General features: G+C 38.3%; 9 protein-coding genes and 2 long non-coding RNA genes across 16 annotated transcripts in view; 5 read left to right on the top strand and 6 right to left on the bottom strand.

Annotated features, from left to right (window-relative positions):
* Positions 1-7,059, top strand: part of RNF146 (ring finger protein 146) — a 10,583-nt gene extending 3,524 nt beyond the window's left edge. For 2 of the 5 annotated variants that reach the window (XM_030447988.1, XM_030447987.1), the window contains exons 2-3: positions 1,425-1,581; positions 5,196-7,059. In XM_030447988.1, the coding sequence (XP_030303848.1) occupies positions 5,197-6,255 (1,059 nt within the window). In that variant the 5' untranslated portion in view covers positions 1,425-1,581; position 5,196 and the 3' untranslated portion in view covers positions 6,256-7,059. Of the gene's footprint in view, positions 1-1,424; positions 1,582-4,826; positions 5,094-5,195 lie in introns of those variants that run through there. The other 3 variants (XM_030447990.1, XM_030447989.1, XM_030447991.1) reach the window with 2 other exon arrangements.
* A 4,687-nt stretch (positions 7,060-11,746) lies between these two features.
* ECHDC1 (ethylmalonyl-CoA decarboxylase 1) lies at positions 11,747-47,218 on the bottom strand. The gene is made up of 6 exons (XM_008497316.2): positions 47,009-47,218; positions 40,782-41,003; positions 36,310-36,452; positions 31,297-31,349; positions 29,255-29,335; positions 11,747-12,221 (listed from the first exon to the last, which is right to left on the bottom strand). Exons 2-6 carry the CDS (start codon positions 40,993-40,995, stop codon positions 11,816-11,818), a joined length of 897 nt encoding a protein of 298 aa, XP_008495538.2. The 5' UTR covers positions 40,996-41,003; positions 47,009-47,218; the 3' UTR covers positions 11,747-11,815.
* A 48,259-nt stretch (positions 47,219-95,477) lies between these two features.
* On the bottom strand, positions 95,478-110,876 carry KIAA0408 (KIAA0408 ortholog). Of its 2 annotated transcripts, none has more exons than XM_030448335.1 (6): positions 110,719-110,876; positions 106,305-106,503; positions 103,235-103,576; positions 102,855-102,934; positions 100,155-101,514; positions 95,478-98,429 (listed from the first exon to the last, which is right to left on the bottom strand). In XM_030448335.1, the coding sequence occupies exons 2-6, from the start codon at positions 106,437-106,439 to the stop codon at positions 98,256-98,258; spliced, it is 2,091 nt and encodes a 696-aa protein (XP_030304195.1). In that variant the 5' UTR covers positions 106,440-106,503; positions 110,719-110,876; the 3' UTR covers positions 95,478-98,255. The 2 variants fall into 2 exon arrangements, with proteins under 2 accessions (XP_030304195.1, XP_008495536.2); XM_008497314.2 differs by having other exon boundaries at positions 106,305-106,448.
* Positions 110,877-119,273: 8,397 nt separating this feature from the next.
* On the bottom strand, positions 119,274-147,948 carry SOGA3 (SOGA family member 3). Its single transcript, XM_030447549.1, has 6 exons — positions 147,930-147,948; positions 145,044-146,053; positions 144,484-144,708; positions 140,963-141,121; positions 121,198-121,269; positions 119,274-120,605 (listed from the first exon to the last, which is right to left on the bottom strand). Exons 1-6 carry the CDS (start codon positions 147,946-147,948, stop codon positions 119,274-119,276), a joined length of 2,817 nt encoding a protein of 938 aa, XP_030303409.1.
* A 20,447-nt stretch (positions 147,949-168,395) lies between these two features.
* Positions 168,396-178,887, top strand: C3H6orf58 (chromosome 3 C6orf58 homolog). The gene is made up of 6 exons (XM_008497313.2): positions 168,396-168,749; positions 172,008-172,094; positions 174,289-174,473; positions 175,219-175,352; positions 175,853-176,091; positions 178,435-178,887. The coding sequence occupies exons 1-6, from the start codon at positions 168,431-168,433 to the stop codon at positions 178,527-178,529; spliced, it is 1,059 nt and encodes a 352-aa protein (XP_008495535.2). The 5' UTR covers positions 168,396-168,430; the 3' UTR covers positions 178,530-178,887.
* A 14,127-nt stretch (positions 178,888-193,014) lies between these two features.
* THEMIS (thymocyte selection associated) lies at positions 193,015-268,651 on the bottom strand. The gene is made up of 6 exons (XM_030448126.1): positions 268,561-268,651; positions 252,565-252,723; positions 244,566-245,024; positions 240,495-241,540; positions 202,141-202,291; positions 193,015-193,166 (listed from the first exon to the last, which is right to left on the bottom strand). Exons 1-6 carry the CDS (start codon positions 268,649-268,651, stop codon positions 193,015-193,017), a joined length of 2,058 nt encoding a protein of 685 aa, XP_030303986.1.
* A 16,017-nt stretch (positions 268,652-284,668) lies between these two features.
* On the bottom strand, positions 284,669-676,561 carry PTPRK (protein tyrosine phosphatase receptor type K). Its single transcript, XM_030447604.1, is given in 32 exon segments — positions 284,669-286,115; positions 288,508-288,643; positions 289,950-290,113; positions 292,020-292,145; positions 292,382-292,513; positions 295,593-295,766; positions 296,319-296,468; positions 297,534-297,669; positions 298,763-298,917; positions 299,649-299,765; positions 300,489-300,586; positions 302,276-302,312; positions 305,053-305,129; positions 306,108-306,195; positions 307,951-308,135; positions 312,262-312,297; positions 314,351-314,511; positions 321,250-321,388; positions 351,376-351,412; positions 353,526-353,799; positions 361,027-361,132; positions 363,183-363,384; positions 364,499-364,608; positions 375,670-375,972; positions 446,711-447,004; positions 479,961-480,083; positions 480,086-480,134; positions 493,579-493,694; positions 495,445-495,526; positions 542,309-542,580; positions 588,885-589,007; positions 676,417-676,561. Coding segments are annotated over 32 exon segments (4,368 nt in total). The 5' UTR covers positions 676,529-676,561; the 3' UTR covers positions 284,669-286,061.
* An 897-nt stretch (positions 676,562-677,458) lies between these two features.
* LOC115598125 lies at positions 677,459-679,977 on the top strand. The gene is made up of 3 exons (XR_003987405.1): positions 677,459-677,570; positions 678,842-678,903; positions 679,625-679,977. It is a non-coding gene; the product is annotated as an uncharacterized LOC115598125 (long non-coding RNA).
* A 7,266-nt stretch (positions 679,978-687,243) lies between these two features.
* Positions 687,244-689,414, top strand: LOC115598149. Its single transcript, XR_003987427.1, has 3 exons — positions 687,244-687,481; positions 688,682-688,728; positions 689,387-689,414. It is a non-coding gene; the product is annotated as an uncharacterized LOC115598149 (long non-coding RNA).
* A 36,835-nt stretch (positions 689,415-726,249) lies between these two features.
* Positions 726,250-752,471, bottom strand: LOC103531672 (vesicular inhibitory amino acid transporter). The gene is made up of 2 exons (XM_030447548.1): positions 752,235-752,471; positions 726,250-727,401 (listed from the first exon to the last, which is right to left on the bottom strand). The coding sequence occupies exons 1-2, from the start codon at positions 752,469-752,471 to the stop codon at positions 726,250-726,252; spliced, it is 1,389 nt and encodes a 462-aa protein (XP_030303408.1).
* Positions 752,472-782,404: 29,933 nt separating this feature from the next.
* Positions 782,405-1,134,986, top strand: LAMA2 (laminin subunit alpha 2). Its single transcript, XM_030447547.1, is given in 70 exon segments — positions 782,405-782,592; positions 867,376-867,546; positions 870,551-870,663; positions 887,221-887,463; positions 912,524-912,703; positions 914,699-914,788; positions 916,997-917,114; positions 918,865-919,043; positions 920,345-920,444; positions 929,834-929,994; positions 933,581-933,721; positions 935,046-935,219; positions 973,128-973,229; positions 973,872-974,083; positions 979,814-979,925; positions 985,080-985,193; positions 991,870-991,997; positions 996,847-996,933; positions 1,003,213-1,003,424; positions 1,007,371-1,007,477; positions 1,008,394-1,008,657; positions 1,009,796-1,009,829; positions 1,012,152-1,012,231; positions 1,012,233-1,012,263; positions 1,012,266-1,012,338; positions 1,012,340-1,012,350; positions 1,015,674-1,015,810; positions 1,018,244-1,018,480; positions 1,023,385-1,023,528; positions 1,024,318-1,024,497; positions 1,025,200-1,025,388; positions 1,025,497-1,025,723; positions 1,029,834-1,029,951; positions 1,033,268-1,033,402; positions 1,034,046-1,034,170; positions 1,037,595-1,037,681; positions 1,038,405-1,038,598; positions 1,047,481-1,047,623; positions 1,048,165-1,048,263; positions 1,053,507-1,053,618; positions 1,057,280-1,057,442; positions 1,061,598-1,061,808; positions 1,063,379-1,063,495; positions 1,064,647-1,064,810; positions 1,068,273-1,068,411; positions 1,073,940-1,074,042; positions 1,083,893-1,084,009; positions 1,086,062-1,086,244; positions 1,087,837-1,087,842; positions 1,088,921-1,089,075; positions 1,090,555-1,090,698; positions 1,091,558-1,091,691; positions 1,096,563-1,096,722; positions 1,098,387-1,098,511; positions 1,101,255-1,101,417; positions 1,103,415-1,103,559; positions 1,104,944-1,105,082; positions 1,106,679-1,106,690; positions 1,109,003-1,109,123; positions 1,111,369-1,111,587; positions 1,113,655-1,113,803; positions 1,116,677-1,116,853; positions 1,117,669-1,117,876; positions 1,122,405-1,122,517; positions 1,124,067-1,124,256; positions 1,126,965-1,127,120; positions 1,130,693-1,130,846; positions 1,131,174-1,131,304; positions 1,132,127-1,132,349; positions 1,134,778-1,134,986. Coding segments are annotated over 70 exon segments (9,834 nt in total). The 5' UTR covers positions 782,405-782,501; the 3' UTR covers positions 1,134,936-1,134,986.
* Positions 1,134,987-1,153,433: the final 18,447 nt, after the last annotated feature.

Genomic DNA, 1,153,433 nt, shown 5'->3' with positions numbered 1-1,153,433 from the left:
TTTTCTAGCATAGAAGATTTGCTAAATCTAGAACACAGCTCTTACCCACTTGAATTTAAAGGAGGCATCTTCATGCAGGAGAGGGAGGGTGTGTGTGTGTGTGTGTGTGTAACCACAAGTGTCTATTATCCTGTTGGCACTAAAAATTTCAGGGCTTATTAAAAAACTAACAATATCGTGAAATGTAGGGGTTACCTGAAGTCAGCTTGTGAGCTACTTCTTTTTAAGCCCTGTGCAGTAATTAGGAAGTTGCTTTACCATAATCCTATACTTGTGCTCTAATTGGCTTGTTCTAGGTACAATTACATACCTTGAATATGTGCGTGCATTTTTATTTCCTAAGAACTTTATTCCTAAGAATCCTGCCAGATGTGAGCCAACCTTTTTCTCCCATCTCCACATAACATTTGGTTTTATGATCTACTTCCTCAAATAGTGGATTGCCAGAGGTGGTAGATAAAAGGCTTCAAGTTAATACCTACAGAGTAACAGAAAGGCAGCTCCTAAGGTGGACAGAACACCACACACAGCATCAAGCTTGTTGCAACTGTATCTTTGATCATAGCAAACATAGTATCTCGTCTGAAAGGGTTAGTAAAGCCAATATTTTAATGCGATTGCAGCTCTTTGTTTGGGTTTGATGTGTGAAGAGAGGTGAAGCTGCTAGAATGATGTGGGAAGAACCTTCTCCCTTTTAAAAAGGTGTGGATAGGCTTGTTAATTTTTGGATTTTTCCTTAGGAGACCTTTCTAAAAATAACTGCAGAGAATGCTGCATGGAGCTCAGCTATGAAGAAAATAACACAGATGAGTTAATGAATCTTATACTGAAGTCATCTGAACATTTCACTTTGATGTTATTAGTGATAAATGTTCAATCATTAGTTAAAGGATTATAGCTTAGAATGCTATAATACTGAGTCTTCCATGTTCTTTCAGAGACTTAAAAACTTCTTGGCTTTTCTTGACTCTGTATGTGTCAGATGTGCACTCGGTTTACACTGAAATTATTCTTTCCTTGAGCAAATTGAAATCTAAGATGTGACGTCTTCAGATCTGTTTCAAATCATTCTCATATGCAACATTTTGCACCAAGTGAAAATTGTAGTGCAAAATGCTCAAGAATCATCTTAAAAGCTACAGCCCAGAGAGGGGACTTTATTATAGTGAAAATGTAATTGCCTTTTGGAATACTTCAGAAAAAGATAATTTTCTTAAGTTAGATGTAAAGGTAATCAACATCAAAACTGTGCATGAGAATGGATTATTGAAATAAACACCCTAAGTCTGATATTGTAATTGAATGTATCCTACACCAGGTGAATGAAAGGGTAATGATCTCTTCAACAGGACAATGGCATTGTATTTTTCTTACTCATACCTCTGTACAACACTGTAATGGTGATAATATTTGCTTTTCATTAGTTTGCAGGGAAGCTGAAACACTGTAGTGTGCCATTGGGCAGGATGAGTAAGGAATGAGCCAGCCTTGGGAAAGAGGACCTGCCATCCTAGCTGGAAACATCTGAAGAGAGGACATTGTAGTCTTGTGGCATGCTTCAGTAGAAATTATTCTGAAAAAGTAAGCTTTTGTTTTGTTAATGGACTTATACATTTTTAGCTCTGCTGAGTTGCCATTAGAATTGTACTTGGAGTCTGAAATTACTCAGTTTTGAGATCATTTTGTGGGAATTTACTTTTTTTTAGAGTTCAAGAAAGCACAGGGTCTTTTCATATAGGCTTTATACATCACCTCTTTTATACTTTGTGTGTTGATGAAGGCACTCTTAAGCTGTACACGCTAAGCTTACAACTTAAATGTATGTTTTAATATTTAAAAAAAACTGCCCACAAAAAGATAATAGAGAGAAGGGACTTAGCAAGATTATGGACTAGCTGCTTCTTCAGTTTAGACTCTATTTATGCTAAATGCAGTGTTCAGATGCTTAGTGTTCCCTTATTTATACCTGAATTGAGGATCTGAATACTTCAAATAAAATTATTTTTGGAACTTGTCCTTGAATTTTACTCATGTTTAACCTCACTATTCAATGATGTAATTTTCCCTGTTGCCAGAAATTATTTAAGGGGACCCAGCCGTCCAAAAAGCAGAGCTTTACCGTTTGATAACAATTCTATTATGAATCCTGTTTTGAATAAATTTTGTTATAAAATATTGCTCCTAATTTCAGGAAAAATATTCTGTGATCAGTTTTGCTTAGTTCTTAATACCATGAAGTTGCATTGAAAGTGCTGCCATAGCTTTAACATAGTAAAGTATCAGTCCTAGGTGGATTCCTCCTTTCTGAAGGATTACCTCTTTGGTAAAAATCTATGTGCATCCTCATACCAGTTTATAAACAAACTCTATGACCATGATTTGATACTTGAGGTAATAAAAATAATAATAATAATAAAAAAGATTAATTAGGATCTTCCTTTAAAAATAAAAAGTGAGCATCAATTTAGCTGATCTGAATCTTCAAGTGCATAACTGTCCTGCATTCTGAGCACATGCAACTGCAGTTGTGCTTATCTGTTAAGAGTTCTATGTGTCTGGGTTGCAGTTGCTTAGAGATAAGGGTTTATTCCTCCAGCTGTATTAATTTTAAGCATAATGTTTTCCTCTGAGTCATTAAAAATCACATAAGAATTTCAAGATAAGGGATTTATTCCTTTCTTGTCATGCCCTGCATTGTCTTGATCTAGTAAGGACTGGAAGAACCCTCAAATTAAGAGGTGACCTACTGAGCACAGTTCAAATGTTAGCATTTTTGTTCTTTCAGTAGAGAGGTTAGACCTTTCACTCTGCTTTTAGTTTACTAGTAAGTTAGCCCCTGGTGTCAGAATTTGATTTGTCAAAATCCATTCCATTTTTAACCCCAGCAGTCTCCCAAAATCTTAGTTATGGTACACGAATTGTATAGAAATTACTTGTCTACAGGTTGTTTTAATCTTTCCTCTAACTCTGAAAAGGATAACCTTATCAAGTGTATTCAGGAGAAAGCAGACTTTAGTAAAACTGCAGTGTAGAAGTAAAAATCTCAGCTGCTGTGCCTTTTTGTACAGTTGTATCTCATTATGGGAGCACTTGAAAATTCAGATCCTTTAGCTCACCCGTGGTTAGTGCAAATTAATAGATGGATTTCTCTTTCAGCTCTTCTGTTTGAGATGCTGGTTGGGTAGTATTTATGGATATTCATTATCAGTAGCTTTTCTTGCCCCCTTTTTCTAATAAGTTTCTCGTTATAAAATCCTAATTTTGTTGTAAAATTCCATTGCAAAATATAACCTTGAAAGTGTGAGGCTCCCAGAAAGCAACTTGTTTGCAACAATGCTCATATGGATCTTGCAGACAGATGTGTGCTATACAGTAAAAAGACAGGTGGGTAGGTAATGCTGTGTCTGTATCTGGCATGCTGATGTAAGAACAAGTATGTGGATTTGCCTTTAATCTTAGAGAAAGAAAGATATGAAGTGGAAACATAGATGGATAAAATTATGTGCTACTTCAGGAAAAAATATTTGAGCTGTAGGGCTTTTAAAAGAATTATTTGATAAAAAATGGATTAAAGAGGCACTGGTCTTTCAAGAGGAAATTACAGTGATAGAAGGGAACAGACATTATGCAGAAATGCATTTTTAAGTAAATAGCACTTAATACTTTTTTGTAAATATAAATACATAGTGAACCATAGATCTTTCTTTTTTTAAATACCAGCATGTATCTGTAAGATGTTCAAAGCAGCTGAGGCTTTTACAGCAACACTAGTAATTTTCTCCTGAGGTTAACACATTTTTCTAGAAATGTGCATAACACTAGAACAGGCTGTCCAGGGAGGTTGTAGTATCTCCATCTTTGTAGGTTTCAGAAAAACTTGGCTTGGTAAAGCCATAGCTGATCTGATCTCATATTGGTGGTGGTGCCATGCAGAGCAAGAGACTAGACCACAGGACCTTTTTTGGCCCACGTGTCTGTGATAATTTTGCATGTACAGTTCCTAGCTGTTTGTACAACAAAGACTAGTGTTGCTGAAAGGCTGTTTTTCTGAACATATCAGGCCTGTACCTCAAAGATTCTTGAGGATTTAAATGAAAAAAGACACCTTTTTTCAGCCTCGTAACCCAAAGCAAATCTTTCTCCCTCATTTGATACCTGGTGTTTAGTTTTGATTGATAATAAACAGGAACATAAGAGGAAAATTGCTGTGAAAAAGACTGTGAAAGATTGCCATGGCAAAAATGTAGGTAAGAAGGCATTTGCATATTTAGGCTAGAATTTTTCAATTGCTGAAATCCTACACAGTGCCAAAGTGACATGGTTTTGCATTCCCTGCTCTCTCACAGTCAGTTACAAAAAGTTATCTTTAATGACAGAAATAAGATGGGACCAGAAAAGATGGAGGCAATGACTTCACAAACCAATCAAGTCATGGTTGTGTGTCTTCTGTGATATACTGCTCCTTCTGTGGCACTGCAACAGCTTCTTTTAGGATGCATTCAGCCATATTAAGGAGTTTAGTTGATTGTTAGGAAAAAATTTCCCAAGATATCTTTTGAAAAAGCCACCTCAGTTTTCAAATCAGGTTCTTTCTGCAGCCCTGTGGTTGTTCTGGGCCAAGTTTAGGGGATGGTATTTGGTGGTGCATGGGTACTAAGAAACAGCTGGGTGCTGCTGTCAGGCATATTTTCTGCTGTGGAAACCTAGTCTCAGTAACAGTTCAGGCAGTCCATTAATGAAATGGATGCTCACCAGTACTGTGAACAGAGATTATTTTAGATTTAATGTTTGCAGCTAGATCACCTCGTGAGGAAAGAATCATAGCTTCTTTAAATTTCCTGAGGAGCCTCCAAAGTAACTGGCTGGCTGGAGGTTCATTAATCAACACTACTTGCAGGAAGAACAGAGGAAATTCCCAAATTTCTTTTCTAACTTGGCATGATAATGTGCTGAAAATGAAACGGATAAATATTGGTGATTAGCAAAAGAAATTCTCCCCCAGTACTCAATCTAGTCTGTCAGCTCAGGAAGCAGAATGTTAACCTGTGAGTTTCTTTGAGTTTTGAGCTTCATAAATAATAGCTCAGTTTAAGGTAAGCACCTCAGTCTGTGGAAGTTGAGGTCAAAGGGGAGGCAAGGTTCCAGTCTAGGTTGACACAGTAAACTGATGACAGTCTGTCTTTGATCCTCTGCAGGATGGCTGGCTGTGGTGAAATAGATCATTCAATCAACATGCTTCCCACAAACAGGAAGACAAATGAGTCCTGTGCTAATGCAGCCCCTTCCCTGACAGTCCCCGAATGTGCTATCTGTCTGCAAACCTGTGTCCATCCAGTGAGTCTGCCTTGTAAACACGTTTTCTGCTATCTCTGCGTGAAGGGAGCTTCTTGGCTTGGGAAACGATGTGCACTCTGCCGGCAGGAGATCCCAGAGGATTTTCTTGACAAGCCAACGTTACTGTCACCAGAAGAACTTAAAGCAGCAAGCAGAGGCAATGGAGAATATGCTTGGTACTATGAAGGTAGAAATGGTTGGTGGCAGTATGATGAACGTACCAGCAGAGAGCTGGAAGATGCCTTTTCCAAAGGTAAAAAGAGCACTGAAATGCTAATTGCTGGGTTTTTATACGTAGCAGATCTTGAAAATATGGTTCAGTATAGGAGAAACGAGCATGGACGGCGTAGAAAAATAAAACGGGACATAATAGATATACCAAAGAAGGGAGTAGCTGGGCTGAGGTTGGACTGTGATGCTAGCACTGCCAACCTGGCAAGAGAAAGCTCTGCTGATGGTGCAGACAGCACACCAACTCCGGGCTCTGCAGCTGTGCAGCCTCTGGCATCCCTGCCTGCTCGGCCCCTGCCATCACTGGATGGTCAGCTGATGAGTCCTTCAACACCATCACCAGATGATAGCAATTCTCTAGAGAACTCTTTTGCCCACTTAGAAATAAACGGAGACAGTATGGCTGAAAGGAGTCACAGGGGAGAAGGAGAAGAAGACCACGAATCATCATCTTCTGGCAGGGTGCCAGCCCCTGACACTTCTGTCGAGGAGACGGAATCGGATGCAAGCAGCGACAGCGAGGATGCATCCGCCCACCTGCAGCAGCGCCCATCCTCTGTCCCACAGAGACACTTGAATGCAAACGCAAGCCAGTCAGGAGCAGATAGACCAGTGGCTGGGGGTGGGGTGGTAAACACAAGTGTGAGATCTAGAAGGCCAGATGGACAGTGCACAGTCACTGAAGTTTAAAATCTAGAGCCATGAAATAAAAACAACTCGGTCCTATATCTGTAAATTTTCTGTCCACGTTGGCATTGCACTCAAACCTTGCAGTGTGTTTGGTTGGTGGGTGGGGGAAGGGAAGAAACAGATTTGGCCTGTTTAACTTAAGTCTCCTAACATGTCTCAGCTGGAAGACTCTTAGGTCTGTAGGAAACTGGGTTGCCCTGTTAATGGTTTGAAGGCTGCTTAGCAATACCCAGTTTTCTTGAAAATGTCTCGTGTTTTTATTTTGTAGCATTTTTCCCTTGGAGATACTCTGTCCCCTTTTGGCCAATGTATATCTACTGTACAACTTGAATTGTCTTCATTATCTGACTGTTGCATTAAGTGTCTTACTACTTTCTGCATGGATTGATGTATGAAAAGAACACTAAAGCAATGTGGGAGCAGGCAAGATGTTGGGTGTGAGCAGAATGCTTAATTTAATGTGAGAAAATAGATGTGAGTTTGGAGTTAAAATGTGTTTTTACTAGACAAGAGCAATCATTTACCATCCTTTAATGGCAATGTAAAAATGCTATTAACTTTTGTTGCAAGTTCTTACCTATACATTCTTCATGACATTTTCACTGGCTTTGCCATCTAGTCTTTGTAGTTTTGTTTTTGAGGTCTTTCTTGATCTGTCTTGTTTTTGTTACGGAATTTATAATTTAATAAAACTACATTTTATCAGTAACAATCTTAGATATGCCTCCAGTTTAATTGAATTTCACTGGAGGACATTTAAAGAAAACTATAATAAAAAAAGCTTCCTGTGTTTGCCAAAAGGGAGGACTGGCTCTGTGTGGTACCTTCAAGACCTTGCATCCCTGACTGGTTGAGTCAAACACAACATTAGGACTGTATCTTTCTAATGAAACATGATCATGAGTTGCAGGCTTAACACTCCTCATCTGATTAACTAACTCACTGTTACAAAGAGAAAAAGTATGACACAGATCCTAATTTCAACAGCAGAAATGGTGATATAAAGAACGTGTGTTATCCAGCTTAACCCTACAACAAAGAACACTAATGGGAAGGACTACATTGCTGTGTATATGATCATAGCAAAACTAGTGACAGCACAGAAAAGGTAATTTAGTGGTGGTTTTAGAAATGCCTTTCCAAGATTGGCCCCTGTTCCTACAAATTGACTTCTTTGTATTGGAAGTCAGATCTTGAAATGCACAGCTTGTCTTTTCTGTCTAGGGTGGCTGTTTTGCATTTTTGTGGGTTTTTTTTTTTACCTGAGAAACAGCATTATCTGGATTCTGGACTCAATCTTCAGTTACCTTTATTGTATACACCAGGTCTTAATACTCTTATCCCTGAATAGAAAGGGATGGTAGCTGATACACAAGTATTGCATATCTTCAGACAAATGTTGCTGTAGGCATACAATTATTTGAAGGGAATTAAATTGGCTGATTTTAAAAAGTGGTCCATTTAAACTTCTAAAATGTTCTTCTTGTTCTAATGATGGCTGACATGTTTAATCTTGACCAAAGCTGTGCCAGCCCTCCACTTTGTTTCTTCTGCCCACAGGTGAGATCAGTGGGTCAACTAGAAGTGGATGCTCTTGATCACAGTTTTTTACTGTCACCTAGTTTCACCAGGAAGTAAATAAGCCAGTAGCATGGGCTGCAGAAGGAAAGAGGGATGGAATGGTTTTTTTCCTATTTCTTAAATTCCAGCTCTTATTTCTCTTGTTTTGAGTTTGCATGAAGTGGCTCTAATCAAAGTCCGATGTAAAAGCCTTCAGTAAGAACGCTTCTGCTCTGTGCACATTTTACTTCATGTGAAGCTCTGTACTGTTAGCAAGAAGGAAGAACTTGATTTGGTATATATTTATTTTCAGGACTTTCAGCCCAAACAGTCTACAAGTAAGCTTATCAGTGATTATTCTTTGCTCAGGAACTCCCCAAATGGGGAGACAAATGGTAAAGCTGCCTTTGGCTCCTGCTGGCTGATTTGCAGCTGCAAATTACTAAAATTAGTTAAAGTAAGGCTGGTGAGAGCTTAGTAGGCAATCATCGAAGTTGCAAATGAATTCCCCAGATCAAGCTAAGAAAAAGTAGCAACCAGTAATTCCCATCTTATATTTAAACCATTACCTTCAGTAGGAGACAAGTCCTCTGTCAATCTTGGCTAAGGCAAAGCCATCCTGCATTATGTGGTTTTTCTTTACCTCCACACAGTAAATGGTTTTCAACTTGTACAGCATAGCTAGAGCAATGGACAGTGGAGCAGAATGGAAAGGAAAAAGGAAATTAAAATACTATAAAATCTACTGCATCTCTTAATTTCCAGAACAGATAACCACAAATGCAGGAATGCTATGTTACAGTAAAAAAAAATGAAATGACATGAAATGAAATGACAGTGAACCAGGCATTCATCACAAAGAACCAGGCATTCATCACAAAGACTTAGATTACCTGGCTTGCCCATTTGATAACTATATTTCTGTCTGTAACAGTTCTGATAAAGTATCTCATGTGTTAAAAGTGAGCTCCTGTGTCCACCCTTTCAATACCTGGCTTTAAGCACTCAGGCTTTCCAGGTACAGAGACAAGGAAACAGGACAGGCACAATGCACAATGTAAGAAGCAGCTTAGTTGCTGAAAAGGGACCTGGCAAACTAGTCTCCGGGAAACACAAAAGTTAGCACTCCATTTAATCAGGAGACAGAGAGTATCAAAATTCTGAACAAAGATCTCTATTTTATTTGTGAATTTGGTGTTTGTTATTAGGCCATTTCTGAAGGGAAATAAAAGTACTAATTATAAAGAAAATACAAATGCTTATCAGCTACTACTTACAGGTATTTGTCACTTGAGCTGATAAGCAAATACTTAATAAAATAAAGTTTTAAGTTGGTAAAATGTGATTCCATTTATTCTTGCTCAGTCTGGAGCTCTCATGCTAGCACTCAGTGATTCAGCTGAGCTGGTTTTCATATGAAGATCTGTACTTGTTTTTAAAGCAGAAAAGGAAGGAGCATATGGTATTAGGCTGCTCACAAAATCTTTGATCAAAACAAGCACCTGTAATTGCCTTCAGAGTCCAATGTAGCTGTATTTGGTGTATTCGTGAGTCCAACAGGCTAGAGGACAAAATGAGTTTCTGTAACCTTTTCTCAAAGTGTGTTACTCAGTACTAATTATTTGTCCTGTTCTTAGAAACAAACGTTGGCCTGTGATACGAATCAGAGAGGATGGATGGGGAAATGTTCTAGCTGCAATGAGAACTAAGCTTATTGTCTATAAATCAAATTAGAAGGAGGTCCCTGATAGATGTACATACTGAGTTTCACTTGCTGGCAGCACAGGTCTGGTTCAAAATACGGAAGTAAAACATTCTACTTTTCTGCTACAATTTCTTTCCTTTCAAATTTATAACACCCAAAATACACTAATAAGCATTACAGCCTGACACCTGAAAAATAAAAAAATTATTCAAGTCTTGCTCAGGTTCTGAGCAATTTTCACACACACTTTTGAATCAGTTACAGTAATACTAATGACATTTATTCCTATTACTAGCAAAGATCTGACCAGTTGCCCTTTAAAACTCAACTTTTAAATTCATGACAATGTGGTGTGCTATTGCTTAAAAAAATTGGATGAGTATGGACCAGAGAATGAGGGTCAGTGATTTGTCAGGCTGGAATCACAAGTCTTGAGGAACTTCAGATTCATTACTAAGTAGTCAAGTATTGGCAGACTATATTAAACCATCTATACTTTAGAATTAGTGGATTTTAAATCCTTTTAAGAGCACGAGAAAGAATTCTGCCACAGAGGGGACCAACAACTGGGCTATTGGGACTGGCAGGGGAAAGAACAAACCAGATCACTATATTCTTCCCATGGTCTCATTTCTCTCTCACTTCTAACCTTAAAGTAAAAACTGAACTTTATTTTTGATAGAGAGATTTGAAATCTTCCTCCAGCAGCATCTTCAGGTGTGAAGGCAAACAGGTAGGATCAACAGGGCAGAGTAAGTGCCTTACCCTCCCAGAGATGCCAGCTCAAAACACATCCCTTTCTTCAGCATTTCTTTTGGTTGCTTCAGGCTATACACACTCCCTGCTGTGAAAGCCATAATGTAAAACAACCCCAGCAGGGCACAGCATCTGCTCCAAAGCTGCAGAATTTTACCACGCAATCCAGGCGTAATTCCCACCACTGATCTGGCCCAAGATCCTCAGACATATGTACAGTTATCTTACTGTCTAAAGCTCAGGAATCCTGCCACACTGTAGAATTTATAACATGGATTTCCTCCCAAGGAATCAGCTCCTTTTCCTAAGGATGCTTGTTTCATGTATCTAGAGTACATTATGCCTGGTCTGAGTAAGAACACGTCACTCCCAGGTAGCCCAAAGATTCCTCCTTAACATGCTCCCCCCTAAAGAACCTTGGTCCTGGGCTCACACCTCAGCCTCTGTTGGATTTAGAGACAAGCACATCCTAACCAACAGTACAGGTAACTCCCATACATGGATTTGTCTGTTTTTGCTCTCACAGATGTTTCATCTTAAAAATCATCTGCCAAAGCAGGGACTCAGGGTCAGTTTCTAATTTCTAAAGGGAAGACCCTCCCCACTGAGCTATCTAATTATTTGCAGTCACCACCATGAGGTGGAGACCAAGTGCCCAAATATGCCTTACCAGTAAAAACACTCAATAAGACAGATCCACACACAAGTCTTTCCAGAATGTTGAAGTACTCGGACCACCCAGTCAGTCAAGGACATCCCATTTGAGGGCACGGTACATTGCAGCCTTTCAAGATTTCAACTACATTCTATTTAAAGAATCAGGCCAGCAGCTTTGCACATGCTCAGTAGCACAGGTCCAGGCTATGGGGATGTGCAGATTGTGTGGGTAATCAGTTCCTGGAGCAGTGAGAAGGCAGACCTAAATGCATTTAAAAATCAGAATCAATGTCAACGATTGAGGACTATAAGCCCCTCAGTAAATTAGAGCTTCTCCTGTAAAAACCACCATTAAAATTGAAGTATCCTTGGATACTTTCACAGCAATTACACAAAGAACTGACCAAAGATGAAAACCAAATATATATCATGCCACCAGTTATCATCCCTTCAGAGCTGCTTAAAGACACGTGTTCTCATGTTGGGGAATTCATATTTTACAGCTTTAGATGCTGCTATTCTGCAAATAAATAAACCTCGTATCAAGCAATTACTTTCCATACCAATTAGAAAAAAACAAAATTAACTCCAAAAAAATAACCTTCATCCTCATTCCAAAAAGAATTACAGTTCTATTCTCAGGATAGTATTTACCTTTCTGTACTAATTTCGCTAATCTCCATTCAGTAAGTGATTAGGACAGCAAAGAATCTGCTAGGGATTTCTCTGTGGCTGCATGACAAATATGTCTGTCTGAGGTGAAGGACAGGAATGTTAATGCCAGTTGAAATGAGCGAGTCCTTAAATGATTAGGTTTAATGCCTGCTTTAGCGAAGGCTTTGTTTGCAAAAAAGGTCAAGAACATTTCTTATGCATAAACTCTCATTTGTGTTTTGGTCTTCTAACCACTGCCTGCAAATTGGCAGGGCCACCCCATACGGTTCCAAAAACATCTTTCTCTGTCCTTAGGGCCGCTTCCAGCGGTAGCTCTCTTCCCGCCGTCACCACCTTTTTCACGGCCCGAATCACACTGGCTGGACCCTCTGTGTACTGACTCAGCCAGGCTCGGGCTTCTTCTAAGGCTCCAGTTTCATCCGAAGACTCCAAGGTCTCCTCTGAGAGCCCGAGGTGCAAAGCTCTCTCGGGGTCCACCCTGACAGCCCCGCTCAGCAGCCGGAGGGCAGCCCCGCTCCCGACGATCCGCACCAGCCGGGCAGCTCCTCCCCAGCCCGGCACCAGCCCCATGTGCTTGTGGACAAATCGAATTTCACTCCCGGGCGTCATCAACCTGTCAGTGAAGAACAAACACACAGAGGTCAGTCCCTGCTTCGATTTTCATTCTCAGCTTGCTGGCACTCGGTTTTCTATTTTCTCCTCCCCTCTGCTTCCAAAAGCTGACACAACCTGACAGCCTGCTGATTACAGCAAGTGCTGGAGTAGCTTGATTTTTACATCACACCTGCAGCTTTTGGATCTTCTTGAAATGAAATACAGGGGCTGCCACAAGTGAAGATGCATAGTGCCTAGGCTGATACCTGTAGTCCGTTCTAAAAAGTGTTTGAAAACAGAATTGCAGATGGAGGGCACATCACACTTATTCACAGTGCCCATGCTGCTTTGCAAATTCATGCCTAAAACAACAGGGGGTTGAGGAAAAAACAAGCAAATACACAAACCATATGTCGCAAGAGGATGGATTGTGGTTTTAGTACTGGTCTTCACTGGGGAGGTTCTGTCAGCACCCTGGTGCTTGATTATAGCACAGTTGGGGTTTTTTTCCCCCTCCTTCACTGGGCCCATGCGAGTTTGATTTATAACTGCTCACTACAGCAAGGGAACTCAGGATGGATGCTTGACTTAGGGCTCACAAGATATAATAGAATTGCTTTCTATTTATGCTTACAGTGTGTAATAGAATTGCTCCCCTCCAGAAGGTAGAGTCATATTCCTCTTTTCAGAGATTTTACATCTTTGCTACTTTTCTACAGTCTGTCACCTCCCTGATTTAAGAACTCACCCTAGGGCTGATTAAGCTATCTCCCTGGAGGAGCTCTGCTGCAGCGGGTTGTACCATCTCCACACAGTGTTCACACTGACATATATTAGGTTAGTGGAAGAAGCCTCTAGAAATAGAAACATACAGAAAAGATGTGTAGAAACAGACCAGTGCTTGCTCTTTTTTCAAGATGATGCTCTGCAGCGTGGTTGCTGTTCATAACAGGGGATGTAAATTACATTTGTGAAGTAGATTAGCTTCTACTTCAACCACTAATTGGCTTTCTGAAGATAAACCTTGTAATATTAGTTCTACACACAATCTGTTTCCTAATAATGCAGTTTTCCATAATGAAAACACCAAAGGTGACCAGCTTTAAAAAGGGTTAGAAAAATGCAACTTTAAAAATGCAACTACTTCTAGGAAGTCAAAGTTCCAAAATCTATTTATTGTTAATTTTAGGTTTGCTTGGTTGCTTTTTTCCTTAACCAGAGCACCATCAGCATTCATGCCATACTATAAAGCACCAGGGCTGAAGAGCTTATGCTTTATCCCAGACACAACACAATGCACAACAGCTGACATGCCAGATTGCATAAAAGCCTTTTTGTAGAGAGAGTGGTGGCAGGTTGTGTGACAAAAGGAAGAGAACAGAGTATTGCAGGGGAGGAAAGCCTCCTAGCTAACATTAGCAAATGCTTCCCAAACCCAGCAAATCTCAGGGAGCTTGGATCTCTCCAAAAGGAAGACACTGCAAGTATTCTGAAGCTCCTTTCCCGGCTCAGTTCATTTTGCAATGTGCTGACTTCCAGCATTCCACTGGGAAAGCAGTAATGAAAACACTTAACTGTTAATTCTATCTATGCTGAGCAATATGAAACACTAAAAAAGAAGGGGCCATAAGCAGCTAGATACCTGATACTAGACAATCTGTAGGCAGTCTCATAAGACAAGGTTGTGTTTCTATGTTGAATCTGAGATTGTCTCTGGCACCTGAATTCAGGCCTTAAGGACAGGCATTTCAGTGGACATACTGAGGACAGTGTAGGGACTCATCTGAGAATTTGGGTCAATGAACTCTTAAGCTTGCATGGAAAGTCAAATTTTACATTAGAAGCACAGCAGATCCATCAGCACTGACAAGAGAGAAGTTTAAATGGTTTGGCATGTGGGAAAGGCTCTGGTTACCCTGCACAGTCTTTACCTTCCTCTGAGAAAATGGAGCCAAACTTGAGGAAAGGAAATAAATGACTGACAGCTAAACAGACACTGTGGGGCTGCAACTTCCAGGATCTCACTAGGATTCACTTCTCCCAACAATGCTCCTTTGAACCAGCTCAACAGAAGGTACTGAGATAAGCGGTCAGCAGTAGAAGATACAAAGGTAGACTTGGGGTGCCTTCAGGCTTAAGAAAGGTATCTGTAGTTTTTCAGACTTTTCAACTATGAATCCTCTCCCAAAGCCATTTCTCTCCCACACCATTTCTTACAGAAACCAACCATCCCAGTTGCTGTTAGGTACACCACTTGCTTCCAGTCCCTATGCCCAAGGAAGCACTGGAGACCTGATCTGAAGAGCTATATGCTGCTGCCCAGCTAGCCTGGGATCAGACTCTGAACATCACCAGCTGCAGTCTTGCATAAATATTTTTTTTTTTATCTTATGAAAAGACTTGGGTCTACCTTTGAGACATGACAGATCTGATCTCCCATTAGATGAATTTATGTAAGAAAAGCACATCAAGCATTACTAAACATGGAAAGGCAGACAGCAACAAAATTAAAGGACTGAAGTACTATTCTGTTCCTGAGCTGTTTATACCTTATTCACCTAGTGCAGGTCCTGTCTGAGACAGAACTGTAGATGAACACAAAATGAATGCTGATTCGACTGTACATCTGTTCTTATATTCTAGGTCAAGGGAATTAAAATCTGGGTCTCCTATATCTCAGGGGAAAGTTATACCCACTAGGCTCCTAGACAAATGCCCTCCCTGCTCTAAAAAAAAATAAAAATCTGTTGCATGACAATATTGAAAAAATATTTCCTACCTGTAGTTATTGTACAAAGTATCCAAAGCCCTTAAGTGCAGAGAAACATCCTTCAGAAATGTGAAGGGTAGCAAAATCCTCACAACTTAACTTGGAGATAAGACACTAAACTAATATAAGCACAAAAGTACAGCTGAAACTTCCTTTAAAAACATATTTTCATGTTAGAAGCAGTACAACACCCTTAGGAAGAAAGCACAGCCACCATGGGCCACATCCAATTTTCAGTTAGTCATCTCAAGCAAACAAGAGCTACAGCAAATGTTCCTGCAGTACATTTTTAAATGTTCTCAGATGCACTAAATGTTACAAACCCTCCACCTTTTGATCTGAGGATTTCTTCACTCCGTGACATCTCATTGTGCCCACAAGCTATCAACTGTCACGTTCCATCACGTTCACATCACAGGCAATGTATGTGGGCAGAAAACCTTGCTTGCCATTAAGAAAGCAACCTAACAAACTCCATCATTAAACAGGTTCCTCAAAGACAGCACTCGCTGTAAGATAACAGCTATGCTTTCCTTTGCTGCAGTATTTCTCTACTACTTGAAGCTGGAGCGTATATAATAAAAGCTGAAAATCCAAACAAAAATGCATTTTCTCAGTTATTCATACCTGCTTTTTATAGTACTCATGTTTATGAACTGTTCCAACAGGTATAATCAGTTCCTTGACCAGAATTAATAGTATATTAAAGTCTGTGCTAGCCCTTACCTCATAATTTCCTGGTCTTGTGGTCTGGATTATATTCAGCATCCTGACAAGGCAAAGGGACTAATGAAGTTTACTAGAGAGGGACAAATACCATCCTCTATTTTATGCAACTTAATAGCTCCTACCACTATGCTTCTGAAAGCCGTGATGGAAAAAGGATGCCTAAACCAAACATGTCAGTAACCTGGATTTTATTTCCATTCCTCTTTTACTCAGTGTCATGTAAGGACACAGCTCCTGAATTCCAATCTTCTCCTTTTAGCTGGCGTGAGGCTGACACACCAGGGAGGGAGGCAGCCAGCATGGCACAGTGCTGCAGCACCTGGTTCTTAGCTCTGGTTATGCTGAGAGGGCAGCCAGAACTGCAGGAGATTACTTTGATCTCCCCCACAAATACTGTGGCCTCCTGCTCTCAAACCACCAGTCAGCATAATTAATAAGCAAAGATTATGCCTTTGGGTCACAGTTAATTGCCTCACCAAATATGCTACATTCTTGTATGCATTTTGGTAACATGTACATACAAGGTGACTGAACTGACACAAAGTGGAAAATTCTCCAAAAAATAAGTCAAAGGCCTGGGGATACAACTGAAAGACTTTCATATTTTTTACATCTGTAAAGTGAGAGTTAGAGAAATAAAAACACTAAGAAATTTTCAAATAGAACTAGACATTTTTGCAAAGTATAAATGCAAGATACACAGACACATGAAAAGCAATGACCACTGTTAGCCATACATGCATTTTGGCTGACTGTTATTACACAGTGAAGATAGCAAGAATACAGTATTGACATCAAAGGCTTTCAACCAACCATCCAAAACCACACCCAACTATTTTAAGCACAGGAAGAGACAGGCATTAAGGAAAAAAGAAAACCACCAGGAAAACTGTAACAGAAAGAAGGTTAACAAGGGCCAAACATTTGTTTTAACCTGCAAACAACAGAAGAACAAAATTGATATACAATCCAGTCACTTTCCCACCATGTGCTTCTAATACACCAATCAATATGGCATTAGCTTAATTAACTCTTGATAAATTAAGTAACAGCCATGCCATGCTGCCATGTGGCCAAAACAGCTTTTTAAAATACACACTGCTGGGGAGTGCAAGTTCCAGAATGTGTTAGAGGTATCACATTACCTGTGGGTGGTGCTCAGCATGCAAGTGGAACTCTCTTTGCCAGGTGGGCATGAAAACTTGATGACCTTGCTTGCAAGTGACAAAAGCTCAGGTATAACTAACTAGTTTAAGATTTTGTAACTTTGCTTGATGAGTGCTACCAGGACCATCCACCACAGCAGCAGCTCTCAAACACATGCTGGACCTTAAGCAAGCAAGAAAGGTGGAGCCTGTTGTCCACTTCTTCCCTGTTCTCAACACTCAAAATATAGTCCCTGTCTTATTGCTTGACCTGCACATTGGACCTCAGAACCTCACTCCATCTTCCTTATGCTTATTCAGCATTCCATGGGGCACAGGAGATCCCAGTACTGCTGGTGGGTTCTTGCAGCAGGTGACTGTGACTCAGTCAGCAGAGAGAGAATACTTGCAATCTGCTCTCCCTTCTCTTGCTGAGGCACCCAAAAACCACACAGACAAAAAATGCTACTCTTTCACACGGAGTGCTGCTGAACACATGCAACAGATGGGATGGTTTTAGTCAACTATGGTGTTACAGTGAGTTAAAACAAAGAAAGGAAGAGTTGTTGAATTTATAGCACCAGAAAAAGAGCTAATCTACCTGTTTCTTTAGCTGTATGACATAAGCTCTGATTTGTGATTAAACAGAAGTCCTTTATTTCAGGTTGTCTCAGTGCACCACATAAATCAAGTGATATCTTCTAGGCAGAATACTACATCTCTGGCTTTGAAAAAAAAAAAAAAAGAAAAAAGAAAATAAGTATCTATTCAGATGAGACAGAAGTGAGTAGCTGGATGTGAAAGCATTGCCATAAACCAAAATTAAGTAATCTTGAATCTTTCATAGAAGGCAAATGAACCCTGTAATTCAGTGCAACTGCAGGACCTGAATAGCTGGGATCTCCTGTCCTGGCATCACAGTACATGAAAGTCAGGGTCTATCTATGCTAGAGGAGGTGCAAGTGTGTGAAAGGGTCTTCAGCCAACAGCAGGATAAAGTTCTTGCAGCCACAAAAGGGCTGAGCACACCTATGATCTGCAGCACCTGATGAGATCATCTGCCCTACTCTAAATAAGCCCCAAGTCCTGGTGGTTTCCTCTGATGCCTCCAGCCCCTTTACTGCAAATACAGCCATCCAATTCTGGAGCATCAGTTCCTTGCTTCAGCAAGGGATGCCAAGGGGTCTTGCCCCAACAAGCAGCTGCCCTGCAAGCTGGACTGTATGGAGCAATTAACTGGGACTGTTAACTAATTTGGTACTGTTAGCCTGAAGCTTGGGCAAGGACCATCACATAAGTAGTCAAGAACTGCTGCAACTACACACTATCTTGAATGTTTCACATAGCACACAATGCTGTTTGGAAACCTCCAGGCTAGCTGCCTTCTTCCCATTTTGTTTGGCATGGCAAGTGGCCCTGCAAGTTTTAGCATGTACCTAGTGCTCAGTCTGCCTCTGATACCTGCTTGTCAAATCTTAGTCAAAAGATACATTAGAGATCATGTAACTTCCCCATTTAATATATCTAAAACCTGTCCTCTCCACCATGCACAGACATATTATGCACGCCAGAAACTACAGAACTTCCTTTAGCATTAAGATACTAATTCTTGAGACCATATACATAGATGTTTCTTGGCAAACTGCTGCAAAATGCATCACTACCTTCTCCAGAACCTTTTAACAACAAAAGCAATTTCCAAGTATAGCCTTGAAAATAAAGCCTGACATACAAACCACTCTCTTGACATCTTCACAAAGCTACAGAAAACCAGAAATTAAAAATACTGACTAAAGTTAAGGCTGTAGTTTGTGCCTGCAGAGACCTAACCTGGAAACCTAAATACTGTTAGTTTTATTATATGACAACATTTTTCTCTAGTAGCAACAACTTGCCTCCTATAAGCACTTAGTCTCTCAAAATATTCTTAGGACCACATATCTTAATGGAAAGGCTAGGAATACTTCATCAGTAATTAAATGCAGAGAGTACAGGGCTTTACTTTAAATTTCAAGAACCCTACTTCTACCCTTGTTCAATATTCCAAGACACAAGCTTAAATCAACAACTGCATTAAGTTGTTGCAATAAAAATGAATTTTGAAGCAGCAAGGTACTGCGGGAAGAATATTCTGCAGAAGAAATATACAGTACTACATTAAAATAATACAGCTAGTTAGCCATGCTACTGATGAGCAGTTTCCAGCCTTTACTTCAGTGTTTGTGACAGATGATGCTAGAATTAGACCCTCAAGAATAAGACATTCTCTTCCAAAAAGCAAGTAGAGATTAATTAATCCATCTCTGCCTACTGAGTGCAGTGTCTCAACAGCCTCTTTATCACTGCACAATCAAATAATCACCTAGGTACTCTGTAAGGGGATTATCTAGCTAAAGATTTTTTCTGAAATTCAGGTATCATACTATACCCTCTATCTCAAAAAAAACCCAAAACAAACAAAACAAAAAAAAAAAAAACACCCTCATTCTCTGAACATATTAACAAGTCAATTCATCCTGAGGAGTGTTAGTCATAATTCTACTAACATTTCAACGTTACTTGATCAATTAGATAGGCTTTAAAGGATAAAAAAAAACCCTCAATATACATTTAATAAATAACTCCTTGTTAACTATATTTAGTAAAGGTTTGAACTATAACAATGCAGTGAATATCAGCCAGCCATGACTTTTCTCTGCTGTCCCCTGCTCTTCTTCCATATCATCTCTCTCTCTCCCAGAGAGCTTCTCAGTTCCTGACTTATGCAGAGAAAGAGCAAGATCATTAGTGAGACTGCCATGGTGAAAATACTGTAAAACAGATAAAACTAAGAATGTGTCCTACATGCTTTTGGTGATAGTCTGTGCAGACTGGCATCATGAAAACAACTCCCTGAATTTTTGCTCTTTATGAAAAACCTTTAGTTACAAATACTCACTTGACAGATGCCTACAGGGTAACCAATAAAGAATATAAAAGTGAAAGCTAAATGTCTTAAGAGAATTTGGAGAAATTTATAAAAATATAAATATAAGGAATATAAATATAAGGAATATATATATATGAATATGTAATAAGGAATATTTAATAGGAATATATAAGGAATATATATATAATATAAATATATTCCTTGTGCCTATCTTAGATACAATTGCACAAAGTGTCTCTGCAATCTCAAATTTCAATAGGGTAAGAGAAGACCATGATCTCTCCTGTTTACGAGCTTTCATCTGTGACCTTTACCACAAGAACACAATGAAAAAAAGCAAGTCCAGCTATGACTACTTTAAGAAGCCCTTCAGAAAGTCAGCCCTCTTAAATGCTTTAAGTGATTAAAAAAAAACCCCAAACCAACCATCCTTCTTTACTTGAAGCTTAAATAAGTTAAAATGATACTCGTGAATCAAAACAAAAAAAACCTACCAAGCCTCCCAAGTACACAGTGTTCTAGGCACACTCTGAAACTCAGTGTCAAAAGAGTAGGCTTGATGCCAGCCTAAAAAGTCTCACCAACAAGAAAGCTGAGTTCTATAACAGCTCTTTTCAAACTGCCTTACAGATTATATGCAAGTTTATTTATAGTTACTGAATTCTTTTGTAACACTCTCAACGCATCCATTTTCTCCCTGCTTGCAACTAGAGCTAAGAATCCATGTTTTCACAAAGTAGCCTAGGAGAAAATATCTTGTCTCTCAAGCCCATGTTGCCTTTACCACCTCTCTTTGCAGCCTTCCAGTCATGTTTTCCAATGCATTTTTTGGAGCTCCAAGAATCTGGGTACAAATCGTACCTGAAAAGAGATTCTAATTAAGGATGTATTTGTTTGAATAAGAGTTAATGTTCTTCAGCATTGGCTGGGAAACCCTAGGCTGCTTCTCAGAGGGGAGTAGATTGACCTAAACATTGAGAGATGCACTCTTCAAAGTTAATTTTAAATTAACCATTTATAATAAGACTATTGTGCTTTCTCGCATCACCAATAGTCAAATGAAATGCAGAAGAAAGAATGTCAGTCATGTTTTCATCTAAAGGCACAGAACATTTGGCTGATGCTAAAATTCTGAAAATTAGAGTCCCAGATTGAAAGAAGAGAAGATGGAGCAACAAGAGAAGAGCTGGAGGCAGAAACAGAACACAGGAACATCTGAGCAGAAACAGTTGTGTTAGGGAATATGGTCTCCAAAAATAAACATAAGCTTAAAGCATAGATAACCTGACCATTTATTACCCAGTCATTGGGACGTTCAATGGAAGATGAGCCTCCAGAAGGAAATTCAGCTTAAAGAGATTGCAAGATCACCAGTTTCAAAGGAAACCTCCAGGGAAGGAGCACAAAATTGACGTTACTAGAAAGAGATCCTTTGAATAACAGAAGTTAAACTCTAATAGGCAGATGCAGAAATCTACATGGCCCCAAAACTAGCACCACAAAAACAGGAAAGGGTGCAATGTTAATAAAAAGCAGCAAAAAGGAGCATGGTAAAGCAGCCTATCACACTCTCTGTGATAGGGCAAGACCCAGACTTGCCACATATGACTAAGAATGACTTGAAAAGAGAGCACATCCCAGATCAAAGGGACAGAAAAAGAGGGAGAGAACTACTGTTGAGTTGAGAGAGGGATGAAATTGTTACTAATACCCTACTAGGGAAGCAGGGTAGTCTCAAGCACAAGGTAAGTAGGGCCCCCCCAAAAGTCTCCTGCTGGGGTTGGGTAATGTCTGGGTACAGCAGGTGGGTTACCTGCTGGGTAATGTCCGCCATCCACACAGACAGTTCTTCCAATCTGATTCCGAACCAGAATCTCCCAGAACTCGCCTACAGATGGAAGTTCAACCAGCAGACCTGTATTAAGGGGTTTAAGTGCAGTTTTTTTACTTCAGGCTGACATTTTCTCTCCCAGGAAGAGCCAGAGAGAGAAAGTATACTCTAACAAGCTATGTTTCTTCTAAAAGGGACAAATGAAACTGCATACTGGAAATTACAGAAAGACTTTCTGTAGCAGGAATAAAAAATTGAACTAGATAACACGACAAGAAATAAGGGTCCAAAAAAGCATGATTGATTAAAACTCCACAAGCAATATTAAAGGAAGACAAACTTTTTTTTTTTTTTCCCAGGCATTTTTCAATAAACTGACAGGAAAGAAAATTATTAGGCCAAACTGCAAAGCAAACCTGCTGCATTTCCCAGGCTGATACTTGCTGAGGTCCACATGCGATGCCCACAGGGGTTTTCTGCAGCCCAGGGTAACATCCCCACGAGGGGCTGTGGGTGCTGGGAGGTGGGCAGCAATGCACGGGGGGGGCTGCGGAGATGGGGAGAGGGTTGTCCAGGGGACTCTTGCAGCAGCTCCCCCCACTGCTATGCAAGGCATCGTGCAGCCCCTTTGCAAGCTACAAGGTGATGTAAAAGCTGGGTGAGCCACACAACTTTTGTCCCCACTCTTGCACCTGAGCATTCAAATGAGCTGAGGAGACCCAGAAAATGGCAGAACAAGTAAGTTACAATTATACAGTTACCAACTCTCCTGTCCATTGGTGCTGCCTTGGGTTTGGCTTGACAATACTCCCCATGAACAAGTGGGGAAGGAGCAGTGTGGCTTATGAAAGCAGAATAAAACAGTCCCACCAGGGGGGTTATAATTCCCTTGAAGCGTGTGGTATAAACTCTGAAGTGGCACAAAACACCAGAGGTGTAAAGAGGGACTGAAGCCCCATCACTCAAAATGTAGTGCTTGGATGCTCCTTTCTCCCTTCAGTTGTATGAAATATCCCCAAGGAATGACCACATTTCTCCTCCCCTGCTAACAACTTATGCCTTATTAGCACCCCCCCTTCACCTCTTCAAATTCCCAGATATGATTTTATTTGTCTTATACTGGTGTCAATGGGTCCCAGCCACAGGCAGACTGCAAACCTCCATTACCCTACATTTGTTTTCAGAGTAGTTCTCATCTTGACATAGCACGTGGGTGTTGCCCATGAAGGAGGTTTTGGCTATTCTTTACAAGCTGCCAAAGTCTCAATAGAGAAGTGAATGCCAAAATAATGCTCACATAACAATTAATCATGCTGAAAACTTAAAATCTTAGAGTTTTCTTCCAAAAAAGGAACTACAGATATTTGGGATTCATTCAAGCTAACATTTTCAACAACAGATATGCCTCTTAGATTAAGCAAAAAAATTCATTAGAAAAAGATCCAGTGATACTTTATCAGATTCTTTGCTGGAAAAAAAAAAAAAAGCCTCAAGAAAACCCCTACAAAAAAAGACTGGAGGTAAAGGTGTTTGACAGTTGAAATTTTTAGTCAAATCTGAATGCTAGTATTAGTCTAATTTAAAAAAAAAACAAACTAATTTTTAATTATGTGCACACTTGTATGCAGTATATACATTCATGTCTTTAACTTCAGTTTGCCACATCTTTCCATCACATTTTTAGCAAGACCAAAGAAAACAGAAATTCTCCTGGACCAAATTCAAGAGTTTTTTAAAGCAGGAACATTTCAGTCATGGTGTCTGCTCATCTGCTGCTGAAACAGAAATGGAAGGGAAAGCTTCCCAACACTTTGGCTCAGAGCTTGGCATTTAAGATGTCAAAAAGGCAAAGATCACCTCACTTGCATGAACTCAGCCAACTGGAAAGGAACAGCATTTCTTGACATCAGCCCTAAGAGATGCAAGGTTTGAGTTGCTCTAATACTTTATGATGGATTTTATATATCATATTTCTGCAACCCTCAGCATTAAAGGATTAAAAATATGTCATAACATCACACTAACAACTCTTCACAAGACCTGGGGTAACAAGACACAGTTTGAAATTCAGCTGTCTCTGTGTGCAGTGCTACTGAGGCTGCAGTTACACATCCTACACAACTTCTAACTAAAGCAGAAAGAGATATACTTCTTTGGAATCACTGGTGATGAAACTGTAATGATATGTTGGCATTCTGTCAGGATACCAGGTTAACAAACTCAAAAAATGGCAAGGGTTGGAGAGTTTTAATAAGTGATCACAGTGGCTGTAACCTAATTTTAAGTTTTGCAGATATGAGGATATAAGATTTCAGAGCTTTTTTTGGATTTTTTATGTGGGGTGGAGAAGGCACAATGACATATCTCAAAAAAGCATAAGTGAGATATTAATATTCTACATTAAAACAATAACATAGCTTATTCACCTCTTTACTTTTAAATATAGTGCATTGGTTATAGGTGGGGGAACTAAAGCCAGCTTTACATCACTAATGGTGGGTTCAGACTAGATGGATGAGAAACACGTACATTTCCAACTCTAACATCCTCCACAAATATGCCTTTGAGTGTGAATGATTCTTTTATCACCAGGAGTATTATTTCACCTGGTATCTTTTTATTTACATCTTTCTCTTTCATGCACACACAAATCCACACTAATTGAAATAGTTGCTCTTTCCTTGATCTTTATGTTTGCTTTTTGTTTATGAGTACAAATGTACCAGCACACAGAAGACAAAACTAGTAACATGCCATGGGTACAGCAGAAGTATTTACAATAGTCTACCTGTGCCCTATAGAAGGGTACAACAGTTCAGGCACAACAGGAATTTATTCAACAAAAGAATGTGTAATTTGATTTAAGCTTACTGTGGCTACCAAATTAGAGCAGTAATATAAATAAAGTAATATAAATAAATTATTTATATAATTTAATATATATATAATTATAGATATCATAATATAACATAACAAATTATTTATATTACAGCAGTAATATAAATAAAGTTATTTCTTACTAACTACAGAATCCAGGAAGAAGTAGGAAGCTGAAGCCACCAAGGTTTACAGTTTTAAACAGTCTGCAGTCTTGTTTGACAGAATTTTGGGTAAGTCTAGAAGGAAGAGCAAGACAGAGGTCCAGCCTGCATGGATCCAAATCTTCACTAAGACATGGGGTTGCTTGAATTAGAGGGGAAAAAAGAAACAGGGAATGAAGGAAAGATGGGAAGTTGCAATAATGAAGGCGATGTTTACAATTAAAGTAGGTTGAGATCCACACAGCAACACCTGCTTGCACTTGTTAAAAAAAACCAAAACAACAAAAAAAAACCCCACACTAATTGAAAGCACAGTAATTGAGGTATTTGGGGAACATTTGGACAGTTCAATGAGCAGTTGTGGGCAATTACCATTCAGATAGTTACTATGTTAACTACATTGCTACCTGGAGTGATAAAGAGAGAAAGAGAATGTGACAGGACTGAAAAATGAGATGGATAACAAGGACTCTGGAAGACATTCTCTGGAAACTTATCCAATAAAAAAATTAGGCAGTTGAAAACTGTGCTTTCAGGGGAAACTGAAGCGACATAACAGCTTCCTAAAGCCAAAAAGAAATTCCTGTACTCCTATCCCCTCCTGTTGTCTTCTCCTAAAGTTCAAGTTCCTATTCGAGGTTGGCCCTGGCCAATACAATAGTCCTTTACAAACCACTTTAACACACTGCAAGAGGCAGAAATATCTGGGCTTTGTTGCTTTTTAGTGAGATAGTTGACTAATACAGGCATTTTCACTGGTGGCTGGTAAACCAGAAGTAAGAAGTGAGCTGGGAATTGGCAACAGGGACACCACCTTCTCACAGCAGGTGAGCTGTTCAGGCAGTCTGTCAGTCTCATGAAGCCACAGCTCAGCCTGATTTGAAGATTTATATATAAACATACACATGTTAGAGAGAAAAATTTTATATAGTTAAAAAAGTGACCTATGGCATATAGCAAGAACCTGAAACACTCTAAATTTGGCTATTGATTCTTCTTCTTGAAGCAGCAATGCTATGGAGTCACATCTAATCAAAAGTGCTTTGTCAGCCTGGATTTTGCAAGAACCCATGAATACGTGAACCCCACCCATTCATGTCATGCTCTGCCCAGTGAAAAGAGCTTCTATACATTGAGGCACCTTTATTTTAAACAGCAGCATCATAAGTTTCTTCCCTTATTAAGAGCTTGATTCTGCTATTCCTACAGAAACAGGGCAGAAGTCTGCTCAGAAAGCAAATGTATCTTAAAAACAATGGTGCTTTTCATGAAGGATACTGCTCAGCACTAACAAGAGTAATGAAACTGGCCTTTGCAAATCAACTGTGCATCATCAACAACAGCTGAAGAAATTATAGCCGAATTATTTGTTTCCTAACAAAAGAAAAGAATACTGCTGCTTCTACGTATAAGCCTATTTTGAGGTCAACTGTGGGCTTACCTTTCCATTTTTGCACTCATCCTCTGCACAGAGACACCACCTTTTAAATTTGATTCACATGACAGTGACACATCTCTATTTTGACTGCAGTAGCATTAGAGAGGGAAAAGGAGGTCAAGAGGAAAATATGGTACTTTTCAGAAGCACTCAAGTACAATCCATGTCCATTTGCAAAGTGATGTAGGACAAATTTTTAGTTGTAGATGTGTCTAGAAGACCTCCACAAACATCCCCCCAGTGAGATTTCTCAAGGGCACCAATGTGAAACAGAAGACAAGACAGCTCAGAATTCAAAGTTGGTTATTCTGGCCAGTGGCCCGTGGTGCAATGAAGCTACTGCACTCATAAATTATTGTGATCTACAAATTGCACAGATTAATTACTGAACTGTCTCTGTCCCACATTTATCTGTCAGCTTATTGCTCAACAACCCACTACAATTCTTGTCAAAATTCCTTAATCAACTGGCCAAATCAGTTCTCCTTAACTTCATGCATTGTGAAAGTGCAAGATATACTTCAAGTTTCTGCATACAGGGAGCTTGGAAATTGCAATTATTTGTCAAAATATATATCTGAATCCAACACCACAGTTATTTGCGCACTTCACTGAGATGGCTGCAGAATCATGCAAAACCACAACACACACTGACACTGGGTAGCAAGATCCATGAGCCATTTTCACACGATCAGAGGGAATATTCAATGGTGGCACAGTGGAAAAAGTCTAGCTTTCTTAAAACCGCACTAAAAAGCAGTCCAAGCAAGTTTCATGCCTGCACAGTTTTACATTATTCAGTTTTAAAGAAATAATTAAGATAAATAATTACAGTGTCAGAAGCTTTTTCTTCCCAATTTTCTTTTCAGAATAAGTCTGAAAAGATTTTAATCACCTTGCACTTGTCTGGACAATGACTTTTTTTTTTCCAGACACATTTATGATTATAAGGATGCTGCTCTTATAGAGAATCATACTGCAATGATTCATAAAGCAGCTACAATTGAAGATGTTTAGAGAAGACCTCTCCCCTCCAGATCAAAGGTGGGAATGACCTAATCACTAACTTCATGTCAGCAATAAACATGCTGGATTTCATGCAGTCTTCCCTAATCCAATTTCAAATAAACTGGTTAAAAACAGAGTAAGAGACAATGATCCACAAGAACTGCCAGTGGACAACTACAACAGTGATATCTTAAAGGACTTCAGCTATATTAAAAATGGATTTGTCCACAACTCTGCTTTAGTAGGGATTTGCATCATGCTGCCAGAGCACATTTCAGAGAAGGTACATATACCATTTTGGCTCAAGTGAATCACTTCATCAATATAACTATAGTTACTTAATACAAATTGGCAGAGATATAAAGCAAATATTTCAGGCCAATACCAAACAGTTTGGTAGTTTACTCAGTAACTGTGAAAAGCAGAAGCACATTTGAAACTTTAGAACTAAAGTCAGACACAAATCATTCATTTTGTACTTAAAAACAAAATCTGCAGTTCATTCATTCAAGAAAAAAAAACCTTTGATTTCTGTTCTGAAGTTCATGGTTTGGCATTTAGTGACTAAGGACAGAAAACCTGTTCCATTAATACTCATTCACAGTCCTTAAAAAAAAAACAACAACCCACAACAGATTTTGTACCCCAATATTTTCAAATTCAGGAGGAATAGCAGCACTATGTTTCTCTATATTGTTGTTGTTAATTAAGTCCTGTTTGCTGCTCCTGAATTTCTATTACTTAGCTGCACTGGATGTGTGTGTTAGAAAGTAATGGAAGATGGATCAACAGCTGTAGTTGCTATGAAAATTATGGCAGCAGATCAGAGGAATTGCAGCTGCTCAGTTCATGCAAATAAGAGCTACTGACAATGACTATAATTACACAGCATGTCAAACAACACAGCTGGAGCAGAAGTATAGAGTACCTATTTTAGAAAGCAGAAAGATTTCCATTTCATTATGTTCACATTCCCTAAACTCCCATTCTGGGATAACAGGATTCACTTTCTGTCAATTGACTCACAGATACAGAAAGGGCTACTAAGTCTCTCAGGTGCATTCTGCTGTCAGTGCTCCAGCTGTCAAACGTGGTACCTCTCTGCATCTTTACAAGGCATTTACAGTACAGCCTCTACTCAGAGCTGCGGTTCCAGTTCACTGCCTACTACGTAGATCACAGATAAGAGGAAAGATCCGGTCACATCCAGTGTCAAAGCCTAGGAAGATTGTTTCCAAGTGGCTCAGACAATGCGGGTACCATCCCCCTATCCAAAGCCTGCTCCTGATACCTGGAACAGCACTGGAATATGCTCAAAAGTAATATTAAAAAAAACCGAACAAGAGTGAGTACTTTCAACTTGCTCTGGGTAATTCCTCTTCCACTTTAGGTGCCAAGGCCCTCTTAAAGAGGGCATTTTCTTCTCCTAGACAAAACTTCACTAAAAACTCCTCATTTTCAGGGAGGTTGAACACAGTGCTTGTCCTGTTACATCTGTAAGCTGTTTCACACATTAGCAACAGTTTAAATAAAGTGACATTTTATTATTTTAGTTTCTTCCAGTTCCTGTTCTGCATTCAGCCGCTGTTAATTAAAGCCCTCTGTATTCTACTAGTTGTTTCATGCTGCTAATTCCCTGCACCTGTATGGAAAAAAAAGACAGATTGCACTTTCATGTGCTTTCCTCTGCAGCCAAAAACCTGTTTCAAAAACAATACAGCACAAAATGATGCTACAAATAATAAACCCAGAACAAGAAATATCAGACTAATGGAGAGATTTATTTATTTATTTTTCCTTATGACAGCCACATTAAGAGAAATAAAGGGATATGCAATTTTGCAGTCCTACCTCTCATTCAGGAGTGAGAAGTTGGACCCACTTGGTCCGTGACACAATTGGTTGCTAAAGCTCCTCACTGCTCTTTTTTTATACAGTGATTCAAACTGTTATCACCAGACATTACATAACCTTCCCTCTGAACTATGAAGAAATCCAAACCTTTTTCCTGTGAAGTCTGCTGACAAACCCAGATCTTATCACCTTGCAACTCGGGGACCTGACTCCTGATAGAAGTGGTAGCTCAAGCTTCCCACATTTCACAGGTACAAGCATTAAATTGTGGCTCCAACATGACAGCTACCCAAATTGTTGCTCTTACCTGAAATCACATGCCGTGGTAAGTTCTGCTCCTCCTCCAAGAGCTTTTCCTTGGATTAGTGCAACACTGATCAAAGGCAATCTTTATAAGAGAGTTTTGTAAACAAAATTCATACTTTTAGTCTTCTAGAAATTACAAAAGGATTCAAGCAAACCATCTCTACAGTGGAAGATCAGAAAAATATACTCTTCCAACTCATTCAAGTCACTACATCTTTGGGGGTAAGTAGCACAATATCAATTCCATTCATCCTAAAATAATTATTCTACTAAATAATATGGAAACCCAAAATGAAAGAGCAAGACAGACATATTAAATTGAATCAAAGTAAAGATGATAATGTATTACGTTATGAAAAATACATGCTACAGATTACACCTAAAAGACTATCTGCAAGGAGTGACAGGGCAGGGACCCAAGAGCCCATAATAAGCCAGTACAGTACAGAAAGGGACAAGAAGAACTGCATGGCTGGCTTATCTAAAAACAATGAGATTCAACATGACAACTTCACCAGCTTCTTCAGAATGCTACTACTATATCAGTTATCAATAAAACTTTTTTTTTTCAAGGAAAAAAACATCCTTTGAGGATAGCAACAATCTGTTACCTTTGATGGTGTTGTACTTAATCACTCAAGGTATTTTATTATGTTCAAGGTAATTCAAAGGACAGAGGTAAGGAAGAGTATGTAGGGAGGACTTCCTTCCCCACTGCCTTTGTCAAATGACTTACTAAAGAACAGTGACTGACTTAGGACAAGCTAAGAAATTAAGGCAACTGGTTAGTCCCAGTCTTAGCACTCTGATGAAGCCATTTCATTTTTTACTACAAAGAAAAATTTAACTCATTTCAGTTTTAAAACCACATTCAGAAGTCAACTTCCCAATCATGGCCATATGTTTTGTTTTACTTTAACAGAAGCACCAGTAATTTCTTATGGCCTAAATTCACTTATCAGCTGCAGAACACTTCATACAATATACAGCACAAACAAACCCACTAGAAGAGGGTAACTTCATCATTCCTGCAGTCTACGAGGAGCTTTAAGACACAAGTCCAAGTCCTCTACATCCACACTGATCCATTGGAGGCACCTTGTTCAGGATCACAGTCAGCCTCCCACTCCTGTACTGGAGACTGATCCTATTTACAACAGATGCCCCCAGAGGGCAGCTCAGTGCTCCCCCTGAACCATCACTTCAGTGTACTCAGGAGTGCCCACTTCAGTGTACATATGAGGTGAGGTCTTAATATTCATATATCTTCCTCCTCTTTGTTTTGCCACCATCAATTTTGATTATATGGAACTCAACTTACACAAATGGATTCCAATTTGAATCTTGAGGATTCCATACAGTATTACTACTACTACTACTAAGTCTCCAGTCTCCTGGAGAGTTTTACAGGATAATGTTAACTCATAACACTTTCTCATATAGATTATTTGAAAACAAAGAGTTCAAAGAGCTCTAAGAAAAAAAAAAAAAAAAGCTAGACTCTACCACACATGGATTTAATAGAAACGTGATTTCTTAAGGGAAGCAAAATCTAAATGAAAGGAAAAAAAATTGTTTTTCAGAAGTAACAGATGGTAGAACTGAATACAATCCCCTTATGAAGTGGGAAGATTAAATAAATATATTAAATAAATGTTGCCTGTGTAGGCTGCAGAAGCTGGTCTGCTTGGCTTTTTTAAGAGCTACCAATTTCCACTGAGTTCCAGAAGACCAGCTTCAGAAACTTTGAAGGCCTACATTTCCTTAACTCCAGGTACCTCCTGGCCCTCAGCACTCCACATAAGCCTACAGAATTTTTTTTCTGTCCCAGACTCTGGCAAGTCTAATAGCTGCAAAATGTTAAGGTCTAATTTAAATCCATAAATACCTACCTGACTAACATTTGCAAATAGAAGGTCTGGGATTAAAAATTACATACTTAAAACTATGTATTTAACTTTAAACATCTTGTTAAGGAGTTAGCCAAAACATATTCCAATCCTTATAATTACTTCATAGTGAAGGGTAAATAAAATATATTACCTCATAAGTCTGGTTAAGGTGTTTTGCATAAACATGCACATATTCATTCCATCCTACAAAGAATAAGAAATTAAAAAAATGTTAAGTGATTCTAATGTGAAGCAATTAAACACTGAGATGGAACAGATGAGTATTCATTATATTTACTCTAGCTGGGTTTCTTCTCTTTGTTTAATGTTGACTAAATTCCAGTCCAAACCTACTATGCACAAATAGAGAACCTAGTATAGATCATGTTAAAAAAACAAATCAGAACTCTATCAATTTCTAAGAATTTCACTTATAATTTAAACCACTGTTAAAGTAATTGCAATACTAAATTTCCATGATGTGAAATTTTACATCATTTCCCCTAATATGTAAGGAGTGAGTGTCAGGGAGATGGAGTTAGGCTTTTCTCAGTGATGACCAGTGATAGGACAAGGGGTAATGGGTGTAAATTGGAGCACAGGAGGTTCAAGTTGAATATTCGAAAAAATTTTTTTACTGTAAAGGTGACAGAGCCCTGGAACAGGCTGCCCAGGGGGGTCGTGGAGTCTCCTTCACTGGAGACATTCAAAACCCGCTTGGACACGTTCCTGCACGATGTACTCTAGGTGGCCCTGCTCTGGCAGGGGGGGTTGGACTAGATGATCTTTCGAGGTCCCTTCCAACCCCAAGGATTCTATGATTCTATGATAATATTTCCTTTTCTCACTCCCAGTTGAAAACCCATAAAGCTGAGTTTTAAACGTCTGTATAGAACCACAAAGTGCTGCACATTTTTCACTGTTCCAAATCCATAAAGTTTCAGACAAGATACAATTCACCAGCTACATTTTTTTATTGTCTGGGCCAAAAAGCATTTCAGACAACATCAAAACAAAACAAAACTGAAAAGAAGATTCTTCTTATTTCTTTCCTCCTTTATGTTTTACATCAGCTTGGAAACAATAATGAATAGGGAACAATTGTTCTCCTTTCTTCCAGAACAAGAACTAAAGAGCTCCAAATAAAATCAGTTGCTTCTGGGTTCAAAACAATCATTTCTTCTTGCAACATGTATTTCAAATGTGGAACATTTTTCAGCAGGGCACTGCAATGTCTAGAAGACTACAAGAATTCAAGAACAGCTAGATAACCTCACAACAGAAAAATCGACAAAGGTTATTGAATACATGGCAGAACCTCTGGCTCTAGAAGTCTTAGTCACAAATTGCTGGGGCCTAACAATATTTTGAAGCAAAATCATTGCCTATCTTGCTTTGCCTGTCCTTATATCCCCTTTCAGGCATCCAGTATTGACCAGGAACTCAAAAAATGACAGGGCTAAAATGACCCAGTATGGCCACATTCACATACACACTGAACTACACCACATGCCATTTAATCCAGATTTAAAATAAATAATAAAAAAAATTAAATGTTTGGACACTGCAGAAGTAAACAAAAACAAACCAAAAATCAAAAAAAATCCCCAAAGTTGTTAAAAAGCAGCACATCTTTCAAAAAAAAATGGTAGGAAGAAAAAGAACGTGAAGACATCTCTTCATTTGGCATTTACCAAATTCTAAGTTCTAAAACTATTTTACAGGGGTTGGCAAGTTAAAAAAATCTGCCTTAATTAAAAGTTTCTGACTCATACCTCGGGGTAAGAGAAGCTAAGCAGTACATCTTGAAACAGACCTTGAATAACAGTAGGTCAGTTTCAGTTGATTTATTGTTCATTTATTAATGTGTTCCCAAGACCTACTATATACAGTGCCAACCGGCACTATGGTGTTTAAGGACAGATCCCTGGCAGATGGAACCTGCCACACTACAGAGGAATCAGTGAATTTAGCTTCATTACATTAAAGGCCTGCTTGAAAATTTCATCACACCTCAATTTACAAGCAGACTTTTATTTATCACTGTAGCAACCTCCTACCTTAAGATCCATAGCAACATTTCCATTGCAAATTAAAGAACAATCAAATCCTCCATGATAGCAGCCTCAGCACATCTGATCAGGAAGAAAAGTTCAGAGCCCACACAAATATACAAGGAACCAGTTCTCAGACATGGACTTGCAGTATTCCTAACTACAAACATCAGGATGAAGCTACAAAATAAGCTCTTCAAAGAAAGCAATTTTTCACTTCATTGCAGCAGAGTCCTTGCATTCAAATCAGCTGCCTGAGCTCATACCAAAATGTTAACTAAAGATTAATGCCAGAACAGAACAGCTTGATAACACACAGCTATGACTGGCTACACATAAAAAAAAGTCTTCCTATTCTCAGGTGATAGAGAGATTACTGGGTATCACATGGGAAAAATGACTGCACAGAAAACACCCTGGAAAAAAAATAAAACAATTACTTGAGTCCTGGCCAACACACCCTTCAAAGCTTGCTGATAAGAAAAATAAGGCTACTAGTCAGAACACTTTATCTGAATAAGAGAGGAGTCTGAGAAATAATCACATTTTCAGCTCTAATACTGTCCTTGGAACAAGAAGAAAAGTAAAAAGCAGAAAGTCAGGTAAAATACAGTATGGATTTGTGGAAGAAAAGGATTAATAGTTTGAAATGGGGCTAGGAGAGGCAGTCCTTCCTAAAGTAGAAAATTACTCCTGGCTCTTTTTGCTTCAAGAGCTTGGAGTCCACTTTCACTACAGACAGAACAATACTTCCAAACCACCTCTAACTGCTCAAACATCCTCCTTCCATGGCTTCCTGCTTGGGAACCTCTGCCCTAAGGCTTCTGGATAAGAACAAAAGAAAGTGAAATTCACCTCTCAACTGTCCTTTCAAGAGCTTCTCTTGATTTTCAGCTAGCCAGTTTTTCAAGTCTCACTCCAAAATAAAGTTATTGCTCTTAGGAACTAGGTTTACAAGGACAGGAAAAAAAAAAGAATTTATTTTTTTTTAAATCCACTATTAATTTGCCTTCTGTGGTTTGGTGACCTAACGTTAGCACTTACCAAAGAATAACAGATAGGGGTGCTTTTGTTTGGTTCAGAGGTAGGATCATGGGAGAAGGACGACCAAGAGTGATAGAAAAGGAGGAGGAGGAGGAGCCACTAGGGAGCACAAGAATCCTTCAGCAATCTTGGGTCGTTATTTTATCTTTCCTGCACCACAGAGAAGAGCAAACTATATCATAGATTGCAAAAAATACAATCTCTCCTTAACCAGGAGATGAATAAAGTAAAAGAATCTTCTATAACTACTAAAAGCTATGGGTTAAAGCAGCCTTGCAAAAATGTAAAGGAAACATGTGCCAAGTCAGGGACAAAGCTATTTCCTTTTTTTTATTATTTTGGCCTCATGTACATCCATGGACAGAAGACTTTACCTAATGCTCTTTTAACCTGAAACTAGACAAAACTCTCGCCTGCAGTAAGTAGGAGAGCAAGTTTCTACAAGACTAAAGAACATCAAATGCTATCCCTTATTCTATTAAACTTTTATTAAAGATAGACTATTAAATCCTATCAAACAGATGGTTTAGGAGCTGGCTATTGTACAGAAATCCTCAATTCTGGATAAGTAGTTTGAAGTCTCCCAAGGAAACAGAAAAAAATTATATTTAATTGTTCTTGAATTATTTCTGGTGATTCCAGCACAAGATCTAGATTCTTTCTAGAGAATGTTCAACAAAGTTATAGTTAATACCCACACATTTCCTTCTTCCCAGTATTTATCTACTATGGACTCTAATCCTTACAGGAGCCCTCTTTGTTACTGCAATGGTTCCAAAGAATTTGTATAAACATATAGACCGAATACAAAACGTTCAAGAGAAAATAGAAGCAGAATCACTAAAAAATTACTGGATGCAGAACTCGGAAAGAAATCCTAGATTGCAGGTAAGAAAAGATCCATTCTTGGCTTCTGCTCATTTTCTGTTGCTATACTGCTAAAATAAGCTGGAAATTTCAGGTTAACAAACAAATATTAAAAAAATAAAAGATAAATATATTTTTAAAATTACCACTGCTTCTAAAGTGCCCAAGTTGAAACTCGTCAAAGGACATTTATATCCATAAAGTATGGTATATCCATATTAGGAAAATCATACCTCTCAGGGTATTAATACAAAGGACACAAAGTCTCCTGTAATTTTCAGAAACTGGACTATCCTGTTTATTTTATAAGGCCAGAAATATTTAAGGCATTGTAGTTTTTATTATTCTTAGTTTCCTTAACAGATACAAATCATCACTAAAACAAATACCAGACTAATCAGTTTTTGAGTTGTTACTGGAACATTCAACTAAAATTCAATTGCATGGGCAAATCTTGAAACTTGAAACGGAAACAAAAGAGCACCAGGATGCCAGTTATCTATTAATGCAAACCAGGATGTAAAAGCAGCACAGGAAGGCCCCCTTCCCCTGACATTACCCAACTCCTATTTCACACATTGCCAAGAACCACCGATTAACCTTTAAAAAGAATGAGAGAATGTGCAAGTTGTCAAGACAGGCTAGCATGAGCAAAAAAAATGCTATTAAGTCTTGATCTCTTCAGACCCATAGTTACATCTATGACTCACTTGACTGGAGTCCAAGATCAATGTTAAAGCTCTACAGCTCAAGAATTTCACCTGTCCTTCCATGTTATGCAGGTCCAATTGAAACCCTTCTGTAAGGGCAGCCATGCCACTTAAATTTGCTTTTGACTTTATAATATGTGAGAAATTATTACTTGTATCTGCTTTTAAAGGTCAAACTATGGAAGCACAGGTTCTTTGTTGTGTAAGTCCAGCAGATACTGTGCTGAGAAACTGAAATGACATTTTTAAAAGAAAAGGCTAAAAAGAATATGTAATGTAGGGATTCAGTGTTATGAATCAATTAAAATATTAGTTAAGTAATGGCTTAAAGGATCTGCTAGCATTTTTTTAACTATTTTGAAAGCTTGGTTTCATGACTTGCATGTAAAACTGCAGCAGAAACATAGTGCAACACCTCTGTCTGAAAGGACTCTGGGAACATAAGAAAGCTAATTTTTATCCAAAAATGTAATTTGGATCACTACTTGCCTGAGACTTGGCCATTGCTTTGACAGCATTCAAATCAGATCCCGAGCAAAAGGTGTTTCCTGCACCATAGATGATAAGGCCTCTTCCATCCTTCCAGCTTTCCAGTTCAGTTACCCTCTCGTGGAGTTCTAACATCATAGTGCCTATCACAAGAGAGGAGAAGCAAAGTTTCTTAAAAAAATATTATCAACACCACTGTATGTTTACATTCTGGTTTTCATCACTAAAACCAAGTTATCAGTAATAAGTGATGGGCTTAAAAACACATTGGAAAGCGTAACTTAAAATCCACCATACAAGCACCAACATGTTTTTTCCTCAAAGATGCACATCCTAAAAATTCTGAAGCAGATTCTGCAATTCTTTGGTACGCTCAAAAAAAAAAAAAAAAAAAGCCAGGAGGTAAGCATCAACTGATTTATTCTTGTTTGCATATATTCTGGACACATAAACTTGTACACAACTTATACATATATCAATCCAGATCTGTCTATCTAGTAACTTTGGTGCTACTGTCATTTCACCCTGCCCACAGAGCTGGGACAATACAGAAAAGAATCATGTGCCAACTGGGTTCAAAGGTGTGAATATTAATAAAGATCCCTAAGAAAAGGCTGAAGATGAAACCATGTTGTGGGCCAAAGACATTCAGAAGTGTTTACCTGAAAGAAAAAGATACATACTTGAAAACAGGAGCAAAGAACTTCTTAACTTCTAAAAGTACAAGAAAAATATCATTCTAAAACACCTTTGATTTCCTTCATGGTACCTTTCTAGAAAGGCTCTCTTTACAATGTATATACTAGGCTCAAAATGTATGGATTACACAGCATGGATTACACAGCAGCAGCTTTCTACTTCTAGCTTAACCACAGTAGTCTCATGTATTCATGTAAGTACCCTTCCCAATGGGGATCTCTACAAACTCCCAGAGCTTGTTTTCTGTTTCTAAAGCTCATCCTTATTACAGCATCTTCCACACCAACTGAGCTTACCCAGCAATAACCTTCCCCCTCTGCATGCTGTGACTCTCATTCAGTTATAACCTTTAGAGAAAATATTTACAGAAACTAATTTCAGAAAGCAGCCTACGTACAGGCTGATGATACTCTCAGCTTTACCCTTATTTGACAAGAATTTATATGGACAGGCTTGCTTTCTTTAGACAGAAATGTGCTTCAGCCTAGTACCCTCAAGGACTCTGTCCTTTTCTGCCATGAGTGTTGAGTTTTTTGACCCTGTGCCTGCATGCACAGACTTTAGACTGTTCTGAAATTGCCCATTAGCAGCCATCTTCATGTGAAGACATTTCTTTTTTTTACCTTCCTGCCTTTTTTTCCTTGCAGTTCCTTATGAAGTAAGCTTCCCAGCACTAGATTAAGAGTGAATTCTCAGTCAAGCCCTTCCACCTAAGATTTGGTCTCCATCACTGAAATAGCAGTAATTAAGCGGATATTACATATTGTATACCAGAATGGCACTGGGTTGGTTTTTTTCCACTGTCAGGTCCAGACTACAGTCCTCTAACAAATTTATGAGTTCCTCTGCCCTCTGTATTTACAATGTGATCATGCTTTTTGTGTGTTGCACATTACATTTGCTCTCATTGAATTTTACCTTGTTGATCCTGAGCTCTTTGTAGCAGTTAATCAAGCTATTATTAATCAAGTTAATCAAGCTATTATTTTAACAACAGACATGGTCCACAACATTCAATATAATGATGAGAACACAGTATGAAAGCACATCTTCATTCTCCTAGTCTTGGTCATTCAGCATTTGATACCAGTAAATTCATGTTTTTCATAGAAAAAAATCCCCTTGGAATGATAACTTGTCTGCATCTTAATTATAATCTGAGAATAAATGCTTTAAAGTCAATCACAGAAAACAGAATTATCACCATTATTATCTAGTTCTTGCAGGCTGGCTTCCTTCTCTTTTAAATTAAGACCAACTCCAGCCAGAGGTTGGGTTGCTGAAATTGGTTCCACAAGGCTTAAACTTACATTATTAGCACTTGTTTCCAAATACACCATTTCAAACAGGTGGCTATCAGATTCCAATTAGGAAGAGAAAAAAACCCTCCACATTTCTTACTAGCAATTTGCCAACCATTTTATTCTGAGTTTGGTTTCGGGAGTTGCTCAAGCTTACAATAAACAGAATTCCTTCAAGATAAAAAGCTGCTGTATAAAGTAAATGCCTGGCAAATAGGATTTCTCTCAAGAGTTTAATGATGTTTTGCAGCTTTCTAAAGGAAGCTTTTAAGTATATATAAATTCACATCTGCCACTACCCAGAAGCTCTGAGACACAGAATCAACAGAATTTATTTGAGGTGGGATCTCTACAGGCTTTAGCTGATTAATTCAACCAGGTCTTCCTGGGGCAAGTTCAGGGTTGTGCATGCCATCCCTCTCCATATTTCTCCCGAGGTTATTAGCTGATACACAACAAAAGGAAAAGGATCAGGTGCCTGCTAGTTCCTCATTTACAGACAGTAACACAAAATGAAATGCAGTATAAATTAATATGCCATACCACCCACTGCAGTGGACAAGGGGATTTTTCTTCTACTCTCCTTCCTGTAACCACAAGTCTCTGGCAAAAGTGCACAGTATAAAGAAGCAGAAATCCATTGAACTGCCATAGTAAGATTGTTTCCAGAACATATTTCTATGGATATTACTTAGCAAAACAGAGTACTGGTTTCTTCAGGACCCCACACACTACCGTAAAACAGAACTGCCTGACCCTATGGTTCATTTGCTCTATGCCAGTCAGGATCTGCAATAAAGGCAGAACTATTAATTTCCTCACAGATTTTTGTAGCTCATCCTGGCTAACAGAGCATCTAATTCGCATACACTAATAATTTATTTTCAAAGCAGTCCTACAAGGAGATAAGAGGGTTTTTTACAGGCCACTGACTGAGCAAGAGAGAAAATAACTGCTAATTTGGGGTGCTCAGTTTGAGAGATGTGATGGGATTTCAGCACTTTGTATAGTCAAAGTACAGCTACTGGTGGCCTAAATAGCAGCTGTGGCTGCTGGACACATTAGTTCTGAGGACCTTCTGCCAAGCACCCAGAAAATGGGAAACATAGTTGTAAGTTTTTATGAAAGTTTTAAGCAATTTGACTTGTATTTCATCCAATTTCCACAGCTGACTGGGCCTCATCCGTGCTTTATCCTTCTGCTAGTACCTCCCCCTTCTCCTCCTCCTCCTTCAGCTTCCAAAACAAGTAAGCTACTAACAGGAGGTCTACAAACCATTCCTTGTAAAGCTCTATTTTGAGTCAAAAAGAAACATCAGTGTGCTGAAAAAGAGGAAACAATAATGTAATTATGATGGAGAGGCATTTAGGAGGACTATCTCCATGCTAACACCTTTAACTGCAACTTCTAAAGTTAGAAAACAAAAGGGTAACTGCAGAGACATCTAAGTGCACCATCATTAATTCCCTTGTTCTGTTAAATTCTCCTCCTTTCTGCTAACAGTCATTGGTGAAAGGAGTAGATTGACATTCTCCATGTAAAAAGCTCTAAGCTTTGCTAGTGGGTTGCAAACATATTCGCTGACAGCAAAGGATCAGTGAGAACTGGGCAGGAAAACAGAACAGCAAAAACGAAATTAATGGGATGACACAAATGTATCCATTTCAAAATACTAAGAGATAAAGGCATTCTTACCCTAAGGGCTTATGCACAGCTCAAGCTCTGGTAGATGCAGACCCTGAATTTGTGCCACTTATGTCCGAAGAGCATAAATGGGAATATTCTAGACAGTGAAGGAGAGACTGCAACCTATCTTGGAGATTAAGAAAGGACTGAAAAATAACAAAACCCAGTTCATTTTGATAATTAAGTGTTGTCCACTGTAAAAGCATATTAAATAGATTTCTGATGTACAACAGCTGAGAATACCCAGCTCATCTGATCTTTAAACAGGCATTGACCTACAAAACATAAGGGAAATTAAATTTATAAAGTAAGCCATTTTGTGTGACTGGAAAAGACCAAATCATAGATAAGGTCCAAGGAAGGCTTCAGGTAAAGAACTCACCCTTTCTACACCACTTACAAAAGGAAGATAGTATTTTCCTACCCCCATATAAGTATTCTATGTTTCCAAAGCAGTAGAGACAAAACGAAAGGAGATAACAAGAAAGAGTTCAATAACAGAGTTGAGCTGACTAGAAGAAAACAAAAAGGGAAGAAGCAGATTCTGCCAGACATTCTGCCTGCTTGAGAATTTTTTTTTATTCTTATGACATCTGTAGTAAAGCTACTATACAGAAGAGTGGACATTTGGACATTTGCTGCATATCTGAATAAAAGTTAAACATTTTTTCTTTTAAATAAGTAATGGTAAGGCACAGCTTTTCATTTTATTTCGCCAAAATGCGAAAATGGGTAACTGAAGTAGAAAAACAACAAAACAGGAACCCCATCAGCTATATATGATACCTGTAAAGGCATTCATTAACTTTGGATTGTTCAAAGTAAGTATTCCAATGCCATTGACATCTTTGGAAAGGTTGATGGATCCACCAGCAAACTGCGCAAGTTTCTTCTTTACCAAGTCTTCCTCGTAGCCATGGGCACCATTATACAGTAATGCTCTTCTCTGTTGTTGTATACTCAGAGTTGTAGTCTGAAGCAAACTCTTCCACAGAGACATGGCCACTTCTGTAAATAAACAGGGGGAAGGAAGAGAAATCAGGAAATTTCCTTTGAAATCCATTTCACTCTATACTCTGACAGAGAGGGAAATGGGACAGCAGGATCAACCATAAAGGTGATGCAATCATAAAAGCCTATAGAAATCATCAAAAGCTGCATTTTTAGTTGGCACCTACTCCTACAAAGCTAACAGACAGAGCTTTGTGAAGTTGTTTTAGCAGTTAAACTAGAAATCAGCATCTTTAAAAATATTTTCTTGTAAAAATTACCCAAAACTATTTGTGCATGGAACATGACAGAGGCTCGAGAACTGCAGCAAGATGTTGACATGTTCCATTAGACAAACTTACTCTGTACTAATCTTCCAAACCCTCCCTCATCCTCCCACTTTAAAAAAATACACAAACCCCACACTTATGTTGGAGCAGAAATCCTATCTAAAACCTTAGTTTTCAGGAACCAGACCTGCTTTTCTGTAAGCAACTATTAAAGCAAGGCACTCCTAAGAGAAATACTTGAACACAAAACTTGAGAACTAAGGACCATTCCTATATTGAGATACATTCCCTGCAACCTAATGCCATTAACATATATATCACAGTCCATCCTAAAATTCTCAAAGACAGCCACTTATACATGTACATTTATACCTGCCCTGCCACAACAATACAGCACTATCTCACAAGTTCAGCACAAAGAAACTAATACAGCCTATATGCATCTATGTATTATAAAGTCAAACACTGGAACTGGTAAATTTTTTACCTTCTGGTGAGACACTGAAGAGTCTTCTGAGTTCCTTACTAAATTCAAGGTTTTAATCTGTCACAACCATCTTTTCTACACTCAAGTGTAAACTAGTAAAACTAATTAAAAATCAAATTAAAAATCTGATTGAATACCAGGTCCATTGCTTTATAAATAACATCACTCAGCTGCTGCTTCTGCATCCCAATGCTCTCCATCTAAACACTTTCTAATATTAGCTAATATTTCATACCTTCAAAATGGCTTCTCTTGGTAAAACTTCATTTAACAGTAAGAACAGGTTTCCAAAGCTCATTTCTCAGATAAATGATTCTTTTTATATTCAGACTCTCTGAAGAGAAACAGCGTTCCATTTTCTCTAATACTTAAGTAGTCACTCCCCAACATACATTCATGCAATAAAACTTTCCATCCATCTACAAGCTTTTGCTCAGCAGAGAACAAATATTAAAAAGCATGGATAATGCAGGCTTTCATTGCAAAGTGTAGCTTGAGCAATTATCTCCCAATTTTTAATGAATACAAAGTCTCCCTAGTTTAATTCTCTAGGAAGCCAGAATGATTGCCTTGAAAGCAAAGGGGAAAATGAAAATAAATAAATAATAATAATAATAATAATAATAATAAAAAAGAAGCCTGTTCTGTTAACCTGTCAAATTATACTTGTTTGCTCACTTTTACACTACCTGGGTTCCACATGTTAAAAAATTTACAGAGCAAACGAGGCTTAAGATATGGAAATTTTATTCCACAAAAAAAAAAAAAAAAAAAAAAAAAAAAAAAAAAAAAAAAAAATCTGTGATTTTCAACTGCATGGTTATGTGCATTCTCAGCTCTTTAATATTATTACTATGGTAATAAAGAGCATCAGCAAGTGCGGGGTTAGAAAACAAATTGGACATCACTGCCTGCTGATCATGACTCATTAATCATGAGTCATGCAAGGTATTAGCACTGAATGATTTTTTTTTAAAACCATCTCTTAGAGTACCAGCCAGTACCCAGTTCATTTTTAAATAAAAACAAGACTGTTTTTACAGCTCAGTCTGAGAAATCTAACCACTCAGGCAAAGCACGATATTTAAGCTCTCTCAAAATAAAAGGATTTCTGCTGATCCCTGACAAACAAGATTCAAAATTTCAATTAGTATGGAGCACTCACAATCCAAGACATGACTGAAATTGATTTTCTGTACTGTAAGTGAAAGCAGTGCAAGGAGAGACATGCTGCAGTAACTGACACATTGTTGTAAGACAAGTCAAGAGATATTTATTACACCAAAATGCTCAGATTTTCAGTTTAACATAATTGTATCTATTTAGGTATACTTACAGAAATGAAACCTTAGTCAAATTTCAAAAAGTCAGACATGTTATATCCATTAATACCTGTAGCACATACATTCTTATAGTGGAAAAAAAAACAACAAACCAAACAAAATAAAACCGGGCCATACAGAAATAGCAAACACTGTGGGCAATTAGTATCTTTCAAATGTTTTTAAAAGAGCTACAGCTTTACATATCATCCGTGACAACTAAGAGATAAGCCAATAATGTGGATATCAATAGTTGCTCATTTCAGTTATTGTACCTCTTATATAAACCAATAGTTTAAATCCCATTTGGCACTCAAATGATTTTATAACACCATTGTCTCTGGGCTAGCAGACTGTGGCTTAACAGGAACACTTGGGGAATGCCAACACTCAGTATCAAAGAAACGACGCACATTATTCAAGAGCAATGAATCTGTCTTTATGCAGACACTCATACAGAACATAATGTATTTTAGTGCATAAATATATATCAGAGTTCTTCTGGGAGCTTCTGGTAATTGCCTAGTTAAAATTCAGCTCCCACAATGTTAATAATAATAATAAAAAACACCAGCACAAATATTCTCTAACCAAGCAGACTCCTTGGGAAGCTAATAACCTCCAACTCTTGGACAAGCATATTTGCTTTCATTCACCACTTCTCTGTTGCAACACCACATTTTCCTCTTAAAACACACTGTATCAAACAGTAATCTCGAGCAATGTTGCCAGTTGCAATTGCCAGCAGCCTAAAGAAAGTAAGCCAGAGAACAGGTACAGGATGTAGCTTGTGACTTCCTATATGTGTAGAGCTAAGGACAAACCAGAGAACCAGATGTTGAGACCCCAAACGAGCATTCAAGTTCGATGCACAAACAAGGAATGCTGCACTACAGAGCAGCTACACAGAAAAAATCAGCAAGTTAAAATGTATGACCAGGGAAAACCCCAGCTCAACGATAGTGCCTGAATTATTGACATAAGCCAGGGAAAAGAAAATGGGGAGAAGATGCAAGGATGTGGTTTCAATACATCAGGGAAATACTTCCTGGCCCACCCAGAAGGAAACATTTGACAGGTGTAATGTGCAAACACACTTGCAAGCCACCTGCAAAAAAATAACAGCTGAATTTCTGTTTTTGAACAAGAAGGGCACTTTTGTGACACCATCAAAGGCATCAAAGGAAACACAGGAGATGGGTCAAAAAACACAGGAGAATGCAACTCGAGGAGCTTCTGCAGCTGCTGTAACAAGCACAGAAATGTGAAGACAGGGAATGGAGAAAGGGATAGAAAATGCAAACTGAAGATGATGACTCACAGTCCTACCCTGCGTGTGTCTTACCAGTGACTGCAGAAGGCATTAAACTCTACTAGAGAGCAGTGATCGTGACTGTTGGATGCATCACCAGCTTCCCGCAGTGACTAACAACAAATGGAAAGCAAGTGGTGACCCAGTACTGAGGACTGGCATAACTGACCACACAATGTGAGAGCAGATGAAAAAGCAGAGTGAAAGATAAAACCACTGCATGAAAATAGTCTATCTGTACAAAAAATAGTAGACTGAAAAGGTATTAAAGTCATTAATACAAAGACTGGAACCTAGCACAGCGGGTGGTGAGTGATTGTGTGTGTGTGTGTGTGTGTGTGTGTGTGTGTGTAAGAGCAAGAAAATAAGTTCCAGTGTTGGACAGAGAGAGGGAATTCAGAAACAGCAAGATCAAAGGGAGCTGGCCTGCATGCAAATCAAGACAAAAGCATGGGTCTCACGATGAAGAGGAGTCACTGAACCCTACCCTCAGGTATAGAAAAAGTGTAGGAGGTAGGTCTCACCTGGAGGTTTCTCCCCAGCACTGGCTGAACAGGCCACTGCTTCCAGCTATTTGTCACCACCCCTCACCTTAAATACAGAGTACTGAACTCACAGAGTACTCCACCTACCTGATCCACTGAGGCATCCCTTCCCTTCAATGATGAGTGGGTTAGATTAACTTAAACACCTTGCCTAACAGGTTCTTCCCACTCCAATAATTAGCAGCTGACGTAAACTGAGGGCAGTCACCTCTCCAGCTGGCTTTCCTTCAGATGGAAGAAAGCAATGAGCAGATCTTAATCATGCTGAGGGATTAGCAGCAGAAAACCTACTGGCAAAACTTAAGTAAATAAATCAAGTTTGGGAATTCCTACCTTCTCAAGAAGGGAAATGCACCTCCTCTATGGTACCTCTACACAAAGCAGGAACTCCTACTAAGTTCAACCAGAGCCATCTCAAGCTCTGCCTTTCTCAAGATGCTGTGGCTCTCAAACTTATGAACCCTGCTCAGATATATAGTACATCATCCCTGGTAGGCAACTGTAGACCAATTAGGTGGGCTCAATAGTCTCTCCAGTTCAGTGTGAAGACACTTAAAAGAGCTTTATGACTCTTCTAAAAACAGGCTTTAGAAATAGCCAGTATTATAAAGGATAGATTTTTAACCACTATATTACTACTAGCCTCTATTTTACTGTTGAGAATAAAATTCAGAGCCTCCTACTTTCTAGATGTCAGCACTAGAAACAATGTTTACCAGGCCAGAAGCCGAGAGAACAAGAAGTGTCCAAATTAACTAAGTGAAATGACTTTTAAACCATTACTGTGAAATAAGAATACATTGTGGGAAAAAAACCTTTTAACATAATAAGTAAAAATCCTCCTGTGAGTGGCTCCAGTTTTAAGGGGACTTATCTTTTGCACCTCTTACCTGTTTTTACATTTCTCTTTGTTACCTTGCTTTTCCATTGTTTCTAAGCAGCTCAATTCTGGGGATAACAAGCTATGTATTCTCCAAATTATTTGTTCTTTGCTTAGTTTTGTATTTTTTATCAGCCCCTGCAGGCTATATGTTTAGACATGAATTACTTCTCTGTTCCTAACAAATTATTTTCTCTTTTAATAATTGGAATGATTTTTAATGGTTTGGAAGACCTAGTAAAAACATCATACAAAAATATACCTAGATCCAGTGTAAAGTAATGGCCTTCAAGGATGCTAAACTAGAAATGCAAAAGATTAGAAGTCTTCTACTGCAAAATTAGAAGTCTTTCTGTAAATATACACAACACTATCTAAAAACATTTGATTTTGGTCACATGATGGGTACAAGATCTTGAGTTTCAGAGCAGAAAGTGAGAGCGAGGAGTATCTCAGGGGTGTATATCTCTTGTGGCACTGGGAACTAGCTGAAACACAACAGGACACAGCATGTCACCTACCTCCTTGGCTCTACACACTAAATTTTGGGAAGCAATGGCATGGTATTACCCTGGGAGGAAAGACGAGTGAGAGGCAGAGCGGGGGGAAACTCTTTCCCCAGCAGAGGTTTCTTGCCGCTGACCTTGTGCTATGCCAAAACCCCGACAGGTGCCCTGTAGCACTTTGTCTGACCCATGCAAGCACTCCTGGCATAGCCTTTTATTTATGTATTGTAAATGAACAGACAATGGAGGGCTCCGTGCCAAAAGGGGACAAAGAGGGGCTGCAACTGGCTGTTTCCAAGGTAAGACCCCGGGTCTCTGTGCTGAAGACAAGCAAGAGCGTAACAATTTCAGGCAGGCACACCACGGCTACGCTCCAACCCCGGTGAGGCCGCATCGCCTTTGCCACAGGCACCCGGCGGGGACCGGGCCTCACGGCGCCTCCCACCTCTCCCATCAGCAGCTGCCGCCGCCGGGCCCCACTCTCTGTCTCTCTCTCTCTCTCTCCCTGTTCTCACCACCACAAGCCCCGGAGCCCCACGGAGGCCCCGAGCCGCTTCGGCAGTCCCTGCCCCGTCGCAGAACCTCCTTCCCCCTCCCGCAGTCTCGGCGAGCTGCCAAGGGCAGCCCCCGAGCACCGCAGGCCCCGGTATGGGCTCCGTAGGCCCACGGCCCAGCACTGACCTGGCAGCGCCGCGGCCTTTCCAGGCGCCAGGCGGGCAGGGGCGGGCGGTGTTGCGGGGAAAGCGGCCCCACCGGGAACCGCGGACGGGACGAGGGGGCCGACTTCGCGCTGCGGGGAGGCCTGGGCTGAGCCTCTGTCTAAGGCCTTGGGGCCTCCCCGCCATGGGGAGCAGAGGCTGTAACGCGTATTTAGCCCTGAGAGCCCGGGGCTGGGCTGTGGCCGGCAGCCTGAGCCGCAGCAGCCAAGTGGTGTCCTTTGCTCCCTGCCACATCCCCCTCATGGGTGATCGCCGGGCACCAAAAACTCTTGCATAAACTCAAGCAGCTTTGCCGCAGAAGACACTTGGAGGCCCCGGGGTTGCTAAGTAACGCATAAGCACTTTTTCCTGCATCCCAGAACGCCTCACCTCGGGTCACTCACCTGTAGGGAATCACAGAATGGTTAGGTTGGAAGAGACCTCCATCCTGTCCAAACTTCGACCAACACCATAAGCTAACTGCTAAACCATGTCCCTGAGGACCAGGTCCAAATGCCTTTTAAATGCCTCCAGGAATGGTGACCCCACCACTGCCCTGGGCAGGACATTCCAATGCCTGACAACCCTCTCAGTGAAAAAAAAAGTTTCTTAACCTCCAGCCTAAAGCCTGGCACAGCTTACATCCATTCCCTCTGGTCCCATCACAGCCCACTAAGGAGCAGAGGCTCTTTCCCTCCTCACTCCAACCTCCCTTGAGGCAGCTGAACAGAGCTCTAAGGTCTCCTCTCAGCCTCCTCTTCTCTGGACCGAACAAGAGTTGACCTGGAGTGAAGCACTGACCTCCTGCCCTGCATACCCTCCCTGGTGCTGCTCTGTGGGGCTGCACAAGTAGAGGCTCAGGCTCCATATGTTCACATCTATCTGTCTGTTTCATCTATATATCTGTCTTTCTGTCTCACCTGTTAGCACAAGTGTGAGCCCTTTCCAGCAGGCCTGCTCCTGGCTACTGCCTCCCCAGCCCCAGGTGTTTCTCACCGGCACCCAGGCAAGCTGCAAACCACCTCTGCTTCAAAAGGGAGGTATTTTTGTTCTGTCAATTCATGTCAACTTATAGCTGGCATAAAACGGCTGTGTCACGAACAGCCCTGCCCTCTCTGTCCTTCTCCTGGCCCTTGAAAGAACATGCACTGCCATGGCGAGAGCCACATCAAAAGAAACAAGTGCTTGTTTCAGTGCAGATCTCTGGGTATTTCAAAGCAATATGCAAAGATGAGCCAGTTTTTATTAGGACATCCTTGTTAACATACATGCGTAAGATGATTCAGTTTTAAGTACTCGTAAGATGGCTGAAAGGTGTATCTGGAAACACAGTTTTTCACCTTTATTAAAGCTGTTTTTCTATCCAGCTGTCAATACAAACGTCCTGAAATTAATGTGGTTGATTAAATATTATGATTAAACATGCAGAGAATTTCAATTAGTCATACATTTGGAAAAACAAAATCTTTGCACTCTGAACAGATAATTTTGTATTCTTAAGAGAATCCTGTGAGAATATAAAATATTCTGGCCCCAGGCACCAATATCTTAATATAAGTATTCATTCCTTTATTACAAAGTTCTCCGCATAGACAAATATCACAGCAGGCAGGCTTGCCTCTTATTTTTCCTTTTGGGTTCACAGAGGAGAGATTTTTCCAGTAGGATTCAGTCCTGCTTTTGTTTCTGGAAAACCTCAGCATCCAGTTAGAAATTTCAAAGTAAAGGAGTTCTCAACCAGGTCTTGATCCAAGGCTTTGTCCCTTGTGGAGCAGAGCAATGCCCAGACACCTTGATAGCAGAGGAGAAGGATGGTGGTTGGAAGCTTGTGTTTTTCTAGGTAACATATTGCCACCTAGCAGCGCTTACCGAAAGCAGCACAAACCTGACCTTCAGTTCTATAAAGTTTGCCTTGCACTTTCATCTTTTATTGCACTGATGATTAGAATAGCATATACTCTGAGTGCAGAATGAGGACTGGAGAAAAATGAACAGACCAATGGGATCTTCTTTGAAAACAGACACTAGAGACCCCTTAGGGGTTGCAGCTTCCAGCAGGATAGTGACAGTAGTCCTCATGTTTGAATGTACAGTAAGAAAGTAACAAAAATGGAAAAAGGAAGAAAAACACACATCTCCACAAAGGATCTTACTCTTATTCATGCAGACAATCCCACTGATTTCAAGAACACTTTCTCCTTGCACTGCTAAAGCAGTAACTGCCCTAGGAGAGTCAGGTCACCACCTGAATTATTTAGTATGTTCCCATTACCTATCACTGACCCAGAAGCTGACTGGCTAAAAGAGCAGCTTTTCACTCTCAGATCCAAGGCAGCCAGACTGAAATATTGAACTCCAATAGATACAGAACTCCCTGGTGCTATTTTTACAAATTCCTTTCAGAGTCATGGAACAAACCAATGACAGCTCCAGGGTTAGATCTCAGGAATTATTGGATGCTAACTGACAGATAACCCCACAATCAGTTCATAAAGAGTCACTTGGCAGTAATTTTTAGGAGGCAAATAACATCAACTCTTTGTGAAAGTATAACAGGCTGAAGGATGACCAAATGCATACTCCAAAGGTCAGGTCCACAAAAAAAGATGAGGATATTAGAATTCAGTTTCTAAATTTCTGAAATCTTGCTAAAATTTAGATTTCTGGATCCAGAATCATAATATTCAATTTCTCCTCACAGCTTGCTCAACTCCCTCTGTTGCCTGAGAGCTGTGATTCATGGGAAGGGACAATTAATATCAGGTTAGCTAACAAGACTACCACTATCTGTCTTTGCTGTCCCCACTGTGGTTATCTGAAAAAACCCTGAGCTGCTGTAGCTTTCTAAACACAGCTCTGCATACCAAATTAAATTTACTTTGATTTTGTTAGTCAAGGGCTGGCTGGGGACAGGGTAACCACCATGCATACCTCAGGACTATATCTTATCAGGCACTAGTGCATCAGCCCATCCATCTCAGGAATCAAAGCCACCAGAACACAAGACTGTGGTTATTTGCTACACAAGATTCAGTCTGGACATGTCCACAAAAGACTCAACTCTTCCCAGGTAGCAACAGAGCTGAACCCTGGGCTCTACCAAAACATGTCTGGAAAAGGCAAAGAAGCAACCACCTCTTGTAGTCCAGCATGGGAAACATCACCCAACCAAGCTGAATATCCTCTTCTGACCAAGCAAACCATCTCATTTCTCTAGGGAAGGTGCTCTGATCAATCGTGCTGGGCTGTGTTGTGGGGAAGATGAGGGGAAGGTGCCCAGGCCTTCATGCAAAAAACTGTTTCACCTGGTGTAGCATAATGAAACATTCATCAGGCCAGAGAGAGAGGTTTGGCATCATGACAGCCTGGTGTTTGCTCACTCTCTCAGTGACTCAGCAAATACTGATGTATTTAAACATTAATAGCTACTTAAGTTATTGCATGAAATACAGAGAAGTTTGAACAAGTAGCGTAAAGCGAATGTTATCTAGTTCCAACCCCCTTGCATGAGCAGAGACATTTCCCACTAGACCAGGTTACTCAAGACCCCATCTTGCTCCTTGAAGTCCTCTGTCTGGTTCTGGCTCACCACTGGTGGAGTGGGTTCAGGAAAGCCAAAAGGCCAGCAGGCACCTGCTATGTGGTTCCACTTTTTGCTTTAGCAGCACTGTCATTTGATTAGACGTTCATTTTCTGGCAGGGAATATATACAGTACAAAAATATGCCTATGTGTGGTTTACCCTCCTACACAAGATCTGATTTTCACAAGACTGCCCAATTTATAGCACAGCTTAAAATGCCAGCTCACCTCCTCTGAAGGTTAGTGGTCCCACACTTCTTGCTCCTTCTTCCTGGGAACAAGTACCAAGGGTGACTGCACAGTGAGCAGGCTGAGCTCACCAAACTCTCAGGAAGCTGTTCTAGCAAAACAAAGAAAACAACAACTAGATTGTAGTGGGTTTTTTTCCTTTTAATTCCAGGACTGAGGAACAGAGCCAGCCTGGCTTGCTACAAGGTGAGCCTCAGGGACACAAAACAGGAGAAAGAAGATGGAGGAAGCTGCAGGAGGAAGACATTTTAACAGCACTGAGCTATCTAATGGGTTTGGTTGCATTATTATTCTTGACTCTCCATGCGGTACTCAGGGCATTGCCAGTTTGAGGAGAAAGAATGGATTATAAATGTCTGGCTAAGGGCAAAGGTGAGAGGTATATGTTAGGGTGCCCCTCTTCCAAGGGAGCAGCCAGTCGCTAAGCCAGGCTAATTGCACTGGCAATTACCTAGATCCCTTTGAAGATCCGAGTTTCCTCTCTCACCACTCTGTTCTGTAAAACTTTAAGAAAAAAAGGCATTGTGCCTTATCCTCCAAGAGCATTTGAATCACACAGAAATAGGCCAGGTGATAATTGCACAGCACATTGTAGTGATGCTTCAATGTCAGCTGTTAATTAAAGTATCTCCTGAAAATGGGCCATTAATTAGGGCAAATGCAGCCATTCATTATGGGTTTTGACTAACCATCTAAGAAATCCATTATTTCAACATTGGTATCAGAATTATTAATTTTTATTTGTCTCAGGTATCTTTACTATTTAAAGGAAAACAACTGAAAAAAATTATAACCCCCTGGACATACTGTTCTTTCTTTTAAATAGAGCTTAAAATAAAGATTCTGCCACACGAAAGTCGCATGCACACAGATTGCAATAGGGAACATTTCAGTATTAGGTTCAGATGTCTCTAGCAGATGTATAACTTTGGTAAGAAAGCTTAAATGCTGCTGATATTAAAATATAGCTCTGTTATGCAAAGACAGCCTGTTCACAGAAATCACAGAAAGATGGGAATTGAAAGAGACCTTGAAAGATCATCAAGTCCAACCCTCCTGCAGGAGCAGGGCCACCTACAGCAGGTCACATAGGAACACATCCCAATGGGCTTTGGGTGTCTCCAGAGAAGGAGACTCCACAACCTCCTGGTCAGCCTGTTCCAGTGCTCTGTCACCCTGCAGTGACATCTCACTCAGATCTTTCTGTTCTCAAGAAAGTGGCACTATCTGCCTGAACAACGTTATGCAGACACTGAAATGAGTGGTAAAGCAGTATCAGAAAGAAAGGAATGTGCTTCCTTGGAAACTTTTCTAAACCACAGTGAATGATTAGGAAAAATCAAAATATTGATAAAGGATCTAAGTGTTCCAGACTGCAGAGATATACATATAGATAGCTATATATATATATATGCTATATATATATGTATATATGCTATAGCATATATGTATCTATATCTATCTATATCTGTATCTATAAAAAAACAAGTCCTGTAACTTAACCAGCTTGCTTTTTGTCTCTTTGACCTGTATTCATCAAAGCAATTAAGGCCCTATATAGTTCCATTAATTACAGATCCAATGCAGGTGGGTACACACAGGTGTAGCAATCATGTGCACCCATCCATGAGTCCTGTGGGGGGAAGGACTAAATTGATGTTGAGTTTAACCTAATACTTGTTTCTAGTTCCCTTTTTCAGCTGAGGAGGCAGCAAGTGGTTCTGTGTAAAATAGAAAATGTCATAATGCAATGTGAGAATTGCTGCTAAATGAGCCAAACCAGAATATTTTTAGGTAACTTTATTTTAAGGTAACATTGTTCTATGCTTTCATATGCATTTTCATCAATTCTTTTCTGGTCATCACTATCTTTATCTTCTAATATTTTTCTAGCTTACACACATTTTACAGGTGAAATAGTGACAACTGAGTGGTGGCAGGCATTTCTCTTTAAGAGATTTTATTTGTGTGAAATAGGTGTTATACACTGAACTAAGTGTATGGCTTTCACAGGTGAATTATTTCAAAACAGGGATAATGAGGTTCTCAGCTGGGTTGAGGCAGAGGAGTCTAATGAATCCTATGACCCCACTGGGGCTATTGGATTTTACACAGGAAAGCTGACCAGTTTGGACTTATTTTGTAAGAGACCACGTTAAATAATAACATGAAGAATGTAAAAACACTATGAAAGAGATAACTAATAAAAAGAAAGTTCTGATTATCACCAGAGATTTCATGCTATTAAAACTAGTTATTGTCATGGTATTAAATAACTGCTAATGGCTGTGATCATGTCTCTGAAGTAGTTAATTTAGGAACGTTTTTTTTTATACCTGCAGTCTAGAATTTTTTTAATATTGTGAAATGATAAATATGCACATATATTTTTTGTTTTTCATAGAAAAATGGGGTGTCCTGGGGGGTTTCCTGGAAATACCTTGCACAGGGACAGGAGTCAGACTTGGTGATCCTAGTGGGTCCCTTCTAACTTGGCATATTCTATGATTCTTTGAAAAAAAATATTGAATATCTACTCTTAAAGACTGACCAGGCCCTGCCATTTTTCCTCCAGTGGAAGCATAATCTGGTATAGGTCTAATGGTCTAAACCTTCATTTTTTTTTTTCTATCAGTGTCAAAATTTCCTTGTTTTGTGGTTTAATTCAAAACTAAAAACAAATGCAGATAGATTTGGAATCAAAATAAACCTCTCAGGATTCCTGTTGTGTCACTGATGTTTCCCGTGCTGACCCATTTCCCCCTGTCAACAGACAACAACTGGACAAATAATGTAAAAATCTCAATTCACTCTTATTTGCTTATTTTATTTTTAATCAATAATTTAAGTCTAAAATAACAAATAACATGAACAACAATAGAATATGAATATCTGTGGCTTAACTTATCATTCTAGCTATGTTTTCACTAGCAGTGCAATCAAACCTTATTTTGCTTGAGTTGATCTTGATAGCTGCATACTTGTCAGCTGGCCTGAAGTAACAGGGATGCAAGATCCCCAGACTATCAAAGGCAACCAGAGTTTGGTGGGCTAGAGAGAGCCTAAAAGTAAATTTGTAGAGTTTGTGACCCTGAGGCAGGGCTGCTCCTGCTTGCCTTGGTTATGCATTATCTGGCTATACATTTAGACAGAGGTAGAGTTACCATGTCATCATTTCCAGTGGTGTTTAGGATTGGATTGGTTTTCCTTCCACCACTTGTTAGCCAGGTGCTACTGGGAGGCTGGGTTGGAGCCTTGAGAAGAGAAGGCTTAGGGCAGACCTTATTACTGTGTTCCAGTGATTAAACGAGGGCTACAAAGATAACTCCCTATCCACAAGGAGTCACATGGACAAGGGGTGATGGGCACAGGATGCTCAGGGCGAGATTCCAATTGAACACAGGAGGAAAAGTTTTCACTATGAGGACAGTCAGACATTGGAATGGTCTCCTAGGGGAAGTGGTAGATTTCCCCACTTAGGAAAGTTTTAAGTCTCAGCTCAACAGGGAATCCACATGGCCCTGTCCTCCAAGATTCCTTTCTGCATCCAGTCAGTCTGATATGTGGGCTGCATATACCTTACAGCAGTTCGTATCACAGAAACCTCCTCTTTTTCCTACAAGCAATTAGATATGCCAGATACTAGCACCATTTCTGGTAAATATAGCTTTCCTCTGACACCAGACTTAGACACATTAGGCCTGTGCTAAATCACGGAACCACACATATACCTGGCATCTGCAAACACAATGAGCTCAGAGAAGAAATGTATTATAGCATAGACATCTGCCCAAGATAGTCAGGGATGCCTGACACACTTTCCCAGGTTTTTATAGCTCATGTGACATGGGTAGCTTAGGACTTAGCTGACTTTTCTGACTCTTCTAGAAACATGATGGTGATGCAGGAGCCCACAGCCTTGCAGCAGTGGAGTTTTCATCGCTTCATTTTAATAACATTTATTTCTTTCCAAGGGGGCTGCTCCTCTGTTCTTGCCTTATAAAGTCAAGGCAGGAAGGAACATGGAGCAAGACATTAATAACAATGGCAAGTTTATACACTGAAGACCAAAGGGAAGTGTCAGGAGAGTAACAAAAAAGAGGAGTGGAAGAAGATGAGTGAGGTGTTACACACAGAGATCTTACTTGGCCTCAGCAAGACAGGAGACAATCAGATCTCTTTGCAAAGACAGTATTGGTGAGCCAATGTTTTTGACATGAAAGAGAAGAAACACTTGCTGTGGCCTTGCTTTTTGAGCTTTGCAGCTGCAGGGCTTGTTCTGATAGGTAAATACTGTCCGTGTTGTATATCAACACACAGGTGTCATTCTGTCTGGAGTGGAGGTATGACACAATTCATTTAGTGAGGCTTGAGTGAGAAAACTGAGATGGATTTCTCTAGCATGTAGAACTTCATGGTGATCCTCCTGGAGAAGATACCAGGAAGCAGTGTGTGTTATAGGTATGTATACATGTAGGGAGGTAGATAGACAGACAGGCAGATGGGTAGATATGCATGTATGTATACAAATGATACTTGATGTATACACGTAGAATTGAAAATATAAAATATGTCTCTTGAATCACTTTTTTTTCTTTACTTCTCTCTTCCTACTTGCAATTAACATATGTTTACCTCAATGTATGCCTGACAGACACCTAAAAGATAAGATTGCTTATCAGGTCGCCTCCTGGTGCATGGTGGAGTCCAAACACAATGAAAGTAGCAAGACACCAAAAGACAAAAAGATAAGGATGACTCATCTCCGGGAAGTCTGGAAATCTGTATGTATCAGGAACTTACGCAATAAAGGGACCCCTCTTTCTTTTTGGGTATAAAAAACCCTAGGAAAAAAGGAAAAGGCAGCAGCTTCTTCTAGATGCCCCCGTCTCTCGACACTTTGGTTTCCAGCTACGAGGCAGACACAGCGGAGGAGCAGAAAAGTGGCAGAAGCGAGGGATCCTTCACAAACGACTATAGCCTGAGGCCAGGGCTAGTGGACTGTGACAAAATCTCTTTGTTTTTCCCTCTCACCTTAATGACTCTCTTTTCAAGGTGATTAATTTATGCAAAGGCTTTCTGCTAGCCTGGAAGCTGGTTTTCCCTGTTTAAAATAAACCCTCGTAACTTTCTTAAATCATAACACCTTGTTATTTTTGTAAATTCACGCATCGTCTACAAGTAGTGGCTGATTTTTCCTCGCAATCAAAATATAAATAATAACTCGGATCGTAACAATACTGTTGGGTTTGACTTCATCACGCTCTTTGAAAGAGTGGTGTATTTTGATAATCTTGATATACTCCACATAGCCTTGCCTTGGCATAAACAAGAACGGTAGTTTAAGCAGCAGGACCTCCTTGGTCTGAGACTTCTCTTTGGAGTTAAAGGTGGATGCTAAGGGCAGACACAGAATTATTGTCCAATCACATCCTTCAGCCCCAGGTTCAAGGGCTGCACTGAGCTTCTAGAGGAAAATGCGATGAGGTGCTTCATTTAGTCCCAAAAACTTGAAGGTCATGAAAGCTGTGTGATTCACAGCAACATGCACCATGCAGCCTGGTCTCAGACACAACCTCTACCTGCTCCAGCACAGGGATGCCACTGTCCTTCCATTACAGGTGAGAGCTGCTGCACCCATCATGGACTGGAGTAGAGCTTGCAGGACGACTGCCAGCAGCTCACCTTTGGGTCTGGATCAATCACTGGGAGTGGTTTGCTCTGAAACAAATAATGGAGGTTGTCTCAGCATTTCCTCCAGATTGAACAATAACAATTATTATTGACCCTTAACAGTGCTTATATGCATTCCTGAGGTAATTGAGAGATGCCTTAACAAAATTAAAAGGAAATACAGGTTTTCTACAATAATAATTTACAATAATAATTTACAATTTTCTACAATAATAAATTTACAATTTAAATTCCACATGGGGTTAGACAGATAGGGGAGCCAGCTCTGTCTACAGCAGGGCAGAGGAACATAAAACATAATAGCTGGTGTTTTGATGATGTTAATGATAGAACTCCAGGGAAGGCAACACAGCAATCAATAAACATTTCTATTTTGCTGGTATCCACAAGACAGGATTGACTTCAAGAAGGAAATAACATGAAGCCTTGCACCTGTGGCTTACCCTAGGGTGAAGGCTTCATTAGTTGCAGCTTCTTGATAGGAAAACACCTCAGATCCTCATTTACTGCTGTCTTCACCTTGCTGTGAGGGGGGGGTGGGGGGGTGGGGGGGGTGTGTCATGTTTTCTGCAGTGGAGATGCTGGAGTAATTACAGCAGCAGGAAGGCTCTCAGGTACTGGTGGAGGTAAGGAGGTGAGGCAGGCAGCCCTGCCTGCAGCAGGGGAGGCTCACAGGAGCCTGGTTGAATCTTGTGCATCACCTACACCTTGACTCAGGCTAATCCTGGTGCCTGCACCAGCATGAGGTACCAGCTTCTACACAGCCTTTCACATCAATAGTGAAGAAGTAATCATGTCAACCAATGTGAACCAGTTAATGCAGGTGAGAAATCTTTCATGCTTTCAAGTAAGAAAATAGACACCTGTTTTTTAAGCAACAGGGGTGGAAATGGAAATTATTCTCAGGAGTAAATGTCAAGAGAAGCAGTGGGGTTTTTAGCTCTTGGTGGGCATTAGATTCAAATGTTTTCCAATCAAATTCACAAATTATTATTCTTAATGTAAGAATAAATGGATGAAATGCAATGGGGTTTTTTTGTTGTTCAGGTGATCAGATGAGACAGTTCCCAGTCTGTTCTGACCTCAAAGTTTATAAATCACTGTCAAGTACCAAGTGCCATTTTGAGTACACCGTTTTACAGAAGACCTGTATCTCCCTGGGGATAAAAGCAAGCATTTAAAAAATATCAGTGTAGTCAGGGAATGTATGATGATATAACCTAAATCTCAGACAGTATGGCCAAAAATACAAAATGTGACTGTCCTACAAAGCCTCTGTACAGCTGTGGCAGCCAGAGCAGGAGCTGCCAGATGTTGCTCTGTAATCCAAAAATCCAGTATCACGCTCCCCAGTTGACCTGGCTCCAGTCCTGTCCTCAGAAGCAAGCAGCAGGAGTTACATCACTGTAATTATAAAATGGCCTGGACACACTCATCAGACAGAGGCAGAAATGTGCCCATCTCTCTGTGCTAGAATCCAACACAAGCTCTGTGAAACGTGTTTTCAGGTGTCTTGTGGGAGACTGTTTCCCAGTCCCTTTGTGGGAAGGAATCAGGTGCATGCTGGACATGAGCTGCTTTTCCAAGGTGCTAGGCAGAACAGGTGACCAGCTCTGACTGATAGCACAGGGAAACTTGTGCCATATAACATTGTTGAAGTTGAATTTATTAGGGATTTGCAAAATGACCATGGTTTGAGCAGCTGGTTCCACCTCTCCAGGATGAATTACCACAGCCCAGCCACGGCTTTTTCCTTCGTGATCCAGATCCTTGTGGTGCCTAAGTGATTTGACCAGAGGAGGTGACCAGAAAGCATATTTTATAGCAATTTATGCGGAACACAGATATCTGTCATTTTAAGCTGTGATTTTTCCAAGCTGACACATTGGGACCCTGTGTGTCTACAGCTGTATTAAGTTAATGACTTGAGATGTCCCATAACAGACAGCAGCCACAAAGCACATGTTAAGTTTATGGCCACTCTATATACCTATGGTGCAAGAAAACAGCTGGAGCAGTCTGATGGATCTGACAAATGTGGTAATAAAATATTTGTGAACCTGTGTGGGAACAAATGGGAGAGCATAAAAACAGTCGACTGTAGGCAAGGGCTTTGTGGGAGAACTGAGGAAAAAATATCCTGCGTTGGCAAAGACTGATGATATTTTGAATTTCTCACCATGAAGTTCAGTTATTGCTCTGCACATCCGTGCCAGGGAATACTCTATTCTCTTCCATACAGTTACCAGGGAAATTAAATAAGAGGTTGATGCTATTTCAAGACTCAGAATGAAACATAAAAGTACTGGCTTGGCACATCAGGGTTAATTTACAGGGAGTCTCCAGGGCAGGCTGTTGAAATAGATTGAGAAGTACACATGGGTCTTTAATTTTCATGTCAAAAGAAGACTTAGGCCCTAATTTTCCAAGCAGCAAAAACCATAGTGGAGGTGTAAGCCCCTTACCTTGCCTGCAATAGGGAGTGAAAGAAATGTGCAGATTCTCTTCAGTGCGGCACAGCTCTGCCTTAGTTAAAGGTGTTGTAAAGACTAATGGGAGGAGTGCTATTCTGCTGTTAAATTACTGCTGTGCCTCATCTGTAACCCCTGGTAGTTACTCTGGTGACTGCACACTGACACCAGAAGGTTGCTACGAGAGGCTGAAAGCTGCTCACAGGGCTTGAAGGTGTGCTGCAGCTGAAATAAAAACCAGAGCTTCACACATGAATTTCTGCGACATGACCCAAAAGTGTTCCCTCTCTCTCCAAAAAGCCTGGTTTATTTTTCATTGCAAACCTAGAGAAGTTCAAGAGTATACTGAAGCAGGATCTAGCGTTAAACAATGAGAATAAATGTGGAGAAGCAGAATTATTTGCTATACAGATTTGCTACACCAAGTCAGTACAGGAAGAGCAGTGGCAAGCAAAACCCTCCCCTAAGTTATATTTTGAAAACTTCATAAAATTAATGATATGTTATTACGTCCTCAAATTCACCTGCAGTTGTTCTTAAGTTGCTCTTCCTCTGTGTTCTGCAGTGGCACATGAAAAATGCATCCTCTTCCACTGCTGCTCAAAGGAATGAGCAATCTCCTAGGAGTAACCATATCTGCACCGCATTGACAGCATATAGATCATGTATCAGCAAGCTCCATAGCACCTATTTAATGAACAGTGGCAGATCAGTAAAGAAGAACAAGATGCCTGTAAGATAGTGCTGAGGAGTATCTCTTGACTGCAGGGGCACACATCATCTTCTCTGACTCCTGTGATCACTCGGGCAGTGCAGAGTTAAATGGGATCACTGGAAGAACACAAGACCCCTGAAAACAGAACAGCCTCTCAGCAGATCTCAGCCTCATCCTGTCAGGCCATGCATGCAGTACAGGGCAACCGATGTCACTGGTGTCTGTGCTGTACCCTGAACTTGTGTCAGAAGTGACATAAGTCATCTCCAAATGCTGCTTCAAACCTCCTCCCTCTACTTGCCTTTAGCTACAAATGAAACACCAGGGTTTACCCCTGTAAAATTTGCAAGATATTTACTGTAAACATCACAAGTTGTGATTATTGTGAGAAATGCCACAAGGGGGAAGAATTGTGTTATTTACAGGACAGCATTCTTTTAAAACACGGTTTGTTCAGTCAAATTAAAACTGAAATTGCTCTATATACCCCTTGTTGCCTGAGGCAGTGAGGGATAAAGGAGAAAGTATAGAATCAAAGAAATCTCTAAGACCCAAAGAAACTCTTCAGAGAGCTCTGTTTTTTACCCAGACTGGGCAACTTGAAGTTTTGCATCACATTGGTGGAAAAAAACCTAAAATAACTTGTCTGGCTCATGTAAAACCATTCCTCTTCAGAAGAAGGTATGGTTTCACTCTTAGGGAAACTGCTTTTAAGATTTCATTATTCTTTTCAACACAAGATTATAAGGGTTCAGTTTAACAGATTGCCCAGCTCTGCAGCTGATAGTCTTTCCTCTGCTTTTTAATATGTTGCAGAATCCAGACCTGCTAAGGTTGACAGAGGCACCCTGTGCGGCAGCATGGCTAGTCAAAGTGCCTCAAGGGTCACTGGCTTTGATTATCCTTTTTATTTATTTTTTTTTTTCTCTCATCACTATAGCAACACCTAAGCAGCATGGCAGAAAACGAAAGCCCCAACCACATGTTTCAGATTGGTTTCAAGGCAGCAGAACTTGCTTAGCAAGCAGAGCTCTACATGGTACTCCACAGCGCATCTGCTTGAGTATGGTGCTGGTATTTTACAGAAAAGCAGTAGAGGCTACAGCAACCTGCTGCTTCAGATTAGCACCTCAGCTTTACAGCCTATGAGCCCTAGCTGCTAGAAATGCATGTATGCACACATATACAAGTGTTGTCATGCTCATGGATTGACATAATGAAGATATACTTGCATGACATCGTTACTTGGATGCTCTTTGGTGGAGCAGCAGTTCAATGAGACAGCGTAATGAAATATGGAGTGTAAATTGTTTTAAAGTAGTCTTGGATTTTCCCAAACTTTTGCTTGAGTGGTTTGATTATGAGAAAGAAGAGAGGCACTGACTTAGCATTCCTGGGAAATTAATAAACTGTTACAACCCAATCAGGAAGGAGGATGCAACATTTTCTCTCCTCAGGAAGTAATGAAAGCTGCAATCATACTGCAAAACATAAAGAGAGGGATTTGTCATAAATTAAAAACATCAATGAACTCCAGCTGTTCCTGTGGTCATAGAAGGTTCTAGAAAGCAGATTTTGTTCTCAGTTGTAGTGTGGAAAGTCAGGTTGGATGGGACATAGCTTTCCAAGGTAGTAGAGAAGATTTTTTATGCACCCTTAAAATAATAAATAAATAAATAAATAAAAGGAAAAGCATTCCTAGTGAGGATTTTAGCCCATTGTCTACAATTGGAAATTCAGGAGAATGAGTCTTGCCTCTTATTCTGAACAGAGGTTTGGCCTCTATTTTGAAAGTCATCTCTTGCTAGCCAGGAACCACTTTCTACTACTAATCCATCATGACAAAGTATCCAGGAGACAAACCAGTTTCTGGCAGAAACCATGCTAGGCACCCAGGGTGTCTCTGTAGTAAAACATTGACTTATGTAACCAGAGAAGTATCTCACTAACCAGAACAGATGGATCATATAGGATTTTGGCTTCTCCATCTTCTAATCCAGATCTGGTTCCTCTTTATCATTCAAGGAAATCTTCTGGTTAACTGTGTTGCCTCTGCACAGGGATTAAAAATGCTTTACCACCTCTCAGAACTGAAGGAGTTGCCTCAGTGGCAGAAGGGACATTAGGGATCTAGATCTCCAGTTCTGCTGATTATTTCATATAAACATAGCAATAAAACTGCATGATGGTGAGGAGGGAAGATTAAATGCAAACTGTGCACCCAGGCAATAACTCTGACAACACCCTCTTTACTGTTGGAAAAATGGCCCACATAAAGCCGATTTGGGTGGAAAACAAATTATTAAGCAGTTTCTGGAGTGCCTCATTTCTGCTTATGTCAGTGTCTCTCTCCATAAAAAAATATAATCACAACTCTAGTGGGATATTTAAGATGGAGTCAGACAGCCAGCCAGCCATCAGAAATGATAATGTCACTCCTGAGAGCAAGCAAAGCAAAGACTAGTGTCAGGGGAATGGCTTCTGCTTCCAGCTTGCAAGCTCTAATAACACCAGCACATGGGTGAATTTAGCCAAGAAATACACTGGAAGAAACCCACCTCAGTTGCAGACAAATAAAGATCAGAGACATAGAGCAGTTTGATGAGTAGCAGTTATTCACACAAGTATACAGCAGTTATTCACAAGTATACAATAACAGAGTCAGCAGGAAAGAAGATAAAGGAAGGTACAAATAAAGCTTGTTTTCACATTCTTCTTTTAAGAAATGTAAAAACAGATTAATGTCTTTGGGAAAGTGGGAATATTGCTGAAATTCCCTGTAATACTAATGAACTTTCCTTCTATCCAGCGTTTATTCAAAGGATCCCCAAGTTGGAGCCATGACTTCCCAGGAGCACAAGGCTCAGAACTAATGAAAATGCAGTATTTAAAATGCAAGTTTTATTATCTTTTAATGGTGCTGTACATTGTCTCACCTATTGTGCTGAATCACTATCTGTATTAAATGGTAACTGTAAGTTAAATGCATCAATTTACATTGTAAAGCTACTTGAAAAAGGCATAATTTTTTCCCCAGTTTCTTTAGGCTTCACCTTTTCTGTAAAGCTAATCCTTGTCACCAGCTGCAGCAGTAAGCAGTACTTGTCCAGAAATACATTTCTCTGATATCACCGATTTAGATTCAGCATCCCTGCTTTGGAATATATTACTATAAGTGAATTCAATTTACATAAGCTGATGAAGAGGACATTTTTAAAACTACTATCATCTCTCCTAAAAAAGCCCACACAATTTTGCAAGCAATATATGCATAAGATGTTGCATAAAATAATATATTTTACTAAAAAGTTTAAATAGGATTTTTAAAAATCTGAATATGCAATACAGTCTGAGCTTTGATGATTTTTACCCAGAAGTCATAGAAAAGTAAGATAGCCAGATCAATAGCCTTTTATCATTATTTCTGATAAATCTTAGCATATCTGAGAAAATCACAGATCTGGAAATATTCAAGCAGTACACAAAAAGTAGACTGAAATAATTGCAGGTCATCTGCTCTAGTACCACATTCAAAGCCGTACATGTAGACAGTGGTCAAGACACATAAGTTTATGAAAAATGTTTAGCCTAAGACATCCTTGATTTCACTCGTTGGAGAATTTAGTTGATAAAAGTATTTGCACATATGTAACTATTCAATATTTTTGATTTTTTAATAAAAGATACAACTTTGTCCAGTTTTGTAATGCAATCAGCTTTGAAACAACATACTTGTTTTAAAAATGAATACTCTCCAGCACTTCACCACAAGGAGATATGTAACCCCATCTCTCAAAAGTGATTGTTAGTGAGGAATCATTATTGAAAGAGGAGGCATCTGGGAAGCTTCTGCAGACATCAGCTCAAGTCTAGCAATGGTCACCATTTCCATGTGGATCAAGAAGTAAATATAAAATCACTGATGCTAAAACTGGTCACTGAGACAAGATGAAAATAGATAAGAATATCTACCATAATGATTGTGATCACTTGGTAAACTGGCATCATCAGCTGGCATTATCTAGAAACCCAAGCTACCTGGTACCTGCAAGTGTCTTCAAATATTTGGTCAGCACTTCTTTAGATCTGGCAATGCTGATGTGGAGTGGTGTGATGGGAGTACCCAGGATATGATATCAGCATTTGAAAGAAGACTTCAGCAGGGTGGGAAATGAATAAGTGGGGAAAACACATGTGGTGGAAGACAGATTTCAGAGGCAGACAATAAAACCCAGCAGTCAGGAAGCACAGTAAATTCAGAGCTTGGTCCTGCATGCTTTGGTTTTCCTGGTTGCAGTCGGAAACAGAAATGCTAGTGAGGAAACTAATCTAGCTGTTAAAAGCAGAAAGGGGAAATTTGGGTTGTGATGAAGCACAGATATGCAGTAAACCTGTCACACTTCACTTGGGCCATTCCACTTTCACTGGATCCCAGTTATTTTTGTATTTCACCTCACAGAACACACAAGTTCACTATCGTTTTACAAGCTTCACACATCAGGAGGCTGCTCTCCTTTGAGGTATTTTTTTTTAGACTATGTAAACGTCAGCTGCCAGTTGTAAGTAGTATTATTTATAAGGAGCTGTCAAGGAGTGAGGGGCAAATGCTGTCTTGTTAGCTCTCAGGAAAGGTCAGCAGAGCCCTTCAAAAAGGACACAGTGTCCAAGTGGAAATGTCTTCCAAAATCTATTCTTCAGAAACAGTGCAAGAGAACAGATGCTTTAAGAGCAGCCAAGGTAGCACTAAAGTGCCTTTTTTTTTTTTTTTTTTTTTTTTCTTTCTGTTGCTGTTGTAGTCTGTTAGTGACTACTGGTGGTGTCAGAACCCAAAGTGGCCAGAGAATGGGCAGAGCTCATGCTAGTAATTGCATCCAGCTGCATCTGTTTGCTTTGGGGATTACTTTTTTTAGCCTTCTGTTTGACCTAACTTACATCTGAACAAATTCCATCCTCTGATGAATATTCCCACATATCCTCATTTCATCCTTAGAGAGCTGCCAGCACACAGAATAGCTCTTCACCTCACGGCATGCATGGGGGCAGAGTAATGTCCTTCTACCCATGCACTATTGCTTACCAAACTGTACAAAAATTGTGATAGAAAACTTGGCAAAGAAATATGGTGAGTATGGCTGAGAACATTAAGTCAAGGCAGATTATGGCACTCAGCTGTGGATAGACTGACCAGAAATGTTACAAATGCAGAAAGCAGATCTTTCTCTTCATGGAAGTTTGGCTCAAATCCCCCAAAACTTAGGTGCCAAATTCCCAAGGAAATTATTAGCAACCAGATGGCTAAATGTCCTGCCTGTTACATTGAAGAAGCAGAAAGAATTTACTTTACTTTTGATGATGCAATTCTGTAAAAGCCTTCCTAACAGGGACAAGTTTAAAGGAAAATTACAGATGACACCATGAACAACTTCTTGTCATCCAGAGGAGTTCTCCCAAGAACATCTCAGCCCAGAAATGCTCTGGAATAGTTTCAAGCATGTTGGGTTTCAGAGTACTAAATCCACCTTCAAGTTTTTGGCTTCACCCAGTTAAAAAAAATTCAGAAAATTCTCACATTCTCCTGAAGTAATCTGAAAAAGAAGAGGCACTTGCTTACTATTCTTTCTACATAACACTTAAGAAATCAAAAATGAGCAGGGCTTTATGAACTCTGCCCACATCAATATTTACTGTTCTGGCTCCTCCATAGCCAGATCCACATGGTTAAACATCCTGTCCCCAGCAGGATGTGGGTGAAACCATATAAAAAGAGTGATTCCCTTCCTCACACTCCCAATTTTCTCATCCAGTGCTGAGACACATTGTGTAGTTGCAGAGTCTTGCCCCTCTCAGAGTGTCTACCACTTCTATTTCTATTATATTGGTGTTCTCAGCTGCTCTTTTTCCCTTTGGCTTGCACTGTGCTGGGTTCTCAGCTTTTGGGCCCTGCCTAAAAAAATTCACGGAGACAGCGAAGCATTAAAATGAAGAGTAGTTTCATGTGCGCTTAAGCCTACTGTTACTGTGAGGCCAAGTCCTTTAAGAGAACACTGTCGTTTACATAAATCAGAGACTGTTTTCAGCTTGTTTCACTTGTTTTCACTGCTGTTTCTGATTCTGCCATATGAGATCCTCAGGAGCAGAAGCTCATGAAGGAAGGCAAAAGTCCACTGATGAATCTCATTTGGGATGAGGTTATCATGGCTTGGCAAATACTCTGTTCTTTTACCCATGAGACTGTTTTCCCTTTGACACAGAGTTTGTCTTTGCTAGCAGGTACTGAAAGCTCACTGGGAAGACTTGCCAGACATTATGCTCATGAGGGAGAGGGAACTGTTGATTCTTTGGTTCCTCAGAATCTTCATCCTTGACCTTACCCCCTCCAGCCACCTCAGCAAGAGAGATGTCTTCCTGTGGAAAAAGAAGACTGGAGGTCCTCAGGTCCCTGCTGGAAAGGGGGGACAGTATGCTGCTGGAGCTTGAGGAAGGTACCTGGAGTTTGCCAAGGATTCCTTCAAGATGTTGGACAAACCCACCATCCACATATGCCCATCTTCACCTTCCCACCCATAAAATGGAAGGAGGAGTATTTTCCCATCCTACACCCTGCCCTTTTTTAGGTCAGTGATGTCTAGAAAGTTCTATGGATGAAAGGTTCATCAAAACATCAAGCTCTATCCTTTCCCCTCACTATGCCTACTTTGGCTACTGAGCACAAAGAATTTTATCTGAAGGTTATTATTGTTCTGCAATTACATATTTCATAGTGATTTATATCCCACCCCCTCATTTTACTCCCTCATTCTCTCTTTTAATTGTCTTGTTCTTTTACTTCCAGATTACTGCCTGTGCCATCTCTTCGGACTGGGGTTTCATGATAATTAGTACCAGACCTGAGTGCTGCCTGTCCTAACAGGACATACGAGATCAAATAATCACATTCCTGCCAGATTTACCCAGGCCTGTAGCAACAGTTTCTGTCAGCCTGAGGTTTTCACACGAGCTGTGGGAGAGCAGACATTGCCTGATGTGATGTGAAAACACCGATATAAAGCCAGCTGCTAAAGGCTGAACCTGATGATATTCTTTGTACTAATGGGAGCTGGTGAAGTTGTACAAGTGGAAGCTGATAAGAGTTGTACAAGTGGGAGCTGGCAGAGTTTATTGGTGGGGGCTGGAGAGGTTTTGATCCAGTACTAGGAATCCAAACTTTCCTAGTCTTAAAGGTCTTGTATTACCAAACTGCTGCCTCCTCCAGCTCCTCCAGATCCTCCAGCTCCTCCAGCTCCTCTCCTTGCCCCTTGTCACTGGTGGGCTGTGCCCTTTCCCACCACCCTGCCTGGCTTTGCAGTGGTAGAGATAACAACAGGGAGCAAAGAAAAGCAATGCAGGGCAGCTGGTGATGAAAAGGAGGAGAGTGCATGCATGAAAGTTTTTGCCCATCCTGGGCCACTTCTAACATGTGGGAATGGATTTTATGCTGCAGGATCATGGATGAGCTGTGTATAAATTCCAAGTGGTGAAGCTGGGCAGGCAGCATCCCAGAGAGGCTGGTGGTGTTCTAAGCTGTGGTGCCTTGCTGGCCACCATGCCTGGCTCTTACATCCACCCAGAGGGCTGTGTGAAAAAAGGTCAAGCTCTCAAGTCTCCTCCATTGCCCCTTTGGAAAGTCTGGCATTGGGAAGCCTATTATACCCATGCATAAAAAGCATTTTGTCTTTTTTGATGGCAGCATACCTCTGGGACTAATATTGCTAATCATATATTGCAAAAAGGAGAGTTCATACACACTGGCATTTCATGATTTCTGAAAACCTATTTGTAGTTAAAAGGAAAACTAAAATTATACATCCACACAGCTCAGATTTATTGCGAAGATGGATTTTTAGAACTAAAAACTGATAGAATTTAGGGCAAAGAATTGTTACCAAGAGAACAATTTTCATGTAGATGAGCTCTGCGGGCAGTTTTCTAGGTTTATGTGAAGTGAAATTAATCCATTCAATATGCACACTCAGCTCTTTCCCACAAAAAAATAAATAAGGCATGCAATCATATTGCGACAGTAGGAAATAGTATGTGTGTTGCAAGCTGGTCTGGCTGGGACTGAGTTAAATTTTAAGTTATTCCTATCTGATTCAGATGTCCTGATATATTTATCACAGTGGAAATACTGAAAAGCACCATTTCATGATAACCTCAGGGAATAAGCTACCACTTTATCTGGTTCTATGTGCTCTTTCCCCCTGCTTGTTAAATTTACTTTATAATTTTTTATGCAAAGAAAACAAAACCCAGAAAAAATACGGTTTGCCTTTGTAGAGGTACTGCAGTGTGTGGGTTTGTGTTTGCTTGCACAAAGACTACACTGAGCAGATAGTTTTTTCTGACCCTCTGTCTCTGCTTGTGCTCTGACAGCACTGATGGCTTCAAACCTTTAAGCAAGTCTGAGCAAAGGTCTTATTTAAAGGTTCTGCAGAACCATGTTTGTGCTTTCTACAGCAAGGACCCTTCTGGCAACCATTTTCTGCAGAGAGCAAACTAGCACGGACAGGACTGCCCTTAAGATCTTTGATCTTAAGGCCTGGTGGACATCAAAGCAAATGCTGTGAGGAGGAAAGGAAAACCAGTTCCCCAAAACAATAGAGGGTAAAATAAGAAGGAAGGTTTTAAATGAAGTGCAATACCAGATGTACTGTTTAGCCTTTGGAGGAAGCTCTCCCAACATCAGGGATAAGAAGGCATGGAATGGAGCTCTGCAGGAAGTTCAAGTGTGGCTGACCCTGTCTTGATAATTACAGACTTTTCCATCCCTATTTCCTATCATTTTATGAGCTTTTCCAGAAAGCAAATACCTTGGCCTGACAAGTAAAGCTGTTCTCTGTTTCAGGCCTTGCATCATACAAATAAAATTATTCTATTATGAAACCTCAGGGCATCTGGGAGTTTCCTAGGCTATTTCATCTGCTAATAGTTTTAGTGTCATCTGCTCATACGCAGAAATGCCTGTAATTCCCTGGAAATTCATTCCTTAGCAGGTAGCCCTGCAACAGACAAAAAGCAAAAGTGTAGAAAGTATATCCAATGTCCATGTGTCACAGTTTAGGCCCAGCTGGTACCAACCGGGCCCCCACTCACTCAACCCCCACCTCACTGTGGAACAGGGAGGAGAAAAAAAAGGTTCCTTAATGGAGATAGGGAGGTTTGCATTCCCAATCACAGTAACAGGCAAAAAACAGACGGGTTCAACTTAAGAAAAAACCCACACTATTTAATCCAGAAGGAGAAAGAGAAAAGATGGCCATATCTTAACACTTTCACTCCCACATTCGCCTCCACTCTCTGCGCTCCTGGATCCCTTCCCTCCCTCAGAGCATAGGGAGAGGCAGGGGGGGTTTAGGGTCAGTTCCCCACATCGTGTTTCTGCCGCTCCACACATTCTTCCCCTGCTCCAACGCGGGGTTCCCCTCACGGGAGAGTCCTTCAAGAACCCCTGGGACACGAGTCCCTCCCACAGGTGCAGCCCTCAGGCACAGACTGCTCCCGCCTGGGCTGCACACAGAGTCACCGCTGCTGCGGGAGCAGTCACCTCCTCTGCCCCGGGGTCCTACACAGCTGCAGATCAACATCTGACCCTGTCCGTGATCCTGCACAGACTGCAGCTTCAGGTCTCCCCATCTGTGACACTTCAGGGGCTACAAATCCACATTTTTCCCCACTGTGTTTCTTTAGGGACTGCTCCGCTGGGCTGCTCCATGGATGCAGGAGCACAGCTGCCATCTCACCGGGCACCTTTCTTCTCCTTCTTCACTGACCGTGGTGTCTTTTCTCTGACATTGCTTTCTCACTGCCTTGCCCTGCCCCACCCCACCGCGCCCCACCTAGCCCCACCCCGACACGCCTCGCCTCTACTTGCCCCGCCCCCACCCAACCGGCACGCCCCACCTCGCCCCACCCTGCCTTGCCCTGCCCCGCCCCGCCCCACCCCACCCCACCCCACCCCGCCTCACCTTGCCTCGCCTCGTCTCGCTGCACAAGGGTGGGCTAGGAGGGGTTTAGGATCAGTTCCCCAAGCGGTTTTTATGCCGCTCCACACATTCTTCCCCCATTCCAATGCGGGGTCACTCTCCCGACAGAGTCTTTCAGGAACCCCTGGGACATGAGTCCCTCCCACAGATGCGGCCCCTCAGGCAGTCTGCTCCTGCCTGGGCTGCACACAGAGTCACGGCTGCTGCAGAAGCAGTCACCTCCTCTGCCACAGGGTCCTGCACGGCTGCAGATCCACATCTGACCCTCTCCATGATCCCGCACAGACTGCAGCTTCACATCTGCCCAAGTGTGACACTTCAGGGGCTACAAATCCACATTTTCCCCACTGTGTTTCTTTAGGGACTGCTCCGCCGTGCTGCTCCATGGCTGCAGGGGCACAGCTGCCATCTCACCTGGCACCTTTCTCCTCCTTCTTCACTGACCCTGGTGTCTTTTCTCGGGCACTGCTTTCTCACCTCTGCCTTGCCTCACCGTTTCATTTCCCTTTGTTGAATACGTTACTCTTAGAGGCATATCCAGGTTTCTGTATCTGCTTGGTCTTGGGCAGAGGTGGCTCCAGTATTGGAACCAGGGGACCCACCTCTGTGACCCCATTCCACCCCTCCACCCCTGCTTCCAAAAAACCACTGCACGAACCCAGGACAGCATGTCATATATGTGTATGAACATATAGCTAATACAGAAAAAGATTTCTTCTATGAACCCTTGAAGGATCATCCCATGCATACACCTTTCTGCAGATGTTCCTGTGACAGGCAGCTAGTTCTGACTTCCTTTCTGGGCTATTTGGAAATTCAGGATGCTGGAGAAGAAATGGACTGGCAGTTTCTATAACAATTGACTACCCTAAGAAACATAATCAATGTCATTACATGAACAACCAGCAACTTGTTGCCACAGAGCAGGGAAGCAGGGAGCTGCTTCAAGTTTTCCACAGGACACCAACATGGTGTTCTGCAGATGCTAAAGTAGAACCAGCAAAACTGAAAACTACATTTGACCTGATTTTTTTTTTAAAGGTTGCTGCATACAGAAACAGTCCTGACTTGAGCAGGAATTTCATGTGTCAGCATCTCTGAAAACAAGTCCCTAACAAGCCTATACATGAATGTAGTATCAGTATATTAACCATTGCAAGAAACTGCCTGCTCATACAGAGATTTATTTGCAGTCTGTTTCATTTAATACAATTCTATTTCTAATGAGATGCCAGACCTCTCATTTCTTGAGAACACATCAGTAAGGAAAAACCAATAAAACCAGATGAAGATCTCAGGAGGCTTGTTTTAATATATTATAACCTTGTCAGTTATGGAGTAAACAAAGATCTTACATCTGCAAGCAGGGATTTTGAAGAATCGAATATGCTGAGAATTTTTATTCTTAGTGCCAGGTATTCACACTGTTTTTTCCTGTTCAATGGAGTTTATCAAATGCATGCTTGGGTTTTATGTTGTTAAGTGATTCTCATTACATTTTTGTGGAAAAAACACCATTCCCTCCAGCTGGATTTCCAAAACATCTTGCTACTTAGGCACATCTAATTTTTGCAGAGCTTTACTGCTGTCTTTAGTGAAGTTGCCATTGGCAGATGCCTCCCCATGCAGCATCACAGGCAGGCATCTCATCACTCCTCTAGTATGTTTACAGGGCCACTGCACAGCAGTTCCCTTGGTGCACACTGACATATACATACCTTTTTGAACATAACATTAAAATGTGACTCTCTAATATCACATGCAGCAAAGAAGATATTTAAATGCAGGAGAGTATTTAACCACCATATTTACTAATGATTTTAAAACCTTTCAACACGCTTTAGGGTGGAGAAATTCCTTAGGAGGAGGGCTTCAATGTGTTGTATCAGCATGTGCCATCTGCTGAACTCATTCATCAACAGCCTCTGCTCTGGGGTGCTAAAACACAAGTGGCTTTTGTTAGGGGTGTGCATCTCCATGAGTGCCAGGAGAAAGGCACTGGTGCAGCTGGGGGGGTGGCAGTACCAGACAGGGAAGGTTTTTTATTACCTTCTAATCAGACATATGTGCTGTCTGTCCTTGGCATACATATCAGTGCTGGTTTAATACCGATGGTGGGGTGGGGGCATATAGAGGCAGGGTTGCAGTGCATAGGGTGGGAGCATGTGTGGCGCTGGCTGATGCCAGCAGCAGGGCTCTGCCAGCCCACCTGGCAACCCCCCCCTCTGCATGGCCTTCATGCTCACAAGACCTCTACTCTCTGGGCTTCATCTGAGAGCCTCCAAGGATGGGGGCTCCATAAAAATGTTGAAAATCCACAGTCAATGCCATGTGCATCTCTTTTTTGTGTGCGGCCTTTCCTTCTCCATACCAGGAATGGGTTAAACTATGAACCGAATGCCTAAGATGCTTGGGGTTGAGAAGCACGCTAAAGATTAAAAAACAGTGTCAGGCTATCAGGTAGGTACCTTGGGAATCAGGTATCAGGTAGGTACATCCAATGGAATGGACCAGAGGACATGGAGAACTGACTTCTCTCAGGGCTGAATTCCCTTGCTTTTGCTCAGCCTTCAAGGCAGAAGGTGCCAAGCCACAGGAATTGGCTGGAAACCTGACCTTTCACAGGTGTCAGGTGCCCAGCTGGAAGCCAGGGACCCCCAGGCACAGGGAGGAGGGATGGTTTCCCCACATGATAGGGTCTTTTCCCTCCCATTCCAGGAGCACAGCCTCTCTGTCAGCAGAGCAATGGCAAGCTGGCTAAAAACTGGTGGAAGTGCACCGTAGCTCCCCATTTACTACCACATGATGTATAGCCCAGGCATGTATCCTACAGCATATGCACGTCCATCCAGCAGCAGGCAAACACAGTTTAGATGATTCCTTACTACACTGTGGCCCTTCTCCTCTAAAGTGACAGTTAATAAACAAAAATACTAGAATGATATTTTAAAAATAGTTCTACTATAAGAGCATGTGGTTGTAATTACTGTCTTTATGGATAAGTCTATTATTTTTCTTTCCTTCCATCTCCTCTGCATTATAGGAAACATGCCAGTTTTCAAGCATCTTGCTTCATTACTACTGGGAGCACATTTCCAAAAAGCAGAGTTTAACACAGGCTCCTGAGCCCATCCTGAGAGTTGCCTCCAAAAAGTGGGCTGGAGCAAGTCTGAATGAACTGAAGTTGGGGGAACTTCCTTGCTTCTTTCTTCACTTCCATCTGTTCTTTCCATTATGTGAACCTTGTGCATGTTTTCTTTCTTTTCTTTCTTTTCCTCATTCTTCTTACCCCAAGTCCAGTATCCCTTCACCTTCTCCCCATTATCTTTTCTCTACACTATCTCCCCTTCTGCCCACAGCTTCCCCTCCAGTCTTCATGCCATATTGATGCTGGTCAGCTCCACTTGTCCCTCTACTTCCTCAATCAGTTCCTTCCATTTCCCAGCATCTGATTTCCCTCCTGGGAGTCTCAGATCACCCTGGATCCTTATTTTCCCTCTTCTGACCTCCTTTACATGGTTTTCTGTGACACCACCTTTTCTCCTTCCTTGCTTTCACCCTTAATCTCTCACAACTCTCCATCCCTCTGCTCAGCCACCTTTCACCATCTCTCTCTAATTCATCTCCATAGGGATGTTCCTTGCAGGGCTTCCACTCCTTATTTCCCCCACCTTCCACTTCCAGCCCTCTCTCATTCCAGAGACAGGGTCCCCATCCAGCAGTGCTCCATCACTCTCCTCCTGCATTAGCTCATGTTCTGCCCGGGGTGTTGGCACAGACGTGGCACAAGCTTTGCACAGGGCTGTGGGGTCCAGATGGCTTGCTGGGGGGATGTCACCATGCTGGAGCAAGTGTCACTGGCTGGAGACAGTTGCAGACACTTTCCACCTCCACCCCAGGGAGCTTTGGTCAGAGCCAGCAGGCACAAAGCAGCACAGGCTCCAGCCCTACTGTGAAAAGTTTGTTTATAATGAAAACAGTCCTTCTAGACTGGAGAAAGCTGCCAAAAACCTTATCAGATTTCAATATTAAGTGGGGAGAAGTGGCCAAAATAACACGACCTATGGAAAAACCTTTGAACTTTTGAGTTTTTGGCATGAGAGCAGTGGGAGAGGTGTTGCATCCAGACACCAAAGCAATCCAGTTTGCATGGCTAAACCCATGCCTTCTGCTGCTGCTAAGGGTAATTGTGGAGTCCTGCTTCCCACCAGAAAAGCTGGGAGTGCATTACAAATGCTCATTAATGAATTATCAGAACACCAAGGGCAGACAAATGGTTTTGTTATTCTTTCATAGACAAAGGATTCAGGCAAGGCACAGGATGGCAATCTAATGTTTCCAGTGCCACTTGTCATCTTCAATTTCACATCCTTTTAGTACAAGAAAGCCAGTCTAGCAGGCTGGTGAGAGGCTTGATAATTCAGGAAGGTGGGGCAATGGGCAGTCATTTTTTTATAACAGCATTTTTGGTTTAGAGATTTTAAGGATTTAATTTCTTTTTTGGAAGCATGAACACTGACAAAACCTGAAAATTCAAATGTCTGTATTTAGGATATTTCTGTGTTCAACAGCTGAGGGTTTTTTGGTTTTTGGTTTGTTTGGTTTGTTTACGGATAATCTGTTCTGTTACAATGCAAGGCTTGCATCTGCCATCTTTGGTAAAACCACACTGTCACATCCTATCACACATGTGGATATGTATGCACACACACAGTCAGAGTATTGTTCTAGATAATGCATTCACCACCACACCCCATAATGTTAATTCCCAGACTTTGCATGGCCAGAACTGATAACTTATTCATAGATTTGTCTTCATCGAAGATAGCAGAAAAAAAATAAAGTAAATGAAAGATACGATCAATTTAAATGGCTATGCTTTTAAATTTCCAATATTATTTGATTTCTTGATGTAATTTATCGTCAAAAACTATTGACACAAATCTGGTTTCAGCTTCAGGCAAGTGTCCTGGCCTCTGAGTGCCTATTACTGGCAATCTCAAGTCTGTGTGCACACTGACATTTCAAGCCTGTACAGTGTTCTTCTGCCATTCAAAATAGCTCCCAGAAATTGGCTGAGCAGTCTGGACCAAGCCAGTGGCAAATGGATGGATGTACAGGCAGAGGCATATGTAGGGTTGCACGTGGAATTAGGGAAACACTTCCCTGGTGTTTAGGGAACACTTTCCAGGTGTTCCAAAAGCATATGAAGTGTATTGTAAAGGTGAAAGAACTGGACCAGACTTGACCAAATGAAAGAAAGAACTCCAACGTAAAAGTCGAAGAGCAGAAAAATATACATAAATACAAATATGTATACGTGTACTAACCTCAGTTTTGTCCAGTGCAGACATGAGATACTTGCAGGACTAAGTCTCATGTAGACCATGAACAGGTTTGTTGCATTAGAGTGAATTGTTGCCTTATATCTGAAAGGGAAAGAGGGCTGGCTGTATAGGGCTGTTCCCCCCCCCACCATCAGGTATTTATGTAGAGAAAAGACATGAGGAAATCAATCCCTTGAAGATCAGTCTTCAGGAATGCACAGACCCCAGCAGTTGTGCCTGTCCTAACACAAGACTACATGAGACACATGACTGCAAACCAGAGGTATGGTGTGCACTTCTGACTCAACAGAAGCAGCCACCAGCTGCCATTAGCAAAACTTCATGAAAACAAGAGGAGCAACCAGAGAAGACTGCACAGCAAGTTTGCTGAGTCACAAGCCTGGGATGAGCTAGTGACAAACATGTGTTGACAGCAAAAAAACAAAGAGAAACATCATGGGTCTTCCTAGGAGGCAAGAGAAACTGGGCTTCATGGGCACAGAGCTCACTGGCATGACAGGCTGGGATAGCTGAGCACAGGAAATGCTCACTCCTTCCAGCTGTGATCAGGAGATCAAGGCTTTCAGCTTTTGGGTTAAATATGTTCACACTGAAGGATGTGTAATTGGTGTAATTGATTATTCATCCTGATGGAAATGATCCTGGATATCAATTTGCCACAGCAGCTGGACAAAACATTTCAACACTGCCTGCCTGCTGACCACCAAGAGAAAGAAAGCCAAGATAGTAAATCCACTGAATTTTCAAATTGCAAATGTTTCACTCAAAACTAACTGCAAAGCAACAGTAAGATCAAAGGGTAGACTTCAGCTTTCCCCTCACTATTTTTGCCATTCACAAAACAAGTCAGGAAATGTACTGTTTCAGACCCAAAGGTGACTGTTTTCTTCTGGGCTGATGCCCCAAAGGGGCAACCTTTTCTGGCTTACCTCACTGCCACTATCCATTGCTCCTACACCCACGTTTCCACCCCTGTGTGTCTGATGCTTTTCAGAAGTTGTGCAAAAGATGTGTCAGTGTGCTGGGCTGCTATGAAAGAATTAATTTCCATTTGATGAGTTTATGTCCTGAGGATTTAACATGCTGAACCGCTCAGTGTGGGGATCCACAAACCTCAGAGCCATTACAGCAAGGGGGCAGGACACAGCTGGGAAGGGGCCAGTGGAAGGGGAAAAGGGAGAGAAGCCAGGTCAGCCAGCAGCTGGGCTCTCAAGCAGCTTAAATTCATCTAAGTACCTATGGGGATAAAATTCTTCATGGTTAATGCTTATTTCTATTTTAATCTGAAAAGACAGTCCAGATAAACAAGCCGTCTCCTTGAAACAAACCCCTAAATGCTCCCCCAAGTCTGGCCAGCATGAACCAGCATGAGGTTTCATGTACGCAGATCTGATTACACACTGTCATCACAAGGGAGAAGACTGGCCCTGCTGCATGTGTCCAAGGCCTCCCTTGCAGTGTCACCATCAGAAATGGAGACATATGACACACTGAGTCAGGGAAAGTCCCAGGCTGAACATGAGTCCTTATTTTATCTCTGGGTTGGTTTTCAGCTTAACCTCTCTGCTGGCCAGGTGGGGGTACAAGCTTTAGGGTTGGGAATGTGCAGCTGGAAGTAAAATCCCCTTTGATGGCAGCACACACTGATGTCTGCTTCAGCAGCAACATTCAAGGGTTGGACTTGATGATCTCTGAGGTCCCTTCCAACCCAGTCGATTCTATGATTCTATGATCTGAGGCCAATGGCATCACAGGGCAATGCGCATGTGAGCTATCTTGGGCTGTATGCGCCTGAGCTGAGTCTGTGCTGAGGTGTGCTTGACCATGTCCATGTATAGGTCCTTTTTCATAGACATAATAGAGCAGTCTTCACAGGCATGGAAACTGGTACACACATGATTTTTGTCCTGACTTGGCATGACTTCCCCATCTTGCTGCCATCAGTGCATTTTTTCCTTTCAGTGGTCTAGCCCTGGAGACCACCCTGAGCTCTTCATAGGATGTGTTTGGCAGCTACAAAGGTTTGCATTCCAACTGGATGATATTTTATGTATCAGCAGCCATCCCTGGAACAGTGCTTGATCTTTTGGCTTCCTTTTGTGGTGACATTCTCTTTTGCTGAACCGCTGCATGCTCTGATGCCTATCAGTCAGTCAGGTGACAGGGAAGCAGCAGCAGGACTGAAATCCTCCAGGGATGTGTTTGCCCTTTTCACATAACTTCAGGCACTACAAGGAGGCTCATGAGGACCAGCTTGTGAACAATTCCAGCCTTGTTGGACAATGTCCTCTGTCTGGGCCAGCAGGAGCTTCTGGGTTTGACAGCTTTGGCTTGTCTGAGTTAACAACCATGCAGTCAACCCAGCTCTGGCCCATGAAAAACAATGAGAGCTCTTGTCATCCCTTGGAGATTATTTATGTCTTTTGGCTTGTGGCCCTGTGAAAGTTTGTGTGTGTGTGCAGATCCTGCCCTTGCTGTAAAGCAATTTGGGTGTGTTCTCTGGCACACTGTCATGCTGTCATAGCCCACCCCTTGACACAGTACAGTGCTTAAGATCAAATTCCTATGCCATACCACATGAACAAAAGGATAATGCCTACTTTTTCACAGACCACAAGACACAACTAGCATCAAATCATTCCCTGCAGATGCAACAGATGCTAAACTTTCATGTGTCTGCAGACTGCTTAACACAACTTCATGGGCTACACGTAATGAGGAGTGCCTGCCACTCACAGGATCTGATGTGAGATGATCCACCCAGTTTTACCCACTCCTACACCCTCTACTGCACTTTGCCTTGTGCACTGGGAACGATGAGCATTCTTTCCTCTGAATATATATTTTGCTTTCACCCTGGAGATGCCTTAAGAACTAGAAGTTCATGATGGACCACAGTCACCAAATGCACCATGTGAAAGCTCATGCAAGGAGGAGGCAGGAGCTCTGTGCCATGGTCCTTCTCACAGGCACCACTGGGGCTGTGGGGAGCACAGAGCACACCAAGCATGCCACTGAGGAACGTGACTGCCTTTGTCACATTCTACATGATGCAGAAAGACCCCGAAGTAGACATAAATCCTGGATCAATTTGATTGGTGCTTTTATTGCCTGTTATGCTCTAAATGGCAGCCAGGCCCCAAATACCCAAGTTAATATATCACAGCAATAGAATTTCATGTTGTGTCATATCATGAAGGACAAATGGAAGATATAGACCTGAAAAAATATTCAGTACTTTCAACAGACTCTCAAGAAGCTCTTGGTGGCTATTTATAGCAGGTGCACATTGCTCTTTGGTGCTCTGAGGTCTGGGGTCTGCTGCAGCAGGATGACACTCAATCTGGAGCAAGCTTTATTTGCTCCCCACTAATGAACAACAGTTTGTTGTAGGTCCTCTTCCACTTCACTTTGCTTACACTTTTAAATATTACTCGCTTTTTCTGCCAGAAAAGTAAACAATTACTACTAAAAATTAGAATAAATTACACTCCTAAAGTAATTTCCACTGAAATTCAGACCCCTCTCAGTTGAATCATTCCATCTTAGCTCTGCATAGCTCTGCTAGAGTGTAAGCAGGGACAAAATAAAGACTATGTTGGGGTACAGGAAGCTGAAAGGATTGTCACGAGTGCTTCCAGTAACATGCTTCTTTTCTTCTTTTCTGTTGAATGTTCCTTTTGTTATTGCCTGTTTCATTCATTGCCCTCAGTTTGGTGAACTACTTGGGCACACATTTAACTTCAAGCAGTTAATCATCCACTTACGTGCTTTGCTTAGTTGGGAACATAAGTACTAACTACCTGCTTCATACCCCAAAGGAGGGTTCTGTATGAGAGCAAGTATTTTCTAATGTCACTTTTGGGGCTCTGGGCGGTTACCGCAAACATTAGACCAGATGGACTTGTCTGGAGTATCACAAGTTGGTATTTTTCCTGGGGACACATCGTGCTGTCATGGTGTCAGTCTTGCCTTATGTACACCTCAGTCTTGAGATGGCAACTTTCTGTGTCCTCTGCAGAAAGCACACTCTAAACCAAAGGCTTAATGTGATACTGCACTGTCACCACCTTGAAGCAAAAGCTCTGAAGGTGGCTGTCTTAAAGTCAAACCCTCCATGGCATTCAAAGCAAGGGGTAGGAAGAGTATTTTACCAGCACATTAGTTTCTCTCTAGTTTTTCATGCTGATGCACTGATGTATCCTAAAGGTACTTTCCTGCCTGTTAATACATAACTCATTCAGCTGACTCCAGTTTAAAGTGAATTGGGTCTGGTGGAACACAACCCTTACTTTCCACTGCAAGCCTCTTTTTAAAAAGGCTCTCCTGGGACAGTAGGTTTATGGAGGGAGTGGAGGGAAAACTACAGAGCTTGGCAGAAAGCTACTTTTACAGGGGGAAAAGATTCATGGAGTGCCATCTGCCCTGTAAATGTTATTGACAATGCAAACATACATACCTTGTCTGCAACATGTACAGTGCCCCATAGAGAGAAAGTTAACACCTCTTGTTAAATCGCCCCCTTTTTTTACTGCTTTTCACTCTACTTGGATAGATTCTAAGAGAAATGCTTAGTGCTAAACTCTCTGATTGGCTTTAGTCCCTGTCATTTTTGACAGGCTTTAGTTAGCGTGCTAACAGGAATGGGTGTTTAATGCTTTGCTCATGACTGTGCAATGAGGATGGAAAAGTTGTAACGACTGTTCCATGATGCAGACACTATAAATAGAGCATATGGGAAAAGATGATCTCTAATGCATTAGGTTCTAATCAATAAAAACGAGCTGACTCCAATTATATTTTATTGTCTCCGACTGAGAAAAGCATTTGCACTGAAGAACTGCTGTGACTCAGAGCAGTGGTTTATTTAGGAGCCAGATTCAACTAGGAATATTTCAGCCCAGTGGCTATTGTTTTCTGCACTCAGGCGCTGCACCATTCACTGGTCTTGCTGCATTTCATTTGTAAATCCTTCACTGAACTCCCACTGCCTACTTACATATATGTCTGTCTTCCCAAGTACTCTGTAGGGGTCATATGAACCAAAAGGTTGATACCTTAGCTGGGTGAAAACCCCAACTAACATAAGAATTATTTGCATGGAAAAGTCTTTACATCCCACTTGCATATGACTCATCAAGTTCTTTTAACCTAAGCAAACAAGAGAGAGAAGGAAAGGAAAAAAAGGAGAGATGAAGATGACAAGTCAAAGCGATTTGCCCAAAGATGCACAGCAGATGAGAGTGGCAGAGAGAGGAAAAAAAAACAAGTTTCCTAACCCCTGCACTGTTAGGTCTGACTGCTGTCCTTGGCTACCATGCTTTATTTTCACAACAGTCTAAGATATATCTTTCATTATGTTGTATGTGTGGCAGACTAGAAGGTGGTACACAAAGAATTACTAGTGATATCTAGGTCTTAGATAGTACATGGCAACTAACCAACAATTTAATCAGGTGCAGAGACCTTATAAGTCCATCTGAGCTTGAGGAAAGCCTTCAAAGAACATGAGCAACCTGCAAACTTCAGATACTCAGAATACAAGTAAATAAAACCTAAATATTGCCTATTAATGAGAACTGAAGCTGGGAGAAGCACGTAGTTTCAACTTTCAGCCATTTCCCCTATTCAGAAACGAAGTGATGAGAAACACTGACAAAAGTGCATGTTTTATCTTTCTTTCCTAACAGATTTAAAAGCTTAGCTAATGTTTAAAAAAAACCCCTTCAATTATATACTGCAATATGGGTAAGTACAATGGTAATTATTATAATTTCTTATATCTAATTTCCACTGCAGCATTTGCAGCCTTGGTTTCTCTAGAGTACTTAATACTTTCTGACAGCTGGTGAGGATGACTTGTTGAGAGATGGAAAGCAGGGAGACAGAACACATTTGGTGTTCCATGAGAGTTTTCACATCTACATGGAGGTTGCCTACAGCAACCAATAATATGAAGTTCTTTTTTTTCTCCTTAAAGTGGCAAATTTTAAGACACTGCTTTTGCTTTCTTGCTTTTTTCAACTGCCACACAAGAAGAGAGAGATCAAGAGCCAGCAAGAAAAATAGATAGCAGTCAACACCGAAGTATAAGGTCACCCCAGATAAACCAAACAGATTAATTTGTCTCTTGGACACAGCTACCCTTTGGTGAAAGGAAGCTCACTGCTGTTCAGTGAGGTACAGACATCAGAAGCCAGGACCTGAAAATATCCATTAGTACACTATTGGCAGGCTGGATCCCCAAATAATTTTGTCTTGAGAAAGATAAAGTTGGCTTGCTCTTAATCTCTACCTGTTGACAGCTGAGATTATGGACTGTGACTGTGTCCTGGGGAGTTGTGAATGTCTGGGGCCTGATTTCCAGAGAAACTGTGTGTTATTGGGACGTACATTTTACCAAAGCTGGGTTTTTTCCTCCCCTTTGTAAACTCTTGGCAATACTCAAGTACCCAAAGCAAGCATAGGTACCACGTTACACTTTTACCAGGGTTGTCCGATGTTTATTCTACATAAAATGTGAATTCATATTACCAAATCACTGCTTGCCCAGTGCTTTGGGGGTGTAACATGCCACATAAGCACAAGGTGTACTTAATTATCATGGTCTGTTGCTGACATCCTCCTCCATTGCTGGCAAACCTATCCAGCTCCACAGGCCCATAGGGACAGGGTGACTACAGCTGTGCAAGCAGTATCACCAGGGTAAATATGTAAACACAGGATGTTAGGAGGTGGTCACACCTGATCCTTTCAATACCAGACCTATACTAACTATAATTAGTACCTCTGCTATGACCCAGTCATTCAGAGATGAGTCATGAGACTCATGAGTTCATGTGGAAGATTTATGTCATTTTGCAATAAAACGTCTTCTACCATTTGTCGACACAGTTATAAGAAATGCAGGGTGTAGGATGCCTCTTGGTGTGATAAATTACACTAGAATAGTTGGGGATGCAGTAGTTACAGATACACTTATTTTAGTTACAAAATTTCCAATTTTCTATCTGATTATGCCTACAGTCAGAACTTTCAGCACAAAATAAACAGTATCTCCAACTCATACATTTAATGCTGTATAGTCTCAATGCTCACAAGTTTTAGTCAATATGGGCTTTTTTATCTGACAGAATGCAGTCCAAATCTCCACTACTGCCTCCAGAAAGTACTCACCTAGATTGTGTTTTCACATAAAAATGCATGTCTCAGCATTCTGATGTTTTTAAGCAATTACCTAGCTAGCATGATTTAGTTTACTTTAGTTTGTTTAACCAATTTTAAAGGGCATCTTTTCCTGAACCCTAGCTTGGCAGAACACTAAGTACTCTCTGGTAATCTAAGAGAACAATTAAATTATTGAAAAAAAGTTATCCACTTAAACACTTCTATAATGAGGTCAGAGATCAGAAGTACTAAATGGGATCAAGGTCTAAGCAACAGGATTCTGTGTACTGCATTTTCATGCTATAATTTTCATCTCCTTTAAAGGGAGAGAGGGTTGTATTTTTTTCAAACAAGAAAACTAGCAACTTTAATAAGACTGTACAACAAAAAAATTCATAACAGAGTGTTTCAGAGCAGCTTTGTACCTATGCAGGATGAACTTGCATTACCTGCTTTTGGCTAGAATTTGAGTTCCATTCAACCATCACTTGCCCTGTGTCAGATGGCTTTCTTAGAAGAGCTAAGGAGATTATTCGTAGGCATAATCTACAATAGACTCTTCTCCACTTGTGGTCTACCACTGCCAGAGGGAACAGGGCCTTGGAATGCTTTGCACAGCGGGGAGGTGTGCCAGGGAAGCAGCTGTAGTGAAGGGGTCAAACCGGGGAGCATCATCTGGCTCTCCCTGGAGCCACGTCCTGAGTAGGTCCTACAGGAAAGTGGTGTCAGCAGCATGAACTCAGCCCCATGGTTAGTCCAGGAGTTGCTCCTGAGCAGCTGTGAAAGCACAGCCAGTGAATTTCTTATAAGCAGGACTTTTACCTACGCAATTCAAGTGCAGCTTTCAGCTAGATTTGTCCCTATATAGTTTTACTGTTTGCCTGACTCTGAGGAACTTCTAGTATTTCTACTAGCCATTGGCAAAACTCCTGTAGACTTCAATGCAAGTTAAATTTGACTACAGAGACATGCTATTTAGTCTGTGTGATGGTTTTTGGTATTTCATTAGCCTTTGCTGCCCATTGCTATACAAAACAAAATGACAGGTTTCTAAAAGGAAAGTTTATTATTTTGTATGGATGTTTTCTAACCACATGAGTAACAAATAGACATGGTAATTTCACTGCCTGAAAGTAAACATCTGGAGCTTCTTGAAAATCATTTTTCAGAGGTACTACATGAACCTGTAGTGTTCCCTTACTGGGTCTCAGGTGCTAATTCCATGTCTAAGCTGTGTTGAAGTGACTCAGAGAGAACCACAAAGTGACATTTGATAGCTTAGCATCTCTCTGGTCAGCCCGTGCCCCAACTCCATAGTCATATGAATGTGCCCCAGGGCATCTCTAATCCATGTTAGGAATTAACTTTGTGCCAGCACAGAGAGCCATAAAAAACCCTCTGCCCAATTAGCAGCAATTGTGAAAAGAGATGATGTATATCAGAATGCAAAAAGAAGGGGATGGAGAGCTGTATGAAATAAACTCGGTGTCATTTGATAATCTGGAGGGAGTTTCTTATCCAAAACAACAGGCTGCTGCATGTTTTGGGAGGACAAATTGGTATTGGAGGCAACTCCAAAGCATAGTGAGAGGCAAGGCAAAATTCCTTTTAAAGGGTGCTTGAAAAGCTGGGACTGTTTTCTTAGGCTGAATAAAGAAGTTCGAATAAAAAGAACCATGACAAAAAGCACACGAAAATGACCCAAGTAGTGAAAGTGAATCAGAAAGGTGCATTCATTCTCATAAGAACAGGGGAAGGAATGAAAGAAAAGCAGGTTAAACAAATGTACCACATGCAAAGTTAATCTACATTGCCACTAAAGCAGGCACCTCTTAAGGCAAGTTAATGCAAGTTATGTATGCTTACAGAAAGCAGTTTCCAGACTTGTAACAGTACAAGTAAGCAGGGTCAAATCCCAGTCTTAGTTAGCAGGGATGTAGCTATAAGGGTGGATGCGAAAGGTGTGGGTTCAATTTCCTTCTCTACCCTATAATCATAGTTTGGTCAGGGAGGAAGGAAAGACAATAGCTGGCCAGATGCTGAAACTTAGTTTGGAAACCTTACTCCAATGACAAGTCTCTGGAATTACACAGTTCAATGCCTTTAAAACATGGGTCTCTCTGTGCCTCTGTTTTACAGCTACAAAGTGGGAAAAATGGCATTGCACTGCATCCAAAAAATACGAAAGTGACAGTTCATCAGTGTGCACAGATACATATTCCCATGACCAAAAATAGGGGAGACATTATCTTTAGAACAAATTAAGTCATGCTCTTACTTATGGAGGCTTTTGTTATTTGGTTGCTGGGTTTTATTCTCTCCTTCTCTCCAAGGACACGATACTGCTGACTGCTACCAAGGTCTAGCTGGGCTTGTAATGCAGTAGCAGTACTCTCAGAGGGGGTTACCCTAATTCCAGAGGGCCAGGAGGACAGAAGAAATGCTTGATAAGTCTTGTCTGCAACTTACCTTCCCTCCTGTGTTCTTTAAACTTCATCACCTGAAGCTATGCCCATACTTTTTCTCCAACATGGACCTTCAGTAATAAAGCATAGGAATAAGGTAGCAAAAGTGACCTCAGGGTGAATCGAGGAACCAACGGTTGTCAAAACAATGTGTTGATCTTTTACTTCCACACACTAATGGAGTGCTGAAACTACAAGTCCCAGCATGCAACATGACATCTTTATCAAAATGGACTACTGGTTGCCTAGCAATTAAAAATCTTGGTGAAAAAAATACCTATATGTATGACTGTGTAAGTATATTTTATCTATTTTGGTACTGCTGCCTCTGTAAACTGTGCTTGAGGCATTTGGTGTAACAAAATTGGGAAGTCAGCAGGTTCAGAGCACCAAGTTACTAAATTCACACAAGAGGACAAAAAAGAGGATGCAGCACCATCTGACTGCATTCTGCAGTATGTAGTATTATATAAATCAAACAGTAAATATCAGAACATGCCGTTTGGCATTATGTCCAGCCATGCTTGAATAATCAGGTCAGTCTTATTTGTTGCTGTTCCAATCTCTCCAACAAATACTAGCTTCCTTGTTTTAGTCTGATTCATCCAGGCCCCACAACCATCTGCGATTTGGCAGCTTCTACTGAGCTAGCAAATGTCAGCAGGAGAAGGGAGGGGTGATTAAAGAGAAGAGAGAAACTTTTCCAGCCACCAGCTTGCTTGCCTTTCCAGCATGCTTTGTGAGCTCTCCTGGCAATGTCTACAGCTTCTTTCTTTTAGTAGAACATCTGATTGTGCTAGCTGTGGCTGCCCAGCACTTGATTAAAGATGTGTTTTTAACCGAGAAGAGTGCAGTTAAATGTGAGAGCTGTATGGATCCAAGACCTTAACCAAGGGTAGAAGAATAAAGTATTGCAGATTTGGAACCTGCTGCATCTGTTAACTCAAACTGACAGTCATAGACCAGCTTGGTTTTAGATTCAATAATCCTTCTATAGTAAATCTGGTAATATTTTAATAAGTTTACCCATTACCTCGATAATATGAAGTTCTTTTGATGACAGTTTGCAAGACTGTCAGCTGGCCTTTAGGACAGTCACAGCATTTTCCCAGAGCTGTGACTAACACACAGCAAATTTTGCCAGGGTGTAATTCAGAGTTATTTGTTAATCACAGGAAAGAATTCTCTTTGTATCTGTTCAGGCCCTCCTTTTTTTGCTCCTTTTCTAAGTATTATCACAAATTCAATGACAGAAAATGTTACTCTGATCTTAAACACACAGGGCATGATCCAAGACAGCAAAGACTTCTAATGATTTTAGTGGGCTTTGGATTTGTTACTCCTCTTTCACACTGGAAGGGAGTTCCTGTTGTCTCTCTGCTATGTCTGCAGATTTCCTAACATAATCTAAACAGACAGTCAGCCAAAGAAAGTATTATTCTAACTATTATTTTGCACAAGGGGAATGAAAGCCAAGGCCTGCAGAGCCTTGTAAGTGCCTCACTTGCTCCTGGAGAAATAAACAAGCAGTAGGTGCCTATCTGAGAGTCTCACCAGCAAGATCAGCTAAGGCATGTTCTGGTGGATCAGAAAAGCTGAGCACAGATCACCAAAGTCTCAGCCCCCTGTCCATCTTGCTGTCATTTCTGTTCTTCGGATTAAGTCCCTGCAGATTAATAAAGAACAGAAAACACATAGTAAGCATGCAGTTGTTGGATCAGAAATGTACGTACAAGGATGAGCCTCTGTAGAAATATATCCAGTTTGAAAAAAGACTCTTAAGATCATTAACACAGATTTACAGAATTATTGGCCCAGTTGTTACACATTTCACTGGCTAGAACATGATTGACATAGATATTAAGTTACCTAAGACACTGACCAAATCTCTGAAGGACTCTTTCCTTGCCAATCTATGAAAGTAACTATATAGATGGTGCCCAACCGGTGTGTTACTTACAGTGAACTGAGTCTAAACAGATTAAAGTGGTACTTCCTCAGCATTCAGTGAGACCTAGTGTTAGTATAGTGTAGCTCTAAACTACTTAAAGGATTGGTATTTCATGTTGGAGAGGGGGAGAGAGAGGTCTAAGAGTCTGACATCCCACATGGAGTAGCAGGACACAAAGCTCAGAGAACAGGTCTGACATCTTGCCTTTTCAGCACTCTAGCCGGAGACCTGCCACTTACCCTTGGGTCACCCAGCACAGATCACCAGGGACTGATTTCTAATCTCACTTGTCTGTTCTGCCTTTGGCTATAACAAATAACATGTTGCCAGATCTATCTATCACAAGGGGTGTACCAGAACACCTTAAACACTGTTTCAGGCCAGGCTAATGCACTGTCACATCTGACCAATTCTACCAGGACAGTGGTGATAGAAAGTCTTCTCTGCCACAACAAGGGCATGTTAATGGCATAGTAACCATCTGTGGACTGAAACACCTCTCTGAGAAGGGGAAGTCTGCTTAGGATGCAGTGAGCCCTCACAACAAGCATAACCATGCTGGCTCAGTAGCAGGTGCCCATCTCACCAGTTGCCTCCCCTACCTCTGTGGGAGGCACTCACCTACCTGGGAAGATATGGAATAAATTATACAAGTCCCTCACCCATTTCAATGAAAAGTCAGCTACATTTTTCCTTCACCAGCATTAGGTAAGACGACCACAATCTGAGCATTTGGCTTGTAAGGTCGTGGAGGTTTCACTCTCTGTGTCTTGAAAGGGCAATAAAAAAAAACATGGCACATCGCACATTGCTACAGCTGTTTCTGCTCTGATCTGCTGCTTTCTTCCACTTCCCTACAGACAGCCAAGAGCTCCTGCTATTTCTTTTTATGCTTCATTTTCCTTCACTTCAAAAATAGGAATGTTGATGCTTGCTCCACAGGGATGCAAAAAACTCAGCTAGAAGATAAGCATGTCCCAGTGCAGTGCTTTAAGATTTAACATTTCATATCTTAACATGCTCTCACACTGTAAGCTGCCTGTGGGGAGAATACTCTTCCCAACACTCAAATTTAGCTGGATCACAGTAATTTATTTTACCTTCAAATAAAGTCTAGTGATCAGAAGTTCTTCTTGTGTGATAGCATTAAAAAATTTTGCAGATCAAGACCTATCTGAAATGATAGACAGGGACGAATGCCCTCTCCTTGTGATCCAATTAAAAGCTAAAACTGTGTTTGTAATGAAAATCAAATTGTCTGTGACTACTCTGCCAAAGAAATAAGAAATTCAATGGCCTTTCCTTATTCCTGACCTGCTCCAGCTGGCTTTTCTGTAAGACACAATTAGTCAACAGTGAATAATATAACTGTCATGAAAAACAGTTTTAGTCAACAGTGACTAGGTGTGCATACACAGCATTTCAGACAGAGAAGAACTGAGGCTTGTTATGGTCCAAGGTAACATTAAAATTTATTTTGCTTTGGATCTGGGAAGCAAATTCTAACCATAGAAGGGTTGGGTGCAAGCAGACTTTCATTTGACAATTGGCACAGGCAAAACAATAGAGCCAAGCAAAAGAGGGAGAGAGGAAAAGAAGATATAAAAGAGAGAGAGAGAGGAGTGGGAGAGGAAAAAGGGTAAGAAAAGTGGGAAGAAAGAATGAAAGAGAGAGAAAGAGAAAGAGAGAGAGAGAGAGAAAGGGAGTCACTACCCAGGGTGCAGCTGTCCCGTGAGTTTCTTCAAGATGTCACTGATCCTGGACAGGGTCTGATGCAAATGGTGGGAGGTCAAGAGACCACGAAAAAGATATAGCATGGACAGCCACATATACCCCTGAGTTTCTTTTGTTCTGAAGGGGCAGCTGTCAGTCAGCTGCCACAGAAGCCAGGGACATTGGCATCACCATTGCAGACAGGCTGCCTGCAGGGGGGGAGCTTCCGCAGAAAGCTGCAGTCCCCCAGCCACTCATCAGTTCTTATCTCTTTCCAGGCACCCCTCCCCGCTCCGTTCCAGCCCCCTTATCCAGGTACATCACCATCAGTACAATCAAGGTGGCTTCCTCCACCCTGGCCAGGGTAATCGTGCCTGGAGGGACCTCCCAGCATTGCAGGCCCTCAGAAAAGGGGAGTAGTCCCCACCTAGCTGTTAGTTCTTAGTTCTTATCTCTTCTCAGGTGTCACCCCCTGCTCAGCTCTGTCCAGGCCAGCTGTATTAGCGTCTTCCTCCACCCTAGCCAGGGCTTTTCAGTTTAAAATTGTCCTCTTTGAGACAAATTCCAATCAGTGAGATCAGACTCTCACAAGGCTACTGGGTTTTTTACCATGTTTATTAAAAGAAACATAGCAAGATTCACTCTTAAGCAATGCTAAACTTTCTATGGGTGGCAAGAAGACCCTTCCATCACTTTGCATTTCTTGGTCAGTAGTCATTGTAAGGATTTCTGGAATGAAGCTGACTAATGACATCAGTATCCACTCATTGCAAAAGAGCTGTTTTCGATTCAGCTCTGACAGTTGTTGCTCTTGCAGAAGAGTAGGTGCAAACCTGGGAATCCAGTTATCTACAAAGAATCTCTAATGCTCCTCTGTGCAAGAGGAAGAGACCACTCCTTTTCCACATCCATCTGTGGGAGTAAGTCATTAATGCTGAAGCCTGAGCAGCAAAGCAAAGCACAGTGTCTACTTCTTTGGTTTAGTAATTATGTCCCAAGTGTGGCTGGAGCTTGGACTTTTTTTTCTGGGGGGGTTTTTTTTTGTGTGTTTTTATTGGTTTTGTTCTTTTTTTCCTGTGGATGTTTGGGCTTATGGTTTTTACAGAGTTTGTCTTACAGCCTACAGTGCAGACCACCAGTGTGCAATATTAGCAGGCAACTTTGAGCTGCATGGAGTGCCTTGACATTCACTATAGTCTCAGAATGCTGATGATTCTTCAACTGTCATGCAAAATATGAAATTTCTCTCTGCAGACATTCAAAATTAAAACTTGGTGGGAGGGACCAAGAATGGCAGATTAATTTTGAGATTTGCTTTTGGATTTTAGGGAGGTTCAAGCAGGAATTAGACTAAGCTAAAGATGGAATTTGAAGACTCATTTCCTCCCCAAATTTTGATAAATTAGTCAGACACAGTTTACATTTGACCCTGGGGTGCCAAGTCAATGAACTTAATACAATCATCCTAGATTTGGGAAACCTTCAATCTTATTCCAAGTCCTTTTTCTATATCTGATCCTTCTCCAAATTACAGGAAAATGTAAGCAGGAAAAAAAAAATATATATATATATATACTCAAACTGGCCCTGTTAAAGATTGCTGCAAACCTGTGTTTGAACAGAACAGCATGAGAAAGGATTAGGACTCCTTCAGTTGAAATGAATGATAAATTAGTTCAACTCTGTACCCTAAAATGTCTCAACATTTCCTTTCACTGAGATTTTGGTTGGAGTGCCAAGTCCAGGGTAACAAGTCCAGGTTTGTTCCAGTTTAGCTAAGACTGATCATTGTTGTGTACAGGCCCCCATTTGCTGCTTCCATACAGTGGAGTAACAGCACAAATGCAAAGAAGCAGAAAATAAAATGATCAGTGTATATATATACACGTGATGTGTACATATGTGTGTGTGTGCATCTAGACACAAAAGGAAAGCAGGTGCTCTGAATTAATGAGCTTTGATTTTCTCAAATGCTGCAGAGCAGAGAGGTGGTGTATCCAGCATGACATCAGCCTGGTTCTCTCAGATGTATTTAAATATGTCACCCCTATGAAAAACAGCAGTCTAGACCAAAGGACATATAGGCTAGCACTGAATGGCATTCTAGCAAAATCAGAATATCTAACACATAACTACTTAAAGGAGGTGAAATGCTACTTATATCACCAGACCACTACTATCTTCATTTCTGAATGGTGCAAATTACTTTCACCATTCACCTTCCTTTCAGTACAACAGAAACAAGTTCATTTATTTCCCAGACCCAAGCTTAAAGAGACAGTTCAGTTCTTAAAACCTTGGTGAGCTGACTGCAGATCACTGCAGCTGAAGATTGGCTAACTTCCAATAGAGAATGTGGAATTTTCTACTTTCTGTCCAAACTGTTGTGAAATTCTGCTGTAAAATGAATTAAAATTGCAAGAACCCATCCAAGAGATGGCTGAGAGACAGACTCCCGCATGTTAGAGGCAAAAGCTCTGTTCACATTGCAATTGAAAAAAAAAAAAAAAAAAAAAAAATATATATATATATATATATAAAAAAAATCAAAACTATTCAGCCCCAAACTGGCTGCTTTAGTGCATGCTGCTGAAAGGCCACAAAAGGCATCTTTATCTGGCTTCTCAGAGCTGGCCCATGGAAATGTCATGTGTTTTTCAGGTCTGGAAGCCTGCAGAACACCTGAAAATTGAAGAAAAGCCTCCAGGCAGCTATTTTACCTGGCCCACTTCTCTTCTGCTTGGGCAGTAGAATCCTCATCTCCCAATGGAGGAAGAGGAAAGCAAGGAGTAAAACTACAGAGAAGAGAAACAGAAAGTCAGCTTCTCTTCATGATCAACACTCTGATTTTCTGTTTAATCTTAAAGTGTCAAGAGACTCATACCCATTCTTTTCACCAAAAGATTTGGTTGTATTTACATTTCAGAAACTGATATATCCCGCTAAGTCACATGCTGGTTTTAATGTAAAGCATTTTGGTATCATTCTTTGGGAGGCATCTGTTTACATAAAATATTAGACATGATTTATCTGTATGTACTATGTATCTGACTGTGTTACTCATATATATGCAGTGAATGGTGTCACAGGAAAACAGCTGCATTGGGCACTGTGGGGTTTCCTAGAGGGAAAGTTGCTAAGATGTATCATATATATTTATATATATTAAAAATATATATTAATATATATATATACACACATATACAGAGGAGAAAAGGAGATGTGACAGTGTACAAGCTCGCCTGTGAACATCTTACCACTTTTGGTAGTCAGCTACATCCCCCAGTAGACATTTTGGTTTCAGAAGAACTCCTTGCATAAATTTTTACAATGAGCAGCACAACTGCCTTCAAGTGATTTTGAAAAACAAAATCCCAGACTTCCAAACCAACCAGAATATCTTTGCGGAAACTAGAAGGATTCTGCAAAGAAACAAGTGGAGCACAAGTACACACATTTTTATCTGTGGTGCACCTCCATCAATAACATCCTAAGCAGCTTTACATCATATATGGTACCAGAATAGCTGACAGGTATCTTGCTATGTAGAAGTACAACTCAATTTAATTTAATTTTTTTTTTTTTCAGCTGGCAGTGCCATATTTACGGAGTTCACATAGGAGTGCAATTTTCTTTAACAAAAGCCCTTTTTACTGTGAATATGATCTGGTGATGTCAAAAATTCTTCAAGCTGCAGTAAACTACTTCAGGAAAATTTGAGAGGCACTGGCTGAAGTTGCAGTTGCATACCTCCAGTTGGAGAGACAACCTAAACCAGGCTCCTTAGGATTAAGACCCCTGTCACATGTTAAGAAGTCAGCAGAAGTCTGTGCACTCACTGGGACTGAATAGTAAAGAACCTTTGGCTTTGCTAGGGTGAGTAGTCAAGGGATTTAATTCACCAATTAAACTTTTTTACCTGTACAACTTTTTTACCTGTACTATATGCCTTAAATATGTCTGTGCAGTTCCTGCTCTCTGCCCCCCAATTCATATTCACACCTACGCTGCAGTAACAGGGAACATTATCTCATGCAGCAGTATCTTTTGGGTTCACACACTTGATAATCTCATTTTAAAGTGTAGCATGGAAGGACTTGTCTCAACAGTGTAATTTTAAGTGAATCTTGGCCATAGACATAAAAACATGCACCACCAGAGGGAATAAAACTGTGGACCCTTAAACACAAACAATGTAGATTGAGGTTACTAGAGAAAAGGCATGGAACACCAGCCCCTGGATAGGCACTAGGAAAACTAGAACACTAAACACTAACTGGAATACTTCTCTTACATTTTTCCAGCCCCACTTTTATTTTCCCTCAAACACAGTAAGAATTTAACACTGCATTAAATGGATCTGATTCAAGTTCAGTAAATATCCCATCCTAGAACAGATTCTACTTCTCCTTTGCTCCCCAGATGTCCCTAGAGCAGGATATGCCTCTGAAAAAAACAGCACAAGACTGTAATTTGGTCCCAGTGTGGTAAAAAAACAACCATCCCTCCAGAAAAGACACTGCCTGGCATGACCAGTGAACTTGAGGTAACATCTAGCTCTTGTTGTACTGAAGCACAAGGTTTGTTCACAGGTTTCAGAAATCTCCCCTTTGTAGCAGTATGACAGAGTGTGCCCTTGTGCACTGATAAGATTCCAGTGTGAGTGGAATACACAATAGGTTGTGTCTTCCTTCCATAATCTTCATCGTGTGAGAAGCATCACGGACCTGCTGGTAAAACTGACTGCTGCCAAAGAAAGGATTAACAAATGAAACTTAAGCATTCTTCAATAACAACTATACCATCAAATATGGGAAGAGGAAGGACTGGTGTTAACCTGACAAGACTCATATCAGCCCTTCAGCAACTCTTCCTCACAGAGCAGAAAAAGTGCTTATGCAAAGATGCAGATTAAAATAGACAGCACATTGCTGGAAGTTTCAGGTGGCTTGAAGAGGGAAGCACAGAGGGATCTTCCATGAGAAGCAAAGGACTAGCCACATTTACTACAAGTGTTGCACCTTCCTCTTTGTTTCTTCTGTTTTCTTTGTGAATTTTATTTGCACACTTTTACTTTGACCATATCAAGGATTCAATCTCTCACCGCATGGAAATTCTGATACAGTTCTTTTTAGACTAACACAGATAGCAAGGCACCTTTAGGTATGAACTCCCATACAGCAACTGGATGAACTGTACATATCAGAAACACATCTCTGCTAACACAAATACTATGAAAAACAGAAAAGGGAGAGGAGTAGAAGCAAGCCTCAAAAGCAGAATAATTGTAATTTCCAAAAACACGAGCACAAGTTTTCTATAATGGATGCCACTAACAGTTGAAGAAAGTACAATTTCAGTGATGCAAAACAACAGATCAAGATCTAATATATTCTGAATTGCAATAGTAATATTAGAACAGGCTGTCCAAAAAATACTTGTGGTACAAATAGGAAGTCCTATGGTATGGCATATACATGCAAACCAATGGCAACAGACCATGTAAAAATATACATCCACTGGAAATTGAGGAGGGGTGGAAAGGCCAGAGGCAACAAGGGGGTTTGGTTTAGTGCATTTAGAGCATACACATCCTATTTTTCAGTTTAAAGAGCAAGTACATAGCCAAAGACACCATTACTGATAGTCCAGCAGAGAATATCAGGAGTATAATGGCTAGAGCTGTATATTACAGATCTGAAAGCCAAAGAAATTCTTTGCATAGCAGCACTGTGAGAATTGCATAAGTTTTTGCATGCTAGGTAATTTAGGCTTGGTCCAGAAATAACAAACCACCAAGAGAAGTGACCTGCCTGCTGGGTTGCTGTAGATATTTGCTAAAAGGACATCAAAGACATTTGGATATAAAATTCTAATTTACAGAAACAATTTTTAAAATAGACAATTGAAGAAATGGTGTTCTGAATGCTCTGGAAAACTACACTGCACTGATTGCCAATGTAATATATAACAGTGTAGCTAACTCCCTTACAGTATATGGGATATCGAAAGATAATCATGTTGGTGCTGGAAAACAAATTGAGAAAGGAGAACAAGCTCATCCTTTCAGCCACATTTTAAAGATACATAAATCATATATCACTACCACTGGAAGGACAAAAAATCAGTAGAAATGTTATCTGAGTTTGAGGAATGATATCTAGAGGTTTTAAAGGAAATTTTCTTTTTCTACTTGTGCTTCTAGCAGAGGCTCTGAGTGAGGCCACTTTTCTAGCCTTCAGGTTGCCTGCTATATTGCATACGTAGGTAAGGTCTAACTGACTTTTTTTTATGTGTTTTTGCCTTGCCACACTCCTCCCTAAAAGGGTCTTGAGGAAAGATTACGGCTCCATCTCCCAGGATGAGGGAGAATGATGCTTTCTGTCAACTCAGTACCAGTCAGCTGCTTCCTACTGACTTCCCCATTTCAATGAGCAGCTGACTCTGTATGTGCAGAGAGTTTGAAAACTCTCTGCATTTATTTTAGTACTTTGGTACTACAACCCATAAACATGCAGTAAAGAGAGTCTTAGACTTGCTCAGAGCACAAGTAAGAACCTGTAGCTGCATTAAGACTTTAGACAGCATATAAAATAATAATAATACTAAAACCGAGTTGTAAAAACAGGCTTACAAAACTCAGTGCTCCCACAGGTGACAGTAGGATTAATAGAAAGGTCCAGTTAGATCATTTGTGGCTCTTGCACATGTGTTTGTGTGTAAATAGTCTCTTGCTTCAGAGCTTCCAAGGTACCTATATTTTTTTTGTCAGAGATAACTCTAGGGAACCTGAGAATCCAACAGAAATCTACCTCTCATAGCAAATAAGTGCAATAAAGCCATTACTACAGTTCAGTAGCCACAATTCCGGGAACTAGAAAATTCATCACAGTGCACTGGCCCTGTTATGGGTGCAGATGAAGAGAAAATTTAAACACTGTAATTGGGCAATTTTCTAAAATTGGTATGTGCAACTAGCCACCTACAGATGAAAATCACCAGTTTTGAGACTTCTGGGCATGAAAACCACTGTCTGTAATTAGACGAACACAGAAAATCTTGACAAAATGGACTTGTCCTTGACCTATTAGTTTATTTCAAAAACCTTCTGTTAGTTAAACTTACATACATCAGGGAATGTTGTAGGTATTTGATCCTTTCTCTCTTATTCAACAATGTGATATATGTCAAAGGCGATCAAGGAAACTGAAGGGAACTAAAGCAAGACCTTCAAAGATTAATCAAGGGAAAAGCTTTCATAGTTACATACCTCAAACAAAAGTGCACCACCTTTTTCTCAGAACAAAAATTATTAAATTTACCATGAAGGTAATTCAAAGAAATTTTATTGCAGTCAACATTGACTGAAATTAGGATTTTTTTTCTTTAATTCTTGCATATTATCCTTTCCTCAGCCTTAGGCATTTAAAGCTGCTCAACTACTTAGGCATTTAAAAGGTCAATTTGCAAAGCATTTTGGTTTGCTAATTTCCACAGTTAGCTAGAAACTTAAGTCATGTTCCAAATTCACTACGAAGCATCTCTGATTTTTCTAATGCTAAAAAAGTTAATGGAGTGCAATCTGTGAATTAGAGCAAAGTGGCAAATTTATAGCACTCTTGATTTTTCACTCAAGCACACAGATTTTTGTCACTATCGAAATTGCTTGTATTTTCTTCAAGATATTCTTCAAGAACTTCTGGTTTTGTATCTTTTCCTGTAATAATTTTGCAATAATGTCTGAGTAATTTTGAAGAATTGTTCATCTGGTTGAGGCCTTCATATATTGTTGTGGGATTTTTTCACCACACACACCTAGAAAGGACCAGAAGTCTATATTGGGCAAATTACTCTGAGCATGTTTTGGCCATGCAGGAAGCCACAGTAAGATGGGATTTATGGCTCTAATGCCTGTTGGCTCCAATACCGACATTCCTGAACAGTTACCAGTATTACCATAAGAGCTATATTGCTCAGAACACATAGCCTCCTGTTTTCTTTCTCCAAAACCAACATTGTGCAGAGGAAAGAAGAGCAAAGAAGGCCTTAAAAGGAAGGAAGAAGTGGATTCTCAACAGGACTTGAGTAGAACAAATCACTATCAAATTAAGCACAACTAATTTTCCCTATATTGACAAACACACAATCAATGAGGACAAAAGCTTACACTCTCTGAAATCCTTTTTACATTCACAGAAGAAGATGTACGCATTAATGGATCCCGGGATGATTTCTGAATTTCCTTTGAACACGCTATGTTTCTCCAGAAGAAGAAAAGTTGCAAGACAAGAGCAGGTTGATGTTGAAGAAGGGCCTCTTTACTCCTTTTAACCTAGACATGCTGTTTCAAGGTAAAATTTGTCATCATAATCACACACTATGCATCAAGCAACAGCCTAGAGAAGGGTGCAAAAATTCCAGGATGAACGACACTGTCTTTCTGAAAGTTCAGCAAGAGTCTGGGTAACATCCATTTTTCTTTTACACTGTGGGAAGGAATAAGCCAGGCTCCATGCATGTCATTCAGACAGCCCATAATACCGAGTCAAGTGATGTCAAAAACATCCTTCCAATGCCATGTGTCTAGGATTTCAGGCACCATTGTGATCATACCTCAACACAATATTTCTGTACTAGATGCAGCTTGTTGCCAGAGTGCAAGTAAACATCGTAACTGACTGCCAGGAGTCAGTCCAGGAGCAGGAAATTAGCAAGTGGCTCAGGCACTCTAGTCTAGGAGAAGAGTAAAAAACGAGCGTGGCTGCAGCACTGGGAACAACAAAGGTCCTTGTTCTCCTGCCTTGAGTGAAAGTAAACAAGTCCATTGTTAGCTGACTTTGCCAAACCTCAAAGAATAATGCTAGAAGGAAAAATAAGTTTACAGAATTGAGCATATACAACCTTTTTCTTCCCGTCATAAATCGTATGTTACACAAGTTGAAACTACCCAAGTGTTTACAGTATGCTATATATATATATATATATATAATGGCACATTTAAGCTTTTTAAATGGATTGGAACGTTTGAGGAATGTATCTGGTGCTGAAAAAGGCTAATATATTACAAATCATATAATATTTTAATCCAGAAAAAATATGTTGGGGCATTTTGACCTAGCATCATATGGGTTAAGAAACTGAAGGAGGATGCCATGAAGCATTGACTGACGAATCAGTTGAGCTAGTCTGCTTCAGATACATTTTGTGCAAGGCATTATCGCTGCAGTCAGTCACAAAAACACATATTTAGTTTTGTACATTAAATACTACACCTGTGAACCTATGTAAAAGATTTTACAAAATATAAATGTCATCAGGACCGCGTATTTCAAACTTTTAAAAATAAACACAAAGTATATATATGTAGGCATATAGGTAGTGAGTTCAATGTCAACACTAGCACAGTTTGTCTCTTCTAAATACAGACCTGTATACTTCCTAGTCCAACACATGCACCTACAAACACATGACCATGCATACAGCTTTACGTTCTGCTGTTTGCAGAAGAGTCAGAATATACAGCACTATACATTGTTTCAACTCAAAACTGGTTGGCAAATTAAGGCAGATGCCATCCAAAAGGAATTCCTTGTGAGCTACTACCAAAAAAAAAAAAAAAAAAAAAAAGAAGAGAGAGAGAGAGAGAAAACTAGGGGTATAGTTATTTCATCTCAATAAAAACACTGAAGACCATGGTGATGAGGACCTAAGATTCAAAAGGCTTTGTCCAGCATATGATGGGGATCACTCCTGGACAAGATACAACGGTGTAGAACTGGTTGCTATAACACATAACAAACACAGTTCTAATGAGGCGTACAGCTTTCACACCACCATCCAACCCAGCTCTGGGTTCAGACTACTGAGGTCTCTGAGCGGAAGGAGACAGAGCAGTTGTATGCTGTTCTTCTCACAGCAGGAGGTGCTGAAGGTGATCTGGATGCCCATCTGGATGGTAAGCGTCGATTTGCTGGCCGAGCAGGCCGGGAGAATCCCTTCCCACTTGAACATTTAGCTGGCACAGATATCTAGAACACAAAGGCAATTCCCTGCTTTAACAAGTTATGGATTTTGTGGAATGCAGCAGGAATGCAGGAAGACACTTGGGGTGACCTCAGAACAGGTGGTCTGAAGCTATTAAAAGGAACACAGTTATGCACAGAATGCAAAAGAAGAGCTATTTCTATGTATAGGGATTCTCACATCAGTTGCAGTTTAAAAGATACGCAGACAAGTGTCAGACACAAGGTAAGATATAAAATGTTAATGCAAGCCAAAACTGTCAATCACTTCTTATTTCTTTTAATTTCTGGAAGATTTTTTGTCCATGAACAATGTATACTGTTCTAAATGTAGAACTAGGAAGATAATCATATATTACTGAAGTACGACCTACATACTTTTCAGGTATTTCTTGGTAAATCCTGTTTCAGGAGTCACATTTTGCTAAGGACTATTTCCATTAGTGCAATATTAAGCTATTTACACTTCGTAACTAATTCAGAATAGTTAAGTATTAAGGCAGTGTCATGTCTACATGCAGAGCCTTATATACACAGGAAAACCAACTGATTTTGATCATAGACACGGTGATGTAAATTGGAAACAATAAAAATCTAGTATTACTTCTTTCCTATATATTCACTAATAAAATTTGTTCTATCAGAAGTTCATTGGATGAAAAGACCAGAAGCTTTATGCTGGGTTTGTTTTCTGTGCTGTAGCAAAGATGTGTCTGCTAAGCAAGATACTGCATCACTGCAAGGCTGTCAGAAAGGTATGCAGAAGGAAATATGGAAGGTCGGATTCTCAGCTGTTTAAATCCACATAGCTCCACCAAAGTCTGTGAATCTGTGACAGTTTAAAGCACATCAGCTGGCAGTCTGAACCCATTTAAATTGCTTTGCTCCAAACACTTTTGCCTTCTTTTTTCTGAGACACCAAGAGGCATATCTCTTTGTGTTCATTGGCCAAGGAGCTCTTCAGGAAAAACTATTTTTCTTTCTTTGTGGCCTTTTACAGAACCTGCAATTTATAGTGTATTTTCAAAACCATCTGTCTTTCCTTTCATTAAGAAAAAAATGTTGGCAAAGGCAGTATTTTTAAGCTTCTGCAAATAAAATTCAGCCAAATATAAACTCATTAGTCACGCAATAGTCAAATGTAAATTAAATAGCCTCTTCTGTTTCTCTGAGCCTATGCTTGAATAGGATAAGCCTGAAACTGAGACATGAGTATGGGGAGGTCACTTTATTACTGGAAACTTCATGGGACTACAATACCCCTTTTCATAGGCAGTTCCAAGGAAATCCAGAACAAACACCTTGGATGCCGAAGGATGCTACTTAGGCCCCCTAGGATTTTGACATGGCCAAGTGTGATTATTCCTTTTGGGAAAGCTTATGAAATAACTTCTCAATGAAAGAAAGGAGAGAGGAAATTAAAACCTGATTACAGTTCTCACTAGTTCAATCCTTGAATATCTGCACTGCAGCTAAAACTTAGCTTTACACAACAGCAGCAGAGATCAGAGTCTGGCACACATCTTCACTAATTATTCTTATTTGCATGTTTCTGCCCTCCCATAATTCTGTTCTCTGCAGAGGAAATACATTTGATTGATCCAGATTCTGACATAAAGTGTCTATTTCTATATAATTATTTACCTTATCATGTTAGCCTTCTTAGTTTTAGAATCTGAAGTTTGGTGTAAAGCTGTAAGATTTTGTACTTGCCACTCTTACGAACCTTACCTCTGGTAACTTCTGTCTCTCTTTTCCTTGCTTGAGTTGCTGCCCAATATGCCTGGCTGAACTCCTTGGAAATTCTTGCTTTCCTTGCTCAATCTGGAGCATTTCTAAATACTGACTCAGTGTCTCACAACTCCCATCAGTGAATTCAGAATTCGTACACTTATCTTTGCAGCATTTTGTATTACATGGAGAAGTCACTGTTGATTTTTCATAGTTTTTCAAAAGCTTTTCAACAACACCGTAGTTCGACCTGGAGTCAGCTGAACGTGGGCGACCAGATAAATTACTTGGTCTCCAGTCATGTTCATGAAGCATGTGCCTATAACCACTTGTATTTGGAAGTCCATTTATTTGCTTTTGTTGTCCTGTTGTTTTGACAGCTTTGCTGATGTTGTTAGTTTCTTGCTCCTTCACTGCAGAGAATTTGGCATTTGAAATACAAGACATATTTACAGTTTCTGTCCTGCTAATACCAGAGTCACACAATAGGCTGCAGGATTTCTGATCTTCTGATGCTGCTTGAGGCACCTGGTTTTCTTGCAAAGGATTATTATGTTTATCTGTGTGAAATACAGTTCGGTTAAACTCATCAATTTTTGCTGCTAAAGTTTCATTTCTTTGGGTCTTTCCAAAGGTATACCTAGAGTCTTCCAAAAGACTCTTGTGCAGGGCAGAAGGGGCATAAACGTCATTACTGTATTTAGGGCTGCTGTGAGACTTGGGATTTTGTCTCTGGTGCATCTTGTTGCTTTGGGCCATATTTCCATCTGAACAACTCTTCTGGGCGGAAAGTGGGAAAGATTCACTTCTATTGTCTTTTCCAAGTTTGCCCAAATCATATGCCCACGTGTTGTGGCAGAAACTTGGTACATTGCACTCACTTGTGGTTACAGGTATTGCAGCAGTTACCATCACAGGAGCTTTCACAGGATGCCCTCCTTTTGCACAAGCAGCTGCAAGTTCATTCTGGTTTATAGGTGAGGGATTCATTAGATTCTTCCCATTTTTACAGTCCTGAGCCTTGCAATTGTTTTTGATGCCTGGATCTCTTATTGGTGCTTCAGAAAGCTGTACAACTGCAGAAAGTGAGTTAGTTAGGTGCCGAGAAGTGCTCCGTGGAGGAACTGGTGGAGCTTCTTTACTTTGCCAAGTTCTGAAGTCTGTTCCTCTGTTACCAGTAAGACTACCATGAGACACCAAACCCCTGGTGGAGCTCATCAGATTCTTCCTGTTGTTATGTTCCTCTGTTTCAAAAGCAATTGAAGTCTGTGATTCACTGATGGGCACATGGTTCATCTCAGGCAGAATAACTGTGGTTTTGGTTTCCTTAGATTCCCCCAGGAAAGGAAGTGACTTCATTCTGGAAATGAAAGGAGAGGTGTTTTAAGGATGAGCTATAAGGCTTTCCCCTCAAGGGACCTCAGCATGGATTCAGTATCCCTAGGAGCAGGTATTTTAACCCTGTCTGCTTAAAAATATTTGGCAGCAGTTTTCCTGGAGCTGATACACCCAGCATATTTGAAACATACATAAAGATTCTGAAGAAAAGCTCAGCAAAGGGAATCTTCTATTTCCTTCCCTTGCTACTAAAATTTTTTTTGTAGATGATTGCTGGTTTTGTTACCTATTATACAGTAAGGACAGTGGGATCTTATAAGTTCTAATGACTCCAATGAGAGTCTACCTGACTGTGAACTGAATGAAGAAAGCTTTAAGACATAGGACATCCCTTGAGTAGGTTTCCTAACACTACATATGACAGTAGGATTGTGTCTTTTGAGGTCTGTTCAAACCTCACCACTTTCAGACAGAATTTAGGAACTATGCATCAGCTATGAATCTATTTGCTTTGAAGATACAAAGATTAACATAGATACAATAGTAGATTAGAGACAGCTAGCCAAGTAATTGCATGCGGGAGTGCAAGAAGTCCCTCTCTTCTTTGGGAGCACCTGAGAAGAGATTGCCATGATGCAGATTTCTGTGGCAAATCAGCCTGAGACATAGCCTTTTTCAGTCTCTTTCCTGATGTTCACCTTGTCACACCACAGGTTCAGTTTCATCTTCTGAGAATTTCTGCACAACCCAAGGGGAAGACTGGTATTTAGTTGGCAAAAGGAGATCATGAACACTGACTTTCCAACAGATGGTGTAATGTTATTTTGTCATACTTTTCAGGGTCTGGCTTACCATCTTTTCATTAGTACAAATGTATGGTTGTTCTTGTTTCTTTTGCCTTTTTTTGCACTCTTGGATTGTCAGTCCCAGATGCATACCTCACACTTAAGGCTAGATCTCAGCTTAATGCAAGAAACTTCCCAGTCTAACAAACCCATATACTGTTGTATAGAACTGCATGGAAATGAGGCCAGGGCAGACAGAAATATCTGTTCATTTTCCCAATCCTCTGTATAGTCATATAGACTCTATATGGTCATTAGAAACAAGTGCAATTTCATCTCATATAAATACTAATTTTAATTTGTAGGTTCTGCAGATAAACTCCATTTTGCTAGTAAAATGTGCCCTTGTATCATATTTCAGCACATTGAATTTGAATGTTTTCTGCTGAGCACTGAAACACTGGGAGGATAGGAAATGCACAGTTCCTAATAGATTTACAATCCCCCCTTCAAACTGAACAGGAGCACAGAATCATTTTTATTTCCTTTAATGTAAAGAGTCCAAATATGTTTTTACCTTCTGTGGTTGGACCTCTTTCGAATTTCCTCTTGATAGCTGCATAATTCTTCACTGACTCTGGCAAGTTCTTTGAGAGCCTTTACAAATATAGAAACAGTTCTTTAACATAAGCCTTTTAAATGGGATCTCTAGAATTATTTTGAAACTTGTGGTGATTTGCATTTAAGACTCACAGCAAATTAGCATAAGGAAAGATACAAAAATTGCCCCCAGGTTATGAATGGAGGTAAAGAGCATGCAGCAAACCAAGGAGGAAGAAGAGACAGTGTCCTGCTGGAAAGTTAAAATCAGGGAGATCAGTTCTTTAGGTTAACCTCACAGGTCAAAGCCCTTGGTATCTTCCTCACCCTTGTAACAAAAACTCATACTTTACGTACTATGTTGAGATCACCAATATAATTCTTGGTGGTTTTCTTGGAAGCATTGATGCTGAGGCTGTCTTCAGGTTCCTCACCATTCTCAAAGGCCAGATTGTCCATTGACAGAGTATTAGTTCTGCTCTTGGCTCTGGTTTCTTTACATTCATGTCCTGTTTTACTGAACAAACTCCCTTTTTCCATCCTGTTGTTTTCCACATCATGTTGACTGTTGAGCTCCAGTGTGTCTCTATCTTCTGAAGTAGGGGAACACATGGACAGCTGCAGCATCTTGCTCTGACAGACCTTACTATCATGGATGTTCATATTGCTCTCCCTTCTAAGTTTTACCTCCTGGTAAAGCTGAAAAGACAATAGAACTTTCTATTAAATCATGGTACTGTGATGAACTTTATGGTAAAAGAACACAGTCATCTTTTGTTCTGAACAATGCTTCACTCAGTAGCACCAAGTAGAAAGATTTTATACACATGTCAGTGTAAAACTGTTGAGCCACACAACGTGCCAGCTCACAGACCATTATTGGCACAGGATGAGGAAAGGGCTGTTACCATTCACAAAATATTTAGAATGATTTTAATGTATGGCTTCCATCCACAGGATGGGATTGGAAGAGATCTCATGAGGTCAATGTCCATGCCTTGAGCTACAGGCTTTATGGTCGTCTTCCAAGTACTATGCGGTGGACACAGTGGACACACATGTACTATGCGGTGGACACACATCCATCCAGTCTGATGGATGGGGAATGGGAGGGGGGGAAAGGGCTCTGGCTATATTACAGCCAGATAAGGTATGAGAGGAAGTGAAGTTCCATCACAGGCAGTGTCATCTGCACTAGAGCAGACTCTTCCGGTTCTCAGATAAGTGGAATTCTTCCCTGTGACTGTTGGGATAAATCAGTACTGAAGAAAAGTATTATTTGGCAATGTGCTGACAACCTTCTTTCAGTCTATCTGATGAGATCCAGTGGCTTCGTTAGTAAATGAAAAGGTGCTAATTCCTGTCACCCAGCAAACCCAAACCAGGGAACTGTGATAAATTAGAAAAAAATAGCAACATCATGAAAACCTCTTCTGCTTACAATGTAATTTCCAGTGCCAAGAATCCCATGGTTCTTTATAAACATTCACGAAACCTGCTCTTGTGAAGAAAGTTCAGAGCAGGCACCTCTGAGCAGCTGTCTGCCTGCTCTCTCCCAGTGCACGAGGCCAACAAAACAGCTTTGGGAAGGACAGTGAAAAGAAACACCAGCATGAAGAACATGTGGTTGTTCCACGGGTAGTGCTGTGGATTACAAGTATTCTCACATTCAGAGTTGACCTTTGGCTTCATCCCGGGCTTTAAGATTTCACTCCCAAAGCTCAGCTGCTCAGGGAACCCAAGGGATGAACTTTGTAGTTTCCAAGAAATGAGGCCCTCAGACAGACTCAGCATAGGAGTAAGGAGGGAAAACAATATATTATCCTAAGCCACATAAGTCTTCATGGATAATTCCAAGATTTAGGCTAGGTTTTGATGGGCTGGAGAAAATTATCAAATAAAAAATACAAGATGATAAGTTAGAATGAGTTTTATTGAGGAAATCCTTCTACAGGTGATGACATTTAAAAGGTCTCTCCCATTTCTCCAGCCATATTGGCAAAGAAATGTCAGACAGATGAAATCAAGGGCAGTTATAGAAGGGACCCAGCTTAAGAAGGGACCCAAGGATAGCAATAACCTTGGAGTATCATCTGCAGATTTGTTTGGTCTTGCAGTACCCAGAGATTTCCTTCACTCTCTTTCCCTCAGGTCCATTCCATTTTTATCTGTTAATCTTGCTAAAGCATACGCTAGTAAATACCAAAGAATAAACATGGTCTTTGCTGCCCTTATCAGGACTACTAGTAGGCAAAATACCTTTTTACAACATATTACTGTCCTTCCAAAACAGCTCATACACTGAACAAACTGAAATTCAACTCACACACAGAGATCACATTATTAACTTTTGAAGCACTCTCACCTTGGAGGCGAAATTAGGCAAGACAGCACAAAAATGTCCTAACACAAAAGACAAAATGTTGTTTTCATACTAAGACTACCATTCCAAAGTCTGCCAGAGCTGCAGGTGAAATATAAAAGAGTTGACATTATGGAGTTATGCTGGCTTAATGGTCAGTGTATGGCTGCAATTCATTTGGCTTTGATAATTTTCCTTCTCATACTTTCGTATGAGCAGTCTCTGCCATACATTCCTGTGTGGCTCAGCCACACGACAGTATTGGCAGACTCCAAGCAAAACTACTCCATGTGTATATTAGAATGAAAAATGTGGAAAGCTCAGTGGTGAAAAACTTGTTTTTTTATGTTGCCAAGGTATGTTCAATTGATGCATTACAGAGTGCCAGGGAGTTCTGCCACAGTGAAAATTTTGGGGATAAAAGAATAATAAATAATTACCTAATCTATTTTTGGAAGGAGATGCATTAGAAACAGCAGCAACTGTTTGTTACTATGTGTAAATGTAAGAGGCATCAGGACCTCCCTCCTATTTACTGTAGCCGTTTTCTATACTAAAAGCCATCCATAAATGGAGAAGGTTCTAGCCAGAAAAATTCTGCATCGTGCAGTGTTTAATGCATGATGGTTTTTACAGTATTACCATTTATCACAGCACATCTGTGCCATGCAATTCCGTTTTGCCAGCGAGCTACAATTCCTAGATTTTTGTTATTAAATATGCATTTTCCTAAACCCCATATAGACAGTTGTTCAGCATATCTATACTTGAACAAGCATGTATAAAATTAGCAGTGTGGCTCATACCCAGCAGAACTTAGCAGTATATACCACTAAGAGTATCATCGCAAGCTTCACACAAAGTGACATTTAGCATCCTGCTTTGTATTCATGAGTATTCATGAAATGAGCAATTGCAAATACTGCTTAACCCCTGGCTCAGAAACTTCCAGTGACAGGTAATAAATAGGGCATTATTCAGAAAAAAAAAAAAAAAAAAGTAATTTCTAGTCACTGATAAGACTTAAATGAAAATATTAGTGTTCAGAGTTTTGTTTAAAAGTACCTCTTCTATTTTCTTCTGCATGACCTTCCACTGACATTCCCATTCCTTCCTTTCATTGTCAAATCTCTCCAGCAACTCCATCTTCTCTTTATTCCAGTTCCTCTCAGTATTCTCCAGTTGTTTACCCAGGTCCATGGTTACAGTCTGTGTAACAGCAAGAAGACAGCTTTGCTTTTTTTCTTTCTTCCCTGAATGTTTCCTGGAAGTTTATCAGAGTAAGTCTTACTTGTGACTGATTTGAGCTTTCAGATTAAAAAACAACAAAGAAAAAACCCAAAATAACTAACTGAAATGTGCTCACAGGAAACAGCAACACATGATTGCATGAGACATGTCTAGAGAAAGACTGGCATAGGGATGTACTAAATATTGTAGGACACAAATCCAAGGTCAGAGAGGCCCAATCTAGAAAGGGGATAAGGGACATGCATATCACAGAATTAGGGATGTCCACAGTGGGCTCTATACCATGGCCACTTTGCATCTTTGCCATTTCTATTCACTATAAACCTGTTCTCAATGCAATTTGGATCTGCATGATATTCAATAGCAATTTAGGACCAACAATGTCTGCCCTTGAGGGTGAAAGCTATTTTTATGTTTGTTCAAAAGACAACTGCAAGTGTAAAGCTATCAAGATGCTGAAGGGAGTGGAACATCTCCCTTATGAGGAAAGGCTGAGGGAGCTGGGTCTCTTCAGCTTGGAGAAGAGGAGAATGAGGGTCAGCCTCATCAATGTTTATAAATATGTAAGGGGTGAGTGCCAGGAGGATGGAGTCAAGCTTTTCTCAGGGGTGACCAACAGTAGGACAAGGGGCAATGGTTATAAACTGGAGCATAGGCAGTTCCATATAAATATAAGGAAGAAATTTTTCCCTAAGAGTGTGACAGGGCACTGGCACAGGCTGCCCAGGGAGGGTGTGGAGTCTCCTTCCCTGGAGACATTCAAAGCCCACCTGGATGTGTTCCTGTGTGACCTGTGCTGTAGGTGACCCTGCTCTGGCAGGAGGGGTAGACCCAATGATCTTCTGAGGTCCCTTCCAACCCCTCACTTTCTATGATTCTATGTTTGTTCACACAGTCCTTTCACACACGCATGTAGCACAGCAAAGATTGTGACATTCTTTTGTAAATTGAAGATTATAAACTTGACACATGCAGAAAATCCTAGTAGCTATATGAATGCTTTTGAATACATGAAAGAAAACAGTAGGCAAGCTAATAGCAGGTACCAAACATAAATATGCAGCAGGAAGCAGTGTTATATTATATTCCACTATATACAAGGTCACTATAAAGAGTTCACGTATTTTGGATTTACAAATCTAAATCTATACATGATAGTTCCAAGACCAGCATAGGGCCAACTAGAAATTATTCTCCAACAGAACCAACTCAAATTTAGTTCAATACTTTGCTTAGAATATTTAACTAATTTGTGCTTCTGTTGTTCTTTCCCTTTCTTAAGTCTATAGGATCTTTGTGTCTGTGGACGAAAACTATTAACGTGAACCACTACATATGTATATTTTAAGAGAAATATTTTTGATCTTCTTAACTGATTTTGGAGCAAAATTGTTACAGATTTTATGGGCCTGGTGTTCCTCTTCCTTTCTTAGGCTTTAAAATAGAAACTCCACCAACAACACATTTACTATGCCAGCAATGTGGAAATAACTCAGTTATTTTCAGTTCAGTTATTATGTTCAGTTACAATGTCTCCTGTGGTATAACAGCTGGTACATACACCTTGATACTTGAGTTTGTTAACTATGGCTCTGAAAGTCAGCTGTTGTATTACTTAGGCAGACAGGAAACCTAATCACAAACCATCTCCCCATTGCATTGGTCTTCTACAAGAAACTAATCCTATGGACAGGTAAATGAAATTTCCAAGAGTTAACTAGGGATAAATTCAATTCAGCCTCCTGGAATTTCTTCATTTCTCTGATGGTCCATGGTTGTCCACTCACATGAACCATGCATTTTATCATCCATGTTTTCTTTGATATAGTGAAAATTCATTCTTGAGCTTTACATAAAGTGCTTTCCCATCCTATATTCTGTTGGATAAATCTTGTTGATCCAGCTGCAGCTACTGTGTAATCACTGCTTACCAGCATTTGCATTATTTCAGCTGACTGGGAAGCTGATGCCAAACTTAGAGTCAGCTTCCTTCATGAACAAGTAAGCAGAAGAGCTCAGCTGAAGCCCAATGGGTTACTGCAGTCTTTCTGTCCTAGAAGCCCTGCAACAGAATCCCTCACCTAACAGCCATCACGGGCCCAGTCCTAACTCAGGGTCTGCAAAACCATTTACCTCAAGCAGTTCTGCTCTGAGGACTTAGAGAATAAACTAACTATTCTTCAAATATCTCTGTCTGCCCATTTAACAAAGGTGTATCCATGTCACCACGTAATGGGATATTGGATTCTACTCTTTCAGACTCTGATTCACACCTGGCTTGGAGCTCCAAAATCTGCCCCTCAATCACCTACAAAGTGTTTTCAGCCCCTGCTCCTTCCACCTGCCTAAAAACATACAGGCTTGCTTCACAAAAACCATAAAACTCCCTGAATAATGAACTGCTGAAAGATAGTGCAGTATTCTCATAAAAGTCAACCACTGGTTTGCAATGGCTTTTTAGGGAAGCAATCTAGGCTACAGAGACTGCACCTCTCCAGGCCAATGATCCAGCTTTGTGCCAGACTTCAGTGTGTGTTGACCAAAAACAACTTAGAAAAAAATTCCACTGCACTTAAGTCGCAATCTAGACATCTATTGTTAAGGACCCTTAAAACCATGTCAATACTTCCTCACTTTGTTAATTCAAAGGCTGCAATTTTGGGTACACTCGTTCACTTTTTTTTTTTAATGATGATTTTTTTTGGTAAATGATTTTGCTAGTGCACTATTACCAATAATGATAGTGCATCAATCAGCAGCATATTACTAGAAAGCAAACCAATGCTATATAGCATAATTTTTTACATATATATTAATAGATTTGTAGTATGTACTCCATTCAAGCATGCATATAGCATTGAAAAAGCCCCTGGTGGTTTCTTAGTACTGGGAATTACTATTGCCATGTCTGTGTTCATCTTAACAGTTTCCAAATTGTTTCATATGGGGCTCTGATTATAAAAATACATTGGAAACCACAAAAATAAAATCAAGTTTTTTAAGGCAGGGTGAGAGGTTTGCTTGTTTTTTCCCTACTAGCAAAAAAAATCCAATTTGTCATCCTGGTCATATACCCTCTGTCTGTAGAGTGTACCAAAATGTACCCATGGGTATTTCCTATGTCTTAAGCAACCCAAATGGATGTAAAATGTCACATTATAATTTGTTGCATAGATCAGAACAATATCTGTGCTCTTGCAGTACTGGCACTTTCTGCATGTCCTAGACAAGGTCAGAAGCTCATTAACAGCAATCAAATTCAAGCAAATAATCAATTTTGTCTACATCAGCTGCATTTTCCTTTATCTTTTCCTTTAGCTTTCCCTCCTCTAAAATGTTTATGAGTGATTATTTTATGTTAATATTATTATTACTCATGCCTTTTCTATCCACAGATTAAAAATGCAACATAGTTTGCAACCAACTTCTAAACATAATCTGCAGTGACATCAGATGAGATGTTGTCAACAAAGATTAATTATATTGGATGTCCATAACCATTCAGATACACAAATATTTCCTTGATTTTACAGAAAAAAAAGCAATTAAATTACATGTCAAACTCAGTGCTGTATTACTGATTACTAAAGAAATTGTAAATGTATATATTTATACAACTATATAAGTATGTCATATGCTACAATGCTGTGCACTTTATACATAAAAAGAAATTACAGTTAAGTGAGTGAGAGAGACAAGAAAGAAAAAAAAGATAATATAAAAAATATAAAATGAGAAGGAATGAAGGGGGAGAAGACTGAAAGTAGACTAAAAGAGTGAATTAAAAAAAAAGAAAGAAGGAAAGCAAGAAAAGCAAGAAGAGAAAGAAGAGAAAGAAGAGAAAGAAGAGAAAGAAGAGAAAGAAGAGAAAGAAGAGAAAGAAGAGAAAGAAAGAAAAGAAGGAAGAGAAAGAGAAAGAAGAGAAAGAGAAAGAAAGAGAGAGAGAAAGAGAAAGACAGACAGACTCAAGTGTTCACAGTGCTACCTGTCATCCCTGCTCTGTTGATGTTTCTATGCCTGCTCTGAAGAAGCTGACTTGAAAAAAAGGCTAGAAAACAAAAAAAAAACCCCTGTTTATCTAAGAATAAAGACCATATATAACATACAAGAACAACACATTAAATACAAGTAAGAGAGATGTTTAAATAACTGCCACATGAGTAATTTGCTTTCTTTTTTTAATCTTAACTGTTCAAACCCACAGATTTAAAATAAACCATAACCATACCTTTCATGGAATAAGAAACCCTTTCGAAGTTTTCAGTCCATTTTCAAACAGCAGTGAAAGCAATGAAATGCACAGCTAGCTGAGATCCAGTTCTGTGAATCTTATCTTTAAAAGAAATAAGAACGCTCAGCAAGACAAAACCTTTCAACTGGGGCAGTATTTGCAACTCTCTTTGAGTAACTCTGCAACTTCTGCAAACTGAAAAACAGTTCCGTTCAGCATCATCCCAGCAGCTGGCTTCCACGTGACGTCAGTGCACGGAGGATGGTTTTAAAGCCATCTCTTCCAACCCCCAGCTCTGTAACTTTATATCTCCTCATATTTTGTGTAAACAACTCCAAGTCCAGGACATTTTTAGGTTTTATAGTGCAGTGCAGTCTTTAAAGCTTGCCAAAGCAGCTAGTGTTAATATTAAAGCTATGACAATAGGCAATTTTAGGTTCCTTTTATTAGTGTCCATGTTGGAAAAGAAGATTCTTTGCTGCCTTCCAGACCCAGTTTTCAGGGCTATGTTTTTAGCATGATCTTTTTGAGCTTTGCAACTTGATCCTCATAAACTGCTTTGGTAAAGACAGTTTGCTTAAAGCAGCAGTTTTGTTGGTTAATAGCTATCCTAAAGAGCTAAAAGCAAAGTCCTCCTCCCTAAATTCTTTTTCTGTATTCTACATAAGCTATGGCTGATGAAGTGAGGAATTATTTTGGCACTGTGTAATCCTACTGTCTTGCATTCTGGGTATGGTGATAATGGTTTCTTTGGGATATACTCAATTATTCCTGCTACTTTATAAGATTTCTGGATCAGATTCTCCAGTCTGATAAGATACTTTGTGTCTCAGCAAAATAAAATGCTTGAAGTTGGAGGGAGACTCTCCCTTCCTCAGGGAAACTCATCCCTAGCATAAGACTAGCAGGAAAGATCCAAAACCACCTTGGCCTGGATTTAAAGCATTAGGAATGCCTATAGCAAGTGTTTGCATGGGGTGAGGGAAGGGAATGTATGTGACAAAGACAAAGCAGCAAGTGATAGTCCACGGGAAACCCTGAAGCCAGCATAGTGAACTTTAGCTGCTCCCCCTGCTGAGCTTCAGGCAGGAGGAACTCAGCGTGCTCCTTGCAGACCTTCCCACAGTATCTCTCCTGCTTCACTGCATGTCAAATTGCTTTGATTTGGCACACTGAGAGAGACCCCTGGGCAGAAACTTCACACACATACCATTGCCCAGATGGATACTTGTGCTTGGATGTTCCTAGGGACCACCCAAAATCAGAAAATTTGCATTTCAGGAAACATTCGTCTCCATGTGTACCCAGAGAAGGGCCACCAAGTACTTGACTCAGGCATCATAGAACTCCAGACAAATTCTGCTATCAGCTGGATGTATTTAAATGCACTAAGCAGTAGTGATTTATGTTTTTTTATGTTTTTGTGGGCAGAGCAGCTGATGAGAAAAGGATCAGAGAGACAAAGGATACGATATGAGGATTCATACATTTTTTGCCCCATCATCACTCTCTTCTTTACAACAATAAACCTGTATCTGATAAAATCCCTGCACAGCATAAAGATTTTAGCTCTGGGTGCATTTTATATTAAATACCGAAGTAGGTTACAGTAAAAACACATTTTTTCTCCTTATATGGTCTAGCTGCAAGTCTCAGTGAATACCTAACTTGGGTGCTTACTCTGCTCCCATCTAACATAAATAATGGGACTTGGGCTATTCATGAAAATTTCAAAGTTGATCTAAAAAGTGAACAAAGACGTACATCTCTAAGAGTGAATTCTCCTGAAGAAAATCCTCATCCTCAGAACTCAGAGAATTTAAAATCTCCCTGTTTGTAAAGCAACAGTCTGACTTTCTTTTGTGACGTTACATCCCAACAGGCCAGCAGACATGGCTGGGAGTGAAGCCTGAGTTCCTGAGAGCAGAACTGAGTCCACTGCTGTGGGCTGGGTGCCCCAGTGCTGCCTCCTCACCAAAGCTAGTTCAGCTGCAGCACTGAAAGTGAAGACAAACTCTGATTAAATGTTTTTTTTACTCCTATCTATCAGCTCAGGCTATGATTCTTGTGTATTTCATATTGCTAGCTCAATGCCGCTCATCTCGTTACACGAACTCTTTGATGTAAAACACAGTAAAAATAAAGCAAACAATAGACTAAATTCCAGGTTTGAGTTGTTACTCAGGCAAAATCCTTCATTTCTGTCAGTGTGAGGAATTAGAGATGTGTGACCCTGAGAGGCTCACTGGGAGATAAGAGCTGGACCCTCTCAGAGGTGAAAGGGCCATGTTAAACTCACCCTATTATGGGAAACAGAGGACAAATTTGGGAAAAACAAACAAACAAACAAACAAACAAAAAAACCCCAAACCAACAAGCCATGAAGCAAGCCTCAAAAACCTGGACTGATTGCTCCAAACACCCTTAAGTGTATTAGCAGTGAGGTTTGCTTTTGCAGAAAAGAAATTATGCCACAATGACTGTCCCTCCTCCATCAGCAGCAGGCAAAACAGCAGACGTGGCTCTCTGCTCTCTGGCACAGGCAAAATAAGCAGGAAGGCTATTGTAAGCTTATTACACCCAACACATTGCTTCCATGGGCAAAACATACTTTATCCATGCCTAGTATCAATTCTGATTGAGTTAAAAGTTAGCACCTCAACAAAAAAAGGTGCAAGGGCATTTTGAAGAAGCCATCTATATTTATCTTCATCATGCAAGACCGAGAAGGAATTTCAGCGTTTTTTTGATTTTTTCTATTTTGATTTTTTCTATTTGATTGCAGAGTAGCGTGTGTTCTGGATAACAGCCTGTGCTCAATATTCTTTTAGAACAGCTTTAATTCTGCTGTACTAGCTTGCTCATGGCATACCTGTTTTGCTGTGTCCATATAAATGTGGTAACAAACAGGAGGGAAGAACAGCATTGCTGTCACTGTAATCAACCCAACCACAACATCAAATTCCTGAACGATGCTACTTCTTTACAGCTCGACAGTCCTGGCAAATACCTCTTAGGAGTACATATATAAATCAGGGAATGGCAGAAGGGAATACAAATTATGTCTCCTCTTATTGTTGTGCACTTCTGCAATAGTATACAACTTAGTGGAGATATAGAGCCAGCAAAGTATTATGTCATGTCACTTCTCCAAGGTTATATTGGAAATCAGTGGCAGATACTTTACATGTTTACTTTAAATAGAGCCACTGTAATTTTTCCCAGAGGCAAGTGCATGTGTAATGGCTAAAGTTGAGTCTGAATATCACTTCCCCTGGCATTAAATCAGAGACAAAAATGTAAGCCAATAGGAATCACCGATACTGATGCCTTTAGAAATCTCCTACTCACCTATCAAATTCTGGGGTGATTAAGGGGAAGGGCATTTAATATCCTAAAGCTCTGCTTGTTTTTGTAAACAACTCACAAAGTTCATGTGCAGTTCATCTCCTTTTATAACATGTATTTAGACAGACATGGTTTTGGCAACTTTATATTTTCTGACTGCCAGGCATATTTCTGCACTATGGCACCTGCTCTCTTTTACTTTTGATTCTGAAATGCTGGTGACGTGTCTGCAGACACTTACACTCTCTAACTGGAGATTCAGGCATGGATATTTTTGGTTGATAAAAATATCTCTGATCCTGGAGAAGACGATCATTCTAGTATCATGGGAATTTTTCAGTAACAGTAAATACTTGTAGAGGTGCTTTGTCATGGCATTCAGAGGTGCAACAAATTTACATGAATTTATCTTGTTACATTCCAGGAAGAAAACCACATGTCTATTTTCTAGATAACATAAAAAGCCACTGATGCTACTGCCAAAACTGTAAAAATGTCAGAATTAGATATATAGATGTTATATATCTATTCTAAAAGATATAGATATATGTCTATTCTAAAAGAATATCGACTTAATTCCCTGGTAACACAGGAAACAGAAATTTAATCTTTCAGAGAAATGCAAAATTAAAGCAATCACAAAGTTCAAATTAAATTACATTTTTGCCAGAATATTAATATTTCACGAGAATATTCCAAAATGGAAACTGTAAATCTGCTGCTAATGTAACTGAGATTGGAACTGATAGGTAACCTGGCATACCCCATTTTACTCCCGTATAAAAGCAAAATCTTATATTCTTCTTATTATTGCTCTTCAGAATTAGAAGCTACGCAGCAGACAGAATCAAAGGGAATAGCACTATTATGTCTGGCTCTGCCTTGCCTGACTCCCACACACCCCTGCTAGAGGATGTGGATGTGTTCAGCTGCATTTTCTCACTCACCTGTGAGAAATTGCCCACCAAGTCAGTACCTAAGTGGGGAGAATCTGCTTCCTTTTTTTGGCAAGTATATTTACTGCATTTCTTTGTGTGACCACATTATTTCAATACTGTAGGACATGGAACACATTTCTTTGGCTAGATAGTATATTCTGGCTACAGATAGATGTTCACCCTGATTTTCTTATTTTTCTCAGAATTTTGTAAAATAGCAAAAGACAGAGGGCTGTGAACTCTGCAACATCTGAGGTGATACAGATAAACAGCTCAAATCACTCCCTTCAAGCTGAATGCAGAAGGACAGGAAAATCATATCTTATTCTCATTGAAAAATCTCTGTACTGTGGTTTTCAAGGATCCTCAGAATTTTCCTTGCCCATCACCGAATCAAGACTGGGGCAAGCATCTCAAATGATTTTGTATGTTTCAGTATGCTTTAATTTCACACTGCAGCCTGTGCAGTAGCTCCTTCCACATCCCAAAGGGTCACAGCTTCTATTTGCTTTGTTGATACCTGACAGGATTAGGATGAGAAAAGCTTCAGCTATATGCAAGAAAAACTACTGTGAGAAATGAATGGGGTTACAGTTGTCAGTCCTGTGCAGGGGTTATCTCCACCTTTTGTGGAGAATTTTGTATGAATTCAGTATATTAAACTTTCCTACTTTGCAGAACTATTGTAACTGATACAATACATCCCATGTAAATCAAACCATCTCTACTCATCCTTATTATATACTAGACTGAGAAAGGTATAAAGAAGTGTGAGTTAAAATCTGAAACTCTGGACCTTCAAATCAGATTCAAGAATGATTTTTTTTCTCCTTTATGGGACTGAGCCAGTAACTTTTAAGAAAACCCAAATGATCTTTTCTTCCCTCAAGGGAGACACTAAAACAGAAAGAAACTCAAAAGGTCAGGCTCATGCTAAGATTTTACACAACAAATCTAAGCCTCACCTTATTATACTATTAATGTCCAAATTACAAATTCATTGGGGAAAAAAAAAATTTCTCAAGCAGTTGCTGAAAGCTTCCTTACAGCAGCTACTGACAGAAAAAGGACACAAAAGGGCCTTTTCTGAATTATTTGAAAATTATCTTTTACAGAAATTCACGGTTAAAGGATAATATGCTTGACCCTATCTTGCCATAGTAATTTGTAATATGTGGAACTTTTAGGCAACTGAGCATAAATTAGAGCATTTTAGAAACTCCTCAAAATGACTTGCGGTCTGACTTTCTCTTTAATCAGGACACCAGGCAAGACTATCTATCAATCTCATATATGTTGATTATAACTTCCTTTAGGCATATCTTGCAAACTACAAAATAAATGATTACAACAAAGTCCTAGTAGGAGAAACTATTGGGATTAAATCAAGGTTAAATGATTTAACTGATCAAGATTACTACACCTGCAGGTGTAGAACCTAAACCTGCAGGCTCAGGCAAAGCTACACAAAGAAAGTAAAAAAAAATAAGCTTTGTTTAACACTGAATATTATGAGTTTACTAATTTTTTCATTCTTACATAACAAATTTCATTGCCCAACCTCTTCTTTCCTCAGAGGAGTTTCCTTCAAAATGGTGTCTCTGTACAATTTCAGAGCACACTAGCAGAGCACCCTACCCAGGCAGAGAGATGAACTCTTCTCACTGAGGAATGAGTTAAGCAATCAGGGTGCTAGCATGATAATCAGGGGGAATCCTTATTGCCAGCTAGGAAAAACAGCTTTTTTATTTATTACCATAATTTATTACTAGATTTTATATCGTGGAATCTGCACAAAACCAAATAAAATTTATACATTTACACATAAATGTTCACCTTTGGAGAATTCACATTTTTGGGACTCAGTGGTTTTGACATAGGTTGAATAAAACAAAAGAAAACTGAGATCATTGGGCATTTCAGATGAGGTTTTCTTAGTGGGAGATCTACTGTTTGTAGGAACAACCTATAATCAGTATGATAGAAAGATCATTAGTTGCCTGCACTCTCAGTGCAGCCTCTCATAGGCAAGACACAAATATTTAGTGATTATTGATGCACACCTATGTACACAAGTTTCCGTCACCTACAGTCACTCACTATGAACTGCATGGTTAGATGCGGGTCACTCAGCAAGCCAAGAGTTAACATGTTCATTCAAAATTTGTTCTGAAACTTGGAGAGAGAAACTAGTTCTGGTGGCTGCAGACTACAATGTTATCTGATAATCTAGGCTGTTAGGAAAAGGTATGTGATGTCAAATAAGGTGACCAGCATGACTCTATTCAGTCCAAGTCAGACTGTACTATGGCCCTTTTTCCAGAGAACAGAGAGAATGGAGATAACCTACAGAACTCAGAAGACTCCTTGCCTACTCTGGTATCTCCTTCTTCTGTGTCTCATTCTCAGGGGCTCCAGCTCCTTGCCACATTTCCAGATATAGTGCTCTACATAACAACCATTCTAACTTGTCCCCTTGTGGTGTCTGATCCACATAATAGAGTGCTGAAAAACATTACCATCACAATCATGCAAAAGGTATACAAGCTGTGACATACAATTGCAGAACACATCAGGTGTGGTTTTATTATTCATATGTGGCCAGAATACAAATTTTAACCTGGAAGGGGGAAGAGGAAAGGAACAGACTCCTCACAACCACTCTGTACACTTCTGCTTTGCTTCTGATTTGGTGCAAAGTAACTAATGTTAAATTGGTTCCAGTCGCTGTGGAAATTTTTATTAAAAAATGATAAAACTAGATGAAATGAAAAATACTGTTTTCTGTTTGCTTACCTGGTACACCATGGTGAGTGGATTTCCTATTCAACTGGGTGACTTTTTGGTATGACTTTTGCAGGTTTATTTTTGGTTTAGCTTTGGCAAACATGTAGTCTTCAGTGTTTTTACAGCAGTGGCTATTACAGAATCTATGTCTCTTGCACGTCTTATCTTGGAGGGTGGACAAAATAAACAAACTGAAAATAATACTACAATGAACATTAAATGATGAATGGCTTACAGTACAAAAAACAGTGTAAAAAGGAAGACAAGTTTAAATATTGTTGTGTATGAAAGGGATGAAAATAATACAAGGATGAGAATAAGTAAAATGATAGGCTGGAACATCTGGGAAAGTAAATACAAAGACAAAGAGAACAGTCCATTAATGGAATAGCAAGTCCAAAGTTTACACAAAATAAATAGTGAATCAGATTATGCTTGTGGAGGGACGGAGTGCCCATCTCCCATTGACTTTAGAGGGAGTTCTGCATGGTCATGCCCTGAAATGTCCAATTTAACTAATGTTGTTATTTTTTTTAGAGAAATCACTAATTAGTTTGCCTTAAATTTTTATAAGCCCATGCAGTGCTCTGCCTTTAAGCTAATGGGAGCTCTACAAGCTCAAAGCTATTGCTAAATCAGAAAGTGAGCATGCTAAATGTAATTTCTGTTTGATTTCATGCAATACATGTATAGAAATTGATTAGCTTTAAACTCACTGCGTCTGTGACTTTCTGATACAAGGAAACAAAAAACTAATTAGTCATCATAAGAATAAGAAATAATAGCTCTCAGATTCACCTGGCAACTACTTTAACTGTAAACTATCAGGACAGCACAAAATAAATTAACATGGCAAAAAGACTTAGTAAAACACAGAATAATACCTCGACCAATAACAAGACTTGCCAGCTATCAGAATCTATGATTAGATAAAGGTAGTTAATTTTCATTTTTTTCATGGCAAAAGATGTTGAGTAAGCAGAGAATTTGCTCCCCAAAACCTGTCTGGAATACTTCTGCATAAAAATGAACTGCAGAAAAGATACTAGTCACTGCTGCATGTAAACAATGACACATTAGGCCTTCAGCAACATAGGATCATATACAGCAATTCCAGTATTCACAGTACTAAGTGGCTCTGTGAATCTATGTAGCAATTTGCATTGTTTATTTTTCTCTGTGGTTTGTCATATTCTTTACAATATTGGAAATCTAATGTTTCCTGCTGTTTAAAAGTGATAAGATTTTCTTTTCATTCACTTAAGGGATGTCCAATGCTAAGAAAATAATCACATTAATTGTGTGCCAAAATTGCTGCCTGCACTGCCTTTACCAGCAATGAAGGCAGAACTCTGCCAAAAGCAGTTGCAGGACCAGAAAAGACTAATATCTTCCATCTCCTAGAGCGTAACTCTTTCAATTTCCAGGAGAATAGACTTTTTCACTGTTCACAATCAGCTCCATTGGTAGAACAAAGTTTCATATGGCCAATTGAGGATTTAAAATAATTTCAGAAATAGCCCTTTTTGTCCAGCATCTAGAATAAAGAACTTCTATGTGCCATACAAGAAATTGGAGGCTTAATTCACTTGTCAGAGCCTTTTTACCTGTAGGCCGTAATAAGTAAAAGTCTACCTGACTCACTGACAAAGGTTCATCTGCACTTCGATCATCCGAAGACTTTGGAACTTCGAGTCTGTCGATGAAAGCCTGGAGCTCTTTCCTGAAGGCCTTCATCTGAGCATTGATCCGGTACAGAAGCTCATGCTCACGTATTCTGCTGCCATCATCTTCCTCATCCATCAGTCCAAAGAGGTCCCCGTTAGCTACGTAGATTCTCGCCTCTGTTATGATGGTGCTCGTGTCAGAAATTAAGCGGTCTATGGTCTTGCCCAGCCGCTCAGCTTCGGAGCGAATGTCCTTCATCTGCTGCCTGTCAGTGAAGCTTTTCTGCCATCCGGATGCCGTCGGATAAAAAGACCTGGTGGGTGTCAGGCATCGGATGTTGCGTACCTCCTCAGAGTCACTTTCCCCACCGATAGGCCCTTCCCTTTTCCGGTGAGGGGGACGGGAATCGTCATCGCTCTCTTTTTTGCCTGCATCGCTTTCCGCATCGCTGTCTCTGGGACTGCCGCGGATTCCGAGATGAGAGGCCAAGTCGTAGCGTTGCATGTTGGACATTAAGACTCTGTTCTCGTACTGGAGTTGCATGACTTTGCCACTCAGCTCGTTGATCTGCATTCGTGCAGCTTTTAGCTCCTCCTGTAATGCTTCTGTCTTGGCGTTATCGTGATGCCTAGAGCTCTCGTGGGCCCCAGACTTGTACTTGTATTTGTTCAGCTCAGCTGTTATGCGTTTGTTCTGTTCTTCCAAATCTGCTAAATTTCTCCTGAGCAGTTCCGTTTCATCTTCTACTAGCTGCAAATGCTGTCGTAATTCTGACAGGGATTCGCTCTGCTCTCCCAGGAGCGGGTTAGCGGTACCTGAGAAATCATCTCCTCTTAAATCATCAAGCTCTGCTTTCAGGCCTCTATTTTCTACTTCTAGTTCCACTATCTTCCTCCCAAGAATGTTAGCTTCCTCCTCCACAAGTCTCAGTCGAAGCTTGAGTTCAGCTTCTCTTGTGGTAGGTGGTCCACCTGCTTCACCTTTTGGCAAGGGACTGTCCAAATCTCCATAAAATGATCTATATTTTTGCAGCTCATGTTCAAATCTGTCTTTTTCTTTGTCAATCTTGGCCATTTTCTTCCTCATCAAGGCTGCTTCTTCTTTGACAAACTGTAGCTGGCATTTCAGGTCTTCATTGTCATCCTTGGAAAAAAGACAAGCATTTGAAGATACTTGATGTAAAACAGGAGACCTTCAGTGTCATAAATTACAATATTAAACACATTAACCAATTTGTTTAATTTAAAAAAAATTAAAAATAATTTAAATTTAAAAGAGGGTTAAAGACTATTTTACTTGCAACTGAAGATTGCACTGTCACTAAAAAAAAAATGCATTATAGGGATGGGGAACCTATGAAAAATCCTTATATTTTGTAGGCTTGGCTAGCCTTATATTTTCTAGGCTTGGCTTTTCGGTGTTCAAAAATCCTGAAGTTAACACACAAAGGGCTTATAATCTTGTTCCACTCCTGCTTCCATTTACTTATTTGCCTAAAATACAAAGCACATGAAAGCTGGTGGGTTCTGTTGCAGCACCACTGGTTTGTTTAGGTGGTCTTCAACAGTGTTATCTGACTGCAGGTCTGGGGAAAGAGCAGTCCATTTCAGAGCATCCAGGAAAACAAAAGCAAAACAGACAAGCAAGAAAAATACAAATTTACATATGTGCATCATTTCCATAGTGTCCCTGAAGCCTCCACATAAGAATCCAGGCTCCCCTTATTACAACTTACCTCTGTTGGTGTCTGCTGTGACTTTTTTTCCGATTTTGGTAGGTCTTTGCTCCCTCTTCTTTTCAGTGATTGCTGAAATAACAGCAAAATCAGATGCAATGAATATTACACTAAAGAGTATATTATCGGACATTTAAAACTTAGCAAGTAAAAAGCAACTACAAAGAAATTACTTTCTTGAAATCCTTGAGACAGGAAATACAGTGTGGAGACAGAGCTGTCCAAAAACGGCACAGCAATGCTATACAAGTATTGGTTTAGTCAATATGTTACCCTTTTTCTTCAACACATTTTACAACTAGTTGGTAATGAATGTTTAATGCATGACATAAGAGGTAGAAAAGAAGGTATCCCAAGTGGCAATTTACAGATGGAAAAGCTGAGGCAAGTAGTGAACCCCAACTTCAGTCTTTAACACTAATGGGGCCAAGGCACTTTAAGATGCATCTTACCAGACATGTGGTCAACTGGAACCACCCCACTGTCAACACAATACAGATCATCAAAAAAAAAAAAACAGCAGAAGAGAAAAAAGTGAACAAGATAATATGTTAACACATAACATCCCACTTACAGCTGTTCCCCAGCTTTATGTTCCCCAGGTGAAATGTAGGCCTTGTGGCAGGGCAGCATACAACCAACACCATCTCCCACTGAGACTGTTCTCTAGTAGAAGAAACCTTTGTGGCACTGAGATAAATGCATTTCCTTGCACCACCCAGAAGAGAATCCAGATGTATTGAAAAGCCATCCAGTTTCATACAGGGGATAGTAAAATATGTTCATAATTCTGAAGGAATGGTGTACAGTGGGCAGGTGTGCTATACATAACACTATATATAACAGTTCTGTCCACTATTTGCCTGACGGTCTCAATTGTTCTCTTTCTTCTGCAGATCACCCCCACAACAAATACAAAGTTCATGGACTGCTCACTTCAATGGAAAAGTCAATGCCCAGAAATGATTAGGATTCAAATCTGAGCAACTACAAGAGATTATTTCCTACAAGGTTTTTTTTTTCCAAAATTCACTATAGAGTTATTCACAAACTAAGAAAACTTATCTCAGAACTACAATTCATAGCATCAAGAACTATAATTAAATTTTATGCCTCCTGCAGAAACACTATAAGCTCTCAATAAAACAATAAACAAAGAACAATAAAACCAAACAAAGATCATTAGCATCTTAGCTGTGATAGCTGGGAACTGTGAATCACAGAATTCTAAAAAAATCCAGAAAGACACACAAATGGTTAATTACTCTCTTCCTCCCTTTAAAAATAAAGCAAACACCTTTGGGATCAGTCTACAACAAAATGCTTCTTCTTGACAGTCATCCATCAGTTATCCTATTGCAGACATGGCATTTGCACGTGGAAGATGTATCTGCTGTGTTTCTTTTTGAACTGGCAAATCTATGAAGAATTAAACTTTCAAATGTGCAGCATTCTAGCATCCTACTATGTATTACCACTTTGAAAAGCCCCTTTTCTGATCAGTTAGCAGTGCAAATTTCTCCTTGCACCAGATTCTTGCCAATGCCACCCACTGATAAAATAACTGAGATAGATAATCTGTATTTCTGCTTAAATGTCTTCTATTCACCCTGCCAAGCTCAGCATTTCTTCAGATATAATAAGGTTATGAATGTTGAGATGCAGCTTCTTCTATACTCTACTTGTCAGAAGGGTTATATAAAAATAGTTCCCCATAACAAAAAAAATACAGAGGGGAAAAATATTTTTAAGGGTTTGACATTTAAAAAATCTGGTTTTCTTCTTTCTCTCAATATCTGTTCTCTTAGGTTCTGTTTGGTAGTCATGACAGCAACTTTTTAATTACAGCAATAGTTGTGGCTATGCAGTGACTGGTCACAATGTTCTATTCTGCTTTACCTGTATTATAACAAACCATTTACGGAGCTTGTATTACCCACCAACAAATGACTGTTTAGCGACACCATTTTATAGCAAAATATGCAATTCAATTAGCACGATATGGGATTAGGCCCAGCTGGAACTTGTATGATTTCTCTTTTTGTAAAAACCACCATGAGACACTTTCTGATCACCAGAGGTTAAGATCCTGCTTGCACATCTCATCTGACATTTGACACATGCAAAATCACAGTGCCCTATAACATCATGTTAGGGCACTGATGCAATACTTTTATTGAATAAATAATACCCCATATGAAACAGTATACCCTGCTATGAATAACTAATTTTTCAGAATTTTTTCAGAGGTACATGTCACAATTTAGTGTCTACTCTTCCTATCAGTTCTCTCAAGCCTTGTACTAGTTTGCTCTTCCAATCCAATTTTTAATAATAACCAATTTATTTTGCTGCTAATGAAAAGAAGTACTCAAGCAAAAGAGAACAAGGAATAAAAAGTTCAAATAAACATATGGCAAAAAAAACCCCCAAAACAACCCAGACTCTTGCAAGTGTATCTTCATACTATGCCTGCAACTGGACACTATTAAAAACTATCTGCATGTTGCTGTTTTGACATACAAACAAATGTTAGACAAGGTCTGTGAATGACTGAACCACTTTCATGTATAAAATTTGTTTGTTCAAAAATTTTTTGAGTCTGATCACCTTTTAATGTAATTCTCCACTTGTTGATCCTTTTCCCATGTTACAGGGTACCACAAAACCTACTGCAGTGCCACTAAAAGCCACCTCTGCTGTTTTCTTGACTTTTAGGCTCAGATAATTTTTCTTCTATATAGTTTTCTATATCATAATCAGTCCTTGACACTCAGTGATTATGGATTTTTAAAAAGACAATGGTAAAAGCAACAAACTCTTTTTGTGTTATCTGATCAATAATGCTTACCATACAGTGTTATGATTTTAATAACCAAGTTACCCATCTGTAGGAGAAAAGAAGTAAAAACCACATGTAATACCTTTTCTACAATGGGAAATATGCTAAACTGCTCAAGTACTAAAGAAATATTTCTATAGTACTAGGGTTAATAAGACCAGCAATTGTGACATGTCTCATTATATTGCGTAATCTCTGCTTATCTCTGAAACACAAGGAGGGAAACTGGGTTTGATCTCACTATTCTAGCATTCACTGAAGCCAGCACACATGGGGTTCCAGGTGTATTCTGGCAATGCTGAGAAGTTTCTGCAGTCCAGATAAGACCTCAGATAGTGTTCATGTTATATGCACACCAGATGGCATGCAAACAATACGTTGCTATGTTCAGCAGCATCAGTTCTTCAGTGACCTTCACTGGAGTCTATCCATGTCTTGCTGGAGATGTTAAGCACTTCTCAAGACCAGATGGTATAACCCTTCTATGCCAGCCCTAAACTGCAAGCCCAATGGGCAGTCCTAACATCACCTGTGATGCTCATTGCTTCCCAGATGTAAAAAGATCTGAAATGCACCCTGAGAATAACACTATTCAAAAATAATTGCATCACATTCCACTAAGTAGAAAAGATGTAAAATGAACACAGATTTTTGCTACTTTATCCCAAACTACAGTAATTCTCTCAGCAATTAATAAAGAAGGACTAAGCAAAACATACCAAGATGTATGCATTCAAAACACTTAGGTTAGATTATTTCCAGAATGATCTGGGGATATATGATCTAAAGCCAATGTAGACAACCAGAAGAGGCATTTCTGACACATAAAGGGATTTATGACTGCATTTAAGAGCCCTTACCTCTCAGCAGAGAGCTGGCTAGTGCAATGAGCATGCAGATTCCTGAATCTCCACAGCTGAAACCCAACCTTCTCATCAGCACACAGCTGTACTGGACAGTTAGCTGCCCCCCAACTGCTGTGAAAGGTCTACAAAGTTTTCAAAAATCAGAGCAAACCCAACACCAGCTTTACAGTTATAAAAGTCACTGAATATTGAACAACTTGTGGGCTGTACAAGGTTGCCTCTGTCTGGTGCAGAGTGACTATAACCAGGGAAATGGAAATTTGCCCTAAGACACTCAGCATTTTCCTTTTAATCAATACAGCTGGTTAACTCATGGAGCTGGGTCAAAAGAGATGCAAGATAGATTCCTTAGTTTAATTCCACAGACTCTTAATTCAATAACTACATATTAAAATATGTAGTCAAAACTAAATGGACACTAAACAAGTTGGTAAATTGAAAATAGATATTCTCCTAAAAAAACCCCAAAATTCTTGATTTTAAAACATCTCCCTTATTCTGCAGCTCTGTCAGTACAATATCCCAGTAACAAATTCAAGACACTGCCTTTGTCTGTCATTGGCACAAGCACATAGAATCATACAACCCTTTACTTCCTCCACCCCGCTCCAAGAGCAGGAGGAGTACTCAACATTTCCATGTTGTACTTGCTTGCAAATTTAAGACAGAACAAAAAAGCAGCAGATAAATGAAACACAAAAAAGCACTGCACCCATGTCCATGAAGCAAACGCCGAGTGTATCCCTACTACCTCTAGCAATGATCTCTTCATATTAAAACTGGCATATTTGAAAACACTACTGAGGAACAATACAAAATTAAAGCAATCTTCACTGCTTCACTGGGGAGAGACAAACAGTTCTTATGTAGTCTTTTGAATGTCTACATATTGTAGAGGAGAAAGGAGGAGCTGCCCTCCAATCTTTGTATTTTTTCGTGACATTTAGTTAGGAGTTAGTTATAATTTTCAGATTCTTTGCCATTATTCATTTGCCAATTAAATAAGAAAAAAAATTAATAGAGAAGAAAAAGATACACAACTTTTGCACTTTACCTAGAGAAATCCATCGCATTTTGAACCAAAACCACATTGCTAGAGCACAAAATCATCTGTGATGTAACTAGGTAAAAGCAATCTTTGCAGTGTGTAAAATGAAGCAGCACATTCATGCTTCTATTGCAAAAAAACCCAAAAACAAACAAAAAAACAATCCTGAGGAGTATAAGATGAAAGCTGCCATTCAAAGCTCTCTGTTTGACCCAATCAAATAGTTGGGTAAACTCTAATACTTTGAGTTCTGTGATCACACACTCCTTTATCCACCAGGGTATCAGAAAACAGTGAAAACAGCTTCTCTGAAGAGGAAGAGGTCTCCTGCCATTTGAACCTTTCAAAAGATGGAAGAGATAGGACATGCCTATTTCCCCAGCACTACCCAGCTAGGTAACCTTATAGATGCAGACACCACAGTCAGTTTACACTTGGCTCCCTAATCCTGAAATGCTCTCACAGTCTCTCACCTGGATTAACAGGGTAGAACAGCACAAAGAATATACACATAGGTTTGTAGGTATGCAGAAGAAAAAGGAGATTCGCAGCTTGCCCTACAAGACTGTGCCCCAAAGACAGTATCTCCAGTTTTACAGGAACATCTCGCAGAAAAACCAAACCAAAACAAAACCCAACACACCAGATTTTAGAGTTCATTTGAGCAGACGTAAAAATTTAAGATTAATTCAGGTATGAAAAATTCTGAAATCTGCACTTGATCTAGAAGCTGGAGCAGTGAGCAGATTTTCTGGTAAGAGGGAAAAACATCCATCTCTCACATGTCAATCACCACTCTGTCCTCTGACTATAAGGAGGGATCTTCTGTAACTCTTGGTATCTTCTTTTGTCTGTTTTTACTTGGGAAAGTTGCATTGTAAAACTAGTCATTTGTAAATTGGCTGAAAAAATACTTTCCATAATGGAACATTTGAGGAAGTTTCAAAGGCTTTTGGGAACTTAGGTAACTGAAAACAGAGGATCCGACTTTGCAGTGCTTTGAAGTTATATGCCAGTGTGATCCTGCCACAAAGGAAATCTAACTTTTAATCTAAGTTTTTCTGAGCAGCTCATGTAAAGAAGGTGCTCTGGAAAAAAACCCAACCAACCAAACAAAAAAACAAACATGGAGGGTAGAAGCTAAAATGGAAGGCAGAGATTTTGGCAATATGGACATCCCCACATCTTCCTTTCTGACTCTGATACCAGTCTGTGCTCCCCTAAGCCTGCACTCAGTGCTTTTTCTGGCATTTCAACCGTGCAAAGATGGAGATAAGGGAAAGGAGAATATTGCACCACTGACTGAAGCATCGTGTCCAGCAGCTTTCTCTGACCACAAAAGACTCAGCAGAACTGCAACTGATACTCATGCATCATCCTCCTAAATGATCACTCTTACCCTAAATGAAACTTTCTCAGCTTCTTAATGGAAATGCTCATTCCCAGCCAGGGAAAGGGGCTGTGGTCCTAGAGAATCTTTCATGCAGAGGTTGACTTAAAACTGTTATTTAAAGGTTCCTTTTGCTAGAAATGTGAGAACCTTTTCCTGAAATGAGGTTTGACAGCCTTCCACTCATATATAAATATTTGATCACTGGGATGCATTTCACAAATAAACATCCAAGACTTCAGCATTCATCATAGATGTCAGTGAACCAAAAACCACCTGCAAATCAATGCCACAGCAGTCCTAATGGGGTTACCTGAGAGTCAGTTCTTACTCCTATACTAATTAACATTTTTTTTGCTGCTGCCTGGAAGAAACAAATTAATATTGCATAAAGACTGCAGATGAGTAAAGTGTAGAGGAATGTTAAATATGGAAAAGGACACTGATTCAAACCTTAGTGCAATCAAATAATATCTCTTTTAATATAACTAAATATGAAGATATACATGTAAGAACAAGGGCTGAAAGCTAAGCTAAGACAACAGGCAAAGCACCTAGAGAAGAGAAAATCACTTCAAAAGCCACACATCTGAAAAACACTACAGAGTAATAGAGATTAATCAGCTGAAATAATGTCCAAGTGTAATTTTGTGATCAAAAGGCTTATTTAGTCCTAGGAAGTAGATGTCAAAACTGAGGTTCACTGTGCAGTAACTAGAAAGGGATGTGTGTCTCCAGAGCCAAACCACCCTCAGACAAGTGGAATAAATCATTTTCAAGTAGCAGTGCCCATCTTTTTCCTTTGGGGAAGCCCAAATTCCTAACTTAGGCTTAATTTCTAGATGACTAAATGGTATCAGCCTTAAGTGTCCAGATTTAAAAGAAAACAACAACCAAACAACCAAAACAAAAACCAAAAACATCAATTCTCTGGACTCTTGAACTTAGTGTGGTAATAAGAATGTACATTTCCTAGCTAGTAATTAACTTTCAGCAAATTCAGATGAGAAGAGATGTGCAAATTTTAAACTATTCCTGGGGACAGCTAGGGAAGAGCTGTGGTGGACTGTTCTTAGCTGTCAATTTTTAACACAAATCAGCACCCTTTTCTGAAAAGTAAGCATCTGTTTCAATAAAATAGTTGGGGATGTGACCCATGTTATTCAGGAGACCAAACTGGTTGATCATATTACATAGTTCTGGCCTCATAATTTCTGAATGCATGAAACCTGACCAAAGTTTGGTAACTCAGCAACAGTACTCCTAGAACCACACCACAAGGAAAATGTGTATCTCCAAGGCAATGCTCCAGTTTAAAACTCTTTCTGGGGCACAGTTACTGGTGCTTCTAATTAATTATTTAATAAAAGATCTAAACTGCTAGCATCTGTAACAATTTAAATAATTCAGCCAAGCCTGTAACATAAAACACTCTAGGTAATTAGGCCAATTGGATGTCATCATCAGTCATGCTTTACAGGGATGTAGAAGCCTCTCATTACACACAACACTGATGGAAACAGATGTATGGCAAATACCTTCTAAGTGCAAGAACTCAACTGTGACCTAAGCAAAGAGCCTGGTTATTATCCTAACATGAATTAATTGCTGAGATAGCCAAAGTCAATTAACACAATCATACAACTAAGACCAAAGCAAAACAGAATTGATAATCACGTCTCATTCTACACATCACAGCATATGCTGTTGTTAATAATAGCAATGGGCAGGGGGCAGAAAATCACATAATATGTCAAAACATCTCAGAAAAGCACAATTGCACACCTTAAAGGTTAATCCACTGCCCTTTACTTGAAAATAAAAAATGCAGTGCTCTGACTTCTTAACTATAGAGCATTATCAAAACCTGGATCTAAATTGCCAGGGGGCTACATTTCTTGATATTATGAACACTGCAGTAAGTAAAAATAAACTTTCAGGCTGCAGTGATCAAACATCAAAAGCCTGATACTCTTGTTCCTGGATAGTATTGATTCCATGTGATTCAGAAGAGCAGCTGGACTTACCCCAGAGCCAGCACACCATACACCTGGGTGTTCTCCCTGTCAAGTGACTCATCTCTATTTAACATGCAATGTGGCTATAAATCTGCAAATGAGAGGTACTGAAGAAGAAGGTGGCTGAAAACCATTCTGCTCTCTGGAGTGCAGTGTAAGTACAGGGCAATTCAGAGGTAGAGCACAACTAGCACACTGGTACTCAGTGAAGAATTCTCAGTCTGCCTTGCACAAATATAACTTCTATTACTGTCCAGCTTGGCCACAGAAGCCATTTGTTGAGTATTACTCCCTGTCTCTGTATCATATAGAATACTTTGTTTGTTGTGCTTCGTTCTTTGTATATCATTCACCTTATTGCATGTGAGGTGTTTGCCTGATGGTGGGTTTAGTACTGTGCACACACTTATATACAGCTGTGTTACCCAGAACACATGGTCTTTGGATAAAAGACCATGTATAGCAGTGCAGGAAGAAAAATGGCCTCCTTGATAGTACGTACCTGCCTCTGACCTCCTGTTCACTTGCTGGTTTTTGCCTGAGAACAGAGACAGCTTGGACAGGCCTTGAACTTTCTTGTTTAACAGAAACACCCTAGAAATCATTTCCTTTCTCCCCTTCCAGATGTGACCTTTTCTAACTCCTGCACGTTCTACTTCGAGTTGAGAAATTGATGATGCTCATTGTCAACAAATACAAACCACAGAGATAAGAAAAATCACAGACAAGTTGGGGCTGAAAAGAACCTCTGGAGATCCAGCCTCTGTCCAGTTTCCCTGCTCAGAACAGAGGCAACCAAAGCAGGCTTCTCAGGGCCATGCCCTGGGGCACTCTTAAATACCTCCAAGAATGGAGATTCACAGAATTGCCACAGTTGGAAAAGACCTTTAATATCATCGAGTCCAACTGCCAACCCAGAAAAACCCACCATGGCCATTAGAACGTGCCCTGAAGTGCCACATCTACACATTTTTTTAATATCACCAGGGATGGTGACTCCACCATGTCCCTGTCAAGCTCATTCCACTGCCTGACTACTCTTTCAGTAATGAAATTCTTCTTAACAACCATCACGCCCCATGGATTTGTGCATATCCAGTTTGTTTAAATATTCCCCAACGTGGTCATCATCCATCAAGTGTAAGTCTTTCTTTCCCCAGACTTCCCTATTGATGTCAGAGGCCTCAGAATCTTGAAGACTGGTCTAACCAGTAAAGATCAATGCAAAGAAGATTCTCAGAACCATTCACCAGTGCACAACACACTTCCTCTCACCTTCATTTTGCTGCTGATACACCTATAGAAGCCCTTCTTGTTGCTTTTCAACATCCGTCATCAGATAAAGATCCAGGTGGTTTTTCACTTTTCTAATCCCACCTGTGTATGTTTGGACAGTGTCCCTACTTTTCACAAGGATGAGATTTATTTGATTTCCCACACACTGGGATGGACCACTAAAAAATTCACACCACTGCAACCAATAGTTCCATCATACTGTGTAATTTATTTATTTTTTAAGTGCACTGTAGACAAACGCAAGAGACATTATCAAGCATTTTCAACAAAGCATTTGAAGTTGGATTGCCTCTTTCTTAACATGGGGGGAAAGACAGCTAAGGCAACAACTTTGAAAGAAAAGAACTGAGATTTCCAGTCCAGTGAAAGGCTCAGAGTATCATACTAGATCTTTTGCATCCTACTGCATGCCATTAGCATACTTGTCATCAAACAGTAATTTCTTTCTTTCAAGAACTACTTATTAGTCATATACAGCAGCACAAGAAGAAGCTGTACTTGCTTCAGTGGCTCTTGTGATACTGTAAGAATTATGCTAGTCACTCAAGTTGTCAGAACCATCATTAAGAAGAAGTAATGAGCAATTCACTGAATGGTAAATATAGCATCTCCTATGGTAGTTTTGTTGCATATGCCTCTGTTGTCTGTGATGCCATTTTAGGTCTTGCCAGCCTTTTACCTGATTTTACACTGGAAACTTCTCTGAGGTTACTCCCTGGCATCATGCTCCAGAAGAACCATCTGTACTGTGACAGGACAAGGTTCTCCTTCCTCTGGCAGCCGAGTTCAGCCAAAACACAGGACAGTGTTTACCTACATGGTCTTACTCTCTGCTTACTCTTCTAAAACCAGGTCTAAGGCTGTGAGGCTCTGCCAAAGAGCCACCAGTAACACAAGCACCTGAAAGATGCACAGAAAAATTCTATGTGCAGAACAACTAATAACCCTACTAGGGCACCTCTAATAAACCTACAGGGTGTCCTGATTTTTTAAATATAGACTTGCTAGGAGCACCAGAGAATGTAAATACAGAAGATTGTTTCATATGGGGTTGCTGAAGAGTTAAATTTAATACTATGAGAAATACAGCCCTGAAGCCAGCAGTGAGCACCAAAGAGAAACAAAGATAAGGTGATTTTCCTCTAAATCTCAAACAAGTTCAGATGCAACTTGTATCAGCACATTGTAAATGTTCTGTTTTTCCAGGTGTTTCTTTGAAGGGACTGATGCACTTAAGCAGTGGACTAAACACTGTGGTATAAGGGACAGAAATTATTGTTCAGTATTACGATAATTCATCAGTGAGATTTTCAGGAAGATTATGACATTTGGTGTGTATTTATTCCATTAAAAAACATGTAGCTAGACCTTCAGTTCAGCATTTAAAAAATGCTTCTCTTTGCCCCATAAAGCCTTTCAGCTGATAGAAAGCAATTTTAAAAAATCATCTGGATTTCCTCTAAACCTAGAGAATCCTGATCTATTTCCATATTCCCATTCATGCTTTTGTGGTTGTACAAAGAGGTTGAATTCATCCTCTCTAGAGGATGCAATCTCTTTAAAAAACTAAGTAAATAATGCAGAGTGTCTTACAAAAAAATGGGCAGAGACATGGAAAAAATTACAAAAATACCATAAATAAAATTATAATTTGAATTTAAAAAGCATCTGATAATATTAAAAAAGAAAAAACACTTAAGCAGAACAACAACAAAAGAAACAGTGTGGATTTTGTACTGTCTCTGGATCCAACTATGGGAGGCAGCATGACAGCTATGAAAAAGACAGCTAAAACAAAGAGTTCATTTTCACATTTTTAAGTTGCCTGGAAACTTTTATTTCATTTGAACAATAATATTGATAACTCTATGTCTGCGAGTTAAGAAACAATGAAACTGGGAAAAATAAAAACTCGTCTTCTGTGATTGAGGACCATCACAGAGTCCTAAAAGAATTACATTTCCTGGAAAACTAGTAAAAATCTCAGGCTTACAAATAGCACAGTGCCAACAAGCGATTAGAATGAGTGAATATAAAACAAGCAATACTGGAATTCCCAAGCTTTTCTCCATTTGTTAATATGGTACTATACTTTGAAGATGTTATTGAAGTAAAAAGCAAGATCACCTGCTTTGGTAACGAGATATAAAAGGCCTTTCTTCTCCTTTAGATATCAAGGAAGTCATACCCTAAAGTCTGGGGCAACAGAGACACATCTTTTCCAGCCTGCTCCATTGTGAGCTCATGCTCACAAAACATTTTCTCTGGTAACCAGTTGCTCTCCACCACTTTATCGAGTTACCATCCTGTCCATTACTCCCACAGACAACTGGGCATTGGTTTTGTCACTGATGGTGCCAGCCCCTTGACAGTAATTCTCAGCAGCAGGAACTCACATGGCAGCAATGGACTGGACTTGCTGTTCTGTATCTCCTTTGCCATCTCAGCTGGCACCATACCAACTCACAGATCTTTTGCCTAGTTTTCAGATGAGTAAATAAAACAGTCAGAGACTGTCCTCAGGACCTGATGCCATCTGGCACTCCATAATTCAGTTTCCTTTCAGATAAAATGACAATACAGCTAGACTTCCATACAGCTTCTTTCCAAATAAGCAGGACCACATCCAAACTGTCCATCGGGAATGTGCTCTGACCCAGGCTAACCCCAAATCACGTCCAGACACTGAAGCAGTGAAAGCTGACCCAGACCAAAAACATCCTAGGGATGTGCTAGCAATTGCTTGTCAGTGCATGGGCCTTTCCTTAGCCTCATTTATTTTACAAATATAGCTTTTCATTACTGGAAGCAATTCTGTAGAATTCTCAACCTTGAGAAGAATGATCCAAGCAAAAAGAAGGTGTCAGGTGCTGACTCTGACTTGATATCAGGATGAAGGGATGGATGTCCTTTCTCTAACAGAGTTTCTATATGTTTGGAAGCTCAGCTCTTACTCTGTGCCTCTGTTTTGGTTAGGTTTTTTTAAAGACCTTTCCTTTTTCCTTTCCTTTCCTGAACAGTATCAGTAACAACTTCAACAAAAGAACTTGCAAATCTAAGGCTACTAATATCCATCAAAAAAGAAAGGAAAACAAAGTACCATTCTGCCACAAGGAAGAATCTCCCATGCCCCCATCAAACCAGAGTAGCAGCATTATGTTTATACAGATTCAAAAACACTGATCAAACTTAACCTTATTTTGTGATGGCTAAATTATTTTCTGTTTTAAAGATATTCCAGACACACTTTTTATGACTTCAGCTACCACTCTCTCATTGTTACTTTCCCATCAGCAAGTAAATAGCTCTGTCCTTTTAAATATCCTTGTAAATTTTAAGATAAATCAACAGAAATTCACAAAGCAGCACATCAGCATAAAAGACTGAAAAAAAAATCCCCTCAAGGCATCTTTACCACAAAACCTCTTCAAAGTATTTATGGAGTTTCATTCTTTTGAAATAATTCAGTATTTCTTACATATGTTTTGGAGCTATATTGTTATTGACCACTAGGCTGCTTATTTTAATAAAGTGTCTTGAAGTAAATGGCTCATGTGAATTGCTGGTGGATGATACAAAATTAAAATGTAATTTTATGAGGTTTAAGTGTAAACTACTTCTCAAATGCACATGATTTTTTTCCTATTTATGGCATAACATTTTCAGAGAATTATTGCAACAGATTTTTTAACAGAAATTGTTATTTCTCCTTTATGATTCTTGTCTTCCTTTCAAAGAACTAAGCTGAATCAAACTCTGCTTGTCCTGCTCACTATGAAATCACAGTGCTCTCTGAGCAAAGATGTCAGTCACACCCTCACAGATGAACAGCATCCCTGGGCAGGATACCAAAGGTAACAAATTTCACAAAAAGTCTGAGGGAAGTAACAGGGAGTTCTGCATTTTCTGGGATGTGGCACTTAAGAGAATCACTCATTTGTGCTTGGAGACAGAGGATTTTTTGCTTTTTCCTGCATAAAATCAGACAGAGATTTGTTCCTCATCTCTTTAAAAAAGCCTCCTCATTATCCTGTTGTACTTTTCAACAAATCAAAACTGAATTTTCATGGGGCAACAACCTGAGATTTCAGATCATGGAAAACCTTTGCTTAAAGATACTTTTAGTAGAAATGTAGCTGATAGACTTGGTATTTGAGCCCTCCGACAGACCCGGGAAGGAACTGGATTAGGCGAGATCTATCAAATCCTCCCCTGCTGCCATCTGGTGCCAGGAGCAAGTAAATTCCAGTAACTCTTCGAAGAACACCACTCAATACTGTGCTGCCTGCTACATCAAGCAGCCACACTACCACCTCCTCTCTACTCCCTCCATCATAAACTACTTGAAATGAGGCTCAAGCTACGGAAAGAAATTAAAACAAAGTACAGTTAGGAAGTTCTTAGGAGACAGAATCACGCAGGAGGCTCAAACTTTCTCTTTCAAAGCAGCACAACCAAGTATCCCTCTCCAGTGACTTGCATCCATGCAGCATGGGAAACAGCAACTAGGAATACCTGAAGAGCTGTGATTTCTCTAGGATCACAGAGATGAGGGAATAGCTCACGTGTCTGGAGTGCAGCCATGAATCAATAGAAACTCCAAAGGTGAGAAAGAAGGGTTGTGCTCTACACAGAAGAGCAGTTAAATGTGTACAGCATTGCCTTGCGACAGGTGATGAGCTATAGGTAAGAATCAGAGAACAGAGAAGTATGGGTGGCATTATTTAGGGTATCTTCTCCAGATCATCTAGCAGGCGAACCTTTCTCAGGGCATGGCGCTCCAACGTCAAAGAGGCGTTCTTACCAAGGTGCACAGTCCGATCTTGCTGCCCTCAGACTCAGCTAGCCTCATTCAGTGCTTCTGCTCCAGACTCAGCTGACCTCCTCTGGCTGCTCCAGAGTGAGCTGAGCTGTGTTGGGAAGCTCCCCTTTTATTGGCCCCCCAATCCTGCTCATGCACAGCTGAGGCAAACCCTGACTGGGCGGGGGCAGAGGCTTAACACAGGTGGGCTTAACACAAGCTCACACCTCCCACCTCGTAATTAGCACCTGAGTGCCTCAAGTATGGGTGCTCAGGCCATTCCTCTACACATTCTGCTACATCATCTGATGAATAAAAGGAAATAGATGAAGCATTTTCAGACAACTAGAAGAAGTCACATGATTTCTGCAATGGACTGATGACAATTTTTGGAAGGAATGCATTGATTGGGGGTTGGATGGCCAGTGGTAGCACTGGCTGCTCTGATTGTGAGAGTAGTGAAGTTCAAGGTCCCGAGAGAAGTGATCAAGACAAATAGTGGATAAGAAAGTTTTGATTATGAAAGAATCCAAAAATGTACTGCTGCTGTTGCATATGGTTGCCCCGCTTAATGCTGCAATGCCATGCATTATGAGACCTATTTCCAGTTCCCTACAATCTCACATTTTAGATGTTGCAGATTTTCCATGCCAAGCATCTGTCTCAGGATGAGTTATCAACATTGTTAATATTTTGAAAAAAACAGCAAAAATACTGAGCTCTTTCTAAGATGATAATATCCTGGTCTGCTCATATTAAATTATTCTAGCAACTATTCTTTTGAGAAATTCCAGTATGTCTGTGCTCTGGAATTTTTTTTGTCTGTTTATGATATATAGCTCACACTTTTTTAATTCACCCATATCATGAGTGGCCAATTAACATTTCAGAAATCACCCATTCCTATACACATCCAGGTAATTATTTCTTGGAGTTTAACAGTTTAAAACAAGTAAAATTCTTTATTTCTAAACTACCACATCTTCTACCACTCCTGTTATCACTCTGCACATCTTTTCCACATCACAGATTACATCCCAACTCCAGGCAAGAAGGCAAAACCTTCGAAGTCCTGCAACTGCTGCTCCATGCAGGTGTAGATAAAGCCAAGGCTAGGCATTAGAACCAGACATTTTCTCCTAGTGCTCACAGTAATAAAGATGCTATTTCCTAGTACAGTGAGTGACCCTCTACTGCCATCTCTCCAGATCCAAAAGTGAAGAGCTAAGGCTCGGAAACAAGGAGAAGAACAGAACAAACCAAGTAAGCTGACAGATTTGTATGAGGGGGTGGAAGAATCTGGAGAAAAGAACAAATTTTGCTGAAGAGAGAAGCTTTTACTAAGAAATGGGGAAAATATACTTGGAGCAGAATAAGAAGAAAAGGACCTGGAACTGACTAGAAATCCAGAATGCTGGCTGGACACTGATGAAGAGTTGGAAAGATGGTAGGGAGGATGGAGTGCGTGGGAGAGGGTAATGTAGTGAAATGAGGCAATCAGGTGTGGCTAATTACAAGGTGGGAGGCGTGAGCTTGTGCCAAGCCCACCTGTGCCCAATTAAGACCTACCCTAGCTGCGCATGAGCAGGATTGGGCAACCAACAGGGTAAGACTGGGACTTAAGAATCAGAAGACAGAAAAACAGACAAGTGAAAGACCTATTATGTGACACAACTGAAAAACCAAAAACCCACCTAGTTGATCAAGGTGAAACCTGGGGATGTAATATTTCTGGACTTCAGGGGAGCTTTTGATATTGTCTCTCAGAGTAGCCTCCTGGATAAAATGTCAAGCATACAGCTGGACAACTCTGTTTTACAGTGGGTGAGAACTGGCTCACAAGTTGAGCATGAAGAGTGACAGTGAATGGGTAACATCTGGCTGGCAACTGCTCACTAGTGGGGTCCTGCAGGTCCCAGTCCTTTTTAGCATCTTCATTAAAGACTTGGACTTAGGTCTCAAAGGAATTTTAAGCAAGTTTGGGGGTGACACAAAATTGGGAGGATTGGTCAAATCCCTCAAGGGCAGGCAGGTCCCGCAGAGAGACCTCAATGCATCAGAGAGATGGGCAGTCTCCAATCACATGAAGTTTAACATGTGCCAAATTCTGCACCCAGGATGGGACAACCTGGTGGCAGGTATAGACTGGGGAATGAGTGGCTGGAGAGCACCATGGTGGAGAAATACCTGGGGGTCCTGGTTGATGGCAAACTGAATATGGGCCAGCAGTGTGCCCTGGCAGCCAGGAGGGGCAACTGTGTCCTGGGGTGCATCCAGCACAGCCTTGCCAGGAAATCAAGGGATGTGATTGTCCCACTCTTCTCTGCACCTCACCTTAGCCTCACCTTTAGTCCTGTGTGCAGTTTTGGGCACTGCAGTATAGAAAAGACATCAAGCTGTTGGACAGCATGAAAGGAGAGCAACAAGGATGGTGAAAGGTCTGGAAGGGATGACTGATAACTTCTGTTTCTGTGGGGATATATGCAGACATAGCACTAAAAGAAACAGTGGCAGGTTGGGGGACAGCAAGTAAGAGAAACTGATAGAAAACTGGAACACCTTCCAAATCCTGGATGCTTGCAAGCTTACACTGCCATCAACAACTTCCATTTATCATGAATATAATTTTTTTTTCAAAAGCTCTAAACCAAGAAAGTAAACAGCATCCATCTCTCTGTATTAATGGATGAATACAATCTGAAGTCTATAGTCACCCAAATGTTCACTGGAGAACTCTAGATTTGTCTCTGCACAAACACTTCTGTTAGCATTTATCTTCTTTACATGTTTGTGTTCAAGTCTCACATTTATAAAAACCATGTAGAATCAACACAAAGAGAACTTTGGCTTTGGTCCTGCTCTAGAGACTACCTAGCAAAAAAATTATGTTTATGCTTCCAACATTTTCTATTAAGTCTTTTAACAATCCTTTATTATCTTACACTACTCTTTATAAAAAGAGAACAAATTTCCCATAGCAGTTACACATAAATAGACTTTAAGAATGGGAAGGTTTTTATTTTGAGCACTGTTATTATGCTGTAAGAAAAAAAATGCTTCATTGTCTTTGGAGATTAACTCTCCTGTTAATTCCAAGCTCAATGAAGTGAAGATCACAATCCAGACAAAAGGACTTGCCTCTCCACTCCTATTTTTGCTGAGATTTCTTTTTAAGCAGAAGCTTCCATTGTTTATAATGTCTGTACTGAAATAAAAACAGGTTGAAAGCCCATAAGACTGGAGGAAAAAAGTCACAAGCAAACAAAAGGATGGTATTATGACTATCTGACAATGACAATTAAGATGCATACAACCTCTGATTGTCCTAGAAAAGGTATTTCTCACAGAAAAACTTTAAGGCACTTCAGACTTCTTTGGGTTTTCGTGATTTTTTCATCTTAACATTTTCATAGCTTCACAGATGCAAAATTTCAGATTTCAAGTATTTCAGAGAATTTGTAAGAGTCTTCACCAGCACCCTTCCACTGATCCCCCAAGTCATGGCATGCTTGCCAAGTGCATGACAATTCAGTTACACTTCAAACTCGCTTTTCTCTGACTTGCACCTCCTCAGCTATTCTCCAATTTCTCCCATGCCGAGCTGAAAGTTCAATACTTAAGAGCAGCCATCTCCTACTGAAAGGTACTCAGAAAAACATAAATTAAAACTTCTGCCTAGTTTTGACGACACATATAATGAGTGGGCACAGAAGTTCTGCTTTCCATTTCATTATAAGGATGGATTTCTGACTCTTTGTCCACCCCACCTTTACTCTTGCATAAAGTCCCATAGCATTTTTCCATTCTATCATTCCCCATTCTGTGCCAACAGGAATCGTTCATGTGCCTTGTGAAAAGTGTTGTGTAGAAAAGCTCCTAGATTACACATAACACTTTCCTTTCTTATGAAGTCTTGGATATCCTTCCATTGATACCAAGAGCAAAGACAGAAAGGGACAAGCACCTAAGCCAAAGACAAGAGAAGAGCAGAATGAGAGCAGCAGAACCATGGTTCAGCATAATGTGCCAGAGAGAAGACTCAGGATAAAGAGAAAGTGACTACTGATGACAAAGGTAAAGAAGCCTATTTATTTGGTTAATTTCCTGCAGGTGCATAGCTCACAAGGAGAGCAAGCTCTTAAGTTATCACTACACTTGATTGCATTCTGAAGATCATTAAGAAGAAGCAAGACAAAAGAAGCTTACTATGGTATAAACCAGCACTGCAGGAAGAAAAGATCCAGAAATGGGAATCTACAAGAAAGTGAAGTCTTCACAGACAAGAATGGAAAATTTGGAATAAAGCCAAGCTTAGAAACAAGTTGTAAGATTATTTACAGAAAGATCATGCTCTCATTAAGAATACGGTCCTGGAAACTGATCTGTACTTCATGGCAGAAACCAGAGTGATGACAGAAGAAAGTCTCAGGCAAAGGAGAGGGATGCTGATTAAGGCTCAGATTTCATGCCCTTTTCAATTCTGCAGTTATCTGGAAAAGCAGTGGAAGGTGGAAAAGAAACACCTGCTTATCCTCTACTTACATGTTCAAAAATAATTTCCTGTAGAAGAAACACATGAATATTTTTAACACTACATCACATAAAGTAAGCATTTGCAGGTCCTACAAATACTATAACTTATCATACAACTGAAGATTTCCTGCCTTTCTTAACAACTGAAATGCATCTCTTTTACTTCATACAAGATCAAAGTAGACATTGGCATTCCTGCCAATATTATTAAAAGTGACTATCAGTGATATTTATTGGATTTTAAACACTTGAACTGGAAAGCTGTTTCTGAAATCTGTTCTGAGAAGGCATTCTTAGTCAACAGTTTCTCTTCATACCACATGCTTTGTTATCTCTGTCACTGAGGGTATGACTGCTGTAATATCATTTTCTGCTTACTTAATGGCACCATATATTGCATCTATACAATAGCAAATGGAGCAATTCTGAAGATGAATTAGATATAATGTCAAACTACACTTAGACTGAAAGGCCAGGTAGAGCCTCTCACTCTCCAATACTCCCCAAAAAGCACAAGTGAACAAGACGAGAAGGTGGGCAGATCCCCAGTGTCAATGTGCCTCCTAGTCCCTAGCAGTAGTTAGCAAAGGAAAAATACTGGTCTTTGGAAAAACCTGTATGGAACATCATCTGCCAATTTTATGTTCTTGATGCCCTTCAACACTCTTTCTGCACTATATTAATTTATGTACAATGTCTCAAATCCTCTAAACTCTGTTACCATCAGTTCTACCTTTCCCCTCTTTTATAAGAAAAGACATTTTAGCTTCTCTTTCACCTAAGAAACATTGAATACTTCATTTTCTTCTCACCTTCCCTATCACAAAGCTGTACTCAACTCTCTTGACAACTTTCAACTTTTGCCTGACATATTCCGTGCCACCACAACAAGTGATAGGAAGAAAACCCAATAGTTCAACAATCAGACTTTGAGAAATTCACTTTAAGTAGAAGTAAATAGCAACACTAACCTCTTTCATTTTTTCCAGTTCATTCTGTAGGGCTTGTTTAGCAATTTCAACTTCTATAAGTTGCTGTCTTAATTTTTCATTTTCATCTTCTGTTATGGTACGTTTTTCTTCCACATTTTCTAGCTCATGATGAAGTCTCACAGATACATCTTTTGCAACCTAAATTAAATGATATTTCAAAAGAAATATTGAAAAAAAAAAATTAATGCTGCAGTGCTTAGTGCCTCAGCAACCACTTACAGGTTAATTCTGAATGTTTGGATGGAAGCGATATAAAAGGAAACATGTAGGCAATGACATCCACAGAGAGAATTCAAACTGATTCCGAAAAAAAAAAAAAAAATTACTCCCGTGGACTTCACAGGAGACCACATCAGACATTAAACTTAATAATTCTTTCTCAGGTTCTGTCACCAGTAAAACCTCCATTATTCCAAGAGACAGTGCAGCATCTATTTTCTCTCAACCATTGCTAGTTTATGTTTCCCAATGCACTCAAGCATGCACCTCTCCTTGTCCTGGAGATGCACCTGAAAGCAGTGGCTGCCAACTCAAGGCCTACCCTTCCTGCCTTCCTGTGCCTTGTACAGGACCACAAAAAAACACATTTTATTTTGACCCAGCTAGTTTCTCTCTTCATGGGGAACAATTAATCTAAACATCTGAGATTTACTACTATTGGTAAATTTAAAGAGTAAAATGTGAGCAAACTACATTTTTACTGACCTTGTGATTATGCAAATGACCAGTATTTGAAATGAAAATTAGCACTAAGGGGTTTTTGCTTTTTTTTTAATGCACTTTTGTATCAATAGATTTAAAAGGCACATGTCAGGATCTAATTCCTCTTCCCCATGTAATGATAAATTTGCCATTCAAGCCACTTACATTGTGTTTGGTGAAACCATCAGCAACTATAATCATGCACCAAAAATATTTACATACTTACCACTGTTATGATGCACATTTAGACACATATTTTGAAAAGCCTAATTTCTTGCTTTTTTTAAAACAGTGGAAAGTATCATTAATCTTTCCTAGCATTAGCTAGAGCTACCCTTTTAGCATTTTCACTAGAATGATTTTTGTTTGTATGCCAAAGAATTCTGACATATTAAAACTCTAAATAAAAAATACTAATTGCAAGCAAGCAGCCTAGAAGAATCCAATCTATCAGAAAACAGCAGCAGCTAGTGACGCAGCCTCCCCTGACAAGAAACCCAGTGTGTGTGTGAATTACAGATACAACACTGCAGTGTAGCACAGAATCATTCAATAACCTCCCCCACTGCATGTACACTCTAGACACATAATGCCCAACAGAAAGAGAGAGTGGAGGGGAATTTCAATTATAACCATACTCCAAAGAGACTGCAGAATGAGCTGAGAATCACACCACAGGGCTGTATTTTGATGTCTTTTCCTGCACTTGGTATTAAACTGCTCATCTGGTTGTCCAACCAAAGTGAAGGGAAAAATCACTGGGGGCATTTTTAACAGCATCCTATCAGAATCTGACTTTGGTCTGTTTGGAAAATATCTGTGCCAGTAAACACAAGAAAATAACAAAATCATTACTGGTAGTGACTTTTTAACACAAAATTTGATGGAGTAGCAATTAATGCATAGAAATCCTACAGAGCATTCTAGATGATATTGGAAATGGGACTCACTTATGCAAGATGCATTTTAATATGGCTATATGCAAGACTTTATCTCTGAAGGAATAAGTCTCCTAATACATTACCCATGCAAAATGGACAGTATTATTTTGCATAGAAGTTCTTCAGAAAAGGAATCGGGAACACTACAGAGAACTCAATGTGAGTTTCAATTATGGTTACCCAGCACTGAGCATTCAATTAAGCAGGAATCTGGCATTAGACATGGATCCTTTCTCCAAGGCAGAACACACTTATGATCTGTGGGAACACACTTTGCAAAAACTCTCTTCCTTTCCAAATAATGACTTGTATGGGCTTGCTTGAGAAAGAGGAAGGACATGGGAGAAATCCTAATTGAAGTGGGACTTTTTTTCCAGCTCAACCTAAGGCCTTAGCTGCTATCTCCTATATTGCAGGTGAACACCTCAGCAAAGGTGCCCTCAGCATTTCCCTGCCAGGCCTGTGCACATGCTACTTGCAGATACAAAGTAGCATTGAGCCAACACAGAAACTCTGAGCTGGAATCACAACATCCACTTGGGCCAGGAAGGCTCATGTTCAAATTTTGCCTGCAAATGTCTATTTCTCAACTGCTCATTCTGGATTTGTAAAATGTCCTTTGCTTTGGTCAGTAATTCCATATGAACCCTGACTAAGGGATCATTTTGCTTCTGACCAGGAAGCTACTACTTTTTCAAGAACCACATAGACAGCTGAACTTACAGAACTGTCATGGCCACAATGGAAAACGTGCTAAAATATAAATATAGCAAATATAGTAAGGAATAATATTACAATAAGGAATAGAAAATATAAATAGAGAAAAGTATATTAGCATTTTAAATGGCACTAGTGAGAAAATAACTAGAAGGTGTTTTGGACTGGTGTCTACCTTTTAATAAGAATAATGAAAAGCTGGGACATTTTCAGAGAAGATGATCCATGTCTGTAAATAAGGATTAGGAATAACAGACTCTCAATTCATCATATTTATTTGAAAGGAGTTTAAAAATTATTTTGTCCCTGATCATGTATTCAAATTAGCATTTTCATCTCCAGTCTACAGAATTCAGTGTGCCATGGCTAACTAGGCAGAAGTGTGGCCAATAAGCTCACATTTGCTATTCAGACATCTACACTTCCATGTGTATGGATTACAAAACCTAGTGGACAGAAGCAGAAATTAAACAACTTCCAATTAACACAATTTTTCTGTCATTGGACCAATTTACAATGGAGATGATGGATATTTTACCAACAATAATCTTTAAACAAGGACTGAAACTTTTTCTCGACAATGGGCTGTGTTTCATTCAGGTATTATAGATGAAATATAGTTGATTATGCATTGAAATTTGATGGACTATGTCTATGGCTTCAAGTGGTTGTCAAAATTCCTGCTGCTTCACTGAAGGTAACAACACTTTTTCCACTGACACCAGAAGACTCAGATTTTGTGTTTTGACTCTGTAAGTATTCAATTTACCAGCTCTCAGAAATCTTTTTAGTAAAGAACACATAATTCCCTCGAAATCAATGGAATTATTTGGTGATGTTGATTCAAGTTTTGCACTCACAATAAAAAAACCTGAAACCTCTAGGTCCTAATTTGTATTTGAGTAATTTCCTGTACATTAACTTTACAAAAAAAGATTGGACTAAAACCGAAAATAGCCTAGCAGGCTACTGAAAGGCTTCTGTTACCAAGGTAAACTTGGCCATTGCTATCCTATGAGCTGAATCGGTTGCACAGCACAAAACAGAACAGATGGAAATGCCTGAGTCATGAAGACTGAGAGCATGCTCGTGTCTCCCTGTGAGGTGCTCCCTCCTCCTGACACCACCTCACGTCTGTACCTTGAGGTCCTGCTCCATGCTGCGCAAGAGCTCGCCATCAATCTCGCCGGTCTGGGCGTAGCGGAGCCTCTTGCGCTCAGCCTTGCGCAGCCGGTACTGAAGGATCCGGCAGTTCTTGTTGGCTCGCTCCAGTTCATGGCGCATTTCTTGAAGCTGACAAGCGTCCTCCTCGAAGAAACTGTCCCTCATCTCATCCATCTCCGTCCTCAGCTCATCTATCTCATTCTGGCATCGGGACGAGAAGGGGACAGGGACGCAACAGGTGGGTCAAAAGCACAAATGTCAGCACGTACAAGGGAAGGCAGCCAAAATGGAGCTCCTTCCCACAGGGACACCGGCTAAACACAACCGAGCTCATTAAAAGCACTGCAACGAAGCCAGGAAGCACCACTGCCCGGGCACCTCACGCCAGAGCCATCTTAATCTGCCTCCAGCGATACTGCTGGGGGAGGGGGCGGCCCCGGAGGAAGCCCCTTCCCTGCGGAAAGATGGGGTGCCCCCGCCCGGCCCCGGTTCCCCCTTCTCCCCCCGACGCCGCCGGCCCGGCGCCGGCCCCTCACCTTGAGGCTCTCGTTCTCCTCCCGCAGCTTCTCCATCTCTTCCTGCATCTCCTCCTGCAGCTGCGGGCTCAGGGCGCCCTCCGGGGCGCCGCTCCTGCCGTCGCCGCCCTCCTCGCCCTGCCGCAGCCCCTCCGCCCCGGCCGCCGCCATGGCAGAGGGCGAGGAGGCGGAGGCGCTCGGGGGAGGCTCGGCCGGGGCGGCGGCCGCGGAGGCGGAGGAGGCTGAGGAAGCGCTGCCGCTGTGGTTGCTGCCCTTGGTTTGCATCTGGGCGGCCGCCGCCAACCCCTTCCTGAGATGGAACTGGATGAGCTCACTTTGTAGGCATCCCTCCTTCCAGTACCCGCCGCCGCCGCCGGCCGCCGCACCGCGGCCCTTCCCCGCGCCCGCGGAAGACGGGGGCGCCGGGGCCGCCTCCCCCGCGCCCTTCAGCGGAGACCGCCCCGCTTTCCCCCGCCACTGCTTGGGCGGCGGCGGCGGCTGCGGCGCCACCGCCCCCTCCCGCTCCCCCTCCCCGCCGCCGCCGCCTCCTGCAGGGGGCGCCTCCTCGGCGGCGCGGGGAGCGGCGGGGTCGGCGGCGCGCGGCGGTGGCTCCTCGGCGGCGGGGACTTTCCCGGCACCGGCGGCGGGAGTGGGAGCGGGAGGTGGTTCAGCACCGGCACCGGGATGGACAGCTCCCGGTGGACCTGCGCCGCGCCCAGGCGGCCTGTCGGAGGCGCGGCCGCGGGCGGGTCTGGCGGCCTGTCCCGGCTGCGGCCGCGCCCAGGCGGCCTTGTTGGCGGCGGCGGCGGTCGGGGTGCGGGTGGTGGCGGCGGCGGTCGGTGGGCGGGGGGGGTTGTCGCGGGCCCTGGCCGGAGAGGAGGCTCGCTGCTGCTTCCTGCCGCTGCTGCCCTCGGGATGGAGACGAGGCTCGGCGGCGGCGCCCCCTGCAGGCGGCTGGCTCATGGCGGCGGCTATCTCCGGGAGGCGTCCATCACCGGCGGGGTCCTCCGCCTCCGCCGCCGCCCTGGGAGCTGGAGGGGAGGGGGGACAAGCGGAGAAGACAGTCGGGGTGGAGATGGGGAGGTCAGTCCGGGGGCGGAGGAGAGATGGGTTCTCAAAGGGTTCCCGTGCCCTGCTCCCCGCCGCCGTGACCCGGCTGCTCCCCAGCCCGGCCCCGCGGCCCTTGTGAAGCCCAGCGTCAGTCCGGAGCGAGCGGCTTTCGAGAGGGAGCCCCGCACCGCACGGCTGAGGCTGGGATCAGCTCCCACCCCACTTGCATCGACGGACGTTTTTCCCCCCTGATGCCGAATCCTTCCCCCCACGGACTGCCACATCACAGTTCAATTTCTATCCACACGCAACCTTTCCCCTTTGCTCATCCTTCACTACTAAGCCAGGCACCAGGCTGGGTTGCAAAGGCACCTGTCTGCATCCTGAAAGGCCTTTTCCTTACACAGCCGAGTAGGGAAAGGCTGCTGTACAAAGGGCCGCACACGTGGAAGCAACAACAGAATTCCCTTCAGCTTTGACACAGACTCTTCCAGGACAGGGTTAGGCCTCCCAAACTTAGGAACCTAGGGCCATAAAAGCCAGCTTCTAACTCCAGATTTGTCTGTTTGCTTTCAAGAGGTATTGTCGAGATCTAAGACTGATTCAGGTTTTTTACTTGGACTGAAGCATAATCACTCCAGCAGAAGCAAATGCACACTCAGCCAATATGATATCTTATGTAGTGTTAACTCAAGGGTGCTCACAGGGCAATTTTCCACCAGAGTGACAAAACTAGAGTTTTGTTTTGAGATAGGGCTGTTGAAGGTCCTATCATGCAGCAAAGACATTCCTATTATGTTCTGAAAAATAATGGCTATGATCCTCAAACAGTTTTCACATAGCCTTTATTCAGCTGTCCTTAAAGGGAAAATGTGGACAAAAGTAGAAGTGACAGTATTCTTAACATGGCCTAACAATTCCCTCCTAGAACATGACTTAACCAGTCCCTTCTAGAAGAGGGAATACATGAAGAAACACGATTGGGAAAAGTCAACATAGGCATTATACCCGACCCTTATAATTGGTTTGCTCCCTGGAACATACTAAACAATGAGACTGTTTGCTCCATTCTCATGGGCAGGGCCACAGGCTTTCCTCTTAAATGCACTGTCATTATCACCCTGATTTTAATCAATATACTGGAAATTAATGTTCATAGGAACACAAATTGGCAGGAACTTCTCAGGCACTAATTATTAAAAAGGGAGCATGGGAGCATACACCCATCAAAACTTACACTTGTGTCACAAGACTTTATAAAGATTTGATGTGCCTTTCTCTTAACCATCACAAACAGATTTCCAAAAGTGCTGCTGTTCAGAGCTGTACAGGTACGAACTGTCACTCTTGAATTCCAAACATAAAGAAACTGCAAAAAGCCAGAACTCAGCTTAGATCCAGTATTCATCACTTTGCCCTTTTATCTACTTTTCCAATTTTGATTTAAAATAATAATTGGGTACCCTATCCCTGCTTTTCAGGAAGTTTCACTGCAGCAAAGTCATCAGGCTCAGTCACCACCTGCCGGGAACACAGCCCGCACCCTACACGCCCACAATTGTAGGACCAGGACCGGCCACCGTTCCGTTGTCTGATTTTTAACTGGCACAAGGGAAGCCCCTTGTGAGTCCAAGTCCGAAATTTCTATCCTCACAAAACTCCGCCAAACCACCTCCTCCCCACCAGCAAACCCACGTGGCACCGGGACGTGGCGTTTCCTCAGGTTTTCCTGGGGGCAACAGCCTCCCGGGATGAAAAATACGCAAATAAAGAACAGCAACAAAAGGGAGAGGTCCGGTGGCTCCACCCGCCGGCTTGGGGATATCCGCTGCCCGAGGCTTCAGACAGGGCTCTCACGCGGCACCTGGCCCCCCATCCCCTCGCTGGCCGCCCGCCTCTCCCTCTCCCAGATCCCAATTCGCAACCGCGGTTCAAGGGGTTGGGAGCGCTTCTGCCTTTTGTCCGGGTTTTAAAGGTGCGGGAGGATTCCCGCAGGTCCCCCTTCATACCTGGCGGGTTTGTTGCATCTGAATCCCGAATAGCGCTTCCTTGTTGGTGAAAAAAAAAATAAAGTAGGAAGAGATTTTCCTTTTTTTTTTTTTTTTTTTTTTTATATTCAAAGCATCTGCATTACTCACCACCACTTTGTCTGCCTCCGGGCTGGCGAAATGCACGCACAGAGCTGAGCACCCGCACACGAGGTACCCGGCGCTGCCAGAGCCTCTGAGGAAAATGAAGCAATATTCATGAGCTGACCTCACTGGGCCTGGGAGACGGAAAGGGGGGGGAGGGAGGAAAGCAGCGAAGAGAAAAGAAAAGATTAAACGGCAAGAACCCCGCCCAGGCCTGAAGGCTGAGTTGCGTCCCTTTATCTATCTGCACATGGTGGAATAGGATTACAGCGCAAATGGGGGAAGGAGCAGCCTGCGTGCAAGAGACACACGCGGTTTCCCTTCCCCATGCATTCTGGCAATCGATTCTGATCAATTATTTAGTGTTCCCTTCAGGGGAGCCTGCTCTGCCCGGGCAGGGATGCCGGGTCGCCTCCTGCCCCAACAGCGGGACGGTGACAGGATTCTCCTTTGTTCGCAGCCTTCCCCTGGCCGGGAAAGCCCCCCCTGCACCCTTCTGTCAGCGTCCTGCGACCCCCGGAAGGGTAGGGACAAAGGCACACCTCTCTGCTCGAATGAAGATCGTTCCCCGGGGTTGTTCATTCGAGTGAATGCAGGGACTAACGGGCCAAATCGAGTCCACACCTTTCGTGGGCAAACCCCAGAGGTAATCATCTGTTTCACCTGTTTATCATAGGCTGAATTTACTTTTGCTCTGAAGCACCTCAGAGGGCTCTTAAGACTTCGCACTTGAAGTGCTTTTCCTATTACAGACAAAGAAAACCAGAGAAAGGGTTCGCTTTCCCTTGCCATCCCTTGCCCTCCGAAGAGGGAGTATTTCCATCTGATGGCTGCCTGTGGGAGTGTCCTAGACCCATCTCTGTGTGTGTGTGTGTGTGTGTGTGTGTCGGCGTGAACATCCAGCAAGAGCAGTGCCCGGGTTGGGGTCCTCCTCGTCCCTCCTGCAGCACCTGGCAGGTCCGGGAAGGTCCCGGGCTCAGCTTCAGCCCCCGACAGTGGTCCTTGGGCAGGAGGGACGGAGAAGGGGGGGCAGGGGCTATATGGCACAGCACTTCACTCCAGCCGGGGGTCAGAGTGGATTTCCTGGCTGGCAATGCCTCCCCAGGGATTATTAGATGAAGATTTTGTGCCCGAAGGTATACCACCATATACATACATGCATACATCTCTACATAAAATACACACAAATACATTGTAAATACATAAATATATAAATATGTTCATATACACATATGTATATGTGTATATGTGAACACATATAAGATACACATGAATATACATATGGTTTATGTATTGCATGTACATACTTACATAGATAGCTGTGAGGTCTGCGTGCAGGTCTTGGGGCAGGGTTAGCTCAGGGGAGACCAGCAGCCCTACAGTCCTCTCCACCTCTCCTGGGAATAATAAGCAGGAGCCAACACATCTGAAACAGCATGTGGAAAGGTACTCCTCCTACTTGCATGTCCTCCATCCTTGAGCCTTGGGACTGCATGAACTATATAGAGAGAGATTTGATGAGTTAAGAACAATCAGAAAATAGGAAATGGAACATTTATAGTCAAGAAGAAAATTACTGTGATGATGAAAAGCTACTTTTTATATTCATAATACTAAATAATTTAAGTTAGGTAGGCCTTTGAAAGCCATCATAAATATTGACCACAATCTTACCAACTAAGCAAAACAATTGACTGAAACATTAGGAAATAAAATACAAAATATTTCTGAAGTTGTAGCAGAGAAATAAGCCCAGGATGTTATTTTTCCAAGAAGGTGATGCATAGATTCTGCTAGAAGAATGCCTAGGTTCCTTGTCTCAGTGAATATACAGAATAACAGTAATGAGACCACCACAATCATGTAACTTTTCATCTGTACAATATTCTCCAGAAGGCCAAGCACAGCAGTTCCAGCCTTTAAGAGCTGGACAGCACATGGCATCCTTTCTGCTCCTTCAGTGTTGTCTGTATGGACTTCCTCTTCCTCCTTAGAATTGTCATGCAGAGCACAGGTATCCTGCTGCATCCTGATAGAGCATACTTAGGGCTTTTTGGTACTTTTTTGCCTTCAAAAGCTAAAGGTATTTTGACCCAAATTGGAGTTGCAAACACCTTGTTTTATAGTCACATGTAAAGATGTTCTTTTTTAAATCTTGCCTACGATTGCATTTAGTTCTATGTAATTATGCAAGAGCTGAAAGGGCACTGGACTGAAAGAGAAGGAGAGGAAGAGAAAGGAAACAGAAGAATTTCTCCTCCAAGCAGAGTTTCAGTTTAAGTCATATAGGTTTCTTTCCTTAGGTGAAGATGAGAAACACCCTAAAAGTTTGACCAAAGCATGACCTCCTAACTTTCAGCAGAGAACACTTTAACAAACAGATTTCAGAAGTGGGTTGGAGAGGATGCTTTGCCAGGAGGCCCCCTGGCTGTCTCTCAGTTGCTGTACTTGGGTCCCATCGCTTACTCAACCTTTTCTGACCTCTTGGGAATATTCTGGGTTATGCTGGGGCAGAATGAGGAGCTATTGGAGCGCACTGTGCTATTTCATGGTGCTGGAAATGCTCCAGCTGGCACAGGCTCCAGATTATCTCTGTGCCCAAGGAGAAGCTCCAGACATAACTAATTATACAGCAGACCAGAGCTCTTTTTCTCTGCCCACAGAAGACTGAAAATATCACCAATTTCTAATATGTTGACTAAATGTCCCGATGTGTATTGTACCAAGCAGTAATTTGAGAATGAACAATGAATACTTTGTAACTGTTCTCTTTCATTTACTTGGAAATGGAAAAGCTTTCCAGATGTATGGCATAGCAAAATTTCACAACATCAAAGAATGATATTTCAAAAATATCAAAGATTTACATTAAAGAAGAATAACACTTGGGTGAAGAAGCAAAACTAAGAAAAAAATAACATTTTAAGCTCATGCAACTCATCAAATAGAAACATCCTAACAGCACCAAAAAGTTTGCTAAAACAGGGATATTTATCATACTTGTTTGATCACATCATGATACAGAATCACGGTGGTCCTGGTTGTCATGGCTCTCTCCTTATTCCTTCTCCTCCTTTTTGGCAGCTGCTCCTCAGCCAGTCAGCTATAACATGGCATGGTGAGGCTGCACCTTCTGTTCATCTGTGTCCTCATACCCACCAATCCCACCAAGGGGTCAGAATGCCCCACAGAAGGGACAGCAATACCATCTGCACCCTCCCTAAGATCTCAGTAGGATAAGTAGGTCACGCTGCTTTTCACTGCTATGTAGAGAAAACAACTTCATGTTGGTAAGGGATCTGCCATACCCCAGTTCAGGAAGTCTGTGTCATGCACTGCATCATACCTGTCTTGGTTTAACACTTGCATTCCAGCACCTGGATGGGTTCTTAGCCTCACAGGAGGTGACAAGACACAAAAATTAAATAGCAATGAAACTCAGGAAACTTTGACTCTGTCAGTGGACACTAAAACAAAGTGAAGTTAGGTCTCTTTCTCATTAGAAGACAATCCTTATACAATAAAGGCTTGGTTCTATTTTTCCTGTCAGATATTCCATTCATCCTTTCTGAAACTTGCAGGAAGCTTTATATTCCTATTTTTTATTTCTTCTGCAATCAATTTTACCCATTATACAGAAATAGTGGCAAAACTGAGCATGTGCTGAAAAAAGTCAGATGTCCAACCATTTCTATTGAAAAATGACCTCTAGTATGTCTCCCCTAGACTTGCTATACTTTCTGTTACTCAAATGATTTAAATAATTTGGAATTTAAGACATTGTTTACACCAGAAAAACAGATATCTGTATCACTATACTTCCTGCAACTATGTTTTTTTATATTCAGAAGAAGGGATTATGCCAAAAATGCCTGAATCTTGTAACATAAGCATAGTCTACATGTTTCATTCATATCTAAAGCTCATTGATTATTTGATGAGATTAATGGGAGTGGAATAGTTCTGAAAATTTTATAGCTAAGACTGTAGAAATGAAAACCAAAATATGAAACAGGGTCACCCCAGTCTCATAAACCTGGTGGACTACTGAGGCAAGGTCCTTTCTAGAGGTCTATGCAGCAGGTGATTTTTCTTCAGTATCTTTTTTTTTCATTACATGTCAGGCAAATGCAAAATGAAGCTGCACAACTTTAAAGGCACTAAAATGCCTTATTTTTTTGATTTCTAGGAGACTTAGGCCCTTGCCTTGAAAAGGCTGAAGTGAGAAAACAGATTATGAAACTGTCTGCATTTTGCTAGTTGAGATGCTTGAGAGTGTTTTGTTTATTTATTTATTGCTCATTTAATGCTATTTTTTATTCCCTCTTTGCTAATTTGGGATGTTTGTTTTGATACTTTATGGATATGTGTAATTGTTTAGGTTAGAGCTGTATCTTGCTACTCTGACTTCCAGGTGTCATTGTCACACACATAAGCTTCCAGGTGCAAAATTCAACAAAGATTTTCCAAGGGTTGGTGTTTGACAACTGATTACATTTCCATCTGTGGTGCCTCCTGAATTACTCTCCACCTTATTGTCATTGTCTTACCAATAATCTGTCTTTTTCTTTGTTTCTTCAGTGTCTCTGGTAGTTATTCATTATAGTATGTATTTCAGGATCAGTGGATTTTTGTGCATACCAAAGTCATTTGTGAGCTTAATGATATTTTCAAGGATAATTCTTGGATTAGGAACTTTTAAAAATCTGAGCAAACTTATCTCTTCTCTTTATTCTTCTCAATGCCTGCGAGAACTCAACATAAATAATTTTGAAAATAAGTTTTTTCATTTCTATGTCTCAATGGATTTTTAATATGATGAGTTCACATTTTATTTGTTAGTTGATGCTTGCAAAGGCTAGGGGAAAATCACTGTACTTATGCAAGCTGAAAATTAATAAATCAATAGTGAATCTGATCCTTTGTTTACCAATTTGCTTGGTTTTCTATCATGCCTGTTATCTATATCCTGGATCATATGCAGGCTTTTTACATAAAGCCTTAGTGCATTCTGAGAAACTAGAGGACTTCTGGCACACATCACATACTAAAATCAGGATTTCAGGTTTTACGCCTGGTACATAAGCATTGAAAAAGCTGTGTGGGTGTCTCAAGAAGTACACATAATAGCTTTTTTCATGGCTTTTGATTCAAGGACTGCATATGAGAAGAACAATAGAGAAAATTATTTGCCCCACATATCCTTGTGTACACTGATATCTCTCCCCACAGGTTTGAGTGACTGTCAGTATTGATCAGCAGTGATTATACCTACACCAGTTTCTGTGCTCTCTCCAGGCTGAAGAGAGCATCTCAGTGTGTGAATGAGGCCAGAGTCCCTGTTTCTATGGTGACTTCACCCACACTCATCCCATCAAGCAACCCCCCTTCAACGCCTTCACGCTGTTGGGGGGGGGGGAGGGAGAGGAGGTGAAGGCAAGAATGGAGCATCTAGAAGGAGGAGCTTGAGAAATCCAAATTGGTGTGTTACCTTTGCAGCCTCTATGGTAGTCTCTGACGATCCAGGAATAGAAATAGGAGAAATCTTGTTCCTGCAGGGAAAGCCCTGGAGGGGAGGATGCTGGGCTCCTCCTCCCTAGCTCCCTCCTGCATGCATTGCATCTTGCAGAGGCAACGTGTTGATAGCTTGATCTTGTTTGGAGTCTCAGTGGAGTAGTATTATTCACCAAAGCACATCTACTTTCCTGTAATTCTATCACAAGTGAAATAACAGTCAGGCTTGGTGGAGCAAGGGCAGGAGGATCAGAGTCCAGCTGTAAGTCTCTGTGTCATATTGCTGAGGGAGAATGTAAACCTTGGAGAGATGCTGCTGCTGCTGCACAGAACACTGCAAGACAGATCAGAGGTAATCCTTTATTGATCTGAGGCACTAGACATCCTGATTAAAGGCTAGCCTTAAGCTTAGGATAATGCCTTTGTGTTGGAAAGAGTGCTGCTGAGAGAACCTTTCTCTTTCCCTTTCCTCTGAGAGTGAGGTTAACTTGGTACCTATCCCAGCAAAGTCAGCAAATTAATCCAAGTGATTCAGTTTGGTCTAACTAACCAGTTATTAATGAAATATGTACATCTGAGTACATATTTTTATTATTGAGTTTTTATTACTACTGAGAAAGTAACATAAGGCACATAAGCTCACCCTGCTGTAAATCCATACTTGCTTAAAAGAGTTGTGATCACTCTTTTCAAACACACCTTTTTCCCATACTCTGAACTGAGCTGTAATTGTGCAAGAAGCATGTGTAGAAAGTGGCAAAACCTTATGCTTTATACAGGGATATCTCTTAAAATCTCCTGGGATTAAATTTTGGTGCTACTGAGGCCAATAGTAAATCTCAGATTGTCATTACAATAGCCAGCCCCAGACATCAGGATTCATATGCCATTTTGTTCAATAGCTCCTCTAAGATGGCACAGGGCTGTTCACAGTGATTTGAGTACTGATGGATTAAATTCAGAACCTTTACTAATTAAACCACTATAAAGGTAATGCATCCTTTCAAATCACTAAATCCTCCTGCCATGAATGAAAAGCTGAGTGTTTAGGTCACTTGAAATGCTTCATATAACCTAAGAAATTTTGTGAGTTGTAATAATGAATTGTACTTGAATTTTAGGAAGACACTCTATTAAAAAGCTGTTGTCTTTTGCACGTGACACATTTTTGTATTACAAAGAAAAAAACTAAGCTAAATTAAACTCACTTAATACTATAAAACACATGTTCCCTACTTTATAATGGAGTTTTTCTTTTGAAGCTGCTGTTGCTGAAGAGTCTCCATGTTCAGTTGGGACTGATGAAGCTCACATGCAGAGCAGAGCACTCTGATTTCCTGTTTAATATTGATCTTGTAGAACATGACTTTCAGTGTCACAGCCTTCTAAAGTCAGGACAATATTTGCTGCCATCTCTTCTCCCCTACTCATCAGATCTAATCCTGGAATGAGCTATAAAACCAGATTAACTCAGAAAAGTTAAGTCCTTTCTCAGTTCCTCTTCAGAGGTGATTGAATACTGTTTCAAGGGAAAAAGAAAAAAAAGATGAAAAAAGAGATGAAAAAAAATTTATTTACCAAATTTTAATTTGTATATAATTTTCATTCATCCATAATAATAACAATAATAATAATGAAGTGTCAAAGTGTCAGAACACCATTATGGGTTTCTTTTCATTTACCATACTTTTAATAGCTTGAAATACTGAAAACTCCAGTGCTGAAAATTTTACTACCATTAAAGTCCACAAAAAGACATGTGACAATATTTTTTAAGCCCAGAATCTTTCTCCTTCAGGAAAAGTAAGTGACTTCGTTAAAGACTGCTGCAGTGATGTTCTCTCTTATTGTAGGGTGTTTTGGGAGCTTGAGTGCTGAAGGATGAGTCTGATTTGATTATTTTTATAGCCTTTCATCCCTATTTTCTAGGCTGTATGTGGGAATTTCATAACTATAATAAACCATTAGATTGGGTTGCACATTGGGTACTGTCTTTGTAATGCAACAGAGACTTGTATCCAGAAAAAAATACTGTGTTCCTGCAAAGATGAGAAATGGAGGAGGTGTGAATCAATTGCATTTTATGACTTCCCAGAGTAAGGAATGATGCTACTAGCATAATTCTTGGTCTACTGGAAAAATCTAATAGTTTTCCTAAATGTACAAAGGAGGATGTTGGCACTTGGAGACATGTAGAGAAAACTGTAAGACAGCTGTGTGATGTATACTGCTATTAAAGTTATACTGTTTAAACAGAATATGATGTGCTTGAGTGCAGGGTAGCCTTGTTTCCTATCCCAGGAAGTTGTAGGTGTGCATAGGAAGTACAAAAGCTTAGTTGTGTATTAAAATATCCTTGATGAGAACATGAGCTTAATACCCAAAATATAAGAAAAGTCTTACTGAGAATGAAAGCACAGATAAGTCAAAACTTCTGTAGCTTGTGTGACAGAGGCAGCAGCTTTTGTTCCCCAGTTAGACTCTTATTGTCATACTTGTAATCATAATCACTTGGCAGGGACCAGAGATGCTCTCAGACTCCCACAGAGTATTATAAACGCTTGGCTTTAGTTCTGATAATGCTAAAATTACCAAATTTTTAAGGCAGAAACCCTAGGCATTTATTTTGCTCCCTGAGTGAAACCATGAGGGTGCTGAGAGGCACTGTCCCTTAGTGCAGAGTGAGGACAGCCAGTCTGTCCATCAGTCCTGTTCTCAGCTGTAGAAAGAATCAAAGATCCTAAATATGGAGTATCCTGATGTGAGGGTGGGCTGACCCCCAGGCCCACACACTGCAGTCCCCATAGCCCAAAATATCAGACACTTTGGATGCTTTTCCATCATGGACACAGAGGCTCAATTCTTACCACTTCAGGTCTCTCTCTCTTCTACAACATCAGCAGCAGCCTCCACGACTGCTCTGCTGTGACTGATCTGACAATGCACATCATTACAGCACGTGGTGCTTGCCTTGAACAGGATTTCTCAATGATGGTCTGCTGAGTCTACTCACTGATTTCTCTGAAACCCACTCATTTTTGTAGAAGCTTGCTGGGTGATTTTAACCAGGCATACTCCTTTTTTTCTATGCTCTACTGACTGATCTTGCCACAGTCTGCACAGAGTCTCTTGGAATGCAGAGGAGCCACACACCTCTGTGTGTTCCAAGGCCCAGCAGGCAAGGGCCACACAAATCATCCCACAGCAGGAATCAGAACTGGATTCTGCCAAGAGTCCAGCAGTGGAGAATTACTAAACCTAACACCAAGTCTTATGTTTTCCTTGTGCATTTTCATGTCTTTTCTTCTTCGACATAGACAGTAAACAAAAGAAGCTGGAAGAAGAAAATTATATATATGCAGTCAGAAATGGCATCTTAGAAGAGATGGAAAGCTGCACAGAGGTGGAACTGCTGTACCTTTTCTCCCCTGTATTAGTTTCAGGATGTGTTGAAAAGGATATACATTTTCTCAGACAAGACAGATCCTTGCTTTTGTCTTTTTCTTGATTTTAGATCTGAATTAAGAGTACACTATGATTGCTAGGTCTCAAATTAGTGAAACCTCATCAGACATTGATTGTTTTCGAAAGACAGGCACAACTGTTTTCCCACATATAATGAACCAGAAAAAACACAGATAGATATGTTGATGTCTGAATGACTAGGCAGTGGAAACTCCTGCTGTCATTTAATTGTAAAATATCAGTAGTGTTAATTAATGTTTTTATTAATATTATGCTCTCATTAATAGTATTAATGCATTGGACTGGGTTTGGGAATTTTTTGACACAGCAACAAAAGGCTCATGGCATCCGTCAGATGACATCATTATCTAAGAATGGAGGAGACATGGCTGTTATTTAGCACTATGGCTTTCTTCTTGGCCAAGTCAAGAACCAGGTATAGTCACCAAATTCCCCTGTATATCTTAAAGGCAATCCTTACAAAGCAAGACCAGAGCAGTGAGGGTGAGCAAGAGTCTGCCAGAGCATAGAGGAAAAAAGTGCAAACCTTGTGAGAGCAAGGAAGAACCTAGCATGGATCTTCACTGCTCCGTGTGTGTCCCTCCGCAGTTCTTGGGGTAATTTAGTATCTTAATTCTTCCTGAACCTCCCTCTATTCCAGACTGGGTTAGAAACAGTATGGGAAGCAGAAGATACTAAAAAAGATGTCCTCTCTCTCCTCTGTTGCATAGGGGAAACTGAACAGAGGCAGTGGGGGCTGTCAGAAGCAGACTCCTCCCTAGCTCTTCTTTGAGGAAAGAGAGATGATTCCTGGCCTTGTTCTGGTGCCACTTCAGAGCATGTAATGGGTAAACCATGACAAGCAAAACAAACATAACCCAAGAGAATTAGTACATTTCAATCTTAAGCAAAAGAGTAGAATGAATAATATATTTACATATGAAGAAAAAGGTAGCTTTATCCACTAAGACCTCTAATTCTCAATTAGTGGTTTATACAGCTTGGCTCACTCACATTCCTGAAAGTTAGGAACTTATTGTGCATTCATATGGTGGATAGAGTTTGTCTCTGAGTAGTGTCTTGTAAAGTCCAGAGGAGTTTACAAAAGTGTGAGACTTCTTTTTTTGCCACTGTAACACCCAAAATGTATGACCAAATAGAAGAAAAGTAACTGAATGTATCCTGACAGCTCACCTTTGGGAACTTTTTTGCTGCTCTTGGTAAATAACCTGTTCGTTGCAGTTCTCCACCAGATGTTGCAAGATGAACCTCTTTTAGGGAACGCGCTTCAAGGTCCAACCAGGTGTTCCAGCAGAGACTCACAAAGAGTGCTCCGAGCTTATAGCCCTCAGGGTTGACTAGCCTGGATCGGTGCTGTTGCTCCAAGAGCAACTGACCTCTCTGCTGGCTTGCTCAGGACTGAGCTGAGCTTGTGTCTCAGGCCTTACCTTTTATTGGCCCCCTAATCCTGCTCATGCGCAGTGGGGGCCCACCCTAATCAGGCACAGGTGGGCTTAACACAAGCTCATGCCCACTACGTGGTAATAAGTGGCACCTGGTTGCCTCATTTCACTATACCTGTTAAAGCTACATCTTGTATACTCTGCCAAAGTTTTGGCAAAGGATCAAACGTAATCTTCAAGCAAGTTTAAAGCATAACTCAAGCCAATGTGCCCTCATCAAATGCTGTTTCAATTAATCTGATTCAAGACATTCAGATAATGGTGACCTGCAGCAGTGATGTGAAATGAGCACTTCTGTGATGGCAGGGGTATTTCCATGACTGCCTGATGAGCCCATTAGTTCATTTAAAGGCAATGTCCCCTGACAAGGGAGTTCTGGAAACTGCATAGATCAATACCTCCCCAAGGCAAGAGCAACTGACAGTCTGCTTCCCAGACAGAAAAACTGGGGCTTCTCCCCTTCACTATTCCTGAAAATGATGAAAAACTCATGAATATGTGGACAGGCATTTGTCTGAATCCATAGCTATATCCGTCTGAGACTCAGATTTACTCTTGTTTGCTGGTTGAACAGTGACACTAAAATGTGAAATATATATAAGACATCACACATACAGTGGTCATAGAGATCAGAGAAGCTATTTCTTACAGGAAAAAACAGGAGAAGTCAGAATGACTCCACAGTCTTTTTCTGAGCTACAGCCTTTTTCCTTGTACTGCCTCATTACCTGGCATCACAAGTTCTATCTGGATCAAAAAAACAAGCTGACTTTGTTCAAGCATGGCATGGGATCTTTCTGCCAGCTTAAGGCATTATCCTGAGTGCAGGAAAAGAGATAATGCCTGATTCAACATAAAAATTGCTGGCAAAAGCTACTTTTTTACCAGTTTTTGTAAGCACCTTTGCTATGTAGTTTTCTTTAAAATCATTATGGATCACCAAAATATTTTTGATTCAGCACAAGGAGCCCTAAAATCAGATGTACCCTCTCATTACATCCCTCAACAGTTGTTGACTGCAAGAGGAATACAGGTTTGGCTTATCTGAGTATTTGCCAATGTGTTAAAACTTAGTTCTGAGTAAAATTTTTTTTCTTTTCTTTTAGCTACACGTGGAAATAATGTAGCAATTGAAAAGTTATAGAGCAGCATCTAGTGGTCATATACAAATTCACAGAAGGCTGCTCTTATTCCCTCAGATTACCTGGCACCCGTGCTGATTCCAACAGATCCTGCAAGGCAAATTCCATATTTCCAGCTGTCTGATTGTGGAATTTAGGTAAAGAAAAAAAAAAATAGAAAAAAATAATTGGGTTAGAAGTTGTTTTATGTTCACACCATTACCATTCATAGTTGTGGAAAAAGAATATAAAATATCTTATTACTATTTTTTTACAGATAAAGTTAAGTCAAAGAGTTTTAATACAATATTTTAGTATAAAAGATAAACCAAGAATCAGAGCCTGTCTTTCATTCTATTGTGCTTAATCAGACAAAATAAACTGTAATGCTTCATTATTAATTACTTTTTCAAAAGCAGAGAATCCAAACAGGAATACAGATATTCTAGCTCCAAAGATGAGCATTTAAAATTAGATTAATTAGAAGAAAATGTAACAGAAAACCAGAAGGAAGTCACAGACTTCAGAAACCTGCCTCTGTAAAACTTGGCTGTTGGTCGTGCTTGGCTGTCTAAATTAGCCTGTAGTGAGGTCTATGCTATGGTAAAAAAAAAAAATTACTCCTGGTCTTTCATTTAAATCTAGGCTATAGTGTAAAATTTTCTTATACCTATGCCACTCTTAGTCATCTCTAACACATCTCATCACTCTCTGGGAAAGGAAACTTTTATTCCTCAAGAGAAGAGCTGCTCCCTTCACCACCGAAGCAGTAGAAAAAAATCAAATCATCACCTAGCATCTTCTGTAGAATGGCTTTCTGTGGTGTGCCACCCACTGTGAGTAAGCACCACATTGTGCCTCTCCCTGAGACCACAGAGCATGACCCAAATGATGGGTCAGGTAGGGAGAAGATGAACTCAGTTTATTCTGGAAATGAAGGTGGCAACAAGGCAAAGAGGTGGATGGGATACTGATGGACATACACATTTTTTTCAAAAATGTCTATTCTCATCCTCATGATGAGAGTAAAATAGGACAATTATAGAATCATAGAATTTTCAGGGTTAGAAGAGATCTTTAATGGTGGTTCCAACCCCCTGCCATGGACAGGGACACCTCCTGCTTACAGCCCTATCTCGCCTGGCCTTAAAAACTTCCAGGGATGGGGCTTCCACCACCTCTCTTGGCACCCTGTTCCAGTGTCTCACCACCCTCATGGTGTAAAACTTCTTCCTAACATCTAATCTAAACCGTTTCTCCTCTAGTTTGAATCCATTCCCCATGACATCCTAAAAAGTCCCTCACCAGCTTTCCTGAAGGCCCCTTCAGATACTGGAAGGCTACAATAAGGTCTCCTCAGAGCCTTCTCCTCTCCAGACTGAACAACCCCAACTCTCTCAGTCTGTCTTCACAGGAGAGCTGCTCCAGCCCTCTGATCATACTCATGGCCCTTCTCTGGACACACTCCAGCACATCTATGTCTTTCTTGTAATTGGGGCTCCAGAACTGGACTCAATATTGCAGGTTGGGTCTCACAAGAGCAGAGCAAAGGGGGACAATCACCTCCCTGGACCTGCTGGCCACACTTCTCTTGATGCAGCCCAGGATCTGGTTGGCTTTCTGGGCTGCAAGTGTACACTGATGGCTCATGTTCAGCTTCTCATCCACCAGCACCCCCAAGTCCTTTTCTTCAGGGCTGCTCCCAAGCCAGTCACTGCCCAGCCTATATCAGTGCTTGGGATTGCCTAAACCCAGATGTAGGACCTTGCACTTGCTCTTGTTGAACTTCATGAGATTAATTAAATATGACTGAAACTGAGTAAGGTCACATGCTACATTGATTTGAGGAAATGGTTCTCCATAGGAGTCTGGGAAGATTTGGAATATTGAAAAGCTGGACATTTTTCCAGTGAAATCAATGAATTGTCACAGTTTCTCACTTAGTAGGAAGTCCTGAAGGCAAAAACTAATCCCTTTCAAACAGATTTAGAAGAAAACATCTATTTCTCATGCATCCCTTTGTTAATCCGAGGCCTAATTTTTTGGCAACATGGGGCAATAGACTAGAAAGTCTTGTTCCATCACAGTTGCCTGGTTGTGTGCTGGAGGGTTTTCATTATGGTCCCAAGCCTAAGGGCCTTTGTGACACTTGGTCATATATGTTTGCTGTGTAATATTAGCAGATAGCTGTCAACTACAGTAAATGTATTTCACATAAAGCTTAATGCATTGGACACCTGAATTATGGAACTGATACTGGTGTGTATGAAATCATGTCATGGGAGAAATCTCAGAACCAGAGTCCTTGGGAGCATCCAGGCATTGGACTTTGGAGTGCAACCAGAAAATAAAGTGGAGTGAAAAAAAAAAAGCATGAAAAAATGAACAATGGAAACATTTATTGTCATTGTCATATCGTTTAAAAAATGTATTTCCTGTCATCTCTCAACTTGGAGGTGTGACATGTCTCTGTGCTCTACCATTAGAGTTAATTTCAAAATAATGATAGCTTTGTTGTGCAAGTATCTGTCAATACCCAGTCACCCCCCTCTTTTAATATCGGCCCACGTGTATGTTTGCTCCTTACATACTTTTCCTAGGTCTATCTACCATGACTATGTTTAAAAGATGATTGATTTGGTGTAAGAAGTATGTCTTAAATATACATATAATCAAATGGATTTGGAATTTGTTTCTAGTGAGTTATTCACACTTTTCTAAACAAGACAAACCTGTTTTTCTTGAAAATCCCCTTATTTCCTCTGTTACTGCAAATGAAACCACAGGAGCAAATTACTGTGTAGCATACCAACATCAAATATCAATTAGAAACAACAAGAGTGCTACTCTTTCCCATGAAAGAAGCAAAATTAGGCAATAAGTGTAAGGGTGATTTATAACTCCTGTCTTTTATTTTGTTGAATTTCTTTTGAGTCGTCTTGTAACAAATTTTTTTTTTTTCATCTTACACAGTAATGATTGATTTATTTATTTGAGAAATATTTTTGCTAGCTCTGCTTTCCTTTCTTGCAAGGAAGCATCTCCCCTCCCCCTTCTTCTTATTTTTCAGTCTAGGGAAAATGGCTGCAGCTGGAAGAAGGTGGATCACAGCCTTCTGAAAATATGCTCTGCAATCTCTGAGTTTCAAGAAGTGAAAATATTTCTTGATTCAAATTTCTGAATTAATTGTTTACGCCTTCCAAATGACAAAAAAAGCTGTTGTGGTCCAAGTTTCTAATTGCTGCTGTCATTTTATATACTTCATATCAGCTAATCTGATGCACTAGCTACAGATTTACTAGTTTGGATGTTTGTGCCTTTATTTTAATGAATCTTTGCCATTATGCTGATTCTTTCTAATTAGTTATTCCCACTTATTCTAATTTTCATCTAATTAAAATGCCATGCTAAAAATATAAGTGACGATTCAGTTAATTTGTCTTATAAATGGATGCATAATTAATGCAAGATCGAAAATAGCCAACTCACAATGTGATTCTGGTACTTTTCTTCCCTGCAGTTTGCTCTTTCCCTAGTGATATGCAAAAAACCCCAGCCAAACAACTTCGTTGAATTTATAATCAGACTTTGAGCTGTATTTGTGTAACTCTCTCTGAGTCAAAATTGACATATAATATTAAAAATTTACTATCACTATTTCTCAGGATTATATAAATTTCAGTTTAACCAAATTTTAAATGCATAAGAGGGGGTTTTGTGGGGTCTGCCCAAAAGGAATGAAAATTATGAAAATAAGCCTATCTTTTATGATGTGTTATTTCAGAGGTGACGATGAAGAGTTAAAAGAGAAGCTATCAATTCAATTTTCTAGATTATTCATTTTCAGTTTACTTCAATTTAATTTTATTTGTGCTACTGTGCATGCCCAATTCAATAGATTGTTTCTATTAAAAAAAAAAAAAAAGACCAATTGGATGTTTCATTATGACCATCCTTCCTGAACAGGATTTATCAGCAGAATCTAAAGCCTCAGTTAACAGGATCAGCAGCACAGGTCACTCTTTCTGGTGAGACAAGATCAGCAGATAACACAGTGAAGTTTTTGCAGAGGAGAGAATGGGATTAATAGTTGACATGAGAATTCTGTTTTATGAAGAAGAAAAAATTTAGTTCCAAAGATGTATGGAAGAGCCAGGATATGAGGATGACACAGCACTTCATGTTAAGCCTACCACACACACAGTGTCACTTCCCCTGGAATACCTGGGATGTTCTTACCAAAGCACCTTGCTGCAGTAGTGGTGAGGTCCACCCATGTGGTTTGGCTGATGACCTTTACTCACAGCTGCATCCAAGGGAAGTGAAGTAGCAATTTAAAATCCATTTTATAGCCCTGTCATGGGGTTTTGCTGGAGAACACTGGAGCCAGAAAGATTCCCCCTGCTGAATATCAAAGGCCTGTGAAAAAAAAAAAAAAGTAGAAAGTTTGTTCAAAGCAATAGCTGCAGACAATAGCAACAGAGTTTGGTAAGCAGCCTAAATATATTTTCTGCTACAAGTTTATCCAGTGAAATACATGAAGAATACCTTCAGACACAATGTGGTCCTGAGTTTTCCTTGGAATGTCTCACAGTCAAGAAGCACTCACAATCACTGGTGGAAGAGTAAGGGCATGAAAAAAAGGTACTAGGTGAGAGAGAGGCTCACCCAGAACAATAGTCCATATAAATGAAAGCTCATTCTTCTCCCTCTCAGGACATTTATCCTAAAAGAAAGAGAGTGAACCTTTCCTTTCAGTGTTGTGTTATGTGACTGAAGGATACTGACATTCCCTGGTTACCTCACTTAAAGTTCTGAGTCATTTCTGAGTTCATTCTACTGACGCCTATTCCTCACTGGCCTGCTAGTTCCTTCCTCAGTACATCTCATCAGGACTAAGAAAATGTATATTTTGACAGTTTGGGGACTTAAACATGGACTGTCATTTCTTTTTACAGTCACTTCAACTAATCTAATTGGTGCTTATCAGCTTTTCTCCAGTTATCTTGAAGCAATTTATGGAACCCAGCTGGAAACTACAGCATTCTCTATTGAAACTTGACAGCAATTACATACCAGACCTGAATTTTCCATCTACCACAATCTTTTCCAGGACTTGTTTCTGTTACAAGGTCTGTGAGAGCACACCATACCGAGTCACTAGTAGAATACTTACTAAGACAGTGATTAATAGAATCATGATGTTGACTTTACTAACAGTCTTCATTGATCTCCCACTTATTTAAAATGCTTACAGCCCTGAAAGGTTGTGTTGACTCAAGACCAAACACCAACACCAATGAAGTCCACTTGACATGACACCAAACCTCCTCTCACCCCACTCAGCCAGCAGACCAAGAGGACTGGATTCCAAGCTGGAAATGACAATGCAGATTCCTCAAAGGAAAGCTGTTGTCCTTAAAGTCTTACAAAAACTTCATCAACCAATTTGGCCACACAGATAAGTGGAGAAACTGTGTAAGAGCTATAAAATAAATTATAGCATTTTGCATGGATAATATTTTAATTATATTAATTAAAAAGATTCCTCTTGACCCTCTGAAGATAAACTGAGTTGTTGAAGTCCTTTTGTTACCATAATAAAGCAAAAGTCTCAGACTTCAGAAAATGAAGGAATTCAGCAGTTACATTCTTTTTTTAATGCTATTTACCATTTTGTGTATAGCACAAACACTTTTTTATAAAATAGTTCAGAAATTGATATAAGGCAAGTGTTATGTCAAGAACTTATTTTTGTGCCTGCGCAGACTGGTGTTAATAGGGTCTGCCTTTCTAGGTGGCAGAGCAGGAGGACAGTTTTTCATGTGCAATAAAGTTCCACCCAAACATGAAACTGGTTATTTTACTAAATATAATCTGCCATGAGGATGTAAATATGTGAAACCTCTGTGAAAAATGAAAACATTCATTCACATCTCTTCACCTTAGGCACCTAAAGTGAAATCACTCAAATTATACAAATGACTGGTATCTCTCACCAGGAAAAGTCAAACTCTCCTCCTTCACTATAGAAAGAGTTTGAACTCCCAGACTGGATACTTCTTTCACTGATGACAAAAATAACCCTTACCTTTACTCACCCCTTCAGGTTCACAACAAAAATTTGTGCCCTAGCACAATTATGACCTTTGTGTTTTTATTTCATAGAATCACAGATTTCCTTCAGATATCTTGTGCCCTAGATAATGCCTTTCAGCATCCTTGCTTTTCAGATGAGTCTTATTGCTCATTACTTCAATTAAACCCTAATACATGGGTGGGAGTGTTGAGCTCCTTGAGAGTAGGAAGGCTATACAGCAGAACATAGATAGGTTGGATTGAAGGGCTGAGATCAGTTGTATGAGGTTCAGTAAAGCCAAGAGTTTGGCACCTTGGTCACAACAACCCTGTGCAATGCTACAGCCTTGGGGCAGTGTCTAGAAAGCTGCCCAGAGGAAAAAGATCTGAAGGTTCTGGTAGACAGCAGGTTAAATATGTGTCCAGATGGCCAAAGAGGCCAAGAGCAATCATCCTTACTTGTATCAGAAATAATGTGGTCATCAGAACTAAGGAAGTATTTTTCTCTTGTACTTGGCACTGGCGAGGTTTTATCTCAAATGCTTTGTTCAGCTGAGGGACCCTCACTACAAGAAGGACATCAAGGTGCTAGAGAGCATCCAAAGAAAAGAAACTGGAAGTTGCTGGAAGTGGAGTTGTTTAGCCTGGAGAAAAGGAACCAGAAGAGTTGTCAGGGGCTGGAACAGGCTGCTCAGAGAAGTGGTTGAGTCACCATCCTGGAGGTATTCAAAAGCCACATAGATATGGTGCTTATGGGCACAGTTTAGTGGTGGACTTGTCAGTGCAAAGTTAACAGTATGACTTGACGGCCTGAATGACCTTTTCTAACTAGAACAGACTATGATTTTATGTATATATAAAACCAACACAGTTCATGACATTTATCCTCAGAATTATTTCGTAGAATGTCGTCTTTCAAGAAAAAAACCCAAGTACAATTGAAAATATTTATGGAATTACTATATAAAAGTAGGTAAAATCAATACAGATTTTTTAAAATCTAAAAATATTTTTTGATGTCTAAAGTTAGATTTTGAATTTCAACTCCCTCTAGAGTCAGTCAAGAGCAGTACATCTTTCAGTGGTGTATTTTAAATGAGTTACATTCTGGACATGCCTGATTCTCTGCTTTTACTATCAAGGGAATCTACACAGCTAGCTTAAAGTTTAATTGCCCACAGTTATCTTAGATAAATCCAGTGCTAGAAGCTTAACAAAAGAGAAACTTGATTATTTGAAACCTCTGTGAGTCAGCATGATTAAGAGAAGTGCTCTCAGATCTGTGATAATCTCTGTTGAACGCTGATTGTTTTTCAAAAGTCTTTGGGTTTCTTTCTGAATAGTGGATGCAAAAACAAAAAGTGGCCATTGAAAAGGTAAGCTATTTACTAGAAAGTCTCCAAAATAAATAAAGAAGATGGAAAAGTTTTGAATTGAACTGACACATTTCTTTTAAATTTACTGTCACAGGTTTACATCGAGTTTTGACTTACTTTTCTACTGGGTTTTAGGCACTTGTACAGAGCACAATCAAAACTCACAATTACTTCAAGGAAAATGGGCACTTGCAGTTTTTCTCATGCAAAAGAAAGACTACATAGATAAGGAATGATTAATCTGTTTGCTGACTGCTCTTTTGTAACCATTGCTTATCTGAGAAAAAGCAGCTCAAGATTATAAAATCGTAGAAGTACTTGAGGCGAAGGTAGCAGGACAGTTTCATTTTTTGTTAGAGTGTAACTTAATCAAACACTGATTTTATCAGTGAAGGGGTGGTCTTTATATTCTCTTTGAAGTCTACAAGATCATTGAGGTTTAGTAGGAGGCTTTAGTTCTTTATAATGCCCATTTTTACATGAGACAAGCACTAAAAATACAATTAACCGGGTGCTGCATGGGCTGCAGCCAGGTTGATTTGGCTACTTCCAATACTGTTGGAATCTGAAGGTTGCAGGCTGCTGCCCCATAGCCAAAAGCCAAAGTTGCCAATGGCAGCACCTGCTGTATGTCACTGCTGCTTCTTGGCCAACATCTGGAGCTCTTCTCAGAGCACCTCAGACCTAACATAACCCTGACTCTTCTGGGATGAACTCTGTGCTATTTCTGTCCCTTTTCTACCCAAAGGAATTAGGCAGGAAAGGGGAAGATGACAGCTAGTATTAAACAGGAACCTTAAAGAGGTTGATAACACTACTGTGCAATCAGCACTCTAGCACAGGAGCAAAGACAGGAACAAAGAGTGAAGGTGACTCCTAGACTCCTAGACTCAACAAAGAGGTTGATAACACTGTTGTACAATCAGTACTCTAGCACCTCAGCCTTTTGGGAGCATGGGTATATGTCATGGGCAGCACAGATCTGGACATTTTCTGGTCAGACTGATCCCTCTTAAACATCTGTTGCTGCTACCCAGATCTCACAGGGAAGATAAAACATTATTCACAGTTTGCTAATCTGGCCATGCCAGGTCAGGGTCACTGGAAAGAAGGAGACCTCTGCACCTGAGTCATCCTTTTATTGCCCAACCCTCTCCTTTCACCATAAAAGCCCTTCAGCCGCAAACACCTGGGTCACAAACCTTCACAATGTGCCCCTACTTTGGCATACATGCTCTTCTTATAGTGACTGTTACTCTGAGTCCAGCGACTGCCACAACATGGAGTGAAAAAGATACCACCGAAGATGAGTATCCCCCTCTATGGGACCTTGCCCCTGAAAACCTGCTGGATTTCCCAGTAAAGAACAACAAAATTATCATCAATCCTTGGAACTATCCTGAACGTCTGGGAATTTATAAGATCTTGCTAAACTCTTCAGCCAAATATTTTGCATCCTTTGGAACCCAAAATTTTGGCAATATTCTCTGGGGATTACCACTGCAGCATGGGTGGCAATTTCGTACAGGTATGAACTTTGTCTCCAAGTTGCTGGAAGAGATAAGTGTTTACCAGACCCACCCTGAGTCATCCTTTCCAAGGTTTCTGCTTTACAAATCCAATACATCCTCAGACAGTGCAAATTTTTACATACTGAGCAAAGATCCCAATTTGAAAGAGAAATCCTGAAAAAAGGGAATACTCTTACCTTGTTAAGAAATAGCTACTAAACTTCCCAATAGGAAAGGGTATTACCAAACCCAGGACTCATCAGAATCCAGAAGATCTGTGGTTTAGATGGGCAATATTTCTGTTCGCTGAAAATCTTTGAAAAGATATTCCCATTTTCTCCAATTTACAGTAGGTAGATTTTAGATCCTGCACTCTGCAGTGCTGTTCTTGTTAACTCAAAAGCTGGTTTTGTTTGTTAATGTTATCTTCTGTTAGTAATTCAATTTCTAATACAGGTATTCAAAATCCACCTATCACTCTTAGAATTTGTTTACATTTACTATTTTTTATCAGTTTAGGAGTAATCTTATTATTTTCTAAATGTTTTTTCTACCAAAATGAAAGTTTGTTCTGTTTGTTGGTTTTTGTCTTTTTTTCTAATTTTTTTCTAATTTTTTTTTTTTAATGATGTCCATATTCTAATGGCTCATTGCCCAGATGCTGGTTGGTATCTGCAGCAGTCATTCTTGTTTGCTTGTTGGCCACAAAAGGGAAGTAGACAGGTCTGAAATATCCTTTGAGATCAAGGCTGCAGCATCATAACCAGGGTTTCATCAGAGACTTTGTTCTCAGCACAGCTTGTAGTCAAGCTTTCCATTCAGAGCTGGAGTTGACTTCCCTTGTTCTACCAGCCAGGAGAGGTGGGAAGAAAGGAATAATACTCAGTGAGGTTTTAGGGGACTTGTGCCTTGTGGTAATGAGACGTGAGCAAATGCATCTATCTGCCTAATTTTTGCAATCTGTAGTTTCATGAGGTGGTGTTTTGTCTGAAGCTGTATGTTTGGAAGAAGTGGAGGCACTGCAGGTGGTGGTGAAGGAAAGATGCCAGCATTCAGACACATCTAATGGATAATTAACTGCAAAGTCAAAAGGAGAAAAAGGAGGAAAAATAGGTAGAGTAAGAAAAATCCAAGCAGGCAACTGCCTGGCAAGAGGCTAGCAGTAAGAAAAATTTGGCTGGAATTTAGGAAAATTTTTTCCTCTTTCCCTTCCTTACATAGAGGAAAAGGAGGAGAAGATGAAGAGGTTGTCTAGGGCTTCAGGAGAGTTGACCCAACATGTGACAGATGCAAAGATTATTGGATGCAGAAGCTATGCTAAGGTGGTGGCTTGCTTGAAACAATCAAGATATGTAGGGTGGCCTCATCCACAAAGTGAGGACGTGCCTGATTGCAGAGACAGTTCCCAAATAGAGATCAGGGATGTGGTGGATAAGAAGAAGATTTGCAGGTGGTTGCACAGGCAGATAAAGACCTGATGTAACCTGTCAAGCAGTCATAAGATGGTCTGTAGGCAAGAAGATATAATTTTGAAATTACATGATTAGAATTTTGAAAACATAGTAGAAAGAGAAGTATCACATGGCTGGAGAGAGTTAAGAATCTGAGAAGCTGAAGGATAAGTGGTAAGGGGGAGAAAAAGACACAATTTTGGTGCATGTAGTAGAGAGGTTAGCAACTGGCTGAACCTAATGCAGGTAGGCAGCTTGGCTAGATCAGTGAGGAATGACTGAAACATTTGTATAGCAGCATAATAAGTCTGGGCAAACAAAAGTAGTAGTTGAATTCATAGAGCAGAACAGCAGATCCTTGAAAATACTCCAAAAAATGTGGTCTGGTCATGAAAGTTATGTTGCTTGAGAAAATATTTTTTATAGATCGGACATATATAAAGTATGAGTGGCAAGTGAAGATGCCATCTAATAAGAGTGGTACAAAGATTTGTAGTCTACTCAAAGTTATAAAATGAAATCAGTAATTTGCCTAAATTTACAGTAGAATCAATGATGTTGAGACATCATGGCTGATAGTAATGAGACTGCAGAAAGAAAAATTGTCACTTGGGAGATGGAGCTAAACTGATAGTTCTACCTATACAAAAAGAAGAAACTGGATAGTCTCTTACCCCCACTTGGAAGTACTGACTATTTTTGGTACCCTGTGTCAAAGTAGAATTTTTTAAAAACCCACCTTACCATTAATTTTTAAAATATCTTGCTGAACTTCATTCCTCACCACTGCAAGTTCATGCTACTGAAAGATAGAGGCTTGGGCAGCCAGCATGCCCCAAAGCACAATTTCTGTCTGGTCAGCCACAGAGGATAATTAGGATAATCTCTATGCACACAGTTTATGACCATCTCTTTCTCAAGTAAAAAGTATCAGAAAATGTGGTTTAATTTTTAAAGAATGCAATGGATTTTAGTTCTAATCTGGCAGAAATGTCAATGTTGGCATTCAGCCGACTAACCAGAGAGCAAGTGCTCTGCAGGACAGAGTTTGGGATCTTCTGGAATACCTCAGATTATTGGACCTGACCATGGTAATTCCTATCCTACACTTAAGGCAGAGTTCCTGACTAACTACATGACTAATTACTACATAATTTACATGTACATTATGCTTTCAGGAATTAGACTATTCTCCACATCACATGCTTATAGTAAAATACGCCTTACACACTGTCACAAATAATTGCAAAATGTCTTGCATGTTTGCTACAGCACAGATGTGTAAAAACCTTGCTAATTAGATACAACAACATTTGCATGCTTAACTTCACACCGAGGCCATGTCTGTATGCGTTATTAAGCTGGAAGGGATTCTGTATCACACAACCCAATTAGGTGATACAATTAGTAGCACATTTAATTTGTGCTTTTCTGCTCATTAAACAGCTCTCCTCCACTAGCAGCCCTGCTTGTACTGAAAATGATGCATCAGCTATGCACGCGTTTATGTCTGTGTATCTCCATAAAAATATCACTGTGATGTCCTACTTTCAGACAGTCCCATAAATTCTCAGAATACATTTATTGTGAGGAAAAAACTGTAAAATGCCATCAAATTACTATACTCTGCATGAAGTATTGACTGAGAAATTCAGCTACTCTAGGAACAGTGTTTTGTGAAGAAAAAACCTGTTCTGCTTCTCTGAGCAAAACTCTGCATGCTTTACTCCTATATATGTATTTTTTTTTCTTATCTCAGTGGGATTTATTGTGTAGAAAAGTTAAAAAAAAAATTGGTGCATTATTTTGCTTGATTCAATTCAGGTAGATTAGCAGACCCTTCCCATGTAACTTCCTGTGGCTATGAAGATGGAGACGCCCTGTGTGTGTCTGAAAGAAGCTGGTGGTCCTGTAAGTATACACGATTAATGTTGTTCTTCTCCAAAATATGATTAGTGTTCTAGAAGGCAAGTCAGAATCTTTCCTCCCCTCAGACTTCTGTATTGCAAAGTAATTCCAGTGTTAAATAATTCTTCATTGAAAGCTTGAATCAGGACACCTTTAGTGAGAGTTAGTAAATGAAAGGGAATTTACTTTGTTAACTTATTTGAGGAAGGAAAAAAACCTCAAGTTTGCAGCTTTAAAAAGTCTTGCTACTGCAAATATGAATGTATAAACACATGGCAAATACCAAGATGGATATTCATATAGGCAGACATTTGTAGAAATTACAGCTTTGATACTAGAATTTCAAAGTAAAAATTAGCGTAGGAATATCAGGCAGGAATCTTTATGATTCTTGCATCACCCTCAGTAATACAATTCTGACAGGACTTTTCTGCCTTCAGTTGCACCTCCACAACTTCACTGTGGTCAGCAAAATGAAATCAAGGGAGTCTTTGTTCCCCCAATATCCAAATAACTTCATTACTTATATTACACTGAAAATATGTATCCAGAAGGATTTTTAAGTACCCAACAGCAGCTCAGTTAATACTTTAACCTGGCACATTTGAGCTAGCAGACAATTGCTGTCTCTTCACTATTGGCTTTGGAGTTCTCATAGACTGAAGTTTTGGGATTTTAATTATCCCAATAAGCAGCAACAAACTGAAGACAGACGGAAGTGTAAAGATCTGAATTTCCAATGTCAGTGGCACTGACTTTTTCAGCATTTTCCTCGAAAGTACACTACCAGATAATTTAGTCTTCCCAAAAAGGAAAACATCAAAAATTCCTGGATACTTTCAATAATATTTACTGAGAATAAAATTCAGTAAGTCCTTTTCTGCATTGTTTTCTACTGTGTCCCCCAAGCAATATGTAATGTATGTAAACTCATTTAAAGAATTTAAGTACTTTTTGATGTGAAATTGATGTCTCAATGCTTCTCATGAAATAGTGACCAAGCAGCAAGACCTAGCTTAATAATGACTCCCAGCATGACTGTATTCTCATCGCTTGGGACTTTTCCTTTACTCTTCTGACTAGCCATACACTTCCTCCTGAATAACTACCTGGGCCCCCATACAGGAGGCACAAAACCAGTTTCCCAAGATTAGGAAAAGGACACATGGGAGGTGGTGAGGTTTTGATTACTTTTGCTGGAGCTGTGCACAAAATACTTAGGCAGGCTGTGGCTCTGAGACCAAGCACAAGCAAATGACTTCTCAGTGTAATGGTGCAGGAGCACCCACCCAAATCAGGGGAACATCTGGTCTCCAAGGTCTTCTTCAATGAAATCTATTAAACTTTATTCATACAAAGAGGAGACAATTAAGAGGAGAATTTAAAATCCATCTTTCAAATGAGGAATATCAGATAGCACTTTGGGTACTTGCATTGAAGGTTTGGGCCAGCACTGGTGACAACCTAATCTGAGTTTCCTACATCTGGGTGTGACTGTTCCAACTTCTGGATCACGCCAAAGGAAACCACTATCCTAAAATAAACCTAAACAAACAAACTGAGGTAATTTCCAAGAAGTTTTCCTTGAGGGAACTTTTTTTAAAAAGTTATTATTTTCTATAATATTTTATATTATTTAAAACTATAAAAGTTTTAAAAAGTTATTATTTTCCAGTAAAATATCACTAGTATTTCCATTTTTATTTCTTATGTGCCTAAGATGCATAGAAGAGGTTTTGGTTTTGGTTTTTTTTGAATGAAACAAATATTCATGGAGTATCCCTTAGTCTTACTGCATCTAGTTTGCAACTAATATTTGACAGGCTTCTGATGTCTTGTCAATGACAACCTACGAGAAATTAACTTTTCTCAGGTGTTTTCCTATTTCTACAAAATACGGCACATTGTCATCTCACACAAGGCTATTAAAGGAGATATAAGTAGGTATACAAGCAATAAAGATATATAGAAACACATACTGCAAATTGTATCTAAATCAATACAGATTAAAAATTAGTGCATACAGATAAATCATTAGTGCATTTTGGTACATACGTCCCACTGCTGAACACAGTTATATCAGTGGCAATGTGAAACTATTTCATTTGGTACAAGAGAGTGCTTTTTTTTTTTTTCTATGCAGGAATTTTTCTTTTCCTTGTGATTAATGCTAACTTCCTTTTAATTCTTGTTCCAGCTATGAATTACTACCTGGCTGTCATACCCTTCCTGGGAGCTGTGGATGCTGGCCTCTTTGGGCAGCTGCAGTATCAGATAGAAATCTTGCCCCCAGAGGAGCGAAAGGCTGATTTCTGCCTCAGTGTTGCTGACTGCCGGTCTCGCATGCCCAAGCTTGTGGATGAGTGGAAGGACTATTTTGAAGTAAATAATTTTACATTGTATTCATATGTGGTAGGAAGTGATAATGGAATACTACTTTTTAAAACTGCTATTACTGTTATTTGTAAGATTCAGGGTTTGGCTTGCTTTCAATAACAGATTGATAACAACTATCAAGCAGAAAAATGAAAATCATGATGTAAAGTGAGTCAGAGATAAGAAGGCTAGGATTTTTACAGGTTATTACAGCCTTCCTTTAAGATAATTCTGCATTTTCGAGTCTGTGCCAAGAGATTATTTTGTTACCAGTTATATTTATATTCTTCCTATACTGCTTATGTTAGCAATACAAAATAAGCATTTGAGATAGAACTTTACTCTTGTGGCTTTGTGTTGGTTTTAATGGTGTTCGTTTATTTCCCTGAACATCTGAAAAAGAAATGAAAAAGCTGAACTCTGATTCAGAAAGACACTTATTTATGCAAGTTGATATTCTCCATACTTGTTATTCATCTGTTCCCTAATCCCAAAAATAAAAATATTTCTTACTTCATAAGGTAATCTATGAGGATAAAAGGCTCACTACCTGTTGAAGTCGAAGAATGACAATTCTAGTTAACTTCAGTGGGGATATATAGTCATAGTTATCCTTACATTTATATTTTGAATTTATATTTATTCACTTCATAAACCTATATTACTAATATTTTTCCCTCTAAGTCTGAAAAATTTGTTTGGTTTAAATCTCTCCCCATTTCTCTGCCTTTTCCCCTCCCTGTTGCTGCAGTATCTGTTGTCTACAGACAACAAAGCCATGAACTCTGTGGTTTTCTCCTCCTTCAACCTGGATGAAGCCCTTGGCCTCATGTGGAGGGCACACGTCACCAGCATTGCTTATGCACTGCCCAAGTTCAAGGACAGGTACTGGGATGAGTGGCCAAGAAAATCTTCTCACCTGCATGCTTTTTTGGAAGGAGAATATCCCAACAAACTCTGCATGAACTTTCTTACTTTAGGCCTCTTGTCTTTATGCTCTACTCTTCGCTCCTGGGAATTCTAGAGCCAGCAAAGGGAGCCTGGGAACATCTTCAAGAAACATCTTATGCTCTTGAAGCATAAGATGACCATAGAGAGATGGCTGCCCAGGCTGCAAGGGGTGGGCAGGCTGTGGGCTTAACATGAGATGCTGATTCCTCTTTGGCAGCTGTATCCAGAGTCATGAGCTGCATTTAGTCTGGGCAAGGGAAGCAATGCCAGGAGAAATTAGGTGTAAAATGATGAAGGAGGCTTCAAGGCACTGTAGCACTGAGACCCATCAGGTTATCCTACTGAACAAACCACATTTGGGATAAATGATAGACTAACACATTCTACACTGGATTTCAATTGTCTGTTACATTTTTCTTTTTAATCTCTTTCAGATTAAAATATTTCTCCGATCCTGAAGCAAGTTTTGGTAAAGACTGGAGTATTGCTGTAGATTTCATTGCAGCCACACACTTCTCTACAGATTTACAGAACGTAAACCACTTCCAGACTTTCCTGCCCCCAAGGATGCTTGTCAAAGGGGATGTCCCCCCAAACATTAGTGACTTCAGTCCACAGCAAAACAGAGTCCTGCTTTCACTGAGAGCTCTTAACAAAGCAAATCGAATATCAGGTACAAGCCCAACCTATAAATGTCTATAGTCCATAGTATATTAAATATCTTGTTCTTTGTTTCTATATCTTTCTTCTTATGAGCACTGATTTTTTAAGTATACAATAGTATAAACAGTTCCAAGAGACTAACAATAAAGAGTACAGCTAAAAATAGAAGCTTTAGTAAACAACACAGCTGAGAGGGTGTATTATCCCCAGCAATGGGTTAGCAGCAATGATACTCAGTGAGGATTTCACATTGAGAGAAATGCATTAGTTGTTGAGACATAAGATTTTACCATTTTTTCTTCCATTTTTCTCAGGAATTTAAAAAACGCAAAGACTATTTTGTGGCTTGCTGTTTATATCTGAAATCATAAAAACCGTAAATGAAGTAATTAAATCAGTTGAGATCACTACAAAGAAAGAAAAAAGAAAAAAAGTTATATGATCATGAACAACGGTTTGTGTGTCCACAAGTGTTCCGGTTTTGATTTTTGTCTGTCTTTGGTGTAACAGAATAGTCAGACTGTCACAGCCTGTTTCCTCAGACAACGTTGGGCTGTCACTGAAATAAGTTGTGCATCACCATCCAGCGGTGAGATGCAGAATTACAGTCCTCTGAGTGGATCCGGAGATAGAGCATTTCTTTTGCGACCTTCTTGTGTCTGTTCAGTTCACTTAAAATTCTCTCAGTAGCTGTATTTATAGTTGAGGAAGGCTGTTTAATGAAGCTATTCAGTGTTACAAAAGGGCACCCTCGCATCAGAGAGTGTTTCCTTCACATCTTCTTCCACATGACAAAAGGGTCCTTCATGGCCTGAACAGGGACCTTAACAGCTCCACCCCATGCCTAGCACTGGACGATTCAGTATTCCTTGACCTACCTCGAGGAGGGCACATGGGACCAGCAAGGGGAAAGGAGAGCTCCAGGGCAGCAGAACAGATGAGGGCAGCACTGGAGGGAGAGACGAAAAGAGACATGGATGCTGAATGTGGTGGAGGAAAGGAAAGAGAGAGAGGAATAAGTTTCATGCAGGTGCAGCCATAACAAAATACATAGCTGAATTTCCTGGTTTTGCAGGCTGGAGACTTCCCTCACTCTGCTCTGAAGGGATGGGCTTTGCATTTGGATGAGAGTTAAAACGCAATTAACTCAACTTGGTGACTGCTTCGCTGATCAGAAAAGGAGCTTTAATCTAAAATTGACTTGGGTCTGGATCCACAGTCTCAGCAGGGACCTGAAACAGTAGATCTTGTTACTACAAAACTCAGATGACATAATATGACAGTTGTAGAGTTGGATGCCTCCAAAATTTAAACACAACTTGTGAGACGTAGAATCCTTTCCTTGCGCTGCAAGCTTCAAGAGCACATAGGTCTCAGTAGTTCTTAGGATGAACTCCTGTTCAACCCAGAGTGAGATCTGATTTATTGATTCAGAGTTTGATTACTCTTTATTTTCCTCTATCTGCCTCTGCCAGACAGGCAGGGGTCTGTACTGAGACAGTGAAGTGCTACCTCTAAAGTGCTTTGACTCATGGGCAGCCAGAAGCTTTGGATTTTATGCTCTGCCCCTGACTGGTATCCACAATCAGAAAAGCATGTATTCTGTCACTTGAGGCCTTTTCTGCTGTCCTCGCACTTCCTGCAGTCTTCTTCAGTCTTCACATTCTTTGTAAAATATTGTGCAAATTCAATTCTTCATTGTTGCCAGTTTTATACAAAAGCATGCTCTACGGGAAAATAAACTCCTCTTGGTTTTCTAGCAGAGATTTTTTTCATGCCCAGATTTTCTGTGTAGACCCTTTATGCAACAGAAAGATCAGCAATGAGAGGAGTGGGGAACAGGCAATGACTACCCTGCAAACAGGTCCTAATGCCAGGCTGGTCAGGTACACGTCTTAGAAAGCCACTGCTCATTGCCTGGATTAGAGTATTAGGATCATTTGCTTCTTTAGCTTGAGACCATAGCTGGCAGGAGTACAGATTCTTGCTTCTTTTAGAGTGAAAAAAAAGACATGCGTGCTTATGACTACCAAGCCACTGCTTCATAAGCCATGAAGCTATGTGCAAACGCAGACCAAGTCCTTAGCACGTGCCTTAAATCATTCTGACTTGCATCACTGGTGCAAGGGAACAAGCCCAGTACCAAGGATCCTGAGCTGAATGAATGGCCTATGGCTCCACACACAGATGTAGGAAATTATTGCTCTATTGGCACGCTCCAGCTTTGACTACATTTCACTGCCCACAGGAGAGTGGTGGGTGTTTGTTACCAGGCATGCAACATCCCTTGTGTGCAGAGAGCTGCGTGTGCTCCATTTTAATTTGACAATGTCGTGTTCTGTTTTTTCTTAAGGAGGATTGCTGCTGAAGCTCTGGAAGAAGGCTATGTCTACTGAAGAAGGAAGAAAAATAGGCCGAACAATGATTGAACAGTTGATGTCAAGCTAAAAGTTTGATCCAGTGGGGATACATTATGATTTGGAAGGAGAATATTTGACAGTGCCCAGTTTCTTGAGAAAAAGCAGTTACAATGTTGATTGATTTAATCTTTTAGCAGATATGTGTCTGGTAATCTGGCCTTGGTAATTTCTTACTGCAGGGTTTCCTAAGTAGCCATGTGTGCATCTCTCACATATCGAATCAATATATTTATCTTTAATTTTCCTAATTAGATCATTTGTTTAACTCATTTCCTTATAACTAAAATGCCTTATAGAAAATCTTAGTTTATTACTCTTCTGACATTATAAATAATGTATCCTTATTGCAGACAAAATTAAATAAAGGCAAATTATATTCTGTTTCAGCCTAATTTTTTTCGTCTCTACATCAATCCCACTAGATATGTAATTACTGAGGCCTTTGGTCTAACAGATGATAATCTGAAAATTTTCTTTGAAGTTCTGATCCAAACCCAATGCCTTGAATGTTTTCCACCAAAGGTACTGTTTTGTAGACCAGCTGCAATCCAATTTTAAGCTTTCAGACTTTTCAGATTAAATACTTGAGTTCAGATGGATACTCTTAGGGTGCTGCTCTGCAGCAAGAATGTGGAGCCACCCCTGGGAAGTCATGAAGCCAATGAGCTTAATCTATAGCAGCTTTTACATGACTAATGAAGAATTTATAATATCTGATTCATTTAATTTTCCTCAAGAAAACATTAATCTATCTAGTGATTTATACAATTATAAAGTCTGCATAGCTACAGGTTGCTTTTCCATTCCTCCATGTCCAACCCTTCTTGTCCCTGTAAGTCATACGTTAGATTTGATTTCCAATTCTGATCCAGATGCTGATCTTGGTCTCCTGAGTGATAATGCATATAGATAATTAATTATCATAACTTAATCATAATCATCAGAGTTGTGAAGAAGTGGGACAGGGGTTCTGCAGGCAGATAGGGGTTGAAGTTTCTTAGGAAATCTGCTGACTTGGATCCTCTATCCTTATGAAAACTTACCCCAGAGAGTAGGCATGGCAAGAGACACCTTTTCATGGTGGAGGGCTGAGAATGCAGCCACTGCCTGCTGCATCCTGTCAGATTATATTTTGCACTAGTGTACTTAAGAGTGACACAAGTTTTAGATTCATAGATCAAAATAAGGAAAACCAGCTTTTTTTTGCTACCATTCTAGGTCTTTCCCACAGATTCAACAGCAGCTAGCAACTCATTTGGTAGCTTTGACCCATAGCCCTCACTCAGAAGATTCATGTGCTCTTCTGCTGGAGAACACAATTTCATGCTGATGCACTCACACACATTTCATTTTTAGCCCTTGTAGTGATGGCCTCCTGACACATGTACAACAATCAAAGGTTTTCCACAGATATTAGGGGGGAGATCTGGACACCCAACTTTCCTCTCAGTATCAGAGTGACTGAAAGGAGCTCTCACTGCCTTGGTAGAAGCAGAGTAGGGGCCCTTCTAGTCAGGACCCAGTGTCAGGCAACCTTCCGAGGATGCCCTCAAGCTCACCCTTCCACCAAGGCAGCAGGGAACATGGCCAGCATTGACTGCTCTGAGGCATCTCCATCTTATGCACTGTGCTGGCCAGGAACAAGCCCTCCATGTCCCCCTGTGCTGCTGGTCGAGCTCCAGAAAGCAGGAAACACCAACTCCTCAGGAGGTTCCACACCTTCTTAATTATTAGACAGATGCCAAGTAAAAAAAAGGAAAAGAAAATTGTCTTTCCATGCCACTTTCCCAGTTTGATTGGTCTGTTCTCCCCAAGCTTGCATGATGTTTGCACTGCAAATTAAGAAATAATTACCAAGACTTTGAGCAGTTAAACACTATTCTGTCCTTTAATGCCTCAGGACAAAGTTTTTAATTATTCAGTGTCATTTTATGGATAAACTCTTAATGTACCATCATTAGCTAACAATTTTCAATGGAAATACATTAATAAGGTCTAAGAAAATGTGGGAGTTTTTACCTTAATTACCTGGTTCATAGATCAGAATAATTAGATTCAAACAGACTTCAGGTATAATCTAAAAGTAATTACCACAGCTGCCAGCTGTTAAAATATTAAGTTAGTTGTACTCCAGAAAAGTTTGGAAAAAAATTTTAACCTTTTCTGTCATTAACTTAGATTTAACCTAACGTATTTTTTTGAGAAAACACAAAGAGCCAGTAATACAAACTGGGAAAATAAACATGAACTGCTGCACTAGAGTAAGGCACATTTTTAAAAAGCAAGTATCTCTTTACCTGAATTTAATATTTTGAAAAAAGACCAATCTTTCTTGATACAACATTGAGCATTTATGTATTTCAGATACTTTCTCCTAATCCAGCATGCCAACCAGTCAGGTAAAGGCTCTAGAAACTGTCCAGCAATTGCACTTTGGAGGTTGAGGGGTGTATGAAAGTTTAGATAAAACATGGGAGGGTGTAGTCTTACAAGTAGAGCAGAGCCTGATATCTTGGAAGAGAATAGATGCAGCCTGGCAGGAAGATATGCAGGTATCAGAAACTAAGCAGAGAAAAAAGTATCATGAGAAGGCTGTTCAGGGGAGGTAGGATATCTCTGGAGAAGGAAGGGAGAGCACCAGAGGAGTCTGCCTGCTCATCAGAGCTAGCAAAAGCTGACAACTACCAAAGCAGGGGTTTGCCCAGTAAGGAGGACTCACAAAGCAGAAGAGGTTTTATTATTCACCATTAATTTGGGGTTTGCAACCCTATTCTCATGCCTTCCACACAAGTTAAACTTCTGTACAGGGTGGCAAAGAAGCCAGCCTAGGGGGACTGAAACAACATTTGATACAGGAGAAAGGAAGGTTAAAATGGATACATGATTTTAAAAAAAGAACTTGGGAGACTAAAAATCCACCAGGAAAGAGCCTGACCTTCTGCAAAGCTTGGGTAATAGTGCTGAACCCTGCTCCTCTCCCACAGCTCTGTGGGGCTGATGGGGAACCACTACCTTCCTCTTCTGAATCTACTTTACTCACACCTAAGGTCATCTAGGTTCATGCTAGGTAGGTCAGCTCCTTATTTCTGAGATATTTGCTGCTTTATTCTCCTAAATTGTCACATGATAGACATAATGGCTGACCTCTTCAGCAACCTCCCTTTTTGTTCAGTAAGGGGAATGGCACTCTTCCCCCTTCTCTAGGAACTCTGTCTCCACAGAGCTGTAGGCAGGTGTCAGAATTCACTTCTTTCAGATTTTGTCAGTATTGTGACACAGAGTTTACAGGGCTTACCTGCAAAAAAGTTGTTAGTAAAAATAGAGAAAACTTTTTTTTTTTTCTAAGCAGGGATTGGATTTTTGGATTTCCCTTTTCCCAGTGATCCCTAACCTGTGCAGAATTACTTGTGCTCTTTTCCCTTCCAGCTGATGCACTCTAATGCATAGTAAAGTGCTTTTTGATAGTGAGAAAAAAAACCTCTACACCTGCCTGGCATTGAGGGCAAGATAAGATGCTCTTGCTTGCAGTCTTTAACCTGGCAGCTAGAAGGTTGCTGGAAATCAGTAGATTTAGACCCTTCAAGATATAAAAGTGAAACGAACAACATAGATATTATGAACAGCATAAATATTTCAACTGTTGGTGTATATTGATGGAGAACAACATTTCCCAAAAACAACCTGCTCAGCTATGCTTTCGGACAAGGGCATATTGTCTGCCCCTTCTCAGCATAATATTGTGACATGGACCTCAGGTTCCTGCTGCTGAAGGGGATGATATACTCTTTTTACAACATTTGTCTCACCCTAACTGCAGTGGATTCAGAAGGAGCACATTGTCCTTTTCTGACCATCTGTTGAGATTTCATCTATAGAGTGCAAAGAGCTGGAACCTGAAAAATTCACTTCAGTTTAATTTTCGAAGAAAAATATCAACTTTATACCACCTCTCCCACTGCCATTTCATTTTGGCATTGATGCTGGACATCAGAGCACTTGCTAGACTCTGTTCTATTTATGTTTGAAGTGTTTAGAGCCCATATTCACAGAGGATCCTAACACCCAATAGAATGTTCTCAACAATTTTAATATGCTTGGAGATTTGAAGATTAGGTAGAACTCATTTTGGATTTAGTTTTTTGTGCCACAAATGAGACAAAATGGGCCATGGGGTATCTTAAGAAGAACTAGTATGTAGTGCTGTCCTAAACAAGGACTGGTAAGGATCTCTAGGAGAGCCCAGGAGCTGCAAAATTCCCAGATTGCACTATCTGGAAAGGGCTGCTCCAGAGGGGAACCACAAAGTCATTCAAAAATGGAGTTCTGAGGATGAGGAATAGAAGCAGACTCAATTTATGTAGCATATTCATCTAGAAACACATGGTAATTTAAAATGGTTTTTTTTTACTGATTCATACCTAACACAACTTTCCAGGACAGAAAATACAAAGAGATAAAACCTTATTGTCTCTCCCTTCCTTCTGTAAGCCATTTGTAGCTGGGGAAAAAAACTACATGAACAGTTTGTGTGCATGTTTGCAAGAAAAGACTGCAGAAGACATAGCAGGACAGGTAACGGTATTATAAACCCGCCCTTGCAGACTGCAGAAAAGATTAATTTTCAAAACAGAAAGTATTTTTCTACTTCTCCTTTTGTGTGATGCTACACTCCAAAATACTGTCAGATGTGAATGCTGACCATAAGAACAGGCAGCTGGAATGTGGTGGGAAAAGGAGAAGAGTCTTTTTGGTGACAAAGTAGCTGCAGGACCCCTTGTGGCAAGCCAATGGGAACCACTCAGACCCTTTCTCTGCATCATGAGGACCAGGAGGATTATGGAGGAGCTGCTGTATTCAAAAGAAAGAAAGGCCATAACTTCTGAGGGCACCCTAGGAAGAGCTAAGCAAGCCCTGATGCTTCCTTGGATTGGAAGAACCTCATGCAGAAGGATGTACATAGAGGTATTTCTTATATCCTGGTGAGATCAGGCCTGTGAAACATCATGTAGCTGCTTCCATATACTCCCAAATCTTAACACACACAAGGAATTTAAAGTCCCTCCGCCTGCCCAGCTTTCCAGGGGGTCACATATATTTCAGATAAAATATTGTCTGTCTATATTTCACAAAGGCTCATCAGTCCCAGATAAAGAGTTGTAAAAGGCTATCCTAGCTATACAAAAACTCCAGAAAAGATACAGGAACCTAGTCAAAGAGATGTGTTACTGCAAAACACAAGAACACTTCCAGCACACAGGCACATTAAAAGAAAAGAGGGAGGAAAATTTTAAAATAAAACAAAAGAGGAACAGCCTGACACTAATACATGAAGAAGAATCAAGAAAATTTTCTCTTCAGAGACTATTGGTTTTAATACGGTGTCAAGAAGTCGAAAAATTGTCTGGTACAGGCAAATCAAAGTGAAAAACACCTGGGAAACACAAAGGAATACACTTGGGCAGTCTTAGGAGAGGTAGGAAAAGTATAAACACATTAAGGGAAGAGATAGCAAGAATAAACAGCATCTTTTTATTGTGGAGAGTGAGTAGATAAGCTTTTGTTTGGCACCTTCTATTTAAACAAAAGAGCTTTTGGCATTTAAAGAAGAATGCAGGGAGAAGATTCTTCTTATCTTCCTAGGCACAAAGGCTGGATGAATAAAAAATGTGCATGCTGATCATCCAAACAGAAAATGCCATCCCGCTAAGGGCTTAGGCACAGGTGAAGTGGTACAGAGGCAGCTGCTCCTGAGGAAGCCTGTAGTGAGAACACTCTAGAAATACTTCTTAGCATTAGAAGTGATAAGTCTCTAAGCTAACAGGTCTGTGCAAAAGCCTGTGCCAATCTTTTGCAAAACAAGTATGTTGTTATTTAAATACACCCGTAGTCTCTTTAGGCATAGGAATCATGGTCTGTGTTCAGCTGAAAATGATTTCCTCTCTTAAATGAGGTCTTCTTGAGCAGTAATGCCTGGGAATGTCCCTCAAGGATTGTGATGACATTATAACTTTGTCAAATACATATTAGTAAACAGTATGAAATCACTGTGGTCAGCTGCACAATATAAGAGAGTCACAATACTTATTAAGTCTTAAACATAGAATGTGAGCATTTTATTAGGACCTTACTTTGTGCCTTCTCTCTCTCCCTGAGCAAGACTGGATGTTGTTCTCTTGCAGCACAGCACCAGGCCCTCTCTTCCATGCCAAGAACTGAATGTTAATGCCACTGTCTCTCTGAGTTGCATAAACTCAACATGTAAATTAAGTTTATGAGAGGCTGGCTCACATTTCTGTGATAGGGTATAATGTTGGCTCACATACCAGAAGAACAAACAGTGGAGATATCTTTGCTACTAATATGCTTACAAGGTTGATAAAATCTGCCACCTTTACTCAGGTGAATAAAAATCATTGAATTCAATGAGGCTGAATAGACTAGACAAGATTGTGGCAGAACCAGACTCCTTATCACAGAATCATGGAATGTTAGGGGTTGGAAGGGACCTTGAAAGACCATCAAGTCCTACCACCTGCCAGAGCAGGATCACCTAGTGTAGGTCACACTGGAAGGCTTCCAGGTGGCTTTTGAATGTGTCCAGAGATGGAGACTCCACACCCTTGTTGGGATAGAAAGAAAGTAAAAGAAATATATTCCGATTCTTATTATTTTAGAATTTCTTTTAGAATTAGAGGTAGAAGAAAATAGGAAGGTGGAAACATGTAAATGTTTTACCTTGTAAAGAATGGTGCTTTGTTGGGAGTAAGTACTCAGCATTTAAGTAGCGAGATAAGGGTAAGACTCTGCATATCAAAGTTAGTCGAGTAGAGATAGAAGAAAGCGGGCAGTAAAAACAATTTGGAAGCAATCACACACCAGCTAGACATTAACCAAGAGAAGAAAGGTGAAAAGCACACAGCGAGGAAGACGTCTTACTTCATCAAAGGAGGACTACTTACTTCATCCCCACGACCATCAGAGAGAGGCACGCAAGCGCAGAAGGGGCCAGAGCCGCAATTCACTGATGAAGCAACCTACGCATGCATATGTATTAGGAAACGCTGTAACCTGTTGAATATGTAATTAGATTGCGAAATTTTCCGGGATAAATTATGGCCGCGCTGTGACCGACTTCGGAGCCAGATTTGGGTGCGTACCCCTGGTTCCCGGGGCCTCGAAATAAAGCACCACATCTAACCTCTCCCGAGTGGTTATGTGTTTGTCTCCACGCTAACACCCTCACTCGGCAGCCTGTGCCAGTCAGTGCTCTGTCACCTTCACAGGGAAAAAGCTTTTCCTTATGTTTACATGAAACCTCCTGTGCTCCAACTTGCACCCATTACCCTTTATCCCAGGTGGAAGAGATGGATACTTACACACTGCACAACACAAGTACCTTTTGAAAGGCACTAATGAAATTTCATGGCCTCCTTAATTCTACACAAATTATTTGTGAAGCCCAGGGGAAAAAAATCCTTATATATACATTATTTGTACTCCACTGTAGAATTTTAAAAATGCATCCTCCTTTTTGTAAATAAATATATAATCTGACTAAAATCTTTGCATGATATGCTTGTGAAAGCATGAAAGATGGAAAATCTGCTATGTATGTTAAATTATATAGCTAAATTACTTATGTGACAGGATCTATGCAAAGAAGAGAGATTGCTTCTTTGGAAGAATTTTAAAGGGAAGATGATGCAAAAAAGTCTGATAAGCATTGGTTTGGTTCACAAACTATTTCCCAAATGTTTTTATAGCATGTCCAAAAGAAGTGTAGCTGTTAGAAAAGGTAATGCATCTCACCTTAACACCCACACTAACACACATAGTGCAGCTAGTGAGAGCCTTGGGTTTTCTAAGCTCTCTCGGATTCTTTATGTATGTCAGATGCTCCAAGTTCTTAATCACCTTCATGGCCCTTTGTTAGACTGGATCCAGTATGACCATGCACTTCTTGTACTGGGGAGACCAGGACTGAACACCGTAGTCCAGATGTGGCCCTGCCAATGTTGAGCAGAGGGAAAGGGTGACCTTCCTCAACCTGCTGGCACTGCTCTAATGCAGCCCAGGAGGCTGATATCTTCCCTCTCCTCCTCTCTAGCTGCAGAAGCCAGGCTGCTGCTACTTTAGGGAGAAAAATTGTGGCAGTAACAGATCATATCTTTCAGACACCCAGCAGAGGACCACATCACATTCAGGAGAAAAAGGACAAAAAAAATCAGTAAATACACAACAAATTCCTTTTGTTCCAGGTTGCATTTGCTGGCATAATAAACTTGGCTGTTTTAAGCTACTACATAGAGAAATACAGATTTTTTTGAAAAAAATTTTAAAAAATAATTCAGATATGCACAAGCAAGGCATCAGCCAGTTACAAGTTTTGCACACACCTGCAAGCCTCTATATTTACTAGTGATATGCAAAATGCTTTATGCTACATATGCATGGAATCAAAGCACTCTGAGTCATATTATAATACTTAAATTGTAACTGATTTTAATGAGGATGAACATTTATCTTGAATAAATAATGTGAAGCAATACTGAGAAATTCCAAATTAATTTGCATTAATGAAAATTAATTATTCAGTAGAAATTTAATAGGCAAGTCTGAAGATCCTACACTGTCTGCTTGAAAATACTTTTCCTTTAAAGTATATTACTGCATTTTTGTAAGCATTTGGTTTTTAACTCCTCAGTAGGACTGAAAATATGGTACGTCTAGACTTTGTAAACATGTTCTTTTTCTCCAGCCTGCTGTCTTGGATTTCTGGATATGTCACTCTAATCAAGCTGCTGAGTCTGTAAACTCTTGGCATGTAAACTGTGTATTTACACATCGGTTCTCAGGGACACAAGGACTGGGTCCAGTGCCACGCAGAGATGCTAAGCACACTCTACCTGTGTGATTACACACAGCAGTCCCAGACAGGGATATGCCAGCTCTAATATGATTACTTGCTCTCTGCCAAGCCCCCTGAGATGCTTGTCTGTGTAAGCAAAGGCTCTCCCTGCTGCTGCTCAGCATCCACAAGAGAGGGGCAGGGCACAAAGGGAGGTCTCTCCTTCTAGGCCAAGGAGATTTTGTAGGTCTTGAATCCTTTGAAATGCTATATACTCATTTAGCTTTCCTTTTCCATTTTCAGAAGTAAAAGTAAAAAGCAATCCTTCAAAGCAAATATTTGTTTTGTTTAAAAAAGATGCTGTCCCTGTGCTCTTCCTCCAGTGTGGCAGTGTTGGCCATTTATACACAAAGCCAAGAGTTACCTGGGGCTGCCTCTTCTCCCAGATGCTTGCATGGGAAAACAAAGTACCACAAGGTGCAGGTAAAGCTCTTCAGCACAGCATTTCCCAATCCTCTTAAGGACATGTGCCTTTTTCTCAGTTGGGAGGGCTGGCTCCAGTTTCTCTAATTCCTTCCTGCTTATATTTTCAGCAAATTGCTGACTGTAATAGCAAAATACACTCCTCTAGTGTGATTCTGGATAACTTAATTTGTGCAAGCAATTATGGAGTTGGCAATGCTATGCAATTTGGGCATCTCCTGGTCCTCCTGCATAGCACTTCCTCTAGGAGAAGCAGCATTTCTTCCCAGGGTGAATTACTTGTGGTGCACCAGCACTGCTTATGCATTAAAGTACTTCTCATTGTCTGAAAGTCTGACAGAATCTAGCCATTTGCAATTTTAAGCATTAACCTGAAGCATATGTAATTGGCTAAAGAAATGGCCATTTATCTTATGCAATCCATAATTCCCTTCTCTATCCTTCTCTCCTCCAAAAAAAAGCAACCAAGCGTGCAGCTCTTCCAGGAAGGGATGTTCCTTTTGCATATGCCCAACAGTGGTTCAGAAAATCAACTGGCATTTCAAGTGCAATAAGAATGAAGCATTGAACTTGGCTTAATGATCTAAATTAATGAATAAATATGTACAGAGCTTTTTCCCTTCAAAGGGTCATGAGACGTCAGTTTGGTTTGACTTCTTTTTTAGGACAAGTAAGCAGTTTAGTTTCTCAGGGGATTATTCTAGTTAAATTACAGTCTGAGATGCTCTTCATGAGACAAGGACACTTGCATGAGCAGCTTTTTCTTAATGTTGAAGTCAATCTTAATATGTGAAGGACACAGCTTCCTGTTTGTTTCTGGTTAATTTCAGGATTTTTTTGCTTCAGATGTCTCTGAAAACAAACAAAAACCAAACAACAGGGTGAAGCAGGAAACGTTTACATTTGGGTTTAAAAATTACACACAGAGTGCAAATGAGGGAGATCCTGAGTCTAATTAAAAGCTGCAAGTTAGGGCTCATCTCTACCTTGAGATAGGTTGTCAGTACAATTATACCAGCAATCCAAAAACTGCAGGGAAAAAAAAAAAAAGCTAATATATGACTCTCACAACTATGCCAGCAGGTTTGCCTAAATGTGTGAGACTCATACCATTATTTTTTTTTCTTTTACAAGCATAGCTTATTGCAGTTTAGGGAAATGGTTGATCTACATGGGGCAAAAGAGCTCATTTAACCAGTGTAAACTGCGACTCTAACAAAATGTTTTACTGGTGTTTCTCCAGTGTGACTACACCCATGATGCTTTTGTCATGTTGTTGGTTTGGATGATAAGGGAGAAGAGATACCACCTTCTGGGTGAGAGGTGGCGCCCTGGGGCTGGGGTAACAGAGACACAGGCCTGGAGGGAAGTTAGTGAAATAAACCTTAAATATTTAATGGCAAGAGGCCAGTGGGCTCTGTTCCCAGCTTTGCCACAGTACAAAACCACATGTTTTTAGTCTGCTCTCTAGGGGAATGGCAAGACCTGTGCATGTGGGAGGAACATTTAGATAATCGTGGTAGTCTGGCAATCTTTAGAGACAGTCAGGGTCTCTGAACCTACCATTGGTTTGGGATAGGCTACTTGAAGCCCTGCCCATGTCAAAGATAAGAACTGATTTTCAGCTCCCTCTCCACTCTTCCATCCCTTGTAATCACCATATATTGCACCCTTGAAAAAACCTTCTATTTGCATATTAGGGGCAAGTGAAAATGCTAGGCAGTAAAAAATTACCTAACACTGAAAATTAGCAAAGTAGGTAATGCCACCAAATCTTCATTGAAAACTACTTACAAGAGGACAAACTTTAAGAAGTGCTGGGAAGATAGTGCTCTAGTCAGGAATTTGGGTTCCTCCCTTCAATGACTCCAAGGTTGCAAAGTTTGCCTCAGACTTTTAGCCAAAGGCGAGGGGAGATATGAAAGAAATAGCCAGCTTAGAGGATAAGCTGTGTGAAAGCTCCAGAGAAATGTCTTAGAAAAACAGTACAAAAAGGATTATGAGGATGTCATGAGGGGTCAGAAAAGCTGGGTTTCTTTTCTGGCACCTCCTTTAGCTGTTGCAAACCCACATCTCAGCACAACTAAGGTAGAAAAAAAATGTAAAATCTCCACCTCAGTCTCTTTCACACAACTACTCAACTACTTCTTAAAAAATCAATACAAATTGACAATATACAAAAGTACCTTGTTCAAGCAAAACCACCTCAACTGCTGAGCTCATGGCAAGAGGAAAACATAGATGTGAAGTTTTTTTCATGCCCTATTGAATCTCCCTCTCTTTCTACTTTTCCGGGCTTGGTCTCTATTTAACAGACACCCAGGGTTAGTCAGCTAAGACCATTCCTTTTCCAGCACTTACATGAAGTTCAAGTCCAGAAAGCAACATCCTGAAACAGCCTGACACCAGTACTTGTTTTCAACTGTCCAGGTGGGAGGACTGTGTTGTTTCTCTCCTTTTCCAGCCATGAGGTTATAAGCAGCTACCAGCACTGGAGACAGAACCTGCCTTTTTTGGTTTTGCTGTTATTTTTTGTTCTTGCTGCTGCTCCTGCATGCCTCTAGCTCATTTTTGTTTGCAGAGACATGGGATGAGACATAATAGCAGCATCGGAGCTATTCCAGTTCATTGCAATGAACCTTCCCTTTCCCCTTTCTTGCATCCAAGAAAAAAAAAAATGCTATTGAAATCTTTAAAACCTTCTAAAAGACTGTCAAACTGAGTGCTTTCTTCATTAAAAAAAAAAAAATCCCTGAAAAAACAGCCTATGGAAGTAAAGAAACTTATGTTGTTAAAAAGCAAGATACATGTCTTAAATGCTTTCAGGGTTTTTTCCTACTTTCTCTTGAATCTTTAATGAAAGGTTAAAATATGCTAATGGCAGTTGTTGCTATAGCAAGCTCTGGCATCTGTAGTCAGGTCCCTTGTTTAATTGCTCATTGCTCATCCAAAGCAATGAGGTCATGTTAACATCATTGACCCTCTGGGCAATTTTATTCTATCAAAATTAACATATCAATTACCTGAGGCAAATCTCTGTTCTTTCTTTTTCTCATCCTGCGTAGGGGGAGGACCAGCTCTTACTAGTATCATCCTGTCAAGATTCAACTCTGATTGTGGAAAGATTTTTGTGGGTGCACTGATGAAACACTGCAAATAGTAAATTCAGATTTTCTCACACCTACTGTGGAGGTTGGCTTCTGTATTTTTTTCCTCTTATTACTCTATTTGGAAGCAATTTGGGTCAATAGAGTTCAGCTCAATCGATCATATATACCAAAAATGAAAAGTGGATATTAATAAATATGGGGCATGTACGGGAAATGGTTGACTAATGAGTTCTTGAAGTAGTAATAACATGACTGTCCATTGGACTTTTGGCACAGATGCAAGAGACAACTAATTTTTGTTTATTATTTGCCTATAAGTAACCCTAAACCAACTAATCTGGTTCTTTTAATAATCCTTTCAACCAGCTGTGTAGCATACATGCTCAAAAGCTCATTTTTAAGCTCCATCAATTGCTTTACCTGGCTAGACATTTTAACAGGCTTTTGCTCATGTTAAAAGTTAAATTAATATGCCCACATCAAATCCATATTTCTCAAGATGCTCACAAATGCAAGTGCAGAAGCTTGATAAAAGTTTAAAGTGTCAGATAAAAGCCATAACAGAGGATTTCTAATGGTAATGGGGAGGCCACTAGGCTCAAGGAGCCACATGTCCCTTGGCTAGCTAATGGTTGTAGAGGTTGGATACTTCTGTCATCCACCAAGAATGGTAATTTATGGGATTGCTTCATAATCCAAAAAAGACAGGGATCTTCCCAGAAGCAGCAAAGGGCCTTTCTTTCATGTTTTGTTAGATCCCTCAAAGAAGATAGCTGATAAAGTGAAACTTTGCCTCTATTGATAGGAAGCTTAAAGGGCAGGTGGATAAAGTAGTATAAATAGATGCTGAGCTTCTAGGCTAGCAATGCTTCTTGAAACTGTTTTTTCCTTAATGCCTATAGTCAAAAGGGTTATTTCATTCAAAACAGTTTCATTCTTGACTTCTTTAAGCTATAAAACAAGTCTCTGTGCTCAGTGACATGGACGGACAAAGCAAGGTATTATGTGAAGAGCCTTACTTTAATTTTTCAGTCTTTCCTGTAACTTTAGAGTTTCTGTGGCTGTGTGGAAGGAAAGATACAGATACCACATACTGCCACTGATTGTCATGTTTTGGGGGGGTTCAGCATTTCAGAAAAAAAAAAAGAGTTTATTTCAAACTCAATACACCACTTAACTAAAATAGATTAGAAATGTTGCGTGCCATCCACTTAACTAAAATAGATTAGAAATGTTGCATGCCATTTTAAAATAAATACATCAAAAATTTGAAATAAAATGCCAGGTCTTCATTTTTTTTAATCTCTGGAACACAGCACTTTAAATTTTGTGGGGTTTTCAGGGGTTTCTCTTAACAAAAGAAGAAATCCAGATGAATAAAGTAAAGCACATAGAAGGTTACACTATGAATTAAATGAGCTGGAGCTACAATTTCACTCAGATCTGGGAAAAAAGTCTAATATGTATTTAGCTTAAAATTATGTTTGGAGCTTTTTAGATGCAAAGGCCCTTTTCACTACAACTTTTAAATGTTCTGCAGACTGCCAGAGCAGAACCTTGTGGATTTAGTGAAAAGACAGGTAGTGCCTGAAAGCTGTTCATGAAACAGAACTTAGTGATACACAACAAGGTGTCCTCTTCTAAGAAGAGGAAAAGGATTGCATTTAGAGTAGCAAACTGGCACAAATCAGAAAAATTAGGCTTTCAGATACAAAGCTTCTCTGTGTTTCTGTAAGGATAAGGGGTCTAATTAAGGTTTTGTCTCCACTTGTAACGATGGTCTTGTCTGCACAATGCTATCACCAGAACAAACATAGGTACTGCTTTCATGAAGGTGACATTGCTGAATGACATGGGATCACAGGCAGAAGCTCAGTGGTGTTCACAGAACAATTTGGGCAACAGTGGCAGCTCCCAGGGAAAGCCTTTCCTCCTTTTGGTTTTGGTTTTTTTTTTTCAGGGTTTTTTTGGGGAGGGGTTGTTTGAAGGTTATTGGCCAGCCTGAAAGAAAAAAAAAAAAAAAGGCACTCTGCCCACAGTTATTTGCACCTATACATGGTCATAGATCACACTCACCTTCTTCCTTCAAGGACTGCATACTTATTTCTAGCAGTGGTGTCTTGAAATGCCTTTCTTATGTTTTCAATTATGTTTTCATCCACATAGTCATAGTCATGCTCTTCTTCCTCTTCCTTTTCTGTCTCACACTTCCTAAGTGCATTCCCTGTTGGACCTGAGTAATTAGCAAAAAAGGACTGTAACAAAATAGAAGGTTCTGCCTTTGCCTTGAAAAATAAACATACAATTCATACAGACAACCACAAAAACAAACAAAAGGAAGCAATGTTACCCCCAGTTACCCCATTTTCATAGAGATCTTAAAGTTTCATTAAAATGTTTTAAAAGTGTGCTTGCTGGCAGTGTAAAAGCAGGCAGATAAAACTGTACAACCATATCAAGAGAGGAGCAACCCACCTGCTATGTACATCACCTACAATTCCCACTGCAGATGCATTCTCATGGTCTTCTGTTTCACTGCCTGAAGAGATAAGCTAGGAGGAACTAGGAAACTGTGGTGCTACTTTGGGATTTCCTAGACCCAAGACCTCTGGGTTTCTTGTGCAGAAGGTGATACAACAGAGATGGAGGCTTGAGAGTGCATTGAGGTTAAAATGAAAAGTTTTGAAGTACATTTTTCAAATCCACCTAGATCAAACCAGGGCAATGCTGAGCACAAACCTTCCAAAAAACAGTAGCCTTTTCCCACAAGGGCAGAGACACCAGAGGAGGCTTCTTTGCACCTCCAGTGCCAAGGCAGGCTCTGCTTTGAATCTTGGTACAGCGTCAGCTTCACATTAAAGCTCACACTCATGAGCTACAGCTACAGGCTGCTGCCAAAAGACCCCAAGATCTCCTCCCCTGCCCAGGTGGTCCTACTGCTCCCACACTGTTAGAGCTAACTCTGCAAGATGCATTGGACTGCAGGTCCCATGGAGAAGGATCCCAGAAATATCATTCACCAAGTAGCCCCATCCCCCTTGCAGATGCACTGCATCCCTTGGTCCAAGCCACAGTGGGGAAGAGCAGGCTACAGCAGGACCAACCAGGACTGAAGCAGCAGCACAGCTCACACCCAGCATTTATCAGGAAGACACACTTAATGGAGCTGAGAGCATACCTTGCTCCTAAAGCAAAGTTTCATCTGAAACCACCCAAGAATGTGAAAGTCTTCTTTTGGTACAGCTATTCCTCTTTGGTTAATTTTCTACCATGCAACATGAAATAACCTGCAAATGTGTGCAAAGCTTCTCATCCTATCTGACCTCCCAGCAAGGCCATGCTGGTCCAACAGGTCTTTATCAGACTGAGTTTCTCAAATAAGAATTCTCTGGTGCTTACTCTTATGATCACTTGGTGTCCCTTGAGCAAGAAAATAGCTGTGTCAGCAGTCTTCAAATCCCACTTGTGTTCCTCCTGAGACTTTCCATGGCTAAGATGTCTCTCCCTGAAAAGAAAAACTGGGCACAACTCACTTCTTGCTGAAGTTGTGATATTCTCCTTTTTGATTCTCCTTTTTTGAAAGGCCAGAAATAATCATGAAGTTAATCACGTGATTGTATTGGCCACACCTGCACAGAATTTTTCATAGACAAGTCCTACAAGTCCTTCTGCTACGTTTTAAGAATTAGTACATTTACAAAGTAGTTCCAGACCTAGGGGAGAAAAACCAAACAAACCCAAACCTATGATGATAAATTTAAGGAAGATCTCACTCACACATGTGGCCACTATCTTGTTAATAAGCACTTCCAGGTTTGCAGTCATTTGCAAGTCAGCTGTGTTTGATATCAGTAAAAATAAACTGATGAATAAAAAAGGCAAGGAAAGAATAAGATAATCCCTGTGATTCAGCAAGGGAAATACTCTTTGTGCACTTAGATTTGCTAATCATAGAATCATAGAATCATAGAATCCTAGGGGTTGGAAGGGACCTCGAAAGATCATCTAGTCCTAATATAGATATAGAGTACAGATTGCTCATGGAGCAATGGCATAGCTAGACTTTCTTGTTTCCCAGACACATACAAACAAAATTATATGCCTCTAAGCAAGACAGCTCAAGGAGAAAGGAAACGAATGGCATCAAGCCAGACTAAATCACGGCTGTCCCCAGTCCCAAACCTGTGTAGGATGGCTTATGAAATGTATATATTTACACTTCAATCAAGCACCAAGCAATGAATGGGACAAGCTGAATGATCCCAAAGGAATTCTAAACTGTGACATCAGTGCAATTTACTTCCCTGTTTGAAAACAAAAAAAAATTCTATTAGCCTCAACACTGAATTACCAAATCAGACATGCCATCTCAGCCTGGTAAGACAAAGTTTATGTCATCGTGCTGTCTATCCATCCATCTGTCAATCTCTTAAGTACTAATAGTTTTTTTGCCAATTTCAGTCAGATTTGAAAAGAGGGCAAAAGTCAATGTGATTACAAAAGTGAGAGTTGAATTAGTTCCTCTATTGAAAGAAAAGCATGCAGAACGCAGCTGTTATACACTCCATTTGGCAGCAGAGAGCAGGATAAATCAGCATGTGCATATTGCTTGGCCAGTCAGCACACACATAGCTCCAGACCTGCTCTTTTTCGTTTGATAAGGGTGACATAAAGAGAAATTTGGTTATTACTGAGGAAGGGGTAGAGGAGCAGTAAGGGATGACAAACCTGAATACTCATTAAGCCAAATTTCATTAATTCTGCTCTTCCTGGAACAATTTGTATAATTACATTTGCCTTTATAGTGGAAGTGTAGTGCTCTGCAGACTAAAAAATTCCATTTGTATCACTTGTATCCTCAAGCAGGTAGGATTTGGGTTTTTTCCCCTTGGAATATACTTGCTGGTTTTCCACAAATGTTAAGGTCACAGATAGTTCTCATAACTTTTCATTCTATCCTCCTTCAAAAGGCAGGAAACAGAAGTAACCCAACCCATCAGAACCCTTGTTTGAATGCTAGAAACCCCAGCTCATGTATACAAGGCTGCACACCTACCAGCCCCTGGCCTTGATCACAACATAGTTTTATAGCTGTGGTAAAAAGCTCAGTTCAGGATTTATCTGCAAAAATTAACATTCAGCCATATTAATAATATTTAGTATTTGTATTTATGCCCAACTTTAAGTTGTTGTTAATTATTGTGTACAATAATATTGTGAACTGAACAGGGTAGGAACACATCCTTATTTCTGCACATCACTTAAGTGAAAAAGCACAGAAGGCCTATGAGTGAGCCAAGTGTTTTTACAGACAGAAGCATTTTATTTGCTGTGTGCCTGGTTCTGATGTTTCTCAGTGCTAATGAGAGCTAATAGCTTAGGGAGTGCTACTGAAAGCTTATGGGTAATAGCAGAATCAGAGCCCATAAAACTAATGGAGTTTTCCTTGAGCTGGTATCCATTAGCCATTCTTTCACATGATGATGTAGCATATCTTTAAAAACTATTAAGTAGCACAATCAAAATATTTCATATGCACTGTAGCATTACAATTCATTTATGTTTAATGTTTATTTCCCTCTGGAATCTACGATCCCATTGCTTGGAAAAGTTTAATCTTAAATCTAATTTCTTAGAAAAACTTAAATTTCCTGAAAGTGACATCTCTTGACCTCTTTCACTGTCCTTTTATTTTTTAAATTTTCTTCTTCATCTTGCTGCCTTAATGGAATTCTTAGAGACATTAATTTCCATTCATTCACTACTGCCTCTTTTTGTAAAATAAATCCTCAGTATATCAGGAACTCTTACAGACGAGAAACGGTTATCACAAATTTTAAACAACCCCATATTTCAGGCCCCATCATAATTTCCTGCAAGAATATAAGGAGGAGGGTTCAGGGCACCATCCTGCATCCCTCCAGGCTCCCAGCTGCTGCTCTGCACAGGGCTGGTGGAGCAGAACCAGAGAGAAGTTGTCTTTAGTTACCCTGTACACAACAGAGCAATACCTCCTGCTTGTAACCACTTCTACAATCTCCAGCCTGGACTCTCTGCATATTAATTCAATTTAAATCGGTCATATCCAGTAAACAAGGGAAATATGTAAGGATTCAGAGCCTATGCTTTCTTTTCCCTTCCGTACAACAAGTTAGAGTTTGGTTAAGAAGAAAGGTGATGGAAAATATTTAAATATGATGTATTAAAGCGCATTTGGCATCCTATGAAATTATGTGATCTCCATTTTTTAAGTAATTTTCTTACCTTTCTACTAAACATATTCCAGAAGATGCATAAACCAAGAATAAGTTTTTTGTTTGAAGGCCAAAAAACAGGTAAAAGGCTCAAATTTTTTTTTTAAATATAGTTACAGAACAATAGTAGCCAAAGGATCTAATAACAGTTTTGTCCTAATCAAAGTCTGAGATAAAGTTGGGAAACTAGGGAGAGTTGTCATGCATAGATACAGTAAAGTGTTCCTAATTCATATTGCTTATCCCTGTATCCTTAATTCAGAACACCAATACAAAATTCCCATGATGCCACTGAAGAAAGAACAACCTTTTTCAAAATAATTAAGAATTCCATGTTTCTAAGTTTTGGAGGCTTTTATGTTTAATTCATTTTAATATTTGGTTTAGAACACATCCCCATAATCAAGTTTAACTGATGAGTCAGCAACCTAAATCAGAGGGGCATTTCTGAACTGTCTTCATTGCCAAATTAAGTAGACATCTCGCATGCTTCTTAAATTGCTATTAGACCCATTAGACTCATTAATTTCTCTTTCTCCTGGCCTCCTAAATTGCATGTCTAAAGTCAGAACATATAAATATCTTCCCTAAAATGCCCTAACATCAATAGACAAAATCAACATAAATACTTTTTTATTGCAGACTCTAACAATTCCAGAAACTTAAGACATGAGCAAGAAGATGAGGTAATGTTTTTAAAATTCCACTAAGAACAAATTTCAAGATTAAAGAAAAACTGATACTGCAGATTTCTGATGAGAGTTATTATCATGCAGATATTGCTACTATTTCTAATTAATTCAAACTCAGTCAAATATAAGAAAATAAGATCATATCTACAGTGGCCAATTCAGATTTAATTGCAACAAAGAGAAAATATTCAGCTTCTTAGAAAAAAATATAAATCCTATATTTATTAAAATGAGCTCTATAAGGAAAGGCAATAGGGGCTTTAAAACTGAAAGAAAAGCATGTTGATTTTCTTTTCAGAGCAATCTGGCCTTTCACAAGAAATAGTAATTGTCTCTGTAACTGGGTTTTGTTTTTGGTTTTTTTTTTGAGTGTACAGATTCAACATCCTTATTAGGAATTTGAAACAGGTTGGTGCTCCAGAGGGTGGCTTAACATTCACCAGGAGAAGTTTAAAGATTAGTCAGTGAATGGTGCATTTCCTCCCACTCAAAACCCACAAGAGTGTGTCTGTGTTATTAGTCTTGACATGTTTTCTAATCCATTATCTTGTGAGTTAGTAGAGCAGCGAATACTCTCTGGAAGAGGCAAGCTTGCTGCATGCAACAGTGGACTCCTGGGGATCCCTTGGCTGGCCAAGAAGAACTGCTGTACACCATCTAATCCAATCTCCTGTATAATTACAGTTATTTTTAAGTGAACCAAATAATTTTGGGCTATACTAACACACATCTTTCAGAAAAACATTTAGCTTTAATTTGGGTATGTCAGTGTGCAATCCACCACTGGACTGTAGTCTAGGTTGAATCTATCTTTTAACTCACATAATACTCAGATTTAGACAAAGTTTATACAGGCATATACTCCCAGGCAACTAAGCTAGAAGCCATTTCCTAACCTTGCAAAAGAAGAGACATTATAATACTACCTCTTGATTGTCTATGTACATAATAAACAGAGGTACTAAGAGTTTTCTTGGAACACTCAGGAACAAGGGTTATTCTTTATGTGAACTTCAGCGAGTAGCCTAAGTTAACACACTATATATAGGATGAACTTCAAATTAACCAATTTTAGCTTTCATGAGGAATGAGGCAGGAGACATATGGCCTAAGAACTGGGCTAGCTGGGAAGAATTAGTGCTGTGATTCTTCACAGGACTAGAACTAAGGAAAGCCTTCAACAGCCCTAACACCCTTTTATCTCTGATACTCTTGGCCATACACCTAGAGCTACCTGCAAAGCACAGATCTCTAGCCAGAAACTTAATAATAGGGAAATAAACAGGAAAAAGTGAGCCTGATCAATACCTAAAGTTTAACAGAAATGTGTATTGGAAGCAGGAAGAGTTAAGAAAAAAATCATATTTTAAGATTGATGTGTGGGCTTCAAACAGCAGAAAATTCTGCTTTCAGAGAAGGGATACCACAAGAAAGGTTAGGATCTTGATGGAATGAAGGTCAAAGGAAATAGAGCAAGAATAGTCAAAAGAAGATAATTAAAACTTGAAAAAACTTTCTTCTCAGTTAGTGTTTCAGTGCTTAAAAAAAATGAAGAACATGCTACAAAAAACAGACTCATGCTAGTAGATGAAAAATAGAAAATAAAAATCAAATGCTCTTGAAGACTTTGAAAAAGTTTCGTCAAGAACGATGCAAATAAGGGTCAGTAGGATGGACAAAAGACTAATGCTGTTGGCCCAAAATGAGTAAAGAGAGAGAAGGCAGTTCAAGTATGTTTTTCAGTGTCCAGAACCACATTAGCTAATAAGCAGTGTGAAGAAGAAAGCAGAATGTTTGCTGGTAGCATGGCTAACAGAGGCAACCCTCTGCCAAGGGACAGGTGAAGAGCCCTCTGAGAGCTTCTGGGTCAGGATTTAGTGGAAAGACCAAAAGGGGTGATGTTGTGGGTCTGTGTTACTGAAACTGTGATTGATTAATGGCATGGATGATGGACAGAGAGTACCCTCAGTAAGTCTGCAGATGATACAAAACAGGGAGGAGTAGCCAAGATGATTTTACTGTTATTCAGAGAGACCTGGACAGTCTGGTAAGACTGAACAGAGAGGAAACTTAGGAGGTTTAATGAATGCAAACACAACACCCTGCACCTGTGGGAGAATGAACCCATACACCAGCACAGGCTGGGACTGACTAGCTGAAAACCAGCTTTACAGAAAAAACCAAAACATGTGGGGTCCTGGTAGACAAGCTGGCCATGAGCCAGCAATATGTCCTTGTGGCCTTCCTGGGTTGTGTTAGGCAAGGCAGAAACCAACAGAGATCCTTACTCATCTGCTTAGCACTGGTGAGAGGGCACATGGAGTCTGGTGTGTCCAGATCTGGGCTCCCCAGTACACAAGTGACATGGATATTCTGGAGTGAGTCTAGCAAAGGGCCATGAAGGTGATCAAGGGACTGGTGCACAGGAGGGGAAGCTGAGAGGGCCAGGACTGTTCAGCCTCGAAAAGAGAAGGCTTGAGTATAAATTGGGTATAAATACCTTATGGGAAGAAGTGAAGAAGATGGAGCCAGACTTGTCTCAGTGGTGGTCAGTGACCGAAGAAACACAGGTAACAAATACTGTCACAGTAGGAAAATGGTTCTAAAACAATGAATGAGAAGACTGGGTGACCTCCCAGTCTTATTATGATGCTGAAGCCTTATTAATTCTATCACCAAACTTCTTTTCTCAGCCAAGGGATCTTAGTTTAGAAACTACTGCACAGTTCCTGTAAGAGGCAGAGGAAGTGACTGTATGACTCCACTTTTCACTGCATGAATTGAGTGGCTGCGTTAAGAAAAATCTTTGAAAAATCTTGACTATCAAACCATTATGTGACTTTAGCCTGGGTGGCTTTTACTGTTTCTGAGGAGTCTAAACCCAACAAGTAAAGTACTCCACAAGCACTGACTCCTGCACTTGTGAATAAGCCAGTCCTCAGCATAAACATCAAGACATTACTACTTCAGTAAGGATGCTTTGGTTGTGTTTTCTTCAGGTGCATCCCCCCTGCTTCCCATGGCTTCCTCACCCCACAGAGAGTAACCCATACAATAGATCCAACTGGTCCATGTAGCATGGGCAGTCAAGTCCAAGTGATTTGCAGGTAGTTCCCTTGGCACAAAAGAGTACACCATTAACGTATCTCAATATTATTTTTTTTCCCATTTAAACAGAGGATACCATACTTTGTAGCTGCAAAACTTCACCATTTACTCCTATAAAATCTAGTCAAATCACTAAGCAGTAACAAAATGGAGCCTGCAGGGAAGCTTTTCAAAGAGATAAAATAAGAAATTTTGGACTATCTTACAAGTAGCCAATGACCAGTCCCCACAGCAAGAAGGATCAATGACAATTCAACACTCCAGAGTAATTCCTCTCTATAAAATTTGCTTACATTGCATTTGAGTTTCAATATGCATAGTTTCAAATAGGTAGCAATTTTTAAGAGTCTCACACATTGAATGACAAGACAGTAATGAGAAACATTATGGGAAGTTCTTAGAGTGATATCAAGTATCAGCTAATAAATGCGGTGAGAATGAGGATTTGTGCTTCAGTCTTCCAAATATCCCACTGTTGCAATTAATGTGATGTATTCATATTTCAGATACAACCTGTGACTGACAGATTAATTAAATCAATTGAAATTTTTATATTAACTGCAAAGTCTTTGGGATTTATCCTATTATCATTTAGTTTCTCAATTTCAGTAGGTTTCCTTTCTGGAAAAGGAAAAATTTGAAAGATAAGTAGAAAAACTGACCACTTATCAACATTGCTTAGGAAATCCAAGCTTTAAAAACAATTATCGGTCAAGTAATTTGTTAATTTTTTCCCCCCCTCAAAATATAAAAATGTGAGTTGAATACATTTTCATATATTTAGTGTAAATTTCTTGCTCATCTTTAACACCTGTTGGAATCAGTGGTTTTCACAATAGATTATGTGTGAGCATCATCCTAGCGTAAAAGCAATGCATCTTTTCTACATCTGTTCCTAAAACCTACTGACTACTCATACTGCAGTGTAAAAAAGTGCCTAATACCGTGCTGCTGCAGAGAACTCTAATGAATGTTCCTTACAGCATTTATGGAGGATGAGCAGAAATATTCGCTTTTCATCTCTTTCAACTAAACCACAGATTCCAAGTGAAATCATGCAAGATAATCCTGCATGTAAATTATTTATCAGGGCAGGGCTTAAGCTTTGTTAGGTTAATAACGCAAACCATAAAGCTTAACTGACCTTTAATCACACTGGTTTCCACTAATGCAGCTTTCCCAGTCACGTCCTTATTCTCACGATGCACCAGATCGTTTTGACAACTAATTTGTAATTCCAAAACATCAGCAGCCAGATTTGAGTACAATTTCTTGGTGGTGTCTACACAGAAATTCTGAAATTACATAGAAGAGCACATTGATTTTACATGTAAAGTTACTCCAAACTGGATGCTTTCAGAAATGTGACACGAAAGAGCAACATTCTTTGAGTGACTTCAGTGAATTTTAACCGCGAATCTTCTGTTTGTCAAAGTGATTCATCGATCACATTTACCATAATGCTTGTCTTTGAAGCATGTACACTACAATATAACATGACAAGAAGGCACTCTAGGTGAAGAACATGTCTCCAGTCTTTTTTTTTCTTTTTTTTTTTTGGTGTGTGAAATCACACAAAGACAAGGAGACGGACTTATGTATCCCTTTTAATTGATACAGATTTCTATCTGATTAACTATTTTTATTGTATTGATCATTCATTTAATGAGTTCTGTTACATATTATATCACAAATTCATATAAAGTTTGACATTTCAATTACATCTATCCAGTACCATTAGCATAGTGAGTATAGTTAGATGATGGAATAATTAATTATAGTGTTATTGCACTTCAGAAAGTAAGTTATATGGCTGCAGCACTTGCACTTTATAACATCCTGGCTTGACACATCTATTTCCACAAGTCTATTTGTTTTTTTTTTTAATTATGAGATATTTATGTCATAAATCCTTTCAGTCAGTCATATTTTTCATCTGTGTAAATAAGAGTCAATTAAAAGTGTCAAAAAATATATTTTCAGTGCAATTATACAGTAGGTGCAGGGTAGACACAGAGCACATATTTTAAAAAATAATCAGTTCAGGTTTTCCATTTAAAATTAAATGTAGATATTCCTCAGCAATGAAAAAGCCCATCCTATTTGGATGGAGAAGGTCATGTTGGTAAAACTGTCAGTAGCTACACTATAATAGTCTGATCATTTTAGAATCAACCCACAATTTGTGAAAGCACATGAGCCTACATTTTATGACAAAGTGCCCCTTTTGAAAAAAGACATCAGCTAGCAACAAGTCATTGGTAACTGAGATAGAAAACTGGAGAGAGCATATTAAGAAGAGATGATGAAACCTGTAAAACATAGAGCCATTTTTCCTCAGTGGGTGGGTCACAATATCATGTAAATGGAAGACTATTTTTCAGTTAGAGGAATATACAGTACTTTTCCCCATTTTCTAATATAAATACTGCAAGCTCAATTTTCAGAGATTGACCGAGTTACAGTGTTCAGTGTAAGTTTGTGCAGAACAGGCTGTACAATGCTGGCTAGTGGTCTCCTTGGCTGCAAAAGAGCCTCTGAGGTCAAGCAAAGCTTTAAGCAGTGATGTAATTCAAAAAAACCTCAGGGATTTGTGGAAAAAAAAAAAAAAAAAAAAAAAAAAGAAATACAGCTGAGAAATAATTTGCAAAGGGGACAGAAATGTCAGAAGTAGTTATCCACAGAGAATAAAACAGCCCAATGGAAAAGACACCTTTCAAACTAGGACAATGCACTGTGGGATATCTTCACTGAGCTTGCAGGACCCTTGTCTTTCAGCAACAGAGTGTGGCTTTTCTTTGATCTCCAGTTTTCTCCATCACCTGCACCTGAACATCCCAATATGCACCACCTGTTTGCTGCAGGTCTGGTCTGGCAACAGGCACACACACTTTGCAGATAATCATTGAGAAATGTCTATCTTCTTCTTAAATAACAATTTTCCAAAGCTGCCACTAAACTTTTCCCATCCTCAGTATCACTCATACCTCTTTATCACAAATGAAAGGTCTTGCAAAGGACGGGGAAAGATGATTTTTCATAGGCAGAGTCTATGAAAGTTCAAATTATTTGGCATACTTAGCAAACAGAAAGCTTTCACTTAAAGGTCAGCTTTCAGGTAGTTAGAGAACCTTAATTTAAATATTTGACATTAGAAAATGTAATTTTTTTCTTCTGAATAATGAATTGTCTAATTTTCTTTTCAACTCCTTACTTAACATATTGATCCTAGCAATCAATATAATGAATGAATATGTTCAGAATATTTGATTTTGCATTGCCTTAACTAACTAAAAACAAGCCTTGGTATCAAAATAGAAAGATCCCCTCATTAAGAAGAAAGTAACTGAATTTTTTGCTAGTCTTATCAGTCACCATCCAAAACACACACTGTGATACAATGGTTACCTAGGGCACCCTGATAACAAGTTAAAATACTCAGAGCACAAACGGATTAAACAAACTGGATTGTCATCTCACTATATGCTGAAATCTGATATGGCTTTAACATTCTTAACAGCACTATAGGTAACAATTATACTAGAGACTAACAAAGATAAGATGCTTGTTAAACTGTGCAAGAGTTAAGACTTACAGTTGTCTTTCAAATACTAGGCAGGCTTAACAGCGTGGGGTTTCCACCTACAGGGAGTTATAATTCCATTCATTTAAAGAAGTCAGGATATCTGCCATGGTTTTCATTACTGCTACTGCCGGAAGAAACAGTGCTGCAGTTAAAAACTCATGATCTGAATCGCAGTCATTTTGTTATAACAGGCAACTCATGAAGAAACCCTGAATCCCGACATTTGGAAAATCCAACCAACAGCTACAGGTGCTTGAACTAAAAATTCTGCCCCAATGGCTAAGCATTGCCCTTACATCTCTTGGTTTGTTCATTGACCATAAATAACTCATAAGGCAAAGCATAAAGACATAAAGGTAAAATATCATGAGACTGTGCAGTCTCTCTTGGGAAATACGAGGTGTCAACAGGAGGTATCAAACAGGATACAAAAAAAGTGTCAGTGTTTGTCTAAGACGCACTAACTGAAAAGACAAAGGAAGCAAACTGAGTTTCAGCATGAACAACTTGAATTAATTTCCCTTGACTGCCTGGAAAGCTCTAAGCACTGCGTTGCTGTTTGTTCACGTTGCTGTGAGCTCACTTCAACAAGCAAGGCTTCCCTCCACTTGCCCCCTCCAGAAGCAGTGCAATCTGACAGTAGTTCTTATTCTTAGAAATGCACTGCACAAATGCACAATGCACTGAACAAATAGCAATGTTTTGCCTATCTGTGGCCTCAGTCACAAAAATCTTGTCCCACAAATGCCAGTTTCCCCCGTATCAAGTGTATGTTAGCATCTCCTGCTCATAGTTCCAGGTGCATTATCTGCTGGCTTAAAGAAGTTTATTCTCTTTGTTGTCTCCCTGTTTCTTTCATTGTTGTGCCTAACTGCTTTTTTAATTCATTTACATTTCTGATATCAACATGCTGTGGCAATGAGTTGTAGAGCTCTGCATTGTGTAAAATATCATTTGGGGTTTTGTTTTCTTTTTTTTACTGTTCTACCTCATAATTTCACACTGCCACTGTAAACCCTCTTGGCTCATTTTCTCCCTTCATTCAAGTTGTTACTCTTTTTCCTGAGCCATCTCTTCTTCAGGCTGAGACATTTCTAGTCTATTTCATCTTTTCTCTTACAGGAGCCAAATTTTAATCTGTGATGCACCAGGTCCTAAAATTACTGCTTTGTTGCAAGATACAGCCCCAAGTTACTGAAGACAGTACAGATATCACATGTGCATCAGACACAAGCATTTGACTGCAACTACTCAGGAAGCCAAGAAAATAGCAGAGCAGGTCTTACAATTAAAAGAAAACAGCTTTGGAGGGACCGAGCAAAACTAGTGTAACCTCTCAGACAGAATAGCAGAGAGAGAAGCTCTTAAAGCAAATAAGAAAAAAAAAAAAAGAAAAAAATAGGGAAGGCTGTTAAACCTGTTTTTTAAAAAATAGTATGTGTTCATAATACATATTTTGGTTATTTTTTTTCCTAAGTTGAAAAAGGTCTCAGCACCATCTAGAACATTCAGGAAAAAAAAAAATAAAAGAAGAAACACCATTTGTTTAAAGTACAGAAAAACGTGGGAGTAAATATGAAACCAACAGCTGTCACAGTCTCTGAAAATTCTGTGAGAGATATAGTGGCATAAACCAATCTGACAGAACTATGCTTTTCCAGACAGAAAGTCAAGCTGTTATATGATTACAAATCACTCTAGTGAAGAGGAGTACTCATTTGTCAGAGCAATCAGTGCTGGACACGGCACTACACCTTTGGAGTACATTTATTATGAGTCACCCATGCTAGTAGATAAAGATCATAAACCTTTTACTGCAGTCTTGAAAGACAGCTTGGAATGGCACTGGTTGCTGCCTTTAGAAACTCAAGCCAAAGCTCTGTGTGTATATAACATGGATATGTACATACTGCATTTGTTTTGCCATATACTGCATGGGTATATTTATCTGTAAAATGCTTAATTGCTGCATGCACCTTTCCCCCAGAAAAAAAAAAAAAAAAAGAAAACAAAACCAAAAAACCTCATAAAATACAGAGTGAAAGCGTGAAGACTAATTCTGCAGTCCAAACACATTTCACTGTTTCCAGACAAAAAACCCAACCAACCAACCATTTATCCTCACAAGCTACAAATGAAGATTCTGTAAGACACACAGCACTGTATTCATGAGGAAGGCCAAATCAGGCTGAACAAAGCTTTAGATTTCATTATTTTGGAAAACACTGTAAAGAATTTATGAGAGAAGGGTAGAGAGATATCAACCTAAGATTGTGTATTCATAGTTGCTAATTTATAGGGGAGGCCTCATGAGTTTCAAAGCAACCTACAGAATGACAACCTACTTGTATCATTTTGCTCCCACCTCCATTATATCTGCATGGCTTTCTGCAGTGACAGTCTGGAACTGCAGTGAATCTCAGAAGAATCACAGATTTTGAATCCTATACTGTATCAGTCCAGAACTGAGGTAAGTGCTATCACAGTCAGAGTCTTAGACCAACCTGAAACACACAACTGAATTCTTTTCTGGTTCGCAAGAGCATAAACTAGAGTAACTACCTTCTGGAATAACTGCATCAGTCATATTTACACCAATGTTAGTTAAAATAAAATTCCACCCACCTCTATGACTAGCATTAGGAATGTGTACTTCCCCCCAGCATATGGGAAATACAAATTCAAAAAATGGGAATACACATATGGAAACTGCTGACACCTTTCGGGAAATTGCGTTATTATGGCAGACAGTTAGGTCTGATTTATTCCACTGGAAAGGGAGCAATTACCTTTTGATTATTACTCATTTGTATCCCGAGGTAGCCTCCTTGTGTGATCTATTGGCAAGCCAACTTATCTTGCACATCAACTTAATTTTATGCAAGGGCACAGTGTACCCAGTTAAGGGTATTGACAAGGGTCTGTGATTTTGTAGTGAAGAATTTTAAGAGTCTTCTCCATTGCACTGATTCTAGGTCATGATATCAAGCCCTCATTTTCCACAGTCCATTGGAGTGTGGAAAAGGAGAAGAGCTAGTTAGAAGATGCTTCAGAAAGGCCATGGGCAATAAAAAGGATCTTCATTTAGCCTAATTAACATACAGAATGGGAACACTTTAAAGAATTATTATTTGCCTGCAGAACTCAGAAGGTACTATAAACTAGAGATGAACTGTTTTTGCCGAAGAAGGGATCAAGGTTATATCGTTTCAAAGACAGGAACAAAATTACATTATATCGTGAGCTCTTCTAAAAGAGTTAAAAGGGATATGAAACATTTAATCAAATTAAGCTTTTTTGATCAAGATTCAAGCAGGTTTACTTCCTCACAAAGTATTTTCTGCACATGCCAACAATATCACAATTAATTTGACTTTCATTGTCAATAGACTTTTGCAAGGGGAAGGCTATGAAATAAGGGCACAATAGATCGTAGTCAGATGCCCCTATAGGCTCATTCCTGGGGTTCAAACAATGTATCTGAAAAGTGGCATTTTCCTAACAGTAGGGACGGAATTAGTCCGTGTTCAGAGCTTCAATACAAATATTTTCATTTACAGAACAGAATGCAGAAGGAAGTCATACACACATTTCTGCAAAAATAAAAGCCTGTGAGCTGGAGCAACTATTCCGATGACATACCGAAAAAAAAAGAAACAAAGCATTAGGAAAAAAAAAAAAAAAAAAAAAAAAAGGGAAGGTGAGGACACCCGTGCGGTCAGGGGGGATCCGCGGTCCTGCCCGGGGTGTGTGTGGGGCATGCTGCTATCGGGAGGTGCCGGGCGGCGGGTACCGGGAGGCGCCACCGGGGGGCAGCATCGCCCAGACGATCCCCGAACGCGGGAAACGGCGGGAAAGCGGCCGCCGCCGGCTCACGCGTCACCGGGGGAAACGATACGTCATACTTGGCTTGCAAACTCTCATCTGACGAAGTTTTCGCCTTCTGGCACACCTCTTCTTTCCCTCTCCCCCCCCCCTCCCACCCCTTCCACCTCCCTGCACCCTTATTAGTTTACCGTAAGCATCAGAAAAATCTGAGTTGTATCTGGGAGAGAAAACCTTCTCGGTCAGATTTGGTGGTTTCTTGCGGTGATAAAAATCCGATAATTAAAGCTGAAGCTTAATGGTTTGGGGGGGGAGGAGGGCGAAGATAATGGAGGGGAAAAGGGATCCTGCCAACAGGATGTTCTTTAAAGAAGGGCTGCAGCATGTGCTCAATGCACACTTTTTAAGGTGATTTCAGGTGAGGGCTTTTAGGAGGTAATTAAACACTGCCACTTCTCACTGATAGTTCCCACAATTCAGGTAAGTTTTCAACAGCTGAAACAAGTTAAGTTGCATTATGCTATCACTAAAAACGTTCCTTGCTTGCTGCAGAAATTCAGAGCCCCAAGCTTTTTGTTCTTAATTCAATGACTTTCATGTACTCATTCACTGCTCACAGTACTCATTTAATCATTTATTGTTGAATGAGATCTTTTTCTTTTCCAAAATCTGTCGCAGAATAATACAGAGTATGTCTCAAGAGACTTTAAAACAAAGCTTTGCTACCAAAGGGTCTTTTATGTCAATGGGTAACTAGAGCTGCCAGCCTCTTTTCCCAGACATTTTTCTCCTGCTCTCTGTGTGTACAAGCAAAAGAGAACAGAAAATTATGTTGAGCACCCATGAGTGGCCTGGGACAAAACAATGCTGTATCAGCCAGCACAAAATCCCAGGCTTACACCTTCACTTATTAGTGTTACAAATCAAAAAAGGTGTTTTAATTTTTTTTTTTTATTATTATTTTTTCATATAGTTCAAATGCAAGAGCATAATGCCCTCCGAGGTCCATTTCATCCCTGTGCCTGCTGAATACAAAAAAGGGGAGTGGTTGTTTTCCAGACCCTCAGAGCAGAGAACATTTTTTTTTCATTTTTACTGTAATGCATATGATATAAATGTCACATTTATTTTTGCAGATATGTCTTTATCTAAAAGTCTGTTTTCTTCTGTGCTCTTGGTCTTAAAGAGCTCTTTATTCAGCACACTGTGCAGTGAAAAGTAAATAGAGTTTCCTGCACTTCACATGCTGGTAAACTGAACCGTGCTCTTTTCCACATGGCTTCAAAAAGTGGGTAGGAATGGGTGAGGCACCCCAGATGTCAGCTTTCCATATACCCTGACTCTTCACCCTGCCTTTGCTGCCAGCAGCACTGCCTGCCCACCCTGGCCAGAAAATGCAGCCATGCTTGTCAGTGCTCAGACACAGAAATTAGGCCTGGGCTGTCTCAGATTAGGCAATGAAACAGTTAGCAGCCCCCTGTGAAAATCCTGGTTTCCATGGCAGTCGTGGCATGAGAAAGGCAACCATGAATAAAAGCAAGGAGAGGACCCTGTTTGCTTGATGCCTTAATCCCAGGATAGGCTATGCTCTTCTCCTGCACTAACTCACTAGGTACTGAAGTTCTTTGGAGAAAAAATAAATGCTCTAAATATGTAAATTATTAAGATCTGCTTCTGTATTACAAATATATCTCACCTCAGCAAATGAAAGTGCTTGTTTGTTCAAAGGCTATGAAATGTTTTGTTTTGTGAAATCACCACTTAAGCAGAAGATGCAACTTCTTCTCACTTATCTTAATGGGACATTAACTGGAAATTTAATTACAAGGGAGAGCTAATTACCTGCAGGTTTGCCAAACTGCAGATGGAATCTATTCAGCAGAATGAAATCTGAATGCTGAAGCCGATGTGAACATCAAGTGCAGTTTAGTGTGGGGAAAATTAGAACTGAAACCAAGTGAGAAGAAGAATGAAATTTCCTGTAACTCCAGACACAGAACCTCAAAGCTGCCCCCATTTTCCCCTGCTGTCTTTCCCTCAGTCCTCAGATCTTCTCTGCCCCTAAAAAATGAAATAAAAGCCACATGGATTCAGAGCAAAATACATCTCAGTTGCTTTTCTTTGATGTTGTCCTAAGTGGACACCAAGGAAGAGGAAGGACAGAGCAAGGCAATCTTCTATCTCCAAATACACGGTAGCCCCTTACTATTTTCAGCTCGGGGAATTTCCTGAGTTTGACGTGGTTTGTCTATTAGTAACCCTCAAAGGGTCTCTTCCAAGTGTTTGTCCAGTCTCCCCTTGAACTAATCCACTTCCAGCCTCGTTCTGGCTCCCCTTGGTCTGAATGTATCCTGTCCCATTTCCTCTAATTGTGACCCTGCGGAGAGTGGGGAGGGGAGGAAGATTTTTTAAATAATTTTTTTTTTCCAAGTTCTTACTGCTGTGCTGCCCTTCCTAGCTGCAAGTCCAGCTGCAGAGCTCACACTGTGCTGCCTCTTACTGCATGACAGAAAACGCTGTGCGTGGCAGACAGCAGCCTCAGGAAAGCAGCAGGACACAGCTTTGGTAGGAATTAAATACTTCAGGCCAGATTCAGATTCTTAGAAACTGGGTGTAAATCTGGAGTCACACCCTGCAGTTCAGAAACATTACTCTGCCTTTACTCAGTCGTGGCTGAATTCAGCATCAGGCTTCTTCTTTCTGAAAATCATCTGGTTTCCAGGCCACAGTGGGGAATGTAACAGCAGGAGTGAAAGGAAAAATGGGTTATTTTATTAGTAAAATGTATTCTATTCTAACAGGTATTTCTGAAACATTTGGATCCCTTCAAGAATTTTGCCTTCTCAGACAGGTATACGTATATAAATGTATGCAGAGGTATGAGTATATAAATATTTCAGCCTGCCCACTAGAAGTTAGCCTGTCTTGGGAGAAAGAAAATATTCTGTCCCATTTTTCACTTCCCTCTTTCTTCTTTATTCTCTGACATATTTTCAAAGCTCTGCCACTGAATTCGCTCACAGCTGTGTTAAACTGCATAGTGGTGGTTAGTAAATCTGGCCAAGTCACAGAGGTTTGGGGCTTTTTTTGTCGATACTGAAAAATGTCCTGGAGAGAGGAGCTGGATTCTTCCTCATCAGAAAGGATGTTTGCATCCTGGAACTGCTGGCACGCTGCAAATTTTTTAACTCCCCCTTTAAAAAAAAAAAAAAAAGAAAAAGAAAAAAAAAAAAAAAAAAAGAAAAAGAAAAAAAAAAAGAAAAAGAAAAAAAAAAAAGAAAAAAAAAAAAAAAAGAGAGAGGTTTGCTGCTTCTAATTGCAAATACTTCTCAAATCTATTAAAAGAGGAATTTTTGGTCTGTTTCTGTCTGTTGGCATATCAGATTTTGAATTTCCTCAGTTCAGGGCAGGAAACAAAAAGTAAGGGAAAGGGCGTGGTAATCTCAGAGGTCTTTTCCAACTGTGGCAATTCTGTGATTCCAGTGTGTGAAGGTTTGCAAGGGCATTTGCTCCCTGGTATCAAAATGTAACTGTGTAATACAACATGCCCACCTCTGCCTCCCACCCACCCTTCTGGACACAGGAGCTGACTGGAGCTACAGAGAGCTATCCTCTCCAGAGAGTTGAGATTGTAGGACAAGACTTGGCACTCCAGCCACCTGTGATATTTATAAGGCCTTTCAAGATCATTCAAAATGAGCGAAGCGAGAAGAGAGATCTGTACAAATCCTAACCTGTTATTTTCTTGCTTTTCAGAAAAACAACCGGAAAGTCATCCTTGTAAGCAGCATGAGCAACAATGATGGAACTTCTCTCATACCCTAAGAAATGTCAGAAAAATAATGTTTTTATTAAGGCATATGGGTTCATTCATGGGACACGGATGGATGTGCCATTCTGAAGACTTCTTCCAGCACAGCATCACTATGCTTTGCCTCCTATATCTTCCTGGTGGTTACATGGCAATTAAATGTTTTCTTCCCTCTCAGTGGCTGTGGTTGCATCCTTGAAATGAATTCCTATTGCTCCTAAAGGAACTATTCTGGAGACAGTAGTTACTCATTTCAATGCATTCTGTTTATTTAGCATGCTATTAAAAATGTAAGCATGAAAATGTACCCACCGTCTGTACTGCAGAGCTATGGCTAAAGTTATAACTAAAGTAAACTACAGGTAAACTAAAATTCTCCCAGTATTGCCTCTTAAAATAATACTGGCTTTCACACTGAAACTGGAGCTAAATCAGATTAGAAAGGATTAAACACAATCTAAATCTAAAATTCTTTCACATTTGTGAAACATATAACAGAGAAAGTATGTGGGAAATAAGAAAGAGGAAGTCAGTCAGGAAATAGAAGTTCTTTCCTTTACACAATTCCTCTAAGTTTTTTGAATGGGGATTTTTTTTTTTTTTTTTTGAACATGAATGCTCTTGAGTAAACGAAATGTACATACTATTCCATGTTTGGACTTGAACATTTCAAAAAGGGAGAATGGACATCCCAGCTGTTCACCATCTCCTCCATCTCCCTCCATCTCTTGCAAATGCCACATACTTGTATTGTATGATTGATAAACAGTACTCCTAACAAAGAAACAATGTGGAGCCTTATCAGATATGTCACATTCCCTCCCTCAGTACGTGGTAAAAGCAAAAACTTCCAACACAGGATCTCAAGTCAAACAAGATGTCTTCAGCAGGTTTGTGAAGGCACATGCCAGCAACTCAGGTGGGCTGGCTAAAGCGTTGTGTTTTGTCAGATTTTAGCCTGTTACTCTAAGCCATTTTAATATTGTTCTTGAAGAGGATCCAGGACCTATGATTTCAGACAATCATAGAATCATGTTTTGAGATGTAAGGAACCTTAAAGATCACCTAGTTCTAACACCACTGACATGGGCAGGGACACCTCCCACTGAACCAGGTTGTTCAAAGCCTCATACAACCTGGCTTTGAACACTTCCAGGGAGGAAGCATCCACAGCTCCCCTGGGAAATCTGTCACAGTGTCTCACCACCCTCATAATGAAGAATTTCTTCCTAATACCTAACATAAATCTGCCCTGTTCCAGCTCAGAACTCTTCCCCTTGTCCTATCACTACATGCTCTTTTAAAAAGTCCCTCTCCAGCTTTCCTTGTAGCCTCTCTTCAAATGCTGGAAAGCCACTATAAGGTCTCCCCAGAGATTTCTCTTCTCCAGGCTGAACAACCCAAACTCTCTCAGTCTGTCTAGCCCTCTCATCATATTCCTGACCCTCCTCTGGATTTACTCAACAGCCACATGTTATTCGTATTTTGGGGGGCCCACAACTGCACGCAAAGCTCTCAAGCATTTAGGGCAGCTGTCAGAACCAGGGTGTGGAAGAATCCAATCACAAATGTTGGGCAATAACACCTTAAGAATTCATGGCTACTGCCTACTGATGAACCTCAGTTCAAACTCCCTCTGTAAGACTTTGGAGGGGATCAGTAACAGCACAATCCTCTGCAAGCACGCAGCAAGCTCTCTGAGGAGTTTTGAGCTGTAGCCAGTTTGCAGCCCAGATCACTTGACTTTTCAAGCCTGCCTAGCTCAAGATAACATGCCAAGTGGTGAGACGTCAGAGAATACCTCTGACTGGTCTGTTGAAACGGGTCAGCTCCTACAGACTACCATAGAAGTTAATACAAACTTGAAAGTGTAAGCAATTCGTCTTCATTGCTCTGATCTTTTTGGATTTTTCATAGCAAGCACTTCCAGTTGAGACCAAAGGTCTGGGTGAATCACATGATGAGTATATTGTCTGCATATGATCTGGTTAATGTTCTCACACAGTCCATGAGAAATAACAGTCTTCAAATTTGCTGGAAAGAACAAAAGTTCTCTTCAATTTTCAATCCCTGGGGAAATCTCCTGTGTATGTTTTCAGTACATGGCATTATCAAGATCCGCCTTGTCCCATGGTGAGCTCCTCTAGCACTGATGACAAAGCTGACAAAACTGAGTTCAGATCAAACAGAATAGAGCAAATTGGTTGCCATGGTCCCAGTCACCTGTCTTGAGAGGAGAGTTTCTTTGTAGTTCACCTACCAGTGACAATGTTCTAACCATAACTAATGGCAGATGGATGTGAACAGTCCATTACGTAAATATTCGTGCTCTGCGAGTATATTTAATGCAAGTATATTTAACAGGAGCCAACACCTTTCATTGGACACAGAAAGGTCTTTTAAGCTATATTTAAATATTTAGGTAATCTTTAGACCTTTAGGGCAGATTTTATTCTCAGTCAGACAGCATGCTTGACAAATAAGTCTCCTTTCACTGAAGGTTTTTATCTCACATCTGATCATCAAATGGTGTAGCTCAAAAGGAAAGCATAAAATTTCAGCCATAGTATGTTAAAAGATAGTGAAAACTAGTGACACCCTGATAAAACCTCAGTTGTTAGTTCCCCCATTCTGCAGATAACTTTAATGATTACACAGCTTTGAAAGCAGAGGGTGCTTCTCCTCAGCTCACATTCGAGTTCAGAATATGATCAGCTTCAGCAAATACTGTCTGAACTTTGCATGTAGTCTCAATGTACTAAACCAGGCCTTTTAAACCACTTGCCTGATAATTTTCTGGAAGACATGCTGAAGACATTCTAAATGCCATGCATATTCAGTAAACATGAAGTAAATAATTCCCATACTGAAAAGCCCTACAAGACTTCTACATTGGTAGGTTTTTAAGCATGGCTGTAGCTGACCAGTGCATGAAACAGCTGTTGTCATGGATGGACCTGCTGTGTCCTGTGTCTAGGCACAGACACAGCTGTTAAATCCTGAGCTGTCAGGGCAACTGCATGCATCTTCACAGTGTTTTGCCACAAGGGCCACAGATATACAACAGACAGAAGATCCTTTGAGCAAATCAATAATTGCTTGGTGGACAATGTTTCAAACTACTGACAAGAAAGTGCTTTTCTGTTTGCTCTGAGGACAAAGAGTGGCGTAATTCTCATGAGTTTGATCACATGGGACTACTTTGGTTTCCTCAGTCCACTGAATTACCTTGGGAATTTAGAAAGAGGATTTATTTCTACAGCCTACAATTTTATCTCATTCAGTCTTTGAACCTAGCTTAACTGTTCAGTTGCTTTCCAGTTCAGCTGCCAGCCTTTAAAAATAGAATGCTGTCTTCTCCCGAGGCTTAGTGCTCAATGTTCAGATGGCCAGCCAGGTCTTTTTTTCTGGTGTGACTACTTTCTTCTCAGGAGATGGAAATTGAGATGACCCCAAGCAAGCTCACAGAAGGTTTTAAAAGCGATTATTATGACATCAATCTTGTGCCAGTCTTGAGAGGTAATCTTTATAGTGCTATTACACACAAGAAAGACAACTTTCTCACTCTTATAAACCGTAACTAGTTCAAACCTGCAGACAAGACTTTCTCTCAGTGGTATGTGTCACGTCAGATTACTACCGTAGCTTTCATGCCCCACATCACAGAGGAGACTGTAAGCAGCATTGCAGGCTGGTCTCCAAGATCTACCAACTCAGCTCTCATGAATAGGCTCCAGGAGCAAAAAGGAGAGAGCATGTCTGATCAAACTGGCAGCATTGGCAGCAACAGGACTATTTTTTCTCATCTGATCTCCAGTGTCCCCTCATTTCCAAAATCTCTCCCACAACTTGCAAAGCAGAGGAGAGGAGAGGCAGGAGAGGAGAAAGCTGGGCTCTTGGCTGAAGTAGCAGGAGTTCAACATCGCTGCCTGAGGAAACTGCTCAGGGTAGCCAGCCAGAAATGCTGGGGAAGAAAGACTCACCACAGGTAGCTGTGAGAAGACATTTGTCTGTGCAGACCTGTTCTCTTCTGTGTCTTTCACCAAAAGCATTGATTGTGGAAGTACAATGCTGTAGAGGGGCACAGCATTGAGCAGATAAAAAAATGTCCCTGCTCCAGAAAAACAATTCCCAGCTGTGCCTTCAGCTGGGTACCACGAAGAGATCAACACTGTTTCAAATCATGCAGACATGCATGAGGCATGTGGCAGAAGTGAAGTTGTCTGAGCTGAAGCAAAATACTGAACCTAAAATGACACCGGCCAAGTCACAGAAAGATGAGGTGGCCAGTGCATGTTTGAAGCCGATTGAAAAATTACTTGCTGAGACTTTAATGAAAGCAACACAAATTCTCAAAAGCATTTGGCTGGTTTGGGCTAATGCTGCTGCCTTAACCCAGTAAGAAACAGATTATTTCAAGAAGAATACATAATCAGCTGGAGTAAATCAGTCTATTAAAATCAGTGTGCATCGTTGTGTGAGCACAGCTATGCACATGGGTGTTTATAGGAGCAGAGCCTCAGAGACTGGGACCCTGCCAACACATTCACACATACTTAAGTTTACTACAGTGAACAATCCTATTTGGCAAGCAGAAAATCTCACCGTAGTGTTGCATAAGCCTAACAGTTGGCAAGATCAGGACCCTAGACTCAATGTTTTCTACATCAAAACACATTTCTGGCACTAAGAAAATTATAGAATGTAGCTGAGTAACCTGTCAGGTACACAAATCCTGTCTGTATTAAACCAAAAAGTATGCAGAGAAGTTGTCTTTCCATGGATGAGGTCAGTGTTTCACATATTGTGGGTGCTGCCGAAATCCAAATAATAAACAGAGAAAATAACTTGCATCATTTATTGCTTTGCTTTGTGGATTTATGAGAAAGCTAACAAGGAAAAAGAAGTATCTACAGCTTGTGATCAGTAATTCTGTGGTTTAATAGTCTTTTGTTTACATAGGTGCAGAAAACTTGAAAACTGACAAATCCATCTATGATTTCTGTGTACCTGGTGACATATGAAAACAAAGCAGATCTCAGGTTAGCCTCACCTTCCAACATTTCTTTCAGTTGGTAGGATAACTAATAAGATCAACAGCAGGTGACACCGCATGTAACAATGGCTCTTGGAAGAAAATGCTCTAATCTACCTGGAGTTGGACTAAAATACCCCATTAATTTCACATGGATCATCAGAGAGCATCTGTGAGGTAGCAACAGTTTGTGGATAACACAGCCCTGCTTGCCAAGCAGAAGCCTTCTCTTCAGCATTCCTCATTTTCTAAGACATACAGTCTCAAATTCTGCATTTTTGACTGAAATCATGGAAAGTGGTGTGAATTAAAAAGCTGTGTCATAGGCAACCTGAGGATACCCCAGATTCCTTCTTTTGAGCCGGAATTTGTCACACCAGCAGCTTCTGACTCCTCCTAGCCCATTTGGCCACCTCTATAACCATCATGGTATCACTCACTGACATTGCAAAAAGGGACTTCACTGCAAGAAGGAGTAAGAAGCCATACTTGAGGTAGAGCCCTTTGAAACTATTGAGTTTCACCATGCTCTTCTTTGAGCAAACTTTTTCAGGAAGTGGTTTGTGGGGTTTTGTCACACAATGGTTTCATTTTAAGTTTGGGAGGTTGGGTGAAAGAAGCCATTTGGAAGAAATTGGGTGAAAAATTTACATATATCATTAAAAGCTTCAGGAAGTCTTGGTTCCTGGTACAAAGTAGGATTTCAGTGGAATTTTCCAGTAAGATTTATAAGAGCTTGAATTTTGATCAATCATGCTTATGTTCAAGATTTTTAAAAAGCAGAAAGAAAAGACCTTGTATTTTAAACTAGCTTATGTAGTCTACCAGTTCTGCAGATTAATTTAGTAAATGCTATATAAACATTTTCTAGTGTCTTAGAACTTAATATTATTAAGACTGCAGTTATGAAGTTGTTTTTTTTTCTTTTCTTTTCAGAAAAGAATTATTTGCACCATTCATGTAGTTAGAGGAAGAAAGCAGAGGCTATAAAATACTCTGCTCCTAAAAGCAGTATTATTCATAGAAATTTCCAGGTTTCAATAATCCTCATCACATTTCTCTTACAAACTTCAGAAGATTCTCTATAGAAATTTCATAAAGTAGCTATCTAAAACTTCTATATTTAGCCCTGGATTCAAGCAGGTATTCATTTTTTGTGACTTTACAGGTACAACGGGTACATTGCTCCTGGCAGACTGGCAAGATAGCACACAGGAATTATCTCATTTAACTGTAGATCAATGCCATGACTGCAGCTATAAAATTGTAGGCAAATTGTACGGTAACTACAAGGTTATTATCAATCACTTTTAGCTCTGCAGTGGCACAGAAGAGAGGATAGACACCATAATAGGCTCTCAGCTGAGTACATTTCATTAATATACTCTGTTTTCTTCCAGTCTTGAACAACTCTTACTCTTGATGGCTACTTTTGTCTTGATAGTGATAGATAAATCAGCCCAGGTTCAAGTAAATACATCAAGATTAGTGATGCTTTTCTTCTTATAAATGAAAAAGTTTATTCAGTTATTTATTACTTTCTAGAAATGTATCACACTGGCATTTAATAAAATCAACCAGTATGTTTCTGCTTTCACTTGGTAATTATCAAGTCACAGTCCTAAGTGGAAGACAAGGCAAACCAAAGGGGTGTAGTTATTTCCAGAGTAGGCAGGTGTTACTTTACTAAACACAGTAGTGTTACAGAGGCATAAAATCAAGATGATGGTCAATCCCCCCTGTAGTGTTTCTCAAGAACTGATCAGATTTTAGCGGGCAATACATATAGGCAGGAATGGGACCCATGCTATGTCCCTGCTCCTTTATTGTCAATGGCTGTGAAGTCATTTAAAGATTTAAAGCAGTAGTACAAAGCAGCAGACTTTATCCTGTGTTAAAATAATCTTTTTTTCCCATCTGAAATATTTCCTTTAAAAATTACCCTTTTAGGAACATTTTTTTAATTCCTGAAAAAAATATCAGATATTCGTCTGACTTCACCTCTCTCACGGACATGTTGGAATTTAATGTTCTGGGCCAGAGAAGCAGTTGTAACACACATTGTCACAGAGGTTTTTCTTTAAGATTTTACTCCAGAGATCTGTGTAAAGTAGTCTCTTACTCCAGGTTTTCTTTATACCTGCCTATATTTCATCTTTCCACCACAAAGAGAGGAAGAGAGGGCCTTCCAGAAGAGTAAGGTGGCAAATTTACTACTGCTATCAGTAGAAAATTGTTGTAATTCAAGAAAAAGCTGTCTGGTGATGATCTCCCACTACTTCATTTTGCAAAAATAATAACTATTAGTATTTCACAAGGATATTCTAACAGAGAACTTCTTGCAAGACTGTGGTATCAATGTATAGGGACACATTAAACCCTCATGCCAAGTGCATCCTTCCAAGGACACAGTTAATTCAAGCTGAAAACTAACTGCTGACTTAAAAAATACTGTGGCTATTGTGAATGCAGTTTGTAGGTTGATGGTTTGACAAACTTCATATCTGGCAGCTCAGTCTATTTTTCTCCCCAAAAGGTGCAGAGATAATTTCCTATCCAGATATTTAGTTCAGGACAAAACAGGTGTGGTAGCCAAGAAATCTAGTTACTAACCTGCTGAGTGACTGCAGGCAAGTCATCTGCTGGCTGTTCCATCTGCCATGCCTTCTCCATCTATTTAGAACACAGGGATGTCTGCTACTCACTGCAGGTTTCTGCAGGGCTCAGAGACCCCAAGACCCTCCCTCCACATGGGCCTGTAGGTGATACAGTGACTGTAAATATCTGTGCAAGGGATCTTTATCACTGCACCGTTTCCTAGTGGAATTTCATTTCATCAAATATCTCACCTTTATTTTCCAGTGATTGGCCAAGGCAAGAGCCCAGGTGTGAAAAGCCCTCCAGCTGCCTAGAACTGAAGCTATAGACAGCTGCAAGAGTATTAAATACCTCCCCAGGATACTTAGAGCTAGCAGCAGTCTTTTGTTCCTGTCTCTTTTCATATTACCCTTATACAGTTCTCTTATTTAGCCAATGCTAACATGAAAATTGTGAAAAAAAAAAATAATAAAATAATATATATATCAAGCTTGCCTTAGTAAATTTATATTGACAAAATATACACACAAACACATAAATATTTATATATTATAAAATATACATATTTTGAATACAGAATGCTGTAATCTTTCTAAATGAAGCAGAGGTCTGAGGTAAGAAAAATTCCAGTGTGCTATGGTTACGGATGCAAAGATGAGTTCATTTAAATACAGTCTGCCAGTAAAGAAAACTGTTTTCATCTCTGTACACAGTATTGAAATAATTCTGTCTCCAGCAACTGATTTGCCTATCATCAAAATAAAGGTATCCTTGCAGAAGTTGTTTATCTGAACCCCAGTATATTAAAACTTCTGAGAAAAACATGGTTCCTCAAGACAAAGAGTTGCCTTTTAAGAGGGTTCACTATATATTCTGGTCACCATGACAATAATAATCAGTCAGCTCACAGTGTTATCTGAGACACCACAGGGACCTGACATACATGAAATAGAAAGCAGAACGCAGTACACTGTATTCCACCAGGCTGCAAGGCAGGTAAGCACTGATGAATAACAAGTTTAAGTAACAGGCACAGAATCAAATACTATTAAGCAATGGGATCAGTTCATAGCTTCCCCCACTGCCCATCAGGCAGGCCACATGAGTTTTCCATTTCAGTTACATCAACTATCAGACCAGCCTTAACCCTGATACATCTTTTTCTGCAGATTTTTTTTTTGCATGTGGCAACCTTTTTTCAGCAAGGAACTTCTCTTCTTTGCTGTTGTCAAACAAGAAAACTCTCTTATGCTTATGAACATGCATACATAGCTGTCTGCTTGCTACAAATAAATTTTGACAGAAGGAAAGGCTGATGTGCAAGACTGGCAGCACCAGAGCTGGACCACGGCTACGCAGAAGTATGCCTCAGGTACCACCAAAGCAAATATTCCAGCAATTAATTCTGAGGACAAAACTAGCTGTAAAAAAAGATTACAGCCTTCACACAATTACTAACATGAGACCTGAAAAGTAGAAGCACATTTGTTGTCTTAATTGCAGGGTTCCTCTGAAATGAACTGCCCCACTTACAGTAACATTGCCAGTTGGCAGGTGAGGCTGTTGTAAAATCCATCACTATTTAGTCAAAAGCCCTAGGGTGAAGTTCTGTGCTGTACAACAAAAAGTTTACAGCTGAGAAACGGAGAGCTTTGATGGCTTAAAGCAGTCTTCTTACCATCCAACTTTTAGCTGCCCCAGGAGCTATAGCTGACACTGACCACTTTTGTGGCCTACTACTTTTTTTTTTTTTTTTTTTTTTTTTTTTTTTTTTTTTTTTTTTTTTCTTTTTTTTTCTTTTTTTTTTTTTTTGCATGAGCTACCATCCAAGGATGTATTTATTTCAGTCAGATGAAGTGAAGAAGGCATGCTTGGTAAAGGAGAAATGGATGATAGGAGAAAGAACAAAATTGGGGAAGTGAAGAGGAGCTGTTCAAATTAACTCATTGCATCTGCCTTAAGTCATACAAAAAGATATAATTTAACCCAAGGGCAACACCTCTAAATGGTAATTTATTTTCAAGAAACAATTTAATGACATACCCCTACTTGAGTGCCTGGTACTTTACATACAAATAAAAATGGCAAATCCCTTCACTTCAGTGTTGTCATCTAAATTAAACTTTTGAGACAAAGTATAAATTAGCATAGTCCCACTAATGCTGGAGGAATAATTTATGCACCAGAAGAGGAAATAGTACGGGGAAAAGACACTTTTTGACTGTAAACCACCAACCCGGTCCTGATTGGCTTTATTTAAATTATTAATGCTCTTGGGCACCTGCAATGACTCAATGATTTTACAACATATGTAGATCTGGAGAGTCTGTGTATATATTAATGAAGCAATGGGAAGAGACTTCACTTCTTAAGAAGGGGAAATCCAAAGATGAGCCATGTAGAACAAGGGAATTCTATAACCAAGACTTTTAGGCTGCTCACATAAAAACCCTACAATTTTGGCTTTAAAGGCCACAAATGCCAGCAGGGAAAATGCTCATAAAAATTATATAAGTTCACATTTAAAGAAAAAAAAAATCCTCTGTATTAATTATTGTCAGAGCCAATGTATTCTCTGAGCTTTCATGTCTTTCTGAAGAAAAGCAACAGCACTAGGGTAGATGTGAGAACAGACTGCAAGCTACTTGTATTACCTGTATCCACTAATGGGATGTAATTTCTTGCCTGAATGTGTATCAGTCAGAAAAACATGGTAAAAAAATAATAATTTTTGCTGTAATGGAATTTAAAGCCTTGTCCAGAAAATATTAAAGTGATACAAGTTATAGCCAGAAGGAATCATGCCTCTAAACTCAGAGAAGAGAATCTAAGACACTATCCATCAAGATCAGTGGTCTCAATGACATGGCTGCATTCAGCACAGCCTTGAAGCCAAAGCATTTGCATTTTATTGCAACTGGCTATGATCCCTTCAAACAGAGGGACTACAACTGGGCTATTCATCTTTCATTGGTACATTGATGGCCCTTCAAAGGTGATCTAATATAATATTTTGGGGGGGTTTTCCTTATCAGAAGACATTAGGCAGTGGTACTTGGAGGCATGTATGAAGACGCTGTCTTGATGCAAGATCATTTGCATCACAAGACACAAGACTTGTTGTCTTGATGCATTAACACTTGTTAAATGTTCCTTGGGATTGTTCAGAAGTCAATAGCTATGCTTTTATTTTCCCACTACTAATTCCCTTTATTTCAAAACACTGCTGATGTTTTATCTTCTCAAAGAATATATACAAATATTCCCACAAAAAGCAAATAAAAAAAAAAAGTATTTGATGTTAAAAATTTTCATTTAACTATTTTAAGAGAAAAACTATTTATGGTAGGAGAGTAGGTAGTGCTCTTGACAGATGCATTAGTGAGTGCTCCATCCTCTGAGCTTCTATGGAATATGCTTGACTAGGAACATTCTACCCATTCATGTTCTGCAAATTGAATGACAAGTGATGTTTTCCCAGACTATCAATTTATTAAATGGGGATTTTATATCAACCCATTTCTTGTAAGGTGTGGACACAGGTTAGGTGGATAAAAAACTTTTTTACAGATTAATGTTGCATTTGTTATTAGACTAGGCAGAAGTGAATAGAATTCCAACAAGAAACAGTACTTTTTCTGATTTTTGTTTCTTGCTCCATAGAAGTAGTGTTTGAAACAATGTGACGGCATCTTTCCTTAACTGAGCAAGCTTTTAAATGTAATGCAACAATGGGTGCACAAAAATGCTCTTAGTGATTGCATATCAGTAGATAATCATCTTAGATTTGAAACAAAGTCTTGTTTATGTCAATCTATTATGTAAGCCATGTAAGCTATGACCATTTCAGGTAACTTAATAGAAAAACCAAACTTATTACCCTTAAGGCAAGGGCTCCCCATTTGGTGAGGTGTTTTGTAAATCATAATTCTCTATAAATTAAATTTATTCACAGACATCTTCCAGATCAAAGAGAAATGCTAGTGAAATAAAGATCAGAAAGTAACATGAAAGAAAAATAAATTTACATTGTTGCACCTATTAATGAAAATATGGACTCTGTGTGATTAGTAGCTGGGGACACATCTCTTAAATACTGAAGAAAAAAATAATTTCAGTACGAAATTATTCCACAGATGGTTTCTTTTATCTGCCATTGAAAATTATCTAGGACAGAACTTCAATGCAGTGAGATGCTTGTGTAATAAGCATGAATGAAATGGATTGATAATATTCAAAAAGAAAAGGAAAGCTAAAAAATTTTGTACTTCTGTAATGCTATATTTGGCAGTGAGGAAGGGGGTAGAGATGACCTATTCAATTATACAACCCTATATGAATGGGGCTGAATTTTAGCAAATTGTTACAATTTAGGTACCAATGATGGATGGAAAACCATGACACATGGACACTGCCTTATATCTAAAATGGAAGCTGAAGAGACACATTGGCAAGTGCAATGTTTCAGTACATAGAAATTACAATTTATGGCAGAAATACAAACCATACACATTTATTTCAATGTAAATGGATTTTTCAAAAGTAAATTCATGTAATTAAAATTTTCTTTGTCACAACAAAGGTTTAAAAACGGCTTTTTTGTTTTTTTTAATTCAAGCTGGTACTTTACATCTTCACTGGCAGTGAAGATGAAGGCTGCAGAAATCCCTATTATTTATCTTTTCATAAGAAAGGCATTGGGCATGCTATAGGTTGAGACTCACAAAATAAACACTTTTCATCTTTTCTGACTTACTGTGTGTGCATGTTTGCAGAGGGCAAAGGATACTTGTCAAGAATTTCAAGACTTCAAACAAAGATTTGTCCACTAAGCAAACACAACCTGTTTTAAATAAGAGTTTGAAAAAAATGAAAGTCACAGGTCTCACTTCTGAATGGCCCTTGAAACATGCATGGATTTTCTCACCTGTGTCCCCAGTTCCTGTTTGAAAAAACGCTGCAAAAGCGAAGTGGTGAATGAGAACAAGGATCTTGTAGACATTCTACAATGCAGTGTGGCCTTCAATTACCAGCATTGCTAGAGCTGTGGAAACAGGAGGACCAGCTTACATTTGAATTCTTACTTTATCGCTTTGTCCAGAGAGAACTGGCATGACAGTATTTAGTTTTATTAAGGAAAAACAAATCTGAGAAACAATTTTTCCAGCCCTATTAAGTCATTACTTATGTTTCTACTGAAAACCCTCTCACTTTGGCAGGAAGGAAATGCGCACAACAGGAAAACATGGATCTTCAATCCTTTACTTTGAGGATATACTTGTAAATTAAATCATGTTTATGCGTGCTTCTCTGCAGGAATGAACTTTATCCTTGATATGCGTAAGAATCAAATTTCCATGCCCCATGAAACTCATATGCCAAATACCTGGGAGCACCAAAAAGGAAAGACATGAGAGCATCCCATAGGCTGGGGATGAATACAGTCCTCTGGGAATGTGATTTTTCCTCTACATATGGGTATGTTGTCACAGGGACACCTAAGCCTCTTTTGTATCAGCAGCCACAATGCAGTGAACCTTTCCCAACATAAATCCACTAATCACACATGCAGTGTGAAAAAGAGAGGCCTGTCATTCCATTCAGGCAAATTATTATCCCATGGGTGGAGTTCAGATCAAGGCACAAACAGGTACCTAACTACATGCACCTATCTACATGCTCCGTATCTCCTTGCTCAGACTACAGCCACGGAACCTCATGAGTACAATTAAAAAGTGATTCAGCTAACCACAAAGTGTCTATGTGACTCTCTAGGCATCACTGACAGTACAGGCCATAACAGAAGCTTAGAGATGTAGCATGCCCATGGCCATCTAAGCAAAGGCACCTTTCTCTGGTCACTGTTTAGTGATGGCCCAGATCTATAAGAAACACCTGTGCCAGCATCCTCTCCCTAAACAGATATTCCATATCTATGTTTCCTGGAAGAAGTTTCAATTCCATTATACCAAATGGAGCTGTATTTCCTTAAAGCAAGTCTGTACATGTCCCATGAGATGGACCTACCCAAGCACAGACAGCCTAAGACAGAATAAAGGCATCAAATACAGTCACAGCTGAGCAACTAGAGAAAGAGTAGAGCAGCCAAAAGAGTACTGGTAGTATGGGTTTCAGGAAGGAAACCATTTGGTACTGCCTAATTGAACAGAATCAGCTAGAAAAAATCACCACTCTGACAGGCATTTCCATAGTGGAGCAGAGGTTTTGTTGTGGTTACATCTGAACGACACTATATTTTGAGATGAACCCAAGCACAACATTTTTGTTAAGTGTGTATACAATATATAAGCCTGTAGAATATTTGTAAAGGAGTTATTAAATCAACAAATTTGTCTTGTAGGCTGTTGTGTTATTACAACTACTGTGCCTGCAGTCAGAGTGAAAAGTTGCATTTACATTTGGAATTTGTAAATATGAATTAGAGTTGTACATTTGAAACTGTATTTACATTTGAAAAAAGTTATTTAAAACATTATAGCACTGCTTGGCAATGTCTGTTTTAAAATAAGCTGGAAGTTCACATTACTATGAAATTTTTAGCATAATGTTTTGTGTCGTTAGATATCAAATCTTTTTTTTGTAATTACATAAGAGATAACAACCAACAAATAAAGAAAATGTATTTAGGGGCTCAGGAGAAACAAATTATCAATCTATAGTCCACAGAAATTTTAGAGTCATATGTTATTGTTGCTGTTGGTATTTTTGAAAGGTGCTATGATTTATTGCTCTAAACATATAGTCAAAAATTGAAAACATGGATTAAAATGTCTCCTACTTGACCTTTTCACAGATATACCATAAATATTAATGCTAATTTTATGCATTCAACAGCTGCTGATCAAATTATATATTGTGAAAAGTATTGTTTTAAACATTACTCCACCATACAAATTACACAGTTCCATGGCAGATTTTGTGGTTTTTTTCTGTGAATAGGTTTTTCACAAACCATTGCATAACCTCCACGAATTTATACTGCATTAGCGGTTATAGAAGCATATGACGACTTCTGGTTCATGACTGGATTATTTTTGCATGTTAGGGGTATCAGAAATTCTCTTTGACATCAACCACACCTCCCAAAATTTTTGACTTTTATTTATTTATTCAGAGATGAGAACTCAGTCAGACACTCATGCATAAAACCATAAAAATTAACAGACAGCAGCAAACCCAAAACAAGCACCTTGCACTTTCTCTTGGAATTTTATCTCTGTTCACATTTGCAGCACTTCCACCCTTAGCCTTGCTTTTATTTCTATCAGGCACTGCAATCTCAGTGAAGAACAAGTAGTCTGTGTTTGGCACAAAGCAAAGTAAAAGGTAGCGCTGTGCTGCAGTGACTGAAGAGAAATAGAAGAGTCAGTGTGGCTCCTAAATTCCAGTGGGGGTTGCAGCCTATTCTCTCTTTTGTGTCTTATCTGGTTGAGTCACTGAGGAAAAAAAGATTTCTTACACTTTTTTTTCCTAGTGTGTATATCTCCCGTAGGATCAAGCACACAAACTGTGAGCCCTTACACTCATGAAAAGAATGACATGGAATTAAACTTACACAAGCCCTGTAAGGTGAAGTTCATGGGTGCTCTTCTGTCAGTGCTCATGAAGCTCCCAGAATTTTAACTCATAGTAATTTGCAAAATACTAGATATTCCTAAGTTTTGGCTAGGTTTTGTGTGAAGACTGAGAATTAAATAATTAATTTCGTAATTCCTTTTTCAAACGCCAAGCCTCCTATATGGTAACAGCTTTACTGAATGCTTCATTTATCACAAAATCATTCTACTTCTGCATCAGAATACTACTTCTTATTATGATTTCTTAGCCAGACTTTTCTCAAGAAGTACATTGAGGAAGACTGGTTTTGGTGCAGTTAGGACTTACTTGCCTGTTAGCCTCACTCCACTTGTAGGTCATATCATTAATAAAACGCTCTTGGGAAATAATAAGAAAACATTCACTGCCTTTGCTACAAACACTCAAATGGCTCTGATATCCCAGCATGCTGGTGACCCTAAATTTTGTGCTTTGAAGGAGGGCTGGGGACTGCTGGAAATCAGATGTAAAAGTGCTTGTTCATCAGTTAATCAAGCAGGCACATTCGTGCCCAAAACGAGAGCTGCAAAATTACTTGCCCTATTCTTTACACCATTTGCAATAGCTTCCCAACAGCTAGTTTGACTTTTTATTTTCTGCAGAATTGTGACTTTTTCCAACTTCTGTTTTCCTTAAAAGAAATTGCATCAAAGCTCAGGTCCCTCTGTGTCTTTTAGGGAATGTTTACTATTCATATACGGAAAGAGAAGTTTCTTTACTAGTTCATAATAATTTTTTGATCTATACAGAGGCCTGATGTTACCAGATTATTTGATACTTTTCAAGGCAGTGAGAACAATATGGTGCCTCTATGCTTGCTGGCATTATACTAATCATTAGAAAGATATTTTAAGTTCCCATTATTGTAACTAGATTGGTTTATCAGTGAAGAACACTGCCTGGGAATTATCACTCCAGCTGCCCTCAGAAAGTGCTTTCTGTACAATATTTATTTTTTTTAGTTGAGTATAAGTTATACTTAATTTGTGTCTTCTGTGTCCTTAACAAACTGTGGCCTGCATGGAAATGCACCTCCTCCCTCAGTTAAATCCATGGCACTGGGGCATCCAAAATGCAATTCACAGATTCTGCCCACAGAGCCTCGTCTAAATGACATTTGAGATGTTTTTCCAGGTACTTTCAGTCTCAGTCTGAGTAGTCATCTGCCTTTAAAACCTTCTCAGCTTCATGACCTGTCCCTGGCCTTGTTCATAATGAACACAGTACCTTAGGGTATGAATTTATGGTTCCTTGCCACTAACTCTTTTTGTAAATACTCCTACAGCACTCTAAATTGCCTTGGTTTGAAGCAGCTTAATCCTCTCTCAAAGCCATGTCAAATATCTACTACTTTCTGCATATTGAGTCACCACAAAAGAGGCCATACAGAAGACCAAATTAACTGTAAATTCAGAGCTTAGCACAGTACTTTATGTAGACAAGCCATCTATTTCAGTTAATTCTTTGCAACTAGGTCGTAGTAATGATATACCAGCATCCCCACAAAGACGTTTCATTTAGTGTTCCCGTTTTTACTTTCAGTCATGACTCTGGAGTTGGCATCTAGTCAGGGAGAGAATCTTATTATAGCAACGTCCAGATGTGACACACAGCAAGGATTAAAGTGTTATCCAACTTGTACATGCATAAGCAGGCTCCCTGGAAACAAAATTCAGACTGATATTTTCATTTTCAAACCTGCATTTTCCTCCATCTGAGCAGTCAATGGAGCATCTTCCTTTCTAAGTAAGATCCAATTATAATGAGAGCTTGGATTGACAGGAAACATTATTATAACTGAATGAGCTGTCAAATCCATGATTAATAAGGTTTTTCATTTAGGTTCAACAATAGCAACATCAGACCACTGGCATATTATTATTCAATAGCTCATAACATTAATAAGAAGGTTTACTTTCTGTTTTGAAGGGTAGAGGGAGATCTCACACTCAACTATTCATATAGGGCAGAAGTAGTTTCAAGATTTCATGAGAGGATTTTATCACTGTGTTTTCTGAAAATGCAAACTAACAAAAAGCCTTATGCAAAATCTAACCCTGCTATTTAAGGATTTAGTTTCTGTTTTCCTTTAGCTTCCATATTTTTGCATCCACATTCCTATTGTTTGAACCATAAGAGCAGAGAGAAAATATCAGTAGTGTAGGAGGTTTGTAGCCTGGGTGTCCATATTATTAGATGTTGACAGTATGTAATATCAGTAGGAGGCAAACCAACACTACTATGGTCTGTATCTGTTCAGTGAAATGTAACCCAGCAGATAACCAGCAGATATTTCATGTTAGCCACTGTGCATGTATGCATTTAAAATCAGTCTCAGCAGTTGAAGAAGAGCAGATTTTGGATCCAATGACGGCAGTTTAGTTATGAATTAGGATATTCACATGAACATACTTAAAAAGAAAAATCCTCACCCTCAAAAAAACCTTTTTATAACAAAAAATGCAATTCCCTCCATCCTACATAAATTTTGCTTTCCCATCCCATTTCACAGTTTTATACACGATAACTGGGTATCTTATTTTTCTGTTTCACTAGGTCTCAATTTCACCTTCCTAGCCTACCTCCATAATCTGTTCTTCTATCTGAGGGGTGGTGTAGCTCCATCACTGCAAGTAGTGATTTGGCTGCAGAAGCTATGTGCTTGGGTTGACTTTGAAAAATAGCCTTTTAGTCCAGCATTCATTTATACATGATCAGTTACATCCCACTACTTTTTATCCAAGTATGATCTATCAATATAAAAATATAGGTAATCCATAGTGTGTCTCCTCATTTTCTTCCCTTGCTGACACCTTACATGCTTGCACAAACTAACCTTTAATATGCAACTTTTAGTTTAGTGTTATCATCTGTCAAAGTCCCACAAAGTGAGGAAATTTATGGAGGCATTCTGAGAAGCATCTGAGTTTCCATCCATAACCCTTTATGTCTTGAAACTACCTGCTACCATCTGTAAGCCAACAGGTGAAGACTATCTTTAAGACACTGAATACACCACGAGAGATGCAGAAGGCAAGCATAAAGGCTGATTTTTACTATAAGAATAAACTATAAAGTAGTTAAGAAAAGCTTACAAAGTTGTCAATAAGCCTCAAGGGGGTAACACCTTGCAATGTCAAATGGGTCAAGTTCACACTTCTCTTATATTTTTGTTTCTTCTTCAGTCAGATATCCACACTTTAGAATCCACCTGTCCAAGGCAAGAGTCACCTGTTTTTTGCACATCTTCTGTAAACTAATATTCTGCTGAAAATATTAGAAGCAAGGTTAAAACATACTAGTGCCCAGGAATTTCACTGCTGATGATATTTTGATGCTGTTATAGTTGTTCATCTTGCAGTTGCCAATGCACAAAGTGCTGCATACATGCAAAATGATGCTTGTCTCAATAACTATCCAAGATGGGGGAATGAAACATTGTGTCCCATTTCATAGGCAGAAAAGGCAGCTACAGGAACAAGTTACCACCAAGTAAATGAGCATGGATTTACAGCTCATTAACTACACCATGGCAACTGCCTGGGTTATTGCTCCAGAGTAAATGTGAGGTAGCTCTGAACCTTACTGAAAGAGAGGCAATGTATCTTGCATCTACCTGAGATTTAAGCATCCATATGAAGTAACTAATGAGCTGTAAATCCACACTCTCACTTCACACTCAGCAGTTCCTTCATGTATCTTGAGGCAGTGATACTTACGTGATTTGTCTGGTGTCACTGAAGCAGCATGTGACAGAAGTGGGAATATAAACCAGACCTACTGAGCTCCTGTAAACTCTACTCCTCACATGGCCAGAATTCTCTTATAGAATTGCTGTTCAATTGCTTGGCACATTTCCCTTCAAATGAGAGCAATTCACAAGCAAACTCAGCCACTTTTTTTCCTCATTAATACTGCAGAACATGCACATACCACTTATGCAAAACAGATGGATTGGTAAAAGTAGCTTCCAGTTCTTCATTTCACACATAAAAAATTATTTACTTTTTCAAAGACTCTTACATTTAAAAATTAAATTAAAGTGAAGCTTTGGGAATAGCTTTATCCTGTTTTATTCATTAGATTTCAACTCCAGCTAATCTAGATTACAATTTACCACGGGGTCTAAAAGGCTTTTTTCTTCTTCTTCTTCTTTTTTTTTTTTTTAATCCAGTACCTCCTATCAAGTGATACTCTACTAAGACTCCATCACACTGATTCAGGTGGACCATTGGTAGAAGCCTCTGCCTACACTCATCGCAAGACTAGGATCATTTCTCTGGGTTTTTTTAGTAGTACTGTGGGAATCATAACAGAATAGAGTATGCTGTGCCTCCTCAAATCTCTAGTTAATGTCTCTTAAAACAAAAAGTAGCTCATGGGAGGAAAATCATAGCATCACATGCCACTTAAAATATTTACTAGTAAAATTACTTCAGGTCCTAAGGCAGAACAAGAACATAATTTTGTTAAATACATTGACAAGTTCAACATTAATTATGCATCTATCCATGAAGAAGACAAATTCACTTTCTCAGTACAAATATTAAAAGCTTCTCTGTATAATAATTGATAAACTTTACTCATTTAACTGATAATGATTGATAATTGATAATCATTTTTCATTTCATTTTCACCATACTTTTAATTTTATATCTGTGACCTCACATAATCAAAAACCAGAGAGGGAAAGCCCAGAACTTCGATGAGTTTTACTGAATTTGATGAGTCTTTTCATAACACTCTCCTTCCTGATAATCACTCAGTTCCTCACTGCAAGGACTCTCTGGAAAATGTGAGTCACGCCTATAGATCCTTTGGGATTTATCCTGGCTCTCACACTGACAGTGAGTCTCTCATTTCATTTCATGGAGCAATGCACTTCAAAACATAATCCCAACCTTCTGGGATGCTTTCATTTCCAGGATGCCTAGCTCTGACAGTACTGAAAAAGGCTGAATTTCATGAAGGAATTCATAATGCAAATGGACATTGTCAGTGCTTTCTTTTACTTTGACTGCATACAACACTTAACTGACTCCAGTAAGCATTTTTTTTTCTTCTTTTTTTTTTTTTTTTTTTTTTTTTTTTTTTTTTTTTTCTTTTTCTTTTTCTTTTTTCTTTTTTTTTTTTTTTTTTCCTTTTTAGCAGAGGCTACATCATACATCAACATTAATTGATTAAACAGCACCTAAAACCATCCTTGGGTTCAGTTTTAACTTGTGCCAAGTAGCATTTTCCCAAACAGTTCCCAGGCATGGGCTGGTGTTTAGAGCTCCCCAAAGCCCATTACTAATACATAGTTTACAAGCAGCCCCACACATAAGAAGACAGAAATGATTACTAGCAGAGACATCATCCATCTCATGCCAGTTGGCTTTCAGAACCCAGAAAAGTCCTTGAAGGTATCTTATCAGGGATGAAGTCAGGGAGCCTGGCAGCCTCCTGGACCTGCAGATGGATCTGTGGGAGCCTTGGGAGCTCCAGGTAGGTTGCTGCTGGTCATGAAATGCAGGAGTGCAGGGACTGTGTTTCCTGATGGAAATTCACTGTGGTGTAGATTATCTCTGGCCAATTTCAAATAAAAACCTCTTTGGGGTCTGCTGAACAGACTGCAGTGCAGGCCATAATACGTAGCACTTCAATGACTAGCTGACCATGAACTTAATTTTTCCAATCTTTTCACTGTGAGAAGTGTAAATGATAGAATACTGCCCAGAGAACTGGGTCATGGGAAATCAAGCTGCTTGGAACTCTAGCTGAAAAAATCCCACATTTCAGATCTGCTAAAGTGCTTTCTGTGTTTTTGGGTATATGTTTTACATTTTTTCTTCCTGCTTCATAATTATAAGTAATTATATGATTCTGTTATTTGTTTTGCTATCTTATGTACTTTCTGCAAGAGAAAAAACTGTGCCAGTCAGTTCTCCTCTTGCCAACATCAATGGCTTTAAGCTCACACACTTAGTGCAGGGTACTCCATTTTCTTATCAAGGGCTCCATATTTTCATGTGGTGCATTTTTTTTATTTCTTCCAGGCATCTTTTTTTTTTTTTTTTTTTTTTTTTTATATTTCTTTTATCTTTGTTCTCCAAGTAATTCATTTTTAGCCCTAAGTTAAGCAATTTTCTTTTAACCAGTTGGCATTTTCATCAGTCAGCATATCCAAATGTTCATCTATACCTTACTTAATTTCATGTGCTATATCAGTATTTCCGGTAGCAGCAGTGCCTTTCTGCAAGGAGATTTACACCCCAGATTGCCTTACTAGTTTTTCAGGCAATTATCCTTCTGGCAGGCACATTGCTGTCTTCCCCACTTGATGTTTCTCTGTGGAAAAATTAAGCTTTTAGTATTGTTTAAAAGAGAAAGAGGATTTAATGCCAGCTCTCCATACCCAGAATATCAGGAAAATTCCAATCATTTATCAGCTGGAGCTTTAGGGTTTTCTGCTCCTCTAACTCCTCCCTGTTGGCTCATACAGAGTCCTGGACTCCCATCATCCAGATTAGAGTGCCTCTCCAGCCAGCATTCATTGGATTCTTTTGCAGAAAAACCCAGCGCATGAGGTAGGATGGAGCACAAGCAGGTTTCAGCCCACTATGGTATCAGGATGTATATAGGTTTCCCAGAAAATGGTTGTGAGCCCCCAGGTATGGACATGGCTATAAAGATCTCTGCAACAGAGTACCAATACAAATTCCTTCAGCTCAGGCTATCAAGCCTATGAGAGAAATAAGTGGCTTGACCCTTGTCAGCAGCTACAGCCTATTCCATACTCCAGTTTTGCTTCTAAAAACCCAGCTGAAGACCTCTGCTCTGCTGAGGTTTGTAGCAGGTGCTGATGAGGAAGGAGATGGAGTCCCATGTGTAACTTTGGATGACCCTGTGGTTCTTGCCTGATAATTCCCATGCCTTTGGCTTCAGCCCACTGCATGAGAGAAGAGCAAAGAGACCAAATGTGCTGGCAAGAAACAAGGAAAAGAGCAGCCTGATTGAAAGCAGTAGAGAAGACTGGTGAAGTAGGGTGATCAGTGCTGGGCCCAGTCCTGTTCAATATCTTCATTGATGACTTGGATGAGGGGATTGAGTCCATCATCAGCAAGTTTGCTGATGACACCAAGCTGGGGAGAAGTGTTGATCAGCTGGAAGGCAGGAGGATTCTGCAGAGGGACCTGGACAGACTGGAGAGATGGGCTGACTCCAATGGGATGAGCTTCAACATGGCCAAGTGCTGGGTCCTGCACTTTGGCCACAACAACCCCATGCAGCGCTACAGGCTGGGGACAGAGTGGTTGGAGAGCAGCCAGGCAGAAAGGGACCTGGGAGTCTGGATTGACAGGAAGCTGAACATGAGCCAGCAGTGTGCCCAGGTGGCCAAGAAGGCCAATGGCATCCTGGCATGTATCAGAAACAGCGTCACCAGCAGGTCCAAGGAGGTGATTCTGCCCCTATACTCAGCCCTGGTAAGGCCACACCTTGAGTACTGTGTTCAGTTCTGGGCCCCTCAGTTCAAGAAGGATATTGAGGTCCTCGAACAGGTCCAAAGGAGGGCAACCAAGCTGGTGAAGGGACTCGAACACAGATCCTATGAGGAGAGGCTGAGGGAGCTGGGGCTGTTTAGCCTGAAGAAGAGGAGGCTCAGGGGAGACCTCATTGCTCTCTACAACTACCTGAAAGGAGGTTGGAGCCAGGCGGGGGTTGGTCTCTTTTCCCAGGCAACTCTCAGTAAGACAAGAGGGCATGGTCTTAAATTGTGCCGGGGGAAGTTCAGATTGGATATTAGAAAGAATTTTTTCACAGAAAGGGTGATCAGACATTGGAACGGGCTGCCTGGGGAGGTGGAGGACTCTTCGTCCCTGGAGACATTTAAAAAGCTCGATATGGCACTCAGTGCCATAGTCTAGTGACTGTGGCGGTAGTTGATCAAGGGTTGGACTCGATGATCTCTGAGGTCCCTTCCAACCCAGCCTATTCTATGATTCTATGATTCTAGGGTTATATACTTTGGGGTGGGCTGAAGGACACATGGTAAATGCAGTGCAGAGGGACCTAAGGGACCTGAGTCTGGGAGGAATCAGGCACACATAGGTGTTAGGAGCAAAAGGACCCTGTGTCACAGCATGGAGAACATTCTCAGGGGAGGAAGAGGTTGCAGCACAAAGAGATGGAGGGATTTAGGGCCAGGCAGCTGGCAAGGCTTCAGTGGCAGTGCAGCCTTGGTTTTTTTGAGAGACTTCAAGAACTTGGCCTCAAATGACAACATGAGGTCATTAATCCATAAGGGCTGCACTTCCAGACTTCCCATGATGTTTGCTAGGGACTTTAAAAGCTGTTGGAAAAAAACAGTACATGGAAATATGTGAGAGGGGTGGAGAGAGGGTAGAAGGTGAGACTCCAAGGAGAGGGAAACATCCTCTTCAGTGGAGACAGAGAAAAAATAGAGGAAGAGGAAGCATGGCTGCAGCCTCAGCAGCCACAATGCTGCAGCTGTCAGAGAGAAAACCTTTTTCTTACATTTGCATTTGCACATTTTTGCATCTGCTAATGTACCACACTTTCCTCCCTCATTTCCAATGTCAAAAGATTCCTGAAGTCTGTTCTAACCTATTTCTTCCTGGAAGTCCTATATGCATTTTCTAATATGCATTTATTTAGGAAGGTTCATTTCTTGCTATGCAGCAGAAATATTTGTGTTTAATCTATTCTTTAAAGGCCCATGAAAAATTCTCGGGAACCAGAAAAGAAATAGTTAGAAGGAAGGAAAGGAGGCGCTGCAGGAAAACTCATTTGCTGAAAAATGCAGCTTATGTCTTATCAATTTAATTCCAGATAAGTCTTCATTTTGCTGTGAAGACAGATGTGATAAATATGTTAATGGCAGATTTCGATAGTTCAGTTTGTAGAACTGCAAAGCCAGATGGAGGTGATAATTTTTCTTTCATTTTAATTTTGAAATAAAAAGCAAGAAAGCAAGAAAGTTCCTGATATCATAACATTGTAATGACTTTTTGAAGGATAATGGATGTTAGCAGAGAATGATGATTAACTCTCATGCCCTGATACTTAATATTTTATTAAACTCCAGTTTCACTGGCTGGAATTGTCTCAGTTTTCTTGCCAGAGACAAGCAGATTTCTGCCTGTGACTTAGTTTTCTAGTTCCACATTCATAAAGGTATTTAGCAGCAATCCTAACTTGAAGCTGGTGAGTATTTTACTGATCCTACTGCTGATCAGGCTAGATGCATGCCTAAGCAGACCACTGAAAATAGCATTGGATGGTGTTAATCTCTCTTACTGTTTATCAGGAGCCAAATACTGCCTTTTTAATACCCTAAGCAGTTCACTCAGTGCCCTCAGGGTATGAGGAGTACCAGGACTAATCTGTGACCTTCCAAGCCTTCATTAGATTCCCTCAGAATTAACATGTACTTAGCAATATTTAGTGTAGGCTTCTCTTTGATTGTTTCAATTTAAAACAAAGTGATTGAGGGAGACACATTAACACCTTCTTAAATCTGTAGGGTATTAACTGCTTAAACTAATGGGCATAAAGAAAGCTGGAAAACTTGTATGACTTGAATCCCTTTGAAGGTAGGAAACAGCAGGGAGCAGGTATAAAGCTTAAGAAAATTTTACAAAATCATTTTGAAGCCTCTTTTCTCCAGGGTCTCTCCTGAAACCTTACTCTGGTTCTAACTATATAAAGAACAGGAACATATGGCTTGTTCTTTCTAAATGACTTTTAATTTTAAGAAGGTGAGGTCCTGACTGGTTTCTCCCACAGGACCTTCTCTCCAGGAATGACTTGGCAAAGAGACAGGGGCACTCCATTCTCAAATCAGTAGCATTAACTTCCAGGGTTTTATTAGGTCATTCATTTGTGATTAGCTCACAAATCAGAAACTGAATGGCTTAATTCAACATGGCAGTTAGAATCCTGCAAGGACTTTATTTCAACCATGCCAATAAAGAAAATGTGGATTTCTTTTGAATGATTGCTTGTGCCCGATGTTTTGCTACAAGATAAATGGTACTGTCATTATTTTGTCACCACTGTACTCAGATGGAAGTGCTTGTGGTAGATGTGATATTGGTTATTAAACAGATACCTGCTATTTATTGTTGATATTGTGAAATACATATCTGATATCTGATTTGTGAAATACAATATTAATTCAGCAGTCAACATATACTGTTTTATTTCATTGGGGGTTTTTCTTGGGGTTTATATTTGTTAATTTAGTTAGCAAATAATACAAAATTGCAAGCATATGTGGTCTGGATGTTTCTTACCCAAACAAAATGATCAGATGAGAGGGAAAGAAAAAGCCTGCATTGCGCAGAGGAGAAGAGAAATCTCCAGGCTCTGGCAGTGAAAGCTGTGTCAGCAGGAGCCAAGCCAACTTAATTAGCCCTGTGAGGAGACTGGGCAGAGTATTTGGTTAATGCAGCTATATTATATTTGAGAATTCATCTGTTGCCTCTGGACTTTGCTGAGCTGTGTGAACATCCATATCTCTGAAGCACTGCACCTTGCACGCAAGCAAAGGCAGTTCTTGCACACTTCTAAGACTACAGTCCATATTTGCTGTTAATCTCATCTAATTCAGCCACTGAAATGACCAAAAGTACAATAAAATATACACTGCATCCTGGACCTAGTGTTCCCTTACCAAGGTCAAGGCACAGCAGGCAGAGACAGCTGGAGCCTCTCTGGCCTTGCAGCCTTGCTGTGAGCTAAGAGGCTATTAAAACACTAGCTAAAGGTGACCCACCCTTGCAGAGCATCCTCAGGTATTGGCATGAAACAGCTGGATCTTAGACATCTGTGGGACTCATGGAGCAGCAGCATTTAATCCTGGCAAATCTTCCCAACTGGTGGGCAAGGAAGTCATTCACCACCCTCCAGCAATCATCCAGAGCTCCCTAAGCATCAGGCAGGGAGTTGCCTGCAAGAGGGGCACAGCAATTCATGCAGAACTAAAGCTTCTTCCAGGCTGTCACCTTGTCAGGCTTAAGCTCTGTTCATTAGGATGTTTGTTTGTTATTTATGCAAATAAGCTTATGCATAGTCACAAAATATGCAAAGGGAGACATTTATCAGTTTGGCACAATCTCCAACTTCCTGAACCTTCAGTCCTCCTTGATACATGTTGAAGAAAATGCAGTCTCCCCTGTGCCACTACTGCCCTAGAGAGGCCAAGGCAGAGCATATCAGCTCCTATCCACGTCCTCTCAGGGGATTCACAGTGCTCAGGATAGGAGAGATAATGCATTCTGTCTGATGTTAAACCTATTATGTTACAGCTCAGGATGTTTAAGCTTATGAATAAGGGATCTCTACTCGTTTCACCTTTCCAGGGAATGAGACTTATGAATCTCTATAACTCTAAATATTCTGACCAAGGTTTATTATTTATTTATAACAATCATGTGACAAAAAAATGTCCTCCAGAATAGTTGCTTAAATGTGTTGTATTGCCTGGACAGTTGCAGTCTAATGTCACTCTCATTCAGGAATGTGCAAAGGAGCCTCAGCTTTCCCCTCTCCCATGTTTACCTGTAAGAGTCTGGTCTAACATCAGCATCTGCCTGTTGCTCTCCACACACAGCCATCAGTAACTGCAGGAGGTCTAAGTCCTCCTGACTAGGAGATGGGTCTACCAGAAACACGACTTCAGGTATTTTTTCCCCATTTCTGGACCCCAAGCCAATATGAAGCTGACAGCTTCAAGGATCAGTTTCTTGTGCCCTCTATGACTAAACGGGATGGCTTATTTAAGCTGCTACAGGGTTCATTGTACACAATAGAAGAAAATGTCCCTTAACTGAGGACATGCCATTCATTTTTCCTTTGGTCTGTTGTAACCATCTCCCAGGACCTGCATGTATCTGTGGACCTGATTGTGGTCCTGGAATTGGCAGTGTGTGGAGGAACACCTCCAGCAGGCAAGGAGAGCCACTTAAAAACCTCCCCTTCTGTGGTGGCTATTATTGGACATTATTTGACAGCAACACTAAATAAATAAAACTAAATAAAAATAACTTTCCCTGACCCCCTAAAATCTAATTCCATAAGTAGCCTTTCATTTAAAGTGCAGCACAATCACATATAGCGACCTGAAATTATTTCCAATGTTTTTCCTCCTTCTCCTGTGGGGAATTTGCATGGTTTTTATTGCTGAGCATGGTGTTTTATGCCATGGAATATCACTTTGATAAGCTGGGGTCAGTTGTTCCATCTGTGTTTCCTCTCAACCTCTTTCCTACCTCTAGCCTACTTCCTGAGATATGGGGCTGCATGCAAAAGAGAGTGGGCTTGATGTGTTGGGTAGGCACATGGCTGTGCAACAGCCAACACACCAGTGTGTTATCAATGCTGTTTTAATCACAAATCCAAAACACAGTATCTTACAGGTTGCTGGAAAGAAACCTAACTCCATCACAGACAGACCCAATGCAAAAATTAGTGAACAAATGCATTGTTCTATGTTAACCATGAAGAAAGTTGTCCTAGAAGGGGCATTTCTTTCTTAACATCAAGTGCTATTCTAAAACAGCTGCCCTTTCTATTCCAAATCTACTTTGCCACTTGGGTAAGTACAAGTGGTCAAATATATCCATGCAACTTGACTTTCTATGAATTTAATTCTGTAGCTTCCAGATGCGCAAAATTGTCTTTACATCATGAGAACATACACTTCCTCTTAATAAAGATTTAAATACAACCACTTCAAATCTCTCCCTTAACTTTAGCATTTGTGCAGTAAAGGATTATGCATGCAAAATTATGCAGCCAAGCTTTCTGCTGTGAGTCAGCATGGTTCCGTTGTTTTACATGGATCAATTAACACACACTGGAAATTTTAGCCATTGTTGTCTATAATGGCTAATTTGCCTATTATGGGGTACTGAGCACCATCTGTGTACATGTCATAAGGATACACCAGTGAAATTGAGACTGTAAGTGGCCAGAATATGACCTATGGTCGTAAGAGATTCAAAGGGTATGATACCTTACCTTGGGAGCCTGTAGCACACCAGCAACATCTTGCTTGGGTACTGCAAACTTAGGTTTTGGTACAAGTGTTGTTGGCGTTTTGGGAGGCCTGGGTGGTGGATGAAGGGTTTGGTTTTCATATCTTCGCACCATATAGTATTGCTCTTCACTGATCTCTTCCACTGTTGCTTTAGTCTCAGGTGGTATAGCTGCCTGGACATCTTTACTGAGCAAATGGACTGACATGCTTACACGATATACAGGAATCTCCCAGAGGTCCACTGGACTGTTGGCTGTACTGACCAGCAAATAAGAGTCTGTGATTTCTTCTTCAAACTGCAGACCAGGCACAGCAGCCAAGACGTCTTCCTCAACAGAAAGGTCCCTCACAGACACTTTGACATTAAAAGGCAAACAAAATTCTTTGCAGATCTCAGAGAGCTGGTATTGTTTCTTGTCATGAATCACTTCCACAAAGCCACCTTCCAAGTACATCGGGAGGAGCACTTTTTTATACGTATCACTCAGTATTTGTTCACAAGCTAAAACGTCTATGAGTGTCTTTCTTTCCTCATAGAAAACTTCTCTAGTCTGGCATTGCTGAACTAGAAATTGATCTCCAACAGAAACAGAAAAAAGCTCTATATGAGGGGAGTCAAAGGCTTTAGTTGCAACAATATGAAGCTGTTCCTTTCCACTTCTTGCTACCTCCAAGTCATAGGCAGTTGGAAACTTCCGAGGCCTTCTCTTGAACTTCCCTTTGTAGCTCATAGGGATTAAAAAATGTCTTTTGGGAGAATCACTTCTGATCTCAGAGGCTAGGACTCTTGTTGCCTGGTACTTCTTGTAGATTATAATCTCTTTTCCTGTACACATGAGGCTACAAGTTTTGTGGCTTCCTGAAGGCCCTTCCACTATCTCAGCAGCCATAGGAAACTCCTTGCTTGTTCTCTCAAATACATCTTCCAAAGACAGTGGCTGAAGGAAAGAGCTGGTATCATAATATTCTGTTATATCCTTGACCTCAACATCTAGGTCTGAGAGGATATGAACTATTTCCTTTCGAACTGAAAAGAAAAAGAAATACATTGATTTTTGCTTCCAAACTGACATTGGAATAAAACATACATATCCTGTTGACCAGGTATTAAAAATTCCTCCCCTGAGGTGTGCACTTCCGTATGTTAAAACGCACAATTACCAGGGTCAGTCAAAGTCTAACGGATTTAACTTGAGATATATGGCTGATAGATCTGCAGGAGACCTCAGAAAGGAAGAGAGAAACAAGGCAAGATGAGAACAAGATGTGCAAGTGCAACTGAACAAAACTTTAGGGAAAGGGAAAGGAAAAAAAATATAGTTCACTATCTTTCTCTCGGCATCTCCAAGTTTAATCAGCTAATTATTCTATCAAACTCATTTTCTTTAGTACAAGATGTATTCATATTATTTTATTTCATAGTAAATCATGTTTTTTCCAAAGAAATGGGTGGACAACATTTTTAATAAATGAAACTCATTAACACACGTTGCTATGCCTAGTCTGGGAGAAATAAGATATTTTTACATTTATAAGAATCATGAAAAAATATATAATTATTACAAAATAATATCACTCTAAAAAATAAAAAAATCTTGGTAACAAATTCTAAGCTTATTGTTAATGAGTGAAGAAATTCATACTCTAATGGTTCTCTCTGGAACTCTTTTGTCTTTTTCTTCAGCATCTGGTTTTATTGACTATCAGAACTGAGCCAGTGCCTTTAACAGTCTTCAAAGGAAGAACTCTTTTATCACAACTGAACTTGCAAAATTTTGGATGCAAAATTTCCAATCACAAAGCTGGCTATGCGAGTGAGTCTTGGTACCAGATCAGTGACACTGCAGTTCACTGACTACAACAGTAAAATTTAAGAGACAAATAATATTTAATGACTCTCTTCATTAAGACTTATTCTGCATAGACCTACACATAAGAGTATCCTGTGGATTCATACTTTCATGCAGCAGGAAATAAAAATGTTTTATACTTTAAAATCAGTATCAGTTATATTTTATATGAAAGATTTTTATGACAGCAATTCAGGATCTGTTTATTCCAACTCTGCTTTTGTCACATTGACATCTCCACGTTCAGGTGACAAACATCCTCAGCACCACAAGGGAAAGTCAATGAAGGAGAAATGAAAAGTGAAAATGAAAGTTTTCTATGAGCGTTTGGGAGAGTTTCACACAAATAACTTCTTTGTTATTAAGAATGAGAAGGATAGAGCATTCCTGCCCACAGCATGTGTAAATGTAATCTATCGTTCTTATCAGGAATATTTTTTACTGAATTGTGGATAGTATTTCTCATGCTTCATCTTGTGTCTATATAGTCTAAAAATGATGAAAATCAATTTCTCATGGGCCACAAAAAAGTACTTAATAATGTACAGTGAAACTTACTTTTCAAGTTTGTATTAAATACTTATTTAGGACATATTTAATGCCTCTTAAATGTTGAACACGCTGTGAAATATAAATGGGTATGAAATAAAATCAACAGATACAGCTCTCAGTGGAATATCTGACTGGAAGATGAGGGAATACAGAATATTTCTGAATCTTCAGAAGGCTTTTTAGAAACATTAATTTTTTATTGATTCTGTACATGTATCTAAGTGGGTAAAGGAATACACCTAGGTGAACCCAGCTTCACAAGAAGTGATAGATTCCTGAATCTCATTAGAATTGTAGAAAACTAGATATTTTATCTTGAGAAGATATACTTTCCAACTCACACATTAAATCACCTTGCAAGCACAGCTGAATGTTTCATGGCAAGCATTTAACAACTGCAGTACATTGTGCTTACAGTCTTTGCCCACTTTTGTTTCTTCCTCTTTTATCCATTTACTTACATAATTCATCAGAGAAAGCTCAACTATGAAAAGATTTCTGCTTACTATCATCATGAATGACATAGTTCTGTTAGGATTTCATTTCTATGGACCTCACTGGTTTGCTTCCTGTAAACACAGCAGGCAACAAAATCTTCCCAAAAAATAAGCTGCTACCCTGTGAACTTTAACAGGATGGATGCAACAAGTAGAATTGCAGCAGTTGCCATCTATTGCCTGGGCTGTCCTCAAGCAAGGTCAAACATTTTAGCTTAAGCTGTTGTATTATTTGTTTTGGGTTTTTGCTTAGGTAGTATCTCAGTTCAGAGAGGGTACACCATGCACACACACATGGTCCATCACTGCAGCTCAGCTGCTGAAACCACCAAAACTCGTGAGAAATTCACTGTGTGTTCATACCTTTGCATACCTAATTTTATTACCATGACTAATTTCACTACCAGGGTTCAAGTAAAGTGTAGATATGGAAACTGGTAAGAACAGAACCCATCAGTTTCAATGTTTTGGTGGAACAAGTGGGACAGTGATAATGGGCCTTAGACAAAATTTTTTGTTTGTTTGTTTTTAAATAGAGCCCCATTACACATACTACAGATTTTGAAATACTGTTTTTCTAATATCTTCCTGTTTCCTCAAAACTAGAGGTTTCAGAAATTGCCTGTGACTCTTTTCTGTTTATATTCTAGTAATATTTGCTTCTTTGATAGAGTAAAATAATACAGATTTGCTTTCTGCAACATTGTAATTCCGGAAAAATAAATGGTAGTTAAGTGTTACAGAAGAAATATCCTGTGTTGGTTTTTTACTTCTTAGCCATAGCCATAAAGGATCAAGTGGCTTCTCCCTGGGCAAAGTCTGAGACACAAAGAAAGAGAATCTCAGAACTGAACAGAATTCCTAAGCTGCATTTTTCCACTGTGCAATATATTTTTTTGATTTAACAATGATTTAATTGTAGTGACCAATAAGATGACAACAGAAAGAAATGCAAGGTAGCAATATGAATAAACAGGTGACAAAGGAATAAAAAGTGCAACGTTATTTATATCTTAATTTTGAAACTAGCATCAGTGGCAAATACTGGTCAGTAATTCTTCACCAAACTGAATCCTTTCTTCCTCTTTTAAGCAAACTTTGTGTATTTAAGGGTACCTTTCAGTACCAAGACAAACAGCACATTCCTACTTACATTTCATTACTGCCTGCACTTCATAGACAGGTGTGAGAATCAAGCACCCATCAAAATTCTCAGGCAGCGGATTAGAGGAGTCCCATGAGTGAAAAGTGTTGGAAAGTTTGACAATCCGGCTTCTGCATTTAGGGATTTTCCATTCTGCAATCTCTTTTAGGGTGTATATCTGATCATCCTCACATTCATAGAATTTTCCTTCATGTGAAAGGGGCAAAGTAAAGGAATGAGACTGATTATTTCTGACTACTCCACAGTTCACAACCATCACTCCGTTGACCTCTTCCACTGAGTTGAAGGTGATTTGCTCTCCATGTTTGATAGTGAAGTTTGCCAGTTTTATATCTTCAGGGCTGTAGAAACATGGATGGACAAATCTTTTTGGCCCAATAGAGACTTTTGTTGTAATTTCTTCAATGCTAACATATGGAGTTTTATCTGCCACAATCTTAAAAAGACCTAAGAACAGAAAATCTGCATTATTAAAAAAGAAATATATAAAGAATGCCATGCCAAATTTTAAACCATGAATGCAATAAAAATGGGCAGCAAAACCACATTAAAAATTAATAGCCAATAATTCGGTTACTAGAAATGTGACCCTGTAAAGATAATGTCACATACATGATAGATAACATAGAAGGCTGGAATTAGCCCTTTATTTTTTTACTGCAAGTAATTCAACATTCAACAATTCAAGGTAATTCTGGCATTCAACATTTTTACATCCAGGGTAAAAAACCAAGAAAGTGTATTTTTTTTCTTTACTACAGAAAAAAGAAAAATTGTCTAACATTCTTTTGTTTTCTGAGAATCAACCTTTATGAAAATATACAGACATGGTACGAGGAGGTGCAACACTAATGTCATCTGTGAAATGCAGGGTGGTTTCTGGCTAAACATTGAACTATGTATTCTTCCACATACAGACTGGGGATTCCTAGAGTGAGTATATTTAAAGATACACCACAAATGTACACAAATGCACTGCAAAGAACTCATGCCAGAAGATAAGTATGAGCAAAGGAAATTGATTTTAGCATATCTGATAGCCCAGTTCACCAGACAAAGTAATTCAAAGTCTGGATGTTGCAGCACTGTGGCCATCAGAAGGCAATTAAAGTGCTGCAGTTCTGCAAGGCAGACACTGCATCTGAGCATTCCTATCCCCTAGGGACATTATAATTTCATGTTAATTATGGCCCTTGGAGCTGTCTCATTAAGAGTCCACATTGCAAGAAAAATATGTACATTTCTACTGAGCATTTTCTTAGAGGAGGATACAGTGGATGGTTTAGAGGACTCAACAGTAGGGTTTAACTGAACTGAATGATTCAGCTGCCTTCTTCCTCAGGCATGGCAGCATGAATGCTGCCTCATGGAATTACATTGCAGCTTCCTGATACAGGCATTGACCAAGGCTCTCTTCCAGTCAAATATAACATAATATAGGAGTTATTCCTAGGCCAAGTTTGCAAAGCAGGGGACCCACACAGATTAACTGGTAGGTACAGCTACAGTGACAAAGCAGACAAGCTCACTGGGAGATCCAGTGCCTTTTCTCCTTCCTTTCCACAAATCCATCTGGCAGAAACTCTGTGGCCACCATTACTCCACACTTTTGTCTCCTCTGGACCAAAGAAGGGGCACTGTATCTTTGTGAGAAGGGAATACTCCCACAGTATAACAGTTTGCAGTTATGGAGCAGGGGATGGGGACTCAAGGACTTCTGTTTGGCTCCACTTCAGACTCTTTCATAGCAGCTCCACATCTCATGTTTCTGCCATGTCTACAAAGGCTTAAATGTGCTACCCACCTACTCAGAGTTGTTGGGAGTGGGAACTGGGACCACACTGGCTATGATTCCCATCTTGTGGGAAGCAGAATATAAGAAAAAGGGCAGGATGCCCCACCAGAACCCTGCACCTCAGCATGTGACCATTAGGATCTGCGGCAACTCACAGCTCTGAGCACATGTCAGCAGCTTCCTACAGTCACCAGTTGTGCCTGTGTAACTACTTTCTGCAATTGTGAGCCTTCACAACTGTCTGTATAACAGTTACCTTTTCCTGTGTGAAATTAGTACTCTTGTGCAAATACATCCTCTACATACACATCCTCACTTTCCGCACTCATGGAAAGCCTCCAGGCCTTGGTGTGGACTGCAAAGAAGCCACATCCATAAATGAACATAACTGCACCTGTACAAAGCACAACTTCAACATGGTTTTCTTTCTCACTAGTATTTTTAATGTTTCTTACAGCCATCCTTAACATAGCTATAAAGAAGCCAGTTATCTACCCCAGCTGGAATGACTACTGGAGCTGTCAGTGCAGACCAAGACAAAGTGGTTCATAAGCATTTAGTAAATATGGCAGTGACAAGGCACCAATGACAAACTGAAACTGCAGAAGCAACAGCATCCTTCAGGGTTCCAGTGTCATGCTTTGCAAGCACAAAATGAACATAATTTCCTGGCAGTGATGGGAGAAAACAAATAGGAATAGCCTTCATTAAAAACTGTATTCAAAGTACATATGATGTATCCCAAAGGCAGTAACTATGTTTACCCATCTGTGTAACAGGAGCACGTGCATTGCCCCTAGAAAAATCTCCAGCATTGTATTAAAAAGTCTGCATAAATTGTGTTAAAAACCCCCAAGATTCCCAGTTGAAAATATTTGGCAATGAAACAAGAATGAAGAAATTATTTTCTGAGAACAAGAAATTATTTTCTGAGTTTGACAGGAGACTCAGGCTCTACTAATTTTGCTGAGATTAAAGAGTGTTTGGAAACCAGCTATTTCAGCAACAAAGTGATGAGCATCCTGGGTTGGAAAGTGAATTTCATATGGAAAAATAATAACCAGATGTCATACAAAACTAGATAACTGATTTTCCCCTTGGGCCCAGGCAGCCTGATGTTGTCAGGGTTGGGAGCAGAAAAATCTTCCTTTTCATTCTGCTGGTTTTCTCAGTTTCAGTAGGAGGATGCTGGCACAGCCAACTCAAAAGCCATGTGGCTTTGCATTCTTAGCTTCTGTATTGATGAATCCCATGAAGAAGCAGCACCTAATAGCCACCTGTTTATGACTATTTTAAGTTCCATATGTTTCTCTCTCTACAGAATAATATATATATATAAAAGGTCATTTTGCTATTATGGGTTCCTATCTAAGTGCCATAATCTATCATGGTATCTTCTCAAATCCGCTCCTTGCTTGATATATATTAAAAAAGAAACAAACAAAACCAAAACAAAAAACACCTAAAAACCCAACCACAAAACAAAGAATGAAACAAACCATAGCAAAACAACACAAAATCCAAACAACATTGTCTGAAACCAATCAGAATCTTATTAAAATCATTATGAATTAAATTACAAAAACAAATGTCTTGCAAACCTAGGGACATCTTGAGACTAGGAGACGTGTGGTGCATTTGAGATGCTGAAGTTTAGACATTTTGAGGTCAAATAAAAATATTTTTGTACTTTTTCATAAATCAAAAAATCACTGAATCAAACTCAAGACTTTCCTTCGTGAGCTTGGTGGATTACTGGGGGAAAAAAGAGATGGAAATAGAAAATATGGAAAAAAGTCCAGCTTGCTTATTGATAGCTGGCAGTATTATTTCTACGGATCTCCTTTCTAAATGTAATCTTGTCTACAACCAAAGTGCACTAATGCCCAGTAGTTTTGGGGAATATTACAGATAGACACAAGAGTAACTATGAATAAATAATAACTACAGGAATGTAGAAACCATTGGCACTTTCCATGAATTCTCTATACCTATGTACATTTCACTAGATGAAGTGCCTGCTTCTCCATAAAATTATAATTAGTATGCCCCAAAACCAATCAGCCTGATTTTAAAGAAAAAAATCAGGTATTGATACACACATTGATAGAGAGAGGGTTTGGGAATCTGAAAAAAATTATTTTCATTGGCATGGGAGAGAAAACATAGCCCAAGGATCACCCATTTAGCCCTGTGGGAAAGCATGTTTTGCTAGAAGCATGTTTTTACCACCTATTTACAGAATAGTATATACAACTCTCTTTTAACTGGTTGTAGAGTGATAAAGTGTACCTCCCTCTAGCTTTATAGACTTCTCTTTTTCAGCCTTAATTAGAGTCCTGAAGGAAAAGAGTACCCTTTTTATTCTCTTTCTTCTTTTTTTCTTTTTTTTTTTCATAGAAAACTGAGAAAACCACTAGTTAGTTTCACCTAATAGAGCAGCAAAAAGCCTTCAAGGAAAAAAAATAGCAAAACAACCTTCTGTTTCAGTCTAGCAGTTTTCCTCTCCAAAGATGATGCAGAAGATATAAAGGTTTTCATTCCCAGCTTCTCTGTATCTGACTTGTCTGCTATTCCTCTTTTTCCTCACCTCCTCCACCTACTCTGCTACCCCCTCTGCTCCAGCATCCCCATCCTGCTCCAAAGCCCATCTCTCCTATTTCTCCATCATGTCCTACTGAGATGAGCCTTCTATTGCCAAACCTCTTGTTCTTACATGCTGTGTGGACACAGACAAGTCTCTTACCTTGTGGCTGGCAGAAGTTAAGAGCTCATCAGGAGGGTCACACTTAGCTACATGACTGCCAGACCACGTAGGAATGAGCAGCAGCAACTGCCAGGGACCTCCTGAGAGCAGGGAGAGCCCAGCAATATTTTTGCAGAAGGAGGAATATAGCAGAACAAAATTAAATCATCTGTGCTGACACACAGTTCAGGTATTGTGCAAATTGCCTGTCTTGGCTAACTAGCTGGTAGTGAAAACTCTAGTTCAAACACTGTTACACGTAGCCATTGAAGTGTCAAGGGTAACATCAGATTTCTTTTTTTACCCTGTGTATGAGCATAGGAAGAACAGCCTAGCCCTCTCAAGCATGAAGAAGAACAAATTGGAAATAACACAGAGAGTGAACTTGCAATTGCAGAGCCTTCTCTAATGCAAAGTTCAGATTAAGCCTTTACCAAGGATCTGATTTGCCAGAGCAGAAAAAAAAGAATTCTGCCGATGGAAAATAGATTCAGAAAGACAAAGAGTAAGGCCTGTTTAAAGCCAATGAGCCCAATTCTTCACTCAAAGAGACACTACTCCCAGAGAAGCCTAAATAAACCATGGATTATTTATGCCAGCATGCACAAGGTGGAAGCATACATGAGCTCATCGCATGCAAATGATAGCTCATGACAGAGGAAATGGAATATAACATCAAAGCAATAGATTTCTTTGTATCAACACTGGCGAGAGAGCACTGTAGGTACAATGTAAATACAGTGCCAGACTCCTAGAGACCTGCTTATATGTTTATTGAGGTAGGTTGATGTGAAAAAACAATGTGAAAAAACTCATCATCTGCAGTTTGGTTCTGTGCTTTGTTCTGGAGACAAGGCTAAGCCAGCAATGCTGTAATAGAATGTTTTGTGCAGAGCTTAGCAAGTGTATGTAAGAAATGAAAAGGAAAAAGGTCAAGAGAAAGCAGAGACTGAGGCATCTTGACTTTGTAAAGAAGAATCATTCTTCAGCTAAATTAGAGAAATGACAAATATACATCTCAGGAAAAAAGCTTTTGAATGTGGAAGAGTACATATGCAGAGAGAAACAAGAGAGCAGTGCTCCCTGTTGGGCTAATAAGAAGTGTCATTACACTCCTCTTCAGTGCCACTGTTCAGTAATATGCTTCATGTAGAGGATAATAATGATAAATTTCAGCAAAATGAACTCCGAATTTATTTTTCTAGGTTATTTTCTGGGTTATTTTTCTAACCCAGTTTTCTAGAACACTGGCTGGGAGGGTTCATAAGTATTCATGCAAAAAGTAGTGATTAGACTGAATCTGAAAATGTGCTTAATAGGACAACAACATCCAAATGCCAAGTTGTAAAATTGGTCACTTGAATGCAAACAAATCCAAATTCACCAGGTTCAAGCATTTTGAAATCACAAGTCATTCTGGTCTAAAAATCAGGAGATTCAACATTAATAAATATGGGATTACTTTTATCACTCAGTAATGCTGGATATTTTAGGATTTAAAGGTTCAAGCCCACCTGCCAATCAAGATTTAGAATATGACTTCTTATATGTATAAATATTTTAGAGATAGAAGAAATTTTAATAAGAGTGAAGAAACTTATTTCAAGAAAAATACGAAGTATCTTGAGAGTTCACAGTACAGCAGTACTTCAATATCTCTAGATAGCCACAGATAATTAAAATTAAAATTGATCCCTGCATTTGGGCACTACTAGTCCTTGAAAATGGCATTCCAAAGAAGTCTGTTAATAAATGGTCATACAAATGGTTCTGATTCACTGGGTAAGAAAAATAAGAATGTAAATTGAGGATCTGCTGGGGAAAAGAAAATGATACACAGGACTATTTCAGAAAGAAATTTGTATTTTTTGGAGATGGAAAATGAAGGCACGACAGAAGATATTTTCCTATGAAATTACAGTGATGAAGCATTGCATTCCCATGCACTTTAACATTTCATTACCTTCAAGAAATATGTCTTTGTCTTCCTCTGCAGAAAAAGCATATGCCAGTTTGGGCACTGGCATCATCTGAACGATATGTATGAATTTGCACATTCCATATGCTCAGCAACACATTAGAATGGTGGTTACTAAGTCAATCACTCAAACACTAGAAAACACTCATGTTTCCCCATGCAGCACCAAGTTAACCTCCCATGAGCTTACGCTACAATATCGTGTTAATTAAATGCTTGTATTCTGCTTGTTTTTCTGCAAAACTGTAGTCTCATTCAGTGCAGTAGCTAGACTGCTGGCCACAGTGAGTTAGAGATGTGATCTCAGGCACTCCAGGGCTGCTGTGTCCTCTGTGTGCTCAGTGTTTCCTACCCACACGTAAGAACCAGACCTACTCAGGCTCCTTCCCACACCACACTGGTCTCCTCCTGCTCTTTTCCAGCCCACTCATATCTTCTCCCTGAGGCACTTCCATTACCTCTGCTGCCTGTGAGACTCTCAGCATAGGAAATGCCCTACATTTATATCTCTGTGTGGGTGCAGTCCTTTTTTGATGGGGAAAACCACCTCCATCACTGTCTCCAGTCCCTGATCTTTGCCTATCAAGTCTTCTTCCTTCTGCCCTGCTTTAAGGTCCCATCTTTTTGTATCAGTTTCCTAAACTAGTTTGCATCCTCCTCCACTTCCCACACATGGCTGCTCACAGTCCAGCACTTCTTCCTCTGCACTCCAATCACTTCCTAGCCGGGCCCTAGCAGAAGAGGAATTGAGATGAGAGCTCAATTTAAAAAAATAATAAATAGGGCTTGTGATGAACTAGGTACCTTGGTTACAGTGCTTGCTCAGCTCTCCCTGACAAGGCCACATAAACAGAGGAAGATATGCCAAATTTCAAGTCCATCCTCCAAAACCTAGATATTTAGGGGTTTCTTTATAGAACAGTTAAAGCATTTTTTTAAGCATAAAAAACATATGCATCTTCCTCTAATCTTGTTTCCATTCATGGAAACACCACTTTGCCCAATAGAACCAAAATGAGTCCTTAAATTAAAATAAAAACATAAAAAGTGGTAGAAACAATTTATGTAAAAATTTATAAAATAAAAATATAGTGGTGGTAAATAAATTACTTTCTGAACACACAGGAAGGAAGGTTTGAACTCAGACAAAGTTTGGCAAAGTCATAAGTAAATTAAAAGAATATTTTTGTAATAATTCTTACACTGAGTCACCTCAAGTATAGAAGGCATTACAACCAAATGTTATAACATTAATAATTGCTATCCATGCTTGAAAAAGAACTGTAAGAGTTTATATTTAAAAATGACCTGACTGTGTCTTGTGCCATCTGATAAAATTGTATCCTTGACAGCTGAGTTGTAACCTCAAGCAAATATCAATCAAGACAGCAAATCAATAAATTGAAGAAAGGTCATTACACAGGGTTATAATTCCTCAAAAAAAGCATGTATTCATGAAATACTATACCTGGAAAATTTAGTGGTAATTCCACTTTGGCTGAAAACCGGCTGACTTCATTATTCTCACAGATACTTGCTATGAGCTTATTAATTTTGAAGCCAATAACTTTAATGACTTCTCCTGTTGACAGGCAGCATTCATTTCCAGCCATTTCATAGATGGAGCCTGAAAAGAAAGGCAAAAGGAAAGAAAAGCATTATTCAGCTTTTTCTCACATTGTCAAATGTCTTTATCTCTTTGAATGAAAGAAAAAAAATACCTAAAATAAGTTATATGAAATAATATGTATCCTGTGATAACTAACTTAACTTTAATTTTCTTCCTTAGTGTCACAGGATAATCCATCTTGTCACTTCAGCTCTATGTGAACGCTGTTGTGTACACTGTAGATGCATGTAAAGAGAACAAGGTCTGAAGAACCCGTGTTCCCAAGGTATTAAACAAAACAGCAGTGAGGCAGAGGATCAGCTGGGTCATGAGGACCACAGTGGAGCTCAGGCAAGAAAGGTTCCTCAGCATGGCAGAAGGCACAGCATATCCCATAGGAAACAGACTATAGCAGAAGACAAAAAACCAGAGATCCTAGAAGATGCTCAGGGAGAGATGAGGACCAGATCTTTCTGTGGAAACCTGAAGCAAGTACAAGAAGCTGGAAAGCTGGCAAACTAATAGTGATAATTTCTGCCCCATGCTGAAACAAGCATAGTGATCCTGACCTGGTAGGGAAAAAAATCACTGTTATGTTCAGAAGTTTGAGAGCAGGAACAAGGCAATGCAGCCAAGCATTTCAGACCTTTCCACACAACCTGGAACTGCAGCTTGCCCAGCTGCAAACACCTTCCCATCTAGCTCCCCTCTAGCTGTGGTCAATGTCCTCAGTTGCAGATGGGAAGATGGTTGTAGGGGAAGGAGAGAAGAATAAACCATAACCAAACCAAAAGCCAGGTTATGCAGAAGGAAAACTCTTCCTGGTTCCTGCAGGAGAATAGCAGAAACTTTGAGGCACGAGATTATTTAAGTACATATAAATGCAGAGCAATGATTAAGTCTTCCTTCATTTCCTTCTATGGATGGAACTAACTTTACACAGAGTATCAGAAATGCTAACTTTAATGCTATGCAACTTCTTCCAAGAACTTACCAATCTCTGTCCCAAAGTGGTGTGGAAGTACCCTCTCTGGAATCCCATCTCAGAATTTCATTTCCCTCATAGTGAGGGAATTTCCATTTCTTCCCTTAAGTGTTTGCAAGGTTAATTTTGCCCTTCTCTGATCAGATTTTTTACAAAACTCTAGAAGAAACACATTTTCTTTATCTCTTTTGAGAGGACAGGTTTTCCTTCCCATAATCCCTCTAATAGCCCTTTCTTGCCATTTAGTTTAAAGTTTTTTGGGGTTTTTTTGTTTTTTTGTGGGTTTTTTGGTTTTGTTTTGTTTTTGTTTTTTTGTTTGTTTGCTTTTGTTTTTGTTTTTGTTTTGTTTTGTTTGGTTTTGGTTTTTTTGTTTGGTTTTTTTTGTGTGGTGTTTTTTTTTTTTTTTTTTTTCCTTTTCTGTTAACCTAGGCAACCAGAATGGTCTCAGGCAATAAGAGATACTTAAAACCTGACCCTTGGCTATATACTAGCAATCAATAATTGAGATGGCCTGTACTGAAATAGTGCCATTGCCTGCAGAATTCACTTCCCTCAGAAAGTAATATTTGCTATTTCACAGTTGTCCTTGCAGTTGTGAAGAAGGCAGGGGTGGGAAGAAATTTTAAAGTTTTTTTGCTGTGTATCATGTCAGAGAGGTAACTATTAGCCAAATGATTTTCCTAATGCTCACACAAGATCAGTTCCAGTCATGACTACAGCCTGGGCTAATAAGCATTACTCACTTAATCTGGGATATATTTATCAGCTCACTTGGTGACCTCCTCAGCCTCACTAGAAGACACTGGGAGACCAAACTGAGCAAAATCAACTCTGGTTTTAGCTTAAACCCAAAGCCTCAGCAGGGCAGCACAGAACAGGGGGTTTGTGGCAGGACAGGAGGATGAATGAGAGCAACAACTGACCAACTGGTTAAGTTTGTCCTGTTTTGAAGACATAACCAGGCAAACCTGACTGTTGTTTCTGCAGTGCCCTCACAATGAGATGGGCACCAGGAAATCCCCAGCTGCTCCCCTGAAGAAGACTGATGGTACTGATGCACACTTTTAAACCTGAGTAGAAGAATCCTACAGAGAACCAAAGGGACTGCTGCACTTACACTCTAAACTCCCCCAGCATGTTACTGCATTTTTGTTACACACCAAGATCATGATAATCACGGAGATAATCTAGAATATAGTGCTACACAAATATCAGCCACAGCCAGGTGAAAGAACATGCTGTTTATGTGTATTTTCAGCCAGTCTGGTGCTAAGCAGAAGAGCAAGATAGCTACTACCCTTCAATGAGAAAAGAATAATATGGTTTTCTCATTGTAAAGACAGTTCATAGTTGTTCGGTCTCCCTTTAGTCCCTGAGCAATTTAACACTGACTAATTCTGATGTCTCCACTGGATATTGCTACAGCTCCCATCAGTAGGCTGGCTGCTGCTCTAATAAACACGGGAGGAGTTATCATAGCTCTCATTGTTTTAGCTGAGCTCCTTAGGATGTTTTATGACAGTCAGAAAAGTGTATGTGCAATACTTATTTCATATTAGAGTGAGAGGGAGAGAAAGATTAAGCAGCCATGAAGAGGGTATTATTCTTTTTATGCTGAACCACCTCACTCCTCACATCAGACAAAGTAGAGATCACAAGTAACCATGATATTATTAGACAGAAGGAATCCCAGAAGACCCCATGAGATGAGCTCTGCATTATAGAAACATGGAAAGATGAGCAAAGAATTCTAATATTCTCAGCTTTGAACAAATATTTGTGAAAACCTACAAGAATTGGGAGCTCACGTCTTCTAGAGGCTTTTTTTCTGCAGTGCAGGTTTAGTTCCAGCTTCTCCAGACTACCTCACTTGAAAATAGAAACCACCTAATACATTAAAGTGACTATACTAACATAAGGACTTTAGAAACATTTGATTTCATCTCTGCTGAACCTTTGCAAGCATGGCCCTCGATGCAGCCAGGACTGACCAAGCACCCATGAGCAGGCTCCATCGAGTCCCACAGTTTGGTGGCCTTGGAGGCTGTGGCTGATTTCCAAATAATACAGTGAGTTCAGGAGGACAAACCAGACAATGGTCCTGAGGGCAAGAATGGAGCTCATGGTTGAACCTCTCAAAATAAAAATTATGTGATTGATGAATAATCTAGCTACTACTTGAGTCTATATCTGCAGCAGGATGGTGTCGCCAAGAACTGAAGAGGGGAGTCAGAGTACGGCCCCTTTTCTGATCATGGCTGGTTTTGGAGGACTCACTACTTGTGTCAGGTTTTTTTGCCTTTGGCACAATAGCTTAACTATAAATTGTGCTATAGAGAGTTTACAAAGTCTTGCCCTCCATCACAATATAAAAAGCATAAACAGCGCTTGCAAAAAAGTGAAAACACTGATAGTTAGTGACTGGTCCAAGGCTAAAAGATCCAGTCTGGTGATATGCATGAGAAGAGACTAGCTCTGCCAAACCCTCAAAAATAGATGACTGGATGACACAGAAATTAGCCTTTGACAAAGCAATCAAAGTCTGCAAAACAAGAAATGCAGATAACCTATACAGGGTAAACAACTGTCTGGCACTGTAGAGATGGTAGAGAATCTGATACACTACATGAAAAGGGTAAAACACACAAAAAAAGGAAAATCTGCACTCAGAAAAGACTGAAAGTACCTGAGGCAGACAAGCATATGGAGTTCAAGCTGTAGTCTACAAAAAGCATTACATGGAGCTGCAGGCTCTGCTTGAAACATCAATGGCCAAGATAATGTGTTCAGAGAAAAGATGGATTATAAACACCAGATGCAAGCCACAAAAAAGTGTGCACAGAATAGACACACAAGGCTGTCACAGCACCTTAATTCTCAGGGTCTTTCTTCAAAGAACAAAACATAAGATTGTTGTGAAAAACAAATTGATTGTTCACGTAAAAGCATCAGTTCTAGGAAAAGGTGAGATGAAAATTAAAATTTAAGAAAAAAGGTAATGGTTTTAATTAAAATTTTAAAAAATTATCAGGGGAGCTTTGGTGGTCCTACCACCAAAAAAATAAACTACTATAGTGATACATCATCCTCTGGCAAGAATACTGCTTTGTAATAATACCAGGGAAAATGAATCCCTTCTTGAATTTAAAAAAAAATAAAATTTTTTTTGCAATTGTCAAGGAGGGAAAGGATAATAAGAAGCTAGGAAGGATGTTTTAAGTCTCTAAGAAGAGAAGAAAGCTCACATCACCACACCAGCAACATGGGAGAGCACAAGAAGTTGGTAGGGGACATAGCTGGGATACCTGACCCCAATTGACTACAGGAATATTCGATACTGGAGGACATCGTGCTCAGCATATAAACCTGGGGGAAGAAGAAAGAAAGTGAGACTTTCAGAGTGATGGCATTTGTCTTCCCAAGTAACTTATGTGTGATGGAGTCCAAGGGTAACAGAGCTGATGAAGGATTTGGAGCACAGGACTTACAAGGAGCTGGAGAGAAAGGGAGGCTGAGGGGAGACCTTATTGCTGTCTACAACTACCTTAAAGGAAGTTGCAAAGAGTTGGGGACTGGCATGTTCAATGAAGTTACAAGTGATAGGACAAGAAGTAATGGCCTCATGTTGTGCCAGAGAAGGTTTAGATTGGATGCTAGGAACAAGTTCTTCCCTGAAAGGATTATTAGAGATTGTAACAGGCTGCCCAGGGCAGTGGTGGAGTCACCATCACTGGAGGTATTTAGGAGTTGTATAGACACAGTGTTTAGGGATACAGCTTAGTTAAGGTCTTGTTATTGTTAGGTCACTGGTTGGACTGAAAGATCTTGGCGATCTTTTCCAACCAAGGTTAATTCTGTGATGCTGTGAATTTCCTTGGTTTGCTTTGGTTGTGTGTGTGTGGCTTTTGCTTTACCTATTAAACTGTCTTTATCTCAGCCCACGAATTTTCTCACTTTTACTCATCTAATTCTCTCCCCATCCCACTGCAGGGGGTTGGGGTGGAGATGAAAGAAGCAAGCAAGCAGCTGTGTGGGGCTTAATTGCCAGCTGGGGTTAAACTATAACAATATGTAGATAGATATCTACCTAAATGACTATTTTCACGGGCAGCTCCTAGGACTTCAATTACCTTGTCCTTTATCATCTTCATCTGATAGAGACCAAGAGGTTATGAGGGTGAGAGGCTGGGATTTAAACGGAGACAGTGATTGCAGGAGCTGCATTTTTAACGATACCAGTATTAAAAAACAAAAACATTTAAAAAATGAAACATTGCCTGCCGTACAACAGATATATTTTGGGGATTGCAATTGCATATACAGTATTGATTGTAATTACATATTTGTCTGCAACTAGATTGCCTTAGCCCTGATTTTAGCCCCTGCTTGGCTGTTTGCCTGGAATAGGACAATGAAGATTACATTCAGAAAAGAAAAATGTTACTTGTGTGACTTGTCATCGAAGCATTTGCAGCAGATATTTGTGCTGATAAAAGGGAGGGGGAGGAACAGCATGGTGCTCAAAAGGGACAATAAAAATATTTTTTCTTTTAAAAGCCATAATAATTAGTTTTAAAACATTGTGATAATACCCTCTGTGTGACAATGTGATCCTGAAAGATTTTACTACAGCTGCGTCATGTGGATCCCCCCCCCAATATATTGAAAAATAAAATTAAAGTGGACCTTTTAGTGCATATTTGTTGCTTCAGCAACAGTAATTTTGTTTTTCCCATTCAAACCACAAAGAAAGTGTAAGACATTGAAAATGTAAATCAAGTAACCTTAAGGACTGAATCCTTTAGACTTCAGACAGATGTATGCAATATAATGCAAAAAAAAAAACATTTTAGCAGAACCCAGAATAAAGCAGCTTATTTAGAGTGATCAAACAGTGCCCCTGAAGGCTGTAATTAAGGAGCTTGTTGCCTTTGAAACCACCTTTTCTGGGTTGTTACTTTGTTCAATAAAAAACACATTTATATCCATTCATGAACTCATCACTAGTTTGACAATCCATATTAGCAACTGCTGTGATCACATCAAAGAAACCATAACAATTCGTTCAATATCTTTTTCCTCCATCTTTCCTAAAATGCTAAGCAGCTTCACCATCATCATCAACATGAACCTTTTATTTTATCTATTTTTCCTTATAGGGACAAGAAGAATCCCATTTTTTATTAAAAACAACAATATAAAACATAAAACAGTGAATGACTGAGATGGAGAATGTCATTCTTCATATGAGGACATATGACAGTACCATATGAAGGAAATATTTTATAATACAAGCTAGAACAGCAAATATCTCAGCAATGTGTCCCTTTTTATTCCCAGCAGCTTACACCCCACTTGGTGACTGCTGTCAGAGTGAATACTTCACTGATGCTGATGGGAATTATGGCTCAAAATCAGACCCATGACTAAACAGCAATAACACATCACCCATATGTAACTCCGTTTTGCTGAATGACTCTGGGCACTTCAGCAAGGAGAGCTAGGGAGAGAGATTCAAACAAGACAAAAGGTTGGAGTTGAAGTCCAGGCTGGCTGACTCCCAGTCTAAATGTCTGTCTTCTACAGGGTGTTGCTATGTACTCCCAAATATCCCCCAATTCTTCTTTTGCATTTATTAAAAAAAAAAAAAAAAAAAAAAAAGACCAAGCTTTTCTCCTAAAAACCAAATTACTCTGGAGGACAAATACTAGGCATTGACTCCCTAGCCCATGAACTTGAGTCCCTGAAGGAAAAAAAAAAAATCTCCCTTTCATCTCTCTGTAGCACCCACTGAATTCATTGCAGCTGGCAGGCTGAGTGCTCTTTGAAAGAAGATCCAAAGAACTGGGAACCTGGCTGTTTAGCAAGGAGATGAAAGATCTCCCTACATGTCCTGAAAGAAAAGAACTTTGTCCCAATGTCCTTTTCCCAGTACTCCTTTCTCCACTATTATGTTGTCATCAGTTGCCCATATGGGTGCTGTCTTGCCAGATCAGAGGTTTCAGGGGTTGGTGAAATGGTTTTGCTCTCACTTACAGGCATGCCCCCCCCGAGGCAGCCTTTCAGACAGAATTACAATAGCCTGCTTTCCCCTACCATGCAGCTCAGCTGAAATCACAACTTTATTAAGGCTGTTGCAGGCTCTCAAAATAATATGAAGGGCATAATGTATCTATAATTAGTGTCAATAAAAAGATATTATTTTTATGGGCATTATTTGAGGGTTAGCCCGTTCTTCCGAGTTTATTCTCTTTGGCAAGAACAGAGATCTGTTTTAAAGTTGTGAAGAAGAGTGTTTTGCTTAAAAACTTTGGTCATATTATACTTTGATTAGCAGTTGGGAAGAGCAAAAATTTCTGATGGAGAGAAGCTAGGTGTCTTTTTTTTCCAGAAAAATTCCTGCTGAGCATTGAAGATGCTAATCAGCATGCTGGATTTTCCCCATTAACCTCAAATAAACTAAGATCTTTTGGGGAAGATACAAGGAGGCTGAAAATCATATGTGCAATGGCAGGCAGAGAAGAAAGCATACCTAAGCTTTTCTCTCCAATTTCTCTCTCCAGCTCCAGGCTGTGAGAGTGGCTGCAAACAGTACAAAGCATCTGTATGATTTTTATCCACCCCTTCTTTCCTACATCCAGAAGTTGCACCCACTAAGAATGAGTGAGCCCAGCTCTCTCTTGCCCACATGGTGCTCCAGTGGCCTAGTTCTACCTGTGGTCATGAAGGCAAAGTGAATTTGTGTAGCAGATCCTCTGTTGAATGCCAGAGCAACTTAATGGCCTTTGTAACAGCTCTTCTCTCTTTAACATGTCCTAAAGTCTTTCGTCATTACTCTCTACAACTACCTCAAAGGAGGTGGTAGTGAGACAGATGATGGCCTCTTCTGTCTTGTGACCAGTGACAGGACAAGATGAAATGGATTAAAGCTCCACCAGAGAAGGCTCAGGTAAGATATTATGAAAAAAATTTCACAGAAAGAGTGGTGAAGCATTGGAACAGGTTGCCCAGGGAGGTGGTGATGGCAGCATCTCTGGAGGTGTTCAAAAGGGTAGATGAGGTGCTGCATTGGATGGTTACTGAACCATCCAATGGTTTAGTAACTATGAGTTGTCAGGTGGATGGGTGGACTTGATGATCTTAGAGGTCTTTTCCAGCCTTGATGATTCTATGATTCTAAGCTACAAAAATCTGCAGGTTTGGTCAGTCTGGGACATAAATCTCCCATGGAGTTCAGCTGTTCAATTGCTAAAAAGGTAAACTCCCTTCAAAAGGTTCTATGCAAAGAAGATATCTTGATCACACCTAACTAGCCTGCAGAGGGTCTGAATTTTCCAGCACAAAACTATCAAAAAACAAAAGAAGTAAGATTTATCTTTTGCCATATTAAGTCAAACTTTAAATGTCAAGTGCTTTAAGCCACTTCAATCATAATGGATTTTTTTTCAAAAATTACTTCTGCAGTTTCTGATTTATTCCCTTCCTGATAGGTTTATAGCCCTTCCCCCCACTTCCCTTTTTTAAAAATACTTTCTTCTCATTTATCTGGAGGGTTCATGCTCTGCATGTGGCAGCAGAGCTTTGTGTGTGCAGCACCTAGTATAATTGAAAGAATAAGTGCAAAACCAGCACCAAATGCAAGATTTTTGACTTTTTGTTTGCGTTTTCCCACACAGGTTGGAATTACTGCAGCAATGAACAGAGTGCCAAAGGATGCTTTTGAACAGCATTAGTCACTCTTCTAGCTGATTAAAATCTATTTAACTTATTCATTTTCTTTGCAGTGTTAATTACTTTGGTTTAGGGTGTGTTAAAATGTACACGTAACAGAAAAATCTGTGCTTTTTTGGACTGAGTTTAAGAAAGCTGCTTAAATTAAGTTGTGAGATCAGGCCAGAGTGTTGAGCACTTCACAGGTGAAACCCAGACCTGCAAACATGGTTAAGCATCTTCCCCTGCTGAGATAACAGCACGCTACTCCTTGTGCCATTACTGTGAGTCCCACAGACCTATCCAGAAACAATGAACCTGGACTAATGCCCTGTTTCCTCATGCATAAGTCTACAAGTACTGGAACCAAAAAATTCTTGAAAAAAAGCCCTGTAATACATCAAGAGAACATGGGCATGGGCTTGCGTATAACGAGCCATTTATCCCAGGATCTTCCCTCCCTCTCATATGTTATGTTTACCCCCTTATCTTCTTGGAGCCTGAGTTTGTGAAAATTACCTTGGTATTTTTACAGAATGGCAGGTTCGTGTGTGGGGAAAGAGCATTCCTGCCTCTGCAGACCTTCTCCTCACATCCCTGGAGGTCCAAGTACAACAACAGCCCGGTAGCCCTCTCCACTGCAGGAATCCAGCATGTCAAGGGCAGCTTCAAGAAGCCAAAGCAGGGGGTTGACCAAAGCAGGGGTGGAGACAAGGCAGGCAATCTGAATGTTCTGCCAACCTCCTGTGCCATGCACAGAAAAGCCTGAAGCTGAATGTCACGGGAAGCAAATCCCCACTAGAAGATCCTCAGAACAGCTTTGCCCCCAGTGCCAGTTACCGAGGGTCAGATTTTTCTCACTGTGTCTGGATGAGTCATCCCATTGAGGGCAGCAGCATGAATAAAATGAGCAATATTTGACCCATAAAAGTCAGGTTTTGTTCTCACATTGCATTCACTGATGGGCACTTTCCTTCTTGTTCAGAACAAAACACAGTTTTGAAGCAGCCTGCACAAGTGCAGGAGAGTTTCAGAGGTACAGATTCACGTAGGAAATTTACCAACATGCTCTGACTACTGACCACAAAAGAGAAACTATCTGTTACTAGGGCTCTTGCACATAACCGCTTAATCAAGAGGAAGGGAAACACCTGTGTTCAAGGGAAAAAACCTTTCCATTTTTACAGATAGGTCTGGGGTTTTATCACTGTATAAAATGAAAAAAAAAAATCAAATGCAAATACAGTACCACAGATTTCACCAATTTCATGTGTAATTCTCCCTTGGGCATGCACTCAACTTAGAGTTCACTCAATAAATGCACAGGTCATTTTTATTGACCTTCCACCTCTAAGAAATACAACCCTAATTACCTTCATCAAAGCTACCTATGGTTTAGCCTCCATTTAAATTGTCTTCTTGCTTTTTATAAGAAAAAGTGTCTTTATTAGTCCTGAAGTGGAAACTCATTTCTTTTATTCATATATATTAAAGACTACATATCCTAGCTTTCATCAGCTCACTGGCTTTTTACATTGATAAGGGAGCCATATTTGTTCCCTCTAGGTTGGCTTAAAAAAAGTGAAAAAATCATTCCATTTTACATTAATTTTTCCCACTCCTAGTATTGAGAGCAATTTCTTATCTAAATCAGGACTTGGTGCAAATGAGACTTGATATACATGGATTCCTCTTAATGGGGTTAACAGGCAAGTGGTTCCAGTGCTCTACTGATGTCCAGCAGAACCCATCACTCCCCTGAAAAGCTCACACAAATACAGGTTGCAAAGATGAAGTTTCCCAGTAACAGAAGCTGAAAGGGTGAAACTGAAACAGCAGAGAGGGTGAGCAGCTGTGGATACACAACCAGCAAAGGAGAGATGGGAGGAACTGTGATCCTAAGCACATCAGTGCTCTTTACCATTCCCCATAGAGTTTTTCAATGGAGCTATTCATGTTCACCTAGGAAAGATCAAATCCCAAAGGGTTTTGTTTGCCATTGCCCCTCAGGCATCTGTCAGAGAGCACCCACCCAGCGGGGGAATCCCCACCTGGCAGTACAAAGTATCTTTAACTCCCTTGGGTCTGCAAGGGCATTAACCAGGGGGATAGATGTAACAGCAGTGCTGCCTACTCTTACCTTTTTCTCCCTGTTTAGAGACTGGGCACTTTGCAGATGCCCAGGAAAGGGACCAGACTGGAACAACACATTTACAGCGTGCTGCCTCACTGCACATCCCAACTTGCAGAGGTGGAGGCTGGTGGCTTAGAGTTCCATCCTTTCCAGAGAAAGAGCTATGAGCATAAGCTTTCTTAATGCATTTCATGGATCTCTCATAAAAAGATGTCCTGGCACTGCAATTTACACAACACAGGTGCTGCGTTCAAACAGCTGAATGGCAGAGAGAAGCTACCAGCTTCTCCCTGTGCTCTGGCAAGTCCTAGTCCTTGGGATCCTAATCCCATTGCTGATGTGTGCATTTAGCTTTAGGGGAATAAAAAAATGGCATTGTGGGATTTCTATGTAGGCAGAGCAAAAATGGAAAGGCTGTGGGCAGGGAATATGGCTAGGGGCAAGAAACACCAACAGAAGAGGTGCCTTGAGCGATTCTACATTTTTCACAGTTAAAGTTTGACACATTTTACTGTCCTGCCACTAGTTAAATTAAGCCTGCAGAATATGAAATTAAATTATCCATAAAATAATTATATCAGTATTAAAACAGACATAATTTTTGCAACATAAAGATGAAAGCCAGTACTTGCATGCTATCTGTAAAAATCAGCTCTCATACAGTACTTAGCTCACTAAGCATCAATATTTACTGAAATGTTCAAAGACAGATAGTCAATCAATCAAATCACTTTCCAATAGAGTTTCAGTAGTTTAATTTTTTAATAACACATTTTAATTAGCTATTAAATTGTCAAGTACTTCAGCCTGCACTGTAGTTCCTTTCCAATCAGTGCTGATTACCAAGATATTTGTATCTGGCAAAGTTGCTCTCATTTTATAATCAGCCTTCCTATTCCCTTCAGAGATTCAACAGTCCAGTTTCTGCAGCAATGATATGATTGCAGCGTCCAAAACAGCTTCCCCAAAAGGCATCCCTGGGGTTTACAGAACCACCTTCTTCTTTTACCTGTGCTTCTGCTGACAAACCAGGGATGACAATAATTCTTCTACTTTTTATGGTCCTTTGAGTGCCGCCAAAACCACATCTTCTTGACTCTGCATAGAGCTGGATGGTCATAGGTGGTGCCTGCAGGGGCACAGACTATGATGCAGCCACACACTGCTGCAGGGAAAGGGGAGTGGGACTATGAAAGCACGGAGAAGCTTCTCAGACCTTGGCTGTCCTGCCTGAAGCAAACTGGGTGTGGCTTCAGTCAACCCCAGCATCCAGGGGTAGCACAAAACCACTGAAATCATCCCAGAGAAACCCTTCCCTCTACATCAAAACAGGAACAGAGAGGTGAGCAGGAAGACAGCTTCCTCAGAAAGGTGTCTAGGTCATAGGACTCAGTACCAACAGCAAAAGTTCAATTGTGAATAACTTGTCAGTGTGAAAGTATTCTGAATGGAAACTGGGTTTATAAAGTCTTGTCCATTTACAGTTTGGGGAGTTACAGTAAAATCCATCACAATTCCATTAATAGCAACAGGAACATTATTTTTATAAGCCAGTAGAGAGCCCAATGGTGGAGCAGGTGCACATAGTATATGTTTTCAACTTACTCTCCACAAAGAACTGCAGCAGGCAGGCTTGGGTATGAAAACAGACCTAGATTGCATCTGAGGTAGCAGGGGCATGAAGGCAGAATGGGATCTTTTAGAGATTTTTCCTGGCAAGCAGATTCCTGCTCTTTCCCTAAAGTTTGACCTTGCAGCCTCAAATAAAAATATCTCACCAAACAGAAAGAGATAAATCCATCCTTACAAAGACAGCAATTACAGGTACTGAAAACCTGTCAAGAACAGTAAGGCTAGTTTGCAGGTCCTGTATTTGTAAAATCATTTAGACTTAACTGCAGTGTGTGGAAAATGTAGCTTCTAGACAGAGTAAATGAAGAGGTTCATCCCCATAGCACACAGTCCATCACAGAAGACCAGAGAATGAATTATAGTCCATTGACTTCTCACCACATAGGTTTCTAGAGCTTTCTTTGGTTGGCTGCTACAGCTTTGATGTGACAGCTCTAATGGATTTAGTAGAGCATTATTTACTCCATTAGCCTTTCTATGTACCTCGTTAAACTGACATTAAGAAACCTTGCTCTTTTTTCTGGGGTTGTGAAGAGGAGAATATACATTGCATGTACATATGTACAAGTTCTTACACCAGGAAATTAATTATCCCTTGTGACTGATCAGTTTGAAACAACCCCATGTAATGCTTTAAAAGTAGAGCTTCTCCTTTACTATCTTCATGTTGTGCTGGGAATAGTTAAAGATTCTTATGAAATCCAACTCCATAAAACCACTGATCCAAGTGGGACTCAGCTGACCAGGCTGACTTTGCAGCCAGTTGGGAGCTGCTACAATCAGTGCACAAACGCTCTCTGATTTGGTCCCTGCAACCATAGCAATAAACCCATGTTCCCTGTCAATAGATCTGCCATTACTCGCAAAGTGATTGCTGGTGTATGCAGGTGGTAAGAGAAATCAAAAGGGTTGTTGCAGGGGGGGTGGGCAGAGGGATCTGCCTGAGGGAGGACTAAAGAATGGTTGTCCTAATGGAAAGTCAAAGTGCACAAAGTGGCCCACTCTCTTGCTAAGCAATATAACAGGAGTTACTTCAAACTCTCTCGGAAGCACTACTCTCACCTCAGAAAATATAAATCACAATCCAATCACAGAACAGTCTGCTCACCCCTGCTTGCCAGGTAGGGGAGCAAAATGTTCAGGAGACATCTGACATGGACAGAGAGCTCAGGGAAGGAAGGAGGGGAAGGGAAAGCCTGGCCTGACAACACCTTTTGTAGCCTTAGATTCTAGAAACCTGTTAGGCACATAGTATCTCAAACATTTCAAGTTTCCTCTGAAGCACGAAAGAAGTAGAGAGAGGAACCAACACAAGACTGCTAGAGGACATCAATGTTTCTAGGTACTTGTAAGTATTTTGGGAATATGCCCACTGCGGGAGGAAAAAGCCAAGTTACACATCTGTTAGCCTTGTTTGTTGTATAAGCAACAAACACCTGCATGAGTGTTCATGCTGCATATAGCCTGCTGGTGGAAACACATATGCATATGGATGAGAGGAAGCCAGTGGGAGCAGGGAGCAGGAAGAGATGGTGCTGCTGAAGACTGAGGAATCATCAGAGCAGCATGAGGGCTCTTGCTTTTATTGCAAACATTCACTGGTCTCTAGAGCACATAGAGACCCTCCCAAGGCTGTGCAGGCTCCTCTATTATAGACAATCACCAGCCTTTTCCTCTCACATGCAAGGACATTGCTGCAGAATGGTCTGTGGGCTAAGTCTGCACTATTTTTTTCTCCTCGTGTGGAAGGGTTAACAGTAAAAAGGAAGCAGAAGCTGAAATACCTGGGCTCCGAAGTGTACTGGTATGAGTTTTACCATCTGCTATCAGCAGGGTGCACACTGTAGGAACTAAGAGACCTACTGACAGCTGGGCTACCATAGTTTTACCACAGTATTTTGTGTATATATACATACATACATATATATATATATACACATATATACACACTCATATATACAACTTGTATTTATATCACCTCTGCTTCTTAGGTATGTGGAAAGAAACAAACATGGTGGTTACACCAAATCTGGGAGGTGATCTACCCATTTTTAACTTAAATTCCACTTTTCATCATTTAGGTAGTAGCCTCCTGGGTAAGAACATAATTCAGTTCAAGTTCTTGGACCAGTTTAAAATGTAAAACCTGAACAGCCTAGATGTCAGAGGTCAGAAAAGTCATATTTTCAAAAGTTTCAGGTAATTTTGGCCAAGTTTTTTACCCAGAATGCCTTTTTGTGTATCAGTATTATTCATGCATCCTAGGTAGTTTCCAGAGGAGCCAGGATGGGCAATGGGGTGAACATGGTCAGTACACTACCATCACAGCTTGATGATGTTCTTTCCCACTTTCTTTCCACCCTAAGGGACTATGGGAATCTCCCACTCTGACCACACACAGCTGATTATTGCAGCTCAGACTTCCCACAGCCACAGATAACAGCAGCCTTCCTCACTCCTAGTGCTATGGAGGAACAGAGGGACTTTTAGATTAACATGAAGACAGACACTGCAGATGCTGAAGCTGAAGGTATTTGCTTGCTTCAGCTCATTTCCCAAAGCCCTCTCTATTTTATTTAGTGTGACCTCTTCAAGTGACATTTTCCCTTGCAGTGACAGGGAGGTAACTTTCTTTTTTCTAGGCCCACACATGGGCTTGACATGGGTTTTTAATGGTCATTAAACAAAATTTATGCCTTGACCAAGTCCAGAACTCCCTCCAGTGCAAGTCATCCATCCTTCCACTGTGTTGTGTGCACAAGCAGAGCCCAGCACTAAAAACATAACAAAAAGAGCATCAGCAGGAAAACAGCAAAATATTACTCCTGTGATACTCCTTTTGGCTCCTAACTACCCCTTTGTATTGTTACTCCAGCCCAAGTGCCCCCAGATGCATGGCAGAACGAGAGGAAAACTTTCTGGTTCCTCATGGTCACCTTCCAAACTCCCTGGTTCTTTATTTTGGAGACAAAGAGCAACTCTCCATGCCATACACAAAAGAGCAGAGCTAGGTTTAATCAAATAACCTCTGTGAAGTGATTTGTAATTGCTGGATTGACAGCAATATGTGAGTGCAAAACAGATTCATGACTCATTCCAGTACTTTTCCAGGATACAAATGAGAACTAACTACAGGTCATTCTTTTTTGCCTCTCCGAAGACCAGATGCATACCATACCACAGACATCTCCAAAGCCATCAATCGTTACACTGATTCTTGAAAGGGAAAATTGCAACCAGTGGGAAACTGCTTGGAGAAAACTCTGCCAGCATCCTCTCACAGTGCCACATCACACTCCCCCCCGTCCCCCCTCTAACCCCATCCCAGCCCCAGGGAGGACCTGGTGTCAAAGATAGACATGCAAAGCCCTTCCAGACAGCACCCGATGCTCACCTTGGGTATAGATGCCTGACTGGATTTGGAGAACTCTGGGAAGGGTTCTTGGGTCCAGAGAATGAATGAATTTCTCCAGGGTGGATGCCATGGTCTGCAGCAAGGCAGCACGTGGGTTTGGCATGTAAAGACTTTCAAGGCAGCAACACTTGCAGCCTGGTGCATGCTGTACCCCACCAGCTACGTGGCTTCACACAGGGGGGAGGTTCTGCCATTTCCTCTCCTCTGTGGCTGCTTCCTCCCACAGCTGCAGCTGGAGTGGGGTGAGGTGGAGTGATGCTGAGCTGGTGGCTCTGCTTCCAAGCTGGGGTGCCCATACCCACAGAGTGTCTGTGCCAGTCTGGGAGAGGTGCAGGTGGTGCTGTGGGTACTGGCCTTCAGAAGGTGCAGGGGAGCTGCCAAAATACTCCATCTTGTCAGTGGTGGTTATTGACAGTGTGAAAAGAAGATACTGAATGTCAGTCCTCCTTCTTAAAGTGGGAAATAACATCATGTCTGGGTAGGATTTAGGGGGTTTTTTTTTGTTGTTTTTTCTTTTTCCTGGAGCATGGAGAAATAATTTGGTGGTTGTTCTCTTAAAAACCACAAAGAGCTTTTGGAAAAAAAAACAAAACCAAAAAACCCTTATTTTTCCCTGATGCTTTTTGCTGTCTTAAATATTGTATCTGGATTTAAGACATGCAATAGAATAAAATTTTTTTCATAATGTAAATGAACATTAAAACTCAATGTTGTTATGCAAAATGGCCAAGACGTTACCAGTGATTTGTGAGGATTTGATTCTGAGATGCTGCAGTTGGGAATGAGTTTGGGAATGAGGCTACCACCCAGCAATGTGAAAATCAGGCTGCTTTGAGGGCAAACCCCCAGCATTGGTCCCAATTCAGCTGTACTGAGTCTAAGCAAGGGCTGTTATTGTAGGAACAGTCCTCTGAAGAGTAAGACCACGTAGCAAATAAGTGGCAGACTCAGATCACCAGGAAAACTGAAGTGACTGCATTCATGTTCTCTCACACCACTTTCTTGTCTCCCTGAGGTGTCAGAGAAAGTAGGAAGCATAAAGCTGAGAAAAAAGGGTGAGCGAGATACCCAACTCTTCATTTTGAAAAAGCACAGTAACTGGCTTTCGTCTATATGTAATAATTCACAATATTGCTCACATTAAAAACCTCATATAAAACCCCATAATACTTATAGTAGGTACCCAGGCCTCTAAGGTGCCAGGCTACTGTGGGGTTGGAAGAATTTGTTAACTCAGTCTTAACAAATATTGCTCCAGAGAGTGCAAAACAGTTTCTGTAAGTTGGGGGCTCTGCAGGTGCAAAGCTCTTTGGTGCCAGTTGTTAACACTGCAAGTGCTGCAGGCAAGATGAATAACAGGATTTTGGGTCTGGAATTGACAGGTATTAGTAACAGCCAAACTAGAGAACATGCACAGCCAACCACTGGTCAAGGATTTTGACAGAAAAGATCACTCACCCACCCCTTCCAGCGGCACATACTTGAAATTTAGCAAGTATAATTGATCTGGGAGAGAGCTGGAGAAACCACATGCATTTAGGGGTAATCAAAAGACCCATATTGAAAAAGATGGTTCTTACAGGGCACAGAGCACTGAAATGTGTGAGTGGTTTCAGCTATTTCAGTGGGACATCTTTATATGGTTAAAAATTATGTGTGTAACTCTAGCAAATCAAAGCCAATTTTCTTGATGTACTGGCTTCCAAGGTTGAAAGGTATTGTGTCAGTACCAGCAGCTGGGCTTTGCCTGTCCTCATTGTTTTAGTTTATGGATAAAGAGCCCCTATAGCCATTTCTGTGGTTCCTGTACTCACGAGTATTTGGCTCTTCACTTTGTTAAGATTGCCAGGAACAACACCACAAAAAAACCCATTTAACATGAACTGCAAATGCACATAAAATTAATAACTGTTTTCAAAATCACTTGGATCCAACAACACATATGTACAAAAAGGCACAGATTTTGAACAAGAAAAATCAGCACAAAACCTACTTTATGTTGCTGAATCTAGCAGCCCAAGAGCATGGAAGAAGCAGCTGCAGCTCTGTGCTTCCAGGGCCAACCAGCAGCATGTTTTCCCAACAGGCATGGACGTGCACACACATGGATACAGCACCTACACAGAGAAATACAGTGCCAGCCATGCATAAGCACGTGCACATGCAGACACTTCCCCATTCCCTGTGACCCTATGGTCCTGCTCTAGCTGCTGGAATTAACCACCCCTGATGCTCATGGAGTTGAACAAAAAGACAGTTCAGGCTGTGGAAATGGAAATGCCTGGAAATGCCCTGGTCAGGGTACCTCTGGTGGTTATTCTGTGCTCTACTGTGTATGTAAAGACCAGCTTTTTATCACATTGCATTACAAAGCAAATTGTCTTAGCTGCAATGAAGGACATGAAGCTGCAGTCCAGATGCTGCCCATTGCTCACTTGCTATCAGAGCAGTCTCCATGTCTTCTAGAACCCAATCTGGTTAATAAGAAGCACTGACCTGTTCTCTCAAATACTCTGCAGGAGCTTCTTCCAGTTTGATGTGCAATACCAAGTGCAGAGAAAAATGATATACTGTCTCTAAACTATCCTTGATCCCTGAGTGGAAGATTATCACACCATCATCATGGACTGCTGGCAATAAGAGACCATTTTCGGGGGTTATCCTTTTGGAGATTAAATCCTCAGAAAGACCTTGACATGGAAAAATTCCTTTTGTTTCATTCAATTTTCAATATTGAATATAAAGACAAGATGCTGAATAATGCACGTATCCTGTACTGAGAGCAGGCTGTATGGCCAGGAAAACACTTTAGGGGAACATGCCTGAAAAGTAGAGGTTAGCTAACTCAAAAGAAGGGACAAATGGGCAAAACACAGAATTCTGAAAACTGTTTCCAAGAATATTTTTTTACCATGCTGATGAATAGTAATTTGTACTTGTTTGGTTTTGGGGTTCCCAAATGATATCAGTTTTGAGACTGTGAAGGTATGTGACTAATTTTTAAGCTCAGATCATTCTCCAGATAAAGGCAGCCATCAATTGAGCTGGTTCAGGGGAACCTTTAAAGTAACCCTGCAAATATGAAACCAGGTATTGTGTCTACAAGAAGACATGCCCTATTTATTAAGCTTATAAACACAAGGGAAACATATTTGATATTTGAGCTGGCAGAACTGCAGTTCCAAAGAAGGCAATGCTTTAGGGAAGCTGGGAACAACCAAGCCCTGGGAGAGCTTGTGAGTGAGGTTTACACTGAATGGTATTGAATCAAACAGGTGGTACTGCAGGAAGTTAATACCCTTATGTATTTTTTCTGGTGCAAGGTGGAAACTCCATCTGCCATTAAAAATAAAGTCAGACTAAGCTGTAGAGAATCCTCCCTGACACAGATGCACTGAGCTGTGAAATAACCTCCCAAGGGAACAAGTGGACACCTAGGATGTTTAGCCTTTGAATAAATTTAGAACTATAGGACACCATCAAGATTAATTCTGATAATGAAAGGGAGATAGGTCATCTATTCCTATAGGTGATCAGCTGTAATGTCACTCTTCATTTATAACTCAATAGCTAAGTCAGGTGGACAGTATTATACTCAAACTGCTCCAGAGGTGAATTCAGCATGAAGAGAAGCTGCAGAGACTTCAGCAGCTGAGATCTTTCTCTCCCAGTCAGCACTGGTTCTGGTAGGGTCACTCAAGTTTCATACAGCCCACCCAAGAAGCACTTGACCCTCAGCTGAGAACCAGGCTTTTTCGATGACTCTTGTGATGCAACTGGTGGTCTCAGAAGCTTGAACAAGCTGTCCCCATCATGAGCAAAAAAACCAACCCATAAAATATTACCCCTGGAGTGTGCCCCAAAGAGACAGGGACTGAACCAGCTAAAGACCAAATTGAAACAATACTGTGAATTGTTGTAACATGAATTATGAGATGATGGATAGATGTTTGTGTAAAAGCTTTTACTACTGCTCTTCTATGTGTAGCTGGATGGGATCAACTGCCCAGTAAAGCCAAAATGATCACCTATTAGCCAGTGAAATCATTCCTTCCAAAGAAACCTAGCTTTGGTACCTTACCATCTATATTAATTACCCTCCAGCACCCACAATTGTTTTTGACTTCACCTGAAAATAAGAAGAACTCATTGCATGGCACATTACAGTGACCTTATAAAGATAGGCATTTTTAACATTCCTACTTCCATGGGTAGCCTATGCTCATACTTCCCCTACAATGAATCATTTTGGGTAGAGGACTTTTTAATCCTGCAGGCAAAGGCATAGCAAGATCCTGCTGTAATTTAAAATCAGGGGCCGTGTTAAAAAGCAAGGACGATTACCCACTGAAATTTATACTACTTCACCATCAGCTGAAGCTGAAGATAAAGATTAAGTCTGCCCTTCTAAAGATAGTTCCTTGCTCTGCTCCAAGTCTTTGAAGCTAGGACGAAAATATTTGGGTTGAAAATCCTAACACCTTCACAAAGCAGGCAGTCACCTCAATGAATTCTGATGTCTCCTGGCTTTAAAATCTTGGAAAATGTTAATACCCTGTGTTTGTACTGTGAACTTTCCTTTATGTTTTCAGGAAATATGTTTGGGGTTCTTTAAGATTTCCTTACAGCTTGGCAAAGAAATCTCAGACCTGCTCTTCATATGAAATTTAAATGGCTTAGCAGGTGTGAACAAAAGGCTGTTAGTAAAAGCTCCTGAGCCCAGAGGGTTGTTTGCCAGTGTTTGACTCCAGCAAACAGTCTATTGAAGAACCAGAATTCCCCAGTGCTTTTAAAAGAAGTGAAGAGCATGTGCACACATTATGTTTTGAAAAACAGTAAGTTTTTTGGCTGGCTCTTTCTATGAACTGAACAATAATAACCTGTGGGCATTTTCTACATTTTATTGAGTAATTGTGCACCTACTGGAATCAGAAAGGTCTTTCTACTGATTTTCAGAGGGTTTGGAGTAGATTATTTGTAAGGAACTTACAGCTATCTGTTGATTGTGGTGTGCCATAGAAACAACTTGCTGATAATTGCATTTTACCTTACAATCTTGCAAAGAATAGTGACATGCATTTTTTCAAAGTTTCTCCAACAAAGAGTAATAGCTTTACATACATCAGTCAACAAATATATCTCCTGAACTCTCTCTCCAGCTGTCAGCAAGAGTGACTAGCATCATGAGCTTAATATATACAGTTAAAGTTTCTGTGTATGAACTGGAAAATGAAAACCCTGAAAAGCAGGCAGCTCTATTAATATTTTGTTCAGCCAGAGAAAACAAGGCCACAAACTGAGATTTCTAAGCTCTGCACTAGTATAGACTCAAAAAATTCCCCCTTCTATTGACAGATATCAATTAATGCTACCTGCAAGTGTTTAATACTGTAGGAGTTTTGGGCCTTTCCAGTTCAAAGAAGTTGTCAAAATGGGTGTTTATACAAATCAGGCCATCCAAGTGATCCCCAGCTAGTGTTGCCACTGTTTATTTAGAACGACAGAATGTGAATTCAGTATTCCCATGGAAATATTAATATTTTACATGGCGTCATACCAGCAAATCTACCCAGGCACTTTACTGACTCTCACTGTTCCAATAGCTAAGCAAATATTAAGCATTTTTAGTCCCTATCTTCCATATTCATTTTGGGGTATCATTTTATCACAGTATACCCATAGCAGAGAACTTACAACTTACCCAGGGCTTCATGGAAAATCTATGGCAGAGCTACAGCTTCTGTCGAGATTTCCAACACATGACCTGAGGACTCTCACTACAGAACCATTTTTCCTACTCTTTTTAAAAGAAAAAAAACAAAATGAAAAAGTCAAACCCAACTACCTCTGCAGATTTCATCAAATATCTGTTTCTGTGGGTTGTTGGTTTTTTTTTTTTTCCCAGGCAGAAAGGAGGGACTTAGGGAAAAAAAAAAAAAGACATCCCACTGTTTTATGGAGAAGTAGAAGTCCATTAAAGATTTACTTTGGGAGTAAAAATTACTTGAGATATCTTTAAATTACAAAAAGTGTTTTGAAATGTGTTTGGCATATCTTCAATGCATTTTTGACAGCTGGAGACATGTTGGAGAATTTTTTGAATTAATTTTAAACATCACTCTCTCTCTCTTTGTGATTTCTGGAGCAGAGATGTGCTGTAATTTATTTTTAAAGAGGCAATGTACGTTTCTAGATGCTCTTAAAGGAATCCAAAATAATTTTTTTGAACCCTGCCACTGTTCAAAGAAAAGGACATTGAATTAATTTAAATATATTTGTTAAAGATTGATTCCCCCAATGGAATTTACACACCTACTTTCACTAATTATTACTGAAGTTTCACCTATCAACTGACAATTTCTACAGAAGGAAAGCAAAACAATTTGACTTTCCCTGACAGCAAAGAGCTTTAACACAACTGGAATGAAAAGTGGCATCTCACACTCCTTACCTCTCTCCTGTCTACATTACCAGAAGAAAGACCACTAATGAGCCTTTTTTATGCAAGCATTAGAACCCAGAATTTAGTCTAAGCAGCTGGGAAAAGAAATCAACAAAACATATATTTAATAATAGTTACTTTGAATGTTTTGTCATCCTCAATATTTATCTTAAATGACAGACCTGTTGTCTGACTTTCAATTTAATGATAAAGCGGTGCCACTGAATAAGTTTGCCTGTTTTTTATTGGAACTGAAAACTCAGCCCTCATTGCAAAATACATACAAAAACTAGCATTCCTTTTATTAAATTGTTCTTTTGGTTTTTTTAACCATTAATGGGAAATTTCTCAGAAAGGTACACAGGAATGTAGTCTGTCAAGTACACAATTCTATTGGCCTGATTTCAGAAGCAGCTTCAGGTAGTTGGAGAGCAAACTTAATTGCAATTACTTCCATTCTGTGTCTGCAGCTGAATCTAAAAGCAAATTGTTTCTGCAGGAAAACTGGGTTTCATGGAAGAATAAAGGCTCCATATAAAATGCAGTTAACACGTGCCAGCATATCAGTCAAATTGACTCTATTTTCCTACTGATTTCAAGGCACTGATATTACCCTGCTGCAAGGCATTTTGGTTATCATTATTATTTTACTATATGAAAGGTTAGATGCATTTCCCCCTTAAGTCAACTGCATCTATGGCCTTATTTGAGGTGTTCCTTGTTTTTTCTTAAGGAGAAGCAATATAAATATTTCAGTAATTGGTGGACCTTTTTTTTTTTTTTTTTTTTTTTAATTTAAGTACACAGCTGAAAGGACTTGAAAAAGTTTAAGAAAGCTATAGAAAAACTTAGGTCTGACATAAAGGAGGACTAAAGGGTCATTTTCACTGGAATAGACAGTCAGAATTTTAGCCCATGGGAGAAAAAGGTGCCTAGAGAGTTCTCATACTGTCCTTGTGATTCCTCCTCCCCAGGGATAGGGAGGTTTGAGACAGGACCCATCAGCATTTTGTTACATGCATAGATACAGCTAGTGCTCTATTCCATGTTTGTGTTGTAGGGGGGGGTTATTATTTATCAGCCATAAACTTACTTGGTTTCAGGAAGATGTCTCAGTGCAATTAATTAGATAGTGGTTTTTAAATTAATGCAAAATCTGGTACATTTGACCATAAAAAAATCTGATAGGAAGGTAAACAATTTACATTTGCTTCATATCTAGCAAAGGTAAGCATCCCCCTCTTTCCCTCTTCCAGTCCCATTTCTCCCTTTCCAAGAGTAGACTGTTGTCTTTTCCACTGTGCCTGGTACCATCACTGTAAACAGGGTGGTCACCAAAAACCCTCAAATGTGCCTCAGTGGTAGCACATGTCCCATCCTCTACCACACACAAGAGAAATAGCTTGGATAATATCATTTTTGAGTCTTCACCATATTTTTGGTCGACTACAACAAACAGAAAGATCACTAAAAGCATACAGCACATTCCTCACTGTAAGAAGTTAAGCTTACTTTCCAGAAAAGTACTGGAAAACAAATGTATTTCCTTATCACATTGGTCAATAACCTCTCTTCTCAGCTGTGGAAGAGGAAAGAGCACAGGGGCACTTCTCCAGAAAAATCTGTAAAAAGACTTTAAAAAGGCATTTTTGTCAAAGAACCCATAGGTAGCATTTATTGTAACTTTTCTAGTGTGTATTTTAGTGCTTTCCTACTAAAATACTCAAATCAGAATCTTCACCATGTGTTTTCTTACCAATTTTTTTCTCTTTTTCCAAAGTCAAATCAATCTCATTACTTCTCATGCAGAGTGGAATCTTACCGACCAGCATATACTGCATCTAATTTTTCTTGTAGGAGCCCCCACAATATGGAACAAATGCTATGACCCAGCCAAAGCTTTCACCATATCCTTCTCCACAAACTTCATTTAAATCATCTAATACTTCAAAGAGTCCAAGGAAACATCCTGGGGCTCTCACTTTGGAGTTTAAGTCCTTCTGCCAGCATTTCATCTCTCTTTCAGTTTGCTGCATCTACATTTATTTGACATCCAAGAGCATTTGTGACCCTTGGGCATCTCCTTCAATGTGTTCCCAGCACATGTTCTCCTGGGTGAAGCATACAGTGCAGCAGTTGGACCTTTCTCCTTGCCATACTGCTGGAGACCCCAAGCCAGAGGGTGCTGAGAGCCTGGGGGACACTACAGCATCTTGGACCTTATGGTGCTGAGCACATAGCAAGATCTAACAAACAGCCAGCATGCATAGATAGCCACATTCTGAAAAATGGAAGTTTACAGTTCCCTTCATGTCTTTCTGAGGAAGGTATTTTTAAGTGTGCTTGTAGAATTATGTCAAATTAATGCAAACTGACTAGCCATGAGTAGAGGATCAAATGTTAAGTCTGCAAAGCCATCACTTCTACCAAAGTCCATTTTACAAACAACACGTTTTGCTTGTTTGTTTTTCCTGCATTCTGCTCTCTGCTCACCGACAAAACACACCAGCACACTATGGCTAAAGATAAGCTTGCCAAGGAAGATTTAATAAATCACATAAAAGAAGGTACTTTTAAAAAGGGGGAAATGTCCAGATCAAACACTCAAACTCTTCATAAAAAGCAAATGAAATAAAAGCAAAGCCAGCAGAGTTACAGCAAAACTAGGCCAAAGACTGAACAAAAATGCTGAAGAAAATTTTGCCAATTCCTGTTTTTTCATGCAGTTAAGGATGTTGTACAGTTTCCTAAACCTAGCAGATGGCTGCTTTAAGCCTGCCTACACTATGCACTTATCATGATGCTGCTCCCTGGGGTTGTTCTCTCTGCTTGGACAGTAGCAAAAAGAGCAATTGCAACTCAGGGTGACTCACCTGATTTTGGGTAGTTATTTTCTTCCCAGAACATTGTCTTTCTGGATTCTGTCCCTGTCCCATGTGTTCTAACCCAGCACCATGGCAAAAAGACAAGAGCATGCCTTACCCCTTCCATTTGAACACCAGCTATTGTAACATCATTGAAAGCTGGCTGTGGGAAAATTGATTTTTTCCACACTCCCTTAACTAGTTAATGTTTAAGTCATTTCAGAATCACTTCACAGTAGCACACTTCAGGAACTGACACAACAGACACTAGAGTACATACATCCAGACATTCCTATTTCCCTTCCCTTAACACCTAGGATCTTCTATTGAGTTACCCAGCCCCTCTCACATGTAATTGGGTTAATCTTCAAATCAAGCAAACCTAAACACATCATTAACCAAACCTCTTCCTGTGCTGTTTCTCATTTCTTTTAAAGCCTTTAAAGAACTGGAAAGAAAAGACCTTTAAATAACAGGAAGGGAGCAGGCTTCTTCACCTACTTACCACAGAGAAGCACTGGAAGGAATAAAAGAGTAGTTGCCCTTGTTTCACTTTGTCATTAAGTCATTGTCATCCTGCTTAACACACTCAGTAGACTTTCAATCACAAAACGTCTGATCTTACCTGAGCTAGGAGCTGGTGGCATCACTGAAGACACGCTTCTGAGGGTGAGATGTGTTGGTACAGCCACTTAGTGTAAATTTGAAACCACTCCTTGAAATAGTTTCTGCTGAAAAGTTAAAATGCATTATGGAGATAATAACATGTCCCATCCTTCCCTGCTTAAGCTTCAGCTTGTATTAAGATGCAGAAGATAAAAGAATAGAGGAGAAAAAAAAAAAGCAAAAAAGGAAAAAAAAAAGAATATAAGAATTAAAAACAAAAACAAACGAACAAAACTGAGCAACTTAAGCTATATTTTGTAAAGGGCAGTATGAAATGCCCATTTGTTGGATCCCAGTCATGTAGAAAAGATCACTGTAAGACAAAGGAAAACAATCAGGTAAGAACTGCATCTAGTCTGAAAAGCACACAAGCCTGAAAAGGGATAAGTATCTGTCCTCCTTAAAGGTTTGTGACAATGTTTGTCTATTCTGTCACAAGTCCAGAGTACACATCTCACTGGCAAACTCAAAGTAATGAGCAAGATCAGGACCTGATGATGCCATAATGAGTCTTTGCATGAGCAAGGAGATACGTTGCTCAAAGTCCTAAAAGTGAATATGAAGAAAATGCAGGCCTGTATGTGTATATCATCAAATTATGGTTTATTCTCTACTTTTTTCCAGGGCCATCTTCTAATTCAATTTTTATTTTGGCTTCCTGGGCTGTAAACAACTTGCAGGGCATGTGCCCCTCCCCCACGCCCATTTTTTGCAATTTTCTCCATATGCTAAACGGTGTAGGAATTTGAAGCTATTTTATTTATCAGGTTGGCTTATGTTTTCAACACACTCTGTCTTCTCCTCAGTCTTGGAAATCATCCTTTGCAGAGGCTCCCCTGAGGCCATAGTCAAAGTATTTGCCTTTCAGACTGCTCTCCTAAAATGCCTCTCCTTTGACCCCTCCAGTCTCTAATGTTGCTTTTCTCAGTAGAAATTTTCTTCTTCTAAGAAAGGAAAAACACAAGCAAACCACAATTATGTTGAAAAAACAAGAATTGGATAGAATCCGGAGAACTATCACTTGGCTACTGTGGAGTAGGAGCTGAGATCATGCCTGCAAAATCATGCCTTACTGTCATGTTTAGTTTACTTCTCATTTGGTGCTTGTCCTCAAAACTAGGGTAAGGACTATCTGAACGATCATGTTCAGCATTGCAGCAGTGATGTTCTACTTTTCCTGATGAGGAATGACAAATATGGTATTGCAAATATTGTACCTTGAGGGCTTCCAGGCAGCTGACTGTCCAAGTCCAAAAACCAAGTGGAGTTCATAGGTCATAAAATCAGGTATGTGAACTGATTCTTAAGTTTCTTGACTGTGTTAAATCTGGTTTTGTTTAAATCTTGCCTGATATGTACTCAGATCTCTCCTTTATTGAAGGAACTGCTCACATAAACTGTCCATTTCTTTCCTTGACACTGTCCCTTACTCAGCATCTTTCATCCTCAGTGGCCTATACCACCTGTTCAATCTTGCTTGACCACAAGCATGACACACAGTCAATACTGGAGACTTTTTCACTGACTGAGGCATTTGGGATTTTTATTTCTTTCCATGTATTTCATAACTGCCTGCTTTTGGGGAAATCCTATCTCATCTAGATTTTTTTATACCCCCGCTTTGCGTATTCATATGTCCAAAGCCAGTGCTTTCTAACCTTTTGCCCAAATAACCAGTGAACAGGAATCCTATCTTCATGCTGGTCCCAATCAGTTGACTGAGTTTTATTCTCTTTCATTTGGACAAATCCCCCTATGCAAAAGCAAAAGGCCTTTTCCTTGGGCTTCTGCCCACTGCAGTTCCTCCCTGAAAGCACTCACAGCATCCATCATAGCTGTATCTGCTACCTTTAATCCCCATACTTACAGATTACTGGTGCTTAAGGACAGAGACTGCTGCAGGCTGTAACTCTGACTACTTAAAGGACTATCATCTTAGAAAGGGGCTGTGTCAAGCAAGGCTGTTATTTGAAGTAAACAATTGCCTGAAAGGAAGGCAGACTGAAGTAGAAACAAAGCCTGCACTGCTTGCCTGTTTCTTAAAAGAAATTTTTAAAAGCCTTTGCCACAGACAAAAACCACACAGCTATTTTCTCACAGCTGTAATTATAGCTCACTGTCACACTGGCTGAGCCACCTCATCTTGCTGGAGGAGAAATATTCCAAGAACCTATACTATACCTAGTACTTTTATGCTCCATTTTTTTTCCTCATCCCTGAAGTTGTCTGACCTGTGAAAACTACTGCTCAAACACTGCAGTATTTCTTAATGCAAAGTGATCTGCAAAACTTGATCATTTCAGAAGATGAAACAAAGCACCGATCTATTTGTACAGTTTAAACTGCATCAACCCAAGCTTTGATGATAGGATTTTGTGTGACACAAAAGGCTGCAGCAGTGCCACAGCTTCCTAAGTCTATGACTGCTACCCATCTCAAAATGAAGGCACACACCCCTTCAGCAGGCGGTTTCAAGCATTTTCGGTAGAGGCAATTTTGTGCCACTATTCTGTATCATCAGTAAGTTTCACAGCAAATTCATCCTGAAACTGGGGAAAAAGTCTACAGCACCAGGTTCTGTGCAGAAGACAATTTGGACTCAGATGGGCTATTTATTGTGCCAGCAAGTGGATTGGAGACCAATAAAACGTGAGTAATGAGATTTAGAGACTTCATGTCCTCAGCCACAAATGAACTGGGACTTCACCTGCTGAGAGTTGAACAAAATAAATGTCTTTCAAAAATTTTCTGCAACTTCTCATAGTTTAGCTTTATGGCTGCTACAAAACCCAACTCAGGTTGCTTAGAGAGAGAAACTAGAGATACTCTAAACTCTGGTTTCATGTTTGCTACTGGAGTCAAAAGAGACAGTAACTTTCTTTAAAATGTAAGACTAGGCAAAATACTGTATTGCAGTTACTATTGTACAAAAGATTAGATACACAAAAGAAAGAAGGAAGTTTTCCACCATGAAATGGAAAGAGCTCACACTGGTTTGCACCTGGCAGGAAAACACACACATATTATCACAATCTGCAGGTACTGTGTTTTGCCAGATACCATTTTTGTGCTTGTTACCAAAAAGCTCCAGGGTACTCCAATGCTCACAGAAAAATCATGATTTGATTCCATGTCAGAAAAAGAGGGTTTGTTGGTGTTTTTCCAACATAGCCTTCAGTTTTTCTGCTTACTTAGCGGACATCTGAAAAATCCCTGAGCATATGGGGACCTCAAATTTCTCTTGCTGCAATTTGTCAAATCAGAACTATTTTCTGATCAGATAGAAGACAGAAGGGGTTACAAAAAACTACTGAAATCGAGCTTATGGGTTTCCACAAGACACAAACCCACCTCTTCTTTGTTGGCCAAAACATAGTTAGTGAACCTTATTATTAGGTAAGCAACCTATTGTGCCTGTCATCATGCACATTAATTTCTGCATAAATTAGGGTTCTAAACCCAGCAGTGGGGAAAGAATTTCTGAGAAGCGTGGGACAAAATAATGTTTATGCCTGTCAACCACCATCACAACCTCACACCGTTCTTTTACTCGGGCTTAAAGAAAGAGCATCCACCAAGCTTAAAATAATTTAGAAACACTTCTATATTGTCAGCATCTCAAATTTTGCTTAGAGCCTCTAGTTAACAACAACAACAAAAAGTGAAGACAAGGTTTTGCTGCATAAAGTTGAAATTTATGGGACTAAATCTCTTCATATTCTGCAAGTCTCACCCTCACTATACACAGCCTGTTTCTAGCAGATTATTCAGCCTCAGTAGGTGAATATTCACAGATACCCTTGACTATCCTGGATATGCAGAGGTTACAAGACCTTCGACTGTTTAACAGAAGAACAGCACTAGCAATAAAACACCACAAAGGTTCTTTTGTGAGATTAGGATCGCTTAACTCAATTCAGACCTCTCTGTGACACAGGAAAGTACAGCAGAAAATGAGTTACTTTTCTTTTCAGTACAGAGCAGGGCACTATAAAAGCAGCTTTTACATCTATTTCAAGATCTCAGGGTTTCTTCTGACACAGCAGCAGAATGAAGCTTCAAAGAGCCCTTTTATAAGAGTCATTTGTCAGTCCAGGTGGCCTGGTCATGCAATGATTCTGCAACGTTTTTTCTCAGGCTGCCCTTTCCGTGTGTCCTTTAACATTTCAATTCTCCTTGGAGGCTCAATGACACAGCACTTCACTACCACTGCTTGCCCAGTTAGCTTTTTTAGGCCTCTGGTTCTGGAAATTATTAACCCATTTGAAAGAGCATACCCCTGCTGTAGCTTTTGCTTTCATGTTTATTAATGGAATATTCTATTTCTTAATGTAGTATCTTGAGCAAGGTAAGAATGTACCGTAAATTACATAATTCTATTACCTTGGCAACTTCCTGAACGAAATAAATCACAGTAACTGCGTGCATAGACTGAGGATACCAAGATTCAAGCTTCAGACTCGTGCCTATGACTGTTTTCCATGAAGGAGAAGCTTCTTTGAAAGCTGCTGTTTCCTGACAGGCACCTGAAACAAGAAAAGTAAATTCTAGGATCTGATCAGCCAGCTGGGGTCTGATCTCTCAGGACTTGGACAAAAATTCAAAACCTGGGTCTCTTCACACCTCTTCATATAGGGTGCTCAGATTTAATAGCTATGATTTTAGCAAACTTCAGTCTCCATAACACCACTTTAGACACTTTCAAGGATTTAACAAGCTTGAGGCCTGATATGGTCCTTCAGAGTTGGATCCTAAGATCTGATTACTTAGGGAAAATTCAGATAAATTAGAACACATTCCTGTTACCTCTTTGGTTACTGTTCTATAGAAGATGAACCAAAGCCATTGAAGCAACACTCAGAACTCCTTCCACTTGCAACTACAGAGCCTATGACACTGGAGTATTCACTTGTCAGTTCTAGAACAAAGAATACCTTCTTGCACAGAGCAATCACCCATTTGGGAACTTGCACACTCCCTTGGTTCCTTTAATTATCTGACATTAGACCAGCTTCAACTTCATTTCAAATTTGACTCATTTCACACTTCTTCATAAAGTCTTTCATGCTTCCTCTTTGTATTCTGACTTGATGCCCATGTGCTCTCTTCATACTTACTTTTTGTGTTGGTGTGAAAAGCTTGGTGGCTTTTCACTGCCACAGCAAGTAAAACATTTACTCTTTAGGTGCCTATACTCAGGGATACTTCTCTCCCTCCATGGCACTATAATGGTAATACTACGGTTTTTATCATAAAAGGAAAAAAAACCCCACATTAAAATCACTCTGGACAATATGGAATCTGATGTTAGCATTCCACAACATTAAGAGCTACTCATCTCATCTATCAAAAATTTAATCTATACTGCAATACCAATCTACTCAACACCTTTATGGACAGCAAAGAAAGGTTTTCCAGAGTCTAATTCATCTAGTCCCAGACACATGTTAACAGTCAGGATGTAGCAGTCTGTGAAGAAGGTGTGTTGCTTTCACAAAATGTAGTGACCAGACAGCTAACTTTAGATGATATATCCAGGAGTTTGACTGGTAAATTTAGCCAAACACTATGGCCTCAGAGAGAATGCTGGGAATGTTGTAGTTCTGCTGCATGCAACTTATAATCCCTTTTCCAATGTGGCAAAAGAAAAATAAAGAGCAATTCTGAGTATTGAGAACAGAGACCCAATGAACATTTTCAAACCTCATTTGTTTACCTTGATGTTTACAGGTAGGAACTAACAATAGGTGACAAAAGAGAGAGACTTTTTTTTTTTTTTTTAAGATCTGGAAGAGGTGAAGTTCTACACAATACAGATGAAGGCACTGAAAAAAAATCTAAGAAGCAGCATTTCTCTAATCATTCTGAGCCATTTGTAGTGTTAGATAGGTAATTCCATGTGTCTGAAAGAAATGAAGCTTAGAGACTACAGATGACATGGGATCTTCTCAACTACTCTCTAAAACACTGAGGCGAAAAATATCAGAATTTCCTGTTAAGATTCTCCTTAATCAACTACATTGGTCTTCTAGACAAGAATGACTCTTCAAGAAGGACAGTAAGTGAGAGGGTATCAAAATACAGAAGAATATAAAATAATCTTTAAATAAAAGTTTAATTCACTCATACTTTACAGAATATTTAAAAGCACCTTATCATTTTACTGTCAGTTCTAAAAAAGACCAACAAGAGAATGGAATGATTTTAGCTGGTAAAATATAGGAAACCTTGTGAACATACAAGGACACAAGCTAAGCAAAAGCACAGTAATACTTTGTACACAACTATAATTAGAATCTGGCATTGGTTTATTCAAATTTTGCTTTCTTGGAAGCAAAGCTTACAGGTTCGTCAACACCAAAATAAACATTGCTTAATTGAACAATTTGCTAAACAAGTACTTTTTTACCCTGAAGGGTATCTGCAGAGTTATCTTTCCCTCTGTTTGTCTGGTAACCCTCCTCTTGACCTGTGCTTCAACAGTTTTTTGAAACAACTGGCTTCCTTACAATTTTAATGGTGCTTAAAAATGTATTCCAATATTGTGCAAGTCGTAGGCAAGGCCATTTTGATATCTACCCTTCCTTACATAGTTCTGTAATCAGTACTCAACTAACACAACTGTGAAAAACTATACATTTTCAGGAAAATGTTCTGATTTTGGTCCTATAGTTAAAGACCTCCTATATCTGAGTTGTTTACATGGATTTGAACCACAAGCATGTACACAACAAAACCACTATACCAATGTTTCTTGGTCTATGCATAAAAAGTATGTCTTCTACTTACACTAAAACATACAAAAAATAAACTACAAAAATTGTTTACACTTGATTTCAGCAAAAAAAGCCTTCTTCAAGAAAAATGATTCTTCTTTTTTCAGCCATCAAAAAAGGAATGCAAGTAAACAATAAATACATGTGCTTTCTCCATATAGACATATTTACACTTGAGTCTTTGGCTTATGTTTAAGTTTCTTTATAAAGATCTTTATGTGATCCAGCCATCATTGCACATTAAAACAAAATAAGCCAGTTTTTTTACTATATATAATATATATATATGCAACACTTGAAACGTATAAAGAATGAACCTTACTGTCAATCTGCACTGTTATTGTACTTTAACAATGTATCAAAAGAAAAAAAAATTAATACCATATAGGAAATATTGATACATGCAACAGATGGTCGCTCTACTTTAATTGAGAGACGGCTGCATATACAAACACTGAGAAGTCCTAATTTGAGCAAATCTCTTCTGACTCTGGTTTTCATTAAATAGTATTTATGTGGCACTAAATGTTGATACTGTATACAAGCATAGAAACAGATTGAGTTCTTTTATTAAGATACACAACTTCATAAGAAAAATACTTTGCATTTAAAATTTAAAATCCCTCCCACCCCCCTCTTCCCCTAAAATCTTTCTTCACAGGATCAAGAACTGTTGTCAAAACAGCTTATTGAGATTCATGTATTTGGTGAACTTTGTCACATCCATTCCAACTAAGAGGATTCCAAGTACTCCAGTGCAACATCGTAGCAGAAGCGATATTGCTCCTTTATGAAGAAAAGAGAGGAAAAAAAGAGAAGCTGTTAAATTAAGATTTCAAAGTACTGGCAGAAGTATCTATGATCAAGAATACTGTTTGATAACTACTGTGCAATTTAAACTTCAAGCCTGACGTTCTTTGGTTTTCCTTTTTTTTTTTTTTTTTTCATTCCCCCCTTGCTACACAAGTATATTAGCAGCTCTGATTTAAAAACTCACCTTAACCAACGAACTGGAAAAAAAACCAACAACTGATCATGAAATTAAATTATTTGCTTCTCTGATTTTTTCAGCTTCTTAACTGGTTTATCAAACATGAGAAGTTCTCCTATCAGCCAGAGCATTCTTGCAGTGAAAGCACATTGACTCTGATATTGAAGGTAGCTGATACTAAGAATTTAACCCATGCCTGCTGCTTGGACAGCCAGGGAATACTGAGCTGTGACACAAAGCTGCTGTGGGCACACAGCCCATTTGTACAGTTGTGTTCATGCAACATCCACGAGCTCAGATGCACATTTAAGAGAGGTTAAAGCTCAAAATATCATCACGGTAAGCATTTTTCCTTAACAAGGCTGCTGTTGTGAGCTGATATTAGTGGAGGGAGGTAGAGAAGGAGAGGGCAAGAAAGAGAAGAAAGCCCAAGGAAATTACTTCAATCTCTATTGTCCTTGCAGCTTAACAAAACAAATCTGCTTTTGTGATTTATTTTTGTTTGCAAAGGAAGACAGTGTGATCCATTAGCAGGAAGTGGTGAGGATATCTTAGAGGCTTTACTGCGCTGCTCATATTTGTTATCTGATCATGTCACCCAATGTAGGGCACATGACAGCATTGTCATGTATAATTATTCCTGGTTTGCTTTCTAACTAACAACTCAACAGCTTCTGCTGTTCAAGAGTACTGAACAAAACCTCACACAACAGAAACACCTAACTACAGAAATTCACTAACTGCAGATTAAAGCTGCAATGGAATTCAGGACTATTTTGAAACAAAATATAAGTTTACAGACCACTTATCAGAAATGCACACAATCTCTACCTTGGCCTTCCTTTACAGTGACACAAGTAATTTTTCATGTGATCTGACCTCTTTTCTTCATAGAAGTGGACCGAAATTCAAGCAGCATTTCAGCATGCTGTGTCTCAGATGTCTATGGCACAGCAAGACTGCGAAGTATTTGCAGCAAAACCAGCAATACCTAGCCCAGTGTCACTGGGTACACACAGGATGCTTTATCTCTTAACACTTTAACCATCTTCTTAATTTATGTGGTGGCAAGGGATGGAAATGATGAACAACAATTAAGCAAATCATGCCACTTGATATCAAGTAAACAGTAACAACTGGAAAAAAAGGCAATATGGGAACGGGCCTCTTCATCTGTTTTACTCAATATGCAAGTTTACAGGGTTTGAAGCAATTTTCACCATGCATAAACTGCAAAAGGTTTTTAATTTCAACTGGCACCCCTGATTCTTATGCTGTAGGCAGCCTGCTGGCTGAAAAGTGAGACTGGCTGCTGGCACTGTGAGAGTCAAATGGCCCACACTGTCTAAACTGCTTTCACATTCACCTACAGGAAGCAAAAAACCCAACAAAACAGGTTTGGAGGATTTTTAGGGACTTTCCACAATGTTCAGTTTTTGTGACTGAAGTGATTACACAGATGGATATGCACTCATACTGTACACATAAAGATTGACTAGAAAAGTAAAGGTTATTTTGAATACTGGCAATGTACATACATACTCTTCAGGTTTTGTTACTTCAGACTAATAATGTTTATAGTATTTTATTGTTTATTTGTTTATTATTTAGTATAACTGTTGGATTTAATTAAGGATATTTTCCAATTTAAGTGATTCTATGATTCTATATATTAATTTCAAACACAGAAGATACAAATCTTTGATTTTAAAGGTGTAAGTTATCATTTTGACTACTGCAAATCTGAGTAATGAAATTTACCATGATTGAATACAGCTTCCAAAGCAGCAGTTGCTACCAAGAAGCAAAATATTCACATCTCCAGCTACTAGTGTGGACTTCACAACTTACTTCTACCAAAAAGAAATGCCTTGCTGTGAAATCTCAAGATGGTTTGTGTGAGCACAACCTGCTGCAACTTCTCTTCAAATAAACCAGGTTATTTTTGGGGAATGAAGTGTACTCTGTTAACTCAGAATTTTATTTGCGAAAAGTATGGTAGCACTACAAAATAAAATACTTAGCCTGGCCTCTCATGACACAGATTTATGCGTACACTCAATAAATGTCCCTTTCTTCTTGTAGCCCAACATAGGGTTGCTCTGTTTTGTGGGCAGGGCGCTGAGAACATGAGAGATACTTTGGCTCCCTGGCATTTGCCAGTAAATCCCATGGGCTGGTGCTTACCGGAGTTTCTACCATGTTGGGCTTACTGTTCCTCAGAGTCTTCACAGCATGGAAAACATCCACCACGTTCTGCCTTTTTACCATCTCAACCACAATGCCGATGGCACAGAACATCCCGCTCCGCCCACCGCCGTTTCTGTACACAAGGGAAAGAGGTGGTTAAATGTCACTATGGTGTAAGAGAGCATTCAAAATGCATTTTGGTTCTTTCACTCTGTAAGCACCAGAGATTCTTGAGTCCCACAGGGAGACCAGGCTTTGATGGTATCCTCGCAGCTCCAGTAGATTTGGTCTGAGATGTTTGCTGTTTCTGACCTTCCTCTGTGACTTTTCTTGAATTCTGCCCTTACAGCCCACCACTCTGCTCAGCTCTGCTACAGCCCAATTTACATGGGCATTAGAAATAGAAAACTAAGCTCAATGGTAAGTACTACTTACAGGAATCCAAAAGCAAGTTCAGTACCAAGTATAACATTTTCCACTTAGCTATGGGAAGAGACTCACTTAAATTATCCTACAGTGTGAGGATTATCCAGCCAGAGAAATGCCAAGGCTTCACTGATCTGATTTCTTGTTGACCTTAAGGGACACTTCTGAACTATTTTAATCTTCATTTCAAAGAAATTAAGGGAGTTATTCCTTCTTATTAATTTTAAATTATCCAGAAACTTTCACATATGATGAAGAGAGGTAGGCAGAAAGGGCCACAAGTTAATTCTGAACCTTTAAGCAGAAGCTTTTTTGAAAATTAAGGATAAATGTATAATTCAATTTCAAGTTTTAAACTTTATATTTAAATAAGGTAGGAGAGAGACTGGTCATTCCCTGCTTAAGGATAAAAAGATGCCATCTTTTAAAAACTTCCAAACCATCTCCTATTTAAATATTAACATCAGATAAGCAGCCACTGGTCATTTACCAACAACACTTTTAGGATCATGTAGCATATTATAGACCTTTTCTCTGATTTCAAATCTCCATAGTTTTCAGTCTAAGCCCCCCAAAATACAGTAGGTCTTCTGGGTAAAAAAATGCAATAGACAGTATGCAAGAGATACGTAAAAAACACCAATTTGACAGTCTGTACAAAAAAATGTCCTTACTGAAACCATACAGAAGAAACTGATCTGTCCACATTATGTACCTGAAAAACAAGCTATCACGTACAGAAGGAGACAATATACAGCATCACTGTAGCAACATGTCTAAAATACTAATTTCCAGGGTATCCTGACCCGGCACAGGCAAATCCCAAAGCTGACCAAAAGCCAGCCTACAGTAGCACTGTTTTTTGGGGTTTTTTTTTGTTTTTTTTAAAATAAAAAACCCAATGGCATATGCAAAAAAAATGTAGTCATAAGAATACTGATTGAATTTAAAGCAAGAATTAATTTCTAAGCAGTTCTCAAGAGCAGAAATATAAATTTCTCCCAGTTACTCACAGGCAATGGATGATGGTCCGGCCCTCCCCTTCTTCACATTCCTCTTGCCATTTTTCAACCTGGAGGATCAACTTCAAGAATGATCTCTTCGAAGCTGGTACATCTCTGTGAGAAGCCCACCCCAAATACTGGAATTGCTGCACCATCAGATAACCCTCCTGTGGCTGAGGGGAACGAAAGAGATTTAGGTCAATATGGCACCTTTAGGCCCTGGATTAGAAAACCAAAATATGAAACTAACATGAAACTTAAGTGTTTACATTATGAACAGATTCTAACATGCACATACATTGCATGGTAGGGTCTCCAACAATTCCTATCACTTGAGATCAAGGAAGATGTCAAAAAGGGGAACTACACTGAAGACAACATCATAGCTCTTCAATCCACAGTTTATCAATCACTAATGTAACCTATCCTGACTTCTCAATTCCTTAGAGGCTACGTGTCAAGGCTTTTTATCCTTAACATCAATAACCAATAAAAGACATCACAGTTCAATTCTTAGACATACAGAAATGGGGACCTTTGGTCCCCATGAATGATCTGACCTTATTATTAATAAACAATGAGTAATATCAGTGTACAAATAAGACTATTTGCCTGGAAGTGTTCCCTTTGCCAAACTAAGATAAATATCACAGCCTTGCTGCCAGTCTCTCAGCTTCTTTGTGCTAGATGCCACAGAAGGAGAGCTAGATGCCATGCTGTCACAAGAAAGGCCTTAATAATTGGAAGAACAAATAGTCTCTTTAGTTTCTTGGAGCTGAAGAAGATGAAAAGGAGTAGGAATGTGGACTTTAGGAAAGGAAAAACAGAATAGAGAGGCTATTTAGAAGCAAGATGTAAAGGTGAAAAGGCATGGAAGACAATGGTAAGTAGCAAAGCAGAAAACCAAAACATCATATAAAAGAAGAGAAGGAATAAGTGAAACTAATAAACAAACAAAAAAATTTCTCAAAATACAACAAAAAAAGCACTATGGTGTAGTATTTGCCAGTGTGCCTACACTTTAGCTTCCGGTAGGTTCCAAACATGTTATTAAGAATTGAAAATCTTTTCTTTAGCTCTGAATATACACAAAATAAAGGTTTTAATAAAATACTGGCCACATGCAAACTGATCTCTGCACCTTGAAAAATGAAAATGTAACCAAAATAAAATAAAATAAATATATATTTCAGTAATACGTTTTCCCTACACCTTTTCTTCAACATTAGTTTAAATCAGAAGTATAAACCAACTAGCAGTTTGTGGTGAGTTCGTTCAGTAAATAAAGATAAAAGTATTAATGGTGAGTAAAATAGAAATTGCTGGTTGACCGCATACAGAACAGTGATACATGCATAAGCAATAAAAATAAGTGACTTAAAGAGGTGATCTAGAGGAGAGACCCTGTGTGGCAAACAGAGTTTGAGAAGATGCTGCTATAGTGCAAAATACTACATTACAGGACAGGAAAAAGACAAGATGGTGCAATGTGTGAAAAAGAGTCAATGAATGCAAGGCTGGCACTGCTACTGAAGTTGACAAACTGATAAACGTAGGTTGAGGCACAGTGGTACCGAACCCTTCAGAAGCAGAGGAGCTTTCAGAGTTTTTTAACACCTTGCTTTGCAAGGTGCCCAAATCTGCTTTTTATTGTTGTGGTTCTTGCATTTTAGGCTGAGAAGGTGCCTGTTCTCAGGAGCCTCACCACTTCTGTTCCTGATTCACCACAAAAGAGGTCTTCTGGAAGCTATGAATTAAATACTTGTCCCTGTGTGTTCGTTACTGGCTCATTTCTTTCCCTCCATGCTTAAAAAAGATCATACTTCTCGTGTATCTTGTGCTCACCAGGGGAAAATGCCACAGAAGTGGTCATTCACCTTACTGCTCTCTCTGCTTAACATGCAGCTATAGAAAAGTACTACAGATTCGTATTAGATATCGAGGCTTGACTGACTCTTTTCTGGGTAATGTCTTAAGAATTAGTGTTTTACTACTATTCAAAATGAAAAACCACAAGAGCCTAGAGGGTGTTAAGAATGACATATTTTTTCCCTTACATATTGTTACGTTAATGCTTACTCTTGTTAGGTTGCATATCCTGAAAATTCGGTTTATGACATCGCAGTCCATTGAACACGACATGCATTCCACTTGGATGGGACCGTACCGCAGTATCCCTTCCTCAGGCCAGTACTGTGGGCAGCCCTGTGCCAAAGCAAAACAGGCATAATTTAATTAAATGGCAAGCTACCAGCTGAGCATTGCCTTATTCCACTGCTGACATCTCACCTAACCTTTACTGAGCAACTAGTGTTAATTAGTTGCTGTAAAGCAGGGAATAATTGTCAAGTCACTGCTCTGCTCCACATTTTGATCATGCAGTGGATCCAGAGGGACTAAAGCTCGTGATGGTACACGGAAAACTGGAGCCCCAGACTAACCTGTGCTAAGTCGACTTCATTTAACATCACAAGGGAAGTACAGCCATAGTCGTACACTAATCTCCAGAAATCTTTCACAGTGTTTGGTAAAGGATGTTGTGTGACAATAAAAGCCGCCGGCTGCCTGTAGCTCTGTAAAGGCAAATGATTTTATTAGCACCAGTAGAGAAAGTACTTCATAACTTCCACTCAAACACTTCAACAGAAAAAAACATAAACAGAACAAAGCCGTGACATAAATTACACCAGATTTCACCCAAGCTGATGTTAGAAAGATATTATCTTCTCTGATAAGAACAAAGTGGTTACTCTATTCAGTAATCTTCTGCTTTCTGACAGACCAAGCCCTGTTTCAGTTCAGATATTCATGGAGCATTGAAGACACTCCCCAGGGATCTGCTGAGTTGAGACTCTGGCAACCCTACTCCCGCAGGCACCATGTCCAGGAAACTGAGCAGAAAACCTCCCCGTGTTGTAGAGCAGAGGTCTCAGAAGGCAACCCCATCCACAGCAGGTTACATGTGAGCTCTGTGACTGAACCAAGGACTAAACCCAATCCTAAATTCCATTCTCTTGTCTCAGCCACAAGTTCACCCACAGAGCACCACAGAAGGTCGCTTCAGCATAACTGGGGCCCATATCCAGCAGACAGCAGAAGTTAAACAGCAAAATACTATTTCCTGTCATGACAGCAGAGTCCATTTTCTGTATCCTGCATTATACACAACTGCAAATTCCCAAGCTTGCATAAGTTAGCTGAGATGGAACTAATAGCAGAGGGGCCAAGTCCCTGCAGCACATGTATTAGGAGCAGAAGCAGAAGAGGAGAGATCAGAAGTTTTTTGCAGGCAATTTGCAACTACACATAGAAGAGATGAGCAGTGAAGGAATACAGATATTAACCGGCAAGGAAGCACTGACAGATTAATCTGAGAAGCAGAGTAAGATGGTGAATATTTTTGTAGGTGGGTGGGATTCTAAGTCACAAGATTGAAGACAAAGGGGTGGGACTGCTCTTGGCAACACAGAGATCCCTGTGTTTAACAAATGTGATGGTAAAAAAGCAATGGTGCTGTTTTTTCACTGAATTAAGTAGAGTAAATTAACCTAGAAGAAAGACCTGGTAGGGCAGCTAAACTACTTTTGATATGAAAAGTGCTTGTTTGAAGACTGATAAGAGGGCCTTAATAGGCAGTTTACTGGTATACCCTCAAAGAGTATAGTGTGAGGCCTAGAATGAAAAAATACAATTCTTTTCACCCTCTGCTTGCTATAAATTGGTAACAAATTAATGCCTTTAGCATCCATACTTGTTTGACAACAGAATAAGGAGGTTACCAATTTTTTAAATATTTGCTATTACTAATGGATATTGGAAATATACGGGGGTAGTAGCAGCTTGTGTCCTACTTCCTAGATCATCTTCTTCTAATATTGATTTTTCCTTGCATATTTTAGAAATAAAACATGCACTAGCTGATGTTTCCCCAGACCTCTTCCCAGTCATTGCTGGTCTTTCCCGAGATGAGAGAAAATACTGAGTCTGAAATGATCAGGTTTTAAAAAAGACCAGGCAGGAGATCTGCTGTCTCAATGCACAGCAGACACCTCCTTGAGGAAATAGGAGGGCTTGTACATGGTGGAAAGGGTGAAGTTCTCATTTCTGTTCTGCTATTGCATTTCCCCTTTCCTTGCCCAAGAGTGGGGTCCCCCTGTCTGGATAAACCAGTCTTAAAAAACAAACAGAAGAGAAAGCATAAGGAAAAGCTTTTATTACTTGAAGCTCAAACCCTGTACTTACAGCCTTGTTAAATGCCTTCAGTGTAATACATTACTTTTTTTTCCCAGCTACTTTTTTCCTTTTATTACTACCTATTACTTATTATTATTAATTACTTACTTAAGTAATCACTTATTATTACCTAATTACTTAAAATTACTTATTAATCATTAATACCTATTACTACCTATTTTGTCTTTCCTTGCTTGCCTATGATTTCTCACCCATTAATTCATTGCTTGGTCCTATCCCTGCCTGCCACACACTGTTACATACTCAGAGTCCTCCAGCCACCCAGCTGCCCAACCTGCATGGTATTCCTTTCTCTTCAAATCACAGTCCTCCATGCAGCTGGGGGGGTTCGTTGGTCCATAGCAAATCAATTTTATCCAGGTGCTCAATGTAATTTTAACTGTAATTTGAAACAATTTTGGTTGCTACCAAAATTCTGCTCACTGCTTTAATTCATCCACTCAGACCCAGTGACTCCCTAATAGATTGGTCTCACACATGCTACTCCTCTATTTCTTTGCCACAATAGCTAATTGTGAGATTAGGGACTGCATTTTGCCAGCAGCTCAAATGTTTCCTGCACTAGCTCAGGCAGAACTCTGGGATGAATATACCATTCAGTCCCGCTGATTCCTGCTGCTATTTGCCATTTTATTCCCAGCATCTCTTCTTGACAAGGCAGTTTCTGACAGTATGTCATTTTTTTAGGAAGGGGAGATGCTCCTGAAAATCAGCCACCTAATTAAGTATTTACTATAAAAGTCACTTTAGGGACCTAACTTTGGAAATCTTGAGGGGGGGGTAGCAGGCAGATATCCGACAGCACGTTGTGATGAACTGCGTTATCGATCAGACACCTGTAAGTAGGTTCATTTCCATTTTTCCCCATTAATTCACCTTTTCCCCTAAGACAATACTCCTGTCACTCAATCTTCAACTTTAAAGAGCTGCAACTCAAAATACGAACAAAAAAACCTCAACCCCATCCCCAAGCATGCCAAAGAAAAACTCTTTTTCTGCTTTTCCTGTGTCTCTCCTGCCTCAATATACAAAGTTGTTTTTTTATAAATTAGCAATAGTAACCTCATGCTCTGGTAGGTGATATTTACTTCCAGCCAAACAGACTATTTTAGAGATACCGCTGAGGCTTGAAGAGCTGGAGACAGAGTTTTATATAATGCTGTAGAAAAGGGGAGATTTCCAGTGGGCCCCACAAGGATGCAAAAGACAAAAGATAACAAACCTTCTGAACAAGCAACAGAAACTGGTGGGGTTTCTTACCCATTCCCCCCACCCTTAGTTGCTAGGACTGTTTTACTGGGCACTAAGAATCACCCCTTCTTAAACCAGCAAGTATTCTCTCTCATATTACAGAGCTTTTCATGGCACACTACACAGACAAAGGAGATACTCTCTTACGTCCATAAGAGCAGCATTGATGTAGTTGCTGCTCTCCCCATCAATAGTAATTAAGAAGGGCAGACATCTGTCAGGTGGCAGCATATCCATGAAGCGATTCTTGTCGTGGTTCCTTGGCAAGCAGGCTATGCTGCAATCCTCTGCTTGCAGGCGAGGGGTCACAGAATTCAGAGTCTAAGGGAGAGAGGACGCTGGCTTTAGCACGCTGAACTGTGAGACAATGGACTTGAGATTCCTCAAGTTTTGCTTTGAAATACTGCAAAATAGGAAAATAAGAGGCGCTGGCAAAGAAGGACTTCTATCTGTCTTATGGACGTGCCACGGGTTTTCAAAGGGGCTTAAGATGAAGGAGCAAAAGGCATTTTATGTACCAGTGAACTCATGTTACATCACCCCTTCCAAAAGGAATAAAACAAGAGGATTCTTTGGAACACTAATGAGCTTTGCCTTAGCTGTGTAAATGCAAGCCAAATCTCTTCTTGCTCCCAGTCAGTGCTCTTTATTCCAAACAGATATCTACAGCAATTTTATTCAAAGGAAGGTATTCAACATTTACAAAAAACCTTCGCAAAGCTCATAAATATGGGTGTTTTATTTTGTGGACTAAAAGTAAGGCACCAAAAGCTAGAAACGTGATATGAAAACTCTTTCCCCTAAAATAATTTAAATGTATCCAGAGGCAAAAAAATTGTTGTCACATTAAGAGTTAGTAGGAACTATGAATACCTGAAATTCATCTTTGAGATGTGAAGAGTTTGTCTGAGAGTCTATTCTAATCATATCAAAATAAGCAGCTTTGAATTCGCAGACAGGAATGGCAGTTTCTCCACACAGACAAGCTTCTAGAATGGCATCATGAATAAAGATGTACTGCTCCTAACAAATTAGACAAAGAAATAAAAATCACAGCCATTTAAAAACAATGTATCTTTTCTTTCTTTTAGAGTAAACAGATCTCCTCCACAGGTAAAACTCATTCAAGGTAGTGTCCATCAAGCCATTAAATAGCACTTTAGTTCAACCACAGTCTTGTCCTAATTGGGATGCAGTTAACAAGGATGTTCTACTCAGAACCAATTTAAATTCAGTAAAACTTAACAGAACAGGCACAGCAATTTATTTAACAGGAGGTTTTCTGTTTTCTTGTGGTGATTGTGGATTTCTGCCAGAAACTTATTGGCTTTACTCATTTTGGTTTTTTAAAAACAGCTTTCAGTCTTATAATACTAGCACAAAGTGTAAATTGCTTCAGGGACTACCAGTGTGATTAGCAATTATTTAGCACGATGCACTCTCCTTACACACGTGCAAGCTCATACATCAGTTGTCTGACTGTCAGCTCCAGGCCAGTAAAAAAATTCAGGTGTGTCCCAACAGAAATAGCATTGCTTCCCAGGTTTTTTTCTGACTTTCCTTGTGATATCCTGAGTCTTAGACAACTGCATTTCTATTTCTATCAGGTCTCCTGTCAATTGCAATACAATGCCTATTATATTTACTCACCCTGAGCAAATAAAGCAAATAAAACTGAAGTTGAAAAGAGAGAGTGAAATGGATGCAAAGGTCCACAGGTAAGTCAAATATGGATAAAGTAGTTGGAGATAGTAAAAACACGGTGGCAACCTTCTGAAATTTCAGCTTGGGGTTTCTGGAATTGCTGACACCCCTGCCCAGAAGTGACATGCCAGCCAGGCCTAAAAAAATCCTGCTTGCTCTCCTTTTGTTACAAAGCTAGGTGAGCACTTGTTTGTGTGAAGACTGAAAGAGCTGACAGGTTTGTTCCACTCTCCTGGTCCTGGGTGCTGATTGCATTGAGCAGTGTTCCCCAATGGAGATAACCCCTCATCAGGGCCACTTGCCTGCTCTTTTCAGAGTAGCAGTGAATTGTTGACCTCAGTCATTCCAGAAAGCACTGCATAATTTAGAGGGGAAATGCCGTACCTCTGTCTGTACCATGTTGATGCGACGGGACCGTAAGGCTTTGACACAGTTGTAGATATCCACAACACCTTCTCTTTCTGCCATATCTAACATGATATCAATCACAATATAACAGCCTGTTCGTCCAGCACCAGCACTAAAAAGAACCAGTAAATACCATTAGGAATGGTCCACCTATGAACTTTATAAACCCATTAATGAGAGCATTTCTATCAAGTTATTCAGTTCTCTCATCCTGACTACTACCCAATTTTTATCTTATCTCCTTCTCTTTCATAATGTTCTTTAAATCTTTTGATGTGCTCAAAATGGTCATTTTCAATCAAATTTGATCCACTAACAGCAAAAAAAAGTACTAATTTTCCTCCTTTCATCACCAATATCAGTACTTCAAGTAAAAATGAAAAGTTAGTTTAAGTCAAATCTGGAGGATGATTAAGCTCATGCACTTTAATATATGACAGTTCTTGTTTTTATTTAATAAGACTAAGAATGATTTTTAAGTGATACCTTAAAATACAAAATTCAAGTGTATGTTTCACTGGCTAAGCTCCAGGCCAGTTCAGGCAGCACATTTAACAGTATACAGAAGGTTCTCTCTTGATTTATTTTGGTTTTATACAGAGCTACAGTTTTTGCACAGCAAATTAATAAAATCTGTAAAGATTGAGTAACTTCATATACAGAACAGAATTAAACATTTGACAGTGCAAAGAAACTACTATTTGTCAAAGAACTGTGTCCCAGCAACACAATCCTTGCAGAACTTGCACAGGAAAAACAACTTTCTGTATTTTTTGCCACTAACCTCATTCCATCTTCCTTCATGTACTTGCTTACTTTGATTTAAATTAATAATCTGTTTAGACACTATATTCAACATCAAGCTATGAAAGCAGCTGTATTCACACTTATTCTTGAATGCTGTCACAAAATTCTCATAAGCTACCTAACATGACGGCCTGAAGTATCATATGATTAAGCTAGTGCAGCTCTTGCAGGAAAAAGAAAATCTCTGGCTATTCTCTTTATGAAAAGTGTACTAGAATCTGGTTATTTCCAAACATTGCTGTGGACAGCCAAATCCTACCACAGCATGAATTATGTGATTCAAAAAAAGAACAGCAAAAACAAAGCACTTTAAAAATGATGGATGCTTCACAAGAGGCTGTTGTAAATGCTCACACACACAGTTGTGGAAACAACCCATCTACTTCTTCTGTACATACCTGCAATGGACAACAATGGGCCCTGCACTGGGAGGGTTAGATAGCTTGACTCTCCGTATAAAGGAAAGCAGTCCTGTGGCATTGTATGGAACTCCATGATCTGGCCAGCCAGTGAAATGAAACTGTTTAACTTCACGGATTTCATTGTAGCCTCTCTGGAAAAAAAAAAAAAACAAACGAAACCCAAAACAGTTATGAAATTCAAAGTAGACAATGTTGTCTGACATGTGTGACAATAATGCACACTGACACACTGATGGAATCTTCACGCTGTTTTCATTGCTTCAACAATTATTTAAGGCAAAGGCCATACAAAGCTTAAAGATGTAAATTTTTATTCTGAAGTTTGGAATTTTTACTTTTGCTACCATGCCTACTAGTTTTGCCTCAACTGATTCTTTTTTAAGGACTTAGATGCAATTTGTACAAATTTACAGAACTTTTGCCGATTGAGACAACAGCCCACTACATTTACAGGCAAATACAATGATTTACCAGAAGACTAAACCTGTATCACATATATTGCATTCACAGTTTTGTTCTTTGTATAAGTGAGATCGCCTCAGCAGTGTTCAGGGCAGAGTGAATGGGGATGAATGACAGGAATGACTCAGAACCGGGTACTCAGCTTGGAAGTGAGGACACAGAGGTATAGTGACTGCCAAGAGGAGAGGATAGCAGCCAACATTTCTGGGAAAATTCAAAATCCCACAGTGAGACACGTGCTTGGATAGCACTGATGCAATGCATTACCCTCAAGGTGAGGTGAGGCTGCCTACCCCAGACAGAGGGATTTGATATTGTACCAGAAGCACTCCTGGGCACAGGTTCCTCTGTTCCCTACTGGGGAAAGGTTTTTAGCCAAGCCCTTTCAAAATGTGCTCACCCTTCCTAGTGTGAAGGTCCTGACGACGTACTCTGCAAGGGGCTCCATCTCTATGCAAGTCACTTTGAAGTCACCATAAACTTCTGTGTCATCAGGCCAGTACTTGTAACACTTGACCTGCACACAAAATGGAAACAGATTTTTCACCAAAGGAAAATAAAAGCCTGAGGATACATTACTGCATGTAATGCATTGTATCACATTTATTGCTGAAATGAGCATCAGACATGTGGCTTGTCATAGCTAATGAGTGTTCTGTTAAGTTAAACACTGGCTACAAGGAGTTTCCACAGCTTTACACAGCTGTACTTAGATACAAGATTTATTTCTAAATGAGCAATTGTGGTTTTTTAGTGCTGAGCTAAGGAATATGTTTCCACTTTTGTTAACCTGGGATGCATTTCATATCAGTAATGAAACTATTGCAAGTAATCCCAGATACTTTCATATCATTTCCAGGAGAACGTGTTACTGATAAACTGAAAGTAATTTGCTGATTTTTAGCCACTGAAATAGAAGCACACTTGCTCACTATTCCACTTACTCTGTTCATTTGAGACTTAACATACAAATCTATTTTGCTAAAATACAGATTTTGGATTCAGATCATTTTTTGCTACTCATGAAAGCAACACAGTACCAGACTTCAGAAGACAGCTTTGGTTTTACACGGTACCATAACCCAAAACAATGTCTGTCTACCAACTCCTCCCCCCTTCCTCTCCTGTCAGGATGCAGGGATGTTCTTCACAAGACTCTTCCACATTCTGCTGAAAACGTCTCATCAGCAAGTTTTTCTTTAGGCTTGCAACATTAAAAGAAAATAAAGCAAAAACTTACTCTTCCAACTTCCACTAAATTTGTGACCATCACTACACAAGCTGATTGCTCCTGCCATATCATTCTCCAAAAATCATACACAGTCTCATGAACTGGACCTGTAAGAAAAATTCCAGGTAATACTGTATAACAAAATAACAGTCAAAGCAAATGCTAAAAATAAAATCCAGTGCTCTACAGAGCTGACACACACTAATGCACTTGCTCAGAGATGAAAGCTTTGTGAAACCACATCATCATACCATCACATCAGATTCCAGACTATATTGTTATTTCTAGCCAATGCTGAATCTTCTGAGATTAACTGAATTACCACTTGAAAGAAATTAATAGCAGGTGTTTCCTTTAGTGAAACACCAGAAGTTGCTTGAAAACTACAAGGACACAGCAATGTGTGACCACAAGTGTAGTTACATCTCTAGGTTTCTTTTAGATTTGTTAGATATCATGTATTGAGTGTCAATTTCTTCAGATGTTCACCAAAAAGATGCCCACACCAGGGTGAAGTATCAGTTAGGAGGGCTGATGGTACAGACCCTGTGCACCCATCATCTAGCCCCTGGCAAAGCAATCAAGCATGAGCAGGTGCCAAGACATAAATTCCCCACTGAAGGGTATTTAAACTAACATCTACTTTTCAGTGAAGCAAATAGGAGCACTTGTCTAAGCTCTGCCTCCTGCTCTGCTGTTGAGACAAGCCACATTAGGTTGCTGAGACAGAGGCTTTTACCCTGTTGCAGTCATCTCAGACGTAGCTCCCTGACTCCAGTCCAGCAGTAGTGTAAATATTACTGTACACAACACAAATCTGAAGACTCAACCATATTCCCTCATATGCTAGACAGAAGGCTGCATACTAAAGTAGCAGTAAATTTTTGTGTCCCTTACATGCTATTATATGCAATGATTTACATAGTAAACCAGAAACAAGATACAAACGTAGACCTAACAGCCACAGAGAGACCTATTTAGACAGTACTTACATACACATAAAAAACGTGGACAGAAATTTGAGCATCCTGCTTTAAAACAAGCCTTTAGTTTTTCTTTCCTGTGAGTGGCTACAACTAACAGGACAGGAATAACAGGATATTTCCAGCCAGCTGTCTGATTATACTCACAGATCAAATAATGACAAGTCTAAATCTAATTATTTTTACTTTAATTCGTAGCCTCTGATATTGCAGTACAATCTTAGAGTAATCTATTTGTTCTTCCTCATTATGAGGAGTTTTATCAGAAATACAAAATTAATAATTGCCATAGAAATTCAACTCTCTCTAACTACCCTTTTTATTAGCAGGGTGTTATAAAGATTTCCCTCACTTCTTCCTACAAAAAAGCTTTCCCCTTCTCTAGCTTCATTTTACCCAGATTTTCTGAGATAGCATTTAATTTATCATTATGATCTTCACCATCTCAATCCTGGACTAAATCCTAGACAATAAAAAAATACATTGTAATACGGAAAGAAGAATGCCTCAAGGCCTCTCTGTCCACATGCCTCTTTTTTCTATTCATCTTCATAATTGAAATCATGGTACTAGTTTCTGACTCTATCAGCTGAATTTATCACTGAAAAAGTTGCTCAATAGCTAATGAACATTAGAATTTAGTCCAACTTTTGCATGTATTCACATTCCACCTGAACATACTATGTTAATTTACTTTAACATGACAACTCACAAAATTATACGTTTTATTTTCATCTACTTCTGTTTGATCTAAGTATGCTGAACACTACAGAGATCACTTGTTAGGTTTGATTAATGCTGAGTGATTCTTACCTTGGGTTGCAATGTAGTGACTCGGCCTCTGATATCCCTAAAACAGCAATATAACTTGGTTTGAGTGCCATAATACTAACAAAGAGGGGAAATTAAACGCATAAGGTACTACAGAATTCTTATCTCTAGACAACATTTTCAGAACAAACCAATATTTATGAGCAGCATGAAGCTCAAAACCTAAAAAATGGTTAATACTGAAAAGTTCAAATGACAAAAAAAAGAAAAAAAAGAAAAAACAAAGAAAAAACATCTGACTTGAAAAAGAACATCTGACTTGAACAGACATTGTAGTGTACTGGGAAGGAATATTGTAAATGGGATCCTTGGGCCTAAAAATTGGTGCCTCCATTAATATTATTACCCCAGTTGAATGCATATGGGCATTTATTTAAAATTTAGTAAAAATTCTCTTTGCTATCAGATTATTTCAATAGTTCATCTGTGTTACCAAATCGTTCTATTAAAAAAAAAACCAAACCAACACACACCTTTCGTCATCTTATAAATAAATATTGTAAGGCCCAGAGAGGTATGTACCAGACATTACCCCTTTTAGAGCTGGACACTGTAGTGTGAGCACAGAATCAATGTCCTACTGCCATCAAATCTTCTGCAAAGTATTTTCTGCCACTGCACAAAGTGTGCATCAGTTATATTGGACATGATATGCACAAGTATATACACTTACATATATATTTATATATATCTGTATAGATAGATAGATAGGTAGATGATATATATGATAATCCTACAAACTTTCCAACTAACTGGGTCTTTGTCAGTCCTAGCAGTTTTGTACAGCATTAATTAATCAGCTGCATAAAAACTATGAGAAAAAGAGATTCCGCTCTTGAGGAAATAATTCAGGATATATTTTGACCAGTGCCAGTGACATTAGCTGAAGAGATGAAGGGAACTTTAGTATTCCTGAAAACAATACAGTATTTCACAGTGTGCAAATGTTAAAGAAATAACTCCAATTATTTTCTAGGTTACACTTCTATTAGGACATTTGATTCAAGTATTGCATTATAGGAGAGCACAAGTCTTTGGATCCCTGGTATTCACAAGATGCTTCTAAAGAGAAGGATTTCAGTGTTTACATCCCAAAGAGTTTACAGCCCTTTCCACAGACTGCTGGATTATTCTGTCTAGTGTGAGAGCACCTTCCTCTGGGGCTTATAAAAAAACTGAGAATCTTATTTCTGGCTTTACAAGAGACTAAAATTGCAACAAATGACTAAAAAAATTCTCCTGAAGTCCTTAATATGAAGCCTCAGCTTCAAATGATGAAAATGGAACCTGTGCTACACTGGTTTATGCTCAGTAATGCTTTCCAGAAGAAGGTAAAAGTGTCAGTTCAAAATTGCAAAGTGCCAGTTTTAACTTGTAGCTTTCCTGTCTGGTTATAATGAGATTCAATTTACACCTAAATAAGACAAACAATGTCCTGAAGGAACTGGAATTAATTCAAATCTGGGAGAGTTTTCTTGTTTAAAGCCCCAGGCAAAATATCATGGGCTTCACGGAGATTGTTGTGTAAAACCATAAAAATAAAAAGACAGTGATATACCTGGAGTTAAATCTTTATTTCCTGGAAAATCAAGAGGTTCTTAAGTAATTTATCAATTAAAACTGGACAGGAAAAATTAGTAAGGTGCAATCAGAAAGAAAAGTAACCAAAGCCACGTATATTAAAAACACTTATACTAGCTATTCCAGTACTTTGAATTGCTTTAGAATTACTGCAGGCACAATAACTTATTTATTCCTAAGGTGTTAACTGGAAAAAAGTTATATTTGTTTAGTCAAAACACCTGGCAGAATTTGTTCAAATTGCCTGTTTTATCAAGTTTTTTTTTTCTGTGGTTTGTGTTGGTTTTTTTTAATTTATAATTTAATTTGTATTTTAACCAAACCAAAGCATGGATTTTGAACTTCAGGAGTTTTCTGGAGAACCAGGGAAATTTCTATATTAAAACATTTATCTAAAGGAGAAATATATAACACATTATAATATAAATATATATGCTTGTGTATATACTTTGTAATACCTAAATTAGTACCTTAAGACAAATGTCAGGTAGATATTGTTTCTCTAAATCCTTGTCAAAAACGAACACACACACACACAAACCTAAGGCCATAATCCCTCCCTTTCTGCCACACATATATTATGACTACTTCACAGACTACACTACAGTATATTACTGAGATTCTCACATATAAATAAGGTGGGGAAAAGAAAAACTGGTGGCCAAAATATCCATCATAAGGAAAAAAAAACAGGGAACAGCAAATTCTCTTTAATAGATAGGTTCACCTGAGTTATCTAGCAAGATCTAACAATAATCAGAGCTATTTTAAAAAGCTAAATTATCTTTCCAAAACAGGTACAAAATATTCACACAAAAGGAAATTTTTTAAAGGAACAGATGAGACAAATAAGATGAGGCATGCATAGTTATTAGTGATAAAAATAGACTAGGAAAGCAATTAATAAAAATAGCCATATTAAATATTTACAATAGGATGTCGTTATTCACATATAGTGGTACTTACATCCCTGTACAGCCAAATCTACAGCCCAAACCAAAGTCAGATGTGAAAGAAAGCACAACAATGTCAGTGAGTACTAGGACGTAGAACAAGGAAAGTGTACATTTTGTTCTTAATAAAAGAAAGCTTTCAATAAATTTGTAGGCATAACATGCAATAGTTTCACATAGAGAAGCTGGCAAATTGAGAGGGAGAAAGCTGTGCAATCCACTCACATCTATGTAGTTGGCATTAATGTAATCTGAAGATGGATCATCTTCAACAGGTTGCAAAATCACCCTGGAGTGGTCATCTGTAAAAACCAAGTGGTTACAGTGCCTTTTTGAAGTGTGATTGTAGAGTAAGATATTAAGTCAAGTTGTCTAGAGAACGAAAATGAGCTGGCACAAGCACCTCACAATTTACAACCCTTAAGTAGTAACCGCTTACACAGAATTACAAAGAACCACTTTGTCTGAGGTTTCCAATTACTTCAGAAACATTTACTAAACTTCATTAAGTGTAGCTGAAAGGTACCACACAGTTACACATAGTTAAAAAGACACGAAGAAACCAGGTTATTTTCTCAAAGTCCCTTTCATCACCTCCACTGATGGTAATCTAGAAAACCGAAATCCTGATTACTGTTTTCTTCCAGCCCCTGCCTGCTTATGTTTATTTTGAGACATTAAACAAGTAAGTGAGCAATAGTTAGCAATGCACTCTGAATGTGATGAAGAGGTAACTCTACCCGTTCAGGGACTTCTCCGATAGCTTCCTTTCCGTGATCGCATTTGTGAAACTGTAACAAAGGGTGTTATGCCAGGGGCTGAATCTAAACTATTGAAACTCTATGCCTAAAGGTAACAGACAAAACCCTCTCCTTTCAGTCACATCTTTTAATCACCGGTTTACACAACTGCTATTCAGGTGTATCAGCTACAAATCACATTGAGCAGAAGAGTTTTGAAGCTGTCAGATTTACCTGAAATCAATTGTAACTGCAGAAAACTACCACAGAATTAACGTCCAAGTGAGTGCCAGCTTGTCGCTGCTACAGGCTTACCCACAGCTTGAACAACAGGGATGCAAATGCAAAATTCAGCCTGAGTTATAAAAGGAAGAAAGTTGAACTGTGACGGACGAGAACCAAACGCTGGAAAAGGCACTGCCTTCCTTCTCCGTGTGGGGTTATTAAGCAGCTATGGCACTGGAGACTTGTAAAGAAAGAACATGGCACAAGTAAAAGATGACTATGGCTACGGCTCAAACCAAGCACACTGATACTCACATGCTATAATGTTTCCATAGCGGTTCTTTGTTCTGTTTTGATCCTTCTTAGCGACATCCCAAGAAGCTGACTGCCCCTCAAAGAAACTCTATAAATAAAAATGTTCCGAAAGAAAACATTCTGACCATTAATTTATCTCCAAAAATAACAGTTTAAAAGAACTTCCCTACCACAAAGTAAGCTCAGCTTTGCTTGTCCGCTCTGGTCACCCAGACAGTACCATGGTACAGAAATATATCTAGAGAAGAAGGGAGGTTCTCTCCCTCTGACTGTTAGGGGTCAATGGGCAAGTCAATGAGGGACTCCAGAGGGATTTCCAATCCTGGAACTGCTGGAAGGCTAAACTTGCTCAGACATCCTTGCTCTGGAGGAACAACAGGGAACTGAAGAAACACAGGAAGACCAGTCACCCTTCTTACAAGACACCATAGTATGTAGCCTGTTTAGTACAACATGACATCACTTTCCCCATATTGCTCAGTAAAACGTTTTTTCTTCTACAGGGCCATCAGAAAGCCTCCCCTGCCAATGTTTATTGTTCATGTTGGTTTTCCTCATATCCCTCCCTCCAGCCACTAGCAAAATTATTCTACATTTCTGAACTCTTCTTAAGAGTCTGTCTGATCTCTCAGTAGTCATAGAAGCAGCTTTTATTCCTCCTTGTGTTTTTCTTCATTGCTCGTAGATATTTTACAGCTGTTGCAGGTCTATGCTATTCTTTCCTTCCAGATGCTCTCTTATTCTGACTTGGATAAATTAGGTCCAGATAGTGCACAGTAGAGACAGAAAGAAAACCTTAATTCACACTCATAAGCCCAAGCAAGGGAAAAGATGTCATGTAAGATAATAGAAAAGCAGTAAGAAGGAAAAGAGCTGATGTCCCACGAGGAACCACCCTCCCCCCAGCAGTGGTTGACACCTGGGCTTAGCCCTGAGGTTTGGAAGAGCATAATGAAGTGTACTTAAGTAAAAGAGAGGAAAAGAGAATAATATTCTTTTAAAAACCACATATTTATTTATTCCAGTTCTTATGTTACAGTAGAGACAGCTGCAGAAAGGAGAGAAGGTTGAAAACTGAGTCAGAAGAGATTACTTACTCAGAGAGAACTCATTTTAAACCTAGCTGTATTGTGTGCAACCTTGGCAGTACCATTCCCATCTTTTCTGTGTGTCCTGCCTGATGTTCTAAACCCAGAGAATCACAACAGATTCAGAGAAGAGTGGCAAAATGAATCTGTACTCATCTTCATGGGAAACTTTTTGCTTCCATTTTAAATTTTATGTTCTAAGGAGACAAACTCAGGCAGGTCTAATTAGATCTTCCAGTTACTACCCTCAGTACATCTTTACTGCTTCTCAGCTAGAGTTTAGTTCCTGTATTGCCCTACTGAGATGCTATAATAAATCATGAGAGTGCTTCCAGTCAGTTCTTCTTGCAAAACCAGCCAGATTAAATCTTTACTTTAGCGTAATCCAGGAGATCTCTAATTAAGATGACTTGGAAAACTCACATAACTAATTACAGCATCTCAACTAAGAGGAAGCAACAAAGAGTGGCAACTTTTTACAATAAGTCAAAAAGATTCAGTAGGGCATGTCTTCCCACAACTTAGAGAATACAATTTTTTCCAGGCACTTGTAATGAATGGCTCAAATCACTACATTCCACTCTCTATTTCACTTTTGTGCCTCATCTATAGGAATCTTATGCCTGCTTACCTTTATCTTTTTTTCACTTAAAACCATGACAGTCAGTTGCATCCTTTTGCAATGCACTGCAAACAAAAGGCTGCCACTTTCAAAGGGATTTTTCCTAGCAAAAACTCACCACTGAAGATCTCACCTCATACTCCTCTTTAAATCCATAGCTGTCAGAGGTCTTCATTAGGTTAATGTGCTGCAGCAGATCTGCCACCCTGATGGCAGGGTGCAGCTGCCCTGTCTGGTATGGAGATTCTGTGCCTTCACAAAGATAACGTGGGACATCCAGGAGCCGGCTGGACTCTGCTGTTGCACTGTGGTTTTCATCTGTTTTCACAAGAAATCAATGCATTAGGTACCTGCAGGGCAATAACACCTGCTGCTATAGATATCAACATCTATTTTTAATTTTTTCCCTCAAAAACATGTCTAATTTCCGAGAATGCAAAGCCCTTGCTCTCTGGAAGACAAATTCTGTGAAGTACACAAAGGAATTTTACTGCAAATACATACAAAAGTTTGCAATCCTTCATCCTGCAATAAAGATGTCTGAAGGGCATTTTATTTGTAGCTGCAAAACTTTATGACATTAATGTCTTTGGGAACTCAAGCTTCTATCACCCCAAGTAACTTTTTTAATGGCTAATATATACCAACAGCAACACTACACCTTATATAACAAATTAGAATAACTCTGTAGTGGTATCAGTACATCACTGGTCTGAAGCCAAAAAACAGTAAATTGAGAATCCAGTAAAAAAGAGAAGCAATTATGCTACCACTTCAGAACACCACCTCCATTAGGGGAGGCAAATCAGCACTGCAGAGTAATCATTTAAACCCAGGTCTTTTAGTAAAGATGGTTTTGCTCCGTATAAAAAAAGAAGTCTCCTGTATAAACAAAGAAGTCTCCTCTATTGTCCTACATTACACTGCTAACTTTTTATTTATTTATTTATCTATTTATTTATAAATTAAGCAATAAGAAGTTCAACTCGTAGAGGAAGAAAAATTCCAATGAAAACCTTTTTGGAAAGTAGCTACTGAGATGAAGAAGCTACCAAAATGGAAAATGGTAACCAGACCCTCCTACATTTCTGTGAAATTAGTTTACCATTCTCCTTGCAAAGGACACAGATTATGAAGTGAAACACCCTAGGAAAATAAGGAACACCTGAAGGGCTGGATTTCCTCCAGTGCTACCAAAATTTCCCCTTTAATGTCTTTGGGAGATATGTCTTGTTAAGAGATATGGAATCTCTTAGAAAGAAACTGTCACACAAGTTGCTAATTTCAGGGCATTTATGCCTCACTAAACTGCCTAATAATGTGAGTGACATGCAGCAGTCACTTTTTACTGTAATGTTACCCATATTAAATAATGCACATTTCAAACCACCTCAGGATTTGAAGTTGTCTTCATTCCTTGCAGTATACTTACCAGTAATAGGCACTTTAACCCATTGAAGCAGCAAAAAACAATGAGTGAACAGAACATGAGAAATTTTATTTCAAGACTATATTAGAAAATGATTTAAAGAAAATGACATTAAAAGTTGTTAAAGCTTCACAATAGGTAACAATGAAAGCCATTTTAAAAATATAAGGGCCACATTATTATGCCATAAATCTAATGACAGAGACTTGAAAAGGCAAAATTATCATACTAACTTAGTGCTAATGTACACAGAATGGAGTGTAGCGTTAATAACTGGTACATGAAGATAAAGAAATCTAGTACAGATACAAAGCAATAAGAGCTTCACATAAAAGAACATGTTTTGTAATTTAGAACACAAAATTTTGCTCATCTCTAGACAGACTAGAAGAAAACTGTTTCATGATGCTGGGCTAAGCAAGGGCTACATGGAGATGGAGCAGGCCATATGATCTAGTTCCAAAGGAACAAGTTTACAGGTATTCAACCCCTTCTACATGGTGTGCCCAAAAGTTTGTCTATTTCTCTCCACAGATTCAATCCAAGCAATGAAAAAATATTACCTGTTCCAGCCAATATTGCTTTGCTTATACCAGGAGACTATCATGCCCCAAACACCATCACCAGTAGATGGAAATACAGATAGGAACTTCCATTAATGGAAGTTAATTAACTTCAATTAACTTTTTCAATTAATCTCTTGTCCTTGTTGTTTACAGCCACCCATGTCTGCATCTGCCACAATGTAGTGGCAATACACTGATCTTTGGAATACATTTATTTCCTAAAAGAACTATTAGGGACATACTGAGAATATTACCAAACAGTACCTGTGCAGCTTGTAAGTGCATGCAATAAAGCTAAAAGATACAAGAAGAGTGTAGAAGAATTTCAGGAAAAGATGTGTTTTCTATGACTTTTAGTCCATTGTTAATTTGGGAAGCATTCAAGATTACCAAGTCTACCTCTTTTCTCTTTCAGGCAAGAATGCTATTCCATGACCCCTCATGAACTTCTTAAACCACATGATTAAGCATCCTTGGGCCCTAAGTGGAATGTTCCAGCATCCAACTGCTCAGATGATTATAAACTTCCTAAGACACTACTGTCATCAGGACAATGGTAATTGCAACATTAGCAAAAGTAAATGAGTAGAATATAACCTGATAATTCTCCCACACAGTGAGTATACCCCAGTTTAACAAAGAGCAAAGACTGCACACAAACAGTGATTTGCTCTTGGTCTGAGAAAACACTTTATATGAAGATCTGCAGAGGCTCCTCCTGGGTATACTTTTTATCAATATTTTTACCCACAACTTGCATAACAGGATAGAAAATACCCTGACAGTATGGGCAGAGGGCACTGAGCAGTAAGACGCTACAAGCACTTAAAAAGTAAAGGATCTGATTTCAAACTTATCTTGATTATTTGGGAGACAATGCAAAAAACAACAAAGTCAACTAAACATTGAATGCAACATACTGTGAGTGGGAAAAGAAAGTCAAGTATATAACTACAAAAGGGAACAATGGACTGGGTAATGATAACTAGGATTTTAGCAAGTAACTGAACAATTCAGCAACACAAGTGTAATAAAAAAGACAAAATACAATACAGGTAGCACGAAGATACAAGTAGGGCATGAGGGTACCTATTCCATTCTGCTCAGCACTGAGACTTCTTCTAAGAACTTTACCTGATTTGGCGCACCACAATTAAATTGTTCAACTTATGTGTTGTAAAGTGTTCAGAGGGTAAGAATGATAGGAAGTTTGGAAAGCATAATTACGAGTTAATGAACTGGGTTTAACTCAACCAGAAGACAATGGACAACTTGTGAACCTTTCAATGGGTGAAAGACTGTTCTGAAAGAATAGGATTGGATCAGCTCTCTGTATTTTCTGAGTGTCTCAAAAGGCAATGGTTAAATTTGCAGCAAGGAGGATGTAGGCTATATGAATCCAGTTAGGAAAAAACATGGCATGAGCAGTAATAAGAGTCAGTAGTAACTAATATTTAGAAAATTGAGCTTTGGGTCCCAAATAATAATAATGTGGATCTGAATTTAATTTTTATTTAGAGGAGTAAGGCACTGGAATATGACACTGCAGGCACAGAGTTCTCTTCACTACAATTTTTTTAAACCAAATAGACTGCCAGGAAGAGTCTATGTTACGCACATAATGTCCCATCTCAAAACAGAGGAGGGACTAAACTGCCTCCGGGACCCTTAAAGATTTACTTCTAGGAATCTATTTTATATTTTATATGCCCACTTCCTAGTATTTGTCTTTTATCCTAAAATAACCTTAGCAACTAACTGAAACTAGATATGGCACGTTGTGTTTATCAGATCAAGAACTCAGGTATAAATTAAACTTTTAGCTTTTTATTTTAAAAAAAGACCCTCTAATACAGGCATTCAGTGTCAGATGTGACATAGAGGTAAGCAGCCTGACCACTTCCAACATCTACTGTTCTTTTTACACTAGGTATAAAGTTGAAAAATTTACTAGTTAGGGTCAGCTGAAATATGTAACTAATATGGGTATACATGTATCTACAAATTTATTGTTTGGTTTGGGATATTTCGGAGGCTTTTCCCATCTTTATTTTTCTTTACATTCTTATTTACTTAGATTGAGATTTTGGTGTCAAACAATGATAATGTGGACCTGAATTTTATTTTTATATATCTCAAGAGAGTTCTAGGTTTCCCATGTCATTTCATTGGAGTTCAGTTTAAGGCCCTGGGGGAAAAAAATTTAGTATTTTCTATTTACCTATTTCCTTCAGTTAACACTGACTAGGAATAATTTATTAGTAAGAACATAAAATAATTTTTATTCTAAAAGCAGTGTCAGTTTCATTCTGAATTGATAAAACTGTTTTTTTTTTCTCCCTGGCAACAGCATAGCTATCTTTTACATAAAACAAGCTGTTTCAACGTTCAACCATGCAAGGAGATGAAACTCATGCAGGAATGGATAATGAAGGACTAGGGTCCTCACCTAACACAGCTGTCGGCACAAGTGGATCATTGGGCACTGTAGGAAAACAAAGCTCGTGAAGAAATACATAACCCTCAATTTGTGTATTTTTTAAGAAAACAATACACTTCAAAGTATAACCAAACAATAATTTAACCCCATTAATTTTGTTACAATAGAAAAACAGAACAAATGCACAGTTCCAGAAAGCATCCTGAATAGAAGAGGAATGAAAGGCAGTGATTTTGGATTTCAGAAATGTAATGATAAAGGCAAAGAGATTCTAACTGAAATGAAATAAAGACTATATTACATGCAATTTAGTTTTTCAAATGGCTCCTCCTCCACTATTGTTCTTTTGCTTCACAATAAAGGCTCACTTTCAAAGAACCAGCTCCTTTCTTCTCAAACCCATTCTCCCATCTAATACTTGAATAGCTCATCTCAAAATAAAACAGTATTTATTTAAAGTCTTCCAGGTAATTTTAAAAAATTATATACGTATTTACAGTTAATAGCTTTTTTTATGTGCAATGACAAAGATATTGCTCTTAACGGGTATAGGAAAATCACAGATATACAGCTGCAGACATTTGAATAAAATTCACAGAATTTTATCATTTGTTATCACAGCTAGAACCATGCAGAGAAAACCACGCTGTTTCAGACAGGAATAGTGGAATTCAGATTTGGCTTTGTTCCAACGTGGAACAAAAAATTAAAATATCAACTGTCTGTGACAAAAACTGAGCTCCAGTTCTCAAGCAATCTGCCTAAAACAAGCCTGGAAAGCTCTTTGCCTCAGTACAGATGATGGTCAGGACAACTGTATCCTCCAACAACCAAAAAATCATACACCTAGGGCGCTGGAAAACAGTGGTGTCAAGCTTCTTTGCCAACCAGTCGTGGTGGCAGGGCCTCATGGGCTCTTGGAAACTGCCCAAGTGCCTGGCAGCCCTGACTTAGTAGGCTTGTAGGTTCCTGATGGATTAGCCTGGGATTCACCATAACTCAGCCTAAACTGAACTGTCTTTGCAAACATGCCTCCACAAATTTCAGTGCCAATAAGACAAAAAAAACTTGGAGATTTTTCAAGCAGTTCAGCCAACACTGTGTAGAAAAACTCACAGGCTGAATACTAAACTCCCATTTATAACAGGTTATGAGACACTTCTGCAGTTTGGCAAGCTTCAACAAACCGAGGAATAAGCCCTCCTTCGAAATCCATTTCCCCTACAATAATCAGGGAAGAACTCAAAAGCCTTAAGGGATGTATTTTCCTCAAGCATGGGAAGCAGTATGGGAGGCAGGGGAAGGGAAATGAAATGCCATTCCCAAAGGGTGTCAATTCAGAAAGATCTCAGGCTGCTCAGACCTGTGTAAAGCCAAGCCACAAATCCATGTGGCTGTGAGAAGGTCAGGTTCCTGTCAGCTCCATGGGAGAATTGTGTCCCTTTGGTAACTTACACACTTGTTTTAAGATATTTAGAGTCTGCCTGTGGAGTATCTGGCTTTAGTGCAAGGCACAGCACAGATGCTGGGAGGCAGGTGTGTTGAGCAGTGGTAGCTATAACCCAGACATTTAACAGTCAGAAACCCAAGCTGCCAAACTTTGCTAAAAGCACACAGCTGGCAAGTCTACAAAAAAAAGAGTACAAATATAGAGCAAATTTGCAGATATATTAACAAGCTTGTTCCTGAAATTCACAAACAGCAATGAAAATTGTCAGTTTCCTTCTGCTATAATGTCCTTACTGCCAAAAGAAAAATTAATTTGTACCTCATATTATTCATTACAGACATGGTGTTGTGCAGTAATATTTAACATGGCGGTATTAAATATTCTCATGAGAGAAAACTCTGTTTCAGATTTTAATTGAGCCATTCTAGAAGTGCAATATTTTTCCCTAGAATGCATACTGAAAATACATGTAGATACTTAAATAACTGGCCACATATTTATTAGGATAACATATGAACATTCCTACCCAACCTTTGGGTTTACCAATATTCTTGAAAACCTGGAGCCTACAACAATTTTCCTGAAAAAAAAGAATTGTTTTCCATGAGTTCACCTACACTCCTGGTTACCTATCACTGTTGTACTTACATCTGGGGCTGAAGTTATGAGAGTCCATAAATGTGATGGAAAGGGGATCCTCTGCATGCAGGGTGCTCTGGTCAGCGTAACTCCTGTCCATGGCATTCACCATGTGAGTCATCTCCTGGCGAGTGGTCCCCATGGCATCCTTGCGCTTCTTTGCAAGTTTGCTGCCCAGCCAAAAAAAAAAACCCAAGCCACCTTAATATTTGATGTACATTGATGCCTACAGTCATCACGACATATCTGAGTGACTGAAAAGTTTAGCTGACTGTACTGCATACAAATTTTCCACCATGAAAGAGATAAAACTGTGCACCCTGCTATGAAAGAGTCGAAATCATGCTTTCTATACATACACAAATGCTGCAATAGAAGTGCTAACTTCTGTACCCTGGTAATACTTTTTTTTTTCCCCTGCAGAGTAATTACACTAATATAAACAAATTAGAGAATATAATTACATTTTAACTGAAATTATAAATACGAAGCATCTGTGCATGCAGTTTTATCAACCATCTCCATTTAAATCTGTGCTTTGATTTTATAAATAGACAATTCATTTCCCTTGCTCGCCTTGTTAGGAATAAATTATTTAACCTTCTAAATTTAAAAAAAACCTATGAAATAACAAAAGAAACATAATTATTCAATATAGAGTCATATTACCTTTTATGTTAAAAGTTGTTCTTTCCACTCAGTGTACAAGATACAACATGATACCACACTTTGTTCCTGATACTGAACTTTGTTTCTTGAAAAAAATCACCACTCTACTCTTTCATGCAGTTTGGGAAAATCTTAAACTTTGACATTAAAGGTTTTGCACTCTGAATGTAACACAGTAAAACAGCAACCTAATGTGTACAACTAAACCCCCGAAATTAGCATTCAATGCCCTTAAAAGTACAGACTTCAGAAATATCTCTCAGTTCTCTCCTTATGGTGAAGAACTGGAAGGGATTTTCACTGTCTCTTGAAGTCAGATGAAATAATAATTTCCATTTTTTACTTTTTCATGTATCCCTTAAGGCGTACTATTCTGAAAGCAAATATCTCAAGTAGCAGGAAATATGCAGAGCAGTATGAAGTGCACCTTGGTTCTGCAGGAACTTGTGATATATATTAGAGTGCTCCAAAATCTCCCTGTTCATCTGAAGCTGTGACTGCAGTACAACAGATAGCCAACCTGCTGATTTGGATAAATCTGACACCACATGGGAGAGACACAATCATCACTGAAAATCCTGGGTTCTTGAAAATACATGTTTGAAATACACTGTAGCTTCACAATGTTTTTATGCACAAAATATCATCAAGTACCCTGTTAACTGCATAGACAGTGTTTATCCTAAATTTCTCTGACTAAAAGCACTGCTTGCTCTTCATCTATTTGCTGATAACTTTTAATACTCTGTGCTGCACTCACTAGACAAAAAGAACATTAGTGTAAATTATCCATCCATTTAATTGTTAAGTCCTGGGAACAACCAACAGAAAGTACCTACATCACTCTCTAGAGCAGGAAACACTCCATGTACTTCCACATTTAAATAGATGTCAGAGGACTGTCTCTTAAATTAAGACTTTTGGTTAACAGTAAGATGGACAAAGCATTCCTGAGAATAACAAAGATTTTTTTTTTAACCTGTCAGAGGCATCTTCTTACTTTGTCCCCCTTTCTTTTCTGCATTTACAGGTACCCTAATTGAAAAACTACAACTCAATCAACCTCTCACTACAAAAATCCCCAGAATGGTCTCTCAACCTATCATCTGTTCATGAAACCCTTGTGACGTACATGAAGGTTCTGTGTGTATCATTGCTCAGTGAAAGCTGAAAAAAAACCCAGTGACAGCTGGATGTTGCCCCTAAAATGCTTTATACATTTACCCCACATTTCTATTTGCTTAAGAAAAGTTGAAATGATACTCTCGGTTGAATAAATTAGAACTTCCAGAAGTAAAACTGCTTGAGCTTTACAACTTGTATCCAATATTCTCAGCTCTCACAAAACTGGCATTTCTAGTTTAGACTGTTAAGTTTCAAAGCCTGTTGGATATTCTTCTACATGGAGATCACATTTTTCTAATGCCACAGAACTATGAAAAAGGCTATTACATCTCATCTCTCAGCTATATTAAGCCCTCCTCGAAGCATCACTTTGTAACAAAACTTGCTGGCTACGCTAAATAAATCAACAGCTATTAAGGCTTTCAAATTATTAGCTTATTACAGTAGCTAGTTTCTAATTCTTATTTTCTGCTTCATCTCCTAAAAAGGCCCATTGTGTTGTAGCACACAACCCAGAGCTGCTGGGAGATGGGAGGACAGCTTCATTGTTCAACATCTCCTGGCTCCCTGGGAGTTTGACAACTCCTTTTTCTCTTTTCCTTCTCTCACTCAGCTGAAGGCACAAGCAATCTATGCTTCATAATAGGCAAGCAAATAGTTACGTAAAAATACTTGAGGCTGAGAGAAAGTGCAAATGATTCTCATGATCTGCCCAAGGATCCAGTTGGGCGAACCTGTGCAGGTGGTTGTTTCAGTGGGAGATGGAAGGGAAAAGGGCTTCATCATAGGATGAAACTGTATGGTTAATTATCTCGAGCTGAAGAATTGTTATTTAACAAGGAAATTATAATTTGTCACAATAAATTGGAGAATGGCAGTTAGCTAAGCCAGATTAACTTTTTTTTTCCAATTTTTGTTTAAAGAAGTCAACTAATCTGTTTAAAAATGTAGAAAAGCATCATTATCATAAACCACCAGCTCATCAAAGCACTGCGGTGCACTCTGAGATCCCTTCTGAAGTGTTTTATAAATTCATTTAAAATTATGAATGTGTACAACTGCTTTGCTCAATCATAGACAAAACTGCTGCAGCCTTCACTAAAACTCATTTGGTCAACATCTATAAAAAGAAGACAATTTTGCTTCAATGAAGCAAAACTGTATGCAAACCGATGTAATAAAATAAGAGCCACACTTGAAAATGTGTATGCAAAGCACCTCACAGGCAGCAAACACAGGCCACCTCAGAAGACGTATTTCTGTATAAAAACAAACCAACAAAAAAGATTGGTAGGTACCATGGAGGTAGTAGGGATGCTATGCCATTGCTAGGGCAGAGATATATTTATTAAGGTTGGGCATCTGTCTACAATCTGCATAGGAAAAGCGATGCTTAGGATGACTCCTGATAACTGATATGCTAAGAAAGAACACTTTATGATTTACAACCACAGTTCTCTGGCTAGGAAATAGGAGAAGAAGTTTTTTCCTTAGTGTGATGTGTCACTGTGAATCATAATGTGAATTAAATTATGATTACAATAAACTAAAATGATAGCTATGGGAAAAACTGTAGCAAAAAGCAGAAGTCTCAATATACAGTTAGAAATACAATATCCCTTTAAAAAAAAACCACAAGGTAAGAGTAAGGTAACAATGATACAAGCAATTTTTCAAGCCTGAGAATAAAAAAAGGTAATTATCAATAAAACTTTAGGAAAATTATAGGTTGTTTTTATTTTTTAAAAAGGGATACTGCATCTTTAAAACATGTAAAATAGTAAGTCACCCGTATTCTACTTACAGATAGTAGGAGTAAGAATAGTAGCTCCTCCTGGCAAGCAAATCACAGACAGTGGAAAAAGAGAAGCAATGGTGAATGAAAAGCGTGACTCTGTCACATTCAGTAAAGCAGAGATATGTGCGTTTAAAAAAAATTGAAAAATTAATGTTTCTTTGGTTAGCATTTCAACTTGCTCATGCACAAGCTAGACTTACTTTGCCATGCAACTAAAAACCAAAACACACTAGCATCTAAAAATGATGGTTTTTTAGAAATATCACTTGAGAAAGTTACATGCTGAGATTTCATTTCTTGCCAAAAAATTTGAAAATTAAATGGGCTGCATTTTCAACATGCAGTTAAGCGTAATATAATGATTACCACCTAGATGTCATGACAAATGAACAGCTGTGTACAAATCTTGAGTGGTAAATATGCTTTTTACTTTTCAGCTACAAAAACTCTAGATTGCATTAATACATTTAATCAGAAAAAAAAATTTCAAGTAATTCATTTAACATCATTATTGGTACACAGGTGTATACGTATATGTTTGTATGCACACTATATGTAGCTATATGAGTACACACATTTTAAAGAATGCACGTTCACAACAAATATGTGTGTACTGACATATATACCACACATTTCCTGAATGCAAACATATGTTTTCCATTTTAAAATCTTACAATTGGAAATGCTGATGTAGTCATGCTAAGCATTAAAAATATGGAAGGTAAACAAATGGAAGGAAATGAAGGACATTTGGAAACAGTCCAACAATGACTTAGAAAATAAAAATGGCATTGCCTGTTAAAGATGCAGTATCCCTTTTCTTAGTTGGTTTTATTACTCCAGTAAAACTCTATAGGAGTTGTTAAGAGCTTCATTCTGGAAAACCTCAAACCAATTTGTACAAAATGATCAGGCAAAGCCTAAAACATCTCAAGCTCATGAACAAAACTGCTTAGTACTCCATTTTTCAATAAAACGTAATGCTGCATTTAATCAGATTGAGATAACGATGGCTGTGCATATGAATTAATAAACCAATGCAAATGCAGAAACCATTGTTTTGTCGACTTTTCCGTGCAATGAGCTGTTGTCAATTCAAGTGTCAAAAGGGATACTACATAATGGATCACTGAATATGTACACTACAGAAGATGATTCAGATGGATCAATTTTCAGTCCCACCACAACTAAGTGAAGTGTCTTTATGTACGTGTGACTGTGTCAGGGTTTGTACAGCTGTTTCTGGCTTCATTATGTGGGTTGTCCTGATTCACTCGACTGACTGAATAAACTCAGGTATACAAAGGTTTTCTATGTTTTTTGCTAGAGGCCTTGACTAAAGCTGGTACTAAAAAAAAAAATTCCTGTTTTCCCTAGGGGGGAGGGCATGGCACACCTCTAACATATGCCATGGTCAATCAAATAATATGATGCTGAAGAACTGCCAAACATTAAAGATTCATTAAACAGGTTAATTTCTCACCTATTTTGCATACTAATTAGTACAGGAGTTGAGAAATGTTATGTGCTTTAGAATGATGATCATGTATCATTCCCAGGGGTACTGACTTGACAGGCTCAGAAAAGGGAAGGGGGAAAAAGGGGAAATTTTAAAATAACGTTTCACTGACATGACTGATTTACTTTGAACTTGTTGAAACAATTCAACAGGGAAAGTACGAGTCTAAAAGGAATCAGAATGCAAGAGGTAAAAAGGATATGAAAAATGAATTATAAGCTTTTTTTTTCTTTTGTTACCTGCAGAACTAGTCAATCCCATCTGTAAGAGACTGACATTATATACTGGAACACAGTTTCTCTCTCACATACACACACGCACACACACAGAGTCCCCTATTGTACATAAGGGGACCACTGCAACGTGCACCGATCATACTCCCCAGCACATACCTTGCAACAGAGCTATAAAATAGATTTCTTCCTGAAAACTGAGAAACAACTTTTGCCTTTTTTTGCAAAAGTTGTGTAAATAAACAAAAAACGTCTGGCTGTATGGTTTTGGTTTGGTTTGGTTTTTTTTACATATGATGAGTTGGACCTTTTGCATATGTGTTAATTCTCAACCACAGAGGTAAACAACAGAGAAAAGTAAAAGCACTTTTGGGAAAAATCACATATGTAGCTAACTAACACAGAACACTACAAGCATACCTAATGTTTCTAATGCAGACGTTTCTTCTCCAAGTTATATATCTCCAGGGACAATTGTAAAGAGGCAATAAATTAAAAAAATCTAATGCAAACCAGTAATTATAACATATAGAATGATCTTAGGTACAATTTTCACTTTTTTTTCTTAATCTTTAAAAGTAACAGCAAGCTGCATTTCAGAAGAACATTTGCAACATTTACAAACACACTTTTTATTAAGACTTCAGCAAAAGGCAAGGGAATGCAATGTGCACACCACAAAGGTCTTGCTCTACCCAAGAGAAACCAGCGTGAAAGGGACCTGCCAGGGAGAGGGTGAACAGAAAGGGAGGAATTGGTTTTTATGCTGTAACTACCAGTTTATAGAGCTGTATTATGAACTTTTCTGCCAGGTTAGAGAGTTGCAACTACTGGGAAATCAAGACTCTTATTAAACACTGAGCAAGGGAGAGCAGAATTTTACTATCAGTAGGAGCATTTCGATGCAGTTAGCATTGTGCAATGCCAGAAGATGGCGATATTGCTTACAGTCAAAGAAAACACACAAAAATCTGAAAATTCGTTCAAATTAACACACTTCTAAACAATTTCATGCACTAAAGACTTGCTAGATAATTTTACAGTCATTTGGTATGACTTTTAAGAAAAAACTCCAGGTTTACAAAAGCATAAATAGAAGTATAAAATTACATTATTTTGCAAGTTGGACAACATATAGATTCAAATAACTCATTAGAGCTGCATATAGAAAATCAAACTTATTAGGTGATTAAAAGAAGAGAAGTGCACTAAGCTTTTTTTTTTTCTTTGCTTATTAAAAAAAAAAAAAAAAAGGCTTCATGAATTTCAGTTCCACCCATTTTAATATTCTGTACATTCCTCAAACTGCAACTTAAAACTATTTGGGAATAAATAAGAAAATGTATTGCTACAGGATCCCAAATATAAAGAAACTCTCTCTTTAAATCGATCATAAGAATCAAAGGAAAACCAACAGGAAACAGAGAACTCAACCAAATCCTGATGTGAGCTACTAATCCTGGAACTTTTTTTTTTTCCCCCAAAAGACCTGTAAAAAATACCCATTTAGTTATTGTTTCACATGGAGGAAAAAAAGAGGGATCAGCACAGATGATTTTCTTACCTTTTTTTGACGATCAATATGACAACAAGGAGAAGCAGGATGAATACCAGAATTCCAGCACTTATTCCTGCTATTTTCACCACTCTATCTGTTTGTTTAGCTGGATCTGGAATCACCTCAGGTTCTTCTGTTGCTGCTGCTAAATGAATAAAAAAAGAAGTTGATTAAAAGTGTAAGTGCTAGTGACAAGAAATTATCATTGTGATAATTTTCAAATGTGTGTGTGTTTCAATACCATAGCCTGATATATCCATCATATGTGCTTACACATCTACACATATGTATGGAGAAATACTAGAAACACCAAGCATACAGCTGTAGAGATGTGTATACAGATACTCTTTTTTCCAAGCTGCAGACAGCACTCTAATCCTTCTCTCCTTCATGCAGTTTCAGTCCATTTTTGTATATTAATTCACCTTAGAATAACTGGCCTGAGATCTGCATTCTACTAGGAATTTGATTCTCCAAATAAGACCATCCACAAAGTCAAGCCTAATGTCAGCAGTAGTTTTATTTCTGTTTATAGGCTCTGGAAAAGAAAAAAAAATTAGAAAATTGCTGTTCTACACAGAGATGAAACCACTCCATAACACAGCTGAGTGGGCTGAGGCCTCAGGTTACAGCAGAGAGGAAAACAGAATATAAATGAAAGTGTATGGCCATTCAACCTGCACCTCTCTGTATCACAGCCTGGCATACAAAGGATCAGGAATGTGGGCTTTTTCAGCTTGGCACAAATACAAAAAAAAATAAATAGGTTTTGGTCAGGGGTAAAACTCCCATAAGGTGTTTACCCATAAAATAGGAAACTGTTTTCAGTTCTCTAGTTCTTAACTTTCTAAGGCTGTGGCTTAGTGCTTATCTTTTCCCCTGCTCATGGGCAGGGAGAGGTCCAAGCTCTTGCCTTCTCTCTGACCCTTCCTCTCTCAGCAGATGCCACTTAACCTCTACATCCTCACAGCATCTGCACATGGAGCAGTTTCAGGCTGTTGACATTACATAGAAACATCCTTTTCTCTGAAACTATGAGGCTTCCCAACAGATGACCGAAACAAGCAGAATGAAAAACAAGGTGAAGCCACACCAGACAAAAAACTACCACTCCCCTAAAAATCTGCTCCATGGGCCTTTCAGAAAGCCAGTGTAGTCAGCAAAAGGGATAATCAGTATCCTAGACTTCATGGTTTTAACTGTGTTTCTCAGACTGTTTCTACATGGGTTTTGTGTACAGAAACGTGTATTATCTTTTGAGGGAAGAATCATGTCGATGTTTAAAACTGCTCTCTGATTCTCGTTTCTGTAACCTCCATCTCAGAAGTATCTGAACAACTTACTAACAACTTAGCCTCAGAATGACCTTCTGAGTTAGGAATATGCTCTCTTCCTGACACCCATGCAAGAGCTGAGCAGACACTGAGAGATCTGGCAGCGCTTTAGTCATAAAACTTATTATTAAAATTTCATCACCATAATCATCTCTCTTCTCTACAGCCTGAATCCTATCTCCTGAGAAATACTAAACACTTTTCCCTTCGTGTGAATACATGGCTGCATGCATACTTCCATATATAACCTGTGTGGACTCAATACTAAACAGTTTGCTTGCATTCTGTATGTTGTTGAGGTGTCTAGGGGTAAGAGATCAAGTAAATGGTGTGGGTTTGTGCATCGGCACCCACACAACACATACTCACACTCAAGCCAGCATTAATGCCAGATACAGATATGATGTTGTCTAACTGAGGCAACAAGGGGGGGGACTTTGGAGGTAGAATAGAAGAAGTTGTTTGAGATTCTCAGTGCTTAAAATTAATTAAGTCCCAGTCTACTAATAGCTGGGCTTTATGTAACAAACACTAATGAACATTTTATAAGCAGTAGAGCCAAAAGGTCAATCAGTAGAGTCAAAAGATTAATCAAAGCTAAAATACCAATGGCTTTATATCTTGATGGGAAAAAACCTCCTGTTTGCTATATGGGGTACTGAGAAACACAGGAATGGTAGAGAGGGGAGGATGCAGGAGAGGGATAGCTGCTTCATCTGGAATTGCCATGAGTGCAAGGTGAGCACACCTGGGTAGTTCTGACCCACCAAAGTAAAAACTACTCAAGCAGCAAAGTAATCAAGGCTTAAGCAAGAGATTTAGTTGTGTGGATGGAGATGTAAGTAGAGGTCTTTGAGAGATTTCAAACTATGAATCACAAGGATTGGATGTGACCTGAAGATGCACTTTGAAAGCTGAAGGCTCAAAAATACATCAAAAAGTACAGGCTTTGAGCCTGGATCAGGATGGTGGTATTTTCACAGGAGTACTAGTGAGAGATGAGAGAATAGAGGGAAAAGAATAAGAGACCTGTCTCACACTTCCCTGGAGAAAGATGCAGTCCTCACTGCTTCACAGAGAAAGTTGCAGTATAGGTGATTCTCAGAGTTATGCTTAAAACTATTGTTTTGGAAACTCACAAATGTTATTTCGTTCACAAAAGTTACCTTAGAGAAATAATTATACATCTGTCAGAAATATGAGAAAGGTTATTGAGGGCATTTACTTATTCACCTAACTTAGGCACAGGTGTCTTATCACGTATTCTGAAAAAAACTATTGAGTTTGGATCATCAGTAATTGTTTAAAATGCAGGTCTCTGTCCAAGTTTTTAGAAAAACTGTTAGAATGTCAGGAGGGTTATCAAACTACTTGTCCATTTAGTTTGGTTTCCTTACAGTAAGGGGCTTGAAGTAACAGGCAGTAACTAATTCCATCAGCTTAATGTTGCTTATGAGATAAAGCTGGTGCCTACTGGAAACCTACCAGAGAGCCCTAAATTAGAGAATTAAAATGACATTTTAAGTCAACATTAAGCAAGCATATAACCAGTGGTTTGAGGCTTGCATATCCAAGATGATAAAATCTATGGGCAAAATGCTACCCCTCTTGCCAGTATTAACAGAAAAAATTGCCTTTGACTTAAATGAAGCCAGGAATATCATGTGTATGTTTCCAGCAACAGGTAATAATGGTCTAGACTAAATGTTACATTTGGGGACTATATGAAAGCAATTATAGATACAAATTACATTATAATCTATTTTTTTATGTGTGTGTGCACTGTATTACAAGAACTATATTATTTTTAAAGAAGGCACTGAATGTTAGCACAGAATCATGTACAGTATTTCCTATTAGTAGTGTTTTAATTCAGATAGTTCAAAGTCTACTGTAGTAAGCATGTGTGAGCTTACACAACCAAAGGACACAAACATAGAATCCCTGTGCCTTTATGTTAAACTTATGTGTATAAGTCAGCATCCCCTGGTTGCTGATTGCACAAGGACTACAGCAGCAAGTGAAATTCTGCCTACTCTTGAGAATTTTTGCTCTGTCTCCCCCACTAGACTACAAGACTGCCAGGATTTTTCTTTCTCTGAAGTAGCTCTCCTCGAGACTTAACTGCTGGTTTTGCCAAACAAAGCAACAGAACTAACCAAAACTTAAACGAGAGAAAATCCTGCCTAGGCAGCCTAGTTACCTTCTGAGATGGAGTGACTATATCAGTTAACAGGGGAAGAGATGTCATCAGTCTTATCCTATATAAGCCTTTGACAGTCCCTCATAACATCCTTCTATCAAAATTGCAGAGACAGAGTAATTAAAAATTGATTTTGATAATTTGATAATACTGTTGTTTATTTTTAAACAAGGTAAAAATGGTTATTATTTAGTCTATAAACCCCCCTGCTTTACTAATTCCTAACATTCCTTTTTAGTAGTCTAGTCCTGCAATCTTTTTTTTATATCTTCAATTGCAGACTGTATTAAAAGATAATTTACCAATTTTAAAGAGAACCTTGTGTGGTAACAGAATGATCATTGTATGAAAATGGACTCTCTACTGGCTATGAATTCCTTTGGACAGCCTTATTCTAATAAACCTTCAATTAAGTGTTAGTTTTTATTATATCCTTGCATATTACTAGATTTTTCACAGCTTGTGCCTGTAAGACTATGAAGTGATAATCCTACAGTTTTTGAACATTGTAAAGTCATCTTGCATAAAACTTTCAAGAAAAGTTTCTAATCAGAAACAGGGAGCTAACTACTTCCCACCTCCTCCCTCCAAGATTAGCTGCCTACAGAGAAGATTTAGGTCTAGATTTGGAGAAAGACACTGGATTTAGCAATTAATCCACTCGCCTTTCTTCAGAACAAACGAACAGTAACAGTAATCATATTTCACAGTCCCACTCACAAAGCTGATAAAAAATGAACCAGAGATTCTGGCTCTCTACATTGCCAATAACAGTCACCACATAAAAAGTAGTTTTCCTTGCTTCCATAGATACTTAGGGGAAACACTCAATCAATTGACTTCTGTGATTAATAGACTAGGATTGCTAACACTTTCAAGAACAGTAAAATTCTAAACAGCTGGCCCATTTTATTTTCATAATCTGCTCACATACCTAATTCCTGTACTTTTTTAATAATGCTTTTCAATGAATACACCTAAAAATCCAACACACTTCTACAATTGAGTGTTTGTCTAATATTCATACTCGATTCTTAAAGGACATCATGCCATAAGGAATCCAGTCACAGCAAACATTGCTTTCCTGTCTTCCCCTTCCTTCTGCTGCTCAGAATTTACACACAGCCTTGCAAAATTGTCAGAGAATTTATAAGACTCAGCAAAAAATCTCTTCGACCTATACTTTCCTAAGGAGATGGTGTTGGAATCAAGATAATGATATTCTACTCACTCATCCAAGTAAAATTACTGAAGGAGAAAATTCTGTAGGATTTCACAGGGCTGCTTGTATGGTACACTTAGAGAACAGCTAGCCTTCTAAAAGACATCTTTTTAAATTAGAGGTTTTAAACAAGATTTTATATGTACCTTCTCACCATTCCATTTAAACTCTCTTAACATTCACCAGCATTTTATTGCTGGCTTTCCTTTGTCGTGAACGAGGAAGAAACTCTGTTTTATGCATGATTAAAGCTGCTGTTTTATTACACTGCATTTTCTTTGAATGCTAATTTCTGTTTGTAGAAGATCTTTGAATTCACAGAAACTGGTATTATTGCTGCAAAGCTTAATATTCAAAATAGCTCTGCTCAAGATAATCTGTTCTGCACTTTTGTTATGTAGCTTTCAAAAAATTTAATTAAAATCAGGAATGACGTCTGAATGAGTTCAACCAACGGTAACATCAGGATAACATCAAAATGAAACTGGAGTTCCATCCAGCTTCTGGCAATATGTCAGTCTACCACCTGAGAAAAGGGCTTTCGGAGAAACTAAGTGATATTCTCTGATGAATGTTTTCTTTTGGACTGGGCTGCCTCGTGTTTTAATCATCTACCCAGCAAGACTGTTCCATCCTCCATCAGTTTGTTTTGTTATTGCTTTGCTAGAATTGTTCTCATTGTGCAATTATGGAAATTTTTAGAAGTTATGAAAGGTAATTAATAAATCCAAGTTCGCAGAGAAGGTCCATAATGCTTTTTAGCCTGTGTGGGGAAAAAAAAAGAAAGAAAAAGGGAAAAAGAAAAAAAGAAAAAGAAAAAGGAGAAAAGAAAAAGAAAAAGACTCATCTGATTCTATTTGATGAAAACACTTAAATGCCACTTTTGCCAGAGATGAAGGAGATGGGATGTGCAACTCCTTCCAGCAAACTATGCACACTATTCCTGAGGTCTTACAGATTTCCCCATGTGAGTCAGTTTGCTGCACCACCGGCCTCTCTTTAATATTTTTTCTTTTTTCAGGTTGAAAGCTAAGACAGGTTTACTGGAAAGGAATCCCCAGATTGCTCCTGTCTCTTGGCTTCCAAAGGGCTTCTCAAAGTGCAGCTTCTGGGAGATGACGGCATGCCAAGAAATTCACTAGGTTTGGGTACATCTAAGCTGTTGCTTCCAGAACTCTAAATTACAGCTTTGCTAGAGTAGCATTATTAAAAGAAAAATTGTATTTGATTATGAACCAAGAATGTAATTCCCCGAGCTGTGCTTTGAAGTGTCAGGTTCATCCATGTCACCATGGTAACCAGGTCCACGGGCTGCCCCAAGGAAAAGAGTTTAACAGGCTGTCAGGGAAAAAGGAGGTACCAGGTACCAGTCCTGAAAGAGGAGGATAGTGAGGTAGGTGATGCTTAAGATAAAACCTGTTGTCTCACTTTGTGTTGCCACATACTGTGTCCATCTTTGTCCTCATGTGTGTCCCTTTGCTGGGGAAAAGGGGAGTCATCACAGATGCCACCGGTTTATGCCTAGCAAAAGAGGTCCTCAAGGCCCTGTAGCTTAACTGATATTATATATTAAGCCCTAATATTGAAAAAAAATTAGATAACACTGTTCAAGAATGGCCATCAAAGGCCATTGATGCAGAGACTATTGAACAGAGGGCACTGTTCAGAGAATGTTAGAGACACTGGCCCCTACAGTTCCTCTGAAAAGAGCTTTTTTGATCCCTCTCAGAGAATGGTTTACATGCAAAAATTAAATAAATACAGTTTTGAAGTTAACCTCTAGCCAGATTTGGGATGGTATAAAATGCTGTAGAAATATAAAAAGTCCCACAGGTAGCTCTATGCACAAATATGGTACCAGGTAAAACAAGTGAGTCTTTGATTACACATCCTGCTTACAGGTAATGCAGAACAAAGCCTGAGCTTATGATACTGGATATTTTAAAATTATGAACATGCAGATTATAAATATTCATATGCTACCTGAAAATTCCAGTACATTATCACAGAATGCTTTGGCTTAGCAGGGACCTTAAAGATCAACTAGTTCCAACCTCCTGTCACAGGCAGGACCACCCAGATTGCGTCAAAAGTCATCCACCCTGGCCTTGAACACTTCCAGGGGTGGAGCACCCACAACATCCCTGGGGCAACCTGTCCCAATGTTTCTCATTCACCCTCGACAGTGAAGACAACTTCTTCTTTAAGTCTAGCCTAAACCTACTCTCTTCCTCAGGTTTAAAGCCACGTTACCCCTTGTCTAATTCTTACACATCCCCCCCTTCTAAAGAATCCCTCTCCAGCCATTTATATACAAAAGGACTGATATGCTGAAGTACCACTTAAGCCCGCAAAGAAGTGAGGAGACTATATGTTATTTTTGATAGGAGACAACATAATAAAAATTAATCAACCCCCTTTTGTTAACCTAGCACTACAAGCGATGCTCGGATATCAGTCCCTATGACTTGATGCTACTTTGGTTAAGAAATTACAGGACAACTAATCGGGCTGGACCAAATGTCTTCTGCTACTGGGGACTGAAAAAATTAATTAGGACTTACTCTTGCAATGTTCCACTGAGAAGCAATATTAAATTCACAATGGCTGCTTGAAAACACTAATGTCCATGAATTAGAAGCAATTAGGAAAGAGTTGACCTTAAAGGATTCAGAAAGTATCAACTGAAAAAATGCTGAAATGCCTTTGGCCTCACTGACTGAAACCCCTGGAACCCACATTCAGATGAATGGGGCCCAAAACAGGAAACAACTGCTGGAAGACAATGTTCCAGGCAGTGCTCTGCTGTCAACAGGTCACTCTGAAAGAGCAGATTCAGGAAGCCCTCAAGTGCCATTGCTACTACATCTCCACTAAGAACATAATACTTGTACAATGTACTTTTTAGACACTTTGACTTGCTTTCCAAAATTAATGCCAATGTAGGACTCAGTATAGGTAATGAAAGACACATCTTATTAATTCTACAGGTTGTAGGCTTTGGGATTTGTGAATTATTATGAGTAAAAGCAAGGAGGTCCAAAGACTTCCATTTTTTTTTTCACTGACTACTAACAGAACTTGAAAATTATGGAAAAAACAGTTGTATACAATATATAAACATGGAATGTTGTTCAAGGTATCAACTGACTCAATGGAGTCTAAAATACTATTTCTCTGATATTCTGGACAGGAGTATTGGTTAAGAATGGTCCTCTAAAACCACATGAAGATGACCATTTGATGATGACTTGTTGGATGGGCTGTTACCATCTCTTAAGGTCACTAGGATTATTTCTGAAGTACAATGGGGCTGTTGTGAGATCAGTTGTAGCATTTTTTTTCCCCAAGAACATGGAAAGGCAACCAGCCTTTTGGTAATGAGAACATTTATGAAAGGTGAAGGGTTTTTTATTTTTGAGGGGGGAGGACAGAAGGGAAGTGTTAGTGTTTGACCACATTAAAAATTAATAAACTTTCAAGCTTCAGTCTGAACAAAAAGCCCGTTTTCAGAAACCTGTTTTTAAAACTAAATTCTCACTTGATGTTACTTATAAAATTTCAAAAATGCAAAACACTGCATTAAGAAATTACTTGTCCTTGACAATGATTCCTATATGGCTTGTTAGCTCAGAATTAAGCCTGAAAAGAAAACTAACGTAAAAGTAATTTTTGGTAACAAATACACAAAATATTTCATCTTTATGTGACTTTCCACCGGGTTACATGTAAGTTTAACAGAGGAAGTACACTGTAATGATCGTTACCATTTATGTATATGCATATAACATGGTTTATGGAGAAAAATATTACCCTCAAATTTCTCAAGTTCCATTTTGCTGTATTTACTGAAAATAATATTCTGTGAATTAGTTTTACTAATTTAAGGAACAATAAAATTGTAAGTGAGAATTTACTGGTAGTGTAGGAAAATTATTGCAGACATGTGCAATTACATGGAAGGAAACAAGGACAGTTTAACTCTCTAACACAAAGCTGCAAGCTCTCAAACCAAACTATGTCACTCTAGCTCAAAAAAACCCTGAAATTCCCAAGATGAAACATCATCTTAGATCAAATTCAGTACTGATAACACTGAGAATGGAATCAAAAGATCAAGGCAGCAAGGAGGAAAAGAAATCATGTTCTCATCCTTAAAACCCCAAAAACAACAAACCCACACAGATTAAGTGTATACAGTGCTAAACTAGCTTTTAATAGCACCCATCAGTTATTATTTGCCATGCAGAATAGCAAATCTGTTCTCCCCTACAGGAGAGAAAGGTTAATGTTTCCTTTGGAGCTAGGTCCTTGTTTGTCCAAACTCATGTGGGTAGAAGTTTATACAGCGCTAAAATTAGTGTTTAATAGCAACCTATTGGTCGTAAGTATCCCAGACTCTTCCTGTAATAACTGCCAGACTTCAGTATTTTTCCTGTAAGAGTTGATACTTTTCAAAATAAAGTTAAAAGAATAAATATAAGTACCTTGAAATAATCAAAGATGCTTTCCCTCACTTAAATGCTATAATCCATGTAAAGAATTTTTTTGCAACTTCAGGTATGTAATACTTCCTGATAAGCTTCATTGTCTATATGAATCCACTGGGATAGCTGGGAAACAAGACAGGATGCACTGCTGTGCAACATTCTATGGCAGGCAACTTTCCTCTTTAAAAATCTTTCCATCTGAAGAACAATCCACCCTCAGGGGATCAAAACTCATAAGCTTCTCCAGAACTCTTAGCATAAATAGGTATCCAAGCAGCTGGAGGTCTGGGAGCATAAGGGAAAAGCAAATATCCTCTTCCAAACCAACTGGGTCTCACCCAGCTGCACATCACAATTGGCTGCAAGTACTGTCTCAGCCATTACTCTATTATGCAGTCGCTCCCAAATCTGCTTATCCAATACATCTGAAAGGTCTGATGTCAGCACTTCAAGCTGAGCCACCTGATTTGCCCTGAAACACCAAAGCAGTGGTGCTGATCTATGCTAGCCCACCCAGCTGCAACATGAGGGCAGCAGCCTTTAGCTGACTGAAAGACCTGACCATCTTCCACTACACCAACCATTTTGCAAAACAAACATGTTATCTAAGCCGTACATCCCATGTCAGAAGTCACAAGCCTGTTTATAGGCCTGTTTACAGCATTTGTCATCCAAAAAGCAGTAGTAATGGCAGTGCAACAAGTGCAGCTAATGCAATGACAACTCTATGATAAAACCACATTGATGTTTGCAGCAGGTTGATTGCCATTGACTGGCGAGTTCAAATCAGGACCTGTAATGACATTAAGTCTCTCATACTGTGTCATTGACTCTCTTTCCATAGCAGCATTTCTCTACATTACTAAGATTTCAAAGAAAATTTCCAGCAGGAGGAAGAGGTGGAGTCCTGCAGACTCCAGGACAAAGGACTCCTGCAGGAAAGACAACTTGTGGAATGTGTATTGCCGATTTCTGAACCTTTGGCTTTACTTTATATACAATTCTTCTTTCATACAGAATCCTGCTGCCTTAAATCTAAAACTCTAAGAAATTCCTCTCTTCTGAAAGAATATGAGACTTTTGTTATTTCCATTATTCAAGTAAATGGGCACACAGAACTGTGATGGGGGGAGGGGACACCAGCTGTAATATGGTTGACTTCATGATGAAAGTCAAATGAACTTTTCATACCTTATATTAGACTGGTTCTTAAAAAGTAAAGATGAATCAGTTCCTAATTCCACAAACATTACTCTGACAGAAGGCAGCCAGGGTGTAGGGAAACTAGTACTGGTTGTGCAGTATGCAGAACTAAAAGGTTATAGGTTTAAAAGTGGATTTGTGGCCCTCTCAGCTGTGTATTTTGTAGGTACTGGAGCATTAGTTGCTTTTATCCAGAGGATAAGTTAGCTGCTCTATATTGGCTATGCCTTGGGCTACTGCTTTCCCAGCTAAATTCTCTCTGAAAATACACCTGTATCAAAGGAGAAAAAGAAAAAACAAAACCCAAAATACATATCTAAAAAGCTTCAAATCGATACAGAAGTCAAAGTAAATGAAGCCAACTATAACATGCAAATATTGTATTATGATTATGTAATGGGTTGCTGGCAAAGAAGATTACTGCACTAGTATTTATGCTTTAAATCTGGTTTTAGGGTTTTCAGTCAGTTGTAATCTGATTAACAATATGACTGATTTGGGAGGAGAAAATCACTTAAACTGAAGGAGTGCCAAAAACTCTTGCAGATGAGGTAGCAAAAATACCTATACCAAGGCACTGCATTTTAAAATAGAAGCAAAAGATTGAATTAAACAAGGAATGACAAGAAAACAATGTGCTCTAGTGTTCAGAGACACAGGCTTAGACACACTTGTATGTACCTCATTCAAATTCTCCCTTTGGCAAGATGTGATTTGTGATTTGAGACACACAGGGCACTCCACAGTGTGAGCTCCCATTTACAAGTGGGTATTCCTGTCTATTCACAGTGAAAATGGCCTTTCTTCTCTTCAAAGTAGTGAAAAATGGCTTTAGTCAGTGACCAACTTGATAAGACTAAAATGAACAACTCACTTAAGCTTCACTACTTAACACAGGCAATGTTATCTTCCAGCTTTCTTAGCAAAAGATAGCCAAAATTTTCAAACTCAGATAGAGGAAACCACCCTGACAGATTCAGGCAGCACCAACATAGGACACAACTTTCAGGTGGCTTGCAAACCTCTTATAAATCAGAGGTATTGTCATATTTTAAGTACTGTTTTAAAAGAAAAGTACACTTGGGAAAACATGTCAATAATGCAATAACTATCTCTAAATTAGACCTCCTCTTCCCAGACTGTCATGTAATAACAAGACTAGTAAGTATTAAATGAAAACACAGTGCAATCCTGTATGATCATGCCTGTTACTTAAAGAATATCCCGAAGGTAAAACTAAAATACAAAGCTCTTTGCATACCTCAACCATTCAAGAAATGAAAAGAATAAGCATGTATTTCTGAACCATTTTGGTTAAACAACTTTGTACTATGATAAACTTATATAAACAATAAAGAACACATATAAACAACATAAAATCATTTTTGATCACTAGAACACTTTAGAAGGCCAATATTTATCTAACAGTTGTTTCAGGAGGACAAAATGCCAAAAAGCAAACGCAAGAAATAAAAATGTAGTCTTGACATAAAAATCACATACAACACTAGCACCACATAATAAATACAAATCTTAGAACATCTATTGTATTCAAAATCAACTGTCTTTGTTGTCTCATTGATCATTTAGGGGTAAATACACCTGTAGAGAAAGTGGTAGCCTCTCCCTGAGGCTCTCCAGGGCAGGAGTAACCCTGCCCTAAGAAACTAAGGTGAAGATAAAAGAGGAACAACTCAGGGTTTAGCAGCAGACAGACACAGTGTAGTTAAAGGAGCTGCCCCAGGTCTGACAGGAGAATGAAAATACTGACATGTCAAGGAAAACGAGAATGAAAAGGGTCTGGAAAATTGATACAAAGAATAAGGAAATAACAATGAAAACCAAATTGGATTATTAAGAAAACAGCAAAACAAACAAACAAACCACAAGATAAAGGAAAACAGCAGAAGAAAGTAAGCATAAAATACAAAGTAGAAGAAAAGGTAATGGTTGATGGAGAAAATATTTCAAATTCTTGAGTGATGAAAATAAATCAATTTTGATTCCATGAATGATTTTTGGCTGTGAAGGTAAAATTTAAATTAGATTTGAATTGTATCCCCTTGCTACATGAATCTGAGTGATTCATGCTGATGAAAAGGGAAGCAAACCCAAACATGGATCTTTGTGAGCCTTTCAGAAGGCACAATGCCAGACCTGTTACAAACATTATTCTGCACATTCTAGGAAGGTTACCCCCTGTGCAGGTTAGCAGTAGAAATTCCAGATGCTACTGCATGTGCTGTCACAATACAAACCTACCACGTACCTCTGCAGAAGTTGTGTGCCATTTTGTGAGGTGAGCAGAAAAAGGATGCAAATAGCACTACAAATCATGACTCAAGTGCTCAGTCAGTTCTGCATTGAGTGATTTACAAATCAAGTTCCTTGTGATATATAGTGTCTCAGGTCACTGCTAAATCTTCAACTTTAGTTGCAGCAAATATGTTTCCATTTCTTACCATGGAGGTAAAAAAAAAAACAACCCACCACTCAAGTCACTGGAATGAGGGAAGTGCTGTTACCTTCTACTTAATAGAAAAATATAAACTCAGACCCTGTCATTTAACCTTCCTCTCCTCCCACCCCACAAAATCACCCCACAACTCCTGCTTCAAACACTGCACTGCTTTTACTCTTGGTAATTCTTAAAAGGTTTTTGAGCCTGTATACAATTTTCTATGCATTACTCTCAGAGTAATCTTTACAGACCAAACTAGACAAGAGGAAGAAATTCAGACATTGGGAAGAAATTCTTGACTGTGAGGGTGGTGAGACACCAGCACAGGTTTTTCAGGGAAGTTGTGGATGCCCCATCCTGGGAAGCATTCAAGGCCAGCTTGGATGGAGCTTTGATCAACCTGATCTAGTGGGAGATGTCCCTGCTCATGGCTCCAGAGCATGAACTCTGTGATCTTTGAGGTCCATTCCAACCCAAACCATTCTATAATTCTATGATTCTATGAATTAATCCAAATGACATTAAGGCTAAACAAAAGCAAAACAAGGTTCAAATTCCAGAGTCCATTTACTCTTTTTAATATTTTTATTTCTAGTACTGTAAACACAGAGGCTTTTTTTAAGAAGTGTGAAGCGGTTTTTAAACTCAAAATGTTCAAGTTTGCATCACTTATTCTCTAAATTCAGATACTCTCTTGAGATGTGGGAAATAAAATGACACCATATGCATTTGAAAATGGACTGTCAGTGGAAATAAGGAGGATGGATAAATGGAGGAGTGGTCCTACCACTTTTAATATAAACCACTGAAAGAAAAGACTTGCTCAAGTCTCTTCATCTTCTGCTTCACTTAATGCAGTGAATAAAGATGGCAATTTAAGGACTTTCAGTTTACACAAAAGCAATAGCTATAGCAGTACTTTTGGACAGTTTTTCAAATGTATTGGCTTTAAGCTCCCAGCAGAATCATAAGGAAAAAAATCTTATTTTTGTTCATTTGCAGTAAAATTTATTTATGCCCACTAGCAAAAAATACATTATCAAACATTCATAAATATTGCGGATATTCATTAAATCACTTTCATCATCAGAAAATATTTTTTTTACATAATATCAATTTTCTATCTGTTCACTGAGAGCTTGTAAAGCCTTTTTTTAATAAACAGTAAAACACATGAAATGTTTTATTGCATAGCAACACATTAACTGAATTTCATTCTCACTCAGATTATTGACTTAACAGTTTTAACTTAGTGAACCTGAATTCAAAACAAGTTTCATTGCAGTGAACCATCTTACAAAAACCTTGACTTTTGGCAAGGATAAAAAGTACCATTAATATTAAAGAAAATGTCATTACAATTGCTGATTGAAACCCAATGACATCAACAGTCAATTTAATCTGTTTTTTTTTTTTTTTTTCCAGCCATATTTTCCCTCATCCTGTAGCCCTAGAAGAACTAGCTTTTTATACTGGCAGGCTCTTTCTCATGAAAAGCAAATATGCTCCCATAGCACTGTCACCATGCTACTGCAGGTGGGTAACAAGTATACGAGATTCCTCAGAGTTTTGCAAAGTCCTTTCTGACATGTTTGGCCTTTCAAATGCTCTGGTATCAAAAGTTTTCAGTTTGGATTTCATTCCTGTCTAACCTTGGATGAATGAAGATTACAGCTGAGATCAGGGTGAGTTAGGTTCAGAGCTGGGTTATCCCTTCCCTTTCAGACAGGGCTCCTTGCACACAAGGGTCTTTTCCAGTCACGACGAAATCATGGAATGGTTTACGTTGGCAGAGCTTAGAGCTCATCTATTCCAACTTCCCTGCCATGGACAGGGATTCCTCTCATCTAGACAAGGTTGCTCAAGGTCTCATCCAACCTGTCCTTGAACCCTTCCAGGGAGGGGGCATCCACAACTTCTCTGGGCAATGTGCTCCATAATCTCATTGCCCTCCTACTAAAGAACTTCTTCCTAATATCCAATCTAAACCTATTCTCCTTCATTTTAAATCCATTTCCCCTTGCCCTGTTGCTGGACACTCTTATGAAGAGTCCCTCTCCAGCCTTTCTACAGGTTCTCTTCAGGTATTGGAAGGCAGCTATAAGGTTCCCCAATGAAGACTAACAGTCTAATATCACTAATATCAGTCTAATATCACTTCAAAGGTTAAGAAAAGCCTTTTCACTTCGGCTAACGTCTTTAAAATTTCAAGGGGGAAGTGAGCAAAACAATAAGAAATTAGTAAATAAAGACTTTCATGGGAGGTTGAACTCAAGGCATTTGGGAGAAATATAAGTCTAAAGTAGTCGTTCTGAATAATATAATTTTTCTTTTTCCTTTAAAGACTCAGTTCTTAAACTCCAAACAGTTTAGGATGCCTGATGGACAAAAATTAACAGCTTGATCTCTTTTGCCCATTTGGCATTTTTCCTCAAATTTAAAGCTAATGGAGGATTTCACTAATACGGAACTTTTAGAACAACAAATGTGAGTCTTCCCTGTAGGCAGACATAGTGGAAAAAATTTTCTCCAGACTTTCTCTCCATCTCCTTGGAAAGACAGCATGCTGAAAAAAATGACTATAAAATGTAGGCATTCTTAGAGAACGTGCTGGGTCTGGCTAGGATGGCGTTAACTTTCTTCACCACACTGCCCATGCTGCTGTGTTTTGGATTTGTAACCCAGTCAGCATTGGTAACTCAGAGATGTTTCAGCTATTGCTGAGCAGGGCTTGCACAGTATAAAGGGTGTCTCTGTTTCCATGCTGCCTCCCAGTGAGTGGGCTGGGGGTCATGCCCAGGACAGCTGACCCCAGCTGACCAAAGGGATATCCCCATGCCATATCAGACCATCCTCGGTAATAGAAGTTTTGAATTTCCAAAGTAAATAAAGCACAGAGACTGGCTGGGCTTTGGGAGGTGGTGAGTGACTGCTCTGCATCATTAAAAAACAAAAACAAAAAACCCCAACTTCTCTTTACTAATTAAACCAACTTTATCTTTTATTTTAAATTAACTTATTTATCAACTTTATCAACTTTATTTTTTTCTGTTTCACTTTTCCATTCTACTGCTGGGCAGAGGCAGTAAGCAGGTAGGTGCTTAGTTGCTGGCCAAAGTCAACCACTCCCCACCCCTTCTCCCCCTGAAAAGCACACAGAGAGGGGTAAAAAGAGCAACAATGAAAAAACAAAACAAAAAAACCAGAAAAAACAACTGAGGCCATTTTTCATTTAGGTTGGTTCTCTAAAAACAAAAGTTATTTCTTCTCCAATTAACAAAACCTATTTATGCTGCCCTAGTCAGTGAATTATTGCATTGTAATGCACATGTCAGCTCTCTTAGCTGAATCTTTAAAAGTCTTTTCAGGTATTTACTTGAGACAGTGCACCCCTATTTAAAAGATGAAAAAGCTGAAACAGAAAATAAACAAGCCTGGAGCTAACAAGGGTCTCACACTTGGGCTATATATGCCTGCAGATAAAGGTAATGTGTGGTATAATTCATACTTTCCTCAGTGGTTTCCCCCCTCATTCTGCTGGTTTTAAGCCAAGGTAAGATAAGGTCATCTGTGATTTAGTAACCTAAAGAAAGCAACCTATACCTACTGGCACTTCTTCACACATTTCTTTTTGCTAAGATTACCTTTCCATTTTTATTTTTTTTTCCTCCTCTGCTTTTTACACAGTATTTCAGGAAGCCTAAGATTAAAAACCAGGAAAGGTATAAATGACAGACTTGACAGGTAAAGCACTCCAGTTTACCACTACTTTTTTTTTTTCTCTCGATAGTAAGAGGATGAATGAAGAGGGAATAAACGACACACTAGTCCTTTCATATCTCTTTCTTTTTTCAAAAGCATTCTTTTTTTATTTTCCTCACTTTAAATACCTCCCATTCACAAAGGATTAGCATAACACATCTTTTTATGCCTGTAAGGGTTACAGCTGTAATCGCTTCACCTCATCACTTTGCTTAGAAATCCTGTCTCCAGAGGAGTAATTCGATTACACACAACAATCCAACTTTTGCCTAACCAAAGAGAAATTCATTATAATGCTGTGCCAGTGCATCACTTTACTATGAGTGGATAGGAAAATAAAACCCAGCACTGTGAATAGTTGGTGTGAAAGGAAGAAAGCAATTGTTACCTTACAAAAGGCTACCAACAAATGATAGGGCAACTAGCAGAAATTCTTAGTCCCATGGGCAGGGTTGTCTCCAAACTAGTAAGAATCCATAGCTTTTAAAAGTCTTGGATTTCAAATGGGCATGGGAAGCCTATGCATTGATGAGAGCATCTGATTGCTGCCACCTCACTAATCTTTAGCAGCTAGTGAGCATGTCCATGTAAAAACCTGAGACAGAGCTTTTACACAGCCTGAGTATCTGTATATGCACCTGCTCGTCCTTACAATGGTTTCCCTTGCTCCCTGCTTCTGAAATTCTAAAAGGTACATGAAGAAATCTGACTGCAGACTGCTTCAGAATACAACGAGCACTACCCTTAGCCACTGAAAGTGGATAAGGATAAAAGAAAAAAAACTGAGGGACAACTGGCATCTCCAAATGACTTCCAGTTGTCCATATGCCCACAAGCATAAATCTAAGAAAAGCTCATGCTGACTGTAGCACAGAAGGACAGCACTTGAGGCAGAAGCACAGATGCCAGGATCATGCCTTCTATTCAGAACTGGAGCATTTTACTTTATTTTTTTAATATTATTTCTGTAGAATGATTTAAGATGCCCAAATATAATGGAATAAGTTCTCGAAGGCAACATTTGTTATGCCAAAGGTTTAGAAGCATTAGGATCCAGCTGACAAATCTTTAGCTGATAGACTGGCTTAGGTCTGTTTTCAGCTTTCAGAGCCCATAACTATCTTCTTGATTTTCATTTTTACAGATTTCTAAGGATTTCAGCACAACATATGGAAGGCATTAAAAGCATTAAGGATTTATAAATTCATATCATCTTCATAAAAACATACAAAGTCTGAAATTTATCTGGGGTTAAATGCAATACATACACTACTACTACTGGCAAAATTAAATATTCATGTGTTCGTCTCTGTGTTAAGAAGAAAAAAACCATACTGATTACTGTGGCTGTATGAAAAAAACATTCCAGACTTACTCATAAAAAAATTAGTTCACTGCATTTACTTCAGACTGATTTATTTTTAATCTGGAATTTCTTTTTACTTACAGTTGGTGCTTGTTTAAATTCTTCCAGACCCTTAACCTTTACTGTGATGTGTGTGTACTTTACAATGACTGGAAATCAATAATAATTCTGATACCAAATCCTTTTTTTCTTGAAAAACTTAAAATATCCCTAAGACAGCATCTTTCTTCAATACTACTTGTGGGAATTTACTAATAATCACACTGTTAGATGTGAGTTGAGAAAATGAGAACATGGAATAAAACCCAGACTTTAAAATGAAAGAAAGTCCTCAGAGCATAGAAAATAACAATTGGTTTTCGTTAGTTTGCAAGTTACTGTTAACATATACACAGCTGCAACAACTATTCTGACTCTATTCAGATGAAGTATTTGTATTTTTTCCCTTCATTCCATATTTAAAACCTGAGGAGAGCAATCTTCCAATCAAAATCTCACATTCTGATCCTAGTGAGATGCCCGGTTCCAAGAGAAAAATCTACAACTACATAAAGAAAACGGGGCAAGATCCAGGCTTGAATTCATAACATATCTCAGGAAATGTAACAAATCATTCAGATACAAGAAAACCCTTTCTCTTTTGCCTAACACTTGCTGATTTGCCAATGCTTGTTTGCTGAAAATGAAGTTACAATATTAACTTTTGTATCAGTGTGCTGTTAAAAACCCCAAGCTATTCAGTTTGCAGAAAAGCAGCTCTGATAGACTGTGCAGAGAGCACATGTGTGGCAAGGGAAGGTGACACTGTATATCACAAGGGAAACAAGACCTTTCTCTTTAATTAAGCACTCCCACCAGAAAAGTTGAGCAACCTCATAATAAATTGGACAGCAATGATAATAAAATAGATAGGACAGTGTAAAGGCCTCAGCACAAACATGAAAGCAGGCATTCATATTTCATATGTTCTACTCCAAACTAGAAAAAAGTCCTTAAAATTGTTCAATCAAGTCGAAATACATTGCAGGGCTGTAAATATTACAAGCTAGCCATCATGCTCACAGATAAAGCAAGTACTTTTTAGTGTTCATTATGATGGCCTCTTTTCTCACTTTGCAGTAAAGCATCTAATTAGATAGGAGATAAAGAACACATAGTTCTCAAAATTATTGTTACATGAACACCAGCAGGTTAGGAAAATGGCTAGGAGTATCTGTTCTCATAAAAAATTAATTCAAAACACAGTGCTGGCAAAAGAAATGTATCTTATGTATGTACTTAGCTTCCAGTTCAGAGATGTTTAATTTATGTTTGTTTCAACTGTTTCTACCACAGTACAAATTGGTTCCAGCTACCTTATCCATGTTCAAACAGAGAATAGCTACATCTTGAGAAAGGAGCATAAAAGACTTAATCAGCTTATCCTGCATGTTTGTATTTTCCCTTTAGCCTAACAAATGTTAGACAATTAATTGCAAATCTTGCATTTCTTATTATGCCAGCCATGGCAATGACAAAATTTGGCTTGATTAAATACTTCTATATATTGTAGGACTCAAGAAGCCTTCACATACAGCTGATTGGAGCACGCTGTAAGATGATGAATTTTGCTTTGAAGAGTGGCTGAGCACATGTAGTATCAGTAATATTTTAAGAAATTTTATCACTTAATAAAAAGCAGCTGTTACTTGGTTTTACAGTTTGGAAGTACTAGGTGAAGTGTCTTGTTCAGCGTATGGACACATCTTCATTTTCCATATCTCAGGATGAGTAAATATATCAGAGCTCTACCTTTCTGACAGCATGACCCCACATCAGCAGTGACAGAGGCCATATCCCATATCCCATGGTCAGGTACCCCAGAGGTTTACTCTGTGGGCCCAGCTATGCACAATGTGCTACATATCTACCCAAATGGCATATTACATATATGGGCTGGCTGGTGGCAGACAAGGCAGTACACATTTGCTGTAGGCTCAGGCAACAGCCATGCCCAGGTTACTTTCCTCTTCTCCTCCAAGCTATAGGCACTAGTTCATATAAAACGTCTATCAGGTTTAGGTCCAACCAGATGGGTTAGAAGTCAGCCATTAAATCTGAAAGTCCACCATTTTCAGACTACAGACACAGTAATAAGAAAATTTAAAAAATAAAAATCAACCTTCCAGATACCTACAGCAGAACTTTATGTAAAGGTCTGAGTAAAAAATGAAATGTAGGATTACACATAGCAATCATAATCTTTGATCATATTTGAGACTGAGAGGACAAAGATTCCTGCTAGCCGTTTCACTGAGCAGATGAATCCCATAGAGCCCAGGTTTAACAGTCCACTTAACCTTTACACCAGGGCAAGGAATGGTAACACTTTCCATTGGGTGTACAAAACGAAGTCTCCTGAAAGATGAACATATGGATGTAAATCTCTGTATAAACATGATGGGTGATTCCAAGTGGAATAGACTGACAATAACTGACAATTTTCCCAAAGTTTAGAATTATATCAGATACTAAGCCCTTCAGAATAAAATCCTAATGAATTACTAGAAGTGATAGACATTGAATAACTACCAACAAATCTGTTTACATTTGCAGAAAATGACAGCAAGTTTAATTACTTATTTAATTAGTCCTTATAAAATCTATTACAAAATACTCAGGAAAGCAGCAGGGTCATTTCAAAACAGCAGTGATAGTCTCAATTTTGCACAATCTGAGAAATTTGAAACAGATTAAGGATTAAGGTTTGCTTGGCTAAGTATTTTCTACTGTAAAGGGTCAATGCAACAACCAGACAATTCAAGACAACCTGAATGATGTTAGTGTACATAAACATTAAGTTTCACATTAAAAAATACCTGTACTTATGCTAATCAACTGCCTTCCATACGTTGTGGCCATTTTAATGTTAGTTAGAGTAACTGTAGAATTTCACACTCTCCCTCTCATGGAAAATGAGTTGCCTTTTCACAACTTTTAGAAGTGTGGATGTATTACCAAAAATTTCTCCAACAATTCTTGCAAATAGCCAGCAGTCCATTTTTCCACTTTTCATTGTCTAGCAGTCCTAACAATAAAATGTGCAGTCAGAAAATGTTTTAAAAAGTTATCTTCATTTTGTATGATTTACAAACAACACTATTTATATCTTCCCTAAATAGCCCATGGATGGAGTGATTATGCCTGTTTTCCATCAGCACATCGGTTTTATTGTCCCCAAAAGAGGCCAATTTTCATGATACTGTAAAGTGTAATCTGTTTCAGTACCATATTCACTTGTACGATTCAGATTTTATTTGCATGCCATGATGCCATAAGTAGCTATTCTTTGACAGGGCAGAAAAATCTTCTGATGTAATTCCCTGCATTGAACTTAATGACACATAACTGAGGATCTGCCTTTAACTTGCCCATTAACCACCTCGTTATACTACCTCTGAGCTTCTCTCTGCATTTCAACTGCCCATAGAAACTGGCATTGGGCAATCTGTTGTCCAATGTGAGAAATATGTCTGGCATAAGTGGGCATCCTGTAATCTGGCTCCAGCGCTGACAACGTGACAGCAATCTGGGAGTGCAGCATTCAAGGTAACTTCTCAGAGTTTTTTGGAAGCAAGGGCATGAAAGCAGCACGTTGGCCATGGTTTGGATGCTCAGCATAGGAGACTATAAAGGGTTCAGGTTTTGGAACCATACAAAGAACTGCAATAATCAATGCACAATGGATGTTTCCTTTTGTGGGACACCAGATGTTTCTTATTTCAGAAACGCTGCTTTAACTTCCTAAATTCTATATTGGTTTTTACTATTCCCAGCATGACTTTGCTGTTAACTGTTGTTTTGAAAGAAGTATGCTGCTGAAGTAGCATTGCTGTTCACACAAATTTCACCAGTGCACTGTCAGAGCAGACTACTGCCTCAGGATATTTTCCACGACAGGAAGGTTAGAGCAGGACCTCTTTTTCCTCTATGCTAATGGCCTGGCCAAATCACTTGGGCAAATGGGCTGAAACAGTCAATAATATGTAGTCTGCTTACATATGTGTGAATAACTGATACTCAATCATCAGCAAAGAGCAAGGAACACAAGTCAGCAGATATGGGACCTCTGATTTAATGTTCAGGTTAAATATTCTAGCATCCATGTGGTATTGAATGTGGTTATGTTTCCTGTTGACTCAACAAAGCAAATGTTAATCAGAAGTGGCAAAGGATGCAATCTATTTTGTGACCTATTTGACAGCAAGGGTTCTGGAAGTCCACCTGACCAAGAATCTTTATCACGATGTTACTGTGAAACATGAAGAATATTCACAGTCCTTTCCAAGCTGCTGAATTTGCACAAAAGTCTCAGCACATTTCCAAAGTCAAAAACCACTCAAAACAACACACATGGTTGCAGTTCTGTTCCCCGCACTTTGAATTTACCTGTCTACAAAAATCACTTTAACAGCGCCTGTAATTTCCTCCTGCTCTGACAGACAGATGCAAGATAACCACAGGATTTCCAGAAAGATCATCCCTCCTGCAAGGTCCATCTGCATACCCTTCTGGTCAGGTCTTTTGTGGATATAGTGTGGTTAGTACACCACTTCCCATCAGAGTAGAAAGCAGCCTGCAGTCCCGAACTTCAGAGCCATTGTATCTTTACACAGCAGAAAAAGCACCAATTGAGTCATTTGGTAGCAGTGCCAATCAACCATACAGACTTGCTCTGCAACACATTTGACAGTGTTTAGGAAATGCTACTACATTTGGCAACACTGCTTCTTGTTTCTAGATGACTAGCTGTAGCACTCTATCAGAGATGACAAGGATATAGTGTAATAAACCCTTGTAATGTTCATGACAACAAGGTGGAACCTCTCTTCATTTAGTTAAAAGTGTTTCATTAGATACAGAGAAATACAGTGATGCTGATTTTAGAGTTGTAAATGGTTTTCATTAAAAATAGTAAGGGCATTACTGACAGATGTTGCTGAAGTTCTTCAGCGTTCTTTGGGCATTACTGTTTTGTGAGAAAAAATACTGCTTGTCATTCCTGACCAAGTGCTCAGTGAACAGCTTTATTGCTCAAAAATACTTTGTTTTCTATGCAAAATATCTTTGTGTTAGGTAGCTGTTAATACAAGGAAGGATAATTGCAAAGACTGTAACTTCTGTGCTAAGGTGGCACATACTGATATGACATTCTGGGTTTTGTAGTTGGACTGAAGCAGCTTTGATCTTGAGGTTCAATTTCTTCTAGCAGTTTTAAACATGAACTTGAGACCTTCTGGCTGCACCTTAAGATGCTGAAGACTACCTCCCCCTTGTCTTTAAGCACTATTCCAGCCTGTACTGTCATTTCTCCCCTGCTTCAGGAACTGCTTGTGCAACTGTTCTAACCTAGGAAACACTTAAAATTATTTTGACTGTGCTAAGTTGGTTTATTTTGGTGAATATGAGTGACATCACTTTTTTAGTGGAACAGCAATGAGCTGCTAACAGACTCTTTTCCCACTAGCCCTGCGAGACATCAACTCCTCATTAAATGACCGTAGCATCAATCTGCCACATAAGGGAGTTTTGCTAAATTGTAGTGTAGGAAGAAAGCTACAAGATTCCAATGCTTAATGCACCCATGATGTCTTCTGTAATGACAGCACATTGGAATTACAGGACAGTGATGAGCAGGCCAGGGCTCAGAGCATACCACCACTAGTGGAGCATCATCCACATTACATTACTCTTTCCAAAACAATCTGTGACTTCCCTGTAAACTTTCAAGTCAAATAAACGCATGTATATAAAAAAATCCCACTGCAACATTAGCAAATGGTACTTTTAAATGGTCATTTTAATTGCTTATCTGTTATAAGGGAAATCAAGGATTTTCTATGGCAGTTTTAAGTCTAACAGGTTTTATAAAACCAGTAGATTTCTAGCTTTTTGTCACAATATACAATATTCTGTAACAATTGTTACAAAACATTCAGTGCTCACATGAAATATTCAAAATAGCTGAAGAGACAAAAAAAAAACAGACCCAGGCATCTACTAAAAAAGCATATATGCTAAGATCCTGATCCTTCACTCAAGAGCAGGTAGTGTATCAACATTCTTTCTCTAATATTAAAATATAAACTAGAATCCTCTACCTGAATTCTTACTTTTACAATTCTTATACTTTAGGAAACTGTTAAGGTTTCTTAGATTTCAGTCTGCTTAAAGCATCCATACAAAGTAATTTATCTCAGGCAAAAGAAATAGCAAAACATTTCAAAATCATAAATAGCTAATATTTATTACACGTTTCAACTCATAATTTCTATATTCTAATGGCTGAATTTTTAAAACACTGAAATGTATCACTAGTGTTTCCTCTTAAAAACTTAGTGATTTTACAAAACCTTCTGAAACCAAATTAAAGTTAATAAAAGAATGTTTGTACATAATAAACATATTCACTATGCAATGTATTTAAAAAGAAAAGTTCTGTATTAAAGCAATTAAATTTATTTAAGCTATTTTCTATATTTACTCATCCATGAAACATTTCTGACTAAAAGTAGTCATCTGTTTCCAAACATAGGTATATTCTCTTTTTATAATAACTAGGGAAAGCAGCCACAAACTAGAAAATATTTCTGATCATAATTATTCTCTAATACAGTCAAAATATATTTTTCATCTCAGGCAATGTCAGAAGCAGAAAAATATTAGGTAATTTAGAGTTTTTTGCTGTTATACTCATAAGGAACCCTTATTTCTTATTTCTGTCAAGCAGCAAGCAGAAAAGAGTACTCATTTTCAGTGCCTTATAATAATGAACAGGAAACAACAGTCCCTGAAAATTGTTGTCCCGTGCATAGCAATCAGGTAGCTTCACCTAATAAACGCTGTTGTTACATTAAATTCCTTTTCACTCCAATGAAATTCTGGCAATTCAATTCCATGACTTTATTACTCTCCACACATACATATCCACATTATAGGTTCTGTATCTGAAAATCTGGAGGTGTCCCTCAGCTAACTGCTTTTTTTATAACCATCATTAAGTATTCCATCAAAGGATTGTTCAATTTTTTATTTACAACCAAAGATATCACTTATCAGAACTGGCAGATGTAGTTGCTCAGTGAGCTACTGTAATTTCACAGACAAAAGAGGAAAATATGCCACACTAATATGCTGTTTCCATCTTTCTATCTTTGAAAAGCTCAGTAAGTCAGTCAAAATCTCCTCTTTGTGAGATAGAAGACACTATGCTAAAGACCACTGAAGTCTAAATATATTAATAGCTTTTTCCTGTGAATGAGTGAAAAGCAAGATATGACTTTAGCAACATTTTAATTCTTCCCTAAATTTATGTTGCCACTTAGGTCTCCGGAGCCTATTATGATGGTACAGCTAAAAGTCATTGTAGGAGCATTGATCCAAACATAAAAACAACAGTGAGAGAAGCTTTGTTTCATATAAATTTAGCAACTGACATCTTCCCTCATTTGTCCATTAATCAGTAACAGCCATATTCTGAGCATCCTGCTACAGGAGGTGCTTTGACTTTCATGAATTTCCCTAAGAGCAGAAACATCATCAGGAACAATTTCAAGGAAATAATTATGGTCTAGACAGATTTATGACTTCTAAAGACCTAATCCAAAGCACATTAATGTCAGTGGAAGGACTCCCATTGACATCAAAGGCCTTTGGATCAATCCCCAACTGCTTTGGGAATGAATTCAGAGCAATAATGATGGTGGACTAACTGCACACTTGCAGTTGAAATGTTACCACACAGACCTTTTTATTCCTCAAATCAGATTAAAAAGTCATTTTCTGCTATTTCACAATTACTTCCAGATGCGCATCATCTCAAATGGCATTTTCATCCATCTGTATGAATCAAACGTGCTCAGAGATAGAGAAGTTCTATACTGCCTGAACTAATAATAAAATTAAAACCACACGGGAAAATATATTGGAGGTGATGAAGTTCATTTTTTTAAATGTGGAGTGAAAAACTTCAGACTTCATTTATTCCTTATAATTACTTTGGGACAGAGCTGCCAGGCCCACCACTACTTTATTTAGTACCACAGTAGATTTCTTCTAATGAAATTTTCAATATTTTTCTCACATATCCAAAACAAAACAAATGAATACATGTAAATCAGTGCTAGCATCAAACTTGGCAGCCTAAAAACTGTCAGAAATGTCAATTTCATATACTCTCTGCTTAATAACAGCTCTTCTGTCCCTTTTGTCCTCATAAAGGTCTATTTACATGCTAAAGAACTTGAAGCAGCACTCTTCTCTCACCATCTTAATCTGGTTTCATTCCCTTAGCAGCTGATATCATTTTAGATCATAAAATGAAACACCCACATCATATGTGAGTGGCAACCTATTTTCAAAGTTCTATACAGTCAAACTCTACTCCAAGATGTGACGGATCAGTCATCAACATCATGTGTTACTCTGAAGTGTATGCTATGGGAATCACACATCTCTAGCAATACTTTGGTTAGGCATTCTAAGTCACCATGTATCTATTGTGATACATGCATATTATGGACTGGCTGAACTCTGCCTTACCAAAGTAGTTGAATGAAGTTTGAGAACTCCCTTTAGGAAATTGTATGTTACACTTTTTGTCAAATAGCACATATTCCCTATCATACTTCCATTTTTCTGTTCCTAATGAATACCTGACCTATCACCTTAGTTTCTGTACCATGGTCATCACTTCAGAAAACAAGAATTTTTTCATTCTTCTTCAGTTATTATGTGTGGGAAACTAGACAATTAGAGACTAAGTAATGCTAATACCTAGATTCAGAAAATAACAAGGTAAAAAACAATTAACTTTTAGGGTGTTGGGTTATCACTGTTTACTAAGAGGATATGAATGGGAAGGGAATTCAGGTTGACTGAAGAATGTAATATTGGCTAAAAGTACCCAAGGAATTTAAATGGTTCATTGTTCATATATTTTCCGGGCTTGTAAAGGAAACTGTGCTTTAGGTATGTCCTACCACCTCCCACCACAAGGAGTTGCTTTTAACCTGGTTTCCTCAAGAATCAAAGCTTTTGTGAATAAACTGCATGCACATTTCATATCCCTCAACACACCCAGTAATTTGGGAGTTTCTTGACCAACTCAGCCTGATCTCCTGAAGGGCAACAGTCACAAAGTCATTAAATGCTTACAAGCTTTGTGGAAATAGGTGTTCAGACAAAGAGGGAATCCTATTATTACCCTAAATCAGGGCAATCAAAGAATCACTTTGGCATTCATCCTTTAGCTGCAAGTACACTGGAACTGCTCAGGTAGAACCTTTTCTTCTGGTGCTGTTCCAATATTTTCTTCTATGAAAAAATTAATCAGTATATTTTAATATACCAGACACCAGTCAGACTCTCATCTTAGTCTAAAAGACACTTTTTCCAAGCAAAACCCAAAGCAGTAACATTCTTTAGTTATGATTTGGCATTACTTTCAGATGAATTCATGCTTCAGTGCACATTGCTATCAGACACAACTAAGAACATTGCAGTTGGATTACATGGACTGAAAAGGTATGAGTGCTCCAGTTGAAATTTGCTGACTTTCATTAGTTTGACACCAATAAACAGACTATTCCAACAATTCTCAAAGGTAGAAGGCAATCCACGGGAATGATTCATGCAGAACTCCTTATGAATTAAAATATAAGTATATTATGGCACCTGCCCAAGCAATAATTAGAAAAAGAAATAGTCAGGGAAAGAACAAATTCAAGGAAGGTAAGTTATCAAGGCCATAATTTCAGGGATATGAACATCTCCAGCACCAAGTCATGACAATACTACTACATAATTTTTTCAATTTTTGTATCTTATCAGTGTGAATACACACAACCGATAACACCAGACCCTTGAATGAGGTAAAAATGAGAAAGTACCTTTGCTAGTAACACTCAACTTCACTACCAGGGCAATTTTGTCTTGCTGTCACACGTATTTTTAATGTCGTCCCTTTCTTCTCCCTTCCATCCCAGTTCTTTATGATTTTTAGTGCCTTTTCAAGTAGCAGGGTAATATGCAGAACTAAACACTACTTTTATAACTGAATACATAGTTTAGACACTGCCAGATTTTAAAAAGGTTCCTTAGCTTTGCTGGAGTGTATTAGGTAATATAAGACAGTCTTCTTTTCCCTATGAGTTACAAATGTAACTAGACCTTTCCTAGACAAACAATTCAAAGCAAACTCACACACTACAAAAATCTGAATGATCAGACAAACATATACATAAACCAATATATTAAGTGTACTTTTATTCACATACAACAAATAGTGGTATTATTTTTACAATGAAGACATGGGAAAAATCTCAGTACCAGATTTTTAAAACTGATTTTGAGAGCCAGTATAACTTGTTTGAGGGGTATGAATGTGTAAGACTGATAATTCCCTATCAAATGCACTCCTTCAGAGCAAGAGAAAGCACTTGTTCTTAATGTTGCCTCCCCTTACATTTCACAACTATAATAAAGTCAGAGAAAACATTTTGGTTTTCCGTTCCACAGCCAAGGAGTACAGTGCTGACATATCAGGCAAGGCAGTTACTTCAAGAAAACATCTCTTTAGCCAGCACAGAAAAGGCAATGTTTACAGCACGATGATAAGCAAGGTGCTACTCATTTCCCCTTCCCTTCAGACTGCAGCCATTGGGGTGCAGGTGCCTCTTTCAGCAGAGGAAGGCTCATGAGCAACCACCAGGATTACTGCTCCCAGGAACATCCCTTTGACACTGGTGGACTGAGTATGGTAAAGTAAAACATCATTTCCTCACAAGTCAGATAAGCTCCTTTCCCATTTTGCTATTACTATGAAGAAAATTTATGATGAGAGACCACTGGTCTCCTCTTCCATATCTCTGCAGTAGCTGAGCATATTTCTGAGCCTTTCACGACTCTCCCTTGACTCAAATCCTAGCAATACATGCTTGTAGAGCATAAATATTTGTTTATGCAAATGTATTTTAATTCAAACATTTAATCTTGCCAGGTAAACATAAAAAAGGTAGTGCTGATGTACTTTTCACAGAAGACTTAACTCAAGGTTTCAATTTCCTGTTTTTATTAGCTTACCTCACTTGATGAAAATATTAAAACATTTTGAGAAATGCGTTTTATTTTCCAGTTTCTCAAGAAAATACTTTGTTGCTACCGTCTCATTAGAGGCATCAGCTGCTAAATTCAAAGAAGTGATTGAAAGAATGGTGTTGATGTACCACCACAGTACTTTAAATGCCCAGTTGCTCCTATCTAAAGCTGTATTTATGATAACTATCAATACACAATTAGAAAGAGACAATATAAGTAGTGCTGGGCCTCTGCAGAGTACTCTTTCAGCATTTTTAAGCTCTTTTTTTGCTTATGCTACTGCAGTCTATTGAACAATTCTCATGTTGACACAATCAAGCAACCAAAATGAATGGCTATAAATACAGTCAAAGCAAGAGATAACAATAAGCAGAACAACTAAGTCCTCAATTGAAGATGAAACAGTATTTTTGAGTGAGCAGGATGTGATTAACCCGCTGTTATGGGGGATCAATATGATTTATTTTCAGCTATGCAGACAGTCTTAGCCCTGGGCCTCACTTGCTATCAAAGACATAAGCCTTCCTGAAATCAACCCTCCCCTATGTCTAACCAACACACAGAGCTCTTACTTAGGAAAATTAACTATTGTGTCCTTCATTTAAATTATTTTCATCCCTGCTTGGAAATAACTGTGAGCACAACAGACAGCTCGCCAAGCCTGCTTGCTAGTCTGCAGTCCATCTATCTGCTTCCTGCAATGCTCCAGCAGCCTAAGAGCTGACCTTGAAAACCACAGACAGGGAAAACCAAGGAGTACCAACTTGGTCTAAATTCTGAGTATTGCTAGAACAGTACTCTTTTGGCCCAATACCAAAGAATAAAAAGCAGTAGAGCATTACATTTTAAGATAATCAAGTGGTTCAAAATAGAGAGACTGTGCTGGCTTTTGTTCAAACAGAAACTACACATTTCATTAAAAAAACAACTTTTCTTGGAGGGACAAACCTCTTACCTTTTGTAGCTATTCGAACACACTGAGTTTTGGTTTCCTGTTAAAGAGGGAAAAGCAAAGAAAACTGTTAGATCAGATTGTTTTTTCTTGGGTTCCCTGTTCTACAAAGTCATCCTAGATTTGCTGATCAGCTGAAGCAACCTGACCACGTGGCTCAGGGCCAACCAGGTGGGTTTAGCTGAGAAGGGGCTGGGTGGTTCTGCCTTTACAAAAGCTGATGAAATCTAGATATTTTTCTGTAGTATCCAGAATAAAGACAGGGACAAAAGGTGCTGCAAAGCCCAATGCAAATGAGCAATTGCAGTGCAAAGACAATTTTTATGTTTTTACTCTTTTTCTCCCCTCCCTTTCAGAATTTTGGTCATCAAGTAAAACAAATGAACAGAGAACTGACTTGGTTATGCACAGTCTGGACAACTTGAACAGATGAGGGTCAGTCATAAATTGTTCTTTTGACCTCTTTGTACAATGTGCAGTCATTTTAAAGACAAGCATATTGAAATACCATAAGGTTGCATGAGAGGATGCAGCTGCTTCCCAATTAGATCCCTCTAAACAACATTAGCATGTAATTCGAAAATACAATAATGACAGCTTCATTTTATAAAATATGGTCCCTCTACTCCTGTGCTACTCCAGCACTCCATTCCTGAATACATCCCCTTGGATCTTTGTCCTCTTGAAGATTCCTGAGTAACAGGTAAAATATGATGATGCTGTTTTGTAAACACAGCTAGTAAAGAATAAACAAAGCTGTGAGTTGAGGCTTCCCCTCATAGGTGTTCCATAAACACAATTTTTCAATATAAATGACGGCCCTGCAAGGCTTATTGATACAATCTTACCTAATCAGCATTATTCCCAGTTACTTGTCCACTTTATTCAAAATGTCTGCAAAGATCACAGAGTAATCCTCATCTCAACCTATGGTACATTCCAGAGCATACTTACTTCCTTTTGACTTTTTTTGGTAAGCCGACTTGTTTATAGTAAAACACCTGTTTACTCTGTAGCTCAGAGTTTATCTTGCAACTACTAGATCTCTGTCCTTGCAAGAATGCAGGGTAGTACACTCAAAACCTCCTCCAAATTCCTTCTAGGAACAGAAATCTGATCCAAAGTTTTAAGAAAATTGTTTTGGGAAAGAAAACAGATTTTCTTACATTTTAGTCAGCTGGAAGCCAACAAAAGCAAGGGGAATACATGCATCTGGTGAGGGAAATATGACTGAGTGACTAGCAGTTAACTTTTATTTTGCTTTGTTTACTTCATACATATCCCTAGATAAGAATTCAAAAGAGGTAGTAGCCTCTTGCCTTAGAAAAAGCCTCCAGCTCTCAAAGCAGCTCCAGTACAGTTTCATTAGCTCTTTCTTTGTCTCCATTCTGACTTGATGCATATGCAATTTTCACAACTATAGCTAGAAGGTGAAATTTTTAAAGGCTCGATGGCAAGACTGCCTGTTAGTTCAGTTCTGTTAAGTTCCTGCAGAGACCCAAACGTGAGGGTAAACACAACTTCTGCTTCTTTCTGATGGCTCTTGTGAGTCTCAGCAGATGCCAGTCTGGCTATTGGGCAGTTCCTTTCTGACCTGCCTGGATGCTTCCTATGGAGATTCTTATGGAAATATTACCATCAGTTCCCTAAACTCTAATACCCTTTTCTCAACTCACTATTTAAAATAAATAAATAAATAAATAAATAAATAAAAAATCTCATTTTTAAAATATCTGAATCTTCTGTGTCTATCATGTTTTTCATCCTCACTGATCACTTAGGTCTCCCCCATTTTTCATTCATGAGAGGAAAAAACACTCAAGAGCAACCTCACGGAATTCAATCTTCCAAAGTGGGCAAGTACTAAGAGTTGGGGAAAGGGCTGTGGATGTTATTTACTGAGGAGGCAGAGTCACAGCACTAAATAACCTCACTGAGATGATTACTACTACAGGATGCATTAAACTCTCGGTCTAGTAGCAGTTACTATGATACAAGGGCAGTGTGAAATGTGAATGGCACGCTGCCATGCTGTCACAGCATGAAAGGGAATACAGCCCTGCCACTGCCCAGCACCTACTACATCCAACTTCAGCAGCCCTAATTGTCACCACAGAAATGTTGTTGACTCCTACCAGGTGGTTGGCACTTACCTTCTCAACGCTGCTCATGGCCTGGAAATAGATATTGTAGCCTTTCCGAGGAGCCAGTGGCGGGTTCCAGAAACCCTGGTAAGTCCTGTTGTCACCCACGGTAAAGGGGGCTGGCTCTGGCAGGTTCCCTGGGGGCAGCTCAGCAGCAAAGTAATATGGTGACCCCCCCGTAAGAGCGGTCTGATAGGTGACAGGGATTTGGTAGCACTCCATGGCACCTGTTTCTCGCTTTGTTCGGTGTGGGTGCAGCTCCTCAACAACAATCTGGTAGGCACTAGTGAAAGAGAGGAAGATCAGCATAGCTTTATGGTCACTGCTAGGGCCAGATCTCTAGTCTCGTAAAAAATATTAGCCCACTTGCTTTGTGTAAGCTTAAAAAGAAACTCAGAAAAAAGGAAAAGACAGCAGACACATGGATGCAGAGGAGAAACAAAGGCTTGAAATAAAGCAAAGGTAATTCAGAAAGAAGCAGCAGCATTTTTTTTTTTCCAGCAGAACCAACAATATAAATCTACACACAGACTCTTAACAATAATTTACATTTTTTTAGGCTTTTTTCTTTTGAAGAAACACGGGAATGATTCTGACTTTAAAGTACAATAGATTAATCTCTTGGCTAATTGGAAGTATCTGAAGGTAGCGTTTTTCTTGGAAACGATATTAGAGAAAGCTGAGCTTCAAGGCCCGACATAATGACTGCCTCCAGGCTGTGCTTCAAGCACCAATTTGCAGTTGTCATATCATTAGAGACAGAATGTGCTGACAGGCTTCTCCACCTCTTGACCTTGCAGTGGCTTCTATCTTGGCTCAGAGCTATGCAGATCTAAAATACAAGTGACATGCTGTAATACAAGCACAGATGGACATAAATCTGTCCATTCCACCAAAATAGACTGTCTCATTCCTCTACAGTTGTCAATGATAAAATGTTACAAATTGCTGGTAGCAGATGGCATTTGGCCTATTAAAACTACACTGCAACCTCCCAGTACCTCCCTTGAAATGGTCTGTAGCTTGGTCACTTCTCAAGATCACCTGCTCAAAATAGAACAGGTAATTATAATTCTTCTTTTTCCTGTAGGGGAACTACCTAGCTGCAGGATGTTACCATCTCATTATGAGCTTCATCTGCTTAGCAGAAGTACAGAACTTATCTGCTGAGAGAAGGAGGCAATTCCTCAGTTTGCAATGAGAAAAAAAAAACAAACATACACATAGGAATTATATGTATGCATATGCACATGCATATATGTGAACATCTGCACATAATTCCTCATTTATATGCAGATTCATTTCATGATCTTATGAAAGATTAGTAAGAAAAAATGCCTAAGCATGTAGTCAAGACCTGAAGCTATTCAACCGAGCTGGCAGAATTGATCTTGGTTTTGTTTTAAAGCTTTCTAAACAGAAAAAGTAAAATTGAAGAGAGTTCTGGAAGCATCACTGCATTGCTGCAAGGAGTCTGAAAAGGAAAAGCAAAACCAATCCTTCTTATTTCAGAAGTTATGGAGTAGCATTAAATTATTTTGTCAATGTTCTCAGCTACTACTGTCCAGAAAACTCAATAACTGCAGTGGCAGAGATGAAGTATGGTACTGAGGAATGGAAGAAATGAGAGAAGAAAAAGTAAGAAATTAGTTTCAAGTCTTTCTTGAACCAAAAGTTAGCATCCCCTTTTCCTATCACCTAAAAATTGAGGAAAGCCTTTTCCTGTTCAAAGGAATATGAAAGTCACCTCATATTTGAAACTCTAGGTAAATGAAGAATGTAAACAAAAAATTATGAGTTAGTTCTAGGAATCTCTGTTTCTCATAAACTGTCTGTGAACTGAACCTCGTTATAAATTACTTTCTGTGTTAAAATATAGGGATTAACTAAGTCCAGTCAACGAAGACTGCACCAACATGTCACTTCCACAATATCCCCATGCTCCCAGAATTTTTTTTTTTATGGTTCAAAAGTAATACACTATGAAAAAAAGCTCACCCCTAAAAGCACTGATAGTTTACAAACTTGACAGGATGCAAAATATTAAAGATTTTTGTTTTTTTTTAATGTCTGAAAGGAAGAAATGACTACAAGCTTTCATTCTCTCTCTGGCCTGGCCGGGTTAAACCACCACTCCCAAACTGGGCAGCCAACCAACTGGAATGTACTGGGAACAGAGACACCATGTCTCCATTTTGCAGTCTTCTCTCATAAGCTGCCAAAAAGACTGGGACCGAGACAAATTCTGCTCTCTCAAGTGCCAGGAGAGCAGGAAACTTGCAATCTGCAACATCTTGCCAACATTGAAGGAGAAGGCCAGCAGGGAGAGCGTCGTAAGGACAGTGCATCCTCCTACACAGGATGGAGGCAATAGTTCCCTGGAACAGCTCTATTTGTCATGAAGCTCAGGAGCAGAGATCCACCACAGTCACCAAACTGGCCACCTGGCCACCTTTTCTTCCATTTTATAGAATAAGGATTAAAAGAGGCTTTTTTTTTTTTTCTTTTTTTTTCCTGTGTCCTTTTTAAGGGTTAAGTGTGTTTGGAGATAAAAACAAACCAACCAATAATCAAAGATGAAGGCCATGAGAGGTTAATAATAAAAGAGCCTTTCAAGGCAAAATTTTAAGCACAACACCAGAAAAAATTTGCTGGTTCTGAAAATTTTTTAAATAATTTACAAAAAAAAAAAAAAAAAGCAAAAAAAAAAAAGCAAAAAAAAAGCGCTTCCAAAAATAATGCTTTTTGGGCCTTTAACTGTGAACTGAAAAACTACAAAATGAATGTGGAAAATAAGAAATAAATACACATATTGTAGCTATCTGCATCTATCCAATTACTTTTAGTTAAAGAAATAATTTACAATGACAGAAAGGCTTTGAAGTCTTCAAAGAGGCTTTTCTTTTTTAATTTCACAAAGTATTTTTTAAATAAATGATGTGCCTTTGGAAAGGGGATCTGGCAGTATTTTCCATGCAACATTATAGGCTAACAGGACACGCAGGAATACAGTCATTTACCTCTGGGCCCTTAGTGATGTACCATCTGTTTAAGCCCATTTAGTACCACTCTAGTGGCTGCAATGCAGCACTGTCACTTAATGTACATGTAACTATTTGGAAAGGACACTGTGCTGAAAGATGCAAAGACAGAAGCCAAAGTTAAATTTGCAACTTAAAAAGCAGGGTGTTCAGTGGCTGCAAGGTGGCCTGGTATCAGGCTGTAAGTGAAAGTTTAAAGGCTATGTACTCTGTTTATCATAGGATTTTTTAAGTGTTACTAATCCTAGCTTCAATTATCTTGTGTTTTTTACACTTGTTTTTGTGTGTAATGGTGGGAACTCAATTATTGAGAGAACTCTCTTGTGAATGGAGCTGTGGGAATTCATACAGCATCTATTTTCCCTCCCAGTATTCCCATACAGAAATGACAAAGAAAGAAGAGAAAGAACAAGGGAGAGCTGGCAAACCTCAATGACAATATTCCTTCTTCCTGATGAATAAAAGAAATTCTGAGCTATTCTGAAAAGCAATTCAAATTTAAGAAGCTTCTACAGAAGTTGCCAGCATCATGAAGGCTAAACAGCTTCTGAGACAACCAGGTAAGCAGAGAAAATGTGGAAGATATAACAAGAATTCCTCTGCTCAGATTTTGCATGAGGGTATTGTATTTGTAAAATATAACATTTTGTAAAAAATATTTTTCTTTTACTTAAGAAAACCTGCACAGAACCTCCCTATTGACTAAGACAATTAGAAACAGCCTAAGGAGGTCCGCACCAACAGAACTTTCTTTTCACTATTCCCTAAAAACTCAGGCTCTAAAACAGGTACTGCAGTGATCATGTTTTTCATACTTTAGCAATATTCTGACTGAGCTTCAATATCAGCTAGAGATTTCCTTCCATGCATTTAGTAGAGAAATAGTGTCCTCTCCTTTGATAGGTGCCACTTCTCCTTTGCAGTGAAATTTCTTCTCCGAAACTGTTATTAAACACTGGAACAGGCTGCCCAAGGAGGTGGTTGAATTGTCATCCCTGGGAGTGCTTTAAAAAGATTTTATACATGATGCTCAGGCATATGGTTTAGCACTGGACTCTACTGAGTTATGTTAATGCTTGGACTCAATGATCTTAAAGGTCTTTTCCAACCAGAATGATTCTGTGTTTCTGTGCCAGATTGAGGGAGCACCCAAGTTACAACCTGAGCTCTTGGAGGTCCGACTGACAGCTAAGTTCTAGCTGCTCTCTGCCACTGTGTACTTAATTAGCCTCGTTACAAAACGAAAACAACCTGCAACCCGATTTTGCAGATTGAGGTATAAGAAAACACTTTACCAGTCAACTAAATTACATGTGCTTCATGTGCCTCATCTTCAATAGGATTTGAAAACAAAAGACTGTTTTGTTGGCGCTCAGTTAGGATCCTTCAGAAAAATGACAGTGACAAATCACATCTTCCTTCAGATGAATCTCTGAACCTCCACTGATGCTGCTGACCAGGGGATCTCAGCCACAAGACTGATGCTGAAATGGCACAAGCTTCACAGAGAGCCTGACCCATCGACCCCATGTCTGTATTTCTAGCTTGTAATTTGGTTTAAAACTTTAGGAGGCCATAAAGAATGCTAGTGATTACACAATAACACTTGACAGGGAATATATGAGTTTAAACTGTGATGACTATGGCATGCAGTGCCTTAAAGAAATGACTGGCAGCCACAGGTAGATTTCACTTGGGTTAAGGAACATTGGTTTCCTGGGAGGCTGTGCTATTGGAGAGGCTGATGTACAGCAAAATCTGATCGCAGTATAATCCTGTTTGTAAAAGCAACAGACCAAGCTGTTTTTTGGTTTGGTTTGGTTTGGGTTTTTACTTTTCTAATTTTGTTTTTTTGTTTACAACATGGACTTTCAGCAATTCAATAAAATGACCCCTGAACACCCACAGCTCCAGACGACTGGCTGCAAACAACCCTTTTCAAAAACTCAACTGTTTTCTTCAGTTTCAAGTTGAAGAACAGCATTTGAGTCCCTTCTACTCAATCACAGCTGCAGGCAAGGGAATGCATTTTTTTCCCACCTATCTAGTAGCACAACAAGACAATTAGTAGGGCAACAAGACAGCTTGTAGTGGAAACACAACTGCAGAGTGCATGGAGTAAAGCTTCAATAAAGCACACCATAAAGTTTAGTGAAATGTATTGAATCAATTCAGAATTTCTATGTGCTACATTTACCTCCAATATTAAGAAGCTGCCAAATAGTACTTGACTGCAATATGTGTACATTCAGGAAAAGGAATGGGACCATGTCTTCTGCAGTCCCCTGGAGAATGCTCCTTATTCCAAGTAATGAATAAAATGCCTGGTTTGTTTTAAAAATAAAGCTCAGGTCTCTGGGTTATGGTAAAGGACTTACTTTCTTGATCTCTTGATGCTAGAAATTTAATGTAAACTCTTAGGTTTTAGAAATTAATATGAGAGGGAAGATGGGAGACATGAAGAAAGACATCTGCTTTTCCAAGAACATACTCAAATAACAGTTATTAACACTATAAACTATCCCAATCAAATCAGCTATTAACATTTAGCACATAGATCCTTCAGGCCACCTTCACAGGCCACAGTGACAAGCTCATGCCACTGAACTGAAGATGCTATAAGAAAAATTGAGCAAATCACTGTGAGGTGGTGTGCTGAAGGTTTACTCTGCAGTGACTTACTCGCTTGACAGTACAGCGCAGAGAAACTTGAGCTCCCCAAGCCAGGTACAAGTAATCCTCAGGCTGCATCTCATCATGCTACTGGTTCACAAAAGAAAACCCTCTGGAGAGAAACCTTGGATGAGAGATTGAAGCCCCTCAGTGTGAGGGGTGGGACCAAAGGGTGTGATTGCTGCCATCTGCACAAACGTGCCACAGCCTAGTTGCTGTAGAGATGATGTGTACCACCATCAGCAGAGCTCAGAGGTATTTGCCCTGCTTGCCCTGCGTGAGTCAAGGCATCAGCCCCATCAAGGGACCAGGCAGAAGACTGAAAGCATTTGCCATGCATTAGATGAGAGATAGATACCACATCCCTCTAACAGGGACAGTTTTGTATATGGTCAGCAGCTTGGAAGGCTTTAAGAAGCACCTACAATGGTGTACAGTGAGTTTAAGAACCTGCATAAAATGGGAAGATTTTCAGATCAGAGGTTTGGTTTCTACTGTATCAATTCAACAAAACACTTATTTTAGAAATTCAAGTGCTGTACTGAATGTAGTCCTGTGCATTTTATCATTCTTCACACTCAACAAAATCCTAGGTGTGCTCCAGGGAAATCTTTCAGCAACTAACGATGTATGGAGTTGCAATTTTTATTTATGAATGTAAAACATGAGTATCTCCTTTAAAGAGGATGAATCTGGATTATCTTTAGTGACAGAATATAAATAACTTGATCCTATCAATTGTAATGGTGACTATATGATAAGCATGTGTTTCACACAACATCAATGTAATACATACATTCTTCTTAAATGAAATACACTTAAGAAATTGTTTTCCTCTGCTTTTAGGGCTCAGGCACATTACTTGACATCAGCTGAACCATAGTAAGTGACTTAATGTAACACTGAATGAAATGCATTAGCCTGCATTTCTCTAAAATGTCACAAGGGTAAGAGCATGAAAAGGTTCTAATGCTTGGTAGCTAATTAATCCCCAATTAGTCAAACCTGTCCCTGAATATTGCTGATGCAGCCACATCAGTAACACACAAATGGAATCAAATACCATCATAAAATTTTTGCACTAATAAGTAGAAATAAAGAGCAGGATGTGGACTAATCTTTGCAAACAGAATTAAATTATCTCTCAATAAAGAGCAGAAAGGGAAAGACTTCTCAAAGTTAACATAAATGAAACATTTTAATATGATTATGGGACACGCCAAATAAAATTTAATAGCTTGCTACATGATTTCTAGTAAGAAGCACCCTGAGAAGAAAAAGGTCAAATAGTTTGTATTCATCACTATTATTCTCCCATTTCCACTCAGCTTCCAATTTTCCAGTCATACATATATGCTATAGAATAGCTGATTTGAAGCACTGCTGAGAAAGTGTTATTTTCAAATCCACTTTCTGACAAACACCTTTCAACCTCACATTTCAGAGACACTGTGAGAAAGTAAAGTGAAATTAAAATGGATAGGAGGTGGTCCTGGGGACCCTAAATCAAACAAGACAGACAGCTGGATGACTCAGGTCATGACTATCTCTAAAAAAAACCCAAACCTCCAGACCCACTAATTTTCTCTTTTTAATTACAGATCTATTGGCAAGCTCAGTATAGCCAGGAAAACCTGTAAAACAGTAATGTCAAATTAAAATCACTTGGAAACAAACAGCTCCATGAGCTACAAAACTGTGTACAATCAAGTAAAAAAAAAAAAAACAAACCAACAAACCAAAACCCAACCTTTGTGTTTTTTTAAGATTTTAATTAATTCTTAATTTTTTATTACCTGATAGGTGCACCTTTGGCCTGTGCTGGTCTCAAGAGTACAGTTATTGTAGTAGCAGTTTCATTGAGAGATGCATCAATTCCTTCATAGTCCGGTAAAGTGGGAGCTGATTAATGTTGAGTAGGAAGGAAAAGAAGGAGAAATAAATCAGTGAACATTTTGGATTTTATATTTTCATAAGATGGTGGCTGTTTGCAATTTAGTAAGCCACAATATTCAAGGGTGAAGCTACTTGATACTTTTAAAACTATTTTCCAGTGAGGCACTATCTTTTACTAAAGCGTAAATGGAACTTCACCAACTATTGACAATCCCACTCTCAACTGGTCCCCCTTAAATCATGATACCTATCAAGCTAAGCAGGTTTCTTTAAGGACAGTAATTGCGGGAGGAGATGACTGCCAAGAAACCTTAAGGTGACAAAATCTCATTTTGGCCTTGTTTTTTCTACATTCTATATTCACCATTTTAAAGACCCAGCCTCTACCACCTCTCTTCTTCCTCTTCCAACAATGTAAGAACCTTTCACGTGTTCTCTTAAACATCATGGAAGACCACACCAACAGCAACTAGAGTGCAGGAAAACTGGGCTTGGATGGACAAACATCTGTGGAGACTAGAATTAGGTGGGGAAGCCTCTTCCCATATGCCTTTCTCCGTCCATTTCTAACAATGGATGTCCCAGTTGCTCAGTAATCAATTTCTGAACCACTGCCCAAGTTATTAAGAAAAAAAAAAAGAACACTGTTGCTGACTTCAGTCCTAGTGCAAGGAACAAAACAGGATTTTCTGTGATTCAGAAAATAATAGATTTCTTTTAATAACTAGTCATTTAAATCTTGAAAACGCTCTGCATGTTTGGGTTTCTTTACCGTGTGGCTGTATAAAATTGTTAATGGTAACTGTGTATTTTTTTTTTAATTAATTATTTATTAATGGGAATTTATTATGAAGAAACACAAGGACCTTAAAACAATCTGAGTTAAATATTACACTCGAAACCAATCTGATAGACCACATAGTTTGGAGATTTTTTTTGGTGATTTGGTTGCATTTTTTTGAAGGAGCTCTGGTATAAGGAATGCTAGAGCTCACATGCTGGGATGAAATTCAACAAATTTTTCCAGTTAACTATGACAACTATAGGATTTCACTTGCTACATAAGAAAGGAGCTCTGCCTTGAATTTTTTCACATTTTGACTTCTGTGCATGCTTTTGAGAACAGGGTGAGGAGACTATGTGAGTAGTTTCCCACAGAAAAGGTAGGTGCATTTCAGTGCATTACTAACTTGCCTTTACAGGATGATGTAAGTTTTGTTACAGCAGACAAGGAAAATAGCCTGCTTTGTGCTGCTTAGATTTCTAAATGATTGACTTTGATCTCTGCCAAGATCCAAAGTCATCATGTCATAAAATCAACAGTCTCTCTAGATATGGCAGACTTACCTTTTGCTATCAAGTGCAAAAGCTACTATCTCATTTTTCGAGGATAATACTGAAATTCAAGAAAATAAACCTACTAAGTGATTCCATTTGTTGTCATTTTTTTCTAGAGATCATGGTACATTATTAAGACAAATAGTGTCCATCTTAATGCATTGCAGCAAGTGAATAAAAGCAGACCTGCATCAGCAGGAGGAAGCAGACTGATACGAATTTGGCAAAAGATATTCACACTTCTGAACTACTACAAGTTTGTTATAGCTGTGTCTTGCTAAGTGGTGTCACCTTGAGTGAGTCAGTTTAACTTTCTGCACCTGACTTTACTAATCTGCAAAACAAATACAGTACTGAGTGACCTATGGAGTGCTGTAAGGCTTAATTAGTTAAGGTTTACATAGCACTTCAAAATCTTTAGATGAGAGTGCAAGATTACACAAACTCAAACATTTTACAACTACAGGTATGCAATTTCCACCTCATGCATAGATTTATCCTTGAACTTACATTTCTGTTTGGCAAATACACTCCAAACCACTGTCAGTAATACATAATAATACAGTTTCACAACATAATAGGACTGGGGGGGGAAATTTCTTTCCCATGTCAAGATTTTTCAAGTCTTACAAAAAAAATCCCCAGAACATTACCCCATGTATACACTTTTTTTTTTTTCTTCCCCCTTTTTCCTTTTTCTGTTGTTTTGTGGGTTTACCTGAGATGTTGGTCGTTACATTGATTGTAGTTGCTGGTCCAAAGCCTTTGACAGTGCTTGCACGTATAAAGAACTGGTAAGTAGTACCAGGATGCAAGTGAGAGAAGACGTGGTGTGTGCTGTTCCACAGCTTTGACACAGTTTGTGGAGGCCCTGCGACTGGAACTGCAGGATCAAAGGACCGTATGCTGCTGTAACTGACCTGTGAAAACAATCATTTTTGTAACAATTGGCATGGGTTTTGACACAAGATGACTATGTTAGCTTAGCTGAAACAGAACCAGAAGACACATGCTTATCTAGCTACCTGCTATCTTGAGGATACCATGAGGACTTGATGTGTATTGCTGTAGCGTCTGCTCCACTTGAAAGGCTATGCTTATGCCCTTCATCTCTTTCTTTGTGATTTCAGTTCAGGTATGGAAAATTTCACTGCTACATTTAAATTAGGACACCATCATCCCCTTTTCCACCAGAACCTTTCATTTTTCATTTCCTGTAATACATTTTCCTTTTCCTCTCCTAATAAACATAATTTGGATGCTGTCCAAAAAAAGCTAATGAATTTAAAGCCAACAATGATATCTTAATATACTAGTTTTGACTGGGATTTAATTTTCTTCACAACCAGTTGTATGGTTCTCTGCCTTGTGATTAAAACACAATCTCACACAAAAGCCCTTGCAATTCTCCCCCCATCCCACTACAGGGATGAGTGAGCAGCTGAGTGGGGCTAAGCTGCCCACCAGTTTTAACCCCCACTATGGAAAGAACTTTGTTAACATTAAATAGATAAAACTACAGATCGAACAGGTTTTGTTTGGTAAGTTTGTTTGTCTTCCTCCTATAATTCACTGGTACAGAAAATTATATTCTCTGTTCTTTTTAAAAAAAGTACTGAAGAGGATGGTGTTTATTCCTCAAATCCACTCCTGTTTCCTGCTAACCTCCTCTGGAGGTCGCCAGAAAGCCCATATAACAAATATACTTTAAATAGAATATATATGGAGATTTCTATTAAAGGTGACATCTAAAGACCTGATAAAGCTAAACAACATAGTAATGGTACATGATTTTTCCAACTAGCACCTCCCACATGCATTGTAATATTGTTATCACATGCCAAAGCCACTTGACTTGGCCGGCCAGCTAACAACACATGCCCCATAGATATGATTTTTGAATATCTAATCACTACACAAAATCCAGTATTCTGTAAATAAAAGCAGCATACAAGCACAGCACAAGTACTGTCAGCCACCTCTTCCTAGACTTTGTGAACTCTATCCTATGCTTGTTAGCTGTTTAATGGTTACCTCATACTGTGTAATGATGCCATTTGGATCCATAGGTTCCTTCCAGTTAAGGAAGATCTTATCTTCAAAAGGAGTTCCTTTCACTGACTTGGCAGGTATAGGGCCTGGTACTACAAACAAAAGAAAACAGTTAAAAATAGGAAATTCGAGAGAAAAATTAAAGAGATGACAGAGCATCCTATTAAAACCAAAAGCGAGTGTGGATCTACTTTTATTAATATTTATTTGCATGGAGAAGGTAGTGTTAGAGAGCATGGAAAAGCACTTCAAAGCATATTTTGTCATTCACAGTGCAGAGAAAGCATGAAGTTGAAATATTATCCCCACATACGGTTTTCAAAACCTTCATGCAAAGTCAAATTGTCTCATAGTATAGCCAGGGGAAACAGTTCAAGCTAGATTATGACTTCAGGGAACATCACTGAACTCTTTAATAAGCGTATCTTAGGACAAGGACTACATGGTTTTAAAATCCCTTTAAAAAGCAAAATCAAAGGCAAGGAAGAGCCTTTGTTATACAGCATTTTCCAAACGAGAGAAATGCTTACAAAACAGTTTTCAGTCACCCTTTCTTATGATTGTTGTTTTAGAATAAATCCTTCTCTAAAGAGAGGGCTGGGCACAGGGCAAAGACCCCAGCTCAGCTACCACCTCTGTCAGCTACGGACATGCTTGTCTTTCAAAAGGATCAAAACTGCTTACTTCAAATCTTTCCAATAAGAGACATTTTCAAAGCTTTGAACTGAGCCACACTAAGATGACCTCACTTTCTTATTTTTAACGGAACCAATATCCCTGGTGTAATAACAAGTCTAAAGTGTCACCTCAGGTCTCTTTGCCTGAGTAATTCACAGTACCTGGTAATCCCATCAACACCAGGCGGGAGCACTTAGTTATCTCCCATTTCAGCTTACAAGATATTTTTGCCTACTCATGCAGTGCCTTTATAACCACAGCAGCTCACCTAGATTTGAACACATACGTGCTGAAAGAAGGTGACGAGGACAAGAAAGTGCCTGAAGAAACCCTGAATCCAAAGAAAAACCCTCCTCAAAAAGCCAAAGTTGCCCAGATCTGCAGTCTTTTAGCTGAAATGTTACTTCTATTTAATATATTGACATGTATTTCTCTCCCCTTCTTAATCAGCCTATTTTATTCAATGCAACTTTCAGTGAGCCTCACACATGACATTTCTTGGGTATTAATTATCAAAACAGACTTAAGTTTTACAAAGAGTAAAAAGAAATTGCTGGATCAAAGGAAGCACCAGGCACTGTGCGAGCAGCTAGCAGCACCAAGGAGTGAGTGGTCTGTCCCAGTAGTGGGTTTTAATTCAGTCTACATGGAAGCTACACATGATGACCAAACTGTTGGTACAAGCAACACAATTTGGCACATTAATAATAAATTAATGCAGTTAAAAAAGCCCAGAAGTGAACAGACAAGAGCTTCACAGAAACTGCTCGCCCATCTGTCAAGCAAAGACTTAGGAGATGGTAACTAAAACCATAGGCTGCTGCTTTGCTTCAGTGTCCCAGTACAGTCTGGGCAGCGGATGCAGGCTGACACACCATGACAGCCCCTGTGCTCTCCATGGCATTCAGACACTTGCCGTAGGCATTGCTTTGTTTTTCATGGGAATGCTCCACTGTTTTTCTTCTCTACATCTCAAATGAGGTATGAATATACCCTGATACACAGGACATTTTCTCTGGAAGACATGCACATGTGTGTGTGTTTGCGTATATGTCTGTGTATATGGGAGACAACATAGGAATGCACACAGAATATGAAATTTGACATTAAAGCACACTGAAGTATGTGAGATAAAAAGACACGATCACTCAGAAACCTATAAAATATTCTTTGAGTGGTGCTTTTACAAAGATGTTTCACATTCAATTAAAACTAGGTACAGAGTTCTATGTTCAAGGATTGCATAAAGCCTCCTACATTTTCTGTTTAAATGCTCAACTGGGAGAAGCCTCTAGGCTCATCACATCGCATGACCGTGTTTTCTTCTGCAATAAAAAATTTGTTGCTTGTGGCAGCAGAAGCAATGTTAAACTGACTGGAACCACATGATCCTACTTAGTTTCATGCTTCTCTTCCCACTGGCATGAGAAAGGCACAAGAACAGAAGCTAGCAGAGTGATGAACAGCTTGCTGGGAATCCCAGTAAAAATAAGGTTAGAAACCAAAAAGCGAGTGTCTAGAAAAAGAGAATGGAAATTCCCAAAAACCTCACCCACCCCTGCAAATTGACCAAAACTGACCCGCTTAAATTCTTTGAGAGCTCAACTGGAATGAAAACAAAATTCAAATGCCAAGAAGAGGGAATATAATTTTAGTTTGAAGGATATGATTTAGTAGATAAAAAGTTTGTTGGGTTTTTTTTTCCCCTTCTATTTTTTAGTTTAACCACAGAAAAATGTCAGCTTTACCAAAGATACAAAGGGAAGAGAGGGAAGAGGCAGGAGAATTTGATTGAAGAACAGAGTATCTATTAGTTGGCCCACAGATTCATCAGTCAGGTTAGTCAAAATAATGCCTAAACATCCCCACTTGTGTTCTTTTGTCTTTGTCCTCAGGTCAATATTAGTCACAATCAGAAATTTAAAAAAGGCTGAAACCCCAAACAAAGACACAAAAAGAAAAAACAACAAAACAACAGTATGGTGACCTTTTGGTAGTACTATTTTGAAGGCATTAACAGCATTCTTCCATGTAGACAGTCACTGCTGCCTATTCCCTATGACTCCCAGCAGGACTTTCAGGACTTAAGAAATACCTTAAACTCATATTTCCAAAGCTGTGTTCCCACAGTATTTAGCAAGGTCTCTGGTAAGAACTGGTAAGGTAAACAGCACACTTGTGTGGATAACAGCTTTCGGAAGCTTTCTCACAAACAGCTCAGAAGGCTTCCTGAAGGCTTGTGCGTGCATCTCCAGAAACCTGAGACACTATCATGTCTCCCTGCTGCCTTCTCTACTCACATTCTTCATACGTGAGCTCTCACTCTTCCCCTTGGACTTAGATACTTTATAGTAAATCAAAACACTCAAGACTATTACAAGCCTATAAGATGAAGTGTGTTACTTTGTACTTCCTATCAATGGCCAGGTATTTGAATAATTCAAAAAAGTGTAACTAGCTGCTAGAGGAGTTGGACTTGGACCTTTTGGCCTCCGATCCCTCTGTTTGAAAAGATTCTGATTCTATAGATTTTCTTTCCATCTGCTGACCTTGTGAAGTGTGACCCCCACCTTTTCTCTGCAGCAACAACAGTAAACACTCTTTTTTTCACATACATTACTCTATACTAAACTTGCAACAGGTCGAGATTTCCACTTATTTCAAGAAGTTAAATCATTCAGGTGGCTTCAAATGTATGGGTTTCAGAAGAGATTTTGAACTTAAGAAAAAAAAGTTACTATTTTTCCTATAAAAAATTATACAAACATAAAACCAGTTCAAAGGGAATTTCAGCAAGGCTTTATAGTGGAAACATCACTAGCTCTTCTCTCATAATTTACACACACCTCCAGAGCCATTTTAAAGAAGCTTTATATTCATATAGTGAATAGCTGATAATCTTTCCTTCAATATACATGTGGGACTTTAATAAACGCTATGCGTAATGAAAGTACAAACTGTCCATCTGACATCAGGCCAATTAATTTTAAAGCAATGTATTTGCATTAAATTATGTCACAGTCACAAATAAATAGTTATTCACAAATAGTGTCACTTAAATCTTGTTCTACACTAACTTAACAGGAAATTTATATTACAGTACATTACTTCTGGAAGAACAATGTATTAACTGACACCAACCACGATAAAAATTAATGTATATTGCTTCAGTTTTCCTGCTACAAAATGATGAATGTGCATGTAAACAGAGTATTTTTATACTGTTATACTTTGTGACAAAGTCGTGCAGAGTATTATTATGCTATATGGTAAAGGCTACATGCACGTATATGCACGGTTAGAGTTGAAAAAATTTCTTTGTGGTACTCAAAAAAGTAAAGAGTATCAGCAACAAATGTACAGCCCTTCTTTGAATGCAGATGCCTGTTTTCCAGTGGTGACAGTCAATCTCTTCTAATGTTTTAAATGCTGCAAGCAATTAAAATGGCTCACATTCCTATCTGATTTCTCTGAAGGATTTCTCATGGTAACTGTATGCTTTCTTAATGTTTTAAACTATGAATCAAATACAAACAAATTTTATATAATTACAAGGGAAAAAATTATCAAAGTTGCTGTTAATAATCTTTACTATAAGAGTATTTACACCAAAGGCAGTGCCAAAAATTACTTATTTAGAAATTGCTCAAGTTGCACTATTTTCAGCAAAAGAAGAAAATGCTATTGAGAAGAAAAATGATTGCATATTAAAAATCACCTCCGGTGAGACTAACATGCTCTTTGGCTGATGATCTTTTTGTCCTGGAGGGAGGAGCAGGGCTGGCTCAGGTATCTTGAGACAGGGTGCAGGCAACCCAGGGGGAACTGGGTCACACACCTTGGGACTGGACAAAAGCCCGTAGCCCGGCACAGGTCTGTGTTACCCACCCCTCACAGGCAGGAGTGGGTTAGCACCGAGGTGTTCCAGCTGGAATTCCTGGGCACTGACTTCCTCCTGCCTGTGAGGGGCCCCTGCACTTTCCATCTTATATGAAATTACTAATGCAACAAAGAGAAACTCTCGCAATCAAAGAATTAACTAAACTGAGGGAGGCTAATCAGTCTCAGTGGCAGCACTCGCTGTAGATATTGACACAAGTATCAAGAGGAGTTAAAACCACAACTTCTGGCTGAGTTCTGGGGCTCAGATACCAAATGCAGTAGTTTGTTTAAAACCTTTTTTACACCAAAATGAGGGATCATTTCTGGGATCGGGAAACTTCTCTTCAGGTCAGAGTGGAAAAGCCTCACATACCTTACTACTTTCTAAAAACATAAAAATCAGTATTCAGAGAGTGCCTCCAGCTAGCTAGTGCATGGTTTGGGAACAAGGGGAACTGGTGGGCCCAGGTGTAAGCCCTCATTCCACTGCAAACTGCTGAAAAATAGCTGCTAATTCTAGCCTATTTCTACAAAGACTGTCATATACAAGATCATTTTTTCAGATATAAAGCTTGTTATGTAGGTATCTAAAGTAAAGTAAAGCAGGAAGTTGTTTCAGCCAGGATAAATAATTCTGTGCTTCAGGGCCAATTTTTCCTGAGCTATTAATATAAAACCTAGCTTGTATTTCTAGTCTCTACAATACCTTAAAACAGCTTACTTCACTTGCTGTTTGTTCAGAGTAAGCTTAAACTAAATCTCTGCTAATAACTTCCAATCTTTTCTTACTCACAAATCAACTTTTCTGATGCCTTAAAAAAAAAGCACCCCTGTGTCTTTCGGCAACCACTTTTTCTCTCTTGTGATGATCTGCTGATAGTGAATCTTACCAATTTTAAAAAAAGAACTGGAGTTATTTTCACAAGCTGAAGGACAAATTACAGAATCACAGAAAGTTAAGGTTTGGAAGGGACCTCAAAAGATCAATCTAGTCCAAACTTCCTGCCAGAGCAGGGTCACCTACAGCAGGTCACACAGGATCGTGTCCAGGAGGGTTTTGAATGTCACCAGAGAAGGAGACTCCACAACCTCCCTTGCCAGCCTGTTCCAGTGCCCTGTCACCCTCACTGTGAACAGGTTTTTCCTTATATTTATGTGGAACCTCCTATGCTTGAGCTTGTTCCCCAATCTCCCATGTCCTATCATTGGACATAAGTGAGAAGAGCCTGGCTCCATCCTCCTGGCACTAGCCCTTTACATATTTATAAACATTGATGAGGTCAGCCCTTTTTCTCCTCTTCTCCAAGCCAAAGAGCCCCAGCTCCCTCAGACTTTTCTCATAAGGGAGATGTTCCACTCCCTTCATCATTTTGGTCACTCTGTTCTCGACTCTCTCAAGCAGTTCCCTGTCCTAGAACTGAGGGGCCCAGAACTGGACACAATATTCCAGATGTGGCCTCACCAGGGCAGAGCAGAGGGGGAGGAGAACCTCTCTCGACCTACTAACCACTCCCCTTCTGATGCACCCCAGGATGCCATTGGCCTTCTTGGCCATAAGGGCACATTGCTGGCTCACGCTCATCATTTCATACACCAGCACCCCCAGGTCCCTTTCCTCTGTGCTGCTCTCCAACAGCTCAGCCCCCAACCTATACTGGTACCCAGGGTTGTTCTTTCCCAGATGCAAGACTCTACACTTGCCCTTGCATAGAGTCTTGTGTTTAACTAAGTTAACCCAGGCTCATATTATCAGTGACAGTAGTTTCAGTTCACTGATGTTGAAGGAGTGTAAGCTCCCTTATTTCACTATATTGACACTAAATTTTACTGCTGCTCATGACCTGTAGGTCACTAGTTTCCCTTTTAAGTCAAGGATTGAGGTTCACACCTTTAGCACTGGCATCTACAGAGAACCTCACATTTAAATATTTATCCCTTAGTCACGGGTTTCTCCTTGATTACTATTATAATTTGCTAATTTTTTCAGAAGATTAGGATATGGATTCATGTGCTTGTCTCAGCTACATAAATTACACATTCTTTGAGAAAATTTTGTCATTTCAAGCAATCTTTGCAGCCTTCCTCTGCTGCATCGGCCATGCTACCTGCTGATCTTGCTGCATTAACTTTTCTCCAAGGTGAACTGTTTTTGTTACTTTTACAGTGTTTCTACTAGAGGCATATTTTTTCAAAGCTCCTTGAAGAATTGTTTATTTGTTTGTATCCTTTGATTGAAGCATATTTTATGCTTTGTCTTTTTTTTCTTCCCAATATTTTACTAGGCTGCTAGAATAACTTGAAAAAGTACAAAGGAAAAGATGCTTCTCATAACTAATAATAAATTGAGAAAAAAAAATTTTGTAAGGGGAAGTTAAAAAACTCATTATGATCAATCACACAAAAATATTAAATAGCAACAATTTCCATAAAATCCTCCCTCTTTTATGCTAATAGAGGACATTTTCACCTCGTAGATTTAGACATTACACAAAGTATTTAACTTTTTACTTTCATTTTTGTCCTTTAATATAACATTTCCTCCTTCCACTTCTGTTTCCCAGAGCGGTGAGCCTGCTGGAGTTTCCCCAAGAGCATGAGGAATGGTTGGACAGTTGGTGACTTAACCCCACATTGTACCTCTAGGTATCTTGACCTTGTTTTTGTCCAATGAGCATATCCTTCGGCTCAGACCAAAGCTTTGGTATATCTGAAGGCCCCAAACACATACTTTTCCTACTGCAAATTATCTTTTTCAATTAGTTGTTTGCCTGCTGTTAGCCAACGCAGTCCCTTACTAGTTATAAAACTACCCTTGAACACTCTGAGCTTCTCAATTTGCTTTCTCTGTAGCTACTCTCTCAGAGCTAATGTCACTATTCCTGTTAATCCACTGCCTTTGCATCTGTTTCCAATTAAAAATTAAGGAAACATTTATCTGCTTTAATCCCATTCACCATCTACTGCTCTTGCAAAGGGTCCCTCAGAGTTCGCTGCACCCTTGTGAACAGGCAGCTTCAAGCACTTGTGCATGCTGCTGATTCAGGCTAAATGATAAATTCACTGCTGGCTCTTGTACTTTGTTTGAAATGCCAAACATCAGCTCTGCCTAGCATGTATGCATTCCCAGATTGTGCAAGCCTTCTTCTTTCCCTTTTATCAAATTCTTCAAACACTGCCTATCTGCCAGGCAAAGCAGGGACACCCTGCTCCTTACATGGTTCACGTAAGTGTCCTGAGAGCCAGGGCAGTCAGAAGAGCTTCCTCCTACATCTTAGTGATAGTGTGGTCTCTCCACAAAGTGAAAGATGATGTTTCACCCACAAAACACACACAATTTTCCTTGTTTTCATCTTTTTGCACAACTTGTTTAACAGTGTATTGCTCAAGGGTCTAATTTTAACATGGAATAAAGCTCTTAGCAAATCATTATAATATACTTTAAAGATTAATTCCATCTACTCAAGTTAAACAGAAATACTCAAATCCACCAAGTACTCAGATCTAGCTCTACTCAGAAAGGAAGTTATTTTCAGACAGATATTCCCAGCTTTGCTTTCTTGTAGATAGTGAATTACAAGCTATTAAAACCTTCTCCATTTTGCCAGCTCCCAAGGTCTGAAGCACAACTTCTGAATCTTAACCCTGTTCTTCTACTAATTGCTTCCTGAGTTAATTTTGCTCCTGGTACTGCACACTGCTTGGCTGTCAATCATCACTCTGGGAGGTCTGGCCCAGCTAGCAGCCTTGTATAAATGTGTAGCTCTGTGAAAGAGAATCAGAGATCCTCACTATCTCACACCAGAGCCCCCCAAAAGCCTGAGATACTCTGCTCTTAAGGAATCCCAGAAGTTCAAATACATGTAAAGCTCCTAGAGGAAGGAAGGAGGTGAAGTGATAGAAGAAAAGACATGAAGGGAAAGATTAAACCAAAACATCAAATAAAGAGGAGAAACAGCAGGGACCTGGAAGCATGAGAAAGATGGATAAAACTACAGAAGAAGAGGGTGAAATAGTGAAGACAAAGAGAGAAAAGAAAATGTGGGGTAGGCACCTTTAACTTCAACAGTCAACTTCAATAGTCTCTTTCTATTCAAAGTTTTTAATTCATTAGCAGATCCTTGTAAGGAAGAACGGCATTGGGAAGAACACTGCACTACAGAAAAGCTAACAAAGATAATTATTTGTTGTCATCTGGAGTTTTCAAAGTTTCTATTCATGAAAAGTGCAAAATATAAGTGCACGGTTTTAGGTAATTATGTAAGCAGGGGCTATTTCTAATTAATGTTATCAGCAAAAATGTAGGAAAATACTGTGATCTCCCTATCTTCTTTCTCATAAATAAATGCACCCACAATGCCCCCACTATGTAATTAACATTATGCTCATTCTATAAAGCCTGCAAAAAATGTAACAGCAACAAGGCTACTTCTGACCACATGTGAATTCTGTGATGCACAAACTCAATTCATCTTCCTGTAGCCCTCATCCTCTTGGTCCAAGTTCTGCTTTAGGCTGCAACCTGTTTTAAACAGTTTCAGACAGATATTTGCTCACTTGGACATGTGACAAACTTAGCAGCATCCACAGTCACCTACAGAACTCAATTACTGTTGCTGTGAGAGCTCAAGGAGAGCTGCAGGTGTGAACACACCTTTGATCCTCTGAGAAGGCTGAAAGCCCTCCAGATTGCACATTGCTTGCACACTCTATTTTGAAATACATGACAAAATGGACATAGACTTTCAAGTCAATCATTAACGCACCATTAAAAAAAATAAAAATATCTGCATTTCACTTTCAATAGTACCACTGAGCAGAGTCTGTAAGAGGCAATTTTCAGGTCCCAAGCATTATTACCAACAGTGCATCTAAATACAAGTAGATTTTAAAATTTATTCATTCCTCCCTGAAAAACAATATCTGCTTGACACAGTTTACTTTAGCAAATTTTGTTCACTGGGAGAAGCTTAATGTATGCTGTGGTACCTAAGACACCAAATTTGAGTCTAAACAACTTCACTGATAGCACACTGGCATGCTAGCTTCAGAACACAGCCTGCCTGTGTGCATAATTTTCCAAGAATAATCCACAGCAAAACCAAAAGACAAAATATATGCACTTGACTCTACTCTTGACAAGCACCACTATAGCAACCAGACACTATCTCCACACATCTCTCTAGGTAAAGGTTATCAGACATCATAACCTTTCTTGAAAACTCAGATAAAGGAAGAAAAGAATGCATTAGAAATAACAATACTAATACTATTGTTTTCTTTTTTTTTTTTTTTTTTGTAAAGCTCTAGGAAAATAGCAACCACAAGTATCTATAGTGTGAACACAGATAAAGAAATCATCATGGATTACATTTACAATTAAAAAAGAAAAAGTAATGCTAAAATTTGAATTTTACAAAATATTCTATCTCTGTACTTTTAAAAAAATCTTCACGTGATGCATCTACACCTCTATAGTTCTCTTCAGTGCCTCATACTCTACCTATTTAATAAGTTGTTCAGTCTTCTTTATTGAAACAGTAAACATATTCCTCTTCTAATCCTTGCAAAAGTCAAAGCATATGGCAAAAAAGACTGTTTTCCAGATTCTAACTTTTACTGTTATCCATATATAAAGCTATACTGTCTCCTCTATTTTACATGCAAGCACACTTTTTCAATTTTATCTTACGTATTTACACTCATGTTACTCCAAGTACGTTTTTTTTTTTTGTTACTAAAGGCGGTTATCTCTTTTCATTTTATTGTCAATGGTTTAATGAAATATAAATAGCAGAAAACAAATCTAAAATTGCTCTTTACTACCACATTTTAAATACTAAAAATAATAATAATAATTTAAATAATCAAAGAGACCTAATTTTATTTTAATCTTTTTCAAACCAAGATTCATAGCCTACCCACTAAATGTCACCATTAACATCTGCACCTATTCTTCATTTGTTCCTGATTAAGGAAAGTTCAACTGTCTTGTCAATGAAACCTCATTAGGAGCCTTTAAAGAGGAATTATAGAATCAGAATATTTTGAGTTGGAATGGACTCATAAGGATCATCAATGCCAACTCCCAAGTGGTCAAAATAGTACTTTAATCTATTGGGTGGTTTTCAAACAGTTAACAGATACTATATACTGTAACCTTCAACATAAATTACTTCTCAAAGACATTTGTTGAAAGGTTTTAAATCTTGAATAGTGTCTTTTAGCACTGAACATGATATTTAAATATAAAATCACAGAATTAAATACATTTTCAAATAGTACACCTACTACTGTAAAGACACCTCCACCTAACACCACCATGTCCTTCTTGTCACCTTTTTAGCACATTTTTGGAATGTCTGGAAAGCCACCCTTTTTCTGCAGGAGACACCTTGACTTGCACTACGCAGGCATTTTGGGCTATATAGGCAGGCTGACAGCTATAACACTTTTCAAGCTACTGTTTTAGGGCTAATTAATACATTTATAGAAGAGGACTCCCACCACATCTTACACATATTGTTACACACTATTTCTTTCCACCTGTCTAGAGTGGACCTGGATGTCATATCCTTAAGAACAATTACGCATACCGTCTTCATCTGTCTGGATAATGGTCTCCTCACTCTCCTTCCTCCCTTCTGGGTTGGTTAAGATCATTTTGAGGCTGACATTTGTGTAGGGAGGCAGGTGATCCACGACATGCTGGGGTGCTTTGGGGTCCATGTCCAAGCAGTCTGCTTTGCTCTCGTTGTGTCCGCAGAAGTAATGGTAGCAGATAGTGACATTGAACGTGTGGCAACGAGTGATGTTGTAACCCAGAGATTCCCAATCCACAGCAATGTGTCTGGCCTGGATCTCAGCAATCTTTAGAGTTTTCGGTGTTCTCATAGGTTCTACAAAACAAAGTATAACAGAGAAAAATATCATTAACATTCTTCATCCTTGCACTGAACTAGAACTGGTAGATGATGCCTCCAGGAATGTGAAAGCAAAGCTGATACACAATGCACAGAGTTACAACTAGAAGTACCACCCACAGTACAGATACCCTGAAGGAAAAAAAAACAACAACCTGCCACAGTGTCTAGGTTTTTATTTCATGCTTCTTTAGCCTCTCATTGCAAGTTCCAAGCAGTGATTAAGACTTAGCAAAAGCAAGAACAAGAATGGTTAATTAACAGTTGTGTGGTTCCAAGCAATTAATACAGGCAGTAGTTGCAAGAAAGGTGACCAAAAGGCCACCACCCAGCTGTCACTACTGGCTTCTTATCTTGATGTTCCCATTACCTTTTTTTTTTTTTACCTGTGTAAATTAGATAATACATCATAGTGATAAAAAGTCAACATCCACTTCGCTAGGATTTATCATACCACCAAGTAATGTTGTATACTAATTACACTAATTACCTTGCTAAGCTAGCAGTTACAAAAACGATGCTGATATTAATTAATGTTTATTATTTTTGTAACGAAACTATAAATTCAAGTAAAAAGCCTCAGAAATACTACAAAAATATTTTCAGATATTCCCATTGTATCCTGCTTCTTTCAGATCCCCAAAACTTTGCCTGGCCGTTGCTCTGAGCTGGCAATCTCTGACCTGCTAGCCAAGCTCAGCTGCTCTCCACACATGCATTTCCACCAGCTGAGTATATGATGCTCCCAAAGCTGTCATCAATCTTTCATTGTCTCTCTAGTGCATTCATTCCTCATGCAAAACTTTTATCATTGAACTTAATTAAAATGATTACACAATGAAAATCATGACCATGACTATATATACTAGAGTTTCTCACTGGAAATATACCAAGGGAATCTTTATAACCTGCTAATACATCCTCCTTTAGCAGAGGAAAAAAAGCCTGCTGTAGCCACAGCTTCACCCTCATGTCCTTGCTGGTCTGAGGTCAAAACAGCTGAGATTATTCAGGGAACTGAAATATAGGACTTCTCTTTCTATGCATAACAGTTTTTGTAACTTGCATTTATAAAATGAGAGTACCAACCAGGCTAACAACCAGCCAAAAGCACAGATGGCATAATCAAATAAGGAAATGTGAATCAGTGCAATCCATTCAGCATACACTTTGCCAGACAAACTGCAAACATTTAGTTTCAAACACCAAAACAATCGAATTCTAAATATTACATAAAGATAGTCCTAGTAATATGATGAGTGTTAAGGATTAAAAATTGTGGCTATTTGTTTCCATGGTCTGTTCTTTCCTTTCTGATTTTGAACTATTGTGTTGCCTTTGCCCTTGAGTACCTATTTATCATACATATGGCAAAAATTACAAATGAGTAAGTGGACTTCCTGGGCAGTAGCTTTGTGAACATATTGTATACTGTGACAATAGGGAGCTGAAGCTGAAAGATAGCATTGAAGGCTCCTTCAGAGATAAGAGACTTGAAGAGAAACAGGAAAAAAGGGGCTTTTGTAGAGTAAACAATGGCCAGTGATTTAAAAAGTAGAGACAGGTGTGAGGCAGTCATTATTAAAAAAAAAAACAAACCAAAAAACCAACAAAACAAAACAAAAATGTAGCAACAGGTCAGATCTTCTGAAGGTGTTGATAAGAGTCACCAAAGAATCAGTATTTCCTTGGCTGCTGCAAGCACCAAGAAAAAAACCCAAACACATGTAAATGTCACAGAGGAAGAGAACAGCTACAGCCTTCTCAAATGGACTGATTCTGCTGATTTGAATAATTTCCTCTTTACTCGGGTAATCCAGGTTATGCCTTCAACTACTCAAACCAGAGATGGAATTTAAAATTAACTGGAACCTCTAAACCAAACACAACATAATACATATTGTCTGGCCATGGAAGGATGAAACCACTTATGTCTGAAGCCAACTAATCAGTAATAGAACATGCACTTAGTTTTTTTCATCTTATTTCTTTTTTAAGAAGACTAAAACTGCATTCACACTGTGATGTACAGCACTTTCAAAAAGAATAAAATAAAATAAAAGCTTTTTTAATCTTAAAGCAAAATACTTTTACAATTCTATGCAAATTTTGCAAATGTGTCATGGTATCAGAGGAGATACTGAAAAGCATCCTTTATCCACCTGTCAAAAAGAAAAGAATGAAAGACAGAGTGTGATCTTGCTTTTTCTCACAACTATTCCCTTTTTTTTGGCAGAAATTAAACAACTTCTGCAATATTGAGATGGTAATTAAAGTCTGCAGAGTCTCTCAACAGCTTTGGTAAACTCTGCCAACTGTCCCACTGCTCCTAAAATGATGCTTTAAAATCACAATTCTACTCTCACTTCTGGGCAACTTTCATCTTTGAGATCTCTAGAGGTGTAGACCAATTGTTTTAAACTACCATACCACAAAGCCTCCATCTGTACCACCTCAGAAGAAAGCAATCTTTGAATAATTATTTTTCTCAGATAAAACAGTAGCAAATTTTTGAGTAGGCTTCCCAAAAACCTAAGCATCTCATTACAAATAACTTTGTCCTTGATGGAGCAAAAAGAAGTAACCATCTACCACTTTACCTTTTCCTCATCACCCTTTAGGGCTTGCATTTTACTGAAAAATTTTCTTAATCCTACTGGGATTTCATTTCACTTTATGCATTGTCTTCTGATATCCGGATACTTTTTCTGTACTATTAATCCCAGTAACTCAATTTACTTCCTGTCTACCCAGTCGCTGTTTTCTCACATTTCCTCCTTCAGTCAAATCCAGAATTTTTATACAAAATACAGGATTTCTCACTTTTTGTTAAATTATTCATGTCAAATTGACACCCTATGCCAAAGAGGGAAGAAATAAGATGCTCCCAAAATCTCTGTTAATTGCTTAACCTATCAACTGGAGTTTCAAGAAGTAATAGCAGAAAGCACTTAATAGTTTCCAAACATTAATCTTCCAATTACCCCCATGAGAGAGTTAAGTGGCGTTCTTTCTTTTCTGGGAGGAGAAAGAGACACAAAAGCTACAAGGTGATTTACTGCCAGGGCCATAAGAGAACTGAAGGGTACCCAGCTCCTAGGTCAGCAGTGCTCTGGCCATCAGACAGCACCAGCTAGCAGCAGCAATGCAGAGATCACCTAGACCTTATTAGCCTGTGCTTCAACTGAAGTGCTAACTCTACTCCTCAAGTCTAGTTATTTTTAAGAGTTTTTTGCAGATTTTCTCAGAACAAGTTTGAAAAAGTGTAACAGTGCCCAGACAACAAATGAGTATCTCAGCATAAGGAAAAGTGATTTGAGAAACAATAGTTTGGCTTATTAATTGGGAAAGATTTATTGATTGAGAGCTTGTACTTTGATTGAAACAGTATTTTCTTTTTCCATTAAATCTTAAATATAGGATTAAAACTGGGGAGTCACTCCATCTTTTTTCCAAGCCTTTTTCTCCAGCAGAAAATATATTTAACACTGGAGGTAGTTTCTTCTGGTGACAGCACAAAGTACTCAGGGCTTCTGCTATTTCAGAAATTTCAATAAACCGTGACTGCATTAACCTCTTAAATGTGAACATCCTGACTGGCAGAGTCACTTCTTCCAAAAGAAATATGGCAAAAAGGCAATCTGATGGTGGTGGTGGTTGGGTTGACTTTTATATCTTCCTGAGTCCCTCTGCTGAGAGCTCCCTTCTTCAAACCCTTCCTGCCCACAGGCTGCTGCTGCCACAACCTCTACCTCTCCTTAGGGCCAGCTTCTCCCTATGCCCTTAGCTTTCAATGCCTGGCAATACCCAACTCCACTGTCTTCCTCATCATCATCCTCTCTTTATGTCTTGGCAAATGAATATAACCAAGATGACCCAGATTCATCATCTGATTCCACTGTTTTTACTCTCACTGAGCCAATTAAAACTAGGACAATTTCAAAAGAACAGGGAAAAAAACCCAACCAAACAACAAAAACCAAAACCAAAAACAGGACATCTCTACACTTATACAGATCACTAAGTCCTCATTCTTTATCCATAAACTGCATTAAGTAAAAGAATTACATGCACTTGACACTCACAACAATTTATGGATCAAGAAAATTTAACCCAACTTTATGGGAAAAAATTAAGGACAGCTTTAGTAATTCTCCACTGGTTAATAATTCAGGGATAAATGGCAAAAGTGACAGAACCTGTTGACCCTATACCAGCTCTCAACTGCTGGATAATTTAATAAGATGGTCCAGATAACAGATAAAATGAAATTCAATTTCTTCAGCACTTGATAAGCAACACGTGATTCAACACGTCAATATCAGAGCCTCTTTGCTGAGATTATCTTCACTTACACAGAGATGGTGAGAAAACAAAAGCCTTCACAACTGCAGAAACAGCAAGGTAAGGGCACGTATTTACTCAGAACCTATTTTTAATAATAATACATATCCTGCTGTCAATCAGGAAATACCAGATATCCTGAGTTGTGACAAAAATCCTATAAAATGAGACTAGTAAAGCATGACAAGTCCTTTGCTTTTGCTGCCTTTCCTCAGGAATTGTAAATGTTTCAAGGCAGTTTCATTTCCATTTACCTGGCAAGACAGGGGGAGGGTTTAGATCTTCTGATCAGAAGAAAGAACACTCATTTATTTTCATGACATGGAAAAGTCCAACAGATTTTAAAGCACAAATATTTCAGATAAAGACAATGCTTCATGAATACCACTATATACTATCTAATTACTGTCTGTTTATACACTTGTTTTACTTGGGGTTGGTTCAGATCTTCTTCCCTGCTTAAACTGTTTCTGGTATGGCATTGCACTGAGGAGCTGACTTCAAATTTTTGCTTTAACCACACTGACTGGAATTCGTATCAAGTTTAAGAGTGACCTAAGTCACCTTTATTGGTAACACAGAAGGTAAAAACCAATTGGACTTGAAGGATGGGGTAACACATACATTTGCAGAAGACTTGAGAAAACTGTAGAGAAACGTGAGGCTTACATTAAATAAGAACTCTGACACACAAAAGTGAATGTATGATGATGGCTAAAAAAAGTAGAGAACATTTCGTTGAAGTATAGTAACCCTGAAATATAAAACAAAATGTTTCTCAGAGGCTCCTTTAATTATCATGCTTTTACATTTTGAAACAAAAATGACAGAAAAAAAAAGGCCTCACTCTTCTGCTAATAGTCTCAGACTGAACAGCCACTGGAATTCCCTAGACTTTTCTTTAAGAGAATATGAGCCTCTCTGTCCTTTGACTCCTCTTGACCTTTCCAGGATAGGTCTGTCCCTGGCATGTGGGAAATAAAGAGAGGATTATTCTAAGATGTCACTGTGGCTCCGGCTGCTTCCTTGGTTCATGTGAGGTTCCCAAAAACCAAAATGTTCACAAGATGTTCCCCAAATTCAAAACAATCCCAGTGTTACAGTCTTACTGTTGTAAAGAATTCTTCTAAAAAGACCCCTGATAAGAGCAGGGAAGAATAAGAGAGAATACTACTAGAGGAAGTACAACCCAAACCAAAATGGCTGTGAAATGTGCAGTAAGAGAACAATAAACAAAGGTTTTCAGCTTTTTATGTTCCCTCACATTATAAGCTCCTATTAGCATCCTATTACTAAGTTCTGAACAAAGCCAAGAAAAATCCATAGCTCAGGTGAACTGTCCTAGAATAGGCATGATGCACCCTAGAGTATCAGTGATGGAAACCCTATGTATAAAGACTATTTAACTATAAATTCAAAAGAATTTAGTTCAGACTTATTCCTAGTAACTCCATTATCTAACAATGTGATGGTTATACAAGAAGATCCAATTTATTTAGACATCCAAAGAATGCCATGCATTTTAGCCTTACTTCCCTCATGAGCTACTGATCTTCAGTCAGGGACTCTTTTATACTTAGATATGTGCATTCCCAGACAAACCCACACAACCACATACTAACAACTAGATCAGTGTAGACATTTCATATTGTTATTGGAGTGAATTATTACAGATTAACAGAGTATTCACGTTCCCTCATTTACAGACAATACAAAACCATACATGTAGATAAATCCAGGTTGAAAAGTTTAAGTGAGGTTCATGGCTTGCTGCTTTTTTCCAAATCTTATTCTAAGTTAACAGTCTAGAGACCTGACTGTTGGCAGCCCATTCTGAAACCTCAGGCCTTCAGTACTTTTAAACTTAGAAGCATTACGAAATAATGAAAATCAAAGAAAGAAAAATCAAAGTTGACAGAACTCATACAACTTGATTTTAGCAGTCTGACAGAAAATGAAAAATTAACAGGTACAGATTCCCACAATAAAAACTGAAGAGATTACTGGCCATCTATTTTCTCAGCTACGTAACACAGAGTACACAAACCAAATATGGATGCAAAAACAAAAAGAACACATTTTGTGTAATTAGTATGTCCACCTATTTGCCATGTGAAATATGAATCCAGATTAAATGAAACAATGGCATTTATACTGTATTAGCACTACAAATTTATTCTGTTGCAAACGAAGTTTATAATGCAATTGCATGAAAATCTATGGGCTTTTTTTCTTTTCACTTTATCTAGTGACTGACTTATTAAGCCCTTTCTTATTGACCACATACCTCAGGGAGATGAAGAAAACATCTAAATTATTATACAGATAATCAGTTGTACTACATTAGCTTCAGTAGCAATGAGGGGTTACTCAATGTGTTTTAGGATGTATCTTTTGGATGCAAAATACAGCTGTCTCTGCTTCAGAGGTACAGTAAAGAGAGTAATATAACTGCACTGCTAACAATTATTTGCCCATTCCCTCTTGATAGTATATTTACTCTGTTGCCTCCATGCACGATAAACAGTTTGTGCATCCTCAGCATGTAATCAATAGCTGTGAAGTCTTGTATTAACTCTGGAGATTAGACTTCCCTTGATAATAAATCCCATTGATTTCTCCAGTTCAGCTTACTGCAGAAATCCACTTTTTTTTTTCTTTCCTTTTTTTTTTTTTTTTCCTCTGAGTTTAAATTAAAAGGAGATATATAGTCTAGGAGAGAGAGAAAGCTGGCATGACCTCTTTAAGCTGATTGCTCCAGATGAACAAAACCTATCTTTTGTTGTAAAACATGAATCAGCATGTCAACAAGCATCAGACTGAAGGAGGAAACAGAGGGAAAGCCTGACAAGAGAAGATTCCTAGGAAACCTGTCCAGGATGACTATGGTGAAGATTAACTTTGTAAAGTCAATTATAAAATTAATAGTGATGGGGAAAAAATTAACTTTTGTCTTAAATATTAGTGGCATGGACATATTAAATTTGAATGGAAGGCTCATTATCTAAACCAGTAACAATTATATTATAAAGAGTGTATTAACAGAGAACCACAGAATTGTGAGGGTTAGCAAAGACTTCTCAGATCACCGAGCCCAACTTTCAACCCAGAAAAAACCACCGTGCCCACTAAAGTATGTCCTGACATGCCACATCCACACATTTTTTTAATACCTCCAGGGATGGTGACTCCACCACCTCCTTGGGCATCCTGTTCCAGTGCCTGACTACTGTTTCAGTAAATAAATTCTTCCTGATATCTGGTCTAAACCTGCCCTGGTGCAATTTCAGGCCATTTCCTCTAGTCCTATTGTTAATCACTTGGGAAAAGAGGCCAGCAACCACCTCCCTACAACCACCCTTCAGGTAATTGTAGAAAACAATAAAGCCCCCCCCTCAGCCTTCCCTTCTCCAAATGAAACAATCTCAGTTCTCTCAGCCTCTCCTTGTGTGACTTCTCTGTACCCTTCACCAGCTTGGCTGCCCTTCTCTGAACTCACCCCAGCAACTCAATGTCCTTGAAGTGAGGGGCCCAGAACTGAACACGGTACTCGAGGTGCAACCTCACCAATGCCTTGTGCAGGAGAACAATCGCTTTCCTTCTCCTCCTGGCTACACCATTTCTGATACAAGCCAGGATGCTGTTGGCTTTCTTGGCCACCTGGACACACTGCTGGCTCACACTTCCCCGAAGCCTGTAGCATCGCCTGGGGTTGTTACAGGGTTGTTGTGACCAAAGTGCAGGACCTAGTACTTGGCCTTATTGAACCTGATACAACTGTCCTTGGCCCATTGACCCAGTCTGTCCAGGTCTCTTTACAGAGCTTTCCTACCTTCCAGCAGATCAACACTCCCACCCCAAACTAAGCCCTGGGAGACAATATTCAATGTGTATTTATACACATACATATATACCTTTTAACCACCTTAACAGTGAACCTAACCATTGAACACTATGAAAAAAGAGCATTCACAAACATTTATTTGAGTATAAGTCACTATTTGCTTAGTTTGCTTAGATGATACATTTTTCATTTCTCTCAAATGCAAAGTCATAAACATCTTTTTATGGTTTTGTTTACATACAATATATTTGAGAGCTTAGGATGTTTTGAATATTATGCAAAATGCTTAAGTTGGAGTAGTGTGAACAACCAAAACAAGAGTTTTCTAAGGATATCATTAAAGCTTCAATTCCTTTCTCCTGTACATAAAAATTTCAGTCTTCCAAGTCAGGCAGCATACTTATCACTATATGAAATGAAGTGACCAAATGTAGGACACGCAGTCGGTATTAAATACAGAGTAAGGACAGAGGAGAGGCTCAGATTGTGAACAGAGCTAGAGCCATTATCACCTCTGATGACAAAGAATTGAAAACTGCAAACAATAATGACCATACTCACTTAGAACTTTTATATATAAACATGTCTACATGCATATACATACAGTTACTTTCATACATATGTGCATCCATGTGCATTTCCCCACATACAGATAAAACATCCATCAAAATGCATCCTCTCTCTCTGCCCTGGACTTCTCTCAGCCCACATCCTGCAACCAGTAAAGCCTGGAATGGCAGTCTGGGTCGCAGACAATGCACTTACCTTCCCAATGCTGCGTTTATATGGGAAATTCGAGTAATAGCTGTATGTCACACTTTGCTAGGGCTCCACCTCTTTCACAAAATCAACATATACCAAGCCATATATCATACTATGTATATATCATACAGTGATATATACTTGCCATATAACACACATGATAATCGTTGGCTGAAACAAAAATTCATGAAGTACCATAAACCCCCAAAACAACAATTATATTACCATATAATGTATCTGCTGTTTGTCTCTTGTCCTGCCAATGAATCAGTTCTAGCATGTTTTTTGGTTTTTGGTTTTTTTACCCCAAATATCCAAGTTTGGGGCTTCTCTTGCACAGGAATGTTTTCCTTAACCACTTAGAAATTTGTTAGGTAATTTGGCTTAATTTCCTTCATAAAAATTTAAGAACACTTACTGAAAATATAGAAAAGCTTTTTTCCTTCCTGGATGCATAAAAAAATGGCACAGGCAGGCAAAAAAGAATTAAACTGACATTAAAACCTTACAGAAAATCAGAAACCATTTTTAAAGGTACTTAGAACTCTAAAAATGCTGGGAAAGTGGCAAACAGACTATTTAATTTTCAAGTTAGATACCCAATTACTATGATTTTTTACCACCTATGAATTTCAATTAAATTTTGTTATTTAAGTCACTCAGCCACCTCAAAAACCTGACCAAATATAGCTACAAAACTTCTCAATCCTTCAATAGCCAATGTCAAGTAACTATCAAAATGTAATACCTCATCCTGTGCAAGGAATCCTTTTTCTGCCTCCAGCACACCCTAGACTATTTCTTTCCAAATATTTTATACAACACAAAAAATTTCTATGAATTTTAAGCTACTTGATTTCTATTGAACTGTCCCTTGATGTAACTACAAGGTAAAAAATGTATTTATGAGTAAATGGGCAAAACACTGTTAACAATTTGCTAATGGAACAGTTGTTAAATATTAATTAGAAAATACAGTTCAAAATTTTTAATTTCCAGAGTCATGGGGTTTTTGTTTTGTTGTTATTTTCCTTTTCCTCCTGTTAAGTTATTTAAAATGTTAGTTTTCAGAAAAGAAAATCATGGTAAGGAAGGCTTTTTATGTCGACTTGCTCTGTCTGGATACAATTCACATGGTGTCAGTTATCTTTCTTAGCACCATCTGGCTATGAAGGTTTGCAAAGGCCATTTTGGGAACTGGGACCTTATCTTGCAAACCTTTTGTTCCTGGAGCTGCCTCTGCTCAAAAGGAGCAGAGGTCTTTAGGTTTAGCTCATGAGCACCTCTTGTCTACTGCGAAACAGGCAAAAGGGAACACTGGCAAGCTGGGGAAGTGCTTTCTAAAATAATAGGCTGTGAAATCTATTACCCTCCTGCTTTACTTCCAGCCAGCTAGTGTTTCCTGTCTAAGCAGTAACCTGGAAAACATAAAATAACAAGGTAATTTATTTTAGAAATATTTTTCTTTTTGCAAACTTCCTCAGAATACTTTTGGTTTATCCCCTGATGCCATGACACAGAAATGCTTCTGAAAAATGATCCCAGAGTATTTTCAGGTGACAGTAAAGCTGGATGAGTGATAACAGAAGAAGGTGGCAAATCCAGCAGCTTACTGGAAGCAGCAACAGAAAAATAATTTTAGGTGTTGTTGATAGTAACTTATTGTCATTTGAAAATTAGGTGTTTTTTTCTAAAATGCTATTAATTAGTGAGCAACTGATCTCTTTTTATACAGAACAGATGGTGTAAACCCAACAAACCTAGTTTTCATTCATATGGAAATGTACAGGGTTAGTTCTTCACCTGCAGGACAAGCCACCACTATTTACTTTCCATTTTCTTATTCTTAGATATCCATCTAGAGGTCAATTCAGTTCAAGCTGTCAGTCATATTCAATAATTAATTTTACCACATTCTGCCTTTCAAAAAGATATTGTACTAGCACACTTGTCTTGGCTTCACTGTTACTGCAAAGGAACAGCCAACGTGCTACTCCAACCAGCACTACTGCAACAGTCACCCAAGAGCCTGTCAATCACTGCTGCTGAGTAAGTGGAGCATTAAATTATTTTTTTATGCCTATGTTGTACATGCTGAATCACTGTCACCATGCTATCACAACAGAATACAAATAGGAAAGATGCCAATTAGTCAAGTCAAGGACCACTGAGGCAAAAGCAGTCTTAATTTGGAAGTGCAGGCTAATTGCTGGACACCAGCATTATGTCACTTAAACCAATTTATTGCTGAGTGTAATAAATGCTTAAGAATAAAAAGAATAACAATCCCTTCCTCCCAGCTTGTTACTGAAAGGCTTTATAATTCTCCTGAGTGTCTGGTAGGCAATTTTAGAGCTTGCTAGCTTCTCTCTCCTATAATTTTTTCTTTTTACACCTCATCTAGCTGTTAACCTGTTGGAGACTGGCATAATGAGCACACATGCAATCTACTACCATCTCCTCTTGTCACCACAATCAACCCACTAGCTCATAATCTTTATCTACTACCATGATAATTTGAAGTTACAAGAATCTGCTGTAGAATGTTTAGGAATATAAAATTCCTACAGAGTTGAAGACTGCTATGACTGGTAATGAAATTATTTTTACCTTACAGTCCAAATATACCTGATTTTTGACAGCTTTTTCCATTCTCTTTTGTGTCATTCTATTAATATTTGTAGCAATTCAGAAAAGCTTGTGACACCATCCTTAATCTACATTAATCTTAATCTATATTAATCTTAATCATGTTCTTCATAACCATTGCCCTTCTCCTTCATCTGAACTTTAAAGTTATGACTGATTCACCTTGTTTGACATACAACTCTGTAGTCTACAGAATATCAGAAGCATTGATTCTTATAAAAAATATTTTTAACTGCAGTATTTAAGTTAAATGTGCAAAAAAACGATGAAAAGAAGAATTCAGGACTGCTCTTTGCAAACCACCTGATTCCAGAGAAGAATCATCACTCAATCTACTGTCCTCTGCTTATTTTCCACCATGATTTAGAGAAATTTGACAAGGGGTAGCTGTCTAAACAGAATGGGTTGACCTTATCCTGTTCAGTTACCATAGATATGTACTAGAATTTTGTTGCTGAGTGCTTTATTTAGTTTAGAGAACAAGGTTGGATTTTTTTCTACTGGACACTATACTTAAACCCAAGGACAGAATTCAATCAACACAAGTGTTCAGTGATGCATCTAAGTACAGTGCCTTTGTTTCTTAATGAAATTGAAAGAAAGATGAAAAAAGACTAACATTTTGCATCTGAATGTATGGAGCAGGAGAGCCAACATTCTGACATCCAGACAAAATCATGTATATTGGAGTCTTGTAAAGAACTGGCTAACAACCTTACACTTTCCTGATCTGTAATGCCGTTGTAAACACCAGTATGATTAATGACATTTATGCTTTCAGTCTCTCTTCTAACTGCTACAGAACCACGGTAGAGCAGTGCCCTTTTCAGCATTACAACAAAGTGAGTAACCTGTATTAACTGGTTTTGAGTGAAGGCTTTATCCTACAATTGAAGAATGAGATATAACATACTATTTTCACAGCTAAGCATTTAAATCAAGCCAGTTACTGAGAGGGTGAACTACTTTGTTTAATAATGAGGTCTGACATGAGGTATTTCTGCCAGGGCAGCGGGACTGGCTTATCTAAGTGACACATAATCTGCAGGAAATGGGGCATGTCCTCTGAAAAGAGAGAGCATAGTTTGTATTTCAAACATAACTCCTGAATGGTTTAAGAGAATTGTCACCACAGTTATAGAAATTTCTAAGCAAAGAATGTAATCCATGCTCTACTTGCAGTTTATCTGCCAAGGAATGTACTTCTCAAGAAGCTTGTCCAGTAAGCATTCATCCCAACAGGACAACTGACTGATTTTCTTCTGGACACAAATGCTACTGCCTAGTTAAAGCAGGGTGAATGAAATGAAGTTTCCTTCATTTGCCGAGGAGTTTGGTGGGTTGATTTTTGTGTTTGTTTTTAAGCTACTACCCATTGGATTTCTTTCTTTTTAATCCTCTAATTTATTTTAAATGTCTGATTGGTTTCTTTGTTTTTTCTGTCTCTGAATTCTTGCCTAACTATCATGACCAGACCATGACTGAGTAGCATGCTATGAAAACTGCTATCTATCTTAGCAAGAACTCAATATACTCTGGGTTGTTTTAATTATTTTTATCATGATTAATAGATCCTACATCAATTTAAATTTATCTAAGACAAAATATCAGAAGAGGAGGTTGTCCCTAGACTCGCAAGATATTAATTTAAATTAAATAACCCACAAATGAAACAGCTTTGTCTTTAAAAAAAAAGTGGTTGGAAAGAGTTTTACACAGGCTGCTGCTTAAATGGTGGTTTAAAAACTCAATTATAAAACCTCAAAACCAGCATTTGGCATTTGAGAGGGATACATAATGATAGCAGAAGATACCAGATTATACTGACAATAAAATGATACCAACTTCTTGCAAAGGTAAGTGAAGTTGTAAAATTTGTTACCCTCATCTCCATTTGTGTATGAAAATCCAACCGCTTTCATTTCCTTAACATTTTTTGAAATAAGACAGGAGGATGAGAAATCATTTTAATGAGACTGTTACAATGTAAAAACAAATGACAGAGCTGTAGCTATGATTATAATTATGACTGTGCTTTGGTATTGCACAGCTGATAATATCTTAGCATTATGTGGCTTGTGCTACTGCTTGAGTTCAATTTCCTTCAGTTAATGTAGTTGGATTCCATAATATGCCTCTTTGGTGAAACCAATAACTGAATCCAGAGGTAATTCTTCGGGGAGTTATAATTTATGGCAATTGTCTGTTCCCACCACTTTTCTCAGTAATTTGTTCCAATGATTAATAGCCTCACTGTTAAAGATAAGTTAAGTGTGCCTTACTTCTAATTTGAATGAACCTGACCTCAGCATGAAGCTATTTAGGTTCTTACATTTTCCTCCTCTAGAGGAAAGAAGCCTTTTATACCAGGTATTGTTTTTCCCATATATACATAACTGTACATTCCCCTCCCACCTTCTCTCTGATAGACTTCAATAACTGAGATCTTTAAGTCACCTATTGTAAAACTACACCTTAAGGCATGACTTTTTCTACGGCACTTTTCTCCATTACTCCCAATTCTTCATCAATGTGTTGAAACCACAGACACCAGATGTACATTCAGTGTATCAATATTGGTCATACTCCCAAAATCACCTCTTTCCCCATAGCTATGACCGTGGTTGGTTTTTTTCATAGCACTACACAAAGAACTATTGCTGACTACTGACCTACATCCTATGAAATTCCTTTTGGTTTTTTGTACTATTTCTAAATAATGGATTTACTAACATTTGTGTGTAGGTAGTAAGCCATATTATCTATACTATCTAAACTTTAAACTATCAAAGGAGGGGAAAAAGACAAAAAATAACTCCCACATTCAAATCTCAAGGCAAATAAAAACATCTAACAAATGCATCATAAACTTATACAGTTATGGTGGCTTGACCCTGGCTGGATACCTGGCACCCACTAAAGCCACTCTGTCTATCCCCTCCTCAGCTGGACAGGGGAGAGAAAACATAATGGGTTGAGATAAGAACAAGGAGAAATCACTCACCAATTACCATCATGGATAAAACAGACTTAACTTTGGGAAATTAGTTTAGTTTATTGCTACTCAAATAAGAGTAGCATATATTAGACCTAAAACAAAATTTTGAAATACTGTACCCCTACCTCTGTATTCTTCCCAGGCTAATTTGCTCCCAATTTCTCTACCACTTCCCTCTGCCTAGTGGCACAGGAAACAGCGAATAGGGTTTCTGGTCAGTTCATCACATATGATCTCTACTGCTCCTTCCTCTTCAGAAGGAGAAATTCCCACATTCTTCCCTTGCTCCAGCACAGGGTCCCTCCCATGGAAAACAGTTCTCCATGAATTTCTCTAACATGAGTTGTCTCCCTGGGCTACAATTCTTCACAAAGTGCTCCAGTGTGGTATCCTCCATGGGCTGCAGGTGGCTCTCTGTTCCACCATGATCTTCACCATGGAACCTCTGCTCCAGCACCCAGAGCACTTCATCCCCTCCACCTTCTTCATTGACCTTGGTGCCTGCGGAGTTTCTGCTCTCAAATATTCTCACTCTTTCTGCCTAGAGCTGCTGTTGGCCACCAACTATTCCCTTTCTTAAATATGCTGTCACAGGTAGTGTATTTAGCACAAAAATGGAGGTGCTGCTACCACTGCTGATGGGCTTAGCCAGTGGCAGGTCTATCCTGGAGCTGCCTGGCATTGGCTCTGTCAGCCATGGGGGAGGCTTCTAGCAGCTTCTCACAGAATCCATTGCAGACCTTCCCCTACCAAAACCTCCCCATGCAAACCCAATACAATAGTGAGCTATCTCACCTTTGCAGACTCTCACTTCAGAGCTCAAAATGCAATTTTCAATCAAAAGATACAAAAGATTAAAAGTAAATTAAACAGGCTAAAGTGAAAGGCAGTAAACGTTATGTGCAAACATTTTTACTAATTTACTTTGCTTGTCACCCAAAATGAAGAATATGTATACACATATTTGTCTGAATTAAAATATGTCAATTATGTCATATTATCAGCTGCAGAGAAAAATAAAACCAGAAAAGAATGCTGGTGGAGTGGGAAAGAGGGCTAAGCTGCCTCCCTGCATAAACACCGAACAAAAAAAAGAAGTCATGCTTGGCTGCAAAATACAGTCATACTATTTTTTCTTTAACACGAGTGTCTCACTGAAAGTCAGTGAAGCTTCCCCAAGGACAGCCTGAATCAGAGTCAGAAGCCACATGTAAAGACACCTCTCTGAAACTTAATCCTCTTGCCCATTTAAAACGCCCCTGCAGCTTCTGGTCAGGAAAACACACCATTGGGATTGAACTGGCAGTTTTTCTTGTTTTTCTTTACTGTTTTCAAAACCAAATAACTCAAATATCCAAAAAAGCATCAACACAATTACAAAAAAAGCAGATGGGTTCAGCTAATCTCCTTTTACCACTGCATCAGACTTTTTTTGCTTCCAAAATACTACCTTCTGGCATTATCAACATAAGAGTGCTTAAAAGACAAAAATGCATTAGAAATTTAAGAGTTACTTCTGCAGGTTTATAAAAAAGAGGATTCCTGATTGCATAATTTTCTGCCATCCTTCTGAGATACTCATGTTCAGGTATGGATTTAGCTATAAGAATGAGCCTTGTGTCTTTTCAAATTTAGGCTAAGCCTGAAGGCACAGCACAGTTTGTTGACACCAGTACCCCAGAAAAACCTGATGAATTTTTTCATAAACTCCAAGCTCTAAAGAAAAGCTTAAGCAATAATTACATGCAAGGCAAGCATTTATACATCATCTGGATAAAACCCAAAAAAGTCTCCAATCAGAAAATGATTTTACAAGAGTCTTGGTCTGTCACAAAACAAGAACCACTCAGGATTTCCTGAGTTGCTCAGCTCACCTGGGTCTCCAGCAGACTCCTTTCTTCTCATTCTTCTTCCCCCTGACTGACCTGGCTCCCTCTACTCCCACACTCCAAAAATGCTCCAGGTTAAAGGCTCAAGTGTGCTGGATTCTCTTGCCACAAATGAAAAAAGCTCTTGATTTGATCTAACAATGTCATCAGAAACTCCAAGCATAGATACAGTAATTCCAGATATTTTTGGCCCATGCTGAGGCAAAAATCCAAGGTATTTTGCATTTTATTCCTTGCAAGCACCATATAAAGAACTGAGGCACTCAATGTGACCATAAAAATGTCACAAAATATATTTATAGTCATCACAAAATGTGTTTATAGTCTTCGCAAAAAACAGAAAAGCATTTTAAGAATCAGGATTTATATACTTCAGACTCTACCTCACTTTCCACTGTTGCCAAGACCTCTTCTGCCTTCTCTGCATTTCCCAAGCTTTGACCTGAATGAGGCGTCTCTGAGGATTCAATATCTTGTACAGACCAAACCAGATGGGATGCAATACCACCCAAAATTAGGACTGGGACACCAGTTTCCCATTCCCCTCTGCCCACCTCCCTCCCACATCAAAACAAGACATGATAACAGAGAGGAAGACAGTCTTAGGCCTATGTTGCATGAAGGAGTCGATTGCCTCCTCATCCATTTTCCTTTAGTCTTGCAATTGAATACTGTAAATCAATAAACAAGCTGTTAAATTGATTTTATTTTATTTTTTTAGACATTAGCTGCTGAATTATCTAAGCCTCAAATAAAAAGGAATTCCAGCAAAGCCCATTTCACAGTCTGAATTGAATTAACACAGTCAAAAAATTCTCTGAGTTTTCACCCTCCTCTATTTTATACTAAGAGTAGAAATCCAGGTAAGTGAAGACAAAATCTCTACTAAACAAAAGAAGAAAAAGGCATATACATTTCTATTTTTTCCTAGACTTTGGGATGTACTTAGTATATTTTGTTTGAAACCAATTTCTTCACCTTTTCCTTTTATTTCATAATGCCCTATACTTTCAGGCTTTGTAGCACATAACACAATTCTTTCTCTTCCATCAACCATATAGAATCAAGTCCATAGAATTATTTTATTTTTGCATATATGGCACTCCTGTAAGAAAATAGCAAACTATTAACAGTGCTGTTTGCCTCTTGCCTTGCAAGTCAAACAGCGTTTGTCAAAACTGTTCCAAGATCTAATTCTGTATGCTCAGGACAACCTTTCAGTTTGGAAGTATGTCACTTTATAAAACCATTTCAGTATAGCCTGTCTTTGCTGAAATGATACGTTTCCATGTTCCTCAGTTAGTAAAAAAAAAAAAAAAAAAAAACAAAATAAAAATTTGAAGGTTATAAAAAAAAAAAAAAGAAATTGAGATTTAATAAGCTCACATGTTCCGAGATTTCAAAACTGTTGAAAATACATAATCAGAGATGGAAGAAATGAAACATCTGCTGTGGTGATAGAGGGACTCAAAATGATTGAGAGCATGAGTGAAAACCCACAAAGTGAAAAAAAAATAAACCTCTTGGATTCCTTTCTCATAAGATTTGTTTTGCATTTGGTATTTACTTCCCAGCTACTCAACATGAACTACTATTAAATAAAAGCCTTCACATTTGATATGCCATGGAGCTGCTACAATTACTCTCTGATAATCTTGACAGCCACTGTTGACCTTTTGCCACTTGCTTCAGTTTTGCATAAGAAGGATAATGCATGTGACATTTTTACGACAGAAAACCTTAAGAAAGAGATAAACATCTTAATTATTAAGAAGGTTTCTTCATGCTCCATATCTTGAGATTCAAGCATCAAGACAGACGTGACTGAGATCCCACCTGGAGTACTGTGTCCAGTTCTGGGGCCCTCAACCTAAGGACACGAATGTCTTGGAGAGAGTCCAGAGCAGGGCTATGAGGATAATCAGAGGGCTGAAGCACCTCTCCTATGAAGACAGACTGAGAGAGTTGGGGTTATTCAGACTGGGGAAGCAAAGGCTCTGGGAAGACCCTATAGAGGTCTTTCAGTACCAGTATGGGGCCCACAGGGAAGATGATGAGGGACTTTTCACAAGGGCATGTAATGACAGGAAAAGGAGGTTTTAAATTGAGAGAGAATTAATTCATATTAGATACTGAGAAGAAATTCTTTCACCTGGCAGTGGCAAGATACTGGACAGGTTACCCAGGGATCCTGTGGATGCTCCCCCCCTGGAAGCGTTCAAGGCCAGGTTGGATGGGGCTTTGAGTAACCTGGTCTAGTGGGAGGTGTCCCTACTCATGGCAGGGGGTTGGAACAAGGTGATCTTTAAGATCCCTTCCAATTTAAACCATTTGTGATTCTACGACTACAGCTGTACAACCCATATCACACACAGCACAGACAGTAACCCATAGCTTGAGTGCCGCACACCATGCAGGCCATCCCAATTCTTATAAGCATCACAGCAGGCTACAGCACTCAGCTAACAGTGCCTAAAAATACCAGGATTTCCCACTCCATCTCAGTTTATAGCAGGCATCACCATTTCTGCTCCCTCTCCCCAAACGAATCTCCTTGTAACTTGAAGAGAACAACTGCTGTGTCCCCTGACAAGCACAACAGAAAACAATAACCAATGCAACACAAGAAGAAATACCATGTATAAATATACTACTTTCACTGGGCACATATTAAGCATGGTCTTGTGAGCTAGTGTTTGTTTGATTTACCTATATGTTTAATAAATAGCAATCTTTGATGCTTAACAGATATAAATCAGGCTACAAACCTAATTATCTGAATCAAAGTCATGCAACACTGACGTGATAATACTGAAATAAATTTTAGGTTCTGATACTTCTAGGTACCAAATATCAAGAAAGGTGAAAATTAAGAAGCAGCCCTTGCCCTTGATTCTATACCCTAACTCCTCTATCCGTGGAAATGGTAAATTTGTATTAACTTCCTATTTATCTGCCAATCAAAAGTATTTCACTTCCCATTTGGATTCTTTTATTTCTTTTTGTTTGATGTAAATGTTAAATGTAACACATAAAGGACCTTTAAAAATACAACTTAGTACTTCTGTAAGTGTTCTATATAAGCAACTTATAATCTTTGGCAAATTTTATTATGTAAAGCTCACAGTGAATTAATACTTCTTAGTTCTATGGAAGAAAAAAAAAATCAGTTACAAAATGAGCATAAACTTGCAAGCTACTTATTCATTTTTGCTCTTCTGGCCACAAGTCATCACAATCTGCACTAGATTTCAGTCCAAATTACATGCAATTTTCTCTTCCACATATGAAAAAAAGTAATTTGAAAAAAATCAAAGGAGTTCTTCCTACCAGCTGTCTCTTCCTCCCTGAATGCCTGCCTATTTGGACTTTGCATCTCTCAAACGTCAAAGTGAATTTTAAACTCATTGTAATGCCTTGTGGCTTTTTCCAGAAATCGGATTATGTAACACCTGCTCATCTCTTTCACTTCATTTTCTTAGATTCGCTATCAGACCGAGGAGCTGAATTTAGCTTTCCAACATCATATGCAAAAGGAGAGCTGCTAACCTCCTTGTAAGTTTATAGCCACAAGTCACTTTGCTGAGTACCTCTAATGCTTAGAGGTGCCTCATTTCATGAAAAAGGGCAGTTAACACCTGTAAAGTAATTACATCTACCAAATGTTGCTGGCCCCAAATACGAATACGTAATTGTTCCTGCCATCTGTTAATTATACTACTTGAAATCACTTATTTAATCATATACATTAACTTGACATCTAAAAACTTTTTAATAGCTTTCACAAATGCTATCCTGGTGCTCAGGAAGCTAAGTTACTGTTTATGTATCCCACAAGGAAGTGACATGATTATAGAGCAGGACATATTTTGCAGGAGCTCAAAAAAGTGGGAAGGCAGGCTGTGCTGGGCACCTTCCCCACCTGTCCACACTGGCTAAGAGACACCACTAAGTTAACAGTAGTGGTGTGGGCATAATTTGTCATCAAGAGTGGCTGGAGTGTAAATCCAGGGGGAAAAGAAAGAAGCTGGTAGGCTGGGATGTGGAGGGACTGATAGGACAACCTGGCTTACTAGAAAGCTCCCAAGATGTTCCTCAGGTCGACTATTGCTGCTTCTGAACATCTAAAGGTAAGGAATACATGCAAAACATGGAGCACTATGTCCAGAGTTTACAAACCACATCTCAGCTTTGTTACTATTTTTCCACACTTGTTTAACTAAAGCACCTACCAGGTGCTGTCCAGCTGAGGCTGCTTTAAAACACTGCAGAACTGCAGGCAAAATTGAATTTTGCTGCTCCCAAGGGTAAGAGGTGATACAACTTGCATTGCTTTTGGAGGGGATCTCTCAAGAGAACACCTCCCTTACAATTCACAGCTAGTTTCCTTAGTCCTCCTAAAGCTCACTACCTTGACACATGCACACATGCATCCCAGCTCAAACCAGTTCCATTCTGCTGCCCTCTCCCACTGGCGCTAAAACCATGAGCAAGGTGGGAGAAAGGAAAGGCAGACCATGACAAGTCTCCCTCTGCTCTCAGTCCAGGAGGTAAAAAGGACAAGACATGGAGGTAAGTCAAGATTTCCTTCATTGACACAACTCATGCTCTCAGTCTTGGTTAGTAGCTGTAGGAGATGGGAATGAAAACAGTAAATCCAACACCACACCAGGTTTGCAGATATTTTACACAATTTCCTATTCTGCATTCATCTGCAGCCTCCTTGTTGCTAGCAAACTGCATCCAGCTACACTGAGTCTAGAAAAAGAAAAATAGGGAAACTAAAACAACTGACTGGACCATGTAGCACAATTTCCCTAGTATTATTTTAATATAAGGGCAGGAGAAAATGGTGCTGTGCACGCATATTTTGGAGATGAACAACCTAAAATACTGAGATCAGCATCAAAATTTTTAGTGTTCTTAGGATGACTCTCTGACTTTCCCTTACAAATAGAGTCATTACAATGCAAACCAAAGCAGTATTGCTAGAAATTAGTTTAATAAAAAAGAAAAAAAATTAAAGCTGGTTCTTATCACTTGCATCTTTAACAGGTAAGATTTTAACAGATAATATTGCATGCATATGGACATATTCTCACCTCATTTTTTCCTGGAGAAAAAACTTTAATTAAGGGAAACTTAACTTTAAAAAAAAAAAGAAACCAAACCTTAGTATCAGTATATCATTAAAATTAACAGTAGGTAAGAAACATGCATGGAAATTCATGCAAGTGTGAAGATAGCTGTCATCTCACAGAAATCAACTTATAACCTAGTACCATTAAGTGAGCCCCATCCTATTTCTCCATCTTCACAGCTGGTTATATTCCACACTGCTGAAAACTGCTGATCTTTCCTAAAGCTGCCTATAAATTTCCTCTGCTGCTGGAACATTATTCCAGCATTCACAGTTGAACTCTGCTGGTGACCAAGTTCAAATAGTTTGGGCAATGTTTCCAGCTGGGTGCAATGATGGTGGGATAGCAGTTAACACAGGCACAGGGAATATAGCATGGTTGGCCCCAGAAGCCAGGGAAACACTGGACCAGGCAAAACTTGTGGTCACCTATACCCTACAAGACAGCAGATCTGCCTGTCAGGCAAATACTAGTATTTTTGATGTGACATATGCAAATATAGCTTGCAGAAGATCAGCAGCACCCTTATGCTGGACACAAGTAGAGATGTTCTTGTAATATAAAAACATAAAAGTATTTTTTTTTAATTCTAGCAATTCAAGTCAAAATCAAAAGAAAAGAATGCAGAGATATCTACTTACTCTAATTTGCAGCTACTTAGCATATCCCCTATTCATTAAAAAAATCTATTGAATCCTACTCTAGACAGAAACTGCACTGAGTTTTGTTGTCCATAATATCCAGAAATGATCTACAAAAATGAGAACCTTACTTAGATCAGGACTACAAGCACATTTTTTGCTTGGAAAGGCAAAAGGCATGTTGTGTTACCTTCACTTCTAGTGGGGATCCCATATTTCACAAGGTTTGCCACTTCTCCTGGGAAGCAGCCACAATACACCATATTGCACTTTCCAGGCATAAAGGCAATGCATAGGGCTGGAGCCAAGGGTCAGCTGAAACACACACACATTTTTTCTTCCAGGAGAAAAGGGACTAGAAAAAACAGGTTGGGTGACACTGTCTTTATAAAAAAGAAAAAAAAAAAATCAACTAGAAGCTATCAGTGGTCACAGTAGTGTTAGGAGGTCTGGGGGCTCCTTGGGGGTTGGGAGCAGTGGGGAACCCGAAGGGAGGGCTGGGCAGGGCCTAGCAGCTTGCCCCACTAAGCAGGTGCACACTCCAGAGGCTTCAGATACCTTTAAAAACTTCGTTAGATATGCAAATGATGTATCTATAGAAATTAGGAGAAAATTAAGTGCCCTTTATTTGAATCAATTATGATTAACTCAAATGTAATTAATAAAGAGGTCAAGAAGTAACTTTAAAAATGCTGAAGGGACACCTGGGTATAAAAAAAAACCCTAGACCAGAATTTCCTCTTCCTGTTCTTTGAAAATTCTTTATGAAAAGTGAACTTTCTAAAACATCAAACTTTGTCTAGAGAAATGACAAATATTAAAGTCACACACTTTTCAGTGAGGATTTAAAAAATTAAGAGGATTTAATCAGGTATCACAAATGTATCAGTAAGAGCTATGGGCTCAAGATGTAACATTCTAGCTATGTCTGTATTGATCTTACCATTTATTGTGATACTAGTTTTCCCTTTTCTCAAGCAAGTGTCACTTTAACAGCATACAAACGATATTTGGTTAGGAAAAGCAATGCTGGGCACTCTGCCAAGGACTATAAATGCTCAGAGGCATCTGAGGAAAAGGCAGTGGTCTGAACATGGATTCAAAAGCAGAAAAAAAGAAAACTAGCCCAAAACTAGAGAATCTGGGAAGCTGTTGGCAAAAATGAGCACAGAGTGTATAGAGCCAAAGGAGCCATTTAAAAACACAATACAGAAGGAGCTCAAGTGAAAGCAGACAAGTTTTCATTACTAATCACTGCTGGTAAATGACTTCAGGAAAAGTTATAGCACTTAGAACTGAACTACATTCTTTGCACAGCCACCTTTGTAATTAATAGCTGAATTTGATGCTGAACTGATGACTTCCTGTTATTTCCTCCCATATGCCAAAGCAGGTAACTGTGCAATATTCCACATTTGCAGGTCATGCAGGCATATAACTAGACACATCAATGGTGTATTAAACACACTAGAGCAAACTTACTGATTTTCTATGTCGAGAGCTCCTTTTTCAACAGAATATGCCTCCCTCACCCCTCATGAAGGCTGAACCAAGCATCTCACCCAGCCTGGCAAGCTGTACACAGTCCACAAGCTGTTCTGCAGACAGTCTTTCATTCTCAGTACAGCCCTGGGTGCGCTAAAGTTTGCTTGCTTTTCTTTTCCAGGTGTACCATTGGTTTAATAAATTATATCATTTTCCCCATAAAACTACCCCCCTGTATCACTGTCTGTCACAAATACAACAGTGCTATTATTCCTAAATATTTTGCAGTGTAAAGTCCCCACTGACTGCAGCTGTAGCTGAGAAGAATGAGCAGTCCTGTCAGTTACTCCCAAAGACACCAGTGCAGGGGCCCAGATAAAATTCTGTCAATGGCTACTTGTGAGATACCTGGTTTTAAAAGACCTACATCTAGACTCACTCTCAAATTTCCAGAGAACCCTTTTTTTTTTTTTACAGCAGAACTTAATTTATTTCATCAAAGAGGGATTCTCTGTCTTCCCTTTTTTTGCCCTGCTTGCTAGTGAGTCTCCAGTAAGGAAGGGTCTTACTGCCAAGAGACCCCTTTATTAAATAATTGATTTTTACGAGACACCCCAGAGCACAATCATCCTCTTGACTGAATGATATAAAGATTACTGCTAATGAGACAATTGAACATTATCTCAGCGTGTACCCTGAAGAGCAGCAAATAAGAGACTGCACTGGCAATCAAAATGTGGCATTTCCCAACTCATGAAGGCTTGACTTTGACACCTGTGTACAAAGCCTTTTCTTTCACAAAACATTTTGCACTATTATGCAGATTTCCACCAGAATCATCAATAGATTTTGAGCTTTTCAAGTGCCCAGTAGAGACAACTACAGCTTTGAGGTAATGGGTCAACAGGCAGAGACTGACAACCTGGTGCTGATTCATGGCACATCACTTCAGAGGGATGACACACTTGGTTGTCAGTTTTGTAGTTTTATGCTCGAATTTAAAAAATGGTGACACACCGTGATCCTGGACTACATTGCAGGCTCACTTCTCAGCTTTCCCTAAATCTGATCCTTTCTTATCCATCCTCTAGGCTGTCCATGACCCACATCTGATTTTTCCCAGACTCCTCTTGCCAGTATTACTTCTCCCACATAAACTCTTTTGTTTTGACTCCAGGCTTACCATAACAGTCTGCCCTACTCACAGTATCACACCATGGCTGAGGTCAGAAGGCACCTCTGGAGATTGTCAAGACCCACTCCTCCAGATAAAGTGCAGTAAACTGGTGCAGGCTGCTCAGGGCACTGTCCAGTCAGGTGCTGAGCATCTCCATGGATGTAGACTCCAAAGCCCCTGTGGGCAACCTTATCCAGTGTTTGACCACTGCCACACTTAAAAAAAAGGTTCTTTTTATGTATTTCCTTTATTGCAGCTTGTGCCTGCTGCCTCTGGCACTTCCAATGTATAGTAGTGAAAAGAGTCTGACTCCATCATCTTCCCAGAATCCAAGGGAATCAATGAAGCATTTCTCCATAACTTTTTTTACGTGTAAGGCTTTTAGTGAGTGTCATAAAATAATGTCACATACAGACAACTATCTTGCAAGTCCAGAATATACAGCTTGACATCAAGTGCACTGTAAGAAATTATAACAAGTCACACTAATTCCTGTTCAACTCAGTGTGGTTTTTAACTTGACTTTACATAATGAGTATATATAAGAGAATAAGTATGTTTTTTCCCTATTTTTCATCCCCATCAAGGATCAATTTCTAACTAACTCACATCACAGCTTTGAAAGCTGCTTTTTGTCAGTGTAGTTTGATCAGTGGAAAGAGACTTTCCAATATCACTGTTAAAAAAGGTGCAGATTGAATTATTCTGCAAGCTACTTTCTTAATTTAGTGTCAGGATAAACAGCAAGAAGAAAAGGAAAAGAAAGAATTCAGAAGTGTGAGAATATATAACTAGGAAATAAGAAGGTATTTATTAATATTTGCCTGCTTATGTAATCTTACAGATTCGTAAATCAGTATTATTGATGGGACTGCAGGTGGAAACAGCATTTAAGAACAGATGCTGTGCTTATTTTCAGTTTACAGCTTCCTTCAAACTTGCATATATAAGTCCATTTATACTTATCATTAAAATAGTCCTCAGTAGAATCTTACATAAGATTACATTCTGAGGGATTCAATCTTGAAATTAATGAAACAGCAGGAGTAATGCTTCACAAAATATACTGTTCTCAGTAGACAAATATAGCATAGCTTAGAATTCCTAAGAAAGTTTGTAGCACATTTTGGAAGAGCCAGGAAATCTTGCAATAAAGGAAACATCCACGTCAGTCATCCACTGTTAAATCTTTGCCCAAAGGTAAGTCCAGCTTGCTATTCTGCATGGATAAATTAGGAAATACAGTGATGACTAAGACAATCTCTTCAGAGAGAGTTCATGCTGCTTTAAAAGTAGAACTCTACAATGGAAATGCTATGCAAAAGATAAACTAATCACAGCAGCCTTTGTATAATTAAAAGCAGTTCTAACCCTGGCATTCTTTCAAGCACTAGAAAACAAGTGACTGTCTGCAATTGTGGCACTATTCCAAAGACAAGATGTGCCTGACAGGAATAACTCCTTGCCTTGGTAACTAAACATGAACTACTAATGGTGGAGATTTGAAAGGAAACCTGACATAATGGAGATCAATACAAAACTTTGGCAGAATGGGTATGTATTGTGCTCTGTCTCTGTATAGGATGGAGAGTCATTTAGATGCACAAAATCAATTAATTAGGTCTCACTGTTGAAATTCACTGGCTTTCTCCTGAAAGCTTCTCTCAACACTCACCTCTGTAATAGATAACAGTACTCCCATCTCATTGAAGCTATAATTGAAGAGTTTCCAGTTACTGGGGTATTAAAAAAAAAAAAAAAAAAAGAGAGAGAGGAAAAAAAGGGATTTGACAAAAAGCACAATCTCATCCCTTAGCTGCCAATGCATAATTTTATGCTAAAACCCCCTCTAGTCTATAAATAAGCAACTGAGCTTTGTAAAACGATGAGAATTTCCTTCCTCTTCTCTAACAAACAAAGTATAGTTAAGCATTTAAACGCAAAGAATATCCATCTACCACTTCTCAGTTATGTCAAATTAGCAGAAACTAATGCTGTGATGCATAACAATAGAATTCGGAAATTGTAAGTGGTGTTATTAGCTGCTCGTTTTTTTACTCTGGTCTTTTTGCCAAAGAAGACAATTATCCTGTGTATATAGTACACAAAACATTTAAATAAATTACACACTTATGCATATGCATCCATTCATTAAAGATAAAAATAGGGCTTTTCTTCATTCAAAAATGATAAAGCACTCCTTGTAATTTACTATGGTAATTTAAATAAATGCAAAAACCCCACAACAAAACCCCATAAAACAAACTATTCACAGTTAAAGGACAATGTTGCAGATGTTTAAAATCCTGCAGTTTTCAAGTGTATTTTTCAAAGGTATATTTCCCCATATAACTTGAAAAACTGAGGAAAACCAAAACGTGACTGCAGCATTTTGGATAGGGGTAAGAAAGGAAGGAAGGGATTACTGGCTAATATGAAAAGCTCACTCACCAATTAAACTCCATACATGTGGTTTTCCTGAAGTTTATGTTTGACACCACACTGCTCTAAATTTTAACATGGATTTATTTTCAGTGTAAGTGAACGACCAATGAAGACGAAGCATTCTATAACCATACCCAGTCAGCACAAGTGCTAAGAGAAATAAGTGAAAACCTCTTTGTTGATATTACAGTGCAGGTACAAGGAGTCTAGGGTTCATATATAGGTACAAATATCTGCAATTATTCTGACCGGAGCATAATTCCTGCTTCATTCCCGCAACATTCTTGAGAAAAAAAGGCAGGCTTTTTTAAAAGGGTTATTGAATTTTTCAACTTAAAAGTCCCACATATCAGCCAATAAACTGCCTTACTGCTAAAATAACAAAGAGCTAGGAAACATGGATATTAAATAAAGGTCCATAAGAAAGAAGACAATGAAAAGATTTCATAGAATCATAGAATTTTCAGGATAGGAAGGGATCTTTAGGATCACATAGTTCCAACCGCCCCCCCCCCCCTGCCACAGGCAGGGACACCTCCCACTAGATCAGGTTTCTCAGAGCCCTCTCCAGCCTGGCCTTAAAAACTTCCAAGGATGGGGCTTCTACCACCTCTCTGGACAACCTGTTCCAGTGTCTCACCACCCTCATGGTGAAGAACTTCTTCCTAACACTCAATCTAAATCTCCCCACCTCTAGTTTGAATCCATTCCCCCAGCCCTATCACTACCTGACATCCTAAAAAGTCCCTCATCAGTTTTTTTGTAGCCCCCTTCAGATACTGGAAGGCTACAATAAGGTCTCCTCAGAGCCTTCTCCTCTCCAGACTGAGCAACCCCAACCCTCTCAGTCTGTCTTCATAGGAGAGGTGCTCCAGCCCTCTGATTATCCTCATGGCCCTTCTCTGGACACACTCCAGCATGTCCATGTCTTTCTGGTAATAGGTAAATAAAACTTGAGAACTGGACACAGAACTCTGGGTTGGGTCTCACCAGAGCAGAGTACAGGGGGGAGAATCACCTCCCTGGACCAGCTGGCCACACTTCTCTTGATGCAGCCCAGGATCCCATTGGCTTTCTGGGCTGCAAGTGTACACTGATGGCTCATGTTGAGCTTCTTATCCACCAGCACACCCAAATCTTTTCCTCAGGGCACCTGATACTCTTCCTTGCCCTGCTGTTTTAGAGGCAAGTGCAGCATGTGGCATTTGTAGTGCCTTTGGAGCTTTCCTTGCTGACAGAAAACATCAATAAACTACATAGCTCTACTACATTTTGAGCAAGTGAAAAGCTGCCTTCAAAGGTCTTGTTACAAAATGATACAAATATAGTTCTTTTTAATGAAAATGTGACCTACAGAAAAAGAGCAACAATGTTTCCTTTATTACTTTAGTCTCAATTTCTACTCACCAGGCAGGGAATACTCTTTCAATATACAGGTGACTTACCAGAAGACCCATTACAAAATCAATCTAGGCTTATAAAAAAGGCTCTAACACATATAGTACAACAGATTTCTATAGCTTTTCATACTGGCACCTCCACCACAGCAGCCCCTAGTAACTACTAAGAAAGACTGAATTCCTTTTATTCAAAATATTTCCCCTGTAAAGATGTTTGTATTCCTCATGAGAAATGTGTGTGGCCTCTTCAGAGGATGAATATGAGTGCATTGGTAGGAGCTGAAATCAAACTCACCCTTCTCTTGACCTTCAAAGTATATGCATGGTGCTATGCACATGGTTGTACAGCAGGCAGCAGGGTTGACAACCTAGGATTGAGAATCAGGATTCTCAAGTGCAAATGATAACATATGTGCTTGCAACTGCTCTCAAAGATTGGGTAATCCAATTTAGTTTTACTGATTTAAAGTGTACTCTCACAAAAGCACTGTATTCCCAAAAAGGCTGCTCAGGATTTCACTTGAAGGCCACCAGGGTTAAAGTACTTTTTGGAATACAGAAGGAAAACTTCAAGACATCTTACTCGCAGCCTGTGTCACGTCCTAATATTTTAACAAATATTTGTGTAATTATTTGTTCTTTGAATTCTACAGATCAGTTATGAGAAGGTGCTAGTCACGGATCAGAAATTAAGGGGATAAAAAGAGAAGCAACAGTGGAGATGATGAAGAACTACCACACCTTCTTCCTACTAATGAATGGCAAGGAAGGCAACTGGTAGCAAGCACCCAAAAGGAAAGCAGAAGGGTAAGGAAAGAATCAATGAAAGCAGACCATGATGGTGGACAGCTGGAAAGGTCACAATGCTGCCTGCTTGATTTATTTAAACTTCGAAGACTGCCTCCTTTAAAAATCTTGTATTAATGCAAAGTGCATAGCTGTAAGCACATCCTACAACCTCTCATTCAGGCATGCTACAGTTCTGTCTAATCAGGATGAACAATTCACTCTAATGAAACTTAAATGTATTAGTGACAGTTGAACATGTTTTGCATTATATAGCTAGGAAAATTACATGTCTCTTCCATATAGAAATTAACTTCAGTAACCCCATGAACAATAATTACAATCAACATGAAAACACAACATGACAAAATGCACCCTGCAATTTATCTCCTCAACAAAATTGAGCTGTACAGAAGGGAAGATACTCCATCACTTCACTCTGTATGGGTGCACCAAGCACTTAATGAAGTTTCTTTACACTACAGATTTCTTCAAATCATTAGCCACTTAATATGAAACAGATGCTCCACATAGCATCTTTTAGGCATTAACATGAATTTAATCCGTTTTACCTCTATACTATGACTACTTTTTGTCTTCTGAAATGTAAAAGAGAAACTCAGAACAAGACAGCCATTACATGTGGTTTAAAAAGAATTATATGGGTTTCATATGTAAAGAAAATAATCCAACCCCACCTTTGAACACATTAATGAGATCAGTGTTAAACCAGTAAGAATTATACACACATTTTCAAGAAGTGAAGTTTAAAAGGGCACCATCAAATAAGTTAACATTTCATTAATAATGCTTGCTTTCATCTTAACATGACAGAAGAATGAAGAACATCACTGGTCAACATATTCAAGTGTATCTGTGACTCTAAAGGAAGTCAAATCAGAGAAGAGACATCACTTGAGCACCAAGATGAAAAAGAATGAAGAAAAAAAGCAAATGAGAAACCTAGATAAAATCTGTAGATAAAATCTGGGGTCAAGAAACCTTGGGGTCAGACACAGTGTGTCTGGGGGTCAGACAAAGTGTGTCTGCGATTGAATTAACAAGAAATGTCATCTTTCTTTCGACTTTCCCGCAAATACAGGTAAGGAAATAGTTTAAGTAAGTCCCTTAATTCCAGTAAAACCAGAATTAAATAACCCATCATGATAAGTAGCTTAGGCCACGGTCAGAACTTTATTCAATTTATCTTTGGAAGCATTAAAGAATAAATATAGACAATATGAAAAAAACCAAAACCAAAAGAACATAATAATGGATTTGCTATGTGAGAAAACTGGAAATATAAACCCATGAATTTTTCAGTGTTAAAACATACTAGACAGAATATTTGAAGATAAAAATAAATTCTAATTAAACCAAAAAGCAATTACCTCTACCTCTGTATTTCATCAAGATATTACAGTTTGGTATGAAAAGAACGGGATGCTAAATATGCATGCTTCATTCTCATGGTCTCATTTTCTCCCCATTTCTCCACACCCATCGTTTTACAGTGTCTCATAAGAGTTGGTGAAAGTGACTTTTTAAACTAGAGAAATAAAAATAACAGAAAACCATTAAAAAAAAAGGAATTGTATGTACTGATTTAATTAATCATTCCTTTGTTGAAACAACTGATAAATCAGGTAAGGTACTTTTGAGCTATATGCTGTAGAATAGATTATATATGATCTCTAAGATGTTTTAATGGTGATTAACTTGAATGTATTACTGTACCCTGATAACTCAAAAAAATATAATATTTTGCATTAATATCTATATTAATCTATAATATAATCTATAATATAATCTAATATATAATATATAAATTATATAGTATATACTATATACTATATGTTATATAGTATATTATACATAATATGTATAATATATATAATATATAATGCATTCTTAAATTGAGTTTGACTTAACTTTAAAATATGTTATCATGACTTTAGGTGTGCCTTGCAAAGAAGGTGCAGAAATTTAGGCTACCAGTAAGAAATTCCAATGACATTCAACAACTTCTTGAACACCTACCTGACTTGAAAGCTAAGTGTGGGTTAACATTTGCCTTACATGATAATGAAGCAACTACTTACATGAAAATTAGTTGTACACCTGTGCCTGGACTTTGATTCTGTCTAAAAATTAAAAGCACCAATTACTACTGTTCTTCCTGATATCTTTATCCTAGCCAAGAAATCTCAGACTGTCTCACAAGGGAAAGGTGGCGGAGGAATGCAGAAAAAATAATCATAGAAGTAGCTTCTGATCAGAATGAAATCACAAACCCTTCAGCCAAAACCAACAACAACCCGATATCCTCCAGTTATCACACCAACAGGAGGATGCAAGAGCAGCTCTGTGCAGGAGCTCAAGCAGCAGCACAAATTCATTCATTTTCAGTTTTAAAATTCAAATTGAGCTGCCTGCAGAGAAGCTGATAAGCTCTCTAGTAGAGTATAAAGTGTACACAGACCTTAAGATCTAGCACAGGTGGATTATGTGTAATGAAGTAAAAGGAATAAATATCATCTGGGGTGAACGAATCCATCACAACTCTTACCCATGCAAGCAAAACAAAGCACAAAATGCAGAGTTATGAATATAAATATCTCAAAGAGTATATAAATATTACATTTACAAGAACGTGCCTTAGAGTTCTGAGTAAAATAGAGTACTACAGCACACATTACACATTTAGGAGAACATAAAGCAGACGGCAAGTTTTCTTCTTCTTCAGCTGCTGGGTTAAAGACTGACCAGATGCAGGAAGGATATTTTTAAAAGGAGATGAGGAACATAAATTGTCACCACAACTCACAATATTTTTTAAAGAAACAAACCAACACCACAACAAAACAAACCAAGACCAAAACAACAACAAAAAAACAAACAGGAGAAAGAGGCCGTCATGCTGTCATTTTTCTGTGAAAGGTCTGTAAGGTCTGTTAGCCAATCAGCCATAATACTGTGCACTCATTTAACATCTGTACAACATTTATCTTTAGTCCTGCCACCAAGATGACTGAGTCACTCTTACCTCTTCCGAAATAGTGGATTTCTTCTGAATTAGTGTTTACATTCACACTTCCTTCATACATGACTTGATTTGGAAAATGACATTAAAATGTTTTTGGTTTTTTGGGTGGTTTTTATGTGTTTGGCTTAATTTTACTTGTTTTTTGTTTGTTTGATTATTTATAAATTGCAGCTAATAGGCTAGCCCACAGCAGTCAACGAAGAAGAAACATCAATATTCATTCTATACAGTTGCCAGGTTGCCCACAGGATAAGCTGACAATGTCCCAAACTTATCTGCACTACGAAAATATATATGTTGAACTAGAGCTCAGATCTGACTACAACACAGCATCCCAGGTATGTGCATCCTCCTGCACATGTATTTATTTTTTTTTTCACCTAGATTAAGAACTGATTCAGCATTTGTTTTTCCATGTATTTGTTTTCAGTAATAGATTGCAGTTTGACAATAGGAAAATATGTAATATTCATAGTAAAAACTGCAAAAATTCTGAGGGAATCCTGATTTTGTAGTAATATTAAGAATATATTATAGGTTGTAACCAGTACTGTCAAAGCAAAATCCTGGAGTGACTTGAATAACGTTTTTCAAGCTGAACATAGTAGTTTTCATGATTGATTTCTCACATCAAAAAGTATAATAATAAACACCATATATTTTTCATTTGTTGTAGCATGGCAAGAATCATAGAATCACAGCATTATTTGGGTTGGAAGGGACCTAAAGATCATGTAGTTCCAACCCTCCTGCCATGGGCAGGGACACTTCCCTCTAGACCAGCTTGTTCAAAGCCCCATCCAATCTGACCCTGAATACTTCCAGTGAGGGTCTCCACAAGTCCCCTGGGCAACCTGTGCCAGTGTCTCACCACCCTCATAGTAAAGGATTTCCTTCTAATGCCTAATTTGAATCTCTCATTAGCCCTTGTATTATTACATTCCCTTGTGAGACGTCCCTCACCATTTTTCCTTCAGGCCCCTTCAGGTACTGTAAGGTCACCCCAGAGCCTCCTCTTCTCCAGGCTGAACAACTCCAACTCTCAGTCTGTCTTTATAGGAGAGGTGCTCCAGCCCTCTGATCATCTTTGTGGTCCTCCTCTGGACTTGTTCCAAGAGCTCTATGCCCTTCTACTGTTGGGGACTGCAGAACTGGACACACTACTCCAGGCAGACTAAATGTTAAATGCAAGTTCTGATATTAAAACAATGCTATACTTGCAATATTTATTGCTATTGTCTTTTATCTGCACAACACTGGAGTGAAATGTACTAATGCAAGCTGCTAACACACCAAAACGTAGCAGTCTCAAGGAATGAACACTCATATCTACCTCCTCTCCCATAAAACCAGTGGGAATTCTTAAGAAGCCCTCAAAAATTACACAGTTTAGTGGTGCTGCTTCATGGTGCCGAGCCCTGCAAGATCTTTGGAGATGGCAGCAAGACCAGTCATTATAACTCTGAGGAGATGGCCCAGTCTAAATTTGTCAGGATTGGATTGGTGTCTTAGGAAGGTATATATCTCTTGGTATCTCCCCACCTTATCTCATCCTGCCCTTCTCCCAAGTGCAGCTTGTGCTCTCCATCCTTTAACCAGCCTGCCCTCACCACACACACACACCAACCACAGCTGCCCCTTCTGACCCAGCACCACTGCACTTACCAAGGCCCAGGAGGTAAAAACAGGAGGGGAAGAGGCAGCTGAGGCTTATGCCAAATGGTGAAGCTGCTGCTGCTAAAGGTGGAAGGGAACCAGGAAGGCTGCTGGAGCTAGAGGAGGCTGCCCTGACATCCCCAATTTGGCTCAGAATCCCCATGTTGGTGCTTTGTCTGCACCTCTTTTCCTAGGACAACTCCTCCAAAGTAACAAAAGACTCCACCCCACTCTGGCCTGTTTGAATAAATGCTTACCTATTGAAACTCATGTATGCATTTGAGGCTGTCACACATGTAATACCTCCAGCTCTGATGGGGACACAACTGTGAAGAGGGAAATAGTGTTATCCAAGTTCCCGGGTGCTTTTTCCCATTGGCTTTTGTCCAGTATCAGGCTCCTTATTCCTCACCTAAAACCCTTCCTGAGCACAATAGCTCCAATGCCTCATGTTTTCTTATATTTTGACCTCTATCTCTGTCAGTCCTTTGTTTAAATCTCAGTTTCTAAATTATTTACAGCAAGAACTGGCTGGGTACAGCAGAAAGGAGCCCTATGCTCTTTCTGAGAAAAAAAAGGGTGATTTTCTGCAACATGGAGGAGACAATTTTAAAAAGCTACTGAAACAGAAAGTACATGAGTTAAAGGGAAGAAAAAATTATGTGTTGGAATACACCTTAGTGCATGATGTTCACAGTGATAATTTACAGCACATTAGCAAATATTCTTAAGTATTTTGATACTCCTAATCCATTTCAAAAACAGGACTATATTTCAGGGGAAAATGGTATGGTGAGCCGGCATTAGCACTGGCTGCAATTCTGTTCCATTAAATTTGTTATTTTGGGCTCACTACATGCAGGCAAATTCTCAGAAAATTAGTGCTTCTTTATTGCTGCATTTGCAAACCTGTACTGGGGCACCCACAAGTTGTAGGATTAATACTTTAACATCCTTTCTTGAGCAGTGAAACTTGTTTACAAAATCTACACACAATGTGCAATTGCTTCAAACATGAACATTTTTCAGTGTAAATGAACAGCCTAAAAAAACATCCACCGGAGGAGCAAAATGAAAACATTCTCCCCGTTTTGTTTTAATTAGTAAATAATTTACTTCAGTTCAGTACCATTGTTATCTTTAGAGATAAAGCTTCTATGTTCCTTCAGTCTAAGCTGAATTTTAACTCTTGGAACAAAATGAGCAAATATACCAGAAGTTCATCAAAAGAACAGATCTGGCTTTCAGATTCTCAGCTCTGAAGCAATTTTGTTTTAGCATATATTCACAGTTTTCATTCTGCTCCTCAGTTGCCTTTTTTTTATGTAAATAGGTAGGGTTTTCAGCTTTTGCAGAGCACTCTGCTCCTGTAGCAATACTCCTGCTGCGCGGTTAGTTTAAAATCTGCCTATATTCAAGTAAGTTTCAACAAGATTATGTATTTCTGCCTGGCAGATAGAAACTTAATAGGAAGGTAGATAGAAACCCCTGAAGGGGTGACAGTCACACTTAAGTATGTATATTACTGAATAATACTTAAGTAAAACATTAATTTTAGCATGCTATAGTTTCCTTCAATGGGAAGGTTAAGAACTCAATTTACTTAACAGTCAATACCTCTAAGCATTCCCAAACCTTCAGGCTTTCTCAAGTTACCCTGAAATATGGTGGGGCAGGTAGGGGTACATACCATGCTTACACCTTGGATCTAGCCTTATCCTCTTTTTTCTCTTCTCTTTCAATTAGTTCAGCATTCTAATCTACTTTTTACATGGGATTTTTGTTAAAAGCTCCAGGCTCTGTAGCTCAACTAACAAGTCTGTCCTTCCCCTTTGGCAAAGCAAATTATTTGCAGGTGCCTGTACTCTCTAAAGGGGCACAAGTGTCATGGCAGCATTTCTCCCTGATCTTGGAGAAGAAAGAACTGTCATGTCCTTTCCTTGCAGGATAGCTCTGGACTCCTACCTCCAACACTGGGGGCCAGAACAGGCAAAATAACTACACAAAGACTAAAGTTCCACTTGGCACAAATTGCCTGCTTGTGTGCTATGGTATGAGAATGCTTATCCTTCCCCACATGGTCTCAGACTTTGTTTCTGCTTCCACTTGAGAATCCAAGTCAAAAGATATTGCTCAATTAACCTAAAATATAATATCTAGAACTGGTTGATGCAAAACTGGAGTAGCTACCAGTCCTACTTTTGATGGTGAGGCAAGACACGGGTATTTTAGAGACTAACAAGATCAGAAATTTGGGTAGGCTAACAGCAACAGACCATAGGAGGTTTGGCCGAAGTTGGGCTGGGCAGCTGTCTGGGTAGATACCTAGCTGAGGTTAGTTACACAGAGACAAACAGAAAACTGTTACAGTATATGAAAGAAAAAGAAAGAATGGTATAAAGCAACTTTGTGGGTTTCCAAATGTTACAAACTTAACAAAATAGAAAGACTGCAGTGGAAAGCATGTTTTTTGCAAGGGATAATGAGGGGAAAAAAGATGACCCTACACTGTCTCCTATCTTTTTCTAGTTGTAGTAATCACCACAAAACCCATCAACATTTCTGAACAAAGAAACCTGATTCTTCCCTGTGGACCTTTGCAACTACACAGTCCAAAGCGTGACCGTAAACTGTATTCCAAAATAACAAAAAGGGCATGAGGGATGATGGTCTCAAACTACAGATATCTGATTAAGACAGAATATTCTCAGCAGTCAACCAACAAAATAGGTTAAATAGCCTAAATATTCGTTAATTTCCCTGTTTCTTCCCCTATTTTCATTATTTTTGCTCACAAATTGCACACAAATCAGGACAGTCTATGTAAAACAATGTTAAATCCTTTGTCTAATGTCTTTTTCTGTATCCAGTTGTATTTGAATCTACTCTACTCAGTAACAACTGTATATATTAAAAAGGTTGTTTAGGTTTTATGTCTGGAGAACTGTTATTCTATCATCCAGCCTCCGCCTCATTTTGTTTTCAAACTCTACTGGACCAGAAACTAACAAGCCTGATGAACCTTAGGCCTTATCTACAGGACTGTTAAGCTAAAATGTGTAATCCAAGTCAGGCACGACTCCAGCGCAGGAAGCTCATCCTTCTCTTGGGTCTCATTTTCTCCTCTCTTCTCATCACAGAAGCAGCTCTCTGGTTCTTCTGACTCCCACTTCACACACTCATTAGCCTAGTAACCAGCTGGATCTGATAATCAGGCTCCAAAACCATAAAAAAAGCCAAGGGCAGTCTGGAGTGAGAAGACATGTTTCACCATGTCCCTGGCAGCAGCCCCACAGCATGGCTTTCCTCAGGATCCAATTGAAAGGACAAGGAGTGCTGTGTAATGGATGCTGAACAGAGAGGACAGACTGGAGCTTCCCTCCCAACCCCACAGTCTGTAAAGTCCCTCCAAGATGTGACATTGGTACTTCAAATTTACCTGGGCTACTTAAACTGATTTAGGAACATCAGTTCAAACGACATTTTAAGGCAATAGTGGGCCCTGCACTTTGGGGCAGAGGGGAAAGCAGAAGGAAGCATACTCTACATTTTAATTTCTGACAAGCTAGACAGAATGTCACTTTATTTCTCATCTTCTCATCTTTTATACTTTCATAGCTATTTTATCCCTTCGAGGGCTGAAAGAAAATATTGAAATACCATGAAAATAAAGTTTAATGAATACCATGAGAATATTCGCCACTCCAGAGAAGACCACCCACCTCTTCCTTTTCCCATGAAAACTGCAGTACAGATGTTCTGTTCTCTAGTAGGTGCAGCACCGGAGAAAAAGCAAGGGAAGAATCCCATGGGCTTCTCAGGATCCCCTGGGGCAGGCTTGTACGTGCTCTTTCCTGTCTCTTCAATACCACCCACTCTCTCAAAAAAAGTAAAGACTGATAGGATATTTTAAGAAAGTAATGTTACAAAATATAGATCTCATGGAAAATTCTACTGATTACTCACCATTTTAGGTAATTTTAGTCACGGTTTCCAGCACAAAGTAAAACTAGAAGGATAAAATTGACCACTTTGGCATATTAGGATGGCCAAGGACTGGAACAAAGTCAGTGCTGCAGCATGCAAACCAGATCAGGAACTAATAGATAGTATTAGTATCTATTTTTTCTTCTTTTGGATTTTTAAATGCATTCTGTTTGTTAACCTTGTTTAGTTCTTTATCTATGTTGTCACTGAGACAACTGTGACAGGATCCTAAACAAAGGTTTCAGAATCCATTTCTTGGTCCATAAAGTACTCCCTTTGACATGGCTAGCAAAATCCACATTCTTTTTGGTCTTAACATTGCATATAAACACAGTTCGGCAGAATTGCTGTAATTCCGCTGGGATTACTCGCATGAATAGTTACAGACATTTTTATTTGCAGGGCTGGAATGTAATGATAAAGTCACCTGAATTTTTAGAATGATTAAGAGGCAATGTTAGAGAAATTCAGACAAATGTGTGAAAGAATATTTCAAGAGCAGTTCAGACACTTGAGACTTTGGAGTCACTGAAGTGCTTTTTTTCAGCTATCTCACAGCTTTTGTATTAAATGTTATACTTTTGTTTTATATGATAAAGACCACATCAAAGTTGCCTGTGCCATGAAAAAAACCCAAACAGGTCAGTTAGTGAAGGATGAGATACACAATAACAAACAAGACAAAAGAGATGTCGTATCCCTGTAGTTTGGTCCACATTCAAACAGGGGCTTTGGAATGACTTTTTTCAATATTCTTCTGAAGGTTGTCAAAAAAAGCCCACTCCAGCCTACTGTTCATAACTAAGAAAAATGAAGAAAAGCAGCCTAGACTAGTTATGTTTCTCTACCAACAGCCTTAGAAGTAGCCTACAAGAATCTATTAAGTTATTAAATCCTATTCAAACTCCTACTAAAGGCTTTATGACTCTTGACAGACTTGACTCTTGACAAGGCTTTTTAGTTATTGGAGGGTTTTTTGGCTATGTTTTGGGGCTTGTTTTTTATGAGTGTCTTTTGTGGGGTCTTTTTGCTTGTTTTGTGGATATTTTCCTTTAAAAAACACAAAACAACAGAAACTGTTTATGTATTCTTCCTTAATATCACAAAGTCTCCCCAAATGATTTGAGTAGAGAATGGGCTACACACTTTTGCACCTGTAAAACTCTGCTCAGCCAGAATAGAAGCAAGAAGTGAGGAATTAGAGGACAATTGCCCATAACAAAGTTACAGATAGAAAGACAGAAGAAGCATGTTGGAAATGAACAGTCACAGGAAGATCTGTAATTAAATTTGTTCAGGGATTTTAAGGATTTGAAATAGCTGACAACCCGACAGGGGAAGATCTACTATTAGAACCAGACTGAAAAAAAAAAATAATTTTTAGAAGAGCAAACTGAAGAGAGTGAAAGGAGACCAGAATCACATTCCTCCAAAATCCAAAGATTTAATATGGATGAAGAACACATAATTTTGAAAGACTATTGCTTTCTTGGATCAAGTTGCCTCTATTGTAAATCACTGAACAAGATATAATTAAGAAATAACACATGCTAGGCATTAAGTTTCTAAGCAGTCAGAAAACACTGTAGATTTTAGTAAGAAAACCAAAACCAAACAACCCCCCCCATGGTTTACTTGTTACTTATCACAGTTTGTAAAGCTCTTCTACTGCTATACTTGGCATGCACACTATATCTTCACTTTGTTGCAGAGTTATATAAAACTATGTCCAATCATAGCCTATAAATCCTTACTTACTTCTTTTGCATAAATCAAGGACAGTTCAGAAGACAAACCAAAAGCCAGACTTTTCTATTACAGATTGCTGTAATCCTTATATTAAGTGTTACGGGTGATAAAAGAAAACTTTTAGCATTCACCAAACATGTACTGACAGATTTTTATGTTTGAGAAATCCGTTGTTCCATTCTGTAATCACTTTGTAACTCTATTAACAGCAGACAGCCAACTGACCGCACCACACACAGGAAAAAACACCCCAGTGTTTTGTCCATGGGTTCAACTAAAAGAATAGAAACAAGAAGACATTTTCTTCTTAAAATATGCTTAGTGGAAAGCCTGAACAATCCAGGTTGTTCAGAAAAGTAATTGGGAATATTGACTATCTCCAATTTATCTTTCTCGTGGGAATTAATTTGTAAAAGTTTGCTCTTGTTCCATCTCTCCATGCTCAGACTTAAAAGCTGCATGGGCCTCTATCCCGGTAAAAGTATACAGAGATATTGACTGCACATGTGGCCACCCACCCTGGCTCCTGCATTCAAGATATCACTCTCACAGAGGTGCTGCTATAACTTTACTTATGCTGTGCTGCAAGCCCAGTCAAGGAACTCATCTGGTTTTCAAATACAAGTAAGCAAATACCTACAACTCCTATACAATAGTGTCGACATCAAACTCTTTGCTATGAAACTCCATCACCAGCCTGGACTTCTGCCTACTGGTCCTTCCATTAACTTCTGCTCAGGTGTGAGTGATTACTGAATACAGGGATAATTTTTATGCTTTCAAATCTATGAGCTTCAAAGATACAATTTTTGATGCCAGGATATACACAAGACATTCAAATCCCTCAACAACTCGGCATAGTTATCTGTAACACCTGGGAGATCTTAACTTCTCTCCAAAAGCTGTAAAGTGTAGAGATTGGATTTCATCACAGTTCAGACAAGAGAATCAAAGTATTTTTTGCTCTGTTGCTCCTGGAGTGGGTGATGGGCTCCTTAAAAGTCACCAGCCATCACAACCAGAAGACCAGTCTGTGGCTGAAAAACTGATTACTCACTGACTAAAAAGACCTATCAACTTACAGCTCTGCACTGACACTGCATATTCTTAGAGATCATATATAATCTATTTTTCCACAGCAGAAATACAGAACTTTATTTTGGTCTCAACTCAGAGCATATCTTTACAACAATGGAAAAAGCGCTTCAGTTTTCTTGGGCAGAAATTTGCATAAATATCATAAAATCATAGAATCATAGAAAGTTAGGAGTTAGAAAGGACCTTGAAAGATCATTGAGTTCAAGCCCCCCTGCCATAGCAGGGTCACCTATAGCAGGTCACAGAGGAACACATCCAGGAGGGTTTTGAATGTCTACAGGAGACTCCACTCTCTCCCTGGGCAGCCTGTTCCAGTGCTCTGTCACCCTCACTGAGAAAAAAATCTTCCTAATATTTATACAGAGCTGCCTATGCTCCTGTTTATAACTGTTGTCCCTTATCCTATTGTTGGTCACCCCTGAGAAAAGCTTGACTCCATCCTCCTGGCACTCACCCCTTACATATTTATAAACATTAATGAGGTCACCCCTCATTCTTCTCCAAGCTATATATCACAAGAGTCTGAAGGCAAGAGTAGTTTTACCTCCTGCCTGGCTGTCCTACTCCTATTGCTTCAGCCTTTGTCCCCTTAACCACCCCAAGTACAGAATTTACCTACATTTGTAGACTGGCTCCCAGGTTTAAAAAATGCTTCACAACCATCATCTAATAGGCATAACAGCTTGCAACTGTAAAAGATTTCTTGAGAAAATTTCATCCTAGCACACTTCATGGATTACAAGAATTACTGCAGCACTCGATTATGCTACAGCCAGCATAACTGCTATGGAACAATATGGACTAAACAGTCTCTGGAAATAAACAATACTTTTATAACGTTTTCTAATGTTGCCAGACAAGTTAGTATTTCAGTCACTGGCTGGCCCCTGAATTCTCATCCTAATAAATGTTTCCTCCTGAAAAACACAATGCCATCAAAATTTTGCAGACTCATCTTGAAATGCTTGTATTATTATCAGAGAATAATAATTTTAAATGCAGTTGTAATGTACAGTAAAGGAATTTTCTTACACAGATTTCTTCAGCATGTTGCACCAATATATAGCGTGTATCTATTGATTTGAAGTCTGACCTACTTTGGTAGGGGCAAATTCCAATAAAATGTAGCGATGAATGCAAAAAAATATGACTATATTGACAACTTTAAAATATTAATTCTTTAGCCATGATATAGGTGGTCCCAGTACAGGCTAGGAAACACAGTGCAGTTTCACAGAATTTCATCTGTAGGGCAAGAAACACACTGAATAGGAGGGATGAGCCTTGGCAGACCTTAAGAGCGAGGCAGTTCCACTTGGCTGGGTGTGCGTGGCCCTGAGCAACTGACCCGCCTTTGATCCTGGTTTATGCACAGGCCAAGTTGCGCTTTTCTTCCTCCCTACTGAAAGCCAGAGATTTCTGGAGCAACTACTGAGGGAGGGAACACCTAACACACCATTGAAATAATAACTCCATCTAAGGTATCTGTTGGAAACAGATAAGCTAAAAAGCTTCAGAAAGATCAGTTAAGGGAACAGCATATGCATATTTAGAAATTAAAAAGCCACTTTTTATCTAAATTGTGGCTGTGAGCCACAAACTAACCACAAGTTTTTCTTTGCTCTCCTTCACTTCAGCACCATTCCAAATAATAAGACACATACTCAGTACACTGAGGTACTTATTAATAAACTTCTCAGTTCCAGAAGGGAACCTCAAAACCAAAACCATTAAGCTAGACAAAAGTCCCTCCCCGAAATCTGGGTTACAGGAACTGCTACTTTGAGAACAGTGCAGGGTGCTCAATGGCTGTAAAGCTCATTTTAATAGTGCCATCCTGGTCTTAACTGATATAAAAATGGCAGCTTGCTGCTGCTACATCAAATAAATTGTTCATATGTATACAGAACATACAGCACGTCTCATGTTTGTGGCAGGACTAGGAAAAGAAGTGGATTCTATGTTTGACATACATGTGTTTAGGAGCAGGTGAAATTAATTTCCTTCATTTTCTTTTTTTTTCCCCCAAATGCAAGTTATGTAGTCACCTTTGAGTGACCCTTTTTTTTCTGAAAAAATCAAAGTTTTCACACACTCATCCTTAGGTGAAAAGCAACCAAACTAATTAGGACTCCTTTAAAGAAGAGAAAAGGCAGAGAAGTCCGAATCCTCCTGCCCGGCCAGGCGCAGTTGCAATCCCTAAAGTACACATTGCAGATTGTGATCTCTGGATGAAAGATAACATCTACTTGCCAAGTTCTATTATTAATCTGTGCTTTTATGTTTGAAACTTGCTCTAAGCTCAATTTCTGCGACATTTAGCCTTTATGTATCTCCATTGAATAAGGAGAGGAAGAAAACACATACTTTAGATTATGAAATAAAAGCTGCAGATTTCTACTCTGTACTGTCTCTGACCTTGCAAGTATTTCTTACTCCCTTCCCAGAGTAAACATACAGGGTAGGATTCTGAGACAATATATTCACTTTTGGAAAGAAGAAGTACCAGCATAATCAAAACTGCACTTTTCCAGGGCTTAACAGCAACAGATTACTTAAGGGTTATTCCTAGTCCTCCTCACTTTTAAAACTAAAAAAAAATAAATATATCTTTAATTAAAAAAGCCAAAAGTCTGAGAGAGCCTCAGTATCCTGCATGCCATCCTTACCTTCATGAGGAAAGAGAAGATTAGTCACTGTCACAAAATTCTCTTTCCAATACTGGATGTGCCTCTACCTGTGAATCATTCACATGAAGTTTTCAGGATAGAAGGTAGTTTTCCATTATCTCTCTTTATTTACACAGAGCATCTCTTGTGAGCAGAGCAAATTAGGTTCTCTTCTCTTATGACCCATTATTCACAGCAATTCCCTAGCTGGACAGCAAGAGAGATATGCAATGACAAAAAGAACAGGGAGGGAAAGAGACCTCACACAGCAGCAGACAGACACTGCCTGGGAATGAAGCTGCTTACTGAACACAGTCTGCTTGGGAATGCTATAGACTTCTTTCACACTTCTAATATCCCAGTAAAGATAGCTGGGCAGTCTTTATCTGCATGTTTAGAAGTTAATTCCACCATCCAACTCATAAGGCCATCATCCTGAGAGCTGTTTCCACAACATACAGAATAACCTAGAAATTCCTCACCGTGGACATGGCACAAGAAAATAATGAGCAACTATTGAAGGGAAATCACTGCTGCAGCTACCTCTCTCCAAATTTGTTCAGCTAGCTGTGCATCTTTATGCTGTTTAGCTCCAAATTTCACTTTCCTGGATTTTTATCAAATCCTTGAAACTAAGAGCAAGGCTTTTTGGATTAGATTATCCAAAGAATCCCTGGGACTCCTGAAGGAAGGAAACAGGGCAAGGAAGTATCTACAGACAGCTTTGCACCGTGGTGCTGCTCATTCCCTAATGCAAAGCAGGGTGACCTTTGGGTATTGCTGTTCTCCACTTTTGGTTTGTTTTTGTTAGATTAACCCCTGTGTGAGACAGCACCCATGTACACATGGTCTTGTTTCCCTCTTCTGTTTTGCTATTTATATTCTCAGTGCTCTTGACAGTTTGCCACAGCCTGCCAATGCTCCAAAGATACCTGGGACAAATGTTTCAGAATGGCTTCACAACCACAGTTCTAGCCTGCCACTACATTCACAGCTAACACCTCATGCACACCACTGTCATTGCTATTTCTGAGCACCAAACTTGAGACTCTTACTTGTCTCTCTAGAACACAACCACTGAGGGTTCTCTTTAGCACTCACTATCAGAGCTTTATTGTCCAGAAGTTTTGGTCTGCGCACCATATCTCATTTATCTGACACACACACATCTGTTGCTCTATCTGGGGCCTCCAAATAATTTATCTGTGTAAACTGGCCACGGTCTCTAGTTTCTAACCACAGCCCTTTTCCACTCTGTGACATCCCTCTCAACCCCTGCCCCCTGTCAAATACAGCTATATATGCTTTTTTCTTCCCTGCTGAGGTCTCTTTTGGAGATGCAGTATATTCTTTGTAAGTGTAAAGTACTTCACATTTCTGAATTGCATATTTTCTCCATAATTTACCATCTTCTTCATAGTTGTATTCCACTTTTGCATCTCTTTATTTTAGTTCAAGAAAAAAGGGCTTGCAACCTGTGTTAATTGTTCCTATTTCTGTTCTCTATAACCTGGGCTGTACTTGTAAAATGTGAATCCTTCTCCTAATGCTAATTTAGTTCATTCACGACTTCCCATTTTAGTCACAAATTGCTTGGAAACAAGGAATTTAGGAGAAACAGGCATCATTTAATGACAAAGTCTAACTGAAACCCTGACATAAGCCTGACGTAAGTAGTCATATCACAGAATTATAGAATGGTTTGTTTGGAAGAGACCTGAATGATCACTTAATTCCAGCCCCCTTGCCATGGGCTGGGACACCTTCCACTAGATCAGGTTGCCCAAAGCCCCATCCAACCGGACCTTGAACACTGCCAGGGGTGGGGAATCTAAATCTTCTCTGGGCAAACATTTCAAGTGTCATATAACATGACTAGTTCTAGTTGGCTGCCTTAAAAGCCAAACATCATTAAAATCATTAATATTTTTGCTGACTCAAATGCTGACTAGCACTGAAATGCATTAGCAGAGTAGTTAATCACGCATTAACAATCACAAATGAATGCCCAATTAATGCTGAAATTCCACTATGAGCTGATGTTAAAATATAATTAAAACCAGTTAGATTCAATGATACACATAGCACTAAAAAATCATACGTGGAATTTAAATGCAATGAACATTTTAAGAATGCAAAATAGATACTTTAAGATGACAATTCCAAAAATCTCTATCCTCCTCTTTTTCATCAAGGATAGTTGTGGGTTTTTTCCCTTTCTACCTTCTGAATTAGTCAACAATGCAGAACGTAAGATTTTCTGGAATACCCTTCTTTCCCATGGCAAAAGATTTTCACACAAGACTTTCAATTGTCAGCAAATTTATAGAGTAGAAGAGACCAGAGTACTCAAAACAACAGAAAAACCAAAAACAAACCCAAAAAACTCCAACCCACACACAACCCAATGCAAACAACCCCCCTTCAAATAATAATATTTTAAAAAAGAATTCAAAACCCTCCTTATTCAGACCCAGCATTTTGAAACAACAGGATAAAAACCAGACCATGATAATCTAATCAACTTGTGATCTTCTTTTTCTGTGCGTGTGAGAAGTAGGTCTTAATGATAAAAGACTTCTCGTGAAGGCTGACAATTGCTATGATAGAACTTAGAAAGCCCCAGTTTGTACACAAATGCAAGCAAAAATATTTTTCCTAATTCTCTTTTATCCTACTTCTCTATGTATGCCTATTAGATAATTATGTGGATTATTATCATCATAGCAGGAAGCAATTTAAAACAATACTATATTTTAATTTTATTTCAAGTGGTATATTGTCCTCATTGCTTACTGGGGTGTGTTATAATTATTTTCCTTACTACCAGCCACTAAAAAAATTGATCCATTACTTACTGAATGACACAAAATGCACTGTTTGTTAAATATAATTTTGTTTTCCAATTTCTTCGATATTTGTTTGCTTTTATGTTCACTGTCATAATGTTCCAGTGTTTGGCTAAGCATGAAGCAATACATTGCTGGCATTACAATTCAGATTAATGCTTGTCTTCCCACATAATAGGCAGATTTTCCCAAACATTTGTAATTTCACGTAAAAAATAATTCAAACAGTAATGTACTAGAAAGAACTATTAAAAAGGTCTTAGGAACCTCTCAAGAAATGGTCAATAAAGTGGTAGATACTGTTAAAAATACTGGTTTCTTTTCAATATGATACAGCTACAATTCTTGAAGAAATCAACAACTAAGCAAAAGTATAGACTTAAGATTTATGACATAAATTTCCATTCTAATGGTCACCATTTCTAAAAAGGGCTTTCCCTGCTCTTGGTTCACATGATGTTTTTTAGCTGCTGCTAAAATATTTGCACTTAAAAATATAGCTTCTTTCTACCAAGCAGCAGTCTTCACAACAATTTAAAGTTCAAAGACTTCAAGGAAAATGGTTCGACCAAGAGGGCTATAAATCATAATCATTGCCCAGATGGCTTTAAGATGTCTGCAGAGAAAAGCTGCAACTGTTAAGATCAAATTTCCTTTTGGTCAGAGTCACTTATGTCACTTGCTAACAGCCTATCCATACTGGAGCAAAAAAATGTCCTCAGAGGTACGTTAGATGAAGCTACCAATTAATTACCAACCACAAAGTGATGCTAGATGTAAATGGAAGCACCAGCTGCATACTACAAGTTAAGCACCGGTTGGAGTGACTGATGGAGCACCTCCATTCAGTTTGTGTACTATCTCTGCAACTGTTATAAACCTTACAAAAACACAGAACTGTGAAAAAGAATGAGCTAACACTTTAAATGCTTAGGCTGAATGCTTCAGTCCGTATGCACCTTTCTGCTGAGTACATGACCTCTGCTGCTAGAAAACTTTTCAAGCTTTAGAATCATCAAAATTCTCCCTCCTGCTGCCCCAAAATACAGGTTCACACAGGTACAAACAATCCTCTGTAGCACACAGCAACAGCAGAAGCAAACATGGAGCAATTCTGCAAGAAAGCTCAGGAGATCAATGCCAAATCACAACCTCCCAGCCACAAAGCAGAAGTGTTGGAAAGGGACTGACTAACTGGGAGAGCTGTTCTGCACTGGCATGGTTCCCTGGAGAGAATAAATCTCACAGGGCTCATGACAAAATTACCCAGGCATGAGGAAAATACTGAATTCATGGGGTGAAACCAGCAGACTTAATTTCTTCAGTATTTTTGTGAAATGTGATAGGTGATTTCCCCCTCTCCTTACTTCTTCATGTAAATAACCTCTTTGTATCTATGTAGGGCTTTGGAGAGCAAGTGAAAGTGAAATCTTCAATCAAAAGCAATGGAGAGGCTTGGTCCTGAATCAGAGAAGGCTTCCCTCTGGGCAAAAGACCTCATTCTCCTCCTCTGTGTTTTCTGGTCCCCTGAAAATTATCAGGGGCAGTGAACTACTCTCTGGCTGTGAAACACAAGGGAAGGAAACAAGTTACTTCAATGTAAAATGAAACAATTCTCTGTATGACCTCAAGGAACACTCACATACAGTGTGGTGAGGTGTTTTTCAGGTTAAAAGAAAAAAAAATCAGAAAAAATTGAAAAAAGGGGAAAAATGAAAAAAGGAAAAATTTGTTTCAGTAAAACTGATGTAAAACTTTTTCTCTAGATGTCTCGCAGTATAACTGTTGCCAAGTAGATTTTATCCTTTTAAAAATTTAGCTTAGCTCAGTTTCAAAACAAAACATTGTTTCAAAATCAAAGAAGTGGAGCCATTTAATTTTGAAACAATCACAATGCAATATTTAGGCTCCCAGTATTTCTCCTCAGTTGGAAATACTGGATGAACTGCATCAAAACAAGGCAATGACTTTGATCAATACAGCCCTGTGTCTTTCAGTTAACACACCATTTGCATAAACAATTTCATGAAGCATTACTACAAGTTCAATTCAGACGACAGAAATAAGTCCATTTGCCTACTGAGTAATCTGCAGGAGGATGCAAACTATGCCACTGCTTAAATTCAAGGACAAGAGAAGGAGTAGGCAAAAAGAAAGTGACATTCCCACTGGTCCCCCCTGTTTCCCTCCCACCCACTGCTGTGGCACTGCCTTCAGTGTCTGATGTAACTGGCCAAAACAACCAATAGGGAGTTTTTATACAGAAAATTCTTGAGAATTATCTGCTTTTCCTTCCCAGAGACAGATAGATAGAGCCAGAGCCATCCCACAATGTCAGATCAACCACGAGGATCAAGGCTAGGTAAGGATCACAGCCTAGGAAGAGTTTTAAAAGACAAATTCCTTCCCTATGGCCAGTTTTGCCCTCCTTTGCCTCAAACCCTAACCCCAAGGGACCACATGGACCCAGCTGCAGCCCAGCGAGGCAGCAGCTCCATTGCCTGGGATGAGTTTCTGCAGGCAGCCAGGCACACCTTAATAGAAACAAATGCTGGGACTGAGTAACTTGACCATCTGCCAGGGGAAGCAGTTGTCTGCTTCAGGTGGAGGGCAACTTTTCTTGGAAGCAATGAAATGAGGTCTTGCTCCCTGAGGACAAATAAGCCGAGCCTGCACACCCACACTGGCACCATCGAGCAAGCAGCACAGCCCTCGAGTGCCTAAATCCTGGAAACAGAGTGAGGACATTCCGAAGCAATTGGTTTCTGGCATGAAATTTCTGCTGAATAACAAATGGTGGTTGGCTTCATAATTAACAGTTTCAGGGGCCTTCTAGAATATGAATCAGAAGGAAACAAAATTTGAATAATGCATTAGTGAGAGTTCATGTTCTAGTAGCCCTATGTGGATTGTCAGTGTGCATTCCAGTAGCTCGTTATGATTTATCTTCATCAGCCATGGGCTGAAATTACCAGACTCCAATTACTTTGCTTCCCGTGTTCAAGAGAAAAAAAAAAAAATAATGTCAGGCCTACCACAGGAGATGGCTTAAAATGCCCGAGGTAAAGAAAGTAATCTACTGTTCTCTGACATTTGCTGCCTGAAAGTCATTCACATTAACAACCATTCAAACATGTTTAGTGCAAACCAATTGCTTCTATTTTCCTCTTGTCAGTAACATTAGCTTCAATTCCAATTTACCTCTTAGAAAATTTCAAAATGTAAAATGAAATTCAGTGAGGCTTCACAGGGACATGTAAGGGTCTTGACAGAACATACTGCTACTGGATTTATCTTCCTTGATCTGTTAATTTTGAAAGTTCTGATTTTGAAAAAAGCCTGATGATCTGCACTTCTTTCATTATCTCAGAAAAGGCAAGAGATTTATGATGATGTTTACCTACGCATTTTAATGCTATTCCTAACACAACAAGGACTACGGAGGCAGAAAAATAGATGTGCTCAATTTAAACTAACAAATTAAGTGATTATTTATGAGCACAAGTTGAGGTTTATTTACACAGCAAAATACATTTAATAACTTAATATGCCATCACTATGAACACTTATGCTTGTATAACAGGTCATTAGCTTCTAAACACTTTGGGCTTATAAGGTTAATGTCTCCAGTGAGAAGGGGAAGTAGGTTAGATGGTTAAATGAAAGTGGCTATCACAGACTGCTCAGATAAGACACTGAGCCTTTCATCAATACTCTTTCTTCATATGACACCCAATAGTAAAATGCTTTTATATTTTCTCTTACAGTTATATCAGATATATAAAATAAACGAAAAACCCTAACCCTGTTTTTCTCTCTCTCTCTTTTTTTTTTTTTTAAAATAATATATTTAAGAATAAAATACACAGTTAGTTGAGGTCCTAATGGGAATTCAGAATATTTTCTGGAAGATAACATGGGCTGGGGAGAGGTAATCTGCAAGAAGAGAGGGAGAAAAGAATACACATACAAGCCCGTGCTCACTGTGATAAACTGAACCACAATTTAAGCAAATTATAGTTAATTATTTTAAAGCACTGTTCATTCCTTATTTTTAAAATAGCAGTAAAAAAAAGAAAAAATTACAAATAATCAATTTTGCACAGTTTGGGGGGCAATAACTGGCTTACAGGCTAATCAGATGTGTGATATGAGCCTGATGAGTGACATCAGATCCTGTTACACAAGCATGACATTTCTTCACCCACTTAAATAATTTTCTGCTTTTAGCAGTGCACAATGTCAAGGTCCCAGCTCTGCTGTTACTTTAAAGACTGGAGGCTTGGTAAAAAGCACGTAAAAAGCCCAATACACTACATTATGGTTATGAAAGAATTTGACCTACTGTATTTTATTAAGACTAATATCATTATTCTTAGTGTTGGATGCAGCATAAAGCTGGAAACTAGAAACTTGACTTATATTCCTCTTTTATTGTTTGGAACACTTGGCTTGCACCACTCTTTCTAGGCAGTTTTATCACAGGTAAACTGTAAAATAGTCACATTTCATGATCTTGGCAGAATGCAGTTTTGCAGCAGAAGTCCACAAAAAGAAGAGATAGATAATCAAAACCTTGGTACTGCCCCGAAAGTATTAGCACTCCAGCAGTTAGTTAATTACTGCCTGTCAGCCAGCAGCTCTCTCCCTCAAAATCTCCACCAGTCCAATAAGCAGATCTCATTTTCTTCAGTGAGGAAGTCGAGCAGCTCCGATTAAATTGCCAACAAGGGGGAACCAAGTTAATGTGCATGGCTGGCTTTGCATGGCAGCAGGCAAAGAGACCTTGTATGATCTTTCCCGTTCTCCCTGCTGAAGGGAAGGCTGGGGAAGGCCAGGGGGTACCATCCAAGAGAGAGGCAATGGTAAGAAGATGAAAAACAATGCTTCAAGGTATCTGTATGCAAAGCAAAGTTTGCAGTCAAAATAGAGCAACAAAATAAGGTAAAACTATTAGTAACAGTAGTGTAAAACCATTTTTTTAAGGACAGATCTCATTAGTACTCACAATAACATTCGAGATAAAAACACTGGAATGCAGTGAGATTCTGAAATCTAAAGACACATAATTCTGTTTATACAACTGATGGATCTCAAACACTTCTAAAAAAACACAGTTTAGAGGCCACTGGGCTGATTCTATTTTCTTGTTTTTCTGACCCAGACTGTCTCAAGCACGTATGTGGCAAATCCCACATTACTTCCTGCATTACAGAACTTGGGGACCATTTCAGGTGGCATCGATCACACTGTTGTCATAAAGCTTTTCATTCTAGCTCTTTGGGATTGGAAATGAAGAAAATGAAAATACTTTTGATTGAAAAGCTCAATATATTAAGTGTATCAGAATTCTCAGACATCAGATGGATTGGTACAATAATATCATGCAGTACTTTACTTTTTATTCTCTGCTCTTTCTAGGCATTAAATATTATTATTTATTTGGTACTGGTAATAACTTGGAAGTTGATTATTCCAACTGATTTATTTTCATGACAATGAATAACTTTTTTTTTTCATTTTTGACAAAAGGGAATATGACCCAAAGGTGACATTTAATTGTTGCTATTTTCACTTTTCAGTAGAACGAACAAACTTTGTCCTACAAGAGGAAGGCTTCTTACACAGGAATTGACTGCACTCATTTATTATCTGTTTCCCATTTGCAGTAATTCAATCTGTTCTCCTTCAATCTGCATTGTTAGTTTCTTGAGATAATTGAACTTTAATGTTATTCTATACCCTTGTTTTGGTCCTTATTTTCTGTGGAAATTACTCTGCAGCAAGAAGAACTTGAGGAAAAACAAACTAGTTACCTTTATGATTTTCTTTCAACTGCCTGAGCTGAGTTATTTAGAAAGTCAACAAATGATGTTTTGGAACTCGTCAGTGTGACACAAAGATGTTACAGTTGCAAGTAGCAGAGCCAATGGCTTTTCAGAAGCATACTGAAGCAAAGGTCTTTGCTGTGTGTATATGGAAACACCACAGAAATAAAATTCACACTAGAATACCTTCTTCCTGACAGGTAACATAGAATAATACCTCTCAAGAAAAACCTCAGACATGCAATCTCTAGTTTGGAGAAGATATGCAATTTCCTGACTGAAGGCTTGCGTGCTGAAAGCTGAACTGCCAAGCATTTTTTAATATTAATAATAAATCTTAAGCATCCTCTGAATAGCCAACCCAAAGAATTCCAGTATTCTCCAAATACTGAGTTTTCTAGTGAGTCCAAAGGTATTACCAAATAAAACTTAAAAATACATGGGCCTTAAATGATAGCACTGTTCTGCATGGAGGTCGTCCCAATCATCTAGAGCTTTGGTTACAAGTAATCTGTGGCCACTGAAGATCATATAGTGTCTGACAGGCTTATGTCAGATTTTAAGCCAAGCATGCAATTTCATTCTATTGATGCTCAAAGCAAAGGATAAAAAACAAAGAAATCATGTCACTGATAGCTCAGGAGGTTGTGCCTTAGGAAGTCCCCTCTTTTTTTTTTTTTTTTTAACAAGTGCTGAAGGTATCTTTTAAAACAGACACAACTTAAGACACACCCACTCAATAATACACTGAAACAGGCAATCATTGTTTGTTTTTGGTTTTGGTTTTTTTTTATTGTCACCACTTCCTTGTTTCTTTTGCATCAAAAGTTTATTAACCAGAAAGGAAAGGGCTGGCTTCCCATCTTCTTTCAGTAATTTGTTTCTTCTGCCTTGTCAGCAGAGAACAAAAAAATGTATTAAACCAAGGAAACACAACCATAAATTTGTATGTATCGGTATGGCAGTTTAGAATCAGCTTTACAAAGAAGCCTGAATACAAGGGGAATATAAGCAGAAGCTGATGCTGGTAAGACAGAACTACAGCCTTCATTTGATTCACAGTAGCCAACATCCATAAATACGTTTCAATTTCCAGGCTATCAGACACATAACTGGAAAATGAAATCCTGATACAAAAGAAAGGTGGAAAGTGAATACCTGAGGGTAGGGTAGATGATGAGAAATACATGTGAAGTGGTAAAGCACATCTAATTCATTGCCATCAGTACAAGGGAAAAATGGCTGAAAGGATGAAAATTAATTACATCAGCCTTGCAACCTCTGCCTTGTTTTATAATTTCAAAAGCAAAACAAGCAAACAAACAAAACACAACCTTCCTAAAAAAACGATGAATCCACTCTTCACAAAATATCTCAACTTTTATCTTCCAGAAAAAAGTGACAAAGGACTGGGAGTTTGGGATAAGACCTTCCCAAAGGCATACTAGCACAATTCACTTCTAAAACTAGAAGCTAAATTTATGAAGTTTAAAAAAAATCTACTCTTCAAAGAAAAAGGAAAGCATTTGAAAGCAAGCAGGAAAAAGCTCTGTGGCAACATAAATGGTTCAGTAGACTGAAAGGTGAAACAGCATGCAAATAGTTTTATCTTACACCCCTTCACTTTGGACAAAATAAAGTTGAACAATGTTTCAAATGTGGAATATTCTCAAAATTGCAATTGAAATTACAGTAATAAAGAAAGAAAAGCTACACAAAATTACTTCTACTTAAAAATAAAACAAAACATATAATGCTAAGTTACTTTAGCACCAATTGTATTAGCATATATTGGTAGCAAACATTTTTAAATTGAAAGTACTCTTCAACTTAAACACTAACTGCTAAAATGCAAAAAAATACAGCCTTGCAGGCTGTCACAAAGTAGTTTGAAGTTAGGACTTTACTTAATTATACAAATATGTAACATGAAATTGATTTCTTGTGTGCTCTATTAGTGCCTTGCTTCTTAGAAAATACGTTTGTATTGCTTTTGTCAACATAAATAAGGGTGGCAAATTTTTTTATAGGAACACTTAACACAAAAATGGTACCGCACTTACGTGCACTGCAAGTATAATAATAAACAGATGAAGTGAACTTCTAAGTTACACTATCCTATTTCCTTTTATCTTATAATGAAACTTTAAAAATCAGAATAGTTCTTTAAAGATGTCTCCAATAATCTGTACCTTGAAACAAAAGAGCAAATTTACAGCCTATCTATAAAAAAACAAAAAAAACCATAAAACCCAAAAAAAACCCCACTTGGAAACTTGCAGCAACTCTTTATTCATTAAAAATCAAACAGCAGAGAGAATGCTACCAGCAATTAATTTTCAGCACGGCTTGCATTATCATTTCAAGGTCAGATTTCACTGGCCATGCCTCAGTGGGAGCTTGGTTTTGAGAAGATCACTAAACACTGCTCACAAGGGAAACATCATTAAATGTGTACTTTCTGCTACCCTTCCTCAACTCATTCGCCCTCCAGACAGAAGCAGAGGCCTTTCAGTGTTCACAAGCTCCCAAGATCTACCACTGATGGAATCCTTCTGTCTGCCCTTAACGAAAGTTTGCCCTCCTGACCACAGATCCAAGTATTGGTTCGGTCCCAACGATGCCGGATGGGAACACAGAACCAGTGACCAGTACTTCTGGGAAAAGATTAAAAGCAGAACACCTAGAAGGCAAATGATGCACCAAGGGGGTTGGGGGGAAGAGAACAAGCAGATACTCTTGGCCACAGCGGAGACCACCACACTGTCTAGGCACACAAGATTGCTACAACACATGCATAACACAAAGAAATCTGACCTCTAACATTAGTGACTGGGATATCCAAACACTCATGATGCAAGCCTGATTTTCCACCTCTAGCAATTCTTTTAGGTTTTCTCTGAAGTCCTTTCTACAAATTTTTAAAAGATTTTTTTTTAAAAAAAGGTTACTTCCCTCCCCTCCTTTAACTGGAAAAACAAATGTCAAATTCTACTTTTTGGCTGCTTAGCTAACTTTTTCTAACTTTCAAAGTTATTATCTGTATCATGATTCTTTCTCAAGTTTATGTTTATTCCTGATGTAATTTTCTGACACAACTGTTAAGAGTAAGCGTTTCTTTGCCTCACCACAACCTTTCTTGCCAATACTGGGGTTTCTAAACACCAAGGTGAACTGAGGTTGCTAGAGGCATCCAGGTATCTGGTGCGATTTATGCACACCACTCCCATGACTGATTGAGACCAACACTTGAATATGTCCCAGAAAATGCACTGAAAATAAATGGCTGCTTCTTTGCAAACGATACCTAGCAGGACCATACAGTTTTGTCTGTTTTTTTCAAATTCATAAAATACAGCAAGCATGCACTTTTTTCTTCATAAATGTTTTAATACACTAGAAAATTGGGAGAGAAAATTGTTCTAAGCATCTGACTTTTTGTTAAAGATATTATAGCAATGTACAGGAAAATGTTCCAGTAAGCTGAAACCAATTATTTTTACAAAACTATCAGAATATTTTTCTTGAAATTTAGATGCATTTCAACACATCCATGTGTTTGTGTGCATATACACAATTTATAAAATCTTAAAACAAGATACTTTCATATCTCTTTTTTTTTTTTTTTTTTCAGAAAACACTGTCAGCAACACCTGTGAATGGTGAGGAACTTGATGAAAGCAATCAGGGACCACAAAATTTCAGTTCAGTATTCTAATCAAAACAAACCTAGATCATTTCCTGTCCTTGAATACAGCAGAGAACATGTCTCTATGCAGCTAAGCAAGAATGACTGATTTTGTATTTATATCACTATGAATACTTCAGGAACTGCTCATGCTGGTTCTTCCCTCCAAGTCTAGTCCTGCTAGACCCACTGTCTACTCCTGCTCCTCAGCTACAGAACTGCATGACAGAATTCCAATGGCACAAGAGCAGTGAGGAGCTGCAAGAACACTTTGGTCCTCATGTCCTGCATTGCCTTGATCTCTACCCCAACTTTCCAACAGTGTGTATTTTAGCTGCTAAATCTGGGCCTCATGACCTTAACCTTCTCTGGTCCCTCCAGCCCACACGTGGCTCTACCCTGTACATCTAATCCTGAAAAAACTGGGAAGCCAGGAACCCTCTCCTCAAATTGGTGGCCTAATGAAGAGTCCATTGCCCTGCCAGACAAGATGAGCTGAACTACATGACTTAGAGGCAGCTGAGAGAGGAGAGCGTCAGTAGCTACTTGATAGTAGAGAATAACATCTAGGTTCATTCCTAAGTAAACTTTAAAAACAGCAATGAGCATTTCAAGCACTCTCTCCCCCCCCCCTTTTTAAAATAACAATTAAAAAAAGAAAACATTTTTAAATTGGAAATGCTATCCTCATCTATAAGGACTTCAGCTGATGCTGACACAGTAGAGGAAGGGCTTTGGTAAGCAAGTGTTGGCTTAACCACTTCTGAGATTTGCTCTGTCAGTGTGTAACTGTCAAGGGAGCAGAAGGATGGAGATGCAGGCTGTTAACTCCTAGCACAAACACACAGCAGTACCACCAACACAAATCCAGAGGTTGTCAACTACTACTGACAAACAGATTTAAAGAGGCTCCAAGAATAACACTAAAAACAGCAACAAAAATGTAGGGATTAAGGAGATACACACAGACTATGCAAGCCTTAAAGATAAAAAGTCACAGGGAAACCAAATTGGTCATGTCTGGCTTTACAAACAAGATCTAACCTGCTTTGGCATAGAGCTTGGACTTGGATAATCTCCAGAGTCCCTTCCAACCCCTACCATTCTATGGTTCTATCTAAATAGGAAGGGAAAACACATGTAAATGACAAAAAAACAAATAAATAATCTGTAGCCTTCTCAGAATTAGAAGGCTACTTCTTGCAATGTAATTTAGCTTATAAAACAAATGAAGGTAAAGCTTGCTACACAAAAATCTGCTGCACTTTCTTTAACTTAGCTAATAAATGTGCCAACACAAGCAATTTAGGTTTTTCCATGTTTTATGCACTTGAAGGCAAATAATTCTCTTTTAAATGTCAAAATACATTTTTTATTAAATTTCTTTTTCTCCAACTGCCAACAGAAACTTTCAAATGAAATAATTGGAAAGATTTTCTTACCTGTTGTTGTTTATAGCAAATTTTATGCACAAAAGCTCTACTACAGTATGAGAACAAAGCAGAGTATTCAAAAGTTAAGAAATGCTACCTTTGAGATATCAATAACAAGCTTAATTCAACTTCCCTATGCATATGCATAATGATATTATGTTAAAACACATGATTTTCCAAGGCAACTTGGAAAAATCTATAAAAAATAAAACATCAAATATTTTTCCTATATTCCTTGTATCCAGCTTTTAAATAATCAAAGTAGACCCCAGAAGGCGAGTACATGGAGAGTATACATTAAAGACAACTGTAGGAGAAACTAAGTGCAGTAGCATCAGTGTCTTATCGCATGAGCTCTGAAACAGATTTTGAATGTAGAAGCACCAAGTCCATTAGGCATTCATCAGAAAACATCCTGAAAGGTTTGCTTACGGTCTTTGCTTGCTGTAATACTTGCTTCACAGCTTAACATTTGATTCAGCTCATGCTAGAGTAGTTTTCTGTACTGATGCAGTCATACTACAGAAAAAGTGTCCTCAGTTTGCTCTGTAAACATAAGAAAGCCAGTTATGTTAAGTCTTTAACAAATTGATCTTGTAAATGCAGCTAAGAAAAACTTGCTCTTCTTTTAATTTTAAAGCAGAAGTGTAACACATGCATACTAAATAGATACTTTGTTATTATAAAAGTGATTCTGGTTATGCACAAGATATTGATTGTTTTAAAAAATGTCTTGTATCTGATTCAGATACAGTATTTTGAATTTTCAAATCCTTCAAATATGGAAATAGTGGGTTGGTTCCACAGGGTAAGAAAAACCAGCATGTTACAGGATGGCACTGAATATTACTGGAGAATTTTTTTGTGTTGGTTTGGGTTGTTTCTGTTTTGGTTTTTTTTTTGTTTGTTTTTAAATAGAGCACAAAACAGCAGGTCCTCATTTTTATAGATGATAATTTAATTTCTAACTGATAATTTAACTATAGATTATAATTTAACAGTTTCAGAATTAAAGCAAGTTTACTATAAAATGTATTCTATCAATATGGAGAATATATCGACAGTGAATAATGAAAGGCAGGTTTTGACTGATGGAGATGGAGAGTATCTCTCTACCAGTTATTGCAAAAAGAGAATCCCACTGAGAAGTTAAGAAAATTCTTAAGATGCTGTCAGAAAACTCAGCACATAAACACTGCTGGGAAGAGAGTGGAAAATAATTATTCCCACTATTCCAAGCTATTATGGGAATTAGTATACAACTAACAGGTTACACGGTTCAGAATGAAGAACAGCTCCCAGAAGAGAAGCCACCATGAAGAAGGTCTTAAAGTTTCACCGTGTTCCTAACCAACAATACCTCGCAGGCTACTAAAAACAAAGCCTCCTTCTTCTAGCATATTCTTGACACCTCTGCAACCAGCTTCAAAGCAAACTAGATTACTATTTTCCCATTTCAGTCAGTATACAAAACACATTCACTATATATTAGCTGAGCTCCAGCAGAGAAACAACTTGACAAGTCAGAAGCTGAAGCAATATGTGTCAAAGAGATTGAATTCCACTTTCATATTAGTACAGAAGAAAACAGTGCATGATTATTGCTTGCAGCATGTGGTTGTTTAGGGGATAATGCTAGCACCTTAACATTGAGGAGTAATGGAAATTGTCTGTCTTGTTCTCATTCTTTCTGAGACAGTCACTTGTGATATGTCTTGTTACACTGCCAGGTCATTTCTCTCTTCAGGCTCTTAAATATCACCTGTCCAAGTTGACAATACATCTTTTCAGTGATGACATTATGCTTTGTCCCTTGCTAAATAGCTAGGCACTTGCCTTACCAAGAATGAAAAGCTACACTTGCAGAAATTAAAACATTACAGGCTAGACCACTATGTTAGAATTCTGATTTCCAACAGTGCCCATCTGCAGGGATGCTCAGCTCTGCCCCATCCAGGCATCTTCTACAGCAGCCCAGGTTTGTGTCCTCCTCCATGTTTTTGTCCCTCATAATGGAGACTATTCTTGACATGGCCAAATTCCTGAGATGGATTAAATCATTTAAATTTCAAACAAACAAAAAAGCATCCATGCTATTTTACATGCCATCACATTGACTGACAGGAACTTCTTTTACAGAAGCTACACTGCTTTTGAGTACCTCATTTTCTCTAACCAGCAGTTACTCTGTGAAGAAAACGATTCAATGTCCACTCAAAAAAACCAGACCTTCAGCATTGGAGACAGAAGAGTTTCCCCATAAAAGAAGAAACTTTTTGTGCACAAGCCCACACCAGCCTAAGGCATAGGATGAAAGACACAAAGAAGGAGAGTGAAAGTAACGGTAGGGTATTTTAAAACAGATTTTTGAAATACAAGACTAACACACCACATTGTGGCCACAAGTTTTTTGTAGCTGTTGGTCTTCTTTACAATTGCTTTATATTTGTTTCCAGTCATGAAGGAAATATGCCCTTCACATCCAAGAACCTTACACAGAGCTACTGGTACAGGCTGATGGCTCTTCAGAGGATGGAAAAAACATATGAGGGTGTGTGCTGCCCACTGAGAGAAAAAAAGTGTCTGAGACTGATGGAAGCACATTCTTATTGAAGTCCATTCACAAGGGAGACTTTCACAGTTTGCTAAAAGGAGAGCATGGCTTCCACAGAACCTTATCCTGCTGAAGCCTCACCCTTGGGAGCCCACACAGCAGATCCATTTCCAAGAGATCTTTAAAGCATCTGGAGTCATCACCACAATAACTGCACTGATTCAAGGCTTACAACCTTAAACTTGCAGATCTTTTCCTAAATAGAGACAGTACACTGATTTGTGAAGCACATGGTAACACTTCTGTGTGCACTGTGGGAAGCAGTCAAATTAAAACTTCACTAAGTTTGTGAAGTGATTTATTTAAAGCACAAGGCAAGCAGTTAGTTCTGGACTAAATAGTGCATAGTAACACAAAGATTGTGGTTATATATGTTTACTTATTTCTATACAATGCATACAGTGTTATATAATGTTGTATATATTTTCTTACTGTATAAACTATAGGCATATGTCCTGAGTATACTCATGAGTAAAGTGACAATGAAAAATGCTGGCCATCTTAATTTGTCTTTCAAATTCACCACCTTTCCAACTATGGCTAGGCCAGATAAGTCATATCTACAAAATTATATACTTGCTTTTCTTCTGTATATATTCATCACTATATGGTCTGGGAACATTTTAGAAGCACATTACTCAATGTGAATAATTTCTATAACATATTGTTTGTTCCCTCCCCCATTCTTTAGACAAAAGCATCTGAATTTTTGCTTCTAACTTTTAAATTGTGCTTCATAGATGAAGGAATAGCTGGGGCTGGGGGGGAAGTAGGGCTGTGTATCCAAAAAACCATAAAGCTGAGCAATAGAAGAAAACTTCGTAATAGCAACCTAAGGAATCTTAGAGGTGAAGTGGAAGAGGAACAGGCACACACAAAAAAGGAACATGTTAGACTATTATGACCCTTAATTATGACCAGTCAGAGGATAAAAGACATCCAAAAACCAAAGAAATTTAAGTTCAGGAACAAACTGATCTGCACTGACTTCTCTACAGTATGATTGTTGCATTCTTCCCACGCTCCCAACTCCATCCCTTACTGTATCAAGTGAACACCAAGAGTGGATTCTGCACCAACAGACAGAAAGAAATATTGGCCATACTAAGAACTGAATGCAGAACAGTTGTACTTATTTATTTTTTCAAGGGGGAGGGGCCCAGCCACCAGATCACAGAAATTACATCAGTAACCAAAATTATCACTGAATGAATAATTTTTTTTCCTCTAACATTGCTCTATTTTCTATCTTCATTGCTCTAAATTCTAATTACAAACTCTTTATCTGTCGAAAGCATTCAGACAGGTGAAACCAAGATCTTGCTGCAGACAGCACAGTAAAAATAAGAGAAATATTTGCTCTGAAAACAAACTAACAAATTACAAGGTAAATTAATATGAGAGAAATTTCTCGGGAAACGTGCACATTAACTTCTAAATGGCATTGAGACACAAAGTGAACTGATTTGTCAAATGTGACAAAACAGCCTCAAACAGAATGCATCCTTCTTTAATTGCATTTCAGCACTGTCTTTGAAGGTAGTTTCTTTAAGTAAATTTGGTGCAACTGAACAAGTTTATTTATTTGTAATCATCTAAGCTGCTCCAAACTGTAAACTGAGAATGTAGTACATCTATTCCCAGTGGGTACCCATGCTCTAACATTTCAGCCTAATTGGTAGAGTTCATTTTGCAGACAAAGGAAGGCACATTGTCAAATATATTTCCAGCAGTCCCTCACATTGAGCATAATTCTCTAAAATGAAGGTAATAAACTGCAAAATGTGTGCTTACGGTACTGCTAGTACCTGAAACATTTAATCATCTGTATGATAATTAAACATGTTGCCATTTCCAAGCGTAATGAAATAGCTTTCAGCAATTAATAATGACCTGGAAAACAAAATGGATAAAATGTAACAGTTTTAGAAAGCAATATGAAAGGAAACAATATACAAATTAATTGGTAGGCTGTTTATGCAGTGGGGTTGGAGATGTGAAATGAGGAAAATAATTTTCAACCACATGAGCAATCATTGCCTATATCACATCTGTATCTCTAAAATCAGTACTCATTCTGGTCACGTCACACCTTGACAAGATATTGCTTCCAGATTTTAAGTTTCTGCCAGAATTCTTTTCTTTTTGCTCCCTAATTCTCTTGACAACAACTTCTTGTACAACACCAGACCTTTAATTCTATAGAACAGGATACTACATGGATTTGGGGAGAGGTCAGAGAGATGGGGGCAAAGGGCTTGGGGTCAGAAGGAAACAAATTTGTTAAGGAATTTCAAATACACATCTTCAAGAGCTTTAAAACATTTGCGAGTTTTAAGAAAAGGGTGAAAAGTTGTGAAATGCTTTATATCAAATTAAGTGTATTAGAGAAGAACAATATTGCCTGCATTAACCAAATCTGTAATCTAATTTTTTAAAAATCTAGTTATTCTGAGAGAATCAGTATTCCATAAACCTGTTGATTGTCTCTAAATTATATTACTTTGTTAATTCTTCATTAATCAACAGTTGCATTGGCTGTTCCATCATTCTGTTTGGAGTTAAAGTCAAGATGACAGGCTTTTAATTATTTGGGTAATCCTGATACTTCATGTCAATATTCTGAATGGTTGTTTGCAAATAATTTGGAATTTTCCAGGACTTAAAGTTTTACAAACTGCAAACAAAATCAGGTAACATTAAAAGACTTGACAAGACATCTTAGGATTATGGACCTACTAATCATCCAAGGTGCAATTTGACATCAGTTTGTTAATATGCTCCTCCAGCTACTGTTACTGTTAGAATCTATCTTATTATCCTACGATACAAAAGCATCACATGAAGAATTAAGAAAGTTCTGCCTCATGTAGTTCATATTCAAATTAGGAGGAACGAATTATGGTGCCCACTTTTAAAATGAAACAAACATACAAAATTTAAAAAGCAAACAAGATTCAAATTAAAAACAAAGATTCATCTAGCAGAATAAAGCCTAAAGAATCAATGCCAGTATGCATGAGGGCATATGGAAGCCTGTCCTAACCTTGGGAGGATGTTAATCTGAACTTTATCCAGATTTCCCACTAGCATAAATGACATGATATTGCTCTCTAATGGCTTTGAAGGAAAAAGAAATGTCTGGAAGAAAGAATAATGAATGCATCTGGGAAATGTCATCAGCCTCCCCCCACCTCCAGCACATACTGCTGGCACTTCTGTCCTCTTCCACCTTTCCACATCACCATTTCTGCCTTCTGATACTCACAGCTTTCTTTCTTCCACCTTTCCACATCACCATTTCTGCCTTCTGATACTCACAGCTTTCTTTACCTACTCCATGGTACTCCATAGCAGTAGCAAAATAACAGTGAAAGATTAGTGTGTCTCCAAAACTGTGCATTTATATGCTGCAATGACCAGAGCAACTTTCAAAACCTTATTAAAATTTTCCTTGCTTAATTTTTAATAGGGTGATAAATGAAAGTACAATAAAAGGCAGTCCTATAAAAGTTTGTTTTATTATGTACTTACCAATTCTCAAACACTATAAAAGTAATATTGCAGTCCTAAACAGTTGAGAGACCTTAATTATGAAAGCAAATTAAATTGAAGTATCAACCACAGTAATGAATCATACTAAAAATTATTGATTTCTGCTGAAATTAAAAATAGAAGTTGCAGTTTGAAGAAAAGCTCCAGTCCACTGAAAGAGTAAGATTATCTCATCCTGCAGTCGTGTTCTTCAGAAGCAAATGCAGAGGCAAAAAAATCTCTGAATATAAGTTCCCAAACTCTGAAGAAGCTCTAATCAGGCTCTGAGTTATCTGGCCCAGGTGCACTCATGGCATTTTCAAGTGCTCCAATATGAATTATTGCCCATGTGCATTCTTTTACAGCTGGAATGGGTGCTGTGGATTAATGTACTGCAATACATTTTCCTGCCACAGACTGTGCTCCTCTTGGAAGTGTGATCTATTGACGAGTTACATGCACTTTGGATAAATCATGATGGTCTCAGTGCTGCACCACTTTCTGCTCTGGGAAAAGCTGCCAAACAAGCTGAGGTGAGACCGGAGATAGAAGAGTGATTTGCAAGACAGAGGAGATCTGGGGGAGGTGGCAGCTACTACTTTTCCTGCCCCAGCCTCCATCACACAGCTGAAGGGGTATCCCTGACGTAGTCTCCTTCACCAAAGAGTTAACCACCAACTGAAAGACTTTTCCTCAACTCAGCGGACTTCACACAGAAGCCCAGCCTGGCCAGTGTGTTAGGTGCCAATGACCATACCCAAATCTTGCAGCAGGTAACCTTTGTCTTGTCCCTGATAGAGACCACACCTGAGTCCTGTGTCCAGTTCTGGGCCCCTCAGTTTAGGAAGGAGACTGAGGTCCTAGAGTGGGTCCAAAGGAGGGCAACCAGGCTGGTAAAGGGACTCCAGCACAAGTCCTATGAGGAGAGGCTGAGGGAGCTGGGGCTGTTCAGCCTGGAGAAGAGGAGGCTCAGGGGAGACCTCATCACTCTCTACAACTCCCTGAAAGGAGGGTGTACCCAGGTGGGGATTGGTCTCTTTTCCCAGGCAACTCTCAGCAAGACAAGAGGGCATGGTCTCAAGTTGTGCCAGGGGAGGTTTAGGTTGGACATTAGAAAGAATTTCTTTATGGAGAGGGTGATCAGGCATTGGAATGGGCTGCCCAGGGATGTAGTGGATTCTCCATCCCTGGAGATATTTAAAAAGACACTGGATGCCATGGTCTGGTAACTGCAGTGGTAGTGGATCAAGGGTTGGACTTGATGATCTCAGAGGTCCCTTCCAACCCAGCCAATTCTATGATTCTATGACCTCAGAAAGAAGGCAAAAGAAGATGCCACTGCACACAACACAAGCTTTGAAAAGTGAGTGGCCATACTAGATTGAATTCATCCACCTAGGTTTGTTACACTAACCCAAAGTGAAAAGCATCAGTGTGATTTACTGTCTAATATGATCTTATACAATAAAGAATCAGCCATGAACACAGCTTATCTCAAAAATGATGCACAGGAGAATTCAGGAAACCTGCATCTCATCTCATCCAAGGCTGAATACAGCAAACAAAAGAAGTTGCAAACCAATTTAGGGCAGGTCAGCATCTGAACTTGCAGTTAACTGCCAGTTCAACTGAGTCATCAGCATTGCACTCCTTTGAAAGAGAGAATACCACGCTTAATTTACACAATCTGACAAGAACTTGGCTAGGCAATCTTCCTGATCTCCTGCTAGGTAAGTCAGCTATGCTAACGTCCTTTCTTATGCATATAAGCATAATTAAGATTCCGTATGTGGTGTGGGTATCTGGACAGTGATAAGCAACACAGTAAGTGGAGTATGATTGAATGCAGCCAATGGTCCAAATCAGATAGCTCTGCTATAGGATGCTCTCTCAGTAACAATTCTACTATTCAGTCCTAAAGGGAATAAGATTACGTTCCTTAGTCCAGACTTCCTCCATTGTTTAAATACCTTTCTTTTTTTAATTCATATCATTGACAACTAGTAAGCCTATATGGAACAAGAGACTGCTGTATTTGGTATATTTGGTACCTGCCAGCAAAATCTTAAATGTTTCAAATTTCTACCTGGCCAAAAACCCAGAAACAGTCATGAGTGCCAAACACATTTGTAAAAACAACAGCAGCTTACAAATATTGGTGCAATGTGAGCCCTTCTGCAATGACAAATGTAAAATAATTTTAAGTATCGCATTAATTTCAAGTTATTCAAGCTTTAGTTTTTCAGTTATTCAAGTTATTCAGCTTTAGTTTATTCTAACAAAGCATTCAACTTGAAAATAACAAATATGAGTAATAAAAAACATGTAATTGAAGCACCCAAAATGTATTTAAGCTGTCCTTTAAGGTATATTGAAAGTCTCTAATGATATGGACTCTGAGGAAAAAAAAAAGTAAAGATTCTGTTTGAAACAGCTGCTCTCCTGTAAAAGTATTTTCTCTATATTTCTAAAAAAAAAACCAAATTACTGAAAATTACACATTTATCTGTATTTTATTAGCTTTCAAATACTAAAATAATAACTTAAGATACACTACTGCAAGAGACACAAAGGAAGAGGAAGTTTATCCCTTCACTTCACATCTGCCTGTGATGTTGACTGTACCCAATTTTACAGGCCCACTGCCTCACACACCAACATCCTAAATTCTCATGTACAGTACACATCAAAGCCTATAAATCAAGCTCCCCACCTTGAACTCTCCACTCTGCAAGTATAAAAGAGAAACACCAGCTGAAGCAGAACTGTACACACCCCACATTGGCACAAGCAGATTCTACAGTGCACTGTCCCTTCCACTCCATTCACTTTAAAAATCAATTACAATTTTTTATCTAACCAGAACAAGATTTTCGTTCTCCAGATGGCAGGCCAAGAAAGGTCACTTTCTCAATGTCAACATCACCAGTGTCCCTCTGTTCAAAATCTCAAGAAAACATTTTCAAAGTTTCCTCACATTTTTTTATGCTTTTCTTTTTAAATTTGCTATAGGTGAATGCATCAGTGTCCTGTATTCTGTGTACATTGTTTTCAAAATTAATAAACGTGTTAAATGTAAATAAACATTCTACTCCTGAAAAAGACAGGCAGAAAGCAGCCCAGCTCCCAAGCCTTCTGCTGCAGGTGATCATACCCAAGCACTGTACTGCTGAACCAGCAGTGCCTGAAGGCTGACTGGTACCAATAGCTAAGTCTTTGTAAAAGATAATAATTCTAAACAACAGAATACAAGTAGTAATAATAATCATAAAAAACAATTAATTGATAATAATAAATACATATTTTTCTGTTTTCAGCTCTGATAAAGCTATAAAACTTCTCCATCACTAATTTTATTATTGAAATCAAGTAATACAGGCAATAGTTCACTAAAATCAAGTCATTTAAAAAAAACAAAAAACAAACAGAAAAGAACAAAAACAAAAAACCCTGACAAACACACAAAAAACTCAAACCAAAATAAAAAGAATACACCCAGGACTTTTTCTCCAACTGCTCTGTAACTCTTCATGGTTTAAACAAAATCACACCCTTGCACTGAACTTGAGTAAAGTAGTAGCGAACAATTCCACTCTGTACATATATTAAGCCCTGGACAGGCTGAACTATTCACCTCCTTTGCTGCTAAAATATTAGTTAATCATAAAACTGGGCTGTGAGCTGTTACTCAGAAGCAGCAGCTAATGTAAAGAGAGCAACTTCTAACTTATAGTTGACAGAGCAGGCTAAGTGCACAATTTTAGATTATCACATATTTTCTACACCTCTTCAAAGGAGAGGCAATCACAACTCTAAGAAGGATAGCATGCCCCAAAAATATAAAAAACAGCCTTAAGGATTAATTCTGATTAAAGTGCTACTTTCTTCATGTTTTGGTTTTAAAATGCTTATAAGGTGAATAATTTGACCAATGACACCAGGCAAGTGTAGTTGTACTGAAATAAAGCCCAGGTGCCCTGGATGGATTGATGGGGAGGAAAAAGCCTTCAGCATCAACAGTTTGACATTATTTGTGCCTAGCCACAAGAAGCCAGCAACATAACACCGTGCTGGGCACCAACTTCAGATCTGCTTGGAAATAGAAATGCAAAGCCTATATCTGGCTATTAAGGAGAAGGACGTCAGCAAATAATATTTTGCTTCACATGTTTAGTCTTAAAAACACTCAGTGATTTTACATATTTGACTTCTCAGTTCTATCTTTAATTGGTAAGTTTTCTAGCAAAATGCTATCACTGAGGACAGATTACCTGGGAAAAGCTGGGTAGCCAAAACCAGGCTGCTGAAGGACTTTTAACCAGTAGAAGAATTATCTCGTCATTAGAAAAGAATTTTATTTATCACTAGCAGAAACATTTACTAAATGGCCAGACACCAGACACCAGTTTTGCTATGATGAAGATGGAAAATTATTCAAATACCTAATAACAAAAGTGTACATCCAATACTGACATAAATAAAATCACCACTCAGTTCAGAAGTAGGATATAGCTCCAGCAAAGCACAGGCCAACTGATCAATAATACGTTATTAAGAAATGTCATGCAATTATAAATACTAAATGACTTAAATGAAAAATGATTTTTAATCTTAATTTGTAAACAATGCTAATATTTGCTTAGCTATAAACTAAAGAAAAAGCAGAATACTAAACTATTCTTACTGATGTGTCAGTGAGATCCCTATTGCTCCTACTTGAAATGTAAATATTAAAAATCATCAGATCAACTTTCACTAATGTGTGCTTTTTATTTCACATAGAGAGCAGTCAAGCTTCATGCTGAAAATTCATTCATTTCCCACTACCCTACTGGACACTGAGCTGATGATCAATTATAATCTGTTTCAGAATCTGATATAATATGTACAAAACTTATGGAAAGACAAAAACGACAAAGAACATTGACAGAAAAGAGAGTACCTGTCTGTAAAATAAGTGATCTTGTCAGAAACAAGAATTAGGAATAATTGAGGAATCTCCAGAAAGAAGATATTGCTGCAGAGATGTCATCCAATATAGCACAGTAAATCACCTGCCAGTCACTCATACAATACCAGCAGCAGAATACTGCAGGGTGAGCTGTTCCATTATAAGCTTTACCTTTTTTCAGAAATCTGTTACATCTTCTTTGGAAAAGAAAAAATTTTAAAAATGCTTATAGTTTGCCTTCTACAAGCAAAATATTTTTTCAAAAAAATACTCATATTGATTTGGGCTTGCAGTTATCTTACAGAAACCTTGGGAGAACTCTGGAGCAAAGGCAGGTCTGTCTTCATTTACCAGACAGCTGAGGCAGCAGAGCAGGATGAGCCATTTCTCAACTCAGTTCCATCCCTGGCTCATCCCTCATTGTGGGTACAATCCACAAACCCTTGCTGACTCACCTTTTTCTAATTGAAACTGGTTAATAGTAATATTTACTGGACTTGGCTTTCATGGACTAAGAAGAACCAATCTTAATGCAAGGTAAACAGCTTGAAATCTTATTATTAAAACAGCATTGTAACAGAAGTTCAGATTTTAATTTTCCAGTATTTTTTTTTCTGGTCCATTCTAAAGTGGACTAAAGTTGAAAATTTGTCTCAAGCCAGACTACATTTTGGTGCTTTATCTGTTAGTCTCGGCTCAGTCTCTTTGAAACAGAAGCTCTTTTCAAATTTCAAGTTTTAGAAAGATGTCTAAGTGAATTGAATACAATAAGGTAATGCTTTAACCTTATTTAGATCTCAGTAACTGTCATCTTAACCTAGATGGACACACAGATCTTTTTAGTTCACAGGAAAAACAGGCCATATTATAAGATCACAAATTTTAAAAAATGCCTTCGGTTTAGTCCTGTTATAACTGTGTGCCTCAACTTTCTGACAGTATTATGCCTAATTAAAAAAAAAAAAAAAAAGGCTGATTTTCTGGGATTCAGACATAGCCCAGTTGAACCTTTGGCTTCTGATACAGATACTGACTCTCTTCCTTAAGTAAACAAGTGGTCACCCACGCTTGTATGAGAACCTGAATAGCTGCCCCACTGAAGTCTCTCACCAATGTGTGAAAAAATACTTCATTTACATTTCCATTTTATATAGGCATACATAGACATGACACATGGAAACCTACAACTGCAGCTCTTCTTTCTTTCTATTTTAGTGCAGCTCAGAATAGATGGTTATCGGCACTCAGCTAAATCTAATACAGTGCAAACTTTAAAATACTCTTAGCTGGCTCTAAAAATCCTGAGATGAGGGGAAAAAAAACCCACAATGTAATTTCCACTTATTTGCCCTCCAGTCTGATTTGCAAATCTGTAATTTTTCTCCTCTGCAACTATGACACACAGGCATTATCTTTCTTTTTATGAAAGCTGAGATTAAAATAACTTTAAGTAGTTTTAGAAGGAACAGCATATAACACAAGTTGGCTGTGCTTAATCTTCTTGGGGCTGGCCATATAGGGGCACTCAAAAAAAGAAAAGCAGGACTGCAAGTTTCAGCAGCACATCATTTTGGTAGTGGTAGGTCAAAAATAGAGAAAATGAAACAATCTATTAATATGTGATACTTGAAGGAAAAAAAAACTAAACCAAAAACACCCTATTTTTTTAAAATAAAATTCTATTTCTTAAAGAGATTCTATTCCATGTGCAAGTTTACTTAAAGTGCAAATGAAAATATGAAGGTGAAAAAAACAGGTGATTTGTCTTTTCTGTCTCCTTCCTTGCCTGAGGAGAAGTAAAAGACTTTCTTAGCTTTCTAACATCCCACCTCCCAGGTTGCTACCTCCCAGGGTTAGCAAACAGCAACCTAGAGAGTGACTGGGCAAAGCAGGGGACACAGCAAATCCATATTGACCCGGAAACTTAGGGTTCCCTGCGGTTGCCAAGGGAAACCTTAAGCTCTGCTGCAAGTTAATTAGAGCCAACAAGCCTGCCAAACAATTAAATAATGAAATAATTTTGTTTGGTTGCATTTCAAAGCCACACTCACCAGCACATTTGGTCCTGGTGATGAGGGGTGGTCCTGGCTGTCCAGTCCCACCTTCACCCGGTCTGGTGAGCAGGACCCGAATCTCATATTCGGTGTCAGGGTCCAAGTGCCAGAGCTTGTAAGTTGGAGCATTGACGGCATGGGTTTCAGTCCAGGTCCCAGATGTCATTCGGTACTCTACTTCTTTCAGGATAATGGGTCCATCCCCAATGATCGAGTTGGCATTCAGCTGGATGAGCAAATATGTGGGCCCAACGCCCAGCAGCTGCGGGGGTGCTATTGGTCGAGGAGGTTCTGTAGAGGAGATCCAAAAAAAAAAAAAAAAAAAAAAAAAAAGCCATTGATAAACTAAAAACTGTTAAAAGAGCTCATTCCACATAAGGTTCTCAGATTTTGATCAGCAAAGATTTCAAAACTTGAAAGCAGAATCAAACTGACATCAATGAAGAAGAGCTGAGGTGAATTTCAGATGATGGAAACAGGTGGTGCACCACTGGCATCTGCCCAGTGCTACTTTTCCCATCTAAAAGTCTCAGATAGTGACCACAAAAACCTGATTTATGTATTGCTGCGACTTATCATTTTTTCTGAAAAAAAACCACCATGGGCTCATGCTCATTAAATAGTTTGCTACAGAAATAACTTCAGATTTTCATAAATATAACTTATTTTCCTTTGTTGACAAAAGCCACACTTTCCTTAAAGAAAGAGTTGCAACAGTTGATACACTAGCCCGGCACAAAATATTCTTAAAAGCAAGTATCACTGCAGTTCATTTTAAAACCACCAGATACAGTTGGGTTGAAAGATACAGATACCTCTCATAGGCACTGAGTACTCTGAACTCCTTTTCAGAGAAAACTGCCAGGAGAATGACAAAATGAAGATGTACAGCAACAATGTATAATACTATTTTATTCTTCAGTAACTCTTGATTAATTTAGAAATGCAAACAATAGGATGCACATTGATGTTTGTCTTTCCCTGTTCTAATCAGCTTCTGCCCATGTATTTCAACACAGCTGCACAGTGAAAAGTAATGATGGACAGAACAGGTAGGTGAGGTCCCCCTTACCCTGAGAAATATTTATGTAGAGAAGCAATACATTGCCTCGATGTGATTTAGTTTAAGAAACAAATCACAAGCAACATGCGCTTTTCTAATAAAATGAAGCCACTGATAAACAGGGAAGGTTCATTTTCATTCCAGATGGCTCATATTTCAACTAATTTGTTTCAGTTAATTAGGCAACAATGCTAAACTCAATGCACACAGGGGTTTAGCACAGCAGTGATGCAGAACTAACAATGTGGCAACTCTTGAGCAGGTAGAGGGATCTCATGGGCAGTACATTAAATTTAACCCCAGACCGCAAGTTTTCCCCAGACAGAAACCCTTCTCATCCCTGCACCCCTCATCCTTTTGCACAAGAGAAGTTAAGATGCAGAAGCATTGCACATATTCTGATTTCCAGGAATGACCCCAACAGTACCACTGACAGAGACCATGGTGAGGGTGGTGGAGATGGAGGGGCTCGCAGAGGGCATCCCAGACCTCCTCTGACATTCCACCCTCTCCGCATGAGGAAGTTCAGCTAATTACTCCCTGGTTCTCAAAGTCCAGCATCAAAGTTTCCTCTCAGGATACCAGAGCTGGCTCCCAACAGAATATTTAGCAGCTCTGTAAGCAATCAAGTTTCCCATATTTTGGTACAAAAGGACTGCTTACTAACTTTCTTCTAAATTAGCTACATCTCAAGCCATGCAGCTTGGACCCCAGTGAATCTGTGAACATCCTACAGCAGTGGCAAGCAGAGCCCATTTTCTTCTCCCAGAGTGAAAAGGTGAATGCTCTAAGGTGTTCCTGTTTATGCTTTGGGATACACAAAACTCTAGAGAGTATCTCAATTAATTATTAACATGGTTTGCCCTTTTTTGGCAAGAAATGTGCATGTGAACTAACTCGGATCCCTACCTACCTCACAGCTCAGAAATGCAGCCAGGCTTAATGAGGGCAGTTTATTTGCTGTGGAACTAACACATTAAATGTCAAACTAATGAATTCTAAGGTCAGAGCACATTAGAGAAGAAAATATAAATGTTGATGAGCATGATACACTACCGACTCCAACTTATAAACTTCTGAAACATAAGGCTATGGTTAGAAGTATGCACTTTGACTAAAAGCACGATTATCACAAATAAAACCTTACATTAATGAGACTAATATACCACTGCATATTAAATTTTTATGTTAAGAGGTGAAGCTTATTCTTAAATTAGCATATGGGTTTTTTTAAGCTCTTGAGGACGAGACTTATTTATAAAGTCTCTCCCAGTTCCAATAAATTATGCATGAATTTTAATCAGTTAGCAAATGAACAAGTAATTGTTCTGCAGCATTATTAATATTCTTCATAATACATTATACTATCAAAACCAGAGGTGAGGTGCAACCAGAAATCCCAAAAGTACACTAAGTATCAACTGAAGCATGCAGTCCCAGTATACCATGATAAACTTTTCTGATGTTACCCAATTAACTTTCTATTAATTATACTGATTCGTTATTCTATAACCAGATCCATCAAATATTCCCCCATTACAATTTCAAATCACACTCTTTCTTCTTATATATGCAGCAACCTGAAACTTTTACGATTTAAAAATTCCCACTGATAACTAAAAGATAGAACAAAGCCATTATTAATGGGTTGGCTGCCATTCCCATAGCAAACATCCCATGTACAACTGTCTTCTTTTGGGGCTTTTAAACACAACTGCCATCCTTCAAGGAAGTGATATTGCTGACTTTTCACTCCACCAATCTGCATCTACCTAATAGCTAAGAACATTGATTTGGAGTGTCCCGAGAAGACAGGCTGCCAAAAATGAAAAACAAATGCATGAGAGAACTGCAAAGAAAATCACCTTCTCAGAAGTTCAATCTGGTTCATAAACAGTTTTAAAGAACACAGCTTCAGCAAATCCACTTCAGCAAAGTGACAACATTGGAGGCCACAGCCTGGTTCAGAGGCAGCACTGTAGGAAGCTGAGGCTCACCAGTTGCCCTTCACACCATCCCCTCTCCTACCTGGCTCTGTTGAGGCACTCTGCCTGCAGATGCTCCCTACTCAAATGCATTTCATAGCTTTCAGTCACACAAACAGACAGGTCAGACAGCATGGTGACCTCCCTCTATCCCCCCGCTGCCCTGGTCAATGCAACCAAACTGGAGAATTTTACTTTTTAATTTGGCCAAAAAACAAACCACCTCCCTCAATTAGTATGAGCAGATGTGGCTAAAGCACATGATGTTCCTAGTAAGCCATTTTCATTAAGCACAGTGCCTCTTTTCTTGGCCATGAACCCTTTGTGAATATCCACGAAGGTTCTAAACAACATTCTATGAAAAAATATTTTTTCCCAGTGTCATCTGGGATTTTCACCAGCAGAATCATGAATACAATAGGTATTTAAGACATTCACACTAAACAGCCTGAATGAAGACCCAGCACGGCATGCTTGGTTTCTTCCTTTGATAAGCACAAATTTTAGAATAGCTTTGCCAGTGTAACTAGTTCAGTTACTGATTACGTGGTTTTAGCCACTGCTTAAAGGTGTTAAATCTGATTAAATCCTCTCCAGTACGCAGGGCCATCAACATCTCTGAAAGACTATATAAAAAGAGCACTTGTACATCTGCAAGACACTAAAGAAATGAAAGTATTGTCATACATAGCATTTTGCAGTATTTGGCCAGTTCTGGTTTTGACATAAAACGCCCACAGCCAAGTTAATAAAAAATTAAGACTGACATTTCATCAGTACAAAGTTCCCATTTTGCTGAGCTACTAGCAGTACATTATGCTCGCATCAGTATGTACATGACATCAAATGTACTGTGATATTTAGACACCAATGACTAGAATAAGCATGCAGCATCAACCTCAGCTATAAGTCTTCACACAGTTAAGCAGTTGTGTCATATATTTAATATTAAATATTGTATGCAAATAATTATGTATTCATAGGCAGAAAAAAACAGTAAAGGTCACTAGTATTGTCAGTACAGTAACCAGCATACATAAAACACATGCCTTTATTCTTGCAACTTTCGATCCCATCCCAACCTCTTATGGAGCATCCACACATTGATACCCTGCAAACTCCCTCTGTTCATCTGGGCAGTGTTGCCTTCCCTCTGGTAACAGCATGTTCAGCCTTCTGGGTCAAATGCCTGACATAAAGCCATACAGCTTGTACCAAGCACTAAATCAATAATGCATCAAGGGCAATCATAAAAAGCTTGATTTTTACAAGTATAACAAAGCACCCCCTTATTAAAAGAGGCCCAACATTAGGCTCCTCCCTCCAGAAATGTAAATCAGTAGGTCTTTACTATGTCATAAACTGCTAAGAAAGCAGGTAAATCAAAAGAATACAAACTTCTTTTGAAACTTTTCATAATTCAGGGAAATAAATACTTTAACACAGCTAATACTGGATGTTCCACGAATTACAGCAAAGATGCCTCCATAAATGACTTGAGAATGACTCAACTGCCACCTAGATCAAACACATTTCCTCTTCCAGGGAATTTCCTTGCAAAGCCAATAAAGTATGTCTGCACATCTCTTGCAAGCATTCTGGGTTTCCAGTTGAGGTTCAGTGCCTGACCTGCACTGGCTGCATAGAGTTAGAGCACAACCGATGCCACAAAAAGCTCTTTGGGATGAGGGGATTGCAGAGACACCCAAGGTTTCTCACGGGAGACAGAGCATACAGGCAACATGAAAAATCCCTGCTTGCCAGGAGGTGGCCCCATACAGAAGTCTGATGCTGCTGCTGCTGCTGCTGCACTGGGCTCCAGATTGCATCCCAAGATGTTGTGGCAAAGCTGTGTTGGAAGACCCACAGCATGGAGCCAGGAGAGCATGGGGAAGCAGGCTGCTGATCCCCTGCAGCAGCTGTACTGTTTTAGTACTCTTCCTGTACTGGAAGAATATATATGGCTTTAGGGATTTACACATTTTTTAAAAATATTGGAAAACTGAAGAATGAGATACATTTGTTTAACAGTTGGAGAAAATGTATGAGATTTAGCAGAAAGAATTACAGCTGTCAAGTACTTGCAAGGAGACAAAATTCTTAGTCTTAAAAGTTGGTTAGTCCATTGGAAAAAAAAGAATTAACATGAAGCAGTGACTGAAAGCTTAAATTCAAATATGGTATTAAGCCACAAATTTAACAGTGAGTATAGTAACTGAAGAATAATAAGCGGTAATACTGGAAATTCTACATTCTCTATCTGTCTATTTTCGGTTAAGGTTGGATGTCCTCTTACAAATTATACGGTTGGGGAAAATATAGAAGATAGTAAGAATATGTAAGGCTCTGAGGAATTACAATTGAAAGAAATTGTGTGGTCATGAAGCTGATCACAAAATGAGCTTTGAAAATTTAAGGATGAAAACAAATCATAGAGACTTCTAGCACAGACAGTCACTTTCTTTTATTTTTAGAAAAATCATACTACATGTGGCATATCTTTAATATGAACAAGAAATATTTTCATTCAGCTCTAAAATGGTTAGGAAGTACTGGTCTGATAGGAAAAAAAAAATAAATCAGAACATAAGACAAAAAGGTATATCTTGGAGTTGTGCCTGCCTGGAAGGACACCTGGCTGTCTTCTGTGCTGACAGCAGCCTGACAAGACCTGTCGCCCTCAGCACCAACAAAAGCCACATTAACACAAACAAGGGCTGTGCCAAGTAAGGGGAGAAGCATTACAGAAAGCAGTACTTGAATGATTAGAAATTTTTCTACTCAGCTAAAAAAGCAGGTTAATGCAGGAGACTGAGGGATCCCAAGCTGAAAGCAGAGATTTGACTAGCAGCAGGGATATCATGAACCTGAAGAGTCACAGAAAGCCTCCACGGTTTATTTTTAGATTTCCAATGAGATCTCAGGTTTTCACTTTCTCTGCATGACAGACTACACTCACAGCCCAGTCTGTCACCCTATACATGCAGTCTCTAGCAAGTAGTTAGGTTTGTAATGGTTTTGTTTTATAACACACAGAAGACAAAGAACCCAACAGCCTACGCATCAAAGAGATTTCCCAGCATACTGAGGACAGTTCATTAGTGGGAGCTGAGTACTCTACAGAAAAAATGGAAAAAAATTTTTTTTTTAGAAAAGCTATGTCTTCTAAATTATATTTCATTTTCCTGCATTATTAAGAACACATTTCTAGACGTACCTTTCTCTGAGACATGCTTACCACCCATTTCAACAGCTGTTTTATATTTCTACACTTTTTTTTTTTTTTTCCTGATAGAAAACTGCCTATTGCTTCCACCTTTGTTTTCTGCAGATAACTTGGAGAAAGCATGTACTGTGAGTTCCTGATGCTAATGCAAGTTATGGGCATCTTCCTCCAAAAGTATACAGATGAGAAAGCAGCAAAAACCTTGTCAGCAAATAACTGACTTCAACATGTTGCACACTGTAATGATTTCATGTAGAAAGTAATGTAGAAATTGGTAGGTTTCTATGGCTAAATGTGCAGAACAGTCACAACCTTCCCTTTTTCTTTAAAAAACCCAGCAAACCAACAATCAAAAGCTAATCCAGACTTATCTCAGCTGCTATCCTGCAACCATAAATGATGGTGTCTGTTTGGAGAAACTTGAACAGCCTGTGACCTGGTATTCTACCACAAAGATTTTTCTCCAGCTCTTTTTTTTTTTTATTTTTTCATGATGCAGACTTTATTCCTATGACTCCAGAAGCATTCTCTGTGACTTTAAAATACAATTTATCACAAGTGTTCTGCACCTGGCACTAGTTGCTAGTCCTGAGGTTGAGACACAATACCTACAAAATGTTACATTTTAATTAAGAGAGTTAGTTGTCTGGAATAAAAAAACTCATTTAAGGAAAAGCTCAGTGACCAGGTTGTATAAAGCGATTTATCCAACTCGCTTCAGAGTCTGCAAGACCATTTTCTTCATCTTTCATTACATGGAATGGAAAAACTGAAAGAATCTATTTTAAACAAACATTCAAAATGAATACCTAGAGCACAGTGAGATTCAGGTTATTACCTAGACAATCAGTTACTGGAGAAAAAACCCAGCAACAAGTAGAAATGGCAAACTGAAGACTGATGCTGGCTTAGGTAGGATACTGACATATTTCACCATAATATCTCTAATTTGAGGTCTGTGAACAGGGATGCTATCTCACAAGCTCACCCTAAATTACTGATTTATCTTTGAGTAACTGCCTAATGTATCAAGTTTGTATGATAAGTGTAACAAAGTCTGAAAGCTCATGCAGCTAAAATGTATTTAATTTAAATGATGTGGCACTTACTGACCACGTGAAGTGCTGAAACAGGAATTATTTCGCCAGTGAAAACTGCTAACTTCTGCATAGTGATTTTATATGGTATGCATCACTATACCATTTTATCCACCTTGATTTGAAACACCACTGCATTCATTTTATTATCTTCCTTTAAATAAAAGGAGCACTATGCAGCTTTAGCATTGTCAGCAGAAAAAATAAACAAGGTTAAGATCATGTCCAGCTTACACGTAAAAAAGCCAAAAAAAGTATTTCTAAAAATTGGAGCATGTCAGGACTCTACACAGTTTATGAACAGAACACATGCCTATTTATTGAATGACAGGAGGCCATGCTACTCTGGGAATCAATTACAAGAGTTTGACATATTTTGTAAAAAAGAATGCATTGTGGTAAAGACATTTATGCAGTACACATCTACAGGAAAACTGAATTAATGTAAGGAAAAGAGGCACCTGTAATGAGAAGACATTAAATTCTTTAAAAATAAATAAATAAAATCACTCATTATAAATGAGTCAGCTATAGAAATGTCTCAGGCAAAGACTTGATCAAAATGACTTCATTATCCACATATATCAGTAATTCCCTTCAGAGCTCAGGGTTGAGACTATTGTTGGAATGAAATATTTTATCTCCTTCATTGTCAGAAACCAGCAGGTTAAGAACAAAATTCAACGTCTTCTTCAAAAATTGGTAGTTCCCAATAAAAAATTATGCACAATTCTACACAGCTTTGCAATGAGACATTTGGCAATACTGCACTCTGCATGCACATTGACGTGCTGTCAGTGATGAGAAGGAATAAAATTAAGGATTAGGGAAAGAGTGCCTGAAAAAGAGCAAAATATTATTTTAGGTACCCCCGGATTTTCTTTTACATGGTTATGTAACAAGAATAAAATTTTCATTTTCTTCCTGCTTCTCTGGTACTTTTTCTTTTTTTATATTTTTTTTTAATATATTTATTTTAAGTTTGAACTGGCCCAATAGACTGGTATTGCAAAGATTTTTGCATTGCTGCTACATCTGTCGATGCTGTAGTAACCCTCACACTCAGTTTACTGCCTGAACAAATTAAGGGCCGAAACTTTCTGCTGGACAAATGTTACAGCATTACAATACTTAAGACTCAAACTCAAGTACTTCAAACACCCTGCAAAAAACCCCAAACATTTCACTAAAATTCAGTGACCAAAAAAACCCCACAATTATCACAAATTTATGCCTTACTAGACTCTACATATATAGAAGTTGGAAGCTAAAAAAAATCCAGCCCAGCAACTACTCCTGAAGTTTAATGATACTATTTACCCTAACTGCCTAAGACCATCAATAACCACTTGAATTACCTACACAGCTCAGCTGTTTCTTAGGTAAGATGGAGCTTCCTTCAACTGATGACACAACTGTGCCACCTGGGAGATCTGCATTCTCCTCTGTAAAGATGGACCCTCCTGCCAGTGTGTTTGCCTTGCCTGAAAGACTCCTGTATGTCTCATTTTGGAAGTCACGTTCCACCCAGACAGTGCTAATGCAAATTTTTATCATTGGTTTTCCTGCCTGCCTTTCAAATGACACAGAAAAATGTTTCAGAAGGTGGTGGGGCAGTATCATGGCCAGATGGAATTCAAAACTGTATCATGCTCTTTAAAGGTGCAATGAGCTGTAGACATAGCTGTACCAGAAGGGAACTGAAAAATAAAGTACCTGCAGCTGACAGGAATAGCTGGCTTAGCTTCGGTTTTCAAGTATTTACTGTTTTATTTAATAGTAATTACAGAATCTTCAAGCCCATAAGATGTAAGCCATGAACATCTCACCCTCCCAGCCCTCCCTGACTGCTCACCTGGCACCTGAGATACCCTCAGCATTCCCAGAACTGCTCATTGCTGTTTAGTACCTGTGCAGGTTGTTAGGAAGACAGCCAAGCATCACATCCCTGAGGCTGCTCCTACCCCCACACCTTGCACTCTTCTCCCTCAACTTTAATTGCCAAGCAGCACCCTGGGGAAGCACCCCAGCAGCTCCAGTTCCTCTTTCTGTGTCTATTTCTGTATTTACTGTAAGTGTTAACCCAAACAACGGACCTTTATTCATGGAGGTGGAAGAAGGAAGGAAGAAAAACAGCTCACAAACTGTATTATTGAGGCAAGACACTGATAAATGGGCAGGGGGCAGAGATGAAAGTAAAACCTTCCCCTTTAGACCAGCAGGGCACCCAGGAATGACTTTGGAACATGATAAATAATGTCTGCCATCTCAGGTATCCTATTTCACCGAAGTCAAAGGCCTTCTGTCAGCACTTCAGTACTAACATCAAATTGATACAGTTTAGTATATTGGTTACACATAAATGGAGATTTTGTCTGTGCTCAGATTATTCAGGACGATGGGGGAAAATGACAGAATCCATCACTTCTGAGCAAACCTGCTTTTGAGGGACGGTTTTCTTGCTCAAATCCCTCTATTTCTATTCATAACCTTTTCCAAGACACATTTAGATGTTCCCACCAGCAAGTCTTCACATTTCTTATTACAGCATGCCCAAATATTTCTTGCCAAAAATGCCAGAAGGCAACCCACTGGAATGACAGAGAAGGAGGCACTGAGACATGTCCCTCAATCTATGCAATGAACAACAGAAACCAAAATGGAAACCCACTTAGTTAATTTTTACACCACAGATTCTTATCAGAGATGTGAATTACACATCACCTAACACCTACCTGAAAGGGCTCATCCACTTCCCACTATCAGTGTCATTTGCAGAACCACTGATCTACTCTATTCCCAAGGCAGCTTAGGTTTAAAACTGATCTTGTATGTGGTGCACATGGAGGTTTCCTGTTTTCCTGGGTCCCTGAAGCAGCTCCCTGTGGCCTCAGACCACAGCCAAAGTCAGCACAGAAGCAGGAACACAACTTCAGGTGTTTGTGAAGGAGGAAAAGGGAGGGAAAGGACTGACACAGCAGATGCAGGCCATTAGATCTGCTCAGCTTTATCATGAAAGCCACCTTCAGAAAGGGGCAGAGGGGACAGGGATAGCCAAAAGGAACAAACATCCTTACCACAGCACCTAGATAGATGGTAAGAAATACCTGTGAAACTAAGGGCATCAGTAACAAAGCAACTGCTTGTTGCAAAATGGATTTGAATGTGATGAAAAGCCTGGAAGTTCTTCTAGAATAGCAAATCAAAACCAAAATCATCACCACTCCTGCATGCTAATAAGAAACACATTATGATACATCCTTCTCTAAAGGAATGAACAGAATATAATTATTTGTTAAGAGGTTCGATAATGCAGTGTTGGGAAGTAGAAAAAGAAGAGTGAAGTTGGTGATGAAATTCTTATGCAGTCAATGAAGAGGGGTGAAAATTTCATTTATATTATGAGAACAACTTCATTCCTAAAAGGTGAATTTGATTGCAAGGGCTTCTTTTAGCTGGTGCAACAAAAACGGGGAAACAGAGTACCTGCCTTTGAAAGAGAAAGAAGCCCACTAGATTAAGAAAAGAGTAGACTTTAAAAGTATTTAGACTGGTTTTACTGGCGTATTTTCCTTATCTCATTTTTATGTGAGGCTGTTCTGTTAAAGAGTTTGAAATTGTGTATATTGTCATGTATGGTAGCATTGCTATAAAGAGGGTGTTCTTGTAATTAAATTGACACCCAGGGCATTGAAACCCAAGTTCACTACAGGACATAAAAGCACAGATATCTTAAAAATGAAGTTTTGTGTTAAATTATTTGGATTATAAAAATATATTCTGGGGGCAGTTTGCAGAAGCTTTTTATGAGTTGACAATATTCTATAATCTTTGTTTTGTTGTAACAAAGATTCAAAGTACAAATATGACAAAAACCTACCAATCATTTACTCTGGAACAGCAAACTCCCTGAGAACAGTAACAGCATCTAAATTTCGCATCTTATTTCTACTGACACAACCATTCACTTTTCTGTAGTAATATTTATGAGATTAGTGCAAGCACTTACACCAGCAAAAATCTGACAAGAAAGTTACTGACTGTCTCTCTGGCCTCATCAAAAATAGACCCATTCAATTGTAACTTAATTGGACAATCAATAGAAGCCAGTTCAAGTGTCTATAGGTCTACTGCATAACTAATCCACAGTGCCCAATGTTCACTCATTAGCAATTAAGAATTATCCACCTTTTAAGATACAGGTTGCATACTGTGTCTGTCCCACTCATCTGAGAGGCAGCAGCTCCTACACTTGAGTCTGTAGAAACATTCCCTCAAGCACTGGGGAAACTTGATTTTGAAATCCAGGCTGCATTGACACTGGATGGGAGGATGGGGAAGCACTGATGTTAAACAGGTGTGCTCATCACCCAAAGAGTACCATCCTGAACAGCTCTCCAGATCTGCCTACTTATGATGAGTTTTTAGTAAAAGGCAACACCAGTGACTAAAATCATGGAACACCCTTGACATAAGAAAAGACTGAATAGAGTCGGGACCTTCATGTTGGAAAGGAGATGACCCAGGGGTAATACTGTGACAGAACTCTACAAAAAAAAATCATACAACAGAGACATTAGTATTCAATACAACTTCACCTTTCCCAGCACAGTAAATAGAGGTCAGCAAGCAAAGCTAACAGAAGACAGACTCAAAAGTGAAGAAGAAAGAGGTCTTCATCTATGGATGTGTTCAGTGCCAGGCTGGATGGAGCTTTGAGCAACTTGGTCAAGTGGAAGGTGTCCCTGCCTAAAGCACAGCACTGGAACTACATGACCTTTAAGGTCCCTTCCAACCCAAATCAACCTATGATTTATGCTGGAAAAAGTAGCAGTCTCGCTGCCAAATGATGCTTTGGGTAAATTAAGGTTACACCTTACTAACTGGACAACCACCACACTCAGCAGCATTGCTGAATGGAGTCAGATGCTGAGAAAATATATGGGGAAATGTTGTGTATGCTTATTAAGCTCTTTTTCTTCCTGAGAAGTCCTTTGGCCAGCGCTTGAAAAAGAATCCTGATTTAGTTTATATGAACAGTTGCAATTGTCCCTTGCAGTGCTCCTGTATTCTGTTGAGGAATTTTTATATTAAATGGCTAGACTAAAGATGGATATATCAAATATAGGGCAGGATAGATGATAATTTTCATATACTGCCCCCATTCAGGCAACCGAGCCAATTTCCACCTCATCACAGCTTTATTATCTGAAAATATGACTTTATAATAGCCAAATTAAAAGAAAAAATAATTCCTTTTTGCTACCTTATTTTAACCACCTTAAGTTATCTTACTAATTTTTTTTATGAGCCAACCTGAAAACACAGCTTTTTATTCTACTATTGAATACTTTAATTCTTGAATACAATGCTAATCAACACCTCATGCTGAGCTAGCACACTGAAAGGTCAGTAACTACCCTTCTGTATTCACATAAGAGAGTCAAACAAAATCAACACCGCTGCAGAAATAATGAGGAGAGAAGAAATTACTAGTGCAGAAATTGGACGGTACAGTTTTCCTCTCCAAATACAAGATTCACTGCTAATAATAGTTTATAATAATATACACCATTATGGAGATTGCTGTCTTCAAAGATTACGCAAGCAAATTATGTTATTTATTAAATCAAGACCAGGGATTTTGTCTAAGACTGTGTTCACTGGTTCTGCATGTTGAACCAAGCTGCTAAGAGCACATTACAATAGTACTTGGAGACAAAAATAAATCAGGTATCACTCCATTAACAGTTAAACATAAAGGAACAGTGCCTTTAAGATGCTCTTATATTTTATCTAAGTATCAACAAAAAAAGCAGGTAACCATAGGAAAAAAAAAGGCTAATTTTATCAGCAAGCTCTGTTGGTCCCAGTACACCAAGCTAGTGACATTTTTTCAGGAATCTTAAATACCACTTTTCATGAAGCCAAGGAAAGTCATGACTCTTTCTGCCAGCTCCCAATGTTCTACCTCAAACTTCTGATGCATGAGTATTTTTTTAAACATTTGTTTGTTTGTTTTGTCTTTTAAATGATTGAAAGCACCAGGAAACCTCTCATGAGACTTGCTATACTTTTGAGAAATGTGGTTTTGGGGGAAAAAAAAAAGTAGTTCTGTCAGCTCTAAGGAGTGAAGTTGTCCCACTGAATTCTATTTTGGCTTCTACCTCTGGATCCAAATAATTATTCTGCCTGCTTTCAAGAAAGCTTCTGTTATTCAGCCTCCTCCCCACCTTGTAATGGGAAAGGCAAGCTGCATTTACAGAAACATTCAGAACAGGAGCACATAACTTTTTCTAAACATAAGAAGCCACCATGCAGCATTTCAACATTTTCTTTAAAAATTCCCCTAACCACCCCTTCTTTATATAAAATAGCTTTTCCTTCCAAAATTCACGTCAGCTTTATTTTAAGAAGTGAAATGGTTTGGCCACTGAACTGAGAAGTCAGCAATCAGCTAGATATGTATCTCCAAGCTCTCCACGCCACCACGCTGGCACAGCCTCTTTTCTCAACTTCTGAAGCACGTTCTCAGAGTGCAAATCCTTCTGGCTCAGTACTCACACCCACCCAGTCAAAACTCAGGGGATAGGAGACCCTGAGCACAAAGCCATTTCTGTCTGGTTTTTTCCCAGTTCTCAAACAATCCTGTTCTCAGTGCCACCCGAGTGCAGGAAACCTATTATATAGTTAACATTGGTTACACACAAGAATATAGAGCTACCACAGATCAATCTCACATGCACATATGTTATACCTTCTTAAGTGCAGAGGTTTAGAAATTGAAGACAGAGAAAGTTCACATTTTAAAGGAAAAAAAAAAAAAAGCAAGCCTTCCTTCTCCTTGGGAATGAAACGGGGTAGGTAAGCTGAGGCTGGAGTTTTTGAGGGGCGGGAGATGGGAGTGTTTGGCAAAAAAAAACTCAACACAAATTGAGAGGATTGAGACAAAAAAAAAAAATATCCAAATTCCACAAATAGCCACCATAAAAACATTCACCTTAGCATTTTCAAAACAATATGTTTTGATTTTTCAACATAGTTACATGTGAGACACTAGATAATAACATGGGAAATTCACAGCACAGTTCAGGATTGTGCCTGCAGAGACGTGGCTTACTCAATTTCACAGCCTAAGGATGTTCCATTCCTCTCATCTCACTAAACTGAAGCAAGGATTTAAGCAGAGACTTCCCATTTCCCAGGATAACACCTTAACGTTCAGGGACTCTGAAAAGAGTCACTACATCCTTCCTTTTGAAGATGAACTATTTTCTGCAACACATTCATTAAGCCACATGTCTACCTAGAAGGTCAGGAAGCAAACACAGTTATTAGTAGTGACTCCAATTAGTGCAGCAATGTTTTTATCTGTGGTGGCAGTCCTTGGTGAATAGATGGACATAGCTTTTCTCATTTTCCTTAAGATACTGAAGAATTAAGATATAAAATGGCAAAGTCAAAGTTAATAAATAATACAAAGCAATGCATGTGAGGGCGGGAATCCTTTATGGACTCAAAATCAGTACAGTCAGACTAGAATTATACCTATATGTGAAGTTTCATGACCATATCATCACAATTCAGAGAAAAAGCCAGATAAGGTATCAGTGATTTTTAGGAACAGAATACAATAGAAAGCATAACATCTTGTGGTAAACAGTGTTTTCTAGTCTAAAATAGATATAGATCTGGTCTTTGTATTTCCTGCTGGGTAAGCTAGAAGAAAAGATACAGAAATGCCCAAGGAGAACGTATCAAAGGCCTAGAACAACTTTGATAAGTGGACATATTTTGTAAGTCTGAATTACTCTTAACGTGAAAGAATAAAGGTTGAAGAAACACATGGTAGATGTTTATAGAATGGCAAACTGTAGAGGGAGGAGCCATTCTTGCTCCTGAAGCTCGACGAGCTGCTGGTCTCTTCCAGGACTCCAGCCACCACACAGCGCTTCCAGGGTAGAAGTGTAGCGGGAAGAGCCTTTCTTGCTCCAGAGGCTCGACGAGCTGCTGGCCTCTCCATGCCTCGGACCAGAGTGAGCTGAGGTCTTCTGTGGGTGTGTGTCCCACCTTTATTGGCCCCGTGGTCTTGCTCATGCCCAATAGGGGCCTGTCCTAATCAGGCACAGGTGGGCTCACACCCACTCTTTGGCAACTCAAGGCACCTGGTTGACAATGTCTCTCTGCAGCAAACAGTATGCAAAAAAAGAATATTGAATGACGTCTGCTCTTGCAGTGAAAAAACAATAGTGAAAAACAACTATAAAAAAAGTAGCCTACTGATTCAGAGAGAAGTGCTTTCTTCTCTTACTCCAATTAACAGTGAAAATTCATTGCTGCAGGATAACACACAAAACCAGAAGTTAAAAAATTTGACAAATTCATAGAAGATTCTTCAAGGATATTGCACACAAATATGTTGATATAGCTCTGGCTTGATAAATCTTAAGCCGTAGATTGCTAGATGGTACAAGGATATATGAAGGCAGTGTATTGCTGTGTGTCTCTCCTGTTCTTACATCTTGCCCTAAGCTTATATACTAAAGTAAGTTGATTTTGGCCCAGTAGCAGTGCTTTCTTAAGCTGATATCACATTCTCCAAAGGCAAAAAACCCAGCAGCAATCAAGTTACTGACTGAATGTTGGACAAAGAGACAAACAAGCTTCAATCCCTTCTAGGTGAGTGCCCTCTGCATGAAACTATAGGTGCATGTGTGAACACTTGGGTGTTAACACTGCATGGCTGTATAACCACATTTACTTCTCTTTCCACCATAAGTGATCATAAGTGATTTTTTTCTGATGCTTGTATGGAAAGCTCTTGGCTTTAAAACTAAAATTGCTTTGCAGAACTGGAGAGGTATAAGCTAGCCAACTGAATAAAAGAGACTAATTTTCTGTTGATTTACATCATCGCTGAATATTTAAGACAATACAGACGTAAGAAGAGCGCAATTATGTTGTACCTTCACTAAGTCATCCCACATACATAATTTCTTTCTCCCATCCCACCATCTCTTTAATGTGTGGGGGAAAATAAACAGTGAAGGTAAACAAAGCCACAAAGTAGAACAGCTTCTCTGAACTCCTTTAACTATTCCTCTCACTGCAGGCCAATCCACGAGTATTAGTGGGACTTAAAATTGTTAAACACCTTGATAAAATTTCCACTTGTCTACACAGCTTCTCCTGCCAAGGCAAAATTGTTTTGCCCTGCTGTCTGCCTTAGTTTCACAGCCAGTATAAACAGTTCTCCCACTGATAAGTATTCTAACCCTGTGGTGTTCATACTTTCCTTGGCCTAAATTACTTATAATTTCTTTCTCTAAAACAGAAAAAAGAACTAATGGGTAATGGAAGGGGGCCAAGCAACGTTGCTGAAGCTCAAAGTACCCTATGAAAACACTGAAGTGACCCAAATATATTTCCTTTCATACACTAATTTTTCCCAAGTTTATTTAATGAATTGTTTCCTTTATTCTACTGAAGTCTTTTTAGTGGCACTTTCCTCATGCAGACCTCATATTGGTCTTTAATATACTACCTCTACCTTTGTATTGCCTTCTCTCTAAATTATGGACACCCTGACAAGGTTTTTATGTTGTTTCTCTCTTTTCAATGTATTTTTGAGACACCTGAATTACTTCTAATACCACAACCACTCACTTTTTCTTCCGCAGAGGAATATTTTCAAGTTAGACTCAAAAAATTATTTCACAAGAGTGCATTTTTTTTCTCCAACTTTTTTTCCTTTTTAGGGGTGTACGATGGGTGAAGATTTTATAGCAGTGCAGTGATGTGTGCACAGCCATCTTTCTTATTGATTACTACTGGTACCATGCATAGATATGTTTAATTTTCCACATTTAATTAGACTTGTACTAATCATACTAGCTTGCTTCCACCCCAAGTATTATTGTACATATATATGAAAATGTCCTGATTAGAATTCTGAATTTATTTTTTTAAGTTCCCTCCTTTTCCATACCAAGTCTGATTGTTCCTTTTCTTATCAAATTGAACATGAGGTTTACTGTGGGTTTTTCTATTTAGGTGTAGCATATTAAGGTCCACCATTCTAGTATCTGGTTACTCCTCTATATGACAACATAATGTGGGCTTGAGGAAACATACTAGTATCTCCTGTTGGCTCCCTTCTCCTATATCAACTCCTCTAAGGGCATGATCCTACAAAGGGGCTGCTACAGAAAAAAAACCACCCAAGACAATGGTGCTTATCTCAGGAACCATTCCACACTGCATTTCACTATTAGTACATTGATTTTTGCAGTGTAGTATAATTCATTCACAAAGCAGGCTGAGGACGCTGTTTCACATTATAGCTAAGCCAACCTAAAATAACCACATCATTGTCGGGAGTGAACTATCACCTCTTCCTTGGGCTTTCCATCTTTTTCAGACCAGTGGCTGTACTGTTGGAAAACTATACAGTCATAAAAATACTGGCTTCTTTCTGTAGTCTCTGGATTTTATTAGTTTACCTCCCCTGTCAGCTCGCTGCAGAGAGGGGCAGGTACAATTCTGGTGGAAGAACAGTAGAAGTAGCATGCCACCAGGAGTGGGAAAAGAGAAAGAAGAACATTTGTTTTGGTGCAGCTCCTGTAACACCAGACATTCATGCCTATGCCTACAGAAGTATTTCATGAAGAGTCCAACATATAAATAAATTAATAATCCATGTATGAAGCTGATCATGAGGCACAGAATCAGTCAAGAACAGAATATGCCAAAAAGAACCCTTCACAGATTAGGAAGTGTTGGTAATTATGGCAGTATGGAGATGTATCTTTCAGAAATGAGGTTGAAAACAAACCAAACAGTGACTGACAGGTTTCAGCTCTTTACTGAGTGCAAGTTCCTCTGGAAGGCCTCTTCTGTACCCTAGCACTGTGAGTCAAGCAGGTTTTGTGCCATCAAAGGATTGCTTCAATTACTTCTTCTCATTTGCATGGAATTCCAAAATCCTGCGAAATTATTAATTCTACACAGGAATCCCACTCTGCTGTGGGATTTTTAGCTGTGGGATCTGTTTAGCTCTGGTAAACAGGTGATAAATCCCAGCAAATTCCAGTAATTAAACCTCAGGTGCCAACACCCTGAAAGTTCAGGACAACTGGAAGAGCAGGAAGAGCAGAGGTACCAAAACTGATTCAAGAAACAGACTGTAGGAACCTGGTCCATTAATTTCTGTTAACTGTGTGAGAGCTCAACTTAGTTTCATTTGCTTCCACCTGGCATCTGCTTAGTCAGTTGGCCAGAAGGCTGTATTCTAGTTCATCTTAATTATCTGAAGTCCTAATGGTGCAAATGTCTTAGGGGACAGTCACCTTAATAACGTGACAGTTTGCACATACCTTGTACTATTTGGCACACACTTTTCCCCTGCTCCTTTTTAAAATAAGGAATAGCAGCTATACAAAACATTCAGCTTCAATTCTTCTCCTTTTATTACATGCTTAAAAAAAATTCTCTGTTCCAACCTGGAAGCACTGACATACCACTAAATCCTGTTTTGGGGTCCATTTTGTTTTTTACATGAAGTGCAACAAAATTTAGTCAAACAAAAAAAACCCCATGAGTTAAATCACTCCTATCTGCCTGCAACTCCCAGAAGTTGCTTGGTGAACTCCTTGAAGCAGTCACTTGGCTTGGCCTCAATAAAAAAGCCAACCTGTGCTCTCTCAATAAATTCTTAACTTTTTATATTATTCAAAGATTAGGAGAAAGCCGCTCATGGAACAACTGGAAGTAAACCAGGAAGATCACTTTGTTTCTAATTGTGAAAATGTCACTAATAATGAGGGTAACCAGAGGTTACTGAAGTGTCACTGTAGCACAATACTTTGCATTGCAAAATTCACATACTCAGAGGTCAAGTGTTGGAGGTGTTCCCAGGAAAAATAAAACTCATGAAATACTACTTTAGGCGACCATCTTAAATAAAAAATGCACGAGGAAGGCCAGAGTCCTGAAATGGCATTAACAAACAGATGAAGTTAAGAGAACTTAAGCAGTAAAAAACAAAATAAAATGAAAGGGTAGAGGCAGGTTCTCACATAAAATAAAGACAAAGCTAAGGAAAATAGAAAAGTCTGTAAGTGTAAACTCAAAATATATATTGAACATGCCTGCAGCCAGCCAGAGAGTTGGCACAGTCTAATCTTTTTCTTGATGTGTCCAATTACATTGCCTTTACAAAACCTTTTGGAGAAGGACTTTTTCTAGTAAAATAGTGTTTTTAACCACCTTTCAATTACCTCATTGTCATTTATTGGCACATTCAACCTGACAGCATTTTCTCTGCTCTACTAATAAAAGTAGGAATGAGCATATAGAGAACAAAAGATGCCCAAGTTAAATCACATTGTAGGAAGTCCAACAGAGGGCCTACCAGTGCAAAACTGAAGAAGTATATAGAGAAGGCAGTGGTCAAAATGAAGATTGAAACATCTTGTTTCAATACTTGTGAAAACTAGCAGAGGATTTTAACAGCAAGCAGCAAAAATGCATCACATCACTTTGTTAACTTGCTGAAGGACAACCAACACAAGGAGTGAAGAGAAAAATGGCAAGTCCCTCCCGTGCAGGACCTGAGAGAAGCCTGGCTTGGGACAGTGAGAAGTGGGACTCTGGGCACCAGTCAATGAGCTGACAGCCATTGCAAGAGTGAGATTTAAGCTCCTTGTTTCAAATAACAGGCTTAAGGAGTTCCTGGAACAAAAGGAATAAAAACATCTTTGCAAAAACACTGATAGCAAAGTTGCAGCATGGGTTGCCTGCCTATTTCATCTGGTTCTTGAAACATATGCCACCTTTCACCCAAGTAAAAGCAATATGGAGACAAACAGCACAAAGAAAGGCTTTAGCTTTCCCACCATGAAACCGCTGAGCTTCATTGATTTAACCATGCATGCTTTAACTTGTTCAACAGGTGAGCAGGAGCTGTTGCTTTAGTCATTATCATACTTGGATAAATTGTCCTGGCTTCCCTTACTCTCGTCTTCAGACACCGCAGAGATCGGAAGAAGCTGACTTGAGGGCTTGGGAGGGTGATCTGCAGGGATGTTGCCCTTCTCCCTATATTCTGAACTCATGCTTTTCCCCTTGCCCTGGGGCATGGGTGGATGAGACTAGAAGTGAGTAAAAAGACACAGAATTACTAGAGGATGCTTTTGGCTGGTGGTCAAGAGGAAACTTCTTGTTTGTAAGATTGTATTGTAAGACAACCCAAGTTCTCAGCTACAGGAACAGAACTCCCCTTCAGTCCACTAAGGTGACCAAGGGCTACACTGTGTATGTCCAAAGGAAAAACTGTACCACACCACAACTAAAAAAAAAACTAACACCCACCCTACAGCTGTATCCTGGAAGTATCCGGCTGCCAACATGAAGCAGTGCTTCCTACACTGCCAGACAGCTGCTCCTTTCTATCCCAAAAAAGGGAAGTGGAAAATATTCTCATGGCTGGCAATGCCACCCATAGATCACAAGCATGATCACACCAAGTGTATCTTGTTTTCTCTAGAACATGAAAGTCATCTGGTCCAAGAGGAGTGGAAAGACAAAGAATACATCATTAGTCAAGACATTTCCAAATGCTGTCAACACATTTTAAAGTCAAAGTGAAGTTTAAAGAAGGCATTAAAAACCATGAGACTACATTCTCAATTTTTAAGCCAAAGAAAAGCATTTGGTTTGCTCATATCTCCGTTCAAAAGCAGTAGCCTTTAGATCTCCAGTTGTTAAAAAACACAACTTATGTTGCCATGAGGATGCCAATGGAAGGATAAAATCAAGATTTTCACACAACTTCAGGATACCAAAAAAAAAAAAAAAAATCACAAAATATCAAGTGAAATAGATTCAATAATCATTGTAAAACACTAGTTTAGATTTTCTCAGAAAATGAGGAGGCTGGTCTACAAGACAGCTTTTAAAAGCCACATCTAGCATTGACTTTGTAGTAGTCTTCCTTGTGTCCACAAACATTTACAGGTCCATATGGCTTATGGGATTGACACAAAACAGACAAAAGGAATAAAAAGCTACATTAATACTAAAAAAAATCTGAATAAAACATTCCACTAGGTTACACAAATTATAAAACAGCAATTTCAAATAAAGCATTAATGCAGTTTGCTATAAACCATTTGGGGGAAAAATCAAAATAAGACTCTATATTGAGTGATGTATTGTTACTGTTATTCATTATTCAAATTAAGCAGTTCACACCAAGTTAGGAATATCATTCTTGGTAATATGAGAACTCATCATATGTTGACCCTACTTTATAAGCCTTGAAGGAAGGCTTATAAAGCCTTGTAAATGACTATGCAGTGCCTAAGCCTTTCAGATCACCTTGGCTAAGAACACATTTTGTACTTAAATCCTCCTTTCTTGAATAATGTAAGTTTGAAATGTAAGCTATTTCAACTGTTGAGAAGTTTCTCTCTACCTTCCTTCCTAATTATTTTTCTAAGGTTTCTAACAGAAGTCAACTTGAAGTGATTTTTGATTCCTAAGGATGGTAGTCACACTTTTTTCTAACACTGTTCACTGAGGTTTGTCCCTGTTTAGTCCACAAGCTAACGAGTGGAAACTCTCATCTACTAGTGAAGGAGTCCAGAAAGTGAAAAATTGCACTTATTACCATTTACATGTATGAAATGGGGTGATAAATTCAATATATAGTAGTACAAGATATGCTACAAGTTTTAAAAGTTAAACAACTAAGAAAAAGGGACACAAAATACCTACATTAAATGAGGTCCTGGACACTAAGCAGGATTTTGTTTTGGTTTGGTCTTAAATAAAAGTCAGAGTTTAGAGAAGAGCTGAAAAATCAAATTTCTGCCCCAATACATCAGTGTCACCCTTCATCTTTCAGCAGGTAGGGCACAAACTCTGCCATTAGCATCTGCACATACCTGGAGAATGGGAGAGAGCAACACATTTGTTTTCCTTGTAATACTCTTCAAATCTTTTCCAAGACATGCCTGATTGCAATGCCATTTCACCAATTTCAATGATGAGCTCTCTAGCAAACCACCACATCCAAATTCAACACTGCATCTGAGCAGGATAAAATCTTCCTTTCTGCATGTAGCTAAGTTTCTCTCTTCTTCAGGAGAGGTAGGTATGTTTCTCACCATTTCTAAACAGTTCTGAAAAGATACTACCATCCAGCAGTTAACACTGCAGGATAATTCCTCAATATGAATTTTTAAACAGACAAATATTTAAAACTCTTTAGGAAAGAAAAAAAAAAATCAAAATACTTCTATCCAAACTACTCTGAGTGAACTTTTTCTAATCTCTTTAAAATTATCCTCAAGTAACTCCCCAACCAAAATTATTAAAGGTCACTAATACCTTTCAAAGCATATTTTTATGAGATAAATTCCATTATAATTGCAACAACTATTCCAGCCACAATTTAGACATAGAATACAATTATCCGTTTCATTTTCATTTACACCTCATGGGCTAGATCATTTATCATGTTTCATGATAATGATCAGAAGACACATGGAAAGTGAATTCTGGAGTTAACAAATTACCTACCATATTAGCATAGCTTACAAAATCCTGTCAACAAGGACTATGCATAAATATGAGGTAATTAAATTCACAATGTGCAGGAGCATTTGTTATGCTACTTGCTTTTCCAGCAGCTGCCAAAAAATCTGGGTTACTAAATTCAACATACCAGTTTAGTTGCGTAAGTACAGTAATTTAGCTCTTCATAACACATCAGGAATCATTATGCTGCTAGAACACCAACAGGTAGACAGCACGCAGAGAGCTGAAGATCTGGAGATGAATCTCTCATCATCTGGTATTACCGCTTCTCGCCACCGAATCATCCATCATCTCTTTGACACAGCTTGGAATGATAATGCCGGACCCTCGCATTACTGCTCCTTGAACTCTGCCTCATCCATCTTTTGCATCACTCCCAATTTGCAGCTAAGTATCATCCCCCTGCTGCAAAACCAAGAGTGAACCTGTAATGCCTTTAACCTGCACTGCCACTCTAATAGTAATTGATTTCTTTTTATTTCAGAGACAGCACTTGGTAAGACTATGTAAGGCTGCTGAAGCCAAAAGATGGTCAGGGCAGTACAACAATGCAAGTGTCTTACACCTTTGCAAATATAACCCATTTCCAAGGAAATATTGCTGTATTTCTCTAGCTAGCTATTTTATAATGCATGTAAATTTATCAATATATAAAACTGGTGTAGGAATATATATATGCAATTTGAGTTCCTGCAGTTCATCTACAATTTAATAGCAAGATTCTCTCAAATGCAGATGAAAATTAATGTCAGGGGTGGCTTCACTTTGTATTTTTGTTAAGTGATTCAGTATTAGAACACTATTAGATTTTAAATACATTCTAAAGCACACAGGTGCTCCTGCATTCAAAAAGGAACTTAGATTACCTCTACACTGATAATGGAAAGACTTCACTAGCATGATGACTTGTGTACCATAAACCCAAGACTAAGCGTTTTAATTCAGCTTCATCTGAATGCTGTTATAAAAGTTTAATAAATCAAAATGATCAAAATGCCCCCAGTGGCAGGTTGGGATTCGGTTTCCAATTCAAATTCCCTTTAATATATGGCTTCTCTGACATCCTGCATTTTCTACCATCTATGCTGAATTCCAAATGTGCTCCTTTTCATCATTACCATGAATCTACTCATCAGCACACTTTTTAACACCCCTGCACAACACACAGAGATGTCAAGCATAGGGGGCCTTTCCCCTCCCCCAAACTGGAAAATGATGGCAGGTAAGGGAACTTTATCTACCCTTAAGTATTTTCTTAACCTCCCAACCAACATCAATGGCATTTAAACTGATACAGACCATACCAAGCTGCAGGATTTAAATGAGACGTTTGATTTCAACAAATGTACAGACAGACCAGATACTGGAAGGGAAATTATCCGAGTGAAATACAGCACTGATGTGGTGGGGCAGTCTGAAGACATCTCTAATTAGGATGAGAAATTGCTGCAAATGATCTTCATGTCATTGTACTTTGATGAAACACAGATACAAGAAACAAAAAAATCCTCTTATTTCCTTCCTGAAGTGACACTTGCAGAAAGCTTTTTCCTCGCCTCTTTTCTTTCCTTTGCACTGCCCCCCAACAACTGTGAAGCCAAACAGGGATCCCACTATTACATTTTAGTTGTGATTACATTTTAATTTCCCAAGTACTTTTTTCTTGCTGTTCCAATTCACCTGTGTACTTTCCCAGTAAAGAGACATATGAGACAACGACAGAAGTATGAGACAATACCTAAAGGCTAAGACCATGTTCACACAAGCAATCATTAATGCCACATCTGTAGGATCACCAGCATCACAATTTTGAACCAGGCTGAGTGAAGCCACACCATACCTTGGCTTTGTTGGATTAGGCAGAGGAGGTAATACTCATGCTGCCTGTAAGGCAGCTGATAATACCTGGTCTTCCACAGAGGGAGAAGACCCCAAAGGAACATTATTTAAAGCCAGCACTAAGACTGCTGGCACAGAGCTAATGCCTCTGCAACTGTGAGCTGCCAGGCCAAGTTCATCCCAGGTCACTACTTCCCATTATAGGCTTCCACTGATTTTGACTGACCCTACAGCTGTATTTATTTCACTGCCAAATCACAGCAAGATCTCTGCAAGACCCAGTAATAACAAGTAGCAGTCCATTGCCTGGCAATCAGCAGAGGGCCCTTGTCCTGCCCTTCTCCAGGCTCCCAGGCCTCCTCTGGTGGGCTGACTGCATCCCCTGAGTAAGGCAGAGGTGTCCCAGACAGGCAGAGAGGGAGCAATTTGATGTTCATGTTGGTTATTGAACTAGCCCATGGAAGCGACACAGCAAGAGAATAAGGAGAGGGATTGTGCACAGCTAGGGGCATGGGAGAGCAGCAAGGAGAGGAGCAAACCCCTCCCTGCCAGCAGCTCCCCTTCCACCAGCACTTCACCTGAGCACTAGATGCAGAGGTCCCTTAGGGCCTTGCTTACTCCTGGGACAGCACAGGCATGAGTCCTCCACATGGAAAGCTGGATCAGGATTACAAACCTAATTTCAGAAGTTTTTTCTCAGGATTAATCTTGGAGGGGAAAAAAACCCAAAACCAAACCAAACAAACAAACCCCAAAGAACCTAACCAAAAGTGCTTTATTGACTGATGGGATTTCCCTAACAGGTTGCTAGCAAATGGTGTGGGACAATATGAGGCAGCCCAGCAGAATGAAGCTGTCACAGCTGAGGACCCAGAAACCACTGAGTGCATTTCAGGTAGTTTTGCTGGGATAAGGCTTAATCATTACTGAATGCCTACTGGCAGCTAGAAAGCTTTATATGCATACATTTTGGTTTATTTCCCTCTGGAAGAAGGGTAGATTCCTTGTTCTGACAAGAACTGAGGGCCAGGAAATAGGCATAATCCAGAGATTTGCTCTGAACTCACATTCCTATCTGAACCCTTATGGATGTGGTCGATGATGACCTTCAGAAAACCAGTCAGGCCTGCTATACGTTCATCCCTGGACATAAAGTAGTGTCACACCTAGTGGCACACAAAATATTGTCACACTTAATAATTAAGAAGGTTATAAGAAAAAATATTTGTAATTCTAAAGTTGATCTGATGCCTAGAAAAGTTCCAGCTTCACATGTATAAAATAATGCTCAAAAAGAAACAAGAATAGCCAGCATCTCTGACCTTCCTCCTCCATTTTTTTTCCTTTGTCCTGCTGGCTTCCACTTGGCCTGTAGGAAGAGTTTCCATTGGTTTCCACTGAGAAGTGAGTGGAGGATAAAGATAAGAGAATTTGAATAGGGTTTTCTATGCCACGTGCTCTCCATATAAATTGAATGAAGCCTTGCAGGAAACACAACAGGAACTGCTGGCTGCTTGGAATCACGAATTAAAGGCCCACACAACATCAGCAGCCACCATAGATGTGGGGAAAAAGGTATACTCAAGGAAATTAAAACTATAGTGTCCCCTGTACAAAATCAGTTAAATAGTTATCTGTGAATCTGATTTGATCCCTGCCTGCATGGCTATTTTTAATAGGTAATTTTTAAGTAAACTATGATTGTTATACAAAGATATCAGTTATGCAAAACTGTACAGAGGTTATAAATCCATGCTTTGGCACAAGAAATTGTCCATCGTTCATTTTTACCGGTGAGTGATACCAGGATTTAGTTTTATCATTTCAGAGATGATCTAACAAAAATAAAGATTAAATGCCCCACCTCATATCAGTTCAATCACAGAATCATAGAGGCTGGAGAGGACCTCAGGTCATAGGCTGAACTTGATCTCAAACACCACCATATTGGTTATGCCATGGCACTAAGTGCCATATCCAGTCTCTCTTTAAACACCACCAGCAATGCTGACTCCACCACTCCCCTGGGCGGTCCATTCCAATGTCAGATCATCCTCTCCATGAGGAAGTGCTTCCTAATATCCAACCTAAACTTCCCCTGGTGTAATTTCAAGCCATGCCTTGCACAGCCATTAATTTTGTGTTTTGTAAGTATCTGATAAACACTTTTTACAGACTCTGTGGATTCAGGTGTAGAGCAAACAGCATACTCCCAAGAAGAAACAAGTAAAGACAAGCGTGTTCTCTCTCTACTTTGATTCTCTGCTCTATACTCACACATCTTCTCCAGGAAGTCATGATGTTGAGATATATGAACTGAAAGGGTACCATCTCTTACTTAAAGAATGGCTGAATCAGAGTTCCCTGGGAAGGTAAAATTCTATGCAAGGACACCTCTTCATCTGCTCTTCTTTGACTCTCTGCACCAAATACCAGCTACTGAGCCCTGTCACAGGCAGGACATGGGGCTACAGGACTTTGGTTTTTGCTGAGATCCAGATCAGCCACCTTAACATTCAGGGAATACAGCAGGATGACACACATCAGCACAGAAGAGGCTAGCTTTTGCCTAACATGAATATTAATCTACACTTTATCAAGCAGTACAAAACTTATGTCTTTTGAGATAAAAGCACAACACGTGCTTTATCTTACATATTTCAGATCTTCCTGAAGAACATATCACAGAACTACAACAAAGCAACATTCACATTGAAAAATACTTATCAGTAAAAACACTTATTATAAATAGATAGAACTACTCTTCACCTGAACTACACTGGGATGAAGCAGTAAGAGAGGCAGTGTCCATCACACTGAATAGCAGGCTAATCTGACAAGACGACACGGTTTTACTTTTACCACACAAGCTCTAAAAATCACATATACATGACATTACTTTCAATAAGAGCACTTTGTTCCTCTCTTGAAAAAAAGTGAGAGAACTGCTAAAAACATTGACCTTTCATGTTTAACATGTCTATTAATGATCTGGATGATACAGAGTGTACCATCAGCAAGTCTGAAGACACCAAACTGGGAGGAGTGGTTGACATGCTACAGGATCATCCTACCATACAGAGAAACCTCAACAGGCTGGAGATACAGGCTGAAAGGAACCTCATGAATTTCCACATGGAGAAATGCAAACCCTGCACCTGGGGAGGAAAAACCCCAGGCATCACTATATGCTAGGAGCCAAACCACTGGAAAAGAAACTTGGCAGAATAGGAACAGGGAGTCCTGGTGGGCACCATGCTGAATATGAGATAGCAATGAGCCCAGGGAGACAAAAAAAAAAAAGTCAAAGAGTAACCCAGGCTGCATTAATATTGTCATCAGGTCGAGAATCTTCCCACTCACAAATTTCAACAACCTGGACTGCAGAATATGTCTCCCCAGTTTTTATTCTGCTCTGAAATTCAGTGAATTCAGAGACTCAAATGACTTCGAGGAGAAATGGCTTGCTGAGTCAAAGCAAATACACGAAACAAAATAATTTCTTTCCTACTAGTAAACCCATACAGACTGATCAGTTTACCAGAACTTGATTTCTGTGTAAGAGGACAGGAGAGCAGAGCCTGTGGAAGAAAACTGCTTTTCTGTTGCTAACTTGGTTTTACCAATACATTTCCATACTGGAACTAAAAATCAAGGTGTAGACCTCACCAAGTTTTGAGCTCACCATAGAGGAGCTGTTAGGCTGGAATGAAGAGCTGTTAAGAAGAAAAACTACACTCAGCTAGTGAAAATATCAAAAATTGTTATAATTTATTGCTTCAATAAAAATTGGAAAATTTATCGGTAGAACCAGACATGGAGCTATTCATAAATTTTTAACAAACATTATGATTGATTCATACAGAGCTTTTTTCCTTTTTTTTTTCCTTCTTCCCTGTCTTTAACCCCAACCTGCACTTTCTTCCAACAAACCTATGTAAGATCTACTACAAAGAATAAAACACACCCTACTTCCCCTTGCTTTTGCAGTATTATTAGTCTGTTAACAATGTGTAGCTGCTTAAAAGGAAACAAACTCAGGGAAGCATACAAACACTTTGAAATAAAGCATAATACTTTATCATACCATTTGAGAGACTGGTTTCCTTAGTTTGTTTTTTGGTTGGGTTTTTTTGGTGGTTTTTTTTTTTTTTTTTACAGAGACCTGTTATTTAATGAAAATAAAAATCTATTAAAAAAACATTTTTAAAAGGCTCACTACTCACGTGGATTTTCCAGATCCACTGTAGCCAAAGAAATGGCATTTCACGGTTCCTGCAAAACTGCTTGGATTTAAGACATTTCAAATAGGGACAAACTATACTGGGATTTTTCTACAAAGTTTTGCTAAAAAACCACATACAAATGCAAGATTAGTTTCATCTCCTCCTAATAGTCACATTAAGAGGAGATCACATGCCAAGTCAAACAAGAATTTAAATCACAATTGCTGTGATGAAAACTAGCTCATTTATTGATGCATAAAGTTGCTTCTCCAATAAATACTGCCACCTTCAACACAAATATTCCATTAGTTTTTAAGAGCTATGAACAATGATATGGTACAAGAAGCGGTCAAAGGGCAAAGATCTTTACTGACTGAAGAGAGCAACGCTATTTGGTTCTGCAACTTTGAAAGTCCCTCAAGTTCAGTGCAGACAACCCCAAAGACTTCAATAAATTAACTTCCCAGAAATTGCCAGTGCACTGGCCACCAAAGGGAAACAGACAATCAGGTGGATCTATTCAGGAAGATAAGTCAACTAACAGTAATGACAGCATCAGGCTTCCTGTAAAAGGAAGGGGAAAGGGAGAGAGCTGCTTCTACACGTATCCAAGAATGATAACAATTCCACAGAAACCATGGGGAAAAAAAAATCAATACAATGCAGCCACCGAGCTGAGAGCTGAAGACCAGCTCTAAGCAAAAGGGAGACATTAAATCATTGATTGGAACTGCTTTTGGTAAAAATATCCTAATTCAATAACAAATCCTATCCTAGTCTGATTTTTCTTAAAGAAATTAATCAAAGTAATTGAGTTATTCCTTTCAAGGTCTCTAAATGCATTCCCTTCTAGGTAACCACATTTGTAATAGTTTACAACTCCACTGAAAGTAATTATTTTGCTCAACTTAAATGAAATAATCATGTTTCAGCGATGCACATTATATAACTGGAAATTTTTATAACCAAGACCAGCTTACTGACTGCCCATCAGAAATGCATCAGGTACCTCTACACCTGTATTGTGGTACCACATGTCTGTACAGAAATGGAATATGTAAGGACCTCAGCCATGTACCCAAACACCTGGGTTTTGAATTACTGGGCAACAACTCCTGTTCTTCATCCCCCTCTCTTTAACAAGCAATGTTGTCAATGAAGTTTGGTTTCTACAAATGCGAGATCTTATCATTACTCAAAATGATCTGGAAGTAATACTAAAGCCTTGGCAAAGTAAAGGATGTTTCATCGGTTTTTTTCCCTTCCTCTGGCTGTGAGAAAACACAGATCAATACAGCATGAGAATTCTGCAGTGAAATTTTCATTTGTTGCAAACAGCAACAAAAAGGCCCCAAGCATGCCCTGTCACTTCCACTTTAGAAGGAAACGCACTAATAAACTCTTCCCCCTGGGTCATCTTTGACAATGGGCAATACTATGCCAGCTCTTATTAAAGGCAATTCGTATCAGTGGCCCAAAAATTTCCTTTAAAATTATCATCTTTTGTATCCATGTAGCAGGATGTCAGCTTTAAAGTGCCACTGAGATATAGGACCTGTCATTATGGTTAATTTTCACTACAGTTTTAACACCAGGGTAGCTGATCCCTGAGGGTATGCTTTTTTGGCTAACAAGATTTATTTAGTGGTTATCCAGACAAACAAGAAAATATATTACTGTATATTGCTTTCAAATATACAGCAAGCAAAATATCCTACCATAGAAGATAAATCTTTGTTTTCTACCATGATGTCAAAGGGATGAAATTTTTTTGAAGATTAATATTTCTAGTTTCTTCTAAATTAAATATAACTTTGTGTATATTTATATATATGTACATATATATACCTTAAAATTCTTGGGCTTCCAATGCAAAAGCACACAAAAGTAAATTAACTGTAAAATATGAAACATATATAGCTGTTGTATATATGTATATATATATGGATACCAACTTTATGTTTTGAGGCATAAAACTGTATACTATATCAAATGACCCAAGCTTCTCAGGAGAACTGAGAATGTTGCATTGGAAAAGACAGTATTATGAAATTTGATATTGTTACCTCATTTTTTGAGAGAAACAGTGATTTAAACACCATTTTATTACTCTAGTATAATAGAAAGTAAATAAAAAACTTAATTTCTTGGGTAAATACATCCATTTTCCCTGCTTTTCTAACAACAGGAAGTCTGTTGCTAGAAATTTCATTGTAATAGGATGGAGACCACCTTGCACTTTGCTAGAAAAAAGGTACACCTACAGAATAAAAAAGCTGTTAACACATTTTCTAAATTCTCATATGGTGAGCAAAGCCCATTTTTATTGACATTATATAGAGAGCATAAATCCTTGTTGACCTCAATCAACCATTCTCCCCCAGGGAAAAGATCTCAGCCAACAGATGCCAGTTACTAAATATCTTAGAGCATTTCTTATGCTACTTTTATTTCTACAAGCTGAGCTGGAGCCTGCTTTCCCTGTCCCAACTCCAGAAGCTGTGGGATGACTCCTGACTGACCAAGGAGCCGACTGCCAGACCGAGGAGTCAAGCAAGAGCCTATCACGTGCCTGACCTCTGTGCTTACCTGGCCAGAACAGTCCTCACAGCAAGCAGCAGCATCACAGGTTTGTACACCACCTCCTTTTCCCACTTCAAAAGCATTAAACCTCATCACAACTACAAGTAAACCAGGCAATTTTGCAGAAAACACAATTAGGCAAGGAGAGACTTCAGAACTTAGACTCAATAGAGCCTTCAGAGTTGGAAAGGACCTCTAAAATCATGTAGTTCCAGCCTCCCTGCCATGTTCAGGGACATCTCCCACTGGATCAGGTTGCTCAGAGCCCTCTCCAGCCTGGCCTTAAAAACTTCCAGGGTTTGAGACTTCCACCATCTCTCTGGGCAACCTGTTCCAGTGTCTCACCACCCTCATGGTGAAGAACTTCTTCCTAACTTCCAATCTAAATCTTTGCTCTTATAATCCCTTCCATTCCCCCTAGTCCTATCGCTACCTGACATTCTAAAACATGCATACCAGCTTTTGTTAGTCCCTTTCAGATACTGGGAGGCTACAATAAGGTCTCCTCGAGCCTTCTCCTCTCTAGACTGAACAACCCCAACTCCCTCAGGGTCTGTCTTCATAGGACAGGTGCTCCCAGCCTCTGATCATCCTCATGGGCCCTTCTCTGGGACACACTCCAGCACGTCCATGTCTTTCTTGTAATTGAGGCTCCAGAACTGGGTACAGAACTCATGAGAGGGGGAGAATCTCTTTCTAGGGGGAGAATCACCTCCCTGGACCTGCTGGCCACGCTTCTCTTGATGCAGCCCAGGATCTGGCTGGCTTTCTGAGATGCAAGTGTACACTGATGGCTCATGTTGAGCTTCTTATCCACCAGCACCCCCAAGTCCTCAGGGGCACTCCCAAAACCTTTTCTTCAGGGAAAATCTATCTCAGACCAGACAGTGAGGGACTTTGGAAAGCAAAAACTGAACTCCTGTATCCAACTGCATCCTTTGCCAGTCAGATGACATGCTTCCAGAACACAAAATGCCTAAATAAATCACCAGCCAGACATCACCACACATACCCTATAGTTCCATCCCAGCAGGATTCTGAATGAACTGCAACAACAAAGTATTTCAAGTAGAAAAAAGCAAGTTTTCAATTTTCTTCTTTAATTTTCTTTCTCCTGCTTCAGAGGTTGGATATCATCACAGTAAATCTCTATGTTCTCAGTCCTTGGGTAAGTGAAAGTTTACAACTATTTTTGTACACTGATCCTCCAGGTAACACAATATTATTTGCTGTATTACCAGTTTTCTCAAGGCAATAGGTTTTAAAAAGGAATGTTAGCTAACTACAGTTGATTTTTTCATACCTGTAAAAATATTTATGAAAACTGAAGCCATTTTCACCTTGAGTTGAGCAAATAACATCCACCAAACATACAAGCATGTTAAACATATTGAAGAGTAGAGTTTTTACAACAGACGTATTCTATGGGAAACAATTGTAAGAAATTTTGCAAAGCAGTCTTTTATTTTCTGACAATTTCTGAAGTCTCATCAGCCTATCTTTGTATAATCATTTCAGATTAAGGCATCTGTATTCTTGAAAAAAAAAAAAAAAGGGTGTAAGCACTGATACTAAGAGCATTTATACAGATAAAATAGATAAAATGAAAGCAATTAAAACTTTACCTCGAACAATAAGTTGAGCAAAATTTGACACTCCCGAACCTCTCTCTGACTGAGTCACGCAGCGGTATAAATCCTGGTCTGTTTTTGTCACCTCTTGCAACTTAAAGGTAGCAGCAAATCTTCGTGATTGATATTTTTAGTCTGAGCACTGGAATATCTTCCCCCATTCCTTCTCTGAAATAAAGAGAAACCAAGGCAGAGTTGTTCTTGTAAGAATACCAAAAGAGATTCATCATGATCATCATACAAAGAGCACATAAAAACACCACCAAACACATTTGCCTTGCACTGAATTTCCATGGCAGAAAAGCTCTGTGTAGAGGTCCCATCAAGAGAGACACCAGTACTCAAAAGTATTTCAGAATCTGGAAATTCTGATTGGAGGTGAAAATCACTATCAGGCTTTTGCACTGGCAGAAAACACGACCATGACATACTCAGCTGCCATCGCTTCATACGTGGAACCACAGGAGAGCCCAGCAGTAGCAGCTCTAGTCCTAAAAATTCATTCAACTTCAAATAAAATTTTAACAGACTGGGTGTATTGTAAGAAATATTTAAACAAACGTGGCATTGAGGGATTTCATAGGTTTTACACTGCTCTTTTCCATCTACCAGCCAATGTTTCCTTTTTAATGCTGCCTTTTGTCTTCTAAACTTGTACCTTTGTTATACTAAACATCACCTATCTACCCAAAGCTAGCAGAAATAAAAAAGGAAGGGAAGAAAACTGCTAAAAGAGGAATGCTGTAGATCTCACTTAAAGGAAGGAGCTTTAAGAGTTCTGAAAAAATCATACCTACCACAAAGCACTGAAATTTTTAATCTCTCTGGAGCTGCAGGGCAGGGTGAGAGGTCAGCAAAGCAGAAACAGTTTGAGCTCTTTTGTGACCCTTTTTCCTCACTCTCATTCATACTAAACACTCGATTTTAATTATGATTTTTGAAGAACCGTCTACCAAAAATTAGAACTAAAAATAAAAACACCAGAAACATGTACGGAGTAAATAAATGACATTCCCGCTTTTCCATGGATCAAACCCAACGTGTATTGTTTCCCAACCAGATTACAGTTTCTGAGCACTCAGCTTTGCTCAGTCACCAGAAAGACATCATCATTTCTTTGTAAGTGCACTGCTTGCTCTGCTCAATACATAGCAAAATGTGACCTCTGTAGACATTTTTAGCTGTAATCAACCCCTGGAATGAGAAACTTCATTGAGGTCTTAAACTCTGAGCTTTCTGTCTAACACAAAAAGAGACACTGCTGAGCCACAAAATTTAATAAAGTGAAAGCCTGTGGCAAGAACAGAAAAAGGAGAAAAAAGAAATGAGTTAATGCTGCATGTTTATATTGTCCAGCCTCCTGTCACAGGCATGAATACTTCATAATACTCCAACATCTCATTTTACACCTACATTTGTTATATGCTTCAGAAAGGTACTAAAACTGCTGCTCCCTAAAATCAGACTCCAGTCCATAAGAGCCAAAAGTCTTCTTGTCAAATGGATATTATCTCAAGGGATGTTCACAGGACAAAAGCAAGGGAGGCCTGCCATGTAGAAGCCTGGATCCATAGCAGGGCAGCTGAGTTGTCCTGCAGTAGGCACCATCTGCCTTCTACACAGAAAGTATCTGCCTCCTATTAAAAAAGTATAAAGGAATTTTGCTGATGTCTGCAAAGACTCCTACAAATGAGAGGTCTTCTTGAACTTAAGAGACTGACAAAATTATTAAATTCCAATAACACACAAATGAAGGCTAATGACAAAGGCTTTATTTTGGTGTTGCTTGAGCTAAAGTAAAATGACTTTGTGGGAGGTGTACCACCCCTTCCAGTTAGCTGGCTTTTCCTGATAGCAAAAGCTAAATCTGAAAGCAGGATTTTCAAGCTGCTTTCTCCTCCCTTCTCAGTTTTGACCAGAGGCTTGCACTCTCTGGATTTATAACTTAATATAAAACTTTGATATGGTGCTTGAAGTAACCAAAATTCACAAACATTGTGGTACTTTCTTCCTCTTGTCCTGGTCTATGCCCTCATCACGACACCATAGCCACCCACACAAAAGGGAAATAAAACTTTCCCACTAAACATAAACTTGCTACATAGCTGTTAAAATGACCAAGCAGCCAGCATATAATAAAGTAGGGGTACTGTTAAAAATTATACGATAGTAGACTTGACAAGTCTACTACCCATGTAGTACAGTCATTCTTGCTCTGCTATGAAAGGAAAAACAAATATCAGAGAGCCTTCTAAAATAAAGTATTTCCCTCAATAAGTCCAGCGCTTTCAATGGGAAAGACAAGCACTCAGACTGCAGCAGAGAAGCACACCCAAGCTTGCTGTGTAAAAGCATTTGCCCTCCAAATCTCAGAACTTGCTTACTTAATCTTGTCTGCACACTTTATGTTGAGAAGCAATGTGAATGAGGCTCCTACTTATAATGAAATATTAATGCACTTTCAGAGTAATTAATCAAAATTAAATTTAATAAGCTTTACAGTTCCACTCCAACAGCAAAACCTAAGATTTTCTTTCCCATTTACATCCCTGATTTCCTACCACTTTATCTTTCATGGATTAGATTATTTGCTCAAATTTCTCTGTATTAGGATTTGTTTCCTGGGAATCCAACCACACAATTACACCTTCCAATTTTTTCTTCATGTATGGTTTAGTCATTAAAATATTTTTCTGTCACTAAAATAATGAAAAGTTCAAACAAAAGCAAGTTCTCACTCAAAACTTTACGCTAAAGAAAATATCCTGCATTCATTTCAGTGTGTAACCCTTACACTAGTAAGCTATTAGTCAGAGTTCAGATGCACTGCCGTGATCTCTTAATTAAATTGTTCTTTTTAATGTCAGGGCATTACTACTGATTTTAAAGGAGAGGAAAGAAAGGCAGCAGTGCTCTCTGCTTATTAGAGGGTTCCTGGTACATACTGTTTCAATTTATGTCCTGCTCACACTGAACAGACCTTGAAAATGCTGCTCAATTAGGTTTTAAAAATCCAATTTAAAATTAATGTGGAGTTATACTAATAGGTAATGGCTGTACCCTCTGCGATCCTTGGTTCCTCCAGTCCCTTGCTGTCTGGTTTGATAACCCTGAATTGCTCATTCAGGAGAGGTCACCAACAGGCAGTTCTCATCCTTCTGTGAAAATAACTCAGCTTCACAAAGAACTACGCTCTATAAACAGTTGATTAAAAGAAACATAAGCCATGCGGAAAAAAACTCCTCAATTCTACCTTTTCAGGCATTTAAAATTATAACCTTAAATAAAGATCCATGACTTCAAGGTTATTTTTAATTTGATAGGAACATAGTTTTATTATTTTTTTTCTAGACAACGAAATGAGATCATCTATATTTTAAACAAAGTCAGTAAAGTCTATGCAGTTTAGAAAACAATCATAGGCAAATTAACAATTAGCCTTAAATGTCTCTTTTGTGTCTCATGAAAGAATCCAAGCCCTTAATAAACATGAAAAGCAATTTCAGTGGATATTCCAGAACCTGAACAGAACCAGAAGGATCTAAACACCAATATCTTATTAAGTTGGTAGAATTTATTTGCATTTCTAATTTCAAATAAAATTTTAAAACTTATCTGCAATTCTCTTTCAGTTTTTCAGGTTAAAGAGTGGTGAGGTTTGCCTTTTTGTTTAGACAGCAATAAGTTACCACAACTTTCTGGGGTGATATTTCCTCTGATTTTTCCTGAACTCTTTTCCTTCATACTGGTGATTTTTATCAGCCTGGACAGCTCAACCTTACACATCCCCATCCTTTCTTAGTGTAAACTCCTCAAAATGAGTCCACTCCACTGCTAATAATAAGTCAACTCTGGTTGCCTTCTCAGGCTCTCAGCTGGGTGCCAGGATGCCTCCAGAGATCAAAAGATGTCAACACTTGGGCTGCAGTGACACCCGTGTTACTCTGGCAGCAGCACCCACTTCAGCTGGACCCCACTCACCCCCCGGCTACTCCCCTTCCCTTCAACTCTTGCTCTCACACAGGAAACTGACCTGGAATTTAAAACAAACAAACAAACAAAACCTTCCTGGAAAACATACCCTCTTCCCCATATATTCTCACCACACAGAGATTAGATTTTGAGCTGATTCACTGTGTGGGAGTGGAGAAGTGGGCAGGATCCACGCAGGAAGCAAGGGTGCAAGCTAAGAGTTTGTCTAAGCTACTCAGTTGCTGAAGGTGCAAAACTTCACCAGACAGCAGAAGTACTGGTGGGATGCCCCCAGCAGCCCAGGGAAATACACCTTTGCTGCACGGAGGAAGAGGGAATTTGTAAATAATACATTCTAAAACGTTCCTGGTTTTACTCATTGTGTAAAGGGTGAAATATAATTTTTTTCCACAAGGAATATGGGTTGAAGGTGGGTCATTTGAATGGCAGCAATAACGTACAATCTCTGCCAGAAGATGTTTTTCAAAATAAAACAACATGAGGGAAACAAACAGTGCAAATAACTACACGCTTTAAATTGCACCTATATGTAACTCTCTGGCACTTCTTGGCACACATAGATTATGCTTTTACAATATTTAGGACACAATTTCCAATGGAAGAAAACCTACCTTTCTAAAAAAATGTATGCATTATTTTTGTGTTTATTTTATTCTATTATTTTACATAACTGTATTAATATATTTACTTGGGGCTCTAAAACTTATCAAACATACCAGAAACATAATAAAGCATGACATCCATTTGTCATAAGAAATTATAACCAAAATTTTAATTTTTTCCCCACCCAAAAAAGAGCAAATAAATAAACAAGGGGGATCTTTTTTTTCCCAGTCAATGTTATTCACAAACAGATTATTTTAGCCTAAGAGACACATTTTTTTCCAAACAGAACAAGATTTGGAACTATAGCTTAAATAATGTGCCAAGATAGTCCTATCTTCTTAGTATATAAGAAGGTGAAGAAGTAATTTCTTTTGGTTTTTTTTTATTTTTAAGAGAAAGCAGAGTTAAATTATTTATCAGGAAATTAATGCAACCTGCTTTAACTTTCTGGTTTTCCTAAATCCGTGGCAAACCAGCCTAAGACCCTACTTTCCAATGAACTACATATTCATTTAATAGCAGGAAAAGCAATACAGCTTTTTGCATGAAAACATCAACTGAATACATGTCTTGAATACTTGTGACAAGCCAAGCTGTATCTTGCATAGTGTAATACAGAACAGAAAAATCCATGATTACTTTAAGTGCCCTGGCTACATGCACTGCTGTTACTCAAACTTGTCCACTTTGAAGTAGCTCAATTTCTCTCACGCTGCACTGAACATCCTACTAAGAAAGCAAAGGTTCTCATGAAATAATCTAATTGAGAGCCATCTGCTTCTTCAGAGGTGGCAATCCTAATTTATTTTATTATAATAAAACACGCCGGAGGCAAAATACCACAATTCATGCTACGGTGTCCCTGGCCATTCCACTACACAAATAAAAATGATGCTTTCTCTGGACATTTTAAAGGCTCTTATTTTGAACCTAATATAGCATAAGCCACAAAAAAAATTGTATTTTAATAAATAACATTCAGAAAGCTGTAATTCTTTAATACAGCGTCCTTGATTATATTTTTTTAATATTCATAGAAGTTAAAAATTCTGGGAACAGTGATTAAAGCTCTGTATCACCTTGAGCAGTGCATGCTGAACTGCAATATTCATCCTGCAGCTTGAAACAAAAAACCAGACAAGACAATGAAGGAAAAAAGCTGAAAGAAAAATTAAAAAACTAAAAATAAAATAAAAACCACCGCTAAAAACAAAACATCAACAACCCACTACTGAAAACCAGCTCCACACATGACAGCTCCTCAAACACTTCTCAGCAAACAATTTTATCCTTTTCTAAAAGCAGCCACGTTTACCAGCTGCTCTTATTCTTCTGTAATTCATTAAGTCCTGCAGCTATTTTGGGAAACCAGGGCCTGGGGATATCAGGCTACCTACCACACATCACACCACTAAGGAGAAGACAGCTAGAATCCAAGCAGACAAGAATCTCAGGAGTCAGTGGTCAAGGAATTTATAGCAACAGACATTTCTATAACCATCACCTTAATTTCAGGCATCTCATTTATGCCTTTAAGCCTCTGGATGAGGAAATACTAACACAGCTACAGAGTGACCAAACTTCCACCACAGCTGTAAACTATGAAACAGCAGGAGGAGAAAAAGGCTCCAGGTGCCCTGGGCAGTCCATGAGGTGCCCCCAACCCCACCCCAGGCACTGGCATAGCAGTGCAGCCCCCAGCACCTGATGCTCCAACCACCACAGGAACAGCAGCATCCCTGGGGAAGTTCTACTGGGATGACAACCCTAAAGGCTGCTGTGTTAACTAGATGGCTGGTAGCTATGCAGGCCAGGGGACTTAGTTAAGTAGAGCAGAATTAAATTAAAACCAGGAGGATTACAGTATTTCATGTTGCTGAAACCTAAGATGACTGGGCATCCAGAGAGAAATGCCATATTTATCCAAGAAGCTGATAAACTGAGGAGGGAGGGAGGGAGAGAGAGAACAATTAATTTGTGGTCAAATGAAATAGATAGCATCAAAGGTGAACACAAAATGAAAAGATAGGGGGGAAAATCCTTTGTGAAACAAAGTTAGAAGGAGAATATCAAATACGAAGTTAGAAATACTGTGAATATTCTTTATAACCACGTCAGAGTGAGCAGTGTGTAAACAAGTCAAGTCATTTACAAGGAGCTGGATATATGACTTCAAGGTGACTTTTGATACATTTTTGATACAAAAAAATGTTCGGAAAACCAGAACATCTATCACAAATTATAAATATGAGAAAGTGCAAGAAAAATAAACAAGCCACTGCAAAAGAGGAGGCCTTTCCTCTATGCTTCCCTACCCTGTTGCTTGTTTTCAATAACAACTTGAATACAACCAATTAACAACCAATAATGAGGAAAATGAGGTGAGCCAGGCTTCTCTGCAAGACTCAAGTGCAACAGAAAGAGAACTTACATGCTGCTTGGCTGCTGTCAGTAATCAAGACATCATAGCTTTAAGCTGCATTTTATGGCTGAGGAATGAAGGCTGAGCATAAACAGCTAAATTTGCTGTACGAACTAATCTTTATTTTGTGAATATGACACTGATGATCCAAAAAGCCTACTGTCTCCTCATCAGAGGTTGACACACCACTCCTGCCATGCAGGGAGAAGAGCTTTGGGTCATCTCTCTTCCCTCAGCCTTCAAACAGCATCATGAATTCAACTGCTTCTTAGGGCAAGCAGGCACGACTGATTTGTATCAATTCCATGCAAAAAAGCATCATACTTGGCAGTTGAGTAAAATCAAAAAGGGGAACCAAAAATCTCCATCACAGTTCCACAGCTAAAGCACAGTGAGTACTTCAAAAGCATATTCTCTGAATTTCTTCTAGATGTCCACAAGAAAAAGCAAAGTAATAATAATAATAATACGAAGAAGAATAAGAATAATAAATATATATATATTGAGTATAGATATAGAATATATTGTAGACACATTTTTTTCTGAGACTGGAAGTGAGCCACTTTACTTGCAGCTAACTGATTTACCCTTACAGGCCCACAGCCCATACCCAAACCCTCCTGCTTAATACTAATCCATACCTTCACACACTGATACAATGGAAAGAAACAAATGGTGTGGCACAACCTCTCTCCTGTGAGAGGACATATTGTCCTTCCAAAAAGCAAAATGAAACAGTCAATATGTCTCTGAACCCCTGCCAGAAGCACAGGTACTCATATACAAAAAGTCCTGACACAAAAAGTTCTCTTATACTAAAGTCCTGAAATACAGTAATGGTCCTGCACAAGGATGTGCCCAAATGCATCAACACAGGATACCATCCGCATATGCCCAGTCCAAAGAATCATTAAAAAGGACCAATAAGCAGTATCTAAAAAGAAAAACAAACACTATATATGAAACCAGCAACCATCATGAAACCCCAAGATGCTGGTAAACAGGGCATTGAGGGTTATAGCAGTTTCCTCAAGAAAGAGAGCAGGATACAGCCAGTTATTTGAGCCCATACAGCCAACCAAGCAGATGCTCGTTCATCCTACAGTAACAGTTGGTACCGCTGGGAGGTCAGCCCGGCTCCATTGTTTTCACAGCAATTTGCATTTTATTTTCCATAATGCTTTTTAATTTCACTTTTTTTTTTCTTTCCAATTATTACTCTCAGGCAATTGCTTTAATTATCTGTTATTCCACAAGGAGCGACATTTTCCTCTGGCAAAGAGAGGGGCTGCCTCAGATCACATTAAAGCTGACGAGCCTCTCCACAGGCGAGCGCAGGGCTGCTGCCGTGCCAGCCCTGGCAACCTGAGTGGAGGGGCGGCTAGCCAGCACCTACAGCTATCGCTGACAGACCGGCCCCCTCGCCACCACCCTGATGGCAATCTGCAAAAGGATTACCGGGCGCATATTAAACTTTTAAACACAGGCAAGGAACCCTCCGAGTTTCACATTCGCCGAAGCAAGCGGTAGCGCCGCGGACCGTGGCGAAGCACAGCCGGCTGCAAAGCCAGAGGAAGCCGCCGCTTATCCCTAATCCAATGCGATGTTAATGCAAAGCTCAGCAATGATGGATGGGCTCATTAGTGCCGCAGTTATCACCATCTGAACCAGGTGCCAAGACTTATGGTTTAACAGATGTTCTAGCAAAAAGCTCTATTCTCCACACTGTGCAAGTGTCCAGTTAAACCGGACATCGATAAAATGCTCAAAATCATACTGGGCTTCTGGGAGCCACAATTGTTCCCAGCTCAGGAAGCCCTTAAACACAGCCCAATTATGCAAAAAACCCTATTGCTCCAATATCCCAATTAGACCCAGAGAACAAATGCTGGACAATGCCTACACTGCTATCTGTAGTCTTTGTGTACCCAAATGTTATTTATTCTGTTCATCTGATTCTATTTCTCCGCTGTCTTTGTAAAGCAACAAAGCTTAAAACTTTGGGAGCTTTCTCTACATCGAAATTTCCAAATCAAAATGGGCAAAACAGCCCCATCCATCACACCCACCTAACCCCTGCGTTTTCAAGTCTAGAATGCCCTTCATGCGCTATTCTTTCAAATATTACTTAACACGTATCCACCCAGAGCACAGGATTAACATGCAGAACCGACTCTTACATGGTTATTTATTGACATAGCTCCACTGGAATGCATGGCATTTTCACTGGCAGCTGGTGGTGGTGAGATGTGGGAGGGGGGGTGTAATAGAATAAGGAGGTGGCCCTATATATACTAATTCTGCAAATCAATATGAACGAAGCAGCAAGGTGCATCAAACATTAATAAAGAAAGTAATCCTTATTCTTTGTCTTTTCAAAGAAAGGCAATTCATAGGCTTTAGTAAAAAGAAAATCAGCAGAAGTGGGCAACAGCTAGTTAGTTCTGGTGTCTATACAGGTTCTATTCCATCTTTTAAGATGAAACATACCCACTTCTGTTCATCTCTTACAGAAAATAATTTTTCATCAAGAACTTCTATTAACTCCTGATGCTTATTAAGACACAGCATAAAAAACAACAGATAGAAAAGCTAGGTTAACTGCCTTGGGTCTGGGGACTCATATCACATAACACAACTGCTTCAGTCTGTACAGTGGCACTAAAGTAGTACTGTTTGGTGTGTGACATACTACAGTGACAATCTTAAGAGGTTGAAAATACTAAGAAAAAAATCTACAGATTATATTCAGAACGGGAAGGAAAAAACATAATTTACACCAAGACTGAATGTATTTCAGACACATCACTGCTCACTCTGAACAAAAACTAAGGACTTTGAAACTCTTTCAAAATCTGCTAATAATTGCAGATCATAAACAGAATCCTTCAGCCCACAATTGCAATAGATTACATAGTAGGTTAGTTTGAAAGGGTGAAGGACAAAAATAAATCTGAGAGCAGCTTTTCATTCCTGCTCCCACACCTACTATTCACACCATCACAAAAGGTGTGTTTCAGACCATCTTGTTCAACCAGTTCAATGTCTTTATCTGTGCAAATATTTGTTTCATATTAATGCAGCTGCAACTCTGAAGACTTCTGTTATCTTTACTGTTGATCTTTCAGTGCCAGAGAATTAACTGCCCTGGACCTTGGTCCAGTGGGGCTGCAAAATGCAGGGGTGGGAGGGAAGAGGTAAGAAAGGGGACAAGAGACCAGATGCTGTCTAAAACCAACCAAACAAGAGCAGAATCTGCAGCCATGAAAGTCAGAAGTTCAATTCAATCTTAATTCTTATGTGTCTGAAATGTTTAGACGTACATTTATAGAAAATAGAGTTGATGAAAAGCCTGTCAACATAGCAGTAAAAACACAGGGAACAGTGTATTAAAATGATGTACCTATCCTTATCAACTTTTATTTTCAGACATACAAAAATATGCATAGTTAATTATATATATATTGGGAAAAAATAAGCACGGAAATGTGCATGCACTCAGATCAGGGCTTTTCCCCAATAACTGGGAAAAAAAATAAAATAGAAGCTTACATAGGAAAATAGAAAAGGAGACACTATCAAGATCCATTTTCACTTCAGACTGTGACTATCTTTCCGTCTTCCCTGTTTCTAACCAAATATCCCTATTTTTTTTCACCTGTTGACACTATTTATGTAGGTCATATCTGAATCAAACTTTAAAACTTAAAACCAATGAAATAAAACAAAACTAACAAAAAGAAAAAAAAAAAGCCTCAAAAAACCAGAACTCCCAAATAGGCAGTCTTCCCTACACTCAATAACTCCAAAAACCCAATTTGGGACAAAATCTTTTTCAGATAAATCACTGTTTCTTGAATTGACTTAGTGGCAAGCTGCAAAAGCTCCAGTGTCTGTGCACAGGGGGATGAGGAGGGTGAAGCAGAGACTGCAGTAACTCAGATGGAGCCTGGCTGAAGTACCCCTGGTACTCCACTCAGGAACAGCATGACCCTAAAAAGCAGAGTAGGGTAGCTGCTTTTTTATCCTTACTCCTTAATTTACTTTAATCCCTCTTTGAAGCCAGATAGCAGTGGTAATGACTAATGAAATCTGTGCTTGCACATCTCTGTACTTCAATGCAAGCAAATGAGGTATCTTAGATAACTTCAGATACAAGAAACTCTGGTGTCCCAGATTGCACCTTGGATCTTTACTTTTCAAAGAACACGTTTCAATACCAATTTGTTTGCTGCCGTTTCTTTTTTTTTTCAAGGAAATCACTTTCCTCTTCCAATAAGGGCATAACCAAAGGGTACTTCTAACACAGTGTATTTGGAAAGTGCCTTTTCCCCTTCTGCTCCCTCCTCTCCTTCATTTTTCATTTTTGCACTTTCCCCCCCCCCCCCCCCCCCATGGCCTTTCTTGTTATGAGAAAATACATTCCTGGAATGTTTCAGATCAGGGCTCTCAAAAACAATTACTCAGGCATTTGATTTGATCTGCTGGTTCTTCCTTTCTGGATATCTGAGTTTTATGAATCTCCTGATGTGGTCAAAGGTTAAAGTGAATCTTTTCCATGACACATTCTGAAGCCTCAGGAATCCCTTAGGCATCCCACCCTGGGTTTTAAGGAAAAGGAGACAATTCACTGTTAGCTGCACCCAACAGCAGTAAATTTCCACATTACTTAAGCAAGAAAAATGAGAGAAGGAAGGATGCTAATTCATGCTTATCTGGGAAAATGTGGATGGAGCAGTGAAATTCTGAGGGTGGCAGAAAAATATGGGTTATCTTCAAATTGGTGACAATTTGGTAATGTTTAACAGAAAAAAAGAAGGGGAATGGAAGCGGAAGTACACAATATTAGTAGGAAGGTATCTTGAAGAATATCAAAGCATTTCATAAGCAGAAGTATAACCTCAAAAGTATCTCACCTTTCACACTGTGAGAAATTGTCACATCTGTGATCTACTTACACACCAAAAAAATGACCCAGAAAGTATACAGAAGGACAAAACGTGTTTTCTGAGTTTCTCTGGCTACTAACCAAGCTTCTCAGGGGAGTGAAAGTTAGCATGGATAATCTGCCAGAGTTATCTGACTCAAAGGAGTGAGGGACAGGGAAGATTTCCAGCTGGCTGTCTCCATCAGGCCTTTCTGACCCATGCTCTACTAAAGTATGGTGCTTCATGGGTTTGCTGGTATGCTCCTATTGTTATAATCTGCCTTTGATAGAGTGAAACCCAGCTTCATTACATTTTGTGTACTTTATGTGCTCTATTTGGCAACTATCTGAAATCAAACTCCTCTTCAATGAATGCGTTGTAAGTTTGCTCAATTTAAGCAAGTTACAACTCAAAGACATGGAGTACGTATCATTCCTACAGCTATGATACCCTTTTACTAAGTGCAATGCAGTTACTGCTAGATTTGTGCTCCTTTTTTGAAATTGCATATTTGTCTACTAATTTATTTTGCATATCTGATTTCCTCTAACCTCATTCTACATAAAAAAAACCTCTTTAAAATTTTAAATTTTTCACATGCCTACATACAACTGTTACTCAAGGTTTGCTCTATATTAAATGAAAAATCAGATGGAGGTAACTGATTATAGCTAATCTCCAAGTACAATGCTTGCCTAGAGCTAGGCATTTTAACACTGTGATTATAGTTCACTTCAAAGTACAATGTTTCCCAATAAGTAAATATTTCACAGTTCTGAAAAAAATGTCAACGTGCACATTTGAAACAAAGTTTTAAAGGACACATTTATAAACTGTTCTAAAATTAGGAGAGTTGGTGCTGAAAGTTTATATTGAACACATAACTATAGTGATTTTTAAATCCTTACCAAGTGGCAAAATCTAATTTCTTAAGGAACAGCTGTCAAACTTTACCATCCTTCTATTTAACTGGCAGTCTTAATTGTGAATAACCCCATCCTCACACCACAAAGCAAAGTGGATGTTTTTGTGGTGGTGCAAGTATTGGAGACTTTGTTCTTCTGGTTTTTAGTGAGAAGGGTTATTTACTGGTTTAGTCATATCTTAGGTGCTAAGATACATCTCACAACTGCACACAGATAACATTGAAGTCCCTTCTATTATGGAGAAAGAGAAAAAGGACATATAATAGTCCTTCCATGCTGTTCCATTAAATATGCTACCAAATAAAACTGAGATGCACACAGAAGTACTGCCACATCCCTCCAGTCACCTGCTTGGACAAAGAATTTTAATTTATATGATAAAACAATCCTCAAAATTTATGACAGCTGTGTTACATCTGGGTTTTACTAGATCCTAAATGACAATTATCTGCATCTAATGAAAATAAATTCTGCTACAGACGAGCTGATTTACAAGAGACAGCCCACTATGCCTTAAAAACCAATACTTCTCCACTGTCCACACCAGTTGTTCTAATTTTTAATCCAAGATTTTCAACATTACAAGCCAACAACAAGTTTCTCCATTTAACAGAAATAAATTTGTTCAAACTAAATATTACCCATGCAGAAATAAAAATGGCTTGGGAATCAAAATCTTTCACCTCCAGAAAACAGCTTGTCCTCTAGCCAAATACACTTGCATGAGTTGGCCTTACCTGGAGCCACAACTTGTTATTCACTGCATCTCTCCCTGTAGCAATGCATTGAAATGTAGCATTCTGCCCTGCATTGACCTCTACATCCCCCAGCCTCAAGAAATGTGGAGACTTATCTGCAGAGAAAACAAAAATTACAAATAACACTTATTGCTAGAAATGGTTCCAGCAACATTATTGTCTATTCAAAGATGTATATTGCAACAACCTTTGGTTAAAAAAACAGAAGAGAGAAAGTTATGTCTCTGTCTGAGAAGAGTGCTTTCAGTTCTTTCCCTTCTTCCCTGGTGATTCTACTATATGTTATACATGAGTTATATTATCTTTTAAAAATCAAAGCCAAGAGAAATAGATCATATGCCAAAATGTCAGCAGCACTCCACAAAAATTGTCCTAAAGACATTTATTGTATGTAACCCGTCACACTGAGAAAAAAAAAATTAGCAGGATACTCCTCAGGCAAATAGAGAGATACTATTCAGACTGTTTGCAATATAATTTGGAGCTCTGTTGTTTTACTAAATGAAATAATTTGTGTCATTGAATCTAGTATTTCAGGAGCTGACAAATCTATTTCCCACACTGACAAAGCCCCTAGGAAAGCTCAGTGCCACATCCACTTCAAGCATTTATTATGCATAAGAAAGCCTGACAGTCACGTCTGAGGAATGGGTACATTACACAGCTCTCGCCCATCTCCTTTACAAGAAGTCCTAATGAAAACAGTAGCTGAATCGTTACTTCTTTGTGCTTACAAAATAAAAAATTTAAAAAAGAGACAGACAGGAAAAAAACCCAGAAAATTGGAACAAACAGGGTTTAAACATCAGTAACAAAGAAGAGCTTATTTGAATACTGTATCATGCTGATAATCTGCTGTCATGGATGTACCCAAGTGCCTTTTGTATTGGCACTTAGAAAAAAACACAAAGGAAAAAAAAAAAAAAAAAAAAAAAAAAAGAAAAAGTCATATAAAGCTTGTCATAAGCTTGGTAGTCTGAGAGCTACGGTCTTAATAGGTTTGGGGTAGTAGAAACCAAAATGGGAGGTTGCCATTGCAGCGTTATTCTTTGGCATAATTTTACATATCTGGGGGAGAGAGTCATTATATCTTTATCACTTTAGAAAGTAATTAAATTACTAGCCATGGAGTATGCTATCATGAAGTTGTATTTTAGAGAGAGGATACACAGGGGAAGATGGGGGAAGATGAAGAACTGAGCAGAACCAGTTTAGCAGAAAAATGTGATAACTAACAACAGAAATTCACTGTAATAATTTCTTCCTCACAACTTTCTATTTGTAGAATATTCACATTACCAGAACTTGTATTTGCATGTATGTAATTCTTCCCTAGGATTAAGCACAGAAAGGCAAACTTAGAGGCCTGAAGGCTGTCCAAAAATGAAAACAACAACAAAACCTGATCATCCAATAGTCCAATAAACATAAGACTTTTTTTTTTTTTTTTTAAATCCACTATGTCCATTTGGAAAAAAATAAAAAAGAACAAGGGCATGAAATCTGAAAAACCTACACACATCTGGCAATTCAATTTAACCATTGAGCATACACCTTAACATGTAAACATATTTTGTTTGTGCTCACCAACTATGGTATGACTAAAAGGACACTGACGAATTTCTGATCTATATTCCTCTCTACTTTAATTATGGTAGACAAAGATGAATTTAGCCAGGTAAATAACTATTGCAACACTACAGTCTCCCTTGGAAGCTGCAACAAAAATACTATTGAAAGAACAAAGAACATCACTAATCAAGTGATGAAAACCCAGCAGTCTACAGTAATATCAAATATGTCCTGAAAAGACAGAGAAAAATGCAGCTCTTAATCATTACTTACCACAAGGGTAACTCAGAACCTGGATGTCATCAATGGCAATGTAGCCATTTCTCCCATCTGAGACTTCAGCTTCAAATATTACCTGTCAAAATGAAAGAAAAAATGTTTACAACACTCATTTCTACAGAATTCCCACAGTGGCAAGCGTGTGGATATGACACATTGCCTTTTTCATTTCGCTCAAGTTCCTACAAGGTTTGGCAACTGAATGGAATATTTATTAGTTAATGCATTGCAGTTCCGTACATGCATTCATAAACATGACTTTACTTTGGATTTTCTATTATGGCACACCAGAAAAGCACGTTTATTGCCTCAATTAACAGCCATACTGCTTTCATGCCACTAAACTCATAAACATGATTCAATTCTGAAGAAATGCCCCTAACTTTCAGACAGGTTTGACATCTCAGCACACTACTGATCAACTGGCTTTAACAAAAATTATTTTCTTGCCGGGGGTCACAGTGTAGTCCAGGGTCTCCTGTAACCTTCTGCAGTGTGAGTGCACAGGGAAAGGCAGCAGCACAGAAATGGTGCAGCACTCCCCAGTGGCAATGGATAGAACAGCTGTAGCATGAAACACACAAGGTAATCGTTGGCTTCATTCTAGGAAGGCAATGGGAAAATTGCTCTGCCTGATGGAAGAGACTTTCTTCACATCCAAATTGTTGTCCCAACCCAGCACACAGTAACAACATAGAATTTCTCTTGGACTCCTCCAGAACACAGAGCTGTAGCAAAAACAACACCAACTGACCAGAACAAATCTATGGCAAAGAGTTATGCTTCCTTGTACAGAGAAAACAGTGAAAGTAATAGGAAAATAATTCGAAAGAAAAAAGAGTAAAGCACGAATCACCTATGTCTTAAAAGAGGCAAAGGTATGTCTGTGAAAGAGAAAAGCACACCACTAAAGACTGTCTCTAGTGATATGCTATAAACTTGCATTCAGGACTGCAAAAAAAAAAAGAAACTGTTGGGGTCTTCTGTATAAGACAGGCTTAGAGCAAGAGAGCATCATCTATTAAAGTAGTTTCTATCTCTCATTCTTGGGGATAATGTAAGAAAGCAGCAAAGGCATTGGATTAACAACCCAACATACCCTGCAGGTGAGCAGGAAAACGCTATCTTCATCATCAGGTGCAATGAAATGAGGCAATCAGGTGCTGCTAATTACAAGGTGGGAGGCCCTTTTATTGGTTGCCCAATCCTGCTCATGGGCAGCTGGGGTAAGCCCTAATTGGGCACAGGTGGGCTTAACAAGCTCACGCCTCCCACCTCATAATTAGCAACACCTGATTGCCTCATTTCACTACAATCAGGCACCTTTCTCAGGTCTTCTTACGGGGGATCTGCTTGGCACCTTGCTAGGAAGTAATAACCGCTGCACTCTCTTCAGTCCCAAGGGAGTCCCTGGGATCTCCTTTTGGACTGCACGTTCACAAAAACTACCTTCTTCAGTAAGATATCTGGCACTTAGGCATGTTGGCTCTGAACGTTGCATCAGGAACACTTCCATGTGCTTATGCTCCACTTCCTCACCCTCACATCCCACTCAGAAGTGCAATTTATGTTCCCACCAAAGTAGACAGTGAGCCCAGGTGGCTTGTTTAAAGTCAGAACTAATTCTAGAGTCTCACACAGGTAAAAATAAAGGAAAACTTCCAAGGAAAGGTGGATATGGCCAAGCTCATTATGTTCATAATGTGGTTCACAGGGTCCCCGAGCTTGAGCTGTGACTGCAGAAGGAAGCCTGTGGGATTCATATACTTTGACAGCACCAGAATATAGGCCCTCTTCCAATTTCTACAGAAATTCTTGCCTAGGTTCCGGATGTACTTCACTCTACCTTTTTATATTTTTTCCCCTTTTGATTTTATTTGCACCCCAATGCAATTAAGTAGCAGAAACCACTCAATTCTCTCCCTCCTCTTCCTCTTCCTCCCTTGGCCAACAACAGCTTGATGGAAAGGAATTTAGAGTTTGGGGGTCCCAGTTTCACTCCCTTGTCCAATAACCTCTCTGAGCAGAACAATATTTGACTTCCCACCAGCTCCTCAGGAATATTCAGGGAGCTGGTAGTTGTCCCTATCAATATCTTCAATTCTTTAAAAATTTAGATTAAACTTTTTTTTTTTTCTTGAGTGCATGATTACATATAAAGCCCTTCTGACTAATTTATGACACAATACATTTCTATCACATACACAAACCACGAAAGTACTTTACTTCTAAACATCCATTTAAGAACTTTGAGCACCAATGTTAAGAACTGGACTAAACTTGAACCTCACTTTGAACTGGGTTGCTGTTAATTCATTTGGAAGTAGCTTAGATCCAGTCCCCAGAGAAGCTTGGCCTCGTGCGTGCTTCCCCTATAATGTTGATACCTTCCTACACAGAATCACAGAATGGTTTGGGTTGTAAGGAACCTTAAAGATCAACTAGTTCCAACCCCTCCTGCCATGGGCAGGGACACTTTCCACTAGACCAAGTTGCCCAAGGTCCCATCCAACCTCTGGTGTTTCAGTCTGGAGGCAGAAGGGAGAAAGTTACCTTTCCTGGGACAGCTCAGAGCTGGGAATTAATTTACTTCAATACACTACCAAACAAAGAAAAACAAAAAGCATGAACAAAAACAGAAATGCAAGAAGCCTAAAAAACATTACAGGGAGTAACACTTATAAGGTAAGAAAAGGACAAATAAAGTGATTAAACAGACAGAGACATCAGAGAGCTGAGATGTCATATATACAGTGCTAAACTATTTTTTATTTGCATTTAACATTTGTATAAATACAACTATGAAACATCTTTAACTCAAGATACCGCAAAACAAAAGATGCAGTTCAATTAGAACATTAATAAAACAATTCTTATGAGGCTTTTATTTTATAGTATCTGTTCACATATGAACTGGGAAAAGGGAATAGGATATTCAGGTGAAAACAGCAACAAGTTGACAAGTCAGACCAGAAGCTGAGGTAGTTCTTTTCCTCACATACTTGAGAAAACCAGGCTGTTGGGCTATTCCTTTCACCACAGAAGTTTTATCCTAGTACAGAGACACACCAGTGACCTCTGGGAGTGAATCATGTAGTTACTCTGAACTGCTGTTCTGTTTAAAATCATAGCAAGAATGGTTTAAACACCTTAATTTTAATGGAAAAATAATTTAGATTATCACTCTAGCTGGAAAACATTAGTTGCCTGTGCAACTATCAAGTCCTTCCACTTATTACAATTTAATTGTACGCTCATCTAGCACACTTCAGAGAGATGCTCACCTTCTTTAATGGAGAGAGTGTTTTGGGGGATGAATCAGGCTTCCACAGAGCAGGGCAGCTATCCTATCTTGTTCATTCTAGTGCCACTGAATTGAATGGGAATTAGAATTGCTGAACAGCTCACTCAGGTAATTCAAATGCTACACAGGGGAATTAGATTTGATCCCTGGAATTTCTACACAGTTACAAGGCGATGCACTCAGTTACTCCTCCAAATAAAATGGCATGTCCTTGCTTATGAAGTGCCTGCATTCAGATGCAAAAGATACGATGCCAGAACACCCTGAACTGGACATGTTCCTACTTATTTAGCCATCCCTAATGCATCTCTCTGGTCCATACATTAGTCCATTTTCCTGCTAAAACCATGCAAGCTTTCAGTGAATACAGTACCATTTGAGAAAATCCACAGTTACTAACAGACATTTCCATTTATCTGTTTTGTACATGGCTTCCTTTATTGATCCGAATCAGTGACAAATTGATCCCAATCATCCTGCTGTATTAGGCACAACTTTGTAGACCTCTGTTACATGCCCCTAAGTAATTTTGACCAAATAATCTATGACTCCTCTAATTTGAGACAATCTCATCTAGAAATCATCCCCTTTTCTTTGATTATCCTGCTCTAAAGCTCTAATGGCTCGTTATCTTCAAAGGATATGGCAAGCAGAGCTGGCACACAGTAATCAAGATGTGAGTCATCATTTATACTGCAGAATAATAACATTACCTAATTTATACAGAACTTCCTTAACCCTTTTAACACTTCATTTGCTTTTTTTGCCCACCACCGGGCTCTGACATTTTTATAAACCCTACAACCTTGCTTCAGAGTGCCAATGGCAACCTCTGAGTCCATCATTCTGTGTGTAAAATTAAGATTTTATGCAGTGTGCATGATTTCATATCGCCTCATCTACACTAAAATCTGTCTGCCATTCTATTGTCCAGTCACTAATAGTTGGTGATACTGTGATGGTTCTTCTATAGATCCTCACAATCACATATGGTTCTTGCTATTCCAAAGTATCTTTTACCTACAAACTTCTGTCTTATCACTGTCCTCTGGTCCCCAGTAAACGTTGGAAAGGCTCAGACCAGGATGCCCTGGTGACTGCTCTTGGGTATATGAACAATTTATTCCTAACTTCTCTTTTTCCTTTTAAACAATTATTTATCTAAGGAAGTATCTTATAGAATGCTGTGTTAACTTCACTACAAGCTTTCCTAGAGGGACATGGTCAAAAGCTTTTTGGAAACCTAACTAGATTGTATCAATCAGATCACATTTCCCTGAACCTTTGTTGACAGCTCAAAAGGGCTCAAAGGTTGAAAATTAAGTGTATGACATGCAAAATACAGAAAAAAATCAAAAAGAAAAAAATTGTAGCTGTTTTGCATCCATCACTGTAAAAGGGCACATATTTTGTTTTTACATCCCAACTCTAAAGTGTAGATGATTACAATCACTTTTCACCCAATATTAGTCCAGAAACAAATACTTGTGAACAACTTAAACACTCAATAGGATATGAATGCAATGGGAAAAGCAGTAACTATTGTGGCAAAGGCCCCTGAAGGGCCTGAGTGGATCAAGTTTTATGCTCAAAATACTCAAACCTTCAAATTCCTACATAATGCTAACATAGCATTGTACAGTCATCATGAAGACTAAGCCTGCACTTGCAGGAACATAAAAAAATACATCTTAAGAATTTGCCTCACTGAATTTTTAGCTCTTTCAGTATCTAAAAATATAAGTATCCTCATTATTAACTCATTTTAGGCACTAATCAAAGTAAGCATTCCCAAGGCACACCTAGTCAACTAATTAGAAAACATGGTCAGGAAAGAGGCAGTAGCTGAAAGCCTATCCTTAGAACATCATTCTCCCTAGGTTTTGTAACAGCTTTTTTCTTTGTGAAGTACACACCAAGCAGGGTTATCCCAGCAGAGTTTGAGACTTCCTTTGTCCTTCCTCTCTCTACTTGACCACTTCTGACTACCCACAGTATTGAAGAGCATCTCCCCACAGCTGACAGCAGTCCTGACATCATATATACATATGGAGCAAACATCCATACACCAATTTGATAAACATCAGTATTAAAAAGCTTAGCTACAACAGAAATGTAAGTGTTTCATTGACTAATTTTTCCTGCTAGGCTCTGATACACGTCACTTGAGAGAGCTGAAAAGGAATTTGAGGTGGGAAAAAAAAAATAAATATATATATATATATATATAAGGAAATAGTTACATCTTGGAATTATTACAGAGCATTCAACTTTAACACATTTTTGTTCAGTAATAGGAGGGCTTCCACTAGCTTAATTACCTGAAATCAATTTTATACATAGATCAGTTTCTATGTATGGTGGAAAGGTATATTAGACCTGAAAGCAAATGGGAAGTATTATGTCTGTGACAAACAACAAGTGTTAAAAAAACAAAAATAAACAAATAAAAATAAATTAATAAAAAACCAACAAAACCCAAACAACAAAAACCCCAATTGTTCTTCAATTAGAGAACTAGAGTTAAGAATTAATGGAGCTTTGTGCTCTTTCCTCACTGTTCCAGCATGCATAATCCTGATGGTGTGCATTTTGATCTATTTTTGGCATCTCCAGCATAATTCTTATTTAACTTGAGAACATATGAAGAACAAATGAAGAAGAGATTACCTAGAGCTGAAAGAAGCAGTGGAGTTATATTAATATAACTTCACCAGGTGTGGAGCCTGAAAGTCTTTTATAATTATATATAAATTATCTTTTTTCTATTTCATACACATCTCCATTGATTCATTTTAAATTTTCTAGGAGCACAGTAGGCTGACTCCAGATATACTTCAGCCTTGTACTTATACTAGACTAGGTTATGATTAAATAATTTTCTGCAGATGGAAAGCAATGAACAGCAAGACCATTTATACATAAAACACTATGAAATCCTATTCACTGACAAGATGCTGGTTCTATCCAATGTTTTCACCTTTTAAAATATTAAAGCAAATTTTTAATTACCGAGAAACTAAAATTCGATATAAACATTAGAATAGTATCATGTTGCAAAACAAATACTTAGTGAAAGACAGTTGAAAGAAAGGGATAACTAAACAATTTCATAGCATATAAAAAATTTGTTGACATAATAAAAAGCATTTGTGTTATGAAAGTTATAGAGAATTTTGCTGAACTAATTTAGGAATCATGAAAACATAATTATTTCCATTTGAATGCTTAAGTAATGCTGTGAGGCAGCCTTTGCTACTGACAGGGCCCAGGAGAATTGCCAACATAGCAAATCAAATACTTGGGTGAGAACCTTGGGATCTCAATTCCGCCAAGTCAGCTAACACTGTTACATCTTTTTTTATCAGTAACACATCTCCTGAGAGTGAAAACCAAATGAGTTTAGGCTATCTTCTCACTAGCATGCACACCAGCAGAGCTGGTCAGCAAATGCTCATAGATTCTTTGATGGTTTTGCTCTCAACCCCAAGGGAACCATGACATTCACACCTCCTCTCAGCCCCAAATTTGTAGTTAAGTTTCTCTGAACACTGGCAAGTCTATACTGCCAAGATTCACCTCTGTTCACACTCTCTAGTGAGGAATCACCCCTAAAACATGCCAACCAAGAGTCACAAAGGGTAATCCTTCAGAGAAGTTATTAGTTGCACAGGAGCTGGCTCCACTCCTCAATCCCAGAATAAACACAAAACCAAAAAACACAATGGAAAAAAAATGAACCATGAACCTCTAGAATTCTCTCTATATATGTAAGCAAGAACTGTATGTGAGCTTTAGGTGAACTACACAATCTAAACATAAGGAGAATTGGTAAAAACATTTTACTGCCACTAACAGCATAATGCTGCAGGAAATACATGATGAAGATGAAGCATAATAAACCTCTGAAAGGGCCTTTATGACACAGTCATCTGATGAAGTGGAAGCTGGGGACTAGACTCAGTGACCCTGGAGACCCCTATGTTAGGAATATGAGAAAAAACACACAAACATTCCACTTATCTGTGCTTACTTCTCGAGTTGATTATGCCAAATATTTCCAGGGCTCAAGAAAATGTCTGAGTGAAGCATGACACACAGAAGAGTTACAGCTTCTCTGTCTTTGGAGCAGTAGTTATTTATCATCTGGGAACACTTACTGGCTTTAAAAAAACCACCCTGCTCTTGACTGACTGAATAAGTTGAAGAAAAAACATCCTCACATAGTCTGTAAACACAAGATCATCAATAAACAAACATTTGTTTAAGGGTGAAAGTTCTTTTAAAGATTTAAAACCACAGGAAACAACAACTTTGATAGCACTGTAAATCATGGCATTTATAAAGGCTAAAACTGGGACAGTAGCAGGAAGAGACAAGCTAAGAATCAATAAAAAATAATTAATACTTACCAAAATTTAAAAAAAACCAACTTTCCAGCAGGACCCAAGAAGTCCTTTAAAACACGGGTTGCTACTTGAAAATGCAGCAGTAGAAGCTTCACATGATGCCCCTATACTTTTCTTAACTGAGAGCAGAGGTCAGTCCTTTTTGCCTTTCAATGGCCCTTGGAAATTCCCTACCATGTGGGGAATTTTTGTTTGGTTTGTTGTTTCTAGTGTTTGTTGTGTTTCTAGTTTTAGGGTTTTTTTGGTTGGTTGGTTTGGTTTTGGTTTTTAGAGTTAGTTTTTTGTTTGGTTGGTTTTGCTTTTTTCAAATCCAAGCATCTTAAACCATTAATATTCCCAGCCAAATTACTGATATATTAGAACACACTCAGTAATCACAAGAATTATCACTTGATGTAATCTATGCATGAATACTATACAGATAAATAAAATCATCAGTTTCACAGCCACAGCATCTTTTCCATACTGCATTTAAAACAAAAACAAGCAAACAAAAAAATGCAACTTTTTTGTAAAAAAAAAAGGCTGTAAAAAGATGCAGAAAAAGCCAAGCAGATAGATTGAAACAAGCAACAAAATTTATAGGTGTTGCATCCTACATGAACTAGACATGCTCTAGAACAACTTTTTCCCATCTATAGGAGCAAAAAATTAGGTAAAATTACTTTCAGAACAGCAACTGAAACAAAACTGAGGAGAAGACTTTGAGGAGACCTTATTGCAGCCTTCCAGTATCAGAAGGGGGCCTACAAGAAAGCTGGTGAGGGACTTTTTAGGACAAATAAAGAGGAGACAAATTAGAGGAGGGTAGATTCAGATTGGAAGTTAGGAAGAAGTTCTTCACCATGAGAGTGATGAGACACTGGAACATGTTGCCCAGAGAGGTGGTGGAAGCCCCATCCCTGGAAGTTTTCAAGGCCAGGCTGGACAGGGCTCTGAGCAACCTGATCCAGTGGGAGGTGTCCCTGCTCATGGCAGAGGGATTGGAATTAGATGAGCATAAAGGTCCCTTCCAACCCTGAAAATTCTATGATTCTAATTTGAAGCACCTGTGCAGAAAGCCAAATTCATATTTATGCATTTGCTTGCTGAAGACAGAAATGATGTTCAAAGCCACTTTAATTCCAGCCATCACCATTCAATGGTGCTGACAGGCACCTTGCTTCCTTTCTTCTCACTTAACTTTCTGCTCCTCCATGTCTCCATGTCACTTTTTTATACTTTCTTGCTTTTTGCACCTCAAAGCTTACTTGCATTTTGGTTAAATGAACCAGAAATCTTAGAGAGCCTGTTCTGTGATGACTGCTTATTTAACAGTAATGACTACAGACACAAGAAACCCACATGTATACACACACACACACATATATATGATGGATAACCACAGAACTATAAATTACAGGTGGAACTACTGTATGACGAAAGCAGCACAATCAAGTTCTCTTGATGCTCAGTACAGCACAGAAATGAAGTATAAAATGGCTTTTGTCACAGTGAAGCAACGGAATGCAAGCTAAATTCTGTTAGCCATGCCCGCAATAATTCATTGCTCCACTATAGTTTCTCACTAAATAGTTTGACAGGCAACACCTTTACTTTAGTCTAAGTAGCATAATTCCTACAAAGGGTTAGGATGAAGAACAACCCAAATCAACACCTAATAACTGGTTTGACTCCTTTGACTCCTTTTTTCTGGTCCTACCACTAGAGAAGAAATCAATTGATCATGGTTGGCGATGTGACAGCAAAGCCTATCAAATTCACATTTGTGAATGAAAGAGAAAAAAAAAAAAAGGTGGTTCTCAAAAGCATGATGCATTGAAAATGCAAGAATCTGAACAAAGAGCTTAAATCAACTTGTGCTTCTATTTTCATAAATTAATACACCTTTTAAAATAATCAGAACACATCTCCATAGATACACAATGGCAGACAGCTTTTTTTCTTCAATTTTAACCTCGAAAAAGCCTCTTTATATACAAGATATGCTACATCTCCAGATACTCGGATTCTAGTTCAAAAAGCCTCTCTGAAAATTATCTTCTTACTTCTGAAGACGTTCGACTTGTAACATTGAATCCATTTAAACTGTCACTACTACTTGGCTATGTGTAACATCACATGCCTTGTTTAATGAAGCCAGACAAGTCACATTAATTTCCTAATTTCCTAGTTGAAGCAGAAACTTGCATTTGAGATTGTGACAGTGAAATATTTCTTTTTAAAAGTGCTGCCATATCAGAAATGGGTAGTAAAGATGATGAAGCACCAGAAGTAATGGCTGTGGAATCTGTCTGTGAAATCGATAAGATAAACATCAGTCAGGGATGATACAGATCTAGTTTACTCCACCACTTGCATTAACTCAGAAGGGATTTTCCAGCTTTATTTTTCTAGGATATTTTTAGAACTTTCCAGCAATTACATAATTATTCATAAAAGTATTAAATATAGAATCTTTGCAGCTTCTTCTATTTATTGGAAGGAGAAAGATACAGCTATTCACCTTATATTCTCAGTTTGCAGGGAGAAGTCTGTAAGAGCTAGATGCTACAGAGGACTTGAACAAACAAAACTTGATCAGAGCAGAGAAGACCAGTTACTGACAAGTCAAGTCAGGCACATCACAGGAAAATAAAAATCAACAAGACAGAGACTTGGGGGCAAACAACCTCCTTTGTGCCCCTTAAGCCCTTACCTTGAATATACTTACTAAAATCTTATTACTTTTTTGACCTCCTACCTTCCCTCTACTGATCAATCTGCACAGGTATCTGCTGTGTGGACTGGCCTTTGAGAAAATAAACTAAAATTAAAAGTCAAACAAAGGAATGACGAATCACAAATTCAAGATAAAAAAAGTGCTCTCCATTCAGAAACAAATCCATTTTCATTTTTTAAGTGTTGAAGATTAACACTGAACAGACAAGCTTTGTTTCTTCTAGCATAAGCTATTTCAGTGATGTTGGCTACATGAGTAATGCTTATGGTCCTTGGTACTGCACATAAATTCATCATTTTTCTCCACAGAAAAGAGGCAAAAATACTGCACAACGAATATTGTCTCTTAAAAGACAGAAATAACCATGAACCATTCATATTCATAGCCTCTGAATGTTTTTAGGATAAAGCACAATTATTTTTTTGTAATTGTTCAGAGAAATAGATATGAAGCAGATAAAGCTTCATAATTAGTAGAACAAACCTTCTACCATTGCTTCATTTAATTTGAGATACATATTTTTAACATTCCTATAAAATATTTTTTTAACAAATGGATTGCATGGATAACAAAAGATTGCATAGATGAACCTCACAAAATTACAATTTTTATCTGCAATAAGCAGCTAAGAGAGAAGGACATCCTTACAAAACACATTTTACAATCTCTGCTCTCAAAATTCACAGTTCAGTATCATAAGCCATCGTAAGCTACTAAATTGTGTGACAATGGCAAGTACGAGAAAGTCAAACCCATATTTAAGCTGCCCCTCTTTCCAACAGTGGGGCAGGGCCAGTGTCCCACCAGTGGACCCAGTTAAATCTGTATCCCAGCATGTTTAACATGGTACTTTTCACTTAAATATTTTATAAAAGGTGGCAAAGGAGAATCTTAAATGGGAGTAAATTAGGGCTTGCAATTGAAATGCTGATTCCTTCCCCATCAGATTGAGGCTTCTGAATTTACAGGCATTTACTATCACATTAGGTTCACAAAGGTTTGAAGTTCATCTGTTAACCTTACCACAGGCCACAAGAAAATCCCAGCACTGAAACACCACTTAAACAACCACAAACAAGTCCTAGGCAAAAACCAAGATTAGATTGCTCCACCACAATAAACACTGAAAGCAGCACCAGCACCTCCACATTAAATTCTCTGCTATTTCCTACTGAAAAATCCATGTAAATTTAAATTAGCAAAGACCACTACAGAATGCACATTTACTTTATGGTCCTACTGAAATACATATCCAAAAACATTTATTTTCCCAATTTTAAAGTTGAGCTACCTCAAACTTTACCTCAAATTCACTTGTGAAAAACTACAGGCTTCATCTGTTCACAGAATTTCTTCTGGATATGAAGTCTTACAAAACTAAAAAAAACCACCCCACAAGCCTAAACTATAATGCCAAGATATATATAAACAAGATATGTATACACAACATCTATACACAAGAAGACAACAAGGTATTTGACTACAGCATACTAAAACATTTCTGCATTTAGCAATTGATATATAGAGCTATGTATGCACATGTTTACATTTGCCTATGCATACTTTGAATTTGGACAAGGTATTCATTGCACACAATGAATAGGGCATTGTGTCCAAGAAAACATTAACTATATTTATCTAAAGAATACTGATAATCTGACAGATTGTTGGATGCCATTTTAAAGTAGTGATATTTTCAGATATTCTCTTATATATGCAGCAACACAGCATCTGAAGTAATCTGGATTCAATAAATCAAGCTCTCCCTAATTGCTCAACTAATCCACATGGAATTATCAGATTCCTCTCTCCTTTCACTGTTACTGCAGACCCAATTCTTTTCCATCTAACTCTAGGCTTTCCTCCCATTGCTTCCTGGCAGCTTTGGACTAATAGGTAGTGTCTGCATGTTTTCATACCTGCACCTGACCTACTGCACCAACTCTTGCACTCCACAAAAGAAACAACCACTTAACTCAAGGATACATTGCATAGTATTCTACCAAAATAAACATGGAATTCCTAAAGTAATTTTGAATGAATTCTTTAGATTAATATGTCCTTTAATAGCTTTTTTCCCCTTCCATTTGTACATTGTATATATCAACTTATGTAACAGCATAAGCTTCTGAAGTCTCACAGTGGGAATAAAGTTACCTTCCATAAGACCCATAAAACCTGCCCAGCTGCAGCACAACTTCATTCTTTTAACATCCCTTCCATTTCCTACCTCTGATGGACCAAACTGATACGGTGAGGAAACCCAGAAATAAACACAGAAAGTATTTCTTGACAGTACACACTGACTAAAAAGCCAGTTGCTACCCCCTCTCAGGAAAAAGTGTCAAACTAGTCGAAGTGCAGAGAGGCATCAGTGAGATGTGCTCCATCAGTTGTACCACATTGCTCTCAACAGGCAATGAAACAAGCACAGCAACTGTTACTGACACCCTCAGGCACTAAATTAGTTATAAATTGACTTATATTTCTATTACTTTTTAAATGGAAAAACAAAATGGTGGGAAAACTTCTGATGCAGTAAGCAAGATTATTACATCTCAGGCAGCTGAGTGAAAGGCCAGTGGACGATTAAAATAAAAGGGACAATGAGAGTAGAAACACAAGTATAAAGGCATCACAAAGCAAAAAAGACACTGAAGTAAGATGTAGTTAACACTAATCTCAAACTCCAACTGACTACTCTGTCACATCTGGCATTATGGGCATCACCACCACATCTGATGATGCCTATTGCTGTCATGAAAACAGGCATCACTAAGTAAGATACACACCATATGCCCCCAGATCACACTAATCACACTACAGGTAGTCCAAGGTTTAACTTCACTTCCAAAAGATCCATTAATATGACAGACAGTACCTAAAGAATCTGGAGAAGAAAACAGTCACAGATTTCACCAGTTATTTGTACTGTTCATATTCTTCAGACATGTCACTAATCAGTTTGGAAATTAAGAGTGCTGTAGTTCTTTTTCTGCTGCTTCTCTAGCACTTTCTCAACTGCTAAGTATTTTAAATTATTCTGCCCATTTCCATTTCACCCAGAGATGTAAATTCAACTCGCCCTACCCCTTATATACATATTTCACACTATATATAAGAAATGCATGTTTTGCTCTCCCTTAATATGAACAGACAACAAAGATAAAACTTACCATAGCAGAGTAAGCTGAAAAAAAAAAACACCCCAAAACAAACAAACAAACCCCAAAACAGACAAACCAAAAAAACCCCCAAAAAACCCCAAAACAAAAAACAACCCCCAACACCGCAAAAAAAAACCCCAAACCAACAACACTCCCCCTAAAAGTTAAAACCAAACAGATGGGTACTTTGCTTCCAAGTATTTCAGCCATTTGTTTCAGATGCTCTCTGGCTTTCCAGCTGCAGACCAGGTACGCCAACCTCGTTACCCAAACCTTAGCCTTAGTTTCAAGGCCAGAGCTCCCAAACAGATCTTATCTCCTCAAGGTGTTTATACAGCACTAACAACTATATTCTCTCAGTGGAGTGTGGAAGCCTCATTTGAGCAACCCCAGTCAAAAAACAGGGCCTGAAACACACCAGCCGCAGAAGGTTGATAATTGGATACCAGATACCAGAACACATGCAAACCAGGCTGTCTCCTGCATTGCACTTACTCCTCAACTATCCTGACCTGAAATGCCAACTATTTTCTTTTGTCTTTAAGCACGCAGTTTGGTTATGTTTTGGCTAAGGATAAAAAACAAATAACAAGAAGAGTAACTAAATACTTTAATAAATAAATAAATAAATAAAAATGCTTTTGGATAGGTAAGAAAATTGGTGTGATCAGATCTGTCTCATGGTGGTGTAATGCTCCAGAGATGTTCAGTCAGTCATGTGTCAACTAAACAGTGAGATTTTATTACTTCTGAAAAGAAATCTGGAACTGTAATCCTGTACAGCAGACTTAGCTCATTGCCCAGGTTTACTTTAGACATCAGCTCCTGAGATCTGAACACATAAGCTCTACACAGAATTAATTCTTTTTAAACAAACCATACATAAATCCAATCTTTTTTAATTTATTTCATAACATTTGCTAAAATTACTTTTTGCACATCTTGCTTAGAGAACCATAAATATGGTTCAAAGACTTTTATGACCTGCTCTTTTACAGGTGGCAAAGAGAAAATGTTTCATTAACAAAGACTAAATATTCAAATATCACCTTCACTGTACCAGCATTTGTGGATAGCTGTAACTATAACACAGTGATATTCCAGAGAATGCTCTCTCCCCATATAATTTGAATCAGAAACAACTAGTGTACCCTGGCAAAGCTGACTTTCACTTTGATTCTACCTGGCAGTGATAGGACAGGGTTACTCAAAGCATTTCTATTCCCCTGCCTTACTGTGATTACTGTTTAATAAAGGCAAACACAACATATTGAGTAATAGCCTTTTTGTCCTTTGGCACATCTGGCTCCCCTTGGCTTAAGTTTAGTCAATCCTGTCCGCAAAAACAAAAATCAAACCTCCCAGTCCTGACAAAAGTAAGTGATGAATAAGGACAATACAAACTAAATGAAGAAAAAAACTGTGATCCATCTCTGTGCTGTAAACAGGTCTTTGGATGGGAAAAAATTCAAGGTATTTGTAGAACAATAAATTCAGTAGATCTGAGAATATCTAGGCAACTCAGGTGCCATTCATCTTGTGTCTGAAAGGTATGTAGAGCAATCCCTTCCCAGCAGTCATGAGTTCTTTTCCTCCCTCCTCTTTATATTTCACTACCAAACTGTACACTGCTGAATGCAGTGATTCTTAAATCCAGGATGTATTTCTGAGAAAAATGCTTTCATTGTACATTCAGAAATTTGTTAGGTACATTCCCAGGTCTTACCATACCCATGCATCCATGCACATGACTTTTTTTTTTTCCCCTTACTGTCTTACTGCAGTATCTCTGGCAACCTAGAAGATTTCAAGACACTGTAAGAACGTGTCAAGGTTTAACATTGGGCCAGCAATTAAAAGATGGACAGACACTCTCTGTTAATGCCTCTCCCTTCCCACAAGGGGAAAAGAAAGACAATAAAGGAGAGAGACTTATGGGTTGGAAACTAAACTACACAGCTTTAATGAAACAGTAATGATGAAAATAATAATATAATAATAATGAAATATGTACAAATTATATACAAAGCCACTATCACATTCCCCCCATCAATGCACATATCACCACCAAGGCTGTAGGGCAGCCCTGGAAAAGCCCCAGGCTGGACTCCTGGAGTGGGCTGCAGCTGGGAGCTGGAGGCAGGAACACACGGGTTCAGAAGGACACGGATCAAAGACAGATAAACGGACAGAATCCTTCCAGGATGCCAGCCGTGGACACAGAGAGTTTGACCCTTGTGATACCTCAAATTTATAAGGAGTGTGGTGCATATGGGATGGAATATTCTGTTTGGTCAATTTTGGTTACTGCTCCTCCCCGGAGGAGTGTCATAGGTGTGACCAGTTATTTTTGCTTCCAGAGCATAAGAAGTTTCACAGAACCAAGCAGTTGACTTTATCAGTCCTAGAAGCAGAGTCTGACTTGACAACATACTGTTAATTTCAGCAAGTGAAACTACTAAAACTTAATTGAAAAGTAAAATTACTAGAAAGAAATGTGGTTCTATCCTGGCTCAAACCAGGGCACAGAGGTTCAAGAGAGATTTCCATGTTTGTTCTAAAACTTCATCGATATACTCTATTAAGGTCTACAAGAGAAGAAGTATACTATTCTCAACACATTTAACTTCCTAAATGCAAGGAAACATTAACAGGTAGTATATAATAATTCAAGTACAACTTCTTCATAGTGAGGCTTTTTTAGAAACCCAAAGAACACATTATATCTTGTATCCAAACAAAAATTTTGATGAGCACCTGACCAAGGTACACAGTTGTAGCAGACCAACCTTTCTTGGGGCACGGCACTTCAAGGTCAAACAGGTGTTCTTGCCAAGGTGCACAAACAGTGCTCCGATCTCGCTGCCTTTAGACTTGGCTTAGCCTTGTTCGGTGCTTCTGCTCCAGACTCAGCTGACCTCCTCCTCCTCTGGCTGCTCGAGAGTGAGCTGAGGATGCATTCAGAAGCTCACCTTTTATCAGTTGCCCAATCCTGCTCATGCGCAGCTGGGGTAAACCCTAATTGGGCACAGGTGGGCCTAACACAGCTCATGCCTCCCACCTCATAATTAGCAACACCTGATTGCCTCATTTCACTACACACAGTTAATGCCAAAAAGTCATTTACAAATTCCAGGGCTTTAAAACACACTTCTATAAACTGTACATCCCAAAGAACTAACAGTACCTTTCATTATGCCTGAAGTACCACCCTGCCTCTATTGGGAGTTAAAGAAATACAAAAATAGAGAAACTAAACTGACGTTAAAAGTCTATTTTTTATCCTTCTGAAGAAAATAAGTAAACACAGACAAATGGCAAAACTTGAGAAAAGCAGTATTTTAATAGCCTGTTCATAACAAAGGCTACCTCCACAGATCAATACAAATAATTTTACACCTAAACTAAAATACATGAAAGTAATGACTACAATACCAATAGGCACATTTACAATGTTCTTTAAAAATTTAAACAAGATCTCACACACTCAAAAAGTAACATTTCTTTAACTGAATTCACACAATCCTTAAGTTGTTATCTCTTTTGACTTAGTTACCTTTTTGAGCACAACTAAAGTGGGGAAAAAACCTCCTAGGCCATTAATGAATAGTTTTGGTAATAAAAAGAAGTGAGGCCACTTGACAATTAGTTATTACTGACAGGCTGAAGGGTAGCACACTTTTTCATACGCTAGTGGCCAACCCAGTTATAGTAAGTCATTTCATGAGAAAGACATTTCATAAAAAAAAGAAAAGCAACTTCAATCCAAGGCTACTGATATATTTTTCAAACAGGTACGTGTAAGCTTCTTGCATGGACAGTATCTTGGTTTTTAAGACAATATAGTAAAAATAAAGCCAGAAGCTGAAGGTATCCCATAACTGGCAGTGAAAGTATGGAACAGATACTTAGATTACTTAGAGCTAAAATTAATGCATATTCTTAATCGTATGGTTATCTGAAAATACCTTGTTTGATGCCTTTTTAAGTCACTGAGGCTAGGGCCTGTATGTAAAAGTTAAGCATCTTTGCTGAAAAGAAAGTATGAAATCCTGCTTCTTAACTACTATACAATATTTTCTCTTTGAGAGACAGGGAAATCTTGAAATTGATCACTTGTGGTTGTCCCTGCCTGAAGTATATGCTTTGTTAGGTCTAAGAAGTAAGACTAATTTATCTTAAAGTCCCTTTTTCAAAGACACATGTTGCTAAATACTCCACTGACATTAAAAGTCTTTAGTGTTTACTAGGCAAATTTCTCAATGACTGAGCAACCAATTCACTAAGCAACTTCAACAAATCCAGTAATAACATATATATGTCCAAGAACAAAGTACTTAATCCACTTCCAAAAAGACAAAATAAAGTATATAGAAACCAAAAAGATATGTGCTCACAGTACATCTCAACAGTGAGCAAGCATTTCTTGGCCACTTTCCTGCACTGTTAATAAAAGCATCATGGAACACAAGATTTGTCACAAAACTTTGTACAACTAGAAAGTCTCAAAGGATTTCAAGCAATTTTTTCCCTCCTACACTGCCTGTTGTGAATTACCTGTTGACATGACACAAGGATGACCACATTCTCCACTTCTTTATCGGCGCTGCACAGTCACTTAATCAACACCTCCATTTACAGTCAAATCTTAGGACCCTATGCCCTCATTCTGGATATATTTGCAACCATCACTGGTTTGTTTTCTAGTCCTACCCTCCTGAAATACACAGCTTTGTACAATGTAGACTCTTTCACTTTCCTTTCCACTTTGATTTTGCATCTATTTTCCACGCTCACATTCACCAAACATAATGGGTCTTCAGAGAGGTTTGAAATCTGACTTTCTCAGCAAGACAAGGAACTTAGTTTGCCAGGCTAAGGCTTGAAAAATCAGCCTCCTACACTGCAGCTGATGGGACCTGCTAAAGGCAGAGGTCTCCTGCTTTGCCAACAGAGATGGAGAACGCACATGATCCAAACGTGGCAGCACAAGTTTCATTTTGTTCTGGACCTGGAAGCCTTCCTTGCTGTTTTATTAATCCTCACTCACTCTAGATTTTAATTACAGCTTGCACAAAGACTGCTTCATTTCCTCAAGTAGTCTACCTGTAAGCCAGAAAAAAGTGAGACTAATACACTCATTAAAGAAACATTATTTCCTGCATAATATATATACGATTATATTTTTCAGTCTGTGTTTCAAAAGCAAGGCAAGATAATACACTTCCTTAGTCTAGATCTAGAACTTTTTACCGACTTGAGATAAATGTACTGAACTTACATGTGACACTAGCTTAACAGTGTTTTTTTTCAAAACTCTGCTACATACAGGTTAAAAAAAATAGGAACATGGATAAAGAGGAAGTGATCAGATGGTGTTACTATAGCAGCAAAGAATCCAAGGAAAATCTCTCCCTTTTAAAATGAAAACCAAACTGCCAGTTACTGGGATAGAGACTACTATGAGTAAAACTGTACAGTCTTAGAAGATTTGCAGAACTTCACAATAATCACTACAAAGGCATTTAAAAAAAGCTAGAAAGGATGAAAAATGGAAAGCAATCACATTGATGTAAAGCCTTTTAAAAACAAAGCCCAGGTAAAAATCTTTCAAGAAATTCACACTTGATGCAACAAATCACCCAAGTTACCAGAAGAACATAATTATTCTTGAAAAGAAAGAGTATTTTTATCATAGAAGAATTCACAGCACCTATATCTAAGAGAGCAATTATTTTATCTAGTAACATTCACCTGTGATATAGTTTCTACAGTGCTATAAATATACATATGCATATTAATAGCTATATTATCAGTTAAGCGACTGAAGCCTCTTCAGTTGTTGGTTTTGCTCTTGCTTTTAGATCTCAGAACCATATTCTTTAAAGAATAGCTCATTACCTGTCTAAAGTACCACCTACCCAGAATAATTCCTCCTTATTTAAGAAGGTCCAGCATGTACACTTCAGAATACACTGCAACAAACTAGTGACAATTTTACTGACATTTTGTTTACTTCGGTCTTAACATTATGAGGCTGCTCACATTTCTGTAATGCTTCTTTTGATTTGCTGCCATTTATGTTTCATATTTTCACTTTGTAAATAAGCTGCTTGCTGCTGTAACAACATACCTGCTATGAATCAATAAAATATAAACTTATTTTATACAAATCCAAGAGCCATCACACCTCAAGGACTGTGAAGAACACTGCCTACCATTTCCATTTTCAGCCCACCCACAAGGACCACACACAGCTTACACTCTGCAACCTCATACAGTGTTCAATTCAAACATAATTGTGTGAACTACTGGTTTTTAGGAGAAAAATAGTGCTTTGCACCTTTTTTTTTTCCAATTTTTACATTCCATATTTAAGGAGGTTGTTTTGCCTTCGGTAGTTTCTTCATGCCTGTCTATTTTTCAACCCATTATGCAAATGAGGAATGAGTTAATTCCTTCTTTGAAAGATGCCTTGAAAGTCCCAAGTCTTGCCCCTGGTAGAGCAGCTGGTAGATTCTCTCACAAGAGAGGAGACGACTAAGCATGTAAAGACTTCGAATTTCTACCTGAAATAGCCTTTTTTCTTCCAAAATCACCTCCTTCAACACGCTGCCTATGCTTCTTTTGATGCCCAGGACTCAGCTGGCTTTCTGGACTGAAAGCGCACACTGACAGCTCATGTTAAGCTTTTGGTCTCTCACCACTCCCAAGTCCTTCTCCTCAGGGCTGTTCATAATCCTTTCTCCTCCCAACCTGTATTTGTGCATGGGATTGCTTCAACCCAGGTGCAGAACCTTGCACTTAGCCCCGTTGAACTCCATGTAGTTTACACAAGTCCACTTCTGAAGCCTGTCAAGGTCCCTCTGGATGCCATCCCTTCCCTGAATGTGTGGATTTCACCACACAGTTTGGGGTCATCAGCAAACTCACTGAGGGTGCATTTGATTCCCCTGTCCATGTTACTGACAATGCTGTCAAGTAGCACTGGTCCAAGTACTGACCCTTTAGATACACCACTCATCACATGTCTCCTTTTGGACACTGAGCCATTGATCACAGCTCTTTTGGGTATAACCAGACAGCCAGCTCCTTATCCAATGAGTGGTCCATCCATCTAATCCACATCATTCCAGTTTAGAGATCAGAATATCGTGTGGGACAGTGTTGAATGCTTTGCACAGGTCCAGGTAGATGACATCTGTTGCTCTGCCTTTGTCCACCAAGGCTGTGACTCCATAAAAGGCCACCCAATTAATCAGGCAGGTAATTTACAAATTAACAGAACTATTCACAAATTAATGAAATTGTTTCTGTACGTAGTAATTTCATAAAGATTTTCTCCACTGGCTTCCAATCATACAACTCTATATAAACATCCCCTTCCAGTTAACTCAATACTGAGCAGTCAAAATTTTCTACAGCAAACTGAGAAACTTGGGTGACTCTAGTAGCAGTGCCACTCCAAACATGAAATGCTGGAACAATAAAAGGCATCATCATTCCACTACAAATGAATGGATGAACAAGTGACAGCATCCTCTTATAAAAGCTTCCAAATCCAAACAACAGTTGCTTTTGTATACAGATTTAAACTAAGAATGTTCTACAAACTCAGGTTGACAGAGGTGAAGCAGGTAGACTTGTTTCTATAGATTCAAAGAATAACTTACGGACCATCTAGTACAACCACTCAATCAAAGCAAGTCAATGTCAAAGTTAAGGACACAAGCAACCTCATTATGCAACGAAGTTTTGGGACTTTCACCGCCACTCACAGCTACTTACTCCAGTACTTAACTATTCATTTTTCCCTATATCCAGTCAGAAATGCATAACTGCTGCCTCTTATCCTTTTACTGTGAACCTCTCAGACGAACACAGCTCAGTCTTCTCTTCAATATCCTTTAGGCAGTAGATACAAGGTCAACACTAAGAACTTTATATACTTACATCTATCTGGCTTGCAGCTTTCTTTTCCACATGCTTTTGGAAAGTATGCTATATATCTATATGCTTCTCCACATCAAGCTCACAAGCTCATCACAGAAAGAAGATGGGGAGGGTCAGAATTCAGTTCTACCCACAAGAAAAAAGAAGCCTTTCAACCCAGAGATATCTGTTTATTGCAAGAAGAGATCCCAAGCTCTATTAATTTTTTAATAACGTGCCCTTTTAAGCAGCAGTTCAATCACTTCCTTCTAATAGCTAATGAGTTGTATATTTCCTGAGCTAGCACATACTGTCAACAAGATGATAGCGAGAAAAGCTGATGATATCTATAAATTTTTTCACCATTGGTATGATTATTCATGAGACATTAAATGATGAGACCCTCCATTCTACTGATTGACCTTTCAGGGTCAAAGATGGTTAAAACAGAAGACCAAAAAGTATAGTCCTCAAGAAGACATAATTTTCAATGTACTAAAGAAAAAAGTTAGGAAGACAGGACGAAGGATGACACCTAGTAGCACAGATTGCATTTGATATCTGAAGAATTCTTTAGATTAGAACTTATTCTGGAGCACTGAACAGTTTGAGAGTAGACATCTTTGCCTCTCTTCCACACGGCATAAAAATAAGAAAGTACACTAAACACTTCTCATCTGTATCACTTGAATACCTACGGCATTGGTATCTCTTACCTTTGTAATAGTATCAGAAGATGGTATCCTACTGTGTGCTTTCTGAAGCACAAGCTCTGAAATTCTTGTATTTTGACCCAAAATAACAGTTTCATTGTCAAAATATGAGCTATAAAATGAAATATAATTCTATCATTACTCATCATACTTTGATCAACATTACATTTATTCATAAACCTATGAGTCAACCACCTTTTGTTAAAGTTATCAAATGTAAAATAGATGAAAAAATAATTTTAATTAAGTTGTCAAATACTACACAAAAAATATACAAGTTACTCCAATGTACCATAAAAGGTTAGAAAATACTTCTTAAATTCTTTTGAAACATACGCTTCATAGATGCACATATTCACCATATTTCCTGCTCTTTAAGAATCTTTTTTCTATCTGGAGAATTTAGGAAGTTGTTTTCCTTTGTTCAGTTGCCTTTTTCTTACAAAAAAACCCAAAAAAACCCCAGATTACTTAGGTATATGGCAGCCACCATTTGAGGTAGACAGAAACTGATGCTATTTGAACTATTCCCATGATGCTTCCTACTTCATTCCTTATGTATTATTCAACTCTTAGCAATTCCTAGCGTTCTGTCTTTATCATTATATTTCTGAGCAATAAGGTTTCACAGAATTATCCACTACGTCTCCAATCTCTCTCCTTATGGAAACAGTCCAACAAGAGCAAGTGCAAAGTCCTGCATCTGGGTTTAGGCAATCCCAAGCACTGGTATGGGCTGGGCAGTGACTGGCTTGAGAGCAGCCCTGAGAAAAAGGACTTGGGGGTGCTGGTGGATGAGAAGCTCAACATGAGCCATCAGTGTACAGTTGCAGCCCAGAAAGCCAACCAGATCCTGGGCTGCATCAAGAGAAGTGTGGCCAGCAGGTCCAGGGAGGTGATTCTCTCCCTCTACTCTGCTCTCATGAGACCCAGACTGGAGTTCTGTGTCCAGTTCCGGAGCCCCAACTACAAGAAAGACATGGACGTGCTGGAGTGTGTCCAGAGAAGGGCTACAAGGATAATCAGAAGACTGAAGCAGCTCTCCTATGAAAACAGACAGAGTTGGGGTTGTTCAGTCTGGAGAGGAGAAGGCTCTGAGGAGACCTTATTGTAGCCTTCCAATATCTTAAGGGGCCTACAAAAAGCTGGTGAGGGATGTTTTAGAATGTCAGGTAGTGACAGGACTAGGGGGAATGGAAGGGACTATAGGAGGGAAGATTTAGATTGGAAGTTAGAAAGTTCTTCACCATGAGGGTGGTGAGACACTGGAACAGGTTGCTCAGAGGTATTGGAAGGTATATTGGAGGTATTGGAAGCCCCACCTTTGGAAGTTTCTAGGTCCAGGCTGGAGAGGGCTCTGAGCAACCTGATCTAGTGGGAGGTGTCCCTGAACATGGCAGGGGGGTTGGAACTACATGATCTTAAAGGTCTCTTCTAACCCTGAAAATTCTATGATTCTATGAACCCTTTCATTGCCATCATGCACAGTCATTGTGAGATACAAATTATTAGTTGCAGTTTCCCCTCAAACCCATAATTTATTCTGTAATATTTTAAGTATTAAATTCATCTGCCTTATTCTTATCCTGGAGGAGACTCTTTCACATCTCTTCATAAACAACTTCAGTTCTGACTATCAACAATAAATTTCAGTTACCAGAAAAAGTTAATCACTTGCTTTCATTTGCTTAACTACCTATTTTCTATTTCATTTGTGAAGAAGCTGAGTGGCACAGCTTCTAGAGATCTTTTCAAAACTCCAGTATCAGATTTGTCTCACCTTCCAAATCTATGACCAAAAAATTTTACTCCTACCCATGGCTTCCTATGTTACAGGCAACTGACCTGGAGGTTTTCTGTCACTTTTCACAAGCAAATTTAAGCCTTGGCAAAGAATATTTAGTGAAAACTTCTCATATTGAATCCCCCAAAATATCAACTGAATCATCCTTACGTATTTTCTCACACTACTCTTTTCTAGGAACTCAAGGATCTATAAAGTATAATTTATATACTTTATATACTATATACTTTAAAGTATAATTTATAACCTTATTCATACATAAGGTGTATGAAGACTCCATTTTATACACTTAATGTCTTACCAATTTGTACTGGCTTCTGTGAGGATGGAACTTATGTTCTTTATAGCCCTTCATATGGTGTATTTTGAATTTATAAGCAAACCAGCACTGATAACTCAGAGCTGCTTTAGTTATTGCTGAGCATGGCTTGCACAGCATCAAGAGTGCCTCTGTTTCCACATCACCTCACCAGTGAGTGGGCTGGGGAGGCTGAAGGATCAAGAGTTTAGGAGGGGACAAGACATCTAGGACAGCTGACCCATACTGACCCAAGTGATATCCCATGCCATATGAGAGCATGTTCAGCAATAAAAACAGGGGGAGAGAAGGAAGAAGAGAAAGAAAAGAGGGGAAAAAATGAAAATAAATAAATAACAACAGCTCTTGGTTTTCGTAGTGGGACATTCTTGGTCCTCTTACATTTATTTTTCCCGAACTCTCCTAACACAGGAGGTTTGTTCCATGTTACCTGTAACTGCTGCTCCTTTCATTATAATTTTTTTGTTTCTTTTCCTGTAGAAAGATCTCAGTCATGTGAGACTGCTCCTATGGAATGCAATCAGATCACTCCTATGAAACAGCTACAGAGATAATAATAATTTGAATTTCTCTGCGCTAGACAGAGGTTTCCCTCTGGGAAGTGGTTTTCTAACTAGTTACCTCAAGTAATAACCATTCATAGAACTGAAACTTTACTCTCCATATTATACCTTAATATTTACCCCAGTAACTAGTACTTCTGGCTTAGAGTATCCCATTAACAGGAACCATCCCTGTTAGGTTGAGAGTACAGTCCTAGTATAAGTCCAAGGTCTTTCACTGCTTTAAAGGGTTTATCTGAAAAAAAAACAAACAAACAAACCAACAGCAAAAAAAAAGACCAACCCCCCCAAAAAACAACCCACACCCAACAATTTTCATGTTTTTCATGCTCTGATAAAATTTTATTAATCAATTTTTTCAGAGTCTGATGCTGTCCAGTAAGCTAACTGGTGAAGAACCCCTGCACCCAGTCACACTCCTTTGGTGAGTTTTTAGAGCAAAAGATTCTTCCAGTATCTCCATCAGGGCAGACAGCATATTACTGGAATATTTCTAAAAGAGTTCCACTGTATTCCTCTTCTGCAAATGTTACCCTTTATTAAAACTTTACTAAAAAAAATAAAAAGGCAAAATGAACTTACAAATTCAGCAGAATAGAAGATTCTGAGATTGTAAGAAGACTCAGGGAAGAAAACCCACTCTCATGTAAAGTCACAATAATTAAAAAAATTAAAAAAAAAAAAAATCACTAATTAGGTGTATTTTGCCTTCAGTTTAACAAAAGGCTTAGCTACCAAACATTGTAAGACTTGGTTGCTATGACAAAGATTATTATAATTAATATAGTGTGAAGCAAAATAAAACCTGAAAAACTGCTGTGCACTGGAGAAGGTACTGTAACAGGCCATGATGATAAAAGGTCATTAGATACTGTAGCTAATAACAACAACTCCTCTGAAAGGCTCCAAAAGAAGCTGCTTCTCTGTTGTGTTCTCTAACATTCCTTGAATCACAAGTGAAGCTTAAACTATGGACTAGATATCTATCTACGACAAGGAAGACAAAACAGCTGTCTAGTGCAGAACTCCTGTTTTCAATCCTTCAAGTACTCTTCAAAGAATATGAATGCAATTTCCCCATATTACCAAATTGGTTTAATCACTGGGAGTTGTCTCTCTTTTCATTCTAATATGAAAAACATACTTAAAGCTGCCTTTTGAAAATTTACAGAAGAAGCTGCTAATTATAGGTTACTTCATATCAGCTTTCCCATCTTTACTACATGGTAAGTGTTACTTCCAAATGCTTTTAAAGGTTTTCAGTTTTTTTAAAGATAATATAAATAACTAATAATTCTTTTTAATAACCAACTTTAGATAGTGGTTACTGCTATGGTAGCTATTAGAGGATAATAAGCATTTGAACATCAAAGTGGAAAGCAAAGACTAGTGGAAAGTTAGAAACTATACACTGAAAGTTAGCTTTCCAGAACAGTATACAAACTTTGGTATCAATTTTACCTCATAGATTTAAATGAATTTTTTTTAGAGTAACTGATGAATTCATCACGAACCCGTGTTAGACAGTAAGCAAGACTTTGAAAGTTGTCACTTTAAGACAAACAGTGATTAAAAGGATGGATCTTTGTGACAACACAAAACATGATTTTTAAAATTAATTTATAGAAAAAAGGTAACACAGAATGCTCAGGTTTTTAATATATAAACCCATGCAACAGCATTTCATTTCCTTTCAGAATCCCAAGGAAAAATCCCTGTTCCAAAAACACTCTAAAGTACAAAAAATTCAGATGCTATTCATAGGGTTATTTTCAGATGCATCATATATTTGGGTTTTAACGCCAGACTATTGCAACAATATGTAATTTTCAGCTTTTAATCACATCAAGACACACTCAGGATCCCCAGATAGGGGAAATTTGTACACCTTTGACAATGGTTTAACAAGAAGCTGACACTGAGTACTTTCCCATCATCAAGATCTGACTTCTCTCGCCTGCACATCTCCATTTCCCACCTTCTTCTGCCAGCACCAAAATTCATCCAGTCCTTACAGAAACCAAAGCAGCTCTGCTCTTCTGATTTTTAATGCAGGGTTAGGTTTTTCTGCCAGGCTAGTGGATTAAACCAGCTGGTTGGTCTGAGTTCCAGGGCATGCACAACACAAGCAGTGGCCCTTCAAAACTACATGCAGGGGAGAGACCCTGATGGAGCTCCAAAGCTGGTAAAGTGCCCTCTCCTCTTCTCCAACCCTGCTTTCTTTCACTGCTCATAAATATAGGTCTGCACATGAAGGAAACAACTACATAAAATAATTTAGAATTGTAGCAAGTTCACCTTTTCAGGGCAATAACAAAACTGAAATCACAGGTGAAAGAGCTTCAGATTTTCCTGTGACAAGGCAGTATTTCACCTTGTAAACACTGGGAAGCTGCCCAGGGCCAAGGAAACTCTGAATGACCCACACTGGGAAACATGTTCATAAACGTAAATGAAAATGCAAGCAGGCTTGACTGCCTCATTTTACAAGTAAGCCCCAAGGGTTCACGTACTCCTTCAAAAATTGAAGTTATTTTATTATCAAACTCCAGCTTTTGGAATTTCCAAACATCAGCCCTTTGGCAGTTTTAATGTCTCTGCTCTGCCCTCCTATAGCTCTGACCCACACAGTTTCCTGCTCCAAGTGAGTGGCTCTTCCAGTGGTAAAAACAACAAGCTACTTCCCTGAGAATGTTCTGTAATTCAGGCAAGAAGTTGAGCTGAGAAACCACTGAAGGTTTCCTACCATTCTGTCCTGATTTGAGAAGACCAGGCCAGGGAAAAAAAACCTGGGGTACCATCAGCAACTTGCAGGCTGAACCTATAGGGAGGAAAGGATGGGCCAGGTGACCCCAATGGACGAAATACAGCACTTCTTCCCATGGTGCTCAGTATTAAACAGTTCCCAAAAGAACCTTCTGGTGATTTCTCTGACTGGTGTGCTACCTGCAATGGGGCCTGTTTGTTACTGCTGCTTCTGCTCTGCTACTCATTTCCTTACTGGAGGAGAAAACATCATTATTCAAGACAAGTTGCCTTCTGCCTTCCCAAGTAGGACTGGCTTGGGTGCTCTAAGGATATTAGGGACTGACCCTGGGCCTGGGCACCCCCATCTGCTGCCCGGTCCAGAGTGGGCCTTTTCTGGTTGGGAAGTAATTAACAATTGTTGAGGGAGATTCCATGCTTATATATTTTATATATCTATATATTTCTAAGCCACTATTACTACGTCATTAAACCTATCCTAGTTTTCTCTTCCAACCCTAGAGTCTTTCTCCCTTATTCCCTTCCTCATCTTCCCCTGGGAGAGCAGTGGGGGAAAAACAGAGCATCTGTCACCTGGTTCCTGTCTAGAACTGTGACACGTTTTTTTAATCAAGTATTGTATACTAAACTCACTCTTTATCCCTAACTTCAAATTAAAAAAAGAAAATTATCATGGCAAAAGAATGAAAAAGGTACAGTAAAACTGAAATACTTCAAAGCAAGCAAAGAAATCCCCAGTGAAATTACAAAAATAAAAATATATGGAAGCCACAGGGCTCCCAAACCTTACCTCTGATAGCTGACTTTATGCAACCTGATTAGGAGTAACACATTTAATGAAATAGCAATAGACATCGCAAGTATGAGTCCTATCAAGTTACTATCATCCTCAATCCATCCCAAGCATTTCTTTTTTAATAAGAAGCACTTGGGCTTTCAAATGACCAATATCCTTAGGTATGCTTTTAAAACAAAAAAATTTCCCTCGTTCTTTGTTGTGACATATGTTTAAAACAAACAAAACAAAACAAAAATAAACAAGTTTCCCATTTTGTAGATGATTTCATTCAATTGCTGTAAGTTACCAAAAAAATACCAGTTGGGCAGTGTAACTAAGGAGGGAGGAGGTGTATTGCTCAACATGCTTCAAGGGAGGTTTTTCCCTCATCTTACAAAAATGATGAGGGGTTCAAGATTGTGCGACTCCCTTGAAAGCATTTAAAAATCACAGTCAATTTTTTAAGATCTTCATAACATCATCAGAACTAAGTACATTTTTAGTCAAATGGACAAAAAAGCACATCACTTCAAATCCTGACTGACATTCTGTCTTGCAAATATCTACATTCTGCTCTAAAGAGATGACAAGGAGTGGCTGTGATGTTTTTCTTAGAACTGTTATTTAACATTTTTTTCAACTCTGCGAAGGCATGAGAACATTAAAACGTTTTTGTTGGAAGCAGAATATTTGAAAGCTCATTGGCAGAGCAGTTACAACTACATTTCAAGAACACACCACAGTTCTCTCCCTGGTTTCCCCAAATAGAGGAGGGGGGAAGAATGCAAAAAGAAGGAGCAGTGCACACAGTGTGTTTTTAAATCCATCTGCCATCTGCTAACAATTTCAGCTACTTGCATAAATATGCATTTACACTCATCAGGAAAGATTACAGTCTTGTCTACATGCAGTTACTCAGTACAGCTGTTCACTAACATGCCCAAGGTGAGAGCCTTCTTACAGAACCAGTAGTTAAGAGTGCACAGAAATACGGTATTTTGAAATGAGAATATCCAAATAAAGACCTATTCAATAGCAGGTGCTTGAGAATAACTAAATATAAACCAATCCACATGATTCAACATAATAGGGTCTCCTTGCATGCTTACCACTATGTACACAATGCACAGTCTGCCAGCACAGCCTCGTCCTCCAAAAATTGGGAGGGAGAAGAAATTACATGTTCAGCACGTGTAGCTGTGTAGCTACAGATGCAGAACCTTTTTAGTGCTATATTTCGTATTGATTTATGAAGTTGGATTAAACAACATCTCTATCAAAAGGTTCATTTATCTCAAGATAACTGTTTTTTCACTGTAGTTCATCTGCCTCTTTGGCAGACAAACCGTAAAACCACAGCTTTGGTGAGCTCACTTTAGCACCACTGTCATCTCAGATCCTTCCTGCCTTGGCCTCTAGAATAAGTGAAAATAATCTACACACTGGAAGTAATCATCTCGCTGTCCAGTGGAAGTGATTTTAAAATACAAGAGAGCAACTGTAGCCTTGTGAGAACTTTTCATTTTTCTCCTGAAACTGCTGTTCAGCAAGAAGAAAAAACAAAACTCACCACACACAGGACACTGTTGAGGTACATTCATCCCAATTTGACACAAGGCAATACAGCCCTGACTTGCCCTATCAGCTTCTCCTGAAAGCAGCCCAGCAACACCCCTTCAGGACCAGGAGCCCAACTATTTTTAACACCTGATGTTCAAAAAGGCATGCAGGAACACCAGACTAGACAGTGCTTTAAAGCATGTACCTGCTAAGTGTTAATTCAGTTTGGCTCAAATTTTCATAATTGGAGAAATTACAATTGTAGATTAATACAAACAAAAAGCACTACACTTTCTTTTTTCTTAGATAAGAAATAACCACTGAAGACACCAAAAAAAAATAAACCTCAGCACTGCTAACTGACATTACATATGGCAGTATTAGCTTTGTTTCCATTTCCACATAAAGCTGAACAGATGAGATGTACTCATTGTGCTATTTTCAAGTAAAATCATTTTTTCTCATTCTTTACTGTATGAAAATGCATGCTACGTTAACACCATGTCTAACAAAAATATCTAGAATTCAGGTTGCCTTGGGACTATGAATAATCCCTTCGTTCTCCAGCTGTGTTTTGCACTTGCTACATCTGTATTGAGTCTGATGGACTACAATGGGCATAGTAAAGACCATGTCTCAGCCTCCACTGTGATACTAAGCAAACTGGAACTGCCAACTGTGTTTCAAATTGGGATGCAAGAGGCTGAACATGGTTGGCACAGCAGACTTGGAGGACTTCTTGAACTTGCAGTTCCACCATATGACTATAGTTATCTGTCAGTGGTCATTCTGGATGGTTTAATCCTGACGTGGGTTTATATACACCTAAGATGTCAGGTTTAATTTCACTGGGAAGGTGTTAGTAGACCACTTCTAACACACCTCACATAAATTATCTTTAACTTTATAGTACACTGCTCAATTAACTGACCTCATCCTCTTTGCTGTGCAACACTGACAACCTAGAGCTGCTGTAGTGACGCACATAGATACTAAATCTGTGTTACCAAACGCTCTTAACGGGCTGATTTCAGTGATGGATAACCATCCACAAAACATGACAAAGATTACTGGTGCACAAAATACCTAAATCAGCTATCGAGCAACAGTTTTTAAAAACTGTTTACATTTCACTTCAGGAAATGCATGTCCTGGGATTCTGCAGCTAACCAGAAGAGACAGACCAATTCGTGTTCAAACTGAGTTGTTGTTACATGTTTTCAGAACCACTGTTTTCCTTGGTCTGCACCAGCCGTAGAGTATTGCCTGAATATCAATCATCCTTAGGAAAGACAATTTACAACCAGCACAATGCCAACAGCTCATTTACAGGAAAGGAAACAAGTCTGAAGGAACAATTTACAGCTTTGAGAAAAATAGCAAAGATTAATTTGTAAAATTAAATACTGAATGCTGTAAGATGGGTGATGAATTTGAAAATAAGGGAGACAACAATGAGGGAGACAGCATAAAAGAAATTTGCCAGAAGTCTGAATCTTCAGTAATTTGGCAAAAGAGGTATGTCATGCTCCTTACAAAACTATTACCAAGCACAGTGGAAGAAAAGAGAGAACACAGCAGCTCATGATCAGGGGATGAAGGGGACGAGGGTATTTTTCATTTTAATCGGCTGGGGGAAGAAAACTTGAAGGAGGAACACCATCTTTAAAGTTGTCTTTAATTACTATTACCTGCCATGGCAATAAGTAAATAGGAAAAATACTATTCCCACTGCTATGTAAGAACTTACATTCAATGGCAGCTGCTTGATGTGTCTTCCCAACACTAAGAAAATCAAAGCTTATGTACATTAGCTAGGGAAAGAAACAAAATTGAGTGAAAACATTAAAGCCCACTAATAACAACATCTGGATTAACTAATAAAACCTTCAGATCCTGGCTTTATTTTAAATAGAATGTATGAAATTTCTCCCTAGAGAATGTCAGAAGAATCCCTTCTTGAAAATTATAATACCACAATAGTATTCAGACTACAGACTCATTGAGTACTGTTTCTTCATTATTTATTTGAAAATATTGTACACACAAAAAATTCTACTAACATTTTTCTTTCCAAGATACTTACTATCTTTCTGCAGATAACCTGTATCAGTTTTTCAAATTTTACTCCTAGTTCCTACACAGCTAATTCCATTTTGTAACTATTTTGTACCTCTATTGAGCAGAATAAAAGAGCTCCAATAGCTTTAAAGTATAAACTTTAATTATATCTTAAATATCATCACAGTGAAACTAAAGGAGGAAACACCTGTAAAACCTCAACATTAAATAACATGGGTAAAAATTACTAATCAACTTGAATCACAATATTTATATTAAATAAAAATTAGAAAAGTAATTCACATGTAAAAGGCTCCTTTGTAAACTATGAAAACTTACTACATTTTAAATTACAGTAATTGAACTAGTAAAAGTGAAATAGTCAAATGAAACCACATTTTAACTTAAACATTGTACCATTTTCTTTAATAATCTGATCTGATTTTAAACCATGTGAGTGACACTAATAGAAAATCAGGAGTCCAACTTTTACTCCTAATAAGTTTCTTGGACCATTTTCAGGTGTTCAGTTTTAGCTCCATCTTGCACTTTCAGAGAAGTGCTAGGGGAAAAAAATCTTTTCAGTTTAGGACTTTTACACAGGTAAGATCCATTTGCAGCTGCACACCTCCCCTATATGATCATTGGAGGCATAAAGTATCTAGCCCTACTCTCACTCTGGAATAAATCAATTCTACAATAATTAATGAGCTTCCCAATGGTTTGCAATAGACCATGGAAATGTTTTTCCACTTCTAGGAAAACTGGATTTGATTTTTTTTCTGCAATTTGGAAAAAAAAAAATTCATTTTTTGACAAATAAACCCACTAAACCTCTTGGTTACACTTAAGGCAGCAGACCCAACCCTCATTTTGACGTATATTTTCTAAAAGCAAGTATCTACTAATTTACATTTTTTGCCAAAAATTGAATTCTCCCTAAAGATACCTGTGCATTCACTTCTTGTTGCCATCAGTGCTCCAGAGGCAACTGAACTGGCCTTTAATTTATGCACCAGAAATATTTGTCACCTATTACTGATGTCCCAACTCCAGGAAGTTGCCGTTTCCCCTAGATTTTATCCCTACCATAACCACCTACAGATTTCTGAGAAAAAGGCTCTACAGCATTTTGCATTTGTTACAGGTTCAGAAAATTCCCTTCCTGAACAAAAAAAGTCTGGAGAGACCTTCCTCAAGTCAAGTCTCCACACACCATTCACACAAGATTCCAGGATTTGTTTTGGTAGAGTCACAATTTTTTAGTTTTTGTCCCCCCCCCCCCTTTGAGACAGCAAAAACCTGCTCTGGGAGGAAGCCAAAGAGCATTGAGGGGAGGAGGCAACGTTTGCAAAATGACACAAGTAACTTATTTTTCCTATGCTGTGCTTTGCCCCATCCTGGCCCACCCCAGAGTAACTTTTCCTCATACTGATCAGAAAGGATTGTTGTGAAAATACAAAGATGTGGAATGCTTCAATCAAATATTGCCTACTAAATAAAGCTACTAAATAAAGGTGGTTTCTGCAGAGAGTGTTGGAGGTGTTCGGTACCAGGGAAACTGCTCACCAATCCTGGCCACACTCAGCACCTGCAGAACTGGTTTTAACAATACAGTAGACTTACTGTAGCAAAATTACTATGGATTTAAAAATGGTCAAGCTAGTTTTCCCAATTTAATTAATCTAATTAAACTGAAAAATAAAATTATATATCTTTGCTATGGCTTTAGAGTAAAATTATAACCCTCTTTGGGGTTAAGAACACTTGTACCTGAATTACACTGATATTTTCAGTCACAGAAAAAGAAATTAAGCTTATTTCTTTTACTGCTGATCCTGCCACTCCTTTTTGAGAATGTGCACCTATGATCAAAATACACAGAACTCTGACTTGAGAAGCTGAAACAAGAATACAACTGTATTTCAGCTGATCTTCCCATTACAGATCTGACCACAGCTAACAAGGTCCTGCAGCATGGACATTTTTCAGTACTATCTTAGAACACATATTACCCTTGACAAGAGAAAAAAATTGAAGAAAAACAACACACCAACCCAGCAAACAATCCCTTTCTACTCTGGGCAGCACTTCTTCAGTCAAATTTACTGAACCCAACTGATGGTTCTGTAAAACTGCAACCAAAGAAAACATATGTGACTGGTTTGACTGTTTTGTTGTGACAAAATACCCACTTAACACATTTTTCTGTTTCAAGGCGCTATGCAGAATTTATCTAACATATGTAAACAAATAATATATTAAAATGCATGGCATGTTCTGTTTCACTGGGATTTTTGAATCAAGATAAACATAAAATGAAATGACCCACAAGGCTTTTTGAAAAATATTGGTTAAACTACACGTTAGACTTTGGAAAAATTATAAAAGTTGAGCAATATGATTCAGACTGAATGCAATGCTACAGAGATAAATACATGTTTGGTGTTCCAACTCTTCACGGATAAACAGAAAGCTGCTGCTCAACTTTACTCCATTTCATTGTACAAATATATATGGTGTTAATAGTTCATAACTAGGTCCAGGAGCAAAGATGTTGTTTAAGGCTTATTTTAATCATTATAAAAACAAAAGCAAAAAGCCCAGGCACATGCAAACACAACCTCATGGCATACAAACACCATCACATTTACACCCACCATCAGATTTTTTCACCATTTTTGGTTAAAATAGAAACATACCAAACAAGTAAACTCCAGCTCTGTGCCAATTTCTCTGCTAAGGTGCACAACAAGTAAGTTATGTCCTGTCTAGACTCATGACAGAAAATATTATTTGGTAACCTGCGAGTGCATTATAACCTGCTTAATATTTTAACATTTCAAAAAAAACCCCACCATGGCATTTTCATAACTTATCAGAGTTTCCAGTACATTGCAAAATAGTTCAATCTGTATAAGAGAGAAATTTATTGATCATGGTAGGGTCACGTTTCTCTCATTAAGAGCAGTAGACAACATAGCAACAAACTGTTAACCCATTTTTAGGATTTATATCAAAAATCACTGGAATTATGGCAGCAGGAACTTGTGACACCCTTTGGGAAGGGAAGGGAAATGGTGCTTTTCTTGTTGTGGTGGTTTTATTTTATTATTGTTATCATCAATACGTTTTATTTGTTTTTAAGAATCATGATGTTCAGAACGTGGAGCACGTATTCGCTCTGCCAAAGTAGACCAAATGTCCCCCCTGGTGGCTGTAAAGCAGGGTAGGGACCTGTGCCAAGGCAGAGGGAAGACACCAACCTCCCCTAGGCCCTTTCCAAGGGTAGCAGCTAGAAAAACTAGAAAAGGGGTTGTGGTAGCAGAAGAACCAGCATCTCAGTCCTCTCCCTGCCCTTCAGAAGGCAAGTACTAAAGTTTACTCTGAGATGAAGGGCGGACCTCGTTGGCTTCCTCCCGAGGCACGTGGCATTGTGGCTGTTTTGTAATGAACCAGAATTAGAGAAATGCCGAAGTTCAATTCATCAAAGTTCAACATGGCTATTCAAGCACATCACTAGCTGAAACTGATTTTTTTTTTCCTAATGACAAAACCTTTAAAAGAGTGAACCAATCACCAATGCAGCCACACAAGGGTGCACTTGTATTTGATACAAAAAGTAATGCAACTCAAAAGCAAAAAATAAGAAATGGTGAAACTGATAGACAGTGCAAGTTGCAACTGTTTCTCTTAATTCTTTTTCTGAAGGCTAGAAAGTTTAAAACCATCTAAGCAGAGTAGAGAAGATGGAGATGAGAAACTGGTTTGCTCACACCAGAGAGTGTGGATGTCAGTATGTGTGCCTTTCAATTCAGACACATAAAAAATCATATTAAAAATAAAAAAAAAAATTCTGTTTCCATTCCTCCTTCAAGCTCCAAAAAAATTAGTGTACTATTAGTTTGGAGGGAAAGGATGTCAGTTTTAGTTGATTTGGGGTTTGTTGTTTGTTGGAGGGGTTTTTTTTGCATTTTCAGTTTAAATCCAATTCTAAAATTAACCAGTCAAGCCCAGAGCCTGAAGTTCATCGGGTCCAATCAAATCAACTAATGATACAAACTGTCAAAATTCATGACATGGCCGTAATGCATACCCAAAGGCCAGCCACATACACACTCTACATAGCAAGGTCTTTTGCTGCTGAACTCTGTCATCTGAAAGATACAGTACACACACTTGGTCCTTCTCTCCTAAGTGCTGGCAGTGCAAGCTAGAAATGCTCTAGAAAGCAGATCCTTTGGGAATCTGTTGCTGCTTCTTCCTTCCCCAAAAGCCAATGACAGGATGATACCCCAGAAACCAACACCTCCACTGAGTTACAAAACTTTTCCTGTTCTGTCTTACAGCTTTGGACCACCACCACTTGAGTGCTACCAAAAAATCCCTAATATTTGATTCTTCTTCCAGCACTTCAGCAATGCACTGGGAAGGCTGGCATTACAGGATTTTTTTTTTTTTTTTTTTTTTTTAAAGATGTATCATAAAATCTTTCTAACTGAAGACATAGGCTTTCCTTCCTTGTAAATAATTTAATTCCATAAAAAGCAGCAAGCCTCTAATACTGCCAGGTGACAGATGTATGTCTCACAGATTTGAAGAATTAAAAACCTTTAGCATTTACGTTTCCATCACCAAATACAGCATAATAATAATTAAAGAAGAATAATAATTTGCACTGCTTAAGAGAAATGACGAGTTGTTTTCTTTCAACATACAACACTTACTGAAGAATGCACAACCTGTGAAACATATTAATCGCTTGGCAAGCATAGCAAAGACTACATTTTGTCATAATTGCCATTTTTGTTATCCAAGCCAAAAACCTGAGTCAAGACTAAAAATTAACATTTTGAAATTTCTAAAGGTACTTCTCACACAGGCAGTAAACAGGCATGCACAACCACTCCAAATAAATACAGAAGTGTTCACAGTACAGCAGGACAGACCCTGCCACAACTCCATGAATTCGTCTGCACTAGCAGGGATGCCCACACAATTTCCCCCTTCCACCACTGAGGCAAACGTGCCTTTGCTCTCCCTGGCAGATATCAAGCTCTAATGCACTGTCCCAGCTCAACACAGAGGAAGAGCTGTGGATTAGAAAGGCTGTAGCATGTTTGAGATACAGGCAGAGATGTGCGGTAATCCTGGTGTGTGCATTAACAAAACCTCAGGGAGCAACTGGAAACCCTAAACCCGAAAAGGTTTCCAGTTACAGAGCCTGTTGCAGAAAAGTAATGGTACATGAAAAGGCCTTCTGTACCACATGCAAAAGACCTCAGAAGATGATGGGGACACACACACATCCCCCAAGAAACAGCCACTGGAGAAAAAAAACGAGCTCAGTTCATAGGGTTTCTGCTAGGCAGCCAAGGTACTTTGGTGAGGTAATCCACTCCAACAAGTTTTATACCAATTCTTTAAAACCAATTCTGGAAGCTGCACATAAAGATTTTAAAAGAAAATACCAAAGGACCTCCATAGCTGACTAACAGCAAGAGAGATCTCTCTCAAATAAGAAAATACTATGTCTACAAAAACTACAATGCAACAGTTCCTGGCTTTGAGCCCAGAGCACTATCTGCCTGACTGAACCACTGGCCTGAATCCCTCAGGGCAATTTCAGGTTTGCAAAATTCAGTACCTTAGAGCCAGAAAATTGTTCGACTTCAGAGTATCCAAATTAGAGGTATAATTTACTTCACTCTGGCAGCAGGGGGCAGGAAGGGTGATGGTGTCTTTAAAATGTTTTGCAACACTTCTTGGGCAAAGGGGAAAATTCAATACAAATAAGTTTGTTGGCTTATTTGTTTAAATAAATGTACCTCACCTAATTGATCAGAATGTGATCCTAGTGCAAAGTAACTGACACACTTCTTCCCCATCTTTGAATTTTTTTTCCTTCAGAGCAACCACCTTAGTAGGTTTTACAGTGTCACCTCAAACAAAGTCTAAACTAAAGAAAAGTAGTACATACAGGATAGAGAAAAGACATGCAGCGTTTATTTCCCTATGAGGAGGTCATATCACTAGTCAGCATGGGATTTCTATTACCCACTATTCTGGATGACGAAAATCTTTCAACTTTATTCCATGCCTCAGGCTTGTTCACCATATAGCATTATAAAAAGATAAAATATAAAAAAACAAAAAAAAAAAAAAAACAAACAAAAAAAAAAAAACCTACCACAACAACCAACACACTGTAGCATGGTGTGCAAAGACTAACAAAAAAAAAAAACCTCTTCTACAGCACTTCATCTTGCCCTAAATAATAAAACAGAGAAAAGAATAAAAAGAAATGTAAGTGGCCATATAATTCTCAGTATTATTTTTTTCCCAAACGTAGACATTACAAGGAGGGGGCTGGGGAGGAGGAAGGAGGGAAGGGAGAGGTGACAGGGAGAATCCAGCCATTTAGATCATACAATGCTTCACAGCAAAATTACCTAACAATACATCTTATCATTGACGACTTGATGAGTTCAGACTTAGAAGTCAATGTCCCTGACTCTTCAAGGCCCACAAATCTGGAGGCTGACCAGTCTTTGAATTGCAAATATTTTAGTGAACTTTGACAATGATTCAATACTGCACTATATAAATTTACTTTCACTAAGGGGTACTCAGGAAACCCCTAGCAGAGGACAATTCACTACTCGATCTTTTCAAAACCTGTGCAATGAAAAAGTATTATCTATTTCTGCTTTTCTTTAACCACCTAGTTCAAGCATAAATCCTTGATTTCAGACATAACCTCTTTCATTCATTTCACTTTTCACATGAATAAAAAGGTATTTTAAGAAAACACAAGAGGAAAAGTTCCTTGATAGAGTGATATTCACAATTTTTCTTCAAAGGGGACAGAACCAGCAGAAGCTGATAAAAAGATAACAAAATTATCCCAACTAGAGACAAAAAAAATCCTAAAAAAAGAGAAATCTGGGCAGAATGAATCATTCAAATCCTTGTTTACACACCATAATTTAAGCCAATCTTGTATTTCTCAGAAACTGATCTGGCACTCAGGTAGATGATTAGCAATAGTGCGTTTTCCACTTCACTGTCAGACAGTGCCCACAGTACCATGGGGAGGGGAATGCTACAGGCTTTCCATAACCTTGGTAATCAAGGTTAATATAAAAGGAATGTTTCCTGGAAGAGTACCGAGTGTTAAATCACATATATTTCATCAGAAATTAAGCACTGGCTAAAAATATTACATATTTATCTCAATGCAAAGTCTTCATGAGTTCACAGAGTTTTCCACCTGAGACTGTTAGGTAATTAAAGGTAATTTATAACATGGACACATGCAGCACATTAACCTACAAAATCCTTCATTGCCTTTGGAAATGCCAAGCATCTACTAAATTTTTTCACCTTGCCCTGAAGATGTCCACTGTCTTGCACGGAATATTGAAAAAAGTCAAAATGCTCATCAGCTTCACTGAAACTATAGTATATGGAAAGAAGAAAATCTAACATCTAGTATATATAGCCATACAGTTCCTTAAAATATTCTAGGACTTCAAGTATGGCATTTTGACACTACTTTAAGAAAGTTCAACAAATACATTTAGCATAGGAAAACCAGAACACTGTAGAAAGCAAGCTAATCTCAGACTGCAATATAACAAGAAGCAAAACAGTGGAAAAAAAATAGACCGAACAACCTTAAGTGATTGCTCAGACTCAGCAGTACCAGAGCTTGTAAAAATCAAGGCAGCCAAAGTAATTTCTTCTACATCCCACCTGGAATGGAGTTCTCAGCATTTGGTAGAGGCAGAGCCATCGCTGCTTGCAATGGAGAAGTACAGCTTGGGTCACTGACTTAATCAGGTAATCACCTTGCATAAAAATATTCTCTGTTATTTTTAATTGCAAAAAATCTTTGATGCTAATTTATCATATTTGCCCTTTTTAATGTAGCAGACCCAAAACCAAATTAGGTATCTCCAAAACAAGAGATAAGAAAATTAAACCCACCAAGCTAGGAAAACTGTTATATTCATCTCCATATGAAAATTTAAAAGTTCTTAAGGGAAGAAAAAAAAAAAAAAAGGAAAAAGAAAAAAGAAAAAGAATACAAAGAATACAAAGAAAGAGACATAAGACAACAGATTTGGTATAGGAAAACAGCATACACCCATCTTTCCCATCACCATGATTCCCCTTATCCCTTATAAACTTCCTATAGTCACAAATGAGCTACCTCTGAATGGAAAAAAAAAAGCATGTTGTGGCTCACCCACAGAAGATAACTCTACTAAAATGATGCCATGGACTTGAATCAAAAGTCAAACCCAGCATTGTCATTTTTAAGAAAAAAAAGAAGAGCTTTTATGAAATCTCCAGTATTAATAGTAGGGCTGAAAAGCTGGAGGCTAGCACCTCAGCCATGACTGGGCTTGTTTGGGCAATGTTCAGTTTCTCTCCATGCACTGTGATCTTCCAGTTTGAAGACTGGAATGTGGACTGCATTTGCTGAAGTCCTTTGAGAGCTGTAAGTGCTTTGTGATCTACAGAACTGAATTATTAAAATGTTGCTGGTAATCACTCTGGCTTGGAACTTAATCGTTCTTTGTCCTCACCAAACTGATAAACAACTCAGAAGAAATGAGGAAATGTGACAGATTTGCTTGCACACTTTAATGTTAATCCTAACAGTTTTTAAAAAGACAGCATTTTGTTTGTACCAGTAAGCCTCAAAGAAGCTGTAAGTTAGTTCATTATAAAAAAAGTATTTCTTCGAGTAACTCTTGAATTAGCTGTATAAAGAAACTTTTTTGATTAAATGCTGCCTAGCAAGTAACACTCAGTAGAACACTCCGGAGTTTACAAAGCATTCCTGACAAAAAAGAAACACTTTTCCTGTTTGGATATATATTTGCAAAGAGATCCAGTTCTGCATCGTTACTGATAACATTAAATGGTGAGACACTTAAAAGTGCTCTTAACTGATGAAGACTATAAAGGAGAAGGAAGAAGAAAAGAAAGAAACAGATCTGGAAGTAATTTCATTGTGTATTAATAAACTAGGAAGAAAATAGTTTATGGACAGCCACCTTAAATCCTTACAAGCCACAAAGTACTCAAAGAAGTTATTTCATAAAAGAATGAGAAAGAATGATGAATCAATACAGGGAATCTTTTAGTGCCATATGCTAGCTATGAAACACGGGCTTTTGCCAGTAAAAAACAAACAAAACAAAACTATCTGAGCTTAATAAATATTAACTTAGTTTTGTTTAATTATAAAGTCAGCCAACCACTTACTAACACATCTTACTAAACAATTTTTGAATGTCTGCTAGAATTAAATACCAGTCACTCACCAAAAATTTCTAACTCATACTTTATTTCTGAGAATCCTTAGAAACTGAAGAATTGAAAAGGCTTAATTCCCTTCACTAAATTCCAATTTTGAAAAGTCTAAAAATATTTTTTACTTCAATTTAAATTTAAAGGAGATGGTGAGTGGAAAAAAGCTGAGTGAAACGTGTGCAGGGCGGGCAGTGGCAGGTGAATTTAATTTCTCTTTCACAGTCAGAACAAAATTTTTCACAGAATATGACCAGACTGGTTTTACAAACCACAGAATATAAAAACTACATTCAATCTGCCTAGAAATACAGAAACAAATGAAGTACACACCCACTTGCAGAGAGAGTAGGAAGGGGGGGGGGGGGGGGGGGCTGGGGAGGACTTTGCCTTTCCTGTAAAATTAAACAATGGCTTAGCAGTTCAGGCCAAATGTCTACTTTCACCAACATCTTTTCTTTAACAGTGGTCATAAGGAAAGGTAAGTACAGGGCTGAAATGCGTATCAGCATTCTGTGCAACTCGTAACATTCTCTGCTCCTCCTGCAGTTCATAAGACTTACTGCCCTTGTTTATCTAAATACTGATTTCTATTAGTTTTCTTTTAAGAACTTGTCTACCGTATCTCCTTAAGCCCACATGCTCCTCTGGCATTCAGAACCGCTACATCTGACAGAGACTTCCATGGGTCTGCAGTGTCACCCACCTCTGTCTGATTCTTTCCAGTCTTGTTCCACTACTAGACCAAAACGGCCCCTGAATCTTCAACTGAAGAGGATTTTCCTTCAAGGCAGGAATGGTTTTGCAGATCTTTATCATATTCTCCTGAGTTGTTTTTTTTTTTCCTAGGCCAGAGAAACCGAGCCAGTTGAAGCACTGCCTCTCTGCTACAGACTGCTCCTCTGGCACTGAACTCCTGTGGCTCATGTTGGGATTTCCACAACAACACTTTTACTGTCTGGGAATTCAACATCCAAGACTTACAGCAAGTTTTAACATTAACTGTCTGGCTGCTTATCAGTTTTTCTTAAACTGTTCAAATAAAACATTTTCTGTATTAAATTCTTATCTATTTAGTCAACAAAATTACACTTTTTCCAAGTTTTATACATCCAGTATGTCTTTGATACTATTTTAAGCTATTTTCTGTATTCCAATATATTTTAAATAAAGTCGTCTAAAAAACCGATCCTTTGGAGTGCTTTCTTTTTCTAAAAGAGCTTCTTTGGATTTTCTGGATGCTATATAGCATCTCAAGGTTCAAGTATAATTTGGGACAAAGAGTTTCTTCTTAAATTGGTCTGTGACTCAGTGCTACCCAGTTCCCACTAGCTGTATGTACTTCCATGCTTTAAACCAGAATTTCACTTGTTGCTTTCCTTTCTTAGCTATACAAACTGACTAAAAAAAAATTTTCAAGTCCCACTTTCCCAAACCTTTCTGCCTGCATTCGCTTTACAGTCTCACATGTCTGCAAGTTTACAATAGTGATCCAATATCCAAAAAGGCAACAAACTTTCGTATTTCACAAGAAATCTGTTTCCTATATCTGGCATATCGCCCAACTGTACACACCATTAGTGAATCTTCAATCAATCTGTCATCTACCTATTATTATAGGTATTTTACCACATCTTTTAAGATCATGAAAGAAAATAGCTTTCCAAGATCTTTGGTTTTTTTAACTTTTATAAATCCTGGAAGTCATCAATATTAAAGAACAGATTTCTTATCCAAATCAGGATTCATAATTCAGCAAGAAAATGACTTGTCTTTCTAGAGTTTTTCTGAATTTTTTTTTTTAATGGCCATACCTCATTAGTCTTCCTGAGCTGATAGAAGAACTTGTCCTTGGTACAACTATGGTTTTGTTTGCTAGCTATACTCCCAAGTGTAACCATCACTCCTATCAAGCAGCTATTCCAGACGGCCTTTTTGTAGAGACCTATTATAGTATAAAGAAGTTTTTAAGAACCATTAAAAAACCCATGTAACTAACTTTTTTAGAAGTTTGAGACCTGCGGTTCCAGGTCAAGAGTTTCTTTATCAGTTTCTGATCAAATATAACAAAAAGCAGAGAGCTCACATGTGATTAAGCAGAATAATTTCTTGGGGAAATGCACAAAAAAAAAAAAAAAAAAAAAAAAAATCAAAAAATTCAAAACGAATGGCAGAGTTGGAAAGGGAGGAGGAGTGGAAAAGTGAAAAAGGCCTTTGACAGAAGCAGAAAGCAGCCCACAGCTGTTGGATACTTCCTGCTGTGCAAAGCAGGAGAGAACTTGGGGAAATGAACAGAAACATTAGACAAAACAACACATCCAGACAGGAATAAACATCTTCACTAAAATAAATGACTTACAGTACTAACCAACATAGACAATATACAGATTAAACTCCTAGACAGTTGCGAAGTTTAAACAACAAAAGCCCCAAAATATTTTTTCCTTTGAAGCAAACTTCAGGCAGGTCAAAAGTGGCATATTTCCAAGAGTGATAAAAAAAGATTGCAGACCTTACAAGGACCAAAATGAAATTCCATTCTCCATCCCAAGGGATTCTCTAACCAAACCTTTTTCCTCAACAATTCATCCACATGTTAAACAAAGAGAATAAAAAGATGCCTTGATAGCAGGAGAGAGAAGACAGATAATATTATTACACAAATGCCGGAATTTCCCAGATGCAAAAATATGACAACTAAGGAATTACAGGCCCTGTGCTCAAAAAATCCCCACAGGAATGGTCCAAATGTGTAATTAACACTAGAATTTCATGTAAAGTACTCTGCAGTTGCTACAAGTGTAAAAAGCCCCTGTGGGCTAACAGGAGAATAAGGGCACTACTTTAGTTCTTAAGTTTAAAGTTCTTGAAGCACAAATAGGCCAACGTCTGGAAGTGTATTCTGGGGTAGGTGCAAACATGAGCTTGTCCTGTGTGTGAACAGTTTCCACTGTTCTCTGTCATCAGAGAGAGGATACAAAGCTAAACAAAAATTCAGCTTGATCCAGTAAAAGCTATTGTAATAGCTGTCATATATTTTGTCAGAAATAGGTAGGAAAGTAAGAAAATAAACCAGACACACAAATAACCCTATCACTCCACAGAATATAAAGACAGGCAAGTGAATGGATTGAAGTATACGTGTACCTTGTAAATAAAAAGTTAATTTCATTCAAAAATGCTTAAGTTGTGCATATGCTGTTGATAAGCAACATGTAAAATCACCGTTCTAGTTTTGAATAGGAATAAATGCTTCAACCAGCACAGCAGCCCTCTTTAGAAGCAATTAGCTGAGGTGCAGCACTTTAGTAGTACTGCTAACACAGCCCATCCTGCTAACTTTCTAGATACCACACTAAACATCCTTATAATGTATCCCATGCTTTTCAGCCCTTCATAATCTCTACTTTCTTCCCTTTCTTAAAACTGAAGGAAATGGCAATGAAGTTGGCCCAATAAACAAACTACATGCAACCAGTTGTGCTCCACAGTGGCCTTTAGCAGTGACCTTGCTTGTACGGGCAGAGATCCAATTCCCTGTTTAGTGGTGAACCACTTACATCATGTCATGTAAAAAAATAAAATTAAAAAAATGCATTTTTCTCTTCAGTGCTCACTAAACTCATTGACCAACAGGCAGATCTAAGTGCCAAAAATATGAGCTAAAGCTCTACAACAATGAACTCCTATGAAAAAAATTGAAAAAATACTTCCGTGCCAAAGTCCACTAAAAGCCAGTAAAAAAAAACACACACACAAAGAAATCCAAACCAAACAACATAAAAAAAAGAAGCAATGAAGATTAATGTTGACTCTTGAGACATAAAATGACCACTTAAAAGCCCAAAACCCCGCAACTATGTTCATGTAAAGAAGCAGACCTGCACAGACAGGCATGCAGATTCCCCCTCTTGCTCAAAAAGCATTTGTGCAAGTTGTACACAAATCATGGCAGGGTTGCATTAACAGTTCTCCAGTCCTACTCCAAATTTATTTTTTATTTAAAAATAAACCGTGTTACACATGATTTCAATAGTCTGCTGGATGACCATGCAAGGGAAAGAATGAATTTAAGAACAGTCTATAGAGAGAGAATGTGAAGGCTGTAACGTATGTGAAAAATGGCCATGTTGCTAAGATATGGCCCCAACCACCAATCTCATTGTCAAGCCCAGCCATCTGTCAGCAGAAACCTGATTTACTGAATATAATACTGCTATACTTGATTACTCCTATACTTCTATAAAAGGCTCCTGGTTTCTTTAAGCACATCAAAAGCTACTTTCTAACAACATAAAAGGGTTAATAAAACACCTCCTCAGAAGCCAAGCTATGAAACCAGGTTTCAGAACTTTAAATCAAATTTCACACAGTTTCAATGTTACTGATAGATTAAATTCCTTCATAAATAAAAATATTAAAAAAGGCAAACAAAAACTGAAGAAAACCATAAAATTATAGTAAATTACAGCAGTTTCAACCTGTAAGAAAGGATGCTTGCATGATGCTTGTTTTTAGGGAGATTATTTTTGTTTGCAAATAACTTTTTAACAGGCACTTAAAAACATTCTATAGTAGCACTATTAAAAAAAAAACCTCATTAATAGAGAGGTCACCCTGTGTCCTTTGATAATTAGTCTGGATATGCAAATCATTCACAGGAGTATTAATGACCAAAGTGTCCTTCCACAAGGGCCTGTAAGCACAGCACACTACAATGAGGTAACAACTCATGGTGTAAAAACTCAGCTGACTGCATCTAATCTAACTCTCCCCTTTCCTGCATGCTAGGACAAAAATGTCTGTGTATGAGATTCATCCTTCACATCAAATACCCACTGAGCAAAACAGCTGCAGGTACTTTCTCAGGTTAATCAAACAAATCTAATAACAGCATCTAGTAATAAAAAGACAATTTTTCTCTCTAAACAACAGCCCTACACTGCAGGTGGTTTTGTCCCATAGCGAGCAAACAGGAGAAAACCACGTCCTGAGCAGCTGCTCATTAGGCGAGTACCATTCTGCATGCACAGCAAACGAAGCAAATGTCATGTGGAAAAAAACAGAGTTTACGGTCATGTAATTAGACACAGTAACACAGGCATATCCAAAAGAGGAGGGAAGACAGGTACAAATTACAGTTGCACAGGTAATTTATTCTGGGAGTGTGTAATTTTGATGTTCCTGGACTTTAACCTCACTACTTCTTTTAATGAGGCTTGTTTCCAGCTTACTTTTTTCCTATTATACAATAATAGATAACTTTGGATGATCACCTCCTATTAAAAGGGAAAAAAAAACTATGCCTCCCCAAATAATTATTTACTCTGAATGAATACTTTATTTAAGGACACTGGGAAAATACTCTACCAGAACAGACCCAAATGAACACCACCTGTGTAAGACTGCAGTAAGAAGGGATTGCAAGCTCACCTGGTACTCATTGGGCCAGAAAGTGCTGACAGCCAACTCTGCTCGAAGCCAGTCTTTGCCAGTGGAGCCAGTGACATTCCAGATGGGATTAGCCAGTGGTCCTTTGTTCACTCTAACCAAGATGTTCAAAGTGCCTGGGTTTGCTCCGTTCTTGCTGTACAGAAGGTAGCTGAAATCGATGCAGTGAGTATCATTTTCTTTCATGGTTGGAAGCTGAAGTCGAGTCTTTTCTCCAGGGTCATGGTCTGAAGAAATCACGATCATATATGACCCTAAAGAATGGGAGAGTGGAAAAAAAAAAAAAAAAAAAAAAAAAAAAAAAAAAAAAAAAGAAAAAGAAAAAGAAAAAGAAAAAGAAATGGTAGTAAGGAAAAACATACATGCCAAGAAACTGACTGTTCACTTTGAAAAGGATGGAATGCATAGGTTTTCATATTCCAAAATATCATGATTCAAATGGCAAGAATCCAAACAAGGCACTGAAATGCCTAGGATCACAGAATTACAGACTGACAGAGGTTGAAATGATCTCTGAAGATCATCAAGTCCAACCTCCCCACAAGAGCAGGACCAAAAGTAGGGTAGGCCACTCCAGATGGGTCTTGAAAGTCTACAGAGAAGGAGACTCCACACCCTCTCTGGAGAGCTTGTTCCAGGGTTCTGTAACCCTTACACTAAAGAAATTCTTCCCCACTTTGAGGTGGAACTTCCTGTGCTCTATCTTGAATCCATTTCCTCACATTGTCATGGTTTAACACTGGCACAAGTGAAAAGAGGTTGTCCCTTCCTTCTGACACCCAATCCTTATATATTTATACATATTAATTAGATCCCCTCTCAGTCTTCTTGTCTCCAGACTAAAAACAGCAATAATGTTTTATCTACAGAAGACACCACATATCTCCAAGAACCTATCTAGACACTTCTACCTACAAACTTTTCTCTCTCCTGTTTTAGGATCAGGTAATTAGAAACAGGATCACAGATGGATTGAATAAAAATAATCACAGGTCTTATAAGACCTCTTATTCTGAGGTCACTGAGGCCAACAGTTGCTTGAAGGGTTTCCTGAAAATGAAAAGCAGTGTGAAACAAGGTTTGTATCCCTCAATGAAGCTTTATCACACTTTTCTGTTCTAGAGAGTGGCAGACCTGTATTTTAGATAGATTAGCAACAGAAATAGCTTACTCAAGACACTAAGCCACATTTGTCCTGGAAAACTGGCTTTGCTGATCTGATTGCCAATGGATTTGAGGGGATAACAAAAAGTTTCTACAGCTGGAAGGGAACCCATCTTGTAAATTTATTTTACAAGTATACAGAAAACAGAGCAAGCTGAGCCTGTCTTGCTACAAAGGCAGAGAGTGGATATCAGATGTTTAAAAAGGTTTTACAGAACATAATGCTGAACAAGTTTGTCCCAGTGTTCTGCAGGATGGACAGTAAAAACAGGGCTCCCATCTATGCCAGTCCTAGAGCAGCACAGTTTCTTCAAGAGCAACAACTCCATACTGGGTACTGCCTAGTGAATAACCTCAAAGAATAAAGCTTTAGGGACACAGTCTGCCAGGCAAAACTTAACAACCAAGAGAGAAAACCCATCTCAGAGTATAATCTGAATCCTTGCCACAGGAAGGTTTTCTAACCTGAATTTACCTACCCTTCTGCTTAATGATTCCAGAAACTTGATGACAGATTTTGCTTCTACCTCCAGTCCCAAAAAGCACCATAATAAAGAGCCCTTCTTCCTGAAGAAGGTTCAGGTGAAGTTCATAAAAAATAAACTTCAGAAATTAATCTAAATCTAAAAAAATATATACTTGTCAGTGCTTGTTCAAATGAGTAGTATTATTAGAAAGTCTTCTCTGAAGTATATACGTGTATAAATTATTTCCATTTGGTATGTCAAGTTCTGCCCTTTGATTTTTATGCAACAAGGAACGATTGTGTTCCAGTACGTCCTCAACAGTTGTATTAACAATAATGAAAATTGACGAAAAGCTGTTGCTCAGGAAAACAGAAAAATTGATATCTATAGAGATTACATCATCTGTGTGACCTGCTAATTTACTGGCCTGCAAAGCAATCTGGTGCTTTAAAAATTGTAACAAAAGAGAAGACAATATTATAGAATGAAAGAATGTCTTATTCAAGCACAATGGTGGGATCTTGATTTTTAATACTAACTTAAAGAAAAAAGAAAATTGTACTTATAAAAGCTGAAAGAAAATTAAAGTTTAAGGAAAATTGTACTATAACCTAACATAAACACCTAGTTAATAATTACAATTATATGCAAAATCCATTACTGGAAGGAGCAGAATAGAAGAAGAGAGTTTTGCAAAATTTTTGAAATTATGTTTCTTTCAACTTCTCTCAAGGAAACGAAAAAACACAACCAAACTAAGAAATAAACCAGAAGCATTTAAAGATCTTGCTCATCTACTGAGCTAACGTACTGAGCTAACGTACTGAGCTTCTTTGGAAGCTCCAGCATATTCTTGTTCTACACTGTATAGTACTCCAGTTTTTCAACCTCATTTTTCATCACTTTAAAAAACTTAGCAGTATATTTGCATGTATCTGTGTTAGACCTACAGCATTTCATGAAGTGCTCCAGACACCATTCATAAACCATTTGTCACAAAGCCAAAGCATCTGTTTCGTATCTCACAACTGCTTTCCCTCATCCCCCCCTTCAGCCCCCTTTTTGAACTTGAGGCTATATTCCATGAATGTACACAACCTCACTTTTTCCTCACTTATCTGCCTACTCTAAGAAAATTAGAAACCAATGCCAAAATAAACCAGACATCAAATTTATATATTTGTATAATACAGTTTCTTACACCTTTTATAAGTAATTCTTTACTTACTAAGTAACATTGTGTACTAAAATAGGATTGAAGGAGCTGGGATCTTTTTTTCCCATTTACACAGGCTTGTTAAATTTTAAGTCAAAACTTAAAAATCTTATACAAAATCTCATCCCTAGATATTCTCTCTACAGGCTGTTGAGGTGTTTTGTTTTGTTTTTTTAAACAAGCATTTCCTTTAACATTGAAAACTGTATTTTGTAGTACTATATATATGGTACAAGTTGCTGTACATCCCATTAAAACAAATGAGGTCACATAAAACAAGAATAAGAGACATTACAGAGATAATAGTATTTTAAACAAAAGATTCATAATTAATGTTTAACTAGTCTGAGGTAGCAAGGTTAATGAGAACATGCTATAAAGTTTTCAAATTTGAAAGGTGGTGGCAAATACTGTACACTACTTTTATGGAGCAATGTCTACCAGAAGAAGGATCACTGTGGAAACACATCCCAATGAAATATATGTGCTCATGCAACTAGTGCAAAATGTCCCTTCACATACCAATGCACATGTGTGTTTCATAAATATTATTAGACATGAAGTAACAGGATTAAATAAAACCAGCACCAGAAGATTTTCCTCTAATTTTTAAACAATTAATTAACTACAATGAATGGTAACTGTGCTGATGAAAGACTGGAATTTATTAGGCTACCCAAATAAATGTGAAAATAAATGCAGGTATTAAAAGCAGGTATTTTAAAAGTAATGTAAGATCCAACATGCACGTAGATATTAACACACGGAGGTGCCAGGAGGCCAGGCAAACATCTGACCTGTTCTCAGGTACAGCTCCTGCAACACTTGGCTGACCATGTAAACACGCAGATAGCTTTTATACTTATGTACAAACAATGAAACACAGGTACAATTGCATACAAAAATAACAAACACTCAGAAATCTCCAACACTGCATTATTACCAAGTCAAAAGTTTACAATTAATGGATGTTTTTAACAAATGGATGACAAACAGCCAAGTTTACAAGTAAACATTCATTTAACAAATGGATGACAAACAGCTCAGCTTTGCAGAGCTAACCAACCCCTTGGATTATTATTTTGTGATAATACCAACACAGTACAAAAGCAAGAGGTGGAAAGCAAACCTCAGCAAACCACTTCAAGAAACAATTACCCAGGTACTTAATGCTAAAACATAGATACAGCAATCACAAGCTAGATGGTAAGATATCTTTGAATACTAAGTATAAGTGAAAATAAATGCTCACAAATTTGTTAATCTCGAAGATTAACTAATGAGAAATTAGAACAATAGTTAGAGCTAACTGTTCACAATAGTGCTCAGGTGGGAGCTGGTGAACAAGTTAAAAAAAAACAAACAACAAAAAAACCAGAGACCAAGTGCTATGAATTGACTTTAGCCCCTGGTCCACATACCCCTGTGCTGGTGGTGGTTAATTACGTTACTTTTTTCTCAAGTCAAGTTTTACCCATGATGGTCAGTAATACCAATTTTCCCAAAGTGATCTATCTCCCTGTCGTCTTCTTGACCCATGAGCTTTCTCTTATTATTTTCTCCCCCTGTGCTGGTGAGGAATGGAATGAAAGAACAAATGGGGGGGGTTCTGGCCATGGTCAACTCACCACAGTTTAAAAACAGGTAAATAGTAGCACTTAGATAGTTTAACATAACTGCAGTTAGATACTGCATATCCACTGTTAAATCCCAGTGGAGCCTGGTTCTATGAGTTTTGCCATTGTTACTGGCGTAACAGATGAGGCACAAGTGGATGCAAAACACTGTATAAATATCCTTTCCTTGCAGACACGAAAGGAAAAAAAAAACACCACAACTGACCCATGCAAAAAATACGTAATTCGGGCAATGAAGAAAGAGAAACTTAACATAGAAGAGCAAAAGATCATTTTTTCTTAAAAAAAAACCAAAAACAAAAACCACAAACAAACAAAAAAAAACCCCAAAAACCATTGCTCTTAACTATTCCTTTCACTGTCCATTTTTCACTGTGCCCAAGTGCAAAGTCTTTACTTTGGCATTAGAGCTGTTACAAAATGCATCACAACTAACTGGTAACATTTTTCTTGAACCTGTAGTTTGACATGGATGTTGCTTCACCTGCCTTTCAGTGATCCCAAAAAGAGTCTTTCCCATACTCCTGAATTTCTGATCTGTAAAACTCGTATGTTCTCTTTCTTCCAACAACGTGTTCTTTTTCCTTTTTATATATATTTTATATTTCTCCAAATCAAACTCCACTTTCCCATTTCTGCTCTTCTTCTCTCGAGTTTCTTTTTGTTTATTTGCCAGTTAATGGCTCCAAATATTATTCCTGACCAAAAAGATCAAGCCAGTCTTATCCTCCACAAAAGAGAAACATCCCACTATGAAACAACAAATAACACTACATCCTAGGCCTTTATCCAGCTCATGCCCAAAAATCAACTTTAGAATCTGACTTTTAGGAAGATTTTGATGCCTTTCCACTTACTCATTATCTCACTAAAAGGCTGTGTGAGTCTGACTTCACTGATTTGCAACTGTCTCAAAGGAGCAATTTTAAAATTAATAGCCCTGGCTAGGGTGGACCAGCTGCCTGGCCAGAGCTGAGCAGGGGGTTACACCTAGATGTGATAAGAGCTATTGAGTGGAGGCTATTCCTATTCTCTGAGCACCAGCCTTTAATGCTGGGACATCCCTCCAGGCACCACCTTGATTGTACTTGCCAAGTACCTGGCTAAGGGGGGGCTGGAGCAGAGCGAGGATGGCATCAGGAAGAAGATAATGGGTGGGGACTACTCCCCTTTCCGGAGGGCCAACCTTCAATGCTGGGTTACCCTGGAGGCACGATGTACCTGGCTAAAGGTGCTGGAACAGAGGAGGAATGGCATCTGGAAGGAGATAAGAATCGATGAGTGGGTGGAGGACTACACCTTTCTGCTCCCCTCCAGGCAGGCTGTCTTCTAATGGCCCTGGCTGACTGACAGCTGCCCCTTCGGAACAAAAGGACTCAGAGGTATATATATATTGCTGTCCATGCTCTGACTGTTGGTTCATAGAATCATAGAATTGGCTGGGTTGGAAGGGACCTCAGAGATCATCAAGTCCAACCCTTGAACCACCGTTCCGGTTCCTAGACTATGGCACTGAGTGCCACATCCAGTCTCTTTTTAAATATCTCCAGGGACAGAGAATCCACTACTTCCCTGGGCAGCCCATTCCAATGCCGGATCACCCTCTCCATAAAGAAATTCTTTCTAATATCTAACCTAAACTTCCCCTGGCACAACTTAAGACCATGCCCTCTTGTCTTGTTGAAAGTCATCTGGGAAAAGAGACCAACCCTCACCCAGCTACACCCTCCTTTCAGGGAGTTGTAGAGAGTGATGAGGTCTCCCCTGAGCCATCTCTTCTTTAGGCTGAACAGCCCCAGCTCCCTCAGCCTCTCCTCATAGGGTCTGTGCTCGAGTCATTTCACCAGCCTGGTTGCCCTACTTTGGACCCACTCCAGGACCTCAATATCCTTCCTAAACTGAGGGGCCCAGAACTGGACACAGTACTTGAGGTGTGGCCTCACCAGCGTTGGTTGTCTTTTGACCCACCACCATTACTGCACAGGACCCTGTCCAGGGTCAGCGTCATCCTGAAGAACCTTGCTGGACAGCTGGACCCCTGGTGGTGACTCTCTCTCTCTCATTCTTCCCACTTTCTTACCCTTTATTTCTCCCCTCTTCTCTCTCATTCTTTCTTACCATTTTCTTAACACTTTTCCTCTCTCTTATATCTTATTTTCCTCTCTACCTCTTTTGCCTGTCTCTACATTTTTGCCTGTGTCAACTGTCAAATAAAATCTGCTTGCACTCGACCATTTCTATAGTTGGACTTTGTTTCACGTACCCAAAACAAAAATAAATTTTAATGTTACCTCAGACCGTAACAAAGGCACTAACTAATTATACATGAAAAGCCTTAGGATTTTTATCCCCTACTGAAAACTAAGCTTTCTTATCATCTAGCAGTTAATTGCAGGTAAGAAATCATGCTAAGACTAATAAAAAAAAAATAAAACAAAATCCTTAACTAAAATATGCCTACTGTAATGCTGTAATGAACATGTGGCCGATCAGTTTCCTGATCAAATTGTTTTCTCACTTCCTTGGTTGCTGAAAAAAGGCCTTCTATTTGAACTGGGAAACTTTTAATTTTCAACAGGGTGGTCTCCCACTCCTGTAAAGCCACCTTCCTTCAAATATGTACTAACAATCAAACCATCTCTATTTTGAGGGCACACTGTGGTAACTTCTCCACCTGCTACTGTGCACCCTCAGTTATTAAGACATAACTAAGCAGTTCACATTATAGTAGGGAATTAAGTGACAATGTTTAAATCATTCATAGAAAAAGATGTGGTTAAAAAAAAAAAAGTAATCTTCCTCATAAAGTTAAAAGAAGGGGACGTTTTTACTTCATGGCAATGTCAGTGACATGAGGTGGAAAGTCAAGGTACTTAAATGCATTATCCTTAAGCTCAGGACTACATGCCCTTTTTATTTCATTTTTTACTAACTGCAATATAATATTATAGTCCCCAGTAAGGTTTCAGGCAACCTTTATGAGAGAGACTGTGGGCAATGAACTGACAGTGATATACAGAAATAGGCTTGCCACTGGAAGTACATGGCAAACAAGAAGTTCTGAAACATCTATATTAATTCACAGAAAACTTGTATTTACCACACACTAGTATTTATGCTTATTTTCATCTTCAAAATAATATCCCTGTGATCATAGAATCATAGAATTGGCTGGGTTGGAAGGGACCTCAGAGATCATCGAGTCCAACCCTTGAACCAGGGAGCTCTTTATATGAATTTCTGTACTTTTGCAAGAAGGGAAAAATTAAAAGCTAATAATAACACCTCAAAAGCTATTAACGTTTTCTTCTTGCAGGAAGGATATTCTTTTCAAAGGGAAAAAAAAAAAAAAAAAAAAAAGACAATTAATACATTAAATATACTCCTGGTGAACTTTTATTTGCTTGGGTTTAAAAAACCTCAAACCACTATAACATTCTTTTTCTCCTTCTCCTTCCCTTACCCAGCACAGGATAAGTATCTCCCACACCAGGAAAAAATCAAATAAATTAAAAACTTAAACCAGAGATAATATTAAGCTTTCTAATTTTTATGCCTTGCCCCACAAGTTCAGTTTCATGTCTTAAGGAATGTATCTAGAAATAAATGAAAGTACACTATAATTACACTTAAAATTAGTGTACACACATTACTTGATACACACATAAAATATGCAATATTATTATATCCCAATTTGCCTGTCAGTCATCTGTTTAATTAAGAAAACATTAAAAAATAATGTTATTGCTGTAAACAACAGAGTTCTCCGAAATTTCTGTAAATGGTTACGATCCAGAGGTATCTTCCCAAACACTTCACTTGTTTGCAGTATTATTCCTAACAGAGGATTAAAATTGTTGAAGGTGTGATTCAGTTTCTTTGCAGATTGTCAAAAAATGAAAGGGAAAATATCAGGATTAGCAGTTGCAACTTCATTGCATAGCTTACTGCCAATATACCACAACTGAAATGCAAGTCAAGACAAGACTCTGAATTTACTACAAATATTAAAATCAACAACACAAACACACAACACGAAGACAGGGAAAATTTTTCTGGAAAACACAATGCATTTATTTTTTAATTCTACTTCCTATAGAGAATGAGTATTATTTCATAAAAAAACCAATCTGAAACAGGTCATTAAGCTACACTGTGTAAATAACATCAGAATACTCATTCAAACAGAAACTCAGCCTAATTGTCTGCAATAGCTCATCAGTTTGACACAGGCACTGCAACTTCACAGGACAAGAAAAGGTGTCCTGCCCTCCACACCTGTACTTGATCATGCCAAACACATCAAGGTCGTGTCACTGCAACTCCCCTGTCTCCTACAGCCACAGAGGTAAAGCCACACCAGAGGAAGAGCTTGTCAAGGCAGCACAAAGACTGATCCAGGCAAGGTCAACCAAAGCAGCACCACATCAGCCACAGAATTACTATCATAGGCACCACAATATTCACACATATGACACTACAGGCATGATACTGCTATCCCTCGTGGCCTGGCTATTGCATAGCAACACAAAAATGTCTGTCAATTAAAGGAAAAAAAAATGTGTGTGGGAGGGACCCAACATATTTCAAAGGTATGCCAGTATTTGGAGCAGTTTATGAAGTTTTGACTAAAAATCACTGTCTAAAAGAAGTTACAAAAATTCTGTTTCCCTTACCAACATTTTCTATATGAATAAACATGAAAAATACACACTTTTGAAGTGTTCACATTCACAGTTTCCTCATATATAACACCAGCTTCCTATGGATCTGTTCATACTGATGCAGAAAAAGAAAACATGATAAGATACCAGCTTCTGATGTATGATAATTTAAGTCTTTTCACCTTGCTTTTTCTTGGGATAGATCTTTAGCAAACATACAGGCTTTAAGCACTCAAAAATTTGAGGCAGAAAAATGTCAGCAACTGAAATTTGCAATGGAAGCTTTTGCAACATCTGTACAAAAGAGCATTTAATCTTATGATGTACTCCTTAGACAATACCTTCCTTCAAAGTATTCAGAAAATGACATTTGATCCAGTGCACATGGCAAGCTTGTGAAAGGACAGTGTTACTGAGCAGTAAGCTGAATTTAAGTAACTGAATAGCACATGAAGTAGTTTAGTATTTATTTAGGCATTAAGCAAGGCACTCAACCATGAATCTGTAACGTCAGCATCTGTGAACTGATGTCTAAGATGAAAGTAACAACAGATCCAAGTTACCCGAAATTCTGTTGTAAAGCCATAAATAACCTATAGGTGGTGGCATAGCAATGGCAGGATGCTTCTCAGTCACCCAGGGGCTGATCTGGCTGCCCAAGCAATAGCATACACTAGTCAGCTATCTGTCTGGATGTTTGCATTTTCTAAGCAAAACTTCCAAGTAAAATTCAAATTGAAAATAATAACAACTCAGTATGAAGTTATCCTACTGGGAAATCAAATAACTGGGTAACATTCGTGTCTGCACAGCTTATAGCCAGGTAGATGTTTCAATGTGCAACTACTTGCAGCCTCAGAGCATTCTGTACCTCCTGGGGAAAATTCAGTTCTGTGAAGACACATACACCTACAAACACTTGCAACAGCTTCATTGTATGAAACAGAGGTGCAGAAAGGACCTGAAATGCCCTTTGCTTCACCATTGCTCTGATTCAATTTGGCTGAGTAAGACGCACAGACAGACATTTCCCAATGTTAATTCCACGACTGAAGACTTTCTGTGTCCATTAAGAGGACTGCCATTACACTGCACCATAACCATTACTGAACATAAATCATCCACCAAAACAGACCCTCACTCCAAGGGCTATTTAGATTTTTCAAATGCTGATTACAAAGACACTTTTCATTACTGAAAAGGTTACAAGCAGATGGAGGTCAAATGATCCACTGCCTCTGTGGCGTATTACATATTTGAAAAGAAATCCAAGCAAAATTTTAAAATATTTTACGTATTGAAAGGTATACAGTCTTACAGCAAATGAGTGCTGAGCATTTGCATAGGCTTTTGGTGTACTGTGTGTTTGCTGTGGTGCACAAAAATGGAGAATTCACAAACATCAGCTGAGGTGACTTGAATGCTGCTGGTGAAACACACAGGCTTTTCCCTCCCAACACACAGAAACCCCCCACCTCCTCCTCCATCTGTGCTTACTGGAGCCTTGCATGAACCAAATCAACACTCAAACCCTACAAAAAACAAAACAAAACCAAACAAAACAACAAAAAAAAAAAACACCCACACATCACCAAAAAAGTCTCGTGTTCTCCTCTTGAAAGAGGCAAGGGGACAGCAAAGTTCAATTTCTTCCCAGGTAAGGAAAATGAACTGACTCCTGGAATGTCTCAAAAAGCACCAGAGCCAAGTCAAGATACAAAAGGAAACTGAAGCTGCAATACATACATAAATAAGGTGGGTTTTCTCCCCCCAAAGAAGAAAAATGTAAATTTGGTTAAAAGTAACTTCTTTCAAATAGCTGGAAATTCTTCAGAGAAAGCCCCCAAAAAAGCAGCTTTATGATTCTTTTCTCTTCTTGGACAACTGAAAAAAAAATCTTGCAAACTCTTTATGCGGTTGGGTTTTTTTCACCTCCTAAGTACTAAGTGGAATTCAGATTTTAAATTAATGGAGAAATAAATTTTTTGAAGCAGCATGCATGTTCAGAGTTCTCTAACACACTAATCATTCTTGTAAAAGCAACAGTGTTTAAGTACATTCAGAAGATACTTAATTCCTATCATCTTAAGGCACTGAAATTGAAAATGGAAATTAAACTGGTCATTCCCTGAATGAGTCTGTGATAGGAGACAACAAGAACTATCAGTCCAGATAGGACACCACTTCCAAGGATCAGCAACAGTTAAATAAGGACTCAAAAGCTTAAACCATTAGCATATGTGGCAACAGATCACAATTATTACTACTGGTCTTTCAGAAGAGGAAGTTGTATTCCCTGTATTTCTTGAATGTAGTCTTAGAATTTGCTAAATCCATGGAAGGCCTATAAAAGAGTCCCATTAGACCTTTTTCGCTTTTCATTTGCTAACTGGAACAATATTCATTCCTCAGTCTGTACCACTTTTTATTTCCACCATAAAATAATTTATCCTGCTATGAGAACAATTTTCCTTCCGAACATTGCTTTATGTACCAGCAACCTGAAGAATCATCTTTTATGTTCACATTTTATTTCTTTTACAAGTGTAGGACCTACACTCCAGAAGCTTCAAATTCTCTGATTACATGCACTATAAGAACTAAGAACCAACAACTGATAACAGTTTTGAAAAACAGAGTGATGTTTAAATCAAGGAAATCACACTTACTTTACATTCACAACATAAATCTAAGAGCAAATGGTTACCTCTGCTTCAAAATACTACTGGTTATCCTCTCTGAAATATATACCTTACTTTGTAGTCACTCATGTTTCAGTTTAGAATAACCAGGAGTCATGTCTTTCCCAATACAATTGCATTAATATTTAATAAACTTAAGAACTTGCTGAAGAAAAAGAAAGCTGGAAACCTTAAAGTTTATTATTTCCAAGAAGCTTTCAGACTATCAACTACACACACTTATGTGTACATGTAAAATAAAGCAATCTATCAAGCATGGTACCTTAACACTGAATGCCCCATAAAACTCTGAATTTTATATAGATGGAAAAGAAAAAAGAAAAGGTTAAAAAGGAACACTTATGGAAAGTTCAGGATGTCTTTTGATTTTCTAGTTACTGTCTGTGATGTTGATTTTGCCTGGGAAAACAGCCCTATTATGCATCTCTGTGATAATCGTAACAAAGAAAATTGCCTAAAGAAAACAGTCAAAACCCACGGAACCTACATACCTTAAAATGCATTGACAAATCCTATTCAAGAACACGAGGACTCCTAATCCATCATATTAAATAACATGGAATCAAAATGAAAAAAACTTAAATTATCTGCTGTGCACCAGAAAAGATTCATTAGCAATAAAAAAATAAAAACGGGTAAGAAAAAAAGAACACCCAAAACACAGCTGAAACATTTGTCTTGATATTTTAGGGAGATCTTATAAATACATAAAAACCTGAGTTCAGAAATTAGAATTCCTATCTTTCCTAGATGCTGGAGCTCACAGCTAAAACAGACACATGGGTTTTATAGTGTGTGACAACTCTCATCATGCTTCACCTCTTGCCAACAGCCACAGACATCAACTACTCTTCTCCCCCAAATACTTAATCCCATTAGCATTAATACATTACATCCAGAGTAATGATTAGAACCTGTACTTAGTTTGACATTTGCTGCCTCTCCATCAGGCATGATGGAGGCCAGGATGCCAGAGAGTTCATCATATTTTCCATCAGAATTTGTTGTTTTAAAATAAATGAATGAATGTATAAATAAATAAGCTCTCTCTATAAACTCTTTCCTCTCAAATCATATTAGCAGCTCAATTGGCTTTACACTCTAGTACACACCATATTTCTTTTACAAGGGAGATGGATGAAAACAACCCAAACAACCCTATCTATTATAAAACTCACTCATGCTAATGTACTAGCATTTTTTGATCCTGCTTTGAAAGAAATAATTGGGCTCAGTGTTCAGCAATAAGAAGAGTAGCAATGAGAAAGACTGCATATAAACTAGGACTTCAATTTCAGAGGAAAGTTTAAGTTCAAAGCTATTAAGGGGGTTTGGTGGGTTTTACTGTTGTTTGGAAGATTTTTGTTATGTTCTCAGAAAACATCTCTTATTTATGAAGATCAACATCTTTCCTCTTGACACCACACTCTGCAATTAAAAAATAAACAACAAAAAACCTAAAACAAACAAAAAACCCAAAGAGAAAAAAAAACAAAACAAAACTTGGAACACTTCAACACTTTTTCCCTTCCAAATAGCTCTTTATACATGTGAATGCTATTTAATCTTCCTTTATTTTCAATACTGAAGTTCACAATGCCAAGAAAATACACTAAGCACATTCATCCCATGAAGTATTCTTCTTACCTGCATAAGGTTACCAGCTAATGCTATAATGATTAACTTAAGATTTCTAAAAAACACAAAATTGAGAAAACTACCAAAAGATGGAACATATAATGGATGAAAACCTGTTCTCTGTTTCAGACAATTTGTGAACTTTCAACACTAATATTCATTAATCAAACATTGTACTAAATTATTATGTCTAGAAATTGAACTCATTATTAAGGACTAGGACTTGGATCCATGTCCCAAATGTAATTTCATGCAAATTTCTTCTGTGACTGACTTATTTAATGTTGTAGTTTCTCCAATGAAAAAGTACAGATACCAGAATACCAAGTCATCCAAGGAACTATTTAATTTTCTTCTCTTTTTGAAACTGCAATTTAGCTTTCAAATAAAGTTTGCACTTATACTTCCTAAGGGAATATAAAATTTATCCTGAACTAATAGTACAATTTCAGTCTCAAAAACCTTTCCTGCAAAATTAGAATTTGCTGAAACCATAAAGGAAATCAGGAGTTGTCAACAGTAATAAATCCTAATAATGCCTTTAGATGTTCTTAATATCTAAGTAAGATACTCTGAGTGAAGTGTCAAGAGGCATCTCAGAATATGAAGATAAGTTAATCATACAGTATTGTCTTCTAACATTTAACTTTTTTTAAAAAATATTTCTTTTATTAAGGAATAGCTAACAAATTTAGAAAACAAGCATGACTGTTAAAAATTACAGTAGTTTCTATGCAAAAAAATTAGTAGAAAAAATATTAATCTTCTTTTAAGATTTTAACTATCAATTCTTCTGACACTGATCAAGGGCTAACCACAATCTTCCTTCTAAAGAATGGAATTCACAACAAATAGGGAAAGAAAAATTAATTTAGACTGTTCCTAACCAGAAGAGATTAAAATAAGCAATAAAGTCTGTGTAATGCTAGTGAACAGGTTATTTTCTGGCATACAGCAGACATACAACTTTTCCTGGCATCTATGCACATAGAGACATTTTGAGGGGAACTGTGAAAGTAGATAGCAGAACACTTACAACTCTCATAAGAGACAGCTATTAAGCACTCAATTCCAGATTTCAATTAACATTTTAGCTAATCACCAATCTGAATCTCTCTTAATGCATTTAAGTTTATTGCTTTACCTATCACTAGCCAACATAAAGACTAGTAACCACCTTCCCTGCACCAACCTCTTACTTTTTGAAAATTTCCATTTCCTTTTTCTCTCCTGCAGAAAATACAATCCTAATTTCTTTACTCTTTCCAAAGAAGACATGCTGCTGTGTAGCCCTCTGTCATTTCTGCTGCTTTCCCCTGAGCTTTCCCAAAACCAGAATTCTTCTGCCACATTCTGAATATAAATACCTATTCTTCTAAACACACAAAGAAAAAAAAATCATAAACATTATATTTATATGTAATATCCTACACAAAGCAATCACAATGACTCTTTTTCATAATAGCATAACAATGTGGAGTCACATTTAATTAGTAATTCACAGCAACCACAAAAATTGTGTGCTTCTACTACTTCATCCTGCACTCGTGCTGCTGATCATTCCACCCCATATGTCACTGCAAGCCTGCTCAGTTTCAACAAATAATTTCTTTTTCATTGTTTTCCAATTCTTCTTGATTAGTAGTACTCCAATCCATCACAATCATTTTGAACCCCAAATTACCCTCAAATAGGCTTGCAGGCTCCATAACCTGGATATCTCATAAAGTTCAAAGGACATTTGCTGTTCCATCATCCATGGCACTAATGAAAACATTAAGAATAACTGGACGCTATCAGTGTTTTCCAAGCAGCCTACTGTAAAGCAGCTTCAGTTCCATCAAGATGTTTCTTCCCTAAGCTTAACAGAATAAGCATCATGGGCTAAGACTACTTCTTTATTCTCTTTTCCTTCTATATTTAGATAAACTGATTTTGTACCTCCTTAAATATTACAGAACTTCCTTCTCCATACTCCCCAGCACGTGTGCCTTCATTCAAGACCAAATAAGACACTGCCATGCCAAGGGTGCATTAAAGAGCTGAAGATCATCAGCTCTGCAAGACAGGAGATGCTCCATTTCAGTACCCCTAAAAAGCTGCTCCAGTCATCAGCAGAAGCAGATACTCCCTGACCCCAGAACACCTTTCTCCTGTGTGCTCACAGGTAATTCCACCCAGGTCATCCCAACCAAGCAGACATCCCCTGAGCCCTTTTTGTCACCTCCATGGCTCCTCCTGGTGGTTTTTCTCAATTCAAAATGCTGAGGGTGGGAAAGGAGGGAAAAGAGGCTGCACTTCAGGAGCTTTTGTAGCACGATGCCATGGCTATGGCTGCATGCCTCAGGTTGGCCTCTTGGAAGAAGGTGCCATGCTGAAATAGTGACAGAAAAGGTAAGGCATGAACTGGAAGAGTGCAGCATCCTTGCTACCAGCCAAGGGCAGTGCCCAGGACTGCACCTCAAGAACCCAGGGGTCAGGTCACCCCGGGGCCAGAAGAGGGGCCCTGCACAACCAGGAGCCATGAGCGAATGAGGAAAACTGCTGAGAGCACAGAGACATTGGGTTTTCTTTAGGTTCATCTTCTTGAACTATAGACTATGGTATGCAAGTAAAGAAAACCACGACTCTGGGAAATGTTTGCCCCTACTAAAGCAAACTTTACTGCAACACAGCTGTTTCCATTTTGAGTGGTACTTCATCAAGAAAAAACTAGAGACTAAACAACAGAAACCGTGTACATGCATTCCTCTTGATTTAGCTTATCCAAAGTCAGCTGTTTGGATTTGAGGTTTTGGGAGAGCTGCTAGTAACCAAGTACATGACTGCAGAAGAAGAGATGAGGTGCAGAAGGATTCCAGTGACTAAATGCAAAAAAAGCATTGTGGCTCTACAATTCTGCAGTGTGGATTTCACTCAAAGAAATGGCATGGTGGGAAAAGACCTCTAAGATCACTGCATACAACTGTCAACAACTTCCCACTTCACCACCCCCCCCAAAAAAAAACCACATGTCCTGAAGTGCTTCATCTATTTAAGTGCTTCGAATAAAGAGCAAACAAAAGCATGCCTTAAATACCTTCAAAAACTAAAAATAATTCTTCGAGTCTATATAGTTAATAAAAAATAACCTTGCTTTCAATGTCAGGCACTAATTACTGCATTAGTTGTAAATCTACTAAGAAATTGACTGGAATAAAAATAAGGCATTGGGAGATTTACGATATATTTTTGAAATCAGATACTTTTGTTTTCTTTAATATAATCACACATAGGTGAGGCAAGACTTGCAGCAACTGTATGGCTCAATCAAAAAGCAAAATGGGAATTAAGGCAGTGCATGTGGTTATGGAAGTATTCAATGATGTTTAATTTTAATGACCCAATTTGAGCAACGTGTGATAAAATCATCATATAAAATTATGCATGTTGCTAGAATTATCTATAGAAATGTTACTCTCCTGCAAGGCTCAGTGGTTCTACACAAAAGGCACCTTCAGATATTGTGGGTGCACATGGATATTGGAGGGTGAAACCAACGGAAGCAAATGAAAGCATATATCAAATGCTCCTAATATTTATACCACTATAATGCCAGACACCTGTAGTCTATGTAAAACAATTAATTCAACCCCTGTGCTTTATTTTACGCTTCTCTTTTACCATAACTTGTTCAGTTATGTCTCATAGCAACCAATCGTCATAATTTATTTTTGTAATTTATATTCAGAGAATATATTAATTTTTGACAAATTAATATTTGCTTGAGAATGCTAAAGCTTTTGTATTACATGATAGCCAATGAATCAATAGTTTCCATGAAAAAAGGCATGATAATGTTATCTAAACCATGCTTTTCAAACTCAAAATCACAAATAGGCGAATTTTTTGGGAAAGAAAACTACCAATAGATCATTTTTATTATCTGCCACAGTTTCTCCTTTAATTCAAAGGTCAGCGACCACATTTGCTACCTTGAGTGATCAGTGTCTTACTGTCTTTATAAGGTACAATTACTTGGACAGCTATTTATCATCTCTAACAATTAAAAAAAATGTTCCTGTCTTCGAAGAAGCAAAGGTTGTACAGTTTCACCTCCAGTCACAGCTTTAAAAATTTGACTACTTACTACAGACTGACAGGGGCATCACATTGATATGCTAAGAAGATTCTGCACTGGTAAATCATGATTCTATTGAAAGTGCCATGTTGCCAGAGAGACTAACTTAAAGAAGCATACTGGAAAATTTTCATTTAATATAATAATGGGTCACAACAAAGTTCTTAATCTTACCTTTTCATTTCAAACTAAAGACAAACTAACCTGCAGTACCCAAAATAATGAGAAGCACTGAGGTACTCCTGCTTCACCTCCAAAAACATAATTCATTCGTCAGATTCAACTGAAACCATCATCACCTTTCCCAAATCATTTTGGATGCTGAGGAAGAAGCAAGACAGTAACATGCATACCTACACACAATTGAATAGGCTGAGACTTCAATAGTGCTCTGAATTATTTCTGAGTTAGACAATTTAATAGACAAATTTAATACTACACAATTGTCTGTTAGGTTTATTAATTTCTACTCAGGAGCCACTCATCACTACGAGATGAGTACTCATTGTGATGAGATGAGTAGGCAAAAATTTCTTCTTCACAACTAAGCCCGAGTCTGCTAGCCAGTTCACACTCCTATAGCAAGAAATGTATTGCCCAAAACAAAATCAGTGAGGGGTTGGGAGGGTGGGATGGTGAGTAGATGTTTTTAAAACAACAAAGAGCAAAGTCAGTGGATGCCAACATATAAATATGGCTTTCATCACCTTGAAACCTTTCAGAAAATTCATATCAAATATGCTGGTGGGAAGAAAGCAGTACAAAGCCAGATGAAACAGCACAGATGAAAATTAATATAAAAATGTGAAAACATAGCTAGACAAAAAACCTCCTCACAATTCGTTGAAAGGGCAACCATCAGGCTGCAGAGAGGTTAACAACAGAGTTCTATAGGACCAGCCCTAGAATACATGATAGTACAAAAAAACCCAGTAATATTCTGCAAGACCACTTGTGATACAATACTGGGAGGCATTTCAAAGTAATGAAGAAAAAGAGCATTACAAAGAAGGGGTAGTAAAGGAAAGGAGAGTAACAGGTAACAGGTGAAATACATCTGTAAAAAAAAAAAAAAAAAAAAAAAAAAAAAAAAAAAAAAAAAAAAAAAAAAAAAGAAATGTCAGGAAATAAAGACTTTTGATGTAAGACTCCAACAGCTAAAAAGACATTAAAGCCAGAAGGGAGGGAGGAGTTCAAGAGAGAGATAGCTATAGTTCAAATAATGCTAAGCAGTGTACAACTTTGCCAAGTCCAGATACACTCTATGGGTGGTTGAAAGATGATGCTACATGATCCTAATGTATAAAAATTATTGGATTAATATAGACAGATTTTTTTAAAGTATTTTGCACATTAAATCTGCAAAAGATCTTTTCCCCAAAACAACATGCTCTTCGAACATTTTTTTAAGAGCTCCAGGATACATTTCTCTTACACAAAGATCTCACCCATGTTTAGAAAGCAAAACCTTCCACTTCTAGACTACTGATTCAAGAACAGGATTGCTGCTGTAGCAAATACTTGGCAATATAATCCTTCAAGAGATATCATCAATTTAGTGACTTCAATACACTTAAGGCCAATGTCTGCCTCACAAAAAGCACTCTCTATTACTTTAATTTCAGTAGCGATGCCATTAAGTGAATAAGCAATAAAAACAAAGTACTTAAGGGTTTTTGTTCCACATAAGCAGGCACACAAGAAACACATATAAGACTAGACTGGGAACAACTCTTCAGTCCTTGTCTGTGGATTGCTAGTTAATTAAGCCTTCAGACTATGAAAACCTGAAATGTTTCATAAGCAGTGAAAACTGCCATAAAAAAAGTCCAAATGAGCCCTGCTCAGGGGTCTTCTCAACCCTCCTTGAGGAACAGCACATGAAGAAGAGCTTGCATGAAGAAAAGCACATATATCGAGTCCAATGCAAGTTTTCTGAAGATCTCTGGTCCTTTGAACCCATACAGAAAGGGTGTTGGAAGTATCTATTTAAGGGCAGACAAGCTTGCTTGTCTAACACAACATTTGGAGACTTTCTGTTTTATTGTTTGTCTCCTCAAAGAACTGTTTCTCATTCTCTTATCAATCTCTGAGCTGCTTGTTCAGATACAGAGAGGCAAAGCCTGTAACACTCCTGTGGGTCTATTCCAGAGGCACATAGAGGGATAAAGTATTAAAAACTGTTGAAATAAAAACACAAGGATTCACAGTTTTCCCCTTCAGTGTCTTATTTCTTCTATTAAGACTCGATAATCATACAAAATAAAACCGTAAATCTAAAATGTAGAGAGGTAGGGAAAAGTGTTAGGTTAAGTAGAGCCAGCTAGAAAACAGAGCAGAGAACAGGAGTTAACTATATTCTAAGTACAGTAAAATTATGACTATTTTCCTTAAAAGTGTGCATTTTCAAATTCTCCATTTAAAACAACATAATCAATCAGATTTTGAGGAAATGTCTGTTTTCTAGGGGGAGAGGTGTGAGGGGAATGAGGAGGGTTGTTTAAGTTTTTCAAATAAAATATGTCTTACACCCTAACCCACATTCATAAGAAAACCTCATATCCAGCTTTGGATGAGGGAATGAGATGAGAACTCATGATGAAAACTCATTTTTCATTCCTCCAATATCAACTGATTATATTGCAGCACTACCTAACCTTTAAACTATGTTATCATTCACCTTCTATCAAGAAAAAAAGTATCTCCGTAACTGTGAGACCAGCACAAATAGTGAAATACCTCAGAACTGCAGTGGGAGAAAAGGACAGCAGGTCCCCTTTGTTTTTTGATTTTTTTTTTCATAGAATCACAGAATGGTTTGGATTGGGAGGGACCTTAAAGATCACCTAGTTCCAACCCTGCATGGGCAGGAACACCTCCCACTCGACCAGATTGCTATTTAGTCACCAGGACCTTTGACTATTAATGCGACCTTTTCCATTTAGCCCTAGATCCTCCTTTTGTGAGATGGGGATAATCTCTCTCCTATCACTGACAAAGTATCACTTCTATTTTCCCCACTCCTCCTGCTCTCCAGAAGCAATATATACAATGTGTGTGTGTGAATATATATATATAAATATATTGTATACTGTGCTGTCAGTTTTACCAAGCAATTTTTGGCCATCCTGCTGAAGTGATTGAGCCCACTGTGGCTTCTTTGCACCAGGTCTCCCAGAAAAAAGGATTTTGTCCATGAACACGGCTTCCCTATTACAGGCTGCTCAATACCAAGTGCTTTTCTTGTGAAGGCAAATGCCACATTGAAGTGAACTGGGCCTTATCTCCTGCATTTCACAGGAAACTAGACAAATGTTAGCCCACATCCACCCCAGCCATGTACCATAAAAAAGACAGAAAGCCTTAAAGCTGTTTTGCCAAACCTGAACTCCCTGCTGAATTTCAGCTCCTGAAAAATATCTATGAATTTGCACACCCCTAGAAAGTGGGGAAAGAATGACAACCAACAAGGGCTGGCAACAATGCAGTGAAGGCAAATTCGACCTCTATTTCGTGACAATCCTCATTGATTTAGTCTATAGAAATTTTGTATCTAATAGAAGAACTGATTACAGAGTAATTTTATTACTGGATAAAAGTCTCCTTGCAAAAACAGTGAAACTAAGAACCTGTGAAATTACCACTTGTAAAAAACCCAATTCTTGTCTAGCACAAACGCCCTCCAGACTACTATCAACGACAAGGAAGGATAGCACTTGAGTTTTTTAAGTACTCACTGAATGCAAAAAAGCGATGAGAATGCAAAAAGCTATGTATTTTTTTCAATTCAGCTTTTCATACAATTTAGTATTTCCAACTGACCAATAAATATGTTTAAATAAATTAAGGAAAAAGTCTAAATTTAAAGAGAAACATAGTAATGGGAAAAATATGTATGAAAAAAAAAAGATAAAAACATTCATTAGGTAGGGAGGTAGAGGTAGGAGGTAGAAGGGAAAGACACTATTTTTTTCTTTGTTTTCTCAGTGCAAGAGAACAGGTAGTACATACAAAAAAGATTGCCATTTCTTAAAGCCTAAAAAGGAGATGCATAAGATATATAAAGGAGCAAACTTTACCATGCACAACTTCTTAGATAGCTGGCTATCAGCACTACCTCCAATGTTAGCACTCTGTTGCTAACAATACAGAGATTGAAGACGCATATGTCCAGCATTCCTAATTTCAGGTCCTGTCCCTGGCTAAATTTTGAATAAGATGGAGAAAATACTCCTGGGCAGAAAAATAGCATCCAGAGGTTTTTTGAATAAACTCTTTATGAGATGATCAAATCAAATTGTCTTGTGTAGTTGAGAGGGATGCAAACACATGCCTGTCCATTTTCAGCTAGACAGCTTGTCAACACTTTTGTTTGTAATTTTTTACAGAATATTTTTGGCTGAATCAAAATTCACACTTTAAATGAATGAAAAACAAAACTGAATGCTACGTTCCTGCTATCCAGTGCAGAAAGAAGGAAAGGTTAAAAGAGAATGCTTTTAAATGCACTTCAAAAATTAATTATGTTTTGTTTCAATTACATCCTGCTACCAGAAAAATATATTTGTATTCAGTTTTAGAGAGAAAACCTTAGAGAGAAAACTCTTGGCTACATGAAGGCACTAATCAGCGATTCATACTTTTCTGATTACTCAACAAGACTTCTACTAATTTGAAGACACCACAGAACTACGTGACTTACCACTCAGAAAATAAATGACAGGTTGCTCCATAAAACGAACACATCTTCACAGTTCCCTTCTGAGCCGTTTCTATTTCATGAGTGCTTAAATCAAGATGCTGATAGTGTCATGGAAATTAACAATCACTAAACTCAAAAAGGTCCCACGACTTTTATAAGTTGTATCTGAACAACAGTAGTCCTGCAATAATCCAGGTTTCCTCTGAACAGCTGAACCAGTGCCAGTTCTCCTTGCTTACCTGTAAGAGGCAGCCTTCACAGCATCATCCATGACTACAAGCTGCTTCCCAGCACACCTCTTCCAGTTGCCACTAAGCCATGCAGCATGAAACTGAGAGTACTCTGGTCCTGTTATTACCCACCACAAAAACAATTATAGTTTTACAGCAATTTCCACCCCTACTGTTTGGAAAAAAAAGCAGAACATGCAAGAAGGTACAAGGAGAAGCAGCTTCACAAGCTACTTTAAAGATATTTTTAATACTCTTTGATCCATTTGTGGGCCACACAACAACAGGTCCATCTCCTGGTTACATCAAAAGTTGAATACTAACCTATCATGTTAGCAGTAGTTTAGAACCAGCCACTTTTTCTCCACTGGAATAGAGCTGGACAAAGCAGTAGACTCGACCTTCTGAAATCATGTATTACATTCTTTCTTAAATATTAGAAGATAATAATTGTGACACTGTGCATTTGAAATGTTTCAGAAAGAGCACAAGAAAAAGACAACTCTTTTCCCATGATCATTTTTCCAGCAAGCAGATGAGGAACTTCATGAGCCACACTTCATAGCTGAACTCTTCTGCTAAGAATTCTATTATCATAAGTTAATCCAGGACTTGTTTTAATCGATCTATAATTTCATCCTTCATTGTCATTGCTTGTTTCCATTGTTTCACCCTACTACTAGTATTCTTAAAAAAACTATTCTGTATTCATACATACTGCTTGATTCATGTTTGTATGTAATGTCCTAACATACCTGCTCTCTTGCTTCTCTTGTCCAAACTGCTCTATATTACTTGGTGTTTTTCAAAATTCATCACCTTCAAGTGAAAGTGGGAACAGAGCTGCTCTTTATCCTTTTGTCATTCTTTGTTCTGCTTCTTTAGGTGTTTATATGTGTTATATCCTTTCAAATAATACTCAACCCAGTCCTGATCATATGAAGAAATGAAAGCACCATAGATTTATTCAACCATTCAGGTAAATTCTATCAACCCAAACTCATCACCTGACACCCTCTTTAACCATGTAATGCATCTCCTGAATGCTCACAATAACAGAGCAAATTAGTGAAAACAAATGCTAAGCAAGAAAGTTTATGAATTTCTGCACAGCTAAGAGCAGAAGTGCTTGGGTTAGAAGGGACCTTAAACATCATCTCATTCCAACTCCCCCCCACCCTGCCATGAGCAAGCAACAAGACCGGGTTGCTCCGGCTCCACATTTTCGCTGTGCCTTCACAAAGCTGCTAGGAGGGTCTGCTCCATCATCTTGCCAGGCACAGAGGTGAGACTAACCTGCCTGGAGTTCCCAGGCTCTTCCTTTTTAACAGACCTGCAACAACAGTACACAGGCCAACATGTGTCTGCACAAGTAATTCTACTGCAGCTCTGTTGGACTGGAAGATTGTGACACCTGTGCAAGCACCAACCATGGACATACTAAGATACATAAAAGAGCTACCTAAAATTGTCTGGAATGAGGGAGGGTCAGCAGCTATCAGTTTTTTCCCCTCATCTAGCAAAGAAAGTTCAAGTAAAACCAGTCTCTCTCTCTCTCTCACTACTGCATCTATCCAACATTTGGCAAAGTCCACCAGCAGCAGAAGACTGCAGTCATTTTCTCGTAGCCTACAAACACTTTCTATTTTCCCACCCAATAACTTTCACGGTAACACAATATTTGCCTATTTGCCAGATACTTTTTACAGAAAAAAAACACTTATTCCATATTTTGTATAACTAGATAAGTGCATTGTGCTTCCCAGACTTTAATACTTTGTTGCTATCACCCAATGAGAATCTTCTGCAACTCTGGAATAAACTACAAGTTAAATCATACTAAACAATTCTATTTTACATAGCAACTTTTTAGATGCAGAATCCAACCCATTTCACAAAATATTTCTGACACTGAACAGCAAAGGTCACAGGACATACTTTGGAAATCCTACTGATTACTTTTCCTACAGTGAAGACTGGCTATTTTCCCTACTTTGGCCCTTTTCAAAGACTAGTACCAGACTTGCCATCTTGCAGTGTCAACAACAGTCAGGACAGCAGCCGACACTTCTAAAATTTCTTTAGGATGTCTGGAACATTATCCACTGCTGTCAGTGATTCTTTGTAATGGACAATAGCATCTATTGGGACTTCCTACAACCACAGACATACGAGTTCCATAGTAGATACCCAGTTCAAGTAACATATTCAGCTTACCTGTAACCATGTGACCTAAAAGGTTCTTTTTAATCGCTCAACATCTCTTCTCTCCAACAGCCCCCTCCAAGCTTTTAGCTTTTGATGTTCCACAAATTTGGGGTTTTAATTAAATTCCAAGCTTTTAGCAAGTTCCTACTAAAAAAAAATCAGTCTTTGGACAGCTATATTACAACACTGCATTTAATGTTCTAGGGTTTGTACTCTTTCCTGTTTTCCTCATTGGTACAAAATTGACACTTCTAATACATTTGATTAAAAACAAACAAACAAACAAAACCCCACAACCTGGAGCATTACTGATAATCTCATTCTTCAATTATTGCTAACAAAGCTTGAATATGCAGCTTGAGCCCTGTCAGGCTTTCTTTCCAGCTCAATTCCCTACTTTTCAAATTACCAATAATCCTGATGTCACCATTTTATGTACCATACTTTATAGCTATGGTATATATAATGACACTTACCAGTAGCCACACTTACCAACAGTTCTCATTCTCTTATTGTAAATACACCCTTACTAGAAAGAGAGGAGCATAAGTAGTTTTCACTACATTATACTAAGTAACACTTATGGATACGGACTCAGGAGCATCAAGCAACTGCTTGTCTTTGCCACAGCAGAAATATACATCCAACAGGTCTGTGACATTAGTAATGACCTTCACAAATTACAGAAGAACATAATCTAGTCTTATTCAACAATACAAGAATTTTACACAAGATTTGAACAATTTAAGGTCCACTGATTTTCCTAGAAGAAATCTAGAAGGCTGTATCAAAGCATGTCTTTGGAGTAGCTAACTTTCCTTCGGTGAAAAAATGGCAAGCTCTAGATTACAGCAACTACCTTCACTTATTGTCTACAATTCTATGCATTATTTTGCAGTATTCTTATCCTCTTGCACAGCTGATGCAAGAAGTTCTCTGTACTGCATCAGTAAAATAAAAAAAAGGTAAGCTTTCTGCTTTCCTCAAATGAAAAACAGAGCCTAAAATGATAAACTCAAGACAGACCATGCACATGTTACATTGTAAGCATTCCAAGGTGGCTTCTAAATAGCAAATGCTTAAGTCACTCTTAGTTTATCATTTAATCAAACTTAGTAGTGTTTACATCAAATCTTAAAGAGTGCTATGGCACATCAAGTTCTTAAGAAAAAAGAATCATTTAGATTAGAAAAAATGGTTAAGACTATCAAGTCCAACCATTAACCTACCACTGCCAAGTCCAGCACTAAACACAGTATCTACACATCTAAACATCTTTTGTAAATACCTCCAGTGGTGGTGACTTCCCCACTTCCCTAAGCATTCTGTTCCAGTGCCTGACAACCTTTCTCAGTGCTGAAATTTTTCCTAGAAGCCAGTCTAAACCTCCTCTGGCACAAATTGAGGCCATTTCCTCTTGTTCTGTCATTAGCTGCTTGGGAGAAGGGACAGACCTCTGCTTCATTACACCCTCCTTTCAGGGAGTTAGAGAGAGTGATGAGGTCTCCCCTGAGACTCCTTTTCTCCCGACTCAACAATCTCAGCTCCCTCAGCTGCTCCTTGCAAGGCTTGTTCTCTACATCCTTCATAAGGTTTGCTGCTTCTCTTTGGAAACAAAGCCTGCTACCAAAAAAGCCTTGCACTTAAAAATTTTTGTTCTCTCTTGGAAGAAGTGCAACTCAAGATCTATTATATTTCATTTCTCATACCATCTATTACATAGACTTTCTGAAAAAACTGGCTTCTAGAGGTGGCAGGAACAAAACAGATTTATTTTCCCTTAGGGCAAATGACTGCATTCTGGTTATTATTTCTGTAGGTTTTCAAAGCTTTTTCCTATAAGTTGTCAAAAGACAGTAAACAGTATTATTAGTTTGATCTTTAAAAGTTAGAAAAATCCCTGATTTAAGTCTAAGCTAACAAATAGTATTAGAATTTACATCTTTGTATCTGGCTCTGCAGGTTTAAGCAAAAAAAAAAAAAAAAAAAAAGTTTAGTATCAAAAGCATGCATTTTCCCTGTATTTTAGCTTTTAGGTTTATTCCATTATGTATTATTTAGCTGTTCACTGTAGTTCTACAAATATGAAAACATGCAAACTTTAATCATTTACAGAGTAATAATATTTTTTTAGAAAACATTTCAAAATTTAAAAAAATACTAAAGACAAACACATAACAAAAACATTTTTTTAAAGACTGATGGCATTGTTATTATGTAATTCTGTGTCTAAAATGTTAGTTGCCATAACAACTTGGAACAGACTTACATCCATGATAAATCTTTTGCTCTGTCTTCATATATGCTTATTTTTAACCCTGACTACCTCCTAATGCACTTTTTGCTAGGCAACCTCATTAGCTAAACTCCTACTGTGTCAGATTGGCAGATACAATTGCAGGCAATCCCACAGCCAAACAAACATATTATCTTCACAGAAGCTGCCAGATGTGCCATATATCTTATAAATGTAGGTTTGTGGCTCCTTTCATTATGTTCTCTTCTTAGACAGAAAAAAAATCTCCATTTTCTCCATCCCTTAATAAAGTGCTTAAAGACTTGAAATTACAGTATCATGCCAGCCAATGGCACGATGCACTGCAATTTATGTGTACTCTAAATACAACATGGCGAGTCCTACACCCTAAACTTTAAAACCAGTAAAATAAATTCCACCTACTTTCTACAATTTTATGAACTTGTCCTAGATCCAAGTACATTAAATAGTTGAAAATTTACTTTACAGCTACATTTAAGAAACTTAAACACAGACTGAAGAAAACTTGAACAAACCTACTCCTTCCTCCTCTCTCTCCATCATAAAACTCCAATCCTGACATGATTCTTATTTGTAGAATTATCATTATAATGAAAAGCTGTAACAGTAATAAAACTGCCTGCATTATCCCAGGAAACTGTATATAAAATAACACTGCCAGCATGGGAAACCTATTTAAGAGGAAGATATTTTTGCTTGAGTTACACTTACTGTGGGCAATAGTGTCCGTATCACATAGGAAAAATAACACAGGAATCATAATAGCTGTGCAACATTTAAGGGAATGTTTTTTCCAATGGTTTTGTAGGTTTTTTCCCAATAGAAATCTAGTCAAAACCAGATCTGCTTCCATATATGTAGACCATAACAATAAGACCTCAACAATGCTTTCAGAGCAGAAAAGTTGCCTTGTCTTGCTGTTCAGAAGCAGGAAATCTTATTTTAAAACTATTCCACAATTACAGAAAATAAGAAAAGCAACTTCAAAGATTTCACAGAATTAAGAGAAGGTTGAAGTTGGAAGGGACCACTGGAAGTCATCTGGTTCAAACCTCCCGTTCAAGCACAGGCACCAAGAGACAGCTGCCCGGGCCCATGTGTAGTGCTCAGTCATCCTCACAGTAAAAAAAAAAAAAAAAGTGTTTCCTAATGTTCAGATGGACTTTTCTATGGTTCAGTTCGTGCCCATTGTCTCTAGTACTGTCACACTGTCCTGCAGCTGTAAAAGATTCACAGTGATTTTATGAAGCTCAAAGCATCAGGCGACTTGGTTTTTATCACACCTATTTTACCAGAACAAGATCTGAGCTGGAAAGCCTTTCACTCTCTCTGTTCTTCCTTATTATGAGGCCACAAATTCCACATCGAATTTGACCTCTATTTTGCCATATACTCTCTTTATGCTCTGGCTTGTAAAAGAAGAAGACCAATTCTTTATCATCATATGTTAAGCCAATCTTCTGTAAATAAAAAGCAAACAAATCCTGCAAACTCTGAGTCATTTTCTATACTCCTTATTTACACTGTGTTCCTACATGTTTACTTCCTCATGAAGACTTTCACCTTCAGGGAATTCTTCTCAGGAGAATTAATTCGGTGAATAACTCCTTGATTTATATTTCAAAGGTCAATTAAGAATTCTGCAAATGGCTGGCATCTCATCAAATTGAAAGAAGATTAAAACTTGAGTCATTAAATTTTTTTGATAAGCAGTGCAAATATGTGTGAAAAATGCTTGTTTGTTCTTTTGCCTCGGGCTTCCTTAGTGCACAGCTCAGTCTCACTTAGCACATAGGAAGGTACTTGGGGGAGGGAAAGACAGGAAAGGAATAATAGAATTCTTAAGATCTTGTTCATATATATTAATGTAAGTAAACAAACAGTAAAGCACTGAAGTAATGTTGCTGCAGCTTTTTTATCCTTCTACTGTATGACCTTGTATGTATACAAGTAAGAGTAAGTTAAAGCATTTTAGGAGTGGGAGAGGGAGGAGAGTTAGAGCAAAAATGGGAAGGGATGGGTAGGAAATGACAAAGTACGAAGTCAACATTTTTCATCATTTAGGTGATGAAATAGAACTAGAGATAGTTACCATTTTAATTAACATGGAAGGTCAAAGACAAACATTATATATAACTTTTCTTCCTATTATAAATTTTAATCAAGTACAGAGGTGTTAAGAGACACATGCAAATTACTGTGGTTATTTTTTTTATATTACAATTAACTTGCTTATTTAGTACAAAAAATATTCACTATCCTATCAACTCCAAACATGGGAAGAATTAGTATACATATTTCAAGTTCACATCTTTGATCAATATTTGTTTTTTCAAGACCTAAAGGATATTAGAACTTACAGAAAACTAATATATTGATACTACAGATTGAAGACTTTTTTGTGCTAAATGCTCAATTAAAAGAAACATTTGGCTAATGTTTAGCACAGGACATCCCCTAATATTACTGGAAATTATCTAAAGGGCAGACTGGCATAGGAGCTGAATTGGTAACAGAATGTACAAAACTGTAGTGATACACATTTAAAAATACTTCTGGTTTGGATTGGATCATGCTTTTTTTTTTTCCTCAAATTTTATTTCAAAATTAAACTTTTAAGCTAAATTCTAAATATTAAAGAAACTTGCCAAATAATTTAAACATTCAGTCCATTACCTTTAGATCTTATAATCTTGTCAACAGCATTCCTTCACTACCAATCCCAATTTTATATTAATTCTGGAATTTCTTTTTCTATGTAATTATCCAATCTCACTTAGAATTTTAAAAATAAGTTAATCACTAGAGAAAGATGTTTCCTACATTTACAGTCTGTATTCAAAAGAAGGGATGGAAGGACACAGATGTTATTATCAGCTGATTTTTAATCTATTGTTCCTGTAAGTCAATTTTCTTCATTGTATTTTCCACATACCTCCAAAGATTTCAGTACATTTCTCTCAAGTCATGTGGAGTCTCAAAATGAAGGAAAGCAAACAGATCATGGCTATGTGATACCCTCCACAACTCCAACAAAGCTTTTATACCACTAATTTTGGGATTGCTGTTTTCATAATTGTTCATCTTCAGACGGACTAACACAGTGCTTAAAAATAAAATAAAAAATTCCAAGGATTATATGGCATCTTCAATATAAAAACCAATGTACCCTACTCTACTTTAAAGAACATTAAGATTTGTAATAAACAAACTTCATTCAGTTCCTATTCATTATGGCAAGCGTAATGAACATATCTCTCCTGTTCAGTAAAACACTCCTTGAAAAAGGTGAATGATGAATCAATACCCCATCTACTGTATTTCACATATAAACAATATGAAAATTGACTCCTTGTACATTTCAAATTTTTATTTTAAAAAATCAGGTAAAACTTCAACTTTGCTTTTTCAAATGCTGCTGCAGTGATAGTAGATCCTACAATTGGTATCACAGTTTACTTGGGGAACAATCATAAATGCAATCATAATTAGGATTTTGGTTAAGGATCAAAGAGATGGAGCAGATGGGCTGCAAGAGACAAACATCTAAATGCAAATATATTTGTTAACAAGAACCCTGTTAAAAGAAGCTATCAAAGCACATGGAAGATAAGTGTTGATCTATTTAAGTCAGATAAATTTGAAAGTTTCTCCCAGCAGGAAAGCCAGCTGAAGTCTCCGAGCAATCCAGTAACAGTCAGCACATGACTCAGAAAAAGAGCAGCAAAGATTTTTCCCGGTTGGCTTTTCAGAAGTCAATAGGAAACTCTCAGAATAGATCTGTACAAGTACTGTTCCCTCTTCAGCTTAATGCTATCGCTATTTGCTGCTCACATTAAGCAGAAAACACTGAATGCTGTATTGTGACAATGTGTTGCTTTCCCCCCAAAGCTACTATTTCTGATTTATTAATGGAAAAACTATAACCCTCCTAACCCCTAACTGCAATTTTCACTTGCTTTGTTGTAACCCATTAGCTGACAACTGGGATGTCTACCTGAGAGATCGGGTCAAATCCCCAGCTCAACAAAGGCTGGCTTACCTGCCACAGCGTCATGGAAAAGAAAAAAATTCTTTAGCTACACTGTCTTTAAAAGGTTGAAATTGCAAAATATTACAGCTTCTAAAATGGGCTCTCGATTGTACCTAAGGCTCCAAACCCAAGAAGTTGGCAGTACTGCTTGAGCAGCTTTGTACAGTTTAATAACCAGCTTCATATGTTTCTTTATTAAAATTGTAGCAAAGCATACCTTAAATATACAGATATTCTACAAATAATGTAAAATAACATACAAATATTGCAGGCCTCTCAAGGAGGCATCCATAAGTCTCTTCCAGCACTGCATCAACATCTGGAGATGGTACCTGTAATGGTCAGCTACACTGGACCAAGAAGAGAGGCTGGAGCATTATATGGCTTCAAGACCAGAGCTGCAGTGTGATGCCCCTCAGGACCTCACTGCTGGTGACCATGATTGAGCAGGTGGGGTCATCCCCTGAGATCTCAAATCTGAATGAGGCTTGGAGCAAAAGGAACCTGTCTCAGTGAAGTAGGGGCAGTAATACAGAGCGGGAAAACAGGTTTCGAAGATGGGAGGGACAGGATGGAAGAGCAGAGGAATACAAGGCTGATGAGGGGGGATTCTGGCCTAGGGCTGCTGAACTTTTGGCCACATCACAACTTCTCGACTTGTAAATCTGAAAGCTTTTGACATTCCTAGTACAAACTTTAAAATGCTGCCACACTCTGAATATATAACAATAAAAAGTAAATAAATCTTTCCACAGAGCAACTTCCTGGAAACTGAATAAACTAAATTCTCCCCAAGACAAAGGCCAAGCTGCCTTCAGGGTTTTGCATTCCTGCACACTCTTCATTTTGCACCTTCAAAGCACACATCAATGCAATCACTTCTCCACTTCAGACTGAGCAGATAGGTCTGTTTTCAGATTGCACATGTGGAAACTAATGAATACATAAACAAGCTACAAGATCTGAAGGAGACCAATTACAGTCACTGGAAACTAAAAAGTGACAAAACATGCAACAAAAAAAATCCAAAGTAACCAAAATTGTTTTAATGTTATCTTCCCTCTGTAGGGAAAGACCTTTAAAATAATGCTGTGGAGAATTTGTATCACTTCTGCTTACAGTCACTATATGCTACAATGACTTTTTCAGCTGGGTTAAAAAGCTAAAAGCTATCACCAATTAAACCTTTTCCTCATACAGCCACTTCTGGCCATCCTTAGAAGAGCTGAAGTATTTTTTCAGATCAACTGAAAAGATCATCAAGCAGCACTTTCTGCATCCTTAACCTTACTCACTGCTCCATTCTCTGTTCTTTCCCAGTTAACAACATCTGGGTTTGAAATGTACAATTTTACAACATCAAAAACACTCACTACACACACAATTGCATCTGCCCACCAACAATTTATACTCCAGCTGTACTTGCACCTGTATGTGGCTGGAAAATTGCCTGTGACCCCTGAGATCTTTTGAGTCATTGCTTTTCAAGCTACAATCCCACAGATACATTCGGTCATAAATGGTTGATTGAAGACAGGTACTAAAAGAACTCTGTGAATAAAACACTAACTTCATAAAACAAACAAAACCAATAATACCTACATATGTTAACCCTTTTAAGCCTTATTCACCCTATGATACTGGCTTGCTGACAATATCATATCAACTGCCCCTCAAGCAGTTTATTTTTAATGGAAACAAAAAAATTGTTTCATTTCTAGTCTTAAAAAAAATCCTAGCTCATACATACTCTTATCCATGTGATGACATCACATCAACAAGTTCACAATCAGGTTTAAAAAAGGAAGACCAAAAAAGCTGGAATAAACTGCAGATTAAAAAATTAGTATTAATGCCTTGAGAAAAGTCTTGAATCAAGAGTTTGATTTAAATGGTGCTGCATGCAAATTATACTGTCCTACAGATTTAACACGTATTTGTTTTTCAGCAGTTACCATCTGCTAACCTGATTACCACTGGGAGAAGAAAGCTTGCTATTACCCGAGTAAGGAGTATTCCATCCTGCCTAGTACAGAGCAGACCTCTTAACTCACTCAGATCTGTACTACTGTTGACTAACACTGATTTGTGGCAGGCAGGAATCCACCTAATTTAATTTTTTTTTGTCCAATTGCTTGTCTATTTTTCCCAATTAACTTGCATTATCTTCAATTTTTAGTCATTGATTTATAATCACTCTTAATCAGCATCCTCATATACCTGTTTCCACAGGATCAGAGAGGTTCAGCTCAGAAGAGAACTTTGGAGGTCTCCAGTACAGCCCACAGCTCAGATCAGGTTACAATACACAGGAGGCCTATTAGGTCTCCAAAGCTGAAGATCCCACACTGTCTCTTGCCGCCTGCTCCAGTATTGACCACTCTGATGGCAAAAAAATATTTTGTAATATCTAATCAGAATTTCCTCATATTCCAACTTTAGTCCCCTGCCCCTCTCATTCTATCACTACAGGAAAAAAAACACAGTTCCATCTTTCCTCATTTTCCAGACAGGAAGTTCCACATGACAAAGTCTCTCCTGATCCTTCTCTTCTCCAGGCTGAACAGACCCAGCTCTCTTTGCCTCTCCTTGGCTGCCCTGTGCATCAGTCCCTGAACAACTTGGTAGTCCTTGGCTGCACTCATTCCAGTATGTCCATGCTTCTCTCATGCCAGGGAGCCCACAACCAGACATAGCACTGCAGATGTGTCTCATCAGTGCTGCACAGAATGGAAGGATCACCTGCTGCCTACTTATGGAGGAAACGTCTATCTCCCTTGCTAGTTCAACTCCGAATGATCTTTGACTTTCCTGACTCGATCGCCACATAAGCAGGCAATGTCTCCATATCCTCCCAAGTAGCCCATCCCTGCTATTGTCTCTGGGCACTTTATTTTTGGGGCCAGGCTCAGTTAGGATCACCATGTTCACCCATGATGGCTTTCTGTCACGCTTGCTCAACTCTGCACAACGCAACACTCCATCCCTGTACTATGAGAGGCTGTCCTTAATCAAACAGCTCTCCTGAGATCCTTTAGCCTTAAGGGCACCTCTCAGTGGGATCCTGCCAAGCAAGTCCCTGTACAGGTCAAAATCTGCTCCTCAAAAATCCAATACAGCAATACTGCTGTTCATCAGGGTGACTCTTCTCAGGATCTTAAACTCAAGTCTCATGGCCATTTCAGCAGAGGCTGCCCTAAACCATACTTCAACAGTTCTGTGTTTGTGAAGGTGGAGCTTCTCCAAGTGTGTGATGGTGAGGTCTGCTCAAGCTGAACAAAAGAAAGCTTTATCTGTCTCCTTTTCTTGATATGCTGTAGCAGACACTCACTGTAGTACTACATGCTGATTTATCATCTGATCATTACCCATAAGCTCTCTACTATTTTGTAGCTTTGATTCGTTCACCCATCTAAATCAAAATCTTTATATTAATTCTACATGAATATTACATTAATATAATTTTACATAAATACAAATTATATATGTAAATTCAACTGTGTATATTATGAGTTACATGAATTTCATACAAGTGTAAGTAAATTTACATGGCAATTTTAAGGAGACTTTTTTCACACTAGATCAGCTGATCGGATTGCAAAATTTATTTATCCTTGAGGGAACCATTTGGTCTTTTGTCTTCAAAGTTTCTTGTACACTTTTGCCCACAATTACTTTAATCCATGGTACACTGACCTTTTTACTGAATATGCTTCATTTGCTTGACGCAGCAGTTCTCTTTGTGCAGTCATCTGCTCCTAGGTAACCATCACATTTTAATTGGTGATAACTTCATCCTACTTATATACTGACTGAAATACAGTGGAGAAAGTTTCACAATGTCAAGACATCTGTCTGGACTATATATATCTGACTGAAACTTCCAAAGCAGTTTCTTATGTGGTTCTCCACATTTGAAGAAGGTACTTACATGCAAATGCATGTATCCACTCTGATTAATGAGAGGAACATACACATCTCTTGGTTACACACAAAACACAACACAAGGATACTGGTAGGACCATGCAATGAAAAACTTGGGGCTGACAGTGTGGAAATTAGATTATATTTATCATGAAACTAAAACACAAGCTGCTGTTTACAGGTGGGATGACCTAGCAACTCCCTCCCTGCCCCTCCTCCTTCCTGTTCCTTCATTCCCTTGTGCTGCTGGCTCTGATGCTTGTCAGACCTTTCCATGAGACAATGCAATGCTCTAAGGCAGCCAAATCCAGAAAAACAACAACAGTATTTTCCCCGGGATAAAGAGTTACATCAGCTCTCAGTAAGCTTTGATGAGTAAGCCTAGCTAGGGAAGTTAGCTGAAGCAAGAAAGCAGGGAAGAAGAAGGAATAAAGAGTAGCAGAACAATCCCTTTACTCAACAGTAAGGTATTAGGCTGACTCACTGTGACCTGTGAAGTTACACCCTAATTGGAAACTTACATTAACTTAATATCTACCTGCAACTTCAGTTTAATTAGAAAGCAGAGTTGTTTGCACCAGTCAGGAGGAAAGAGCCCACCTACAAAACCTGAAACAAAAGCAACCTGTCCCGAAGTCCCTATAACCAGGAGGCACAAAGAGCCCAGGAAGCCATCTGCACTGCCTGGCCAAGGGACACTCCCTCCTGGCACTGCAGATCTCACTAAGATGCATGTTTTGTCTTGGTTTCTTTGAAGAAAGTCCAGAAGTTTGGAGATCTCAAAGCTGCCCACAAGCATGTCATAAACACATACCCAAGCAGAAGCTGATAGAAATTAAAGGCTGGGTTAGCAAGCGTCAGCTATACCAAAGAGGAAAAATTAAGGACAAGAGCTGCTTCTGTTGGAGTGCCATGCACTTGCTGATCCCTTGTTCATGGGAAGTAGCTAAGAGAAGCCAAATGCACAGGAGAAATGGTTACTTCATACTGTTTGTTGACTTTTTCTAAAATAGTGTGGTATGTCTGATTCGTGTTTATACATTACTAGGTTTTCTTCCTCAATGGAATTAAAAATGGTTTGATCCAGAACAGAGTAAATAGCTGTTATATCCTGACAGCTGCTCTTTAGGAAGACAAAAGAGGAAGTTTTCATTTGGTTTTGTTGTGTGCTTTTGTTGTGTTTTGTTTTATTTTAAAACTGCATTGACAAAGAGCTCACAAATCCCTTAGTAATTACCATTTTGGTGCATACATGGTTCCACAATACATCAGAACATAAGCATGTCTCCTAGTGCTGTGAAATACACATCATCCTGAACCAGCAACAGCTCCCCCAATGCAGCATACAGCCAACGTAGTCAATAATTGGGGGGACTACCTCTTCTACCTCAGGAACATAAAATGAACTGGAGTATCTCTGGATAGTCCAGCACTGCTTTTCACAACTAGAGCTCTAAAATCTATTTTCTCCAAAACAAAATTAGAACTAAATGCATCTTCAGTTCACAAAATAAAGAGTAAAACCAAAAGTGCACCAAAAAAAAGCAAAAACAAAAACAAAAACAACCCAAAACAAAACAAAAAAACCCCCCACAAAAACAGAAAAAAAGAAAAGGAATCCCACCCTTGTACTTTTATTACTCCAGAGTATTTCTTGATTATCTCATACTAGACAGCTGGGATTTTTATTCAAATCTGGTAGGAGAGATTTAAAAGACCCAGTGAAAAACTAGAGCAGTGTTTTCATAGCTGCCTGGTAAGATATTTGTCTCCTATATACTATTCCACTGAATAACACACTCTGCTACAAGCAAACAACACCTACCAGGAAGCTCTGTTCTTTCTGCTTATACTTAAGAGAACTAGACCTGGGTAGTGCATCGCTGTGTTCATCCTGCCTTTGTGGATGGCACAAAGAACCTTAATTTCTGAGCTAACTGCTGACAGCTGGATTCATCCATCTAGGCCAGGTTCACCATCCTCTGAAGAAGACAGGCTCATGCCAGGCTCACACCTACACCTCATCATCTCTGGAGCCCTGCTGACAACCACTGTCCACATTACACATTGGAAATAATAAACAGGATATTCTGTATCAACTTGAAGAGATGTAGCTAAACACATGCATCAAACTTCAGGATGTGAGAGGACACTTTAGGACCCAAACACAGCTTCAAATAACACTAGAAGACTGCCCCATTTGGGGAACAGTAAACTTAAGGCAACATGGCCACAACCCAAATATCCAGATAAAGCTCTCAGCACCTAGACACAGGTTTCTTCTTGGATGAAACTCAAAAGGCCTAGTCTAGCAACAGGCCTTGAAGAATCCAGCATGTGTGCTATGTCAATGAAGACAAACTTGCAAGGAAATGGGAGTAAACCAAACTGACACTGCAAGTATCTGAAAACAGGATGGGAAGAGGTACATGTTCCTTCCCAGATCATTACCAGGCTGCCCAGTTGAAAACTCAATAATCTCTCTTTGGATAGAAGCAAGTGGTAGCCCTCCCTCTGACACATACTCCCACTCATGATGACCCATTAGGAAAGGAAGATTTTGAGGTTTCAAAGACCCCCAGGAAAACTCAGCTTCTCACCAAGTGCTACAAAAGGCTGACATCCCCTCACCAGAGGGCGATATAACTTTTGATAGCTCGGCCATCTGAGCCTGGGATAAAAGTGACAGCTCTTGTGAAAGGCTTCTTGAAGGAGTCAACAGTGCTTTAAGAGGAAGGTAATGGGCTGGGGGGGGGGGAAGTTACTATTTTTCCTTCATAATAGACAGTATGTAAAATGCAAATCAAAGTTAAAAATGCATGGTCTCATTTTAAGTACAGTTCAAATCTAATTAAAATCCACCCAACCTTTGGACAAAACCAACACATTTTAAAATTAATTTTTCTAGCAGGTCATGTTCCTCATGGATTTAATTTCTGAATAAATTCTATAATATACACTATAACATATTTAAAGGAGGTTACACTTTCAAGTCCAGGAGAAGACGGGAAGAAAGCAAGACAGCTTTGGGTGCCACTGGCATCTGTGGCAGAGACATTACCCATGCTAATGATTAAGGAAGATTTAGAAAAAACACCACGAACTTCACATATGTTGCACATCAACACAACAGAATCTGTTCCCATACCTGGCATAAACCTGTTACTTCTCTAATATATCCACCTAAGCCTACATACTTGCAAATGAGGTCTGTGTGAGCCTCAGCACCAAGTTCACATACATGTGTTGTCTGCTTTTGAACTTTTATGAGAAAGGGTCCAGCCAAAGGGTGATAACAGAGGGTGCAAAGCCACCAGATGTGCTGATCCAATGCTATCCTCTGTGGGCAGGACCACATGAGCTGTGTCCATGCTCTGAGCCAAATGAAGCCATATGAGGTGCATCACTATATTCACCCAGGTCTGGCCATCCATTACACTGCAAGGTAGCTAGAAAGTCTGGAGGTGAGGCAAACTACTGTTATTTTCAAGGGGAAAAATTATATATATATATATAAACATACACAAACAGAGAGTGAAAATGGTGGTAGGACAACATCACAACAGGCAGATACAACACTCAAAAGCAGGGCTGATTTGCTCCTCTCCATGCAAGGAAGCAGTGAGTAATAAACCAACCACTACTCCTCAGCTGTGACTTGGGCTTCCAGCCTTGCACACACTGAACATTAAGTGCCCCAAATAATCTAGAACCACATCCTGTTCAAACCATGTTTTCCCTGCAACTCTGACAGACTAGCACAGCACCATTTCACTTTTTGTTCACCCTTCACAATGCCACCAAAATAGCAGCTTCTGGTAATGCACCTTATGACAAAGCACAGTTCCCCAGGCAGCAGCTAACTTCACATCAGCCATGAAACAATTCCAGTTACAGCCTGGACTCCTGACTAATAGTGCTAAGAGTTGACAATAACATTTTCCCCTTCCCCAGCAGTGCTGCAATGATGGCTGATACCCTTTGAACATTTCATGATCCACATATCAGAAGCTAGAAAGCTGCACCCCGCAACAGGAGGCTGTGTCATGAGCAAGGATACCATTATGAATGCCCTGATGGGTACCAGTATGGCAAAGGTAAATTTTCACCAAGATTAACTTTCTACTTTGGAACTCTATCTCACAGATTTCTCACCCTGCTTTTAATTTATTACTCCAGATTCAGAGTAATAAACTAGTATGTTTCAAATACTGAACTAGGGGAAAAAGAAAAAAAAACAGAGGAAAAAAAGGAAAAAAGAAACAAGGAAAAAAGGAAAAAGAAACAAGGAAAAAGGAAAGAAGAAAACAAGGTAAAAAGAAAGAAGAAACAAGGTAAAAAGAAAAGGAGAAACAGGTAAAAAGAAGGAGAAACAAGGTAAAAGAAAGGAAGAAACAAGGAAAAAAGAAAAAGAGAAACAAGGAAAAAGAAAAAACAAGGAAAAAAAGAAAAGAAACAAACCAAAAAAGCAAGGAGGACAGGAGGAAGAAAAAAAAGGGAAAGAGGGAAAGAGGGAAAGAGGGAAAGAGGGAAAGAGGGAAAGAGGGAAAGAGGGAAAGAGGGAAAGAGGGAAAGAGGGAAAGAGGGAAAGAGGGAAAGAGGGAAGGGGGGAAGAGGGAAAGAGGGAAAGAGGGAAAGAGGGAAAGAGGGAAAGAGGGAAAGAGGGAAAGAGGGAAAGAGGGAAAGAGGGAAAGAGGGAAAGAGGGAAAGAGGGAAAAAAAATAAGGAAGAGAAACAGTTTCTCAGAAGGCTGCATTTCATACAGCTTCCACTGGAGTCCAGTTACAAAATATTCAGAATAACAACAATCAGACTGGTTTTCTGAAATGTAATTGATATCAGTAAAATATGCTTATTTGACACATACAAACCAGTAAAAAAAATAAGCTACTCAGGAAACAAAGCATGGGAAAGGTAAGAAAAAAACCTCTAAAGCACAACCAACCATCACTCTACATAAGCAGTGTGTAGCCAGCTGCCTTGAAGATGAAGTGTATCTTGTGCAAATACAGCAAGTATCTATTTTAAATGCTGTTTTCACCACCCAAATTGAAACAGAACAATATATCCATCTGTACCATAAAAAATGCAAAAGCTGGCAAACAGATGTTACTTACAGTGAAAGTTATTTCTATTACTACAAAAACATTAGCTGTTTTACTTAACCTGCGCCCTTAATTTCCACGATTAAAAAAAATGGCTTATCTACATTACCCAAAGCAACTGCTATGCCATGGGTCATCTATAAAGCCCTTCCTGCACCCCTCTTCTCCACTTTACATCACATGAGGTGTGCTTCAGAACAATGGGGAACCCTTGGACTGATCAGTAGATTGATGAGTGCACTGTACTGAGTGAGACAAATATAAGCCAGGAGGTTTACAGATGTTCTTTAGGTAGACATTAATGTGCACTGCACTAACAAGATAGGCTTCTGTTCTAAAAAATGCCTATTAAAATTAAGACAAGAAGCCAACCACAAGGATTATGAATAAGAAATGCAGTAAATATGGTTTTCTGATCAAAGAAATTACTTTGATATAAATACAGCTCTGTAGTATTGACAAGGTAAAGAAGAAACAAGTATGAGTTAACTTTCTGGGACAAGGAGAGCAGCAAAACCTTAAGTATCTAAGGAGGAAAAAAATATCTCAGCCATCTCAAATATAAATGTATCTACCCCCATCACATAAAGAAATGTAAAGCCATAGAGATAAGAATTTCTTCAGCAGCCCCAAACACACACATCCAAGTTTTTGCAATTAATATTCATAATGTTAATGATCCAGGACAAGCTTAATCAAGCTTTAAAACAACTACTCCTGAACGCCAAATTTGCCATTCCAATGAACTAGTCATAAATTCCCTGGTGCATAGTTTATCTGATCTATCTACCTTTTACACTGAGAATGCAAGCCATGCAGCCACACCAAACCCCTGAAAAGCCAGATCTCAGCTGCTCAGTGGACTGGTACCTTTGTCAGCCTGTCTTTTAAAATAAAGAGACCCCAGAAAGCATTCTGTTTAAAACTTCACCCCCGTGTAGTGCAAACCAGCAAGCTGGTGCATCATGTGCGGACCGGCATCTCCAAGGAAGAGCCCAATAACCCAGCACATGGTGAGAGTTCTGTTGCTTGCTCTTATCTTTCCAACATCTCGGGGAAACACCCAGCTCTCACCAGACACTGCTTGCCAGTTAACTTGTCTGACTGTACCTTTACAAACCCACGTAATATTAATTTATTCATGGGTTGGTGGTTTCATTTCTACAGTAGAAAAATCCATGTTTAAGTGAAGTAAAAGGCCAAAAGTATTGCCTATATGACCTCTACATTACAGCTTTACCTTCCTAAAGCCACATACATATGAAATCTATATTAAAACATAAATTTCATGACCTTCTGGCTCCCCTCTCTCATTTATACATGTCGTAAAGAGCTTATGTTGGTTCTGTGCTGAGAGCCATTTTTGGGTCACGCAGGTGACATAAAAGCTATTTCTTTTCTGTAAAAGGCAGAACTTAAATAGCACACTACTGACCTTCAGATCACAACAATACTCACACTATTATGTACCAGCCAAATTAAGTTGCACACAAATCTTAAAGGTACAATTTTCATATTTCTTCCAGGGGGCCCCAGAGGTTTACTGAACTCCACATACCCACCAGGTCCCATGGTCCTCATCAGCTGCACCCAGCACAGCTCTTTTTTACAGCTGTACAATGAGCTGGGTCAAGGAACTGACCACTGCTGCATAGTATTTTTCCCCCAAAAATTGGTTATTATTTTTAAAACCACAGCAGTTTCCTGACTTGACTTACTGCACAACCACCATGCACATCAGAGAAACTAGAAGGAGGCAGCAAACAAGGGAATGCCTCTGGGGAATGATGTGATATAGTAGTGAGCAGCCAGAGGGATTCTGCTAAATCCATATAAAAGAACATTACCAGAAAAGAGTAGCCTAAGATTATTTGTCCAACACACTTCCTTTCATCTCCATTGCTCTTGTCATGAAGAAATCTTGCCATTCTGAAATAACCCTCCCACTTTGCACCAGAGGTCCACAACATCAGACTAAAACAGCAGAATACATAATGTTGTACTGTTCAGTAATTGTTTTGCTTTTTTCCCTTTTTAATGGGGACAATATATATAAGCCACTTCATCATTATCTGCAAAGTCAAAAAAATTAATTTCTGCAGTTCTCTTCATTATAAAAAAAACTGTATTGCTGAAAACACATTCAAATTACTGAGTAACATCTTTAGAATGTTTAATCCCATTATCTCCTTTAGTCCATGCCAGACCACAAGGGGAACTAAGAACTTCCTTCAATATTGTTAATTTATTTTCCTCAGATTTCTACAAAACCAGTGCCAAAATATTAGCAGGCATTCAAACACAGGCAAATTATCCATCTGAGAAATTCAGAAACAAGATGTCCATCTCAGGACATCTCCATTGTCTGCTGTAATTTAAATGTTCCTCAAATTGCACTTGTATCTAGGAGGGTAATAGCCCTTGCATTAAAAAAGCCCTTCATTAAGTGAGCTCCCCTGTCACACAGCCCCTATTACAGCCTCTTAAGCCCCTGACCAGTAGAGCTCAGAATAATGTTGCTTTCAACAAGCAAAGCAAACAGGGTAAAATAGAACTACCTCTCTACCTGAGGCGTAAAACCCAACAGTAAGATTTTTTATTAATATGGATAAAATCACTTCCTCACACAATTCCAGTGATTAAAGAAACCACTATTATTTGTCTCATGCAAAAAGCAAAGTTTTGCAGAAACACATCATGAATAGCCCTGTAAATAACTGCACAAAATCTATAGCCAAAATTGAGTTTCACTTTAATAGCATTATTGAATTTCCATCTCTTAAAGGTATCGTGATATAAAAATCATACATCTGGAAATATGATACAATGATTTAAAAGGTATTGTTTCAAATACAGAAAGATGCTCTTTCTTCACAGATACTAAGACCAAACAGGGAAATACACTTCATTTTGTGTACCACGTCTACAAAAAATAACAGCACTTGGTTACAAACTGTGTTTCACACAAAACACAAATCCACAGGAACCATTTCTACATAGGACAGCTCAGTAGTCATTGGACCATTCAACCTAGAATGGTCTCAGGAGAATGCGGGCATATTTATGAAAATATTTTTTAAAACCCTGAATGGGTTTGAAGCAGCTATTAGCTTTTGCTCGCTTCTGCTACAGTAACAACAACCAACACCCTACTAAAGAGAAGTCACATGCAGTTCAAAATAAGTAAAAAGATCCAGGTCTTCCCATGATTTATAGCAAACACATGAAGCTCTTACACAGAAGATACTGGAAGTCCTTCAAGGAGCCACAGAGTTTAAGACAAAAGCTGCACAGGGAAAATTGCAAATACATTGAGGACCATCACCAAATAGATACTGTTTCTAGCTTAAGGAAATTTCTATATGCCAAACAGCCTGGAAAACTGGGAGAGCATTCAGGCATGATCACACTAAATCATTTGCTCTACCTCTGCATCCTTCCCTAGGCAGCTGCTAATGGCTTCCCTCAAAAAGCAGCAGACCTTTAGCTTGTCCTAACATAGTCACTTTGTATGCTCTTAGAAATGTAACATTAGACATCAGGTGTTTTCCAAGGTTTTTTAATAAGTAAGCTAAAGGTTTTCTCATTTAATCTGCACTCCGAACTATTTTTATAAATTGGTATTTAAAGCTGCACATAATTACACCCTCTAAGTGCCCACTTTATTTAAAAACTAATTATTATGTACTACATTTATTTTTCCCATAACAGAAGGTAAGTGGCTTTTGCCTTTGCTCATGATTTGAGGAATATAGTGTAGGTCAGTATAAAGAAATTCTGAAGTTGCATTATTATATTTGTTTTGTAACAATAGTAAACACAATTGCTATACCTTTTCACTTGGACAACTGTTCCAATTTTCATAGAACAACAAGGTATCTGACGTTAGGTCTGAAATTTCCCATGATTTAGCCTTCTCTAAAGCACAACACCAAGTTAATTCCTCCCATGAATCAAAAGTAAAAAATTAACTTGTCGATTTTTTCCCTTGTTTTTTACATGTCCTTTTCTCTTTTTCATATCTATATATATATATTTAATAGGACTTTCTGAAGCTACTGAAGAACAAAAATTGGCATTTCAAAACTGAGTACAAACCTTCATGACTACAATGATTCTAGATGAATCAGGTAAAGCTGCATACTCCACATAGAGTATTATCTTTTAATATAATGGTAAACAGTGCTCCTTCTGAGACAAAGCTGTACTGCAATACTTATTCCCCTCACTAAGGCCAAGGCCAAGACACTGTATTTGATTCCAGAGAGACATGGGCTTCAGAAATTACGAAGGGCATCCATGGAAAGAACTTCAACACATGCACTATGGAGCTTTGTGCCTAGATCAAGGATTACAGAGCCTGAGGAGATGGAAACGAAACAGTCTCTGCCCTAGCACATCACTTTCTGTGCAGCTCAGCTATTCTGGGTGCCCCTTCTCTCCTCCCATTCTCTGACTGAACAGGAAAAAGTGGGCAGCATGATGTGTCTAGGACATCCCTGTCAGAAAAAACAGAATTTTTCGAAGTGAAAAAACCAGTGATTTAATTTTACCTGTACCTGCATTGTGACATCTTATTCTACTTGGGTAATTTCTTCAGGAGCAGTGAGCTGCTTCTAACCTACAGCTTCAACAGTAATCAGACAGGGTCAGCAATGTTAAAAAAGGCATGGCAGATGTTTGCACACAGTTATTTCCCTCCTGCTTTGGCTTGACCCTCTTGCTGCTCCACTTCCTGCAGACCCACCAGAGGAATTCAGTGCTCATTTTAGAACTGTGTTACATGCTTAGACTTAATTTAAAAGCATGCTCCTTCAAGCACAAAGGAGCTCAAATATTTACAATTATAGTAGATATTAAGAATCTGAAGACTGAACTTCTTAAGCTCATCTGATGAGACTATTTAATTTTAGTCTGGATTTCAATTACCAAAAACATGTAAACACTACTCCAAAAAGTTTATAATTTTAATAAGAGGAAGAAAGTAATAATAATAAGAGCTTCTTATGTATCTGTTTTGGACTGCCTCTGAAACATGCCTTTATCCTGCTAGATTTTACTGAGCAGCCATGATTTCACAGACAGATGTGAATAAAATTACTTTCTCCAGAAAAGTCCAATTGCTGCACTCAAAGGAAAAGGGTCTGTAGTAGAAATGAACAGAAACCAGGTGGCAAAACCTAAGTGTAAAAACTACCTAAGGATGACAGGTATGTCATTTGGGAGAAGTACAAAGCAGCTATCTTGTCATGTAGATTAATTCAAAACACAATTCTTCAAATTGTTTTCTTCCTAATACAAAGGATGCCTGAAGTCTGAGAATACCAAATTCTTTGCAAAATGGGGCTTCCATCACACTTTAATTGCCCCCACTGTTTTAACAAGCCATGCAGACCCTGAAAAGCACAAAAATTAAAAGTAACTAGTACCTGTCTTCCTAGGGGAGCTATTATTTTGAATTTGTTAATATAATACCATCAGCATCATGAATGCCAAGGCTTCAGGACTTAGATTTAGTCTTCCATATGCAAACTTGAAGCAGCAAGCAGTCAATTAAGTGTGGACCTTGCTTAATTAACATATTTTCTAAGATATGGGGCATGGTAACAGCTGCTTGTATCAGAGACTCAAAAGGAGGGGAAACACAGCTAGTTAAGAAGCAAAATTACATACACTAAAAACCATTAATAATGCATAACAATATATAAAGAAGAAAGGAAGGAATGGTGCAAAGGTTAGCTTACGTCTGAGTGGCAACATTTCCCACTCCTTCTACACACATACCTCACTTCACAAAACCTTTTAGATACAAATAAAACAGCCATGACCTTTTTTCCTCCTCTGCGTGATTAATTACTTAATGTACTATTAATTGGAAAATGTAACTGAATTTCAAATGCTTTCATTTTCTCAGCATATCATGCTGTCTGGGAAGTGCCGATTAAGCAGTTCATCAAAGGTGAGCAAGCAAGGTCATGCAGGCTGTACCTCTTCAGTTATTCATTACCTGTCCTAAATAGTAATTAACAATGGCAATATTTCCATAAATCAAAGCTTTTCTGATTACCTTCAGATGATGAGTGGTTGGGGGGAAGAGAAGAAAGGAATTTGTGCATGGGGTTTTGCATGTATCCTGTTTTCTACCATTTGTTCTAATGCGTACCTGAATAATTCAATTGATACATTAGCTGTCATTTAAGATGCAGAATTTCACTGCAAGTCAACAAGAAAACACAGAATAAAGAAGAGGTTATGGCTTCCTTTTTCTTCTCCCCTTAACTCGAGAGGGGAATTTGACCTAAGGTTTCTGAACTACCAAGATTCCTATATTTATTATTCTTGTTTATTTTATTACCTCCATTATAAATTTTAAAGTGGAGATCAGAGTATGGCCTTGAGGACATATTCAGGGAAGCTCTGAGTTTCTTATCAGAGAAACTTTTCCCTTCAGCATATGGGGAGGTTCTCACCTTGAGGCATCTCGGGTGGCAAATAGTGAGGCTCCTGAGCACTGACATGGACCCAGTCGAAGTCATCATACAAGTCTTGGTGGTAGTCACAGGGTCCAGGACCATCATCGAACGTACATCCCCCTAGGGAAGAAAGCTGTTATTAGTTTATTTAAAACCAGAGCTCTTCCAAGAGTCAAGTGGAGGTGTTCCTCCTGAGCACACCTCAGATGTAGAGCCCATGCAACCCATGGTACCATTTACAGGCTTGTCTGCATAGAGCTAAAACCCATGAGTAGCTCACATTCCTCTCCCTTTTTAAAATGTCCCTGGTTCACACAACCAGTTTTGCCCACGAGCACCTTCTGTCAAACCAGAAGGTCACAGGCTGAGTCAAAGAGCCCAGTAGAAACCCAGCCCAGTGTCTGTGTGTCAAAAAGCAATAGGCTATCGAAAACAAGGGGGAAAATGGAAAATAATGGACAAGTCTCAAAAGGTAAAGTTGTAAATCAACATCTTCAATGCACTGAAAGCACAAGGAGTACAGTGACAAAAGGATAAACAGGGTACTCAAAACAAAAGCATACAAAATAATTAAAATTATTTAGAAGTGAAATAATGGCTACAGAGTGAATTGGGTAATGTTGTTTTATTAAATCACTCTAGCATAGCAGAACACAAATTAAAGACGCTTTTTCAGGGTCACACAAACAAGAAATATAAAAACCTTGCAACAATAGTTGTAAGGAGAACTGACGGAGAAAGAAAAAGAAGAATGTAAATCCTGGGGAAAAAAGAATCCCACGTAGCACAGTAATGCTTGGTATGTCTCATTCTGTAAGATTTTATTGTATTTTCCCCTCAAGACAGTAGAGTGGGAAAAAGAAGAAAACACTGTGATCATGGGAAAAGATCAAGGTTTGAAACACAAGAAACAACAGAATCAAAAGATCCCAGCTGAAGTAGAACACAAACTCAAGAAGGCACAGATGTCATGAGTTTAGTTGTACAGCATCTGTTACCTCCATTCATGGTACACAGTCCTTGAGTTTGCTTCTCCTGCTCAAAAATAAAAGGCAAGACCAGCAAAGAGTGAAAGTGAAAACACAGTGCATTCATTTTTATTTATGCAGTATTTTTTTAACATAGAAAAAAAGTTACATAAGAAATCTAGAATTCTATTATAAACAACTCCTGGAAATCAAGGATATTTCTTGCAACCTTTCCTCTCTGTCCTCAGTAGTTAGGGTTAGTGAAGATCAATCCAATCAACGACTGTTATTACGAAAAAAAAAAAATCTTCCTGTTAAGGAAACACCTCTGGAATAACAGAAGCATTTGTAATAACCTCAACTTTTTGAATACAAACTGTGAGACAAATACTGCAGGTCCCAAGAAAAAACAACAAAATCCTTATTATAGTAAATTCTTGTATCACCATATGATGAGTACCTGAAATGCCATGAAGAGTAAATGCCCTTCCCATGCCTGCCATCCTCCCACCAACCCACATTACGTCCTAGAGGAGAACCAGCTGCATGTGGGTTGGGGAAGAATGAGCTGTGTCTAGTTCTTTCTAGTTTCAAGAAAGACAAGGAACTTCTGGATGGAGTCTAGTAGAGAACTATATGGATGATCAGGAGACTGAAGCATGTCTCTTATGGGTCTGTTCATCTTGGAGAAGACTGAAAGGGGATCTTATCAATGCCTACAAGTAGTAACTTAAGGGTAGGTATCACTAGGACAGGACCAGACTCTTCAGCGGTGCCAAATGACAGGACGAGGGGCAACAGGAACACAGGAAGTTCCATCTGAACATGGGGAAAAACTTCTTTACTGTGAGGGTGACAGACCAATGGAACAGGTTGCCCAGAAAGATTGTGGAGTCTCTTTCTATGGAGATATTCAAAACCTGCCTGGACATGATCCTGTGCAACCTGCTCTAGGTGACCCTGCTTTAGCAGAGGTATTGGGCTAGAAGATCTTCAGAGGTCCCTTCCAACCCCTAATATGCTGGGATTCTATGAACTACTGTCTGTGCTCATTTCTGTGCTCTGTACAAGGTGTACATGGTCTGGAACTAGGACCAGCCAGAGAATAAGGAGGACCAGCCATGTGTGTCACTAAATTGAAAATAAAAGTAATTTTTACCTAAAATTGAATATTCAAATGTCACATAAGAGGCACAGAGCTTGCAAAACCAGGGTTCACATTTAGGGAAGGACAAGTCCCTTTTACTACATTTCATCAGTATCCCCAACTGAGATTGCATTTCATCTTCAGTAAGACACAACTGAAACAACTCCCATAGTCCTACATAAGTATCTGTAGTTTGAATAAATGACAAAACAGTATAATTTTTAGTTAGTTCTGTTTCTCACAGGGCCACGTGTTAACCAGTGTCTTGGCTAGTAATGACAATACCAGCAGAGAAAGAAACCTGCATGCAGTAGCAAAATTCCTGCTAAATCCTTGTACCATAAAACCTTAGAGCTCCACACTCAGCTAGCTCCCTGTTAGTGAAACCTTCTAAAATGTTACCCTGTGACAACATAAGCACAACAACAACAAAAACCCAACATGTCATACTCAGTACAAAGTTGGTTACTGTGTCAGTGTCAAAGGCTGCAAGGTGCTTTTTTCTAAATCAAAGAAATATTTATGCCTTTAAAAGTCCAATTCCAATGCTCGATTAGCACCAAGAGACTTTTCTAATTAACATCTATCATGATAAAGCAAGAAAGATTTGGAATATAATCTCGAACTCTGATTTAACTTACAATACACTGCTATGATCACTCTACAACAAAACTGTATGTTTCCTTCGACATTTAATTGATAAATGAATAGCAGTTTCCCTTAAAGGGAAGCTATCACTGTCTGCTGTCCCAGCACCAAAATGAAGTATGGCTTTTAAGCACATGCCTGCAGGGCAGCCATTACCCTTTTTAATGGTTTAAGTGCCCTCAGTATATAAATTTAAACTACCAATGAATCTTGTAGAGTCATTTGGAAGATGAATGTCCCTAATTGCTTGCTTTTGCGCCCACTATTAATTTTAGTTATCAGGGTTCAGATTAGCAATAACAATGCGCCTGTTAATACACAGCAAGCAAGCCAAACCTCTTTGTGCATAGCACATCACTGCTGCACCCACAGAACATGCAAATGTCCATTTATCACATGCAAATGAACAAAGTTTGTCAGGACAGATTATCAACCTAACACAAAATCCACCCTGCAACAACTGCCTAAACCAATGGCTTCATCTCACAGAGCACACCTATCTCCTCCTACCAACAGGTTGTGGCATTTCAAGATAAATAAAGGAAAAGCCAAGGCTGCAGTGATTTAGCCTGTACAACACAACAGGCTAAGCATTTTAAATGCCCTGCAAGACTACTCCTCATGACTCAAAGCATGAGCTAATTTGGACCTCCCTTTCTCCGTTTTGACAGTCAACTGTGTGCATACTGGTTTGGTAACCAGGTACTACGGGACAAGTCTAGTGTAACATTTGGTGTGGAAAACATGAGGATAAGAGAAGATAGATAGGTGGGTGAAACCTGCAGTAATCCATTTGTTTCCAGTCATTTGTTCAAAACTATATATATATTTAAACCAATCTTTACACAGACATAAAACCACATCTACACCAAAGGTCAGGATTTGTTAGTAGTACCCTAATTCAACTACTGGGCCACTCTCCATAATGATGTGACAGAACTGTTCAGGGAAGAAGGAGGATGAGCTTGATGAATGTTTAGCGCCTTCCAGAGAGGTTCAGCAGCTGAACTCTCATATTTGCATTTGCTATCCAACATCTTGCCAAGAATCTGCTAATACCCTATAAATGACAAGTTAAAAATCTCCAACTCAGTCATTCATCACCTCCCCCACAACTCAATAAAAGGTACTTCAGTACCAGCCAATATCCTGTTATATATCACTACCAAGTTCCTTTAGCTACAGGTGATGTATAACCTTGCTATTTATCTTCAACACTATGATGCCACTGGAATTTGTGAAAACCTTCCACCACACACACCACACCAGAAACAGGAATTCGTTCACCTCTGTTCAGTCTCCCAGCTAGAAGCACACAGCACTGGCAAATCAATGCTCTTGAACCTTGCAGCACCTAAATCCACATATACCTTACATTTCCAACATATTTTAGAAAAAAGACAGCAGGAGGAGTCAAAGCAATACACTAGACTGGTCCAACCTCAACAGACTAATATGGGCTTGGGTACTGGCAAGCAAGACAACTGGCATCTTTTCCCTTCAAATAATGCTGCCACAAGAAGGGCTGGATGGAGACAAGCACCACACTCCGCTGGCAATGCCAACCAAAGCCAGGATTTGCTGCACCTGCTGTGGTGGCAGCAGCCATCATGTAAGCCTCAACAATTAATTTAACAAGAATAAAAATCAGTACTACATCTGAAGCCTACCCTATCAACACCTGGAATTATAAGATAAGAAGACAGAAGGTATCTTAAGTCTGGATGCTTATTTTTCCAAACTGCTAACTGCATTTTGGGTCAATACAGTTCATTCAGGTGCTTAGGAAGTACCTGGGAAATATGTAAATTCCACAGAAACCAGGCAAATCAACCATTCTGTGTTTCGATTATCTTTTTCTATAAGCTTCACAAAGTTATTAATTTCAGTTTAAACACATCTAACAAGTCTCACACAGTCCTCTTAAACACCCTTCTAAAAGACAAGTGATAAATCATGCTAGCCTCATAAAAATATCCTGACTGCATGTCCATTTTTATAAAAGATAAGCAATCTTCAATGTTCATTAAAAAAAAAAAAAGAAGCTATGAATATCCCACATTGAATTTTTCAGAAAAGAAATTAAGCTCCACCAAAGTAAGCAAGGTCATTAAAGATAACCTAAATTATAATCTTAAAATAATCTTAAAATCCCAAGATTAAACTAAATTTAATAAAGAATCATATAGTCAAGGTTTATATATCACCTGTAAAAAGCTAATTAGAGTATGCCTGAATTTAAAGCAAATCACCTTATTTTTTAAAATTACCATGATATTTCCTAAGCAGCAACACTCTAGTACTGACACTGCTCTGCAATTTTACTTTCTCCAACATCCTTTCCTACAAATGCTGGAAAGAAGAGCTCAACTCTTTTTTCCCCCACTAGGCTGAATTATATATGCAAGCAAGCTATAGCCCAGGAGAAGGAATGTGTCAGTAACCCCCACTTACAAATGGATGCCCACTACAAGTTTAAAGTGCCTCTCAGCTCATCAGCTCAGGACAGAAAGGAAGACTGAATTCAGATTCTGAACTCATGATCTTTAACAATGTGTTCTTATGACACTTTTTAGAGATAATATCATTTTACTGTCTAGAACAGAAACAGCAGGTTGCACACCAGTATTACATGAAATTTTGAGATAACTATAACTTTTATTACGACTGGCATCACAGGTGTGTTATACTGGAGATCTACTGAATTCTAGATAGAATAAACTATTCAGACATATGTAATTTTCCATGATGTTTCTCAGGCTCTCTGTGTCATTTCGCATATGAAATTATACCTTAACAACACAATAGCTCTTTAAAATACACTCAGAAATGTGACAGAAAAAAAAAAAAGCATTCAGCATGTTTAGAAAACTACTAAATTTTGATAAATTAAATACCTATTGATAAAACTGCTAGTGAGAAAATAACACACTGTTACTGGCCATGATTAAATCACTTTATTAAAAAAACACAACCTTTAAACATCAGGGCTAGAGAAAATGCTAGCTTCACTTTCAAAATCCAACAAAGAATATGTTTCTGTGTCTTATGTCACACTTTCCACAGCAACAATGGAAGAAAAAACTGGGTATGACAAATTATATACCACAGCAAGAATGTGGCACTATTTTTATGTTCTTATAGTAACAGTATCTATTCACTGGCACTCCATAACAAACTCATATAAAAATCCAATATTAAGTTTCAAAAACTAGTAAAAGAAAGCGATTAAATGACTTTGGGGGTGGGGTGGAAACAGAAATACCTGATTCAGTTTCCAAAACAAATTGATTTTAGAAGTGTTCTTTTATCAGCTAATTCTATAACCCACTGGAATCACATAGGAATTTTTTTTTCAGCCATAGAACAGAATGTATGTAAGGACAGCCAAAAGAACACATCTTTCCTTCCAGGAACCGTTCTTTGCATCCAGCCACTTCTGGATTTATGCAAAATACACAAGTAATATCTTAAATTTCACATTCCTCAATTTTAGAGAGCTGGTTATAAGCCCAGAAATTTAAACACTGAGAACAAGTAGCCTACCAAGACAGGATTAAAAAAAAAAAAAAAAAAAGAGCTAGTATAAAAGAGGAGTTGTACTACAGGCACAAAATAACTTGTGTTATCACAACTCTTCCCCTTACAGCTCTGTAACCAGGAGTTTGCTCAGGCACTGTATGAAGAAAAGTGTCACACTAGGAATGAAATACCCTTTTCTCATCTAGCTCCAATGACTGGTTGGAACAATCTGCTCCTTTTACGCAGCAGAATGCTTTTATTTTTCAACATCAGCTGCACTAAAAGCGTAATGACTAGCTCTAAATCTATCAAAGCAGATAGCTCCATGATAAGAACTCGGTACAAAATTATGCTTATATGAGACATCACTTAAAATCCTGTGAAAATTAATTTTTTCTCCTCACACTGACTGGTGAATTCAAGGCTTGAAATAAATAAGGGTGCTATAGCATGTCTCGTCAGTCTTGTATCTAGGAACAGGTTCTGTTTTTAAAATTGCCCACCTACCACATTAATTTACTTGTTTCTATCTCAGCATGCCTTGAAGAACAAGATGCTTCCATCTTCTGAAGGCACATTATTTCTGTTACAAGCATATTAAAACAAACTGATTGCGGAGCACCAAAAATGACCAGTTCTCCCTTCACTAAAGTGAGAAGTCATATACTGAGAATTTTTCTCTACTTTGCAGGAGTATCTTATTGTGTAGTACTATAATTCATTACAAAAACCACAACTGATACCAGCCAGAGCAATGAAAGCTAAGTCAAGTCAATTACTTAAAAATGCCTAATGTCTATCAGAAATTCTCTAGACTTGTTCCCACTATCACTATGTTTTAGTCATCCTCTTAGATTATGAGTTTTAACATGGAATCTCCATCCATCCAATCAGCACTGAAGTGTAAAGAGCAATGGCCTAATAAGAAATATGGCTGATTGTTCCCAAGATAGAATTCTTTTATTTTCACTGTAGGGCTTTTGTTGGTAGTGCTAGAACAGTCAAATGATCTAAATATCCATATAAACATAAGAACAAGAAATCATTTTTGGCATAAAAATCAATCCCATCCCTCAAATAGCCAAAATTAAGTACCCCATAACAAATATAAGAAAAAAAAGGTAGGAATAAACAAGTCACATCTATTCATACTTTCTTAATTTTTTCTCTCTTCCACATATCCTAATAAATTAAAACATCAGCAATTTATTTGTAGGAATAAAAATATTGGAACTTGGGAAAATATTAGAGATAAATTACCAAGAATGCTGGAAGTCCTTTCCTAGGGACATCCTTTCCTGTCATCTTGCAGGGGCAGGATCTCACTATCCCAACATTATATTCATAACCCCAAATTCTGGAGAGCATGAATTCACAATTAGGTGTGGTCTTCCTGGCAATGCCATGTACTAGGTTTCTTCTAGTAATCAGTTTCCTCCCCCCTGTGCCAGGCTTGGAATAAGCTCCCATCATTTTTCAGTTTCAAAAGCTTCATATTGGACAGACAACAAGGAATCTTCCTGTGCTTATTCAGTAGTGAACAGGATGGAAAAAAGAAATAGATGAAGGGGTGAGAAGATCAGTCCCTATTACACTATCTGTCTTTCAGTTTCCAAACTAAGCAAAATCTAATCTAAACAAAAATGTCTTTAAATTTCCCCCTGTTCTCCAGGGAAGGGAGATTTCCAGTTCTTTATTGAAGTGGCAACAATGGGTAGCTGAGAAGAGCCATAGTTGCCTAATGTCTTTTTCATGTTTTCTTCATCCTTCCTTGACATGGGGCAAAGCAACTGAGAGTAAACAGCCCCACATATGCAGATCACTTTATAGAACTGAAAGCATCAAGTCAATTTCTATTTCATTTCACAAGATATTTCTGAAACTGTGAAGAGATTCAACAGTTTCATGAAATTATGAACAGATCTTCATTAGTACACAAGTGCCAAAACCCACAAAACACCAAAGCTATTTCAATTTAGCTCATAGGCTGCAAGCTTTAGTATTCCCCTGTGCACTGAGCAGACTTCTGACCAACTGCATTGGTGACAAAGAGTTACACTATTTGAATACAAATAACTGGGGAGTGAGGGGTGGAATCAGGTACTTGAAATTAATACATACTTCCATTACTATACCAATAGTAACTAAAACATCAGCAAGCAAATTCTGTGACTACAAGTACACAACTGAGAACACCAAAATTAAATTAATTGCTTTGATTATTAACAGATATGCAGTCTTACAACACTACTTCTGAAAATTTTACATCTTTGGCATCATTTCTCCTCAATGTTCTCACAATATACTGCTAAAAGTTAATGGAAAAGAACGTGATTACACTCGGTAGGAGTGCTGAATGACAACAGCCTTACATCCACTACATTCAATCACAGGATATTGTATAGATTCAGAGTGCTAGGGAAAGGGAAAGGGAAAGGGAAAGGGAAAGGGAAAGGAAGGGGAAAGGGAAAGGGAGGGAAGGGAAAAGGGAAAGGAAAGGGGAGAAAGGAAAAGGGAAAGGAAGGAAAGAAAGGGAAAGGGAAAGGGAAAGGGAAAAGGAAGGGAAAGGAAAGGGAAAGGGAAAGGGAAAGGGAAAGGGAAAGGGAAAGGGAAAGGGAAAGGGAAAGGACAAGAAAAAAGGGGAAAAGGGAAAGGGAAATGAAAGGGGAAAGGGAAAGGAAAAGGAAAAAAGGGAAAGGGAAAGGGAAAGGGAAAGGGAAAGGGAAAGGGAAAAGGGAAAGAAAGGGAAACGAAGGGAAAGGGGAAAGGGAAAGGGAAAGGGAAGGGAGAAAGGAAAGGGAAAGGGAGGAAAGTACTTGAGAGAAAAATTATACAGCTAATTTTTATCTTTACTAATAATAGAATCATAGAAAGGCCTAGTGACCTTTGAGATCATTCTATTCAACTCCCTCCATGGCAGGAGGCCTCTCACCTAGACAAGATTTTCTCCCAATCCGGCCTTAAAACACTCCAGGAGGGGGCATCCACAACTTCTCTGGGGCAATCTGTTTCCAGGAGTCTCCCCACCCTCATACTGAAAAACTTCTTCTAAGATAAAGTCTAAAATTATTCTCCTCCAATTTTAAAACCATTCCCCTATGTCCTGTCACTTGACACTCCTGAAGAGTCTGTTCTCCAACCTTCCTGTAGCTTTCCTTCAGGTACTGGAAGGCAAACTGTAAGGTTCCCTTGGAGCCTTCTCTTCTTCAGGCTGAATGATCCCAGCTCCCTCAGCCCCTCCTCATAGCACAGGTGCTCCAGCTCCTGAATCATCTTTGTAGCCCTCCTCTGGACTTGCTCCAACAAATCTGTGTCTTCTTATGGTGGGGGACACCAGAACTGGATTCAGTATTCAAGATGGGGTTCTCAAGGAAGAGTAGATGGGAAGAATCACCCTCTTGATCTGCTGGTAATGCTACCTCTTGATGCATCCTAGAATACAGCTGGCCTTCTGTGCTGCAAGAGCACACTGACAGCTCATATTAAGCTTGCCATCAACCAACACCCCCAAGTCCTTCCCCTTCAGCGCTACTTCTCAAACCCACTCTATGCCCAGCTTGTAATTGTGCCTGGATATCCAACCCAGATGCAGACCTTGCAGTTGGACCTATTTGAATCTCATGTAGTTTGCAGTGGCCCATCTCTCAAGCCTGCTAAGGTCCTTTTGGATGGCACCCATTCCCTCAAGTGAATCCACCATACCACATAGCTTGGTGTCATCAGCAAACTTTGCTGAGAGTGCACTCAACGCCACTGTCGAATCTTGCTTAAAAAGATGTTAAATAGCACTGGACACAGAACAGACCCCTGACAAACTCCAGACCCAGTTGTACTTGCCCAATCTATTACTAAAATATTGCCCTATGTTAAACTTCTGTCAGTAATAATTCATGTTCTCTCTGATTTCAAAACAACCTTCCTTATAATTTTTAAGATGTTTTATTCAATGGTGCATTACAAGTAAACATTGCCTACTGCAACATCATGCTTAAACATGGACTATAAACTACCAGAGAAAAGCAGAGATAAAAAACCAGAATTACATGGAAACTTTTCATCTTAAACAAGCTGACAGCAGCAAACATTGCAGAAACAGATTTTTTCTTCTTGATATGCCTTCTACCCCTTCTTCTTTAGCCTTACAAATCTAAATCTTTCATTAAAGATGAACTACCAGAATCAAATGAACATCAAGTGAATGACTCATTTCACATGCTACTCTTCCTATTGTTACTTCATTCTTCAGCATATTTATCAAAATATTTCAATAGACTAGCAGGAAAATATTTTAGATCAATTGCATTAGGAAAGTCATCTGACAGCAAAATGACTGAACCACTCAAGAGCACACACAGAAAAAGAAGACAGTAACAACTCACTCTCTTCCTTACCTCTTGTGGGTAAATCACTTTTAACTGTTGAACTCAACATATAAATTGTGCACATAAAGATATAAGGTGTTCTCATTTCTCTTAATATCAGTCTCCAACAAATAACTTTGATGAGCAAACAACACAAACCATCACTCATTTTTGGACATAGCTTTACTGATATGCCATGCCACAACAGACGAGCCCCAGAGAGGAGAACTCCTGAAGCAATCCCTCAGCTTTGGCCATATTGACTGCCATCAGTGCTCCACGCTGGCCTCCAGTCAGGAGTCACACAGACACCATCCATAACACTGCTGCCTCCTTTGGGAGGAGAATCAGCCTCGAGGAGAAAAGACATCACAGAAAGAACGCGACCTTGGCTGTCCCCTCACAGGAGACTTTCTGCTGTGCCTTTTGCAACCCCACTGCCTTCCCACATCGGCCTTAATCAGCCCATCAGCGTGGGGAGAGCCCTTCTGAAATCTTCATTCACCAAGCCAAACCTTGATGCAATTAAAAAGTAAAGAAAACAACCAAGCTCTCCAGACAAATTTCAATAGGTATGTAAACTCTAGGAAGAAGACACTATTTTAAGGTAGAAATATTTACAATCAAAATTGCATTTCTACTGCAATTCAAGAAACCAAGAAAATGTTATGACTTCCCAGGGAACTGAACTCAAGGGTTTGAAACTTGTATTTTTATCTTCAAATCTGCACTTTAGTTTCAACAGAACTATTGCAAGAATACTTAGATGCATTATAGCATATTTCAAGCAGATGCAATAATGTATTTAATCCCACCTTTTCTTATATGAGAAATATTCTCACTGGGGTGGCTTTGTGAAATGGAGTAATAAGCAAGCCTGAAGGGTTAGATAAAATCCTACTTTACGGCTGTGCAATGAAGTTGTAGGCCTTCTGGAGCCAATCATCCACCTGTGCCCAGTTGAACTACCCAAAGCACAGTGAGGCAAGCAGAGAAACACGATTCCTACCATCTTACAATTTCAGTATGTAAGTGGAAACATATCCCTTTATGTTATACATTTCACAGACATCAAGCACAAGAAAAACTGTGGCTGAAAAACTATCCTGGTAGACACTGATAGGGTAAGAAAACAGTCTCTGAGCAGACATTTAACCAGTCAGTGTTAAATGTTAAGGCTAAACTAGGTTCCTTTTATAAAAAAATTATCTTGATACTAAGTAGCAGTTAAAACATAAATGCAAAATTAGTAATTGTAGGGAAAGAAAACAAGATAAGAAGACAGATTATTTATTTGCAGCAATATAAGCTACATCCAGACGCTAACGTGTGGTTCTGGTTTTCCAAATCCCAAAGGGTTATACAACAGAAATGAAAAAAGACTTGGAGAACACCCAGTAAAGATGATCACATGATGCTTAAAGATAGTTAAAAGGCAAGGAATTTTAAGCCAGAAATAACAGAGGAAAGAGGACAGATAAATCCCTAGTGACATGGAGAACAGAGATCAATAACTTGTGTCTTTGTGTGTGTGTCAACATTATAGGTCTTCAAATGAAAACTATGGAGTGTCAGGATCAAATTAAACATCACTGTGATAAGCTGCGGGGTCCCTTGCCACAGGATGCTACAGCTGCTACAGAGATATCAGGGGAAAGAAAGATCACAGTATCAACTGAGAAATACTAACTGTACAGAAAGTACCTTTGGCTCAGAAGATCATGTGTCACAAAGAAAGTTATTTTAGGAAAGCATACCTACAGACTTGCCAGTGACTACAAGTGAGTATACATATAGGGCTTTTGGAGAACAGATACTGAACTATAGGGCTTTTGGGAGAACTACTGAACTATATCAGTCTTAGAACCAACATACGCTATTGAATAAAAAGAAATTGCCTAAAATATATAATAAAGCCATAAATGACTGTTTGATGCAATTTAGGAAGCTATGCTATTCTCAGAGGGCAAAAATGGAACAACTGACAACTAAGGAGGGAAAGAGGGAAGGATATTATGTTGAATGGAAGGGAACAAGTTTAGAAAGAATAGTGGGAGGATTGCAGCACAAATCATTAGAGAAGAATTCTGGAAGTTCTGTCCTGAGTACACATTGTAATAACCAGCCTAATATCTGAAGATTTCTGATGGTAACTCCCCATCACTCTACTCTCTCTCACCACACACAATCACTAATGGGCTCCATTAGTCAGAGTACTGCTCTGTGCAGGAAACGCACATAGAGGTCTCAGCAAGGAAACAGCTATATACAGCTCTGAGAAAGCAGTAACAACACAGATGTACTCCTGATGTGATAAAGTTAAAAGATATATACACAGGAGTTTTCTCAGCAACTGTTAACCCACATACATACAACACACACCCCCGTCCACAATAATTTTTTTCCTCCATCAGCACCTGAGTGCTCAGTAACTGAGGCTGCAATCAAACTAGACTGATTTTATGATTCACTTTCACAGTACTAAAGTATGTTCTGTACTCCCTGTTCCTATGAAAAACAAAGTTCTACACATGGGCTCTTTTACTAGCTTTCTTTCTCAAGCTAGACATGACATCTACACGTTCAGCTAGAACTTGTGCAAATATTACATACCCATGACTTTACAACATGTTTTCAGTCACTCTTTGCTAGTGCATTCACAAAAAAGTGTATATGCCCAAGTATTCACTTTGGTACAACCTTACCTAAAAAGCAACACTAATACTATACCTACTCATACCTCATCAGACAACAAAAAACCATGGAAGGAAAAACATCTAAGAGTTTCATGTTTTGTTTGGGGTAAGGGAAGTGTTTGTCAGTGTTTTTTAAAGCCTCGAGTAAATTCTGGTTCAAGTGGGCAATGTATCCTCTGATGCTTGCACTACTTGCCACTATATATATGTCACATAAGAGGCATCCTACTGAAGGTTTCTTATTTTTCCTGTACTTAACTTGAAGCTAAAAATTGCTTCTGCACTACGAAGTTACCATTTTAAATTAAAATGCAGAACATCAGCACAGAGCAAACAGTCAGAAGAAATACTTCATAAAAACCACACCCCAGAAAAGCATGCTTAGATTTAATATAATAGAAAATCAATATTTAATAACCAACACATAATCTGGTGCATGAATAAACCAATGTAAACAAAATTTTTGCTGGCTTTAAATTTGAAACACTCCAGTAAGCAGAGGAACATAGAAAATTTGTGATTAACAACAGCCTCAGGGTGTGACTGAAAGCTTCCCTCTCCCAGTTTTTACCATATCACAGTCCACCCCACAAAGTATGAGACAGTGGAAAATCTGAAGCATTTTATTCGTACCCCCTACACAAGTAGGTCAATCAGATTTTTATAAGGAACAACAAGTGACTGGTATAGACTTCCTAAAATTGCTGGTTTAAGTTCAAGTACAAATTCACATCACCCACTGGCACTGTGAGGCTCTGTTCTTTCCATCCCCTGTAATTAGGAATATTTGCACTTCAAAGGGACAGGGATGGACTTCATGTCTCATCTGCATCTCATCTCCAGGTATCCTCATCAACAAACACATGTGCAAACATTTTTTCTGCAGGGTTGACTCCAACTCACCCTGCTCCACAGTGGCCTCCTGCCAAAACTGAACCTGAGCCTGCCTTTCTGACAGAGTCTGGCTATCACCAGCAGCACAACACTATTAAAACAACCCTTTTTTACTGCCACCTTCATCTCAGGTCAGCACATCTTTTGTCAAGTATTACAGACAGCCTCATCCATCATTCACAACTGCACTCAAGCCTCTTCTTGTGTCCTTCACTCCAGCTATGCCTGATTTTTTTGAATGGTATCTAAAAAGCTTCTCTGAGACACACTTTTCTGTAACTCTTCCAGCTTTCATCTCCCCTTAACCCAATTCACTTTGGCATCTCCTCTCTGCCCCTTCACAAACGTGTCTTTCTCCCCACTCTTATCTATTCACAGTATGGTTGTAAGATCTCTTTACAGCCCATTGCTTTGGCTGCTTTCCACTTTCACTTCCCTCTCTTCTCCATTTTCACAGATCAAACTTATTTTTGTAACCATTCACTGTTTATGCCCCAACTTACAGAAAGCCAGCCATCAACTCAACAGAAAACTCACGACAGCAACTGGCAGAAACTTACTCCTTTATTTTTACTGTTGGATTTGTTTTTTCTGTGGTTTAGCTGGTTTAAAAATCCCAGAGGCTTAAGAGGGAAGAGGATTGAGGGGTCCAACAAATGCCAAAGAACAAAAAAAGGTAAATGACACAAGTGCATTGCTAGGAATAAGTGTGTGGAGGAAGGCAAGAGAGCATAAGACAGCAATCCATTTGGTTGGGCTATGTCTCCTGTTTTCAGCTGCCCATTGGTCTCCAATGCAAAAAATCATGTACCATCTCACTTATCCAAGCTGCCACATCATCTACTTTAAGTCAGAATGGCCTACTGGCAAGCACAAGTGTCATAGGTAGCTAACAAACTGCAACTGTTTTTTAAACACATTTTTAAAGTATAGTTGCTCTGATTACCATCCCTGGGGTTGAGCATGAGAAGTCCTAAGCATATTTCAAAACTGACAGAGCCAAATCAAGAGGCAAATAACCTCATCCAGCGATCTTGATAACTGCTATGCATCTCCTACCAGCCCATAGAGAAACAACTGAAAAAAACAAACTTTGCCAGACACGTTTTTCACTAGCCAAAGAAGAGAGAGACACTGTCAGCACCCTTCTCGCACAAGATAACTCCTTGTAATGTTCACAGGCCATTTAATGCCATATCAGATCTAGGGAAGACACAATTCAACAGTGATCAGTCTGTCCGTGGATGGCAAGTGGGTCTTCTGTCTAGCAGTTACTGACACCCATGCACCAAATATACTTTGTACTCATCTTTATAAGTCCAATTAACAGAAAACACTCATTTTCCTGCTCCAATTAGTTAACTTGGCAGGCACAGCATTATATATACAGTCCCTGAAAGACAGCCTTTATTTTACAACAGTTTTCAAACCTGCCCGCCTGTTTTAAATGAATCCGCAATTCCACAACCCAGGAAGACATGGATGCTGAGACGTGGTGCTCAACAGGGGCAAGGAAAAGTTGAGCCATATCAATGCCACTTTGATCCTACAGGCTCAACTGTTTGCTTGTCCACAGCCCTTTCACTAAGGTGAAAAATCACACTCTGGTGACAGAATTACTTTCAAGTCAGGATAAAGATCAGTTATATTCTGTAGAAGTAAATCACCAGAATCTGCTTAAAGGTACGCTAATAATAGCCAAAAATAGAGAATTAGGTTTTAGCTGGTTTTTTCCTCAAGTTTTTGTCTCAATTTGACACCCCGTTTTGTAAACTTATAGTAAATGCTGATGACTGCTGCCATATTGTTCTGTTTAGAAAGAACACTAAGAGAATCTACTAAGAAACTTACCCAAAATAACCCTTAAGTGATCTCTTTCTGCTGAGTAACACCCTTGTAGCCAGCCACTGTTTTCCCTGTCTACAGGAACAGCTCAAGTGAACAGACTTCAAGAGTCAGTGTTTGTACTAATGTTTCACATTTTCAAAGCTCTGATCAGTGTTAGCCTTCAATCCATACAGTACAGTTATCTATGCTGATGACATTTGCTTGGGTACCTAACCTCAATCCTTTTCTAATCCCAAGAGAACCAGAAATTGCAAACTGGCACTTAAAGCAGACTCTTACTGCAGTTGGCATATTACCCATCTCTAGTAATGCTTTTGTGACACGGCAGAAGTGTTTCCAAAAAATTGCTCTACCAAAACAATCCACATCTGTTCTCTCTCAGCAGCACTCTCAGTAGGTCTCCGACTTACCACAGCCATCTGATAAAATTGATACAACACCTCCCCCCAAGCCCAAAAATCACAATAATAGTCTACACAGCAGCAATATTGGATCTACCCAGGGATCACTCATTCTCTGGACATCTGCTCTTGAGTGCTGCTACTCCACATTCTGAATATCACTTACCACTCGGGGCCCACCTACCTTACATGTAGTTAGCTGTCACACAACTCCACACTAACATGAGTGTCATTTCAGACTACAGATGGCATCTCTACCCCAGCTGCCACTGCTGAGTCAGACTGCTCTGCCATTTGCTCACTTTGAACACGCACTTGCTAAAACAGTCCCAGAGACTGAAAGCTCATCTGACTTATTGTACCCAGATCTGTTTTTGTATCAAACCACAATTTTTTCTTACTGCCAGCTTTGTCACGTTGCTGTTTGTCAGAGGAAACTCTCTGCAAGAGGATAAGATGCCACTTTGCAACCAGGCTTTTCTCTCAGGATGCTCCCAAATCACCTGTGTGCCAGCCAGACCAGGCCCTTGGTGCAGGAAGGTGGTTCAGGACCCAGCTGGACTCCAGCACATCTGCATGCAGATATGACAAGGAGGCAGCCTGTCAGAGGACAGGCTTCAACCCAGAGCAGTCACAGACTAATGCAAGAAATTTCATTTCCAAAACTGCTGCTGCTGCTTGGTTTCTGTATATACATAAACAACAGCAGTCATGAAATTTGAAACTTGATCACTGGAAATATTTTGCTACTTCCTTCCTAATCCATGAGCTTCAGCAAACTCAGTACTACCACATTCAATCCATAAACTAGAGAAGATAACAATTTTAAAGATTAATACTTTTTATTTCTAGCACTTTTCTTAGTTAACAGGGAATGCAGACTGAAGGAGACTGCCAGAAAACATTTTCATTTCTTCAGCATTCTGTTAGAAAAAGGGACACGGTGCCCAGTCCCTCACCATACTTTGCAAAGAGAACGTTAGGCAAAATGAGTGTCCTCAATTACTCAAGACAAGAGACTAGCTTATAGTTATGCAACTAGTAATACTAAAAACGAGAAAAGAGTCTTCACTGACTCTGAAACAAACAGCAAATAACCACTAAAATTAGGATACCACTTAATCCTCACAACTCCTTTGCCTTGGTAGGAATACCACTACTAAGATACAGATGGTTTTATGAAAGGCAGCTTTCACCAGGTTGATAAGGTGAGGCAATTCCCCACCTACCCCCTTCTTTACATCTTCTTTACATTTAGACATTGCACTGAAGAAATGTAAAAAGAACACAGCAACTCTACACCAAAAAAATAAATAATGCTTTTTAGAAACACTGAACGACAATTAGAAATGGTTAACTTGTCAGGAGACAAGAGGAAGAACCCTGGGATATTCTTCCTTAGGCCAAATAGTTTTTAGTACCAGTGCTACTCTGATGAGGGTTCACAATTTTGCTTTCTCACTCTCCAGAGCAAGCAGACATCTTCATCCTTTGATACAGTAATTTATTTCTTCCCTCTTTTTAGGTATAGCAAGCCAGAATTTCACAACTCCAATTTCAGAAAGTATGCAGAGGAGGATCTAATTTGATCTGCTTTTAAATTATACAACCATAAATGAATTAACATTATGTTTATTCATTCAACATGTTCAGGTCACCTTTAAGCCTCCTGTTACCAATTCATATGCTAGACTAATTGCTTCAGTTTCATCTTTCTTTCCTCCGAAGAGGAAATTCATACTTGTAGTTGTAGACCTTGAAGAGCAGAAGGGTGAACTTACTTTTTTAGTTCTTCTAAAGTCTCAAAACAGTGTTCAACTTGTACTATACCAAGAAAAAAGCAAGGGCCTCAAGTTTCTAATTTTTTCTATTCAATTTCCAAGTTGCAATTTAAAAACTTGTTGTCATTTTGCACTTTTAAGTACTTTTAAACATTAGATCAGACAAGATAAATATCAGACATCTAATGGTAAGACAAAATTCTATTAAAGAACCTGTCATTTAGGAATTGCAAATGACATTATCATCAAAGCCCACACAGTAAGCAGTAACTGAAAAATTACTTCAGCTGGCCAGTGACTACATAAGTCCCCTCAAATTCATCAGTGAATTATCATGCAGCATCTGTAGCCTGAGGAAACTGCAGCAATAAAGGTTTAGATCTTTTACCTGCTGACATTTCACAATGTTATTTCATCATGACAATTAAATGCTCTTGCATTGCTACAAGATGCAAACACTGGTGCTCTAATCTGTAAGCAACTAGCTGACAAAAAGAAAGGCATCATTTTTGGACAAATGGGAGGCAGCACTGAACACTGCTGCTGAGGTAAAGAATTCAAGAGGAGAAAGTGTCAGTTCAGTAAGAGAAAGAAACTGAGCAGCAGCACTGGAGTGACACAATTCTGCCCCAGGACAGAACCCTGCTGCAGAGCCTTCTCATCAGCTATGCCCGAAATATGTAAACCAATATGAAATACGCTTTAGCTGTTAGTCAGGATTAAATGCAGCAAGAATACAGAAGTGCACATTAATGAAAAATTTACAAAAAAATTTTTAATAGGGTTGTTGGGGTTTTTTGGGTTGATACGTTATGCACGCAGAGGCTATTTACACACATTAATGATTTTAATGCAGCAGCCTTCTATAACTCAGGCCAGTGAAAATAGAAAGGAATGGGTAGGAGGGGAGGTGTGTCTCTATTATCAATGCCATACTTGAAACGAATAGGATAAAAGGAAAAAAGGGAAATTAAAAGTATTGAAATGTGAAAGTGAAGGATATTGGTGAAGCATGAGAACGCTACACATTTTTTCTTGAAAAAAAGAAAGATTTCATATGTAACTTTTTATATAAGTCATCAATACATGTCAAACAATGAATACTTCGAAAAAAATCAATACAGAATATTTTTAGTTAGAAGCACATTTACTCATCACTTCATGACAAATTATCATAATAAAATGTCAAAATTCCAGTCAGGGAGCAAGTCTTAAGTCATTCACTGCCTAAAGATATCAACTACAAAAATAATAAGAGTTTTAGGCAAGTTTGAGCCAACTCACTTATACACAAGGAAGTCTTTAGGTGCTATTCTGCAGAACAAGTACCTTATATATCCTCCTAATATAAACAGAGGATCAAAGGCTGTAAAATTTCTGTACTTCCTTTCTTAATCAAATATATATTAGAACAAAATATTCAAGAATAGACTCATTACTAATAAAGTCAACCAAATACAAATAAACCCAGGGACACTGGTAACTAGGCATTTTTTGTAGCCCTGACAGATGCCACTGCCCAGGATTTCACTCCCCTTACTCTGTCACATAGAGGGCTGGTGATCAGAAAGGAACAGCTACTGCTTCAGTGTGATATGGCATTACTCTCTTATTTGGGCTTTACTGTAAAAGACTTAGAAATTTTCACATACTCTGTTTGAATTACTCTGTACCAATTCTTTCTACTCCATTTTATTTTCATGAGAACCAAGTAAAGTAAAAAAAAAACTAAAACAAGACAACAGAATAGTTCCAGCTTTTATTATGCTCTACCTGAACCACAGTTGTCTATCTTAGTAATATAGTGCTGTCCTTAAAAACTGAGATTACTCTCATAGATGAATTTCTTTTTAAAATCTCCAGAGAGACTGGTAGGCAGTATGAACTTTGTGACAAAGATGTAAAATAGGGTGGATTAAGAATTCCTAAACAACCACAGTTCATCTCTGAGCCCACCACATCATGAGGTTCACTGCCTTCAAACTACTGCAATAGCTCCCTGCTGGGGCACTGCTGTTACTAATCAGTTTTTCCAGAGAGAGAATATTAGATTTCCAGTGATGATGGTCACTACCATGCTTTCAGCTATGCATCAGTCATTTATTATAGCTTAGCAATTTGCTAGCTCAGACAAGAGCAAGAGATAGGTTTAAATAGATAGGGGAAAAAAGGACCATTTTTCTAAATTCATATTTTTATGGAACTCCACAAAATTTATTTATATATTCTGGATGCTTAGCATGCCTGGGTATTGTGTCACAAATACAAAACTTTGAGAGAAAATGAGGACATGAAGCTTCCACTACACACAGCAGCATCACTATAATCACCTACTTCAGTGCCCAGCAACTGACTGTGTCATTAAAGGACTCTGACCCAACCTGCTCCACAATTTAGCACTTCCTTCCTGCTTACTAATAGAGAGAGGAAAACTAAGTTTGGAAGGGAACTAAGTACCAAAGAGTAAGCATTAGTTTCTAAGTTCCACAATCTCTCCTCCATAATATACATGCTGACAGGGGACCAAAGAGCTTTGATAGCATACACATCCCTCTTACAGACTTTCCAAATACTACTTTTCCTTCCAAATGCAGCACTTGTGATTGTCTTATATCTTACTTGCCTGTATGATAAAAACTGTATTTTTTTCTTCTATCATTTATTCTTTAAATAACAGAAATGAAACAAAAGAAAAATACAAGCTAGAGAAAACCTGGGGTTTATTCTGTCCTACAAGCAAAACATGGGCACACAGAACAGCCATTTCTCATCCTCAACAATACTAACAGCTGGCATTAGCTTTTGATCAAAAGACTAGAATAGATTCAGCACAGAAGTGAAGATACAGTCACCTACTGCTAACAAATAGCAACAAGCTAGAGTTCTCCCATTTGACAAACAAGATCTTATCTACACAATCCTTTAAGACTTTTTGTGAACAAGCAAAGTGTTAACTGATATTTCCTCTCCTCTCCAGAAGACAGTTTTGGTGCTTTGTCCTGAGATGAAAAGCAAATTCAGACTCTCAGCAATTCCATGTTAGTCCTTTTCCAGATAGAAAAAAAGTTTAAACAACTTTAGAGTTTAAGTGTAAAGTGGGGTTTTTATGGTGTTCCTTGATGGGGAGGGGAAGGGTATTCACAAAATCTGGCAGGAAAAAAAAAAACAAACACCAAGCCACAACCAGTCCACTATTCTAAAGCTAAACACAAAGCAGAAGAAGAACAAAAGTGCCCAGTAAAAGAACTGCAGCAATGACTTGTTACATTTTTTTCCCCTCTGACTGTCAGAATGTTCAAGGAATGAGACAATCTAAAGAGCTCGGCCATTTTAGTTTCTGAAGCTAGAACTCGCCTAATGGAATAAAGAACACCAAGCCTAATTATGTTCTTTATTAATTACAATGGATTTGCAGACAAAAGTTTGTCACCATTACCTGAAAACCATCTACTCTCACATTGATGTGCAAATCCCACTAATTACTGAAATCTTTTTATTTTTTTTAAAGAAATGAAGCCAACTCCTGGAAGCACATTGATATTTTTCTCTAACGAGCACAAGCATAAAAGATCCCCTTTTTAATAGGAAAAACTGCCTTCCTATCTCAAAGCATGTGTCTTAGTTACCGCACCCCAAGTAACACTCACAAAATTAATGTCTGCTTCTCCAAAAGCAGGTGGGCTCCTCCAAAGCTACTCATTAGAAGGATGAAATTGCTACTGTCACTTCAGCCACTTGCCTACAGCTCCCCACCCCCGATTCCCTGCAGGCTCTCCTCCAGCTTCTGACATGTGGTGCAACACAGAACATCAGGCTACAGGAAAGGAGTGACTTCTCAGGCTCACTCAACACCCAGACAGGGACTCATTCTGCCCCAGCTCCATAGCAGATGCGAGTTTGCCTCAACAGTGCTCCAAGCCACTGGAAAGCTTGTAACTCTGTTAACACCATGGCCAGCCTGAACTAAAAAGCCCTGCATGGAAAGAAATCAGATTGGTCTGGTCTGAGCACTGAGCTAGGTCAGCACAGCTCCTGGAGGAGAGCTGAGGTGATGCTCCTCAGGTTGGGAGCACCCTTCATTATGTCTGCTGCAAAACACTCTACGGACATACCCAGCACTAGTCATCTGCCTGGAAAAAAACCCACAGTAGAGAGCCCTCACCACTCACCACTTCTGAAAAAGGCCTGTAACAGCTTTTACTGGAAATCAGAGCCAGAAAAAAAAAATGTTCAGTTAGGATGCAATCTGTTAAACACTTAAGTGCTTAAGATGAAACCATAAAGCTAGTAAACAGCAACAGTTTTATATCAGAGTCTAGCAAAGAAAAAGGTTTTCAGTCACAGTAACTTCTGGGGTTTTGTTTTTCATAAAGAAAGAATTGAGAAAAAGCGTCAAGTCATGATGCTTCCTGGCCATGAGGATTTAATGGTAAGTATCCTCCTCTGTCAGCAGGAGACCCAAACTTAAAATATTCTGCTCAAAGTAATAAAACAGTCTGCCACAGTTTGCCACTTCAGAAAAAAAATGAGTCTCACCAGAGCAAAAGGCCACTGTAAAAAAAAAGAAAAAATGAGCCAAATTTACGTTAGCAATAATGACAGAAGAGAGAAACCCTGACCTTCCAATATAGTGTGCTTTGCTATCAGTTAAACACAGTTATGAACAAATCTTTTGTCAGAACTGTTTTGCAGGTCTGACCTAAACTTATACACAATTCAAGGTAATTCAAACCAAATTTACTAGCAGAAAAATGCATCCAATAGATATCTTCTTTATTTGTTTTCCAAATTACCACTCTCAAATTTGTGCACACAACAGATCATTTTGACCTTTAAGAAGTCAAGACTGACAACGTACCATACCGAAACAAGAACAAATACATGCAAAGAGGTTTTAAAACAAGAGTTGTATATGGATAGCTCTAAGTAGAACAAGAAATTCCTACTTGCTTTTGAAGAGCAATAAGCAATATATTAACACTGCAGTCTGGGGGCATTTCACTGAGCTATTTCAACAGAAAACAGGTCAGACAAACCAGTGCTATTTGAAGAAGAGGGAGTGTGATCCACACTACTGCTCCAACCAGTTTTAAAACTGGTTAGAAAATTCTCAATGTATATAGCCCCAAAGGCAAAATAACCTGTCTTAAATGCCCTGGGAACAAATTAAATACTGATATTCAAGCTGCTGCTTCCACTGACACCAACCAGAGATTCCCAAATCCAGCCTTGCTGGTGCATGTCATGAAAATAGACAAAAAAAGATTCTAAACTTTGCAGTTTAGTTCTGAAATTTAAGCATCAGAGAAGTCATCATATAGCAAATTAAGCATAGAAAAACAAAACAGTTCCAGAGCACCTTAAAAAGATATTTTCATCTAAATTAAGTCAGCATAACTTCTATGCCTCAAAATAAGCATTAATTCTTGGAGGGAGGGGTGAGAAGGCAGGGCAGGATAGGATTGACAGCTCATTACTGTCAATTACTGTTTATTCAAGTAAAATATAAATAATGCCCTGTTGACAACAGAAAAACTTGAAAAGTATCATTTTTGGACTTCATTGTGGTTTTTAAAAATTACACTTCCATGCTTCTTTTAACAGTTCTTAAATAACACGTCTATAACCGCAGCACCTAAGAGTTAATAAAGTGGAGCCTACACAACTGACAGTCTCTTGTCCAATGCACTACTATCACTACACATTTCATCACAGATTGTTTCAAAGCATAGACCACTTTTACAGCAGCTAATCAAATTTCAGAAATCCGAAGTATTTTGATAGCCACAACACTGCTTGAAGAACACGGGGGAAAAATAAAGCAGAAAGTACTTTTAGTTTATTTAAAGTCTTATCTCAGAACACTCTTCAAATATTTAATCAGTACATTAGGCCCTAATCAAGGTCCACTACATCTTTGTCTCCATAGCCATATGACTAAACCTTTCCAAATACACTTCCACGTCCTTCCACTAGGTTGTTCTGATCTTGAATGAAGAAGCCTCTCCTTGCCATTTCCATCTCAGAGTAAACCAGACTTGGTTCAAGTAAGTGAAGGAATCATGTAAAAATATTCAGATTAGCCGTGAAAAGGACTACAGAAAAAGTAGCCTACAGAGGCTGAACAAGATTTTGGAACTATAATCACCTTAGCATGGCAAGTTTCTACATTACAGCTGTGCACTCTTCAGGTTTTTAACATCTGGTATATTGCTACTGGTGTATGAAACTACCTTACCTCATGCAAACTATTTCCAATAACAGCTGGGGAAGACAGATTGGAATGATCAAACAGCATTGACCACAACACGAGTGTAAAATTTCAGGAGTACTCATTGCAGCAGAAGTCATCAGGCATGCAAAGAGGCTCACAAATGGAAATGTTCATCTGGAATCACAACGGATTTGTACTACAGCTCTGCCAAACTCTGCTTTACCCTGGCATCTTTCTCGGTATTCATATCAAAAGTTAATCACCTTCCATTAAATTATGTTTGAATAAACCTTCTTAGTTTACATACACATTTTTCAACTTTGTATCCAAGTTTTACTTTATGAGATGGCTGTTTTCATTTTAATGAAGCCCCAAGAAATGGACTTACTAGATATTTTCTCCAATAGATTTCCAAATTATTAAGTAGCTTTTACAACAATTCCAACTCCTCAGTGCAGGTCTGCTTCTTCCATATGCACAAATTCTTGATCCTAGAACCACAAGAAGCTGGTGAACCAATAACTGAAAACATAATGCAACAATATTTTTCCTTCTAGCTTATTCAGGGTGTGTAGCTATATGCATCATGATTTTAGTCTGCAACATTACATGCGTTTAGTTTTTTTCATGTAGCCTACGAAAGTCACGGAAAGTGGTTAAGGATTCAGGGATGTAACTTCTCAGTAATATTGAGATATATCAGTTACTGTCTCCAGTGCTATTGGTAGATACTCCTGTTCTAAAAGAAAAACCTCAGAACATACAAGAACACTGAAATGTCTATCTTAATGTCTTCCTGAAAAAAAGCCAAGGGTGGGTTGTTAGATGCATTTACTCTGCCTATGTCTGGGCCATGGCAGTTACACTCTTTTTTGAGAACAGATTCAACAAAGCATGTAGTATATCCACACATTGGAAACCCTTTGTTTCCAAAACCAACCGTCTTTAAAACCTGCTTGTGAACTCTAGCAAGCTTACTTCTTCTAAATTCAAAGGCTTACCTAAAAAAAAAGCAACATAAAAACATAGCTTTAGTAACAAAAATTGTATTAAATTAGGGTTCAAGGAGACAAGTTGCCTGAAGGGGTAAAAATGCACTATCTGCCATTAACAGTTTTGCAAAGCCTGCACTCTTATCAGTATCTCTTGATATTGGCTGTCTCCAAGGCCTCAAAATAACTGACTGGAAGCTATGTTGAAAGAGTCATGTCGTGTCAGCTCTGTGATAAACTGGCCAAAGGGAGAAAAGGGTTTACCCGCAGGATACAGCCTGGGTTGCAACCTATGATTCATTAAGAAGCTATTCAGCACTTCTAGAGCAATGACATGAGAGGGGAAGAAAATGGACAGGTTTTGAAAGCTAGGATTATACTGCCTTATCACACCGTCTTTTTTTTTGTTTGGTTTTTTTTTTTTGTTTTTTTGTTTTTTTTTGTCGATCCAGCCTTACACTACAGCTACCAATCTTCTTTCAAGTCTATTTGACCTGGAACTGCTGGGGGTTTCTGGTAACTCCTAGCAACTATTCATAACATTCTAGCAAATGGCAAAAAACCAGACAGAAACCAAGTGTTCAGCAACTTAATGTGCAACACCCACACACACACACAAAAAACCCCACACCTCTTAAGCTACCTGTGTGGCCACTGTCTGAGCAGTGAGGACCCAGGTGAAAACAAGACTCCTACTATTTTCACCACCAACTTCTTATATTCATAGTGTTCATCACTGAATGATTTCAACGTAAAACAGTTTGGGGTTTTGTTTGGTTGGTTGGTTGTGGGTTTTTTGTTTTGTTTTTTTCTGATGCAATTCAGCAGTCTGGGATTTTCCAGCCAAACAGCTGAACCAAAAGACTAGTGAGCTGAGTAGGTTCACTGTAGGCAGTGCACACAAAATCACAAACCTTGGAATGCAACAGGAGCAGGTGCAAAAGATAACAGCTTTGGTACACAAAGCTCAAAGTGGCACGGGTTGCTTAAGTTACACTTTTGTTGTTGTTGTTGTTGTTATCATTGCCATTTACAAGCCACATTACTGAGCCTAAAACTTAATTCCAGGTTCTTTAATGAGCTTCCACTTTCTTGATTGCAGTTCCTGAGAGATGAGAGTTTTCAGCCTGGTCTCTGGAATAGATCCTAAAGATTTAGAACAGTGCTGGAAACAATAGCCCTGATCTTATTTTTGCTCCTTCTAGCTTGAATCTTTTGACTAGTTTCAATTAACGAGTTTAAACAGCTATTTTGTAGCTTGAACCTTGATATAAATGCAACACATTGCTAAGCATCATATATTATTAGAGTTTCCAACTCACACTGCCACTAGTAACAATGTTAACAGCTACAAGGCAAGACCAAACAAGGATCTACTCATTCAACTAAGTCATCATCTCCAATTAGCTTCAAAATAAAAACTAATGGTAACAACTTAGCAGTAACTTGAGAACATCGATAAAATGTTTACCACCAGTAGCCCTGTGTATCAATGAGGTGTGACTAGAATTCAGACAACAGATTCCCAGGATATCAGTGTTCTGAACAGCTGAAGCAGTTCAGTGCAAGAGAGTTCAAGATACAAACACACACATTCAATCATTGATTGACTAGTGCATTTGCAAGGCACTCATTTTAGTAATTAGGATGGGAAGTCCATTAATACACTATCCATTAAATAATGATCTGTATGACTAATGACTAATTGGGAAGGAAAAAAACGATACATGGTGGAAAGCATTCAAATTCAAGTGAGCGTGAATAGGAAAAATACTGAAAACATTACACAGCAAAGATATATTTTATCACATGCGTTTTGTATTTAATACTTTTGGCTTACTTTTCTCTCTCAAAAACACTTGCCTACTGAAAAAAACAAAAAACCCAAAACACACCACTTTTCAAAACCAAGAGTTGCCCTAAAACTAGATACCAGATCAAGCTGTTCTGCAAAGCACGAAATTGTCTTTAAATATTTAGAACAAGTTTTACAAAATGTTGTAAGATCGCAAAATCCCATTGTGGGTATTTTAAATAGTCTGCCAGCATTTCAAACACTCTTACCAAAAAAATGATTCAGAAGCACTCTGTACAGATGTTCAGTATTCATTATGCATTTTTATGTCTTTATGCATGCTGTATTATAGATGAGAATTGGCATGAACAAACCAAGTAAAGGCAAAGCCAATAAACATTAACACTGTTTCCTATGCTACAGGCAATTACACATCAATACCACTGTACTGGCATGATTCAGGACATAAAGAATAGAGAGGATTTGCAGTGTTGAACAGCTGCATGCAGCCAGCACTGCTCCCTCAAACCCCTGCCCCTCTGGCTCTTTCTGTGCCCTTTCTCTTTTGGGCCCAAGGGAAGGCAAAGGCTGGGGATAAGTGGCCCTTGACGTCCTCCTTTGTGGAAAAAGCACTGAGGCAAAGCACAGCCACCACACGTGTGGTCAGGGTGGTGTTTGCAGTGTGAAGGGCCTGAGGATTTATTACATTGGGACAGAAAATAAAAATGGGGGGGGGGGGAACATAAAACTAGCAGGAAACAAAGAGGGTTTCTTTAGGAAGGATATCGAGGTCCTGAAGCAGGTCCAAAGGAGGGCAACCAGGCTGGTGAAGGGACTCGAGCACAGATCCTATGAGGAGAGGCTGAGGGAGCTGGGGCTGTTCAGCCTGAAGAAGAGATGGCTCAGGGGAGACCTCATCAATCTCTACAACTCCCTGAAAGGAGGCTGGAGCCAGGGGGGGGGTTGGTCTCTTTTGGAAGACAACTTTCAACAAGACAAGAGGGCATGGTCTTAAATTGTGCAAGGGGAAATTTAGGTTAGATATTTGAAAGAATTTCTTTATGGAGAGGGTGATCAGGCATTGGAATGGGCTGCCCAGGGAAGTAGTGGATTCTCCGTCCCTGGGGATATTTAAAAAGAGACTGGATGTGGCACTCAGTGCCATGGTCTAGCAACCGCAACGGTGGTTCAAGGGTTGGACTTGATGATCTCTGAGGTCCCTTCCAACCCAGCCTGTTCTGTTCTATTCCCTACAGCCCACTTGCAAAGCCCTGATGGCACATGTCTTCAACCCAATTCCTGCTGTGTCCTCAGCCTGCAGGGATGACACCACCTCAGCAGTGTATTGGGTGTTGGCATCGGGAAATATTCCAATGCAAAAGACACCATTGTGTCCAAACACCACCACTTCATGCACTGCTCTAAGCCTGGTAACAGCAACTCCACCTGGAAGCCAAGTGACCACATTATTTGTGTTTTGTGGTTAAATAATCAACATACAACATTTACATTTTACTCTGAAAAGCCATGCAGAAAAACAAAGGTATGTTTAAGCCAGCCTCTAAGCAAACTAACTGTCATCAGTAAAAAGTTCATTCAAAGCCTACCTCACAGCCCCTAAAAAAGCTTGTAAACCTTCCCAACAGTTTCTCTCTGGAACAATATTCTCACAAACCAGGCTGTCTCTTTGAAGCAGACTAGCAAAGAGAGCCCTAATGAAAGACTTTTCCTAGTACAAATCTTTTTTTTTTTTTTTTTTTTTTTTTTAATGGGTTTTTTTTGTTTGGTTTTTTTTAAAAGGAACATAATTAGGAGGGACAATGTGCTATTTGGGAAAAAAAAGACTTGATAACAACAGCTGGCTTTCTTACTGAAGAAGGGTCCGTGATTCCCAACTAAATAAAGCAAGTTTTTACGAGAATGGGATAGAAAAGTGAGTCCTATGACTGTCAGCTCCTACTAAAAGCGAAGAACTAGAAGCATGCCTAGAAAAATATCATTCTTAAATCCCTACTAAGAGACATGAGGCTGATTCATATTTGACATAACACACTACCTTTTCCAGTTAAATGGAACAGCAAACAAAGAGAGCTAGTCAAAATCTGTTGTATTCTCATTAAGCATAATAGTGAGTAAAATTTCTCAAGGGCCTTTCCTACGTCTTTCCTAAGCTGAAATATGAATTAAAGTCTCATATAACCATGCATATTTCTTTATCTTTCATCAGTATGGGTTTAACATTCAAACACCTACACATTCAAAACTGAGAAGTATTTCGAGTCACAAGGGTCAAGTCATAAGCTGTGTACGAGCACACACATGCAAGGGATGTGTCCCTTCCAGTCCAAATAAGAGGAAGCCTCCTTGAAGTGTTTTTTATTTATATACAGATAAAAATAATTATTCGTGCTAGATGAGAAGCATAATTCTGTATTCAAAATAAAACAAGACATATTTGGTTTTTTAAATGACAAAAAAAGAGAGAAGGATTACAAGTTCCTACTCTGACAATAAGGTAGGAACAGAGAAGAGGAAATTTGGGAAGGTACTGAAGGACATAAATTTTCAAGTCTAGAGGCAATGGAAGGAAATGCAGGGGAAAAGTACTAAAAAGTAGTTAAGTACAAAGTACAAAAAAAGACTACCTTTGTTACAATGGACAGAATAAAGCCATGAATAAAGCCAACAAAGGGAAAGAGAAACAGGGAGGTAGAACATACGCATTTAGTCTGCATATCATCAAGACTCCTTAGCCAAAGTCTGCTCCAAAATACTCAATTAAGAAATTTAAAAAAAAAAAAAATTAAACACAAATTAATATGGAATCAATGTGGATAATATAACTCAGAAGCTACACACAGATAAAGCATCTTTATTTTTGTATGGGAAAAAAACAAAAAAAACAAGACTGGTAGTAGTATTAGTTTATACTGATACCAGTATATATTCATACTGACAGGGTACACCTAAACTTTGGCATTTTTATAGAAGATTACTAGCCTCCAAGTCCATTAGAAAATACTGTAAGCATACAACATATATCACAGAGACAGTATAGATAATTCCATTATTCTAGCAAAGTCAAATATTAAGGTAGCAGGTAGCAGAATTAATTTCCATCCTGATTTTTAATATATCTGAACATACATTTTTTAATCCAAAAATCCACCAGAAGGAACAGGATCCGGCAAAGTGCAATAGATAAATGTTCTTGAGAGAATATTAAGCACCAGAAAATTATTTCTTTTCTACACTAAGAAACTGAAACAGCACATTTATTCATTTGGAGGATCACCTGTCTTTTAGAAGTGCCTTTTATTTGCCTTTATACAGTCAGTAATTAAACTTAAGGGAGGATGTAGCCCTGAAACAAGGAGACGCAGTACTTGAAATCCAAGCCTCTTGGCTCTTAAGAGAACTTAAGAGAACTGTTTTTCTGTGCCATGAGCCTCAGCTTCCCACACAGCAGCTTTTCAACTCCACCGTTTGTCCTGTTCCTAAACAACATCTACAGTAGCATTTATTTTGCTTCATGTTTCCTTCCCAGTGAGACATCAGCTCTATGGAAGGCACCCACCAAAAATAAAAAGTGGCCACTTGCAGCCTTTAAGACACCACTGAGGGGGAGACTCCTGGGTCTGTGCTAAGACTTCGAGTGGCACCGGAGCTGCGCCAAGGCAAACCTGTCCCGGAACGCTGGCACAGCTCCAGGGAATCCACAGCCGTGCCCGGTGACCAGACCAGACTTGATCTAAAGAAGGGGAATCCACCTGCAATTCCTGACTACCCGAGAAAGAAAAAAAGAACTGCAAGGCTTCAAGGGCCCCTTCTGCTGCTGCAGTGGCAGGTTGCAATTTGTCTGGGCTTCCTAAGACCCTCTAAATCCCTCCATGCTGGGAAAGGCAATTTTAGGTGCAAGACACCCTCCTGGCCTCTCCTCAGCCATTCCTTCCAGCATCAAGAGCCTGTACTACCTCATTCACCAAGAATTGCCACTCTGCTCCAAACTGACAGAGAAAGCAGAACATGCACAGGCCTGAATTTTATCTATGACAATGAATCCTACAGAAGCCAAATTCCAAGTTACTGAACAAGCACAGAACACTGACATAGCTGCACGGAAAATAAAAGGCTTGTCACCAAGCAATGCTGCGCTATGCTGGTCACGTGCAAGCTGTCAAACTCAAGCATCCAGAAGGCTTTAATACAGACAACAAATAGCAGAAGGCTGGTATGTCTGGGATAGAAAAGAAATTGGCAGCCCATCTATTTAAATGTAGTTAAGTTTCCATTGAAACTAAACTACAAGGTTTGAAATAAGACATATTTCATGACCTACTTTGCCTTCTCCCCATCAACTTTAATACCCAGCCCAACCTGTGAATAAACAAATGTAAACCAAGAAGTCCAGCAAGATCTTTTAAGAAAACCCTTGTTTACTTAACAAGCAGGAATCTACTCTATATTCACAGATTTTTCCAAGTGACCTCAAATAACAAGGTATACAAATCTCATCTACTACAGACATTATCACATGATGGTTTATTTCAGGTATAGTTATTCCATAAGAGGAAGTCTATGCAAAATAAATGCTTCCTAAATAGAGCTCTGCAAAAGCTGTCTTAGGCCAGACAGAAGGGATCAAACTCCATGAAGAGCTTCAACAGGACTGGCAGAGGGAGAGCAGGGGGTTCTCACAATCTTCACCTTCACTGAATACTAATCTCTCACTCAGCTTGTTCATCCTGTTAAAAAGATGCTCTATGCAGAAAATGCTACTCAATTCTGTAAACAAATGGATTGAAGACACATTCACTTATAATTATATAGTGCTAACCCAAAGTTTGTGAATGCACACAGTATTATGCCTAGTTCCACTCTATTCCCATCATGTGTGTACTGTACTGCAAACTGTGACCTGACTTGAATGGGTTCTCCCATTTCCTTCAATAATACCCCATGAGTATCCATTCATCCTGCTGGTCATTTTCTTTAGGCTTTGTACTTCAAAAATACGTAAGGAAGAAAAAGGAAAACCAAAACAGAGGCAGGGAAAAGCACGCACAGGGAGGACAGAGAAGGACACGTGAAGAAATTAAACTACATTTAACTTCATCTTCATAATTTCATACAATTATCGTCGCTTCTGGCCAGACACCAAGGACTGCACATGAAAACATCCAGAGTGGATTATGTAAAGATCAAGGAATAATAAGAACACTGGTAGTACTATGACTTAGAGAACAAAATTTCTTCTGTTTTAACAAAGTGCCTGAGGAAACTCCCATTGGGTAGGGGCCATCCTGGTGCCAGAATGGGTGCTACTTGGAGCAGGAACATCTCAGGTAGCACAGCCCCCTCAAAGTAGGCACTGGCACACAGGAGAAAATGGAAAAAGTTCTTCCTTAGCAAGCAGCTTTCCTTAGTCACAGGAGCTGCTCCCCATTCCTATAGGAAGGCTTCAGGATCTCAAACAAGAGAGATGAGTCTTCTTGTTGCTATTAATTGCTATTGTTGCTATTAATGTGAAGAATTCAGCAAAACATTTTCCAGAAAAGAGTACTTGCAAAATTCTGTAATATAACCACCTGTCCCCCATTTGTCCTATCCCCAACTAGCTCCCAGCTGTGCTATTCAAAACTGAGGACAGGCAGGAAATACAATTAAAATTCACTTTCTGATAACTGCATGTGTAAAGGTTTCATCACTGGCTTGAAGACCCATGTAATACTAACAATCAGCACTTGTCAAAAATATTTTGACTAAACTGAAATAACTGGAAAATACACATGCTCAGCTGTACACCCTACAACACTTGCTACCTTTATATCATAGTTCCCATGCATTAGATAAAAGCAGTAAGACACTATGATTTGTGGTATAGAATGTAATTTCCCAAGTCTTACCATTCACCAATGTCAATTACAAGGTGCATAATTATTTTCTTGCCCTAATTTAAGAATTCAAGATCATGTATGCTGCTTAACTAGCAACACATATGCTACATATATAGCAGATATGTTTATCTTGCCTTCAGTAACCAAAGATAAAAGGCCTGGGCTGACCAAAGGTTGTTTAATCAAATGCATTCCTTACCCATCACAGACACACAGTCCTTCTCAGTCATTGTCCTGCTTCTCACTAATATCTCTTGCCTACAGCTTCATTAGCCCAAAAGCAGGATACCCAATTCCTGCCAAGGAATCCAGCAGGAAAGGAGGGGAAAGGCCACCCCATCACCACCCACCACAGGAAACAGGAAGCTCTCTCTGCAAACCATTTTCCTTCAGTTGCTGTCAAGAAATCTACTTCCTGGGCCCATCCTGTTTCCCTCAGCTTCTCTAAACATAAGCAAACACATTAACTCACAAATAGGAAACAACAGTGGGGACCAGATAGCCCAGATGACCATTTCTTCCTTCAAGGAAGCAAAATCAGAACACTAGTATTATCAATAAGAAGCACTGTGATGGGGCACTGAGAAAACCACCACGCATCAGCTAGCATACAATCCCCTTTTTCCATTATTAATTCAAATTTAAAACAAGGTTTAAGTGGCTGAGTGTTGGACAACTCACTGAAATTACAGTCACTTAAGGAAGTTCACAGACCTAAAAAGTAAAAAAAAGCAAATACTACTTGCTCCCTGTATCCAAATGCATGTTGGCTTAAGGTGTGGAAAAATAAATATGAGCCAATTTTGGCTAGAAAGGTTTGATGACTTACTTGCCCGCATGCTAAACATTCTGAAATTCTGCCAAAAAAACCCCACCCAGAGGCAAACTTTCAGCATGTTTTCTATTAATGCAATTTAAATTGTTGTGAAATGTTGTCTAGAAAGACTTTGTTTTAAAAATAAGAAAACCCTTGAGGAATCGGGAACAGTTTTGTTCCTGTGTTCCCCACAGAGAGGCAGAGTAAGAATCACCAGGAGGACAGTCTCACCTCTTATTTTAACGAGTAATCTAAGTCAAGGCTGCCCTGATGTGCTTAGACATTTTTAGGTTCTTCATAACAGAAGGAAGCTTTTGCTTTAAGACAATTTCAGATGATGTAGCTATGCACAGATAATTAAAAAATTTTTTTATCTGTTGAGCTGAATTAGAGACCAGCTTGCTCTTCTCTGTCTCTTTCTACCTCCCTCACTGTCTCTCTTCCCTGTTAATACGAGAAACCAGCAGATGGAAAATCAATTTTAAAAATAGTTTTTCTACGTCCTCTGAAAAAAGAGTGAAAGCATTTGGTTTTGCAAGATAGATGATGATATAAAAAGAATCTGAAAAACGCAAACAGCATTCAAAATTTGAACATGTGCAATGTTGTGCTTTTAAGCCACTCTTATAGAAATCTGCCTCCAGCCAAAAATAGCAAAAGCATCACTGTAAACTACAGCCATTCAATCCAAGATTACTATACTCTACCCACCCATCAAGCTGCTCCTACCCAAGATATCTGGAAAATGAAATGTATGATTTTGAAATCAAATCTAAAATACATTAAATCTGTACAGATGCTTCTAGAAGTTGGAAGAGGCTTTAGCTTAATCATTAAACACTTGTCTAAATTAAGTTCAAGAACGCCATTTTAGTACCAAATGAGTACATGTAAGGTTAAAGCACTTTACTGTTTGTGCAGCCTGAAGCCAATGCACATAAATTAAATGACAAACTTCACTTTGTCAAGCCCTGAGAATGTTTTAACACTTCCATAATTAGGTGTATCTACTTTGAAGACACTCTGAAATCATTATTAAAGCTCCTAAGGAAATTCTGCCAGTAACTAAAGTTCTGCCAGTAACCCAGTGACCCACGTACAAATACAACAGGGTCAGGGAGAGAAACAGGAGGGAAAGGTAGGGGATAAATGTTTGCTTTTGTGTCTGAGGAAGGTAGGCAATACTTCACCCAAGTGCTTGCAAGGCCAGATTGTTCTTTTATCATTTTTGTTGGTAGAGCCCTGGCCAATCTCCCTGGCTCTCTTATATTATTTTTTCTCCCTCTCAGCCCAAACTTCCTTGCAATCTCTTTCACATTCACTCTAAAGCTGTGATCTCTGTAAACCTCGTGGTTTTCCTTTTTCCTGCCTATTCATCCTTTTCATCTCTATTCCAAACACCCTCCACTATGAATCATCCCTTTTTCATTTATCAAAAAAAATACTGTTGCTCCAGTTATCCACATTTCTGAGGTCTGTCCAAATATAATATTCCCTTCCCTCAAGACACTCAGAAGTACATGCATCATTTCGCACACTGTCCTTGCCACCCAGTTATTTTTAATTCATGAAATTCAGTGTATCAACACTTTAAAGCCTCATGAGAACAAGGGATTGGGATATACAGGTGTCCTGTGGCACAACCATTCACTCCAACCCACTCCCTCGGCAGCATTGCTCAATGTCATCTACAGAGCAACAAGGGAAGAAGGAAGAGTTGAACAGTCTCATTAAGTGGATATTTTGCCAGAATTCTGCCCAAGATCACAGACAGTTGACGTTTTCTTCTTTTTTTCCAAGAACTCTTCCACCCTTTTCCAGCCTCTTGGGAAACGGTGATACTACACTGCTGCAGGTGCCCAGAAATGAGAACAGCAAATAAATGTGACAGCCCAGTCAGAATGAGAGCTTCTGCATTGCTTTAGATAAAAGTTAAATGGAGTAGTCCCAGATTAACACCACACGATCCCTGTTATCCTCTTGAAATGCGATAATCCCAGAAGTTTACAAGCACAATATATCGAATGAATCAAAGCTGACTACTCAAGATTTCTAAAATACTTCATCGGGGAACATGGAGAGTTGAGTGTTCAGCCCAATACATAGCCATGACAAGGCTTCACTGTTTTTTATTTGAGATATACCTTTAAGAGTGAATGAGAACACAAAGTATATACCACAAAAGATCAGCATCCACTTCAATTCTGAACTCAAGCTTAAAGATGCCTAAGATTTATCACCATAAGTCCCTTAAAAGTGCCCTAAATAAACAATCCGACAGCTATGTCCCAGTCTATTGGGGAATTTCTGCCAAAGTAGGTAATTTTGGTAAATTTCTAGAGACAGAACATTCATAAATTAAGACTTTGTAAATTAAGACCTTCTAAACAACCATTTTCTGCTGTCCATAATGCTGATGCATGGATGCTGTACAACACTGGTAAAAGCACGTCCACACCTGCCAGCTGCAGCAGATGATCTGCAGTTTTTTGGGGGTCATCCACCCTGGCCTCCAAACACAGCTTTGCCAGCTTGAGCATAGCTGCACAGGCACACAGCAATTTTTGTGAGCTAAGCCAAGCATTATATGATGGACACTTATCACACTTAAGTTAAACAGCTTCCTCTACCATCAGATACATTTAACTAGAAATGTTGCTATTCTGACTAATTTTGATGTCATGTTAAGGGGGGTGGGAGTGAAGACACAAGAAACTAAGCAACAGTAAATATATCAAAACAGTAACTAAAGGGAAACATTCCATTTCCTTCCAAAGAAGCTTGTGCACATACTTCAGAGCAAGTAATAGCTACTAAAAAGGAAATACATTGTCTTCAACTGTGGCCTAATATAGAGATACAGTGAGTGTTTCCAGTGAAACACTATTGGCAGCCCTCCAAATAATCTCTTTATTTAAAGATAAAAATTATCAAATAAAAGTGACTCTGAATTTGTGCTTCAGTATTTCAACTCATGTAATATTGTATTGGTTGCATAGTGACTTTTGTCGTTTGAAAAGAACAGACAGAGTATTTGTTCCCCAGAAGCTGACAGTCAGTTTCACATTTGTGCCATGACAAAGAGCTCAGCACAACAAAACCCAGAGCAGATCAACTTCAGGACAGTGCTTCAACCTTGAAAGCTTCCCTGATTTTTTTTCAGTCTGCCAAAGCAAACAACTGGCTCTTCTGCCGAAATTAAACAAGCAAGCATTAAAAACAAACAAACAACAAAGAACACCCAAAATGAAACAAAAAACCCAAAAGAAAACCAAAAAAACCCACAAACCAACAACCCACAAAAAACCCAAACACTTAAACCAAACAATACCAAACATTTACATAATGCTAAAATCAGATGAATGCATGAAGTTCAGATATGTTTGAAAAACACATTTAATCAACAAGTGATTAAATGAGTATAAATCAATAAAGGATTGACTCCAAACTCTCCAGCCTATGCATTTCACCTCAAGAGAAGCACATTAACTCAAGAGGTACAGTAACTTCCTTAACCCTATTCAGCTTTGTTAAAAAACTTGTGGTGGAGAAAACACTGTTGTTTTAATAAAAAATTAAGACAGTTGTAAAGTTATTGCAGCCTCAAAGGTCCACAAAGCATTTTTTGTCTGCAGTGAGAAGGACAGAATTGTTACAGTTGGAAAAGACCTCTAAGATCACCTTGTTCAGCTGTCAACATCATCCCCCAATAAAATATACACTTATCTGTATCTTACACTAGAGCACGTCATCAAGTGCCTCCTCTACCTGGTTTCTAAATATTTTCAGGGATGATGATTCCATCACCTCCCTGGGCAGCTCATTCCAATGCCTAACTACTCTTGTCAGTAGAGAAATTCTTCCTCATATCTAGTCTAAACCTCCCCTGATGCAACCTCAGGCCCTTTCCTCTGGTCCTACCATTGTTCATTTGAGAGACGAGGCCAGCACCCACCTCTCCACAAGCAATAACATCTCCTCTCACCCCCTTATCTACAAACTAAACATTCTAAGTTGCATCCCAAGTTATACCCCATGGGCCTGCATTTCAAAAAAAGGATAGATTTATCTGATATGGAACCAAACAGAAACACAATCAAGTAAATATCATAGTTATGGGGAGGTGGGGGAAAAAAAAAAAAAAAAAGACATTTAATTGATGGTTGTACAGTTTTCAAGGAAGACATTTTTCATGTCCCCTCATTAGCCATGACTACCATTCACTTCCAGTAGCCCTTTAGCCCTTTCAGAGAAGCTAAGAGTCCACAGGCCTCATCAGCCCTAAGTTCCGGGAATAGTTGTGTTATATACAAAAAAGCAGGGGCTTTACCCTTCTTATTGCTGCCTCTCGCTCATGCCCCGCCTCCCCACCTTCCCCAAGATTCAGCTTCAAACTTTTGTAACTGCTAAGAATCATTTCATGGAAGAAAAGACATTATTTCAAATGCGTGCCCACTATCCCTTCTGTTCCATAAGAAGTGGTGAAGGCTTAACTGAAGAGTGTTAAGATATAAGGAAAGGCAGTTTCTAATGAAGTAAAGAGTTTGTTCAGTTCCAGAAAAATGTGCTAGACCCTGCAGTTTTTGTTAGCACTTTCTAAAGACTAAAGTAGACAGGCACTAGTATACAAACACTGACTTCTCAGATGAATAAACAATGCATTAGGGAGACGGATCAGGACCTACAAACAGGATCCTTTTTTACTGCATATCCATTACAGAATCACAGAATCATTTGGGCTGAAAAGGACATGTAAAGGTTACCTAGTCAAACCCTATGGCGGGGACATCTTCAACTAGATGAGGTTGCTCAGAGCCCCATCCAACCCACCCTCAACCATCCATACACCTTCAAGAAATAAAAACAGTGCCACTGAGTATTTTCCAGTCGTGCTGAATATTGGAGAACTGTAATTCAAAAATATTTGTCTTTCCAATTGCTTTTTTAATCTAGAAGGGATTAAAAGATAGACTTTTCAGTTAAAGTACACTCTTACTAATAAAAATCTTAATTTGAAATACTTACACAGGTTAAAGCAGTAAGAAATAAAATTCAGTAGCTGAAGCTGGGGCATGAAGTTTTTTAACCCAATATATATATCCAGTTTAAAAAAAAAAAAATTGTCCTACAGTTTGAGAACAGCAGCTTCAGCAATAAAAACATAATCTGCAGTAAAGAGATTGAGCAGAGATGAGGGACTCCCTCCCTAAAACTCACTGTAATGGATGTTATGGTAATATCTTCTGGGAAAATCCCTCTTAGAATATCAGGACTATGAGGAAGACATTCAAACACCTCTGCTTTTCATACTTCTCAATGTCAGAAAAAGATGCAATGAATATCTCTTAAAATCTTCCAATAAACTTTTAACAAATAACAGTGAACATAATCACAATTTCACGAGTTTCTATCATATTAAAAAATGCTATCAAGAAGAAATGTGCTCCAACACCTGCTTTTTATTTATCTATAGAAGGTTTTATAGACACACACTACATATATATAGGATGATGTATATTGAAAATACATATTGCTTTACACACACACACAGAGTTTTGAAAACTCCAAGAGAAGCTGACTTGAAATAATATTTAGCCTGAACCCAGCCTTCTCTCTCATTAAAACTAGGTACCTAAATGTCAGCCACAGTGTTAAAGCTTTTTCCAGAAGTAGGAATTAAGTGAACGTTCAAAAATATCCATAACATCTTAATGCATTATATATAATTCCTTGAAAACAAATGGTATTTCAGGGAAGGAAAAATGCATTCTTACGTTTCTTCTTCTTCTACTTGCTCCTTAATCCTCTCTAAAGGAGTAATGGAGTCAGTATACAAAAGTGGTACATTTAAACATCTTCTTTCATCACCCCATCATTGCACCCATCAGGAGCAAAGTGCTCAGCAAACACAGCCAAGCCAAGGACAGCGGGCAGCTGGCACTGACCATAGCAAGGGGCTGAAGTTCAACCTCAAGGCTGCTGCTGGGATCCTTTGGTGCCTTCTATCAGTTTGGGAAGACTCAGCACCAGGTGAGATTTGCTAAGACTGCATCCACTGACATGAGCCCAATTCCCACAGATGCAAAAGGAAATGGGATTCTGAAAGCAGGAAGATCTCCAACACTAAGTCATCACCCAAAAGCAGCTATGACACACACAGGATACCTCACACTAATGGTCGTGATGTGGGAACAAAAGCCTACCATGATTTCATAAATACCACTTTTAGTACTGTGTTTCCTCAGCAACTTCTAATGGAAAGGCTACCTAATCTTACTAGAAAACTATAACCCAAGAAAAACTCTGTAAAAACTATTGCTCTAATGGTATTCAGTGACAGGTAAATATTGATTAAGGTTAAAAGTTTTTTATATTCCTTTATTCTTTTTATTCCCTTCCTTTCTGATTCTTTCCATACAAGGAAATTTACAGGTACCTTTTTTCGAGGAAGGGGTTTAGAAATCACTTTGTGTACTCTCTTCTGGTATCATTTAGACTACATGCTAGAAATAGAGGGAAATAGAGTGAATATTCTTGAAGCAGTGTTTTAAGCTTTAATATAGGCCACCAACAAAACAGTCTTCCCCACCCAGATTCTTCCAAGGAAGAAGATGAAACAAAAAGACTTGCAAAAAAAGAACTTAAATTTAGATTAGAGGGTTATCTGGGTTTGGGCTGGGGCCTTTTTGGTGAAAAACTCAACATTACTCTCAAGCTCATAAAGAAGTGTACAAACTCCTGCAAGCAAGCAGGAGAAACTAAATCATCATCTGAAGACAGGCAGGAGATAGCACTGCAAAGAAAAAAAAAAAAATAGCAGCCTCTGTAAGCAAAGGCAAATGGCAAATAAAACGAGAAAACGAGTGTACCAAACCTAACTGATTCCTGGGAAAAAGAACAGAAAAGGTTCTGGAAAAAATCTGCAATGCAATTGCTTTTGCCACATTTTCTACTCATACTCTATGTCTTTTACAAAATACATCTGAGAAGCCATTTTAACCAAACCATGCAAAAATTAGAATTACTAACTCGCTGATAGACCAGATAATACTCATTTGGGGTCAAAACATGGGCTTGAAAGTGTTGAAATCTTTTCACAAGGAAACAGAAGCTATTCAAAGGACAGACTTGGAAATGAATGAATAAACCCTAAACCTTGATTGCAGATGCATTTTCTCCCAAAATAACCCTTTTTTCCTCTCTTGCTGTTGTCATTCCTTTATTTTTCCAGTTTTCACGCAGACTAAATTTTCTTTTTCAAACAGTGCATGCCAAATTTAATCTTTTTTATTGCCTGTAACTGTTTTTTATACTTGCTCCTGTCCTTTTTAAAATATCCTATCCAAAATAAGCCAATATGGAGCCAAAAGCAGAGATGAAAAGTGAACAAGTTCAAAACCCAGAAAACACTAGATCAGCCAAAAACAGAGCTTTGACAGACCCTCATCACCTTCTGTTAGCCTTTCCAACACGTATGGTGGCAAGAAATGAAAGGAAGGAAGACCTCTCTCTCCATCACTCTAAAGAGATTCAATCGTCATTAGACGAGAAATGAGAATGCCTATTTTTGATTCATTCACTCTTCCTGATGAGCCCAGTGAAAGTGTTGAAAATTAATTCAGCAAACTATTTTTCCCTTACAAGCTACTCAATAATCAAAAATATAAAGAAAAAGTGACTGCAATTGTAAAAGCACTATAATATCCATATACTTCATATATCTGTAATAACACATGGTAAGCCCTGCCAATTTCAGAGCCTCTTCTTCCACCACCCACAACTACTTCCTTTTATCTTATCAGAAAAACAGCTCTTCACCGCTGTAGGCTAATTACACCATCTGTTTAGCCCCAGTACAGTAACACTAAGATATGGCACATTAATTCCTTAACTTTCCCACATGGAACAGCTTTGTGTTGCCCTTGTACATGTAAAGAGACATAGGCTGGGCAGAAGAAAAGGGGGGGGGGGAAGAAAAAAAAAATTATCAGCCTCACGTTATTTGTATTCCCTCTTCCTCCACCACAGCTCTGCTGCCAGCCTTCACAGGGATTTAAGCAATCTGACAATTTCTCTCCACCTCACCTCAGTACAATAGTGCCAGTTGTCAGGACCAGCAACAGAAAACATCAATCACAGGAGCACATACAAAGGAGGAGGCAGAATCTATGCAAGTTTGCACCACTCTTAGTATCAAGCGAGCTGCCTCTCCCTGTGGTGGACAGAAATGGCTGAATCCCAAGTTAGAGCCTCCCTTGGGAAACAGAAGATCCACAGCCTTGCATTGAAAAATGGGATTTTTCCAGCTTTTGGAAAACAGAACACCCCCCCACACCACTTGCTTGCTCCAAATCAAACATTTCCTGGACCATGCACCAGGACCAGACACAGCACACAAACTCCCAATTGTCCACCAGGTGGGAAATGCTACTCACATACTCAGCATGTAACACGTTAACATAGCTTGGAAAGGGCTACACAAAATCCCTCATCTTTTCCTCAAGCCCATCTCAGCTCCTTAAAATAAGCCAAAAGATTGAAGAACATTGTCATTTTGAATTCCTTATTTAAGTCAGTCCCAACTAAAAATAAGCCCGTGACTTTGGGGTGTGAATCACTGCAAGACCATGCAGGAATCTGAGCAAGCCCTGCACTATCTTGCTCAATGTCAACAGCCTGGGTTTGAGAGTCTGCACCTTCCCACTGGAGACCATCACTCCATGCTCCCTCCCAGATCCATCAGGAGATAAAGTGATTTAACCTCTCTTTATGTCTCAGATAAAATTACATAGGAAAGAGTTTACCCAGCTCAAATTGAACTTGTAAAGAGGGGAGGCAGAAGGCATGAAAGGACAGTCAGCTCTGCACAGCAGAATTTACAAGCAGCTACATGTAGCAGCCACTTCAGCCAGCAAAGCTTCAGCAAGAGAACACGTTTGCATCCCTGCAACTTGAAAGAATTTTCTTGACAACCGAAAAGTCAGAAGACTTGCGCATAATTTGAAACACATCTGGGAGTCTTTGTGTTTCCCTCCTCTCTTCCCCCTTAGATGCACTCCTGCATTTGCAATGCAGTGATACAAAACCCCTATTACAAAGACACATTCCAGTTGTTTTCATCTGAAAAACGTACTTACTATTGACAACCATTAAGATTACACCAAAGGTGAAAGGAAAAATCCTTTAACATTTAACATCACTTTTCACTTCTCAGCCAGATAGTTTTATTAACAATTATTTATAGATTGCTGTTTCTGCTATGTGTCACAGGCTTGATTTTGTTTGGGGTTTTTTTGTGTGGTTTTATTTGTTTTGTTTTGGGTTTTTTTTGGGGGGAGGGGGGTTTGAGGGTTTTTGTTTGTTTGTTTTTTAATTTGGCATAGTGAAGGCTGGAAAGGGGAAAGCCAAAAATAACAGAATAGTTCATCTTACAAAGATTGCTCAAGAGGATATTTGCATTCATCTGTATGACAGTAAGGACATGGGTCACAGGGAACAAACCAGGACAGAGAGGAGGTGGGAAAGAGAAAAGGTGAACTGAGCTCAATGTCTCTGCCCTCAGGTCCCATCAAAAGTGAATAGGTGTAGATAGGATAGGGACAAAAATCAAAGTATTATTTCCTTTCCTTGATAAAATACTCTGCTTGTGTCTATGCATATAATTTCAAATTTATAAACCAAGTACACAGCTATTCTTAATATTGCATACAGAAATTAGCAATGGTTTCATAACTATATCTCTCCTGACCTTTTTAGTGACAAAACTATTCAAAAGGGAAGCAAGAAAAGGAGTGGGAAGTTACTTCAATTAGGTAATTGCAAGTAGAGAAACATTAAACACTTGGCAAAACCACCCAGCTATCATCCTGTTATTCACGAGTGCCTCACACAAACCTTATCTGTACAAAACAAACCTTAATACAGCCACAGCTCAGTGAAACTACCCAAGGAGTGGGCTGGCTCAGATTCAGGGGTTCCTAGACAGTAAGGTCAGGGATACACTGTGCAAGACACACTTCATGTGGCATTGTACTTGTTTCTATTCTCTCAGGCACTTTGCTATCATGGAGATAAAAATGTAGAGCCAAGCATTCAGTGCTATGACAGCTGTATCTGCCCTTCCAGCTAATGGAAAAGTACCAAACATCAACACTGGCTCGTAGAGAGGAGGATCACACACAATCACTGCTGTCATTTAACATGTCCCCTTCCCACTCTCAGTCAACAGCAAGGCCAGGGTAAGTCACTAGTTAACTTTATTAACCAGGTCATCCATTAACTTAAATTGTAGGACAGAAAGTACATAATCTGTATTTATCAATTTTGAAGAGGTGTGCAGTGGGCTTGTTTCTTTTTCAAAGTCCTTTCAAAGTCACTTTGATACCACAAGTCTGAAAATTTTGCCAGATCTTGAGCTAAAAAAACAAGTGCATTCTGTAATACAAGAGAAATTCTACTAACCAGCCTATCATCTTCTCTTACCTTGATTTATAGCAAGTATTTTTATGCTTAACAGGCGAACATAAAGAAAATACTATTTGCGCACAGAGACTGTCCATACACAAGTCTTGTGCCCCAGTATATACTTGGTATAAAGCAGGTGTCCTTCTAAAAAAACAAAACAAAATAAAACAAAACACTACAACAAAACCCCCCAACCAAACCAAGAACTCCAATTATTCCTCCCCTCTCCCCAGTGAGAACACTGTCATCCAGGTAAGATGCAAGTGAAACAAGGCAGTTGTGTTGCATACACTGTAGCTCATTAAAGCACAAACAAAATCAGCTTTAGTTTTACATGAAGAAAGGGATTTACAGCTTGATGAGAAACAAATGGCCAAAAACCCCACTGCAAACTTGCAACCTAATTAAACGCCTTCTGTTACACATAGCATGAAAACTACCACCACTGCTTTTTATGCCTATAAAACCAATCTTCCTTCTAACTGTTATTTACCTCCCGTTGACCAAGTGCAGAAAAATGCTGGCATGCACTCTCCAGGATTTCCACAAGCTCCTACAGATAGTATAGTTCCCTGTACTGCCACTCTTGTGCAAGCTTGCAGAGAAACATACCTATATCCCCTAAAAGAGGGAGTTCTGTTTCTGGGTGTCACACATATTTGACATTTAGAAAAAGCATTGTCAATAACTTAATTTTCTTTTAATGTCGAGTGTAATATATACCACTAAAGGTTAACAGCATAGATAATTTCCCTAATCCCAAAATTTCATAAGAGAAGTCAGACTTTGGAAAGATGACTCCCTTGAAACATTTGGCAGCCACACAGCTGGGCTAAGTAAGTACACATGGAATCCTAAGCACCTCTTTAGTATTTCTTTATCACTCCAGTACATCATTGTATCAGACACAACGTTTAATCTTGCACTTCTTAAATTTGAAAGCAAGTATTCACTAACATTTGAAATTATTTAAAACAGAACTCCAAACTCTTAAAAACAAAAGTAATTCAACTGCACATGAACACTGTAAAGTATCAAAGTCTCCCTGTGATGCCAGAAAATAGAAAATAAGAGAAATAATGAGCAGTCAAAGCACTACAATCTTAATGCTTTTCAAGATTTTGCACATGATGCAAAACTCTGACAGCTACAAGGCAAATCTTTACTCTGTATCTGCCTGCTAGCGCACCACCAATTCTTTAAAAAAAGACTCCTTTCACAAAAGGTACAATAAGAACTGCAGAGTTCAAAGTAAAACACAGGAGATTACTTCCTAAATTTCAAAAGTCCTTCACGGAATTCAATAACCTATTATACAAATACTCAACCAATTATGTTTTCATATCTGGAAAACAACAGTCAGTTTAGCTCCTAGTCAGAAGTTTTGGTAAAGGGTCAACTGAGGGAAGGCAAGAGACACCACAATATCTATTGGGGACACCAAGAGAATGGGAGGACAACACTGGGAACAAATGGCTATGAATAAATACCCATTCACTGTTGTTTTCTGAGGTCAGGTTTTTATGTAGAAAACCAGACCTATGAACCTTCCCTACTTGCAACATTATCAGAATTCCTAAGTATTAAAAGGCCTTCTGAGGAAACAAATCTCACCCTTTTTTACCATAGTCAATGTATGAACCCTGACAAAATAGGTTTGATAGCCCAATGCGAGTCCATCTCACCTATTAAAAACTTCCTGCTAGAAAAAGCTCCCAGGAAAGGTTGCCTTTAACTATCCTGGAAGTTTAAATCTTGGGGGGTGGAGGGAAGGGAATAAAACATAACAAACAAAACCAAAAATATCATGACAGTTAAGCATAAACTCTTCCCAGAATCAAGCAGCTGAAATGATCTTCCAGTGATCTGGTGGAAAAATAACATGACCAGTACAGAGACACGTGAATTTACACTCTGAAAGCAAATCCTCACAAAAAATACTGTCCAGATACAAGGGTGCCAAAATTACTTTCCAAGAAGTCTGAATTTACATCACAGATGTAGCTACATAGAGACTTTCTAAAACCAAGTATTACATAGATGTTACACATACGAGATTGATTTACTTTTTAAGCCATACACCCTCCCCCCACTTGCTATCTCCACTATACTTCTTCACACCTCACATTTTCTTACATGAGTAAGTGAACTCCTGTAGAGTTAGTTTGTTCAAGCACACTGCTCAGATAAAGGACAGGTTACAGGCATCTAGAAACAACACGTGTTAATGATCACTTGATTATTATTTTTCACTGGATTTTACAAAACAACCCTAATACTATAAAGAACACCCCATGTCTGAATATTCGGGGTACAAGAGGACAAACACTAATTTTTCAGGTACCACTTTATAATCCAGCAACTGTAACTATCACACCAACTCACATTATTTTTGTCCCCCTATTTTCAACACTTCCCAAAGAACTTCAAAGATACTTATATCCAGGTTCCTTTCTGTCATACAGACTTCCTTCCCAAACCATTCCCTTGGTTGATGGATAAAGGCAATGACATTTTCTATTTGATTACAGAAGCATTTATATCTCCATTTCACAGCAGAAGTAACTGGGGGTATTGCTGTTACCAACTACACAGAATCAGGCATAGCAAGCAAAATCCCAGGTTTTTTCCTCGTCCTGCTGCTCAGTAGGTTTTCTATAACTTCGTACTACATTAAAAGGAAGAAAATACTTTCCAGTGCTTCTGTTCTGCTTCCGAGACTATGCACTAAATCCTATTTCAACATAACTTAAGCACCAGCTTCTTTCCACATGTACCACAGCACACACCAAGCCCACAGCTGCTGCAGTCAATGGCATGCTTGAAGTTCATGCCCTACCTTATCCTGTGAGGACTTGTTCAAATACCTAAACCTTTAGCTACACAAGGAAGTTGGAAACAAAGTGCTGACAATGAGAAGGCTAAAAAAACACCCAGCCTTCACTGACCATCTATTTTCTCTCTAGCTGAGGAAGGTATAGCAGAATCCAAGTTGTTCTGATCCACAACATGAGTTACCAAAACCAGGTAGAAGGCAGTGCTTGGCAGATGCTGCCCCCTCCCACTAGAGCACCTCTCAGCCCTTCAGACTGCCAAAGATGCATAGAAAGCCTTCCACTTCTTTAATTCAAGCCAATCTAATGAGAAAAACGCTGCTGACTTGCAGTCCACTGATGCCTAAATACTGAAACCAAATCCAGTCAGGGAAATCAGAGGTCTCTGAAACAGATATCACCCATGTACCTTCAAACAGATTGGACACAACCTAACACACTTGTGTTCATTATTGCTAGAAGAACAGTCAAACATCAAATGTAGCACCAAATTAGGATCACCTCATCCCATATTAACCTTTGGGTTTTTTTTTCTTTGTTTGTTTTTGTGGGGTTTTCTTAATCATCATAGATGGCTAGAGTTGGAAGGGACTTAAAAGATCATCTAGTTCCAACCTCTCTGCATGGGCAGAGCTGCTAACCAGGCTGCTCAAGGCCCCATCCAACCTGGCCTTCTGAGGCAGGGGGAAGCTGCATCTTCCCTGGGCAATCTGTTCCAGCATCTCACCATCCACACAGGAAAGAATTTTTTCCTAACATCTAACCTAAATCCCCCCTCTTCAAGTTTTAAGTCATTGCCCCTTGTTCTCTTTCTACCCACCCATGCCAAAAGCCCCACCCCAGCTTTGTTGTAGGCTCTCTTCAGATCCTGAAAAGCCACTATAAGGTCACCTTGGAGTCTCCCCTTCTCTAGGCTGAACAACCCCAACTTCCTCAGCCTATCTTGGTACAGGAGGTGCTCCAGTCCTCTGATCATTGTAGTGGCTCTCCTTTGGACAACTCTGTGTCCTTCCTGTGCTGGGGACTCCCAAACTGGACAGCGTACTCCAGCTTGGGTCTCACAAGAGCAGAGTAGGAGGGGAGAATAAGCATGTAAAGATTCTGCATTTCTACCTGAAATAGCTTTCTCCTCTTCCAAAATAACATCACAGTGAAGAACACTATCTAGTACTACCTTCACAGTTCAAGGCCTAATCACCTGTAATTTCTTTCTTTTTTTTTTTTCGCCAAAGTATTACTTCAGCTGTGACAATTAGCCCAATACTTTAAAATTTGAAAAACTGTGATTCTAAGAACCTAATTTTATCCACAAATTCTCAAAATAATATTTTGGCACATTAAGGTCTTCTGTGTATTAGGTCATCTCATTAAAAAACTGATGCTTTTAGAATTTGTTTTTAAATATTTAGAACTCAACTCTTATCTCGGTGATTTTGGTTCATCTGTGGTATCCCATGACATCAGTGCAGCTCCTAAACCTAAGATATTACTTTTTAATAGCTCCATTAAACATGTTTCAAGATACAGAACAATTTTGTGAGACCTAAGGGAATGAAAAAAAGAAAGGAAAATTATGTGTGAGTCAACACAAGCTTCTCTTTACTCTCTAAATATCTACACATAAGACTATTTCATAACTGCATTCTGCCTTGGACTTTCTGATGGCAAATGATCATTAATTGTTTCCTCCTACTACTCAAGAGGAAAAAACTAGAAGGAAACTGTCAGTTTTTAATACCTCATAGTAGGTGGTATATGAAAAGCCTAACACGTATTCAAAAATACTGATTTAATCTATAATAAAATTTTATTATACAGTTGGACACTGCATTATCCACTAGCATCCAAATGGGTTTGTTTATGCAAGCAGCTTTTTTAATTATAATTTAATATTCCCCATTGTTGGAGTGACAGTGAAATGCGCTTGGTTTTTTTTCCATAAAAACTAGAACAACATGGGAACTCAGAAACGAAAGCTCCGTGTGTGATGGTGTTAATACAACTTCTGGGAAGGGAACTACTTACAAAACCAAGAGGATGATTCAAACTCTCTTTTTATATTTGTTCTTTCATTCTTCTGCAGTTGAACATAAATTAAGATTAATCATTCCAGAATTTTGCATTATCTCATTTCATAGAAATAAAGTTTTCACAAAAACTTACTGTACACAAATTTCACAGAAATTTACAATGTTTTTTTCTGGTTGCTTTTGTCTACTGAATATAACCTTAAATTTATATAAAATATCTTTCTATAACCTAATCTGGTTTTACAGCTAAAATTACTGAAAACCTTGTTTCTGGAGAGCCTGCAAACATCCATCTTACATTTGTTACGAGAATTAAATGTCCCAAACCTCTTGTAATAGTCATTACAGAGAACCTGTGAAGTACAGGCAAGAATGAGTAGCCTCATTAACCATTTGTCAATTTTACTTAACAGTCCCACATGAGCAAATAATTGGCTGTCAAGCAAGCATCACCTACCAATTCTCCTTCAAAACTGCATGGCAAAAGTGAAGTAACTGCAGTCTACACAACGATGAGGTTTTGCCTCCAAATGTCTTTTCCCCAACTATTTGTCTTATCCCTCAAACAATTCCCCAACTTCCCTGAAGTCACTAAACTGAAATGCAGTAAGATAAATTGAGACAATATATGCATGTTCACAGACCACAAATCGAGCCATTAAAATCCCTGTATCTACTAATTCTGGCTCCCAGTTTGCCATAATCGCTCATCCTGAGAACAAGATGCCCTGATGGAAATAACACAGGTTAAACTTAGCAATGATTACAAATCTGAATCATTAAACTGCCCACTTTATCTGAATAGTGCCAATACCTTCCTTTTTAATATTTCAGATTACAACTTCAATCCTGAGATGTGATATATCAGGATTTACAACTATCCTATATACTTTACAACTTGGCATTTACATCACTGATAATGGCACCTCTCTCCAGGAGGTCTGCAACCAATCTGTCAAGCACATCCTATTTCAGCAAATCTTTCTAACCAAGCATACACAAAACTCTCTATTTTAAGTGATCTGCCAGCTTCTCTCTAATGCACTAGATGCCAAATTTGAATAAAAGGGAAAACAAGACTGACAAGCATTCAAGCCTGATGAGATGTATGCTAAAGCTGCAGTTTTCTGTACAAGGCCAGCACTTCAGGTACTGACCCTGAAAGGGCAGCCCTCTCCTCGAACACTCATCCTTCCACTGGCATCAGAGGAATGATACAAATGAGCAGGCCAGAAGGCAAAACACCACCCTTCTGGCAGCAATACAGAGGACGTGCAAACAAGAAGTTTTTAGTACACAGTAAGAACAGAAAACATCCTTCAGGCTCCTTCTCCACCAGTACAGCCATGTCCCCAGTGAATTTCCTACTCCAATAAAACTTCCTCTGTTGAGTTTGTTGTTGTTATAAAGAGAAAATATCCACTTGCAAACAACATAAATCATTCCTTTTGTAGCCCTACAAGTTCTTTCATGCCCTTCATTAAAAGAAGAACACAAGTCCTGTACAGGCAAGTACAAAACAGTCAAATCATCTGGAAGATAATCACTGGGAGAGGAGATCTCCAGAAAGAAACAGTGATGAAGGTAGCCTGACTTCAGCGTATCAGTCTCTACATCCTACAAACATGGATTGTGCACTGTCCATCCTGTCTTCATCACTGGCCCTTGCCTGACTGCTAATAAGTTACTTTAATCTTGTTTCCTGATCTATATCACAAAAACAAACAAACAAAAAAAACCAAACCAACAACAACAAAAAGCAGATTTACTTTGCCAGATTAACTTTTTTTAAAATATGGACAAATTTTTAAAAAAATCTGTATTTCACAGAGTTAGTGCAAGGACAGACAGGTGAGAACAGAGGATTTGAGAGCTGGAAGGCAGAACTAACAGCTGGAGATTGTATTCACCCAAGTGTGGTAGGTAGCAGCCAGACTTGTCTCCCTGATTCCTTTCTTAATCCACCATGAGAATGAGTGTACTTCAGCCTAGCTAAGGAGTCCACCAGAAGCAAATATTAATTCCTTCTAGCAAGTATTACATCTGTGTGGAAGGGCACAAGACTTTCAAGCACAAAAGAACTTCTAACCTTTCCCCAAAAGACTACTTTTAGTCATGGCTATTTTACAAATGGAATCAGACAACTTCCTTCCTCAGATAAACCAAGTATCAAAAGGCTTAACTGCACCAGTGACAAAATGTGCGAAGCTTCCTAACCCCTGCTAAATGATCAGCTCAACGGCAGAGATGCTGATTAAAATTCCATTAAGAATGCATTTTTAAAGCATCTATAGGAAGAACAAGCCCATTTATGGCATACTAAAAGATTCTTTTCCAAGCTCCTAGCTTGAGCAGAGAAAGGGAATCTGAGTCACTAACCAACAAGCTAACAAAAGACTAAAAAATACAGAGAGGAAAACTCAGTATTAAAAAGCACTATCAACATTCCTTGGTTTATGCTTTTTCTACTTTCTAACAGGCACATGAACCATGGACATGGGATATACATATTTTTACCTAGATCTGATCTTTTGTAGTTAGAGGGAAATAAATATATCTACACACTCAGACAATTACCAAGGGTATTTCTATTATACTGGAAGATATTCTGTTAATAGGTAGAAGCTTATTGCATAAACCAAATATATAGCTATGCCAATGTTATGAATAACTGGTAGGAAATATTTTACTCTCCCTTTTTGTGTCTTCAGTCAGTGGGAATAGCCATATATACTGCAAGAGAAACAAGGGAAGAGAGACATAAGTTTGGTGAGAAAAAAAAAAAGAAAAAATTTATCACTAAGCTAACTGCTATGTTAGCCCTTAGCTATTAATAGAATAGCCATTAGGATAGTTAGCTATTCTTCAGCTACTCCTTGATTAACATAATTAAATAAAATTCAGAGCGAGCAATTAAATACCTCAACCCAGTCTGAAGCTGACTTGAATGCAAAACTAGAACTTTTATCTGAACATTTATTTCTTTCCAGGTGTCCTCCCCTTCTACACTCACTTCTTTGCAGCTGAAGAATGTTCAGTGCTTCAACACAGGCAGAATGCTCTCTGTAAATCTTCATACAACAATTCATTTTATATTTTAACATCATGGCTAGGAGGCCAGTTTGGAGGTGGGTTGAGTGACATGTGGAAACTAATCATGGGGAGGAAAAAATATAGTGTCTTTTTTTCTAAATTGAGGTACAAAGGAAGTCTTTTTCCTACATAACAATCTATATATATGAGGATGGTAAAGATGTACAGTCTACAGTGATAAACACAACTGTTGAGATGTTTCAATTAATACAGGGCTTGGGTCTGGGTTTCTTTGTTTTGTTTTAAAGAAAATAAAAAACATGTTCTGAGATGCTATTTAAATCAATAATTCAATGCTAAGCCTTAAGCTATAGGTAACAAATTGCTGCAGTCTGTTCCAATATATTTACAAGAAAATGTTTGACTGATGTGTTCAGGGTAGAAAAGGGTAAATTAAAATGACTACTATTTGAATGCACAACACCAAACTATTTCTCAAGATGATTTTTGAAGGCTGCATGAACTTTTCAGTGAGTCTTCCAGTATGACTAACAACCCATACCTAGAGTTATAGTGGACTTCAGCTCTTCAATAATACATCTAATAAAAAAACTGTTCCGAGGAAGTGACTGAATAAGGTCACAGTAGGTTTGTTCCTTTTTTTTTTTTTTTTAACTGAAATCAAACTATAGCACCAGTTACATAAACCCCACCTTTTTATTTTACTGATGAGCCCTCTTCCTTCCTTTCATTTTACCTTAGCATGATAGAAGAGTTACATTTGTGATTTAATCACCCATTTCACCTCTCAAGTGACACAACAAGCAATCTTTGTATATTGTCTTGCAATACACATAAGACTTCAAAGTATTAGCACACTGTAATATTTAAAAGCAGTATTTAGTCAACCATTTTTTTCTTCCATTATTCCCATTTGACTTGTATTCTAAGAGATGGTTAAAAGCCATAATCAAAAGTCTCCTATAAAGTACAAAAGTAATCAGTATATGGACTACCTAATAAAAGCCCTTCAATTGCAGAGTACCTTTAGCTTATTGGAGCACAACTCTGTATTTTCATATACTCATATTTTCAAGACTGACAAAAGCAATCATCTCCTGTAATTCACAGTCAATTGTGAATTGCTACTCTACAGCATGTTTCACTACACTGTGCAGTAAATGGCATTCTTATTTACTGAAAACAATCACTCCTGATTTACATGAATTTGCAGACAGGGAAGTTATCTCCTAAGCATTACATTGTCAAATACACATCATTCTTGGACCAAGTACAAAAAATTTCAGGTTCAACTTGTTTTAAAACTTAAATAGACCACTCGCCCTTTTCAAAACTAGTAGTAGCATTAACACAAACCTTTTGATTATTCCATGGTCTGAGGCATAACTGATCACAGAAAAGACATATAATTTTCAGCTATTTAATGATATTGCTTCCTCTGCCTGGTGACAATAACTAATACTGTCAATAATCCTTGAAGATTGCCTTTGGAACATGTATAGTCTCTTTGGCATTGAGACTTAGAAAAAACCAAAACTAAACAAAACAAAGAACCAACCCCCAAAACTTTATTTCATTTCCTATTACAATCAACTGGTTTATATAATAGATCAAAGTACAAATAACAGGATATCAACTTTATGTTGGTTGGCTACAACACATCATATTTTTTCATATTTTTACAGTGAGTAACAGAGGAATTTCAAGAATTCATTCTTACACAGAGGCATGCTATCAGCCACTGCTGAAATGGGCCTCATAATCCAACCTCTTTATATGTTTTGCTACATGCAAACATTTGAAAGAAATTCTTCTAAATGGACTACGGTAAACTTTATTTGAAGGCAACTACCATTTTGCTCCTAGATTCATTAGCTACTTCTCCTTTCAAGACAGCCAACAAGATGAGATGCTCCACCAACACAGACACTGTCCCAACCACAAAACAGCAGAACACAACCAGCCACAGAACTGATAAATTCACCTGACTGCATTGTAAACCTAAATGTATAGTGGTTTGTGTTTAATGGGCAAAAAAGTAGTGGGTAACCCAAAAGTGAATGTCCACTCTAGGGAGCCAAGGCTTAAACCTACAGTCACCCAAGTGGCAATAATTTTGTAGATAGTGAAAATACTTTCTCATGAAGGGTTAACCATTCCCACTCTGGGCCTGTCTCCTCTGAAGTGCCAAATCACCACTCCTCTGACTGATACCACCAGACACCACTGCTTCTTTTCATTGTTTTTACACTGCAGAATTACTACAGTTAAAAAGATCTGTAACCACATTTCACTTATAAATGTAACTCCGAACTATGACTCCTTTGGGATCAATGAGGCCTCGTCTCTGGCTGTAGACACCAAAGGAAACGAGTGCTCTACGACTACTGTAAAATTATTTTTCTAGAAGACAGCATGCAGGTCTTACAGGGCCTCCACACCTGATGCCAGGTATAACTTTGCCTCATTTAATTTATGGTCTCATTAAAATCTATGCAATACACTTTCAGCAGCCTTGAAGACAGCACTGATGACTTAAAGTGGACTATCATGGCAAACAGTGCCATGAAGTCCTCCCCCAGGGGTTATAAGCCTTTCAGTGTTCCTCTCCTGGAACTGATTCATTGCACTGATAGGCTTTGAAACATATAACCCATTAACTGCATACTTTCTCCAGATATACAGGAAACAAAACTTTCTCATATTCAGTTGTGAAGCTGAGATTCATCTCACTAATCACATGGAAAGACAACAGCAACACAATTTACAGGCAGCAAAAGGCATGCCCCACCATAAAGCCCTTTTTTTTTTTTTTTTTTTTCCTAAAAAGCCCACAAATGAAAGGAAACAAACCAAGAACTAAACCAAACCCTCTATGTTATTCAGTTCATCTCATGCCAAAGCATGAAGTCACTGAATACACAAAAAGATCCCGACTTCTTGGTTGATTCCTTTACCATACTATCATCAAAATACTTCTGAGGGATATTCCAAATCAGAATAAACAAAAACCTACTGAATGTTTTGTGTTTCTTGCACTTTAAGGAGTGTGTCTTCAGGGTAAAGCCACCCAGATTTCAGTCCATAGCCAATATACATCAGTCTCCGAATTCGACACTGTCTGAATATGGTGGTGAATATTGCTCAACTAAGCCTGCCTTTGGTTTAGTCCTTTTTCTCCATTATCTGACCCCAGTCCTTCTGGACTGCTAATAACGTATTAAAGAATGACTCCCCCAGCTTAAAAGGTAGTGCAGCATTACCCTTCATTGCACAGTTCAACCTCTTCATTTGTCTCTAAGCATTCTGTGTAAGCATTTGCTTTTCATGGTAACTACCTCCTTTGATTAACTGTTATGAAAGCCTCTATCAGTAGGGTATCTTTTAATCTCATATCTTCCAACAAACTTTCAAAATCCTTTTACAGTGGACTCTACCCTCGAGGTCTGAGTTTAAGCTGCACCCTCCTCGTTAACTATAATATAATTGCTCTCAGCCCAAACCTGTTTTTCTCCTACCACCAGAGCTCCACTAGACAATGCTGACGAGGCATTTGTAGACTGAAACGTCCTGGCAGGTTCACTCCAACAGCATAATGCTTTAGAGGTATTATTGCACAGACCTGATTAGTTCAGAAACTCCGCACAAGCGTGCGTAGCGTCTCCCTACAGGCACATAAGAGGTCACAAAAAAGGTCCTTCAAAGTCCAAGGTTGCCCTTATTAGCATGCAGCTCTGTGTCTCAATACCACCCATTTGTTCTATTTATACCCTAGGACCTCTCACCAAGCATTGGATGAAATTCTCTCCTACTTTAACCCTTGAAAATGCCAGTCACTACTAGCATTGAGAAAAGAGTTTTACAAATTGCTCGTTTTGATTAGAGCAGCCAGTGCTGAAACCAACTATTGTCTATGGTATTTGTTCCTCCTTCACTTCCACACCAGGAGCTTTCAGAAATTGTCCAGTCACATCTCAAACACATCCTTTTTTTTTTTTTTTATAATCCTTTTCCATTGATAATTGATCTCAGCTCAAAATTTATTTTACTGGTAAAACTTCTCTACAAGGAGTTGTGCCTTCATGGCTTTTGCTTTATACTTGAAGTTTCAGTTGGCCTAGGGGAATATTCAGGAGGACCATCTCTGAACCAAAGAATTCTTTCCAGTGGATTAAGTGTATGTCTCCAATCTTCAGCAATTTCACTGTATTTGTTAAAGGAAATACACTCATAGTTCAGCATGGTTTTTTTTTAAACTACTTTTAATTTCTCCACTTGTGATTTTTGCATACCTCCCTGTAAAGAACGCTTGTTTTATTCATCAGCATGTTGTGAATGTCCCTTATCAATTGCCAAATCAAATTCCAATTTAAATTAAACTAACGTGTCTCACAATATTCTTCAAAGCCTTGCCACTAGGCATTTGTCCCTCCCAGTTACATACTCCTGAGACACATGCCAACAACTACCAGGTTTCTTTCTCCTGTTGCCTCCTAACTTATTATTATTACTCCCTATACAGTTTGCAAAAACGACAGCAACTGCTTCGAAGTTGTACTGAAGTAGTAGTGAAATCATCAGTAAGCTTCATATTTAGAAGCTGCTGAGAAAGAAGTTTGGAAATTACAGATTAAAAAAAATAAATGCTGCTTAATTTCCTACTTTCTAAAACACATTTAAAAGCGAAAAAAAGTGTGGCTAAAAAACTTACAGGATTTTTTTCCCAAATAGAGACTGCAGCTCAAGACAAACATGCAATACTTTTTATACCTCCCTGAGCTTCCTTTACTCCTATCAAAGCAGATTCTACATGAGCAAAATATCCTAGAGATGAAGGGGCCTGTCAGCCTTGCTGTACCATACGGAGTATAAAAATATTAATTAGCAAGTTTTCAGGATAACTCGCTCTTTCCTCCACTGTGGAAAACAGAAAACAAAAAGAACACTCATGAAAATAAACTCTACCACTTAATTTTTACAATACCTAGCATGTTTCACCTTTTATTCCTCCCTGCTTCACTTTTTTCATGTAGCACAGGAGGCAGGTAGCAATTCAAATGCAGTAGCACATCTGCTTAGTATTGTTCTGAAATGGTTATAGGTTTACTATGTGGAATATAAAATTAATTATCAAAGTGCAACAGAGAAAGTTGTACAAATGGTGCAGATTTGTCCATAGAAGTATGGAAGTATTCCCGTTGAAACATTATTCTTTAAAAAATTTGAGTACAGAAAACAAACCCCTTCCTCTCATAAGGAAGTTTCTCACAGTATTTAGTACATCAGAAAAAACACAAATTCAACTGCAACATTCCACAGCTGCCGGTACAAAGGACATGCAGCAAGTGTTAAGCATTAAACCAACACAAACAGCAAATCGATTTTCCAGATGAGCCTTTTAGAGCATTTCAGAAATTCAAAATAGAGAGAAAGAGGCAGTAAAGGGGAACTATTAAAACTAAACTGCTTTGCTTTTCTGTAACTTATGTTACAGATGAAAGAGAAAACATAAGACATTACATTTATTAAATTATAATAAATTTATATATATATATTTATATATATATATATTTATATATATATATAAATTTACAGTTTGAAATTTTAATAGGAAACTGTTTCCAAAGTTGCAGAAGTCAAGCAGACATACTGCTTAAAATATACAACAACTTCTGTGCAGGTTATTATATATGTGCTGAAATTACTGCTCACACATACTATTTCTCAAAGTGACCATAAATGGCTGAATCATACTACCAGATAGGCAAATTCTTTTTAAAAATCAGTGTATGTGGTCCCAGTACTTAAGAAGTATCAAGACAACTGGATCCTTTGCAATTTACCCACCAAAGAGCTGCAGCCTCCCACAGACTTTGGAGGTTCAAGTGCATGCCTGAGCACTGCCCTTGCCAAGGCTGTGGCTGTCCTGCCACTCAAGACAACAGCAGTCCTACACCACAAATATCAAAAAATTCAAACTAAACAGCAGGACAGCGAGATGTTCTCTTCTACCTGGAACTATTTGGTAAGTAGCCCTCGCTAATAGACAGACATGCCTGCAATGTACTGACAGAGGGACAGCCACCTTAGCTCATAAAATTGCTTGCAAGATTGCCCTTGCCAGGCATGCTGTGGGCTTGGGAAAGATAGTGGAAGAACTATTACTCCTACGGCATAAATAAGTTGCACAGACTTGAAAAAGTGGTAAAATAAATTTTATGGTTTTGTGACAACATGAAGACAAGAGTGGGAGAGGAGGAAGAATTTTACTGCTACGTTTCCACATTCAAATTCTCAACTGTTTCAGTTACATCAGCTTTTCCATGAGGCTAACAGACTTTCCTTATTTTTTTTAACATTTCTCCAGCTTCACGCCTTAATCCCATTAATTTCCATGAACCTTTGAGAAAAAGAGGATGGCTAATAAAACGAAATTCCTGATTTTTCAGGTGACAGATGAGGAATCCAGGGGACAAAAGTTCACACAACCTTAAATAAACCCATCATTGTCCTGACCACGACTCTAGAGGTGCTTAATAAAATTTAGGCACATACATTGCTGACGTATGTACCTCTCTCTTCTCTCTAGTTTGGGCTCGGAATACCTCAAAACAAGCACGGAAAAAAACCAAACCAACCAAAAAAAAAACCACTTTCAGCTATATACCGCTAAAACCGGCAATTCTCAGCCGCAGAACGCTAAGTGAAGAAGCACCTAAGATCAGAACATGAGCGCTGAAGAGGGCAGTGGGGGGCAGCTCCGCGGGCGCTGAGCGCAGGGGGGCGGCGGTCGGGAGAGGAGGGCGGGGGGCGTGCGCGTGTTCTCCAGCGCCACCTGCGGGCCGCGGCCGGGACCCCGAACCCGGCACCGCTCGGGACGCGTTCGGCTTGGGAGGGGGACGGCACGGAAGGTGGTTTAGAGAGAAAGCCCACAGCAAGGAAAACAAAAGCAAACAAAACAAGCCCGCCACAATATTTGAGGAAGCCTGAACATTTCTTTCTCGTTTTGTTTGGTTTTGTGGTTTTTGTATTGTTTGGTTTTTTTTGGTTGGTTGGTTTTTTTCTTTAAGCCTCTTTTGCTTCACCCGTAAAGGAGGAAAAAGGGCTTGATCGAGACAGGAGAGAAAATATTATGCTGGGGGATACACGGATCAGAAGTCTGAAGTCAAACACACTCAAGCCAACTGCTTCCCAACAGCAAGGGGACCAAAGTCTAAGGCCACAAGAACATCCCCCAGACTGTATTGGTTATTATAGCAATAGGAAACAATAAAGCAGCTTTGTCTACATTAGAAAAAAATAAAAAAATAAAATAAAATACACCTACCAAGTTCCTAATAAATTCCTGCTCCACTTGCAAGCCTAAGCTCTGCAAGCTGGGACCGCCTGCCTGGGCATTTCCCCATCTGCTGACTCTTCCTGCCACCTGCTTTGCTGAAGGTCCCAGAAGGTCCCCCAAGCAGGGTCTTCATGGGTTGCACTACCAGGAGGGAAATACCATCCAGAGACAACTTCTATAGCTCTCAGTCGACTACATGCTTACAAAGGCTCATCTGGCAGAAAGTTTCAACCTCACTGTAGCAGATGTCTCCCCCCATCCACCAGCCAGAGAGTTGGAGATAGATAACCTGAAAACACAAGAAATCCCTTCAGGGCCCCACTCAAATAGCTAGGGGAGAAAAAAGTACTTTTATGTAAGGTGAAGAGAACCAAAGCATACCCTGCAAGACTTAAGGCTTCTTTTCTTCTTTTCCAATGCTTTTTCATCATTTTACTTCCTCGTTCTTAAGTTACTGATTTCTGACAATAGGGATTTCCTTCTACAAATATGCCAGGCACAGTTTTACAGAAAATTGCTACATATGAGTCTTGAAATTCCAACAGAAATTAAAGTTCAGAGTCAGAAAATTAATACATGAAACTGTAAGCACTACATTCAAAGACCAAGAACATAATTTTTCTGATACATTCCATGTGGTTGTAGCTACTTGTAGTAAAGGCTACCACCCAGGACTTATGTCAACAGAAGGAAGATAGAATTCACATGAGTAACACCTGTGAAATCACACTACTTAAACATCTGGCAAAACATTTTCTGTTTACATTTCAAGTTAGTGTTGCATTAATAATTAGTGCATATTTAATTACACAGAAAATCTTTTTTCTTAAAATATAAATTAAATAAAAAGTTTAGTTCTTCTCTCACAGACACAAAAAATTAAATTTGGGGATTTAAAAACATGGCTTACAAGCACCTGAAATTGTCCAATATTTCTATTATCTCCCAATATAGGCTGCTTAAAGAAACATAGCAACATCACATGTAAAATAAGATGTGGCCAACCAATTGTTTGTTAGAACAATTTGCATGCACTTGCGTGACACCATGCTATGAGTAACTCAACTCTACATTCCTGTCTAAACAAATCTAATCTCTTCCTTACAACAAGCTCTGCAGAGCCTTCACATTGATTCTACCCAAGAGTATTTCTGGGCTATCTTTGGAATGCTTGTGGGGGGAGGGGTGAGCAACCAGAGGGGAGCAGAAGAAACACCAGCAAGTAATAAGTGAATATGGATGGAAGTAAAAACCTTCCCTTCAGGTATTGACCAAAAAAATTAAGCTATTCCTTATAAATCACTACTTGACTAGCACTGACCTTCACTAAAACATTTGCAAAGTTAATGCTGTCCTTTAGATTCAGCCTCTATGAAAAATGGCATTTCCACCTCCTCTTTTAACTTATGTTATTCCATTCATATGTGCTTGCACATTGGATCATAAATTACAGGCTGCATGTCCTGCTTTCCTGTTTCCCTTAAAAACTACTACTTATAATGGGCACATAGAGGTTTGCTACTAAAGTTTCATTAAAAAAAATAAAAATAAAAACTGAAAATAAGGTCAGGAATTTCATCTCTTAACTCAGATGCAAATTATACCTTTTTTCCTGCTCACACTCCTTACTCTTTAATTTAAGCTGCTGTTCCACAGCTTGCCTTGTGTTTCAGATCATGAGCTTTTTAAAGAAGGGAAATGAGACTAATTTTTTTATTTTTTTTTTTTTTTTGTAGGAAAGAGCCACTGACATTTACAGTTCTGTAGAAACATGCATACAAATTCCCTCACAATTTGTTTTCTTAGAAACATTCAAAAGTTTAAACAAGCTACAAATTTAAAATCTGTGCCAAAACTTAGTATTAATGTAGTTTGGTTTCATACTCTTTGCTGTTCACCATCACTCAGAGCTGAAGTCTTCAGACTTTGCACTATTAATGCTCACAAGTTATGGAACTTGGTAACTTGAAATTACATCATCTGCAAGAACAGAAGTCAAATGGATCAATCAAAAAGTCAAAATCAAGAGGAACATAATGAGCATGTTCTCAAAGGGTTTCTTCCACAGATGAAGTGAAGCAGTCAGTGAAGAGGAAGATTACTTCATCACATCACAAGCTAGATGTTCTCCCACTACAGTTCCAAAAGAGGAAAGCCTGCTTGCAAGGAAGCACAGTACCAGCTCTTTAATCAGAAATAAATTTTTTCAGGTGACAAATTTTTTTAAAAAGATAAAATGTGATTCCTCTAAATTCCAAAGTTTGTAACCATGGATTATAAGCACCTGTGATTTCGTGTTTTCTATTACCTCCAAAACAGACACACTGCATTTGTAAATGTGTGAGATTAAAAAACGCATTTCTGTAATGTAAAGTGTGATCAACCTTATGTCTTTTTTCTGTTGTGCATTCTGCTACTCATATGCAGACATTCTCACAGAGAATGTGGTTTTAAATCCCAAAAACCTTATTAAAACCAGGGAAGTTATAACAGCAAATTTCATAGCTTTCATAAAGCATTCAGTTGTTATACTGATGGCTATGGGAACATTAGAAATAATTTAAGTAAATCCTACTGGTCTTGTCCTCCTTTCATGACTTTAACAAAGGGATCTATAATGACCAGCAAAAATTAATTAAACAGGAAGGGTGATAAAACGTAGACATCTATTCTGAGATCTCCCAGAAGCATTAAAGTAATACCTCACTTAGCAGTAGCAGATGATAACATAAAACTTGACTCTTACAAGGCCTAGAACCAACTTTTACCTTTCAGCAAGATTCAAGATGAGATGCGGAAAATTTTACCTCTAGAAGTAATTTTGCAGCAAAGTGTTGGTTAAGAACACCATATGCAAAATGCTAGCTGTTCTATCCACCCAGACACCATGTATCACCGTCACAGCTCCCATGTAACTACAGCAGATCATCAGAAAACCCCTTTTGGGTTTTTTTTTTTTTTTTTTTTTTTTTTGTTGATTTTTTTTTTTAAGTCTGACTGGTAGAACAATTACTGTTTTAAGTAGCATCAAGTTAAGTTACCCTTCAGTGCTTATTATAAGGACTAAACAGCAACCAAGTGTTGTGTCTTAAGACAATTACAAGCAAAACCATATTTAACACCACATGAATGTACTATTGCCAGTGGGGAACAAGGTGGGGGGGGAAGGGGGGGGGAAGGGGGGGGAAGGGGGGGGAAGGGGGGGGAAGGGGGGGAAGGGGGGGGAAGGGGGGGGAAGGGGGGGGAAGGGGGGGGAAGGGGAAGTTTAACTGTTTCATTAGCCTTCCCCTTTTCAAGTCTTTCAGTATGAAATTACTATCAGTAACAGGCTGCCTCCCTATTTGCCTAACACTAAAGGAGGACTATTTAGGGAAAAAAAATTGCAGTAGGAAGAATGCACCGAATGTGCTGGCATACTAACTACAGTGTGCTCATGTTTATAAAAAGGTTTCCGCATGCTATCCAAGGAAAGTTACAAACAGCCTGACTACTAAATAATTTATAATAGGTGAAGCATACATTTTGAGTCCAGAAAGGGATGTAGATTTGATTACCAAATCTTACCTTTTACCACTTTAAACCACAGGAGAAAAATAACATTATAACTACAAGCACACAACATCCTTTAAGGTAACATTACTGCCTTTTTGAGTAGTTGAAAACATGATGAAGCGTCAAGGAGGCTACAGGAGATGTAACACAGGAGCTAGGGGATATTTTCATAGAGGAGACTTGGAGATGATCCTGGTATTTGAGTTGGTCAAGTCAGCACACAGCTCAATACAGGAATGCAAAATCTATTGGTATGCACCTATGAATGGTGGCAGTGAGCTCTGCACAGTGTTCAGGATTAAACAAATGGCATCCTTCCCCCAGAGCCAGATTGAGGGGAAAATTCTTGAGGATTTCAATTTTAAATGCAGGGATGTAGGGAGCCCAGTGGCAAAGAGTGAGCACTTCACTCTGACTAACCAACAGCTGATGGTCAACCCAAGTGAAAGCAATACACAAAGCCTTAACTCTGAAGCCCTAAAATACTACTGAGCCACATTTGATGGGGGAAAAGAAAAAAAAAAGAAAGAAAGAGAAAGAAAGAAAAAGAAAGCTTTTAATAAATAGAATGACAGATTAAAGGAAAGACAGAGTCTTGAAGTTCCTAACCCTAACCTAGTGGCCATACTGACTTTGGCCTCCCCCCTTCATGCCAGTACTTGTGCTCAACCAAGGTGCAAAACCAGGGATCTGCTGGTATTACCACTGGCCCTGCTGCCTCCCCATGGCAAGGCAATGCTTCTGGCCCTTCCTTCCACCTGCATGGCACCTCAGGGAATATTTTCCTGCTGGATTATCAGGATGTACTGGCAAACCAGGAACAGGCAGGTTCATGGCAATGAAAGGAGATGAGAGGCACCAGGGAAGCATCAATTCAGGTCAGACGGCAAGGAACCAACGCTAACCTTACCTCGCTGAAAACCACAAAAAGAAACATTGCTTGTCATCTAAACCCAAACATGTTCTTAACATTTTTAAGTTACTTAGACAAGTCAATTTCTACTTAAGCATGAGAAGTAAAAAATATACTTACTTCCACATGTCATTCACCAAAATAAAGTAGGCTTGGAGATGCAATTACCATAGCTACCTGCTTTACAGAGCACTAAACCTATATTTAAAGTTCAGCCAAAACTCTATCCTATGACAGCTTAAAGCTACCATGAGTCTTCCATAGCTCACAAGGCAGAGGCTTCAGCCAATCTCTTTCCACTTTTTTTTCCAGACACTTCACAGGGAAGTTGGTTACCATCCTCAGAGCAGGTTGAGCAGGAACGTCACAGGACTACTGAAGGAGAAAAGCAAAAGTGCAAACCACTGGTCCCAGGGCAGCACCAAAATTGCTGGACTTTTTTTCAGAGAAACTCCAAGACCCCTAAGCACCTGCCTCCAGGTGCTGAAAAACTTAAACTGAGCTGGAAAGCATTCTCCAACCAGTTCCAGAAAAATCACTATAAAAAAGAGCTCCACGTTAGGCAGGAAAAATCTATAACCACATGAAGTCCAACCTGCAGTTGATTATCCCAGAAAAAACACAGAAACATAGTCCCTGAATAAAATTATTTCAATTTGACAGCATGAAAAGTAACCCTTTATATTTCCCTCCTGATTTTCCTTCTGTTTGCATTAGTGAAAGCAATTGGAATGAATGTTCAAGAATTGGAACACAAGGGGGAAGTGGGGGGAGTGGTACTGTAATATATATCAAATATGGAGAAAACAAAAAAAATATATAAGGATACATACATGCACTGTACTGGTGACTTTCTAAATGGTCCTTGTCTCATGTAAAAAGAGAAAAGTCATGTTTAATCCACAAATTTGCTACAGAAAGAAGGTATAGCTTCAGTGAACACAGGTATAACAATACTGCAGAATCACTTCAGCAATGCCTGAGAGATTTCTTGTTTAATTAAGGTGTTCCTAGAAACACAAAGAGGGAAACAGAAACATCAGTCTTCCTGAACATAACCACATTCTTGAGTTTTTCATCTAAGTGCCAAATGCCCTTTCTCTACATTAGAATTTTGCATCAACTAGCCTGAAAGCAAAAATAATCACACATCTCATTCCTTCCCCTCCTTGTTCAAGCTAGGAGTATGTAATATACGTAACGCATATGGCTCACTGTGAGCTGTGACTTACACATACTTACTTGACAAGGAAGAAAGCCCCAGGGCCAGTATTTGTAAGAATAAAGCAGATCATACTAATCTGGCTCTAGGAATTTAAAGACTGGTATCATATTGCAAGTGGTTACCCACTCAAACATAATTTCTCCTCAGGTTTTATTTCTACTTGAGCTGCCAGCAGTGTTAATCAACTCATTCAAGCAGCACATATTACCAGTACAGAATCCAAAGAAAGCTCTAGATCCTACACAGAACATTCTCCAATACACAAAATCACATGAAATTTAAATTTAATTGGTTTTGATATCCTTCTGAATAAACCAGTTTCCACTAGCGAGCTGGAAGCCTACATGCTAGACTCAAAATTATTTTACAGACTTATTCTTGAAGGCTTGAGGATTTTTCTTTCATTCAAAACAGTAAGCCAAAAATAGAAGAGATTTTCATGGGAATTAGAAGTTTTAACTGGAAACCACAAAGTTCAAGCTTTTGGTACCATCGAAGTATTCTCTGAACACTTTTGCTTAACTTTTCTAAGCACAGTCAGTTTAAAAAGAATAAGCAAGAAGCACCCTTTGCAGTTGAAGCACTTTCCCAGAAAGTCCAGGGAACTGTAAAAGTTTCAAGTATGTTCAACAAGATGTATCACTGCCAGTGTTTATAAATGGGATTGAAAGGTCTAACCCAACAAACACAGGCTTCCCTTTTTTTTTTTTTTTTTTTAACTCCCTCTAACAGTACTACAGCATGTACCAGAATTTGACCCCTGCCTAACATCACACATCTTTTACATCACAGAGAATGGAATGAAAAAACAGAATAGTAAGAAAAAAAAAACCACCACCAACAAAAAACAGCTCCTCTTCTAAACACAGTCTTGTTTTAGTGCTCCCATTGTTCATTGGCTTTTCACTTCTTTTTCTTCATTTTCATTAACAGTGTGTTTTTCCTATTTAAAAAGCCTTTTGATTATAATTATGCTTAGATTTTGAATGGCAGGGAGTAATCAGGAGTAATGTATTGTACAAAAAGCAAAAACATGAATTAACTGTATTATCACTCCAATGGGAGAGGTGGGAGAGATTTTTTTCCCCCACATCTAAACCACCTTAGACCTCCTGATCTTTCTCAAGGAAGAAATTTAAAGCAAGCATTTTGTGATTATCTGCAGTTTTGCCTTCACAGTGTATTTTAACGACAATAGGTTGCTTAGTCCTGTGCAGTTTTTCCAGAGCACTGGACTTCCTCATCAGACTGAAAATGTAGCAACCAAATGCAGAGCAGAGTGACAAAGACAACACACAATGCATACAGGGGTTACAAAAGTGGGAGCAAAACTGGGCAGTCAGAGAACTCTCAGAAATTAGTGCTATGTAGTCCTGAATCAAATGCATTTTCAATGAAGCAATATTCCTTCAAATATCCTAAATACAGTATTAGTTGCACTCTCAATGACATTAAGTATGACAAAAGTCATCTTGTTCATGGAAAGTGCTGAGGAATTCTGTGCCAGCTAAGCAGAAGAAAACTCTTAATCTGCTCTTTTAATCTTCTTGGTAGATTCCAAGCAATATAATAACCAGCCAAAACTACTTAGTTATTAAAACTTTACACTGAATCTACACTGAATTGTCTATAGGCTACAAAATTTTACACTGATCTTGTACCAAATGAGAACTGAAGCTTTGATAGCTCTAGGAACAGCCTGAGGTTTTGGTACAAGGGCAGGATTTTAGGTTCACAGTACAGGTTAAAGTTGAATGCTGCTGCTAAAAAAGAAAATGCAGCATGAAATAATTAGCAGTCTTGCTACAATACTATTTAGAGAAGGGTAATCAGCTTCTATCTGAATTAGTAAATGAAGTCACTATGCAACTGGAGGAAGATGTCACTACCTTAAGACATAATCAATGCATGGTTAAAGTTAATACAATGAAAGGGGCTTCCTTTTAATAAAAAAATGAAAAAGACAAACCCTATACTTCTGGAAGAGAAACTGCTTCTGTTTCAAATTCTAACTTAGAAAAAAAAAAAAAAGTGTCGTTTATCAGAAAATTAAAACATAAACAGAAAAACTTCTTTTCCCAAATACCAACTATTCTCAATATATTAGCTAACAAAGTTTTGACAGTATGAATAAAGCTCGTTTCCCAAATATTAGTACAGCTCAAATGCATCACACACAAAGGTGCTATTCTATTGGCTGTTTGGTTTTGAGGGTTTGGGAGAGGGGGCATACTTTCCTTGGTAAGCAGCAGCTTGTTTCTTGGGCTTTAACCAGGAGAAGGTTGCCTATAATAACTTCAGAGCACACAGCTTCAAGGAGACTTAAACTAATCCCTTTCAGAATCTGCCGACACAGCGTGCTGGCTGCTCCAGCTCCTGCTGGATTTGGTTAAAGCAGCTGAAGGAGTTAATTCCCCCCTTCCCTGAGCAAATACCCACAGAAACTGAGAACAGGAGCCGGGGAGGTCACAGCCCAGCGAATCGTCTGTAACCATCACCCCCCCTCAGCAGAAGCTGCACTGTCAACTGCTCCCCTCCCCATCATCTGCCTTTGGGTTTCAAGCTCTGCTGGGGGTCACTGGAGCAGACAGTCAAGGATAACAGCTCTTTAAATTGCCCCAGAACAGCTCACCAGACACCTCAGCAACCTTAGCTACATGAATTATTTCTGAGGCTGAAGCCAACCGAGTCCCAGTGAAAGCACTGCACAAACAAGTAATGCGCTCTTGCTGATACACCTTAATGCCTTCAGCTAAGTCACTTAAACCTTAGTTAGGTGACTCTTGTTTTGTTTGGGGACACCCCTGCATAAGTAATTTCCTTACAGATATCATGAAAAGCAGCCTTGTCCTGAAAGCCACCTGGCTTACACAGTCAACATGAATAAGCAAAATGTACCGAGTTCATTTCTCTTCTGATGTAACCTACTTGGAGAACATGAAAAGTGCACCCCTTTAATATAGCAAGGAAGAAGGCTGAACAGGGATTTTGGAGGCTCCCCAGTACAGAAGGATAAAACAGGGTCTCAACATTAAAATGTTATTTGCAGTTTATGTCCGTCAGAGCAAGAAAGGGTTGGATAAACACTTTCACCAAGATTAAAATACAGTATATGTGCTCTAGAATGATATATTGAAAATTAGTCTGAATTAACTCTGAAGTCATTTATTTCACTGTGAAGAACTTGTGTAGCCTCTTTTTCAAGAATTACTCTACTTTAATCCAATTCACCCTAATCCATTACTAAGGTGAATTATACTAAACTGAATTTTAATACATCATTTTAATTCTGAATGAAAGCAACCCACGCAGAAGTTTAGCACCATTTAACAGTCTCAAATTCATTTTTAATTTAAATGTGACCTCACTGTCACATATGAACAATTCACCTTCACCCATGCTTTTAAAAAAGGCCATGTGAAATTGAGGAGTTTGGCCTAACAACACAGAAGAACAGATCTATGGACACTGCTGTGCTAGGCAGAAAACCTCACATAAGGTGTGCTCACTATAGCAAAAGCAGCTTCTCACTTGGCCTCCTTAAAAGCCAAAGTTTAAAGTGACATGAGTGGTTTCACCTCAGCAAGCAATGGTAAATTCAACTAATAAGACACCTTCTTTGTGGAATAGTGGAAATCATATGGAAGATATCCTCTTCCTAGTAGAACTATGCTCATTAAGCAACAGAAGCAAGCAGTTCAATTCCAAACATAGTTACCTTCATGCTTGACTTGTAGGTTACTTTAAGTTTGTGAGTGAGTTTGCATGAAGAACCATAATACTTCCTGAATTCACAGCTTTAGAGAATTGGGGAGTAAAGAAGAAGGAGAGAGGGGAAAAAAAAAAAAAAAAAAGTGCAGTTATTTCTTCATCTGCAACAAAAACTTTTGAAATGTTTTCTGCTACTGGGCTAGCTGGGAATGGAATGCATCACTTCAAATAAATAAGTAAATAAATCCCATCTGACTTCAGAGAAGGAGAAAAGGTTATGAAAAATGTCTCTGGAGCTGAGACCATTCTGTCTGGCTGAGGCATTTTGAACCTGCATTGGCCTGTCCCCACACCCCACGCAATTGCAGGCCACAGTTCTACTACAATCAAAGAAGTGCTGCTCCTAAGGCACCCCTGGAGGGCATCTAAGCCAAACACCCCTTTCAAAGCTGAACAATCACCAACACTATAACCACAGCCAACGCTGTCTATCGGAGACTGGGAAGCCTCAATGGACAGGGATACCCTGGGGCAGTCTGTTCTGCTCCATCACCCTCCTCCACATGAGCAATGTTTCACAGCATCTAATTTGATCCTCCCAAGCTACAATCTGTGGCCCCTACCCCTTCATTGTACTGTTTGCTGCCATCAAAAAGAGATCAGCTCTGTCATCTTCATAACTGCCCTTTAAGCTCTTCCAAGCTCACGTTAAAATTATCCCCTTACTCCTCATCCGGAAACCAAACAAGTCCACTTTCCTCCGGGTGTCCCCTGCAGATGACACCATCCAGACCCTAATCATCTCAGCTCCTCAACCTCATCAGCTTCTCAACACACTACAGTCTCCCCACATCCTCCTAGACCTGGGAGGAGGGCAAGAGCCCCAGTGTCAGATAAAATACTCCAGAAATACCTCATCAGCACTCTGATCAGCATCATTCCCTCACCAGTAGAGGGAAACAACTTCTTTCCCCAATATATTGCTTACTCCCAGTGCAGCCCAGTATGCCATTTCCTTCGTTCACATAGGAAAAAACCTCCAAAAAAAATGCAAACAAAATAAATGTAAAACAAAAACTGGCTCATACTCAGCAAAGTATCAATCCCAGATCCCTTTCTGGCAGGGCTGTGCCCCAGCCACTATCCCCCCTGCACACAGGCATGGGTATTCTTCGTGTTAAGATTGGCCTGTACACTGATGTTCTTGGTCCAAACACTCTTCATGCCTCCATTCAAAATTCAATTATCAACCCCAAAATATTATGGCTTGCAGTAACACACCACGTGGCATGACCAGCATAAAATAAAGAGATGCCACAACTCTTTGCCATTTCAACAATTGTCCTTATCAGAAACAGGAGCACCAGTCATTCTCCACTAAGAAACTGGTATCAAAAATAAAAAGGCAGCAATAAGTGGTATACACAGTTCTGTTACTATAACATGAATGACAATTATGCTCTTCTTTTTCCCCATTGTGCAAACATTTTTCCATCCAGTTTCATCTGGAACTGTACTTTGAGATCACTAGTTTGAAATACTAGTATGTCCCTGACTCCTTCAGTGAAAACATGCACTGAGAACTTGAGGAAAAAAAGGGGCAACTGGTCTTGAATTTAGAATTTTGAAGAGCATCATTCAACTCATCTATATTTCTAACATGATTCAACTATGGTATAAACAATAACACTAATATTTTGAGTAAGAGCTGGCTCAAAGTCAGTCTCCGCAGGTATTTAAGGAAAAGTGTCAAAGGAATACATTCAGACTCATAAATTAGAGTAAACTTTAAGGAAAACTAAGCATATGCACAAAACTACTTTTTTTGTTTAAAAATGTTGTTTTTTAAACTTTGAAGTGTTAAATTAAAAATATATTACAGTTTTCTAATAGATAAACATAGACTATGGAAAGTTTGCACTTCCCTCATCCCAAAGGGAGATACAGCTTCTCAAATGCTATGCTTTCAGGAGCTGTTGAAATGACAGAGGTAGAACAAACTGTTTTGATATGTCAATAATGACATCGATCCTCTATTGCTTAATCAGAAACCTGATCTGCTTATTACTTGCCCCGTGTAAGAAAGAGGATTACATATGAGAAGAGTGAACTTGACACAATTTGCTTTGCAACGTTAATAAAATGTACAATACCAGTTGTTGTCATGTCTGCTAGAGTAAAATGTTCAAATGGCCTTGGAAGAATCTATTTGGCAACAGAACATTAGATTCCGAAGGAAAGTCAAGGCTATTTACTATGCAAGTGCTATAAGATCATTCCTTTGGCATAGAGAATGCATGTTTATCTTCTTTCCAAATCAGATTTTCATTATTCTGTGTGATATTAATCTCCATGGGGGTGGACACCTCTGTGAAGGTGCAATGGTTCATCTCCCAGTTCTGGTCAATTCTTGTTTTAATCTCAATTCCACATCAGAGTCTTCACACATAGTGAGATATTAATCTCTACAGGGGCAGACATCTCAGATGGCCTTAGCACACAGCTCCCCCTCTTCTGGTCAATTCTTATTTTAATTCTAATTTCCTGTGATTTATATTCCTCTTTCAGGTTTAATATATTCTACTTTGCTCTTCTCAGCAACTCTCCTCTCCCCCTTCTCTGACTCTTTCCAGAGATTTTTCACAGGAAAACTACTAGTTTGATACCTTTCACCAATCATTTACCTCAAAATTATTGTAGGCGTTATTGCTGTTACTGCCAGGTGGAGGTGACACTGCCATCAACACTACTAGCAAACACACTGATAATACTTGCATTTTTAAGGACTAGATTTCTCAGTTTAATATTGTGCAGCATTGCTTCATATAAAATTTCACTTGCCTGTTTCAGGATGGGATAACTCTACAGCTAAGTAATGAACCAAATGTAAGAACATCAGAAATTAAAGTATAAAGCCTCATCACAGACTTCCTGAGTCTCTTGGCATGCAGTCATCATCCTGCAAAATGAGGGGTGTAGTACAAACACACCTCACAGGAACGTGATGAGGTTAATGTATTCCGGGTCTCTCCAATTTTGGTCTCATAATGGGCAACAACCTCAGAGGAGGAAAACAGAACCAGAGATCTTTAGCCTACATGACACACGGACTCAAACATTTTGAGACCATATTCTTTCTCTCCCCATTGATTATAGAGTGGCGTATGCATGCAGCATTTAATTGCTCTTTCAATTTTCCCTGCAAAGTTCCCTTCTCAGCCTGGAAAACAAATTGCTCTCTCATCACCGAATTAACATACAGTCTCCATCTCCCACTTGCCCACCACTTGAAAAACCTACTAGTCAAATGGCTAAATCCAAAGCAGAGAGATGTGTGTTTATGAAAGGGCAAAAGACATTATTTTTAAAATATCACTACTCTTCCAGAGTATATTTCTCTTTTCTCTTCGTCCTGCTGATTTCTATCTACTGTCTTGCAAGGAACCTTCAGAATGTCCTACCTGTTTATTGTTTTTAAATAAGCTGTACCTGTTCTAGGAATTTGGTTCAAAACAGCAAGAAAGTGAATGCCCTGATCGCCTCCATTTACCAAGCATTATTTTGTTTCTTAGCACATGAAATACACCAACACATTTAGAGAAGAACGAACAAGAAGCACCAATTCCAAAATGCTCCAACACTTTGCAGGGAAGCTCTATTGGCAGTTGGTGAACACCAGGAGAATCCTAGGAACAAAAAACTCCTTTTCCCTTTGGAAAACTTCAGCGTGTAGCAGAGATACTTGCCCACAAGAAAAAAATATCTAATCTGAGGCAACCCTTTCTGGCTACACCACATCCACTGGTTCCAAGACCCTCACTTTCCATAACACTTCAGTTTAGAAGCCAGCATCTACTGCGCCAGATTCCCTGCCAATGTAGATAGAGACAAAATTTTCCAAAGAAGCTGTAAAACAAAATTGCCCTGATGGTTACTATAATCACAGATAAAACCGCCAAGATCCTTCTAACCTCTTGCCAAAGTGGCCCATAACAGTTCAAGAGCAAAAAGGCAGTATAGCTAAGTGTGCAGGCAGCCCTACCCAAACATAATTTTATTTTGCCTTTTTTTATTATTTTTTTTAATGTTTCTATACACAGCCAATCAAGTTAAAAGTAAGGAAACCTTCCTACTTACACAGGTGAGTGGATTTTCTAATTCGTCCATTCAAAACTTTTTAGAAAGCAAACTGAATTACACTACAGAACATTTATCCAAGCTCTGACTTCATTTAATGTAACATGCATTTACATTTTCATAAATGGTCCTCATGGCTGTCTGTCTGTTAGCCTACTATCCATTAGCCAGTTTTCAAACAATGATTACAGTCCCTCATTAAGAATATCTTCTTTTCCTATGCACTTTATCTCCTGCTATTTCAATATTTCATCATGTCACAATCTGTAAACTGTGCCTGAGAACAAACTACTCTGTGTCTTAGGTAAACTGATAAATCATATATGAAAGAAACCAAAAATACTCCAGGGAACTTAGAAGTATTTATATGTTTTACCACATACAGACACATTCCTCAAACAGCCACTGGGTCCATTTATGAGCTACATATCAATTACTGAACATTTACATAGAAGATACAATCAATGGTGGTTTATCTTATATACTGCTAAAGGCAAATCCTCTTAATTATAACTTATTTAGACAGAAATTTTCAATATGTGCAACTCTAATGTTCTTGATATTGTTACACTGTCTCTACTTTTATCCCTTCTCCCAAAACAGAAGAAATTCTGAGGTCTGATCCCCCTTTTTTTCTAATTGGGTAATGAACCTCAAAATTGTAAGGAAATAGCAATTTCCCTGGGCCTAAACATAGCCAAAGTAGTCTTTTACATAAGAAGGAAGCATTTCTTTTAAACACTAAGGCCACGTACAGCCTTCTCCTTAATTCTTACACAATGAAATGTAAATTTAATCAGATGCTTGATTACTATAGATGGAATAGAGTAAACAAGCAGGTGAGAGAGACTGTAAAAGAAGGGCAGGAGGGATACTGTCACTAACAAGACAGTCATCTCAGAAAAGGAATAGGAAGTAAACAGAAACCAGTTTTACCTGGATTCCTCCTTGAAGAGGCCTTTTATAATATAGAAAACCAGAGGATAAAGATACTATGATCTGCAAATCTAAAAAAACCTCACACCAATAAAAGAGAGGCTAAGCAGAAGCAAGGAAAAAACTGGAGAATTATCAGGGAAGTTAGCAAAACCCCTCAACTTGCAGATGGGAGCCTGGTAAGTGAGGTTTTAGCAAGAAGGTATTAATACCACAGGTGACTGTGCCAGTTTGTTTTTTTTCTCCTGTTTAATTTGGCAGCCCAGTCAACACACCAGTGGCTGGAACTTTACTACCTACAAATGTCACTGTAGCAAGATGATAATACATGGGTTACTCATGAAATACCAAAAGCTAAAGAACAACAATAAGCACAGGCTTAACCTTCTTTTGATTCTCAGTCCGCCTTCTGCATCTTACAGAGACTAAAATCATCCTCACTTGTGACGAAACTCAACTGCAAGATTTTGCTGACCCTTCTGCTACTTTTCTTCATTACACTTTCCTCTTCAAACCCTTTGTTTTGTTTGCACAGCTACAAAGACTTCTCATTCACATGGCAATAACTGATGCAATGTGGAAAACCATGGAAGAGGATTTAGGATCATTATGACTTACGGTGTTTTTTTATTATACAAACTTTTCTTATTAAAATGTGATCCCATGATCCAATTTTCTTCCAACAAACATGTGACCAGTTGCTTTTCCTTTCAGAGAAGTCCCCTAAAGATTATCAGATGGATTTTGAAGCCATAACAAGATAAGTAATACCTCTGTGCCTATATTTCATAAACCCAAACAAGATTCCATAACATGTTCCCTGTTTTCCAAGTAGTATTCATGACAAGAAATTCTGTAAAACTACTTTTCACTATCGTTATGTTACAAGCTCTACACATGCAGTGCCCAGGGAACAGCATTCAGCAAGAACTTAAGAGTATATGTGAGGTAATAAGCATCGGTTCTGCAGTGTACCTCCAAAGCTGATCAAACTGTTATTTTATTTAGGAGATAAATAAACATTTACCAACTTCAATGACTTGTTCTTATGTCCTCTAGTGACTGTCTCATATATAAACTTCCCAAACTTTAGCATTGTCTTTGGCATCTGCTTCAGTTTCTAGTTGCCTTGCTTTTTTTTTAGGTTGCGGCTCATGATTTAAATGCTTCACATACAAGTGCTGGGGCTGTTTTGTTTCATTTTGAGCCATGCATTCACTTCCACTGGACAGATTTTTTTCTAATCCTAACATCATAGAGAAAGACTGACCCAGAAATTACCAAATGTTGCTTCCAGGTGACAAGTGAAAAATCAGCATTTCAAGATATGGATGGCCAAAATTCTTTCCCTGAAACACAAATACTTGTTTTCATTCCCCTTTTAATGCTTAAACAAACAGAAGGAGATGCTTATAGTTAACATCTGGATACTATCACTATGAAAAGCCATCAAACAGATTATTTCAGTATTCCTTAGGCCTGCAAATGTCATTATTAATCACAAATGCTACTCTTTCAGGTTCACAGCCTCATCATGCAGCCCATAAAGCTCAGACCAAAGATTTTCAAATACATGGTTTCTGTCAAACTGAAACTAACCTACAGACTCTCCTCTTCTGAATACTCATAAAGAACGTCTGTGCACTCTCTTTAAATGAGAGCATAATCTTGCCCTTCCCAAATGCTGGTCACTTAACACAACTCTTTGTTCAACAGCTGACAGAAACTCCAATAAATCACCAGAAGAACTGCACCTTTGGAATATAAACTCCAAGTAATACAGACAAGTGAGCCAGAACAACAACCACACCTAAAAAGCTGTTTAGTGTATCTACTTTAAAGTGTTTAAAACAATCTCTAAACTGAGCCTGGTAGTCAGCTGCTGAGATACAGACACAAACCAGAGAGGCATTTGCTCATCCCTGGAAAGGTCTGCAGACCTGGAAGCACTTCATGCCTTAAACATGACTCAGAAGGAATTGTTAACCTGCCCTGTAGTATTTAACTAAATCAGTATACACAGATTTCAAAGGAAAGGAAAAGAAAACAAAGGAAAGGAAAGGGAAAAAGGGGGGGGGAAAAGTACCGAGAATAGAATAACACACCACGTAAGAACACAACATCCTCCTACTTAGGCAAAGATGAATCAAATTGTAAAACTAACTTTATCAAAGAAGCATCCAAGCTTAGTAACTACTAAAAGAATTGTTTCTAAAATATCCAAATTTTACATTTTTACAACAAAAAGTCATTTGATTGACAACTTCAGTCAAGTTTCAGCCATCTCAGATAAGAAAAAAAAAAACAAAACACAAATCACCTTTATATTCTATGATGTTACAGACATGATCTATTTAGTCTGTGCTTAAAAGGGAAATCATACTTCCTTTCATTACCAAAAACTGACTCAGAAATCCAAATCACTGCACACTGAAGGTTTTGCTTTCACCTGGAAGAAGTCTGTCCTGATTTTATACTTACATATGTGCATCAATTACAGCTTGTTCTATGTATGTATCAAGGAAATGAAGGGTTTTCTTGGGGGTGGGTGCTGTTGATATCTTGTCATACTATCAGAAAGAAAATCTAGCAAGGGAATAGAAAACCAACCCCCCAGATATTTACAAATGCAAGAAACTTGATATAAATACTTTTTGCACTAAAGACCAAACACACAAAGTATTCACAGGCTGGAGAGCAGGCAAGCCTGCAGAATTAGTCTGCAGTTTCTTACACTTGAACAAGTTGGGTGAGGATGCATTACTATTAACAACTAACTGCAAAAAGAGTATTTGTTTGGCTTTTCTGAATTGAAATAGGGAAAAGACTGAAAAGATAATTTTATTACATTTCTGTGGTGAAAAAAAGGAAAGCCTCTTTTACAAAATTTCTAGCCTGAAAAACTGAATATTGAATGCATGAAACAACACTGTCAGCTGAACAAAGACAGATACAGCTAAGTAATTACACAAAGCAACATATAAAAATTTGCTGAAAAGTCTCATGATATTTATAGTCATTAACCATTTTTGAGTAAGGTATCTCTTATATTATGCCTAGCTTCAATTATGGCACAAAACCCTGTAACATTTGCAATGCAACTCTTCCAGAGGGTGGGGGGGAAAAAAAAAGAAGAGGAGGAAGATAATAGTGGGAGTATGACAATCCACTTCTTTTTTGAAGGACAGGGAATGGATTACGAGATGGTTGGGTGGTTGTAGCAAGACGAACCTCTTTTAGGGTACGGCGCTTCAAGGTCCAACCAGGTGTTCCAGCAGAGACTCACGAACAGTGCTCCAAGCCTATAGCCACAGGGTTGACCAGCCTGGATCAGTGCTGTTGCTCTGAGAGCGACTGATCTCTCTGCTGGCTTGCTCAGGAGTGAGCCCCGCCTGTGTCTCAGGCCTCACCTTTTATTGGACCCCTGGTCCTGCTCATGCGCAGTGGGGCCCTGCCCTAATTGGGCACAGGTGGGCTTGACACAAGCTCATGCTCACTGCCTGGTAATTAGTGGCACCTGGTTGCCTTGTTACACTACAGGTGGTTCCATGGATTTAGCCTGGGTTTTTCATTTATTTAATATAATTTTTTCAGCCAACATAGTTACCTCCTCTGTAAAACATGACAGAAAGCACTGAAAAGTTAATACAAGTATTGTCTACTTAAACAAACAAGCAAAACAAACTATGTCTTCTAGCAATATTTAAAAAAGAAAAAACATTTCTAGAAAGGAATCAGAAATTTTAAAAATATAAAACTACCTTCAGTATTTCATACTAGTAAGTTTTAACAAATTGCCCCCTTAAAGCATTTTGGGTATGGTGACAGCAGTCAGCACTGAGAACTTATCTCTGCTGTATGAAGTCATGAACTCAGCCACATTTCTTCAGCACTCTCCTGGCTGATAAGCATTTCACATTTACAAAGAACAGGCCAACAGGGTAACACGAGGAGAGCCAAGGAAACTGACACTCCCTGTTTCAATCTTACTCCAGCTTAATACCACAGAGACGTGATACAGCAATAATGAAGTGATAAAACATCAAATCAGAGCATTTTTCTAATTAATAGCTATGGGGAAAGTCTCCACAAGGTCTTGTAATTTCAATTTTTCACTGTTGCAAAGAAGACAAAAGCAGCTTAACATTTCAGAGCTTAAATAGTTTTTTTTCCTTTATTATGTAAATCCTTAATTCATTTAGAAAGCAACAGGTACCCTAAATCACACTACAGACTTCACTAATAAACAAGACCTGTATTTAGAAAGAAATTTAAAAAACAAAAAAACCAGCAACTAGTAGTTCAAGAAGTCAGCTATCCAGTCAAAATTTTCATTTTCATTATGAGCAGTTTTGAATTCATTTGAACAACAGCCATAATTGCTGTTTGTCACATTTTTCTTCTGGTTAATATTCATCAGTCGTTTTGACTGTTACAGAACAAGTGTTTACATACAAAAGAAAGCGTACGACTACATCTCAGAATAAATTGACTAACCAGCATGTAATAATCAGAATGATCATACCATAATTTAATTGCAGCAGGACTTGGTTTTAAAGTATACAAGTGTCTCATAACTCAGTAGAATTAAGTTCATGCCATGGTCATTGAGAAATGGCTGCTTCTGCTACTCAATTAGTATAATCACACGTTTTTAGTAAATGGTAGCAAAAGTAAATGACTTCCTGGCAGCATGAAGGGTCCAATCTTTCACACACTGGCTAACAAAAATAACCTCATATTAGTTGTAGTAGCGAGCAAAGAATTTAATCTTTTTTACAGCACCAATCCTCAAAAAATTCAAATCCCACAAATCTTTCACCGAATGCATTACTGAAAATACCAGCTAATTCCATATACATAGGATCTTCTTTAAAAGAGCAAATGCTTAACAAGCTCATGCACAGCACCTTCTAGCTTAAAACAAGTTCTTACATGTTAAAGTTAAGTCATGCTAATGTAAAACAGCTTGTTTTGGTTTGTTTTTTCTCCTCTGGCCCATCAGACCAGAGAATCTTTTTTAGACCTCATCCACACTCAAAGGTTTTTTCTTTGTCTGCATGCTTACCACTGAATAATTGAGGGAAAAAAAAAAAAGAAAGAGAAAACAAACGACAAAAAAACACGCAAACCATAAGCAAATATAGCTATGCAAAAAGTCTTAACGCAGTCACAAATTTTAAACCTACGGGGAAATAAATTTACAATTAGGGCTTACTCTGCTAAAAAAGTGATTCAAAGTTCAGTCAGTACAGGACTGGCCCATTACTGTAATATTTGCTGTAATTTTTGGGAGGTCCCCTTTCCTTTTGACAGTGGCCAGCACTTCTTCCTCCTCTATAAGGAGACTCTGGTGTTGTTAATCAGACACTACTGTATCATTTATATGTGATGTTATTACTCTACAGTGGGTCTTGCTGCTATATGCTTATGCTACTAAATTCTTACCCAGATTACAGTTAGCTATTACAGATACTTCAACAAATACACTGATTCAAATTACTGACTGTCCTATCAGTGCTTTAAGGATACACTTCTCAAATTCAGCCTTCTCAGTTCTACAACCACTGTATCTATGAACAGAAGAAATTACATCGATTAACACCTTCTTGGGACTTTTTGTCCACAGTCTTTCAAATAGAAAAAGAAATTTTCCAGCACTGTTCCATTAGTTCATTGTTTTCATAGTAGGTAGTATATTAGATCCTGTTGAATATCTTTAGACTTTTTAAGATAAAACAGTGCAAAGGTGGTCAAGGCAAAGATTCAGTCATGAGACCAATCACAAAATAGTTTTAGATCACCAAATAGATGGCTCCTAACTGAAATCCATGCAGAGGTTTTTTTCCCAACTTCTATGGAAATAGCAATCTCAGTAAACACACCTAAAAACTTCCATTGTTTCAAATTCACTGATCAATATTTAGCTTTTATCTTTCAATAGACAAATGCAGCTTTTTTTACAAATAAATGTATCAGATAAGTTTATTTCCACAATTTTAATGGTTATTAAGAAGCTAAAACACTCAGAAGGAAAAAGCATGCCACCAACATTTCCTTTGGAAGTCTGAGGGTATACATGCATGCATTTTTAAAAAACCTACAACACACAGCTGTTCTTTAAAACACATACTCAGTGTTTTGAGGGCTGAGGCAGCACATGACTTTTTTGTTTCCTCATTTAAACACAGCACTGAGTTGGCACAAATACCAATAATTTCTTGTTTAGGATAGATTTCAGCAAGTTTTTATTAGTTTCTCGTATTTATAAAACGTACAAAAAGGCAAACATGACTTTACTACATAGATTCCTGGTAAGAGCTGGCTGTAAGTGACTTTAAACTACCTGGAAAACATGCACTGTTTTTGACTTCAAATTGGGTAATTTGCATAGTTTTAAACTATGCAGTTAAATGTTTGAGGTCATGGCCTTTCTGGCCTACAAAATAAGGTGCAGCAAGACCTTATTCTAAGCCAGATGCTACAAAATCCTTACTAATGCCATTTACCACTCCCCAGCTGGCACACCCTCGCCATTTCTCCTCTTCCACCCACATCCACACCTCATGGGCAATCCTATTTAAACACCCCAGGGGATGGGTAAGGACAGATCACATGGGGAAAAAAGGTGAAACTTCAGAACCTGGCTTTAAACTGGTTCCTGCTGCACCCTGAATTGGGTGTCACAATGTCCTCTAATTCTAGCCTGGTATCTAGGTGTTACCTCCTCCAAGCCCTCTGCTACTCACCATCACACTTGCTCTCTAAGCACACTTGCTCTCACTAAGTGCCATTAATAGGCCCCTTCCTGCTTATACACTGATCTAATAAATGGCTTGGCTGTCTACTATAATAAAAGAACATATTTAAGCCAAATTTATTCAAAGATGCACGTCAGGGAAAGAGATGCTAGCACTTCGTCATTGGTTTGTGTGCCATCTCTCAGAGCTTAGCCTCAACTTCCTTCACCCAAACTCCTCCAGCTCCAGAGGGAGCACCAAGCCTCTCTTCCCACACCTCTCCATGCCCTCCTGCATCCTCCTCTTCATGAATGAAGTGGTACAGAGTGTAGAGCCAACATGACTCAGAACACTGCAGTTTCACCCTACATAAGCTGAGCTGCAATTACAGCTTGTTGTCAAACCAAGCCATCTGACCATGAACCCTCATATGCTTTCAAATGTATGTGGCCATACACCTACAAGTCAGATAAACTGACTGATCAAAAGAAAACTAAACCCGAGCCCCATCTTTCCTCAAAGAAGATTCACACCAAAGCTGAACCAACTTACCCACAAGCCACATGGTGGCCAGATCTAGAGCAGGCCATTCAGGTGATGGAAACGCCCCCTTCTGTGGAAGTAGTAACTTACATTGGCTTAATGGCATTGGCACATTGTAACTGAAGCTCCAAATCTGAATGCACATTTGTGGGAGCAGCACTAAAGAGGCATCTTTTGTAGTGAAATGAGGCAACCAGGTGCCACTAATTACCAGGTAGCGGGCATGAGCTTGTGTTAAGCCCATCTGTGCCTGATTAGGGTGGGCCCCCACTGCGCATGAGCAGGACCAGGGAGCCAATAAAAGGTAGGCAGTGTGCCTAATCAGGCACAGGTGGGCTTAACACAAGCTCGTGCCCACTACCTGGCAATTAGTGGCACCTGGTTGCCTTATTTCACTACAATCTTTCCATGACAATAATCAACTATGACAGAGGAGATCCCACCAGCACATGAAAACACAAGGTGTGTCCTGACTGACGCAGTTACCAAGACTAAAGTAATCATTTTGGAAGCTTTCTATTACACATTTAACATGAACTGTATAGCAAAAGGAAGAACAGTGATTTCACCAAAATAAATGCTATTGTAAAACACAGCTGACACTTTGTGACTTAACCAGCTCCCAAGAGGTAAGGTGACCTAAAGATCTTCCAGCTAAAGAGGTCATACAGTGACAGACTCCAGAGCAAGCAGCAACTACACAACGTCATTGCAGATCTCTGAATGTTAATCCAGATGTTGCCAATCTTTACATGTAAGAGAATAAATTCTTTTTCACTCACTTGAGTCAACAGCATTTCAGAAATAGTAGATAAACCACAGCAGTAAGCATTGAGCAGGTTGACTCTCCCAGACATCCAACACAAGGTCAGAGGTCCTTCAAGACCCTTGCTGAAAGTTCCTCCAGCACCAGAAGGGCCAGAGAAAGACTCCCCCCTTTCCAGGTGTCCTGCTGCTCACTGAGACAGCCACTCCACAGACCACCATTTAACTGCAAGATCTGAGCTCTTCCTGTAATGAAACAGTCCCATAAAATTGTCAGCTTGCTACTAAGAGCAGGACAAATGGTCAAAAAAGCAAGGCAACTGCCAGGAGCAATCACACTATGGATAGGCAAGAGAAGAGAAATCATTATTAAGCACTGTATAAATCCATCAGGCTGCTGTCTTTTGAATACTCTGAGTAACGTAGTGGAATTGGAAAAGAAAGAGAAGGCTGGTTGAGGATGAAAAAAGATAACTGGAATAGGACCTTTATAGCAAGTGGCTACAACCTGCCTTTTCCAACTAGAAGACAAACCAGTGAGAAAGGGTAGAAAAATCCTACATGGCATGAAGAGAGTAAATTGAAAGCAGTTATTAACCATCTCTTAATCTCTGGAGCTGGGAGATATTCAGTACATCCAGCAACTTAAAAAAAACAAAGAACTATAGCTTCTTTCCACACAACATACAGACACACAACTTTCATTGTGACAAAGTGAGGTGAATGCTAGAAGCAATACAGGCTAAAAGATGTTATTAGGCACAATCATAGTTACAAGAATCTACTTACAATAGTAAATGCCCACACACTGTCTCCATGGAAAGACAACGTTTAGAGAAATTCACTCGCCTTGCCAAAATCCCTCTCCCATGAGCACTCACCATCAGAGACTGGATAGAGGGCTAGGGGAACCTCTGCCCTGATCCTATGCAATTTTTTTACCTGTCCTTTTCTATTTTTTTAATCATTTTTAATTACATTGAGTAGATCTTAGATAAGGGCAAAACATCTACCTGGTATAAGATGCACTGTTTATATCACTAGTGAACCAATAAAGCAGCACCATGTTTTCTCAGGCAAAAGGGACTGAAAAAGAGTTCTGGGATCACTGGGTTCTGGAGGCTTTCAGTCCCATTTGAACTAGTCAAGTTCTACACTTGGATAATTTAGATACATTGTACAATTGCAATATTGCATCTGAGAACATAAATAGATGAGTGATCTCTGAACCAACAAGGCCACGGAAGGAAGCTGAATGTATAGCAAAATGCAAAACATTTTAGAAGAAGGGAGTGAAAGTGTGAAAGTAACTTCACTTTTAATTCCACTCATTTTCCACATAATTTGTCAATGCATTCTAACAGCTTGGTGGAAAAAAAAAACCCTACTGAGAAGTCTTATACATACACGCCTACCTGCACAAGTGTCTCCTGTATATCACATGCAAATTGTAGTACATTCAAGGATAAAATATGACTGAAGCAACTTTTGCTCTTCAGACAGCGGAGATAATTTGAGTTTAATTACTTAAAAGTATTTTAAAACATTTTCAAAAAGCCCTTAATTTCTTCTACTATGTGATTGCAAAAAAATTAACATGCTTATTGTTATTTTTGTATACTAGTCTGTATTTATAAAACAAACACCTTCTACTTCATGATACCAAATCTCTATGTTAGATTCTCTCCTAAATACAGACCATAATGAGTGCATCAGGGAGAAAAATATGATTCCAGGAATATTTACTCTTGCTAGTTCATTTGCAACACTGTAACTAGAAAGTAAGGAAGAAGTATTCTAAGAAAGGACTAGAACCTGCAGAACATACAGCACTCCTCGGTATGCTTAACTATCCCTATGGTCCAAAACACAAATAACTTCAGGTAAGCTGATGCACTTCTAGAATTTTTATCCTTGTATCTTTCTTTTAGTATTAAAAAAAAAATCCATACACCTGCACAGACACTACTAGAGGCAGCGTAATGCGTATTTCCATCAGCTGGTTGACAAGCTGGCAGCATTCCTCAAAAAACCTTTTTATTTATTTACTTTGCTGCTTTTTTTATTTTTTTCCAGAACTTGAAAACATGCAAATTGCCAAAAATGCAATTCAAAAAATATAAGTTTAAAGTGATTCAGTTGTGAAAACAAGCTGAACTTGTTCTCTATCAAACTGTAGGAGTTGCAGATGAAAGGAGGTGCTATATAAGGAATAGCTAGACTTCAACAGAAAACACTCTGCCAAAACATTTTGGCCTAGATTCTGACAGGCATGCACCCAAGTTGAAGGGTCATGGAAAGCACCAGTGTAAAGAAACAATCTACAGAGACCTGAAAACATTACACTATAGAATGTGACTGGGTTGGGGGGGAAGCGATGCAGAGAGAGGCTGCTTGAGTTTTTTTTTTCTTTTAAGATGTGGGGAAAGACAGAATACACAGTGTTTCAGCCAGGCGCAAAGGGGGTGGCAATGATATAAAAACACAATTTTCAAGACAGCAACAAATTATCAGATGTATCTTGCTCCTTGCTTTCCTAACTTGCTGCTGCTCCTGCTCTTGCCTTCTCATTTGTTTTCATGGAAGACGTTATGAGGAAGCACTGAGAACAACAACCCACACATGTGGCTCCCTAAGAATGCCAACTTTCAAGAAATTGATTCTGTGTAATTTGATTAGACCCTTAATAAACTTAAAATTGTTATGGAGAAATCTGGATCTGGTCAACATATACATTTAGGGGTAGTACAAACATTATAAAAAGAAAATAAAAATCAATTTACAATGAGAGAGATTTGTGAAAGGTCCAGACTGAATTAAGAGCATAATTAATGGCAAAGAAAAATTTACAATCCAAACAATACAAATATTGTTTTTACAAAGAACACTAATATAAAGGAAGATGAAAATTAGTTAAGGTTCAGTTTAGCGTGAAACATGCAGGCTGTTATGTTAAGATGAGGAGAGGAAGAAGGCAGTTAAAGGAAGATGCTTAAAAAACAGTACTCCCGTTAAACAGAACTGACTATGAAGAAAACAGACACTCCTGTGTGCACCAAACACAGAAATCTCTCAGAGAAGCCCTTACTGGAACAGATACATGAACCCCAACCTTTGTGTCCTGCATCCATGAATACTAGGATGAAGGTGTTTTTGTGTGTGTGTCAATGAGACAACACACACACACTTCAAGGGACTGGTTTAGAATCAGGAACAAAAAAAGTCTGTGGTAGTTATTAAAGTCAGAGCCTTCAATCCCACATTAACCATAACTAAGTGTTCAGGAGGGCATAGCTCTAGATGTGGATGGTGAATGCATCTAATAAGAGCATCTAAACAGAGCTGCACCTTAAACTGAGTACACCGAAAGAACCAGATACTAACAAATCTATTTCTCCAAACCCTGTAAGAAAGTCTGAGTGAGTCTGCAATTAATAAACCTCTGACCAGTGCAACACATAGATATGTCTGATGCTTGGCAATAGAAACTAAAGTCTGTAGCTGTTGACATGCTATTTAAAAGAAAAAAAAAAATCTTCTTGCATTTCCTAGATACTATTCTTTAACTCTTTGACAAGCTTCACCTACTCTGGTCAGAAGGATCTTGAACATTCTTCTCCACTTACCTAACACATAACCCACACTACGAACCTGGTTTCTTGTACTTGTGATTCCAGAAAGGGATGCAAGCCACATTTTCAGCATAAAATACCACAGACCCAACAAGTTATCAGAACTTCCTACTACTCTCATGACAGCAAACAAACTCATAAAAAAATCTTTACACTAGAGTTATGTTTGGCATTAACAGTAAAGCAAGAACCACTGGTCTGATATCAGTATAGTTTTGAATAACAAGATAACACGATTGAGTATATTTTAATTTAGCTGTCCCCACAGCATATCAGCTGCATATACACTTCTCTTCCTCAGCTAAAAGGTGTATAAGTGCTTACGTAACCTTACAATTCAGATACACAGACATTAAATTCTACACACCAAAGTTAGCCACGTCAGGTGAACGTAATCTGGTGAAACCAAAACAATTTCTCTTACTGGTTCAGCACATTTCTTAATTGATGATACATCTCAAATGTCTCTAATAGAAATTATATTATGGGAGAACCAAGGACAGAAAAAAGAAAAAAAAGCACCTAACTACACATCAGTCCTTATAAAAACTGTGCTTCCAAGTCTCACCATGAGTGTAGATACTTCTAATAAGGGCAGTTCTCAACTGAGTATGATAAAGGCTTCGCAAATGCTTGTCCAACTGATGCACCCGTGCAATTTTAAGTACTACTTAAAAAGAGAAGAAAAAACCAGAAAAACCCTGAACCCTACTTCAGGTACTCCTTCGCATAATAGTTCACACAGCAAACGCTAAGAAAAGGAACGACAGACCTCTCGTAAACTACAGCTGAGGAGGGCTTCAAAGTCCGGCACACGAGTCCCCGCTGTGCCAAGGCACAGCGCAGGATGTGCTGCCCCCTGCCCTGCCCTCACAGAGCGACCACCCCAGCCTCAGCCCCGCCGCGGGCTCTGCTCTCTCCCCCGGGGCCAACAACTCACCGCCGCACCGCCCGCAGCTCCCACCGCCCGGCCCCGCGGGCTTTTATTCCGCCGAACCCTGTGGCGTGGGGCGGGGGAAAGGGGCGAGGAATTCGTGTCTTTCAAACAAAACAGACGCCGGCCCCATATGCCGCGTTCCCTCCCTTCCCTCTCTCGCCCACCACTACCAATTATTTTTTTTCTTTCTTTTTTTATTTTCTTTTTTTACGGGGGGGGAGGGGGAATTCCGGTAGCCGCCGGCAGCCGGGGCCGTGCCTCCTCGCCTCACACCTCGGGGCGAGGGGAGCGGGCGGAAAAAAGCGGCCGGGGCTCCCTGGGGGCTGCGCACCTGGCGCCGGGAAAAGTTTGACCGAGGGAAGGAAGGGGGGAGGCAACAGCGCCGGCACTGCTGGCAGCATCGCCGCCACCACCTGGGAGGGAGGAAGAGGAGTAAGAGGGAGGAAGGGGAGTTTGTGAGGCGACCGAAGTCCGCGCCCTGGCCGCCCCTGCGAGTACAGCGCCGGAGCCTGCGAACACGCGTGGGTCGCCCTCCCCGCCACACAACGCCCCGCGGTGTGGCGAGGGTGCAGCCTCTGCAGCCCCACCGACGCCCCTCGGGAGCAGGAGCCCGGTCCCGGCGCGGTGCCACCCGCGATCCCCACCGACTCCCCTCCCCTTCCCGGTGGGCAGACCCGGGCGCGGCGCGACCCCTCCGCGCTGCCCGCCCGCACGTGGGCGCCCAGGGACAACTCACCTGCGGAGAGCTGGGCCTGGGCCGCCCCGAGCAGGGCAGGCGAGCAGCCGGCCAGCAGGGCGAGCGCCGCCAGCAGCGGCAGCGAGGCGGCGGCGCCGGCCCCCCTGCCCATGCCGACTTGCGGAGAAGTTTCCGAAAGAGGCCGGGGCTGCCCCGGCCCGCGGCGGCGGGCGGAGCTCGCCTCGCCCTCCCCGGCGCCTCGCCAGGAGACCCCCCGCGCCGAGGGGCGCCCGCTGGCCCCGGGGCCGCCCGCTGGGGCAGCCGTCTGAGGCGCGACGGGCGCAGCAGCGGCGGCGGCGGCACCGGCTCCCTTCGTACTCCGGAGTTACTTTGCTGCTGGGCGAGCGGGGAGGGAGGGAGGAGCCGAGTGCGCACGTCCAACCCCCGCTCCCCGACACTTGGCAGGGGGAATGTGGGACTCCGGCCCGCAGCCCGGCGCGGGCGGAGCGGCGCCCGGCAGCGCCTCCTGCTGCAGGCGCGGGGGCCAGCACCGGCTCGAATCGGCGCTGCCCGGCCCGGCTCGGCTCGATTCGGCGTTTTTCTGCACTGCTTGGCTCTTCTCCGCTCCCTCCGGCACGGCAAGGCACAGCCTGCCTCCCTGCCTCGGAGCGGCGCGGCTCGGGATGGCCGTCTCTCCTGCCGGCTCTGCGAGACCCTCTCCGCTCGCAATCCCCCGCCCTGGGAACAACCTGCCGCCTCCGGAGGAGAAGAAGGCGCCGGGCTGGGGAGGTCGGGGCAAAGAGCACGGCCTGGGGCTCTTGGGAGGGGAAGGTCCAGCCAGCCGCCCCGGTGCGATGTGGTGGCTGCTCCTGCTTGCAGGAACGAGTTAGAGATCGAGTGCCGAGCGTTGCGTTATCGCCGTGCATCAAGCAGCCTGGCCGCCTCTTCGAGCCGGGGTTTGTGGTTTGTTTTGTTGTTTGTTTTTGGGTTTTTTTTTTCTTTTCTCCCCTCTCTTTGGAAACACTTGTCTGGTTCGTAATGCCGGTGAAGGCTCATTGATTTAACCTGAAGTTGTAATAAACGGTGTTGCCATTCATCCTGTCATTTCCACGTGTAATGTATAGCCGACCTTCCAGGCAGGTCTATATGCAGCTGTACGACTCCGACACCCGCGGGTTGTGAAGCAGGAGATTCTCGCCAGATCCAGAGCCCAGGTATGCCATATATTAAAAGGCCTCTTTCTCTGTCTCTTGAAAGCACTGGAGGTCGATATACTACCAGAGCTTAAGACCCTAAAAAACATTTAGGGTAACAGATAAAGGCACTAGTGGTAAGAGATAAAGGTACTAGTGCTGGAATTTCTGTTTAGATAAGCAAAATTTCCTCCAAGTTTTACCCTATTTTTTATTAGCTTCCTTTTTTTTGTTGTTGGTTTTTTTGGGTTTTTTTTTTGTTTTGTTTTTGCACGGCAGCTTGTAATTAGAGATGATGTATAATGATTGCAACAGAACCTGAAACCTCTGGAAACTCGCAGGTTTTATTGCAAACTAGAAATTCAACCCGGGTTCATCAAAGGTCTGCTGTGATTCCAAATCCTTTCCAGCCAATGTATGGCAGTTGATAGGTTTGCTTCTAAACCCCTGAAACCTTCATGTTTTCATAGACAGAAAAAAAGTGCAACATGGCAGTTTGCTTTGTTCTACAAACTTGCGTGAACTTCACACCCCAAAAAAACCCAACACAGAAATGCTCCACATCTGAAAACCCCTGTACTTTTCGGATGGAGTAGCTTAGAACCAGCTTGCATGCTTACTGTGAACTATAAAATGATGTGCTTCAGTGAACACTGGCTCTTTGTTTGAACTTTGAGGAGGATGGAAGCTGGGTGAGGCAGATCTCGTGACACCTGGTGTTTCAGGAAGGATGGGCTATGTACCGGGTCCAAGTAAACACGGGAAATTCTTCTGAGCAAGGAGAAGGCAAGTAGTGTGCCAGCCCAGCTTCTGAACGTGTTAGGCTACATCACCGTTTCTTGCTTTGTGGATAATTTTAATAAAAAAAAACATTAACAGTTCATCTTGCTATGGGGGTGGAGGACTACACATACATCTGATGCTGTTCTTTATGCTGGGAGCTATTAGACCCAGTGCTGTAAAAAATAAGTTCAAGCCAGATAACTAATGAATGGTTTGGGAGGTCAGGAGAGAAGAGGACTAATGCCTGTTTACCCATAACCTCCATGGCAGTCTCACAGCTGTCTCTGGTGACCAGCACTGTAGGTCACCACGTTGTGAGAGAGGTTGTTAGGTGATGGTGAATGTGAAACTGCTCCATTTCACCACTGTGAGGTGATTCACCACTGCCCCCCAGCCACCTGTGCTTATCCATATAGTTTCCATGTATTCTAGTGGCAGTCTCCTTTCCCATTGGCTCACATTCCTATTCAAAAGTCAACAAAGGATTTTGATTGTTATTCTTTCCTTAGCTGGAGAATTCAAGATGGAGAAGTATGGGTGAGATGTGCATGATAGCCCACTCTTCCTCTAGGTATGTATCTGTTGAGCTGTTACGTGTTGTTCACTGTGTCCTTCCACTATACTTGGCATCCTGACAAATAATTGAACTTACAAATCAGGTTTGAGGTAATTTCTATGTGATAAGACATGAATGGATTTATTTTTACATTATTAGAGCTCTAAATGTTTAACAGTCTTTTGAATTTTCAATTGAGCAAATCATATTCATATTACTTTTTGCACATATTCTTAAAACTGTCTGCTCTAACAGCATGTATGCTGAATGCAGGCCAAATATACCAATAGAAAAATGGAGAGACCCCACAGTAATGCCTTTTCCTTCAGCTTGAGGGATATTTGGAACTTCAAGAAGGTACAGTCTTTATAAAGTGTCAAATAAGTCTCTGTCAAACTCAAGAAAATTTGGTTCTCAAGCTCCTCTAGGTCTCTCCACCCTCTTTGCATTCCATGTTAAAACTTCCACACTATAATTTTGGGTGTTGCTAAGCACATCACAACATTTTTTAACACAAGCTATCATTGAATTTTGTTCATAATGCGTGACAGATGTCTACCACAGAATATCATCCAGTAAGAGTAAAATATCTTAAATTAGCAATACTCCAATGCTATATGATAGAATTCATATATAACATGGTATTTCAAATGATATTTGCACAGTCTGTGAAATATAGTAAAATACATTCCTAACCAGTAAATATTTCTCTCTTTCCTCTTTTTTTTCCCCCCAGGAACTTCTAACCACTTTTCTTTAGTACAAGAGAGATTTAAATGATTTTTTCCAACCCAAAAAATCATATACTTGAGGGTTCTCATTATCCTGCTGCTCCCACCAAACTTTCCACCTCTCTGCACGTTTGTATCCTTTGTGAAAACTTGCTCAGTTATTTTATGAACCTTAACAAGATCCAAGACATTGGAGCTCTAGTTCTTCAAGACTGGACATCCTAGAGAAAATCGAGGACTGTAGTGACTCAGGTTTTCTTATTGTTATCTAGTAAACCCCACAGCAGTGTCTTCAATGCATATTGACTTCTGAAAAAACATTTCAGTACGATCTGCAGCAAATTTCAATTAAATATACTAGTTTATTGCCTAGTGCTTAAAGAGGCCTTTTTAGACTGTACTAATTCCACAGAGAACCAGCAGCCAGTTCTCTCACCATAAAAATACTGATGCCTTTGAATTGTCTCTGCTCATAAAGCTGCTTTTCAGATACAAATATGGGGCACGTAGAGGGTCTAAAAAGGATGGGGATTCACTGCTGCATATCAGGTGTGTACATGTGGACTAGGACAACAGGACAGAGAGGAGTACCCCATGTTCACCCAGCTTCTTGTGGTATATGTGGTTCCTTGATGGGAACAGGACATGCAACAGGGAAACTGTCCTGTGACTGTCAGTCTCCAGAGGAACATCTGCAGCTCTTGCTCAGGTTCTCCAACCCCTTTGTCAACACATTCAGTGAGAAGTTCATCTGATTAGAGAAAGCTGTGTGTCGTTTCTCATCCTGAGCCTCCATTTCTCACTTGACTACCCTTCTCAGCAATGTCTACCTTTCCGGCTAGAATTTTCCATTCTTTAAACATATTCTTTACCCAGAGATGCGATATTATTTTGGTCGGCTTGTCATTTCTGCAGTTTTGATAAAATAGTCTGTGATTTTTCTAAAAAAGAGCACATTCCTTATTATTGACCAAATCCTGTCTTATTTTTTCTTTGAGCAAACAAAGTAGTTGACAAGTGAAATATAGCATGGGAATACCCTTCAAGAAGGAGTGAGGCACAGCCTTGTTCTGAAATAAATTGTTTTACTGAATTCCATCCCTTCAAAATTACATTGTACTGTACATTCCTTATGTCAGGGTCTCACCCAGAAAGAAACTGATCTCTGAGTTCGTAGAAACATCAAAGGAACTGTTCTGTAAAAGTCTCTATTGTGATAGAGTCTTGTTCTGTAAGACACTATCTATAGCAAGGGACACTGAGAACTGGTCTTTGGGAGGCAGCTAGTAGGTGAAGCTCAGTATATCTATGAGTGATTATGAATGCATTCAACTCCTCAGAACTGTTTAGTTTTTAAAAAGTTCTTGCATCACATTTTCTGCATGTATGAGTTTAAACTAATACATCTTTCCATATTACCTAGAAACCTTTTGCTAGTCATCTACTACCCTCATGCCATTCAGCACAGCTTCATGCTCTTATTCCTCATAAGAAACATATGAGGAAGCATAATGTGCCCTTGGGAAAGATAACAACAAGACTTAACAAGTTTCTGAGGACTTGCATAGGTGCAGTGCATTTCTGTAATGATTAGCCAGTCCTTTTTAGCTTTTTGTACCTGTACCTACTGCTTACAGTGGTTTGAAAGCACACAGGGCTTTCAAGCCCACAACACTAAAGCTGAGCTTGAACTTAGTAAGGTGTTCACTCAGGTTTTGGAACAGCTCCAAAGGGGCACTCAGTGTGCCCTTCAAAGACTCATAAGAAATTGGAAGAAAAATGGGCAGATGGCCCATGTGTTGCCACTGAAGTACAGCAGACAGAGATCCTACAGTAGGGAATGGTTGAGTTGCATGAGGTCTTGCAGGTGTTCAGCTGGTGCAGTGAAAACTAGAATCTAATAGAAAAATAAATGTAAAAGCATAATATATAGATGTGCTGTCTAGGGAGATTGTTTTAGCAGCCACTTTTTTGGCTAAATAGTTGGCTGTGATCGGTAGGAGAAATCACACAGTATTGCTTCTGTTCCCTTACTAGGTAAACCTTCAGGTATTTGTGGCTTGATTGGGTAAACACTCACATTTAAAATTCATTGAGTAGAATGTTTCTAAAAGTTAGTGGATGAAAGAAACAAAGTGAAAGCAAAATCAATTTGGTTCAGAATCACACCGTGTTTTTCATCCAGCTTTCACTCGTCTTTGAATGTTTTGATTGGCACAGGCAATATGGCTGTATTTTGTACATAAAAAGAAATGCAGAGCTGAGTGATTTCCACTCGAGAACCAGTTTGTGAGCATTGTCAAGTGATAGGCCTGGAAATACTTAAATATCTCTTCTTGGACCATTTTTTTATGTTTGTTTTTTTTGTTGTTTTTTTTTTTTTCACAAGATGTGATTCAGAGGTTACAGAGGAACAAAGGATATATTTCATAAAAAACAGGCATCAGAAATGAATTTATAAATGTCAAACCATGGCTTCATTACTGACAAAAAACCAAAAAACTTCAAAAAACTCAAAAATTTCTTTGAATGGTGTGATTCATCTGGGGAAAATAATGACATGCAAGTTGTCTAGAGCCTGAAGACCTCTCACAGTGTGGTTACGTCCAGTTGTGCTATATCCAGTGATCAGTTTATTAACGGTCCTTGAAGGCAAATTAATTATTTAGAAGTACAATAAATTGAGAATTCAGTCTTCCTCTGTTAATGGAAGTATCATACTTGAGATTACCATAAGATTCTCAGTACTAGACATTGCTGAACTCTTTATCTGAAAGAAGACCTATTTGAGAAAACCTCGAAGTGAAATAAATAAGGCTTACAAATTTACTTCTAGGTAATGCAGAGCTCTGTAGTGTTTAGCATCTCTGCTGGGATTAGTAGTGACTTTATTTGGCTTACCCAGGCATAAATGTCCAATATAGATTACTGCAAAACCTATTACTGAAATTAAAGAAATCTAGGCTTGGCTTTGAGGAGAGCAATTACTCTGCTTGTAATAATTTTTGGTGTTATAGTGGTATATTCAAAACTTTTATGAGACCCAGATTCTTACATATCTCCACATCTTCTCATTAATTGGAAATTGATACACATGAGGGTAGCTGAGGAGTCTGCCTGGATATAAAACCATCTAAAGAACACAACCCTGAGCATAAACAAGCACCAGTAAGTGACAGTATAAAAAGCATTACCTATTCCTCCAACACATTCATCCATTCAAAAGGAATATATTCAGGTTCTTGCTGGTAACCAAGAGATATATCTAAGATTTGAATAAGAAAGAGGCTCAGGAAGCCCAGAGTATGATTCAACCTTACCTTCACAAATCTTAATGATACCCAGGAATGAAAACTGGAATCTGCAATCAATCAGTCTGTACTCAAGGGAACAAGAATGTGATTAAAGATATTTCAAGTCCAGTACTATACTCATATTTATTTTTGCAGTCTCAGTGACTACAAACTGAAAGCAAAACTATGGCTCAGATATGTGCACTTCATACCTGTGGCTGTGCTGCTTATCAGTGACAGCCCACTTGGAAAGGAAAGGTGACATCTGGCAGAGATTTTCCAGCATTACCTGCAACAGGACAGGGAAAGATGCTGAACAAAATATAGCCCTCTCTTCTTCAGCTTACCATGTTAATTTTTTAGCTGGGGTAGGGATTTATGACCTCACATAGAATGGAGGCATAGATGGGGAATTATTTCTTCAACTCATATAAAGCCAAGGAATTGTTGTTAACACTCTGAAGATGCTTTCACAGAAATAATTGCTAAAAATTCCTGGGTGCCATCTTGTCTATGGTTTTAGGCAGATTTCATCCCTGAGGGCAATTAATCAAGCCACATTAATACATACTCAGCAGACTCACAAGTCACAACTGATGTCTGGTGCAGTGATTGCTCACGCCATTCTACAAAAGCTTTCTCTATTGGAAGAGTCTTTCATAAGCCGCTACTAAACATCTCTTCCAAAGCAGAAGGTCTCATCAGATAAATCTTACAAACTCATAAAGACTTAGTCTCTGGTGCGCAACAGCTATTTTCTTGTTGCTCTTAGACCATTACTGCCTCCATCCAGTGTATTTTAATTCCAAGTTTCCAGTATGACTTTCAGGTTTCTACCCTAAAGCCCTAAGTTTCCACTTTTATGTTCCTTCATTTCAGAGCTAAAGTATCTTCTTTAATTCCATTTTGAAAATAAGTTACTAAAATAAAAAAGCTACCTAGTCCAGGAATAGATGTATATATATCTTATCCAGAGTAGGCAAACCTCCGCCCAAAGAGTTTGTTGGCTGTTGAATTACCATACTCTGTCTTTGCTGGATGGTAAGTGACTCACTCTGGATTACTGAATATCAGGATGTTGGAGTCATGTGTAAAATTATTCCATTCTCTCTGCACCCCCCACTTCCCATCCCCATCTTTTTTAGTAATCTAAAACTTGCCTTTCTTATGTTTAGTTTTAGTTGTGTCATACTTGGAACATTTCTTCTTTCTCTAGAATACATCTATAGAACAAATCAGAAAAGCTGGGGAAAACAGCATTGCAAAAGACAATGCTATCTGAGAGAGGATACTGTAATCTATTTAATAATAATTTTATTAAAATCTGAGGACTGTTGAAAAGTAAAAACTCTATAGAGCATAATTAGTGGGATTTACTTTGGAACTTGTTAAGCAATTTTTTGTTTCTTGAAAAGAAGGTTCACCCAGACATGTATGTGAAAATTTTTGCCTGGTCCAGTTGTTTGTATTAATTTTAAAATATATCTCCTGGATTCTGATTTTTTTTTCCAGTTTAATGCAACTCCAAGGACAATGTCTTTACATTCTATATCGAATAATCTGGCAGCTTTTATAATTAACTTGGATACTTTTTTTTCTGCCTGGGGTGATTCCCTAGTCTCATGGCTATCACTTCATCAGCTGAGCCACATTACTATCCATTTCATCTCAACAGTGACAGACTAGGGGACAGAAGAACAGTTCAAATGCATCCCAGCCTTCATCAAGTGTGAAAAATATATTGTACTGCATTACTATCCTTTATGTACTGTAAATATGCCCAGATCCTTTGTTTTGCCCAACTCTTTCCAGATGCCACTTCCCTCAAACAAATCACAGTCCTCAGGTTCTCAGCAATATTTGCTTGCAGGCTGAAATGTGCTTATGGATCTTCCTTTAGACTACAAGAAGATAGTTTCTCCAGGTTCAACAACTGGATTGATACATCTTATTGTTGTGCTCTGCATTATTCTGTCCTGCTCTTGAACTGTCATCTCTTCTGGGTAGGAGTATTTTGGATGCAAACAGAAGCCAAACAACTTTATAGCATTGATAGCTGTAGTAGCATTGATACAGTTTGCAAAGTTATGTTCCTGCCCAAAGGACTCACCATTTTTCACCTCAAGCCTGGGTTTCGGTAGCTTGTTATCTTCCTAGATCAAAACTGCTCCAGCAGACCTGAGGCAATCTGTAAGATCTCAGCCTGTTTTTCTGCACGTTCTGGTCCTCTCCTCTCCCCTCTGGGCTGCTCATCCTCCAGAGAAGAAGGACAGGGTTCTCTTCCAGGTGCAGATACCTCAAAGTGTTTAAGAATGAATCTGACCCCAAAGAAGTGTAGCATCACTGTAACTTCTAGTGAATCTGATCAGCTAGGAAATTCTAAAATACTTTTTAGGTCCTGTCCACAGTAAATTGGCTCATTTGTCTAATTCTTGGTGTCCCAATGAGAGGCAGTGGGTAGTTGTTTACTCCTCTTACAGTGCCCACCTGAGTGCCAGCACTTAATGACTGCTGACTACTTGGCACCACTCTAATGATAGCACTGGCAATAACACCACTAAAACAACAGTGACATTAAATTGTTTGCCCAGAGGAGATTATAGAAAATGATAAAGCAAAAGAAGAAAACTATAAATATAAATTATGTTAGTCTTGGAGAAAATCACTAGTTTATTCAGCAGGAAGGAAAAGATAACTACTGTTAGAAACTCTGCAGTTCCTACAGATGAAGGGTTGAGAAGCCTATTAAATCCACATAACTACAGGTTTTATTTGGACAAAATATAGATTCAGAAAGAACCTGTCCTTGCACAGCTGAAATGCCCTTTATTCTGCTTTCTTTCCTCTCTGGAGTAATTAGCTATGGTAGCAATTCAAACGTGGTTGCCTGGCATTTATAACTAGAATTGTTAATTCCAAAATGCTAAATATTTCCTTTAATAAGGAGTAGTCTGCCTAAAATCTCAATTTTGCTTATATTTTTACATTTGACGTTACAAGTAGCATAACAGATTATTGTACTTTTGAGAGTATATGTTCTCCCTGTTTTTCAATATGTTCACATGATGCATTTTGTAGCACTTCTGGTCTAGTTATTCTGTTCTTTCCTTTACATCATCAATGAGAGCCCTGTCCAGCAACACTGGCTTTCTGTGTGGTACTGTGAATAGTCCCACTGAAATCAGGGCCTGATGATTATGGCTTGCTAGTTTGAGCCAGATCTTATAACTTCCCCCAACTCTCCACGCCTTTCTGAGGGGGTTTTTCAAACCATTTGGAAGAGTAAAATGTAAATTAGAACACCCAAACCAGGACAAATGCAAAGTACCATTAAAAATTTATGAGATTTCAAGATTTAGCTTGTAAGCCCACCAGAAGGCTTTCTGTGTAACTTCACAGAATCACAGAACATGGTCAGGAATAACCTCTGCTAAGTGGCACTTGTGCTCAACTAAATCAAAGGTCTGAAAAAGCATTCAGTCTTTATTTTTGAAGTCTTTCTTTAACTAACACTTGCTTCATAATGGATTTCAATGACTAATCTACTTAATTTTGAAAATGTGTCAAGCTTTAAGTTCCAAAAATTGTTCTTGACAGAGTCTCTCTAAATTAGTCTTGCTTTTGCCTACACTAATTATTGTTTTATCTATGTACTATAGATCTCAGAGGGGGTTGTCAGTAACAAGTTGATTAAAAATATATTGTTAGCAAGCACTTAAGTTGAAATTATTTTTACTGTAATTTTTTTAATTGTCAGCTGTCAGGGATTTGAGTCATGCCTGATTTACAATGAAATCTGCATTTCTAACATCTGGAGAAGATAGGTTATTCGATTGGCTTATGCTAAAAAAGAGTACTCCAACAAGTCTTTGGGATCACAAAGTAGAGGCTTATCTGTCCAGTCATGGATTATAAGCAGTCTCATTAATATTTTTCAGGTTACCACATGAGGGGGTTTTTATAACCATGGTTGCTATACAGCAGGTAGTGTGCCTAGCAGCATGCACAGGTGCCAGAGAGGTTTGTGATCTTCTCATCCTGCAGTGTTCAAAGTTTTAAGGATTATCTTGAAGCAAATGTTTGATGGATGGCATACAGTGCTCTTCCATCCGGCACTGTGAGTCATAGCATTATGTATTGTACCAGTTTATTCAACTTCCACAGACCAGTGTATCCCACACAGAGACCTAAGTGTGCCTTTTTTGTTTCTCTAAGGATAAACTTTCTGATTCTACTTTATATTCCTTATCCACAGCTTGTGAAGTGGAGATGTGGAGATGGTGACTTGACTGTTTTTTTCTTTTTCTTTTCTTTTTTTTTTTTCATATGGAGAAATAAGCCTTGATTAATGATGAGTTTCTGTTCTCAGTGTTCTTTCTTGTAGAAGGCAAAACCTGTTTTCTGTGTGTGGAAGATGACAGATTGACAGCCCTGGGAAACTGGAAGCCCTCTGTTTATTCCCGGTGCAGATACAACACAACTAGTGAAAATGCAAGTTTCTGTGAGCTACCCTGCCAATGTATTTCAGCCCTGATCTACAAGTCCAGGGGAACATTCAGGACACTAGAGGTTATTTTAGTTATCTAGGCTATAAAGTACTTTTCCTTTGCTGAAGCTACCCACCACTGTGATGGCAGTTTCTGTGATCTGGATGTCTGAAAACATCAGCTTTCATTGAGCAGTGATCACATGGCAGTGACTTTCATTTAGGACTGATCTGGCCTGAATTTGAACTCTGTTTCATAGATAAATAGCTTAACATCTTGTTTCCAATTACCTGGTCCTTCCAGCTACTCTGAGTATCCCATGTTTGAAGAAAAAAATTAAAAAAAAAAAAAACCAAAAACTTCTATTTTGCATTTGTTTGACTGGGAAAAGGGATCTTAGCTAATGATGCACAGTACTAGTTACATTCATTTCTCTGCTTTGGTGCCCCTTTGAAACTGATGGGGATAAGCCATGAGTTTTTGTGACTCTTCTTGCAGGGCTATAAGTTGAATAAATTTAGATGGAGTAGCTGGGGGAGTGTCCTGAGCACGTGAGGGTAGAAAATGTAGAAAATGAGTGGTTATTTGCAAGGTGATTATTGCAAGAGATTTTCACAGATTTAGATTAAGAGGATTACAGATGGAAAAACACTTGAATGCCATTTTGAGAAGTGGAACACTGGAGTTATAAACGAGGTGATATTGTTAATGATTGGTTTCTTAGGACATCGCTGTTTAAAGGAAGCCAAAATTAAACCAGTATTCTGTGGGGGGGATAGGAAAAGGAACATGTTGGCTGGGGATACGGCTGTTTCAGGACAGCAGGCGTTGGTGAAGCAGAGGAAGAGATGGAGGCAGGAACACTCTTGTGATCAAAGAGAACTAGAAGACAGGAAAAAACATGCAGAGGAAGGATGACCAAAGAAACTCCTTGGGATCTTCCATGCCTGGCATTTAGTCATACTGCAGTACTCAGAAACTGAGCTAAGATCATGTGACTTTATGTGACTGTGGGTAAATTTTGGTCAGGGATCTATTCAGCAGTCAGCCCAAGTGAAATAAACCTTTTTGGTTTGTTTTGTTTTGTTTTTCTTTTTCTTTCCTTAAAAATAAGGTTCTGTAGAGGCCTGGTGGAAGGAGTTCAACAGTTGCAGAAATTACTGAGGGGTCATTCTGTGACATTTGGTCTTTGTGAACACGCAGTACTACCTTGCACTGCTAAGGTGGCAATGTATGATTAATATTGCAATTAATAGCTCATGTTTCTCCCCTGTGCACCCAGGTCTGAAACCTGATTCAAGAGATCTTGCTGCAGCTGCCGTGTTCTAGGTACAGCTCCCCTGTGCTTTTATAACACTGTAACTAATATTTCAATGCTATTCTAGTCCCAAAGCCCCCCAGTCTTATTTCTTTTTATTTCCACATACTTGTTTTCTACAAGGATGTGAATATTCTCTCCATGTCAATGATGGTCAACCTAATGCTGAACTCTATGCTATTTCTGTATTCCCACACTGAATTCTAGAGTGTGACAGCAATTCCTTCTGTTCTCCAAGACAAGGAGGGAACTCATACCATAAAAGACTGAAGGAATCTGGGCCACTGTTAGTCCTTTGCAAGATCTTTCCATCCTGCTCTAGAATCTGCAGAAGCCCAGACATTCCACATCTCTGCCTGGTGAAGAATTTTGACACATTTCGTGTGCTGTAGGGTTTTGAGAACATTAAGGAGCCTTCTGAGAGCTGCCTGAAAAAAGGGCAAGATAGAGGCTGTGAATCTGCTCTCCTAACATTTTTTTTTCCTCTTCCTGAGTGGCCAGTATGTATATCTTCATGCCTCATCTACGAACATCATATCCTATCAGGAAAATCTCTTTTCTCAGTAACTGAGAAAAATATTTGCTCTGTTTGCAATTTCATGCATTATCATGTGATAACAAGACTGTTATTTGAAAAAACTCTGTTGATTTTCTGTCTTATAATTACAGTGCTAACGTAGTTGTTTGTTGAAACCCTTTCCAGTCCCCGAGGCCATTTTTATATACAGCTTAGGTCAGTAATAAGTATTTTTATGTCTTACTTGAATTACTATTAAAATATTAAGTTTTTTGCTATTTGTAAACTTTTCTATCAGTTCAGTTAAAATTTGGAACATTAATTTGCTTCAGTGAGCATCATCTGAAGTGTATGTACTTCATTTTTGCGTTCATTTTGTCAGCTGTACATCCCCCATACCATATGGTATGATATTGTAAAAGACAGCTAAATCTTTTCTGCACGGTAATTGTTTTTATTTCTATTAAAAGAGTAAGGCAGAAACAATAGGTACAGTGAAGGCATGCAATCTTTGGCATGTCACTAAATCCTTGATGTCTATTAAGACCCCACCTAAACATGCAATTCCCTTGACAGAGCACGTAGGAAAGCCTTTCTCCATCTGCTGTTTTTGCTGATGAGATGTCAAATGTCTTTACAGATACTCTCATAGAAAAGGAAGTAAATGCAATTACAGGAATCATGCCTTCAAAGCACCATTTGAGAAACAAGAAAAAAAATTATATATACTAGATCACCTCTGAGAATTATTACAAATTGTGTTCATTTACAATCGAAAAGAACAATACCAGATTTTTATAGATTGGTATATATATAAAAGATGATATTTGAAATATCCATCTATCTCTGCTTATTCAGCTGTCCTCTTGTCTTCAAACTTACAGTTTAGCACAGAATAAGAAAATAGCTTTTCTCAAGTTTAAATAAATCTAGTAGGACTAACTAATCTGATTATTTTGAGAGGACCAGTGCTTTAAACGTTGTGGAAATGTTAAATGTTAAAATCATCCTAAATATTTGCCTCAACCTCATCTAGAACAGCTTTGTGCAGTGGCATTGTACAGTTAGATGTATGCACACAGATGTGCTTTCAGAACAATGGCAAATAGTTACAAAAGACACATTACTTGTTTTGCTTGTTGTAATGTACCGGTATGGAATTAAAGCATTTCCTTAGAAACTCAAATCATAATTATACCTTTTTTTTGTTAACATGACTAAACAAAAAAAAAAATGTCCAGAGCCAATGAACCGACATCTTTTGACGTTTTTGTTGACTGATGTTTTTTTTACACAGAAGTAAACATGGCAAGCAGGACTGAAGAACTTTTAGACAGGGATTTCTTTCATATTCACAATCATTTGCTTGAATTGAAGTGCAATCTTAAAAGCATGCTGAAAGAGTGTGTATGAAAATAAAACTGTCTTTGTGAACCATTGGTGATACATTTTCTGTGTTCCCAAATATAGGTGTAAATTGAAACAGAGTAAAACTAGCAAGAGCAAACAGGAAAAGAATTAAAACACTATGTCTTTGTTGTTTTGTTTCCTTTGCTGTAGAGTGCAATCAATACTTTACAACAGGGTTAATGTGGTCTTTTCAAACATGCTATTATTCTTTCAAAATATCACAATAACTTTATTAGTTATGCTGTCTGCAGTGTTTCCAATCTGACAGGATTGTGTGGGTGTTCAGATTGTAAGTAATTTTCTTGGTGCCCTCTATTGGAGTATTTTCCTTGAGTGCTAACAATAGCAGCTAGCATGACACAGCTGCACAAAATTGAAGTGGTGGAAGTTTTAATTCTAATTAGTATAATTAACACAAACAAAAAACTGTGCCCCACTCAGAGACTTACACTTTCTGCTTAATAGTTATTGAATATTCAGATTCCACATCTGATGGTCCTTTATTCTTCAAGTGAGGTTGTAGTGGCTGATTTATTATTTTTTTCTAGCTTCAGTGACACTCAGGTGCACTGAAAGGTATTTTAAAATATAGCCTAGTGACTGCTCTGGTAGTTAGTTTTTGTATACTTCTTGTACCTTACTTTTGAAAAACATCTGTTTCATAAATATATAAATGTGAATAATTCTTGCCCCCATTTTGTATAGCAGTACCTCTTGCTTTTGGTTTTACATTAATTCTGTGAAATAAGGCAAGAACAGAGGCTTCTTCCTTTGCAAAAGAATAAAAATTTAGCAAGTGTAGAAATAATCTGACCAGCTACACCACTGTATTGAATGCCTCAACCAATGCCCAGCCTTCAGGAGGGGAAGAACAATACCATCCAACTTATTGTTTAAGGAGATTTGAATATCTTATATATTATTTGAATAATTCACTTCAGAATTGGCTTGGATCCCATGGTCTTGGGCACTATCATCCTAGGTAACATTTTCAACATCCTAATTCTGGGCAAGAAGTCCTTTTTTTTTTTTTTTTTTTTTTTTTTTTTTAAACTCACTCAGGTTTTAATATTCAACCCACTTGTGTATCATTTTTTCTGACAGTTTTTCAGTTGTCTTTTTTGAACCATAGCACCTTAATAAAAAGGAGAATATTATTTCCTTTCTCACAATGAGAAGTGAGAAGTACCTTAGCTACAAGTAGTTGCATTCATGTAGAAAAGTGCTACTCAGTCCTACTGTGCAAAGGAATACGTGGTAGTTTTCAGTACTACTGAGTAAGTATCGCCTATATGGCTGGTACCAATGAACAAAATATGGCAGAAGTCATAATCTGAGAGGGGATTAGTTAACACAGACAGGATAAATATGTTGGCTGGTGCTTATGAAAATGGAAGAACTGAAGAAAACCTTATCTTTTGCAATTAGGTCAATGTTGGGCAATCCTGACTGCCTTACCTGCCGAAGTCAGAAGTGGTCACATCTGCACAAAGTGATAATTTTTCTATTCCTTTTCTTGTCAAGATTGAGTCAATCATCATGTGACAGACCACCCATGTGTAAAAAGCTGTATGTCTGGTGGGAGCTGATATGGAACCTGCAGATGGGCTTACTGGCTTTGAAAAGCAAGTAATTTTCCATTATAACCTCCTGTAGAGGATAAGACCCTGGTACCTTTCAGATGAGCTGTAATAAGGCCATTATTTCTGTTCTCAGATACAGCAACTGATAATTGTGCAAGTTACAGCCTTTTTCTGAACTTCCCTTTCATCTTTCAGTCTGGATTTATATCTGAATATAACACTGAATGAATCACTCACGTTAATTAATCGTCAACATATTAGCTGTATGAGTTGTTTATAACTTCTCTCTACTTTGGCCTCACCTCAGAAATCCATTATTAATAATAATTCTTTTTTATAGAAGCACCCAGTTATAGTTAGGTACTGTGCAAATATGTATAAGAACACAAAGCCATCAAGCATAGAAACTAAAGACAGACAGAAATGAGGACGTTATTACTCCAGTCTGAATCTCTGCAACAGCAGCAGTCTCAATACAGGAGTTTTTTTTCTTCAACTTCCCTCTTCTTTAGAGGTCTCTCATTCTTTCTATGTGGTCCAAAGAACATGTATTTCCTCAAGTATTTTTTAATTTTAAAAGTATTACGTTTTTAGCAGCCCTTTTCATGCAAAAGGATCCAACTTTGGAACTTACATAATTACTGGAATTAATATGGCACAAATGTACATTGCTGTGGTCAATTATAGTATTTTGAAATACTCATCTGGGGTCCAGTAATTAATCTGTGCTTCATTCCAAGTGTTTCTTACAGGATCACTTACCATTAAGAAGTCAGCAAGAATCAGCTGATCTCAACTAGAATAAGTAGTCCTTGTATGGATGTCTAAAAAATGAGGTGTTCCCCAAGAACTACAGAGGAAAAGAAAGAGTTAGATATCCAGAAAGAAAGAATAAATATACTGAAGAATTGAAAGTGCACAATCAGTGAACTAATGATTGTATGCTCTCATAAATACACTTTCTTACTAGGAATTGTAAGGAACTTGGGAGTGAGAGACTGAGATGTTCACAAGAGTCTTCTAAAGGGTGTAGACCATAAAAACCTTAGAGCTGGAAGAAGATGAAAAAGTTTATCACATTTTCCAGAGAAGTGGAAGAAGATGAAACAGCAGCCAGCAGAAGAAGTTGGGAAGGCAGGAGAAACATGAGACCAGAGCAACACCCTGAGCGATGGACTTTTGGCTTTTTTTCTGCTATGGAAATAGCTGTCAAGTAAGGACTGGAAGCAAAGAAGAGAGGAATGAGCTCCCAAGGGGAATGATCTTGAGAATTTAATCTGGGATAAACAGGAAGGCAAAATATTGTGAAGCCCTGTTATGACAGAGTACTTCAAGAGTGGAACAGGACACGGGGGCAGTGTGAATGCCCTGTAGCTGAACTGTACACTCAGTGCGTGGAGAATTACCCTTCTAAAGCACTCCCAAAGAGTTTGCTAAGGTTGCGTTTTGTTTATGGTCAGTCAAGGGAATTGCAAGCCAAGTTCTGGCTGATTAGTCCTATTGGAAACCTGGCTCCCTGTGTGAAGTGTTTGCACTGCCTTAACTGATAGAAACATCCTGACTACATGGGCTTTTGTCTTTTTTATTCCCTTCAACTGGTGATATCCTTGGTCTAGAGAAGATAAAAGTATTGGGTGGGAAGTGTTAGAGTGAATCTAATTAAACTTAATTTACAACTGCAGCTAGCCCCATAGAGGTAATATAGTTTTAAAAATCCAACAAATAACTACATAACATTCTCATGGGTTTTTTTTAAGTTTTTATTCTCTTTAAGTGTTCACTAGCATGGACCTCTGTCAGGACATAGCTAACTGGAGCAGAAAGATTCCACTTCTTCTCACTGCTCTCTACTAAATGCCAACAGAGGACAACTGTGTGTTCTCTACAAGTTATTCAGGTAAGTCTTATCTCAGCTATAGTCACCTGAAGCAGACCAGGTTTGCAGGGAAGCCAGTGAGGCATGTTCCCTGGATCCACACCACCAGCTCTGTAGACTGCCAGGAAGTATCTTCAAATACGTCGTCCATTTGAATTAAGTGTATATCTGTTTCTCACAATGTAGTGGTTCATTCCTCTTTCATCTTGCAAAAGCCAGTATTAAGTAGCTTCAGTCAGTAGCAGTAAAGATAGAAAAATAAAATTGCAGCTAGTGTACCATATGTTGATTTGCAGCTAGGATGCAAACCCTGACTTCAATAACATCTGTGTAAAACAGCTCTGCTATCCAGCTGCCGTCACAGTTTTCTCTTTGGAAAAAAGGGAAATATGTTTCTGTATCTGAGTTCATTTGAGGTACACACTCCAGAGGGGCCAGTTCTAGCATTAAGCCAATCATCAGTAAGACTTAAGATGTACCAGTAAAGCTTGTTATATAGAATCTCACTTTACAAATATTTGGTGTTTATTTTCTGTAAAACAAACCCAATTTTTGTAATTCCTAGATTTAGACACAAGAGGCTTATGCCCCTGGCATTGCTGCCTTCACTGAATATTTACTGTCGCATAAAAGTGATCGGTGAATTCTGTGGTTTCATGGTTTCAGTACTTGAGTAAAGTGACAAAGACTGTGAAAAGTCCAGAACCAAGGATTTTATGCTGAGAATAAGTGCCTCATAGAATTACTGTAGAAGTGGGTGTCATGGTTCAGCAGTTGATCTGGTCACAGCATTTCCGTATTTTTCCGTTGAAATGTGTTGTTTCACAAGTGTGCTATTTCAAGATTTCCTTATGAGTGTAGTGAAATGAGGCAACCAGGTGCCCACCTGTGCCTGATTAGGGTGGGCCCCCACTGCACATGAGCATTGGGGGCCAATAAAAGGTGGGTTTAACACAAGCTCATGCCCACTACCTGGAAATTAGTGGCACCTGGTTGCCTCATTTCACTACATATGAGAGAGGTTCTTCCATCTCCATTAGGACAAGTGACTATCATGGAGGATCTCTATCATCAATTATCTTTTCTGATGATTCAGAGCAAAAGGTTACACTCATCTGAATCTCACACCTTCAGAAATTCTGAGATTTCTGAACAATGTGGACATAAACTTGTAAGAGAGATGTCCCTTGTCTCATGCTAATATAGTAAGTGGGCTCATACCTGCTTTCTGAGTAAAAATGTACTTAGTAAGTCCAAACATCACACGATTCACATGGAACAGTCCAGATAGTGTTTTTACCCTGTAGAACTAGAATCAGATTTTTAAGACACAGTCATTACATTAAATTTATTTCATAAACTCTAAGTATTAGGAAAATTAGGGATATGTTTGGATTTCCTCTTTCCAAAATACAAGAAAAAGTGCAGTAGTAGAGCTATTGCTTCACTGTCCTTTTCCAGTACAAACATATCCAGTTTATCTATTGCCCGTGGTCCTTGTTGCAAGCATTAACATGATGTGTGTTTCCATGTCTTTCTTTGTGTTCTTGGGATCATTCAGAACAAAACAAATCAAGAAGCAACTTCAAACCCAGGGAGTTATTTGTTTTTAAGCTAAATTCACCTCATGCCACGTTTACCCTTCAGATATCTATTTATTTTAAATGGAGCTATGCAAGGGCTATTATTTATTTAGTAATTGCAGGTCGAACAAAACTGTATTAGTGTGGCTTATGGGATGCATTAATGGTATTACAGCATCTCAGAGCCTTGTGATTTAGAGCCATGTGGTGTTTCATGCTACATTCTCAGTGTAGGACAAAATAACCTCTCCTTCAAAGATAAGAGAGTCTAGGACAAAGGACATGAAACACGTCCAAACAGGTCTGGAGGTAAAAAGAAATAATGCTCATCTGGTTTTGAAGATACCTTAATGTAAAAGAAATATTGGAACTGCTTATCTACTTTGAATTCTGGTTTTCCCATTCCCTGGAGAGGAAAAATAACTTGGAAGCAGATTTGTCTGCAGATATAAGTTCTTGATTGCATTTAAGTTCCTTACATGACCAGAAGTGTTTATGATGTACTTCTTCCTTTCCTAATGTGAGAGGGAGCTCTTTGCTTATGCTGCTATTCCATATTTTGTACTCCCAGGTGCTTTACCTTTCAATTTGCATGGAATTTCAGATTATTTTTTAATATCTCTTCCCATCTAGAAATACCTTCAGATTGCCAAGGGGCTGCAAACTGTACAGAAAAGCAGGATGACAAATCAGTTTACTGCTGCTACAGATGGTATTTGTGATGAGATGACAATGACAGGCAGGGTAAGGTCTCTCGTGCCCTCTCTCTGGCACTGCTGAAGCTAGAAGGGAAGCCCCCAGAAGGTCTGTGTGTTGCACAGGACTGTGCTGTACCCACTCCTCTGCAGACCCAGCACCCCCCCAGTGTATACATACAGATGGCCCTGGGATGAGCTGGTGTAAATCAGTGCTTCCCACCCGGCAGACTGTGTGTCCTTGCCATAAATACATGCTGTGCATTATAGATCTGTGTCAGTGTAAAACCCCATCTCTGCAATATTGGGGCTGGGAACATAAATCTATAAAACTCAGGCAAGTAAAATTAAAGTTGCAGTCACTTGGTCCCCTTGACATACAAAATATGGTACTTCATTACATGTTTATTTTTAGTGCATGTACAATGCAACATGAGGGACTTATTGTTGCCATGGGAACCATAACTTTGAACTCCTGACTTTTTATGCATTCATTTTTTTCCCTACTATGTTTTATTAAAAAAATATATAGAAAGATCAGGGACACAAAAAAAACTTTGGACAGAACTCCACTCAGAGGTACATGAGTATGATTAGCACTAGGAGCAGAATAACACGCCTAAAATAATGTCAGTCTTAACGAGTAAACAAAATTATAACCAGCAAAACACAGTGAGTGTGAATACATCTTAATGGATCCATAAACAGGATTCCATAATGCTGCGTGTATATGTCTCAGATTTTCTATATCTGCCCAAATTTTATGGAACTAGCACCTGAGCACAATCATTTTTCTGCAAGGGAAAGACAAATAGCTAGCAAAAGAAACAACAAAAATTGATCTATACTACCGTGTGGAGATTCAGGTCTAGCTGCTGAACACGATAAAAAGTTTACTTCTTTATATATGTTGATTTTTAAGAAATTTCTTCTTTTCTCCCTCAAAACATATTTATCCTGAGACAATTCTATTTCATCTGTTTTTATTGCAGTCTACAATTTAGCCTTGTGAAGAAAGTGTTATGACCACTGTACTATTTTGTTTACTCTAGAAAGATAAAAACACAGCAGTAGGTATGTTAATAAACACTTTTAAACTTATTGTTGCTCATTAAGGAAGAAATTCTTCTTTCAGCTGCATATTCAAGGAGAAAGTACCTGGAACCTACAACTCATTTCTAATCTCTCTAAAGGAAGGGCTGATACTGATGGAAAAAGTTCATTGATGTGCCTTTGAGATCTATCCAGCCATAATCCCTGCCTGACATAACTCTATCTGTATGAATTTTATGCATTATACAGTTAATGGCAATGTGAAGATCATCTGAAGAAGTTATTTCTGAAGATGTTATTTACAGACACTGGACAAACATGAACTGACTTTGCTATGCCTATAATCCTTTGGCTGGTTTCTAAGATTTTCTGAAACACAGTGAATAACTATTTACAGTGAATAAGCTATTTTACAAACTGTGTGCTAGAAACACACTAGATGATCCCTATATAGTGCATGGATGTAATTTACAGGTCACAGAAAACTTTTTTTATTACTTCTGTGCTTTATTGGATGGTGGTGTCACCAAAGAACATCCCTGGTGGAGGCAAACACAGCATTTCATTGAAAGGATCCAAAAACTTGGATATGCTTAAAAGTTACTGTAAAACATGTATTATTTGTTCACAAGGCTTTATAACATCTTTCTGAGTAACAGATTATTAGTATCAAAGGGGTATCTGGGAGAATATGCAGACATTGCATGTCTGTACCAGGCACTCTATTGAAGAGTTTAGGTGACTTGCAATAGCTACTGGGGTCTGAGTTTCTTTAGTGGCATTACAGATCTATTTTGGCAAGTTTGTTATAGGTTGAACACACAAATAATATGAAAATAATATCCAGAACTGTGCTAGTCTGTTAACATGTCTTATCTGTGAACAGGTTTCTATGTGAACCAAAAGGACAGTGCTGGTTTTATCTGGTATAATGCTAAAGTAATCTACTGTAATTGTTCAAGATACCCATTAACTGTCTCCATGTTTGATGAGACCCTTTATTTCCCATGAAGGTTGCACAGCTGGTCTGGCCATGGCTAATCATGTGGTCATGTTGTCTCCCTCTCAAGAACATCCATCTTAAGACTGTACTTAAACAAGCCTGGGCAAGATTTTAAATTCCTTCTTCCAAGCAAAGGTTTGTGATTGATCTGTTCTGTTACTGTAGCCTTTCTCTTGGACAGAATAATGCCTAAGGTTTTGTAGCAAGGTACATTTATGGAGAAAAAGAGTAAGAATCATTAATGGTATTTTGTAATAAGTCTTTCGATAAACATCCCTTTGGGAAAACAGTAAGGCTTTCAGTCTCCCAATTCAGTATATGCTGTTTATGGCTTAATTAACTTTTCTGCAGCAATATCCAAAGAAATGAGAACTTCATATGCTGTCAGTTCTCCATTACTAGCTGTCATGGGTGTTCTCCAGCAGTGGGAAATCTTAGATAACAGGAGTGCTGCTGGAGGGCACATTCTTAGGCTGCTGCCCTGAATGCATGTCTACTATTTATTGGCTGTGCCACTACTTTCTTTTATCCTTGCCCACATCAAAATAATGTGAAGAAATTACATGGCCTCTTTTAAACCCTGATTACAAGCACCTGACCACTCAGACTAGTTTCTCTTGATTAAAAAAAAAAAAAAAAAAAAAAAAAAAAAGCAGCTGTATATTAGAGTTTATTAGGGAGCTCAGAGGATTGATTTTAAAGGGATAAAACTGTTTTTCTATGCACTGCGATCCTTCTCCCTTGCATTCATAACCCAAGGTCCATCTTCTGCTGTGCTGTGGAGCCAAAGAGAAAATCAAACAAAAGGTTTCTTTGTGCTCTTTCCCTTCAGCCCTAGCTCTGCCCTCTGTTCCAGGCTTATGTTTGTACACAGAAGCACACACATCATTCACAGTGGCAGAGGCAAATCTGGATGAGCTGGGTCCCTTGCGGATGTGGAGCCAGAGGGCATGATCGAGCATGCAGTTGTTGCTGGCTGATGGCTGGTTCACACAATGTGAATCTGAAGTAATTCTTTCTTCTTAGATAGTTTAGCTTATTACAAGAAAATTGCATGGGTTTTATTTGGGTAATGTGCCTGCTGGAGGGGGTGTGCATAAAAGTTTTTGCATCTGAGAGCACCGAGATGCATAATATTAGTGTGATCATGATGTTGTCTTATTAGTAAGACAACTTGTCCTTTTTTGTCAGGCAACTGCAAAGATCTGTCAAGGCCCAGTTTAATCTACTCCCTGTAATAGGATTTGTCTGTAGCTTGAGGAAACAGAAGCTTGTAATGCATAGGGTTATTAAGAGTGGGATGTAAGCTGTCTGTGACTCTTTAATAAAATATAATATCAATATATTCAATGAATATGGTGAGACGGATCTAAATATTTCTCATTACAACCTTCAAATATCTTGGGAGAGGAGAATGATACCAATTAAAAAGAGGGGGGGAAAGCAATAGCTCTCTGAATTCCAGCCTTCCTCAAAGTTAAATATTGATGTAAGCTAGAGTTCAACACAAGAATCTCATTGCCCCTGCTGTAACCATTAAACTAAATCCCTGCCCCATTCCAAGAGAAGGTTAATGTATTTAGGAAACCTGCTTGTGGACAGCAGCTTTAGTTGCTTTCATGTACACCCATGCGTAGCCCTTCTGCAAACAAGGCAGTTTTAAACAAGGAAAGATACAGCTGGCAGGATGTACAAAGTATTCTACCTTGTGAATTGCCTCACTTCCTATGTAACAAGCTTTGAGACAGCAAAAGTATTTGCAGTCCCAAACCTCACTCACCTCGTCCCTTGGTGCCTTGACAGGAAACACAAAAATCAAAAGCTTTAATTGCCTCTTTTTAGTGGGAGTTTTGGTGTCCAGAGCAAGCAATCAACACAAAGTGATTGGATTTTTCTGCAGATAGAGCTTTTAGGAACAGAGCTCTGTTCAGTATGCTTCTGAGCATGAAGGTACACTGTGGTAGGAAACAGACTGCTTAAATGTAACTTTTCTGAACCTCCTTCACAAATAGTTATACTTATTACATATATAGTCATATCCCTGTTACTGGAGTCCTGGAACTGGAGTAATGTCAGCAAAGACTGGCATCGTTTCATCAATAACATCTTTGCAGCCCCTACAGTACATCAAATTCACTGTTTACTTACTGATTAATGTGACCCTGTCTGTTGTATCTAGACAGGTAAACTACCTGGATTGTCTGTCACTGACAAAATGTCACTAAACCTACTGAACTGATATCACAAATAAGGAACTTGGAACACTTCTACTCACTTGAGGTACTGTACAAACACTCCCTGGTTGTGGCCCCCCAGAACTGCTGTAGGGGAAAATGTATGTTTTGAAACCAAATGTCCTGGTTCTCCTTACTTGCTGCTTCTGAGTACAAAGTCTAGATTCAGATCTCTGAAAGCCTGACTCTGGCTGTGCCAACATATCGGATATGAGTAGTCCTTAGTCTGTGGAGAGAAGGGGGAGTGAAAAGGGCAAAATTAATTTTCTGCTTGTTGGAGCTGGGCTGTTTTGGGGCTGGATTTTGGTACTGCAAGTTTTGCAGAAATGGCAAAAGTACAGGAATAAGTATGGCAAGATATTTTTTCTTTAACCAAAAGATAATTATTTGGGGCTAGCTATTATTAAATGAAAATTCTCTTTGTACAATAATGAAAGAATGAAATGAAACAGAAAGGTTTTTATTCCTTAAGGAATTATCCTTAGTTTAATGACTAGGAATTTGTTATTAATTAACCTGAGTTAATCTGGAAAACAAGGAAGTTGAACTCCCTCTGTAAAGTTATTTGCTAAAGGAAATAAGACCTGAATATTATCTCATAGAGACAGAAGGGGGAAGGAGTATAGATTGTTTTCCCATTAATTATATTTGAGGCAAAATCATAGAATGAAAGCACCAGAGAGAAATTTAGGCCAGTCATGACTCAAGTATATTCCACCGAGGCTTTTCCCAGGTCAGGAGGAGTGTAGTGTGCCTTCAAGGACTTTGGGCTTCCCCAAAGAGTTTGCCAGCTACCTTGTGGAGTGACAGCAGATTGTTATTCTTGTGGCCTCAGCCATCATCTGTCAGGGAGCTTATTCATGCTGAGAACTGTTGCAGGGATGGGACTGTTCTTGAGGCTTAACTTGGACCTTACCCTAGAGCACCAGGTCTCTATCTGTGCTCTTTTCCTGAAGTGCTTCAGGTTACTCTTCTGCATCCTTCCTTCCAAAGCAGATATTACCTCTTTTTTTACTAGAGAAAGTGGAACATAAAACATCTTTTTATTGCTACTCTGTTTCAGGTCCCAAAAGCTTTGCTTTTGATGAGCAACATGACATCCGAAACATTTCATAACTTTCTGAAGAAATCTGAAGTCTGTAATTTTCAGTGACTTCTAACACAGCAGAGAATTGAACAGATTGAGAGCCCCTCTCACAGAGGGACTTGGGAAGCACAGTGCTGAGAGGTGCTCAGAGGGTGTCTGCAGTAAAGGTTACGTGCCTGTAACCAAGGGAAAGCAGCAGCTCTGAGATACTTTGGCTCTCTGTACCATCACAAAACTTAACTGGAAGGAAATCTCAAAGAGAGAAATAGGATTTATTCTTTTAGTATTTTTCCTAGCTGCAAATTCTCCTCAGTGTTCGTGACCTCAGAACCCAGGCTTTCCCTTTTTAAGGCAGAGGAAACAGGGATGTGCCATTTCCCTCCTCACTGCTTCTGATAGCCAATGTGATGTACTGAGGGTAGCATGCAAGGTACCAGCCAGTCCTTGCTTAGGCTGAAGAGGGAATTTGAAGATCATTTAAATTTCTCAGATAAATGTTAGCCACAGGCTACAGGGCAATCCAAGGAGCATCTGGAAGCCTACCAGCCTAGAAGGTCTCCCACAAGGGCTCTGTACCAGGCAAGATGCAGTTCATACTCTCTGGCCCAACACAGTTCCATATCTATGCACAAAAGAAAGGTTTCAAAGGAGTGAGCAGGAGACACCACATTTAGAAACCACTACAGCCTAGTGAAAAGTACGCTTAATGAAAAATATGCTCGAAAAAAAAACAATGGTCAAGTAAGAATAAAAGTTTTCTGTGTGCTTGTTGCCTTAGGGGGCATAAGGGAGAGAGATGGAAGTGAGAAATGTCCTTTCTCATTATTGCCAGGGGTGTGGTTTATATTCAGGTAATGCCAAGGGAAGTTGTAGCTGCCCATTCCCTGTGCAGATCAAGATTGTACCCAGGCCTGTGTCTTCCTTCCACATAAATGCTCTCATGATGTAATAATGTAATGAGAGGTTTTCTTCCATCTCCTCTTTGCCTTTTGTTTGCATTAGAGACAATTCTAGAAAATCAACATGATCAGACTTTGTAAAAGCCATAATTAGAGGCAGGGAATACCTAGCTTTAAAATTCCACTGAGGTTTGTGGAAAATAAAGAATTTTCCCATAGCCTTCAAGTGGACAGTGTGAGAGACTGTTAGCAATCATAATATTTAAAAGTTAAACTGAAGTGACATCCTTGGGCATCCCTAGCTGAACCAAGGTAGCAGGCCTGGATCCATTAGATTAAAAGAGAGATGGAGGTCTACAATGTGGGCATAAAACCAGATTTGAAAGCTGTGTTTTTTCAAAAGCAAAATATCCTTGATTAATTAATTTCTCATTCAAAATCTGAAGTGTATCTCACCTCATAAACACTGAAATTGTTGAAAAAATATAAGCATTTGCAGTGGTGTGAGGAAGATCAAGGACTGACAAGAGAAGGCATGAAAAAGGTGGCAATGAAGCTCTGCAAGTGAGGCTGTTTCTAATTGTAAATTATTTCAATAAAGCACAGAAGAGAGAACGTAGTTCAAATGAAATGGTGGAAAGCCACTGCTAAACTTACTGTGTCTTACTAGGCCTAGAGGCTGCTAAAAGATTTTAGGGGCAAATCTTATGCTCATCAAACCTTGTATAATTTCAACAGCAGGATTGCAGGGTGGTTCAGAATGCAATTCTATATATGTTTCAAAGTTTCGATCAAGAGCTCTAACTTCAGATGATTAAACCTTCTGTTGACCTTTCCAAAGAGTTTGGGGCTAAATAAGAATCTGTGGTCCATATGACTGCAAGGGAAGCAATGCTCCATGCTTATTTTTTAATCTCATTTGCAACAGTAGATAAAATAGCCAGGCTTCACACACACACACACATGCATGATAGGCAGTGAGATGACAGTGAGATATCATACATCAGATGCAACAGTAACAATTTTAATAATATTGAACTAAACTGAGCAAAATTAGCCCACAGGGGAAAATAAAAGATCCTACATTACAATCTATTATTCCGTTGACTAATCTGTCAAAGGAAGAAGCATTTGCACCATTTGAAACTACACTGGCCATTTTTCTTCCCATATGGGATCAATATATATATAAATTGCTACGTTACAGTTAGAAAATGGGTTTTAGATAACAAAGCTGAGGCTTGAAAGTTGGGTTGTTGATGCAGCAAATGCCAAGATTCTTTTAACCACAGATGGACTAAAAATTGCACAGATCTGCAGAAAACAGTAAGAGGTAAGAAAATCTTTATAAAAGTGAAATTTCTCTCTACTGTTGGACCTCTTTGGCAGCAGAGCTTCACTTTGTGAGCAGAGCTTGTGGCTATAAGGAGCTGCTTCCTGCAGGATTTCTTCTTGAAAGCCAGAACTTTCCCTGTGGGAAATTTTTGTGCAGGCAGTAAATGCTTTGCAGGCCATTGTACACTAGCTTGCCAAATTTTTCTCTCTTCCTAACTGAGATAAAAAGGTACCTGTGGTATTTTGTGAAAAGCAGTTTTAGCCCTTTTTCTCCCTCTACAGTGAATGTTAGGAATTTTTTACCTTTATTTTGATCTTCCCCAGACTGTTGCAGTTAGGAAATGGATTGCATCCAGTGCAGGAAAGCTGTGTATTGTCTAGTAGACTGCACTGGCCATCTGCTGCCTTCCTAAGTTATAGAGAAAAGATATCTTAGAGTTTAAATCCAGCACAATAAGCTACCCTGTTGTTGAAAGGCCAAGTATAACAGTGGTGGACAAAAGCAAGGTGTGCCTTCTCTCATGGTTACAATCTCTGTTGTATCTCACACGTTACAGTCAAGAAACAGAGACCACATTAGTGGCATGTGGTGTCAAGCAGAAGCTGCCACAGGAGTTGTGGGGCTGCCAGTGTTGAAGCTTTAGTGCTAGATCTCTGGTACAGTCCAGAAGAACTTACAGAATGGAAAAAAAAAAAATTTCTTAGTGTCTCAGAATCCAGATGCACAGACTAGCCATTATGATATGGACTGCAGGTTCCTAGGCAGCATGCTTTATAGTTATCCTCACTGTCATCCTAAAAAGTTCAAAGAATGATGACAAACATACACAATATGATGTGATACTCCATTATCTTTTCAATAAAAGTGTGTACGTAACAGACATTTGCAGAGGGAGCCAACTGTCTGAACCTTGAAGTGAGGCTGAGGGAAGGGAAACAGAACATGAAAATATATACATGTTCTGCAGATAAAAGAAGAAGAATAGAAAAGAAATTATGAATGCATTGAGCAGACAGACAAAACCAGTTCTTTGGACTTAGTCACAGACAAATTTTAAATTACTGTAACTTTAATTGTATTTAATAGTGGGTACTAATACAATTGTTATGCAATAAGTAAATATATTTAATTACATACAATATGTATATACTCAGTGGTGAAAACGACACATTCAAATGTCAAAGTCTGTCTCTTTAACTCCGTTAGATCAAACTTGAAACCTCTTTTATCTCCTCTGAAAACTGGGCTGTAGCTTGGGACAAGTGAGAGTTGAACTAAGAAGCCTCTGACACCTTTGCTGGCATCAGAATCCATGGTGCAGGATCCAGGCTCAGCATTGCATCCTGGGGCAGAAACCTTCTCACCAGGCACCCTCCCTCCTGTACTTTGCCTTCCAGCCCTCTGGTTGTCAAGTGCCAGTCAGAGACCAACAGCTGTGCATAAAACCCCCAAATGTTTGTTGCATGTGAAGATATTTCCAGACAGAGTGCAGAAAATTCCCATTTTGCATTAATTAAAACTATTCCTTAATGAGCACTTGTCTGCAATTCTGCAAATTTCTTTGCTTTTCATTAGTGCAAAGTAAGAAGAAATAAGCATGTGCACTTTTGACACATTTCATCTTAGGAAGTCAGAGCACTTTGCAAATATTAATTAATCTAACACCCCATTTATTTATCAGAAGCCTTTAAACGTTCTCAAGTCATAAATGGTGCTGTACTGTCAGCGCAGCTCATTTTAGTGGTCTCAGCCAGTGCACCTAGGATTAATCTTTCTGTTCCAAACAAGCCATGGCACATAATTTGTTCTAATATATTTGTTTGACAAAGACGACATGAATTAATATTATTAATTATTTTAAGTGGCTTTAGGCCTTATAAGTCAAGCAACTTCCTTATAGATTGTTGTGGGTTTTAATTTTTTAATAATGAAATCACATTAAAGAAACTGAGGGTACAAATCATTTTTCATAATATAATTTACCTCGTATTTTAACATGTAAGGAAAAAGTTCTATGAGTTTCTAAAGAGTTACTGTAGAATTAAGCATATCAGACTTTTTCCCAGATTAGCCTCAAAGCAGTGAGGTTAACAGCCTAATCCAATTGTCATTGCTTTTGATGATATCCCTTTATACTGGCTTGGACCAGATCAGGATGGGATCTGATGCAGTATATCCTCTTTTCATCAAACCAGTTGTTAACATATACTTAAACCATGTTGCTTAAGAAGCGAAGAGAGATTGCCTTGCATGTATGCTCAGGATTCAATATGTGTTCAAGTATTTTGCTGAACATAGTGATTTAAAGATTTTAAACATTTTGACAGGAATCCAGAAATTAGAAGGGTTTGGACAAGTAATCAATTGCATTTGAGAAATGTCTCTCTCATATAACAAGAACAGGCCAATAAAAATAGAATACTGAATCTTTTTTAGAAATGTGGTACCAAGGGTAGTAAAATTATGTGTGATGGACAAAGAATAATCTTTAATCAAGATCATAAACCCAGCCTTTCAGTCTCTTGCTACATGGAGGTATCTCAGTAAGGGGTGAAGATATATGTAGGAAGTGGGTAAGACTCAAATGAGAAAACTCAAGTTGGAAGTCTTGTTTCAGAAAAATTCCTGGTAAGACTGCTGCTCAGTCTTGAAGGTGTCAAATACAGTGGACCCTCCTGTCTCTCTATTAGATCTGGAAATAGCATGGACTCCTGTACTTCTGCTCTGCAGCCTCCATACTCTATGCCACGCAAAGTGAGGCTGCCTTGAAGTACACAATTACATAGGTGTGCTCTGGCAAACCTAGAGTCCCTCACAAAATACAGAATCATTGGATTCAGAAAGGGGGAAAATTCCCCAGACCCTCTCCTGCAGCTGCATGCCTTAGCTTTGGGCTGCAGAACAAAGTGTCCCCCAATATATTAAAAAAAAAAAAAAGAACCTGCGGAACAGAGTAGAGGATGAGGTGAAAGAGCAGTGCCAGAGCAAAGACACCAAGGTCAGTGAAGAAGGAGGGGGAGAAAATTCCCAAGCAGCCATTTCCCCACAGCCCATGGTGAGATGGCAGCTGTGCCCCTGCAGCCTATGGAGAAGCACAGTGGAGCAGTTCCCAGAGGACCACAGTGGTGGGTTTGTAGCCCCTGAAGTGTCACAGATGGGCAGATGTGAAGCTGCAGCCTGTTCAGGATCAAGGAGAGGGGCAGATGTGGATCTGCAGCCATGTAGGACCCCATGGCAGAGGAGGTGACTGCTTCCGCAGCAGCGGTGACTGTGTGCAGCCCAGATGGGAGCAGTCTGTGCCTGAGGGACTGCACCTGTGGGAGTGTCTCATGTCCCAGGGGTTCCTGAAGGACTCTCCTGGGAGACGGATGCCCTTTTGGAGCAGGAGAAGAATGTGAGGAGCAGCAGAAACACTGTGTGGGGAACTGATCCTGAACCCCCCCTAAACCGCCTCTGTGCCACGAGGCGAGGAGTGAGGCGAAGCGAGAGGTGAGGCGTGATGTGAGGGGTGAGGAGAGGCATGAGGCTTGGCATGAGGCGAAGCATGAGGCTAAGCATGAGGCAAGGCAATGAGAAAGCAATGCCAAAGACAGGACACCACGGTCAGTGAAGAATGAGGGGTAAAGGTGCCCGGTAAAATGTCAGCTGTGCCCCTGCAGCCATTGAGCAGCATGGCGGAGCAGTCCCTAAAGAAAAACAGTGGGGAAAATGTGGATCCCCAATGTGGATTTGCCTCTGAAGTGTCACAGATGGGCAGATGTGAAGCTGCAGCTTGTGCAGGATCATGTAGAGGGTCAGTTGTGGATCTGCAGACGAGTAGGGCCCCGTGGCAGAGGAGGTGACTGCTCCCGCAGCAGCCGTGACTCTGTGTGCAGCCCAGGAGGGAGCAGTCTGTGCCTGAGGGACTGCACCTTTGGGAGGGACTCATGTCCCAGGGGTTCCTGAAGGACTCTCTGCCATGAGAGGGACCCCGCGCTGGAGCGAGGGCAGAATGTGAGGAGTCCTCCCCCTGAGGAGGAAGGAGCAGCAGAAACACCGTGTGGGGAACTGACCCTGAACCCCCCCTGCCCCTCCCTGTGCCCTGAGGGGGAGGCCGCAGGGAAGGGATCCGGGACTGGGGAGAAGGGAAGGGTGTATTAAGATCTGGCCATATTTTCTTATTCTCCTTGTAAATTAAATTATGTTGTGGGGTTTTTTTCCTTCCCAATTCAAACCTGTCTGGTTTTCGCCTTTTACTGTAACTGGGGAATGAAAACTTCCCTATCTTTGTCTTGATTAAGGAGGCTTTGGATGGATTTTTCTGCCCTGTCCCACAGTGGGGGTGGAGGGATGAGCAAGCAGAGGCCTGGTTGCTACTGTCTGGACCTAAACCGTGACAGGTGTATAGGCAATTACCTGTTAGGTGAACAACATTTCTTGATAATAGTTTGGGGTGTATAATGATCCTTTGTAGGCTGTGGGCAGTCCAGTTCTGGGTTAATGTGTGTTACCTACAGGTGCTTAAATCTTTTTTAAGATCTATTTCTAAGCACCTGAAGTAACCTCCTTAAAATAGCAAGGCAAATTTGTCTTTGTATAACAAAAATTGAAGGGACGAAGTTCAACAAAACTAACAATTAGAATGAGTGCAAGAAAAAGTGGGAAACTGCGTATTAGAGAGTTGGGGAGTATAAAGATAATTCTTTGCTGAAGGCACTGAAACCATTTTAAGGAAAGAGCTCTGATGTGTCTTTGAAACTCCATTTCACATAGAGATAGCAATCTTGATTCTCAGTTGTTATAAACTGTCAGGGATACATTGAAGACAATTTCCTCCAGCTTCTGATCTGGTCCAGAGATCTCATCTACTGTTATCTATACCAGTATTATCTAGTGTGATCTGTACTGGCACTAGGATGAAATGTACATGTCTCCATACAGCGTTGTATCTGACAAAGATATAGAACTGAGCTAACACAGAGAAGAAAAATGTCCAGTACAGGATAAAATTAATACTGACAGCAGAAAAAATCTGCATACAAGACAATATGCTGGTTACTCTTTTGTTTCTGGTTTTATTTATTTAAGAGGTGTTTTTCTTCAAACAGCCTGATATTTCTATTAGCTTCAGGGAAATGACTTACGTGTAGTCATTGCCCTGTTTTTTGGCAACAAAAGTGCCCGTGTTTTTCCTGCTTTAGAAATAAAAAATAATTGCAATCAGTTAGAATGCAAAGGCTAATGTGTGCAAGTGACCGAGGTTTATTTTGCAACTTACTGTCAACAGTCTTATAGAACCTGACAGCTCTCAAAGGTTTTATATGATGTATTCTTCCTCTTGTGGAAAGTGCAGATGCATGTTTGCACGTGTGTGCCTGTTCTTCTAAGGGAGTTTTACAAGATTTCTACATGTGACTATCAAGTTCAGTGATGCCAGCCTGCAGGAACGCAGTTCTGGAGATGTGGAGTGTGATGGTACTGGCTGCATGACTACCACCTGAGGTCAGAGATTCCAGTAATTTTCCCTGCTGTTATGGAAAACGTCGTACATAATTCCAGTTTTGACAGGTTTTCCTGTAATTGGTAGTTGGCTATTGGATACACCTTTTGCTGGAACAGGGAGCTGGCCCTCAGGCTGAGATCTGACAGTCTGCAGCATCGCTGCTGCCTCTGCTGCTGTGCTAATGCTGGAGTCTGCACAGCTCTGCATGGGAACTGTGTGGGGAACTGGCCTGGTTTGCAAAAGGACCCACTCCATAATCAAGGACCTATTTTTTTAGGTGGATCCAGTGCAGATTCCTGTGCTTGATAAGAGAATGGCTGTAGAAATACTTGTGGTGGTAGGGGAGTTTTGGGTCAGGAGCAAATGCCTACGAAGAAGGGGTGGCAGCTTCTTGGGGTGACTCCCCTGATGCAAACTTGTCCACTTCCCAGCTCTAGTGTAGGTGTGTGTACTTGCACCACCCTGCTCTGATTCAGATTTGTGCTCAATCAAGAATATTGAAATGACTAAGGCACAAACCAAAGGAGATTTTTTTTTTTTTTATGTGATCATAAACTGCATAATATACCATTGCTGCTGGAATGTTGGAGCTGCCATAGCACTGACTCCAAGCCCAGGCAAGGTCTTTCTGTGCTAAATGCAAAGGAAATCACTTGTCATTGATACTGACTCACCAGTCAATTTTGTTACTGTGTACACAGCACCATTTAAAACACTTCTGCCACCATTCAGCATTGTGGAGTGTGTTCTAGCATGCATTTTAAAATGGCTGTATCACCACTGTGTTATCAGGTAGGCAGTTTGAATTAATATTTGAAAGAAGAGTAATCAGACAAACTCTAACATTTGAAATTAATTTGAAATTAATTTGCTTTGAATAGATTTGGCCTGAGCATGGGCAGAAATCTGAGCTGTATCAGTTAACCACAGTTTGGCTTCAGGTCCCCTGGTACTTGGCAGCTGAGCTCATTTCAGCATGAGGTAACCACAATTCCTGCACTTGTGATACAAGGGCAAGATGTGTATAAGTAGTTCTTCAGTGTGATCTGACTCTTTTAAAAGGAAGATTATAACTATGAAAAGATTCTCACAAGGTACATGGTGTTGAAAGTTTGATTTTTAAAATCTCCTCTTCATCTGAAAAATTCTGACATCAGAATATGATTAACTGTGCTATTCCTGTTGTGTCTTATTTCAGGAAGTCCATGGTACTGCCATGAAAGTAGGAAAGTATTATTTTACATAGTATGCAGATTTAATTTTGAGATGTATGTTGACAGCTTATGTTACTCCTTCTGTCATAATTGAACAAAGTGATTAAGTCTGAAAAATACTCTTTTTATTTCATCTTTAGAGCTGCTGAAGATACTTCTACAGTCAGAAAGCCACCTTCATAGCTTGTGCTGAGATAGTAGAGAGCTATTAGCCTTCCAGCTCTAGTCTAGCAATGGCTACCTAATGGACATTTTATGTGATTGTTAATATAAGATTAGACACTGACATCCATACATGCTTTTTATTCCAGCACAGTTTTTCCTAAAGTCAAGATATTTTTTTCTGAATAGGACTAATTAAACATGTCAGGAAATAGATCAATATTTGTTTAGTGCCAACAGAGTGTTCAGTACTTTCCGGTATGTAATTGTTTCTGTCTCAAGCATTTAAAATGCTTTATATACTCTAGTGTCTACAGACTAACTCAAATAACACCATGGGTTTTGATGATTTTCCTTAGGACCATAGCAATAATTTTAGGATGGGTTTTCAAAATCTTTTTCAACACTTAGGGTGTTTTGTTTTGTTTTGGTTTGGTTTTTTCCCCTGGTCTAAGGTGGAACCTTGTGTGGCATTTCCTTTTTCTAATTGTGAAATTAAATAATTGCAAAGGCAAGGAAATACAAGCTGATCTACTGAATAATAATAAAAAAGTCCATATGGAAATGGAGCTCATAAATTATAAGCCCATCGGTTCACCTCACATGAAGTACACTTAGCAAACAATGTTCTACACATATTCTAGAGAAAAAAAAAACCCGTGAAACAGTGAAGATGCAAGTGACCTCCTGAACAGCTTTCAGATTGTTGGGAGTCTCTCCAGCAGAGCACCGAGGCAGCCCCAGGGCAGGTGTCCTTGGCTCAGGAGACAAAGCTTGTGTTCCCCATGACTGGAGAACCTGTCAGGCTGTGCCACCCAGTCTGGTCGCTTTCTCTCTTCTGTTAATGATCCTTATCTCAGTGCCTCATCCCCCCGAGGTCTGTCTTTCACGGGACTGACCCGGGAGGCAGGAAAGGCAGAGGCAGTGAAGAGCTGAGTAGCTCAGGCTCGGGATGCAGAAAAGATGAAGGCAGAGCAAGTTTGGACCTGACTTATGAGTTGGCCCTGCTTTGAGCAGGAAATTGGACAGCCTGCTTTCCACCACCCCTTCCAGCTTAGGTCGTTCATAATTCTGTGCTTTTATGAAAAAAGCTTTGCAGTGTGATTAATTTGAAAAGCACAAGCAAGTTTTATATAGCATCTATTTACAGTTACTGAGAATTTTCAACATTTAAAAGAAATTTTAGAGCATTTCTACCATGCAGTTCTGCAGCCTTGAGTTAATGGCAACTATTTCTCTTTTGGCTTTGCCTCCGAAAACATTATTGTAAGGATATTTGGAAATCAGCTCCTGATGTCTGAATAAAATGAAGTATACTTGTCCTCAAGCAAGATCACAGTGGTCCTAAGTCACCTGTGTAATTTTAGACCAGTTTTGGGGTTTTTGTTATGCCATCAGAGGACTATGTGACCAATGAAGGTACTGAAATGCTGCAATTTAGGAATTAATTGTTTCAAGCAGCTACTAAGACTAACATTAAAGAGGTGATTCTCTTATGCCATAGATATAGCAAGTACCTGGTAACAGATATACAGTGGTGTCAAGTGTATGAAAAATAATTGAAGAAATGAAATTGTTAGCAAAGCAATAGTGTATTTAATGAGTCAAATCCAATCCAGAAATAAAAATAATTGTTTCAGTTTGTCCTTTGAATGGACAAAAATAGCTGATCAGGCAAATCAAGCTTGTGATCAAAAAGCATTTTATTCAATAAATAGTTCTCTTAATTTGGTATAACAGGTAGGAGAGTAATACAGCCAAGTCATACATCCTTGAGACTGGAAGTGAAGACCTGAGACAAGATTGGATTTAGTATTAACATTTTTTCAATTGATAAGTCGGAAATAAACAGTCTGCTCTCAGTAGAATGACTGAGGAGAGCAGGATGTTAAGTTTTATTGTGTATCCTGTTTATCAGCCAGCTCAGTGTTACTTTTAAAAACTTGCAGAGTCTTCTGCCGGCTTTGTGTGAAGAGAAAATAGTCACAGGCCGACAGCTATTCTGGCTGAAAATAAGTATCAAGTACTTCTACAATACAGTCTAGACAGGAAATTGCCCTGTCCTTCAGCAGAAAATTGATTAGGTAATTCATTACATCAGTCATCTAAGACACTCTATCCTTTGAAAATTTGTTTTCTGTGGCTCTGATAAAGGTAAAATCTATAGGTCTTCTCTTCTAAGTAGTGAGTCATCTTGGGCTGGACGTTTCACACGTGTCTTCGCAGGGCAGCAATTCTTCTCTGTGGCAAAGCCAATTGAAGACAAACGTTAAACTTACCAGATGCTTATCTGTAGGGTGCTCAGGAGAGAATAAGACTCCTATAAAAGAACTTTTAGTACTTGCGCTCCCCTGCAGCTCTCAATCAACTGCGTGTCTCAAACGTTTGCACTCCCTCAAGAGAATGCTCTCAGGAGAGCCTGAAGCTCCCCGAGGTATTTTCTTTTATCATAGCCACCTATTGATTTTCATTTAAGCGTGTAAATCAGAGCCATATACATGAACTCTGTCTATCAGGTTAGAAAAAATTTTGCTTACATGATTCATTCATCATCTGGTGCACTAGTGTTTACCTGTTTATCACGGCTATCTGATGTTTAGTAGTTACAATCAGCAAGAGATATAGGTAAACCTCCAAATATGGCCCCATGGATTCCATTAAAAAAAAAAAAAAAGTCAAAAAGTAAAGAAATGCAGCAATTTATACCGAATCGTGACCAGGACGAATTCAGAAGGCAGAAAAGCATGAACAGAACAATAAATGATTTGAATATCAATATATGACATAGTAAACAAGGAAAGCAGTTAAATGTAAAAAGCAGTGAAGAAAAGGAAGACAATAAAGGAAAGTGTTGTATTTTGGGGTTTTGTTTCGTTTTTTGTTGGGTCTTTGTTTTGTTTTGTCTTGTTTTTACAAAGATGTTCTAACAATGAGTCACAAAAAAGTTTTGTCTTTTTCTCCTGAAATATATAATTTTACAATCTTGGTTTGGACAGAAAGCTATTTTAAAAAATGCTGGAAAAGGTAAGAAAACAACATTCATAAAACAGAAGCCATGTCCAAGCAAACAAAAGAGAATGTTAAAACTGGTAAATTAAGTATATGGACACAAATCACAGGCTGACAATGAGTGTTTTAGGGACTATTTGCTAGAACCATAAAAGCAAACAGCAAATTCTTCCTCAAAGCCCTGGGAGTGGAAGGCTACTCTTGGAGTCATTAAGGCCAATTAAAACATCAATCAGAGGGTAAATTACAGTGAAAAAAACAAAGGGATTCTTGCATGTTTCCTCAACCTGGAAGATCTTTGAGTTTCACACTTCTCAAGTCCTCTTTATAAGGACATATCTGAAGGTCTGTTTTAAACTGAAAATGTCTGTGGAGGAGGTTATAGAACAAATTTACAAAATGAACAGTATCAAACTGCCAGGACCATATGCTATTTACCCAGGAGAGCTAAAGGAAATTGAGGATGAAATAGCTGAACTGCTATCTTCCTGAAAACTGTCTCTATACTGAATGGTGGCGACTCTGACTCTAACATTTTACAAATGTCTCAATTGGGGATTCTTGGATTACAGACCAGTGATTCTGATTCTGATTTCTGAGAAGTAACACACAGTGTGAAAAAAATAATCTTAATTTACATGCAGGGTGATAAACTTGGTGCTAACTGCTAGCACTCAGATGAGAAAAAGGTCTTGGAAATGTAACACGTTGTTCTGTGAAAAAGTCAGCTTCATGTTCAGTAGAAGTTAAAGAAGCAACTATAAAATAAGACAATTTTTAGGTATTAACTTTGTTCATCATATGAGCCACTTTGCAAAATGCATGCAATTTGCAAAAAGTTGGTTTTTTGTTTTTTTGTTTAGCTTATTCTGGTGAACATATTACCTCTATTTCCAAGCTGCTTGCTTTGGTCTGTCGTTGGGCCACCACAGCAGAAATGGTGTTACCAATGAAAGAGCAGGGAATTAATAATACATAAATAGGGAATAAAACATCAGTGTAAGGTATGTCCACTTTTAAATACTATGTTATGTTTCTGGTCTTCCCTCCTATCTGTCATTCCCAGAAGGGATGGGGTAGAACTAGAAAAGATTCAAGGAAGGACAATAACAGTGGTCAATCAGATAAAATGACTTCCATGAGAGGAATAACTAAGTTGTTTAGGACTGTTCAACCACAGAAAGACAACTTAATTTTGTACAGATATCAAGGCCTGGAGGAGGTGAACAGTCAATGACTTTTTTTCCTGCACAAGCTAGAGAGAGTGCAAATTATGTTTTTAAGGGGTAGGTTGAAAATGAGCAAAATTATTTATACTGTGGAAATCTGTATCACAGGATATTTTGATATTAAAAGTGTGCAGCTATTAAAAAAAAGCTAATTAATGGAGGAAAAATCTAGCAGATGCTATAAGCATAAAGAGAATACCTCGGTCATGTGGCAACCAAGGCCCACACAGCCGCCCTCACACTCCCTCTCTGCCTGGTCGTACTGGGGAGAGAATCAGAAGAGTAAAACTGAGAAAACTTATGGGTTGAACTAAAGACAGTTTAATGAGTAAAGCAAAAGCTGTGCACACAAGCAGAGCAAAACAAAACAAGGAATTCATTCATTACCTCCCATGGGCAGGCAGATGTTCAGCCATCCCTAGGATAGCTTGGCTGCATCACTTGTAACAGTGACTTGGGAAGGCAAACACCATCACTCTGAACTTCCTGCCTTCTTCTATCTTCCCCCAGCTTCACACGCTGAGCCTAATGTCCTACACTATGGAATATCCTTGTGGTCACTCAGGATCAACTCTCCCAGCTGTGTCCTCCTAATTTCTTGTGCACCCCCAGCCCACTTGGTGCTGGGGTGCTGTGAGGGGCAGGAAAGGCCTTGGCTCTGAGTAAGCTCTGCTCAGCAACAGCTGAAACATCCCTGTGCCATCAACATTGTTTTCAGCACAAAACCAAAATTATAGCCTCATACCAGTTCCTATGAGGAAAATTAACTTTATCCCAGCCAAAACCAGCTCATGCCTGTCATTCAGAATTTTGCTGAACCAGTAATTGTTGGAGACTGGAAAAGTATTGGTGGGAATGTATTCTCATAGCCTGTAAAAAAAGGCAGGAAAAAAACTAGACAGTAAAAACTTAGTTTTCACATAGTTTTACAATAACAGTATCTGTTATTTTCCACTGTTGAAGAGGTCTTTCACTTCTGTTTTGACTTCCAGTCTTGTGCAGCAAGCTATACTTACAGTCACTCATTTGCATATAAAGATACCCTAAACAAAGTTATCAGGAATATCAAGGTTAATTTCTGAAGTTCCTTATTCCCTGGTGTGTGGGCAGAGTCTCAGAATCCCAGAAGAGTCTCAGAAGACAGAATCTGTCTTCTGTTTCTCTTAGACATAAATGTGGCTACATTTTAGATATGAAGGGAATTGTGTGGCTTCTATTACTACTACTACTACTACTACTACTACTACTACTACTACTACTTCTCAAGAATGCAAACCATCTTATCAGATCTTGAGAAAGTGAAAAAAAAACCCAAACAAACAAAAAACCCACCACTTTCGGTCTGAAATAATTATTGATTTTTATTAATTGCACACAACACCGTGCCTCTGAGAAAGTGTGTGAAATTCTGTGTAATCATGTGGGAGAGATGATGGAGCAAACATAAAATATTGCACAATATTCACAAGGAAAATCTGTGTGCCAGAAATCATTCAGGTGAGGGTGACAAATTAAAAGAAGTAAATTACAGTTGGATTTTTTTCAACATACAGCAAAATTAGATCTCCTTTAAGGCTTAGAATATGTTATGAATACCATCAGAAAAAGTATTTATTGGGGCAATTCTGTTGCCAACTAAGAGCCAGTTAGGTCTTTGGAGCCCATTGTAAAATTAAATTGGAAAATTTTGAATCTTACATTGTGGTTGCAACTGATGGCAAGAAACTTCAGTGTGGCAATGAGAAGAAAATTTTCATTTCTGTTTACTGGACATTATGTTTTCTGAGTCTAAAGGTGATAAATAGGTACCTCTTTCTTCTGAGACTGGGCTGGGTCCTTCCAGACAGTTGAGAGATTTTCTGGATTCAATCATCTTTCTGAAAAATCTCCTCAATCTAACAGCCCTCATCCAGCAGGTTTACTAAATAGGCCAACAATAGCCACATCATCTGCCTTTTGCTTGGAAAAAACCCCACCTCTGTGAAAGGATGAAGCCAGCAAAGAGAAAAATCAGTTTACATAATCAGTTTACATTTTTTTATGTCAACCGATACCTGTGTAACCCAAGACGGCTTAATTTCACCACGATGTTAGTTTAACTCATCTCCTGACAACTGTTTTTTCAAATTGCTTTTAAAAGATGAAAAATTCTGTGAAAGGTGCACAGCTCTGGCAACAAGCTAATAGGCAGCAGCCTGCTAAAACCTGAAGTGTGCGAGCCCTCACTTGCCAATCTAGCAGTCATGCCTTCATGCCTTGCTGGTATGATTGGATTATTTCATTGGATTATTTCCCAGATGGGCATTAATGTGTTTGTAGGGCACATTTAGTTAAAGGGTCAATGTTTATCAAAGCTGCAGATATTGCATTTGCTCTGAGCATGTAATTAAAACAACAGATTGCTCTCTATTTTGCCTTTATACAGTAGCCTGTATCACAAAACAGATCTGGATGATTTTGTGACATGTTTTTGTCAGGAGCTTTAAAGTAGAATTTATTATAGGCTTCTTAAATGAAATGAAATAGTATTTTTCCTAAAGCTATGGTTTCCAAAGATTATGATTTACATTGTAGGCAGGGAAATTCTGTATTATCTCTTAGACCTCTGCCTTGGTTCATGAATTTGTTGTACCTATCTCTTTTCGCAGCTTCCTGCTTCTGCTATTTAATTTTTAGGTTTTTGGTAGCGGGGAAATCTTCAGTAAAATAAATAGGACTTAGGCCTATAATTTTAAAATAGATGATAGTGCACATAGCAAATCTTGCATATTGGCAAGATTCTGATCATATTGTGATTCAATCATACTTTTTAATGTGACCAATATTAGTAACACTCATTGTCTAACAATTGCCCTTCTCTAAAATATCAATGGTGTCTATTTTCAGGAAGAGACAAAATTATGTTTTCTTACCATATGTCTTATCTAATTCCATTCTGCACTTTATGTTATATATTCTAAGGTTGTTGCAGTTCAATGATGAATAGAACTATGGTTCTTGTATATATATAAATATATTTATTATATATTATAAATTAACAATCAACATCAGGCAATCTTTTATCAGTAGTTTTAGCAGTGTTAGCCAGTAAAACACTCTAGTCCCAGACATCAAAATGCTATGTTCATTGCTCCAAAGCACCATTTTTATAATATAAAATCCATATTTCAAAGGCTTTGTTTCCCTTATTTTCTCCTAAGAAGAAAGTCTAAGAGATACATCCTGAGTTCCTGAAACTGAGAACTGAAAAATGAAGGCAGAAAGACTTCTTGGTTTTCAAAATAACCTTCTGACCATATGTCATTAAGAGACTCGATCTCCTCTAAGAGCCTCTTCCAATTGTACTGGCTTAACACTATTCCAGGAGCTTACCATATCCAATCACCCTAAACGATTCCTAATCAGGCCTTAGGCTAAAATGCTGTATTGACACAAAAGCTTGTCAGTATGATGTTGCATTTGCTTCAGCTCACGGCCTTGCCAAATAACCACATTTCCATTGTCTGGCATTCAAATAGATGAAGTGTAATTGAAAATCAAAGGAAGTCTTTTGTCCCCAGGTAGGCAGACAAGTTTGCCCTGCAAGTAAGTCTTAGATTGTAGCTTTGATTCATATTAGAGGGTCTGGATCTTCAAGATGAGCCTGGACATACAACTTTCAGGGATGATGCTTTGCATTAGATATTTATTTAAGAAACTTCCTTCAGAGCTGCTCATCTTTTCTACCCTGGGAATATCAAACTTCTTCAGAACTTCTGATCCAGCCCTGCCCTTTCTGAGATCTGTGGCCTTAACAGCTCTCAAAACTCCTGCAATTTTCCTCCTCTTGTTTGGTGCAGCTCCAGGGCTCTGAAAATAGCTCTACTGTACTACGGAAACAACTGATGTACTAGGTGGTCATCTGAAACAATCTGTGTGGCCATGTTACAGCAAAATTGATAACAAGAGTTCCAAGATACTGATTTTTTTTTTTTTTTCATTTTTTGACTAACAGAGTTTGAGAGCACAAGAAGACATGATGATTAAATGATTTGAATTGGTATTTTGCACCCTGGTCCTCTTGTGTTTCATGCACACATTCAATACAAAATGCAAACTGTCAAACTTAGAGTTTACCTACAATAACTCAAGAAAACTTATTTTGGTAGTATTACTGGTAGTAACTTGTCTTGTTTTGCATGGCTTGTGTTCCTGAAGGATGATGGTTGGGCCCAAAACAGCCAAGTGTGGGAGTGACATGGTTAGAAAAATTATGGGAGCCATCACTTAATTTTTTAATTCACACAACCACCTGTGATAACTAGCTTGTGTCTTTGCAAGTTATAATTTAAAAACTGCACATTGAACCAGGACCACTGAGCTAAGAGAGAAAGTTGCCCCCTTAAACTTCCTTTCCTTTGACTGCTGCACCAGATTAAGAGCATCCTGTAGAGGTTTGGAGAAGTTGTTTCTCTCCTGAAAGCTGCTGAAAACACACAGGGGTGAATCTCTTGTGATATGAAAGAGAGAAGTAAATATTCAACAGAGCTCAAGCAGAGAATGAGAGGATATCCAAGAACAAGGCCTCTCACTGGGCCTAAACTGTGATGCAAGGGAGCAAGGGGAGATAGTGGAATTTGCTGCAGCCCAGTCTGATTTGCAGAATTGAACCTGAAGGAATATATAATGATAATGAACATCTGGGGCAAAAGAGAAATTTACTTATAAATCTTCTTCTTCTGAAGAACTTCTTAACTTTCCTTAAGTTCCTGTGCTCCAACAAGACAATTTCTGGAAATCAGTTCTCCAGGAGTTCTGGGAACACTCAGAAAAAGGTTGACCCACCTCAGATTTGGGTTGATTTAGGCTGACCTACATTTACAATTTGACCCAGTTCAGATTGCCATCACACCATTCTTAGTAAAACTTTCTCTCGAAGTGTAATTAGCAAGTCTGTACGAATGAGATTAGTGTTGTCTAATAAAACTGATAACTTAATGCCTGCTCTGTGTTCCCACCTGATGCCTCAGCTGGCAAGACATTCCTCTCTGTAGCCATCATGCCTGGGATTAGTTACCAGCTGATCAAATCTCAGGAAAGCCCTTTGTATCCTATGGATTGGGTGCTAGCCATGCTCCCTGCAAGCAGGTGTGGGAGCAGCTATTTTCTGCTGATGGAGGGCTATGCCTTTGCAACTGTCCAGATTCTGGTGAGTAGTAGCACCAGAGCTGTGAGCCACAGATGGCAACAAGGGGATGCAGCTGTCTACATGAGGCTTAGTATCCCTGAAGCAGCTGCATAGGGAATTTGGTAGATGTAGCATGGCTTATGTGTATTGAGTGCTCTCTTTAATCCTTCTGCCTTCACCTCGTCTTTGCTCATTACATTATTATTACAATTTATGGTCATTGCTAAAGTGCTAACAATATGGCAACCTGTTGACATATCCCTTAGGTCCTGTGTTCTCTGGGTTCCTGGCCCAAGACAGATTACACTCTGCATTGATTGTTAATTATTACCTCTCTTGTCTTTTTTTGTTTTGTTTTCACTTTGCTTTCCACTCGGAGTTAGGAGCAATGATATGAGTGTTGAGAGCCTTATGTATGAAGGGCAAATAGGATTTTAAATGGTAGCCTGTGACACAAGAACATGGTGCAAGGCTTAATTATTGAATTTAGCCCCCTTTGAATCTATCATTGAAGCTAGAATATAGGGGTAAAAGAGAACCTTGCTATAATAATTCCATCTTACCTATAATTTAAATTATGTTCAATTTTGCACTGAGTGAAATTAAGATTCGCCTTAAATCTTTCAGTTTCCTTTCCACTGCGCTCTTAGGATTTCTGTTTTCTTCCTCTGCTTTTCTTGTCACTTCCAAACTGGTGCTTCAAAGTCCTCATCCCATCTTCTTTCCCATTGCATTTATTTATTTAATTAGCAATTAATTAATCCTTTATCTTTTCTCATTCTCTGTGTCCTCACTGGTGCTTTAGCATTACCAGAAAGTGTACAGTGAAACTCCTCTTGATGTTAGAGCAAATCTTTCACTCTGAAGCATCCATGCAGAATTTGGATTACTACTCATGTTATTTCCAAAGGCAGCCTGGTCTCCTGCTGGTATATTTTATGCACTCTCTGGAGGGAAATGGATCATGCTCCAGCACATTCCTGATTTGGGGGGATCGGACAGGCTAATTAGGTCCCTATTACCATGTGAATTCATGGGAATACTTTAATTCATATCCTGGTAGGAACTGCCATTTCACTTGCTGTGTACTTGAGGAGCAGTGGGGGTGCAGTGCAGTTTCATCTCTGTGTTATCTTTTCCCAAATTCGGCTAGAGTGTATTAGCAGGCACTTAAGTCAACCTAAACCATTTCCAGACTGGGAATTCTGCAGGGATATTTGCTTTGGTTCTGACTCAAGGTGCAAAAAGATCCTCTGTGGTGTTCATTGCTCTTACAATTTTATTTCTCCCCCTCTATTTTAAGATCTTGCACTGGTTTGGGGGCTACAAGGCAATAACTGCTTAGCATCAGTGCCTATTGCTGAATCAGTGCTGTAGGAGAGGTCAGGAAGAGGAACATACAGAACTCACAGAGAACTAGATTTTGCTTATAATATTACTTATTTAGATTTTTTTCAGATTCCTTTGGGAAACAGAAAACAAACATATAGATAATTCCAGAGAAGTGACAATAATTTTATTTCAGATGTTTTGAATTCATGAGAGGTTCAGGGAAGTGAAAGAAATTAAAACTGCTCACACACAGAATATATTGACTTGCATTAAGAAAAGAAGCTTGAATTACTGCTTGTGCAAAACTGTAGAATGTGTTTACAGGCAATGTTATTCTTACATCAGATGATTTCCCTCACTTTGCCTTCCCCTTCTCTCCTTCTGAGCTTTTTTCTTTCTGTGATTTTTTTCCTCTTTAAGTGTTCTCCTCACTTTTGCTGGTTCCCAATTTTCCTTTTCCAGTCCCTTGCTACACTTTGTCTCCTCTCTCTTTCCTTCTTTGCCTTTTTTATTGAATTTGCTCTATGGTATATTTCTCTCCCATGTGCATTTTTTCTTTCATATCACTTACTGCATCCCTCTATGTATAGTTATTCATCTACTGCATTTTTTCAAATATCTTTATTTTTCTATCTTAAAAGACAAAACGTTAGATGGAAAGGCAGTGCTGAGTTAAATATTTATGCTGCATAATGGGCTGCTTTCTGTGTTATATACCTTCATGTTATCCTGGTACAAACAGGCAGAGAACATGAAGTGAGAGATGAAGGAGAGAAAAAAATATTTCTTTTTATGTAGAAGCTTGAAAGATAAGAAGACCAATATACCATACAAATAATTAAAAATAATGCAGAAGAACTAGTTAAATGCTTTCTAGGAATCAGCTGTCAGTTTTTAAAATGTGGTAGTTCTGAAAAAAAATACTGAATATTGAAATGATTTAATGAAGCACTTGCAGGACATCTTATCTGTTCCATTTTTGTACCATCACATTTAATGCGAAGTGAATTTTTATATATAGCTCAGAATTCACTTCATAAAAACCCCATGAAGTGAATAATCAAGGATGAAGATGCAGTGAAACGATGTTATCCTCAAGAAGGGCTTTCAGTAGCTTTTCTGACATCTCTAAAATTTCAGAAGGATCGACTGATCCTTCATCTCACTGCTGGAAAATGAGAAAAGATGTGATGATGTGGAAAAGAACTTCCAGTTATGAAGTGAAGTGATGAGCAAATGTTGGTGTAAAATTAAATTAAGCATCATTAAGGAACTATAGACATAAGAGCCCTGGTCCACAGAAGTCAATGATTATACTCCCACTGAAATGGTGGGAGCAAGTTTTTCACTCTAACTTAATCTTTAAGCTTTTGAAAGACTTCATGAATAACTACTTCAAGTTCCTCCGTTTATCTGCAAGAAATAATTTAGTTGAGACTCTATTTTAGTTTCAAACTAATCTGATTGACTTAAATTTGCATAACTACTGCCAGAGCTAGGAGCAGGGTTTGGTGTTGACACTGCAATCCCTATAAAAGAGGAGAATGAAATGCCTGTGATATTCTTACTGAAATAAAACATTTTCCTTTATTTGTACTTTTCTGGCAAAACAAACGAAGCAAGACTCTTTGAAAAGATTTTATCTCAGCATGTAATTTGTTCCTTAGCTTTTTCTTCATGTTCACTACTCTTGGTTGTTTGCTTTCAGAATTAATTTTGATAAATCACCAATATATTACAATGAATAATCCAGGAGTGGCCAAAATAATAGACTAATATTTAGTCAGTCATTTGCTTTTTTAGCTTCAGTGATTCTAATGATTGGTAGTATAAATTTAGAGACAAAAATTCCCAGTACTCATTATACAGATAAATACAATGCCTCCTGGTTTGCAATTTATAGTAATACCACCTTTCTAGATGCTCTGAATATATTCTATACCTGGTATTTTAATGTCTAATATAGAAAACTGCAAATATTGTGTATACATTATTAATAGAATGTTGCCATTGGAAAGTGTTCAGAAATAAGTTTATATCTAAAAATATGCATTGTATGTTTTAGAAAATGAAATCCAGTGACTCAGCCTTATATCATGACTTTTTATTTTTGTCTTTTTCATATTCTGAGTACCACATTCAGGCTGGAACTGCAGGGTGTGTATATGTATCCTTGCTTCTCTCAGCTGGAAGGTTAATTTAGTCTTGACCCTGGGAGATAGTTTCACATGAAGGTGTTTGACCATGGCTTTAAAGGGAAACTCATGCAGCTTTTGTGTCCCACAACAATGGCACACTCCAAAATTGCTGAGTGCTGGCCATAAAAAGGGAGCCTTGAACTATGTTTTTCCTCTTATTCTAGTAGCCTCTGCTAAGTGACTTCTTGAGGCTTTACTCTTGAATGACTTTCCTTTCACAGTTGTGTTAGTTAATCATAGTCTTTTCTGTTCCCTGGTGTTAAGTGATTCTATGTAAATGATTAAAAAAGGACAACAGTAGTACATGTCTTATAAAATATGAATCATCTCCCCTTGTTGGAAAGAGCTTGAATATGTGAGGGATCATGAGTGTTGGAGGTGATGACCACTTTTGGCTTGAAAGGAACAGTCATTGGCAACTAGAGCCAGTTTTGAGTCACACTGTGAGCCAGGGAACACCTAAAACTGCCATACAAATAAACTGCTAAGCCTATTTCCAAGATTTCCTCAACAGCAAGTGAAGAGCAATTCCAAGAATTTCTGAAGAGTTAAATGGTAAAATAAAATAGAAGACAGAAATATAGGGGGATGGTGCATTGTTTGTGGAGTGATTTTATGTGAAACATCTGAAAGAATATTTGAAAAAATCTTTGGACAACCTTCCTCTGTCCTCAGAGATTTATATAGGATAATCAGAAAAAATAGAGTTTCTGCATGTTTGTTTATCTGTAAAACCTCTTCACACAAAAAGTAATGGTACCCTTTCATTGACACCATTCAAGTAGTAATATCCTTCTGGCTGTGTCATAGGGGTCATAGCAAGCTTTCAAGTACTACAGTAAGTATAGTATTTTTGACACTTTACATACAAATAAAGACAAATACATACCTATTAGTTGCAGAACAAGTCTCAACATCAATAAATTAAATTTTGTGGCTTTAAGTGCAGAGTTTGACCATTGTACCAAAAAACATAAAAGTTCTCAGAGATTAGTAATTTCTTCAGTCTTCTTAATAGTTTTGTAATTATGCAATTAATTTAATAAACTTCTCAATGCTATTCCACACATCACAAGTGTACATTAGGAGACAAAGAAATGAACAGGGTGATATACAAGAACTCCTCTCATAAGTTTAATCGTATGTTATTTATCATTCAGCAGATTAGCCTTGAGAGGTCACTGTTGCTCACACAGGACAGAAGAATCAATGCTAAGGTACTACTGAGAAAAACAGTTGTGTTAAGCAGTTTCTAGTAGGCTTTTTATTCTATAATCTATTCTTATGTTGACATGCAAAGATTCTTTCATAGGATGCAGTAGAAGACTGTGTGAAGTTGTTCTTAATGAAAATGTAAACTTTATTCTTCAAATCATTAATTAGCTATTATAAGAGATTTAGTACAAGATTATATGTATTCATTATAGAACTCTGATTAGATTGCTTCTTGTCATCATGTTTTATCACTAATGTGAAATACATTGCAGTGTTGATCCTTTTATTAAGCCAATATCTTACAAAGCTAAAGATCCAGCAAGTCATACTGGAAGTGAACTGTACCTCTTGATTTACTTCTTGAAGTTGATTTACTTCTTTGAGCTTTTAATATCAGTAGATAAAATACAAAGGCCAAAGAAATTTCCTGCTTAAGAGGGAAAGTGAACTGCATATTAAGTTTTTCATGCTACCAGCAAGACTTCTTGTTACCCAACCAATAGAATAACTGCATTGCAGAGGTATGAATCTTAGGAATTAGACTTGCAGAAAAGCTGCAGTCATCAACTACACTTTCTTTCAGGAGAAATTCCCTTTTCCATAACTGTGAGCTATTACAATGCCCGTTTTACTCTGACTGCATTCCCATTTGAACTCATGATAAAAGCAGGCTTTCAAAGCTATTGTAAACTGAGTTCTCTTTTTGCCTACTCATTTAAAAAAACAAGTAGAAGAATTTGTCTTACATCCAAAACCAAACCAACTGATTTGTTCTGTTCACATGTTGAATTACATTCAGGCAATAATGTGAAATTGTATTTCATCCATTTGCAATGGTATCTCTCTCAAACTCTATCATATCCTGTAAACTGGCTTTGATAGATTTGAGACTGAACAGTAGTCAACCTTGAGACATTCTGGTTAAACTGGTGGAATCACTTGCAGTAACAATTTTAGGATGAGCATGTCATGTATGAACATAGCCATATAGGATTAATTTGAAATTATTTTCATGCTAAGCCATCTCCAACACATTATTTCCTTTCAGCATTTTAAATCAGGGTAATACTGTACTTTTGGTATAAAGATTACTTTCTAACTTGCTTAGAGTAACAGTTAAAGCTCCAATCCTGTAAATATTTAAGTATATGCCTGATTTTATTCAGTAACAAAAGTCTCTTTTATACTCACTAACAGGTTAAAAGCATTTATGAGATTTGAGCCTTAGTTGGATTTCAGGAAATCTTTTTACATTCCTCCAAATACTTCAAGAAATCCTTTTACTGAGCAAACTGTGCCTGCAAGGCTACAAAGTGAACCCAAAATAAAAATAGAGATATCTGCACATTTCTCTAAGAAGGACATTTTTTTCCATTTAAGTTTCAAATGGAAGAGAGAAGGAAGGAGGAAAGTCATAGCAGCACCTGCAACACTGCCTGTGAAACCCATCAGCAGGGCAAAATGTGGTATGAACACGGCCATCAGCAGAGTTAACAAGAGAAATGAGCCCCTTACACTCAGAGCAAATAGTGGAAATCTGTAATTGGACAGGGAGCTTCTAGAAATACAAGCATAAAAAATTTCTGTGGCTGTAAAAAAGGGCAAAGGGTAAGAAAGAAGAGCCTTGGTTAAGAGACACACATTCAGCAAGGTTTGAAGAAATGATGGCAGGTTGTCAGTAATAACTTCCTTTGTCTCTTCACCCCAGGTCAAGAATGCAGTCAATGCAAAGGTTGTTTTCAAGACACAAGCAAAAAAGTGAGTCCAGTGCAGCATATGTTTAAATTCCCCTGGGTTTTTCATGTTACCTTCAAGTGTGGGAAGAAATATTTGCGAAGTGTAACTGAAAATGATCACCCCTACAGAGACCAAAAATTCCTCAAAGTCAATCGAGAGTCTGAATTTTGCCCAGGACCATCTCTGTATTTGTGTGAGACAGTAAGTCATCACTACAAGGATGATAATGAAATGGACCAAGGAGCAAAGCTGGCTGAGTTTGGAAACAATTTTGAGAGTCTTGATAAATACACAAGGCAGCAGTGTAACAAATGCAATTACAGACCAAGTTTTCTCAGTCACTGGTATGAATGGGAAACTATGTGACAGCAAGTTCCCACTAAAAACCAGATACAAAATACATGTCATGATCAGTTCCATCACTTGGGTCACATTGACAACTATTCCACCTAGTTTGGGAGACAGCTTTTTGCAGCAGGCATTTGCAATATCTTCGTACGTGTCTCTCACCCTTATGAGTTGCCCATCTTCATTTTCTTCATACAGGCAAGCAATTAGAATTTTGCCTGTGTAACAGCATAAGGCAGCAGCCAAGATAATAAGAAACAGACCACTGTATCCACTGTGGAGAAGAGCATACGGCAAACCTAGGACAAATATTCCCTGAAAAGGAAAAAGAGAAAGAAAAGATAGCACAAAATCCCTGAGGTGAAATGTTTACTAGAAGCCACGCTCCAAAACTTGCCCTCTGTTGAACATTGCTTTCACTTAGTTGTATGGTGGAAGTGCTGCTGCATTCAGCTAAGTAAGTAAAAATCATTAGAAATTAGTTTATTTAGGATAAATGAAATTATCAGCAAAAATAACTGCTCCTATTGATAGACAAGTAATGATATGCTAAGAAAAATAAAACATGGGTAGATGCTAATTTTTAGTTAATACTTAACACTGATGTGATCAGAATAAAATTTTAGAAGGTTCATTCAGTCAACATGCATATTAATGAAACAGGTTCAAGATCTGTAAAATTAAGCAACTGTACCATCATCTGTACAAGTTTCACTGAAATTAAAAATAGCACTGTAGATAGATACAGTAATGACAATTCTCTTCAGCCTGAAAACTGTTAGAAGACTTAATAGACCTCTGGAAAGAAAGTGGCATTACAGTCACATCAGAATTTGCTTGTGTTTTTCCTGCAGCTTCTGTACGCCTCATGCAGCCTTTGCTCTTGTTAAGTCTGTTGCTAAAGTGATTCTTCACACAGCTGAGATTTGAGACTGTGCAAACTTATTTACGTGTTTAAAAATAAATGTAAAACATATAGACATACTTTTCTCTGAGCAGTTTCTGGAAGGAATGGAATTATACTTCTTTTATCCAGTTAAAAAAACATGGCATTTTAGTTTTACAGAACACAGTGTACATTTCTTTTTCCTTATTTCTTCTCTATGTTTAAGGGCAAACAACACTTATATGTGGTTTAATTTCCATCAGCACAAAATTAACAAAACCCTTGAACACCAGTCATTCATAAAAATATGTAATTTAGTAAAGTAGCAAGGAAACAAACTACAATTCACTAGTTTTACAGAATTTTTTTTCTTGAATATTTCTTACAGCACAGATATATGAAATATGAGCCTGACAGAAGGACTTGATGCTTATCAAAAATGTCTAAACTCTATTTTTGACCAGACCTGAGCAACCCCATCTGCACAGCAAAACCACTGAATCCCCAACAGAAGCTGCCTCCTCACAGTAGGACCAACCCACTCTCCTTCTCTCGCTTCCTCAGTGGGTGGTACTGAGGGCTGACTGCCCCCAGGTGTCCAAGCAGAAGAGGTGAGTTTAGTGGTCTAAATCTTAATATCAGACCCTTCCATCCACAAATGTGGGCAGTGTTGCAGGCATGCTTTTGTTTTTGGTGTTTTCTATGGAGTCTCTCAGGTTTTATACCCAACAGGCAGTTTCTGTGAGGACAGCCTAGGACACCCAGCTCTACCAGGGTACCTGTCTCAGCTTTGTAGGGTTTATACCTAAGTACTCCATATCTAGGGTGTACAAGTACTCCCAGGCCTGATCAAAAAGGAGGGCTCTTAAGAGAGGCAATTTTTCAAGCACTAAATAGTCATCAGCATATTAAAAGTGTTTTCCTTTTCTTCCAGCCACAAAATAGCAGTCCTTCTCAGGCAGATGAGCATCAACTGGAGAGGGAAGATGAGAAATCCATAGATTAGAGCAGTATTTTTTCTCTAGTCAATGAGAAAAATGAAGTGCCTGTCTTATTAATGAATAGCATTGCCTATTTCACCAGGCTTCACTCTAGATGCAGATATCTTCAGCTTTCAGCTGAATCAGGCCTGGAAGGATCATATTAAATAGATGCTGCAGTACTTTCTGATTAAAAAGGTCTGTGCTTTTATGTAGTTAAACAGAAGTAGCTCTGTTGTTATTACTGATACAGCAACATATTGACAAAACCTTTTTTGGTTATTTTCAATAACTTCATTTACAGCAATAATTTTATTTAAGCCATGGGTGCCATTTCATTTGGGAGCTGGGGCATTTGACTAACATAGTTTGTGGTACTTCAGTCACCCAAATCTCTCTGCCCCAAGTGTAATACAGGTCTTGTCACCCAATTCACTTGCTAAGTAATTAGCATTTCTTTTGTATGTGAATTTCACAGAAGTGTTCAAAATTCTACAATTTCTGCCATCTAACAGTCTCCTTTTTTAAAAAGACAGATATCTGGCTGCATATAGGCTGCAGGTATCACACATGTAACCAGCTTTTGGTATCACACTATTTTTAATTGTGGCTTGGATTGGCTGGCAAGTTAGGTAGTTGCCTAAAGAACAAAATGTGTTTTCTTTCCTATGAAAACAATAATTGGAGAAGACTTACATAACAGATTGAGTGTAAAAGTATCACAAATAAGCCAAGTCTTTGAAAAAGTCAGGAAGATAAAAGCCAGAAAGTCATCTTCCATATTAACATAAGAATAATTATATTTCTCAGTACCTTGCAGTTTGTAGCAAGCTTATATCATTTTTTTCTATACTCACAGCATTATTATTTTGCCCCTTAACCTGCCTTTGGGAGTACAAATCATATCTGCAGACCCAAAGGGTCACTGTATAATTAAACCACAGGTAAGTGTCAGCACAGGCCTTACCCACACAGTGGCTTCTCCTCTCCTGAATTTAAGCTATTAAAGTTTATATGACTACCCTCAACCTAAAATAATGCATAAGTCTTTCAGGAACATTATCACTTTAGACAGACATTTACAGTCTTCCTCACAGGTGTCTGCTTTTCCATGTTTAAATGTTAGTTTAATCAGAGAAGCAGAATTCTAACCTCTAAAAGTTCCTTTCTCTTGTTCGTATCAAGTAATTTTATCTGGCACCTAATGCAGACCAGAAGATAACAGAGGTGGGGTATTTTTATCAGTTTGTCTTTTCTGAATTCAGACCTTATTAAACAAACCATTTTTGTTCTGTTGATATTCTTTCTTAAAATTGTGCATTGGCAATTGCCAATTTCAAGTCACATACATTGAGTTTAGGAATTCTAAACTGAACTTTTCTACAGAAACTCCAAGTTGTCCTTTCACCTGATGTCCTCAACATTTTTTGGTAAACAATAGCTGGTAAGATATGTGTAAGGAGCTTCAGGTTTTGGTGTCCTTCAGTTTTCAGTTAATAATAGAAGGCAAATATTGTGGACATAACTAGTTTTGCTGCTTTTTGGATACAGGTCATAGTTAGCAGAGATAAATGGGAGAAGTCTGAACATACCAATACAGTAAGTATTTATGTTGTGAAATGACTGTTTTTCCTGCAGTGACAGAAAAGGTTTTTCCATTTAAAACAAAACAACCATAACCCCCCCCCCAAACAAACACACAAACAAAAAAAAAAAATACCCAAACAACCCCAAGACTTCATGTATTAGCACATCATCAAATTTCTACAAAATATCCAAAATGTTAGTGAATGTCAAGGAATGAAAGACCCTTTTTCAGAGCTTTTGTTCATCCCTTTCCAAAAGCATCACTTTCTGTTAGGACCACTTCCTCAGTGTCATATAGTTTAAATAGATTTATTTCAAAGAAAAATGTATCTTTAATAAGCACTTATTTTGCTGTCAAGGTAATATAAATGTACAGACAAAGAGCTGTATTTTCCAGCTGAAAGCTGCTCAGCAATCTTAAAGTGACTTATCTGTGGAAAATTCCTCCAAAAAGAAATAATTTCATGGATCTTGCTGAAGGTGGCTTTTGTGCCTCTCTCATGAGGAATGAGTGTACAAAAAATGTAGAGAAGGTGTGTCAACATTTCACTGATAATTTGCTAGTGGATCAGGGACACAAGTAATTCCATTCCTTGATGAACCAGTTTTAAGACTTCTTAATCCCAGATAAAATGCTTAATTTCATAGGCTGTTTTAACCTGAAAAATGACACTTTGAAAAATAAAGAAGAATGAAAGGTAATTAATAAAGAACATCCAGTCAAGGTCAGAGTTGAGAAATGTCAAAAGTCAATGAAATAAGATGGAGTGAAAATCAATGCTAAAAAAAATGAAAGAAAAAGATTTTACCTTAAGGCTTAATCAGATAGAAAAAAATTAAGAAATAAAGAAGAATTTAACTGAAAATTATTCAGTTAGTATAGCTCTCTTATATGCAGAATACATGCTCATACACCAGACTGCTGAACTGGCTCTGATTGCCTTTCTAACCATCTGTAGCTACTCCACTGGAACAGTTCATTTAAGCCTAGCTATTTTCCCAACTATGTGTTTGATTCCCTGTGTGAACACAGGTCAGACACAGAAACTATACAGCAAAGCCTCCTTCATGGGATCTTCTTTAAAGACTAGGAATATATATTCAAGAACCCTGCTTTTCAGTACACTTTTCAAAAAATATTTAATTATGTTGTTCAGCATTTGCTGTCATTTAAAATAAACCTTCTTCTAGTTCCAAATCCCCTGCCATGGGTAGGGACACCTCCCAGTAGATCAGGTTGCTCAAAGTTCCATTCAAGCTGCTCTTGAATATTTCCAGGGAAGGGACATACATTCACACTGAATTAAAAACAATAGCAAATCCCTTCACCTCATGCCATGATAATATGTAGCGGGAGGAGCCATTCTTGTTCCTGAAGCTCGACGAGCTGCTGGTCTCTTCCAGGACTCCAGCCACCACACAGCGCTTCCAGGGTAGAAGTGTGGCGGGAAGAGCCTTTCTTGCTCTAGAGGCTCGATGAGCTGCTGGCCTCTCCATGCCTCGCACCAGAGTGAGCTGAGGTCTCCTCTATGGGTGTGTGTCCCACCTTTATTGGCCCTCTGGTAATAGGGGGCCTGCCCTAACCAGGCACAGGTGGACTCACACCCACTCTTTGGCAACTCGAGGCACCTGGTTTATCTTGTTTCTCTACATAATAGATCTACTTGCTAGTTAAACTCAATGGTCTTCTTCCTTTCTCAGCCACTACTGTGATCAGTGGTGATTTTGTATCTTCTTCTTATTGCACCCACTGCCAATTCTTCTACTACATATTCTCCTAACCATACTAGACACTCTGATAACAGATCCACACTGATTGTTACTTTTTTTTGATCTGTCAGGCAGTTGATGCATTTAAGATATATCCTGTTGTTGCACTAATTTCTAAATCAGAATGTTGTGTATTAATGTGTCAAAATTCTTTTTAAAAGTCTAAATATCCTAATCTATCACACACAGAGAATTATATCATTTGTGTTTAATAAGGGCTGTAAGTGTGTAAGAACTCTTTCTCCAAAACAGTAATGATTGACACTAACTACATTCCTAGCTTTCTATTCAGTATCAATTAAAATCTGTATTAACAATTACATTATTTTTCTCAGAATTATTGCCAGGTTTCTCCAGTCAGGATTAACATATAATAGTCATTGAATAAGAATTTTACCCATTCAGATATATGTATCTTTTATTAATCTTCCCAACTGCAAATTTGCTGGGTATTCTGATTCCAAAATATTAATAAGATACAATTAAAAATCCATTTTAAATAGTAACTGTAGAAATCAAATAGTTAATTAACCACGTCTAAGCTTGGAAAAAATAGGCACCTCAATGTATAACTCACACCTGACTTAAGATAGGACATTAGCAGAGCTGAGACAAATTTCCTTCCAGAGACACCTGTCTCTCTTGCTGGGTAAGAGAACACACAACGCAGTGTAAACACACAGCTTAGAAACTCTAAGAGTTAACTTTTAAATATCTTATGCAGAATAGCACGATGACCATACTGACAGATTACAAAAAGATCCACTGTTCTCCTGTGCTATAACATCCGCCTGATTGCTCCTCTTTTTCAGAATTAAGAACAATTTTAGAACTCCCTGCCCCTACTGCTAATGTAGGAAATCAATGTAGCAAAACTGAGTGAGAAATCTCAAGGAGAAAGGTGATCTGACATTAGAAAATCTCTAAGTTGGTTTTACCTACTCTCACATCCACATACTCAAAAGCACTGGAATTGTCAGATCACTTGCATCTAGTGAGGAAAAGGGATGCTGGTGGCTCAGTGCTCACGTCTCTGGGGTTTGTGTGATGTGGTAACAAATAGATTTGGGATTTACCTCAGGGGTGACTACTGGGACTGGTGCTGTCTGACAGAGGGGATGTCAGCAGGGAGATTGAGTGCACCCTCTGAAATTTTGCTGTTGACACCAAGCTGTGTGGCGTGGTCAACACGCTGGAGGGAAGGGAGGCCATCCAGAGGGACCTGGTGTGAGAGATGTGCCCATACAGACCTCATGAATTTCAATAAGGACAAGTGCAAGGTCCCGCATGTGGACTGGGGCAATTCCAAGCATAACTACAGGCTGAGACAGAGAATGGATTGAAAACAGCCCTTGGGGAAAGGTGTTGTGGGTGTTGGTTGATGAGCAGCTCAACATGAGCCCAGTAATATCTGCTTGCATCCCAGAAAGCCAACACTATCCAGGGATGCATGAAAAGAAACATGGCCAGCAGGTTGAGGTAGGGGATTCTACTCTTCTACTTTGCTCTCGTGAGATCATGCCTGGAGCACTGTGCCCAGTTCTGGAGCCCCAAACACAAGAAAGACATGGAAGTCTTGCAGCAAGTCCAGAGGAGGTCCACACAGATGACCAGAGGGCTGCAGCACATCTCCAATGAAAGAGTTGGGGTTGTTCAGCCTGGAGGAGAAGGCTTTGGGGTGATCTTAAGGCAGCCTTCCAGTATCTGAAGGGGCTGGTGAGGGACTTATAGGGACATAAAGGGAAAGGATGAGGGGGAACACTTTTAAACTGGAAAAAGGTAGATTTAGCATAGATATCAAAAAAAAATTAGGGTGAGGTTGGTGAGACACTGAAACAGGTTGCCCAGGGAAGCTGTGAATGCCCTCTCCCTGGAAGTGTTCAGGGCCAGGTTGGATGGGGCTTTGAGCAACCTGGTCTTGCAGGAGGTACCACTGCCCATGCAGGGAGGGCTGGAACTGGATGACCTTCAAGGTCCCTCCCAACCCAAACCATTCCAGGATTCTGTGCTCTTTTGGAGTGGATTCAGTTTTGGATCTTTTACCTCGTTATTTTGTCTCATCTCTCATAAACATCAGTCAAAATTCTGGAATTTCACAGTACTCTTGCTTTTTAATCTGCATGTTTTATAGTGTCCTCTACTTCATTCCCTTAACACTTATTTATAGGTCAGCTTTTCTACATCTCCACTTTAATGAAATCTCAAATATAATGCTCTGCAGTTGTAAAAAGAAAGGTATACCTTCCCTTTTAACTTGTTCTGCTGCTTCTCCTGGTGCTTTTAAACAAACAAAAACAGTCACATATATAGACACACATTTCCATTCATGCTTAATTTATATCACTACTAGTATTTCTGATGCAGATTTTTACACTAAACCAGCCTTTTTTTCCTAAGTCTAAAGAATTGTTTATTTACTATCTGAATCCCTGGAGGATGCATTTTTCTTTGTTCCTGTATCTCTTAGCTCCACTTCACAATTTAAAATTTACAATTATTACTCTTATCGTCCCTTTCTCTTTTTTTTTTTTTTTTTTTTGTCCTTTACATTTTATTTTACACATTCAGTTCATACCTGAAATAGTAGGGCTTTTATCTCATAAGTGTACTATTTCTTATTTGTGAGATGTGACTTCTGGACGTCTCATAAATTCTTATTAAACAACTTTCAAATTGCTTTCCCAATCTGCTGTCTGTATTTATTCTTCCTAATTAATTAGTTCTTATAATTTATTCCAGGTTTTTAAATTCACTCCTTTGAAGTACCAAGTATATGTATTACTGTCCTCTGTTTTCCCATAATGAATGTAATTAGATCCACTGATCTGTTCATCTTTATTCAACGTAATGAGGCTCAAAATAGAATTACCTTATGCTACATTCAATACCTTTTGTGTTAGATAATGATCATCTATCATTTTTAGAAACTTTAACAATGTTTTACTACCGACTGCAGACAACCTCCTCAAGTCTTTTAAACTGAAGTCACCAAGAACTGTACAACTTTTCTTTCCAGACAGTAGCTCTAACACAAATAATCATCTCTAACACAGACTGCCATCCTCACTTCTTTTACTGACTCTTTTTTTGTAAACGTTTTATCTATTTTTAAAATCCAGTCACATAAGCATCCCACCATGTATCTGCAATATCAGTTATATCCTATTTCTCCTCAGCAGTAAGAATTTCCAGTTCCCTAGCTGTCTACCCAGACTTCTGGCACTGCTCTACAGATGCTGGGAGAAGAATTCATCTGCTTTCCCACTTGCTTCACAGTTTGTTTATGGCTCAGATGAGTTTGAGTTAAAAAAATACTACATGATGCTATGTGGAAAATTTCAATGGCCTCTATGGCCTCTATGACCTTAGCAGCAGATCTGTCTCCCTTAATGTTGGTAAAAAATCTTCCTTTAACTTCAGGGATGGTTGAATTAGGCCCCAACAATCTCGTTTTTCCTGATTTGTCTTACTGTTTCTCTCTGCCAATTCCAGCCTGCTTTAGCTGCAGGGAGGAAAGTGGCTAAGATGTTTATGCTGTGATTAATGCCTGCAATCACCTTATATACTGAGAATCTTTAGAAGGGCTGTTCTGTCAATCCTTCAGATCCCATAAGCAGATGATAAGGCAGATAGACTGCCCAGGAGATGTTGTGATAAGATAAGCAAGTAAAGAAGTCACATGACCTACATTGGAAAATGAATGTGTCCATTTGACTGACAGAAGGCACTGATTTTGTTCTCCTTTTAGTGGCCAAATTTGTCTTAGGAATCTCCAAAAGATTAGGAAAGGGAACAGAGGAAAGGAAATGTCTCAACAAAATAAGGATTGCTCCCATTGACTGTGATAGATGATCCTATTGGCTTTGCCACTGGTTTAAATAGTTGTTCTAAAACTAAAATAATAGTGTGACAGGTGATCCTATTGGTTTTGCTGCTGGTTTAAATAGTTGTTCTAAAACTAAAATAATACGCTTGGTGTTTAATTCTGCATGCTTTGATGGAAAGTGTTACTTTGCATAAATTCAGAGCTGTCTGCAAAAATGCATTGAATCACACAGGTCTCCCAAGAAAATTACCTTTTCAGAAAATATATTATTTTTCTTGGTCCCAAAGGAGAAAGTAGGCTTTGGTAAAGTAATGAGGGCTTTTATTATGTATTATGTAGTGGAGAGGAAAAAAAAAAGATGAAAAAAGTAAGGCAGCTGAAACTAAAACAAACATTACTTTGGAAGTTAGTTGTGGTGAGCAACATGGACTCACTGGCTGCTCAACTATTTCTCATATTTTAGTTCAACATTGATTGTCAGACTTTCACCTGTACTCATGGCATTCAGTACAGAAATATGTGGGTGAGTTTCCATTAAAATGTGGTCAAAAGAGCTTGAAGCAAGGCCAAGAGGGGACTTCAGGAGTCTGGAAACAAAGTAAAGCTATGGGCAGCCAAATAACTTTATCTGAGTGTGCACTGGCATAACAAAAAGAAGGGTTAAAGTGCATAGAAAGTTCAGACTCAGGCTGGGAGAAAGCATTTGGCTTGCTAGGAGTTTTTCTTGAATGCTGCCTATCTGGGAAAAGCCACAGTTCTTGTTACTTTTAACAAGTAAGGCTGGAGAGGAAATGAAGAAACAAACCCCTGCTACAAAGAACTTTGCCCCGTAACAAACCTTGTGCCCCTCTGAGAGGTGGAAAGGCAGCAAGGTTACATCTTCTGGAAGTTGGGTTATACTTTCTGAGAGATGGCATAGAATTTTTCATGACTGCATACAGAACAAATGGTGACTGAATCCTCCCTTGGTTAATATTACCCTGTTTTTTCCTCAGCACAGACCCAATAACCAATTTTAGGTGGACGCTTACTCAAACTATAATGACTCCCAGAGCTTGGTGTATAAAGAGGAAATTTGTCTTACAGCGCTGCCTGGAGAGAACATAGTTAATGGTCTGGGTGAAGGACATAAATAGTGATATACTACTATTTTTGTCTCTAGGAATCAATAAACGTATATGGAGTATCATAGTATATTCCTCTGGAATATGTGAGAAAAGATGCTGTCTTACAAGCAGGCTGGGTATAGACAACAAACTTCCACTACTTTTCCTCTCTTAACCTCAGTTAAACTCCAGTGGCATCCCTGGAGGAGTCAACCTTTAGGATAAGCCAAGCAGCAACTGATTTCACTGCTGATATTTCATCGTGCACAGACACAGATGAAGTTGAGACTGAAAATGAATTCCCATAATGGAGGTAGGTGTCTCTTATAATGACATGAAAGATCACATCATTCTTAAAATTCAACGAAGTAGAAAAATTTCCTTCTTAAAATTCAACAAAGAAGAATAACTCCTCTAATTTCAAGTAGATTAGACAAACATTCCCAAATATATATACTTAATAATAAAAACTAAAGATCAGAAAAGAAATAGAACTGAGTTTTCTGGAATGCCCTCAGCATTAAGTATAAACCCAAAGTTTTTTCAGCACTCTATTTTTACATTTATTTTTTAATATAGTTATGCATTGTGAAACCAGGCATATGGCATATAAAATGTTTGCTGCAGATGTCTATATGAGGTCTCTAGATGTAAAATACTTGATGCATTCCTACTGGAGAAGCTATTTCTCACTCTGATTTTACAGGCTGTGGGAGTGGTTCTTGACCTCTACTGGCCCATGAACAAAAGTACAGGAGTTATAAAGTCATATTGCTCTTCTGTGGTGCTTTTTCTCTTTCTACTTTCCTCTTAAAAAAAAAATAAAATATTTTCTTGGTCTGCAGCAGCACTGTCAAGACGTGGAGACAACACACTGTCTGGAAAAAACAGCTGATGATCTCTGGATGAAAAAACCAGGCACCTTGATTATTTTTGACCTTTGGCAAAGACCCCAGGTTTATTTTTAACTTTGAGACAAAAATACTGTATGTGTGGATAGAGATAAAACCACTTCCTTCATTCTTAAAACAAAGATGCTTAAGTAATTGCTGTAAAAGTTTAAAAAAACAGTTTAATATCTTTTTCTTAACCTGAATCATTCTGACAGTGCAGGGAAAACTTCTCAGCTTTATTTGATCTCTCTTTTGTTCATATTTCAGTGTTAAGAACTGTAGCAATTTCATATTTGAGAATTTTAAGACTGTTTAATTTCTGTTCCTTTCTCCTAAATAACTTTCATTTCTCACATTAAAATTTTTAGACAAAATTGTAATTTCTTTATGAGGTGAAATTGAGTGATTTTAGGTGAAAACTGAGTGACTATTACTAAAGTATAAAGTTATACTTTTTAAAACTTTCTTTGGCACCCAAAGAAAAGAAAACCTCTTAGGATCTATGAATTGAATTAATTTCACATATCATTTTCTGTGTAAAGGAGACTTTTAGTGAATAAGAACACATAGCAGAGAAGACATACCTGACAAATCTACCTTGCTTTTTTGCACACTTGTTAAGAATGAGATTCGTACCTTCATCTACCTAAATGCAGCAAAAAGTAAAGCTATTCTGCTAGCTCTGGAAAGGATGGATAGAAATCAAGGTCACCATTCATTCCAGAAGTGTAAGGGAGTTATTTTAGGATTTGTGAATCTCCATCAGAGGTGCTTGTTTCTCTGTGTCATTGACAGAGTGAAATTAATTCCTTTTTGAAGGCCATGAAACCATGAGGTGCCCAGGAAGAGCAAAGGAAGAGCAGGAAGCTGGATCATGAGGGAACACGACTGCACCAGGGGAGGCAGGGACAGAGGGAAAAAGGTGTCATTAGGTAAACTGAAGAACTCTAGGACATAAAATACAAGAGAGGGCTAATGGCAAAGTATGAATTATGCAGCTGATTATCATTTTTTATTAGGAAAGGAAATCTTCAGGGGTGGACTGTCAGTTTCTCACAATTTAGGAGATAGCAAAGAGTATCTGAAATCCCACCCAAGCAGCAGAAGGAAGCTACAGTTTTGTTCAGGTACTTTATTTTTAGCTTGAGATAAGAACAATAAAAAGTACAAAAGGAAGAGCTCAGAGCAGCTGGCTTCCCAGGAAAAGTCAAACAAGTCAGCAGGCAAGCAAAAGCAACAAGAGCAAGAGTGGAGAACTCATTTTAAACTCCAGGTATCAATTAAGGCTTCAGAGAAGATCATTAATTCCCTTAAGAGAAGGTGGCTGGGAAGATGTCATTTGGAGTTGCAGAAATCATGCAAACAGCAAAACAAAAGAATGGTTTTAAAATGTAGTGAGAGAGATCTCAGTGCCAAGTTATGATATAAACAGTAAAATGGCAGAATTAACAGTCATCATAAAAGAAAAACCTACTAATAAATATATGTATCTTTATTATAAAGGAAAAATAATATAACTTCCATCAAATAATTCTTATACCCATATTCACATTAATGCAGACTTTGGTAGAACTACTCATAATTTCTGAAATATCAGAGTTAGTTTTAAACAATCAAACTATTATGCATTAAAAAAAAATAAAAATTACTCTATTTATCAAGGAGGAAATAACCTGAATCAAACATGTTCCTAGAAGGAAAAACTGAGCAAAAAAAAACTATCATAAAGGAAATATGCATGTACAGTGAAGCTGAAGCTACCATTACTACTGTAACATAAAAGAGCCAAAACTGTTTGCTCTAGGGACTTATGAAACTGCCCGTGCCCTTGTTTGTGTCAATACAAGAAATGGACAAGGGGAAATTGAAATGGATATCAGAGTATGTATGTGTATGAATAAAAGTCCTTACTTTGACACATATATTTACACTTTTGAGAAGTAAATATTAAATTTGACTTTTTTTTTTTTTTTTCTTCTAGCTATTTAGTGTACACTGTATTGTACACATGGCAAAACTGGCCACTGGCCAAGAATCCAGAGGAACATTACTTTCCAAGAAGTGTGAGTGGGGAGAAAAGGGAGAATAGATGCAAATAGACTCAATTTTTTGCATTTAGCTTCAGGGGCAAAACATTCCATACAGTTTACTGTGCTAAAACGAAGTTATAAATATAATCTTCAGTGTGTGTAATCAGTGTTTAGGGCTTTTTTGTTTCCTCATATAGCTCCATTTGCTCATTCAGACAGAGCTTGTGCCATTTCACTGAGTCTGCTGCTGTCAAGAATTATATACTGTGAAGTAAACTGTAAATTAACCTTCTATGAATTGAGTAGAAGAACTTCACCATTTGAAAAGTCTAAAACAGAAACATTGCTACTTGTGATTCTATCAGTACATTACAATAATTCAGGTGTCAGCATTACACACCTGAGATGTTGAACTTGTCAACCTTTACTCCTTGTTGAACCATTAGGCTCAACCTTTTTTTTTCTAAAAAGAAAAAAAAAATCTCCCTTCTGAAAATTTGCAAATGGAAGTGATGGAAGTTTATAAAAGACAGGAAAGAGATTCTATCTAATAAAATGTTTTATTTCTGTTGCCTATCATTATGTTCTTGTTTTGGGAGGAATATTACCTTTGGAGAAGTTACATGTCTTAATATGGTTTATTAAAGCAAATTTGCTGAAGTTACACATCTCATAAGGTTAAGAATAGGTACAGAAAGAACATTTTTGAGATTATTTTCTTCAGCAGCATGTGCACAAGTGAGTGACACAAGTACACTAAGGATGTCAGCCACAAAAGGCTGGTAAATAATTATAATAGGTAATCTGGGGTTTGTTTTGAAGGGTCCAATATAGTATCACAACAACACAGTAAACAGTTGCAACAGATATAGAAATTCAAAGTTGCCTAATAGTAGCATTTTTAAACACCATGTGACCTTCCATGAATTAAAAAAGGAGACATCTGTTTCCATTCAGCTTGTTAAAAAAGCTCTCAGGGATTGATAAAACTAAAAAAACCATGGTAGATTATTTTGAGTTTAGTGTAGCAGGAAAGTACATCAGCTCTTCCCTTCACCTGAGGGAGCCAGAGATCCTTGTTCTGCAACGAGTCATGGTGCATTGGGTTCTCCTTTGGAATACAGTGAGCACTGCTTACACTTACTGTGAGCAGCTTACTCTTACTCACTCACACTTACTCACAGTGAGCAGCTGACACTTAACTTCATCCTGTTTAGGAGCATTTTGTCACGGTTTAACACTGGCCTGGCAATTAAACCAAGTAACAGATGCTCTCTATTAATCTCTCTCTCCTCCTTGATAAAGAAAGGAGAGAGAATAAGGGATAGAGACTTATGGGTTGGAAACTAAACTACACAGCTTTAATGAAACAGTAATGATAAATAGGAAAAATTACTAAATATATACAAATATACAGGAAAATGGAAACCACATTCCTCCCCCCTCTCCCCCAGTAACTCTCACGTCACCACCGAGGCTGCAGGGCAGCCCTGGGAAAGTCCAGGCTGGACTCCTGGAGTCGGCAGCAGTCGGGAACTGGAGGCAGGAACACACAGATATGGGCTGGCACGGATCAGAACCACAGGCAGGGGAACAGGCGGAATCCTCCCAGGATGCCGGGTGAAGGAAGGGAAGCAGGAAAGGCAGGAAGGGCAGGCAGCTGGAAGCTGGAAGCAGGAAATCATGGCTTGGCCCTCATGATCCCTCAAATTTATACTGAGTATGATGTATATGGGATGGAATACTCTGCTTGGTCAATTCTGGCATCTCTCTTGTCTATTCCTCCCCAAAGCAGGGCTGCAGGTGGGACCTCTTTATCCTCCTGGATGGTAAAATGTTCTCATCAGAGCTGAGCAGTGTCCTTGGCTCTGCACACCAGTCTCTAGCAGTAACTATAAAAATCAAGTGTTATCAGTCCTAGAAGGACACACTGAGAAACTTGCTGTTAATTTCAGCAAGTGCAACTACTTACAAGAGACTTAGCTAAAAGCAAAAGTACAAAACAGAAAATCACCTTTTTACTGTCCCAAACAAGGACACATTTACTACTTCAAAAGGTATAATTTTCATAATGTTACTATCAATTTATCTTTGACATCATGGTTCTGTCATTCTGTTTCTTGACCATATAAATTTTTAAGATAGAATGCACATTTTTATGACAGAATATTCTAAAGATACTCTTACCACATTTGCTTGCTGATTTGTCTTGTACTCAGTCCCTACAGTGGGTCTCAGTAGTAAGAAGAGTATATTCTATACAGAAAAAGGAGAGGAAATTGGATAAAATGTAAAGCTGACCTAATCACAGGCTGTATTTAAGCAATCAATATTTTGCAGAGTTTCAGTGAAATAGAAAACATTTTGAGTCTCACTTTAATTTTTTTTTCATTATTAGATTACCTGGAAATCCTTGAGCACAATCCCATTGTGATTGGCACTGTGCAAAGAACAAAAGAAAGGTGGTCTCTTCTCCAAAGAATTTAAAATCTAGGGCCAATGTGACAGAAAACAAAGAAAGGCAGACAGGGAAACAGTATGGAGCTGTGAGTCAAAAGAGTAAATGGTAGTTCAGTGTAACTTGTAACTGAAATTCTCAGCAAAAGGACATTTCTAAGAGGATTAGAGGAGTACAAATAAGTATCTTCATAGAAGTTCATGAGAATGCTTGTTTAAATATTTAACAACTTGATGATGGTAACTGGAAGAACCGAGATTGGAGTCAACAGATGTAGAAAGATAAATAGACTGTTAAAGAAGAGTTGCTTACATTTCATTTGATGGTTGAGGTGCTTGCAAGAGCCGGTGGACTCAGGGGACATGTAACTGCATCAGCATTTCCAGGTGGTTGTACATGGGACAAAATTGGCAATGTCAGGGAAGGGTGTGCTACTGTGACCCAGATGGAGAATTATTAGTGCTCACATAACAGTTACAGTCAGTCTTCTGAATAAGTAAATCAGATTGTGTATTAGTGATGTTCCTCAAGGGCCATTACTGGGACAGGTGCTGTTTAACATCTTTGTTGGTGACATGGACAGTGGAATTGAGTCCACCTTCTACAAACTTGCTAGCAACACCAGGCTGTGTGGTATGGTTGTCATGCTGGAGGGAAGGGAGGCCATCCAGAGGGACCTTGACAGGCATGAGAGGTGGGCCCATACAAACCTCATGAATTTCAATAAGGACAAGTGCAAGGTCCTGCATGTAGTTCAGGGCAATTCCAAACAGAAATACAGTCTGGGACAGAGAACAGCCCTTAGGAAAAGGTCTTGTGGGTGTTGGTTAATAAGAAGCTGAACATGAGCCTAGAAAGCCAGCACTCTCCAGGGATTCATCAAAAGAAGCATGGCCAGCAGGTCAAGGGAGGAGATTCTCCCTCTCTACTCCACTTTGGTGAGACCCTGCCTAGAGCAACATGTCTGCTTCTGGAGACCTCAACACAAGAAGAACATGGAGCCTTTAGAGAGAGTCCAGAGGGCCACAAAGATGATAAGAGGGCAGCCCTGGGAGACCAAGTGTGATGGAGGTGATGACCTCAAGAAGGAAAGCAGAAAGCAGGTGTTCAGGAGAGATGCATTTGCCATGTGTCTGGGTATGGGCAACAGCGTAGAGCAGGGGAAACTGGTCATGACCCTTTGTAGTAATTCACTTGACCTCCTTATGAAAAATCCCTGCAATGAAAAACACAACCACTGTAGAGTGTGTGTAATTGTAGCTATCTACCTACCAATTTTTAGCCATTAACACCCCCAGAATCAGCCATCTCCTTGCTGGCTTGAGGGTTTCCTAATGATGAAACGGAACAAAAAGTGGGCTGGGAGGCAGAGGCATGATGTTGAGGTTTCTAAAATGTTACTCACATGTACTATTTGTTTTAGATCTGCCATAGAAGAAATGGAAACCAACACACACATCTTACAAATATATGTAAATTTGCAAGTAAATCATACCTCTGTTACTCAGCAAGTTGTCTATTAAGGGTTAGCAACACCATTGATAATTGTTGGCCTTTGAAGAATGCCAGGGTTTAAAGCTCTTTGGTGGAGGTGTTCTTTCACTTCATTCATGTAATTGTACTTAAACTGAGAACTAAACCAGCAGAATTACTGATTTTCTATGGGTGACTTGCCAGGAAGCTAAATTTGGCATTATCCCAAAGCAATTCATAAACTCTAATTAAAATGAAGGTTCCTGTTATCACTTTCTAGAAAGCAACCTTGTAAAAGGAGCTGATCTAGTCCTCCCAGCTCCTCCACACACTGGGAATTAGGTGCCTGTTCCCAGCTCTACTCTATCAGATCTAGTGGGAACTTTCTCTTCCACTGTGGGGCAGGAGAAGGGAAGGAGCAGGAGGGTCTTAGTATGTGACCAGGTTTGCCTTTGAGACCAAAATCTTTGTTCTTTACTGGCAAGTGAGTTAGATAGGTGGTTAAAAAGCAACGCCCAAGTACCCCGCTGTGTCAGTGCACTTCTACTCTTCTCTGTCCTAAAACACACACTAATAGTGACAGAACTGCCATTTCGCAGAATCACAGAATGTTTTAGGTTGGCAGAAACCTTCAAGATCATCCAGTTCAACCGTTGGCCAACAGACTGAGTTCACCACTAAACCATGTCCCTAAGGACATGGTCCAGATGTCTTTTAAATGCCTCCAGGGATTGTGACTCCACCACTGCCCTGGGCAGGACATTCCAATGCCTGACAACCCTCTCAGTGAAAAAATGTTTCCTAATATCCACCCTAAACCTCCCCTGGTGTAGCTTCCATCCATTCCCTCTGGTCCTGTCACAGTCCACTAAGGAGCAGAGGCTGTTTCCCTCCTCACTCCAACCTCCCTTGAGGCAGCTGAACAGAGCTTCAAGGTCTGCCCTGGGCCTCCTCCTCTTCTCCATACTGAACAGCCCCAGCTCCCTCAGCCGCTCCTCACAGGACTTGTGTTCCAGGTGCCATTTCACACAGGAATGCAGCAGACAGGGTAAGTACCAGCAAGATTAACGCTTTGCTCCACTCCTGGTACCCAGAGCCCATGCCCAGATGCTGGCAAGCTGGGGGCTGCGGTGCCTCTGTGAGGAAGGACCGGGGCTGCCCCATGCAGGACACAACCGGTTCCAGATGGATCCAGGCTGCACGGCTGGGGCCCACAGACAACATGGCGGCCCCCGAGGGAAAGGTGCAGTGAGTGAATGCCACAGACAGAGAGGGAAGGGGTCCCTAAAGGAGTATGGACTGAAGGAGTGGAGCTGAGCATGGGAAAGGAATGAAGAAGGATATTACTTTAATGTTTGTTGTTTGGGCCAAGCGCTGCCACTCTGGCATGTGCTTACTGACTTGTTCATTTGTCCTTTTACATGTATGAAGTTTCATCAACCGGCTACCTCATGCAGGTAGACTAAGACCTCACACCTATGAAGTAATTGTTCTAAAAGATTAATAGTAGTAGATTTTCCATATGAAAAGATTTTCAAACTTCCGTGACGTGAATGACCAACAAAAAGCCTCTACTTACAAGAAAGAGGCACTTACAAATTATACAAGGTTTTCCTGACCAGAATGTGACAAATATCACATTGGGGTTGCTATCAGCCCCAGGATAAATATAGTATACATTGCAGTGACTTAGCTAAATAAAAATAACTTGCAAGTTAATTTGGTAGTTTTGAAATTTAGATTCTGATATATAAACAGATTTGAAAAGTAGTAGCCTAGAAAAGTTTCAGCTAAAGTTGTTGGAAATGATAGATAATTGATGTTGCGAAAAGTCAAGCGTCAAATAAATACTCGCTCAAAATGTAATGTTATAATTTGAAGTTCTGAATAGAATTATTCAGATTTCATTAAGCACAGCAGCACTTCTGGCTGGTTTTACCAAAAGGATGTAATATTAGATACCTATGTCAGTAAAGCTCTGGTAAAAATCAGTTCAAGATATAAAATAAATGCATTGGTTAAGACTAAATATTTTAAAATATACTTCTTACACTCAGTGCAATTGAGATACTTAGTTTTAAGGCTGAGATTGCTTGTTAAATTCCATATTTGTGTTGATGTTATACTTTAGAAAAGTTTCCCTGTCATCTGCTATGATATAATTCTCATATGATAATTAGCTTAACACATCAACATCATAAATTGTAGACCATTGTATATCAATCATAGCCAAACTATTGAGACCATTAGAGTAATTTATGAAGGAGAGTGAACCACTTTCTGTAGTTGTCTTGCAACTATTAGGAAATGAAATTTTGGGCCCATGGTGTGGGCAAGCATAATCTAAGGACTAGTTAATTTCTAAAGATCTAGAAGACTGCAAGAATTGCAGTACTTTGATCCATGTACTTGTTTCTAGGATGCTTCAAGAGCTAGTATAGTGCTTTCTGAACCAGTTGTTCTCATGCTGAGGTCTTTCTATGTTCAGAGAATAAATTGTAGGGTAGTTTATATTATATCATAGCTCCTACTTCCTGTCAAATCTGACACAGAGGGACTATGGAAAACTCCTAACATTCTCATAACAGTTGCAGTAGCATATATGGATATAAATACATTCAATGCTCCCTCTGACTGTTCATTGCCCAGATGATGTGACAACATAAAATGCAAAACCTGCAAATCAGAAACCTAAATCCCATGAGAACTATCCAAATCCTTCTTGAAACAAAGAACAATTTTAGATAAGCTATCTCCCTGTGTTTAGGAGTCCTGGTTTCATAGTATTTTTAGTGTCTGCTACTGAACAAGGAAAAAGTACACTAACCAAGTGCATTCTCTAATGATATTTACAGGACTGGCAGCTAGTTAACTCGGGCAACATATTTTTTAAAAAGAGCTTTTGTGATATAGAGTTGAGAATTAAGAATATATATCCTGTATATAATCTTCATTGTACTATCTGAATTTGTGCACAAAGCCTAAAAAATCTAACGCAGAGTCAGAGCTTAACCAAAAGGTTATATGGTGTCGTGATGTATATCCATAACATTTTGCTTTCCCTCAAGAGAAAGCCAAGACACAAACATTAGTTATAGAGTCATCCTCCCTTAAATACATCTTTTATCAATTGCCTGGCATTATGGTGACATCCTATAAAAAGAAAAACAGATCTGAGTTTGTATGACTCTCAACAGGCTCTAGGCTTTTTGGGGGGTCTCCAATTGTGGCTATATGGTTTTGTGGTTGCAACCTATAAAAAATAAATCTGGCCAGCACTGCAGGTACATTTCAACTAAAATCATATTAACTAGCATTCTTATGTGCACCACAATAGTCCTACAGTTTCAGAATTTTGCTTTGTGCTGTCATTTTTTGACTATTTCAAAAAACTTGCAATTACTTGCTGAAAACTTAAAGAACTTTCTGGTCCTAGACTAGATATCAGCATTGGGCATCTCCCTTTAGTTCACATTACCAGCTTTTGATATGACACGCAGCAGTTTGTTTCCCTCAGTCATCTGTAATTTAGTTCAGATGTATAATTTAAGGAACTTACTGCTCTGGGCACCAGAAAGGATTGACCCTTGTTCTCAAGTCTGGAAAACACATACTTAAGATCCAGTACTGCATTTAAGATCTAAGGGGTTCTTTAGTTAAATGTGACTGAACTATTACTATTTACAGCTGAGGATGAGAAGATTTGTGTTATGGTCCATCTAACAACCTAATGGAGAAAACATTTATCTTTCTAAGCACAAAGGCATTTACATATTTATATTTAGAAAACGCTTACATATGGTGTAAGTAAAGCTTAATGGCAGGGGTGCTTAGACAACTTAAAAGATGTTTGCCTTCATATATTTAGGGGCATGTTTTCTATTTCTGTTTCTCAGCACCACTGCTTTCTGCTTAAGCCTTTGGGAGTTGTTGATACTCAGTTATCACCCTAAAGATTCAGTCTGTATTAGGGAGATGAATGCTGGTACCTCAGAGGAAATATCATAGAAAACTAAATATTAACTATGAGATAGTCTCAAATGAATCTTTTAGAGTTACATAAATAAAAATGAGCCAAATTAGAACCCAACATGGAAATGTATCTACAATGGCACACCGTGAAGGATATACAGATACAGACTTTCATTTTTGAAGATGGTGATCATTGAAGTGCTGAGTCTTTTCTAAACTAATGCACAAAATAGAAACATAGAGACAAGATGTAAATATACTGATCATATTTATGGTGACTATGGGAATAATTATTAATTTAATATTTACTCTATTTTAAATAATTATTACTAATGGTATTGGCATTATTGCTATTCCTAGAAGCACTTACAATAGGCAAGGACCCTGTTGTGTCAGTGTGATCATGGAACACACAAAATTGCCTCTACCACAGGTATTTCTAACATTTGTACAACCTAATAGCTGCAAAAGACAGGAGGAAAAAGATGGCTACATTATATATCAGGTGCATTGAATGAAAAAAAAACCTTCAGTATCCTTTGATACATGGTTTACCAAAAGTCCAGGGAAGAATTACGCACTTAGTTTACACTGTATTTTAAAGATTATACAAGCATCCAAATAGTGATAACACTTTGGAGCTTCCTGGTAAAGTGGCTTATTATTTTTACACTGTTGAACTTGCTTGTGCTCCTGAAACCTAAATGGAGGTAGACTCACAATTGTCTAAATTACAGTTATGCAGAGATTCATATAATTTCACTCCTTGATGCTACTTCACTTCTTCCCTTTCCTTCTATTGTGTTTTCTCTGTTCTTTGCTGTCTTTTATCCCTTCATGATACTATAGGCTGACTGCCTTTTTCTTTTGCTTTGGCTTCCTCTTTCTTGGACAAACATTATCCATAATGTTTACAACAATCCTCCTACACGTGCCTGGCAAATACATAGACATTATTGTGCTTTGTTTCTACTGTGAAATGCTGTACCATTAGAATTTAACTACCTTCTTCCTTATGACTGTTACTTGGCTTAGCTACCAACCACTACTGTACAAGTAAGTACAAAATTTTTAAATCTTGTACTGCTATATACAAACAAATGCAACTTGCATCACTCTGCCAGATGATGCTGTTCATTTTCCCTTTTGAATAAATTCAGCTTTGTGGTCTCTGTCCTTACCTAGATTAACTGGATACAGGTTTTCATTTGCCTGTGCAAATGTGTTGGAATACAAAATGTGTTTCCCTGGAAACTTTAAATGTCTGAGCAATCATTTACATATACAATATAATCACCAAAAGTGCATCTTTTTTCCAGCTGAAATTAAACCCCAAAATCTCTACCCATTCATTTGAAAATATTTTATTTAAAAAAATGTAACAAAGCCACTGTATTTAATTTCAGAGACGAAAGAATTCATCATTCCTATAATAAATCTGGATTTTGAAATAATTTCCCTTTTAGACTAACTATATTCACTGGAATAACTATTTAGAACACTTTGGAATGAAGCTGAAATATATACCTATAATTGCCATGAAAAACCTTTCTGCCTTTTCCTCTGGGTAGGGCAAAAACAACTGTTATTTTAGCACCGTTCAAGAATTCTAATTCTAGAAAGGCTGGAAGACACTATCATCTACTTCCAATCTCCCTGCCAATGGCAGCCACATCTTCCATAAGACCAGGTTGCTCAAAGCCCCATCCAACCTGGCCTTGAACTCTTCCAGGGAGGGGTCATTCACAGCTTCCCTGGGCAACCTCTTTCAGTGTCTCACCACCCTCACACTAAAGAATTTGTGATGTCTAACCTAAATCTACTCTCAGTTTGAAACCATTCCTTCTCATGCTATCACTGCTTGCCCTTGTACCAAGACTCTCCTCAGCTTTCCTGCAGGCCACTTCAGTTTCTGGAAGGCTGGTATAAGGTCCCCCCAGAGCCTCTAGGCTGAACAACCCCAAATATCTCAGCCTCTCCTCATAAGAGAGGTGCTCCAGCCTTCTGATTATCTTCGTGTCCCTCCTCTGGACTCACTACAAGAGCTCCATGTCCTTCTTGTGCTGGGGGCTGCAGAGCTGGGCACAGTGCTCCAGATGGGGGTCTCACAAGAGCAGAGTAGAGGGGAAGAATCACCTCCCTTGACCTGTTGGCTGTGTTTCTTTTGATGCAGCCCAGGATATGGTTGGCTTTCTGGGCTGCAAGCACACATGTTGGGCTCTTTCACGACTTCTCAGATATTGGACAGAGGCTAAGCAAATTCATCTACAGGTTCCCTCAGGTCCTGTGGGTGAATCTCATCAGGTCCCATAGACCTGTGCACCTTCAGATTCCTTAGATGGTCACAAGCCTCATCATTCTGTTCACAACTCTTTCTCTTCAAAGCTATAAATAAAAATTTCTTGAAACATTATTTATTACTGACAGATGCTCCTTTAATACTCTCTCCTGTCTCTTCCTTTCATAGCTTTCCTTTTCCTTTTCTCTTCTCTCTACCCTTGTTCCTAAACCAAATATCAAGGTATTGGGAATATATACACACAGGCATATGTGGATTCACATATGTGCTCACATATGCACACAGTATCACAATATGTCATAGGGACACTTCAGCTGAACTCTTAAGAAAATTGCAGCTCCCAGGCTTTGCCATCCTCAGCCTTCCTTAGGGGAAAGCTCAATACAGCTGTAGCCAGCTGCTCTTTCAGCTCTGATTTCTAAAATATTTGTCTGAATGAGATCCAACAGCAATATAGCTACACTCAGCATCCTGAGAGTTTTGACTACAACCATAACTACAGTTCTGATTGGATAATTTAGCTGAAATTCATCCTGTTTATAAAGAAACACTGTATGGTTGATATTGTTTTTACACCGTGCTCTCTGTCTGTTTTTTGACTGGAAGCTCTAATATTAATAATTAATAGCAATTGTGTACATGATGACATTCAGGAATTTTTAAGCACTTCCGTGTGTTTACAGAAGCATCGTTACTTTTGTATTTCAGAAAAGAAAACAATGAGTAAGAGAGAATGTGATTTGCCAAGAGGTCATACAGCAAATATTGACAAAATTATCTTGGCGTTGGTGAATTCAAAGGCAAAAAATCAGAGACAGCAATAAGGTCTAATCCCAGGCTCTTGTCCTGACTAGATGCTGCTCAAGGGGACTGAAGATGAAATGTGTTACTAGAATGTAGCTTGGGTATTTTAGGACTTCACACTTTTGTTCACAGCTGAAATTCTGCTGTGCCCTAGATGTTACTGAATTGGCTCTCGGGGGGTGGTGCTCATGTTACCCCTGCTGTTAGCAGGGTTAGCAATATGTCCTTCTCCTCCTTTGCAGAGCTGAGGGATGAACTGGATACATAAACACATGTTCAGCAGCATAATCAGAGACTTGTGTGAAACTCAAAGGACTATTTTTCTATAATTAAAGTGCCATAAAAAGTGTTTAAGTAACAGTTACAGGGAATAGATGTGTCTGTGAATACTGCTTTCTTCTTACAATGTCAGACAGACAGTTAGTGGTAATGATAGAATTATGTAAGGAAATGAATCATAAAAAGTGAGAAAAAGAAAGTGAAACGTTTAATACTAAATTTAAGGACTCTGACACTCAAATTCTACACAATGCTGGGAGCAAATACTTTCAGTCTTTTCAACTTGAATATTTTCTTTAACGTTGACAAGTATTATTACACTTTTTGTGCTTCATGCACCCATTTATAACTAGTCTAACTTGTATGTCAGTAAAATTATGTCTGACATCAGTCTGGCTCCTTACTGCCCTCTTTTTATTAGATGTTTACCTCATATTTCTATCACACATCTCTTTCACTGTATTAAAATATACTTATTACAGATAATGTCTGTACTTCCAAAACAGGTGCAATCACCACGTTTTAATTTTCACCTAGTTTAAATATTTTTTAAACTTTAGCTAAATCTCTCTCTTTTTTTTTTCCACTTTCATACGTCTGTTTTTTCCCTGATTTTTTTTCAGAGTGCTAACGCTATGCAGAAAGATTGAAATACATTAGTGATAAATTCACATGTATTTTTTAGAATACTGAAAAGTGATGGTATGGTTAAGTAAAATAAAGAAGGCTAAGTGATGACCAGGTTTTTAAAACTATTATTGTAATTAGTAGGGAAGTAAGGTTACCTGAATGGCATTTGTTACATTCCATCCTGCTTCCCAGCTGGTGATCAGTTTGACCTCAGTACTTGGCAGGGGAGCTGTGGACTTGTATTCTGGATCCTGGCTGCAAACATCAAGCTCAAAGTTCAGGGGTCCATCTGGTTCCTCACTTTCCTCACTGTGAGCTCTGCTTAGTTCATCTCTTCTAGCAAAATTCACGTGCTCTTCGTCCGTGTCGAGGCAGCTGTCCCACCTTACCATTCCCAAAAAGAGAGATGGTGTTTCCCTAAAGCAGTTGAAAAGAGATGAAAAAGTCTGTCTCAGGTGAGCCATCCTGGATATTCAAGTAAATCTTTTCTTACATGTCTTTTTTTTTTTTTTTTCAGCAGTTGTACATTGTTAATCCTTTTGTTATGTTAGTCTGGATAGTGTAGCTACGATTAATGAAGTTTGCTATCCTTGGTTCAATTATTTGTTCTGGTTTAAAATGCCCACTAAAGAAATATCTCCAGGGTCTTCAACATACTGCCCAGAGTAGTCTGCAGTGAGATTTAGTAGTCTGCAGGCTGCAATTTACAATTCAAATCCTTTTTCCATTTACCTATGGTATCTACATAGATCAGTCATTCATGAAGCATCTACAGGTGGCTGCAAGAATCTCTTCCTAGAATTTATGCGTGTTTCTAATACAAATAAATAGTTCTGCCAAAAGGAAAAAAAATGGTTCGTTAAATATTAGAGCTGATGGACTGACAGCTGAGTAAAGCATGTAAACAAGCACACTTCTCAGACATGAGAGTTTCTGCTGTGTTTCAGTGTCTACAGAGGTCAGTAGAACTTTAAAAATGTTCTTCTAAAAGCTCAAAGTTGCAAGGAAAAAAAACGTAGCTTGTTCAGGCCTATATCTGATTCACCCTTGCTGATGACAGGGGAGCAACATAGAGTGTGATTATGTGTTTACTGTAGAGATGTAGTGATAAATTCTGATTATTCACACTTTAAAATTCTAAAAATAATATTTACTGAAGTATTTTCTTCTTTCCTTATATGGCCCACAGAATTTGTGAGAGAAAGGTAAAGAGAGAGACTTGGGTTACACACTTGTAGGATTATTTATTGCCATTTTCTTTTGTTGTTTCCTATAACTGCCTTATATTCCTCTCCTCTCTTTGTTTCTTTATAAAGAGTACTGGGTTTTGACAGCTATATTTCTACATTAACAACTGAATAAATGGTACAGCACTGCTGATCACACTGAAAAACTATTTGCTTATGAAGAGTTTGAATTTGACTGTGTGAGATCAATTACACTCCTTGCTTGCCAGAAGTGTGTCCTTCCTGTTAGCTGACATGTCAGGAATTCTCAAAACAAATTTAGACACTTGTATTTCGGAACTAGAATTCTGAAGTGATGACTTTTCTGCCAGATATAGGTGAACTGCAGTCTCACCAGCAACTCTTAAATCTTTTCCAAAATGTGTTTCCAAAATGAAATCTTCATACAGGCCTCATTGTCTGTTTTTAATTATGTACTGAGCATTAAATAAACATGGAAACAGGCTTCACTGTTCTGTATTTTTATGGTCAGACACTGAAATTTCTCTTGTTCTCATCACATAATGAATTTTTAAAAACTCTCCACAGTTTATCCATCTATTCTAAAACCCAGAAATATTTCAGAAATACTGCCAGTACAGAATTATGTTCCTGTGCCTACCTTGTTCAGGCTTCATCACTGATGCCTGGATGTGCCATGTCCATGGCTTTATTGCTGAATGCTCTGGAGTATTTGCTTTATAGATTGTGAAATCTCCTATTACTGACCTGACCTGGACAACAAGTGACTCATGCTGGTCAAAATTTCCATTTATTGGTATTTCTGAAGATCAAAGTGAATGTCACTATCCACATCACAAATACGATCTCCGCAAGTGACCTGGAAGAGGCTTGAAAGTACAGCTATTTCTAGATACATAGTATGTATATTTATATAAAAAGTACAAGTTTGATTTTCTTAATATATACAGAATGGTCTGAGGTACACAAATAAAGCCATAGGAAGTGGTAAATATTAGTATGTATTTTCAGTTTTTCTTAAACATTACTTCTGTAGATGTTTACGTTTCTGGACAGAGACATTTTGCTGTCATTGACTTCATCTCATCTGAAAGGTATAACTTCATGAGATGCATATTTAGCATTTTAAAAACAACTTTTTTTATTAATTGAATGCAGATAAGAAGCTGTAGGCAAGTTTAGGAACGTAGGTCTATAAGCATTTTGTTTGCTTGTACATGGTTAGAAAGGAATTGTCCAGTTTTATCCAAGGTCTTCTGAAAACAGTGGAAAGAATCCTATTTTCAGATTTTTTATCTGCCAGACACCTCTGGAAATCAGAAAAATTAAACAATAATTTAAAATATTCTTCCACAAGCACACAAAATAACTTTAAAAATAGTGTAAAATATTTTTAAAAACTCACTTTCAGGTTTTTTTAAATCACTGATTCCCTATTTCCTACCAAATACAGATGCAAGTAAATTTATATTTCCAGAAATATCTGCATTTTAATAATACATTTATGTTAGGTGTCCCAAGTTTGGTATAATGTTGGGAGCATTTGTTTCAATGAAATTAATTTTTGATCACTGACATACAGCATAACACAGGACAATACATTACCATTGTACAATATTTATTATTACTTATATATAATGCTGCATAGAGATCCTAGCACCCACCTTTGAAATAAGTGTCTTAAATAGTAGGAGATAGCTTATTTATGAAAGGTTTAGAGTTTATAAAGAGAAGTTATATGGAAATTTGGCAGTCTGAAAGTCTATCCTTCTTCCTTGTCTAGTGGACATGGATTTTTCATTCTATATACTGCATACAGCTTTGATTTTTTTTCAGCCAGTAGGACAAATTATGTTCTTGGTTATGTCACTGTGTACCTGCTGACTGTTTCACTAGCATAAATAATGAGCAAAGGAAGTTATATAAAGTCTGGGTTTATTATTTCATTTAAAACCACTGTCTAGATGACTGCAGCAAATTTCATATTTATTGTGCTGCTTCCAGGCCATAATAAACAGTAGAGGCAAGGAATGAGAACTTGACTCAGTCAAAGGGTAATCCAGTTCACTTTTCTCATGCACTGCTACTGCTAGACATTCTTTCTACAGATGTTCTTTATCTACACAAGTGATTATTATAAGTTTTAGAAGTTTTATTAAACCTTGTGTTCTGTCTTAGGAAAAACTTCCTGATTTATGGTGGGCCCATAAGTATGGTTATAATTGTCCTTGTCACTTGTCCACCTATTTCTACTTCAGTACCTAAACCTGGATTAGAATTTTCTCCTTGTCAAGCATCAGACTGTCACTGTGATTCTTAAGCTTGACAGGGCTGGATTTCAGGAACACGAAGAGTGGGTGGTTAGGCTTGGAAGAGACATCTTTCTTGGTCAGTAGGATTCCATAGTGCAGCTGCTTGTGCCTGTGGAAATTCAGAGCTGCCATTTGCTTTGGCCATACTTTCTTCAAATGTTTTTGACCATCAGATCTTTCAGTTATACCCTTCAAGGATAATATTTCAGAATAGAAATGAAAAGTAGGTCAACTAAATAGTTTCTCAGACCCATATGCTTTTATCTTACACAGCAGTGTGTTTACAGATATTTTTATGTAATGGTCAATCCTATTTCTTATAGTTTCATTCTAGATGTGTGACATGTTCAAGTACTAGGTTAGCAGCATGTCATGGCTACTCAGCATGCTCTTTTACAAGGGAGAAGATCTCTAGCCACAAAGAAAGTTATCTTAAGAAGAAAGGTATCATCATTCTTCCCCATGTGGATAGCTGGGACAAATACAACACTTAGAATCATAGAATCATAAAATGGTTTGAGTTGGAAGACACCTTAAATATTATCCAGTTCCAACACCCCTGCCAGGGGCAAGGACACCTCCTACTAGACTAAGTTGCCTGAAGTCCCATCCAGACAGGCCTAAATACTTACGTATTTCTAGGTATGTAAGACATTTTCTCTAGAATAAATGTTATGCATTGCTATTAGTTCCCATGGGATCAGTTCATAACTAAAAGGCTTTTTCAGTTTTTCCCATGTCATTGCAGTAGGTCTATGTATAAACTTGAGTCAAGAGCAGGAAAATTTGAGAAGCAAAGATAGATCTGTGCTGTATTCCCACAGAACCCTGAAGTGCTGTGATGGAGTGATGAGAAAAAAATACCTGAAACAAAACAGTGTTCAGTTTTACAGACATATCCAGAAAACATAACACTGTGTCTCCATCCAACCTTTGCATTTGGGTGACTGAGATGAGTGATTTTTTTGTAGTGAAATAACAATTTTTTTTTGTTACTCTAGATCCTTAAAACAAATGTTTTCAACTTTTTTAATACTTGTGAAAGATTTCATATGGTGATAGAGCTGATAGCTCTAACCAGTTTTTCAAAATTATGTTCATGCATGCAAATATATGAGTATGACTGTAAATGTGTCATGCACATTTTAGAAGTGCATGAAAGATAAAGTTCAATCCAGATAGAAAAGAATTCATGTGATGTCAACTTAAAACAAAAGGAAAAAAATGGAATGGTTAACACAGAACAGATCAGTAGTGGAAGGTTTCTTGAAAGAGATTGATCATTGGCCAGAATTTGCAGAGGAGAGTTCTTGTCAAGGTGGGAGCTACTTAATGCTACCTAAAGGGCATAAAAGGAATCCCTCTCAATAGAGGAGGGATTAAAAAAAAAAACAAAAACAAAAGGAAAGATGGTTGTAAGAATGATTCATCTTCACGGTGTAAGAGAAGAGAAGAAGCAAGAGACAAAAAGGAAACTGGAAAGATCAATTGTCCAGGGGTAGGTTGGCAGAGTATGAAGACCTTTGTTATTTATTTACATAGGATGTCGCCAAAGACATGCCACAAAAATCTCCATATGTAACCAGAATTGTGAATCCTTTTCTGAGTATCTCAAAGTTGCTATATACTTTTTTCTTCTATTTCTTGCTCTAGAGAAAAAGAGAATAGATTTTTCAATTTTCACAGTTAAGGCTATTCTGCTGGAGAAAGAAATGTAAATTTTGAGGATCAGAAATAGTGCCAAGAAAAAATACAGAAAGATACTTAATCAGGAGTGGCTATTCAAACACATCCCAGAGATGACCCTCAATGCATGCTCTCCAAATTAAAGCTCACAAGAACTGCAAATGCCAGAAGTAGGCATTGACCTTAATTCAGACCATTTGTACTCATACATTATAATGTAGTTCTTAACTGTACAGGGGTTCATTTCTTCCCATCAGCTCTTTCATTGAAGAGAAACTACCATTATTTAGGAATGAATTAGCATTATGGAGCTAAGATGACCGAGGATCTCAAGAGACAAGGTAGTTTTGTACCTAATGGAGAAACGTGTATTCTCTTTGACTGCAACATTAAATTACATCTTGGTGAGTTGCACAATGTTTTTTATATGGATTGGTATGAATGACTTTCCTCTGAGCAGTAGAGAAAATTTCTGAGCTATCCATTTGGGCCTCTTTCATGCACAAGTGTAATTAAAAGGGTGCTTCTAGAAAATGGTTTGTCTTAGCCTAAAGCTGGCACCTGAAACCAGATGCCACCAGTTAGTGCCATAAAATTGACCATTTCCTCACGCTGTATATAAGGAAAATCCAGGATCACTAACCTGTAGTGAAATGAGGCAACCAGGTGTCACTAATTGCCAGGGAGTGGGCATGAGCTTGTGTTAAGCCCACCTGTGCCTGATTAGGGTGGGCCCCCACTGCACATGAGCAGGATTAGGGGGCCAATAAAAGGTGAGGCCTGATACACAAACTCAGCTCACACTGGAACTCACAACCTTGGCATGATTGGCTTTAACTGCTTCTTTCAGCACTGCACTACCTTCATTGCTCCACTAGAGTTCATCGCTGTCAGGGTGAGGCCTCTGAGTGTTGAACCCGTGGCCTCGGCATTGCTCGGGTTTGTCGGTTACTGTGTGCTAGCTGGCTGCGCCACTCAAGCCTCACCCTGCAGTGGGGGCCCGCCCTAATCAGACACAGGTGGGCTTAACACAAGCTCATGCCCACTACCTGGCAATTAGTGGCACCTGGTTGCCTCATTTCACTACACTAGTCTAGAGTTATATACCTGTCTGCACTGTAGTAATATGAAGTCAGGGTGAATCCCATATTGTGTATTTCTCAATGTTTTGAATAATTGCCCCTGCAATGTAGCCCATCTTGGTACTCTCACCAGATAATGATTAAGTTTAGCATTTAAATAAATTTTTGACATTTCTGCTAGAGTGCTTTATTTTAGACATATAAATATATGTAAATTAAATTAATTAAGCCTATTGTTAAATGTGATAGCAGAAAAAGATTCACTATTTTTTTTTATAAATGAAGGCAAGATTTTATAACTAATCTATTTAACAGTAATTTGGTGTTATTGATTTAGAAAGTTAGATGCTTAAATTTCTTAAATTATAGCCTTAGGAACGGTAAGAATTTGATGATTCTGTGTTCAAGGTATGAGTTTGATGTAGTGCACTCTGTTTTATCTGAGTTTCACAGTAAGAATGAGGATTAAAAAGAAATTCTGAATAACTGCCTCTCATATGTAGACCATGACTTCAGCACAGGATAAGATGGGAGCGAAACAATGTTTATGTGGTAAATGACTATTGTAATGATACATAAAGGAGGTGAATTAAGATTACAACAGTAAATAGAGGTTCACCCACATCATAGAACTAGAAAAAGGTCTCAGGTGGGGAATATACCAAGTGTTTGTCATAAAGCTCATGCAGAAACTGTAACTATGCAGTCATTCAGTGGCATAATTCTTTCACTGGGTTGATACAATAGCACAAGGTTCATCTTAAACTTCAGTCATGATGTTTAACAAAACATTAATTCGCTCTTGTTCTCATTCTGCTGAATTGAAATCTAATTTACAAAATAAATCCATATTTATATTCTAATTTTAGATGGTTTGGTAAAAGAACAATTAAACCCAACATATAATCCAGCAACCCATATACTAAAAACACACATAAAGACTAATAAACATTTTGTCACATCTGAAAAATTCAGTGATGACTCAGCTGAGTAGACAGCCTATAGACATTAACATTTCCCTCCACTTCCTGAAGTGAACTGTGGAGAGGAAAAGATCAAGAAAAGATCAAGGAAAAGATCAAGAGTTACTCATGGGAAATTTAATAGACAGATGAAGTATCTGCCACTTATCATAAGGGATAGAAAAGCAATACAGAATATGTACAGGTAAAGTTGAAGTTGATAGCTATGATTCAAATTGAGACATTTTTTGAAAAAAAAAAATTGTCATGACAATGAAAACCAGCAGACATAAGCAATTCCTGACTATTCCTTTGTCACTTAGGAAGTGACAGTGTCCAATGTCAACAAACATTTATGATTAAATATTAATACCAAAGGCAAGGCCATTCAAGTCCCTGCTTGAAAAGTTACTGTTTGAAATTTTCTCAGTATTTTCACATTTTGTACAAGTTCTCATTCTGACAAATGAAATATTTTATTCATAATAGGATCATAGAATAATTTAGGTCAGAAGGGACTTCTGAAGGTCTCCAGTCCAAACTCGTGCTCAAAGTCAGCTCATCTGTGAGGTCAGACAAGTTTGCTCAGGACTCTTTCCAGCTGAGGCTAAAAAAACTCCAAAGATGAAGACTACACAACATCTCAGGGCAACCTGCTCCACTCCTAGGTCTTAATGGGAAGAAAGTTTCTCTTTACAGCCAGTCTGAAACTTATTTCGTTTTATGCTTGTTGGTTCTTGGATTCGAAGCATGCACCACAGTGAAGAACCTGGCTTTCTCTTTTGATAATCTTCCTGTTGGTGTGGGAAGGCTGCTTCTGAGCTTCTGCTCTCCCAGAACCTCTGGAAACTTCCTTTTTTCAGGCTGAACAAGCCCTGCTCCCTCAGCCACTCGCTCACATCCCATTTGCTGCCCACCAGGACCCCCAAGAATTCTTTGCGGAGATGCTCCCCAGCCAGTCCCTACCTTCCTGATCTTGGAAGTCTCATTTGATGCTTTAAGAAGTACAGATCTCTGGCTGATTCTATTCCTGCGCAGATGGATGATTTGAGCCTTTGTCTCTGCAGGAAGACCCCCTCTCTGTGAAGACCCTGCTTTTTTTCACAGTATCTGTCACTGCACAGTTTACTTCCCTTCTCCTGTTGTCAATGCCAGTCCTCAGCCAGAGCACACCCCCTGCAGGCAAGGACACTCTCTTATTCTGTCCCAGCCCAGGAGAGGTACCAAGCCCTTCCTGTAGCCCCAGCCCTGGATGGCCACATCTCTCTTTTAGAGCTCTGAGTCAAGGCCTCTGCTGTACCACTGCTCCAGCTGAGGCTGGGACTGTGCCTTCTGGCACATGCCCAAATGTATTGAGCTGACTAGTGCTGTTCTAAGCAGCCTTCTAGCTCCCTTCTGTGCACTCTTGTGCATGAAGTACTGTGTCTATTAGCTACTGCTTGCTGCACTGTAGGTGTGGTAGTTATATAGAACTTTGGCTAGCACTAGCTCAGTGGGTGTTTGACTGTCCATAATCAGGACTTAGTGGCAGACAAAAGGTCTATACACTTTTCTAGTAGGAAAGACTAGCAGACATTTTTACAAACTGAGTTTGATAGAAGCAAAAGCCTTTTACTGCAATTTTTTTTTTTATAGCACTTTTGCAGCAGGAACAGGCAGCCCAGAATTCTGAGATGAACTCTAGGAAACCCTCCAAATATCCTAGGCAATAAAAGAAATTCAGAAATTGCTGTGCAAAGTCTCCTGTCTGTCAGCCGTCTCTGCTGCAAACTGAACAAAGGAGGTGAAGTTTAGATAAATTAATAATACCCATGTATCCCTATATGCCTATTTTTTTTAGTAGCACTGAGTCTTCTCCTTCATACTTTACTGGAATATATAGTATAAGACATCTAGATAGGTGAATAACTTTACCTGTCAAGAGAGTTATTTAAGCTAATTATCACATAAGGGTTTTGCATCTTCTGCATGAGAAGAATGTCTGAACATTCTGCTTATCTTTCTGCTGTTGTAAAAGTTGTGAAGTAGACAATGTTGAGAAACTCCTCTCCCACATGAAACAACGAAGGTGGTTTCTCTTAAGCAGACTGTTATTAATTGTTTTCAGAACTATTTCAGAAGATTGATCATGCATAAAAATGCATTTAGTCAAGGATTTCAAGTTTCAGCAACTCTGCTGAAAAAGCTTTATAATTTTCTTCTTGAAGAAAGATCTTTAATTACATTGGAGCAATAGAGTGGCATTTATGCATATATTCTAATTATGTACTACTAAAACTGAAAAGCTCTTCGTTAAAACCATGTGGAGAAAAATCAGACACATGCCAGCACTTCATTACTGAGAACTTAAGAGGAATTGTGTGGTGGCTTATTATCAGCATTACATAAATAGAAGGGCACTCTACATATTGCTTATGTCGACACAGTCTTTCAGATTAAAAAATAGGCTGCTTTTGAGAAAATAGAAGAGGATACAAATTAACTCAGTTAATTAAACCAAAGCAATTAATGCTACAGTGATAGGACCACCTTACTACCTCTTTTGTAGAGCAAGCATAATAACAAAAATATTATTTCTAATTTAAATCTGTATATACACATCCATACATAGATATATTTGGAAAATATAAGATGAAAGATCAAGGTTCATTCAATAGCAACCTGATTAGGTCTAAGGGATCATCTAATAGTATGGTAAACTTGTATAACAATTCATGCAAATTGCATGATTATAGCATGAGCAGAATATATGACATGCTTTCTGTTTAAATATAAGCATTTGAGATGAAGGGTTTTCTTATGTTGTAAACATGAACAGCTGGTGCACAGGCTGTTACAACACACTATAATAACAGCACAATAGACTTACTGTTACTTCTAAGAGTGTGCATAAAGAAGTTATTCATGTTTTAAACACAGAACTTCTTATGAAGTTGCAGACCCTCATGAACAATTCCCTTTGAGTTGAGACACAAGCACATGACTTTTCAATTCTTAGGGTCCATAAGATGATAAAAAAATTAAGACTCATGAGGGGGTTGGGCATGTACGATATCCAGATGCTGACTCCCATTTCATAGAAGGGAAATGAGAAAACTCTTAATCTGATCAGGGGAGAGAGAATAGCAGTAGAAGTTAGAAATAAGAAAAGAAATAACAGTGTCCCTCTGCTGCAACTAACATTTGGCCAAGACCTGCTGCTCCTCCTTTGTTGCCAAGATCCTTTATAGTATATATCTACCCATAAAAAAAATGGATATTGCTGTATATTCTAAGTGAACCAGCTCATTAAGTGTAAAGAGAGTTGACATAGTGGTTTAATTATGAGGAAGATTTCTTGTGACTGAGTGTGTAAAATAACTAGCTCATTATTTCTTAGGTAAAAAAGCACCCTAAATTATGCATAGCACACATATCACTGGATGATTAAAAAACGTAAATAATTTCCTAATATTTGTGATATCTCATTTTAGTAAGTATTTTTAATGAGAGGCATTACTGAATTTTTTAGGGTAACTTCAAAACAGGACACATTTTAATGAGAGGCTTCCATTATCATCAATTACAGTCTTCTCTTTTTACGGACAAATTTCTCACGGGATCTGTTTCTTAAACTGATCAAATTTGATTTTAAACTTGAGATTTCTTGCCTAAATTACTCCTATGAGAAAAATCACTGAATTACAGAATGGTTGAAGTAGAAGGGACTTACAGCAGCTATCTGGTCTAACCCTCCTGCTCAAGCAGGGCCGCCTCGAGCCAGTCGCCTAAGTGCCCCCACCATGTACAGATGGCCTCTGAATATCTACAAGAATGGATGGAGAATTCACAGCCTCCCTGGGCAATCTGTTATAGTGTTTGGTCACCATTATAGTGAAAAAGTGTCCTGATGGTCAGACAGAACTTCACGTGTTTGAATTCACACCCTCTGGTCTTTTCATTCTGCACCACTGAAAAGAGCCTAGCTCCGTCCTCTTTACACCTTCCCTTTAGGTATTTATATACATTAATAAGATCCCTTCTTTGCCTTTTCTCAGCTAAACAGTCCCAGGTCTCCAGATTTGACCTCAGCAGTCCTGAATGGAGGGAAAGCATCACCTCCTTTGTCTTGCTGGCAATACTTTGTCTAATGCAGGACAGGATACAGCCTTCTTTGCCACAGAAGTGTATGGCTGGGTCATATGGTGGCGTCCACCACGTCCTTTGCTGACAAGCTTTTTTCCAAATGGGTGGTCCCAGCATGGGTGGTGCCTGGAGTTGTTCCTCCTTAGGTGGAGAACTTAGCACTTTGACTTGTTGAACTTCACAAAGTTCCTGTCAGCTCACTTCTACAGTCTGTAGAGTTCCCTCTGGAGGGTAGCATGACCCTCTGGTGTTATCAGTCACTTTTCCCTATCTGGTGTCATCAGCAAACCTGCTGAGGATACTCTATTCAATCCTGGAGATCTTTAATGAAGATATCAAAAAGGACCGGACCCAATACTGATGCCTGGAATACACCATTAGTTACTGGCCATCAACTAGACTTCATTTTAGTGATAGCAACCCTCTTGGCTCATACTTTCAGTCAGTTCTCAACTCACCTCAGTGTCTGTTTATCCAACAGCTTCTCTATGAGGATATTATGGGAGACTGTCTAAGGCCTTACTCAAGTCCAGTTAGACAATATCCACTGCTCTCCCTCATCCACCAGGGCAGCCATTTCACTTTAGGAGTTTATGAAGTTGGTCAAGCATGACTTTCACTCAGTGAAGACATGCTGGCTACTGCTCATGATTTTCTTGCCATTCGTGTGCCTGGAAATAGTTTCCAGGATTAGCTGATCCATTGCTTTGAAGGGACTGAAGTGAGGCTGAATGGCTTGTACCACCCTGGGTTCTTCTTGCCCTTCTTGAAGTATGGAGTGTTTTCCCTCCAGTCTTCAGATATGTCTCTCAGTTGCCATGATTGATCAAAGAGGATCAACAGAGACTTTGCAGTGATATCAGCCATATCCTTCAGTACTCATGGGTGTATGTCATCAAGGCCCATGATCTTATACATGTCCAGTTTTCTTCACTATTCCTTGACCTAATTCTCTTTCACCAATGATAGTGAAATCCCAGAATACCATAAATTTTTATTCAAACTTGTGGATCAGATAGAAGCTATAAAAATAGCAATCTGGTGATAATGAAGCAGTTACTCAGGAAATTGTCGATTCTGCTCACGCAGAGAATTATTCTATGAAAATGTTTTTGTATGCAGACAGTGAAGACAGCTGGACAATTTTTCATAAAAAACTTGATAAAGTCCTTTCATACTACAAGTCTCCTGATAGAGCTTGGGGAGCTTTCTGAAGAGAAAGTCCAGCACAAGAAGCACTGCAGGTGGGAGGCAGCACACACTCACAACTGATCCTCTTCCACCAATGATAGACCTGCCTTGCTCCATCCTTTCCTCTTCACCTCTGAGAGTTGGTGTTCCTGGAGGCCAATCTTTCTAGTAAAGCCTGAGGCAAAGGTGGTATTCATTATTTCAGTCTTTTACGTGTCCTGAGTAGCCAGGTGCACCTGAGCAACGAGTCTCTATTTTTTCTAGTCTTCCTTTTGTCTCCTGTGAAGAACAAGTTATTTTCCATATCAGTCTAATGATGCAATTTGGAAGAATGGACAGCAACCCAAGATGCAGCAGTGGTACCCCACTGTCTCTTGGTGGCCTACTCATGGAAAGACATTATTTGCCTTCTTGAAAGCTCAGTTTAAGGCTGATGGCATTTGTCCTTAACAGGTATGGCACTTAAATTAGACTGGTATTTCTAGCTTACATTTATTCTTAATTAGCTTATGTCAATTTAGAGTATCAAAAATTAGCTGTGTACTTTTGCTCTAACACAAAAGTTTTCTTAGACAGCAGGCATACAACTTTTAATTTTTATTTATCTTTTTTGTCCTGAAAGAAAGCATTGTATCTTAGTGCCTTCCCCACAGATTCATCCATAATATTTTTTGTGGGAAATGTTTGAGACACAGAAGAGTGCATTTGTCTTTTTCATGGTATCACTGCATTTGTGATTTTATAGACATCTTGTGATTGACTAACATGCACAACTCTCAACTTTTCAGTTGAAAACCTTTTCAGTTCACTTTTCTGCAACTGACCCTTTCACTGCAGACATTTTTGCCAGCTTTATGTACATAACACCGTACTTCATACTCCTCAGGTTCCATCCCATTTGTATTTCCCCTGTCCTCAAGGTCATGCATTTTTCTAATCTAAGATACATAAAGTCGTTCTTAGTAAATTTTCATTACCTTGATTTTAATTTTCATTTTTTTCTATGTGTCCTTTTACAGATCAATAATAATTTCAGTAGCTATATTAATGATAATTGCACAGCAGATTTATGTAATTTATATTATACAGATTACAATTCTTTAATGTAATACCCTCATATCTGTCTATCCTGTAAGAGCTATTATTTCAATCACAAGCATGAGAGACCTATTTTTTTTTTTTTTTTTTTTTTTTGCTTTTGAAGACACTGATTAGTTTTAAAGCAGTACTTCCTTTGGAGTAAAAAACTGATGGTTTCACAAAAAATCACAGCCAGAACCTTTTAGCTTCTTCCTTGTGTGGAAACAAAAAAATGTGAAGTTCAAACATATAGTCTAGCAAGAACTCCAACTGTGATTTCCACAGTTATAGCAGGATTGAATTTGTGTGTTGTATGTCTCCCACAAATTGTTTGCTGACAAAGACAGGCAAAGTGAATCAAGAAGCACTGCATATGGGGAAGGGGAGGGAAGGGAAGGAGAAGGAGGAGGGAGAAGAAGGAGAGGTTTCCTTGGCATATGCAGAAAATCTTAATGAAAAGTTGCTAAATTGCTGTTGATTAATAGAGCCACAGCATAGCATAAATATCCCTACTGTGGATTTTCACAATAAGCTGTTAAACGTAGTGAGTCATGAATGCTGAAAATACAACATGAATAGTCCACCTTTTTATTTTCCTAGACAGAGACCAAGAAAATATTTACTTCTGATAAAAACAGTTGAGCTAGTATAGGTCATACAATGTCTGCTTACTTCAGAGTAAAATTCGTTCTTCGGAGATAGATTTGTAAAGCAAACAGGCTTTGCACTCTAACAATTTCTGTGTCTTCTGCTCTCACTATTCACCTCTCAGCATGTCCTGTTCACTCATAATGCTCATTATAAACAGACATGGCTGGAGGTTTTTCTGAAGGGGGTTAGAGCTTAGAAACAAGACCTTGCCAGAGATATTTCTAACTTGGCACAAGGTTGTATGTATTGCATCTTGACACAAAGGTAAAATGCAATGTATTTTTACACAGAGGTAAATTCAGTTGCTCATTTCCTTAAATCTAATGATTTGGTAGTAGTGTTTAAACACATTTTAAATTCTATCATTGCAAACAAAAGGGCTAGAAATGTATTTTAAAGGAAGACTGAATATTCCCTCTAAAGTACTGCTTCTAAAGGAAAGCAGTCCTGAATCATGGTAACTAAATCCTAGAATGATTTATTTCATTCAACACATGAACTTACTGACAAATTAATATTATTATATATAGCTGATTTGTGATTGTTCATTCTTGTTGCACTTATTTTGTTATTTCACAAAGCAAGATGGAAATTTGTTTCTTGAAGAAATGAGTATGATCTGCCTCTATGCAGGCTAATGTGGGGCTACTTCTCTCTCCCAGTGAAAAAAACATCCCACTGCTGATTTTTGCTTAAAATCCCAGGCCACAAGCATGGTCTGGGCTAGGAGATACTTCTTGTACTGTAGAGAAAGATGAACCCACTGTTTAGATGTGCAGGATACTTCTGCTATTTTTTTGCAGTCCTCAATGCAGCTGACTTCTGCCTTGGAAATGTGTTTTTCCTCAACTCATCTTTTTTATTCTTCCCTTTACTCCACTCATCACATGTCTGTATCTTGGCACACTGTATAAGACTGCCAGACCATTCCAGAAAGCACCCAAAAGACAATGTAGAGGAGCAAGGAACTAAGTTCTTCAGGTCTTTCTGTACATTGAGTCATCAGACATAATTCTATACCAAAGCTAGGCAGTCATTTGAGAGCCAGAAATCTTTCTTCCAGGATGGTTGCTCTGTCAATACCAAGTAAGGACAAATGAAACTGGGACATCATAAAACTGGGATTTCAAGACAGTAAATACTCCCATTCCACTGGTGGGCCTCAAAGAAACAGTGAGGAACCACTGCTGCATCTTGGATTGGCTGTCATTTCTTCCAAATTGCATGATTAGATTGATATGGAAAACAACTTGTTCTTCACAGGAGGCAGGTTTTAGTAAAGGCAGATATTCTAAAAGTAGCAACTGGTCTGTGCTCATGCAGAGAGGTGCTACAAAATCAAAGAGATTACTTAGAGAAATAAAAGCAAGAAGCCTGTTCTTCATGCATGGAAGCCTCAAAGCCCATTTCTTTCTCTGTCCTTTCTCTTTGTAGTCCTTGCAACAGAAGGCAAGTTTTCTGTGGCTTTCTGCTGAATGATGGAAACCTCTGCACATTCTAGCAGATTTTAGCCTAGAAGAAGACACCTCAGAGAAGATGATGCATGAATAAAAGGTGGGGTAATATGTTGTGACTCTAGGGTCCAGGTTCAGAATAGTAGCAGGAGAGCAAAGGATGATTGGGAAATGTGTGGGAAGCATCCTGCAGACAGATTTTGGCACTTGCTGTATATGTGGGCAGCCACCCACTATGCCTTATGTTAGGCACTGAATAGAATTATGTTTTTCATTCAACTCTCACAGGACCTGGGCTCCTCTAAAATACTGAGCACAAGCAACAGCAGGATGAAACACGGGGATGTGAGAGATACTTTGGACTTGGTGCTGTGAAACTCATTTTTCAAGTGAGAGTGAAGTAGAAAGTTATAATTTAGAATACAAGTGTTCTTCCCTGCTCTAGTCAGCCTACTCAATATGCTGCCTAGTTATAAAGAAAATAAATAAGCAAATAATAAATCTACTGTCTTTAGGAAGAGAGAGGGACAAAGGGTAGGAGCAGAGATATGGAAAAGATGGAAAGAGGACTCTCAAGGAAGTTAAGGTGAGTGGAATCAGTGTAAGTGCAGATTATAATATTTTACATATACATGATATAAATCATGTATTATATGGTATATAATACAATACATTATTTTTATATTTTATATTTATTATAGATAATATTTTCATCATGGAACCAGATCAACAAGGCTATTACTATTTGATCAGGTGGTCAAAGGTCTAGGAAATGTTTCTTCTTACTGGAACTGTGTGAGTGAGAAAGATTTGCTTTCTGCAGGCTGTAGGAGGCACCTGTCATGAAACTGCTATCACATGCAGCCCCGGTGGATCTTAATACTCTAAACATTCAGCAACACAAATACATATCTGTGCTGACAATGAAGGTAAGAACTGGCATCCAACGAATATCAATACAGTAGGGTGCCTGGCACTTCAGAAATCTCAGGCATCATAAACATGGTTGATGTTTCTAATGCTGATGAAATGTGACAGAGACACTGAAGTACAGTGAGCAGCTGTCTCTTCTTTCAGTTACTTACACTAGTCATGGATTCTTTTCCATGGATATTGGAAGGAATGTGTATCTGCCTAAAGCTGAGAACAGCTGGGCATGTTTCCCCACTGGAATGTGATAATGTCATCTTAGGTTTCAAATGGGGGACCAGAAATAACCAGACCTAGTGCTAAATCCTGGAAGAGGGACCTGGATATATTGAAACTGGTAGCCCAATGTTTATCACCCCAGAATTTGGAAGATGGAATGATACTGTCAGTACACATGAGTGTCTGAGTTCCTCACAACCAGGACTGTGAGTCACATCAGGTATGATACTCAGAGCTGCCCAGAAATTTAAAGTATGGATGTGAATGAAGCTCTGAGTCCCCAGTGTTTGTGTTTGTACAGACACAGGAGAACATGTATATGTAGATATGGATCTTTGTGTTGCAGTTGTTCCAATGCCCATATCCAGTTATAAAATGCACCATCCCTGACAAGAACCCCTGAGGAGCACCAAGAGTAGGTTGTACCATAATGGAAAGTAATTCAAAAGCTCATTGTGACAGAAACTGAGGTTTAATGTATCCAAATAATGAAGGAAATCATATTGCTTAAATATACAGCTGAGGTTAAAAGGAGAAAAATATCTGGTAGGAAAGGCAAAAGCAGTTTTTGCTTAGACCAAGACTGCAACACATCTCCTAAGTAAACCACTGTAGCTCAAATGATATAATGAAATTATGTAATTCCATGCTTAATATGCTAACTAGAATTGAGAAAAGAGCACTTAAAAATATGGAACTAGTAGGCTGGAACAAGAATGATCAGTTATTAAATATATTAATTTTTCTTCATGAGCAATGATTCTTGAAAACCACAGTGGTTTGTCAAAGTAATTAAATTCAAATTTGTTTTTAGGATATAAATGCTTTCACATCTTGCTGAAGTAATCCTTGCTTGATATTCAGAAGCCTGAACTTTCATGCACCTACTTTATAAAACTTTTTTAATATATTATTTATGAGGTAAGGCAAAAAAAATATTATTGTTCAACTTGTACTCATTATAACTTTCTGTGTTGTTTACACTGATCCTACTAAGATAATTAGTTTCTTGGAATCAGGATCACATGTAACACAGGGATAAAACAAAGTCGAATTTCCTTAAAATTTGACAGTGCTATTTTCACTCTGATTTGCTTTCATCTGTTTTATCAACGATTCAGGCTACCGGATTATGAAATAAGGAGGGTCTGGTGATTTCAGGTGATACAGCATTACCAGCTTTATTTTGTAGTTCCATGATATCTGTGGGTAGATATCTACAGATACTTTCCTTAAATTTCATGTTTCCTTTATTGATAGTAACAGTGGAAGTATATATAAAAAAAGTTTTTTTGCTATCTATAGCAAAACCTCTGTGATTTCTGCCATGACACTTCAGTACAGATCAGGAGCCTTTATTCAGTTCTGTAACATACACGCAAAGCTCCCCCCCCAAAATCTCAAAGCCAAAACACAGTAAAGGAAACCCTGAAACTAGGTAATTGCACTGACACACAGACTACATCCCCCCCACAGGAAAAGGCAGTATCTTTTCCCAGCCCTTGTCAATCTCTGAGTGCAGTCTGACACACCTTCCTGGACAGTATGCTGCCTGCCCTCCAGGCTTGTTCTAACATGATTCAGGCATCTGTCCTCGGCTCAGATGTCCTGATGGTGCTGTGTAAGATGGGAGAAGCTCTTCAGCTTCTTGCACAAGAGAGAAAAAAGTTGAATGCCTGCACAGTAAATCTGTGATCTTACTCAACTTCTTTTTAAGCATGGATAAGAACAAACTTTTTAACAGGAACATTTGCCTGCTTGAAGGGTGTTTTTCTTGCTCCTTCAAATCCAGTCTCAGTGCTGAAATGGTAACTCCAGTACCTTTTGATCAAAAAAGATTCTCAGCTTGGTACTGACAATTAGAAGCACCCAGCATTCACAATGCTATTCAAAATACATAAGAATCCAGTATTTTTTACCATGTCTTATTTTATTCAGGTTTATTATTATTATTATTATTATTATTATTATTATTATTATTATTATTCTTTTAGATCAAACACCTCGAAGAAGTTTTGTGCTGCAGCCAATTTGTCTATAAAATAAAAATTTTGGCTTTTTTAAAATGAAGCTTATAGGCATAGGAAATAATGCATCTCCAGGATGCAGACCTTCAAAGGAAAAAAATAATATTTTGAGGCTCCCAGTAACATTTAGGCTCCCTGAGCAGCTCCTGCTGAGGGGTAAAGTTTAGCATAGACTGCACTAGATCAGTGCAGCACTGACTATTGTTAGTATGTGGCAAATATATACAACATATTCTGCAATAAATTATGGTGGTAAATACATATATATATATATATATATATATTTAAATCCTTCAAAGATCTTAGCTGTTAAAAATATGCATTGCCAGAATTCAGGAATTTTTTTCCTTTTTCCCACCTTGAGCTTATCTTTACCCTTTTCATTCTTAAGATCTACAAGGTAAAGGTTGTCCATCATTAAAGCTATATTTTTAATTGCCTTCCATCATCATTGTGTAAAACCCTCACCGTGCCAAGTAATGTAAATGGGTTTGTATCTATACTGTTTATGATTCAAGTCCTTCGGGCAAAAGATCCATATCCATTCCAGCAGGATGTACTGGCAGGAGAGAACTGTGATTCAAGGACTGCCTCAGCATCCCCTGGACCTCAACAGTGTAGGCCTTCCATCCTCAATATTGAAGGGGGCTGTGACCTTCTTCTACAGAAGAATCCCTACTTCTAATCCCTAATTTGGGGATATAAGGCTTGCTGGGACATTGTTGGAGAACCACAATGGGCTAAGCCTACCCAGGTCACTTTCCTACTGTATCCTTATTGAATCCTTATGCACAATATCCTGTCAGTACTAGGGAGAAGAATCAGGGGAGCTGCTCCACAAGGAGAGACAAACCTGAAGCTGAGGACAGCACCAAGTCAGGGAGGGCAGTGGCCTTACTAACAAGAACCAAGTATTTGAATGAGGAAAGCAGATTAGATCTGGTGACTGTAGGTTGGACATAGTCCAGTGTAGTGAAATGAGGCAACCAGGTGCCACTAATTGCCAGGTAGTGGGCATGAGCTTGTGTTAAGCCCACCTGTGCCTGATTAAGGCGGGCCCCAACTGCACATGAGCAGGATTAGGGGGCCAATAAAAGGTGAGGCTCAAACTCACAGGCTCAGCTCAGTTCTGAGCAAGCCAGCAGAGAGGTCAGTTGCTCTTGGAGCAACAGTACTGAGCCAGGCTAGTCAACCCTGGGATCTTAGAGCACTACTTGTGAGTGTCTGCAGGAACACCTGGTTGGACCTTGAAGCGCCATTCCCTAAAAGAGGTTCGTCTTGCTACAGTCCAGTGATGAAAACAATCAACCCTGAAGTCCTGAGATAGGTCTGGGACCAGGCCAGGCAACCAAGTCTGTGTGTCAGGGCCTGAATCAGGGAGGCATGCACAACCACACCTGCAGCATGGCTCAGGATGACAGAAGCAGGATGACAACCTGATCTTAAGTCCTGCTCCCAGAAGAAGTAGAGGAAAACACCCTGAAGAAGCTTCTCATAGCTCTCCTCAAGGCCTTCACCATCTCAGAGCTGGCCCTGAGTCCAGGCAGCCAGATTGTGAGGATGGGGGAGGATGCATGCTGGTAGTTCCCGGCTGTCCTGGTAATTAGCTGGTTTAGTTCATTTTGGAGTGTAAACCCATTTTATGTTTGAATGGAGATTAAGAAGCTGAACTGACTTGCCAGAGTTATTGCATACTGTATGTATGTATGTATACCCTGCAGAATAAGATGTCCTTGATATTACTTCAGTACCTCCTGCCTTACCAGTAAGGAATCAGTAATCTCCTCTTGGAGATTTGGGACAGAATTTAATGTATGCTTTAATACATTCAATTGTTTATTTATTTATATTAAATAATCTGAACTGGAAGGCTTTAAGTAATGTCATAAACAGTACATTAATCATGACTAGTCCCTAGTGAGGTTTTTTTGTTGTTGTTGTTTTGCTTCGTAGTAAAAGAAAACCAAAATATGGAGCTAGGAGCCTGTTGCCTGCACTAATTGATCAGTTTTATGAAGTCTGGAATTACAGGTAATTTTCCAACACCTTTGATTTTTTTTCCACTTCCACTCAGGTAAACTTAACAAGAATGATGTTATTCAGTATGGATAGTGTTAATGAGAGATATGGATCATTGGCATACATTAATGTATGTGACTTTCATTAAGCAGTAGTATTTAACATACATCAAGTGTGTGTATATATATGTATCTGTATATCAGCAGAAAATTACATCCATATATAGCAACTCTTAGAAGCATATTTATATGTACACATTTAATATTCTAATTTTAGTGTTATATATAATGTTATTAAAGCATAATGCATGGTTTTAATATTAATTTCAAATGCATTTTCAGATTTTATTGAGTCCAATATTCCAAACACAGCAAAGTTTTTGTCAAATACCTCATTATCCATTTATAAAAACAAGTCTCTTATAAATGCAGTAATTGGATAAGATGTAAAATACAAGTTTGAAAACAAGCTATAAAGGAAATTATTTGTAATAAATAAAATATCAACTACCATGGAAAAATATTGTTTCTACCTCTTTAATTTCATTAGTCTCCCTATTTTGATCCACAATTTATAAAGAAAGAATTGTATTTTTCAAGTAACAGCAAACATGCCATACAAACATCATAGGAATCACAAAAAAAAACGTTGCTTGGACGAGATATTTGGAGGTCCAACAGTTCAGCCTGCTGCTTGATGCAGCCCTGAAGCTCTGTGGCTTCTGTTAGTCCTTGAGTTTCTCCAACTGCCTCTGAATTGAAGCTCTACCATCTGATGTGTCAGGTGTTTCAGCTCATCTAGTGTCATCTGCAAATCTTTGTTGATGGATAAATTAAACATTATGTGTCCCAGTTACAATCCTTTGGTTATTTTGATGGATGCCACTTGGATGTCAAGCCATTGATTGTGGTATTTTGAGCCTGGCAGTCCAGCCAATTTTCACTCCATCTAACCATCAATTCATCCAGCTCATATGTTTTAAGGAATGACAGCAATGAGAACCTTGTAAGAAATTATGTCAAAAGTCTTACTAAAGGACACTACATTACATCCAGCAAACGTCAACAAATACTGGCAAAAAAAAATGAATCTCTGATTGCTTTCTTTTCTTGCTGTGATGTATGTCAGCCCATTCCTTGCTTCTTATAACCAAAAATAGATAATGCCAAAAATGAAAAGAAATGCATGAGCAAATGAATTCACCACAAGATAATTGTACATGACAAGGAAATCAAATAATTCTATCTCAACATCTTTGGGATAATAACCTGAAAAGACCACAAAAAACATGTTTGGTATAAAACATACAGAAGTTGCTTGTCTAGATTAAACTCAGAACACATTTATTGCCATTTTTTTCCTCATTTCTTTCATGAAAAAATAGATTTTGGAGCAGGTTCTAGAAGTCTACAACCCTGGACTGAGTAAGAGTAACAGAATGAAGAGCGTTCGGTTCTTTTGAACATCCAGTCACCAGCATTATATAAAACAAACAGAAATGTAGTGAAATGAGGCAATGAGGCAATCAGGTGTGGCTAATTACATGGTGGGAGGTGTGAGCTTGTGCCAAGCCCACCTGTGCCCACTTAAGGGCTACCCCAGCTGCGCATGGGCAGGATTAATAAAAGGTGAGCTTCAGAGGGCATGCTCAGCTCACTCTCGAGCAGCCAGAGGAGGAGGTCAGCTGAGTCTGGAGCACAAGCATGGAACAAGGCTAAGCCAAGTCTAAAGGCGACAAGATCAGAGCATTGTTTGTGCACCCCAACGAGAACTTTGATGCGCTGTGCCCCAAGGAAGGTTCTGTCTGCTACATAGAAAGTATCTTCTTTATTGTAGTCAAGCTGTCAAGATAAATTTTTATGAGATGATTTGTAAAACGTTCAGTGTCTTACCTATAAAGACAGAACAAGATTGAGTGTTTCATTAACAGTATTACTTTTCTGCTTTGTCCTGTGCTTTATTGGCTCTGTGGAGAAATGGTATGTTTTTGTATGTCTAGAACAGGTAGGATATACTTCTGTGCTGTGTGCACAGTTCTGCCCAGTAACAGGTGGGCACCTATGCTAACAATGCAAGCATTTAGAGTTCATGACACAGGCTAATTTTATTTGACTAAAGTAATCATCCAGCCAACAGTGACACAATGTACCTATCAATAAAATTTGGCTAATTGGAAATGAATTGGAAATGTTATTATGCTTGTGTAATCTGGCCATTTTGAATCTTAAAAAAATTATAATATTCTAAAATAAATAATTTACTGCTGTCACCAAGTCGCAATTTCCCTTTAAGGATAAACATACGTGTCAGAAAAATCCCTTATTTTTACATTTTGAGACCACTAAAATGAAAGTATTTTGTCAGTACAGAAACTGGCCCTTTAACAGATTTTTTGTAGATGTACACAAAGGTATTTACTAAATAATATATGATATCCTATTCACTTGAGGAAAGCATGGCATTAAAAATTCTTCCATTTTTGTATTTCCAGTTTCTAGATTTTTTTATTCCAGAAATAAGAACTAGCACCCAAGTGAGTCAAAATATGAACTACACTGTAGCTACTTTTAAAATCTTGATGTTAAGGATAAAAATAAGATCTGGAGTCTTTTTTACTGAACAGAAAATTATGCTACAACATAAATGAAACAGTTCACTTTTAGCCATGAACACAAACATGTAAATTGACAAAAATGGGACCTTCACTACTCTTTTAAAATCATCTCCACACTTTTCTTGTGAGGAAAGTATGCAGACTGACTTTTTATCAAAATAGGTAAGAAAACACTTAGTGTCTGTCACTTTGCAGAGCAGCTCTGTGGAAGAACTGCTTAAAGATATCTTGCTTGGCCCTTTATGTTTGGGATTAAACTAGCTGAGAATAATTTAGTAGTTTAAGAGCTTCTTAAGCTTCCTTCTCTTCCCCTTCATAATGGGAAGTCCAGACTGTGTTGCCTTTTGGATAGTCTGTATGGTTGTCTTCCTTAGGGCCATGATACTTCCCAGTTAATGAATTCTGGTTTTGTAAAATGTAGCAATATTCGTAACACATTTTTATTTTGTAAATAAAGTGATTTAGAGTCTCTGAGAGGAAAAATAAACTTTTTTTAAGAAATGTACCAGGGAGTGAAGAAAACATAGTAAGGCAAGCAGAAGAGATTAGAATTTTTATTTTCTCAGATAAAGTAATATGGCCTTCAAATCTAGAGGAGATCATCAGGAGCTCCCATCTTAACTTAGTGACCTAATGTCTCCAGTGTATTTTCAAGTTCATCTCTCTTACTGCCTTTGTAAAGCAATGTTTTCTGCACATTTTTTTCTGTAATTTTGCTGGTCTTCCTGTTTCTGGAAAACAATTTCAAAAGCAAACCAAGCAATTTATTGAAGATATTTCCTTATAAGAGAGAGAAATTTAATGTTGTATTTCTGGGGATATATATTGGTAATAATACGATGAACTGATCCTTGGTCCCAGATTACTACATCAGCCTGCTTTTGTTAGTCTCTGGGTGCCATCGTTGCAAAGAGGAATATCACCTAAGCAACCCTATAATGCTAAAAAGCTTATAGCTGAAATATGTAGAAGGAAACAGATGGGGCAGTATCTGAAAATGTTATTTGTCAGATATCGTCCATCTGTTTCTCTCCTTGTCTGCATGTTTTGCAGTAATATCCATTTTTAGGGAGACAAGTCAATATAATTCTGCAGAACTGGTTTAATCTTCAATTTTATTATTATTATTTAATTTTTATTTTTTACAATTCATTAACGAATGGCAGGGAAACATAAAACCCACACTGATGATTCAGCCCAACAAGGCTCGTCTCTATTCCATGAGAAGCGAAGTTATACCTCAGGGCAAAATTAGTAGATGTTAACTCTTCTTATTAATCAGTTCTGAAAAATTTTGGCACTTTCTTACATGCAACAGGCCTCCTAAATAAATGAATGATGGAGACTATTTTTAAATGCATTCTAAAACTGAAAGAATTATGTGTCATTTCAGGGAGAGTTCTAGTTTTTTTGTAATGAGGAGCTATTAAAATCAGAAGGTCTTTTTTTGGCAGCTATCTGATTCTCTGCAAATAGAGATGCTTTGCAAAATGCTCTGCAACAGGTATCTTAATTATGGACTCTGTACAAAGACTTTTGTTGTAAAAATTAATTATGGGCTGAGCAACTCTATTTGCTTTTTGCTTCATATTCTTAGCTAAACATAAGCTAACAATGTCACTGCCAATGCTCTCCAACCGTTTGTTTCACATATAACCAAAATGAAACCAAAGCCACTTAAAATAGCATAATCAGAAAAGACAATGACTTAAAAGGAAGTTATTAGAAGTCAAGACAAGAAATGAGTGGTGTTTACAAATGACACACAGAATCCAATATCAGTCAAGACTGTGACTCTTATCTGTTCCTTATGCACAAATACCAATAGCCAGGTATTAATAGATGAACATTTAGCTTTATAAGAATTAATTCAAAATAATGGCAGTAGGTGGGTCTGCTGCATGACATTCATGCTGAATAATTACGGGGGTGGCAAGCAAGGCAAAATGGAAGGTTTGAAATAAAATGAGCTCCATTCTGATACGAGCACTATCCTCATGCCATTTGTATCTCATCAAACTGTAAAAAGTCTCCTCTTGACTAGCCTCTTCAGGATGCAGTGGCTGCTACTGTTATCATCCTTTTCTTCACAGCCTTTCTTGTAAAATTATCATATTTATAATTTCTTTATTACCTAGGCCTAAGTCAATCCTATTAATCCTTTTGATTATTTTTCCTTTCATTTCCCCATTAATTTTACAGTATTACTGACTTGCAGTTACCTGCTAGAAAATCAGCCTTTAAACTGACAGTACTTAGTACCCTTGGCAACAGAGGGTCTCACAAGAATGGCTTTCTTCTTCTTTGTATCACCTTTGTCTACTTTGATCTTGAGCTCCGTTCCCTGGTTTAATATTGATTCCTAGTCAAATGACTCTTCCTTTATCATTTATCTTTCTTCATCTTGTCTTTTGCCAGCCCCCTCCCTAACACCTGCTTTGGATGAACACAGCCCTGACACAAAGATATATCTGGTTCCTTCTGACTTAGGTCCAAGTCACAGACCATGTCTCATTTTGTGTGTGTAAAATGTGTTAATTCTTTGATTGTTTTGATTCACACCAACTCACCCTAAGAGCTGTATCTGATTCTTCTCTCTATCCTTTGAACCTCTTTTTTTTTTTCACGTTTATTTGTTTTATCCTTTGATTACTGTTCTCTTAAGAACATAGGGAAGGGTTGCACAGGTGATCAAATCCATTCCTCCTGCCTTTTGCAGGCAAGTCTGTTGTAGAACTACTTTCACAAATCTGCCAAGCTCTGTTTTTAAATCAATTAAATGTTCACCCTCTGCTCTCCTAACAGAAGTCTGTTTCCACACCAAATGATTAGAAACCATCTTCCAGTTTTCAAACCTATACTGATTTATATCTTGCTTATGGTCTCTTCCTTTTGTAGCAATTCCATCCATTAACATCCCTGATATGCCTAGAACTGTCTCACATCTTATTTTCCCAGGTTAAACAAATCAAACCCTGCTAATCTATGCCTCTTCAGATAAGCTCTTCATTCCCCAGAGTCCTTCATTCTGTTTAAGCCTGAATTCATTCTTCTTGAATGTGGGACATCATAATTCCCTAAGATATGCCAGGTGGGATGCAACAGTACAAAAGTATTAATTTTCATATCTTCACTGGAGATATTTTATATATACCCTAGGCACCATTTGCTTGCATTTCACAGCTGCATCACTCTGGTGACTCAGAAATGCCTTGTGACTCACTGACTTTCACCCAGGAGTTTTGGATTATACTCTCTATTGTTAATTCTCATAAGCAAGTGTTACTCTTAGTCCTTTAAGTATTTAGTATTTTTTAATTTTCTGTACTTCAGCGACTGTGAATAAAAATAGTACAAATTCACAATGTGTATATGTATACGTAAATGTATAAATTTATAACATTTATATTGGTCTTTCCCAATCTTATTGCCAAAACTCATTTAAAAATCCTGTAATTTTTATGCAAAAGTCATGAAAATATAAGTGATACTGGTTCTCAGATGAGTCCTTACCCGATTCTGCCCACATCATTCTTTCAGCCCAGCAGTTTTCACCTCAGTATACACTGTCATTATTTCCCCTTTGCCAGTGCTACAGATAAAAAGCTTCCTATCCATTTCCATTTTTCTGAACTTGTCATGACCCTGAGTGCAACTACAGGCTCTGCAGCCTCTTCTTCTGCAGCCTTCTTCTATGGGGTTGGCTGTCTGTGCTCAAGGCCACCTCTGACCTGGAATAGCCACACAACCTTGTGTCAGGCACTGACAACACACTTCATATTTGAGGAAGAGCTTGGGGGAAACGTATTGGTGCCTTTCTGCATGTTAAGGAGTAGGTGCTACATTTAAGCTCAAGGCCTTGCCCTCAATCTCTGCCTGTACTTTGCATGTCTGTGCCTTGCTTGGCACCTCACTGGTCCTGACCCATTTACAGACTTGACTTCTTGGCTTCACTTCAGATCCATCCCCTCACTATGAACCTATCTGGACTCTTTGCTGACCCTGGTTATCATCATCAGACCTGCTCTTCCTGAATTTCAGTACTGTGGGATTAAGTCCTGTTGGTGATGCCACCGCCCTGTGTGCTTCAGCATTGCCTTCATCTTCCAAATTGTTTCCCCTTTTGGGGAAGCACCCTTTGCCTCTTCTACACATGGCTAGGCATTTTACTGTATGAATTTTTTTTCCTGTGGTTCAGATGTGGAAAACGTTGTTTGAATATTAATGTTTGTATCTCTGGTGTAGTTACAGAGATGTCAGTGTTGGCTCTGACTGGTGGTTAGGTACCTGAATATGACAACTAAATCCAGGCTATGTTCTTACAGTGCCATCCCACATTAAAGACCATACAGAATCAACAGCAGGGAAAGCCAATTCAAAGAAAAGGTCAGATAAATAACATTTACTGTTTTTAATAAGGATTTGGTTTAATAATGGTGCGATATTGGTATTTGGGGGAATAGGTACCCATATAACCAATCTGCTGTTGATCTTAATTTAGGAGTCATGGAGGTATTTTGCAGAGCCTAAGAAGAGGAAAATGTGCTAGGACAGGTACTAGTTTTTGTTTTTGAGACTAGCAGATGTATGAGAAGGTGCAAAGCCAAGAAAAGCTAGTAAAACCAGCACCAGCAAGAGTATATTTGACTTCGCTTTGGATATTAATAAAAAGCTAAGGTAGTTTTGAACATAAGGCCAAAACTAGAACCCATTTTAGCACTGGTATATAATGAATCCATATATGAGTCTACCTCCAAAGACAAGACCTTCTTTACATAAAGCAGCAGGTGACTACCTTCAGGTCTTGGTTTCAGTTTCTATAATCTGCTTCTGTAGTCTTATCTCAATTTTATCTGCAGTGCCTGCAGCCCTGGAATGAATTTCTACAGCTAGTATGCAATTCATACTAGTATAGCTTTTTCACAGGCATATACTTGGGCAGTAGCAGTTTTACTTTATTTTTTTATACTTAACAATTCACTAGGCTATTTCTTCTGTATGTACGCACAATTCCTCGCAGTCAAAATTTTTGCATGTAGGGAACTGAGGAAAGAGAAGCATCTGGAAGAAATTAATGACTGTGCTGCTTGTATGGAAACACTTCACGGACTAAGCAATGGGAGTGAAAAAAAGAGGATAGTGTCATAAACACCATCTCCCTCTCTGTCCCTCACAGCTCACTATGTGTGTGTCCACAATAAAGAAAATAGTTGCTAGCACGAAAATCATCAAGAGGAACCTTGAACTTGGGTGTCCCAGTAAGAAGCGCAGAAGGCCACGACACCATCTCTTGGCAAAAGAACTGCAATGTTTTCCACTGAGTCTAAGAGAGACAAACGACTGGGCTGTATAAGAGCATTATTGTTGCCACCTTGTGCTGGGGGAGCAGTTTCTAGAAGGCCACTGGAAGCACTAGGCACGCAGTAACAGGAATCCCAGCAGCAGAGCCCAGGCCATTCAGGGTGAAACCTCAGAAGTGAGCAGTCGCTGGGGAAAGAAAGGGAGTCAGCTCAGGGCGGGATGGCAGTGAAACAAGCAGCCTGTGTTGTTGGATGTAAAAGTCCATTATACACAAAATGCTGCTTTCTCGGAGTTTGGGTTTGTAGTTGCAGGAGTATTTACCAACAGAAAAGGCTGTGGTTTGAGAGCTGAAACAATGTAGCAAACTCAGGCTTCCGCATACTTATCCCTAGATTTGCTCAATATTGACTTCAGCACGGAAAGGTGAGTGTGTATTGCTGAAGTACTTATGGGGGGAATTACCTATAAGTGCTCAAACTTTATGTGAGTTACACAGAAGGTTCATTTTTGAAGTGCTGTTTTATGAGGGTGACTCCGCAAGTCAGAAAAGGGGCTGCCAGTGCAATTTGATTTTTGTGCCTTTGTGCAGATACCCTGAAAGTTAAGCTTGGCTTTCTTCTTTTAAGCAATTTATTAGGTACTTTTTTTTTCAGTAAGCTGAGAAGCCTTGCTGTTCTCCCCTTTCCATTGTCAATATCGGGTTACACTGACTTTTTTTTCTTTTAAAGTATTATTTTTGCTTTAGGAACACTAAACAGTTTTTAATCAGTATTTTACTTTAATGCAACATTAATTTTTCCTTTGTGTAATGATGATATTTCTCCTGTCATAAATAACTAGCGCTGACATACTACTCCCAGACAACAGGAAAATGTATTTGTATTTGTAGTTTTCCCAGTGCCTATCCAGAAAGCTTGATTTATATATATTTTTTTTCCTCACAGCACAGGTTTGGGGTTTTTTTTAATTTATTTATTTTTTTTAAAATCCGACTCGGATAATTCGATAAACGTTTCCTTTTAAAACTCCAGCGCATTTCCCGGGCAGGCTCCGCGTTGTGATCCGATCCCTGGGGAGGGAGCGCAGGGTGCGGGGTGGGTGGCAGGCGGCACGCGGCGGCTACCGGGAGCGGCCGTTAGGAGGGCACGTGCTGCCCTCCTCGAGCGTCGTCTCGAGCGGCCGGCACCATGAGGCGCCCGCTCTGCCGGCGCTACCTGCCCGCTCCAGGAACGCGGCCCTCGGCAGGCACCCGGGACGCTCTCGGCCGGCAGCGGTGAGAGCCCCGGGGAGACTGCGGCAGCCTCCGACAACTTCTCCTCATCCCTGCCTTTTGGGCGCCCGCAGGCCCTTCTGGCTCTCGCGCCTCGGGAGATGCGTCCCGGCACGGCGGGGCGGAGAGCGGCGGGCGGTGAAGGGGGGGGGGGGGGGGGGAGCCAGGGGTGTGTCCTGACTGCTCCCTGCCCCGGGCACCGGGGTCTACTCTTCTCACTCGGGCGGCGGGGGCTCAGTCGTCTGGCTGGCCCAGGGCGGGACGAGCCAGCAGCTCGGCTGCCCAGGGGCCATGGCACGGAAAAGTTTGCCTCTCCTCCTGCTCCTGGCGGTGCTCGGCAGCCGAGGCCAGCCGCCAGCGCCGCCGCCGCCGCCGCAAAGAGGTACAGGGGAGCGGGGAGTCAGCGCCTCACACGCCCCGGACGGGGCCTCAGAGGACGTAGAGGGGGAGGCGACGTTCACACTGTCTCTTCTAGAGTTCTTGTAATGATGGGAGGGCTGGGGGGACAGAGACCCAACGAGACAAGCAACCCCCCGCCTGCAGAGGAGTGATAGCGGGGGAGTGCTGCCGGGGGACACCACAGCTGATGCAGCAGTCGTGCAGAGGAGATCTGTGGGTTCGGCAGCCCGTGTTGCCCCGAGCCTCTCTTATTGCCCCCTTGGTCGGGGCCGCGGGCTCCCACCTCGCTGAGCGGCGGCCGCGTAAGGAGCGCGCTGCCTCCTCCCCACTCCGGGGCAGGACCTCCCGGAGCGCGCTGCCGCTGCGCTCCTGGCGGGGAGCTGGTCCACGCACCCCGTTACACGCAGTAGTCACCCGCTCGCTCCTCCCTCTTAACGCACACACCCGCTTTTATTAGGAGGCAAAGTCACGGTTCGGAATGTCTCAGATGAGCTTCGTCGTGACTGAGGACGGAGCGACAAATCGCACTTACCGTGATATAGGAGGTTAGGGACGACTGGACAACATGTCCTGAAACGTCGGGTATCTTACAGGCTAATCTGCTGGCAGCCCTCTGCCCGTATTGGGCCCTTCTCTTGGCATCTCTGTGTTTAGGAGAAGCTGGCTAGGCTGTATTGAAATAAATGCTGGCTGCTCGGGCTGCTCTTACTTCAGGTGACAATATACTTAACCAGTAACAAAGCTTTTTTCCATATTAAAATCTAACCGCAACTGGAATGGGAACAGCATCAATTGTATCCTGCACGAGTAGTCAATGTCTAAAACATACAAGCATCTTTCATGACACAGTGTTGACATAGTACAGTGTGTTGACAATGAGGGCTTTTTTGTTTGCTTGTTTTTTCAGTGTTGTGTGGAAAGATCCTAGGGGGTGATGTATAGATATAGGGGAAATAAACTTTATTAACTGTATCAACTCTCATAGGAAATACTTAAAATCATTCTTCAGCTCACAGTGTTTCTCCTGGTGCCCACATTTGCTGCTCTTTACATTTTTAGCCTTGGTAAAAAGAATTCAGTAAGAAGATACCATGAGTGCATTAAAATAAAACTGATTAAAGCCACTAGAATAACAGCTACTTTCTGTTTGACCTTGATCTCACACTATAGGCTGAACACTTTGGATTAGGAAGTTTTATGGTTTAGGGTTTACTTTGGAAAACACTACTGTCATTTAATGAAAGAGGTGTCTCAAGCAGCTGGCTTAATACTAATTTTGCCCTGTGAAGATAAATGACAGTTGGTCAAGTATCTGTGTAGATACAACCTCACCCAGAATTAGGCTGTGTGTTTCAATGATGACTTATTGGTAAACACTGAAGACTGAGATTTTAAAAGTAGAGTGTTTAAAATAAAGCATATCATGTGTTTTCCTCTCGCCTTTTGTTTGTTTGTTTGTTTTTTTGGGTTTTGGTTTGTTTTTTTTTTTTCTTTTGGTTTGGTTTTGGTTTTGTTTGTGTATTTGTTTTTTGTTTTTTTCCTTTTTTTCCTCTGTCAGGGGTGATGAAATGAAAAGTGAATGCAAATGTGAAAAATATTGTTTTTCCATTTCTTCTAATGTTCTCTTTCACACACAAGCAATTTTACACAGAGACACTTTTGAAGTGTCCGTTTCTTTATGCAATATCTTAGCTTTTTTAACCTCTACAGTGAAGGGATATGATAATTATTTTCCTTCTAAATGAGAAGTGGGTACCTAGAGTGTTCATCTGCTGCATCTGTACTATTATATCTGAGTTCTGGTAATTCAGTGAGGAGCACTAGGACTTCTGATTAGATGTTAATAATGTGATGATGCAACCCTCTAGACCTCAGAGTTTAATTCAGATTCTGGCCTGCCAAACTTTTAAGCCATTTGCTGTCTTTTAAATTTCTTTCTGAGATCTGTCACAGCTGCTAGGAGGTGCTAGCAGTATGTAAATATCACAGTGTTGCCCAGGCAAAGGGGTAATGAACTCCTCTCAAACTTAAAAAGTTTGAAAAGTCCTGGGGGATTTTTAACATGTAGAAGAGTGTTATTAAACCCATGTTTTATACCTTTAGATTGACAGCTTTTGTTTTTCCACTTAATAGTTTCTTGGTTATAGCCGTAACATTGGATGGTAAGTATGGCTCTGTAATTGTTAGCACCAGTCAGATGTCTGCGGAGAAAATTGTGTAACAGAGCTGCAATGCTTTGAAAAACAGTACTTGAAACATCACAATGAATTCCCATGTTGTTTTTAGAACAGAACACTTAAAGAACATTTTGCACCTCAAAGATGAGAACAGTCAGTAATCCTGGGTTGTGGTTGTTTTTTGGTTTTTGGTGGTTTTTTTGTTTGTTTGTTTTTTGTTACTTGTTTGTTTTGTTTGGTTTGGTTTTGATTGGTAGAAAATTTACTGTGGTCAGAAACCTGGACTTAAGGTTGTTTTTCTTTCAGCTACACATGTTTGTTTTTCTGTTGTTTGGACACTAATTAGTCATGTATAATGTCTCATAAAGTGGAAGAATCATAACCAGAAAGATATGTGCATTCTGCAACAGTGTTTCTTGTGGGTATTCATAACTTGTGGTTAAGGCTGCAAACTTACTGAATTGCTTTATAATGTTCCTTTTGAATCTTGAATTCATCCTCTTCCCTGTGGAATGTGAGAGAAACTAAGTGTAGTTTAGAAAGCCATAAGAAACTTTTGATTTTGAAGATTTCAGCCTTTTATTAAAAGGTCTAAGTATCAGTCATGGGCAAGAGCTGAAGCTGAATCTGTGAAAGGTGTGAACAGTAGAGACAGAGCTAAGGAAGAGAGACTGCACAGTAACTTGATCTGAGGTGTCAGCTGCTAACATAAGTGGAGATAACTCATGGAGTGCAGGTGTTTCTTAGCATCTCACAAATCGGAAGTGTAAGTTGACTCCAAGAGCTGATGTATGTAGCTTACTTCTAAAGTCAAAGTGAAATTTCTCACTTGAAATAGAAATGAGAGGTGAACATCAACTTAGTGTTAAAATGTGACTGTGCCAGTCTGTTAGGCAACGAATGATGGCAGGTTGGTTAATATTTTTAACTCTGACTGTAGGTGTAGGTTTGTTAAACTAGTTTTCAGAGTTTAGTTCCCTCTGTTATTTCATGGATTACAGGATTGTTTCCCGCATATGTGCATATTGTACTCTGAAAAGTTAAGAGAAGTAGTGGGACATAATTTCACATATTAAGACTGAAGAATGTTGTGTAGGCTTAGATTCTCTGTTTCTGGAAACAAACAAAAAGTGGTTTTATTAATAGTATAGGGTTACATAAAAATTAAGTCTCCTGTTTCTTTATAGAGACCTCTTTGGAGTAAGGTCAGATTGCAACCATGATCACTCCCTCCCAGCTGTGATTTTGATACATAGAGGATTTCCATCATGGTTGATGGCATTTAACCATTCAAAACATTCTGCTGACTTTATATGGAGCATGGTGCTTTTCAGTTATTTAGTTGGTATTGGAAAAAATAGTGTTGGTAAATTTGCGTTCTACTTTCCTGACAGAACAAAGCTGAGGTGATTGTTCTGTTTATCAGCCTGTTGTCACCTAAATAAATATTAAATGTGTTGACCAGTATCAACAAGATTAGACAGCAATATAGAAATCTTTAGGATAAACTCTGAAAACCAATGGCTGTTTAGGAGAAAGACCCCCAAAATACTGTGAGAGGGAAGATAGAATTTAGTTATTATGTAATCTAGTCAGTCTGCTTAGTCAACATATGTGGTGCTCTGATTTCAAAAATATGAAGGAGTGTATGTTTTCTTTTTAGAGTGTGGGTGTCTTAATTTATTTTTTTTAAAATGAGTTCTTTAATCTAGTTTCAGTATCTTGTAACAGGTAAGTAGGCCTTGTTCACTGAATGTGTAGTGTACTTCAGTGAAGTGGATTCTGTGCATAATTTTTTTACATTAATTTTATATGCTGCTTTATATTTTTGCTGGTTAGCTTTTGGTGATTTGGAAATTAAGGTTTTTGTTTCTCTTTGTTATTTTTTTAACTTTATGTATACAAGACAGATACTGATCCATTCTAGAAACTCTCTTAGGAGTATTTAGTGCTTCCTGATAAATAAGAGTTAACCAGTCCTGAAAGTTTGGGAGATGCTGCTCCCAAGAATGTGTTGTGATTGCTTGTAATTTTTTAGTTTAATGTTATTGTCTGTATTGTTTTCATATAGTTTAATAGCTGGTTGAGGAAGTGAAAGCAGAGGGTATTAATATATGTTTCAGATTTAGAATGTGAGAACAGAAAACATTAACGGTCAATGTAAATTTTATAAGGAGGTAGAATTACCCAGACTGACTAGAGACGTGTGCATTTTTGTGTACATGCTTTAACTTGAAATAACTGCAGCCAAACTAGATGAGGTAGGTCTTGCACAAGAATGTGTGAATTTCTCCAAGCAACAAAAAAACATACAAGATGCATTTAATGTTTAAACCCCTTATTATTAATTTTTCCTCCTACAAGTTTTTCACAGGAGTCTTTTTTTCTAGGTTTTAAATACTAAAGTCAGAACAGTGGGTCTTTAACCTGTTCCAAAATCTGCTTTAAAATAATACAGCAAAGAATCATTTTTAATTAATTCAGGCTGGAGGAAGGAATCCACCCACACATGTTCTAAATTCTTATCCGGCTACTTGGACTGACAGTTTTTGGAGATTATAGTATTTTGGAATAAGAGGCAGCATGAATTCCTGGTACAGTGTGGCTTTTTTTTTTTTTTTTTTTTTTTCCTCTGAAGTCCAGACTCCTTTGCAGGCTAGCAATGGTTACAGAATAGAAATACATGGAAGCATCAACAAGTAATCAATACTTGATTATCTCATTTTCTTTCCCAATATTTTTCTTAACTAATAAGTTGTTTATTACTGAATATTTTTCTTCCTGAATGAGAATTCTGTCTAGGTATCTCAGAGCTCTTATGTCCCATACTAACAGCTCAGGCCCTGCTAACAGTAATACAGACTCAATCTTACAGATGTAAAATCTCATGTTTGCTAAATTTTATAATGACTTTGAAACAGGAAAGAATTCCTTGATATTTGCCAACAAAGCTAGTTTGTGAGATGGCTCCTGGGAATGACTACCTGTTATTCTCATGTACCAGCTACTGTAGTTGATAGCCAGTATCTGTCTTTCTGCTTTTCCACAGCTTTGATGTTCTCAGTCCAATAATATAGCAAAGAGAGGTACTTAAGGAAATGGCAATGATTTTTGGACTGTGTCTGTACCATGGACAAGGCAGAGATTAGGAAAAATTATAAGATTTCCAGAACAAGTAGTTCGAATTTGTTTGATTTTTGTTGTGAGCACTAAAGATCTCTCAGGATTCTTGTAAAGCTCAAAACAAATAGCTGTTACTGCTTTCAATTTTTTCAGCAGTTCAGTCTCCATTAGTTACACCTTAGCATCACAAGGATTTTCCTAGGTCTCCGTTCCCTGCCAGATTCCTCTAGGAGATATTATCTTTGAATCAGACCTTGTAATAACATTAGACTGTAAAGCAGCTGTAGCAGTATTATGCCAGGGAACTCTTGTGAAACCTCAGGAAGAATAATGAACATTCCTGCAGAGTGGATTATTCAAATACCATTGAAATCCCTTGTTCTGTTTCATCTGATGTGTATCAACAAGTGTAATAATTCATGGACTTAAGATGTAGTAAAAAAGAAAATTATCAAAAAGTGAACAAAATATTATTAAAAATATTTTTGTAGCTATATCAAACTGTTTTTTTTTTTGTTAGCAAATGAATGTATCTTGTCATTCTTCACCTCCTCTAATGAGCGGGAGCAGTATTTGAGGTCAATTAGAAGATATCAGAAGGATTCTTCATCAGAAAAGTGGCTCTTAACATACTGTATATTTCTCACTACTGTGAGAAAATGGAGCAAAGCTTGGGGCTGGCAATCAATAGCTTAGAGGTCCAAGAAGAAGAAATGAGTTTTTCTCTATACGTCCAGTGAGGGTGAGAGTTTATTCAAGATTTAGTTTGGTTTTCTACGTAGACACTGCCTCTTCAGCTGAACCCTGAGAGTTTTAGATGCTGCTTGCATTGGGCTACCTTTAGGTTTTTATAGAAGAGACTGAACATGGCAGCATATTCCTCTGTTTATTCTAGCTGGTCAGCAGCCTGTAATATTCCACAGAATGCAATACTATTGCTGTACATGTGTTGCTGAATAGCTTAGGTTTAAGAAGGAATAAATAAATAGCATAATTTGTACATAGTGCTATGCTTCCCAATATGTATGATAAAATACTATATTGCAACGATAACTGTTTTGTGCATTTTCTAAACCTGTTTGCATTGGTACGGAGTATGAGTAGTCTGCATTCCTCTGAAAGCCAGAGAAAGCTATGAAACAAGAAGTATGTGCATTTTAAAGGATGCAAAGTAACATAATTAATACATTCAGAGCTTTTCGATTTCATATTTGAAACCACCAGGAAGAGAATGTACATGTTTGTGCTAATTCCAAAGCTGGTGATTCTAATGTGATGGAATTTGCACATCTGATCTAGTTGAGTGAACTACATGTGCGTTTCTTTTAATCACAACAAAAGGATGATTGGTGAACATCAAAAGTACACTTAATGTGTTTAACCTAGAGCCATCATTGACAATACTTAATTAGTTAATTTTACCTGAAAGAATCAATTCCTGGTACCATTTCATCCCTATGGGTAATTTTTTAGTCACCTTTTACCAAAACTGTAGAATATCAGAATTCCCATGCGCAGTCCCTGGCGCAGAACAGAGTAAATTTCTCATTGGCTTTTGATTTTGGTATGATTGAAGAATGTTTTCTATTAATCATCTTTTTTTTTTTTTTTTTTTTAAAGAATGAACCCTCACACAAAAAGATTTCCTTCACCATGGGAAAAGAGCCCACACATTTAATTGAAAAATATATTTGTAATATTCACACTAAATTATTTTCTTAAGCATAGTGAATTTCTGCAGCTGCACACAAGCTTCTAATTAATTCCATTGTACTGAGGTTGTGTGTTGTGTAGGTTTAGAGTAGGAAGTGTGCTTCTCCCTCATTTGCTTTTAGTAGGCTTATATAGTGAATATGGCAAATACTTTCTAAATTCAGAGAAGGTGCAAAGCTTTTACATACATACTTTCCAAAAACTTGACGATAAATGCAGCTTCAGTTTATTCCTGCAGCTGCAGCTTTGACATGGATAATAAGATAGTAATTTCCTAGCAAAATTAATGGTAACATGTTTGTAAAACCTTCATAGTTTATTTACTAGAGGGGAAAATGCAATGAGCTTGCCATATTGGTAGCAGTTATGTAAGACTTTGAAACTTACAGTTCAATTGGTGAAATAACTGTGGTATGGAAAAGTAATGGAAAAACAGCAATAATACCATAACCATCAAGAGCTTGAGTCAGTTCTTGTGGAAATTAGACACTGTACTAGAAGAATGATGTAGAAGTCAACTTTTTAGACTGAGTCATTTGTCTGTTCATTCAAGGCACACCTTATTCTTTGGTCAGTTTTGCTGCTCTCTTAAAAAACACAGGGCTTACTAATAGGTTAGTAGCCATGAAAGTATCTGGGAATGGTCAAATACCAGAAGTGAAAACTAATTGCCTGTTTCCCTCTCTGAAATGCTTATATACCAATGCACGGAGTATGGGGAGTAAGCAGGAGGAGTTGGAGATCTTCATTAGGTTACATGGCTATGGTGTACTTGCAACCACTGAAACGTGGTGGGACAGTTCCTGTGACTGGAATGGTGTCAGGGATGGCTGTGCACTACTTAGGAAGGACAGACTAAGAAGGTGAGGTGGTGGTGTTGCTCTTTGTGTGTGAGAGCAACTGGAATGTACTGAATTCCATCCAGAGGGAGAGACAGAAGGGGTTGAAAATTTGTGGGTAAGAATTAAGGGTCATGCAAATGGGGGTGAAACTGTAGTGAGTGTTTACTATAGACCACTAAGCCAAGAAGAAGATGCTGATGAGGCCTTCTATAGCCAACTGGAAGTAGCCACCAGATCACACTCTTTAGTGCTCATAGGTGACTTCAATCACCCTGATAGTTGTTGGAAAGCCCACACAGCCAGGCATATCCAGTCCAAAAGGCTCTTGCAGCGCATCAGTGATAACTTTCTGATGCAGCCAGTTGAAGAACCAATAGGGAGTGGTGCACTGCTGCACCTTGTATTAATGAATAAAGGCCTGGTTGGGGACATTAAGGTTTTAAACAGTCTTGGTGACAGTGACCACGACATGGTGGAGTTTAGTATATTACAAGGAAGAAGGGCTGTAAGTAGGACTACAACCCTCTACCTCCACATGGCTATCTTTGTACTCTTTAAGGATCTGCTTGCAGGAATCCCATGGGCTAAGACTCTGGAAGGGAAGGAAGCCCAAGAAAGTTTGTCAGTTGTAGATGACCCTGCTCTGGCACGGGGATTGGACTCGATGATCTTTTGAGGTCCCTTCCAACCCTTACTTTCTGTGATTCTGTGATTAAGATAATATAGAATGAGATAAAATTACTCTGCTCAATCTGCTTCATAAACTCAAGCAATTATTATATTCAATGTAATAAAGCCATTATATTTTGCACAGCAGGCCTTTAAATCACTTCTGGAATTAGTTTAAAAATGTAGCATCTGTCTAAAATTGATGATTCCTGTACAATTATTTTCTATAAGTGAAACAGAACTTATGTATTCCTTGGTAAACTAAATCATCAAAGAGTTCAAGGAAATAATTTCCTCTTGTTGTCTACATGTTTTTCCTTTATGGATGTTAGTTGAAATACCCGAGTAAAAGACATAATATCATGTGGTATGTACTCATTCTAGTGTGAAAGGTTTATTTGAAGTTACAGTGAAATTCTTATTGACTTTCTCAAGGCAACAGTTTCATTCCTGGTCCTTATAAAGGGAGAATAAAACTCAGAACATAACATTTTGTTCTGTCTTAATATTCTGCTGAACATATGTGTGTGTAATCAGTTTGTTTCTACAATAACTGGAAGAACAATTGAAGCCAGAGGGTTCCAGAGCTGTCAGAAGAACTAGTTAAACCCAAACGTTATCTTTAGGTGAAAACTAGAGAGTGAGTTGCTAAAGAGAGCTATCAAGAAGCATTTAATATTGTTTGCTGTTAAAATGAAGCTTTGTTTCTATGTTAGTATCAGTACCCTTGACTGTACAGAGGTACCTAAAAAGTGAACCAAACCAGTTAGCTTTTAAGATGAACGAATTGTGGAAATGACACACAAGGGGAAGTTCTTTGAATTAACAGATAATTATGGATATTTAACAGATAATTAACAGATATTATGGTTAAAGATCCATAATAATATTTTCTGTTAGAAATTAAATATTTCTGTGTCCAAGATGGGACATTTTCACTGCATCTGTAGAGCTGAAGAAACATCTGTTCTAAATCTGTGGGGGTGAAAATATCGATTGGCATGCCATCAGATGGTACTTCTAGACACTCTTGTGTTTCACTAGCAATAATCACTCCTGCACATGCACTTATGAATGTATGTGTGTTTTATGACAAACTTGACCAGCGGTAATTCCAATAGGTATATAATTCATTATGTACAAATTATTCTTGTAATTTTTACCAGGGCATAGAAAGTTCAGCAAAGGATTCAGCCTTTAAGTGTCTTCAGAAGTGTCTAAGTTTTAGGGGTGTATTATAAAAGAATTTTGATTCATTTCTATTTGCAAAGCTTGTTATACATGGTATTTATATTAGATTTTAAGGTGGAATTAATTTGTTTGAGTTTATGCAGGTTTATTGAACCTAGAGAGAACTTAAGATATGGCACTACTCAGCCTTGGTGTCCAATATGAAATATAATTAGCATGAGAGAAAAGGAGTGCATTTGTTTTAAATAATACACTTTTAAAAATTATAAATTAAATTATCACACTCATAACCCTTCTTTCATGTTCCTAATTCAATTTTTATCCCTAGTATGCTATATTATACAATGGAAGACTTTGGCTTCATTACAGTGTATGTCGCTTTAGCTAAGAACCAACATATATAATGTTTACAGTTACTGCATATTACTCATCTGCATTTAAGTTCTACCTGAATTAATTATCTAGGACTTATAAATTTTGGGAGCAGTTTTGAGTGAATCCTAATTTTTAGTATTAGACTATGGATACAGGCCTGAGATAAAGACCATGTAGTTTAAAGCAGGGATTGGCTGTTAGATGTTGCCTAGCTGTGATAACATAGACTGAGCTACTGTAAGGAAAGCAGATGAGATTATAGCTATTAAGATTTACTTTTTTAAAATACAGCTTATAAAAAAATTCTGAATTAGAGACAGATCATATTTCCCACCCTTATAAGAAACCTTCAGTGTTCCTGTATGATTATTCTTCTTCTATCCTCTTTCTCTATGGAATGTCTCTGCATAAATGGAAATTAATTGTATCTATCTAGAGCAGATGCGTACTTGGAAGATGAGCTAAGCTGTTCTTTCCACCTTCATAAATGAAGCTTGTACACTGCTATTTAGATAAGTGAATTGTTCTTTTGATTGATATAGTGGATGAACTGAATAAATTTTAATGTTCTGTTAACACTTTCAAAGCTAGTAAGTTTGTGATTTCTGCCCACAGAACTTATCCTTTCATCTGACCCTTTACTTGGTATAAGACCTGATAGGAAAATATGAGTAGCCCACACCTTGAATTGTTTGTGTTTCAGCTTTTTGCATGACTAAAAAGGCTCAAGGGTATTATTTCATTAGGCCCAGAAACAGAAGTACTTTTTGGAAGTACATTGTTTTCTGAGAAGAACATATATTTGTGCAATCACCTCTGTTTTCTTCAGGAAAAAGACAGTTCTTATGTTATGTTTGGGTTTTTGGGTGGTTTTTTTTTTTTTTTTCCAACTAAAGAGTCACACTTGTGCAGACTGTACTTTTGAAAAAACTACCATTTCTGAAGACAGGTGCTCTCTGGTACTGGATGTTCTGAATTGTTGCATTCAATTATTTGAAATGTGTGATCTGGTATTATTTTTTTTTCTTTAACGTCTCTAATTGTTCTACTTGAATCATACTGATGCAAACAGAAAATCTGGAGTCAGATTTCCTTCCCAGATTTGAGTATTCTGGCACAATATTCCAGGACATTCTTCTGACTGATGCTTCTTAAGCAATTCATATCATCATGTCCAGATATGAATATTTCAAATATATCTTGTTACTGAAGTCCCTGTGAATATGAATGATTAGCTCATCATAAGTATCAGTTGACTAGAAAAATAGCAACGTGACCAGTATATGTTTTTAAAATGTGATATTTGTAGTAAGGCAGTCCTTAGTCATCTGGGGAGGATGGTGAAACTGGTTGTAGGAAATGCTGTGTAAATAGGTCCTTTATTTAAGGTAAATACTCTCCTTTACTTAAGACTACTATAGATAAATACTTTACTTATGACTATTATACTTGCAATTGTAGTATTCTACAAATTCGCAGATGTTTAGTATGGGGTTATGGAAAAATATTCAGTTACTCTTATCAGCAGAATACTTCATGCTTGGAGACAGACCCTAAAAGGACAAATAATGCTTAAAGGATGTAGAAGTTTAGTGGCCTTCTAAAGTAGGTCACAGTCTATCTTTTTGTCTTTTCTAATAAACTCTTCCAAACCAGATATTTGAACAACATAAACAGGAAGCTGTAAATTTAAACAAAGGGTAAAAAATCATGTCCTAAATTTGCATTTGGATTTTGTTACCAGTCTTAAGATGCTACCCAGTGCAACAGCATGCAGCATGGGAAATCTGATAATGTTGTGAATCTTTCAACCTTATGCATGCTAATCTGAGCATGGTTTCCTGTAGTAGTGCTGATATGCCAGATAAAACAATCTTGGATCCAAAATCAACCTCTGTTATAAAGGAATGTTCTATGCTCCTTCTATTTGTACTGTAATCTGTGATTAACATTCCGCTATCACAAAGGCAAGTACAGTATTGCATTCAGTTTTGTGTGTAGGCCTGCTTCCAAGTGATAAGCAATAGTGGTTTACATGACTGTTTGGTTCAAGTGCAGTTAAGTATTAATTTATGTCACATTTAAGTGTAGAAATACTTTTATTCCAAGCAGCATCCTCAGGGTAATTAATTGCTTTCGTGTTTTTCAGCGGCAGTAAAATTTTTCACCATAATGAAATTACTGTGCTTTGGCTTTCTCAAAATATTTTTTTCATTTGGGTCAAATAGTGGAAATAATGGACAATATATTACATTGTATGTAGACCTAAGTTTAACAGCAAAATTTAGTATGAACAGATAAAAATATTTATTTTTCTGTCTCTGAGTGCTGAGTAGAATCTGTGGATAAAATACTAAGATCTGGCCTTTTTTTATTATTATTTTATTTTTTTTCCTGGGCAGACTTCCACCAGAAGTTTAGATGTGAATTCCAAAATCAACATTGCATTATCTCTCTGAGAGCTCTTTGGTGTCTTCCTCCTCTAAAATATGTAGAGTTGCACAATAGCCCCGCTGTGCTACTTTAGGATTTTCATATTTTTGAAGAATGAAGAAAGTTTTGAGAGGAATGCTTCTCTCTCTTGTGCTAGAGGTGTCTTTACATTATGCTTCTCTAACAGTTCAACAAGGCTTTACAGAAACATAACCCAAGAAAGCTCCCACTTCAACCAACACAAATGAAACATAAAGTACTGGGAAAAGTATCTGTAACAGTTAACATTAGACCTGTTGGCTGATTAAGCAGGTGTTTTTTCTATCAATCATTTGTTTCAAACAACACTTCAGATTACAAACCTCCGGCGTTTTGATTTGTCTTCCAAAGGAGACCTTCTCTTCTCTAAAGAAATTGAGTAACTGCTCCTGATTTAGGTACTTATTTTCTTGTCTGATACCCTGACACCGTTAGAAAAAACAGCAGGTGATGAGGACAAAAACAGTCCAAGTGAATAGAGGATAATATGATTAATAATTAAGACCAATACTGTGTAGAAAGATTAGAAATGAGAAAAATATCGAAGTTAAAATATACATCTCATGTTGAAAGACTAGAGTTATCTACTTTCCATGGCTGAAAAATCATGCTTCCTTTTGTGCTCTGTATGCAAGAACTCACAGGAGAATTATCTGTGTAAGAAAAGTGAAAATACCTCCCTCTTCTCAACTCGTTTGGAATTTGGGCCACTGTCCTAGAGGTAGCAGATATGGGTATAAATCCTTCTGGGTAAATGTTGGTAAATTCTCTATAGTAAAGGTACTCAGTTTGTTTCAGCAAGGTCTTTCTGAAGCTTTATTAGGTGTAGAAGAGTTATAAAGTTTACAAATCATGTACCACTTCAAGGAGGTGACAATAACTGAAGTCTTGGAAAGTGAGCAATAGTTGTAGTATTGCTAAGACTCAAGTTGAAATAACCAGAACTAAAACAAGCCAGAAACTGAGATCTACTTTATAAAACCCAAATCTATTTTATTTTTCTTCAGCATTGCAATTTTTGAGTATGGCCAGCTACAGGTTGGCCATATTTTGTCTATATCTTGCTGCAAGTTCTGTAGGCAAACAAAAGTTTATATGACATACAAAGTGGTACAATTGAAGTTTTCAGTGGTAAAACTGGTAATAGAAACCAGCTACATCTTCTATAGACACTTTATTACACAACTGTATTGATTGAGAGTTTGGGAGATGTAGTTTCTGTTTCCTTTATAGGTCAGAATTTCTTTATAGATATTGCATCAGTAAAAAATTTCTTGCAAGCATCTGTAGTTACAGTTTAGTGATACTGGTTAGAGATTGCTGTTATGAAAAGAGGGTGAAGCATATTTCTAGCTCTCATTTTGAAATGCATGTAGATTGAATTCAGGAAATAAGTATGATTGCAATGTTTGTAAACCCAAGGGGAGATAAGAGCAGGAAAACCTGTGCTCATCTCACAGTGGAACAGTGTTAAAATGGTTTTCATCCTGTAATAATTTCATCTGGTCCAGATAAAGCAGACGGTTCTACATGCACACAAAGATGCTGAGGTTTGTAAAATATTCCATACACTATAGGGTTATATTGTCAGGGAAGAGAGGTTGGGAACATGGAAGCTTTGATAAAGTGAGAACCACATTCCTAGGAACTCAGGATGGCAGAAGGAGACTTTCAAATATTGCTGTGGGAAATTTGTCGATTCTTTTTCCCCAACTACTTCAGTTTCTGTCTTTCTGAGAAGTAAATTATTCAATCAGAATTATATCTGGAAATTCGGTCATGTAATTTGAAGGCAAATATAGTACCTAATACCAAGCAATGATGTCTTATAATTCATTGAGATTTTCTGTATTATTGTCACTAGACCAGCCTTGATGCATCCAAGTTTGCAAGAATTGGGTTGTAAGCCAAATCTACTGGAACACACATCACCACTAAACATGGTGATTCCCATATGGCTATTCCCATTTTCTTTTTTCCCTCTTACAATGTAATCTTCCCCTAAAGTTTTGGGGGAGGGTATGAAGAGTGTTTCAGATATAATAGGTTCCTTGTAAAGATGATGATTTATTTAGGGGTAGGTTGCTGCAAATGTCATGAAGCTTTCTGGAGACAAGTGGGAAAGAGTTCAGTTCTTTTCTCAAATCTCCAAGGGCACAGGATGTGATCAGAATTTTTGGAAACCTGCTTTTATGTTTTAAAATTGAAATGTGGTGTACAGAAAGAAAAAAATTACATTTATGTAGCATGACGGAACTAAAGTCTTTCTGTGAAAAGAGCAGCTGTGATCTCCATTAACTTCAGAGAATAGGTGTGGTTGATGCTTACTACCTCACTAGATTTGTGTGGTTTTATTTGAGAGGAATTTGGCTATCTTGCCGCTGTATTCGAACAAACAAAATATAATGTAGCTGTTGTCCTTTGAGATTTTCTTGTACTTTTTTTTTACAAATCTGAGCCAACAAAATATTCTATGGTCTATGTTACTAATCCTGCAGCTTTTGGAAACTTGAATTATGATTCAGTTTATTGTTCCACAGCCACTTAAATTAATGTCCTTTGCTGTTTGGAAGCTCCCCATATTCAAAGCCAAAGCAGTTTGGTCTAAGTTAGACTTTGAAATTGTACTATATCAGTGTCATACTTAAGGATGAGCAATATGAACCTTATAGGAAGGAATGAGATCCTTTATTAGACCAACTAGTTCACTTAGGGAAAAATGAATGAGCTTTTTGAGTGCACAAGTCTTCCTTATATATATATAAAAGAGATATCTTAATGCCTTTATCTCATCAAAAGACATAGGAAAAAAGTTTTAAGTTTCTGCAGCTTCTAACAGTAGAATTGCTTGAAACATTAGTAAATACCTTTGAAGTGACATTTGTGATCTTCTGATATCCACTTTCCTTTGGTACAGAACTTTATTCAGGAAAACATGGGAAATGACGTGCAGTTTGGAGGGATTAGACATATAGGGGTGGCAAGATCTTTAAAGAGATGAATGAGTATAGTTTGGGAGAGAAATAAAAATTTCAGGAACATGAACTTAGAGAACTTCATAAAGGTTTGTGAATAATGATGCAGGTCTGTTATGGACAGAAGTTACCTTTAGTGCATGCTGTAGATCTTTTAGACATTTAAGTAGCATGTATGTGTAATTATTTTCCCTTTGGGTACTATTGCTATATATGCTATAAAGGATGTTCCATATATTTTGCCTGTATCTCAGGTACTCTCAGAAGCTCTTTTTAAAATATAAGATGCTCAGCTCCATATTCCTGGTCAGATATAAAAAGCAAGATAACTGTCTGTGGCCTCTGCAAAGACATATATATTCATAAAGCAAAAAATAGTCAGGCTTTAGAATTCACATGGTAATCTAGGCTAAAAGGGCTTGACTTTGTCAGAGAAAATGTTCTACTACCTGTGATGTTACATAAACTGCAATTTTGGGAGCATGAAAGGACTGCAATTACAGCCAATAATGTGTTCAACATTATAGATGAAGTGCGTTGAAGTTAAGCTGCATTTGACAAAGTCAACAAGTCAATACAGTACAGATAACACCTTCACTCCTATATTTGAGTAGTGGTAAATGCAGACATGTTGTGAAAGTACAAATATAGTCTATTTCCCTGGAGGTAGGCTCAGTCTCTGGAGGTAGGATCAGTCTCTGGAGGTAGGATCAGTAGTGCTCCTATATGAAAGATACCTAGGCTGTATTTCTGATATATGGCAGCTCTGGTGTAAACTAGGTGTGTAAAATGATGCATACACCAGAAGTATTCCTGCCACTTGAGTATAATGTATCAACTAATCACTGTATTTGAGGAGATGTGGAGATAGTGGAGATGTTTTATATATAAAGCAAACTAAATTAAAATAATGAATGTATTAGCTGAAACTTAGTCTGCGAGTATTTTAGTCTCATATAGTCAGGGCATGAACAGTGGTGTATATTAAGTAATAGTGACATCAGAATATTCTTAGGACTGAGAACTGCATATGATGTGGAGGTGTGGGGAAAAAAAGCACTAGCAGTTGAAAGGCTGAAATCCAAGACTGTTGATTTTGTGCCTGTATTGCTGTCAAGTGCTTGGAGGCTATGTTACTCGGTCAATACCAAGCACCCAGGTAACTACCCCAAAACAGGTACACTTAAAATGTCTCACATTTTCCAGTTCTATTTACAGTGCAGTTTGGAATGCTGAGTTCTTTGGCTAGCAATGAGAGCTTTCAGACCACCCTTAAGATGCCATTTTGCTGCTTTGCAGTGTCACAACAGTAATTTGACTATCTAAATACCATTATGCATCACAAAATCACCTAGTAAAATTAAGTTAGAGGACCGTTTGTATCAGCATATGGGGTCTTCAGTATTATGCTAGAATATTTGTACCTAAGCAAAAAAATGAAATTTGACCTGCCAAATATTGTGTGCTTGTTGGAAAGAAAATGAAGTCAGCAGAAGAAACCTACCATTCAGTCATGAGAGAAACAGAAACACCCATGCTCTGTGGTTTTTCTCATTGTAAACTTTACCAAGCAAAAGAGGAAGTAAGAACAATTGTTTTTAAAATTTTGTGAACTCTGAGACAAGGAGTACTTGGATTTATTGTGGTGCCTAAGGCAGAAGAAGATGGTAGACACAGCCAGAGATGAAGTTTTTTCCTGCCTCCATGTAAGGGCAGGACAAATGGAAGGACTCGAGCATCCTTTCCATGGCCTGATCCACAAAGATACATGTTTCCATTTTGCCAATCTGCAATATTTTTCAAGTGCAGAACTACAATTTGCTTCGAAGACATTTTGAATAGCATGCAGTTTTCACATATCTGTCCTTAGCTTTTCTTCTCAGTTTTTAAAATATGTAAATTTTAGCCTTTATTTTGAATAGCTTTAATCAAAATTGAGACTCCTTTTTCCTTAAAATCTTGTTGCCTTGCTATACATACCCCATACTTGGAAACAGTATTGTTATTTTGCTGTGATGTCTTATACTAAATGTTTAGGTGTGAAGCTCACTGCTACTGGAATTCTTGAAGCAGCAGCAGTGCATATGTTCAGTGCTATGTTGTGCCTTTGGAGTAAGGGTTGTAATTGGGAGGTACAGTTACTCTGAAATATAATAACATTGAAAAAGTGTATGTATATTTCAGCATGCTGGTCACTTTATCAGGACTAGCAGTCCATGTTACCATCTATCTACCATCTGATCTATAATTTCATTCCCTTTGTATGAATTTCATCTGAATAAAATATATTTCACAGAATCACAGAATTTTAGAGTGTGAAAGGGACCTCTGGAGATTATCTAGTCCAATGCCCCTGCAAGAGCAGGATTGTATTTTATCCTGTATTTCTTCTTCACATGACACTTCATGGTGTCACTTCTTTTGAATAAATTGTTAAATTAAGCAGTATATTTGCCATTGGAAGAAAAGGGTTTCTAACAGCCCTTCATTGTTACAGAAGGTAGGCTGGCAGGTCTGTTACTGCAGTTGCAGAGTTTGTCACACATCTCGTAGATGATGTAATATGCCTAAATGTGCACATTGAAGCTCTGCAGCAACCAAGCCAAATGTTTTACTTAAGTCTCTGTACTTTGCTTTCCTCACCATCTGACTTCACCTTAATTCAGCACATTACTACAGTACCTGTGCTGAAGGATGGATGTATTTTAAGCTCCATTTTTCATTCTGTGCTCACCAACGCCACAGAAGCTGCTGTGCTTTATGGAATATATGTGTAGGATTGTAGATGAGATCCTATGAACTGCAGTTCTGCTTATCCATTATAACTTAAAGACACAAATGAGGCATCAAAGGCAACACATCATACGCTAATATCTGTGTAAATGCACATCTTGTCAATCAAATGCCACCTGAGTAAGGAATTTACTTCAGTTTTTGGAAGCATTTTGAACAATTTATGCATGACATTTGCATATCATAGTCAGTGGCCTTGCTGTGAAAAAGGCTGAAATTTTAATTGTTTAGCTTTATACAGTTATTGAGTGATATCCTGGCATTTAGAAGTGTTATATAGGGAATATCATTATGATACAGGTGATTAAATATTTAAAGGAAGAGATGGAAAATTACAAAAGAAAAGAAAGCAAACTTAATTCTTATTTTTTTATGATGAAGTGCTGCATATCCTTGAGCAAGCTGTCTGGCCAACATAATTTTAATCTTTGTATTTTATTCAGAATAATCTACTACACTGTGCTCAATATCTTTAAAGAAAACACTTTAGATAAATAAAGATGTTTGTACTGAGTGTTCACAAAACACCTTAAGCATTTTAGTATTACAGAGAATAAAACTGGTGTAAGTTTAAATTAAGTTCAGATATAATGACTGATAGTAATTTCCCTAAGGACGGATAAAAGAGGGTAATCATTTTTCATGCTCTAGTACAACCCAAGTGGTCTTTCCTACCACTAACTTAAAGGTTAACTTCTTTGCAGTACAGTAAAAGATTCAAGAGAAAAACATGAGGGTGGAGGACAGTTCTGAATTAGCAGGGAAAGGCACAGTGCTGCCAAATGCTGAAATTAATTTCTTTTCTGCATGTAGGTACTGACTTGCAGTTCAGGTCTATATGGCATTAAAATTTCCTAACTACTGTTCTGTTTTTGTGTCTGTATTGTTTGTCTGGATGCAAATGGCAACTGCCACCTTTTCTTCCAAATGGCAGGGTTAGAGAAAGATTCTGACAATGTCCATTTTTAATGAAACAGGTCTCTCACTTTTAACATGAGGCCTGAGCTTCTATCTCCCTTCAGTCTGAGATGTTTTAGTCTTGTCTCCAAAGATGGTTTACTTTGCATCAGTATACAGGCACAACTAGTGGGGGTTAAGTTATCCCTTTCCTGTTAAAGCCAGGTCCCCAGTCAGTTGAACTGTTTTGGGGAAAACTAGGCTATGTTGACTAGTGGTAAGACAAATCATATGGCAGACATACTATATTTCATATCTACTCCTTGCTCCCCATGCTTTAAAAATACAGTTAGATATTTTATTCAGTGATTCTGTAATGAAAAATACATGGGTGCTCATTTATTTAAGAACAGGAGCTTAAGTCTCCCTTTGGACTACCTTTGGCTTCCACTGTTGCATCCCATAGCACTCCGTGTGCATTTGCACATGGTTCAGGCTGGAGAATTCACCCAGGCATAACCATCCTGTTATGCCTGATAAGCAGGACATTGTTCGAGAAGAACAATGGTTTTGGTTATCCTTTGCCTGACAGAATCTTCAGGTTTGGATTGTAGAAGTGAAAAGGCAGTCACCACAACTGCACCAATATTTCTGAGCTCAACTTACTGCTCTTGTGCTGGTCCTGTGTATGTGGCAAGCTCACAGGTCAACTATGAAATGAGAGCTCTCATTTGGTCACGAGGATGCCTTGTTAATACCAAATAGACCACGAAAGTATTCAGTATCTGCTGTATAACACAGTGTATACTTACCATATTGCAAAAGACAGAGTAAGAAAAATACATGTTAGATGATGAGTGAATTAGTTTCTGTGGAAGAAGTCAAGAGTAGTAGCAATTACAAGAATATTGACAAACTTGGCATACAAGGCTAGTTGCTTAAGTATTGCAAGTAGGTGGAAAAGATTTGTGTACTACCATAAGTCTTTAGTCTTTACTATGTATTATTATAATTTACAATATTGTTGGTCTGCTACTGAAAAGCAAGAATCAATTTCTAAACAGTAGATTAGAGCACAATTGGAGTACATCTGATTATCAGATTGCATCCATTTTGATGAGAAAAAAATATTTAAGAATCAGTGCATTGAAGAAAGAAAGTAGAACCAATAGTGGTTGAATTCTTTCCAGGTTTACTAAGGAAGATTATACTGGAAAAAATTATCTCAAATTTGTTCAAATTTAACAGTAATACTTTGTTTATCCTGCCAATTCTGTTAATATGTTATTATTTTCATGTAACATTTTAGTTTGATCCATAGTGATGTAAACATTAAGTGTTCTAACTTGCTTTTCAAACATCCTGGTCACCATGCTATAAAGATGGATATTGTTCCTGTGATGAATTTTTCCTTTTTTATCCTTGGGTCTCTGCCAAAGCATATTATCTTTATCTCTCATTTAATGTATTTTCTGTATGTAATGTCATGTAATATAATTTATTTTATGAAAAGAGACAAATCTGTGTTTTAAAGCTCTACATATCTAAATATTAGTGCCTTTTTTTTTTTCTTTGCAAGTGACTGGAAATGATATTTTTATCTTAGCTACCTAGGAATGTTTAAAGATGATGCAAAATCTTATTAGTATTTCAGAGTGGTACAGTAATTAGCAGTGGACACAATATACAAGAAGGGAAGTTCTGCATATTTGGAAAACTTTCAAAATATAGGTGGTGTGCAAGAACAGTCAGATAAAATACATGCTGTTATTTTTTGATCAATGGCTCAATGAACAAACAAGCTGCAGCTGTGAATATAGGATTTTTTCAAATGTTTGATAAGGAACTTTGATGTTTAAATATGAACTGCAGTAGTCAAGTTCAAAGTTGGCAGAAAGACTGAAGTATTGGAATGAGCGTTCTGATTGTTTCTTGAGTTTAATACTTTTTTTGTTGGGCTACCAGTTCATAATGAAAACTTAAATTTTGGGATATGAAGGAAGTTATAGAAATGTTCATGAACCTAATTCAGTCTGTCCAGTGTATCAGCACTCTGCTGATTAAATGAATATACAAATATCTCTATATCATGTTTGATTAACTTTTAGTCTTACTTCATCCTAAGTGTATAATTAGCATGACTGAAAATTTTTCTGAAGCCTTTCCATGGTCTGGTTGCAGTTCAGGAGGGTGGAAGACATCCAAAAAATAAAATATATTGGGAGAAGAGGCATCAAATGCTTTATCAGTGTGCACTTTAGGAAATGAGATTCTCTTTCTTGTCTTTGTCATTTTGTTTGGGATATGTTCTGCAGCAAAAGTGCTCTAGATTAACTGACTAGTTAAGCACTGCAGTGTTCTCCTATTGGTAGGACTATGACATGTCTTTTATGATCTGTATAGATTAAAAAGATATAGAAAATGAGAAGGTGATATGGAAAGCTTTCCTAGAAGATCAATAATCTTAAAAATAAAATAAAAGAAAATTGGAACTCAGGCACTTGTTGTGAAGCCACACTGAAATTTGGAGATAATTTGAACTAGTATTTGGTGACTGAGAATATTCTGGAGTATAATATTAATAAAGGAATATTGAAGGGAGACATAAATTTCATTTTGAAGGACTTCAACACGTCTTCACCTATTCAACATTAATATTGAATTAGGAATAGGGGAGAATTACTCATCATTGACTTGGTATGGAGTATTCCTGTCTCTTTTGGGAACACCTAGTGATCATTATATCAAATCTACTATATTACATGAAATATGAGTTTGATGCAATATAGAATCTCCTGCATTCCTAAAATGATATTAAGGTAAGATCAGGTAGCAGTCAGGAGAAAACAGCTGCATCAAACCGTTGAAAAAGCTTCTAAAATCTGCCACATATATACATGTGTTACAAATAATGTTTCTGTTGGTAGAACAGTGTGAAGTCCCTCATGAGGCCTGAGGCATGAAAGAAGACCTCAAATGCCTACCTACATAGTTCACTTTGATCATATAATTAACCTAAAAAATAACAGCATTCAGTATTTTTTAAGCAATCTTTGTTCCTGCCATTTATTGTTGTCAGTAAACCTTGGAGACAGGAAAGCTTATTTGATGCCTAATAGGGTGCTAAAAATATTAAAATGCCTAGAATGTTAAATGAATGCTAAAGGTTTAATAAAAAAAAAGAGTTGGGTTTTCTGGGTTTTTTGAGTGTTTTCTCTCCCTACCATTTCTGTAACAAAGTTACTTGACTTCTCTTAAAAAAACCTTAAAATAGCCCTTTATAGACGGTTTTGGTCTGCTAAGCTGGAAACCAAAACTAACTCTAGTTAAAGAACACAAGTTGGAAGAATGTGTTCCATTAAATTGCCTTGTCAGCATTATCTAATCATCACCTGACTACTAGGTTTAAGACATAATTTTTTATTTTCATTCAGTATTTAGCCTCTTCAACTAACTGAACACTAAAGGAGTTTATGCTCCTTTAAGTCCTTTGCCTTGTACAATGTCAGATGGCTTGAGACAGGTTTTATTACACAACTCCACAGGCCAGCTCTCAAATCACAATCATCTTCAGTCAATACTGTTCTCAGGTGGTTTGTCTTTACTTAGAGATGAGTAATTTCTTAGGCTTTATCTAAAGAATCACAATTCTATTTTAAAATTATTATGGAATCACCACCTTTAGATATGAGCTCTAAATGAAGAGAAGATATAAAGCATAAAAAACCCACGAAAAGTGGACAATAGTCATTCAGCAATCTAGACAAAATGTCAGAAATAATTTCTGCTAACCAGCAAAAGTGTGATAAAAAGGTAGACTGGAAGAAAGGAGGTGAGAATAGAAGGAGGAAATAAACTAAACCTGAAAAAATTTGAATATATTGGTTAAAATCTGAATAAAATAATAATTTTGTATGTAATAATTAAGTTCTATAAATTTCCTTAGGAACACAAAGCAACAGCATTTACTTAAGTTCCAAAAGGGAAGCTCTTTGTAATTATTTGTAAAGGTGAGGATGAATTTATTGTTAGGACAAGAAAGCATGAGAATGCTTTCCTTAGAAAGCAGAGTTGATCCATAAAAGTAATTCAGCTGAAGTGAGTACTCACACAGAAATTAATTTCTTGCACTTGCAGGTTAGCTGCTCAGATGCAGCTGATGTCATCCATTCTATCCTTAAGAAAACTACCTGCCATATCTTACTGAATTTTATTTACAGTAAGATAAGTGATTAATTTTGAATAATGAGTAATTCCTCAGAATCAATAAATGTGTGGCTACTTAGGCATTTAGTGGCATTAAGTACATTTAGTGGCATAATTCCTACTCAGGAGAAATTTAGGAATGTAGTTAAGTTGTGTAGAAAGAAAATCAGAGACAAAGGCACAATGTGAACAGAATCTCGCAACCTCTGTGAAGGATAACAAAAAGTCCTTCTACAGATACATCAGTGGCAAAAGGAGGGGCAAGGTAAACATCCATTCTTTACTGGACATGGGCAGGAATATAGTTATCAAAGATGAAGAGAAGGCTGAGGTATTCAACACCTTCTTTGCCTCAGTTTTCAACAGTAAGACAGGTTATCCTGAGGACAGCCGGCTTGTGGAGCTTATAGAAGGTGACAAGAATCTAAACAGCCCCCCTGTAATCCAAAAGGAAACAGTCAGTGACCTACTGAGATGCTTGGATCCCCACAAGTCTATGGGACCGGATGGGATCCACCCAAGGGTGATGAAGGAGCTGGCAGAAGAGCTCGCCAAGCCTCTCTCTATCATCTACCACCAGTCCTGGCTCACGGGGGACATCCCAGATGATTGGAAGTTGGCGAATGTCACACCAATCCACAAAAAGGGACAGAAGGAGAACCCGGAAAACTACAGGCCCGTCAGCCTGACCTCAGTGCCTGGCAGGGTCATGGAACAGATCATCCTCAGTGCAATCACACAGCACCTGCAGGATGGGCAAGGGATGAGACCCAGCCAGCACGGGTTTAGGAAGGGCAGGTCATGCCTGACCAACCTGATCTCCTTTTATGATCAGGTGACCCGACTGAAGGATGAGGGGAAGGCTGTGGATGTGGTCTACCTGGACTTCAGCAAAGCGTTTGACACCGTCTCCCACAGCATCCTCCTGAAAAAGCTGTCAGCCCGCAGCTTGGACAGGGGCACCCTGTGCTGGGTTAGGAACTGGCTGGAGGGCGAGGCCCAGAGAGTGGTGTTGAACGGTGCTGCATCCAGTTGGCGGCCGGTCACTAGTGGTGTCCCCCAGGGATCAGTGTTGGGCCCAGTTCTGTTCAATATCTTTACTGATGATTTAGATGAGGGGATTGAGTCCATGATCAGCAAATTTGCAGCTGACACGAAGCTGGGGGGAAGTGTCGATCAGCTGGAAGGCAGGAGGGCTCTGCAGAGGGACCTGGACAGACTAGAGAGTTAGGCTGATTCCAATGGGATGAGGTTCAACACGGCCAAGTGCTGGGTCCTGCACTTTGGCCACAACAACTCCATGGGAAGCTCCAGGCTGGGCACAGAGTGGTTGGAGAGCAGCCAGGCAGAGAGGGACCTTGGAGTTTGGATTGACAGGAAGCTGAACATGAGCCAGCAGTGTGCCCAGGTAGTCAAGAAGGCCAATGGCATCCTGGCCTGTATCAGGAACAGCGTGGCCAGCAGGTCCAAGGAAGTGATTCTGTCCCTGTACTCAGCACTGGTGAGGCCACACCTCGAGTCCTGTGTCCAGTTCTGGGCCCCTCAGTTCAGGAAGGATATTGAGGTCCTGGAGCAGGTCCAAAGGAGGGCAACCAGGCTGGTGAAGGGACTCGAGCACAGACCCTATGAGGAGAGGCTGAGGGAGCTGGGGCTGTTCATCCTGGAGAAGAGGCAGCTCAGGGGAGACCTCATCACTCTCTACAACTCCCTGAAAGGAGGGTGTAGCCAGGGGGGGGTTGGGCTCTTTTCCCAGGCAACTCTCAACAAGACAAGAGGGCACGGTCTTAAGTTGTCCCAGGGGAGGTTTAGGTTGGATATTAGAAAGAATTTCTTTACCGAGAGGGTGATCAGGCATTGGAATGGGCTGCCCAGGGAAGTAGTGGATTCTCCATCCCTGGAGATATTTAAAAAGAGACTGGATGTGGCACTCAGTGCCATGGTCTGGTAACTGCAGCAGTAGTGGGTCAAGGGTTGGACTTGATGATCTCTGAGGTCCCTTCCAACCCAGCCAATTCTATGACTCTATGATTCTATGATTTAGTGCATTCAAGGCAATGGATTTTCATTTTTCTTATCTATATATCATACCAGTTGCCTATGTTTTTCATAATCAGTTTAAATAAATAGGGCAATATAGTTATTTTGAACTACACTTTCACAGAACTTCCAACCTTGCCAGGATTGAAAGATCCCAGGGGGATCCCAGGGAATCCCAAGCTAATTTATCACTTTGCAAACTCTTTGGAGACCATCAAGAAATTTTAACCAATCTTGTATATGCTGGCCATTTTTCATAGCAGCCATTGTTTTGGCTTTTTTTTTAAAAATTGTTATATATTTACACTGTCTTGTATCAGGGACAAATATAGCTTGTGACATGGTAGTATGGATTTCATTCTATACAAAACCACTGACCCATCTCGAGAGATCAGAGGAGTGTTGCTAGGTCCAGAATCTAAGCTTTGATCATGTTCTCCCCACTCCCCATCTGTCTAACAGTTTATCTGTAATTCAGGAAATGTAATAAAATTTTTGTAAGTGTAACCCATAAAGAAAACAAAACTAGAACTTGTAGTTGAAAAAGAAAACATAGAGTTGTGGACTACAGTATGTTAAAATTTTTATTTGGCTACCTCACCACATTCTGGTGGCACTGCTCTGGTAATGAGAAATCATAATGTGTATTAGAAGATTGTTTTGGCATTAGGCTCAAGAAGATTTCCTTAATAAAGAAAAATTACAGTTTCACGGCAGTAATATAAAGAAAAAGAAAAGAGAAAAAAAAAACAACAAAAAAGAAAGGGCTAAAGCACTTCAGGAAGGGCTGTTAGGAAGGAGTTCAGTAGGACTTGTAGAGGAAAAGGGAGTCACTACTTTGTTTCAGACTTGGAACTAGAAGGTAGAGGAAGGAAGCCATGTGACAGTCTGTGGGCAGTCCTATCAAGGGAAGTTTTTGTATTTCTTTTGTGTTTGAACTTGACGACCTCTTTTCTGAGGTTCATGTTCTATTCTTAACCTGGATGTTATTTTTGATTTCTATTGTATGTTTCATGCAGATGAATAGTGCTTTAAAAAGAAAAATGAAATATCATAACTGACAAATGAGATAGTCCAGATGCCATGTATCGGTATTTAAATTCTCTTTTATTGCAAAGAAACTGTATATGACAGTCTTCTTAAAGAGGGATTTTGCCTTTGGATGGCCTTTTTGTAATTGCATCTGACTGGGTTAGTGAATTAGGCTCATAAGGTGTAGAGTAATGATCTGTAGCAGAACTGCATTTCTCTAGCAAGCACATTAAAAATGGGTCTTATGCAGTACGAATGCATGTCACTGTCTTGTTTCAAAGCTGTGTTGATTTAAGTTAGTTTTGGCATAGAAGAGAAAACTCCCTTCTTTTTTAATTCACATTATAATTTTTCTTTAGATCTTGCTTCTAATTGTCACATTGAGCTCTTCAGATCTTTATTCCATATAAAAAGGTGGGTACACAAAATCACCACTACCAACAAGCAACAACAAAAAATATTTTCAAAACTGACATTATTTTTAATCCTGTGGGATCTTTAACAAAGCTGTTTAAAATTAATTCCCAGTTTAAATCACTGATTAATTGTAAGAAAGCTAGAACTAATATGGGTATCAAGGTTTGTCTGCTCTTATTTCCTTGTTTGGAGCTGCTGTAATGTTGAGACAACTCTGTTTGGAGAGGTAAAACAGAGGCTGAGTTCTTGCAGAGCTGCAATGAGGATGATAGCCATAGGGTAGCTCCTGAAGGATGGATAATTGTCTAAATAATTAAATGTGCATGCATGCAGACTGCATATTCATGCAACTTAACTCACAGTTCTAGGTTTCTCACCCACTTTTTCGACATAGAGAACTGTGCTTCTGAATTCACTCAGTGGAGTTTGAAAGCCTAAATGGGAATAGTTGTCACTTGCCAGTCATTTTAGGCAATGCCATACTAAAGATTGGATGTATTGTGCTATTTGTATTTGTGCTTCTCATCCTTGTTCAAAAAATATATAGAGTGGCATTTCAGGGCATAGTGTAATGGGCATAGTAGGGTTTTTTCCTGAGTTCATGGTTGGCCTCTGTGATCTTTAAGGTCTTTTTCAATTGTGAGGATTCTGTGATTTAGTATATTTATTCCAGCATGAGCTATGCCAGGGAGTGAAGGATTTTACCCCTTCTAGTAAAGTGGATGCAGAGAGGGTTTTTCTTTGTGGCAACATTAGTACAATGTTAATGTTGCTCTGAGCCAATTCCCATTTACTCACAAAAATCTTTACTTTGAATAAGAGGTTCTTTAAGCGTGAGCAAGTCAGCTGCTTGCTAGTTACTAGTTGAAGTTCCAGTTCTGCTTACTCTGTCAAATAATGCAGTGAAAATGTATTTAGAAGCCTGGATAAGCATGCAAGCATCTAATGGTAAGGAAATTAGTTTATAAATTGCAGGACTCTTGTTCAAGCCTGGCTTAGCTACTTGTTGTAGGCGTTAGGCCTTTAGACCACTCAAATGAAGTGTGGCTTTTAATTTAGAGTATCTGATGTTTCCGGGTGCTTTCAAGATCCCGTGAAAGGATGAGTACTTAAATTAGATGTGTGAGTACCTTATTTAACTTTCGGGGTACTTTTTGTATCAAAGTATGAGATAGTACAGGAGGCAGCTGAAGCAAGGTAGGATTTGTTCCTTCCTTTTCTGCATCTTCAGTTTGGCTAAATCATCCCTTTGGATACAGCTGGTTCATGCTTTTGTAACACACCTCATGACAGCTCTTTCTACACTTCCTCTGGGAAGGAAGGGATTCTAGGGTCTCCTGTCCTTATGGGGTTCAATATATTCCTTGATTTTTTTTCTTTTTCTCCCATATGTGGGGTAAGGCTGTGGGAAGGGGAAGTTTCCATTCCTCTTAATTTTTGATAGAGGCTCACAGGGGAAAGCAAATCTGCAGACTTTTCTTATCTCTGGGAGGTGCTTTTGTGACCTTCTCTAGTAATTTTTATTACACCTTGATGGACACCATTGCTTTGTTTTTTTCTCAGGTTATCTTGGAGTCATAGGGCCTTCAACAACCCACCCCCCATGATTCTTTGTTCCTATAGCTTATGAGAGTTTCTGGCAGAAATGCATATGGGACAGATTTTTAGGTGACTAACTTGACTCATATAAAAGGAAATTAAGCTAATAAAGATGACTGTTAGCCCTAGGTTGCAGAAAAGTTTTTTTGGACCTTGTGCAAGCTATCATGTTAGAGGCTTGGAGTTCAGTTCCCTGATTTATTATTGTTTCATTAAATTGTGTGCTAGTAGTTTGATTTGTTTTTCATATATGTGTGTCATGGTTTGAGCCTGGCTGATAACAAAGGACCATGTGTCCCCTGACTCCCCATCCCCCATTACGGGATGGTGAGGAGGAAGTCCACCAAAACTTTGTGGGTCAAGACAAGGGTGAGCTTTTCACTCACCAATTACAGTCATGGGCAAAACAGACTTAACTTGGGCACAAAAAATTATTTATCATCAATCAAATCAGAACAGGGCAAAGATAACACATAAACCAGAGCTTAAATACTTTTCCTTCACTCCTTCCTTCTTTCTGAGCCCAAATTACTTTGTAATTACTTTGATCCTCTTCCCACCCAGTGACACAGGGGAACAGGGAGTGAGGTTTACAGTCCAGACATCACAGGTTGTTTTCTGCTGCTCCTTCCTCTTCAGAGAGAAGGATTCCTCACAGTCTTTCCCTACTCCAATGTAGGGTTTCTCACATGTGAGAAGATTCTTCACAACCCCCTCAGATGTGAGTCCCTCCTGCAAGGCACAATTCCTCAGGAGCAAACCACTCCATTGCAGGCGGCCCACAGAGCCATGGACTGCTTCAGGAACAGTCCCCTCCACAGGTTGCAGGTCCATGGCAACTGCTCCATGATCTTCCAGAGGTTGCAGGTTCACAACTGCTCCAACAGGATCCTTCACAGGTGGCAGGTCCACAACATCTGCTCCACTGTGATCTTCCATGTGTTTCAGGGGACAGGCTGTCATCTCACCATGGGATGGAGAGAAAAATCTCTGTTCAGACACCTTCTCCCTCTCCTTCACTGACCTTGGTCATTCAGCTCCGGCATTGCTCTCCTCAGGTGTTCTCTTCTTCAGTTGTGGCTTTCTCTCACCTTCCCCTCTCTTCTACCCTGCTCTTAATCACCGGGTGTTTCCCTTTCTTGAATACTTTAATTCCAAACAAAGTCCAACATCTTTTGTGTCCCTGAGGTCCTGAGGCAGAAGCAGGTGTTTTGGAGGAGGGAGAGCTATTCAGAATCTACTTACATGAGCCACCCCTTTCTTGCTACCACAAATGGCACTGCAGCAGTCTAGAACAGCATGTCAGTATTTTTTCTTCAAAGATTTACTACTTTAAGTGCCATTCACATATACACATTAACATTTTGTTATGATTTTTATTTTTAAAAGCACTCCTATTAAACTCATTCATCTGACTTAACACATCCATGTTAGCTGTACTCACTTTTTTGAGTATCCATTAAACTGAATGATTTTTGCCCTATAACTAATTGAAAGAACTTTCAGAGTGCAGAGTTCTTTGCTTTACCCCACTTCTTATTCTTAATGGGCACTCCAATCTTATGTACTTCTTTTCAGTTATAGCAGGGTACAGGTACAGAAGCCCTAAGAAAGTCATTGAAGTTTTGTAAAACCTCAACTCAAAAAGTTTATAAGGTTTTTTATCCATGTAAATTATCCATATGTTTTCCTTCCATTTTAAAGGCAGTATATTTATAAAATTACTTTGAGCAGACTGTCACCTTAAACAATGCTATTCCTTCAGACTTGTCACAGAAATTTGTATTGCATTTGCTTCCATGTGGGGATAATTTATGCAAAAAGCATTATTGTTACCACTCCATCTGAGTTGAAAAACTCGTCTCACTGACCATTACAGTAATGTATTCTAATTCCTCAAGAACACAGTTACAGAAGCAGCATATTTGAGGCAGTGTCATATTGACAAAAAAGACATCAAAGGCTTAACTTGGAAAGAAAACCTGAGCTTTAGAATGACACTTCATTGTCACTGTGAAGACTACGTGGCATTTTTACTGTTAGAAAATAAAGGCATAGATGAACATTAAAATAATATCAGCACTCAATGTAGTATACAATAAAGTGATGTGAAAGCATAAAAAGTTGTTTAGTAGTAGTGGTAGTAGATTTTATTATTAGTAATATGTTATAATGCATCCCAGGTATGGTCTGAGATTTTAAGGTGTTTTCTGATTCAGAAAAATCAGATAGGTGCAGGATGTCCTCTCCTGTTTATCTTTCCTGGAAACATTTGGCAGTTTCTGGTCCTGCCTTCTATATTTTCAGACTGGTTACTGTAAAAAGCAATTGATCACCTAATGTATTGTAAGCACTGATTCATTGCTTCCCTGTAGCACAGTGTGCAGCTTAGCACACAGTCACTGTGACTGTATGTAGACATCAAAGTCTAAGGTGCAATCTGGTCCTTGTATTTAAAGATGGAGTAGGTGACCCTGGTGACTTTCTTTTTTTTGCATGAATCAAACTGTTCTAATATTAAGCCTCCTTATGAAAGTACTGTAGAACTGTGAATATAAACTGAATAGAGATCAGCGTTCAAAACTTGAAGCAGTTGAGTGAGACCTGGTCACAGGGTGTGCTTTCTAATCTTGGCTAGCAGTGCTTAAGCAGTGCAAAGAGGTAAAGGAGTGCTGTGTTATGAAAACCAAGATGTAGATGCCACATCCTTACAGAACTTTTCAAATTAATACTGTTCAGTTTTGTATGGGGTGGGTATCTTGGAATCTTGTGGTTTTATTTGACAAGGATTTTAATAGGATTGGCAGCTTTGGTGTATGCCATCTGTTTTTTGGAGCGGCAGTTTTCTATTGATGTATTTATAAATACAGTTACTAAATGCACATACTACCACGTTTCTGCCAAAACAGCTGGTTCTGTATTGTGCTGTCATTGAAGTGCTCCAAAGAACATCTGAAATAGTCCAATTGGAGAGAATGACCACTGGCCATATATTTTGCAACTTTTAAATAAAATTGAAAACACTTTTGAGGTTTTTAGTGTGACTATTCATGTGAATAATTTCAAGCTTTGTGGGAAGATTTCACACCATAGGGCCTTCAGAAGGAAAATAGGTTTAACTTGGTACATTCAATGAGACCATCAGGAAGATATGCAAGGAAAAAAAGTATTTTAAATTTCTCTTTTGAGAGTGCCTTTAATATTAAGCCTGAGCAGTAGATAATTAAAAATGATCTGGCTTTCACTGGGGACAGAATGGATTCTAAAGAGTTAAAGAAAATTAGAGTTGCCTTCTGACATTCAGGTGTTTTGATATTGTCATTAGAGTATATCTAGCAATGTGTGTGCAATAACTTTCTCTTTCCGCTACTTTTAAGGAAAATTCTCTTAATTTCACACTTTATAGAAACTCTCTTGACAGATATGGATGCATTAAAAAAACACAAACAGCAATCCAATAAACACACACAACATTCTTTTTCTTCTTTATTTTAGGTGTTTTAGGTAATTTTATCTCTAAGCACTTAAAGATATTCTTCACTCTAGTAGAATTTGGAGGAAATTTGGAGAACTTCAGTTTCAGTTCAGGCAGATAATGCTCTATTGGGCTCAGAAAGCTGATAGTAGGTCTTCTGAACTACAGTGAAGTTTGAAGTAGCAACTGAGTTCATTCAACTGAATAAAACCACACTACTTTCAGAGAGAAGGTTGTAGGCACTTCTAGACTACTTTCTTTAAAGAAGTATTGTGAACTATGTGGTGGGTTGACCCTGGCTGGATGTCAGGCACCCATGAAAGCTGCACTTATCAAGTGAGAGTAAAAACAGTGAGAGGCAATATAACACAAGGCCCTTGAGTAGAGATGAGGACAGGGAGAGATCACTCTCCAATTACCATTACTGGAAAACAGACTTAGTGAAAATTAATTTATTTTATTTCAAATGCAATCAGCATAGGAGAATAAAACCTAAATCTTAAAATGCCTTCTCCCACCCCTGCCTTTCCTCCCAGGTGTAACTATGCTCCTGAATTCTCTATTTCCCCCCAGCAGCACAGGGGGATGAGATTTGCAATCAATTCAGCACACACAGTGTCTGCCACTCCCTCCTCACACTCTTTCCCTGCTCAAAGGTGTGGTCCCTTCCGAAAGAAGACAGCTGCTACCACCACTGCTGATGGGCTTGGCCTTGGCCAACAAAGGAACCAGCTGGTATTGGCCGTGTCAGACACAGGTGAAGCTTCTAGCAGCTTCTGGCAGTAATTTCAGAGCTATCTAAAGTCATGTGAAGATGGGGCAGATCACAGTTCCTCTAGCTACTTATTCTGAATTGTGAGTTTTTCACTGACTAAGGGGAAATCTCCCATGAAGAACAAATGGCAAGTGAGTGGGCAATGTTTTAAGATAAATCTTTTTACAGGTTTCAGTGTAGAAACCTAATTATCTCTGAATTGCCATGGTTATGGTTACACTACTATGCCTCATGTTCAGAGTTAAAATTTTGCTGGTCTGCTTCTTAGCAGGGTAAAGTGATCGCTCCAAAGTGGTTAGGGATGCCTTCTGTGGCTAGTTGCCTCCCAGTATTGGTTCCACTCAGAAAGAGCTGCAGGCTTTACAATTATCTATGCAAATTGTATTGCAGGACTGCTTCAGACCATGATACTTGGTTTTTGGTTATTTTCGGATTTGTTCTAATAGCTATGGAAAAGTTTCCACCCAATTGGCAAAGTAAAAGACTGAGCTAAATAATGTGAGGGAAACTCATTTAGTAAGTGAGACTAGAATACGTTCCTCTGCTTTAGTGTTTCTTCTCAGATTCACCCTTCTAAAACCACAATGTTCATTCCTTCTTACATTCTCACATTATCTATGGATTCATAATCCAGTCAAAACAAAATCTGAAACATGTATTTTCATTAACCCACTTTGGAAAGTTTTAAGTCTCAGCTTGACAGGATGCTGAAATATCTCCGATAAGCAATATTATTAGAAGGGTTGGACCAGAAGATCCATGAGGTCCCTTCCAAAGTGAGTTCTATGATTAAGTCATCTGTGATCTTCAAACTGCTGCTGTCAGAGTCACGTCCCTATTATCTTAGTAACTGCTGGAAAAAATCTTAATCTTTTCTGATTTATACTACTTTACAAATATGCACCACACAAAATTTCTAGTTGCAAAACCCCACATTTCCCAGTAGTGGCGTAATATGTGTAAAATAAATTGTACTGATGCATTCAGATTTTGCCCTTGTGAAATTATATGGGAAGAAAATGTTAAAAAAAAACAGTGCAATGTGAATGCATGAGTGTTATTTGAAAGAAAACTCGTTTGATACTTGAAAAAGCATGGTTCTCCAAATGGAAAAGATAATTTCAATGTTTTAAAAAAGCTTGGTTAAGAGAAATTAAAATGACAGTGTAAACAAAAGAATACATGATAAATAAAAGGGAAAAGATAATTAGTATGAATTAACATTTTGGAGTAGATATCTGAAAGCTAAATAAATCTGCAGAAGAAAAATAATCTTTTGGTATTGTGGATACAGGCAATAAGAAGTCTTTGAGAGAAAAAAACATCCACATAACATGGAACTGGTGTAGATTTTTATGGTGTTTAAGAATAGGAATTGGTGAAGTGGTTTTAAGAACATTGCAATGCTAGAAAAACATGAAAGTCTTAAAAAGGGCAAAAGCTGTACCAGCATTTGAAATGTGGAAGTAAGATGTTTCAGATAGTGATAGGCAGATTAGTTTAACACTAATCCAAAGAAAAATTCTGAAGAGCACTGATAACTATAGGCAATCAAGATACTTAGTACTTTTGAGATTAGTTAATAAGAAATTATCTAGCAAGAAATCTGATCTTGGAAAAGTAGTTTCATGAAACAACTGTAATAAAATGTTTGTTAGGTTATGCTTTTTAACAACATTGACATATTTAGTGCTCTAAATTATTTAGTTTACTTTGATCAAATTAGCCTAATTAAAATTAACATTCTTCAAAGACCACTGTATCACATATTTAATGAGAACTGATATCTTACAGAAACTGTAAAGAGAACATGAGATAATGGGGTATAATCAGGTCCAGAAGACCTTTTCTTGTCCTGAGGCTGTTTATCATTGTTATAACATATCTGCAAGGAACCCTGAATTTGACACCAGTGAATATTGTAGATGTCACAAGCATCAGTTAAGCAACTATTAAAAGAAAATTAATATAATAATGTTAACATTAAATATTAAAATATGAATACAAAATAAATATTAAAATATGAAAAAATCAATTTTTTTCAGCACAGTATAGATTGCATGGTAGGTTAATCTCACTTGAATAGTGTACACATTTATAAAGAGATGGTACAAATTGTACATACATACATACATACATACTACTCATGCTTATTCAGAGAACTGAATTCTCAAGACCTTGTCATGAAGCAAATAATTTTATTTAGGTTTTGGCAACAATTATTTGAATAATTGATGATTTGTCTCATTGATGTATGAACTAAATCTCTTCCCAACTTTTTTTCCCATTAAAAATCACTAATATCATGGGCTACAATAATTTTTTTCCTAATAAGCTTTTTTATTACTTTAAATACAGCATTTTAAACAATAAAGTGTCAGTGAAACATTATTTAGATAATTAGTTCAACAGACAAAATGTAATTTATATACAGCATATAAATTATATATAATATATAATTTTTTTTTATCTGACCAGCTCCTAATTTTGAAATATTTTTGGGCAAGGCAAAAGAATAATCATAGTGTGTCTTTCTTGAAAACATTTGTGATACAAGCATCTCTTTGTGAAAATCTTTAGGACCTTGCATGTGACCAGACTAGGTGAAGGTGGGTTCTATGAGCATTGAAGTCTAGGACTTTATGCAATAGTCCATCATCTATCTTTGGCATTCCCTACAGCTTTTAATGGAAGACATTAGTTCTGAGGTGAAAACCATAATTCTGAAAAGAGAGAATTCTGAAAGCTGAATTTGTGTGGGGTTTTTTTTTTTCTTTTTTTTCTGTAGCTTAAATAGTAATTTCTTGTTCTGACTTTTGGCATTCTTCAATTTTCTGAAATGCTTTTTACTCTGTATTAGTTCTTGATTTACCTATGAGAAGAATCTCATTGCCCATTCAGAATATTTTGGCCGAAACATTTTAAAGACAACCTTGTAATAATTTGTGTCATCAGAACAGAATTTGTAATTGGTGTTCAATTCTGCAGATATCCCAGTGTTTTTAAAAAAGAACAGTACTGAAAAAATTTCAAGCCAGACACTTTGCTAATTAAATCCTGATACGAATTTAGGATTTATTTTTCTAAGGCAAGCATGTCTGAATTAAAGTTGCTGTCTTCAGAAAAACCTTAAAGCTTTTGAAAAAGTCTGCTGTTTTCAAATAAGTTATTCTGATAACTTAAAATGAGTTGTAGTTTCTTCCCATTAGATTTCTACAACACAAAATTCCAGTCAGAGACAGGATCACGGAGAAAAATGAGGGGCAAAGGAAGCTGAATTAAGCTGGTGTCTCTGCTGTAGAGGTCTGTTATGAGTATACTTTTATGGGATTTAACCTGCTGTATGTCCTGCTACAAAATAATCCTGTTGTGCCAAAAGAAGTTCTTGTAAACAGGAGGCTAAATTGAATTGACTCAAACTTAGAGCTTTTGTACAAATACTACTTATTTGTATTGCAGCTGAAAGATGGTGAATCTGTCATTCAGCTGTTGTTTAGCAATGTACTATGAATAATTTATTATTATGACACCTCTGTTCTTTTCCTGATGTACAGGAAAATCGCTGGTGAAATGCAAGTGTATTTATGCAAACAGAAACTCGAGTTAGATTAACTCAGTGGGATATGTATTCAACAACAATAGCATGTTGTGTGTTTTAGGCTGGGTTTTTTATTTTTTATTTTCCTTGCTTATGTTCAGTAAGGCAGGCAGAAAATCACAAGAAGGATATCTGTGGTCTTCTATGAAATGAATGATGCAGGAAACTAGACAGATTTCTGCAGTCTTTCTATGTTCTTCCTATTTTTTTTTTTTTTTAACTCCAGTGAAACTGCTTTATTTTTCAGTCTGGCTTCTTCCCTTATCCCAATTAATTTTTTGGACAAGTTATATAAGTTCAAGTGAGGCATATACTGGTTAATAAAAATACTTCCAAAACTACCTGTGGCTCTCTGAGATAGTACTCAATTTATGTGAGGATGAACGTCACAGTCTTCTCTCTCAAATGTACTCTGGAAAACTGCCCATTATTATTATTAGGGAAAAAAATTACACTGACAGTGTGGTCAAGCACTGGAAAAAGCTTCTTGGAGAAGCTGTGATCCCAAGCTTGTTAGTGTTCCGGAAGTGTTTGGGCAACACCTTAGATATATACTGTAACTTTTAGCTTGCCCTTTGTTGGGTGAGGACTTGGACTTCAGGATCCTCATGGGTTCCTTCCAACTCCAGATGTTCTGTCATTTGGTTGCAGATCCTAGTACTCATAACATTTTAAATGGACTCTTCCCAACTTATTTTTCTTTCATTTATTTCTTGTGGTTATACAGATATCGAACTGAAACTATGCACAGCCTCTCTCCTTTCTTTATTCTCAGTCTTTGTGCTTAATTGATGCAGAAGTGTGTTTCTTAACTAGTTTTTGATTGATCGTATAATTTGGCAGTCTGTTGTTTCTTATGTAAAAGGTGGATGAAAAGTGTAATTCGCATAATTAGTGTTTAAAGCTACTCCCCTGGCTGGCTTACACTTCTTCAGGTTTTTTTTTGTTTTGTTTTCTTTAAGACATCATTTTACTGTATTTCAGAAGGTGCAACTAAAGGAGTAATGATCATATATGTATCTGGTAATGCTATGGAGGTCACCTCTTCACCTGTGGCTGCTGAAATCCAAATGCTGCATAAATACCATACAGAACAAAATTAGAAATGTATATGAATGTTAAATATACATTATTAATTACAGTGTCAAATGCAGGATACTTTAGACAAGTGCAAAGCACCATACTGAGATTAAATATTGATTCAGTAAGACTAGGCTTTGAGTGGAAAAATAAAAATCTTCCAAAAATTTTTATATGAGAAGAACTGGGAGAAAGGGGCTCTGGTTTAAGCTTGATCACGCAGTACAAATAATGAAGGGGAGATAAATTGCTCAATATGACCTTGACACCCTTACACAAAATGTTTTTCTTATTCATTGGATTGCTTGTGTTGCTGTGACTCCTGCTGGAGTGAAGCCAAATTTGAACTGCTTTCTACTAAGCTGTTGAAGTGGGAGATATGCTAATTGTATTTTAGGAGTCTGGAGAAATCTTATATCAAATAAGGAAAAACTGTCTCCTTAGCTTGCCATCTGAACTCTTAAAAATAATCTTTATTAGAATTGTTACAGTAATATCTTTTTTCAAATTTATTTTAGAGAAGGTCTAGATACTGAGATGTCCAGACTGTGTGGGTACATCTATCTTCCCTGTGCTAAGTATCAAAAAGCTATGTATGTTTTGAATTTAGCAGAATCAATACACATTAGGAAATTATTGACTTTAGATGCAGAAGCTGAAAGAGAAGTTAAATTACTTGGTCAGTGTTAAAGGTCATACTTTGTCCTTATTTCAAGGCCATGCTATGAAACGCTGAAGATGAAAGGCTAGAACTTGTTACCTTGACTGTTTGTTGCTCGCTCTATGAACTGGATAGGATTTTGAAGGATATTCTGATACAAGTATTTTAGTCTGCTGGTATAACATACCAAATAAATCCAATGATGATGAAGCTGACAATATAATATCTGTTCAAAGCATTCACAAATGAAGCCACTTCATGTCACAGTTCAGAAGGCTATTAATAATTGCCTGTTTATTCCATGGATAATTTCAGTGTGGCTGAGATGTCTTCAAAACACTCACTGGCTTAAAGATGAGAATAAAGATTAGTGCTAAATGATCATAATTTGATTGACGAAACATTCATTGAAATGCTATCAGTATGAGGCACTGGAAAGATCATAGCTACAATGTTGAATATACTGAGTTGCAGAACAGATGGACTACAATCCTCTGGCATGGTCTAAGTTCAACACTGTATTAGCTTAATTTAGGTAAAAATCAGCTATTTATAATTTTCAAATGGGTGCTAGAGAAAAAGGGAAAAAACTCCCCCCAGCATATTCTTTAGTTTAGTTAGCATATTCTTTAGAAACAGCATATTCTTTAGTTTATTCTTCATACACAGTGTTTTGTATATGTGCTCTGAGGACTCTAGAATTAGCTAAATTCAAAGTGGCTTAGTTCACAGCTATTTGTAGTATTTTTTCTTTAGTTCAGAATTTGCAGGTAAAAGATAGTAAACAGATGAATTAATTGTATACAAATGAATATTTCCCTCTACAAGTAAATCCCCTAAAAAATCATCTTGTAAAAGGGAGCAGGCCAAAGTCAAGTTTTTAAGAGACATTAAGTTCTATGTGATGCCTGATTGCAGTAAATAAGCAAGAGTAAGTATAAATGTGAATCTACAGAACACATGCAACATGACCTGATCTGGTAAAGGCTTGCTAGGAGTTCTTCTTAAGCATTTTAGATGTATTCAAGTGCAGTTTTCATGTACAGTATGACACATGACCATTGTATTATTACTCTGTAATCTTTTAGTTTCTCTGTCTTTGTCAGCATAGCTTTTGTTCATCACCACCTCTGTCCTACCCCATCCCTCCCCCCCCCTCTCTCCCAAGTATAGGATGTGTAACATTGCAAAGATCAATATCTTCACAGAAGGGCTATGCATTAACCTCTTTCATCTGTTTGCAATGCAGTCTTTTGTTTCTTGGTCACATCCTGTTTGGTTTTTATTACGGGGTGTTACGAAAGCATAAGATTTTTTCCAGGCTTCTTTTAATCCGCAGATGTGGTCTTTTGTCTTACTGACTTCTTCCATTTATACCCCGTCTTGAACTCAAAATGACTGATTTCTTTACTAATATTTTTGTGTGCTTTTGTAAATGTTTGCAATAATTGTATTTAATACTTAAATAGTTGTAAAGCATTAAGTAATGAAATCAAGTTCGAATCCCCTACAAAGTCAGGCAGAGAAAAGTATTACATCTGTTTAGCAGCCAGTCAACCAGAGTTACAAATAGGTTGTAAGTGAAAACTTCCAATTAACTCTTAGTGCCCCCATGAGACATGTGGAGCATAATCTTTTCTCCAAATACAGGAAACTACAGCTGGAAACTGCAGAAAATCTTGCTGCCAAATTGTAATCACTCTCTTTTCTACTTGTTGACATGAAGAAAAATAATTAGAAGTACTTGTGAATCAGATGATACCTGGTTAGCTTTTCAATAGGGCCTCAAAGACATATCCTTTATAGCCTGTAAAGTAGCAAGCTCTTAGAGTTCTCCATTCAGAAAGTTACTATTAGCACTGAGAAAACACTTCAACTTTACAAAACTTGTTTTTTGAGTATACAGGGGACTGTTTGGTCTTGTAGAAATTTTGATTAAAGTTTTGATCCAAAGCATAAGAACTTAGTCTCATTGGGTTTCCTTAAAATTTTATTTTTAATTACTTAAACATTTGCTGAAGTGATATAATGAGAAAATTGGTGAAATACTATCACTTAGTTGGCTTCTTATTGGTGTGTGCTTACTTTTCTTTTTTTTTTTTTTTTCAGAGAATGTTTTTCAGATCATTGTCCTAACTGAATGGATAATGTAAAAAATCTGTTGTAAGATTCTCTTCTATCACCTTTGCAGGCATCTGAAGATTTCTCTTAGCCTGAACACAGCATCTTTGAGTCCTTTGCATTATCTGGACTTCTATTTGGTTCTCTCGCTCTCTAAAATGTAGATCTCATAAATGTGCAGATTCAAAACTAAGCTATTGCTTAGATATAATCTTGGGCAATCTTGTACAACCTTTCAGATTTTTACTGCTGTACCTAACCTCCAGCTACCTATATGAATTATTGAGACCTCAAAGCAGGATACACTATACCTCTGACCAGATGCCACTGAATGATAATCACCCTTTTTGTGACTAAATCGCATGGGCACTCATGTTCTGAGGTCCACTGTAGCTCCTATGTAGTTTCTAAGGAACTGCTAGTCAGTAATTGCTCCCCTTCCTGTGTTTGTGGAGCTGATTATCCCTGCTGTGAGTTTAGAAATCCACTTGATTTCAAGCTTTGCTTTGCAAAATTCCCTAGCTGCTAAAGCACTTCTAATCCTATTTTCCAGACTCTGCCACTGTAATAAGCATACTCTTTGTTCTATTTGTATAATTAATGAGCATATTAAATAGTATTGAATATGTAACAGAATTTGCAGAATATTGGTTTTTGTATCTTTCTGTTTCCATGATGAATACTGATAACCAATCTGCAAGTTTCACACTTACAAAAATTTCCTTTGGTAATCTGACCTAGCTTCTACTTTCAGTGTGTTAAATTAAATAATATATGTAATTTAGCATTTAGTCTAAGAAGTGGTTCATGTTTCACTTAATTTCTTTTGCCTTTCCTTTGCACATAGGTAATTGACAGGCTTATAATAAAAATAAAAAAAATTTATAATAATACTAAGGTTTCTCTCTAGAGATATACTCATGACTCAGTGGGTTAGAAACCACACATTCCATTCCCCACCATTTTAAAGACTTGTCTGTGGAAGAGATACATCTCTGAGTAAGCCTTGTGTTAGCACCATTATCTCTTCAAAGATAATTAAGTGTAAGAGCTAGCTCTTCCTTCCTGTTCAGCTTCCCTAAATGTAGTATAAAGCAAAAAGAAGTTTTCCAGCTGTTTTGGAAACAAGAGTGCCATCAGTCTGTATTGCTCATAGTCTCTGGTTTAAAGGATTTATATAAGAGAATATGACAACCTCATAACAAAAATTAAGTAGAAGTGAGCAGTGGAATTCTTTCTATTATAGGGAAAAAAAAATCTCAGTTCCTTGAGGGAACAAAGTTGTTAAAATTGTTCTGCCCTTGCTTGTATCAAAGCAAAACATAATCTAATTCTCGCCAAAGATTGTAGTATTAAATTCAGCTTATTCTAACAGTTTTACCAATACTACTTAAGTGAACTGTGTGCTTTGCTATAGAAGCAGAATAGTTTATTTGGCAAAATGTGTAGGGTATGCATGAATGGAAAATTGGGAAGAAAAAAGTAGGAAAAAACCAGCTTCTAAATCATATAAATCTTCCTTTTACCTCATGGCTCTATAGTGATCTTTTATTAGAAGTCAGTGAATTAATATCTTGAGGGGAGAAAGGATAAAAAACTTCTAAACCCTTTCAGTGTCAGGAAAGTAAGAGAATGTATGCCAACATGGAAAATGGAAGGACATTTCTCAAAAAGCTGTATGGTTATTTGAATGTTGAGCTATTAGAGATTATTTATAATATTGGGTATGAGAAACTGGAAAACTTAAAGCTCAATGAAAAACAAGAAGATTCTTTTCTTGAGAAAAATGTAGTGCTTGAAAAGATGAAGCATGACTGAAAAAAAGAATGCTGTTCTAGCCTCCTTATATTTTGATAGTTTGCACTAGGTTCAACAGGGGTTCATTCAGTAAACATGCTCATTGTTTGAAAAAGTTTTCAAAAATTACTCTGTGCTGTTGATATTTTGAGCTGTTCTTACCTACCAAGCATAAGTGGAAACATTCTTTCCAAATGAAAGCCCTGATTCCTAATTTATGACTCTTATGCCAGGTGATATTGTCAGCTTATTTTCATTGATTGGGTCATTAGCAGATTTCTTTTTATTTTTTTGCTGAAGTTGGAGATCTGTTTTCCCAGTTGCATTAACAAATAAACATGTTGAAGCAAGAAGCTTCTATTCAAGTTGATATAGCTATATAAGGGTTTGAGTGATCCTCGTATCAGATGAGTATGCCAAAGGACTAAATTCAATTTAAAATAAACCAACATTTCTTTAATTAACCCTAAATAAGAACAGCTGTTTCACTGGACTGGAGTATTTGAGACTGCTGGGTTCGGTTTGGTTTTTTTGATTTTTTCTGTTAATTTTTTTTAATATAATATTTTAGTTGTTAATTTGAATAATTTGTCCAGTATATCCACATTACTTTTTCTGTTTGTAAAGATTACCCTCAAAAATTGATGCCTTTATTCATGCAGTTTGAGGAACAGAACAAAATATTAAAGGAACTACACAGGAACTGTTTTTTCTGTGTCATAATGGCTGCTTTATATGAAGCTGACTGCACCTACCTTGCAACTGGAAGAAATGACCAATTTTTTTCTATTTTGCAAGTGTAGTGGATCAGATTTTGGATCATATTTAGATGCTCCCCTAGCACTGCTTGTGTCTCATATAGATGTGACTTTTTAATCCTTAAAGCTTTGATTTTCTTCATTCCCTAAGCCCCCTCAGTCTTGATATTTTAAAAAGCTGACGCTTACAGCTAAGATGCAGAATTTGGGAATTCTTGATTTACTTTACAGATACTTCAGCATCATCTCGTGGTGCACTTTCAGGAACTGTCTGAATCCAAAATGCAAAGGTGACTGCCATTTAATTTTACACAGAGCACCTTACACGAAGGCCTTTCTTGAGTGAAAGTCTCCGGCTGCTCTTGCTGAGTGTAAAAAGAAATGACTCATTAGGTTTTGAAGAAAGGAAAAAACCTATGATTATAGCTCAGGAGGATATGATGATAAAAGCTGTCTTCTGGAAAGAGGAAGAGTAGTGCTTTCATCTGTGCTTGAGGCTTGTTGTATGTCTTTTACATGGATGATGGAAAGCATAAAATGCTGTAAAGGTTCTCGCAGCATGGACTGGAAGGCAGGCTTCTCATCTCCCAAACAAGTGTCACAGTCTCTTTAGAAAGAAATACCCTGAAACATTTTTCAAAGTGAAATTGTGAGTAGAGTTTTAGGAGACAGCTGGATACTCTTAATTCCAAGTATGCTTGTGCTAGGGACAGCCTTTTCTGTCTTATTTTCTCCTGCAAATTCTCAGAATGTGTTTTGTCACCTATTTTGTTTCTGTTTTGCCTGGTTACACAGTAGCTGAAGACTGATCCAGTCACTGTAGTAACATGATTTAGGTCACATGTCATTAGGGTATCCACGTGTGCGCTTTACATGAAACACAGACCTAATCCCATGGCCTTCAGTGGGACTGAAGCAAGCATTAACTGCTTTAAAGCCTTGTAAATGCTTCATGTGCACTACTGATAAACTACAGAAGTAAAAAGCTAGCTGTGGAAGTGCAATAAGCCAAATAGAACTATGTTGATATCAATTGTGCTGCATCAGGAATTCATTTGGTTTGCAGTTTCACTGGCAACCACAGCCAGGGGTTTGAAGTAGGGTTTGTTTTTTTTTTTCCCCACCTTCTTAATACTGTTTGTAGAAGATAAATGAGTCTGATGGAAGACTGTACTGAAATATTTTCAGGCTGTACCTGAGCCAGCATCTGTCTATGTTCCTTCCTGTGTAGGCTTCTTCCCCTCATTTAGCTCCAGAAAGCAAAAATAAAACATAAAAAAAAATTGACTTTTGATTCTAGGTAAACTGATGAATGCTCGTAAATGCTTATCCTGTCAACACTGCTACTGTCCACTGGTGCCTCTTTTTGTCTAGTAAATTTGTTTTAGTATCATGTCATGCAGTGTTGTCTGTTAGTTATTTTTAACTACTCATAAAAATAAGAAAAAGGAAAAAAGAAAAAGACACTAAAACACATTGAAGTGTAAAACTGACATTCTGTAGTGGAATTTATTCCCTCTAAATCCTATAAAACAGTCACACTAATTTTTTTTTTAATCACAGTAAGATTCTACATAGGGATCAATTGCATGCAAGCATGTTTCTATAAGCAATGAAAGAGACTTTAACTGTGATATTCTGGTTTTACACTAATTTCAAATTTCAGATAGCCTGTGAGAGGTAAATACATAAATTCATAAAATGTGTTTCTTGTGATTTCCTTCCGCAGTCTCAATATTAATTTTAGTTTAAAGATGACAGCTGCCTGTCTTTTAAAAAGTAACTTCCAGTGTCAGTTGCTTCACTATTATTATTTTCTTACTGTTTTGTAATTCTCATCTTCCTTGAAGTAAGATCTTGTCTATAAAGGAAATACTTCATGTAATTAAAGTTCTGGTTTTAGACATAGTTAAGATACTCTGTGTATATGTGTACACATACTTTATATAGCTTTTAGTAGTTTATTTGGTCTAATTTATTTTCAAAAGCCTTCTGAATGCTTATTTAAGGTCACAAGAGTACTAAAAGGTCTGTGATGTGAATGGGCTGTTGACAAAGTATGCTTCATACCTATATCAGAAGAAATACCTATCAAATTTCTGCCACTAGAGGCAAAAGCTATCCCTGAAAGACAGTCATAAATTTCTACATTTCTTTTAGGTTTACAACTGCATAAATAAATAAAAATGAGCCATTAATTATTTATTATTGTTTGCAATTTACACTTCTAAAAAATATAAGGTGGTGCTGTTACCCAGATCAATTTTCCTTTAAATTGTGACAAACTCTAGAGAGAAGAGGTATCAGACATCCCTGATAACATCCCCTTAGCCTCTGTAGGATTAACCTATTGTCTTTCCCGGTTCTTACAGTTTCCATTTTCTTAAACATTGTTTGGTTCTGATGCTTCTAGTAGTTATTTAGAATTTGAGTCCATTGTCTCTATTTGTTGGCAAATTCCAGTGACAAGAAGTTAGTGTTTCATTCACTTTTCAGAAGCAAGTTTAATCCAAAACCCACTGAGAAGACCCACAAGGATGTTTTCATAGAATCATAGAATCATAGAATTGGCTGGGTTGGAAGGGACCTCAGAGATTGTCGAGTCCAACCCTTGAACCACCATTGCGGTTGCTAGACCATGGCACTGAGTGCCACATCCAGTCTCTTTTTAAATATCTCCAGGGACGGAGAATCCACTACTTCCCTGGGCAGCCCATTCCAATGCCTGATCACTCTCTCTGTAAAGAAATTCTTTCTAATATCCAACCTAAACCTCCCCTGGCACAACTTAAGACCATGCCCTCTCGTCTTGTTGAAAGTCGTTTGGCAAAAGAGACCAACCCCCCCCTGCCTACACCCTCCTTTCAGGGAGTTGTAGAGAGCAACATTGTTTTCATTAGCTGTCATGGGCTTAGTATAGTTCTATGTGGTTGAAACAACTAAATGGCTGGTTAATGTAGAGATAACCAACCAGCTCAGCCACTGGCAGCAGTGCTTCTAGATGATGAGCCAACCCAGTACAACTGCTCTGCTACTGGTAACCAAGGTAGTTTAAGCAGGTCTAGCTCTGGTAGACCTCTGTGGCCTTGTGTCATGCAGGCATACTGTGAATTACCTTGCAATTTGCTTTTATTGTCTTTGAATCAAATTCAAGAAAAGAGATGCTATTCTCTGAGTCCATAGCAAGAGGTCCAAAATTGATTCCATTAGCCCTACTGATACATGCAAAGTGGTCTGTGACTTCGAGCATGCAAATGATACAAAGGGCAAGTTATTCATCCTCACAGTTTCTTTTGGCCTTAGAGTATTTGTTGAGACTCCCTGTGGAGCTGCCATGTCAAGTATCCCCCAGCTGGGGAACAGCTTATGAATTATTCTCTGAGGAGTATTCATCCACGCTGAAAACTCATTAATAGTCATACACAGCCCTACAAGCAAGATTATTCCTGTGGCCTTGCTTAACCTGAAAAAATCTTTGAGGTTGTGTCTACTGTTGTGGTGTCTCCTTTGGAGTATTTTTTCTCAGTGCTTAAGTTTGGGTTCAAATGAAGTAGGTGTCATAGATCTGGCTCTTTTTAATGGGTAGCAAAATTTCTTGGCCAAAATTAGGCAGACAGGGTCTATCTTATATTGGATACTGAGATGTTTACAAGACTTGTAGTACAGAATCTAAAACTACTTGGATGTGTAAAGAACAGAGTCTATAAATAGAAAACATGGAAGACTGAAATTTTGAATTCTGTAGCAGAGGAACAGTTTGGTGCACGGAGTAAGTAATGGGGAGAAATGCAGAATTATTATGTAAAGCATAATCATTATTTCTTCCCTATCTATGTGTATAGATTGCTCAAAGAAAGAAGGACTGTAAGTACTCAGCAGTAAGGATGAGTTGATGAAATAGAAGACAGGGAAAAGGATTTGGAGCAAGCAGGCAGGCTGCACAAACCACTGACCATCCAAAGGTCTCTGCCTGTGTTGGTCCCACTCTGCCTTTCAAAGAGGGTGGAATTTGTTGTTGACTCTTTGAATGATGGTGCTGTGAAAGTGCAAGCACCATGTTTGTTCTAGGATTTTTAAATAGGATAGTTGTTGTATAGAGTCTGAGCTGTGTATCTTCTTTGGTTTATTGGTTTTATTTAGTATGCAGTCATAAGTTAATATGAACAATATGATAATAGGTCACCTAGTGACCAGTAACTAGTCTGACTGCTCTGTGTCTACCCCCGTCCCAGGAAACATTTAAGGCCAGGCTGGACAGGATTCTGAGCAATATGACCTAGTTGAAAGTGTCTGCTTGGATTAGACAACCTTTAAAGGACCCTTCTAATCCAAACTCTTCAGTGATTCATAACCATTGCAGGGGTTTTGAATAATAGACAGAGAATCATAGTTTAGGGTGTAAATCTATGAAACCTTTCATTGGCATTTTATTAGCCAAATGATATTTTATGGCATTTTTCAGCTACCTGAGGAACTGATGAAGACTTTTTGTCCCAAGATTCAGTATTTGTCTGTACTTGTGTTCAACATCTGGTCAGGGTTTTGGTTTTGGTCTTTTTTGGTTTTGTTTTTGTTGTTGTTGTTGTTGTTGTTTTGTTTTTTGTGTGACAGAGTACATAAATTGCATTTCTTTCAGGTTGTTCCAAACAAAAGACAGGATTTAGTGTGCAGTTTGTAGGATCTGACTGAACTTCTTCCAAAATAAACTTAAAGTACCAACTATGTACCAAAAATGCCTACTGCATGGATACCAGGTGCTAATGTTTCACTATTTGGGTCCATTTATACCCTAGTGTGCTACTTGCCAGTGTAGATACAGCCAGACTCCTTGTTATTGGGATTTCCATGTAGCTGCTGAGGGATCAGAAGCCTTTGTCACATCAAACCTTACATTTAGATTCACAAAAAAGAGCAAATCCTAACACAAACAGAAAAGAAGCTTTGAGTTAAAGTTTTGGTAAATCAAGCCTCTGAAGCTGTGTGATTTATTTAAACTACGGTTTAAAACCTTCTGTTTGAAATGTTAAATTGTACAAGTGAAATTTCTTGCATATTTTTGTGAGTTATAATTTACCTAATCATATTTATAAAAAAGAACTGGAGAGTCTAGTTTAACATTTCCCCCGTCACAGACACTTGAGAGAATGAGAGTATTCAAGAAACTGAGTATAAGTTAAATGATTAAAAAAAGGAAAATTATTTAACCACGTTATTTAGCAGGAAAATAGTATTTTTCAGAAAAAACATTGTATTCATTAATATTAATGGACCTGGAGCATGAGATAATTCTTCTCTTAAGTTATCTTAAATACCATCTGCTCCTGTCACTTTTTTTTTGATATTTTTCACCATCTGAGGAGCTTCTCACAAGACCATTTTCTGTCAGTTTGAAATAGCAACTTCTAATTTTTAATGCTTCTCCTTTATGACTGTGGATCTTTTTAAGTTACTTGAGTTACTTGTTCTTCTGCTGAGGTCAAACTGGGTCTAATTATTAAAGTTCTCCCTAAAGGATGAGAGATTGCACTCCTCAAATAAGTACAGCAGATGTAAGGTTTTGTATGTGACCCTACTGTGTAAGCCAGAATTGGGTGGGTTTTGTGTTTCAGAGAAAATCTTTGGTTTGGTGGTTTGGGGTTTTTTTAATGTTTACTGGTGAAGAGCTCTGTTCTATACCAGTCACTAGTGATGCATTAAGGAAAGGCAGGACTTGCTGATAATTTATAACTTATCAATTTCCAGCATTGAAGGTCTTAAAAAACCAAAGGAAAATTAGTGAAACTGGGTAAGAATTTTTTGCCAGCTTGGTTAGGATGGCCTATCCGAGCAGCAGTGTCAGGAAACAAGTTAGAGATTAATCTAGAATGGGTTCCTGATGTTCACCTTCCATCCTGAGATTCTATCATCCTGAAAACCTGTGTTTCTAACACACAGAGCCATAGACATGAGGTGTCTACTGTCATGCATATTTGAGATGAGTTCTATAATACAGTAAGATAAAAAAAGCCTTGCCATTTTCATGCTTAATTTACCTTAAATTTAAAGCTGATTTTAAGATTTAAGTTCTTCTGACTTTCCCAGCTGAATTAATCAGTATCGGAGTATTCTCACCATTTCAACCAACGTGTATATATGTGTATGTATACTCAAGACTACCTTTTAATGTACTGAGAAGCAAGTGAAGTTGATGTGCAGGCAAGTGAGATCCTTTTGCTTCTTGCACAGGTGTACTATAAAACGAAAGCTGCAGGATGTTCTGAAAGATCCTCCCGAAATGATCTTCATGTAAGGCGAAATGAAATAAAATCTGCAGATTACCAGGGGGAATGAGTACTAAAACAACTACTGAGAAGATGCCTCTAAAAGCAGAGGTCCCATGAGAGGTGAACTTTGTTTCAAAAAGCAGAATAACTCTCTTTTTTAAGTGAAAGTTGTATTACAGGGTATTCCAGCTAGCTTGGCAGACAGCATCTGGTCTTTTTGGAGTTTGGCAAAACACATAAGAAGTATTGTTTTGCTGCTAGTAGTCATGAGCAGCCACGCATTCTGTTCTAGTACAGCCTATTCTGTTGCAGCCATGGTGGAATTACTGACACTAGAGAAAACTATTTTTATTTTTCTTCAGTTGTTAATCTCTTGCGATGACTTCCAGGGTTGTGCAATATTCAAGAAACTGCCCTTAAACTGCCATTCTGTCTCACTGCAGAGGAATCAATACCGTATCTCAGGATTCAGAGCCTGACTGCAGTAAATCTGAGTAGAAGTGAGATGCTCTAACAAAGCTTCAACCCTAGGCTTTAAGCTACCAAACCATATGTTTAGGAGCAATTCTCTCTGTCACTGGAGTAGGCAAATTATTCATGCTCTGCAAGCTTCAAAATGGGGAATGCTGATTTGAGTGTTTACAGTTTATCTCCTGCTGCTTATGTGGTGGTCTTTCTTCTCAGGGCTCAAATTTTCTCTAAGCTATAGATTTTAGGAAGAAGTCTTTCTTCAGCTTCTTAATTACCTTCTGTGCTTCTGGCTTTTGACTCTGTGGTTTTTTTTAGTCTGAGTCAGTTTTTCCATTTTCTGGTACAAACCTCAGAATATCAAAAAGAAACAAAAATAATAAAAATGAAAAGCAACCTAGCTCTCCCTCCAGATAACACTTTGTAATTTTCTTGAACTAAGTGTGAGCCTTACAAGAAATTACTAGCTGTAGTAATTATTACCAGTCTACTTGCATATATTATAATTCATAAAATAGTTATTTAAAGCAGCTAACATGGCTTTACTTCCCATGTTCCCATTGTGTGGTTTTTGTGTGTGTGGGGGTGTGTGGGTGTATTTTTAAATTACTATATACTGTCATCTGTTTTCCAGGAGAAGGTTACAGAGAACAGTAACAGAGTATCTCATTTTGCTACTCTCATAATGAATTAGGAGAAAATTAGGCAAGTAATTTCAAAGACTTTAGTCATAGTAAATGTTTGTCTGGAAATTCTTTTGCAGCTGATGTTGCCTTAATAACCCCCATGCTGTGCTGAATGCTTCTGTGGTTTCCTTTGGAAGCCTGCAGACTGAAGGAACATTGTTACACTGGAACACCTGTATTTTGGATGAAATTCTCCAACTGAATGTTTCTTGAATTTGCTTTCTTGATAGGACCTTATCTCATGGGACAGCGGGTTGTATTAGATGAAACATAGGAAACATATGTTTGTTGAGCTTTTCAGTGTATCTGGTAAAAGCATTACACATGTAGGGGAAAAAATAAGCTGCTTTATATGCTGTGCCAAAAAGAGAGAAATAAGCAGATTTCACGTGAAACAGTGTTACAGCCATCTGCACTATTACTCTCTGGTTATTGCACATGTGCTGAGTTTTAGACGGTCGCTTCCCTCTTCCTGTTTTAGAAAAACATTTTCCTTGCATCTTCAATTATCTCTCAGAATGGTAAATGAAGTTTCCAAACACCTGCAAGACCACAGTATTTCTGTTTTGGGATTGCAGAGGATATTGTTTCTAGAGGGTGAAAACAGGAAAGAGGAGTTCAGTCTTAAAAATCATCCCAGATAGTGTATTTTTTTTTTTTTTTTAATTATCATGAATGTCATTTTAGTGAAAGATTTTAAATTGATGACTATGGTTTTATGACACCCATTTGGGTCACCCACTCCACTAAGCTTCTGATCTCACTCAGTGCATTTTGGTTGTACTGATTATTAAAAAAAAAAACCCTCATAACATTTTATTTGGGTACATTTTACTTGTGTTTTACAAATATATTTGGCACTACTATGAATGTTAATATTCTGTGGGTAAGAACTGAAATTCTGTGGTGGTAAGAAGAAAAAAAAAACTAAAAAAACCTCCCAAAGAATGGATGGTAAACAACAAGTTTCTGTATCAACAGGAATTAATTCTTAAATATTTAAGTAATTGCTGTGACTGAACTAACGACCAGACTTCTGGCATTTTGAAAAGATACTGTACACTGACTCGTTTTGTCCACTGGCTCTAAAGGGACTTGGCATCTGAAAGCTGTGACTGGAGACACATATTTCTCCTTTGAGTTAAAAAAACTTGGTATACTTCAATTGTTAAGTTACTGACAGTAAGAAATGTGAATAAATCCTTGTATCAATGAAACAGGGTATCCTAAGGTCAAAGCAGAAATTATTAGGATAATGTGGCTCTGAAATTGAGAAACTGTCCATATCTATCATTTGTTCAATTCTCCTGTCCATTTTCATTTGTATTGTGCAGTCTGCAATGACAGTGTTGAGTTCCTATAAATCACAGATTCACACAATCACAGAATGTCAGGGGCTGGAAGGAATCTCTGAAGATCATGGAGTCCTACCCTCCTGACAGAGCAGGACCAAGATGAGGACTGGTCACTCAGCAATCCATTCAGACAGGTCTTGAAAGTCTCCTCTCTGGGGAGCTTGTTCCAGCAGAAAGACTAAGGTCTGCTTCATTTTATTTAATACCTTGGCTTTGTTTGCACTTTCTGAACATTTGACATTTTGTTTTCATTATGCTGAGCAGTGGAAAAGCTAAACATATATACACACCGTGTGTGTTTTCCTAGTGAGAAGCTATGCCACTTTGACACCAGGAATGAAATGCGTTGTAGCTAGCTGTGGTCTGGATTCTGTGGAGGGCACATTTCATCCTGAAAGAAAGTGTGTGTGGTGCTGGTAAAGTTATCTTCTCTATTTGGGTTCCTAGTGCCAATTTGTAATCAGAAGAAAATCCTGCTTTTTTTTTGTTTTTTCCCCTGGGTGTTTAATGTCCTGCAATCCCAGAATGAAATCCTGTTTGTTTTCATTTCGTTTCTGAAAAGAAAATAATTTCATTAGTTTTCTGTTCTGTTCGTGTTCTAATTTAGGCCATTTGGTACCAGAGCTTACTGAGCATTTTCAGTTTGATTAAGATCACAAATTATTTCAGGGGAGCTTAAATCTCCATGTTCCTAAGGGTTGCTCTGTCTGTCACCCACTGTGAAATATTTTCTCTTTGCTAAAGCTTTACCATGTTCTTAATTCCAGTTATTCTGATGCTCTTATTTCCAAGACACATCTGTATTTCGATAGTAAGATTTTAAATTACTCTCCTCTAGCAAGTTTTAATGAAAACCACTTACGTTAGATTCTTGATTCTAATAGAATCAAGTTAAATTCTACCATTCTTGTTAAATTTAAAGCACCTTTTAAATTGTTACTAGGTTTTCAGATTCTATGTGCTACATAACAAAGAATTTTATGGTGTTTTCTTCTATGATGTTTGTTTAGTGTAATATTAGATTTAAACAGTTCTTTTTTTACTTACATATTAAACCTCTCTTATTCAACAAATCAGTGCAAGAGCAAAACAAAAGTTTTGACTACTGAAGGTCATTTTGAATTCTGTCAATAAAAGCTATGACCTAATTCTAGTTTCTATAATTACCAGAAAGTAACATTTGAATACTTATGGTTGTTCCCTGAATAAATATTTGAACCCAGATTTGAACCAGGGCTGTATAACAGGCCTTACATTTAATGCAGAAAGAGCCTAAACATTAGAAGCATTGTAGGTTTGAGCTTGAGTCTCACAGAGAACAAAACTCTCTGAAAGAGGAAGGAGGGATTAGTTTAGTTTCATTGGAAATGTATATCAAATGTTTCTACAATCAGGATATTCTCCTCTAGGAAGCAAATTAAGAGATAAGGTTCCAAATTAGGAATTCATATGTTAAAATAAACCAAAAAAGCCTGAAATCCCTGTCAGCTCTGCCAGAAGATAACTGTAGATTAAAGGAGCTAGAAACATCCATTTTTCAGTTTCATTATTCAAGTCCTTGGCTCAGAAAAAAAATACAAAATGGAAGTTCTGGTTGCTCTGGGTTGGTTTTGACACCAATATTTCTACCGTTCTTAAAATAGGAGAGAAAATAGGAGATCTGCTGCATAAATCAGCTTCAAAGGAGAAGAATGCTAAATGCTTTGCTGTGTGCTAGACATCTGCAAACATACATATGAATCTCTAGTTTCATAATCTAGTGACATAGTTTCTGCATTTCCCTACTGTCTATGGGATTTTCCTCTTGTTCTGTAGAACTGTGGATCTTAGATCTAAATAATGGTGCTTTTGGTGCTTTAAACGTGTGAAAGCATTGATGAATCACTTTCAGCAATGCTCACTCCTTTCTTATTTGCTCAGTAGAAAGGATTGCTTCGTGGACTGAACATGGTTTTATTCCTTGTAACTCTTTTCATTTTACACTCTCTGTCCAAAGGGAGCCCATTCTTAGATGAGAGCCTTCCTCTAGCCCTTGGGAAGTATTGTGTAGTTAAAGCAGCAAGTCTGTGAGGAAAGACCTGAACAGCATTTTTTTTATTCAATGTCAATTAGAATGAAACAGACCGGGGGCAAAATGTTTTAAACTCAAGATATTGGATTCCATTTCCAAATTACACTATAGTTTAATCCCAAGAAACAGTCGCTCATTGCAGGCAGCCATATTTTAGATGAATTTTATGTTGTGCTGTAGTTCCCTGCAGGCCTAGCTGGGGGTGCCCATGTTACTTTTACAGAGCATAAATTGTTTTCCTGGACTTTGGGAATGACTTTAGTAAGGTTTGAAGCAGTACAGGATTTTAAGTGTAAAGTGTTATTTTTCACTGTTGTTGAGAAACTGTCTCACTTGCTCATTTGTATCATATTCTACAAATTCATTACTTGGCAGGTCTGAAATACCTGTTTTTATTAGACATTCAAAGACAGAATATCACATTTTATTCTTTTGAAGTAAATCACAGAAGACTACTCTGAAAATAACTTAGTGCTCATTTCTTCCTCTCCATCCCCATTTGTTCATAACCTATTTCATCCCTTTTTGATTTATGTCTGTTAAATGGGTATGGCCATGAATACAGAATGTATCTCTATGAATGGAAATAGGTCAGTTGCTTGTGTGAAGGAAAAAAGAAAACCAAAAAAACCCACCTTTTTAGATTCTCACTAGAAAAGCTCTGTAAAATCAACCAAAATAGGCTGCACTGCTACCAGATGGAATGCCTAGAATGGCAACAAGTGAGCTTTCAAGGAATTCCTGCTCATCTCAGGAGAGACTGAAAATTTACCTTTTCAGCAGCTGGGTGACTAAGCTTCTGCTGTGGTATTTCTACACTAGCTTTTTGGTGTGGACAAACTGCTGTTTTCAAGGTAGTTCCCTAGTGTTTCCAATTTTTGCAGATTTTGTTCTCAATGCAGCTTTCTTTCTAAACCTGAAGCTCTTTCACAAATCTGTTCCAGGTCCACTCATGAATTCAGATCTCAATGGATAACACAATTACAAAGTATACTCTACCACATACATCTAACAGGCATCTGCTAACAAAAAGCTCTTAAGCTGAGGACTTTTGCAGTACACTGAAGCAGGGGTATATGGCTAAGCGCCATTCATTCTTTTCAGGCTAGCAGCCCTCAATTTTTTGTGACTCCTACTTATTCTATATTCTTCCATCCTTCTGATTAGGAAATCATTTCCCTCTTGGGAATCCTACCATACCTTGTGTTACCATGCTGAACTTGCTTTCTCTTTTGTTTTTGATTGGTTTGATTTCAGCCTCTTAAAAAATTATGTGAAGTGCAAAACAAAGCCTTGAGGAAGTGACAGTGCTGATAAATTGGTGTCATTTCTCTAGTTACAGAATAACCAGAATGTTTTAATGTTTAAATGGCAAAAGGTAAGGAAAGACTAGCAAACAATGCTGAATAAAATTCAAGGTGGTGAAGATAACTACTTGTGGATCTCTGTTGCCCCTGTACTCAGCGCTGGTGAGGCCACACCTCGAGTCCTGTGTCCAGTTCTGGGCCCCTCAGTTCAGGAAGGAGATTGAGGTCCTGGAGCAGGTCCAAAGGAGGGCAACCAGGCTGGTGAAGGGACTCCAGCACAGACCCTATGAGGAGAGGCTGAGAGAGCTGGGGCTGTTCAGCCTGGAGAAGAGGAGGCTCAGGGGAGACCTCATCACTCTCTACAACTCCCTGAAAGGAGGGTGTAGCCAGGTGGGGGTTGGTCTCTTCTGCCAGACGACTTTCAACAAGACGAGAGGGCACGGTCTTAAGTTGTGCCAGGGGAAGTTTAGGTTGGATATTAGAAAGAATTTCTTTACGGAGAGGGTGATCAGGCATTGGAATGGGCTGTCCAGGGAAGTAGTGGATACTCCATCCCTGGAGATATTTAAAAAGAGACTGGATGTGGCACTCAGTGCCATAGTCTGGTAGCTGCAGCTGTAATGGATCAAGGGTTGGACTTGATGATCTCTGAGGTCCCTTCCAACCCAGCCAATTCTATGATTCTATGATTCTATGTGTAGCAAAGATTTATCAAGCACAAAGAATTTTTAGATCTCTTTGGATAGGTACATACCTTTTGTACATGTTGCTTATTGAAATAATATGTAGTGGGTTTTGTGTGAGGTTTCTGATACTTTATTGTGCTTCTCTGTGGTCTCTAGCCTTAGCTAGAGGAAAACCCTCTGAAGGCATATAGTAATGCATATTTTTAGCCTGCTCTCTGTCATGACAGGTCCCACCCTTTACACCAGCATAATTTGATTCCAGCTAGTTGACCATAGTGTTTAGCTGGATATGTCTATTAATTAGGTGATGATGAAATTAGGGCATTGAGCTGCCACCTGTGGAGAGGTTAACATGTAATCCTGCTCTAACTGCAGGTTCTTGTTTTTTTCCTCGTGGTATTGTAAGCTGGGGAGTAGATTTTTCCCACAGTCACTTGCTACATAAAAACCTGTTTGTTCAGTTGAAGTGATTAAATGGCCCATATTTAAGGCATACGTGACAGTGCAGCCCTTCTAGATTTTCAGATGACCTACAATGGACCCTTTTGCCTCCTTGAATGCACGAGTTTGTCATATGGTGATGTGGAAATGGCACTGCGTATAAGAACGTTTGTCTCTGTCCTGCAGAACAACAATAATGAAACAGACAGATTTAGGTAGTTTAGGTGTCAGTCAGTCATCCTAATTCCCTCATCACAGATAAAGAACATATGGAAAGCAAAGACCTGGGTTGCACTATTTTACAGCATGAGCTGTCCAACCTTTGAAGAGGTTTATTGCACAGCAGGCAGTATGCTGTTGCTTAAAAACAAAAAAGGAGGGACAGGAATAGGAAGCAGGTTTTTGCATGAGTGCTCTTATAAAAACAATGGTGACAACAGGGATGTGCTGACATAGGCAATAATGCATTACTGTCATCTGTGTAAGGCATCTGTAGCCCCCTATACAGGGCTGCAGTTCCATAAACCTGAAAGATTCACTTGGATATATCCTCTAAATGTGGATGCATTTCCTTTTAGCATCCTGTGGAAATATTTTGGTAGAGAAGAATCTGAATATTTTGGGATCCACTGATGTGAAGAAGCTACTAAGTTTGGCAGTTAATGGTGCATCCTGCTGCTTCTTTGAAAGTTATAAGCTCTTTTTTGGTACCAGTGTAGGAAGGGGCCTGTTGGGATTGCTGTAGAGTGGTAATAGACCTTTCAGAGATGACTTAACTGAAGAAAAGGTTTCAGCATTTCCAGCTGCTTGGCTGAACTCTGAGGCCATGGGAACAAGGACACTTGTATTTGAAATAATCCAACATTTCCTAAAATACACAGATTTCTCTTCCTCTCAGCAGGGCAGCACCAGGCCCCTGTTTTACTCCCAGAATTATTTCAGGAAATATTCTTTAACATACTAGGTATGTTGTGAAAGGCAACAAATGGGAAAAAATCCTGGCATCTGTGAAGTCAGTGGGAAACTGATTCCAAAGGAGTCAAAGTTCATCAGGGTTTTGATCCGAAGTAAGCAGGGAGGTGAGTTTCTCAATTTTCAATAATTTCCTTAATAGTTTGTCTGAATTGTGTGGTGTGGGAAAGTTCTTTGCTTCTGTTACAGAATTCAAGAACCAGAGTCCAGGAGAAGGGATACATCTAGCTAGTGGTCATCACCTGGATTATTGCTAAGGTTTTCAAAGAGTGGAAATGGTATTTTACATGGGCTAGGCACTACCCAGTAAGTGGAACTGAGTTCATTAGATACTGAAGTAGAACAACCTCTTTTTTTTATGTGTGTGTGTGTGTGTTACTTTACTGACTGTATGAAGTTTTCTTATAATTTACCTGGTTCAAGACTGTATTTTAATTTCCTTTGTATCACAATAGAATGAATTGTGGTTAGCTGATCACTATCGTGATATTACATGATCACGTGTCACTGTCAGCGTATTAATTACTTTTATTAATGATACAGATCCATTTTGTATCATCAAAATGAAATCTTACTGCTTTTTTCTGCTAGAAAATGTTCTGTTGAAGCTAAATTTAAGTGGACAAGCAATCTGAGCAAAACCAATATTCTTGAATTTCTCTTAAAAAAAATATTATTCACAATGTAAGGCTGTAGAGTTCACAACAGGGTATAAAATCTTGAATTTCCAATATTTCATAAAATTATTCAGTAGTCAGAAAAAGTTATCTTACTGGGGAAAATCTGTTTTGCCAAAGAGCTATTTGTAGTTTGAATGTGTAAACTGAGGAGTTATGATAAAGTTCAAGACTTCTAAAATTCTGTGTGTGTTCTAGTACTACAAAATATGCCTGACATATTTTCTCATTCTGCCTTAGCATTTTTTAAAAGAGCAATACTACCAGTCAAGTGTAGGTTATTAATTAATTTAATAACTTCCTCCATCCACTTAATTATTATTCTGAAGTATTACCCCTCAAAAATGAAAACATGCCCCCAAAATTGTGGGATGTTGCTACTGATTCTGAAGACTTAGCTTCAAAGATTAGGTGCTTATAGAAATTTGCATTTTATAGTGTGCCCCAAAGTTGTGTGGCTTACTAGAGTGTACAAAAATCACAAAATCCAAATACTTGTGCTAAAATATACACCAGAAAATATAGTAAAATGTGGATAAATCCAGGTTGATAAAAGGAGAAATAAAATATATTTATATATTTAAGTAATTTCTCCTTGGTTAAAAAGCTTTTGTTTATTCTTTTATTGATTTATGTGCAAAGAGTTATGAATTAAGCAGTACATTACCAAAAAACCAGAATTCTGAAAGGCATATGTAACTTTTTTTGTCATGAAAATGATCATTACAAATAATCATTACTTGATCATTACAAGTCTGACAATTTTTTAATGACATTTGCGTTGGGGCATTCACAAATAGCATATATATGTTGATACTGGCAGCTCTGACAGCTCTCAGAAATGGATGACAACTCAGAGGACCAGACTATAAGCTTTCTAGGATGTGTGTGTATCTGCAGTGGAAGAAACTGGCATTTGGGAAGAGCTGTGTGATCTTCAGGCTCTTTCTCCAGAATTCGACAGACACTTCACCACAGATGCCTTGGTACAGCTAGATGTGGAAATAACTGTGGAATCTGAGAAAATAGTTCTTCTGGCCTTGAATATCTGTTGTTTATTTCCTGTCTGCTGCAACAAAAGCACAAAGCAAAGGGCATGACTTGGGATTTTTGCTTTTCCTCTGAAATAACAAGAAGGGAAACTTCTGGCATCTGTGATGCGCTTTGAGTATCTAGTGTGTAACTGCACAAACAGAAAAAGTTCTAAATGTGCTTTATAGAGTTTTGTGTTGCATGATCAGTTTGCATATACAAATCTGGGTAGTTTTGTCTTTGAATTATCAGTCATCTACAAAGCTATTGCTTCAGCAGTATCCATACCAGCTCTTTCTTCTCCTTTAATACGATCTGTGAGATTGGCAGTGAAATTGTCTGTGATAATTAGTTGATAGGTTTTTTTGTCATCTAGAGGATAGAGTGATAGAATTTAAGTGTAGTGTATTAGAGTATGTGAGTTTTATTCACCTCTAAGCAGACAGTGACAACATTGTCAGGACTCATGGAAAATTCTGAAGCTATTTAAAACAAATTTTCTAGAAACTTTTGACAGGAATATGAACTTTTTATAAAAGAAAAGGAAAAAACCTGTGTCAAGCAAGAATAAGCAAGATGGTTGAGGACTAAAATTAAGTTGAGCATGACTGCCTATTTAGTTTTCTTATTTCTCACACTATGTAAGGAACATCTCCTTGTCACCTGAAATCTTTCTATTTGTCTTACTGGCTATCTTCTGCTATGGAGGAGTACTTAGAGTCTGCTGCAGCTGTGATCAGAAATAAGTGGAGATGCTCAGGCAACTGTCCACTTACACTATCAATGTTATTTTCATTACTTAGGATAAATTATTTTGAAGATAAAAGACAAACTGGTAATTTTTTTTCAAAGCTTCTACAGAAATGATCCTATGTATGTTCAGTTTATTCATGAAATATGTTTCATCTAACTTAACTAGTGGTGTGCTAGAGCTGTCTTTTTAGATTGCATGCCTAATCTGGACCATATAATTTCCTTAGGTGCTATATCTTCCCTCCCCTGAAAAATTAGTAATTCTGCAGATCTGGTTTTCATTCCTGTCTTCAGGAGGCATGAGAGGAGGATCTAGGAAATTACAGACTGCTGAGTTCCACCTTAATCCCTAGGAAGGTCATGGATAAACCATTTCCCATTCTGGAAGCTGTTTCCAAACATATAAAGGACAAAAAGTTTCTTGGAGTGGCCAGCATGGTTTTGTGAAGGAGAAATCATGCTTATATAACATGATAGCCTCCTACGATTGGATGAGTGGCTCAGTGGATGAGGGGAGAGCAACTTGTTTATCTTGACTTCAGCAAGACTTTTTTCAGTATCTCATCCCTAACATCCTCTTTCACAAAGTAGTGAAATACAGATTATTTAAGAGGACTGAGCTGGACTCAAAACAGGTTGAACTGTTGGGCTCAAAGGACAGCTCTAGACAAGTCATTAGTGAAGAGTAAGTACCAGAGTTGCCAACACTGGTTAACCTCTAGACTAATTCCATGGATGATGGGGCACAGTACACCCTCACACCCTCAGCCAAGAGGGTTTGCAGACTACACAAAATTAGACAGAGTGGATAATAAAACAGATGGTTGTACAGCCATTCAGAGGGTCAGGCTGACCTTAGCAGGCTGGTGAAATGGACTGACAAGAACCTCATGAAATTCAACAGCAGTCGTGGTGGGCAACTTGCAAGTGTGTCAGCAAAGTGTCCCTGTGACAAAGAAGATCAAGTTATCATCCTGAGCTATGTAAGTAGTAGCATGGCCAGCAGTTCAAGAGACGTCATACTTCTCAGCAGTGGTGACAGCATGTCTAGGCTACTGTGTCCACCTCTGGATTCCCCAGCTATGGACATACTGGAGTGAATCCAGGGAAGATAGCTTATGCCTTGAAGCATCTGCTGTACGAGGAGATGCAGAGAGAAATGAGGTTGTTTAGCCTTCAGAAGGGTCCAGGAATATTTTGTCAATGTTCATGAAATAAATGATGGGACGGTCTGAAGATCAGACTTCTCAGCAGTGCCCACTAAAAGGACAAGAAGCCATTTACACAAATGCTAATACAGTAAATTCCGTTTAATCCTAAGAAAACCCAATTTTACTTCAAGGGTGGTTAAGCACTGGGAAAGGTTGCCCAGGTAGCTCTTCGATTCTTGACTGAACACATCCCCAAGAAACCTGCTGTAGTTAACACTGCTCTGTGTAAAGGGAATGGGCTAAACAGTATTGTGAAGTCCCTTCCAATGTTAAAGATTCAGTCATTATGTGATTGATTTATCTTCCACAGAACCTTGCCTTTCCAAATCTAGAGCAAATATTTCTTAAGCAAATATGGAGTTTCTTTTTTTTATAAAAAAAGAGAAATTATTTGTAATTAGCTGTTTCATAACAATTCTCAAATTCTTGCCCAAAAATCACTTATTTTGAGCTGCTTTATTGTCCTCTTGTTTGTTTTCATACATCATCTTCCTTCCCACCCATCAAGCTAACTAATGCCTGCTATAAGTGATCCATTAGATTTTAGTAACTGTATCCTATTTATTAATTTGTAATTGACAGATTTGGACTATAATACATCTTTCATCATGGATGACAAAAATCTTTCCTGCATAGTTTTTACTGGAGAAGCAATTGGAGTGTGTTGCAGTTTCACTGACTGATTTTTGTTAGCATTATCTATTCACTTGCACTTTAGTACTGAGGTTGGTCAATGCAATTATTGTTAAATGCCAGAGAGAGGGGCTTCTCCTAGCTGTATTTAAGTAGTACTCTTTTCATCTAACTCTGTCAAGAAGTACTCATCTCCATAGTGAGATTCCGCCTGCTTGTATTCACTATTTAGGCAGTATCTCTTAAAGACCGTGATTCAATTCTGTCGACAGAGCTTAGCCAAAAAATACCTAATATTAGTAGGTATTACCTCTTTGTCTTCTTCCTTCAAAATGTAGTTTTGAAAAGTTGATGTATGTGCAAAACACAGAACGAAACTTTGAAAACTATGTGTTGTTAAATTGCTCTTCATCTGGAGACAGAATATTTTAGTTAATTTTACTTGGGCACAGATCACTTGAAAATAGATCTCCATCTATGACAATTATGTTAGATGTGAGCCATTTAAAAGTGTTTATATACTTTGCTTTTAGAATGTTTGGGGTGTTATTTTTTTCAATTGTGCAACTGTTTTTGTGTGTTTGAAGGTATCTGTAGTTTACATATTCTCTTGAAGGGTATATATGGAAAATTACACTATTTGACAAGTAGTATTTGGGGCTGTTAGATTCTGGAAACAACTATATCTATTTGATTATATAGCTGTTAGTTCAAGATTCTGAAAGGAATTTCTGAGTATGAGCAGAAAAAAAAAAAAAGCCCACACTGTAATAGTTAATTGAGGACAGGAAGCTAGAATACACTGCTGATTTTGTCTTGGAAACAAAATGAGATTAACAAGCCAAGCTCTCTCAGAGGTGGAGGCAGTTTGAATATGGCAAAAGATGAAGTTCTTACAGTCCAGGTCTGCTGCTGCATCTGCCAAGGAAAGCAAGAGTAGGTAGATTCTATCAGTAGGAGAGGTTGGTTTTCACTCCTTGGGCTATGTTTTTCATCAAAACAATGTTAGAGAAAAAAAAAGTGTGAAAATTTGTGTAGATTATTTGTTTAGATTTACATATTTATAGTGCTGTCTTGAGGGACCAGTTTCTTGGTACCCCTGGAATGCCGACCAGAGAAGCTGAACAATAAAGTTTCATTACTAACAAGGTTGAAGGCCTTTGAACGAATGCCTGGGTGGGAAGAGTGAAGATATCATAAGGCTGTGTAACATCCCTTAATGATTGTGACCACATAACACATTGCAAATTAGCATTACAAATTTTCATCCTTCTGTGAAAGTTTTTAGAACTTTAGAAAAATTTTTCTATTAGTAAATATTTTCTATTAATTGTAGCATTTTAATGTAAGGAATAAACCAATATCTATTTTAATGTGTTTTATTTGCAAGATCAGAGCACCAGGTAAATGAAAATTTGCCTGCTTCTAATTTTGGCTTCAGGAGAATATGTAACTTAAAATCAAATTTTTTCTCACCTCTGTTATTGAAATTATGCATAGCAGCCACCATAACAGGGCTGGACTCCAAGTTTCTGGAAAGGCTGATAGATTCCTTTATGAAAGTATTTATTATTAATTCTGCAGTTCAAGCTGGGTGCCTCTGAAGATAGCTCCCCAACAAAGAAATCCCTGGGCATTACCCTTACAATGTAAGTTCCCCCCATTCGGTCATTTAGACTAATAGTAATATTAAGGTCTGGGGTCTTTGTACTTAAATTTTTTTGCATTTTTGTTACTAAGCAATTATCATCTTATGTGATATCACATCCTCCCAGGTTACTTTCAGCTGATTCTGTAGTTAGCTATTTGATATGTTGTAATATGGTTGTTAAAGTTCATATACCATAATCTGTAGACTTTGTTTACTGTAGCTATTATCATAGAATCATAGAACTGACTGGGTTGGAAAGGACCTCTGAGATCATCAAGTTCCAACTCTTGATCCACTACTGCTGCAGTTACCAGACCATGGCACTGAGTGCCACATCCAGTCTCTTTTTAAATATCTCCAGGGATGGAGAATCCACTGCTTCCCTGGACAGCCCATTCCAATGCCTGATCACCCTCTCTGTAAAGAAATTCTTTCTAACATCCAACCTAAATCTCCCCCGGCACAACTTGAGACCCTGCCCTCTTGTCTTGATGAGAGTTGCCTAGGAAAAGAGACCGACCGCCCCCTGGCTACACCCTCCTCTAGCTCCAAGTTTTGACTTTCTACACCACTTCTTGCCAAATTGGAATAATCAGAACTATTTTGGAAAGCTGACTTTTTCATTAGTAAGTTATTTGTAGCTGGCTTTGAATTGCAAGTGAGCATGCTCTAGAACTTGATGAAACTCAAGACAATTTTCAAGAGAACATTTTCTATGTTCTGTATTCATCTCACTGCCTATCAGTTGCATTAAGTCTTCAGAGAAATACCTTTGCTAGAAATCTCAAAATGTGTAGCTGTAACAACTGTAATTATGGTAGGATCTTCCTTTTTAATTATACAGGAAGGTTCTTCTCTCACACAGATTTCTGCAGGATATTAAAGTAGTATTAAAAATGCTGCAGTTGTTCTTGCTTTTTTTGTAATGATGGAGGAGAAAAAGCTGATAATAGTTTGTGGCACTGCGTTTTGGTGTTGAGCAGCAGCTGTTGGCTGACTGCAGTTCAGGATTATTACGGTTTTATTAGGCATGAGTAAGATAACAAAAGCAGTAATTAAGATTTAAACTAATTACTGAGGAAGCTTTTTGAAATGATACCTCTTTTTATAGCTACATAATATTTAATGTTTAATTAACAAGAGCATACACCTATGGACCAAGCTGTCTTATGAAAATACATGCAGTCTTCCTAGGTACACAGAACTATATAAAATTCTTCTAGAGTGGATCACATTGGTGTGAGGAAAAATCTGAATTTACCAAGGACAAGAAGAAGTAGATTTTTGACTTTTAAAGTTCTCAGCCTAAATGAAATAAAAAGGTATTGCTTTGATCAATTTCTTTCCATATACATGCCTCAAATATGTAAGGATTTTTTAAGATGGAATAATTTGTTCCTCTTTGTGATAAAATTCCAGAGTTTTTTCCAGAACCTTAGAGAGTATTAAGGACCAAATCTGTTTAGTCTATCTTGAATGTGAGTGTTATTGCTGGAAGGTCACAAACTAAGTTAAAACTTCCATGGTTCTTTGAGTCTTTATATGTGTTTAGGAATTAAAAAAGGAATGTTGAGTAAGAGCTTGTTATGCTACTTTGTTTAAAGAAAAAAAAACAACCTACTTTTACTGAAGGAAACCCCCAAAGACTGATCTCATGCCATTCTAATTGTCATGGAGAAGCTAATAGTAATATCCTCATAAAGTGCAGAAAAAGACCCACATCTGTCTCAAAATAAAATTTGACCAGGTTTTCTTTCTTTTAACTTTGGTAGCAAGGTGATATTTTGTACTAGTATAGGTTTGGAAGTGCCTATTTATTTTTTTGCAAGACCACATCTGTTCTTGCTTATTTTATATCCTTCATGAGTAGCTATTGTTCTGACACTTAATTGTTCTCTTATTAGCCAAGTCTACAAATCCTAAGGCGTAAAAAGTCTCTTCCTTAAGAACTTTAACCACGTTCATCCTTTTAATGGCAAGCTGCTCACTAGATCTCTGTTACTTATTTAAAGGTCTTCAGCGTTGCCACTTGCCTGCAGGAATGTTTGAAAAGACCTCAGACGTGGGAAAAAAAAAATCTTTGAATTTTTTATATTTAAGTTGCCTTCCATTCCCATGCCCCTTTATTCTGTGCTCAAAGAAACTCTATATTTTTACTGCCATGACTTTTACCAGCTTTTGTATGATTAATCTTTATCTGGTAGCTATTCTACAAGTGGATGAGCAAAAGTTGCTTGGTGCTATGTCCAGTTCATCATTCAATCTCTTAAAGCTTTTTCCTTTATGACCTTTGAGAAAAAAAACAGTCTCACTAGAAATCAAGATAATCAAGATTTCAGAGCTCCAGTTTTAACTGAATTCATATTTATGTGTTTGGTTGCCATCAAGATTATCAGAGAACTGAGGAAGCCGGAGATAGAGGTATTCAGGTAGAGGAGGGGTTACAGACATCTGTAGAGTGGACACATCTATTTGGCACCAGCAACTCTGTTTCAAAGTGAAATTGCATCTAAATTTAAGGCTAGTCTTTTCTTTCTCCCTTTTTCCTAAATCCTTCCTAAATTAAATTCTGAGGGCTAAAGTCATAATAGGAAGAGGGAAGAGTGGAAGCCTACACTTCTTAGGTGGTTAGGTGGTAGTGTCAGCCACCCACCTAAGGTGACTGACACGCCATTCCTGCTGCCAGAAGTATTCCTGTGTAAACTGTGATGCTCCTGGCAGAGATGAGTTCAGAAACTCTGAGTGTGCTTAAGGGCAGATGAGAGTTTGCCAGTGCTGACTCCATGGAGAGGCAATTGGACACCTGTCCTGGTAGACCTGTGACCACAGCCAAATGAAATCCATTAGTTTGTCAAATTTTGGGCTTAAGCCATGTAGACATCTAGTGGTTTCATTTTTTTAACAGAGATGCTCTAAGTGACAAGCAGTGGCTCTGTGACCATACGTGTTCACTCTTCCATAAATAAATAAATGAATGGGATAGAAATGTGCGGCTCCATGGTCAGCCTGGCTTGGCCTGTAACTGCATGCAGGTACAAGAAGGGGAGAGCCTTCCCCTTCCCCTGGCTTTCCCTCAAGAGTTTGTCCCGTGTCTTTTGTGTGGTTGTTACAGACTATGTGGCTGCAGGGTGAGTTGGGTCACTGTCCTTATCAGATACTCTTTTTTCTTCAGGTGCATGTGTAATTTCAACTTACTGTGAAGCCAGTCAATTTACACAGTTGACAAAAATATGGCAAAAATGTGTGAATGTGGGCAGAAGGGGAATCTTGTGTTTTCACTGGCAGGACATGCTTAAAATTGATTTAAGGCAGCTGGGAAACTGTGTGCTAACTTGAGGAACATTGTATTCTTGAGTAGAAGCACACAAAATAAAAGATCGCTAAGAAAGAAGACTGCCACTTCACTTTTCCTCCGTTAAGTAGAACATAACTGATCATGACACAAAACCAAACATTTGTTTGTGATAGATATAGCTGCATAATGAGGGAGAATTTTGGGAATGACAGAATGAAACAATAATCCTAAAATAAAGTCTTGCCAAATAAGGAAATACATAGTTTGAAATGATATTTTGAAAAAATCATTTCAGTAATTACTGATTTCCAGCTGAATATTGAACCATTCTGAGAAGAAACAGTTTGCCTTCTTATTCTGTATCCTTTTTGATTACAACAGAACTTGTATACTTAAAAAAAAAAAAGTTATGAATAGACATTTCCTTATGGAATCAAACATTTGTTTTATGTCATATTTATAAAAAAATGCTCCGTTAAAATATGCCATAAGATAAAAAAAATAATGTAGGCAAATATAGAACGAATTTTTTGTTGGTTTTGGGTCTTCATTTTTGTTTGGTTGCTTTTTTAAAAAAGCTTTTTTGAGTACTTCTGTTTGTATTCTTTATTTTGCTGTTTTATCTCCCAGAAATAGTGGTAGCATAGGACCACTGCAATCTAAGCTGAGATCCAAACCCATAATATGGCCCACAGTTAATTAGTGTATTAGAATGGAATATTGTTAGGATATTACAGTTTCAGCTGTGACTTTGTCAGCCCAAGCCTTAAAAATGGCCTTGGACAGGAAGTTAACAGCCTTTCTAGAAAACTGTTCCAGTGCTTTCTCTCTCATCATTCAAACTGTTCACATCTGATTCAAATAAATGCCATGGATGCTAATCAACTGTTATCTTAGGCTGGGTTTGAATCTGGAGTGTTTACCAGGCATGCTGGTCTGTAGTGTTATTAATAAACCTGCTTTCAAATTCATAATGTAATTTTTAATTAACTGTATCAATCTAACTATATGTCCCTGATACTTCACCAAAAATATGTGGGAAAGTTTGCACAATCATGCAAAAGCCTCCTTCTTGCTGCCTTAATTTCGTGAGAAATTTCTTAATCTTAAGAAGAAAATCTGACCTTGTCAGATATCAATCATTAGGCTTAAAAGAATGCTTCACGAGAAGTGTTTTGGGATGGACTACCCTTTTTCACTTATATATGTATGTATTTGTGTGCTTGCTTTCCCCTATGAACTGAATTATTTTTTTTTACCTCTGGATTTTTTTTCCACCTAAATTTCACTTTTTTCTTTTTTAAAGCAGGCAAGGTATTATCTCTTTTACAGATGGGGAAGAAGTTTAATGTGGGTCTTGGAATAAGCCAGTGAGTGATATTCTGGCTCTCAGACATCAGTCTGATTGATTCATATGTGTAAACTTTGTGGCAGAGGAATTTTAAAAGCTATTTCCATTTCTTTTAACTTAAACCCTACAAAAGCGACAGAAACTGAGGGAAGAAAATACCATTCTTTATGGAGTGCCACATGAAAGAAATTAATGGGTTTTGTTTAAAAGTACAATACTCTAATAGAAAAAAAATGCTATGCTCTTAAAGCAGGCTTGTAGGAAAAATAGCAATGAAAAAAAAAGTAACATGGAAATTGTGAAAGAAAAACATCTGTAAAATTTTTACAGTTCTGTTGTCAGAACCTTGGTATTATTTACATAATGTAGATGGGAGTTTCTCCAATTAAAATCAATGGATCTTCTCAACTTGAAGGAACAGCCCCCTCAGATTCCCTACCCTCAAATCCTCTTTCTTTAGATATTGGTGATTCAAAGGTTTATCTTACAGATTTTGGTTCATATAGTTACTGTATATCTCTTTATAATTACATATTCCCATTTTCATAAATTGTTCCACTTAGAAATATTTCCTTTCTCTAGCTGTATGTAATGTCTTTAGTAAATGGATATTGTATATTGCATTACACTTTATTCCTGTGTTATTTCAGTGTTTTGTCCATGGGAAGGCCTCTGGTCATTTGGATATGCCAGTTTTTAGAACCAAGGAGACCAAGACCATAGTAGTTTTTACCATTAAAGATAGAAACTGCAATGTGGAAAAACATTCCCATGTTGGTATATAGGCTGGTAAGAACTGAATAAAAACTTAGGGAAATGGTTCTTGAAGCCTAGATTGCAGAGGTAATTCTTCTTAAAACAGATTGTTCCAATTTTACTTCCATTACAGAATGGTTCTATCAGGAGTACTCCAGTAGAAGTGGCAGCAGCAGGGAGTGGAGAAGATGGCTTTTGTGGCCATGACCCAAGCCTCACATGCACAGAATAGGATGTAGGTGCAGTCAGGGAGAGATTATAAACCTTGTGTTAAGATTTTCAAAACCTGCTTCTCAGATCTTGTTGTACAGTTGCTGACTTCTTCAGTAACAGTTTTAATTGCTACTTTATCCATAATCTCATCAATTCAACCATCAACTAAAAGCAGATCATTTAAGAGAATTGTGAGGGTATGTTGTGTATGTACTCAATATCATGAATGTGTGTGACATGAACTTCAATGACCTTTCTTGTGTACTCCAAGGAGAATGCAGATAGAAGTAATAAGGGCAAAATTGCTTTGCTTTTATCTTATGAGGAAGGAAACTTTTATCTAGGAATAATTGCCATAAGTAGCAGATACCTCTTTGTTTTTCTTGTTATGTTTTGGTTTGGTTTCAAAGATGTGCCTTTCAGTTGTCTTTGATTGCAGATTTTTGTCACCTGGGAGTTCTTACAGGTTTGACTGGGATGCAGTGAGCTCAGGGAATTGGGAGAGATGAAAATCAGAGAGGTGAACAGCATGTACCTATAACCTCCATGACAGCAGTTTTCAGATGAGATAGTCCCTCTTGAACATACCTGCTGCCTTCATTACTGAGATTGCTCTTTAAAGTTGATAATGCCAGTGACAAAATAATACTGCCTCCATTCAGGAGTGAGCAGCACTTGTCTCTCCAATCCTACCTTGCCATACAAAGATGGGAGTAAAAGCCCACTAACTGAGCGGGTTCAAGGGTGTGACTGAGTGTACAGTGCAGAAGACAGGGTGAAAGTTAGTTTTTTGAAAGGAAGGACAAATAATGTCTCATGAGATAGGTAAAATGTACATTGCTTCACATGCAGTTAAAAGCAAACATTTTAATGAATATTTAGCACTTCCTTCACTAACACCTTAAAAAGCAGAATCACTATGGCATAATGTCATGTGATCACTCTGTCCTTGGATAAGGGAGCTGCTGCTTGTCTAGCACCACAGGAAGTGGTCTTCTTTTTGATGCTTGAATGTAAAACTAGCCAGAGGAAACAGGAGGGGAATAAGAACATGAATAATACTAAACATTTAAGTGTCCCAAATAAAAGTTTGTAGGGGTGCCTGAGGAAATGGAGCCATGCTTTTAGTGTTAGATTTTTAATTTCAGTCTTGCTGAAACGAGAGGTCTTTTAAGACTGTCTTGGAAGTTTTGTCACTGGGGAAGCTGCATTATTTATCCTGCAAATTACTCTTTTAGCTTTCTTTCAGATGAGAGCACAAGAATGCAAGTTTAGTCTTTATATAGAGATTATAATCCCATGTGGCACAGTAAAAGATTGCTTGTTCTTTCTCCCACTTTTTTTGAGATCAGCTGTGTGATAGGAAGAGTTAGTAGATTCCAGTTAAAATAGGGAAGAAGGGCTAAAAGAAATTAACAGAAAGCTCGAAGATGATGAAATATTAATATATCGCATGTTCTAGTCAAGCCTTGGAGCAAGATGGATCATACTGTGAGCACCCCAAAAAAACCAACAAAAAATGAAATTCTGCTACATGACAGCAGGGGTACTTTTCTTTGATCTCCCTTGAATTGGCAGTACAATCAAATCATTATTTAAGAAAGAATAAAACACAGCCCTATAGTTTACAGAGAGAAGCTACTGCCACACAAAACCTGTCTACCAACCTGTGTGCACTATGTCACCTAAATATATGCCAGGTAGGCATGCAGGTGAGCAAAAATCTGTTAGGAATATTTGTGAGTAGTTCTAATTTGAGAGAAGTAGCTGGCTGAAGATGACCCAAAGGGTTCTTTTATAATATGAAGAAGTAATTGAAATGTGTATTTCTGTTATCTTTCCAATAACTTGATAACTTCTCTGTTCCTAATGAAAGAAAATGTCCTGTTACAGGATATTAAACTCATCTCCACTCATGAATTTAATAATTGCCTGACATATGAGCTTTAATTTTTTTTCAACAAATGGATAAAAAGTCATAAATGATGACACTTTTAGGCAAGGCTGTAAGATTTATAGGGTGGAAACTAGGCTGCTCCCTATTGTGAAGCAAGGTCCCCACAGTTCCAGCTGGTGTGCTGATAGCTGCTTGAAAACTGTAGTAAATTTCAAATGGCTTTGCCTTGGTCCCAGTCTAGGAACAGCTGACTGCACTGCAAATTAACTTGATATATATTGAGTAGAAAGAGTTCTATTCTATGCTAGTTAATGCTGAGTGGAATTGTCTTCATCCCTAAAATAATCATAGCTATATGAAAAAGACAATAGGCAGACTTAAGGATCAGTCTTTGAAGTTTAAAAGCAAAGTGAAGTTATAAGATGACATTAAAATGGCTACTTTATGCCCAACTTTTAACAGGTATCCCATTTAATGTGAACATGGTAAACTCATATTAAGTGCATATTAAAATAAGTATATACTTACAGCATTAATTCTTCCCTTTAACAACACCTTCTAATAGTCATCTATTTGTGAAAAAGTCTCATATGGAAAAAATTTTCAAACATTAATCTTTCAGAAGGAGTTAATTTGCATACTCTTTGCAGAATCTTCCTTCAGCTCCTCAAAGAAAGCAGAGACTTGTTCATAATTACATTTAGTATTAGACTGCATGAAGTTTTAAAGATATTATTTGTATTATTAGGTTATCCTAGAAGAAGGAAGAGACTTGGCACCAATTGCTAACTTTTTAAAGAATGTAAGTCTGGGAATTTTTGATAGCAGTGTCAAAGAAGTTTTCTTAAACTCAGAATTAGGCATGGGAACTTAAAGAGAGGATATACTGTATTCTGCTCATGCATAGCAAAAGCTGAGATATGTTTGTAGATAGAACTTTGCACCATATTTTCAAAATTATAGTTCAGAGGAAACATCAGAGAAATACCTAGAGAAGGATGGTTGTTTCTTTCTGTAGCAGAATATACAAACAACATCTTGAAATGAAAACTTTCAAGTGGAGAGATGTGGCTTCAGGCTTTTTGCTCACTGCTGATTCTACAATGGCTATTGCACAGTTGGAAGCCTTTTCCACAGAAAATTACCCTGGAGAAAATTCTCAGTCCATCCCACTGTCCCTGTAGAAATTATACTAGGACTGCCTTGCAATTTTGTTTTTGGATTTTGAATTCTTTTTTTTTTGGCATTGATGTGATGACTTCTTTTGTCCTTCATAGAAGGAGACGTCCCTCCCCTTCCTCAGCCCCCTGCCTGGTGTTGGGTGATTAGTCTTTGTTTCTTTGTAACCAGAGCTTGTTTATATATTCCCACCCAAATTTACTGTGTACAACTTTCCCCTCCTCTTGCCTGACTTTGGGAACAGTCTGTGACTTGATTCCTAGGGGTTTTCTTTGTTACCTAACTTTTTCCTCTTATTACTAAATATGCTTATTGCTCCTCAGTTTTCAGCCCCTGTGATCCTGATGTTCTGTACTGCTTCTCTTTCACCTGCTGGCTTCCTTACCCTGTGCCCTGGTGAGAGGGATATGGTACATCTCCAAGTGTCACCCCACCCCCTGTAACACTTGTGCACTCCTTGCCTTCCTGCTTCCCTGCATCAGATGTTGTGGGTGAAGGGTCACTGAGGCTGATTTTATCACCTTTTCCTCTGCATTTAGTGTTTACCAAACTTCTAAACGTGATCCATCTGCTGAGTGTTCTTTTATCCTTTTCCCTTCTAAAAGGCTTTCTTTTCTTTCTTGCAGGAACTTCTTGTCTTTCCTCCATCTTGGCAAATACTGTGTCTATTCTTGTTCTCTTCATCCTTACAAGGAGTTCCTTCTGCTCCCCACCTGTCCCATCTCATGTATTATAATCTCTCCACTTTGCTTACAAGGAGTGCTGCATTTCAATGCTGCCTATCTGCAGAATTATGTTTCCTACCTGTTTTAGGTCTGAGTACCTATTGTAGATTCCTCCCTTCCAATTTATCAATTATTAAGACATCATTTGCTTCAGTTCTACGTCCATGGAATGGATAATCAAGTGCATCGCTATTACTTGGAAAGCATTAATAGGTGACTTATCAGCCAGCTCTGTTGTGTGTGTGTATACAGTTACAGGCAGTTAAACCTGTCACTATTCTAACCCATCTGTACCTCATTTTTTATGCCCCTCCTTCCCTTCCTCTTTCCTAAACAAGGAAATCATTCAGAGAACACTAAATTTTTCAAATTAATTTTAAATACTAGAGCCAACTATAATACTACTTACAGTGTTATCAACTTGGTAAGTCTAGAAAGACTTTTGAAAATATTTTTAGTATGGATGTAATTCAACTATATCTTGTCAATGCTGTTACTAAAAATGGGTAGTTCACATAGAATTAGGAAGTACAGAAGTTAAAGTCTGCAAGCTGAGCAGTCTGTCACCTGGAATGACTGAATGCAGCTTCTGTTAATCAAAATAAGCCGTTGCTATACACAAATGTGAGGAACCTAAAAACTCATGTTGTTTTTTTTTGTGTTTTTTTTTTGTTTTGTTTTGTTTTGTTTTGTTTTTTTTTTGTTTTTTTTGTTTTTTTTTGTTTCTCACTTTCAGAACAGTGAGGCCAGCCAAAGGAAAACCCAAGAGATGTATACTTGCTTCAGATTTCTGAAAAACAAACAGTTTGTTTTCCAGCTGAGAGTCCAATGCTGAAACCTTTAATCATTGCAAATAAATGTCATGCTAGTGACAGTAGTACCTCTGAAGCTCATTAAAATCCTGTTGGAAGACCTGAAGGATTCCTTTCCTTGATCTGTCATCCTGTGCATTTTTAAAGCAGCATATAGGGATTCGTCTGGTTGCAGATCTGACTGATTTTAATGCAATGTAAAGATGTGACATCTGCGACAGCATTGAGTCCACTTTTATAAAGAAGAAAAGGAGGGTTCAGATAGATAGGCACAGCTTTACCAGAGAAGTATTAAGAGATACTGATATAATTTAATTTTCATGAATCATAAAGTAAATACATGTAGGGATGTTCAAGCTGATTTATATTCTAAGCCAGATGTCTTTGGCAGTTACAAGCAGAAACTGTATACTAGGTTGCACATTTTGTCTCTAATTCTAAAGCATAGTACATTGTCACTGGCTTGCTGACAGCCATCTGCTCAGACCTCATTTGATCTTCCCATTCAGTGACAGTTCAAGTAAGGGGACAAAATGTATGAAAGGGAGGGAAATTGTATTGCTTTTAGCTTGTTAAAAACAAGTATTATTAAATATCATTAAAATATTCTATATCACAATATATATGTATTAAAAAGATACTGAAATAACGTACACATTCTATTATTTTCATGAAACAGGAAGAATTTCACACTCACATTAACAAGACTAGAGATATAGATGCACTATTATACTTGTGTATTTGTGTATTTTACATATACAAAAAATTTACATTTAAATGCACTATTACAGCACTTATAGGTATTTAGTAGGCCTTTTTTGGCAAAGTGTATGGTGAACAAATGTATGTACCACACAACTATTTCAGTGCACCAGAAGAAAAGGACACTAAAATTGATACAGAATGTTCAAAATACTCTTTCATGGACTTAAATGTAACTGAAGTGTTTCTTGACTCAGTGCATGGGAAAAACCAATCTGTATTACTATGCAAATGAACCATTTAATTTTACAGTTCATTATGCTTATTTTTTTTGTTTGCACTATTTCGCATTTATTCATCTAATCTGCCTCAGAATATCAACTGTATGGAAAAGAAATAGACATAACCTGTTACATTCTATGGAAAACTGGGAGTCTGAGTTGTGAAAAATACATTTTCTATTCTGTCTTCAATATGGTAATCAATGATGGCCCTGATCTTACTATAATTGTGCCTTGCATGCATGGAAGTTGAACAGATCAACGGTATAAAGCCTTACAGTATTATCCAAGGATGGCAACTTAGTTCTCCTTTTAATAGGATGTTATATAGTTTAGATTTGTGTAACACATACATGTAAAATAGCAAATGTAAATGGTACATATAGCTAAAATTTTGGTTTTAATACCACCGTGGATTTATGGAGGGGAAATTGTACTTAGCCAACCTGACACTCTGGCTGGAGAAAGAGGTGATTGGCAGGAATTTATCTTAGCTTTATTAAAGCTTTTGGTACTGTCTCTATGACATCTTCATAGAAAAGCTGATTAAAGTGATTAAGTAAGTGGAAAGCAAGGTAGATTGAAAACTGAATGGATGGGCACAGATGGTTCTGATCAGTGGCACAAAGTCCTCCTGGAGGCAGGTCATTAGTGATGACCCCAAGGGTCAACATTGGAGCCAGTACTCTGAAACATCTTGGTTTATGACCTACATGCAGAGAATAACTCTGGGACAGAGTGCACTGTCAGCAGGTTTGGGGGCAATACAAAATTGGACAGAGTGGCTGGAAAGCCAGAAGGCCATGCTGCTATCCCAGGGAGCCTTTGGCAGGCTGGAGAAACGAGTAGCAAGAACCTCATGAAGTTCAACAAAGGAAAGTGTGAAGTCCCACATCAAGGGAAGAACAGCCAAAGGCAGCAGTCCAAGCTAGGACCAAATGGCTGGAAAGCAGTGGAGGACCTGGGTGTCCTTGTGGACAAGTTGATCATGAGCCAAAAGTGTGGTAAAAAAAGGCAAATGGGCTGCATTAGTGTCACCAGCAGGTTGAGTCCCTGTCTGCTCAGCAGCAGTGATATGAACATACCTGGAGACCTGTGTTCAGTTCTGGGTTCCTCAATACCAGAGAGATATGGATATGTTGGAGCAAGTACAGGAAATTACTGGGAAGACAAATAAGGACTTAGGGACAGTCTGTCCTACAAATAGAGACTGAGAGGGCTGAGATTGCTTTAGCCTTGAGAAGTCTCAGAGAGATTGTACCAGTGTATAGAAAATATGTGTGTCAGGGGGTGATACAGAAGATACAGCGTAACTTTCTTAGTGGTATGAAGTGGCAGAACCAGAGGAAATGGGCACAAATCATTATACAGAAAATTTCATTTAAACATAAGAAAACCCTTACTTTACTGTGAGGGTGCTCAAACAGTGGAATATGTTGTCCTGAGAGACTCTGGAGTCTGCATTTTTAGAGATACTGAATATTCAGCTGCACAGCCCTGGGCAGCCTTTTGTAGTGACCCTACTTGAGCAAGAGGTTGGGCTAGACAAGAGTTCCTTCCAGCCTCAATGTTTCTTTGGTTCTCTGAAGATGATCCTAAGAGCTGTGCATAGAAATAGCTAACATGTTACCAGAATATGTTAAAACTTTCTGAATCCTTATCTCTATGTGTTTATAAAGCATTACAGCAGAATAGCGAGAAATATATACGTTCAAAGAATGAGATTTGAATTTAAAGGTTATTCAAGCTGATCAGTTGAGAGAAACATACTTTAAAGTATTTTCATCTGAATCCTCATGGCAAAAGTAGGTGCACAGAATCTCTTACATATGGTAAGATCAGATTTTCCATTTGCTGTTTGGCTTCATAATATCAGACTCAGTTTGGATTTTTATGTCAGTGTAGATGATGATGAATAGGTGAATGACATTTATTGGTCTCCATAACATGTCTTTTGTTGTCTCTTGTAAAAGAACATGGGAAATATTTCAGTATTTCTGTATAAGTTGACAGTATTGTAGACTCAGGGGTACAGTAACTAATTCTGACTCTGTGGTGTGGTTTCAGTAGACCTTTCTTTTAAGTTATTGCAAAAATAATAATATGTTTCATATTCTTTAGTGTCTAAAGTAACATATGCAGCGATTTTTTTTTTTTTTTCTCCTCCATAAAACTGTAGTTTTGTTGAGAACAAAGTCAGCAGTAAGTTGCATCTGGAGGCTCCAATTTTCCCAAGTTCTATTCTGTCTATAAGAAATCCTGAGTTAATTTTTACTTTTATTCAGTGTCATTATACTTTTTTTTCCTTCAGTGGGACAGAACAGGGATAGACAAATCATACAGGTTTCTCTCATGCCCTCTCTTTACCACTAAGGGAAGTGTGTGACTGGGGGGAGCCAAACCTGCAGTGTCTTCCAAGTATGAAGATGCTGGTAGTCGAATGTGGGGACTGAACAAAAAATAATATATCTAGGTTTGGAAAAGTCATGAATAGATGTTTACTACCTAAGAACAGGAACACAATTTGGGATAATTCCTGTTTGCACTACATCAGTGTTGTCTCTGGTGCCCTTTTACTTTTTCTTGTTAGACCTGCTTGGCTGACCAAGACCATACTACTGCATTGCAAAGTTTTTAATGAAGGTCATGTGGCTAATAAATACAAGGAAATAACTTAAGACTGCTGCTTGCTGCTTCATGCACAATGCACTCTTTCTACAGCTAAGGCATTTGTACAACTTGGATTTTGCACTTTGAAATTTGTGCCAGAATACAGACATATTTTTGAAAATCAGTGGGTGCCTGATTCAGGCTGGGCGTGTAAATACCTTTGAAAATGAGATGTCTGTTAAATCTTTGAGCTTTGGATTCTTGATTCAGTGGGAGCTCTGCCATGGATGTCCAAGAGACAAGATTCAATCTTCAGCTATATTTTTCCTGTTATGCTTTGCAAAACAACCTTCTTTGACAGCTCTAGGAAGAAGGAAATTCATTACAAAGCTTGGAGAATGTTTATGGGTTTTTGGGGTAACAATTTTTAACTCAGCATCCCAATCTGTAAAACTGATTGTGTTTTGCTACTAAAATGATAAAGTCTTTACATGTTTTGAATGCTGAAAGCTGTGGAAAGGCAAGGTAGTACTGTTATATAATCAGTATATCCATTTTCAGATGCATCAGTTACTTTGTGAGGATTATAGTCAGCTTTGCTATCGAGCTTCTTTGGGTGAGGGTTTCATACTGTATCTTTTGTGTTGAAATATACAGGATATGTGTCATGTTACTCAGTATGAAGAGAGAAAATTACCTGAAAGTAAAAGCAAGCCACCTCTACCTCCAGTCATTGAAAACTACATTTCCACTTCCTTTGGAAGGAAAAAAGGATGACTACTGAAAAGTACTATAATGCACAGTGGTTAAGGGCAACTGACATAAATGGGGACTGAAATATTTGTTTTCCAATTATTTTTTTTTTTCCCCCCTGTGGACAGATGGGCCTAGAAGTCAGCTTTTTTTTTTTTTTTTCAATCTGCAAGCCTCTGTTGTGTCTGGACAGCTATTTCTTCAAATTGGGCTTATTTTCTAGTTGTATAAAACTCTTCATCTACATTGTGGATAGAGTGCATTAAGTTATTCCCTGTGGTGCACAGCTGGAAGCTATTCTGTGCTGCAACATTTTATTTTGTTTTGTCCCAGTTTTTTCTCCCCACTGGGTTCCCACAGCTTAGCGTAGCTCTACACTGCAACAGACAAGTCTCTCTTTTTCCAGTGACACATCTTAGAGCATCTGAAATTGACATTTTCTCTTTTGTCTTTTTAGTACAAATTCAGTGGCAAACAGCTTTGCTTGACTGCACGAACATTTCAAAGTACTCTATAGACTAGGAAGATTGGCTTGAAAAGTTAGACATATTTAGGCAGGCTGTTTTATTTGCTTCTTTGAAGAGACTAGGGATATTTTGAGAAGACTGAAGGAAATATGCAGTACCAAATATTGGTCTGTTTTAGAAGAGAGAAGAGGAATATGTGGCTTTTAACAGAGCTTTCTTTGAAAGAGAAAAACATTTTCTCAGCTCTAATGCTTTAGTAAAACACAAAGAAATTCCAGAGTTGATAAACCAGTGTTCGTCTTCTATCTTGGAAGTATTTGAAATACTGTTAAAAACTAATGTTTTGAGGTTTTTCTAAAATTAACATGTTCCTTATGTGTGGAGAAACTGGCATTATATAGATTAATTTTATCATCAGTATAATGGGGCGCTGGTCTTAACACTGTGCAATTAATCAAATAATATTGAATGCAAAATTTTATGTGCCTGTCATCATCTGTCAAGAAAGAAGAGATACAGGGCTTTCTGTCAGTATCTTTGCAGTGGTCTTTCTCCTTCCAAATTTCTCTTTCTCAGTCTCCCCCATTGAGCTAGTTCCTGCCTTCATCCCCGAGCAAAGGTCTCTGCTGCTGTCTGCCTTTTCTTTCACTACTCTGTGGTTCCTTGTGTCTCACTCAAGTTGGATGCTGCTTCCTCCATGCAGCACCAGAAGCCTTACAGATGTTATGATCTCCATCTTGCTTATTCACTTGTGGTTCCTATTTCCACTGGAATGGAAGTGTCCTTCTAGTGAGACTTATCATACAAGTTGCTCTGTAGATGCAGAGTGCTGATGTGATTGAAATGGTTTTTGCAATTGTCCATAGTTTTTCTAAAGGGAAGGAAAGAAAGAGTTAAGTGTCAGAACTGGTAAATTGTAGAAAGACCAATGTAGAAGGTAATTATTTTGTTTACATTCATACCTATTTTTAATATTCTTTTGCTGTAGCTGCTCTTTGACATATTTTAAAAGTAGGTTACCCCAGTGACTATCCTCATTTCATAATGAACCTGTAATCACCATTTGGCAGCTGGAGATGTAGTTAATATCTTTGATTTCCCACTAGAATCCCTCCATCCTCTCTCAACTAGGGAAATCAACTAGGTCTTGCAGTGTGCTCTGAAGGTCAATCAAATAGCACTGTTTGGGAAGAGAGTGAGAATGAGATTGAATTCAACAGCTTACAGGCTTTATGAAAATGTCTTGTACCTGATACTTGTGCTCATGTGCTTCTGCTGTTTTCAACCAATGCAATAAAGCATGAGCAAAATCTGTCATTTTGGCAGAGAAGTAGGTAATAGGGCATGACAAAACAGGGCAGGGTGCCAGGCATCAGATTGGTGAGTTTTATTCCACTGATACTCATTGAGCTTTTATGAGCTGGAAGTTGATGAGGAAATGTGAAAAATATTGGAAAACATGTGAAGTGAAGCAGTTATCTTCCTTATGCAGTGAGATTAGGAAAACAAGAAAACGAACTAGGTAATAATGATTTGCAGAAAACTGCAAGGAAATCACCAGTCCCTGAGAGTCTTCTGAGGGCTTACAGAATGAGTTGCCACTAAGACCTCTGTGGAGGTAAGATAGTGGTGGGATGTTGCATAGAGGACAGTGGTTGGTGGGGAAAAAAAAAAAAAAGGCAAAAATATTTTGTCTTCATTAGCAATGCCACAAAAAATTAAGGTTACAGTTTCTATTCCATTTTGGGTGGACCTTGGTGATGGGCATATGTGCTTCCCGTTTTAATAAGAAATAGACATGGGTCTGTACTAGAGGAAATATTGAGGAAAATGGTGAAAGAAGAGAATGAATACAGTGATGCCTCCCTGGATAAAACCCTGCAGTAGCCAGTGATTTAGGGGTATTCTGAAATGATAGTTGAACACCAAGCCCTTCATGCCTCAGATGAACCATTGTTCTACATATTAATTGGTTCCTGCATTTGGAATAAAACCATTTTATTATAGACGATATCCAAGAATTCTTGAATTTAATTTCTATCATATGGAAAGGCAGTTTCCATCTATAAACAGTACCCTCAAATTGTGATAGAAGGGTTACTAAACTTACCATGATCACTTACAAGTGTTCACTTAATACATCCATTTATGATTTTACATGCAATTACATAATTTTATACATCTCCCAGTCAGTTCTTTTCCCAGTTGAAGGCTTAGAGCCTATTAGTGTCCACATGCAGAAGTTGATCCACAACTTCGATCTTCTCCAACGTTTCTTTATCTTTTTCAGTTCTACTATGTCCTTTTGGACATGAGAGATAAGAAATACCATATGATATTTGAGTTGCTGTTATGGATGGATTTATGCAATAATATAATGACATTTTCTTTCTATTCCTTGAGCTAATATTTTAATGGTAATATCCATAATAATTCTTTCAGGGGTAGTAATAGCTAGTGCAGATCCTATCATATTTTCCCTCTGTGTATTAATTTCAGTTCCTCAATTTCTTCTGCCATTTTATTGCCTAGACATACTGTAATGTGAAATTTTTCTACCAGTCTTTGTGGCTTGTCCTTGTTTTGGTTATCCTGAATACTTTTTTGTCATTAATACATTGCCACCTTTTTATCCTTTTTTCTAAGTAACTTGAACAAAATAGGATTCAGAGAAGATTCTTGTGTTTTTTCAGTGTTTTTCTCCATTTTCCTTTATTTTTATTGCTGTTATCATGTGGAGGTCATTCCCTTATGTCATGGTATCTTAGTTCATTTGATGGCTGTGGTATACTTTTGTGGAATCTTGTAAAAGTCTGTTATTCCAAGTATGTTGAACTCAGTGAATCACTTATACCTATGTGCTTGTCAGTGTCAGCTAAGACGTTATTGGTAAGGGATCACTTGTGAGGCCTCTGTAATAAAGCACTGATCCCAAGCATCCAATATTTTTGTCTTTTAGATGCTCAGATCTACTTTGATTCAGGAACCATTTAAAAAACTGATAGTGCAGTGAAGCACGTTGGTACCATACCCTGCTTAGCTAGAATAGTGGCAGTATAGAACTCCAGTACGTCCAAGTTTATAGGCAAAAATCTGTTATTCCTGATGATTCACTGCTTTTCATTTTTACCATTTTTTTTCCTAAAACTGCTTCTGTTCATGTTAATATCAGTAGTTCTGTAGAGAGCTGAACAGCTTTCTTGATTACCCTTGCATGATTTACTGTTTTAAAGAATTTTATTAAATCCTGTGATATTTTTCTTCCATATAGTTTAATCACCTGTCAATACTAAACAAACAGTCTGTTGGGCTTCCAGGCTCTGGAAGCCCTATGGAATATGTTTCATGCTTAAAAACTGAGTAAAAAGAGGAAAGATGACCATACACGTTTCATGGGTGAGAATCTGAGACAGTGTTTTTCTCTCCATGTAACAGAAGTCAGCTGAAAACCAGAAATTGAATCCAAGCTGCTAAACCCACTGCCTAATTACAAGCCAATCTTTTCTACCTGTTTCCTGCATGCAGTTCCTTGAATTTTGATACTTTTTTTTTACAGGTAGGAATGAATATTCAATTTCTGAGTGACACAAAGGAAGGATAAGATTGATGAAGGTGACAGCTGGAGTAGAATTTATCTACTTACACTTGAAATACGCAATAATAATGGGGTTCTGACTCAGAGGTATTTTACCCAGTCTGTGCACAAGAGCAAATGATTACTACAGGTATTTGGCAGTAAAGAGAGAAGAGCTCTCTCTAATTGTAGCAGATCATGGTTTTGGAAGTATTTCATAGCAAGATGGCCATAGAATTCAAGGTGGATTTGATAACTAAATAACTTTATAATTTAGTAGAAAAAGAATTTTAAGGTGCACAGTGCTTGTACACCAATATTTAAATATTTCTTTTGTTACATTAGCATAAGGAAAAATAAGGCATAATTGAAAAAATGAACTGTGGTGTTGTGAGCTCTCTTACTTTTTTCCTCGGGATTTATGGTCAGATAGATGGGAATCTTAGAAAGAATAATCACTGCATAGTAGCAATGAACATTAATGTGTTTATTTCATATTGAAAGAGTCTACATAAAGGATTCAAGAAAATGCTTTCATCTTCTATTGCTAGAATCTTATGCATATGTTGTTGAAGTCTTTTATATAAATTAGTTGCTAGAAAGCATTATGAACAGTATTGCTTTCTCCATTCCATCAGGCTCACAGATCAAATGTTCTTTAAAAGCAAAGACTTAATTTGGGCTACACAAAGCAGAATCATAGACTATCTTGAGTTTTAGGAGACCCATAAGGATCATCAAGTTGAATTCCCTGCTCCTTGAAAAAAAAAAAGAAGAGAAAAAACTATTAAAAAAAAGTTCAAATATGCAGTTGCTAATTGTAGTTTTTAACTTGTTGAAATTTCAGGCCTGGGGAATTAACTCCAAATGTAAAGTGCTGGGTGCAGTGTGGGAGCACTTTGTGAATCTCTTCCTGTCTGCCTGTCGGGTCCACTTTTGTGATCCTGCAGGTAATGTAGGGTGATGAACTTTTCTGTGGGGTGCTGGGATCTTGACATGATCCCTTCAGTGAAACACCCAATACTGGTTTTGATGTCTGTATTTGTACTCATAATGGGCAAGGCTGTTTTGGTAGTTTTTCCTAAGCTATTCTGCACATAAAAGAGGTTAGCCTAGAGGGAAACTGCGTTTTAAGTGATGAGTTCCTTAAGTACTCTTCATTTGCTTACATCTTTAAAATTCAAGTTAAAAGGTAGAACAATGGTATGATTTGTGTATAGACATATAACGTTGTGAGTGAATTTGCAGGTTTTTTGCCTACTGTTTTTCAGATGTTCCACTGTTTTTTGAAAGTTTTATTTTTCTCATGCCATCCTACTGCAATTCCTTGCATGTAGGATTGTTCAGTCCTTTTAAGAGGTTCACTTTTGGATTAATAAAATCATAGAATCATAGAATAGGCTGGGTTGGAAGGGACCTCAGAGATCATCGAGTCCAACCCTTGATCAACTACCGCCACAGTCACTAGACTATGGCACTGAGTGCCATAAATACTTAACTCCAGATCAAATGCTAGACTCTGTTAAATGATTACTGCTTTTTGCACTATTAATTCTATTCCTAAGAATAGAATAATGAGGCTCAAAGACAGCACAAGGAGTTCCACAGGTATTAATTCATCTATTCAGATAATGCTTACATAGATTTTACCATGTGTTTCCATTGTAGAAGGCAGTAAATATCACAAATGCATTGAATAAAAATGAGAACAACTGTATAGATTTTAAAATGTAATAAACATGGGCTGTAATCTACACAGAAGAAGCAAGCTGCACAGTAGAATCTGAGCTATTGGCTGGCTATAAAATTTGGACAGATTAGTAACTAATGGGTTTCATTGTTCAAGCAGTATGTTTAATGTGGTTTTAAAGTGAGATTGAGAGTCACTAACTCCCAGTGTCAGTAGACAGCTGTACTGTAACCATCCAAGTTTGGTAATTAAATGGCATACTGGTTAATTGCAGAGACAAGCAAAAGGGTGGAGGTAGAGAAAAGACTCGGTTGAACAGAGTTGTCCATTTGTGCAACAGGGAAAGGCAAGTCATTATAAAAGGAACTTTATACTTGTAAAATAATTTCAGATTAAGTTTTGTTTAAAGCCTTATTTTAAATTAATAGGGTTAGAAGAATGAATTGCAGAAGGATAGGTTTGGGGCCAGTGGACTTTGTCATCAAAACCATGTTTTCATGATTTTGAAGATGTATTAATGATCCCAGTACCTACCTCAGATTTTTTTGTTGTTGTTTTGGTTTAACCCGCAGCCATGTCAAATTATTCTTTTGAGGATGTAAATCTGATTCATTTAATGTGAGAGACTAATGTATACTTTCAACATATCATATCACACTATCTCCATGGATCAATTTTATCATGGCTCAAAGCTTTTGATCAGTGTTCAGTGCAAAGGAGAGTAACCCACCTTACTGGTTGTTCTTCATATGCTTTATAACCTTTATAGCTTACTGCTACATAGAACTCAGTTCAGCAGAGCACTCAGACATTTGCTTAAGTGCTGTGCAGAATGAGAATTATATCATATCACTCAGCATGTGTACCTGGTATGTGTACTGCAATAAAAGATACGATGTATATATTAGCCTCTTCTTGAAGAAAGGGAAACCACACATGACAGATGCTGTTCATCTTGCTGCATGAATTATGTAGCTCATGTGAAGACAAGGGTGACTATGGGGTACTAAGTAGGATAGTAATATAGTGTAATACAAGTGATGCAGTCTGTGAAGGAAAAGCTTTCCCTTGGAGATGTCAGCAGAAAAGAATAATAGATTTTTACATAGGTAATTTGCATACAACATTTCAATGTCCATTTAGGTAGAAACATGAGGTTTGACCAAGAAAAAAGTTTTTGATTCTTTGTGTTTTTCCATACTTTACTTTCTCCTTTGGTGTCCTGCTGTTCAAGATATAGCCAGAGGGTACCAATTTGAATTCTAGAAGGGAATTTGGAGGAAATAATTAGTATCATGGCTTTATTTGAAACCCAAGTTATTGGTGTCTTTCTGTTCTTCATTAGGTCTGTACTTGTTGAAAACTATGACTTTTGCTTTAATGTCATACAAGGTGTTATGTTCAGTTATTATTGTGCTGCTAAATTCACTTTTTTTGCTTTTGTTTATGATTTTATTTCATTTTGTTTGCAGGGTTGTTTCCTGCAGTGCTTAACCTGGCTACCAATGCTCTCATCACAACCAATGCTACCTGTGGAGAAAAGGGTCGGGAAATGTACTGCAAACTTGTTGAACATGTACCTGGACAGCCTGCAAGGAACCCTCAGTGCCGTATTTGTGATCAAAAGAGCAGAGTTCCACATCGTACGTGTGCCACTTTTGTTTTAGTCCTTTAAAAAGATTTTTTTTCCAAGATTTGTAGATACAAACAAAACTGTAGATCACCACCCTGATTACTGTAAAGTGCCTGACTCCTATGAAATTGGGTTACCCATCTCTTCTACTTGGTGTTTCAAAATCTATCTGCTATGTATATTCCTCAAACTGAACTTTCAAATCCTTAAACCGGAGCACTTAAATTCAGTTTAGAAAAACCAAGTATCTACAGCTATTGTAGAATTCCCTTCATTTATAATGATCATGCATGAAAAACAGATACATTTTACCTTCATGTGGAATGTTTTGGCCAATCTAAACAACTTCTGAAATTTCAGTTTAGGACTTAACATGTTCTGGGGTACTTTTCTTCTTTCTTTGATGTTAATTTGGTTTCCCTGAGCCAGAAAAAAAAAAAAAAAAAAAAAAAAAAAGGAGTACTGTTTGTCAATAGGAAACTTGATCTTTTCTATATTGCGTTTTTTAAAACTACCTTGAAGCAAAATCAGTTCTCACGTATAAATTTATTAGCTTCTTTGTCAAGTCATACAAAATCATTTCATGTGACCTTGCAGTGAAAGACATGAATAGTATTAATGCTGTTAGATTTTTATGGCTATATTGACAATGTAGGTGGTAGAGGTTGTAAAGACATTTAATACAGCTTTTAATGAAACAGATAAAATTGTGGAAGAAATATGGCCACAGAATCATGAAGGCAATTTCTTTTTTTTTTTTTCCCCAGCTATTTCCCTCTAAAAGCTAGATCAGATTATTTACACCTCATGACAAAGCAGATTTAAGTATGTGATTAAAACTATAGGGGAAAAAACTAAACCAAACCAGTGTATGTGTATATACATACATATATAGAAAAACCCTATTTGAAAGATTTAGATATGTGTTTCCCTTCACTCATGCTCTCCTAGAAACTAGAATCTGCCCAGTTTCATAATATCTGGTCTTTTCATGCCAACTGCATCTCATATTAAGGTTTTTAAATGGGCATTTGGCAGAAGCAAGTGCCTTATTTTAACAGAGATGGCTCATTAATAACAGACTGGTGGCTCAGCCATGTAATGTAACCAGACTTTAAATGATCCCCCTGGAATGTGTGAGTCTGCAGTGCCTCCCCTTAATTACTGTAGTAGGAAATGAAAACAAATTCCCTGGTTAATCACATTAAAGAGCACATTTTGATGGGCTCATATGGGCTCACTCTGTAAGGTCTCCTCCTTGCCATCCATCAGGGAGATTGGTCCTTGAACTGCAGTTTCAATCCAGTCCTTTTTGCAAATATTATATTACTTCCCCTTCTCTTTTAAAGAGGCGAAACATGCCAACAATTAATCAGTGTTTTCAAATTAATTATGATTAAACTTTCATAATGGTGATTATAGTTAATTGTTGATTTATCTCCCAACCCCTCCTTCTTATGATTTAACTTTATATCAATTTCAAGAGACTTACATCAAAATTTCCAATTAGACAGCTTCTGTCACAATCACCAAGGAGCTCTGAGTTTGATTTTTTCCTAGCACCAAGCCAGTTTGATTTTTGCCAAGGTTTGTAAAAATGATCACAGCTGTGAGAACTGACAACACATAAAGCTTGGCTGTGTTTTGCTTTTCACTTCAGTATAAAGATAAAGCTACTAAGAACATCATTTGTAGCACCAATATTCTAACTTGCAAATTTTGGTGCCCATTTATGTCACTGAATAATATGATATTGAAGTTATTGTTTGGGAATTTTCAATTTTGAGGGCTTATGCCTTCCCTCACTCTTTAAATATGTTCAGCCATTCTGGCTTTCCTTAATGAGCTAGGACTCCTGTCCTCCACAGCTGGCTGATGTAGCAAGAAAACAGAGATTCAAAGTATCAATCTGGCTGGTTAATTTAAATAATAATTCAAAACCAGCTAAATTAATCAGTTCATGAATTAATTATTTGGAATTCTTGGACTAGCTAGTAATGAAGCCCATTCCAGTTTTATATTGAAAACCTGTCAGTTTCGAAACTTGTCCTTAATGAGGAAGGTAGGATTTCTCCTGTCTTACATCCTTGCAAACTGAATCTGCACAGAAGAAGCCTACCAGATTTGAATTTCCTTTGAGTTATGTTCCTCATAATGTACAGGCATGCTCTAAGCAATTAGGAAATTGAAAATATAGCTCATTGTACCTTTTATTTCTGACTGGAGAGAGACACAGATTGACCTCAGAAAGTAACCTGGAGATGCCGACTGAAATTCTTTTCAGTCTGAATAACATTAAAATACTGTGTAAGCAACCTTCAATAATTTAGAAGCTCTCGAAATCTAGGAAGAATTCAATTCTCTAAATAAATTCTTATCCCTGCTCTTTGGGATTCATCTGCAGTGGAGTAAATGTAGACAGAAAAAGTAATGCATCTGGGATTTTGATGTTATAATCATCTTTATACCCATGTATGTGAGTCAGACAATTTTCCAGTTGAGAAATATATTCTTTAATGATTTCTGAATCATTTCCTTTGTAATGATTCCTGAATTGTTTTCTGAATTAATTCCATATGTGCTTAAAAGTATAAGCACCAGCATTACTTTAATCTCTGTTTTCCCTGCATACTGTATCTTGGGGTCCTGATCTGTTTTTCTGCTGCAGCATTTAATGACTTCATAGTACCTGAAACTCTGGAAGAGTGCAAGAAGTGTTCACCTGATTTAAATGTTTACATTTTGTCTAGAATCAGGAGAGCCTTCAAGTTCATTTAGGGATTTTGAATCAACTTGTTGTGGTCCTAATAAAAATTAGAACAACTAATTTTAGAGGAGTATTCCAATAATAAGCATGTCCTCTCCCCAACAGTAAAAGAAAAATTAATTTCCTAGGTTTTATTTTAAAGTCCTACCTCATGAGTTCTGCAATTGTATTGGAATCTATACTTTAGACCCAAAAGTATTTAAATATCCTAATAATTTTGAAATATGTGTTTCTGCTATTCTGACAGAACGACATCCTATAACAAATGCAATTGATGGCAAGAACACTTGGTGGCAAAGCCCTAGTATCCAGAATGGAATTGAATATCATTATGTCACCATTACGTTGGACCTCCAACAGGTAGACTTCTGTTTGTGTGTTTCTGCAGAGGCTTTCTTTCTTGCACAACAGATGACCTAGGGTATTTTCCTTTTTGCTCTTTGTCGGTTTTCTATTATGAAAGCATACTCATATTCTTCTCTTAACTTTTTTATTGTTTATATGGATAATTCCAGCCAATTTATTCATTTAACATAATATACCAAATTAAAAATTATTTCATGTGTATTTTTATGAAATTGTGTTTAAAAGTATTTTAAATATAATATTTTCATGGTTTTTTTTCATGGTAGCTTCTGGCTTGGTGAAGAGCATGAAAAGGCGGTTTCAGGGAAAAATGCATATGACTAAAGGTTTATTGTTACAACACTGTTCTTTCTGGTTTCAGTACATAATACCATAGGATTAAATACACTCAAAGTACTTCAGTTGCACTAGGTATCCATGTGCATGTGGTGGGTTATTTTGAGGGAGAGCCTGGGTTAAGGGAGGAGTTTGGCTAGTAAATTCCTTAAATAAATTGCCTCCTGATAGTGGAATCTTGCTTGAAAGAGGTAGCTATACAGAATGTAGTTATTTGGTGCTTGAAAAAATGTTATATAAATTCCAGAGTATGTAAGCAAGAGGATTTTAAGGTACATAGAAACACAATGTTTTCCAGGTGCTAGGAAAAAGGGAAGGCCCTTTTTCTGGCTCATTGGAGAGAGATTCTCCTTTCCAGGTCCCTCTCCATTGTCATCTGTTCAATGAGATGAATTTTCTGTTTCAGTTTATTATTATTATTTTATTGGTTTCACTTGGAACCTGCCTGTCTTTATGTCCCTACTTTCTCATTTTTCTGTGTTTAAAGAGAACAATAGCTGATTATCTTCTAAAGAGGCTTGAATAAAGCACAGTTTGTTAGACAATAAAATAAAAGGACAAGCAGGACATTGAGATATCTCTGTGCATGCATACATACAATTTATTTGTAAGAGGTAAAACTCAATCTTAACTTATTCCAGGACTCAGAATTTCAGTAAGGTTTAACCAAGATTTTGTGCTTTATTTCTTATAAAAAAACTGCCATCCAAATCATCTGATGGTAAAATTCTTGTAAGTACCTTTGTCAGCAGCACTGAAGTACTTGGAGGGCAGTAGTCTTTATACCTGGAAGAGCCCTTGAGTCCTGGGAGAACTGTTTGCATTCTGGGTTTGGAGGACTCATAGTTGCTGGCAGAAACAATCCTACACCTGTGTCTTTGGCCTTATATCTGCAAATGTACTCAATGTGCATTTCTGTTTCAATCAGCAGAACTAAAACCCTTTCAATCAGCAGAACTAAAACCCTTTTATGGAAATATGGAAGTTTCAGATTCTGTGGTGGTTTTTTTTTTCTTTTGTGTTTTAAACCTCCAGAGATATTAGAACTAAATAACCGTCCTGTTTTTTCATCACCCTAATGATTTTACTTATGCAGTTGTTTAGGCCAGGTCTACAAAGCTAGAGTTTCACATCTGTTTTTTTTTTCTGCTGTGTCAGTGTCTAGATTGTCATAAGAGATGAGCAAATGCGTGCACTTCCTAAAGCTTTGGGTTTTCTAATGCACTAAAAAGTAGCAACTATAGGGTCAGTGACTATACTGAAGTACAGATTGTTCCAATGTACTTAAAGGGCTTCTTTGCCAATTCACAGTGGTCTGAGAATACAGCACTGTGTGTTGTGTGGGGTAGGGTTTTTTATTGTTTATTTAAATGAGACAAGCATTAAGTATGAGCCTGTTTCCTTCCCACATTCCCTTATTATTCAAAGAAAACTTAGGCATCCTTTTGCAGTACTGAAGCCAGTACCTTCTCTTTAGCCCATTTGGTGATATTGGCTGGAGAGGGGCAGTGTGAAATTTCCTGTGGATGTTAGAGAGGTGGGATAAGACCCTACGTCACTAGTGCTGTCTGTCACACTCTTTATGACTTGAGTAACTCATATAGTTAGGAATGAATGCTGTATTTACTCACCACCTTATGTGAACAGAACAACAATTTAGTTCCCTAAAATGTAGTAAAAGGAATGTTGCGATTTGCCTGGTTTTAAAACTGCTCAGAAAGAGCAGAAATAAGAGTTGTTTGGATTTTGAATTTAGGAATTTGTGTTTGGTTTTTCAAGTATTTTGTAGGCATGGCATTGTGGGCTTAATTAACACAACTGGCAAAATACTAAATTTCCCTTCCAGCAGTGTCATGTGTAGTAGCTACTATGAATGATGAAGATCAGCAGATATTTCTGAGATCCTACTTAAAAAAAAACTCATTCTTTGCCTTTGGCTTATAGAAGATTCAGTAATTGCTATGTTTGTGTTGAGAAATTCTTGCTTTAAGTGTAAAAATGTGTAACTTCTTTTTGTGAGATATAAATACAAAATGACAAATCTACAAGTAATGGACTCAAAATTGCCGGAATACATTAGTTTGTGTTAGCAATGGTAATTATGACAATACATGGAATGCTTTTAGCAATTCTAATTTCATGAAAAAATCAGGAAAATTGTTACAGTTTCTTTTTTTAAAATAATGCTTAGCCTTTTGAGGAAGCTACATATTTTTTCCTTTTTATGCAGTGTAGCCATATAAAAATGGTGTATACTAGTTAGTACTAACTAATAAATGGAAGAATTAACATATATTTTAACTTTAGGAGAAGCCAAAATGTATTCAGTCAGGTTGGGAATAATGCATTTTCTTTTTCTTTTCTCCCAACAATTACCTTAAACAGTAAGGTATGCCTTACAGCTTATCACAATACTTAGAAAGAGCTTTTATCAATACTGGAGGTTAGGTTTCTAATTCATTAAATACATTTGAAATTTTTATGCTGTCTGCTACAAAAATAGAAGCTGAAAACTGGAACTATTTGTTTCTGAGCATCTTTGCTAATTTGCTCTTAACCCTTCACTTATCTAGACTTTTTAGCCATTTAGTCATCATTTTACCTATTTTATATATTATGGAATACCATTTGTAGCTGTACATGTGAACTTATTTTTTACTGTGCTTTTTATCCAGTGAGTGCATAAGATGTTAAAACATGATTGTAGTTTTATTTGGGAGCTGCTCACACAAATTCAAATGCAGCTTAAAACTGAGAGGTTGAGCTACCCTGGTTACTTACAGTGGAAGAGCAGATCTGAGCTGGGTAAGGTAGATTCATCTGTGTGCTGAGTTGTTGCATCTGTGAAGCACTCTCAAATTACCAAGAGAATCTGTCTCCTGTTCTGCATCTCTCACTCCTGATGGTTGTGTGGGGTCTGTGGGTTTTGCCTGGAGAGCAGTGGGCAGTTCGAGTGCAATGCTGAGCAGGACAGACAATGAACCTCTTCAAGAAGTACAGAGGAGTGAATTGGCAAAATGGAACTGGATGTATTTCAGGGAGAGCATTTTCCCTGTACTTATGTTATCCTGGATCCTCTAGTGGTTTAATTTTGCAATGATGTGGAAGACTGATAAAGTATCTTTGAGAATCGGTGATGCACAGGAAAATAATTTGGCAGTTTGAGGTGAGGTGATCAGCTCATCCAGTTTGTGAGCTCCACAAACTATTAATGAAGTGAACCAAAGCATCCTAAATTGGACAGTTTGAAGATTCACCTCAAAACCATGCTCCTTATCTGAGCTAAAAAGCCAATGCATATGTACCCTCCTATGATCTATGTCTGAGCAGGGTTCAGATTTTATGTTAAGCCTATCAGATGCTATTCAGACCCAAATGGTGGTATTCTTCTATGTCTTAATGCAATATTGCTGACTTTTTTTTTTTTTTTTTAAGGGGGGAGAAGGGAAGTATGGGAGAGGAGAAACCTCCTGTGAAGAGACCTTGCTTGTGAGATGTCATTTGCTCATTGTGTTTGTCAGTATGACTGTGCTTCAAGCACATAAAAAGCTTTTTTTAAAGCTTTTCATCCCCAGACCAGAAAGTAATTTAACAGAAATGAAAATTAATCCAAACAGACTTTTCACCAACAAATGCTAGTCTGTTTTGTCCATCAGAAATGTTTGTCTAAAGAGAGAAATGTGAAGAGAAGCGAAGTCTGTTCAGAATGTAATACTGAAGATGGATAAATGCCCTTCCTCCCCCACCCCTGGATTCTGGCATCCCCCTCCCCAGGCTGGCTCAAGGGAAGCATTCCTGTCTCCTTTGTTCTGGCACTAGAGCTTGTGCTGCCATGCAGTGAACCATATCAGTACCTCAATACTGAAAACTACATCTTGTCTTGATTTTGGAGGGTTAGGTTTCTGCCAGATCAATTTTCTAATTTGGCTTGCTGCGGGGTGTTCTAATGCCAGCACGGGGAAGGGACAGGAACTTACATCTGGTGATGATGGGGAAAACAATTCCACCTCTCTCAAACAGTGGGCACTCTGCTTTGGCTTTGACTGAGTGGAAAACTTGGAAGCATAAAATACTGGTCTATGAGCTACAGACAATGGCTGCAACATAGACCTGCCATCCTGAATATTTGTATTTTGGTATATCTTGCCTCTGAATCCTTTTGTTTTGAAGCAATGTAAACATTAGAGAACACAAAAATTCCTACCTCCTGTTCTCTTGCTCGGTTACACCTAAGCACTAATGAACTCATAGTAGCAGCTCTAAGAAGATACAATGAAAGCAGTGAAAATGGGAGAGGCAGTGGAACTAACAGAAAAAAAGGGAAGTTTTGCTGAACTGCTTAGCCAGTTTTTACACATATTATTGGATGTTATAATACTGATTTTTTTTTTAATTTTGTTTTTTGTTGCCTTCATAGACTTGAATCTGAAGATTTTAGTCATTCCCTTAAGTTCTTTAGTTTCACAATTTGCTGCTAATGCAATAAGGTTTCTACAGGATGAGCCAAAGTGCAGCTTGCCCTTCTAATATTTTTTTTCAATCAAAGGAAAACTGTTGGATTTGAAGTTAGTTCATATGAAATTATTGAGAAAAAGCAAAACCAGAAAACAAATATAAATATACCAGTGAGGATTTATACCTGACATACCTAGAAAACAAAATAGAACTATAGCAAGTATTTTGACATCACAGTAAACATTGTTAAGAACTAACTGGTTTATATAGTTATCAAGTGTACTTTACATTATGTAACCTTCCTTTACATTATGTAGCCTTCCACCTGGCTTTCCCTTCATGGGAAGGAGAGAATATGCTTGAACAGAATGTATGTACACTGGTAACAGACGTCATTCAGGGCCGAGTTCGTCTCAAAATAAAGTTTCCCACATTGATATCATACAGACAAAAGCCTGAAAAAGGAGGAATGCACATCTATGTCAGACATTAACTTCAGTAGAGCCTGCTGCATTAAGCTTGTAGATTTTCTAATGAAAAGTATTGGTTAAATTGACTGTCCTGCAGTATTAAACCAGAAGGTTTTTCATGAGTGATGCAGTAGTACATGGAGGGAGTAATCTTCAATGCATTCTGAAATTCTAAGAAACCATTATTGTACTGAAAGCTCCATTGTAATACTCACCATATAAAGTGCTCCCAGCTAGATTGAGTAGTTCTATTAACTTCAGAGGATTATTTTATCCAATTTTTTAATACTCCCCAATAAATCAGATCATAACTTTTATTTCTTGGTGGTTAGTCAGAAAGATTTCCAAGTAAATTCTTTCAGCTTCAGTAAGTAATATACACTGACAAGAATTTAAAAAATGTTGAGAATGTATAGAGTTTCTTTCTGAGAAAACTTGCCCTTGGATGGCTACAGTAAATATACATACCACTTTTTCTTTTCTAATTTTGATTTTAGCCAAGAGAGCTATTCACTTTTTCATCCTTCAGGTGCATAGTTTCAGAATCTGGAGTGATGTGTATGTTCTGACATGAAAGTGAGAGTTCCTTCTAATTTTATCCTATTGACAATTATGGTTCTAAAGAATGGTGGCATGACAAATAATGGGGTCATAGAAGTCTCAGCATTGAAAAGTTTGCTCTTCTTGCTGGAAAAATATGTTTTCATTGAATGGTTTTAGATGAATAAAAAGCTAAATTGAAAAAAATGAATGGGGTGCTCATGGAATAGGGCTTTTGTTGTGCTAGCTGTTTGTCACAAAACCCTTACTGAAATATAAAGCCTATGCTATGAGATGGGCAACAAAATCCTGTAGTACAAATTATAATATCTGTTGTAGCAGGATAGTTGAATATCAGTTAAGAGGTTATTAAATTAGTTTTTGTAGGTATTTGTGTGCAAGTTACAATTGAGGGGAGCAGGAGCAAGTCCTAATAGCAAGAAAGTGCCTTATTGTCCTGGTTTGAGCCAGGGTAGAACCATTTTTGTTTCTTGTAATTTTACTTTCTGTTAAGTCTCCTCTAAGTAGTTGCACTTGCTGGAATTAACATCAAGTTTCTCAGTCAGTGTCTGCTTCTGGGACTGATAACACTTTATGTTTACAGTTACAACTTGAGAATGGTGTGCCAAGGCTCAGTTGTAAGAAACATCTTATACTCACTTACAGGTGAGTAAAGGGGTCACACCAGCAAACCTCTTTTAGAAGGAGTGGAGCTCACGGGTGACCAAAATTGAACAAACAGAACATTCCATCCCTTATGCACCATACTCAGTATAAATTTGAGGGATTATGAGGGTCAAGTTTTTCTTCATCCACATCTGGCATCCTGGGAGGATTCTGTTTCAACAGACAGCTGTTGATCCTTCTCTGTGCCCTCCTAAATCTGTGTGTTCCTGCACCTATCTCCCTTCTGCTGCTAACTCCAGGAGCCCAGCCTGGGACTTTTCCAGGGCTGCCCTGCAGACTTTGTGGTGATGTGAGCATTTTGGGGGGAAAAGATGGGAGGAACATGATATTGCTTTTGTATATATTTGTATATACTTAATTTTTCTTTTTCAGCATTACTGTTTCATAAAATCTGTGTAGTTTAGTTTCTAACCCACAAGTCTCTCTCTTTCTCCCTTTCCTTTCTCCCTAGGGGAGGAGTATTAATAGAGAGCACCTTTCAAATTGTTTAATTGCCAGCTTAGTGTTAAACTGTTATACTTACTATTAGAACACCAGGTAATACTTTGCAGCATTATGCAAGTATTTATACAATGATTTGATGAAATATGCTTAAGATTGCTTTTAATTGCCTTTTGTTTAAGCTAGCAGGATGTAAAAGTTCTCAGATGCCAGTACATGACACAGGGTTAAATGCTGCTTTCCTATAATATGCACTGCAGGTCAGAGCTTTGTGAAGAGCATTGAATCTGACTTGGCAAGAGTTTTATCTCAGCTGTGCGATTGTCTTGTCTTGTTGCTGGATCCCAAACCACTCTAGGAAAAAGTACTGAAGGTCATCCCTTGTTCTGAACAACAAAGAATGAAAAAAATATATATACATATATATATGTTCCTACACTTATTCTTTCTCTGTGCTGTGAGAAGTCCATGTGCAGCAGAGTTTCTCTCTGGAAGAACTTCTTGACTAATTTTTCAATTATGTAGTTTAGATAGTCAATAAAACTAGTCATTAATGTAGCTTTTTTTTGTTTGATTTGGACTACTGTGAACTGAGGGACTGAAGAAACATTGGATTTACAACTTCATGCTGAAGATAAACCTTTCACTTGGTTGTGGTCCAAATGTGTTATGTCTTCTCATTATTCACAAGTAAATTCTGATTGTAAAAGGGGGCTATGAGATAGAAAAATAAAATTACTTATCTCAATTTTCTTTTTATTTTTGATATTCTATGCCAACTTATCCATATCTGAAGCAGTTCTCAGAATAATTTAAGAAGTATTAAAAACTAAAACTGGAAAGCAAAACTGAACATGTATACACTGCATACATGCATACTTTTTTCATCTGGAAATCAGATTTAGAATCTCATTTCTTTTTCAGTTTCTTCTTTCCTTGTGTATGCTTTTGAAATTTCCAATGTTTATTGACATGAGACAGCTTAGAAACTCTGTCAGAATAGGTTTTTAAGGTTTTTTAACCATCATTGTGTTTGGCAGAAAAAAAAATGAAGTGTGGTGTATATGACAAGAAAGTGAAGAAAAGAAATAAGTAAATACGAGGCTGAAAATAAATTTAAGTATCTTTTTTTGTTATTATTTGAAGGCTTAAGTTACTGCTCTATTCATGTTTTCATTGTTCATGTTGTTTGTGTTGCACAATATTGCCAGATTGAGATGGAGAGAACATTATTGTCACGTTCAGGAAATAAGTTTAAATTAGTATATGCCTATTTCATATTCAGATCAATGATCTTAGCCTCACAGAACTTATAACCAAAATTAAATCAAAATACCAGGTCCTCAATATGATGCCTCTTACCATACATTATAGATAGTTAATTACATGTCTGCAGAGAATTCAAAGTAAAAGTTTGGGTAGGTTTCAGCAGGGAAATGTTAATGGTTTAAATGTTAATAATGCATCAGATGCCCTGTGCTAACAGTGTAGCAGTTTCAGATCTTTGTTTTTATCCCTCTCTAGCAGGTGGATAACAGCTGTCACCTCACTGAATAACAAGTATTTATGTACTTTTTATCACTCAGCAGAAAAGTCAGAAACTATAACACTGGAGATCTTTAGTTTCACATCGATATATTGGTGCAGCGTGAACTGGCCTCTTTTTTAAAAAAAAGGAAATCTGAATAATTTTATGAGATATATCTCAGGGTCCTGAGGAAATTGGTTAAGGTAATTGCTAAGCCACTCTCCAATGTATTTGAAAAGCTACAGCAGTCAAAGTCCCCAGTGACCTGGGAAAAGGAAATATCACAAAAAGGTAATAAAAAGGACCCTGGGACCTACTGAACAGTCAGCTCTTAGTGCAACATAGAATCATAGAATCATAGAACTGGCTGGGTTGGAAGGGACCTCAGAGATCATCAAGTCCAACCCTTGAATCACTGTTGCGGTTGCTAGACCATGGAGTGCCACATCCAGTCTCTTTTTAAATATCTCCAGGGATGGAGAATCCACTACTTCCCTGGGCAGCCCATTCCAATGCCTGATCACCCTCTCGGTAAAGAAATTCTTTCTAATATCCAACCTAAACCTCCCCTGGCACAACTTAAGACCATGCCCTCTTGTCTTGTTGAAAGTCGTCTGGCAAAAGAGATCAACCCCCCCCTGCCTACACCCTCCTTTCAGGGAGTTGTAGAGAGTGATGAGGTCTCCTCTGAGCCTCCTCTTCTTTAGGCTGAACAGCCCCAGCTCCCTCAGCCTCTCCTCATAGGGTCTGTGCTGGAGTCCCTTCACCAGCCTGGTTGCCCTCCTTTGGACCTGCTCCAGGACCTCCATCTCCTTCCTGAACTTAGGGGCCCAGAACTGGACACAGGACTCAAGGTGTGGCCTCACCAGCGCTGAGTACAGGGGCAGAATTCCTTCCCTGGACCTGCTGGTGACGCTGTTCCTGATACAGGCCAGGATGCCATTGGCCTTGCACATGTCCTTGCTTAAGGCAGGAGGGCTGGATTAGATGATCTTCAAAGGTCCCTTCCAATGCAAACCATTCTATGATTCTAGAACTTTTAAATGAAGCCTAAAATAGTGATAGTTCCTCTCTTCTCAAGCTAGAAGGACAGACAGGTCACTCTGAAATGCAGCTGTTCAGAGGCCACTGCCTGGAATCCTCACTGAGGAAAATGAGAACACTTTGTCGTGGGTACTCTCAACACTACTTGTCTGATGCTGAGCATGAATTCCTGGGTCAAGCAAAAAAAAATTATTCACCAAAATAAGAGTTTTCTCTCTTCTTTTTTAGTTTTGAAGAAGAAATGTTTGAATATTGGCATTTCCGTCAGTTTTTCTTTCCTTATCATAATCTCTCTTCCTGGAAACAACTGATTAGCTTGAAGAAATATGGAGAAAAGAAACTGCTTTTTGCTCTTATTTAAAAGTATTGTAAAAGTAAATTACTAACCTTAGTCCTCTGTGCTGACCAATGATGAGCAGAAAAAGTGGTCAACAGAAAGCAGCTATTCTTTTTGAGGCATTCAGAAACAACTGAACAGTGAGTAATGGAGAAAACCAACAGAGAAAATTACAAAGAAGAAGTTCACATGGCCAGAACTTTACAGGTACTCACTCCATCTATTTGGCTTAATGTACCTTAGATATTCAGCAGCTGGACTGCTTTACTGTAGAGCTTGAGAGCTTTACAGTGTGAAATTTTATAAAGTGCCCTGTTCTAATAGACTTCACTTTTTTTTTTAAGGCACAAGTTATAATCATCTTGATAACATGAGCAAAAGTTGAGAGGTATTAATAAAGGATCTATTTTTCTCAAGGAGAAGAAAATGTTCTTAAAAGAGCCTGAGCTTTTTTACACGGCTCTTATATGCAGGGGAAGGAGAAAGCTGAGTTTGTTCTAAGATGAGGTGTTCTTTATCTTTAAAAAAATGGATGTTCTGCAACTAAATGGGACTGAGCAATGTAGATGAGTTCATTTTTGTCTAATTAGAAAAGAAAAGATTTCTAACTGAAACTTTGTTTGATCTGGAGACATCTATCTAGAGCTTTTCAAGGTTTGTTATGGTAAAATGTTTCTCAGCTTGTCTCACAATGTGCTGTGGACATTGTGTATTGCACGACATTTGTAGCTACAATTTTTCTAGAACAGATGATCCCATGCTAGCTGATAGGCTGAATCATTTGCAATGCAGTGGAAAAAAAACTGTTGGAATCCAGTGTTAGAATGAAGTGTGTGCATCTTTCAGCCCAAATTCCCCATCTGGTTGCAGCATTTCAGTTGGAAACAGCTCAGATGAACAGGAGAGAAATTGTCATTAGAAGGCAAACTGCAGCATGGCAGGGAGCTGCTCTCCAGACTGATATTAGTTGAATACTGCTATGCATTTTTTTTTTTTTTTATCCCCATGCCAACATTTTCAATTACAGAATTTCTAAGTGAGCAGAATGTTTGAAACCATGGCCACTGTCTCTCAGGACAGCGACAGAAAAAGATACATGCTAGATGGTCATTGGAGTAATCTGGAGAGCTACTTCCATTTCTAAATTCAAGATTTTTCTGTCTGAATTGGATGTGAGACTAAAATGAGAGAGCTGGTAGTTCTTAAATAACCCATTATCTGAAAATTCTTGCATCAAAACCGACTGCTCTCTTTCATAAATAGTAGGCACAAAAAGTATTTGCAATAGCATATGTGAATTGAAATATGACTGGCCCCATAGAATCATGAGGAGTTGATACCAACCTCTGAGGACAAGAGGAGCTCATTCCCAAACTCACAAAACTTCTGCTTTAGCTCATGAGCACAGGTAGTTGGATTTGGTCTGTTCATGTCTGTAGGAGAGGCTATTCCAAAATGAAAAATAGTGCAAATGTGATATTTAATTCAAGGTGCGTGATGTCCTGCATATATTATATTCAGTTTTATACATGAGCATAAAGACAGACATTAATGATCAAGGAACACTGTTTTGCATTGAGAACTTTTTTAGGTCTGTGACTCCTGATTGTGGGTGATTGTAGGGAATAGAAGTTACTGAACCTGGAAGCCTGATGCATGAAAGGCTGCCGTGGCTCTGTCTTCATAATTTGGACTGTAGCAAGGCAGAGATGGTGTTTCTGTGAGAGTGGCACACACACACGTGGCAGCACAGAGCAACATGAATACACCACTGTGCCTTATCAGCACCCACATGAACACACAGTACTTGCAAAAACACTGCTTCACCCTCTTCTTCTTCTCCTGCTGTTTAGCATTAAAGCTGTTAGGGGCCATGTGTGCTTGTACACCCTGCATGCACTACATGCAGAACTTCACTAGCTGGCCCCAGATCTCTTCAGTGATCGAGGTCAGGGCAAACATGCTGACCAGCTAGCTATTTACAGGCAAGTGCTTCCTTTTATGTCCCTTTTTCCTCTATCTTACATTTGTTGCTTCCTGATCCACCTTGATCCCTCCATTTCCCCATCTTTATTCCTTCCCCTAAAGGTTCCATAGTAAGTGTCACCCAAAAATTTACACAATCCTTTTAACACATCTCATACTAAATTTTACGAAACTGTTCTTTCCTTTGCTTCTATTAATGAATTGTACCCTCATGGTCAATAACCCCCATTAGCTGGCAGGACATTATAAAATGTCTTTCTCAGTTGATTCATCTGGTTGGATTTCACATGGAGAAAAGGGCTGTCTTCAGTGCTTTGCTAGCCCTCACAGGACTTTTAAATCACTGATTAAATAAACCTATAGGCAGTGCAAGGCCACAAGTTTTAACAAAATTTATGCTAGACTGTAAGGAAACAAACCCTTGCCCAAATTCTCCACTCTTCTCAATAAAAGAATGCCATGTTTACTTGACCACTGAACTGGAATAATCAGCAACATAATATAATCATGGTAAATAAGTACGTACACAGTTTATTCCAGATTGCTGATGGAAGCCTCCATTAGAGCCATTACTTTCTTCCATTGAGGAAGTGAAATGGAAATACATCTATAATATTGTGTGGCACTTTATTTTTTCTCTTGTGATATTCTGACTTTCATGAAAGGTTTCTAAGTGAAGGATTTATTTTTTTAAATAGAAACACAGGTGGGAGTCAAGCACAATGAGATTTCCTGCTTCGCTAGCTAACCCTATGCAGATTAATGATTCACTTCAGCTCTATCTGAATAATATTAGTCTAGCAAATTACCCTGTATAGTAGGATGCACTTTTCTATGTCTTATGAGGCATTCATAAGATACAGTGCTATAACTTATGGAACTGTTCCTCACAATATGTGCTTCGCAGGTCTCATTGCTGAGTCAATTACCAATGAAAATGAGACCCAAGACTCATTTTGTTTCTCATCTTGGGGATTATGTTGTCTATAATTTGGGAAAAGCTTAAAGGACTATTTACACTATTTCCCTCCCACTCCTGTAATTACACTCTGGTCACATGAGCAGAGCAAGTAGAAAAAAAGCACCAGCTGCACTTTGGCAGCTATGTTAATGGACTGTTACAAGCTACTAAGACAGTGTTGTTTTGTTTTAACATTTGTATCAGAAAACTTAGCTCTCCAGGTGATACTGTATTGAACTTCTACAAAACCAGATGTGCTCTAAGATTGTAGAAGTATTACAGCAATTGACATCTGTTGCCTTATTGATGCTATTTGAAAAGTAAAGCAGGCATGCTCCATCAGCTGCCTTATGGGAATAGAAGCTCACTGTTAACAATTTAATAGGGAATTTGGCTTCAGAAAGCTGAGCAATTTCACTTTTTATTTAGTGTGGAAAAAATACAGCAAAATTTGGTGATACGTTAGATTTTATTGGTGTTTGTATTCTCATGCCACTAAGCTCTATCTGGTTGTCTTACAGTAACCAGAGCACCATTTGGTAAGCAAGTCCACAATAAAAGAAAGGTTTCACTTGTACCTGCAAAGTTTCCCAGTCAGTTGGAAAGACAAAGTCGGTCCTGTGAGATTGATTTCCTTTGAAAAGCATCATACAGCTGCCATTAATTTCCATTGGATTTTTGTTCAGAAAGCACATTAGAGCATGGAATATGCTATGTTTGTCTGTGTCATATCACTGTGATGAGTTGGGAGTGACTAATGCAGCTCCCTGGGACAACTGTCTTCCTCATTTATACTAAAGCACTACAATTCTAGCTGTCCCCCAAAGAAAAGATATTTCTAAGAAGCATGAATCAGCAGCCTGTACTTTCTTCATGCTGGCCTTAGTGAGAAAGATCAGGAATAATATCAACCAAGACATGTTTTTGATGCTTGTGCTTATGCATTTTCCCTTGATTACAATTAGCATTAACAGCCTAGCAACATTTAAAATTCTGGTCTTTAGTTCCAGCTCTGTTTTTCTGCCCAGGAAATAATTTTATTTCATACAAAACAGTATTTCATTTCCACTAGTGAATAGAGACTTGCAAGCAAAAGGAGAGCGTTTCACATGCCAGTGGGTTGCAGGTAGCTTGGGGCTGATGCAGAAGCCACTGCGGGAACTTTCAGGGGCTTGGACAGCAAGGAGTAGCAGCCTGGATCAGGCCAAAAGCTGCAACTAAGGTTTAGTTAAAAACAACTCTTCATGTAAACTCCTTTACTTATGTTAGCAAGCGTTTTTCCTTGTCAAGTTAAGAGTAATAATGTCCACCTCACTATGACCTTCAATAATGCTGTTTCCTCTCCACTGCTTTTTGTAAGATTTTGTTGCAGATCATTTACAAGATATGCTAAAAATAATCAAAGCCAGAGTTATATTAGAAATTGCAGTCAAAAAGTACACACTCCCAGAAGAAATGAGACTTCAAACAAATCTTCAGCAGAACGTGTAGAAAATGTTATTGAAATAGGGCTCTAATTTGTAAAGTGTAAAAAGTTTCACTCTCCCACATAGCCTAGTGTTTCAAGGCAAACAGGAAAGTCTTGTTGATTATCAATTTGTATCCACAGAGCCAATGAATTCAAGATATTTGCAGAGCTAAATTGTCTTCTGGCAAAAAGAAAATCTGTGAAGCTTTAAAAAATTTTGGGATTTCTACAAATGAAACTATGAATTTATTGTTAGCTGTGTCCTAAACCTTACGTGGTAGAAGCCCTGACAATATGTTTAACTTCAGTCATTATCTATTCAAAATATAAGAAGTAGTAAGAAGTCTTATTCTGACAACTTGGAGTAAAAAACTTATTTAATTCTTTTTTTTTTTTTTTTTTTTGAAAGAGTTTGTGGTTTGACTACATCATGCTAGTGTGAAAACAGTTTATAATTTATATTGGATTATTTACTCATGCAAAGTCCAATGTACAAGATAACTGTTGATAAACTTGTTCCTTAAAATATAGCTGTTCCTCATTACCTCTGTAGGAAATAGTAAATTTCTAAGTATAGTAAATAGCCATTTTATTTTTTTTCTAAGAGCTTAACTGGGGATGTACAGTTTGGAGAAGTATATTAATGTTGTGGCTTTCTCTGTTTATTGTAAACACTAATGGGGATGCTGATCCGGTAAAGATACAGTTGTAGTTGTTTGTGGCCAAAATGGAATATATCTATAAATGAGATTAAGAGAGGAAATTATATTTGAGCAAAAGAGGACAAGTGATTGTATGATTTCCATTGAAACAATGGAATGAAAGAGAGGTTTCTTCTTGTGTCTGGATATTTTTATGCTACCCAAAAAAAAAAAACCCAAAAAAAACAATAAATTGAGATAATCCTCCACAGAATTGCATAGTTACAGACATGTTGTCCAGACCCAAATAAGTACAAATTCCCCCACTTCCTATTTCCATTGAAAAAAAAGTTTCGTTTTTAGTGAACAACCTTGTACATCTTGTACAAGACTTGTTACTAGAGCTATTTTGGATCTTACCATGTTCTCAGCATCTGCACAGAAGGCAGGAATAGGAATTGTAGATAAACATTTTATTTGCTTCCATCTTCACATGTACTGGAGCATCTGCAGTACTCTGCCACTTAGTGTAATTTCTATTTTATAGTAAGAGTAGCTATTAAAAAAGTAATTAGGGTCTTTTTAGTATTTCTTTCATCAATTACTATAGGCTCTTCTTTCACCAATGTACTGACTGTCTTCAAGAGATTTTGTGTGGACTAAATCTGAATCATGCAGCTTCTTTACAATAACTCTTTGATATAGAAATAGAATTAAATCAGCGCTGTTCTCTCTCCATGATAACCTCTGGCTCTGGCATGCTGATGTGCAGACTCACAGGCTGCATCTTATTAACTTACAGTATAATCAAATATTAGCTTCCTGTATGTTATGTTGTTCTGAAGGAAATAACTATTTTCTTCCCTTAGCTTCATTTCTACCTCTGTAGCATCTAGATGTTGCTGGGTTAAAAAAAAGTGAAACCAAAAGTGTGTTACTAAGATATATGGCATTCTGAAATTGCAGATGTGTTGTTTGTGGCTTGCATTCCAGCAAGCTTGTGAACATAAATAAACCCTGATAAATCAATTTAATAGGCAGGTGAAACAGACCATAATGAGCATTGATTACATGCTTACATTCTGGTTATAGTGACATTTGATGTGTTTCTGTCCTATAAAACTTATTTATGGCCACAGTGCTGAGTCATGTGATTGGAATAAGAACATTTTATAGAATGATTTCAGCAGGATGTGATTACCTCTCCGTAGTTTAAACTTGTGTTTTTTCTTAACAGTGATAAGGTTGTAATGGAGTTTGGCAACTTTTAAACATTGGAGAAAGTGCATGTCTATAAATACACACAGAGAAACAAACCTACTTTTACAAATTGAAAATACTTGAAAACAAACTTTGCAAACATTTGGCTGAAACTGCAGCTTAGTAATTACCTCCAAAATTATGTGGAATTTGGAGTGCTTTTAAGTTCTATTTTCAAAGTCGCTCTCTTCCTAATGCAACTCATCTTTTTTTCAGAAATGCTAATGGAGAATTTATTTCTGTAGTTAGAAGTGTTTCAGTGGAATCTGAGGACACATTGCATTTCTAGTGAAAAAAAAATTCTCATGTTTACTTCTTAGTTTTGCAGCTTTCGAGAGATCAGAATTACTTAATAATTGCATATTTCCATATATTTTCCAATTTGTCTGTTTTTCAGATTTTCCAGATTGCATATGTTATTGTGAAAGCAGCTAACTCACCTCGACCTGGGAATTGGATCTTGGAGCGTTCACTGGATGGTGTAGACTACCAGCCATGGCAATATTATGCTATCACAGACAGTGAATGCTTGACACGCTACAACATTCATCCTCGTCCTGGAACTCCATCCTATATAAAAGATGATGAAGTCATATGCACTTCTTATTATTCCAAAATCCATCCTCTGGAGAATGGAGAGGTAAGATCAGTTGTTATTCCATGCACTGTAACATGGCAGAAAAACCCCAAACCTTTGCATAGTTGGCTAATATCTACCTTGAGTAGACAGAGAGTATTTTGATATGCTTGAAAAATGATAGGTAATCTGTTTGCAGTTTGAAAAAAACTCATCTTAGGTGTTCCTATATAATGCATACAAGGTACACTCTAATGTGTGTATTCTACACAGTAAAGGTGAAGGAATTATCGGCAGAACAAGGCATCAGTACTTACAAGCTTCTTTAGGTGCTTGAAATATGTTCCTGTGTTACTTGTGGACAAATGTGAGAACACTGGGAATAACCGTGGATCCAGTGAAATCATTAAACGATCATTTTCAGTCCTTGTGTATAAGCTAGGATGTTAAATGGTAATGATTTTACTCAGAGTTTAATTTATTACATTTAAGAGCTTGTAACTAACCCTCTGCCCCTGCATAAATCTATCCTTCTCCTGTCAGAGACCTCTTCTATTTCATCCTGAGCATAGGCCCATGAATCCTGGACCAGTCCTTAGTTTAAAGTGAGAGTAGAGAAAAGATGTAGTAGAAGCGAGAACAAGAAACCATGGCTGAAAGAACAAGGCAAATGTAACAACTATAGCTGAAAGTACAGTATTTTTACCCATTTAAAATGAAGAGAGGGAAAGCCATGTGTACTAAATTCCAACAGCTGTATATTTTTTTCACACATTTTTTTTAACACTTGCATAGAACTTGGTAATTCAAGGAAATATCATTACTCAAAAGTGCACTAGATCTGGCATATTCATTTATTTACAGATTCTTTGATGTCTAACTATCTGTGAAATTTTAGCCTCAATATTTACCTTTCTGTTGACTGTTTCTGTTCCACTTTTTTATGGGCTTATCTCCATATAGAGAAGTACAAACTTATTGCCTTTCTTACATGCAAATCTATATTCACATGCAAAGTTGTTAATTTAATTATTTTTGAATACTTGATATACATGTGTATAGATAGTTTATATTCACAGGAAATACCCAACAGCAAATAGAAAAATAGGATCAAAAAGCCAACAAACAGACCAAAACCCTATGTGGTTTATCAGTAGGTCAGGTTAAGCAGCACAAGTTTAACTTCACTTAGCCAAACGTGGGTAAATAATGTGCAGACCAAGAATTATTTTTTACGGAATATTTTCACGAGTTAATGGAAAGGTGAATAATGACAGTTTCTGAATGAAGAAAATGGATATGTTCTCAAATAAGGAAATTTATCTCAAAAGTGTAGGCTTGAATGCCGAGAGATTGTTAGTGTTCCAGTTTCCATGCTGTCCAAGATCAGTGAGCTCTGAAAAAATCTCAGGGGGACCAGACTGTATCTGTATCACTCTAGCAAAGGTAGGCTTTCAGCACTGATCTTTCTTATATGTCATTAATAAATGTAAATGTTTCCCAAAACAGTATTTCAGGATGAAAAAGAAAGTTCCCACTCTCTCAGTATTCCCAAGGCCAAAAAAAGAACTGAACTATTAATGAGTTACTCATTTTTACTGAATTGATGTTTCTTGCTTCAATAGTAATTTTTTTGGCCCTAATGGAGAAAGAATTATTTAGGTAGGGGCTAATGACTGGTGGGATGAGGCTGCTATTTTTGGGTAAAGAAGAATGCCCATTTCATGATGTTTTCATCTTTACTTAAACACCATATTAGAATGGTATTTCTTTTTTCTTTATTTCCTCAGATGATCATTAGGTTGAGAATTAAAATTAGTGGGTTGCCATAGTGATTTTTGCCTTATTTCCCTGACACAGGAGCATCTAATGTTTACATCTAGTTTTTACCTTTTTTTATTGAAATCTTCATTGTTCTGCTTGACTGCGATTTGTGTCACAGCTTCTTTACCTTGATGACTAGGTAGATGTAAGTCTCTGGACATTAACTTTCAGTGCTGTAATTTTTTTTTCCTTGAGGTGTATGAAGATTGCTTTTACTAAATGGTAGACTGAGCTAATATATATGGTATTTGTATTTTGATGTATGGAAACCTTCCCTCTTGCTTGCAGATGTTTCAAAGCTGGAATCTCTGAAGACTTCAGGCGCACCATTTTATAACTGTAACGTGTTTGGAAAATGTTTATCTTTGCATAGAGAATGACAAATTTTACCTGACATGTATCTTAGTAGGAAATAAAATTGAGGTTGCACTTAAAAGAGCATTCCTTAGGCATACAAAGATTTGGAGATTTAGTATTTTATGTAAGCTAGGAAAAAATATGTAGGCAAGAAAAAATTGTTTTGTTGTTTCATTAACATAAAATAATTCTCTGTGCAAGCAGAGGTACAATGTTAAATCCAGTGAAAAATAGGAGAAAGGCTTAATTAATCTGATAAGAAAGCACTTACTTTTACTAAGAAGCCAAGAAGAAAAAAAACATTCTGTTTTTCTACAGTGAAGCTTAATTGAAGTTTAAAAACTAAGCAAAGCATGTGAATGTAATTCGCACCTTGTAAAGTCCTAATTGAAATAGCTGTTTGACTCCCTAGTCCTTATCAGTGTCATCATACAGGGGAGTTCTGACTGAACGTTTTCTTTTAAAAATTATTCACTATTGTTGTGTGGGAAATTATGTAAACTTACAAGAAGGGCAGAATCTCTCTCGAAGGATATTTTCTGTAATTGGGTAGAGTTTAGGTGCTGAGATAAGCATTATTTTTTAGTTAGCAGGCAGATTTAAATCGAAAAAGGAGTTAAGAGATCAGAGGCTGAAGTGGCTGTAGCTGAGGAACACTTTTCCTTCAGAAGTGTTCATTTAAGTATGCAAGTATAGCCAATAGAAAAATCTCTTGGAAGGATGCAGAAATAACACTGTCTCTTTTTCAATCCCAGTTACCCTTTGCCAGAATTATAGGATGCAGGGTGTTCTCCTGAAGTTCTTGCTCAGGCTACTATGGCTATCTAGTTTCTGCTTCTTGGTGATGTCTGCACTTGCTGTTACCCTTGTAGAGCTTAGATGCACAGGGCAATAATATTGAAATCCTTCCTAGATGTTTTTGACTCCTGTCCAAGAAAGCAATAGATTAGAGATCCGTCTTATATTTTCTGGCTCTTTCTTCAGGAACAAAAGGAGCTTGCCTTTCTTGTACTTAAGGAGGAACATTACCAGTCTCAGTCCTAATGGAGAATTAGGAGTGGGGGACTTAAAAATTTATTTATCCCAATCCTTACTGAAAGCTTTTACTTTTACAATTAATTTTTTTTCTATCTTATACCACACCATCAACAAATTAATTTGTACAATTATGAGCTTTTTGACATTCCATCACATTGTTACTTGTTGTATTGTATTTAATATTTCAAGGAACAGTGAAACTGAGATGTAGAGTAGCTGTATCAGGATGCTGTGAACAACACTCCCTTCTAATTGTGCAATACTAATTTGGTATCATGGGGAGAAATCCATAAATATATCTCGGCCATGAATTCTTACCAGTGGGGAAAGCCACATATTTGTACTCATCTTAATGAGGCAATGGGGAGGTGAAATTTCAGGATTCAGTAAATATTTCCTTGTACTCTGCCCCTTCTGTTTGAGAAGCTTTTCATATTTTATTTTCAGTTGCTGAGAATTAACTACCTTGACAATTACAGATCAAAAATTACAGGATATTAGCCCTAATCATGAAGTAATCTGAGTCTAGAAATGAGAATACCAACTAATTGCAGTATGCCAAGTTTACCAAATGTCAAAAACAGTTGACTGGCTGCTTCGGATTAAACCTAGCCCTGGGTGTTGCTTGTTTCTTTTCAGCAAGTGGCATTTGTGAAGCAGTTGATGTGACTATCAGATATGACTAAATTCATGACTATCAGACTGTTATTAAATAGGGAATATAGTTCCATGTCTGTTACTTAAACATTTTTAGTAGCGCAGGCCAAATGCACGTTTAAAATGACTGATCAGTGTTAAAGTAGTGGTTCACTCAACAATGTGAGCCCACTTTCAGTATTACATTTACAATGTAGACTTAACAAAATTTTAAAAAAGGTTGTGCCCACAGAGGAACATGCAGTATTTCTGACATACTGATTTTAATAACTAAAGCAGTGCATGAAAAAGGATTTAAAAATAACATATATTAGAGCTGTATTTTATATCCAACACTTTTTCAGCTCATGGGATATTAACTTTCTCAGCTCATCATGATGTTTTGCACTTTTCATACTAATAGTTAATCTGTATTTCAAACACTTTCCATCATTACCTCAGACTCCTCTGGAGATCTTGCATTCCTAACATCCTTTGGCAGTTCTTTATCTGGTGTTCTTTAAAGAATCACCTTCTTTTTTAAATTGTATCTTAGTTCCCACTAAAAGCCAAACTTTTCTCAGGGGTGACTAATAAACGGATGAGGAACAACAGTTGTAAACTGGAGCAAAGGCTGTTCTGTATAAATACTAGGAAGAATTTTTTCCCTGTGAGGGTGACAGGGCACTGGCACAGGCTGCCCAGGGAGGGTGTGAAGTCTCCTTCCTTGGAGAGATTCAAAGCCCACCTGGATGTGTTCCTGTGTGACCTGTGCTGTAGGTGACCCTGCTCTGGCAGGGGGGTTGGACTCGATGTCCTTTTGAGGTCCCTTCCAACCCCTCACTTTCTATGATTCTATGATTAAATTAATTTGATGAACCCCAGTTCTTGTACTGGAAGAGTTGGTCAGTCTGTAATTACTTTCTTTATGTCATTTATAATTTTATAGCTTTCTGTCATATTTGTATCCGAGCCATCCCTTTTTTAGGCTGACAAGTCCTCTCATACTCCATTGAGTTTTTTTATGGAAGATACTAATTCTTTTCCTTCTCTGTACTTTTCCCAGTATGTTTTATCTATGTCCCAGTATGTCCCAGCTCATTTTAAGATGAGGGGACAGTAATCAAGGTTTGGGCAATGCATGGATTTATAATGAACCTAATTATGTTTTTACTTGCGATTTCCTCTTGCTGCTGACCTGCTGTTTTGGATTTCTGCTGAGCATTGTTGCTTACTAAAGTCTAATGTTTTCTCCAGGAAAAAGAAAAAATAATATCAGTTAAAAATATTAAGAGCTTACCCCTAAACTCTGTACCACTTTGGCCTTGCTGATTTCCTTTCCAACCTCAGGTATTAAAATTCCCAGTTAGTCTCCTTTCATTTATCTTTTCATTCCTATTCACCTCTTCATGGTGTCTTTCTACCAGATCAAATGTATTTCCTCTCTCTCTCTTTTTTTTTTTTTTCCCCCCTTGGTTTTGTTTGTGGTTTTTTTTCTTTTTGTTTTAAAAAACATTGTTTCAAATTTACTTCTTCACCTTACATAATTCTCTGAAAGCTACACTTTTCTCACCTTCCCTCCAGTTTTTGAAGGACTAATATGCCAAAGCAATGGATGTAGTGCAGATGTTTGCATGGAGAGACAGAGTTTGTGCTGACTAAACCATTTGAATGGACTGTGTTGTATCTCATATGTATGCATAAATATTATTAGCATGATTCTACTGCCAGAGGGATGCCAGATATTAAATCAAACTGTGTCCACTATTTCTTCTGAACTCATGTGGTGCTCATATAGTATTTGTGCAGACCTTTACAAGAGTGTAAGAATTCCACAGCATGAAACCTGAACCTTGTTCTGTCTAAGAATTCAGCCCACAGAAAGGTCATGTCTTTACAGTAGGAGGGTTATTACTAACAGATCATCTTAGCAGATTTCCTGAGGGGGAATTTTAGACATAGGTTCCTGAGCAAGAGAGAATACTAGGCAGTAGATTCAATTCAGCTTCCTCAGGGTTTTTTTGGTATTTGTAAAACAACATATAAAATGAGTTTTCCTGCCACTGTTATTGTAATGGTGAGAATGATCCTACAATGAATGTCATACATCAGTGCTGCTCCTTCAAATACTTCTTACAACTTGTATGATGGTAGCAATTTAAATACAAAGTAGAAAAAAAGAAATATTTCTTTCTCTTGTAATAAAGGCTACTCTTTGTGAGCACATTCACCTTCAGCCAAGTGGAAGTTCAAAGTGTGTACTAAACATTGTAAGAGGAAAAATAAACAGAAACAAGTGCCTAAATAGTTCACTTGCCATACTTTTGAATGCTAGTGCTCTGTCCCTTATTAAATACATCTCCCTGCTGCACGTTGCAGCTGAATTTTTCCCTAATAGTAAGTGTTACAGATGCTACAGTGTTTAAAAAAAAAAAAGCTTGTGAATTGCAATATTGATACTGTCTTCTTAATTTCTATTTTTAATTTGACCCTCTCAGCTCCCAACCTGCACTCATCATTTTAAAGTTTGAACTGTCAGTTCCCTGTGACTTACAATGATAGCTTTCTTTTCAATAGCATAAGATGTATAAAAGGCTTCTATACAGCAGAAAAGAATGCCAGTAATATCTCTCTCCATGCCCTTAGCTGCAGTCACCCTAGGCATTTCTCATGAGTATGCTAAATTTCCATGCATTTCATGTGCATCTCTGTATATTTCTTTAGAGTACTTATGGTTATGGCATATGTTGTATTGCACCAGTATGTTGCTGAAAATCTTTCATTGGTATAATAGATTATACAAAAAACTAAGTAAGAACCTATTCTTAGCAGTAACAATCTATTCTTAGCAGATGAAACTGCTTGGAATTTAAGCTGGTTCTACTTCCAGCATCACAATTTAGGCAGGAACATTAGACATTGAATGCAGTCTGAGTCAGAAATTCCAAAATAGCGTTCTGTGAACTACTTTTTTCAGCTTAATGTCTAAACAGAAAGAATAACAATAATTTTATTATGCAGAGGTTTTCTTTTCTTCAAAACGGTGAAAGGAAAATTTTATTTTGATCAGTATAAGTTATTACATGTGTTGGTAAATGAAAACATTTTATTCAGTCATCTTAATTTTTTTTTTTAAATTCAAGGACAATGAAAACCAATTTTATAAAACTGTAAATGACGGTCGTGTAGCCATCTTAACCCAGAAAGCAAAAGAGTTCAGCTGGCAGAGATCTTATCAGATGCAGTGCTTGCATCCATAAGCGTGCTACTTCCCACATTTTTAGCATACTTTGAGTAAAGCTGTCTAACTAGCTGGTATGGCTTTGTTTTGTGAAAAATAATGAATTGATTTTTCTCTGGACTGAAATCCAAGTCTCCTGTCAGCTTAGGATCATGCTCACCTCCTTGCTTTTCTGTCTCACATGCACAGTTATGGTTTTGTAGTGACGAGTAATGGGTTACAGCCAACAAGATCCTCAGGTAAATGGTGCGTGTTGTTAGAGATCTTTCCACTGATGTCAATAACCTCTGGATCATGTCTTTTGTAAAGGCTGTTAATCTTATTTAATTCAGTATTCCACCACTTCATTGGTTAAACAGTCACTGGTTAACATTTTGGGTAAAGTCATACTCCCTGCTGGTCTCAGTTTATATTCTCTTTGCTTCCATTCCCTCTCCAACCTTCTGCCTACTTAAGCCATGATTTTGGCTATCACAGAATCATAGAATGGTTTGGTTTGGAAAGGACTTTAAAGATCATAGTTCCAATCCCCTGCCATGGACAGGGACACCTCCTGCTAGACCAGGTTGCTCCTTCTCCCATTCAAAAAATAAAATTCAGTAAGACTGCTTTCCATGCAGTGTCTGTGGTCGAAAGAGGTCATTGGCAACAATTATGTAAAGAAGTACAATTGTAGTACAATTGATCCTTTGTAGATCCTGCAAGTAGGTAGGATTAATAAAATCTGGCTGGCTGATTTTTGGTTAAATCATCTCTATCTCCTTTTTTTTTCTTTTTTCTGAACTGCTGTTTTCTAAGTGCACTATATGAGACTTGTCATTCCTTTGGTATTATTGCAAGGGTAGTTAATGTCAGGATTGAAGCTTTAAAGAGCATGCACGTTTTTTTAAATGCAGCAGTTTCTAATGCACCCTAGCTGATGCTTCATGTTGTGACATCTCCTATCAAGTTGACAGTTTATGGCTTAATATTTTGGAAATATTCTGGGCAGGTAGATTGTGCCAGGTGCTGGAGCTATCAACATAGAGCCAGCTTTGAGTCTGGACTTCCTAGTGCTGACGGTCCTGTACAGAGCAGGTTGGGTGAATTTGCATTCAGGATTCTCCCCTTACCCTACACTACTGGGTTGACCTTGCTTGGCTGCCAAGCACCAACTCAGCCACTCTTGCACTTCTCTCCCTCAACAGGATAGGGTAGAAAATAAGATGAAAAGGCTCATGGGTTACGATAAAGGTAAGGAGATCCCTTACCAATTACCATCAGGGACAGAACAGACTCATCTTGGGGGAAATTAATGTGTTGCCAATTAAAATTGGTTGGATGGTGAGAAATACAAAAAATAAACACCTTCCCTCCAATACGCCTTTTTTCAGAGGGGATGGGGAATGGTGGTTGTCACTCCATGGCAGTCCCTCTGCACAGGCTTCAAGGTGGGTGTCTGCTCCACGCACAAGCTGCAGGGGATTCTCTGCCCCAACACCTGCAGCACCTTCTCCTCCCTCCCCTCACTCACACCTGGGTTTTCACAGGGCTGTTTCTCACACTTTTTCCCTCAGTCTGTGTGAGTTTTGCCCGTCTTTAGCTCTGCTTTCCCAGAGGCAGCACCGGGCTGGCTGAGGACTCAGCTATGCCCTGCGCTGGGGCTGCTGGAACTGGCGGGAACCGCCTGCGGCTGGCGCGGGGCAGCGCCTCTCCTCACAGAGACCCCTGCAGCCCCTCGGCAGTACATTACCCTGTAAGCACAAACCCCTCAAAATCAGGAATTTCTACATAGTTTGAGCAGGATTCTACATTTATGTGAACATTTACACACAGGAGAAGGATACTGTGACAGAACAATGGTAGTAAAGGCAACAAAAAAAGGGCTCTTTGACCTTCATCTTTCTCAGCAGCATCACCAAGGTCAGTCAAGAGGAGAGGAAAATGTTAATTTTTTTTCTGCATATGAACCACTTGGTTTTCAGTAGCTCCTCAGGAAAATTATCTAATGTGAGAGTGCAGCATTGGCTCACTCTGATGAAATTCCTCAAAATATCCATTGTGATTCTGTGGGTCATGTTAATATGGCTGCTTCATGTGTAATTCACGTTAATGCCACTTGCATGGCTTCCTTAACAGCTTCTTTGTCATGGTCATGGGAGTCCAAACTGGGAGTTTCGAGCACAAGAAACAAACGTATCAGTTCCTGTGCATTTGGGAGTTGCTGGTCCAAAGGAGGGCAACCAGGCTGGTGAAAGGGCTCGAGCACAGACCCTATGTGGAGAGGCTGAGGGAGCTGGGGCTGTTCAGCCTGGAGAAGAGGAGGCTCAGGGGAGACCTCATCACTCTCTACAACTCCCTGAAAGGAGGGTGTAGCCGGGTGGGGGTTGGTCTCTTTTGCCAGACGACTTTCAACAAGACAAGAGGGCATGGTCTTAAGTTGTGCCAGGGGAAGTTCAGGTTGGATATTAGAAAGAATTTCTTTACGGAGAGAGTGATCAAGCATTGGAATGGGCTGCCCAGGGAAGTAGTGGATTCTCCTTCCCTGGAGATATTTCAAAAGAGACTGGATGTGGCACTCAGTGCCATGGTCTGGTAACCGCAACGGTGGTTCAAGGGTTGGACTTGGTGATCTCTGAGGTCCCTTCCAAGCCAGCCAGTTCTATGATTCTAAGCCTCATCCAACCCAGCCTTGAACATTTCCAGGAATGGGACATCCACAGCTTCCCTCTTCTAGTGTCATCTTTTTATATATTATTGGTCTCAGATTTCTGAGTTTCCTTTTTTTTTTTTTTTTTTGAGTGTTTTGAAAGCATAACTTCACCGAAAAAAGTTACTTGTGTCTACAAATAAGGAAGAGAATATGGATTTTCTTAAAAATTTCTGGCAATAAGCTTTCAGCTGGTCCAAAATTTGCATTTAGAACAACCATGTAAGAAACAGTTTACAGAAAGTAGTAAAACAAATTTGAGATTTGGTTGAGAAATCTAGTTCATTTTGTTGCTTTTGCATTTTTTCTTATTTTTTCTTGAGTGAGTAAAACTAAATTTGAATAGCTAATCTGAGTGGAAAAAAAGAGGTTTAACAAATGAATGTCAATTACGTGGATAAGTTTTACATGTACCATGTACACAATGATATAGTATATCCTTAATATAAAATTATTAACATTTCCTTATTTCCCAAGATACAAAAAGCAAAATAAGCATTTGATATACATGCTAATATCTTAGAATTCTGAAAACATAGGATTTAAGACAATTGTAAATGATTTTGTGTTGAATTATGAGAATGATTTTTATAATAATTTGTTCAAATATTGCACAGCTAATCTAGTAATTTTATAATTGCATTATAGCAATATTCAGTGTTAATGTTAGCTTAAGAAAAGGAAAAGCTACAGTTACATGTTTAAGTCGATGGTTCTCTCTGAAAAGAGATGAATGTTGCACATCTTTATGTAAATCTGTGATACTTTTCCCAAATCATAAAAGGATGACTCATGTCTGTAAGTGTAGTTTATAACTCAGGCTACTCTTTTACTGTTGCAAAGGGAAACAGTACATCTAAGTCTTGGTATTTAATTTTATTGACTCAAATCTGTCTTTTTAAGTTTGGGCAGTAGTAGATTTCATTCTAGTAGGGAACCAAGAATGCTGGGTACTTGGTATATTGGTGAGTTTCTTTTTCTTCTGCTGCTTGATTAGAAGAATTGAAGATCCGGACTGGCTGGTTGTTTTAGGGGCAGAGGAACTAATACTTGAATACCCTACCCACATGACTGAAATACTTGGTAGAAAATTTTGCTTAAATCAAATAATACTTGTAAGCACTTTCCACTGAAAGGTAAAACCACAAACATTTTTTTTAACCTTGGTTATCTAAAGAATTTTGTGTAGGTCTTTTGTTTTCAGATGAAAAATGATAACACAACTCTCTAAGGGTTTTGGTTTTTCTGTCTTTTGAGTAGTTGCAAACAGTCATGAATAATTATTTGGAGAAAGAATACCTTAATTCCTGTTTTTAATGAGACTGGTGGCCAAAGGCATAGAAGAGATTGTAGACTTGGGAAGTATGGTAAGCAGGTGAGAGATGAGAAAGGAAAAAGCAGTAGAGGTTATAAGGTAATTTAAAACCAGGGCCTGGGAGAAATTTTGTTCAAGATGAATCATTCTTTAATGTTTAAACAATAAAACTTAGTATTGTCAAAAATGAATAATTTTTTTCAAGGTAGAATTTGTTAAGATCCAGGCAGGCTACATGGAAGAATAATTTTGATCAATAAAATCTGTCTGAAGCAGGGACGTACAAATAGGTCAGCCTGAGGCCAATGTGGCAATGTTTTAATGTCAGTGCAAAGGAGTCTTATGTGAAAGGAAAACCAAAGCCAAACAGCATAGTTTACCTGCAGCTTTTAGTTTAAATGGCAATTGTCTCAGAAAATCAACAGAAGGAAAGTTAGTCAATTAGACATTGTAATATCAATGTACTAATTATTTGATTGAGATCTAGACCTTAGAACCCCTGATTGAAAAAAGCATAGAGCCAGGTTGGGTAAATACACAAAATATATCAGAAAACACCACTGCACTAGAGAAATTTGGTACTTCATGCCTGAGTAGAAAATGTTAGGACTGCAGTAGCATTTAATCAAGGTGGTGAAACTAAGATGACTTTCAAAGGAAAAATGAAGACAAAAATAAGCACAATAGTGAAAAATTAAACTGTGGTTACCTTCCCATAGGTCAGTAAGCTATCATGAGTAGTGACTGATTTTTTTAATAACCCTAAATGTTCTTCCAAGAAGCTATGTAATTGGAGAGCTTAGAATAAAGAAAGCAAGTCAAGATTTTGTGAGTAGTGTGCAGGGCAGGCTTGTTCAAAATACTGTTATTAAAAGACTGCTCTGTAAAGTGGGAATAATGTTCTCATTATTTGATATGCTCCTAAGAAATTTTGGAAAGACAGCCAAACAGGTAAATGGATCTCTAAAGGTGGAAACACATTTTTATATGCATTATTTCTAAATATGTAGATCTTATGCATTCAACTGGTAAAAATACAAGTCTTAGAGTATCAAATGATGTAGCGGGTTAAAATAGCTGAATATTTAATAGGCATTAGAAATCAGAAGACCTTATAAAAACTATCTTGTTTCATCCAGGGAAGTAGGAATTTTATAAATTAACATAAAATCACAGGCTGGAGGCCTAAAAAAACAGTATGATAAGCTTCTTTGAGCACATCAGAGTAATAAAACTGATAGGCAATGGAGATATAGTCAGAGCGCCAAAGAGTGTGAGTCCACAGCAGATGAATGCTGTGCCTTGGGGTCCCTACAGAGGGCCAGAAAGAAATAGCCACAGCAGAGCTTTTTTTTTTTTTAAAAAGATGTTGGAGGAACTTCAGAAGGAAGAAAAATTTTAAAAGAACAGTTTAATAGCTCTGGCAAACTTGCTCCTCAGCTTTTATTGCTGAGCAAGGCCTCATGTGGAAGGGAATATCCCTGTGGTCATTTGGGGTCAGCTGTCCCAGCTGTGCCCCATCCCAACCCCTTGTGCACTCCAGGTGCACTCACTGCAGTGGGGCAGTGTGAGAAGCAGGAAAAGACCTCGATGCTCTGCAAGCACTGCTCAGCAGCAGCTGGAACAGCCCTCTCTTATCAATGCTATTTTCATCACACATCTAAAACATAGTCCCATAGAAGATACTATGAAGAAAATTCACTCTCTCCCAGCTAAAACCAGTAAAACAGCTTATACATCTTACGTATACATTATACATATACATATATCATACACCATGCAGATACTATACATCATATTATATATATATATATATATATATACACACATATATAATAATTGAAATCTCAAAAACCCAAACAATTGAGCATTTGACAAAACCTGCCAGGTTTAGATTTTGTAGCCAAAACATTTCTATTTTTCTAACTTGACAACAATTAATGATAGGAATAAAGAACAAAAAGTTATTTAAATGTACATAATTCTTTAAACTGCTGTGTTTTACAGGATATTTATGATACCATTCCTGGCCTGGGCTGTTCATTCTGTGCTACTTATACATAGATTTTTTTTTTTAACTTTTCTAATATTACTCTTAGTAAAATATATCTAGGTTTGTAAAGATCAGGTGCAGAGGGAAAGAGGGATCTAAGTTTCTTATATTCTGCAACTTCTGCTATTTCAAGTGTCATATTTTGTTTTTTGCTTTTTGGTTTTTTGATTTTTAAGCATTATGAATGGTTTTAAAGGCGTTGAATGCTTAGTATTCAAAGGGATCCCATCTGCTTTTCAAAAGCATTCATCAGTGATTGTTTCAAATGATATGACCACCAGTTTTGCTAGAACTTAGACTCCAATGATGTACAGTAATTGTAATGGGCTTTTCTATACATGGGTCTGCAATGCAAAGATCACAGAAAGTTTTATCGCAATTTCCCCAGTTCAAAAATCTTTAGGGTTATAGGGTCAAAAGAATGCTGCAGTAATGTAAAGTATATTAATGCAGTTTGTTTAATGATAATATTTAGGAGCAGATGTACTTGTTTACTGTTCGAACATCTTAAATCCTCACATTCTCCCTCTTTTACATCAACAGTTGTGTTTGGCAGTCCTTTGCAACTGCTTACAGCTGGAATAGTTCCTGTGGATTTTCTTTCTACTAGTCACCATTCAGTTCTGGCAGTAATTTGTAATTCCACAGTGATCTTCTCAGGTCATCTCATTCAGGAAAAAACCATCCAGTGGAAAGTGCCATGAGTTTTTAAAGCAATAAAATAATAGGTAAGGGAAATCATAATATCTTGGCAGGGAAAGGGTAGAAGCATACTATGTTCATAACATGCTTTTTAAAAAAACACCACCGCTTAGATTTTTCTGTTGTGCTTTTTTGAGTACTTGTGAAGAATGTGCTTATCAGACCACTATCCTTTAAGCAGATAAGTGGTAGCATTTAACTCAGCAATGCTCCTCTTTTTCACCTCTGCTTGATCAGAACCCAGACTAATAGTTTTCAGAATTGCTTTGCACCTCGATTTGCCACTGGCATCAGCTACTGAGTTCATGTGGCTTCTCTTCCTATTGTAATCCTCTTGCTTAAGGGCCACCAGGTTAGGATGTCATTCAGAAGCTGCATGACACTGACAAAATGTAAACCAGAACAGCAGTTGTTGCACATGCTTTCGGACATCAGATCCTAGTGCTGTGTTCAGTGAAATATAAACCAGCTATCATTTGAAGACTTAAAATCCTAAGTCACCTGTGGTATATGTGTTGGAATCTATAGCACGTGGCCAGTCCACCTGGTTGTACATAACTCTTAAAAATTCACTGTTTTTCATTGTTGCTCTGGGGGCCAAACCTTTAACTTGGCTTGTTAGCACAAAGTACTATTTAAAGTGTTAAGAGAAAGAGTTTCACTTGCAAGAACACTTTGAAGAGCCAATAGAAAATAAAAAAGTCATTGCTGTCTTAAACTACACTATTCCAGGTCTTACAACATGTCTGAATCCCTGTGCACTGAGGTATGCATAACTGTTACTGAAACTACAGAATGGTGTAGGTGTAGTTTTTCCACTTAGTTGATACAGTAACAAAAAGAAAGTAAAAGCTTGAAATGAACAAATATGGTTTCAAGGTAATCAAATGCCTTATTGTTCTGTGATTTATTAATAACTGTTGCTCTGAAAATGAGCAGACTGTTTAAAAGTATGCAAGATGATGTCTTTGACAAATGTTTCTTTTCCAATGACAAGCATAAGAATTATAAGCACCATAGAAAAGCAATGGCTAGAATGAACAATTTCAGTTTCAGGTGAAATTGGGAAGAGTAAAATGACAAAAGCAAGTTAATCAGAACTGAAGAGATGAAGCCCTATTTAGCTTAAGCTGTAGGGTATAGATGTCAATGACACAATAGTATTTGCTAAACAGTTTGTTAAGCTGACATTTGCCTGTATTCTTAGGGGAAATGTGGTAGTTGAGATAGAGCTTAACATGCATAGCCCTTGACATTTTAATGTAAGTTTAAGCATTGCATTTCACTAAGCTCTTGCATTCATTAGCAAGGCACAGAAGGGAGCTGTGCTTCTTCCACTTACCAAACCATTAATTTATTAAGATAGTGAAATATTTATTAGAAATAAAGCAAACCTTGCCAAATAGACTATTTCTGATATACAATTATCATAAATATATAGTTATGGTGGAAAATTGGATGGTGAATTCTGGCATCAGCTAAAATCAACTCTATCAATAGGTCAGGGCCTGCACTATAAAAATTCTCAGAACTTTTGTCTTTAGGGATTAAATGTGAGAAGCCAAGAGATAAATTAATCAACAGTAATTTTACATCTACTGAAAATGAGCTATTAGCAACAGCTAATTAGAGCTGGAATTATATTAGAGGAAAAATATTAGAGTTACTAAATCACCTGTGGAGAAAAATACGTTCAGTATTGTCCATCTTCATATTAATGTGCTTGCATAACTTGAGAATGTAAATCATGGAGTACCTTTTTCATTAAATAGTTTTAAGACTTACAGATATGCCTTTCCACTGCTGATTATAAAGTAGCAAGATTTATGTGCAGGAGAGAAGCTTTTCTCTCCTTTCTGCTACTCTGATATTCAATTTGAGTGATTAATTAACCTTTCTTGGCAACTGTTCAGGTTCAGACCACTACCTTACAAAGAGCATAAGGCTTGAAGCCCTCAGTCTTAATATGATGTCCAAAATAAACTACTGAGCACTTGAACAAAGTGAGTTCTTCACCACTGCTAGCCAAAAATTTGTCTGGAGTCTTGCTTCTGCTTCATCCTTGTGAGATGTACATACTTGTGAGAAAGTTACACAAAGTAACTTTAATTTTTTATGAAAGAATAAAGGCTTCTGGTTTATCTAATATTCAGCATATAGATATACATCAGTTAAAAGCATATTTGTTAGCAGTGCTCTTTTCTTGAAAGAAAGTGAACATATAAGCTCCGTGCCACTTAGGCAAACAGCTGGGTTTTTTTATATCCTACAGACAGCTTGAGATTGACTGCACTCAAATTGCTTGGCAAGGTAACTTACTTCAAATACCATAGCTCTAATTCCAAATATATGCTTCCTGGATTCATTCATGGATATTTTAAATTTGAACAAGAACGTTGTGCATACTTAAAATTCTTAAAGATTTACTGAAATGCATAATAATATACACAATATACACAATATACACAATTATATATTAATGCACAGCAGTAGCATTTTTTACTGTTGTATCAGGTGAAACACCAAAGGGAGTTATCATGCTGCATGCTTGTGCATCAATTCACACAGAAATGTGGGCAGGAGGGGCAGAAGGAGTGGTTTTGTGTTCAGCAGTGGTGGTGATGAACATCCTGGGCATATTCCCTAGCACTGGAGCAACTACCCCAGTGCAGCAGAGCCCTTGATTCAGGCTTTGTTCCAGAGAGGGGATGCAGCTCTTCACCTCTAACACTGTAAGAACTGCCTGGGACCTCTTCCTGAGGTTGAGGCAGAAAGAAATGGTGTCCTTCCTTGCAGAATGTTTGCTCTGATTGGGGATTTGTGTCACCAAATAAAAGAGTTGCAGGAGAATGTCAGCAGACTGCACAACACCAGAGATGACAGGAAAGAGGTTAATGGACTTTTCTGGGATTCTGCAACCTGAAGCCACAACTGTACCAAAATAGAGGCAGGCAGAGTCTGCCTCTGTTAGTTCAGAGATGGAGATTCCTATGAGGGTGAAGACTGCAACCTGTTAACTCTGACACCAGAAGGAAGGCTCCCTCTCTGCCTGCAGGTGGGCAGCTACACTGTACTTCATTGCCAGCTACCAGGTAATGGGCTGGGAGCTCTGTTCAGTGAGACATGTGAGTCAGCTGTGCATAGATCACCTGGGAGCATCAGGAGTGACAGCAAGGGTGTCCACCGAGTTGAACAGAAGCCAGCAATGTGCCCTTGCAGCAAAGAAAGCCAAGGGTATCCTGGGATGCACTAGCTAAAGCATCACCAGCAGGCTGAGGGAAATGGTCCTTCCCCTGTTTGCTCAGCAGTGATGAGAGGACAGCTGGAGAGATGTGTGTACTGGGCTCCTCAATAAAAGAAAGAAATGAATACTTTAGAGCAAGTCCAGGAAACAGCTGGAAGATGATTAAGGACCTTGGAGCATCTATCTTATAAGTAGAAGCTGAGGTTGCTTAGCCTTGGTAAGAGTTCTCAGGAAGATTTTATCAATGTGTATAAATACATGGTGGAATGCAGGGTAAAACTTTTCTCTGCTCTGAAGACCCATTACAAGTACAGTCCATGTTCTTCAATATATGAAACTTCTCTAATGACAGAAAAGGGCAGAAAGTTTCTTAGGCTACATCTGTTACTTCTCAGTGGCAGAAAGCCAATGAAATGTGTTCTGAAATTCTGGTGATATGGCTGAATGATCTGATGATCATCTGGCTGGGGCACATTGCATGTCCTCTCAGGTGTCTGTTCCAGAAACAAGGATTTGATGCATCCAAATGTTATCCTGGTATCTGCAAAAGTATCCATACCCAGCAGCTGAGAAAGGTTACTCACTCTGCTAATGCCTACACTTATAGGGTGTTGGAAAGAGATGATACAGTAGGTGTGTTGGAAATAAGAAGTTGCTTAGGAATGACTGACAGGCTTGTGGAAGAGAGATACTGTTGATTTAAGAATAACATAAAATAAAATAAGAAAGTCAGCATAAATAAAATGGTTTATGAGATCTTTGTGGAATAAAATTCATCACCTAAACAGGGAACATATATATTTCATGTTGTATCAGCAGCTGCCCAAATGGAAGTGTGGCAGTGAGTGGCCCTTGCCAGAGGAAGGCTAAGAATATAATAGCAGATTTCTGGAACCCTTTGGCAGACTGTGTAGGTGTCAGAATTTAATGTAATGCAAAAGAGTAAACAACTGAATATTTTTGGTGCAGCTATTAAAGGAACACACAATTTCAGCAAAAACATTGTACAGATTCTGATCAGAAGAATTAACTATTGAATAATTGTAATGTAAAAATAGCCAGAAAATGCTGAAAAAGCAACATCCCAGGGGAATAAAATTTTCCGAAGTACAATTTTAAAAATAGAAAAGATGGTCAAACTGCTAAAAACAATTCAGACAGCCTGGAGTCGAATTAATGCCAGTATAACACATACATGCATGCTACATTTAATTTCCAAAAATGTTTACATGTTTAAAATATACACTAAGAAAAGATATATATTAAACTACTATTTATGAATAGAAGTAATTTCTTTTTCTAAAAATAAGGAAAAGATGTAGAAAAATGAGCTCCAGCAAATGAAATGTTAAATTGCAATAAAGATGTGAAAAACATTCTGAGTGACTGAGCATGAAGTTGAAATAAACCTTTTTTCAAACACATCAGATTCAAGAAGCCTGCCAGAGAACTGGTGGGCTGAGAGATGATCAAAGAGCGTTCAAGAAAGATAAGGTCACTGCAGAAAAACTAAATTAATGATTTGAATCAGTTTTTGCTATAGAGACTGTCAGGATGTTTTCTGCACTGAAAACATTATTTACAGGAAAGGAGTTGGAGAAGCAGCCACAAACTAGGTTGTTAACTGAAGAGGTGCAGAAATAATTGATAAATTGGATTGTGAAAAGGAATTCAAGGCTAAAATATGTGAACTACAAAAGTAATAAATTAACCTCTCACTTGCAAATATTCTCAGTAGCTGGGGAGTGGGGGATGTCAAATGAAACACCCGTATTTTTAGGAATCCAAGGAAACTACAGATCTTGAATCATGATACTTGTGCTCATTTGTAGTAAAGATATTTAATGAAAAACAGAGCTGGCAGAAAGAAATATTTCTTTGTTCTGCTTTAAGAATTAGGAACTATTAAGAGAATTTAGTAGGAAGCATGTTTAAAACAAGCAAAAGAAGGATCCTTTTCCCTACCACATGTAAATTGAGAAAATCCTTATTACATGATGGATGTAGAGTTTTTAAGGTGACCTGGATTTAAGGTGAGACCAAGTAAATGAATAGAAATCCTTTGAGGCTTACCAAATACATAGAAACTACTTATAGCTCAGGAAATCCCTGAGGAAGTATTATGTATGCTTGCCTGCATGTTAATGTTAGCATGCAGCTTTGGTTAGTACATGAGAGAGATGACCATGCTAGATAGGTCTTCTGGTTCCAACATGGTCCAGACGTTATAATGTGCTGAGGTGTACTTTGAATAGCTTTGGGTAGTGTCTTGTTCAACATGCTTGTAAGCAATCTGTAAAACTGGAAAAAACTCTGTAGTAGCAGTACTTATTGTTAATGCAAAGTTTAAGATAATTAGTAGCTTGTGGTATATGAAATATTTTATATGAAAATTACTGCTGACAAAAGCAAAGTAAGACATGTAAGAAAACCATCTGGAATTATGCATGAATACTGGTGAGCTAGTGCCGGACTAAATTATCTTTCAAGTAGCGAACTTGAGCATTCTCAACAGTTCTCTGAAAAAAAAAAGTTGATTTAACATCATATTGAAGTTCAAAAATGAAACGATGTTGATTTCTCACAGTTTCCTCATACAAAAAACTAGAACACTGTCAATTATATTATTCATTTTATAAGCTTCATGTTTAATATGGGATAAAAAAAAAATAAAAACAAAAACCAGAAAACAACACTTATTGAACCAGTGTTTTTGTTGATTTTTAAAAAAAGATTAATTTTTTTCTCTCACTGTGTCAAGTGTATGTAGTGATGAAAAACAATGGTAGAAAGAGGGAGTAGACTGATAATAGAGAAATGAGCAATTGGTGGACATTCAACACTGTGACTCAGATTCACTCGGTGGCTCAGGAAAGATTTAACTGTTCAGTCAGAGGAAAGGATGATATTGTATCAGAGGGATCACTCTCAGATGCCCTGTTTCTTGTATTCCTTCCTAATAATTTCCTTCTGGAAATTATTGTTAAAGACAGGGCATTGAATTAGGTGGTTCTTTGGTGTTACAAAATTACTTTTCTGTTTTTCCACTTAACTAGAGTATTCATATTTTCAATAACTGCTAGAGGTCTGGTATCCAATAAAAATGGATAGATAAATTAGTCACTAAACCTGAACATATGTCTTATCCTGTTTAACATTTTTTTTCATGGTTTGTATGATGGAGCAGAGCATATCCTCAGCAAGTTTTATGACGACACCAAATTAGGATGAGTGGTTGATAATGCCACAGAGTTGTACTCTCATCCAGAGAGACCTCCACAGATCGGAGGAAACGATCTGATGGGAACCTTGTGAAGTTGAACAAGTGAAACTGCAAAGTCCTTCACCTGGGAGAAAAAACCTCATGCACCAGCAAATGCTGGGGCTCATCCAGCTGGGAAGCAGCTTGATGGGAAAGGATTCAGGGGTTCGGTGAACAGCAAGTTGGACATAAGTCATATATGTGCCCTGTGGTAAAGGTTAATAGTACCTTGGGCATCGTTGCCAAGACAAAGCATTGCCAACAGGTCCGGGGAAGTGATCCTTCCCCTTTAGGAAGAACTGGCATGATCTATTCATACCTGGAGTGCTGGGTCCTGTTCTGGGATCTTTGGCACAAGAGAGACATGGACATACTAGAGAGAGTCTGGTGAAGAGCCACAAAAATGATGCAGGGACTGGAGCATCTTTTCTGTGAGGAAAACCTGAGAGAGCTGAGAGTGGTCTGCCTAGAGAAGAGCAAGCTCAGGGAGCAGTGCCTATAAATACCTGAAGGGAAAGGGCAAAGGAGATGGGGCCAGGCTCTTTTCAGTGGTGCCTAGTGACAGGACAGGAGAAAATGAGCACAAACCAAAACATGGGAGATTTCATATGAATTTTGGAAGCACTTTTTCTGTGTGGTGCTAGCCAGTGTCACAGGTTGCCCAGGGAGATTGTGGAGCCTTCATCTTCAGAGGTATTAAAAATCTGGACACAGTCCTGGATGACTGGCTCTAGGTGGCCTTTCTTAGACAAGAGGAATCAGGTGACCTTCAGAGGTCCCTTCCAAACTCAACCATTCTGTGATTCTGTGAGATCAATTTTTTTTTTTTTTTTTAACATATAGTAGCTGGTGTGGCTACTGGAAAATGTTATCTTAGTCTTTTGCTTGAATAATTTGGAATACTGAATTGGTTGACAAATCAGATGCCTTTCAAAATGGTTTTACAAAATGAGAATTTGGCTTTCCTTGTGGTACCACTTAGATGTTTTGTAAGTGAACACTCATTTCCCACAAAGATCCTGTTTGTTGGAATATAATAGTGTAAAAAATTGGTTGTTAAGGACAAATTTTCTGGGGTTGAAATCTATATAGCTTTCATTTAGAATCCAAAATGATGATTATCTCAATCTTGGAATTAGTAAATGAAAGTTGTCTGTAAAACCTGAGCAAAATTTGAGTTGTTCCCTCATGGGTTCTTGAATCATTCAAATTATAGAAGCCCAATGGGTGGATAACAGTATTAATATTTTCCTGGTAGACTCAGCTTTAGATCTTTTAGCTCTGCAGCAGAGCTCCACTGTGGCTCATAACTTCATGATGTGTATAACTAGAGGCAGGAATTCAGTGCCTTAGCTGCCTGTGTGATAATGGGGCTGGTCATTGCAGGGCTCAGAGCTGTGCATGAAGTGCTATGATGCTCTGGGATGGTATAAATGGTAGATTCTGAGGACTGTGTTCACTCAAACAGTTCTCAGAACTGATGCAAAAATATTGGAGATTAAGGTCATGTTGGTATCTTGACTAAAACTGTGCTATTATTTGAATAGTGCCTTACAAATAGGTGGAAGATTGTGGGAGGAGATGAAAGGACAAAGTGTGCTCTGGAAAAACACGATGATGCCTCATTGTGAAAGTCACATTGAAAATATTATGTCTGATTTCTATTTAAACTTCTTTAAAAAAGGTTATTCCAAATTGTTCCTGATTAATGACAGATGTTTCCAAAGTACTCTTAGTGTCTTCTTTATTCTCTCTTCAAGGAGAAGAAAAACTTAGTTGGACGTACTTCAACTTGGTGCTAAATGTTTCAAGGGAGAAATTAATGATTTCATCACAGATGTTTAGAGGAGGAGAAATAATTTAGAGTACTGATTTTGCCTGGGTGAAATTTTCCCCTCAGATTCATTTTGATAAAACTACCCAGTTTTAATTTCCTAATCTCAGTATCATTTTAGTGTACGTATTTGAATGGGTGCCTCATTTCATGTAGGAGATACATACATTTCAGTAATTATCAGAAATTATTTGTTGTTTTAAATGAAATTTCTAAGCACAAGAATGAAAGACAAAATAAAAGGAAGATATTATATTTTTTAGCTTAGCATTGCCAAATAGATACCCTGCTGGCAGATAAATCCTTGAAACCTTTTCAAAAAGGCTCTGTTCTGAAAAGGATGCCTCTTGTTTTATTTTGTTAACTTACATTTTAATTATGTAATCACTCTAAGGTGGTGTTTTTTTCCCCACATTGTTGTCTTAAGACTAAATTTGTTATTTAAAAAAAATATGAATCAAAATATATGACTGCCTTTTTTCAGCTATGTCATTTGGGGTTAATTTTTGTCTGAGAGCCATTCTCGTAACTCTCCATGAGCACTTGCTTATTCTGATACATTGTCTTTTACTTGTGTCTTTCTCCTCCCACACCTAAAAGCTTAATTTTTTGGGTTTTTTGATGAGATTGTCAGGCTGCCATACTGCTTATAGCCACAGTGCTGTTGCTGTTTCATTTTGACATAGGGAATATTTTCATCACTACTTTAGATATATCTCTTCTTTATCTCTGGAATATCAAAGTTCAGTCTTTAGTATTCTAGTGCTTTAAGCCATAACCTAACTATGTTTGATGCTTCTAAGAAAGAAATCTCTTGGATTCCATTTAAAGCAAGGAGATGACAGTATGCAAAAACACTCAAAAGAAACGTACTTCTTTGCTTGTAGGTAGATATTATGCAAATAGGTATTTAGGCATGTGTTCTTACTAAAATCCTGCTTCTTTTGGAAGTATCTATCAGTTTCCACTGGACCTATTGCCACCATCTCCAGGCTTCTTTTGAAGTGTAGACTCTACACATGTTCTGCTTTCTCTCTTTTCACCAGGGACTGGAGCAAGTTTGCTCTCTCTGGTCGTGTGACTGCTTGTAGGCAGACGTTTCTCACTCAGAACTCCTCCTTGCTTCCTCTGCAGTTTTTTATTATGATCTTCTGTTTGCACTGTCTTTTTAATAGCATTTTATTCTGTTCATTTCAAGCCACCTCTCTCCTTTAATTTAATTATTGTAGTTAGGAAGAAAATTGAGTCAGTGCTCAAAGTGGGAGTGTTGTTATGGTCTCAGGAAGAGGCAGCAATGTCACAGATGGAATAGGAGATGAAATGGAAGAATCCTAGAGGTGCTGATTCATACTTAGTCAATATACGACTGATAATCACTTCTGGCAAAGTGGCTCCCAGTGATTTTTGGGTATCTGGGGATGCAGTGAAGGAGAATGCTGGATGTGATGAGATGTTGGGTTTCCTTGTTGATAGTGAAAATAAGCAAATAATAGTGTAACAGCCAGTGCCAGATAGCAGTTGTTCAGCAAACCTTCTATCCAGAACCTGCAAAACCTCCAGGAAAGGAAGAGCTACTGCTTTGCTGGGAGCAGACAATTTGTTGTCTCATTCTTCATTGTGAGGCAGCCACTGCTGAGTGAGTCCCAGCTGGCATTCTGAGTGCAGCTTTTGCCTAAAACAGTGGTAATATGATCATGTTCAACGATAGAAAATGTCGTATGGCCTGACCTCTCACTCAGAGCAATAAGATAAGGTGCACAACATTTATTGCAATAAGTAAAAAATTCCCTTACTTGTTCTATTGTTTCACGCATTTGGCTCAGCATGTGAACATTCTTTCCATGTGCCAGCCTGTAATAAAAATTCCCCAATTAAAACTTAACACTTCAGAATACAAGAAAATTAATGGTTTCTTTCCTCTTTCCCCCTAGGTGCTCATTAACAATATTTTGCTATACCTGACATTGTTCTTGTTTTAAGCCTTTTCCAAGAACAATTCTGTAGCAGCCCATCTGTTTTATTTTCTTGATTCACAGCTGATGTATGCCATGATCAGCTAAAAAGACAGAAGGGGAAGAAGATTGCTTATTTTTGTCGCATTGTCCTTGATGCTGCAGCTGGGGTCAGAGAGGCTGTTCTTGAAAGAGCCACAGAGCACATTTACCTAGAAAAATTCTAGACTTTAGGATAGGGTAGGCAGAGAAAGGGGGACAATCTTCATAGAAACCATAGTGTAAGCAGAGATTGGTAGCATTCTCAGAAAAACAAATGCTGAATAGACTTCTCAGAAGTGCTAAAGACTTTTCTTAGGGACCAGGTGAAAAGACTTGCAGCCCAGCAAATCTGAAAGCAAGAATCTGAAATAAAGATTCAAAGAAAATTATGTATTGAGACAGTGGGAAAGGGGATATGCTTATGAATACATATTTTGTCTCATCTAGCTGTTGTAGCCTTCAGTATTTCAAAAATTACCTTATCTTGGCTTTAGAGACTCAAAACTCTTTTGATTATGACCTCTCCAGGAGCTGAAAACTGATCCCTGATGAATTCTGAGTCCTATTCCAAGTATCTGTTCCTTTTGGTCAAAATTTTCGAGCCCTTTGTTTGTTCAACAATTTGAAAATGTTTATTTTAGGCTAGAGGAGGAGACATGAGTTTTCTATGGCATGGACACTATTGTAAGGCCTTGGTGCAAGTATGCAGTTTATGCTCCAGTCTTTCTGCAACTGGTGACTTTCCTTAACTCCAAATGATTTTACTGTACAGCCTCTCCTTAACTGGGGTTTGTGTATTTTTTGGGGGGGAAATCTGCTTTCTAAAGAAAAAAGGTGTTTTATGTTTAGACGGTGCATTCACACAGTGTTTGTAATGATATTTGTTGGTGTAATCATGGCAGATTCCTTATGGCTTTCATTATTCTCTCTTCAGATTCACACTTCTCTGATTAATGGGCGGCCCAGTGCTGATGATCCTTCACCTGAATTACTGGAATTCACCTCTGCTCGCTTTATTCGCCTGAGATTCCAGAGGATACGGACACTGAATGCTGATTTAATGATGTTTGCACACAAAGATCCAACAGAAATTGATCCCATTGTTACAAGGAGGGTAAGTTCTGGCAAGAGAGTTGTAATGCATGTGTATAATTTCTCTTACACTTGTAAATGCCTTATCTGCCTCTGTTTGCAATAGGACATTCTGATGGATACCTGTTGTTATCTGTCAAAATCCTGGTGTTAGATCATGCTGTCTTTGCAGTCTTTTGTATCTTCTGTATAGTAGAAGTAAGAATTTTAAATTTTCTGATTAATGATGTTATTAACATACAACGTGCTTGATAACATGAGTACACAGCTCTTTTGGCTGCAAACTTTTGGACACAGGTAATTGGCAAGTGGTTGCTCCATGGTAATGTCCTCGCTACCTTTAATGTTCCTTGAACTCCTTACCTTAAGGAGGATTTCCACTGGTGGTACTGAAGGACCTGAAAGCAATAGTTTTAGCATTATTATATGAATGTTAATAACAGGGAAAATTTTACATTGTGCTTTAGCTCAAAAGAATGTATGCAGCACTCATACCATACCTGTCTTCTCCACTCTTCCCTGCGCTCCACACCGTGTGTGAGCAGCCTGATCTCTTCTTTCTCCAATTTGTTCCTTCTTCCTATGCCATATCTCCTTTCTTTTTTTTCCTGATGCTTAACTGTCGTGTGCTATTCTATTTTTAACTCTGATTATTCTAAGCATACTTAAAAGCTATTTTGGGGAATATCTTATTACAGTTTTTTCTTTTTCTCATGTTCTCTTTCTGTTCGTCATCTTATTTTTCTTTTGGAAATTTCAGGATACTACCACTGTAGTAATTCATGCTATAAAGAGGTAGTATTGTTATTCTTGGCTTTAGTTACTTACTCCCTCTAAATACATATCGTGTTGGCTATTTCTTAAAGCATGGAATGTGCCATATGTTTTGTACAACAAACCCACAACCTCTTCCAGTTGAGTCCACTTATTGCAGCCTCACTAATCATGGAAATCATGTAAGAGTGCACATTTAATAATCTGATTCTAAGTGGAAAGACCCACAAAATTGAATTCACACTTTAAAAATCACTGTATACTCATTAAAACCTAGTGCAGGGTGAACAACAGATTTCTCAAACCAACAAAACCAATAACTACTGTATGGCATCTTTCCATGAGCCTGTTCTCAAAGCAACAAAGAGCAACAGAAACTTCATACCCTTGTCTGGCTTTCCATATAGAAGGCATTAGACAAGCCACCATTCCATGGGAAGGGAAACAAAGGGTAGCCACAAATTATAATTTTTCTGTGTGGTGAAAGGTTAAGTATGAATTATATAAATTCCTATTTTATTTGATGAATTTATTTATAATCTGAAAAGGAGGTTGAGGTCAGAAACAAAATTTTGCAAATAACCCTTCACCAAAACAGATGAAGGTGGCATATGAGATTTGCTTTTCCCAGATGTCATAATACATGATTATAAATATCTTTTCATTGTTCTTTCTGGGCAGTGTTATTAATCCCCACCAAAAGAAAAAATATAAATGGTCAAATGGCAGGTCAAAAGTTATTCAAATCTCAGTAATGAAGGATATTCCATAGTCAATTAAAAGGCCAGTAGTGAAAAAAATTCTTCTTTCCACAGTCCAGTAGACTGTGGAACCCCCTGATAAGACCCAGCTAAGGTGTTTCTTAGCATGAATCTCTAGCCTTTATCTTTTCCCCATTATCATGTCTTTTCCTTTTCATGTTTTCTGAAGGGAATATATTCTATAATATTTTACTTTTCATTATCCAATGGTGTAGAGATATGTTGGTGCATGCTGTGTATAAATTGAAATGGCTCTTGTAACTTCAAACAAATGGAACTGTGCCAATTTATATGCTTTCTTTCACTAAGCCTGAATCTGTTGATCAAGATGCAGCTTGGATTACACTGTCTGCTATATTTGTAAGAGATCAAAAAGGAATTAAAACAGGACCTGACACTTTCATCACCAGAAATTAATTCTGCAGTTTGGCACCTGCATTTTACAATCCACTTAGCAATTCAATTTCTATTTTGTCTTACAGTATTACTATTCTATAAAAGACATCTCTGTTGGAGGCATGTGTATATGTTCAGGCCATGCGAAAGCTTGCCCACTTGATCCAGCAACTAATGTATGTATTTTTTTCCTTTTTCTTATTTTCTTTCTTTTTTTTTTTTTTTTTTTTTTTTTTTTTTAATCTGCCTTATTCATAGTGTGGAACATGAGAAAAGAATCTTAATATTCCTCAGAGTTCTGTGAATTTCTGTCTGTTCTTCACGTAGAAGAACAGAATAATAAATTCATACAAGGCCAGCAGAGGCTTTCTCTGAAATGAAATAGGTTTCAGATAATTCAGTCCATATCCAAGGTTTTCTAGGAACAAGAGAAATTTGGGGTACATTATGTAGCTGTAGAGGTGAGCTTTAACAGTCAGTCTTTCTTTGTTGATATTAATCCAGGTGTTTCCTAAGACTGTCAAGTATTTAATTGATACTTGCAAACAAATGATAGCTCTAAAATGGTGCATTTCCTATTATGGAAATAATATGGGAAATATTAATTAAGTGATCAGTCAAGCTAGTCTGGAAAATTGTGAGCTATTTATAGTTTTTTCAAACTTGTACTTTTCTTTTTGTGTCATTAATAAATGTATAACAAATATAATTGAAATTCAGAAAAATGATTTGTTGCTGATGGTCTGGATCTATGCACACATTGTTACTAATACAGAATTTCCAATCTACAAGTATTGCTAATGTTCCACAGTGTGGGATTTCTTCATATACTGTTCACTTAGTTGGTTTTAATACAAATTTTTGTAAATGAATGACACCATTGTATAGGAACTGATTAAAAAAAAAGCAACAAAACAACAAACAAACAACTATGAGAAATCTTACAGAGAAAGCACTTAAAGTTCTAATCAGTTTCCATGTGTCCTTGTAAAAAATTTAAAAACCCTTTGGTTTCATACTTCTAAACTTTTTCTATGATGATGTGTATATCCAGTGTTGAAATATGGTTTCAGATGCCCTTAGTTATCAAACTGGAGCATTTCTCAGTGCCATCTCTCAGAATTGGGCCTACCTTAGAAAATAAGTGCTATTACTGCAGTTAATGCATACTTCAATTCAGATAGTTTGGCTGGTAGATAAAATAAATTTGAAAAGTGTTGTGTCTCAAGCTGCAGGATGGCAAATACATATTTGTTGTCCTGCCATTATAAAAAATAGCGTAAGTGAAACAACTCAAGCCAGAAGAGATTTGGTGTATTTGATTTAGCTCTCCAGGGATATTCTTTAGATTAAGCCATACCATGTTTGGTTTATAAACATTATGACTGTAGTTGTTAGCAGAATGAATCTTTCTCCTAGTATTACAAAGAATAAACTTGCTTGAATTTACTTTCCTTAACTTTGTTTTGCAAGATTTACACTTTGTATTGTGAGCCATAGAATTTCTCTTGTTTATCTTGCTGCTTTGACCTTGAATGGCTTCAAAAGAACCAGAGACAATCCCCTCCACTGAACTATAAGGCAATTTTTTCTCCATATTTCTCCAAACTATAGTTTCTTTTATATTTTCCAAGATATTTCTATGGCCCAGAGAATTTGAGGGTTCCCTGCAGCAATATTTTCATGCTGGGGATAAGGTGGTCTGCTGAGGAACTGAAAAGTAATTGAAAGCCTAGGCCTTCTCTCATCTCTTACTAGTTTAAAATCTCCTGTGATCCTTCACACAGAATTAGTTATGCAGTTAGAAGGTTGTATGATGGGTTGAGTCATGAAATAAAAAAATAAAGTTAAAAAGAAAAGCCACTTTCTATAGGATCAGCCAACAGAACTGATTCCACTCTGTAGTTGCGAGATTGCTACATCTCAGGGAAGGGTGGAGAATGTCTCACTCCCTCTAGTGTAAGCTGCCTGTCACACCAGCTTTCCTGTCATGGGGAGTTCTGTCTGAGGGCTACCAGCACTTGGGCTGAAATGCTGTACAGGGGAGCTTTCATTCTCCCATCCTCCTTTCTTTGGCCACTTGGGATTAGATTTTACTACATTCCTAGATTCTCCCCAGGTTCTCTGGCCAACTATATTCCTTTGCATTGTGGCTGTTTTCTTAAAATAGACCTATAGAAGTTAAACACACTCTTTTTGGCTCTCACTTGGTGAATGCAGGATATGTATATCAATAAAACCAAATAAAAAAGAAGAATTACAGAGTATAGACAGTTTGAATGTTAACGTTCCCATAATTTGAACTGGAATGCAGGATATGTGCTACACAGACATATTCTTTGAATCATCACATTGTGTAAATATTTGCTTTTCTTTTGCATTAGAAATCTGTCTGTCAGTGTGAGCACAACACGTGTGGAGAGACGTGTGATCGGTGCTGTCCTGGTTTCAACCAAAAGCCTTGGCATGCTGGCACTTTTCTGGTTAAACATGAATGTGAACGTAAGTTAAAACAGTGCAGAAGAGAAAGTTTGTTGCAACTGCCAATGAAAACTGAAATCAGATCCTACATGATTTTTCAATTAATTTTCTTTCTAACCACATTTATTTATGAATCCCTTGCTGTTTATGAATCAGCTGTTACCTTGTTTAGACTGGCTCAAAGGAGTTAACAGTAAAATTCCATGTAAAATCCTAGTTTTATTGAATTTCAAATGGTTTTTTGTGTGTGTTGATACTGGTGGAATACTGCATTAAAATACATTTTTACTTGTTAATTTTTATAATTATGGTGGGCTTATTTTGTTAAATATTTTGTTAATATTTTGTTAAAATAACAGGACTGTATCCTGATAAGTAAAAAATATTTTTTACAATTTTTTCATTATATAAAATAATTAAGGCCGTGATTTTTTTATATAAATGGCAGGTTTTATATATTATAATTTCCAGCCTTGCTGAAACTTAAAAAAAAAAATTAAAATGCAATTTCAGTTTCTAATTTTTTTAATGGAAAAAACCAAGGTATCTAGTCTTCCAACATGAAATAAAAAATATACCTTGAAATATCACCTTCCCACAGGGTTGGAGTTTAATTTTCAGATGCGCTGCAGAAAGGAGAGTTAAAATTGAACTTCAGCATCTTACTTCCAAAGGTCACATACCATTTATAAATATATTTCTGAACATATTAAAATCTAGAGCTATGTAACATCTAAGTTTTTGCTCAGTTGTAGGCTTAGAGCTATATAGTTTTACCACAAGTGGTTATAAATAAATAAAAAGGAACAGATACCCCCATATTAAAAGCAGCAGTTTCTTATTTGTGTCCTGTAACCACTGTTCACAGAGGTCGTTGTTTCAGTAGGGATGTGCTCCCTATGCATTCTGGAATGAAATGAGGGTGCATTTATTTTCATGTTTAATTTTTAAGAGACACTTCTTATGCCCTGCTCGATGTTCAGTAACTTGGTATGCTTTCAGGGTAGAAACAGTTCCCTGAGAGCTGGGAACTGAGAGAGCTGAGGAGAAAGACTCCCTACTCTGTTGATGAGCTTGGAATTTCTCTTTAAGTGGAAATGAATGTTTTAATACCACAGGGGAAGGGAGAGAGTGAGCTACCTCATTCTCACAGCAAAAGATTATAAGATTAATCGTTCAAATCTGATCTTCAAAAGAAATTTTAAGAATCAGACATGGTTCCTATATGCCTATGTGCAAATCAAGTGTTTAGGATGTCTATTAGCTTTCATGGAAATTATTTTAATCTACTCATACCATTCTGCTGTTTTCCTTGTAATTCCTGTTGTATTTTAAATCAACTGACAAAAAAGCCATTAAAATGCAGCATTATTTCAGATTTAAGCCATGCGATGGAGAGCACAAATGATTTGATATCTACCATATGTGTGTGCAACCACTGAAAGGTTTCTGCAGTATCAATTTAAACACAAAAACCACCCCTAAGACAAGACAGGTAGAAATTAATTAGTCTGTATCTGTCACTTCCATACTCCTCCAGAAAAAACATCAAGAAAAAAAAAAAAGCAATATAGAGAATTCCAGGTGGTGTTTGTGATGGGACCACTTTACTTTTTATAGTTGAAGTAGCAAGTTAATGCTTGGGTGTACAGTCAGTCACAATGTACACCCTACCACTGACAGTATGTCAAGGGACTCATTTGAATACCTTGGTAACAGCATGGCATCTCCAGCTGGAGAGTGTTTGCTAACACAGTTCCTTCTCTTTTAGCCTGCAACTGTCATGGAAAGGCTGAGGAGTGTTACTATGATCAGGATGTTGCAGACAGAAATCAGAGTTTGAATGTCCATGGAGAATACATTGGGGGTGGAGTCTGTGTGAATTGCACAAACCACACTGGTGGGATCAACTGTGAGACCTGCATTGATGGTTACTTCAGACCTAAGGGGGTAAAGCATGTTCTGTTGTTACTTCACTTTAAAGCTTGGCATTCAAACCATCCCTTCAGCATAGGCAGCTAAGTGATTAAAGGGAGAAGACACAGTTTGTACTGCTGTTACATGAAGGTTAACTTCTAATTTAGACAACGTTGTAGTTGCTTTTCACAGCTGGAAATCTGCAAGTGAATGCTTACAGAAATATGAAGTGAACTGTGTTAATATGAAGGAATGCACTTGAGGTCAGGGCATCCAGCTTGTATTTCAGTTTAATTTAAAGGAGGATGTGGTCCTGTAAACAGAACTTCTGCCTCGGTAATGACTTGCAAGATCTGTTATAAAAGATCAAAGAAATACTGCTGTATTTGATATTGGAATGGTTTGTAATTTTTTTTTTAACATAGAATTAATAAGCACTGAACTTCTGTAGTGTCCTAAGAATGCCCTCCATTTAGAGGGTAGTGGGAACTGGTTTTTGTGTTTCATCATATAAGGCTGTATTTTCATTTAAGCTGAAGCTGTCTGAAGATGAATCTTACAGTTGGTTGGCTTGCCTTGTGGGCTATGCCTTTGTTTTAGATGGCTACACTGTTAGTGTGTGTTCAAATTCCTGATATTTAGTCTGTACAGTTTCAGTTGGATATATCATGGCTTTTAGTCTGATTGGTTTTCAGTCCTCAAACACAGAAAAAAATCAGCAAATAACAGTGATTACATTCTCTGTAATACATGGGGTTTAGCCTTAGAGCTTGGAAAAAGAAGTACTGATCTCTTCAAGAGCAGGGTGCTTGATTTTTTCTTTTGAATCAGGTTATCACCTGGCTAATTGGGATTTTAGATCCATGTATGGGTTCATGCAGAACTTGTAGTTTATACTCCCATTGTGTTATTAGGCTAAGGTTTGGTTGAGGTAACCTTTTCACGAACAAAAGGAAATAGTTCCAGTGTCTAATGATCATAAACTCCAGCTAGTTTTTAATTGTTAACCAGAACAACTAGACTGTCAATATAATTTAGGTAGTGAATACTTAAATTATAGTTACTGATTCTAATTATACAAGGGTCTGATAAAAAATATGTGCTTTTTAATTTGAAAATGTATTTAAATAAAACATATCTACATGTTTCTAAGTAAAAATACAAAATGTATCTTTAATGCCTAGGCTACATAGGCTAAGTTTGACGACCTGATTTTTGGTAAAGTGCAAGCTGCCTACATATTAGTAGTTCTTTCCTACTTTTTGTTTAAGAAACTAATAAAAGTTTTCAATTCTTAAAAGTAAGGTTTCTGTTTGTAAACTCTGTTTTTATAGGTCTTGCCAGATAGCCCTGATCCATGCCAGCCATGTTCCTGTAATCCAAATGGATCTTTACATGATACCTGTGTCAAAGATGAGAAACATGCAGAAGGAGGTAAGATCCCCTAAAAGAGAGTGATGCTAAAGTTTAAGCTCAGTAATAGTCAAAGAAAAGCTGAAACACATTTTTTTTCTTTTATTTTAGAGAATAAAACTAGTACTACCATAGTGATTTAATCTCTTTACCTCTCTAAGCATATTTCCATTTGAAACCTATACAGAAATGTTTGAAAAGTGTCATATTTTTTTGCCATCTATATTATTAGTGTAGGATTGCAAGTTGGTTACCATAGCCTTGTAAAAACTATCCTCAAATGTTGTGCTTTGGAAACAATGGACTGACATATTTTTCTGGCTTTTTCATTGGCAAACTTCTGTAAATACTGTGGGAAGATAACAACAAAACTCAAGATCAGTTCTTAAGAGCTGTTTTAATTACACTAATTACAATCTATTGACAAGAGATGTTGTAGCAATCTTTTTTGAAATAGAGATCAATGGAACATAAAAGTAGCATATCAGGGATGAAAATGTAGGGCCCAGAGGTGTAAAATCTGTGAAACTGTAAAAAAAATGATACTGTTTATATCAGTTCAATAAAATAATACTGATTATTATCACAGTGGTATGTATGGTAGGTTGACCTTGGCCAGCTGCCACTGCCCACTCTCTCCTTGCCAGCTCTCCTCCACTTGCCACTTGGCCAGCTCTCTCACTGCACTTCTTAGCAGGACAGGGGAGAAAATAAGATGAAGCAGCTCATGGGTCTAGGTCAAGACCAGGTGATCCCTTGCCATTTAATGCCATGGACAAACAGACTCAGCTTGGGGTAAATGAATTTAACTTATTGCCAATTTAGATAGATTAAGATCATTATAAACAAAGATAAAAACTAAAATCCACCCTCCTCCCCTCTCTGCCACAGGCAGTGCAGATGCATGGGGAATAAGGGTTGTGGTCATAATGGTTTTTTCCCCCTAGTAACAAGCCATAGGACAAGAGGAAATGGTTGCAAGTTGTGCCAGGAGAGGTTTAGATTAGATACTTTAAGAAATTTCTTTGCAGCTAGGGTAATTAAACACTGGAATAGGCTGCCTAATGAGGTAGTTATATCACCATCCCAGAATGTATTTAAAAGACATAGTTTTGGTGCTTAGAAGTATGATTTATCACTGGATTCAGTAGAGTTAGTTGGACTTGATGATCTATGATGTCTTTTCCAACCAGAACAACTCTGTGATTCTCACTTCTTTCTTCTCATGCTTTTCCTTGACCCAAACCTGGGTTCTTCCCATGGGTTACCATCCTCTAGGAACAAAATCTGGGTGTTCTTTCAGGAAATATTCTCTTCCTTCATAGGGTTCTCCATGGTGTGCAGTCTGGATATCTGTTAGACAATGGTCTTCTCCAGGAGCTGCAGTGGTATCTCTGCTCTGGTGCCTGGAGCACCTCTTCCCCCTCTTTCTCCTCTGACCTCCCCTGACCCATCTGGTTGAGGAAGTCATTCCTTGCAGGAGGTTGGTTGGTGCCAGCTGCAACCATCTATGTCCAGCACAGGGTAGCCCTGGCCTCTCTTTACAGAGGCCACCCTGCAGCCCTTCTCATGTCAGTGCCTGAGGATGGATGCTGGGTACAGTAAATCACTCAGATTGGTGGGAGAAAAAGCAGAAGCAGAAAAGAGGATTAAACCCAAAAAACACAGCAAGGTGGCAATTCCTATACTAAGCCCACAGGTGAGAATATGCATTTTACAGATGACTTAATCAAAGAAACAAAACCTCTCATACTATAAAACAGGAAAACTTTTATTCAAACATTTACCACTGCTGATATTCAGTGCTTTGTAAAATACAGAGACTGTGATTTTGAGATGGAGGACTGATTAATTCAAAGAAATGCTGTGTCCCACTTGCATGTTCAGCAGCTGCTCAGTCTCTCAGCTCCTATCTGTTGCTGCTGCAGCCTTTCTTTTCACACCTTCTGTGCTGGCCACAAGTGTGGGTCATTCTCCAGGGGCCTGGCAGCTGACAGGCAGTTATAGGCTGTCAGCTCTTTTCTCATGGGAAGGGGAAACAAACAGATAAAGAAATTTTTCCACCTTGTTTGGCTGTCAGTAATAGTATCATTAGAAGCTTTCATAATGTCTTATTCTTGCCTTTGAGCACTGAACAGATTTAAACCATTTCATAGTTGCTTTCTAAATCTGCTTACTCTTTCTGAATCTGATGGGCTGGTACTGTGGTTTAGCACCTTGCTTCCTGTGTCTCTTTCTGCATTTTTAGTTCTCTGACCTTCTTTCTGGTAAATCCTTACCCTGCCTCTTTCTGAGCCTCTCTAGGAAGAGAATAAAGCTCCTTTCTGGACCCCTCCTCTCCTTTCTGGCTTTTTCTCTCTTGTCTTTCTAATAAAGAAATGTGTCAAGGTAACAGATCCAAAACTGGACTCTCTCTCTCTCTCTGTTTTGACCCCTTCATTGTCAGGTGACCAGTCTTTCTCATCTAGCCCAGACATTCAAACAAGTTTCATAACTTAGCAGTTCCTCCAGTCCTGAGAACCAGAGATCTTTTTTGTTCTTTACAAAATTAAAGTTCTCCATTTCCTATCTTGATTGTAACCAGCTTCTCCTTATCTTTCTGAAACTAGCTCATTCTGTAGCTGGTTAGAGACCTGTTGCTTTTGAGCATGTTAGAGTAATCTTAATCTGTTGAATTTGCTGTTTGCAATATATGAAGTTTGTTTTTTTTTCCTTTATTGCTTTTTAAACCCACTGATGTTTCCTCTTTCCAACTTACATACTGTCAAAGTTATTCTGTGTATTTAAATTACTTCTTGTACATGAAAACCAGAAAAATTGTTATTTAGGTAACAACCATCATATAAAGAATTCCCTCCCCAAAGGAATCCGTGCATTTGTTCCTGAAACCAGTTGTCTGTGTTCTGCCCAGTCCCATGCAATGAAAAGTGAACAGTTTGCACTGTATAGACAGTGACCAAAGGAAAATTCTGATATTGACCTCATTTAAGGAAAATAAGCCAGCTCTACATGTAACTGGGATTTGTAGCCATTCTGCCTAAAATGACCCTCTTCCTTGCTCCTTATTCTTTCTCTTTATTTGCTTTTCTTTACTTGTACTAAGCGAGGTTCCAACACATTAGGAAAAATGTTTGCTTCTTGAACCTTCTGTTTGATTATAGTATTTAAACCAGTGGGTTCGATTTGTTACTGTAAACTTTTGCTCGACATAAAGGACACAATAATGCTATTTGATGGAAAAAGCCTTTTTAATATTTCTTTTAAGAGAAGTGGTAATGGAAAATGTTCAAGAGGTAAAAAGAAGTGATCAAAAGCAGTCTCTGGATATAATTTTGAATATAAAACCATCCTGAAAGCAAATCACCTCTTGCCCTTTATTTTCACTCAAATTTATATTCAATACCTTGATAAAATTCTTTTTACTGTGCTGCTCACCCTGGGCAGCAATTGGGTTTGAACCACTGGGGAGCCTTCGTAAAGGAAAGGCTGGAAAACGTGATCTGTCTGAAGGAATCTATTCACCTGTGAGCCAGAATTAATACACACAGGGCAGGCTGAAAAACATCTCGGATTTTGGTAGCTGGTTGTTTGAGGATAAATTGTTTGCTGGGTGTAAGATGGGAATATGTTTCTTAAATGTGTTTTAAGAAAATAAGTCAGGAACATTAAAAATGTTCAACTAAAATGGAAATAGTAGAATAAGAAAAATCACTGGGGATGTAAAGTCACTATGAGCAGCTCTCAAAGAAAATGAAGCTGTACATTTTCTGTGTGCTTGAGTTCTGTAAGCAAACAACAAAGGAAAATGGTAGCATATACCATAACACCTGGTACACTGATGAAGTGCAAGAAGAGGATTTAAATGACTGTTGTCATCAGGTTTCAGTAGATAAGAGAAGGACATGAAGGAATCACTTTATAATTGACCAAGTATTGTTTTAGGAGAAAAAGAAGTATTTTTGTATATTAAGAATGTATAATTTCTATTTTTATCAACCTTGTAAAACTTTTTCCTCACTCTTCACTTGGCATTCTGAAATGAAATATTATTAGTCTAGCTTGTATATTGTATTTTTAGTTTTGAATTTTCAAGAAAGCTTTTCAAATATTCTTTCATAGCAACATTATACAATATGTTCATGAACAATGTAGAAAAAGTAGACCCAGAAACTTATAATTAATCAAAGTATATTTTCAAACTGTGGTATTGATAAGATAAAATGATGAAAATGTCTCTAGATTTTGTAGCTGAAAGATAAGAGTTTTAAAACTGAACCTGTCCACTTACCTCAGATCCATCTTAACAATAGGTAAACTTGACCATACTGGTCTTGTGATCACTTACAATTGGCTGTACAGAAGTGAAGAAGTGAAGGTTGAACCTGTGCATTAAGAACTACTCTGTACTCCAGTAACTGAGCTTTTCTCAGGGAACTGGTGCTCTTATTTCAAGCTGTAGTGGCTAGATTTCAACAAATAACCATTTTACTTGTCCCTTAAGTGCCTGCAAGAGCCAGTTTGGAAACTGGCAGGATTTTGTGAATCAGTCTTCAATGCATGCTATGATGCAGCATCTTTTTCCCTATTCCCTCTATTTATACAATATAATATCAATGACAGATGTTTATTTTTCCTGAAAAACCTTCTCAGACATTTTAATATAAATAAAATTCAGACATTTTAATCTTTATTCAGGTACTTGCTCAGTAAGCAGTCCCACTGACTTGCATGAGGTAATTTTTAGAATTTTTACAGTGTTATAGAGAAGTGAAAATGGCAGAAGCCAGTCCTTGGTTTGCAGGTTTTTTTCAAGGGTCTGGTGCTTTTGAATACATTTGGTTTTGTGCAATTTTGAAAGACTGGTAGGCTGGAAGAAAACTGACCAATAAAACTATTATTTCAAGATGACTCATCCTCTAGGATGAGCTTTCAAAGCCTCTTTACACTCAAAGATAGAACAGAAATGGATAATATTCAGGTAGAAAAAAGGGAATAACAAAATCGAGAAATAAAGCCCCATTGAAACAAGACTTATGAAGTAATAGACCAAAAGTGAAAGAAGATGCACTTCCACTGAAATATTAGTTCATTACAACAACAGACCAGAAACATCTGCTTTAAATCAAAATGTGATTAGTCTGTTGACATAATATGCTCTACAGAAGCCTGGTCAAAGATAACCAGTGGGACACTGACAAGAATTTACATACTGTGTAATACAGTGAGAGCGTTGGTCTTGCAAGTGCTGTAAATGAAAAAAGGAACTGAGCCAAATAAAATATACAGACTAACTGTGTCAACAACATAAGACCTAGAATATGTGACAGTAGTCTCTACACCTTTCTCTCTCTGTTGAGGAGTATGAAGTCTCCTGATAGATGGTAGGCTGAATGTTATCCACTACAGTCCATACTGCTTAGGAAAGGGATTGCTGGGCTGGTTTTTGATGGAGAACTAAAAAAAATGGACTGATGGGGCAGTGGAGGGAAGACTATAGATTTAAATGAGTATTTGTGAGTTGTTCCTTCAACACTGAGACATTTGATTGAATTTGATTTTGGTGAGACTTGTAAACGTATGAATGAGTTCTCGAAACTTTCAAACAAGACTGACTCTCTTCTTAAGAGGTAGACTTGCCTAATGCTGAACCCTCATATACATCAGGGTATTTTCATCTGAAAGGAAAAAAAGTCTCTCTCCTACGACAAGTTTATCTGTATGGGATGTATTGACCAGTTTACAAACGAACCAGAGGCCTGTAGTGCTATGGGGCCTTGCTGGGTGGCTAGTTGAGAGGAGGACTCAGAAATTTCAGAATTAACAGGGTCACAGGCATCAAAATCATAGAATCATAGAATCATCAAGGTTGGAAAATTCCTCTAAGATTATAAAGTCCAAATGTCCACCCTACAACCACTAACCACTGAACCATCCACTGCAGCACCACATCTACCCATCTTTTGAACACCTCCAGGGATGGTGCCTCCACCACCTCCCTGGGCAGCCTGTTCCAATGTTTAACCACTCTTTCTGTGATGAAATTTTTTCTAATATCCAGCCTGAACTTACCCTAGTGGAATTTGACCCCATTTCCTCTTGTACTCTTGCTGGTCACTAGGTAGAAGAGACCAATATCTATCCCACTACAGTCTCCTTTCAAGTAGTTGTAGAGAGCAATGTGGTCTCCCTTCAGCTGCCTCTTCTCCAAGCTGAACAGCCTCAGCTCTCTTAGCCACTCTCATCAGGTCTGTTCTCCAGACCCCTAATCAGCTTGCTTGCCCTTCTCTGCATCCTCTCCAGCTCCTCAATGTCCTTTTTTTACTGTGATGCCCAAAGCTGCACCCAGTACTCAAGGTGCAGCCTCACTAATGCCAAGTATGGCCAAGTGAGGCCTCCCTGGTCCTGCTGGCCACACTGTTCCTGATGAAGGCAAGGTTGAAGTTGGCCTTCTTGGCCACCTGGGCACACTGCCAGCTCGTGTTCATCCAGCTGTCAATCAACACCCCCAGATCTGCTGGGCAGCTCTCCAGCCACTCCTTCACAAGCCCATAGCACTGCTGGGGGGTGTTGTGGCTGAAGTGCAGGACCCAACATTTGGCCTTACTGAAACTCATGCAATTGACCTCGGCCCACTGGTCAAGCCCATCCAGATCCCTCTGCAGAACCTCCCTACCCTCGGGCAGATCAACTCCCACCCAATTTAGTGTTGCCTGCAAATTTATTGAGGATGCACTCTATCCCCTCATCCAAATCATCAATAAAGATGTTAAACAGGAGGAGTCCCAACACTGAACCTTGGGGAACACCACTCATGACCGGCCGTAAACTGGAATTAACTCCATTCAGCACAACCCCTTTGACTTGACCATCAAACCAATTGTTAATTTGAAAACCCACGGAGCACGTGATTTTTCATGAAAGAAATTGCATGTGCTGAAATTCTATATATAATTAGGACAGATCAAGAATATGGAAGTCAATATGATGTCCTACAACAGATGAAAGAGGCTTCCAAAGCCATGAAGACAGACTTAATTGCATCTCTGTATTGATGAACAGATAATGCCATTTAAAACTCCTGTAGGTGACTGTTTCTTCAAACAGCTAGTTAGAAAAACCATAGAAAGAGATACACCTCTGGATTTATGCATGAAAAACTGATGTAAAACTCTTAAAGGTCAGTCACATTCAACATCGTTGTAGGAATAAGTAGACCTCCCTTAAGAAAACTCAGTCAAAACAAGGAAACCTTTACAAAGGAAATAAAACTGAAAATCCAAGGTTGCTAATGGCAAGCATATAGTTTATGGACTGCATATTAGACATTCAGAGAAGATGCATTCCCCTTGTTCAGAATTATTCAAGCAATGCAATTAAGCTAAAAAAAAAACCAAAAACCCAAACCTGTTTTAAAACTAAAAAGAAGCTCACTGAAAAAGCAGAAGTTATTTCCACTTGAGGATAATAAAAAAGGCATTAATTGTGACAGATTCTGGAAAGTCACGCTCTTAATAACACGTACACATATTTTAAGGATAATTTGCTAAATGCGTAAATGTTGCTAAGAAGTACTTCTTCAGATAAATCGGAATAAAAAAAAAACTATTCACATTCAGTAACAGTTAAATATGATTAGCGTATAATCAAGTTACAACCTAAGATCTCAAAAGAAAAATGTACAGAAGAAAAGCTAGATTAATTATTTGTGTCGCTGAATAGAATAACTCAGGGAACCTCCCACTGGGAAGTCTTTGTTCATGAGGACAAGTCAGAAGACCTGCCTAAAATAGGAGTGTTGGGTTTAGAGAAAGCTGATCAGTGAAGTATAAAAATTCATTAGGAATATATTGTATTTATCCATGGCTTCTGGATGTAGTTAAAAAATAGTTGCTTGAAGCATTGTATATAGTTTATAATATTTCTAAACTCTTACTTTAATATTACATAAATGGAAACTGTTTATCTAATCTGTAAAAGAAAGGCAGAGGATTTCAAGAAATTAAAATCCTAAACCATGGTCTGTGTACCAGGCAAATCAGCAGAACTACTCTAAATGATTTATACTATTTCTGAACTGTGGCAAAAATGGGCAAAAGTCAAGATCATTTTTTTTTAATAGAGGGCAATGTGCCTATGAATCTGTTTGAAGGATTCAATGAACATGTGAACAAAGGCTCATTTGATTAATACTGTATTTTGATTTTCAAAAAGCTTCAGCAAGATCCTTCACCAAAGACCATGCAAAAAAAGTGTAACAAAAAAGGTGGAAAGTTTCTTTCACAGTATTTAGTTAAAAGAATAAATGGATGATTCTCACAATGATGATCAATAAGAACTGTTGAAAATACTCATATTTAACCTGAAAAAGGATGAGTAAGAAGGTGACAAAGTTAGCAAGTACAAAATCTTTCAAGACAGAAAAATGAAAGAACTGCAAAATGTTCAGAAAGATCTCCAGATAGTCATTGTCTGGTGGGTAAAAAAAAGTAATGGAAAAGTAGAACAGAGAGAAAAGTAGTTCTACTTGTACAGTGTTTATAGCAATTTCTGAATTAGGTACTGGCAGCTGGGAAAAAGCTCCTAGAACAATAGAATAATTTGAGTTGGAAGGACCTCTCAAGTCCATCAAGTCCAACCACCTGCTTAGAATTACCTTGGACTGTGCCCTGGGTGTATCAGCTTAGCTGGGGTTCAGCAGTAGTCAAAAAGTTAGTGGAGCCTTAGGAAATACTACTGATGTTTAAAAAAAAAACAACTGAAAAAAATCATCAGACCATTTATAGGTCCACACTATGCACTCCCCCTTAAACAAGTTATTAGAGCTGGCAACAGTGCAGAGGACAGTAGGGATTTTCAGTCATACAAAGTAGCTTCTGCGCAAAAATATTAAATAGGCTTAGGAGTTTTTGATGTATGAAATTAAAATGTTATGTGGGATATGATGGAAGTATATGATACAGTTTTAACACACATCATTGTTTTCTTTCACACTACACATGGTTAATGTGGAATTTACTGCTAGGGAGCTTTATGGATTCTGAAAGTAAAAGCATCTTCAAAGGCAATTCAGAGAATTATTGGAGAAGAAGCTTTTCAGGGACTGCTAGATGCAAGGAAGTAAGGATGAGTTTCAGTTTAGAAGGTCTCTAATATGCGGATTTCTGGAAGCTCAGAATTCAGATCACTATATACTTGCTCCATTCAGAGTCTAGAATTTTATTTTATGAAATTTTTTTCTAGATTCTCTTAGAGAGGGGGTCAAATAGATATATGGTCTGACCCACAGCAAATGCCCTAACCTTACAACAACCAAAGATGTTACTTTGAGTACTCTGTCACACATATCTGTTGATAATAAAAATAATAATGATAAATCAAGTATGTCTCATGTTTTATCCCTCTCCCCACAGATATGCTGCCTGGTTTCTGTCACTGCAAGACTGGCTATGCAGGAGAGAGCTGTGATAGATGTGCCTTGGGTTATAAAGGATATCCTGAGTGTGTGCCCTGCAACTGCTCAGTGACTGGCAGTGTGAATGCTGACCCTTGTGTGGGTCCCTGCATCTGCAAGGTATGGATACCAAATTCTTCTGAGCCAAAGGAAGATATTAATGATACTGAAACATTGCATTTAATGGTTTTCTATCATACGGTAGCATTCCACTGTCCTACCCAGCAGTGTCAGTGTTTGTGTTAGTCACTTCTCATAGAACACTTGGTCTTGGTCCTGTAAAGTCTTTGATTGTCTTGTCATCACAGTACTTGCTGTAATTAACATAGTCGCCTAGGAGCCTGCTGCCAGGTAAACAAGTCCTTATAAAGTTTTAATGAAGGGATACTTCAGAAGACTGTGAATAATTTGTTTCAATCTCACATCCTCATTTACTCAGAAATTATTTGTATAAAGCATTATGAGGTATAGAACTAAACTGTAATATGACTTCAAAAGGCAAAATGGAGTGAAACAAAAAAGTTGCCTTTTAGGAGTCTTCATTAGGCATATAATTCTCTTTTCTTACTAAGTTCCAAACTAAGAACATTCTTTCTTGCCTTGGGATGTTTTTTAAGAAATCTCTAGTATATTTAAAAATATAATAATAATCCATCTTTTCTGTAGGATTGATTTCTTAATTTCTAGGAAGAAAATTTAAGAATTATTTTCTCTGTGTTCCTTCATGTAACTCCAGCAAATAACTTGTCAATAGTAAATTCAAATAAAAACTTCTATAAACACATAGATCCACTTCTTATAAAATGCCCAGTCACCAGAAAGGTTTTAAAAATCATGGGGCTTTCTAAGTCACAGGTTAGTAAGTTGTCATGAAAAGGCCCAAAGGACAATTTACTGCACCGTGGGCCAGTTCTTCTATGTTGTACTTGTGGGACTTGTGGGAATTCCTTCCAGCACTTAGTTAACAGAATTAGTCACTAATGTGGATTTAAAAGTACTTACAGTATATCCTTAAACACAAGAATGCACACAAAACACTTCAATCTATCCATTCCTGCTGTATATACACATAAAACTCTGGTGTGACAGCTGAATAGGACTGAAATATACTTAGAGAATTAACCTTATCCTCACTTTATGTAACAGCCACATGCTCTTTGTCAGAAATAAAGTCTATCCATATCACAATTCTAATTCCTTAGCTATCAAATCTAGACAATCAGAAAAAAAGGTAGATTTGCTATATTCTGACTTGAAAGGGAGCTTTGTGGTGCGACAGGAAGGTCCCATGCACCAAATACATGGTAACCACTGTTGAATGATACTTATTACTATGACATTATTTGTGTAGAACCAAACTGACCTGTTAATACAATCAAACCAAAATTAATAAATACAGTATAGAGATAATTGTTCCTATCCCCAGGAGTCCACACTATATACACTTTTTCCTCACTGTTCGTCCTTTGCTTCCTTTCTGTTCCTCTTATCTCTTTTTAAATGTTTGTGGGGGAAAAATTATACCCTTTGAAAACAGCTGAGATACAGACACACATGCATTTATTTTCAGTAACCATCATCAAATTCAAATCAAAGCAGATTATGGTCAAAGGGACACTGAAATCATCAGATTAGATATGCTCCATATGAAGAATAAAGTGGATTGTCTGGACAAGTTAATAGCGGGCCTTAGGAAAAGTGCTCGCATTCTTTTAATCACATCTTTCACTTACATATGATGAGCTCTAAATTTACTAAAGACATTTTTCTTGTAAAGGAAATTAACAGTTGGAAAACAGTTTAACTGTAATGAGCAAAATGCAAACAAATGTTATCTTTTACCACATTATCCACAGTAAATTAAAGTGCAGAAAGGTGATGGACAAGTTTAAATGCTCATTTTAACACTAATTATCTCAGCTTTCCAAATGTATATGGTCAGTCTCATTTTTGCATAATTTAAAATTAGACCGAGAAATAAATGAGTCTGTAGAAACATTGCTTCATTGAAAGACAGGTTAGATTTCCTATCCGTTTTGAATCTTACATATCTATTATCCACTGAATTTGCTACCTACTCAATAGGATTAAACAGTTTTTACCTACTGCTGACATTCTTGTTACTTCAGAGTAGGACAACTTTTCATTTAAACACATTTTGTTTTGCTTTGCAGCTCTCTTTTATTTTACTTTTTCCTCGCTGCAGATATGCAGGATGTCCTTATGGTCTGAAGCTTTGGATACCAGTGTTCATAATTCTAGTTAGTAAAATGGTGTGAGGGACTATATGGATGCAATTGATACCCACTTTATTTTTCATATAAAGCATGAGAAGCTGGGTGATTTCAGCATACCCATGACAACTGACTAATCCTGAGATTGCTGATGAAAATGTAAAAATTGAAATCTTTAATAAGATGTTGAAGTTAAAGGTAACTGACAGATAGCCTAGAGCTGTATGGAAGAGATTTTTAGTTTATTGAACAGAGTCTGTAAGATGTAGTTAATGGCGAATACAGACACAGAACAGCAGTAGAGATAGAGCAAAGATACTTCTCTGTGCATATGGTTAGCATTTAATTTGTGGTGAAAACCTATTTACATCATTATGTTATTTTCTTTACTGTTGTTACTCCTTCCCCTCATTGTCTCTATATTCTCTTAATCAATGTGCACTATCCTTTCTCCCCATACCTTCACATGTTTTGCCCTGCTTTTTCCACCTTTCCTAAATCATAAACAGGAAGCTATCAAGTAGCTTTCAGTGAGCTCACTTCAGAGGTGTGTATTTCAAGTAATCATAGACTACACAGCATGGGCAGGCTTTTTATAATGTGTTAATTCTCTGTTGATGTGGAGCCAAATTTTGCTCCTTAGTGCACACTGTAGAGCAAACTCTCCAGGATTAAAGAGAATGTATATAATACATTTGAAAGGAACAGAATTCTCTGGACTATCATGGGAAAAATACTGAATTGCTAAGAAAACATTATGGCATCAGCCTTTTACAACATACTCCTCATAGACAAGCAAGTCTACAGGAAGCTTTAGCCTGCAGATGAGCTTTGCCTATAGTATAAATTTATTTATTCTGTAAGCTAGCAGGATTTAGTGCACAATATAATCTTTCTCTGAAAAATGGTGTTACCAAAAGCTAAGGCTAAAACTCATCATGAATGGTTGTTGCCCGGCTTCTGCAGGGTAAAAGTTTTCAGACATAGTTGCATAGCTAGCAAACATGTAGTTATGAAAAGAAGAAATGCATCCCTTTGAACACTTGGATTTATCCTGAATTCATTAGCGAATGGCCACTGAAAAACTGATGCACTGAATGACTGGTAGAACTAATACTATGTACCTGTACTTTGCATCACAGAGTTTATAAGCCATACCTACAAACTACAGTTGCTGAGGCTGTAACATTGCATCCTATACTTCCTACTCATAGGCCATCTGGAGTGTAATTATGATAAATTATTACCTAAAATCAGAGATGTCCATTTATGTAGAATTTTATAATGTCCAAAGTCCATGTCCTGTTATTTACATGCTGCCATAGTGACTCGTATAGAGGATTTGCTGCTGATATTAACAAATAAGAATAGTCTTTCCTAGAGTTATCTTTGTAGCCTGTATTTATCCTCTCCTGCAGATTTCAAGTTCTAATCTAGGACAACTGAAATAATACTCTAATGTGCATTTCCAGGAACATGTTGAAGGAGAAAACTGTGATCAGTGCAAAGCAGGTTTCTTCAATCTTCAGAAAAACAATCCCAAAGGCTGTGAGGAATGTTTCTGCTCTGGGAAGACAAGTGTCTGCACACACTCTCACCTTACCTACAGAACTGTAAGAAAAAGCATACCATATCAGTATATGTCATTGGTTTTGTGTTACTGGATGTTGTCACTGCCTATTGTCACCAGACTGCATTTTACGAAGTCAGGCATGTTCTTTTATGCCCCATATATTTTTTCAATTATCCAAAAGAAAATGTTATAAGCTTTGTTTCTCTTCCCTGTGAGGAGGTTCTAAACCAGTGTAGTTTAAGAGTAAGAAGTGGAAATGAAGTAGTAGCATTTGCTGGTAGAAGAAGTAGTCAGAAAATAAGCCATTTGCATAAACGTAGTCCTAGAGCATGCATTCATAGTCAGTTAAATGCACCATATCCATAGGGCAACCTCTTTTCCAGGTAATTATTAAATATCAATGCTGACATAATTAAGATTTTTGGATACAAAGGTTATGTAAAAAAAGGGATGCACTCCAGGGAGCGTTTTGAGTGATCTTCTTTTTCAGGAAAGGATGTTAAAGGGAGATGAACCTACCATTCTTAGTTGTGCTGTAGAAAAATGTCTTTAACCTGCAAATGCAATCTTAACTTTAAATTAGTTCTCAAAGTTCAGACACTGATTCCACTCTAACAGATGTATGTTACATATTCATGTCTGTAGACTGAGTTTGGGAAATGTATTCCAGGTCTAGAGGTTCCTGGAAGTCTGTGAGTAAAATCATATATGCCTCATGTGCTCATTTACATGCCAGCAGCTGGAAAAATTTCCATCTCACGACTGACCTAATTTATCATTCTGCTTTTATCCAGGCTCTGAAAGCCATCTTAGTATGAACAATGTGCTCTTCTCTGGTGATTCATTTCTAGTTGTGGGATTTCAGAAGTTCAAGTTCTGGTGCTTTCCAGCTTTTCTTTGTTTTTTGGTTGGTTTTTTTTTTTCCTTAAGAAGGAGGATATTTGAACTTAAGGCTTTAGAACTACAAATTATTATGATTTATGTTGTCTGCAACAATCAGAAACTATGCATTCATTTATAAGCTCATCTTCTGTACACTCTGTGACTGATATTTTACTTGCAGTTATTCTTCTACTTATGTTTGTACAATAGAATTTTCTCCTTGCTTGGACCATATGACCCAGAGAAAGTAAATACTTGAAGTTACTTCAAATTATGCAGAAATAATTACTCTAGTCGCAGGAATTTTGACTGTTAATACTCTGTTGTCCCTTTTGTTAGTAAACTGCTATGAATCATATAAACCTAATCAGATTTTCAAAAATGGAAAAGCAAGAGGCTTTTACTATTGAAAAGGCTGATACTTGGATTCTCATTGTAATGCGTTTTGTTTTGATTTTTTTTTTCTGTCACTGTCACTACAGATAGAAGACATGAATGGCTGGTATCTGACTGGCTTACCAGGTCACATCAGAGTTACCCCCAAGCAAAAGAGATTTGATGGACATCAGCAGTTTAGCATCAGCAACGTGGCTGCACGGAAAGTACTGCCAGAGACTTATTACTGGAGTGCACCCAGTTCTTTTTTGGGCAACAAAGTAAGTGCAGGTGCTACCTGCCTAAACACTAATTAGATTTATTGAGAAGTAAGGCTTTGAAGGTGGGTAGAGCTGAGGAGAGGATTAAGTTGGATAACTGTTTGACCAGCAAAAATTTGAAGCAAAAAGGAATTAGGTATATGAGGTATCCTCGTGAGGTAAAACTAAGTATATTCCTTCTTGAACGTTTTTTGGGTTTCTGCTGCCAGGTATTGGAGAAGTCTGAGTGTTTCAGAGCATTTTTAATTTTTTTTTATTAATTAGCGACTCTGTCATTGAACTTATCCTGTTCTCTTCCTAACTCGTCCTCAAAAAGCAATCAGTCTCCTTGTCTGCTTTTCAGAAATGCAAGTTGTGCATCAGATGTTGTTGGGGCATGTTACAAAACTTTAAAGTTTGGCAGGAAGCTTGTGTGTGTAAAGCACCAGAAAGTGCTGCTATGAACTCTGTGCCAGTTTCAATGCATATATTTATCCAAGCCTGCATGTGCCCATGTGTACATGTACACATATATTCATGCCCTGCAGGTTAATAGCAAATATTTGCCATGGATGATATAGTGGTCTGACTATCAGGATTCTCACCACTAGACATTCTGCTGTCAGACACATGATACCTTCATGAAAATCTCAATTTTTTCCAGAGAGTAAAATTGAGCTCTGAATGACTCCTAAATGCGAAGATAAACAGCTTTCTTTTTACTGTATCCCCGATTATGCTAAAACTTATCAGAAATGCTAAAACTGATACACTTGAGCACATTTTCTTCTGTAGTCTCTTCAGGCTAGTCAGACTCTTTTTTATTTCTTTTCCTCCTGCTGGCTGAAAATCAACATGACAGAAGGCAAGTGAGCATGTTGAAACTAAATAGCACCATTCCATGGCTATAAATTGTTAAAGATAGTCGGGATCATTTAGCTGGGCAAGGGAGAATTTCTTCTATAATCTTCCATGGCAGGTGAACTTACTCTGAGATATGAACTGATACTTTTCTAGACAGACTTTCATCCTTCTATTCAGTGAGCAAAATAATGGTATGAATGTGCAAATAATTATTTGAACATGGAAGACATTTTTTCAGGGTAATTTGGAGGTCTTTGTGGTTCTTGTCAGATAGCTCTGTATGAATGAAGCAATTTGCCTTAATAACTGAACCATATAAATTTTTGATACTACAATAATACTGAAAGCACTCACAAATTACCACAGTACATCTTAAATGTCATGTTGCATCACGTAAATTATAGTCATGCATGCTTAGGCCATATGAGATGCTACAGAAATGGAAATGGAAACAGAATATTGAGAATCCTTATTTATAAACTAAAGAAAACATTTCTCTAAATAGCTGAAACTAGATAAAACATCCTTTCTTGTTACAGCAGAATAATTGGTGTCTCAGAGCAGGCAAGCTTCTTTAAGAATTTTTTTCCTTAGGTAATGTGGAGAATGATTTCTGAAATCTTATATCAAAATGTAAACTTCTATTGTAATTTATAAACCCTGTGCCACAGAAAACTACATTTCCTTTTTATTATTAAAATTAATGCCCTTAAATACTTCTTCCCAAAGTAAAACTGAGTAACAAGAGGTACTACCTATACTGCATTTCCTAGTTTTCAAGTATAGCTCACAAACCGTATTTAAAATGATTCTTTTAATATAAAGTTGGCATGAAGTCCATATGCCTCCATATATGTGCTATCTGCTTGTTTCACTTCCATCTCCAAATGCTTCTTTTGGATGAGAAAAGCATTATAAATAGGATGCTCTGGAGTGTGCAGCTTTTTTTTTTTTTCATGTTTGTTTAAATCCTAGTGACACCGGGCTATATGATACTGGTCTTTGTCTGTGTCTCTAAGGAGACATTGTACACAAGAGACTACAGAGGGTACAGGATTCTTTTTTATGTCAGAACATAAGGAAATTACTTCAGCATCACCATACCCTTTTAGTCCTCTTAATACAAATGCTGTTACCAAAGCTTAACCTTTGTTGTATGAATACAGCTAATTTTTTAAAGGCCAGATATTTAACCTGTCTAACTATATAATATGCATTTGAACTAAAAGATTCAACACTGTTTTTTATGGAGAATATGTTTAGGAGTAATTTGGAGGAATTTAATTTCTAGTAATAAAATATGTAGTGGATAATTTGGGAGAACAGATTAAAAATGACAGTTATTAAGCTTTTAGTAGCTGTCATAAAACAGTTTTCCTTCTCTACCCACCTTATCATAGCCTACTGAACTAAGGATTTCAGCAATTATGAGGACTTGTGGCCTGTTTAGAGTTTCTGAAAAATTGTGCTGTTCTGTAAACTCAAATTACATTTTAAGCATTTAAAAACATAATTCCTTTTTTTTTTTTTCAACAGTTTCTTTAGATTTTTTTGACACTGGATTTATAAGCTTCTTTGAAATTTGTGTCTGTGCTAAAATGTTTTATAAATTTGTCTGGAAGTGTTACATTCTGATAATGTTTTCCCAGAACATTGAAAGGAATGTATAAAAATAATTCCAAATTAGATTCTAAATTCATCAGGATGATGTGAAACACTTGTTTCTTGAAAGTGAGTGTAGAAGTGTTAGGTATCCATGAGACTTCAAAATTCTGACATTATATATATCCCATCACCCTGCCTCTTTTCCTTTGATACCATGGCAAAAAGCAATTTGATAATTTTTATACTGAGAAGCTAGTGTGACTGGGGGAAAGAAAACATGATATGGAGCACATCCAAATGGAGGTATGATGCCACCCCATGACACACACACAAGGAGGGGCAGTTGAGGCCACTTGAGTTTCCTTGACGAAACATCTATCTTTACTATAAAGTCTCTCTCTTCTTTATTTTCTCTCTGTCACTGCAAATTTTATATTCCTTTATCTACTGATTGACCAGCTTTAACCACAAAGGTGGAGCTTTATCCTACCTCTTTCAGATGGTTAGGTCACTGCCCTTGGTCAGCAGTCACAGGTTAGTTCAGCTTTTAGGTGGAGACCACCCTAGAATCCAGGTCTCTGAACATGATCAGGTCTCAACACCCATCAGTGACACAGAAAATAGATAATATATTCCCTCTAGCTTCTATATCTGGGTTTGCAGTCAGTAGTAATGCTGCCATTACTCAGGCATAGAGGCACTAAAGCATCTCTGCTCACAGAGATGACAGTTCTTACTCAGACTGAGAAGTTTCTTGAATCAAATGTTATTATACAGGAGTCATTTGAACTGGTTGCATAGCATGTGTAGGTAAAATTAACGTAACTTGGTTCTTCTTGAAGTCAGAGGAAGCTGAAAATTACAGCCAAAGATGCTTGAATAAAAGACTTAATTATCTCTTAGAAAAACTCTAGCACATCATGATTGTCAGCTCCATAGATTTAAGCAGCCACATGCTGGATACATTGCGCTTTATCTGACCTCTAGTTAAATCCAAGACAACAGATGAAAAGTTCTGTGTAAGTCTGTGCATACAGAACAGGAAGGGGACTTGTTTGACTTAACATTATCACTTCCTTTATTATCCTTTTCTTTTTTTTATAATTACCTGTATAACCTGTTTGCTGACTTACAAAAGTCGATGTTTCTTTGAGTCCAGAAACAAAAACACTGTAAAAAGCCTGTAGTCAATAGGTACAAACTTTTAAAATCTATCATCCCTTTAAAGGCAGTCTGTGGAGAACTGAAGACTGGAATGGAGGGATTAGTTTGGTTTGTGACATATTATCTATTGCAGACTGCCCAAATGCCTCATAAGATTAAGTACTGAATGATCAAATAATCATATGCTAGTCCTTGTGGCTTTTATGTTTATTTCATTCCATTTGTTTTCATTTCCTAGGCAATTCTGATGCAAAAGGCAGAATAATGCAAAGCAAATTGCAGCCTACAGCTCCCAGAGGGGAGGGAGTTAAAATCCAAATGACAAAGAAACGTAAATAATAAAATAATCACACAGAACAGGAACACCAGGATCAATTGTTCTAAATTATAAATGCATCTAAACCCAGAAAGCTTCATCTGGTATTGTCAGAGTTTCAGATCTCAAGAGTTATTCATGGAACATGATAGAGTTAGATAGATCCACAGCTCTTTTTCTTGCTTTTACTACCTGCTTCAAAAAGAACAATCTGCCTTAACATCTTTTGGTACAAATGGATGAGATACAAATTAAATTATTGTTGGAATGTCCTTTTTTTCCCATTGTTTTGTTTTGAAATTCATTGGCCTCATGAAAAACAGTGAGTGACCTAGCCTACATAACTCCAGCACTCAGCTGACTCTTAAATATACCCAGCAGACTGATTTTTTTGAGCACATATCTGTATTGCTTTGATTGTCAGGGAAACAAAGTAGTGAAGCTTAGGTGGACTGCTCACTGATGTGATCTCCCTTTTTGTGTGCCTTTATAAGGTACTTCTTTCTTTCAGTTGTTTATATGGACAGTTCCTCATGTAGAGGATTTGGTTCCCTAGTTCAGATAGGTTGTCCAGGTCTTATATGGTCACCATTTAGTACCATTGCTGGTACTTGGCAGTGATTGAGGTATCTGTTGAGGGATTTTGCCACAGTGATGATAAGTCCAGCACTCCACCACTTTTCAGTGGTGCCCAGTAGCAGTATAAAGGGCAACAGGCACAAACTGGAATACAGGAATGGGGAAAGCTTCATTACTCTGACAGAACACAGAACAAGGTTACCCAGAAAGTTTGTGGAGTCTCCTTCTCTGGAGATATTAAAAACCTGCCTGGACACAGTGTTGTGCAATCTGCTCTAGCTGAACCTGCTCTAGCAGGGACATTGGTCTAGATGTTCTCCAAAGGTCCCTTCCAACCCCTACCATTCTGTGAGTCTGTGACCGTAGCGAACCACCAAGACATAAGTAAACTCTGCGTGCTTCCTTCCTCATTCATTTGGATATTCAACTGTTGGGATGGTTCAAGTGCAGCCATTATTGTGATTAAGAGGAAAATTAAGCTTGCCCAATAGACCATCGTGGACTCTTTGGGCTTGGAAGTGACTTTAAACAGTGCTCAGAATCTGGCTTGCTTTGTCCACTGACTGCAGTATTTCACATATCCCATGATACATTTACTTTCTTTGTGCTAGAGTAATTTCATAGTACCTGTTATGGTCCAAGGTAACATTAAAATTTATTTTTGTTTTGCATCTGCAAAACAAATTCCAACTGTAGAACGGTTGGGTGCAAGCAGATTTTATTTGACAATAGACACAAGCAAAACTATAGAGCTAGGCAAAAGAGGGAGAGAGGAAAAGGAGATATAAAAGAGAGAGAGAGAAAGAGAGAGAGAGAAGTGGGAGAGGAAAAGGGGTAAGAAAGTGCGAAGAATGAAAAAGAGAGAGAGAGAGAGAGAGAGAGAGAGAGTCACCTCCAAGGGTGCAGCTGTCCCATGAGTTTCTTCAAGATGTCGCTGATCCTGGACAGGGTCTGATGCAAAGGGTGTTGGGTCAAGAGATGACAAAACAGGCACAGCATGGACAGCCACATATACCCCTGAGTTTCTTTTGTTCCCAAGGGGCAGCATCAGAGCCATTGCAGACAGGCTTGCCTGGAGGGGATCTTCCACAGAAGGGTGTAGACCGCAGCCACTCATCAGTTCTTATCTCCTTATTTCATCAGTTCTTATCACCCTTGTTCTGCTTTGGCCCAGGCCAGGTTCACTGGCATCAGAGCCATTGCAGACAGGCTCACCTGGAGGGGGGGGGGGGTTTGCAGCACACAGGTCTTATCTCTTTCCAGGCACCCCTCCCCGCTCCGTTCCAGCCCCCTCAGCCAGGTACATCAGCATCAGTACAATCAAGGTGGCTTCTTCTACCTTGGCCAGGGTAATCGTGCCTGGAGGGACCTCCCAGCATTGCAGGCCCTCAGAAAAGGGGAGTAGCCCCCACCCTGTAGTTCTTATCTCTCACGAGGTGTCACCCTCTGCTCAGTTCTGGCCAGCCAGGTCCTCCAACCTATCCAGGGCTATTCACTTTAAAATTGTTCTTTTGAGACAATTGCAAGTCAGTGAGGTCAGACTCTCACAGCACTGTAGAGAAAAGAGGAAAATGATTGTTGGTGAAATTATTTTATAAATCTCAAGTGTCTTTGTGTTACCTGCTTACTTAGTTTACCTTGAAGGCAAGGGTTTTAATCAATAGTGGCAACTGAAAAATGGAGAAACGAGCAGGAAATCAAGTATTTTCACAAAAGAAGGAATGTGAATGCTAAACTTGATTGACTATTTTCAGCTTGGGTCATGGAGAAGTTTTAACACCAAATCAGTGTAGCACAAATCCACTAATCCAAACATTAGGCACTTGTGAGCAGATGCAGTTAAGAAGTGTATGCATGTGAATTTGTGTGACATGTATTTCCGTGTATGTGAATTTTGAATCAGTTCATAAATGTTAGAGGCCTAATCCTAGAGACCTAATCCAACCAACTTTGTTAACGGTATTTACATCCATTATCATTAAAAAAGGTTGTCTATTTGTACAACAAGATATTGTCAGGAGTCTCTGTTTTTTAACACACAAAGCAGCAGGTAGAAAAAGGGAAAGTGGTTTATATGTGGTTGAAAATGTACAAATTCATTTCAGATACCATTAGTGAAAGAAAACTCTAACTCTTAAAGTGTATACAAAGAGCTGCTTTATATTTTATTTGATGTTTTGTTTGGAGTTTTTTGGAGAGAAGTAATCAGTTCCACAACAGACTATAATAAAAATTAAATGAGTAATTTTGAAAATTCCATATACTCCTGAATTTTCTCTAAATGATTGATGAGTGGTAGGGCCATTATGTTGTCAGTGCCTTACAATCTGTAATTTTTAGAGGGTGATATTCCATACTTATTGAATTTCCAGTCAGTCATCAAAAAAAGTATCGAAATTATAATTTTTGTATATTACAGTTTAATAAGAAAAAGAGAAAGGCAGTCTCTGATCAGACTGTCAGACAGTCTGATATGAACTTACAATTTTAACATCTATACTGGGTCTGGCTGGGCTGCAGTTAACTTTCTTCATAGTGGCCTTTATGCTGTGTGCTTTGCTTATGTGGCTAAAATAGTATTGGCCATACACCCAACTCCTGGCACTTGCTGAACAGAGCTTGCACATCATCAAGGATTTCTCTTCCACCATTCCCACTGATCCATGAGGTTTTCTTGCCTTCCATCATATCATGAGAGAGAGGTACATGGGCATTTGGCTGCTGACTAGAGTCAACCCAGCACAACACACCATTGAAAATCCTGGAAGTAGTAGCAACTTAAAGCCTTTGACAATGCAGCAGTTGCAAAGGAAGCTTTCAGTATGGCTTCAATATCCTGATAAAGAATTGAACAATGAAATGGTAACCAGAACTGTCAAGGTAGGACAGTAGCAATCAGGAGCTTGAATTATTAGTTTAGTTTTAACTTATCTTTTCATAAAGTCATTATTCTGGACTTTTTAATATTGTGAGTGACTCATGTTTTGATATAATATCTGAACATAGTATGAAGCATCCTTTAAATCCTGTAGGTCCTATGTATCATGTACACTACTGTATGTATGTATGTATGTTGTATGTATATACTAGTACTCTGTCTCATCTACTCTATTGCTACCTCATTGCTAAATACTTCTGAATAGAGCCATAATGCTTTCTTAAATCTAGAAGGCAAAATGCACTCCATTACTTTAGGTTCCTATTAAGTTTACATACTGTAAGCTGATCTTTAGCAAGAGAGGAGGATGGGGACAAAGATTTTATTTTCAAGAGAGACTAGCTAACTACAACAACTTTCTTTAGGAAGCGAGCCTTAGTGGAAATCTCATATTTTCAGTAAGCTTCTAGAGATAAGGGCTACCCTAATTGCAGAATGAATTTGCCTTTGTCTTACTGGAGTCAAGAGACAAAGGGGTTAGGACCAGATATTTGGCATATTAAAGAGGTAATCATGTGCTAGAACCCCAATCTGAACTGTGATGAATTATTAAACAAGTGGTTTGCTGGGTGATTGAATATTACCTGCAAAGCGCTGCTTGTCTCCTTGAGGCACATTCAGACCTAACTGAATTGAGCCAATTAGGCTGACTGTCTCTACAATGAGTTGTGACCTATCAATGGTAATAGCTTATTATGATGATAAATGAACCCATCTCTCAAACTGAAGCCCAAGTACACACTTCAACAGTTTCCCTGAATCATAGGGCCATTACCTATCAACTTCAGATTGACAGGAATGACAGCAGTGAGAGCAGGTAGCATGCATGAGTAGACACAGATGATTGTTTTACCCAAATGAATGTATTTGCACTTATTTGTGGTGAGGTTGTTTTGTGGGTTTTGGGGCTTTTTCAGTAGGCCTGCCTGAACATTTCATGTTTCATTAGAAGTACGTAACATATTTCACAATATGTGCAGTACCACCTCTGCTCCCGAGATGGCTGGATGAATTTCTGATTGGTATCTACATGCCTTTTCAGTCTGACAGGCACTGATATCCTGAATTGTGATACAGGAGAATCTTTTTTTCCTAGTTGAAGAGTTTGTTTTAATTGTTTGTCCCTCTTAGCCCCATGTATTTATCTTACAGAAGTAGTTTCCTCAGAAAAATGGGCAAGATATGGGAACTGTAACATTACCAATATTTTTCTTTATTATAAGCTTTTAAAATCTTTAAGTATCAAGTATCATGAAACACTTAAAATAATTCTGGACTAGTTTCTTGGTTAATTTAACTCTTTCAGGAAGCAGGAAAATTTTCCACAGTGAAGGCAGTTTTAGCAACTTTCTGTGTCAGTTTTCTTTTGGGATTTTTGATGTCATTCTTTTCACATGCCCCTTCCTCCTCCCACCCCCCAAATTGAGGATTTCAGTGTATTTTATTAATTAAAAATAGTAGTGCCAGACACACGTACTTTCAGTTTACGGCCCTGAAAGACGATTTTGGTTATAACTCTATTTCTACAATGAAATTCCACAAGAGAAATGGCTTTATATATTCCTAAGCCATATCTCAGTTATCAGATAGCTACAGTCTGTTCTGAAAGTGTGGCCTAGAGTCAGCACTCCTGTGAATGAAAGGCTTTAAGTTATGTGAACAGTCAGTCAGCTCAGCAATCCTATCTATATCCATCCCTCTCTTACTTTGTATTCTTTGTACCAGAAGGTTTCCTGCAGTGTCTCCTGGTGAGCCTTGCCTCACTGCAGTGCACACTTTACTGTGCAGTTAATAAAGCAAAACTTTCACAGTTCGAAGTTTCCTTTGTTACACAGGTGTTACCTGTGTAACACCTTTGCATCAATACTGATGGACATAAGCACAGTGAATATTAATCCATAGTTTTCCATCAATATTTTAACTTCTGTGCTCTAGAAAACCATAGCACATTATTTCAAAGAGTCAGGATGGTTTGGGTTGGAAGAGACCTAAAGAATTATCTACTCCCAACACCACTGCCATGTGCAGGGGTGCCTTCCTCTAGACCACATTGCTCAAAGTCCCAGAAAACCTGATGTTGAACATTTTCAGGGAAGAACCTGAAAGTGGTTCCCTGGGCAACCTGTTGCAGTGTCTCATCACCCTCACAGTGAAGAATTGCTTCTGATTACCAAATTTTTATCTCTCTTCTTTCAGTTTGAAACCATTACTTCTTCTTCTATCATACCCTTACATGCCCTTGTAAAAAGTCCCTCCCCAGCTTTCCTGTAGTCCCCCTTCAAATACTGGTATGCTGCTATAAGGTCTCCCCAGAGCCTTCTCTTCTCCAGGCTGAATAACCCCAACTCTCTCAGCCTGACTGCACAGGAGAGGTGCTCTGGCCCCTTGATCGATCATCTTCATGACCCTCCTCTGGATTAGCTCCAAGAGATCCATGTCCTTCTTATGCTGGGGACTCCAGAACTGGACACAGTACTGTAGATGGGGTCTCACAAGTGTGGAATACAGGGGGAGAATCACCCCCCTTGAGCTGATGGCCATGCTCCTTTTGATGCAGCCCAGGAAGTGGTTGCAAGTGCACCTTGCCAGCTCACACTGAGCATTTCATCAACCAACATCCCCAAGACTTTTCTCTTAGGGCTGCTCTCAATCCATTCTCTGCCAGACTTGTATTTGTGCTTGGTGTTGCCTTGATCCAGGTTCAGGGCCTTGCACTTGGCCTTGCTGAACTTCACTCAGTTTGCATGAGCCCACTTCTTGAGCCTGTCAAGGTCCCTCTGGATGACATCCCTTCTCTCCAGCATGTTGACCTCACCACATGGCTTGGTGTCTTCAGCAAACTTGCTGAGGATGCAATCGTTCCCACTATCCAGCTCACCCACAAAGCTGTTCATCAACACCTTTCCCAGTACCTGCTGTTGAGGAATGCCACCCCTCCTTGTTCTCCATTTGGACATCAAGCCATTGAGCACAACTCTATTGAGTGTGACCACCCAGACAGTTTCTTATCCACCATTTAATTTACTTTGAAGTTTTTTTTGAAGCTCAAATAATTAAACTATGTTGTATTATAGAGGAACTTTTTTAAATTCAATGGAACAATGCAGATATATAAATATATCTAGTAATTTGAAATGTTTGCCAAGTTAAAAAAAAAAAACAGATGGAAAAACTAAAAAACATGGGTTTAACAAAAATAATAAGTTATTAGCTATGGAAACAAGATTTCCTAACTTAATAAAGCTAGGCAGTCTAAACTAATAAAACTGATGGACTGAAACTGCATTTTTTAACTTACAAAGTAGAATTGTAAAAAGGGATGCCTTTAAAGTTAATCAAATAAACAGATACATTGTTTGGTCAGCTGTGTCTTATTACTTATTTGTGTGAGCTAATTCTGTTTAGTCTGCTGTGACAAAAAGTCCTTTTGAGAAAGAACCTTCTACAGTTTTGTTGCTGAGATGCATTTTATGCAGTCCAGTAAATCATTCCTCTCTTTCATAGATGATATATTAGTTCAGTTTAGGATACATAGAAATCTAGTTTTGTCACTGTCCTTTGTCTTCTTTTTTGTGTCAAGTATACGATACATGTACAGATGCATTTGAATACAAATCACTTCATACATTTGCCTCATCTCTTGAACAAAAAAGATGAATGAGTGAATGTATGTAGAATAAAACTAGTCACAAGATATAAAAAAACTTAGAAACTTATAGGAATAATAAGAACAATCTTAAACTCTCAAGCTATACTATCAAAGCTAGATGACAATTTGTCATTAAAATACAGGTTTGGCTTTTCCCACCAAACATTTTCAAATTTTCTATTAGAAAAAACGCACTGAGAAACTTCATTTCAGATTTTGGACAATGATGTTGCCAGATCAAGCCTTCTGAGCCTGTGTGGCATTAATGGAAATTTTCTGAGCCACTGCTTTGTTCCTTTGTGGATCTGTCTTTCCAATTTCTTTCCTTTGTTACAGAAAAGGGGCTTGCAGTTGTAGAAAAGTTTTAACATGGATGCATTTAAAGTAAATACTTAGAGTAAATCTATATTAAAGCATTTTTCTGTTTTCTTCCAAACAGTTCTAGTGTTTTTAACATGGAGAAACTTAAATTATTATCTAGGTTTCTTGTATTTATTTTGCTTGGTGTTTGGTTTTTAAATGTCCACTTAAAATGGGAATTTTTGTGTCTCTTTTTGCATAAAAGATATGCAGACAACGCAGTTACATTCTACTCTGTAACCAAGCAAAATACTGTGTTTTTCAAGTACAGAAATTTAGGGCAGTTTGAATATATCCAAGGCTTTTTGAGTTAAAGATGAAATATTATTTACTTAGGAACATCATGAAATTTTTCTTATGTTTAGAGAGATGACATTAGTCTAAACAGATTTTGATCTGACCTACTGAAGTCCTTCTGACATTTTCACAGCACAAATTTAGTTTCATATTCAAATACCAAATTCTTCACAGAGCTGAAAAGCCATCTATTGGATTTTCTGTTTAGGTACCTAAGACAGTTCTGTGATGCTCAGAGGTGCAGAGGAGAATCACAGCAGCAATAAGTGTAAAGTGATGCAGTCAACCATGTTTTTGAAAATTATGTTTCAAAGTTCCATGCCATGAGAAACGTGCTGTTTTCTAGTGAAGGAAGGCCCAGTTTCCATAAATACCACATTGTTACCTCACCATTTTGTTAAGTATTGGAAATACTGGTTATCTACTGAAACGTGACCACTTTCCCTGAAGAATTTGGTGAATTTAAGCTTCTGTTACAAAGCAGGATTTATTTTCCTCTGGGCAGGTAGTGAATACCACTTTAAAATAAATGGATGTTAATTAATGTTTGTATTGGATAATGTGACTACCAATCCACATTATTAATTAAAAGATCCATCATTATATTACCATCTATGCTGAATTATGATGGAAGTGTTACGGAAGGATAAATGACATTCATTGTAAAACCTAATGGATATCATTATGGTCAGTGTTAAAATAATGAATAACAATTGAATGAGCAACAGGAGGGACACAAAAAATAAATTTTATTCATTAGCTGTGTTGGTAAAAATCAGTATCACAGATTTATGTACATATCTTGCTTGACTGTGCATGTGCCTTGATCAATCTGGGGCCATCAGGAAAATCTGAACATTGCAGCAAAAAGTTCTTAATCATTGCATTACATAGAAGTACATACATATATTTATTTAAAATATTGAAAGCTCAGAGAAAATTCAGAAAGTGAAGTATAATTTTGCCAAAGAAATATGGGACATTTTTATGGAGGATTTTTTTTCTTTTGAAGTAGCTATGGCAAAAATTCTGCCATTTGATCTCAATCCATATTTGGTATAATATATAATCCAAATTTGGTATATATTAGCTATTCTGTTACAAATCTTTGATCTGGATATATATCAAATGTTTTGCATCTGGGTCAGGACTATCCCTTGTATCAATGCAGGCTGATGGATAAAGAGATCGAGAGCAGCCCCGTGGAGAAAGACTTAGAGGTACTTGTGTATGAAAATCTGGACATCAGCTGGCAATGGGTGCTTGCAGCCCTGAAAGCCAACTATATTCTGGGCTGCATCAAAAGAACTGTAGCCAACAGGCTGAGGCAGGTGATTCTGCCCACCTACTCAGCTCTGGTGAGAACCCACATAGAATACTGTTTCCAGTTCCAAGGTCCTCATCTCAAGAAAGACCTGGAGCTGTTGAAGCAGGTCCAAAGGAGGGTCATAAAGTTGAGTAGAGGGATCAAACACCTCTCCTGTGAAGAAAGATTGAGAGAGCTGGGGTTATTCAGCCTGGAGAAGACCATGGGGAGACCTCATAGCATCCTTTCAGTACTGAAAAGCATCCTATAAGAAGATGGGGACAAATTTTTACCAGGCCTGTAGTGACAGGACAAGGAGTATTGGCTTTAAAACAGAAGAGGATGAATTTAAACTAGATAAAAGGAAGACATTATTAACAGGAGCGGTGAGTCTAAGGGACAGGATGGAGGAGCTCCCTCCACTGGACCCTCAGACCCTTCTTAGGCTGGTCTACAGGATGCAGATGCCAAGCCACCTTTGCAACAAATCCTCATTAGCATTTCGACAGCAGTTGCTGGAGAGGAAGGAGGCAGATAAGGGTGTGGCCTAGGGCCTGCATACAATAGCGATAAGGATTGGAGAGCAAAGTGGGTGGAGGTCTGCTCAATCTGATATGTCTCAACCACAATTACTAAGTGAAACAGGCTTATAAAGTCTCATGAACATCAACTCTCCCTCATTTGGCTGGCTACCTGCTCGGTTCCAGGACTGGTGATTTTCTATCTCTCTCTCTCTCTTTATTTTCTCTACCTCCCCCATACCTTTCTATTTTTGTTTCCTCCTCAATATATATATATATATGCATATATAAATATATATGTGTGTGTGTATATACTTATGGGTGATATTTGTCTCTAAGAAATGCTCCAAAGTAACCTTTAGCTGTTAGAGACATAAAACTGCTATTTTAGTTTGTATAGAAAAACACCTTGTGCAACATTTTCACCTTAATCTGATCAAAGGGTATTTGAATGGTCTGAGGGGGCCATCACTGATTACCTTCAAAAGGAAACCATTCCCTCAAAGGGAAACCCAAGCCTGGGAGGAGGATTGGATCCAGCCACACCTAGGCTCCTCTCTGAGAGGGAGATTGGAAAGCAAAGGAATCCAGTTCAAATCTCCTTTGGTTGCTGTCTGGGTTGGGTCATGGGTCATGACAGTGAGACACTGGAGTGAGTTTTCCAGAAAAGAGGTGGTTTCCTGGAAATATTCATGTTCAGGTTGGATGGGTCTCTGAGTAACCTGATGTTGAAGATGCTCAGTGCAGTGGAGTTGGACTAGATGACCTTTAAATGTCCTATTCACTGGCTCTGTGTCAGGTATTCTACAGTGGCTCTTAGGAAAAACTTTCACCTGCAACTAAGAGAAACAGGAGCATGATGTGAATAAGGCAGTAAAGTGTAAGCAAGACTCACTCTGCAGATCTGAGAAAAGGAATTTGTCCTGAGAGGGATATCACAGAGTCAGGGTTAGAACTACTCTTGGCAAGTAGTTTTATTTGGCTCTTGAGGGAAAAGAGAGAGAGATGTGGTAATGTATTATCTTCTGAATATGCTGCTATTACCGTGATCATAAAGCAACAAAAGAAAGGTTTATACTTGCAGTTCTTGGTGTGCAGTCATAAACCATTAGTATCTTTCTGAGGAAAAGACAAAAGTTTGAGAATTTAACAGTATCAAAACTGTAGCAGAGGAAAGTCCACCCAGGCCAGTAGCCTGTACAAATCACACTGGTCAACAGCAAGCACCAAGGGAAGAGTGTAAAAGGCAGGCAAGGTTATAGTGGCCCTTTATCACATACTTCCCTACTCTCAGCCATCCTGTAGCTTGGGTACTTCTGAACTGAAGGGGGTCTCTTTGTATTTAATGGTCTTCATTCATCCTAACACATGTTGAAACCTTTATCACACAAAGACCTAGCAATAGACCAGGGTCTTTGTGACATCAAGTCCGGTTCTGTGGCATCCTACTCTGTGTCCTGCCCTCTGCAGTTGTTATTTCATTTTTAATTGTCCCTGAAAAATGGTTTCTATGGGAAATTCTGGGAGATAAAAAAGTTTTCTCTCTATCTTCAGTTGCACTATTAAATGTTATTTATATTTTTAAGCAAAACCACAGTGTAGTGCACAGGTCTTAGTGCTGCTTTGCCCATTTATACTGGCAAGCCAGATGAGTTGTCTGGAGGCAAAACTACCTACAGTTTCTAAAAAAATGCTGTTATTTGCCATGACGTCTAAGCACAAACTATTATGTTTGCTTGTCATCTATGCTGTAGCTTGCTGTCTATTGAATTTGAAATTGATGAGAAGGAAGGAAAATATTTTGAGATTAAATCAGAGGAAAATCCCTTTAAATGTCAGGGGTGAGTTATTTCTCTCCTCACATTATAATCTTCGGCTAATTAGATAAAACAGTTGTGTTGGCAGTGATTAGAATCTTTATGTCCTTGATGTTAATGAATTCTATGGCTTTGCTTCTATAAAGACTCTAAGAATTTTTAAACCTCTTTTTGTCTGAGGTTAGTATCAAAATAAACGAAGGAATAACATACTGTTATTCCTCTTCTAATTTGCGTGATTGTATCACACACTACATTTTTGTACTGGAGGATATAAAAAGCAGCGAGCCCTGGAAAGTGATCTGAGCCAGTACTGAAATAGCTTTATAGAGCTGAAGAAGGGGAAGCAATAAATCAGATCAAATAGAATCATAGGAGGATACAGAAAGAATTAGCATAACTACTTCCAAGGCATATTCTGGATTTTCTCGAATGGGTCCATGTAAGAGAAGTAACGGTCAAAAATATCTTTCTCGGCTTATGTTGTCTCACTTGTATTGCAGAAATTAGGTCAATACTTCATTGTCCAAAATTTGCTTAACTGACAAAGAACTTGAGTTTTGCAGGACAGTTAATTGTATATAAGTATATGCGATCATGCCCTTATCCTTTTACCTCAGCTGTGGTAGTGCTCTCTGTAGTCCTTTAAAGATTAATCAACTCAAGACATTTTGCACACTGTTAACATCAGTTATGAGGCATGGAAAATTTATTTCATTTCCTAATGTCCTGTCCTAATCCCTAAATATCTTTTTGGAGGCTGTCTTGTAAGCACCACAGATTGCAGATGATCAGCTTTGAGCTGATGATCTTAGTTCCACTGAGGCTGCAGTTGCAGTTTCCTGCATAGCAGGATCCACTGCATATAGATGTCAAACTGTTAATGTAACATTGCTGTGTTGCTATATCTTGTTTTACATTTGTCTTAAGTCATTGATTAAGCATTTTAGATGACAAAACACTGTGAACTTGACAGAACACCATAGCAGAAATTGCTGCTAGAGCACTATGACTTGAGAAAAAGTCCTTATAAAAATGTTTAAAGGGATTTGTGTAGTTCAAACACTTTGTGTTTTGACTTTGGGAAGGAAATAAGCAAGTAATTGTGCAAAACTACATGAGACAGGCACCATAGCTTGTTAATCACTTCAGAGTTCCTCCTGCTTCCCAAAAGTGAGCTGCATTAGGAGATTAGAGCTATAAAAACAATCTGACCTGAGAGATTTCTGTGCTGTTGGAACAAAGGATTAAGTACAGCTCCAACAGTCAATTCATTTAATAACTTCTCATGTCTGAAGTTACATTATCCACTTTTCTATCTTTTATAGAATCCAGCTAAGCTAGATCAATATCCTGAGGAAATGTGGCTTTCTATTTTAGGATGACATTTTCCTGCTTGGCAGGATATTATCTTCATGCAACATGTGTACAATATGGTACTAATTTATGTCTGAATGTTAGTCTGGGAAAAGTTGCCTTGTGCAGTGTATTAGGACTTACAACTATTATTTCAGAAACTTTTAAATGCTTTTAAAATATTGTATAGTTCCTCATTTTACTATAAAATGATACTGTTATGAGCAGAGTCCAGAGCTGTGACTTTACTAAAATGAAGGCCTAATAATTTAATAACAACTTTCAGCATTAACTTCTCATTCCATTAGACTGAAACTGGGGTTATAAAATGGTGTTTGGGCCAAAACTCAACACACAATCTTCTGTATTCAGCCATAAAATAGCACTTGGATGGAATGAGGGTTTTTTTACCCAGATTACCCCAAATGAAAGAAAAGTTTGCAAGACAATTTTTGAGGCACGCTGTCAGAAGTATTGTTCACATGGGTACTTTAAGGACACATCTATAGTAATAATCTAAGAATTACCAGAACCTGTTCTCTAGTTTTGAGGCCACTGGTATGGTATAGATACACTATTGACACACTATGCTGTTGAATCAGTAGCAACTATTTAAAAAAGTAACAGCAGAGTGTAATTAATATAATTACTACATTACTTCACTTTAATCTCTCATTTTTCAAAAGAGAATTGTATCATCCATACTATTCCTATTCCATACACCTCCTATTCTGCCATCCAGATTATTAACAGGAGAATTTAGGAGACTCCTTTTGTTATTGTTTTCTCTTCCACCTGTGTAATATTTTGAACTTCTCCAGGATTAAGCAGGGCTACATACATCTAGTATAGCGCAGAAAAACTTCAAACCATGTTAATTGTTTGGCAAAATGAAAATCACTAGAGAAAACCTTTTAAAGCAGTTTAACCAGTTCTGATTTGCAGTCTCACCGTGCAGTTTATCAAATGAACCTTCTAAATGGGAAATACAGAATCCTCGCCAAATGATTTTTCTGTTGTGGTGTATTAAATTCACAAGTCAGTCTTGATGGCTCCCTGTTTAACTGGAGGAGAGAAATAAATTCCCTCAAAGAGCAATTCATAGAACTAGCTTATGCTCTACATGAACTTAGGAATACCTTCTCCTTTTCCACTGGCAACAAAGCATGGCCAGGGGTATCATCTCTAAAACTAAATCAGACATCTAATATTAACTGGTGTTAGAGCCCTTTGCAGTTCCCAAATTAACTTCTGTTCTGATTTAACAAGTATTCTGAGTTGAAAAGCATCTGAAAAAGCTGACAAAAATAGATAAAAGGGAAAGAAACCCTGTGCCATTCACAAGAGGTAATTTCTGTTGAAATTTTCTTTGGCACTCTACACTGTACAGTTAACCTATAAAGTATTCTTAAAGACTCATTGTGCCATTATTATTACATTTGTGATGGAAACCTGTACAGACAAGAAAGATATCCTGTGTTATAACACTCAGCTATCCTAATCAGGTGAGACATTTTACAAAAATAATTACATGTTTTGTTTTTTTTTTACATTTACACATGAAAATAAGCTATAGTGGCCCACCTGTAACACAGCCATAAGGGAACTGCAGTCAGCGTAATTTGTAAATAAGGGTTTACATTTCAGAAATGTTTATATGTACATTGCTGAAATGTTAATGTGTGGAGGCTTTCTATACTATAACCTTAAAGTAAACCAAAATGTGTATACATTGCTAGAATCATCTCATGACTGCAGAAGTCAACTCTCCATCCAGCTGTGGATGCATATTGTTCCAGTGGCAATTATAATTAAACTATAATCAATTGCATGGAAAAATTACTATTAATAAATATTTGTGTATTTTAGCTTGCTGTATAAAATGAACTGGAAACCAGTGGTATTTGTTAAATAGTTGTCCTAGTTATCCTGCAATCAGTAGGATGACTTAAATGTTCTGAACTAAAATTATATAGGTTAGGTATTAGGTATTAATAAGTGAATTCCCAGTCTCTGTAGTCCAGACTTATTTCAGTCCTCAAGTTAACTCATGCACCTCTGCCTTCAATAATCTATCAAGTTTTATACAATTTAGCACTGATTTGATGTCATGCTTTAAATAAATGAATTCTGACTGAAAAAACTTGTATGATTAAAAAAAAAGTGAGTGCATCTAAATAGATAACTCAAAAGAGAAATTGATTTGAGAAGTAGTTTTAATTGCATGGACACACGTGAGAAGAACCCTGAGTAAAAATAAGGTCATCCTGTCCCTGGATAGGTTTCCAGGAAAACATAGTTATTTCTGTGGGAATGGATTTGAATTAAATGAGCTGAAAGCTGCATAAATATTTGTGCCACCCAAGAGGGAGTGAGTGTAACAGCAATTCATGTCCTGGTGGATAGTCAGTGCTTTCATACCCTGCTTTGAACTTTAGCAGAAACTGTGCTGTGTCCTGGGGGCCTGCCCTTACTGAGCAGAAACTCCTGTTTTCTTAGAAAACAGCAAGTAATAGTGCACCCTGGAGACACCTGTGGTTTATGGTAAGTAGCCAAACTAAGGGTGAGTTGTAGGCCCACTCCAATTATCTAGCTGAAATATATATTCCCCACTTTGATGTTGTCACGATCTCTCCTGCCCTGCAGCAGCTAGGTTTTTATTTTGAAAAATTATACTTGTAATTTGCACTGCAAATAATTCCTGTGGACTGGAATTAGGCAGCATTAATTTTAAGGATGAGAAGATACAACTATGAAAGAAGACCAGGGATTCTAGCAATATGGGAATCATTCTCAAGTGGGTCTCAATGAATAAACTGTCTTTCATTGGGCCATGAAATGAAGTTTGGCCAAAGGGTAGTGGGAATTTGTTTGAATCCACTCTTGATAAAAAGATTTTTTTGCCAAGCAAAAATGAAAAATGGAAGAACTTCTTTTTCCCTCTGCTAAAATGAGATGCTGAAGGATTTCATTATAGGTTTCATTTGACCTGGAGCGTTTTTTTGGGGTTTTTTTGTGGTTTTTTTTTGTTTTTTTTGTTTTTTTTTTTTTTTGTTTGTGTTTTTTGTTTTGTTTGTTTGTTTGTTTGTGAGTGTTTATAAAAATTAAGAGAATTAACAGCACAGCTGCGGAAAACTGGTAAATTCTGTTTTGTCAGTTTAACCTCTGAAGTATTTTTCAGATTAAACTTCCTCAGATTTTCTGATTAGATCCAGGACAAACTGTAATAGTGCTTTAAAAGTTAAATTATTTAATTATTAAAATGTAACAAAACTCTTCAGATCAATTTAACTCTTATTCCATGTAATTTCATTGTATCAGTGTTAAATTCTTTATGTGTAAATCATATGATCATATAATTCTGTGATTCCTTCTTTCTTTTGAGGAATAATAGAGAAAATAGGGACTTTTTTCCAAACATTTAATCACCTAATTATATTTGCATCTCTTTTCTTTTGTGTTTCAAGTTAGTTCTTAGCTATTGCAGACGACACTAAGCTATTCAAGAGCAGTGTGGTCAGAATGTTGTATTAGAGTGCTGTTTCTAGCCCTGAAATACTAGCAGTCTGACTCCTTCTTTGCAGACATGGCTAAACCCAATTACATATATATTCCAACTAAAATAAATGTTTATCTAAAGTTTTGTTTGCATTTGGGGGTGGACTAGATGATCTCCAGAGGCCTCTTCCAACCTCAACTATGTTATGATTCTTTTTATTCTATGATTAGGTACAGACCCCCAAGCAGTTAAGTACTAGTAGTTATTTTAAAATTTCAATTATTAAAATTATAGAAACAAAAATTTTCATAGAATCATTGAATGGCTAGGGTTGGACTATGTATCACAGAGATACACCTGATGATTTGGAAATCACCATATTGTAAATTAATGCATTCTCCTGGTGTTTTTTCATCTCAGAGATTCCAGTTACTCTCTGGTGAAGTATAGTACCATGACCTATTCAAGAGATAAGAATCATATTAGAAATGCTAAATGCCACAGTCTCATTAGTACAGTAGTTAAATGGCAATAGAGATATCCACAGGGACTAAAATACTGTGAGAAACAATTTGTGCCACATCTTACGTATGGGCTTTGGTGACCCTAGTGTTTCTTTTAGCAGGTGAGTGGCTGACACCCTAGAAGTTACAAGTTTTTTAGTTGCAGTAACTTAATTTTACTGTTCATTTTAATGCATTCTCTCAGTGGGTAAATGAACTGAGATTGATCTAACTGATTAAATGTAAAAGAATATATTTATACAGGTGAACTGTTTTAAATACTTGAATTTGTGTCAAGTCAAAGTCTTTCCAGAGCCTGAGTCTGATCATGCGATGTTGAGTTTTACACTAAGAGCAAAATCTTATGTTGAAAACTACTGAAAAAGTAGTGTCACATAAAATTTACCATTTGCTACCTGATGACATCAGTCCTCCAGAATACTTGCCTATTTGTTTGAGTATTTCTAATTAATATTTTGTGAGGTAGTATATTTTGGGCTTTCTACTTCTATTTTTTTGTGGTACCTCTGTAAAGCAATATTCAACCTTAGACACCATAACTTCAAGTTTAGGTTGTTGAAACTCAGCCCCTGTGTTGCCTTCAACGAGACACTAAAATTCTTGGATTTTAAAAGGATTATATTCCTTGCCTTCAGGTATTTCTTAGATGCTTCTTATGAGAATCAAGTGCATTCCATAGGCAGGAACTAAAAAAAATCATTGAGACATTTTCTTCAGTTTCTAGTAAGCCTATCTTCAAGTCTGCACACCTTATGTGTTAATCTTAAATCCGATGCTCTGGAATGAAAAATAGATTGTATGGTCAGTTAGCCTTGGCTAAGGGCCAAACTCCCCTTCTCAGATCTCTCAATCACCCTCTCAGCAGGACAGAGGGAGTAAACAGCAAGAGAAATATGGTGGGTTGAGATTAAGACAGAGATTTTTTACCTATTATTGTTTAGTGCAAAACAGACTGAACTTGGGAAAAAATAATGTAATTTGTTTTCAATTATAATATATTCAGGTAGTGAGAAACAAACACAAAAATTAAAAAGATATTTTTTCTTCATTCTTTTCTAGGCTCAAATTTACTCTTTCACTCCTGATTCCTCTGTCCCTACCTGAGTGCTGCAGGGGACGGTGAAGGGTGTGGTCAGGACATAATCTTCTCTGCTGCTTCTTACTTCACACTTTTCCCCCTGCTCTGGCATAGGGTACAGTTCTTTAGGAAAAATTTGCACCAATGTGGGCTCTCTATGGGCTGAATTTCCCCTTAGGAAAATGTTTTCCATCATTTCCATCCCATGTCTTTTTTCCCTCTTAAATGTATTTCCACAGGGGCAGCACCAGCTTGGCTGATGGGTTTATGGGCCTGTGGTAAGTTCATTGTAGAGCCAGTTAGACCTGGTGTCACGGTTTAACACTGGCCCGGCAATTAAACCGAATAACAGACGCTCTCTATTAATCTGTCTCTCTCCTTGATAGAGAAAGGAGAGAGAATAAGGGAGAGAGACTTATGAGTTGGAAACTAAACTACACAACTTTAATGAAACAGTAATGGTAAATAGGGAAAAATTACTAAATATATACAAATATACAGGAAAATGGAAACCACATTCCTCCCCCCTTTCCCCCAATAACTCTCACGTCACCACCGAGGCTGTAGGGCAGCCCTGGGAAAGTCCAGGCTGGACTCCTGGAGTCGGCAGCAGTCGGGAACTGGAGGCAGGAACACACAGATATGGGCTGGCACGGATTAGGACCACAGGCAGACGAATGGACAGGATCCTTCCAGGATGCCGGGTGAAGGAAGGGAAGCAGGAAATCAGGAAAAGATCTGGCTCGGCCCTCGTGATGCCTCAAATTTATACTGAGTGTGACGTATATGGGATGGAATACTCTGTTTGGTCAATTCTGGTATCTATCTTGTCTGTTCCTCCCTAAAGGAGGGTTCAGGTGGGGCCTCTGTGTCCTTGGCTCTGCATACCAGTCTCTGGCAGTAACTATAAACATCAAGTGTTATCAATCCTAGAAGCACACACACTGCATGAGAAACTTGCTGTTAATTTCAGCAAATGCAACTACTTACAAGGGACTTAGCTAAAAGCAAAAGTACAGAAACAGAAAACCACCTTTATCCTGGCCCAAACCAGGACACCTGGCTGAGCCAGGGAAAGGGCAACCCCTGACCATTTCCCAGACAGATCACTTCTCCAGTCCCCCAGCTGCCAAATCTCAGCATGTATCCAATGAACTAAAATACACTGTATTAAAGGAAGACATTAAGCAATAAATCTTTAAGTCAATAGGCAGAAATCCCTGTGATAATTTTCTGAGTGCACGAGGATTGAGTTAGGCCTCGAGGACTTAACTTTCTGAAAAGATGCAGCTGATGTATTAAATGCCTTCCATGTATGCCAGTAAATTGCTTTCTTATAACTATATTTTGTTCAATTCTAGTTTGCAGAAATGCAATAAGTTTTGTGCCTCAAGAATTAACAATTCTGTGTATTGCTCTAAGTTCCATGACTTCTTACCAAATACCTGGTGAGAATGATTTGGATGTGAAAGATATTGTGGGATATCATTCCAGTAACCTAGCATGTTGATGGTTTTCAGCACAATAATCCTAAAGTAACTGAAATTCCACTTAATGCCATTTATCGTGAAGCCTATTAGAGGAAAATATAAAGAGGAAATAGTTTGACCTTCAATTGAAACACATTTCAAATTCTCACGAGAAAGTTCTGAAAAGAATATGTAACTGAGCTTTAAAGTAATTCAAATTGCAGTCCAAGTAAACCAAAATTTTTAAAAAGAATCACTTTCCAGTGTTGCAAGGCTGAAGAAATTAGTGCTTGAAATATATATCATCATAGAATCTTATAATGATAGAGGTTGGAAGAGACCTCTAGAGATCATCTTGTCCAACCCCCCTACCAAAGCAGGATAACCTCGGGCAGGCCACACAGGAACTCATCCAGGCAGGTTTTGAAAGTTTCCAGAGGAGACTCCACAATCTCTCTGGGCAGCCTGTTCCATAACTTTGTCACTTCACTTTGCCACTTTGTAAACTAAATGTATGTTTTTGAAAATCTTTTTAGCATTTAGCCATTCACAGTTTTACCATTTAATTGAATGGAGAATTAGACCAGTCCTGCTCACATCTGAACATTTCAAAATAGAATGCCTATATATAGCAAACAGCCCTGGTATTTTTTTCTGAGCAGCATTATTTGGACAGATGGCTATGTACCTGATGTTATAATTCCCTATGGAAAAGTGTTTTGTAAAAAAACCAATTTCTTCATCTAACCTAAAAATCTTGTGGAATCCTGTTGAGAATGCAATGGAATTCTATACACATTGCACAGAACTGAGTAAATTTTGACAGACTTCTCAAATATGCATAAATATATAGGTTTTCCTTTTAATAACTTTGTTAACGTTATACAAGTAGGTGCACAGAGACTTTTGTACCAAGTTTAATACAAGATCATGTACCCCAGTGTCAGGGACAATGAAATAGGCAGATGTGTGAGTGTACAGCTTGTCTGCTACCCGTGCATGATTTGCTAAGTTTGTTTCCAAAGCACAGCATGTTTAACATTTTAAAAACAAAACACGATGGCCTGCATGTGTGGATTTGTGCAGGATTAGTGTATAGGAATTTGCTCCCTGTTGTTTCAAATTCCATTCTTTATTTTATCTAATTTAGCATGTTTAAATGTTTGGTTTTGAACTTCAGCTACCTGAAGTTCAACATGCATGCTTCTGTTCTACATTCAGATATTAATTAATGAAAGATAATGGCTACAAAAATATTGTCATAGTTCAAGTGGATACAGCACAGTACACATTTGTGAAAATTAGTGGAAAGAGACGTTTTTTCAAGTGTTAAGTCATAGCAATTCTTGCTAGATGGTGTTGGACACTCATTCACTCCCCAGAGATTGTTACCACTATCTTTAGCTCTTCAGAAGTGAGGTATCAACACCCTGATTGGCACTTAGTGCTACAGGAAAAGACAGATCCCCTGTCTGTTGAAACTTTCAGAAATCAATGAAGTTCATGGAGCTGCAGCAGTTTCTATCAGCAGGAGATCAGTTCTGAAATATCTGTGAGAAAGTAAGAGCAGCTGTAGTAACTCAGAGGAAAGGTCTGTCTAGCCTAGGGAGTGGTCTCCAACAGTGACCAATACTGGATGGATAATGGAATAGTACAAGCAAGCAAGTGCACATCAATGCTGCTTTCCACACCAACCCAGGATATAGCAATTTGCACACATTTTCTGAGCTAGAGAATAGCTATGATGAACTCTGAGGTAGATGTTGAAATTTTGAATGGATTAGAAAATATGCAGCTTTAGATAAAACATGATTTACATAAGTTCTTAAGCCCTAATTGGTAATGAATGCAAGAGATTTTGGAATAGTAAAAAATGGGCCAGTACATCTAGGGGGAGAGTGGGAAGAGACAGGTGAAGAAATAAAATTCATGCATTCATAGTGGAGATCATGCCAGTAGAGGACTGAAAGACAGTGTTGCATCTAATCTCTGTCCATTCGAAATTTCAGACAACCATAGCTCAAAGCAATTTTACTGCCAAAGCAGGGGATGGAAATTTATCTTCCAACAAACTAAAGTGCAGAGGATGTGGAGCACACTACTGAGTCAAAACAATGCCTTCCAACCTGTGGGTAGATACTATGACAAACAAAACAAACCCAAAACTTCCCTGATTATGTATGATTAATTTAACACATGAGAATTATTTAAATATAATTAACATTTGTAAAGGAGTTTATTGTATGTTCTTACTGTGTCTGGAAACTTGTAGGTCACAGTCTTCATGTGACACATTTTAAATGACACTAAGCTCAACATTTTAAATACTTTTTTTCTCCTAATGCTGTTGTGAAGTAATTGCTCTCTCATTCACATTTTATCTTCAAGATATAAAGTTAATTGTGATCCAGATTTGTAGATCCTTTGCATTAAATCTAAGGCAGCATGAAATTCTGCTAAATATTAAAGAGTATGATCGAAGCAGAAAATTTCCATGGTTAGTCAATACTTGTTTTATTAGGGTCTAGCAGATAGGTTTAGACCCTAATGTTAGGGTCTAACATTAGAAGTAAGCGGAACACATACGTTGCTAACAGAAAAGAAGGAACACATTCAACTAAAGGAAATGTAAATCACATTAATCACACTCAGAACAGCTTGTATTGTTACACTATATATGAACTACATACAGAGATGTTGATTCTTGTTGAGTTTATTACTATTTGTTACACCAAGATCTCAGAAAATGTTGAAGGGAAGTTAAATTTGGTATCCTCACTAAAATATAAAATGAAGTTGAGTTTTTCCACCTTATTATCTGTTGAAATCCAGGATATTTTTTAAAAAAACTATTGAAACAGAGTGAATAGTAATGAATAATTAAAATTCTTGGATTTTATTAGATTTGAGATTCACATCCTGTTATGTACCTGTAAAGATCCTGGAGCATGTGATGAAGTTCTATACTGTTGCTGTTCTATATTATTGTTGAAAGAATTGCTTATATTCTCACCAAAACTGAGAATGATTCCATAATTATTCTGGTCTTTGATGATGCACACAGATATTGTTCTCTATTCTCCACAGATAGAAATGAGGGAGCACAAATCAATCAGTTGCTAGAAAATGAACTATTACTGAGAGAAATCAATAGCTACCTTAAACTGATTTTTTTATGCTTTTCTTAAGTAATGGATTATTTTAGTATAGTAGCTGTTGCACTTTAAATGTGTTGATCCTGATGTTAGGCTAGAGAGTGCTTTCTTATTTAGAAAATCAACATATAAGAACTTTCACTGGCAAGTAGAAAATATTTTTAAAAAATCAAGCAGGATATTTTCCAAGAGATTCTAAAACACTTGATTTTAGGGTATGTGAATCTTCTCCCTAGAGTTCATCTTAAAAAATAGATACGCTTACTGATGGGTGAAAACATAAATTTGCATGTACATGTACTGATTCTTTCTCCTTCTCTCAAGAAGGGACTGCTCATATGTCAAACGTTTTAATGTTCTACATCTAACCTTTTAGCTCTACAAAAGACACTTGTTGCAATTCCAAATTTATGAAGGATCTTTGTTTTTCATTAAGGGATATTGATGTGTTCAAGACTCTATTGTCAACTGGAGACAGCCCAAGAGAGAGTAAATCTTAAAAGAAAAAACAGGAAGAACTGATTTTATTTAATGACTAACATCCATAAATACAATTGAGAAGAACTGACGCAGATGTCTTATATTACCCAAAAGGCAGTGGATGTGTAGAAAGAAAGAACAATTTTTTTCTACACATCTATGTTGAACAGAACAAAAAAGAGTGAGTTGAAATGATGGCAACAATGGCAAAAGTTATGCATTAAGCAAACTTTTGACCAATAGATGTTAAAAATTCACATACATGGGGGAAGTTACTGCAGCTTGGCTATGGATATATTTGGATATATTTGACTACGTTTTCAGTGGCACACGCTTCTCTTGTATTAAGGTATTCCATAGAGACCCATTATTCTTTGAGCATCATACCTGTTGTTTTTTGGTTTTGATTTTGGTTTTTGTTTTCTTTTCTGGTTCTGACAGACTTGACTGTACAGATTTATTATACTATACTCCTGCTGAAAAAGGAATTGCTGATTAAGATCTGCTGTACCAAATCAGCACCAGTGTGAGTGCCAAATTCACACAGGAAATTAACTGCAGGATCCTTTTGCTACTTTAAGAATACTATGAGAGTAAAGGAATGTACCATATATATTAAGCCAAAAAATTATTGTTAGTCTAGTTAGTGCTTTAACAATATAAAGGTCTAAATTATCTAATTAGTATAGAAAAGTATCATTATACACAGTTAAAATTGCTATGTTAGAAAGCTTTCTGATATTTACCCTTTCTCTTTGCCCTCATCCTTCCAAACAGGGGTCTTAAGGATTCCTAAGGAAGAACTAGAACTCTATAAAAAGTCTCAATAAAATTGAAAAGTGTCAGCATTTGCTCAGGAAAGCAAATTGAAGGGACGCTTTTAGGAAGTATGGTCAAGTATATCTTCCGGAAAGGTACAAAAGATTCAGAACTGAGTTAGATGACTAACATAAATATGCAGAAGATCATTTTTTCACTAGAAATAATTTTTTCACATTTCTTCATTGCTGTGTGTGGATACTTATTCTATATTAATCTGTATTATTTATTATGATCATAGTAAATATAATTTTAGATAACTAGGCTTCTGTTTGTTCTTCTCTAAGCTTGTGAGAGTTGTATTACTTTTTAAAGTGCCTCTGATATTTACAGAAGATTGAAATAAGGCGTATATAGGACAATACTATAACAGTTTTCATGCTCAGTTTGTTATGCAATATATTCTGTAGCCAAAGTTAAAAGAATTTCTGACATTTTTAAAGGTGAATTTGTGAAAAGTTGTTGACAAGGAGGCTTTCTTTGAAATATACGACTGTCACTTAAATCCGTGTAGCACTTTCTGTAAAAAAATTTGCAAAATATCCACATGATTAAGTGTATAAAGTTGACAGACCTGAGAATATTTAATCTCAGTAGAACTTTTCCCTACCTGTGTAAATTCAAATTCACGTTATATTAGTCACAGTCTCTAGGTTAACGTAACTCATGGAACTACAATGTTTTTTTGATGATGAATCTTTCAAAGGGGACTCGATATATGACTTTTATAGAGCTTATGCCAGTGTAAGATTGATGTTGGTTCTTTCAGCACATCTAGCCCTTGGGCGGTATACTTAGCTTTTTTGTGGACAGTTATTAATTTATCCAAAGCAAATTTTCTCCATCATACTGACTTTAAAGAAGAGCCAACCCTTGAATGTAAGGGTACTTTTTTTTCCAATAAAATATAGAGTATATTAATTAAAATTGGTAGAAAATATACTTCCTGAAGTCTGTATATGGAATGCACGGCACCTGTAGGAACAAATGTTAGGAAGAAATGGCGACTTGTGTTGTCACACTGTAAGATAATGTAATTTTTCTAATCAGGAAATCTAACCTGTTATGGAGAACAGATAAAGGTTATGTATTTCCTTTAAATAAATGAAAAAAAAATGTTAAAAATAACACACAAAACTACAGAAACTACAGATTTCATAGACCTGGGTTACTCTAACAATGACTAAAGGGTTATTTTTTTCAGCTTCCATTAAGATAAATTGAAATTTAAATAATTAATTTTCTTATGGATGTCTTATAAAGATATGCCATTTGACCTGTCCTACACTTGAGCATCAATTCACTTGTCATTCTTTTTGCTCTTCAATCTCATTAGCTTGATTGCTCATGCTCCCTCCATTCTTCTAAGAAGAAATACAGTTTTTTTCATAGAAAATCATATCAAAGAAAGATAAAGACTTAGAACTTTAAGGAAAAAATATATTTTAACAACAAATATTTTCAGAAAGGAGCTTTAAGACTGTTTTGAAACAAACTTATTTTTTCTTATCTTTTTAAAGAGCAGCACAGTTTTTTAGTTTTCAAAGATGAGTGTATATATTTTTTTTTTCAGTGTATGTATATGCAGATACTTAGTGTGTTTGTGTGTCTGTGAACATGCAGTGCTTGTATAGATGAATACATTGCCTCAGGAAGATTAATTGTGGATAACTATGGTGGTGATAACAAGTCCAGAATTGCATTCTTATGTAAAAAATAGGATGGCAGATTAATTATGTTTCCAAGCATATTAATTAATTAAGTGCAGTCTGAAGTGTTCTGAAAAACCTTTGTTTCTGGATGAAAACAGTGTTAAAATTCAGGTTTTGTGTAAAACATACATATATGTATTTACTATTAACCAGCATGCACTTCATGCATTTCTTTCTCTAAAATAAAGCATAGGTATTTTTCAAAACTGTTAGCTTGTTATGAATAAGATTAGTGGAAGAAAGGCAAAAGAACTAGCAAGCCAGGAAAGTGGACATGAATTTAATAATGAGAAAAACTGGCTTCAGAGGCAAAGTAATTCAAACCATGTTAGGCTGACTGAAAATAGAGGAAAAATCACAGGAGTTCTGATTCACTGCTTTGTTTCCCCTGCCCTGGAAATTGTTGTTAGTTCTTGGGGTTTTTTTTAATGGCTAGTGTCAGGGAATTAAAGTACACCAAGACATGTTTATGAACATCTATAACTTTGTGTAATGCTCGGATGTGTATTTTTCCTGGTTTTATTTTTATATTCGAACCTTGGTCTCCACGATATGTGGTAAAGTACCAAATAAGAATGTATTATTGTTGCATTTATTGTATCAAATTATAAACCACCTCTAAAGAATAGAGATTTGGACTTTGCATATCCTTGCACTTTTGTTAGAAAAGAAGGAATTTTCTTCAAAATATTTATGCATTTAATTACCATTTTGTTCCAAGTATCCCACTTTAAAAGTGAAACCCACTGACATATATTTTAAGAAGTATATCCTTTCTGTCAGAATAGTTTTGCACTACAGATAATACACAACTCTTTCATGGTTGAGACATTATTATATGTTTCTGTTTCCTAAAGGATCCTCTCATACTTTGCTTTGAATTACTTGTTCAGCCATCACTGTGGTTCAAAATTGTCCATGGTAATGTTGCAAAACAGTTAAGTAGAAAAAGTAGCAAAGCTAAGCTAAGTAGGAAAATCACTTTTGTCTGTCTAGATGTTTAGAGCTTTTTTAAATGTTCTGTTGTGCAAAGTTCAGAATTAGCATTCCAGAGATATTTTGCTTGGTGCTTTACTAACACAAAAACAAAAGAAAGCTTAAGATCAATTACAGTCTACCTTGGTGAACTCTACTAACAAAGAAGTAAAATTAAACTATTTCTTGTTGCTACTTAACACTTTTGGGCTTTTTCAGTAGCAATTCAACATTTTAGGAAGTATTTGTGGGTTTTTATTTCAAAATGATCACAGTGTGAAGTCCTCAGCAATATTGGATGCAAATATTGATTACCCTTAAATGCAATAGCAAGGCTGGGGGAAATATTTTTACTGAGAACAGCTTTAAATTTGGACTTCAACGCTTCTTAAGAATTGCTCTCGTTTTCTGGTCCTGCATTTTTGTTTTAGTTATCCTTGAATGCTCAGATTTTGTTGCCATAGAAATATGAACTTTTTTTAGTTTTGCAAAATTATGCAAATTCTTTTTCTTGTTACAGTATTCATGAAGGAGTACATCCAGAGATCGGAGACTAAGGGTTGGGGCTTGTGCCTTAATGGAATTGAACATTGACATAAATGTTCTAGTGAATATTTCATTCTAATATTACAGTAATGCTTTTATTGCCATGTCTACTGTAATTATGGTTCCTTTGGAATCAAAGACTGTGGAACTGGGAGATGAGCATCTAATGAGTAAAATTAAGAATTACTTTCAGTTATGAGGTTGTTAACAGATACAAGACCAGCAGTAAATATTTTTATTTAGAAATGTTTGATAAAGAGATGTTGTTTAGAAACATGTCTCAGAGTTGATGCTCATATACTTAGTTTGATTTCAATACCACCAATAATCTTCACCATTAAAGGAAAAGTGGTATATATTTTTTTTTATCCCATGTCCTTCAGCCACTTTGGCCCTACTAAATTCATGTATATAAAGATCAGAGCAGCTGTTGCAAAAAAACTAGAGAGCAGCTGGTGAGATTTTATTAGCTGTTTTTTTTCTTTGCAGCTTAACAGTATTCAGACAGGGAAAAATGTCTACAGTGTTCATTATATATGAATTAATTTTTATAAATATCTCTCTATTACGAGTGCCTGACATATTATGCTACAGTGTCACAGCTTCTGGCGTATTTTTGGCAGACTGGAAAATTCTAAGGACTGAGGTTGCCACATAGTAATAGGCATGGACAATAACTGTACATGAATTACAGTTACCCACACACCCATGTAAAAAGCCCTTCCCCAACTTTCATACGGAAGAATTTTGAGTGTAACTAAGCAGAAAAACTGTCACATTCTGAATTATCTGGGATGGAGTTGGGGGAACTCTCTAGGTCACAGAGAATTGGGGAAAGAGCCCAGTTTTTCAGGGAAGATTATTTTGTCTACAAAGAAAACTGGCATTTTTAAAAGTTTGCCAAAACTATACTGTTATTCAAATGGAAGATGATTATTCTGCTCCCTGCCTTATCTGAAGTATTACTATAATGCCTCAGAAGAGCTTTTGTATCCTATCTAAATTCAAGTCTGTCTAAGAGATGAGAGTCTATTTAATCTCTAATTGGATCTTGAGTAGAACTAAACCATACAATTTTTACTGAGAGCTGTACTAAATGAATAAAAGGTTTGATGTTTTCTTGGTGATCGTTCTATTGGAATTCTCATCTAGTCTCTGCCTTCCCTCACTCTATGACCAGCATGAGGACTGCATCAGCAAAACCCAATGAAATATCATAACTTTACAGGTTGTACTTTTTTGTAAAGAAGATAATAGTACATATGTGAGCTGGATTAACAGTGGAACTTATATAAGTAAATTGTTAGCCCTTAGCCATGGATTAGGATGATACATTTTCTGTTCAGAGCCTTGTCAAATCACATCACAACTGCATAGCTGCAAATCAGTTATGCACTGAATTGGTCACCAGTAATAAACTCGGAGCAATGTTATCTTTTTTTTAAAGGATTTCCTTCACATAGTTAGTTCTGATGTTCTGGTGGCAGGAATCTATATATTTGCTGAAATCTGTGTCATAAAATAAATGTGTGCCTGGGAAGTTTGTGAAGATTAAAGAGTCCAAATAAACTTCAACACTTTATTGCAGCTCCATTTCATGGAAAGAATGCTAGCAAGGAATGTTAAGCTGTTAAAAGCTTAAAGCTGAAACCATATAATATTAAAGCTATATTTAACTTAATATTATAGTGTATTATTATGTACATAGCTTAATATGTAATTATATTTATAATAATAATTTACTATTAATAGAATAATATATTGTTATATATTTAACATATAAGTTATAATTATTAAGCTGAAACCACATAATAAGGTTTCACAATGTTCAAGTACTTTATCTGGTAGTCGATACTGCCACCAGGACTATGACAGAGCCACTGGAAGACTGAGTGAGCACCTGTGTCATTTCTCATAATCATGATAGCAAGCAAAATAATGTTTTCAGCCATATCAGGAAAAAAATGGGGTTTTCTTTGGTTTGTGGAGGTCTTTTGTAATAAGAGAGCACTATTCCTTAAAACCCTGAATTACTATCAGCAGTTTGCTGTGAGACTCCTCCTTTGTTTTGCATTCAGCAGTGCAGTGTGTGTACTAACTCTTTTTTTTTTTTGGACTAGGCTCTTTGAGCCAAATATGTTTTGACACAGATTTTACTGCTAAACATGAGCAAGGTGCATGTGTTTCTATTAAGTGATACTGTGTAAAAGTTCAGTTGTCTACTCATAGCCACGTAGTGCCAAATCAGTTGTAGTGGAGTAAATGTTAAAATTTTACAGGCAAGAGGCATTGGAAAGGCAAAGTGTGAATCACCAAGTGATTCAAGACTAAGATGGGTTATGAAAGCTGTAAAGCAAAAAGGTATTTCTCAGTGACATTACCAGGAGATATACTGACAGCTTGCCTCATACATCTGCCCATTGAGAGCAGACTGACCAAGTGGAAGAAGAGAAAGACTTCTAGAATCTGATTTCCGTCTGAAGAGATGCAAGCTTTCCTCATCTATGGCTTTATAAATCACAGAATCATCCTGGTTGGAAAGGGCCTCTGAGATCATCAAGTCCAACCCTTAATCCACTGCCACTGTGGTCACCAGACCATGGCACTGAGTGCCACATCAGTGTCTTCTTAAAAACCTCCATGGATAGAGAATCCACCACCTCCCTGGTCAGCCCATTCCAATGCCTGAACACCCTTTCTGTGAGAATTTTTTCCTACTATCTAACCTGAACCTCCCCTCTTGTCTTACTGGTAGCTGCCTGGGAAAAGAGACCAACCCCTCCCTGGCTACCCCCTCCTTTCAGGGAGTTGTAGTGATGAGGTCTCCCCTGAGCCTCCTCTTCTCCAGGCTGAACAGCCCCAGCTCCCTCAGCCTCTCCGCATAGGATCTGTGCTCGAGTCCCTTCACCAGCCTGGTTGCCCTCCTTTGGACCCGCTCCAGGACCTCGATATCCTTCCTGAACTGAGGAGCCCAGAACTGGACACAGGGCTCAAGCTGTGGCCTCACCAGTGCTGAGTACAGGGGCAGAATCCCTTCCCTGGACCTGCTGGCCACACTGTTCCTGATACAGGCCAGGATGCCATTGGCCTTCTTGGCCACCTGGGCACACTGCTGGCTCATGTTCAGCTTCCTGTCAATCCAGACTCCCAGGTCCCTTTCTGCCTGGCTGTTCTCAGCCACTCTGTCCCCAGCCTGTAGCGCTGCATGGGGTTGTTGTGGCCAAAGTGCAGGACCCGGCACTTGGCTGTGTTGAACCTCATCCCGTTGGAATCAGCCCAGCTCTCCAGTCTGTCCAGGTCCCTCTGCAGAGCCCTCCTGCCTTCCAGCTGATCCACGTTTCCTCCCAACTTAGTGTCTTCTGTGAATTTGCTAATTGTGGACTCAATCCCTTCATCTAAACCATCAATGAAGTTATTAAACAGAACTGGGCCCAACACTGATCCCTGGGGACACCACTGGTGAGCGGCCGCCAATTGGATCAGCACTGTTCAGCACCAATCTCTGGGCCTGGCCCTCCAGCCCTTTCCTAACCCTTTGCTCATGAGTGTAGTGAGACAGGACCAGGTGCCCTGAGTTATTAATGAGTGGGTGTGGGTTCACCTGTGTCTGGCCTCCCTCCTGAGCATGTGCAGGAGCAGGGGGCCAATAAGAGAGCAGCTGACACCCACAGAGAGAGCTCTCACTCTTCAGTCAGGATGCAGAAGCCCACAGCTCGAGGAGCTCCAGGAGCAGGCAAGAAGGGGTAGATCCCGGAGCCCCAGGAACAGCCCTAGGACATCGTCCAGGAATGGGCTAAGCCCCGAGGCCTCAGGATCAGCCCTAGGAGCAAGAAGGGCTCCTTCCCGCTTCACATGAGTGAATTTGTTCTTTCACTATACAGAGGAAGGAAATTACTTCTATCAACAATGGCAAAAGGAAGTAGTACTTTCTGTTTTGTATAGGTTTGGGGGTTTTTCTAATCTACATTGGTATTATACAGCACACAAGATAAATATTTCTTCTGAAGTAGCAAGTACACTCTCTTATAAGTGCCATTTTGGGACCTTGTGTGCTTCTGTTTGTGATATGCAAATCTTTCCAGTTGCAACCATGAAACTCAGAGTGCTCTGGCTAGCAGAGACCTCAAGAGGCTGCTTACTCATGTTCCAGTTCTCAGGCATCAAATGTAGAGTATCACTGACATGCTTGAACTGCTGTTAAACATTTAATGAAAGAATTCATTACAACTTTCAGTTCAACCAACTTGAGTCTTCTGACCATCCTTACAGTCAGAAAGCTTTCTGTGTACCCAAGATGAATCGTCTTCATGCCTTGGCTGCAGTTACCACAGGAAAATAAAAATTGCTATTTCATTTTTCCAATCTTTTAGTGAATCTCACCCCTTTTCTCTAATGTTTCCTGTTGCTTTCTCTAAACAATTATCTGTTTTTCTACGCCTTACTAACAGATTTTTGGTCAAAGTTTGTATTGTTGACCATTTTCTTAAATTAAAACCTTGACATTAATTTTTTTTTAATTATCATTATTATTTGTGACCTGTCAGTTCTGTAAATTAGATTTTCATTTACTAAGGCAAAAGTTACATAGTTGTGAAAAAGTAAAACCTGTCTTGGTACCTATTTTTAATAGGCTACTTGAAACCACACAATCTTAATTTTCCCATTATTTTCACTTTCTTGAATCCTTGTATTTAGTCTGAACTTGAAACAGAAATGACAGAATTTTGCAAAAGTTATTTTAAAATGTTTTTCTAAAGCTGAAAGCATGCCAATCATAAGCATTTTCAGTGTTCTTCAGTGATAAATCAGTGTTTAGCCTCGACCACAGGCAAAACAAAAATGCTTTAAATGGTGTGCCAAAGAAGAAAAGTATTTTCATGTTATTACTGTCAAGGCTGAATGTAGCTGCATTTCTAGTAGGTTTGGATACTATGTAGATAAACATCTGATGCCAATATTTGCTGCTGATACTAAACTAGGAGGAGCTGCAGACTCCCTCAAAGGGTAGGGGGGCCTTACAAGAAGAACTGGATAGATTGGAGAACTGGCAATCACCACCTGTATGAAATTTAACAAGAGCAACAGCCCCATTCTGCACCTGGGACAGGTTAATTATGGTTATACTTACAAACTGGAGGGTGAAAGGCTGAAGAACAGCTCAGTGGAAAGAGTTCTGGGGATTTGGGTTGATGTCCATTTGAGCTGAGTGCCCTGGCAGACAAAAGGAGCATCCATGTCCTGGGGTGTATCAAGCACAGCTAGCTGGCAGGTTGAAGGAGGTGATTGTTCCACCCTACACCATGCTGGTAGAGCACCATCTATACTGATTGCAGTTTTGGGCACCCGAGATAAGAAGAGAGTGACCAAGATGTGAAAGATCACAAGGGGCAAGAGTTACAGAGGAATGGCAGAGGCCACTGTTCATCTTGGAGAAGAGAGGGCTGGTGGTTTAACTCAGTCTAAAAATTCCTGAAGGGGACAGCAGAGAGGGAGGTGCTGATCTCATTTCTGATGACTGGTGATAGGTCACAAGGAAATGAAATTAAGCTGCATCATGGAAATTAGTAAAAGGATCTTTGCTCATAGAGTGGTCAGTCACTGGAACAAGATCCACAGGGAGGTGGGCACAGCACCAAGCCTGTCAGAGATTCAGGGAGCATCTGGAAAATGCTCTTAGTCATGTGGTTTAGTTCTAGGTAGTCCTTCAAGGAGCAGGGAGTTGAGCTCAACAATTCTTAATTGGTCACTTCCAGTTTGAGATACTCTGTGATTCTGTGGTTCTATGATCCAAGCTTTGGGTTACAAATCGGAGCGAATTTTCTGGCTTTAACCTAGCTTTTTTTTCTCTCCTTACATTAGATGTAACATAAAATAATGAACTTGGTGACTTTCACTGCTTTCTATAACTGTGTGCAAAACCATCTAATATGATGAACAAGAGATAGCACATTATGTCCTTGAGAATAATCAGACTATTAACTTTTTAGAAGAGTCATGAATTTACTCTGCGGTCAGCAGTATGCACTGAAAGGGCAGAAATGCTTGTGATTTTAATAGCCTTTGAGAGGAGGCTCATGTTGCAATGAACTATGAGTCTGATGCATTTAAAACCAAAGTGTAGCTCTTGCAACCTCTGATTCACTTATGCTGCTTCCAAACAATTAACAAAAAGCACTGGTTTTGTACTGATCTCTGTCATTCAAGTCTGCAGCTTTTGATTTTCATCCTAAAAATGTTCTATGTTTTTCTATTCTTTCATGGAAAAGCAAGTGTCTGTCCCAATGTTCTGAGGGCTGAAAGAGCATAGAAACAATGTATTGGCAAGACATGAAAGCCTGACTCAGTCACTTACTGACATCTCACATTTCTGTCTGTGTTGAACCAAGAGAAAAAGCTGGAACATTATTCTAAAGTAAATTAATTTGTCTCCATGAGGGAAGATTCTTACATTCTTTTAGTTTAAAGTTAACTCTGAGGAAAACATCACTGGGCTTCTTTTTTTTTTTTTTTTTTTTTTGGTAGTTTGCCCCATCAACAAAACAGAATTTACTGTATCTTCTGAAGGTTGCTGATGTAGAGGCCCAACCTAAATGAGAACTGTATAACTGAAGTGCACTAAAAACCTAATTAAGTCAATATCAAGTGGAAGTCTGCATAGATTTCAAATCTGTTTCTGGTTACTTTGTTAGTTCATATGTTTAAGGACTTTTCAGCCTTCTACAGGCATAGACAGAAAATGATGACATGATTTCTAGATGGTTGAGCTCTAATCCCCAAGTATCTGCTTATGGTTTTGCAGCACTAGAAGTGTATTTCTGAGAAATACTGACACTGGAGAAAACTTCCCCCAAACAGTTTCTTCCGTTTAATTGCAGTTTTCCTATATTTTTTTCTCCCTAGGTAGCAGCTGCTGGAGGACGTCTGAAATTTACAGTCTCCTATGACTTCACAGAGCAAGAAGAGACAGTCCCACTAATGATTCAATCTGATGTCATCATAGAGGTAAAGTGATTGTATTTTCAGACACACACACCAAAAAAACAAACCAAACCAAAAAACCAAAAAACAAAAAAAGCCCAAACAAACAAACAAAAAAACCCAACCAACCAACCAACAACAACAAAAAAACAAACCAAGAAAAGAAGGAAAAAAGAAAGCTACCTCCTTCTTTAATCAGCATAAAGCCTGGTGGCCAAAGAGACACAAAACATACTTTCAACTAACATACAGTATTGGAAAATATACATGAATTAGAGAGCTAAAATCTTCAGTATCTCAAGGAGCCTCTGTCAATATTGCAGTATCTTATGAAACTGTACTCTTCCAGTTCATTGAGAAGAATGAAAAGATAAAATAATTGTTTCTTTGAAGTAACACTTTCAGATTCTTTCAGCAGACCTGTTCTGTGTAGCTGGGCTCTTCATGAATTTATTTTAGCTGAATAACTTAAACTTTCCTTCGCACTGACTTTCAGCTTTATCAGGCAAGTCCATTTCAGGGTTATGAAAGGTCAATGTTTTTCCTGATACTTATTATTCTTGTAAAATATATTATTCAGTAAATCCTGTACCCCATCTGACTACAGATAGAGCTTTTTTCTGGACTTTGTTAATATCTAAATCTCACTCTAATGGCTCTGTCTAGGGAGGTGACTTAAAAATCAGCACTCCGAAAGAGGGGCTTCACCTGCAGCCTTCTGAAGAACACACTGAAGAAATAGTGCTGCAACCAGAATCTTTCTTTGTACATGGCACTGATGTTCCTGTCAGCAGGAGGGAGTTCATGACTGTTCTTGCAAACGTAAAGAGAATCCTTATAAGAGCCACGTACAGCTATGGGATGAATGCCATCTACAGGTAAATGTAGGAAACGTGTCTGTTTGCTACAGAAAGCTTCTCAAAACACTTGTTTTCTCTCTTCAGAGAACTAAGTTGATGTAATTTAAAGCACACTAGCTTATTATAATGAAATCCATAGCATTCATTTACACCTTCACATAATTAGTGTGGGGTTGTTTTTTTTTTTCATTTGGGGTAGACAAGAGGAGGAGAGGCAACAGAAAGAAGCAGCCTTGTAAGAAAATGAAATCACATGGACTATTAAGGCATAAAATGAAAGTCCTATAAATATATTTATTTTGTCAACACTGTAATTCCCATACATATCATAGAATCATGGAGTGCAGTAGTGACATGGTGAAGTAAGAGATATTGCTGATATATTGTTCCCTTGCTTAATGAGCATGTAGAGCCACATTAGCAGTGGACCAGAGAATAGTTTCTAAACTGGAAAAGTGAATCATAGGGAGTTTTCTATGTTTTTAATCAGTACTACACATAGAACTGGGTAATCTGAAATCTTTTTCCTTGATTTATGTCAGGTTGCTGCCTGCACAGCATAAGACAACTGGTTTCATGTGAACTTTAAGCCTTCTGATAAAATGAAAGGCATTATATCTTAGTGTCTGCAGTGTGGTTGAACCTGTAAAGCTCGTCTTGCATGTAAAGTTTTCATTAAGTGCGTGAGCAAATACTCCAAGTGGACTAGAAGACAACCTCTCTCCTGGAACTGTGTGATTGCACTCAGTCTATACATTATTAGTTAGGTGGTGTGAATAATATTTTTTTAAGCAATCACATAATAGTGTTCTATTCACAAGACATGAAACCTGAAATGTTCTCTAACTTACATATCACTTGATTCAGTGGCATAAACCATTTGAAATGGAGAGAGCTGATAGCACATTAGTGATTATTTGCTGAGAGCAGACATAGTTGTTGCTACTGTGAAATTTCTTTAGCAATCCAACCATCATTTGAATACTTAGGTAAGTAAAATACATCCTGAACTGAAAGGCAGGTTGTGTCAACAGCAGCAGTTTTCTGATTTGAGCTTTGGCAGTGTACCTCTTTTCACTGAAAAAAGAATTAATCTTTCTTTGTTTCAATTGTAACTATCATCTCTCTGTAAGTAAGTTTGTGAATAAAATAAATTGCTTGAGTTTGAGCCAAACTATTTCCTAATTAGCTCATCAGTCTTGGACCTCCCTGCATCCAGTTTGAAAACCTTTCTTGACTCATGACTTTCCAACCATGGTGTTAGAGGAGCATGAAACCACCAGAGCTTGTCTTTTATGCACCATGAGGAGATGATAAGCTCTTAATCCACACCTTACAGCTGTGACTAGTGTGTCACACTCTAGCTGTGACATAGAGTGAACTAGTGGGGGTTCACTGACTGCTTTTCTTCTACTCCATTCTCAAATAAAATTAAAACTCCCATTAGTCAGAATTTCCTTAAGTAAAAGAATGCAGGAGCAGTTCTGGGGAGACATTCGGGGCTTTTATACTATGGTGCTTTAAAGGAGATATGTATGATTGACTTCATTGGGGCCAAAGGTGTTACTAAGTATTATGGGAAATGCAAGCTATCAGTTGTTTACTTACAGTCATTCACTGACATTTGCACTAGAATGAGAAGGGGAGATTTCCTACAAGAAACTACTTCAGCTGGGCAGTTAAAATTTCTGAAGAAAGCGCATTGCTGGACATGTAGTGTCTCCATCTTGCCTCTACTGTGAAACAGTGGGAATGGGATGGATCAACTCTGCTCAGGCTGACAACACAGAGCTCAGGTCAGCACATGTGTTGAACTGGCACAGTCTGTAGTTTGTGCCTTGTAAATAAGAAGTGGCACACCTGTGAGTGGCATGTTTGGGAGATTATGCATCACTGCATGCATCCCAAATTACTGCTTTAGCCATTTGGTTGTGTGTGGTGCCTCCATGTTTTGTAGTGATTTTCATATTCAGCCTTTGAAACATTTTGGTGGCATGTTATGGATAAATTCCTGAAAACAAATACTGGAAATATTCTTCAAGAATTGCTCCAGAACAAACATAATCTGTTCTTTGCAGGCTAGTATCCATGATATTTTAAGATACAGCAACATTACATTTGGGAAAGTTGCTTCCTTAAAGACAATGGTTTAGAAGGGACTTAGGGGAAGGAATTGATGTAATTATGAAGAGTATCTTTTTTGCTAGAAATGGCTTTCTGTTATTGGTACATCTCTAGCTGTGCCTGTGTCTCGTACTGGAGAAGAATGCCATGGTTACTGTGTTATATGATTATAACACATGTTCAGGAGTCTCTGAAAACAGTTTGCTCTGAAGTAAACAAATTTTATTGAGTGCTGTCAGGGTGCTCATTGCATTTTAGAGTATGAGAAAAGAGGCTGTGGAATTCCAATCACAATTAATTTAATTTTTTATCTTTGATTTAGCTAGAGGAATTATGGTTTTACCTGTCAAGGAGGAATTTACTGGGTGAAGCAAAATCTTCTCAGAATAGTGCATGCTCCCAGTCAGATGATGTAGCAGCAGCAGCATCTATTGTCATCCTACACAGCTTACGGTCTGGTGTTGTAGGCATATTGATGATTTTCACTGCATATATCAGCTCTAACTTTCTGTAGGCTCTTTGACTTTCACTCATGCTAAAACATGGGTTTAGCACTAGATGCAAAGCTGTGCTCATAACCCTAAGATTGTTCAAGACAGCCTTATTTTCTGTATTCTGCCCCTTTAGTACTGCAGGGAAACATCCAGACCCAATGAAGAGGATATTACTTAGCTGGTTAAGGACTACTCTTGATGGCCTCCAAAGGAAGACATTTTTGCTAAAGACATAGCGTAGAGCTAAACCTTATGAAATAAGAGGGTTTTGTTGTCTTTTAAACAGGTATGTGTGGTGGACAGATGGGTATTCCACTGAGACAGTGAAGAGGGTCTGGCAGAGGGGCAGAAATACTACAGGGTCATTATGTCCATCATGAGTGACAATTTCTGCCTTAAAGCATCAGTAGAATTATGCAACATACTAATTAAAGATTGTTGTCTTAAGCAACTTGTTCATTTAAATGCTGAAATTTTTCAAAACAGATGATAACACTACATGTGTAAGGTTTTCCAAGCCTGCTGTTCTAATCTGTGCTCAAGAAGAAGCCAGAATTAAGGTGCTGTAGGATTAAGCAACTTTCTTGCAATGATGAGGAAAGAGACATAAATATTCAGTGGAGTTGCCTCCAGTTAGCGAGAGCTTTAAGTTAAAGATTGCATTTTTCACCCTTGTTTAGTTTAGCCTTCTAGAAACATCTTAACCACTAGCACTTTCAAATAGTAATTAAACAATATTAATGCAGAAAAGTGAGCATGACTCAAACATGTTTTTGAGAACATTTTTGTGTCATTTTGAGCTTAAAATGTGGGGTTTGCTCTATGGCATAATTAGGAAGATTTCTCAAATGAGTGGTCCTTCATTTTGATGATCAAGTATGAAAAAATGAGAACACAGCAATGAATTTGAAAGTGATTACAGCTTCTGGGATTAAATCAAGATCTTTCTCTGGTTTGACAGATTTCCAAACTGTTGCAGTTAAACCTGCAGAAGCAACAGGCTAGGATATGACAACTCATATTAATCTCATATTGTTAGCTTTTGCTTGGAAGAAAGCTTGTGTTTCAAATCAATTTCTATTATGAAGCTTTTAATAAAACTACTTCTTTAGTTTTAATGCTCACTGATGGTATGTCTTGTAGGCACTCAGGTGGTCACTGGAAATTGTGGTTCTAGAGATAATGGATTGATTGCAAACACATATAGGGTCGGTGCTAATTGTAATGACAAAGAGGGAATGGAAGGCCATGGGTTTTTTTTCTGTATTCAGAAGTGTCTTTTAGACAAATGAGCAATGTCTGGGTCAGTACTTCACGTGGCTTATGTAGCTGATGTGATTCAGCTGCCTGGCATAGCAGACAGCAAACTATGCTGATACTGCCTGAAACGTCCCCTTCCCTTTTAATCTTGTTTGTTTTTAGAAGTCAACAGTTGCTTGCTGACAGTAACAGTCAGATTAAATATTTGGTCTCGATGTTGGATCTCAAATTGTTCATGCATCTCCAGGATCCTGTGCTCTATTACTGCCAGCATTATGTATTTTAATGAATGCAGAATGGCATCAAGGAATCAAAACTGCAACTTCAAAATGGGAGGAAAAAAAAAATCACTCCAGCTTTCTTCACTGAGTAACTGTTAATGCTAAAAACTGTTAAATGCATTAAGATTCCATTTAGCAAATAGCAGAACATAATGAAAATTAGAAGACTTTCGTGAATACAAATGTGGGATAATACTGAGTGGGTTGTTTCCATGTGTAAATGCTTCTCTTTGTTCCAAGAACTCTGCTGAGAGGCAAGTAGCTAAAAATGTAAATAAAACTCTTTTTCATTTACAGATTTGTTCATAAAAAATTGTTAGATTTTTAACTGTTAAATTAATTAACAGTTGATATCTAATATCCTAGAGATCAATTATCTTATTGTAAGGAAAACTCAAACTGATGATTGCAAAATAAGAATGCAGCAATAGAGCAAAGGGGAAATATTGAAAAGTGAGAGAGATCTTATGCAGATCTGAATAGGAACATGTGTCCTTCTCTTAAAATCAAGCATCACTAAAATTCTAGCATCACTAAATTAGATTCAGGTTTCTAACTGCATAATCCACAATTGCAGTTCTTTCCAATTCCACTCATATCCATCATGATGGCATAATTTCTGTTTTTCTAAAGTTCCCATCCTAATTTCAGAAATCTTCCTTTTTTTCCCCTTCCCTTTCAAATCTGTTTTATGGACTAGCCATAACATTCAGTGGGGAAATATCCTGTCTTGACCTTCCCTCTAACCACTGCAGTAACAACAAAATATTTTCCTTTGATGTTTTCTTAACCAAGGTTGTTCAAGTAATTTTCAAGATTTTTTGGCAACCAAAAGATAAATGCCTTAGTAGGGAAAAAAAAATATTTTTGGTTTACATATTATAAAGAAAACTGATTATTTTTAAACAAAATCATGACAAAATCCCCAAATCCCAGTTTTCTTCCCCAAATGGATATAGTTAAAGTAACTACATTTGTTTCACATATTACTTGCAAGATCATCTGAAGGCTCTTCTTGTCTCTCTCATCATACTTCCATGTTTTTTAGAATAAAAATCATGTTCAGTGTTTAGCTGAAGAATGGCTGTTTAGCAATGTCTAGCATTCATTTTTTAAAGGGTTCATGGAACAGAAGATTTTCCAACTCTGTCTTTTCTGTCACTGGAAAAACTAAGGTATATGGTAGATTTCCTTTCTTCTGTGTACATAATACTGTGATCTTCTTGGACAGAAATGTTTTTCAGAGGTCAGCTCTCGAGAATAAAAATACCCTATGCATATATACATCTGCAAAGTAAGTTGTCACTTACAGCTTACCTGCCAGGAATAGCCTATGCTGTGAGACTTTTAAAATACATTTTATCAATGGATGTCTGACCATAGTCTCCCTCACATGACGGAAAAAGTATTAACAAGCCCACTGACACATAGTTTAGGAAGACAAAGATGAATATGAAAACTTCCTTCTTTTTAAACAGGAAAACATAAACTAGTCACCAAATGTCAATATTTACTGGTTGTTAGATCCAGCTGCACAGATGCTTCCACCTGGTTTGCTATGTTAATTGTTAAATTTCTATTTTATCCAGACTACGAAGTGTTAGCATGGAAGCTGCTGACCACACTTCATCTGGAAGGAAGGTGGCATCTTCAGTGGAGTTATGTGACTGTCCCCCAGGGTATGATGGTACCTCCTGTGAGGTGGGTATTGTGATAGAGTCTAGATCAGTTGTGCTAACACTGTGACAGCTGTAAGCAACCAGTGGCCCTGTATTGGTAGAAAATAGTGAGACAGCTGTCTGTTCCTGTTACAAATTAGGCATAGATTGTCTTGTTACCTTTATTTCTAGGTGATGGTTCATTATATTTGACAATATTTGAAATCTGAATTTTAACACCTAAGTTATATAAATACATTTCTGTTAACAAAAAGAAAATGAAAGCAGCGTTTGTACTCCTCAGCCAGTTGCTATTCAAAATACATGAAATTATCACAATTAGAAGGAAAATGGCAGTTACCTGACTGATGTACAACAAAGATGGATCAAGTTATTTGTTAATGTTGTTGAATTCCCTGTTTAATTTTCCACGGGCTTTGCCATTTGGCTTGGAGTCTTTGAGGATTGTGTGTGTGTTCTTGTGAGGATTGTTTTACTTCAGTTTGGTCCTGTTACAGATAATAACATACACATATGTTCAGAAAATACCCACTTTCCTAAAAAATTCATTAGTTCATACAGAATGTGTTCATACAAGTATGCATATGATTATCTAGCTCATGTGTGCATAGCTTGGGGTAGCTAGAAGCCAAAAAACAATTCTTCAAAAGCTTTGCCTTTAAGGAAATAGTTACAAACACCAAGATGCTCTGCTTCACAAAACTACAAACAGTATGCCATTTACACAAGCACTCTAGGCATTCGCTTGTCAGCTCTCTTTTTCTTTAAAATCTGCCATGCTTATATGTGATATTTAGGGCTTAAAGTCTAGTTTCATGCCAAATGTGGTTGCTTGTTACTGAGGCTAAATAAACCAATGTAGAAAGATGGCCTGAAGGAATTAACGGATATTCCTATCACTTCCAAAAATGATATAGACAGAAAAAACAAAACAAGACAAAGGAAAGCAAAACAAAACAACAGCTTGAGAAGAATATTGCCTACCTTGGCTGAGAAATACTCCTAAATGTAACCATTGTCTGTCCACTTGTTTATTTGAAGAAAGAGACCGGTGAAGTGTCATTGTGCTTCACACTTAGTATTTTTTTACTTGTACATTTTTCCTCTCAGTTCAGAATTTGAGGTGTGATTTCCCAGAAAGCGGATGGAAAGTCCCTGATTACTCATGTTTCAATGTCTACTTTAGATGAAGTAAAAAAAAAAAACTTGGGTAAAATTCCTGCCTTGGCATTGCTGAAATTCTCTTCCCAGTGTGGTGTCCTTCAAAGCTAATCTTCCTCTGCAATTCAAAGTAGTCACTGAAATTTGATATATACTGAGGTTCGTAATCCACAATAGAAAGTACATATATAGATAGCTTCAAATTTAAAGTCTCTGTACACAGAAGTGAGACACTCTTCAATTCTTGCACTGGCTGCATAGTAACTACAGACTTACTAAACCAAAACATATTGTAGTCCCTATCTGTATGCTGGTTTTCCTCCCAGGATTGAAGGCCGAAAAGTTATGATGGACTGCATGAGCATACTTCTTCTTTGTCTCCTCCCTGAATCTCAGAGCATTTTTACAAAGCTGTACTATCTTATGATACAGTTAAAAGTTTTAGTTTCCATGCCTTTATTCACTGAATTAATTTCTTGTGATTTTTTGTATCAGAGGCTCAACATACAATATGAATTGAACAGTTGAACTTGATAGAAAAAAAGGGGAAATATGTTAGTGCTCTGAGTAGGTGGCTGTGCTTTTTATAACAAGGATAAGCAAGGGAAAAAAAATTCTAAAGTTATAGATTGCCAGGAAAACTAACAGTTCAGAAAGTATAGAAAGATAAATTAAAAATGTGATTTTTTTTTTTAAAATACCTTAATTTTTTCTTCTTAATACTTTTGGCCTTGTCAAACATTTTGCTTCTTCCAGTTTCAGCCTTGCAGAGTTTAATTTTTACTGATTCAGTACAGGTTTTCAGTATCTTCATTTAATTTATTGTGTTTGTTTCCTTCATAATGATCTTGTGGTACATAGCAGAGAAGCTGGAGCACTGAAAACAACCATTATTTAGTTATTCTCATGCTATAAATGTTTTGTCATAATAAGCCTCCAATCCCATTTAATATATGCCATGTCTTACAAGATTATTCCATTAAACAAATTTAGGTTTATACAAGATTCTAGTCGAAGAAAATTGTTATAGAATCATAAATTAATGCAATGATTTGGGTTTTAAGGGACCTTAAAGATTATCTAGTTCCAGCCCCCAAGCCATGGCAGGGACACCTTCCAGTATATCAGGTTGCTCCAAGCCGTATCCAACCTGGCCTTGAACACCTCTAGGGAGGGGACACCCACAGCTTCCACAGGCACCCTGTTCCAGTGTCTCACTGCCCTCCCAGGAAAGAATTTCTTCCTAACATCTAAACTAAATCTACCCTTTTCCAGTTTAAAGACATTCCACCTCATCCTATCACTACATGCCCTTGTAAAAGGTCCCTCCCCACCTCTCCTGTCAGTCCTTCAGGTACTGGAAAGCTGCTATAAAATCTTGCTGGAGCCTCCTCTTCTCCAGGATGGACAACCTTCTCAGCCTGTCTGCATAGGAGAGGTGCTTCAGTACTTTGATCATCTTCATGAGCCTCCAGACTCACTCCAGAGCTCTACATCCTTCTGATGTTGAGGACACAGTATTCCAGCTGGGGTCTTAGAGATGAACAGAGGGGCAAAATCACCTTCCTTGACCTTCTGGTCATTCTTCTTTGATGCAGCCAAGGGCATGGTTGGTTTTCTGGGGTGCAAGCATGTATTGTTGGTTTCTGTTGAGCTTCTCATCAACCAACACCCCCTATTCTCCTTATTTCTTCACTTTTGCTAGTATATCTGAGAAATGAACACAGAATTGCATGAGCATAGGTAAAGCAGATAGAATTTTAAATTTCAATACCAACGGGACTCATTTGTGGTAGTGTTTTGCTGATTGAGGGTGGTAATGAAACTTGGACACCAGAATGAAAAGAGTAGATGTGTTTTACTGGTGATAACTGGATAATACAATCAAATAAAAATACAGAACAAAGTACCTACGGCAGATAGATAGAAAATATGCAGGGTAATGCATCAAATCATAACTACATAAAAGACAGGACAGTGATTAAGAGAGATGGCATACGTTGCCATCATCCAGATCTGCAGTCACTGGAGAGCCCCGGTTGCAGTGAGGATTTGGGGAGCCCTTCCCGGAAAGTGGAAAAATCCTGTGTGGTGCATCCACCCAGAGGTGAGGCATCCAAAGTCACTGCAAGGGGGTCCAGCCTTATATATTAAAAAAACAGCAATTCAGGATGACTTTGAATATTACACTATGCAAAAACATCTGGTTCATCTCCTGACCAACTGTGACCAGGACTGGGCCCGAGTCCAGAGCATGATTGGCAGAGTTCCTTTAACAGCCTCTCTTTCCAAGCATCAAGTCTATTACTTCTGATAAATGATGTTTTTAATGATTAATACAAGGATACAATGTCAATTATTTTTGATATACAAGGACACAATCTCAATAATTTTTGCTATTTCCATACAAGGCCACTCTGGCCTGGGCCCATTGTCCAAGCCTTAGTACTACAGATAGTTACCTTGCTTTCCTCATGTGAATCTTCTGGCCTTTGTTTATCAACATCTTCACTTCTAATTATTCTTCTGCACCATTTTCCCCCTTTCTATCTAGTCTTTTACTTCTGCATTAGAAGAAGTTGGGTTTAACTCCCATCATTATGATGGTCAAGAACACTCCTGGCAAATGTTTGTCTTTTTTTTTTTTTTTTTTTTCAAGATTCTAATCTTTAATTTTTTTTTTTTAGTTCTGTTCCAAGCTTTGCTGTTGATATTTCATGCCTAGCCCTTAGAATTAGCAACTTATAAAGCGTTATCTTGTGCAGTGTCACATATATCTGTACACAAGATCATGCTTTTCGGAATCACTGAATGAGAGAAAGATTTTTAGGTTTATACAGAAACAGCTTCAGCAGCTTCATCTCATTGCACATAAGAAAACAGTACAATTTCTTTTATCCTGTTTTTCTTTTCTAGATTTTATAACTCTGAATTTTAATTTTTAGTAATTACGTGTTTTGTTCAAATAAGAAGGAAAAGTAATCATAATGTCTCAGGAATAATCTTTAAATTACTTTCATTGTTTTTCAGGAATAAGACAAAAAGGGATATTGTCTTTAATTTGATGGAGAATCTTCATGTTACGTCTCTTTGGAGAATGCATGTGAATGAGAAAGGATTTGTTTTATTAAATGCTTCTTCTGCTATTTTATCACTACAAAATTTTCCCCGTGTATTAGCCTGGTGCTTTTGAAGGTCAACACTCTGCTGTGCACTTTTTTATAATATGCAAAATCCTTGGATCACATAAGCTGTCTTACTGAGGGAAGATAGTTTGCAAAAACTACAAACCCACTCATGAAATATATAGTAAGGAAGACTGCTTTTCATGTCTTATTGTGAAAAAGGGGAATAGATGAATTTTTACTGATGAATCATAGTTGTATGGTGTCATCTTTTCTAAGAAAAAAACTGGTTATGCATTTAATATTGCTTAGGATTTAGCATTTAGAAAAATATAAAAAATCAGAGCATCTTCTTAAAGGGAAATAACTGTACTTTAAGTAGCAGAATCTGCAAACAAAGGGCTTTTTTTTTTGCTTTTTAGTCTGTGCTTTTTTTCAGAGTAGCCTTTTGTTAGACTCCAAAGAAGAAAAATTAAATGTTCTTTTAATTGCTCTTTGGCAGCTGAACTTCTTAGAAAAAGTGTTTGTTGTTTGGGCATTTCTTTCCTCCTACTCTCTCGTTTGCTGTTTTGCCTTCTGGCTGTTTTTCAATCTGCACCTCGTGCTTTGATGCTGTCATAGTTCAGTTCTTCATTTCTCTGCTTTATGTTACCATTTCAGAAGAATGATTAAGTTAAGGTTTCCTCTAATCTCACACCTGCCAATAAAGCCAAGGTCAGTGGAAAGCTACAGAATGAGGAAGAGCAACTTTCTGCAGAAATATTGGTATTTTTATTAATCAGACAAGTATGTTTTTGTGTGTGCAGGTGTCAAATTCACCAGGATTTTAAAAATCTCATTCCTTTCCCTGCTCAAGTGAGGGTTTAACGTTTTATCTAATTATCTTGCAGTCTTGCTGGCCTCGTCACAGACGTGTGAACGGCACAATTTTTGGTGGAGTCTGTGCACCATGTAGATGCTATGGTCATGCAGAATTTTGTGATGATATTACAGGAGAATGCCTGGTAAGTGTCACTAGAGGAAACTCGATGGACATGACCTACACCAATTCAGAATATCCATGCAATTAAATTAATGATCTCTGAGACCTGAAATATTCAAGGGAAAAAAAAAATGTGATTAACAGAAGGGATCTTTATGTGGAACTGTTGCTGAGGCTAAAGATCCCCTCATAAGAAGATATGGTAGCTTCTAAAGTGAAACAAATGGGATTTTTAATTCATATAGCTTTTATATTTTGAAATAGAATCAGTAACAAAAGGTATGGAATGTATAAGTCTCTGCATTCCATCTCTCTCCTGCAGTGTAATGTCTGTACTGTCTCCTGCAATTTAATTTCTAGTGTGTAACAGGTAACTTCATAATTTCTGTTATAGTATGACAAGAAAATATTGTTCTTGGCTTCCTTCATCTAAATGCCTACTAAACATTGAAGGAACAATTAATAAAGTGTATTTTTTAAAATAATAAAAGCATATGATTTGTGTTAAAACAACCTTTTTTTTTTGTTGTTTTTTTTGTTTTTTGTCCTACAGGATATAGAGATTTTATGTAGTTACCTACTAATTCAGTAATTAAATGTGTGATATTATTCATAGCTAGCCTACCAGCACACCACTATTACCACCCCATTCAGTAGCTTTTTGGAATGAGTGAATTATGCTGAATAGACTTTTCTGATTAACTCAAGAGCATTCTTAGTTTTACAGTGTCTGACATGGCATGAAGCTTGAAACAACATTTCTCATTTCATTAGTCTTGTAGAAACGCAATTCAAGCCAGTGCCACTTTAGTAGGATATAATACTCTAGTTTCCCTGCAGAATTTCAAGCGTGTTTCTAAATGTCCCCTTGTATTTCCTTAAGAAAAAGCTGCTGGGAAAAATCCAAAAAGAAAATTCAGACTTTTTTCAATGTAATTTGGCACTTAGAACAATCACTTGTCTTCCTGTTTTGCCCATAGAAGATAATTAATTGCATTGCAGTACAAAACAAGATATTCTTTATGTGTGGATCAGGGAATTTTTCAAAACATTTTCTCATAAATAGAATCTTAAAATTATTCTCAATTTAATTATCCTATAAGCCTTAAAAATGTATCTGTGATAAAAATATGTATGACATGACAGTTGTGTTTGGAATCTTGTACTTATATGCAATGAAAATATTTATCACCAGGGTAATAGGGATTTGTGTTACTCAATATAAAATTTATTTCATTAATGACTGTAGCCACCAGCTATAATGTCTATAAAATCAGTGTAGGATAAAAATTATTAGAAGAAAAGAAAAAGGAAGGAGAATCCAAGTTAAGGGATATCATAACTATTAGCTATTTAACTTAGAGGTTCATAGCTAGATGCAAGCTGTTAGGAGGCTGTTTGCTTCTGTGTCTCCAAATTTTAACCCTTGCACAAATTACCTCTTTATTTTTGTCTATAGCACTGACCCGGTTGTGAGAGAAGGCTGTGTAGTTGCAGCCTTTAGTGCTTTTACACTTTTCAGCAAATGTGAACTATGGACTGTGGCAGTAGAGATCCCCCTCTGAGTGTTTCAGGGGTGTTGGTGTAAAGATAACGCAGCACTGACAAGGAAGTGGAAAATAACCAGTTGAAAATGTACTTTAATCTGTATGTTATCACAGGTTCTCTATTTTCTGTATTCTGAGTTTATACTAGCTCATCCTATAAAGAAGAGACACACAGGGAGCTTTAAATCAGTTCTGCATTTCCTTGCAGCTTAGTTTGAAAGCACTGTAAGTGCAGTTGGACAGGTTAGTATCCATGCAGGCTATTAAATGCTGCTATTCAATTTGGATCATAAGCCTTTTGAAATGAAAGTGAGAGAAGTCTGAATGCTGAAGAAGAGAAATGTTTCACATCAAAGGCATTCCTTCTGTTGAGGTTTACACAGTTTTTTGGCCTCCTTATTATTATTCATGGTGTTTTTTCAGTAATACAACAGACAATTTAGGCACTTAATTTACTGATGTGAAACTTCTTTTTGCTTTTCCTTAGCTTTGAAATGTAGTTGAAAAGCAGCTGAAATATGTTTTTGACTCATGATAAAAGCTTAAACCATCTGCTTCGACACAGGCCTGTATAAAAAGCTCATTTTAAAGCATATTTTGCAGTAACCTGCAAAGCCCTTTGATCCCCAAAGCAACCATATAGAACTTCATGATGCATCATTCTAGTTACCATTGTGATATACATAACTGCTTTGGTACACAGGGCAAATTCTAACATGCAGAAATGCTCCTTTGTAGAGTTACACACAGACATTTATGGTAGCTTTAGGAGGTTGGTTAAAGCTAAACCTTGTGAAAAGCAAATGCATTTCAAGGTGTTTCATTCACTGAGGTATGTTATATTCCCATTAATACGTCCAGAGAAATCAGATCTTTCTCCCCTAAGATATGCTCAACTTGCAAAGCGGCAGGTCCCAAGTGGCATCAGTTTAGTATTTTATTCCTTTGTCTATAAACAGCATATTCCATATAGACTGAGGCTGGAGACAGAGCTACTGAGCCACAGAATATCTTCACCCATCTTCATAAACACAGTAACAAAAGGAACAAAATTATACATCCTAAAATAATTGCAATGTACGCTACATTACATTATTGCATTTGTAACATTAGGAAAGGGAATTGTCCATTTAATCTTGACGTGATAGTTTGAAAGTTCCAGAAGAGCGTATCATAGAATCATAGAATTGGCTGGGCTGGAAGGGACCTCAGAGATCATCGAATCCAACCCTTGAACCACTACTGCTGCAGTTACCAGACCGTGGCACTGAGTGCCACATCCAGTCTCTTTTGAAATATCTCCAGGGATGGAGAATCCACTACTTCCTTGGGCAGCCCATTCCAATGCTTGATCACCCTCTCCATAAAGAAATTCTCTCTAATATCCAACCTAAACCTCCCCTGTCACAACTTGAGACCGTGCCCTCTTGTCTTGCTGAGAGTTGCCTGGGGAAAAAGACCAACCCCCACTTGGCTACACCCTCCTTTCAGGGAGTTGTAGAGAGTGATGAGGTCTCCCCTGAGCCTCCTCCAGGCTGAACAGCCCCAGCTCCCTCAGCCTCTCCGCATAGGATCTGTGCTGGAGTCCCTTCACCAGCCTGGTTGCCCTCCTTTGGACCTGCTCCAGGACCTCGATATCCTTCCTGAACTGAGGGGCCCAGAACTGGACACAGCACTCGAGGTGTGGCCTCACCAGGGCTGAGTACAGGGGCAGAATCCCTTCCCTGGACCTGCTGGCCACGCTGTTCAGGATACAGGCCAGGATGCCATTGGCCTTCTTGGCTACCTGGGCACACTGTTGGCTCATGTTCAGCTTCCTGTCAATCCAGACTCCCAGGTCCCTTTCTGCCTGGCTGCTCTCCAACCGCTCTGTCCCCAGCCTGCCACTGTCTGTTTTAGGTGGCCCTGAAATATACTAAAATAGGCATCCAGGCTTAGCCTTTCACTTTCTTTAACCAGCTGAAGTAAGCAGCTTCCTTGGTTGTCTGTGTGACAGATAACCTGAGGAAGGGCAGCACCATGCCAAAGTCCTGGCTTGGACTCAGTCATATTCCGTGATTAAAGTTTTATTTTCATCACTAGCCTTGCATTCAGACTGTTCCTTTCTATATTTGTATAGACTCAGCTGCATATACAGCTGAGCAGGAATGGTTTTCAGTGAGGATTTAGAGTTCCCTGATACTGGGGATTAAAAATGTTCATTTCAGGGGAAGAGCAGGCTCAGTAGGAAGTGGTGCAAATAGCACTTCAGGACATCCAGTAAAAAAGTCTTTGAGCAAAAAGAACTTAATTGTACATGAAATTTTGGACAAAAATATATTTCACAGTCTTGCTTACTCAGAGTTTTTCTAAGTGAAGTTTCACAGTGTTTGGTGATAAAAGAGATCCAGAAAAATTGATGCATTCAAAATAGTTTGAGATCCAGTGCCTGGAATTTGAAAGCATAAAGATTTGGGCATAAAATCACATCTGCTCACAAAGTCTAGTGATCTATGGAACGAGGTATTGATTTTACCAAAATCTCCAGATCAGTGTGTTGGAACAGACTATAATTCCAAGAGAATAAAAAGAAAGTGTATATAATGTACTGAGCAGGCTAGGGATAGTGGGTTATGATCTTCATACTGAATTTCTTGACACACAAAATATAACTAAATGTTCTTAGAAACATATAATTAAGACTTCACAGTCTTAAGCATATTTTAAAAAAATAATCTCAGTATAATTAGACATTGCTCTAACTAGATGCTCAAAACGTACAACTCATTGCTGTACATTTGGCAGTTTTTAAAATTGAGTTTCAACCAACTCATGTCAAGAACACAATTTTTTTTCTTCAGTACTGATAAAGATACTATGTCTTTAGAAGAGCTAGTTACTCAGATATTTCAGTAGCTAAAGTGATCTGTAAATCTGGGAAATTAATATAAAAATGAATCACTAAAGAGAACATACAAAATACGTCACATCTGTGTACTACATAATCCTTGTACTTTGTCCTAAAAAATCCAGACAGGTTCAGGGAGAAAAGTATAGCAGTACACAAGGTCATTATTTCTCAGCTAAAAACATATACACAGTGTAGGCTATGCTCAGATTTTATTACCGTATGTGTGGAGGTTTTTTTTGGATTTTAATTTATTGATTCATTGTGAGGAATTGAGGAGAATTAGACACAGTACATGGAAGTGACTGACACTGGAGTTACAGAAGATAATTCATCATGGAGAAGGTCAGCTCTTTGTAATGTGATTTTTTTTCCTACAAAATGGGAGGTTTCAGGTTTTTAACTTAAAAAAAAAGCAGAAGCTGCAAATACCATTCTGTTAAAGATGAATAGCTTTAAAATAGTGTGTAAGCTCCTTTCAGTTTAATAATGTCTGTGACATATAAGCGATTCATATTCTTCAAAAACATTAAGATATATCTGAGGATATTTAAAGCTAAACTTAACATAAAGAAGATTCTATTATTTTTCAGAAAAAGAACAAATAATTTGACATGATGCCTTAAAAAGGTTGAATTGCAAAGGATTTTTCTTTTGCAACACTGACATTATTTTTGTCATATTTTGTTTTAAAAGCGTATTTTAATGTTCCCATCTACTTTTTCAGCATGGCCAGTAGATCCTTTTTGAATTATAGCACTTGAAGTAACAATCAAATGGACTTAAATGATATAATAAAGGAGTAGTTAACACAGCTGATGGTTCTTAGGACATAATTTTGTTTGACTAAGAGTCTCATTATTTGATATTAGCTCACAAACTTCCAAATATGTGAAAATTTCATATTGTAACTTATACTTTCATATCAAAGATACTCTAATTGTATACATAAGCAATATGAATGCACCCTTTAAAAAACTATTTCTAGAGATAGATGCTTTTGACTCCAGTGTGCTCATGACTGAAAAGGGTATTGTGCTTTTTCATCTGCCCAATTGTATGGACGTGGCTATGCAGAGCACAATGCAAAAAACTTCCAACAAATCATTGCAGTCTTGGAGAGTCATCAAGAAGAAGTCAGCATTCCTTAAGACAGAGCCATTTTCTTTATTCTTTATTTGGGTTACTTTATGTCTTTAAGACACTAATGCTGCTATCAGTCAGTACCATGTGCATCACATATTGCAAATGAGAAAACAGTTTTAAAGTGTTCCTAGATACATGTAAATGAAATCACAAGCCTGGAAATAATTACACCTTTGAAAAAACAAAAACCCTCAAGAATTCTTAAGAAGTAGTTTGGGTGAAGCAGATTCTAGATTTGATCTGGTCCATTGTGTAAAATCAGATCAGAACACACACCATTAAATAAAATGTCTTCAATGGTTTTCATTTTGGCCTTTTCTAGTTGCCATATGCTTTTTCAGTCTATACCCAAGAATATCTAGATGACATTTAAGACCCCAGACCATTTCTCCCCTTCTCTCTGTTTTCACACTGTGAAAGGACTATATTTGGGTGTCCTGTGGCAAATGGCAGTGAAAGGAATAGTGTGATGTGCTAAAAATGAGGCAAAAAAAGGGAAGGAGTCAAATCCAGAAAATTCATTCGATAAGCCTGTCATAGATCCTGCCAAATTTTTTGGAATTTCTAAATCCTCTGTGGTGAGGGTGAAGAGAATAGGAGAGGGGTAATTGCTTTTAAAAAGTTAGATCTTGCAAGCAATCATGTGAAGTTTATTCTCAGGACCAATTCTTGTTCTGTCAAAAATAATTTCATTTGAGATCAGGCCAAAGGTTATGTACAGCGTTACAGATCTATTTTTTATGTTGTATATTGGGTGTTTCAGATGCTCAGATGAACTGCCTCTTATGTTATGAAAGCCAGTCAAGTACAGTCTGGATGCTATTCTAGCAAGCATTAAGTAATTCAGACTTTGCTACTGTTCACAAATAGATTTAGTATACAGCTAGCAATATGCCTTGTAAAATGAGCTAATGCACTTAGATGTGAAATGAAATGATTAATTTTTCTTGGATCAGCACCTGAAAACTGTCACAAATTGTGGCCTGTTGCAAGACTGCTATATTAAACCTGTTTTGTGCTGGTCTGAAAGTTGGTTTTATTTAAGCAAGCTAAACCAGTAATGCTTCCCATGTATAAATTCTCTAGTTGTGAATTTGTACTTTCTATCTCCTGCTTAGGACTGCAAACACAACACAGGTGGTTCATATTGTGATAGATGCCTTCCTGGCTTCTATGGAGATCCTACTAAAGGGACAGCTGAAGACTGCCAGCTGTGTGCTTGCCCCCTAAATATACCTTCTAACAAGTAAGTTTTATATTTATTTTATATTGCACTTTTTCATTTAATAAATTGCATAACTTTTTAATGTACACTTTTTGATGTACACTTGAGATTCTTTGAGTTTTAATCAGATAATATATTCTGCAATATAAACTTGTATTCTCTTTTGACAGTTGTACAGAGTACTTAGCTTTGCTAAGAGGCAAAGATTAAGACAAAAGCTAGGCAAGACTGAGCTAAAAAAAAAAATAATACACAGATTTTGGAGTATTGCTCCTTGAATCAATAGCAAGCATTTGCTTTTCTCTCCTTCTTAATAGTAGTTGTTTCTAATTTTAAATGTATCAATTTGACATGTGATTTTTTTTTTAACGGTAAATCCAAGATTCAATTTATGTTGATCAGATAAAATAATGATTTCTTCTGCCTATACTTTTCCTTTTCTTCCAGTCAACACTCCATCATAAAGCTGGTTTGTCTGGAGTCCAAATTCAACCTTAGAAAAATATAGTTAACTAAGTGAAAATATTTTGTCAGCATCTCTCAGAATAGTTATGATAATTTTTTTTCATTAAATAAAAAGCATACTTAAAAGTTAATCAAATGCTTCCTTTTTTACAAAATCTTGTCTGTGCTACTTGCTACCTACAATTTAATAGACTGAGTCACTTAAACATTTTTTAATTGGCTTGGGCCCAGTCAGCACCTGGAAAATAACAATGGCACTGTGTCTACATAAGGCTCAGTGAGCCAGACTTTGCTCTTAAGTAGTTTGGGCTCACTTATGCCCATAGTGTCCTATTAACATTGTGCTGATCAGGGCAAGAATAATCTTACCACTTAGCTGCAGAAATGCCAGGGGACTGTAGCATGCCAGCATGCCTTCCTTCCTGTTATCATAGCTCCTCAGTTGGTTTTATTAGATAGACATGGGTTTATTACATCTGCTGCTCAGGCATGATCCCTCTGATGTCCTCGTTCATTTCACTCACTTAGTGCTTCCTTGCATAGCTGATTAATTCTCTTTCTCTTGTTTCAGAATACTCTTTTCACAAAGCAGGAAAACCATTCTCACATTTATACCTTGTGCAGATGTGCAACAAAGCAAGGCAAATAGATTGAATTTGGGGTTTTATTGGCAAAATGCCTCGAGACCTCTAGTACATATTCATCAGAATTCTGGCTGGTTTACTTTGCTTTTTTTTTTTTTTTTTTTTTAATTGAGTGAGAAAGTCCCCTCTTTAATATTTAGTTTTCTTGGAAAATGTAGGTACAAAGCAAACACAGAATATAAATGTTCTTGAACTGTGAGACTTTGGGTGTCCTGAACCCTACAAAGCTTAGCCCTGCCTTAATATTGTGCAATAGCTTCCTGTTCCTAGAATGGACAAAAACAAAGCTCTGAGAATCATCCTCAAGCTTTGTAGAACTCATGATAGGGTTCTAGATCTCAAGACTTCACAGTTCTAGACCAATTATTAAATTTGTTTATGAGGAAAAGAAGAGGTTGTTAAAGATTTATTGTGTTACTTGAAGGCTGTTAAAACATTAATTTTTCTTTCTTAGTTGGCAGTGAGTTTCATATGCTAGGGATAATATATTTCAACAATTCAGATTCCTTCACAAGAAAAATAAAGAAATTTCTAGTAAGATCATTTCACTGTGCAGATGCACTATATGTCACGTTATTTCTGAACAGCCTAACAAGTGACTGATTTACATTAAAATATTATAAATATCTTTCTATAGTTTTTAATTCCTGGAACATTTCATTCCCTACATGACATGGCAGGGCATGTATAAGGTCTCTAAGCTTAATGCTAAGTTCCTGGTGCATGAAGAATATTTTTTATGTAATGAACCTCTGAGATACATTTCCATTAAGAAATTGGTTTTGCCTTTTATAACAGTGTCTTCTTTATAATGTTTATAATAGTTCCTCTCATTGTTTTTGAAACACCTGAGTCTTTTTCTTTGCAATGCTACATAAGGTGGAGAACTGTTCTATCTGTTTTATAAACATGGTGGTAATGGTGTTGTTCTATAGTTAACTTAAGCTGATTTAAGTGCTGCTCATTCTCTCTCCTGTTTCTTAATGACAGCAGTTTCCCTATGCAGTCACAGAAGCCAATCAGAAAACTTCCTTCTGAAGCACAGCAATAAGTGACTCTCCATATGTCACAAAAGACTGCCTGCCCAAATCAGGAGACTAAAATTCTCTAATCTTGCTTTCTAGATCCTGTGCTATATTTTCCTCTTTTTTGCATACATTTCCATATTTGTACTTACATGATGCAAATGAGATCAATACCTGTGTTATAAACGGCATATGTAATGCATGCTTGGCTTCTTTGTCTTGTGTCTTCTTAGTAATGCATGACTCTTACAGACTGTTCTACTATTCTTTAATGAGTTTCAAATAAACTGATTTTGCCATAGACATTTTCATACAAACTACTATATAACAGTTTCTACCAAATGTAGATAGCTGGGCTAGTTACTGCCTTTCTCTTGAAGTGGCTATAAATTTAATATGGTTAATAAAGACTATTATAGGAATGTTAGATGAAATGGGAGATGGAAAATATCTCACTCAGCCTGGGAAGGTCATAACTAAACATGGAATGTGAAATAGGAATTCTGGTTGGTATCAGAATATTGTTATTTTCTTGAAGGGTTAAATAAAATAATGAACTTATTATTACCAATATATTTTTTCTATAAAACTTTTAAAACTTCAGTAAGTCTCTGTTTCCCAACATATATGTATCACACATCTATTATGTGTATTCATACTTGTTGCACGTCTTGACTACTAGAACATTTTTACCTCATGTAAAAACTGGAGAATGAAGCAAGAGAGACTAAAATTTTATGAAGCTTGTTTTGACAGATCGATACACACTCTCAGTTAGTATTTAGTTAGTAATGAGATTCCAAGTAATCAGGAGGGTAAACTAATTTCTTCTAACCCTGCTATCACGTATGTCCTTTATAGTATGTAGATGGGAATTACTCAATATCTAAATGTTTAGTGTGGGCTGTTAAGTTAGAAAAAGAATGAAAGGATGCTAGGTCTGAACATAACCCTTAAAACATGGAAATTCCACTATTAATTATTATTGTTTAGTACAATAAGAACTTAATTATTGTTATCTTTGAAATTCATGTAGCTGGATTCAGAGCTCTTAATGGAGTTGTACCATCTTGTGCAATGTTATAATAAGCTGTGATAGCATCTCCACAAAGTTTCCCATGTAGCTCTTAGAAAGATTAAGGTTGGAACTGACAAGCAGGATCTTATTTGAAATAAGTCAGATGCTGCTGATTAGATTCAATGATAATGTGTACCTCAGTTGAAAATTGCTTTCATTGCTATTTAAAAATGGAATGAACAATTATTATTTCTTCAATTGGTTCCTCACGTATTTGTGAATCTATTCTTAATTGAATGACACCGTGAAGTAACATAAATGTAATCTTTACAGGAAAAAGGAAAATCTCAATACCTGTCTGTGTTTATTGGACCTGACTTTCCCACATATTTCTTATTTGTTTCTTTTATGTCTGTGGGATATCTTATCCTATGGCAGACGGGTTATTTGGAATTAATCTATAACAGAAACAGATTGAAGAGTAACTGAGATCAGATCATAGGATGGATGACACCTGAATCCTGTTTTGGTTTATCTGAGGTCAGAGTATGGGTCTTGAAGATACCTTCCTTTTGATGTTTTCTTTGAGCATTCCATTTCAGCTTCTGTTTTCTGAGGTTACAAAGATAAGTTTACCATCTTCTTTTTAGATAGGTGGTTTGTGTGGTTGGGGTTTTCTTGGGTTTTTTTTATTTTTGGGGGGGGGATTTGTTCGGGTTTTTGGTTGGTTCGTTTTTTTTTTTTCTTGTGAGTAGTCACTCCACTACGCACCTGTTCCCATTCTCTTCTTTTCCACCCTCCTTTTTAAACTTTTTTATTTGGTTGACCAGAATTGATTACCATTCTTTAGATGAGGCCCTATGACCCTGTCTCTAATAATCATTTCGGAATGATGGAAGAATAGGTTGCCTTTTCTTCTGTGTGGTGTCTTTTAGATTGTCAAGAGATTTTCTTGCAAAAGTTTTAAGGGAGAAATATTATGGAAAGCAAAATTCTGAATAGTGAAGGAGCACAGTTCAGAGTTAAACACTTGCATCAATATGTGGACCTTGCAAATGCCTACTCCATCCCTATTTGTTAAAAAAAAAAAATTGCTAAAAATAAGGAGAGCATAGCAAAGAGGTAAAGCTTTCTGCTCTGCAAGCTATTCTTAAACTTCAGCGTGCCTGTCTGTCCTGTTGCTTGAGGTCACTGGCACTCTGTTTACTCAAATACACTCTGGGAAGCTGCACCAAATATTTCCCTTTTTGCTCCTCCCCTTTCTTGTTCACTGGGTTCTTTTCACAGCCGGTTATACACAAAGTTAACTAAGCTTTCAAATCTGTTGTTCTTCAGGAAGATTTTCTACAGGGGCCACATTATGGCATAGGCTGTTTTGCCAGTCCCTGGGGGGCACAAACAAACAGCTGTACATTCCTGACTTTTTAACGGTATCCAGAGCACTTGGTGGCAGGCTCAAGCCCTGTAATAACAGGCTATTGGGATGCTGCCATCCATTACTCTATATTCAGTGTTGCAGAAATAGCAGAGTCATTCCAAATTCTATTTGCTGGAGTCAAACTTAAGCCCCGTGTCCCAGACCAGAATTATTTTTTCTGTCCACTGTTTTGCAAATTAATGATCTCTCTCTGAAGGGGGGGGGAGAGAGCCATGCTGCTAACCATCTTTTCTTTGTATTTCTTCCTTGTCCCCCTTCTTACCCACTATCAACAACACAGCTTTAGCCCTACATGCCATTTTGACCGAAGTCGTGGATTAATATGCGATGAATGCCCAGCTGGGTACGTGGGACCACGCTGTGAAAGGTAAGCATGCACCATGCATTTAACCATGTAAGATATGAAACAAAACTTTTGATCACATGGAAGCTGTTCTACCTTTTTGTTACTTCCCCTTCTCATCCCCATTACTGTATTCTGAAACTCACTGAGGAAATCCTTGTGCGTCTGCTTCTAATATTGTGTCCATGTTCCGTATTTCTAGTGCTTTTGTTACTTTATGGTAAAGTGCAAAAATTCCAAGAAGCATTTGCTGTGAAGTAAATGTCTCTTTTAAATTATGCTTCTATCTTTCATTCTTCTGAGATTTTTATGATTGTTTCATCTCTTTTTGATCTAAGCATTTGAATGCTTAGAGCGTGGTGAATCAAGTATGCAATAAATTATTGATGCCTCTTTTAGAGAAGTTAATATGCAATAAAAATACAGCTCTACTATTACGTTATTTGTTGGTTTTATTATTTTTAATAAGACTCTTCTACCCTGTTATTGCTTCTAGTTGCCTGTTGCAGTCTTAATTTACCAAACAGAGCAAGCTAAGTTTCAATGACAAAAAAGACATTTTATCTTTCTCAAATACATAGAAAAGCTCAATATATATTTCCTACACTTCATTACAATCTCTACAAAAGACAAAAAAAATGTCTGGTCTGGCTGTGAGAGATCTGAGTGACATGTTAATAGTGAGAGAGAAAGTCTTCCCCCTTTCTTATATCCTGTTATTCTGAAAGGATCACGTAGAGAATTTAAGTGAAACAGAAGCCCAGCATGAGTGCTGGTGCTAAGCTCCTGGGAACCCCCTTCCACCGAAGGTGAGACCTCATAGACAAAGGATATCATGACTGTGTCTGCACGCCTTTCCATCCCTTGAGATTTCACATGGATGAGACTGTTCAAAACCACTCAGTGTGCCAGGACACTTTGCTCGTTGTTTGGAGGTTATGATGAATCAGCTTTGGCTCTGTGATCCCAGTCCCCTGTGACCCTGAAAATTTCTAACAGGGGGTGGGGGAGCCAGATAACAGTCTAACACCTGGGTAGACAGTTATATGGGTCTTGAAAACATGGCATTTCTGTTTCTTAGTCAGCTTTTACCATTCTGCACTTTCATGACTTTTGATAACTTACATTACTTTTGCAATGCAAACCCTAAAAACAGATAAGGCCTCCGAAAGAAGGTTTATAACATTCAAGCTGAGATGAGGAAAAGAGGAACAGTCAACAAGAAAAGCAAGAAGCTGACCACATGCCATGAATCACCCCCGAGTCTTATCTTCCCAAAATTAACATTTACAACTACTTCCTTTTAAATCCTCTGTTGTGCTATATCTGTCCTAAATTGAGCGTGCAGGCTGTCACCTGTTTCCACCCATCACCACAGAGTCTGCTCGTGCTGGATGCTATTTCTGCTTGTCTTTCCCTGTCTATCTGGGAAGTCATCACCTTCTTTCAGCTAGTGGGCTGTGAAATTAATGATGGCAAGAATAAATCACATCAAGAGCTCTTCGGTGGCAGTTTGTCAATGCAGGGCCATTGACAGCTTCCATTAGCAACAAGTGCTATTTTTGAGTGGAGCACAGGCTGTACATGCAATGGAACAGAATCTGAATAAGTGGCTTGTATTTTCTATTGAATAAGACTTGTATTTTAGCCTGATTTCCTAAGGAAATGAGGCTACTGTGATGTTTTTATGCATGTTTTTATGCATGGCTGCCCACAAAGACATTTGAACTTGTGGGTCAATGTCAACCAAATTTGACAGAAGGGTAGGAGGTCTTGAAGAAAATCATTATTCTTGAAGGTTTCGTGAAAAGAAGTGGCTGAATAGAGGTTAATAGATCGGGACATGTCATAGCTAAGAAGGAGAACACTGTGTGAACTCACACCTGATTAAACAGCAAAGAATACATGAGAGAGGGAGAGAGAATGAGAGGCAGAGAGAGTTTATTAAATTTTCTGCCCATAAGAAAACTTTCACAGGGCAAGGAAAAAAGCACTGCTGTAGCCTGAGGGATTACTCTCTGCTGAATAGCAACATCCTGCAGCAAATAATCAGCCCTTAGCATTGTAACTATGAGATATAAATGTATTCAAAACAAGGTCATTCATTCCAATGCTCATAGAACTATTTGCTTTTCATTGTAACAAGTTGCTTGGAAATGCCCACACTTGTCAATAACAATGAACAGGAGAAAGCATGTTGCCTTCTGCTATTGATAGTGATTGTAAAACTGCTAAAAGAGTTTGTGAAAGTCTCTTTCATTTTAGCAACAGCTAAGTGACAAATGATCTGAGCCACATTATTCAGTAAGTCCTAAACAGTCCTAGATTATCATGAAGTACCCAGAATCATGAAGTAAACAAATGTAGTACTATAATTATTTGGCCTCCAAAATGATCCTCTGCCCTCTAGGAAGATAAGATTGTGTTATTTATTTATAAAATATTTTATCTATTTATATATATAAATGTTTTTATACCTGAGTTGTAAAGTGTAAAAAAAAATTTAAAAAAAAAAAATTTAAAAAAATGTTACTTCTCTCACTTAAACTTTTCAGGAAAATGTTTACAAAATTGTTCAATGTTCTGAGAGGTCCAGGTCATAACCCTGTCAAAATAATTGCAGATAGAAACTCTGTTGGGAGTTACCACAAATCTGTAATTGCAGAGAAAGCCCAGCTTCCCCATTTAATCCTTTTCCTCAGCAACTTAGGCCGAGTCCTCCTTTGCTCACCGCTCACTTTCCCAGGGGGTATGAGGTAGCACAGACCTAAAGCCATAAAGAGGGCGTATGAGAATATCAAAAAGCTGTCCTTTGAGCCCACCAGATTTACAGGATTACCATATGCATTTTCCAGCTCATCAGTCTTGATATAGACAAGAGCACTCAGTTTTAGGGACAAGAAGCAATGTGGGTGAGGGTCTAATTTCTCCTGTAGCACTCCTTCATTTCTGAATATGGTTCCCATGAACTCTTCATCCTAAAAGGAGAGATAAGAGGTCAGTGTAACTTCAATGGGGTCAAAAGATGAGCTGGGTTGGGTTCTTCCTTCCCTCTGCCTCCTTCTTCAGGTCGAGCACACAGTGCCACCATCCAGAGTCTTCTGGGAGTCCCTTGGCTTCAACCTGCTCTTCCCTCTAGCTGGTGCAATTCTTCCACTAGTGCCAAAAGTGCATGTCTGTGTTACAGAGCTGATGGGAAAAGGCTATAGGGACGTCTGATGCTACAAATGTATTCTGCCAGATTGTTTACAGACTGCAAAGGCAAGCACTCTGAAGTTTGGAAATTTGAGACTTGTAGTTGATCCTTCACCAATCACATCTCTCTTGTGCAACAGAGTCCAGATTTTTAACTGCATGTTCGAAGACCATTTCTCCACAGAGCTTTCACCTGATTTCATACACAGGTGGAATGCACAGAAGTTTCAAAGAAACTGTTAAAATAGTATTTCCAGACTTTAAAGTGTTTGGATTTGCATCATAAATCAACTCTTCCCCATTAAATATAAAGAAATATATAGGCCTGTGCCTGTGCCTATATATGCTGTGCATATACACATATATATAGACATATATATGTGTATATGCACAGCACCATATAGCCTGCTGTGATGAAAATTAACTTCATCTAACCAAGGCCAGTGCATATACGTACAAATATATTTACATAGTAGCCCTTATTTCATGCCAGTTATGCCAAATAAAAACAAGCAGTGTCAGTCACAGATGCATCTCTGTTTGAGGCTAAAGATGAGTATAGAAGAAGAAAAATATAGAGGCAATCTGTCCTCACTACTTTTAGTCCTGCTGTTCATTTTCATCTCTGAGGTGTTCTGTTGTACTTAGCAGTCACTAATTGAGATATGTTTTGTGTAATACAGAAATGTAATTTTCCATGGCATATCTGGTATACTGTTCAGGTTTTTTGTTTGGTTGGTTTTTTAATATGAACCTTGACAAGCATGTAATGGTTTGATTCTGAGAAGAGCAGCTGAAGTACAAGTATCCTTGAGGGAATAAAGATGGAATTAGTGCAAGTGGATTTTTTTTAATCTTCCTCTGCAAAATGGGAAGAAATGGGAGAAAAAGGGGAAGAATTTACACACAGATGCATGCACAGAATTTTCCTTTATCTTAACTGGTTTGATACTGCTTTCAGTAGTATCTTGAACCTCTTTTGACATTACAAATGTATATAAATAGAAAATAGTTATGTTGATAGTAGTGGGTTTTGCTAATTTTAAGTAGCAAAGTCTAAAGTGATGAGAGTATGAAGGGCTATCAAGGTCTCCTGCTATTAATAGAAGGAAATTATTAGCAGTGCATGTCTCACAAATCCCTGGAGTATTTTTTTCTGTGAACTGCTTGGTAAGTGTCTGTGAATGCTATCAGATACAAAACTAACCCCTAAATGAAAGAGGAAAATGAATGCATATTAAGTCAAGTCATATAGATTAGTACTACCAGAAGATACAGATTTATGACAAATATGCCAGTAATAAGTGAGAGAGGTCTCAGCAATAAGTGTGGATGAACTTTACATGTCATCCATTTTATGTAAAGTAAAATAACTGCATAAGTAGGAAGATAACTGCATAAATCATCCAGTTATTCTTTGACTTTGATAAAACATGACTATTAATTTTTACATGTATTAAGACATTCCTGGGATTTGTAACTGAGATATCATTTCCAAAAAAAAACTTTTTTGTGTGTGTGTGTTCCTTCATCCAAGGAAAAATAATCCTTTTTTTTTTTTTTTTTGTGGGTAATAGAAGGAGGTACAATGTCTGGCTACATTTGTGACAAGTTCTGAAAATAAAATGCCTAAATTATTCTACTGAAAAGATTTTAGTGTATTTTTGTTATGAGTAGGTTATTGTGAGAGATGGCTATGCTAAAGGAAAGCACAGTGGGCTAGATTGTGAAATTTATTAATTTTCTTTAGTGTTTACATGGACCTAAAACACTGGATTATTCATATGTATTATTCATCTATGCTCTTTCTTCCATTAAGGGAAGGAAAAAAACCCTGTATTTTCTGTAATAATTTACTACAAAAAACTATCCAGTTAGATTCAACTATAATTTCCTCCCTAGTCTGTTTTATAACCTTTGCTAATGACAGTGAATAATACTTAATAAATGTTTAGATTACTTCAAGATCCAGTTGGAAGCTTCATGAGATATTCTGGATGCAAGGAAAAGGGTGAACTTGATAATCATAGAGGGACAAGAGTGAAAGCTTAGTGGAGCTCAGCATTCACACAATTAGGATAGTACCCAAAATCCTTCTTCAACCATGCTGTCTGGGACTGTTAGAAAGCAGAAAGGGTAACTATGTACATTAGAACTGCATTAAAATTGACTTCACAGTAGTAGGAAACATTAATTTATGCAATGTGTTTTATGTACTTTCTGTTTCTATTATATTAATTGGGAGTTCATCTGAGATGCAAATAAATAACTTCACTAGCCAGAACTGGGCATTTTTTCTTCTTTTTCTTCACTGTCTAAAAGTTGCTTTTACTGTGAAGTGTGAGAAAATGTAATGGAAAGGGAAAGCAAACAAATAAAAATGGGCAATAGGCTACAAGATGAGTAGAAATTTGCTGCAAATAAACACTCATGTTAGGTCAGATTCACCAACCTGTTTTACACAATACTCACAGGAAGTTGCTTGTGGGCAAGGTGGAAAAGAAGGGGATATTTTTAAACACCTTTGTTAAAACATAAAAGGTATAGTACACACCAACACAGTTCCTGTGATAAGGAGCAATCTTTTTTGTTACGTGCCTGTACACAAACCAGTAATTAAACAAAGCTGACTATGCAGTGTAACAGGGGATGGCTAAATCAGAGGAGGATCTTTTTAGGTAAACAAATTTACATCTGTATTACTTTCTAAAATCTATTTTTCTAAATCGTACCAGTTTTAAGGTAGAGGGAAAAAAATCACCAGGTTTGCTGGTAAGTGCTAGAGATGATGTGTTGAAATACAAAGCCTTATCTAACATGGACCTGAATTCCTCTAGTGTGCCAATAGACAGATTTCTTATTATGCTTTGTCTCGTCTTCAGTGCCAGTGACAAGATTTTTCTCCCAGTGAAATCTAATTGCTGGCAGAACTGGCAGGATTTCAGCTGGTAGTGTATCTACAGTGTTGTTAAAAAGGAGGAGGGGGGGAAAAAAGAGGCTTAAGAAATCCTTCAAAGCAGATCAAATAATTTGCAGTGATTAACGGACAACAAAATTAAGTATATCTAATTATTTAAGGGTTCTAACTGGTGGTATCTTTTACCCTAGGTGTGCAGAAGGCTATTTTGGACAACCTTTAATACCAGGAGGATCTTGCCAGCCATGCCAATGTAATAACAACCTTGACTTCTCCGTTCCTGGCAGCTGTGACAGCTTGTCTGGTGCTTGCCTGATATGTAAGCCAGGTACAACAGGCCAATTTTGTGAGAGGTGTGCTGATGGATATTTTGGCAATGCTCTTGATGCAAGAAACTGTCAACGTAAGTCATGAACTTTAACTGCTCCTGACAGTATTGATCTATCTTGTATCCATCTTCCTGAAAGGAAGACTGTGCCTTTATATGTGTGAGCTCAAGAATGATGCAGTGTATTCACTCCTCTAATATCAGCAGTGCTTTACTGAGATCCGCATCTGGAAAGGGTGACTTCCATGTAAGTAGAACAAAGAACCTATTAAAAAGCCTCCTGTTGTAGTTGAAGCAGTAATGAAGCAGAAACAGAAAAGAAACTGGAACAGAGCATTGTATGCATTCAAAAGATTATACTAAATGTCAGATCTAAAAAAATAAATACAAGTAAGTTAAACCAGTCCACTAAAAAATAGCTGTAAGCCATCCAGAGAAATGCAATTAACTGGTAGGACTGGTGCTGAAAGGAAGGGGTGCTATTTAAGTTACACTAGGATTCAACTTTAGCAGTACTTAGCCCCTCCTCCCCACCTACATGACCTCAGTAAGAGATGGGAACTTCTGTCTCTTACAGAGGAAGATTCTCCCACTTCCTGCAAAGCAGGGTCTAAAATCTCCTGACATATTTTTAAGGTGCTCTGGAGGAAGAGACTTGGCACTGCAGCAAGCTACCACTTCTCAACTGAGTGGTAGCATGTTTAAGTATGAGCCCACACTCATACTTTCCCATAGCGAATGCAAAAAATTATTAAGAGCAATTGGAAGATGTGGTACGAGTGGGACCTTTTGCTTCTTTAGGAGGCAGTGACTTTCTCTGAATCATTTCTGGCACAGTTCAGAATGCAGTTAGGCAGGAGATGTGTTGCAACTTAAAAACATTCCCCACATACTTCCAACCCCATTCTGAGGAATGGAATACACTAGGCTGCAAACTCCTGAAAGAGAAGAGTGTTGTATTTCAGTGTTTCAAGGATTTAATACTTTTCTTTCATTGGCATACACTTAGAGAAACACCACTGAGTGTTATAACACTCAGATGTTTTATCAGGATAGAATTATGCAAATAAAAGAGTGGTTCATTGTCTAAATGCTGCGTGTCTAGGAACACAAGGACTGATTCTGCAGTATGTATGCATGCACTAAAGTCTGAGCCTCTGCCATATGTTCCCAGGATTTCCTTCATTAGTGACTTGAAGTGTGACAGAAAGACCACTGAATTCTGTTGAACCACTTAGGGCTGCATGGGAGCCAGTGAGCTGCAGCATGTTGCCAGATTTCTCAGCTAAGACATACATAAAATCATAGATAGCCATGAAGACATAGACCTGTGTTAATGTTTTCTGTATCTGCTTTATACAACATTGCATAAAAGTTGAACAATCATGTGTGTTCTCTGCACAAGCTAACAGATTGGGATGAATGATGTCATATAAGTTAAGGTGTTAACTGTGTAATGTGACTTAAAAAGAATTGCATTTCAAAAGTCATAGCTTCCAGTACCTTGTCACCCTTCTTAAGGCACTGAGAGGACTGTTGCTTTGAAGATTTCTACAGTAGTGGCAGCTGCATGGGAAAAAGGTTTAATATGTGGAGAGTTCAGAAAAGTATAATTAAAAACAAGTATTAAAAATGCGTATTTAATGTAGAATTACAAGCTTTCCTTTTGTTGCTAGTATCACTGACAAGGAGGGCCCTCTAATATATTCATAGCCTTGTGCTCAGAGTTACCTTGTATTTATCTACTCTTTTTCTTTCATGTAGGTTTTCTTCTTTGCATATGAATTTTTATTTCCTCTTAGATTTCCATGAAGTTTTCCCTGCAGCTACAATATCAGAGGGACTGTGCCTTCACTTTGTTGTTTTCAATTTCATTCCTTATTAAAAATCCAAATCCAAGAGTATTGCAAAGCATGAATTTTGATTTCAGATTATTGTTTGAAATGTTTCTTGCTCTTTCTCAGTTCAGTGCTGTTGCCATGTACATTAACAATTTCAAATTACAGTACAACTTTATATCACTACAGTATCTCTGAATTTCTTGGCGTATCTGCACAAAATAAATCTAAGAACACTGAGCAAATGTCCTAGGCTTATTTGATTTGATTCAGGTATATTGGGGTTTTTCGGTATGAAACAGCACAGTGTTCTGAAGCAAATACCTGGAGGTTGTGCTGATGGTAGTAGAGCTAAGTGACATGAGATGAATTAAAACAAATATTAAAGTGTGCCTGTGTGCTAGTGCATAGGTACTACTGTTGGAGGCCAATAAATGTGTAGATTGCTTATAAGTACAAACGCATAAATATTTATACAAATCAAGGAAGAATGAGGGGAGTCTTGACCAGTGTCATTCTGGGAGCAAGACACATTTCTCTGACAGGCTGATTGTATAATAGCAACCATTCAGAGGTTTGAACAACAGCTAGTTTTCCCAGTAGAGGTGAGTGAATGGGAAGGCTTTTGGTAGCATAAATGCAATTTATCAGATTGAGTAACAGTTTAGCAGATGAATAGTACTGTCCATGTTTCTTCTGTATGTATGCACTACCAGGGCCAAGAAAAACGAAGTCTTGACTCCCAAATTCTATCTTAACCACTCAGTCATCTGTGGCTAATTTAAGAATATCTGGCGTGCTGTCTGTGGAAATATATAATATAAATAGAAAATCTGTTTATAAAATCAGTGTACATTTTTTTTTCTTTTATTCTTGTGGTATCATATGTCTGGCAAGTAAAATGATTCAGATAAGACAGGCTTTGTTGTTTGAGGCCTACAAGGGTGGTGAAATACTGTTAATTTGCATCAAGAATTGTGGTTTAGCGAGTTTGGGCTTAGGCATCATCTTTCACATCTGACCATTTTAATTAGAAAGGCACACAAAAGATATTTATGTGGTGCTCATCACTGTGTACTGTTTGAAGTGTTGGCAGTTTCAGAACATAAATATTATGGTAGGAGGGCTGTATACAGGATGAAAGAGGTAAATTATGGATTCAGTGTTGAAAAATGAGAGCAAAAGGAAAAGAAGTTATGTTAATTACAGCAAAAGTGTTTAAAATGTTTACATTTTTCAAATATATAGCAAAACAAAATGAGTACAAAATCTCTGAAGGTGATACCAGACTGATAGAGAGCCCAATATATTTTTGGTACTTACTCCAGAGTATGAGACATCTGTGCAAACATTTGAGAAATAAGGCTATGAACAGACTGGCAAGCCATGAAGTCGCTTATATTTAACAGAAGCGACCTCTGAAAAATATCTCAAAACTGGGCAGAAGAAGAGAAAATAATCCTTTCCTTTTGCACTGGAAAATCCCATGAAGTAATGATGAAACTCCTGTTGTAATAGTTTATATATAGAAAAAAAAGATAACTGTTTTATCTTAAATGGCACCTTGTGACATGCAAGTATATGACCACCATGTGATCACTGTTGGAGCTGTTTCTTAAAATGAAAATGTCTAAATGTCTAAATGACTAAAAGGCCAACATATGCAGTCAGGGAATTATAGGAAGGCAAAATGCATGTTGGAGCCCTGGTTTAGAGAGTAAATTGCTAGTCAACATAGAGATCATTTTTCCTCTTGGAAAAAAAAGACATGCAGGAACAAAATCACCAGCTCCCCCTAATGGAATGGGTGCCTTCCCCACCACAGCTTTGGTCCAGAAATGTGCACTAAGTAAAATACAAAGGCAAAGTTGTTACTGCTTTAAAGCCTTATTTGTCCATCATCACAAACTCAGTAATGTACCCTCAGCATTCTCTTTGACTTGAGAGGCCCATAGGAATCAAATTGGTTATGAAGTCAAGGCAGTATCTCTCACTCTTAGTTTGGAGAAAAACTCTTCCTTGATATGGGTAGGTTAATGTGTGCTATCACCATACGGGAGTAACACCTTCCTGCTCTACTCTATCTGGCCTTCTTGGCTTCTCAGGGTGGCAAAAGCCACACTAAATATTTGTCACAGCATGTGTTTCAGGAAATACATTGACAACTCCTTTCTTCTCTGTAGCCTGTCACTGTCACATCAATGGCTCCTTCTCTGAGATGTGCGACTCGCGGACAGGCCAGTGCCAATGTAAAACCAATGTGATTGGGCGCCGCTGTGATGTCTGCCAGGTGAGTTACAAGAAATGCTGTTTTCTTTTAATTTGCTTCCATTTCTCGTCACTAAATACACTTTTGCTTTAGATAGCTTTTTTTTTTTTTGCTCGTTTTTCACTCAAAGAACATGTATCAGCTATTCTTATGTACAGAATTGTGAAAAAGATGGTTTAAAAATGTTTTCCAAAGATTTTCTAGAATGAAATGCAGAACATTGAATATACATTATGCCTCACTGTACATACAAGTACATCTTTACGTATGGTATGCACCCTTTATATTCTGAATGCTTGTGATAAATAAAATCTTGCAGCTCCGAGTGAAAATCGCTCTATGAAAAAAATTTCAAAAATTTCTGATAGCTTCTGATTCTATTTTTTTTTAAAGCAGGATGTTAATTTATTCTTAGAGGTTCTTCTTGTCCTAGTAATGTATTCTTATTTAGTGGAAGTATTTCTTGAATTTATATTGTTTTCCTATCTCATAAATCACTGCAAAAAATGGTGTTTCATGAAGTTTCAAAGAGTTTTCCTTAGGCTGCTAAGGAATATGTTCAAGCTTCATGCATGTTCCTGTAGTTCAGCATGAGGATTTGTGTCCTCAGCAAACATCCACATGTCTGTAATTTAAAGCATGTAAATAATTCTGCAGAAATCACAAGGATCATTTGCACCCTGCATAAAATGTGTAATTTTTGAAGACGTTTGCTTACACTTTATTTTCAACAGTATTTAAAGAGCCTGTTCAAGGAAAAATAGTTGATACTAGTGGAATTTGCACAGATTGCATAATGTACACAGAAAATGTGTCAGGCTTGTTTGGATTAATCTGTTTACTACTGTGTTTACTACTAGCTTTATTCCTGTAGTCTTGATTTGCTGCAGTTTCATTATCTTCACTTTCTAACAGAGTTTACTTCTCATTCTTAAAGCCTAGCTACTTCTGGGCCCCAGGAAAGGTGTTTTGTATACCTTGTGGCTGCAGTACTTTAGGATCTATGTCACTGCAATGTGATATGTCAGGAAGATGTATCTGCAAATCAGGATTCATGGGCAGACACTGTGAAATCAGCAGACAGGTGCCTAAATTGAAAGAAAATGCACAAAGCAGCCAGCAGATCCGACTCCCCCCTCGGAGATGGGGCATCAGCAGTGCCAGTGGGTGCCCACGGGGTGCTTATCGGCCTGATGCTCTGGTAATCAGAATCAGTGTGCACTGCATGGACTGAAGCCTCACGTTTGCTTGTGTTTGGAGCTCCTGCAGGCTCTTGGGCTTTTTAATTTTGTTGGTTTGTTTGCTTGGTTTAATTTTCTTTATTTTAAATATATGTGCTACAATATATGAAATGATCAAGAGACAGACGGGCTCAGAAGACAGACAGTCCTTTAGGATACTTCCCCACTCCTAGGGATTCTTATAGTGCAAGCAAGAATATGGGGCAGAAGTTGAATAGCAGAAAAGTACAAAATCAGCATGATCAACAGCAGTATGCACCAAATGCATGAGTGGTGTACATGTATCAATGAAATCAGTGTTTTTTTCATGACTTTCAGCAGGATAAGACTTCCTCTTCTAAAAATTCAAGAACCAAATACTTGAGTAGTCTGTGAGAAGGATCAGCCCCAGAGGCAAAGTGTTAAGATCTGATCTTGAAGTATCAAAAATAAGTAGTCTTAAAAGTTGACACTAGTGAATATGGCCACCTACCTGACCCAAGCTTAACAGGGTGAAGTACCCATTTTTTGAATGTAATTTCCAAAATGACAGAAGTATTAATTGTTTATCACAAATGAACAAAGCAACTGATTTCTAAAAACGAGATAATTACAGTGCAACTGCCTCAAACAGAGCAGTGTTTTAGAAATGCTGGTTTTATTCCTTGCATCTCCTCTTTGTCATCCAGGTTCTTATCTCTTGTTCAGTAAATGCAATTCTCAGATTTTTCTGTGTGTAAACAAGCTTTGCTGAGGGCTCAACTTGGGGCTTCATCTTTTGGCTTTGCATGACTGATGCAAACGTCTTTCACTCTGCAGAGCTCATCACAGAATATAAATCAGCATGCCAGTGATCTTTTCTTCCTTCAAGCGGTGTGGAGTGCTGTTGTATCAGATTTTTTCTGCCTTTCACTCTTCTAAACAGAATTTATTAGAACCTGTCAAGCTTTCTATTAGGAACTGAGCTGCATGGTGTGCATTGGTTACTTCACTGCATTAATCTGAATGTCTGTTCTGATATTTTTGTTTATTCACATTTCTGTGGTTTTCTTCATGTGGAAAAGGCATCTTTAGAGATAGTCTGTATATTTAATTGAACCTTGGAGCTTAATTGTACAGGTTCGAGTACTTCTCCCTGTTTTGTCACTGAGAAGTATGTACTTGGCAAAACATTTCAGTACAGAATTTGGAATTACAAACCAGGATAATTGTTTATTATACATATAATCAACCATTTGCTTAGATTCATGTGATTCTTCAGGCCAAATTCTGACCATAGGTGTAGCCATGTATTCTTGATCCCTCTCAGCAGATTCTCTTTGGGAATGTGGGAATTCAATATTAAGATCAGAAATCAGATTTCAGTACTTCTACATGGAAACCTGCTGAAGTTGCTGTAAACTGACCTACACAAAAGGTTAGGAGTTCCACTGTGGAGCCTTACAAAAAGGTAGAAAAGCACTCACATTTTCAGTCACTGCAGCTCAAGGCTGAGTTCAGAATTTGAGTATCAGGTATGGGTTGCTCCTCCAGCCTCTGCTGGTTGGGTGCAGTGAACCCATGTGGTCTGTTGGCTAAAATTCCATATTACAGTATATAAATGAGAGTCTATCTTCTCTTGTTTACAAGTACACTTTTTGTGCCTCACTAGTGGAGTTAAGGAGGAAACTTATTACTGTAGTTGATAATGTCTATTCTAGTTCTGTAGGAACTTTGAAGCACTCAATGCAAAAAACAAAGTGAAGGATGAAAATAGAGAAACAGTCTTATTGACTATTCTTTCTAGTCTCAGATACTGTCTCCCATACCATCCCATTAAAAAATTAAAGAAGTGTGGGCTAGATGAGTGGACAGTGAGGTGGACTGAGAGATGGCTGTGTGACAGAACTCAGAGGGTGGTGATCAATGGAGCAGGGCTGAGTTGGAGGCCCGTAAACTACCAGTGTCTCCCAGGGGTCAGTACTCAGTGCAGTCTTGTTCAACATGTTCATCAACAACCTGGATGAGGGGGACAGAGTATATCCTCAGCAAGTTCACTGATGACACAAAGCCGGGAGGGGTGTCTGATTAGTGCAGAGGGCTGTGGTGCCATCCAGGGTGGCCTAGAGAGTCTGGAAAGCTGGGCAGAGAGGAAGCCGATGAGGTTCAGTAAGAACAAGTTGTAGGGTTCTGTACTTGGAGAGACAGAACCCAATCACCAATATATATTAGGGGTGGCGCTGCTGGAAAAGGAGTTCTGAGGAGAAGGATCTGGAGTCCTGATAGTAAATTATCCATGAGCCAGCAGTGTTGCCCTTGCTGCCAGGAAGGCCAACAGAATCTTGGCTCACATAAAGAAGAATGTGGCCAGGCAGTGAGGGAGGTCATTCTTCCCCTCTGCTCTGCCCTGGTGAGGCCACAGATGGAATCCTGCCATCCAATTCTGGGCTCTCCAGTTCAAGAGAGACCGGGAACTACTGCAAAGGTCCATGGAAGGGCAACAAAGATAACTGGGGAATTGGAGCATCTCTGTACAAGGAAAGGCTGAAAGCTGGACTCTTTAGCCTGGAGAGAGAAGCTTGAGGGGAACCTTATTAATGTCTACAAGTACCTCAAGGATGAGTGCAAGGAAGATGGACTGCTTCACAATAGTTCCACGTGACAGGATGAGGGCAATGGGCATAAGCTGGAACTTAGGCAGTTCCATCTAAACATGAGAAAAAACATTTTATTTTGGGATGACAAGGCACTGGAACAGGTCTGCCCCAGGAGATTGTGGAGTTCCCTCTCTGAAGGCAGCCAAAACCCATCCTGATGTAGTACTCTGTAATGTAGTCTAGGATGATCCTGCTTTAGTGGGAGAGGTTGGACTAGATTGATCTCTACGACGGTACCCTTCCAACTGTCATGATCTGTGACCTAAGCCAATGGCAGAGTTTTTGTCTCAGAAATAATATTTCCCATTATTTTGCTTGGATATATAACAAATACATTATATATGTTCTTCTAAAATTATTCTTAAATATTATTTAAAAGAAGTGGCCTCGAATTACAGAATTCTTATACAGACATTGCCCCTTGGCCAGAGAGATAAAAGTCTGGTTCAAGACTTTCCAGTTCAATCAATCTCCAGTCATAGTGAAGATTTACATCCACTCTCTGCAACAAACTCTGCCTGACATGATCTTACAATGCAGACACGATGTGTACATGGAGCTCTCATACATTACGTTTCCTTGTGGGAACTGTGAATGGAAACACAACCTCATAGGAAATGCATTGCATTGCAGAACATTCATTATAGCATCAGGTAACATTCTGAAGATAGTCTTCTTCATCTCTGTAGGATATTTAGTACCTCTTGCTCCAATGTTCTACCAGTACAATTCAATCTGTTAAGAATGGCATTTCAGTGATGAAAAGAGAAAGAACCATGCTGATTCCCACACTCTCAGCTTCCCCTTTTTCTCCTGCTAATCATTCCATGTACTAACAGCTCTTCGTCTCCCTATGGACAGCCTGAACATTGGCTTACAGTCTTCAATGGGATGTATTCCCTGCAACTGCAACTCTTTCGGGTTCCAAGTCCTTTGACTGTGATGCAGGTGGACATGTTACTGCCAGCCTGAGTGACGGGGACAGGAATGTGACCGCTGTGCTCATGGATTTTACAACTTGAAGAAGGAGCTGTACTCGTATGTAAATTTTTTTCCCAACCAATTGCAGATTGATTTTTGTTTGTTTATTGCTAAGATTCTAGTTTGACTGGTTTTTTGGATTGCCTAACAATTTTTCCTGACAGGTAGGTATTTTCATAGACAGCTCTGTAAATTTGTCAATGGAAAGAAAGGTGATTTGGCAAGAAACAAAAGATACAAGCAATTCCTGCTATTTTAAGGTCACTTATGCATAATATACCCTATTTAGATGGAACAAGAATGTCTTTTTATCCAATTACTTCCTTAAAAAATACACTCGTGTGAAGTTTCTATAATTTAGTTAGTGTTAAGCGTATCATAGAAGGGTGATTAAGGCACTTGACAAATCACATCAGCTTGAAGGAGTGTTGAATGGAAAAAAAAATAATAAAAAAAAATCCCTCACTTCTACTTTTATCCCAAGCCTTTTCACTGTCCTACATCGTTGAATCCCTTTTTTTATTAAATTTGACACAGTAATATTAGGATCCTTACTTATTGTGTACTTTTTGTGTACAAGAAGATCTTCAGATAAAATTCTTTATATACCTTGTGTAAACACATGAATATATTTTCCAGATGTTGAAGGGCTTAGTATGAGACATATATCCAACTCTTCCGTTGACATTCTTGGGTCCTTCTAAGCACTTAAGGTTCAAACATGAATTAATAATTTCCTGTCTTTAGAAGCAGTGCAAACTTGCCCACATTGCAAAAGAACCATTAATATGGTCTCTTCCTAGGGCAGTATCCATTTTGATAACAGAACTGTAATTTTAAAGTCTCATTAGAGCCATTTAGGCATGAATGAAAGTAGAGTTTCCTAGTGAGGTGGGAATGGGCCAGGAATATGTGCTGGGTCTGCAGCGTTCGTTGTATCAATGCTTGTAAAGCCAATGGTATTTTGGCTGCATAATAATTCTTCAGGCAGAAGCTGTGTACTTTCCAGAAGCAGCAGCCACTGTGCCGTGTATTCCTATTCTCTTCCCATCTGGAGTGGCTGCAAAAGCAGCCAGTTCTAGTCTTTGCTTGGCTTTTTTTATCGTCTCCCTTTTTATGGAAGGAGCATCTAAGCCTTGAGACCCATAGGCTGTGCAACAAAATTTAATTTCACTTGTAGGGCTGATAAACCTTGAGCCAGGCTGGGTTATGGATCACATTTGAAAACATTGCAGTATTGTCTCCCCTAGGAATGAAGGGCTAAGAAAGTACTGCAACCCTGAAAAGGTCAAGAATGTGGCACCTTGGAAAAAAAGAAAAGCTAGGTTCACAGGCTCACTGGTGAGAAAGCTTGAAATAAATTGCACATGATAACTGAAAGTCCTAAACCCTTAGTACAAATACAGAGGGGAAAAAAATAGAATACTCCATGATTAGTCTCCTATTCTCACCATTTTATGGTCTATTAAGGATATCTTTATTATGAAAATGTTATTAGTTTCATACAGTTGGGAAAGGAAAAGGAGAGAGCTATCAACCAAGTTTCACATCAAATTTTTGCTGCCTTCTTGGCAAACATGAAATGGTAAAATTTAAAGAACGGTGATGAAATGGAAAAATACTGTAAATCTCAACAATATTTTAAATAAAAACGTATCTTTCTGTGGTCATCAAATATTTAAAATAGCAGCAATAGCTAAAGATGTTCAGAAAATTCTGATTTTTAGAAAGTTCTAAAATGAATGTAGCAGATGGAGAGGAATTCTGTTTTCAAATGTTTTCTCTCCTCTTATTTTTAGTAGGCTTTTAATGTATTCCTTCAAATGACAAAAATAAGGAATTAAATTATGAATCACAGAGAAAATCAGAAATTTAATCACAATATATCAAATCATGCTAGGAAGAAAGTGCACTGTAGTGACAGTTAAGTATCACATAAAATATTGGGCCTCTTTATTTAGCATTTATCCAAAAATTTTGTTGATTCTTTTTTGTGTTGCTATAAAAGTCCATAAAGAAAAAAAAATCAACCTAGAGCATTATCAGTTAGCATTGACATTCTAGCAGTAATGATATAAAAAAAGAGATTTCTGTTTCACTATTGTTTGCAACAAAATGTTTGTGTTATGTTTTTTCCATATTCTTTTAAATAATGATAAAAGTAAAAATGCAAAAAATATTGCTGTATCATTTTCCTCCTCTCCATACCTTTTAAACCAATTTTGTGTAAGAATGGAAAACCCACAGAAGAGCTGTCACATCCAAAATCCTTAGCCTCCCAATGAGAGATTTATTCTGAAGCATCTTCAAGCCACAGTATGTCAAAACATCTTATGTAGCATGCAAAATATCTTGTTCCTGGCATGACGGAGGCAAAACTTACTATCTCCTTTGCCATCAGTTATCTGATTGTGAAAGCATGATGGGAAAAAAAAGTCACTTAGTTGAACTATTGATTTGAGTTCTGTCTTTGCAAATCTCTTCTTGTTTTACTCTGTATTTAAGTATTTCTTACAGTGAAGGCAATGAACACAAATAGAGGCCTCAGCAATAAACAGTCTGTTACACTGCCCTATAAACACCCTAAGGAATACATTATCACTCAGAAAGTTGGTTTGCTTATGAGAGTTAGCTCTGACCTTGAGGGTAATTTTGACAGTTGGTATGAAAATAACTATGCACCAGTTCTACACCAAGCTATTTTGTGTCTTATGCCCCAGAACTTTTTATCACTTAAACACCTTGAATCTTTAGTTTCCATCAATGAATTATTCACTTAATAATATGAGTCAAGGCCACTTTTTAGTTGAATAAAATCAGCAAAGAATCCTACTTTCCTGTGAAGAGTCACATTGTTGATGTCAGTGTGATGTACTGAGTGAGTAATGTGAAAAAAAAGGAGTAGAATGGGAAAAAGAAGCAGGGACAGCTTTTTTTTTCTCTTTAAAATAAGTGTGTTTACAGCTGTGGAAGTGTCAGGAGGTTGGCTTGAATTGGTGGAATAGGTAAAATTCACTGCAGGTTCCCTCTGTAGACAACTCAGGGGTAGCCTGGTGGCTTTTTCTATGAGACAGCATGAACCCAGAAGCAATACATCTGTGTGACATGAGCGCACCATTTCAGAAGTCTCTGCACTACTGCAGTCAGTGCCTTTATTTTTCCCATTCTGCTGTCATTGCAGTTACTTCAACCTCAATGAAACTACTGCATTGCTCCTGGTTTTAGTTTCCCTGGGTTTATCCTACCTTTCTTGCTCCACAGTGTCCACTGATGAATAAGAGCTCACTGTATGGTAAATGCTTTGGTAGACAAATGTTTTCCACATGTGACATAAAAGGGTAACTTTACCTCTGCTTTATTTTATTCTGTTTCCCATGAAGCCTGTGAGTGTTCACGTTTTGGTAATAACTGTGATCCCCTCAGTGGCCGCTGTATCTGCCCTCCCAATACTGTTGGAGAGATGTGTGACAAATGTGCACCAAATCACTGGGGCCACGACATTGTCAGTGGCTGCAAGGTGAGTGAATCTCTATTTTCTCTGTGTGTGTTACCTCTTTCTCATGGGGTGCATCCAGTAATTTGTAGCTGGAACACAATTTAAAGTTTGCAAATCATAGTTTGCTTCTGCACTTAGTTCTGGTGTCAGGATGTGCTGTATGTGCTGTAAGTGTTGTCACTGTTAGTCAGTATGACAATTCTTCCACCTCAGGTATGCAACTGTGACACCAGACACCCTCTTTGTACTGCTGTCATGCTGAGTCAGTGTCCTGCTTGGTTTCTTTTATTATAGATGTGTTTAACCTGATGGAGGAGGTCACCTCAGTATTGTACAATCGATGTAATGTATAGTTATGGGTAACTGACAGTGCCTTTGCAGAACAAATTTACTTTGGCCCTATTTGTGGTGCCACTGGGAACTTGCACTTGAAGTTCTCTTGCAGAAAGTGAGGAAAGGAGGAAAAAAACCATCCACTTTAGCTGTAAAATATACTTTTCTTCCTGTGTCATTAAAAGGGAAATAAACTTTGTCATGAGTCTTTAAATCCTCCTTTTTCCAGTTTTTGACACAGTTAAAAAAATCTGAAGTAGAAGGAAGGAGGGAGAAGTAATAGGAAAACAAAGATAGTATTTCAAAGAGGCCATGAAAGCAGTTTTTAATGTCCTACTCTTGAGTTACAGCAACGGTTGAAAACTGGTGACAGTGAATATTACACCAAGTTCAAATGCCTTCTCCCCTCTGATGTTCTCATTGATGACGGGGGGTTTATAGTACTGCTGCAATTAATTGAAAAATCTGTCTTGTCTGAACATGGTCATTTGCCATAATGCTCTTTCTTAAAAGGCTGTTTGTCATGTAGCTCAGGCTGCAAACTAATTACCAAGAATGATTACTTTCTTGTATGTATGGAAAACTCCCTTTGTGAAACCTCTGCTGTGCTGCTGTGATACAGGCTTTTGGCTTCTGAAATCAGCCTAATGAGGTTGAAGACCTCTGTTTGAGCTCTGGAGTATATTCTCTGATTGTCTTTTATGTGAGTGCATTAATATGACAGTTCTGTGGCACTATCTAAATTAATAATGATCTGTCAGCCCACATCTCTTTCAGTGTGTTGAAGCTAATTTCTGCAAAGTGAGATGAGAATCTCCTGCTTGCACTTTTTGTAGATTTCCAGGGCTGTTGTAACTCAGGAAGTTTGAAAGCATAGCCTAAAACTGCTTGCTCACAAAATGAACATAACATGTCATTGTGATTAAAATTTTGATATTGCACACCAAGCTATTTCAGTGAAGAGTGAACGATTTACTTCCTCAGTTTTTTGTTCAGATGGATCTTGTAGAATAAGGATCTTTCTGTCAGAAGGTTCTATTTCTCAGGGTAGGTAGCAGTCTACCATTTAACCAGTAGTTAAATAGTTTTTCTGGTGTTCAGAGAAGACTGAATTTGGATGTTTCCTGTATATAATAACCTTCTTTATTAATGGTTTTCTCCGATCAGAAGAAAGGTGCTTTACATACTCATGTAATAACCACTTTTGCTTAGAAAATGAATCTCTATTTTCTTTCTCTCTTTTTCAACTCTGTGTCCTTAATTTTAGCAAGTCCATCCAAGTCAGTTACTGTGGTAACCTGTACTGCTGACATGGAGTTTGCTTCTGTAAGATGACATTCTCCATAAGATTCTGGTCACGCCAGTGATCACAGCAAACATCCTGTTGTAGCCTTGCAGTATAGTCACAGTAATAGCACTGAGGGATTCTTCTTTTCTTTGGAAGCCTTTAACTTTCCCTGCTGCTTACTTCTATACTCAATTTCTAGATCCCCCTGGCAATTCAGTTATTTCTATATCCTTAACTGCCTATAGAAGTCTCATTGTGTGAGCAAGTTTACTCCCCAGTATACCACAAGACAAAATCTCTATACCTTACTGTTCAAATTACTGTCATCAAAGTCTCACTTGTCCAAAGAAGTTAGTTACTTGTTTGATGAGTAATAAGCATTGAGCTAGATGCCACTGAGACCACTGACCCTGAGCAATTCCAATTCTAACAAGGTAGTCTGAACACACCCTGCAAAGGATTTCCATTGAAAGCATTTTTTGAGATCACTTAGATTTTTTTAATTAATTTTGTCCACATAGTATAGCAGTGTCTTGACCCTTCTGTATTTTTTGGTTTCACTGCCTAACTTAACCAATGTAAAGTAATATCTGCTCAAAAAGTGTTCTAATTGTATTAGTGTACTTGTTAAATAAAGATGAATGCCTGGCTTTGCAATTCATATGTTACCTTCAGACAGTGGAAATTCAGTGCTGTACTTCATTTATAGATATATGAAAGAGGTGAGTTGTTTCTTTATCATGTTTGTTTTTAATTTGTTTGGCTGCATTTTGGTCAGATACACAACTGCAATTTTCTCCTCTCTTTTTTTTTTTTTTTTTTCTTCTTTTTAGCCCTGTGACTGCAGCCTCGTTGGAGCCCTGAGTTCTCAGTGTGACTTAAATACAGGCTGTTGCTTCTGCCGTGCTGAATTCTCTGGGGATAAATGCACTGAGTGCCGTATGGGTTACTGGAATTATCCACACTGTGTTGCTTGTCAGTGCTTCCTGGCAGGGACTGATCCACAGAGCTGTGATGCAGAGATGGGGAAGTGCTCATGCACTGCTCACACTGGCCAGTGCAGCTGCAAGGTAAGATAATTCAGGTTGTAAGCTGATCCTATAGCTGGAAATTCATTGATGTTTGTAATTTGCCTGTTCCAACAACACATGCAAACAAATCTAGTTGGTTTTCATAGTGCATTTGCTAACTGCTATGGGAGGACTCAAACATAAAGGTTTAAATGCTTGTCAGTTGCTTTATTTAACAAACTAACACTTACTGGGATAGTATACTGTTAGGCTCTCATCTCACCTTGTGTTTCTTCCTGTTCTTACAGAATTGTTGCCAGTTTAACCTCATTCAATACAGTTATTGTTTTGCTAATTAAAAGCAAGCACACCGGTAATAACAGTATGCCACAGTAATGATTCTTTATAGTACATTTACTAAGAGGGAGTGGATATTAATAATTTTTGGGGTAGAATTCACTGCAGTAGTATCTGCTCTTCTGAGTAGACTGCATCCAAACCAGGATCACTAAAGCAAAGAGTTTTGACATCACTCACAGTATTCTTACCTGTAAACATTCTTGGAAGAACAGTGCAGGTGGTTTGAAAACTGTCTGGATTTCTGAGCTTAAAGGGCAGTTGGTACCCTACAAACAGAATACAGCAGAGTTAGTGTCTTCATGAATAACACAGGTGACAGAATTCACCATCAGCATATTTGAGAATATTGCTTATTGGAGGAGATAGAGGCTGACATGCTGAACAGTAGAACTACTATCTAGAGGGTCCTTGAAAAGCTTGATGATTTGGAGTATAGAATGGTCAGGAGGCTGAGTGGTAATCCTGCTGAAAAGTATATACAGATTTTGAGGAATGGCAAACGGATTATAAACCAAACATGTTCTCTCATAGTTCATGTTCTCAGGCAAATTGCCTGCTGAACTGGTTGCACTGATCATACTGGCCAATGCAGCTACAAGGCTGGACATCCTTTAGAGCATAACCAGAAAAGGGAAGTCTTTATCTCTCTCTACGCAGTGCTAGTAAGACTGCACTTGGAAATGGTGTCAGGTTTTAGGGCTTGATTCAAGGGTGTAGTTTAGAAACTGGAGAAGATCCAGAGAAGGGCTACAAAGGATGTAGAGCAGGTGATCTGTTAGGATATATGGAGAAATCTGTACTCTTTCAGTCTACAAAAAATAGATGTCAAAAGAAAGTGTAATTGCAGCCTACAGCTACTTTCAAAGGGTAGTTAATGGAGTCAGGTCCTTTCTGATAGTAGCCAAAGATGTGACAAGGGTCAACAGCTACAAATGGCAGCTTAGGAATTTTGAGTTGGACAGTAGGAAAAAAATATCACTAGGATGGCTAGGCAGCACTGAAACAGGTCATTACTTCAGCATCTTCTTTGAAAGATACTGCTTAGGCAGTATTTCCAAGGATGGACATTTCACAACCTCTTCATGCAAACTACTCGATCACCCTCCCATTTTTCTTGTGCATTTGAGTAGAAAAAATCATGTTCTATTTCACAAATAATAATTCATTTGATGGTGAGAACACAAGAAAATGGAAGTGAGCGAGGCGATAGCATGGATCATCAGGGTAAAACTCAGCCTACTGATCAGTGTTATTTATCCTATCATCCTCTGAAGTGGAAAAATAGAAGTATCTAAATTCTTCCAGCTTCTCCTGATGTATGATGTGTTTCAGCCCCTCTTCAGCTTGGTGCCCCTGTTCTGAATTATGTCCAGCATAGAATCATAGAATAGAATCATAGAATTGGCTGGGTTGGAAGGGACCTCTGAGATCATCAAGTCCAACCCTTGATCCACTACTGCTGCAGTTACCAGACCATGGCACTGAGTGCCACATCCAGTCTCTTTTTAAATATCTCCAGGGACAGAGAATCCACTGCTTCAGTGGGCAGCCCATTCCAATGTCTGATCACGCTCTCCGTAAAGAAATTCTTTCTAATATCCAACCTAAACCTCCCCCGGCACAACTTGAGACCATGCCCTCTTGTCTTGCTGAGAGTTGCCTGGGAAAAGAGACCAACCCCCCCCTGGCTACACCCTCCTTTCAGGGAGTTGTAGAGAGTGATGAGGTCTCCCTTGAGCTGCCTCTTTTCCAGGCTGAACAGCCCCAGCTCCCTCAGCCTCTCCTCATAGGGTCTGTGCTCGAGTCCCTTCACCAGCCTGGTTGCCCTCCTTTGGACCTGCTCCAGGACCTCGATCTCCTTCCTGAACTGAGGGGCCCAGAACTAGACACAGTACTCAAGGTGTGGCCTCACCAGCGCTGAGTACAGGGGCAGAATCACTTCCTTGGACCTGCTGGCAACGCTGTTCCTGATACAGGCCAGGATGCCATTGGCCTTCTTGGCCACCTGGGCACACTGCTGGCTCATGTTCAGCTTCCTGTCAATCCAGACTCCCAGGTCCCTCTTTGTCTGGCTGCTCTCAGCCACTCTGTCCCCAGCCTGCATGGGGTTGTTGTGGCCAAAGTGCAGGACCCGGCACTTGGCCTTGTTGAACCTCATCCCGTTGGAATCAGCCCAACTCTCCAGTCTGTCCAGGTCCCTCTGCAGAGCCCTCCTGCCTTCCAGCTGATCCACACTTCCCCCCAGCTTAGTGTCATCTGCGAATTTGCTGATGATGGACTCAATCCCCTCATCTAAATCATCAATAAAGATATTGAACAGAACTGGGCCCAACACTGATCCCTGGAGGACACCACTAGTGACCGGCCGCCAATTGGATCAGCACTGTTCAGCACCACTCTCTGGGCCTGGCCCTCCAGCCAGTTCCTAACCCTGTCAAAGCTGCGGGCTGACAGCTTTTTCAGGAGGATGCTGTGGGAGATGGTGTCAAAGGCCTTGCTGAAGTCCAGGTAGACCACATCCACAGCCTTCCCCTCATCCACCAGTCGGGTCACCCAATCATAAAAGGAGATCAGGTTGGTCAGACAGGACCTGCCCTTCCTAACCCCGTGCTGGCTGAGTCTGATCCCTTGTCCATCCTGCAGGTGCTGTGTGATTGCCCTGAGGATGATCTGTTCCATGACCCTGCCAGGCACTGAGGTTGGGTTTTCCTTCTGGCCCTTTTTGTGGACTGGCGTGACATTCGCCAACTTCCAATCATCTGGGATGTCCCCAGTGAGCCAGGACTGTTGGTAGATGATAGAGAGGTGCTTGGCGAGCTCTTCTGCCAGCTCCCTCATCACCCTTGGGTGGATCCCATCTGGTCCCATAGACTTGTGGGGATCCAAGCAGTTCAATAGGTTGCTGACTGTTTTCTTTTTGGATTACAGGGGAGCATGTTAATGTCTGTCTTGTAGCTCTTGTAAACACCAAGTGGAATGAATGGGAATTCATGTCATTTTTAAATAGCAATGTTTCTTTGCTTATTCTTATAAGGATAATATAGTTATTTCTATGTTTCTGTTAGTGAAACTTAGCAGTATATATTTAGCTGATGATTGATGATAAGAAACTGCAATTGACACGAAACAAAATGCAAAGCAAGTAAAATTCACATGTTATGTCTGAAAATTGACAAATAATACTGAATTAAGTCAAAGATTTTTTTTTCCTAAATTTAAATCTGAAGTTGAATTTAAATCTAGGGTTGGTTAACCTTTTGTGTATCTTTTTTGAGTTATATATACTGAAGAAGCTAGATTTTTATAAAATTGTAATAGTTCCCATTCAAACCTGCTGTTATAGGTGCAGAAATGAGCTTTCAAAGGCTCAGGAGGCCCATTTTCAGCCCTGACAAAAAGCAGCAAAATCTAAGCTAAATATGGTGCAGGCACATTTGCTGAATTACACGTGGAAATGAGGGTTAGAAGGGGTAAATCCTTGGGGAAGCCGCTGGTTTCCTGTATAAAGGTTGGGAAGTTGAATTTGTTTTTTAGATTGGCTTCTTCACATGATTCTCAAAAGGAAAAGAAGCAGGGAGAGGAAAAGCCCATCAGTGTTTTCATATGGGTGATTTTTAAAAAAACATCTTGGTACACTTTTTTGTTTGGATTAATTGAAAAATTAAAGTAAAAGCACTGACATTGCAACAGTGAAAGCTTTCAGCATTGTTAATACTGTACAATGATGTGGAAAACAATCACAAGAGGGCAAAGCTTTTCTATACAATATTTCCATTAAAATATTCCACAAGAACATTTAGTATTGCAACTTAAACTTTCTAACTTGTCAAAGCTAATTCCTACGAAACAAAAGGCTTGATTAACCCTGGCAATTTCAGAACATAGTTTTCTTATCATTCCCAAAATGCCTTTTGATTTTTCTGTGCTCACAACTGGCAGTTCCAAGCTAGCATGCATAGCTCAGAGCTATCCAGTGGATTTAAATCACAGAAGTATAGAATAACCAGGGTTGGAGGTGACATTAAAGATCATCTAGTTCTGACCCCCTTGCCATGGGCAGGGACACCTCCCACCAGACCAGGTTGCTCAAAGCCCCATCCAACCTGACCTTGAACACTTTCAGGGAGGGGGCACCCACAACTTCCTTGGGCAACCTCTTCCATTGTCTCACCACCCTCACACTAAAGAATTTCTTTCTAATGTCTAACCGAAACCTTTCGTTTTCAAGTTTGAAACCATTGCTCCATGTACTCTTGCTGCACACCTCTGCAAAACACCCTACCCCAGCTTTCGTGTAGGTCCCCTTTAGATACTGGAAAGCTGCTATTATGTAAATAGTTAATTAATGGAGATACATTAAATGTAAATGCCTCAGTAACACTAACTGCATATGTTTGCATACAGACATGATAAGAAGCTGGAATGTTCCCTGGATATTTCGTTGTGCTTATTATTTCTTTCTGCACCCTGTTATTATCACCACTGTATGATTTTCTTTTGCTTATTACTACCTCCAAGTGAAAGTGACTTTCTTCTTTTTCTTTTTTTCTTTTTTTTTTTTTCCTTTTTTTTTTTTTTTTTTAATATTATTGTCTTGCTTCCAGGTTAATGTGGAAGGTGTCCACTGTGACAGGTGCAAGTCTGGCACATTTGGTCTCTCTGCCAGAAACCCACTTGGCTGCAGCAGTTGCTATTGCTTTGGCCTGAGTACACAGTGCAGTGAGGCACGGGGGCTGATTCGCATGTGGGTGAGTAGAAAACTGCTGAGCCGTGTAATGCGATAATGTTGTTTCCTGCTGACATCTTTTAGTCAGGCACTGAGAGGTAGCTAGAAAATGGCCAAACATTTAAGCAGTCATTTTCTTCCCTATACTTTGAAAGGTGGAAGGAGCAATATGTTCCATTAGACAATTGGGGTCAAGGCTTTAAAAGTAAATAAGTAGACAAGAAAACTAGTCATAGGGTGGCTGATGTCAAGCCAAATCAAGCTATTAAAACCCAGAAGACCTAGCTGTTCACATGGGGAAATTATGCAGTCCAGTGCATTAATCTCTGGTATATGATGCAAAGTTTTCCCAGGTATTTAAGGGTCACAAATGCGTGTTGTCCAGCATAAATTTCTCATGGTTCAGTTAATTTGGGTTTTTTTCCATTGTTTGTTGATGATTTTTCAAATTTGGAAAAAAAAAAAAAAAAAAAAAAGAGCTTATTCAAGACTGAAATAGCACTACGAAAACCGCTACAAGAAAATTACTGCCATCACTTGCTGATGAAACTATTTTAACCAATGTTAGGATGCTAGGATGCTCTTTGTTAACATGAGGACGAGGTACAAAAGGCTTGAGGGGAAAGTCATTATTGTCACTGTTTACACCTGAAGGAGCAGTAAGAATTTTTTGTGACAAATTGTTCATGATGTGAAATTATATTGCCCAGAAAGAATTTTTTAAAGAGATAGAATTTAAAGACTAACACTTGATGGGGAAAAGGAGAGTCAATTTTCTTGTTGATTTTTGTTTTTTTTTAAATATTTATAGTTGACCTTGAAGCCAGAGCAAATGATTATACCACTGGTGGATGAAAAGCTTCAGCGCAGCACCCTTTCGGGGATTGCATTCCAGCCTCCTGAAATAGTAGCAAATATTGAGCAGGTGATGCAGGATCTTCGATCAGAACCTGTTTACTGGAGACTTCCAGAGCAGTTTGAGGGACAAAAGGTAAACATAAAATTCCACTGAATACCGACATGGATTTATAATTTTTTTTAATCTTATATTTGTATTTTGCAGTGTCTATTTTCCTTTCCAATGTGCACATCATTGCACAGTTGAAAGTACTTCAAAAGTAAATAAATGCCATTTCATTATTAAAAATTATTTGCTCTGTTATCACGGAAATCCATACATCTACAACATGAACACTATATAAATTCTCTCATAAAAATGTTATATGAAAAATTACCTGCATTAACTTAATATGACTCTCTTGTAACGCTTTGCTTCTCTCCAAAAAAAAAAAAAACCAGCTTGTTGCAAGTTACAAAAGAGAAAATTATTGAAATAACCCTCCTTTTGGAGATTGTTATCTGCCTCTGTAATGATTTTTTTTTTTTGTACTTCTGATATTTCTTGTTTTGGCACGAGAGAGTATAGATGTCTCTTTCTCTAAACACAAATTTGAGGAGCATATAAATGAATAGATAATGTTTTGGGTTTAGTGTAGTACAATGATAGGTTGCCAATCATTATTTTTTAACACAGCTCTTGTCCCTGGATAGTTCCACAAGCATGTATTGCTATTTTCTACCACATTCACATTCATCAGACTGCACACAGTTGCAGAATGTATCTCGTTCCTACATATACCCAGGCTAAATAAAAATGAGATTTCTTCCTGTACTTTGTGCTTTGCTTTGTTAGCTGACCTCTTATGGAGGGAAACTGAAATATGCAATCTACTTTGAAGCACGAGAAGAGACAGGCTTTACTACTTACTACCCACAAGTCATCATAAGAGGTGGGCCTCCCACTCATACAAGAATTATTGTCCGGCATATGGCTGCCCCTCTGATTGGACAACTGACAAGGCATGAGATCGAGCTGACAGAGGTAACATTTCCATCTTTTTTTTTGTTTGTTTTTTTTCCCCCCCAGAATTTTAACACCTGGTTCTTCGTAATCCTGTTAATACTCTGGTTTTGTATTACTGTCTTTCAGCATGAATGGGAATATTATGGTGCTGACCAAAGGGTGCCCTGGGAATACTATCATGATGACCCGGGTGTCAACAAGACAATCTCCCAAGCAGATTTCACATGGAAGCATTATGGAGATGACCCAAGACCAAGTAGAGCTGTGTCCCGGGAGGACTTCATGAATGTCTTGTATGATGTTCATTACATTCTTATTAAGGCTACTCATGGCAATATCATGAGGCAGAGCAGGTAACTATTTCATGCAGTGGTCTGAAATTGTGTGGTAGTCACAGATAACTTGATAGAGCTTTCAGCAGAATTTTTATTTATAACATAAGCTACAAGCAGTTGCACAACAGAAGAACAGAAAGAGTGAGCATTCAGCATAGCAGAAGATGCAGGAGAGGGAAATTTTATTCAGTAGAAAATGCAAATCACAATAGGCAAACAAAATCCTTATTTTTAGGTTCCTCTAATGGAAAACACATACAAGGACACACATCCTGAAAGAAAACCAAAGCAGTTTTCAATAAATGTCTATTTTATGCAAACATGATCCTGTAATTAAATATAAATGTTAGCATGTGATGGAATTTTCTCTTACAAATGGGAAATGAGGGAAAAATTCAAAGATGAAAGAGCCCTTTAGTTAAATGAGACTTAATCCAATATATAAGGGCTGGTTTTGTTTAACATTTTCTATTCAGTGTATTCATTAATGAGTTAGATAATGAAATAAAGTTAATGTTTAATAAGATTGAATTGGACATCAGACAGCAAGATGAGAAGAATTGTACGAAAATCTGCTGCAGTTTGTAAGTCAACTATATGATTTTACACTTTGGAAGCAGTAGACAATTGAAAATAAAGGAACAACTGCTTAGTTAACTATTTTTCAAGGAGGGTTCTGTTGTTTACAACATATCACCAGGTGAACACGATTCGTGATGATGATGTTGAGGAATGCTAGTATTGTTGCTGCAGTTATAACAAGGTACAGCCTGCAAAGTGCAAAAAATTGATCTTCCACCCAAAAGTAGTGAAACGGCGGAATTCAAACAAAAATTGTTAGTGTTCAGAGGATAAAGTGAACATCATCAGAGGTCAGATAATATGACTGAGATAATATGTGAAAAAACAGATTTAGTTATCACAAGGAAAAAAAAAAAGAAACAGTTTTCTGTTGCCATGGTGGGTAAGTCAAAAAAAGATGAGCTCGAAATTCAGCTGGAAAGATTTGCATTTGACTAGAGAGAAAAATTTCTGGGAGCAAATAAGTTCTAAAATAGATCACAGAAATTGTTCCTGAAAGTTTTTAACTAATCTGCAGTATCCCTTGCAAGCAAAAATTATTAGTAAGGACACAAGAGTAATTTGAGTTATACTCCAAAGGCCTCCGGGGGTCCTTTCCATGACTGTCATAAAAGTGATAGGCTAAAATTATTTCTAAATTTCTAGGTCACAAATAGGCCTATTAAGAACATGACCTTTGGAATTTATGAAGGAGAATAGTAGGACAGATACAATGCAACATTGCATCATTGTGTGACAGAAAGCACAGTCATTGCTGTTTTCTCTATTTATAGTATATAATTCACTGAAAGTATTCATCAGACGTGCTCTAGATGCTAGAGCTAGCCTAGATGCTAAATATTAACAACAGGTGTCATTAATGTTTTATATTGGTTTCATTAGTTTAGGTAAAATCAATTTTTGCCTGTTGTATGACAAGAACACAGAGTTTCCATGGAAAAAGATAGGAAAGTAACTCCAACGTGACATGGAAAATTTAAGAAGCATCTCCATCTTTAGTATCTCTTTCTCCCTTCCCTTTTCTTTATGCATTACAGATCCTAGTTCAGCTGTAGTAAAAACTGAATAATATCTCAAGCAACATAAGTCACAAAAATGAACCTCTGTTTTCATGATGATGTTCTGAGATGCATCTGACCATTGTGACTGAACTTGACCTGCATTGTAACACACCACCATTTTATCAAGGCTGCCTAGTAATGACACAAAGAACAGAGAAGGGCTTTACAGGTCACTTAACAAAGAGTTCTTCTGTGCTTTCTGGTAACTCTCCATCTGAAACCAAAACCCTGCATATCATAACATATTTGGTTTTGGGAGTGGTTATATTACAGTAGTTATAGTAGGTAAACTCGATCACACGGCATCTGAGACTTCAAGTAGAAAATAAACTGCAGGAATGCAATATTACTTTTTTCAAGTTAGTACCTTGAATTATTTGAGAGGACATTTTGCTTAAGACCACAAAAAAAATCACCCCCAAATGCTTTTAAAGGTTAGTGGAATATTAGCTTGTGTAAAAATTGAAGGCTTTTATGAAAAATAATCCGAGACCCTCTCAAGGACAATATTTATGCTCAGCTTTAAACAAATGTTTGAATTAAGCAACTTATAATAATACATTTGTTTAAATGCAATGTGTTGTGCTTTCTAAATAAAGGCACTGTTCTAAACTAATAAAGCTTCTCTTTATACTGGACTGTACACAGTAGAAAAGTATAAAGGAAAAGAAACTGTATGGGAGGAGGAAATTAAATATATGAGGGTTTTTTTAAATTTTTTAAGGTTTTTAAGAGTGCCTTAATTTTAATTGCAGAATTTAAAAGCTGCAAATAAGTGACAAACTAGAGGAAAAGCCTATTTTAAAATCAAGTTCTGGCATTAGCGCTGTATTAGCTATATAGTATAGCAGAATACTAATGTTGTTTCTGCTTCAAAGCTGAAGCATTACTAGTGATTTAGAGATTTCTGCACAGAATCCAAAGCTAAGCATTTTTCTCTTATGTTGTTCATTTTTTTGCCCTTGTTTTCACATTCATTGCTTTAAAATGAAACATTTATTTTATTAGATTTTGGCTTGCTTTTTAGGCAACTGGGCTGTGATAATAAATGAGTTTGAATTGGAAGTATGCTTTCAATTTTACTGTAAATTATTTCAATATCTCTGACACTGATCAGGTAGCAGTTGTTGGACTGTTGCCTATTAGACTTGTTCCAAGAATCATCCAGGCCTGACCTTCCTTAAGTAATATTTTCACAGAAACGACAGGGACATTTGTGGTCCCAGACTGTATCATTATGTAAATACAGCTTTCTGACAATAAATAGTTCATTTTTGCAGCACACAGACCATTACCTCAGCCTTGAAGATGATGTGAGAGGAAGATTTCATGTTGTTTTTCTAATAAATTTTCAGAGTATAAACTTACATTGATATATTGGATCTGAATGGTTTTGCCCTCTTTACTTGTAGTCCTCTTCTTTTAACTGGCTTTGTTTCATTGGGGTTTTTTTTTTTGTTCGGTTTCCCTGCTCCACTGAACCCTTTTCTTCAGGTAGTCAGGAGCACAGTGTTGAAGTAACTAGAGGATTTGGGAATTTTGCATTGACACAAAGTAGCATGAGGTGTGAGTCTGGTCACTTAGGTTCAATCACAAAACTAAGTTCAGCAGTAGACATTTGCTTTTCCTAAAGCCATCCTAACATTGATGCCTATACATCAATATACAGAAGAGTGTTACTCAGGGACTCAATAATCAAGGTTTGGTAATAGATGGATGGATTATGAGGATGATGATGAGGAGGAGGTGAGCAGTTGCATGAGCTCCTCAGTTTTAGCCCTACAGACAATCACAAAAATGCTTGGAAAGTTAAAATGTCATAAGTTCTACCATGAAACATATCCCTATCTGATGTTTCTGTAGTAGGATTTCCTGTTTGCTTTTGTTTGCTTATGTTTCTAAAAGATTCTAAGGGGGGGGGGGGGAAGAAAAAATATCTGGCTACAGATATTAAAACTCTTGCTAAAATGCAAATGTCCAATATCTTTAAAGAGTGGTCTAGAGCTTATTAAGTTGCTTTAGTTGCTGAGGATAGATTTATATGGGTTTTTTAACTATTTGCCTCATTAAAAGCTCATTTAGTGAACAATTTTACTGCTGTACCTCTGAGAATCATTAATTGGAACTGCATTTAGTGTGTGACTTCAATTTCTTAATGATTCTTTCCAAATACAGAATCAGATATAAGCTGTTAATAGTTTGGCTGAAAAGAGATTTAAAAAAGAGAAAATCAAGCGGGAGAGACAATTTAGTTCTGCTATTGCCAAAAAAAAAAAAAAAAAAAGGAAAATGAGGCTGGCAGTGGTGGTAGCTTTATTGTTTACTTAGGATAAACAAAAATAATGCTGTTTGTCTCCTGTTGATCAAGAAGCCTGCAGATTGCCAAATAAGATCCATTTTCTCCCATGTTAGCTGACTATGAACTAGCTGGGTTTGAGTTAGTGCTTGGGTAATCTCATTAGAGATGTTTGCTCCTTTTTTCCAGGATTTCTGAGATCTCAATGGAAGTTGCTGAAGGCGGCACTGTGTCTGGGATGACTCCTCAGGCTTATTTGATTGAGAAATGTGACTGCCCATTGGGATATTCTGGTTTATCTTGTGAGGTACAGTACTACCTTAGCTTCCAGTAAGAGTCTTTATGCCGTCTTTGGTCCATTCATCAGGAAGGTGTGATAAGTAATTAGGGTGTGAATTCATTTAACTGGCAACAACTCTCCCTTAATTTAATTACTTCTATTCCTTCTCTATCAAGTACCTCCTAAGGATATTCTCACAAGGAATTGAAGCACTTTTTTGTGCTTTAGGCATATATGTCACTGAAACCATGGTGATGAGTAAAAAAACTTAGAATATAGGAATGGGAGTTATAACTGGGTCAGCATCTCTGAGGCTTAGTGGTGTCACTGATGTTGACTGATCAAGTCTTTATGGACAGATAAGGGTATAATACTATGTGTACAACAGCAACAGTGTAATGTGTACAATAGGTTATAATATGTTGTTGTGTTATGATGAGGCCATAATACACAATACAATTAAATATCATGTCTTCTAAGAGCAGAGATGATCTTGCTCAGTCCATACACAAAAGCTTCCCTCCTGGTAAAATTGAGTTCCCTTTGTATAAGCAATGGGACTGCTTATAAAGAGGAGCAGAAATTCTGGAACATGGTCCAAATAGTGTATTTTGCTTTGTCCTTAGGAACAGTTGAGTTATTGGCAAATTTCTAAATCACTGAACACTGAGAGAAGTGTTGATCCATGAATTTGGTGGTCCTTGTATATATACACTTTTTTTAGAGTGAGTGGGGTTCTAAGCATTATTCATACTGAAGACTGCATATTTCAAAAGCACACAAGTTTTATAGAAAATCAGCTGACTTGTATGCTTTTGTAAAATGTATCATGATAGGTACCAAGAGGGTGTTTTAAGATGTAGTATGTCAACTGCAGAGTAGAAGTTAATATTTTTGAATATTTTTTGAATATTTTGCACTCTTGATGATGAGACTGAAAGCCCTTCCATGTGCAAAACATTGTGGTTTGTTTCTAAGCATCAGTAGCAATTTCAAATTGCTTTGTTGCAATTCTTAGGTGCAGGCAGTAGGAAGCAACATCTTGACTGTTCTGCAAATCCCTCAAACATCCTGACTAACTGGGATCTTATGCAGGGTTACCCCAAATTAATACTGTGCAAAAAAAAATGGAGCCAGTAAATGCAAGGAAAGGTGCTTTGTCATCTGCAAGAACTCTGCTCCTTTCAGATGTTGCTTGGAATTGTGTTCCACAGTTAATGAGGCAACAGGAGCAGTGAGTTCATAGGAAATGTGTTGAAGGAGGGGAATGAAGGCATTCTCTTTGCAATAAGAGCATACACCTGAATGTGTATAAAAACACATATGAGAAATCAACAGTTACAGCAGTTGCTCAGTACAAAATTAAATAAAAATATTGTAAAAAATATATTTTTCAGGGAAAAAACATTATAATGTAATTAGAACTTTATTTTGATTCACACCCACCTAAGGTCAGAGTAAATGTCTCAGTTGCAACCTTTATACTTTGGGCTTAATTGTGCAATCCTGACACACTCATAACTTAGTTTATTTTTAATGTGCTCAGTGTAGGTTATGGTGTGCTCTATTTAATTTCAGCAGGAGAAAAGTATCTGATTCCTAGGCATTGTTTTAGATAATTATAACAGGGTATAGGTATCTATTTCATGATTTATTCTGTAATTGCATTGTGAGTTTTATGTACACAACTCTTTTTACTACAAATTACATTTATATCCTTTTTGTTGTTGTTGTTGTTAAATTAATCTAGTAGAAGGCTGAAAAAGCCGTGGTAAGAGTATCCCTAATGGCTACTTCTTAAAAACTTCCAAACTAGTAATAAAAAAATGTAGTCATCTTCATCTTTCATGTGTGTCCCATTTCATCTCATAAATGCTCAGATCAAAATAGATGAGAAAAGTGTCAATAGGATGTCAGCAAAAAGATATGTTTCAGGATGCACCATTTATCACTACTTAGATTCTAAATCTATGCTTTGTACAATCTTCTGTTTGGACAAGAATTCTTCTGGAGATGGAAAGGGAGGAAAAAATAGGAAATCGTACTAAAAAAAATTGCTTTCATTTGAGATTATTTATCTAAATTGGAATTCTTCACAAACCATGCAAAAGCAGATAGACTGTTTCTGTGCTTCAGAGATCTTAATGTAGTCTGAGTTAAAATAAAGGGGGGAAAGCATGGGATTATTTTCTTTGTGGTCCTAAAGAAAATATTTGTATTTATGCTTTTTCCATAACTTAGGCTCCTGGAGGATTTGGCAATGATTGTAAAAGTCTCAGAGCAATGTCATATGTGTAGAATTTAAGATGTCAGCTACTGCTTGATTGAAGAATCAGGCTTTTAAACGCAAAAAGTTACTTACTTCAGATTCTCTTTGGTTTTCTTTTGCATCCATTTTATTGCTGTGTGAAAAGTGTACTGTTGACATTCTTTCCATTTTGCTGTCGACACTAGGAAATTACCTTATCAGAGCCTTCACAGGCTCCTAGCACCACTGGGTGGAGGGATTTATACAGGGGAAAAGTGACTTGCCTGTAGGCACTTACCCCTCAAAATGTTTTTGTTTGTATTTTTATGCTGTCATAACTGAGTGCTTTCTGTGAGCTATGTAGACATTTTAATACATTTGCATAATAATAAAGATCAAGTGCTTGATTTTTCCCATGTCAGCTTTACTAGTAATTTGTGGGGCTCTCTCAGAATTTTATTGCCAAGCTAGGATAGAGGAGACTTAGTGATAGATAGATAAATTTGATTTGGGGCTAATAGTCCCAAGACATGTAAACCCTTTAATACTTTGAATTCTTTACTTTTATGGTCTTTAAGTTACATAGCTATAAATAATGCAGCCAGGTTTTTGATTATTATTGTTCAGCTTTTGCTTGTTATCCATCAGGCAGTATGTAGGCAGATATTAGCTTGTCAAACCTGAAAAAAATCACCAAGGGTGAAGAAAAAAAATCCTCATGCTTACTCTCTATAGTCCACGGAAAAAATGTATTTCAGAAACAAACCTTATTCTTCAGAAATGAAAGGAATGATGCTTGATGCACAGTGAGAGCAGTGAGGTGTTCTGCATCTGAATGCAAGGTCTCTCAAGCTGTAATATGAAATGCCTGGTGCCAGTGGAGTGCTCCAGGGATTTTTCAGCCATGTTTCCAATTAGGCCTGACTCTTATTATCTGTAAAGTACTGTATATAGTTTGTAACACAGCTGGAAGACTGTCAGGTTCTTTTCACAACTTGTAAAAACCGGTGATTGGAAAGATGAGCTTGCAGTGCTCCCCCATACCTAGTGCACTCTGTAATGATCTGTTTTCTTCTGCATCTTTTTTTATTGCAGTCATGCTCTCCAGGATTTTATAGGCTTCCACCTTCACCTGCAGGAAGGACACCTGCTCAGCCCTTAGGCACCTGTGTTTTGTGCCAGTGTCATGGACACAGTACTATGTGTGACCCTGAAACATCAATTTGTCAGGTATTGGATTTCTGAACTCATGGACTAGGTGGATCTTGAAATAAAATTCATAAGTTGTGTAACTGATCTAAAAAAAAGAGGAGGGCAATATTTTAAACTCGTTTTGCTTAATAGCTTAAATGCCAAAGTTAAAGGGGGTTTGAAAAAGGAAACCATCTACCTTCAAAGCTTTCCAATCTGATTTTATAGAGTCCAGATTATGCACTGCATTATTGCCACTGAATTACTACTTGTGTAAAAAGAAAAACTACAAACTAAGGAGGTAATGTACCACGTGTTGGGCACTAAACCCTTTTATAGGTAATAATACATGTGACTAGATACAGTAAAATTGAATTTTAATTTATTATTTCTTCTGCTTCAACCCCTGGAACAAAAAAAGGAAGGAAGGATGAATGGGATAAGAAATTCTGTAGGATACATCTGGCTAGCTACAGGCCTCCTTTCTTTCTTCTTGTAAACCCATATATAACTCAGCAGGCATTTGACAGATGCTTAAACAAGCAGTCCCATTGTGAATCATATCATGGAGAGAGAAATTATGACTTAAAATAAGTTTGAATCTCTGTGGCTGGGAATAAAATGTTGTGTTCTTTCTTGAAATTCTCAAATACAGCTTTCATCATGTCTCCTTTCTCTGCAGAACTGTCAGCACAATACTGCTGGTCATCATTGTGAGAGATGTGCTCTGGGATTTTATGGCATTGTCCAAGGCTCTCCAGATGACTGCCAGCCTTGTGCTTGTCCACTGCCCATTCCTAGTAATAAGTAAGTATACTCTTGATGCAAAATTACCTGTCCAGAAAGCAAGAACTTTTTTTGGGCCTCACTGTGTTTTTCAGGTGGTTACAGGAGAACTATACTATGAAATCCATACTAAAAAACTTCATACCTACTGTTGCTAATTGATCTTCCTTTGGAAGTCAGAAATTGCTCCCTTGCTAGCTTGTGATGAATAAATGAATAAGTGCTAGAAAATACATTGCTTGACAAATAATGAATGTGTGTTCTAAAGACATTCTCACAAATGAAGCTAGAGCAGAACTCAAGTACAATAAAGCCACAAGGGAGCTTTAAAAAGTCTTGAGCTCATATATTATGTTGGTATAAATGTATTATAGTGGCTTTCTTGCTCCACTGTGGAATTTATTGATTCTTTATTTAATGTTACATGAGTTTTAGGCAATTTGTGAAAGATAGAATAATTTAAAAGCAATATACTTATTGCAGCATAAATTTTATTGGTTGCTTTATGCTAATGAGCCTTGCTGCAATGTCTCCTTATTATTACCCACAGACGATACTTTAGCACTTGGGATTTGTTTGTTGTTTTGCTGAAATGCTCGTAATGAATTTTGGAATCATACCCTAGTACTGCTCTGAAAAGGTTTGTGTTTCATGATCTCTTCAAAGGTTGGAAATGTTCCTTAAAACAATTTTGCTGTGCTTTTAGGATGTTTTTGTGAGTATTTCAGCCAGTACATCAGAGAGTCTGGGATGGTTTTTTTTCTTCTTTTTCCTTAATTTTGTTATTTTAGTATCGTCTGAGTTTTATTTTGAAGGAGAGAATCCTTTTCTCAAACTTAAGTTGCTAAACACATGATGATTTTTTTATCTGTGGCAATTGCTCATAAGAAGACTTCCAAACCTTGCAAATACCAAACTGAAAATACCCAAACAATTATAGAAGGGGCTGAAAGAAATACCCTTTGTCTCATTAAGTTATAATATCTCCTTAAGTCCATGTTTTTCTGCATTGTACTCTTTTACATTAATATTTTCTTTCCAATTCATCATGTGTTCTACCTACTAGTTTCAGGAAAGGGCATTCAAGTTACAAAGAACAAGACTGAGACTCTTCTCAGCCTTGCATCTCAGCAAAAATACCCCAATTTTTCCTTTTACTAACTGGAAGTAGAAAGTGCTGAAAATATCATTCAATCCTATCTTTTTCTAAAACCTAAGAACCTTTGTCTGCTCATAAATACAGGTGTTGCAGCAGAAAGTGAGCAGGACTCTTCACCAGCCACAGGAATTTAGACAGATTCTCCATACTGGGCTCCAGAAATCAGTTTAGTACCTTGTCTGAAAGCTAACATAAAACCCAGGCAGTGGGTGCTGCTGATGTGCTCTACAGTTGAGACCTGTGTGGACTACAGGTAGTACATACGTCCTGAGTGCTCCCTCAACCTGCCGAGCAGCCTGAGGAAGGACGAGTAAGCAAAGCAGCCACTTGGTCTGCATGGCTGTGGATGTTGTCAGGGCCTTTGGTATCATGCTTACATCAAAGTCATCATGAGGCTTTTTTGTTAAAAGCCATCATAGGAGATGAGAGAATAGCACCTATTCTGAAATTAGAAAATGAACTTCATCATGAGCTAGCCATACAGTTTCTTAGTGCTGTGGAGAGACAAGTCAGATCTCAGTATGCCCAGAAGCAGAACTGCCTGGGTTTTAGAGAGCTTAGCTCAGATGTCTCTAAACATTGTGGATGAGATTTCTACTTCTGCTGGCAGTAGTCTTCAATAATTTTGATGCCTGTAGAGTAAATGCAGGGACAGACAGCTATACATCTCACCCATGTTAAAACTGAAAGAAACCACCATTTGAGAGACGGCTGATGAGGAGCTATTTCAAATGTGTCCATGTGTCTGTGTGTCTCCATTTCACACTGCTGAGAGTGGATGCCTGAACAGCTGGCCGAGACTACTTGTGTGATCCATCTTCTTAATGGATAGGCTTAGGTGAAATAGATTAATTCCATAAAGCTACAGAATTATGTGGAAAATTAGGATATCACACCTTGTATCTGTGTGTGTTGTGCAGCTCAGTAAAAGCTCTTCAAGATTAAGAAAAAAACATCTAACTACCTGCAACTGGTGTATGGTCAAGTTATCGTGATCTGCATCAAATGCAGGTACCTTCTGAGCTAACCCATTAGCTTACTTGGTTTATTATTATCATGACTGACATGATAATATTTGTGAATGAGTATAGTGCAACAAGTTTTATGCATGAAATTAAAAAAAAAAAACCTCCACAAGGTTTTAAATACTGTTGTTATACTCCTGTATGATCAGAAGTCAACTTCAAACATGAGCCGGAAAAACAAAGAACAGAGAGCCCAAGGTGGAGGTGTGGATTTATTTTTATAGAGCTGAAAATGTGTTGGATAATGAGTTTTTGAGCAACAGATCTATTTGTTTACATATTTTTGCAAAGGTGTTATTTGATGTACTCATTCAAGCACTATGGATTTAATGCATTATAAGCACGTTAGAATACGATGCTGACTACTGTACAAAGAAGGAGATCTGGGCTCACCAGTAGCCACCTCTGTGCTTTTCAGGTTATTGTTCCAGAAAGAGCTGTAACAGTTTTACAGTATTGAACAATTTTAATATTTAGTTGTGTTTCTTTTCTCCTACCTACTCTTTATTTTTTCATGCTTGTTTGTTTGTTTTAGATGTCAGTGTAGGCATTTAATGCATTTAATATTCCAGCAACAAATTGCTTTGCACAGTTCCCATAGGTATGAACTTCAGTCACTAGTTATCTGGGTCAAGCCTTAGTAAAAATAAACTGGTGTCTTCTGTGATTAAAATATGACTCCTCCCTGATTGTGAAGAAGGTAGCCTTTAGGTTTGGGTTTTTTTTACCTCTGTAGGCCAGTCTTTTCTCTTCAGTATGTCCTTGGGAAAATGCCACATGTCTATGTCTTTTCTTTCTCCCAATCATTCTTACCTTTGAATAAACTCTTTTTGGTTTGTCTCCTTTTATTCACATTAAAGTTATATCATACTAGAAAGGCTGAATGTTTGTTAGCCTCCTAATCATTTTACTTTTTTTTTCACATCCTTCCCATTACTTCCTTTTCACAGTGATGGCATCATTATATCATATAAGTCTGCAGCAATGGCTGTCTCTGTCTCCATCCCCTCTGTCTCCCCCTCCCCATCCCCAGCCCTCTTTGGTTCTACCCTTCATGTGTTTGTCTAAGTGTGCAAGTACCTCAGCAAGGCATTCACAAAATTCTTAATAGAAAGGAGAGTTCTAGATGTATTTCTAGACACATAAGAAAATGTTTTCATTTACATTAAGAGTGGAATTTACCATGGGCCCTTTTGCACAGCTGACTAGAGTGAAATGATGCAATAGAGTCAAAAAAGCTTTTTATGTGTTTTTGTTTTAGTTTTAGCCCTTCTTGTGTTGCTGAAGGACCTAATGATTACCGATGTACTGCATGCCCACCTGGATATGAAGGCCAGTACTGTGAAAGGTAGGATGAATGGAAAAAGAAAAAAGAGGGACAGTGGAAGGTACGCAAGACATGAAGGAGAGCTATGTCCTTGTATTCTATAAATATATGTTTACTAATGTTTAAATATACATCTTCAGATAAGCTGTTTTCTCTTTATTAAAGCTCAGTCATAAAAGACATGTACACCAACTGTAAACTGATAATCAATGTTATTTATACCACAGATATTCATAGAATCATAGAAAGTCCAGTTCTTTTTGATTTGTGGTTTGGTTTTTTTTTCCCTGGGCCTCACAAGGTAAACTGAAAAATGTGACATTTATCTAAAATTAGGTACCATGCTTTACAGTGTCTTGATGTCACTCATACCCTTTATTCTGGTGACTATTATGCCCTCCTAGGCACTGACTGTAAAAGACAAAAACATCTGTAGTCCAAAAATCACCAATGTAGAAAATTTTTTGTGGTATAATAGAAATCTAGCTGAAAACTGTGAAGGCTATGGAATCCCATTTGCATGCTTCTTCCACCCAGACTGTTCCATGTCCTCATTAAAAGTTATTATCAGTTTATTGAACACTTTGTAACACTTCTTCTGCAAATGCACAGAGCCATAAAGCACGAGAGAATTACTCATGGTTCATGAGTGAATGTTTATATACTACACTCTTGCCAAGTATTCACTGTAGTGCACTATTCATATCACTTGGCCAAATGTGGTTTTGTGTTTACAATGTCTAGATGTTCTCCTGGCTACACGGGAAACCCACAGACTCCAGGAGGATCCTGCCAGGAATGTGAGTGCGATCGATACGGTTCCCTGCCTGTCCCCTGTGACCCTGTCACTGGGCAGTGCACTTGCAAGCCTGGATTCACAGGGTGGAAGTGTGCTGGCTGTGAGCATCGGCATGCACGTGATGGCATGAAGTGCATTTGTACGTATACTAATGTCATTTCTGAGAATTTTTGACTGGTTTTGTTGTTTTTCAGAAATTAATCCTGCTTCTGCATCAGTCAGTTGTATGGGTTTCTTTGAAAATAGTTGCTAGGTTTCCTACTGTTTTGGCATCCTGGTCCATTTTTTTTCACAAGCTTGATATTCTTTTCTTTTGGTATTCTTTTTTTTTTAATATTCTCACTGAAAATGGACAACAAAGCTTTACAAGACTTCTTTTTGTGGGTTTTTTTGAAGTCTGCAGTTTTGTGAACAGTTTTTGCTGCTACAGCAATATTTGCTCTTAGTGAAACTTCTAATGCTGCCCTGAGTGTTTAACCAAGAATTGCAGTGCTCTGTGCCATGAGACACACAGAAGGTTCTGCCAAGCTGTATTTAATTATATTGGTTCATCAATGACCCATTATTATTTAAAAGACATAAGGAATGACAGTGCGATATATCCAGGAGCAAAAAACTTTTTTTATTTAAAAGTTGAAAGCATATAGCCCCAAACACCATTGCCTTTTACAGTACTGGTGCCCTACCTTCAGCTTTGAACATACTGAATGTCTTGTCTTCTACTGTTGTTTGGAATTTTTTCCGTGAAATTGGATCGTATTTCTATCCTGTCTCATTTCCTGTGAGATTGTATGTTTATGTCTTAAAAACTAACTGGGGAGAAAAGACTTTCTAGAAAACTTAGTAAACCCTGACTGAAACAAGGCATCTTCCTCTCCTTCATCCCCCATAACTGAGTAAGACTTAATTTCATTGCAATCTTTTTTTATTTTTTCCTCCCCTTAACCATCATTGTTCATTTTAAAATAGAATACAGATAGGGTTTCAGCAAGTCCACAGTACATAATATTTCTTATATTTTCAAGGCACAATGAACTGGTTTTAATGTTCTCCCTGATTTTTGTCTTTTATAGGACTTTAATTGGAGTTTTTTCATTTGAGGTTTGTTGGGTTTTTTAGTGTTGTTTTTTGTTTGTTTGTTTTTTTCCCTGTGTGAGGGACATGTGATATCAAGGCAAGCAGATACAAAAAGAAAAGGCATGGATTTTCACAGAGTGCATTTACTTCAATTCTCAGGGGTATACAGCTATCTAATATTAAAATCAGCTAGTACAGCTCAAGCAAATTGGAAACATTTAAAAAGCAAATTGAAAGAATAAAGAAAATTAAGAAATGCTAAAAATGGCTGAAGGTATCATGTCAGTCAAGAATGAAATGTGTGATTTGTTTGAGTGGTTGAAGAGGAGGAGATTAAGCATGTAGGGCCAGGGACTACAAACTGCAGAACGTTGTTTCACTCAAATGCTGTGATTGGTTCTCAGAGAGTAATTGGGGCTTAGCAGAACTCAGCTTTTAAATGTGACTGCTGAGTTCAGTGTTTCTGCATTAGTTCTGATTTCCAAGTACAAGTCATCATCTAAAATGTAAAGAAAGATTACTGGCGAAGACATAAATACTTCTATATTATTAATAATATGGCATTGATTCATTGATGAAAAGCTTGGTGTACTTAAGGGAAATAAAGTTCTAATATCTAATATCCTGCAGTGTGATGTAGTTCAGGCCTTAATTCTGAACTATCATATATCTCAAGCTCTATTTTAAACAACAGCAAAATTAATGCAAATAGAGGAAGTAGCTACTTTGCTGAAATAATAATTCCGTTTGTGGCCTACATGTCAAGGAGAATTGTAATCATGAGTTAAGTCCATAAGTGTTACAGCTACAGAATTTTAAAATTAGTATTTTTTAGGCTGGCATCTGAATGAAAATGAATAAATTTTTCAGTATGCTGAATAGGTGTTACATTATTTCCAGTACTAGCCAATGTTTGCAGTCTCAGGCACCACTTAGTATGGTTTTTTGCCAGTCGTTTACCTTATCACTATTCTGGAAAGTCTTTTGGATATCCTGAATGTCAGAGTTTCTTTATACAAAACAGCATAAGTGCAAGTTTTTATTTATAGTGGTTTTCCAATTTATTAATCAGACCATTTCATTGTGTGGATAATAACATTGAAAATCCACACTTTTAATGGGAAAAGATGTGTTTCATAATATTTCTTAATCTTTCAAATCAACTTTTCCACCTTCTTCCTTTGAAAGATGTGGTTTGCTATAATCTCTGATTTAACTGTGTTTAACAGATACTTCTGTGCCAGTGTTGAAATGTGTCTGCATTCCCTATAGCATCATTTTTACTTTACCTCAACAGTCAGTTTTCAACATAAAAATAGGCTTTTGCATGTGCATGTGGACATGTCATTGCTAGAATTATGGAATTAAATGAAAAGATTTCTTTCCTTTGGTCATAAAACAAGAAGTGACCTCTAGAATGAGATGGAAGGTACTTTAAATCTTCACTGTCACAGGAAGCAGTCTGCTACTGTTGCCATCACATCAATAGCATCCATGCCATAAATTGCAAAAACTGCAATTAACTGTTTCAGCAGACACTTTATATCCATTTGCTTTCACTGTATGTTTTTTCTTTTGTTCAAGGGTTCCTCAACCCCTATATTACTCCAAACCTACCTTTACGCATTCAGGGAATGGTAGAAGATCATTTGCCCTTGTAACATGTAGTGGGCACAGGGGTTATGGCAGACAGTAGTGTGGCAAGCAGAGACTTGGTGGCAATTTTTTGTGGTTAATGCTGCCCAGTATGTCACAGGCATCAGAGTATATCTGGTTTCTTCTGATGGGGATTGATTGCTACAGCCTCTACTGTGCTTTAATTGTCATTGTACTATAAAAAAACAAAACAAAACAAAACAGAAATATCTTATGAGGAAACCTTCCTTACTCCCAGAACATTTAATTGTTCCAATGTGAGTTTAATGCAGCTGAGAAATTTTTTCCCACGTACAATGCACTTTTACTTTTGTGTATCAACCACTTCAAAAATGCTCAATAAATTCCCTTCTGACTAGCTGCAGTTGTAACGAATCCTTAGTAGTAATCATAATAGTGATTAAGTACCTTCAATGAACAGAAAATTAGAGCTGTATGCAGAATCCTGCTTGCATTCAATATTTCAAATGAGCTGTCTGCATATATCTGCTTTAGCTCATTTGCAGGGTTCAATTTCAAACACTGCAATCACATTGTAGCTGTCAGAAGTCTGAAGAACCCCTATTTAGGTACTAAAATGGTCTAGCTTAAAGAAAATTCATGAAAATACAGTACCCATGTTTGAAAAAAGTGTACTAGTAAGCAATATAAAACCTAGTGTGATTAAACTGTCTGGTGTTAGCATGTTAATATGTAGGAAGTAAAAATTTATTTTGAATATTTAGCAGTTAGTAACCATCTGAATAACAATTTTGGTTTTGTTTTTTTTTTTTTTTTTTAAAACGTCATTAAAAGTCACCACACAGTATGACATGGAAGCTAAATAATACATATTTAAATCCCAATAGAGGTGTTTTATCAACCATCTTGTAGGTATTGTTGCTTAAATATAACACTAATATTTTAACATATCCCTTATCATAAGTATTCTGAAGACTTTAGAGTGGAATTTGCAGTGAAAAGACAGAAAAAATCTGGGGGAGCATGTATGTTCATTAAAGTGATCTATTTCTGATGTAGCTAGAAATCTGCTTTGCCAGGTTCTTACCAGATTTTTTCATAGCATTTCATTTTGCAGTTGCTTAGTGCATTCCACTTTTTAGTGCTGTGTTATAACACTTGTATTTCAGAAAGCTTACAGGTAGAATGGATAGAGAATATATATATTTTTGCAAGCCACTGTAGAAAGGGGAAGAATTTGTTTACTGCTAAATAACAATGGAAAGATTATCACAGGTAGATGGCAGAATTGACTTTCCATTGTATTCCTAGAACAGAACAATGTTGTGTTCTCTAGGATGCCATTAAGGATTGAAAGTTATATCCAAAGATAGATTTTTTTGATAAGCAATACAAGAGTCTGAATGATCTTCCATACATCATGAAGATTCTAAAGTTTTTGTTAGTATGGGCAATAAAATGGATTATTTCCCCAGCTAAAAATACCATCTAGATTGTTATTTACAGATACTCATAATACTCTACTGATGAAGACTTCATTGTAATTTTTGGTCTCAAGTAGTCCAGTTCTTGGGCTCACTTTCCCTTCTCTTTTGAAAGAGTCAGTAGCCAATAAGAAAAGTAGTCATTATTACAAACTATTTTAAATAATGCTACCAACATCCTTGTATAATTTCAAATATGATAAAAGTTCTTCCAAATCTCCTCTAATGCTTACAGATTCTTATTTTTAGTTCTAACTCCAAATTAATTATCCTCTACCTGATTGATGCCCCCATAAGCATCACTCATTTTCAATGTAGTATTTCTAAATTATTACGTTGTTTTCTGGTGAGAGCTGTGAAGTGGCAAAGCTGTGACTGGCCTATAATCTCTACAGTATTGAAGATACATCAAGTAGATATAATCACTACAGTATTGAAAAAATATATTTTCTACTTTCTTAGTTAAACTCTACTATTCCAATCCAGAACATACAGCTTCATCTCAGTTGATCTGTATGCAACATGCTCAAACAGGCTGGGAGGATGAGATTTTGCTTGATGCATATTTTACACATATATGCCAGAAATATATAAAGAAGCCAAACCATGTTTATGCTCTCTCCTCATCTCTCCCAAAGAGTTTTGACCTTAGAAATCTGAAGTGGAAAGGAGTTACACGGGGTTTTGCATCAAGCCCGTAGCAGTCGTGCATTTTCTTTTATTAGTAATTCTCTTATGACATTACACTTCAATTATAGAGTTTGTGGTGCATAAAATGAAGAACCTTAGATTGCAGTGTTGTTGGAACGGTGACTGTGCTTGCTACTGTGTGGTGTTTAAGGAGGGGAAAAAAAAGTGATCTTAGTAAGAGCTTCGAGGATTTACTGTTAAACATAAAGCAAGCCAGAACTCACCTGAATGCTCGCAGGGCACCAGTGATAACTGCAATGGGGATTTAAAAAAAAAAAAAAAAATTGGCTTCAATATTTTGAGCTCTGTTGCATTAAAAACTGCAAATCTTTCCTCAGATGTATGCTCCTGTCAGAAATGTTCCTTGGGATCAAGTACAAACCTAAATGTAAAGCTGTCTATGTGGTGGTGTTGTATGAGATCAAGAGAGAACAGGAGACAATCATGGCATAGAGAGATCAAACATATTTCATTGTTAGGAATTATTCTCTAACTCAGTCTTGGGGAAAAAAATGGACCTTCAGCCATGTTGCAGTCAACACCTTTATATCTTTATGAATTTAAGTATTCAATTTTGTTAGAAGGAGAAAATTATATAATCAGGTTCCTTTAATACCAGGTCTTCAGTATTGTACAGCGAATTGTACAGTAAGTAGACTGGTGCATGCACTGAGAGGAAGTTTTTCCCAGTTGCCACTAAGTTCTGTAGGGAGACAGGAAAAGGGAAACCATAGCCATTGGCCCCGGCAGAAGCAAGATTTAATCTCTAAAGTAAAGAATGACTCCACAATCTTCCAAATTCAGAACTAAGCAGAGATGCTGTCTCTGATAGAGGCAGATCTTGACTAATCAGTGAGGAGATACAGCTCCTATCTCCTACCCAGTCTTTAATTTAGCAGGAGCTAGGAGTATCTTATTACAAGCCTTCATAGAGTGAGCTGAAAAGTAAAATATTGTGTGTAACACCAGATTTATGAAGCCTGGAGCTTCTACTATGTTCCATGTTTAGCGGGAACTGTGAGCCTGTATGACACAGTCATAAAAATTAAGCTTACTTCTCTTCTGGACACCCTGCTTCTCTGTTTGCATGAATTCAATAAGGGACAGACAACCCTACTTGGGTTTCAGTCGTTTGCTGGTTTTGATGCATGAGCTCCCACTTGGTTTAGACCCACATTCCATTTTCTTTCACCCAACTCAAGCACTATATAAACCCAACAAGTTACTGGGATGCATCAGAACCAGCATATGAGTCTTTCTTAATAATGAGAATTAGAAACCAATCTGAGTCAGTACTTAAGACATTGATCTGGATCAGAATTTCCCCAGATTTTGAGGACATATCATCACGCAATCTCCACAAAACCAGCATCACTGGCAAGGAAACCAAAGCCTCCAGCTCCTTACTGGAGTTCTGTTTTGGGAGGCAGAGGAGGACATGTTTCTTATTTGGTGAGAGACCAGTGCCAAAATAGGAAAAATGGGGTAACAGTCTACAGATGAATGAGTCTTAACAATAGTTTAACACTGAATTGTGAAGCAACAGGAAACTAATACTGAAGAGTCACTATCATAGAATACCACTTCATGTCAGAGATTGTATGGTTGCCCATAGACCAAAAAATTCCTAGTCATAATGGAGTCTTCTAGATCTTAACAACAGTGTAGCTATTAAAGAAAAATTGTGTTAGATAATCAATCAAATGGGGGTACACAATGTGTCTCAGATATGCAATTCCTTCATTGTACATTATCTTCTCTTTGTAAGGTGGAATAAGTGGTTAGATGTCCATAAATTTAAGGTCTCTTTTATTACTCAAGCAATTTTTTTAAAAAAAGACATTTCTTTGGCTTTCATGTTTTGGAGATGCTTCTCACAAGAGGTAAGTCAAAACACTTACAGGATTTACTGTGCATGGGAAAGTCTGGTGAAAATGGAAAATACAATAATTTGCACTAGTTGCTTGCTGGACTCCTTTGTAATTTTGCCTGCATGATTTGCCTCTTAAATGATTGCACTGGTGCAATGATCTGAATTTAGTGGTGCGCTTACTAACGCTAGACATAAAATTATGCTGACATTTTTGTAGAGAGACACAGAAGTATTTAGTCTTGTAAAATGCAATCATAATCTTGGAATATTTCCTGTAGCTACAGTACATCTCTTACTGCGTATGAGGGTAGCTTAATCCCAGTTTATCTACTCAGTGTGGTCCTCACTTGGAGTAGTTCCTCTTTGCAACCTGATTATTGTGTAAGAAGTATTAATTCGTACTAAATGCCCATTTATCAATTATTGACTCATGGAGAATACTTCATCTCTTCATAAGCTGTTAATTTTTTTCTTATTTGTGTAATTGAGTTTCTCTTTAACATAGAGCAAATTTGTATAATTTTATTGCAAACCACTCTGGCAGTTTTGAGGCTGACTAAATTTAGCTTGTTTGATAAGAGAAATAATGTCTCAGAAAAAAAAACCAAACAAAAATAAACAAAAAAACCCAAAATAAATAATAAAAGAAAAGAAAGAAGAAAACCCATCTCCTTTCAGGTCCAATATTATTTATTTATATCCTGCAAAATTATTATGAGATCTACTTACCTTCTTGACCAGCTATAGAACAGGTGTTATATAAAATATTCAATTGGCTGTAAAATTTGCTTTTCCTTTTATTCTTTCTCACTTCTAAAAGCAAGCATGCAGATGACAAGAGCTGGGATTGTAATAAGCTTTTTTTAAATATATTTCACATAGCAACATAAAACAGAATGTCTTATGCTCACACTTAACAACTGCAGAGAAGTTCCAGTGCAGTTTAACTTATGTAAGAAAACACTGTGAAATAGGAAGATGAAGCCTGCAAATGGAAGCAATGAAAATGCAAAAGGAAATCTTAAAATAACAGTATATAGCTTTCTGCACCCACTTTTTACTGCACTTATCCAGCATCTCTCTTGTCTCAATCATCACATGAGTTTCATGGTGTATTAAAGTACTATTCATTCCTCTGCTTTTCTCTGTACTTGACTGAACTCCTTGCTATATTGAACAGGCAACCAACAGAATAGGAACCACTTTTAGATAACTGTGAAAACTTTGGAGAATAGAAAAGATTTTATCTACATGAAGAATAGATTTCAGGGGGAAAAAAGTAATTCTCTGTTGAAAATTACTTCTCTTTGTCTATAGAAACATACATGTTTAGTGTTTTTTTTCAGCCAATGAGCTCCCTAGGATTGTTGCTGAAATACAGACTTGTAAAACTTTAGGTACAACCCTCCATGTCACTTAACATCACCTGTGAATCCATTGTTTCACAGTTTCCTCTGTCTTCTGAGATGTTATTTAGGTTTCCAGTCTTGTATAGCATCTTTATGTAGGGAAACAGAAAGGCATTTCCACAGCTCTGTTTGAAGCATGAAGAATTTTCCTGTCTGCAGCATAAACGATACGAGACTTTAAGCTTACCAGAATTTCTTGTGATACTTAATAAAAAAGCAGTGCGATGAAAAGTGTAGACTCCTTCTGGTATGTGCAGCACACATTAATGTTTTTCATGCTGGAGAGTATTTGCAAGAAAAGAAGCATAAATGAAAAACTTACAAGCTGGTTAATGAAAGGAGGTAGAGAAAAGCAGGTATTTGAAAAAATTGTTCATATTTACCTGGACTCTTTCTACTGTCCGCACAAGCTTAGCACGGTTGGCCATACTGTTATGTGAGCATAAAGTACATAAATTATAATATTTCTTTAGTTTTTTCTTACATTCAAACCCACAACCATTCTGTACTCTTTAATGTGCTCCTTAGATTTTCCAAATTACATGTTCTTTTTTCTCAAACTTCATCCAAATTACTCGTCTAATTTAGGATTTTATATTGGCTGGTCCATAATGGACAACATTCATTATTCCCTCTTTTTGGGAAATAAGCCTACTAATTTTGCTCTTCATGTTTTATATTAAACTGTCCCATTACCAGTTCCTAAGCAATAATTCTTTCCTGTTCCCTAGCTGTTGTTTCCATTTTTGCTCACATCAATGCTTTTAGGGTAAATTATCTGAAATTAGTGTTACCACTCACAGAATTGTATGCGTGCCATAAAATTTCTAACTCAAAAGGAATAAATAAACTTTGCTGTCCTTGTCCCCAGCTTGTGATGATGAATGCACAGGACTCCTTCTTAATGATCTCAATCGGATAAACCAGATGATCCTGAGTGTTAACCTTAGTGGTCCACTGCCTCCTCCATATAAAATATTACAGGGTTTTGAGAACAGGACACAGGAATTAAAGGTAAGTTCACAGTGTTCACTTACATAAATAATAGGGCTTCAGTACAACTGTACTTGAATTTGTTCAAACATACGGCTGTGAACATGTTCAGGAAAGAAGAAAAATTCAAGATTTAATTACTTCAAACTTGCTTTCATTGATTAGTAGTTATTATAGTTATTTATTTTTATTTCTTTCAATAAATAAAACTTGCAGCTGTAATTTGTGTTCTTATATGCAAACAATTATACTGCAGGCACACAAAAAGTTATGTTGTATAAAAATAAAATGGTGCTCGTGCTGATAGTCCATAAAGTAGTTAGGTATTTTATATACTTTATATTCACTGCTGTAGTGAAAGGTTCTCCACTAAACTATGTAAGCTGTCAAAATTTCTCTGAAAAGTATGTTGGGTGGATGTGACACAAGTCAGTAGTGACAAAAGGGAGTTGCACACTGTAATGAAAAGCAAAATTTTAATTCTTTTTTTCTCTGCAATGTTTTTAAGCACTGAGATCCATTAAATACAGATTTTCACTCTCCTTCCTGTTTTCCCCAACAGCATTTGCTTTCCCCTCAGAGAGCACCAGAGAGACTTCTTCAGCTAGCACAAGAAAATCTGGATACTCTGGTGACAGAGATGGATGAACTACTGACAAGAGTAAGTCTGTGATCACATTGGGGTCTATGGGTTTGGTTAGGGCTGAGTAATGACAGGAATCTTCTGAATATGAATTAAACATGAATGAATAGATGAATTATAAGATGCTTCTTAGTTGCAGTGTTTGAAATGGAAGTGAGTCCTCTAACAATCCCTTTTTGGGGGGCCAATGCATTGAGATATATTTTCTGCAAGACTTTATAGTAATGTAAGAAAATTTTATAATGCCCATAAAGAGCACCTAACAATAAGCTTATCTGGAAAAGCTGATGCTGAAGGGGAGTTTATGGGCTTTCTTATGACTCCAGCCACAGGTAATGTTACAAACCTAGTGGCAACCAAGCTATGGGATTACCACAGAGTTTCTTGAGTGTCTGGAGTTTTTCTTTGACTATCTGAGGCTTTTGGAAACTGAACTACCTGGTTTTCTTCTTCTGAACATTAGTACTGTCTCTGGTAAGGCTACTTGCTTTCTGCATCAACAACATATCTTGTCATATTTCCATTCAAACCTCCTGAGCATGACTCTCTCAAGACAATTCTCAGCCTCTTTATAAGGCTGGTGCAATTCATGTAGCCTGGCTTCACTCAGAGTTACTTGGTGCCCAACCCTTACAGGAAAAGTTTTGCTGTTTAAGAGGTTCATTTTCCATTTTGGGTTATCTGTTTTCTTAGTATGTTTCTCCAGGAGCTATAGAGAAAAATGTAGCCTAGCCTGATTCACTTATTTTAAAGAAACTTTATAACAAGGCAATGAACATCCTATTTTAACAGATAGCAAGTTCTCATTAAGAGTCTAGGAGTGAAGTTATTGAAAGAGGGATGATATTTAAAAGAATTCAAATATGTGCATAAGGTGTGTGAGTTTATTTAAATGCACATGCTTAATATTTCATTTATGAGGGTGGTGATAGTCTTCTGGATTTCATGCAGTGTACTATTTTTTCTTCTTATTACGGACTTTTTATTTCAGTGTAGATCTTATTTTGGCCAGTAAAAGACATTGTTTAAGAAAATAATATAAATTGTGCCACCTAGTGGACAAAAAAATAGGGAAAAGGACCAGGCACAATAAAAATATAGCTGTCCGAAATATTATGAAGGACTATCAAAACTCGTGTTTTGGAATTGTTCTCACCTGTCTTGAAGTAGCCAAATAAGAAAGATACGTATTCATGTGAATAAACACCTGAGAAAATTTACCTAAACTCCATTCAGATTTAGCAGCTTGTGCCATGGCCTACGAAACCAAAATATTAAGATAAAGTGGTTTGTTTGCATGGATTATATTAAGTTTGGAAAAAAACAGTGAAATCATAGGTAGTGGGTAAGAAATCATCTGTAGTGTGCATATGATGAATGTATGTATTTGTACATATGCTCACACACACATGCATATGCAGATATCAGTCTATACGTGCTCTCACTGTGAGTGCAAAGAAAGTTTGGGGTTTGACTTTTTAGATTTTTTGTTTGTTTTTTCTATGATAGTTTTAAGTCTAGGTGGATTCTGAGCTCATGATGGCTGCACAAGCAGGGAAGATTGTATTTCTTGTACTAAGATTTCTCAGTCTTAGACTAACACATTCTTTTCCTTTGCAAAATTTGCTTTTAGTACCTTTTTCAAATTCCACTCCTTCACCCCACCCCCCTGAAAAAAAACAAAACAAAAAAATTCAGTCCCTCAGGGGACCTAAAATAGTGGTGCATGTTCTGACCTGCTGTAGGCTAGTCTTGGAAGGAAACATATTGAAAGTGACATCTTAAGGGACTTAGTGTGGCAGCCATGTTATCACCACTTCCTTTCATGCAGTTTTCCCTTGCTGCAATAAGTAGCCTTATGATTTCCAGTTATCCTTACGGAGAGTTGTTACATGGATTGCAGTTGTGGTTTGTTTTTCTAATTTTGGGACCGGCAACTGTTGGAGAGTCTTACCCTTCTCTTTCTGTTTTTGTAAGTAGGAGCAATTTCCAAAAATAGAAGAGGAGAGAGTCCTGATGTAGTGTGTTCAAGTCTCACTTCCAAATGACAATATAAATGATAACCACATAAAGGCTAGGAGCACATGGTACAAAGATAGGTGGCAAAGTTTTTCCCCATATCTGTTTGGCAGCCTCCATAGATTTTCAGCCTCTAATTGTGATGAAGAAAAAGAGTGATAAGGATTTGTAAGACTCCCATTTCTATGGAAAAATAATATCTGTCCAAAATAGAGAAGACAATAGTATTAAGTAACTACAAAGTCTTTGGTGGGGTTTTTTTGCTTCCTTGTGGCCTCTTTTCAGCCAGTAATCTCTTAAATCAGTGCAGCAATCTTTTTTTCTTTTTTTCCATTGTATTCTTCCCTTCATTTGCCCTGTCATACAGAAGGTCGTCGCATCTTTCTTCTACTGATGATGTTCTTACATGTTTGCATGCACATTCCCACATGTGGCTGTTGAACCAGATGAGCTTCAACAGTCCCTTCCAACCCCTGTAATTCTGTCATTCTGTGATCTACCACCCAAGGCATAACTCAGACTCTTCTTTCACCTTACTGCTTTTGGTCAAAGCACTCTCTTCCTTTCTAATGATGTACTTTCAGAGCCTCCAAGGAAAACAGGGATCAGAATCACTCCTCTTGATTGAAATTCCTCCTCTTACCTTTGTAAACATTTTAATTTCTCCCATACCACCGAATTTCTCTGGCTCAATAATTTCTTGAACTTAGTTTGCAAGGGTCAGAAGCATTTGCAGGGAAAGCCAAGAATTTCCATCTGTACAGTGAGGTTTATGTTTATTCCTTCCTTGGACTTCCACTCACTATCTGGACAAATTCCTTCAAGGATCCTCTCCAGATGCCATCCAGAAGATTTTCTGATGGCTTCATTTAGACCTCAAACCAAACACACAAATAAAAGAAAAACAACAATGTATATGTGTAACTGTTAATACTTGCTAATAAATCTAATTTGCTAAGTGGCTAATAGTCTTCAGATTGGTACAAGCCTTTCTGTGGAATCTTTGTCACTAAGTAGAATCCGTGGACATTACCAAAGCAGGTTCACTGATCTCAGAACCTTTATTTACTAGATTTTTTTACTTCAAAAAGTCTTATGTCTGTGCAGACTTCTTGAAGATTCATTCTAAACCCTTGCTGTGGCTCCAGTCTCCCTAACTCCTGTTGTTCCCCCAAAAGAGTTTCTTGTGCCTATTTAGACTGTTAGGAGTTGCTAGACTGAGCTTACAGAAATGGTGAACTGTAGTAAGCTGAATATATAGAAAATGAGTAGGATTTTACTTAAAATGAAAAAGATATAATTATCCATGGAATGGGCAAGTACATAGTGAAGGACACTTGCCATTTACTTTGGCTTATGGAGTTAAAAGCTGTACCAGATAACAGAGTGAAAGGTTAGTTTTCAGCAAAATAAATTATGGCAAAATACAGTAAGCCTTCAGTGAACCTGAGTGGGATTTAAGTGCTCAAGACAACTGTCATGGAGAAGAAATGAAAACCATTCAATGACAGATCAATGTGCACAAAAATGTAGTACATGCTATTCAGTCAAATGTTGAGAGATTAAAATGGCCGATTGGAGTTAAGACATATATGAAAAAAGCAATCAAAATTAAGAAAAGTAGATGTAAATTAGAAAACACCATATGTAGTAAAGGACTTAGAAATATTATACAATGTAACAGTGAATGTGAAAATTTGAAGCAAATAAACCCCAAGGAACAAAAGGCTAATTGTGGAGGATTTGACAATAAAAAAGGTAGTTCCCAATTACATGATGAATGAAATTACATCAGAAATGCCAAGCTGGGTTAGGGTAGTGGTCTATCAAGCACATTCTTTATTTTTCCTTATTCCAATTCCCTCTTACATCTCACTGTGACAATGTTAGTTCTGAATGCAGGCAGGTAAAGGTGTTTTGTAAATTATAGAGGAAGTGACCAATAGCATGATTAAAGAAGTATAAATGTAAAAGGTCATCTTCTTCTACTGATAAAGGGATGAAATAGAACCAACTCCCCCCACCCACCCAGTCACTATGGGCTTTTAATTCTGCCTGTATAATTCTATTTACCTGAACAATTTTCATATAAATTACTTTCAGAATAACTACTCTGAAGTAGACCAAAACTGTAGGTGGTATGATAATGCCAGGGATTTAATTTCAGAAACCCAGCTAGCCTGTTATATCTTGAGGGCTTCCACCTAGAAGCTAATCAAGCAAAAATTAATGTGTTAAAAGTGATTCTATTTCTCTTGGACCGTTATTGAAAATTGTGAGATTTTTTTGGTAACTGAGAAAACATTGTACAACTCAAGTCAGAAAAAACCTAAGTTCATTTTTTATTTATTGACCTTCTAAGCCATTTCCCAGAGACTGAAAAGGTCATAATGCCCTGGTTTGAAAAATTTCATGGGAATGCAATTCCCAAAGAATAAAAATGGGAATTTTTTGCTTTATAATGCAGATTGACAAGTTTTGTTCCTTGAAACAGTCACTTTCTTTGTAATAAAATGGGTTCATTTTGTAAATAAGGTCCTTGAGAGCTAATCAGAGTGTCTTAAGACTATTCCTTCCCTTAGCATGTCTTTCAAGTCTGCAGCAGATGTCTGTATTCAGCCTGCTGCTGCTTCTGTGATTTAATAAAATTATAAAGGATTTAATTATACAAACCTAAAATTTACCATGCATACCAATATAATATAAACTAACACCTTCAAGCATTAAAACTGAAAAAAGCAATATTTTTTTTTCTTCTCTCTTTTTTGGTTTAATTAATGTATTGATTTAAAACTCTTTTTGCTTGTTGGCATGTCTCTTTGAGAACACCTCCAGGGAGGAAGCAAAGAGGTCGTGATATCTGCTGCACTTTGTCAATCGAAAAGTGCACAAGTATGAAACTATGGAAAGTATTCCCTGCAGAATCTATTAAAAGGTTCCAAACAACATTTTCTTCAAGCAAATTCAGTGAATAATTTCATCCTGTCTCCCTTCTTGTGCTGTTGCACACAGGTTTCTAAGAACCTAAAATAAAGCTTTCTATTTCCACTTAAAGAAAAAGGGAATAAAATGTAATTGTGTACTTGAATGGAGCATGTAATTTCCTATGCATCTGATCAATAATACATTGATTGCCTTTTGACAGAGGAAAGTTTTGTACATAGATTTGGCCAATAGGAATATCTCATAGTTCAGCCCTGTCCTGTTCATTAATTATACTTTTCCTGGATTTGGATCACTAGGCTACCAAGGTGACAGCAGATGGTGAGCAAACCAGGCAGGATGCTGAGAGGACTAATGACAGAGCAAAATCTCTTCGACAGTTCGTCAAAGGCATTCTCCAAGCTGCTGAAGGTACTGGAAAAAGAAAAATATGCCCACTGTTTCTCAAGTAAACTGAAGGGTGATGGGGAAGGTCTGAAAGACAGTGAAGAAATGTGTATTCACTGTGAAATGTCATGTGCTTTAAATGTTGAGTGAATAAACTATGGTCAACTATCTTCAGACTTTTCGCAACCTACAGATGCAGTATATATAAACAATTAGTGCATTGGTAATTACTAATGAAGACTGGGTATACTAAGTATAGTCCTTCAGAGTTTGGCAATTATTTGAATAAAAACTATGATGATGAAGTAACTGAAAGCTTCAATGAAGTTAAAAACATGTATTGGTCAAAAAGCTTGATGTAATTTTAGCACTTGGTATATTAACACTTCATCTTAATTCCCCCAAATTACTTTAAAAATACTTTACCACTTGCTGTTAATGAACATCTGCTGCTTGTAGTTTGCAAGTGACTCCTAACCATTCCCCACAAGCTGGAGAATTCAAAAATAGGAAAAGTATCAGCAATCATGGGCAGGATTTTACTTGAAAAATACTGATCTGCTCTTTCTTCAAAACTCCCACTACAGTACTGATTTCAGGAGTTATGCTTATGAAGGCCCATTTCATTGAAAGGAAAAACTTCCATTTTTGTCCAAGTGCTATAAAATGCATTTTATATTGCATTTCATGTTCCATGAGAGGAATCATATTCTCCTTTAGCTCCTTTTTGTTTGGACTAAAGCACCTTAAAGCATATTCTCACAAATCTCCCACTCACCTTCATCTAATTTCCATTGTTGAAAATAGGGTTCATATTTCCTGACTGCAGGTAGCAAGAATTGAAATTTAGTTGTTTAAATGTCTTGCACTTCATAGCATTAAAACCTGCCTATGTCAGCTTTGCTAATACATTCTGCGGTAACATTTCCTTTTTTTCACAGCTGGACTCCAACGGAGATTCATAATGTAGCTATGTATTTCTCATTAATACCTTGTATCTGACTAGCAAAGATACAATTTACAGCTGAAATTTCTGATATTATTTGGTTTACAGCCTTATAGTTTCTTCTGTTGAATCTCATTCTGGTCCAATTACTCCTGTTTTGAAGGTCATCCAGTTCTTTATGCATAGCATTCCAATCTTTCTCTACTAATACTGTCTTACAGATTTTCCTTGTAAGCATAATTTATGAGTAGATAACATTTTGCATGTTTGTTTTTCCTCTTCAGGATCATTAATGAAAATATTCAACTGGATTTGCTATTAAGTTTGTATGGTCTGATGTATGCTACTTTGAAACTAAAAAAAACAAAGTACAAAACCCAACACATTATTATTATAATTATTATTCTTCTGTTTTGTTTTTTGTTTTTTTTTTTTTTCAATTGCAAAGCAAGTTCTCCAACCTTAGTGGAATTCTCATTTCTTCAAGACAGGAACTACATTTGGGTGTTTTCTGTCAAATGGTCAGGTTTTTGGTATGACAGCTCTCTGGCCATTCCAGCATGAGTTCTTTAGAATGTTCTTCCTCTAGAAGGGATAATTTCTATATCCTTACTTCTGATTGCCATTCTCAATTGCCTTCCTGTTCAAGATCACCATCATTCAAAAACCAAGGATAAATGTTCACCTAGATGTTCACCTAAATGTTCACCTAGTCATTCCTAGATTATTTTAAAATCATATGATAACTTATGTGCATATTGGCCACATGCCTTCTTCGTCTCTGTTTTTTTTGACTTAGGAGGCATTGCTAGATTTTTCCTTAAAGACTTTATGTCTACTCATGATGCTCTGATTTAGATGACCAACTAATCTGAAGATATGCTTTTTTTCCATTCCTTGCCCTCATCCCTAGATTACAGATTTCTGTAAGTTATAGCACTGCAGATCTCTGGGAATGCAGACCTATATCTGTGATTTTGAGCTCCCTAGTAGTTGTTGGCAATAGGCAACAACTTTAGGATGAAAAGCCATGGATGGGCCTGTTTCTTTGCATTGACTGAAGAGAATGCTTGAGAATGGATGTGTTCCAAAGTACATGACTGTAGTTGTGATAGATGCCTCCCTAAATGTCATGAAATCAAGGAATTCTTCCAGCCATACAAAATTCTTATTACTAGTGAGAAGATTTAAGAAATGTGTTGTTGCAGTATCCATACTCCAACCACTGACTTTCTGAACTTCTGATTACCTGCATGGATTATCCTCCCATGTTGTCTGCCCTTCACTTACTTGTGTTCTTCCATGTCAGTGCATCCAAATCTTTTACCACCACTGGACTCTGATGGTTTGTGTTACACTAAGACTAGAAAGGTTGTTGTAAGAAGAGGAGGGTGGAATAGAAAGATAGACCTGGATATATAATTTTTCCTCAGCCTAATGAAAGCTTGAGGTAATATGTCCATGTTCTCTTTTAAGGTAAATATTGGAGGAGGTTAAATTGCTATTTATTTATTCCTGATTTAAAAAAAAAAGTTTGTATGTGTATATATATATATATATATTTATATGCTATTTCTGGCCTAAGGTAGCTTGGTAATGTTACATAACATAATGCACAGAAGGGATCTGTGACCCATTTAAGCAAAGTGTGGTCTTTTTCCAGTCCTCACTGCCCTACAAATCACCACTCTTGATTGAAGATCCAAATCTCAATTCTCAAAGACATTATTGGATTAGCATTTTCTTCATAGTTTCCTCGAGACCTGAACAATGTGTAAATGGAATACTAATTTAATGAATAATAAACAATATAAGACATATTTTCATTTCCTCAGCTAACAAGTTAAAATATTCAAAAGTATCCATGCAACAAAGAACTATGCTATTTTTCAGTAATCAGTTATGTGGGAGCCCTGTGCCTATGGAAAAGCAGCAGTACTTTTTAAAATTGGATATAGAACTGATTGGCATAAATGAAGTAGTTGCTTCTGAAAATGTGCCTGTCATGGTGTAATACACGCAGCATACATCACTCATGAAAGATTTTCATCTGTCCTTGAATATGATACCATGTGTACAGCTTTATCAGTTAGGAGTAATTCAGCTATTTCAGACACATAATACGTTTTCTATGTATCATCATATATTATAACCTTCACACCTTTCTTTCCCGTTTCTGGATATCTGATTCTAAACACATGAGCAAGTTTAGGCATCTGTGGGTGTCTTTCACTTCTCTCTCATTTTCTCTAAAATTTCTCAATCATATATTGTTCCTAGCACTGCTAAGTCTGAATGCTAAAAATTACATATATTGAAGTTCTTCTCCAAAAGTAATTGAAATCTAATGTTCATTGCCTGCTCCTTAATTCTATGTGTAAAATACCAGATTACCTTCTTCTTTTTCAAAGGTTTCATGCAAATTCGTTCTTTCAGGAAGAGGAGGGGAGCAATGTATTTCTTATACTAGATACAGAGACATCTTCATATTGATTATTGTGCTTAAGTAGCTATAACAAAAGGTCTGATGAAACATAACATTTTCTCGTTTTTTACTGCTCATTGGATTAACCACCCTTTATATTTCATGGCAGGAATAACCTCTTCAAGTTGTATTCCACCCACTGATAGACATATTGGCAGATGCCTTAAGCCTCTGTGTTTTGGTTTTGTTTGTTTTTTTATTACATAAATATTTTAAATCTATTTTTTAACTGACGTATTTTTGCCCCCCTGCAGCTGCAAATGAAGATGCGATAAAACTGAATGAGACACTTAGATCCCAAGATGACACCTTTGAGAAGAGTCTTCCAGAAATACAGAGTGAGGCTGAGAGAATGGTTGCAGAGCTGAGACGTAGAGACATGAATATGCAAGAAAGAATAGCTCAAGATGAGTTAAAGTGAGTAGAGAGACCTCAGTCTTCAACCTCCCAGTGATAATATCTGACTCTTGTAAATGTGATTGTCATCTTTTCCAACTAAGTTTTCACGCTGGGGCTTACAGAAATGTCAAGGAAAGCAAAATCTAATACCTCATATCTGTTAACACAGCGTTTGCATTTTTGGAAATGCCTACATATGGGGAAAGCAATCCTTAGAAAATTACTTCTCCACAGGTACCAGCAACATTTCTAATTGAATTGCAAGCAATTCTTCTCAGTTTGTTTTTAACTTTTGTTTCAGAACTGATGAATGTTTTGTGTACTAAAAAGCTTGTCTAGAAGCTTGAGGTTTTTTCTTAAAAAATAATTGGTCTAATAAAAGTTGTATCAGTCTGGAAAGTTTGTGCAGTAGCATAAACATTAAAAAGGATGTATTTTGACATATGTAGAATAGCGCAGCTCAGAATATTCCAACTCTGTGGCAAAGTTCAGGGGCCCAGGATTTGGTTATTTAGCTATCTATAAGTTAAAAACTTTCTCTCAGATATAATCATATTGGCAGCTCCTAATAAAGCATTTTTCAAAATGCTGAAAACTTACTAGATGCAGAAAAGTACTTGAAAAATACTTGAAGTTGAAAGTCTGGTGGTCTGTTGCTCCTCTCTCAGTCAGACTGGGTTACATTTCTAGAGCTGGGCTTTGCTTAGCACTTCACCAGACCAAACAACTAAGAGGTCATGCAGCTGAGCAGCTATGTGGTCCATTGCAGTTGTGATGGCCCAGAAAGCTGTCTGGGATAGAGGTATTCAGGCCTGAAGATATCAGTTATGAAAATGTCAATTATGAGTTGTCTGCACACTGTAAGGAGATGTAAATAGAATAAAATACTAAGAATTCCAATATAGATTTAGATTTGTGTTGCTTATCTTTCTGAAAATCCTACTATGTACTGTATTTCTTCCCACAAGTCTGATGGTTCTACTTTCTGTTGAGAAAGGATACGTTGCAACCCTTTTTTTCAGTAATATTTTACTGCTTTTTCTTCTGATTCTGATGAGCTACAATCAAAATTAAACCAAACAGATTAGCATGAAATAGTTTCCTACTCCGGTGTGACATATACAGTAAGATACTCAGTAGGACTTTTTCAAGGGGAATTTCTCTCACTCCAACTATCCTTCTTGAAATATGCAAAGTGAGTATTTTCATTTCCTGAGAAAGGAATAATTTTTATGCTAAGAAATACATGAATATCCTCACTGATTTCAATCAAAGTTGTATGGTTTATTGCCTCTTCAGGGGCAGTCATTGAGATCCAAGAAGTTTTGGCAATGAATTAAACAGAAGAAAAAAATTAGCCACTGTGGATTATAGGATAGAAAGGAAAGGTCACTAGATAATATTTTATTAAATTGTTTTATGAAGTACTGCTTCTTCAAGCAAAGTGTATTAAAACTGCTTGAATAGGTCATGGATAGGTTATGTTCTGCAAGGAAAAAGGATGAAGAAAAATTAGTCATTCTTAAAACTGTGTGTGCACAGGTGTGTGGATTGTTATCACAACATATTCTTACAGACTATTTAGAAATATTTACTTTTGAATAGCTCTGCACATCTCACAGTCACTATATAGTAGTTGATTATGTTTACTCTTTTGTGAGATGTCTTTTGGCAGTGACTGTATTCTGCTTTTAGGATTTTGTCAAAGAAAAGAATGACAAGAATCAAATTATTCTTTCCTCTTCTATGTTTCAGTGAATTATCAAAAGTTAAATGGAGACAACAGATTAAATAAAGTCTTCTAGATTTCATAAATGACAAAGCTTCTCTTACATGTGCAGCTTTTTCCCTCACCTCTTCAAACTTTTCAGTCTGTAATCTAATTGCCTTAGTATAGTTAGGTGGCACATTAGTCAATAGTTTCTCTCTTTAAAAGAGCATGTTAAGAATTTCTCTCCTAAATGTCCTGATTGTCATACTTATGAAATAAATATTTCAATATTTTATAACATTCCTATACATTTCTTGGATGCCACTGAGGTGCTACCAAGGTATGCTGTGAGACAGAATTCTGTCTTTCATTCACTATGCTCAATAGCTTTCTTTTTGTGTGACATTTTCTTCCATAAATTTGTCTGATAGCTTTTGTGCCACTGTGAACTTCCATCATCCAGTTTCCTGTAGGATTTAATTGCTTAACTTGGCCATACAGTGTTTGAAGAGATTCCTCCTGTTTCTTGACAATGCTTCCTATTTTCATTGTTATATGTGGAAGGACAATTGACAATTGATTACCTTATCTTTGTTACTGATGATGTTGCAGTTCTCATTTCTGCTCCAGATAGTATATTCTAATATATTTAGACTCTCATATATATAAGGATTTTTAAAATAAGTTTGTCATCAGTTCCTAATCTTTCTTTTATTCCCTTATGCTCATTCTGAGCATTCAGGTCATTCCAAGTTGTTAGGTCAGGCCTGTAATTGTTTCTTTTAATTCTTCAAGCATTTTTTATAGCTTTGTTCTTTTTCTGGAAAGGTATCCAGTAAAAGTAGCACAGCTTATATGTACAAGATAGTATTTCAAGAAATGTGATGCTTTTCAGACACAGAAATTCTGGTATATAAAGCAAGAGATTACCTGTCACGGATTTATTACCTTGTAATTTATTAGAAAGAGCAGAGAGAAAAATGCAACACAGGTCAATAAGTAAGTGTTATCTTCAGAGCACCAATAAGAACTTTTGAGGACAAGAAGTTTTACTTAACAGATAGGCAGCCTGGACTGTGTTTTGAGGTAAGGAAAACCTTAAAAAGGAAATACAGAATCACAGAATGTTAGTATTGTACTTTTCCTCCAGTACTGCAGAGTCATAAGGGTGTCAAAATCTGCCAGAGGTGTAAGATAGTAGCTTTTTAAAACAAAAACAATGGAGGAGGTATGGGAGAAAATCTAAATTCCTTTCTACACTTCTTCTGTGACAATCTGTCAATACTGGGGTTGTATTTTTGAGTAAATCTTTTGTCCTCATAAGCTGCAAATTGATATGAATAACTTTTGTCTTGAAAACCAGAGGGGGACAGCAGGTGGGGAAAAAAGCCATCTCAGAAAATTCCAAAGTTAAGTTGACAATTTGGCGTTCCTTGGTTCCAGTTCAGATCCCTCATCTAAATTGTATAAATTTTTATAAGGTTTCTAATGGAACTGGCAGGCAATACTTTGGGGGGGAGGAGGAGGAGTGGTTTTGCAATGTTGTTTTTTCTGCAGTTTTTTTCAGAAAAGAAAGTTCTTGTTTTGGACACAACTTCTGTGTACACTTTGACATAATAAGACAGGAAGAAAACCTTAATCTGTTCTAGGTGGAAGTGCAATAGATTTCTTCTAAAACATAATTCTGGAAGTGCTTCCTGATTGTGTTGATTTCTTTTGTTTTGTTTTGGTTTTTTTATGTTTTTCTGTCCTTGGCATAATATTGCATTAATTCAGTGGTGTTTTATTATATGAAACTGACTCAATGGCCTGGTATCATGAGACTGAGAAATGATAGCACATAAGGACTTCATTACTCCGTCCTTTCTCTAATAATAAGAAATATTGTATCCCCTGCCAAAACCAGGAACTTGTGAACTTTGTGTTGCCAAGGTCCATTAAAAATATCCCAGAATTTATTGTAGATAAGAAAAATTATTTGTGTACCGGAAGTCATAAATCCAAGGGTGGTGGAGGTTGTTTATTTCCAAGGAAAGTTTTGGGGGTTGTTTTTGGAGGAGGTTGTTTGGTGGTTTTTTGACTGTATAAAACATTTTATCTGCTCCAAGACAGCTTGAGATCAGGCATATCCACATAACCCTCTCAGTTCAAGGTAGGAAGCTACTTTGTGTAACATGTCACGTTCATGTGAATGAAGGAAATCTTTTTGACAAGTTAAAATGTCTCAGAAAACCTTGCGTTGCTAGTCAGATCTTAAGAATGACAATTTTCCAAAAACAAGCAAACAAACAAAACAGTCTTGAGTGGAGAACTTTTTAGTATATTCTGATTCATAAACAGGACTTTGCTGGCATTTTTTTAAACCTTTTAAACCACTTAATTTACATCTTATTAACAATATTTGGATCATTAGGTGTAGGGAATATAAACTCTGTGCCTTCATGGGTGATGTTGTATTGCAGGAATGCTGAAGATCTCTTGGACAAAGTGAAGAGATTATTTGGTGAGCCCAGTGAGAAAAATGAGGATCTCAAAAATGAGGTCCGGGACAAGCTAGCAAGCTACCACACCAAGGTTGATGATGCTCGAGATCTGCTAAGAGAAGCTATGAATAAAATTAGGGAAGCTAATCGTTTATCTGCAGTCAACCAAAAAAATATGACCATGGTAGAGGTGAGTGCTGGCAAGTTGTATCCTTGGTTACTTGGAGTTGAATCAAAGTTTGTAATTTTGCATGTTTAAATCTTGAAACAAAAATACAAACAAGAATACTATTAAAACATAACTTTATCACATGTAATTAAAAGGAAATGTTCTTCAGAATGAGGAAACACATTGACTTTTAAAATTAGAATTACTCCCCAGCTTTATCAAAATATCATCTGCTTTTAATTGAAGAGTTGAGAGTTCATTGGCTTTCTTATTCTGAAGAAGATTGAATTCTTCCCAGTATAAATAGTAATGTAAAATTCAAATCATGTGCTCAAGATTTAACTGGAGGTTCAGTTAAAATCTTTACTGTCATGTATTTTCTCCTAGAAAGCTTGCACTTTCCCTCTCAAGCCCCTGGGAAGAAGACTGAAGGGGTTGTGTGGATATTGCAGAGTAATAAATCAAACTCTATCCTCTGTTGTTAGTAGCTGCTCTAAATGATCTCCTTCATAGCAGAGAGGTCTGCTTGGTTTAATTTAAATTGTGGAGACCTAAAGAGCATATTATGTTGTACATCAACAAGCATTTAACCAAGACATAAAAAGCAGGGTCAACCTAATGAAGATAAATATTTCAACTATGTACCTCATTGGGCTTTCTCATGTACAGCGATGAGATTAAAGTTCCAAAACCTCAGTTCTTAGTGGAGACCTTAATTCATAGATTTGTGGACTTGATTGAATTAAGGAAATACAGTACTGGAAAGAAGTTAGGTGGTCTCTGTATCACGCATTTTCTTCACCAAAGGTGGATGGATAAAGCCTGGAGAAATTACCAGCTATCCCAATTTTTAAAACATTTCCATCATAAAAGTATCAAAGTGCCTGAAAGTATCCTTTCCAGCAATTCTGCCTATCTGATTGTCCTGGGGAAGGACTTTTTGCTTCATTTTGACCCTGTTTTGACCAAGAAACCATCACAGGGCTCTTAAAGCTAGAATTCCATTATCTCCTATCAAACTCATCAGTGATACTCAAATGATCTTGCCCAGGAAATTGGCATTTCCTTATTCAGAAGTCCATCCTTACTACCCAAGATGCAGTAGTTGTACTAGCTGGATAATCAGGAATCATAAGGTTGCTTCAAATCCCCCTCTTTTCTTTTGCTTTCAGTAGCTAGTGACACAGTAGATGTAAGTAGGAAAGCAGAGGAATATTTGATAAATTTTGTCTTCATAGCCAGAGAAGGTAATTGTCAAAACAAGGAACTTTCATGTCTGGATAAAGTACAGGATTTCTAACTTCTTTCTGATTCATTTTGCAATGCTGCTAGTGTTTGTTAACTCTGTGACACTTCAACAAAAAAACTTCCATGTGGGAGGGTGATAAAAGCTGGGGACAGGAGGAGAAAGAAAAGGTATCTTACATTACTGAGTGCTTTATTGTTGTCACTGTCACTGCACTGAAAACTCAGAGAATTCATTGTGACATGGTGACAAAATGCAGCCTTGTATAGGGATCTTGGTATTTGAACTGGCATCCCTGCTCTAGGAAACAACTCATACTTTTCTTTTTGTGAATATACCCAATAGAAAAAGAAGCAAGATGTAGAAGATGGGAGACGAGATGTTGAGAAGAGCCTACAGGAAGGGAATGATATCCTTGAGGAAGCCAACAGACTTGTAAATGGAATCAGCTTAGATATAGAGGTAAGTGTCTTACTGGGGAATTAGTACAACTAAGCATCATTATGGAAGCAAAAGGGATAATTTAATTAAAACTTGATTTTTGCTGTTTATTTATCAACGTTGCTGTATTTGAATTGGAAGAAATAATGTTTTTCATTGCTGTATGATGGAAAAGCTAATCTGGGATATAAAAATTACTAACTTTAAGATTTAAATGGTTCATTGGATTACATAAAGAGCTAGCTCATAATTTTTCATGAATTCTGCCTTCTTTTATAAGTATGATATCGTAATCGTGGTACTAACTTTATCTCTAGAATTTCAGATGCAGCAGACCCATTCATAATCTCACTGCAACTATGTGATCTAGATGTGGATTTATCTGCACAAAACCTGTGTATGCATATCAGTAGGAAGCTTCAGAAATAGTTTGTTGCCTGTGGCAACAATTTTAAGTCTGGATAGACTTCGAAGTCTAGATAAACTTACTCTAAAAACAGGAGAGAATTGAATTATCTTTTTACATTTTTTTGAAAATTCAGCCTTAAAAGTTTTATCAACAGAATATGAGATAAATGCCTTAGCTAGAAAAAAAAATAAATAGTGAGTTATCATTGTTTCTGCAAGTATTTCCACCTTGCACTGAAAATTGTTCTAATGAATGGAAAAATGCCTTTCAGAGAAAAGGGAAATACTTTGAGATGAGTTATTAGAACAGGAATGACAGGTATTCAAAACGTATAGTTTTACTAAGACACTTTAATAAGCAAAAATACATTGGAGTCATTCAGAGGATCCTGAAACATGAAACTACTGTCACTGGTTGGTTATTGTAGAGCACAAGAACAATTTATTATTACTATGTATGCCTCTACATTTAGGAAAGAAATTCCAATTAGAGTTCATAGACTTTGAAACTCTGCATTACATTTGTTGTAAAGTAAAAACTTCTGCTAATCTCAAGAGTAGCAAACAGCTTTTGGAATTTTGCTTTGTCTCCCCTCTACTCTCCAATCCAGCCATTCCTTTATTTTCTTCATATTTTTTCCCTAAAGTCTTAATGCATGGGTATGTTGTGAGATAATACCTTAGAAGGAAGAAAATATGTATATATAATGGGCTACAGAGTGTTTGCATTCAGCTGCTTAAAGCCCTTTCTTTTATATTTTTAGTACGTAGAAGGCGTTGCAGATAAGATACAGCCAATGTCTGACCAGCTGAAGAAGAAAATAGATGACTTACTGCAAGAAATTAATGACAGGATGCTTCCAGAAAAGGTATTGCAAGCTGAGAACCATGCAGCCCAGCTGAATGAATCATCTGCAATACTGGATGGGTAAGGCAGCCATTTGGTAATGAGAAAATCACGAAGCAGGTTTGTAAAACTTCTTGATAGAAACTGAAGGACTCTGACAGCAGTCACTGAGAATATACAAATAACCAGTGTTCTGTGTGAGCATACAGCTTTCCAGTTGGTTAAACTGTGTATCTCTTCGAAACCATTTCATACAACACGTGATGCTTATAGGCTGTATTAGTGGCAGTGTCCTCAGATGCACTCAAGGATTTTAACTGACCATATCCTTACTGCTATGTTGATGAGACAAAAACTGAACTTTGTCTTACAGAGCCCACTATCTGTTTTCATAAATGTCTGTTTAAAATAAGCAGTATTTTTATTTTTAAGATCACCATTTTAGTAGGAGACCCTTACAGTGGTACTAATTTGTTCCTTGTCAGAAATCCCCCATAGTCACAGACAATAATCCCTCTCGAGTTTCAGTGTAGGTGTTGAGGATCAACACACTTAAGTGTAAGTACAGAAACCTCAGTTTCTGTTTACCACTATCAGATTCCTAAATGTGAGAATTGCAATGGCCTTGTTTTATATGACCACAGCCCTTTCAGAGGTAGGACACTTTAACTCATCATGAGTATAGATTCCTGGAAAGAATAGAAAGTGAAGGGTGGGTTTATGTTTGGTTGTTTAGGGGTGTTTGTGAGGGGAGCATGGGTTTTGCGTTTAAAAAAGCAATCCATAGATAGTCATTTGCAACACTAACACTCAGAAATAGCTCATGGATACTCTGCCTCTTAGACCTGTCCCCAGCATAATAATTATACTAATTTTAATTATAATTATTAAAATATTATTATACTAATAATTAAATTTACATGAATACTTTAATATTCCCAAAACTTGTGAGCAGACACTTAACACATTTTTGTTTTCTTACCAGCATCTGTAATTTTGAAGAAAATGCAGAGAAATAACTCTGACAAAGTCTGATATTGTAAAATTACTGACTTCATATACAATGCAGTCAACTACTCTAGATACTCAGTCTAACTTAAATTTTGAGGAGTATGTAAAATAATGATAGAAGTGATTTCCTGACTAAAAAGTATTCAAGAAAAACATGGCTCTTGTAAATGTGTACTGCCTGATTAGGACATGTCAGTTTTGTGATGTATCTCCAGACCTACAATAGGTGACTAGTGTCACATCCACTGCATTTATATTTTGATATAAATGCCCAAATACATGGAAATTTTCATGAAGGAATTAAGAAGCAGAGAAAATGTGGGCCAGAATATTTTGCCTTCCTCATGGCAAAGACTTATTTTGAGATAGAGGTTTTTAAATATGCTAAATATACTTCTTTTCTGGGTGCACACATGTGCTTCTGTCTTTACACAGGTGGACAGCTTGGCCTTGGGAAGCTTAAGGTAGTGTTAAAGTTGCATTCACTATGGTATAGTAGTACCAAGTATATTTCTATCTGATCCAGACATCAACTTCAGTTTCTCAAGATTTACAATAAAAAATGCAAATCAAGGATATTAAACATTATATCTAAAAGCAAATTGTTCCAAATCAAAATTTTCATTGTGGTCAGGTAGATACAGTTATATATATAATTTCAAAGGGGAAAGAAATACCAATGTTCTGTGTAATCTTGCATCAGGATAAAACTGTTTACTTCATGTATCGACAGTAAATTGTCATACTTTACAGGAATGTGCAATCTGTATCTGTCTTGGGAACTAAAAACTTAATTTATCTTCACAACTGGCACTTGAGTGTCTTTCAGTTAAATCTAAACTTGCTGGAAAGAACCATTTCGTTTTACAGGAGAAATTGAGAGAGAGCTCTCTCTTTCCAATCACGCCCTAAGGCTTCAAATGGTATATTGATTGATGGTGAGGATGTTCTCTTGAGAGTTAGAACATGGAACTGTTCATTAATTTAACCTAGAAAAAAATGTTATTATTCCTGTATACAAGGAGGTATTAGTATAGGCTTCTCTCCTGTGGCTAATCACCTACTCATGAATAAAACATCACTGGTATTTGGCAAATTCAGTTCAGTTAACCAAATGGGATTTGAACCATATTTCTGAGCAATACCTGACCTGCTAGCTAGACAGCTATTCTGGACTGCTAATTTCTCTAACAGTGCATCACAAAAAACTTCCTAGAGCCTAGTGAGCTCCATCTGTGGCTGAGGAAGGGGATGGGGATATGCTTCTCCAGGAGTGAGGCAGAGGCACCTCAGTCATGCTGTTTCTGCGGTAGCCTTAAGGGTATCTTGCTCTCTTTATTAGCTGCATGTGGAGTCCAGTGAGTATACATTCTGTCCCCTTTGTCTTTCCTGTTGCATTTTGTAGAAATCATTAAATACTCATTAAAGGGAGAATTGGAGCCCAGCTGTCCCTATTCCCCAGAGAGCAGGTTAATTACTAGCTTAGTGAATGGATTTCTCTTTCTTCCAAACATGCTCTCTCAATGACTAAATATTTTATACAAGCTGGAACAGGTCCAGCAGGAGTAATCCCTTCCTCCCTTATGTTGTGGTATACCTTGATGCCTAGAACATTTCTTAGAGAGGCAAAAATTCAAGTTCAAATCCATTCCTGTCCAGTTCGAGTAAGGATTTTAGCTCATTTTCCCTTTATTCAGGGCAAGCCTTATAGGCATCAGTCATAATGTATTCTCAGATAGACATCTTTATGTCAATTCTCTAGGTTCAGTATTTTTTTGCAGAAAATATTAGAACAGATCATACAGATGAGTGCAACAAAAGTGATTTCTCCAACCTGTGGGCTAGAAGTTCCCCTTTATGAGTCTCATTAGCTGAGCTCCAGTCTCTGCACCAGAAAATATTATTTGTATAAAATTACCTTTAAAGCTAATCATACTTGCTAGAATGGATTACTTAGTGTAAATGGAACACCCCATTCAATATGAAGCATCATTGGTTATGTTTTTCATTTTGGTCAGCAAAATAACATTTAGGATTTGGCTTAGATGGTGAGATCTCCTCAAGACCTGGTGTTTATGTGTTTGGCAGCCAGACCAAGAAATTAGTTGTCCATAGATTTTACTTTAAAACATGCCTCTGATTTTCTCCCCATGTTCATACATACAATTCACTGAGTTGCCTGGCTCAACACATAACCTATAAATCCACGTTATGAATATGTAGTATCTGGATTAACGACTGGTTAGTATCTGGTTAATGACTATGTTATTTTTTATCAGTGTCTTGTCCATTTTTGTCTCACAGAACCTCCTCTTCTAGTGATCATTTTTTAATTATATCTTTCTGCAGAGAGGTGAATTCCATTAAGCACATGATGCCAGAACTCTTGAAATCTCTAGTGTTGCTTTATAAAAATTGCCTTAGAAATACCCCTAGAAATACAAGCTGTTGGGTCTAAAAAAGTGGGGTTCTATGTCCTGTTGAGCTATTTTAGCAGTTTTAATGGTGAATTTATTTTTCCCATTCCAACAGAATCCTTACTGAAGCCAGAAACATCTCTTTCAATGCCACACTGGCTTTCAACGCTTATACTAACATCAAAGATAATACAGATGAAGCTGAAAAAGTTGCCAAGGAAGCCAAGGCTATTTCAAATGAAGCCATGCAAGCGGTAAGGAAACTAAGTAAATTGGGAAAAAAACTTAAATTTTCTGTGGAAGTGTGCTACACCTTATTTCAGATCCATATTTTGCCATCTTATGGCTGTATTTAGAGACCCCTGTCACCATAGCTTCTAGAGACAGACCACACAGTTGCTGAAATCATGGTTGCTTTTCTACTAAGTTAAATACTGGCAGATAAATACCTTTCTGTCTATGAGTCGGTTGGATTATTTGCTTTATCATTACATTTTGTAAGCTCTGTGCCTTCTTTGCATATGCGACTGGAGAGGAAAAAAATCTGAATAAGACTTTTAAGGTGTTTAGAACAAGCCTCTTAAATAAAGCCAGAATCTTCTAGCTTTTGGTTTCTCATGTGTGAAATGACAAAACTGGAAATGAAAAAAATTTTTGGGTCTGAACTTTCTTCTTCCCCTAAAGAAATTTCTGCCAGCACAATGTCTGCTTTCTTCAAAGCCTTCTTAAACCTGTAGATCCAGAGCAGGGTTGCAAACAGGACTGTGAGGCTCCCTGTCAATGCTTGACCTTCTTACCTTAATTATCTGTTCACCCTCTAGTTCTGTGAAGATGCCCAGAGGCACTTCTCTACACATAGGATCAACTGCATGCACCTAGCAGAGTTCTAGAAATGGAGAATTGTAGGAGGTGAGCAGCAAGTTTTATTCATAGAAACCATTCAGCTCCTTTTGTGAACTCTGCTAGGTTTTGCAGAGAAATTTCTTTCTCACCATGAAGTACTGCATGCAGATTTTCAGAGGAAATAGAACTTTAAAAACCAGGTTTTTAAGGTAAAGCCAGGGCTCCAACCTTGAGTCATAACAAGGGTTTTGGCTCCTTAATGCATATACTGTGAGCAGAAATGTTCTGAGCATAGCCAGAATTATTTTTTTGTCAAAGATCAAAGGAGTTAATGGCTAATTTATGGAAGTCTTTCAGAAAGCGACTGATATGCACTTTGCAGGCACATAGAAACATGAGGAAATGACAGCATAATATGAAATTGCCAGACCCTGTATTTGATACAGAAACATATATATGAACAGAACCAATTTGTAGTTACAGCACTTGTACATTTGTAAAGGTCTCAGGGAGCTTCTTCAGTCACATCGATTACAAGAATACCAAAAGCAATCACATGCTTAAAGGACTGTATTTAGGAGAGGGACAAAGTGATCTAGCCACTGCACAAAAATTTTAATATTTTTAGGGTGTTTACATTGACAAGTTCTATTTCAAGTGACACCAATTATTATATTTCTCTCGGTGAAAAAATTTCACCTTGTGCATTAGTACGTCCTAGTTCTTTGTAAATAGTTAGTTGTTTCACTGGAACTCCTGATTACACTGAAAAAAAGTAATTGAGATATCTTTTGCTTCTTTGACTTGCAGTGAATAAGGCAGGCAGATGGTTCAGGGACTGAATAGGAAAAAGACATAACAGTCAAGAAACAAAAAAAAGCAATTAGAGTGTGGCTACAAAACTGAATATATATCATATGGTAAACTGGCTGATTAGACTTTGTAGAGAAAGTGGATAGATTTAACCATTATTTGGTGAATGATGGGAGGATTTCAGCCCAGGTTTATAGACTGTGTTAATTATGAAGTTCAGTCATCATTTTGCTATTCTTTTTTGTTTTTGTTGTTTTCTTATGCAAAGACTGTTGAGTGTTGGCTCATCCTAAGTGAAGAGCTTGACTGCCAGCCAGGTAAGTCAGGGGCCCTCTTTCTGCAGGTGCCAAGGAACTTAAATTAAGTGAGCTTCAGTGTGAGAACAGGTATACACTCTTACTCTAGGTTGTCAGGAGCACTTTGATTGAAGCATCCTCACAGAAGGCATCATCTGTGGATTTGAGCTCCTCAGACTGAGAAGCCCCTAGAAACTGTGTCTCCTCCTTCCTAATCATGTGTAGAAGACAGAGATCAGTTGTGAGTGCCTGTCTTCTGTAAATGACTCTGATCTCCAGAGTTATCTGCTAGCAGATAACAGAGAAAAGTGCTGTAGCTCACGTACATCCCTGAACCTATTGCAGTGTTGGGGCCAGGGAGGAAGGTTTCTCTACAGCAGCAGGCTGGTGCACAAACTGCCAGGGCTAAATTTTAGATTTCACCCAGTATGTCACTGGAGCTAATAATTTACAAGAATCTTAGTGATATATCAGGGGGTTTTGTTTTTTTAGTTTGTAATGGGAAAATTACTTTGTTTTCAAATTAAATTAACATTGCTAATAGCAAGAATTAAAAGATACTTAAAAGTCATTGTGATAAAAAAAAAGCCTGATAAATTGCTTGGGAAAATTATATTTAAAATATGACAGAAAAATTCCTCCCAAGCTTTTTATGATGGATTTTCTCTCTCCTTTAAGAGCAAAATAAATTTATCACAGATGAGAAATCTCTAGCATTCAAGCAGCTTCAATATCCCATTACTTAGACAAGATAGTAACTGACTGAGGGGAGTCATGTTAACAGACACAGCATGTGTTTCATATCAGAATCAGAGTTATACAATACATCTTGAAAAAGTGTGATTATTCTTAGGTTTTTTAGAGAGGGCTTACAGCCTAGAAATTGGAACCACTGGGGATGTGTAGGGTGTTTAGGGCCCTAATTCCTTCTTTGCTTAGGACTTCATTTGTTATGGCAGCCCAGCTGTTATGTTGGGTATCTAGGTTTCCTTATCTGGTAATAGCATAAAGCTGCCTCCTCTTCAGGTGCAAATCATTCATAACACTTTTTGGTACTACAGAATTCAGCTTCCTTCAGGACCAGAAGAAATTAGAGTAGCCCTAACTTTTGCAAATGTGAAAGCTTCCCAGAATATCCACATGTGGGAAAAGAAAATAATTTAATTTAGGAATAAAGCAGAACTATTTTTAATTGATGTGAATTAGCACTTAGATGTAGAAAACACCTCTACATGTGTTAGTTCAAGTGTGTTCTTCAAAACTCTCTCAGTGCATTTACATCCATGCTTGGAGCTCTACCTTTCTGCATGACCAAAATTACCAAGATGTTAGCAGATATAGGCATTATGTAGCCTACTTTATGTTTACATCTATTCATGAAAGCTCAGAAAAAATTCCTTTCTACAAAATTCCCAGCATTTCTCTGTCTAGTATGTGTTCAGACCATGCCCAGCATGTGCTGTCAGAGTTCAAGATTCATTGACGTACCAGAAAAAAAAGAAGACAGAGAGGATATTCTCAGTAAATTCTTTTCTTTCCCAAAATTGTCTGCTAATTATCAATTCATTTTTTTCTGTGTTTTGATATGTGTTTTTATTTTGCTGTTAAACTTTGTTAAAGGTTTTGCTAACTCATGGGTACAAAAAAAAAAAGCAAAATGTTAAGGATGATGTGTAGTTTCAGTGGCAGAGTTTTGTATTATATCATTATAACAGCATTTATGCCTCTAAACCATAATTGAGATTTCATTGTTCGGATACATAATGAGATCCCACTTCTGCCAGAAGATACTGTGAGCAGTCAAGCTGCACAGAGCTTGCAAGGTGAGGGTAGGGGATGTGAAGGAAGGCACAGAGTGAGGAAGGTTCTATCCTCAGATTGTGGATGCTCTGGAAGAGACAGAATTAGAACAAATTCATTGCCTGTGACTTTCTGATTTTTCCAGTTTATCTTGAACCACAATTTTTTTTTTACATTTTCTTTTTTTCCATCAGGTATCTCAATTTAGAAAATAATATTACAGATCTGTTGATGTCAGTCTCATTTCATCATAAAGTGGTCTATCATGACTCAGACTTGCCACAAGCACACAAACTCACCTCACACAAAGCTAGAAAATGTGGTTGTTTAGTTTTTTTTTAACTAATAACTTCATCATAACTTGATGTCTCATTAACCACAAGAAAAGCTAGCAAAAATAAATGTTTTGCATCAGATGTCTTGATTAATGCTCCTATTTCAAAATAATTTTAAAATAAATATAAATCTTTCAATCAGTACAAGTTTATATGTCTCTAGAGGAGCTTTTCTAGTATTATCTTTATGCTGAAATCTGGTTTTGACTCATTGTAAGTATGTGCCAAATAATTGTCCTTGATCTGATAAATTACTTGGCTTTGCATCGTAAGTCTGGCCTTCCAACATCACCGTATTGAATATGAACTGCTTTAGCAGGCAGTCAACTATGCCAAGTCATTTGATATAAATTATTTTTTTTTAAGTCCCTGGTCATAAAGTGATTATACCCTGGGTTCTGTTCCTAATGAGAAAAGGAATATAAAAGTATTATCTGATTTGACAGGTGCATCTGCCACTGAATCTTGCCAAACATTCTTCCTACAGGAACATCTTTTGCTTAACTGGGGAATCTTTATTTTCCCTTGAGTTTATATGTATTCTTTTATTACCAATGTTAATTGTATAACGTAACAAAGAAAATCTATAAGAAGCTAATTTTATTAATCTTTCAAATGTCTGGGGTTTGTTTATGTTGAAAGAAATTTGTGTACACAGCTTAATATTTCTGGTGAGCCTGGAATTATGGCAGTCATGTGGACCTTGCTTCATAAAATTATTAGCCTATGATGAAAATTAAACATGCATTTACATCCCATCTTAATTAAAGGAATCTTAATATAATAACTATACCATAGCTTTCTTTAATAGCTGTATGGCAATGTATGCCATGAGATATCCTGTAATAAAAAGCTTTGACTTTTGAATGCATCCAAAGCATTCCCTAAGGTTTTAAAAAGGAAAAAAAATGGACAAGTCCAATATATGGTTTTACAGTGTCATCAAAAAAACCAAGAAAGATTCAGTAGTATGCAAAATATCTCCTCTGGGCTTGCTCATTATATAAATAATGAATAATAATAATAGCTGTGTCATTTAATTGACACACAGTTAATTTTTGAGTATATGTATCTGCCCTGAAAAATGAAAAGTAGCTGCTTCTTAATTACATACTAGTTACAAGGCTGTGACCCATGACTAATACAGAATGTTATCTGGCTGTCAAGAGTATTCTGAAAGAAATGTATTCAGTATGATGTGTAACCTGAGTTCAGTCTTACAAACTGAACAGTAGGAGGTTTGGAACCTAGAGCATTTCCTACTAACTGAAAATACTAATTTAGAAAAATCATTCTATCTGTGATTCTCTATTGTTCAGCCTCTGCAATGAAGATAGAGATGGATATTTTCAAAAGAAAGATCTTAAAGTAGCATGATAAAATGAAGGATGGAGGGGTGAACCCATGTTCAAGTTGAAATATTTTTTTGTTTATTCGTTTTGGACAAAGTACTGCTTTGAGAGCCAAACCTGTGTTTTTAAAACAATAAACATTTCTGCAGATCTGTCTTCACTTATCAAAAGGAAATTAATTGGGGAAAACCTTTTGGTCTCATGTAGATTGGTATAACCACGATGAAATATAATTTAGAGATTGTTGACCTTCATTTAAAATTTAAATGATTGTTCACTAGATCATCTTCATATTATGACTTCAGACTTTTCTGTATGTATAACACTGCTTGTTTGTCTACAGACATCTGGTCCTCAAGGATCATTGAAGGATGGCGCCAAGAGCTCGCTTCAGAAAAGCTTCAGGGTCCTTAATGAAGCCAAGATGTTAGAAAATGATGTTAAAGGTATGTGCGGTTATGGCATTCAGGCCCATTAAATACAAGAAGACTGCTATGCTTCCAAGTATGAAGAAGCCACATCAGTAGAAAATATTATAATTCATCATTTAATATGAAACTGAACAATGCACCAGGAATAAGACTCTCCTCTGTTGGGTCCAGGCATTATGCAGGGTGGCTTGTCTCCTCTGTCCATTTCTTGAGCAGTAAGGCTGAGGACGATGGAGTCTTGGTCTTCCCTTGCTAACTACAGTAAGGGCAAGAGTAAGTGGGAGTGAGAGGGGGATGTAAATACTGGTTCTGATTTACTAAATGCTCTAGAAGAAAATGAGTACAAAAATAGTGCAGCATGAAATTTTTGTTCTTGTCAATACAGAGTTTGCAATGCTGGTCAAAGATGCCATATCTCTTCAGGATGTTTGTGGCATTGTGCCAAAAAAGGGAAGCATGAGGAGGGAGAGTGAAGTTGTTTGCCAAACAGTTATGGGAGGGAACTGCTAAGCATTTTCTTCAAAAAATGAAATTGAAAAGGTGTCTTTGGAGAAAAACTATTTTCACAAACACAAAAATATATTTTGTTCCTAACACATAAATGCATGTTTAAATGCAGCTCAAATAATAAAGTTTGTAGATCCCAAACGAAATACTTCAGTTTCCCAGTGAAAAATAAAACATCCTTTACTTCTATTCAATACTTTCCACTGGGGAAAAAAAAAAAGGTTTTGAATTATGTTGTTTGGTAAGATGTAAAAGCTGATAATTCAGGTCAGACTGTTCTTGTAATGTCCTTAAGATTTTCTCATCAATAAGTGAGAGTATTCGTATGAGAAGGTAGGAAATGCATGAAGAGAGGCATGGCTTTCCAAAACACATAAAAATCCTTCTGAGGGTTCCTAGTGCTAAGTTCTGGTTACAGTCCTGGGCACTGAACTCCGTTATGACTGAGGCAGTTTAGAGAGAATCCCAAAGATATCATGAAGCCTAAATGGAAATGTAGTAGAGGAGAGATAAGAAAGAAAGACAGAAATAATTTAAATTTGTAGGCTTAAAAAGATACAATTGAACTGGGACTTAATTTTCATCAGTTATGTCAAGGTTTTCCCAAAGATGAGACTAATATATAGCAAAGGCGCTGGTACAAATCACAATCTAGGAAAATCTTTCTTGTAAGTAAAATAGAGACGTACCGGAACTGATTACTGAGGGTATTGACCTTTGAAAACCATTGAAAACAGCTGAAACATCAGTAAGGAATGTCTCTTGGTCAAAAGGAGAACAATTATCTTTGGACAAACACCTGTTCTGAGTTTTAACTCAATGATCTTCTGATCACTGCAAAAAAAAGCAGCTTCTTTCTTGCATCTTTCTCCAGACAGGTTGTTTTATAGGTTCTGTAAGAAAACACTTATTTCAGAGCTAATGAAGCATCTGTTTAACAGCACTCAACACTTCTTTCTCCGCAGCGAACTTAAAAGGGAATGGAAAAAATAATTAATTTTGATTAAACCTGAAGGGAAATAAGCATGATATAATTATCCACCTTCAAATAGCCCAACACTGAGTTTGACACATTTGCATTTGTGGAAAATAATAAATATTGTTGCTTTATTTGCTTTGTTTTTACAGATAACAAAGAAAGTGACTTAGGACCACACAATGTTTGTGCCACTGGTATAGTGAAGTCTGGGAGGAGGATCAATTAACTGAGTCCTCTGTACAAATATTTTGAAGGTCTTTTATCGAAATACTGAGTAATGTTTTGGTTAGTCTAGATGGAATAAGTTCAAGTTGATAACTTTGTGGTTTATTCCAAATTAGAACTCTGCAATTTGAAATTTTATTGTGTATGACTTGAGAAGCTTGTGTCCAATCACTATAGGTTTTTTTAAAATTCTTTCATACTGGATTCATTCTGCTATAATCTGATTCAACTGGCTGAAGTTATAATAGGGTTTGCCTGGAATTAACCACAAGGATGGGAAAAGCATAGCATTTGAAAACTGTCACGGTTTAACACTGACCCGGCAATTAAACCGAATAACAGACGCTCTCTTTAATCTCTCTCTCCCCTCGATGAAGAAAGGAGAGAGAATAAGGGAGAGAGACTTATGAGTTGGAAACTAAACTACACAACTTTAATGAAACAGTAATGGTAAATAGGGAAAAATTACTAAATATATACAAATATACAGGAAAATGGAAACCACATTCCTCCCCCCTTTCCCCCAATAACTCTCACGTCACCACCGAGGCTGTAGGGCAGCCCTGGGAAAGTCCAGACTGGACTCCTGGAGCCGGCAGCAGTCGGGAACCGGAGGCAGGAACACACAGATACGGGCTGGCACGGATCAGGACCACAGGCAGACGAAAATGGACAGGATCCTTCCAGGATGCCAGGGAGGAAGGGAAGCAGGAAAAGATCCGGAAAAGATCTGGCTTGGCCCACGTGATGCCTCAAATTTATACTGAGTGTGACGTATATGGGATGGAATACTCTGTTTGGTCAATTCTGGCATCTATCTTGTCTGTTCCTCCCCAAAGGAGGGCTCAGGTGGGGCCTCTGTATCCTCCTGGACGGTAAAATATTTTCCTCAGAGCTGAGGAAAGCAGTGTCCTTGGCCCTGCATACCAGTCTCTAGCAGTAATTACAAACATCAAGTGTTATCAGTCCTAGAAGCACATACACTGTCTGAGAAACTTGCTGTTAATTTCAGCAAATGCAACTACTTACAAGGGACTTAGCTAAAAGCAAAAGTACAGAAACAGAAAACCACCTTTATCCTGGCCCAAACCAGGACAAAAACCTATGTGAGAAAACAGATCTAGGGCTTGGAAGAAAATAAAGGTGAGGAGAAGAAAACAACAATGATACAGTGGGTTTTTTTGCTCATTATAGAATCTGCAAATCAAACTAGGTTGGGGTGGTTTTTTTTGTTTGTCTCATGTATGAGAACTTGAAAAATCACACATAATCACACATTAAATATTTGAGTTAGAGACTTAAACTGCTTGTCACAGACATGATGCTTGTAGCCTCGCTCTTGTGGTAGAATAGTTCAATACTTTCTATTAGAAAAAAAGACACTTTTTTATAATAAAGCCCAGTCTGGTGTTAACCTACAAAATTTTCATTCGCATGGTGGGAGATCCATTATGAAAAGCATGTACATCTCAAGGGTTGAGATAACTTACAGTTATCTTCTGGTTATTACCACATTTTCATTTAGTTTTGGCAGCTTTAGGATTTCCAACTGCAGGACTAGTTAGGAAGTAAACATAATGTTTAGTAAGGTCATAAAGCATAATGTCTCATGAGGTCTTTAATTATATTTTACTGTCATAGAGTGTTTGAAATAAAATAATATTGTTATTTTCTTGAAGCAGCCCTGAGAAAAAAAGTTACTAGTAAATCTTGAATGTGTATTTAGGGTGTTCTTTACTGTCAGATTCAGAACACATTTAAGGATGGAGGGGAATGTTTCAGCAAATATGTTACAGCAAATATTTAGTTCAGTAAATATGTTTAAATAATCAAAAAGCCTCAAAGGGTGGCCAGTGTGCAATTTAAGTATCATGGCTGAAGTAGCAGATGCTGTTATTGCTCCTTTCTGGAATGTAAACTGTTGCAATTTGTCATGGCTAATGCCTACGAAACACTAAAATGATGATGTTGCCTCTTCCCTGCTGCAGTGTTCATCTGAGCTGAGTAGATGCCCCAGAGTGAAGTCCATAGCTCTGTGTGCTCTCCAGGCAGTAATAGCAGATTAATTAGTTGCCAATTCCATGCTCCCACCAGACTGACCAATTTAACCCTAACAAAAGATGTACCACAACCTCAGTAAGACATTAGCTTAGAGACTTTGGGGAAAAGTTTATTATTTTCCCATTTTACACCAGTGAAGATTTAAGTTGACAACAGTTTCATAATTCAGAAGTGAGAGTCTGCACAGTCTAAAGTCTCATAAAGCAATATTATTGCATGCAGGGAGCACTGCTTAAAATGCATATCTTGGAACTTTGTCTATGCCCTTGCCCCATACTGAAGGGTAATGAGATGGAGCTTTCAGAGTGTTCTCTGATACATCTTAGATTTGACATGCTTCATCCCGACAAACATTCTGAACTTTTCACAGGACACTGTTTTGCATCTGATAAAACATGTTCATGCTCCACAGCATGACCCAAAGAGATCATTTAACATTGTGCCCAGAATGTGGATGCATAAGAACAAAATGGAGTTTTCTTTTTTTCCTCATCTCATTACCTCACTCATTTGCTCCAAAGGGGTGATTCGATTAGTAATGTGAGCATAATCTCTTCCAGATGTCTTGGTGCTTCCAGGATAGAGACTGTAGAAGTGATAGAGCAATATTTTCTTACAGCATGGATTCACTAAGAGGAAATTATGCTTGACTAATATGAAAGCCTTCTGTGCTGTTGTGAATGGGTAGATGCAGGGAGACCAGTGGATGTAGTCTACTGACCTTAGCAAGGCTTTTGACACAGTGTCCCCTGACATCCTCATAAGTAAGCTCAGGAAATGTGACATAGAAGAAAGGACAGTGAGGTGGATTAAGGACTGGCTACACAATAGAGCCCAAAGAGTGGTGATCAATGCTGCAGAGTCCAGCTGGAAACCTGTAACTGGTGGAGTATCCCAGGGATCAGTGATGGGTTCAGTCCTGTTCAACATCTTTATCAATGACCTTGATGATGAAACAGAGCAGCTTCTCAGCAGGTTTGCTGATGTTACAAAACTGGGAGGACTGAATGATTCACCTGAAGGCAGCGTGACCATTCAGCAAGATTTGGACAGACTGATAGACTGGAGAGATGGGCCAAGAGGAACCTAATGAGATTCAACAAGGACAAGAGCAGAGTCCTGCATCTGGGAAGGAATAACAGAATGCACCAGTACAGGCTACAATGACTCTGCTAGAGAGCAGCCCCATGGAGAAGGACCCTGGAGTCCTGGTGGAGAACAAGTTATCCATGGGACAGCAATGTGCCCTTGTGTCCAAGAAGGCCAGTGGTATCGTGGGGTGCACTAAGAAGAGTGTGTCCAGGAGACTGAGGGAGGTTCTTCTCCCCCTCTACTCTGCCCTAGTGAGACCTCACCTGCAGTACTGCATCCAGTTCTGGGCTCCCCAGTTCAAGAGGGACAGGGATTTACTTGAGAGAGTACAACGGTGAGCTATGGGGATGACTAAGGGACTGGAACCCCTGCATTATGAAGAAAAGCTGAGAGACTGAGAGGGGATCTAATTAACATATGAGGGCTTGGCATCAAGAAGAAAGGGACAATCTCTTTTCACTCGTGCCCTGTGATAGGATGAGGGGCAATGGATTTAAGACAGAGTGCAGGAAGTTCCACTTCAACATGATGTGGAATTTCTTTACTGTAAGGGTAACAGAGCCCTAGAACAGGTTCCCCAGAGAGGTTGTCAAGTCTCCTCTGAAGGCTTTAAAGACCCATCTGGATGCATTTCTGAGTGATCTGCCCTAGTTTTCGCCATGCTTTGGCAGGGAGGTTGTACTCGATGATCTTCAGAGCTTCCTTCCAACTCCTGACATTCTGTGATTTTGTTCAGTGATTTAGGCCAGTGTTCAGTGTCAAAGTGCAAGGTAGATGTTGGGCACTCTATAAAGGTCTGGTAGAAAGAGGTAATCATAGTTTAAGATTTCTCTTTCTGCACTACAGGTAGTATATTAGTTCAAGTAATGAAGAGCCCTAAGCCACTCAACTAATACACATGCCAGAAATTCAGGCTGGGCTGTGATGAAGGTGGGGTTTTTCTCTTGCCACATCATGACATTCCCCTGATTTGTGGCAAATTACTCTAGTTATAAAACAACTGTTAATAATGGAATTGTTTTATATTACCACCCAAAACTGCTGAAACAGTCCTTACAAAGCAAAGCTTCTGACAGAAGCTATTAAAATAGAGATTTAGAAATTTCTCTCTCTCTGAGGGTAGGAGTTAGAAGGAATAATGCTGGTGGGAAAGGCAAAATCTGTATATAGTGTTCTGGCTAAGAAAGAGTTTTGAAATTTTGACTACAAATGAGTGAATGCTGCTGCCTGCCAGCTTCATTCTCTCTGTGCCTTAAGGGATTTTCAGTTTGCCAGGAGCAATTTTTCTTCCTTATAATTTTGAATTTACTGTTTTAAAAATACACTTACCTTAGTGCAGATTTGAGACTATATACAGACTTTGTCAAAACTGATCAATGAAAAGTGAAAATAAGATGTAAACTTCTCTTCAGCTGGAGACTGCTGTCAGGTGGCTACTGAAATTGAGCTCATGTCATTTATTTTGCTTAAGAACTGACAACTTGAGGGGGACCTGTCTTATCTGACAACATGTGAATATTTTTAGCTAGCACATTTTCCAGCTGATAGACAGAGCTAAAGCCCTTGTTTGTGCATACTCCTCTGCATTGGACTTTTGCTGACCTGGCATATTACATGCTGCAAATTATTACGTTCGTTTGATGGCCAATATAATATTCATACAAAAACTGCAGTCAGTGCTGAAAGTAGTAATTTTGAAAAGTCTGAAAAGCATCATTAGCTACATTTCTTGAGTTCTCTCTCTTTCCTCTGATTGTTCCTAAAGCCAGGTTCTAGGTATTGCCTGTTTCAGGGAAAAAAAAAAGTAATCTTGCTCCATGGGGAACAAGAATGTTAATGGGAAGAAGCAAAACAAGTATAACAGAAAGGGATGTGTGCAGCTGACAGTAAAACATAATAAAACATAATAAAAATAGATGTATAAGTTGCTCCTTGTGAGATTTCTACCTTTTTTTCTGGTTTGGGGGGGATATACAGTGGGTAGCAATACCTTTCTGAACAGTTTCAAATGGAAGACTGCATTTGGTCATATCTATTTCCACTAGGGCACGTTGCAATAAGGGCACGTTGAGTAATTTAACATCAGTGATTAACCAGGGCCACCTATGTATTTGATCTGCAGATACTTGTGAATACTTTTCTCATGTACAAATAGATTAGTGCTTATAAATGGTAATTAATTAAATACTTTATTGAGCTCTTAATGTAACATATGAGTGTGGGGATTTTTATTTTTATTTCATTTTACTTAGTTTATTCAGTCAGAGATAAAATGCTCTGTTCTGTAAAGCTGTATTTAACCATGGAAATACAAACAGAAATTTAAAATCTCTGTCCCTGTTAACTAAGTCAGAAAACCTAAAGATCCATACTTACAAAGTCCTTCAGAATACTACTTAATCTACAGGGTTTAGTTTCAGTGAGTTATGAATATTTTTGTTTATTTGAACAATAAATAATGCATTGATTGTCATCCCGTGGTATCTCCATGATAAACTAATCAAGTGGAAACAGGATTGAGGGTAATTTCTCAGAATACTCCTCAACCTACTCTTCACTGTGAACTGACAGTGCCTGACACCTTCCAGTGCAGACCCACTCATGTCTTCCAAGTCAGAAAAACTGTAGTTTGGGAAAAACTTCGATGGTAGCTGTCTGTATTTTGATGAGCCTCAATGACTAACTGGGGGATCTCAGGCCTTCAAGTCATACCTCCAGCAAGTTTCATAAATGCTAATAATTAAAGGATGGGAAACGCCAAATTGAAGTCAGTTCAGTTTGTGATTCATCCCCAAAAAGAGCATAGTGCTTAGTGGAAGAGGCCCTCTGGATTACAGGATGGGAAGATACTTCAAAATGTAACTCATATTAATATGTGCAAATTGAACAATTTCCTCAAAAAGCTGTCATAGGCCTTAGTATCTCCTCATATCTTGGGCAAATCTTGTCTAAGAGCCTCCCTTTGAGGCACTTATTTATGGTTTTATTATTGTAATATTTTTAAAAAAACCAAAAACCAAAAACCAAACAATTAAAATTTATTGGAGAAATTAAAAGAAAATTATTAAACAAGTGGAGCCTCAGTATTCAATTTTAGGAGTTCTAGGGAAACTTCTCTTATTAAAATCCATAAAAATCAGTTTGCTGCTATGGTTACAAAGCTGAAAGCAGAAGTCTGGAAACATGATTCTTCAGAAATATAACCAGGGGATAATTAGCATAATGTTGGATCTGGCAGACTAAAGAGGAGGAAAAGAGATCATTTAAGGCTATGCAAAAAAGTTAATACACCACCACCAGAAATGAATTGATCTCAGAAATATTAACACACTTTAAAACCACTAACATTCGGAAAGGCACCAGAGACACTAAAGATATATAAAGCATACTGCAATTTCAGAATTAAGTGGAGGAAATTGAAACAGTTTTGTTGGTATTACTACTTAGCAAGAAAGTAAGTAAAGTCTCAGAGCATTTAAGACCAGAATATCATGAGTTCATCCTACTTTGAAACATCACCAGTAGCTTCATTCATCAATGGAGACAAAAATTTTCAATTTTGAGGAGAAGAGGGATCTTTTATATATATGAATCTTTACTCCAGTGTTAACTGTGCCTCGTGCAGTTCACATAAATGTCCTGTTCCTCTGCAGGATATTTTGCAGGAATGAAGGCTTACCTCCTGGTACTCCTGCGTGTTGCTCTATTTTTAATACAGCAAACAGATTTCTTCCTGAATGACATTTCCACGGTTCTAACAACAAAAGTATGAGTCTCATTTAAATTCCGTCCTCTGTTTCAGTCTTACTATAGTCTTGGAAAATTTACTTACTTACCTTTTGTAGGTTTATATACATTTTGTTTAGCTTTTCTCATTACAAAATGCTTCTTGCACATCTATTTTAAGAAGCCTTAGATTTTAGATTTTGTGAACCACAGTCCTTTGTTTTAAACCAGTATTCTCTTGCAGAAGGGTTACAGCCCTGATGCTGTTGAAGATTCTGGAATACCAATGATACATAGCAACATTGTCAGTTAAAAAAAAGTAGATGCTTTTTGTTTTGAGAAATATATGGATATAATTCACATAAAAACCCCAAACAAAACAAAACAACAACAACAACAACAAAAAAAAAAACCCAAGCCCAAGAAACTAATCTCTAGTGTGTTTTCCTATCCCAATGTCTACTTGGATAAGTATTTGAAAACTAGATGTTTGTTTTCAATAACCTTTCATGGATCCAAAGGTCACAGTCATACTTTGCTTCCTGAACTCTGTTTCTACAAATTATTTTTCTCATTTTGCTATCAAGCACAGTGTTGTTGAATTAGTTTCCCAATAGGGCTTGCCTTTAAGTTAAGAAATCACAAACAGTTCCAAAGACTTCCCTACTTATATGAAGAAATGATAAAAAATAAACCCTAAGATAGTATTTTAAGCACTAACTGGCATTTTCTGTGCCAAACTTTACCTTCTAAATTTTGAAACAATGTCTGCTTAAATAGCCATAAAGTTTAGCTGGAGTCTCACTTTTGAGAGTACGAAAAATTATTGCTGTGCTGGCTAGTGTTCAAAAATACCTTCATAATTTTCATTCAAAGCAGCTGCTGAAGAATGAGAACTTACCTTTAAAGCATAACTACTACTTTAACAGTTTGAACAAATTCCTATCCTTATGTTTTAATTGCTAGGTGGACTCTCCCCTGCCCTAAGTTTAATATGATTATTTCATAATAATCTGTTGTTTATGTAGTCTCCTCACATTGGTGCTTTGGTGATTGTGTGTTTCCTCAGATGTTACACCAAGATGGGTTATCTTTGAGAAACTCCAAGAGACATGGCCTCAATGAACCCTACAGCCACTTTTACTGAACTTGCTTATTTGTGCAGTATCTGAATGATAAATGGTTTGCTCATTGCTATGCATCTTAAAATCTATGCAAAGAAAAGACGGTGGACACAAAGAGTTAAAGCTTCTGTACTATGTTCACTTTTTATAGAAAAAGGAGATAACCTGGACAGCACGCAGGACAGGCTGAAAGAAGCTGATGAGAGGAATTCCATTCTCCTGAGAGCTCTGAACGAAACCTTTGGAAAGCTGTCAGCCATTCCTAATGGTAAGCTGAAAAAGTGCTGCAACACTTGACTAATCCCTACTTTTTGTTTCATTTTTCATCACTTTACATCTGTTAGATTGATCTTTGCCTGTGGCCATGGTATGTCCACTTTGACCATTGGCCACTGTAATAAGACCAAGTTGAGCAATATGAGAGGCAACTGAACTGCAAACAGATACCTGTTATCAGTGTGGGTTTTGGCATAGTAAGAGCTACCATGTTTCTGAAGTTTATAAAAGGTTTCAGAAAGAAAAGATTTATGATATCAGGAATTATGATACAGTCTGAGATAAGTAGACTTTAAGTGGGAAAATTCTCCTTATGAAAATGCTGTTTAAAGAACTATTATAATTTAAACAAGAAGAATAAACATGTAGTGACTTTACATAAGAGGAAGGGTGAAATTGTCTGGGTTTTCTCTCACCTTTCTAATACACTCTCATAGATCTATTCTGCAATATCACTTCCAGTCACTGTTTGGTGTTGCATATGTTTTTTAGACTGTAATTTGTTCAGCACTGGAACAGGCTTTCCTCTAAGAACTCTGAAATGCTATACACATTCTAAATTCTGTAAAGCAAAAAAAAATCACTTTTTAAAAATCCTCAATACTCATTAAAATCCCAGAGCCCTCAGACATTAGCTACTTTGCCTAGTGATAGCAAGAGACATCATAGAATGATTTGTGGAGGAAGGGACCTTCCATGTAGTTCCAACCCCCCTTGCATGGGCATGGACACGTCCTACTAGGTAGGAGTAAAATGAATATTTTGGAAAATAAGAAGTGTTTTATCAATGTAATTTTCTATTACTTTTCTCTTCAAGAAGCACTTTATAAACTGAGATATGCCTCTAAAAATCTCTAAATAAAATCCATATTCTGTGTGATTCATGATGGTCTGGAAGGTTCAGAATGCAAGTGAAAATTTGGCATGAAAAACAAAATCCTATTTATCTTGCACATTTTTGTGGCTTTAATATTTCAGATAATGGAAAAGTTCTCATTTAGATTTAGTGATCCTTGAAATCTGGCATGCACAAAAAATTATTTTAATATATCATGGTCATCTTATTTCATTTCATGAGTTTTGGCTGCAGGTATTGACATGACTGTTTCTTTTCTTGTGCACAGATAGATGTCCAAGTCAAAAAAAAATGAGCCTCTAGGGTCAGTTGACCTTAGGACACAGACTAATAACTATACAACTAGTAAAATAAATGTGAAATACTCAACCAGTGTAGTAAAATCCTATCAAATTAGAATTACAGAATGCTTGCTCTTGAGAGAAGGGCACTCATAAAAAGAAGTGGAAGGGTATTAAGAATGAAAAACATAGCAAATAATTGGTACGTATAAGAAAATGCAGTAGCTTAGTTGGGAAATAACCAAGAAGGATGGGGAAAATATTAACTTTTTGCAAGCATATCTTGCTCTTCAAGGATCCAAGAAAGCAAAGAGCAGCTCAAGATAATATTTCTTGTGTCTGTGCTTTACTAATAGCCAGCTACAAGGAGGGAGAATCAAAATGGGTTATTCAGGTAGATCACCTTAGGAAAGTAATATATGTGTAGGAATAGACATAATTTAAAGTGTGGCTGAAAAGAAATATAATTGTTGTGACAGAGAAAAGTAACACAGTAACTACAGCTTCCACTCTGCCAGAAAGGTGCATGGCCTCAAGTAATGGCCTCAGAGATACCTAGACATGAAAGGAGAAAAGAGAAGTAAAAAAAGCTGTCAGAGATCTATGTTCTCCCACTTATCAGTAATGATGATAATGGTTTACTAAATGCCCAGTTGTATTTTCAAGGTGCTAATTGTAATTTTCTCTTCTTCACATACATTTAGTATCCAAAAGAGACATTAAGGAGGGGATTCAGTAATTCAGACTTATAATTATTAATGTCTTAAGGTATGTGATGTGGGACCTCTCAAAGAACTACACAGCACAATTTAAGATGGTAGAATTTTGACCCAACTTTATTGTTAAGATGACTGAAGGTAAATTCTGTACTCTAGGCAATTATTTCGTTATCCTTTTCCACCTACAGATACATCTATAAAGGTACAGGCAGCCAAAGACAAAGCAAGACAAGCCAATGATTCTGCAAATGATATCCTGGCCCAGATTAGAGACCTCAACCAGAATCTCCTCGGTTTGAGAAACAACTACAGTAAACTTGCAGATGACGTGGCGAAAACAAATGCTGTTGTGAAGGATCCTATCAATAGCAGTAAGATCTTTTTTGGGTTGTTAGATGGTGGGGTTTGTTTGTGGCTTTAAATTCCCATCTCAAAATGAAACAGAGACACTTCAGAATTTCACACATAATGTTACTACAGTATGCTGGGCTAAAAGGAAACCCTATGACTTCTATTTTCTGGACTGTATATATAAAAAGAATTTTGAATCTTAAGGACTGGTGCTAGTAGTTGGAAAAAGAGCTAACGTCAGCAGGATGAACATGTAGTGGACAAATTTGTTCTGCAGACAATGTTAAAGTATTTGGGAGGTGACTTATCAAGGGCTGTGACTGGCATTTCATTCCTTAATTTGAGCAAAATCCCCACACTAACCTTGCCTTCAGTCAATCAGATAATCAGTTCTGGGAGAAATTTATTACTTCTTTCATATATGAGACTATTTTTGGTAGAACACTGAAGACACTTCAGAAGAAAGAGCAAAAGGGGATTCTGGTAATGGGTTTTTATATGCTTTGGCGTTTTTTGGTAGTGCACTGCGCCACTGCATCCACGTTTTCACTTTGGTTGTGATGGATAAAATTGAATTCTAAATTAAAACATACTTGATAGTACATTATTAGACCATATGTAGGAGAATGCAGCCAGAGCTGACCACCAAACCAGAATGTCTTTACAAAATTACTGAAGGACTAATTTCTCAGCTAATCTGGGCTCTTCTGTTTGTCATCAGCTTGATGAAGCTGGGAACCTAAAAGCATCCAGTTTAGGAGTTTGTCATTCTAATTCTATGGAAAAATATCCTCTTCAAATTGTAGCTGTACCGATGAAAGAAATTAATCCCACAATGGCTGTTTGTCACTGCCTGCCTCTTACAAGTTCCTAATCCCCCACCAACTGAGATACATGTGTGAATCCCAGGTATAGTCCCTGTTGGAGAGACTAATTCATACTAGTTTAGGCAACATGAAAAGTAATTACTGACTGAAGTAATTTGAATAGATTGCAGCCAGTTATGGAACAAGCAGATCTGTGAGGTAATGACCTCTGGCAGGGTAGTGATGAGGAACTGAGAAGTGGCCAAAAATCAGTAATTTATTGGCACTGCTGGATCTAGACTAGGCCACCTGTCCCAGCCCAAATAGTCTACAACTAAATGTACATTAGCATTTTAGTTCAGATTAGGAACAGTAGTTTAGAAGTTTATCTCTTGATTGCCCCCAGTCACCATCATTTATTTTACATTTAGGAGTGGTCTTACCACTTGCAAACTCCTTCATGTCAGACAAAGGTAAACTCAAAGATGTTCTCCAGAAGTGCAACTTCTCCAACTGCTAATGGATATTCAGATCACAGAATGTGATTTAAGTAAATGCAGAGTAAATGTATACAGTGAGTGTGTTGGCACTCACAACTAAATTTTAGAGTAAACAGCTTCTCTAACATGTCCAAATTCAGACTCTGAATTCTCATTATACGAATGTGCAATATATAAAAGTTAACAATTTTTTTCTAGACAAGTCTTTCCTTATTTAGTTTACATTTGTGTTTAGATCTTCAAAATATTTTCTTACATATTCTTCTGGGTTTTTCTCTTTTCTTTGTCTCCGTATCTTGCCTACAGGAATCAGTACGTACATTTTCTTTCTTGCTGCTTTTATTGTGCCTTTTCCAGTAAAAAATGATTCATTCCTTACCACCAAAGCTTCTGCATGGTGCTCTGCGTTTCATATTCATTGAATCATTAAGCACTTAACTTTTAGAAAGCTCTGAGATAAAGTGACCTGGCAACCATTTTCATTCATGTGAAACCTTAAGAAGCATATTGAAGGTTTGGCATCAGTGTCTAGGTGTTTATTCAGAAACTATGTATCCAGACTTTCATGCTTTATCTAAGCATTATTTTTGTTGTTATTGTTACTATTATTATTATTATTCAATAGACATACTTCTGGTCAATACAGGCTTATCCTTTTTAGTGTTATTTACACAAACCCATAGCCTCATACCAACCAAGTGTTGCAATCGTTGGATCTGGCCATGAAATGTCAAAGAGAAGCCATTGTTCACTGGTTGTATGTTGAAAGGAAAAAAAGTCATTTGAAACTTAAAGAGAGGGAAAAATATCCTTGTGAAATTAGGCTCACTTGAAAAAAAAAGAAAGTATTCACAATTTGCTGCTACTTTTTTGAAGCCTGCTTTAAATACACATGCAGAATTTTAAACTTGTGACCAGAACAAAGCCTTTTCCAATTGTGGCCATCATAATTAATTCAAGATCTAACCTCAAGTTAATTCTTGTCCTGTTTCAGACATTGCTAATGGAAGCCAGCCAGTTTTCATTAACCTAGAATAAGTCTTCAAAGTCGGAGTATGAAAAAAAAGAAAGTCAATATTTCATTCATCAGTGTGTTTTGCTACAGGAAATGTTTCCATTGGCATCATCCTGACCTGAAGCATACTTACTGCTTCAAAATCCTGCTTTAACACCTGTGTTTGCTTAACTGTGGCTACTTGAAAGTGATTCTAAGCATTCTTAATATATCTTATTCTGTTCAGGTAGCTTCCTAGTCTGTGTGAACCTCGTAGCAGCACATGCAATTACCTGAGTATTGTGTATGCATAATTTTCTAGGATTTTATTATTGCGATGTGTAATTACTCCTTGACATTGTTCTCTAAAACTCTGTCTCGTTCTTTGTTACAAAGTTGCTGATGCAGATTCCAGTATTAAAGCCCTAGAAAAGGAAACAGATCGGCTGCTAGATAAAATCAAGCCAATCAAAGAACTTCAGGATAACTTAGGGAAAAATATTTCTCAGATAAAAGAGCTGATAAACCAAGCTCGGAAGCAAGCCAATTCGGTAAGCCCTTTTTCTCAGTCAGACGACCTTCTGAGTATTGCTGGGATTTTATTTTCTAGTTCTCTATTTCTTTTCCACAGAATAAAACCTTTCTAATTCTAAACATGTAAAAAGAGAGAGGAAAATAATGTATTATAATTTCTCGGATAAACAGAGATTTTTCTAATAATTTTCACTCAGTGTCTTCTTCATTTTAAAAATGTTGTTTTTAAATGGATAACATTGGTAGGAACGTATCTGGGAAGGTTATGATTTAAGAAGTATTGTAAGCAATAGGACAGCAGATGGGTGACATCATCATTGATTTTTTATGAAAAGGAAAATGTGTTTGTGGCTCAGAAATTATATTAAGCCTCTGCTTTCATTTCCTTGAACTTACGTTGCCTGACTATGACACCAGCTCAAGCTCACTGAAATTGCTTTTCCCGTTTGGAGTTTGGAGTCCATTTCCCTGACTCAGTAAAACTTTATACTCAAGGATCATCTGGTTAATACTTAAGGTTATTCAGCTTGTGACCTCATGTATCAAAGGAAAAAATATCTTAAAGATGGTACTTCCCAAAAAATTGTTTAAAAAATAAAAAATCTATATAATAGATCCTGGGGAGAAAGCGTGTTCCAAATACTTGATGAAATTTGCTACAGCAATGATGTTACACTCAGCTTCTGTCTGAAGACTTGGAAGTAGGTAACTGCTCAGTGTTTCTAAGATGGAGAAATGGTAAATTTGGTCACATAATGCATCTCCTTTTTGACAAAGTTTGCCCTAAGGACAAGGTAATAGCAGTATGTGCTTCCATTCTAACACATAAACATGTCTAGCTGGAATTGAAATACCATTGTACCGTCATTATGCCTATGCTGGCATTATGAAAGCAAGCAGTATACTGGGTTTTTATCTGTGCTCAGAGCCAGAGGAAACTCTAATGTGTATGTCACTCAGCTGTGAAAATGAAACTTAGTTTTGAATACCAATTCCATTAGGAGCTATGTAAAAGTAGTGATAGCCACAACTGTTGGTTTAAAACTAATTGTTAAAGGGTGTCTTAAATTTACATGATCACAGATATTAAAAGGAAAATACAGATCACCCTTTCCCAATTTGTTGTGATCCCTTCAGGACTATGGTATATTTTCCTGGCTGTCTACTTATAGTCTCTACTGCTAGAATTCTAGAATTCTACTGCTGATGGTGTTAGACTAGTGTATTTTCTAGCTATTTTTTAATTCATAGTTTGTCTTTTCCAATCTGAATACCAGAAAGAACTTTTATTACCATTTAATAAACAGTCCCAGAAATTCCATATCTATCTCCTGTGCATATCCAAGCAGCTTCCTGGTACACTTAACGCAGAAGTTGTGGGGGGAGGAAAAAAAGTGTAGTATGCTTATAATTACTTGGAAGCATCTGAAGTTATTTCTGGAATAATAAGTAGTAAAATGAAAAACTGAACCTTCTCTGCTATGCTTTTTTTGAAGATCAAAGTGTCTGTGTCCTCTGGAGGCAATTGTATTCGCACATACAGACCAGAAATAAAGAAGGGAACATACAACACCGTCATTGTCAATGTGAAGACTGTAGTTGCTGACAATCTGCTTTTTTACCTTGGAAGTGCCAAGTTTGTAAGTCTCTCTCTTGCTTTTCATGTCAGGGTTGCTCAATCAAATCAGACTACTGACAAATACAGAAGATGAAAGAGACTTTTTTTTTCTTTTAACTCCTTGAGGCTTCAAAGCAGTAGTTGAGAGGGCTTTAAAATAATCTTTGATATTAGTATAGGGATTTTTAAACTTTGACCATTACATTTTTTTAAAATGTAGATTTTCATTTCACTAAATATGCACTGGGAAACTTGTACATGGACTACATTAGAGCTATAAAATTCACCATGCAGCCAAGGTACTTTTGGGATGGGTTGTGGGTTTCCCTTAGGAATGAAGTAGCTTATCATCTTGCTCCTGTCAAAACTCTTGTTTATTGTAATTTTAAGTCAAGACTATAATTCCAAGCATAATAATGATTAGTGGTTCAGATTTCCATTAGCTCTATAACAGACAGAATAATAAATAATAATTCAATAAATGGGAAAACTAGTCTATTTCTAATATTTTGAGCTACAGATTTTATGTACTTCATACAAAATGAAGAGGCTAGATTTCATCAGATATTAGCCTAGAATCCTGACATCTTTCTGACAACCAATGGATGTTTTACAAACTTTACTCTGAGTTATATCCTACTCTTGGTGGCTACAATATTAACAACATAAACGTCTTTTGTTTAAGATTCCTTTTTTAACCAACATAAACAGGAAAAGATTCCCTGATTTTAGATCACTGTGAGAATTAAAGTTCATATATTACTGTCTGTATATGGGGTTCTGTTGCCTCATTTTACCTTACTTCTAAAGTGTGAAGAGTTGTGTAAAACTTTCTTTAATTAAAGTATGAGATTGCTTCTATTTTCCTATTTTGCACGTAGACTGACTTCTTGGCCATAGAGATGCGCAAAGGCAAAGTAAGCTTCCTGTGGGATGTGGGATCTGGTGTTGGACGGGTAGAATATCCAGATCTGACCATAAATGATGGATTTTGGTACCGGATTGAAGCCTCTAGGCAAGTATATATTTCAGTTTTAAGATTTGGTTCCTAAAGGAAAAATGGCTAAATTTAACAATTTCTGCTTCTAATTCACTGTCCTCAAGTTAGCATACATCTGGTTTGATACATTTGAAATATCATTTTTTAATTTTTTTTTTTAATACTATGTCATAAACTTGACAAGTTCTAGTCTACTTTAATGAAAGCAATTGAACCTATGTCCATTTGTACCAAAAGTATACACACTACAATTACTACTGAAAAGTGACTTGTTCTGTGTCAAGAATTTATTTTCATCACATACTTGCCCTCTGGCATCAACAATCTACGATTGCCTATATTGCCTTCTGTTTACCTATCCCTTTATCAAATATCTTCTTCAAATTGCTTCCTTTTAAAATCACTTACAGGCTTTGACATTCAGTAAACTCTTATACTTTTCTCCTTGTATTTCAAAGCATCTTTTCAGATTTTTCTGACCTTGATGCAGTAGTGCAAATGAATGGTTTGCCATACACTTTTCTTAATACTTACTCTAAACTCCATCTCCATAGGCAGAATGTCTCTTCAAACTGGAGATATTTAAAAAGATACAATTTATGAAAACTCAAAGATAAAATATTGTGAAAAGCTAACCTGTACTTTCTAGTTTGAGATCAGTTGTTGAATGCTTTTGAACTTTAGAAATATAGATAGCTTAATATTCAGATTTCACATTTTTTAGTTGAAGCTTATATTTTCTCTTCAAATAGAAAACACATGGCATGGTGCAGTAACTACAGCATAAGGATTACATAACTTACACTTTGTCTTCTGCTTCTGAACAGATCTTAGTAGTTTGGATAAAATCATCTATATTGCAATTGATATGAAGCTGTTTAATTCCTCTTATATCATTACAGTAAATTTCGCATAGTATTAGACATAGAAGTGATAATATAGTCAGAAAACAAGATAAAGAAGACAGAAAACAAAGCAGTCTAGTGCCAGTTACATCCATAGCTCCCAGAGGAAGGAATAGGATTCAGTTTAAATAATTTAGTGAAATCACAGAAATGAGCCATTCAGAGCAGAGAATGAAATAAAATTACAGCACTGTCTTCAGAGGGTGACTAACTGAAATGTTATTGCTAGGAAAATACAAACCAGGGTACAATACAAATTGTTGAAATCTTCACCAGTTCATATCATGCATACTAAAATAGCTTTGTGACACAGTAATGCCAGCCTTTCATTTACAGGAAAGCTGCTTCAGCAGAATATGGAGACAGGACATGGTATAAAAATTCACACGTTGCCTATTAAGCTGCTTGTTCTGGATATATAGGGTGTGCGTACCATTAATTTTGAACAAACTGCTGGATCAGCAGGTTAGAACAATTACAGCTGCACAAATGTGAAGTGCAGAGCAGTGTTTAGGAGAATTGCATTGCAGAGACATTAGTTGGATTTGTGAGATTAAGATGAAGAATTTGGGACTGATTTTACATTCTTAAGGCAGACTTCATAAATCACAAGTCTTACTGAAGATTCTTCAACTTTTAACATTTTAGTCAATTTGATACCTCTCCTCTAATGCCTTTCATAACCTGTTGGAGAGATTTACTCATTTCATTCCCTCACCTTTTTCATACCAATTTCAGCTCAGTTCCAGCTGCAGACTTTTTCAGCAACCTGACAGAGCTGTCTGAACAGTTAGAGAGACCCACTTGGAATGGGGACATAAGATGAAATTGTGGCCTTGATTTTCCCATTGATTTCAGTAGTGACAGGCATTAACAAACAATAATAATGATATGGTAGGCTTAGAGGTTGATATCAGTTGTTAATCAGGGATCCTAAAGGGCCTTAGAAAGAGATGTGGTGGCACAGAGATAGTGAAATTCTCAATGTTACTGAGCATTCAGAATGGCATCTTAATACAAAGAAGCTGAGTGCTGAGTAATGACCAGATATGTTCTGTTCAGTTAACATCTGTGCCAAAATATCCAGTGTGCTATGACTGATTTGATAATTACTGAATCTGTTTTCCAAGGACTTTATTTTCATCACAATTTATTTGAAGTGCACTAACACTATGCATTTTACTGTACATGCAGAGGTTAGAATGGATATTTATATTTCTGGAATTGAAGTAAAATTTGTTTATTCCAGTAGGGATTCCACTACACTTTGATGATACAGGAATTTAACCACTTTACCTTACTTAGTTACTTACTTAACAAGGCAAATCTGATTGGCATCAAGAACAGCAATCAAAAATATCAATTAACAAACAAAAATCTGTCATAACAGTATCTGACAAAATTATTTAAAGAAGGTGTGCAACAAGAAAACAATGTCTATTTTGCGAAACAAGTCAAATGGATATGATCTCCCTAAATCAGTGAAATAACATCACTTGATTTCAGCAGACCTCAGTTAGGAGCAGAACCTGATTAGTTTTGATTTTAATCAAGTGTGATTGAAGTATTACCATTTTTTTTAATTGCTAATGACAGAGTTTAAGCAGCGCCCTTCCTCTGAGGACTGAATGAATCACAAAGGATGATGAATCACAAATTCACTGTAGACACATCCAGCCCAGCTCAGCAAGAATTCAGTCTCCAACTACTGCGGCAAATGCAAGCTGAACTTTCCACTGAAGGCTTTCTGTGCTCTCAGAGGGCCAAGGAGGAGAGGTTTCTACATGGCATTTTGTGATCTGATATTGGTGACTTGCAAATGCCATCTCATTTACATCATGCATCTCCTAAAGAACAGACCCTGGCATTATGTAATTTTGTCCAATGATCAACCACACAGTGCTGGTACATCTTCTATAATCTACCAGTTTTACAGAACTGGCTACCACTACAAAAATATCTCTTAACCTAAGGGCTTGTCATGCACAGGATAGCAGTGTGTTTTTGCTCAATTGTCCTCCCCAAATAAGAGAGAATTATTTATGGAAGAGACTCCTTTGTTAGCATTTCAGTCTGTGTGAAGATGAAAGACACCCATGAGGTTTGTGACATATTAGACACCCTAAAAAGTGTCAGTTTACTCAGTGACTTCTGCACTGTTGTACTTGGATGATTTCAAACTGGAATCTTGATTTCAACACAATATGTATTGAAGGTGCTAATGACTTTTTTTCAGAGAGCATGAAATTTACACAGTTCAAAAAACCCTCTTTAGCTACTGCTGGTCTTCCAACAATTAATGCACGGAGAACCTGTATCCTTGAAAGGGCTTCAGAACTGCCAGATCAAGGTGTATGGGTGGGTAATCAAAGACCTCCAGTGTAATTTTGCAAATATGTATATTTCATATGAAAACCTAGAGATTCCTAACTACAAAGCAGGCAAGATGGAATAGATCTACAAAGCTATTCCCTGTTGATTGGAAACTCTCAAAATTGCTTTGCAACCCTGCTTCACAGTTTGGGAGGAATTTCTCAAAACTAAAATGTCTCAATACATTTTTTTAATTATTTTTTTTTTAATTTACGTGATTTTTTTCCTATTCTAATCTATGTCAGCTGTCAGCTCATTCTGGTTAGGAGATAATAGATTCTGAGCCAAATGGAATTCTGAAAAGTGTTTTTAGACATAAAATTCTAATACCACAAAAGGCAATTTTGCATCCTTGAATGCAGCAAAGTTCATGATTTCAGAAAATCAGAGGTTTCTTTTGTTGCTTTTATTTGATTTTCTGGTTGTGACTTGACAGCATCTTGACAGGATTTTTGTGTAACTTTTCATCCTGAAAAGCTACATGTAAAAAATGTTTGGCAAATCTGATCACCTCTATTTAACCTAGTTCCTTCCTTTCCCAAGAAACCTTTTTCACAAATAGGTATAAAATCTTTTTCTGAGAAAAATCTCGGTTTTGTCCAGCTTGAAAACAGGTACTGCGATACTTTTAATCTAATCAGATAGCCAATGAAATGCCACAAGTGATCGTTAAAGATGAGTTGTCACTTAAGATAGGGATACATTTTTTATAAACTTATGCAAAAGAAATTAAATTTTACTTTTAGTGGTGTATTTCTACATTAGATATTGAATATGTAAGTAGAAAAAGTTCCAAGTAGTAGGCTTTCTATGGAAAGATACTATCCATATTGCTTTAAGCTACAGTATAAGCAAATTATTGCAAAGGATTAAAAAATATTCAAATTTCCTTTGAAAACAAGAAGGAATCATCTTTCTTCCATTTCTGTCCCTTCTGTTGTAAATAAAAGTCAGCAAGCTCTTTCCATGCCAGTTACTACAATATCATAACCTAAGAAATAGAAACCAAACTGCTGCAGTATCTATTAACAAATGGAAAATTCTGTAGTTGTTATTCTTACCATCAATATTTAATACAATTCATAGAGGACAACAAGGTAACAACTTTAAACATAAAAGAGTTTGTGCTTGTTTGATAAGCAGCCAGAAAGTACAGACTCTTGTGCACCACAGTGAAGGAAACTGAAGCACATTATCACATGATCATTCATTTCAGTTTAAATATAATCTAATAAACCTTATGAAATTCAGAAAGATCATTTGGAACCTTGCCTGCGTCACTTGTTACATTAAGAAACAATTACTTAACACTAATTTCATCACAGTAATTTAAAAAATGCAATTTCCTCATTTTAGTCAAGGGAAGTTACACTTCGTCTTTATAACAAATTTTATTCCAAAAGGAGATTCAGGTGAGAGAAAAAAATGGTTCTTTGATCCTGTCAGTTCACAAAGGCATAGGTGTCTGTACATTTGGATCAAAGTGGAACACAATCAAATCAGTAATACGTTCCTGTATTAGAAGATACCATCTAAAATAGACTTTTCTGGTGTTTGTTTTTACTATCCACTCTGTATGCTTAAAAATGTTTTGATTAAAATCTCTAGGACTGGGAAAAATGGCACAATATCAGTGCGAGCTCTGGATGGTCCTAAAGCCAGCATTGTGCCAGCCACATTCAGATCTGTCTCTCCACCTGGATATACCATTCTGGATGTGGATGCTAATGCCGTGCTGTTTGTTGGTGGTTTAACAGAAAAAATAAAGGTATTGTATTGTCTGGTACTACTGTATTAACTGGCTGTTTATGTGAGAATAGAGAATGTAGATTCCAGGTGCTTGAAATCCATGTCTTGAAGTCCAGCTGCAACTTCAAAGATGTGCATGAGTTTTGGAGCGCTGTCAGGTAACTTCATTTCAGATCTTGATCTATGATGGGTTCTGCACAACAAAAAAAAACAAAAAAACAAAAAAATAAAAAACCAAACCAAACTATTCTTAGCAGACTTGCATGACAACCAGCTAATTTAACTGAGATATATCTGACTTAGGCAAGTATTCACTAGAACAGGAAAAAAATTCATAATATTTTGGGCAAGGAAGTTGCAAGTCAATACGTATTAGTACAACTCAGATCTATGGTCTCTGCTTTATCCAGACTGTGTCCTCAAAAAATCATGAACGTTTTCTTGTTCTAAAGGTGCAGATGCAATGAAATTTGATGTTTCTTGTTGAATGTTAAGATTGAAAATAACTGCTGTGCATTTTGTTTTATATAGGCAAGGGTATAAATAAAATCTGTCTCAGAAATCTGATTTTTCATATTACTGGCTTTTGAAATGCTTTAGATTTTCCCTGGGATTTTGTCCCCATCTCTCTTTTCATGCATCTTTGCCATGTATTTAAAAAGAAGGCTCATTTTCATTTTTTAAAAACATCTTTCATCTGACTTGAGTAGAAGACTGCTATTTCATGTCATGAATTTCTCACAAGTGACATTAAGTTCATACTTGTTGCTAATTAAAACCTTCCCAATTACCCTGGGAAATATCACCAGCGCATTAAGTCTTTTGAGTCATACTTTTCTTTGAATGTTTTCAAGTTGCACTTCTCCATACTCTCTTGCAAGGTCTTAATATTCATAATTGCTATATGGAAAACAGCAGGTGTTTGTCTGTCTCAAAAAGCTAAGTATATAGATTTTCAATCAGCTCATATTGATGAAGTAAAATTTAAATGAAACTAGGTATTTTTAGAAGGATAATTTTGAGCTGAGTACTCTACCATCAAATATTACTGCCTTGATCACAGTACCATATTATGATCTAATGAGCATTACCCTGGCTTAATGAGTTTTGATGGGATATGGGTTCTAATTTGTTTGCCATCTGCACTTTTTTTCTGCATCCAAACTCCACATGAACTTTACAGGTGTAGCAAGTTGAGTTCACAGTTGGTCTTTCAGCCTGGATGATCTCATTTTCCAGGCTTTTGAGCATTAAGTGCAGTAGTAACACTATACTTATTATCTTGTGAGAGAGATTACTTGCAGTCCTTTTTCTGAAGTCTTAAACAAAAATTGAGGTAGACCTGGAACTAGTGAGAGAGGGCAGCTCCCTGAATAGCCAGGAAAGCTGATGGTGGTGTTGAAGCTGGGACAGCTGCTTATTCTTTAGGAATTGTTCAGCTCAGACCTTCCCCAGAGTCTCACATATAAATGGGCTTTTCCATGCTGACTGATATGATGTTAAGCTCACTTTTTTGCTGATAAATTGTTCTGTAAGAGAGCTTGTCAGATTAAATATTGTTCTTGATATTAAAGGTAATAAGATGCATTTCCTGGTATTTGTGATTTTCATATCAGTTACGCTTTCAGACACAGTAGATTGCTTCAGATTGAATTCTAGTGGATTTTGCTTTTTCTGTTGCAGAAGTCAGATGCTGTAAGAGTTACCACCTTCACTGGCTGCATGGGAGAAACCTTTCTAGACAGCAAACCCATAGGCCTGTGGAATTTCAGGGATATTGAAGGTGACTGCAAGGGATGTGCCGTTAGGTATGTAAAGCACTGACTGCTTCTTGTGCCCTTTTATGAATCTGTGGTGACACAGTGTTCTGTGGTAAGGAGCAGGAATTTCCACAGCAACTATCGAGTTTCAGTAGACAGATGTGGTCTCTATACAATACTAAGAGATATGAAGCTAGGTTGCAATTACACAGGAGATGTACCCAGTCTGGGCTGTAGAGGTGGTTGTTTCCTTAACAGAATTAAAATTGTGTAACAGTGCTATGATGGAAACACCCTTGCTAACCAGTAGTCAGAATTAATCAAAACATGAGAGACTGAGATTCACAGTGACACAAAGCATGGCTCATTGATGTCAGTAGTGTGGATGCCCTCAGCTCTGATGCAGCATGGAGCAGTCAGATGTCTCAAGGTGCCTTTCACAACCAACAGAGTAGTGAGCAGAGACACATGCGAGAGAAAGGGGTTTCTGTCCTCAAAAGAGAATGGGAAATCCTTTCCCTGAAAGAGACTTGCAGTTCCAGATATAAAGAAAATGGATTTACAGGATTCTCATATACAGGGTCAGAACTCTCTTCAGGAACATAAGTTACAACCTTTCCAGATGAATCCCTGTCCTTAGAGAGCCATGACCCATCTTCATTCCTCTTTCCCACTAAAATAATCTCAAGCGCTTTCTTGTGCCATACCTCAACTTCAGCAGAGGCATCACCTCTGGGAATGATCATGTAAAGAAGACTGCAGGCCTCTCACAACTTTCTTTATGGTTTATGATTTTCACAGTGCCCCACTGGATGAAAGTAGCATTGTCCTCTTAGGTGCTCCTGGTTTTTTTAGGGAATTCAGCAATGTCAGTATATGGTATAGTGCTTACACTGCTTTAGGTAAAATAATTGTAAACCCAGTCAGGGGAGTTAAGAGTAGTCTGGTTTTCAAACTAAGCTGCTAGATTGAACAATCTGCTAAGGCTTAACCCTTTGAAAATGGTGCAAGTTCAGTTGTGAACAGGAACAATTTTGGTAATACCAGAGCTGTTCCTTGACTACAACTCTAAGCCCTTGACACGTAGGTGCAAATTTAAAGAGCATGATGATGGATATATGCATTTCAGTTCCAAGCAACTCCTAGTGGAAATGTGTCGTGGTTCAGTGCTGGGCTGACTATGAAACGAATGACAGATGCTCTCTATTAACCCCTCTCCCTTTGGCTATAGTGGAAGGAGAGAGAATTGTGGGTTGGAAACTAAACTATGCAGCTTTAACAAAACAATAGTGATGAAAAGGAAAATAATGAAATACGTACAAATATATACAAAACTGCTATCACGTTCCCCCCCAGTAATACTCACATCACCACTGAAGCTGCAGGGCAGCCCTGGGAAAGTCCCAGACAGGGCTTCTGGAGTCAGCAGCAGATGGGGGCTGGAGGCAGGAACACACAGATTCAGGGACTCATGGATCAGGATCAAAGGCAGACAAATGGACAAAGTCCTCTCAGGCCATGCACAAGGAGAACCTGACCCTTACAATCCCTCAAATTTATACCAAGTGTGATGAGTATGGGATGGAATTCTCCACTTGGTCAATTTCAGTCACCTATCTATCCTGTCCCTCCCACAGGCAACTGCTTTGCTCCCTTTTGTTTCTGGACCATAAGATGTTTTTCAGAATCAATCTGTGGCCTTGGCTCTGCATCCCAATCTCTAGCAGTAACTATAAACATCAAGTGTTATCAGACACTGACTGAAAAACATGTTGTTATTTTTAGCAAGTGCGGCTAATTACAAGAGACTTTACTGAAAAGTAAAAGTACTAGAAAGAAAACTGGTTCTATGCTGGCTCAAACCAGGACAAAATGCCTAAACCTTTATGTGCATCTCAGCCTAAATTTAATTTTCTCTTTCATTAGAAATAGTGTAGATCTTCTTTATTGGAGTGTGGGTGGGTGGCAGGGAGGCTGAAAAAGTGCTAGATTTAAGATTTGTAGAATTCTGTTAAAAGCCAAAAAACAGGGACTTAGCCCATTTTTCTAATATCAGGAAGAGTCCTGTTCTCCTGCAAAATCTATTTGCAAAAACTTAACTGTTAAAAATAGCAACAGAGGGTAAAAGGACTACATTCAAAATCCTTGTTTGTGTGCAAAGATAAATTGGAAATGTGTTCCTAGCCAGTGTTTCACATGTAGGTTCCTTGTTCAAATTTATTTTTTGCAATTAGACCAAAAGATTGCCATCTTGTAGCTATCTGATCTGTGTGAAAAAAAAAAATGGACAAAAGTTTATCATAAGAATTGTATCAAGCAATCTCAAAGTTTGATCTTTTCTGTTCTGTAATGACAGGAATGCCAAGAACCGTGGAAGGACTGTTGCTTGTGCTCTTGTGGTGTTTGTAATTAGTGGGTAAACAGAGAGAATCACTTTCCAGGGTTTTCATTGTGGGACCCTCCAGAAGTTGTAAAATCACTAACAATAATGAAACTAAAATTTATTACAAGATGAAAGAATACATAATGCTATTTTACAATGAGGATTTCAAAGTGAGTCATTGCAGACCATGAGATATACACAACAGGTTCTGATTCCATCTTCTTCCCAGAAGTGCTCATACATTGGACAGTTGGGGAGCTGACCCTATAGCTTTGCATTTCAGAGCAGGCATTCTATATAAAATCAAACCAAGTTCAGAAAGACTCCAAACACCTGCGCCCTTGCTCTCCTTTCCTTCTACTTCGGATCTTTTGAAGCTCACATGGCAAAGGAATTGCCTCTTTTCAGCCCACAGGTGGCAGATGGTGAGGGGACGGTCCAGTTTGATGGTGAGAGCTATGCCATGGTGAGCCGCCCAATCCGCTGGAATCCAAATATTTCCACAGTCATGTTCAAATTCAGGACCTTCTCATCGAATGCCCTGCTAATGTATCTTGCCACTGATGACTTGGTAAGAAAAAACAGCTAATTCCATGCTCTTTACAGGTTTCTTGCTGTCTTTACAATGGCTGAACTCATCATTTGAAAGCAAATCATAATTGAAAGCAGCACTGTCCTGGTATGATGTTGCCTGGTGTGATGCTTCACTGCTGTCCAAGTGAAGACAGTGTTATAGAGGGGTTAACTACCTAGTGTTTACTGACTGGGGAGCATCATGTTAGACATGTTAGAAGGGAATTCCACCTTTTCTGAAATGATTACTACTTTTTCCCTTACCTCAAATGTTTACCTGTGAAAACATTAACAGCTGTGTTTGGTTTTGTACATTTATAGTTTAAAATATTGCAGTGTGGGCAGGGAGAATATGGAGAGACAAGCCTTAGATAGAAGTCCTACTGATACGCAGAAAAACTTTGTGTTTAATGTTAGTGGCATTAAAGGTGAACTGAATGGTGCAACAAAAGGATGTTATGGTGATGACATTTGCACAAGGTCAAAAAATGGTGCATTTTACAGCTCAAATGAAGCTGTAATTGTTCAAGGTTTTTATTCACAAACACTATCAAATGTGTGTGGATAACAGGGACAAGATATTTATAAAGATATCTGGCAAGATCTTCACATGGATCAAGAATAACTTAGCTTCAGCATCTCCTATCCAGGTTGATTTGCATGCCTAGATGGGAACAGTCTTTTTCTTAGCCTTTTCATGTAGGACAGAATTTATGTCCAGTAGTTCTTTCTGACATCTTGAAGAACTCATTATTTTGCAAATTTCCCCCTGTAATTTGGGGAAAAATTATCAAAAATGCTGAAATTATCAAGCAGAAGGGTGCTGCTCCTGACTGATTACACTAGAAGATAACATTTTACTATGATAATGTACTAACATAATTTTTCTAATTAATTTTCAATGTTTCAATTATAATTAGTGTAATGATTTTAGATTATTTTGTATATTTGTTATTCATTTACATAGTTTTCTAGAAAATAATTTACTTAACTTCTGAAAAGCACTGCTAACTAGAAGGCAATTGGTCCCTGACACAATTTGACTCTTAAGATAATATCCCGCTGATAGAAACATTGAGGATGCTTTTCTAGTGTTACCTAGATACACATGCATAAGCATCTAGAATAAGGAGTTTGTTAAATTTTACTCTTCTTAACATAAATTTATGTTCTTATACATAACATTATTGCAGTTTTGCATCAATATTCAGCACATGCTATTTTTATTTCCCTTAGATATGAGCACAGGTGGAACCAGTCATGAAAAAAATTATCATTAAACTTAAAATTTCTCTAGTACTTTCAAGTTCTGGATCATGGTTCCACCATTACTTGCTTAATGCCTTTCATGTTACCCTGTTTCCTGGCTACTTGTTATTCACTTTGTATCCTACCTGCTCTTTTTCTGCAGAAAAAGACTAAACCACGTCCCTAACACCTCCAGGTTTGGTGACTCCACCATTTCCCTGGGAAGACCTTTCAATGCATTTCCTTCTAATATAAGTCATAGCTTTCTGTTGCTCCATTTGTAAAGACTACTTTTTGGAAGCCCTGTTAAAACAAGCCCATTTTGCCATCTTTACTATTCTTTTTTTATACTTTGCAAACTTAAATCTATCTGAGATATGCAGAAAACACAGTACAGACTTCCACTCGAATCTGAGCATTAGTTTGAGGTAATTATAATATGTATTCCTGTCTTCAGTTGAAGAAAATAAAAGTACAGATATCTCAGCAAAGCACAAGCAGAGTTGTTAACAAAATTCCAACTAAGTTAGCAATACAAAGGAGAAAAAAAGGGAAAAAAAGAATTTGCTGGCAGCAGCCATTCATATGCTACAGTCCTGGGCAGTAAACACCTGAGCAGCTTTTTATAAAGCTTGAAAAAGTTGTTGGTTTTCACTCAGGAAAAGAAAATGTTTACTTAATGACATATGCCTCTTACCAAAATGAGCAAGAATCATAATTTGTGTTTCTAATCCTTTTCATTTACAGAAAGATTTCATGAGTGTAGAACTCAGTGGTGGGCGTATTAAAGTCAGCTACGATCTGGGTTCAGGTACAGCTTCTGTTATCAGCAACCAAAATCATAATGATGGCAAATGGAAAGCTTTCACCCTGTCAAGGATTCAAAAACAAGGTGAGTTCCTGTGGCATTAACACCATGACATTCCCAGTTACCCCTGCAGTACAGATAACCATCAAATCATGGGGAAGATGATGTGCAAAATTGCTGGAATTATAAGTTTGTACTGATTAAGCTAATTATTTTGCTTAGATTACAGGTATGTTGAGTTGGATGCGAGTGATTGCACTGTAAAACAGATCTTTTATGAACAGGTAGTTTAATTTTCAGGCATAATTCTGCTTTAAGGTTGCATAAGTTACATTCTGAAATACTTCTGCATCTCATACACAGACCCCCCTATAATGTCCTTTCACTGAGGTAGGTTTGGGAACTGGGACACTGGCCAAAATAATGTGGGGCTCTCACTTGTAGATTTGGTGCACCTTTAGAAGAGGAAAGCCTTGTTGCTAGCCAGTTACCTTTGTTCACATTTAACTCAGAAGGTATTAAGATAAAATACAATGAGACATAATTGTTGTTTATTCATATCATTCAAACATATCATGTACTTAAGATAAAGTATATAAATGGAATGAAATTTGAAAGTCTATCCCATACTCACTTCTCTTCCTCCTGAAAACCACAGTTTGTTTTTTGGCTTTTGCACATGCCTTCTCTCTTTTGAGGTATTTATTTAACCATCTACTGCTACAAGAGACTCATCCATATGGGGAAAAAAAAAAAAAAAAGAAAAAGAAAAAAAAAAAGGGAAGAAGAACTCTTTCTTTGTATTCCTATGGTATACTATCTCATTCTTTCTTGGAAGCTGCTTAGCACTTCTCAGCCTGTCATGTCTCTCTCATTGAGTGTCATATTCTATATGAATCCATACATTAAAAATACACATGGAACAAGATTTTAACTAAGGTGGTTGTATAAAGCACATCACTGACTCCAGATTGAGACCAGACATGACAGCAACTGACTGTTTCAGGTTGAAAATGGTTGAGTTACTGATCACCAATCTCTAAGGCACATGATGACAATGCCCAACAAACTGTTACACCAAAAAATCCTGCTCAATTGACATCCTTTGGACTGAAATCACAGATTAGGTGTAAAATGATCTTTTCTATCTTGAATTTGCCCTAAAGTGTTAGCTACGAATTATATTGACACAAAGAACATACCAAATTGAAACTGGTTTAGAGAATATAAAAACTATACAGACTTGCTACAGCTTTTCAGGTTGTTATGGAAACAGAGGAAAGTCCAAGTCCCTTCTCCTGCCATGACAGGTTGGACATCCAGTGCCCTAACTGCACAATACAACCCTCCCTGCCTCTTCCCTCACCTGTTAACCCTTCATATATTTGGTTTCTTACCTCTGGTTTCTTACATCGAGACATCACTGTTTGTGTCTGATATTTTGAAACTCATCTCAAATCTCTTCCAGCCAACGTATCAATTGTAGATATAGATACCAATGAAGAAGAGACCGTAACAACAACTTCAACTGGCAGCCACTTTGGGCTCAACCTAAAAGGGCATGAGAAAATATATTTTGGGGGATTGCCAACCCTGAGAAATCTAAGGTAATGTAACTCAAACCAATGTATGTAACTTTTGTGAGGGGGTGTAAATGCAGTGTAATCCTATTCACTGTGTCTATTTCTTAAGTTTACTTGCAGTAAGTGAATGCCTAGTTACCAGTGCACCCTATATTGCCACAACAGATCAAGCCTTTATTTGCATATGCTGTGTATTTCAATGTATTTCACACAGCTCATACTACACAAATACAAAAGAAACAGCAGCCATGGTGAAGTACAGGTTTCTGATGCTGTGTAAGAGCCATGATGTAGCTGAATTTTAAGTATTTTTTTATTTGTTGAACTGAATTTGTGACTTCAGACTTACAGAGCTGGCTCCATATCTCCACAAAATTAAGGACAAGTGTATTCCTTGTGCATGAGTAGAAAAATTGAACTACAAACCACTCCAAATGGGATTACTGTTAAATAGCTATAAAAATACTTTGTTTAGTTTACTATTTGTCATAGGTTTCCTGGACTCCTTAGATTAAATTCTTCCTTTATTCAGAAATTAATTATATGATTGAATGCTTTTGCTATATTTCCTATAAGTGGAATGAAATACGGAAAACTTTTCCCTTCAGAAGCCTGATACTGAATTTCTTATACTAATAAAATTCCCAGTATTTGTTTTTAAAATACTGTATATTATTGATCTACCTTAAGGTAAGCATTAATAAACTAAAGAAATGTTATAAAAAATATTTTACTTTAGTGACTGTGTGACACATTTTTAAACAGACAAAAAAACTTATTTAAGGTTGAAATGAATATTCAGCCATTTTGCAGTGACAATGAGAGACTTTTGTGCTACAATGAACAGGTGAGCAACACAGAAACAAGCCCATAAATAGATGATACATGGCATACTGACAACCTTGATGTGGTCTTATGCACAAGGAGCTGTTGTGATTCGTTCACAGGCTGTTCTACAACTAAAAGAATTTGTTAATTTATTAGGTTAATAACTGACTTCTGATGTCAAATCACCCAACACTAAAAAGTTCTAAGATATATTTGACTCATGAAATATAACACTATTATGTAATTGTGAAATCATATCAGTGCACAACAAAATGTCTAGAGCAATGATCTTCCAGCAAAGCCTTTGAAGCTGCTTAGGAAAGCAGGGTACCACAGCTACTTGGGCTTGTGGTAAGAATTTTGCCTGCAGCTATGATTCATCAGTCACCGGGGCAAGGTTAATGTTATGGTAAATTAGAATAAAAAATAGTGAAAGGGGGATTAGGGCAAAGCTGAGCTGCTGCAAACAATAGATGCTTTGGTACTTATGACTTTGTAATTTTCAGGTCAGGTCAGCTCTGCCAAATTCATTTACATGGTTTGCTTTTACTCACACCCAAGTGTAGCACCAAATTATAAAAGCTCTCTGATATATTAAGTTCTAAGATAGCTGTTTGTGAGGTAACTGTTAATAGTTTAAACACTGTAGATAGTGTTTACAGAAACTCACCAGCCGTTATGTATCATTTGTAAATTATGTATATCTGCTTCAACGTGAAATATGTTGAACCTTGCGAATAAGTATCATGTGCTATAATTAATTTTTTTTTCTTTCTTTCTCCCTCACCCTAGTACGAAAGCAAGGTAAAAATAATCAGATTACTTGCATGACTTGCATGTGTCTAGTAAGTACATGTTTGAAAGCAGAGGCAGCGTGTGGGCAGCATTTCCACCAGCTGTTACGCTAAAGCTGTTAATTGCTGCTCCTGCTGCAACAAGCAAAGCTGCTCCCAAGTGCTTAACACTGTCACGTTGCCTGCTGTGCACACACCTACACAAACAACTTTTATTTTCCTCACACAGCTGCTTACTTCAGCTGTTTGTTTATGACAGGGGAATGCCTCAGAGGCAGCGCTGTGGCAGTCTGGGTCACCACATTTGGTTCTGACCTCCAGGTAGCCGTGAGTCAGGTGAGGAGCCTGGCGCTCCAAGGCAGTGAGGGAGTTACTGAGGAGGGTACAAATGCAAAGGACAGGGGTTTTTTTTTGTGAAATATGCCATGTCTGAGTTAAAGAACAATGGGGAGGTCACTGGTTTCTGGCTGTTTCCAGTTTGCAACAATTAATTTTGCTTTGATATGTTCAGACATTATTTGTACTTTGCTATAATTGCAGCTTAATTCCTGTCTTAAATTTGAAAAACAAATTTTCCATTCATCATCCTGAGCCCTGCACCATCCTTCCCCTGCCCCTGAAATCCTGAGTAAGATGATTTCCTTGAAACTGATCCCAGCTTGGCAAAAAAAACCAAACATGCCTAGAATTTATGCAAAATATGAATGAACCTGGACCTTGTTTTCTGTTTTGGAATGGAACAGAGGAAAAGGAAGATCTTAGGGAAACATAATGCAAGTGTTTGATGTTACAAGGATTTAGAGTTCATACAGGTTGGGAATTGTAAGATAACAGCAGCTGCTTCTAATGGGACAGTACGAGGGCAGGAAGGGAGTAGGAACATGGATGATTTCTGGGTGGCAAAGACAGGAGACTATGGGCACTGCTGAGAATGACATGGTGAAACTATTCTGCTGATGGGAAGATGAGTCTATAAAGGAACTGGGGAAGAGCTAGGCAATCAAAAATTAAAGGTGACCGTGACTTCATGACTGCAAAAGAAACAGAATATGGGTTATATTAGTAAACTAGACGCTTACTTTCAGGGATGTCAATTTGCCAGAGAATATATGCACCATGCTTGCTAGAATGGATGTCATACTTTCACCATCAAAACATGCAGCTGAACAGTATCTGTGGTTTTATTTTGTAATTACTGTTCTTTGAAATATTTTGTTTTCTTCCAGAGAGCCAAAGTTTTAGGTTTTTTTCCCCACAATTTTGATGCCTTTTTTGTTTTCCAAACTCATTTGTCTTTCTTTGAGCTGTTCATATTATTCAGACATTCTATTAAACACTCAATGTGAGCAAATTTTAACTAGTGGCTTTTTTTCTTTTTGGATTTGCTCTCCATGTCATAAATGTCAAGTTTTTTTCTTAAGTGAAGGCTTTTCATCTTGCAAGCCTGATTCGGATATTGCCACCCGTTGTGGTCTCATGCTCATGTTCCCAAGCTTGGAAAATCATACTTTTTGCATTCAAGTGTGCTAGATTTGGTGTTACTTTCAGGGTTTTTCCCATTTCTTCTGACAACCAGCTGATAACCAAAGCCATAGAACTTTTGATTCTATTATAATATATTCCTGTCTCTGATGGAAAGTTAGGTTGTATAAAAAAACCCAAGTGCTGGGTTTGCCTGAGCAAGTTAAGTGTATTGCTGTATCACAAAAAACCATGTAGCAGTTTTGACAGCAAACATACTGGGGATATAAAACATATAGAAAACAAATGTCAGTCCACCTGGACATAAAGAATTCATGAAACATTTATTTTAAAAAAAAATTTTTTTTTGAGTCTTTGGCAAAGATTTTACCAAAAATGTTTGTCTGCTGCTGAAGTTCATCTTTCATTAGAAGGTTTCTTCTTATTCTTATGATTTCCTAGCTTGCATCTTGCTGCTTTGCCTAAGGAACAACTGCTTACTTATTTGATAACTCACTGCATTTAAACACCAAATGCATCAGCACTCCTTTACCAAGAAAAAGAAAAAAAATGGAAAAGAGGACAGTGTTCAACTGGAGATCAGATGAATCTCCTGCAACACCTTTGAGTGGTGCAAGGCAGAGTGATTACATGCTGATCTGTGAAAAAAGGCAAGATGTATGTGTGTATTTAAAACAAACAAACAAACAAACAAACAAACAAAATATACAAAACCAAACAAAACCCCACAACCATCTGGGCATCTGAAAGTGCATGTGTGTGTGGCTGGCTGACTGTGTTCTCTCTAAACACTGTGTTTGAAAATACATTGCACTTCTAAATTATTTTTTTTTTTTTTAGGCCTGAAGTGAACTTGAAGAAATATACAGGTTGCCTCAAAGAGATTGAAATTTCAAGGACACCTTATAATATATTGAGTAGTCCTGATTTTGTTGGTCTAACCAAAGGATGCACACTAGAGGTTAGTCTGAGTTCCCTGTATTTCAGTCTCAATGGGTGTAAACTGGTTTTTGATTTTGTGATGTAACATATTATGTGTATATTGAGACACATATAGGGGTTTAGCATGAGAATCAGAATGGTTAGGTTTAAGGAAAAGAAAGATGAATTAGTTTAATCAGCAAGTAAATCAGTTTTCCAGATCCCCACTTCTTGCACAGCATCCCTTAACAGTTTTGGGTTTTTTATCCCTAAAGAATAAGATTTTCTGAAATATTTACCGTGATTTAGTTTTGTTTAGCTGACTTAAATGGGAATGAGGACAGAATTAGGCACTGACAAAAACCTTAAAAAATTTTAATGCACATGAAATTCAAAGATTTTATTTATTTGGGGTTTTTTATCTGCTATTATAAAATCATTCACTACAGAAAACCTGAGATACTTTGTCAGTCACACTGTACCTGGGGGCAACTGAAGCAGTGTCACCTTCAGGATAGGAACTGTAGAACGTTTATAGTCACAAGCTGCCACTGAGCCAGAAAGTACATTTCTTACTGGTGACTAAGAATGTAAAGCATTGGTTTTGTTATTTTATCTTCAAATGCAGCTCAACACTGTATATTTCCAATTTTTTCCACTTCTAATCAAGAGGTTTTCAATGGATGTAGAATTGAAGGAATCTGATCCTAAGTTTAGGAGAGAATATAGTAATTTTATATGGAAAAAGAAGCCTAAAAAATTATTTCCAGTGATGTGTCTACCAACAAATAGTTTGTATTTTTTCCATGGAAATGTATGCTGCTTAAGATAGTTTTTCAAGCAGATAAGGATCTAGAGTTCCATATCAATACCGCTGCAGCAGATCCCAGTAGTTGTTAACCTGATGCTTTCCAAACACATATCTACAAAACATTGAAAATTTCCTTTGAATGCTGTCTGGAACTTGGCCAGGCCAAAATAAAGATGAGTGCTCTCTTTTACTGTGTTTTTCACTTGTACCTCTGGCCTTCATCAGAGCAAAAGGAACACAACAGTAGGACATGCAGATTATTGTACTAAAGGGATCTGTCATGAGATGGCCAATTTTAAATTTTCAGGTTTGTGATAAAGCTAAACTGTAAACACTCAGCTTTCTAAAATATAAGCTTACAAGGTTGGATTTGGCAAATTTTTTTTACCAGTAGTTCTTTGTTTCATTTATTGTAGATGTTTTTCTGAATAGGAAAGGATAATTGTTCTCATTTTCTTTTGTTGCTATGAAACTGTGGAAGTACTTTGTTTTTTGCGTTATTTTGTAATTCTTGAGTTTTCAGAGTATGAAATCCAATTAAATTTACCATTTGGGGGGGGGGGAATGAAATGAATAAAATATTCTAATTGTACAAAACAGTATATATAGGGTAATTCAGAACAACATAACTAAAATATAAAAGATAAATGCTAGGTATTTACTCGGTTATTTAAGTGCCCTCAGGTTCCAGAGAAAGGTGACCATCATCAGCAATTTTATCTGGCATAATCTATTATTTCTAGATCTGAAAACAGTTCTACTGTACTGAAAAAAATGGTGAGTGACTTCAGAAGTCACTGTTTCTACAGACTTGTCTTCCTCAGCTGGGAAAGTACAGGAATTGGCAGCACTTAGAGAAAATCTTCAAGAGTATTCACTGATTTACTATGTGAGGACATGCTCTACTCTTTAAATAGTGTTAATGGCCAAGTGTCCAAAGAGCTGGGATATGTGTGATTGCTACATTTATGGGCCTGAATCACCAAGAAAGCAGTGGGTGCTTAGTGAAACAATAATGATGAAGCAATAATGACTGATTAATGGAAAATATTTCCTGGGCATTTTTGACATTTAATAGAGTCTTTTATGGTAATATTGCCTGTTGTTTTCTAGTGTATTGCTTTAAAAGCAAAATCTCACTGTATTAACTCAATGGAAAACACCCATATAAAAAACACCTTTGAGAGGTTATTTTTAATACAAGATGATATACCAAAATAAGATGGGAACCTTGTTTTCATGTAAGACAGGAATCCAGAAATACTCTAATGATGCCAGATGTAAACAGGTAAATTAGTGTTTGCACAACACCTTGAGAAGTAAATTGCTGAAATAGTGTTTATTATTACTTTCCATCTCTTCACACTAGTAATGTTTGTGTAGTTTATTATTTCACTAAGACATTTTTCTGCATGTTAATACTCTTGCTTTTAATCCATTTTTAATGAATTTTTCTGTCCTCTTCTTCCTACAGAACATTTACACAGTCAGCTTCCCCAAGCCAGGCTTTGTGGAACTGCAGCCTGTCTCCTTTGACATAGGCACTGAAATCAACCTCTCCTTCAGCACCAAGAATGAGTCTGGGATCATCTTGTTTGGCACAAGTGGCACAGTTGTTCCCCCCAGGAGAAGGCGCCGAAACTCTGGAGGGAAAGCTTCTCCTCAGAGGAGAAAGCGCAGACAGACAGGACAGGTAGGAGGAACCGAGCAAAATATAGAGAGCACCCAAAATCTGGCTGAACTTCTTCCACTTGGTTTGTTTCAAGACACTGTCAGATGTTGAGTTAAAATTTAGTGCTTGGAAAACAATTATTTCTAATGGTATATTTATCTGATGGAGAATCTGATAGAGGCTCTCTTACATTTACAGTAAGGCATCCACTGCTTGTTGCTAAACAGCAACCATATCCTGTTCTTCACTCATTCTGAGGACTACTTATGCACTATTAAGCATCTCACTTTGCTGTTCAGGCAGACATAAATGAGGTTCAATCATTCTTTTTCCTTGAGAACAAACCAAGCAAAAAAAAGCATAAGTCTACTTATGCTATTCAGGGCTTGATGCCTTTAAGTCTTGTAACAGCAAAAATCAGAGTTGTAGGTTAGAAGCCGGGTCCTGCACTTTGGCCACAACAACCCCATGCAGCCCTACAGGCTGGGGACAGAGTGGTTGGAGAGCAGCCAGACAGAGAGGGACCTGGGAGTTTGGATTAACAGGAAGCTGAACATGAGCCAGCAGTGTGCCCAGGTAGCCAAGAAGGCCAATGGCATCCTGGCCTGGATCAGGAACAGTGTGGCCAGCAGGTCCAGGGAAGGGATTCTGCCCCTGTACTCAGCCCTGGTGAGGCCACACCTCAAGTCCTGTGTCCAGTTCTGGGCCCCTCAGTTCAGGAAGGATATCGAGGTCCTGGAGCGGGTCTAAAGGAGGGTAAACAGGCTGGTGAAGGGACTCGAGCACAGATCCTATGAGGAGAGGCTGAGGGAGCTGGGGGTGTTCAGCCTGGAGAAGAGGAAGCTCAGGGGAGACCTCATCACTCTCTACAACTCCCTGAAAGGAGGGTGTAGCCAGGAGGGGGTTGGTCTCTTTTCCCAGGCAACTCTCAGCAAGACAAGAGGGCATGGTCTTAAGTTGTGCCAGGGGAGGTTTAGGTTGGACATTAGAAAGAATTTCTTTACTGAGAGGGTGATCAGGCATTGGAATGGGCTGCCCAGGGAAGTGGTGGATTCTCCGTCCCTAGAGATATTTAAAAAGAGACTGGATGTGGCACTCAGTGCCATGGTCTGGTAACTGCAGCAGTAGTGGGTCAAGGGTTGGACTTGATGATCTCTGAGGTCCCTTTCAACCCAGTCAATTCTATGATTCTATGATTTGGGATCACTGCTGCAGGATATAACATTTAAAGACTTCTCCAACATCTCCTTCTCCCCCATAAATTACATGTCTGCCGTATAAATCATTACTGAGAAAGAAGAATCGACTCAGATTGTCCAGAGGAAGTAGCTACATAGTCCAAATGACTAACTGGTAAAAGTTTGGTCAAATTTTCATTAATTAAAAATCTCATAGACAGAAAAACTACATCAGAGATAAACAGAGTATTTTGGTGCTTTCTTTGTTCAGGACTTCTGGGAAGTGATATTTCCTTATTCTACTTCCTGCCTGTTCTGGAAAAGACTTCTCAGTGACCTGGAGAAACACACTCCAGGGAAAACACTTTGTAATGGCTCTCTGACATGACACTAACTTCAGGGTAGGGAATCTTTTATCGCTACCCAGCTCTTCAGGTCACAGAAGTGGGTATGACACTCATTGCTATAGTAACTGGAGGTTAGTGAAATCCACTACAGCGTGATATTGGTTGCTAGAGTAACTACTAGCATGATTTGCCAGCCCTCCAAATGCAGAACTCACGCTGAGATCAATGCTATTCAGGGCTTGATGCCTTTAAGGCAAGTCTTGTAACAGCAAAAATCAGAGTTGTAGGTTAGAAGTCTCCATCCTTAGCTGCAAATAGGTATGCAGAGAGTCAAATCTTTTGATGTGGCATTGTGACATGACCTCATTTTACCCATTCCTCATTATAAAAATGCAAGAGAGTCTGAGTATAGCAGCAGCAGAACTGAAACTACACTATCTTTACCATAGTGAGCAAAATAAAAACCTCTGTAAGAAAACAAAATATACACACTCATGTAAAACTAAGTGAAATAATTTATTACCAGTTGTAACTTACCTTCTCAAAAATTATATACATTGCAGGCCTACTATGCAGTGTTCCTGAACAGAGGTCTACTAGAAGTGCACATCTCCAGTGGGATACGGGATCCCCATAGAATCACCATCAGACCAGAGGCTGGAGAGTTTCATGATGGCAGACCACACTCCATCCGGATAGAAAGAGCTAAAGGGTAATGGATACCTACAAGTGCTACAGACCACACAGCCCAGCTAATTTAAAAAAAAAAAAATCTGTGTACCAATGCCATTAGCAGTCCATATAGATGCAAACATTTCGTGTAATTCTTTCTTTATCCAAAAGTTTTTAGGAGTTAGTTTCTGACATTGCTGCTTATTCTGCAGAGCTAGGTTTACATGCTTTCATAGGCTCTCAGTCTGTTTCTCCACAGACCTGCATTTGTCTGAACTGGCATCTTTAACCTTCTAGTACTTGGCAAATATATCTTATTGATTGAATCTGTGGATGAGAAATATTGCTGTGGTGCAGTAAATAACTTTTTCAAGAAATGTGGACAAAGACCTTTTTCAAGGTATATGAACAGCAACAGTACAACAGCCTGTAGCCTTTTTGAGGTGCCATGCCCTGGTGTATATGCATGGGGTTTTGTTAGTGCCCTGCTAAATATGGTAAAACAATGAAGACACACAGTTCCAGCTAAATGGCAGTCATTGCTGGAAAGCCATTACAGACATTCTCACACCATGATGTTTTAAACAAAATTTCACTTAGATTCCTTTGCCTTTTCTCAAACATTGTGAAAAATGCTAATTACACTTCGCTATTCAGAAACTGATTAGAAACAGCACCACTGTAATGTGTAGGACTCAGACAGTCAGTATTATTCATGCCCTGGAATAGCTGTTGTTCCAAGAAGGATTTGTTGTGAACAATTGGACATACAAATCTGTACATACTGTACAGAAATTCAGTAGATTAGTGCATTGTGTGTAATGCTGTTGTTTTGCTGATTGAGGATGGTAAGGAAACTTGGACACCAGAGTGAAAAGAATAGATGTGTTTTACTGGTGATAATTGAATAATACAACCAAATAAGAAAAATACAGAACAAAGTACCTACAGCAGATAGATAGATAGATAGAAAATATGCAGGGTAATGTATCAAATCCAAGAAAGGACAGTTATTAAGAGAGTTACATCACCACTTGCATACGTTACCATCATCCTCAGTCACTGGGGAGCCCTTCCCGGCAAATAGGAAAATCCTATATGGTGCATCCACCCAGAGGTGAGGCATCCAAAGTTGCTGCAAGAGGGTTCACACTTATATATTTAAAAAAAGCCAGCAAGTCAGGGTGACTTTGCATATTACACTATGAAGAAACATCTGGTTCATCTCCTGACCAACTATGACCAGGACTGTGCCAGAGTCCAGGGTATGGTTAGCAGGGTTTCTTTAACATCCTCGCTTTCCAAGCATCAAGTCAATTATTTTTAATAAATGGTGGTTTTAATGATTAGTACAAGGATGCAATGTCTATTATTCTTTATATACAAGGACACAATCTCAATAATTTTTGCTATTTCCATACAAGGCCACTCTCACCTGGGCCCATTGTCCAAGCCTTATGCAAGCCTTATGCAAGCACAAGATTCATCTATAGGTCAACGCTGGCTTGGGCCCATTGTCCAAGCCTTAGCACTACAGCTGTTTTGATTTGTTTTAAAAAAAGAAAAAATCAGAAGCATGGTGGAAATTCAGTCTGGTGGAAGTTGTAGTATTGTTCCAAAATATACATCATCTAGTCCCTGCTTCCTCCAGCCCTTTGAAAAATCAATCACTTTCTTACTCTACAGCTTTCTAGACTAGATCAATTCATCCTAAATCATGAGGAAACTGGAAAATTTGCATATTACTAATTCAGGTGATTAAGTCACTATCTAGGACTTCTGTAAATAACAATGCCAAGCATTTTACATATGAAAACTAGCCTCTTATCAATAAACACTTTCGACATTCAGTTGCTAACAATTGTAGTTATTGTTAAAAAGAATACTGAGGTTCAATGAAGTTGAAAGTCAGGTTATTTAACACAAACTGATTCTGGTATGTAGTAAGGATGTTCAGTTATTCTGGAAAATCAAACTATTTACTTACAGATACTCAGCTAAATTTAGTTAAAAGTACTTTAACAGTCAGGTCCTCATGTTTAGTATGACTGTAACATATTTGAAATAAAAACTACACTTCATCAATCATATCCGTTTACCAGAGACATATATATATATCTCTTTTTTCTGGTCCTGATTCTCTCCTGGGTAAATTCTATTAAGTATATCTTCACCTCTTTGCTCTTTTTTTCCTTTCCATGCCTTGGCAATCAGTTGTGCTGTGCTTCAGAAGGCCTCTACCTTTCCTCTTTTCAATCAGTGTCTTCCATAGGACTGCTTTGTCTTTAACTTTTAGCATGTGCATTACCCATGAGAATGAATTACAGCATTTGAATCAGTGAGCTGACTTTATCCTCTCGTGTCCCACACACTGAATGATCAGCAGTTCTCTCTTCTGTCTACCCTACAAAAAAAGCTACCAGATCTTTTAAAAAGTCTACAGTCTGTGTCTATGATTGATTCTGCAATCAGAGCAGTCTGTAGCGGTGTTTGTCCCCCAGCAAGAGGATAATAATTTGTACAAACTAGGAAATAGGGAGCCCAAATACAACGTGACCCCATACTGTTCCCATCCTGCTGAGCACTAGATGATGATACTTCTACTGCAGTACAGCAGTCTGGGCTTTTACCAGGTCAGTGTTGTCACACTACAAACTGCTTCTTCCTATTTAACCAGGGACTGGTGTCATTGCCTCTCTGCAGCACAGCCTTGTCAAGCTCTGTCAGAGAACTACCAAGGAAGCTTAGCTGTAGCTGTAAACCTTCTAGTGGTTAATATGCACTTAAAGTGAGACTCTGATTACATTTTTTGGGTTGCTCAGTGCTATAGCTATTGTGGGAATACATGGGGATGGAAAGTGGTGATAACCAGAGTAAAATATGTATTTCTTTGCTTTCAAATCTTTTTCATAGGATGTTCACTGTTCAGGTAGATGAAGACAAAGGCCAGACTCAGAGACTGCCAACAGACCAGCCCATCTCTGTTAGAAAGCTATTTGTGGGGGGAACTTCTTCTCAGTTTCAGACTGCACCTCTCAGAAACATTCCACCATTTGAGGGCTGTATTTGGAATCTTGTCATTAATGCCACGTAAGTCTCACTGAGAACAACAAATTTCCAGTTAATGAAGCATGGTTAACTACCTTGGCTGTTAAAGGATACTTCATTGTTGCAAGAAATCATGCAAGACCTAGAATATGGTCTGTTTTCATAGTATGCCCTTCCTTCTTTTTTTTTTTTTCTGCAGCATGTGCTTCATATGCTATGCAATAATGAACTGTTTTACAGACAAGATAGCACTTATTTATCCATAGAATCAGAGAAATTCAACAGTAATAAAACTTTCCTTAGTCATAGGTATTTATGGTATCTATAACACTATGTTAAGTAAGGTTGATCTCCAACAGTATACAAATTCTGAGAACTACCACATGAATTAATTTGCTTTGTGGAAAGTGCATGCTGCAGTAACCTGGAAGGAGCATTAAAGTAAAAGAAAGGGAATGGTGAATAAAGTAAAACCTCTATAGAAAGTTCCCATCTAAATTTTATTTTCACATAACTGAAATAACAAAATTGAGATCTCATCACCTCACATTATGTCAGTGTACATCATAGAGAGAGGAACTTCTCAATTTGGTTCAGCCTTCCTAGGCAGGTAAAACTTTCCAAAGAGGATGCCTGTCTCTCTCCCGTTACTATAGGAGGGAAAGCTAGATTAGATGTGTGACTATCACATCTGATTGAAGTATTCCACTTGTGTACTTAAAATAGATGGGATGAACACTGGTTCTTGTGTCCTGTGAAGTGGAATTACACTGCAGTATATGGCCAGTCTTTTTAAATGTGTGGTAAAAAGGCAGAGAAACTAATAACAGACATTGATTTTTTGTGTGTCTTCTTAGACCCATGGACTTTGCTCAACCTGTGTCCTTCGAAAATGCAGATATTGGGAGATGTCCCTCTCTAGAACCAGAGATTAGGCCATCTGAGGATGAAGATAAACCAATCCCTTCCGCAGTCCTCGTCCAACCTGAACTAGACACTAATGGGGAGAAAGAAAGGCCAAGAATTCCTCCAGCTTCTCCACCACCGTCTCTACCTTCAACACTTGTAAGTATAGCTCACTTCACTCAACTAAAGTTTAAAAAGTCTCTTCGAAAGCAAAACTGAAAAGCTAGCCTTCAAGAGTAATTAATTTGCCACAAAAATAGTAGCAATTCATAATGGTATTGTAAATGGAACACCTCGTTGCAGGTCAGTAAAACCTGTGGATAATGGAAATCTGATTGATGTTATTTGTTTGGATCATCACAGCAGTAAATTAAAAAAAAATACAGCAACAGAATTTGCTTTGGCTTGCATGCTTATCCCTAAACCCTTGCATTTCAGGATGTAAGTCGAGCAATATCTGGTCAGGGTTGGAAATAAAATTTTCCTATTGTAAACCCATATCTTTATGCCACATCAGCTACAGGATGAAGAAACAGGTAGACTAGATGTCTCTTTTTTCTGGGAACTCCTCCACTGCTATTTTATACTATTAGTCAGGAGTCTTACAAACTTAGGAACTGAAGCCTCAGTCACTGCTAAACTGATCTCAGCTGTTGTTGCCAGAAATCTGAAATAGCTAGATAGCAGCAAGCAGTCTTACACAATGAAATTTATAATTCTTCTGTCACAAGTGTAGCTGTTTTATAAGTTGATGCAACATTTTATTGTTCAGAAAATACAGATTGAGATATCTCAATATTAAATTGAATTATATAGAACCCACAGGTTTATGCAGAATAGGGTTCAGTATGGGTGAGGTTTCCAAACAGTGTGAAAAGACTGCACATTTCTGAGTTCTGAGCCTATTTACACTACCATAATAAGACACTTTTGAGAAGATAACAACCAGAATATTTAACTTCCCTTTTTATATCAAATACAAAAGAATTCATAATTCAGCAGTTTTTCCCAGATAGGTTTCGTAAGTTCTTTTAAACATTTTGGGAGCAGTCCCATGCTGGGTCAGATTTAATCTTAATTCCTGTTTCACATCTCTTCAGTGACAAAATGTTACAGAACACTGAGTCTGTTTGTATTTGATTTTTCTGTGTGATCCAGAGATTAAGATTATCAATGAATTGCATGAAATCAAAATAATAAATAAAAGAAATTAAAAGTTGAGATTTTCAGTGAGTCAGTTGGCTGCAGTTAAAGACAAAGGAACTTATATTCATGGCTGCAGTCACTCCTTGTTACCTGACTTGTTTTCAGAATTCATATCTGTTTTTCCTTTGTAGGATTTCTAACATTTTCCTAAAAATAAAAATATTAAAAGTACAAAAATTAGGCCAAAACCCCTAGCTTGTAAAGGTTTATTTTATATTTGAGATTCATGGCCACCTTCATTGGGCAGGCACATATGGCACAGCTTTATCTAGAAGGACCTGTCAGGAACTACTGAAATCTCCATGGCACCCTCAGCCATGGGTGTAACTGGGAATGGGCAAACAACACCTTAGCTATTACCTGACCCCGAGCCCCAGACTTATGTATCTATGCCTTTTAATACTCTAGGGCAGCAGTTTTGATTCATTCCCACAAGGTGGAGTAGTTGTAACACGAGGGCTCCGATGCATCTTTTTGTTTGATATTGAAAGTATAGTGAGGCTACCATAGAAGATAATGCAAGAGGCACCAAGGTAAAAAGGGTTATCCAGTTTAATGCTCATTTTTGTGAAATAGTGTTGTCATATTATTTCCTGGTCAGCATTAGAAAAAAAAATACAAAATCCACACAAGCTCATGAGAGAGCAAGTGCCCACTTTCTAAGACTGTAAGTGCCAACTTCTAAGTAGAAAAACTGAGAGGAGTAGATCTACTCATTAATACCAGAAACTATTCCCATTTTAATTATGGGTGAGGTTTTTTTTGTCATATACCTAGAGCCATAATAACTTGAAAGAGGAGACTGAAATAAAAAAAACACCGTTACTCCACTTTCTCTCTTGGAGACATAATGAAACCATTTTAGTACTCTGAAAGCTTGAAAGTATGTTCATAGAATCATAGTAGGCTCAAAAAAGGTATCTGTTCTACTCAAGTCCTTTTAGGATCATTTTATCTCTGTCATCCATCTACATGTAAAAGGGGAGGGCTGAGGAAGCTGGGATTGTTCAGTCTGGAGAAGAGGAGGCTGAGAGGAGGCCTTATGCTCTCTTCAACTACCTCAAAGGAGGTTGGAGTGAGGAGGGAAATAAGCAGCCTTTTCTCCTTCGTGGACTATGACAGGACCAGAGGAAATGGATGCAAGCTACACCAGAGGGGGTTTAGGGTCGATGTTAGGAAACATTTTTTCTCTGAAAGGGTTGTCAGACATTGGAATAATCTGTCCAGGACAGTGGTGGACTCACCAAATCTGAAGGTATATAAACAGCATGTGGACCTAGTCCTTAGGGACATGGTTTAGTGGTGAACTTACACTGTTGGCCAAAGGTTGGACTGGATGATCTTGAAGGTCTCCTCCAACCAAAGACATTCTGTGATTCTATTTATTCTCAAATGAAAACAACTTACTAAAGGCAACACAAGATCTAGAAGTAGGACAGTTAGGAGATACACTGCTTCCCGGTCTGCTGCTGCTGCTTGCTACAGACGCCAAAATATTTCTCAGCATTGGATAACTGCTGCTTCTGCCTCATGTTATTCACTGCTTCTCAGGATTCGTTTGCCACTGAAATGAAGAGTGCCAGCATTACTTCTGCATTTGACTCCATGACGGTACCTTCCACTATTTTTCCATGCTGTACTAACACTATTCCGTAAACTGTGGGGACTGCTTCAGCTGTGCTCCTTTTCCACTAATTATTTTTGTAATTTCTAATACATTGTTGTTTGACAAGAATGTGTGACAGTCCACCAATGAAAATGAAGAACAGAAAAGACTACTGGTGGGTTTGCTCCAACTACAAACATTATGATGTGTTTGACACTCTTCCCTACTCTTTGCCCTTCTTTACAGTCCTTCTGAAGGGATGAAATAAATCTGCAGTGTCTGCTGATTCTATTCTTCTAGTGTCTGATGCTGCTGTTCTCATATTTCACTTTCTTCAAATTTTAAGAAGCCCAAATGCTATTGAAAGCATTACATAAATATTAATATTGTTATTATAACTATCATCATTATCATTATCATCTTTTTTTTTAACTTCTAGATAAACCTGTAAAGCTTAAAATAATTAGTAACTTTACCCACCATTATTGGAATATGATTTATTTTTTCTATTTGGTGATCTCTGGAAGACTGCTATCACACATGCATACTGTTCTTTGGTCCTGTTGCATTTTCCCCTTTTTTTCCTTCATTGCATATTGATGTGTACATGTCATAATGCATGGTGTTCTACCTTATCATATTCATACCAGAACATTCATTGTGGGAAACCAATTTTTAGAAGTGTGATGATTTTTGTGGTATGAGAGGAAAAGCTACAACACTACTGAAAAACAGAAGGGGAAAGAAATTTGCAGCTGAAATCCCAGTGCCTGATGAATCACTCATGACATTTTCCAAATGTTTCACAGAAAGAACTCTTTGTCAGCGAAGCACCACACCTTGTGCTTTGCAGGTCCCTGCTGCATCAAGGCTCAAATAAGAGACTGTCGACAGACGATTCAGAATGATACCAGCCACAGTACTTAAAAACAGAGCTGGCAGATATCAAAGTTTGTTTTTTTCCCAGTGGTATTGTCCTGATATTGTGTTGTGTTAGATCCTTTGAGTAGTTGCTTCACAATACTCTCACTGGGAGGCAAAAGCAGGACATGAATAGTTGCTGATAATTACTACGGTCTTGCATTGCCCCAGGCACCCCTATACAAGAGCTTTAGGGCTAGTGTTCAAAAAGACCTGGTGAAATTAAAAAGAAAAAATTATACTGGGCAGAAGATATTTTACCATCCATTGTTGCACCACTTAAAGATTAATGGAAATGGAACAGACAAGAGTTTCTTTCTTTAACCCCCAGGTAATGTGATGCATCAGACAGCTCTGGGGGTTTAACAATTGTTACTTCTATCCATCAGTTATCCAGCTTCCCTTATTACTTGGAGTGGCCTTTCCACAGCACCAGAAGAAATAACAGCACATTAAACAAAGAATATAAAGAAGTAAAATGGAGGAACTGTTGAAAGGTGCAGGATCTGAAACTGCTTTTAACTTGTTATTTTTAAGGTGACTAGATTGCAGGTCAGCTCAAAGCATCCCTTTAAAACTTAAGTCTTGCTTCATTTCTGCAAGAGGGCATTCTACTGTGTAAAACTCAGCTATGTGAGCTAAGAGTTCCTGGAAATCACTTAAGGCTCTTGTAAATGTCCATTGGTGGCACAAAAGCAGCAATGTTCATTACTTTTATTTGCTTTTACAACCAGCTTAACGCACTCTGCCTTTACACCAAGTTCCTGTCAAATTGGCTTGTAACTTCAGCTGGTGTGATGAGACATCAAGAGACTGAAAAATTGCAGGGCCAGTGTCCAGTGTCAGGAATAGGTGTAATATCCTAACTCCAGAGCAGCTGGAAGACATCCAGCATGTTCACTGCTGCGATAGATACAGCATATAAAGTTTGTGTGTTTGCTGTATATTTTGCAGGATTCCTGTGCTGCTGACACAGAACCAGCCATTTTGGAAGGTGGCAAGCAATTTGGTCTTTCGAGGAACAGCCACATTGCAGTTGCATTTGATGACACCAAAGTGAAAAACAGGTATACTGTTTATTTCAGCAATGACTTTTGATGGAATAATGTCAAAATATGCCCCTCCTAGTAGTCTCAAAATCACCCTCCAAAATCATGGGTATAATCTAAAAAAAAATTGTCTTCCATAGCTAATTTATTTTCATTATCAAAAACATAAAAAGCATTACAGCATGAAATCTAGGCAATTAAGTGCACACCTCTCATAAAAACTTAGTTTACTTCTTTGTAAAGGTTTGGGCACATACAGATCCCAGACTGATTTGCAGAAAAACAAACCGAAGAATGGTACCGGGTCATGCAACTGAGGTCAGAGGTTGCTTTTTTAGAAGAAAGTTTCTTTGTTCATTAAGTTGATAACTTCTTGTAATAAGGACACCTTTTTTACCATTATTCAGATAGAATTTTACCAATATTCAGATATTTACCATTATTCAGAAGATCACTCTTGCACAGTAAATGGGTAAAATGAGATTGTGCCCTCCCAAAGTATAACAATATGTTGATATGCAAAAGAAATTCCAAGAACTAATTATAAAAATGCAGCTGTTGTCAATGGATTTGTGAAGCTATAACCTATTATTTTCTGTGATGGTACATGATTATAAACAAATATACAGTGTACCATCACAAAGCATTTTGGTGCCTTACAGTTTACAAATCTGTCAGCCTCACACTTACTTTTTGTCTATAAAGATGCGGGAGTGCAGCACAGTACATATTTTCACATATGTTAATTTTAGAAAACTAGGAAAATAATTAAAAGAAACACATAATCCTTCATTCCTTACATGTGTTCTTTTCAAATAAGAATCCAGGCCTGATTCTTTTCATGCAATGATTTTTCACTTTTATATTATCAATTAATTTGAGGTACTTAAATTGCAGCTCAACTTGGGCTAAGTTAGTGACGTGTGCTGCTAGTACAACCTTAATATCTAGATAACCTAAATAATTTCTTCCCAGGTTCTTTGCTGTGGAGGAGGTTTTTGGCATTCCCATTCTACCATTCAGTCCTAGGGGTCAGTGGTTTTCACAAGACCCCTCAGGCTCCCATTCTCAGTTGGGAGAAATCAAAATAACTGTTTTGTACACAGATTGTAAACTCTCCTCTGCATCTGCAGAAGTTTTTCAACCTGTCTTCAGGCAATACAGCTCACTAGAAACTCAACATTTGCCAGCTGTCACTACAGCTCGCTCTTTGTGAGTGTGGATGACAGATACCACTGCTGGAATTTTAGAAGCACTGGGATTTTCTAGCAACTACAGCTGCAGCTGAGAATTGTATCTTGAAATTATATGCCTAGTTTGTACTTTTTGTGTTTCCACAGCAAAGGGACTAATGAACATTCACATGTCAGGGATCAGACACACAAGTGAAATGCAATTCATGTATAATCAAATTATTTTTCTTAAACCCTGATGGACAAGTAAAACAAGCCACCAAACATAAAGGTTTGTTAGAGGAACAAAAAAAGCAAAGAAGATAAAATCGCCTACTGCCTGACTCGGAATATCTTTTACTTTGTTTCTGTTTTCCTGTTTATTTGATTTTCAGACTTACAATTGAATTTGAAGTCAGAACAACAGCTGAATCTGGCTTGCTGTTTTATATGGCCCGCATCAACCATGCTGATTTCGCTACAGTTCAGATAAAGAATGGACTGCCTTACTTCAGCTATGATCTGGGGAGTGGAGACACGAACACAATGATTCCCAGCAAAATAAATGATGGCCAGTGGCACAAGGTATAATTGTCACTAATGCTAAATTATTCTTTCTAATGCCAAGAGTGACCTTTGTTTTGCCTTAAGATATTTGCAAGATGTAGTCTACACATGCTAAACTTAAATATACAGCTAGGGATTTCTGTAGCCTGCAATATTTGTGCTTTCAGATGCCCTGCTGAATGAACCGTACATACTCTGGTAACAAAATTGTAGTGCTGGTTTTTGAAATTTGTCCTTCAAGAAACAGACAATTCTTGATATATTCTGAATATGTCCTACATATAGTAAGGAGCTCCAAAAAATGTTGCATCTTGCCTTATAGGGCCCAAGTGAGCCTAAGCTCTTCATGATTAAATACATTTTTAAAGCCAGTTGTTTCTTAATTAACAATGTCACTTTACAACCATAATGCTAAGAACAAAGAAATGGGGGGAGGGGGAGTTAGAAATACTCTAAGTGAATCTTTCCTGCATTATTCATTCAATTCATTAGAGTATAAGTTTGCTATTCATGGATGTATTTGGCAGCCCCTTATGTGACTTCATGAGGGGAAACCTTTCTATACAATGCCTGTGGCTTTTAGATGGAAAATGAGCAAAGGAATAATACTGCAACCATGAAGTTTTGTGTTTACTGGGCCAAAGACAACAGATTCAGTATATTCATTTGGTAACATTCTTGATTGCACCGGTAAAGATACAGAAGGAAAGAATGCATGTGATCATGTATTCAAATTATATGCTATGAGAGACATTTTATTTTGGAGAGCTACTTGAATAGTCAGCATCCATATCACTATCACCAAATGAAAAAAAATGTAATTGTGTTCTCTGTTATGCATGAATTTGTTCTATCACACCCTCTTTGCAGTCACCGTTAATCCCTCTTTACTTCACTCCTGCCCTCTTCCATAAAAATTTTATATTCTCTAGATTCTTACTCATCAATCTTTGGATGATAGCAAATGCTAACCACGTTATTTCATGAGGGGAAGTTATACTTATCTGTTTTACATAATGCCTTACTGACCGTAGACTAGGGCCTCTTTCTTCTAGACACTATAGATACAGAAACAAGATATTTTTTTCTTCTATTTTAGCCATTTTCTGTATACTCTAAAAGAATTATCTCTACATATATTCTTAGAGCAAGACTATGTTTTTGGGCATGCAGATTGGCACTCTGCAAGAGAGGGAGCCTTGTATAGACCCCATTATTGTAGGAGAGAATGGAGGCAAAATCCAAAGGCACGGTTCCCAAAAAAGCACAAGAAAGTCCCATTCTTGGAGGAGAAAAAGGGCAACCCCTATGAAAAGGAGACCAGTGTCTCTAAGAAGGCAGAAGATTCTCCTTAAAATATTCTGAAATGGTTTAGGTGAAACAGGTCCATCAGGCCTACACAAGCCACATCATGCTGCTGCTTTCTCTTTAAGTCATCTGTAGACTGCTTATTCACAGATCCTCTCTGACCAAGTCATTCTTCTGCCCAGATTGAACTTGTCCATCTCAAATTTACAGCTGTCTGGTAAAGCCAAGCTGAGTCACCTTAAGGGCACCCTTTGTCAGTGTTCAGTCGTTCCTGCTACATGACAGATGTGCAACACACTGAGCAGAAGCATCCATGTTAAAGAAAAATCAAATTAAAATGCTGTTTCTCTTTTCTACTCTGGTGAGCTAGACACTGTTGTATGAGAAATCTGCTAATGTGCAGGTTGCATTTTATATTTTATCCCAGACCCATTATTATACCAATTTGTAGAGAGTTCAGTATAAACATTTAGAAAGAAATTGGCCCATGGTTGCTGGGGTAGAATTTCCTTAACTCTTCAGCAACGCTCTGAAAAGGTTCCAGGAGACCTTATAGTAGCCTTCCAGTATCTGGAGAGATCCTACAAGAAAGCTGGGGAGAGACTTTTTACAAGGGCATGTAGTGACAGTACAAGGGGTAATACTTTTAAGATGGAAGAGGGTAGATTGAGGTTAGACATTAGGAAGAAATTACTTAGTGTGAGAGTGGTCAGACACTGGAAATGATTACTCGGGGCAGATGTGGGTGCCCCCTTCCAAGTGTTCAAGGACAGGTTGGATGGGGCTTTGAGCAACCTGATATAGTGGGGGGTGTCCCTGCCCACAGCAGGGGGGTTGGAACTAGGTGGTGTTTAAGGTCTCTTCTAACCTGAATCATTGCCCATTTGTCTGAATAGAAGCCACAATATGAACAGAACATAGTTATTATTATATTTACTTCAACATGAGCTATGATCTGATACATGTCCAAACTACTGGAATCATGAGCTCAATATTGTCTGCAAAGAAGTGCTCCAATGAAGATCTGTCACTGGTGCCATTAACATTCAGCACTTAGTATTCCCACTACTTCAAATTGCTATCTGATCATAGGAAAAACAACACTGTGGTGCTCCAGTGTTGGTAACAATTCAGCATTTTAAGGAACCCCAAGTCCTTCCAGTAATTCTGATAAATAATACTCATGATGCCTCCAGACCTAGAGCTAATTAGAAGGTGGTCATATCTTTTCAGAATATCTTGCACAGGAGCTCTGTTCCATGGATATCAGATACAGCTGCTGCTGTGGTACTTCGCTAGCCATTCATACTGCTTTCTCCTATGTTGTTATATATTTCAGCCTGTAAGTCTAGAAAGAGCCTGGAAATTCTTTGTTGTCAGAAAATTATCTGTATTAGTGCTGTATTTTGTCTTTTTAGATAAAAGTCATTCGAACCAAGCAAGAAGGAAACCTGATAGTAGATGGTGTTTCAAACAAGACTGTTAGCCCCAAGAAGGCTGATATACTGGATGTTGTAGGAATGCTATATGTTGGAGGTTTGCCCATTAACTACGCAACTAGAAGAATTGGTCCGGTAAGTGAGTTTAATTAAGTTACTGTACACTCCTTTAGTATGTCTTGATTGGTACCAATATCTTCCTAGTTTTGTCTTTTGTTGCTTTTCCCCAAGACTGCCCAGGAATATTGATAAAATGAATCTTACTGGAGGTACTCTACATTCTTACAGTGGAAAGATCTGACTCAGAACCCAGTTAATGAAAAGAATGAGAAGCAAGATAGTTACTGCCATGGAAAAGTAGAAAGAAAGTGTGCTTGTATGCCCTTAAATCACTGCACAACTAGAGTTTCAGCTTCTGAATACTACTTCCCCTTTCTTTTGGCTGTAATTCATCTGGCAATTAAGGGCTAATAAACAGTGAAAGCATCTCCTAAGATATTTGGCATATAAGATATATTTGAGCAATACAGATAGGATATATTTGATGCAAGATATATTTGGCAGTGCAAGCCAAAAGTACCCTGGACAAAGTACCAGCAGTACTGGTGCTTACTGTAGTAATTGGTTTTGTGTTACTAAACTAGGAAATAATCTATCTTGAAGTAAGGCCATGAAAACTTTGTTGCCCTCTTTGTGTTTCCAAATCAAATGTGCTTATATCAATTTATTGCTGTCTCAGTTTAAATGTTCAGCTTTTATGCTGGCACAGAAGATATCCTCACAAACAGACAGCCCTAAGAGGTGAACCATTTCAGCCTAAGTTTTATAGAATTAATTATGAACACTTACCCAGGAAACTTACCCAGGCCACTGGGTTGCCTTACCCAGGCCACTTACTGAATCTACCAATGCAACTCCGTGTCAGTCAATTCACTTTCCTGCTGCCCTCTCAGTCCCAAGGTATATCAGTTTCAGAATAGAAGAAAAATCTCTTTTTTGCATTATTTTTCTCTCTGTACAGAGGGGTGTTTCAAAGCAGAGATTGTAACTTGAATGAATTTGCATACAGTAAACAAAAAATTAAGCCTATAGTGCAGCACAATGTGGAGAAGAATCTGGAATGTTACTATGTCTAGGCTCATTCCTTGTGGAATGGCAAAAGTGCAGATCCAAAACTGCAGGAATCCAGACTCTCAAAGAAACTGCACTTAAGTAAATACCATTGTAGTAAGATGATTATGGAGTGGGAAATACTTGTCTATAATCAGTCAGGAGTCCACCAGTTGAGCAGACTAAATAATTACTGAAAAGGAATTCCTAGATCATGCTTAAACATGTCACTGAAATAATTTGTGGATGGGGAAGGAAGAGGAAAAGTAACCACTCTAGATCTGAGAGTCATATTCCATTTTAAAAAATTATCTATAAGATCATATTTCTCAGCAATTTTTTAATTGTGCAGAAAGCCCAAATTAAGGCAAATCTACTGCTCCTTTGAATTCACCAAACCAGACCCAAGGCACTGATACTATCCACAAAATATAATTCTTAATACTACCAAAATGTGCTCTTTGAAACTTACAAAGTGTATATATATGTGTGTATATATATATACACACAAATATAAGCTATTACTAAATCCTTACCTACTCGTCCATGTCAGAAGTAATGGAGGGAACCCATACATGGCTCATTGGGCAATAATGTCCATGTCATCTCCTTACAGTCTTATTTGCTTTGGGATTTAAATGAAGCTGTGACTTCACATGTCATTCACAGAAGTTAAAAAGCAGTTCTTGCCTTTAAGTCATTCCCAGTAAAATACACCACATGATGTACTAATAGTCCATTGTGTTGTAGGCTTGACATAAGTCGGCAAAATTGAAAGTATGTATTTATTATCTTATCTAGGGTTTCCTGCTAAACACACATCAACCTTTTCAGACATAAAGCTAACACGTAACTGTAGGTGGACTTATTTCCTATTCAGTGCAGAAGACTGATACCTACTGGTTTGGCTCCAGCAGATGTCACATAACAAGTGCTCAAAACTCTGCTTTCAGTAAAAGATGCTGTATTGCCATTACCATGACAAAGTATTACCAGATTTGCTTTTCCATAGGGAAAGTGAAATTTTAAAGTTAGAGAATGTTATTGAGTTGTCTTCAAATCTTGCATTTCTGTGATTTATTCTCACAGTGAAGATGGCAAGATTTAATTTTCTTTAAAGGTGGTGTCCTATTTTTTTGGTAAAAAAATATTTTTTTTTTACATCATTTGGAGATGACTTTGACTTCGAAAGCAGAAAAAGGTCCGTTTAGAAAGAATCTGACAGAGGGCACTGCTCAAATCAAAACTAAATTTATTCACTGATATTGCTCAAGTTCTGATGAAAATTTTGTACTGGTGTGTTTAACAGTAGTAAACTATATAATTGTATATGACCACAGATCATTCAACTTTGATTTATTAAGATACAGAGTATTTGAAAATTCTTTCAAATTACTAGTTAGGATATTGTTAGTGTGTAGAGTCAAGGATTCCCTCTGCAAGTGTGCCTTTCTCCTTTCTCTATCTCTACATATTTCTATGCTCTATTTTATGTGCTGATTTTTTATTTTCCTTCTTCCTACTGCATTATGAATATGTCTTCCTTTTTATTTTCAAAGTACACGTTAATGATTTTCCTCTTTCCTACTAGTATCAGGGATAAATTTTCCTGACTTATACATTTTCCTAACTATAAGTCAAAGATCAGAGACTTTGTCTGAAGCTGAGAACCAAAATGTAGCTGCTGCACCCCTCAGAGGGAAAAAGGAGGGAGAGCACTGGGGGAGATGCCCTGGAGATGCGCTGGAATGCACTGATCACACCCTGGGCAACCTGGGGTGTAGCACAGGTAGCGCCCCACTCCATCCCCAGGCAGGACCTGTCTTCCTTACACCACCAGCTTAAATCCACACATGCCACTGGCTCAGAGAGTCAGAGCCCTGTGCTCCCAGCACAGAAGCCAAACTGGAACTGCAGTTTGCTGCCCTGCACAGGAGACACCAAACACCCAAGCACATCCCCTGCCTCCACCTGACTTTCTGGCCAAGAGCGTGGCCCTTGTCTTGGTGGTCATCTCACCTATACCTGGTTATTATATGCATCACTATGTACAGGCAACAGCTTGTACACAGGGGCTTTGTTCATTTTAGTAGCTGTGTACATGGATTAGCTCTCTTACCATGCAACATTAAGTTCTTAGTAAAGTGATTAAGGTGGGGGGGAAGGGAGAAGGCCCTAGTAAAATTACTAACAGCCCAGAGAACTATATCCAGTATCTTCATCTCCTTGCAAATCCCATAACCTAGTCAATTAAAAAGGTAAAGTAGGGGCCATTAAATTCCTGCATTGCTGGTATAATTTGCTATGTTTCATTATGCAGTATATTATTTTATGTCCCCTCCGTTAAGCCAAGTAGATGTGCCTCAGCTCACATCCCTGAAAACTAATATAATTCAGCCTCAGTGTGACTGAGATTAGATTGCAGTTACAACCAGATATTAAGGATTAGCCATGTAAAATTCAAGTTCTATTCAGCTCCATAAATCCATCAGAGAAGCTGAGGAAAGGTATTTTTTATGACATACTTTAGGCCTTTATTCTGAGCATTTTAGCCTGCTTTGCACAGTTGTACATTTTGTTTGACATATTGACTGCAGGTCACCTATAGCATCGATGGCTGCATCAGAAATTTTAAAATGACAGAATCACCTGTTGACCTGGATAGTCCAACTTCCAGCTATAATGTTGGAAAATGCTTTGTCACTGCACAGAAAGGAACATACTTCGATGGAACAGGCTTTGCCAAAACAGGTAATGAACAGGATTCTGCTGACAGGCAAGGAACAAAAGAAGAAAAGACACTGCTTTAAAAAATGTCCTGTGCTACCTAATTTCTGTTGACTGGAGGCAAAGTGAGACCAAGACTTCAAACTCTCACTGATAATATTAACTTTCTAGAAGGTCTCACACTAAGCACAGGCACCATAAAAGTTCTTTCCAAGATGCCACATGAAATGGAGTGCATTAATAAGGCTGAGTTAGTTACCTTGAATTACTGGCAACACACTCCGTGTGATTATCAGGAATAATGTACTAAATATTTTTCTCATTTTATTATGCTTCCCTTTTCTCTCCAAGTTGGTGCATACAAAGTAGGAACAGACCTGCTTGTGGAATTTGAATTCCGTACAACACAAATGAATGGTGTTCTCCTGGGAGTCAGCAGCCAGAAAATGGATGGGCTTGGCATCGAATTAGTAGATGGAAAAGTGAGTAGCAAAACATTTTTGGCTCTTTATAAGGGACTAGTTTTAGAAGGGACAAGTTGTTTAAATGCAAGCTTGCTACCCTCAAAGTATCTCTGTGAATATCAGGGCTCTCCTTTATGTAGCACTTGCCACTTCTCATACATCAGAGGCTCTGACACTTTTACAAAGTTATTTTAAAAGGTTCTGTAACACTTAAATTTCCTGTATCTGCAGCATCAGGACTTAACTTTTACTCAAAACTTTTCATGTTCTCACTAATTTATGTCATTAAAAATCCTAATTTCTTGTGCATATCTTGTGTATATTCTAATCTGGTAAACCAGTCGTCTACTACTATAAAGAACTGTTGTGTTGGTGTTTTTTCGGGGGGGGGGGGGGGAAGGAGGGGGCAAGGGACAGGGAGGGGCTGAGGCTCAAAAACTATGGCAAAAGTGGGAAAATTACAACCTATACATCAATTTTGCATATTTCCACTACTTTTTTTCTCAGTGACATAACCCAGATCCCAGTGAGACTTTGCAGAGGGACAGCAACCCTCACAGAGTCTGGTATTAAATCAGACCTTTAGAGTGTGCACTCAGAGCATGTTGATCTAAATAAAAACATAAGAACTGTTTTGGGAACCCCAGGGGGGTCGTGGAGTCTCCTTCACTGGAGACATTCAAAACCCGCCTGGACACGTTCCTATGCGAAGTGCTTTAGGTGGCCCTGCTCTGGCAGGGGGGGTTGGACTAGATGATCTTTCGAGGTCCCTTCCAACCCCAAGGATTCTAGGATTCTATGATTCTATGAACTATCTGACTTTCATGTCACACTTCTCAGGTGATGTTTCACGTTGACAATGGTGCAGGACGATTCTCTGCCATCTATGAGCCCGATGCACGAGGAAGTTTGTGTGATGGACAGTGGCACAAGGTCCTTGCCAACAAGATCAAACACCGTTTAGAGCTGACTGTGGATGACAGACAGGTGGATGCTAACAGCCCAAGCAGAGCATCGACCTCAGCAGACACTAATGACCCTCTCTTTGTTGGAGGATATCCTGGTGAGCATTCAACTCACAAATAATGCTTTCCTGGCAACACTGCCTTGGTAATGTCTTAATTGTAATCAGGATTAGTATGGTAAAAGTGCCAGATAAGACTAAATTGGCATGGATGCTCATTTCTGCATGCAGTTGTATTTCAGAATAAGTTCTGCAGCACCAAGGGACTCAGAGATTCCCTCTGTCCCATCTCAAAGGTAGGCACTGTCACACAGGAGCAGGCAGATTTTTGCCCTCTGCTGCACACACACACACACTCACACACAGCCTCCCACTTAAGACTTTCTGTTTAGTAAAAGCATAATAGCTATGCTTCAACAGTAACAGCATTTGGCAGATTTAAATTTAACTCAAGGATGCTTATATGCCCTTATGGAGGCATGGCAATGAATATGTTTAAATCAGCTTGTAAAACCTGAAGAACTGAGGAACATGGGCAACAGCCTACACGGAGAGGTGAAAGAATACCATCTCTTTCTGATTAATGTTTTTGCTCATGGAGTGGTGTTTTCTATAGAGGAAAAAAATCAAAATTTCCTACTCTTTTGTTCTGGAAGTCCTTGAGAGAACTTGCTTCAGGAAGAGGTAATTGAAGAGGATCCAGAACTGGGCTGAGCTCTGTAGCTATCTTCATCTTCCAATAAGCTGATAATGAAAGTCAGTATTCACCTGTGCACAGAGAATCAACAAGTTTACCTGGTAGCAGTTTAGTTTCTAAAAACACAGTTGAGATGTTTACAAAGTGCCAATTTTTTTGTATTAATAGAGAAGTTTTCCTTTAGTTTGCAAACAAAAAAGCTAAGTATGTTTGCAGTATGTGTCTTCTCTAGTGCCTACTGAGGTCAGTGGCAAAACACCTTGAGTTAATTCCTAAATTGTTTTCTGAAAGTTGTTTTTCCACCCATTTTAATGTCTTACAGTGTATCTAAAAAACTCTCTCTAAGCTTCAGTACATTTTCAAAAATATTCTTGACGCTGAGATGTGACAGTTGTACTTCAGTCACAATGACTATTGATAAGGACAAACAACTTTGTGCCAGAAGGACAGCAGATTTGTGGCAGCCTTTATACTGCAAAACAGGATTCCAGCATAGGAGGTAGCACTAAACAAATGCTGCAGATGGAGTTACTAACTGATTTTGGGACTGTATGTCACGAGGAACACAGGGGGAGAAACAAACGGAAGTAACATTGCAATCTGTACAAAACAAGCCTAAACTTATGTCATGTTGAAGTGATATTCCTGAGTTCAGCCACATGGCAAGTTATGAAATGATTTAATAAACCTACATGCACATCTGAACACCTCACACTTCTCTTGCTGCCTAGTCTAACTTAACCAAGAGTTGTTTTAACATTCTCAATACCTAGACAGCCTCATAACAAATTTAAAACACATTATAAAATTAGTAAGCAGTTGTATTTTATAGTCCCTCTTGAGTCTTCTAGATGGATAAACACTGCAAAACAATTATAAACCAGCTAGAATTAGCTGGTGAATATTTTACTATGTAGAGAAACTTTTCACCACCAAAGGAAATAAATTCCTGACTACCCATCAAAGCCATTACTTACCACCTACCATCGCTCTTCCCTGTGCAGGAAGGAGCAGATGAATTCCACCATCTCATCCTCTCTGAGACAGGATAATGTTATGGGCTGTCAGTCCTTTACAGGTGTGAAGTTACTTCTGAAACCCTTACCTTATCAGTCACATAGATTTGTATTGGACTGCATCCCTGTAGCCACTTTGCACTTTGAAGAACACTGACAAACAGGTTGTGCCATGAATTTCAAGCAGCTGAGAGAAATATTTCCAGCTTCCCAGTCAAACCAACCCTCACTTCTATCACTAGAATAGTTATTCCCTTCTCTAGTGGAAGAGATGTGCTCAAATCCCTGGCTTTATTGTCAGCAAGAAAAAAAAAATCAATGCTTGAAAACTCTTAAAACTATTCCTTAAATGACACCTGAAGTCCATACTAAGGAACTAGCTTTCTCATTATGTTAGGGCTGAGAGCTGCATCCATTTGGGGATTTATTTTTTTTTGGCTCTGATATTCTGTAGACAAATAGCTAGAAAATTTTGAGATGTGCAAGATAAGCTTATACACATTATACACCATTTGCTGGTACCAAGCTGCCATTTGGCAATTTTTTCTTAAGTTTCTTTATGTTGCATAACTGAGTTATATTGTTTACAATGGTAATTTATATGTGTTCAGATTCTGCCACTGTCATGAAAATGGAAAGTAGACTGGATTTTTACCACTAATTATAACTGTTTATCACATTCAGTCATAACATGCCATCTTTTGATTTACAGTAAATAAAAACCTATTCTCTTGAAGACCTCTCAAAGAACAAACAAGTACTTACCAACTCAGATTTACATAATTCCTTTTACCTTTTTTTTCCCCTTATTCAGATGGTGTGATCCAGTTTGGGCTGACCACTAATATCCGTTTTAAAGGATGTATTCGATTTCTGAAGCTGACGAAGGGTACTGCTAAACCTCAAGAGATTAACTTCAGCAAAGCTTTGGAGCTGAGGGGTGTTCAACCGTTGTCATGTCCTGCAAACTAAATGTCATTCAAGTGGTATGGGTCTGTTTATATAAGCATCTCAGATTAAAAAGAAAAAAAAAATCTATATATACATTGCCTTCATAATAAAATGTCTTTATGCACATTATTTGCGTAGTGTTTGTGATATGTTAAAAAATGTATTTCAAGGTACCTCCAAATAATGCCAGAATTAATCCTTTCCCTCCCAACCCCTTCATTAAGGGTTAGAACAATAACTTATAGATTTCTCTTTCCTTATAGCTTGAAATTGAAATGCTTCTTCATTCTTCTGATGAGTGAGACAACATAATATGCAGTGTGTTCCTTTACTATAGTCCTTTGAATCACAGAACATCTTATGTTGGAAGGGACACATGAGAATCGAGTCCAACTCTCTACAATGTTCCCTAAATCCTTTTGTTAAGGTTGAGCTGTAAATTTGCATTCCTTTGCCATTCTAAATACAGTGCACTTGTATGCACGCCAGCCTCTGTCTTTCATTAGAAATGAGGCATATTACCTTGCTTAAATAACTCCAAAGAGCTTTTAGAAAATTCACCTGACCATAATATTTCCCATGAAAATGTCACTGAGAAATCCAAAATTTTATGTAGTCCACGTGGCTGCTGTTATGCTACAACCATGGAACCAAGTGCAGGGAAGGAGAACACTACTGCTTGCTCAGTTTATTTGGGATTATTGGAGGAAATATGTTGCACCTAAAATCCTTGATATATCATTTGAGTAGCACTGGATTTTAATAGAGGTTATGCTGACTGATGTCGGGAGATGTAGCCTGTAATGGAAGGAGCAGAACCAGGTTCTGTCACTTACCTGAAAATGCAGTTTTAAGTGGTTCTTAATAAATCAAAATTGATAGTGCCCCTCTCTCCAACTGCAAATGATATTCAGGTAACACATAACAAAATTCATAGGACACACTTCCAAAGGAAGAAGAAATCTGATGCTACTGCAGTGGAGCAGAATGGAGGTGAAGAAGGAGAATCCCAGCTTAGTATGTTTCTAGTTTCTACTGTCATCTCTTTGATTGAATCCTTAAAGTAAAAGCAGCTCTCAAAGTTAGAGTACACTGCTTCTGCTTGCTGCTGTCAGCTTGTGAGGAATGCTGCAGCCACCCCAGGTCTTCCATAAATAAAATTTAGTGTTCTGTTAATAGCAATTTAAACATAAATGGGGAAAAATGGCTTCCTAGAGTCTCACTTAACATGCCAAATCCTGGTGATTTTCCTCCCTGCTTTGTGTCTTTTAGAGGTCTATGAAATTATTCCCATAGTGTGGATTATGTTTTCTATGGAATGCTTCAAATTACTAAACTCTACTTTTGTAAAAGTTGTGCTTGGACATGCAGAACATCTACTGTACAAATGTAAAAACAAGTACCCATACAAAAGAGAGAAACAACAGGGGGGGAAAATAAAAAAAAGCTGTAAGATATCTCAACCATGCAATTAATTAAAAAAACCTTTTTAATATATTTTTTCTCCCATTGTGAGCCTTGAATACACTTTTTTGGAATTTCTTGCCCAACTAGGAAATGGTTAGCTGCAAGACCTGTGCCTATGGCTAGCTGCAAAACTTGTGCTGCCAGAGAGCCTGCCTACAGGAGTGCTTTTTATTTTACATAGGTCTCTTCGGCATATAATATGTCCCTAAACTCCCATGGAAAACAACCTGGTACATTTACACTGAGAAACTACATTAAAGAGATGGTAATAAATATGTATATTGTCACTCTAATGATCTGGGGAGTCTAATGTTCATCAGATTTACCCTAAGAAAAGCATCTAGCTGCAGTGAAGCTCTGAAGGAATTGGCTTCATCAGGTATGCTCATTTTCACATGCAACTGGCCCTCCAATATTAACAGCTAATGACTGTGCAATGTTACACACATTCAAAGTGCTAAGAATTAGTAAAGCATGCATTTGCCAATGAAAAAGTCTAATTATGGGACATGTACTGCATAACAATAACTTCTACATCCTAGAATTAACAAACACACAGTAAAATATTCGTGTATTTCTGTTAAGTTTGTTTTATGTCCCTCGCATTTCCCTACAATTATAATCCCTATAATATTTCAGGATAGTTTGAGCAGCTCAAGAAAAATTGGCCATAGCACCACAAATACAGTTGAGTATTTCCAAAATTCTTGAAAAAGTATGAACAACTGAAGCCCCAAGACTATTCTGCAGAAGGACATGTTTTTGCCATGAATCCCTCACAACAGAAAACTCAAGCCATTTGGCCCTTTACACCCACAGGCAATACCTTGTTTAGAGACATGTTTCCTAGCCTCTAGGTTCTATTCAGCATGACAGATTCTTTTTTAACTCAAACTGGCTTGCAAAGTTTTGTTGATTTTCTTTTTTTCACTTGAAGACACCAGGGAAATGCAAACAAAGGGGTCCAGAATGCCATGAATTAGTACCAAGCAGCATATTGCCACTGGTCTGCTCAGCACTGCTTCAGCCATGGTCTTTCACATGGCCTTAGAAACAAAGACTGGCATTTCTGCATAAAATAAATGGAAGGAAAAACAGCTTAAAACAAAGAAAAATAAAAAAAGAGAGGCCTTTATGTTCTTTGCTCTATTGACTTATTTCTCCCTTGCATGACCTTCCAGGAATGTGTGGGACGTAACTAAGGCAATGAAACAGCACACACTACTACGTTTCTTGAACTTATGGCTGGAAAAAAAAAAAAATCAACCAGCTGCTGTCCTCTGCTAAAGGAAATAAATTCAGTAGGCTGAAACAAGAGAGAATTCAGCAAATAACCAAGCTAAAAGGCAACAGAAAATCTTGCCTAATTTGTTTTCATAGATAACTGAGTGGATGCGCCAAGTACTGTTAGTAAAGCTTCTTGCCTTTGAAGAGTCAGCAGAACATCTGGGAATGATCTCAGCTCCCTACTACTACCTTGTACCATACAACACAGTCATAGAAAAAATCTCCTGAAAACAGACGTTTCTGAGCCTCAGAGCCATCTGCAAACTGCTGGAGGTGACATCACTGCTGACTATGGCAGATTTGATGTAAATTTCCCAATTCAAGACTACAAACTAATACACAGCAACAGAACCCAACCACCTAAGCCCTTACTTTTACTGCTTTTTTTTTTTTTTTTTTTTTTTTTTGTGCACACATTCAATACTCTTCTGTTAAACATCAAAACAAAAATCTTCATATCCAGTTTTTTTTTTTTTTAAATTGTGTTTAAGACTGACCCTATTGACAACTTTTGGTATTTATGATGAACATTCACTCTGAGTGGGACAAATCCCTCTTCATCTCTAGTTTTAAACAAACAGCTGTGTATGAAAAAATTTGTGGGATTGATTTTAAATACATCCAATTTTCAACTTATAATCTTAATAAATGTAATTTAATTGTTCTTGCTATCATATCATATTTTCAGCTCTTTATAGAAGCTTACAAAGGAAAAAAATATCTGGCTTAGTATTCTTCTTAAGAATGCAGAAGAAAAACTTTAAATGCTTTAAAATCCAGACCTATTTATCCTGTCTCTCTTTTAACATAAAAACCACCAGGAATGCCAGTTTCAGCTTTCCCTTATCTAGCTATGGGGCTTCAGGAGATCTCAGATGTCTGCAAGTAAAATTTTTCACTGACCTGTTTCAGACCAGCAAGAGAAGTGTATGGCAAATCTTTGCTGAGAATGTATCTGCTAAAGGACCCACAAAAGATCCCTGTCCCCACTACACAGCAGTTTTTGAACTCTTAAACAAAACCTTGAAGTTTCCAGTTGCCTACGATTTAATAAAAGCCTGTAAAACTCTTTTTAAAAAGCCTATGCAATGAAAAATGTTATTTTCAGAGCAATCTAATGAGATACCAGAGCTAGACCACTGTTTTTTTAAACTAGTGTTTTGGGTTTTTTTACTTTTATCATCTGCATTTCCTAATGTCAAATCCCTATCAGTTCTTCAGTCATCCATCAAGTCTTACAGCGTGCTTATACATACAGAGTATATGCTGAACTTCTGGTGTAAATATGCAGGAAGAAACATCACTTTCACTGTTTCATGCTTCATTAATAGGCATAACAACTACAATTTCTTCAAATTAATTCCTTAAATATACTGCTGGTAGATCTCAAAATGGAACTGAAACAAAACACCCAGTTATTCAGTCTATATATTTTTATGCTGTTATTCTTCATACTCAAGTCCCAGATAACTCCCAATCCGATGCCTCTTTTTCAGATCCAAAAAAACCAAACCTTTCCTGTTCAATATTAGCATAAAACAACAGCATTTCAAAATCTACAATATCTGGTTTAAGCAAAGAAAGAAAATCCTAGGGAAAATGTCCTCTTGTACACTTTTTGCACTTCCTGTGGGACCAGCATCAGAACCTTTAGCCCAAATCTAAGTCTCACAATTTTCACTTGCTATGGGGTTGCTTATTTTGAAGAGAACTGCACAAAACTTTCCTGATGTTATACTCATCTGCTTTTTCCCTTCTTTTACAAAAGGATGTTTGAGTACAAAATTAAACAGATGCTTTCTGCTTGCCCCAGCTTTGTCTAACACTCTGTAATAAAAATAATAATGAAAGGAGATGTCTAGAGTTTCAAATACTAACTTTTTATCTATAGTATTATGAAATATTCTGCAAAGATGAATAATCTGCTGTGACATCTCCCATTTTAATTGTAATTTATTTTGACAACTTCAGTACTTCTATTTGGCAAGAGCAAGGAGGAATGACTGGCAGTTGAAGCCCTAGAGTAGCTAAATTTCCTGTGGTTTTCTTCATTATGATTCTGTACTGCAATATAACATGAATTTGATTTAAACAGCCAAAGGCCTCACTCTTTCATTGAGTTTCATGTCAACAGAATGGCTCCCTGGGAGAGGAAATGCTGTCACGTGTGTGCCCATCCCTCTGCTTTGAGGGATCACAGGACGTGGCGTGAGGTAGGCTCCTACATCCCTCGGGGGTGTGAGGTTAGGTGGAATAAATCAAGACCCTTTCCTCCAATGATTTGAAGTTTGAATATTAGTATTGAGATGGCTGGAGCTATAGACAGGCACAGACTCTTATCTCTACAGTTCATATCAGTTTACCCTACCTGAAAATTCTGGAAAGATGCAAATACTACAAGGCATTCTAGTATTTCTTATTTAGCACCTGTTCAAATGACAACTCTGTTTCATTCCTCTTTTAAAACTTCTTTCTTGATGTTAAATTTGCTCAAGGGAAGTTCATCACTCTCTTTTTTTCCTGGCTTTTTTCTTTCTTTGCTTAATAGACAACTTTATCCTACATCCTAGGTGGGTGTTTCTTTTTCACAAACCAGCAAACTCCATAGTAAACCTGAGGTGCAAGTACAAACACTTAGACTTTTGCCACAGAGTTGCAGCATTTTAAGAAACGAATTTAATGTATGTATTCCCTCAGGCCTGTTTGCCTGTTTGTTTCTGCTAATGGCTGCATTATTGCTGCTCTTCTGTGCATTCTGACAATCTGAACCAATCTCCCCATCCAGTAATAGAAAGGGGTGTATTCAGCTGCAATAGCTGATAAAATTGGTTGAGAATTCACTGGTAACCGAGGCAAACAGGAAAAAATCTAAGTACTCAAGATTGCTGTTAAAAAACCATGGAAAATCTTATGATCAAAAGGCCAGGGTACTGCTTGGACTGCACTGCACCTCCTCCAGCCCACGGACAGCTGGACAGAAGGGTAAACTCAGGCAGAAAGGAATTATTTGCTTCAGAGGGTTGCCCTAAATTCCAAAACCCATCTTTCCTCTAACACTGCAGGCAGGTGGTGCACACCAAAGGAATAGGATTCAACATGCAAAACACTGAAATCACATCTAGGTCTGAGATTATACATTCACAGAGCCAGGTGCACAGCTCTGAGAAAGAAATAAGCAGGTCAGGAATGCCATTACAGCAGGGCAGCAAAAAGGGATGCTGCAGATGGGAGTACTCCATCTGCAAATCTGCAGCAGAGCCAGACACAAATTGGCTCACAGTGGTTTGTGTCTGTCTTTTCTCATGTAAATGAAAGAATGAAAACAAGTACTATGAAATTCTGATCAGTGCTCTCTACTGTATACTCTCCTGAAGATTAAAACTGTTCAACAAGCAGATGATGAATAGGATATGGGTAGGTTTTTTTTAATCAGTGTTTTGCAGGTCTTTTGTTTTTCTTTTTCTCTAAATCAGTGTGGCACAGAAAAATGCAACACAGCTTTTCACACTGCTAAATTTATCCATTCTATAAAGTGATAATGGAGAAGAAAAATACTCTGTATCCAGGTATTATGCTTGAAAATACAAACTAAAGATAGCATCCAGTTACATTAAAGAAGGATTAAGCGTGATTGACCAAAATCCAACATAGCCACCTTATACCATCTAAAGTAAGTTGTTCATCCATGTCATAGCTCTAAGATCAAGTTTGCAAGATGCTAATACACTCACGACAAGACTAAGGGTAAGCATGGCCAAGATGCACAATCCCATATGCATTTTCTATAAATCATGTGTTGTTTTATACCATCAAGCAGTTTTATGTGCATAAGTGCAGTACCAGTGTGCTCTCAAACACCAGTTGGCACACTGGACTGTGAAGTCTCCAAATGTGAGACCATAAAAGACACTGGATGTTGCTGCTACTTAGGAGAACTGTTAAAAGTACTAGAGCAGATGGAGCATTAAGTTCTCCATTTAGCTGCCTAGCCCATGGACCATTTTCTGTTCCCCCTGCCAAACATTTTTGAAATTAAAAATTTTTATCATCTTACTGACTTTGATTTTCATGGAGGAAATAGTTTAATAAACTATTATTTCTTTCACTTTGTGGTGCAATATCTTTGTAATATCTTGCATTCTAATATATAAGAACTAACACTTTTGACTGAGAATCAGTAGTTTTCACTGTTAATCTATAATTTAGCTGTTTGACTACCTGACTTTTTTACTGTCTAAGAAAGGGGCAGATTTGAGGCAATGAAGAAAGTACAGTAAACCTTCTCCTGTACCACGGGGATTACTCTTGAAAGAGATATGAATAGGCCTAGTTCATGATTCTTGCAGCAAGGAAAATCCCAATCAACCGAAAACTACCACCACACAGCAGAAAGGGCTTGATGAGGCCACCTCCTTAACCCTCTCCTATGTTCAGTGCAGTGGCCTTCCCAGTAATTCCACATTTGTGTCTGTGCATGAGGTTTCTCCTGTGACCAAGCCATTTCTTAACAGGAGTCAGCACTCCATGGTCACACTTGGCAAGCATCCTCATGGGGGGGGAAGAGCAGGGCACAGAGGAAGAAGAGATGAAAAGCCTACATACCTGCAAAGGGTTCTAAACTAATTCTTCTTAAATTTAGTAATTCCAATTTCAGAGAGATTTTTCTCCCCTGAGCCAGTTCAAGACAGCCATCATAACAGCACTTAAGCCCTGTAGTTGGCCAAATGCAAGCACAGTTCAAGATAAGGGCAAATTTACAATCAGGGCAATTTTACAGTCCTGCTCCGTTTATCAAACCTGACATGTACTGCACATTACGATTTCCATGTAATGGTTTGACTGCAAATTTACCCTCAGCAAGATCCTTTTATATGCATTCAAACTAATTTACCTCTCACTGATCAAGTCCTAACTTGTAATTTGCTTAAATGCAGAGCCTAAATTGACTAAATCAAATGCATTTGCGCAAACTCGATATACAAAACCATTACCCACTGAAATAAGCCAGTCTCCTAAGAGCATCAAATGCTTCCTTACAGTGGAAGAGTTGGCTTAGGAGCCAACCACCACTCCAGCTGATGACCATGCTTCCCCCTCTATTTCATTAGCCAGTCTGAGGTCACTAATCCTTTTTTCCCCTCTAAACGGAAGCGCAAGAAGCATATTTAGCTTTATCAAGTACTGCAAGCAAAGCAACTAAAGCTCATTTTCCAGTGTAATGAAAAGGAACCAATGAAGAAAAAGACATTTGAATATCCCTCTTAATGTATACATTAGCCAGGCCATAGCCATCCTCAAGGATCTCAGCCACCTAGTGCCCTGTATCCATTTGTAGAGAAGGTCATAAAATTATTGGAGTGCTGTGTCAGTACACGGGTTTTATAGCAGTACAAATATTGTTGAGTGATTCTGATCTGCCTCTGACTCAGTGCTTAGACAGGGACATTGATTTGCAATTGAAAAAGAACAATTGAAAATCTAAGACTGCCTTGAGTCAGGAATGCATTCTTTCAGTCTTTTCATGAAGGATGCCCAAACCAGGATCCACCCAAAAGGGATGAAAGGCACTGCAGCCTTCCTCAATGATTTCACTAGTGTAAATTTACTTCAGTACCGTTGTAATTCAGTATAAATGTGGCATAAGTAATGGGAGCCAGCATCTAGTATTTTACACCAGCCTAAGAAAACCTAAGTTGGATCAAAAGTGTTTAAAACTTCATGCTTATTGGAAATAATATCTGAATGACACATGGCACACCACACATACCAATAGCTGTTCTAATATGGAGAATTGTTATTGCAGGGCAGTACTGCTATACTAAATATTCTTATTAGAAGTTATCAGTTAAGGTACACCTTCAAATTATGATGCAAGCAATGAAATTCATTCTCAGTTAAAGTTCTAAACTGTACTTCTAGTATCTAGCTGCTATGGAGAGAAAAATATCACTGAAATTAATAAGACAATACAAAGAACTTTATTTATAAAAGAAATATGTAACTAGAACTTAAAATCCTAAACTAGCAGACAACTGGGGGAACAACTGCCAAGTTTTAATTCAAACAATTAGTAGAATTTTGCATTTGCAAAATACCTGTATTTAAGATGCTTTAGGAGTATTAACTAATCTGGTTTTTAATTAATAATCAAAAGACATAATTTGAGATTACGACAAACAGCATCCCTATGGCAAACTCATAAACCCCAGGAAATTGGTATCCAAAAAAATAGCTACACAATTCTATTTTATCTGTTTCTCCTTTGCAACTTCTGCCTTTAATTCCTCTCTGCTAATTTCCATGAAAAATCAATAAGTAATACTGTTGGCTTCTACCATATAACATTAAAAAATTATGTACAGATCTACCAAAGAGAGAGAAGCTCTGGTGCAACTTTATATAAACTGGCCCTGAACAGTGACAGCAGTAATGAAGGAAGGGTGGCTTGTGACTGAGAAATAATTCTGCACTGTATGAGGGCTTGACTCACCTCAGTGCAAGTGAAAAGTACATGAAGAATCTGGAAATAATCAGTGCTTTGCAATAATTTATTTTTTTTTTTACTAAGGATTCATGGAGGTTGATGCTAACCACGGGGAACTGCAGGCTTGTAGGATGACTGCCAGCTGAGAACACACTATAGCCTGCTCTTAGCAACAGCAGAAGCAATCCAGTGCTCATTCTTCCTTGGTAGTGTAAAAAGTTGCCAAAAGGCAACACTTCCTATAAAGACTTTGGATTGTGGCCCATGTTTTGTCTGACAGGTCCTCATTCAACAGCTGAGATGAAAAAGGGAAACTGAAGCAGGTCAAGGGAAGAGGACTCAGGGCAGGAGGCAACACTGAATAGCAACAGAGAAAACTTTGGGAAAGCATTTCTTCAAAGAGCAGACCCTGAGGGGATTCTGTCTGCTGGACTGAAATTATAGATACCCCAAAGACATATCTAGGACCTTTGAACAGGTCCTCTTGTTTAACTTGCTCTCTAAGTTTGCAGTTAAGGTTTGCTGTGTTTTCCCTGCCTCCAAAAGGCACAGGAATCCAGATGCAACTGCTTGGGCTACCCAGCAAAATTCTTCCTTGGTAAACAAGGAAGAATGGCATTTGCAAATACTGCAAATGGAATTAGTTATCTTGGCCTGGGTCCTGATGTTTTTTAATATTTAAAAAAAATGTTTATTACTTCTCTATACTGAACACTCCCCTTATTTTCCATCATCTTTATATAGAAATTGTAGCCCAATAAGTAGTTTACTAAAATACATGCACTGGAATAAATCCAGGATTAATCACAATTTTCACAGCCCCCAGTTTAAAAGGTTTTCAATTCTGGGTTCATTCCAGTTACAATTAGGATAGCTTGGGCACTAAGGGAAATTCATGTATTAATTTGCTGTAGCCTGAGGAAGTAAGTGATGCAAAGAGCTAGTAAAGCCATAAAGAAAATCCCAGCAATGTTACTGCTTTAATTCCAGCGCAGGCAGAGGCTTATCGAAACCCATCAGCAGTTGTTCCATACTTTATAGAAAATCAATTACTGCTCTCAGAAGTCCCCTGTCCAAAAACAACTGACCTGGGGCTCAGGATATGCCATAGATCTAGAAAACAAAAATGAGCTGTAGTGGTCTAATCACTTTCTTTCCTGCTCAAGAGTATATCCTATTCCTTGCCTATTAGACACTAAAGAAAGTGCTGTGTGACCTGTGACTGCACTGTGCAGCTGGAAGTGACTCATGGGACACAAGCTCTAGCCATGATGCTCAGACATGGCAGTGAAGAGCATGAACAGGTCTCAGCAGGGACTACACAGACTCAGCTGTGACCCTGTACATACACAGCATCCCCATTAGAAGTTAATGCTACTATGAGTACCAGTTTAGATGCAACCAAGGTACACCCCCAAAAATCACAGTCTCAGCCAAAGATTTTCAGGGGGTGTGTAATATGGGGGATGGCACGTACCATATCTTCTCTCTGAACTGTTGCCAACAGTGCAATCAGCATGCTGGCATCAGCTGCCCTTCAAACCCATGAACAACACATAACAATCTAACCTTACATCACATAGAGATGAAATATAATCTCATGTTCCCCTCTCCAGTTGTGGGAGGACAGCTGCCAACCCAGTGTCTCCAAAGGTTTTCATACACTGCAAACTCTTTTATAGTTGCACAGTAAAGAGTGATGTTGGCTTAAAAAACAATATGAATTAAATCCAATTCAACCCCTCTCTTTCCCCATCCTCCTTCCCTCAAAACCAGACATCCTTCTCTACATCAGTGAGTAAGAACTTATTTAGCAAAGGTCCGTGTTCTTGTTTTTCCAAGGCAGTTAGACAAACACATACTGCCAGTCTGTCTTTCAGCAATCTGCTTATAGTTAGTTCTTTTTTAAGCTAGTAAACAGAATAAATATTCATCACTCACTCCTTTGCCTTGAAGTCCCTCTAATGCAGCCAGAGAAACAAGTGCATGGAAGTCAACCATTGTAGCAACACAGATAAAATTATTCCCTTCACGGTTAATAAGCAACTGCACTAGAGGACCTGTGTTTTTTCTAGTTGCCTTCCTTCAGTTGCAAGTGAGGCAATATTTTGTTATGTTGTCTCCAGACCCTCTTCGAATAAGCTGATGAAGACCTACTGTTACTCCAAGGCAACAATGTAATTAGAGGAAAACCTGCAGGATGAGAAGAGGCAAATATACCTGGGGCAATTCACTGTGAGCAAAACTCTAGCCATTAGCCACCATTTTATTACTGCGTTTCTTAATTGCCTTCCTGCAGTTCACTGTGAGACACTCTGTTCAACCTCTTGATTTTATTCTAAGAGCTTGTTTAAAGTAATTCCAGTTGACAAAGGAGTAAGTACAGCACATGTTAAGCTTGTCACAGCACTTCTTTCTCAGGGAGCATCAGAAGTTGGATTAGCAACAAACTGTGCAGCCAGGAGCAGCACAGGGGAGCATCTTTTTCATCTTCATGGAGTGCAGTCTGATCCCCTCCTCCCCTGACAGCAGTTACTAGACCATCCTCCCCTTCTTAAGTATTAAAAAAAGGAAGTCAAATACTGTTTGGCCCCTTCAGAAGGAGGGGAAGAAAGGCAAAGGTTTCTCTCATTGACCTGACATCTAAAGAGCCTCTACCAGTTCCACCACTGGCACACTCTGGTCCTTCCCCATGGCCTGGGACCCCTGTGAAGTCTCCTGGGCTGCTCATGGGGAAAGCTGTGCTCCTGGGTTGGGTAGTGGGTGGAGATAAAGGTGATAATGGGAGAGGATTAATGTTCTGGGTACATTAACCCCCTTATTCCCACAAAACATGGAGGAGATTTGTCTTTCAGGATCAATCTCATCAACATCTTTGTTACTTCCACCTTCTCTGTCACTGAAGAACATACTGTTCATGTTCTGTGTATCTGTGCTGGTTTTATCCATAGATCCAAGACTAAATAAGTTTTGCACAAGCAACTAAGGATTGTGACTGTCTCTACATGCCCTGTTTGGGGACAGCAACAACAAAGTCATTAATAGAAAGCAAGAAAAGGAGCCACACACACTCTTTTGAGCTCTGCTCTCCTGAAAAGCAAAGTCCTTCTGAGATGCCCCACTTGGGAAACAAGTCAGACAGCTCTAAGCACCACTCATATTTTGCAAATTCAGTCAGAGTGTAAAAGATTGATTCGTTTGCTATATACCTCCACAGTAAGGTCCCCTGCTTCATTTTTCTGACATAAATTTCTGAGTATGTCAGTTTGCATTTATCTAATCATATTAGCTATCTTTCTCCAGCATTTCTGCAAACAGGGTACCAAAATATACTCATAAGCCCAAGGGAAGAGCTACTTAAAATGGAGTAAATAATAATAATGGAAAATAACAAGCTATTTTCTGCCATTTTCCAGAAATGGAAGTCTGAAACAATTCATTAGTCCTTACATGCAGTTGTTTTAACTTAAAAAGAACCACATCACTTTCTGAAGAGGTAAAAAGTTGTTCTTTTGTAACACATAGGAACAGGTGGTGGCTTTTTTACTGCCACTGCTGCTACTAGAAGAAATATAAATGCATTTTCAGTGGCAGAAAGCAAACAAGTCCGTAAGTGTGCCAGCAATTTGTTCTCAGTGCTTCTCTTGTCTACTTTAATATTTTTTGTTCAATAAAGAACTTTGAGCAAGTAAAACTAATGTTCTCAATAATACATTGAAAATTTCATTTGAATGGTGACCAGGAGACAAAGTGTCACATCATCTTACATTGAAAGTGTGCAAACTTACTGTGGAAAGAATTTCATAAGTGCTGGCTGTCTCTTAACAGGAAACAAGACTAACATTACATTTAAAAAAAAAAAATCATAGTGGAGCAGACATTACCTAAATAAAATTTACTTTACATTTCTAGCTATAGAAAAAGCCACACAACAGGGGAAGGAGGCAAGTAACACTTTTGTGGAGCAACAAAGATTAAATGCTAGAGATGTACAAGGGATTTCATTATATTATTCTCCAACTGTCTCCCTACTCAAATTTTTGAAAGTGTCAGATGCTACAAGAACTTTTTATATATTTGTACACCACATATTTTGTTGCTAAAATAGAATTAACACATAGAGCAGCAAATTGTGCTATCTGCCTCACTTGAGTGTGGTAGCATAAACTTACCAGATTGTCAGCTGGAAGTAGAAGTTAATATGAAGTTCTGTCTGGATCCATACCCAGAGGGCAACAGGATAGCATCAACTATATCAAGAAGGAAAGGCACACAATTTGAATTCTGCAGAGCCTCCTCAGTGTCTTTGGCTTACAGTATACTTCTAAATCAAAGGAATTCTACTTAATATCATATCAGAAACATCCTTTAGTGAAGCCTCTTCTTTAAGATGTTTCATGGTTGATTTTCAGCCTGGTGTTCAGTGTCACCAGGTGAGAAGGAGCCTCTATATTAATAGAAAAAAACAGAACTGGAAAGTTCTGTAAAATGTTTCTAATACGCAACAAAACACTACACAGTGTGCATTTCATAAATCTCCCTTCTTTCATGCATACAAATTCAGAAGCAACAGACTGATTATGTTGGCACAGGATATTTTTATTATTGGAGAGCATGAATTATTTTCCCTTCTAAGACAATCTGATATATAACACTGCTCCTCTGTTGGGGGCAAGCATAAAGTCTTCCTCTAAACTTCAAGTCCTACAATGTGCTCAGTAATAGATGCTTCTCCCATTTCTACCATTTCCCTTCATTTTCTCATCATTAGTGCCTTTTTATTTATACAAATACTCGATTTCAGATTTCAATAGATATTGATTTTACAGTGTTCAGTTTCACTGAATTTTCCTTTCTGCCTGTCTTAGAAAACAAGGACTGGGGATGCTTCATTTTGTATTACATTTCAAAGCACAAATATTTGTCTAAAACTTTTTCTGACTTATAGAACTGAGATGTAATCTCATTTTCTACAATGCTGAGCAAAGAAAACTAGAAATTCACTCTGTCATGCATGCTATTCAAAGTGCAGAATTTTAGACTGCAGGGAAGCCTGGATATTTGATCTGTACAGGTGGGTCGTTTGGTTTTGTATTTGCTTTTAATTGATTCTGTTAGAATGTGAAATGCAAACATCAAAGGATAGCTTCAGAGATAAGGGCACAAACCTTTTGAAAAAGTAACCATTTACAATCTGCTCAAATGTCTGTTTGGGAACTGCTTGAGCAGTCGGTTGCCTCCAGCTCCCAAAGACACTCCAATATAATAAAACAGGAAGAATTCTCCACATGCCAACTATAAAAGCAAATAAGTATTTTAAACTTTTTTGTGGAAACTTTTTAGCATATTATGCCAAATAATTTGCTAATTACAAGAAGGAGGAAAAAAAAAAGAATTTTTAATTAATACATTTAATTGACTGCTTGACAACCAGTCTCTCACTGTTCATCTATCATTGTTTAACAAGCATATGGGATCATGCTGTTGGTGGGGAAAACAGGGCTGAACCACACACTCAGAACCAAGTTTCCAGTGTAACACATCCAAAGCTAGGAAGGCAGCACATAATATACTAAATTCTTAAGAAAATCTGGCCCATAAAATTTAGAACTGTCCCTTCTGTTCCTTAAAGTTCAGTGAGACCCCAGAGAAAATTAGCTTGAATAGTTCTGTTAACTTTGCATTTTGTGTTCTTCTGATATAAGACTATTCAACTTTTTCTGGTGTTTTCAAAGGCTGAAAGCTACACTCTGAGGACAGTGTGAAGGGTAACAACAACAATCAATTCCTGGGGAAAAGGACACAAGGAAATGCTGTGTCGGGGTAAATTTTCACCATTCTCTACTTTAGAAACCTATTTAATAGTGTGCTCTGAACTTTCCTTCAAATTGCCCTCACTCTCCTAAAATTACTGCACATCTCCCAGCTAAACCAGATTTCTACACTAAATATAAGGGTAAATTTACGGCTCTATATTGAAGACCTGGCCATTAACATACCTTCTGAGATTAATATCTGTACCCAGCACTAACAACTGCTTTTTCCTTGTTCTCACATCCCCTTGCCAGAGGGTAGACAGGAGGTGCATTGATAGGGGACTAATTAAACTACACCGAGCCAAAAGCAGATAAAAGCCACACTGAAATACAGTGAGCAAAGGTATTCTTGGCACTGCAAATTCTTAAAAGTAATACAAAAGGTCAGAGGATAGATGAATTAAGAACTGAAGAAAAAAATCTCTGGTACCTCTGCTGTTTCATTTAGAAACAAATTATATTTATGGGAAGCGCAACACAGATGAAAAAGAATTCTGAAAAGACTGAGTAACTACACCTGTTTTTTAACCTTTCTAAGCAGGTATTTGGGTGGTCAGTTAGGGGGATGAAGGGACAAAGCTAAAGGCAGAGGATTGGTGGTGGTTTGCAGTGTCTGTGAGCCTGAACATACAGGGTGTACGTGGAAGCTTTCCTGTGGAGTTCCAGCAATGCCCTTTGCAGAGCTGCTCCTCCTCAATTTGCACAGAGCAGCTGCCTTCAAGGTCACTGGGATGCTGGCACAGCATGGGTGGACTGGGAGATTACAAATAGGGTGAAAGAAGGAGAAAGAGAGAAAACAGAAATAGTTGGGAAAGAAAACATACTGTCCTAAAGGAGAGGGGAACAGAGACATAGTACATAAGGATTCAAACAGTTCAAGAAGGAAAAATGTTGTGTTCCTTCAACATTTTTCCTTTTCCCTTTTTTTTTTTTTTTTGGGTAGTAATTAATAACCAAATCCTCACAAAGCAGAGAAACAGTGCCAGAGCAAAACCTTGACAAGAAAGCCAATGGTCCAATGACACTCAGTTTTTGTAATGTTGGGCTGAGGTACCCCATGGAAGCACAGTGCCCTGCAGATACAAGATGGGGACAATTCTGACAGTCCAGGGACACTCTCTGGCTTAAAAAGCAGCCAGAAAACAGACATTCACTTCACTCTTGCTCATTTGGGTCTTAGGCAGAAGCCCCTGGGGCAAGCTCTTTGTAGGGGAAGGGCTCATGGCAAGGTTCTCTGTGGTTTCAAACATCACCTGGAGCCTTGATCCCCTTGTACAAGGGGAGAGGTCAGCCTGGAAGGTAAATCCTGAAAGGTATCTCTGGTTCCACATTTGCACTGGCACTTCAGATACAGCCTCTAAGGACAGAAAACCTTCTACCTCCAGAGGCCCCAGATTGAGGGGGAGCAAAAATTAAAAATAACAAAATACTTCAATCAAATCATAGAATCACTGAATCATTAAGGCCAGAAAAAACCTCTAAGATCATCAAGTCCAACCATCGCTAACCATTAAGCACAGGAATTATAAAATGCTATCTAAAGAGCTCAGTTCCTCCTGTCTTGGTTTACCAAAGCATACCTTGACACAAACTGTCTGACTGCAACAGTGTCAGAGCCCCAGACACCTTTTCTTTATCTGAATTCCACAAGAGAACTGATGTGCTTTTGTGAAGGAGGACCTACTCCAGCAAGGACTCCAGCAGAGACTGGCTGCAAAGCTTAAAAGAAAAATATTTTAAAGGTAAAGAAAAGCAGAGCTTCCCACAGGTGGCAATCATGTCCTTTCAGTAGCATGCTACAGGAATGGTATTAGAAAAGACCAGAAAGTTCTTCAAGCCACATTGACATGTCTGAAGCAAAATTTACATGTGTTTTTTTAATTATTAATGCAGCATTCTAAGACAAACTCCACAGGGGTCTGAACCGCCCTTCAACTCCCTTGAGTGTGTACTACATAGCGTAATGGTGCAAAGGAGCAGGCCAACACTGCTGATTTTGCAAACAATATCCCAAATGCTAATGATGGCAGAAGCCTCATAACACCCACTCTGAATGTTGCAGAAGAGAGAAGACAAACAGCCAAGGAATAGTTGAGATAAGAAATAACAGGGATTCCTCAAGGGTCTCAGGGCTCTGCTGGGACTGGGCTAGACATGAAGCTTGCCTCTAGGGCAGTCTGACAGTGTCAGAAGCAGCAAATTCCCTGGTTCAACTTGACCAAGATCAAAAAATTCTGATAAGCAGCAGCTTGTGTTACTCAACAGCTCTATGCCTATCCAGCTGGTAGAAACTGATGGAATCCACCTGTGGTACTCAAAGGCTATTCTTCAGCTGAATAATAACATGAATACATGAAGTCACCACTGCTGCAGCTTCTCCAGTCACAAATAAGACACAGATACACAGCATGGTGAAGGAAAAGAAGAAATGTAATAGATCTGCTGCTATAGATCTCCTGAACATGATATAGAACAAAACACTGATGGAAGTTAAGGCAGAGCTAAGAGGTTTCTCAGATATGCACATCACAGCCACAGGTATGATTGCCTATCCTGTGAACAGGTGATGTGCACATGTCAAAAAACCCATCCCTTTCACCAACATGAGAAGAACTCAGGGATAGAGAGATGCAATGATGACACTGTTAATTACCCTTGTGTTTTTCTTCCTTCATGCTGGAGCTGATGTGGCAAGAAGTCTCATGGTGGGAGACTGCAAAGTCAATGAAACCAAAAGTGATTCCATGAATGTGGTGAGTGATCCATGATTGTAATTTTTAGAAGAGGGGCAGGCCCTGGTGTGAACTATTACCAAAACCACTTGTACCTGTGAAGTGAAGGATCCCCGCATTTTCTATTAATGAGACTATTAAAAATAAATAAATATCTAAAAAAATAAAATAAGCTATTAAAAAAATCTATAAAGATATAAGCCAACAGCTAATGTATTTGCAAGTGATAAAAACACCACAGTGGATGCTCACTGAATTAAAACCTTTTTTGTTATTTAATCACTCTACTAAAATGTCTTATTTGACAATTCATGTCCATGAAGGAAAAAAGTAATTTAAAAAGTCCCCAGAACCACACATATTATCACATTTTATATAAAATTATAGAGAGCAAGCAAGTTTTTTGGGTAATAACTTGTTAAAAGGACATAAAACCAGTTATTCTTTTCTCAGGAGTAGGAGTGACGCCAGAAATTTACATGGCCATTAATTAATGTGTCAATTGAGTGACTAAAGAAAAGACCACAACACAAAAACTAAATTAGTTTTCCTCACCTGTATTTTCTCTTTAGGATTTACAGGAGTGACTCCAGAATAACCATTTCAGACTGAACTTCAGTAAAGTAGTAACACCAACTGAGAAAGTTCACCCTAGCACCAGATGCTCTTCAGCCACCAATTAAGCAGCACTCAGGTGTGAACTGTTAACTCTAATAATTCCTGACTGAAGGTA

Source organism: Calypte anna, chromosome 3 (assembly GCF_003957555.1).
Source record: "Calypte anna isolate BGI_N300 chromosome 3, bCalAnn1_v1.p, whole genome shotgun sequence".
Taxonomy (NCBI): Eukaryota; Metazoa; Chordata; class Aves; order Apodiformes; family Trochilidae; genus Calypte; species Calypte anna.
Note: the sequence above shows the minus strand (reverse complement) of the source record. Positions and strands in the feature narration are given on the sequence as shown.

Bases quoted from the DNA above. Each gene is read 5' to 3' on its own strand.
- KIAA0408 (XM_030448335.1), bottom strand. From the start codon at position 106,439: ATGGACCTGGGTAAACAACTGGAGAATACTGAGAGGAACTGGAATAAA. The intron at 103,577-106,304 runs GTACTTTTAAAC...TTGTCTTTTCAG, and splicing joins TGCAGAAGAAAATAGAAGAG to CTTTACCAGGAGGTAAAACT. The intron at 101,515-102,854 runs GTAAAAACATAT...TTTCATTTCCAG, and splicing joins AAGAGGTCCAACCACAGAAG to AATGAAGTCACTTCCTTTCC.
- LOC103531672 (XM_030447548.1), bottom strand. From the start codon at position 752,471: ATGGTAAGGTGGGACAGCTGCCTCGACACGGACGAAGAGCACGTGAAT. The intron at 727,402-752,234 runs GTAACCTTACTT...TTTCCTTTTCAG, and splicing joins ATGTAACAAATGCCATTCAG to GGAATATTTGTCCTAGGTTT.
- ECHDC1 (XM_008497316.2), bottom strand. From the start codon at position 40,995: ATGTCTCTGTGGAAGAGTTTGCTTCAGACTACAACTCTGAGTATACAA. The intron at 29,336-31,296 runs GTAATATATTTT...TCTCTTATAAAG, and splicing joins ACCTTAACCAGACTTATGAG to ATTGCCTTTGATCAGTGTTG. The intron at 12,222-29,254 runs GTAAGAGCAACA...CTTCACTGACAG, and splicing joins ACCACGGCATGTGATTTCAG to GTTGATGACGCCCGGGAGTG.
- C3H6orf58 (XM_008497313.2), top strand. From the start codon at position 168,431: ATGTGCCCCTACTTTGGCATACATGCTCTTCTTATAGTGACTGTTACT. The intron at 168,750-172,007 runs GTATGAACTTTG...GATTCAATTCAG, and splicing joins TGGGTGGCAATTTCGTACAG to GTAGATTAGCAGACCCTTCC. The intron at 172,095-174,288 runs GTAAGTATACAC...TTCTTGTTCCAG, and splicing joins TGAAAGAAGCTGGTGGTCCT to CTATGAATTACTACCTGGCT.
- THEMIS (XM_030448126.1), bottom strand. From the start codon at position 268,651: ATGGCATCCACCCTGGAGAAATTCATTCATTCTCTGGACCCAAGAACC. The intron at 252,724-268,560 runs GTGAGCATCGGG...CTTTCTTTTCAG, and splicing joins GTCAGGCATCTATACCCAAG to GCTCCATCTATGAAATGGCT. The intron at 202,292-240,494 runs GTAAGGTATCAT...ATGTAATTTCAG, and splicing joins GTGTGCTACAGGCTCCCAAG to AATTTCTGTGTAGACACCAC.
- SOGA3 (XM_030447549.1), bottom strand. The intron at 144,709-145,043 runs GTGAGGGGCCGG...TCCCGATGCCAG, and splicing joins AGGAGAACGAGAGCCTCAAG to AATGAGATAGATGAGCTGAG. The intron at 141,122-144,483 runs GTACAGACGTGA...CATTTAATTTAG, and splicing joins GCATGGAGCAGGACCTCAAG to GTTGCAAAAGATGTATCTGT.